Source organism: Sciurus vulgaris (genome assembly GCF_902686455.1).
Source record: "Sciurus vulgaris genome assembly, chromosome: 12".
NCBI classification, from domain to species: Eukaryota; Metazoa; Chordata; class Mammalia; order Rodentia; family Sciuridae; genus Sciurus; species Sciurus vulgaris.
In genome coordinates, this window is record NC_136473.1 from 85,014,052 (window position 1) to 86,014,365 (window position 1,000,314).

Below are 1,000,314 nucleotides of genomic sequence, written 5' to 3' on the forward strand. Positions count from 1 at the left end.
TAGATTTATAATTGTATATACACACACATATTACACAAATTTAAATTCTGTTTTAAGCAACCTTATTAAAACAAGTAATAGTACTGCCAGTCTCCTACCTCTGATCCCTCTAATGGAACAGTACTCCCTGAATAATTTGTAACTAATACTTAAACATCTATCATACAGTGTGCAAAAAAAAAAAAAAAACACTAGTTCACACTAGGTAAACAAAGTATCTGTTTCCTCATCAAACTAGACAACCTGCTGCTTTCTGAGGTTGTTTCTCCTGGGTGATACTACCCAGTTGGCATGACTGTGGTCTCCTTTTGTAAGAATACAAGCAAAACATACCCATGAATTAATTTGTACTTCAGTATGTGTTGCTTGCAGGTATACTCTGTCCTCAGTACCATGCTTTCATTAGTATGAGAAAAATTTCAGAATATTTTAATGTTCATATCAGTTTAGGCATAATTAAGAAAAATAAAAAGCACGTGTGAAAAACAAAACAAAACTCTCTGAGCTATTTTCCTGCTATATCTCTAGTGTCAAACCTATTCTCACAGCTCAACAGACCATAGAAGCACTATGAAAAGCAATAAATAATAACAAAAATTGTTTCCAGAGACATAGAACCTGAGTGAAGGGCAAGATGAATGTTTTCAAAAAAAGAAAACAAAAATCAGCCACGATGTTAAGGTCTGGAGGAAATCCTTATCAGTACAGCAAGAGAAAATCATATCTGCTAGCAAAACAAGATTAGTGTTAGTAAGATGAATTAGCTGTAATCTTACCACATTTAATGCACAGGCAGACATAATTAGGATAGATAAAAATAAAACAATTTATTTGGAAATCCCTTGTAAATTTATTTTCAAGTTAGTTTAAATCCACAATGGGAAACAATTCAATATAACAGATGAAATCTTTAGGCTTAACAAGTCTTTTTCAGTTTCACACTTCTTTCTATTATCTTCAGATAAACTTGATTTGTGATTCCTGTTTCAGACACTAACATCTTCACTGGCATATTAAAACTTTCAATTTAGTCCATTTGAACATGTGTATGTTTATATTTTTATCATGCTAAGACTACTTATTAAGGGCCTATTAAATGCCAAACATTTTACTAGGCACTGGGTACTCACACAATACTGACATGGTCTCTATCCTCACTTGCAATCTAGTTAGAAAGACTGACTAGATGGTTAATGACAATATGATATTTTACAAATGAAAAATGTGAGGTACTAAGGGAATATATAACAAAGTTGGGAGAATGGAAGTTTACCAAGAAACTCTGCCTATAAGGAAGTGACTTTTACCTGATGCCTGAAGGATAAATAGTTCAGATGGTAAGGGAATAAGAGAAGGCGGGGAATGGGACACAGTTTCCTAGGGAGCACTGCCTATAGATGAGGGTTACTATCTATTCCTCATACTCATCATAGACAAAGGTTATATTTCATGGATTGTCAGAGGTGGTAGGCAACGTTCAAGATGTCAAAACAAGGTACTTCATAAACTGCTAATGTTTTTACATTAGAACACTAATAAGCGAGATTCTTTTCTATAATTCAGAACTACATGTCACAGGCCTACCAAGAAGATCTACTGAGACATGTTTAGACTGGAGAAAATTCACTTGTTCCTTCCTAGAGAAATATAAAATGAAAAACATCTTATGTACTTTTATAAATTCGGACCATATACAAAAGGAGAAATTATCAATAACACTTGTTTAAAATACAAATATCTGCCAAAAAATTTGCTTTGTAATGAATGAACATAATTCCTATTTATGAAAGAGCAAAGTTCAGCACAGAATCACCAAACAAAATGTTTCTCTCCTGAGAAAAGAAAAAACACAGAACGTTGACAGTAACTATTAAGCAAAAGAAGTGTCTCAGCTAAGAAATATGGATATCTATAGGAATGCATCTGATTTCTGTATTAACATGTGCATAGGTATTTTAGAAACAATAGTGAGGACATTGTTTTTAACATTAATTTTACTAGTACCTTTCAAGAAGTGTCTCCACACAGGACTTTCTCAGCATCATCAGTAAGGTTCTATTTTGATGAAGAACATTTTATGATTTCATTGGTGGAGGTAAGGATAATCTTGCTGTTGCCATGATTGATGTGTTGGGTGCATGTGTGTTTTAATGTTGGTAAACTGCTTTAAACACAACCCAAACTTCATTTACAAATTCTTTAACCACTAGTCACAAATCCCCTTGATTTTTGAATGATTTGCCTAAGCAAAACATGAAGCGCAGTTATTTGTAATGCATTTACCATTTGTGAAAACTAACCAGTAAGTAAAGTCAAAGTCTTGCATACTGCTTAGGTAAGTATATTACAAAAAAATTATGAATATTAAGGAGCAGTAATATTAATACCTTCTTAAAACTCTAATAAATACCAGATTAAACTATAAAATCATCCAGTTCCTTCAGATAAACACATGATTTGTCCAAAGAAGTCTAGGATAGGCTCCTACACTCCTGGATTTCCACTTGGACATTCTTTAGGATAAAATGGAATAAAGAAAAAAAGTTGTGGACACCTTTTTCACATGGTTTTGGAACTACTTTTAAGAGTTCTGAACTATGTTAGACCATTAAAAATGCCTCCTGGAGTCACATACTATGTTTGTGTTGTTACCACTGTGTTCTCGAAACTCAGAACACCATAGACACATGGTAGAAACTCAAATATTTGTTGAACAAAAGAAAAAAATAAAGTTACCTAATCCTGCTTTGTCTCAGTGAACCTAAGAAACACTGGTAAAGGCTGTCTCTGAACACTGATTTAGAGTCCAAAAAAGCAGCAAAATTGGAACCTTTATTGTATCAGCAGATTACCACATGTTCGGGACCTCATAACTATAAATGTTTATTTACTATAACTCAGAAGTGTTTATAATGATCAGAAGATTACCATACATAATACTCAATTCACTGCAACTGAATTAATTATCCTATAATTCCTCTTTCTTTTGTTTAAATATTTCTCATGGTTGTCCATAATCTTTAAATTCCAAGTTCCTTAGCCTGGAATGACAGGCCCCTATTTATGCAACAGAAATTTACTAAACTCCGTCTTCGAACCAGGTGAGTACTACAGATAAAGACAACAAACAACAAACAGATCCTTCTATTAGAGAGCTCATAACCTAGGGAAGAAGTATTCAGAAACATCTGTCAGAGACAGAGCCAAGGGAAAATCACAGTCTCAACTTTCAGACTACCCAGTGCAAACTCTGAAGAACGGTTCCCAGACAGGAGTAACGGGATTGGTTTTTCATTTTACAAATACCACCACTTTGGCAGTTATAAAGAGAATGAATCAGAGCCTCATGCCCCACTATTGCTGCCAAACTGGCCCATTTCAGTACTTCAGAAATCTCAATATCACCTACCACAATGGCTTCCCCTCAAAGCTAAGCACAAATCCATATGCTTCCATGAGGCTTCCATGGAAGTCATTCAAACAACAGACCTCTCCTTCCTTTGATATCCTCATAGTATGGTACATGCTTGTGACATTAAGGACCTTTCTTACACTGTTAATAATGCCATCAATATCAATTAAAAGTTCTCACCAACAAAGTCCATCATATATTCCTGACATCCCCTTTATGTCTAGTATAGTTCTTTTTTCACAGTAAGCTGTCTCAGGATATAATGACTAGTAATTATCAATTGGATTTTTTTAATTAACATTCAAGTTTGTGAAAATTACAAGTAGATTGTTATTAGTATAGAACAAAGAGTTAAAAAGTAACAGTTTCAAATATCTGGAAAACAGAAGGAATGGTTTCAAAAAATAAGCCTGAAATTCCTCCAGTGCTTTTTTCCCAGATTACTTAATTGTAATGTATACAGAATTCAAAGTCCCCAGGCCTGGAAGAAAGAATATGAACTAGAAAACCAACCTCAAGTCTTGATTCATGGTCACAATCTTGACTTGAAAGTAGGTATACACAAACTAATCAAACTCCATCCTCCTACCTACTTCCCCGCCCCCACACACTTATTTACTTCATTCTGTCTCTCCAGTTCAAAGACTAAGACATAAAATAGCCAGTTAGACATTTCAACAAAAAAATATACCTACTCATTATTTAATATAGGATTGAAATAAAAGCATAACCCAGAATGGTGGTAAAGACTTTTTTAATGTATTCCTAAGAACACCTTCCTAACTGAAAGCTGACCATCATACAGACATAACTCATTTCTCTGAGATTTACTGTATTGCAGTCAAAAACATTCGCGGTTAACTCTTTAGAAGATGATTACTCTGGTACCCCATCACTGACTTTTCTCTACTGTGTATCTTTTTATTATTTCATTCTTCCATGAAAAGAAGTGAACCTAAGGAACACCTACCTATATTTTGTATAACATGTTAAATACATAAAGTTATTTTTAAATTGCACATTTTATCACTTTTTAAAATTAAAACAGGTAACTTCACATCCTAAAAAAATAATTTTATTAACTGATAAAGTTTAATGAGGTTTCTATTTCAATTACTTACCCTTTCACATGTCATTTTTAAAGAACTACTTTGCTTTATCTTGTTGAATATTAACAAAATATGTTTAAATTTGGATTGTGTATTAGTCCAACAACAGTATGAAAGTTTTCGAATAAGCATTTTTTTGTATAATGGCACTGAATGAAATCTAAGAGTCCTACAACACAGTTTCAAACTACGGATTTTGTTATTGTTTCTACAGTATTTTAGTTAGCTATCTTAATGGTATTAAAAAGATTCACAAATGTAAATTGCATGGGGGAAGCATTTGGAATATGATACAGAAAATTCAAGTCTTATCCTGGTTTTACCAAGAACTTTTTTCTGAAATGTTGGCTAATGTCTCTAAGACTTAGTTATGTCAAATATCTACTCAAAGTATTGGATTACATGATCTCCAAAGTCCCTTCCAGTCTCAAAAATCCACTCAATTCTAATTTTTTCATAAATAAACAAGTCATGGTATGTAAATTCAGAGTTTATTGACATTTTGACTCAAGTGGAGCAACTCTAAAAAAAGTCTTCGGGGTGCTATGGATTAGATGTGATCTTAGAACAGTCACTAGGAATGTATGATTAATTCCAAAGACATTCCTCACTAAAAATCTTCATGGAAGAGAGCACTACTGAAGAATAATTATTGATCAGTTAATTTGAAATGTAAAATATCAAAGATTTTATTTGCATAGAGCAACACATCAAATATGTGGTTGCTTCAACATAAAATCTAAATTAATGCTTAATTTTGTTAGGTTTGTTATTTTTTTTCCTGAACAACTTAAAGATGATACAACGCTCTAAGAGTCCAATTTATAATTAGTTATGAAAGTAGCATGGGAAATATTGTATGTATGAAGTTAATGAGAAAACTATATAAAATAGGTGACCTTAGTTCTATAACTTGTCCCCTTTTAACCTTTCCCATATAGATATTTCTCCTACATTAAAAAAGTCAATCATTATGAATATATATTTAGGGCAGCATTTCATAAAGTATTTTACAGACAACTTTTATAAGTCAACATTGAAAATGTGTGAGCTTTAAGCCTATTACTTATTCACACTTTTATTTTTAGAAAATGATTATATGAATATTATTTATTTAATAAGACCATGAATTTGTTTTCTCTAAGTAAAAAATAATGTCCTCTTATGGAAAATACTCCATGTGTGTTCTCATTTTGATTCTTCAATAAGCAAAAGCAACACATCATTTGACTACCTTTCTAAAAGATGATGATAATTATCAAAAAATATTACAAGGTCATAATTATCAGCAAGAAAATGCTATACCCAAAGGGAAAAACAATGTGTTAAGAAAAAACAAAAATTATGAATTCTAACTCTGACTCTATCATCACCAAGCAAACACAAGCTGAGGAAATCCATGTGCCTTCCTCATCCTTCTTATGCCATCTGTCAAGTGAGGAAATGACTGTCTACTTCAAGCAAACTGCTACAAAGGAAAGAACTCTCATCCAATCCTCTCTCATATTTTCATCTACCTGCATAGTTGAAACAATAGGTATCACCATTTAGAATAACAAATGTTACCACAGTTTCTGATTTATGACAATTGCATTATTAACTTTCTCTGCAATGCAAACGTTTTAAGTATCAGTTCAAACTGAATGCTTATTTTTTAACTGAAAATCTACAACTTGGTGACTTTTAAGATTCCATATTGTTTTTATGTATTCCTCCAGCAAAATGAGCATCAATACACTTTACTGACATCTCACACTTATTGTTTTGTACTTTTTAAAATGTTTACACATGATCTTCTCAAAACACAGTAAAGCAAATAATTTCCAGATTACAGACAAGAAACTTAGAAGTTATATTAATAATCCAGTATTACCAAGAGAAATAACAGAAGCACATTTCCTGATTCCTGTAAATCAGTATTTCATTCATTTTTTTGTGTGTGTTTACACACACACACACACACACACCAAGACCCATGCAACTTGCAGCTTCTTCCTGGCAACAGACTGCAGAATTCTGCACATGAACAAAATTTTCAGAAACTCTGTAATGCCACAGTTCAAGGCTACAGCTTTATGGACTCACTATAAAGCCAGTTCTCAAGACCACCAAAAAGCTGTTTTTAGTTCAAAACCCAACCACATCCTGGAGATGCTGAGCCAGCCACAGGTCCCAAAATCCTTTAATTTTTCTGTATGAGCACTTCTCTTCCACTGAAGTCTTCTTCATGTATCTTGCTTTACAAGAATAACAATTCCTTTTCTAAACAGTATTTATATACGCCTCGCTGTTCAAGAATCTTTGGGTTACCTGTCACTTAAGTATTCAACCAAATTTAAATTCTTCATAAGAATTCATGGTCTGCTGAATGAATAATAAACCAAACAAAGGTTCATCCTGAAGAGCATCCATTTCAATTCTGGGAAATCATGTATGTTCTACATTTTGAAGAGAAAATGTTTTGTTCTTTTTATTCTAAAATCCTTTTTAATCCAAAAATTACACAAGGGTATGTTTACAAATAATGCTTTCACTTGACAAATAGCTACATTACAGTCTAAAAATACAAGGTATTTTATTTATGGGTGGCAGAAAATGTAAAAATTAACCTCTCACTCTCAAAGCTTAAAATATAGCAGTTAAGAAAAATACAAACATATGGAATTACAATATTATGTTCCTGACCAAATTCTATGTCAAACGATATTCCCAATTTTCTAAAAGGCTTTTCTTAAATAAAAGGGGAGGTATCAAACGTTTTTTTCTACTCTACTAAGTTTATCATACAAGTCTTCTACTAAACCAAACAAAACAATGAATCACCAAATTAAATATTTTCTACTAAACCATATTTATAGGTTCAAATAAACATTTCTTGATCCTGATGATTTTTAGATTGTATGTTTTTTCTATAAATATTGGCCTACGTTTTTACCCTTTCTAGATTAATTTGTTCCAAGGATATCTTTTGAAAGTAGCATACTGTTCAAGATTATTCTTTAATCTGAATCTTTTAAAAGAATTTCAATAGATCATATGTAAATTGTTTTCATACTGTGTTTTATACTTTTTTTGTTTCCTTGCTGTTTTTGTTTTGTTGTTGTTGTTGTTGTTTTGTTTGTTTTTTCCATCTTTTGCCACAGGGTCTGGGTGTGCTTGCTTTGATCCTGTTCAGTCACTTAGAAACCAAATATATATCTTCTCCTATTTTAATTTCCATTAATGATGAGTCCAAGTTGTTGTAATTCCTCCTTTAACTAAATTTTGCTCATTACCAAAGCTGAACTGAAATCCATTTTCTGTCACCCAACCCCAGCTTGGGTAAGAAAGTGATCATGCCAGCACCCTGCCTCTCCCCTAATATGCCAATCTTATTTATCAGATTATAGGCTTTATAATCATAACGTAAGTTATTTGTGGCACTGTACCATTCTAATCCTGCATAACATCTGTTTAATCTTGCTCCCACCTTTATTTCACGCTCATTCCCACTGGTTTTATACAACAATGTCCCTTTCCCAAATTCTTCATCTTCACTTCTCCAACAGTCTATCTTTTAAAAGAGCTCATACCCAATATATTTTTCTCTAATCCTTGAAAATCTAAAAACCATTCTCTTCTCATATGAATAATTCTATTATCATCATGAACAGTATTTATGACACTTTAGCCACAACCCTTTGTTTTGTTCTCTTCAAGCCTCTGAAGTAACTGTTCCGTTATTTCTTTAGTATTTTGAAATACTAAAGAAAGCACTTTGAACCTTCCCAATTTCTTGGATGAAGATCCTAGTTTCATTAACTTAGTTTCATCAATAATTGGTTTAGAGTTGCATGTGTATTTACTACTGCTAAATCTGCTGTACTTATTTGAAATAAATCAAGTTAGCAAGGTGAACCACTATTATAAAAACCACAACAAGGAAATAATTGAATCTACTTTATCTTTTCTACACAAAATGCATCTTTTGCTCTGTGATCCATCAATCAAGCCTGTTCATTCTCTTATTCAGGTTTCTTTAATTGGTAAGTACTTTGATTATTTAAATCAATAACTGTGAATTTTCAGTTGGCACATAACCTGCCTCTTACACACTGGCTTATAAACCTGATCACCAGAATTTCATTTCTAACTCTACTGAATCTAATATCCCAAACCAAAGATGTCTAAAATTCTGAACACTCTAAACCCATTCTATTCTATATTCCTTTTTCTTCATATTTTTAATGAATGGCATTGCCACCTAGTCATCCTATATAATCCCTTGGTCATACTAGACCTTTTTACTACCTTATCTCCACATAAGTCTTCAACTCTTATTAATTCTACCTCCAAAACATCTCTCTGCTTATTCCAGACCCTCATAATCCTTGCTACTAGTAAAACCTGCTCAGTGCTCTTCCTGGCTTTAGTAATATGACTACCACTCTATACACTTGTTATCTACACAGAATGTATGTAGCGATATATCTAAAATTAAAATCTAACTACATCATACTGGTTATAGTCATTTAACGAATGAAATATTCTTTAGCTTCCATCTTAACTTACCAGCATTTTCTCCCAAATAAACACCATACTCTGGCCTTAATGAATCATTTACATAGCCTCCAAATACTAGGCTTTGCATCCCTATGCAACTGACACAGGATGTACCATCTCAGTGAAATAGCTTTCCCAGCTAGTCCTCCTGGCCAACCTTGCTTTTCACTCAGGTAGCCCTTGATAAACTACTTTTAAGTATCTGCCTCAGTATATTTTAATAATTCAGTTTTACGTCCTCTGAGCTCCTCCTCATGAATTAAACCCTTATATCAACAACTAAGGGCTGAATCGGTATATTCTTTATTTTTATACCTCCAGTACACCTTAAGGTCCAATAAATATTTGAATAACCAAACAAATTTAGTGGAGAAAACAAAACAATTATAAGGTCTAACAGAAAACTTAGTTCAAATTCACGTGAGCACAGATGCATCTGTCCTGTCTCTCAGTTCTCTCCCTTTAAAGGAAAATTCGTAGTGGTTGTATAGATGTGATGACAGCAATATCTCAAACCTTTAGAAGCAGCAACATACTTGATATGTTAAAAGCTGGGAAAATAAAATATTAATGCTTCTCCAAAGTGTTATGTGATATAAGAATATAAGACTGTATTATTTCTTGTGCTGACCTATACAGAAGCATTTCCTATGGGAATGTGAAAAACAAGCAATCCCTATTTAGCCCTTTTAAAGAAGTTTGTCAAAGCTTTTGACAGACTCTGTATTGGTTTAGGTGAATTGTGGGCATAGGATACTGTTACAAATTCCCCCATGTATCTGTTATAACATTCAGTTATTCACACAGCAAAAAAAAAAAAAAAAAGCCTGGCAAAAGCACATGCTCACCAAACTGATCATTCAGTCGTAATGTAATACTAACAACAGAGTTTACAATCATGGCTACCAAACACAAATAACTTAAGAGTTAACATAAGTAGCTTAGACCCATCTTCCAAACTTGAGTATGAAAACATTCTACTGAATGTTTTCTGCACTGTACTGAATAATTCATAGTAGTGAGTTCTATCATAACAAAGTTGATAAGGCCCTGTGGCATGCAGACTAATACTTGGAAATACTTCTGTCAGTATGAATTATTTACTGTGGGGTCATTTGTTTTAACCTAAGTCTTTAGTCTGTAACAAGAATCCACTACCAGAAAAATCATTTTAAGAAAACAAACACTTAAAGAGAATAAAAGGGAAATTTAGCAGACTTTTCTGAACAAATATTTTTATATTTTATTCTTATAGACTTTGTTCATATTTATTCATTTGGCATTTTTGCACACATACTCCATTACAGTCACTGTTCTCTGCATTGATTATTCTGAACTTCCAAAATTCTCTTTCCTTTACGTACTACAATTTACAATAAACCATAAAGTAGTTGCAAAATCTTTCCTATCAATTTCTATGATGTTCCTAAAAAACTAAACAAGGAAATCGAGGCCTGGAGCTAAGCATAAAGTGAGGACTCTGGCTCAGATCTGGTGTCCTTCCTCTCCAGTGAATATTTTCAATAATCCCCACCCAGGCCCTGACCGCATTCTCAAGGCCCTAGTTAGTCAGCAGAGCCTATTTAATGAATAATTAGGTTAGTAGGACATAATCAACGTTTAACAAATCTACTTTGTTCCTTCCTCCAAACCTCATACCACCTTGCCAAGACCTCCCTCTCCAGATACATTTAAAAAAAAAATAAAGAGAAATAATTATACTGTGTTTGTTTGTTCTATTTTTACCAACTATGGACTTCCAAGGCACATTAAAATGAAAATGAAAAAGAAAATTAGAAATAAAAGAAAAAAGTATATAAAAGTCACTGACTCATAGTTTTATAAGCTACCCTCCTCGCTCTTGGTAGCAAGCTTTTTGACATACTTGAAGGAAGATTATGGTCATGCTTTATATTTTAAAATTTACTTTCTGAAAAATTAAATTCAATTGCTTATATTCTTTTTCATAACTTCAGAACTGAACTCTTCTTTGAATGGGTTATGCAAAGTTAACCTGGGAAGCTGCTAAGCAAACTTACTCAAACTCTGCCAAATTATTTTAATCCTGACCTGCACCATCTTGCAATCTCTCTTCCTCTTTTAAGCACACACTAGCAAATTATGCCAAACTGTATATTACTTTTAACATACACAAATATATACTCAAAACAAATGTACGTTCTCTGGTATACTTATCCTCTGCAACACTGATTTTATAGATTTATTACCCAAAGAAGAAGGATTACTCTTTTAAATTAATAATGAACAATGGTATGTTGATGAAGCTATCTAAGATGTTAGAGACCTTTAACAGAAATGTCAAAAACTTTGAAGACATTCAAAATGGAATTATATGATCAATATTGTTACATTGTTTGTAGAAATCTGAAACTGTGAAAATCCACTATTGTAACTACAGAGTAATAAAATATTACAAGGATGTACTAAGAGGCTGTGAAAACAGAATTATTAAGGATGAAATAACAATATTTGGGAGTTTACAGGAAAAATGCCTTACATAATATGCTTAAGTAACAAGTTAACTTTTCATTTTCCCAATATTCCTGGAGTATTTACTTAGTTTTCAATAAAGCTGTCTTTTTAAGTAAGCGTGAACGAACTAGACCCCCAGTGTGCCTCCCCTAAACTGATTCACTGCCAGATGTAATCTAACACCACTCTCCACCACTACACCAAGCTCTACTCGACACCACATCTGTTAAGCTCAAAATACATATAGCCAACTGCCCATTAGGTATTCTCACCTGAATATCCCACATGCATCCCAACCTCAACCATAAGAGATGCAACCTTCTTCCCTCACACGAAGAAATTATTTATTCTTAAAGAGTATATTTAATCAAAATTGAGAGAATTACTCTATTCTCTCTGGTAAACAACACTCTAAATTCTAAGATTATCTGGTTAAAACTTCTTTGTTCTTCAGCAATAAGCACTTCAGCAACTTGATCTATAAATAATATGAAACCTGCATTTTCTTGTATCTTAATATTTAAATTCTCATTTTTCCCACAAGAAGAAATTTATACAACTTAAATATTCATTTGATTTGTGGAAACTATATGGAAGGACCTATATGACTATCTAAGCAACAAGATGAAATATAAAGGCCAGCTTCAAGTATATCCTGTATAAAGATTTAAGATCTAACCCATATTCTAACTCTCATGATCATACAGCTTATGAAAGACTAGAGCCAAAAGTGCAAACAAATGAGAAAATATTCCAATAGACACATTATATCTCTTTATTCCTGGTAAAACATACATCCCTGCCTTCAATCAGGCAGTAAACACCATGGCATAAATAAAATGTCCTTAGAAACGGAAAGTTAAAGCTCTTGTTTATTTCATCCCATTTCAATAAGTAGCTACAACTACTCAAAGATGGCGAGAAGGGGAAGAAGGAAAGGGCAAAGAGTGCTACAACTAAAGATGAATAGTACTGCCTACTCAAACCACTGCCACCCCCAAGCCAAAACACCACAGGTTATCCTACACTATCTCTTACTTTCTCCAACTCACTCATTAAGTCACTCTTTCAGTACAATTAATAGATATGTCCACCACAGAGCTGCTGAAAATACAGAAAGAACTAAGTCAAATTTTGATTCCTCAAAGTTACTCACGGGGGACACACATAGATTAACAATATCAGAATAGGACAGGCACCATCACAGGATACTGTGACTACAAGAGTTCACAGGAAGACATCAGGGTCCAAGTAGGCTATTAGGGTCAGGCACAGCCTTGTTGAGAGGATATCCCATTTCAGTCCTCAAGAAAGAAGAACAACATTCCAGACTAAAGCATGGAACAACTAGGGGACAAGTAGTGCCATAAGACAAGAGCATGGGGTGACACCACGGTAAGAGCAAAGACTCAAAGCATAAAAAGTAGTTTTAAGAGACTGAGGAATCTGAAATTATTCTAAGACAATAATTAAAAGGCTTTAGGCGAGGACAAAAAGTAGCTAGAAGCAGATAGAAGGTATTGAGGTGTTTCTAAAAGGAAAAAAAAGCATGAATAAATTCACTCAATTCTAAATTTAAGGAAAAAATACACTAAAGAAAACTACTTACTTAAAAAGTAATTAATAACTGCTTTGCTTGGTACTTTTGACTTATAGTATAGCTTGAATTTTCAAGCCTGAACCTAATTCCTTTATAAATTGTATAACCAAACATATCTTACCACATCTTTTTAATTAACTCCTCTTTTGAGGTTCCCTTTACAATTATGTTGATTCTATTTTGATGCTAGTTCCTGATCTGCCATTAATGAAGAATCAAATTAAAGAGAAACAAAGCATTACAGTTTTTATTACTTTTACAATCGAAATTTGAAAACAAAGACACAAACCACTTCATAATCACATCACAGGAGAAGAGGTTCAATTTTCTTATCACAGTATTCAATGACTTTCTTAAGACAATCTCTGGAGACCTCTCCAGGATAATTTCCTATGCACTTCCTCATTAATTCAGGAATGAGCATTGTATCTTTGGTCCATTGGTACAGACCCCTTTTAAGTACTCTTAAGTGTTTTTTAAAGTAATTTTTAACATGGTAATTATTCTTTTCTAGCAATGACGACTATGAAAAGAAACTTTTACAAATGCATCTATTTTGAAGTAGAACAATCTTTCACTATGTCAACATTTGATCTCCATAAACCAAATAAAAGCCTTATCATTTGCAATTAGTAATTATTCTTAAGAAAGGAATAATTTCAAGTACCAGCCTAATTATTATCTTCTTTAACTCAGTACATTTCCTTTATGAAGGGATTTTCTTCATAAGAGGATTAATTGTTAAAACATCAAAATGGAATTAATCTGACAAATACTGGATAATCTGGGGCAAAAAGGTTCCTAGACCTTCACAGAAAACCACACCATTTAACCTGGACTGGAATGAGCTGGCCTCCAAGAAAAGGAAATACAAGAATTCCTAATGAACACTTTGGTAAATCAGCGTTAAGTCAATTTAACTGGACTTCTGGTCCTATTTTAACTTCATGTCTAAATCCCAGAAACTCATCTCTCAATTTATTCCTTGTTGCTCAGGTCCCTTAAATTATATCTATACCCTCTCCCCACTCACAGCAAATCCATGTCTAACACACCCATGTTTTTCCTAGATCTAGTTCCCATCTCACCACACAGAGGTCTTCACAACTTAGAATTCAGAATTCAGTCTCTCCGACTAGATTCCTGAAGGTCTTGACAGTGACCACTCAGAGATCTATTTCTTCTACCTCTTTAGGCCTTTTGTGTTTTTGTCATCACAGTAAATGTACTTGTCTTAACATCCTTCCTGGAATATAAGCTTCTGGAAGGTGTGAATCACGTCCTGTACATGTTTGTGTTTCCTATAGGTCCTTGGACCTATTTCACACTGCCCGACCTCCTTCATACCATATTCTATGGACCTTGCAGGGACATGTGCCTGGCATTCATCCTAGACTTGCCTGAAACCAATTGCCCAATCCTTCTGGACATCCTCTCGCTGCTAGGACCTGCCCAGACCTTCTGTTTCATAGTCTCTGGGAAGCAGGTTTCTACCCTTCTGAATGGCCAGTTCTGACAAGAATGATCCAAGGCCCTATAGGAAACACAAACATGCACACGACATGATTCACACCTTCCAGAAGCTTATATTCCAGGGAGAATGTTAGGAAATAGGAAAACATTTACAATGAGAGACAAAAAGTACTAGAACTAAAGAGGAAGAAGAAAGAGGTTTCTTTGTATATTTTGTATGAAATTTGCACAGGGCCTTAAAGTATAAAGATGATTTTAATAAAAAAGAATAGTTGAAGTGTGGAGAAGAGGCATTAAAAGCCGTAAGAAAAGCATAAATATAGAACAGATCAGCCCAAAAAGGTGTAAAATTTATTCAGAAAGAATGGTAAGTTGTCAAATGTGACTAAAATGTGGGGTAATATAGAAATGAATCAGGATCAGGTTGAAAGCAAAGGCCCCAATATGTAACAGTTAAAGACAGATGAGCCGAGCAATATGATACAATATTAGGTCACTCCTTACTCTCAAATCCTATAATTAATAAAACTGAATTACTTTAAAAAGCATAAAACTAGATACTTATTTTGATATGGAATATAGTACTTCAAACTAAAAAAAAAACTTAAACATCTCATAATGGTGATTCAAAGTGATTTCTAATTGTGAAAAGTTGGCAACTTGACAACCTCATGGGATGACTGAAATCCACCTTCCTTCTATGGTCAACCAAAAGATGAGGGGCTTACTAAGTAGCAGTTATATCCAGGGTTAATTAAGAACCAAATACTAGTAAATGTTAATTTTTGAAAAACTGATTTATGTTCCACCTTAATTACTAACTATAAGAAAACTAATCAACTACAGCACAACCTATACACCTACAGTCAATGTGTACTACAAACTGCAGAATAATTTCTTGTAATGAATAAACAGTATAGAAAGTCACTTGCCCATCTTCCTTTCTTATGTGTACTACGTGCTCCTTTTTATTTTTAAAGGTTCGTTTTCTTTCTCACACTTCATCCTATTTCATTTCTCTATTTATTCCATCTAAAAATGCCACAATTGCCTGAGTTTTCTTCTCACTTTTCCTAGGGTCCTTCCTTAATTATACTAATTACCACTCACTTTCAGCTACCGACCAACAACCTCCAATCTCTTGGTCCTAGAATGGTGGGACCATGTAGAAAAATAGGTAGAAACTTAAGAGAAAGGGATAGAGAAGGATCATAAGTGAATGTAGTAACAGAATCATTCATCCTACAGCTGCTGAAGAGCTACAAAAACCACACGGTCTGTCCTCTGTTTTCAGGCAAATATGACTCCTAAGTTCAGAAAAAGTCACCTTAATTTGAAAATTTAGGAGCAAATGCCATGTACTCAATAGGATCATCTTTTGAACATTGTCAAAATGCAAATACAAATGCCCTATAATGTTCACGATTTAGAAAATGAAGAAATACTGACATCATGAGCATGATAACTCCCCACACGAACAAAAATGACTTAAGAATGGTCCACTTGTCAAGGACCACATTCTAGATACAAAAGTTCCAAATTTCCTAATGGATACTAGTGCATCATTACAAGCCCAGGTTCCTTTGTATTAAACCATTACTGTCAGTGTTCTCCCTCTGGCCAGACACTCAACTCTTGAGTTTCATGGCTACTGAATTAGCTCATAATAAGTGTCAGATTGTGTGGCATTTAAAAGACAAACAAAAATGAACCCGAACTTAATTCAGAATTTCAAAACCCATGTCATACTGCCTCTTCTTATATAAGGGAAAGAAGAATGTGGGGAAATGAACAAAGTACCTATACTGATTATAAACTCTAAATATAAAAATATATAATATATACAAAGCAATTTTAAAATTACCAAATAGGCTTTCTTCAGTAGAGTATTTTTTGTATACAAAGGCCCATCTCTACTGACGAGGAGGGAAGTTATTACCAGTCACTTGTTATCAAAGTACCAAATGGAAATAAGACAGTCATGGAAAAAGGAACAGGTTACTCATCGTGATGTTCTTGAACACTTTCCAGCATGGCCAGATATTCAAGACAGAAAAGCTTGGTGTAACCAAGCTGTGGAACAAGATAGAAAACTACAGGTAAGTCTCAGACATTCATAACTACAGGCAAAAAAACTCAATGTAACAAGATAAAGGGCTTCTCCCCTTCTGCAAAAGCACACCTCAGGAACAAGGGAAGTGGTAAGCTTTCATACCAAGCTGAGAGAAATATTATAAAAATGCCAAAAACGGGGCTGGGTTGTGGCTCAGCGGTAGAGTGCTCGCTTAGCATGCGGGAGGCCCTGGGTTCAATCCTCAGCATCACATAAGTATAAAGTGAAGGTATTGTGTCCACCTACAACCATAAAAGAAGTTTAAAAAAAAAAAAAAAAAAACAAAGCCAAAAACGGTGAGAACAGCATAACTGATTGTGACTAAAATTAATAGACTATTTTCTTTCACCCGGTTGGAAGTGGAATTTTTCTCTCCTGCCATTACTCAATTGTTATTTGTATTATACTTGCTTATTTACTAATTATAGCTGATTTATAACCAATTTCATAATACCTATTGATGTTTTGAGCTGAGATCTTGTTTACATATGCTGAAAAAGTTTGATCCTATGTGTGAGCTACTTCAAAGGCTTGCACACCCATGCTAGAAATTATGTGGGCAGTAGGAAAGAACTATTATTATAAAAACAAAGCAAAACACAAGTGATTTTGAACTATCATGTGTTTCTTGGTGTGGCCGAGGAACACCTGCATTGAGATCACTTGAACTGCTTATTTACGCTGTAAGTATCTATCACAGAGCAATCTTTCCAATTCTGCATATGAAAATCATCTGGGTACTTGTTTTAAAATGCTAATGCTTGTGATTATCAAATCAGAATCTCTGATGCAGGCACTGAGAGGACCATAGTTTGAGAACATACTTGAACAGTTACCCAAATTTTGTCAGAACTATTTTCAATATACGAATGGATATAACTATGAAATAAATCCCCTAAAAATGATTCAATTAATTTGATTATATTTTACCAGGGAAAACTCACTGAAGCAGGGAACACATAAAATAAACCAGAACCAACTTCTAAGAGAGAAGCATGGATACAGAGATAAAGAAAACTGAAGTACCCATGCTCTCTAAATCACAGCAAGAGGAGAAGAAATTAAAGAAAATAAAAAGTGGGTTCAGCGAAATTTCAAGCATAGAAGAAGCAATGTGAGCATAAGTTACTGTCAGTATACTAGAATCAATAGCAGCAACAATGCCTGACTTTTCAATCAAGGTATCAGATATAATGAAATGTGTGTTGATGAAATACTGATCAGACAATACTATTATCACTCATGAGCTTTCCAACCTCAACTATACTATTTCTGGCCTCTAAGTAAGGGCTTCTTGGAGTAGGCTCCATATTGGTAACTACTACTTTGTTGATCCTATTTCAAAGTAAAGATAACAAGCCCTAATGTTCCGCAACTTTGAGATGACAGAAATATTTTACAAGCACATAATTAGTCACTCAAATATTTGCTGACTTAAGGTGTTCAAGGCCCTCACATGGGAAAAGGTACAATGCCACAAGCTATCAGCAAATCTTTACTGAGCACATACCATGAACAAAAACAAGATTCTGCTAATTCAAGTGAAGTGAAAAACATACCATGCTACTGTCAAAACATTACTAAACTAACACAAGGGCATTATTACTGTTACAAAACAAAGAACAAATAAGAACATTAAACTGAAACTTGGAAACACAGCATTTAGTAGTGGGACATGGTTTAGCAAGACTACATTCTCACATTAAATGAAAAGACCAGTCTGGACAATTTATAAACTCCCTTCCAGTTCTAAAAATTATTTAATTTATGGAATTATATACTTACATTCTAAGGAAGATGAGATTTAGTGGTAAATGTAAGCCTTGGTTTTGTAACATATACTTTGTGGCAGCAATAGACTACTAACTGCATACTATAAATGTAAAAGAAAACTTGGATGCCTTAGATACAATCCCTGCCCAAGCTTAAAATGCTCTTTAAGACCAAACAGATCAGAAACTTTAAAAAAATCTTAATTTTATCAATTAAGTGTAAAAATAGAGGCTGAGATGCAGTCCTTAGGATGTCCTTATAAGAAAAGGCACACACAGGAAGAATGCCAGGTGACAGGCACAGACTGAAGTGATATGTCTATAAGCTAAAACAAGGACTGCTACCAAGACCAGAAGGTAAAAGAAGTGGGTATTTTCTCTAACCTTCAGAAGGAACACAGATGGCACTGCTGACACCTTTATTTCTGATTTCTGGCTTTCAGAACTGAAAGCATAAATTTGTTGTTTTAAGCCACTCAGTATGTAGCAATGTTACAGCAACCCTAGGAAAAAAAGATAGGTGTTAAGACCCAGTGTCCAGAGCACCTAGTACGTCTGGATCTGGAATGTCCCTCAAAGGCTCTTGTGTTGAAGGACTGGTCTCCAATGCAGCAATGTTCAGAGGTGGAGCTTTTGAGAAGCCATTGGATCATGATGGTTCTGATCTCATCAATGGATTAACCCTTGAGGAATTCATACTTTGAATGGACTACTGGGAAGGGGTAGAACTACAGGAGGTAGAATAGAGTTGAAGGGACTGGGCCCATGGGGGCATACCCTAGGGGACTGTATCTCCTTCCCAGTTCCTTTTACTTTTTGCTTATCAGCTGCCATGAGGAAGGCAACTTTCCTTCCTTCTGCCATGTTTTTGTCCCACTACGGGGTTAGAAGAAATGGAGATAGCAGACCATGGACTGCAACCACTGAAGCATGTGAAAGCCCAAACAGATTTTTCCTTCTCTGAGTTGATTTCCTTGTGTATTTTGTTGCAGCAGTGAAATGATTAACACAGTATCCTGTTCCTGGACAGTAACTGTCCAGCATAGTTCTGGGGCCCCCATAATAATAGCTTCTTCCTTATGAAAACTGTACTTTAATTCAGGCAGTGGTTGTGTGGTTCTAGACTGTCAGCTTTCTGGTCATAGAAGCAGAAGCAACTTGCTTTGTGGCCTAGTATTAGAACAGTACTCTTAAGTCTGAACTCCCTCACAGTCATCAAATTCTATTTAATACTATAAAAAATTCCTTGCTATTTAAAAAAATACATAGAGGAGTAAATGGGAGAAATATATAATCAAGGGCAATCTTTAAGTGAAATTTAATATTCCATTCAATTAAAATATTTAACGAATATAAAAATCTTATTAAAAATTTTAAATGTATTTTGAAAACAGAAATGCCATTTTCAACTGAATAGTATACTTGTCATTATACTATTCTAAACATATTCAAATACCAAAGACCTTGGCGAAAACCAAGGATATAACATTGTAGGCTGACATAAGAAATGTGTATAAATTTCTATATAAGTAATTAAAAAACATTCTCCTTGCATAATATTTTTCAATTTACATGTATCTGTTGGCTAACAAACCAGATCCCAGAAATAAACTGTTTGAAATAAGGACATGCTACTTACCTAAAAATAAATTATCCATTGTCCAGTTCTGAACTTTTTAAAGATAGTATGGAAACACATTGTGTTATTTTACTGTAAGATTCCAACAACTAGATATAAAGGTAATGGAAGATTTGAGAGCATAACAATTTCTCATAAACCTACCTACTCAGTATTTCCAGGCATAATAAAACTGAAGATATGTGATTTATTATGGTTACAATCACAATAAAATTATAGTAAATTTAAGGATCTGTAGAAAATATTTCAACAAAAAGTAAATCAGAATTATAACTACACTAGGAAAAAAACATTTTTAATTTTGTCATTTTTTTAAATCAGAATTTAAAGATCTTTTTGCAACTACCTTTTTTTTTTTTTTAAGTCCAGAATATGACCTCTTGTGGTTTATATCTACTGGAGGAACAGGATTGCTGCTTCTCCTTCACCCTCCCCCCCCCCAAAAAAAATAATAATAATCACAAAAACACTAACTCAAATGTGGGAACCAATAAATTGTGAACACAGACATCACAGGGAAAAGGGAAAGGAATCCAAGCAAAGTAGCAATGGTAGAAGAACTAGGAGGCACCCTAGTCAGACAAGGCTGGGCAAAAGCAGAGTAGGTGACAGGACCTGTCAGCAGAAGAAACTGATAACAGAAGTGTTTCCCACCCCCAACAGTCCTAAGAATATAGAAATAAGTGAAATGAAACTATACCTATTTGGTCCAAAATCCATTCATTAACAAAGATGTTATCATTTACATTTCAAAGCAAATTATGAGCTGAGAAAACCATAGTCTGATATTTTGAAGAAACTTAATCAAGGTTATGAAGTAGGAACAAAACTAGGGCATAGGGCCTTGCTGTTTTCATATCATGGTAAACACAGAAGATGGTAATGTATGTGTCATGAGGGTCAGAAAGAAAGATGCTGCTGCTTATAACCAAAGACAAGTAACTATCCAGGAAACTGAAATGTCCCAGGTTCCACTTGGCCTCCCTGAAGGCTAAGGGATCAAAATTCCCACACAACCAGAACTCACTCCTTTCGAGAACTGAGAAATTCTGTGTAATTCTGAAGGCATTTCGTTTTCCATTCCATTCCACTTCTCTGTAGCTGCACCCAGGTCAGTCTACCACTAAACTCTTTGAGGAAAGGGAGTGAAGTACCTACAACTCCCGCAAGATCACACACACCTTGACAGCAGGCCCTCCTCTAAAGCGCAGGCCTTTTCCGATGTTTTTTTTTTTTAATTGGAGGAAAAAAATTTTTTTTCAACTGGGAAAAACTAAGTCCATTTTTCTTGCAAAGAAAAAATTTGGCCTACACTGTTGTTCATGCCAAGAAATTCCCTCTAAAGGTGACAAAGACATCATACCAGTCAGCTTAAAATGAAAACGGCTAATTAAAGAAACATAACAAAATGTATTGAGTGTTATTAGTCAATCAAATAAAGATAAATGACCAGTATCAGATTCTACCTTGGTTTGGTAAGAGGGAAGGTGGAGACAGGCACACATACAGTAAGTATTACAGGATCCCACAGGGGCAAAGAATGTTGGAGAACCTGAAAAGGTATAAACCTAAGAGGTCATATGTTTATGAACTATCTAAAATGAAACAGAAAGTCTGGGAATGCACAGTTGAATATTATTCTAAGGGAATTGAGGAAGACAGACAAACTGTCACAAGTGACTAGGGACAAAAAATAAGTTATAAAATACTGTTCTAGGAAAGCTTATATCAACCCAAACATCAGTGGCCTCAAATCACATTTAGGCCTTTGGCATTATCTTCTAGAATAGAAATGGGCCAACAGCCAATTGGTATAAATAAAGTTTTACTGGAACACAACTACAATCATTTGTGTAGATAGTCTATAGTTACAAAGGCAGCAGCTGCAACAGAGACTACACCACCCACAAAGCCAAAATCATTCACTATTCGGTCCCTTGGAGAAAAAGTTTGTGAATCCCCTGTTCTATACAAAAGCAGCCTGAAATGAGAGTTGTCCTCAACTACTATAAACAGAAGACCAGCAGCAATTTGCAAAAAGGCAAATTGTTTTGTTCCATTAAGTAACGAAACATGAATTTCTAAATTTTTGAAACCACTTAAATGAACTTTGTTCATTTTTACACTGTTATGCATAACAGTTTGGATAGCTATTACTACAAAACAGCTCCTTGTATAAGCTCATTACATAAACAGTATGAAAGAGCTGTTATTTTGGTGAAGGTTAAAATAAGTTATCCTGCTTAAGAAAATTAGAGGATTGTCTCATGACCATCTGTCCTCATTCCCACTGCTCACTAAAAATCATAAGATATAGTCTGTTTTCTTTATAATTAAAAAAGTACTTTGTAAAATACATACACAGGAACAATCAAAGTATTAATTACCAAAAGCAAGTGAAAGCAGTTTAGAAGTTTAACAACTCCTAGACTGGCATAAGTTTAAAAGTTCTGAACTGCCATTACATTCTACAAAGGCAAAAATTTGATTACAATTATGTAACCAAATATTATTTATCCACTTTTCCCATGGATGAATAAAATTAGAGTAGGAAGAATTAGAACATTTTGCTATTCATTTATAGAAATGCAGATAAAGTAATTGCTGATAAAGCAATTCAGAGTAAACAATCACCACACATGCCATTTCTAAGACATGGAGTTTTCTGAAGCAAAACCCCAGTTACACAAGCTATATATACTTTGCTAATCAGTTTCTTATCTACTACCTTAAGTTTGCTGCCATGTTTTATAGATGATATACTGAAATACCTGTTTACCTAACTCTCAAACATCTGAAGTGATGAATATGTAAATCTGGATGAAACTGAGAATGGAAAGCAGTACTTTGTGCAGCTGCAGCTATGCTGTACATTTTTTAAATGCCAAAATGTGTTTAAAGCAAAATCAAAGGAACGAACTTGAAAGGAATTTTAGAATTTATTTTATAATTAAGTAACTTCTTTTCCAAAACTGCATTAAATAATCACCACTCTTTCCTTTCCGAATGTCCTGACTGGTAGCTTCATTATTAATAATATAGAGATGGTTCTTAAAATATCAGACTATTTCGAGAAAAACACTGTTTCTGGAAAGAGTGTAAAAGTTTCTGATGTCTCAGACTACATACTTAACTCAGAAGAATACACATTTCAGTAAATGCACCATAACTGAGAAGTATGTTTTAAGGGTTTGTAATAAACCTGCACACAAAACTGTCAATTCGGAGAAGACCCAAGGATAGGGGAGTTATGAGGTTAAATACTTATTCATACAAACTGCTTTGCACCTCTGGTCATTTAAAACCGCAAAGCTGCTTTTTAGTTTATTAATCAGGCATATTAATGATACCAACTTCAAATCCCCCCTCCTCCACTAGCACGTTGCCATCATACCAGACGTGCTTTCCTCATTCTTGGAGGAAGTGCTGTTTCACTGAGCTGGAAACAAATCCTTGTAAATGTCCAGCCAGGGTTAAAGGAACGGAGAGTTCAACAAATATTTTCTAGATAAATAAACCTAAACAATAGTTTATATTACAAAATTGGTCTGCATGTCTGGAATTAAAGTACAGTCTACTTTTTAAATTCCTAAGACTTTTTTCTTTTTTTTTTTTTTTAACTCTGGTAAGATTCCCACGTGGCTGTGAAAACGTCTAACGATTTATCTTATGTCATTTCTTGGTGATCATTTTCAGATAATTTCAAAATAAAGCCCTAGTCATTACTGAGCAGTTTCGGTTTTTATCTACTAAAAAGTTTCAGTCGAAGTGGTGAGTGCAGCTAAATGGTGAAAGGAAATGCACAGGAGGGCTTAGAGGAAAATGGAGCCCTTCTCCCCCTTGATTTTTACATATTGATTTCACAAGACCGTGCCCCAGGCTGGTGTCCCTCCTCCCGCCGACATCCTTGGAGGAGGAACTTGCCACTGCGACTGGAGTCCCAGGCCGGGTAGGAAGTGCCCGCCCTCAGGATCGGGAGCCACGGTGTCCTCGCTGCTTATTGGTTGCGAAGGCCGTCAATGCTACGCAGCCGGGTCTCCTGCTGGAGAGTGGAATCTCCACTTGGCACCTCCAGGAGGGCGCTCTGGGGTCCCCCGCCCACCTGAGAAAGCAACCAGCCTCCTCCAAGGATTCCTTCCCCTTTTTATTTCACTGGCCCTCCTCTTAAACGTTTTCCACCCCTTTGATTCCTCGAAGAGGCAAAGTTTGCCAAAGCTCAAACATCTCTCACCCCAGCAAGTTCCCAGTCCAGGACCAAATACAGGATGCTTTTTAGTGGTGAAGCTAACTATGGAATAGATCTCCCAAAGGATAGCAGAGGATTCCTTCCTCTGAAAATGGTATCACTGCTTAAGTCATGTTAACCAATTAAAGCACACTGGCCTTTTTGGAGTGTTAAAGCCAAGAAAATTCAGCATCCATTCAGCAAGAAATGCCACAAAGCATCGCGGGGTTAACCGGATGTCTTGTTCTACTGTTCCTCTTGTTCAGGGTTTGTCCAATTGTCTCAAACACCTCATAAACTTTTAAAATCCAATACTATGCCATTTTTTGACCACACTAGCAGTAGCTCATTGCCCTCAACAGAACAGACTGATAACATACATATTGTGAACTTTATTCTGTAGTGTTATCTGACAAGACACATGTTGTAGTAGGGAGTATGCATACACCTTGAAACGTGGAGAAGGAATTAGAAATAGTGGTTCTAATTATGACAGGTACATATGCTCTACAAACCATGGGCAAGTTTGTTTTGTGTTTTATTTCCAATTGTACCCTAAAAATCAGGAAAAAAGTCAGTTCATTTCTGTAATACATTTCCAATTTTCCAGTTGTCACCAGAATTACTAAAGGACAGAAGTGTGTATCTTACTACAAAATAAGTATATTCTTGGCATCTGTCTCTAGCAAGAAATACAGCTATTTGAGTGCATGATTAATCTTTTGATACATCGTCTCCCAAGGCCCATAATACAAAGGAAAAAAGCAACAAGAATTTAGATCTCGGGCAGCATCCTCTAGGTTGAGTTCACTTCCTGACACTATTCTAGGGCCATGAGGTCTTCTCACTTTTTCCCTTTTGGCTCCCCTTTGTCTTAACTTTGCGCTCAGTTTTCGATTTCTCTTTTCCGTTGCCATCACCACCACCACCAATGCTCTCTGTCGCCTCACACACTCTCAGACATTTTCCATACCGGGTCTCTCTGAAATGTATCCTCCAACAGGTCTCTCACCTCCCGCCACCCCTGTACTTCTGGAGCCACTTCAGATTCTCCCACCGCCCAATCTCTCCCACCGAACTTCACTTTTCTTAACTGGGCTGCTGCCAAATTCTGACAGATGGACCTAACCAATCCGCCCGGGATAAATAACTGACGCTACCAATGAGCTTCCACTGGGAGGCGGGTCTTCGCTTAAGTTCCTTGGGTCCTGAAACCAAGGACCTGTTGCCGCCGCCGTGGCCGCGGAGTTTCCTAGTTACCGCAGAGCCTGCGGCGGCCTGGGGCCCAGGGAGCCCCTGGCCGGCTTGTGGTTGCCGCCGCCCGCTCCCCCGAAAGGACCAGAGCCCCATCCCGCCCGAGCGCCGCACGCCCCGCCCCGTCTCCCCGGGCGGGGGATCCAGAGGTCGCCCGCGCGGTCCAGACCTCCTTCTCTCCGCGACTCCGCGGGCAGCCCCACCCGCCGGGGCCTCCAGGCTCCCGCCTCCGAACCCCAGAAAGCGACTCACCAGGAAGTTGGGAGTCCGTTCTCCCGCCCTCGAGGGACCTGCAGCGAGCGGGCGGCTCTGCCGCGCACCGCCGCAGAGAGGCCCGCTGGGCCGGGGGCTGAGGCTGCAAGGCCCGGAGCCGATCGGCCACCTCCCGCCGCGCCGCCCCCGCGGACGCTGCAGGCGCGGGCACCCACCCTGCACACGGCGAGGCGCGTCCCGAGTGCGAGCCTAGCGGCGGCCCATCCTCCGACAACTCCCGCTCCTCCTCCCGCGGAGGCCGCTGTCAGGAGTGTAAACATCCCGACATCCCCGAGGAGAGGGGCGGGGCGGGCGCTGGCCCCTCCCCGCGCTCCGGCGGCGCCCGGGCCACTGCCGGGCCCAGCTCTGCACCGCTCGCCTGCACGCCCGCAAGCCCGGGAGCCCGGCAGCGTCCCTGGTCGGCGCTCCGGTGGAGCCCTTGCGACACTTCGCTTTAAGTCGTCAGGCCCACCGAGGTGTGGCACTCTTCCTTCTGCTCCGTTACTCCTCTTGTGTTGTGGCCAACTTTCCACCCAGGGAAGGGTTGGCTGCTTTTTAAGAAGTTGGATTTTCACAATTTAAATGTGAAAACTTGGAAGTGGTGAATCGACTTGGTGACGACCCTCTTCTGCTGGATCACAGCAGTTTGATCCCATCTTCTTTTACCCAGTGATTTCAGCTACCTCTGCGCTTCATGTTAGCGCCGCGTGGAAATGAGGAAAAGGGACGTTCTGAATATGACTGAGTAAACCTTGTGTCTGTGTCCCAGCCTGGAGGACAATGACTTTTAGGACTTTTGGGAAAGTTTAACCACCTAGTGTAGTACCAAGGACTTTTAAAAATGCATATGTATTTATATAAGTTCATATGTATGTAAAAATTTTATGCCATATATTTATAATATCATATGTAAATAGCCCCCTGAACCCTAATTACATGGAACTGCAGAAACAATGCTTTGAATACATCAGCTTCACTACTTCAATGAACTACTTGAGGAGACAGCTAGGAGGCAGTATAGAGTCAACCATATCTGGATTCAAATCTCATTCAATACAGTGTTGATTTTGTAACCTGGTGAGAAGTTATTTAACCCCATCCAAGTTCTCAGCATCTTTGTGAAAGAATAGTCACTCTTCTTATCTATAGGATCACAGGTAGAATTACATGAAATAAAGCGCTTCAGCACAGAGACTGGCATATAAGAAACTTATTTAAGCCATTAAGTTCCAAGTTTTTAATTATACCAATTTTCCAACCAAATTTACACATCAGCATTAAAATAGGTTGGAAACCATAAGCTTATATATCCTTTATTATATACATACATATATATGAAAATGTGTTTTTCACTCGAATCATTCATGTATTTATTTCCTCAAAAGAAGTGACTTTTAAAAACTTCCTAATCATATGAAAATTATCATAAGTAGCATATTTGTTGCTCAACATAATTTTTATATGTGTTCCACATCTGGGAAGATGAGACAAAATGGGGTTAACAGTAGTTGCTGTTATTCTAGTCTTTCACTGTTTTTACTTCCCTGCTAAAAGGGATTAGAGCCAAGGAGGAGTAGATTATAGGTCAAAACATTTAAAGTGTTAAAGCTATGGAATCAAGGTTTGGAAAGTTTAATTTTAGAAACTCATGAACTCAAAGGAGACATTGATTCAAGTGACTTAAGTACTTATAAATGTGCTGGACAGTGTTCTAAGAAATAAGGTTACAACAATGTACCAAGATACAAAGTCCTGCTCTCATAGAGCTTACATTGTAGTGGGAAAGGGAAAAAAATACCTACTATGTCAGATGGTGAGTCATAGAAAAATAAAGTTGGGTAAGGGACATGGGAAGTGAAAGTGTTATTTTAAATATGTTTATATAAATACATATGCATTTTTAACATATTTAAAATAACAGAGGGAAAGCCTCTCTGGCATTTGAGCAGAGATCTGAAAAAGTGAGAAAATGAGCCTTGTGGCTATACAGGGGTAGAGCATTTTACACAGAAGAGCAGATGCCAAGATCCTGAGTGGAAGTGGGTCTGTAGGGCTAGAATCCAGTAAGGGAAAAGTAGCTGGTTAAATCAAAGAGGGGATTGGTTTAGAATCTTCTAACCTTCAGAACTTATTTTGAATGAAATTGAGAACCATTGGAATAGTGACCAAATTGGACTTGGGTTGGCAGAGAATAACAACACTGTGAAGAATAGTCTGCAGGGTGGAAGGAACTAGAAGATAGGAGACTGTAATAATGATCCAGATAAAATACACTCATGACCTAGATCAGAGTGCTGACAGTGGAGATGGTAAGAACGGTCAGATACTAGATACATTTCTAAGATACAACTAACAAGATTTGCTGATATATTAAACATGGATAAGATAGGAAGTAAGAAAGAAGTCAGTGAAGTTAACCATTTGAGCCAGATCATTTTGTCAGCTCACGCCAAATCCAATGGCAGTCAATCAAATAGAAACAATGTCACTTAAGTCATACACAGGCACACCTTGTAGGGAAAATAACTATGCTCAGGGTGAAGACACTTCAACCCGAGACCAGTGGCATGGGTAAGGTTTATTTCTTACTAGCTTTTGCATTTAAAGATTTTAGGACATATAGGTTGATAGGTAATTAGTAAGATATTCTGATTTAAATAAATTACAATTCCATTATCAGAACAGAAATTCCATTTGGTGTAAGTATATGTTACTTTATGAACACTGACTGATAGATCAAAAATGAGTTCATTAAGCATTAGCGGCTGCAAAAACTTTAAGAAATATTCTATCAGTCACTAAACAATGTGCAAAATATCAAAATAATATCATATCCTCTTTCTTCACTTTAAAGGACTACAGAGCTTTAGCTAAATAGTAATTTAGTGTTTCAAAGGTTGGGAAGACTGTCAAAACTGAATTCACTGCACTTTCTCTTTGTAATTTGATCACTTTTGTTGTGGACAGGGAAAGTTCCCAGCACAGGCTCCTGGCAGAGAGCAGATACTAATAGAAAAGCAAAGAAACCTACCCAAAGAGTCTCCTCCGTTCCAGGGATCATTAGAGCACAAGCCAGCTTTCTCTATGTTTCTATTCATCTCCACAAGCTTCCTCCAAAAATGTTGGTTTGGCTCTGTGATACAAATTACAGTTTTTTTATATGAACTATTTAGTATTTATACCTAATTACCATGCAATATATACCATTAACTTTTAACTTTACTGTAAATGGTATTTGTAAATGGTATTACACTTAAAACCTCTCAGTCTATACCAGGTCTTCATGTTTTGTTGTTCATATAGCTTTGCTGACCCCACACAAGCAAAAATTAGAGGTAGTATTGATTACTGTAGACTAACCCAGAACAAATGTTACATACCAGATTCAGCATTAATGCAATTTCTCTGAAAGCAGAGAAACTTGCCTAAAAAAAAAAAAAAAAAAAAAAAAAAAAAAAAAAAAAAAAAAAAAGTTTTTACTAAAGAATAATGACAACATAATATTCAAAATAATTCTCCCTTACGAGAGATCCTAGCCCCTGGGGTAAACCAGAAAGGTCTAACCTTCTTGACTCAAACATAGTGCTGGCAACAGGTGTATTTAAAATGCTACTAGTGATCTTGGCAGCCACTAGACTTGGCAGCTAAATGGTGATGAGGCTTAGTCAAGCTGTTGAAATGTCTGGACTAAAATGAGCCAAGAGGAGGAAGTCAAAGTGCAGACTGCAGAAAACTCAAGGGAGATCACTTTTCTGTGGCCCTGGCTATAGTCACTGTACAGTGTCAGAAAGCCTTTATCTTGCTTTGACAACACCCCTGAAAAATGTTATGAAGTTACTTTTTCACCTTAAATAGCCCTTCTTATATTACTGGATCATACAGATATATTTCCCATTAAAAAAGAGTAAAATGAGCCTTAATTTCATCCTCACAAATCCCTAGAATACAGAATCGCAGAGACAATTTTACTATGTCCATTCCAATTATCTAGTTATAATATTTTTAGAATACAATTCATGATTACAAATAGTGGCGTACCAACAATGACTTTTTCCCAGCTATTTTTGTAGTAGTTATGAAACAGGAAACATTGCAATATACCATACATATATTTAATGTAGGAAAATGTAATATATTGTTTGCCAAGTAGGAAAGAAACAGTACAATTAGCATTTTATATTGTGATTCCTTTAGTCAACAGGATTCAACTAAATTTTTGTTTCCTGTCTCTTACTAGAGAAGAGAAAGGGTCAATATATTGTAGGCAATAAATCACAGCAATGAAGGAAGTAGATTCAGAAATTATTTTCCTTTTTACTCTTGCATACCCTATCATTGATGTGAAACCAAACTGTGAAGCCATTTCACAGGACAATTTTCTCAGCAGTGGGGGTGTTCTCAATCACCCTCAGTGTTTGCAAGCACCTCTCAATTAGCTATGCTGAGAGCTGTGGTAATACAATAATCAAATCCTGAAGATATTTTTTTTAATCAGAGGTTTCTTTGAACTACTTTGTGTTATATGTGTATGTGTCTACATGGAGCATAAGGATGCTCTAAATATCCTGTGATATTTGCTCAGTGGAAAGATCTCAAAGCTGTGCTGTATGTTCCCTATCCAGTCCTCATCTACAGCTTCTGACACAGTCTTGTCTATACACCTCACTCCACCTTGGCATGGACAGATTCACTGAGGTCTGAGAATTAGATGTAATAGTCTATTTTGTCATAGGAAAGAAAGCGGAAGATAATAAACATTTCTATTTCCTTTTAGTATTTACTAGTGCAAAAGAGAGGCTACTCTTAGTAGGTTACATATCCAAAAGTATGTTCCTAAAACCTCAAAACACCACAAGGAGTGAAAAATTACATTCAGTAAGGTTTTATCTTTCTAGCCTTCTATGCTCATACTTAAACCTTAATTGTTTACTATATACATTACTCCAATATTTTTCTTCAGCTGTTCTTAATGGCAGAAGTGCACTTTAAAATACCTCAGTAGTTAATTTCTTTTACAGTTCAACTGCAGTTTTAATGTTAAGTCTGTTTGGAAATATAGATTTAGAATTGTCTCACATCAAATCCATAGGTATGCTGAAAAGAGGTGCTATTCTCTTTGTAAGGAGAAGCCTACTAGATTATAAATAGCCTCAATAGCCTCTATAACTCTGTCATTCAAATGGAGATGTTTTTATTTCTTTAGTTACTGTTACATCAGCTTTTCCATGCAGATGTTAGAATTATATAGAGTAAGGAACACAGGTAACAAAACTTATAAAATTTTAGTCCAGAATCTCATCCCTTGGAAAAGGCAAACAATACTAATTGGACAGTATTGTTACAATTTTCCATCAGTGATCTTTATCATTATGTAACTAATAGGCTCATTTCCAAAGCATGAGAATTTGGAAAGTCAGATGTATTCTCAAACTCCATGAAATGCTAGTCTTCTGAAAAGGTGAAGGCAAAAACCTTTAAATTCATAAGCCATTCAAGTACTGATGAAGATAAGCCAATATTTATCTATAAGCTTATGGGATAATCTGTTCTTTGACAGGGTACAAGAAGATAAACAGTAGAATCTCATCCCTTGGAAACAGCAAACAATACTAATTGGACAGTATTGTTACAATTTCCCATCAGTGATCTTTATCATTATGTAACTAATAGGCTTATTTAATCTGTTGAATGTTCAAATTGTTTTAAATTATTGTATGTTTTTAAATAAAGAAATAGAATATGCATATTTGCTCAATCAAAATATGTGCCTGAAGTGTTTTATTTGTCTTTCACTTGCTTGAATTGAAAAAAATTATTTTTTTCTCAAGATATAAATAACTAAAATATTACTACATGATCTAGGTTAAATGAAATTAGTATTTTATCAGTCTGTATCATTTGACTCCTATTTAAGTGATCAGGTATGTTTTACTATTTACAATAGGAACTTTGTGGAAATAGAGATGATGTGGGAAAAAGTATGAATCATTTATTGTCAGTGGTAAGTTTTAATTTTCTGTATAAATTTTTAAAATAGATTTCTAAAGTTACTAAACATTAATAACTGGTTAGTAAGGTTATTATATTGCCTTCAAATCTAAATATATAGAGTGATCACATTAAGTCAGAAAGTCTCATGAACTGAGTTTTACCTACTGATTCTTTACCCTTGAAGGCTAGAATCTACTTCCATCACTTTTGAAATTTAACATTTAATTTCTTTTCTGGATATTGATGTATTTCCTTATGATACTTTAAAATGATATTTTTACTAACTATACACAAGGAAGTTCCAGTAATCCCATCTGTTTCTTAACATGTACTGGAACAAAATTATATTAGATTTTCATACACATGGTAAGCAGCAACTCATGAACCAGTTGTAGGGGTAGTGCAGCTTTGGAAGGAATTTTAGCAGTTTTTTGCCTCTGGGGTTCTACATAGCATGATAATCTGTGAACTGATGCAAAAGAATAATAATGGTGGGGCTGAGGTGGGCAATGGAGGCACCCTGAAGGTTTTCCAGTTATCAGATCCTACTGTAGCAAAAGGAGAATAAGCTTGTGTACTCAAGATTCACTGTTCCCCTTCACTGGTAATGACAGAGTAATAAAATGTCTTCAAGTGAAACATGCAACATTTACAAAAGATACAGTCTTCAATTCAATTTAAGAAAGAATTCCTCAGTTGCAGGGTAGGCTCTCAAATATCCTTCTCCAGCGAAACATTAAAAAAGAATACAACTCACCTTTCTGGCCTGATTTCTTATCTACAGACAAGGAAATGAGCTAGAACCACATAAGCTTAAATATTACCTATTTGCAGTGCAGCCCCAGGCAAACATGGAAGTACATCAAGTTTACTGTTGCTTCACTCCTGTTGCCCTGGGTAAGGAGTTTTGTCCTCATGTATGAACTCTAGATTTCTAGTTTCCTAGTTTTAAAGTTAGCAACTGTTTGGGTAGGTGTTTATTTTTCCAAACTGAAACATGTCATTAGGCTTTCATTTCTCTGATTCTTGAATGCTTTTTGATCTTTAATAACTGTCAACGTAATATATGCTTTTGGAAATGACTTACACACCAAGCCTGCCTAATGAGCACCCTGTGGGGATGAGCAGACACTCTAAAGAGAACCAAGGATAAGCTGCTCTAGGAACAGGGGGCCTACTTTAGCTCAGGCAGTCCAGGAAACTTTCTATGAGGAAGTGTAACTTAAAGTGAGCTCTGAAGGTTAGGAAGCAAATGGGACCTGCACTATCGTCCAAAGGCAGCTACATCTGTTTTCCTTCCTTCCACCTGGAAGAAAAGAATACAAAGGTGTCAACTAAATGCTGTCACTTTTGTTAACATGGAAGCAGCCGATTGCTATTGACCTAATAAATTTTCCATGTGAATGTGAGTCGATTTTTCATCATGGTAGTGGTAAATACCTGAGCTAAATAAACTTAAAGAAGAAACATTTATTTTGGCTCAAGGTTCTAGAGATTTCAGTCCATGACCAATGGACTCTGGTGCTTAAGGCCTATGATGGAACAGTGCATCAGGGCAGGAGCATGTGGCGAAAGAGGCCTGGTTGCCTCATGCCTGGGCACAAAAGAGAAGCAGCAGAAGGGCTGGAGTCCCACCATCCCTTTTAAGAGCACAACCTTGGTGACCCAAAGGCCTTCCACTGGGTAAAGACTTTCCACTAGGCCCCACCTTTTAAAGGTTCCACTGCCTCCCAAAAGCTCCAGGCTGGGAACTAAGACCAACACATGGGTCTTTGGGAGATATTTAAGCTCCAAATTATAATAATCTGTGAAAAGGAAAGTTGGAATCAAGAAAGCTTCAGAATTATGTCTGTGCTTTGGGACAGCTATGTAATTATTCCTTTGTATCTTCTTTGTTTTTCCTTCTCCCTTCTTTACTCTCTTCCTCTAGAATCTCCTTCCCTCCTTCCCCCTTTTCCCTCCTTTCTTTCCCAGACGCATTACTCCCATGTGTCAAGACTATTGGGTTCTGCAAGTAAAACATCCACCTGTGTTCTAGGACTTTTAAAAAATTTTCGACATCTGTGAGAATGCATCTCATCGTCAAGAGTGTGTTAAAAATCCATGAACTATGATACAATGATACGTAACACATCTCTGCTTTAAGAGAAATAGAATAATTAAAATCTAAGTGAAAAACAAGTAAGTTTTCTATAAGGATTAGGGAGAAAGACACTGAATTGAATCTGTTATTTCTGTGAAAGCTGTTCTATCTAGAATTATATGCTTTCCAACTTGCTGCTTGCTTTATTTCATTGTCCAATAAAATAAATTGACATTGGAATAAATTATTAATGGAAAAATATTTTAGACTAGACCTCAAAAAGCACATCTGGTCACCTAACCATTGTGAATGAAGCACTTATCACAGCCAATTTGCTTAGTCACTTAATTGCTAGAAAGAGTACAAAGACTTAAAAAGTAAAATAAGTTACCAAGATGACTTCCAGGTGATAGTAATTAGGGGGCAGAAGGAAAGATTATAACCTGAACATTTCCAATAGAAGAAACGAGACTGAATAGTAAATACCCAGCATAGATCAGAGTCACAAATTGTTGTGATATGAGCTGGCTCAATGAATGTGAACCCCCAGGTCTTTTGCTGGAACCACTCATACTCTAAAATATTTAGTAACACAAGTAAATGTGTTGGTTTTCAATTTTAGTTTGCCAATTTAAAGAAGGTTTATTTCTCTGCAATCTGACCAACATTATGCCACATGGCACAGCCATCCAGGGAAGACTGGAATCTGTTTCATGAGGATTTTCCTTCCTTGGATGAGGAGGGAGGTACGAGAATGATGAGAGGTGGTGCAACATGCCATTTGTTCCTTCAGTGTGCTTGGCATCTTCTGTAAGCCTTTGTGCTCACAAAACACCCAACACTCGGGTACAAATTTGAACAGGCTGAGTCAGAAGAAATAGAATGGTTGTTCCTTCTGTAGAAGGACCTCACCAATCTTGTATAATTGGAATTAGCTCCAAGACTCCAGCATTTGGTAATGTGACCCGGGGTGGCCAAAATCATGGGTTTACAAGCACTACTTCTATCCAAAAGTCATGGAGAAACCTATAGCCCTCCAGCAATATTTCACACCTAGTCTGGGCAGCCAACCCAAACAAAAAGACATCCTGGGTTTTTTAAAGTCAGTCTCAATACTTCACTCAGGATTACATGTACTGCCTGTCTCTGATTTAAATAGCATGATCCCTGAATCACGGGTTGCCTCTCTCACTCCTTATCAATTCATGGCCACCTGGAACATTCTACAAGTCCTGATCTCCTTATTTGTGGGATAGGTTTAAGGATATTTAGCACAAATAGTTGCTATGAGTATTAAGTAAAAGTGCCTAATCAATATTGCTGTTGTAATTTAAAAAAATAGATATGACAGAATTCTCCAATTTTAAAATCATAGAGATTATTCCTTTAACTTTAAAAAACAGTTCAGACCTGATTCATGCAGTATTTTTTAAGAATACCATACTGAAGCATCATTTCGTAAAGATTACAAAACAGATATTAATTGTACACACTGATGAAATTTCTGACAAATATATATACCTGTGAACCGAAATATTCCTGTTCACTAGCCCAGAACATGCTCCTTTCCAGTGAGGCCCCTCCCCCTCAGGTGATTTCTATCACCATAGATTATTAGTGCTCTGTGTTCTAAACTTTCTCATTAAAAGGAATCATACAGTATGTATATTTGGGTGATCCCACCATCAATGTATAAGAGTCCCAGTTGCCCCACAGCCAAACCAACAGTTGCTATTTTCAGTCTATTTTCACTCATGCTACTAGTGGGTGTGCCCAATACAAATGAAAGCAATAATAATGATTCAAGCTAGCACAGTAAATGCCAGTTATTTGCACAGGATATTTCATTGTGTTCTTAATTTAGCATTTCTTTTAATTTCTCAAGTCATCACAGTATCATTGGTAAACTCATCCTTTTCAATTATTGTATCAAATTATTGAAACAGTGAATTCTAGTTCTATTTTTTGTCTTGTTTTAGATTGTAAAATCAAAGATAAACACTAAAGAAAGAAATTGAAGAAGACCTTAAAAGACGGAAAGATATTCCACGTTGTTGGAAATGCAGAATTAATATTTGTCAAAATGGCCTTACTACCAAAAGCACTATGCAGATTTAATGTAATTCCTATTCAGTTTCCAATGACATTCTTCATAGAAATAGAAAAAACAGTCATAAAATTCATTTGGAAAAATAAGAGGCCCAAGCAATCCTCAACAAGAAAAGTGAAACACATGGCATCACAATACCAAACTTTACATTGTACTACAGAACTATAACAACAAAAATAGCATGGTATTGGCACCAAGACAGACATGAAGACCAATGGAACAGAATGCACATGGACAAACCCACACAAATACCTTTGTCATACTAGAGAGAGGTACCATAAACATATTGGAGGAAAGATAGCCTCTTCAACAAATGGTGCCGAGAGAACTGGAAATCCATTCGTAACAAAATGAAATTAGACTCCTACCTCCTACCCTGTACAAAATTCAACTCAAAGTGGATCAAGGACCTAGGAATTAGAACAAAAACCCTGCACCTACTAGAAGAAAAAGTCAGCCCAAATCTCCATCATATCAGTTTAGGAACCAAATTCCTCTACAAGACTACTCAAGAGCAAGAAGTAAAATCTAGACTCAATAAATGGGATAGTATCAAACTAAAAGCTTCTTCACAGCAAAGAAAACAATGAAGAATGTAAACAGAGAACCTAGAGAATAGGAGAAAATCTTTGCCACCTACACCTCAGATACAGCATTAATCTCCAGGATGCATAAAGAATTAAAAAAACTTAATACTAAAGAAAAAGAAAAACAAATAACACAATCAATAAATAGGCAAAGGAACTGAACAGGCACTTCACAGAAGAAACATGCATGGTCAACAAATATATAAAAAAATTGTTCAACATCACTAGTAATAGGAGAAATGCAAATTAAAACTACACTGAGATTTCATCTCCAGTCAAAACAGCACTCATCAAGAATGTAAACAATAATAAATGTTGGCAAGGATGTGGGGAAAAAGGTCCACTCGTACATTGCTGGTGGAACTGCAAATTGGTGCAACCACTCTGGAAAGCAGTATGGAGATTCCTCAGAAAACTTGGAATGGAACCACCATTTGAGCCAATTATCCCACTCCTTGCATAAACCCAAAGGACTTAAACTCAGCATACTATAGTGATGCAGTCACATCACTGTTCACAGCAGCTCAATTCACAATAGCTAAGCTATGGAATCAACGTAGATGACCTTCAATAGAATGGATTGAGAAAATGTGGTATATATATACACAATGGAATATTACTCAGCCATAAAGAATAAAATTAAGCATTTGCCAGTGAATGGATGGAACTTGAGGCTATCATGCTAAGTGAAATAAGCCAATCCCCCAAAAATAAAGACCAAATGTTCTAATATATGGATGATGTGGCAGGCAGGTCAGGGATGGAGGTTCAACAGATTGGGACAGAGGTGAATGGAGGGAAGGGAGAGGACATGAGAATGGGAAAGACAGTAGAATGAATCAGACATAACTTTCTTATGTTCATATATGAATACATGACCAGTGCCTCCACATCATGTACAACCACAAGAATGTGAAGTTATATTCCATGTATGCATGATAAGTCTAAATACATTGTCATGTATAACTAAAAATAACAAAAAAAAAATTTTTAAAGATAAATGTGTCATTTTAAACAATATATACATTTCAGGAAAAATCCTTTAAATATTGTAAATCAGGTTGATTTCTGGATCAAAATTTTTACTTTAAACAAGAGAGATAATTAGCATCCAAAAATAGGAAGGAAGTATGGATTTATATATTCTGTCATTGTATATCTTGGAAAAGATCCCCACACAAACACATATATGCTTATGTGCACATACACACCTTGTAAGCCAAATCAGATTTGAAATGCATACAAGGCTCAGGGAGAGTATATTGCCTAACCCTGCTTGTACCAGGCCCCACCCACAGATAGTCTGACTCCACTGGTTTGGGAAAGATACATGACACTCTAGGTTAATATTCAGCCTAGGTTAAGAACCACAAGTAATTGATATTTCTGAGTTCCTACTATAGCTAAAGCTCCATAATAAGTACTCTGGAAGATGTAAAGGGTTGAGGGATATAAAATTCTTTGGAGATATAAATAATAATAAGATATAAATATGATTTTGAACCACTGTAAGTTCCACCACTATCATGTGAATCACTTGCACAACTGATATTGAATATGATCATCTCTAAATATTTAAAGAATGCATGTGAACCTTCTGTATGCATAGTACACATGCAGAAACAGCACATTAACGAGAGACATACAAAGGATAAAAACTTATTTTTTGTTTCCTTATGCCAAACAAGTAATACCCTCTATCAAGTTTTCTTACAAAAATCACCTAGATTAAAATCACCTGAGCTGTTTTTAAACTATTATTGCCTTACCCCAGGATATAGAATTTCAAACAGGGGACCTAGAGGTTCAACGAATCTGCATTTTTTATTTATTTTTTAATTATTAGTAGATATGAAAGTTCAATACCACTGTCTAGACCATTTTTTCCTTCTATGAATAGTGTCCACCTGGGTCATATATCCAGCTATTGAAATGTACACATGCATAGATTTTGCATGTAATTAGAAGTCGTATCACTAGTACTTTTGATAATTATGACAAGATATCAGTAATAGTCCCTGTCAGTTTCAGTTACATCTCATTCCCACATCATGCTGGTGTGTATCAGCAGTAGAGCACTTGCCTCATGCATGAGGCTCTGGTTCAATCCCCATCACAAGCAAGGAAAAAGAGGTAAGATAATAACAATTCCCTTTCTTTCAACTCCAATAAGCATATCAGAAAGTCCTTGAATTATAGTATTTTAAAAAATAACAACATATGCTATCATTTTTAAGAAAATGTTTCCTTCAGTATTTTAACTATTATAATATCATTGGCTCAAACGGTATAGGTAGTCACCAAAGTGACCTGATACAGGAATAGTTGGAAATATTTTAAATATTCAAAGAAATAGTCATTGGTCAGAAACCTTATGAAAATACCATGAGGTAGTTCACAGTTGGAACATTAGACCGTTACCTTCTCTTTTGTTATCATGTATTTGGAAAACGGAGTTTTGGGGAATTCTTCTAAGAAAGTATCATGAAAAAAAATCCAGGGCTGGGGAGATAGCTCAGTCGGTAGAGTACTTGCCTTGCAAGCACAAGGCCCTGGGTTCGATCCCCAGCACCACCAAAAAAAAAAAAAAAAATCCATGTAGAACCAGAAATGAAATGGGTGGGTGTGTCCAATATGATCCTAAGGTGTGAAGTTGCATAGCACCCAACAGACATGCATATCTTGTTGTCGGGGTTATTTAAATAAAGAAAAAAAATTGTTCTTTCATATTATATGTACCTTTTCAAATGGTTACTGAGTTATTAGGACATAAATACTAAGTTATTTAACCCACAGGTACCTAATAAAAAAAAAACCTCGCTATTACACCGGTAAAATGCAAATTAAAACATAATGAAATATTGCCCTACATTAGAATAACTATTACTTTAAAGATCTAAAAAGTTTAGTGAATGTGGGTGAGAATATAAAGAGTAGGGAATTGTATACCATTGGTGGGACTATAAATTAGTACAATCATAAATTAATACAAACACTATGAAATTTCTTCAAAATATTAAAAATATAACTACCATGTGACCCAGCAATCCCACTCCTGGATGTATATCCAACATTAATGAATTCAGTATGTGAAGAGATGTCTGCATCATTCCCATATTCAATGTGCAGAAGCAGCTTAAGTCATATCCAAATGACCAATGGATTTTAAAAATGTGATGAACACACACACAATGGGATATTATTCAGTCTTTAAACTGAAGGAAATTTTTTCATTTGTAACATGGATGAACCTGGAGGACATTAAATGAAATGAGCCAGAAACAGAAATACCAATACTTCACAACCTCTTTTGTGTAATCTGAAAAAGTTAAGTTCATACAAAGTACAATGGTGGTTATCAAAGACCCAGGGGTAAATGGAGAAGGAAGGGAAGATGCTGGTTAAAAGTTTGTTAAACATGAGGAGTAAATTCCAGTCATCTATTGCACAGTATGGTGATCACAGTTATTATGTTGTATATTTCAAAATTGCTAAAAGAGCAAGTTTTAAATGCTCACACATCAAAGACACTCTAAGTAGAAGTGATGGATATGTTAGTTAGCCCAACTCGAACAACCCACAATGTACACAAGTATGGAAATAGCACATTTACCCCATTATATATACAATTGCTAACTTGCTTAGGCTTAATTACTTGGTGAATGAAACTGTTAGGTGGGGTTTCTGTTTGTTTTTTATTGTTGGTGGCCAAGGAGCCCTGTTACAATATTACTAAGATCCTAAGTGTACCATGACCTGAGAAAGTCTGAAAATTTCTGATGGCAACATACCAGTGAATTGGATCTGAGTAGAAAATTGCTATTCTTAATCCAGATTTTAAAATACATCGATTTGCTTTGCCTTCATTTAAATTCACTTACTTATTCACATACTTACTGAACACTACTATAAATGGCAAAGTACCCGGGTGCTTACACTGATGAATGCTACAAGACTTCCCTTCTAAGTATCCTCTGTAGCTCCCTACACACACATACTCTTTACAAAATGGACTATTTAGTTATGAGATCTTCCTTCTCGGCAACACATGTAAAAATTCCCTATACCTGAAGAAAGAATTAGAACCACTATTAATTCTACTGAGTTAACATTTTCTACTTCCCCGTATCATGCAGATTTATCAATAATTCAAGAAAACTTCCTGTGCAATGCATTTGACAACTTGAAGCTGTCAGAGCAATGGCTTTAGACAGAGTAGCAAGATGACATTAGTGTCAATGGAACTAGAAGGCAAACTCAGCATTCTCTCACATGATCATTTTCCTTCAAGGGCAAAAGAGTAGTCAGTTCACCTCTAAGAGAGTCCCCTGGATATACTGGGAAAGGACAAAGAATTTTAGCTTCAGAAACCATCTTAAGCCACAGGATAAATATTCTTGGGTAAGTTCTAATTATTTTTTTCTTTTTACCTGAATACTACTTTATTTTTGGTACTTGGAATTGAACCCAGGAGTTCTTTATCACTGAGCCATATCCCCTGTTCTTTATAATTTTGAGACGCTGCTTCCCTGGGCTGCTTAAGTAAGGCCTTTCTTAGATTACCCAGGATGTCCTCTAACTTGCCATCCTCCTGCCTCATGCCCAGCGACCGAATAATACTTTTAATATCTTTAAAAGGGAGGCTCAAAATACCCCAGTAAACTAGTCAAAATTTAGTACAAGAAATTTTTAAAGCGTTTATTGAAAAAAATTAACATTTTACCCCATGCCAGAAATAATTTACCAGTATCCACACATGCACAATTGAGATTCTCACCTATTTCAAAGCTTTGTCACAGGTTCTATACCATTCTTGAATTTATTGTGATTTCTTTCATTGAAACTTTTGGACTTAAAGAAAAATATTGAAAAAAAGGCATGGTTTATAAAACATTCTCTCCTACTCTTTTCCACTACTCTCTCACTAGACTTTGAATTATTGAGTTATTAAGAAAATGTCAAAAGGCGGGACAGGGAGAGAAAAAGCAGCAGTAGAGGAAGAAGAAGAAAAGGAGGTGGGGAAAACAACACATCTAACTACAAGAAAAGTGGAATAAAGAAAATTTACCACTATGAGTCACCTTGAAAATCAAACCTGGTGTTAAATTGTTCTAATATCAACTTAGAGTTGCAAAACATGTTTCCCAAGAAAGTGAAATGCTTAGAACAAGAAGCATTTTATCTATGAAGTCATTGTATCATCTCAATAAAAATAGTTTTAATAGCAAAGCTTGTTTTTAGCTGACGAAAATATAAAGGAAATGAAGTCCTATAAACAGCTTATTATCAGGTTAGCATAATTATTAAGCATTAAGGGCTCCACCAGAAAAAAAATTGTTTTCTCCTTTCTCCCAATTTTTGGTCCTTAGTATAATTTCATTAAAATCTGAATTCAAATAGTACAATTTGTGAGGGTTTTGTTAAAGTTTTCTCCTGCTGAGAGTTTATAAGAGAGTCTACGTGACCACTGTGCTTAGTAACAATTTCTGTTTATGTAAATTCTGTGTCTGGCAGTTCCAAACCTGGATTCTCTCTGAAGACACATTCATTAGGAAAGACAGTAAGCAAGCAGAAAGAGTTAAGTTGTGAAGGTGGTTCTCTTAATATTTTTCTAGGATGACAGTCAAAAGAGTTAAGGAAGTTTTTTTCTTAAAAAACTGATTAAAATCAGCTATGGAAGGAAAAAATAACATAATGAATCAAAAACTATTACCCTATGTAAATATATGATTACACAAATGGTATGCCTCTACTTCAAGTTCAGAGAAACAAGATGTACCCCATTTGTGTACAATAAAAATAAATTTAAAAATAAAATAAAATCAGCTATGCTCTTCTTTTTTAACTAAACTAGGATTCTTTTCCCTCCAAATCTCTCATCTATTCATCATCATGACAGCATCAGCAGGGATAGGAGAACTGATCACACATGCTCCTGGGACAGGTGGTAATACAGCATGTTTGGTGAACAGGCCAGATTCAAGTGACATGGCTTTCATGTTCCTTCAGGCAGTCTGCTGATACTCATTATCTTCACTAAGTGGTAAATGATAACCAGGTAGGAGATTTTTTTTTTTTTTAAAGTCATTAGAGAACAATGTGAAGCAGTATGGAGGAATGGGAATCGCATTATTTTACCACAATAGGATTCTACATCACAGATTACAGATGAGGTCACTAGAAACAACAGGAACTCAACACAACAACACACAGATGGTACAGTCATAAATTGAGTTACACATAAGAGAACATAACAGACATCTTCCTAGCTGAGTGTTCAGATCTTATAATCCCAGCAGCCCAGGAGGTTGAGAGAGGAGGATTCCCAAGCTCCAGGCCAGGTTAAGCAGAGTAGTGAGACCCTGTCTCAAAAATAAACAAAAAGGGTTGGGGATGTGGCTCAGTGGTTAAGTGCTCCTGGGTTTAGTTCCCAGTACTGAAAAAGAAAAAAAGAAAAAGAAATCACTGCCTTTCTGAGACAAAAAAAAAAAAAAAAAATATCACAAGTTCATTATCTATTATAGGTTTAGAAGGTGTTGGAACTATGGAAAAGAGAAAGCAGAACAGGTGAGCAGGGGTCCCAGCGCTCATGTCAGAATGAGCAGTCTTAAAAGGCGGGGGTCCTGTAAGTATGGGACGGTGTATATGCACATACCGGAGGGAAGGGCGCTGTTCCCCAGGGGAAAACATCATTGCTAAGGGACAAAGGCAAGAGTTTTGGAGTTTGACACTCAGCTTCAAACAACAAAAAGAGGCCACAGGAGCCACAATGAGATGAAGAGGGAGGGAGGGAAGGAGAGAGGGAGGAGGTGAGGTCACGGTGAGGAGAGGGAAAATAGCAGATCATGAAGGACCCGAAGGCTCTTAGCAGGCCTTAGGCTTTTACCCTGAGTCATCTGTGTAGTCTTTGCATAGTTTTGAGCAGAGACATGACAGGATCTTTCTTACATCTTACATCTTACATCTGTCTGGCTGCTGGGATTGACTAGTCTATACTAGTCATGAAGCAGGGAAATCACCCAAGAAGCTATTGCCCTAAATTAGGGCAGAGACTGCAGCAGTTGAAAGGACAGAGCAGTAGGCAGTGAGAAGAGACCATTTTCTGTACTTTTTAATAGAAATTTTGAAAGTAGAGTCAACAAAGTTTTCTGATGAGTTGGATTCAAGTTTTACGAAAAAGTAATGTAAATGATAATACAATGATTTCCATCTCTTTTTAAATTACTCTTGCATAATGTATTGTATTTACACACTTTTGTATTATTCCATCAATGTAACAGGTGTCTCTTATTGCCCTAGTCACATTTGAGTATCATATTTTGGGAAAAACCCATGTTGTGACTCTTCTCCAACCTGAGAGTTCAACTCCACGTCCCACTTCCCTCGAAACTACAACAGAAGTATGTGACCTTGCTTATTGCAATTGGATGCACCTACTCAGAGTCTCACTGGTACATGATAATATGGGAGAAGAAACAGGCTCCCCTGGAATTTCCATCAATGCAGCTGTGTAAATGGCAGTGGGTGTGAGGCTTTGGGTGGTGGCAACAATTGTGCTAGTAGTTTCCCAGTGTTGCCCGATCACCTTTCTGGCACAAGGATGTAAATGATTGAGCAGCAGAGGCTATTTTTTCTAGTGTTCATTGAACAGCACTAACAGCTTTATCAAAACTGCTCTGCAATATGCTTTTACCACTACTCTTAGAAACAGGCTTAGCCTGTTCACTTGCTTCTTTGTTTTCTCAGCTCTCCCAAAATTAAACTCCTATTGTTCGCTTTCCTGTAGAATTTTAATAATATATTTTCTGTACATGAAAGTCAATTTCACCTTCCATTGCTCACATCTGACACCCTTGATGAATGCTAACACCTGGAGGCAATATCTCTCGGTCCATTTTGGGCTGCTGTAACAAAATACCACAGACTGGTGATTTACAAAAAAAAAAAAAAAAAATCAGACATTTCTCACAGTTCTAGAGGCTGCAAAGTTCAAGATCAACGCACTGGTGGATTGGTTGCTTGTTCAAAGATGGCACCTGGTGGCTACATTCTCCAGAGAGGAGGAACCTTATGTCCTCACCTGGCACCAGAGCAGAAGAGAGTGAACCCACTCCCACAGAGCCCTTTCTATAGTGGCATTAATCCATTCATGAAGGCAGAGCCCTTCGTAATCTAAACACCTCCAGAAAGTCTCTAACTCCCAACACTTTTGCACTGGAGACTAAGTTTCCAACATAAGAACTTGGGGGAACACATTCAGGCATGTTTTCATCCCCATTTTGTAAGATTCCCCTATCTTTGCCATCAGTTTTACTCCCCACTTTCTACCTTCCAACTTCAGCAATTTGAAATTGAACTTCGGAGAATGAAGGTTGGTTTCTGTCTTACTCAGCTTAGGCTGCTCTAACAGAATGCCATGAGCTGACTAGCTTACGAACAAGAGGAAGTTATCTACCATGTTTCTAAAGGTTGGAAGATTGGAGAACAGGGTACCAGCATGGACTGTTTCCGGTAAGGGCATTTTTTCCAAGTTGCAGACTACAGACTTGTCCTTGAGTCCTCTAATGACAGCACAGAGTTCTCCAGGGTCTCTTTATAAGAGCACTAATTCCATTCATGAAGGCTCCATCCTCATGACCTAATTAACTTCTCAAAGGCCCCACCTCCTAACAACATTACATCAGGGGTTAGGATTTCAGCATATGAATTTTCTGGGAATACACTTCATTAAAAAAGTCTATATTTGGTTGTATAACCATAAATAAATCTTGTTTTTTTCTACAAATTCCAGAAGTTTTTAAAAAATTAGTGATATACTACTTTAGTCATATGAGTATTATTTATGAAGCAAGATGTGCAACAAAGCTATCCTGTCTTTTTATATATCCAGGTTTCTCCAAAAGCCTTTCCTTGCTTTTTGTACTGTCAACATTTATTTCATCCTTAAAATCACCTAACACCTTAAATCTAGGAGTATAAACAAACCTCTGAATTCTTTTTCCTTAGGAACTTAAAGTTCTCCATTCTTTGATTCCAATCAGGACTAATCATGGATTAAGCCTGCTCTACAGTTGGTTTTTGAACTTTCCTATGTTATGCCACTAATTTTTGCATTGTATCCTCCCCTCCCCCAACATTTTTTGTTCAATTACCCTATTTTTAAGGGTATATGCTCAAAAAATTTCCTAAGAAAGGTAATTTGGAAAGTTATTTTCTGAATGCTCACATGTCTGAAAGGACATTTTAATTTTGCCCTCGTGATTGGTTGATTTTTGTTCTGGGTACAGAAATTCGGATTATAAATAATTTCCCTTTAAGATTTTGAAGGCATTCTTCAGGTATCTTTCAGCATCTGTTGCCTGATACCTTCTAATTCTCATGAATATGACTTTTCCCCCCTCTAACAAGATTCTATAAAGTAGGTGCAGTTATTGTCCCCTTTTCTCAAGTGAGGAAAGTAAAGCAGAGTAAAGGACTTGCCTGAAAGTCACACAAATAGAAAAGCAAGAAGTAGAATTCAAACCTGCACAGTCAAGTTTTAGAGACTGTTAGGTAACCACTGTGTTATGCTGATTCCCATATACATACTTTCTAGAAATTGATATTGGTTCAAATTTGTGGGGAGAGCCTTCAGAGAGAGCATAGAAGGTTTGCAGAGCTCCAATTAGAGGAATGCCAGTGTGTCTCCAGAAATAGCTGTCAGGAGAGAAGGGACTGGCCAGGAAACAGGCCTTTAAAAGGCATAGGGGAGTGAGATGAGCCAAATTATATTGTTATACTGTGTGCATGCATGAATATGTAACAAATCCCATTTTTACCTACAACTGTAATGCACCAATAAAAACAGGTGGAAAGAAAACAAAAGGTCAAGTATTTTGAAATACATCATAAGGTCAAAGCCACTGAAAGGTTTAAGCAGGAGTCTCATGGCATGATAAATAATAGTATCACTATAATCAACTTATTTTGACCTCTGGGTTCCCACAACCAGTAGATACTTTTCTATTCTCAGTTTACCCAACCTGTTAGCAGCATTTCCTCCTAAAATCACTGTCATTTCTGGGCTTCCACAAGACCTCTCTCTCCTGGTTTTTCTTCTGATGGTTCCTTCTTGGTCAATTTGGGGGCTTCTCCTGTATTATACTCACTTCTGTATCCATTTTGCTAGTTTTATTTTCTCTCTTCAATTTTGATGACTAAAACTATCATTTTATGCTAATTGATCCCAAATTTATTTCATTAACCCATATTCTTCCCCTGAGTTCTGGATTTATTTACAAAGTGCCCGCTTGAATTTCCACTTGCACATACTGAGTGTATCTCAAAATTAACATACCCAAAATGAGAGTTTGGATTCTTCCTTACACTGATTCCCTGCCCTGTCTTCCCTGCTTCTCCATTATTCTCTTTCCCTCAATTCCCACATAGAACCCATCAGCAAGTCCTGTTAGTTTAACCTATAAGGCATTTCCTGAATTCCTCCTCCCTTCATCACTGCTATCACCACCTAAACCCCTCTCACCTCTCGTCTGCACCACCATTAAAACCTCCTCATTAGCCTGATGCCACCGATATTTCTCAGACATCCATTTTCCACAAAGCAGTCAGGAAAACCTTGAAAGTGTAAGTTTCTGAATGTGGTTTCCCACCCTCAAAACCTTCAAGCAGCTTTCTTTTCATCTGGATAAAATTCAAACTTCTTTTCATGAACTACCAGATCCTCCAGGTCACACAGCTAACACTGGAACAGCTAAATATAGCATTTTAAAAAGATGTCTTTGGCTAATTAGGGGAAAACCAATGAAAAGTGGCCAAGAGTGGATACAGTGAAGATTGGGCATTCCCAGGCTACATGTGATGTCCTGAACTAGATAGAAAATAGATGAACATATTTTTAAATGTTGTAAATATATACCACTATGAAAAAAATTGAAGAAAATCATAGAACAATATCTGTATTCTGGTATCACTGTCATTCTGCATCTGAGGTACCTGTGAGCTCTCCAAGTGGACATCAAGAAACCAATACAGATCTGAAAATTGTCAAAGTACAAAATTACAATAAATGCCCTGGAAAGAACTAATTGACTTTTATTTGTGATTCTAGAATTGGGCATTGCCTCACTCTATGAAATAGAACCAGTATTACAATAAGCTGAACAGAGGAGTTTGATGTTATAGACAGGAAATGGCTAAAGAAAACCCAAGTCAGGGCCAGGGTTGTGGCTCAGTGGTAGAGCACTTGCTTAGCATGTGTGAGGCACTGAGTTCAATTCTCAGCATTGCATATAATTATATAAATAATTAAATAAATAAATATCCAGTGACAACTAAAGCATATTAGAAAAAAAAAAAAAAGAAAGAAAGAAAAGAAGTCGGGAAAAAAAGCAGATTGGTCATTTCAAAGTTATTGTCCCTGTAAAGCTTAAATCAGAGGGGACTTCCCTATCATGTCAACTAAAACTGGCCTGTTTGTGAATTTGGCTCCCTCTCTTTCCATTTCTTGGAGGGTCAGGTAAACAACTCAGTTTCAGCTTGGTGACTTGGAACTTCAGAATAAATAACTCCATTCTGTTTGGTTGGTTGGGCCTAGTGCAAAAGTCCCCTTCAAACCAATGGTCTCTTAGACATTTAATAATATATTTAAAACTAGTTTTTGAAACATACCTCTAAAGATGGTACATGGAACCAGGAAAGTGAATAACATTGCAAAGGTTAATAGAAACTGGATTAGGCCAGCAACATTGAAGAATGCCAACATTTTAGATCAAGGTTTGCTTATCTGATTCCCTTTGATATTTCTTCACCTACACTGAATACCCAAATTGTTATAATCTTTGCCAGTTTGAAAGGAAAAACTTAAAATGTCATCTCATTGCTTTAATTCATAATTCTTCAATTACTTATAAACCTGCATACAATTTATCAATAATAGATGTACATTTGCCCCATAGACTAAGCAACTTCTATCCTAATTTTTTAAAATTGTTCTACAGGATTCTAATAAGCTAAGAGAAATACACATCAGTGTGAGTACCCTGGTAAAGACACATTTGACCTCAGATAAATTAATCTTTTATTTAGATTTACCCATCTAAAAGGTAGCACCTTGTGCTGACAAGAAACACGAACTGTGTGTGGTAGGGGTGAAGTATAAAATTACACATTTGTAAAGGACAGGAGAACTGTCTGAAACTCCACAATACCATTAACTGAAAATATGGCTGTCCTTTTAAGAAATAAAGAAATTTGACTAAGTAGACAATCTAAGAATCCTTGTAACTTCCATATACCATGATCCATTCACAACCTATGTGATCACAACACCACACAGAATCATACATTTTAAGAATGGACCTTGGAAATATTGTATTCACTCATTATGTTTCAAATATACATCTTGCTCTTTGTAGGTTAGAAATCATTGTATTTGATAATGTATATAATCAAGTATTTCATATTGCCTAACACATAATAATCACTCAATAAAATACTAAAATTTCTCCTTTAATAGATTTCATTTTATAAAATCACACAAATAAGTTGATAAATATGACAACTATTTTTCAATCTAAAAATACAGGAGTAGTTTTGAGCAAAATATTTAGCCAAAGTGACATTCTAAAAGTAGCTATGCAATACTGTGAAAGAGTACAAGAACAATTTTTTTTTCTTCTTTTGTCTCCTTTGTTATAGTCACTTTCTCCCTATTCATCTACAGGTCACCTTTGCCTCATGGTAAATTAAAAAAGTGAAAACAGACAAGCAAAACTCCCCTCCATATACAGCTTTCAGTTCCAAAAATAGGACCCTGACGTATGGATCAGAAAAAAACAGATAGTGAATTCAGATTTTCCAACTAAAGAACAAGGTGATGCAAGTTGCACAGCAAATCAAATCTTGATGAAAGGATGATGTGTTGCCTCACAAAAATGGGGAAATGCCCCTCCTGAGTTAGTCATGGGGGTCTGGAAATAAGGGGAGAAGAGGAAGGATGGTCACAGGTAGGGTGTTCCTGGGGTTGGAGGTTCTTAACTGTCTTCCGTTCTGTGGTTGCAAACGCTGGAAGCGGGTGCCATTTGAACACCAGATGGATTTCGTGTCCTAGAGCTCAGGGGCTGGCTTCTACTTCCTGCCCGGAGGTCTAGGGAGCAACCTCAAAGTTAATTGTGATAGCATGGGAAAGGCCCAGTGATGTATGAACAGTGGTATGGTGGGCCCAAGAAAAGAGGTGTTGAGATTACCATATGAGCAACACCTCACATCTGCCCCATGCCTCTCCACCCTAACCCCAATTCTTGGAAACTGGAAAAGGCTAAGAGGGTCAGCTGGGGAAGAGGCCTAGTGTCTGGTTGAGTGGGTAGGTTGTCATGTGAAATACAGAAGGTCAAGTTACATGTGGATTTCAGAGGAACCACTTACTTTAAAGTGTAAGTACTGCATAAGATACACTAAAAATATTATTTGTTTATCTAAAATTCAGATTTCACTAAGCCTCCAGACTTTTGTGAAATTTGACAAATGTCATTTAAAAAAAAAAAATTGCCAGGCTGATATATTCTATTTAAAGCTGGTAGAGACCTAGAAATTGATGGCTGGAAAAATTACTATGTCTACACTAGTTGGGCAACAGATCGTGTTTCAAATTAAAATTCCTGCTCACCAGTATATTTATTATTTGTTTTCAAAATTTTCATTTGTCTAATTGTTTCCATATTTAATGGCATTAAGAAACTATGTTTTTAAAAAATGACATGAGTGATATTAAGTGACATTTAAGTTCATATTTACCATTAGGAAAAAACAAAAACAGAACTACCTAACTTCACTGATTAACCTTTCTAAATTATAAAAACGTAAGATCATCTTAACAATGTTTTATGAGGTTTGGACTCCCAACCCAGGTAGTTACTAATTACCAGAAAATATATGACCTAGGGGTCACTATTATTATTGAAAGCAGCTTAAAATTCATAACAAAAATATTACATAATCAATGTTTTATATGTTGAAATGTGAGATACTAAATGGTCACTTGCCAATGGATTCTGTGCTGCTTGTAGCTCTCATCATTTTTTTTCAAAAGTAGTTTAAAGAGTCAATGATTAGAAAACTTACTAGAATAACCAACTGGAAAGCCAACTTTAATTCTCAACATTCCATTAGGTTTATAATATACAATAAACCTTGGGGCTACCACTTTTCACTAGCCCTGCAAATTAGCTTGTCTACATCCAGGCTGGAAACCAAGCCAAGAAGTGAGTGTTAAAAGAAGTTAAAATGGTCTCTAAGCCATAATTTCTGCAGACCAGACCACACCACCCTTAGGAGTGAAGTGGAAGATAGTTTGCACCCAACCAGCTCCATGTTTTTCGCTGAGCAATCTGACAGTGACAAGTGAGCTCTGATACCTCTGTGGGCCGATGGGCCAAGAACCAGCATCCAACCTCACTGGTATTTAAAATGTCACCCTCCTTGAGCCTTCCATATTTTTTTATTTTCAGATTTGTGAATTTTTTATTTTACTCACAACTGCTTAGATAACAGAGCATAATTTGTTTTTTGGAGAGTTTGGTTTATTCTCAAAAGAATATTTATTTGATGGAAACATTACATTCTACATTTTCTCAAGTCTATGAGCCATTGTAAGACATTAGGGATTTTAAGACAGTATTTATGGACAGAACAACAAAGCATTATTAATTATATATGAAAATAAATGTATGTGTTATTTAATTAATAAACAATATTAATTGCACATAATTATAAATGAGGCATTTTTTAAATCCCCATTTTACCAAATATTATTTCAAGCACTGTTTTTAAAAGATAGGTAAGGAGCTTCATTCTAGCAAATGAATGTATCTTGGATGCATCTTAGAATTGAAGAAATAAATAACTTGGGTAACTTGGTCACATAATTAGTGGCCTTAATTAGGTCTTAGTGGAAACCACAAAACTTAGGAAAATATTGATGGCATTTTGACCCTCATTTGTAAATAGACTCTTGATATCTACAGGTGAAACACCTATCACTGACATTGAATTTGAGTATTATCTGTGCTTTCTGCTGGTTAATACATGTGGCTACCTATATGCCACCATCATTTTGAAAATTTTAGTGAAAATTTTAATGTATGGGTTTTGTTTGCTGCCCACTCTCCTGTTTTAGGAAGTCCAGATTGAGCTATCCAAATATAGTTTGCAGAGAAAATAAAGGAGAAACACAAGTCCCTATTCAAAATTACTAAATTGCTTCTCTTGAAATTATTTCAGGTACCTACATGAATAGTTTGTGCTTTTTAATTCATTCTTTTAAATGTTATTTCCACCTCTTCTATTAACTTCTGTTTATTTGTGGGTTTCCTCATTGGAAAGAGTTTTCAAGTTAAGTGATTTTTGTAAGAAAGAAAGAATAGTCATTTCGAGTACCATCCTTTTTTCTACAATTAGTATTTCTAATCACATTAGACATGTTTTCAGTATCTAGAGAGGATGCCTACTCCCTACAGCTATCATGAACCATTAACTTTAATTAAAATTTACAAGTCTAATGTTGTTACATCTGCTAAAAGCTTTAACTTCCATGTTAATTACCAAAATGTTAATGTTGCATTAAAATAATGTTCCCTTTTGACAGTTCATCTATAGTTTAATTATTTATTTTGTTGGGGAATATGTTCTAAAAATTGAAAAGAGAGGAGACTATGAAGTCGAATTAGAAAAATGAGAGTAGCAAAACTTCTAAAGAGTAAACATTGTTCAGATAAAAAAGACTGATATTCTTTATTCTGCACTTAAAAGAAGTATGTCTTTTGTCTTACATCTGAAATATTTTTTAGAATATTACTTCCTTCTTTTTTGTAGCTAGTTTATAGTGATAGCACTAATATTCATGCCTTATCACTACATTCCCAAGTGTTTACAAGGTTACACAATCCTTTATCCATATAAATCTTTTAAAAAGAAAACTCCAGTTTCAAATAAAACAGCCTCTGCACTTCCTATTTAAATATTTATTCTTTAAAACATATTTACTTCAAGGAGTTATCCAGTACACCTTTAAGCAAATAAAAATAATCAATAAGAAATTCTCAATGGCCTACATGGAAGCAGTGAGCTAGCCAGTATAGACATTACTAGCAAATCGCATACTTCACGTAGGGAATTATATATTATTTAATGATATTGCTAGTGTTTTCTGGTCATGAGTATATTCTGTAAATATGTAAGTTTATGGACATAAGTTAATTTCCAAATCAGAGGCACCCTTATAATACATGAACATATTTGGAATTGAGAAAAAATGATAATCCCATTTATAAGTAACAAACATCTCTTTCATGTTTTTTTATCAGTGTCCTGGGTGCTTAGAACTCTGCTTAGTGTAGTCCATAAATATTTGATGACTGAATGCCACTTGTAAGGTTTTTTTTTTTTTCCATTTTATAAAATATTATTGTATACTTTTTAAGCTCTTTTTCTGAGATTGTATATTCATTGAAATAGACATGTAACTGCTCTGGGTCCTTTCAAAATTATAAGCAGCCAATTGTACACAGGCACATTATTCCTAAATGCTTCCTATATACACATCATATGAAACTCATTATATGCAGACAAATGCACAGACTAAAATTTTACTAAAATTTTTCTCTATATGAATAGTGAATTTCTTAAATAGCAAGCACTCTAAATAACTTCAGGCATGAGGAATCCTGATTTTTTCTTGAATTGCTCAGCAATGACACAGTTTGTGTAGGTCTTCTCTTCCTTTGAATGTTACAGCTTGTCAAGAATGGGACATAGCTCCCCTAACCCTTATTGCAGAGTATCTTGAGAGACACATAACTGGGTTGTAAGGTAGTTGTTGAAAAGACTACAACTCTTGCATTTAATCTCCTCATGTTGGTACATTTATAGTTATCATTTACAAATGTTTCCTATACATTATCTCTGATGGTGTTAAATCTTGTTCCAAAAAGGATCTGAGGTGACTTACTGAAAACATATGCAAAAATTTAAAGCATCTGGATCAATATAGGAAAAAATGGAATGGACAGTTAAACCCAAAGATAAAGGAAAACAGATAAGCTACAAGTTTCTTACTCAGCTGGAATTTTTTGGTCTTAAGCTTCCAGAATGAAAAACCAAAGAGTTACTGTGATCAATTATGAAGTTCCTAATGACAAGCGGGGAAAGCAAATAAATTCCCCAGAATCAACAAGGTCTTCTAGCTTTTCAAAATCAATACCAGACTATCAACAAAGTTGTTCCCATCTCCATCTCCAGCTTCAAAAGAAATAGATTATGTGTAGTTTTTTACAAAGGGACCTGGAGACATAAAGTGTAATGATTTCTCAAACTTAGGAAAATGAAGAAATTTTATTTTGGTATTATTAGAATGAGATCTTACGACACAATCCAACAGATAAATCAGGTAAGAGTGAAATGGCTCCTAAAGAACCAGATCCTTGAGCAGAGTTCTACCTCAACATTTTCCCATCCCTTGACTGAGGTTCTTGGAGCTCCATGCCAAAGCAGTACCATCTGCTACTTAGGACTTCAGACTCCCAGGCTGGCTCTCTTCCACCACTGACCAGGCCTACAATCAGGAGCTTCTGAACTTCTCTGAGCACCAGCTTCACACTGTAAACTAGAAATGCATTCGACCTATATCCTCAAGTAATCATGAGTATTAAAAATATAAAGTATGTAAAACCATTTAGCATAATGATAACACTAACAAAACATTGTTTTGTTATTATTATTATTATTATAGAAAGAAGGAAAGGCATAAAATTCGGAGTGATACAGATCTCAGTTTCAATCTTTGTTCTGCCACCATTGGGCTGTGCGACTTTGAGAAAATTTCCTTAACTCTGAGCCTCAGTTTCCTGTTAACCAGGGTAATGATAACTGGTTAACTGTTAATCAAGGGTGATGATATCTACTTTATGGAACAATTGTAAAATTAAGAAATATTATACATAGCAAATACTTCACATAATTTTAAAAAATAAAACAAAATAATCTCTTAATATGTGTTACGGCGATCCAAGATGTCGGACTAGAGGGTGACTGCATCTCCAGTCACTCCAGAACCCAGGATTCAAGAAGGGGAGGCATTGAGAGACTCGGACTAAAATAGAGCCTTGGGGTGAATCTCCCCCACTCGGTGAAGCGGTGAAGCGCTGCCCGGGCGGCAGGCCGGGATTCGGGTGGCTTATTAGAGTAAGGCAGAGCAGCTACAGTCCCCCCCAGGCGGCCCTGCGCACTCCGGCGGTGGGCTCCTCCCACAGGGCCAGATTCTCCAGCATTTCGGAGCAGGCCCCCAGTGAGAACCTTTCTGCACAGAACCAAGCTTCAGTTCCCTGAACCAGGGCAGCGAGTTCCTGCCCACAGGTTGCTTCAGGGACCAGGACAGGGCAGCCAGGGACTTCCCCAAGCAGCTCGCAGCCCGGCCCCCTCCGGCAGGAAGCACCTATCCAGGCTAGCTTCTCGGAGCACACCGCCCAGTGAGAGCCTTTCCACACAGAGCCAGCCACAAGTCCCCAAGCCTGCGGTGACCTCCTGCCGGCAAGCAGTCTCTGGGACCAGGGCAAGGCAGCCAGAGACCTCTCCTGGTGGACCTGCCCCGCAGACCCCTGGCCGCAGGCTTTTTCCACAGGGCGATCCAAAATGGCGGACTAGAGGGTGACTGCATCTCCAGTCACTCCAGAACCCAGGATTCAAGAAGGGGAGGCATTGAGAGACTCGGACTAAAATAGAGCCTTGGGGTGAGTCTCCCCAACAGGTGAAGCGGTGAAGCGCTGCCCAGGTGGCAGGCCCGGATTCAGGTGGCTTATTAGAGTAAGGCAGAGCAGCAAGAGTCCTCCCCAGGCGGCCCTGCCCACGCCGGTGGTGGGATCCTCCCACAGGGCCAGATTCTCCAGCATCTCAGAGCAGGCCCCCCAGTGAGAGCCTTTCTGCACAGAACCAAGCTTCAGTTCCCTGAACCAGGGTGGTGAGTTCCTGCCCACAGGTTGCTTCAGGGACCAGGACAGGGCAGCAAGGGACTTCCCCAAGCAGCCCACAGCCCGGCCCCCTCCGGCGGGAAGCGCCTTCCCACACAGAGTCAGCTCCAAGTCCTGGAACCAGTAGAGGACTAGGGGCAGCTTTCCTTGGAAGCACTGCATTATCAAGTTACTCCAAGATTTCAGGCTACTGAAGGCAGGAAGGTGATACACTGGAAATCTACAGGGACAATATAAGCCAATAGAAGAATTCTGAAATATCACAAAGCCCCACTGACATCTGACCAATATGAGAAAACAAGGGAAGAAAATGTCCCAAACAAACCTAGATATTATATCAATAAAACCCAATGACAGCACAGCAGAAGAAATGTCAGAAAGGGAGTTCAGAATGTACATAATTAAAACAATCAGGGAAGCAAACAAGGAGATGAAAGAGCAAATGCAGGCATTAAATGATCGCACCAATAAACAGTTAAAGGAACAAATATGGGAAGCAAGAGATCATTTCAATAAAGAGTTAGATATACTGAAAAAAAAAACCAAACACAAATCCTTGAAATGAAGGAAACAATAAACCAAGTTAAAAACGCCACAGAAAGCATAACCAATAGGATAGAACATCTGGAAGACAGAACCTCAGATATTGAAGACAAAATATTTAATCTTGAAAACAAAGTTGAACAAACAGAAAAGATGGTAAGAAATCATGAACAGAATCTACAAGAATTATAGGATATCATGAAAAGGCCAAATTTAAGAATTATTGGGATTGAGGAAGGCTTAGAGAAACAAACCAAAGGAATGAACAATCTGTTCAATGAAATAATATCAGAAAATTTCCCAAATCTGAAGAATGAAATGGAAAACCAAGTACAAGAGGCTTATAGGACTCCAAATATACAAAATTACAACAGACCCACACCAAGGCACATTATAATGAAAATACCAAACATACAAAATAAAGACAGAATTTTAAAGTCTGCGAGAGAAAAGAACCAAATTACATTCAGGGGGAAACCAATAAGAATATCAGCAGATTTTTCAATCCAGACCCTAAAAGCTAGAAGGGCCTGGAACAACATTTACCAAGCCCTGAAAGAAAAAGGATGCCAACCAAGAATCATATACCCAGCAAAACTTACTTTCAGATTTGACGATGAAATAAGATCCTTCCATGAAAAACAAAAGCTAAAGGAATTTACAAAAAGAGCCGGCATTATAGAACATTCTCAGCAAAATATTCCATGAGGAAGAGATGAAAAACAATGATGCAAATCAGCAACGGGAGGAACTAGCCTAAAGGAATAGCCAAATAAAGGGGAAACCAAATCATGTCAAAAAAAAAAAAAAAAAATGAGTCAAATGACTGGGAATACAAATCATATCACAATAATAACTCTGAATGTTAATGGCCTGAACTCATCAATCAAAAGACATAGACTGGCAAAATGGATTAAAAAGAAAAATCCAACAATTTGCTGCCTGCAAGAGACTCATCTCATAGAAAGAGATACCCATAGACTAAAGGTGAAAGGATGGGAAAAAACATACCATTTACACGGACACAGCAAAAAAGCTGGAGTATCCATGGTCATTTCAGATAAGGTGGACTTCAAGCCAAAACTAGTCAGAAGGGATAAAGAAGGTCATTTCATACTGCTTAAGGGAAGCATAAATCAGCAAGATATAACAATCATAAACATCTATGCCCCAAACAGTGGCTCATCCATGTATGTCAAACAAATCCTTGTCAATTCCAGAAATCAAATAGACCACAACACAATAATACTAGGTGATTTTAACACACCTCTCTCACCGCTGGATAGATCGTCCAAACAAAAATTGAATAAAGAAACCATAGATCTCAATAATACAATCAACAATTTAGACTTAACCGACTTATATAGAATATACCATCCAACAAAGAACAAATACACCTTCTTCTCAGCAGCACATGGATCTTCTCTAAAATAGACCATGTCTTATGCCACAAAGCTACTGTTAGCAAATACAAGAAGATAGAGATACTACCTTGTACTCTATCAGATCATAATGGATTGAAACTAGAAATAAATGACAGAATAAAAAACAGAAACTTCTCCAATACCTGGAGATTAAATAATACACTACTATATGATGAATGGATAACAGAAGACATCATAAGGGAAATAAAAAAATTCGTAGAAGTAAACGAGAACAAAGACACGTCATATCAAAATCTCTGGGACACTATGAAAGCAGTACTTAGAGGAAGATTTATTTCATGGGGTGCATTCAACAAAAGAAGTAGAAATCAACAAATAAACGACTTAACATTACAGCTCAAAGCCCTAGAAAAAGAAGAGCAGACCAACACCAAAAGTAGTAGAAGACAGGAAATAGTTAAAATCAGAGCCGAAATCAACGAAATTGAAACAAAAGAAACAATCGGAAAAATTAACAAAATAAATAGTTGGTTCTTTGAAAAAATAAGCAAAATTGATAAACCCTTAGCCACGCTAACAAAGGGAAAGAGGGAGAAAACTCAAATTACTAAAATTCGGAATGAACAAGGAAATATCACAACAAGACACGAGTGAAATACAAAACATAATTAGAAGCTATTTTGAAAATCTATACTCCAACAAAACAGAAAACCTCAAAGACATCAACAAGTTCCTAGAGACATATAAATTACCTAAACTGAACGAGGAGGACATACACAACTTAAATAAATCAATTTCAAGCAATGAAATAGAAGAAGTCATCAAAAGCCTACCAACAAAGAAAAGTCCGGGACCAGATGGGTTCTCAGTCGAGTTCTACAAAACTTTTAAATAACAGCTCATTCCAATATTTCTCAAAGTATTCCATAAAATAGAAGAGGAGGGAACCCTCCCAAACTCATTCTATGAAGCCAATATCACCCTGATACCTAAACCAGACAGAGACACATCAAGGAAAGAAAATTTCAGACCAATATCCTTAATGAACATGGATGCAAAAATTCTCAACAAAATTTTAGCAAATCGCATACAAAAATATATTAAAAAGATAGTGCACCACGATCAAGTGGGTTTTATGCCAGGGATGCAAGGTTGGTTCAGCATCCGGAAATCAATAAATGTCATTCACCATATCAACAGACTAAAAGTTAAGAATCACATGATTATTTCAATAGATGCAGAAAAAGCATTCGATAAAATACAGCATCCCATCATGCTCAAAACACTAGAGAAAATTGGGGTAGTGGGAACATTCCTTAACATTGTAAAGGCCATCTATGCTCAGCCCATGGCCAATATCATTCTAAATGGTGAAAAACTGAAAGCATTCCCCCTAAAAACTGGAACAAGACAGGGATGCCCTCTTTCACCACTTCTATTCAATATCATTCTTGAGACTCTAGCCAGAGCAATTAGACAAACCAAAGAAATTAAAGGGATATGAATTGGAAAAGAGGAACTCAAACTATCCCTGTTCGCTGATGACATGATTATATATTTAGAGGAACCTTTAAATTCCACCAGAAAACTCTTAGAACTCATAAGTGAATTCAGTAAAGTAGCAGGTTACAAGATCAACGCTCATAAATCCAATGCATTTTTATACATAAGTGATGAATCTTCAGAAAGAGAAATTAGGAAAACTACCCCATTCACAATAGCATCAAATAAAATAAAATACTTGGGAATCAATCTCACAAAAGAGGTGAAAGACCTCTACAATGAGAACTACAGAACACTAAAGAAAGAAATTAAAGAAAACCTTAGAAGATGGAAAGATCTCCCATGTTCATGAATAGGAAGAATTAATATTGTCAAAATGGCCATACTACCAAAAGTACTATATAGATTCAATGCAATTCCAATTAAAATCCCAATGGTGTACCTTACAGAAATAGAGCAAGCAATTATGAAATTCATCTGGAAGAATAAGAAACCCAGAATAGCTAAAGCAATCCTCAGTAGAAAGAGCGAAGCAGGGGGTATCGCAATACCAGATCTTCAACTCTATTACAAACCAATAGTAACAAAAACGGCATGGTATTGCTACCAAAATAGACAGGTAGATCAATGGTACAGAATAGAAGACATGGACACAAACCCAAATAAATACAATTTTCTCATACTAGACAAAGGGGCCAAAAATATGCAATGGAGAAAAGATAGCCTCTTCAACAAATGGTGCTGGGAAAACTGGAAAACCATATGCAACAGAATGAAATTAAACCCCTATCTCTCACCCTGCACAAAACTCAACTCACAATGGATCAAGGAACTCGGAATCAGACCAGAGACCCTGCATCTTATAGAAGAAAAAGTAGGTCCAAACCTTCAACTTGTTGGCTTAGGAGCAGACTTCCTTAACAGGACTCCCATAGCACAAGAAATAAAAGCTAGAATCAACCACTGGGATAGATTCAAACTAAAAAGCTTTCTCTCAGCAAAGGAAACTATCAGTAATGTGAAGAGAGATCCCACAGAGTGGGAGAATATCTTTGCCACTCATACTTCAGATAGAGTGCTAATTTCCAGAATTTATAAAGAACTCAAAAAACTCTACACCAAGAATACAAATAATCCAATCAACAAATGGGCTAAGGAAATGAACAGACACTTCACAGAAGAAGACGTACAAGAAATCAACAGATATATGAAAAAATGTTCAACATCTCTAGTAATAAGAGAAATGCAAATCAAAACTACCCTAAGATTTCATCTTACCCCAATCAGAATGGCAATTATCAAGAACACAAGCAACAATATGTGTTGGCAAGGATGTGGGGAAAAAGGTACAACTCATACATTGCTGGTGGGGTTGCAAATTAGTGCAGCCACTCTGGAAAGCAGTATGGAGATTCCTCAGAAAGCTTGGAATGGAACCACCATTTGACCCAGCTATCCCACTCCTTGGCCTATACCCAAAGGACTTAAAATCAGCACACTTCAGAGATACAGCCACATCGAATTCACTATAGCCAGATTGTGGAACCAACCCAGATGCCCTTCAGTTGATGAATGGATAAAGAAACTGTGGCATATATATACAATGGAATATTACTCCGCCATGAGGAATGACAAAATTATGGCATTCGCAGGCAAATGGATGAAACTGGAGAATATCATGCTAAGTGAGATAAGCCAATCTCAAAAAACTAAAGGACGAATGATCTCGCTGATAAGCGGATGAGGACATATGGGGGGGGGTAGGAGGGGTTAGTGTTAGGGTTAGGGTTAGGTTCAGGGTTAGGGATAAGGAGGGTGGTAAGAATGGAGGAAGGAAGGACTGTATAGAGGGAAAAGAGGGGTGGGAGGGGTGGGGGGGAAAGGGGAAAAATAACAGAATGAATCAAACAACATTGCCCTATGTAAATTTGATTTTGAATTAAAATAAATAAATTTAAAAAAAAACTGAAGGAAGGACAAAGGAAAAAAAAAATGTGCTACATGTTAACTCCTTATATAACTGACGTTAAACTTATAGTAACTTCTTCCTGTTATCCAAAGGAGGAAAAAGACTCAGAAAAGTGAGACTGCCATCTTCCTGAGTGCAAGAAGTGTCCCTTGGTTAGTGCAATTGGGCCTGCTAAAAGTAGACATTTGGTAGACTATTAATTATTCAGATTGGGCAACGTGCTTAAAAGACTGTCCTAGTATGTGGTTTAGAATCAAGGCTTGTGCAAAGAGATGACATCACTTAAGAACAGGATGTAGAACACACGTGTGGGACAGAGACCTGAGACACATCAACACTTGAAGTTTAGGTAGAGGAGGTGGTTCCAGGAAGTGAGTGTGAGGAATACCGCCAGGTAAAGAGCAAAGCCTGGGAAGGGTTCAGGTTGTGTAAGCCAAGAGGAGAGAGACATCAGCAGGGATTTACTGTGAATGCCTCAGGGAGATCAAATATAATGGAAGCTGAAAGCATCCATGGATCTAGTCACAGGAGATGATTGGTGACTGGAACACAAGCCATGCCTGAGGAGTGGCTAAGACAGAGCAAGAACACATGAATAGAGGAGAAAGAGGAAGCAAGAAAAGAAGGCTGGGCCATTTATTTCCCAAGAAATTCGGCTCTGGAGACAGAGTAATGGAGTGATTTTTTTCTCAGTTTTGCTTTGTAATGATTTGAGAGCAGACTGAATGATATTGGTAAAGGGAATTTTTAGTAAGGAGAAGCTGAAACTGTGAAAGGGCAGATCCTCCATGGGGCCTGGTTATGAAAAGGCCAGAGGGCCAGAGACCCAGGGTACAGTCATCAAGAATAGCCCCAAGTGGAAGATCTGTCACATAGAAATTGCTTGATAAATATGTGTTAAATATGTGAATAAAACAAAAGATGTTAAAGGGCTAATGCAGAGCCTTTTGCAGATTTGACAGCAAGCAGTTTAGATCTTTTTTGTTTGAGAGTTTCTATTTTCGAAGAAGTAAAAGTCTAATTCTTTGCTGAAAGAAGGCAGAGGGTGGGGTGGGAGGTATGAAACAGCCCTTTCGAAACTAGAACATGTGAACTCTGGCCAATGTTCAGGTGGCCAAGAACTTGTCCTGTGCCAGTCCCTCCTGTGCTGAGAGGCCAGGAAGGGCCTCTGTAGGATGGGTCCCAGATATGGCATGGTCAGATCGCAGCAAAGCAAGCACAAAGCGACAAGGGAATTGAACATTTTGGCAAGAAAAAAAATGAAGACTAAAATGAATATTTGTATCATTAAATTGTGATGATTATATGTGTTAATAAAACACTTTAAACAGTATCTATCATAGAAAATGCTCAAAAAATTCATTGTTATTAATGATACATGTAAGTGAGCTAAAGAGACAAAAGTAAAATCAGGAGCAAATACATGAAGAGAAAGAAGGCCAAGGGAGAGGTCTCATTGTAACAAGAATGGCTACGGTGGGAATAACTAAGAATATAATTCAGAAAGACAAGTGATTCTGGTTAGATGCTGTAACTTCTACCTTATTAAATTAAAATGAGAAGTAGTTTTTCATGAGAACTAAATTTTGCACAGAAGATCTCAAAATTTACTTTGCCTAAAAAAAATTTAAAAATCACCAGAGAGGAATCTTAAAATGCACATTCCCAGACTCTTTTCTCGAAAAATGTGAACATTTTTTTCACACTTAGTTCTGGAATTAGTATTTCTTCTCAAGTCTCCTAGACAATCCTGATGCAGCCAGTCCCTAGACCACTCTTGGGGAACCCTGGGCTAGGCTGTGACTTCTGGCCCCCTGCTGTGGAGTGGAAGAGCTGGTAATTGGAGATGAGGAGACCAAGGCATCAAGAGGCCTGGATGTGGGGTGACTCATTAAAATTGTTGCTGAGGTCACTCAGGATGGAGACCAGACAGGGTGGAGAAAGGGACCATGAGCCAGAGGGCAAAGTCACTGATGTATGAGGGAAGGAGTGGTGAGGGACGAGGAATGAAAGACTCTTCATGATAGAAAAACTAGGGAGAGGGTGGGAAGTGTGCCCATACTATGGTATTGACCTTGAAAAGCAAGTTAGCCACTTCTAATTAAGTGGCTAACTTAAATAAAGGAAAATAATAATAATAATAATAATAATAATAATAATAAGATAAGATGAGATAATAAGAAACTTCCATGTAGGAAGGCTGCAGAAAAATCATGTACTCAGGGGAGAGATGTTGCTTTGGTTAAAATATATAATAGGCAGAGTGAAGAAATTCAAATTATGGGAAAGTTATTTGATCATGGAAGAAGTTCCAGAGGGTACAATGAAAGTGAGGAGTAGGAATCCAGATCAGGGAAATGAAACACAAATCATTATAGGATTGAGAATATTAGAGAATAAAGCTAGCTAGTAAGGTTGAAGTGGAGAAAGTCAAAGTGGAGATTGTAGGATGCGGGGCCACAGAATAAATACTGAAAAAAACAAACATCTTCCCTCCTCACTGGGTATCTTGATGGCTGAGAAGTTCTAAAAAGGAAAGATGGCCAGTAGTTGTTTAAATGTTATCTGAAACATCCGTTCATACACTATAAACAAGTTTTCTAAACTTTCCCAGTTCACGTTGTTCCTAGTGACTCAGTAATTTTTTCATGGCAATCCTAAGATTAAAGGAAGATTTCAGTTCTATTTATTGAGTGCATAAATCCAAACAAGTTACTATGTATTTGTGCCCTAACAATCTACTAACATTTTGAAAAGTGTGTAAATTGGAAAATATTTTGCTATTCTTATTATTTCCTGGTTGCTAATGGATGCACATATCTATTGGGTACTGAGTAACTTCTGAAACCTTGAAATTAATTGGCTACCACCCCACCATTTCTTTTCCATATTGATTTTCACATGCTATTGATTTTTATTATCACAGAAATCACTCAAAATCAAGTGTTGCAAAAGTCTAACATCAAAAGAAATTTATTTCTGGATTTATTGTTGAAACGTTGAGTAACAGAGCCTGTAAGAGAACTCTCAGTCCTGGTAAATGTCTCTGTCTTGAAATTATTAAATATTACAATCTACTACTCTGCGTTTAATTCAGCGTTCTCGAGTATACGTTTGGAACTGTAGGTAATGCTAAAGGATTTTGATGCTATTCATATTATGGCAAGTTATTCATATTATAGCATCTTAGTATATGTTGGGCACTGTAGGTAATGCTAAAGGATTTTTGATGCTATTCATATTATGACAAGATAGTAAAGTAAAAATAGCTTAATTTTAGAATTACCAGCATGGGAAATATATTGGAGGAAAGTAAGGACAGTCAAGGAGACCCATTTATAGGTTGTGACAACAGTTTGGAAAATGTTCTAAAAACTAAAAGCAAATGCTGGCAGTCTATGGAGAGAAGAAAGGAGGTAAAATGGAGGGAAAATTTACAAATTGGCCCTATTATTTGACAGTCTGCCTCTATTGAGCATTAGGTACCCTCTCCTTGGACCTGGCTTGGTGACTATTGCATAATAAGGGTAGAAACCTTATTGGTGTGTCAACCTTTTCTGGTTGAGGGAAACTGACAGCTTCCACTCCCTGATCCACAGGAACTTGTTCCTGAAACCTGTCTCATGAGTGCTCATTCCTTAGGCTATGAGGAGATCTAATGTGCAGAGAAACCCACCAACAGGAGAACATAAGTCTTGGGGCCACAGCTTAGTTTAGCTCAGTTTCAGCCCACACTGACTTATCAACTATCTGAATGAGACATCTTGAAAGTGGACTCTTCAGCCCCAATCCACAGGGCAGAGATAAGTTGTCCCCTCCAGACCCTACTCAACTTACAGATGCATGAGCAAAAATAGAAGATTGTTGTTTCGAGTCATTATGTTACAGAATGACTTGTTAAATATACATCAGTGACACAAAAGCTAACTTTATATAAGGTACATGTCAAACACTGACAACAGTTCTTTATGTGAATTCTTTTAATCTTGTCAACAAATTACTACTATCTCTGCTTTTGTTATAAGAAAACTAAAAAGTTTCCCCAAAACTTACCCCAAGGTTTTATTCACCAATAAATCAGTCAATTAGATATAGGGAAGAAGGGAAGGTGAGAAGGTCATTGATGGAGACTAACTTGTAAGTTTGCAGGGTTAAAAGTGTTATTGCCTGATGTAAGAAATATAATAAAAGATAGGAAATAAAAGTATAAATCAGCTTTTGGTACTTGTTGCTTTAGACTTTAAGGTAAGGGTACCTATTAGCATTTGGCTCTAGAAGTCTACAGTGCAAAGGAGACTTCGAGCTAGATATAAATGTGGGAACTAAAAATATAAATCACACTAGAAAAGAATGTTCATTTGGAAAACAAGAGGATGAAACTCAGATTAGGATAATAGTTAAGATTTGACAAGAAATGGCAGAAAAGGAAGAAAATCAATGAAGAATAAAATGAAATTCAAGGGATAAAGTGATGTCAAGAGGTGAGATGGACTGACATTTTCAAATTTCAAAGAAAAGACAAGTGAAATAAAGTCTGGCAAACAGAAGGTGAACTTGGCGACAGAACTTTTAGTGGTGCACTGAGCCTGGAAGACACTTTACAGTGGATTGAGAAATGAATGAGCAGGGAGAAACTGGAATATCACATGAGACATTTTTTTTCTTTGAAAATGACAGGAAAAGTAATATAACAAACATTATTTATTAAAAAAAAAAAAAAAAAGCTATTTCCTCATGCAACTAAAATATCCAAGAGTACTTCTGGCTTTAGTCACAGTGGAATTGAGCAGCACAGTGATGTCACTAAGATCCAGTTTCTGTTTCTCTGCTGGTCCTCCTCATTTTCTTCTCAGCTGAGCTCTCCCCTTGTGTTGGCAGACAGCCTGCTGCAGCTCTGAGGCTCTGTATTTTCAGGCTCCACATCTTGGAAAAGAAAATCTACTTTCTCAATTACTGGAAAGAAATTATTAACAAGGAATGAGTGTGATTGGCTCTATTTGATCTGATTTGGTCACATTGTGCTTCTCTGAATCCACCAATATTTCCTGGGCAAGTAAGTGGATGGATGGTGGCATAGAGTTGACACTACCAGGAAGCGGGAAGGAATGGTAAGGAGCAGAACAAGGAAGGAGAGAGGCCAGCAGCCAATAGACAGACTGTCATTAAGGTGATTATGAATGGCCACCTCAGGAAGCTTGAGTGCAGAGGAGACAGAAGAGAGAACTATAGCTATCTTGTACTTGACAGTGTTTTATGAAAAAGAGGCAGCCCAAACAGGGAGGCTAAAGAAGGAATGGATAAAACCAACTACTAAGGGAGGAAGGAGTTGTGTAGATCAGAAAAACTGACAGAATTAGCTTTGAGCTGGAGGAGAAAAAACTGAGATCAGACAGGAGAGGTAAGCACGGGTAGTCATGAGGGACTTTTTTGATAGAAGAGCAGGAAGTTCAGGAACATACACCTCATGCCCTTTGTTTTATCTGTGGTTTAAGAAAAAAAGGTCAGATGCAGAGGTTGAGGAAGAGGAGCTAGCTGGAGGAGTAGAGTGGTTTCTGTGGTAGAATGAGTAAGTTTAGCTATTGGGACAAATTTCTGGTGATAATGTGAAGTTTTAGAGGGGTGTTAATCCTAATTTAATTCTCTTGGTATTAATACTATAAGGAATCTCAATGAATAAAATACAATATGGACATCAATTTATACAGTAGAAATTAGAAATAAAATTGTGTTGAACTATGAAAATACTTTTATTCTGTTATTGACTAGCATAGGATTATTTCAGTGAGAAAACTTTGTTGGAGCAACTGATTAAGAAATTTGCTTGGGGTCCTGAGACCCCTAGTGTCCTCTACGTGAGTGGAACTAATAGCTGAAGACCATGAGAGTAGTATTGAGAAAATGAGAGATAGGCCAAACATTCAATAAACTAAGACAAGACTGTTTTGTAAAATATGATGTTTAAAACTCCAGCAACATTTATAAACTTTTGAAACAACTGATGCTCCAGTTTGGATCTTGAGGGTCCCCCAAAGGCCAATGTGTCAACGCCTTGGTCTCCAGGTTTTGTGACACTGTTGGGAGGTGGTGAAACCTTTAGCAGGTGTGTCCTTGTAGAGTTCCTTAGGCCACTGGGGACGTGCCCTCTGAAGAGAATTCAGAGACCCTAGACCTTTCTTTTCTTTCCCTTCTGTTTCCTGACCATGAAGAAAGCAGTTTTCTATGTCAGGTGTTCCCTGCCATTGCCATACCATCACCCACTGATGGCCTAAAAGCAATGGGTCCATCCAATCTTATATTGGAACCTCCAAAACTGTTAGCAAAAACAAACAAACCCTTTTCTTTGCATAAGCCAATTATGGATGCATTTCATTATAGTAATGGAAAGGTGACCAAGAAAATTGGTTAAAGTAATTTTTGTTTCAATATATACCTTCATCTTCCCCCCCCCCTTTTTTTTTTTAAGCAAAGAACTATTTCCAACTTAGGTTGATGCAAACAGAATCAAAGCAGTGCTGTCAAGGAGGGATAACACATGGACCTGGATATCTGGGGACTATGTCCCTAGAATGATAGGACAGGTTTAGGAACTGTACTTTGAACTAAATTTTTCTTGGAGGACATACACACCAATGGAAATATGTCATTTTTATGTTCAGACTTTTACATTTAAAAATAATATTAGGGGGAAAAGTCACATGTGTAAAATACAATAAAATGTAAAACAGACTTTATTATTTGCCATGCTATATAACCATTTAGCTCAAAGAAGTTATTGTTTGGGACTCTACTACATTGGCAAAATGTCTTCAAAACCTTCATCTTAAAGAAAATGTGGCATATACACACAATAGAATATTATTCATCTTTAAAAAAGAATGAAATTATAGCATTTGCTGGTAAATGGATGAATTTGGAGAATATCATGCTAAGCAAAATAAGTCAATCCCAAAAAACCAAAGTCTGAATGTTTTCTCCGATGTGTTTCCCAGTCCATATGCACCGGTCCAGTGTACTTTAAAAAAAAAAATCCCTTCTTCATCCTTGACCTGAGCACCAAATCTTGCAAATTACTCATGGTAGGTGGTTCAATGGCTGCCCAACCCAATACAATTGCCCAACCCAGTGCGCATGCCCCTTTGCCACTTCTCCTATGCACCCCTTTAAATCTGGGCTGTCCTTATGACTTGCTGTAACTAACAGAATGTGACAGAAGTGACATTGCTGAATTCCAGTGCCTAAACCCTGCAGTTTGCACCTTGAGCCTTGGCCCTGTAGATGACAGTAGCACAGAGAATTTCAGGAAAGGGACTAGAAGGGAAAAGAAGCTCCCCACCCTGAGCCCAGGGAATGGATGGAGTAAAACCAATGTTCCCTGAGGAAGAAAATGAAGGAAATGCCTAGCTAACCCACAGACTAGTGGGAAATAATTGTTACTGTTCAAAGTCATATTTGGGAGTGCTTGTTATGTAGCAATAACTAACAAAGAACTGGGAGGAAAACTCTCCAGATATTTCTGGAGCGGCCAATTGTTGCTGAGTCTGACAGAATCTTCCCAGGGCTTGGAGGTACATAAATAAAATGCCATTTTTAGATTCTTTTCACATATCATTCTAATACTTAGATTTATTGGCCGTTTTTGAAAGCCACTCTTGAAAATGCAAATATTTTGCTTTTGGAAACATTTCAATTATGCACCATTTTTTCCAAATGGGAAAAATATGTATGACTTAAGAGTGTGCTTTTTGGCAATGAAAAGACTACTGGGAAAATGCACATAATTTCTGAAGGGCCAAGTATGAATTCAGCCAATCAATGCCCCCCCCCTTCTTTTGGAGGTGTTAGATTCAAGTTACCTTTTCCCTCCTTAGAATTTCAATCTCGGGGAGAAAGGGTGCAGATGATGGTGAGTTCATTTCCTCTTACATAAATTTGTGTTCACTTAAGCATCATTTTACTTCATATCTCTTTAATGCAGAAGAATGTTTTTAAAAATAATTTTTAAGGAATAGGATAAGAAAAAGCAAGATTTTAGGCAAATCATTTTTATAAAACATAGCCAAAGACAACCTTGCTCCTGGGCTTTGTTAAGTTACATAGGTGTAATTGCCTGAAGCAGGTCTTCTAAAGTCAAGTTTACTAAAATGTGGACCTTTGGGAACCTGTATTCTAGAAAGAAATGCCTTCCAAACATCTCATTTTATAATTTAGTTGTATCCGGACTCTGCAGTATATGGATATTTTAAGAAATAAACTATTGATCTAAAAAGAAGTTGATATCAAATATCCAATTCCTGAAAGTCACCCAAATTAAGGTAATTTTTTGCACATTTAAATGTTACTACCATTCCTAACTCATTCCACCCCCATGCTTTGAGCCTTTTAGCTCTTAAAACTGTCTGGAAACCAAACCATACTTTAAAAATGATTTTTATGGGGGAAAAATGAAAACACATTTCACATTTCTTTATGGGAGATGGTGCACCTTCCCATGACTCCTGGAGTTTGTGGAAACTGGGAGTGGACTATGCAATTTTGCCTGGTCTCTTACCTCCAGGAAGAGATAACAGTCAGAAAAACCCTCATTTCCTAACCTTATAATTCCCCTTCAATGTTATCAAGACACTGAACCAAGGGAAAATTCAACTTTGCTTCAGTTAATGGTCTGTACAGCTCCTTTTAAAAAAGAAAAAAAAAAATCAGCGTTTGTATCTTAAGTTTAACTCTTTTCAGAGCATTCCTCTCCGTTTCTCTCATCAAGCTATGGTGTGGGAGTAGAGGTGGCGGGTACTTGTCAGAATAAATTACAATTTTTGGCAAGCAGCTGTGTCTCTTACCCACTCAGGAACTAGAATATTGCCTTGTAAAACAGTGCAGCCCTTCTATTAATACTTAATTATAAGGCCAAAATAAGGACACCATTTTATAGGCTCTTTTAAGGTACATAGGATTTTCATCTTGGAAAATATCAAAAGCAATTACATTTTTTCCTAGCCACCAATAGACTAGATCTGATGATACCAGCTCAGCAGGACTGCATTTGGTTGGGAACTTAGATCTTGAAGTCCTAGGGTAAGTTAAGCTGCACATTTTCTTTGTCTCCTTTCTCTTCCCTATAAATGAAAGGTTAATACACCTCAAACCTGAGCCAGGAAATCACAGTTCCCATTCTTACCACACAACCCCATCTGGGTCCCAAGAGAGGGGTTCCGAATGATTAATCCCTGATGCTGGCTCCCCAGCTCTGTAAGGCACTTCACGTAGAAAGCAAAGTCCTCACATCCCTTCCCGCCCCACATAATACAAACAAGTTCAACCCCTGACTTCCACCCGAGCCTCTTAACCAAGTTAGGCTGTGACAGGGAAAAGGATAAAGTCATACAATTATGAAGAAATGATTGACATTGGGAAAAGTATTTGGAGTGATTGATACATTTCTGTAGGTCGAGATTTGATCTGTTTTAAATTTTTGTACTGTTTTTCAGTATCAATCAGCCTAAGAGAATTGGCTTATTGCAACAAAACTTAGGTGTGATGGACATGAACCAGAAACTGCTTTTGATGAAGTTATGTTTGATATTTTACAGTGATTAAGTCTTGGTTGGCATTCCAGTTGGTGTTCAGTACATTATCGTTCCAATTTGGTATATTTATTGAGACACAACCTCTAAGGACTTGGTGTGAACTTAGGGCTCTTAGACTAAGTTTGTACTCATCCTATAGGCAACCTATTTATTGCTGAGGAAGACGAAACCCTGGACCTTGGCACCATCTCTCCTAGTCAGCCTGGCAAGTTGCTGACCAGGTTACCAGATTTTTATATAAGCTGATTTACCAGTTTAGGATCACATTACAAACCACTATATTTCAAAAGACAGTGTCCAAGAGGGTGTAAAATCATCTATTACTATGTCAACTACTACTACTACTACTACTACTACTATTACTACTACTACTACTACTACTACTGGTGGCAATAAAAATTTTTCTTCCCTTCTGTATGCACTGGATCTCAAGAAATATGAATTTTGGTGGGCAGTGTGAATTTGAAACAATCTAGACCTCAGGTGAGAATTGCTTGTTTAATTTTGTAATTAATCAAAATTCTTTTATCAAGGTGTTGGGAAATCTGTTAGTAATGTAGCAAAATATATATTAGATATACCTATCACTTATTACATGCTATGTTGCAAATACATTTTAAACAGTTTGTTTATATATATTGTTTTATTTAATCTTTGACAATCTGCTGTAAATTTCATTAGGCACATTTTTCAGCTAAGTAAATGGGTTCTCAGTGACCTGAATGACTTGTCCAGTGCTCAAAGTTATTATGTGGTAGAATCAGAATGAGTCTATATCTCCCACCAAACACTTTTAAGTTTATATGTTGAAAATGACCTCATTATTATTATTTTGTCTCTCTGGGTCAAAGGCATGGTGTTTTACCTTGATAATCCATATTTTGCACACTGAAGTAATAGAGTGCATTGTACCAGTTGTGATATATAAACCAGATGTTGAAGATAATATTTATGGAAAGGTAGCTTTGTGCCAGGTACAAGGTTCAACAGATTTCTAGTATTATATTCTTTAATCCTCATAAGATTTCAACACAATGAGACTATCAGTTTTAAGATGAAAAAATTGGGGGTCAGAGAGCCACAGTCATTTGCCCAGGTTTACGGAAAGGGGGACCTTGTGTTCAATGTATTGGTAACTACAGATAAAATTTGCCTAAGAGCCTTACGGTTCCTGAATTGGGGGGTTCCATTTGAATTTCTGAGTGTCAACTTTCAACCAAAACATGAAAAGTTCAAATTTAACGGGATACAAAAGACTTACGTTCAACAGTCAGTCAAATCAATAATGGTAGCAAAAAATAAAAAACGAATGACCTGGCCATGTAGTTGGGTCACTGGGAGTCAAACACAAATAAAATACTGAGGAGGATATGGAGGATACATGATTTCTCTACTGCTGTTGTAATAAATTACCATGAATTTATTGGTTTAAAGCAATACAACAGTCCCCACTTCTCCTGTTGGGGATAATTCTAAGACATTCCATGGATGCCTGAAAATTTAGATAGTACTGAACCCTAGATACACTATGTTTATTTCCATACATACCCATTCAAGTTTAGTTTATAAATTAGGCACAATAAAAGACTAGTAATAAATTAGAACAATTATAATAACATACTACTATGAAAGTTATGAATTGTATTTTTATGGCATTTCCTACTTAATATTTTCAGATCACAGTTGACCATGAGTAGCTGAAACCATGGAAAACCAAAACTACTTACAAATAAGGAGGAAACTACTAAGTAAATGTATTATCTTAGAGTTTTGGAGGTCAAAAGTCAGAAATAGTTTTCCCCGAACTAAAACAAGATGTATGTGCTTCTCATAGAGAATTCTGATATCAATCTACTCCCTGGCCTTCTCCAACTTCTATGTGGCCATTGGCATTCCTCAGCTCACAGCTCTTTTCCTCCAACTTCAAGGCCAGCAGTGGCCAGTCAAGTTTTCCTTACTCTACATTTCTGTCACTAACTCTTTTGTTCCCTTCTTCTAGGTTTGAGGATCTTTGAGATTCCACTGGGTTTATTGGATAATGATGTATTTTCCCTATGTTAAGGTCTGATTAGTAACTTTAATCCCGTCTGCAAGCTTAATTCTCCATTCTCACATAACCCATATTCACAGATTCCAGGGATTAGAACATGGACATCTTGGAGTGGAGAAGTGGTAATCTGCCTGCCACACAGGTATGCCATAGCAATAAGCGGTCTGATGGTGGGAGACAGGGAGGTATTTCATATCAGGGAACTTTGTTAAGACACAATGGGGACTCAGATCATTCCCTACTGGAATGCATCTGGCAGAGAGTTAAAACTGAGAAACTCTAAAGCAGGGCTTCATGGGTAGCGGACCAATGGGGAAAGGGATTCAGGTTCCAAGTGGTCCCAGAATTAGAACCACACCAAGAGTAAGACTGATACTTCTGCAACACCTAAGGGTTTGCTATGGTTGGAATGTCCAATCTAACAGTCATGTTGAAAGTTAGTTGCCATTGTGATATTAAGAGGTGAGACCTTTAAGAGCTCGCAAGGAGGTCATGAGGACTCTGCCCTCATGAATAGGTTAACCTTGTTATGGCAGGAATGGGTTCATTATCACAAGAATGGGTCAGTTATCCTCAGAGTGGGCTTGTTGAGTTTGGCCTCCTCAGTCCCTCTCATATGTTCATTTGCCTTTTACCATGTTGTGATCCAATACAGAGATTCTTACCAAATACCAGTGCTATGTTTTTAGACATACCCATCTCTGAAATTGTGAAACGAGTAACTTCAGTGGTTTATAATTTTCCCAGTCTGTAGTATTTGTTATAGCAACAGAAAACGGACCAAGAACAGGTTCAAAAGGAAGGATGCAAGTGTCTTCTAAGGATATCCAGGGTTTGAAGTAAACTGAACTCACAAACTCAGGTCAAAAATTAAACCTTTTATTTACTCATGTTTGGGTCAAGAACTGTGTGGCAGAATCACAACGATGCATTGTATAAGGTTTCACAAATGCATAAGAGTATGGGAAGATAGGTCAGATTCTAAATATACGTACCTCTCCTTGGTCTCTTCCTCCTTAATTTCCCCATCTGCCATTCAAATTGGACCTTGTGTTTTTTTTGCATTTGTTGTAGAATTGTAGAGAGTCCCAGAGATTAAAATGGAAGTGTAGCATATTGAAACAGGAAAAAAAAAAAAAAGAGGTGCTTGCTAAACAGAAGAAATTAAGGCCAAAGCCTACTTGGAATAACTGAATACCCCAGACTCCTGGTGAGCAGATTGCTGCTGGGGTCCTTTGTGCTGTGTACATCACATTCTGGGACTCCAAATTCTAAGCCAATAGGGTGACTGATCAAAAGACAACTTATAGAAGCCTCCACCAAACTATAGCCAGCGATGATAATGGCCCCAGAATACCCAAATAGAGACAAAGGCAAAGAGCTACAACTTAATAATTTCACTACATTCCCATCTCTAATATCATCTGTCTTTAAAAACCCAAGTCAAGGAAAGAAGGAAAATGGAGACAAGAGGTTGGTAGAAAGGCTAAAAAGAATATGCTGTAAGAAATTCCCGTTTGACTTTTTTTTTTTTTTTAACTCCTTCTGAAATTTATTTTTACTCCTTTTGAAATTTTATAAAGGGGAAAAAGCATAAACATTGTCCATTTATGTAACATAACTGCTGCATTATTATGTAGACCAGTTGGGGACCTTCCTACTCATTAAGTGGGCCAGCTGGTTATAATCCACACCCCCATCCTCATCTGAAGATAAACACTCCTGTAGTGCCGCAGAGTTTACAGAGCTCTGTGCCCTGAGCTCTCTTCTCAAACATCTGCCTACAAACTAAAAACCATTTGATAGTTTAGTTTCTTAACTATTATTCTCATAGTAGTCTTTTTCTCATATTTCCTCACCCTAAAATGGGAAGAACTTTAACACTAATGTATTTGAGAACTATCATAAAAATGTTAGTGTGTTCTATATGAAATTACAAAGAATTTAAAATATTACCTTGAACCTTCAAGATTTTTTGTCTTTAGTAACTGCAGAAATTTAATTTTTTCTTTTCATTATGCAAATTGAAAATTATTTCCTTACCCTAATAATTTCTGAAGATTCTAACTAAAAAAAGAAAAATCATTGCTATTTTCTTTATTGATTCCATGTGATTCTCTACATCAGAATTGTGAAATTTGATCTATTTAAAATAAGAATATGATATTTCTTACAGTAATTTTCAATTAACGTGCTCAGTATGCTACACAACACAGTATAAGAAAGAAGTCAATATTGTGAAAAGGGATATTTTGGAAATTAAACAAATGGTTTGAATTTCGCTTTTAGTTTTTATTAGCAAGTTGTTTTTGCCTCTGCAATTTAATTTCTGCATTAGTACAATATAAGAAAATTAACTCCAAAAATTTTTGTGAAGCCTAAATAATGTATTTTTAATGTGTAGGAAATTGGTAATTTTATGAATGTTAGATCTCTTCTTTATGTGGGATTGTCACCTGGAGCAATGTTTTCATAAGAAACTTACAGAAGGATAAACTAAAGCATGGTAGAGAATGTCTCTTGGAAACAAATGGTCAGAAAACAACTTGTTTTAAGGAAATTTGCCTATTCCTGATTTGAAAACCATCAAGAATGCTTGAGATGACTTGCTTTCTAAAGTAATTTACCAAGAACAAATATGGATCTCCTTTGGAGCTGTGTTTTAATCTTTACATTATATAGGTTATCATCTGAAAGATGCAATTCACAGCTCATTCACCAAGGCCACACACTTTTGTTCACTACATGGCGTTGAATCAAAGCACTTGAAGCAAAAACTCTAGATGAGAAATAGTTTTAATTGAAAAAGTGAACCTAATTAAATGGGAGACATTCAAGTGAGGGGTTGGCTTAGACGATCACTAGGGAGCTGCCATTATTGTTGTGGGGTCAATGCTGACGTAACCATCTTACTGAGTCTTCACAAAGCAATCTCAACTGAATTCTGCGTGTAGACTGTAAAACTTCCAGATCGTTTGATCCAATCTACTTGCTGGCAAAACAGTCCAGTCCTTCACAGCAGAATTTGAAACTAAAGACTGTCTTGTGGATTTGATCACTCATGGGTAGAACCCATGAGTTTGAAGTACAGAACATGTTTTTATCTTTCTAGCGGAAATGTGTGCATGCTTGACTTAGCCAAAATGCATCAGAGGCGTTTTCTTTGTGTTTTTGCTTTAACATCTCTTTCCTTGCCACATTGAGTGTTTTAAACTGTCCTACTTCTTGGCATTACTGAGGTGTAAGAGTAGATTGAAAGTCGTAGCAAAAGTTAACAGTTTGGAAATGAGGTTAACAGTGTGGTGGGACTGCTCTCAGCTAACGTGTTAAAATTGCCAGTAAATCAGAAAAAAGAGAGAGAGAGAGAGAGAGAGAGAGAGAGAGAGAGAGAGAGAGAGAGAGAGAGAGAGAGAGAGAGAAAGAGAGAGCACAAGCATTTGCCCAAAACCCAAAGCAGAGTTTTACCAACATGAAATAATTTTCAGGACTTAGGAGGCTGTTAAACCTTTTCTTAACAAGTATTTTTAAGCTCCTTTGAGGTTGTTCGCCGAATTCACAGATGTTCATAATGTCTTGATGAGTCAAGTAATGTTCAATCTCAGAATCTTTCAGCTCAAAAAAATTTTAATTTTATTATCTTCACTAACAGGTCTGGCAAGCAACTTTAAGACCATAATGTGAAACTGGGTCAGATGGATGATTGAATAAGAGGCTTATGACCTAAGTCTCAAAAATTCAGAAATGTGCTAAATCAAGTTATCCAAATAACGCATTAACAAATTTTTCTTTAAACTTTTATTTAAATAAACACTTGTTCAGTCACCACTCTATGCCAGTGCTTAAGCTGGAAGACTGTAAATATGTGGTCTCTGTACTCAATTGCTCATAGCAAAATGCTTAAGTATTGAATAGTGTTCACATAAACAGTTCACTCAACATTTTCATGAGATAAAAATTCTTATGTCATCATTCATGGGATAATCTCACTGTTTTCAAACTCTAAAATCCTAGGTATTGCAGCACATGATGCATTTAAAATTATTTCAGTGAAGTGAGTAAGGAAACCCTAGACTTTTCTGTGGTTCTCTGGCCACTTCCTCTTCTGAAGAAGAATCAGTACCATCCCCCCATACACCACCCAAGAGGATGAAGAGAACCTTAGCTGTCTTAGTAATACAGGGGCCCATGTCACTTGCCCTTTGTAGTCCAGAGACACCTAGATAACTATCTCTTTGTTTGTAAATTATTTACTCTGTTGAAAAAGCCCTTTGTAGAGCATCAATGATTGAAAGAGTAAGTTTAATTAACCTATCTCCAGATCTCAATCTATGGACTTCCCCATGGTGTCCAATCTGTTGCCACTTAAACCCTGTCTTCTCCTGGCTTCCTTGATGCACAATTCCTTTGGCTTACCCATAAATTCTCCAAATACTTCTTGAGTCTCTTTCTGAAGTCTCCTTTTCTCATTCATACCTTAAGTGTAGGTTTTCAATTAATTTATGTTAATTTATATTAATCCCAGCAGCTCAGGAGGTTGAGGCAGGAGGATCATGAGTTCAAAGCCAGCCTCAGCAACTGGGGTCCTAAGCAACTCAGACCCTGTCTCTAAGTAAAATATAAACAAAGGGTTGTGACTCAGAGGTTAAGTGCCCCTTGGTTCAATTCCCAGTACCCCCCAAATTTTATATACATATATATGTGAGTGTATATATATTTACATATATGATTATATATATATAGCTTGATGTAAACAACCCATTTATTCACTACTCTCAGAAAACACTTGGGTGATCTTTCCATTTTGCTACCATGTATGTTCTATCTTCCTCTAACATAACAATCTTTCTTTTAATTTTTATTATTGCACATGCTTAAATTAAGTAGCATAAAAAGTTGAAAAAAAGAAAAGTCATGTTTATCTTCTATTCAGTCACTACTTCACATAATTCTACCTTCCAGGAAACTTTCAATTATTTCTGTTTTAAGTGTTGCATGTTTACCTGTATGTCTCTATAATCACCTGTAGGAGCAGGATACAAGTCAGGCTGTTCTAACACCAAACTGTAAAAATCTAGTAATATGAGCACAATAGAAGTTTTTTTTTTTTTTTTTTTTTGAAAAGATTGGAACCCAGGTTCCTTCCATCTGGCCTCCCTAGGATGTGGTCCATTTTTGACATGCTTAACAGATTCCCCTCCTAAGCTTTATTCCACCATTGGAAGGTAGAGAACGAGGAGAGGAGGCCATGCTGCTTTTGAAGATCTGACCTAATGTAGAGTACTTTGCTTCAGCTCACATCCCTGTTGGTCATACTTAACCACAAGGAAAAGCGTTTAGCTGGGTGGCCACGTATCCCTATTCATTTTCGTTTGTAATGAAGAAAGAATGAACGTTAACTGGAATACTCCGCCACATTTATAGTCCTAAAGAATCAGATACGGGTATTTTCTGTTGACTTCTGCAATGCTTGATAAAGATCTAGCTCATCTATTACCTCTTATCTTCTTCCCTCCCTTCTCAATAGAATCATGTCACACTGACCCCCACTATTTCTTTTTAGTTTCCCTTGGCAAAAAGACCATGTTCTTACCTGTGTACCTCCCATAATTTTCGTCCTCATGTCTTCTTCTCAATGTTGCAGGTGAATACTTATTTTTATATTGTCAAGATTAATACTTCGGTTATTTATACATCAAACCAAGTCTTCAGTGTTTGCTTATAGGTTGATTCCATAAAGTTGTAAAAACTATTAATACTTACATCACTTGATAGTGCAAATTTTGATCACTATTATGCCCAATAGTATGCTTAACTTCATGTTCTTTAAGACATTAAATTCATCAACATCCTTAAAAAAGGATCTTCCTAGAGACAAATTCAAAGTGTTTCTCCTTTCATGTAATTCACCATTTTTTTTCAAAATCCTGTTGTATTTATTTGCTATACTTTCGAACCATGAGTCCATTATATAAATATTTTATGTTTCTATTTATGAATTTTTTTTTCTTGATCTTCCAGCTTCCTGCTGTTCTGTCATTTGGTTGGAACCCATTGCCTGCATCTTCATGAAGCACCCTAGTTCATATGCTGTGTGCTCAGGTTATGGTTTTCTGGAATCGTTTTTCACTTTGACCTGGAATTCTTAATCACTCTTGGCATCCTTTGCATGCTCTGCCCTTTTCTTATCCTTCAGTTCTTCTGGCACTCAGTCCTACCACCAGTCCTTCTCCAGTCCAGCCTGGCTCCTCTGGTCCTACTACACTTTGATCTTGGAGCTTCCTTCCACTGTTCCTTGGGTTTGGCTACTTGGTTTTATGAATCCCCTATGTTACTCTATTATGGCTTATGCCTTTGCTTTCCTAGGCTGCCTCTGCATATTTCCTTAGAAAACATATGTGAGAGAAAAAAAATTTTTTTCGATACCAGGCATTGAACTTGGAGGCATTTAAATACCCAGCCACATCCCCAGCCCTATTTTATATTTTATTTAGAGGCAGGGTCTCACTGAGTTGATTAGCACTTAAGTTGCTGAGGCTGGCTTTGAACTCCTGATCCTCCTGCCTCAGCCTTCTGAGTCGCTGTAATGATTGTCATTTGCCACCGCAAGAGGTAAACTTTTTAAACTGTGTCCATGTTTACAAAATGCCTTTATTCAACTCCAGAGATACTAATAATTTAAGCACATAATTCTGGATTAATGGCATTTTCCCTCAATTTTATTCATTAATTTTTTATGGTTTTAGTCATATATGACCATGTATTTTGACATATTACACATACATGAAGTATAACTTCCCATTCTTGTGGTTGCACATGATGTGGAATTATACTGTTGTGTATTCCTGTAGGAACATAGAAAAGTTGTCTGATTCATTCTACTGTCTTTCCTATTGCCTTCATTCCCCTTTGTCAAAGCCAAAGTACTTTCATTGTTCTCTACCCAACACTCCTGATTGTGTGTTGGCATCTGCATATCAGACAATATTCGACCTTGGGCTTTTCTGGTGTTGGCTTATTTCATTTAGTATCATAGTATCCAGTTCCATTTACTGACAAATACCATAATTTCATTCTTCTTTAAGGCTCAGTAATGTTCCATCATGTATATATACCACATTTTCTTTATCTGTTCATCTGTTGAAGGGCACCTAGATTGGTTCCATAGCTTAGCTATTATGAATTGAGCTGCTATGAACATTGATGTAACTGCATCACTATAGTATACTGATTTTAAGTCCTTTGGGTATGACAAAGAGTGGGATAACTGGGTCAATTGGTGGTTCTATTCCAAGTTTTCTGAGTAATCTCCATACTGCTTTCCAGAGTGGTTGAACCATTTTGCAATTCCAACAGCAATGCACAAGTTTACCTTTTTCCCCACATCCTCACCAACATTTATTTGTACTTGTATTCTTGATAAATTGCCATTCTGACTAGAGTGATATGAGGTCTGTGTAGTTTTAATTTGCATTTCTAATTGCTAGAGATGTTGAATATTTTTTCATGTATTTGTTGACTGGTCATGTTTCTTCTTCTGTGAAGTGTCTGTTCAGTTCCCTTGCCCATTTATTAATTGGGTTTTTTTTTTAAGTGTTAATTTTTTGAGTTCTTTGTACATCCTGGAGATTAATGCTCTATCTGAGGTGCAGGTGACAAAGATTTTCTCCTGTTCTGTTTACATTCTCATTTCCTTTGCTGTGAAGGAGCTTTTTAGTTGGATACCACCCCATTTATTGAGTCTAGGTTTTAGTTCTTGCACTTTAGGAGTCCTGACGAATTTGTGACAGACATTTGGGCTGAGCTTTTCTTCTAGTAGGTGCAGGGTCTCTGGTCTAATTCCTGGGTCCTTGATCCACTTTGAGGTTTTTTTTGTGCAAGGTAGGAGATTGGGGTCTATTTTCATTTTGGTACATATGGATTTCCAGTTCTCCCAGCACCATTTATTGAATATGCTATCTTTTCTCCAATGTATTTATGGTGCCTTTGTCTACTATGATATAACTATGTGGACTTGTCTTTAGCTCTTCTATTCTGTACCATTGATCTTCATATCTGTTTTGGTGCCAATGTTACCATAGCTCTGCAGCATAATTTAAGACCTAGTATTGTGATGCTTCCTGCTTTACTTTTCTCACTGAGGTTTGCTTTGGCTATTCTGGGCCTTTTTTCCAAAAAAAATATTTCCTGACTGTTTTTTCTATTTCTATAAAGAACATCTTTGGAATTTTAATAGGAATAGCATTAAATTTGTATAGTACATTTGATAATATTGGTATGTTGACAATATTAATTCTGCCTACCCAAGAACATGAAACATCTTTCCATTTTCTAAGGTCTTCAATTTCTTTTAGTGTTCTATAGTTTTCATGGTAGAGGTCTTTCACCACTTTTCACCACTTTTATTAGATTGTATTCCAAGTTTTTTTTTTTTTTGAGGCTATTATAATGGGATAGTTTTCCTAATTTCTCTTTCAGTTGATTCATCACTGATGTATAGGAATGCGACTGATCTATGGATGTTAATTTTATATTCTGCTACTTTGCTGAATTCATTTATGAGTTCCAGAAGTTTTCTGATGGAGTTTCTTGGGTCTTCTAAATATAGAATCATGTCATCCTCAAATAGGGACAGTTCAAGTTCTTTTCCTATTCTTATCCCTATAATTTCTTTCTTCTAATTGCTCTGGCTAGAGTTTCAAGAATTATGTTGAATAGAAGTGGTGAAAGAGGACATCTTTGTCTTGTTCCATTTTTTGAGGGAATGTTTTCAATTTTTCTCCATTTAGAATGTTGGTGGCCTTGGGTTTAACCTTTATAACTTTTACAATGTTGAAATATGTTCCTACTAACCCTAGTTTTCTAGCGTTTTGAACATGAAATGGTTGCTGTATTTTGTCAAATGCTTTTTCTGCTTCTATTGAGATAATCATGTGATGATTGTCTTTAAGTCAACTGATGTGATGAATTACATTTATTGATTTCCCATATGTTGAACCAACCTTATGTCCCTGGGATGAACCCCACTTGATCATGGTGCACTATCTTTTTCATATGTTTTCCTATATGTTTTGCCAGTTTTTTGTTAAGAATTTTTGTAGCTATGTTAATGAGAGTTATTGGTGTAAGATTTTCTTTCCTTGATGGCTCTTTGCTTTTCTTATCAGGGTGATATTAGCTTCACAATGAGTGTGATAAGTTTCTCTCCTTTTCTACTTCATCATTTCCCCTCAAATTTGAAGGAATTGCTTCAACCGTTTTCTAGGATCCCTTGTAAAAAGTTTCATATGAAAACTTGTAGTTTATCACTAATTGCAACCCTACTTCCCCAGCCTATCCTCTGACCAATTTGGTCTGATGGTCACAAATCCACCAATTCTTCAGGATTCTCTCCACTGCAGTCTCTAGTGATTTTAAGATCAGCACTTGTGAATACATTTTCAGTGTTTGACTTTTTCCACACCTGGTATCCACCATGCTTTCTTTCTGTTATTGTTATGTATACATTTTCCCCAGTAATTTTAATGAGCTTTCTTAAATCAAGTGTGCTCAGTGTGACATCTTATATTAGAATATTTAATTTTTTTTTAACAACTGGGCATTATTTAAGAGAGACCACCCCCCCAACCTCTTCTTCTACCTGCTTATCCTTCCCCTTCACTATCACTGTTGAAATTTAATTTTTTTCATAATAATTATTCCTAAATTTTTATATGTAGCCCTGATCTCATTATCTCATAATCTCTTATCCTCAGACCTGTATTTAAATTTCCTTCTATATTACCAATGAGCTCTTCTATCTCAGTGCACTCCCATATCAGGTTCTTATGAGAGTATAAATTGGAGAACTCATCTCAAACCCTAACCCAACTCTAATGTCTGGCCAGAAAGATTGCTTCTGGAGAGTACAGATGTCTAATTGGAATTTTAGAGGTTTCTCCTTCTATGGTATGTAATGAAAATCATTTCCTCTGACATCCTATGAAAAACAGCTTTGTTTGTCAGTTTTTCATCACTCTGGCCACAATAACCTGACAAGAACAACTTAGAAGAGGGAAATTTTAATTTGACTCATGGTTTCAGAGGTTCAGCCCCTGATGGGTCAACTTCATTGTTTTGAGCCTGAGACGAGGTGAAATAACTTGACAGAACAACATGGTGAAGAGCATGGTGGGGAAGAGCTGCTCTGGTGGCAGCCAGGAAGCAGAGAAAATGAGGAACCAGGGACAAAATATAAGTCCCAAGAGCATGCCCCCAATGACCTACTTCCTCCAGTCATGCCCCACCTGCCCATAGTTATCACTCAGTAATTCACTGAATTAATCTGTCAAATGGATCAATCCACTAGGTTACAGCTCTCATCATCTAAAAATTTCACCTCTAACATTCCTACATTGCCTATACATGAGCTTTTTTGGGAACAGTAAAGATCCAAATCATAAAAATAGCTAATATTCCTTTCTATGGTGGTCTCTTACTGATGGTGTTCTTATGAGCATTAACTTATTAAATCCTCACCACACCCTTGTAAATACTATTATTATTTCTACTTTATACATGGAGCTGCTAAAACACAAAAATTCCAAGAGTTAAATTGTTATTAACACAAGAGTTAATCACTCAAAGCAAGGAAGCCAGATTGGTATTTAAAACATGTTCTCCCATTACTTTAATTTGCCTTCTAGAAGCATTAGCAAAATTCCTATTTTTCACAGTAGTTTTGTCAAAATTGCTTTTGTGTAAATAATATGAAAAGATACTGAGCTCTGTATCCAGATAGTAAGGGGGGGGGGTAGATTAATTTTAGGGATGCAGAGCAAAATGAGGTAAAAGTTAACCCTGAGGTCACTGTCTTTCTCATACTTTAACATCAAAGACTATATCTTCTTCATTCCACATCCTCTTTGATATTTAGTCCAGTGTCTAAGGGCTCATAAATACTTATTGAATTAAATAATACAGTAAATTTAAATGCCATATCAACCTATATGTGTCTACCAAAAAAAGTAGTAGTCTAAAAATGAGAAGGAAAGTCATTAACAACTGCTATATAATGAATAACAACAGTGGATATAATTTTCTTTTTCCTAAGGAAATTCTCATTCTCACATGATTTTATTCAAAATAAGAGATAAGCAGTTTTATGACATGCTCCTCCATAACTAACCATTAACTGCCAAATTATCGAAATGCAAATTAGACCTGTGAAGAACCCTGAAGCCTTGACCTTTCAACTCAAATGACGTAATTTCTATGGTCAGTAAAGATTAATAATTCATCTTAAATTTGAGAACTTTGTGAACATTATGTCATCAACTCTTCTGATTTTGTATTCTTCTAGGACTACCAGTGATTTTGATTTACTGGCAGAGAGCATATGTTTTGTTTTCATGACATTTAGCAGGAATATGTCATTAATCAGCCTTTTGTTTTCCTTAAATCTGAAAACCCATTCCAAAAGAGTTTCATAGAAACTCTTAATTACTGAAAGTCACGATTATGCTACTACACAATGTTCTGAATAATAAATACTATACTTATGGGGATTAATTATTAAATCCATCTAGAATTCATAGCCTTCTTAAGGCAAATAATAATAATTGAACATAATAGTGTTTTAAGATCTAGGAGGGGTATTTAGAGTGCATTAATGCATGTATAACTAAGCAAATATTACTGGTTATATACATAATAGTAAAATAATTCTGTGAATTTATAGAACTAACTATTGGTCAAACTGATAAATGTGGAATATCTATCACTATAAATCTATATACCCTTCCTGATCTCTTTTAGCCTAAGCAGAAATAGCTTCCAAACCTAAAATTTGTGTTTCTATTCATCTGAAATTACAAGACTAGAATGGGCAGGATAACACTGCAGTATTAGCTCTGTAGCCAAACTGTGTTAAGTTTATGTTCTGACTTCCAAGCTGTGTGACCTTGAACCAGTTATTTATCCTCTCTGAACTTTTAGTTTCCTTATGTGTATAATGAAGGCAATACTATTTGTTTCAGGAGATTAGGAAAAGGTTCATAGAAGGTCATTATTTTTTAAGGATCTGGAGTGATAGAGAGTGCTGATATTTCTAAAACGTATACACATCAAACTCAAAGGGAAAAGATTATACTCTTTAAATCTGTACTGGGAAAATATAACCTAGTTGGCAAGGGAAACAAGAGATCCAGAGAAGTTTCTGTAGCTAATAAAGAGCTCACATAAACCAATCAGAAACTGAAGAACAATTATACAAATGAAATTATGTACAAGGAGCTTAGAGAAAAAAATGTTTGCATTCATACCATGGTCTGAATGTTTGCATCCCCCAACTTCTTATGTTGGGAGGTGAATAGCTCATAAAGGTTCCAGATTAGTACCCCTGTTGAATACCCCAAGAGAGCTAGTTTACCTCTCCTATACAAGGACAGGCAAGAAGGCCCATCTTTGAACCAGGAGGAGTACCTATTCAGATGGAACACCAAATCTGCTGGCATTTTGATGGTGGATTCCAATCTCTAGAACTGTGAACAATAAATGTCTGTTGTTAATAAGCTATTTAACCTATGGCATTTTGTTATGGCAGCTGAATTGACCAAAATAGTCAAAGAGCATAAGACAAATGTCCAACCTCATGATGTCAAATATTATCAGTTAAAAACCTGTGAGATGAATCAAACAACATTACCCTATGTAAATTTATGATTACACAAACGGTACACCTTTACGCCATGCACAGAGAAATAACATGTATCCCATTTGTTTACAATAAAAAAAAACAATTAAAAAAAAACCTGTGAGATACAATTTTTTTACCTATCAAATATGAAACCAAAAAATGGATGCCATTTAGTTCTAGAAATAATGTGGCGTACAGAACACTTCTAGGCAGCCTGTTACAACCTCATGAACTTGAAAAATGATATTGTTTGATCCAGTAATCCCACTTCTGGCAATTTAGTTTATGGGTTGACTTTTATATTTTTTCCAACATGTACAAGCATTTATTACAGAAATTATTAGTAATAGCAAAAAAAAAAAAGTAACAAGTAGTGCTTTTATCAACAGGAGCTTGATTAAAGTATAGTATATGCATCTGATATAATAACCTAGAGGAATTAGAAGAACTAAACTATTTTAAAAATCATGTAAATGTTTAAATGGAGTCCCTTCTTCACTGTATAATTAATCAAGGGAAATATGGCATAGCTCCTAATCAAAACAAGATTTTATTCTCTACTCTTTGAAATGCCTCTTTTCATAAATTTCTTCTCTACATTCTGAATGTTATTTTTAAATCAAGTTTACAATGTTTTTATCATTTTGCTTCTGATATGAATTTTTCTTTTTTCATTATAATTTCTCAATGACTTTTACAATTATAGAAGGGGTCAACAAACTACAAACATAGGTCAAATCTGATGTGCTGTTTCGAAAATAGTCTTACTGGAACACAGCTGTGTCCATTTGTTTATACATTGTCTATGGCTATTTTTGTGCTACAATAGCAGTTGAATAGTTGCAATAGAGACTGTATAACCACAACTTAAATATTTACTATCTGGTCCTTTACAGTAAAAGTTTAGCAACCCATGCTATGTAGGCTTAAAAGCTATTGAACTTTCTGTATTAAATACAAGCAACTTTCCTATTGATTTTTTTTTTGTATTTTTTAATCATTTTTAGTTTTCTTGTATACATGTAAAATTATCATGTTCAAGTAGTGGTAATATTTTCTCTTGCTTACTTTAAAATTTTTATTCTTTCTCTGTTCTGATCAAATTGGATAGAGTTTCCAAGGAATTATCAAGTATTCTGGTGGTAATAAGCAATTAATGTGATTGCTTCTATGAATTATGATCCTGAATTTTAGTTTGAAATATATTTTTTTAATCAAGTTGAAGGAAAATATCCCTTCTTTTTGCTAGGGTTTTGTGTTAGTCAAGAATGACCACTGGCATGTATTAAACTTTCAATGATTATGATCTTACTTTTAAAATTCTAAACTTCTCCTGTAGCACATTAATGAATTTTTCTAATGTAGTCCATCCAGACATGCAGTGATGCAGGACTTGCTGCTCAGTTGTAGGGAGTTCAGTCACAACCCAGCCTCCGGGTTCCAGTTCCCTCAGTTGAGCAGAGTTGCCCCTAACATGGAGGGGAGCCCCATGGAGCTTGTGCATGCGAAGAACAGGATATAAACTTATTGCTAGCTGACTAAAATTTAGTAGATCCCACTTTGGGTTTCCCCTTTTGCCCAATTCCACTTCCTCCTCCTTCTATTCATAGACATTGATCCCTAATAAAATGTTTCACACCCCCCAAACTAGATTTTCAGCATATGCTGCCAAAGAACCCAACCTGCTACCGTTAGGGCACTGCTGAAGGACAGGATCTGGAGTCCTCATCATGGCCACTTCCTCTCAGAAATACCTCTTGATCTCGTCCCTACTGTTCACTCAACTCCATGCCTGATGGCTTTCTTGCCAGTCTACAAAGCTGTTCCTGGCCTTAGGACCACTGCACTCACCACTCCCTTTGTCTGGAGCTAAGGTGTTCCAAGGACTCATTTCCTCACTTCATCCAGGCCACTGCTTCAATGTCTCAGCAGCAGAGTCTTCCTAACCACTAGATTGCAAATGGCACACGCTCGTATCTGCACCAGATCTCTGCTCACTGTTCTCAGTCCTTTCTTCTTTCCTTTCTTCATGGCTCATGTCAACCTGACAAATGTATGTCTGTTTATTCATTTATTGTGTCTCTCCCTGCTTGAATGAAAACCAAGTTATATCCACTTTATTCACCAGTACACACTCTGAAAGAGTGCCTAATATGTTTGATGAAAATAAACACAATTACCTAAAAATAAAAACAACTTAACCTATAGGCGCCACAAAATCTTACAGATTTCTATACAAATGGCAAATAAAATTAGGGTTATAAGGAATCCCATTTTTACCTTGACTATAGCATTCATTTTTATTTTCTTTTTATTTCTCACTGATTTCAATTTTCAGGGGTTCCTAAAATTTTGGTTTCAACTGTTTCCAACTACCATGATGGTTTTTTCGGTCAAGTTGCTAATGTACTCCAAATCATAAAAATATGATCAATAAATTTCAGTCATTAAAACCTTTCTCCTGTAATAATTATAGCTTAAACTAATTTTAAACAGGTATATATGATCACATTCATATATATAATATATATATCATATTATATAATTATATTATATTATATATTTATATTATCAATTAATTAATATATAAATATAATTAATTAATATAATCATATTATATGTTATATTATATATTATTAATATATATTATATATATATATATAAAATCAGGGGTGTGCAACCACTGAGCCACATCCCTAGCCCCCCCTTTTTTTAAATGTATCTTATTTAGAAACAGGTTCTAAATTGCTTATGGCCTCACTAAGTTGCTGAGGCTGGCTTTGAATTCACAATCCTCCTGTCTCAGCCTCCTGAGCTGCTGTGATTTTAGCTGTGTGCCACCACACCCAGCTATGATTACATTTCAAAAAATTCAATATTAATGATTAAGCTAAAGTCTACCTTGACTTTCACCACCAACCCTAGTCCCCCCCCCCTTTCTCCTACTTTGCCTCTCACCCCAGAAATAATAGCTATTAGCAATTTGGTACAGATCCATCTGGCCCTTTTTAATGTTTTACTGGGGCATTATAATTGTACATAATAGTGGGATTTGTTTTGATATATTTGTACATGCATGTTACATAGTTTGGCCAATTTCATTCCCCAATACCACCTCTTTCTCTTTCCTCCTTTATCCCCCTGGTTACCTTTTACATCCAGACCTTTCTCTATATACTATATATAGTATATTCCAGTGGCTCGAGAATATTTAACCACAGTTCACATTTTAAGTTGAGGTAACAGATGAATTTTAGAAATCTGCACATTTCATTTACCTGGACATACTATTGGCTATTCAGTTCAAAGATATATAGGTATGTGTATCAATTCATTTCTTAAGAATATGAACTCAAAAATCCTGGTAATAACCACATGTAGTGGGTATTATTTATTGATAAAATATTGCATATCTTGTATAATTTTTCCCTAGAGAATTGTCAGATATGTGCTCATTTAAGAAGCCAAGAATTTCAAGAATTCAATTACAATAAGAAAAATTAAACATGTCCTATATGTATTAAAAAAAAGAAAAGTTGTATAGCCTATGAAATAAATTAAAAATGACAAAACTTGAGATAAATACAAAGATTCAAGTCAAATGGACCTCACCAGATCCATAGACATTGACAGCATATGCTCAAAGTGTGGTTTCATTTTCCCAAACTATGTAAAGAAAATTAAAATATTGTATCCTTCAATGTTAATATCTCTGCTATAACTAGAACATACTCCAAAACATTTCCAGTGGCTCGAGAATGTTTAACTACAGTTCACATTTTAAGTTGAGGTAACAGATGAATTTTAGAAATCTGCACATTTCATTTACCTGGACATTTTTTAAATTCAGTTTTCATTTATATACATCCAGTGGAAATTTCACATCTTTTATAGTACAGGAGAAACTCAATAATACATCTCACATAGGGTTATTTAGATGACTGAAAGAGCTTAAGTCAATGAGAACACTTAGTGTGCTTGGCGAAATTTATGTACTTTCTAAGAAGCAGCAATAATTAGTCCATACATATTAGATATTCTTAAATATGGAGACTCTCAATCACTGAAGTGCTAGGATTTATTGGGGGGGGCATCTAAAATCTACACTGAATTTTGAAAATGAAAAGACATTTTAATATTCAAAAGGATTATTGTACATCATAGTAATTCTTATACTTTAAATAATTCTGTTACAGGTTTATGGCTTTTATTGAAAAATACAGTAACCTGCTCTTGCTATGGTTAAACAGTTCTTTGATTTCAATGTAAAAAACCCTTATTAAATCGAGTAAAATGTGGTTAAAATGTTCTGAACAGAAATATTCATTACAGTTTTTTTATTGGAAACAAATCACTAACTATAAGAAATCTGTAAAACAAATTGTGATCATCTGTGATAAAAAATCTTGTAACCATCAAAATGATATTCATAATAGCCATTAGTGGCCATGAGAAAGATTGAAAAATGCACAGCTTATCAATATATAGTGCTTTGTGCTTAAAAAGAGCACTTCATTTGTAGAAGGGAAGTGATGAGACATTGTTATCTGGGAAAAAAAATTATTCAGAACATGGAGTTGTAAATACAACATGATTTCAATGTAAAAGATTTCATAATAAGAAGGTTAGAAGAAAATTACCTAACATCTCCATAGGGATTATCACTGAGCAAAGAAATTACAGATGATTTTAAAGTTCTCTGCCATGTATTCAAATTTATAGTCAAAAACTGTTTTAAATTACTTAGGTTAGTTTTCTAGAGACACCTAATTTAACAAACAAAATATTGAGTTTTCTAAACCTATGTTACAGTACTCACATGAACTTAAAAAGGGATGCTTACTAAGGCAATTGTGCAATTGTTCAATGTTACTTGGGAAAAAGTTTAACATCTGATCTTTAAAAATTGTATCCTTAAAAGCAATTAATCCCCACTATGTGGTAAATTATTAAAACAGCTTCTTGATCAATTAAATGTCACACATATTTTCTTAATGTTCTTGAAAGTTTACTGTTCCAATCCTCTATAAAATAAACTTTATGCACTGATAGATTATAGATAAATAGGTTCTCCATTACCAAGTCCTACACCTGGTTCTATTTTCATTACAGAAATTTAACTAACTGAATTCTAACATATGTCCGTGCACCCTCCCATGAATTAGTTCTGTAGGCAGTTTATGGGACATGTCCTTTGAGAGACATTTCCCTTCCTTGCACTCCTTGACTTTTTTCTTCTACAGGACAGTCAGGATGAACCCCCAACCCCACCTCCACACCACACACACACACTCCCTCGGAAGTTCTTATGATTCAAGCTTACAGAGAAATAGATTTCACAGAAAAATATACAATAGGAAAAAAAATATACACATGCACACTATCAAGAGTCACTGAAAATTCCAGTAAGAAAATTTTATGTTTATCAAACATACTCTTTCAAATGGCTGCCATGAGAAGACAACCAATTCCCCTTGGCCTGGTCCCTGATGTCTTCATCCTACAGATCAGTTCCCAGCCTGGAACTGCAGTGCCAGCAACTCACCAAGGGAACAAGTTCAAACCCTGTGGTCCATTATCCCAATGGCCTCAGTGCTTCTGTATTCTGTTGATCCTAGTACTCAAAATTTATTCTCCACCACATAGAACACATAGAACACCATCAGGAGTCACTAAAAAGGAAAAACAAACAAACAAAAAACCTCTACACTCCTCCAGTGGAAACTAAGTTTTCTCAAATGCTTTTCATCACTTGTCTTCTGAGATCACCAAGGAAAGAAGACATTCTTTCCAGGGTGCAAGTTGGGGCAAGTTTCAAAATCTGGCTAGGTCTCCCCCTAGTGACAAAGTTAATTCATTTGCTCTGGGATACATTACTTTTATTTTCAGATTTATTCCATAAAATGCAAGAGATAAATATTTTCCATATTTTCTATGAAACCTAGACAAATTCTATATCCAAAATGTTCTGGAATTCATACGAACATGTTAGTGAGATTTCTGATTACCTAGCAAAATAATATCACAATGTCACCACTAGGGCATAAGTCATAATAAACTCCTAAAATATGGTCCAACCAAAGGAGTTCCATATTTTTTTTTTTTTTTTTTTTGCGGTGCTGGGGATTGAACCCGGGGCCTTATGCTTGCAAGGCAAGCATTCTACCAACTGAGCTATATCCCCAGCCCCCATATTTTTGGCAACCCATTATGTGAACCAAGACATAAATTTCATAATCACAAAATTCTGCAATTCATTCTTGTAACACCATTGCTAGATAGATATCATTTCTGATGTATTATCTGTTTATGGAAGAGAAACAGATGCTCAGAAAAGTTGATGTGTTGAACTTAACCAGTAAAAGGTAAACCAAGAATTTGAATTTTTTTCGTCTGATTTCCAAAACTATAAGCTCTGCACTGCAATGTTCACCTAACATTCTATGTCTTCCTACTCTGGTCTTTCATTATACCTGCACCAATTTCAAATGGGACCTTTGACCCAGACCTCATGCTTTTGTTCTACTAATTCCTATTTATCCTTAAGCTCATCTGAGTCTTTTCTTTGGCATGGTAGTCTTCTCTCAGTCCCTAGATTTCCACTTTATGCACCAAATTCTCTCCTATCACAATTCTCAGATATAAAAGTATATTATTGGATGCTGTCTATCTCTACTACCACTGCCCACTCCCCCAATTTAAGTTCCATAAAATATATCAAGCACAGAGTAGGTAATCCCTAGATAGGTACTGAATGAATGAGTGCATGAATGCATGATCAGCAAACCTTATCCATGCAAACTGTGCTTCTAACATCAGTTTTTCTGTCACCTCTGCTTGGTCAAAAATTCTGAGGCCCACGTTTCTGATCCTCATCTGTAACTTTACTCTCATCCTGATTTTTTACTTCATCCTTGCTCTAGTGTTGGTATTCTGGGACCTGGGTTGTATCTTGAGTGTCATTCAATAGCTCTTTCATATTAACTAGAAAAAAAATAATCTCCCATCACCATGGTAGATTCCACTAAATCAGGGTCAATAAAACAGGGTCAGAGGGTCCCCATCTCTAGGGTTACTCCCTAGATAAATGTCTCTCTGAAGAGAATATAAAAAGATAATTCACTTTATAACCCAACATCTTTTGAGAAATCAATCTGCTTTACAAACAATTAGATATACAGTTGAAGAGAAAATACCTCACATCAAATCTTTAACTGTGGTTCTTTATTAATACCTGGTCTGTTATTTGACCTCGGTGAAAGACACAGGCCAGATAATATTTTCTCTTTAGAGGCAATATGCTAGCTACTTCCTTACGTGGAAAAAAATATAAGTGCCATCTTTTCTCCTTTTAAATTTTATAAATATTTAATGGTGCTGAAAATACTACTACTTATTAAACATGCTACATGGTGTTTACCTTTGCTCTTGTTAGCACAAGTATTATTTGCAAAAGAAAGATTTTCAACCTTTTCACCTGTCTGAAAACACCTTGCAAGGCCATGCTTACCACAAGCATTTTAGTAACTATCTTGTAGCTATAGGCTGTAATTTGCAACAATGCTTAGAACAAGCTGTTTTATTAGTTCAGTGACCCAGAAGGAGTATATAGATATAAAGCATATACATGAGAATATTTATGATGGTGATTAATTACAGAGAACGGCATCTTAGAAGCATGTAAATGAAAGAACGAATAACATATTCCACTGTTAACGTTCCTCTGTGAAGTGGGAGGTAGGGAGGGAGAGAGCAGAACAATGGAGTGCAGCGAAGGTGGGTCAGACAAGTGATAAATCAGCTGTGGAAAAACGAGGGAATTATCCTAGGCATTGAGCTACCATTCTAACGTGATGAATGCAGAATAACAACACCATATTTGTAATTATAATGATGTCCTTATAAATTATAGATCAATTCAGAAAGCAGCACTTTTATATTTTAAATAAACGTAGACAATATATCCACAATAGAAACCAAAAGGGTGCATGCAGAGCCTCCATGGAATCTTAAATCCTAAAATACAACTCTCTATATTTATACACGGCAGGAAGTCTTCCTACCTTTTCCTTAAGACAAGGAATCATTGTGTTCCATTTCCTTAACTAGCATATAATAATTCACTTGCTCCCTTATCTCTGAGTATCTACTAGGCAGCCCTGACAAGGACACTATACACCAAGAAGAACCAAGAGCTGAAGAAACACTTGAGGTTTCCTGTGAATGGAATAGAGAGTGTGATAACTTTGCCCGTAGCCCTACCTTTTTTAAGTTCTCTTTTATTTCCCCTGTTAGATTTGAAGCTCCTTATAAAGTGCTTGTTTTGCCCTGCCTGCAATGCTCCTGACAATGTTATGGGCACAATAGGCATCTGGAAACTTTTTAAAAAGACTCCTTTAGAGGTAAGCTTTTTCTGTGCTTTATAACAAAGGAGAATTGGAAGATTCCTACTGGAAAAAGGAAAGGAAAATCTAGAAGCCTGGATGTGTTTCAGTATCACCCTGTAGTTTTAAAAATATACAGATTCCTTGGCAGAGCATCAGACTTATGACTCATCACCTCTGGAGTGAGGCCTAGGAATCTCTACCTTTAATGTGTATCCCAGGTGATTTTAATATGCAGCTGGGAATGGGAGCTATTGGTCTGATACCTGGTCTTTTTATTTTTTTCCTAGACTGGTATGCCAAAAAATTAGTGCAATAAATAGCACCTTCTTTGCTTTATATTTCTCAAAGTGTATATATATTTTACACACATATATAAAACATATTTCATTTGAGCAATATATTCAACAAATTGTATTCATCAAATATGTGTTCAACACATTGTTACATTGTTAGAAAATTGACATGGCCAACTTGCTTCGAAGTCAATTCTTTTCCTAAGCAGGGTCTCACCCAGCTCTAATCCTCTTGCATATCATTCTGTCAGTTCATGCCCTTGACCTCTAATGAAGAGATGTCCATCCAAAAATCATGTACAGAAAGGCCAGCATTTGAACCTTGGTCTCCATGGCATAGTCAGCAGAGCAAACTTTGCTTTGGTCCCAATCTCCTCTAGTTAGTATGGTGGCGGAGGGGAGGAAATTTCCAAAAGGACAAAATTCTTTTAACCTTTCAGACTAAAATGACCAAAATAAAACTTGCCAGGCTATGCATATTGTGTTCCCAAAGTAGCACTGCATAAACACAGCTGCCACTGCATAATAGTGGATAGAATTGCATCTTTTTCAGTCATATAATTTCATGCCAGAATGAAGGGACTTGACGAAGAGGTCAAATTTAGCTCACCTGTCAATACATCCTGGAAAAGCCTGGGCACTGACCAATTTCCCCATGGGGTTGTGACAAGGTTGCCATGTATGGTTGTTCAGGTTTGTACTATACAAGTACCCAACATCTAAGGGGATATTGGTTGTATCATAGACTATTTCTACAATTAAAGTTTTTTTTTTTTTTTTTTTACTCCAATGGAGAAATATTATAGAAAAAAATATTTAGATACTGCATGCGGGTGCGCAAGCACACACACACACACACACACATACACACCCCTTCAAAATAGTTATCAGTCTACAATAGAAGGGAAAATCAATATAATGATTTGGGGCAAAATGTAGTATAGACACTTGATACATATAAAAACAGGGTGAATTTCACTTTCACATGTCAACCAAAAATATGGTTTAAAGAAAATTTAAGACTAAAGAATTCATTAAACTAAATGTATTTTAGTTTGCAAGCATATAGAACCATGAAATTTATTATACAATATTAATTATTTATTGGTAATTATCTGTCCCAAATGAGATATTTATACCATAAAATGACAGTAATTACTAGTAGGATGTTTTGGGAAATTTATCAAACACAAAAACTATCTGACTCATTATAAATATTCCCATGTCCTAGTTACTTTGTTCTGCCTTTCATCTGTATTAAAATACTACTTTAGATTCAAAACCTAAGAGTTTGAAGAATGAGAACAGGTGTATGGTAAGCAGCGTTTGTGACAGATTCCAACATGCCAATACCAGAAGTATATATCATTAAAAAATGAAATCTGATTTGAAATATATTTACTTACCAATGAATACAAAAGAGTCAATGTAAAAACAAGGGAAAACATTTGCAAATGGTTGAACTCATGATAAACATGATTCTATTTTTGGCAAGACATTCCAGGGTGTTCAGAGAACCATCCAAGATATATTTGAGCCTAATATGGAAATTTTCTTCATTTGTGAAAAACCACAGCAATATCTAATGATACAGCAAAATATTTGGATATGATATAAATATTAATAAGCAATGATACTCTAACCTTTAGAGATGAAATAAAAATCAAATGATTGAAATTACAACAGATGAAGTTATTTTGGGTGACACAAAGCAGTGTTAAATATCTCTTGATTACGGTAGATCCAATCTTCATATAACCTTTGTGTTTTTTTAAAAAAAATTTCCAACCATTAAAAAATGAAATCCTATCATTTGCAACAATGTAAATAGAACAGGAAAACATTACATTAAGTCAAATAAGTCAGGCATGGAAACATGAATACTGCACATTTTCACTTATGTGTGTAGGCTAAAAGAGATGATCCCATAGAAGTAGCGAGAATAACAATGATCAACAGACTGGAAAGGGTAGGTGGGAGGATGGAGAAGGGATTAATAGAAATACAAGTGCACTTGGATATGAGGAATAGCTTCTAATATTCTTGAGCACAGTAGTATAAATGTGGTTGACCACAATTAATTGTATATTTCCCAATAGTAAGCAGAGAGGATTTTGCAAGTTCCCAGCACAAAGAAATGATAAACTTTTATGGTGCTATAACAATTACCCTGATATGATCATTATACATGTATTGAAATACTACACTGTAGCACATAACAATGCATAATTAGTATGTTAGTTTAAAATTTTTTAAATAAACATTTGTTAGATTTGCAGTTTTCTAAAATGCAAACTTTTTGTTCAGTAGAACACTTGTCTCTCAAAGAATCATACGTAATTTTTAATCTTTTTAAAAAATAGATAAAAGTAATTTGAGAAGTATAAAATATTGCCACGGACATGTGTAGAACATGATAGATTACAAAAGATCTTTTAAAAAAAGAGGAATTGGGCATTCTCTTTCTTACAGTGTTCATGTTAAAAATTTAATCATGAAAAATTCAGGTAAGTTCTTTTTTTTTGATACATTGTGTCATGCAAGATCCATATAACTGCTTTTCAGCTTCAAAGAAAACACATTGCAAACACATCATGGAATCTCTTTTGAAATTTGCTATGAACTAGTCAAGCTGATGCTAGCATGCCACCAAAACTCAGAGGGAGTGTTCTTTACTCTTAGGAACTATTGAGGATAGCAATCATCATGCCTATTATAGTTTGAAAATTATTTGTTCAGGATTAATTTGTCAAAACTGAAGTAAAACTAATGTGAGAAAAATTATACAAATACCAATTTCACATATAATTATCCTGAATGTATCAATTGTACTCAAATTTAAGAAAAAGGAAGCCATAATGCTTATTTAAAACAATTACTGTTGGTAAGTAAATTGCAACCACTTAAAATTTATGCCAACTTATTTAACATGATACTAGTGAAAAGTGAAAAGGTTGTGTTTAACTACAAGTCTCCTGATCATTAAGTCTGCATTTCAAAGTTAAATTTCAAAATTTTAAACCAATTTATTCTATGTTAGATATAAGAATATCACCATTGAAGGAAAGGTTTTTAATAGAAAATCATGGCTTCGAATAGTATAACCATTTTAAAATTCATTTGAAAACCATTAGGCACACCCTACAGCCGATGACATTGAGAGAACCTTAAACCGTTTTCTTGTATCAGATACCAGAAGAGAATGTAGTTTTCTCTAAAGTTAAAATACATTAAAAATTACTCAATGTCTACAATATTGCAAGAAAATCAAAGAGTTGAAGAAAACAAACAACAGAATTTTATATCCAAATGACTAAAATGCATAACTTTTTAATTTGCTATATCTTAGCATGGTAACCAAGTTCTTATTTTATTGTAATTAAATATTCTAATTTTTCTCATATATTCAATAACTTGATTTAATTCATTTGAACAAAGTGACATTAAATTTTGTAATTTCTATTATTGGAAAAATCAATAAGAAAGTTTTTCTACAATTAGGGCTGAAAATGGGGATCAGTGGTAGAGTTTTTACCCAGGAAACATGAGGCCCTGGGTTTACCCTCAGGACTGGAAAACAAAAACAAAAACAAAAAAAGAAAAGTATTCTTTTTTTCTAAGAAAAAAGAAAAGTATTCTTTTTTTCTAAGAGAAAATGCACTTTATTCAATTCTATGTAACAGTGCCTTCAAGGGCAGCTCTGCAGTTGAGAGAATAACTATAAGCAAGTCAAGTTCACAATTTTCTTGGTAAATAACACCAAAGTTTTTGAGGGTATTCTACCTAAAATCCTAGGAAGAGCACTTGCTCCAGCCTGGCTCATGTGTCATCTGTGAACCATTGGCCACTGGGATGAGATATTTTCTTGCCCAGGTCTAACTCAGCTGTCCAGTCTGTGAACAGGATTGAGGTGGCAGTGGTCAAGGCAAGATGGCAACAACCCTAGTATAGCTACACAGAGTTGTAAGAAGAGCAGAATTTCCTACAAGAAAGATTTCAGGGTACTGATATGATAATGAAAAACAACATTTAACAGACTAACCTACAACCACTATCATCAGCTGCAATTACTATACATTTTTTATTGAAATTATGGACTTTGAAAAATTGCCTACAGAGTCTGAGAAAGTCAACAATTAAAGAGTTTTTCCATCCTGAGGGAGAGAGGCAAGATGGCAGACTAGAGGGTCCCCTTGTGCAATTCTTAGTGAGAAACAGAGTGAACAAGAACGCCAAGAATGGGGAAAATTTTAAGGGCCAAGAACCCACAGAGAAGTGATGAGAAATCTAAGCAGCACTCAGAATCAGAAAGGCAGTACAGAGAAAAATACAAAGTCACAATAGCTCAGTTCCCAGGTAATGATTGGGGAATCAGACACTGCAAGCATTAAACAGACTGAAGAGATAGCTGGGTTTTCTATCCTAGGATAGCTGCAGAGCAGCAGTCCTAATGGCAGGAGAAAAACATGGTTCATGCAAACATTAAACCCTGTTCAGAGACTTGGTTTGCAAGTCTCCTCCTTACACAAAAAATTAGCTTTAGAAAACAAAGTCAATATATCACTAAACAAACTCAGTGTTAAAAATAGAAGCCATATGGAGAGGGCTTACTGTTGGAAATCAGACTGACCTGGGTAGCAGAAAATTTGAAGCACTCACAATTCAAGGTCACTGTGAAGACTTCTTGTATTGATTGTGTAGGAAATGGCCATACAAGATGGTCTTGGGTATGAGGAGAGATGGACATGAGCCTGCCTAGCATTGGAGAAGCATGAATCCATAAGGAGAAACAAGATATGCATGTTGCAAGACTGGGAAAGAGGATGGCAAAACACTTGCTGGCCATGCCTTCCCCTCCAACACAGAATCCACTAGTTCAACTGCTCCCCCTCACACTCTGAGGCATCATGGATGGACATCATGTTTTAGGCATTTGTCATGCCCCCAAATGCACAGACTGAAACCCATAGGGCTGAATCTACAACTACCTAGCACAGCCAAGGTTAAAAGCAAACTTATACACCACTGGTGGGAATGTCAAGTAGTACAGTCACTATGGAAAATGTCATGGATTTCCTCAAATACTGAATACAGAACTACAATAAGATCCAGTTATACCACTCCTGGGTATAGATCCGAAGGAAATGAAATCAGCATACAAAATAGGTATCTGCAGACCTATATTTATAGCTCTGTTCACAATAGCCAACTTATCAGCCTAAATTGCCTGTCAGCAGATGAATGGTGGGAAAATGTGGTACATATACACACAATTAAATACTATTCAGTCATAAGGAAGAATGAAATCATGTCATTTGTAGGAAAATGGATAGAATTAGGGATTATCACATTTAAGCAAAATAAACCAGATACAGAAAGATAGGTACCATATGTTGGGGGAGGGAAAATGACCTGCAAATAGAAGAGGAACTCCTAGGGGAAGGAAAGGAGACCAAGGGAGTGGAGAAAGATGGTAAAGAAAGAAAGGTAGTAGGGTGGGTGGATTCAATTAAAATACAGCATAGGTATGTATAGATGTGTAATAGTGAAACCCTTGACTTGTACAATTAATATGGACTTTTATGATTTTTAAAAGACTATCACCCCTTATACCAGGAAATGACCAATGAATTGCAGATTGACACAAGCCAACAATCAGTGAAGAATGAAGAACACAATTATAATAGAAAAGTTTACAAAATAAACTTGATGTACTTTAATGTATCGGTCTAAATGTATGGAAGTGAAAAAAGACTGAACACTTACCCTAAAATCTGTCTTCATTTCTGTATGTCATCCGAAATTTGTAGAATATTTAATCTCATTGTTATGATAAAATGTTGACCTAACATCTGTTTTTAAACACTTCTTCGCCATAATGATCAAGTATGGAGAACCATTTTACTTTTCAAGGAGATTCACCTGAATTCAGTAGATTCCACCACAGTGAGGTCTGATACCTGGACCAGGTGGTTAGTGCTCTTACAGAGTGGTTCCTAAATAATGTCTACTCTTGTCTAGGGATACCATATTACTTAGTGAAAACTGATTTTCAATATTCTGTTGGTGCTTGATCTCTATCTCCTTGTTTTAAAGGTTTAATAACTCTTTAGAAATCCCAGCCTTGAAAACAGTCTGTGGATTCTAGTTTTCAATTCTATGACAGATCCAGAAACACAGTAGGTAAAGAAAATCCACCATGATTCCAAGTTCAACTCCATTTTTACTGCTGACATATGAAACCTCACTTATGTTCCCTTCTACCAGTCTCTGGGTTTGGACCACATTTACCAGAGAATAATATGACTTAGCAAACATTTACTATATGCCTTTTATGGAGCCAGTATTAAGTATGCAGCATTAAAATGTGCTTTCTAACATAAAAATGTGGTGTTCTAACTTTGAGCAAATCGTTTTCCTTGTGTCTTAGTACACCATAAAATAAATATTTTAGGTAGACATTCCCAAGGACTTTCTGATCCTACCAGAGCATGTCATTGTAGGGTTTAAAATAAAAAGGTGATGGATATGAAAATTCTTTGAAAACCACACAATCTTTCATAGCTTCAGTAATGATGTTAAATGACTGGGGAAACTTGTGAGTCATGATTTTGAGCTGTCAGATTCATTTAAAAAAAGCATATCTTTTCTCAAAACCCACTGATAAATATTCTTAAGTAGAGTCTCTTTCACTAGAAAGAAGGTGAAAACTGGATCACTTTTATTGGTCAGTCTAAAACTGACCAATAAACTTTATCAAATCAAGAACTGTCCCTCCCCTTTACCTTTCCAACTAGCTAGTTAACGTTATTAGAATTTAGTTGCCCCAGAGTGAGTCTTTCATTATTTCACTCTCTTTCTCGTGAATTAATTTGAAGTACTTCAAGCTACTGGTGTGTACCCAGGCCAATTTTCTTGTTTCAAGTTTAGAGATTGGTTCGAAAACACTTTGAAAGAAAAAAGGTTACTGGCACTGAAAATAAGATGAATGTGAGAAACAATTTTTACATTTGTATGCATCCAAAGAAATAGGAGGGGAAATAATTATTCATTGAATGCTGTTCCTTCCTGACAGGTAATAATGATGGCTAATGAGACTGACATTTACACTGTTCAACAAAAAAGTGTTTTTCTAAACATGATGTGTAATTAACACAACTTACACACAAATCATACATGCAAAAAGCATCAAATTATCAAGACTATGGATGAATAATGTCCTCCAAAGGACTCCCCTCAACACTTTTTCTGTCTTATGAGTAATTTTAAGGCTCTTGTAGGGTTTCTTCTTCGTTCTTCAGAAGGAAGAGAATCAATGTGAGCCAGTTTAATTCTTTTCAACTTGGAAGGGAGAAGGGGAGAAAAAGGGAAACAATAGATTTTTGAACAAAAGTACTTTAAAAATATTACACTTCATAGTGTATGCCTTATTTACTTTTGAGTCCTTTTTTCCTTCATAAGTTGAATTTTGTCATTACATAGTATTCTCTATTGACAATTTTGTGAGTGTACATACATATATACATTTGGGTCCCTTTATCCCATCAGCAGAAAAAAATAAGGCAAGATCAACAATTGTTCTTCTACATAATAAAAGGTAAGAGTTCACTAACCATTGTGGAATTATAAACCCCAGTGTGATAGTACAGGTAAATACAATTGGGGTTTTTGTTTGTTTTGATGATATTTAACTTTAAAACAATCACTGATGCAGAACAAAATGCCCAGAAAATCAACAGGCATCACAGTTTACAGTGTTGAACACAGTTAGAAGGTTCTAGTCCAAACAGTGATTGGGTTCTGTACACTATTATCCACACCTTAATTCCCAGTGGCCTCCACTGCTCAGGACTCACCATAACAGGATCCAGTTTGCCCATTAACACTGCCTTCCCTGCAGGCAATCAGCTCTAAGCTCACCTACATCCTCTTGCCTTCTCCTCACCTCAGAATCCCCAATTCTGATAAAGCCAACATTTCAGCCTTGCATACATTTGTTGGAATATAGCCTGTGAAGAGGAGCTAAATCTTTTCTCCAAGATTTCTCCTTTTGCCTTTCTTGAACCTTGCCAGATATTAAAGTAAAAATACATTCTAAAAATGTTCCTTAAATATCATTTATATCCAAGACCCGTACTTGTTCACATCAAGCACTTCAATAGATCCTCTCCTTTCTGAGTCAGTCTATCTCCAGATTTTGATCTGTTCAATTCTATCTAGTCAGGGCAGTCTTTAATGAGTTCCTTTCCAAGTGATACTCATGCCTACTCTTTTTGTGGAATTCTCCTCCCTTGAAATATTTCCCTGTTCAGTACCATCAATCTTTATTCAGCATATAATTAGCTGGACTCATAAATATATACACAAACATTTGCTGAAATATAACTTTTAATTTCCATCTCCTTTGTAAAGCCTCATTGCCATTATAAAATAATGTTATTTAATCCACATCAGTTATTCGTAATGACATGTTCATTTAATTTTTCATTCAGATTTTTAGTATGATTAAAAGATCTTAGTAAAAATCCCAGGGCTGGGGAGATAGCTCAGTTGGTAAAGTGCTTGCCTTGCAAGCACAGGGCCCTGGGTTCGATCCCCAGCACAGAAAAAAAAAAAAAAAAGTTCAGCTATTGGTACCCTTATTGACCTGCTTATCTGAAGACAATCTAATGTAGATTCAGAACACCAAGGGCAAGTATTTAAAGTCCTTGGACTACAGGCTATCAAAAAAAATAGTAACTTTAGAGAACTCTAGCTTCTCTATATAGGATGGATAAGAATTGGAATACCTTGCCTTGCCCTTGCTTAACATCCTTCTGTAATGTTCTGTAGATCTGTTAAATGACAGTCTGGAATACCCACCTTCACGCTGTAGAAAATCCCTGCTGCCCCTTCCCTTGGCATCTGCTCTGTGGAATTCATTCTGGACCCATGAACTCTTCGTGCCTCCAGGATAAAGACAGATGAGCAACAGGGGAGGACGAAACCCTTTGAGCAGGCAATTACTGCAGAATTAAGTGAAACACTCAGCCAATATATATGAGCCATGTGCCTTAAAAGTTGAGAATTAATCTAAATGAACTTGATTGATAAGTCGCTGAAATAGTAAGCAAAAAAAGGGGGTTTCTCTGAAGCAGCTTTTTAGTTTGATACCATCCCTTCTTGATTTTTCATTTTACTTCTTATATTTTAGGAGTCTCATTAAGGAAGTCTGTTCTTAAGCCAACATGTTTCAGTGTTGGCCCCGCATTTTCTTCTAGCAGGTGCAAAAATGGGAGAAAGTCTTTGCCACCCACACCTTAGATGAGGTGTTAATTTCCAGAATATAAGAAACAAAATGCCTAACACCAGGAAAACAAATAGATCAGTAAATGGGCAAAGAAACTCAACAGACACTTCTCAAAAGAAGAAATATGAGTGGTCAACAAATACATTTAAACAAACGTTCAACATCTCTAGCAATTAGAGAAATGCAAATTTAAACTACACTGAGATTTCACCTCACTCCAGTCACAATGACCAAGATATTCATTATCAAGAATATAAGTAAAAATAAATGTTGGCGAGGATGTGGGGGAAAAGCCTACATTCATACATTGCAAATTGGTGCAATCACTCTGGAAAGCATATAAAGATTCCTCAAAAAACTAAGAGTGAAACCACCATTTGACCAAGTTATCCCACTCATAAGTATGTATCCAAAGGTATTTAAGATGAGAATATTACAGTACTGCAGCCAAATCAGTGTTTACAGCAGTTCAATTCACAATAGAAAAGCTCCAGAGCCAACCTAGGTACCTATCAACAGAAAATGGGTAAAGAAAATGTGGTTTATAAACAATGGAATATTACTCATCCATGAGGAATGACTACAACATCTCAAAAACCAAAGGTTGAATGTTCTCTGATATGTGGATGCTAATGCACAATAAGAGGCAGGAGGGGAAGAACTGAATTTCAGTGGATTAGAAAAAGGGGAATAAAGGGAAAGGATGGGGGATAGGAATAGGAAGGACAGTGGAATCAATCCAACATAACTTTCCTATGTACACATATGAAACCACAGTGAATCTCAACATCATATATCCCACAAGACTGGGATCCTAATTAGAACAAGGTACACTCCATATTTGTATAATTATGATGATGACAAAATAAACTGCCATGTATAACTAAACAAAAAATTTAAATGGGTTTTTATATATGCATCTAATAATATACTAAAATGGACAGTTACATAGGAAAAGTCTGAAGAAATCTCTAGTTCACAGGATCAACTGAACTCTAGGTAAAATTTCACTTTATTACTGCTTATCATATTTCTTTATATAAAGCCCTGGTACAAGTCTAAATATATCAATATTCTGTTCTAGAAAGATGAAACTACTGTACCTTCTGAATTTCCAGAAAAATACATTTAGGCTCATTCTGGTGGCAGAGACCAGAGTAAAGACAATATAACACAAGGAACAAAAGTCTGCTTAGGAAATAATTGAAAATCTCTCATGCAAGCATGATTTGGTGTTAAAGGGATGAAACAGTCTGTGACAACACCCAATTCTAGTCTTCAACAGATATAGAAAATTGAGGATGAACAACCAAAATATTCTACTTGCCAAAAAAGAACCCAAAAATGGCGGAGATGACAGAGAGGACCTCACCCACTTACAGTCAGTCTGAGTTTTTTTGTTTGTTTGTTTTTAAAACCACAAATCTTTTTCTCCTGCCAAAAATGGGATCTATCTTGGTAGTATTTTGTTTCTTCATGTAGTCACATGGGTATATTTTCTTCATAAAAATTTAATGAACTGTATATTTATATTTGTATGCATTCATATCTCTATTCCCTACTTAAATTATTATTAAAACTGAAAAATACGTTTGCTCCTTTATTTTATTTAATGATTGGCTTCTAAGATACCAGTGAGGGCTTCTGGTTTAGTACCTGCAGCAACCTCCCCTCACCAAGGAGTTGCCACTAAAAACCATAGTTTTTAAAGGAATGAAACAATGAGAAGACTGGGAAACTAGGAGGAGGTCCAGAAAATTCCAAGTCGATGGAGAATACAAGTCACGAAAAGTTATATCCTCAAATTCCAGAAAAAAGAAAGAATGGCTTTTTCCAACAGGGTCCTGGCAAGCTGCTCTCTCCTCAAGAAGGAATGGCTGTGGTGACAACTGATTTTGTAATTGCTCTTGACATGACTGAAACACTTAGGCAGCCTCCCTCCCGCCCAGCCTCTCCATATATGAAGTGTATGATGCAGAGTTTCTAGCCCTCAAGGATAAACACGAACTTGCCTTTCCACCTGGGGAAGCCTTTGCTATATTGTTGGAGCCTAAGAGAGGAGCAAACAAGAGCCAGAGGTAACGATGAACCATCACGTCAGTCACTGAGGAAATTAAAAGGGAAGCCAGCTCCATCCAGTGGCAAAACACCCCAAAGTCTTCCACTACCAAGTAAACTCTTCCTATTTTCAAAATGATGAAGGTTCCAGTGTACTTGGAAAACTGGTATAGGATCTAAATCTCTGCCTCCCATTAAAGAAGTGGCATAGAACAATACAACTTCTAAAGAAATCCAAGCCAAATGCATACAACATACAACCCATTCTTTTTTAAAATATATGAATACAAAGTAAGGATTTCAGTCAATTAAGGAAATTTGATAGTGCAGAAAGGAAATGTCTGCGCACAAAACAACTCAAGGATTAAAAGAAAGGAACTTGAAAATGTCTAAATAACTAAAAATTTTGTGAGGCAAACTGGTAAGTAGTGCTTTAAGGAGCTAAAATAAATGACAAGGATACATTAAGTTAAAAAAAAATCGTAATAGAATTTTGAACTTGGAAGAAAAGAAATCGAAATCCCCAAATGACAGAAGCAAAAGAGAACTGAAAAACCAGGAAATAAACAAAGAGCTATGGAGATGGGGAGATGTCACCTTAAAAAATAAAAATCAAACTTGTCAATGAAGGCACTCTGGTCTGACATGCAGTGAGATGTTTGGTGCACAAGTATGTGTAGGTGTGAACCAGATACCTATGCAAATTTTCTCATTACTGTGCAATCGTCCACCCATATAGCATGCAAGTTTATCTTTGCTCAGAGTCAGTATTAGGAGGAAAATATGTTAGAACCATACGGAATTTGAAATCAGAACTTCATCTAGTTGGTAAGAGACTCTTAATGCCAAAACTGTACGGTAACAATTGTCCCCAGTCTGGCTACACCACATCTGGGTACCCAGAGGAAGGAAACCTAGAACTTTTTTTTCCAGGTTCTTTACATATGTTGTTTCTTTTTCTGACTGCCCTTTTTTAAATCATTTTTTAAAAATTTTTTTTACAGACTGCATTTTGATTCATTGTACACAAACAGGGTATATCTTTTCATTTCTAAGGTTGTGTGTGATGTAGATTCTTACCATTTGTGTAATCAAACATGTACATAGGGTAATGATGTCTGTCTCATTCCACCATTTTTCATACCTCCCTCTCATTTCCCTCTACATAATCTAAAGTTCCTCTATTCTTCTCTCACCCTCACCCCCATCATATATCTTATTCACTTATCAGGGAAAACATTCTTCTGCCTTTGGTTTTTTGGGATTGGCTTATTTCAATTAGTATGATATTCTCCTGTATCAATCCTCCCACAAACAATCTGATAACTGACACGGGAAAACCAAAATCCACTAAAAATTCATTTATGATGAAGAATTACACAGGGGAAATATTTGAGCATAAGGGGGAAAAAAACAAGGATTAGCATCTCAACAACCTAAGATAACAGATAATACAATTTTATTTAAAGAATTTAAATAGCAAAGAAGGTGGAAACTACAAAGACACATGATTATTTAAAAAAAAAAAAGACTTGAAAATAAATCACATGGAACATCTAAGAATGAAAGTATGTTGAGAAGTTAAAAAATAAAGTGATCTAAAAGTGATCTAAACCTAAAACCAAACAGATGGGCTAAACAACCGACTAGACATAGTTAAAGAGATAATTAGAAAACTCATAGACAGACCTGAGGAAAACATCCAAATGTAGCACAAAGATATTGAGGGATAGAGAATAATAAAGACAGGTTATAAGGCATGGAGGTAAAAATGCCAAGATCTAACATGTTTAAAAGGAGTTTCAGAAATAGAATACAAAGAAAAAGAAGAGAGTCAATATTCAGATTGAGGCTGAACATGTTTTATAACTGAAGATCTAAACCCTAAAATCAGAGCAAGACTGAAGAAAAAAATTTTTAAAAGGAAATTCACATCTCAATTAATTCATTCTTTCTCTCAATCCTGAATGTATTCATTTGACAATGCCAGGCAACACTATAGAGTTCTGAAATATAGTGATAAAAAGAGAAGCGTCTGACTTCTGGGAGCCAACATGTACACTGGGGAGACTGGCAATAAATAATTCAATAATAAATAATCTCAAGTTGAAAGTGAGAAGCACTTGTTGCTGAACATGAACAGACACCTCTTGTTTAGAATGGCAGCAGATGTTGCTTCTTAGGACAAGAAATAAAGATCGTTCATGTTTCCTTTATTATCTCTAATTGTAACTCGGATAAAGTTATAAAAAGCTTTCATATACTAAAATACCCTGTTTACAGAGAATTTGTTTTACCAGGGATACTCACACACGTGCATGTGTATGTCTGTTTTACAAGAAGAAATAAGTTTGGAAATAAATTACAGAATGAAACAAACTGCATTTTTAAGTGTTCTATGTTGTGTTTAAAACAAATTATGAACTCCCGGTTATAGTTGGAATTGAGTTCTATTCCCAGTCCTGAAAAATTCCTGAGTACTTTTAAAATACAGGGAGAAATATTCCTTAAGCTTTCAAAGGTGTCACTAAGGCTAATGTGACATGAGTCTGTGCTCTCAAAGGATTCACTCTGAGTAACACTACATGAGCCAATTAAGCACCTGGCAGAACAGGCACGGAGGGCACCAGGGTCCTAGGGAGCCACCTCCCATGCCACTCTCAGTTCTGCATGCTGGGGACTGGAGCAAAGAAGATGCACGGTGATTAAGAGACAAAAGAAGTAGGTGTAACAAGCAGGGAAAGAGCCTCAACTGAAGTGTTAAAAATAAAGCTTTCAATACTTACTTTACTTTTATTTTCAAAATTATCCTTAAAACTGTAAATTATATTCCTTTATTTTTGGTACGAAAAATTTTTAGAAACTCTTTGTGGTGCAATTAGGTTAATGAATCTCATCTTACCTTTTAATCTCTTACATATTAAGAAAATGTCAGATATCTCTTTAAGGCATATTAATTATTAATTCTAGAGGAAAATTGTAATGGCTAGTTTCTGAAGTAAAATCAGATATTGCATTTTAAGTTGATTTCCACAAACAGCTTAAAATTCAAAAACAAAACTGTAGTAGGTTATACCTTTCAGTAAAAATCAGATGGTTTTTTATTATGAAACAAACTAAATTTTAAATGATCCAAATACTCAAAATCACCCTTGGTTCTTTTTTAAAATAATTTTTAACATTTATTATTTTCAAATAACCTTGAATTTGTCCCTCTCTCTGGAAGCCTATACCAATCCAAGAAAATTCTGAAGGGCTGGACAGAAAGAATCCTTTCCTGCAAAAATCTTCAGGGAAGGAACAGTGGGTCCATTAAAAGTGCTATTTTCTAGACAAAGGTTATTGGTTTCAATATTGTAGTTCTTTTGTGTGAACTTTTTAATTAGCTGCTTAAAACACAATACTAATGACAGTGAAGTCATAGTTTGTGCACATATTGAGCAAGACAGAGGTGTAAAGAGGAAAAAAATCCAGGACACAGAGTGCATCCAAGTGCTATTCTTAGGTCTTATAAACCCATATTGCTGGTTTAAAAGTGAATCAGATAAGGGGAGAGAAATGGCTCAGGGCAAAACATGATGATCAGGAAAACAACTCTGAGTACCAATCCTTCTGAGTTTGCTGCATTGCTACATTAGAAAGAATAGGCACTTGATTACAATTAGCAGTGTTTCCCCAAAAGCTTGTAGCATCACTTTGCATATTTTCTCCTTATGTTTAAATGGCTTTGTGTCGCCATAATGATTATTTTTACTTTAAAATTTTAAGCACATCTATCTGTATCCTATGCTCCTTGGTCTCTGGACATCAAAAATATGTATCTAAAATATTCATTGGCTTTGCTAATTTGGAGGGCCTTCAAATTTTTAATTCCCTCTGCTGATTATGAATTCAGCATGTACTTCTAATCAGACATCTAATTGGTAGATACTGTTTGATGAATGTTTCTGTCATACTGAGACCACAGATAAGTCTTAGGATTATGTAATATATGTTTAATATAGATTTGACACTGCCTACCATTTTTAACCAACAATTATGGTTATGATTTTATTGACAAAATTTGTAGATATTTGTGAAGTATAAAGTGATATTTTAACACATACATACGTTGTATAATGCTCTGTATTAATGTGTTAGTCTGGGTCCTCTAACAAGCAGAAATTAAGGAGACTAACAACAAAAGAATCTCATTAAGGATGCTCCTATGAGAGAAAATGGGAGGAGCTAAAAGAGCTGTGAGACTGAAATTCAAGTCTGATTCCAGCTGACATTGCAGAGGAAGGCAGCACCCTGGATGTCCATGTAATCTCCTGATGGATCTGCAAGAATACTAGGTATTCTGCCAGGCACAGTGGCTCATATCTGTAATCCCATCCACTCTGGAGGTTGAGACAGGAGGATCACAAGTTCAAGGTCAGTCTCTGCCAATTCTAGGCCCTAAACAACCTAGTGAGATCTCCTCTGAAAATTTTAAAAGGGCTGGGATGCAGCTCAATAGTAAAGCACCCCTGGGTTGAATTCCCCAAAAGGAAGAAAAAAAAAAAAAAAAAAAAAAAAACAGAAAAAAGATTGCTAGGTATTCCAAGTTTAGGCCTTCAGAAAAGCCCAGTGTCTTTCAGTAGCAAGCCTGCCTCAATACCTCTGTCAAGCTTAGCCATTGCCCAGAGCAGCCTCAGCACCAACATGATAATGAATTCCAGAGGGCAGCAAATGGGGTTCATGGTCAATTATCCTTGTAGTTAGAGATCAACAAGGTATATTTTTATGACTGCCCCAAGTGCCTACCAAACTGCTTACTGTCATGTCTTTGGAAAACTGTTTACAACATTCTGATCCAATTATTGCAACAGCCTTTCAAAGTGATTTTTCTTTTTTATTCATTTTTTCATTAGGGAAAAATGTATAGTGCCAGATTTTGTTAAAACTCAAAAATTTTAATGGCAGCCCCTGTTAATTTAGTAGTATTATTACAGTATTAAATGACTTGGTATCAAAACCTGATATTTTTTACTTTATATTTTAATGCTGACTTTAAAGAAAACAGGTCTTGATTTAAAACAAAATGGTACAGGTATATAAATGTAAAACATTAGGTATTGCAGACGGTTTTGTAAAAACAGAATAAACATTTACCAACATGGTTATTCTACACTACCCTACTTCTGACCAAGCAACTCACTTCACAGTCAAAGAAATGAAGCCCTAGGGTTAGGAACACTGAATTCACCAGACTTAAGTTCCCCATCATCCTGAAGCAACTGATGTGACAAAACGGTACAATGGATTTTGGAAGATACATTCATAGTGCTAGCTAGATAATACTTTGCAGGACTGACACAAAATTCTTCAGAAGGCAGTGTATACTCTGAATCAGTGTCCAGTATATGATCTTGTTTCTCCCACAGCCAGAATCCACCAGCGCAGGCATTGAAGGGTTGAAATGGAAGGGCCTCACTCACCATTACCCATACAGACCCACCAGCACAAATATTTGCTTTTTCATCTCATGGCTTTATGCTCCACTGGTCCAGGGGTAGTATTTCCAGAGAGAGGAGGGCTGCCACCAGGAGACTCAACAACAATGCCATTGAACTATAAGTTAAAACTGCCACCTGGCTATTTTAGAATTCTCATGTCACTGGGTCAACAGGCTAAGAAGAGTATTGGTTGGTGTGATTGAGCTGGACTACCAAGGAAAAATTAGACTTCCGCTCCAAAACTGGGGTAAGGAATAGTATTGTGAAATACAAGAATCCCTGTGGGCATCTCTGTGTTGATTACCATGCCCTGTGATTAAGGTCAATGGAAAATTATAACAACCCAATTCAAGCAGGACTATGAATAGCCCACAAATCTTTATAAGTCTTTCTTTCTATCATTGGAGTTTTCTATCACTCCTATTGGAGTGGTTTTATCACTCTAGAGACACCAATACAAGGTCAAAATCATACATTCTTTTCCTTTAAAATCTATTATTTTAACCAGTTACCTTATTCCCATTTGCTTTTCAGAAATCAAACAAAAAAATTGTGATTTGTGAAAGAAAGATAAACTTCTCTAAATGCTGAATTTTATAAAATCCCTGGAGAATATTTTTTGGAAGAAAGAAGTGACAGTGTTACAACATCTTATACAATCCTTTAATAATGACTGATCTATTTTTAGTTTCATTTTTAAAGAATCTGGAGAATAAAGACTTTTCAGCAAGTCCTCCATGTGTGACAAAAGTTTGCCATATTTTCCCCATAAATAATGCACACCTATACATTCATGGTGATCAATTTTTTGATCATTATTATATCGCATATTTTGCCTTCAAAAAAGGTCTCGAGATTTCCAAAATCAAATATTATGTGATCTATCTTTTGAAAATATATTGACATTATTTGAGGACGGCATCTTAGAAACCTGTTTCAATCTGTAGGACAAATTTTGATGAACTCGCTGAACATCCTTTCCCAACTCAAGACAAACTGTTGACTGATTCAACAAATTTTGGATTCTGCCACATCAACTCTTAACTGGATTTCCTCAATTCCCATCCTATGGGCCAGCCCTATGAAAACTTCAAGTCCACCAGCCCCCACTATTTGTGTGAAACAATTCTTTAAATATTTACTTTGAAATTTATACTACCACTTATTTGTGGGTAAAAGTAAAGAAAGAAGAAGTGGACAGGATCCTGGGTATCAAAAGCAAGTCCTAGCTGCCAACACCTATGTAAATGAATAGGAAATGCTTCCCAGGATGAAAGGAGAATCTGTTTTCCTTAAAGGAGAATTATACTGAGACCCTACTCCTAAACTGGTTGACTAACATCTATATTCAGCTGATTGGGTCTGGGCAACAGTATGGCTTAGAGTCTCCGTACCCTGCCATATTCTCAATTTACTCTTAAACCCAGTATTTTAAATATGATTTTTTTCATGTGCTGCTATGGTATTTAGTCCTTTCCCCCTATTTTGGTAATTAATATTCCACTTTGGAGAATTACTACCAAGCCTAGCCCCAAAGCTACAAAAGGAGTTCCAGGTCTCTGCCATGTTTTAGCTATTCCTATTCATGTTCCAATGAATATTCCAATGGTTAGTTACCACAGGACTACCAAAGAGGATGAAAATGTGTTCAGACTGGCAAGTGGCTTAGCTTTGAAAAGATTTCCATTTGAAAAGAGCTCAGATTCTGAAAGGAAGGAGGAGTCTCTTATTGTCAACAGAGAGAATCCACACTGCTCTTTCATTCATTGGGTGCTATAGGCTAAACTAAGAAATAGAATTTGTGGTCTGCCAGTTGGTGAAATCTTAAGCTAAGGGTAAATATGTAAAAGTCAATTATTCAGAAAAAAAAAAAAAACACTCTTGTGTTCCAGAAACAATGCCTTCCCTAAAGTTCATGCCAATTACATGCTCACTAGTATTTTATGGTGACCTTTTCCCCACTCTACTCCTGTTAACTGTATCATTTTTTAAAAATATTATCCCCTATAATAAATTCATTACACACACACACATACACACACACACACACACACACACACACACACAGAGCCAAGGTTGTTGTTTAGTAACTATACACAGGCTATTCTATGAATTTGTTCACATTTGCTCAACTGGCTATTGAAGACCTTTTAATGATACCATTTGTCCTACATATTTCAGGGCATTTTCCCCAGGTTTAAAAACTCAAGGACTGTGGCACATTATTTGTTTTAAAATATCCAATATTTAGTGGTCATATAATTATTCACAAATTTCGTGCAGTCATTCTACTTCTAGGCAATTACTCTAAGAAAAAATTCAATATGGAGGATTATATCCTCCAAATATTCTTCCAACATTAGAAAAAAGCGTAGAATTATAATCTCTTGATAACATGTAAAAAAGACACTTGTTTTAAAACTATAAGGAAATGTGGACAAGGATTATGATATTCTAAAGAAACCTAAGTAGATGTTGTATTTTTTAAAATTAAAAATTCTGTCAGAAAAAAATATTTTATTGTTATGTATTTGTTTCCTGTATATCTAACAGTCCCAAATTAACTCTATATTTACATTTTTTCATATTGGAGAAATTCTCAATCATTGTTCTTTCATTTTCTGGAAGATAAAGATTTCTAATTTATTCCACTCAGGTTGGTATAGCCCTGTTACCAATACCTGACAAAGATGTTTCCACAGGAAAATATCCTTCCTGAAAATAAATGTAAAATGTTGTACCAAAATTTTACAAGTCAAAATCAACAATTTAAGGACCCCTAAAGTTCTGGAAATAATGCCAACAGTTAATAAATAGGATGACATTGATACTGATCCTGATTTCCAAGACTAATTCCTCAGTTCCCTAGTGTTGAAGATTAAACACCCAAGAAACCCCAAGGCAAGCATAGAAAGCTAGTTTAAGAAAGACACAGAGGAGCTGGGGTTGTAGCTCAGTGATAGAGTGCTTGCCTAGCACATGTGAGGCACTGGGTTCGATTTTCAGCACCACATATAAATAAAGGTCCACAATGACCAGGAAAAAAAAAGAAAGAAAGAAAGAACAGAGGCTTCTCCAGAGAGAAGATGGGGCCCAGCACAGAGTGTCACAGGAGTGGGTGTGTCTTGTTTTTACAGCTCTCAGATTTCCTTTCCCTCTCCCCACCACCTCTTGTGTACCTGCCCAAGGGCAGGAAAAGAGCAGCCAGGGGATAATCTGTAGCAACTACTTGTGCTGGGAAGATTACCCAGAGGTGTTAGCCACCTGGTGGGTGGGGAAAGTGCTCTGGAGGTATTAGCAACCCAGTTCCTTTCCTTTGATAATCAGTCGTCATCTTTCTAATCCTATCATTTATTATCTACTACACTGATTACCTGTCCTTTGCCCCTGTCTCAGCATCAAACTCAAAAGCTCCTGCATAGCAAAAGAAATAATTAGGATGTGACGAGAGAACATACAGAATGAGAAAAAAATCTTTGCTAGCTGTTCTTTGGACAGAGGAGTAGTATTAGCATTTCTAAAGAATTCAAAAAACTTTACGCCCCCCCCCAAAAAAATCACATAACTCAAATAATAAATGGGCAAATGAATTAAGGAGACACTTCTCAAATGAAGAAATACAAATGGCCAACAAATATATGAAAAAATGTTCAACATCATTAGCCACTAGAGAAATGCAAATCGAAATAGAGATTTCTTCTCACACCAGTCAGAATGGCAGTCATTGAAATACAAATAAATGCTGGAGAGGATATGGAGAAAAGGAACACTTTTACACTGTTGGTGGCACTGTAAATTAGTACAGGCACTACAGAAATCAGTATAGAGGTTCCTCAAAAGACTAGGCATGGAACTATCATATGACCCAGCTATACCAGTCCTTGGTATTTATCCTAAAGAATTAAAGCCATCATATTACAGTGATACATGCATTCCCATGTTTATAGCATCACAGTTCACAGTAGCCAAACTATGGAACAAGCCTAGGTGTCCATCAACAGATGAATGGATAAAGTAAATGAGGTACATACACACAATGGAGTTTTATTCAACCATAAAGAAAAATAAAATTATGATATTTGCAGGAAAATGGATGGAGTTGGAGACTATTATATTAAGTAAAATAAAACTCAGAAAGTTCAGGGACATCTGTTTTCTCTCATAGGCAGAAGCTAGAGAGAAAAAAGAGAGGTGGGGGCAAATCTCATAAAAATCAAAGAGAGATCCTTAGAAGAAAGGGGGTAAGGGGTAGAAGGCAGGAGAGAGAGGGGAAGTGCTGGGGAGTGTACTGACCAAATTATATTGGTATATTGTGTGCATGTACAAATACATAACACAAATATCATAATTATGTACAACTATAATAAACTGATGGACAAAAATGTGAGGGAAAAAATCCATTCATAAAATCAATACTATATCATAGTACAGTATGATTTATGCCAGGAATGCAAGGGTGGTTTAATGTTCAAATATAAACCAACGTAATTTGCCATAACGAAATTTTTTAGATGTAGTATGATTATCTCAAACAAGATGCACACAAGGAAGGTCAAAATTTATTTTTTATAAAAGCTCTTGCTAAAGTAGAAATAGAACAAAATCCCTTAATCTGCTACTAGGTATTTACAAAACACCTACAGTTAAAATCATATTTAATGGTGCAAGGGTCAATGCTTTTCCCCTACAATGAGGTGGGGGCAGGGAATTTCTACTCTCTATACTTCAAACACCAAAAATCCTAGCCAGTGGAACATAGCAAAATTGCATAAGGTAAAACTGTTCCAAGGAAAGAAAAAAAATGTAAAATAAAACTGTCTTTATTCATAGACAACATATTTATTTAGAAAGGCTTGTGAATTCAGCCCAAAAAAAGAATAATGAATTTAGCTTTATTTTTTATATAAGTGCAACATAAAAAAATAAATTATACATCTGTCTACCAGCAGCATACTATCAAATTAAAGTTTAAAAATACTGCTTATAATAACTTATAATAAAGACAAATTAGTATAATTTCAAGGAAGACCAAAATAAATAAACCCTTTATTCATGGATCAGACGAATTGATATCGTTAACATGTCAACTTTTCCCAAGTTGACATATACATTTGACACAATCCCTATCAAAATCCCAATGAGCTTTTTTTTTTTTTTTTTTTTTTTTTTTTAAACAAGTTAGCAAGCTGACCATAAAATACATGTGTAAGTAAAGTATGTAGAAGAGCCAAAATAATTCAGGAAAGAAAAACAAATTTGAAGACTAACACTACCTGATCCAAATTTTTCCTACAAAGCTAAAGTAATCAAGACAGTGTGCTATTAGTGTTAAGGTAAATAAATAATGGAACAGAACTGGGAATTGAAAAATAGATCCACACATACATGGACAACTGGTTTGCAACAAAGGTACAAAAGGCAGGGCAGTAGACAAGAATGGTCTTTTCAATAAACAGTACTGAAATAATTGTATACACATGTTCAAGAAAATAAAATTCAACCTGAATGCTATGGTTTAGATCTATAGTATTCCTCCAAAGGCTTGGTCACCCACCTTAAAGTGCTCCTGGGAAATGGGGGAACATTAGGGAGGTGGAGCCTAGCTAAAGAAAGTTAGGTCACTGGGGCATGCCCTTGAGAAGGATATTGGGAATGCATTCTCTTTTTCTTCCCAGCCACCATGAAGTCAGCAGCTTTGTTTCACCACACCATCTATATCTGATATTCTGCCTCACCCAAAAGCAACAGAGTCAACAACAAACCATGCAGTAAAACTTCTGAAACCATGAACCAATATAAACTGTTCCTCTTTTAAGGTGATTCTTTCAGGTATTTTGTTACAGCTATGGAAAGCTGACTCATATGCCACATTCAACACATGAAAAAAATAAATCACTGAAAATGAATTATGTGCCTCAATGAAAATCCTAAAGCTGTAAAAATTAAAGATGATGATGTAAGCAAAAATATTTATGGCCTGTGATTGGACAAATATTTCTTAACTATGATACAAGAAATGAAAGAAAAATTATAAATTATATATTATATCAAAATTGGAACCTCTGGTATTTTAAAGATGCTAGTCAGAATGAAAAAGAAACCATGCCATGAATAAAATTCTCAAAATATGTGTATATCTGATAAAGGATTTATACTCAATATGTAAAGAATTCTCAAAATTTAATAAGAAAACATCCCAATTAAAAAACAAGCAAAAGATTTGAAGTTCAAAGAAATGCACATGACAAGTACATGCAAAGTTGGTCAGTATCATTAGTCATTAAGGGTATTCAAATTAAAACCATAAGGAGACAATTACACACTGAATTAGAACAGCACAGTTATAAAGGCTGTGTCACATGCTGTTGAGGATATAGAAGAACTAGAAATCCTGTCAAGTCCACTTAAACCAATGGATTATGTGATCCAACCACTCTACTTCTAGGCATCTACTCTAAAATATAAAAGCATATGTTCCTACAAAAACCTATTCATAAATGCTCATAGCTATTTGCAATAACCTGAAAGTAGAAACAACCTTGTGTCAATGGAAAATGTATACAAACTGTTGTGCATCCATGTATATTCCATACAATTCAAATAATAGAATGAACTATGGTTGTACACAATACCACAAAGGAAACTCAAAATAATTGTGCTGAGAAAAGAATTTCTCACATAGCCAAAGAAATGTTGAGCAAAAATAACAAAACTGACCACATCACACCTGATTTCCAGAGGCACCAGAGGGCCATAGGAACCAAATGGCATGATACTGGCACCAACACAGAGACCAATGGGACAGAGGAGAGATACCAGAAATAAATCCACACATCTAAAGCCACTGGCTATTGACAAAGGTACCCAACATACACTGGAGAAAAGATGACTTTGATAAACAGTGCTGTGTGAACAGGATATCCACACATGGAGAACCAAAATTGGACTATATTTAACCCTGTAAAAAAATCAACTCAAAATGGATACAATTCAATGTAAGACCTGAAACTGGGGAAACAACTCACAACATTTGTACAGCGACTGATTTCTGGATAGGAGGACCACAAAATCACAACAAGCCAAGGCAAAAATTGACAAATTGACATCCAACTAAAAACTTCTACCCAGCAAAGGAAACTACCAACAGAGTTGAGACAACCTGTAGAATCAAAGTGTACATCAAAGATTCATCCAAAAGAGGGTTACTATCCAGAATAAAGAATTTTTTACAATATAGCAACAGACACAAGAAATCCTGAAAAAATAAGCAAATGATCTGAATTGACACTTCTCAAAAGAAATACAAATGGCCATCAAATATGACAAGATGTTCAATGTGATTGGTCATCAAGGAAATGCAAATCAAAATGAGGAGATCATCTCACCCCATGTAAAATAGCTATGATAAATAACAGCAGGTGAGGATGTGGAGAAAATGAACTTATACACTGTTGGTGGGAGTGGAAATTAATAGAGCCATGATGAAGAATAGCATGGAAGTTTCTCAAAAGCCTAAAAATAGATCTACCATATGTGCCAGCTATCCTGCTTCTGGGTATCTATGGAAAGGAAACAACATCAGCATACTAAAGACATACCTGCACACCTATATACATTGGAGCTATGTTCACAATAGCCAAGATGTGACTCAGCCTTGGTGCCCATCAACATATGAAGAAAATGTGGTATATACACACAGTGTTTATTCAACCATGAAGAATGAAATTCTGTCATTTGCAGCAAAATGGATGGAACTGGAGAACATCGTGTTAAATGAAATAAGCCAGGCACAGAAAGACAAGTACAGCACGTTCTCTTTCATATGCAGACATCCACACACACACACAAATCTGCTGAAAATAGGGAAGGGAGTTGGGAAGGGTGGAAAAGGGTGACTGGATTTGGTGCACACCATATGCATGTATGGAAATGTCATGCTGAACCACATTGGTACATGTTAAAAACAAGGATGAGGTGGCAGGAGGGAGGGGTTGGTGAGGGGCATAAGGAACCCTTTGGGAATAATGAATGTGTTTATTATGTTTATTATGGTGATGCTTTCACATATGTGTACCTAGGTCAAAATTGAAACTAAATTTAAACTGTTAAATATGAACAGTTCAGTATGTGTCAGTTAAATCTCAAGAAAAACAAACCTTGATGGATGGGTTTAATAGCAGTTTGGATACAGTTGAAAAGATAAATAAACTTATCACAAAAAATTAAGTTTTTCATTTTTACTGTATTGTGTATTCCCCCACTACATTTAAAATATTCATTACCTTGCAACAAACTGCCAACCCAACCTTTTTCCTCAGAAAAGGGTGTATCTTACACTGATGGCATTTTTTGCTGTCCTTCAACTAACACTCCATTGGTGAAGGAATGTCATAAGGTCAGTCCCGTTCACCTCTTGACGGGAGGAGAGGCATAGACCCAAGGAGAAATTAAAAATTCAGCACTTGTATTGTTATAAATCTATCACATCCATCTTCAATCCTGGCATCCTTCCATAGCTTCAGACCTATAATCTATCAATCCCATCTTCCATTCAATCCTGCTCTCAAGTCCTCACTTCCCCTTATTAACATGAAATCCAATGGTCCATCATGATTTATTTACACTTGCTCTCAATGCCAAGCCCGTTCTCTCAAGTTAGATAACTGAATTATAAATTACAGCTCTGGTGGACTCCATGCCTGTGCTCCTAAGACTGGAGGTGGCTGGAGAACAACTACACTGACTTGCCTGACTTCAAATTCAAGAAGATGCATCTCATCATGTAGGGCTATGTTGCTGCTAGCATTCACTAACTACTTTTATCCTCCCATCTCCCAGATAATGATTTCATGCTTTCTCCTCAAAACGCCAACTCTGCTCTCCTATGTTCACTCTCAGCTGGCAACCTATTTCCTATCTCAAACAGACAATGTAAGCATTGAGAAGAAAACTAACACAGTCCCACACTTCAGTGACATCTATGTCCATCTCTGTTTCCTTGTATTGCTAGAGATCCTCAACTTTCTGGGGATATCAAACCTACCCGCTTCTGCCCTAGGTTCTATTCTTTCTTTTTTCCTTTCCTGTATCAACCATTTCCTCTGCTACACTAGATCATTTATTTCCATAATTAATGCTCTTTAAAAGACTTCGGAAAATCCCACTTTCCAATCATCTGGTTCATCTGTCCTCTTTATAGCATTCCCCAAAGTCCTGTCTGCTCTTTCCATCTCTCCAGTTCCCGTCTCTCCCTTCTCATACAGTCACCAGTCTGCGCTCACCCTGCTTCAGTCATAAGGAGGACAGCACATTATCACTCCCTTACTTAACGCCTTTTTTTATATCTCTCCTGAAGACAACTCCATTCCTTTTCTTCCTATCACATCAATGGCTCCTTCACTAGTCTTAATTGCTAGTTCCTCCCCTATGCAAATTCAACCATGGACTGCCCTGGGGCTTAGTTTCTGCTTTTCTTAGTCTCACTTTTTCTTAATATCTACACCATCTACACTGGCCAGCCTGGAATAGGCAGTAGTCTGCTGGTCTTTTTGTTGTTGTTGTTCTTTAACACCATAGACACAATGATGACTCCCACATTATATCTTTAGCCTGTTTTACTCCATAAAATTTCTAGTTAGAAAAAAAGAAATTAATGAACTTCTCAAATTTAACATGGAAAAGTACTGGCTTCTGATCTCCCCTAAACCAGCGTTCCCATGGCCTTTCTCATCTCAATAAATGAAAATTCCATTGTTAAAATTCCTCAGACCAAAGTCTTTGAGTCATCTTTTCTGTTCTCAAAATAATTTTTGAATTCTACATATTTATGTGATGGTGTGACATTTTATGTATATAATAATCATGTATATAATAATCAAATTAGCACCTTCATCTCCTTAAATGTTTATCATTTCTTTGTACGGATAATCATTGAACTCCTCTCTTCAAGTTCTTTTAAAAAAATACTTAATTTTCACAAACTATAGTCACCCTACCATGCTGCAGAACACTAGAACTTATTCCTTCTATTCAACTAGTTTGGTTCCTGTTATCCAACCTCCCAAATGACTCCTACTTTGTTCTCTACTTCTATGAAATCAACATTTTTTTTTTAAGTTTCCACAGGTTAATAGGATTGTGGTGCTCGTCTTTCTATGCCTTTCTTATTTCAATAAACATAATGTCATTCAGTTCCACCTACATTGTCACAAATGACAGGATTTCATTATTTTTTACAGTTGAATGATATTTCAATGTATGTGTGCACAATATTTTCATTATCCATTCATCCATTGAGGGACATTTTTCACTCATACCCCATGTATAATTCATGGGCAAATCCTGATGGTCCTACTTTCAAAATATATCTAGAATCTAATTCTTTCTCACCAACCTTATCCAAGCTGCTATCATTTTGGTTGAAACATAAATCACATTTCATGTAACTTCTCTGCTCAAACCATCTCATTTGAAGAAAGAGGCCAAGTTCAAATTGTCCACGTGACTTGAACCCTTTCCCCACTGGCTCTCAATCTCATCACATGCTCTGCATCATGCTTACTCAACTGTCCATATTGACCCTCTTGCTACTCTGCAAATGTCAACATGTCCTCACTGTGGCCTACTGCAAAATTGCCCACAAACAATAGCCATGTTCTAATTTCTAGACATCATCATAATGACAAAGTCATTGTAGGTGTGATTAAATTAACAATCTCAAAATAGAGAGATTATACAGGATTATCTGGATAGACCCTAAGTCAGTACATATATCCTTGTGAAAGGGAAATAGTTGAAGATTTGACACAAACAGGGGAGAAGATGTTAGGAACAAGGAACAGAGAGATTTGAAAATGCTACACTTTGAAGATTGGGGTGAGGTGGCCATAAGCCAATCAAGGCCAGTAGCCATCAGGAGCTGAAGAGGCAAGGCATAGTCTCCCGTGATCACTCTAGAGGGAACAGAGTACTGCTAACATCTTTATTTCAGTCCAGTGATACTGATTTTTTAAATCAAACTCAGAACATGCTAGGCAAACACTATCATGGAGCTATACCCCCATCCTAAATTTCTGTTGCTTTAAGTTACCACATTTATTGTTTACAGAAGCCACAGAAAGTTAATACTTATCTCTTTTTGTTTCCTCTGCTTAGAGTTCTAGTTTCTTCCCACCAGATAGAAGTATTGGGTCTTACTAGCTCCCCAGTACATTTTTTTGGGGGGAGAGGGGATGGTATTGAGGAATGAACCCAGGTACACTCTACCACCAAGTTATATTCCCAGCTCTTTATTTATTTATTTATTTATTTAATTTATTTATTATATTTTTGAGATAGGGTCTCACTAAATTGCACAGGCTGGCCCTGAACTTGGGATCCTCCTGTCTCAGTCTCCTAGTCACTGGGATTACTGGCATGCACCACCAGGCCCATAACCCCTTCTCTTTCAAGTCTTTGACCAAATATAATTTGAGAGGCATTCTGTCAATGATTTTAAATCTATATTGTACACTTATACTTGCCCCTACATTCTGCATTCATCATCTCCATTAACTTTTTTATATCTTCATTTCCTTACATTCTATGTATTTTATTTTCAGTCTATTAAAATGTCAACTCTATGAGAACAGGTATTTCCTCTTGTATTCATTATGTAACACTACTGCATAGAACAGTGCCTGACATAGCGTAAGTGCTTATAACTATTTATTGAGTGAACTGGACACTATTTCATACCAGCTGAAGTACAAGTGTCCTATGGTGGTAATAATCACATTACAACCTTGAAACCTCATTTATCTCCCATTCTGACAATACACATACATCTTAACTCACAAATATCCAGGTTTAAGATATTGTAAAGAAGGATAGATGAGACAAAAGATCTCTAAGTAGATGGCACAGTACAGACCAGGGAATGGCCCCCAAACCATGTGATTATCACTTTCCCAGAGGAGTTTTACAAAAACTATCTTGAGCTTCTCTGCAGAGCATGGAATCACAACCTACAGAGACAGTGCCCAGGAGTAAGCATTAAAAAAAAAAAAAAAAGAACTAGGAATACTGATGATCAGTTGGATTTCAATTTTTTTCTTTGCCCCTACATTTTAAAACTTAGGAAGAAATGTGGCTTATCAGATACAAATGTTTTTCAGCATTGTGCATCATACATTAATGATTTTCCATTACCTAAAACAATCACAGCTGTTGTTTTGCAACACATGTCACTGGATAAGATCATTTTGGGGGCTGACAGACCTTATGCTATCCATCAAAATGTGTTGACATTTAACATCACCAAAGAGTATGATTCTATTTTACTGCACAGAAGACATCCCAAGTTTCCTCTAAATCACATTGCCACATTACAGTTAGGGTGAGATCCATTTTCTTTGAGGAGGAAGAGATTTGCTCTAAGTAGTAGTTATGTTTTGTGATTTTTTAAAGTGAAAACACGATGGAAATTGTGACTCATTTTACATAAATTAGTCCTGACCCATGCTTCTCAGCAAACACTGTCTTAACTTTCTCTTGATGGAAGATGGATGGAGCTTATCCTGGGTCCACTGGATGACACTGACTTCTAACATGGGATTGTGTTTTCATCTTGCTGCGTGACACTGATGAATTCTCAGATACCCAATTATACTACTAAGACACAGGCATGCACATACCTGTTCTTTAGATCTCAAAAGTTGCATCCTTTATGGATGTTAATATTTTAAAATGGCAGAGTCACCAATAACTCATGACAGATGGATTCTGTATTTATCATCTCTTTCAGAAGCTTATGTCTATAGTATTCATCAGAAGGAATGGTATCAGGAGTGAACTATATTTTTAAATATAGTAAAACAAAACAAACTGAAGATGATTTGGGAGCTTACTATGCACCAAGAACTATGACAAATGTTTGAAATGCATGATTTAATATAATTCTATGAAGTAGGTATTATTAATATTATCTGCATTTTGCTTTGGAAGAGACAGAGGCATAGATCAATTAAACCACTGCCTGGTTTAAACAACCCATAAGATTTTGATCCAAGATTCCACACTAGTCCTGTTCAATTCCAAGTTTATTAACTTAGTCCACTGCTTGGCTCAATATCCTTGCAGTGATATAAATTTAATCAAAGAATTTGCAGTCTCAAATTATTTCTCCTAAAGAGATAAATTGTCCTGAAAATTGAAAAGAAGACTAATTCTTCTTTATTCAACTGAAGTTCCACTTCAAGAGAAATGCCAAGGGTCTGGGAACTCAGAGGAGGAAAGGGGGCTTTAAAGAAAAAACAGACCACAGCTATAAAGAGTCAGATGGCCAACATCTGGATAACTTGTGGTTGAACTGAACATGCTGCTGTGTGAATTACAAAGGTATGACAAATTTTTTACTCTGTTCTAATTTGGCTCAGCCTGCTTGCCTTCAGCTCTTTTGGCTCAGCTTCCCCCATTTGAGCTAAAATGCCTTTTCATGAAGTAGTGTATTGCTGAGGATTATCAGGCAGACTTTCTGTTTTGTTTTCCACCTCACTTTGTTTATGTGCTGCAGGGGAGGGATCTCATAATGTTTGATGGCTCTTTACATCATATTCTCTACCCTGTGCATGGAATGCCCCTTTGTATAAACCTTTGCAGTTACACAGGGATTTGTTATTTGAGAGTCTGGTTTTGCAGGACACCTACAGGAGTCCTCTCTCAAGCCAAACTCTTTGGATATGTCACAGGCTGAGGGGCTCTTCATGAGATCTTTGACCCCTGTTGCCTCTTCACTAGAAGCTTCTCTTACACTTAATTGCATCATGATGATTTCCATTCACAATTTAGGGTTATCAAAATCTTTAAATCTTGATTGAACTTTCTGAAAAATGATTCTTGCTTTTAATTCCTAGTTAGAAGTTAACATGGTGAAGTGTGTAATGAAGCATTAACAATGATACCAAGTGGCACCCAGGAGCCAGAAAATGCCTTGAGCCCTTTATATACATCGTAACATGCACTTTGTGCAGCTGCAAGACAACCCTACAAAGAATGTGACTCTCAAAGTGCCGTTTGCAGATGTAGAAATGAAGTGTAGAGAGGTAAATTAACTCACTCAGGGTCACATGGCCAAGTAGTAAAGACAAATGAGACTCAGGCCTTATTTGAAGGTCATCATTTTTAGCTGCCACATCTAGATAATCAAAGATCAATCTGGACTATGCTATGTTAGAAATGGGTTAATCCTTTGTGAATTGGATAAATATTGTATGAAGATATAGAATGAAAACATAAACACTATTTCCTATAAGTATGAAAAATAATTTGGGGGAAAGTAACATGCTAAGAGGCGGGAGACACAGGTTCTAACTTAACACAGTAACTTTCATGAATTGGGGAAATTTCTCCAGTTCTCACAGACCTAGGATGCCTCATTAAATGAGCTTCAATTCTCCTCTAAACTTAAAAAGTATGGCTAACCACAAAACAACTGATAGGGTTCTGTAAACAAAGGAGATGTGACCTAAAATTCACTATGTGAACATTACTTTTCTCAGACATCCTCTTAGATTCCCCACTTCCTCAATTTATTTATAACATCCTTTCCAAGTTTGTACTTCAAACTCTATTCTGAACAGCATGTTCTGAGTCACCATCTCTGCTCTGTATTATGCTGGAAATTTTGTCTCATGTGCACTTGGCTTTCAGAGATAGTTTGCAACTTCCTTCCAGAAAGACCCAACTTTTTCTCTCAAGCGAAGAAACTATAGAATAAGAATTTACAAACAGTTTCATCATCTCCCAGTATCCCCAGCAATCCAGTGCAGCCATTCACCAATCACCAGCCCTGAGTGAACTCACAACTGGGTGAGTGGGTGGGTGTTGGTGGGGGGGTACCAGGGATTGAACTCAGGGGCACTCAGCCACTGAGCCACATCTGCAGCCCTATTTTGTATTTTATTTAGAGATAGGGTCTCACCAAATTGCTTAGCACACTGTTTTTGCTGAAACTGACTTTGAACTCGAGATACTCCTGCCTCAGCCAAACCACTGGGATTACAGGCATGTACCACCATGTCCAGCTACAACTGGGTATTTAATGAGCTCTTGGGGCTGGAGAGGAGGCCATGTGAGGGTGTCACAGAAGTTTCTTCTCAGTCTAACCTTGCCTTGGCCACCTACATGTCTCTTCTGAGACCTCCAAAATCAACCTATTTCTAAATTACCTTTTAGCTAAGAAGAAAGCTGAGAAACAGCAAGGGGAAGAGGATGAAATGGGGGTCTGGAGACTGATCAGGAAACCATCAGAAAGGATGACTGAGGAGGGAAAGGATGAGCTGGGAGAGAAGTCTGACTGACTTAGGGTTAGGGTTATCAACCAATGAGACCCATCCCTAAAGAGGATACAAAATCATAAAGATATGGATTCAAGGGAGGAAAAAAGGACTCACCTCCAAAGCTTTCCTAATACCTTAGTACAGAAATGAATATGCATTATCCAAGAAATGTAGGGAGAAAGGTTATTTCAAACATTTCAGGAGACATTTTTAAGGTTAATGTGAAAGAAATTGCAATGAGAAAAATAATCCAGTCAAATCAACTTTCATGAGGATTTTCATTAAACAAATCAAGGGCTGGAGATGTCAGAAGTGGAACTCAGGATTAGCATGCCCTGGGTTCAATCCCCAGCACCACAAACTAAAAACAAAATAAACTCTAAGTCGCCTATGTCCACTAAATCTTTCCAAATCTACTAAATGAATACTTTCCAAGCTTTCTAAAAACTCCTTCCTGAATGCTGTATTCCTAATGGAAGAGTTCATTCATTTCACCTGCTCATTTGGGGCTGTGCAGGTTGTGTACCATGCTTTTGTGATTGTGTCAGAGTGTATCCTGGTGTTGTACATAAATGAAAAGAATTTTTAAGAAGGAAATTACGTAAGTGGCCAGGCATTGTGGTACATGCCTTTAATCCCAGTTACTCAGGAAACAGGCAGAAGGGTCCCAAGTTTAAGTCAGCCTGGGTGACTTAGTGAGATAATTCTCACTGAAATAAAATTTTTAAAGAAATGGGGGTATAGTTCAATAGTAGAGGTACCTGTTTCAATTCCAGTAACACAAAAAATACACAAGAACTTCACATAGCTGACAATAATGTGTTATTAAACAAAATCAATTACACCATCACCTTACATTGAACATAGATGTACAACATTTTATAACATGTGAATGCATTTTTTTCTAGTTTGTTTTAATATAATTGTAATTATTTCTATAATCAAGTAGACATCTGTCCTTTCATAAAAAAATTAATTTGGTTTTACAATGTAGCTCAGTGGTAGAACACTGACCTAGCATGTAAAAGGCACTGGGTTTGATGCCCAGTACTGAAAAAAAAAAAATGATTTCAATTTATTATGATGAGATCTGACCTCCAGCCTTTAGATGCCAGTATCTAAAAACTGTAGTCTATAGTAACCCCCCAAAAAGTTTATCAAGAGTTGAAGATACCCATGTATTAACTTTTAAAGGTGAAAGTATTTTTAATGTATATATAAGTATACCAAAAAATTGAACATATACCTCTATAAATCTCAATGTATCTACTTTCATATATATCAAGCTATTAAAGGTGTGGTTTAAGATAGTTAAATGTTTGGGAAATTTTTCTTCTCTTTGCTTTTATGTATATTAATTTTCTAAAATGAATATTACTTTTATAATCATAATGAGACATTATAAAACATTTTTTATTTGTCATCTCTAAGCTATGTCAACTCTTTTTCAAGCAATGTTTTACTTAAATTACTATGTAAATACAAGTGAAGGTAAATGACATCTGCTGTCAGAATATCTAAATATCAGACACAGTTACTAAACAGATAAAATCTATTTCTGAGTATTAACAGTATGAAACAAAAAGAAAGAAGTGACAATTTAGGTCATCCAAAAGCTGTCATAGCCATCTTGGTGGGACTTACCATTAATAGTGAGATTGGCCAACTTAACCATAAACAATGAGACTTAAAGAGTAAATGGAAAAAAATCACAAACTAAATTTTAAAAATTATTTTTCTCATAAACAGGGGGTTCAGATGACCTTTCAGACTATTTCAACCCTAATATTGTGAATCTATGAATTGACATTCACTTATACTTTTATCTTGCAGGTGAGACATTCTTACAATTAAGCAAGTTCTGAAAATATCCAACAGAATTCCATTATTCCCATTTGCTATTTACATTTATCCTATAAGTTAATTGGTTTTTTAAATATTTAAAGAACAATTTGTCAGGTAAAGAGTTTTTCAAGATGCATTGAAAAGTAAAATGAAGGCAACATTCTCTTTTCCTTCATTTTAAAAATATCATTATGGACATAGTCTGGAATAGTAACTAAAATGACTCAAGGAATTCAGTGGCTTCTTATAAAAAGGAATTTTTTAAAAATATGCTTTTTCAACTTGAATTATTAAAGCTGAATCCAAAGACTGAATAAGATAAACAAAAAATAGCAAATATTTGAAACATGAAGAATATAGCAAGAGACATAAAAGAAAATGCCACTTTACCTGGCACAGAGTAAAAATGCAGTTTGTGATTCAAAGGACTATGTGTGTTAAGAATTTAAACACAGTTAAGCCATGCTTTATAAAGGCAACATGCCTGAAAATTTTTATCAAAACTTGGGAAAATGTTGCCGTAGTAAATGTTCTAGAAGAAATTGGCTATTTGAAGTTAAACTCATCTTATTTTTCCCCAAGAATTTCAATCCTTTTCAAAATTTCAGTCTTTTCACTTTTCCAGGTTCTGAGGTTTTAGGTATTAGTGTCTCAGTGAGAAATTATTATAAGTTTAAGAGCTTATATAAAGTCATGTAATAGTATGCTCCTAATAGGTTATGAAGAATAGTTGGTTTGAATTTTTTTTTTAACTTTTGGATTTGGCTTTCTTAGGAGACTATTATATTCTCAGAATATCTCTGGTTCTACATTATTAAAGAAACCATTCTCCTGAACCAGCACTGTGTTTTAAAATTTTATTGTCTAGTTTTGAAGCTAATTCTCAGCTCTATTATTTCCAGTAAAAGAAGAAAACAGAAGACAGAGATAGTTACAATAAGCAGATTATCTTCTCCCCTGTTAATTTTGTAACCCAGGATACTTTTGCATCACCACAAACAGAAATGAAAGAACAGACATTTTAACCTTTTACTCTACACACAGGTCCATGTCAAAGAGATTCTGACAATTCAAATAACTTCAAATGCAGGATTATTTCAGATAGATACAGCCATTACCTTTTATAAAATGTCAAAACTGTAAATATTTCCAAATCTATCCTGTGCCAGGCATCATACAGGTTTTATTGCTTTAAACTTCCCAACAGCCCCATGAGATAAGTTGATATGACTTCCCTTTGACAGAAAACTGGAGGCATAGAGTGATTAAGACCATGCTGCTAGAAGGTAATTAAACTGGATTTTTATGTCTCAAAAGGCATGCTAATTTCTTAAAATGTAGTCCTCAGACCTTCTGGATAAGAGCTTCCTAATTTTTCTTAAAAGTTAAGAATACAGATTCCTGTTCCCCTTCTACTCCATAACACAAAGATTCTGGTATAGGAGATCTAGGTTGACGTTCAGGAATCTTTTTTTTCCCCTCAGTTTCATAAATGATTCTTCTGTACCCAAATTCACAGTTACAGCTTTTGCATCAGACTTTCTTCTTTGATCTCTTAGCTTGATGAACAAATGCACCGTGGCTTCCTCCTCTCTCTGCACCCTGTGCCCACCCCATTCCTACTGGCTTGCATAAGTATATCCTCCCCTTTGCCAAAGGGGTGACAAATGTGGGAGCATTTCACTTTTGAGAGGATACAAACATTGCTCTGGAAAGGGAAAATAACGAAAACTATGACAGTTCTTTGTCCTCATCCGATGTTACCCTAAAATAGGTGGCATTGATCTGGCACTAAAATCTCAATTACAAATTTAAAAAAAAGGAAAAAAATTGAATCAAGCCTCCTTAAGAATATGTAGAAGAAATCGCTTCTAAATCTTTTCATTCTCTTCTGCTTCAAAGCTTCCCTGCAGTTGCCAGATTGCAGGGAGCATGACACACACAAAGGTGAGAATCTCTTCAGCTGCTCTATTGATCTCAGTGATGAGACTGATTTTTCTTGCTTTTGTTTTCACCTTCTGGTTCTTGGTGAACTTAAAAGGAATTCATATTGCAAGAAAAAGATTTTTAGACATTAAGTATATGGTATCACAATACAAACTAAAATTTTACTGGTGGAGGGGACACAAAGTAAGTAGAAGTAACAGCAGCAACAAAATGTGAGCTAATTATGTGATAAATCAGAACCATGGTGCTTTGAGCAACAGAAAGTAAGGAAAAATCTTGGAGGAGGGGAGAAAGTCTCAGATTGGTAAAAATACATGGGCCTCTACTGATGGAAAGAAAATGCTGTCTCAGCATGGAAAAAAGAAACAGCATAAGCAATGCCATGGAGTCAAAGTGATGTATATAGTATTCAGGATGGTACAAGTATGGAATTGGCTGTAAAATAGTAACAGCTGAGGTCAGAAGAAACAGCAGGATCACAGAAGCATTCATTTAGATACAAGATCCATGACACCTTTGTGGTCAAGTTACTTGTCAAATTCTTTCACACCTGTGTTCATAGTGGGAATCTATAAATAAGGTACTTCAAGAACATGAGTGGAAAATGGTACTGTTCCAGATTGGTTCTCCTTTGTCATCATTTCTGATAAATCACAGCAACAGAAACATGGAGACAAGGATCCAATTTTTTTTTTTTAAAGGTGTCACAGCTAACCTTAGATCATCATTTACCAATTGATGACCACTCACTAAATACTCACTCCTGAACAATGTTGCACAGTATATTCTGTTCTAAATCTGAATGATTTTTCTAGCCTATTGGTTTCTGGTACTATTAAAATTTCTAATGGAAGTTCTGTAGTCAACTTTTTCCACAGATGCATAATAAAATATTAAAAGGTCTTCTCTACAGTATAATCCATATGATGCTTTATCTTAAGGATATCTAGATTGCTTTCTATTTTCAAAGGCATTACCACTAACAGAGAATTTGGCCTCTAACTGCAATAAAATGAAACACATTTAGCTTTTTAAAGCCTACTTCCAGTCGTTAAGAAAAAAAAAAATTTCATTGAGCTGTTAACATATTATGCTTTCAACAGAAATCCAATCTCATTACTAGTCAATGGGAGGCTATATTGCTCAGCTGAATGTGACCTGCTGTGAAGCTTTTACTATCAGATTCATCCAGAATCCATTTAATTCAAAACTGTATAACATGCCCCAAAACCAGTCAATATCCCTTTTAGAGTTGATGAATTCTCACCTCCCCATTGTCAGAAGATTTAAATCAGCACCACACTTATTACTTATAGTATAATTTAGATACTTTTTGCTCAGGTCAGACTTGTTAGTCTTTCAAATAATTTAGTATACAAATCTGAAAGTAATGCATTTGCTGAATGATAGTGGAAGTGCCTATGGACAACATGGAAGCCATGGCATAGGCTCTTTGAAGGGACTTGGAAGTGATGAGAGGTTGGGAATTGGGTCACATGACCATTATGGAATACATCAAAACAAGAGTGAACAAACTTTCAAACAAATATTGCTTATGCAAGTCAGTTCTGTTGGTTTTTTATAAGATGGTAGTGATGGACAGTTAGAGTAAGGGTAGTAGATAACCATTTTTGAGGGACCGAAATGCTGGACAATTCTTCATGGTTTTCTCACATTTCCAAATGATTTTTCAAGCAGAGCCACTGAATGCCTTTGTTTCAGATTATCATTTCAAGGATGTTTGATATCAACCATATTTAGAAGGTAGAGATAATGCTTCTCTCCATAGCAAAAGGCAGGCACACTTAACTGTCAAACATAAAATATTTAGGTTCTATACACTAGGGTTCTTCCTCCAACCTAGTCAATCTGTGTATTTGGCACCTGGCCCACTTCACATCACCAGGTGAGAAATGGGAATCTGGGAACTAGAGAGAAAAACAATGAAGGGCTGGGGATATAGCTCAGTTGGTAGAGTGCTTGCCTTGCAAGCACACAAGGCCCTGGGTTCAATCCCCAGTACTGCAAAAAAACAAAACAAAAAACGATACTCTGGTTTTTACTATTGCCATGAAAAGTTAAGTCTTTGTTTCTGACCCAGAATCTTGTGTCTTCTACAGGCCTCCACATAAGACATACCGTCTTATGCACTTGTGAGTAGTGTAAAAATATCAGCCTCTTTCACTTCTTGACAGAGTAGTCCTTTAATGCTCATGAGCAGGAGAAGCTCTTTGATGTAGTCATTCTTCCATTTGAAAGATAGGAGATGTTTTGACAGTTCTTTTTACTTGCAAAAGACATCTGAGGCTTTTCTGCTATGCTCTGTGAGGTTTATGCTTTGATTGGAAACCCAAAACCTCACATGACACACATATACTGCAAATGAGTTTTATTTGTTATGTTTGTTAATGAAAGCTAAGGAAAAACCAATGAAATGCAAATAAGTCAGCTAAGTCAATAGATTGATAAATTTAACTGCCACTAAAATACCCCACATAATGGATATTTTTGGTACAGAAAGAATTGGAAAAAGATACGTGAAAAAGCATACCTAGAAAAGGACCTGCAGATATTTCCATTTATTAAGAGTTCTAAGGAAAGAGGAAAAAAGAGCAAAAGGAGAAAAATAGCAAATTTCAGAAGTTTTAATGAGCAAAACCTTTACACGTCAACTTCAGTGGATCACATGATGCCCAGGTATCTATTTAAACATTATTCTGGTACATTTCTGTGGATGTTTCTCAGAGTTTTGCAATTTAACTGATCAAGTAAAGCAGATAAAGATGACCCTCTGCAATGTGGGTGGCACCATCCATACAATCCATTGAGCACCCAAGAGAACAAAAAAGCAAAGGAAGGTTGAATTTGCTCCCTCTGCTTGACTGTTGAAGTAGGACACTAATATTCTCCTCCTGGTTCTCAGGACTTCATATTGGAATGGAATCAATACCACCAGTCTTCTGACTCATAGGCCTTCAAACCATAGCTCCGGGCTTCCTAGTTCTCCAGTTTGCAGACATGGAATTCCAGAAATGGTCATAGACCGTCTCAGCCTCCATAATCATGTGAACCAATACCTTACAACAAATCTTTTCGAGATTTTTTTTTATATATACATATGTAATGTATATATACATATATAATGTATATATGCATATTATACATAGCAGTATATACAGAAAGATACTCTATCTTTCTTATACACACACACACGGTGCTGTTTATCTAAAGAACCCAAATATATAACAACATCCTATTTTTCTATGGTTCTTGATATACACACTATGTAATTTGCTCCTTAAGACATATTTTAGAAATAATAAGGACATTATTTTTTCCACTTTCAAATGAGATAAATGAACATTCTTCCTTAAATCCTTTTGTGACACTAGACATGATTTAAATAATAAATCTTATTCTACTTTTCCCATCCTACTTTGCTTCGCAGATAGCACTTGCTTGCTAAATATTTGCATATCTTAAATTTACAGCACTCACTGAGATAATTTTGAAGGCAGAAAATAATGATCATGTTCAAACACTAGCCAACATAAAATACTCTGGCAAGCTTTTGCCCATAGACAGGCAAAGAATTGCATGGTTTGTTTATATTGAATGCTTAGTCAACTTGACAAATGATGGTACACTTTCTTGGTGCTTAGTAACCCTTATACTTTATGGGAAGAGGTCAAAGAAAGAAAGAGGAGTTCAAAACATTATTCTTTAAATCTAACATAGTACCAGGAGCACCAGCAAGCCTGATATTATTTCGCTGACAATAAATTTAAGTGATAGATCATTTCACATGAAATGAGCAATTAGGAGGATGTTCTCCATTTTAAATCATCTATTTATGATGACTTTTTTCTTTACTGTTACAGGTATTAATTATAAAAGTAAACATTAGATAAAACAACTAAATCATCCTTCACCATTTTTCTTAGTCAAACTTTCAATTCTGACAAGCAAACTTTTATAAAACCATATTGTTTTAACATGTCTGCTAAATTAGTTTGTTGCTGTGTATTAACTTAAAATATTACTTTAACTGTTATACCAACATTCAAAAACAGATGGGATTGCTGCAAGATTGTGCAGAGAGAAGCTCTTGGGACATAAACTGATTTTGTTGTCTTAATGAGATCTATTTGGGAATAATTCTTTCTTCAAGTCCTTGCCACAAAGGAGAATAATTTTTCTGTTTACAGAAAATGTGAAAATTCTCAAACCAAAACAGTATTCTCCAGTTGTTAGGTGTTATACAAATCTAAAAAAAATTTAAACCAAAACAATATTCTCTAGTTGTGAAGTTGTTAGGTGTTATACAAACCTAAAAGAATAATTATTCCAAGTATATGTTATTATTCAAGGTATGTTTATATTGCCCCAAACCTTTATAGATTCTGAGAGGTAAATTACTCTTCTGAAATAATTCTTTTGCACCTCCTGTAAAAAGGAACATCTTTTTCACATAATACCTTGTAGAAAAAATTTAAGTGGAAAAGATTAAATACTGGAAAGGACAGAATATAAAGTAACAAGTTTCCTCCCAATGCTTAGTTATTGTGGTCTCCTATCTTCATTCTTTCTCCTCAGTAACTGGTATCAAAGCTAAGTAGACTTTGGAAGGAAGACCTTGATGCCACTATTTATTCATGCACTGAATCTTTACTTAGCACTGACTTTGTACCAGTTGCTATAGTAGTTACCAGGTATAATATGGTGAGAAAAAATGAGCCCTGACCCTATTCTCCTTTAGTTTACAGTCAAGAAACAACTTTATTATAAACCTGAAATGGCATGGGCCTACTGTGGATGCTTTGTTATAAAATTCTGTCAAATTTGGGGCAGGAGGGGTTTGTTTGGGCTCCAGTGAAATATAACTTCTACCATGTATAATGTTTTTACAGATGACTATGCATTTTGTTTTCCTCATTGCCTTTTGTTTCAGATATTTTTACCCAAAATCAACACTTATAAATACGTTTCCAGTATTCGTCTCCTCAGAATGTTCATTTTCTAACTAAGCATCATTCTGAGAGAGTTATTCCTTACTTCATCTTCTAGCCAACAGATCTTGAATAAAGACCATACCCAAGTAAAGCTACTAAAACATCAAGAAATATTTCAACTTGGGATCCCATGCCTTCTAGTCTTACAACTTTATCCTGCCCTTCATTTTATTTTAAGTGTTTGAGAATGAAAGACTAGCTATGGGTACCATCTGCTTAAATCCCTCTACCTTGTCCAGATCATTAAAGACCAAAAAGAAAAAGTTCTCATGAGAAAATAAGTCATTAAGAGGTAATCATAATACTACTACAGACTAACATGTCTACTTCCTAGAGCAAAGCATTTTAGATGTAGTAAGTATTGTATTTTCATTTCAAACTAGATATTTCTTGTGTAACACACATAAAGTTACTCTGCTGTGGTGCATAATGAATTTTTCTCCTTAAGTATGATAGCTTTCAGTGTGGAAGATACGTTTCAAATTGAAAAATGGAAGTCGATGTATGCATGGAGACACAGTTTTATATATTTATGTGGTACTTCATTATGTCATCTGCTGAGTGCTTGGTATAGAGAGAGGATAAGTTACTAGGATTACTAAAGTTCATGGTAAGCCAGTCACATAAGGCTTACTTATGGCATATGACTGTGAAATACTAAATTCCATTTTTTTTTTGGATGACTTTACATGGATCTTCAGTAATTTTGTTAAAACTAAGTATTTGAAGTTAGACATCATGTAACATTTTCTACATGTTGTTCAAGCTTGGTCTTTATTGAATGGCAATTCATCTCATAACTCATTCAAAGGTACATTAGAGGTAAGGAGAAGGTAGAAGACAGACATTATAGATTAGGGGGAAAAATTCAATTATTAAAGGGTTACTTTGGTGTTGATAGGGAACATTAATTGCAGTAAGATAGTACAAGCCCTGGGTATTTTTTCAATTGTAACAGCTAAAGGTGCTTAGCAAGTCCCTGAACTCTAACACATTCCACATAAAACTAGCATTTCTGTTCACTTGCTAACCAAATGAGAGATGACAATCCGAAGCCTAACTAGCACTTCACACAAAACTGATGTTTTGTTAATGGGGGAGCTAATTACTATTCCACTTTCTTGGCTTAAGTGTCTTGAATTCTTCTACATGCTTATGCCTGGGGCACAAAGAATAACAAAACCAAACACGCAGTTTTCTATGAGTTACATTAATGAAATAACCCAGCCATGTTTTAGTGGAATTTGTTTGTCATCAAATATACATGAAGGACCTGGTGCCCTACCTGACTAGACATGACAATTTAACTTGGTGTTTTCCATTGTGGCAACATGATCATAAACATATTAACAAGTCCCATAGTGTGATCAACAACAGATGTAGAATTAAAAGTGTTGACAAGTTTCATCAGGTATTTGGGCCTTATGTATTTTCCACCACATCTAAATCCCATTGCTCCAAAAAACTGCCTAAGCAACTGTTCTCTGAAAAGCTGTTTTCCATGAAAACATTCACTTTTGTTTCATGCTTCGACTGGATAAGCAGACATAGATTCCCTTGAATTGGCTTTGGGGAAAAGTCTGCTTTACAGTGCCAACTACTCATCACTGAATAGATCCTGAACAATTCTACAAATTTTTAGACAAATTTTGAGTAAAAAAAAAAAAAAAAAAAAAATCACAATACATTTTCACTGAAAGTAACTTTTAAAAAAAATAAGTTTATTGGCATTATACAATGTAGACATGCATCAAAAATATCAAATGGAGCACTCAAAAACATGTTTTGATAAAACTGATTAGTTGAATATCTATTAAAACAAGAATAAGTTTTTTTAAAATTTAAGGGGTAGATTTTGGTAAGTATATGATGTTCTGTTTTCCAGCATCTTTCTCTTTGGGTAATTTCCCACTAGCCACTAGTGGGGCTATAAGTCCTCTGGTCCCAGGACCCTCAATGCAGGGTGAGCACTTCACTCAGCCTGTATCATCAGAATTCTTCACTCCTTAAGAACAGTTATTTATCCATCAATGAGTCATAGATCCAAAGCAGAGTCATCAGAATTTTCCTCTGGGCTTTAGTTAAAGCTCTTGGGAAATACATGCTTTCTGGGTTCACTAGCTGTAAGAATAATACAAGCCCAGAACTGTTGGTGGTACATTTGCTACCACCTGGTAACAGGATGCCTGATAACAAAGCTAACAGCAAAAAAGCAGAGCTGAGTAATGGCAAGAGAGGAGGAGAGTGCAAAAGGTAAGGAATAGGAGGGAGGGGAAGAAAAATCTTGTTGACCACAAGTGAGGATCCTAGTTCTAGACAACCCTAATATGTACCCTGAATTTTTCAGTTATGTTAGCCATCAGTTCTTCCCTCACCCTTTTTTATTAAGTTGACATAGATGGTTGGAGTTAAATTTTTCTTGTATAAAAGTCCAGCTGGTAAATATGCTTTACTTTGTCTTTACGTGCCCTACAGTCTCCATTGCAACTACTCAATTCTGTGGAGATGTGAAAGCAGCCACAGGCAATGTATTAACAAATAAGTGTAATCATATTCCAATAAAACTTTCATTATGCATGCAAAAATTTGAATTTGACATAATTTTTGTGTGTTTCAAAGCATTGCTTTTCTTTATTTTTTTCCCCATCATTTAAAGCCACAAAAACTATCCTGCATTACAGGGCTGTACAATGCTGATGGGCAGGATTTGGCTTACAGGCTGTATTTTGCCCCACTCTGGTGTGCTATTTTACCTTTGATGTCCACACACACACACACACACACACACACACACACACACACACACACAACCTTTTCCTTAGGGCTCCCTTCTCACATTCTCTACTGTTCGGTTTGGGTAGGACTGTTTCTACCCTGAAGTGGGCTCCATCAGTTCAAAGACAATAAGAGAACTTCATCTTGCTGACCAAAGGATTGATTCAGGAATTGATCCAGGACTGAATTCAATCCAACAAGATTTGAGGAATATTGGCTAGGGCTCCTGAAAAAAGAAGCTTCCTCTCTTTTCTATCCCTTGTACACCTCAAGCCACCTGAGGAGAGAACATCTACTTCAACAACATAAAGAACAAAGGTGGAGACTCAGAATTGCTACTGTCATAAAAATAAAGATGCCAGCTTCCAGGAGTCACCTTTTAAAGCCTGGGCAAGTGGCCAATGCAATGACCTAATTCATTGAGTTAGAGCATCTCATTAATGGTTGTCCATAATCTGCTACATTATATGAGTCAACAAGTTTTTCTTTGCTTAGCTTATTCAAGATGCCTTTTTCTAATAGGTTTCTATGTATTGCAATAAAAAGAATGCTGACAAATTTGAAGAAAAATCAGTGAGGACAACTAGCAGGCTGCTTCGGAAAGGTCACAGATGAGCAGCATCACTGCCAGTTTGGAATCAAGTTTAGGGTCATGTCCTCATCTCCTCACATCTGTTTATTGCCAGTGCTCTGGACTCTAGAAGTAATTCACACCAACTCACAAAAGACAAAATGCTTACTTAAAACCCAAATTTCCTGCCCATTGGACCCTTAGGGAAACACCAAACTCCTTACCACCTTTACAGGACCCTTCATTGTCTTCCCTGTCTAGCCAGGATGGCATCCTTGTTCTTCTTCAAACATGACAAGTGAGAAGAATTTTACAATTCCTTTTCCCTTCATCTAAAATATTCTTCAATCTGATCTTAATGCAACTTTTAAAAAAAAAATTCTCTAGTGGAATATTACTCCCAAAGAAACCTTCCCCAACTCTCCCATCTAAAATATCAATGCCTCCTCCCTCTCTCTATGTATAGCTCCATCCACTCTATCCCATAGTTGTTCTTGGGTTCATTCATAAAAATTTCATCAGGCTGAAATTACATTGTCATTGCTTTTAAGTCATCTGTTTCCCCAGTAGAATTAAAGTTTTATGAGAACAGGAACCTTGTCACCTTCTTTAGTAATATATTCCTGGGAAAAGCCTAGGTCTGATATTCAATAAACAGGTGCCAACAAAATATGAAAGGGAGGAAGAACAGAGGGCAAGAGGGAGAAAAGCAAAGGGGAAGGAAGGAAGAAAGGAAACTAGTCCACACAGCTTTATCCCTATAAGGAAATCTACAGAACAAAACCATTGATTTTTAGAAAATATCTGGAAATTAAGTCATAACTTAATTTTTTCACTCTAAACCCATGGACAGATAATTTAAAAACAGACCATTGTCATAATATAGTGTAAACCATCTAGAGTGCCTTACATGGCCAAATAACAAAATTTAACTGATTTACATGCATATAAGAATTCATAGCTTACAAAACACTTGGCGCCTAGTTTCTCATTTAACTCTTACAAGAACTTCTTTAAGGAGATGTTATTCCTCATGAATTGAGATGAAATCCAAGCTCAAATTTTAAGTAAGGAATAGTTCAAGGTTACTAGTTGACAAATGGCAAAAATAGAACTTGAACTCAGAAGCCTGATTTTGTTCCACTCCATCTATCATGCTGTCACCTTCTAACAAGGACAGACACCACCTAAAATGTATTGATTTACCTGCTTCAGTTTCCCAGGAGGACCTGAGCTTGCCTTCATTTCCTGGGACTTTCCACAGAGAAACTCTAACACAGCATATCTCAGGAGGGCCTGAGTGTCTATATAAGGTTCCTTAGCTCTGCTTGAGATCTGCTGGAATGTGATGCTTCTAAGACTTGAATATGCATATGACTCACCCTGGGAATCCTGTTAAGAAGGTGATTATGACTCAGTAGTTCTTGGGGTTGGGCCAATGTTGCTGAATTTCTAACAGGCTTTTGGATGATGCTTGTCCACTAGGCTACACTTTGAGTAGCAAATCTAGAGAATGCAGATATGAACTTGAATGCAATGTACTGCAATCAAGATCAAAGTTTTACTTTTAACATAATTGATGTTTGTCATACCCCAACGACTACCAGCATCTTAGATATCTTGGTGTCCTTTGGTCCTGCCCTCCTTCAGCAAGGGTACCTGAAAGACTCACACTGATCATTTTCATTTTAGCTCCACCATTCTTCCTCTCCCTGAGAACCACTTGCTTTAACCACATAGGAAAACTACCTCTTTCTGTAGAATGTTGACTCCCAAATCAGCAACAAATCTTGTTGGTAAGACAGAACTGGGTCTATTGCCAGCTTTTGCAAGAGAAAGCACATCAACAGAGCTTTGGTAGAGTTTCAAACAGGGAAGAGTGAGGTCATATTTTATGGAGAATTTGAAGTCTAGTTAAGGTAGGTCTTTCTATATGGATAGGTTTTTAAGATTAAGACTGATGCAAGAATTTAGAATTCATGGTAGAATTGGAGTATATAAGCAAGACAAGGATTCTGAATAAGATCAAAGTCTTGGGGCACAAACTATTCTTAGTTGATGATTTCTGTTGAACTGATGGTTCTTGAAGGAACTTCCTATACTGAACAATAAAGTTATTTCCACCTTTTATCTTTCTGCCCAAGATTTTCATAAGATAGTAAATTTAAGCTAATGTAAAGTAACATTAATATAGGCAGTAAGCCATATAGATATAGGAGGTTCTAATTATAGAACCCCAGAATCTTTAGTCTGAGCTGAAGGATAGGCCATTAATACTTCAGTGTTTCATCAATACAAGACTTTTCTGCTATTAGAAGTGTTTGCAATCACTTATCACATTTCTCATTGTATTAATTAGCCAGGGCTATGTAACAAAGTACCACAAACTGAGTAATTTAAACAACAAAAACATCTTAAAGTCCTGGAGGCTAAAATCCAAGGTACCGGTAGGACTGATTTCCAGCTGAAGGCTGTGAGGAAGAATCTGCTCCATGCCTCTCCCTAGTTTCTGGGTTTTCTGTCAATTTTTAGCATTCCTTGACCTGTAGATGTCTCACTACAGTCTCTGCCTTCATCACCTGGAATTCTCCCTGTGTGCATGTTTATCTTGGTGTCTGCATTTTCCCTTTTATGGGGACATGAGTCATATTTAATTTGGGACCACCTTAGTAAGCTCATTTTAATTTGATTACTTCCATAAACACCCTATCTTCAGATAAGATCTCATTCTGAGGTACTTGGAGTTAGAACTACATCTTTCTTGCAGTGACAACTCAACATTTCAGCCTACATCAATGACCAGTTTTCCAGTACTTTTTTCTAAATGATCATTCGTTGGATCACTTTCTGAGACAAACCACACAGCACCTTTCAGGACTCTGGAAAATACAAATTAATTGCCACAACATGGACAATAAGAGAAAGACTATAACCAGAACTTGTAGTCCACTCCTTTGCTAGGAGATAGGAGTTTTCAGGCTAATCTAAGACAAAAAGAGCTCATTTCCAATCTGAAGAGCCCACAGAACCAAATTACCTAATTTTATGATTTCTTTGTTGTTTACCAGCTCTTTTTAGTAATATTTATCTACAAGAATATAACCTTGTTCTTCTCTTAAAATAGCATTCATGCTCCCAATGGAAAAGTTATTATTATATTTGACATGGCTCTATTTTGGACTACTACCTGCTAATTGCATGAACCCCACTGAAGAAGCCCTTCCTTAACTTGTCCATTATTTTCCTAAGCATAACAAACAGAACTCTTTTCCACTTCCTGGGCCTTCTATGGAGCATGAAGTGGAGGGGCTAAGGAGACAAAACTACTTGGAATTTCCCTTAAGAGGTTATGCTTTTGGTTCTTAAATTAATGTCTAGTTTTTTTTCCTTAAATCACATTTTTTCTAATGATCTATTCTTCTTGAAGGAAAAAATGTACAAGCCAAGGCAGATGCTGGGTGATGTCAGGAACTATATTGAAAAGAGGCATCGTTTACCAATATAACATGTTCCTATCCAGTTATAGATAGTAGCTAGCAAGCTGTTGTACTACAAATCCAAAACCAGTTGTTAAAACCACTTGACTCATTTGTGGCCAAAATAACCCCTATGGGATTTTCAAATCATGTTGTAAGATTTTAACAAAACTTACGAAGGATAGCTTGGCACCAGACAATGAAATTTATACTGTGGAGATCATTAGGTAGTTCAAAAGCAAAGATCTTACTTGTAAGATCTGTGAAAATGAGACATCCCCCAAATATACACCATCTGTTCTCTAGCACTCTTTCAAGTTCTATTTCTGTGAAGGTCTAGTTACAAAAGCTAGCTCCTGCAAAAGGTCACCAAACATTTTTTAGGAAGATAGGGACCTCCTTTTATGGGTGTGACATAATAGGGAGTTTGGGGTTTCTGGTTACCTGACCTCTTTGGTGTTTTCAATCTCAGAAGTCATTTAGAATGTCCAAGCATGTATCCATCAAAAACAAACTTTTGAAAAAGCTTCAAGATTTTGGAAAAGCTTTAGAATTTTTTAATAATCATTTAGTGCCTGAATTTTTCTCCATGAAGCTAACCAATGACTACAAAGAACTTGAACTTAAGGAATCTAGATGGGTCCATGTTCTCAGCCAAAGAGTGTTATCCCCTCCAAATTCATGAACACCTGGAACCTACAAATGTGAACTTACTTGATAAGATACTCTTTGAAGATGTTATCAAGTTAAGATGAAGTTACACTGGAGTAGGGTGATTTCTAATCCAATGACAAATGTCTTTAAAGGACAGTGAGATTTGAACAGACACAGGAAAATATCATGCAACATCAGAGGAATGCAACGGCCAATCAGGGAAGGCCGAGGACTGCCAGTAACTACAGGAAGCTAGAAGAGAGAACAGAGTCCCCTTACAATCTCCAGCGGATCTAACCTTGCCAGCACCTTCAGTTCAGACTTCTTGCCTCCAGAACTATGAGAGAATAAATTTCTGCAATTTTAAACCAACCTAGTTTGTGTTAATGTTATGGCAGCCCTAGAAATGAACATTCCCAATTGAAAATGCATGAAAACTCAACAGTTTGGCTAAATGTTTATTTAGTTTGCCAGTAAGTTGTTGTGAGCTTATATTAAGGGGTAGTTAAGGATGCAAGAAATAATATCAATATTAGTGGTTTTAGGGCCGGAGTTGTAGCTCAGTGGTAGAGTGCTTGCCTAGCATGCGTGAGGCACCAGGTTCAATTCTTAGCACCATATATAAATAAATAAATAAAGGTCCATCAACAACTAAAAAAATACTTAAAAGATTCATGGTTTTATTACTAGCATAGAAAAAAGTATCTAAACTACCAAAAAATAAAGGGGGAGAGGGAAGTATTTGGTTTCCCCTTAGTTCCATTAATATTTCTGCCAGTACCCATCTTCTATCAAGAGTCAGCTATAGGCATTTTATAATAGCGTTATGAGACTCTGAAGATTCAGTTAGAATTTCAGTGAGTGCTGCCTGCCTGCCATAGTGATCAGCCACAGCATTCCGTATATTTTTTGTCTGTATGCTAGCTCTTTTTTGTATAAGCATCCACCCTTAATAGCCGTCTCTTCAAGAAGCAGTATAAGACTCTAAATGTATTTGATTTGCTGAACATTCTTAATTGGGGTTCCTAATAAGATGATGCTTTTTTAATTTCCAAAGCATTCCAAAATTATGTTCTTTCCCCAAAAGATGTCTATTATCTATATATTTATTAACATTTTAATCTCTAGCTAATGACGAATTCTGCTATACAGAACAAATTCTGCCATCTGGGCAGATTTTGCCACTTGGCAAGATGTATTCCAGGAGTGAAGTAAGATCTGTCACAGCATTCTGCCTGATATTTCCCTGTTTCTGTCCTAAAATATGACACAAAGATGTAAATTAAGTTTGGATTTTCTAAAGTCATTTCTAATCTATTTTGAGCAAAAATAGTTCATAATCAGAAGTTAGATGGCCATGAATCTCCCCTTTTTCAGGATATGGAAGAACAATGAGAATTTGAAGTTTCATAGGATAAATAGAAATACATAAGCAAAATTATATGTGTATATATATGTGTGTGTGTATATATATTATATATATGATTTCATATGAGGTAAGCCTACTTACTAAGAAATAATGTGTACTAACAATGAGCAACAAGCCTGCACATCATGAAGAACCATGAAATTCAAGTCAGGTAGAAGCCTCCACTGATTGACCCATTCCCAGTGTTGCATTGAGACAAGGTAAGGATGCTTTATGCCACTTGGCCCAAAGAGCATTGATCTCTGATAATTGCCATGAAACTGAAACAGAAGTTGAAAGTAATTAACTGTATTTTTCATATACAAATAGAAAATCTTCCGATAATTAGGTAAAGCCCACAGGAAGTGACAGAATAGGAAGAGAGTTAATTTTAAATCACAGAGGTCTCATATTTATGTTTAGGTTCCAAGTGAAGATGTTCCATCTACAAGGACTTAAGTAAGTCATATAGTAGGGTGCAGGGAATTCAGAAAAGTTATCATACCCTTATCTGGAGTAGTCAATGAGGCCCAGAAATTCACTTTCTGGGTCTTGTAGTTTCTGGCCTAAGAAAGTTTTGAACCAACTATAGTCCCTCAGAAGCAAGGAATTTATCTCCTTGGGGAAAATCTTGTCCTAGACAGTGACCATTACTTTGAAAAAAAAATTTTAAGTTCTTTTTGGAAACATCACATCCTTTCTGAACTAAAGCATTGAAAAACTCAATGGAATCAGTCTTGTTGTTTCCCTCATCTTTAAAAACCTATTGGGGTTTTCAAGATGGCGGCCTAGAGGGTGGCTGCATTTCATGTTGCTCCAGGACTCAGGATTCAAAAGAGGAGATATTGAGACACTTGGGACCAACTCAAAGCAGCCGGGTGACTCTCACCTGTTGGGAAGGCATCCCGGATGGGACAGTGGTCCCGGAACGCAGGAAACTTTGTGAAGTAGAGCTGCCGGCGAGACGCCCCTCCCCCCACTGGAGCAGTGAACTCGGACAACTGGGAGCATCGGAGAGGAGGCTGCTCAGCACAGCACTGGGACTCGGAGCCACCACTGGGGCTCTGGCGGCTGCCCAGGGGAGGAGCGGCGAGGAGAGCTGTGTGGACTCAGGACACCAGGGCCTGCCCTGAGGAGGAGGAGGAGGAGCGTGGCCGCTTGGATTTGGAGTGACAGCACCAGAGCTACAGGCGGTTGCCAGAGGAGAAGCTGCGCAGCGAGCTGTTTGGACTCAGAACAACGCTTCTGAACACCGGGGCCTGCCCTGAGGACGAGGACGAGGAGGAGCGGGGCCGTTTGGATTCGGAGTGACTACACCAGAGCTACAGGCAGTTGCCAGAGGAGAAGCCGCGCGGCGAGCTGTTTGGACTCAGACCACTTCTGAACCCCGGGGCCTGCCCGGAGGAGTAGGAGGAGGAGGAGGAGGAGAGTGGTGGGTCGTTTGGACTTGCAGTGACTGCATTAGCACTCCAGGCGGCTGCTCAGAGGAGAAGGTGAGTGGTGAGTTGTTTGGACTTAAAGTGACAGCGCCTGAACACAGGGGGGCTGCCTGGAGGAGAAGCGTGGTGGGTCGCTTGGTCTTGAGTGGCCGCACCAGAGCTCCGGGCGGTTGCCCAGAGGACCCGTGCAGCGGGTCACGTGGATTCAGAGCCACTCAGAGCAACCGCTCCTGAACACCCGGGGGGTTATCTGGAGAAGGAGGAGGAACGGGGAGGGTCACTTCGACTCGGAGTGATTGATTGCCCAGGACTACGGGTGGTTGGTGGGAGGTGGAGGCAAGCAGTGAGTTTCTTGGACTCCTAGTGACCGCACCAGAATACTGGGCAGCTGTCTGGAGGAAGAGGCATGTGGCAGGTCTCTGGGTCTCAGAGCGATTGTATGGGACCCCAGGTAGCTGCTCAGAGGAGGGGCCGCATAGCCAGGCGATTAGGTGCAGAGCAGGGTCCCAGGATCTAGGAGGCTTCTGGGTGGAAGAGCCGCACAGAGACAGGCTTAGGGCGGAGCGAAGGTTCCAGGCCTGCGGGCAGATTCTCTGAGGAGGGGCAGCCTAAGGAGATTCATCTGCGAAGGGTGAGGCTCCCAGGCCCAGGAGGTAGGGCCGGGCCCCTGGGAACTTTGCAGAGGAAGGCAGCCCAGCCCACGCAGTAGCTGTAAATTGAGGGGAACCTCTAGGAGGGAACTGACCAGCGAGACCTCCCCACCGGGTGAGTCTTCCCTGCCGGGTGAGGTTTCCCCACAAGGACGGTAAAACTAGAGACTCAGGCCCAAACAGGCCTTGCCTCAGCCCACAGCCTAGGTCCCCTTTGGATGACCTTTGGTCAACAAGTGGAGGCACCTCTGCCCACTAGCAGGGAATATACCCCACCTGAAGGCCACCACTCCTAGAGAGGCAGCTTCCTTGTGGAGCACCGCATTATCAACTTCCTCCAAGACTTCAGGCTACTGAAGGCTAAGGGGGGATATATATAGAAATCTTCAGGGACATTGTAAGTCAATAGAGGAAATCTGCAATATCTCAGCGGTCCACTGATACCTGAACAGTATGAGAAAACAAGGAAAGAAAATGCTGCAAACAAATCTAGATGTTACATCAATAAAACCCAATGACAGCATGGCAGAAGAAATGACAGAAAAGGAGTTCAGAATGTACATAATTAAAATGATCAGAGAAGCAAACGATGAGATGAAAGAGCAAATGCAAGCATTGAATGATCGTACCAATCGACAGTTAAAAGAGCAAATACAGGAAGCAAAAGATCATTTCAATAAAGAGTTAGAGATATTGAAAAAAAACCAAACAGAAATCCTTGACATGAAGGAAATAATAAACCAAATTAAGAACTCCATAGAAAGCATATCCAATAGGATAGAACACCTGGAAGACAGAACCTCAGACATTGAAGACAAAATATTTAACCTTGAAAACAAAGTTGAACAAACAGAGAAGATAGTAAGAAATCATGAACAGAATCTACAAGAACTATGGGATATCATGAAAAGGCCAAATTTAAGAATTATTGGGATTGAGGAAGGTCTAGAGAAACAAGCCAAAGGAATGAACAATTTATTCAATGACATAATATCAGAAAATTTCCCAAATCTGAAGAATGAAATGGAAAATCAAGTTCAAGAGGCTTATAGGACTCCAAATATACAAAATTGCAACAGACCCACACCAAGGCACATTACAATGAAAATACCTAACATACAAAATAAAGACAGAATTTTAAAGGCTGTGAGAGAAAAGAACCAAATTACATTCAGGGGGAAACCAATACGCATATCAGCAGACTTTTCAATCCAGACCCTAAAAGCTAGAAGGGCCTGGAACAACATTTTTCAAGCCCTGAAAGAAAATGGATGCCAACCAAGAATCTTATACCCAGCAAAACTTACCTTCATATTTGACGATGAAATAAAATCCTTCCATGATAAACAAAAGCTAAAAGAATTTACAAAAAGAAAGCCAGCATTACAGAACATTCTCAGCAAAATATTCCATGAGGAAGAGATGAAAAACAAAGAAGCAAATCAGCAAAGGGAGGAATTATCCTAAAGGAATTGTCAAATAAAGGAGGAAACAAGTTGTGTCAAACAAATAAATAAATAAAATTTAAAAAATGAACCAAATGACCGGGAAACCAAATCATATCTCTATAATAACCCTGAATGTTAATGGCCTGAATTCATCAATCAAAAGACATAGACTGGCAGATTGGATTAAAAAGAAAGATCCAACAATATGTTGCCTGCAAGAAACTCACCTCAGAAAAAGATACCCATAGACTAAAGGTGAAAGGATGGGGAAAAACATACCATGCACATGGACTCAGCAAAAAAGCTGGAGTATCCATCCTCATTTCCAATAATGTGGACTTCAAGCCAAAGTTAGTCAGAAGGGATAAAGAAGGTCATTTCATACTGCTTAAGGGAAGCATAAATCAGCAAGATATAACAATCATAAACATCTATGCCCCAAACAGTGGCTCATCCATGTATGTCAAACAAATCCTTCTCAATTTCAGAAACCAAATAGACCACAACACAATAATACTAGGTGATTTTAACACGCCGCTCTCACCACTGGACAGATCTTCCAGACAAAAATTGAACAAAGAAACCATAGATCTCAATAACACAATCAATAATTTAGACTTAACGGACATTTATAGAATATACCATCCAACCAAGTGTGAATACACTTTCTTCTCAGCAGCACATGGATCCTTCTCTAAAATAGACCATATATTATGCCACAAAGCTAATGTTAGCAAATACAAGAAGATAGAGACACTAGCATGTATTCTATCAGATCATAATGGATTGAAGTTAGAAATAAATGAAAGAGTAAAACACAGAAACTATTCCAACATCTGGAGATTAAACAATATGCTATTATATGATGAATGGATAACAGAAGATATTAGGAAGGAAATTTAAAAATTCTTAGAGGTAAATGAGAACAAAGAAACATCATATCAAAATCTCTGGGACACTATGAAAGCAGTACTTAGAGGGAAATTTATTTCATGGAGCGCATTTAATAAAAGAAGTAAAACTCAACAAATAAACGACCTAACACTACAGCTCAAAGCCCTAGAAAAAGAAGAACAGACCAGCACCAAAAGTAGTAGAAGACAGGAAATAGTTAAACTCAGAGCTGAAATCAATGAAATTGAAACAAAAGAAACAATACAAAAAATTGACAAAATAAATAGCTGGTTCTTCGAAAAAATAAACAAAATCGATAAACCTTTAGCCACACTAACAAAGAGAAGACGAGAGAAAACCCAAATCACTAAAATTCGGAATGAACAAGGAAATATCACAACAGACAGGATTGAAATACAAAACATAATTAGAAGCTATTTTGAAAATCTATACTCCAACAAAATAGAAAATTTCGAAGACATCAACAGGTTTCTAGAGACATATGAATTGCCTAAACTGAACGAGGAGGACATAAACAATTTAAATAGACCAATTTCAAGTACTGAAATAGAAGAAGTCATCAAAAGCCTACCAACAAAGAAAAGTCCGGGACCAGATGGGTTCTCAGCCGAGTTCTACAAAACCTTTAAAGAAGAGCTCATTCCAATATTTCTCAAAGTATTCCATAAAATAGAAGAGGAGGGAACCCTCCCAAACTCATTCTATGAAGCCAATATCACACTGATACCTAAACCAGACAGAGACTCATCAAGGAAAGAAAATTTCAGACCAATAGCCTTAATGAACATCGACGCAAAAATTCTCAACAAAATTTTAGCAAATCGCATACAAAAACATATTAAAAAGATAGTGCACCATGATCAAGTGGGCTTCATCCCAGGTATGCAAGGTTGGTTCAACATCAGGAAATCAATAAACGTAATTCACCATATTAATAGACTTAAAGTCAAGAATCACATGATTATTTCAATAGATGCAGAAAAAGCATTTGATAAAATACAGCACCCTTCATGCTCAAAACACTAGAAAAAATAGGGATAGTGGGAACATTCCTTAACATTGTAAAGGCCATTTATGCTAAGCCCATGGCTAATATCATTCTAAACGGTGAAAAACTGAAAGCATTCCCCCTAAAAACTGGAACAAGGCAGGGATGCCCTCTTTCACCACTTCTATTCAACATCGTTCTTGAGACTCTGGCCAGAGCAATTAGACAAACCAAAGAAATTAAAGGGATACGAATTGGAAAAGAAGAACTCAAACTATCCCTGTTCGCTGATGACATGATTATATATTTAGAGGAACCTGGAAATTCCACCAGAAAACTCTTAGAACTCATAAGTGAATTCAGTAAAGTAGCAGGTTACAAGATCAATGCTCATAAATCCAACTCATTTTTATACATAAGTGATGAATCTTCAGAAAGAGAAATTAGGAAAACTACCCCATTCACAATAGCCTCGAAAAAAATAAAATACTTGGGAATCAATCTCACAAAAGAGGTGAAAGACCTCTACAATGAGAACTATACAACACTAAAGAAAGAAATGAAAGAACACCTTAGAAGATGGAAAGATCTTCCATGTTCTTGGATAGGCAGAATTAATATTGTCAAAATGGCCATACTACCTAAAGTGCTATACAAATTCAATGCAATTCCAATTAAAATCCCAATGACGTACCTTACAGAAATAGAGCAAGCAATTATGAAATTCATCTGGAAGAATAAGAAACCCAGAATAGCTAAAGCAATCCTTAGCAGGAAGAGTGAAACAGGGGGTATTGCAATACCAGATCTTCAACTCTACTACAAAGCAATAGTAACAAAAACGGCATGGTATTGGTACCAAAATAGAAAGGTAGATCAATGGTACAGAATAGAGGACATGGACACAAACCCAAATAAATACAATTTTCTCATACTAGACAAAGGTGCTCAAAATATGCAATGGAGAAAAGATAGCCTCTTCAACAAATGGTGCTGGGAGAATTGGAAATCCATATGCAACAGAATGAAACTAAACCCATATCTCTCACCATGCACGAAACTAAACACAAAATGGATTAAGGACCTCGGAATCAGACCAGAGACCCTACATCTTATAGAAGAAAAAGTAGGTCCAAATCTTCACCTTATTGGTCTAGGATCAGACTTCCTTAACAGGACTCCCATAGCACAAGAAATAAAAGCTAGAATCAACCACTGGGATAGATTCAAACTAAAAAGCTTTCTCTCAGCAAAGGAAACTATCAGCAATGCAAAGAAAGAGCCTACAGAGTGGGAGAATATCTTTGCCAATCATACTTCAGATAGAGCGCTAATCTCCAGAATCTATAAAGAACTCAAAAAACTCTACACGAAGAATACAAATAACCCAATCAACAAATGGGCTAAGGAAATGAATAGACACTTCACAGAAGAAGATCTACAGGCAATCAACAAACATATGGAAAAATGTTCAACATCTCTAGTAATAAGAGAAATGCAAATCAAAACTACCCTAAGATTCCATCTCACCCCAATTAGAATGGCAATTATCAAGAATACAAGCAACAACAGGTGTTGGCGAGGATGTGGGGAGAAAGGTACACTCTTACATTGCTGGTGGGGCTGTAAATTAGTGCAGCCACTCTGGAAAGCAGTGTGGAGATTCCTTAGAAAACTCGGAATGGACCCTCCATTTGACCCAGCTATCCCACTCCTTGGCCTATACCCAAAGGACTTAAAATCAGCATACTACAGAGATACAGCCACATCAATGTTCATAGCTGTTCAATTCACAATAGCTAGACTGTGGAACCAACCTAGATGCCCTTCAATTGATGAGTGGATAAAGAAACTGTGGTATATATATACAATGGAATATTACTCAGCCATAAAGAATGATAAAATTATGGCATTTGCAGGCAAATGGATGAAACTGGAGAATATCATGCTAAGTGAGATAAGCCAATCTCAAAAAGCCAAAGGACGAATGATAAAGTGGGGGGGAGGGAAGGGTTAGTGTTAGGGTTAGAGTTAGGGTTAGGGAGGGGGGCAAGTATGGAGGAAGGAAGCACTGTATAGAGGGTAAAGAGGGGTGGGAGTGGTGGGGGGAAGGGAAAAAATAACAGAATGAATCAAACAACATTACTCTATGTAAATTTATGATTACACAAATGGTATGCCTTTGTGCCATGTACAAACAGAGAAACAACATGTATCCCATTTGTTTACAATTAAAAAAAAAAAACCTATTGAAAGGCATTCACATATTGGATGAGATTATAATTTGGGGGGAATTGAATGCCTATGAGGCCCTGCTTGATAGAGTGTGAAAAACAGCATGGTGCCCAGCAAATCCTTGGGGCAGCACAGTCTAGGAAGCTTGTTGATATTCCCAGGAGATTGACTGTTTGGGTTTAAACTGTAGATTGTAAAGGAACACCAAAGACATCTTCTTAGAACACAAATATACAGTTGTGAAATATGCTACCTCAAGCAGAACCAGAAAAGAAATAGTATTTGGATTTAGCGTTACAGAGAAGTGGGGAATGATTATCCTATTCATGGTCTGACATCAACAAAAGCCTATACAATGTCCACCCACTGTTATCCATTTTTTGTTTTGTTTCAATGCTTGTTTTGCTGAGAAAATAGATGTGCTGAATAAGGCATGATTTGTCATTTACTTATTAAGCTTCAATTATTAGTGTTCAACTATTGATTATTTATCTTTCTTTAGTCTTATGTAAGTTGAGGGAAAGATTCACTCAATCTGAGCCTTAATAAGCTCCAAGCCAATAATCCTGCCTATGTCCATAAAGTTTTTTGTCCTCCAAAAGTCTGTACCACCTTAAGATCTTTAATTTGTACTTGATTTATAAACAACTGCTGGTGATCAATTTTCTCCATTAGCTATGATCTCACTATGAATGGGGGTCTTCAGGACTGCAAGAAAGAAACAACTGAGTGTTGAAATCTAGCAATTCCACATGCACAATAAATCCCTCCCTTTCAAGTTTATGTATTGCATCCCAGAACAGGAAAGACTAGTCCTTAAAAAAGGGTTCCAGGGTGACAGTTAAGGGTTGGGACATGGAAAATGCCTGAGAGCTCTTAGAGATATCTGTCACTTGAGTAGTTAACTTCTAGGCTGAGACAGTACCATAGTGCTAGGGTTTAAGATGGATACGTCTACTGTAAAATATAACAAACTTCCAAGTTTGTCTTTTCACATTTTGATAAATTTCTCCTTATGAATTCAAGGGCAAAATGGGAAACTGGGTGCTTGAATGGCTTCAAGATACCTTCATTGATGATTTGCTTCACTATTTAGTTTAGTTGCTAATTCAGGGTGATTCTTTTTCACAGATCCTATCTGTTCACAGTATCTAAAAAGTATTTTCCTCAAGAGACTTTCCCCCTCGTAATTTGGTAATTATAGTGGGAACATTACAGATGTTTGATGTGTTTTATGTGTCAACTTCACTGGTAGACTTGGGAGTGCCTAGATTAAATACCAGTCCTGGTTCTGAGAGAATGTTTCCAATACTAAATTCTTAGTATTTGAATCCACAGGTAAAGTAGATTGCCCTCCACAACTCACCTGGGCTCACAAGGGCCTGAATAGGATAAAAAGTAGTGGGTAGAGGAAGAATTCATTCCTTTCTGCTTCCCACCTGTCTGCTTGAGCTGAAACATCTAGTCTCATCTTCTCCAGTCAACATGCAATTACACCACCAGCTTTCCCAAGGTTCTATCTTGCAGGTGACAAGTCCTAGAACTTCTTAGTCTGTGTATTCAAATGAGCCAATTCCTCATAATAAATATAGATACTAGTTCATTTCTCTGAAGAACCCAAATGCAATGTGCAAATTCAGTTTATTCTGAATTCTGAGCCTCTTTCAAAATGCTCAGTGAGGTGTTGGAGTTCTCACAATGAGCTACTTCCTATAATAGTATGATTACTATTCCATCTTGTATTTTGGGTTTAATGTCCAAAGAAGAGAGCTAAGAGACCAGAAGTGACTTTTTCTTTGCAATATATTCCTAAATGCTATCTAGATATATTGAAGAGGCTGACAATGAAGACTTCCGTAGACTCCTTTCTTCACTTGCCGATATTGGATTAGAGTCTAATCTATGCACATAGAACAGACTTTGAGGATAGGTTCTAAAAGACTTTGGCCAACTTCTAGTTCTTCTAAGCCTTACCAGTTTTCTTAGCAGTTCAGGATCTTTTAAGTCATTCTTGATGTTTCCCATTCTGCCTTTTCATATAATTTTTTTTTTTTAATCTGAGGTTCCTAGAAACATGAACTAATTGGCAAAGCTCTGGGAATCTTGGCTGTAAGTTTCCTCAAACTAGTCTCTATTACCCTAAAAATTTCTCTGTATTTTGTCTGGACCTTGGAAAGTCTTTCACAGTGGTGCACATCTCTGAGCAATGCCAAGACTTAATATCAACTGTAAGGGATTTTCTCTGTTCTGAAGGACATTTAACTTTAAGAGAAAATTGAGTGTTGGGATTTGGGATGGTTGAGGTGGGATAGGGAACTGGGCACAGAAAAAGATCAAGACAGAGGAAAGCAGGAGTACAGGATAGAGGAAGAGGAATAACACAATAATTGTGTGACAAAGGCTATTAGGTCTGAGTTGTGATGCAAGGTGATCTAAAAAAGGGATCTCTTTAAGGGTTTTTGCATTTTTATTTCAGTCAAGGAACATCCAAAGGCCGTAAGTTTTAAATCTGAATTTCTTTTGGACACATTTTCATACCAATGAAAAAACTGAAGACCACTCAACATTTGAAATTGTATTCCCTTTTCTTCTTATGCACTGTTCAAAATAACTTTAATCATATCAAAAGTCCTGAATAGATCCTTATTCAATTCTAAACAATCCTTAGGGAAAGTAAACCATTTAGAAAGAAAAGGATAAAAAATTTAGTTAAACAGGTTTAAGTACAAGACATTGGCATAGAGGGGGAGTGGACTTCAGTTCAGATGGAGACAAACCTATAGGAGAATGGGAAAAGTTGGTCCAAAATGTTGCAGATGTTCCCATCTCAGAATCCCCCACAAAAGTACAAAGGTCTGAAGAGGAAATCTCTCCCCAAAATAGGCTCATGAACTAAACAAGGCATGATAGAGGAAAATTCAAATACAAGTTGAGGAGTGACCAGGATAAAATTTGTCCAAAAATGTGTCTGAGAAGAAACCTGTGAACACATCAGTTCCAGCAGTCGCTTGGAACATGGGCTCATGTGAGGGCCTGTTACACTTAACCTTCCCCACTTGAACTTTCCTCTGTAGACAACAAAAAAATGAAGAGAGGCAGAGATAAATAGTTGTGTTATTAAGGACAAGTCAGATCTCCAAAGATAAGTATTCTTTCAAATATAACCAGACAACCAAAGGATTCCTAGAAAATGCTCCTTACTAGCAGAAGGAAAAATAAATTTGGCATATAGTAAAAGGAAGCGACCAGAGTTCAACTCACGAAAGGCCTAATTACCCTCTCCCGTCCTCCTCTTCCCTTCCCATATAGGTCAGTGTGTTGTTAAGGTGTCTCAGAACAATGTGCTATTTCTCACTGAGCATCTTTGTCTACAAACATCAATCTCAATCGGATCCCAGCGTCTGAAAAATGCCAAGTGTCCAAATATTCTCAATCTTCTCACCCTCGGCATCACTGCATGCCCATCCCCTTTAAAAACTGCCTCATTCCTTCGGGATTTTGCTCAATTATGAAACTAATTTCACACAAATATTAATTAGTTGCTTTTTCACATAGAATCATACCAGTATTTTAAGGCATTAGACAAAAAATAACAATTCGATCTTGAAGGGAGGCCAGAATTTGAGTGCTCTGTCAACCACTTTCCAATTGAGTGACCTTTAATGAGTAAGCATTTCGTGTGTCTCATTTTTTTTCCCTCATTTGTGAAATGAAAATAATGCATAAGGTAATTGCAGAACAGGGAAGACTACATTTGCACTACGTAAATTTGTTAAATATAAAATACAAAGCAATGCAAATAAGAACTGCTGGACAATGAAGAAGTTGATGATTGAACTTTAGGTTTTCTAAAAGTGTAACGAGTGCATATTTCACTGCATCATCATAGATTTTATGTCAAATTTGTTGTGATATGTGAAACTTTTTTTTAAAAATGTGCTGATATTACTTAAAAATCATATAGTAAACCTTCTTTGGTACAAGAATAGGATACACTGAATACTTGTGAACATACATTAATGAAGTGGCAACAATTACACTGTAAATACATCAGAGACACTGCCTTGAAGCCACCTTCTAGGAGGTCACAATCTATTTTTCCTCTGGTCAATCTTCAAGGTACTTTTGTGCTTCCCCCAGTGCCCCACCTCCAGCCCTGGTACTGGGGGTTGAACACAAGGGTACTCTGTCACTGAGCAAGATCCCTTTCTGTCAGTCTAAATGTTTATTTTTGAGAGAGGATAGATGTTGCCTGTGCTCACCTTCAAGCTGTGACCCTTCTGCCCAACATCCCAAGTCACTGCGGTTACATGTGTGCAACCCCAAGTGACCTGTTCTTGCTCATCACTGCTGGGGTTTCCTCTCACCATGGCTATGCACTTGGAGCATTCAAGAGCCTTCTAGCAAGTACCCTCACTTCTACTCTTACCACGTAACAGTCCTTTCCCACAATATAGCTAGAATGATCTTTTTAAAAACAAATCACACCATGTCCCTCCATTGCTTAGAGCCAAACCAAACTCCTTTTCCACCATTACAAATTTGGCAGCGATAAGGATGCTGCCTCCATTCTCACCACCATCCCCTCTTCACTCTGCTCCTCCACACCATCCTTCTTGCTGACCTAGACAAACAAGCTTGAGCAAATCTGTGCTTCACATTTACTTGCCACTTTCCTGAAATGTTCCCAGCCACCTGAATCTTTATCAGAACTCAAATCTCTGATTAAATGTCATCTCTGTAGAGGAGACTGACCACCTGTGAAGGTGGGTTACTCCACTCCCCCTTCCACTTGAACCATATCACACTACCCTATTTTTCTGTTTTCTTAATATTGCACTATAGATTTCTTATTCATGTGCTTACTATTTTCTAATACCAGAGTGTCAGTCTGCTTGTCCAATTCCTTGTATCCTGAGCACTTAGAACAGTGCCTGGCACAGAGTAAGTGCTTCATAAATGTTAAAGAATATAAATTTGACTCATATCCATAAAACTCTTAAATACTCCTAAGAGTCACAAATGCAAACTCGAATGTCTACATTCGAGACATTATGGGTAATTTTATGTGTCAACTTGACTGGGCCATAAGGTGCCCAGATACTCAATTTAACATCATTTCTGGGTGTGTCTCTGTGGACATTTCTGAAGAGCTTAGTGTATGAGTTACAGATAAGTAAAGCAAATGACCCTCCCCAGGGTGTGAGGCACCTTCCAGTCCATTGAGGATCTGATTAGAACAAAAGACAGGAGAAGACTGGGCTGACTCATTGAGATGGAACATTAATCTTCTCCTGCCCTGGGCTCTCCTGAGTCTCAAGCCTCCAGATGGGATTGGAATCTACCCATGGGCCTTCCAAGGTCTCCAATTTGACACAGCAGGTAGTGGGACTTCTCACCCAAAATCATGTGTAAAAATACTTTATTGTGTGCTTGTGTGTGTGTGCATGTGTGTGTGTGTGTGTGTGTGTGTGTGTGTGAGAGAGAGAGAGAGAGAGAGAGAGAGAGACAGAGACAGAGAGAGAGACAGGGGGATTGTTTAAGAGTACCTTGTCTAATTCATAGACATGTTAACTGAGTACAAGGCCAGTTACAGAGATGTATACTCCAATTTAGCTATTAAATGAACTCAGTTGCAGTGTCAATTTCAACTAATAAAATAATTCTAAATTTCATTTGAAAAAAAAAAAAAAAACAATGTCTGAGAAAAAATAACTTACCAAATAGTCTAACCATTTTTGCAAGGAAAATAAATAAAAAGTAGGCAGAAGGGAGCCTAACCTATCAAATATCTGTTTAAATAACTAGGGACAGAAGAAAAATCACTGGAAGAGATTAGAAATTACAGACAAAAGATTGAGTATATAAATGAAACTGCTGACTCTACCAGGTTGAAAAATATTTTTGGTAAAATTTCATTCATAAAGAATATTTTCTATATAATCACAAAAATATGAAGTAGGACAACATTTATAAAATGTATTAAAGAATTCCTTGTATTAATTTTTTTTCAAATTAACAATAAGCATCTAGAAGAAAACAAGTTTAAATATACAACATAGCAATGTGCTGTAGAAAAAAATATGCTCAAAAAAGCAATACAAAAATTCTCTAGCAATTCAATACACAGTGAAATAAGAACACATTGTTTTAGTTTTCAGATTGACACATATTAAAAGTCATACTACCCAGAGTTGGTCAGCATGTAGGGAAAGAGGATCCTTTATGTACAAAAACATCTAGAAGAATATTTGGTAGTAATTAGTCAGAAAGATAACCTGTAAGCAACCAGGAAAATGGTCTCAGAGTAAAGGAAGGTGAGAATGGGAAAATCAAGCTTATGACCCCAGCTATTCCAGCCAGAAGGATAGTTCCTTAACACCCTTAAATAAAACCAACCCCAAAAGGTACTTCCTCTTGTACCAACAGACTCTAAACCCCACTCTGTGTTAAGGCTTAGAAATCAGTTTTCTCCAGATTTGCTGAATGCAAAATAGAGTTGACTGTCCCCCTTCCTAAAGCCTGTATCCCACCCATCATCCGTGCAGACAGATCAAGCACATAGAAACCCCTAGACAACATATACCCATTACATCCCTCTCTTGAGACCCCTCCTCTTTGGGAGCTCTGCTTTCTTTTTATTACACTAATAAACCCTGTTACTTTCTCTTACCCTGTGTCTGTGAATTTCATTCTTTGAATCTGCAAGACAAAGAACTCACCCATCCATGCTTCATGTTACACCAACTCATGGAATCTAGTTCTCCATTGTGATTAAAAACCTTAGACACTGCCAACTTTTGGCAATTCCCCTTTTGGTAATTTAATCACAAAAAAATTAACTACAGAAGTCATATGTAAGCATGCTTTTTACATAGGTATTTACAATATCAAAAAAATTATAGCATAAATGTACAATCATATCTATGAGTGGAATATTACAGTTACAAAGAATGGTTGTAGTAGCATACTAATTAACATACAAAAATATTCCTAATATACTGAGTGAAAAAAGCACGTTAATGGCAGTTTGTAGAATTTGAGTTTTGAGTATAAAAATGAGATGTATATTCTATTCTACTACATTATTAGGAAAAAGATTAACTACTTAAAACATTATTTCTAGTGATTTTATTCTTTGTTCTTATCTATATTTGTAACTGTACTGTAACGGCTATTTGTTGCATGTTTTAAGAGAGTTTGTTAATTTTGTGGGTAGGAGAGTTAATTACTGATCTCTGCTGCAGATCATTTTTTAAAGCCTATTTTTATGACCAAAATCTAGATTAAAAATATCTTGAGTTAAAAAAACTATGTACTATTCCCCACACATAAAGTACCCACAGAAATCAACATTACAATGATAGCAGCAAAGCAGCCCTTTCGGTTTTCTGTTACTACCAATGGAGCCAAGACAGTCTTTGCAAAGCAAAAATTAAGCAATAAGGTATGACAGATAATGTGGTGATTGTATGGTAATGAACTCCAGAGGCATCAAAAGTTTGATATATTGCTGAGTACGACTATTTCCCTTGAGTGTAATTAAAATCTGAAAAGCTTGCCCCAGAGTCACCGATATAAATAGTCCTCCTTGTGGATAAATATGTTCCCAACTGTTGCGTGGGTGCTTTAGTTGTGTTCAATTATACAGCACTATAAAAACATAACTAAAACCGATTCTGAATTAAGGTTTGGGAACAATCAGAGCAACCGAAAATATTAATCCTAATTCTAGTACCATAACCTACCAAATTAATGAAAATAACTACAGCAACTGCTAATACAATTATAAACATCATAGCAATACCAATGAAGGACTCCTAAACACCTGTCAGACCAGATTATCTTTTTTGTTTTATAGGCCCAGAGGATAAACTCAATATTTAACATTTAACTATTTAAAGTAGACTGGATTAAACAAGTAGAAATTAAACCTGAAAATACAACCCTTTTAAATCTCATCTGGATCTAAATTTGAAAATTCTATGAGAGAGAGAGACAGACAGACAGAGACACACACAGAGAGACAGACAGAAGGAGAGAGAGAAAAAAAAAAAAAAAAAACACATACCATGACATTTTCAGGGAAAATTAAAAACCAAAGCCCAAATGTTTTCTCTGATATGCAGATGCTAATTCACAATAAGGGGAGGGGTTGCTAGGGAAGAATAGTTACTTTAGATTAAGTAGAGAGGAATGAGAGAGGGGAAGGGGTGTGGGGATAGGAAGGATAATAGAGTGAAATACAGATTATTACCTCATGAACATACATGAGTCCATGACCAATGTGATCCTACAATATGTACAATCAGGAAAATGAGAAATTATACTCTATTTATGTATAACTTATCAAAATGCATAAATGCACTCTACTGTCATGTATAACTAATCACAAAAAAATAAACTGGATATTAACAAATTTTTATTAGTTTTATTGGTATTGTGGTTATACTGTTTTAAAGAGTACTTTTTATGAGATCCATATGCAATGCTTGATTTTAAAAAGATACATCTGGGCAGGGGTTGTAGTTCAGCAGTAGGGTTGTAGCATGTGTGAGACACTGGATTCGATTCTCAGTACCATATACAAAATAATAAAGGTCCATTGACAACTAAAAATTATATATATATGTTTTAAAATGACACATATGGAGTTTGCCTCAAGATAGTCCAGTGTGAGTGCTAGGGGTGTAGCTCAGTAGGAGAGTGCAGTGCCTAGTATGTGCAAGACCCTGGGTTCCATCCCCAGCACCACAAATCATCATCATCATCATCATCATCATTATCCCAGGAGGCAGGCTGCAGATTAATGACTACAGGCTACTGTCGAAGCAAGCAAGCACATTTGGGTTCATGATAATATTCTCTTCATTTTTATGAATGTTTGAAGATTTCAACAACAAGGTTTTAAAAACTATTTGCTTCAACTGGGTGTGGTGCTGCATGCATGCATGTATACCAGCAGCTCAGGAGACTAAGGCAGGAAGAGCCCAAGTTCAAAGCCAGCCTCCACAACTTAGTAAGGCCCTAAGCAACTTAGTGAGACCTGGTTTCTAAATAGAATATAAAATGGGCTGGGGAGGTAGGTCAGTGGTTAAATGTCCTTGGGTTCAAGTCCCAGTACCAAAGAAAAATGTATTTGCTTCAGAAATAGTTCATGCACACTGATCCCAGTTTGGTAAAAAAGTTCATTATGAGGTAAAATTTTAAAAACATACTTAGCATATTTGGTAATGGAGGAAATGTCATTTCTAAATTGAATAGTGATTACCAGCACCTGAGAAGGGTAAAGAGGAGAGGGATGGAGAGAAGGTGGTTAGAGGGCACAGGGGTGCAGCTGGATAGGAGGAAGAATTGTCATGTCCTGTAGCACAGTGGGATGACTGTGGTTGACAAGAACTATTGCAATAGTTCAAAATAGCTAGCAGAGAGCACTTTGAATGTCTCCAACACAAAGAAATGATTTATGTCTGAGGTGGGGGATCTGCCAATTACTCTGATCATTACACATTGCATACACATACTGAAATACCACAATGTGCCCTATAATGTGCAATTACTATTTGTCAATTTAAATTTTTTTAAATCTCCTTTCTTTCATAGAGTTTCATGTAATTGAAATAACAATAAGCAAAAACATAAAATTTAAATAGTATAGACCACTGAGGTGAAATCAAGTTACAGTAGAGAATAATGAAGGCAAGTCACATTTAAGTATTACTGTGTTGAAATCTTCACCAAAATAGGGGCATCCTATTGGAAATGAGATAATTGCTGAAGCAATTTGTATAAATCCAATTCCTTCCTCTTATTAAACAAGAGGAGTCCCAGCCATTAGTTATCAATGAAGTATAAGGAATTCTATTAACAATATGAAATTAAAGGGCAAGATGGAGAGGTTAGCAAACAATTTGGTTTCAGAGATACTTCAACAGATTGTACACCACCACACTTTCCTTCCTTAAATGGTTAATCACATTTCACTTCTATTTTCTATTTCATCTGTCTCTTTAAGACCAACTGAGTTCTAACAAAATCAGTTTGGGAGATTGCCTATAGTAGTTCTAGGCATAGGAAAGGCCACATGGGGCATTATCTGGAGACTGCTGGACTCCAGATGCATCATTCCTTCATATAATCATTACTGCCTTTATTCACTCACATAATATTTATTGGTGCTTCTCTGTGGGTCTGACATGATACAAGACCCTGGGTCTATTTAAGTGAACAAAATACTAATGTGTGAAAAATTAAAATTGCAAGTCTTAGGATTTAGGTAAAGTCACCAAAAAGCTGATTGACTGAACTATTCATACATGATCTATGTTCTGCATCTGAAAATTCTCTAATTCACTACATTTTTGAAATATTGTAAAAATTCACAGAAACCCTTATCAAGTGGATTTGCAGAGCCTAAGAAAAGATGGGTCTCTAGAGACTTCAAACTCTCCTTCTTGCCCTAACCTGCTCTTTTCTCTACCCCTTCTTTACTGCCCATTCTCTTCTGTGACCATCACCTCCCCTTTTCTACAAACTTCTGCCCTTCTCAGACACTATATTTCCCTGACTCTGGCCCTCAGTCTTCCTCATCCTCCAGGGCAAGCATCTCAGACTATACTCTCACCCCCAGCACAAAGTCCCCACTCTGCCACTACCTCCAGATGCAGCAGCAGGAAGCTGAGCCAATATGAATATTTAAATGCTTATCTACTAGAACATTAAGTGCTCAAAACTAGGAGGCATTTCATCCACTGTCACTGACTATAAAGTTTATAATTACTCACAAGAACCAAGTGTTTAGAAATATAAATGATCCAAAATATGTGAAAAAATGTTCAGCATCTCTAGCAATTAGAGAAATGCAAATTAAAACCACACTGAGATGTCATCTCATTCTAGTCAGAATGAAAATTATCAAGAGCACAAGTAACAATAAATGTGGGCAAGGCTGTGGGGGGGACGTTTCAATCATACATTGCTGGTGTGACTGCAAATTGGTGCAATTACTCTGGAAAGCAGTATGGAGATTCCTTAGAAAACTTGGAATGGAACCACCATTTGACCCAATTATCCCACTCCTCGGTTTATATCCAAAGTATGTAAAATCAGCGTACTACAGTGACACAGTCAAATCAAAGTTTATAGCATCTCAGTTCACAATTTCCAAGCTATGGAACCAACTTAGGTGCCCTTCAACAGATGAATGGATAAAGGAAATATATATACACACAATGGAATAGTACTCAGCTATAAAGAATGAAATTAAGGCATTTGCCAGTAAATGGATGAAACTGGAGACTGTCATGCTAAGTGAAATGATCCAGTCCCAAAAAACCAAAGGTTGAATGTTCTGAGATGTGGATGCTAACCCATAATAAGGGAAGATAGGGAGGGAAGTGTAGAAGTTCATTTGATTAGACAAAAAGGGGAATGAAGGGAAAGAAGAAGGGATGGGCCTAGGAATCAGACAAAACTTTTCTATGAATACATGACCAATGTAAGTCCACATCACATTTAACCACCAGATTAGGATCAAAATTGAAATGGGTTGCCCCCCATGTATGTATGATATATCAAAACACACCCTGTCATGTATATCTAAAAACAACAAATTTTTAAAATTGGTAAATGTGGAAGACTGGTTCGTGGGTGCATTGATTCTTTCATGAATTGCCTTTTGCCAGTTTGGCTTTTGTTGACACGTCTAGGCAAAGGATGCTGCTTCCAAGTTTGGAGACACTCAGGAGAGTTGTACAGGGTACACAAAATATGTCTCCAGAACTACAATCACTTCCCTCTCCTGGTGGTCTTAAGGGCACCTCAGGCTCTAGGAAAAAGTGGGGAAAATGAGGAACTGTCCAATCAGAGCTAAGCCAACTTGGAAAACCTGTGTTTGCCAGGTTCTCACATTGCATTTTCCTTTAAATTTTGTTTTCAATTGATGCAACAATTCTATATTTATGGGGTATAGGCGAGGCTTCAATACAGGGTACACTAAATAATAATCAAGTGAGGGTATTCAGCATATCCGCCATCTGCATTTATCATTTCTTTTTTTTATTTTTATTTTTTTTTATTGTAAACAAATGGGATACATGTTGTTTCTCTGTTTGTACATGGCGTAAAGGCATACCATTTGTGTAACCATAAATTTACATAGAGTAATGTTGTTTGATTCATTCTGTTATTTTTTCCTTTCCCCCCACCCCTCCCACCCCTCTTTACCCTCTATACAGTACTTCCTTCCTCCATACTTGCCCCCCTCCCTAACCCTAACTGTAACCCTAACACTAACCCTTCCTCCCCTGCATTTATCATTTCTTTGTGCTAAAAACATTGCAAATTCTCTTCTGTGTTTAAATATTCAATACAAGAATTTTCTCATACTAAAAGCAAGAGTCTGGAGATAAAAGCTTTAATCAAGAAATATAGGGCAATATTTCTCAAAGCATGTTATGTTCAATATTGTCTCCCTTACATGTCCTGCTAAAAATCCATTTTAATCACAAATAAAAGTGGGAAATGGGACACACAGTCTCCCTTCCCCCTTGATGATTCATTATACATTAAATTATATTAAATTCCTGCCATGAACTGAGAAAAACAAGTCTCTACCTAAAGCCTTCATGACGTTTTGTTGTTGTCACTTTGTTCCTCTGGTTTACTTAAATCACTCTGTTACTATTTTGAGGTCATGTACAACCTGTCCCACCATTGTGACACTTCAGGGGGTTGATTTCATACTTTTTGTTCTTCTCAACTTTCCTCAGAAAGCACCTTCATGCAGCAAGGCAGGAGAAGGACGGGTGGAGGGAGCTCCCCGGGTAGCACTGTGGTAAATGGGACATCATCAAAACAATCAGAGCTGTCCCAGAAACATGTAAGTGAAATATCATGAGTGATCAAAAATTCTGAAATTGCCAGGTAATTACAGCTGTAATCTCAGCAGCTCGGGACACTGAGGCAGGAGGATTATGAGTTCAAAGCCAGCCTCAGCAAAAACGAGGTACTAAGCAACTCAGTGAGACCCTGTCTGTAAATAAAATACAAAATGGGGCTGGGGATGTGGCTCAGCGTTTTAGTACCCCCCAAGTTCAATTCCCAGTACCCACCCACTCCCCCCAAAAAATTCTTAAATTAACAAATTGTCATTGATGCAGTGATAACTGTAGGCAGCTCTGGGGAAACCACGGGCATAAAAAGGTGCTAATCCTATATAAGGCCTGAAAACCACAATATCGAGACTTACATTGAATAAGTTAAGCAGAATTAAGGCCCAAAAGTCACAATAAAAAAATAATGTAAGTGAGATTGTCACTTTCTCCAAGGGCTGATGAAGACCCAGCATAAAAATAAGTTAGGTTTGATCTTGCCCTGCTGTTTATCCAACTCAACCCAGACAGAAATCTTGCTGACAGATTCAGGGCACACCTTCTGCCAATGTAAGTGGCAACTGCTCCACTACGCATTGTTCCCCATTTCATTCCAAACACTTATGACTCCCATGACCTCGCTCTGTCTGCACCTTCCCAAAGAATTCCAGGACACCAAAACAAAAAGGCAGTCCCAATAAAAGTCATTACTTCCCACTGCCTCCTGTATCTAATAATAAGTATTCTAGACTTTCACCAAGTTTCCTTTGTTTTTTCTACCTCTAGCTTGGGAAAGAAAAGGGCTATTCTAAATTTTAATTTCTGTATTATATCCATCTTTATATTACTCAAGTTGATGAATAAATATATAGATACACATAAATAATCAGTATCCTACTTTCTGCAACTCGGTGTTTAATCCCTGGTACTCCTACTGACTTTAAGTTTGTCACTTTTGATTTAATATTTCCAAATTCTCAAATCCCTGGTTTGTTCATTTTTTAAAACCATAAAACCTTCAATGAGAAAATTAAAAAGAAGCAAATGGCTTGCTCTCCCAACATTGCCCCAAGCCCTTTCTTTAATTTGGTCTCAAACCATATCAATATAGAGCATATTTGAGATCTGTGTCCTTTTATTTCCACATTCCTGATATTTTGGAGGTTTCTAATTACCCCACCTAATACATAATCACCTTATTGTTTTGCTACATGGAAATGTTTTTTTATTGGCCTGAAATCCTCTTATTTATGCACCCCAAAAGGCAGGGGGTGGGGCCCTGTAGATGTTCAATCCTAGGAGATGGAAGTCAGAGTATGCTGAAATACCTAAATAAATCTGTAAGTGGCTCATAAATAATTGAGTAGACCAACAACCTAGCTCAATTATACCAGAAAATGATTGCTCAGTACCCCATATTATATCATTTGTGGTAAAAAAACATTTGAAGTTAAATATAAATTTAACCTCCCTTCCCACTGCTTATGGTTTCCAAAAAGGCCTGTCTGGTAAGGTGAAATTTTCCATGCTTGGTTTCAGCCCAGAGGGGAACATTGATGGAGAGTTGGAGAAATGCTCAACAAAGACTAATGATTTATGAAGGGTGAAAAGTGTTTTTAATTTTATCATAAAGAAATTATTTTGAAAAAATAGTCCCTGTTTAAAAAATGTTTATGTTAAAAATCTGATATTTTTTTACTGAGAAAACATCAAATAATTTGGGGATATTTATTTTCATTCTAAGATAAAAATCCATATTGCTGCATTCAGAACAATGATGTCAACTACATTTAGACTCAAATTCTGAAAATTCTGTAGACACACAAATAGAAAATTGTACCTTGGCCTTGCCTAAATTGACCTTATTTTACTCATCTGCCTCTACCTTAAGAAAGCCAATTGCTTTGTGATTCTCAACATCTTATTTCTGATCCAGAGTTTATTGTGGCCTCATTGTTTTCCAAATCCTGAGCATCTCACCTTTGTGAAATCTTTCCTGATGAACTTTGTCTAAGATCTCATAGGAAATTCATCCATAAGTTCTCTTTCATGAGATAGCCCTTAGTGGCAAGTACAGGAATTGGATCTATTACTAGTTTTGTTTCTTCCCAAACTCAGTCAAGGGAAGTGGCCTTGATAGATATTTACTGTGTATACATACTCCATCCTGTCCCTTGAATTTAGGGGGGGAAAATAGAAAACCTCATGTCTTACTGTCTAGCAATTTTATAGCTGAACTAGAAAGATGGAAAAGAAAACAAGATTCAGTGCTTCTATTTAGATTGTCACAATAAGTATCTTCCAACATATGAAAGTCTATTTACAAGAGGCTTCAAACTCACATACAGTACTCTGTATAAAGAGAAGGAAAAAAAAGATGTATTTTTTCACTTTAAAGAATTTAGGAATGGCTTGAAAGTCAAGGAAAATGGAGCGAATTTCATTAGGAGATAGTGAATTCCCTCGACTCTGGAAGACTTCAAAGAGAAGTTGGATTACCAACTGGGATAACAGAGGAGAAACTCAAGACTTGAACTGGACCATATCATCTCCGAGGCGCCTTCACACCCTGAGGTTCTTATTTGGCAGACTCACTGTCTGATTTTCTAGAAGATCTTTGCTAGTTTATTCTAGGCCTTGATGCAGGCAATTGCTAACACCTAAAATTCTTCTTCAAAGTTTAAATCCTCAACAGAGCCTTTCTTATCTCTCCTTTCAAATGCCGTTTTAAAACATGTTTAAAAACCTTCATCAGAATTAGCCACCGAAGAGCTTTTGGCAAAGAGCTTTTAAACTGGGAAGATAAGTAGTCAGGAGATAATTGCACCAGGAAACCGGAATTTTTTTTTCAGTAAGGTATCATTTTTCAAAAATCAATCTAGCATGGCCAATTAATGTGTTGGAGAATAGTATGCCTTCAGAGAGATAAATACCGGAGCTTTCTTTTCTTTGAAATAAATGACATCCTAATGCTCACTGAAGGTTCTCGGGAAATTTTTCTCTGACACTGAAATAAATACATGTGATTCATCATCAGAGAATTAGGAACCAGGGCTCAACTACTTGGTTTATTTCCACTGCAATGTTCAGCCTTGATTTTGGTACAACGAGCAAGATTCTGGAAATGTGAAGACTGTTCTAACCCACAACCAGCCCTGCATCTACTTGTTTGGAAGATGGCATATTTCCCTCTGGTTTCAGACCCACCATCCTTTTTTCTCATCTCCACTTCTTTGGTTTTCCCAGTCTCAAAAATTTTTTTGTCTGAAACAACTAGGAGAAAGTGATGGTTTAAAATGGATATTTAGAAGGTAAATACCACTTTAACAAACCATCCAGACTCTAGATCACTCCTGCAGTCTGGGAGTCTTTAGTGCAGGGATGCAACCTGAGTTTAGATCATGGTTAATAGTTTTTCTGTGGAAAATTTCCCCTTGATAAAGGTCAGTTAATCGCCAAGCTGCTGGCACTCTTTTTCATACCTTTTCCTATTTCTCCTCAGTGCATTCATATAATCTCATAAGTATTCCATTTATCTATGCCAGATGTGGCAACACAGTTGCAGGCCATATCTGCCAAATCTGATGTCGGTTTATAGTCAGCATTTTATTATTTTAATGTCTTCAGTGCAGCCACCTATACCACTAGTCCCAGATGTCTTAAGAGACTAGCATTCACACCTTTTAATACCTGGCTGGCCCCAGTAGACATTTGAATTTGCATCCTTGAATTTTATGCAAAAATACTTTCACACTAACCCTTAAGATTGTGTATCTATCTACTGTAAATGGAGAGTAGGATATGTCTTTCTAACATCCAAAACAGTGCCGGGCATTGAACATTCCAAGGCTTTGACAAACACTTTATAGTTGAAGGAAAAAACAATGATCAGAAAAAGGGGTCTGTGCTGCTTAGAGTTTCCAATGCATGTGTGCAGGGTAGAGTAAAAATATAACTTCATTCTGCCTGCATACTAAATAAAACTCCTGTTCCTTATTATGGCCTAATAGGTGGAAACATTTTTCTTTTATAAACAGGTTTAAAATTTTTATTTTATTTTTTACAGAGGGCAAGGATTGGTGGGAGAAAGAATATGACTTTGTTAAGGCAAAAAAAAAAAGAAAGAAAGAAAAAAAAAGCCCCCTCCCCCTTTTTTTTTCATCTAACTGAGTCCTGGGCTTGATTATAAACTCCCTGGAGGACAACGTAGTGGCCATTTGACATTCTCAGCACACACAGGAAGAGATTTTAATGAGGAGACCTGCTTGGACTTCCCCCTCCCCACTGTCCAGAGAAGTATCGTGGAAATAGTGTCTATTTAAATAAATGTGATTTCAAATCAGTTATATGAATTTGGATGTGTTTCTCCCTGACAAAGATCTACCTTGAGGTGAACAATCTAAAGTAAAATTTTGATGAGAGTCTGAAGGTTTTCAATGAACCAAATGGTCAAGAATAGGGATAATATATAAGCACAAAAAGATGGCTCAAGACATGAGAATAGTGCTCACTTCAGCAGCACATATACTAAAATTGGAACGATACAGAGAAGATTAGCATGGCCCCTGCGCAAGGATGACACGCAAATTTGTGAAGCGTTCCATATTTTTCGATAAAATTATGGCATTTGCAGGCAAATGGATGAAACTGGAGACCATCATGCTAAGTGAGATAAGCCAATCTCAAAAAACTAAAGGACGAATGATCTCGTTGGTAAGTGGATGATGACACATAAGGGGGAGGGTGGGAGGAGTTAGTGTTAGGGTTAGGGTTAGGGTTAGGGTTAGGGAGGGGGGCAAGAATGGAGGAAGAAAGGACTGTTTAGAGGGAAAAGAAGGGTGGGAGAGGTGGGGGGGAAGGAAAAAATAATAGAATGAATCAAACAACATTACCATATGTAAATTTATGATTATACAAATGGTATGCCTTTAACCCATGTACAAACAGACAAACAACATGTATCCCATTTGTTTACAATAAAAAAAAAGACATGAGAATATAATAAGAATGGATTTCAAACACACTGAAATTTGAAATTGGGGATTCTGCACCACCACCACCCCAGTACGACTAGGTATTTTGGGAACATTTCTCCAAGACCCTTCTTCCTCCTCTTCAGCCTTCTACTCTCCATGTCTTTCCTATAAGTTCTTTCCCACATCCTATTGTTTCTCTGGCTAACTGGATGCATAATTTTTCTTAAATGACTCACGTTCATGTCACTGTTCACACACTACTGCCCCACTGTCGTGAATGGTGCCACTGAACATGCATATATCAGAAACCAGTCTACAAAAGCTCTTTCAGGTACAGTATTTGGCCATTGCATTTAAAACAGAAATAAGCACATACTTGGGAAATTTTATTGAATGGTAAAATATTTGTGCAGCAACTTCCCATAGAAATGAGTGGCTTGTGGAAGGCCATTTCTTCTCTCACAGAACCTCAGATGTTCTTAATTCTTTTCCTCTCAGCACATTGGATTGCATACCTCTTTCATTTATATACTCAACTCCCAGCAAGAGGCTAAATCAGACTCTGTGCAAGGCCGTCTCTGGACTTGCTTTTCTTCTTTAGTCTTATCCTCCATTGGCACATAGATTCCACCACCACCACTCCTGACTATTTCCTGCAACAGTGTTTTTATTTAGTTGCAATGTATTCTGTAAGGTTACACACCATTCCTCTTGATAAACTCCTGCAGTTTTCACTGTTATGACTTAGCATCTTACAGCTGATGGCTAATGTTTTAGAGAAACTTATAGCCCATCTGTCATCACACAAAAGCAGACTTGACCACATCTCCTCTGAGAGGTTTCCAACAGCTCCCAGCACAAGTTTGTGACCCTTTCTCTGCTTGATTGAATTCTATCAATAGCCTTTCCTGGAGCCAAGGAATGATATGGAAACTAATGAGAAACTACAAAAATAGTGTGTTTAACAATTCTTAAAACACTCCCAAAAGAAAAGCATTATTCAATCCATCTTGCAGATAGCTGAAGACACAAAGAATCTAGTCACTCAAATGACTGTCTTTCTTGACTTATAGTTTTCTACCATCTCATCAGTCAAATGTTCGAAGGGAGTAGATTTAATATTTTTAAATGGTACAAAATACCAAAATGATCATTTGTCAAAGAATTGTCCCTTCATTTAGGCACACCATGAGTTTTTCATGAAGGGTTCTCTTGTTACCACAGGACAGCACTCCTTTCCAAACCACTATTCAGGAAAAGATTATTCATGAGAAACTTCTAATACTTTATATTCTGTAAGTTTGCTTAGGATTAGGAATAACTAAGTCAAGGATTTTATAAAAGAACACATTCCCAGATAATTCTAATTAACGTGGAAGAAACTATTTAAATGTTTCTTATTCTTTTCCATTTTGGTATGATGCAATTTGATGGCAAGTGTATGGGCTACAGGAGTCAATTCTGAGTTCAAACTCCAGGTGCAGTTATCCACTACATGGTCTGGAATAAGTTATATAACTACTAGAGCCTTAGTTTCTTCATCTGTAATGGGGTAATAAAATTGACCATGTAAATTTGCTAAGATTACACGGGGTAGTAAAGGCAAAGCAGCTATCATAGTGCCTGAATATAGCATGCCTTAATGTTGTAGATTTAAATCAAAACATAGCATAATCGTAATTGAGGTTAACCTTTCAAAATTGTCAAGGATAGCTAGACAAGAACAATCTTATGGAACTCTGATTAAATCTGCATGAATTTCTTTGCACTACCATTATAACAACTATTAAAATTACATAAAATAAAAACCAAAGTACTCATACATAAACTTTAAAATCAAAACGTTTGGCATTGGAAAGGATCACTTGGAGAGAAATACTTTGTTACCCAAGTAATTCTTATCTTAGGAGGGTGCCATAGAAGCAGAACCTGCCCTACAATGAAAAGGCATGTCCAAGGGAATTATTAAGTGCTTCCAGGAAATACCAGTAAGAGTTGCAGATCAGATAGAGAGGGCAAAGGGTCCCTTCAGGCCAAGCCATGCCTGTCCCTGCAGGGAGCTCTGGAATACAAATTGTGGAGTAGGTTTATCCTTGCTCAAGGCAAGGGAACCAGGTTTGGTGCCCTTTAGTCTTTGGCAGTGAACTACAGAATGGAGGGTAGGAGAAGAGGGGAATGTAAACTCCAGGCATTTAAGGCTGTGTCATATGGATGAAGCAGCTCTGTTACTCCAAAAGGCACTCCTCTAGAGGGAGTAGAAGGTGGTCTGCTCAGAGAAGCACACAGATGGGGGTGGTTGGAGATGAGGGCTCAGCCACAATAAAAGGCATAAAGGATTTAAGGACATCTGAGTGGAGCCCTGACAGCGTCCTTCACAGTCACACATCATACATTCTACCAAAAAGCTCAGCCTCCTAGATGAAACTATTTGCAACTAAATGTTTAACAACCAAGTAAATCAACTAGCATATTTTTTTCTGTCTGCCTGCCTTTCAGTCATCCAAGAATATCATTTAAAAGACTGAAGCATTTTATTTAATCCCTTTGTCTACATTTTGCTTTTGTTGCCTGTGTACTTAGGATCAGATTCAGAAACTCATTGTTCAGACCAGTGTCGTAGAGCTCTCCCCCCATATTTTCTTCTAGTAGCTTTACATTTTCTGGTCTTACATTGAAGTCTTCATTTACCAACATTGAGTTGATTTTTATATATGGTATGAGGTATGGGACCAATGTCAGCTATTCTACAAGTGGATATTTAGTTTTCCCAACACCATTCATTAAAGACACAAAGACAAGCCAATCCATGAGGGAAAACATTTTCAAACTATACACCTGATAAAGTAATCTATCCAATATATATGGAACTTAATAGCAAAAAAACAAATAACCTATTAAAAATGAGCAAAAAAGCTGAAAAAACATTTGTAAAAGGAAGACATACAAATGGCAAGTATATAAAAAAATGTTCAACATCACTAATCAGTGGCAAAATGCAAATAACAACCATTCACTCATGCCTATTAGAATTCCTAGTCTCAAAAAAATAAGATAAGTACAAGGGCACATGTTTGTAATCCAAGCCACTCAGGAGACTGAGGTAGGAGGATGCAAAGTTTGAGGACAGCCTGGGCAACTTAGTGAGACCCTGTCTCAAAAAGGATTGGGAAGGTAGCTCAGTGGCAAAGCACCCCTAGGTTCAATCCCCAGCACCAAAAAATAATAAAAAATAAAAATGGAGATAGGCAACAAGTCTGGCGAGAATGTAGAAAGAAAAAAACCTACTGTTGGTGGGAACATAAATTGTTAAAAACGTTATGGAAAAGTATGGAAGTTCCTCGAAAGATTAAAAACAGAATTTGCACATGATCTAGCAATGCAACTACTGGGTGTATATCAAAAGGAAATAAAAACAGAATGCCAAAGAAGATACTTGCATACTTCTGTTCATTACAACATGATTCCTGGTAACCCCAATATGGAATCAACTTAAGTGTTCACAAATGGATTCCTGGATAAAGAAAATATGGTACATATACACTATGGAACACTTTTCAGCCTTTATAAAGAAGGAAAACCTGTCATTTGTGACAGCATGGATTAGCCTGGAGGACATTACGCTAAGTGAAATTAGCTAGATACAGAAAAACAAATACTACATGGTCTCGTTTATAGGAGGAATCCCAAAACAACCTCAGAATTTCATAGAATTGCAGCATAGAAATATTGGTTTCCAGAGGTTGGAGGCTGAGAGAATGGAGAGATGTTGATCAAAGGGCAGTTTCAGTTAGGATGAGTGAGTTTTTGATATCTATTGCATAACATGGTGAGTATAGCTAATAATGATGTGATCTATATTTCAAAATTGCAAAGAGCACATTTTAAATATTACAAATGTTATGTTAATTAGATTTAACCATTCCATAACATATGCATAGATCAGACCATATTGTACCTCATAATTACAGTACATACGATTGTCAATTGACAAGAAAGAAAAAATATTGAATATAATCAAGACCCTGTACTCACTCCAATTACTGAATTCTGTTTCTATTCCAGTTTAAGAATATAGACCAAAAAAAAAAAAAAATATATATATATATATATAGACCAAGGTATATTTTAAAACTCTGATGGTGCCAAGAATAAGAACTCACTCTCATTTCTAATGTACACTCAAGTTCACAAGTTATGATAAACTATGTTATCTGTCAGCAACTCCATGAAATACGAATAAGCATTAAATACCACTCCATTCTATAGATGAAAAACTGAAGCTCAGAAGCGAAGTGGCATACCCAAGTTCATACAGCAACTTGAGGAACTGGAACTCAACCCCAGGTTTGATAATGCCAATGCTCCAATACATCAGCTGTCAGAACCAACAGCCTCCACATAGCTGCTATGGCAGAGAGCCCGTGTTGGCCACCTACCTCTGGACTGCACACAGGATCCCAGGACAGTCCTACCAGCTTAACATTCTCAGCTGAGTTCACATGGAGGTGAGAATTTCTCAGGTACTCTTCTGTTTCAGGCTCTTCTCCGATGATTCTTGGTCCTCCCTCTGCTCTTTTAAAGGCAGATTTTCTGTCTTTATGCATCCTCAGTTCTTTATACCTTGAGGTTGTTTTATCTACTCTCACCCTTTCACTTCTTAACTCTGGTCATATTTTGATGTTCCATAAATCCCCATCTCTTTAGATCAAGCTCCTCCTAGTCCTGAAGACATGTATTCAACTCCCTAGTACCTGACCTAAAATTTTTGTTAAATACTATTGACTTAAGCCTGTTTTTATTCTGTATTCCAATTATCACTGAAAGGCACTCTGACTCTCACTGACCTACAAGACAGAGAGGCATTCAACCCCTCATCCCTGAGAGCAGGTCTGTTGCTAAGTTCTCTGGACTCCACACCATCAGTAACTCTTACTGATTCCCTTCTTCCCATCTTGCAGTGATATTTGCCAGAGCAGAAAAATCCTGATTCTGTTTCTACACTTAAACTATTAGAACGTCAATTGCCTCCACCATCTACTGTCTACACACAGAAAGTCCATGATGGCCCTCCATGGTTGCACTTATCTACGCTTCCATCTTCAATTACTCTTGGTCCCTCTGATCCATTCTCCCTCTGGAGAGTACCATACACAGTCCCCAAATATTCCTCTTCTCAGAATCTCCTTCAGATAATGTGTTCCCTGTCATTTACATGATTTTGTGATTTCCTATTATGTAATGCCCAATGTGTATTTCATAATAGAATAGCACGTTTTCACTTTATTCATATTCAGGTCTCCTCTTTCCCCTCATCCCACCAGTCTGTAATTTCCTTCAAGGAGAGGAATTAGTCTTTCTATTTTTTTCCATTCCAAGTGTCTAGAAGTGTTGACACTTCACAGGTGCTCAATAAATTTATTTTGAATAAATGAATTCAAAACAACTTAGCCAGCTAAAATTGTTACAAAAAAAAATCTGATTGATATGTGACAGATGTTGAAACCACAGTATTCTCACTCACTGCATTCTATTCACTTAGTTTAAAAATACCACTGTCCCCAAGGGGCCACATCCATACAAAAAACAGTGCTAAAAATTTTAGACACACTGGTCTTCCATTTCCCAGTAAACAAGATTCTTTCTTGAAGAAGTTACTCTTGGTTTTCAGTGGAACTTCCTGGTCAGCAAGATGGCAGAATTTTGGTAAACATTTCTCTAGAGTGGTGTAAACCTCTACCTAGCTCCAAACCACATTTTCATCTCAGCAGTAAACAAAGGCCAGTACCTATTGATTTCCAAGCAATGCCATGATTCCATGTGCTTTTTCTTGCTATGGGAAGTACTGGTGTTCTCAGTCTTCAGATGCCAAATATTGATTATTATAAGCTGTATGAAAGAGATTCAAAAAACATTCAGACAAGTTGGGACAACTAGGAAAGCATTAACATGTGTTTAAATGGATCTTGGGGCAACTTGTCCTTCTAAGTCTCACTGGAGAGTCTGGCTCCCAGGTGGCTGTGCCATCTGTGTGTCTCCTTGTTGCCTAGCACAAGGCACAGTCCACAGTGCTCACAGACTAAGTGAGCAAATTCACAAATCAATCCCCGAGAGCCATAACAAAGTCAAAAAGTACCAGTTACAACGTTTTTTTTTTCAACCACCTGCCTTCATTCAATAGATTAAAACAACTGGGCATGGTGGTGCACACCTGTAATCCCAGCAGCTCCAGAGGCCGAGGCAGGAGGATAGTTGGTTCAAAGCTAGCCTCAGCAAAAAGCTAGGTGCTAAGCAACTCAGTGAGACCCTGTCTCTAAATGAAATACAAAATAGGGCTGGGGATGTGGCTCAATGTTCAAGCACCCGAGTTCAATCCCTGGTACCCATCCTCACCCAAAAAATGGATTATAACATAGTATCTTCATAATTTTTAGTTAAGTGTTCCCAATTTTTGCTGAACATTAATTTCTTATAATGCTTATAGAGGACAAAACTAATAATAAGGTGGGGTGCAAGACGGAAAGGGTAACTCTTCTTCACACTATGATCCAGTCTGGCTTACTGATTAACATGCTTCTTTGTTGAAAAAAAAATTGCTTTAATCAAGATCTCTTTAGACTTAAATTCTTTTCACTTCTCCCATGTTTTAATTTTTTTAAAAAAAAATTTTTAAGTGTTGAAATAGGCTAATGAACATTCAGATACCCTTAACCTAGGTTCACTCATTTTTGACATTTTGGTATTCCTGCTTCATCTCTCTCAAATTGTGTGAATTTTATTCTCATTCATTGGAATATAAATTGTAAATATAATTCACACTAAATTTCTCAGCATGTTTCTTCTAAGAGCAAGGAATTCTCCTTTACAACCACAACATGATCATTACATTCAATCAATTTAGTATTTCACAAAAAAATATTCTCTAACAAACTGATATTGAACTTCCCAAAGTGTTATCAAAATGTTCCTTATATCTGTCAGGGGAAGGGGTATAAGTATGTTTGGTATCCAGAATCCAAAAGGACATGACTTTTGAAGTCATGCCTCTTTATTCTTTAACCTAGGCTAGCTCCATCTTTTCTTTCTCATGAGTAATATTTTTCAAGAATCCATCCAGTTGTCTGGTAGATGTAGAACACTTTGTGTTTGGGGATTTTCCAACTTTTTAGCTCATGATCATATTCTGAGTAAGCATTCTTTGAAAGAGGATTACAGAGTGGTGGTATGAACTTTCCATTGCATCTCATCAGGGGATGCATACTGTGACCCTCATTTGTGACCGTAAGTTTGGTCTTATCATTAACATGATATCTGCCAGAGTTATATGTTGTAAAGGAAAATTTTCCCTCCTTGTAGTTAATCCATATTCTTTGATACACTGAGACTACAAACATCATGTTCCTCTATAAAATTACGTGGGCTTAATAGCTATTGATAACCCTTGCCTGAATCAATTATGTTGTAATGTCAGATTTTTTAAATTATCTCTTACATTTATAAATTGCCGTTCTTTTGTACAGAAGAGCTCTTCTCATTCTCTCCTTTTAAAAATATCCCTACGTACTTAAATCCTTTTTTGTTCATAGTTATACTCTATTTCCTCTGTCTCTTTAAATGCTTATATTGCCGTTTAGTTTACTGGATCCCCTTTAAGGCAGTTCCTCTGTCATTTCAACATATACGCCATCATTTCCATCGCTCTTTGTGTACCTTTTGCCTTCTAATACATCAAAATGCCCAGATTTACCTTCTACTTTTCCCTGCCCCAGACATTCAAGTAGATGCTTTCAATGGATTCCTGATTCCTTTAAGAGAGCAAAGGAATTTGGAAACCAAAATCTTTTGATGTGCTTACTGCCACAGCCTAAACTTGTAGAAAACAAAGAATATCTTTCCTCCACAGAGTCTCTGGTTTTGCCCAGTCTGGTATAACCAGTGCCCAAGCACATAATTTCACAGTGTAAGTGCTCAATAAATACATTTTAGATGTTGACATTCTAAGAAAAATATACACTTACAGAAATCATGATGTGCGTTAACAGTTTCAACTTTGGAATATCTTTCGTCCACAGGGTCTCTGATCACACTTTACAATGTGACCCTGGCGATCATATACTTGAACTTAGAACAAAATCTAGAATGAACTTACCCTTCCCCTTTGTTAACACTGATCTGACCCTAAGCATGCTCTTATATTTAGAGATCTTTCTTTGATGACAACATATGAAAAAATCTATACAAAGGACAGATACATTAGCAGTACAAATCTCATAAGAAATTTGGGCTGGGCATGCTGGTGCACACCTGTAATCCCAGCAGCTCAGGAGGCTGAGGCAGGATTCCACGTTCAAAGCCAGCCTCAGCAACTTAGCAAGGCCCTAACCTGAACTCAGTGAGACCCTGTCTCTAAATGAAATACAAAGTAAGGCTGGGGATGAGGCTCAGTGGTCGAGCCCCCAAGGTTCAATTCCCAGTACCAAAAAAAAAAAAAAAATGGAATTTGTTAAATATTTTTCCCCAAAAGTTTACAAACTATCACTTTGGAGACACCCATTCTTTGCCCATGTGCTGGCTTTCAATGTATCTAGATACAAGTGGAAGAATGGCGTCTATATTTCTTCACTTTAACAGGAAATGGGCTCTTAAAAATTATTCTACTCGAACTACTACTCTGAGTGTTGGGACAGCAGACGATTTCTACAAAACGCTAAAAGAGTTTTAAAATAGGAATTAGGATTTTTTTGCTCACCATACACTTATTTTTTCTCAATATACATCCAGTTCCAAGGGGGTGAATTAAATGGCTTACTAGCTTTTTTCTTCTTTCAAAAAGCTACAATTTTCCGAAATGGCAGACTGCCATTTAAAGCAGAGTTGTTAGGCTTCTCTCTTGTGGGTTTAAACTGTGGCTGCTGGCTAAAAGCTGAAAGGGCCATTTTTCAAGCAGCACTTAGGTTTAGGAGCCAAGAGGGTCCTAAAATCTAAAGTGTCTCTACTTTTACTAGGGCAGAAAAAAGTTAAAAATTTTTTTAACCTAGAAAGGGTAGATGTTTTCACTAGTTTTTCTCTTTCACAGTAATCATCATTAAGAAAACCATTCATCAAAGAGTTCTGACTAGCATATGCTGGTATAGCAATATATTTTCCTGAAAATGTCAGTTTATAAGGCACCTTTCATTGTTCCCATCTTGAACCTGTATAGAGATATCTCTTAGGATTTTAATTATGAAATCAACATTTTGCATAAATCTTTGATAAACAAATGCAATGCATTTAAATTAAATGCTTGCAAAAGCCTTTACAAGTCAACAAAATGTACATTAGTGAGGTTATAAAAAGCATTTTGTTTACATAAGGAAAGGTATACCACATTATATTAAAACAATGAGTTTTAAGTAATGTTTTTGCTGTAAATTATCACCTGTAACACTGAAGAGGTCAACAAAGGAGCAAAGGAACCTCGACTTTCTCTAAAGAAAACATAGATAATGATGAGGACTCTGGGTCAAATTCCCAGATGTAATACTACATTGATGGGATGATTTGAAGAAGTCATTGCACAAGTATGTGAATTAAAGATAATGAACTGCAGTAAGACCTCCTTGACAACCTAACTATTGCTGGTGGGGGCTTCCAGGCATTGGCCGTGCTTAGAAAGCCCTCATTTACACTGCCCAGTACCTTCTTTCTGGGTTCAGGTTTCTCTCATAGGAAACAGTCCCTTCTAAGAGCATTTGTCTTGGACTATTTTTTATTACCCCGCTTGTCTAAGTTTTAAAATATTCTCAGCAGTAAGAATTTATTGGTTGCTGTTGGGCTCAGCATCGTACCAGGCTGCCCCTGTTACTCCGATGCTCCTCTTCTCACTGTCGACAATGCGACTGGCCTCTGTCTCTGCTTCAGCCGCCTGCACTTTACAAAGGCAGAGGGTCAAACGCCTCTCTCATCTAAGGAGATCTTAGTTTGAGCCTTAATCATAATCCCTGGCAGCATTGACTAAAGACTGAAATCATTCATCATGATTTGTTGAAAATAGGACAATGTGCATTAATTATACTTAGTCAATTTAGACCTCTAAATATCCATCTAACCCATGATATGTTTTGATATCAAACCAACCACAATTTTCATTAAATAATTTTATCTTCTGGGAAGAATGCAAATTCTAAGAAACAAATATTCCAGGAATTTAAGAAACTTAATAATTACACCAACTGAAATGCTGTTTTAATGCCTAAAGATATTTGATCAATTATTCATTAGACATTCTAATAAAAAGGTATAATTGTTAATAACCAAAAGGCTTATCCATTGGAGGATATTGATAACTATTAATCGTTGGTCTAATTAACTTACCATGCACTTATTTAAAAATAACTCTGTATAAACTAACTTGTTCTAGTGAAATATTTAATTTACTGAATAGTGTCATATGATCACTCATGAATAATGTTCAATTATAATGCATATCTTAAATCTAAAATAAAATCGCAATAAGTACATATAGGTACACAAAGACAACACATACTTTCCATACATACACATTAAGTATATATTATATTAAAGAAATAAGATTTTTTTAAATGAAGAGGATTCATGGTAAAATACTGACATGTATCAATTGAAATAAGTTAAAAAGCATCATGTATGAATTACAGTGTCATAAAAAGTGTGGTGTATGTGGAGCCAAGTACACCTATGTAGTTGCATAACAAAAAACTGAGTTGCCAAAATGTAGACAGTATCTGCTTGTAAGATAGGTTATGACTGATTTTTCTTGTTATTTTTTTCATTATTTTTTTATTTTTCAAAGAATCTACAATAACAATTATTTTATCAGAAAATTAACACCTTTTAAAGGAAAAAAAAATCTATGCATGGGGAATTTGTTGCAGCACTGTTTGCAGCGACCAAAATGTAGAAAGATGCACATCAGATTGTAAATGTTACATGGGGTGTGGGGTGGGGGCAGTAGGAATGAAGTAGAGGAGATAGAGGCCATATGTACTGTTATCTATATGCGGGTACTATGTACAAACTACAGGTGCACACACACAATTCAGCAGACAGCTAAGACCAGTATGTTTAACTCTTATCACCCTACACACCTAACTTGCCCCCTCCCTAATCTCAGAGGTGGGGCTGGATAAGGTAAGCTGGCTCAGTCTGATTCTGGACCACTAATCTGACCTTGTTCATGGTGTTGACTTTTCCAGGAAGCATTCCCCAATACCTGTCCTGTCCCACCTCCCAATGTGGGTGCCCCCATAACATCACTGCGCTGGGAAGATTGCATCTTAAAAGTACCAGCTTTTATGTGCTCCTTTCCCAATAGGTTGTAGTATCTTATTCACCTCTATATACCCACCACCTACACAGTACAGGTAACAACAGGTACTCATTGAAGATAGGTGTCAACTAACTGGTTGAATGTATGGATTCATGGAGTAGCCGGAAACAAAAGTTAGAAAATGTCTTGGGGTTGCTGTGTAGCAAATTCAAAAGCCAAATTCAATCCCTAAAGTTATTCTATAATCTGATCTCTCTAAGTCATGAAACAAAAATCATACTACAGGAACTGAAATACTCTATAGTGTACAATCTCAACTAACTGGGGATATAAAATCCCAAGGAATTAAAATCTGATTTTAGGGGGGGAAGACATCAGAAAAATCTAGATATTGTAGTGTTTTTCAGTTCTACAAAACTTAAACCTACCAGGCAAAAACTCATAGTAGTTAAGACTTCTCATTAGGGGAAATTAATTTATGTTTAAATTATTTTAATTAAATTTAATTAAGAACCACTGATCTAAAATCAGCTGTACTCTGCCTGGATAAGGACCAAAATTTATCTCCATGGTAAGAGAAAAAATATGTCCATGGTTAAGAGATTAAAAAAAAAAAAAAACCTAATTAATCAACTACCATGTAGCTTATTTTAATTAGAAGAAACTCAAGATACAGATCTGGATACACAAAATGCTCCTGTACTTCTTGATTTTTCCACTGTCACCCCTGTCCAGCAAGATGAAGACACTGACTTGGAACAGATAGAAGGCATGATGCTATAGAAGATCATCATCAGGATCAGTCCATGAGACAAGGAACAGGGAGGGGAGAAGGCAGGTAGAGCAGTGTTTTCCCAATGAGACATACATGAGCTAATGAAGTAACAGGAGCCCAGGGGTCATCTGAGCCAACCCCAAACATTGTCTTGATCATGCTCCAAAATATAACATTAGAATCATGCCATTGTTACCTTTGTGACTTCAGGTATCAATTCTGCCAGACAGTTGTTTCTATACTTCTCCCTCCAGACCAGACCAAAATGAACACAAGTGCTATTTTGGACCAAGACTCTTGATGGTTGAAACACATTCATTCCTAACTATACCTGCTATCTGTCCTAGTCATCTCCCGTGGTACTGATTCCTCCTGGGGCAGGCTTCATCTCTACATCTACTTGCCAGATGAGCTCCTAGTAGTCCAAGTCTTGGGGCCAAGGGTCCTTTCAATTATGAGATGTTTATTTTGTGATACATTCCTTATTTTATATACCAGAACCTGCCCTCTTATCTCCTCTTACCTGTTCCACATGTGTTTTAAATAAACAAGAGCTTATACTAGTCTCTAAGTCACCATTTCCCAAGTTCTGGTCTAATAACTTGAGAAAAAAATTCTCCTAGTCATTTCCATCCAGCAGTCCAAAGGCACTCAAGTAATATCCAAGGTAAGAGTGTTTATCTTTCAGATTAAAAAACTTTTTCCAAAAGCCAATTCCCAAAAAGGTGTCATAAATTCCACTAAACATCAGATCAGGGAATCTAATTTTTTGGCTTACAAAAAATACAATTTTTATAAAAAATGCAATGCCAATACAATTTTCCAGTAAATGGATGAACTGGAGACTATCATGCTAAGTGATATAAGTCAATCCCAAAAAACCAATGGCTGACATACAATAAGGGGGGCGGGGCAGGGAGAATAGAAGTTCATTGGATTATACAAAGGGGAATGAAGAGAAGGGAAGTGGGAGCGGAGTAGGAAAGACAGTAGAATGAATCATACATAACTTTCCTATGTTCATATATGAATACTTAACCAGTGTAACTCCACATCATGTACAACAAGAATGGGATCCTAATTAGAATAAGTTATATTTCATGTATGTACAATATGTCAAAATATATTCTACTGTCATGTATATCTAAAAAGAGAAAATTTTTAAAAATTAAAAGCAAAAAAGACTGATGCAAAAGGAAAATACAGATTCCTTGTTCAAGAGTTAAGGATTTCAGGGTTGGGGTACAGCAGGTAGAGCAACTGCCCATCATGCATGAGTTCCTGGGTTAGAGGCCCAGCACCACCAAAAAAAAAAAAAAAATTCAAAAAAGAAAACAGTAACAGTAGAGTATTAAATCAATAGCAAAGCCCCTCTCGAATGTGAGGTACCATCATGTAGCTGTACAGAATAAATTCCCATGTTATCTACCCTGCTACTCGTAGCTGGAAGAAAAGCTGAAAGCCACAATAGCAACTGGGAAACTGGTAAGTGAGAAAATAATGAAGGAACCATTATGAAGAAATTGGAGAGTCCTCTGTGTTAGAATGGTTTCCTTTTAAATGCCTCCTTTGGACGGCAAGGGAGGCAAATGATTGAGGACATCATGTCCAGGAGAAGAGAGAATTTTGATTATACCATTGAATTCAGGATCCCAGACACTCTGCTTATCCAAAGTACCTCAAGAAGGATGAATGACTCCCATTGCTGACTACTTTACCAGAAAGACTAGTTAGGATCAAAATGAAGGGGGGGAACTGATTTGGGATTCAGAAAGGAATATGTATAGGAGCAACAGTACTATTGAGTGAGATCATTTATTTTTCATAGTTGAGAACTTTTAAATATAAAGAGAAATGTTATTTTTAACAAACACTAATTGGAAGGCATAGGCTAAAGCATGGAGGTACAGTATTATTTCTAAGTAATTCCAAATAATTGTTTTCACTCATTCTAAAATGACAATATTTTAGAAATGATGTTCTAGAACGGAGTTCCACTTCCAGTAGGACAATTTGAAGACCCTGCAAATTCACTCCCCAAAACTGGTGAACATTACCAAAAAATTAAAGTCTCTGAAAATACAGTTCCAAGAACATCCAGCAAATGAAAAACATTTAAGAAATTCCATGAAAATTCAGAAATAGTCAGTGGTATGTGAACCAAGATCTGTTCAGCCTTTCCTCCCTCCAACTCAGTGACACAAAACACTTCAGATGATAGAGTGGAGACCAGAGCTCATTACCCCCCCCCACCCCCAGGCAAAGTGCCATCTCTTGAGGAGGACAGCATGTCAGCATGCCACATTCTGCCCCTAGCCATCAGTTGCTGTGTACAAGTTCCAAGCAAATGCAGCCAAAAGGTAGGAGATCCTTTCTACTGCCCATCGCCCACTTAATTTTGGCCACAGCACTGCAAAGAATCATGGGGCATAGATTGTTCTTGCCCCAGTTCACAAGATGGAGGCTCCCGCCAAGAGTGGCAAGCAAAAAAAAAAAAAAAAAAAAAATACAAGGAAAGGGGAAATACTGGGGACTGAAATGCAGAAAATTGTTTTCAATGCATTTGTGAATGTCAAAAATGAACCCCACTATTACATTACCTATAACACACTAAAATTAATTTTTAAATATGAAGCTATTGCTCTCCCCTTGACCACTTGTTGAGAACAAGGTGACATCTGTGCAGCCATGTTGTAAGAACAAGCCATTTCGGGAACTGGCCCGTAAAACCTCCCCCCAGGAAAGGGTGCACAGGTGCTACCCTCAAGAGCCAATACAGGACAAACACGACGTACTGGACCCCCAGGGTTTATCAAGGCTGTTAAGGGATATCTGAGAAATGGGCAGCTGCCCAGAAACCTTATCTATCAAGGACAGGGGAGAGGGCCTAGCCCTGACTCATCTCCTGCATAGTTCACCCCCTCCCTCCTCCCTTCTTCCTCCAGGACTGTTCAGTTTTGGCGGGACCCAATGAGATTCAAATAAATTGGCAGGACCCAACCAAAAGAGAACAAATGTTTAGCTGTTCCAATGTTAACCAATAATGTACAGGTCTTTGTATGTGAATGATTGGAAATTTCTTGAAGTACAGTGCTTTCTCATCCCTCGGGGCCGCTTCCCACTCAGCCATGGTAGTGGTCTGAGAGGCTGGTTGTGGTCCAGGCTCAAGCCTGCAATAAACCTCGTTGTGTGATTTGCATTGCCGTGTGTGCACTTTGACTTTCTGGAGATCGGTCGATATTGAACCCCAATACACTCAGCTCCTAAAGTTGGAATGTAACCAAGGGAAAAACACGCCATTGAGAAGTACCAAAGTAAGAACACACAGTCATGCCCCACCCTCAGCTTCCTTATACCTGGAGGGGAAAGCAAGTCAAGAGAGTTCCAAATCCCTTTGTGGGAAAGAACCAGGGAATAAGACCGAATATGAAGTCCTAATGTCAGGAGAATTTTCCAAGCCTGATACCAGGAACTATCCTTTCAAAGGAGCCTAAATTTGACTGAATGCCCCAGAGCATTGTTGCATACAATGGAGGAGTAGCCAGCAATTAGTGAGGCTTAACAGCTGAGCAAGGTCAGAGAAAGTATGCAAAACTGTCATCCCAGGGCAACTGTGGACATTCCCAAGGCTACATCCTGTGAAGAAACATCAGAAACATCGCACTATGGGTATAAATACTTAAATAAGGGACTTTGATCTAGAATATAAAATGATTCCAGGTCAAAGCTAAAAAAGACAAACCAAATTAAAAATGGGCAAAAATTTTTTCCAAAGAAGATTCACAGATGACCAATAAGCACATGAAACAATGATTGTCGTTAGTAATCAGGAAAACGTAAATCAAAAGCTCATGATACCCCTTGATACCCAATAAAATGGTTATAACAAAAAAAAAATCAGACAATAAATAAGTGCAGGTGAGGATGGGAGAAATTCAAATGCTCATAAAACCATTGATGGGAATATAAAATAGTGTGACTCTTTTAGGAAATTTTCTATTTCCTCAAATAGTTAAATGAAGATATGATCCAGAAATTCCACTACTAGGTTTATACCCAAGAGAAATGAAAGCATATTTTCATGCAGAAATCTGTACACAAATGTTCTAGAAGCATTATTTATATTAGGAAAAAGTGGAAGCAACCCAAATGTCCATTAATCAATGAATGGGGGATAAACAAAATGTGGTATAGTCATAAAATGCAATATTATTCATTCATAAAAAAGTACTTATACATGCTACAACAAATCAATCTTGCAAATATGTTAAGTGAAAGACATCAGTCACAAAATATCACATATGTATGATACAGTTTATGTGAAATATTTGGAATATACAAATCTGTACAGACAAAGTAGACTGGTGTTTAGTTTTGAAAGGAGGACCCAAGGGAGTAAAGCACTAATAGTTAAGATACAGACTTTCTCTTGGAGGGAATCAAAATGTTCTAAAATTTAAGGTGATAGTTATACATACCTGTGAATATACTAAAAGCTGTTAGGTTGTATCCTACAAGTGAATACTACAAGTGGATAAATTATATGGTGTGTTAATTATAGTTCAATACAACTATATTCAAAAATGGTCTAAGACCTCAGCTTTTTTGTCTCAGAACCTTGAGGACTGTCATTCCAGGAATGTAAGAGATATCACTGAGCCTTCTATGTCCCATAGTCCAGAACAAGAAAAGTTTGGCTACTAACCCTGACCCCTACCCACATGAAAATACACCATGAAGCTAATAATGTGCCCTGTATTTGGGCGTGGCAGACTATGCTCCCTGAACTCCTGGAGAAGGGAGAAGAGGGTGACTTAATTGCCTTCCCCTTGTTTGCCTCTGATCTTGCTCTCATGGCATACTTGAGCAGACTCCAGGACAAGCTGGAAGCTTCTACTCTAGTTTCCTTCCATTCGTGGAAAATATGGAATGATCCTAAACCATATCATCCATAGTGTTTTCCATTCTAGAACACTGCGGCTGCAATAACTTGACAGCACTGTGACATGCTGTCACTAAGGCATCTTACTCACTAAATGCTGCCTGTTCGACTCCTGAATCATTATACTCTTACAAATTTGAAAAAAAAAAAAAATAGAACAGTTCAAAAATCAAAGGAACTAAAGGAAATGCCTTTTTCTCATTGCCACAATTATTCTGTCTCTAAAGTCCACTTTTTATTTTATGTCAATTCTGGTTTGAGGAACCAGGATTTTTCTAGTGACTATGTGAATAGTAGATGACTGAAGACAAATTCTTACATAAGGTTGAAAAGAATACCCTCTATGCAAGAAAACAAGTAGTCAAAAGAAGAACTAAGCCATTGCAAAGGAGCTGACAGGCTATTAGAGATGCCAATTGTGTAACCTAAAGAACACAGGCAGGGTGGGGTGGTGGGGATGGAAGGGATGGTAGGAGACATTATTACCCTATGTACATGTATGATGACACTATTGGTGTGACTCAGCACCATGTACAGCCAGAGGAATGAGAAGTTATGCTATTTGTGTACAGTGTGTCAAAATGCATTCTACTATCATGTATAATCAATTAGAATTTAAAAATTAATAAAAAAAGAAAGTTAAGGACTAGGGTTGAGAATGTTCAGTGGTAGAGTGTTTGCCTAGCTTGATATGTAAGCCCCACCGTACACACACACAAAAACAAACAAACAAACAACAAGCAAGCAATAAAAAAGAGAGAGCACTGGTTTCCAGTTCAAGGTACCTGATATAACTTTATTCCAACTTCCTCATTCTCATAATGTATATATGCTTTATTGACAGTAGGGACCTTGTGTGTCTTTTTCACCACTGTACTTCCAGTGTCTTGAACCAGCACTCATACAAAATTGGCACTCAGTCAACACTAGAGTAAATGAACAAAGTTAAAGATACCCTAAGAAACCCTCTTCAGAGGGGTGATTATAGGGGTGATTATGAGAGTTAAATAAAATGGGAGTGGAGAATTTTTACTTGTGACTTTGTATATTTCAATAATACTAAAATCTTGCATAGTGAACATGTATTGCTTTTACAAGTAAAATAATTGAATGAAAAAAAAAAAAAAAAAAAAAAAAACAGAACGCAGGAGGGACTTGGTGCTTCTATAAGTAGACCATGAGTGTTTACTGCAGTATTCTTCAAGATCACAAGCAGATCAGAGAAACCCAAGGTTCATCAACTCTAATCCCTACTTTTATTTCACCTAAATTAAAAAGCTGTTGTGGGTTAAATGTGCATGGCACATGATAGATATTAATAAGTCTAATTGAAGTATCAAATTGTAGAAGTATTTTGATTAAAATATGTCAGAAAAAAATAAGACCATATAAACCAAAACTCACATATGCAACTTAATTTTCAAAACATACTTGAAAGTGAACACTACTACATCAAAAAGCAAACCACAGAAAAACCATTACCAAGAAGTATCTCACCTTGGATTTTCATTACTGGTTAGGAGAAAAAAAAACCCACCCACCCACCCACACACACACACACACAATTTATTCTATTGCCAACTAGGCAACCCCAAGGTCATCCTTGGTTCTGTGACTCTATCAGTCACCATCTCCTCTGGATTCTAATTTAGCTGTCTTCATTTCCTTTACTGTTTTTCTAGACTAGACGCTCTCCCTTTATGCTTTTATTATTGTAAATCCACTCTTCTAAATCAGTCTTTCCTCCCCTTGAACTCCCATTTCCACATATCTCAGCTAATTGCAGGACTACAATGCTTAAAAACCTCCAAGGCTGTCCCTTGCCCTTAACATCCAAACCGCACGCTCTTCAAAATCCAGTGCCTGTCTGCCTTTCTAGTCTTATTTCTGGGCACTCAACAGCTCCTTTTCCTGCTTTCTCTATCTACATGCTTGGCCTTCTATAACAAGCCCTGTTTGTAATTTTTTTTTTTTTTTTGCACCTCCAGGTCTCTTGCCACTGGGAATACATTTCTCCTCGTCAGAGCCTCCCCATCCCGAGTGCCCCTTCCACTTAAGGGCTCACCTCACTCTCCCCTCATTCCTACTGCAGTGCCCTCTCATCCCCTCCCTCAGGCAGAATTCATTTGCTCCTCCTCTGTATTCTCATGGCACCAGATACTCCTTACCTATCACTTTGGATTATGGTTATGTCACTTAAAGATCTATAGAAATATTTTTTAGAAAATGACTCATTTGTTATTGTAGCCTGGCACCAAGCTGGCATAGAGTAAACATGATTTGTTGAGTGAAATTTCTATGTAAAGACATTCAGGGCAATAATATCTTTGGACTTGGAAATACAAAGTTTCTGTTAAAAGGCAGTACAGCTTAATAGGTAAGACATGAAACCTGGTCAAATAGCATAGCTGTATTCATGACTTATTCCACTGTATGGAGTTAAATTATCTGTTATTTAATCACAAGTATACATTATTGATAATTGTACCATCAACTCCAAGAATTGACCTTAGGAGCAAACAAAATCATGCCTATCAAGGGTAGTCAAGAATATCTGATACATATTAAAGGCTAAATGTTAGGCACAGAATTTCTATCACAATGATATGAGGACTGCATTCCATATCTTTCATTGCAAAATATAAGATTTCTCCTATAATCGAGATGTAAGGGGAAAGAGTTCTTGCAAAATATTTAACATTAAAATAATGAAAAGTGGGAAGAACACACACTAGAAGGCACAAGCTTTGAGTCAGACAATCGTTTTGAATCCCAACTCAGTCACTACCTGAATGACCAAAGGCAAGTTATTTAATCTCCGAGTCTTTCTTTTTCCACTTTTTTAAAACAGTTACTAACTGTAAACACTGAAAGATAGGAAGAGTTTGGTAGCATATTGAAGACTACAATCCCCCAAAAACCCACTAGTTATTATGAGGTCAGTCATCCTTGAGAGAAGCCCACCTTGAAATATGGTCTAAAAGCATGTGATTGAGAGACATTTAGAACTCCCAAGTCCAATATTTGTGAGCACTTAGCCACAGAAAAATACGATCGACTATAAAAGACATCCATGGCGAACAGAAAAGCCACAGGCTGCATGGAACATAGAATGCTTGGAAATAAAATTTGAGCTTTGACAGTGCTTATACAACTCTGAATCAGAAAAAGGGAACCAGATTCTAGAAGACCAGTCAGTCACAGAAAAAGTACAACCAATTGAGAAGCCAGCAAAACTCACCAAGGTTTACGGTGATGTCAGTAAAATAAACTAATCCAGCACCTTCACTGTGATTCCAGAATCACCAACCAAAATCCTACTCATACAAATGTCCTTCCTGGTCACTGTGCCCAAGAAACTGGAAACTGGAATCTTCCCTGCATGGCAAAAATAAATATCTGGATCTTGAAAGAACAGTCTCTGGAAAATAAATTGTGTCTTTTTAAATAAAATCAGATGTTTGTCATTATTGTGAATTCATTAATATGAGCCAGACTCCAAAGAGCCTCCTAAGGTCAGGAAGACATGGCAAAAAAAAAAAAAAAAACTCAATGTTTTACTTTCAAACCAGAGGAACAGGTCCCAGGATTTATCCAACTATTGCTTCCCTACGAAAAACTTATCTTTCTGGCCAACCTACCTGGTCTACCCTGGTTGGTTGGTGTGTTTAGCACCAACAAAAACAGTACAGTGACTCAGTTTGTCAATTTTCTTCCCAGAAAAGATCAATCATTAGATGTCATTCTCTTTCTCAGGCATACAATGAAAACCACCTCAATATATTAGGTATCTTGTCAAAATCCATACATCAAGATGTTAACAGAACAGGAATGAAAAACCTATATCACTTTAGAGTCTGACGTGTCAAATCTACTTTCAGATGTAGTCATGTTCCTGATTATCCACTATCGTTATGAATCATTAGCAGGAAGGAATATATTAATAAGCCTACGTAGATAGGTCTACATGCTTCATGAAGCCCAGTTAATAAAGTAAAGGGCCACCTCCTAATGGGAGGAGGGCCTTTCTACTCTGGTCCTCACTGAGATGCTGTTGACAACTAACCACAAGAGCTGTTTTAAAGTTATGCAAATGAAAATACAACTTAGCATTTTATTTTTAAAATACAGTCACATTAACACCAGCAAAAACAAACCAAATGCCTTCCAAGTGTTTTAAACCAAAGAACTGCAGAGAATTTCACAGTTTACTTCTTGGTTGAGGATGGGATCTCTAAATATGGGCTAGTTTTGAAAAGCTTCCTGGCAAGATAAATATACGAGCCAAGAGGCATGTGAAACGTGAAAAAGTGAGCCCTAAATTTTCTTTCCAAAATCTACCAAATGAAAACAGATATTCTATTATGCAGGAGACATTCTCCTCCCCTCCTCACTCTCAAAAAGGAGGATGTGTGAAGCGCTGCAGCCTCCAGAGAGCAATATTTGACTCACAGCAGCCAAAGTGGTTTCACACATTTGTTACCGTTCTAGTCCAAATAGATGCAGAAATAGTCACTTGTTCAGCAAGGCATTTAAGTTGCTTATGAAATTCAGAATTCTTCCCTAAAATACAAAGTGGCTTTTAGTTTATTGTATTCCCATCAAACGTGTGTTACTAAGTGGGCCTATGGTCACATTTATTGACAATCTTTCTTGCTGCAATTTCCTCAAATATTTAAAAATGTAATCAATTACATAACAGATTTACTAAATTAGTATTCATATATTCAAAGGTAAAAGAAAAATGAACTCTACCTTAATATCATCTGTAATTTCAATTCAGTGCACCAAAGAGAGAGTCAGAAGGCAACTGGACCCTTGTTTATTGCAGTGAGTTCTATGCATTCACACCAGGTCACCTAAAGAGCTTTACAATATGGCAGAATATTGGCAAGAAAAGTCAGACTGAATTAGCAATTATGATTTTTTCACAGTTTGAGGGGTGGGGGGAAGGGGCGGTGGCTGAACCACTATGTAAACTCTACAACTGCCAAAGACCTGTTTAAATCAACCCAGTGATATAAAGTCTTCTATTATCTGTCATTGCTGGGGTTTTACACCATGCAGCCCACAGTCTTCTCAGAGAACTTCTGTTGTCCATCCACCCACAGTGGACAGCCATCCAGTTTGTACCATAGGAGCCTGCCTGACTGGTATGGCCTTGACCACAATGAGATCCACCAGAATTTCTCTCCCAGGAGTTTGGAATTGGAAAGCCAGTCAGCCACTCTGTCCATGTGCTCTCAAGGGTTGTGGTGTAAACATCACAGCAAAAACCCAAGCGCTAAGCTGTGGAGAGGGAGAGCAGACAGACCGGGGGAGTGAGAGGGAAGAGAGTAATGGAGGCAAAAGCCCTGGGGGCTGGGGAAGGGAGAAAGGGGGAGATAGTACCTGGTTCCAACAGCATCCTGGCTCCTATTTCTAGTCCCTCAGTTCCATTTCCCCTTCAGTTACTCGAGTGAGTTCTACAGCTTAGTCCACTATAGCTCTTCTTGCCTTTGTTTCCTACCTTCTTCCCTCCACCTTGAAAAGCACATTTCTTCTGACTGCATCCTTCGCACTGTTTCCAGTTAGAATTCCTTGACAGTGTTTCTGTAGGCATGTACTGCTGCAGTAAATGAGGCAAGTTTGAAACAATCTTTGTTCTCCTTCTCTTGAATGTTGGACTTTTAGGCTTCTTTATTAAAGGTGCTTCCTTTTAAAATCTACTTCCCTTTAATCAGAACCAGAAGAGTACAATCAACAGTTTGCAACAACAAAATCAGCAACAACCACTTGCCATTGTTCTCCCCTCCACTTTCATTTCTAGCTCGGAAGTCTGGTGTGCAACTTGTTTGCAGCCTTTAAAAAATAAAAAGACTTTCTATCTGACTTTCCATATTTTTTTAATGATTTAGCACATTGACCTGCCAAAAAGCCCAAGGCTCAAAAACCCTAATAAGGCCTTATAATAATAGAGTTTCTCCTCAGAACAAACTTCCCTTCAAGAGCACCTGAGTCAGCTGGTTCACTGTGTAACAAGTCTCCTAATAAGCTCTCCTACTCCAAATCTGCAAAACCAGAGGAGAAATGTGTTTCCAAACAGGCAAACCAAGTATTCAAGTACATTTCAAGTCAATGCAAACTAGTAATAGGAAACGGTTTCAACTTTAGATAGAATATGAATTTTTAAAAATATACTGATACTACAATTTTGAAAATTTGAATCATAACTCTTCCCCCACCCCTCCAGATGTGAGGCTCACAATTTTTTTCCTGAGACTTCAGGCTATTGTTGTAAATGAACATGGAAATCATGAAAGATTGTTGTTTGGAGTATGCAGGGTAAGACATTTCCACCCCAGTGTACTGCTTGAATTTTCTGTCCCTTACCAGCAGAGGTTTTGTTTTACCTTTCTGCCAGGTGAAAACCTCCTGTCAGGTGACACTTTGTATACCACAAGCCATACCTGAAAATTGCCTCTTGGAATTTAAGGACTCTTCAACAAGTAATAGCAACCCGCTCTTTTCTTTCTCTTCCCCCAGAAAGTGTTTTGCAGAATCTATACCGTGATAGAATCATGGAGCAAATGGCCAACTCACCTTGGTGGTGACATTCTGTTCTCTAGGGTATTGAGAGTTGGTGGTAGCCTGGGAGGTAATCTGGACTAGGACCCCTTGAAGTTGCTTCCAGGCATGTAGTTTTGTTATTAATTAACTCCTAGGAATACATTAGCATTTTTATTAGCCTAACTCTTTGTGGAAATAGTAACAAACAGAAGGTGTAGCTATGGGGGCACTTTTATACTCTATTTAAAGCTCAGATTAATTAATAGATTTGGTGTGTTAGTCAAAGACCTTAGCCAAAGGCCTTTCAGTAAAATGGAGCCCAGGATTCAGGACACGCTCTCTCTGGCCTCCACCTCCTCCCCCGCCAGCTCACTTCCTCTGGTACCATGATTCCAACAATCCTTTGCTGGCCCAGGGAACTCCAATCTGTTGATCCTGCCACCTCTTCCAGGTCCCCGAGCCCTGTCTTGTCATCGCCTTTCTCATGCAACAGCTCAGCTTTCGTGGTCCATCATGATAATTGCTCCCGCGGTCAGACCCTTCACTCCCTGGACCCTCTCTCACTTTGTCTTCCTTGCTTGGCAACACTCCAGCTCCCTGCCGAAGCCAGGCTGCACCTGCTCAGTTGATTGTGACTGGAGACAGGCTGGGCTCTGTTTAAGTTTGCAACCATAACCTGGAAGGGGGCTCCCATGGCTGCCAGGCAATTCTGCCATCATTTCCAAGTTCACGCACTCTTGCTGACCTGGACCACTGCTTCCCATCTTCTTTTTCACCAAATCGCCAATACTACTAGTCCTCTTTTCTCTCTTGGCTTTCATCCCGCTTCTCTTTACACTGAGAAAACTGAAGTCATCACCAGAGAATTTCCACCAGCCTCCACCATCACAGTCACCCACCCCTGCACCTGGGCTACAAACTCTGCCTCTGTCCCTGTTATTGTGACTAAATTGCCTGCATTCCTCAGGGGCACTAGACTCCATCCCTTCTCACCTACTTAAGAACACATCCCAGCAAACACCCACCGCTATCAACTTTCCCACCTCTGCCATAATCTTACCTACCAGCAAACCAGCACAGCTTCCTAACTGCTTGCTCAACACCTCTGCTCAAATGTCTAATATGTGTTTTGAAGTTCCTTTAGCTAAAACCAACATCTTGGTGTCCCATCCCCAAACCCCAGGCAGCTCCCACCACATCCCACCTCAGCTGGTACCATTCTCCATCCTTTAGTTACTGAGATTAAATTTGTTTCAGGAATTATTTCATTCCTGTTCCATAGCTAATCCGTCAACAGATATCTTTAATTTTACTTTCAAAATACATCCCAATAGTGGATTACCTGCTGCCACCACCAATGCTCTCCCCTGGTCAAATGCGCCATCATTTCTCACCTGGATCTTCGCCATCGTCTCCTAAACAGGCCTTTTATCTCCTTCAGGCCCTGCTCAATGCAACAGCACAGGCGATCATATTAACACATGAGGGCTGGGGGCGTGTCTTAGTGGGGAGGGCTCCCTTAGCAGGCAGGAGGCCCTGGGATTGATTCCCAGAACAGGAAAACACAAACGCATGAGATCTCTCAGGCCGCATCTCTGCTGCAAACCCAATGACTTCCCATCTCCCGCGGAGTTAAAAGGGAACTCAGTGAACACCCTACGAAACTGCACAGTCAACTTTCCTACACCTGTTAATGCTCTGAGTTCATTTCCTCGGGCTCTCGCCTTCCTACCATCCTGGCTTCCTTTCTCTTCTTTTCTGTTCCTTCTGTGCACTCAATCTCAGGCTAAGAACCCTCTTTCCACAGAAAGCCACAGGGTTCACTCCACTGCTATCTCACGAGGCCCTCAGTGAACTCTTCGTTGAAATTCTGACGCCTCCCAGCTGTGCCCTGTTCTCCTGCGCCCATGCCCCACATTCTTCCCCAGCTCTCCACTGCCATGCAACACTGCCTCTACGTTGTTCTTGTGCCGGTGTGTATGCTTTCTTTGACAATAGTGAAGGATAAACTAGAACACACGTTTCATGAAGGCAGGATGTTGTCTGTCTACTGCTCTACACCAAGCACCTGGAACAGCAGCAAAAGGAAGGACAGCCTCAAAAATGTTTGTGGAATAAATTAAGAATTGTGTGAGTGACACCTACTGGGCCACTTACTACCCCAATTTGCAGGGCATTCTTAGATAGTACCTCTTGTTGCCTTTAAAGCCAACAGGCAAGTGTGACTCGCTGTAGCTCATCTTGCGGTTGGTAGAACTGCTTATTGATAGAAATTAGGACCAAAGGGAAGAAAGCTGTTACAGATCACATGTGTTCTGTATCAGCCTACTCAGCTACCATAAGAAAATACTAGACAAGATGGCTTGAACAACAAAAGTGTATTTTCTCATAGTTTGCAGGCTAGAAGTCAGGGTTCAGGGTTCCAGCCAATTCAGTTTCAGATGAGCACTTTTTTTCCTACAGACAGCCACCTTCTCTCTTGTCCTCATTAGACCTTTCTCAGTGTGTGCTCAGAGTAAGAGAACTAGATCTCTGGTGTGCCTCATAAAGACACTGCTGTGTCTTTACTGGATACAGTTTGTATGTTTCCCAAGGCTCTGTGTGTTGAAATTTAATCTACATCGTGAGGTATTAAAAGGTGAAAACTAGCTGAGTATAACAATCTCAGCTATATGATATTTAGAGGTGGAGTCTTCAAGAGGTGATTAGGATTAGATAAAGTCATTGTGGTAGAGACCCCATGATTGAATCCAGAGGATGTAAGAAGACCAAAAGAAGCCAACATTCATACTCACACACCCTGTCTTTCACCCAGAGATGCCCTGTGCCACCTCAGGACTCTGCCAGAAAGAAGTCCATCACTAGATGTCCCTCTTTGTTCATCTCATACTACCCTGAGAATTCAACCCCTCAACCTCCAAATTTCCTAAATTATCTTTATAATCATTTTAGTCTGAAATAATCTTTCTTTTCCATAAATATCAATAGAAATTATTGGCCATAAAATTGATGCAGGAATCAATTATATGCATTAAGGATAGATAAGATCGTGTCATGTCTTTTCTGTTTCTGCCTCCCACAATTTTTAAATACTGGGGGTTTTTTAACTCAAATTTCTCTTATCTATTTGCACCTAGAACAAAATTGCAAATTTCTTGATGATCATAACCACATTGCAATTGTTTATTTAATTCTCTAAAGCAATGGTTCTCAAATTGTGATTTCTGGTTTAGAAACAGCAGCATTACCTTGGAACTTGTTAGACATGTAAATTCTTATGTGACACCTAAGACCTACTGAATCAGAAATCGTGGGGTTGAGGTCCAGCAAGCTGTGCTTTAATAAGCCTTCAGGTGATTTAGATGCTAAAGATTGAGAACCAATGCCCTAGACCATCTGAAACAGTCCCCTGAATATTTATTCAATCCACATTCATTCAATAAATATTTATAGAGTACCTACTATCTGCCTGGCATTAAGTTAGGATACATGGCAAAAGCAGAAATGATCCCTACCCCCCTGAGTTTGTAGGCTAGTGAGGAAAGAGATATTATTAAGTAATCTCATGAATAAATATAAAATGGCAGCTGTCATAGTTGTATAAAGAAAAGGCACATGAAACCTTATAAGGCTGTGAAACCTTATAACACAGAATTGATCTTGTCTGAGGTGATCTTCTGAGAAAGTGTCCTTGAGCAGGAAATGAAGGAAGAGTGTGGGTTTAACAGGTGGAGTGGGATAAAAGCACCTTCTAGGCTGAGGGAACTTCACGTGCAAAGGACTGTGTGGAGGGAGTAACTGGCCAGCATGGTGGGAGGTCAGGAAGTCAGGCGAGGCATAAAGATAGACTTTCCATCCCAAGTTGAAAAATATGGGCTTTCCAACATGATGGAGAGCAGTTTAAGAAATGTTTAAAGCGAGGAGGACTGGGGTGGGCTTGGGTGGTGAGTGGTTATAATTATGCTCTGAATAGATCACAATGTCAAAAAGGATTTGAAGGGACCCAGAGGTTGTGGCAGAATAAGTTAAAAACTCCTGCTGTCATCCAAGAAGGAGAACTGCAATCCAAGACCCCAGAAGTGGGAAAGTGGCAGGTGGATTTGAGAAACAGGAGGTAAAACTTAACAGAACATGATGATGGATTGAATATTAAAGATAAAGAGAACTTAGGGTCAAGGGTGACTTCAGAGTTTCTGACTGGAGTAATGGATAAATGATGATGTCGTTTCCTTAAATAACAAACACCAGATAGGAAGTGGGCTTGGGGACAGTCAGTAGACCAACTGACATCAAAATAAAAGGTGTTGTGTAAGGCGCCTGAAAACAGGAGAGAACATGCGTCCACAGGTGGAAGCCTTTTTAAAAAAGAAGAGGTAGACCCTCTTCATGTGTCATGAGGAATGTGACTCTAAGTCTTGATGTGGCTGGGGTGCAACTTTTAATGGAAAGTTGGTATATTTCCCATCTAATGGATTCTATTTCCTGGGAAATAAACCCAGAGGTCTGCTAAAGAAGAGTGGGATGTAGGGTTAGGTGGTATCCCAGGAGGTGTGTGAATAGTGGAGAAGATCTGAAGTGTCATGGCAGAGGACAGGAGATCAATTTCATTGGAGAAATAGGATTGCCTGGAAATGTTAAGGTGAGTATATGAGTTTTCCACAGTACCCATCTGACAGGGTGCAAACTTCTCCAGTTAGGTCTCAGGGCGTCACTGCGGTCAGGAAGAAGTGCATTCTTAAGCTCAGCCATGTTTGAATTTGTGTCATTCAGATATGACAAAAAGATGGAGCAAGAGGACTTGGAATATAACAAAGATATACAGAGGAGTAAATGAATGAAAAAAATGAGTGACAAGTGATGAAAGAATTCTATATGTATTTGACTTAGTTCTTTAAAATTTCGTGTAGGAAAATAATCATAGCTAGCCTGTTTTACGTATGATCGTGTATCATCATCATAGTAACCTTTCACTACTAACCTTGCTTCAAGGCAGCCCTCATGTAACTAGTCCAGCATTTGCTTAATATTTTGGCTGTCACCACTTTTTTTCATGTGTTCCATCTGATGAGCCCAAATTGCAGTGAGCCTGACTGAAACATTAGGGGCTAACCCTAGGGAAAGGTTCCAGGATCTCATTACTGGTGACCTGATTGGGAATGAAAGGGCCTGCATTACGCCCGTGGCATTGATAAAAGCCACTGTGTCCCTTCTAATGCTGCATGCCATCTAGCAAGGGTCAAAGCCAGCCTCTGTCTGCCTCACCTAGACAATGCTCCTCTCCCCTGAGTCAGACAGAAACAGATAGGGATCGGGCCCTGGAAGAGTTCACACTCCAGATATTTCTAAAGGACCAAAAACATCTTTGTTTTTCAGGTTATTCATAACCAATCCTTATTGTGTTAGACATTAAAAGTGATTCTCAGATCCGGTTCTGCTTCCAATCTGTTATCTTGGTTAAGATGTGAGAAAATTTGGCCTCATAGGGATGCACATTTGGAAAAAAGAGGAGCACTTCAGTAGACTTTGAGGTAATTGTGAATAGTCTTGCTTGGCACTTCACCAAAACTTGACAATGGAAATTTCTTAGAAGATAGTTGCAGTATGGAATCTGGAAATGTAGAGGGACAATTCTCATACACTTATGCACTATGTACACTCATAAGAAAATAAAAATGAAAATGGCTGATAACATCTTAGTATTATGATACAAGTAACATTGACCTTGTGGGGGCCCTGAAAGTATAATGGGAACCCTCAGCAGTCCCTGGACTGTTGCTTTAGCCATCTCCTCAAGGAGTTTGCATGACATGGAATGGGTAGATTCAATTTGAAGACAGTGTGCCAGGTATTATCATCTCCCTGTCTCTAAAAAGTGTGTTTTCCACTGACTTGAAACTGTAATAGTGAAACATCAAAGTTGAGAGGAACATTGAGATGATTCATCTAAATAACTTGTGTTTCAGAAGAGGAAACTCAGTACTAAAGAAGGTCAGAGCTGAGCCATAAAACTGAAGCCTCACACTGATTTGGGAAAGTCAGACACAATTCACAGGTTGTGTAAAGCATACTGGGAACCTTAAATGTATGGAATATTTATATTGCCTCAGTTATTCTTCTTATCACAAAGACCAAGGAGAAAACACACACCCTGGTCATGCTAGATTTCTTTAAATCCTAGAAGAACTGTTTCTTTTTGTAATTCATATCATCTCCCAGCCAAACCTATTAACATATGTCTGATCCTAAAAGAAGACATCTTAGAGATACAATGGCAGGCAATCTAAAGGGAAAAGTGAGAAAAAATTAAGAGGAAATGCTTTTTATAGTCATTATAGTCCCTGCAAGTAATGCTCTTGGACTTGTGCAGTGCACAGCCTGTGAAGCCATATGCAGTCTTCCTGGCCAATCTTCTGACAGTATGAGAATGTTTACATAAATGATGGTATATCTGCACTATGTCACAGGGTCAAGCCCTTTGTATCTTAATTATCTAATTATGATATAATAACTAAATGTGAAAGAAAAAATAAGGTGCAACTCATAACTTCTAGATGATCATGAGGTCATGAGAACCTAATGTCCCTGCATGGTTTGTCATGCAGAAATACATCCTCCAGTCTTACTCTTCTGTGTCTACTAATTCAATCTAAAAATAAAAATCACTGTTTGGGGGAATGACCATGTCACACCATGGATTCACATTGGGTCTGCCTGGAACTAAAATGGACTGCATTTTTTCACGTATCTCTCTGTCGTCCATGTTCTGTGCTCCCTTTTTTCTCCCCATGCATTCTCATGCCACCACCTCAGAGCCCAAGAGTTTTCACGCTATTTTGCACAGAACCTCCTCAGGAGCTATGCAGAGGGGTAAGGAGTGGCAGGGAAGGGGTCATCAGTGCCTCCACCCCTGCTTCATCTAGAACTGATTTTTCTTATATAGGAGAATTCTGGTATGATTTCATTTGAGGAAAGTGTTCTATGGGGGGGGGGGGGAATCCTAAATATCACTGCCATAGCTCACATCCATCTAGGACTTAGGTAGGATGAAGCTTTACATTTTCTTCCAGCTACATGTTTTCTCCTCAGTTAAGATCAGCATTCCAATCTTAGTGTCCTTTCAATTCTGATTTTGCCATCCACTCTATTTTCTGTCCCTCCCAGCTTTGTGCCATCTGCAAGTGTCATTAGCTTGACAGCTCTGTCCTCAAACTAATTCTGTAATAAAAATGTTGAAAAGAATAAAGCCCTTGAACAAGCCCCTAGACACTGCCCACTGGGTATATTAATTCATTAATTGATGCTCTCTGGGACTGATTTTTCAAATCAGTTATCAATCTATATAACTATATATAGTGGCTCTCTCACCTTGAGCCCAAATTAAGATTCAAATATTTCTAGCAGAATGGACAAGCCTGAGAAGAGCAGATTTGTAAGAAATAGGGGAACTTGAGTAGGAGACTAAAGGAGGAGGATTGTACACAGATGCCTGGGGTTGAAGAGGTCGATGTCATAAGGGTGTCTTTCCCCAACACTATCCTGAGGGCTGGGATCAAGGTCTAGGGATAGGAGAGGTCACAGGAAGGCCTCTGAAGCAGTGGGTTCCCACAGGGCTGCTCAGGTCCCCGGGGACCTGAAAAGTTCATTAGTCAGTCTGGGAGGAGGCCTTTCATTTTCTGAGCTCGCTTAGGGACTAGCACACTGGGGACAAGCTCTGCATTCTGGTGGTGGGCACCCTTATACAGTTTACAAGCAGGTGACATCCAGGGGAAATCAGAGCAAAAGGAACATGGTCTTATGTACCTGGAAGACTGATACAAGAGCCTATCTGAACCAGCACCTGGGGACTTGCAGACCAGACAGGGGGGCTGTAAGGGAAAAGTGGAAGTCCCTCAGGGAGCACAAAACAGGCAATCTGTCAAGATGAATGTTTAAAGTGGTGTGATCCTGTATGATCCCAGATGGATGAGGCCTGGAGAGACACAGAGCCACATGGGTTGTTCAGAACACATGTCACCCTATTGTGAAACACTCTAGCCTGCTGAACTCCAAAGAACCTTCAAACGTAAACCCTAATTTCTGCTCCTTTCTAGAAGATTCCTGACAGCTGTTTGGGTTGGTTCTCTGGGAGCAACACACCTTACCCTAACTGCAGTCCTCCATCTCCTGTAAACCCAAGTTTAAATTCTCACTTTTCAGAGCTGCTCTACCCTCCCCAATCTGAAGAAAACATTCCTGCCCCGGAAGTTAGGGAGGAAGTGGAGAAATGGGAATCATAAAAAGGTTAATGCAGAAAGTGAGGCATATCTCAGCCTGTGTGGTCCCCAGCTTGCCTGATGACCTGGGACATAACTGCATAAAGCAAATCTCAGGCCCTTACTTGGAGGAGCAGTGGAACCAGGACCCTTCCTCTAGCAAGTCTTCCATATCACTCTGCAGGTCTAGAAAGTTTGGAAACACTGATTTAGGACAGCCTCTTATTTTATAGATAAGGAAACCAAGACCAGCATAGTTCAAGTGATTCATTCAAGATTATGGCTTTACTTTCTCATGTTTACATTTCCAACATCAAGCTGGCTGCCAAGAGTATCTCTTTGTTCCCTCTATACTTTTAGCAGAATATTTAACAGAACCTCAGATCCAAAATTATGGTTTCCTAAGTATGCACCTAGAAGCTGCAGACACCATGGAGGGATTCAGGGGCAACTGTGTGCAAACGGGTTGGAGACATAATGGTGGAACTGCAGTTTTCTTCTCTCTATGCCCTCCTCTCTCCACAAGAGTAGCCTTATTCTTATCTGCTTTATATGTTCAGTTCTATGAAAAAGTTCAGTATGCAAGGTTTGTTGCTTAAAAAATGAATTTGAGATCAACTCATCTAAAATTGTCTCATCTGCAAAACTGGCCTTTTTTAAAAGTTCACCTGTCTTTAAAAAAAAAATCTTTGGAGCCTCTTATTTTAAAGTTCATTCAATTTTCATTAACTCTCACTGCTCTTAACATCCACATAAATTTATCTAAAGGTCATATTTATTTTTTTAATGTAAAGATGACCAATAATTTGTTACCTCATATCTCAAAGAGGTCACACTAAATAAGGACTATTATCATCGATTTGGTGGAAGAAATGGATGAAGATTTTCTAGTATGAAGAATGCAGAATCAACACCCATCCTTAGAAAACAGTAAGGCATCTAACCAGTGGGCTGCAGCGTGGAGAGAACACAGCAAGAACCTTCTCTAACATGATTCTCAGCCAGGACAAGGAGCCCATGAGGCACTGTAAACACTTCATAGCTACACTGTGAAAATCTCCTAAGTTTGATGCCAAATATGATTAATATGTAAAGTTTATCTTTGTTCTGAGTATACGTACTGATAAGATAATGCTGTTGGTTTGAGGTAGTGTGGAGCCAGATACACTTGTAGCCTGTGGGAGGAGAATATGTAGCTTAAGAGTAACTTAGCACCCCAAAAACATTTATTTTTACTGAAATGTGAAAATTTTGCCTTACATATATTTAAGAAATTCTGTTCAAGAGAGAACACAGTTTAATGCAAAGATGCAGAACTGAAGGCTAGAGAAGTGAAGAGGCAGCTACTAAGTGCCTTTGTCAGGAGAGGAAGAAGTGAGAATTCAGTAGTAGTGATTGTCATTGTTGGTGAGTTACCTAATGTTCCTTGAAGTCTTTAATTTCTTTTTAGTTTACCTCCAATAATTCTATAGAGGTAAATGCTCTTTGAAATTAAAAAAGAAAAAAACTACTACAGTAATAGAACCCAAAGAGTTAAGCCACAAAGATCCTGCCCTTCCTATCAAGGTACCAGGACTGGTCACTAGAATGAATGCTCTCCAGATCAGAAGTTCATAACAATAATGCATAACTTTAGCTACAAAGTAGAATAAATATGGTGAGCACTTTTACTCCTATTCTGGGTGGGTTTGCCCTATGAAAAAGTTATTGGTTTCAGAGAAGGAAGGTAAGACTTGAAGTGTCCTGCTGGGTTCATATCAGTAGCCCTTACCCTGTCCTACATCATGAGGAAGGACTGGTACCAAGAGGGAATGGGCATGATGAAAGTGTCTTCCCCAGAATTCTGATCAGAATGTCTTCTTCAGCCTGCCCTATCTACTGTGAAAGAGTTACTGCTTCACAACTCCATTCTTTTAAATGCTTACTGAACAATTTACTGTTATCCTCGTACCATTAAAAAGACAATGGACATTGTAAATTTATGATTACACAAATGGTATGCCTTTACTCCATGTACAGAGAAACAACATGTATCCCATTTGTTTACAATTTAAAAAAAGAATTTAAAAAAAAAAGACAATGGACATATAAGACATCCCCCCTTCTCTCAAGAAAAGTATAATACTGGGAAATATATAACAAGTCATTAGACTTATGTAAATAAGACAGACCTAATATTATTCATGTCAAGGCTATGGGACACATAATAAGAGTTATAGGTAGTCAAGAAGGAAGGTATCAATTTAAAAAAGTGTTAATGGAGACAATTTTCATGGAAATACAATTAGAATAATGTAAATGATGGAATAGTTTTGAAGTTCCAAGCCAATTTCCATTTTTTGAATGCATATCATGTCCCAGATACCAAACCACATGCTTTCACAAAATCATTATAATTTTACCAAAAAAAAAAAAAAAAACTTTGAAAAATGTATGCAGATGATGCATGATGGTCTGAGGATTGTGGGAGATTTTCTTATAATTTTTTTTCTTTATTAATATTATGTATGCAGTAAATAAGAAAGAAAAGAATTTGTAAGGTTTAAGCAGATAGGTTATGCAGCGTTTTATAATTAGAGAAAATGTTATATATATAAAAAATGACAGTGGGAATTAATATCTGTTCTGTGGACAGTGAGGAGTTAGTACTAGGAAGAAATGAAAAATAAACTAGAAAAGGGGGAAAATTATCTTATAAAGAGCATTGAGTGTCTCAGAGAAAAGTTAATATTTGATCATATCTACAAGGGAAAATCATTAAGATTCCTAAGAAATAAAGTGTAGTAGAAAGACAGCATTGCTCTTGTTGCAGTATACAGGAAGGAGCTGAGCAAAAGGGGGTGCACAGACATGTGATTATAGTATGAGTGATTTGCTTGCAATAGAACCTCAGCAGAAAACACAGGATCTGAAACACATGTCTGTCTGTCTCTCCAAAGCCCGTGATTCTTCTGCTTCTTCACACAACCTGTAACAAGTGCTTGGAACCAGAAGTAACTTTGAATTCTACTCCACTGCTTCTCAAACTTCTCCAGGAAAGTGTACCTAAGAACTGAGGGCACAATTCCAGGAGGTCCATCTGCAAATTCAAACTCTGAGTGAGGTAGCAGATCTTTATCTCAACAAGTCAAACAACACCTTTATTTTCTTATATTACAGAGTCCTATTTGTTGCAATATGAAATTAACATTTAGAATTTCATCAAGTAAAATTAATAAGTATATTCTATTCAAACTATACATGGACTAAGAAAGCTCTTTGCTCTTCCAAATAAGTGACAGCCATCCTCCTTCTAAATCCCCACAGAGAATGTCCACAATCTTCTAGATTTGTATGATTCTATGTTACTAAGAAAGTTATTCCATATCATTTAGATATCATCCTTTAAAAAATTCCAAATTCTGATTGAATTCTTAAGGGGAAGCAGAGAGTAGGTATAAGGAAAGCACTAATATCTGAAATGACCCATGTAGCTTCCTACTGAGAATATCTTCCCCCAAGTTAAGAAAGCTTAGTTCTAGGGAGAAGGTAGCATAGGAATGGGGAAAAAAAAAAAAAGAGGTAGATCAAATAGTAACACCAAAGACACAGAATAAAGTATTTGGTAAGAAGATAATCTAATAAGAAAGAGGAGAAGGTAAAATTCACCAAAGCGTGCTATATGCATGTACAAATGTATCATAATGAATCCCATGATTATATGTAATTATAATGCACCAATAAAAAATGTTAAAGAAAGAGAAGGAGATGGTGATGGAGCAATCCATGACTCCTGGTTTGGATGATTGGGAGAAATTTCACTAATGTCATTAACAGAAATAAAAAAGTTCAGATGTTTGCTGAAAAGAAAAAGTTGAGTTCAATTTCGCTTATACTGCACTTCAAGCAGTAACAGTCAGATGGAAATGTCCCAAGAAATATATTTGGAATCATCAGTGAAAAGTTGGACCTTTAAAAAAGAATGTCGTTTCCAGGGAAGCAAGAGAGTATGAGTAGAGAGGAACTCGTGGTGTGCTGGCTCTAAGTCAGTGGAGCCACAGGGAGAAGCAGCAGGTGTGTGGCCTGCAGGGAAATAGTTTTCAAGAGAAGCAAGTCACAAGGGGTGTAAAATTTGGCACAAAAAACAAAGGGAGTAGAGGCAGGGAAAACGCCATGATTTGAAAAAGGAAAATATCTTTGCTAACTCTAAGGATGGTGGTTTTAATAGTGTAGCAGGAATATAAAAGTAAGATGAAATAATTTAGGAAAAATGATGGTGAGCAATTGATGTACTGATAGAAATTATGAGCATTTGGAGAAAATTCTATGAAGCAATAACCATCTGTGTTGTGTAATAATTGTCATCTTTTTAAATGCAATGCAATTTGCAACAATAATTCAGAAGCAATAAAGAAAAGGTATTAGTAGTGGCCATATTGCTGCAATGACATTATTTCAGCAGTGAAAAAAAAAAATAGTACATCAGTAAAGACTAAACAGATTCTGTGGACATCCATAGTTTTCTGAGGAAGGTCCACAATTGCCTCTGAACTAAAAACAATGCACATCCTATCTTAGTGCTGTTTCAACTGAAAAAGAAAATGGAAATTTGAATCAGACAACATAGTATGGCTCTTTCCTGCACAAAGAATGATTCTGAGTTTATCTGTATGAGTCAAAACACACACACACACACACTAGCAAAGAGCATGGTAAGAATTTTTATTGGTGATGCATTCTAATAAAAGAACTCTAGGAAAATAGCAAACATCAGTATTAATATCAAATGCTTCATAATGCAGCATGTGTTTGTTTTTCAGACTATTGAGGTTGTATATGTGTTTTTTGGTAAACCTCAGAATCTAGTGCTATCTTTTATACAGTGTGCCATAATGGACACTTGTGTGTACATATACATGAACAGGCCAATTTATCTTTCATATTTACTAATGAATTTGTTGAGGTCCAATCACTATTATTAGTGTATTATTAATACACTAATAATATTCAATTTAAATTAAAATAATATCTTGGAATTGTGAAAGAACATTTCATCTCTACTGTGCCTCTTTCTTCTTTTCAGTACTGGGGATTGAACCCAAGGCCTCATAAATGCTAAACAGGCACTCCACCACTAAGCTACATCACCAGGCCTTTTTATTTCATTGAGAAAGAATCTTGCTAAGTTGCCCAGGTTGGCCTTGAACTTTCAATCTTCTTGCCTGATCATCTTGAGTAGCTGGGATTATAGGCATGCTCTACCACACCTGGCTTTCTACTGTGCCTCTTTTAATAGATAAAGTAAATTAAATGGTTCATCCCAACCAAAAAAAAAAAATGCCTTTTTTGTTGTCAGTTTATGTTGAAATATAAGCATTAGTCAAACTTGTTTGAACAGAAAAGTTCAAAACAGCAACATAATTCCAGTAAAAAGAAAAGTTATGGCCAAGCTCAAAAAAGTCAGTAATCTGCACAGAACCTGGAAGGATTACCATTGCATTAGCAGAGAAACTTTTGGGAGCATAGCTTCTTATTAGGCTAATGAAAGGTGGACCCACTGCAATATCTTAACTGATGAAAAATTGCTGTCATTTTGCCTTTTTCTTTTGCTTTAATCACACACTGGATCTAAAAAATATTTCTTCTTTTATAAAAGTATGTATCTTCTCATGGGTGTTAGGAAGAGAATATACAACACACATAGGCGCATGTACACAGGCTTGTGATGCTGAATTAAACAAGAAAACTAAATAGAGAGCTAAATCAGAACCCTTGGAAATATAAAAATCTCCTCATCATTAAAATATTCAGGAAGAGAGCTTAATCTGCACCAAAATAATAAAGTAACTATGCAATTGTATTTATAAAAATAAGCTGTCTCAGTTTATGTTATTGAAAAATACCATCCATTAATTATTGACCTTGGATCATTTGGGGGTTTTCATAGCTCTTTTAAAATTCCCATGCAGCAACTAGGTCAATCAGGTAAAATGCATCCAATATTATATGTAAAATAATTTTGCACCACATATTTCTTCTGAAAAACGATTCCTATTTGTTTGCAGAATTCAAACAACTTTAGCTGCTTGAAATCCTGAAACATTTTTGTGCTTTTCAAAATTCACATTTCATAAAGGGCATCTATTCTATAAAGTTTACTGAATAATAAATACAACTTTAAGTGATGCAAACTGTCAAAATTCTTGAATGTCAGAGTTAAAGCTGATAGCTCTTCATGATATTCATGATATGTATTTTTTTCTGCTTTGGAAAAGGTAAAAAACAGAATAAGAATGATTTAAGTAAAGGCAATCTCACATTTGAATTTCTTCATCTTTGTATATTTGTCATAAATAACAATTTAAATATCCTCTGAGGTTAATATTTTCTGGTTCAATGTGAAAGTGTAGAAAAAGTTAATATATTCATGCATTATATGAGGCAACAGAGACCAAAGCATCTTATTTGTAGCAAATTTTATTTTCAAATAACCATAAAAGGTATCCAGTTACTCTTCAGATTAATTTATAAGATCATGCAAGATGTAAACAGAAAGTTCCAAAGGAAAGAAACATTCCTGACAATTCTAATATGAGAGGGAAAAGGACACAGAATTGCACACCAGGAACTTTCTACATATGGCTAATACCTGGATTCTTATGCTTGCCTCATTTTTTTTCATCTCATCACAATATAATATGTAATGCGAAGAGGCAAAAATTAATAAGCCAAGAAAAGAGAAACTTGACAATGTGATACATGATAGGGAGGATTAACTATATTAATATTCACAGAGAAATGTTGCAAGAGAAAATATCTATTTGCAACAGTTAAAAACAAAAACAAGTTGTGGCAAGAATATTGCTACTTACGTCATATTCGGAGACTTTTCCTTGAGTATCATGCACAGTTCTGAACTTTAAAAAATATTTTTTTTACTGTGGAACCAGGTAAAATGAAATGGACATCTTCCCAGCAACTATTCAAAATAACATATTAGCTTCAACTTTTACTTTATTTTGAAAATAAGGAAAATCATAATACTATTCTGGAAAAAATGCCATCAGGACAGAGTAGGTATGCTTTTTAAAATGTTTCAGATCAATAGCAAACCATAAAGAAAGTAACTTTCTATTTTGACACTGTCTTTAAGCAAAGTATTGTGCATCAGAGGGGCTTCCTTTAATTACAATATTCAGAATTGATTCCACATTACTAAAAATAGAAAATTGATCCACAAGGTCAACTCAGAGTTTATCTACATGCTCAGTGCATATGCTTTATCTGTTTACAGTGTATTTCTTCAATTTGGGCTGAGATCTAGTATCCTTATTTTCCCCTGATGTCTAAAGACCATAAGATGTAACAGGTATTGAATCGCCTCAAGAGTACACAATCTTTCTATCAGTAAAGCTAACTTTGTTTATTACAGAGTTAAAAATTAAACAGCAAAACTCCATGCAAAATGAGGTGTTCATATTTATCTTTCATAACAACAGTATTATCCCCAATATTCTCTTTAAGAGCCTAGAATGTCATGACTCCAAATTTCCATTTCAGAACTTCTCATTTCTTACACACAATGCCTTTTGCAGGCACTCAGCAATAGAAAATGAGATGATATGTTAATGTGTCTAATAAAAAAAAAAAACCTTGACTCTAAAGAATATACAGTGGATTTCACTGGGATTTTGTTCGATAAAGCTATTTAGATATTAGGTAATGAAAAGTCACCAAAAGTTTAAGAGTATTTGCTTTGGTTTCTTTATTATGAAGTTTTATCCTTACTGGAGGTATCAAAAACCTACATACTTTTAAAGTCAGCATTAAAGTGACTGTTCAACCAAAGGTCACAGCTGAATAAAGCTTTTTGTGCCCAAGATCATTTTGCCAGAAGTTAGACTAACCCAAGAATTGGGGAGGTAGAAGCCATAAAAACTTGGTGCCCTATGCCCATCAAAGAAGCCCACATTCTCCCATTCCATGCCAATTAGTTGGCATTTGCAAGTGCCCAGCCCCAAAGATTGCTGAGCATCATGCAAAAGCGTGATACAACCTCCAATTCTGCATAACATGCTCTTTTCTTTTCCCACTCACATAATTAGTGCTCTTTTCCTTTCCTTTTAAAAAATGTGCCTGTTTCAAATTTGTATTATTTTTTTCAGATGTCTAATTTCAGTTATGTTCTTTTCCTCTTTGGTCTCTTCCCGAATTTCACATTCCAGACAAATATTTAAAGGTCTGTAAAACCAGGCAAGTTTCCAAAATATTTCTAAATGAAACTGCTATAGGTGACAGAGCAGGGAAAGAGCCGCCAAGCTTATAGGACAAAGATTTGCATAAATGAGCTGAAAATGTGTTGGGAAATCTATCTGGGTTGCTAGAACCATGAGTGAGATTTCAATGAGGCATAAACATTCAAGTTGCTGACAAAACCAACATGTTTCATGATCACTCAAAATAGTCTACTTGTCATGGTGCATTGCTTTTTTTTTCTTATTATTATTACTATTAGTAAGTCACTGTCTCTCTTAAATTATTTTCTTTTTTAGTATTCAGAAAGTGAAAACATTTAGGAAAACATTCAAAATTCTAAGAATATATGTAAGTGAAATATTTAATGTCTGTCATTCATAAAAGTTACATCATTTACATAGGGTTCATTTGTATATAATAAAAATTTCATCATAGTGAAAATTTTTCTGGAAAGTATTTTATATGTTAATTTGTTTAACATATGCTTTGGATATACAACTAAATAGGAATAGTTTAAAAAAATTCTTTCTTCAAATATTCCCTTTAACAATTAAAAAAACCTCATTTCTAAATATTTGTTTTTCTTCCCACTTGCTCCTTTGTTTGTAGTATCATAAGTAACTTGAACTATTCAAAGATGGGATCTTTTCATAGTTCAGAATATATTTGTATACTTCAATAAATATGCTCATTGCATAGCAAACACGTAAACTTATAGAGGATCTATAAATTTTACCCTAAAAAAGTTGAAATTTTACACAATAATTTATACTGAGGTTTATTTTTGTTGTAACTTGGGTTTACTTTTTATTTTTAATACATGTGTCATTTGAATACAACAAATGAAAATAAGTCATGAAAAATATAAAAAAAACAACTAAGTAATTTTACCCTAGACTACCAGAATTGAACCTCATTAAATTGTATGGATTTTTTTTTCCTAAATATTACAAGTTGTAAATGTACTACTGTGCTGCCTCCTTAAGACAGTGTTTAAAATTAATTTCAACAGTGTGTGTTTAACATAAAGTTAACTATGTTTGCATCAAATAAAATGTTTATTAATGAAAGCTATTTATCATACAAGAAACAGCAAAGATAAGTCATCATTACAGAGATGTACACTAGAGGTGACAGATGTAAAAGTGCATGCAGAGACTTCTGTTTAAAAAAAGAAGTAATAAACAATAATACTAAAATTACTGGGTTTTGATCCCTATTCTCTTAAATGAGTGATAGCTTTTCTTTGAATTTACAATTGGAAAATGCCATTAACAGATAGACTAATACACATTAGCAAGCAGGCGAAATGAATGTTTTGGACTTTATTTTACAGCTATTGTGCTTGACAAATGTGTGGGATTTTTTTCAATAATAATTTTCTTCAAATATGGGGTGGGCATATTACTGCCAGGTTGCTCTGATTTATACAGGTTTTTCTAGTGTTTTTAAACCACATAATTTTAAGCCTTCATTTGTGTTAGACATCATAAAGAACAGAAGTTTTGTTAACATTCAATAAGTGACATTTATGTCTCACTCTCTCTCTCCCTCTTTTTTTTTTTTTTTTTTTGGCTCAATAAGTTTTTAAATGTATGATTATCATAACCTAATAGTGTCTTTGTCTTCACTGCAGTGGATTTCCGATCAAACTTTTCCCCTTCTTTTAATACTTTAGGGAATTTTCAAACGTCGGGATGTTTGGCTGTAATGCCCCAAGATTTGTTCTCCCTGAAAAAAATCATAGTGACAATTTATTAACTACAGAGCAACTTGGCTTTTAGGGGTCTGCAATTTCTATTTAGATTTACAAATATCCATTTGTGCTCAATAGACCTAACATTAAATCTTAATCATATTTAAGGTTTATTTTCATGCAATTACTTTATCTGCTAATTTTTTTATTCTAAAAATTGGACTGAGTTAAATCAGTGGGGCATTACTTGTATTATAAGCACATATATTTAAAGGTACTTCAAGATTGATTGACATTGCATATGCAATGGTGTGTGCATTTAATATGAATCAGAAGTTTGGAAATTTAAAAACTGTTTGTATGTTTGAATATTTAAAAATTCTTCCACTACCAGTTTAATATCTTTTACATTAAAGATATTGAAAACACACTAGTACAGGTAAACTTAAATAAAATTGATGGGAAATAAAACTCCTTAGATTCAAAATGGTTTATTCACACAAATTTAATAGGATATATCACAATTGTTTGGTCCATAAATATTTAGGGGAAATAGTTTCTATACAATGCATTTATCAATAAACAAAGAAACATGGACAATTTTGCTAGACCACTTACTGTACTATAAACACGAAGCTCAATATATAAGATTATTGAATTTATCAACTATATTTGAAAGAGTGCACAACTGCTTTCTATGACATGTTTGTCCCCTCTAACAGGATACACCATAAAAAGAGTTTCAGAAATAAGAGGTAAAACAGTACAAAACTAGTGAGGTGTCAAAAGGGCTTAAAACAGTTAATTTAACAAACAACACATATAATCCTGATTTTTCACAAACTTACTTCCAAGTTATATCATAAGGCACATAGGAGAACTGAGTTATAATTAGTCTACTTAATAAAGTAGATCTATAGTACCATATATTGTTCTGTCAAAGAACAAAATTTATAAGTATCAATATTTTACCTGTAAAAGTGTATTAATAAGATCTCAGCCTTACCAAGGTTGTTTGGTCTGGTTAGTGGTAAATGCCCAAAATGTAATAGAAATATGAAAAGTCAAGATTTAAGCTCCATATAAGATGATAACCACACTTGCTAAATATATAATGGCAATCACACCTTTCTTCTGTTACAGTGTTAACTTATCTTCCATCATCTTTTTTTAAAAAATAAGCTACTTTCTGTGCTAATTTTCTAAAGACCCTGAGCAAAAGTTACAATAATGCACTTTAATGTGGGCAGTGAACTGTCAATATGTAACCACACATTTATACAGCCAGAAGGACACCTTTAAAATCTATTAAACAGCCACTCAGACCACCAAAGGAGATTTAAGGGGTCCAAAAAAGTGGAAAATATGTGCAAAGTTATTCTTAACAATCCACTAAAGCAAGACATATATCTTGACTTCTTTTTTATTTTTTTTAGGAAATCCACAATCTAATTGGTATTTAACTACAACAGAAGCATATAGATGAACATTCACCACTGCCCAGACCATTAAGATTTTACCTTAAATTAAAAGAAAAAAAAATGCTACTGTAAACTAGGAAATAGATTCAGATCAGCATCCACAAGGCTTCTGAGTTTATCTACTTTAAGACTAATAACTGCAAATCTCTAATGCCAGAAAAGTTTCTTTGTGTGATACATTAATCAACTTATGCCAAAATAAAATAAAGCAAAACAAAAACCAAAGAATTTTCTTTGTTGGTATTAGTTTACTGAATTTTTTTAAAAGCATTTTTCAAAAAGAATGCCAGATACAATATCATGGTACAACTGAAGCCAATTAATAGAGATATTAATTAAATTATACCAACTTTTTGACTTCTTAAAGAATTATATTTTGCTTATTTCCATTTTCCCTAGGAAAAAAGGTAAGGTGGAAAGAATGATTTCAGAGTTTTATCTGCTGTTGTTGTTGGTTAGTTGTTTTTTTTTTTTTTTTTTCTTTTTAGCTTCTGAAAGTCAAAAGTATAGAATTTCAAATTCTATGTGGAATTTTCATAGGAGTTTCACAGAAAGTTTAAGTATTTTTAAATGTTGAAGAAACAAAGAACTAAGTAAGAAGGTTTTTAGGTTGTACATCCCTATGAGAAGGAAAAGTCACATTTGTAGAGTAACTTCCCACCTAACTAATCATTGCTATTTAAAATTGCTCTTATTAATGCTTTTGCTTAATCATATTCCTATTTGAATCAAGAGTTCAGGTAAGAAATAGCAATACTCAATACATTCTTTCAGTTATAAAATTTTAAAAATGTGAAGTTTTCAAAATCCCTTAATCACACATACATGTGCAAGATTTAAAAAATAGCTAATTAATTACCTGGTTCATTATCAACCTAATCACTTAAGCAGGAATATGATTATTTACCCACATAACAACACTCTTACTTTTTTCTTTGAGAGTCTGGAAATAAGTAACATACAATTTTAAGAGGCACTTATTAGACTGATTCAAAAGCTCCCCTTACCAACTGAAAGACCTAATTGGTTAAAGAAGAAAAAAAAAAAAATCCAAATACACTTTTTGTAGACAAAATATGGTCACTTAAAGGAGACAATACTGTAAACTCATTTGCCAAGTGGCTGCAGATGCTACACACCAAGCTGTTGTTTTTATTCCCCAAATATTTTGTGGGTTAGAAGGAAGGGAAAAAAAAAAAAAGTCTTGTAAATAATAAAATAATAATAATTAGAAGAAGAAGAAGAAGAATTTAAAAAGAAGAAGAAGAAGAAAAAAAAAAAACCAATGTTAGAAAAGGTTCGTTAAGGTAGTTTGTGAGGGGCTTCCGGATTCGTGGCTGTCCATGTTAGAGGTCACGGATGTCACTACAGTGATAGTGGGATTGGTCAGGTCTGTTAAAGTGGTCGCAGTGCCGGGTGGAGTGAGAGCGCCGCTGTCTGCTGAGGGCGGGGCCGGAAGCGACGTGCCATCAGCTTTATCAACACCCCCATTCTCCTGCCGCAAAAGGTTCCTTCTGAATTTGGCTCGTGCGTTTTGGAACCAAACCTGCAAACCAATCCCAATTGATTTCTTTACCGATGTTTATTTTTATATATATATTTCTCTCTCTCTCTTCCTTTCTCTCCTTTTTTAAAAAAAAAAAAAAAAAACTTTGAACTTTTATCTCTTTTTTTCCTACTTCTTTTAAATAGAATTATTTGTTTTTCTTGGGAAGGTAGGGGCGCTTTCTTTTTTTCCTCATTCTTTTAAAACAGAGTAACTCGAATAATACTATAGATGCATTCTCTCTCCTGCACGTGTCCCCTCCCAGCATTAACCGGTGCCACTTGGGACAACTGATGCTCACATGGAGATACCATGAAATGAAGACACAGAGATAAGTCAGGGAAGATAGACCCTCATTCCTCCTCGACTGTTGTCTTATGAAAATGAGGAGAAGCAGGTCCACTAAAACTACTGCAAAGAACTGCTCATGTGACGTCAACGTCATTGAAACAGAATTTAAGCTATCCCTGAGTCTGACACCCACTATTTTGCACGTAGGAAAAACTCTTCCAGGGCCACAGACCCCAAACAGCCAGAGACTATGTACCAGAATTCAGACTGTCTGCTATTCGTCACTGAGAAGTGAGAGAAGATCAGAGGTGACTCACAGCAACCCATTATAATTTCATAATCTTATATTCTTACCATGATGAATTTGAAGAAGCAATTGGACAGCACAACTCATTCCCACTTTTTAAAAATGGTTTGTTAAAGTGAAAAATATATATTTGCTCCAATTGGTTGCTGAGATACTAGTCATAGCTTTAGGCTTTGGGGAGTTGCGGGGGAAAGACTACCTGAATTTGGAAGGTCATAATATGAGAGAGGTTGCCAAGAAATCTCAGGAGTAGAACCGTGCTAGCAGATCCCTCACAAATCAGTGCGCTGAGCCTAACATGAATGGAAATCTCCAGAGCCATGCCTTGTGCAAATGACAAAACTTTCATTTGCACAGCGGTGAGACAAGCTGAGCTGATTTTGGAAACTCATCTCCCTATCTGTAGGGAGAATGTGGCTGCATCCTGTAAGACCCTTGATCTCTCTTTGAGGACCCTCCAGGAAGCCCCTGCAAATCTCAGTTTACCCTCTAGGGAAATAACTAAGATAAACTAAGAAGAAGCAGAATAGGAAATAGCCACATCAAGCCAAGCGGGGAAGAGAACTATTTACTGGCAAGGGGATGGGAGATGTATGCACAGCCAGTGATGGAGTTATCTTACCTGCAAAACTCTTTTGGTCAGGCCTGTTTTCTGAGCAAGTTGCTTGAGGTCCTTGGCATCCGGATTGTGATTGATGGCAAAGTAGGATTTCATGGTCCGAAGCTGGTGGTGCTTGAAGGAGGTTCTCATGCGCTTGGTCTTCTGCGAGGGTGGATAAGGCTGCTGGTCCCGGTCCAAGTGGTCTGCCTCATTCTCATTACAACCTGTCACAATAACAGTGAAAAACAACTACTCAGTGGAAACTCCTGCATTAACTGAAATGATGGTAGGCTAATGACACTTATGATAATAAAGTGACAGAGAAAAATGCTGTCAACCCAATTATGAACAGTATCTAAACAAAAAGAAAGAAGTTAATTGCCAACATCAGCCAAACTGTTAATGTGGACAAAATTGAAATTTACCTAATAGAAAAGTATTAGATAAACCCTCTCTTTTGCTTGACTTTTGGTAGAAACCTTTGGGAAAATGAATAATCCCTAAGTAGGGCACAGGAGTGAGAAACACCTTCAAGAGCAAAAGGAAGAAACCTTTTACGACATATTTACATATACCAGTACCCCACTGCCCACATCTACATCTTTGAGACTGTACAATTTGAGACTCTACATTTTTCTTTATGTTTCTGCAATGACATGTGACTATCAGAAGGCACAGATTTTTATCATAAAAGACAAGGGGGGTGGGAGGGGTTAGTGTTAGGGGTAGAGTTAGGGTTAGGGCAGGGGCAAGAATGGAGGAAGGAAGGATGTATAGAGGGAAAAGAGGGGTGGGAGGGGTGGGGGGAAGGGAAAAAATAACAATGAATCAAACAACATTACCCTATGTAAATTTATGATTACACAAATGGTATGCCTTTACTCCATGTACAGAGAAACAACATGCATCCCATTTGTTTACAATAAAAATAAATAAATAAATAAAAGAATATTTGGAGTTCAAAAAAAAAAGACAAGGCAAAAAAGTATTTCACTCCTCAAGTTTGAAGTTTTCTGAAAACTTACCACCTAAGGAAGAATCTAAGTCACTTCCAATTTTTAGCATTTTTTCATATTCCTAGAGCTTTCTAAATGAAGAAAAGGAAAGTAGCTAAAGATGGGGTGATTTTAGAAAATAAATATTTGCAAACTTCTTAAGTAATACTAAGAATATTATGTTTGAGGGATTTCACCTATAACTGATTAGCATGAGGCTCTGCCGGGAAGAAAATACTTTTCCCTTGGAGTTATTCTAATAAATATTTCTGAAAGAGAATGAGCCCAGCCTTCTCCTCACTCAGTTTATGCCTAAAGCATGCCCCACAGCTCACAGCTGAGAGTCACTGATGGTGTGTATTTCCAATCTCCCGTCTTGGCTCCTTTTGCTCTGGATGTGTGTGAGTGGGATGTGAGGCGCACCACTGGCTGGGCTGGCAGAGAGAGGGTGGCATCTTCTCTTCGCTTGCAAAGCTCTTCTTGGCACCAAGGGCAAAACAAATCAACCTTTGAAACCAGCTAAAAAGTCATCATTCCCAGGATGTAAAGCTGCACATTTAAAAGGTCATTCCAAAAACCTGCTGACTCTGTATAGGAAATACAACTAAAGAATGAAAACATTTTGCTAAATATTTGCAGATTCAGTCAAATTTGCAAATTCAAGGGCATGGTAATTTTTTCCTTAAGCCCTATTTCATGTATTTAACTGATACATATTCAAATATCATCATGCTGCATTTTAATGCATTATTTAAAAATCAACCTTATCATGTCACTCAGAAGAGAAGAAAATTTGAATCTTGAGGGGAAAGAAAGTGCCAGCATCCTTCCAAGAATCTCCAGTACCCCCCAAAAAAAGAAAAAAAAAAGTGAGGCATCTCTAAATATTAGTTTTTTCCTACTGCTGAACAAAATGTTATGTGCCTACTATACTCTGGTTAGAATTACTTTTTAAAAATATGTACAGTACATTTGAAAATATGAACTTGAACAGTCATCAACAGAGACCATTTGCATACAAATCACATAACAAGAAATTATCCCTAATATAATAAGACTAAGCATGAACTAATGTCTCCTAGGCTTGTATTTCCATAAGACATATACATGAGAAGACAAACTGTAAAGCCCAGGTGAGTTCTTTGAGGGAAAATACTGTATTACATTCACTTCTGAGTCACACAGTGGGTCAAAAATTCAACAAGGCATTCAATCAAGATTTAAAATGCTCTGTTCATCAATAAAATTACAAGCAAATGCAAAATCAAAATCAACTGGAAGGAATCCGGTTCAGATACATACATTCAAACATAGATCATAAACTTCTTAAGCCTGCCAGAAATGGTAAGATATACCTAGAGATAACAGAGAAAAAATACTTTACATTTTACCCTATTTCAGCCCAATGGGGATATGTCAGGTTCAAATGGTCTATGGAATTGCACCTTCATATCCTCAAATGGATGAAACAGCAACTCATGACCTACTATAAAACCATACTTATCTCCAGTAAACTGAGCCATATTTCACAACCAGATTATAAATGTACCCACAACATAAAGGACAAAGAGGGACACAGTATCATCAGTGTCTTCTTCAAATAAGATTTCATTCCTATCATATGTGAGTAACTTTTCCTGAATGACACATCAAATTGAATATTACACTTGGGACAGAAACCTTAACTTGGTGTTTAAATAATGTCCTTAACCATTCCCCCTCCCCCATGGTAACGTTTCTTAGAAATGAATATGATTCCCAATTTAGCTATATAATCACTAGTCTTAAAAATGATTTCTATGAAAAATAATGGCAGTAAGATTTGATGAAATTGCTTTCCTGAATATGTACTCTGTGTCCATTATTGCTGATTTAAAACTCAGCAGAGTATTTTGGTGCATTAAATATAATTATAGGGCTTGTTTCCACATGAAATACATAATTTGGTAAGAAGGTAGGTTGTCAGGTCTTTCTTAAACAGATATTACTAATTACAATTTTCACATAGCTATGTTATCACTTATGTTATGCAACAATAGAGAAATCTATTTCTTCTACGGAGTAATTCAGTTCATTATCATAAATTATTTGCGTTTAACTACAAATGCATTATGTAAACTTGCAAATAATTGTGTTTCCCCCACAGTCTATTTCTAAAGCTTGTGAGTATTTCCTCTCTGGATTATGAGATCAAATAACTCTTAAAACTATCTCAAACTTCCACCTGTAAATACACATCTAGAATTACTAGCGTTAACAAGAAGATCTAAATATTTTCTTTTCAGTCACTTTTGAGATGGTCACTTACATCAAGTAAGTTTATGTTCTTTGCAGGTTTGTAACCTTCTGAGAATTAACTGATTCCTGAGAGACCACTAGGGGTCAGTGCCAGGCTAATTTAACCACAACAGGGAACTTCATAAGTTTGGATAGAAAGAACCTAAGGAAAAGAGATTCTGATGAGTGGCCAAAAAATGAGTCTCTTAATTAATGCTAACTTACCCAAATAGGAGCTGTCTATCCTAAACTAAATCTTCTCACCCCTGGAGGGCTTTATTTCAATTCCGTTTTCCAGATAAATGTTCCATGTCTCCTTCGAAAATATCTGCCCAATTAATTTGCACAAAGCAGTGTAAACCAAATTAGGAACAGTTTCACTAAAAGGCATTTTCCTTATGTCAAGAACTAACTGACCTCTGTAAGTTTCAGATCTTCTTTAAGAGTCTCTGAATCATAAATATGTTTTGCGAAAACATATCTCTGAATTATATTTTGTTTCATATCAAGGTTGCTCTGAATTAGACTTGTTTATAATTAAGCAGAAATGGTGTTATAAAATCCAAAGAAGGATAAAACAGTGAGTTAAAACAGTGGGCCTATTTTATTTCCTACATTTTCACATATTTTTAACTTACTAAGGGGTTTTCTTTCCCTAGTTTTGTAACAAACTGGCATCAAATACTTTTTTTTTTTTTAATGATAGGGATGATAATTTCTGGTCAGGCATCTTAAAGCCAATTCCTCTAGATTATTTCCACCTAATTTTAAGGAATATGTACTATTTACTCATATCTCTGGGGAAAAGTCCAGAAAGGATGGAGTGGATGTAGTTGAGTGAGTGATGCACAAACTCTTCAGGTTAGTGGATCTGAGCAACTTTTCTCTTTCACGAGTAAGATATCAACTTTCTCAACAACTAAACATCTAAGTAGCTCAGGAGGAGATTTTATTTCTTCTTAAGAAATGCATATGTATTCTAATTCTCTTCAGAGAAATAAGAGAAGTTAAATTCTACTGTTCTTAAAGCTCCTCGGATCTTTCTAACATAAAGTAAGATCCAAGGCAAAATCAAATCTAGCTAATTGGATTAAATAAGCTAGAGAAAAGCCAGGCTTGCTCCACCTTTCTGGATGGACTTTTAATCAGGCTGAGAGATTCCCTCTGTCCAAGGGACTAGCTAGTCATGTATGAGTTATTTCTCTCTCTCTCTCTCTCTCTCTCTCTCTCTCTCTCTCTCTCTCTCTCTCTCTCTCTCTCTCTCTCTCTCTCTCTCTCTCTCTCTCTCTCCCTCTCTCTCTCTCTAATTAGGGCATTAAGGCCCTGGTGAGTGGCTTGAGATTCCAATGTCATCTTCTATTAATAAAGAACAATTAGTGCCCTGCCTGTCCTGCTCCAGGGACCACGCATCAAAGGAGATGAAGCGCGTGCGCCCGGCAAAGTGGCCCCTAATAAAAACCGCTGCCCAGCACAACAGAGGCCAGGGCAAGGGCGCGGTGCGCTGCGTCTGCGGAAGATTGCCCTGCCCGAGCCCGGGACTGTGGCCACAGCCCTCACGCAAAACGGCCCTGGTGGAAGGAGTCCCAGGAGGCTGTCGGCCCTTTTCCCTTGGTCCACAGACCACTGTCCCGATAAGGACAAAAGTAGCTTGGATGGGCTTTGCGTTCCCATTCTCCCTGAGTTGCCACCCACTGCTCCTGCCCCAAACCATTTCCTCTCTGCAGTTAGGAGGAGAACTACAAGAAAGAAACTAGCAGAGGGTTGGGGAAGTGCCTGCTTCCCCTGAAAACTCTCCTAGTTCCCATGTTCACATTGGCTGTGTGACTTTAAACAAACCACTTAACTGGGTGGACATCATTCCTTTATCATTAAGCAACAACATCAAGCACAGTACCAGATAACAAGGACTGGAGGAGAAAAACAGGTGTGATATTTGCTCCAGGGTACCCACGTTTTGCCATGATGTCTGGGGTAGTCATGGTTGTGCAGTTGCCACAATAAGGTGGTTCCCAAGGTTCCTCCCAGGAGAATGGTTTCCCCTGGTCTGAGACTCCTGCTTGCCAAAATTCCCAGACAGGTCTGGGCCTGGGCCAGGGCCAGGGCCAGGACAAGGCAAAGCCAAGTCTGAGAGTCAAGGTCTTTAGACTCCCCCAAACTGAGCCAGGGCTTTCTGGAGTTCCTTTTCACAGCTTCTGGGACTCACCAGAAGAGCTTCTGTGATACTCAGTGTAAGATAATGGTCTGCCAGGCCTGTCAACAGAGTCACCTGGGGGATGGTGGGTGGGGACAGGCTACCAACAATGTGAAATTGATGCATGTGTGTGAGACAGACTGATAAATGATGGGCATGTCCCCAAAGCAAGGAGGAAAGTGTGCTCTCAGCCTGTTGCCTGTACTTTGTTTTTAATTAAGAGGGGCTGGTGGAGAACAAAAGAGCAGCCTGAGACACCACTAAGCCTCCCCAGTGGGCCTGACCTGGAGCTTCTTTCATTTGGCCCGGGCCTGGGGTCTGGATATCTGGCTGGTCTATCACACTGGGAATGAGTAGGCTGGATGAATACCCTGACCTACCAAAGGCACAGGCCAGCTCAGCTGTGGAGAGTGCTTCCCACCCCTACAGCTGCTTTTTGCCAAGTTCAGGGATTCAGTTTTTCAACACTTGCCAACTGTGTTGCTGATTAAGTTTGGGCTAGTGACCACAGCCTCTGCCCCCTCTAGACAGTCTGGGGTTGGGCTCTGCAGTTTGGGGTCCCCCCCTCCACCCGCTTCAGTATTAAAAAAAAAAAAAAAGAAAAAAAAGAAAAAACAACCTCCTCCAGGATCTATAATTTGGCTTCCACAAAGGAATTGCCCTGGGGCTGTTTTACTCCAACTGGGAGCCAGAAACTAATGGGCTCATTAACTAATGGGCAACAAGGATTTGGCTCTGCCTGTTTGGGGGAAATCACTATAGCCCCTTGCTTATAAATGTGTTTTTTGCTGCAGCCTTAATGAAGTGTTGTCTGTCCTCTCCCTCTCCTTTTGTCTTCCTTCCTTCTTCCTCTCTCCCTTTCTCTTTCTTCAGATTGAGAGGAAGTTGTACTGAGAGCAGGGGCATTCTGGACAAAGTTCCCTCTTTGCAGCCAGATCTTGAACAGGGAAGGGGCCCTATTGAATCCTCCTCAGACAAGGGTGACTGGAGCTTCTCTGTGTGAGTAAGAGTGCCGGCCCACCTGAATTGTAATTGACGATGTCTACTCCCAGCGCAGGGCTCTTCCTCTTCCGGGGCCGCCCCTTCTGCACTGTGCCGGTGCCATTGAAGTAAGGCAAGGCCAAGCCGCCACTCTTGGCCGCCAGCTCCGTGTAGCTCAGCTGTGGAGGATACTCCCCTTGCAAGAGGGTCTCGAAGTGGGCGCGGCAGTACACCAGGCTGTCCTTCATGCCAAAATGGTCGCCTGTGGTCAGGGTCTTGTTGCAGGTAGAGCAGGTGAAGCAGCTCAAGTGGTAGACAGAGTCTCGGGCACGCATGACCATCTCAGAGGCAGAAATGCCAAGGTGGCAGCGGGCACATCTCTGCACAGAGAACCTTCTGGAAGGAAACAGAAGAGTGAGGTACTAGTTGATACAAGGACAGGCCATTCCCATATGCAGTACCTGGGGTGGGCTGCAGTGGCCACAGACTGAGACTTAGAAGGGCTCCACTAGGACAAGCCACTTGGCCCACTTCCGACATCCAATTATTTGCTCATTGACCTGTTCTGGTTCTAGTGAACCAGGACAAAGATCCTTGTATTAAAATCAGAAATATCGGGTACTAAGCTTCAGTTTCTTTCTCTGCAAAGTGAAGATTTAAAAGAGAGAGAGAGCAAACAAAAACCCGCAGTAGCTAATTCACAGTGGTATTGAAAGAAAATTAAATTGCAAAGCCAAAGTGAACAGCTTCATTGACTACAAAATTGCCCATGAATGAAGGTATTATTATTATTATTATTATTATTATTATTCCCGCACGTTTGAGCATGCCTGGAAACATACAGACTCGGGAAGCGACAATTTTATAGAGAAAGGTTATTCTTCTTTAACCATCTCCGTCTGCTAAGAGCTGAGCTAGGTTACCTGTACCTCTGTCTTTTCCAATCCAGAAACTAGGAAGAATCAATAAACATGTCTGCTGCTGAGTTTTCTCTCTAGTCTAGTGCTAACTAGCTGTAAAGGGAACTCGGGAACTGAGTGATTTGGGTTGTGGCAGTGTGGTTTATTCCTTTTCATAGTCATTTACAAGGTCATCTGTCACCCATCCAGTTGCTGCTTCCCAGGCCACCAGTTCAGTTCCAAGGCACCAAGTTACTCAGTTCGTAGTAAGCGGAAAAAAATCAAAAACAACAACAAAAATCCAACAAAACCACTCAAGTCTCAGTTAACTGAGACCAGTCCATTTACTCTACCCCAGATTTCTCTCTGCTCTGTCAACAGATCTGGGAAGAGATGGGAGTGCATGGTATTCACTGATAACTGCTGTAGACCTTAGGTGTCCGCTGTCATCCATCCTCACCAGACATCCAGGGGATTGCAGCTTAAAGGCATATGCTGTGAATTCCCCCAGGTCTGGAGAATGATAACTGTACCCTGAAGGGGCAAAAGGTGGAGGACAAAGAGGGGGACTCCAGAATCGGGCAGGTGGCCCCACCAGCTGTACTGGGTGCGAGGAATGTGTACACAGGAGGTTGGGGGGGAGTACCTGTAGTAATCCTCCTTGCAGTAAATGCTACCGTCCTTGGCGAAGCACGTGAGCTCAGATTCCAGAGCTAGCTTACATTCACAGCACTTCAGGCACCTTAGGTGCCACTGTTTGTCCACCGCCAGTAGGTAGTACCTGTCCGAGATCTTGCCCCCGCAGCCAGCGCACAGAGCCGGCTTCTCCGGGCTAAGCGGGGGCATGCCCTGCAAAGCAAGCACACATAATGCTGAGGAGAAAGCCTGGCGTTGCCGCACCACGCGGGATTCCCCTCTAAGCTACCGGAATCCAGGGCGCAAGGGGAGTGCGGCAGAGCGGCTGGGGTCAGGGGCCACAGAGCAAAGGCAAACGTGGGGGAAAACATTTGCAATTTCTGCCTTTGCAGCTCCTTCCCTTCCAGGTCGGCGGGAACAGGCATCGGCGTCCTCCTAGTATTACAAACCTGAAGACATACCAGCTATCCCAAGTTTAGCTTAAAAAGAACGGGAGCCTATTTACTGCAGTTTGGTGAGTGTTCCCAAATTAGAGATAATTACAAACTTATATTGTAGTTTTCGAAAATATTTTTTAAAAATCAAATGGAACTTGTTATTAGGAAGTGAAAAGGAAGTTAAAACTAGCACAGATTGTGTTTGCACAAAACAATAATATTACGATTCTGTTTCTCTAAATTTGTATAGGCAGCATTGAAATCAAAAGCAAGGGAGAGATTATTATATCCGTGCTGTTAAATTGGTCGGGACCTTTTTGATTGGGATATATTTAGCAGATCCTTCTATTCCCCGATTTTTCAGGATGTTTGGTCCTGTTCTTGCTAAAAGTGTAAAGTGACTGTTCCTAAGGAATGATAAATGTCCAGTTTCCTATGCACAGTCCCTTTCCCTGGCATCAGCATAAACCCAAGAGAACTTTGTCCTGAAAATCTGGTGCCCAAATTAAGCTTCCCACCTGGATCCCAACTGACACAACCAAGATGTTAAGCTCACCTTGAGAAGCCCAGCCCCGGGTTTGGTTGCTGCTCTTTAGTTTTAAATAGGATAACCACAAAAGGAAAAAAAAGAAGTTAATCGCTGCATCTTTTCCTCAAGACTAGAAGAAATGGATTGGACTTCCCCACGAAATTTTGGCGAACATGGAAAAGTAAAGTTTCACCCTTTTCTCCAATTAGGGACCGCGCTGAATTCATGTTGCAAATGTATACAAATGCACCCAACTCGGCTTTAGGTGCGATCCAAAACACCATTGGCCGGGCTTAAGTAGTCTCCCGGGTTAATTTTAGATACAATTGCCGGTGTGTGATACAAGAGGGTCTACACAGCACAGTTTGGAATCATTTCCGGAGACTTCCGAAAGTTTTCTCCCTCTGGTTTAAAAATGGGAAAGGGAAACAGATTACAGATCGTTTAAAGAGAACATGACTTTTATTATTATCAATAGTAGTAATAGTGGTAGTTGATTACTTCGTTTAAGGGTTAGAAAGCTCTTACTTTTGGACTGCGTGCCTCGCTCCTCCGCATTTTTTTATTGCCTCGTACACACGACACCAACCCAGCCCAGCAACCAAACGCAGGTCTGCATGAATAGAGGAACTGAGCCGGGATGCCGAAGATAGAATCTCTGGGTTTGGGGGTGCTGAACCCTGAGCTTACTGAGAATTGGAAATGGACCAGTCGCGTATGAATCTACTCATACTCAGGGTCGGGTCTTCTGGTCCAGAAACTAAAACCACCCGAGCTCCAGCTTGGCCAGGACGCCTGGGCGGCAAGCGGTCTCACTATTGCTATTGCCTGAGCCGTTTGCCCTCGGGGCTGCGGGATCCTCCCGGGGAAGGCGACCGGGAGTCCGGAGAGACTAGAGATAGGAGTTTGTAGTTTGCACAAGAGGACGCCCCACTCCTCCCACTCCTGATCGCCCTGCTTGCTCGGGAACAGCTGCGACAAAGGGAAATGAGCTTAGGGTTTTAGTAGTGCAGGCATTTCAAGTCAGAATGGGAGCCTTTCCTATTCCGGCGGAGCTAGGTGGACCCGAGAAAATCCGGAGATCTTCAGCAAGATGTCCCTAGGACGCACCATTCCCAATCTCGGCGGGCCAGGGACTGGAAGTTCGTTTTAACCGAGCGCGCAGGGGCGCTCAGCTACCGCCGTGGAGGGGCAGTTTCTTACCGCGTCGCGGCCGTTGAGCTGAGTGCCTTTAGCCAGACGGGCCTCGGTCTTGGATCTGCGCTCCATCTCCTCCATGATGCCTTGGATGTGGCCTCCGGAGATCCCGTGGAAGAGCATGGCTGGGGGGCGGAAAGGACACGAGTTGTCTTCTGCTCGGCACCCCACTATTTCCATAAACACACTCCGGGGTTCTCAGCTCATCCGAGTGAAGGGGCAAAAGGGACCGCAGAGGGCTATGCGGTGGAGGAACGCAGAGGCGCACGGGGACAGAGGGCAAGAGGCAGAAAGCGAAGAAGAAAGAGGCAGACAGAGTGAAAATAGGCCTACTTGCAAGGGGAAAAAGGCAAAAAAATAAGGGGAGGGGAGCTCCGGCGTCTCCCTGAAGGAGATGTGCAGAAAACAAACAAACACGGGCGGAGGGAAAGGAGGAAGGCGAATCTTACTGCTCTGAGAGATCGAGTTACTAATGGGAAACAACTGCAGCGGGGGGAGGAAAACAAAAATCTGGTGAAGAAAGAAAATAGTTTTGAACACAAAGAAAGAAGACCAAGTGCTATTTTCAGCGGTCCCTGACTGCTTGCAAGTTCCCAGTGCCTGTAGGTTGGGTTGGGGACTGCTCCTGCCGGAGCTGTGTCCAATTTGTTAAGAGACTAAAGCCAGCCCATTTTTGATAATTTAGTAGGAGGAGTTCTCTCCCTGGAGCTGCCACGGATTTTTATTCAGACAACAAAGACCTGTCATACTCCTCTCAACCCCCTGGTGATGGGCAAGCAGGGACAAACATTACAAAGGGGTGGGGGGATGGGGGCAGTAGGAGGGGGGCATTTACCTCCCCACAACACTCGCGTGCGCGCGCGAACACACACACACACACACACACACACACACACACACAACACCACATATCGTTCCAAGAGTTCTCAGCAGTCATGTTTTAAAGGGGAAAGGAGTCCTTGTTTTAAAAGGGGGAAAAAGCTCTTATTGTCCCCGCCCTGACGCAGGAGGCAGAGAGCCGGCCTATTTGATCTCAGTTCAAGATCGTACCCCAGCTCAGAGGACACAGAAAATTAGCTCCAAACTTTGGGTTTCCTCCTTGTGGACTTTCATCCCCAGTCTACAAGACTGTCAGTACATAAAGATTGGGCAGGAATTCAAGCACCTCACTGGAGTGGAGAATTTAATGCATGTTCCTTTCCTTCCCATCCCCTCTTTCTCATCTCAGTTTTAAAAAGCAGTTGTCTGATAGTTCATCTTTTTGCCTCACCTTGCTGGGAGACCCGACACTACCAGGCACTGGAGCGTCCTCCAAAGTGAAAAGGCGCTTAGAGAATCTTTCTGGAGTTTACTTTTGGCAAAAATATTTTCTTTTAAAAATTAAAGTGCATGGGACCGGGCATGGACTTGGACACTCGGGTATACAGGGTGATTTACTCTATTCGAGTCTGAAGGAAAACTGCTGAGATTCTAAGGTCCCATTTGAATCTTGTCAACGTGGGTAGGACTCCGGCGAGCTTGGCGCCTGCTCCTGTAGAGCTACGCCCCAGCCCCTTTGCGTGCTGTTCCCATTACCCTCGTAGGACAGGAGACTTGTAAAACTGGGCGCACCGCACACTTAGGAGGGTGTGAAAGGGACTTCTTGCTGTGGAGGAGGGGAAGGTGAGAACTGACAAGCAGAATGGCAGACCTGCTCCTCACAAGAGGTGGGATTGTTCTGTCGCTCTCTGTTCCTGTTAGCGGCGGCCCCTCCCCGGCCCCATTAAAAAGTGTCCACAATACTCAGATATTGTCGATTCATTCAAACGGTTAGAAGCTCCTCGGGGGCCCGAAGCGGGGCGCGGGGACAGGAACCAACCCAGTCTTAGCCAGAGAAGGAAGCCCGGTCACTCTTTGCTCCTTTCGTCCCTGTCGCTAGCCTCGGTTTCCCACCACTCCCGGCCAACTTGCCCAGGAACATCGGAGCTTACGTCTTGACACATCTTGGAGATTTAAAAGGAGCCAATCTCTTCCATCCCTTCTATGCCGGGGAAGCCCGACATAGAACTGTGGCCAAATCAAGAAAGATTAAGGGAGAGAAGCAGAAAGGGAAAGGAGGGAAAAGAAAAGAAAGAAAGAAAAAAGCAAGCATGAGACCGAGAGGGAGAGGAAGGGAAGGAGTGAGGCAAGGGGGAAAGAAGGAAAGAAGGGATGGAGGAAGGAACTGAAAGAAAGGAAGGCAGGAATGGAGGGAAGGAGGAAAACACCCTGGTGTGGCAGCCTGACTTCCTGTCCCAAAATATCTCCATCCAAGACTGCTGAAGTTACCTCTTCCATGAAATCCACGACTCTACTGTTTCCCTTCGATTTTTTTTTCTCATGGTCCAAAATAATGTTATTTGCAGATTGGACACTTTTAAGGTCCTCTGGGTGCCAGAATACAGCTCATAAAACACAATTTCACACAAAAATGAAGCCAATCAAGTGAACTAAGCTGGAGACACCCCCTTACTTTGGCAGCCCTACCTGACAGCAGGGCGGCTATTTACTGTAAGTAATGTAATTAGCCCCTTTGGATGGAAATCAATGAGCTTTTCAAACCCACGTGCACACAGGAAGGGCCCCCAAGGAGGGGCTGGGAGATGGGGCCCTTTCAGAGACAGCAGGTCCTCTCACAAAGGGGCAGATTGCCTTCACAAAAGTCAGCAGATAAACTGACTGAGAACTTGAGAAGGAGGAGAAAGAGGAGGTGTCTGTCAGAAGAACATCATTCAATTAACCCATGGAATCTCCAAACAAAGTAAATGCAGAACCTCAACCCACTCTGTCTAGCTTGTGCACTAAACCCTTCCTCATTCTCAAATAAGATTATTTGGAAACATTTGGTTATTGTTGGATTTTGGTCCTGCTCAGCAAGAACGGTAAAAGAGAAACACCAAGGCACTCTTGTAAGAGACAAACTTTGAAGACTTCATGAGGGAAAAGCTTAACAACTCCTGGAAAGAAGGCAGAACTTTGTGAAGTTTCCAGGGAAGCCAAACATAGAAGTCCTGTAAATCCTCCAATCATCCACTCATTCATCTATTCCACACATGTATTTTAAACATGTATCAGTTAAAGGTAGGGCAGAGCACTTCCTGTAAGTAGCTTCCCAGTTGAATCCCAGCTCTGACTGCTCTTTCTTGTAAAACTCAGGTTGTATGTTCCTGTGCCCAATGGGATTTGCTACTTCCCATAAAGAAGGGAACTGTCAGGATTCTTCCTGCTCAGTGAACGCAGGAAGTCTGTGGAAAGCTGGGGTGGGTCAGGGGTCTGCAGGAGTTTGGGAGGTCCTTGTTAGTTCTGCATAAATAGCTCCCCAACAGTGGAGGCCAGCCTCCTGTCTTAGTTGCTCCAGAAGAAGCCCATGGGGGTTTGGGGTTGGCCTACTCATTGAACTAGGTGTGTCACCTGGAGTATCATAACCTTTTTGTCTAGGAGCCCTGAGAGATTTCTTGAGAGCCCCTACCTATCCTTCTCCCTCTCCACTCTCAAAGGACACTAAGCGCTTAAATAAAGACAGCATCTTTGTAACTTTGCATCTTTTCACCTCTCCAGCCTAAAAGCTGAGACCGGCAGCTGTTGGATAGGAAGCGAACCCCTTCTCGAAGCTCAGGAGCTCAATGGCCTGCAAGTGTTCTATAAAGTTAGAGTGCTAGCTTTTATCAGTTCCTGGGGCTAAGATCCCACTTCCGTCAATGAGACAGGTGCACCCGGGTTCTCTCTTACCTGAATCCCCAAAAGGAGTCTCCTCTCTGAGTTCAAAGCACTGTTACAAGGAATAGGGGAGATCTCTAGCCTGGCGCTGTCCTCTGACAATTGGGCACACGGCAATCCACTAGGTTCTTTTTCCTTTCTGCTCCCATCTGACTAATATTACCGCATTCGGGAAAGTGAGAGGCTGGACTCAAGTGAAGCTGCAGATTTTGGATTAAGAGTTCTAGATTCTAGAATGTTGATAAAGGTCAACAAGACCAGGGCACACTTGTCCCGGGCCCTGGCAGTCCCACCTGGGAAAAGAGCCCTGGTACAGTCCAACTCCCCAGAGGGGAGAAGAAGGGAAGTAAAAAAGATGTCTGGCTTTGCCCAGGGAGAAGATAAGGCTTTAGGGTTGAGAAAGGAAAATAAGTCAGCAAATGTGCATCTCCTGAGAGCATAGTTGATTCGGGGCTCTTTAGACCTAAATTTGGAGACAATGATTCTGTGTTCCTGAGTTTGAACAAAAAAAGGAAGTGCCACTTTCCCCCCAGAATCTATTAAGAGACCTTTTACTCTGAAAGGTGAAGCTCCTGAAATCCTGTCCAGCTTTTAGCATTGTCGGCAGTACCTCAAGAGCCGCGAGGAGTCTGCGTCTTCTTGTGGGTACAAACCCTGCGCTGAGCGCAGTGCCACCGGGCCTCGGAAGTCTCGACTGCTCTGTGCTGGAGGTGAGCAGATGGCTGGGTCTGGGTGGTGCCCGGGCCTTTCTCCGCACAGTGGAGACGGAGATTCTCTACGTACAAACCTTCTTCAAACCGAGGTTGGCAGGTCCCAACTGGTGCTGCCTCCCAGGTGCCCCTCTGATTCAGTCCTACTAGAGTAGCTTTGGTCGAGAGAAATGGGAACGAATCAAGCAGAGCTGGGACTGGAAGAGTTGACTACCTAGAGAGCGGAGCCCGTGGTCGCAGCCCAGCTGCGCACCTTTGCGTGCTGCTAGCTCGGCTGGACTCCTGGGTCAGGACCCTCCAGTGTACACGCTCTGTGCCCATTCACATCCTTCACGTCCTCAAAGCCACCCACCAGCTGCTTGCTCCCTTCAAATCTATGTCCTCCTTGGCCCCTGGGGCCTTATCCAGCAGGGCTGTTGCTGCAACGCTAAAATATTGCGCTTCTAGAATTGGAAGCCCTTTTACCTGAGATTTGCTGCGCCACCAGCTCTCACCCCTACCCCGCCCCCCGGAAATAAAGGGGTAAATCATACACTGCCTCAGCTTGAGATGACGGGTAGAAACCGCTGCGCTGGAATAGGATAGAACAACAACAAAAAAAGGTGGGTGAAATCAGCCTTCCACCCTACAAGAGTGGGAAAGGGGGTCTTTCCAGCCCGCCTCCCATCAGTTTCATCAAGCTCAGTGGAGTGTCGAGAGCGGTTCCCTCACATCAGTGACTAATAGAGACTCAATGGCAACGTGACCTCTGCCCGGCGCCCAGGACACCGAATCCTGAGGAAAATCACAGACATTCAAGAGAAAAGCAAAAGGAAGAAAACGCCGTTTCAGGATCCTGTCCTATCAGGACACTGAACAAGGGTGTGTGTTTTCGAGCCTCCAAAACCCAGTTTAATTTTTTAAACAAGCACACATTTTTCTTCGTTCCATTCAACAAGGCATGCTCACACGCGTGCACACAAACGTACACACGATATACATGCCAACCCAAGAAAAGGGCAAGGAAAATGAGAAGGAACCTGGCATATTTAAAACTCACCTGCCTCTAGAGTAGTGCCGTTCAGCATTCTTAGAGCAAAAGGAGTTGATCACGCAGTTAAATGGTGGTTGCACTGGCAGGGAAAAAAAAAAAAAAAAAAAAAAAAAGCTGCGCGTCAGCCCGGCAGTACCGACTGGGTTCCCCAAGCACCTCCTCCCATCTGGTGGGCGCATCGCAACCACTGGTCCCGCAGAGACCTCAAGTACTCCACGACTTTGAGCAAAGCCGGACTTTTCTGGGGTAGGCTCCTGAGACCACCCTGGAGCTACCGGCAGTGCCAGCGTACTCAAAGGACAGAAAACTGCTCCGCCCAGGCAACCCCCATCCGGATCTTACCTTAATATCCAGATGTCAGATATTCCCGCCAAGAATTCGGATGCAGCCAGGGAGTGCGGGAGGTGGCGGACAGAGGTTCGGCCAGTCTCCACGTCTCGCCGAGGGTCCCTCTGCTAATTCAAATGAATAAATCAACTGTTGGATGAAAATTAATCTCTCTCTCTCTCTCTCTCTCTCTCTCTCTCTCTCTCTCTCTCTCTCTCTCTCTCTCTGACCCCAATCCCTCACCTCTGACCCTCAGCTCCTTCCACCTGCCTTTTATTTTCTGTTTATGCTTTCAAATGGGAAAGGGGAGGAGGAAGGAATAAGCAGAGGGCACAGACAGAGGCGGGCCAGCGCCGGGACATACGCTCCGAGGCTAAGTTCCGCCCTTCCAGCCTCTCAATAATCAGAGGAGGTGTTAATGGAGGACTCGGCGGTAACTGAACCTCATAAAGCCGAGAGCATCTTGAGACTTGGGCGCAGCCGGGGCTGGAGTGAGAGGCTGGAGTACCGCAGCGGGCCCTGGACTTCCGGCCCTCCAGCCAGCCTTTGCTTTCTTGGAGCGGGTACCCAAAAGATGCTGCCGCCAGCTGGTGCCTGCATAGACGGTGAATGGGCGGTAACTCCTGCGGGAAACAGGGCTAAACCATTGATCGCTCACCCACTGCATCCCCACTTTCCCCTCCCGATCTTTCCTTTACTCTCCACGCTCCTAAGCAGGACATCGTTAACCGAGCACGTTAGAGAGTATTTTGAGCTCGAAGGCGGTGTTAGTGGGGCCCCCGGGCATCTCTCCTGCTCAAGCCCCTACTAGGGGGCGGGGTGGCGATTAATCTTCCGGGGGGGAGAAACTGGCACTTAAACCCTGGCAGACGAGTATTCGTGGGGATGCAGCCAGACACCGGACGGGGCGGGGGCCATGTTACCTGGTCTCAGGTTCCCGAGGGGCTGCGTCGCCCCGGGCGCAGTCAGGCCGCTGGTAAGTGGAGGGAGAATCACGAAGTCAGGCCTCTGGTCAATTATTTACCCACTCCCCCATCAGGTGCGCCCCTCACAGCCGGAGATGGGGAGGCGGGGGATTATTACTAGGCTCCAGCGCTAGTGGGGAAGGGGGTGTGAGCAGTGAGATTGGCAGCTCCAGGATGCCGGTCGGGATGACGGTGCCGCCCTTCCTACCCGCCTTCCCTACCCGCCTTCCCCCCTCCCCGGGTGCCATCACAGCTCTTTGACTGTGCATGGGCCACGGGCGCGATGGGCCGGGGCAGCGGATGGGCCGGGGGAGCGGTTGTGCCTCCCAGAAACCAGCGAAAACTGCTTGGGATTGGGGGCGACACGTGGGGCGGTGTAGGAATGAAAGCCAGCCAGCCCCGCAAGCTTTGCCAGTGTAGACGCGGTAAGGGACAGATCAAGAAAGGCGAATCCGAGCCCGCTGGTTTTCCCTTTCCATTCTAAATCCCGAAATGTCTTGCTCAGAGCACCGGGGGCAGAGTCACTTTTGCTACCTGAACACTTGTCTTCACTAACTAATCTCGCCAGCCAATCAGTCCCACCGGTTTACCTTTTAAGCTTCCCCGCCTTCCCCTCCCCGACGTTTTTCTTCCATCCTCTGCTCCTCGACTCTTTCTTTCAGGCTCCCCTTATCTTAGAGGGAGCCAGGAGCAGACAAGACTCCAGGTTTCAGCTTCTAAGCTAGTCGCCGAGGTCATGGAATGGATGGATGGCTACACCGGAAAACGAAAACGCTGTGATTCTCTCAATGAGAAATGTCTGTCAAAAGCAGTGTTTTTTTAACCTCTTTTGGGTCAGGAACTGGTTTTAGGTACTTTACAATTGTATGGATTACACGCGCAGTGCACACGCACACACACACTGGCACATGCACACTGGGGCACACACACTGAAGTGCACACCAAGGCTCACGCTTTAGAATACAAATGGAATGGCAGGATGTGGAGTTACAGATCTCCAAATCCCCCTAGAAACCATAATTCCCGACTTAACATTCTCTTTTACAATGATAATTCCAAGGAGAGTCCCTAAGACTATCCCATGTCATCAGCCCAACCTCAGAACTGTTTGTGGAAGAAGGGTCAAAGCAGCACCCATAGGGGCACACACATCGAGGTATTCAGAGGTTCAGGGTGGACTGGACATCGTAAGGCCAACCCAGTCTCTGGCTGAAGATAGCTGTAGGTTCTTCCACAACCTTTTTTTGAAATCAGGTTCTCCAGAGGTGATCAGAAAGGTCACTACCACCTCCCAACACACACATATGCACACTTAAGAATCTGCTTATCCGCCCCCTGCCCCACCCCTGAAGGGAGAGAATAGTTTTGGCATCCAGGAGTACTTTTTGATTCTTGCAAAGTAGTGAAAAACATAGCACCAAGTTTTAAATTCTCCACCATGACAGATGTCAGTCTGCAAACTCAAGCCCTTGCTGGAATATAGAGAAGATGAAGTAGTAGGTACAGACAAGAGAGGAGACAGAGGTTCCTTACCGGCCAGCCACCAACTGTGTGATCTCAAAGTGCTCACATGAAGGCAATATACCAATAGTCATTCATCTGGTAGCTAGTGAGCTTCCTTCTCTAGTCTCATCTGGAGACTCAAATCTAAGCCCCACTTAGTTTCTGATAGTGGAACAGATTGAGAAATTCTTTGGAGAAGCAGCATTTCGCTGACACAAGGATCCGCACTTGGCCCAGGGAGCACATTGGGGTTTCAGGGCCTGCTCTGTTCCAACACACCCTGAATTTTATTAGAAATAATTAAAGCCCTTCTCTTCTTTCCTCTGAATGATCCTTGGGGACAATGCAGCTTTGGAAGACAGGAGTGCACATCACCATTCACCTGCCAGGACTGCTGCAGGACAGGGCCCTTTTCCAGCTAAGGGAAGAACTGCAGCATCAGAAATCTGTCCCCACCCCTACTTTGGTAACCCCTGCTTCTCCACTCTTTGGTGTTAGAAACAATGCAGAAATCAATCTCCCTTGATTTATTATGCCCTGGGGGGGAAGAAGTCTCCAGAAACCTTGAAAGTCGAGTAGCACGAGTAGATTAAATGGGGAAGTCTCTATTTCTTGGCATTCACATGTGTTTGTATATACACACCTAATAAGAAACCTGAATTTTTACTTTACAATGTGTGAATACAATATAGCTTACAGCTCTTGCAGTGAGGCCTATTTATGTGGCCATATTGTGTTTAATGTGGGGGCACCCGCCCTGCTACCACCCCTGATGTGCGGTTCACATGCATCTCTCCAGACACTGCAAATTTCAGACCCTTGCTCCTTAGTCCAGATGCAGGAAAGAGTAAGAGTATCCCTTCCTGACCCCACTCCCTAACCCAGCAGCAACTTTGCTGTCTTGCCAGCAAGTTTGAAGTTCTGCCAGGAAGAATTGCCAAGGTCCCACATAAGGGTCCTTGGTGATTTCTGATTTTCTTCTTGGGATACTTCCCTTTTGCAAGGAGTGCTCTGGGAGAAAGAAAGAGCTGTTTGTGGGGAGAGGGCATCCTAGGAGTTATTTCCACCTACCAAAAGGCTTTCTCAAAACACTGCCCTATAGTTTCTCTAGAAAGATGGCCTTTTTAAACTGTTTTCTTCTCCCTCTTGGAGCTACTAAAGAAAGCACCATACATCCTCCACCCAGAAAAAAGCCTTGTTAATTCTCCAAATCTAGCAGAAAACGGGGAAATATCTGGTTGTTTTCCAACCTAAGAATGGAAAGAAAATTGGCTTCCATGAATCCTTCTGCCTTTCTGTAAAGAACTACCTGCATAATCACAATGCTGATCACCTTCTACTCCCTTCCTCAATGTAATTTGAGAATAAGGACAATGCCAGGCCAAAATCACTGTCCTTTTGTATCCAAAGAAGTTACTGACCTCTCATAGGCCCATGAAAAGTGTTGTTTGGGACACCATGGTTAGGGCATCAGCAGAACGAGGGTATCAGAAATGCACAATATCTGGAGGCAATTTAATATTAGACATAAAAAAAAGAGTCATAATTAAGATAAACATTTAAATTATTAGGCTTCTTTTCACATATTGTGCAGTTAGGAAGGACTTTTATTTTGAATCGAGTACAGAAGGCATTAGGGCCCTCTCTTATTCAGATCTGAAAGCCCTTGGGTCACAGACTGGCCTGAAACAGACTCCTGAGGTGTTCAAGAACATTTCAGATTCCACCAGGGTAAGACTGAATGAAGGTCAGCTCTGAGCAAGCCAGCCTGCTTACTAGGCAGCAGTCTCATTTTACTGAATGATTTCCACCAGCAGAAAAGGGTCTCCTGGGGGCTGCTGTCCTCATAGAGAAGCAGAGAAGGTGTGAAAAGAACAGTCCCTGGGAAGCACCTACTCAACTTTGGAGGATGACACTTCACAGGGGATCACCACAGTGAGTAGAATGCGTGTAGCTAAAAAAAAAAAAAGCGTTGTAAGATAGATTTGCCTGAGATGTATCAAAAGAGATGGAGGAAGAAAGGATGGGGGAGGGAAGAAAGAATGGTCTAAGTGTGGCATCTTCTGCAGCCTGACCCCCAGGTCATGATGATTTAAAGTTTGCATTGAAGGAACAGATGGAAGATGAGAGCATTTCTTGACGCAGGATGGCACTTCTTGGGCACTCATATGCTGCACAACACAACATTATATCGATCTCCTTATAGCTCAAGATATAAATAAAATGAAGGATGTACTCTTCTATTTGCCAGCAACCCCCCTTGGATAGTAATACTGATGAGAAAACAGTGGGAGAACCAAGGCTAAGAAAAATCAAGAGCTACTCATGTGACCTGACTGCTACTTTTATTTAATAGAACAGTCATTATTTTCTTTCTTCAACATATGTGTCAGATAATGAAGCAAAAAGAAAGGAAAATAGCTATCAATGTGCCACTTCAGAAACACACAACATTTGTTAGCTTTTTCTTTTTATTGATGTTCTTTTAATATATGCATTTAAAGATTAAATTAGGGCTCAAATCCTTAAAAGCATAGAGCACAATCCCCGATAGAAGCTTCATTTTTTTAAAAAAAAACAAGTTTAATTAGACAATGGAGATGAAATTGTCATCAAACATAAAAATATGAATTGAACTTCTTCTTTTTAGATGGATCTTTAACATTGACTTGACCATAAGGACACTGCAGAAGAAATAAAACATAACATTATTGAATCATCTAATAATCATCTTGAAAAAATACACTTCTCATGGTGAAAATAAAAGACTGCTAATAACATTATATAGATCACTTGGTCTATCACACTTTGCAGACTAAAGAGGAGAATAATGGCAACCTCAGGCAAATGGTCCTAATTAGATCCAAGAACCATTTCCTAAATGCATCCTTCCAACCTTAAGCATTTTACTGTCAAAAACCCTGAAATCCTGAAGTCCTCAATTTACTCAAAGCTCTTATGCATTTGATTAGAAACAGCTAATGGCACAGGTAGGAACATACATGAAAGTGAAGGGTGAAATTTTCAATACTGGCTATGATTAATACCTGCATTTAATGTCTATAATTTTCAAGTAGGCTAGTTAAAGGAAATAACACCTTCTTGCAACAAAACAAAGTGTTCTGTTTACAGATGTTAAGTTTATAATCTTAACCCTATAACAATTTACCTTATTGCTGTGCCTTTTGACAGTTTTTTAAAAAATCCTATTTTTCTTTCACCAGAATAGGGACAGAGAAGTTAGTTCATCTTAATAAGTATACATAGAAATTTATCTATTGACATAAATATATTAGGAAATGTACAGCACTAAATTTAGGGTAATCTAGTTTCACAGACTATTTGAATCAAAATCTAGGGGAAAAACAAAGGCAAAAGGAAGTTAAAAGGGCAAAAGGGAGGGATGTAGGGAAGGAGAAGGGTGGGGAGGGAAAGGAAGGAGGAAAAAGAATGGGAGAGAAGGGAAAGAAAAAATGAAATCTTTACCATTTAAGTAAACCCACCTCTTAATGTTGGGTAAATTTCTATTTATTCATTGAATAATAAAGAAAAAGCTTTCTGGGATCCAGTTTGCAACATTCTTGATTTCTTTTCCTGTCTCTTTGTACCTGCCCAGTGAACATAACTTATTTGCAACCTCATGAAAAGTTTCCTTGTAATAAAGAGCGTCCATGAATTTCAAGTCACAGCATTTGAAGGAACTGATACTTGCAGTGAAGGGTTAGAAATTTCCATTAACTTTAAAGGTCCTATGTTGGTACTAAGGACTTCATTGTCCTTGGCTAAAGTAGCTTGTGAAAAGTGCACTCCAGGTCTATTTAGCTTTTTTATTTGACTTGTTGTTCAAATAATAGGTATTTACGAAGCACCAAAAACTGCTGTTGTAAGGCGAGAATTGTTACTCACGTGTCTACAGGCGGAGCCACAGCAGGAACCTCTCTGCAAGTGGGCCAGCCGTGTGAGCACCACATAGCCAGTAGCTGGGTCCACATAGTTAAGCTGGCCAGTCTGAAGAGTAATAAAATAAAGCAATTCATTAATCTCCATGTCCATCATATCTCAACATAATTTCTACTTCTAAAATACTGCAGAACATTTTAAAAATAATATTAAACTTCTTCCCAACAATTTTAGTGGTACTTGCAATTAGACTGAATGCTTTCTGACATTATATACAATCTAACTTTATGTGACTAAAGGAGAAAATATACAATTTGAGAATAATGAGAAGTTGATGGGAAAACAAGAACTCCTCTATACTCAATAACAATGGAGTCACTGCTCTGATATTTTTCATTCAGTTTCCAGGTAACATACTTAATAACAGGTGATTTAAATGATTTTAAGAGCTTAAGAGGCTGAAAATGAACTTTCACTCAGAAGTTGCAGTTGCAATTTCAGAACTTAAAATATGTGGATAATGATTTAAACTTACAGAAAAGGTGCTAATCAAAACCAGCATTCCTTATAGAAAAGTATTACCTTTGCTATTATTGAATGCTTTTCTTTACTTTCATGATATGTTACTCTAGTATACATTTTACACTATTTTTTTTCTGGAGTGTTATTCTATTTTTAAGTGAAAAATATTGTTTTAACATATTAACACTCACGTCTTTCATGTCTTTCACAAGTTTGATCAAAGGCAACTTTTAGTAAGACTATTTCACATGTCAAGGAAGTGTTCTCTACCTACATAAAAAATAAATAAAAGCATCCTGAGTACTTTGTGTGAAGGTAAAGGCAAATTACATTTTAGTGGATTTGGGTCATTTAGGTGACACTAGTTAGCTTTAAGATTTTGTAGGGGAACTTCCCTATGGGGCTTTTATATAACCCTTTTACCATTTAATAACTATTGAATCACTCCTGAATAGAAACTTTTCATTAAAATACACACAAAACCAGTATGTCTTTGGACATACATTTTTGTAGGAGTCACAAACAACTTCTTTAGTTGTCCACTATCTTATTTAGTGGCAGGATATTTTACTCTGGTTGAGGTTTTGAACAACTACATTTTGTGAATAGTGTAGCAAAAGGATAGGCTCATTCTAAGACATTCCAGTAAAACAGACCAGGGCCACAGAAATCTAGCAAGTCTTGAGGCTGGTTTCAGGGGCCTTTCAAATCCTGTGGGACCAGAAGCAGATTACATGAAGCCAGGAACACTAAACACAACTATTGAATGACCAATTGTCAGGATCTCACTTCCTTATTTACAAAGCCCTTGTTTGTAAACTTGAAAAAAAGAAAAACCCTGAGAACTTTATAGCTTCCGGGTGTCTTCTGAGGGCAATTATCTGACAACTTGAAAACCTAAAGGGTTGCTCTTGCGCATGCGCTGGCCCTCTTACTTTCCACATTTGATTAAGCACCTCTGAGCTCCTTAGCTGCCCATACACACGCAATTTGTCCTCAGTAAAAAAGGCTCACATAATGGTGGCAACAAAAATGCGGCAAGAGGGTTGACAGTCTGATTGGAGAGCAAGGTAATCGGTGATGCACGTCAGCACTGAGAGAAAGGTAAGAGAGCTATCTGCCTTGAGGCATAGAACCATTGTGAACTAGCTCTGATTCATTGAAAAAATTGTCACTGGTTTTACTAACGGGATTGTCATTTTACCTGATACTGACACTTATGAAACAAGTGTGGATTCCCTGAGTGAGAAAAAGCTCCTCTCCTTCCCCATGCTGACTGAACCTGTTTTTACATACTGCTGGTGTTTGTTCTAAAAAGATTGAAACTTTTAGCTTATATTACCGTATTTATATGTGAAGTGTGGGAACAAATTACAGGTTATTTTTAAGAGTATAAACAAGAGTAATCAAAAGCTGCCAGTCATTTCATGATGAATATTCAGTTTCAACACTTGAAAGGGTCAGTGGATTCTCAAGACCTACAAATAGTTATTAAAAAAAAATCAACTGTGGTCAAAATCCAAGGTTTTCTTCTTTACCCCTCTGACTCAAGCCACACCATATAACACTAGTCCTATCAAGTACTGTCGTGTATGCACACACACATGCACTTGCGGTTAATTTCATATCATTTTATATAATCTTTATAGAAATATTTCTTTTTTTTTATCTCATCCTTTCTTTTGTAAAAGTAATATAAAGATAAATGTGCTATCTTCTAACTTTTGCAGTCTGAAGAGTTAGAAAAGGAGAAGGGAAAGCTGCCGGTGTGCTCAGTGAAAGAGCGTTTGCCTAGCATGTGCAAGGCCCTGGCTGGGTTCCATCCCCAGCAAGGCTGGTAGTGGAGGACTTGAAGGGAGCCGATCGATTCAGATATTGGTGGTAACAAGCGATCGTCAAAACCACAAAATAGAAACATACGTAGCTCAAGAGTGTTTAGGAAGAATGTTGACACCTGATGAGAGGAAAAAGAACAGAGGGAGGTAGCAAATATTGAATTTGTCTTACTGTTTTCCATTGTTAAAATCACTGGAAACCGAAAACTGTTCAGGGATAATACAGCTACATCATATTTCTACAACACAGTAAATTTTCCCTATGATTTCAGTTCCTTCATCTTCATCAATCCCTTAACACACACACCCCTCCCCATCCCCAACGCACACGGGCGCGCGCGCACAGACACAAACACACGTGGTGCTGGGTCACACTCTGCGCCCCGAGTTTAGCTCGGACGTTGATCAGAAAACGAGTCACGCTCTCCCTCAAAATACTCGGTAAACGCTTTGTCTGGAACGCCGGGTTTCCAGCGAAATGGTGCGGATTTGAACCCGAGGGCCGAGATCGGCCGGCTGGCGCTCCCAGCCGCTCTCCAGGGTGGGGCGACAGCGGGGCTGGAGCGGCCGCGCGCGCAGGCGCACCGACAGGGCCCGGCCGGGCCGGGCGGGGTCTCACCGCGCAGGCGGCGGAGTGCAGCTCCGCGATCCGCAGCTCGGCCGCCGTTAACTCTTCGCTCGCCGGGAGCCTCGCTGCTCCCTCCGGCCCGCCTTGCGAGTCGGGCACGGAGCCGCCGTGGTCTCCCTCGGAATTCGAGCCCAGCGTGAGGCCCAGGCGCTGTCGGAGCCCTCTGCTGACCCAGAGAGGGACTGGCGGCCGGGCAGAGGGGGCTGGCCTGCCGACCGCGGCGCCCGCCCACGCCCCAATCCGCCTGGCCGCCATGGCCGCCTCCAGCCTTTGGGAGGCGGAGCGCCCCGCCCGCGATCGGCGGGGCGGCGAGCGTAGGCCTGGCGCGGTGCGCGGGCCGCGCGCGGCCACCCGGGGAAGAAGGATCGGGGCGCGGGCCTGCTGGCCCTGCCAGGCTCCCCCGCGGTAGCTAGGTGGACTCCGAAGGCTGCTGAGGAGACGCCGAAGAGATGCGGGGGTGGGGACTAGCGGTCCTACCTCTGCACCTACGTTAAAACTACGTTTCTTCTGAGAGACGGGTGGACAGTTTTCCCATGTCAGATTAGACCAGATTGGGCATAATCGCACAACTGTTAAAAATCCCAGAAAGTGAGGTTTGTTGCCACCTTTGGGCCTATCTACAAGAGGCTGTTTACTTGTACTAAGTGGTAGGAATAAAGCTGGAAGCAGAATCTTGGTTCTTTGGCCCACCCTACCATGAAAACTAAAAATCTGCATACTGAATGAGAAAAGGTGCTGTTTTGATGTTGCTAAGTATTTACAAAGTCCAAACTAAAATAACATTTCCTCTCTGAGCTGAAAGTTATTCTGATACTCCCCCAAAATTGATTTTGGAGAAAATAAGCACAAGCCCGGGAGGTAATTTCAGGTGTTAGAATTAAATTAACACCATCACACTCCCAACCCCCAACCTGGGTTTCAAGAGAAGGCCAGAGTGAATAGTAACAGTTTTCTATGCTCTTCAGTATGGAGAACTGACAGCCGGAATGAATCTTTGAGGACAAGAGTAGTCTTTAGTTGCCTACGAGATGGGTGACTTAGCCACCACAGACCATCACAAGCCCTTTTATGGTGTTAGTATTTGCAACCCTGTAATCACATTGTAGTTTTTTTTTAAGACCTAATTGAAACAACCCTGCAGGGACTTTATAAATCTCAGTGAATTAATATGTTGTAATTCTATTTTGCAAATATTTCCTTTGGTTGGAATGATAAATTAGAATCTGGAGAACATTTAGTATTCTGAGAAAAAGAGTTTAAAACCTGGAAGACTAAGGAGAGATTCTAGAGCAAGCTATGGAAGCATGGGGCAATATTCGAAATCACCAAAAACAAGTAATTATGATTAGAAAAGAATTCACCATAAGTCAGACTCCCTCCAACCACCACAATTTCAAAGGAAATAACTTTGAAGGTTCAGATTTATTGACGTGTTTTCAAAATTGAGCATCAGACCTCTGAATAGGCCATAACATCAAATTCAAAATGAGGACAGCATTTTACAGAAGTGAAATAGACAAGGCCAGATTTAAATAGAAAATGAACAGAGTCATCTAGAAAGAGTAGTTGTTACATGAAATTTGTTTTAGTAGAGATGGGAGTGTGGAAGTGACTGTAAAGGGGTTGAAGGAGGGAGATCCTTGGAGCAATGTAATAGTTCTGCATCTGGTCCATGATTGTTATGCAAATTTACGTGTGATGAGTCATAGAAGTATACACACATTGTTCCAATGTCAAATTCCTGGTTTTCATTTTGTAGAATATATTAGATGTAAACCTTGAGGGAAACTTAGTAAATGGTACATAGAACCTTTCTGTTTTTTATTTACAACATTTTATGAATCTGTACTTATTTTAAAATTAAAAACCAATAATTAAAACAGTTGTAAAAATGGTTTTCAGATTACTTGGTTAGGCAGATCAGTGAATCAGGCAGGACTTTTTTCCAGTCTCCTCCATTCCCAGGTTAAAAATCATCCTGCTTAGTCAAGGCCTCAGGACATTTAGGCTGAAAAAGCTATTCACGTGTTACCAGTGTGTTGATTCTTATAGATATATCTTTAAAATATGATCAGTATTGGAAATGTGTGTAATTAAAAAAAATGAGAAGTTATCTCAATACTAATAATCATTAAATAATTGATAATTTAATTAGAATAGCATTTAGATATTGAATACTTTATCCACCTCTTCAATTTTTATTTGATCTTTGTAGTTTCCTTGAATATCAAGTAACTTAGGTTATTCTGTGTGTTTGTTTCTTCTCCAGTTCTTTATACTAGAAAAAAACAAAGTGAAGGCACTAAATTGAGTTCTCATTTTATTTATGAAGCATTTACATCTAGATGTGCTTCTAGAAAGACTTGTTTTGCACTATCATCCTATATGGAACATGATATTGGATGTGTTTTATAACCCTTCCTATCATTTGGGATGTTTATGTTGATCCTGAACATGCTTGTTATGTTGGGGGCAGGTTTCAGGGAAACGTATTTCCCTATATTTCATTTATGTTAATTTTTAAAATAGATATGTTAGAGTTATAAGTTGTAATATATATATGTACATATATATGCATATACATATATATCTTGTACAACTCAAATCTGGTTATAATATAATATATATTTGCATATATAACTATGAGGCATAACTTGATTACAGGCTCCATGATATGACCAAGGCTTAGTTCTCTCCAGTTTTTGACTTTGCCTTCTCGGGGTTAATTCCTTTTCAAAGAGAGAGAGAACCTTGCTATGAAGCTCCAGGATAGGAGAAGCCTTGTATCCCTTCTAGTAGTCTTTACAGCCTACTTCATTATGGATTCAGTCCTGAACCAATCTTAGGCATACAGGTTACACTTGAGCTTATCAGTGCCTATCCTGGGTCTGCCTATTGGCAACCCCACACAAATCTGTGACTGAAAATGGTCTGTACTAATGCTGAGGGCACAATTTAACAAATAGAACCCTGATTTTTAAAACCTAAATAAATGCCATCAGCCCTTCCAATCCTTTTAGTATTTAAATATTTATAAGAACTTCCATTATTCCTGTTTTCCCTCCCTTCCTTTGATTTCTTACAAGTCTTTGTGCCATTTTAGCTTTTCAAATGTAGTAATTTGTTGGGCATTGTTTTCCCAAAATACCATAAACGGCAACATGGAGCAAGTCACTGTCATCTTTGTATCTTCACAGCCCATCATGTAGTTTGGCACATGGAATTAAGGTACATGTTGAGTAATGAATAATGAATTTTTGATTGGATAAATAAGTCCATGGTTCATTCCGAAATACATACTCCTAACTATTGGGCAAAACTGCCATACAAAATTCTAAATTAATTTTCTGTACATAATACTGCATATTTGAACATTCCCATTACATATTGTTACAAATAAATGTTTTTGAAAAAAAACTAAATGTAAAGAAATACTGAATCTGAAATCTTATTAGAAAACAATGAACTGTTTTGCTGACAAAATAGATACATTCATTATCAAATGATCTGATCTAAGCTCTTGAAATGCTGCCTCTAATTGACTTTAAGTGTTAGCTTTTAATGAATTATGAATCTATTGAGCTGTTCATGGACAAATTAGTGCTGGAGCCACAGAGCTACCAACAGCTTTCTTGTCCATATTTTGCCTGTTTTATTGAATTCCTTTTGGACACTGATTTATGTATTTGATGTTTTTCAAATACCCGAATGGTACGTTGTGACATGTCATGCTCCACGTAGAGTGCATTTTCACTATCAGTTCTTATGATTGAGAGCAAATGTTACATGCCCCTAAGGTTGCCTATAGGGAATCTTTTTTCCGTTTAATCGGATAGCCAATATCACACTTTGTTTCACAGAGCTGGTCTTAGAAAATTCTTTGGGGAATTATAACCATTTCTATGCAAGCCCAACAAACCTCTGTTGACTTCACAGCGAATGGCACTCCACCAATGTTCCATGCCTAGAACCCCGCTGCATTTGGCCCTTATCATTCCATTTTGTTTTGTTATCCTGGACACGTGTATGGGCTATGTAATATAAAGTAATGTAGTCTTTTCATTTCCTCATCCACTTTCTCAATCGTTCTTTAATGAATAGTAGTCTGGCTTCTATCCCTCTGCCAACTTTAATCATCAGGGTTGACTTGACTGCTAAATCCAGTACACTTATATACTACTTACCTGTCTAAAACTCCATGCTTCTTTTCAAGTGGTAGATCTTCTGTACCTCATAGCTATCCTCTTGACCTATTATACTATAAATTCTTCATATTTATGTTCTTATGATTTTTTCTGACTTCTTTAAAGGCTTTTCTCCTCTTCTTCCTTAAGTGTTTATTTTCCTGAGTTCTACAGCAATCCTCAGCCTACATACAGCTCCTCTCACTGTATAATACTTCAAGTGACTTTATCTGTGTTTCTGTTGTTAATCAGTTAACAAGTAATTATGCTAATGACTCCCAGATCTCTTAATCAGGGTCAAAGCTTGTGAGAGCCAACTCATATATATTCACCTGCCTGCTGGACATAAACATTTAAAAATACCCCCAAACTCCTTGTGCCCAAAATGTACTTAATCATCATTAAGTCTTTGAAATCTTCCTTCCCCTTTTTGTTTTCTGTTATAAAGGCACAGTTACCCAACCAGAGATCTTGGGGTGATCCTGAACCCTTCTTACATCTCCCCACCCAGACTATCACCAAGTTTTGCCAGCTTTGTAGGTAGTCTCTAATTGTCTCAAATGTATTTTTTAAAAAACTTCAAATTGATTCTTTCTTTTCTTCTATCATTGCTCTAGTTTAGTTCATTATCATTTCTTTCCCCCAACTACAACTAGAAATGAATAGTCCATTAACATAAATAATGACCTGATGAGGTGGTGCACCCCTGTAATCCTAGCTGCTTGGGAGGCTGAGGCAGGAGGATTGCAAACTCAAAGCCAGCCTCAGCAATTTAGTGAGGCTTTAAGCGACTTAGCAAGACCCTATCTCAAAATGGCTTATTATGTAGAAGTGCCCTCTGCAAAGTGCTGGAGATCTATTGTTCATACTTTGTGTATGTTGTTTATTCTGACAAGAAATGACCTACCCCTCATCTCCACCTCAATCTTCATGCCCTTTCCCTTGGATTAGTGAAGTTATGTTACCTGTCCTTAAGGCCTCAATCACCTCCCATATCAAGTCTTCCTGGACTACTCACTTTGTTCATTGCTTCCCCAGTCTCCTCTGTAGGATGCGCTGGAAACACCACCTCAAGACTCTTATGAAATCCAAAGCTTGACTCTTCATTTATGCTTTTCCTTTTGCAAAATTTAATGAGTTTTGCTTTCCTGCCAGACTGTGAGGTCTTAAGAACAAAGATTATATGACTTATCTGTATTTGCAGTAGCACAAGTACATAGGAAATGCTAAAAAATAGAAGAAAAAGAAAGCTTGTTTAATGAATGGATGAATGAATAATAGCAGCAAAAAAAGTACATGTGAGTTGAATAGTAAAGAAATTATACAAATGCACTTTCTCCTAGTCGTTTATGACTAAGAAATCGTGATTGAGAGTTATCAGCACATCAGTTGTTCTTAGGCTATTGTTCTGAGACCCAATATACTAAGATAACAAGGTAACTGTTATTTTCTTTGGCAATCTATTTTATAAGTTCCTCCCAGTCATTGAATTAATGGTAAATGCAGTGTATGGGCTGCATTTCAAATGAAGTAAGTATATGTTGACAGTGAAGTGCAGCCTTGTTAACCCTGAACAATCATTCCAATTATAAACTACATGCACACAATCACTGTCACATAAAATATCCAGACTAATTACTTCTAGCCCTTTTGTTATGCAAGTATTAGAAATGAAGCCTACTCTTAATGTCCATTCAGTATTAACAGTGGACTTTCCAGCTAGAATATTGCTAAAAAAATTACAAGAATTTTTACAGTAGTAAAACAAATACATTAAAAAAACAATACTGTGCTTTTAAAATTGTATAGATAGACATTGTTTTATAGGATTTCTCACATATCACATTTGTAACAGAGAGCTTGGTTAAGGCCATAAATACAACATATAAATCAGACTGTTGTTTGCAGCTCTTGTTGCTGCCTGAGGGAGAAAAGCATGTCTACTGTTCCATGACTGGAATGAAAGGCACACTGAGTTTTAGGTCAAATACCCATGACATTGACATGTATGACTAGTCTACTGAGTATGATCCATGTTAATATCTTCCCAGTGGTGGGTACAAGTGATATGCCTCAGTGATCTACACAGCATGCACAACCCCTTTAGGTTTTCTGCAGGTGTAAAGCTGATGAGTCTTTGAAATCCTGGGGAACATGATTCTTCTCATGCAGTTAAATTGTACCATTGCTGTGTGGGTTGTCATATTTGTATAATTCTGTAAGAAAGTCATCAATATCATTTGCTCTGTCTGATCATATTTCTTGATGGCACGTTTTGGATGGCATTGTTATGAACTAACCCTGCTTGCATTACATTACTGAGACCAATAATAACAGAAAAATCAAAGCTTCATGGTCATTTGAGCATTACGAAATATAAGTGCTATGCCTACATTGAAATTTCTGAAATAATCAGTGGTGTATTTGAAACCTAATTGTGTGATTCATCTATCAGTCTAAGTTTAATGATAGTATGAACATGTATATTTTGCCTACCATTTTATTTCATTTTTAGGAACAGTGACTAACCCATAATTCAATGAGTAAATAAATTCCTGCATGGTGACATAGCTTGTGGAAAGAGAATTGTCTTAACTGAATCTTAACCTATCCACTTTCTAGTTCTGTGACTTTGAGGTTATTTAAATTCTGTTAATGTAGGTTTCTTCCTCTGTGGAATGTGAATAATATCTCAGAGCCAAATTATTGTGACAGTTAAATAAGATATTGTACATAAAATATTTAGCAAGGTGCCTGGCACGTAGTAATGGCTCATAACATTTAGCTGTGATTATTGCTGAACTGAGAAACCACTTTTGTGCTTTTAGTCTTTAATATGTTAGTGTTCAGCTATTTAATTGCCTATTTTACAATCAATCCACAGTGGCATGCAGCTTAGCTTGATTGAATGATTACTAATTTTTATTGATAAATGATAAAACCTTGCTATTTGTATGCATAATTAAACAAATTTTCCATTAATTTAAATACAGGTTTTTTTATAGCGAACCAAAATTACAATTTAACATTCCAGAGACCATGTTTCCAAGGCATCTTGAATGTAAGGAATTAAATTTATGTATCCTTTGATTATCACTAAATAATTATATTTAGTGAGTAATGAAACTGTTTAGAATAAGAAGAGATTTTTGGTGAGGAAAAGTCTTACAACAAAAGTAGAATTTGAATTGAGTCTAAAGGATATAAAGAATATTATAAAGAATGTTTATAATTTTGATAGCTCTGTGAATGGAAACATTGTTTTAGACAAGGGGAAGATTTGAAGAGGGCTTTTGTGGATAGTGTTGGGATGCTTTTGGTTATCAGCAACAGCAAATGCCAATCCTGTTTGCTTAAGTAAGAACACTGATCATCTTGCAGAACAAGAAGTCCAGAGATAGGCATTGCAGTGTGGGTTGGTTCAGTGATTTTCTGACAGCAGCAAGGAACTAAGTTCTTTTCATCTTCAGCTCTGGTTTCCCTCAGTGAATCCATGTATAATTATTTACTGCCCACCTCAGAATGACAGCCCAGGTTGCCATAATTTTTAGGCATCATATCTGGGTATGGCAATGCCCAGAGAGAAAGGAAGGATGAGTGTCATTCCTTCTTAGATTTTATTGTACATATGCCAAACACAAACAAAAATATAAAGATGATGTAGCAATATCCATATTCCTACCTTCCAGTGTAAGAAACAAAAGATTAAAGAAACAGTTGTAAGTCTGTGCATACCACCTCAAGCATGTTTCTCTTGCTCCGAATTCCCACATTATATTATTCTAGATATTCTTGTGTTCCATGGTTTTGAATGTACATGTCTCTCCAAAATTCTTCCTTTAAAACCTAATCAACGAAGTGGTAGTATTAGAGGTAAGGCTTCTGGGAGGTGCTTAGGTCATGAGGGTTCTACCCTCAAGAGTGGGATTAATGCCATTGTGAAAGAATTGGAGGGAACTACCCTTGCCCTTTTTCCCTTCCAGCTTCTCTGCCATGTGAAGACAGTGTTTGTTCCTTTTGCCCCCTTCCACTATGTAGGGATGCAGCAACAATGCACCATCCTGGAAGCAGAAAACAGCCATCACCAGACACTGAAGGTGCTGATGCTTTGATCTTGGACTTCTCTGCCTCTAGAACTGTGTTCTTTATAAATTACCTAGTCTCAAATATTTTATTAGGGCCACAGAAACAGACTAAGATACGATGCACACCTTTATATTTTCACTATATGCATATAGTAAAAATAGTGTGGGTATTTTTTGTGTTGTTAAACTTTGTATAAATGGTTTCATACTATTTAACAATATGGGTATTGCTTTTGTGGTGGAACTTTTTACATAAGTAGATTCATATGAAATGTAATCTTATACAACTTGATTTTTTAATTAAATGTTAATTAATTTAACTCTAGCACTTTCATTTTCAACTGCTTTATAAATAAACCTAAAAATGCTCAAAATCATTAAGCATCAGGAAAACATAAGTCAAAACTGCAATGAAATATCACATTACACCTGTGAAGATGGCTATTGTTTTTAAAAAAGGTAAGTATTGGCAAGGATGAGAAAAGAGAATTGTTAAGGTACACTGTTGGTGGGACTATAAATTGGTGTAGACAGTATGGAAGAAAATTAATCATAGAATGATAATATGATCCAGCAATCCCACTTCTGGGTATTTATCCAAAGAAATTAAAAACTGTGTCTCCATGTGTGAGGTTTTTTTTTTGTTTGTTTGTTTTTTTTTTTTTTTTTTTGTTTTTTTTTTTTTTGCATTGTTTTGGTATTGGGAACCAAACCCAGGGCAAGTGAACAACACCAGCTCTAAAATCAGTATATTAAAAATTTCTGCTCTCCCATATTTGCAACATTATTAAAATGGTCAAAACATGGAAGCAAACAAAATGTTCATAGACATGAATGGATAAAGAAAATGTGATACATAAAATATTATTCAGCCATAAAAGAAGGAAATCCTGCAATATGCAACAATATGGAAGAATCTGGAGGATATTATGCTAAGTGAATAGGCCAGCCACAGAAGCAAAAACACAATATGTTGCCACCTATATGAAGAATCTAAAATAATCAAGTCAGGTACAATGGTGTGTGCCTGTAGTTCCAGTTACTCAGGAGGCTGAGGCAGGAGGACACTTAAGCGCAGAAGGGTCAGACCAACCTGAGAAACATAGTGAGACCCCATCTCAAAACAATTAGATATATAACAACAACAAAAATCACCAAAGTAGAATAGTGGCTTCTAAGGACTTGGGAGAGGGGGAAACATTAGTCAAAGGACTCAAAATTTCAGTAATGCAAGGTGACTAAGTCCTAGACATATATTATACAACAGAGTGCATGTAGTTAATAAAAATATTTTGTATTCTTGGAAATCATTAAGAGAGTAGACTTTAAATGTTCTTACTATAAATATGTGTGCCAAGTGATTGATTTATTAATTAGCTTGTTTTAAATGATTAACTCAAGCTTTTCATAAACATATAGAGAAACATCACATTGTACACCATAAATATATGCAATTTTTATCAATTTCTTCTTAGTAAAACTTGGGGGGGAGGATGTTATTATTATTATTATTATTTACTTATGCAAAACCCATTGTTGATGTTCCTGCTCATCAGCTCTGTTGGTCAGCTTTCCTTTAAGTAGAATTTCAGGCCCTTTTCATATTTTGGTGTAACTATTTTTAGCATGAAACCCATAGGTTTGCTGAAGGATGCTCTCTCAGCCTGGAAGTGACTCCACTCACCTGTCATATTCCGTCATCTAGATAAAAGGGATCTGGGAAACATATCTAACTCAGCGCTTCCAACCCTGACCTACTTCATCACCCTTTGCTCTTCATATCTTTCTTAAGACATGATAAATTAAAAGTGCCCTTCCAACAACAACTTCCAGCACAGAGCTATGACAGCCTTAGGGAACACAGCCATTTCTATTAGCTTTTGTTATGATGCCCAAACTAAATCCTGGCATATGATAGAGATGCTCAAATAAACTTAACCTAGTTTTGTATAATTTTTAATTACACTCAAACTATTTTACTTAATTGTTATAGCATTTTAATACAGGTAGTAAATATATAATCATCTCCATTTTATAAACTAGGAAAATGAACATAAAGATGCTAAATGATTTGCCCAAGGTTGGTTACTGCCTAGGAAATGGGAGATTTGGAACTGGAACCTTATAATCTGTCTCTAAATTCCCTGGTCGTTAGTGCCCTATCAAATATATATAAGTGCACAAAATCCTCATGTTTTAAAAAATAATTTATTCTGAATTCAATTTAATCACCAAATTTCATTTATTGTTTTCATAATGTGTCTCTTTACCTTTGAATGCCTATTGCAATCCAATATGGCTCAAAGTATTATTTTTTCATCCCTAAATTTCTACAGAAGCTTCCTAAATTATAATTACTACCTCTAGTCTCTTCCTCATCTAATTCATTCTTAACACTGTTGTCAAAATAACAGTACTCACACATTTTTATTGTCTTTTAGTGGTTCAAAAATCCTCAATGTCACAACTTTATGTGTAGGATAAAATATGAACTCATTAACTAGGCATTCAGGGTACTCCCACACTTTGACCCCTGGAAAACCTCTCCAATCTTATGTCCTATTACTCTCTAGGTCAAGCACTATGTTCTAATCAGACTAATCCAGCCAATATCCCCTAAGTTATCCATGTTGCAGACATGCTATTTCATCTCTCCAACAGCTATTCCCTCCCTATTCCCCAGTTTTGTTTCATGGTCCTTCCCTTCTCCTATGTGTCCCTAAAGTAAATCCTGCCAAGTCTTTCCAATTTTGGAAACTCCATTTTCCTTGCATTGATGGATTTATGCAAGCATGTGACCAGTGACGCATGAGAGGGAAATTCTACAGGGATCCTGCTGGGAAAGGTATTCTTTCTCTTATAATGAGACTATGGGAACTTCTGTTTCCAAGAATATAGCATAATAGATATGATTACAAACAACCCGTTACAAAATATCTAAATGTAAAAATAACACTGCATTTTTTAGATGCAAAGCTGAGCTGGCAAAAAGTAGGGAAAGTTTAGGTACCCAAAACTGAAAACTAAACTAAACATCAGGGTGGTAATTTGTCTCTGGCACTTTGCTTGCCCTTGAGAAATCTGTCAGTCTTCATATCCACAATGCTTGAGTTTTAGTAGCTGAATGGAGCCAGGAGAAAGAGCCTTAGCCTGTGCCAGATGAGTAGTTTCAGCCAAGGTCTATTTAAAAGTTGAGAAACTTAAAAAACTATACCCTTAGTGAGGGCTGGGATTCCATTCAAGTGAGTAAGGCACTTACCTTACCTTAATCACAGCTCTGCCCTTAGTAAATGGTAAGTTTATGAAATAAATCTACTTGTCAGTAACACTAGAAGGCAGGATACTTGTCTGTCTCTACTTAATCTGATCTGCACATTTATAAAGAAGACAATGCTTACAGATGAGCTTTGGGTTAAAAATCATATATGTCAGGTCAGGATAATAAGAACTTGTCCTAGATAGGTAGAATCCCTTCCTGATTGCCTGAAAGAAGGTAAAATAAAGAAATAAATTATTTCTAGAGAATGTAAAAATAAACTTCAATCCTATTCCTATTGAAAAAGCTTTACCTAATGTGATCCCATAGCCCCCAAAATATGATGCATCAGCAACAGTAAATACAAACAGGAACAGAAAACTTAAGTTTCCAATAACAGATTTATTTAATAGGGATATAAATAATGCTTTAAAATGTTAAAGATGTAAAAGTTAAAACATGAACTAATAAGATAAAACATGAAGCTGGATGGATTTAAATAAAAACTAAATGGAAACTCACAAATGAAAAACAGAAAAGCTAACATTTTAAAATAGTAAATGAGTTAAAGAGAAGATTAAGCACAACTGAAGTAAAAATTAATTAAAATTAGAATTAATAGAGATTTGAAAATATAGGCACATATAAAAAATTAGAGTTAAACAAAAAGAACAAAAAGATTTTGGAGATTTGAAATAGGGGTAAAGGGACATGGAAGATAGAATTATATCTCTCATGGTCTAATTGGAATTCCCCAAGGAAACAACAGAGATGATGGAAAGAGCAATAGAAAATATTTTCTAAAACTGATCAAACACACAAATTCTCAGATTCAGAAAGCACAATGAATCCCAAACAGAATAAACTAGAAGAAATGAACATAATGAACACAATGATGAATGTGCAGAGAATCAAAACAAAAAGAAGAGATGGTCATGTAGCTCTGTGGCAGAGCACTTGCCTAGTATGAGGAAGGCCCTGGGTTCCCAGCACTTTGAAACAAAAAAATGTTAGGCAGCTTTGCATGCTGCGACTTAAATACCTGACAAGAACCACTTAGAGGAGAAAAAGTTAATTTGGGGTTCATGGTTTCAGAGGTTTCAGTCCATGTTTGGCTGTTTCTGATGCTTTGAGAAACAGAGATAAAGGCAGAACTTCATGAAAGAAGTGGACAATGGTGGAAGTTTCTCAGCTCATGGCAGCCAGGAGGCAGAGAGAAAGAGACTAAAGCCAGAGGCAGGTACACAAGCCCCAAGGACATGTCCCCAGTGATCTAATTCTTCCAGCCATGTCCTGCCTGCCTACAGTGACCACTCAGTAATTGTTGTGACCAAAATACCCAACAAGAACAACTTAGAAGAAGAAAAAAGCTTATTCTGGGCTCATGGTTTCAGAGATTTCAATCCATGGTCAGTCATCTCAGTAGAACCTCTGTGACCCCCTAAACTCCAGCATCTTGCATTCCTGTAGAACCACCATGTGAATGATTCCAGGGTCTGATGCCAGTTTGAACAGTAGCCAGGCCCCTTTGAATCATGGCTAAAGCAACCTCTAAGTGCCTGAATATTCACAACACAGTGAAATGAATCCCCAGTAAACAGCTTTCTAGGTATTCCTTTGTGATCAGAGCATCCTCAAGGTCTTCTAAATGAGTTTTCACTTTTACACCCTCGAGTCTGCCTCTTGGAAGTGGTCTTGCTGATTCCTAAGACACCCTCAAGGCATCTTTCCTATTGTCTTTGTGCAAAGTACTAACTTTGGGGTGGTAATCTCTCTCAACAACCACAACTCTCTCGGCCCCAATTTCACATGTGCTTCAAAGTAGGCCAAACTGTAAGTTTTCCAAGTTTTTCTTTTCTTCAGTTTGCTCCCAATTCTTGTAGTAATCCTGATTAAAAACTGTCAGAATATCCATGTAACCATCTGAATGCTGTACTGCCTTGAAATTTCCTCTGCCAGATTGATTGATTGCCTTTAAATTCGGCCTCACACAAAGTCTCAGGACATGGGCATATGTGCTGACCAAATCTTCAGCTACAAGGAGCAAAACTGACTGATGGGCCCAGTTGCTGCCTCTCTTGATCCATATGGAAACCAAGACTCTCCCAGATGACTGCGTACCCCTGGGGCACTAAAGGAAGCCCATTTTGGTAAGATGCAGAACTCCTTTAAAGGCCTGGTTGAACTTTTCTTAGAATTGCATTGCAGTCTGACAATCTTTCTACCCAATCTTTTCCTGTCTCCTTCTGTAGGTATCAGATTTGCATATGGTCTTAAAGCTCTCCCTGTCTTCTCCAAAAAATACCTTGCATGTCTGCTTCTGGCATATCCAACCCAAGTGATACTGAGAAAACAGGAAGTCAGATTGGGATTATGATTGGCCCAATCACTACCAAGGAGCATAGAGGATGTCATCCCATTTGGTAAACAGGTAGGATGTAGATAGTGCTTGGCAGAAGGTGGTGGCCCCAGTGCTAAAAGATCTAGGAAAACATCTCAGTGGAGAGGAGTACCCTTCAGGTGTGAGGATTCAGTAATTTGAGATTGGAGGCAGGCAGTGGTGGGATGATAGGTGGATGCTTATAAACAGTAGAATTGGTTAACCTACTGAATTGATTTCCTACTGAAGGAAAATGAGATATTAAGGGCAATTATTGATCAGTTAAAGAGTAGATGTGAGAACCAGAAGGATGCTGGGGTAGCTTACAAAGTGCTTTTTTTCTTGTACAGTGAAAGAGCAGACACAATTGAGCAACAGACTGTAGGTCTGACAGAATGTGTTTGAATGCTCAGCCTAGGCAGATCTGGTATCCTAAAGTCAGTACTCAGATTGGGGAAACCTTGAACCATGGGATTGAGAAATGCAGATGTATGCCCATGATCCCCTAGGGACAAAGCATCTTGAAACTTGAGAGCTTGAAAAGGCGACCCAGCCTTCTCTAATCTGAGGTAGCAGATTTTGTGCTGGGAGATACCTTGGAGATACCTAGCATCCCTTCCATAAGACAACAGGCACCTCCTTTCCCAGCAGGTTAAATTCCAGCCAAAACCAGTCCAGGAAAGCTTGTTTTGACAGGAAAGAGACTGTACAGGTGCAGGACTTGTTAACATTCAGAGAAGTGCCCTATGATTGGATTTTCAGGGGCAGAAAGTAAAACTGGAATCATTCTTTGACTTGGAGAATCTTTCTTATGACTGAGTGCCCTGTCAAAGACCACAGCTTACGCTGAATTCATTGTTTGGATAGCTTTTAGAAGCCTGAAACAGGTGAAGGACACTAAGTGAAGTGGAAATGCCGAAGATGACCTGGGAGAAGGTAGAAGAAGGAATAAGGATCCTGAGGGAAGTGGATATGATGGGAGATGTTAGTTTTTGTGAAGTTCAGTATTCATTAAGAGGAACACGTTCTATGGGTTGACATAGAAGGACATATAAAAGACCATTAGATTGCACTAATTACTGAGAGAGATGGTCACAGAACTGGGCTCACTAAAATCCATGGGGATGATGAGCTTCCCTGTAATAGAAGCCAACTGGTGATGTGTAAGCAACAGGAGTCAAAAGACCAAAATTACCATATTGTCTGAATAGGTTGGGGTGCAAGAGAGCAACCACAAAGGTTTGCAGGAAGTTGTAGAGATTATTAACAGAGCACAGCAGTTCTAGGGACAAAATAGGTAGAAAACAAAACTCAAACAACAGAAGTAGAAAGAGTGGTCACCAGTAAAATGTCATATCTCTTGCTCAGTTCCTGGACTTGAGCCAATCCTCATATCCAGACTCTCTTATTATAGGGTGCCAAGTTCCTAGGAAGAAGGTCCATGTAAAACCATGCCAGGTCCTACTGTAATAATTCCCTCAGTCTATCCCAAAAGGAACCATTTCCTTGAATGAGTATGTATTGGGTAGAAGTGAATCCCTAGAAAATTTGAGGTCTGTTGAATGTAGGGTCTGAGCTGAATTTGATACCTAGAGATTGGAAGCATCATGGGAGCAGCATCAGAAAGCATCTCTCAGGTCACAGCCTGATATCCCCAGTTACTATGCTCTATAATCCATCGCCACATTCATGCTGAGACTATGTTTTGGCCTTCCCCTCCTCTCCTGATCGTGACTGAGCATGACAAGGACACTAAGGCAGCCCTTGAGAGGTTTAGGACTATTCTGACCAGCAATTTTGGGCTTAAGGACCTCCACCAGATGGCCTTGCTGAACTTTACTTATGTCTGCAATGCTAAGACATTTCCACACTGCAACATTTCCAGAACTGCACTGTGGTCTGATGGTTCTCTCAACGTCTCCAGGATCCCTCACCCTGAATGATTTTCCTGAATGTTTGCCTGCATCTTGGTTTATGCTTCTTGGAGAACTTGCACCAACACAATCATCTTGATCCTTTTTAGAGTAAAGAATTATAGAAACTAGGTAATGAAGGACATCCTGGCTAAGTCTGACTAGAGTTGGTCTGACCCACTGTGGACCTCATGTGCTGGTATTTCCCCAGACCCTGAAAATGCATCGGTAGTTGTGTACTGGGTGACCCAACAGTGGGTCTCTCATCCATGGTAGAAGAGCTATTATAGTGGTAAAGATCAACGAAAGGTAGTGTAGCTATCCCGCCCTGCCCCCACTAAGCCCAAACCATTACTCCTTCCCAGGGTTCATGAAAGAGATAAGTGTCAGTATTAAAAATGAAAGGATGTACATAGGGTAATAATGTCTGTCTCATTCCATCATCTATGGTATGAATCTACATCGTGCACAACCATAGAAATGAAAATTGTACCCCATTTGTGTATAATGAATAAAAAATAAAAATAATAATAATAATAATAAAAATGAAAGGATGCAGTAGTCACTTTCCCTATTATCATATTACAAACTGGCCCCTGTAGAATCTAGAGAAGGACTATAGATTGCTGTAGGCTGTGCTTCATTGAGTTGCTGTGCCAGGTATGGTACCAAGGTTAGAATAGATCAATAAAGTCTTAACTATGTGAATGAGAAATTTAAGTGTCTGGTTAGAAAAGAGCAGGGATCAAAAACCCATTTAGCCTGTTTGCCAAATCCAGCCTGTTTTTTTTTTTTTTTTTTTTTTTAAAGTGTTTCTGGAACATGGCCATGATGGTTTGTTTTCTATTGTCTGTCTGCTTTCACATTGTAACTGCAGAATCGAATCGCTGCAACAGAGACTGTATGTAAAACCTAAAACACTTACTGTCTGGCCTGTTACAAACACTTGCTGATTTTTTCAAAGAAGGAGCTGAACAATTTGAGTTTACAAGAGATGGATAACTGTATTCACTCACAGTTTTGGGTCAGGCCTGTTAACTATTCTACCCTGTGTCATAATATAGTCCAAAGAAATCTGGGTTGGTTAAACATTCCACAGACAGTCACTCTGATCCATTACATTGATTATATCATGGCTAGTACACTGGAGGGTTTGGTAAGGCACGTGCATTCCAGAGGGTAGACTATAAATCTTATGAAGATTAAAGGACCTGCCACTTTGATGAAGTTTTTAGGAGTCTGTGGTTAGGAAAGTTCTGTCATATCCTTCAGAATTAAAATACAAATGATGAAATCTTGCATTCTCTACCACAAAGAAGGAAATAACAACAGCTGATAGGCTTCTTTAGGTCCTGAAGGGAACATTCTTGATATCTACAAATTCCTGTCCAGAGATATGTTGAGTGCTATTGAGGACTTCTAGTTTGTTTGCAGCCCAGAATATGAAAACGTTCTTTAGGAAGTCTAAGTTACAATGCAAGTATCCCTACCACTTGAGCCAGCCAATGCAGTAAACCCTACGGTACTGGAAGCATCAGAGTGAGAAGTAATATGACATGGTGCTAATGGCAAGCCCTGGGTGAAGAATATAACAGAGGCTACTGGAATTCTGGAACAGATTGAATCTGCAACAGAGTATAATATACTTTTTGGAAAACAGCTCCTGGCATGTCACTGGCCTGTTAGAGAAAGAATATTTGATCATTGGGCACCGAGTTACCTTGTGTCTGAAATAGCCTGTTATGATCTGAGTCAGACCCACACAAGTATAGTGTCAGATGGACCCAGCAACATTCCATCATAATATGGAAATGGCACATGTGAGATTGAGAATGGGCAAGACCAAAGGATGTGAGTAATCTGCAAGAGCAGTGTTAGGTGCTGACTCTTTGTGTCCCCCTGAATTTATAAGTGGAAAACCTAATCCTCAGTGTGATGGCATTAGGAGGCGTGGCTTAGGAATGCAATCAGGTTACAAAGGTGGTGCCTTCATGAATACCATTAGTGTTCTTGGAAGAAGAGACAGGAGACATTCATTCTATTCTCTGCCACATGAAGATACAAACTGATATTCGAACTGAGGGGTGGGCCCTCAGCAGACACCAGATTTGCTGACACCTTGATCTTGGGCTTCTCGACCTTCAGAACTGTGAAAAGTAAATATTTGTCACTTAAATCACTGAAGCTATGGTGTGTTTGTTACAGTCCCCTGACTCAAGACAACTATGTGGTCTCCATGTTACCCACATGTTGTGTCAGTGACCTTTCCACAGTTGGCTGCTATGGCTATATGGCGCATTTCATATAACCAGCTGGAGGAGGAGGTAAAGGCCCGAGCCTGGTTTAAAGATGGGCAAGTTTATTATAAGGGTATAATAAGAGTGGTGGCACATACTTGTAATCCCAGCAACTCAGAAGGCTGAGGCAGGAGGACCACAAGTTTAAGGTTAACTAGATCCATTTAGGAAGACCTTTCTCAAATAAAAAAGTAAAAAGGGCCAGGAATGTAGCTCAGTGGTAGCGCGCATGAGCCCCTGGGTACTGAACACATTACGTGCCGACTCCCAGATTAAAGACTAGAACATTACCTTCACCTCTTATATCCCTTTCCAACTGCTGTCTATCCACTTTCAATAGCAATAGATTATTAATGCTTATATATTTTTTCTACTCGTACTGGCATTTCGTTTTTAATTTGGTCTAGTATTAGAGGGGCTGCTATGGAAATTCTTGTTCATGCCTTTTAGTGAATACATTTCTGTTAAGTAAAAACTGTACACTGTTAAGTAAAGACTGCTCATTTGATCTACAGGTAAATTTATTAAGAATTCATGAAATAAATAGATATATGAATGGTTATATAATATCTGTGGTGTAGTAGTTCAAAAGTTAAAAATGTGTATATTATTTTCATTAAAACAAATCTATATTTTTAAAAAAATCCACCTATTTAACTTAAATTTAGAAAACTGAATATTTGTTAAAAAAAAAAAAAAAACCTCCAAAATGATAGTATCTGGTGGAATCATCAATATATTCAATTAATATTCAAGTTAAAAGAAAACCAAATACAGAAATATTCAGATAGACTTATCAATTATTTTAAGAGTTTACTGGTTTAAAAATATAAAATCAATTTATAAGATATATGTTTTTTAAAATTTCAAATTAGAAATGGAATAAACCAAATAATCCATAATCACCTAATGCACTTATTTTTTGGTGCTGGGGATCAAATCATTGGTAGAGCTTGTGCTCTACCAATGAGCTTTACCACTAGCCCTTACTTCTTTACTACTTCTTTTCAGTGCATAGGACAGGCGTTTACTGTTTGGTTCTGAATTATTTCAATGCAAGAGAGGAATGCACGGCTTGACTAGTATCCTGAATTTAAAGAAGCAATGATGAATACACTGAGAAAGAAGCAGAGAGAAAACACAAAGTAGTCAGAAGTAAAGCTCCACTATATGACTTAACAAAATTAAAAAGCTATGATGCTAATTCGACCTGGATTTCAAGAGAATGCTAATTTTAATTCCCTTTTTTGAAACTGTAAAAGTTAAAGAAATAAATAGTTCAATGACCCAAGAAATTACAAATGGGATTTTATTTTATTTATTTTTTTTACTCAATATAATCCTTTATTATTTAAATTTTACTAAATATAATCCTTTATTATTTATAGACCATTTATGTGTATGGTCTGGATAAGTGCCTCCAAAGGTCCATGTGCTGAAGGCTTTGTCCCTAGTCCATGGTCACTATTGAGAGGTGTGGAATCTTGAGGAGCTAGAGTCTTGTGGGAGTTATTCAGGACATTGGCAGTGTTCTCTGGAAGGAGATTGTGGGATCCCACTCTCTTTCATTATCCTGGCCATGAGGTGAGTGGTTTAGCTCTTTTATGTGCTCCTGCCAGGATGTGCTACCTTACCAAAGGCTCCAAAGCAATGGGGTCACTCAATCATGAAATGAAGCCTCCAAATTTGTGAGCCAAATAGACTTTTTTTCTTCATAAGTTGATTATCTCATGTATTTGTTATAGTGACAGAAAGCTAACCAAAACAGCATATATACATGAAATAAAATTACATGCTTAGGAATCATCAAATATAATCATAGACCAAGAAATATAGAAGATTAGTGTCTTGGCAAAATAAAAATACCTAGGACGAACTCCAAAACAAATAATACTACTAACAACAATTTTTTGAGAAATGCATATTAGATTCTTCTAGGCTTAAAAATGCACCTGTAGTATTTCCTATTATTGTCCTTTATCAACTGATGCTGTCAGTCCTATGCTCTGAATTCACCACTGTGACTGCACAAGGCTACACCTCCCAGGAACAACTCCCAGCCAGTGATTCAGTGAAGCCATAATATTGAAGGGGACCCATTTCTATGGAATGTGACATCAAGCTAGGTAAGCTTGAGGTCTGATATAAATCTTGTAGAGATGTTCAAGAACTGAATTAATACTCAGGCTGAGTCAGAAGCTCGAACTCAGTAAATATCTTGCACTACCTACCATGAAAATCTGCACATTAGGTAATATGGCATTATTTTTAGCACGGATTATATGCCTCCCAGAAAAGTAAGTCTTTCCTGTGACTCTGTGCCCCACTATCACCCCTGTAATGACTTGTGTACATAACACCACTTAGCCTTCCAGCCCTGAGTGAAGATGCCTGGAACCTCCAGAGACCAGCACAGATAATTCTCCTTTCATTCTTTCATTTATTCATTCAATCAAAATTTAACAAGTACCTTCTCTATGGAAATTACTATCCTAGGTCCAATATCAGGAAATTGTGCAGTGGGGAGATGTTATAATTTGGATCTTGAATGTCCCCCAAAAGCTCGTGGGTTGCAATCTTGGTCTCCAATGCAGCAATTTTCAGAGGTGGAGATTTTGGGAAGTGACAAATGCATATGAGGGCTCTGATCTAATTAATGGATTAATCCATTCATGGGTTCATATTTGAATGAATTATTGGGAGGTGATGGAAGATGTAGGAGGTGGGGTCTAGTTGGAGGAAGTGCATCACTGGGGACATACCCAGCCTCTTCCTTTCTCTCTCTCTTTCTCTCTTTCCTTCTCCCTCCCTATCTCCTTCCTGCCCATCACAAGGCGAGCAGCTCTGCTCCATCATACTCTCTCTTGACTTGATGCTGTGCTTTCACCAGCCCCAAAGGAGTCAGCTGACTTTGTACTGAAACTTCTGAAACCATGAGCCCAAATAAACCTTTCCTCTTTAATAAGTTGATTTTCTCAGGTATTATGTTATAGTGATGAAAAGATGATTGACATAGGAGACACATGCTCCTCGGGCTCCTCGGAGCCCTTCAAAACCCACATATGGCACATCCCAAGAGAGCTAGCATTTGGGCACTAAAAGGTCAGAAGACACCAACAGACAGTATTGGTTCCTCAAGAAGAGCAAACATCCAAGAGAGGGCTGTTGAATTGGCTAAGAGGACTTTTTCCTTCTCTCCCCTTCCTCTCTAATAATTGAAGTCCTAGAGCACTAGAGCCTAGAAAAGGCAGGAGGAAAGATGTACCCAAACGATGGTCTCCAGAAAGCAGCAGCATCACCTGGGAATTTGCTAGAAACACATGTTCTGTTTTGTTTTTTTTTTCTTTTTATTTATTTATTTTTTAATTTTTCACATATGGGAGAAAACATGTAACCCTTGTCTGTGTCTGACTGATTTCACTTCATGTGATATCTTCTAGTTCCATCCACATTTTCTAAAAATTACAGGATTTCATTTTTCTTTGTGGCTTAATTATACCCAATTGTGAATGTGTATATGCAATATTATCCTTACTCATCTCTTTTTATGCACCTAGTTTGATTTCATGTCTTAATTGTTTGTGTACAGTGCCTCAACAAACATGGGTATGAGGATATCTTTTTGTATTCTGACTTCATTTCCTTTGGATTTATACTCCAGAGTATAAATAGCTGGATCATATGGTAGTTCTCTTTAATTGCTCGAGAAAACTCTATACTGTACTCCACAATGGCTGCACTAATTTATATTCCTGTCATTAGTGTGTCAGGGTTCCTTGTTCTCCATATCCTGGCTAGCATTTTTTAAAATAGTCGCTCTAACTAAAGTGAGACGGTTATCTCATTGTAGTTTTGATTTTCATTTCCTTCAAGGCTAATGATATTGGACATTTTTGTGTATGTATTGGCCAACAAATAGAAATTATAATAGATCATGTGTATTATTATTTATTATAGCAATAACAGGCATATGGAGAAAGAAAGAAGAGAGAGGAGACCTTATGTTAGTATATTCTTGCTGACCCTTTGACTGACATACCAAATGTTCATCCTGGGCATATTTTACTTCCACTTCACCATCTGATTTTGTTTTTATTTGAATTTGGACAGTGGGAAGAAATCCATTCTCTTGTGATAAATGTAGAATTTGGGGTTGTTTAATTTTTTATTATACCTTCCATTACTTTCAACAGTTCCTGTGAACTGGAACATTAGTAAGCTTGTCTCCTGCTAGTGTCATGCTCTCATTTGTCACTATACTCCTAAAGGGCTTAATCCCTAGGTATTTGAGGTATTCTTTGGGAGTCTTTGTAGGAGCACACATTTCACTGATGGATTTGACTGAGACTTTGAAGATATAATGACATATTAATCTTTCCCATTAATGTTTTATGTCTTAAATGCTGAGAACTTTGTCACTTCTCCTGAAAAGTTCAGTCCTATTTCTATAAAGACTCAAAGTTGACTTGACTTGGGATCTCCACTAAGTAAGTGACAGATACGATCCTTTACCTTTTCTCGCTCTTGCCATTGGGTGGAATCTATGAACTGATTTATCTTAGGCTCCCAGTAAACACACTTTGGTTTCTAGAACTAAATATTAGTACTGAACCTCATGTCTATTTCCACATGTATATATATTTTTTAGTATTTTCTTGGAAATAAGAAGACAGAAACAAGAGTGACAAAACATATCTACAGAAAGAAGTGTTCAGCTTTGTGTAAAAAGAGTTGGTATTCACAGTTTTATAAGCCTGCCTCTGGGAGGCAGTAGGGTGTAGAAGTTGAGTCTGGCTTCCCACTGACTTTAAATCCACTACAACCACTCACCAGCTGTGTGTTCTGTACCTTGGTTTATTCTGTGAAATAGGTATAATAGTAAATCCTCCCCTATGGGGTTTTTGTAAGGATTAAATGAGATACTTCCTGCCAGGCACTTACAATTGTGTCTGGTATGGAATAAATGTTCAATACAAGTTAGCTTTATTATTATGGAATAGGCTGTCTGCTTTTGTAGGTTCTCCATCATTAGAAAAATTTAAGCAGAGGTGGGAGAATAAATTGGTAGGGATTTTATAGATAAGATTTATGCATTGAAAAGCTCCTTCAACCCTTGAGATTTGTGTTTCTATTATTTTCTTTCCAGCAAATACCAAGGTATCTTTCATATATGACAATGGCGGCACTGGCCTGTATTACTTGCTTTTTTCCTGATGGTACAATTCCAGTGATATAATCTCCTATACACGATCTGGGACTTCAGAGTAAGGCAAAGAAAACCACTGATTAAGCCAGTCCACATGCTGACCTCATAGAGCAAACAGGTTATAGATGCCAGCGACCTAAACACAAACCGTGAATTCAGATTTGGGGAAAACACTGAAGAAGAGTTCTTGTGGTAATTTAAAACCTTTCCAATATAAAAGACAAAATTAAAAGGGTCAAAATATTCATTGCTTGTAAGACATTAGCAGGAAAATGAATACTGTAATATATTGTTAGTGGGAGTAAAAATTGTGAACATTTTGGAAAAAATCTGGCAACAAATGTCTATTATAATTTAAAATATATATTCTCTTTGACCTATCAACTCCACTTGAAACAGCTTTCCTGTAGAAATATATGCATCATTATCATTATTGAGGGCCACATTTAGTTATCTTTATTGAGGCATTGATTGCGATAGTAAAAAAAAAAATGGATACAATTCCATGGTCAATCAGTGGGGTAATAGTTAAATCAAGTGCACTTTATAGCTGTTTAACATTAGAAGGTCAATCAGGTCCCTATTACCCTTTTTATAGTATGAACTCAAATTCCTCTAATTTTTAACACTGAAATTAGGTGATCCTCCAGGGTTCTCTGTGACTTCAAGCTATGTAACTTCATATTCCATTGTCTCTAGAAATCTTTTTGTTCTTATTTTATTTTATTTTATTTTATTTTATTTTTTTGCAGTGCTGGAGATTAAATTCAGGTCCACACACATGCTAGGCCAAGTGCTCTACCACTGTGCAACACCCCCAACCTGCCCTTTTCCTCTTACTAATTAAGATCAATCATACAAACCAATAATAAAGCCAGGTTTTTGTCCATCTGCTTAAAAGCATGAAGGTATCTAAGTGTTAGTCCTGACTTCCAATTTAGTAATACCATTTCTGTGTACCTAGAGAAAGGATTCCTTCCTTAAGTAACGAAGTTTCCAAAAGATCAGAGCTCAGATTAACAATAATAAGATGTATATGTCACCTACCAACTTCTAATCCATAGAATGGAGGCTCCATCTAGGTTTTCAGTTTTGGTCATTAACCTCAGAATCTTGGATAAGGCCCAGAGAAGCTCTGAGTAGGAAAGTGATGAAAGAAAGAAAAGGAGAGAAGAGAAGAGAGAAGAGAAGAGAAGAAAAGAGAAGAGAAGAGAAGAGAAGAGAAGAGAAGAGAAGAGAAGAGAAGAGAAGAGAAGAGAAGAGAAGAGGAGAGGAGAGAAGAGAAGAGAAGGCAGGTGTACATCCTTGTTCAAGGCTTTCTCTTCCTCTTGGCAAAGCAAACAGGATAAACCATTAGAAGATTTTGCCATCCCACTTTCTCCACCATGTTTTTTAAAGGGTCAACCTTGAGTGGTGCTACAGACTCAGTTGTGGCCATCTGATGCCTTCAATAATATTAAGAAACTCTCCAAGAGACATAAATAGAGATCGAAAGAGGAGTGGCAGAGCAAAAGGCATAGTCAACGAAATCACAGGGAATGAAAGTCACTTGCTAATGCAACTTTCAGAGTCTGCTTTATCTGGACCCCTATATTTTAGTTTCACTTGAATAATAGAAAGCCATCAGCTATAACCAATGCTATGTCCAGGATGTCAGACAATGACTTTTGTGATAACAATTGTGTCCTGTGCCACTTACCATTCTCAGATCAAACTTTTATTCTCTACCAAAGACAGATCAAATCAAGAGTTATTTCCCAAAAGAGGATTGTAACTGCTAAAATATGTGGATTTGCTCTAAGACCTTGGGAGTCAACACTAGAATTTTTCCATCACGTTTACCAAAAGCGTCACCACCAGACATAGACAAATTGTTTCTTCACTGTAATTGCACTGCAGTTTTGACTTGATTTGACACCTGCTAAGACAGTCCTTTGGTAAATCTGATAAATAGATGAGGAGAGTATGCTTCAATGTGGTATATATTGCTTCCAAAATTCAATGAAGTTTACCAAACAGTGTGTTTCTTTCCTTATGGTAGGCAGTGGAAATCTGTGAGAATTTCTCCTCTTTGGAGCAGGTACATAGACAGGCATGAGCTCACTGGATCCCCAGGAATTTTACTGAAGTAGCAGATTCATGCATTTTTGTGAAATTAATATCCTTCTCTTGGAACACTAATATTTTATCAAGACATTCTACATAGCCGCCACTTCATTGACATCAATGTAGGGGACCATCATGAGCTTCTGTGGGATGATGACATGATAAATGTCTCTGTGGACTCCACAGTGGCATAGAACTGTTCCCTGAAGAGAGTCAAGTCCAAGTCTTGAGCAAGACATACAGAAGCAGCCAGAGCATGAAAGTATGCTCCAAAAAGCAGAGCAGATGAGCTCTGTCTGTCTTTGTCCACCAGAAACCCCAGGGACTTTTATCTGCCTTAGGTGGGGGTTTTCCAGAGGGTTAACACTTGCCCTCGCTCCACTTCCCTTGATTCTGTTGGTACCCAGAGCAGGAGTTCCCATAGCAACATGGATGGTCCTATGGTGGGCAGATAATTCTCATAGCCACGTGGGTAATACAAGCAGGTACTTTGTCCTGTGATGTGGCTGATATCTTGGCATATTCCACCATCTTGTCATCCCTATCCTCCTGCCTCAGAACTGGTGAGCTATCACCTCTCTGGAACAAGAAGACAATAGCAATGTCCTGTTGTCCTTCCAGGAGAAAGTCTACTTCTGTGGTCTCTGATTGTGAGGAGCATGGAGTAAAAGTTTTACCACCTCAATAGTTGTACATCATCTGCCACTGGTGTAACTTTACCCTAGGAAAAACACACATTTGCCACAGCTTCTCCAATTGGGACCACAGATAAATGAAAACAATGATTTATGTATTATATAAAATATTTAAATTTGATAATATTTTCAGACAATCGAAAGGGTTTTTACTTTTTGATATTTTTTCTGATTCATGTACTTGATTTGAAAATTTGGGGAGTAAGTTACATTTGATATTAAATCAATATTTTCCATATTAAAATAGAGATGATAAATATACTCTAGAACATTTTTCTGTCATCTGGTTCATATTCCTGTGTTACTCTGGAAACCTACTATGAATGGTTGCTTTTACATATCTATTTTGAAGTGAGAACTAAATGTGTGTTAAAAAAGTCTCATATTAAAAAATAATCTTTCATTTTCCCATGTGACCATATCCCTTTTTCTCAATTATAACTACTGGTCATAAAAGTGCAAATTTAATATGTAAATTATGTTCACTTAAAACATATTTACAGAAGCTTTAGGTAAAAACTGCTTTCAGTTAAATATAAATCATGACACCTGGTGAAATGAGCACACATACTTGTTTTTTAGAAAAAGCATGTATGAATGAAAATAATAACTGATATAACTTGAAAATGTGACACTTAAGAACAAAAAGGGCATGAGGTGAGAATTTAGATGAATCAAACAACATGTGGGAATTCACGGCTTCAGTGAATCTTTAGACAGACGCAATATTGAACAGTTGCAAGGATGTAAGCAATGGCAAAAGAAGCACACAATACCTAGAAAATAAAACTTCTATAAAATGCTAGTTGTATAGGCTCTGAAGGTGCTGACAGTAATACCAAGTCATAGCTATACTAACTTAACACATTTATTATACTAATTTAATATATTTATTGAACACCTACTAGATGCTGAACTTGCATTAAATGCTGGGGATTCAAGGATGAAAATTAGGACTTTGTGACTCGAAGGCAGGGTCTGCTGAGGCCTGAAGAACAAGGCAGATGCACTTGGACCAGGGCTGGGAGTTTTTAACCAAAAAATTTCATCAGCTGCATCCTGTTGTTAGATGACAGAAATTCCTTCAACATTCCATACTCTGCTTCATATATGGCAAATTTCTGCTGCTTTGCCCCAGGAGTACCTGTAAAGAACAAGCTCAAGACTGACAAGACTGAAAGAGCTTTTAGATGGATTATTTCCACATGTGGTGTTTTTTTCTACAAACTCTGTGCTTCAACTGCCATTTCTAAGTGATCTGAAGTCATTCATTTGAGTCTTGGGTCATTAAACCCCAAATGCTTAATTCTCAGAAGTGCTTGAGTCAGTCAGAATTAGATGATCCAAGTTACCACCAAGAAATTACTGTCCCCAGCTACAAGCTTCAGCACCAATCAGCAAAGTGAATAAAAGTACTGTGCTTCTTCCAATTTTCACTCCACTTGGGGAAGAAAGCATATCACCACGTCAAATATTAAGACTGACCTAGATGTCAAGCCTGGTGAATATGATATCAAGAATCTCCTGACAGAGTTAGCTATTTAAGCTGTAAAGAAAATTGAAGTTGTAAAAGCTGAGCCCTTGGAGGAGATATGCTCCAGATTTCTCAGAAGGGTGAAGATCTTCAATTTGACCAGTTGATAAGCTCTATGAGCTCAGTCACAGAGCATGGTCTCTCTTCCTTGCTTGGCACTTTAGTTTGAATGGTACAGATGTCAAAAGGAAAGTGAAGATGAATTTTATGAGTATGCACCTCAGTCTAGCACAAAGTCTAAGGGGGATGAACAACACCATGAAGAAGTTCCACCTTCTAGAAAGATGGAACTTGGCAGTAGATTTAATTCATTTTTTATTTAGTTTTAGTTTCAATTCTAAAGAAGATTATTATTCATCCTGTACCTGATCCCTTGGTTAATAAAGTTCTGAACTTAGCTTAAAAAGCATTAGTACAAGGAAGGATATTCAGGGTGCAGGGAATGTGCATTTCTTTGCAGATTAATATGCAGATATGATACGGGTCCTTGTTCAATCAAAGTTTCAGAAGGCAAGAAAGAAGTCCACAACAGAATTTAAAGAAATGTAACAGAGAAACAAAACCCATATGTGGTAGAAAGCAGCATCAGCTTAATAATTGAAATGAATTTTTAAAATGTATCCAGTAGAAGATTTGGAAGCATCATTTTAGTTTATGCAGGAATGCAGTCAGTGTTTCTCAATAGTAAAAGACAAACATAGAAAATATAAACTGGCTGGTTTATTGTTGGAAATTCTTATCCGTGTAAGTGTTGCTATTAAGGATGAAGCAAATGTCCCTGTCTGAAAAATGTTGTGGGGATATTTATCAGACTACTTTTGAACTGAGCTCCAGGAAGAAACATTCATTACTATTGAGAAATATTTCAAACCTTTACATGTTTAATTGGGAGTTTTAGAAATTGATTTATGAATTTGGTGGAGATTTCAGAGAACTGTAAAATCTGAATTTGTAAAATACCTGAAGTGTAATAAAAAAAACAAATTTTACCTATCTAGTTTATCTGCTGAACTTTATAAAAAATTTTGTTTTTAATTTTATCTTATCTGCATCTGAAGTTATTCAGACTTTCTTCTAGGTATTTATATGTATCAACAGGTCTTTTAAGTTTTGTTTTATAATATGAAAAAAATGGAATGTAGTCTTATGTTAAACCATTAATTCCTTTATTTTGCATTATACATAAAAATTATATTCCAAAGTGTTAGATTTTTTAGGAACATTCTCTGATTAATTATATTTCTTCTATTCAGAGATGGAAGGTATTTTTTTCCCACTTAATCATCCTCTTCATATTACTTTTCTGTAGGTTGGAAAACATTTAGAGAATGGGCAAATATTTGACTATGTAAACTAGAGACAGTAATAGCAACAATAACAACTATAATAAATATTGATTATGCCAGGAATTGAGCTAAAAAATAAAAGATGAAAACATCATAAACTCTCTTCTTGAAAAGCTTACTTATCTACTTAGAGAAGCGTGTAACAAATATTTGATATTCTTTGTGCAGTATCAGATGTAGTGGCATGTTCATGGCCACTAGAGGAAAGATTGACAGGTTTCCATGAAGTTAATAAGAACTCCATAAAGGATGCAAATTTTGAACAGTGATGAACATAAAATCTGATAAACATTCTGTATGTTGGTATTCAGAATATTGTTTATGTAATGTATTAAAGGTTTAACATGATTAAGTGTATTCATTGCTCTGTAACAGATCATGTAAAGTAAATGCTTAACAAAAATCATTTATTACTACATGTAATGCAGCCATAAAAGCTGTTTGAACTGCCACACAAAGTTAATTTTTCTATTCCTATGTTACAGCCTTATACTGCAATTAGCTAGTTTTTGTCTGGACAAGGATTCAGCAAACTGTGGTCCCCAGGACAACCAGGTTTGCTATCTGTTTTTGTAAATAAATTTTTATTGGAATATAGTCATGCTCATTTGTTTTGTCTATGCTAGCTTATAAGCTACAACTGTGGAGTTGAGTAGTTGAGAAAAATCCCAGATGATGTGCAAAACTGAAAAGCATAACTATTCCCCACTCTAGACCAGTGGTTTTCTGTAGAACTTCCAATGATGATGTTAATGTGGCTATAGAGCACTTGAAATGTGGTTACTCTAACTTGGAAACTGAATTTTAAATAGTATTTAAGTTCAATATATTTAAATTTAAATAGTGACATGTGGTAATTGGCTCCATATTCAATAACCTGCTTCTGGACACTAAGTTCCTAGATGCTAGTCATCGAGTTTTGTTTATCATTTTTACCCAATTATATCCTATCATGCTCAGTATTCTGCTTCACACTTTGCCAACTCAATAATGATCTTACAAGTATTTATTGAATTAAATTTCTCATGGTTGTTTTATTTTAGTCAAACTTAATGAAAGACTTAAAGCTAATGTATTTTTTTTTTCAGAATTAGTGTTTGGTTCAGATCAAATGTCCAATGGTTTCTTGAAAATGTCTCCAAATGTTCTAACCTACACAAATTTTCCTCTCAAGGGAGCAGCCATCTTGGATGATATAGTCCACAGAATGGAGAATCCAACTAAGCATTCAGATTTGCCCACTGTCTCCAATGCTGGGGCAAGGCTTTGCCCCTCCAGAGCAACCCAGGAAGGGAAAGTGGTTCCTCAGGGAAAGAAAAGCTTACTGGGGATCACAATGCCTGGGCTATTAGTGACTCACTTGGAGCTTCTACCTAGAAGTCACTGCCCCAGTACTGCAGTCAGACTCAGGAGGTCTACAGCAACAAGCCGAGAACTTCAAATTCTCAAAGCCTCAGTGCTGCAGCTGCTCATCAGGCTATTTCTTTATTACCTCCAGTAACAGTATTACTACTTGGTCTTGGAAGCCATCTGTTTTGTACCACAGATCTTGCAGACGGAATCCCAGAGAGTGGATGTCAGGGGACAGGTTATTCCTTCTTGAATGTGCCTAATGCAAATTAGTTCTTTAAATACCAAAGGGAGGTGCAGGTTTGTCAAGTCAAATAAAAGGTGCTGTTATACTTTCCCCAAGGCTACATTTGCATAACTCAATGATACCACTGAAAAACCGCAGAAGGGAGAAGTCAGCTCCAAGGCAAATTTTTTGTTTGTTTTGTTTGTACTGCAGATGTTTTAAGGAATGAACAAAACTTAGCTGTTGCCACTCAAGAAAAGCAAAAAACTGGTAGATGTGAGGAAATAAGAAGGGAAGGAAAAGAAGAAAAGAAAGAAGAAAGAAAGAGAAGGATATATACATTTTTTCCACTTTGTGTATTGCTGCATATCCTGCATGGGCAAGGGATAGGGTTCCTGTAGGAGGGATGGGCTGGCTGCAAAATAAAAGGCTATGAAAATTATTTATCAGGAATAATGACAGAAAACAGAATTATCTTTGAAGCAGGGGCATGACTGATTGAGCTGTCCAGAAGGGTCTGGCTCTAACAAACAAAGGAGCGCCCCACTCCCCAGGAGCCTCCCCCCACCCCCCAACTTGGTTTATTCATAGCCATACGGATCAAAAGGAACCATCAACAGGAACCAGTAGGAGCTTCTTCTGTGAAAAATAGGATAGGGGGTGGAGTTGAGCAAGCCATTTGGCTCTAGTGGGTCACTCCCACATCTAGGGCCTGCATTTGAATTTCCAGGTTGAACTAACACAGGATAATCATGAGCTGAGAGTTCCTAAGACCAGATTTTCCTGGTTAATGGTCTGGCTATGCTTGATTCCCATACAGGCCATGGGTGGCTTCCCAAATTTGTGTATGTACCCAATTTATTTACTCAATCATTTATTGACAACCCTTTATCTTTCCCCCCACATTTATTACCATAAATAAATACCAGACTACTCATGGCTTTGTGTACTTGATAGGGTATTTTTTGTGTGATACATTGAGTATGCACATTTATAATTTCATAGGTGTCCAGATTGCTTCCAAAAATATTTGTCACCTAAACATTTGTATTGCTGTTTTCTTTTGGAAAACTGAATGTTTGACCATATTGAGTCTACATTCCTACCAGGTAGCAAAGAGTTGTGGGCTTCATTCTGGGTCTCTGTAGTCCAGTTCACTAATCCCCCACATCTCCACTGCCTGCTTCTTTAATTTGAGACAACTACTTAGGCTTCTTGAGCCTCTGAGTTTGTAACTTCTGCCTCAGCACATAGATTGGAAGCAGTGAGTTCACAGAAGTGGTTATTTTTGGAATAACCAGAAAAAATGAAATGAATTCTCTTTTCCTCCCTTCATTGTAGTTTTAAAAGTGATAGAGGATTTTAAAAATAAAAACTTGATTTTGATCTCCAGACTACTGAGCAGTAGTCGTATAGGACATGGGAACTATGACTCAGGGAGGATGAGATAATTTACCCTCATATTAATGCTGAAGTGACAACTTTTATTTTCTGATCCAAAGAAATGGTGAAAGCAGAGTAGGACTGGCTCATTTGTGTAAGAAGTAAACCACTGTAGGTAACAAAGTCAGAAACCCTTTTTCGAAAATAGAAAATTAATTCAATTTATTAAAACACATCAAGTTATTTTGATGATGATGCATATAGACATATGTCAAAACAGAGATCTGTGGTAATATAGGAAGTACTTCTTCTCCCTAACTTGCAAGTGGGCTGGGTATAAAATTGTGGCTTGTATTGGATACTTACCTAAAGAGTAATGCCATATGACCTGGAAAATGCATTTTTAACTCATAAGTAGTTGATCATAATACTAGTTCTAATTCCTAGAGACTGAGTGGCTTTAATTCTTCTCAACATATATTTGAATAAGAGAAAATGAGGGTGGGAGAAGTTTGGAGAGTCTGGTACTGGGGTCTTTGTAGTAGACAGGTCTGATGACACTTTTGCAGAGGACTCAGAGAATACCTGGGCAGGTCTTGAAAGGGGATTCAGGGCAGAAAGAAGAGTAGAATCAAGCCTCCAAACTGTGGATGGAGAGCTGTAAGGTTTTCTGTGTAACAGCCTCATAATGCTTAGATCTGGCTTCAAGAAAAAAAGCAATTCTGCTGAAAGGAATGCAACTAGAGATCAGTCTCCAGTTGCATTGTCTTCAGAATGTTCCCTCAGCTCTTGGACTGAGGCTACACTCTTTATCAGTCAGCCTACAGCCAGTAATTGACCACTTAGAGGCTACTAACAGACAATATTTTCCCCAAGCTCTACCTTGGATTGGATGAGAATTTGCCAGATCTCCTCCTAATGTGAGGTTTTCCCTGCAAAATTCTGTTTGCTTTCCCCTTTCCATTTTATAGGTGTCAGATCAGTATCATGTCCTTAAGACTCTCCCTGCCCCATTCACCAACCTTATCTTTTGATTTTTCCTGGGTACTATTCTCCAATAAGCTATTGACTCTCCTTACTCCATATTAGCATCTGCTTCTTGAAGGACCCAACAGTTCTTAGTAAAATCAGTGTTGCTAAGAAGCCTCACAAAGAAATGTATTCACCAGGTAAATCTGATGTAAACATTGAAGTGTATGAGATTAACTTAATTGTACACAAATGGTGTGAGAACTTTTTCCAGAATCAACCATACAATTTTAATTCTGCTTAACATTGCTAATTTCTTTTAGCGGAAGAAAGAAAATAAGCTTATATACTTTCATTTTTTATTGCATAATATTTTATCATATTCCTTTCTCAAGTAAAATAGAGTTGATATGTTAAAAGCCTAATGTCTTAAATTCACAGGAGATTTGCCTGCATCTATTTTACCTGCAATTGAAGAATTTACTAAAGAGTGCTGTGTAGATTTTGGATTTATATTCCTCTATCCTTTAGAATTCATGAATCCAGCATCTCTGTAATCATAATTGGGTTCCAATCTCTAAGACACTTATTTAAATTTCTTTCCCTCTTGTTATTATGAGTTTTCTATTTCCTCATTGAAAATCTTTAGTGTATTCTATCACTGGTTTGCTCATAGGGAAGTAAGACTTTATTCAAAGCAAAATAATGCAAATATAAAATCAAGACTAAAAGCAAACCTCAAGTATATAATTTTTAGGCTTGTAAAATTTATGTTGTCCCTATATATATTCACTGCAAGTACCCATCTACATCTTTCAGTGATGTTTATAAATAAATTATTTATATTTATTTTTATATTTATATTTTATTTATATTTAAAGCATCCTTGGATATAGCTTAGGTGCAGTGAGTCTGGAAAACAAAGCATGGATCTAATCTGAATGATACCCCTTAAAGATACTCTTTAAGTCCAAAGCTTTCTTTCACTGTTTATTATTATGTTTTCAATGATTATTTTTTAAACTAATAGTGTTTTAACCTGTTTTAAAAGGCATCTTCAAATAATTGCATATTTTCTGTGAGTAGGTGTTTTGATCACAGATCATAATGTGATTTCACTCTTCTTATCAGGATAATGTTTTACTTATTAGATTAGTGGTACCTATGTTGTACATTTAATATTAAGTAGCATTTAATGCCAAATAATACTTTCTGTCATTTCTTTGGTCTTCAATTTCTTTTTCTTTTTTCTTTTTTTTTTTTTTTTTTTAGTTGTAGATGGACACAATACCTTTATTTTATTTACTTTTATGTATTTTATTTATTTTTATGTATTGAGGATCAAACCCAGTGCTTCACATGTGCTAGGCAAGTGCCCCAACCCTTCAAGTACAATTTCCATGTGTGTTTTAAACACTTTTGACACACTTCAAATAAGAACAATCCAAAAAAAAAAGTGTTCTCAGCACAGAAATGTGCTATTAAATCATTGGTCATTTATTCACAGTGGTCATTGAATTAACCCATATGTGTATATAAATTTATCAGGGTTGCTCTAACAAAGTACCACAAACTGGTTAGCTTAACACAATCAAAATGTCTTCTGTCACAGTTCTGAAATTTGGCAGTCTCAAATCCAGGCACCAACAGGATTAATTCTGGCTAAGATTCTGAGAGAGAATTGTGCTCTGTACTTCTCTCTCAGCTTGTGGTGGCTTCCCCTAGTCCTTGGCTTGACATAATCACTCCTATTTTTGCCTGGTTCTTTATCTGGTATTTCCTCTACTGTCTATCTCCATGCCTCTTATCTTATAAGAACTTAAGTTTTAGTGGATTTGAGTTCATCCAAATTCAGTATGTCCTCATCTTAAGGTCAATCTGTCTGATACTCCGTATTAGCCTGTTTTTTATTGCTATAACAAAATGCCTGAAACTCTGTAACATTTGGAGAAAAGAGGTTTATTAACTCACAGTTTGGAAGCTGAAAGTCCAAGACTGAGCATCCCCATTGGTGTAGTCTCTGGTGAGAGTTTAATGGTGGATGGCATTATGGCAGGAATATGTGCAAGAGGCAGATATTAGTTGGTCAGATAGGAAGCCAAAGAGAGATTTATGTGTCGTGCTCAACTTTTATAACAACTCACTTCAGGAGACAGTATTCCTTACTGAGGGCAGGGCCATAAATGATCTAAGGACTGCTTACTAATCTCCACCTCTTAAAGTTTCTATCAGTTTCCACGTTGCCACACTGGGGCACGCACTTAAATGAAATTCAAACCACAGCAGACCTATTTCTACATAAGATTGCATTCAGAGGTTCTGAGGCTTAGGAGTTTAATATATCATTTTGGAAAACACAATTAAGCCCATAAAGATATGTGAAAATTTTGTCACAACTTGTAAATATATAGATGACTTTAACATATTTTCTCATTTGATTTCAAATGTCACCTCTTATGTAATACATCTTTCTCACAATGACTTGAATGGAATTATGACTCATGACCTTTTCATATTTAATCCTGGAACAATTTTTATTGTCAGTGTCTGAGATACAACTTCTTAACTAATAGAGGCCAATACAACATCAAACAGTTCAAATATTCTGAATATACACTTGAAAGTATCAGTCATCTGATACCCCAAATCCAACTTATTCAAATCTCTTTCATTCTTTGATCTGAATCTCTCAATATATAATCTGGACAATTAAGTCTCATCATTTTTAATCCCTTTTTTTTTTTTTGAAACATCCTAAAGTTACTTGAGTTCATTAAACATCATGACCTTTCATGAATATGGCTTTCTTACTAACATAGGAGCTTGGTATGTACTCACAAATGTACAGAAGACAGGGTGAGTAGTGGAAAGAATACAGGCTTAGGACTGAACCTGAACTCAAATCCTTGATTCATTTTTTCATCTTAAGCAAGTTATTTATTTTTTCTGTAAAATGGCACCAGTCTTTTGGAGTATTAAATGACATGGTTATGAAGTTTTCATCATATATTCTTAATGCTTTACATCTATAAACTTAAGTAATTATTATATAACATACCTATGAGGTAAGTACTATTATCTCCATATTGAAGAATCTCAGATACAAGAGGATAGAGCTGCTCTCTACAATTAATATATAAGATACAGTTAGAATTCGAACCCAAATGCTCCGGCTATGAAGTTCACACTCTGAATAACTCCTCCATATTGTCTCTGCAGTAAGTCATTTATCACAGAGCCTAATTCAGTAGTCAGTATATCTTCTCTCTGTTCATGCACAGATCATTCAGGTACCTCCAGACATCTGTGGATTAATGGAAATTTTTCTGTTTATACTGAAAAAAAAAAAAAAGAGAGATTTAAACTTGGCACCTAAGATTACAAGTTCTGAAAAAAGTTTTACATTAAAAAAGTCAAATATTATATTTCCAAAAGATGTGAAAATTGTTCTCTGCCCTTGGTTCGTATTGTTTTCTTTTTATAGTTAATTTAATTTTAAAGAAGCCTGACTTCTGCTTTGTTAGTGGTCACCAAGGGGAGTATCTTGTAGTTTAAAAACTTTTGTAGTTTTTAATTTGCACTGATGAATGTGAGCTTGTGTGTTACATGAGGACTTTCACTCTGAAGGGTTTGAAACCTTTCTGCCACATTTAAGTGGCCTGATAACACTTAGAGTAACATACATAGGTGTTAAATTTCTGTTCTCATTGCTAGATGGCTGGATAGACCTAGAAATATGTGACTGATAGAAAATCTCTGATCATGGAGCATGTGACCATTCCAAATACCCAAATTCATTGAACACTGCAGGAAACACAAGAGAACATGAAAATGCCCTCTTCATATATTTGACAACAAGGCCTGTTGTACTCAAGGGGCCACCATCTTCCATGCACAGACCTTGTAACTTTGATGTTTGCCAGGGAGCAAAGTGTTCTCAAAGAAAGGGAGAGTTATGATGAGAGTGGCCGTCAAATTCCTTGGTGTGTGGCGAGGACTGAGGCTTTTTTGTTTCAGTGGATGTGAAGGGTTAATGTCTGGCTCATGGCACTAGATAGTGATGGTCCACTATCTGAGGAGGGGCTGAGAGAATCTGGTAGGAGGGTAAATCAAGTGTCTGGCATGTTTGAGGAGCAGGCTGTGGGAAGACCAGAGTCACTGCTGATAACATATCTGTCTCCCGACAGTGAGGCTGGATCATGGTATCTAAAATATAGTCAGAGTATATTTTATGTGTGTGGCACTCTGAATGTGTTTATAAAAATTTAAATTATGTAATATTTCAAACTCACCAACATATAGAAAATAAATGACACAGAGTTACATATAATAGATGTTCCACTTCCTAGGTTTAATCCATATTTACATTGCTCCGGTTTGTTTCCCTTTTGTCCCCCTTCTTCCTTCTTCTCTTTATTTTTTTTAAAGTCCTATTTATATAAAATTTCAAACATAAAAGAAGAAGCAACAAATCGTTTCAACCATTCTCCTACCCACTTCCCCACCCCACTAGATTATCTGGAAGCAAGTTCTAGACATCATATCACTTCACCTATACATTTTTAGCATTAATCTCTAAAAGGCAAGGATTCTTTAGAAAATATATATACAATATCATATGTCCCCTAACAGTTAATAATTTCTTAATATCATTTAGTACCGACTCAGTATTCAAATTTTCTTGTATTTTATCAGAATTTGTCTGTCTGAATCAGAACTAATGTCTATAATTGCAACATGTTAGAAGTCTCAACGCTCTGTAAATTTGTTGTCCTTTTCTCTGTTTTTCTTCCTTGCCATTTATTTGTTAAAGAAACCCACGTTTCAGATTTCAATAATTGCATCCCAATAGCTCTATTTAACATTTTTTTTTTTGTTTGTTTTCTGTTTTTCAAGTTGGGAGTTGGATCTAGACATTTAAGTGGATATAAATTCTATTTTACTGTAAGAATATTTCATAGATATTTTGTGTACTTCTGTCAGATAAACATAATGTTGATTTGCCTCTGTTCTAACTACTGCTCAAATCATCTGAGCATTTTCTCTCTTGTCACATCTTCTTTAAATAACTAAAATATTATTTGATACAAAGCCCTACTCCTCCATCTTCCCCTCCCTAGAGTTAAATACTGTCCTGGACTTGTGTGTTTCATGTTTATACATGTTTTTAGATTTTAACTATAAGCACATATTTCTATACTCTAGATTTTAAGTGTTTTAATGTTTAAAATGTTTACATCACTGTTATCACACTGCATGAATATATTTGTAACTTTTTTTTGAGATTGATACATCTTAATACAGGATAACCTAATTCATTTTTTAAAACAATAGTTTAATATTACACAATGTAAATTAATCATACTTTGTCAATTATATAATTTTCAGTTTCTCCTGTTACAAACAACACTGCAATGAATATTCTTCCACCTGAGTCCTTGTGTATCTGTCCTCAAGTTACATCAGGGTAGGTCCCTAAAAGGTGAAGTTCTGGGTTGCAGTAGTGTGCTAGAGTTAGCTCACGCCAGTTCTTGAGAGTCTATTGTTAAATTTTCAAAACTTCAGTTAGCTCATTATTAAACATGAAATCTATAAAAATTAAATTATGTGAACTTATAATTAAGTAAATTATATTAAATATAAAAGTAATAAATACTTAAAACTCAACACTCACTAGGTATTTTAATATAATTTAGTATACTATCATTGAACACACTAGACTTACCTATGCGGGAGGTCATATATAGATATTGTGTCTATATGGAAGAGGTATTATATAAGTGTACTACTGTGCATATTTTTCCAACTCTGCTGTGAGTGGTATCACATTGGTAGCTTGCAATCAGCTATGGTAGGAATATTTATGCTATAAAAAATGGACACTATTACAAGTTAGGACTTAATTTATTGTCTTATTGATAATCTAGACTTAAGAAAGTAAGGGAAGAATAATCATGCCAATTAATCAAAAAAGTGTATTGTTTCTGTATTTCTTTTGGTGTTGTAGATAGCACAAAAATTGAGGACATATTCTTCCAGGATTCAAAACTTTTATCCAATAAAGCATCCAGTGTCATATTAGACGGTCACATTAAAATTATTTGAGAAGTGATCGTCTATTTAATGGATGATAGAATAATTTAGAAGCCTAGGTCAAGAAAATCACACCCAGGAATAAAATAAACACAGGTAAAGTTTTTTTGTTTTGTTTTGTTTTGTGAGAGTATCTCTGTGGGCAGCAAGGAGGCCCCACCCCAATCCATTTTCAAGAAAGGTCTCGTAGGTCAGCTGCCAGGAGTGTGGTAGCTGTCAGTGCTACACTATTAGATTTTCTGGATCCACCTCCACTTTTAGTTTAATTTCATACTGTTCCTGGGAGGCTGCCAACCACTGATTGAGCACAGTGGAAACCAATGTTCCAGGCACTTCCACCCGACATGAGATTCTTTGGATAGACAGCCTTTGCTCTGCCTTTGCTCTGGAACCCTGTTGACTGGAGAGACTTTGCCAAACCTGTATTCTGCTCCAGCAGCCCCAAATCCAGTCCTGCTTTCTCATTCTTTCTTTCCTGGATGTTATACCTCAATAATACCTGACTTCATCCAGGGTCTGCTCCTGGGAACTGTACCTGTCACAATCTTTATGCCTGTAAGTTAGGAAGGAATTTCTACTTTACTATTTAAGAAATTCTGGAGCTGAGGTTGTGGCTCAGTGGTAGAGCACTCACCTAGCACGCGTGAAGCCCTGGATTTAATCATCAGCACCACATAAAAAGAAAATAAAGATATTGTGTCCACCTACAATTTAAATAAAATAAAGTAAAAAAATAAATATTCTATAATGAGAATCCATTGGATTTTTGTTGAAATTACTTATTAAATTATGGTATGGCTAGTATACTATTCCAATGAGTTTGGAATTCTGAACACTGAATTCAGATTCAAGAGTGGTCGTCTTTGGTTGATGAAATTGTGGCTTAATTTCTTCAGTTTGCTACAAAGTGTATTTCTTTACACTGGGGTTGTACTCATAGCTGGGAGCTTGAATATTAATTCTACTCAGTATAGCAAACATTTCTTCAGGACACACAAGTTGTCAGGCATTGTTCTAAAACAGCAGGAGACAGATTGTCCTTACTCTCAAGGATCTTACAAACTAGGATCAAGGCAGGCGTCACTTTGTAGAAGTGTTTTGGCCAATGGATTATATTCTGTCTTAATTTGGTTTGGTCAGATCGGTTTTGCTGAGAAATTACATATGCTTCAGTTTCAGTTTCAGGTAATAGATCCATTACATCTAAAAATTACCATCTAGATTTACTTAAGGTAAGAAATTGTTCTTTCTGGTGACACACATGGTCTTGCTCACATTGCTTCATAATGGCACTAAGATGTTATTGCTCTGTGGGTGGGGAAATTTCTCCCAGTGCTTGACTGTTTAGCTGACCCCCTCCAGTATACATCAGCCATGATGCAGTTAGGTGGGGCAACACATACGTGTTTGCAGCTGTAAGTAGGAAATCTGTGCAAATATGCATGAGTGCTCTTCTCTTCTTACCACACGGTTCCTACACTGAGATCCCTTTCTTGATCTCTGATGAGTCCTTTCCTCCTTATAGTGACAAGAAGATGAGTGCCATATGTTTACAAAGAGGAGTAGGAATGAACGCTGCAGCATTTCTTGGCCATAAAATAAGGCACAATTTTTAAAACTCTATATTAATATTGAATGAAGAATGTGTAGGAATGAAAAGGAAACAGTTGTGTTCTAAGTCTTTGAAATAAGCTAGCTCCAAATCCCTTATGACAGAGAGAAATATGTGTCTGATGAGGCCCGTGGCACTAGACTAAACTCAGTGATAGTGATGATTTAGAATCTGGTGTCTCAAAGTTTTCAGTTCTGTGTGTAAATTTTAACACCCCCACATCCACTGGATCTGGATGAGAAAAGTTACTTTAACTCATCCCAGTCAACCTTCAAAGGAAAGCTAATCAGAAGAGGGGCTGGAGGAGAGGAGAGAGGACTAGTTTTATGTCTAACCTGTCAGGGCAGTAGTCTCTGAATTTAGTCTTTCCAAACAGAAAAGATGGCTTATTGTTTTCCTTGTAGACCTATCACACATCTGGCAATATTCCAAGAACTCAATTTATTCTCTAGGGTCTTAGAACCAGAAAAAAGAGAAAGGAAGGCCTTTATTCATGGTCACTTAGAGGAAATGGGATGAAAATCTTACACAGCTGTGGTTAAAAAAGAAGAACCTAGAAAGCTAAGAAACCCTCTATGCAATGTCTGTGTTTTGAATTTAAAGTGGAAATGCCTGAGAAAAGGCTGTAATAAGAATATTTCATAGACAATTTAGTTGTGTTTAGTTGAAACTCTATGACCAGCTACTGGGGAAGAAGGAGGAAACTATGCAAAGGCATGAGTTCCCTGTCTCTTTCTACCTTGCTTTCAGAAATAAAAATAATGTACTGTCTCACACCCAGGCTTGAAATCTACGAATTCATTCTTGAAGCCCTGACACACCCAGAGGCTGAGCTTTGCACCTCTCTTCACACTGTGTCACGGCTCAAACCACAGAACCTCTGGGGAAGAGTAGCTCTTCAGTGATGCTTCACTCAGCAAAATCAAGAATCTTGTTTATCTTAAGACATTTCCCCACATCTTTATTTACCTGACAATGGAGCATATCTGTTCTTGATGGCCCACCATTATTTAGTTGGCAGTGTTTCTTTCTTTCTTGATCAGGAAAAAATAAGGGTTCATTTAATAATAAATTAAGTAAAATACTATCATAATAATGATATTACTATCAATTACATTTTTGAGGATTTTCTTTGTACTAGTCACGGTGTTAAGTGTTTTAGTGACTTATCTGAAGGAATCCTTATATGTGAGAATTGGCCTCCTTTTATGGAAAACAGACTGGGCTGGTCACAGTGGCCTATGCCTGTAATCCCAGCTACTTGGGAGACTGAGGCAGAAAGATCACAAGTTCAAGCCAGCCTGAGCAATTTAGTGAGATCCTGTCCTAAGATAAAATTTTATTCATTTATTTTTATTAAGTATTTTGTTGTATGTTGCTGCCAGTGTTTATAAAATAATTACCCTTGTGAAATAGAAATTCATGAAAATTCAAAGATGTTAAGGACTGACAAAAGTAGATTATATAGGGAAGCTTTTTGTACAGGCTTCAAATTTAGCTCTCTTGAATATTCACTGGTTCTTGACCAGTGGTTTGGGAAACCTCAGTAAGATTCATTTGACTACAAAAAGGAACAGATTTTCTGGGGTCTGAAAGGATTTGTACTTGAAGATACTCCAGTCAGCAGGGGATCATGTTGGGCATTCTGCAGACAGAATTGTTTCAAGTCTGCAGCCTGGGAAACCTTCACTTGCTTGAGCCTGGCCTCCAGCTGGAGTTGCTGAACCATCTTCTTCATAGCAGTGATGCTGGAAGAGCCAGACAGGGAGAATTCCAGGGCTGGGCCAACTCCTCGATCAGAAAGTCTGCAGGTTGCTGATCAGCTGGGTCAGATGACTGGGCAGCCAGCAGTGGGCAAGATAAAATTTCAAAAAGAGCTGGGAATATAGCTTCATGGCAGAGAACTTGCTTAGCATCCACAAGGTTGTGGTGCAATCTTCCATAGGGAAGGAAGGAAGGAAGGAAGGAAGGAAGGAAGGAAGGAAGGAAGGAAGGAAGGAAGGAAGGAAGGAAGGAAGGAAGGAAGGAAGGAAGGAAGGAGGGAGGGAGGGAGGGAGGGAGGGAGGGAGGGAGGGAGGGAGGGAGGGAGGGAGAGAAGGAAGAAAACTGAAACCAGAAGACTTTAATTTATAAGGAATAAGGCTTTCCATAACTTCAGTCTATCTGAATTTTTCTATCCTCTTTATTTTAGATTGCTTCTTAAGGTAACAATAGTTGCTCTTTTTACCCAGTTCTAGTAATAACAACAGCATAACAGTAATAGCAGCAAACATTTATGTGCCAAATACTATGAGTGAGCATGTGTGTGCATGTGTTTGTGTGTGTGCTTGTATGTAAAAACTCTTTTAATACAACATATCTAGAGGGTGGGAACCATTATTTATCCATATTTCACAGAAGAGGAAATTGAAGCCCAGAGACACTGCCTATTTTAGTTAGCACTTTTGTTGCCATGACCAAAACACCCAGCAAGAAGAAATTAGAGGAGGAAAGTTTATTTGGGGCTCACAGTTCAGAGGTCTCAGTCCATGGACTAGCTGACTCCTTTGCTCTGGGCCCAAGATGAGGCAGCATATCATGCGCAAAGGGCCCAGTGGAGGAAAGCTGTTCAACTAATGGCAGAGTCAGGAAGGAAGCAGAGAGGGTAAGGGGCTGCAGGGAAGACGCCTCTTTGGAGAACTCCCCCACTAACCCACCTATTTCAACACCCTACCTGCCTACAGTTACTACTCAGTCAGTTTATTCAAACTAGGATGGACTGATTAGATTAGGTCACTGTGATAATCCAATGATTTCACCTCCCAACCTGCTGAATTAATGCAGAAGCTTTGGGGGGACACCTTATATCCAAACCATAACACTGCCCAAGGGCACACAACTAGTCAGTGGCAGAGCCAGTGTTGAACTAGGTAGGTAGTTTGGCTCCAGAGTCTTGACTAACCAATGCTAGGATTAGCAACGAGCCCCATGAGCCTCTCTTTATGATAAGAGCTCCTAGCCCAGTGTCCAGAGGCTTTGATCACAACTCATTCATCTCTTTTCAGAAAACAGATCAATTTGTATTCCAGTTTATTGTTTGTTATCTTCAGGTCCTTTAGGACTCAATATAGAACCGGCATTTTGTAAGTTGCAAAGGAAATGTATATCATATTTCTTCTTCAGGGGTTTTTTATTGATATATCAGGACTCAACCACACAAAATAACTAAAGCAAATTATAATGTAAAAAAATGCATGGATCTAACATTTTAGCATTTAATATGAGCTCAGCATGTTGCTTATATTACACATATAATCCTCATCACAATTTTATAGTTTTTATTCTATAGATTTAGATGCTACAACTATAATGCACCAATAAAAACGTAGAGTAAAATAGATATTTAAAGCAGATTTTAAAATCAAAGTAAGACAAATTTTATACATTTTTAATGCATACACCTATGTAAGATATATATATATATTATATCTGACTTTCATGACTGTACATAATATAACATGTATGTATGTAGACATACATACATGCTATATTACATGCAAATATGACTGTTGAAGGGGAAAGGAATAATAAAACAATAAAAAGGAAAGAAAAGGATGCTGAGTGAAGGTGAGAGATATAAAATAATGTGGAAAATGTGACATGGATGGCAGGACAGGCATGCCCACCAAGGTGTGTCTGGTACCCAAGCTGATACACAAGAATTGTCCAAAATGTTCTTGGCCAATTTAGGAAAGAATAGAAAGAGAAATCGGAGTTGGAATCGTTGGATCTTGAGGATGGAGAGGGCGTGCTGGGAAGCCATAGAAACTAATCAGAAAAGCAGGAAAGCAAAAGTTACATGCCATGTTGAGGAGAGCAGCAACCCTGAAAGGAGTGAAGGCTTTTACAGGACTGGTAAGTCGGCTGGGCTTCCAGGTCACTTCAGAATGCTGGGAGTTGAAAACACACATGAAGAGTTTGAACCTGATTAGGAGCCATTGTGAGGCATTATAAGTCCCCAGGGAGAGTTTGAAGGACACTTATAATTAGTGAAATGAAATGATTATTTAGTGAACATGAGAGAGCACAACCATTAAACTACTACTGAGATGAACGGAAATTCTAGAGTTAAAACTCAGCATTTGGCAAATAAAGCAGAAAATGTTGCCAAACTTTTGCCCCAAATCTGTTGCTTTTAAAAAATTAGTCAAAGATCTTGAAAATAATGCCCAGGCAATTGAAAAAGCCAGCATGTGATTTACAATATGCCACTGGATTTGAAGAGCTTTGGAAGGAGGTTTACTTAAACCTCATGAAGACAATGATTTAAAACATGGAATGGAGCCACCAGTGTGGGCAGAAGCGAGAAAGGTTATTGCAAAAACAGCCTGTCTTCTCTTGCATGGAAAAGAAACAGAAGCAGGGAGGATCTGTAGTCAATCACCGTGTCTAAATGACTAGATCACCCTAAAAAATGCAGGTCAGTACTGGGCTTTTCAAAGTTAAGATGAATTTCTCCTCCATCCTCCCCCCTTTCTTCCCCCTCAAGACCCTACACCATCATCCTCTGCAATCACTGCAGGATAGAATCAGCAATGAGCTGGAACTGAGATTTGGAACAGAGCACTGTGAAATCAATACACCAGCTGGAGCAGAAAGTCCAAGAAACATAAATTTCTTGGAAAATGACCCTGTATTTTGGCAATTATTACTGTGAATGAAAATTCCTCAGAATCTTAACTCAGGACATTGTAGTATGTTTCTCCCCCAAACTCTGCTACAGTATGTTTTACTTTTGTATTTATCCCTGCAAGAAATTTTAATAATGTTTATTCCCGAATGACTTCAAAGGATTTTATATTATAAAATAATATCAGATTTTATTATGTATTATCTATTGGAACTTTAAACATTTTTTTGCTCACTGTGAAGCATTTTCAAGAAAGAATGTTGTAAATGAATTTCTGTGGAATACTTTAAAATTCAAAGCATAATAAATCTAGAATCTACTAAAGTGTACAGTTTAACCATTTTCATTATCAAGCATAAAATCAGTATAGCAAGTCAGACTAACCTAGATTCCCCTGAGATTAGTACTCCACACCAGAAAAGAGAAAAATGATGAGAGAAATACTTTAGGAATTTTGTAACAAATTCCTTTGGGTGGTATATAGTAGGAACCCTGACTTATTCTACCTTATTCTATAGTAAATAGACTGTGCAGGTCCAATGGTATTTCTCTGTAGAGATTAGGTACTTATACATAATACGATTATGATCTGGAGTATGAATGATCAAACAGAATAGAAACACCCACTTCACTTTTTTAAACGCAGGGACTGCATTTTTTCTTTTTCTTTTTGCCTCCATGTCCTTTCTTGTATCCTGTCAATTGATCTTCCTAAATTAAGAAGTGACTTTTTAAGTGCAAGTTTATTATATTTTACTTAACTTTCTCTTGAAGGCCTGAGTTAGAGTCACAGATATGCTGTGACTAATATAACAGTACGGTCTTAGATAACCTTAACCTCTCAGCCTCAGTTTTTTGTTTGTTTGTTTGTTTGTTTTTGTCAACTCATTTGTCCAAGTAATATTTACTGTGTGTCTATGTGCCCATCCCTACGCTAGACACCAGGGTTCTAAAACTGAATGTGTTACACAGACACCCTTCCCTTTTGAAGCTTATAGTCTATGGAGGGAAATAGGCACTAAACAAATAATTGCATTAATAATTTGTTGATTATACTTTTAAGGAGTGCCAAGAAGAAATAGCACTGTATAAATCAACACCTCCTAACAGAGGTTCCTAGACTTTCTTGTGTGAATGACAAAATGTGCCTGGGAATGTTGACTCAATAAACAGTATATGAATATGAAAATGTGCTCTTTGGATGATAGAGAAACTGGCAAAACAGAAGGAGGAGGAGGAGGACGAGGAGAAACAAAGAGAAAGGGAAAAAAGAAAAGAAAAAGAACCCACCAGGATCAAATTTCCTTGATTTTTATTTCAATCCACCTACCTATCCGAAAACCAATAGCAATCTTCAGGAAATTCAAGATGGTGGACTAGAGGAAGGCTGCATTCCTGTTGGCTGTGGTTTGAGATTCAAGCAGCAGGAGTACTGCTTCTCTGCAAGTGGGTGAAAGAGAGATTTTACTATAACTCAGAGTATTTTAAGAGATTCAGAATTTTGGGTACATTAAACAAAGAGGAAAAACTGGAGCCTTTGGTTGTGGCAGCGGCGGAAGCAGTAGTAGCTGCATTGATTCAACATCAAGAAAGGGGAAACACAGAGAGAAACTCAACAGACAGATTTAGTATGGAAAAACTGAGAGCAGAAAAGCAGCCTGCTCTTAGCTGATTCAGAGTCTGTACTGTGCACCAGTGCTTGAAAAGTGCCCCATGTTTCCCAACAGACTATGGAGAGCTGAGGTGGGATCCATCTTGAGGCAGTCATGCTGGCAGAGCCAGGAGGTGACGCAAACTCTGGTACACTGTCCCAGCAAGCACCTACTCTGTGGTCTAGGGTGTACCTAATAGAACAGAAGTGAAACAGGCACAGAGAATATTTTACCCAGGGAGATTGAAGTCAGTAAAGCTAAGGGGAGCCCAACTCTCTTCCCACTTTGAGTCTGGTGGCTCACATGACCAGATGAAGCCGGTGGGAGAACCAAACAGGCAGTTGTGAATATACTCAAGGACTAAGTCTGGGAAGCCAGGGAAGGCTGTGTTCATGGGCAGCAGAGTGGGTGAAGGATTGTTTCCCATGCCTCATGAGTAGAATCCTTGGGAGGCTCCTGAGATCCAGACTTCCAGTGGAGATCAGCAAATGCCCTACGGGTATGTTGATCTAATCTCCTCCCCAGAACAGACACCACCCAACAAAACCCCTGAGGCCTGATTAGACCTAATCCCTACCTGCCAGAACTCCACTCACAGATCTCTGCAGTGACCCACCCCCAGGAGTTCATTGATCTGGTCTGTGCAAACAAAACTAACTGATGGTACTTCCCACCCCATCCTACTAATACTGGGGAGAAAAGAAACTGAGAATTATTTGAACTAGCTTCACTCTTAGGCCACTCCAACTGGCAGCTCAGAGAGCAACAGGAAAAGAGAAAAGCCCTTGTCCTTGCTCTCCGTACATAGCTCAAGAAGAAATGGAGAGATAGTCAGGCATAGACAGGAGCCATCTGTTCTTGACTATTTTGACCACTGCGGTGGAAATGATTTCTTCATTTTTCATTAAGAATCTTTGTTTGTTTGTGCTGATCGTTCATGGACATATATGCATATACATATTTGTTTCTTTTTTCTCACTTTTAGCATTTTTAAAATGCAGTTATTTTTCCTTGCCTTTTCTCTTGAGGTTAGGATTTTTGACTAGTGTATTTTGGGCTTGTTTTGTATTGTTTTCATTTGTCTGTTTCTCTCGTTTCTCTTTCTCTCTTTTCTTTTCCTGTTAATGCTACTGTTCACTTTTTCACTCTTCCTTTGTTACTTCTATTTTTCTCCTCCTTCCTTATAACTATTACATGCTGCATCTCTCCTGCATTCTCTCTGTTCACTTTTTGAAATCATGAACTCTTTTCTACCTTCCTATCACATTTTCTTCTCTATTTATCAAATGTATTTTTACCATCTTTTAGCATTAATTGGTTTATGTGACTCCTGCCTCCACTATTAATACTGTTGCAATTATTACTGCTGCGGATGACATAGTTGGCACCTGTTACTTGCTTTAGTACCAGATGTGGTACATGGTTACTTATAGTTTTTGCTATTGGCAATCGCTGACCCTACCATTGCTGATGTTTTTTTTTTTTTTTTTTTTTTTTTGGTGTGGCAATTAACATCTATAGACTATTTTATCCAACAACAGCTGAACATACTTTCTTCTCAGTGACTCATGGAATCTTCTCCAAAACAGACAATATTTTAGGCCACAAAGCAACACTTAGCACTTACATAAAAAAGTCAATATAATTCTTTGCATGTTATTGATATGGCTCCCTAGCTACCAAACCATGGAGCCAGCCCACTGCTCCCTGCCCAGAAGTGGACAGGAAGCAGGGAAGCTGTAGAGCAGACATCTAGGTGGACTAAAGCACGGGGTTCCCGTGCATAACCTATCATGCTGGTGTAGGCCTAGGCATGGCCAGCCTGAGGCAACACAGGCCAGCAAAAAGGTGAGCCAGGGCAAGTAGACCTGGTACCCAATGGCAGACTGGCCTGCACATGGAGCAGATGCCTGCTGCAGAAACCCTCTCCACACTGCATCTCCATACCCACCCACCCCCTCACCCAACATGCACAGTTTACTGACATCAACCTCTAGGTTCCTGAGAAGCAGGGAGAAAATGGAAGAAAGGCAAGCCTGAATGGGATTCAGGGCCAACCGTTAGTATTAGTGCTTTTCCAAACCCTAATTAGCATATTTTGGACCAATAGCCTTGGTATTTTTTTCTAACCTTAATTAGCATAGGTTTGGACTACTAGTATTGAGCCAAGTGCTCTATAACCTCCTAAACTGTTATACTCAGACTGGGGTCTGATGCAACCCCTGATGGGTCCCCTCGTAGCCTGCAGGAGTTCCATTTCTTTTCTTGAATAAATCCTACTCTTGACTCATCCTAGTCTCTTGATTTCATTCTTTGAATTCATGAGACAAGACACCAGAAAGAAGTTGGTGGTGAGTTGCTGGGATCTGCTGGGAGTGCATAGCCCACCACTAAAAGCTGCAATATGTTTCTTGGCTACAGATACCTGCAACTTAGGCAGACCTCATTTGCTGACAGAAGCAGAGAATGGAGTTTCTTCTCAATACATCAGTATCATCTGTTGATGCCCAACGTGGGGCTCTTCAGAAGGGTGAGTGAAATGGACCAACAGAACTAATTCTTTTCTGGAGTTCTATACTCCTTTTAGAAAAATCTCTATCAAAAATATCAGGCCCATTTCAGCCAGTTAGAAGCAGTTAACATGGCCATTGGTCTACAGGCAAGAAAACAGGCTTACTTGCCCAATCCCCTTCATCTCTGATGGAGGACAGTTGGTCAAGTTCTGCTTCAGCTTATCTCCAAGAACAGAAACCAGGTTGCCATATTGGTGTAAGTGTCTGCTTCTTTCTTTTGTTTACGGGAGGGCACCTGTTTTAGTCAGCTTTTTTTTATTGCTGTGGCTAGGACCTGAAAACAATAATTAAAGGAGAAAAAGTTTATTTGGGGGCTTGTGGTTTCAGAGGTCTCACTCCATAGATGGCCATCTCCAATCCTTGGGGCTTGAGGTGTGGCTAAACATCATGACAGAAGAGTGTGGTGAAGGAAAGTGGCTAAAAATATCACACTAGGAAGGAGAGAGAGAGAGAGAGAGAAACACTCTCCTTACCAGGACAAAATATAAACCCAAAGGTATGCCCTCAGGGATCCACCTTCTCTAGCCATACCCTACCTGCCTACAATTAACCCAAGATAATCCCTATCCAGGGGATTAGTGCACTCTAATAACCCAATCATTTCATCTTTAAGCTTTCTTGCTTTATCTCACACATGAGCTTTTGGGAGACACCTAATATCGAAACCGCAATAGCACCATCACCCAATATGTCTTAGGTTCTGAGAAAAAGTCTTAGTCTGATCCAAGGTCTTTGGGAAAGAGGTGATCCACTAATCCGCAGAGCATGAGCCAGGGAGTCTCTTTCTCTTTACTTTCTTTCATGTGCACCACAAAAACCATATGCACCCAGGTTTCTTATGCTCCTCTGAACCCTAATTGTTCTACAAGCACCCATAGTTAAGGTTATTGAGAATTCTCACATCCTTGAGAATTTTTTAGGATCCAAATCCTATCCTTATACCTGGTGCACTCCCACTCACAAGGAGAGTCCCATTGCCTGGATTCCAACTTTGCCAGTTTTCCTTTGGATGATTTCAAGCTCATTAAAGAGAAAACATACAAAACAAACACTCAAGTGACTTAAGGTCAAGTATATACAGTAAATAGAACAAGATTTTAATGGCCCTAAGTATGAGTATTATGACAAATACAGACATCAGGAAAAGTTAAAAATGGAATGAGTATTTCTCTCTCTTGGTGCAATAACTGAGCCCCTCTGAGATGTGCAACCCCGTCTATAGTGCCTCCAAACTGGGGGTAAACACATTACAGAAAAATCAGAGTTTTTCCTTTTAAGAAATGACACAAAGAAAAGGAATTTGGGGTCATGAGTTGGTAAGGGCAACTAATCTAACCAGCCCGAATCCTAGTCAGGCCTCAATATGTGGTCTTACACATTTTGAGGATCATAGGAGATAAAGGAAACTTTGAGTACTTTGCATTGGTAAGAGTTACTAATCCAACCAGCAGACCTCAAGGGGTAGCAGCCAAATGGCTTTGAGGTCCTGAGGGGATTGAGGGATGCCTAGATTTAATTCAGACAATGGAGGGATGCCAAGGGATACTTTCCTCTTGTCTTTCAGATGGGTAATAAATACTCCATCTGGCACAAGCTCTCATACACTGATTCCTTTGACCCTCAAACCCTGGGAAGAAATGCCAAATATTTTTCTGTACTTATCTGACCCAAATACAGTTGGAAGATGGGGAGAGATGGCCCCTGAGGGAAACATGAACCGTAGCACCATTTTACTTGCATGAACCAGTGCTCAAATTGGTTCAAGATCAAAGAGAAAGGTGTCACTTTTAAATCTGAACAGCTATAGAATCTTCCTGTACTCTGAGATTCTGCTAAGTTTCTGCCTAAATCTACAGAAAGGAAAAGACTAAGGGAAAAGAGCTGACTCCTATCCAAAAGTGCACTCTGGTTTGATAAAGATGTTCCATATGCTCCTTTAGTACAGTAATTATGTCCATTTCATTTTTGGGGAAAACTCTCCGTCTTTTTTTATTTTTATATTTAGCTCAGTTTTTCTGGTGACTTCACCTTTGGTCCTGTGCAACTAAAATATTATTTTTTTTTTTATCAGTCTTATTTTGTCTAAAGGGAGGAGGTTATTTAATAGCAGTGATAATGGAAGTGAATCTGATTGCCATTGAGGACAAGTGGCCACCTAGACCTTTGATTTCAATGTCCACCATGGTTGACAGACTACTTTTAATATCCCCAGTTGCACAGGTGCTCCCTATTTTTAAATCAGGTGACAGGCTTTGTTTTATTTTCTAAAGGGTTAAATGTGATAGACACCCTGTATTTTTTTTTTTTTTTTTTTTTTTTTTTGTCTCCTACCTGTGGAGATCCAATACCTGGTAAAAAGCAACTAAACATTTGTTTCCTGTTTTATGCACATTTCTGCATATCTATGTGTTGTATATTGTGTTTGCATACATTCTTGTATCCATATGTCATTTATATGACATATGGCTTATAGAACCAAACTGGCTTATAGATAAATGAGTCCTCATAAATTAAAAAAAAAAAAAAATGGATCCAAATATCCTACAGTTCATGTGACCTAAATAAAATGTAAGCAAAAAGGTCAATTTAAATTGATAAAAGCAAAGGTGTCTTTGAAATTGCTAATGCACACTTTTCTAGGTGATTAGTCATTTGAGAAAACGATAATTTCTTTAAATGTTTAATGTGCAATGTCCATTGCTTTAAAGGATTTTTCTTTGACAAGAATAACTAGGTTTAAAGTGTTAGCTAGTCTAGTCAGATATCTTGGTCTTCGTGGGTAACATAAACATCTTAACTAAACATTTCTTTGCGAATGTTTGTTAAAAGAGACATCCAATGCTTATCTATCAAGGTAATCTCTTCTGTCTGTTAGGTTTTATTAAGAAAACCCTAAGTTTAAAGAATTAAAGCTTATACCTGTTTTAAGGTCTTTTAAACAATCATTCCATAACTGGTTAAATAAGTAACTATTTAGGTTATTACAATGTTGACATCCATGCTTGCTGCCTGTGCTTCAGCCCACCAACGCTGCCACCTGCCACTTCACTGCTCCCCTGCTGCTTCTCAGCAGGGACCAGTGGGCTAACTTTCAAGTTTGGTGGCTGGGGAGGCATGTCACTAACGAACCTTTCCAAGGGAACCCTAAATGTCATAGCTAAAGAAGATTCCTCTACCAAACAGGTAACACTAACAAAAACAATATTTTTTACAAAAATCAGATGGCATTAGATATCTTACCTGTAGCTCAGGAGGATATCTAAAATATTATGAAGTACAAATGTTATATATGTTTTTAACAACTCTGCTCATGTTTCCAAAGTCTTAAATGGCCTCCACTCACATATCAGTGACATTTTAGACCCCATCTTAAACTTTAATAAGTTACCCAGTTTTCAGGGACTGGCTAATAATGATTACATGTGTGCTACTTGTTTACTTATTTATTGTTGTCTTAGCATGATCTCTGCTCTATGTATGACTAGTCCTATCTTCTACCAACTACTACCAAGGACCTCTGGACTGCCCAGGTTACAAGTGGCCTTACAAATGAAATCCAAATCCAAGCTCCCCTTCTACTGGGGGCCCTTAGATAGGACTCTTAAGGAAGGCCCTGACTGCAATAACTGTCAATATCCCTTTTCAGCCTGAAGTAGCCAGAGAAGTTATTGCTCTTTCCCCCAGTGGCAATTAGGGGTGCTTCTTCAGTGGGGGGAATGATGTGGCACCCCATTTGCCAAGACATGCCACCAGCCCACAGGTACTTGCCGAGAAACAGCGGGGGACCAGTGAAGCAGTAGAGCAGTGGCCACGGTAGGCTGAAGCATAGGAAGCAAGCATGGGGTGCTGTGCATCACCTACCATACTGGCACAGGCCTGAGGCACAGTGGACCTAATGCTCTAGGGGCTGTTACCAAGATGAGCCAGGGTGAACAGACAAGTTACCCCAAGGCAGACTGGCCTGCACACTGTGCCAACACCCCCTGCAGAAGCCCACTGCACACAGACCCTGCAGCTACAGTCCCCCTGTCCCCCAGCATCAACCCTGTGGAATTTAGTAACCAAAACTTCCAACTTTCTGAGAAGCAGAGATACGATGGAAGCAAGGCAAACCTGAATAAGATTCAGGGCTAACCAATAGTATTAGTACTTTTCCAAACCCTAATTAGCATAATTTTGGACCATTAGCCTTGGTACTTTTTTCAAACCCTGATTAACATAAGTTTGGACTAATAGCATTGACTCAAGTGCTATATAAACCCCGAGACTAGCACACTCAAACAGCAACACTGTTGGGTCCCCTCTAACTCTGCAGGAGTTCTGTTTCTTTTCTTGAATAAATCATACTCTTATCCATCCTAGTCTCTGGATTTCATTCTTTGAATTTGTGAAACAAGAACCCAGAAGGAAGAAATTGATGATGAGTTACTGGGGTCTTCTGCAACCCTGGAGGGTATAGCCCACCTCTAAGATCTTCAACACATTTACTTGCAGCTTGGGCCGACCTCACCTGCCAGCCGAAGCAGAGAATCAAGTTTCTTCTCAAAACTCTGATTTCATCTTCAGATCATAATGGAATGAAATTACAAATCAACACTACAAAACCCCACAGTAACTATATAAACACATGGAAATTAAATAATATTATTTTGAATGATAAGTGGGGGATAGATGAAATCAGAGGAAAAATTACAAACTTCTTAGACTCAAATGAGAACAGTGATAAAATGTACCAGTACATCTGGAACACTGTGAAAGCAGTCCTAAGAAGAAAATTCATAGCTATGAGTGTTTACGTAAAAAAAATCAGATAGATTTCAAATAAACAACCTAATGATGCTTCTCAAGGCCCTTGAAAAAGAAGAAAACACCAATTCCAAAACCAGTAAAAGAAAGGAAATAATTAAGATCAGAGCCAAAAAGGATCTATGAAACACAATTTCTTTGAAAAGATAAATAAGATTGATAAGCCTTTAGTCAAACTAATAAAAAAAAGATAAAAACAAAATTAACAAAATTAGAGATGAAAAAGGTAAAGTCACCATAGATGTCTCAGAAATCCAGCAGATAATTAGTGACTTTTTTGAAAATTTATACTCCAATAAATTGGAAAATCTAGAAGAAATGGATGCATTTCTAGGAAAAATATGCTCTGCCAAAACTGAATCAAGAGGACACAGAAAACAAACCAATAACTGGTAATGAGATATAAGCAGTAATAAAAAGCCTTCCACAAAGAAAAGTCCAAGACCAGATGGATTCTCAGCTAAATTCTAACAAACCTTTAAAGAAGAACTAATGCCAATATTCCTCAAATTATTCCATGAAATTGAAAGGGATGGAACACTTCCAAATTTATTTTATGAAGCCAGTATCACACTCATACCAAAGCCAGATAAGGATACCTGAAGGGAAGAAAACTACAGACCAATATCCCTGATGATCTTAGATGCAAAAATACTTAAGAAAATATTAGCAAATCATGTTCAACAACATATTAAGAAGATTGTACACCATGACCAAATTAGTTTCAATCCAGAGAGACATGGATAGTTTAATATACACAAATCAGTAAATATACTTCAACACATAAACAGAAAGACAAACTCACTTATTTATCTCAATTGATGCAGAGAAGGCCTTCAACAAAATTCAGCACTCATGATAAAAGTCCTGAATAAACTAGGGATAGAAGGAACCCACCCCCCACATCATAAAGGCTACATATGAAAAACTCCAAACCAACCTCACAGTAAATGGAGAAAAACTGAAAGCATTTCCTTTAAAATTTGGTATAAGACAAGGATATACACTCTTACCACTCCTATTTAATATAGTACCAGAAATTCTAGACAGGGCAATTAAGCAATAGAGGGGGAGAAAGCAATAAAAATAGGAAAGGAAGAAGTCAAATTGTCACTGTTTGCAGATGATATGATCCAAAAAACTCCACTGACAGACTGCTAGAACTAATAAGTAAATTCCACAAAGTAGCAGGTTACAAAATCAACATACCAAAATCAATAGCTTTCCCACATACCACCAACAAATTTGCTGAGAAACAAATCAGGTAAACAATTCAATTCCCAATAACCTAAAAAAAAAATTCTAGGAATAACTCTAACCGAGGAGGTGAAAGACCTCTTCAATGAAAACTATAGAATATTGAAGAAAGAAATTGAAGAAGACATCAGAAGGTGGAAAGACCTCCCATATTTATGGATAGGAAGAATTAATATTGTTAAAATGGCCAAATACCAAAAGCAATATACAGATTCAGTGTGATCACCATTAAAATACCAATGACATTTTTCACATAACTAGAAAGTACAGTTTTAAAATTAATTTGGAATAATAAAAGACGCAGACTAGCCAAAACAATTTTCAGCCAGAAAGCAATATTGGAGACATCATGATATCTAACTTCAAATTATATTACCGAGCTACAGTAACAAAAACTGCATGGTACTGGCATAAAAACAGACTCACAGAACAATGGTATAGAATAGAAGACACAGAGACAAACCCACACATCTACAGTCATCTGACTGATACTTGACAAAGGAGCTAAAAACATACATTGAAGAAAAGATAGCCTTTTTAATGAATGGTGCTAGGAGAACTGGTTATCCTCATGTAGAAGGATGAAACTGGACCTTTTCTCTCACCCTGTACAAAAATCAATTCAAAATGGATCAAAGTTCTTGAAATGGACCAGAAAATATGCCACTCCTAGATGTAAACATAGGGTCAACACTTCAGCTTTTAAGCATAAGCAATAACTTTCTCAATGGGACACCTAAAGTACAAGAAATAATGCCAAGAGTTAATAAATAGGATGGCATCAAGTTAAAAAGCTTCTGCAGAACAAAGGAAATAATTAGGAATGTGAAGAGAGAACCTACAGAATGGGAGAAAAATCTGTGCTAGCTACTCTTCTGACAGAGGATTAATATCTAGAATATATAAAGAGCTCAAAAACTTTACACCAAAAAAAACCCAAATAATCCAGTTAATAAATGGGCATATGAATTAAACAGATACTTCTCAAAAAAAAAAAAAAAAAAAGAAATACAAATGGTGAACAAACACATGAAAAAATGTTCAATATTATTAGTAATTAGGGAAATGCTACTCAATACTACACTGAGAGTTCATCTCACAACAGTCAGAATGGCAGTTATCAAGAATGCAAATAATGCTGGAGAGGATGTGGAAAAGAAGGAACACTTATGTACTGTTGGTGGGCCTGTAAATTAGTAGAACCACCATGGAAATCAGTACGTAGGTTCTTCAAATGACTAGGCATGGAACCACCATATGACAGCTCTTTATCCTGAAAAATTAGTCATCTTACTACAGTGATACATGCATACCCATGCTGATAGCAGCACAAATCACAAAAGCCTAACTCTGGAACCAGTCTGGATATTCATCAATGGATGAATGGATCAAGAAAATGTGGCATATATACACTAGAATTTTATTCAATCATAAAGAAATGTGAAATTATGGCATTTGCAGGAAAATAGATGGATCTAGAAACCTTCATGTTAAGTGAAATAAGTCAAACTCAGAAGGTTAAGGGTCATATATTTTCTCTCATATGCGGCAGATAGAGAGGAAAGAGGAAAACAAAGGTGGGGGTGGATCTCATGAGAGTCAAAGGGAATCAGTAGAAGAAAGGGATCAAGGGATGGAAGGTGGAGAGAAAGGGGAACTTGCTGGGGAGTGATTTTATATTGTTATATTGTTGATTTTACAAATACGTAACAACAAATTGCATCAATATGTACAATTATAATGTATATTAAAAATAAGAAAATAAAAACTAATAACAGTCTTTTAACCAATGTCCTGACACACCTGAGAGCAGTGAAGAATTCATGCAGCATATGCTTAGCCTTGAGGAAAGGGAAAAAAAAAATATTTCAAGGACTGAAATTTAATATGTCTCTTGGTATGCCCAAACCTTTAAGAATTATGTAGCTGGTGGCATGCATCTACAGACCCAGTTATTGGAGAGGCTGAGACTGAATGATTGTTTGAGCCCAGGAGGTCAAGACCAGCCTGGACAACATGGACCTTGACTATGAGAGAGATCCTGTCTCTCTAAAACAGTTAAAATAAAAATTATATAGGTGGTTTTCTTTTTTATTCACATTACTTTGCTGTCTTACTCAAAACTTAAATTTGACAGATATTTAATATCATCGTTGTTATTATTATTATAATAGAAAGAGGCTTAGAACGTGAAGCAATGATTCAAGTGCCACAGGCAAGGGATTTAAAGTAAATGAACTTAGTTCAATTTTGTGCAATTCATCACATTTTTATGTGATTAAAAATAGAAGGAATCTGGTCTGATAAGTGAATGGAGACTATTCATTCTATTCATGAAATAATACTTTGGCTTTTACTTCAAGCCAAAGTAAAAAGGGAATTCTGTAGACCTCGGAGGCAGCCAGGAAGCTGCATGCTGGCTCATCTGATGAATTCTAAGTCTATGCTTTTGTTGGTGTAATACCTCTGTTCTTCATCTCATTGTTTGAGATATCAAGGACATCTTGTGTTATTGTGGCATCTTTAAGATCAAGAAAGCAAAATAAAATAAAGGAGGAACTTCTTCAAGGAGATGTTGTTAGTAAGAAATAAAACTGGAAATAGATTTGTCTGACTCATAAGATTTGACTTCAGGGGACAGTGGTATGATGAGGAAAAAATGGCTACATGAAAAGAGTGGGGTGGAAAAAAGAAACCCATTTAGAAAGAGATGGGGAAAAGAAGTTGAAGGAGAAGAATTTAAATAGGAATATTTCTTCCATGCTGATTTAAGAGTGATTGAGAATACTTTTATAGAAAAGTCAATGAAAGCACAATCTTTGGTAAAGTTTTTCTTGATTATTTCTTTGTTTTAAAATGAAAACCCCCAAATACTGATAAATTGAAAGTTTAGAAGATCAATATCTGGTAGAGATAACATACTAAGATAAAATAAAAGAATTAAGACTTGAAAATTTTTGCAGATTGGAAAATTGAGTCAAAACAAATAATGTAAAATATACATTTTACATAGAGAAGCAAAGGACCAATTTGAAGATTCTCATCCATTGACTTTGTAAGGTAGATAAGGGGCCATGAACCAAGGAATGAGGTGCCTTCTAGGAGCAGAAAAAGGGAAAGGATCTCCCCATAAAAGTCATCAAGTGTCAGGTACAATGTGCTTATAGTCCTAGCTGCTTGGGAGGCTGAGTTAGGAGGATCATTGAGTCTAGGTGCTCCAGACCAGACTATGAAACATAGTAAGATCCTTCCCCCCAACCCCCCCAAAGTCCTGTAGCCTCACTTTGAAAGGTTGTATGTATGACTCAGTGATGAGCCCTGGGTTTGATCTCTAGCAACACAACATTTTTTTTTAACAAGTCAACAAGGGAATGGATTCTCCCCTAGAGCACCCAGAAAGAACACAACCTTGCTAACCATGATTTTGGCTCCATAAGACCCATTTTAGGTTTCTGAACTCCATGACTATAGAACAGTAAATTTGCATAGTTTTGAGCCATTCAATTTGTGGTAATTTGTTATAGCAGCCATAAGAAACCAATACAAGATCAAATGTGATTCTATAAAATTCAGGTCTTTTAAGCTGTACATAACAATTATTTCTTTAAAAATATTCCTATTTACCTTTGATGAATGGTTTTATTTTAACACTAAAGATGACTCATCTTTTGTACATTAACTTTTGTTGTATAATAATTAATAAACATAGATTGAGTTCAGCTAAGTCAACTATGTACTTCCGCAAGCTACTGCGTTAGTCCACTTTTTGTCCCTGGGACCAAAATATTTGACAGAACAACTTAAAGGAGGAAAGTTTATTTTGGGGTCATAGTTTCAGAAGTCTCAGTCCCTGGTTGGCTGACTACATTGTTCTGAGTATGAGAGGAGGTAGAATATCATAGCCAAAGGTATGAAAAGGTAGAGAAAAGCTGCTCAACTCATGGCAGCCAGGAAGGGGCGGGGCGGGGGTGGGGGGGAGAGAGAGAGAGAGAGAGAGAATGGAGACAGAGAGAAAGGGACCAGAGACACAATATAATCCCCAAGGGCATGATCCCACTCGCCTACAGTTACCACCAAGTATAATATATTCAAATTACTAATCCATCCAATGGATGAATCCATCGATGGGATACTGCTCTCATCATTTCCTGAAAACCCCACCTATAAAATTTGCTGCATTGGGGATCATAATACAAACCAGCTACTTTCTAAATATCACATTTACTTTAAGGATAACATTTATTTTTTAACTTTCATCTCTTCCACAGCTTTTTTTCTCACATGTTCTTTATTTGGTTTTGATACCTGTCATTTTTTTTTTAACTCTCCATAGTGCAGTTTGTTTTCAGAGACCACACTTTTTTTTCTTGAGAGTAGTTAAATCTTGTCACTCTCAACAAAAATTATAGAATAGTGACTTTTTGTGCTAAAATTCAGGAAACCAGTAATTCTTGAACCTTTTTTTTTTTTTTTTTTTTTTACTTATAGTTCTAAAATCTGGTCTAACAAACAAGTTAGTGGACATAGAACAAATAGAAAATTTTATATTATAAAAGTTACTATTTCATTAACCTCCTGATTTCTATTTTAATTATCCTTGTTCTTCTTTAAATCTAAACTTGGACAAGATTCACTTGATCCGCTACATAAATAGAGAAAAAGTACAAGAATAGAGTTGGGGCTGTGACTCAGTGGTAGAGCACTCTCCCCTCCCTTGTGAGGCACTGGGTTCAAACTCAGCACCACATAATCATAAAATAAAGTATTGTGTCAATCTACAACTAAAACATATTTAAAAAGAATGAATAAACATAGAACCTAAGAATGCTCTTTGGACTCACCCTTTGCCTGATCTCCATTCATATTTTCACCCATGTAATCACCTTTCCTTTTCACTAAAATATAGACCTTCTTTAACTCAGCAAAGAAACAGTGAACACAAGGGTTAGGACTAGAAATAAAGAGAATTAACTGAAAGTCCAGGGAATTTGGGATTGCCAACATGAATTTCCCTAAATTGGAATATAGCCACAGCCTCCAGGGCTAAATCTCAAACCCCAGAGCAGCAGTCTGGTAGCATCTGGGTGGGGATTATCTGATTCCAGGGTTTTGTGTTGAAATCAATCTCAGGGAAATAAGAGCCTCTTCAGGGACTCTGAGGCAATGCATCAGTAGTACAAGGACAACTAACAAGATTTTTTAAAATTATAAACATTGTATTCTTCTTGAGCAAATTAGACATTCTGTCTTAAAGTAGTAAGTACTAATACTCCAGTCATTACAGTATTGGAAGTTTTAGATATAATGTGTTAGTTGTGCAGATGGGTAATAATATTGGAAACACTATACAAAAGTGAAAAATTGGGAAGTGATACATAGATTTATAAATATTTACATATACACACCCACAGTCACTCCCCAATTTATCTCTTTTGTATAGTATTTCCAATATTACTACTCATCTTTACAACAAATACATTATATATATACACACATATATAATATACACATTAGTATATGCTTTTTATAAATTAGTATACATTAGTATATGTACATTAGTATACTTTAGTACACACACACATACATATACATACACACATATACACAAACACACACATACACACATATACCCTGTTTTACAAGGGAACTCAGAGTAAGTAAGTGATACATTCAAACTCTGATTCCTACAAAACTGTAGAATAATGTATTAAAATATATTTTTATATGTCTACTCCCAGGTTTGTGGTATGGCCTTGTCCCTCATTATGGGATGATCAGAAGTGAACTCTGCATTTCAGTGTTGTACACTAGCCCAGAGCTCCTAGCACTGACTTAGACTACTGCAGACACTCTTTTTTGAATTAGTAGTCTTGGTCAAAAGAAGTAACAGTAGAGGACAGTGTGTCGGATTAATTACCTGAAAGAAAACGGGTGAATTAAGGAGAATATAAATAGGTTACCAAGAGAAACAGACAAAATCAGGAGAAGAAACTCTAGAGTGTTTACTTTCTTTGAACCACAGGAATAAGGTCAGAAAAGTATCCCAGTAGGCTAAGGATTCAGTGAATTCTGATTTAAATGTACTGCATGCTTAGTTGCCTTTGTAGGAGCCCCTTTCCCATATTAATGACATTAAAATGAAAAATGATAAATGCAAATTAAGTAACTAGTAATTGTAACCAGAGCAATGCTGGTCTAATCAGCTTACCTTGGGAAAAAGCCTTGGGTGGGGGAGTTAGTCTGAGAGATGTTGGTGCCTCAGACAAATGATTAAATCATGAAGGAAAGCATTCAAATTATAGATACAAAGGTACCATGAAGTCGGCAACCCCAAGTGTCTATGGGGTATTGGAGACTTGGGTTCTGTGTTGACAATCTTATGGTTGATTATGAATATATCTTACCTGGTACAGTCATCCATATTGCTACTTGGAAGTAACCTTGGCCTGGTAAGTTGTAGAAAGTCTATTGGAAATCTGTGCTTGGAATATATCTGGATAATCACAGAAATAATATCAGCCTATTGCCTCAATTGTTCTATCTGCTTCAATGATCACTCCAAGAATTGTTCCATACCAGCACAATTAAAAGTTTTTCAATACTGTCCAGTATTCACTGGCCTCTCTCCTACAAGCTGGGGTGAGCCTAATCCTTTGAGTGACTGATCCCAAAACAAACTACTCTTTGAACTCTAATTGACTACTCTGATAATTTCCCTCATCTTTTCCCAACCTCATCCTTTTATGAATTAAGCCTAAACCTCAGAATGTAAAATATATTATGTTTCTACTATGGATCCAGTACTAATTTATGTATTATTGTACTTTCATAATAAACCTAGGCTTTTTACATCTTGAAGAGACTGAGTTTTTAAAAACACATAAGCCACTATAAACTGTGCTCTTCTGTCATCTTAAACATGGATTTCTGTATGATAATTTGAAAATGTGAAAAATGTTAACTTTGCAACATTTAAGAAACAGGGAAAAAAGTACTTAAACTAGATAATCTTGTTTTTAACCTTTTGACAGAGGTTTTACCTATTGTAAAGAACATGGATATTAAGAGAACAGCTCCATAGATTTTTTTTCCATTGGCATAGCCCACGTAACCACCATTTAGACCTAGACTAGAACCTTTCCAGTACTCCAGAAATTTCCTATAGTTCCCCTCTTGGTCGTTACTTCCTCCACAGACAATCTCTACTATGACTTCAGTCAATACAGATCAGATTTCCCTATTCTTCAGCTTCCATGAATGGAATAAAATGGAATGTATTCTGTACTTGACAGTCTGTCTACAAGATTCACTCATGTCACATATAGCAGTGGTTTATGTTTATATTGATGAATAGTATTTCACTACATGAACATACTAAAATTGATTTATATAGATTCCTAATGATGGACTTTGGAATTGTATTCAGGTTTTGACTCTTTTTTAAAAAAATTGGTTTCATTTTTTTTAGTACTGGGGATTAAACAAAGAGTACTTAGCTATTGACCTATATCCTCAGATCTTTCTTAAAAATTTTATTTTGAGACAGGGTCTTGCTAAGTTGTTCAGGTTTGCCTCAAACTTGATATCCTCCTGCCTCAGTCTCCCAAGCAGCTGGGAATACATGGTAGGTATATTGTGAATTACTTTGGTTTTTAATTTGAACTTCTCTGATTACTAATAAAATTCAACATTTTTTCATGTGCTTATTATTGATTTGCACATCTTTCTTATGAAGTGTCTGTTGAAGTCTTTTGTCCATTTTATTGGACTTTTATTCTTTTATTGATTAGTTGGAGATTTTTAAACTCTTAGATTTGAGTCACTTGTCAGATATAGATATATGTATGTCAAATATGGATGTATGGATGTCAGATAGAGATGTATACATTTGTGAATAAATATGTTACCTGAATATATTATGTATATCAGATACAGCTATGTCAGATATCTATTTGCCAGTAAGTGTGTAAATGTATAAATGATATGTTCTTCCCCAGCTTGTACCTTGTTTTCTAATTCTCTTAATTATATCTTTTAATGGTAATAAATTTTTTATCTCAATGAAGCCCAAGTTGTCATTTTTCTTTTGTAATAGCACCCTTTTCTGTTCTTTAAGAAACCATTATATGTACCAAATCAATAAAGATATTCTAAGTAAAAATATCTAAAGATGTTTTCTACTAGAAGCTTTATTGCTCTACCTTCCAGATTTAAGGCTATCACAACCTCAATCTATTTTCATGTATGAATGAGGTGGGAGTGAAGTTCATTCTCTTCCATGTGGATTTCCAATAATTCAAGCACCATTTATTGAGAAAATTTCTTAATTTTTTCCTCAATGAATTGCTGTGGCATCTTTTTCATATATAGGTGTCATATGCATATAAGCTTGAATCTGGGTTCTTTATACCACAATGTATTAGTAACTTTAACTTTTTAGTAAATATTGAAATATGGGACTATAAATCCACTAGATTTACAGTATTATTTTGACTGTTACTATTCTAGGTCCTTTGTATTTCCAGTACTTTTATATTCAACTTGTTAATTTTCATGAAATGTAATCTTTCCTAGAATTTCACTGGGGTTGCCTTGGATCTATGTATCCACTAAAACACAATTGATAGCTTAACAATATTGCATCTCTTAGTTAATGAACATGATACATTTCTCAATTTATTTAGGTCTTTTAAAGTTTATTTCCATGATTTTTTTTGTGGTCCATGGTATTTTATATTTTTCAGTGTAAAGTTTTTAGATATCTTGTGTTAGATTCATTCTTAGGTATTGATATTTTGTTGCTATCAAAAGTGATATTTTAAAAAATTTCATTCAACCTTTGAGTCTAATATTCAGGAAGATTTTTGATATTTGTATTTTAATTTTATGTCTAACAATGTTACTTATTAATTTTCATAGTTGTTTTGTAGACTCTTTTCAATTTTTAAAGTTCTTAATCATTCTCTGTGAGTAGGGACAGTTTTACTCTTTCTTTACAATTGCTAAACCTTTTATTTCTTTTTTATTTTATTTTTTGTATCATTGCATTGGTTAGGACTCCAGATAGAGTGTTGAGTAGAAGTGGTGAGCTCATAATCATCTTTAAAAGTTTTCCTTATTTCTAAATGTAATCCAAGAGTTATCATTTTTGTTACTTTACTATTTGGGGGTAAAATAAGTTTGTTTTACAGTTTCTCCTTGATGGCTTTCTCTTTCATTCCCTTATTCCCACTACACTTGGCTTTACTGGTCATGTTGGCTTGGAATTCAGGAATTAAAGTCTTCCTAATTGGAATGTTGCCACATTGGTCAGGTCCTACTTCATGGGGATTCAAGATAGCAGAGAGTGAGAAACATCTCCCTTCCCTTAGGACTGTATTCCTCACTTGTCTCAAAATCACCACCACATGAAGTTGTATGTACTAGGACAATGTTTGTCAATTACTTCTGCTTTCTTACCTTACAGGAAATTTCAAAAAAGCACCAAAAATTTTTCATCATAAATTGAAACATTTATAATAGATGCAATGTGTCATATTGTAACTGATGACATTTTAAAATGAAACTTATTTACCTCGCTCTAAAAAATATTAACTGGAATATAAACATATGACAACCTAATCCCTAACTTTATCTAATAAATATATGAACAAGCTTTTCCTAAATTTAACTTCTTTCCTTTTTCTCCTTAATTGCATATTTATAATTTTATTATAGTTCAAGTATTTTATGCTTTAAATTTTGTTTTGTTTTGTTTTGTTTTTCTGTGGTGTGATTGAACCCAGGACCTTGTGCATGTAAGGCAAGCACTCTACCAACCGAGCTATATCCCTAGCCCCTTAAAGTTTTTTTAATTGAACATACATTTATGCTTCGCAACCTCAAAAATGCATGTAAATTGATATTTTGATAGCAAATTTTATTTGACATTGAAATTGTATTTTAAATTCAGTATATATTAGATATAAGGTTGAATATTTTTCTGAACTGAATTATAATCAGTATACAATTATTAAAAGAGTATATTATGAATGATGATCTTTAAAATGGCAACATGAAATTATTATTAAGTATAAGGAGTGAATTTTTCTTCTTTTTTTTTTTTTTTGTGGTGCTGGGGATTGAACCCAGGGCCTTGTGCATGTGAAGCAAGCACTCTGAGCTATATCCCCAGCCCAAGGAGTGAATTCTTAATGGAAATGCAACCATAGTAAGATCAATAGAACCTTAAAAACAGCATATGTCTGTGGATGAATGTGACTTTTTGCTAGAATGAAACAGAATTTAACCTGGTCTTGTCATAGTTTAGGCCTGAAGAGTTTTCATAGGTGGAAGTGCTGAAATAGTCATCACCAGTGTAAATAAGATGGGAAAGTAAGATTTTTACAGCAGTGTCAGTCAATTCTTGACCACTATCCAAATTATACACCAGAAATAAAAAATCTTATCTATCATTTAAATTATTTTTAAAATTATTTTTGTAAATGTATATTTGAAAGTTACTAAGAGAATAGATTTTTAAGTATTCTAAACACAAAAACTAAGTATTTTATGTAATGCATATTTCAATTAGCTTGATTTACCCATTCTATAATATGTACTTATTTCAAAACATCACATGCATACTATCAATATATATAATTTTTGTCAAGTAAAAAATAAAACTATTTTAATAATGTCTCAGCTAACAATTGGTCTCCCTTCACCCAGTTTTGCTAAATGCAAAGAATTAGAAAACACCTGATGTGCAAGATGATTTGTTATCAGTTATTAGTCACTTCTTCATTTGAGGAGCATATCAAAAAGGTCTTAACAAAACCTAAATGCCTGTTAATTGTCCTAGTTATACTTTCTCTAAATGGCACATTGTTTACTCTTACAAGGAAAGGTTAGGAATACAGAAATATGCTTAATTTCATTACACTTATGCCAATTTTTAAACAGAAAATATTTGTGTTTTATTACATATTTTTGTCAAAATGTTGTCAGTTACATATTTAGTTCATTCGGTTTATAAAAATACTTCTCATATAATCTAGTTGACAAATCCAGATCTTATTGTCAAATATGTAAAAAAAAATCTAACTTTATTTTTCAGATAAACGTGTATCATGGATTTGATACACTTCATAAAAAACACTCAAGAATAAGTTTTGTGCTTTATCTATTTTACTTTTGCTAAAGTCTCACATTTTGAGTACATAGTGACTACACATCAAACATGTTTATTTTAATAACAAAGAAATCAAAATATGGGTAAACTGGTTTAAAGGAATGTAAGATAGAGGATATAGAGTCAGTGAAAGAAAAAATGCAAAAGAAAGAATTCAAAATTCAGTGCACAATGGTTAAATGATCTGTGAGCAATACAACCATAATTTTGGAGGTTACCTTTTGCCTGGAATAACTTATTTTCATCTCTATTCAGTGAAAGGTATGTGATACTTATTTAAGGTCTATAAGTCAATATCTAAATGTATAGAATCTGAGCAACAAATAACAGTAAGCTGGGAATCAGAGGTATATTCCTTTAGGTTGTCCTGTAAGACAGATGCTCCAGAATGATTTGGAAGGGTACACAACATCATTTTGCCTTATATCCACAATGTGGATACATTTTCTTAACACAGAAAACATTTTTTACTCTATTCAAAAGAAGCGACTTCACTGAACTATTCTGGTTTTCCAACTTTTCAAATGTAAATTTCTAACTAATGGCATATTCTATGAGAACAGTCAAAAAGAATTGCTTTCCTTTTAAAAACAAGAAAAGGAAAAACTATAAAACAAACTGCCACCACTGCCACCACCCATTCTCTCATGTATTTTTATCCCAACATAGTCCACAATGCTGTTTCTAGCTTCATGTTAACAGAAATAAAAGTAAAAACAGAGAGCCAGTGTTTCATTGGGATTGATCATTAAGGAATGATCTCATTTACCAGGTGCCCCAGAGGTTTTTATATCCTAGTAAAAGATGCTTTATTAAGATTTTTGATAGGTGAAGGGTTGGGCATGATGGCGCACAACTGTAATCCCGGTGACTCAGGGAGGCTGAGGCAGGAGGATTGCCAAGTTCAAGTCCAGCCTCAGCATCATGTGAGATTCTGTCACATGATTAAAATTAGAAAGAACTCAGGGTATGGCTCAGTGGTTAAACGCCACTGGATTCAATCTCCAGGACCAAAAAAAAAAAAAAAGATGTTTGATAGAGGAGAGGTAGTCATCTCCTTTGCAAAGTGAGAGGCTCGTGTTTAAGCAGAACATTTTAGAAATGGGTACATATGGAAGATGAAACCTGCAAACTAATTCTCTTACAAACATCCCTGCCTGTATAGTCCTTGAAAAGCATTCATATATGGGGGACACACACCCCAGATAGACACAGTCTGTGTTAAGACATGCTCACAATGGGAACCACTTAATAATTTCAGTAGGTCATCAGAATTTTGGATGGTGATAGGGCGTGCTGGATATCTTCCATTCGCCCCTTCCTACTGCTTGTTCACCCTGCTTCTTGAACACTGGGAGATTGAACTTAAATGGATTTATTCACAAACACCTCTGCTCTCTGGCCTCCAGTAGGTTTGGTCCTTGAGAATCCCTGACAGGAGAATTTGGACGGAGTTATTGATAACCCTCTTTCCCTGTGAAATCACCTTCAGTTTTTTGTTTTCCTCTTCTGAAGGTCACCGCTCTCCCCATTCTAAATAATTTTCTCTCCTGGGTTTTGATAATCTTTCTCTACCTTCCTTCTTTTGGCGTTAGAGGACAGGTAGTTCTGCAGATCCTTGCATTATTCTTTGTGGCTTCCCAACCCCGTTACACCTTTGCAGTCAGCGCCTTTGAAAATTAGCCTTCCGTGAATTTGAGCATACCATCTGCTTCCTGTTGAGGCCCTAACAGACACTTTAGAGATTACTATTCCCAAGTTCCCTCAGGAAAATAGTTCCAAACATGTTTTGGAACCAAGGAGCTTAAAATGGATATGGATGGGATATTTTGAGGGCTGAGTTGCAGAGACACAGAGCCACTCTGATGGCTTCCTATCACATTGTCCCCTGCTACACCAGAATGAACAAGCATAAAAACTATCTAACCCTGGAAGTCTTTAGGATATTTTGAAAGTCTTGCTGGATGGATGAGTTCTGGTGTATCCCTGACGATTATCTCAGGCTTTGTAATGATGCTAGAGACCACACCTAATCTGGGAACAGCTTTATAACAATAGGATAGACAAGCTGAACTTCAGTGAAGGTTATTTAAAAATATTCCTTAGATATAAACTTTTTTTTCCCCATGTTCAAGTGACCCGAAGGTTTAAGCATTTCTCATGTCAAAGTTGATCTGTTTATCTCTATCTAGAGTCACCTTGAGGATGCTCTCAGTTTCTAACTTGTGTTTTAAGACTGCATTCCCCACCACAGGGATTATTTCTTTTAAATTCTGCGTAAAATTCCACCTACTTTTTCAGAATTGCTAACCTCATACCTACCAGAGTTTATTACACAGACTCCTTTGTCTTATCCTTAGTATTCTTAAACTTGGGTGTTCCGTTTTAAAATGACTTCCAGGGTAAACTTTGGCCCTTCAAATTCCACCAAAAAGCCAGAGTGGAGAAAATTTGAAATATTGTCCTCTCAGCACCAATAGCGTGGATCTGAGTGCAGTGCCAATCAAAGGGAGATCACAGAATCAAGGCAATATTAGCTCTGACAAGGTGGCCTCCTAACCCTAAAGAGAGTTACTTTCTTAACTGCCTCTTCCTTTCAAAACTATCTACCCCTGTCTTTCATGGGATTAGTCTTTCACATTATTATGCAAAATATTTAAATTACTCTGTTCAATGAAGTTAGTCTTTCTCATTATTATGCAGAATGACTTAAATTACTCATTTTCCTCCTTTCGCACACTCACCCCATCCCTTTCCATCCTGTGATCTCTTGTCCTAACAGCATTAAGGACCTTGATCATTATAGTGATATACATTTTAATGGTTACTTCCTTAGCTACACTTAAAATTAAAATCCAGTCAAAGCTTTAATTTTAAAGACCTATAGTACTTCTCGTCTTACAATGAAAAACAGCAGTACCTGTCCCGTTCCTTATCATTTTTTATTTCCGTTTCATGAAGTGTCTCGTTTTTTAAAGCCGTTTTATCACGTATATTTCCCTAATACTAAGAAATCATGCTTAGTCTGAAATCTATGGATTTTGTGTGTTTTTATATATTACTGATGGTGGGTGCTGTGGGGAACTGCACTTCGAGGAATGAAGGACTCATTCCATTAACCGCTATGAGTGCTGCTGTGAGATAATCTTCAATTGCCAGATGTCCTCAGGAACTACGTCTGCTGAAGAGAATTGCCTCGGCGCAGGGAGGCCTACACTCAATAAATTATTTATTGAGGCCTACACTCAATAAATTATATATACAGGAGTATATATAAATGACCACTGTCCTTGTCCCAACTTGTGACAAACAACTTTGAAGAACTATAGTGTCAGAGCACTTTATAGGGTTGGCTGAGGTCTTCTGTCTTAATATTTCGCGGACTTCTATAACAAAATGCCTAAGACTGGGTACTTTGTAAGGAAAAATAAGTGTTTTGGGGAGGACACAGGGTCTGAAAAAATTCAAGTTCACATAACTATCTCTGGTGAGGGCCCCCTGGGAATGTGGTGGATGGCATCACATAGTGGAACACATGAGATGGGGGCAAGGGGCGAGCAGAATGGGCAGAAGAGACTAGAAATGTGGGGCGGCCTCACCTTATAACAGGCATTTGGGGTAACTAAACCAGTCCCTGAATACCTAACCCACTCTTGTGAGATAGGAATTAATCTCTTTCAAGGACAGGACCCCATGATTTAATTACCTCCCGGAAGGTGCCACCCCTTAACATTCCACCATCTCTCAATATTGTTCATTGAAGCCTAGTCTTCCAGCCATGAACTCCTGAGGTCCAACTGTATTCAAACCTTAGCACCTTCTCTGAGCAGTCCAAATTCTCCTTCTGCTTAATCCTGCTTCCTTTCCTTTCTTTGCAAAGAGAATTCCCTGGTAGACTTCCAGCATGCTGACCTCCTTCAGCTGGCATCTGGGGAAATCAATCTGGGGCTTTACCCACTGAATTCCTGCCATTGTGAATCAGATTTTTTCTCTTGTACAGCATTCCTCCATTCTTTGTCCCTATCACAACTCACTCCCCTCATTTCACCTTCCTTAAACAGTGATAATACCATTTTTAGATGAATCAACATGCAATAAGATAATAACCATTATTCACAGCTGAGTCACATAGTTTAAGATGACTACTTTTCCTGTACTTCTCCTTTTTACTGATATAATAGCTGCCTCATATTTTCATTTCTTGGTGCATGTACCAACTATCTCTTCATTCTAACCTTGACACTAATTTGTCTCTGAATATCGTTGCAAATATTATTCTTCCATCAGTTGTATGTTATTCTTAGAGCCATTGTTCTCAGAAGTCTCTGTCCTGCTCTAATCTAATTGTTTGCAGTGTCTGCTGATGGCTAAGGTCTTGGTATTCCTGTTCTCCATCATTCTGAATACTTGTTGCTTTTCCTTCATATTGTACCCTGGGTTTCCTGGATCCCATATCTTCTTTTCTGGTTTCATTGGGCACATTTTCTAGTAGTTTTCTGAAAAAGGAAGCATGGGAGGTAAACTTTTAAGACCTTGCATTTCTGAAAATTTCTTTCTTTTATCCTGATACTTGGCTGTTAGCTTGGTTGAGTATAGAATTTTAAAGAAAAAAATAATCACTTCCTCAGAATTCTGAATGCATCTTTCTGTTTGCTTTCAGTTTCCAGGGAAGACACTAGGAAGATTTTTGTCCCTTTTATGTGGCATTGTTTGTTTGTTTTAATCCTTTTAAGCTTTAACTTTATAGTATCTTCACATTACCCTTGGTGTTTATTGTTTTGTTTTGTTTTTTGACAACGTGACGGGCCTCTATTCATTGATATGGTCATGGGCCTTTTCAGTCTGGAACCTCATGCCCGTTCATTCTAGGAAACTTTCTGGCTATTACTGTGATGATCTCTTTCCTCCATATTTTCATTTTCTCTTTCAGATGTTGCACTTCTGACTCGATAGTCTTGTTTTCTTGTCTACTCTCTTTCTGTGTTTTGACTGTTTATGCCAATTAGGGATATTTTTCTCATATCTTTTTTTCTTTCAATCTTTATGCTGATTACTTTTGCTTTTTTTTCATTTTTTGTGTGTTTGTGATATAAATTTTTATTTATTTATTTATTTTGATTCATTGTACACAAATGGGGTACAACTGTTGTTTCTCTGGTTGTACATGAAGTAGAGTCACACCATTTGCGTAATCATATATGTACATAGGTAATGATGTTTGTCTCAATCTGTTATTTTTCTCTTCCCCCCATCCCTCCCACCCCTCTTTTCTCTATACAATCCATCCTTCCTCCTTTCTTGCCTCCCTCCCATCCCCCATTATGTATCATCATCCACTTATCAGAGAGATCATTCAGCCTTTGGTTTTATGGGATTGGCTTATCTCACTTAGCATGATATTCTCCAGCTACATGCATTTATCTGCAAATGTCATAATTTTATTCTTCTTTATGACTGAGTAATATACCTTTGCTTATATATACCACTATTTCTTTTTTTTATTTTGATTTTTTAATTGTAAACAAATGGGATACATGTTGTTTCTCTGTTTGTACATGGAGTAAAGGCATACCATTTGTGTAATCACAAATTTACATAGGGTAATGTTGTTTGATTCATTGTTATTTTTTCCCTTCCCCCCCACCTCTCCCACCCCTCTTTTCCCTCTATACAGTCCTTCCTTCCTCCATTCTTGCCCCCCGCCCTAACCCTAACCCTAACCCTAATCCTAACCCCTCCCACCCCCCATTATGTGTCATCATCCACTTACCAGTGAGATCATTCATCCTTTGGTTTTTTGAGATTGGCTTATCTCACTCAGCATGATATTCTCCAGTTTCATCCATTTGCCTGCAAATGCCATAATTTTATCATTCTTTATGGCTGAGTAATATTCCATTGTATATATATATATACCACATTTTCTTTATCCATTCATCAATTGAAGGGCATCTAGGTTGGTTCCACAATCTGGCTATTGTGAATTGAGGAGCTATGAACATTGATGTGGCTGTATCTCTGTAGTATGCTGATTTTAAGTCCTTTGGGTATAGGCCAAGGAGTGGGATAGCTGGGTCAAATGGTGGTTCCATTCCAAGCTTTCTGAGGAATCTCCACACTGCTTTCCAGAGTGGATGCTCTAATTTGCAACCCCACCAGCAATGTATGAGTGTACCTTTTTCCCCACATCCTCGCCAACACCTATTGTTGCTTATGTTCTTGATAATCACCATTCTAATTGGGGTGAGATGGAATCTTAGGGTAGTTTTGATTTGCATTTCTCTTATTACTAGAGATGTTGAACATTTTTTCATATATCTGTTGATTGCTTGTAGATCTTCCTCTGTGAAGTGTCTGTTCATATCCTTAGACCATTTATTGGGTTATTTGTATTCTTGGTGTAAAGATTTTTGAGTACTTTATAAATTCTGGAGATTAGTCCTCTATTTGAAGTGTGTGTGGCAAAGATTTTCTCCCACTTTGTAGGCTCTCTCTTCACATTGTTGATTGTTTCCTATGTTGAGAATTTTTTTTTAGTTTGAATCCATCTTATTTTTTTCTATTATTTGTTTCCAAGAGCTCTTTCTTATTTTCTGAATTTTTAAAATTATCCATTTGTTTTTTATTTCAGAAATTGAATAACTTGATTATATGCCATAAGTAATTGGAGATTTTTTTCCCCTTGTTTTCTTATTTCTTCTTTTCCTTTGTTTTTTTGGCTTCTGTTTTTTATGTTAGAGAATTTTGCAAATATTTGGGTGTTCCTTTGCTATCCAAGTGTTGTTATTGTTGTTGTTGTTGTCAAGAGTGAGTTTGTCCACCTGCAGACTTTATCATCAGGCCATTCGGAGGAACTCATAAGAGTAGGTGTTTGTAGTTTTTTTTCTTGAGCTTGCCATGTTTCCTGGAGAAAAATGTGTTTGTTTGTTTTTTTTCTGCTTGCAGGTTAGATGCCCTGACTGCTAGTGCTTTGGGGAAAGGGATCTGGAGATTGCAGCATTCGATATGTCAGCTTTTATTCTCCTTTTAACCATGGGGTGTCTCTCCTCGCCCCTGAACTTTCCTCCCTTCCATGTCAGTTATGTCTGATGTATCTGAGCCCCCATGGTTTGACTGCTCCAGAAAGTCAATTTATCTTCAGCTAAGATGTCCTGATGGTCTTGTTTCATGGAGTGGAGAAGATAAGGGTTAAAGTTTCAATTACTTTAAAAGATTTTCCTTTTTTTTTAGTCTCACCTACAAACTTTTCAGAAATATTCACTGCCTCTAATTCTTCACTATTTCCACAAATCAGTGGTGGAAATTGGTTTGCATTTTGGAGACATAAATGCCTAGAGTCCGTCTTTCTTTGAATTGCTCAGTCATTTCCTTTTTCTATTTCCAAGATGTCTTCTTTTGGATGCTGGCATGTATTTTCCGAGTTCTGCTGCATATTCATTTTTCCTCTTTGCAGTCCTTGTAGTGGGGCTTGGAGAAGGAGTGGAGATATGTTCTTTTTAGAAGTATTTAAATGACAGTCTTCATTTCTTCCACTGTAAATGACAGTTTGAAGAAAGATATGAGTTGGAATCTCATTCTTTCAACTACATGCAACAAGGAATTCATAGAGACTACATTTCAATTTAAAAATTACTAGCACTGAGAGTTAGTGACCAACCTGGTGATGTAGTAAGTTTCTGTTCTAGAAAATTGTTACCCAACAAGGCCCAGAGGTGAGGAAATATAGGACAGATTGGAGGAGTGTATAATACTTGACATTCTTTGAGTGATTCAATTAAGTAAATGGGGCATAAAGATACAGAAATAAGAAGGGCAAGTCTTGGACATCACCTGGTCTAAGGGCATGAAGAAACAGGATATGGATAAACATAGCAAACAGAAGACTTTCTTCCTTTTAATTGCTTTTCTTCAAAGCCTACCTTCATGCGGGTTAAAAAAGAGAATGAAGTTAAATAAGCAAATGTCATCTTGCTTCTGTTTTTTAGTACACTGTAGTTTTAAAATTATGATTTATAACTTGCTTACTTCAAACAACATGAGGCAGTTAGATATATTAAATTTTACTAAATGGACAATGGGCTGAATATCTTCCTCTCAACCCTACAGATCACTTCTCCGCCCTGCTTCACTCTGCTCTCTGGAATCTGACCTGGGCAGGCTCTTGTGCCATCTGTTTCTGTTTTGCAGGATCTAGCCCAAGGACAGCTGCCACAGCAGGTCTGAGGAAAGGGAATAAATGCAGGGTTTTTCTTCCCTTGTTTCCCTCCTTGCATTTCTCTTCCAGCTTCCTCCTTGTTCACTGGCTCCCTCCTGCCTACTCCCTTCATCCCTTCTGATCATGCTACTGGGATCCACTCTTGCTCTGTAATTTTGGGGAGAAGAGTAGCCATGAACAAGCAGGCACATTGAAACTCTGAAGAGTCTGTAAACAGCCTGAGCTGTGTGCCTTTGATGTGCTACAAGGTGGCGAGGGGACGGACTGGTTTCGTTTCCTTAAGCTTTCTGTTGCCTCTGGGCACCTGAGGGATCCAAGTTGATTTTAATGAGTATGTTTTAATAATTCTTCTTTCACACATCGTATCTAACAATTTAACTAAATAGATATGCTTCTAATTTGCTGGCTTTGGCTAAGTACTAATTGTTTTGCATTGTCGTATATCAATTGATGTGACAATATTCAAAGGGGAAAGAGAAAACTCTTCTTGAGGATGTGTAGGATTACCATGAAGAAATTCTCCTAATTATTTCTATATACACCACCTTTTAGGGCTCAGAAGAGAAACCAAATCCTCATTGGTTCATATAAATTACATTGTGTAGCATGAGACTCTAACATCATGATAATGAGATAAATATATCTGTGAATTAGTCTCTAGGCAAAGGGTTGGTAGAGATGTAAGACTATAACACGGATTAACAGAATGCTAACGCCCAAGTCAGCTTAAGTGAAATCAATGATTCAGTGGATCAAATGGCTCAAGTTTTATGAATTCACAAATTACTTAAATTCATTTCCAAATTTAGCCTGGACCTGTACAATAATTTCGTATTTCTTTTTTAAATTATTCAATATCATATCTATACTTCACAGGTATTAAATTGACAAAAAACTTCTGTGAAATTTTGGTTCACAGAATTACAATGTTTGGTTATTATTAAACTCTAATAATAAATCATTTAGGAGAAAAAGTTAGCATTAAAATTGCTGATTTTTCAATCTGGAAATGGTGAGTTTTGACACGGACAGAAATTGTTATTTATAGGTGGTATTTTAAAGAAACACTGCTAGGAATATACCAGGTGTCTCATATACTTTTTTTTTTGCACAGTTAGCTTTCATGCTGATGGAATAGGAGATGGTCTTCATGCTGTCAATTTGTGGATACGAAACTCCATGGGCTAGTTAAATAGAGGCTGTTCGGTAGAATAATACATCCAGTAAGGGTTTCAAGTGTAGATATCAAGTACTGTAGGTAACAGGTGTACTTGAAATGTGTGAATTGATGGACCTGCTAGTGCAAATGCATGTTGAGAGATCGTGATTACTGGGCCCTTCATGTTGTACTGCAGGGGGAATATAGGCTTAAATGCAACTGCAACAGGAAGGAAAGATCCAGCATGATAAAATATGGCAGAAAAAGTAAGTAGGAGATACATTAGTAAGAGAAAGGTAGGCTTTTTTTTGCCTAAGGAACAAAGCACGAATTATGTCAAGACAAAAACCAATTGCTGCTGGTCATGTTTGTCAAAGTTTTGTGGAGGAATGTGTCTGTTCACTAAAATCTTAAACATCAGAGCTTAGCTGGTCTATCCATAAACTTACGATCATGCGTGAGAACCATGAGGGAGTCGATGCTGTGAAGTTCAGAAGACCATGTGACAGGAGACTCAATTTCATTAACAACACCCTGAGAGGAGCTAGTCAGCCAAGGGGAACAGCAGGGGGAATCCCCACCACTTAACACAGAAAATGCTCAGAACAGCTCCACCTCTGCTTTTGCCACATCTGCTGCAAAATAATTCATCAGGATGAAAACCGTAGGTGTGACTGAGGGGTGGCACCAAGGTGATGTACAATCGTGAGAGGCGTACAACTCATAGCTGTACAGAAATATAGAAAACCTATTTCCAAACTAAATCAGCCAATAACACACCTGTGCAATTCAGTCAGCATGGTCCTTAAATACTTAGAAACTAGGAAAAGAAAGATTCAAAAATATTTGTTGAGTAAACAAATGAATGAAATCATAAATAAGTTTGGTAAGATTTTCGTAAGAAGAGTCTTGAAGGTACAGATTCTTCTAGATATGTTTGGTTAATCTGATGTATTTCAGAGAAAATCTCTACACTTTATTGATTAGTTCATATTATTTATTGAGAGAAGCTATTTTCCCCTTTTAAATAGTTAATATATATTTAACACTCAAATTCTAAGCCATTTTGATTTTATGGATTTTAATTTTTTACAGAAAAATTCTTATCAGTTATTATTATGTTAATTATATTTTTATTTAATCTGTTTTTCCATTCTTTCAAGCATAGCTTATGTATTGAGTTGTATGCCTTTTCAAAGTCTTATATTAATTAAGTTGTACAGATCAACCCATCCTGAAACTAGTAAAATCCAGAGTCTTAAGATTTGCAGACTAGCAATAATAGTTTATCTTTTTTCTTTGCCTGGTGGCCATCACATTACTATATTAATCAACCAGTATATACTGAAGGCCAAATGGCCCTCAATTTACATGGTGTATTACAGAAAGCACACACACATAGTAGAAATCATAGTTCTTGCCCTTAAAGTATTTATACTTGGAAGTACTTATATTATCATATGTTTAAAAATAAAGCAAAGAACCAAAATACCAGCCAGAAATTGACTAAAAAATCAGGGGAACACAAAGGAGAGAGAGATTACTGTGGACCAAAGCCAGTTGCCAGGAGTTTTTGTACAGGCAGCAGAGCCTGGTTGGAACTTGAAAGACACATAGGAGGAAGAAGACAAACCATCCAAATGGGGAGGATCAGCAGGAACACAAGCATGGAAACTGGAAGAAAAATGATGCTGACACTTAACATCCAGTTTAGAAGCCAAAGTAAGGTGACTTGTCACAGCAACTAACAGACTGTAAGTACCAGTTATTATTACCCGAGCAGAAAGTCTGCCTTGGGACCATGGACAGGTGGCATTATTGTTTGGGGATTAATCTGAGTCTTGGTGGTTTATGCCTGCAACAGGTGTGCTGAAGATACTTTAATTGAGTGATTAAATAAACTGATGGAGAATAACTGAGCTGCTGATACTCTGTTTAGAAAATGCTAAGAAATGTTGAATGCTGATTAGGTTTTAGAAGATTTAGGATTTTTTCCTTTTTATTTACCTTTTTAATTTTTGCTACAATTTAACTTGCATATTTAGTTCATGCTACTCCTAGTAAAATAATGTGCTTTAATGGCTTAGGATTCAGAAAAATTTGGGTTTGCTGCCCATTTGTGTAACTTGGGAAAATCATCGAGGTCCAATCTGTAAGAAGGAAAGGAAAGCATGCCTCCTTCAATGATTGTGAGAATGAAATGAAGGTATTTTATTTATTTATATTTATTTATTTACTTTTGCTGTGCTGGGGATTGCAAAAAAGGGCCTTATGCATGCTAGACAAGCACTCTACCACTGAGCTACATCCCTAGTCCATGAAATGAAAACAGTCAGGACATCAATCAAATTTCTTGGCACATGGCTGTCTTAAATACTTGTCCTCCTTCCTGCTTTCCCTGTCTCTAAGTAATGGACAATGATATCCCAAAAGACTCCATGTTATTATTCTAACTTGTAACACTCTTTGGAGTAAAAGGGACTAATACTAAAAATTACACTGGGGCACAAAAAGTAAATTGAGACTGATCCTTAATGTTTCTTATGAAAAGAGGGGAAAAAAACCAGAAAGAAAAAAGATTTTTGAAAACTATAAATCACTGAATAAAAGCTTGCCATCACAAGAGGTATTCTGTGAATTTCTTCACATGTATTTTAAAGTAAAAAATCTCATTGCAACATCACGTATCACTATTACTTAAAATTGCAATGAATACAATATTAAAGCAAACTGCCACTCCTATACTCTCATGACACACGTCTTTCTCCATAAGCTTCTTTCACTTTTCCTCCTTTTAAAATATTGACAACAATTGTATATATTTAGGATGTGCAATGTGATATATAGACATACATTATGAAATGATTACCACAATCAAGCTAAAAAACATCTAGCACCTCATATACAGATACCTTTTGTGATTTGTGTATATGTATGTAGTGAGAACATTTAAGATCTCTAGCCAAGTTTCAAGTGTACAATACAGTTTTATTAACTTTAGTCATTGTGCTGTACATCGGATCTTAAGATATTGTTCATCCTACATGACTGAAATTTCATACCTTTTGACCAACATGACCTCGTTCTCCTCACCCTACAGTGCCTGACAACCATTTAGTCTCTGCTTCCACAAATGCATGAAATCTTTCTGTGCCTGACTTCTTTCACTTAGCATAATGTCCTAAAATTTTGTCCCAAATGGCAAGATTTCCTTCTTTTTATGGCTGAATAATTTCTACCCCCTCCTCTCATATTTTCTGTATCATTATTCATTCATTCATAGGCACTTCATGATTCATTCTTGTTATGGGTGGTCCTTTGAAATTCTGTGATGTCACTTGTAATGTTTCTTCTTTCATTTACATATCTTTTCTATCTTTTTAAAGTTAGTCTGGGTAAGGGTTCTTAATTTTGTTTATCTTTCAGAAAACTGACTCTCAATTCATTGATGCTTTCTGTTCTCTATTTTATTTCTTTATGCTCTGGTTTTTATTATTTCCTTCTATCGGCTAACTTGGGCTTAGTTTGTTCTTTTTCTTCTTCCCCGAGGTATGATGTTAGGTTGTTTATTTGAGATCTTTCTTTTATCATAATGTAGGCCCTTATAACTATAAATTTTCCTTAAATGATTGCTTTTGCTGCATTTCTTAAGTTCATTATATATTCTTCTATTTTTTATTGCAAGATACTTCTGAAAGTTCTTTTTGATTCTTGAAGTTTCAGGAGTGTGTTGTTTAACTTTTATACATTTGTAAATTTTCCAATTTTCCTTTGGTTAGTGATTTCTAATTTTATACCATTGTGATTGGAAAAGGTACTTGATATGATTTTAATCAAATCTCAAATTTGCAAAGAATTAATTTGTAACCTAACATATGATCTATCCTAGAGAATATTATATGTGTGGAAGAATATCTTCTGCTGCTGTTGGAGACAATGTCCTGTATTTGTCTGGTAGGTCCACTTAGTCTATGGTGTTTTTCAAGCCTGCTGAATTTCTGTCTGGATGATCTGTTTCTGAAGGTGGGACTTTGAAGTCCCCTAGTACTATTGAATTATACTATTTCTTTCTTCAGTTATGTAAATGTTTACTTTGTATACTTAGGTGCTTCGAAGTTAGGTGCATGTTGGGGGTTTCCATGTCCCTTGTGGATGAGGGGAAGAGTTTCTGTTGGAGGACGACAGTGCCAACAATAAGCCAATTAATTACTAATAAACTTACCTAATCAATAAACACACAAGAGTCAATACTCTTTTCAAGTGGAAGGGCAGGTGGCAGATCGGGCCATACCACATCTGACCTCCAACAACAAGATGAAGAACCCCACCCTTTACCTTTATTTCTAGTTACACAGGTAAAGGGACCCAGACCAGGAACAGGATGGGGTGGAGTTAGGAAAGTCATTTGCTTGGGGAATTAGCATATCCTCAAATGGTGAGCCATTCCTTATGGGGCTACCTACTCCCTACAGTCTGGAACAGTCCCTCATGACTTCCAGTTCCTGGGAGTCAGACCTCTGTATCCCATGGCTCAGCCAAGTCTGATTCTGCAAGACATGGATGGCTCTCCACAGGTGCATATGTATTTATAATTATTCTACTTTCTTGATGAGTTAACCCCTTTATCATTATATAATAATATAATAATCTTCTTTTCACCATTATAGTTTTATTTGCTTGAAATCAATATTATTTGATATTAATATAGTCACTGTTGTACTCTTTTGATTGCCATTATTATGGAATATCTTTTTCAATCCCATCACTTTCAGTCTATGTATCCTTGAAGCTAATGTAAGTCTTCTGTAGGTAGCACAGGTTAGATCTAGTTCTTTTTTATTCATTCAGTCATTCTATGTCTTTTGATTGGAGAATTCATAATTAAAGTAAATATTTTGGGCTGCTCATTGTTTCTTGCTTCCTTTTGCTGTTTCCCATTGTGATTTGATGTTTTTCTGAGTGGTATACTTTTCTTTTTCTCTTTTGCATATAAATTGAAGGGTTTTTCTTTGTGGTTACCATGAAGCTTACATATAAATTCTTATAGTCATGAAAATATATTAGAAGTTGATAATAATAGCTTCTATTGCACACAAAAACCACACTTTTAAAAATAGACAATAAATACATGAAAAAGGACTCAACATTAGCAATCACTATGGAAATAAAAATTAAACCACAATGGGACATCACCTCACAACTGTTAGCATGGCTGTTTATCAAAAAGACAAAAGACAAGAGTTGGCAAGGACATAGAGAAAAGGGAATCCTCCCACGCTCTTGATAGGAATTTAAAGTGGCACAAGCATTTTGGAAAACAGTAGGAAATTCCTCAAAAAAATAAAGCTCATATCATCCAACAATTCAACCACATGGTATATCAAAAGGAAATGAAATCAGTATTTTGAAGAGATATCTGTATTCCTATGTTCAGGGCAGCATTATTAACAATAGCTAAGATATGGAATCAATCCAAGTGTCACAAAGAAGATATTTAATACAATGGAATATCAATTAACTTTTAAAAAGAAAGAAATCCTGTCACTTTCAACAACATGAATGAAACTGGAGGACATTATGCTGAAGAAGTAAGCTAGGCACAGAACAACAAATATTACATGAGCTCACATATATGGGGAACTCAAAATACAACTTCATAGAAACAGAGTAAAAAAGTAGTTCCCAGAACTTCAGGGGTAGGAAAAATGGGGAGATTTTGGTTTAAGAATGTGAACTTTTAATTATTGGATGAATCATTTCTGATAACTTAATGTGCAGCATGGTGACTATAGTTAATAATTCGTAGTTGCAATTTGCTAAGATAATGGATCTTTAATGTGTATACCTCAAGAAAAAGCAACCCTTGGAAATGATGGATATGGTGATTATTGTGATAGTGGTAATCATTGCACAATGTATATTATATCAAAACCATGCCCTCTACCTTCAAATTTGCTCAGCTTTGATGACATGATCCTATATCTACAAGACCAAATGATTCCACCAGAGGACTTTCTAGGTCTGGTAAATGAATTCAGCAAAGTAGTGGGGTGCAATATAAACACTCTAGCTGTGATTCTACTAAGAAACTAGGAAAACTATCCTATTCATACATAATAACCTAAAAACAAACAAACAAAACAAAAACAAAAATTTGATAATTAATCTAACCAAAGAGGTGGTCAAAGATCTCTAAAATGAAAATTCTAAAACACTGAAGAAAGAAATTGAAGATCATAATAGACGGAAAGACTACCCATGTATTTGGATAGGCAAAATTAACATTGTCAAAATGGTCATACTACCAAAAGCAATATACAAATTCAATACAGTCCTCATAAAAATACCAATGACATCCTTCATAAAACTCAAAAAATCAATCCTAAAATTCATTTTGAAGAATCAGAGACCCAGAATAGCCAAAGCAGTCCTGAGCAAGAAGAGGCAATGTGGGACACATCGTTTTACCTGATCTCAGATTGTATTACAGAGCTATAGTAACAAAAATAGCATGGTATTGGTATCAAAATAGACAAGAAGATCAATGGAATAGAATATAAGACACAGAGACATGTCTACATACTTGACAAAGGTGCCAAAAATATATGTTAGAGAAAAGATCATTTCTTTAATGAATGATTCTGGGAAAACTGGATATTCATATGTAGAAGAATGAAACTAGATACCTCTCTCTCACCCCGCACAAAAGTAAAATCAAAATGGATCAAACAATCAGGAATTAGGCCAGAAACTTTGCAACTGCTAGAAGAAAACATAGGGTCAACACTCCATCATATAGGTGTTGACTTCTTCAACAAGACTCTTAAAGCTCAAGAAATAAAACCAAGAATCCATAAGTTGTATGTCATAAAATTAAAAAGCTTCTGTATAGCAAAGGATAATTAATAATGTGAATAAGGAGCCTACAGAAAGAGAAATTCTTTACTAGCTGCTTCTCTGTCAGGGGATTAATGTCCAGAATATATAATGAACTCAAAAAACTTACCACCACAAAAATAAATAACCCAATTAAATAAGCAAAAGAACTCAACAGATATTTTTTAAAAGATGAAACACAAATGGTCAACAGATACCTGAAAAAATGTTCAACATTTCTAGCAGTCTGTTCTGGGATCAGCCTGATGCTGGGGCAGGCATGGTACATGAGTCTGTGGGGACTGGAATAGTCGCAGCCCTGGTCTGAAGTCTGGGGCCATGGGAACCAACCCAGCACCAAGCGGGTCTGAAGCCTGTGTTTGTGGTTGTTGGCCTGACACTTGAGGCCAGTGGTGCTAACCTGGCATTAGAGTGGAACTGAGACTCAGGTTTATATGGACTGTGCTGGCTCTGGGCTGGTCTGAAACTGGTGCAGATCTGGGGCTTGTATCCACATAGGCTGGATAGAGGATAGGGATGGTACAGAGTCTACTGCATTGGGAGCTGTCCGGATGGAGATTCAGTCTTGGCACAGGTGTTAGCCTGGAGCTTGAAGCTTAGGGCAGTGGGGGTTGGCCTGTTTCTGTGGTTATCCTGAAACCTAGGACAGTAGGGGCTTGCTTAGTGTTGAGGTGGGTGTGGAGCCTGGTTTCACAGGTACCAGACTGGTGGCTGGGTCCTTAGTTCTGATCTGGTGCCAGGTTCACTGGGATGGTCCTGGTCCTGGAGTGTGCAGAAAAGTTGGTGCTCAGTTCACTCTCCTTCCCCCCAACAAAAGGTATTTTTCTCCACACTGTTTTCTGCAGATTTAGGGCAGGAGGTAACATGGGTACTGTTGAAACTGTCCTTCCTTCCCTCTTGAATAGGTCTTTTCTTATTTCCATGCTCCACCCAGGTGCCATAGTCTCCCACTTTAGTCCTTGTGAATGGTGTGTGGGTGTGTGTGTGTGTGTATGTGTGTGTGTGTGTGTGTGCATGCCCTTGCACATGCACTCATGGATTGTTGTTCAAGTTGATATTACTCTGAAGGGATGAGCCATGGAAAGTCCTATTCTGCCATTTTGCTGACATTGTGCTATTATGTTCTTCACAAACTTTCTGATTGATGCAATCCAGCGGCTGTGGGAGCTTTAGAGAGACCAGTAATTGGGACCAAGTTTCTTTATACAGATGGTCCCTGACTTATGATTGTTTAACTTATGATATTTTTTGACTTTATAATGGTGTGAAAACAATACACCTTGAGTAGAAACTGCCAGATTTTTAATTTCAGTATTTTTCTGGGTCAGCCATATGTGATTCTCTCCCAGTGCCGGGCAGTGGTTGTGAGTCACAGCTCCCATTCAACCACAGGGTCACCAGGCTAAGCAATGACTATTCTACAGTGTATGGTTTTGCTAAGCTAGGATGTTCACTAAGTAAGATATATTAAATGCGTTTCCAATTTTACTATTTTCTATTTACAATGAGTTTATCAGAATGTAACTCTATTGTAAATCAAGAAGCGTCTGTATTTAGATTCCAAAGTGATTAAGTCTGAGGGATATAACTGAAGTAAACTCATGAGGAGCCTTTGCTGAGAGGTGTTTCACGGGACGTTCTAGCATAGTGAGGTGTGGTAATGGCTGGGAAGAGTTTAACTTGTCATCAGAGATGTTTTGACATATTATCAGTACTTATATTTTTATGCTTTGAGTTTCTTCACTAAAAGGAAGAAACAGAGATACAGTGAAGCTGCCATTCAAATATTGCCCTCGTTCATGACTTGAGTTTCATCTATGTGTGCTTTAGGATTTGATAGCATGAAGGTTATGTTTATAAACTTAATAACTTGAATCTGATTTTATAATTGTCAAACAAACTGAATAGAAGCTCTCAGCTCAAGATGCTTCTGTCCAACTGTATTAATTAGCACACTCCTGAGTCTGACTGAACAGCCGAGGGCAGTGAGTTGACAAAGGCTGTGCTCTAAATTTTTCTGGGCATTTTTTTTTCCCCTCCGCTGGTACTAAGGACTGAACCCAGGGGTGTCTACATTCCCAGTCATTTTTATTCTTTGTTTTGAGACAGGGTCTCACTAAGTTGCTGAGTCTGGCCCTAACCTTCTGAGTTACTGGGATTACAGGCCTCTGCCACTAGGCATCTGTTTCTAGTCTCCATTATGAGTAATATAGACCTTGACTGTAGAGGCAGCTTATTTTCATTGGCCTTCACCACACCCTCAAGTTCCACTCTCCATAAGCAAAGAAAGCCCCCTAATGTGTATGTAATGTTAGTGTGCTAAAAACTATACGTTGAATGGTCTTGTACTGCAAATATATAAAAAAAGAATATAAAATAACAACAAATCATAAGGTTTATTTTCAGTTTTTATGAATGTTCATAGAGAATTATACCTTCGTTTTGCCTTTCCATCTTTGAGAACCAGTAAATCCAGTTTGTAGACAACACTTTTCCCTAAAAGGCAGTTTTTCTATTGACTAATTAGATTAAGAAAGTTTCCTTCAGCTTTAGATTTCATTATCTGTAATATAATGGAGTAATAACAAGTACTAGCAAACTGATATTTCTTTTGGTTTCTTGTGTAAGAGCTTGTTTTATCCTTCAATTGGCAAAGAACACTTAAAAGAAGTATGACTACACAAGTGTCTGGTGCTGCTTGTTACCTGTACTTACAGATATCAGTGAGAAAGATGTCATATGATAATAAGTGCTTCTGATTTGGAATATACTCATTTGAGCTTTGCTTATTTTTGTTTTGAAAGAAAGAGTGAGAGACAGAGAGAAGGCATATACACATGTGCTTTATAAGGAAAAAGACTTTTTAAAAATGGCTCAGTAGTATTATGTGGGCTGACTTCTATTTCCTGGTGCCTCTGGCAAACATGGGAAAGTACGTTCTTCCATTCAGGCATTCTTGGAAATAAAATGTCCCTGGAGCGTGAGCTTCCTGCTTCATCATTCATAGTACTTGTTTTACCTACTAATCTACCTCACAGGACTATTGAGAGACCCAGCTAATAAAAAATGATCATAAAGCACTTGGCAAAATCACAACAACTATAAAAAAGGATAAATGCAAATGTGGTAAGGCTTGTCTTTCTGGTATGTACATAAAGCCTTGGTGTATGAAATGATACAGTGAATAAATGTTAAGGAAAAAAATTCTTTTTTTGCTTTCACACACTGGGAGTAGTTTTACCAGCTGGTTTGCTAGACTGAGTCGTTTCTAACTCAGTAGTAGGGCACTAGATTTAAAACCTTCCTTCTAATTCTGGTATTAGGCCTCTCTTCATAAATTCACACATGCATTGCTTAAGAATTCATACCTGCTTATTTAAAGAAGAAGTGCAACATATTTGTATTAAAAATCATAGGAGTAAGTAAATAGGTCATGTAGCAATCAAGGGCTTTACATCACAGAATAGGAATTCACAGCACCTATTTGGTAGTTTTCCTGAGTTGCCACAGTGAGAACATAGTTGAATCACTGGGCACAGTGTACATATTATGTTGTATGTTCCTGATCTACAACTCCATCCAAGAGGAAGGGGAAGGGGAGACATGGGATGCAGCAGTATAGGAGGCAGAAAAGGCAGTCGGCCCACATCCATGCAGGAATTCCGCTTAGTCACATGCAGACTGCTGGGTGGAATCATGGGTCTAAAAGCCTCCTTTCCATTCCAGCCAAGCCCAGCTGCCCTGGTTGATGTCTCAAGATGACAAGATACTGCTGGAATTGTGCACAGAGAATGAAGAAAGATGGGTAAGAAAGTCTTCCCCACAGTGGAAGCAAGGTGTTCCCACCAAACCAAGAAGTTTCTTCTTCCTTCCCAGAGAAGATGACAGTAGAAATTGTCTGAGCAGATACTTGCCTATGTCTTGGATTTATAACATCAGCAGAGAGATAAGGTGATGTTCACACTTGTGAAACCCAGGAGTACTATGTATGTATGTATGTGTGTGTGTGTGTGTGTGTGTGTTTTATTTCAATCTTGTCTTATTTGTAGTAAATGGGGAGGTGCTACCCAATGTTTTGGAGTTGTATCTTTATTATTCAAAGGACCTTCTGCTGTGGAATTATACCTTTGCTCTGGCATTTTATTATGTTCTATATTTGCTGGCTTGTTACATTCCTCCACCACAGAATTAATTACATTTAAGCATACCTAATGTTTTCCTAATATGTTAGAAAAGTAGTGGTTGGAACAAAGCAATTTGTTTTGATTATGTCTCTATTCACATAGGGTTTAGGGTTGCTTATAGGGGCTGCTGATTTTGTTGGACTATATCACATTAGATGCTCTTTATGTTTCCTCCCAGTAAATTCTAATGACACTGCTCTTTGGATGTGATTACTCATTCTCTTGAGAGTATTAAAAGGGTGTGAGCAGAGCTGTCATACAATGATATTTTTATTTATGTGGAGTATCTAGTGGGTGGGGTTAGGAGACTCCTATGCAGTAACACCGGGTCACACAAACACTAATACTGTTTCTTGAAACCCAAGGAAGACTTCTTGGAGTACCTGAAGAAAATTTGACTCCTCTTATTAAAATCTATTGGTCATACTCTGCTTCAAATATTCTTTGCTATTAACTCCAAGGACTTCTAAGTTTTCCAATGTCTGGCAGACTAAGGAAAGAAGATAAGGGTGAACTAGCAGAAGCTGGTCAGAGGTAGGAGAATTTATTCTACAACTTTGGGCAAATTATCTGATAAAGGGGGAAGAGGAATATGTTTTGCTATATTATTTTTGAGAATTTTACTATCTTTTCCACTGAAAGTTTAATAGCAAAATAAATATATATTGTAATTTTAAAATTATTTGGGTATATTCAGATTTGGTAATAAATATATCAAAATTTATCTAAGACCTTTAGCTCTAAAATGTAATACATTTTTAATGAAGTTGACTTTTACATCAACATAGGATGCTAACTTTATAAGCTGTGAGGTGTGAAAGCGAGTCAGAAAGGCATACTTTCAGACCTTCCTAAATTCTCTCCTCTACCTTCTCATATATGTGTTGCTGAAGGAGATTTTAACTTCAGATTACAATTCATAGTATTGCGTCTAAGTGTAAAAGAAAATAGAAGAATGTTTTCCTTAACAACATTGTCTCAGTTGATATTAAAATCAGGTCTTGATAAAATGTTTTTAAGATAATTTTATTTAAGAAATTTGACTTGTTAAATACCTTATTATGAAGATATTTTTCTTTCATAATGAATGAAGATGGTGATAGTATTAATAAGTTTAACCAAAGAACAATAATAGAAAGGTGTGCAGAATTAGATTCTACAGAGTGCCTGACTCAGATACATACTGATCTCAGTTAATGAGAAGGATCTACCTAAAAGCTTATTTCTAAGTTAATTTTTGAAACTCTAAACTTTGATATAAACTGGTGAGGTTCACTGCCCACTTGAGTCTGGTTAAGTTATATTAAATTTAAAGCATTATTAATGAAATTATTTAAAAAATACCATTCTAGAGTTTATATTGGGGTTTTCTTTTCGTACTTCAAGAGGAAATGAGCTGTCTTCCCCTGGTACTTCTGGGTATCAGTAACTCATCATTTCTATTTAAGGCACATTTGTATATGGATAAGTATCAGATGGTTGGGGTGCCAGGGTTTATCCATGTGGTTATCACAGCACAATAGGGAACAGGGCAGTTGACTCTGAAGTCCCTGAAAAGGATTTTTTCCACACCAATAATATATAAGGATATATAAGTCAGGGACTATTTGGGCATGGCTTGAGGAAGGTGGGCATTATTAGGTCAATAAAAAGTTGGTATTAATTCATTTTATATGACACGATAGTCAAAACTATGCAATCACAATAATTTAGTCAAAACTTCCATCAAAATCAGCTACAAATCCAGAATATAATTAAAAAGACAAAAGAATTACTTAAAAGGTTTTTTGTTTGTTTGTTTGTTTTGGTGCTAGGGATTGAATACATGTTAAGCACATGCTTTACCAGTGAGCTACACCACTAGCCCTAAAAAATATTTCAGATGTATTCAAGAGCAGGAAATCAGGTAAAGAGTTGAGGTGGGGGAGTGAAAATTAGAGCTATATGAATCTGAGCATCTGTTATCATGACTGCATGAGGCTTGAGGCTCTTCCTAATATGGGAATTCCAGTAGGATACTCCTCATAAAGCAGACACCCCAAAGGGATTTAAGGAAAATCGATTATTTCAAACACCAAAACAGAGTTAAGGAGAAAAAAACCTTCCAGGAGGATTCATAGCTATAAGCCAGATCTCATATGGGTGGTCTAAAAAATTTTCAAGCTGAGAACTTAGTATGAAATGGTCCTGAACTGCTAGTGCCTCCAGGCATCTATCAGCAATTCTCTCCACAGAACTTATCATTTCAAAACTCACTCAATTTCCATACGTAAAGCTCTAAGGATCAGATGACAGAAAAAAATCACCACTTATATAAGAAAATAAGGGACCATAGAACCAGCATGAACAAATATCAGAAGAATCAGACCCATAATGCTTCAGATATTAGAGTTTTCAGAAACAGAATTTAAAGTATGTATGTTAAATACATTTTAAGAAATTCAGGAGAGGCTTTCAGGTATGAGTTCAGAGACAGAAAATTTAAAAAATAACCAAACATAAGTTTAGAAATAAAAGTAATATACATTAAAAACTAAAAAGATGATGTTAGCAGAAGATGAGACAAAACTGAAGAATCAAGGAACAGGAGACATTTGTGAAATTATCCAGAATGCAGCCCAGAGAGTTAAAAGATACTATGAAAGAGATGTTGAGAGACATGGAGTATAGAATGGGAATACATGTGCTATCAATATCCTAGAAAGAAAGGGCAGGAAGAGTGGGGTTCAGAGTGTTTGAGAACTGATGAAATAACCATTCTAGAGTCAAAAAATCCAAAGATAGCAAGAAAGATGGATTTTTAAGAAATCTATACCTAGATTTCTTATTGAGTAAAGCTATAGAAAACTAAAGACAGAGAAAATTTCAAATGCAGCTAGAGAGAAAAGATAGATTACATTTCAAGATTATTTTCAAAATTCAAATTGTAACTAGGGAAGCTAGAAGATAGTGTAATGATATAAAAAATATGGAGAAGGAAGAGATTGTAAGCATGGTATGTATCAATGAAAAATATGTATATTTAAAGAATAAGAATGAAATACATTCCCAAACAAAAAGTAAGGGGATACACCAGCACTTACATCATGTAGTTTAGGTAGATGTAAAGTGATCCTAGATGGGAGATCTAAAGGAAAAATAGGAAAGAAGAGCAAATGAGTGGTAAAGTTCTGGGTTAATCTAAGCAAACAGTGACTGTATAAAACAACATTCACTGGGCACACATCTGTGATCCCAGTTACTCAGGAGGCTGAGGCAGTAGGATTGCAAGTTCAAGGCCGAGTCTTAAAATAATATGGTCTAAATAATTCATTATATACTGTAGTTTTGAATGGGCTTTTAAAGGTTCTTGTGTTGTTTGAGAGAAGGTGGGTCTATCACTGAATTCTGAGTTTAATCAGTTAGAATCTGCATGCTAGATTTTCTAGACTATCTACTAAATGCATGGAAAATTCAAAGCTTTCAAACTAGAAGTTTGGTGTGTGAGTATTGAAAGAAAAATCATAAAATACATATACAAATCAATCTAAAGAAGATGAAGGAGGGGAAAATTCAGGAGACACTAATGGGAAGCACAACATTAAAAGAAGAAATAAACTCATATTTATCAGGAAATATAACAGATGCCAATGATTTAAAAGCTTGATATAATGAGACTGGGTTAAAAATTAAAATTAAAGTTTATTAGGGAAATTCAAAACAGTGATTTAAAAAGTTCAAATGTAAAAGAATGAAAAGAGATACACTAATACCGGACAAATACTATTCAGAAGAAAACTGCTTAGCATCTATGGCAAAAGTAATTCACCACATAATGATGAAAGGTTCCACTTACCTGGTAGATATAATAACTATAAACTGGCATGTATAACTGCAAACTATATGAAACAAACAAACAAAAAAGGTGGGACTATCAGGTGAAATAGATGAATTCACCAATGTATTAGGGTATCTTAACTCACCTCTCCCATTAATTGAACTGTGTCAAGTACATGGAAATTCAGTAATAGAAAATTGTCAAAATACACTCACTATCCATGATACATATTGTTAGAATACTGTACCCAAGGACTGAAGAATATATATTCTTTTTATTTTTTATTTTTTTTGAGGGACCAAGAATGGAACTTAGGGCCTTTCATGTGCTAGGCAAGCACTCTACCACTGAGCTATAATTCTAGCCCCATGATATACTTTATAAACCTACCAAAACATTTAAAATAACTCTGAAAACATTTAAAACCAAAATAGCATGCAGACCACAGTCTTTGAAAATGTTAATATCAAATGTCAATAAGGAAATATTGCTGAAATATGATTTTTGGAAGATCTAATACCAATTTGAAAGTTTGCCCTTTGTACACTTCTCTATTAGTCATACGGTAAGTTTTATATGAAGTGTCACTAAAATTATACCACTGGTTTCAATAAACATATTACCAAGGTAAGTGAGTAGTAAATTCTTTTCCAGTAGTTTTTTTTACTAAATTATGTATGTAAATCATGTCCATCTGTTTCTCTCTTACCTCAGTAATCTCAGATATACCTCTTCATTATAGGCACCTAAAAGGTGGTATAAAAACATTTGCTTTACAGTGTGTATGAGTGTTATTTTTTTCCACACATATAAGATAAATAGAATAAACAACAACTGAATATTGTGCAGGGGTATGACTGTCACTTAAAATACCAAAAACGGATGGAGAAAACAATTGTATTACTATTTTCTCATCCCAACTTAAAAACTCATGATGTAGGCACTCCAGGTAGGATTTTTTTCCTTTGGAGAAGAATTAATTATAATGAAAGGAGAACTTCAAAAAATTCGTAACCCTTGGAGCAGAAGTGGTTTTTAGTTTACAGAATTTATTTCAAGTCTTTGGAGTATGCGAACATCTTAGGTAGGAAAAAACTTCATTTGGAAAAAACAAATTATGTAGTGTGGTTGGCCTAATTATGAAACTGAAATTCACAGAATAATTTTTTAAAAAATCACATGAATTTATAGAACTTTAAAACTTTAACATTACACTTCATGTGATATCACAACAATTCCCATTTTATAAATTTAGGAACTGAGAAACTGAAGTTAAATGTCTCACCTCAAGTCAAGTTATGAGAACACATTGTACCAAAATGAAACTTGAAAAAATTTTCAGTTATGTCCTATGTTCGTTTTTGACTAAGTGGCCATGGCTGCATAATGTCCTGTTTTGTTGACCAAGTAACACCACCTTTGGCAAGAAAGTTTAAGATCTTTCTAATTAACTTCAGCTTCTTTGGTTCTAAGTTCTCTAATTTCCAGGTCTTTGTCTGACTTTTATCTCATGACACACTATATTCATACCACATTGGCTTAACTTCTGCATGAAAACAGACTGAAATAGCACACATTTGGATGAAAATCAGTGTAGCCATGTGTCATGTGTTGGCTGGGAGGCTTCCCCCAGAAGATGTGGTACAGTCCACTCCTGGACAATTTTGAAAGCCCATCCATCGTAAAACTTTATACCTCTTCTTGGTAGATCCCCAATATGAGGCAACAGAGCAGAGGAAGATGTATTAAGAAGTGAAAGTAAATAATCAGCATCAGATAGCCCTGGTCTGAATTCCAGTTTTGCCATTACCTACTGATTGTGCTAGCGCCAGTATCTTCATGGATGAAATGCTGATGAATTTACCTGTCAGAGCTATGGCAAATACTGAGACAATGTTTACAACCTGCTTACCTAGTGCTTTGGTGCCCTGTAAATTAGACCCTCCCATCCTCAAACTTAAGTGGCTCCTCCTCAGAGCTCCCCCACACTCCTAGTCTTTGAGGCCTGCCACTACACGAATGTGTACTAAAGTTAGTCCGTGGTTGTGCTGCAGTCCGTGGCCATAGGAATGTCTGTTTCCCATATGTGCAGACAAGTGGAGCACTATCGTTTTGCCAGTTGACAGGGCTATTTAGCAGGTGCACATGTCTGAACATTCCTGAATCAGGAGGGGGCAGCTCTGGATTTCAGAGAGCATTAACCAGGCCACAGCTGGAGGGAGGCAAAAGCCAGGAGCATCAACTTGAGCTCTGAATTTGCAGTCTGAAACGAAGGGAGCCCACTTCCTTGTGCACACGATGTTGTAAATACTACAAGTCGAGGTACCTTTTCAGGTACTTACTGTTTGGGAGGCTGTAACCCGGACACCTTGGAGCCTGGACACAGAAAGGAAGCTGGTTGGTCCAGGGCTGAGGACACAGGGGGCACCTTGCATTCTGGCTCGGTTGCAAAACGGTACGTGAGCAGGCGCCCGCACACCCCCTCGCCCCACTGGCTGCCTAGGGCGCCGGGATCCAGGCTCCCCTGTCCTCTGCAGGCTTGGGCCCTGGGGCGGCGCGGCCCAGGTGAAGCCGCCGGGCGCGTCCCCGCGCGCCCCTTCCCCCTCCCGGCGACTTCCTGGTTTGTAGAAGGTGCAGGAGTCGCTGTGGGCGGCCCGGTCGCAGGAACTAAGAGGCCCCAGCTTTGGTGGCGGCGGGGGCGGCGGCCGGCGGAGACGGGGGCGGCGGCCACGCCGCTCTGCTGTCACAGAAAGGCTCTAGGGGTGGGGTGGGAGGCGGGGTAGCTCCGGGGGCGCCGCGACATGGGCCCGCCGCCACCGCCGCTGTGAGTAGCCTCCTTGGCGGTGGGGCGGCCGGCGGGGACGGGGGCTACGCGACCCTCGAGCGGAGGGCAGCTGGCTTCCAGGCCGGACGCGGGAGCGGGGCGGACAGCCCCGCAGCGACATGTAACCATGGACTGCAGGACCAAGTGAGTGGGGACCCGGGGCGCGCGGGGTGGGCGTCCCGCGGCCGCCCCTCCCGGCCCGAGTGCTGGCCGCGCGCCGCCCCCAGCCCGGCCCGGCCGGCTCACCCGGTGGCCCAGCGGGCGGCGCGGGCGGGGACGCGGGCGGGCCCGGAGACCCCGCCGCGGGCGGGACGGCGCTAGGCCGCAAAGCCTGCCGGCCCCGCGTCGCGCCGGGCGGGGTCCGCGGCTGCCCCCGGCCTCCCCGGCCGCGCGGACGCCCGCACCCCCGGGTGGCCCGACAGCCGGGCCGCGCCGACACCCCCCGCCGTGGGCTTCTCCTCCTCCCGCGGGTGTCAGACTCGACTCGCCGGGTGGTGCGAGGTGGCCGGGAGGGAGGCAGCCTTGAGGTTAAGCGGTTATTATTTAAAGTGCTCTCCTAGCATTAAGATAACCGTTTCTTGAAGCTGTTTTTCAGTTCTGACTTTGATGTTTTCTTCTGCTGTTTCTTCTTAGAAAATTAAATGGGGCTCTGATGCTCGTTTATTCCGGCATTGTGTATATGTGTGGTGCTGGCAAATGGTATTTCTGTGCCAAAGTATTCATCAATGGCTGTTTTACTTCTGCAGATTTAGTAAAAAGCCATTTGAATAACGGTGGTGGCTTTTTCTTCTGGGTATCTTGGAGGCATGAGTTCTTTATTTTTCTCCTGAAACTTACTTTGGAAAGAATTCCTTCTTTCACTTCCCTCCCTTCAATCTCTCCCCTCAAATGAAAATAATAAATATCATATATATTTGTATTGTTGTAGAAAGCCTTTTTGATGTCACAGAAGTGTAACCGAATCAATATTTAACTTTTACACCTAAGGGATTATAAATAATACTAGAAAAATAGAGAAACTATGTAATTTAGAATTATTATCTTCAATGTTTGACACCATGGTGGGCAGGGTGAGTAAAAGAAGGACACTTTTTGACATATTGTGTTACAAGGAAGGTAATTACCTGAGTGTGCCTTATTTTCATTAAACCAAGTTAATAGTGGGAGGGCTAAGAAAATGTATATTTGCAAATTAATTTATAGAACTTTTCACTTCCTGTGATTCTAGATACATGTAAAGATTTTTAAAATTAATGTTTATTTAGAAGTGAGAGCTGGCATTAATTTCTTGAGGGAAATACATATTAAAATTGCCAATGTACAAAGACACTAAAGTCTTGGCAGGAGTACCTGAAATATGTATATTGGCACTTCGGCATTGTGGTGTCACACTTTGCTGCTGATGGGAAGAGAAATTAAAACCAATGTTTTGAAAAAAAAAAGTGGCTGAATAGATTTCAGTTCACTTTTTTGAAATTTAACCAATGGTTAAATGTGTGAGAAGTTAGTTAAAATGTCAATAAATTTTGAATGAAGAATTTACTGTTCCTGGTGGGAAGCTAATGTGGAGGTAGATATTCATTTTCCCCAAAGATAATACATATAAAGTGGATCTTTTTGTTAGCTTTGGAGAGTATGAATAGTTTGCTACCATAAATATGTTTATAAGTACAGCTCAAGAAGAGCATATGCAAAGTGCCACGTTTATAGAGCATTATAAATATTACATGGCAATAGCAAGTGGAACCAGGTATTCATAGCAAGTCCTTTGAAAACAGGCCTGAGAACCTATGTTAAGGTGTAGCAGGGTTTAAAGAGGATTAGGGATGCAGTAGCTTTCAAATTTTGATTCAGTAGGATCAAGAGCAATGCTTTGCATTTATACAGCACTTAATACTTTGTAAAGTGCTTGCACGTATTTTATCTGATATATAATCTTCACAATTATTCTGTGATGTGAACAAGGCCCTTTGTAGGTAAGAAAACGGCCTTAGAGGTTAAACTCTGCCTCAAGTCTCTCTTAAGTTAGTAAACTGATAAAAGACTTTCAGTGTTATTTCTGTTGTTCTGCAGTCATACAGTTACAGGAAGTATATTGAGACAAACAAGATTAGTTTTAGAACTAACTAGTTCTAAAACTAGTTAAACTAGAACTAACTAGTTCTAGTTAGTTTTAAAACTAACTAGAACTAAGAAAATATAGACACTGGAGGTATAGCTCAGTGGTAGAGTGCTTGCATAACAAGGCCCTGGATTTGATCCATAGCACTGTATCCCTGGCCCCTAAAAAGATAAAAAGCAACACATAAACACACAAGCACACAAAAGCTTTTATACTGATGTTTATTTGTTATGGGAAGTAAATATTAAAAAGTTCTTTTTCTTTTAGGGAAAATCCAGAAAGAACCTTTGACTTGGTATTGAAGGTGAAATGCCACACCTCAGAAAATGAAGGTATGTGTGTTTTTCTAATTCTTAAAATACTTGATTGCATTTGTCAAAACAAGTGTTAATATCATGGACTGCTGGAGCCGCCTGGTAGTATCAGGGTAGTAAATAATACTATATGTGTATTCTGCATCAAGTGTCTCAAGTTCCTAGTAATAAAATAGATGCTAGCTCTTTGCACTGGAGTTGGAGAAATCAGGAGTGTTATCTGTGCAGCTTGAATTTCAAGCATGTGTTAAGCCTGTATAATTTTCAATGCATTTTTAGCCTTTGTTGATAAAATCATCTTTAGTAATGGTGAAAGAGCATGTCTTTTCCTTTTCTTTCATTTGTTTGACAATTTAACTCCATTTTTAAAATGTGAGCACTAATGGGACCTTTACCAGTTTCCTGGTAATGTTTCTAGAATGTGAAAACAGACTGAGTAGCCCCTATTGATTTACTCCAGTAACATGGCATTTTCAGACGGAGGTGACGACAGTGTGACATTATTTGGAAGGGTTTCAGCTATCAGTCTGTACAATTTCCTGAAAAGACGAGGATATTTTAGTACTTTGACTTTTGTCAGTTTGTCCACCCCTTTTGTTATAGTATAAGTATGTTTGTGGGGGGAAGAGGGGCAGAAAAGGACAAGAAATATCTCTTTGCACTTAATTCTTTTTAGTGTGTCCATACGTGGCACATCTTCATGGATATATCCAGTGTATGACTTTTATTTTCTGTGCTCATAGACCCAGATAGCATGGGGTTTTTGGAGACTAGTTGGCCATCTAAAGCCTTGGAGTAAAGTCTGCTGACATTCTTAGTTTTAAAGACTAGCCAGCAATTACATACATAATGTGGACCTGCACACCTTAAAATAGAGGAGCCCAACCCAATTGTGGTGAAATGGGCATGGCTAATTTTAGGTAGGAAGTCACACACATTCCTGACTCTACCAGCTCTGCCTGCTGTTCTTCTGACCTGTTTGAATTACAGCTGTGATCAGGTGTGTCTACTGGCAAGTAGTGATGCTAAGGTTGCAAGAAGCCTTTTTTGATTAAAAAGGTTATCTTTTTTTTGTACTATATATAATAGTTTGCATTCTTTCCAGGCCTGACCAAATCCTCTTTACAGAATAGACATATTATATGGAGTAGATACTCTACATTATGTGGAATAAATTGTTTTTTTCAGCTCTGATTTAAACTTATGCTATATTTATGGTAGGAGTTAATGTTGCAAATACCAGATATCATTACCTGAGGTGTATGAAAGTAATACTTACCTGAAGTGTTTGTAAAATAACCTAAATTCATTTATGTTTATGGAATCTCTATGATTTTGAATGCATGATTTTAAAATTGTAAAGTGGTCTTGATGAAAGGATGAATCTGCCTTATATAACAACTGATGTATGCATGTGTCACAGAGATTGTGACCTGCTATACTTTGCCCTTTGCCCTTTGTCACTTATCATGAGCTAATTATTCCAATATATATCTTGTACTTACAACTTTTTAATTGCCTTCTTGTGTTTTTTTTTTGCTATTATTGTCTAAGTTACTACTTTGTAGAAATGTATTTATTTGTATTTTAATAGTCTACCCCACGTGGTGAAATTGGAATATCATAATGGATAAAGTAAACAATTATTGCTTTTTCTGTAAGTTGCAGTTAATCCATTATATGTGATTGATTAGCACAACAAATTCTGAAGATTTTTTTAAAAAAGCTAAACAATGTAAAAAGCATTAGTCTTTCTTTTTTTTGATTTGGATAAAAAAAATGAATATTTTAGGATCTAAAAAGTTGTAATTTTCGTGCCCTAAAAAGTAATGCCATCTAAAATTGAGAGCTCTAAAAGTTAAATTTTATGTCAAATTGAAAGTTTGATGTTCTATAATATTTTATCAATTTTTTCCTTTATTACTAAATAAAAAGGGAAAATGTATTGAAATTATTTTAAAAATTATTGGACTATTCCTGTTTAACTGTCAATAACCTGTTTTTAATATTCCTCTGAAATGTATACTAACTTATTTGAAATGGGGTAATTTTTTTGCTAACATGTAAATGAGCATGGATGAAATTTTTACATGTTAGTAGAAGTGGAAAACAAAATTCGTAAATTTAGATGCTTTGGGTACCAACATAAAACTGGTTTGAATACTAAAGAAACTTAAGAGTTCATATAAGAGGAAACCCAGAGATAGGTCATCAGTGATCCAGGTTCTTTCTGCATCCCAACTCTTCCACCCACAGAAATTGTGTCATTAGAAGGCTTAGATTCTTGTGACTATAAGATGGCCATGAGTAGATGTTGGAAGTTACCTTTGGTGTTCATGGCTGTAGAGGTGACAGACACTGGTTTTTTTATGGCTCTTTAGTTAGAGCCAAAAAGTTTCTTTCCTAAAATACTGCAGAAAACCTCTTGTTAGTTCTCAGTGGCCTGAGTTATCTTGGGCATGACCGTTCCTCATGTGCCATTGGCAGAGTAGGGAAGGGCTGTGGCAAGACTACATGATTGGTTTACTGAATAGTTGGCAAGGAGATGTTTGGAAGCCAATTAAAATGTTCTTGGTAAGAGATTTGTCAGAACATTGCTTTTTTTCTGATGACTACTTGATCAAATAGAAAATAAGTTCAGGGTAGACTTGATTTATCCTAGGATTGAAACTCTCTTCACTTTTTGTGTATTTGGTATGCTTCTCTTCTTCATTATTTAAATAGAGAAGTTTTAATTTTTCTCATATATCCTGAATAACTTAGGTCATAAGTATCTTTAGAGATAAGTTATTACTAAGTTTCAGTTGGTAGTTTGAAATGGTATGAGTTGTTCAAATATAACTTGATATAGTCAGTTGTGGTAAAATAGTGATCTTGACCTGGTCTGTTGCCATTTGGACTTGCTTCAAAAGCATTACATTGATTGTTCTGAGCCCAGCACATTTTAAAAATTAATTAGCACCGGGGATGGAACCTGGGGTGCTTTACTACTGAGTCACATCCCCAGCCCTTTTTATTTTTTACCTTTGCTACAAGTTCTCTATAAATTGCTTAGGGTCTCACTAAGTTGCTGAGGTTGTGTTTGAACTTGTGATCCTCCTGCCTCAGCCTCCCAAGTCCTTGGAATTACAGGTGTGCACCACCGTGCCCAGCCGCAACACATTTTAGAATACTGAAAAGTAGCAGCTTTATAGGGAGTGCCTCACAAATTTAAAAAATCGTCACGAAAGGGGTTGCTAGTGTTTCCTATCGTGTTTCCTGTGTGTTAGGAGAATTGGTTTTGGTGGTGTTGGCGGACTGCTTGTGGCATCTTTTAATGGTGGTTTCCCTGGCAAGATAACCTTAAGTAACTTGTATTTTAACTCACCAGAGTGAAGTGCCAGAATGTGGATCTTAACAGTCTTCCTGGTATATCTCCAAGCTAGTTGCCCTCCTCCCTCTTCTCTTTGTTTTTCTCTATTTCCCAGCAGGCAGAGAAGTACAGCCAGAAGTGATAGCCTCTCCTCAGTTCTAATAACAGAACTTATTGTTACTATGCTGCCTCCATTTTTTCCCAACATGACAAGATTTAAGGGAAATTAAAAGTAACCCTTCCTCAGTAGAGCTAGGAGATGCCTCCTCTAAAGGTTTCTCTTTTAGGCAGTGACTTTGAGACTGTAGCTTTATCTTTTTTATTCCGTTGATAGTTTGCTGCAAGCAACAGAAGCAGCAAACAGTGGAGCAGCCCTTGCTGGATTTCTTACTCTGATGGCACAATCTGTTTTATTTTTATTTTTATTTTTATATGGTCTGTTTAAGCATCACAAGTCATAGGATGCCAGAAATATTTATTTCTGTTTCACACACAAAGAAACTGAAGCACAAAGAAATTAAGAAACTTGTCCAAATTACTAGTTTCAGAGTCTGTACTTTAATCACTGCTCTATTGCATAATGACCTCACATAATAAGCTCAGTGTGGGCTGTTTTGTCATTGGAGGAAATATCAGAGTATATGCTATATGTGATGCAGGTAAGTGTTTTAAAGCATTAACATAGTGTTCTAAAATTATATTGAACCAGTACAATTCTACCTAAAACAACTACCAAGTTTTTTTTCCTTGTGGTTGTAGAACCTAACTCAGCAGAACAACCTCCTACTCCTTTTTTTAAAAAGAATTTTTCTATCTATATTTAATGAATCTTTGATCCAGTACTTCAATTTATTAGTAATCTTAAGCACATATATAGCAAATCTTTTTTTTTTCTTTATTCTTTTTTCTTACGTAGAATAATTTCCCTTAGGAATAAATCTTTTTTAAACAGACTTTCCACTTTGATCAGCTTATCCAATCTGTTGTCAAATTATCCATCTTTCTTTAAAATCTCTGGTTCATGTTAGCAGTTTAATGACCTTTTAGTCTTCTTAAAATCAGACTGTTAAGTCAAAGAATCCTAACTTAGTATCTCCTGTGCCCTGTACAGAAGGGCATTTCTTTTTTTTATATTTTAATTAAAAAATGTTTTCCATACATATATATAGGATAATAATTTCTGTCTTAGTCTACTCTCCTTCCTATCCCCACCTTCCCCTCACTCCCCTCTGTACAATACAAAGTTCCTTCATTCTTCCTTACCCTGCCCCCCTTGCTGCCTATGGCTCTGCGTCCGATTATGAGAAAAAACATTTGACTTTAGGTTATTTGGGATTAGCTTATTTTACTTAGCATGATCTTCTCCAATTCCATCCATTTACTTGAAAATGCCATAATTTCATTCCAGAAAGGCATTTTAAGCCCACTTTTGCATTTAACAGTTTTTTTCTCTCTAGTGATAGTATTCGTCCTAGAATTCAGAGAATTTTGATTCTGCATATATTTTAACACTGTTCTTATAGAAGTGTCTATTATAGGTACATTTAGTCATATAGATAATATGATAATATGATAATATAGATAATATGACTAAATGTCTGTTTACCTGCTGAAATAAGCTCTTCGTGGATCATGTTAATTTGTATCCTTAAGAAAAAAATCACAGTTTCTGACCTGTTTAATGAATATGTACACAATTCTAGCCATTGAATTATTGAAATGCTGATTGAATTAATTAAATTAGTTCATGGAGAGCTGTTTGTAGAAGTGATCTTAGAGGCATGCTGGCATGACAGTATCAGGGACATTCACACATACCAAGGTCCAACAACCCTGGCGTTTAGAAAGTAGAACCTTGGTGAAATGATTTAGGAGATGTTATGTTATTTTCCAACTTGGAAAATATCTGTGAGTAAAATGTGGTTACCATGATCATTATTTTTGCTCTAGCTTTGTGTTCATTAAGGTACTCTTTCTGTGTTGTTCTCAATCTAGATGTACTAAGATAAATTAGAGTAATCCACACTGAAAGTACAACTTTATATCCTCATTTGTTGAAGAAAATGAAATTGTTTTATTTTCTCATACTCACCCAGCAGAAAGTGAATTAATGCAAATTAATGTGATTCTTTTAGAAGCATATCATTGGAATTTGCTGTTATTATTGCATGCAGAAAATGTTTAAGCTTGTCTGTATTTTTATAGCTGCCTTCAAATGTAAAAAAGCAAGTCAGATTTCACTTTTCAGTGTTTGTTCATTACTTTTTAGGCATGTCACTAAGTTTTTATTTTGGTAATTGATTATAACTTGTCTCATCAGGCACTTTTGTGATTCACATGTTCTTTACTTTTGCTGCTTTAATCCAGAGTGACTTCTTGGCTTTGGATGTGGGTGATTCCTTCTGTCACATGTGAAAGGCTGCAGACCTCTGCTGCAGTGTTCTTCAGTGGTGTGCTAGCCCACTGCTGCTGGCCACTGCTGTGTTGCCATGGTACAACAAGTTTGTTCACATTTTTTCTTGAAATTTCCCTTTCTTGACTTTCAGGATAATGTGTTCCTGACATACTTTTGATACAATATTCTCTCATTGGGAGATTTTTCTTATGTTCAAATAATAGTCCTTCTTTTTTTTTTTCCTTTCATGTATTTACTTTTGACTTGCAAGTGGCAGGATAGTAATTTACCATTTACAATATACATTTTAGGGCATATATATATATATGCACGTGTATATAAATATATATCTATTTATGTATGTATATATGTACATAAATGTGTGTGTATATATGAAGTAGGCATTTTTGGGGTACTTTGAGCAGATGTTCAGGTTGTTTTAGATAACAATGAGAATATCACACTTAATTCCTTTTATTTTCAGTCAGTTCCAAAAGAATACTTCTTGTGGGTGCAAACCATTACAATTTGGATCCCATTCTTGTGTTTGGACATGATGTGGAGTTTCACTAGTCATGTATTCATATATAAGCATAGAAAAGTTTTGTCAGATTCATTCTACCATCTCTCCTATACCCATCTCTCCTCCCTTTCCTTCATTCCCCTTTGTCCAGTGAACTTCTATATTTTCTCTCCCCACCCTCCCTTGTTATGGGTTAGCGTACACATATCAGAGAGAACATTTAACTTTCGGTTTTTTTGGAACCGGCTTATTCCACCTAGCATGGTATTTTCTAGTTCCATCCATTTATCAGCAAATGCCATAATTTCATTCTTCTTTATAGCTGAATAATATTCCATAATTTCATTCTTCTTTATAGCTGAATAATATTCCATTGTGTGTGTGTATATATATATATATAAACACACTACATTTCTTCTTTATAGCTGAATAATATTCCATTGTGTGTGTGAATATATATATATATGTATGTGTGTATATATATGTATGTGTATATATATATATATATATATATATATATATATATACACACACTACATTTTGTTTATCCATTTGTCTATTGAAGGACACCTAGATTGATTCCATAGCTTGATAAATTGTGAATTGAGCTGCTATAAACTGATGTGCATGCATCACTGTAGTGTGGTGTTTTTAAGTCCTTTGGGTATAGGCCAAGGAGTGGGATAACTGGGTCAAATTGTGGTTCCATTCCAAGTTTTCTAAGGAATCTATATACTGCTTTCCAGAGTGGTTGCAAAAGTTTGCAGTCCCACCAGTAATGTATGAGCGAACCTTTTTCCCCATATCCTCGCCAACATTTATTGTTTCTTGTATTCTTGACAATTGCCATTCTGACTATAGTGAGATGGAATCTCAATGTATTTTTAATTTGTATTAATCTAATTGCTAGAGATGTCAAACACTTTTTCATATTTTTTTGAACATTTGTGTTTCTTTTTTTGTGAGGTGCCTGTTCAGTTCATTTACCCGTTTATTGATTGGGTTATTTGTCTTTTTGGTGTTAAGTTTTTTGACTTCTTTATATATCCTGGAGATTAATTATGAATCTGGGGTGTAGGTGGTAAAGATTTTCTCCCATTTTGTAGGTGCTCTCTTCACATTCTTGATTGTTTCCTTTGCTGTGAAGAAACTTTTTAGTTTCATACCATCCTGTTGATTCTTGATTTTACTTCTTGTGCTTTAGGGGTCTTACTGAGGAAGACTCAATAAGACTCAATATGATGGAGTGTTGGGCCCACTTTTTCTTCTAGAATGTGGAGGATCTCTGGTCTAAATGCCAAGTATCTTGATCCACTTTAAGTTGAGTTTTGTGCAGGGTGAGATATTGGGGTTCAATTTCAATCTAGTACCTATAGATTTCAGTTTTCCCAGCACCATTTGTTGAAGAAGCTATCTTTTCTCCAATGTATGTTTATGGCACCTTTGTCTAGTATGAAATAACTGTATTTATGTGGGTATGTCTCTGTGTCTTCTGTTTCAATTCTGTTTTTATGTCAATACCATGCTGTTTTTGTTACTGTGACTCTGTAGTATAATTTAAGGTCTGGTTTTGTGATGTCTCCTGTATTACTTTTCTTGCTTAGGATTGTTTTGGCTATTCTGGGCCTCTTATTTTTCCAAATGAATTTCATGGCTGTTTTTTCTATGAAGAGCACCACTGGAATTTTAATGAGAATTGCATTAAATCTGTATAGCGCTTTTGGTAGTATGGCCATTTTGACAATATTAATTCTGCCCACCCAAGATCATGGGAGGTCTAAGGAAATGATTTTTAATATTTAACATTCAAAAATGATTCCCACTTTCCACTCTTAGGTTTATGATACAGGGACATTATCTGAAGCTTAGGAGAGTTTTTGTTTGTTTGAATATTTGTTTGTTTTGAATGTTTCAAACAAATAAAAAAGGGTTATTAAAGATACTTTTGAAAAACTTCTGAGATCCAGGTATTTCTATATTGTTAGGTTGAATGATTTCCCTATTGTTATTCATTTTGGGTTAAGTTAGATTCTTAGTTTATATACGGGGTAAGTTGATTTACTTCAGATGCTAATTTAATTTTATCTATAGAAAGTGATGGTTCACATTCATGTGTTAGGTTATTTATTGGCCTGTGGGATACTTACTAAGGGTGTTCCTAAATTGACTTTTAGAGGTACATGTGTAGGGGGTTGTGGCAGTAACACTTAGGACATTCCATAAAAGAAAGTAGAATAATAGGTCTCGGAGTTCCCTTAGAACTTGAAGCACCTACTGCAACCCTTAGAGGGAAGTTGCTTCCATGCATTTTGCAGCTCCTGCAGCCCCTCTCAGCCTTTAGGTCCTGTTGTCATCTGCTGCCCTGTGGCTGCATGAAGGCCTGCTTGCCCCCAAGCACACTTAAAAAGATGACCTCTCTTCTCAGCTCCTCAAATAGCAATTTCTTTAAGTGGGTGGGTGTTAGTTAGTATTTATCTGATTAAAGTAATTCACAATGAGGTGGGACAACTGATAGAAAGCTCTCAAGGGAACATTTTAATTTTAAAAAAAGCCTTGTAAACTCAAACTAATTTAAAAAGTGCAGTTTGCCCTTATGAAAAGATCTCTAAATTAAGGATTAAATGTACCTTTAACTGTAAAAATCCTAGTTAGATTTTACCTTCTTTCTTTTCTCTATGTTGATATTCTGTAATTTTTGACTCAGGCTTTAATAAGTATGTAAGCATACTTACGTGAATTTCTCTTTTTTTTGTTTAAAATTCTTAGTTAAGGAAATAAAGCTGGAACATCATGGTTATAGAGCTTTATCAGTTTATTTCCTCTTATTAGGCTTCTAGTTAGGTGTTTTACAGAAATAGTAGTAAAACTATTTATTTGGTATTAATGTCAGGAAATATGCCAAGAGCCTGCATATCCTATTTATCTTTACTGCAGTCATAAGAGGTAGAGACTGCTATCCTTTCACAAAGATAAGAAATTGGAGGCTAAGAAAGGTTAACTAGTTTGCCTAAGTTCCACAGTTTTAGAAGGTAGGGCTGGAATTTCAGACAGTTTCTATGACACTAGAGCCTGAGCTTTTAGCCATTGTGCCGTACCTCATTTCAAACAGTGACATTTTTCTAATTGTAATGACATCTTTGGCAGCAATTTTTGAAAGCCACGCATTTTAGAAAATCCCTGATAAATTTCAGGCTTGGCTAGAGTTGTTATGATATTTTATCAATTCTTAGCAGATATCCAAAGATCATGGGAAGAGGCCTAAACTCCACAGGAAACATTGGGCCCTTCCCATCATTCAGTGAATGTGTGTGAGCCAGTGCCAGTCTAGTCAGGTAACTCAGGAAGGTGGCATACATACTTGAAGGGGGTGGTGGATGATTGTAATAGTGCCCAAAGGCTATTCTATGGCACTGAAGGAGGCACCTACCTGGGCTGTGAGTGTGGCCTGTGGACAGTAGAGAAGTGGGGAGGCTCAGGAGTAGCTGTCAGGTGATGGATGGAGAGATGGGATGTCTTGGGTGTTAGGTGCTTTCTTTCTCTAAGTTATTTGGAGTGTTACTTTATATTCAGTGTGAATAACTAAGAGTGAAGAATATATTGCTTTTGCTGTAAATATTTACATCTAAAGGAGATCAGGAATTATTCTTGCTGATACAGTGGAACCTGACTTGGCAGGGTGTTGGGGTTAGTTTTATTTACTCAGCACGTTAAACAGTGTCTGACTCATAGTGTGTGCTTGAATATTTATTGAAGAACTGATGAAGATGCTGGCTTTTAAATGAAAGGGAATTGTCTGTTTCCTCAATTGGTATTGAGGTTTTGACAATTACCATTAATTTCATCTTTAAGATTATGATAACATTATTAAGCAGGTGAAATTTGTGAAAGTGAAGCTACAGAAATAAAAGATACAAAAAGAAGTTGCTGAGTAATAAAACCTTTTGGTACTTGTGGCAGTTTTATTCTGTTGTGAACTAGGTTTTTTCATTTCCTGAAATATGCTGTCACTTGGATTTTAGGCTTGCAAGACTGAACTTTTTGCAGATTTTGGGAAGGTGTTTTGTATATGGATGGTGTTCAGTGATTACTTGCTAAATTATATTCTGGTATTAAAACAATTAGGAAAAGATAGTCCTGTATTACCAATATCTGTTGAAGATCTCTTAAATCTTTTAATTTATGTGGAGGACTTTTGAAAGATCAGTTTTTTAATCATCACAAGCAACGGGTGCTTTATTTGAAAGAACATTTTTAAAATAGAACTGTTGATAAACCACAAACTGTAACTTAGTAGGCAGAACTGGTGAAGATCAGCTAGAGCCTTTTCCTCTTTCAGTTCCTTCTTATTTATCACTTGAATCTGAAAAAAAAAAAAAAAAAAGCCTACAGCTATCAGTTTAGTACATCTGATGGTCTTCTGTAGATGTATATGCTTCTAGAAATTAGTCATTTCAAAAATAATTTTGGCTTGGTTTGGTAGCAGAAATTCACTAGCATAAGGGTGTGTTTAGTATTCAAATTTACATTAATACTAAGCTGTCTTAAAACTTTGTTACCCGAGTAGTTGTAAAATTTAGATGACTTTATTATGTTGATAAGATACTTAAAATTAACTTGTGAATTTATATAGAAAACTTTTGTTGAAATGAAACCCAAATGAGTTCAGATGTGTTTTAATACAGTGAAACACATTTCCTTGAACTGTGCTGTTCTCTGTAGATTTTAGGTTTTTCAGGATGTATGCATTAAAAGTATTGTTGCTCTTAAAGAAATGGACATAGAAGCAGTTTAGAATGGAGTTTTAAATAGTGTGTTATTAAAAAAATTTAAAAGCTTAAGATTCCAATGTATCTGGGGTGATGTTTGGAAGAAGAAATTGGATCATTTTGGGAGGAAATTTTTTCAAAATCTTGGTCATTTTTACCCTTTAAATAAATTAAAATAGTATTTTCTGTTTAGTATTTTACAGATAGGTAGTATGGCTAATTAATTTGGGTTTTAGAAAATGTGTGTTATCTTATAAAAGTTGTTTATTACTGCAGGACTTGAGAAGTGTGTTTTAAAAATTAGTGCATTATAGTTATACATAATAGTGGGGTTCATTTTGATATTTTCATAATTTGCTCCATTTCAATCCCCATTACTACCCTTTTCCTATCCTCCTTCCTTCCCCAGTTCCCTTCCTTTACTCTATTGACCTTCCTTCTATTAATCTATTTTTTAATTCTTACACGATAGTCATACATACACCAAAGTGGAATTCATTGCAATATATTCATACATGCCTATAGAATACTTTGGTGAGAATTAAGTTTTGAAGTCTTTGTTTTATGATGAAATGTGTAATTTTGGTGATGAATATCTGCAGAGGAATCATTGGCAATAAGGGGTAGCACAGTTTCGTGAAGATTATGTATTGGTTGTATTAACTGTGCACAAGTTTAGACATGTTAAAGAAGAAATTATAAGCTGAGTTTTGTAATATACAAATATTCTAGTTGCCACCTTTTTATTAGTTACAATAGTGTTGTTAGTAACATTGAATGTTTACTCTAAAAAGTGGAAATATTAAAATTGAGTTGGAAGACAAAATTTGAATTTTTACATATTAAAAATATTTAGCTGAAGAGTTAAAGACATATTGTGATGCACATACACAGTGTGATGCTTAACATGTATCATTTTTTTCTAAATTTGGCCTTTGAGGCAGAAATAGATATCCAAAATCCCTTATAAAGCCATTGTTAACCCCATTTATTTACAGTTTATTCCATTTAGGAGATTGACAATGACCATTTTGTTTGTACGTGGACTTGGAAATAAGAAAGGATATAGCCTTAATGTTAAATTTTCTAACCTTAATCCTTGAATCATTTACTACTGCTTTTTTATTTATAATTTATTCAAAATAGTGGTTTAAGTGTTAAAAACATTTGAAGTCACTGAATGCTACCAAATCTCCTTCCCAGTCATCAAAGTGATATTAAAATACATTGAGGATATCTTGCAGTTTATGTTTTTAAGGTATATTAATTCTTAAAAAATGTATTACTGTATTTAACACATATGATAAATAACAAATTTACCTTAAAAACATTTTAAATATGATTAGAATTGATATTTTTTAGATATTAAATCTAGTTTGGTCAAAATACAAAACTTATTTTTGTATTTCTGTTAAGGGGCATGTCAAAACTTAGATTCTGAGTTGAATCTAAAAGCTAGGTTTGGGGAAGAGTAGATAATGGGTGCTTTGCCTGGTTTAGGAGTTTGAGAGGTTAAAGGCAAGGGCAGTCCTCTCTGAGAGGTGTTTTCCTCCCACACAGCTGTTTTTAACCTAGAGTTCTAGTCGGGAGTGTTGAGTCTTCTCCAGAGGTCTTGTTTTCTACTTTTGGAATCTCTGACCAGCATGGCCCAAAGGAGGCCTGCTAGTTGCATCATCTTGAGCCACCTACAGGAAGGTGGTGCATATACCATCATTTTGTGATTTGTGATTTTTACCTTTTGACGTATTCAGTATTTATTCTTTCATTCATTAGACAGTTTATATTTTACGTTACTTTGAAATGTTTTAGCTTCTTTCATTCTTTCATTTAATACTTTGCTTCTTTTTTATTATGTTATATTAACTTATTTTTGTTTTTTAAAAATTTTTATTCTTTTTAAAAATTTATTTAATGAAAAAATTATTCAATGAAATATTCTTTCTTGTTTGGAAAATGTTTTGCTCTTTCATAATCTGATATAATTAGCATACCCTTTGAGGTTTTTTTTTTTTTTTAAGAAAAATAACTTTTTTCCAATGAAAAGACAAGGACAGTTAGTAGAGGAGAAAGACTAATGTAAAACAGAAACACACTCTAAATTTATACTTATCCTTTGATTAAATATGAATAGATAATTCATTCTCTGTTTTAAGGGGAATACAAACAAATGGGTTAGGTGCCATGATTTTCCTTTACCTTTACTTCATTTTTTTGTGGTGCTGAGAATTGAACCCAGTGCCTCACATGTGCCAGGCAAGTGCTCTACCACTGAGCCACCATCTCAGCCCCCGTGATTTTCTTAAAACATAAAATCTGAAATCTTCTTATGGATAAAATAGAATCTTTCCTGAGAGACATCATGGTGGAGTGGAAAGATACTAGACTAAGAATTGGAACACAGGTTTTGGTCCTGATTTCACCACTTATTAAATGTTTGACTTTCAAGTCCTTTAACTTTTCACATTTATAAAATCTTTGCACAGCATATCTGAAGATTTTTAAGAGTTAAGTACATATAATGGCATGAAAGTATTTTGTAAATTGCACTGTTAAATACTATCAGTACATAAACTTTAATTTTTACACTGCATTGTGCTTGGCTGTGTGAAAAAAAAAAAAGCATTATCACGTCAGCAGAAAGGAAATATCAGTTGACAAACTCTCCTGTTTTGATATGTGTGATCAGTCTGTAGGAAAGGAATGCTTAAAGGAAGATCGCATGGTTACTTCTAAGTCCCCTATTTAATATCACAGCAGTGTGAGGAACAAGGTGGATGGAAGACATTAACATATTTGAGGCTAATGAGTCAGTTTCACTTTGAAAAGAATATTTGGCAGAGAATGAGTTTGTAGCACAAGAAATTGACTTGTGTTTCATGTATACCTGAAGGTAATTTTATATTATATAAGTATGTATTAGCTTAATCTTTTACAATATTTTTGGCACATCTGCATTTTGACTGTGATTGTCAAATGAAGTCAAGTATAGAATTTTTCCACTTGTGACTGATAGCATACACTTCAAGACTTTCTAGCTTCTAGAGGAATCAAGCAAGATTTAGACAGTATTTACTTCCTTCCTCCCCACTTCCCCTTCTCTGCCCACCATTTTTTCCTTGAATTGAATCCAAGTTGTTGGGCATGCTGGGCAAGCCCTGTCATCACTGAGCTGCATCCCCAGCTGTATGTCTTGTCTTTGGCACTTCTTTCTTCTGAGCTTTTCACATACACAAAGTTGAACAGCAAAATGGGAGTTCCACAGATATGTAAGTTCCACAAGCTTTTAAGAGTTAATATTAACAAGCTAGAAGATTATTAGAATGGGAATAGTATTAAGGGTTCATGACTCTGAAGGAGTAAAGATGAGAAGAGATTAAGGATGGCATTACACAAGCGTAGGGGTTCTCAAAGGACATATGAGTTGAGAGACTTGGTGCTGTTGGCTGTGGGAGCTGAGTAAGCAGATAATGAGAACAAGTTTAGTCCTCTTAAACGCTTGGTATCAGGTGTGTTTGCCTTTGGGATTTCCTTTCAGATTTTGGAATGTTTGTATATACATAATGATATGTGGGGAATTGGACCCAAGTCTAAATACAATATTCATTTGTGTCTCATATATACCCGAAGGTAATTATATTATATATATCATGTTATATATAATATATAAATATTTTAAAAAATTGTTTTATATATAATAAAAAATACCTTTAAGATTATATTATATATATAAAATAAATAAATACATTTACGCTTATGTACTCTTCTACAATATTTTTGACACAGCTGCATTTTTGACTCAGTTATTTTCCATTTGTGACATTATGTTGGCACCCAAAAAGTTTCAGATTTTGGATTTTTGGATTAGAGATGTTCATCCTGTATTACAATTTGTGGATGAAAAAAATTACAGAAGATACAAGGCTATTCAAGTAATGACATTATTCTTATTTATTTGAATTCCTCTATAGTTTTCTTGAAAGAGTATGACATTTAATTTGGATTTAGAAATTATACTTGAAGCAAGATTCCTGTTAAGCAAGGCTCTGTCTCTTTTTATAGGTGATTTAATAAAGTTTATGAAATTTATATTTTGTCTAACTAATTTATTTGACTGTTCTTTAATTCCTTAGTTCTCAGTAATAGTGTTTTTTAACTTAATGTTATGACATGTAGAAAATGACAATAAGTATATGATGCTTTTGAGCAAATAGACTTCATGCAGTGGTGTAGGGTACCTGGCCTGGGGGCTCCTAGGATTAAAGGGATCATTATTTTCTTTTTCTTACCCATTAGAATGACCCAGACTAGAATGTTTTCTTTATGGTGTTCTTGGTGAGAACCTGCTTTTTATTCACTATTATATATCCTAGAATAGGGCTGCAGAGCTCTAGAGTTAGGCTAGAGTTAGAGTTAGGATAGTTTGGTTGTGGTTCTGACTTAAGCTTTCTGAACGTCAGTTTTGTCTTTAAAATGAAAATACTTATAATCTCTTCTCTTTCAACCATAAAGCTATGATGACCAATTAAGATAGTAAAGTACATGAATATGCTTTTGAATATATGATTATTTTAATTATGATTTAAATTTAATATTTTAATAATTTAAATATTTTAATGATAATTTAAGAAAATGGCAAGTACATGTTTTTCATAACTTTGTAGTGTATACATGTATGTATGCGTAAGTAAAAATGTGTCTGTATATTTAATATATAATGGAATAGTGTCATGGTACACCATGATGACTTTAGGAGGGAAAATTGCAAGACTTAACAATGACAATAAAAAGTAAATATTATGAGGGATGTGTTAAATTTATTACCGTATTTCTTTATGTTGCAGGCTAAGTCCTTTTAGTAATAGTTAACTTTAATTATGGGTTCTGGTAGTTATTACAGGTAATAATTTCATGGTCATCTATATTCACGCATTTTTAAAATAAAAAAGATAATACCAATAACAGTGACCCATTCTTACTGAAAGTCTGGATATTCATACCATTTTTTTTTCTATAAGAAATAAAGCTACCTATCTGAAAGGATCTTATTCTAATTGTTGGAAAACATCTAAGAGTAAATAATAGCCTTTGGCCTTGCACACTAAAATCTACAGAGCACCAGGGGAAAATATTACTTCTATCAATCACAGGATTCAGTTCCTCAAATATGTAGACTCTTGTGTTTAGGATAATTCCTAGCACTTTTTTTGAGGAATCAGTATTTTTCTATTGGTGAAAATGAGATTTTTGGTTTTGCTCTGTATCTGTGATGTTCCTGTGAAATCTAACAGAACCTCATACTCTCACCATAGTGGGGCTCTCCATTCTGATTATGTAGACCCATGAGTGTGGCAGTCTTGTCCTGCCAAGAAGCTTTTGATCTCCACTGCTAACTAAAGATTTTCTCAAACTGGGGCCTGCAAATTTTTGTGTTTAAAAGAGAGCCTGATCTCCAGAATGTATCCACATTTAATTTTTTTTTCTTTTTTTTTGGTACCAGGGATTGGACGGAGATTGCTCAATTTGCTTTCAGTCTCTCCTTGTTTGCTTTGTTTTCCTCCATTAGCTCCACTTTTTTTCTCCAACTTTCCAGCTGGCCTTTGCATCATCTCAGTCCCATTTTCTTCTGCCCATTTGCAAGGAGCTGATATTGTAGTCATCACCTCTTCTGTCTCCCTTCCAGTTGTCCCCATGTTCCCTGTCAACTTCTGCCATTCCTGGATCCTGTCTTTAATAAGCAGTTAGTTTCTCAAATATTCAGTGCATTATTAAACTTCATGGCACACAGTCTTGTTTGTTCCATTGCTTGTTTGTCCATCCATCTAGCTATCCTCCTGAATGTTTAAAAAGCCACTTGATGTTAAAAGGAATGCAGGGATGATCCTGGGCCCTAGTCGAATACAGAAATTTACAATCTAGTGAAATAGAAGTATAGTTAGGGGTTACTGGAGTAATTGTTAGAATTTAGATTTTTTCCAAGCCCCATCTGTAACTGCTACTCTCTTTGAAAGATTGAATGCTTGAGAACCCAGTAATTATAACCAGATGAAATAGTTTTCATTCTGTTTTTAATTTATTGAAGTACCTCAGTTATTAATATCCTCTCTGAATGTAACCACTTCTAATTTGAAGATTCATTTATTAGTAAGGAGGTGACAGGGAAGAGCTATTCTGAACCAGTCATTAAAGAATACTGGATCACAACTGGTCTTTGGTGTTCAGTTTTACTAAGGTTTTTCTGACAGTTTCTGGGAAACTCTCCAGGTTAAAAAAATCATCCCTTTGGTTCTTTTTTTTTTTTTTTTGATTAACTAACAACTGAGTGAACTTAGCATTGAGGTGATAAAGACAGGTATTATTTCCTGATGGCTGATGGCTTATTTTTCCTGTCAGTCTTGGCAACATTTGCAATAAAAATCCAACATTGACTAGGTGGTATACTCAGTGACTAATTATTTAATGTTTGATATATTAATGCTAGCAAAGTAACATTTAGTAACTAATTCCAGCTCCCAGGTCCAGTTGTGACTAGGGTAGGGGTACTGGACCAGCTACATCTCCGTGGTCTGTGTTTCTGCATCAAGCTTCTTTTGCTACTGATAAATCTCAGATATAGGTGTGAAGACTGAGCATCTCTCTTATTCCTGGCTTCTTTCTTTTCCACTACCCTTTCCCATGTGTGTTCCTTCTCTTATAATTGGGTTTATGTTTGTGTTGGTACTCTAGTTTATCCTTCAAATAAATTATTAAAATTTCTAAAGCAAGAAATGCTACGTGTATCACCTATATCTTTGAATTCTGTTCCCTAATATAGTACTCTGTGTTTGGAAGGCATTTAAATGAAGTATGCTAATGAATGATGATAATGCTTACCTATTCCTAATTTTCTTTTCATTTTAAAAGTCTACTTTTTTTAGAAAAATTATTTTCCTTGTCGTTGCATCCTGTATCATGTTTTTTCCATTTTGCAATGTATTGCTTATACATTACTAATATTTTAGAAGGTATTTTCAGAAAGTATTTTTCACTTGAGTTACTTACTTGATTTTCATATCAATAGTCAGATGTATATTAATATATCTGTTTATATTTGAGGAAACTGAAGAACAGAGTGAAGTGACAGGCTCACACAGATACCTGGCAGACTTAAACCAAGATTTTAACTCTAAAACCTACTTTTATTCCAGTACACCTTGATTTTATTTTAGATAAGTGTGGTAAATTATGAGAACTATTCCAAATTACACAATCACATAAATTTTTTAATTTTTTTAGGTAGAATGAACTTTTTTCTTGTTGGGATAAATTAGAAGTTTAAATAGGAAGAGCCAAATACTACCTATGTTTATGTGTGAGTGGGAATGCCTTTATGATTTATGAAAAAAGATCCAAGCCCATTGTAAAAAATTCAAACAAAAGAAAAAAAACGTGTGGAGACCAAAATTCATCCTAAATTCCATTCCCATAGAATATCATGGTTAATATTTTGTTGAATAATCTTCCATGCATCTCTATATGAATATGTGTACATTGACAGTACACACTTTTTCATAAACTGGCTCATCTGTCCATGGCATCCTGTAATTTGACCTTTACCAATTGACAATTTATCATGAACATCTTTTTGTGTCTGAAATGGAGATCTGCTCAGAGTTGATAGCTCTATGAGTTCCATTGTTTGGGTCTTCTGTACTATATCTCATTGCACTTGTATTATCACCTACTTTGAACAATTTCTTAATAATGTCATTGTGTCTTCACCAAACAATTGTGTATACTTTTTGATAGTTTGAGAGCATCTGTGTACCACTCTTCTCAACAATACTGTTAACCCTGTTTTAAAATATTAACATTATATATTAATTCAGCATATCAAAACACTTTCAATATGAAGTTAATATTAAAACATTACAAAACCAATTCATACTATTTTTCCTAGTCTTTGAAGTCCTGTATTTAAAAAAATAGATATTAAGTTTTAGAGCCATTTTAGTTTCCTAGCAAAACTGTATATAAAGTACGGAATTCCCATATACCCACTTCTCCCACACATGAGACTTCACTCACTGTCAAGACATCCTTCACGAGAATGGTACATTTGTGATAAGCATTGAAGTGGCATTGTAAAATCAGTATCACTCATGATGGTTTAGGGTTCACTCTTGGTGGCACAGATTCTCTGGGTTCTGACAGATATTTAAAGGTGTATATCCACCTTTGTAGTATCATGTAGTTAGTTCACTGCCCTAAACATTTTCTGAATTCCACTTATTCATCCTTCCCTCCCTCAACCTTCGATCTTTTTGCTATTTTCACACTTTTGCCTTTTCTAAAAATATTTCTCCTCTTTTAAAATTTTGATAACATTTTCCCCTATTGTGCTGTACTTTTTATTTGACTAATAGAAAAGTTGACCATTATTTAGTGTCGACATTATTTTCTTCTGGTTTTGTCTTGTGCACATTAGATAGCTCTAGATTAATGGATTTTTCTTTTTAGTATTTTATGTTTTTCCTCTTTTGTTGACTTTGTTTTTAGAAACTCAAAGAATAACTTTATACACATTAATGCTCCTATCTACCATGAATTAAATACCATGAATTAAATACTCATACCAGTGCTAATACAAGAACTTTTCAACAGTAAACAATATTTATTCCTTTCCTTCCTTTCGGATTTTGCTGTCATACATTTTTCTTCTACATGGTTTATAATTACCCTCAATAAATCCTTAATTTTCTATAAAAGTGAGTTACTTTTTAAAGAAGTTTGGATATGAAAAAAATAGTCTTATATTTACCTACACATTTACCATCTTTGGCAGTCTCCTTTATGTAGATTCACAATTCAGTCTATTCTTACTCTCTTTTACCCTGAAAACTTTAAAAGAATATTAATTGTAGATGAAGTCTGCTGGTGACAAATCCCCTCAGACTTTCTATATCTGAAAATGTCCTTATTATACTTTAATTTTTGAATAATAATTTATTTGGAGGTGGATTCCTAGTTTGAGAGCTTTCCCTTTCAACATGTTAACATTGCTCTTCCATTGTCTTTTAGCTTGCATAGTTTTTGCATAATACCTCAGCAGATATCTTTGCTCATTAATCCTCTGTATGGCAATGTGTCTCTACCCTACCCCAGCTACTTTTAAGATTTTCTCTTTCATTATGATTTTAAGAAATTTGATTATCATGTATCTAGGTTTAGTCATGTTTGTATTTTATACTGCCTAGGCCTTTTTGAACTCTTGAATCTGTAGATTTAATTTTATCTATGTTGAAAATTAAATAAGTTTAATTTTATACATGTAACTAATAAAAGTGTTGATCATTGTTTCTTTCAAACTGTTTTTCTCTTTACCCTCCTCTTTACTCGTTTTCCCTTAGGACTACAGTTTATGTGTGTTAGACTGATATTCCTTTACAGAGGCTCTACTTTTTCTCAGTATTTTTTCACTCTGTTCCTTCATTTTGTATAGTTTCATTTATCCTGTATTCAGATTTTTTAAGCATTTAGTCTCTATTCTCTTGTCTGCAATAAGCCCATAAGGTGACTTTTGTGTGTTTGTTTTGAATAACATGTCTTTCAGTTCTAGATTTTCCATTTGGTCCTGTTCATTGGTTTCTGCTTTTCTACTGAGTCTTTATCTGTTCATTCATTTTTTTCTGTCACTTCCTGTAAGTTCTTAGAGATATTTGAAATAACTTCTATTAGTTTCTTTTTGTTTCTGTGACAAGCTATCATAAAAAAATGTCCTGACTTAAAACAGTACACGTTTATTATGTTAAAGTTCTGGAGCTCAGAAGTCTGTAGTGGATTTCACTGAGCTAAAATCAAGGCATCAGCAGGGCTGTGTTTCTTTCTGGAACTTCTAGGAGATCATCTGCTTTCTCACCTTTTTAAAATTTCTTGAGGTTCCCTGCAGTCCTTGGATCATGGCCCCTTTCATCTTCCTAGCCTGCAATGGCCGATGAATCCTCCTTATATCTCATCACTGACACTTCTGCTTCTCTCTTCATCATGAGAGGATCCTTGCAGTTATATTGTGACCACTTGGATAATACAGGATATATTGCCTATTTTAAAAAAGTCAACAAATTAGCAATCTTAATCCTCTCTGAAATTTTAACTTCTCTTTTGCCATTTTAGCTAATATATTCACAGGTTCTAGGGTTTAGTACATAGACATCTTTTACAGGTCATTCTTCTGTTCCCACATAATTTAAAATTCTTGCCTATCAATTCTGTTCTGTCTCCCATGTATTTTAAAATTCTTGCCTACCTCTTCTAATATCTGTTTCATCTTGAAACTTGTTTCTATTCACTATTCATTTCTCCTGTCTTCCAGTCTGGTTATGAGTTGTAATTTAGTGCTTATTTGCACATCCAGTGACTTTTTTTGTTATGTGCTGAATATTGTGGATATATTATTGACAGCTTAAAACTTATCTTCTCTTAGTAGGTTTTGATTTTGTTTCGATGGGCAATTTTGTGATGGATCAGTTTGATCCTTTCAAGATTGGCTTTTAATCTTTGAGTGAATCTAGAATATTTTACCTCTAAAGCTAGAGCAGCTGACTCCTTAGGTTCTCATACTCTTTAGGTTTGTATCAAGAACTGTACAGGGTCTAAGCTTTTACTCTATTTAAGTGCCAGTTAGCCTGTTACAAGTTTCTTGGAGGCTGTCAGAAGATATGAGTTTGCAAAGTTAGAGATAGAGGACTTTATGACATGGTGCAGCAAGTGGCATGAGCGTCAGCATATTTGCATCAGTATTCCTTGCCCCTAGATATCACAGAAGTATAGTGTGAATGGGACCAGATGGATGCCTTCAAATTTAATTGGTTGCATTACCAGAGAAGAACCTTGAGCTTAGGGAACCCAAATAACATGTAATGTGCAATAAGCATGCCCACCCTTCGCTGCTGGAGGAAGATCACGTTTCTGTCTTCTAAGGATATAAGCTGATTTGCCCTTTGCTCTGGATGGAGACAGATTGACTTTTCCCAGGTTGTTTGCTTTAATCATGTTATCTATTATGTAGTAGTTCAAAAGCCGTCTTCAAAAAAGACTGTGACAGTAAAGAAGACAGCAGCAAAAAGTCAGTCTTCCACCTCCACTACTGCTACCAAGGAAAAGGTTGCACCAACAGGAACCAAAAAGGATCCAGACTTGAATTCTGATATTTCTCAAAAGCCTGATGCTGCCAAAACCAAGAATCGACGCAAAAGGAAGCCATCCACTTCTGATGATTCTGACTCTAATTTTGAGAAAGTCATTTCTAAAACAGCCACAAGCAAGAAACCCCAGGGGGGGGAGGGTGGGGAAGAGCGATGACTTTCATCTGGACTTGGACTCAGCTGTGGTTCCTCAGGCAAAATCTGGACAGGCAAAGAAACCTATAAAGTACCTGGAAAAGTTGGATGAAGATGATCTGTTTTAAAACATGAGGTGATTATTTTAAGGAATGGTCTTACTGAGCCCAAAACTGCTTTTAAAGTTACCTAAAATTCTTAGATTTCCTTTCCTCTGAATTATTTTTTAGGAAGGTATTTTAATATACAACTATCAGAGCAAAGTGAATAGTGACCTTTCCTTTACTGGACATTGTTGTCTTCTGTACTTTTTCTGTGTTTTACATCTGTTTTCTTTGGTCTTTAAAATCTGATTTTAAATTCTTCTGGACTCTGGAGATAGTTATGTGGTCACTTCAGGAAATTGTTGACCATTCATTAAGCTAAAACTAAGCAATTTAATTTAAAAGTATCAGTCTGCCTTCTTTCCTATTTTCACCAAATATGAAATAGAGCATGATAAATTCTACGTTTTCTTAGTTCATAGATAATTTCCATCAGATAGAATTTGATAATTCTAGTACAGGACTCTGTTCAGCCTTTTGTGTACTGAATTTTTGTTCAAAAAATGGGAAATTGCTTATATCCTCCTGAATATCATCAGAGGCTGAAGAAAACCACCGTGACTTATCTGCATGATCTCAACATAGTCAATAGACTAAGGAAATTAGGCCAGTTATAGGACTTTCTCAACTCTTGACTTATCCCCTCTGCTACCTCTGAACCAGAATCTCCCAAAGGATAACTATGTAGGGAACACTCACTGTATTGCAGAGTGCGGGATATCTATCATTTGCTCAGAGATCTTTCATATTACATTAACACCATCCTCAGCAGTGAACCATTAGATCCCTTTTGTGAAATCTCCATAATTTCAACTTGTAAACCTTTTAAGACCTTTCTCTACATTGTTATGTGTATTGTCACTTGAGTGATGTTATCAATGTTTTTGTAAATATTTACCATGTTTTTCTATTTAGCTTAATTCCAACAATTTTGTACTTCAGTAAAATGTTCTAAACATCAAAAAAATGACTTTAATGATCACTTGCCCTATAAAAGCATCCTGGAAGAGATAGTCTGGAATAAAACCCAGTTTGTGCCTGTCCTCTCAAAGAGTAAAGAAACACGAGAGACTCCTGGGAGTCTCTCCCAACAGTATGACATTTCTGGGGTAGTCTTAGTTGAATTCCCGTTTGTTCATGGTTTTATATGCATGCCACTCAGCTATTCACCACCAGGCTTTGTAGAATGTCATTCTGCTCATGTGCAACCTAGTAATTTGACTTATTACGACCTTTATGCAAATTTCTAGAGCTCCTAGTATTTGATATCCTTTTCCCACTATTTTGCTGCCTTCTCCAACTTGATTCTTTCCCTGCTCAGGAAGGCTGCTGTTCTTTGCTTGTGTGCTGTAGTTCTGAAATGCCTCGAGGCAGAAAGCCAGGGAGATAATAGTGTTCATTTCATGTAATTTCTTTCTCTCAAGGACTAAAATTTCGCTTTGCTTATATCCTAATATTTGTTTCAAATATTTTGTACAGTTTTATTTCATTTTACATTGTTTGTGGTCAGCTAGCTACTTTTTCATTTTACATTGTTTATGGTCAGCTAGCTACTTCGTGCTTACTATCTCATGGCCAAGAGTAAAATGTTTTAACACTTTATATGATTTATGAGTATACAGTGTCATGCCATCTAGACTGCAAGATTAATAACTTAGCAGTGTTTTCTGCACTTATAAAAGTTCTTTAGAGTATTATATAAGTAGATATTCAATAAAATGTGACATGTTCCGAAAATCACAGTAGACATCTGAGAAAGAAGTATAAAAGTTGTACTAAAGTATGGCTTTTGATATTGCTGTCATGATAACAAAAAGAATAAGGATACTTTATGACAGATTGATTTATAATTATTTACTTCTATCAAAACATATGCCTGTAGTTGATAACATTCTTTTTCTTTTCTTTTTCTTTTTTCTTTTTTTTTTTTTGATGTTGGGGTTTGAACCCAGGGCCTTGTACAAACTGCACTCTTCTATGACTATACTACAATGCCAGCCCCAGATAACGTAAACATTTTTATGAACCATTACTGTTTTGAAAGAAAACAACAACTGGAGAAATTTGTAAAGGCTGCCATATTTGGTGGTATTTACTGACTTGAAATAGTGTTGTATTATATTTATTATTTCCTTGTATAATTTAAATCTGTATAACTTGTAGACCCAAGGGATTTTGTACACTTGTCTTAAGCTTATTTTGTATTTCTCAACAACTCTATATTAGCTTCAGCAGCTATCCCCATTCCACTGATGAGAAAATTAGATCTCAGTAAAGTTTTTTCATACCTAAGTTTCTAAATCCATGAAGTATTGTTAGTGAGCTTTGCATCACTCTGACAAAGTATCTGAGAAAAACCAGTTAGAGTGACTCATGGTTTCAGAGGTTTTAGTCCATAGTTGCTTGGCCCCATTGCTGCGGGTTTGTGGTGAGGCAGAACATCATGGCAGGGAAGGTGTGGTGGAGCAAAGCAGCTCATCTCATGGAGGCCAAAAAATACAGAGAAAGAAAGAGCAGAGCAAGCCAGGGAGAAGAAATGGTCTCCAAGGGCATATCGAGAAGCCACTCCCTTTAAATAGGCCCTGCCTCCTGTAGTTTTTCCCACCTCCCAATAGTCCTTTCACCTGTGAATTCATCTGTGGGTTAATCCGCTGTTAAGGTTAAACCCCTAAAAGCCCCACTTCTCAATAGTCCTGCATTGGGAACCAAACCTTCAACACATGAGTATTTGGGGGATATGACAGATCCAAATCATAACAGAAGTGGAAGAGCTAAGGCTGAAAATTAAGACTTTAAATAAAGTGTACTGCTCTTTCTGCATACCACTCTCGTGGGTTGCCACATTTATTTTATATGACTGTATATAGTTTATGCCCATTTCATTTACTTTGTTTTTATTGTTTGACCCTGGAGCTAAAAATTTAAATTATAATAGGATGAGATCTTATATAGATATAAATGTTTTAAGCTTCATGATCTTTTACTTTAAAACTGCTTTAAAATTTTTTAAAATAATAAATCCTTAGTGAAGGTGTAAAAAGTATGTTTTTATGTTACTTTGTTTAATAATTATATAAATTTTTGTCAGTCAAATAATTAGGTTCAATCTATTGTGTAAAAACTTGATGATTGTGTATTGACAGAATCATTGTGATACACTCTCACATTGCAATTGTATTGATATTAATATTGTAACAATTTAATTTAAATCATGTTAATAGTTTAATACTGCTTAAAGATGGTACCATTGTAATCACCTTACATGCTTATTTGTATAACGTATCTTGGTTGAGTTGGAAGTGTTAAGCATTTGGAGTATTTGCTCGAATTATATTGTCTACATAATCTATATGATTTGGGGGTATGTCAAAAGTACTACTTCAGGGAGAGAACTTGTCGGTAGAAGATGCTAATTTTTTTTTTTTTTTTTAACCAGTTAGTGGTTTTGATTTTGATTTGGAAAAACCTAGCTCCGTCAACACATAGAATAATGATTTACTTCCTATCTCCTTTTTCTTTGTATCCTCAAGAAGTCCCAGAAAGTACGGTCTTTTTTGTTAGGGAGAAAATATAGTCTGTATATGAAAACCTTGGAATGGTTTTCTTATCAAAATACAGAAAACTGTCTTTCCATCCACTTGTTAACATAGATACAGCTTTGCTTTTCACTCCTTCCCTCAGTCATAAAAGTAAGTGAATGTAATAAAACCTTATTTTGAACCAATTTTGCAAAAATGCTTTATAAATTTAATATTTTCTCCATCTTGTTCATAATACCATTACCATACTAGACTTCAGGTGTACGAGAACTTGTTTCTAGTTCTACCCTAATAATTACTAGTTACATGACCTTTCCTGGCTCAAGTTCCTAAGGTTGAACGAAAACTATAGACTAATTTAAAACTAATGGTTTCAATGTTCTATTTTGAGTATATTGTTGTTTTAGTTCAACAAATTGTCAAGGAGTTCATCTTACATAGTTCTCAAAATATATTGCATAGCATGTTGGATATAATAATAGCTGTTTGTTTACCACATCAGTTCTCAAACCTCAGCTTTCCAAGTCAGTCTTCCCTTTACAGGTATATTCTGCTCATAGTTTCCTTTTTTTCATTCTTCTGCCTTTGTAAATCATGCAAATAAAATCCAAGGACCTTCCAGGGACTGGCATGGCACTATATAATATGACTATAATCCCTTCTTTCCACATTTCTAACATTGTTCTATGCAACTCTTGCCCCTAGCTTTGTCAACTACAGCCACATTGGCCCTCTTGCCATCCCTTCCCTGAAGCACATTAAACATTCTCCTTCAAACATGTGCACTTTGTGTTTGTTCTGTCTCTAATATTCTGTGCCCCACAGTGTATTTGCCTCACTGATTCTTTTGCCTTCTTCATGTGTGTTTGCTCATTCTCAGTGAGAGCCACTTTGACTGTCTTAATAAAATTAAAACTGCACGCTCCTTTCTCTGTCACTTGAGTAGATTATATGCCCTTTCCCAAATCAAGCACAAAATCATGACTATATTGATTGCCTTTGCTGATGTAAAATTCCATCTGATAGCGCACAATTTGCCTAGGATGACTGAATGGAGCTATTGACAAAGTCTTAGAACATTGGCATATTCTAATTTAGAAGTAAAATCTGGTTTCTTAGAAATTGGTGGAAACATTTCACAACTCAGTTATGTTCTATTAGAATAAATGCATGTGCTTATTTTCCATGGGTATATCTTATTTGTTGAAACTCTTTTAGGTATTTTACTTGTATTTTCTTTACTGTGTTGTTTCCTTCCTTCCTCCCTCCCTCCCTCCCTCCCTCTCTCCCTCTCTCCCTCCTTCCTTCCTTCCTTCCTTCCTTCCTTCCTTCCTTTCTCTCTCTCTCTCCCTCCCTCCCTCCCTCCCATGGCCTCGTGCATGTGAGGCAAGCATTCTACCACCTAAAATATATCCCTACCCCTACTGTGTTGTTTTCTTATTACTGAGTTTTGAAAAATTTTTTATATTTCCAGCATACAGTAACTTTATTTCTTTATTTTCCCCCAGTTTGTCCTTTTATTCTCTTAATGGTCTCACAAAGTGAAGTCTTTTATTTTCATTTTTATTTAGTTCAAAATATTTTTGGTTTTTCTTTTGATTTCTTCTTTAACTTATTTAGAAGTGTGTTATGTAGATTCTAAATACTTGGGAATTTTCTAATGATTTTTCTGTTGTAATTCCAGAAATAATGGTTGCATGATTTGGATTCTCTGTTGGAACTTGCTTTTTGGTCCCAAATGTGGTCTTTCCTAAATGTCCTCTGAGCACTTATATTTTTAATTTTTTTGGTATACCATTGATTTGTTTGCAAACAGTGTGAACAATGAAGGCTTGCTTTTTTAGCTTAGAGTTGCCTTTAGCTAGTGCTCATTTGACTCCAGGGCTGAGGGTAGTACCCTCTGAGTACTGTATTCTGTAGCCTGCTCATTAGGTGCTTTTTTCCACCCTGGGTGGTGTGGATATCAACTCTTCCTGGTCCTGGGACCTCTCCCTGTTTCCTTTGTGTGTTCCTGTCCTCAGCTTTGGGTACTTTCTTCATATACACACACTGACCAGCACTCCACTGAAAGCTTGGGTCAAGTAGGGTGGTGTGGGTGTAGTCAACCCTCTGCAGATCTCCAGAGCTCTGTTCCTTTTGCCTAGTACTCTTTTCTGTGGACTCTAGCAACCTTGGCCCCCAACCAAATTTTGTCTCCTCATTTCAGGAAGATGCCTGGGTTTTTTTTTTTTTTTTTTGGTTTGGCCACACCATGGAAACCCTGGCTGGTATATTGGGGCAATTTCCTTTCTTGTGCACTAAAGAATATCTGAAAATTAGTTCAAATGATATTTTTTAAAAATTTCAGTTGTTAAAATTGGAGGGCAAATCCAGTCTGTTACTTTTAGTTTGTTGTTTTGTGTCTTTGAGATGGCATCTTGCTGTGTTGCCAGACTGGTCTTGAATTCCTGGGCACAAGGAACCATCCTGCCTCAACATCCCAAGAAGCTGGGACTACAAGTATGTGCCACCATGCCTGGCCATTTCGTTACTTTTTTTGTTCCTTACTGGAAGTAGAAATCCATTTTATAGATTGTTAAAGAGATCTTTACAATTCTATATCTATAGGAGCTCTTTACAATTCTATATCTATAGGTAAAGACAAGGTAACTATATACGGGGTAAATAATTTTGGGAATATAATTATAATTATTATGGTAGTTCTGAGAAACTGCTGTCATCTTCCTACCAAAAGAGCGATTCAGCATCAGCATTTCCCTATTTCGTGTGTTTTGTAGTTCATAGTTCAAAGCTTCTGTATGAGAGGAACTGTCCCAGGTTAGGTCAGGTTTTGGGCTCATTCAGTGCCTTGGGTTAGATTCACCAAATGTGGGTAAAGCTACTAGAAACCCACCGTGGGTAAAGACTCCAGCTTCCAGGAGAGGGCGTTGTTGTGACCTGGGCTCTTGTTCCAATTCTGTGTTTAAAATTGATATTTTTAGTTTTAAAAGGAGAAGACTTAATACATTCAAATGAAAAGGAGCACCTTAAGCTCAAAATTCAGCATTGTTTCAAAATAACTTGTCCTGAAATCTTTTTCTTCAATTGTAATTATATTAAATACTCCTGTTGGCCCTGATGCACCTCAATAGGTACTCATGCAAACTAATTCATAAAAGATCAGCAACAGGAAATGAAATAAACAAGTATTGGAAAAATTCTTATAAAAGCAGTTGAAAGGGAATGTAAATAGAGAAAAAAGATTGTAGGCAAGTATAAGGTAATCATATGTTGGAAGAGAATGAACTGGATTATCTACTTCCAGGTAGATACTTACATCACCCTTTCCTTTCTAATATAATTTTAGTATAATACTGGGAATTTGACCTTTAAAAATAAATATTGATTCATTAAAAAAAAAAAAAAAAAAAAAAACCTAGATGACCAAAAGCCAGTTCTACCTAGATTAGTAGGAGATGTGTAGCTGAACCAAGGCAGGAAGCCATAATTTTTTTCTTTTTTTTCTTTTTTTTTCTTTTTTTATTTTATTGTAAACAAATGGGATACATGTTGCCTCTCTGTTTGTACATGGCGCAAAGGCATACCATTTGTGTAATCATAAATCCACATACAGTAATGTTGTTTGATTCATTCTGTTATTTTTTCCCCTTCCCCCCACCCCTCCCACCCCTCTTTACCCTCTATACAGTACTTTCTTCCTCCATACTTGCCCCCTTCCCTAACCCTAACTCTAACCCTAACACTAACCCTTCCCTCCCCCCCATTATGTGTCATCCTCCACTTATTAGCGATATCATTCGTCCCTTGTCTTTTTGAGATTGGCTTATCTCACTTAGCATGATATTCTCCAATTTCATCCATTTGCCTGCAAATGCCATAATTTTGTCATTCTTTATGGCTGAGTAATATTCCATTGTGTATATATACCACAGTTTCTTTATCCACTCGTCAATTGAAGGGCATCTAGGTTGGTTCCATAGTCTGGCTATTGTGAATTGAGCAGCTATGAACATTGATGTGGCTGTATCTCTGTAGTATGCTGATTTTAGATCCTTTGGGTATAGGCCAAGGAGTGGGATAGCTGGGTCAAATGGCGGGTCCATTCCAAGTTTTCTAAGGAATCTCCACACTGCTTTCCAGAGTGGCCGCACTAATTTGCAGCCCCACCAGCAATGTATGAGTGTACCTTTCTCCCCACATCCTCGCCAACACCTGTTGCTTGTATTTTTGATAATCGCCATTCTAATTGGGGTGAGATGGAATCTTAGGGTGGTTTTGATTTGCATGGTTTGGGCTGGGAGAAATTGCATCTTTGGCTATTCTAAATTTTTTTCTTTTGAAGTAGATTTTTAAATACTTATTTTTAAATTTACTATTTTTTCATAATTAGAATTTTGAGGTCTCTTAACCACTAGTAAATTACATTATTATTGTCACTGTGACTGTATTTTTTGTACAGCTAACAAAAGGCCTGAAAACCAATAAGGATTATAGTTTCTTCTCATAGTGATTAAGTAGAACCTCCTATAATACTTAGTAGATATAGTCAAGCAAGTCTAGAAGAAAATACAAAATCTCCTTGTTTTGAGGTACTTCTAGGGTTTTGTTGTGTCCCTCATGTGGAATGTTGCTACATGAATGTCCGTATTTTTTTTTCTTGGTAAGGATGTCTTTATTAGGTAGAGAGACCATTTTTTTGTTCAAAGAACTACCTCCTTAGTATCTTTTTTGTATTTTAATTTTTTTTATTCATTGTACACAAATGGGGTACATCTTTTCATTTCTCTAGTTGTACATGATGTAGAGTCACACCATTTGTGTAATCATACATGTACATAGGGTAATGATATTTGTCTCAGTACATTATCTTTCCTTTCTCCTACTCCCTCCCCACCCCTTTTTTCCCTCTACACGATCCAGTGTTCCTCCATTCTTCCCTTACCACCATTATGTATCAGCATCTACTTATCAGAGAAAACATTAGGCCTTTGTTTTGGGGGATTGGCTTATTTCACTTAGCATGATATTCTCCAGTTCTACCCATTTATCTGCAAATGCCATAATATTATTATTCTTTATGACTAATATTCCATTGTGTACATGTGCCACACTTTCTTTATCCATTCATCTATTGAAGGGCATTTCAGTTGGTTCCACAATCCAGCTACTGTTAATTGAGCTGCTATAAACATTGATGTGGCTTTCTCACTGTAGTATGCTAATTTTAAATCCTTTGGGTATAGTCCAAGGAGCTGGATAGCTGTGTCAAATGGTAGTTCAATTACAAGATTTCTGAGGAATCTCCATACTGCTTTCCAGAGTGGCTGTACCAATTTTCAATCCTACCAGCAATATACGAGTGTGCCTTTTCCCCCACATCTACGCCAACACTTAATATTGCTTGGGTTCTTGATAATAACCTTTCTAATTGGGGCAAGATGAAATTTTAGGGTGGTTTTGATTTGCATTACTCTTATTACTAGAGATGTTGAACATTTTTTCATATTTCTGTTGATCATTTGTATGTCTTCTATGAAGTATCTGCTTAGTTTCTTAGCCCATTTATTGATGGGTTATTTGCATTTTTGGGGTAAAGTGTTTTTTGAGTTCTTTATAAATTCTGGAGATTAGTGCTCTATCTGAAGTGCATGTGGTAAAGATTTTCTCCCACTCTGTATGCTCTTTCTTCACACTGTTGATTGTTTCCTTTGCTGAGAAAAAGCTTTTTAGTTTGAATCCATCTCATTTATTGATTCCTGATTTTATTTCTTATGTTTTGGGAGTCTTGTTAAAGAAGTCTGATCCTAAGCCAGCGTGATGGAGATTTGGACCTACTTTTTCTTCTGTTTGGTGAAGGGTCTCTGGTCTAATTCCTATGTCCTTGATCCATTTTGAGTTGAGTTTTGTGCAGGGTGAGAGATAGAGGTTTAATTTCATTTTACTGCATATGGGTTTCCCAGTTTTGCCAGCACCATTTGTTGAAGAGGCTATCTTTTCTCCATTGTAAGTTTTTGGCACCTTTGTCTAGCATGAGATAACTGTACTTATGTGGGTATGTCTCCATGTCTTCTATCCTGTAACATTGGTATACCTATTTTGGTGCCAATACTATGACATTTTTGTTACTATTGCTCTATAGTAGAGTTTAAAGTCTGGTATTGTGATACTTCCTTCTTCACTCTTCCTGCTAAGGATTACTTTGGTTATTCTGGGTCTCTTATTCTTCCAAATGAATTTCATGATTGCTTTCTCTATTTCTATGAGGTATGTCATTGGAATTTTAATTGGAATTGCATTGAATCTGTATAGCGCTTTTGGTAGTATGGCCATTTTGACAATATTAATTCTGCCTATCCAAGTACATGGGAGATCTTTCCATCTTCTTAGGTTTTCTTTAATTTCTTTCTTTAGTGTTCTGTAGTTTTCTTTGTAGAGGTCTTTCACCTCTTTTGTGAGATTGATTCCCAAGTATTTTATCTTTTTTTTGAGGTTATTGTGAATGTGGTAGTTTTCCTAATTTCTCTTTCAGAGGATTCATCACTTATGAATAGAAATGCATGAGATTTATGGACTGTTGATTTTATATCCTGCTACTTTGCTGAATTTGTTTATTAGTTCTAGAAGTTTTTTGGTGAAATTTTTTGGCTCCTCTAAATATAGAATCATGTCATCAGAGTAGAGTTTGAGTTCTTCTTTTCCTATTCATGTTCCTTTACTTTTTTTGGTCTGTGTAATTGTTCTGGCTAGACTTTCAAGGATGATGTTGAATAGAAGTGGTGAAAGAGGATTCATTGCCTTGTTCCAGTTTTTAGAGGAATGCTTTCAGTTTTTCTCCTTTTAGAATGATGTTGGTCGTGGGCTTAGCATAAATAGCCTTTACAATGTACGTTCCTACTATCCCTATTTTTTCTAGTGTTTTGAGCTTGAAGGGGTGCTGTATTTTATCAAATGCTTTTTCTACATCTATTCAATCTTATGATTCTTAACTTTAAATTTGCTGATGTGGTTAATTACATTTATTGATTTCTGGATGTTGAACCAACCTTGCATCCCTGGGATGAAACCCACTTGATCATGGTGCACTATCTTTTTCATGTGTTTTTGTATGCAATTTGCCATTATATTACTGAGAATTTTTGCATCAATGCTCATCAGGGGCATTGGCTTGCAGTTTTCATTCCTTAAGGTATCTTTGTCTGGTTTTGGAATCAGGTTGATACTAGCTTCATAGAATGAATTTGGATGGGTTCCCTCCTTTTTTATCTCATGGAATACTTTGAGGAGTATTGGAATTAGTTCTTCTCTGAATGTCTTGTAGAACTCAGCTGAGAATCTGTGTGGTCCCAGGCTTTTCTTGGTTCGTAGGCTTTTGATAGCTTCTTCTATTTCATTCCTTGAAATTGCTCTGTTTAAATTGTGCATGTCCTCCTGATTCAGTTTGGGTGGATTATCTGTATCTAGAAATCTGTTGATGTCTTCAAGATTTTCTATTTTGTTGGAGTATAAGAGTTTCAAAATAGATTATAATTATGTTTTGTATTTTAGTAGTGTCTGTTATGATATTTTCTTTTTCATCACCAATTCTAGTAATTTGAGTTTTTTTTTCTCCTCTTTGTTAGTGTGGCTAATGGCTTATCAATTTTGTTTGTTTTTTCAAAGAACTAACTTTTTGTTTTGTCAATTTTTGAATTGTTTCTTTTGTTTCAATTTTATTGATTTCAGCTCCGATTTTAATTATTTTCTGTCTTCTTCTAATTTTGGTATTGATATGTTCTTCTTTTTCTAGGGCTTTGAGATGTAATGTTAGGTCATTTAGTTGTTGACTTTTTATTTTTTTCTTGAATGCACTCCATGCAATGAATTTTCCTCTTAGTACTGCTCTTATAGTATCCTTGAGATTTTGTTGTATCATTGTTCTCATTTACCTCTAAGAATTTTTTTTTTTATCTCCTTCCTGATGTCTTCTGCTATCAATGCATCATTCAGTAGCATATTATTTAGTCTTCAGGTGTTGGGGTATTTTCTGTTATTTTATCATTGATTTCTAATTTCATTCCATTATGGTCTGATAGAATACATGGTAGTATCTCTATTTTTTTGTATTTCCTAAGAGTTGCTTTGTGGCGTAACATATGGTCTGTTTTAGAAAAGGATTCCTGTGCTGCTGAGAAGAAAGTGTATTTGCTCATTGATGGATGGAATATTTTATGTATGTCTGTTAAGTCTAAATTATTGAATGTGTTATTTAGTTCTGTTGTTCCTTTGTTCAGTTTTGTTTGGAAGATCTACCCAGTGGTGTGAGGGGTATGTTTAAGTCACCCAGTATTGTATTGTGGTCTATTTGATTCCTGAAATTGAGAAGAATTTGTTTGACATACATAGATACTCCATTGTTTGGGGCATAAATATTTATGATTGTTGATTTGTTGTATAAAATGTCCTTCCTTATCCCTTCTGACTAATTTTGGCTTGAAGTCCACTTTATCTGATTGAAATCCCTGCTTTTTTACTGAGTTCGTATGCATAGTATGTTTTTTCCCATTCTTTCACCTTCAGTCTGTAGATGTCTTTTCTTATGAGTCTTTAGAAGGCAGCATATTGTTGGATCTCTTTTTAATCCAGTCTGCCAGTCTATGTCTTTTGATTAATAAGCTTAGGTCATTAACATTCAGGGTTATTATTGAGGTATGATTTTTATTCCTGGTCATTTTGACTTATTTTTGGTTTTTAACTTGACTTGGTTTCTCCGTGGTTGGGCTTTTCCTTTAGTGTAGTTCCTCCCTTTCCTGACTTTCATTGTTGTTTTTTATTTCCTCCTCAAGGAATATTTTGCTGAGAATATTCTCTAGTGCCGGCTTTCTATTTGTAAATTCTTTTAACTTTTGTTTATCATAGAGGGTTTTATTTTGTCATCAAATCTGAAGGTTGGTTTTGCTATGTATAAAATTCTTGGTTGGCATCCATGTTCTTTCTGAGCTTGAAATATGTTGTTTCAGGCCCTCCTAGTTTTTAGGGTCTGGGCTGAGAAATGTGCTGATATCTGCATTGGTTTCCCCTTATATGTAATCTAGTACTTTTCTTTCACAGCCTTTAAGACTCTATCTTTACTTTGTATGTTGGGCATTTTCATTATGATGTGCCTTGGTGTGGCTCTGTTGTGATTTTGTGCATTTGGTGTCCTGTTAAGCCCCTTGTATTTGATTTTCCATTTCATTCTTCAGGTTTGGAAAATTTTCTGATATTATTTCATTGAACAGGTTGTTCATTCCTTTGGTTTGTATCTCTGTGCCTTCCTCAATCCCAGTAATTCTTAAATTTGGTCTTTTGTGTTATTACATAATTCCTGGAAGTTCTATTCATGATTTCTTACCATCTTCTCTGTTTGGTCAACTTTATTTTCAAGATTAAATATTTTGTCTTTATTGTCTGATGTTCTGTCTTCCAAGTGATCTGGTCTGTTGGTGATGCTTTCTATTAATTTGGTTTACTGTTTTCTTCAATTCAAGGATTTCCAGTTTTTTGTTTTGTTATTATTATTATTTTTTTTCAGAACTCTCTTTATTGAAATGATCTTTTGCTTCCTGCAATTGTTTTGGAGTGATCATTCATTGCCTGCATTTGCTCTCTTATCTCATCCTTTGCTTTATGGATCATTTCAATTATGTACATTCTGAACTCCTTTGATGACATTTCTTCTACCATGCTGTTATTGGATACTATTAATATAGCATCTTGGTTTGTTTGGGACACTTTCTTCCCTTGTTTTTTTCATATTGTTCTTGTATCTTCTCCTCTAATAGTGCAGATCTGAGGTATTACAGTTTCCCCCGGTAGGTTTATAGTGTCCCTGCAGGTTTCCAATACCTTACCTTTAAATGGGAGATCAACATTAGCAGCACACAACAAAAACCAAATATCCCCTATTAAGATGTTAACAGTATTGTCGTAATAAACAGAGAATGATGAGTTTGATTATTATCATCAGCATAAACAATAGGTTTTCAATAAGGTATATAATTTCTAATGGTGGGCAAAGAGGATGGGGAGGGGTGTAGGATGTAATGTTATGAAGTGAGTATATAGAGGTACTAGATCATATGAAGAGTGAAAGTGGAATCAAAATAAGTTGGTTGTTAGCATGAGAAAAGGGAGAAAGAAATTCCAAGGAAACAGATAGATAAGAGGAAAATAGAGTGAGAAAAATTATAAAAAAATAAAAAAATAGGAATAATAATGATAAAAAAATCTATAACAAAACTGTACTATACTATTCAAACCTCTCAGTCTTCAGTACCTATGATAATGTAGTGTTCCAGGATGGGAGCTGCCCCAACTAAAGATGGTGGCATCTGGGTTGGGGATAATCTATGATGGTGGGCAGAGGCGTCTCCATGTGTTAGTAGGGCAGGTGGGCTGGGCCTGGGCCTGGGCGACCTGCTGCTGTAGTTCCATGTGGGCAGGTTATGTCTCCTATAATACTTTGTAGATATAGTCAAGCAAGTCTAGAAAAGAATACAAATATCTCCTTGTTTTGAAGTACTTCTAGATTTTTGTCATGACCCTCAGGTGGAATGTTGCTACAGGAATGTCCACATTTTTAAAAAAGATCTGCAATTCAGTATTTATCAGAATGTATTTTAGTTGATTCATTGATTAATTAGGAAATTTTGTTCTGGGACATACTTTAGATTGTTCTTAGGAGAGAGGTGGGAATATAATCTGCATTTTAAAAAGTTTCCAAAAATTGTTATGTATCTGAAAATTCAGTCATTGACTAGAGGATTTGGGCCATTTGTGGTGCATATTGCTTCTTGGATATGGGACAGATGACTCTGCCACTAGATGTTGCAGATATATTGATATGATGCCTTTTAAATGAATTCATGAAAAGAGCATTATCTTTAATAAGCCTGTATGTTTACTTGTAATAGCTAGAGCAAGATTTGGATAGGAAAGGGCTGATAGTGGTTAATGGAATCAGATGACAAAAAAAGATAAAAGACAGTTTTGAACTACGAATAGACCTATATGCATGCAATTAGGCAGTCTTGGATAATTTTCAAGATAGTTGATGTTTTAGTCAGCTTTTTGTTGCTGTGACCAGAGAAGAACAACTAAGATGAAGAAAAGTTTATTTGGGGATCACAGTTTCAGAGGTCTCAGTCAGATGGCTTATTCCATTGCTTTGGGCCCAAGGTGAGGCAGCATATCATGGCAGAAGGGTATGGCAGAAGAAAGGTTCACTCCTCATGGTGGGGTCAGGAAGCAGGGGGTGCAGAGGTACCATAGCGAAGATGCACCCTTCCAGGATACACCCCCAATGAATTACCTCCTTCAACCATGCTCCACCAGCCTGGAGTTACCACTCATTCATTTCAACTAGGACAGACTGACTAGGTTACAGCTTTCACAATCTAATCATTTTACCTCTGAATATTCATGTATTAACAAAAGCTTTTGATGGATACCTCATATCCATAAGAGGTAGCCACAGATTATTGATGTAGTGCATGGATGCTAGTATAATCAGCCTCTCAAAACTGTGAGTTCTTCAACTAATTGTGAACTGAAATGTTTATATAATGCGTATATATAAAATGTGTCTGTACTGAACATGTATAGCCTTTACTCTTGTCATTATTCATTAACTGATAGTTACAAAATAGCATTTGCATTAGCTATTATAAATAATCTAAGACAACTTAAAGTGTATGAGAGGACTTGTGTAGGCTCCATGCTAATATTATGCCCTTTTACATAAAGGACTTGAGTATTTGAGGATTTGGGTATCCTTGGGACATCCTGGATCCCATAAATAATCTCCCATAAATAATGAGGGTTGACTATATTGAGAAATTTCATTTATGAAATAGTCTCAAGGATATACTGGAGAAATGGAGACTTGGCTATCTACTCAGCATTCATAAAAATGAGGAAGCTATTTTCAGAATGAATGATACAGCACAATATGGATATTAGTTAAAAGAGGAAAGGATATGAGATCAGTACAGCCTTGGTGCTAATTAATAGCCATTCCAGTACAACAGTAATGCAGTATGGGCCTTTAAAGAGAGAGACCATAGTAATAAATTTAACAGTAATCACTTAAAATTATTTCTATGGTATGTAGAATTTATAATTTCAATTTAAAATGTAAGAATTGGTCAAACCATTTAAGGTCTTTGAGTCTCAAAAGAGGTAGCTTTGATTAGATGTTTTAGGCTCCTTTAGCTAAAAAATTTGTTATTAACATTCAGTAAAATATTTAATCTGTAGGTTATGAACTCTAGAGAGAAGATTGTTTGATAGATATTCCAAACTGTATTTTCTAATAATAGTTTTTACTAATAAAAATCTAAATATCCATGGTAAAGTGTATGTCATATAGCTCTCACTGAAGTAAGCATAAACTGTTAAGCAGGTCTTCAGATCACTGCTTCTGAGAAAGAAAATATTCCCCAGAGCCCATGAAAAGTGGCCTCAGATTATTGATTTTTTTTTTATATTAAGTGTGATGGGGAAGACTCTGAGGTAATGCTCAGCTTGTGCTTCTAAATTTTATTTTTTCAATATTCCTGCCAAAAGCCAGAGTATCTTATAAAACTCTTTCTATGGAGCCGAGCAGCATACTCAGGCAATAAAAAAAAAATTGAAGTAGATATATTTTGCAGAACTTATAGTAGAATAGAATCATTCTGCTTCTAATATTTGGATTGTTATACTTAGTATTACAGTCAGAGACATGTAGAAATAATTAAAGATTCTGCACCTGAAATTCTGAACTTTGAGCAAGTACTGAAAGAAATCAGAATTTTCCTTATCTAATATGTTGGTTTTGATATGAAAAAGTGATTTGTCCATTTTGAATGAATGTGGATTTTTGTGCTATTCAACAAAGAACCATTTGCATCCATCTTGTGAATTTTCTCTCCTGTGTTCCTTTTCTGATTAAGGCCAGTCCATCCATCTATCCATTCATTCATTCATCAAACATTAATTGGCAACATACTTTGTTCTAAATATAGTACTAGGTGCTGGAGGTGGGAGTTTTTGAATCACAGTTATGCTAGTTTCCAGATTAAGCTTTGCATGTCTTATTTTTTTCTGGTCCTTTTTTTTTTTTTTTTTTTCTTATGTGTTCTGGGATAATCCCTAAAGCTGGTTTTCTAAATTGGTTATTCCTCTTTCAAAATTTCCATTCAGTTATTTAGTGCTGTGTTCTAAAGAATAAAGGCCAATCTGCTGGGGGTGGAAACCTTCCAAATACAGAGGCTTAGATACCATGGAAGTTTGAAAGCAGATGGTCTGACTGGAGGGCACTGATCTGTGAAGTTATTCAGGAATCCATGTTTCTTACCTCTTGTTGTTCTGCTGTTCTCTGGACTGTAATTCTTATCTGCAGAGTCAAAGCAAGGTCACTAACTGTGGCCAAGTTCAAGCCACATGACAGGCAAAAGAAATGCTTCAGGCAAGAAGTTTCTTCTAAGACAAGGCAGTGAAAAACTGATATATTGCTTTCCTTACTAAGAACTAGTTACATGGTAATTCTTAGCTATAAGTGAGGTTGGAAAATGTAGTCCTTAGCTCATTGACCAAGGGCTCAGGAAGAAGCGGGGAAAGGATTTAAGGAGGTCAGCAAGCAGGTGGCTATCATGCCTATACTATTGAATGGGTCCTTTTTTATGAGTTCAAGAGCTCACTCTGGTCCAAGGAACTTGACCTCTTCACATACAAACAGGCAGTTTGGCTCCAACTGGCTTTCTCTTTCTCTGTTCTTTCTTTTGTTTTCCATCCTTCATCTCCAATTCCAGTCTTTCCTATTCTAATTTCTAAATATAAACTGGTTTATATATCAGCAGATTAAAAAAAATCAGGGTAAGAGTAATGGGAATGGAGTTACTCTTTATACTAGTTACATGGATTCTAGATCAGTTGGCCAAAAATTTCTAGTTACACTTGTAACAGAAAAAACAGTGAACAAGTTTTATAAAAGTACCATACATTAGCTGCAATGTATATTTTAATTATTGTAATAAAAACTTTGGTCACTATCATACTATTATATTCTTTTTTGTATAATTCCTTTATCTTTCTCCCATATTTGCTTTTCCTTCATTAACTCTTTATTCTTCATTCTTCCCAAGAATGATTTGTTTCTAACAGTAAAATTTCTTTAATTTTTAATATCTGAAATACTAATGCATGCATACAATATACACTGATCAAATTAGGCTAATTATTATTATATCTATCTATTATTACTTTGTGTGTGGAGCCTTCAAGCTTCTTTTTTTCTAGTTATTAAAAATATATAATATGTTGTTGTGAACTATAGTTACCTTGCTGTAATATAAAATACTAAAACTTATTAATTCTATGTAACTATGTTTTGGTACCTGTCATCCACCTTCCCTGTATGCCACCTCACCCTTTCCCTTCTATGTCAGTTCAGCTTTTCAATCACTGTGATTAAAATACCTCATAGAACAACTTAGAGAAAGTTAATTTTGGACTCATGTCTTCATAGGCTCAGTCTGTGGTTGGCTGACTCCATTGCTCTTAGCCTGAGATGAGGCAGAACATCAAAGTGGAAGGGCATGATAGAAGAAAGATGTTCAGCTCATGACCATCAGAAGCAGAAAGAGAGAAAGAGAGCACAAGCAAGGAGCCAAGGACAAGATAAAATCCCTAAGGTTTCGCCCCTACTGACCTACTTCTAGCCGTATTCCAACTGTGTAAAATTCCCACCCATTCATCCATTCATTATTAATCCTTTGATTTAGTTAGTTTTTTTAGTCACTGGGATCAAAACACCGGACAATAGAACTTAGAAGAGGAAAAGTTTATTTGTGGGGTCACAGTTTTAGAAGTCTCAGTCCACAGACAGCTAACTCTATTGCTCTGGGCCCAGGGTGAGTTAAGATATGTCTGAAGGGTATGTCAAATGGAAGTTCCCCTCATGGTAAAGTGAGGAAGTAGAGGGGTGGGGGAAGGGACCCTAGGGAAGATGCAACCTTCCAAGGGCATATCCCCAGTGACCCAATCCTCCAGTCACACCCCACCTACCTACAGTTACCTCCCAATCATTCAAATTAAAATGAATTGAATAAGTTACAACTCTCATAATTCAATCATTCACATTCCTGCATTAATACAGGAGCATTTGTGGGATACCTCATATCCAGACTATAACATCCATCAAATAGATTAATCCACCAGTGAGGTTACAGCTCTCATAATCTAATCGTTACTTAAAGGCTCTACATTTGAACTTTGCTGAACTGGGGAGATGTTTTCAAAACAGGATCTTTTCAGGAATATTAAAGATCATAACATTCCCACCCCTGATTCCTAAAAGCTCATGCCCATTTCACAGTGAAAAATGCATGTAGTCGATTTCCAATATAGAATATAGGTTCCCATATTCTTAACTGTTTCAACAATGCTCAAACATCAAATTTTCATCCAAGACTCAAGGAAAATTCTTGACTGTGAGAACCAGTAAAGATCAAAAACAAGTTAAATACATCCAATATACAATACCACAGAGTAAACATATCATTCCAAAAGGGAGGAATTAGGGGTATAGAAAGAAGGAATTGAACCAAAACAAGACAAAAACTCAGCTGAGTAAACAAGTCCTTTAGCTCCACATCCAGGTTACATGGTTGTGAGATGTTATCTTGAAAGGGTTTAAGTTACCCTGCCCTATGGCCTTGCTGATTGCAGGCCACATGGCCTCTCTCTTGGCTTGGCTCTGCTTACTTGCTGCAGCTTTCCTTGGCAAACATTCCACATTCTTGGCATCTCTTAATTTTTGAGTCACCTTTGCAGCTTTGACTTTTCTCTCATGTCTTCACACATCATCCTCTCAGGGACTGCCTGGACTGAATTTGTAGACCTTCCTCTGAAATCTAGGTGGAAGCTACCATGGTTTCCTAACTCTAGCATCCTGCAATCCTGTAGGATGAACCAGCACCACATAGATGATGCTAAGCTCTGCTGCCAGCTCAAAGCACTAGCCAGGCCCCTTTGGACCATGGCTGCAGCAGCCTCAGAGTGCTTGGATAGTTAAGCACAGTGAAATGAATTCTGGGGAAACAGCTTTCTAGGAGGCCAGCATGCTCTATTCTCAAAGCAATATCATTCAAACAAGTTTTTACTTTTACACCCTTAAGCCTGCCATGGGGTCTTACCTATTCCTGAGATGCCCTCAAAGCATCTTTCATATTATCTCTGTGCAAAGTACTTAACTTCTTTTTAGTGGTAGTAATCTCTTCAGCAACTACACCTTTCTTGGCCTCAGTTATACCAATGCTTTCATGGCCAAACTGCAAGTTAATAAAGTCTGTCTTTGCTTTCTCCTTCTGATTCTTCCAGTAGACCTGGTTAAAAGCCACCAGCAATACTCATTCCACTGCCTGAATGCTGTGCTGCCTTGAAATTTCCTCTATCAGGTTAATTAGTTCATCACCTTTAAATTCAACCTCTCAGAGTTTCAGGATACAGTCAAAATGTGGACATTTGCCAGAATGTAACATGAATGATCTCTAATCTACTTCCCAGCAGAATTCTCGGTACCATCTGAAACCTCATGAGCATAGTCTTTACTGTCCACATTCCTACATAAAAGATCCAAACCAGAATACCTTCCCACCCTCCTGTAATTACTATTCTATCTTAAGATTGACTTTTTAAAGTACCACGGATAACAGAGAACATGCTGTATTTGTGTCTGATCTATTTCACTTAACATAATGTCATCCATTTTTATCAGTTTTCCTGAAAATGATAGAATATCATTCATTTTTATGGTTGAAAACATTCCATTGTATATATGTTCTGTGTTTTCATTATCCATTTATCCATTAATGGGCATATAAGTTGATTTATATTTTAACTATTGTGAATACTGCAGCGATAAACATGGGAGTACAGATTTTTTTTTTTTTTTTTATTTACCAATACCATTTCCTTTGGATATACACCCAGAAGTGGGAGAGCTGGATCCTATGATAGATTGATTTTTAGTTTTTTTGATGCCCTTCATGCTCTTCTCTCTAGTGGCTGTACTAATTTGCATTTCTACTAGCAGTATACAAGAATTACTTCTCAGTATCCTCATCAGCATTGCATCTTTAATGTAATTGTGATGTTGTTTATTATTTTTTTTTAAGAGATGGTGTCTTACTTTGTTTCTCAGGATAACCCTGAATTCCTGGCTTAAGTGATCCTCCTATCTAAGCCTGTAGAGTAGCTGGGTACAGGTGTGGGGCACCATGCCTGATGTGATATTGATTTTTAACAGTCATGTTTAAATTGGTTGTCCTTTTTTCAATCATTTTACTTATGGGATAATTCATGGAGAGAAAAGATATTTAATATTAGGTATGATAGACCCATTCAATATATTTTATCATTCTGTTTACTTTTATATTATTCATATATGAAAGATTTCACTAAAATTTATTTTTATAACTACATTTTTGTTCTATCAGTTTTCTTTTAAATTTTGTTAATTTTTAATGTGTTTTTTCAATAGAATTAGAAATTTAACATTTCCCGCCAATCATTGCTTGTGTACATGTTTCCACATACTTCAAATTATGTGTTTTATTTATTTACTTTTAGCCAGGTTTAAATTTTCACATGATTCTAAGAGTAAAATCATTCTCTTCCAAGTCAGACAGACATCTACTATCTATAAGCATTGATTTTGTTCCCTCCTAAGCATAAATTTATTTCTTTTGTCATGTTTGTTCATCATCACCTCTTGAAGTTGTAAGGCTAATCTTCACCAGGTTTAAAAAAAAGCATCTTTACATTTCTTCAAAGTTTGGGGAATCAGTTTATATTACTGTATGGAGTATGTAGTAAATGAGTTTTAATTTAGTTTTCAGTTATTTAATTTTGAATTCTATATGTAGTGGTTGTACCCATATCTTTCATTAATAATTATCTATATGCATACATTTGAATTCTGATTATTCTTCAGTTTCTTTTATTTTTAAAATTATCAGCATATGTGTTATGGGAAATCTTAAAAAAAGGAAGAAAATAATTTTGTTACATAGAAACATCTATTTTTGTGCATACCCTTTTAAAGTTCAATATGAGCTTATTTACTGTGTTTGCAATCATATGATACAGTTTTCAGTTAATAACTTTAAATATCGATTGTTGTCATGAATGTGAATTGTAAGATTATATTTGAAAAACTGCAGTCCTTTCCCACATCATTGTAAATATTCATGAACTCACCCATAACTTAACATACTTGAGATGATTCTTCTTTTATTGCTATCTTATAACTAAATTTGTCTGTTTAACATTTTATAGGTTAAAATATCTTACAAATAGTTTTTATAAGTATGACTTGATTTGTATACTATTTTTATTTTCATTTCTAAATTTTAATCAAATGTCATGTTTGGTTTACTATTTCTCCTTCGTTCAACATTAAAAACTTGTAAAAAAATAAATACTAAGGAATATGGAAGATGGGACACTTTTCTTTTGACCTGCATTTTGACCAGTCTCTTCAATGATAAAAACAAAAGTAAAATTTCTAATGAGAAATATTTAATGTAAAAACTGCAAAATACTTTTATAATTTTTTTTAGAAGTATACTTTGATTAGGTAGATTTTTAAATGCAAGCGATTGGAATGTCATAAATAAGCCTGTATTATTTTAAGAGAGCATATAGAGGAAGGGATTCTATGTAAGTAAAATACATTTACTGACCCATGTTCAAATTGGTGACCAAGATTGTTAGAGCTTTGAGTTCTAAAAGTTTTTCTCTTATCTTTTTGTTAAACAATGGAAAGTTTTACCGTATGGTCAAATAACATCTTCATCAGGTTCTCAACAGGATACCTTAGTTAATTTTCAGCTGAGTGCTTGACAGGATTTTCTCTTTGGCTAGCTGGTTGGATGAGAGTCTAGACACTGAGAGGCCAGGCTTTCGTGGGGCCTCACAATATCATTATTGTGAATGTTGAGTAGGAGCAGCTTCCTCTGATGTAGGGGCTCCATGCCCAAACAGCAAAGACAAAGACATAGCTTTTGTTCTCGAAGAGAGGAGCTAATCCGACTGCTGCACACTGTGAAAAACCTATTATGAGAGAGGAAAAAAAAACTTTCCTGGAAGGTGAAGGGTTAGCAGTTTAACCTCTGACCATAAAATAAGCCAGTAAGGAGGAAAAAGTGTTGGGTAAGGCAGAAGAATAAGAAGAGAAACCTTTATCAAGTTCTGTATGCTGTGTTTGTAAAAGCAGGTCAAGCAGAGATGACTGTCAGAGATGGATACTTGAGTTCTAATAATACATGTAATTTTGCGAATGTGTCTTTCGCTTTAATATTCTTCAACATAAGGGTTTACCTTCTTAATTTGAAGATCATAGATGGCAGATAATACCATAAATGCCAGAAACAATAGAAGACTAACATTTTTCTTTTATTCTTTCTCCTAAATTAAAAAGCCCCACTATAAATTTGTCAAGTTGTGAATATTTATTTTCCTGTTATATGAGAATAAAAACTGGTTGATTCATTTTCTTTGTTGTTTTTTAAATCACTTTCCATATGTAATATAATCAGGTATCTTTAAAGAAATAGAGAAATAGGATAGTTCACATATATAGTCATTGAAAGTCTCTTCCATTTGGTCTGTGGCATTTTGCTACCTGTTCTATGAATACATAGGTCTTCAGGTAGCCAGTATAATTATACAACTACATGGAGGAGCTAGCTGGAATTTAGCATCAAAAGAATCTGGAGTCTTCTATCTGATCTTGTATTGGTATTACCAATAGAGTATTTAGTTATAATTTAATTGTTGATTTCTGTGTCACTTGCCTCCTTGTATTTACCAGTCTGAATTAGTTGCTTCCCCTTTCCTGTCATTGAGTCCTCCTCAGATTTAGTCTTGGAAAGTAATTGAGGTTTTATGCATTTGGATGGCTTGCTTAGCTGTACTAATGTATGTTAACTTATTCCTGAGAATAACCAAGTGTAAATATGGGTAAGCAGTTTCACTTTCCTCTTTTCAGAAAATAAGAAAAAGAGATAACATGAGAGAAAGGAGGAGAGAGATTATGCTGAGTACTTAATAACAATGAGATAAGGGAGAAGAGATAAGGATAGAAAGTAGAAGTTGAGCCTGGCATGGTGGCACATGCCTGTAATCCCAGAGGTTTGGGAGGCTGACACAGGAGGATGGTGAGTTCAAAGCCAGCCTCAGAAGTTTAGCAAGGCCCTAAGCAGCTTAGTGAGACCCTGTTGGCATGTGGCTCAGTGTTTAAGTGCCCCTGTGTTCAATCCCTGGCACCAAAAAGAAAAAAAGAAATAAAAGAAGTTGAGAGTGAGCTGAGGAAAAAAAGAAAGGAGGTGAAATAAAATGGCTGATTAGGTAGAAATGGGAAGGGAACTATAGTACAGTGCTCTGAACTTTGAACCAATAAATAGTTGAGACCATAAACAAGATTTGATAAGGAATTACCCTTTAAGACAGAAATATAAAAATATAGTGTTATGTAAAGCAAGTGACTAAACTTGGAAAGATCACAAGTGGGATGAAGTAGATTTATGTAAAGAGAAAGAAATAGTAATAACCTGTCATTTTGGCTAATGCATTATCTCCATTTACCATGGTCAAATTGTGCATGTACATCTTACCGCTTTTTCTCTTGTCCTACAATATGAATACTAATGATGGCTAATACTATTATAAGCCTTCCTAGGAGTTACTGTTCTAAGCAATGTATGTATGTATATAATCTTCACTTATCCAACAACATTGTTGGAAGTAGGTACTATTACTCACTGTTTTCAAGGAGAAAGCTGAATCACAGAGTGTTAAGTATGTGAGAAAGGTCACTTGCAACTATGAGTGGCAGCACATGGTTTGTCTACATGGAGACATCCCATCCTTTTAACTATTATGCTGTGAATTCTTTTAGAATTCACTGAAGGTGTAATCATATACTGACTTAAGTTTTAAGCTTTAACTCCTCTTTTATTATTTCACTTCTTGTAGATGGACTAAGTGAAAATATACACTCACTTTCATAGACAATAGATTGGTGCTAGAATATACAACTGCAAATAAGGATATTTTTGTCTGTATCTCATGATTTCAAATATTCTTTTTTTTCTTATTTTCCCAATGTAGTTTTCAGTTAATAATTATTTTTCCAAATGTATGATTCTCTTTGTTATTCCAAATGACATAATTTCTTTGCTTTGTTACTCCTTTACTAATCTGTTTTAATCTTTTTGAATGTCTGATTTTGTCATTATTCTTTTCAAGTTGTGATATGAGTGTTCTCAAGAAGTTATCAGAAGAAAGTGTTTGCTATTCCTCAAAACTCCCTAGTGGCTAGTATCCTTTGAGATTTAAATTATTCTTTATGTTGCGTTCTGGAGTTGTCATGTGGTAATATCAACATTTATGGGCTCCAATAAACTCTTTTTTTAGAGTATTAAACTCTACCCCTTTTCATAATGTGTCTATAAAATTCAGACATCTCAAAATTTTAAATTTCTATTATGTATGTACCAATTATGATTGAATAACTTGTATCTGACTTGTTCTTTTAAAAGTGTGGTTCTTAAGTTTGTGGAACCAGTTTGTTAATAACATCTCTGCTCATTTAAAGTGTAGTTAGAAGCAGCAAAATTAGGAGGGATTGTCTTGCATTTATAGTGGAATATTTAAATGGACTTAGGCAACAAAAAGCATCTCCTATGTACAAGTCACAAAATAAAAAAATTCAAGTATGGAGTCAGTTACTTTTTGATTAACCTTTCATAATTCTCCTTTTCTAATTTAAGTCCCTATGCCATAACATACAGGTTAAAAGTTAGGGGTCACCTGACATACCTTATTTGGCTATAGTATTTATTAAAAGTTCACTTATTTTTCCCAGTTTTAAAATTGGGTGATTGGTTTTCATAAAACTTTTGGTTTCTCTTGAAAAATCAAAGGTATGTGTCCACACTGGGCCCACATTCCATATGTATGGAAATGAAAAATGGCTGCCTTCTTAAGATAGGGCCTAGGATCTCTTATCACATGGTTTTCCATTTTCTGTTATTTCCGGGAGGCTCACTCCACTCATTTATATTATACATGTAACGTATGTAACATGGGTATGGGTTTGTAAGTGCATAAATATATATACTACATATTTAACCTTAAAATCTCCCACTTCCCTTTTCTACCTATGAAATGAAGGAATATATTTATATAATAATTATACCTTGAGTTTTCCCCAGGTTTTAAAGAAAATCTTATTTTTTTAGCTTTATACTATACTTAAACATTTTTCCACTCTATTTTCTAAATTCTATGTGCTGTACCTGTGGTTCTCAAAGTATAGTCTGGGGCTAAGAGGATCCCCTAGAGTTTTTGAGGGATTCTGTGAGGTCAAGACTGTTTTCTTAATAATGGTGAAATATTTTAGCTTTTTCACTTCCATTTTCCACAAGTATGTGATAGACTTCTATAAGGCTTCAAATGATGAAGTTAATTACTCTGATGACTAATGAAAAGTATAGTTGCAGATTTTGTCTAATTTCTGACTATAAGTTTTAATTTGCTCTAACGCATATAAAAAATTATTTGATGACCTTAATACCACTTACGATACCAAAATCAATTCTGAGACCTACTGTACTCTGCATGGGGAGGCTAACTGAAATGTGGCAAATGTCCCAGGAAAATTTCCAGAAAATTGCTGTTTGTTTGCCCATTTCTTTCTTGAAGCATGGTTCTTTCTTAATTTGTAATGGCTTTACCCTACTGAAACACTTGGCTATCTTTTCTTTTTTTGGGTACTGGGGATTGAACCCAGGGGAACTCAGGCTCTGAGCCAAATCCCCAACCCTATTTTTATTTTATGTAGAGACAGGGTCTCACTGAGTTGCTTAGTGCTGCATTTTTGCTGAGACTGACTTTGAACTTGCAATCCTCCTGCCTCAGCCTCCCGAGCCTCTGGGATTACAGGTGTGTGCTACTGTGCCTGGTCTCTGATATAGTTGTTATCTTTAGTGAAAATATGTAGTGAAAACATAAGAGCAGAACACTCAACTCTTTTTGATATGCAGAAATACTTAATTTCATTATATTTGTTAGAATTGATCAGGCTTGGGCTGGGGTGTGGCTCAGTGGTAGAATGCTTGCCTAGCACACATGAGGCACTGGGTTCATCACTCTAGGGGATCCTCTTAGCCCCAGACTATACTCTGAGAACCACAGGTACAGCATCACAGAAAGATAAATAAAGGCGTTGTGTCCATCTACAACTAAAAAAAATTTATAAAAAGAATTGATCAGGCTTATGTTAAATTATGATAGGTACTTCTCAAAAATAAGCAAGTTAAAATAAATTAATGAAATTTACTGTGAAGAAATTAATATGGTAGTAAAGAATTACATATGCATTGTGTATGTTCATTGAATAGAGAATGAAAAATAATTCAATGAAACAACTAGATAGGCCACTTTCATATAAAGTATACATCAAGAATATAAAACAATTTATGGCTTCAGGAGCTTTATTTAAATGAGACAAATAAAATATTTAAGTAGAAGTATAAATCAGTATTGCATGTTTCAAAGCATCTGGAGCAGTCAGTATGTATTGCCTGGAAATGGGACAGGTTTTGTGACTTTAGTGCTTTGGAAAAGCCTCCTAGCTTATGTCCAGAGCAATGCATAGAATTTGGAGAGATGGAGAAAAGAGAATATAGAATTTCATGAAAGGAGTAAAGCATATGTTGGAGTATGAGTAAAGCCTTAGAACTGGAAATAAATGCTATATGAAAGGTAAGATACCTGGATTGGGTAAACATTTAGGTATTGGAATGTGGTGTGTAATATGTTTTGATAGGTAGAGTGAAATCAGGAAGTGCAGAATTTTTCTGTACTAATTGGATGAAGTTATTTATTGCATTAAACTGGCATATTTTATTGAGACATTAAGTGGTTATGTAGTTTAAGGAATTGGGTTTTGATAATGTAAGCAGTAGGGAGGCAGTGAACATTTTTCTTTGAAGGAAGGCATAATAAAAAACACTTTTTAAAGAAGATTAATTTCCTGGCAATGGATTGAGCAGAGGTGTGACAGGAAAATTACTTAGGCAATAAGGATTTAGAGTTGGATGAAAATAGAAGAGGAGGACTGGATCCAGGCTACATTTCAGAGGAACTAACATGATTAGATAACTGATTGGATATGAGGATGAAGAAGGCATGATAGGACTGATTCTGGGATTTTAATTTTGGTGTCTGGTGCTTCCTTTAATGGAGTGAGATGGCTAGGATTCAGTTTTAGACCCTAGTTAAGGGGATAGTGTAATGAAGTCAGGAACGATTGGGCTAGGGAATACAGAATTCAGCTTTATGAAAAAACACTTGTGTTTTGCACATGACAGTATTAGCTGAGTATCATTTATCTGAAATGCTTGGTACTAGAAGTGTTTCAGATTTTGGAATATTTTCATAGACTCTAACTATGGAACATCCCTAATTCAAAAATTCAAAATCTAAAGTCTGAAAATTTTTATTTTATAGTACTGGGGGTTGAACCCAGGGCTTCATGCAAGTGATCTACCATTGAGTTACATCCCCAGCTCATTTGTTTTATTTTTATTTTATTTTTTTGAGACACAGTCTTACTAAGATGTTGAGTCTTTCCTTGAATTTGCAGTCCTCTTGCCTCAGCCTCCTGAGTAACTCAAAATCTGAACCATATTGAGTGCTATATCCTTACTGTAATACATCATATTTTAGTTCTGAGTACAGCTTGAAGCAGTGTTTGAAACTTGAAAAAAGACTAAGTCTTTAAAAGGTTTGAGGAAAATTTATCTTTACATAAAAATGGAGACAGTGATTAGCTCAGGCTACATGTTCAAATCACCTTCAGAGTTCTTTTAAAAAGTTCAGGTGTCTGGTTTGGTATGAAGTTGGGCCAAGGAGGCACTTTTTTTTTTTTTTTTTTTTTTTAACATGATATTCTTTAAGTAATCCTAATGAGCAGAAAGGGTTGAGAATCATTATACTTATACACAGGAAATACTTGCAAGGAATGGGAAATAGAGTTTCAGTAACAGTGTTTTGAAGTTTTAAAAATTTCTTGTGTGATTATCTATTTTCCTTTCACCTTTTCAACTAGAAAGAAAGAAGAGTTACAATCTCTTCTAAGAGATTTAGTTGAGCATTGTGAAGAATATTCAACCATTAGGTTTATTAGACACTTTAGCAGGGAAACTGGGGGACTTGGAACAGTTCCTGTGTTATGTGCATGTGCACTCGTTTCAGTGGAATATGAAGAAGGCTGACTTGCAGGGATAAAGTCTCTTTTGACCCCTATTGCCTATGATCTACAATATATGATTATTTTACTCTCTTAATCTCACAGATTAAATTATCTGTGTTTCACTTGCATTCTCCTTAGAAGTAGAATTCATTCCATTTTGTCCCCAAACCAGATCATTGTTTTCTATTTGAAACACGCAGACAGCCAAGTCTTTTTAAATATAATCTCCAATAACTTGATAATTATATGCTCTAAGAAAAGTAAGTGAAAATTATTCTAGGACTTAATTATTGGTAAGCATGTTCAGACTAATAGTTTTCTGCCCCTTCATGGAAGTGATTTCTTGTTGCCAATATCAGTGGTATATTTACCAATCATAATGTTGACCTCAGAGGTTAATGATATATACCCATTTTTAGTTCAAGGACATTCTGGATATCATCAGAGAAAATTTTAGAAACAGAACAGCATTTAATTGCAAATAGGATGAACTATCTATTTACATCTCTATTTCTTTCATAGTATTTCAAAAGAAAATACTGAAACTGAAATTCAATGTCTAGGTTATACTCATTTTGTTTGTTATTTTACTTTTTCCTTAACAAGTTTCTTAATTTTTATTGTGGACATTTTAAAGGTGTTACCTAGAAGTCCTCAGACCTCTCTAATTCAGGGTATAGACGACATCATGCTGCTATTTAAACTTGATTGTTTGCTTGATCACTTCTATCAGGGTACCTTTTGGATCTTAGTCCAGGAGGACCTAGAGGTATTCATTTTCTTTTCATATTTTTGAGGTGTTTGTTTTCTTTTCATATTTCTGTAGTCTCTGTGGGGTATCTCAAAGTTGCTCAGAAGCTGCTCATCTCCCTTAACTGCTATACTAATTTATACCTTCCCCCTTGAGTCTTCCTTGCAGTGATTTCCACTGATACAGTTCTTTCTCTAGACTGTTTTAGTGTTCTTTGTAGGGGAATGCTTTGAGACATGGATTGAGGCTGATAGTGACATGTAACCTTACCTCAGACAGCTGTTTGAAATGTATCCTATTTTTCTGTTGCTTGGCTCCTGGACTATCATTCATGAATGACATTACCAGTTATGGCTCTTTATACATTCAGTGTCACTTCATCTTTCATGGTCTGGTTACTGTTCTGAAAAGTGGGCAAAGAGGTAGCTCTTTATCATCTGTATTAATGAAGTTCTGCTAAAGTAGAACTCTTTTAGTTTTACAGAACAGTCCTTTCCTTCCAAGATTATCCATATGCCACCAAGATCCTTGGGTCAGGTCATGTTCATAAAGCAAACAACCACTGTAATCTGCAGGGAGAGTTTCCTTTTGACCCTTAGGTCTTATTGTATCTTGGGATGAATTCTGTCTCAGAAGATTGCATTATCTGCTTCCTTGCCTGCTATTTCCCCATGAATTGTCCACATATGTCTGAATTCTAATGCTAATAATATATGATCCAAGGTCTTATCCCAGGAAATTCATTTTAACATTATATGAATTATTATAGTAACCTAATAATTGAGTTACTTATTTTCTTGTCATTCAGTTTATATTCAACTCAGAGGCCAGGGTAATCCTGTTAAACTATTTCAGATGATGTCACCACTCTACTCCAACTGTCTGTGGCTTCCTTCCCTAGAGTGTGAGCCAAGTTCTATTTTATGACTCTTAAGGTCTTTTGGGTTCTTTTTTTCTCCCTTATCTCTCTGACTTCATCTTGTCTACCTTATTTAATACTATGTCTTTAGAGATTTCTTTATTTGAAAAAGTAAAATTTTTAAAAAACTGTAGCATTTTCTAGACTGTAGTATTTCATAGGATAATAGTTTGTATAACCATTTTTATATTGACATGCACATACATTATTTCCAGTACATTGTTAATTGTAAATGGTGGTTCAGTAAACACTGTTATGCATGTATGTCTGCACATAGGAAATACATAATTTTATGCATTTTACAATGTCCTTTTGGATAATTACCTGTTTTTCCTGATGCTACGGTCTTTAGCCACTCCTTTACTCCTTGGTAAATCTTTCAGCTTTATTTTCCTGAAAATGCTTTTATTTTAACTACATTGTTGTCCACAGTTTTTGAATGACAAACATATATTCTTAAAGGTTCTGATTTCATTATTCCACTGTCTTCTGGCTTTCATTGCCGCAATTGAGAAGTCTGCTGTCAGTATAATAACATATATTTTCTGGTTGTCTTTTTTCCTGTCTAGGATGTTTTTAAAGATAAACACATCTTTTTGTATTTGCAATTTCATTATGATACATCTAGTCTTCTCTTTTTGCTTGGACTTGCCATGATTTGTAAATCTTAATACTTATGTATTTCCCCAGTTTGGAAAAATAAGTCTTTAGTTCTTCTAATATTATTTTCATCCCTTTTCCATTATATACATTCCAGTCTTTTTGGTCTGCTATTATAGAACTCTGAGGAGATGTATGTTACCATTCTGATCTTTTTTTTCTTCGTAGCCTTTTTATGTGTCTCTCATCTCTCTGTGCCTTATTCTTTTTAATATTTTTTATGCTTTTGTGTCTGATTCAGTTCATTATTTTTTCTTTAGTTGTATATTGTCTGTTGCTTATTCTATCCATTGTTTTTAATTTCATAGATTATACTTTTATGTTTTGTAGAGTTCTAGTTTTCTGAATTTGCCTTTTAAAAAGTAATTTCATTTCTTGCTCATGTTTTTAATCCTCATTTTATTCTTTAAACATTTTAAATGTTTTTATCATATTTTTTTTTAGATAATTTTAGTATCAGAAGGCTTTGTTTGAGAGGATCATTGTTAATTCTGTTGTTTGTTTTTATGGGTTTTGATCACAGGTATTTAGATTTTGTAGTATCATGTTTGGCAAGATCTGAGTTGAGTGTTTCTCCTTTCAAAGAGCACTTGTACTTTCCTGTGCAACATGCCTGAAATTCTGACTCTCAGGGTTCACAGGATCCAGCCATAGGCTTTGTATATGTAAAGATAAATAAGATAAAATAATTATTGCACTTATAGTAACTTCCTTAGTGAATTTATTTTATTTATTAATTTTATTTTACATTTTGTTTGATTCTAACTTGAAGGTATTCTTGGAGAAATGTGATGCATGGGTGAATTTGGTTTTTTAATATTTTGATTTATAGTTGAATTTTTATTTGAAAAATAATTTTAAATGTTTTTAGTAATTATTCTTCATATAGCTTTAACATATTTTTATTTTGGTAAACTTCAAGTCATTTTATAGTTAGTATGGTCCAAATGACTTCAACTGTTTGTGCTGCATCTAAGAGTGCTAAGAGTCTATGGTCATTCAGACTCTTTGTGTATTAAGCCAAAAAGGCTTTGGCCAAGTTTGTACTTTTAGTCACTTGTTTTTGCTGTAACATTAAAATTATCTTAAATGTTGGGAATGTATTAAGTGTTATAAATAAAATGAAACTGCCTTAGGAGAGGTTCCATGAATTTTATATTTCTGAAATTTCATGTTAAGGCCGTAGTTCTGGTAAATATTTTAATTCAAAGAGTTAAATATAATGAATTTTGAGAAGTATATCTCTTCTTTTTATTTGATCATTTACTTAGAAAAAGGAAATAGAAAAATGACTGTGTAATGCTAAAGCCTGGCTTCTTGCCTTCTATCTTTAAGGGAATCATGAAAAAGCTAATGTTCAAGGGTATGTTGAACATATCAGCTGACTAAAAGGGTATATCAGATTTTATATGACAGATCATCTTTCTACAAGCAACCTATTAACTTTTTCCCCCCTGTGTTCTTACAAAAACTTTTGTGTTGACTTTTAATGATTGGTATCTGAAAAATGTCAAAACATTGATTCGCAGTTGTAAGTTCCTTGTCTTAGATTAATCAAGATTGAACATCTGTGGTACAGCATTTCTTTCCCTCTTTTGTTGTTGGTATTTTTTTTTTTTATGTCTCATGAAGGGCCCTTGGGACAGATGGCCCCTCACTGTTGATGGTTCGATTACCATGATCACCCACAGCTTCAGAGGAGTGCGAAGAAAAGAAATTGCTTTCTTTGTCAAGGTGTTTTCAATTCAATTCTCACCCATTAGCCCTGTTTGGTTAAGTTTGGAATTACTCTATCAGGTGATTGATGAGGGTTTTCATTTTATTATAATAGGTCTTTTTAAAAAAGAAATAGAAGAAACAGAATATGTCTAACATGCTACAAATTGGATTATATTTTCTTAAGGTTCTTTAAAGTTCTATTTTAATTGCCTTCATTAGAATTTTCTAGTATATGAGCAAGAAGTGCTTCCTCATTTTGAGTTGTAACACTAATTACGTATCATTCTGGGAAAAAAATATTTAGAAAGTCTAGAATTACCCATTAAATTAGTTGTATGGTTTCAGTTTCAAAAGCACCAAAATTATTCTATAGTAGGATTAGTTTGATTATCCTACTATAACAGGATAATCAAACTTGTGTCTCTTTCAATGAGGGTAATTGCAATGAGATCCTAACAGTAGATTTAATTTGTATCACCACTTATGTACATTTTTAGAAGCATGAAAAAATGACCAAATTTTAAAAATTGCTTGCTTTTAATTTTAAACATATATATTATGTAAAGCACAGAAGTGTGATCTTTTTGCAATTATGTAAAACATTGTGAAATAATGTTTTCATTTTCTTAATTTTTTTAATATGTAAGTCAAACTTACATGATTAGGAATTGTGTTAATTCCAGCTTGAGATGGTATTGATTTAAGTGCTATTCATGATTAATATCATTTTCTAGGTTTCTTCACATCATTTTTTCAAATTTTGTTTAGGAGAGATCTATAGGGTTTACGTTATTGTTTTAAAAAGTCTTGAAATATATGGTTTGCTGAAAGTATTCTGTGGATAATTAAGAAATTTTCTAGACTTTTGCATGTTCTTGAAACTACTACCCATTGAATGAAGGAATATCGACAAAGTAGAGCAAACTTTTTTCTAAATGAGTGTGTTTCATGCACAGCAAAGCAGCATAGTTAGGAAGGATGTTCCACTGGAAACACAGACCCTGAATTCTAATCTTGTCTTCAATAGTTCCTAGTTCAAGACACAGGATCCAGGGTAACATTTTAAAGTCTGGATTATCAAAATAATCTTTAAGAACCCTTTCTCATTCAGAAAAATTCCAAGATTCTATCCATAGTAATGAGACTTTTTAAAAATGCTACACATAAATAAATATATGTGCATTTACAGATAATCTTTCTGTGCATTTAATCTTTCATTGTTCAGTTTGAAAGTAACTTAAATTCTATAAAGGAAAGCTGCCTAAGAATACACAGCAAAAATATTATCTCACATATCTGAGATGGTAAGGTACAAAAAATTCTGAAATATTGGGCTATGAATGTATATGTATCAATCCTGCAGAGGTAGAGAGAATGCTAGCATGTATTTATGAACATATAATTAGAGTCTCCATAATTTTTCCTGAAATACTATAATTCTAATGTCATAAAATATTACATTTTGAAATAAAAATTCTTTTCATTGGGATATGGAAATCGAATTATAGTATTACTAATATTTATTAGTACAGAAAAGGTTTTAAAGATATTTTGGCAGCGTTTTTCTTACTAAAATTACTTCCTGCTATAATTGCCATGGTTCATGGTTTCTCCTACCTTCGGAAAGATATCTCTCGTCAAATAAAATATATGTGTACTAAAAAGAATTCTCAATTACTGCCATATTTTAAATAATATTTATAATCAATAAATATTAAATCTCTTAACATATGATACATAATACTGATCATTGTGAAAGATAACATGGTATGTGCCATTAGTTCTCAAAGTGTGGTCCTCATAGAACCAGTAGCATCAGTATCACCTGGGAGCTTTTTAGAATTGCAGTTTCTCAGACCCACATAAGGCCTACAGAATGAAAATGTCTTGGAGTGGGACCCAGTGATTTGTGCTTTAACAGTCTCCCTTGACATTTCTGTTGCATGCTGAAGTTTGAGAACTATTGACCTTGGACATTAAGAAGATACTAAAGTTCTATATTATCATGCATATATATTTTTAAAATTTAATTAACATAGGAATTCTGCACATTTATGGGGCAAAGTGTGATATTTCTTTGCATGTAAACTGTATTGCTCATCTTAGGTAATTGGCATATCTGTTGTGTGTCATCTATATGTTAGCCTTCATTTATACAATATCTGATTACTTGTATTTTATTAAGAATGGATGAGTTTGAGGCCAGCCTCAGCAACTTAGTAATGCCCTGTCTCAAAGTTTTAAAAAATGAAGAAGGGCAGGAGATGTAGCTCAATGGTAAAAGCACCCCTGGTTTAAATCCTCACAGTACTGGAAAAACAAAAGAATGAAACAAAACATAAAGAATGTAGTTTGAATTTATTATTGATTTTATTTTTGCTACTCCTTACATTTTTAAAGTTCCTAATGCACTTCATTATATTGGTTATTTTTTGGTGGGGTATGAATCAGTAGAGCTTTTTATTACTCCTTTATCACAGTGACTGATATCTTTCCACCAGTGCTTTAAATTTGTGTTTTGCTGGAGCGCATGCCAAGGAATAATGTCAAGGTATTGGTTTTCTGGATCTCTAACTTCAACAAGATCCAAAATAATTGAGTGAGATGCTTTCTTAAAATCTTTTATGCAGTCAGGCTTGATATGAAAATGCAATAATTACTGGGTTTGAAATCCAGTATGTGGTAGAGTTAAAAATTATAATTTTAACTGTAATTACCTAATTACATACTTTTTAATCTTTTCATATAATAGTACATGTAGAAAAATGATATTTATATGGTGTACTTGGAAGAAAAGATGAGATTCTGTTCTTTCATGTGAACCTAGAGAGAGAAAAAAGGGAGAAAGACATAGAATTGCTGTTTTTTAGAATCTGTCTCTAGTCATAGAAAGTATTGTATATTAATGGTAGGCCATCAGCTGCTTCATTTGATAATTTTACAAATACTTCCATTTTATTTATCTTATTTCTCAATCCTACAGTTTTTTGATATATGTAATATATCTTCAAATAAAAAATTTTTTTAAAAGTGCTTTGTATAACACTTGTATGGCTTTGTATAACATACAATATTATTGGATTTTATAGAAAAAAATCCACCTTCTCTTTGTTAGCTTTAGGTAAGTCATTTATGTCTGTAAGTGCTCTTATGTGCAAGTTCTCTTTTTATCACACGCCCAAAGAAACTGACCCTGACTGAATCCACCAATTTTATCTTACATCTGGGTTGCTGGATCATGATGGAGAAATCCCACTTTGTAACCATTCAGTGCCAGGATGGCCACTTTCATAAACTGAGTACTAATTATTGACTGAACTGTTAGTTACCTTCTCCTTGAACCTCCAACAATCCCTTTTCTAAGCAGAGAACTTTGCTTCAGGGAGCTTTTCACCAGAGGGAAAAATGCCAGTTTTTACATATGTTTCATCTTTGCACCACACATCCTGCAAACTTGTCTTCTGTCCCTTTTTCCGTGTCACAGTGGAAGGTTTGCTCTAGCTTCTGTTCGTGGCTCATCTCACTGTCTTGGTTAAGATTCCTCCCTTCCTGGCTTCTTAGGGATCTTATTTTCCCTTTTTGGGGGGCTTCTACTTGCTTATTAGTTTCTATCAGCATGTTCTAATCTGTCCTGTCAAAGAAAAAAAATCTATTAACTTCATCTTTCCATTTACCTTTACTTTCTTCATCCTATGTAGCCTTCCTTAAATAAATTGCCTCCATACACACTGCCTCTTTTCTCATACTTATTCCAAAATCTTCTTAAATCTGCCTCCTAACCAACATGCTAGCTGAATTCTTCCTACTTTTCTGGTTGTTCTTTCTCCTTTGGCTGCTGCAGTGGCTTTTCTTGCCAACCCAGCTTCATCTCTTGATATTTCTTTCCCTTCCATTTCATATTCTAGACATAAGATTTTTTTCTTGTTTTTAAAATGCATTCTGCTTTCTTTTAACCCCCCAAATTTCATGCATATTCTTTCTCTAGAATGTTTTCTGTTATCCACTTTATAGTCAAATTAACCTTTGTCTAATATAAGTGTCAATTTAGAGGTCCTTTCCTTTAGTGGCTGTCTAAAGTAGGTTAGATTTCCTTATGACGTCCTTTTGTCATTGTAACCCACATTAAGTTGTTTGTCATATTTAAATGTTTTCCTTTTCTATAAATTGACCATTATATCACCACAGTTAAAAGAATAAAAATCACACATTTTTAAAACACATTTTATTAATTATTTTTGCTCATTTTTGTTCAAAATCCATCATCATTCCTTCATCTGCCACATTTCTTGAAATTATTAAGCTGATGAATTTTTAAGTTGAATTAAAGTATTCCTGCAGTATACATTGTTTAGAACAATACCTTGCACAAAAGCTGGATAGCCTTTGATATTTCTGTCCATTGACACTGTGAGGTACTAGAGGGCAGGGGCTTTGTTTATTTAGCACTCTATAGATTTTTGAACTAAATAAACAAATGGACCACAAAATGTATTAATTATTGGAAATTTTAAAAAAATGGGTGCTTCCTGTATTTTAAGAATGCTATAGTCTCTGACATTAGATAGCTATATGATTAAGAAAACTTATTATTTTGACTTCAGTTTCTTCATATGTAAACTTCTGATTCTGTACTGTAAATAAGTCAAACAAAAAAGGTCTAAACAAAATACTACTATTTTACATTCTACTTTTTCAACAATATGCCCTCTCTGAACTGTGATTTTATCTGTTAAATGCATACTTTAACAGATAGTGCATACTTAATTCATTTTTGAATTCTATGAATTAAGTTAGTTTTATTCACTTATGCAATTCAGAAGTTTTTCATGCACAGTTTTTGGGGTTCAGTAGAATCACACTAGTATTCCAAATTATTTTAATTTTCTTTTCCACTATGGATCAGAAAGTGTGAAATATCTGATTAAGAAAGAAAATATCACCAAATTTATTTTACTTTCCATTTTCGAAGAGGTTTTCTCATGAATTAGAAATCTTTGTGATAGTAGTACACACATAATAATTTAAACATTTCCTTCAAAATTTACTGATTTGAGAAAAATTTGTATATTTTCTTATTATGCTGTAATTGTTCTCATTAAAATAAAATTAATTACATTTATGTCAAAATTAAGATATACTCTTCCTGTAATATTTATTTGGTTTCTAGATTGTTGGCAGCAAACTGTTTTTAAAATAAAGATATAGAGCCTCCTTTACATTACTAGGAGACTCTGGAAAGAAGAAACAGTGTATTATCAGTCATCACTGGCACTGATGCTTCTTCCTGCCAGCAGTTCCCATCCTTTCACCCATAAAATCAGCATAAAATTGGCCTAACATTGCCAGATCAGATTGATTATCTAGAAAGTAATCCTCAGGGAACAGAAAATTCAGTCTTTGTGCAAAGTTGTAGAATTGGATTATTTATTTTTAGTCCCTTTTGTTTCTTCCTTTGCAGTACTTATGAAAAGTTGCCACAAAGATGTGTCAGATGGGGTCTAATATAACCACATAGCAGTAACTAAGTTAATCCTTTTAAAAATATGAATGCACATGATTCTAAAAAATTTTTAAGTACTGAAAAGTAAAATTTATTTAATGACAACAGTAGGATATTTTCCGCTAGATAATTAAACCAGTAGATGCTGTTTCTATGTACTCATTCTTTCTCTGTAAAAAATAGAATACAGGGGAAAAAAAGGACTGAGTAAGGGATGAGTGCAAAGTGAGGCACAAATCATATTAACTAAATGCTGCTGTTCACATTTTGGGCAGATTATGAGAAATACACAAGTTAAATGTCCTCATTTGAAGACAGGTGGATTTTTTCTTTTTTGCACCTAGTTATTAACCCAAAAGTCCTTAACCACTGAATCACATTCTTAGCCTCCACCCCCCCACCCCCGCCTTTTTTTGTAATTTTGAGAGAGGGTCTTACTAGGTTGCTTACAGCCTTCTTAAATTGCTGAGGATGGCTTGGAGCTTGTTATCCTCCTGCTTCAGCCTTCTGCAGTGGGTGGGATTACAGACGTGAGCCACCACACCCAGCTTAAAGACATAGGTGTAAGATACTTGCACAGACATTTTCTCAAATGTCTCTCAAAAGTTGTTTAAAAGGGATTTTAAGCATTCACATTGAAATCCCTTAATTATTTATGAGAAAGAACTAGGTTGTATTTTGTGTGATGATTTGTTTATGTGGCCATCGGTTTTTGTGTTAATTTATCAGCAGTAATAATATTTGTTTAATATTTCATGAAGATTCTATCACTTTTGTTTTATGAGATTTAAATCTGAACAGCTATCATTTTATGCTACTTACTTAACACATCATTTTGCCTGCCACTGAAACATAAATGTGTGTGAATGTGTATTCCAATTGGTAATATAGTTATCCATAGGACATTAATGCCTGAGGATTTTTAAGTGAGCTATATATAATGCATTTAACTTTTATGTCAGATATGTGTACATTGTTTTACATGAGGACATAATCATTTGTTGTTACCTTCATATATTTGTAATGTATATACGTTTTTAAATAATTTACCTATGCTAATTTATGTGGAAACTTTTTATTCCTTAATAAGTAATAAGTTTAGTTGTAGAAAGCTTGCTGCCTTTGCTTTTTAAGTTAAAATATTTGAAAAAAAATTCTGTTGAACTTACAAGCAATATTTTAGCAATTCACTGTTTTATTTACATGTCTTAGATGTTAAGATTCTGAATATTTTTAATTGTCTACCAGTTGAAAATACAAGAGGAGCCTGCTCATGCTAAAAATACTGCTAGCCATTCATTGAGTTTTGGAATTAGCACTTAGGAAATTATGCCCCCCTGAATTGTATTTTTAAAAAGCACGATGGAATAGTGGAAATAGTGGATTAGAGCTATAGTTTTCCTCTGACTTGATACATAAAGTGATATCTTTGACTTACCAAATCCTTTCACATAGGGTGGCATTCAAGCACTGTCAAATTGGCAAAAGTTTTATTGTGGGCTTTCAAAAGTTTCTTTTTTTTCAAGAAATAATATTAACTCATTTTACCTTTTAAAACATTTAAAATATTCATAAGTTTATTTTTGACAGTTAAAAAATAAGTGTGTGACCAAAATATTTACTAGTGGTAAATAAAATTATGAATTTTATTTTATTATACTACGTAAAAGAGAAATAGCATGTGGAACAATGGAAATGTAAAACTGGTGTGAATATATATAAAAGAATGTTAATATATATATAAATTTCTAGATAAATTTTCAGAAATATCCTACAAATATTAATTTTATGTTAAAAAAGCTGTCTTCTACTTACCTGCTAAATTATCTATTATTTTAAAAGTGATATATAGAGTTTACTTTAATTTAGTCTCTGAGGGCTGTACTGATTACATATTTACCACATTTATGTTTTAATTTCATATTAAAACTAATAGTTTTGCAAGTATAGTTAACATTGAAAATACTCAAAATCTTAAAATCTAAGATAAATAAATAAAAAAGTGAATTGCTAAAAAATGATTTTTTTATAAACTTGCCAAGTTATTAATTTCATTTAACCTTATTTCAAAAGTCATTAAAACCCTTAAAAGATTAAAATGTTTAATTTGATAAAGGGCAAATAATGAACCTGACCGACTATAAGTATTTGAAGAAAAATTTGCAAATTATAATTATAGTCTTGACTGTTGCTTTAAATGTTTTCCTTTGGCTCTTTTTAATGATATGTGTCAATTATTTGCAGATCCTGTGATATTGTGGAAATTCCCAGAGGACTTTGGAGATCAGGTTGGGACAATAATTTATAAATGATTAAAAATGTAATATTGTGATTATGATTACTATTGCTGCTGTTACACATAAATTGCCATAATTATTTTTCTTGATCAACCTGAGGGAAGAAGGAGCATGTATGAACAATATGTAGAAGAATTGTTTTTGGAGTTAGAGTAGATTAGCAAAGAAACTCTTATATTGAAAATAATAGGGCTTAGATATTTACAGTTTCAACATATTTTCATACTCATACTTAATTCTGCATAGACATTATTTCTGTCTGTGTAGAATTAAGTATAACTGCTATAAATAGGTGATTAGTTCTTTCCTTATCACAGTAATATCCCAATTATTTACATTTAGAGGTTGAATTATCAATATTTTCTTATAGACAATTTTTATCTATAGCTTGATTTTCTTAAACAGGGCAGGGTGAATTTATTCCATTCATGTTTTATAAATTATAGTCTTCTATAGTTCCTTAAGTATTTAGTATTACCAATATGATGAAATATTTTTACATACTATATGTAAATAGAAAAATATTAAAAATTTATATTACAATTTATCATTTTGAAGCTGAACTATATATAATATACGGTTAACAGTACAAATTTAAGTTTTTATAGAAATAAGTACCTTTTGCTGGATACCTAATGAGTAGGTTCCTTTTGTTTTAAAAGAAATGGGAGAAAATAGATCTTATCACTATTAAAATCAGAATACTATAAATTTATATAATCAATTCAATGATACAGTTCTGACAAATTACAAAACTTAAATCTGATAAAAGTATACATTTAAAGTAATTCATTTGGAAATAAATATACAGATGCATGATTTTTTGAATGTATGTGGAAGTATGGTGTTTTAGATGAAAGAAATCCAAAAAAAAAAAAAAAAAAAAGTCACTTAAATGAGCATGTTAAGCATTAGTTAGATCTAGTGCAGACCTTGACAGTGGTTTCAAATAAAAAGTCGTTTGGTACTTTTAATTTGGTTTTAGTCCTTTGGAGAAAGGATAGATTTGTAAATACCTTAACTATATAAAAGAAGTCCCTGTGGTGAAAACATGATTTGGAAATAAGAAGCTTAATTGGATATGTTCCCAAGTAGTATATAAAGAATAGAGTCTTGCTGACTCATTTTACCATTCTGAAATGTCCTTTTCCTGGTCTTCTCAGTTCTTTCTTGCCTACTGACCCAGGAACAAACCCCCTTTTCAGGTCATTTTGTTATTTTTATTTTTACCTCTTAAACTGCCCCTGAGAATTTTTAGGTGATCTGGAGAGTTTTAACAGGACTCATATATGAGTGATAATGTACTTGTTGGGTCCAGTGGTAGAAGAAAAATCAGTGAGATCAGTTGTGGTTATTCTTTATAACTGGTAAAGTGATGCTTGGAATTTTTCAATTGAAACTGAATTGTTGTTTTGTTTCTAAAATTTGTGAGGTCAACAGAACATCAATAAGTCCTCATATACTTAGTGAAATACAAAAATAAATAACGATGTAATGGTGATGAACATCCATAACCCCAGTGATTTCAGTTCACAACAATTCTCAGCCTTTTTGAGAGTTAGGGCTGAAAGGCGCCTTAGTTACCATTTTGTCTACCTACCTCACTTTACATATTGAAGAAGCCATGCTTCATAAGGTTAGGGCCTAGCACAGTTGTGCTGTGTGCTTTTTGGTGAATGTACTTAATACTACAGAAGATGTAAGCGATGTGTATGTTACTCACCCTTATGATCTTCTTTTTTCTGCTTGCTATCCACTTTTGTTGAAGAAGACATACTACAAAATGTAATTTTACTATAGAAATAAATTGTATTAGAGTAATGGCTGGGTTTAGTTGGCTAGAAATGTACATTTCATGTGCTTTAAGTGTTAGTTTATGTTGTTCAGTAATTTGATACATTTGGAAAAAACAAACTAAGTAGAATAAAATGTGTGCTTGTGCTATACATAACATTTGCTAAATCAGAGGATTATAGCTATTTTCATTAAGCCAAAATTATAAATCTTAACAAGTTTCCTAAAGATTTGTCTTAATAAAGTGAATTTTAAGAAGAATTTATCTATCTATCTGTATATTTATTTATTATTTTGCAGTATTAGGGATTGAACACAGGGCTTTTCTCATGAGGGACAGTGCTCTACCACTGAACTACATCCCATCCTTTTAAAATTTTTATTTTGAGACAGGGTCTTGCTAAGTTTCCCAGCCTGGCCTTGAAGTTGAGATCTTCCTTTCTCAGCCTACAGAGTAGCTGGAATTATAGATGTGTGCCTTTGTGCCTGAATAATAACTACTTTAAAATTCTAGCTCATTTAAGATATTAGAAGTTCAGTTTTCCCTAATTTTGTAAAACCTTTAGAAATATTCAGTTTATGTACATTTTTCTTTGTAAGCCCGTAAGAACAGTGCTTCTTCAATTTATGAGACTTTATAATAGAAAAGACCTTTCACACTAACACAAGAACAAAAGCCTTTCTGAATTACTGACATGTACTATACTATCACAGACATAAAATTTTTGGCGATAATTTTAGTTATTGTTTATAGTGAACAGACAATATAGTGTTGAAAAATAGATTTATAAAAGTAATGTGATAGTTTTCAAGGCCTTTTTAATGATATTTTTGATTATTACTCATATCAGAGATGAAATTTTTTGCCAAATACTGAACAAATCTGAACTTCGGCAGTTATCATGTAGCTTTATCTGCCTTAAAAACTTAAAATTATTCTTTGATACTTTTTTTTTTTTTTTTTCCAAAGTGCTGATGGTTGTAAAGAAGGTAGCATGTGGTTCTTGCCTTCTAGGAGTCTGTTAGGGAAAGGAAGATTTGGGGGAAAGGAAGATTTGGGGGACAGGAAGATTTGGGCTAGGCATAAGAAGTGAACCATTTGGGGCTTTGGTTTTACCATGAATGCATTGTTGAGATGCTGATGGTGAGGAAGAAAGCATGGGAGGTTATTTGTAAGCCTTATTTGACCACTGAGTTTTTTCCCATAAGTTGTTCCTCTTCAGATAAGAGTGATGAAGGAGGACATCACCATGCATAATTACATAAACAAATGTCATACCTATTGTATTGGAAAGACAGAATGATAGAACTATTTCATTATTCAAAGCTGAGGTAGAATGATAGAGATATTAGAATGCTATTCCTTGTATTTAGTTGAAGCCTTATGTTATTTTTTTCAGTAATATAGGTTTGAATTTGAGTTCTAAACTAGTCAGTTATATTCTTTTTGCTGTTAGGAAAGTATACCCTGCTATGAGTGACATAACACTTACTTCATGGCATTCACAGTAGGAATTAAGGTCTGTAAGAAACAGTGGAGTAGGCCTGGCTAAATTTCCTTCACATCCTGTGTTCCTGACTTTTTTTTTTTTTTTTTTGTGGTATTTTTATTTTTACTTCCCTTTTCCATTCTGATCCTTCTTTTGTTTGGTTCAAAAATTCAGTTTGAAAAATAATTCTTTGAAAACTTACATGACCACACCCACTAGTCTATTCTTCCATAACTTCTTTTATATTCCTCTATATTCTATAGTTTTATTTTTATTCCTTTATACCTTCCTCCTCCTCCTTTTCCTCCTCCTCCTCCTTCTTCTTCCTTTTTTTTTTTTTTTAGATGTCTCTATCTTCCTTGGGTTGAAAGTATGTTTCTTGAAAGAAAGGGGGAGAATCTTTTCATTATCAGTTTCCACACATAGCAGAATAGATGGCACATGGTAAGATGTGAATAAATGTTCTTTGAGTGTCTCCTTGAGTGAGTAACGGGTCAAAGGAAGTTGAATAAATTCAGGATAGCTTATCTTAATCATCCTAGAAAAATGGGAGGCAGGTAACCTACTGAAAGGGATGTGAGAGTAGTGTGTAAACTTAAATTTAGAAAAATTTTAAAAGAGTGTTATGAAAAATATAATAGGGTTTCATTAAAATTTGAATGAAAAGATGTGATGTGGCATAAGGGTTAGGCAGTTGGAAATTTTGTGGGTCCATTGATGACTGCTCGTGATGGGTACTTGATCTGTGTGCTCCTCCTCCCTCCTCTCATCCCTATGGAAGGCTTAAAAACAATTTAAATTTTAATATGTATTGACAACCTGGTGAATGCTCCCATGATAGGTGATCAAAGTTCATTTACAAATATTTGTAGAAAAATGCATATTATGATTATTTTAATAATAATATTAATAATTCCATTCATTAAGCAACTTTTGGCAGAAATGATCTGGAAACAGTTTGTATTATAATTATAAGTGAATGGGAGTAAAAAGCTACCTATTGTACAATAGTAGCAGAGCATTTTAAAATTTAACCTTCAGCTATATCTTTATAGTTAGTTTTATCTGTAGGCAGATAAAAATGAATATATTCTACATTGTACACAATTTTCTTTTTATGTGCCACAGTGTCTAATGAGTACAAAGTTTTGATTTTTAAAAAATTCACAAGTGTTGAAATATTTATTTTGAGATTAGGATTTAATAGATTGTTTCTGAATATGACCTACTTCATGATTGATATAAGAAACAAACTTATAAAATTCCCAGGTATCAATGTGCCTCAAAAGACAAAAGATAATTTAATTATCTTCTATGTCAGCTATTGTTTTTGAGTAGAAAAAATGAAATGGGTTAAAATAGTTTTTAATGTGAGAGAATACATTTTTATTTCCTTTCTTAGTAAATATATATACATATTATATGTGAATGCACTTCTGAGACAAATGATTTCTTAATTTTAACAAAATAAAATTTCATAAAGAGATAATGGGTAATTGTAAGGAAATTATATTGTAACTGGTTGCTTTGATTCATATTACAAAAATTTTATCAGTGATCTGTTTTATTCACCTTAAAATACCAATTATTTCTCATCAGTTTACTTTGTAGTAGATACACACAGTATATTTTTGGTATATTGCTATGTCTAAAAAAAGAATCATAAAGAAATGTTATAAGGTAGCAAGTCTGAAAATAACATAAAAATAAATCTAAGATCAGATCAGTTGTAATTATATTTTTCTATTTAACCAAGCTTTATATAGACCAGTTTTGTTTCTTTTGCAGGTGCAGTGTTGGGAAGCTCAAGGCAAAACATGATCACTTCTTATTTTATATAAATGCTCATTTTATATTTTGTGCTGATAAAATAGAAAATTTTATTGAAAACAAGAAAACTAATTTGGAAAAAAATGGTGATATTTTAGAAATTTGTTTTATAAATGACCTGGGTATTTTCTGGAAAACAAAACTATATGATTTAGCAAATTCTTATTGAAAAAAAAAGTTTGAATACATTTTAGATTAAATTTTATTTGAAAACCCCTGTAACAGTAATCTTAGTTTTCTGCTGAAGGATGAAATGTCTTATTTTAATGAGCTCTTAGAGGTAGGGTTTTTTATGTCTATTTTATGACAGTAAAAATATTATATTTTAACTAGAAGGCCCCTATTTCTTCAGCAACCTATACAAATTAAATAATATATGATATAGATTAAAATAAATAAATGTGATTTTACAGAAACTTACTTAAGCATATGACAAAAGTAAAGTTAGAATTTAGTTCTATTAAAGGATTCTGAGTTTTTGAGAGTGGAATAGAGAAATGATTTTTCCAAGGTAACTAAGATAGCATAAGCTGATGAATCAGAATCAATTCTTCCAAAGTCAAATGAAAACAAATTGAACATAATATTATGGGAACATGAAAGTCTCTCTTCTAGTTCAAAATTTTATATTTATTTAAATTTTTCTTTTAGTTTGAAAAGAAACTTAGTTATGAAACAAAAGGATGGAAACAAGAGTAACATGTTCAGATGTTACTTGATGGAAATGAGGTCTCTTGAAACTCACATAAAGTTACTGTTAATTCACTATATTACTTTGAAATAATTTTATTTTAATTATACTGCTTTAAAAATGACTTTTAGGGAAATTTTTAAGAATAGGTTTAAGTTGAATGGGATTTCAGAGGTATGATAGTAATTATCCATAAATTGCTATCTTACTTTCATATTTAGTGATTTCTATCTTTCCTTCCCCTTTTCAATACATTATTAATATATAAGCTTTTTAAAGGAAGTATTGCCAGATTGCTCATCAATGTTTAAAATTTAGGCCTTAAATACAACTTGGAAAACAAGTAATCATGAAAACACTCAACTATTAAAAATTTTAAGTTTAAAAATATTCTGTTAGCTGAAAGTACTGAACTTGATCAACATATGGTACCAGGGAGCCTCATCCCCGCCCGTTCTTTTGTTATCTCGTTATTGTTATAAGGCTTAATAACAGTTGTAAGCCATAGTTCTGGGTGTGGGGGTTAGTCCACCCTGGGGAGAAGAGGAGGAAACTGCAGTGTGGATTATGGAAATATGGATTGATCTAAAAAGAGACCTCTGGTAAAAGAATGGGGCTCAAAGGAAAGCTAGGAGAAACTAATGAAAAGATGATGGAATATGATGTGAAAATGATCATTTGAATCTTTTCTTTCATTCCCAGCTGCTGTGTTTTAGAGAAGAGGAATGCATTTGTGTATTAAGGGAAAGCTAAAAGAGTGCAGATGAATAGTTTTATTTATTAGATATATTTTCATTTTGATTCAGATAAAGTATGTGCATTTTAATAGACTTTGCATATGTTGACATTTTAAATATTAAAAATGTAATGTTAGATATATTTCATAGAAATGTTTTAAGTAGTGCATACTCGGCCTTCTTTAAATAGACCTAAGTTTAAAAATTGACTTCATGTTGTTATAATATTATTTTTATTAATTGTGACTGTTTTATTTAAAATATTATTACTTTTTAACTTAATTTTTCAAATGGGCAGCTAAATGTTTATGAATATGCATTTTTTAGATAAGTGATAATATTGCAGTTTAGCTTGATTTGTACTGAGTGATACTATCCAGCTCTCTATTCTTAGCGTGTTTGCCCAGATGTAACAGTGCAATCTAATGGTCATTTTTGCAAAATACAGACGCAAGGTACATGTGGCTTGAACTCATTTCTGGCGTGCTCATATATAAAGGTTGTTCCCTGGTTCTAAAGTTTGGGAAAAGTTAGACTAGGGGAAATTTAGGATGAGAGTATAAAAGTAAAGTTTTTGGGAAGAGGGTCTTATTTTGAAGGAGGATGGTGTTTTCAATTTTGCATATGTCAGGTATTACAGAAGAATATTTTCTAAGTTGTAGGAAACCTCTGACTGGAGTTAAGGAGAGAATTATTACATAGATTTTACTTGTGTAAATGAACTTTAAAAAGGTAAGTTTTGGGAAGATGTAAGAATATCAGAAAACATCTGCTTCTGTTCACCTCACCTCATGATAAACCTGTAATGAGAAATTTAGTTTGATAAACATATTTTACATAAATATTTTGTTTTGAAAGAGGTGGAGAGTATATCTGACTTGCTCTTTCAGATCTTGATAGACTCAAGCTGGCCACTTAGGATCATTTAATATGTTTTGCATTGCAAGTTGCAGTGGTTCAAAACTTTTTTATTATCCATGGAGTTAAATCAACAAAAAAATGTGACTTGATTACTTATAGGATATGGAATATGAAGGAGGGAGAATAATATTAAATAATTCCAAGTTTGGAATCTTGGGTCATAGAAGGAACAGCACATGAAATTAAACACAAGAACTTGTTAAAATAGGCACTAATTTGCCTATTTGTGTGACTGGAATGAATGGGGCTTGAGGTTGAGGCTATTAAGGTTTTGTGGGCCAGATTAAGAGCTTTGGTTTATGTTCTTTGGTGGTTGTCTATAGGAACTAAGTGATAACCATGAAGGGTATGTAGATAAGCAGATTTCCAAATATTCTATTTGTATTTTTGGTTAAGTGCTTGGATAGGAGAACAGGAGTTTGTTTGAGATATGGAGACTAATTAGAAGGCCATTGCAGAGGTTGAAAAGAACTGTTGAGAACTGGAACTAAGGAAAGGTCAAAGAGAAAGTGTAAAAGGGAATGAATTTGAGGTTCTTTCTTTTTTTTTTTTTTAATTTAGAGAAATAGATATACAAGATCTACCCTCTTAATAAAGTGTCCCCTCTTCCCTTCCCTTGGCAACTACCATTCTACTTTCTGCTTCTGTGAGTTTGACTATTTTATATACTTCACATAAGTAGAATCTAACAAATATTTATTTACTTAGCAAGATATCCTCAAGGTTCATCCACCTTTTTTGCTTATGGCAGGATTTCCTCCTCCTCCTTTCTTTTTTTCTTTTTTTCCTTTCTTTTAATTTTTTTTCTTTCTTTTTTTTTTCTTTCTTTTTTTTTTTTTTTTTTTTTTTTTTTTTGCTATGCTGGAGATTGAACCCAGAGTCTTACACATGCTAGGTATGTACTCTATCAATGAGCTACACCTGCAGCTGGATTGCCTTCTTTTTGAGACTGAATAGTATTTCACTGTATGTATATGTCACATATCCTTTATCTATTCATCTATCAGTGGAGATACATTATTTCCATTTCTCTATTGTGAAAAATGCTGCAAAGAACATAGGAGGGCAAATATCCCTTTGAAATCCCTATATTGCTTATTTTGATAAATACTAATAAGTGGAATTGCTGCATTATATGGTAGTTGCATAAAGAACTTTTTCCATGCCTACTGTCCTACTTTTTATGCTTATCAACAGTGTGTAAGGGTTCCAAATCCTGTATATTCTTTCCAACACTTCTCTTTTGGTTCTTTTTGTTTTGTTTTTTGATAATGAGTAACCTAATAGTTTCAATTTGTATTTTCCTCACAATTAGTGATGTTGAGCATCTTTTTCATGTACATGGTAGATATTTGAGTTTCTTATTTGAAGAAATGTCTGCACAAGTTCTTTGCCCAGTTTTTAATCAGGTTATTATCATCATCGTCTTGCTCTTAGGTTGTAGGAGACCCTTATACAATTTGTATACTAACTCCTTAACCTATATATGGTTTATGAATATTTCCTCCCATTCTGTATGATTGTCTTTTCACTGTTATCATTTTCTTTGCTATTTAGAAACTTTGGAATTTGATGTAGTCCCATCTTTCCGTGTTTGCCTTTGTAGCCTCTGCATATATCCATGCATGCCTATATGTAAAGATGGGTGGTACATTCAGGAGATCCTTGCCAAGCCTCCATCTATGTGAACTTTCCCCTGTGTTTTCTAGGAGTTTTACACTTCCAGTCCTTTTAAGTCTTCAATTCATTTTGAGTCTATGTTTGTTTATTCTCTGACGTGAAAATACCATTTTCCAAACACCGTTTGTTAAAGGGACTTGTGTTTTCTACATTAGGTATTTTTGAAAACTGTTGAAGATCATATGACCATACATACGTGGGATTATTTCTGGGCTTTATTCTGTTCCATTCCTCCAGGTGTTTATGTCAGTATCATACTATATATTTTTTGAAATCATGATGGGTGATGCCTCCAGCTTTATTCTTTCTCAAGATTTGTTTGCATATTTGAGTCCTTTTAGTTCCACCTCAATTATAGGATCATGGTTTTTTTTCTTTAGTTCTATAAAGACTGTCACTGAAATGTTAGGGATTTCATTGTAGATCACTTTATATAGTATGGAAATATAAACAATGTTAAGTCTTCCAGTCCATAAACTCAAGATGTCCTTCAATCTGTTTTAAAATTTCTTTCATCCATCTTTTTTATATTTTAGGGTATAAGCCTTTCACTTCCTAAATGGGATTATTTTCTTAATATCCATTTCAGATAGTTTGTGTATAGAAACAACTAATTTTAATCTGTTGATTTTTGTATCCAGTAACTTTGGCTAAATTTGTTTATTGTGTTAGTTTTTTGATGGAATCTTTTGGGCTTCTTATGTATGAGGTATGTCATCTGTGAACAGAAATAAATTTCTTTTCAATTTGAATGCCTTTTATTTATTTATTTTTTTCTTGACTAGTTGTTCTGACTGGGACTTTTACCATTATTTTGAATGGCAGTGGCAAAAGTGAGCATCATTGTTTTCTTTCTGATCCCAGAGGAAAAGCTTTTAGTTTTTCACCTGTGAGTATGATGCTAGCTGTGAACTTCACATATATGGCCTTCATTATTTTGAGGTAATTTTCCTTCTCTTCCTAGTTTCTTGAGATTTTTAAAAATCTTAAAACATATTGAATTTTGTCAAATGCTTTTCTGCATCTTTTGGAAGTTCTCTAAGAAAGTGGGTAAAAGAGGGCTGAAGTTTCTATATTAGAAAATTAAATGGTGATGCTATTAAAGACAAAAAGTTTTGAAGAGGATAATTAGCTGAATCTTTGAAACAATGTGCTTCACTTCTTCAAATATTCTTAAAATATTAATAGTTGCAAATGTAAAAAACAAAAAAAGTGCAGCCTTGGGAAGACATAGGACATTGCTAATACTAAGAAAAACCTTACCTTGTACTTTCCCAAGCACTTTACTTTTGTTAATTCATATAATTTTCACTGTAAGTCTATAAAATAGATACTAGTTATCATCTCACTTTATAAATAAGGAAACTGAAGCACACAGAGGTCAATTACTTGCTCAAGGCCCCACAGTTAATTAAGTTGCAGAACACTGATTTGAACCAAGGCAATCTGGACTCAGTGTTTATACACTTAACTGCTATACTGTTCTGCCTCTGAATAATAAAGGCACCTATTCCTGGGCATGCTTAAGCATTGTGTTGAAACGTTTCTTTACTATATGAATTAACTTGTCTAAGCCTCAGCATGCCTGTTATTTCATAGATAAGGAAAAGCTATGTGTGTGATTTTATATAGCTGTGAAGTAGCTACACTGGATTCAAAACCGAGCATTCAGACCAGCAACCCAAGTTTTTATCTGTTGTATATGATGCTGAGAGTAGATTTCCCACTGAGAGGGAAGGGCTGAAGATGGACCTGGGAAAACACCAATAGAGAAGGCTTATGGAGAAGGAGTTGTGTAGTAGTCTGAAAAGAAGTGACCAAGATGGGAAGAGAGCTAGAAAAAGAGAACATGGACCTCTAGGGAAGCTACTTGTGAGCTGGATGAGATTAGTCAGAAGCATTGGTTTCCTCAGGGTGGAATGCTTTCATCTGTGAATCCCAAACGCTTCTTATGTAGTAGACACTGAATAAATGGATGCTCAGTTAACGAGTGAAGTGCCACACATTACAAAATTCAGATGTGATAGGGGATGGAGAAAAGACTATTTGTGTGTTATGCACAATTACTGGCAGCGGTAGCGTGAGAAGACTCAAAAACAAAAGGTGATAGAAACGTGAGTGTAGATCATACTTTCAGGATGTTTACTGTGTAACGAGCTATTTTACTTTGTAGATGATGAAAGGTCAAATCAAACTTTACATAATTTGCCTTAATCTGCTTTTATAAGTGAGGTGGTCTTATTTTTATATTATTCCTTATTTTCCCTACATCCCAATAAAATAATATTTTGTAAAGAATAGAAGGTTTGAGATAATTTCTTCAAGAGAATTATTAATTAACTTAATTTAACTGAGAAAGCATATCAGGTAAAATGTTTTAGGACTTCTCATATGTTGAGTAAAATCCTTTAAAAGAGACTCAGGAAACTGCTTTCTCCTTAAGGTCCCTTGTGCCAGAGTGGCCTAGATTAGGGCTGAGCAAAGCTTCTTGCTGTTTGGTAAGGACTGTTTGATGGCTTTTTGTATGTAAAAAGACCAGTGTTCGTTTTTCAGTTTCTTATAGAAAGTGTTCTCCATTATAAAAACGAAGGACAAAATTGGCACCTTCACTTAGAGTCTCAGCAAGAGGCCAAAGATTACATCAGCAGGGAGTGTGAACTAAATTTTTATTTCAAGAGGTGGGTGTTCTATAATAGGGGCTGAATAAGTTTGCAACATGATAGCTCATCGTATTTCTGTTTAGAAATACTTAAACTACTTATAACTTCAAATTAAAAATTATGGGCATGTGCATTTTTTTATAAAAGAAAAATCTTGCATAATTTAAGGTCACCTAAAAATATAGAAGGGAAATTGGAGCTCCTAGATTATTTTTTTTTCTTCAGCTTGCTGCTAAATAAAACCTGAATAAGTCTTTATTTTAATTATTAAGTACTTACTTAGTTCCTGCTTTAAATTGAAGGGCTTAAAAAAGTCTAATAAAATTTGTTGAATAAAGTTGCTAAAAGTATAATAACTGACCCCAGTATGTTTGCCATCTGAGCTAAAGTTTTCTATTTGGCCATCAGATGCAGATAGCTTTGATCCATCTACAGATTCTCACTGAACCTAAGCTAATGAAATACTTTTTCAATTCTTTGTCCATTTTTATGAATCTCATCCTGCCTGTTTTCTGTTTAACTTCATCCTGCCTGTGTTACTCTAGTGTTTTTTACTTGATCTGATATAACCTTTTTCTAAATGCAGCATGTGATCTTTTTTTTAGATTTTAAATACTTCAAATCGATTTTGCTCAACTGAGAATCAATTTAGGTTCTCATTTAAAAGTCTCTTGAAATAAATTGTATGTTTGTGTTATAAATTTAATATCCTCAGTAGTAGCAAACAAGCATAAATGCAAGCAGTAATATATATATAATATATATATATATATATATACACACACACACACACACACACACACACATATTTTTTTTTTTTTTTTGCTCCAGGGCTTAATTTTAAGGGAGGAGAACAATCTAGGGCAAGTAAGAGTCATATTTGTGATTACATATTGTCTCACCTCTCCTCCTACTATTTGTCAATACTCTGCCACTTTATTTTCCATAAATATAACTGGTTGAACTTTGATTCTGAAGTATTGGTTGAATAATCTTAACTTTTCATGTATTTGAATAATACCCATCGTACAGAGACAAAGTAGGCCTCAGATATAGGAAATTGCTAATTATAGATTACAACCTGGGAGAAAAAAAAGAGCAAAGCAAAGCACATAGGGTAGGGCATAATGCCTTTAAGCTTCAGGTTGTGGGTCTACCATATTTTAATACATAATTATTGCAGATTTTATGCCAAGTACTTTTACAAAAAATTGGGGTGCAGCCATTATGGAAGTTTTTAAAAAATTTTGTGCTGATATTATATAAAATCATTATTACTAAACTGTCTTTGATGCAAGATTGGGATGCATGGAATCATTGTTAATATACCATGGTGATGATTATGCAGTGAAATATGGAAATACTGACTTTACCATTTGCTAACTGTGTGACTTTTCACAAGTTTTGACCTCTGTGTTCCTTAATTTTAAATGTATTTCACATTTAAAAGAGAATGAAACGGAGTGTTGTAAGGATTAAACTAGATAATCTGTGTAAAGTTCTTAGGTCAGAATTTGGCACAGAGTGCCAAATAATTTGGCAATTATTTTATTGTATTTTATCTAATAAGAGGCTGGAAAAGAAAGCTTGTAGACTGCTTTAAATTGCATTTCTCTGAAATGTCTGTCAGGGGAAATTGATTCTGATGGTACTAAACAGTGTCTTTTCATGTGCTCAGTTTTATTTTTTTCTCAGTGTGAGTGGTGTGTCAGCATTGGTCAGGCCTTAAGGAAACTCCAAGTTGAACAAGTACTTGAAGATTACGGAGATACATTTGTTCTAATTGATCATGCCAGTTATAATAACTAGAACTTTCTGACTAAGTACTAATTTCTTCCATCTGGCTATTGCTACTCAATCACATATTGTGACTGCAATAACAGAAGTGGAGGAAACTCCCAACCTGTGTCTCGGTAGTGCCCTTCTGCCTCCCTTCCCTCTGGCTGCACTTCTGCCAACTTTCACTCTTTATTTCTTTTCTCACATGTGATGTCTTCCCTTGGGACTTCTGACTATACTTCACCAGGAACGGCCCTCCCAAATTTGGTTTGTATAACTGTCTTCTGAACTCCCTGGTGTTTTTCTCATTTCTCCCCATTGCTCTTATTACTCTGTATGTTGCTGAGCTATGATTGCTATTCACACATTGTATATTTATAAAATCAACATAAAACATTACTCATGTAAATAAGTTCACCCTGAGTTTGTGAGTGTATGAGTTAGTACTGATTAGATTTTATACTTAAATAGTCTTCATAGAACAGTTGACTTTTTGTGATTTTGTAATTTATTTACTCTAGACAGGCCTCCAAATAATTGATGGACAATCAATTATGTTTTCCAAACACTCAAAATATATAATAATACTAATTTCTGTGGGTGATTTTCCAGACTCCTGAGCCCATTAGGGCTCAGAGATATAATAAATGTGTCATTGCTTCTAGAATGTGAGCCATTTATTTTTTCACACCTTGATGCATAGACACCCTGATTTAATCTCAAAAACTAAAGGTCCTGTTATTTCTTAAAATACCTCAGACAAACCACAAGATTCCTGCATGGTTTATCATAGGAGTCACTATTGAAGCAGTTTAGGGATGGTTCTCCATAAGGTTCCAGGCAGGACCTGAACAAAAATAGGGAGGAATAATTGTAAATTACTGTTCTGAAATATGTATCTCTGTGCCATCTGTTGCACAAAAATCAATTTTCTAATATAAGTGTAGGGAAATGAAGGGAGAATATTTGCATGGATATGAAGAAGGAAAGAATATGAAGGGTCCAAATATGAAAAGTAGAGAAATAAAATGATCATTAAGACTGAGGAAAAATTAAAAATATGTTAATGAAGAACAAAGAGAAGTTACAATTCAAGAAAATATAAAACATGATTTTGGAGTAGAGTGCAGTGGTAGAAAGAGGATGTTTTCAAAGGGTACCTTTGGAACATCTTTTGCCAAGACAGTTGAGGTAAAGGGATAATTTGAGATTATAGATGAGTGAGAAATACTTCCATTCCTTAAGTTGGCCAGTGCTTTACATAAGTTGGTATTTGATTTTTGTTAAGTGAATAAGTACATGAATGAAAAAGGAATTTTATTGACCTTCCCTTAAATGAAAAATGTCTGCTGACATGACTCTTTGAAGAAATGTTTAATTCAAAGGAAACAGTCAATATGTTAGCCCAAAGCTTCCTGAACATATTGAAATAATCAGATATGCACATTGTATGACAGTGTTTACTTCTATTTTGTTGGTTAAAAAAAGTAGTTGGCTATTTTCAAGTATATATCTATACATTGATCTATGTCTACATCCATAGCTATATAAAATGTATGAAAAATCTTCAAGGGAGGTAGATAAGTTATTCAATAAACACTTTATCATTTTATAATCTCAGTGTTAAAATTTTGACATCAGGATACAGGACCTTTAATGTTATAGTAAACTCAGTAAATATTCGTTTAATAAATAAATATCTTCTTCATTTGATTTAGTAACATGAGATGTTAAAACAAGTAGCTAATGAAGCTAACAATTGTTAGTATTTTATTTATTTTGGTTCATCATAGTTATCACTACTTAGGATTTATTTTGATATAATTTTAAATGCACGGAGTATAGTTTCCTCTAATTAAGTTCCCAGTACTCCCTTACTTTCTCCTGCTCCTTATTCCTTTTCCTGTACTCTACTGATCTATTTATGTACACTTCTTAAAAAAATTATTGCCTTGTGGATATACATAATAGTAAGGTTTATGTAGTATATTCATATATTCATATAGTAGTATATTCATGTATTCACTGGAAAGTTAGGTCAGATTCATCCCATTGTTTTCCCCTTACCCTGTCCATCCTACCTCCCCTTCAATCCCCTTCTCCTACTCACCGATCTTTCTTTTGTATTGATAGAATCTTCCCCCTTCCGGATTTCTTTTCTCTCTCTTTCTTCTACCCTAATTTTAGGTTAACTTCTGCATATCAGAGAAATCATTTGACCCTTGACTTACTAAGTCTGACTTATTTCATCACTTAGCATTATAGTCTCCAGTTCCATCCATTTACCACCAAATGATATCATTTCATTCTTTTTCTATGGTTGAGTAATATTTCATTGTATATATGCATATATCAAATTTTCTTTATCCTTTCATGTATTGAAGACACTTAGATTGACATTTGGCAAAGTACAGCACCCTTTTATGTTTAAAACACTAGAGAAACAAGGCATAGAAGGAACTTACTCAGCATTGTAAAATCTATAGATTACAAATCCAAGGCCAATATCAGACTGAAAAGAAAAAAACAAAGTATTTTCTCTAAAAACAGGAATAAGACAGGGATGCCCACTTCCACCATTCCTATTCAACATAGTTCTTGAAACTCTAGCCAGAGCAATTCAGGCAAGAGAAGGAAATTAAAAGAATACAAATAGGAAAAGAAGAGGTCAGATTAACTACTTGCTGATGACATGATCCTATATTTAGAAGACCCAAAAATTTGTACCAGAAGACTTCTAGAGCTGATAAACAAATTTAGTCAAGTAGCAGGATACAAACTCAATATACATAAATCATTTGCTTTTCTATACTCCAGGACTGAATCTGCTGAAAAAGAAATTATGAAAATTATCCCATTAACAATAACCTAAAAAAAAAAAAGCCTTGGAATTAATTTAATGAAGGATAAGAAGGACCTCTACAATGGAAATTATAGAACACTAACAAAGAAATTGAAAAAATCCTTAGAAGATGGAAAGAACTTCCATGTTCTTGGATAGGCAGAATTAATATTATCAAATTGGTTAGGTGCATTTTATATGCCTGGCATTGTCCTAATCATTTTATGTGGATTTACTTGAACCTCACATAACTCCTTAAATCAGTCCTTATATAATCCTACAAGATAGGTACTGATTTTTGCCCATTTCTTAAATAAGGTAACTGAAGTACCTAGCCAGTGGATTGCAGAGCCAGCATTTAGATGGTAGCTAAATGTCCACTGAATCACTCTATAAGTCACCTTGGGTACGTGGCAGTGTGCATGCCTGTCTTCTCTTATCATCTAATCTTTTGAGTTTCCCCACTTGTGAAAATCAGTGATCATATTTTCTTTACCCTCCATAGCATTTAATTGTGGGTGGATGTCCTGGTAGCTGATAAATTGACTGATATAAAACTTGTTTCTTTGAAAACCTGAAGCGTTTTTCAACTTATGTTAATTCAACGTATCTTGATTTAAATAATTGGTTGATACTCATTTTTTTTTTTTTTTTTTTTTTTTCTCGGAAGGATACCAGGGATTGAACTCAGGGCACTCAACCACTGAGCCACACCCCCAGCCCTATTTTGTATTTTATTTACAGACAGCCTTACTGTGTTGCTTAGCACCTTGCAGTTGTCAAGGCTAGCTTTGAACTCTCCATCCTCCTGCCTCAGCTTCTGGAGCCGCTGGGATTACAGGTGTGTGCCATGGCACCCAGCTTATTTTTAAATACCCTAGTATGTAGGAATGGATTTAAATATCATGGGCAATATCTGGTGTTTTTAAACCTATTTCATTCAGTCTATAAAATGTTACCAGTTATAATAGGAATGAATGAAGTGAAGAGTAGTTACATTAGTCTGAGGGGGTGTGAAGTTCCATGGTCAAAAAGAAAGGAAGCCTTTCAAAATGTCTTTTTCATGGAGTTGGGTAACTGCTGTTCAAATCCTTTCTTAAAAGTGAGGGATAAAAATTTAACTCATTAAGTCTCAAGTTTTTCAGTTCTATATAAGAAAAATGGTTTGAAATGGGTTAAAGGCAGTTTGTAGTGGAATTTTTGACAAAACTCTGAAACCCTTTTGTTTTACATATCCTTTCATGCATTTAAAATGTTTCTCTTTTTATTAAATTAGCATTTTATATATAAAGTACAACACATCTCATTTAGTGAGTGAGTGTGTGTGTGTGAGTGTGTGTGTGTGAGTGTGTGTGTGTAGGTAGGTATATTTTGTATTGTTACTCTGTACTGCCTTTTGCTGGTGGGGTACTGGGGATAGAACCAAGGGGTGCTTTACTTCTGAATTGCATCTCCAGGCCTTTTTATATTTTATTTTGAGACATGGTCTCTCTAAGTTACTGAGGGTCTTGCTAAATTCCTGAGGCTGGCCTCAAACTTGTGATGCTCCTGTCTCATCCTCCTTAGTCACTGGAATTACAGGTGTGTGCCACCACACCCTGTCTCCTGAATCTGGGCTATTTTATTAGCATTAGATCAAACTGAAGTGACAGGAGAGTGAGTAGGTCTTATTACCTAAGACTGATACATATAGAATTAAAATCTTTAAAATTTGTATTTCCTAGCAGTTTTTAAAAATAACTGAATGTATTTGCCTCATGGCAGTTATTTTAATTTGTTAATAATAAAATTCATCAAAACGTCTTGATACATGCATTCTGACTTAATCATTAACCCTGTTAGGATGCTGAGAGTGTATGTAGCTCAGTGGTAGAGCACTTGTTCAGCAGATATAAAGTCCTGGGTTTAATCCCCAGCACTGCAAAGAAAATGAAAAAAAAATTATTTTTTTATTATAACTTTTATTTTTTATTTTTATTATTTTTTAATTATTTTTTTATTATAACCTTTTATTATAACTGTGTTTCCCTTGAAAATTTAAAATATCGTTCCTGATAGTTTGCTAAGATGCTCTGGAACATTTCAGTGCACAATTTGGGAATTTCAGTTCTGCATTCTGCAACCTGCACATGGTTGTGTAGCTCAGTGCATGTTTACTTTTAGGAAAAAAAGTTTATTATTCCCTCATATAAAACACAAATACATTGAAGGAATACATGGTGTTAATTCTCATTTACTTGGGAAAATAGTATTTTAAATTAAACAACCATCCTTTTAGAAATCCATGGCCTCTGTGAAAAATGTGATTAAATTGACAAGTAGACCTTTTGTTTTTACAAAATTATTCTGAAAGTGTTATTCATGCAAATAAAATTATGGATATTTGAAAACTATTCTTATATAACACTGTGATATATTTTTCTTGAGAACTATAGTGCAAATTTCATTATTTGATTAATTTTATTGTGAGGATTCTTAAGGGAAAAAATGTTGCTTCACTCAAACTTCTTTGTAATTTCATGTGTCATGATTATTAGAACATGAGTGGGTCCGAATTCTAACTTTTTCTCTAACTAGTTGAAGGCTAAACAGCATAGGTAGCTATTGCCCTTGTCAGTGATTAGTTTAGCGTGACTGGTAACCGTGTGGCTAATTAGATACAATGGGAAAGTCAGTGGTGGGGAAAGGCTTCCTTATTGATAGAAACACAGCACACTGCTGTATCGCTGCTGTATCTTCCTGTGATATTCTGAACTCTGGCAGCTTGTTCAGTGACCATGAGTAGAGGTTGCTGAGGACAAAGCCAAGAGACTCAGCACAATATAGCAGAAGGAGTCTCTGAGGAGGATGTTGAAGTAAACAGTCCCTGAACAAGTCTACCTTGTCACTCTGCTTGTATATGTTAAATACCCTTAACTGATAGAGTTAGTTCTGTTCCTTAACTGTAGGTGCTAATCAAACTGAAGCCAAAAACTCAGGACCCTTGGGAGACTGCAGTATCAGTAATCAAATGTGTTTTGCAAAACAGGTGATTCTTATACCTTCTCATCTTCCTTCTAACCCTTTCCCTCCTATTGAGAACTTTTGGAGTAAGTTATGAAACAATTAAAGGACTTGGTGAATGATTGCTTATAAAGAGAGGTTAGGGAAAAAAGAGGTGTCTAGATGACTGCCATGTTTTTGGCTTATGCAACTGTGTGGGTGGTGCTGCCATTCTAGATGATAAAGACTATATAACTCAAAGAACACTTGTTTTGTACATTCTGAATCTGAGGTGTCTAGGACCACCCAGAAAGTGATGCCAGAACATAGGTAGACATACAGTCCTGCACTTTAAAGAAATGTTCACAGTATAAGAAGAGCAGTTGTAATTGAAATCCTAGGTGTAGATAAGGTGCAGATACTCCTTACTGAGTTGGGAAGAGAAAATATGGAACTTCTGAGAACACCAGTATTTTAATATAGAGTGCGAGAGGAAATGGTTGAGAAGGAGGAAAAAATGATAACTGATATCAATAATGACAAATTTCATTTCATGTTTTTTTTTTCAGAGAAATTCTAATACCTTTGTAGTTATGGAACTTTGATCAGGATATAAATATACATTGTACTGTTTTTTAAAGCAAATTCTTTCTGAAATGCTTGTTTCACCTGATCAATTTATAATGCTAAATGGTAACCTCATAGAATAAAAAGTAAGCACTATCAGTTAATTCTCTTCTGTCTTACAAGATTGATATTGGACCAAAAAATGTATAAATTTTCATCAGTCCTTGTCTCCAGTCATTAATATGATAATAGATGTCTCATTTTAAAGGCTTAAACAGACACTTGTTATTGTCCCTTTGCAAAGTATTTTACTTTGCATAGTTTTGTATTCTAGTTCATTCTTTTGTTATTTCTGTTTTTGTCATTTGATACATGTTAGCCGATGTGCTCTTTTTATATAAGAATAATATATTTTGGAGAGTTAGAAGGATTCTGGAACTCATTTTTTCTGTGCTAAGGAAATTATTTTTTTAAAAAAAGCCTGTAGATACAGAAAACTGATAACTTCTTGTATTTTGTGAATGCAAATCCAGAATTGTGTGTATGTGCATATATGTCATATCAAAAACAGTGTGGTGGAAATACTAGCCTTTATGAACGTTATTTTCCCCAATAAATGTAGAAGTAAAATTTTCAATTAGTGCTATTGCTTAAAACATTAAAAAACTGTTTGAATACATTTTTTTCCTCCCTCCAACTCTCTTTCTTTTCTTTTATAACTTCAGTTTGAATAGCACCTGTAATTAAGGAAGAAAACCGAGCCCTGGGAACTAGGTAGGACTTCAGCTATTGATCTGTGTAAACCCTGCTTATACTGTCAGGGGAGAAACAGTCAACTGCTGAGCTGCTTTGTCACTGACATAAGCTGAGAGAGGATTTTTTTGTCTATACTGTTTATACACTAGTCTATAGACCTGCTGGCTGGTTGAATTTTAAAGAGTGCGGAGGTTTAAAGACTTGTCCCCCGAGGGATGCTTCTGCCAGTTGGGAAGCGAGCTGAGGCTGTTTTGCAGGAGTGTGTGCATGTGTGTTGCTTTTGGAAAAAAGGAGGGGGAGGGTGTGAAAGGCTGAGCAACTAACTGAGAAGCTTCCTTCTTAATTTGGGTCTTTACATTGATGTGACGTATATGACTAATTTGGATATATTTATAGGTAGACATTGGATTTTGATTATTATAGTGAGTACATGGGCAGTTTTGTAGGGGGAAATTTGAATAATGTTCATATGTGTACTAAATATGGTGAATGACTTCACTTGATGCAGCACAAATTAAAGATTAAGCAACAGTCAAATGGAAGGAAACCATTCTTATTTGGGATGAATTGCTTTTTAGTAATTTATTTCCCATTTGGTGACTCCTGTAATTACATTTAACAATATATTATCAGCAGTAAAATAGCTTCCCAAGACATGGGGCCTGTGCTCTTGCTTTTAAAGGTCCATGCTCATAAGGAAGCCTGGATACAACGCCTTAAGGGTAGAAGTGTGCTGTTTTTACACCATGCTTTTCCTTTCTGCTTCTGTGAATTAGGACTCTTGAAGCTTTCTTAGCTGTTGATATAGGAATTCTACAGTGTTTTTTTTTTTTTTTATTGTTATTCTATTGTAGTGTACACTATAAAAGAATTTGAGACATTCTACTTTAAAACACTCAGTACTATATTTATATGTAGGTTTTAAAAATTTGATATTGGTGATTTCATTGGATATTAGTTATATTGCTAAAGAGGTAGTTGTTAAAGTATTTTTATTAGGGGGATGATTAAGATATTTGTTTTTCTTTTTTTCTTTTTAGTAGGAAATAGCCTCATACATCTCTGCTTTGTTTTGTAAGATCACTCTGACTTTGAACTTGTATGATATTTTCTTCAATTCTGAAGTTTAGCTTTTGCATCAGAGTAAATTTTAAGTAATTTTTCAGATGTAACGAGATCTTTTCCTATTTTTTCCCTAAGGTTGAACAATTATTTGCATTTGCATTCTGTTGATAATTGTTTAAAATATATGATTGCTAAAATTTAAAAAAGTTATTGAGTATAAAATCATTGAAGGTTTTAATATCAGATTATTTTCCATGTTACATAAACACTGATTTTAATGTGAAGCAGTTTTTAAATGAAAGTGCACAAAATAAAAACTACAGTTTAATTTAAAGCTTTGTTTTTGTAGGTATACATTTATTATTTAAGATAAAATTTAGTTCCAAGTGTTGAAACGTATAAATATGTGATTTTTTTGCTGTAGAAAGTTTTTTTGTTGTTAAGAAAACCATTTGAGTATCGGACATGTAGAGTTGTTACACCTCTCAGTGATTCATTCAGCTGCCAACTTCATTCCCTTTTCTCTGCCTGCATTTTAATTGAAACAACATTTATATTTTTGAGCCAGGAACTGTCAGAAGTCCCTATGGCTAGTCTGTGGTACAAGTAGCAGCAGACGTAGCTTACCCATATGGTGTGGTGCTTCCTGTAAAATCCATATGGCCTTGTTGAAGGGAATCCCAGCGGGATGTGAAGGGTGTTAATACCCTTCAGGCCAGGCCTTTCCCTCCTGGGGCTTCCATGGCATTGTCAGTGCAATCTGCCAAAGCACAAACTTAATTCCTTTTTAATAATCAATTATTTTAGTCTAGGAACCTGTGCTATTTTTCCTAAGGGGGAAAAAAAACAGCAAACTTTTTTCCCCCTTGAAAATGTCTCAACATTTTAACTGCATCTTTAGAAAACATTCTAAAGCTTCTTGTTTCTTCTTTAATTTGTATTTGTAGGAAGTACTACAGAGCGTGCCAAAGTTCTGTTTCCCCTTTGACGTTGAAAGGTACAGTATAAGCCACCATTAAAAAAATTTTTAGCTCATCTTAGTGCACACTTTAAAATGATTTCATATGTTTTTTTATAAAGTGAAATATATTTTCATTGTTTCTAGAGAAACAGTGAAGACTAGAAATTCAAGATTAAATAATATTGGAATGAAGAAGCTTGATTAATATATTTTTAACTTTCTCCATTGTGGTGAGTTTGGAGAAATCTTAAAACAGTATTGCCAATAGGTTGCATTTCTTCCCTTTATTCTTCAGGTACACATTGTAGTAAGCACTAGCAGGAAAAAAAAAAAAAAATTGTCCTTGATCAGAGCCTTGAATTTTGTCTTTTCAAATTAGGTGTATATATCCTGGTTTCTGTCTCACTCATCCTAATTGAAAAGACCATTTGTGTGATGTTGTAATACTCATGGCTAGTTGTCTCCCAAGTTGTAGCTTCATAGAAATAGTGCAATGTTAAGGAAGGCTACAAAAACTTTCCTAGCAGTTTTCAAAACCTTTTGTTTGTATTTTACAGCACAAATATTGAATGAACTACTTGTATGTAGTTGGAATTTAATATAATATATATCCCTTTGAGCATGATTAAAGATCATTTATTGTTTTTCAGGTGACTTTCACACCCTATTATCAGTTTTCTTAGGAGTGTGTGGTATAAAAAGCTTTTAAAAGAAAAATTTATTTACAGAAAATATTTTGCTAAGGATCAGTGAGACTGGAATCTTACTATATATAAGATAAAGCTCATCTGATGTTGCGTTAATTGACAATAATAAGTATTAACTGATGAATGCTACTGCTTGTTTCACCTCGTGCCTGGGGACTTAGTTGTCCTCCCTCACTTCCCAAAGTTACAATTTTCAAATAAATAGGAAGAATGAAAAAAGGAAGAAAAGTTGTGAAAGACTATCATAAAATTTGAGCAGTAAAGGACACATTAGTGGAGGTTTTATTTGAAGAAAATAAGTTTAAAAAAACTGCCCACTTTAATGTACATTTCTTAAATATCAGCACTTGAAATTCAGTATTTTCTGACAAAATGATTTGTAGTATTGATACATTGGTAATAATTTATTTCCTTTTCCACAATCACTATGGCTATTTTAAAACCACAGTTAAGGAATAATGAATTTTTATATTTTGGGACAAAGAATCAAAAGTTCACTGAAGTCATGTAATGACTTAGGTTATATCCAGTATCTGAAAATATATGCATATATTTTATAGTAAGGATTTTATCTAATAGTTTATATTGTTACTTATGCCCCAGTGTAACACATATTATGATGTTGTAATACTTAGTTCATAATTAGGTAAAACTATTTACAGCTTAGCAGTATGTTCTTTTGGAGATGTCATATTCTTATTTTGTACTTGAATATTTATTTCTTAGTACACTGATACCTCTAAAAGAGAATACTAAGGAAAAATAACAACACTATTTGATACAGGGTGAGAATGTCAACAAAAGAAGCAATTAAAGAGTGGGCGGTGGCTACCCTTAGATCTTGGAGCAATGTGATTTTCTATCAAAGAATTAATAGTTGTATAAAGCAGACTGATTAGGAAAAGAGAATAGAGTTAAGCACCATAACTCAGTCATCATGTGTAGCTTCTTCTACCGTTTCAGCAGTGGTTATTTCATAACTCACAAACATTTTCTGAGGACTTCTAGTCTTATGACAACTTACAGCAAATTGTCTTATGATTTTCTGGTAAGGGATTAGCATATGCTCATTTGTTCAGTCTACAAAGTATAACAATTTATTTTGATGTTTGACTTATGACTGAGTTTACACATTTCATATTCATTCTAGTTTTAGAAGATAGTTCTAGCTTCAAGAACCAACTGATGGGAAAGGTGAAACCAATGCCACATATAAATATATTCTTGCTTTTGTCTTTCTTTTGGAAAATCATAACACTGGGCTTAATGTTTCATACTTTTACTATATTTTAGGGTGTCACAAAATCAAGTTGGACAGCACTTTACCTTTGTACTGACAGACATTGAAAGTAAACAGAGATTTGGGTTCTGCAGACTCACATCAGGAGGCAAAATTTGTTTATGCATCCTTAGGTGAGTAATTGTAGTAAAAAATTGGTTGCAGAATAGATAAACTGTATCATTCTTTCTTCAGTACTTTGTTATGCCAAAGCAAAATAGTAAACCTTTTATAATTTCTTGTTTTTCTTAACTCATTTTGTCTAAATCTGAATAAGTGGAACAGTGATTTTTCTTTTATGTACAGAATCAGTAACGTAAAGATTTATCAGTAACATAGTACAATTTTTCTTCCAAGAACTTGACTTTTTAAATTAAATATTAAGATATGTGTTCAAGTAATATGTGAGTTTCACATATTAAAGAGGATACAAAAAATTCAACTAAACTAATGTGTGTCCTTTTCTGTCACTAAACCACAACTTCGGTTTTTGAGGTGAATTACTGTTTTAAGTCAAAGGTTGCAAAATGGTGATGGGGCAGTTAGAGGTTTTTGTTTGGCCACTGGGTGTTTTAAAAATTTTAAAAGATGTTGTTAACCTTATAAATTTTAGGAAGCTTTGTATAAACTTTATATTTCTAATTCCTTTTGAGAAATGGGAATATCTCCTAATTATGGTCCTGCCCTCCCCAATAGCAGCAATAAGCTGAAACTACATGTCAGGTTTTTAGTTATGTAACAATCTTGCTAGTTTCCATAGTTTTCACCTGTCCTGTTTTAATCACTTTCCTTATGGGCCTAGACTCAGTAGGTAGTATAGAATGTGTCTCTGGCTTGTGGACCTCAGATCTGGGTTGCTGGCTGTTGAGGAGGAGGGGTTTTAAAGGTAAGCATTCCTGCAGTGTGTCCTCATGAATTAGAAATAAATTTGCATGTAGTATTTAAATTTAACAAAGCCATCATTACTTCAGAATATTTACTTAAAGTAAGAACTATGACTATTGGTTAAATGACTGTAGAGTGAGTATAGACTCCATATCTGCAGTCCAATTTTCATTCATTTGTGGGAAACAGATTCTAAAACACAGAGATCATGTCACTTTTTCTTTGTGGTTCTCAAACTTGTTTATGCAAAGAACATCTGAATGTTGAAGTATTCTTTGAATTAGGAGAAATTTTACCTGCAAAAGTATGTTTCTATAAATACAATAAAATATCAAAAGTAAAATTGTATGTGTCAATGAATAAGCATTATCCATTCATTATTTCATTATTTCATCATTATTAAAATTATTCCTTTTATATTTGATCTCTTTGGTCATTTGACAGTGCATTTTGGTAGATAAGAAATATATGTAAAAGCTCTATGAAAATAATCACAGAGAAAAATTTTAAATTGAGAAAATGCTATCCTCCACTTTATATTTTCTTTGTAAATTAGAAAAGTATTGCCTGTTTGACATTTTAATGGCATATCTTAGTCTGTCCTGAAAGTGTGCCTAGTGTGTCCTTTGAGAACAGCGGTTTAGAGAATAGTCAGTAAATTAGATAATTTAGTTTTAACAGTAAACAGGGAATTCAACTATAGTAGAATTAAGCAAATTATTCAGAAAGTTGTTATGGATAGGTTAAATCTACCTGTGAGTAGTCAGCATTATTTCTTGGAAAATAATTTTGGCAAGTCTTTGTAAGTGCTATATAGCTTGAGGACTAATGGTGTTCTTGGTCCTGGTTTGTCTGGGTGGTCCTCTACCACTTAAAGGTTAACTTCATCATTGTTGAAAGGAATGATGAAACTCTAAATATACTAGAAAATTACTGCTGACTTTTAAAAACATTACTGTGATGGTGAGAGAGCCTTTATGTACCTAAAATGTATTTCTGAAAGATTGGTACAGTTGCCCACATGATGTTGATGAATACTTTTGTTTGGTGAGAAATATAATAAAGAAAACTTAAAACACAAGTAATAAACTGGTAGAAATAAATTTATAACCTTTATAATGGGTTTAATAGTGGTAATATATAGTAAATACTTACAAATTATTAAGAAAAAGAACCCAGTAGAGAAGTAAGTATTTGAATAACTTACAGAGGAAATGTGCTTAGAACACTTACAAATGATGGTTAGCTGTACTGAAAGTAAAAAAAGAGCATATTTAGATCAACAGAATTGAAAAAAAATATTTTTAACGAACTTGAGTCAACATACATCTCATGTGCTAATTCATTGGATACAATTATTCCACAATGCGTGTATACTTCAAAACATGATATTTATGTGATTAACATATCATTTATATAAAATTTAAATAATAATAAAAATAAATTAAAAATTTGATGACCATATTGATTCCTCAGTAGAACTTAAGTACTTTATGGTACATTTCCCCACTCCCATTCTGTGCCAGAACAACAACTGCCCTCAACAGAATGCTACCTCCAAAAGCACAGGGAGTTTCGATATACCCCCAGTGTCTGCAGCAGTGCCTGGCACATAAGGAACACTTAGAAGATTTAATAGATACTTGTGGAACAAATGAATAATACAAGGAATGTTATTTAACTGTTAGGCAAAATTAAGCCCAAATATACATCCTGAGTTGGAGAAATGTTTATGAACATTTCTTGGAGAGAGATTGTAAAATGATGAAAATTTTCAGAGTGATATTTATGTGACTGTTCTGCTTTTGTAAAGAACAAGTCATATGTGTATATTTGTGTATTTTAAGAAGTAGCTAATCTATAACAAATTATATTAGTCTATGAGTGATAGTCTTATCAAAAACACTAAAGGATATCTCCCTCCTTTTTTTAAAGTTACTTTAAACACTTTATCTACTTTTTGCAATATGAAAAAAATCATTTCAGTTTTTTCCTGATCTAAAATTTTGAACTGCTAACATTATACAGATAATAAAATATAAATATGGAACTACAGATACCATATTAAAAAATTATCTTTAAAAATCATCTTTTCCCAGATAAAATAACTATCTTACTAGTGCATTTCAGCGTAGGTACTCCAGAGGCAGTTAGTTGATAATGGCACTGTAGCAGAATTAAAATGGAAAGGGGAATATTTTTTTCTATACTCTTGAAATGTAGGATCACAGTGTGAAAGAATGACCTTGGAAACAAAAAAATATTGCTGGGGCTGTGACTAAAACAGTCTTAGAGCCAGATATTAGTACTTTTCTGTAATTTCAATGTAAAACTTACACTACGTTTTATGACATGATTACATGAATGTTAATATGAAATGCTAAATTTTATTTCCTATTTTTCCCCTTTTAACAATGCTCATTTGACAGTGTACTAAAGATGTAGTGTAAGAGTTGTGTTTTACACACATATATACACACACACACACATACGCACATACAGAAGATTTATCAAACCAAGACAGAATAAATAGTAAATTTCTAGAAGGAGTTGGGGGAAGAAGGGCAATAATATCTTATAAGCTTCTTATATAATTGTTTGGGGAAATTAGGCCTCCTAATTTACAGGCCAATTTTTATAACAGTCTGTGTTGCTTCCAGTGGTATATGAAAGAAGATCAACTGTGTTGCTCTTTTGAGAATTTACTAGTGGCTAGTCAAAACCTCAGAGTAATGTTTGCAGTCAGTTTCGTAGAACTGTCTTGAACTTAGAATTCAAGTAGTTAAAATTTATTGAAGATTTTGACAAAATACTTAGAAAAGGAAGTCACATAAATATTTTTAACCAGGTTTTCTGAAAACAAAAGTGTTAATGTTTTATCAAAAAAACTTAGACGATTCAGAGAAGGTTAAAAAAGAAAATAGGTCACATTTGTGCCACATAATCAATGCTTCTATATTGGTATTTAGTTCTGGTCCTATATCCATCAGACTTGTTAATGTACATTTACAGATTTTTCTATAGGAAATCAAACTAAATTGATTGTAGTCTTTATTCATAAGTTTTAAAATACATGAATATATTTAATCCATAAATCCAGAAAATCCCAGTGACTCTCATAATATCATCCATAAGTGCAGACAATTTTTCACACATACTTAATCTGACATTTGGTTATTTTTTTTGTTGTTGTTTCCTTATAGGGAGAGATTTCACACAAATATTTTTTCCTTCTGATTACAGGTTATGTTTAATCAGTACTTACATTTTACTTGAAATATGACTTTTGAATATTCACATTTAATACCTTGTCCTTGAAGCTATCATTTGTACAATATTAATTTATTTATGTTGAAGCATACTACATCTTTAAGTATTCTATTGTGAGAGACATTGATTTGGTTATTTAGTGTTCATACTCAGTCGCAAATGAATTAAAATTCTTGGGTAGAATTAATTGATTTTTTTTGTTTCTAAAATATCATAAACTCTAAATTTTTCTATCGTTATCAAATATATCGCCCCCATGTTCTCATTTCCAAAGTTACCCCATAATGTGTATGTTTATGTTTCAGTGATCTAAAAAATTTAAAAGAAAAATATTTATAAATGACTTTTGAGATTTTGTTGATATTGAACAGTTTGAAATATTTTAGGTCCTTTAAAATAGTAGTTCTAAAAATGGTACATATATCTATCTATATACATAAGGAATTTGAAGTTATTTTACTACAAAGTAAAATAAATCACTGCAGAATGATAGAAAATTTTCCTTAGAGCAAGCAAAAAACAACTTTCTTTGTTGACTTTTTGAAATGATGACAGTAAATTAGCAGTAGTAGTGTTTGGTATAGCCAAATTCTCTGCTGAGTGACTAATATGCATTATTTAAAATACTATTCCTTGGAGTTCTAAGTTAGAAATTTATATATAATACACTAAAGCCACTTTTCTCCTGGATCATGCCATTATGAGATTTAAAATAATTTAGATTTATGTTCAAGTTCTTAGTAAGATAATTTGGACAGTGCTATAAAAACCATGTGCTCTTTTTCTCCTAGAAGTACACTATTTCAAAACTTAGAAGTTAGTATTTTTTTAAATTGTTCTCATTTTTTTCACATTTTAGAAGATGACAAATAAGAATTTAGGCCTGTGTAATACAAAAGTTGATATTTAATTTTGAGCCACTATAATAATGCTTTAGTTTTTTCTCTGACAAGGGTCTATCCTAGTTAACAAGATTTCAAAAATATTCGGAAATATTACAAAATATATTTAAATTTAAATATAATTTAAATCTTACCATTGTTTTTATTTAGAATGGTTTTATATGCAAGCAAAAATTCAAGAAATAACTTTTGTCTTAATTTGATTAACATAATTTTATGGCTATAAAATTGTCGCCAAGGGTTCAAAATGAAATACTCTAATAAGGAAGACAGATTTATGTTTAGGGCCTTTGTAGTTCCTCTTGCCCCCTTTAACTCATACCAAACTTCAAGCTTTCACACTCTTCCTTTGGGCAAATCCCTTAGAAACAGAATGTTTCAATTTTACACATTTTGTGTCAATTTTCCAGACAGAAAAACAGCCTCTAGACATTAGACGTTTTTCTACGGAAAGGCAGTTTCCTTAGTTTTATTTGATTACTATAAGTTAAGTTCCTGCTGATCACTCAGACTGTTAGTGGTTACCTGACTATTTGACAAAAAACATTTCCTTTCCTTTATTTAACCTTTGACTTTGGAATGTAAAAGTTTTATCAGCTCTATGGTAGAAGTACTAGTGTGGGGGAGTCCTCCTATGCCACAAAATGGGCTCTTACACGCACACAAAATCTTATCTGACTTTTGTCTTAAGTCTTTAAAGAAAATTAAGAAAGTAATCTTACAATTAAACTTTAATCTCCTGTCTTTTGTTTTAAAATAATTGGTTTTAATGTATTTGTTTTTCATTTGTGTATATTTGTAATACTATTGAAAGTCACATTGATTGTTAAATAAATTACGTGTTCGGTTTTTAAATTTACTTTTTACAATATGTTGAGTAATTTTTTAGCTTTCTAGAACTTTTGTGGTCAGTTGTGAAAAAGAGATTTATCTTTGTATAAGGTTTAATGAAAAATATTAATGATAATCAGTTTAAGAGCTTATAGATTAATTAAAATTATTTGCTTTGAACATATGACATTTGAGAATTTCCTCAGAAACCCCAAAAATAAAGACATGGGAATAACATTTCTTATTCTAGCAATGTAAGCTTATAAAATTTACAGTTCATTTTTTGTATATGTGTGTGCTATATTCAGATCAAAAGTTTTGAGCATAGTTTTCTTTTTAAAAAGGGATGTTATTTTTTCTCCACATATTTTTATTTAAAGTGTGAAATGGAATCTACTTAAAATATTGGAGTTCTTATACTACTCTATGTACCCTGGACTATTTTCTTGTCAGTGAGGAAATTGAACAGTAGGATTTCTTGTTGAGCTGTTACTTCATATCAGGCGTTGTCAATTCAGTTACTTGCAAGGACTAGGTAGGTGACTCAAATGAGAAAAGTAGGTTAGTTCCCAAATATGGGAAGTAAGTTTGGTGATCTGAATAGCATACAATGTACATGGAGACAGAAGTCAGTGTTAGGCATTTGTCTTTAGGCATTTGCCACACAGAGGAAAATGAGTGACTAGTATTGTCAGTTTTTGATTTTTTATAGGAACAAGAAATTGAGATTTTTGAAGTGAATTTTCTGAAATTTAGAAATTGACAACTTACTCAATTAAATAGCAGCCACTACTCCAGGACTCTGCTGACCACATAGAATATGGCCATGGGCTAGCTGGCTGCAGCCTACAGATAGCCAGTTTACAGCCTGTGTTCTAGATGCTTGCATATTTGCAATGGAAAATGTCCTTGCTTTCTTGATGCTTCTAGGAGACTGTGGCTGGGGTTTCAGATTAATTCCACTTTAATGTGTTATGCTTTTGTTAAAAACCACAAATGATATATACTCTTTAGAAGGAAATAGTATCGAGAACCAGTATATATTCGCAAAGAGCATGTTGTGTGTGACTATGCTCTATTCTTTATGGTGATACTGTGTACTAGCATATCAGGACATGCTATAACATAAGTTTGAGTCTATCTCACTCTTTCACAAACAAATTTTGTGTAGAGAAAAATGCTGGCTAGCTAATGCAGTTATGAGTCTTGTGATGAGGTCTAAGCATTAAACTTAGAGTGTTAGATTTAAGTTATTTTGGGAGGCATCTTCTACCTTGTTTTAGGCTTTTCAAAATCTTTTCAAAATTTTTAGCCAGAACAGTGAACCCAAAAGCAGTTTCAAAACTGAAAACTGGTTTAGTTATTACCAAAATGTTAGAAGAAAGAATCAAATCATTAATACAGATACACAAATTTAGAAACCTATAATTTGCTTTAGTGAATAGAAATTTTAAGTAAGCTGATTTAAGATTATACCAGAATGAATCCAGTTTATTTAACCATATAAGAAAATCCAGTCATTGGACATATTTATTCAAGGGCTGGATATTTATTTTAAAAATAGTTGTCTACATTGGATGATTAGTTGGATGTATGTTGAATAGAAGTCTATCCCAAGATTGCTATTTGATAGCCTTATAATTGTGGATAAGTTGCTTTATCTTATTTTAGTCAAATAGATATCAAAGTAGTGGTGTAAGAATTAAATGAGATAACACATAAAAATATACTGTATACTATCTTCAGTGTTTAAGAAGTTTTATTCCCTTCCAACTATGTGGATACATAAATTCTGTGATTCTTAGCTTCTACCTTCTATACCTTAGATGAACGTATAACTGACTAGTCAGTATACTCCCCAAGTAGAAATAATAAAGCATATTAGGGCCTTAGGGAGATGTTTGTGAAAAATATCCCATAAAGGAAAAGCTGGTTTTTATTTAAAAAAAATTTTTTTTTAATTTATTTAATTAAAAACCATAAATTTACATAGGGCAATGTTGTTTGATTCATTCTGTTATTTTTTCCCCTTCCCCCCACCCCTCCCACCCCTTTTTCCCCTCTATACAGTCCTTCCTTCCTCCATTTTTACCACCCTCCTTATCCCTAACCCTAAACCTAACCCTAACCCTAACGCTAACCCCTCCTACACCCCCTTATATGTCCTCATCCGCTTATCAGCGAGATCATTCGTCCTTTAGTTTTTTGAGATTGGCTTATCTCACTTAGCATGATATCCTCCAATTTCATCCATTTGCCTGCAAATGCCATAATTTTATCATTCTTCATGGCGGAGTAATATTCCATTGTATATATATGCCATGGTTTCTTTATCCATTCATCAACTGAAGGGCATCTAGGTTGGTTCCACAATCTGGCTATAGTGAATTGAGCAGCTATGAACATTGATGTGGCTGTATCTCTGTAGTAGGCTGATTTTAAGTTCTTTGGGTATAGGCCAAGGAGTGGGATAGTTGGGTCAAATGGTGGTTCCATTCCAAGAAAAGCTGGTTTTTAAGTAGTCTAATTTATAGATGGAGTCATGGTGTAATATCAGGATGAAATCCAGTAAAAGTATTCTTGGACATTTATGAGACAATAATAATTATATAGATATAAAATGCCTAGCGATAGTGAGAATTTAAAAATGATTAAAAGTAACCTATGGGGCTAGGGTTGTGGCTCAGTGGTAGAATGCTCACCAAGCATGTGTGAGGCGCTGGGTTTGATGCTGAGCACCACATATAAATATGTTAATTAATTAAATAAAGGTCCATCAACTAAAAAAATTTTATAAAAAGCAAACTAAATATGGATATTTTAAACATTTTTATTAGCTTTTGTCACTTTTGAAAACAATTAAATAAATAATCCTACACATAAATTATATTTATCTGTATAAATTAGCTGCTCAGTGAAAACCTGAGTTCTAATTAAGCTTCATATATTGAAAGGATATTATAACCAATGAAAAATAAGTACATAGATGAGAAAACTAGAACATTTAAAAGAGTGGTAAGGTATTTGGTCTAGATATAAAGATTATCTTATTTTGTAATTGCATATATGAAATCTATATTATATTTTTCAAATTTATAGTGGGCCAAGAAAGAAGAATAAGGCTAAATAAGTTTTTACGTTATTTAAATATGATGAAAAATGACAACATAAGATATGTAACTGCCTAAAATCAATAAATTTTGCTTTTTCTAAAACTCCTTTAGAACAGGATAGGTACAAACTGATTCTTGAGTATATTAGAACTTGTTTTATTTAAATGTATAGGTATAAACTACATGACATTGAAATTTTCTTGAACCATCTCATTTTCTTCAGGCCAATAAAATTTGAAATGTGAATATGCAATGAATTTGAATGAAAGAATTACATTCTTACCCTTTAGTATGTCTTCACAGGATAGCTCCATGAAAATTATTTCTTTCAGTTGTAATGAATACAGAAACTATGATGTATTAACTTGCATTATATTGAGTTGATAACTTAAGAACAGTACTAGTAATAATCAAGGTTTTTTTTAATAAATGAAAGATATGGTAGACTATGACTTAAAGAGTTGAATAATTTAAATATGAAAATCGCAGTTGCCAGTACTAATTTCTGATTTTCAGATTCCCCAAAAGCTTTCACACATTTGTCACAACCCTTTCTAAATTTTTCAGATTCTCTTGCAAAGCAGTCAGCATGCTTGTTGCAAACACCTATTCCAACATTTTTTATGAAACTTTTATTTCTATTTCAGTCTGGAGTGGTTGCTTTCTAGGCCATTGCACAATTCTTATGGACTTCACTTTTCTCCTGTGGTCTTAGATTTCTTATTGTTTACATCCCTGCATTATTCCTTCTTAATAGCCCTCATTTTGTTGAGGATGACTTAGGAAGGGAATTTTTGAGTCCTCACACAATTGAGAATGGTTTTATTCTATCCTCATACTTTGCAGATAATTTCTCTGAACATAGAATTCTTGGGCAGAGAGAATTGAACTTCTGTATTTTGAAAGCATTTGTCTTCTAACTTCTTCCTGCAGTTCTTTTTATTTAAATCTAGTTTTGTTTAATAGCATCTTGTTCTTTATTCAGCTTCTAAAAATATTAAGGAAAGTTTAGAAGTTCTCTTTTGCTGTTTGCCGAGTCCATATATACTTGGAGTTCCTTTTATGTTTTTATGTTCAGTACAAAAATGCATTTGTGTCTGTATTTTTTCAAGTATTGGGTGGTTGGGCTGTTCATTTACATTCAATAAGATGGTACTAAAGTGAATTGGAAACATCATATGTTTAGTGGTTTATCATCTACTGTGTTGCTGGTTTTTCAGTTTCTCTTGTGCATATAAATTTATACCCTTTTTATGTATTTATTTCCATTTTAGTGGTGTTTCCAGATAGCACAGAGATAAATACACACTTTTAGTTGTTAGCTTTAACCAGTTGTGTAAATATATTTAAACATTATTGGCATTTTCTATGTTATTAGTTGGTATTTGTAATTAAAGAATTCTATATTATTCTGCTGAGTAAAAGTATTATAGTTTGCCTAACTATTCCTCTTTTGTTATGATTTTAGGTTATTCATGGTTAAAAAGCATCATTCATCATCACTAGTAAAGCAGACCTTGTATGAGAAAATCCTAATAGAATACTGTTTGTCTAAGCTCAGTTCATTATTTTGTCTTTAATATACTTCATGCATGTACTCTCATGTGTGACCCTTTATGTAGAAGTATTACAATGTTTTCTCTTAAAAAGTATCTTACTGTACTAATGCTTTGAAGAACAAAAATGGGTGTCTGTTAACTGATAACACGGTTGTATTTGTGATTTACTTTTTTTCTATGTGGAAAATGTACATGTTAATAAATATTAAATTAAAAACTTTGGACAGATTTAAAATATATTAGTATTTTTATTTGTTAATTAAAATATAGATTTTTTACATACATATGATTTTTGGATTTAGTATTTAACTTTCATAAAAATAATTACACTTTGATCTAGTAAAATGAATTAAAATGACAGTCATTTTTTATTTTGGTATCTAAAATCTATTACAGTTTTATAATTTTTAAATTAGTCTTTCTGATATTTGTATTGATGTTTATTTTGAAATTTATCATCCTACTTAAACATAATTTCTGAAGAACTGATTAAACACACAATTCTGTTATTTTCTCTTTGTAGTAATATTTTAAAAGAGATACAATTCTGTCCTGCATATTGATGTGAAGGTCAATGGCAGACCACCCGTACAATAGTGATCCCATAAGATTGTGACAATAGTGACATTGAAGCCATCTTGCTTGTATGAGGACAAGCAAGTATAAGTACATTCTGTGGTGCTCACATAAGGAAATTGCCTAAGGACACATTTCTCAGAATGTATTTCTAAATTAAATGACACATGACTGTAATTTATGTTATTTTAAAAGCTCTTTGAAATTGGTTTTTATATAATATTGTCTTACACTGGTTAATTTTTATCCTGTGTTTTTAGTGATTACTATGAAATAGGATTAATTTTAGATGCTGATGATAAAAAGTGTGTAATGGACAATTTTTATAATGTATCTTTGAATTGTGATTTATTCTGTGAGAACAAATAGTGGATAATATGTAAAATTTTCCTGAAGAAGTAAAGAGAATTTGGGTATAGTTCTTTATAATTATTTATAACAATATAAATTTAATTATTAGTCTGCTTTTTTCTTTATTATAAATTTCAAATATTTATGTGCATGTATATATACAAACATATACCTTTAAAATAATTTGTGTTTTTATAGTTACTTGCCATGGTTTGAAGTATATTACAAGCTTCTAAATACTCTGGCAGATTACTTGGCTAAGGAACTGGTAAGCTATATTTTAATCTTATTTCTATTGTGTTAAAATATATGTAACATAAAATTTTATCATTTTAACCATTGTAAGTTTTGTGGCATTAAATATATCCACATTATTTGACAACCATCAGTTCTAGACATCTCTAGAACTTTTCATTTGGACAGTCTGAAACTCAGTACTCATTAAACTTGACCTACCCATTTCCTCCTCTCTTCTTTCCCAGAAACCACCATTGTACTGTATCTGCCACTATGATTCAAAGAAGTGGAATCACGCAGTATTTGCCCTTATGTTGTCTGGTTTATCTCACCTCACATAATGTCTTCAAAGTACCCATGTTGTAGCATATGTCAGAATTTCCTTTCTTAAAGGCTGAAGGCAGTTTTCGATTATATCTGTGTATGCTGCAGTCCATTATTTTATTCAACTGTTGATGGCCACAGGTTGCATCCACCTTTGACTTTGCTTCTCCGAAGATGGTTGTACAAATACATCTTTCATTCTTAGGCTGAGTTTTTCTTGGTGTATACCTAGAGACATTAATGCTGGATAATATAGTAATTCTGTATTTCAGTTTTTGAGAAACCAACCTGCCATTTTCCACAGTGGCTACATCATTTAACATTCCCACTAGTAATGTACTAAGGTAATTTTTGTTGTATTTACTTGCTGTGTTACATTTATTAAGTGATTTTTTTTTTCTGTTTTAGGAAAAGGATTTGAATGAAACACTCAAATCCCTCTATAACCACCCAGTACCAAAGGCAAACACTCCTGTCACTTTGAGTGTGGTAAGTAATCCCTAATTATTTTAAGGAATCTTAACAGTTTCTTATTTAAGAACAAATGCACTTTTTAAAAATTGTTTGCCAAGTCACCTATGCTTCTGCTTCTTAGAGAAGCTTCAGTGTGGGCCTAACATTAGTAGGTGATAATTTTGAGATTTTTGTCATGCTGTATGATAACTTGATATATTTGAGTTGTGTATTTTAGTAATTGTTAAATTGAAGCACTAAAGAATTATTTTGAGCTGAAAATAACTGTGAGGATACTATGGTTGTGGGGATCATTGATTTTTCAGGTGAAACCTATGCATAATAAAGGAATACACATACATTGTGTGTGTGTATGTGTGTGTGTATATATATTATATATATAATATATATATATGTAAATAAAATCACTGGTCCTCCTAAAATGAAAACAGTACGTACTTAAGAATAGAAGATGAAGATGACATTGCTGCAAGTGACATGCTGGATAAAAATACTGAATGAAGAGTTGTTCCTTGTTCTTTCCCTAGTCTTATATATATATTCTGGTGTAATCACTAGATAATGAAAATGTCATTAGAGTTTGTCAAAATAGCAAGCCTTTGATGAGATAGATTATTTACCATTGAAACTTTTTAATGAACTGTGCCATCTATATCTAAAAATACACTAAAAACAAGTCCATGGTAGTAAAATGTGGATATTTTAATTAATATTCTTCATTACTTTGGCATATGAAACTTAAGATTGAATTTTATTTGTATTGATTTGTTTCTTTCACAATAATAGTAAACTTCCACACTAACAAAGAAAAAAACCCTAAACATTCAAGAAAAATTGCCAGAAAAAAATAACTTGAAATATAGTAATAGGTATTTACATTTTTGGAAGATAAGGAAATCATTATTATTATTCTTTCTTTGGTAATAACTTTATTCTTGCCTACATTCCCTCCTGTAGTTATATTTAATAATGGTTTTTGCTTCCTTAATTCCATTCTGTACATTTTCACTGTCAGCACCCTCATTCAGGTGCTTCACACTTCAGATTGTTCTTAGTCTAAAATCTTTCCTGCCAGTTCTTCTTTCAAAAGACTGAGATTAAACTACCTTAAACCTTGTAAAGTCCACTACTGAAAAACAGCTCCCCATTTTATACAGATTTTTTTTGATCTTGTAGTTGGTTTTTCAGGACCATTCAATTCCTAGTTCTCCAACTTTTCATTTTCTGTATAATAAATTTTCTCACATGGATTCCTTGCTGTGATCACATTGTTTAATCCAGTTTCTTGAATGAGCATCTTGCTTCTCATTTGCACTAAATCTTATTTTTAGACTTGTCTTTAGAACTATCTCAGTTCCCACCTTTGTGAAGCTCTTGCCATACACCTCAATTTGTTCTTTCTTTCCTGTGATCTCTGCTGCCTTGTGTCTGCATGATCTTTTGTTGGATACTACCAAAGTGGAAATGTTTAGTATTCCTTTGGAGATTGGGGATGGAAAGCCAATGAGAACTTGGATTTTTTTAACCCAAATTTGGGAATCATCAGCAGACATAGTTGTAGCATCTTGAAGAATACACTGTAGAGATCATGGAGAAGAGGCTAAGGTCTAATTACCCAAATAGGCTATGCATACAAAGAAAAGAAATCTAGTGAAAAAATGAGAGGAGAAACTCAGACTCATAAGTAATTAATGCCAAAAGAATACAATGTGTATGGTGAGAGGCAATGCAGCAGGCAGTGCAAGCAGAACAAAGAAAATCCCTGGTTTTCCAAAAATAATTCCTCTTTCTTGGAAAGTATTTTTATAGTGATTCTAATACTTTTGAGTTATGAAAATATAGGTGCAAAGATAATGGAGGCAGCTATTATACAGTGTTAAAAAGAAATAAGCATATATTTTTTTCTTCAAATTTATTTTTCTTTAATTGGCATATAATAATTTTATGGGATGCAGTGTTGTATATGTGTACATTGTATGATGATCAAATCATTATACTTGATATCTCTGCTTCTATGACAAATTTTTAGATTTCACATGTGAGTTAAGTCACTCGTATGTCCTTCTGTTGTCTGGTTTATTTCATCTAAGACAATATGCTCTATTTTCATCCATGTTGCCACAAACGATGTAATTTCATTTCTTGTTGCTATTTTATTATATATATAACATTATATATATGTATATAAAGTTTTAAAAGCGCCTATGCATTTGTTGCTCGATGGGTAGGTTGATGCCATATCTTGGCTGTTATGAACAATGCTGCATTGAACATGGGAATGCAGACATTCTGGTTTCCCTTCTTGTGGCCAGGCACCTAGTGGTGGGAATGCTGAATCATGGAATTTCTATTTTTAATTTTTTGAGGAACTTCCATACTGTTTTCCATAATAGTTGTGCTAATTTACATTTCCACTAGTGAGGTATAAAAGTTCCCCTTTATACCCTCCACAACATTTATTATTTTTTGTCTTTTGGATAAAAGCATTTTAACTGGGGTGAGATGATAACACATTTTCATTTTATTTGCATTTTCTTGATGATTGTTTCTGTTGAGAATTTTTCCATATACCTTTTGGGCAGTTAGGCTTTTGAATAGTCTATGATATTTTTCAAATTTTCTACACCTAATCTCAAGCAAAGTATTTGGTAAAATTAGCTTGTTACCTGTGTTTAAATTTCATTAATAATTTCATTTGCTCTCAATAACAGATTACTAATGTACTTGGTGTTACACACTGCTAATGAGGGACAATTTTGGGATTAGAACACTAGTCTTCAACTATTAGTAGATATTTTAGTTTTATGTTGCCAGATTAAAAATTTATGATCATGGAAGTTTTTCTTGAAAGTGGATAGTGGTCACTAGAATATCAGATTTTATAAAATGTTAAATATATACAAAATTGAGTTTTTGAAACTGTATTTCAAAATCATTAAATAGCCATAGGTTCCCTACTGTCTCAATATAAAAATACCTTCTTTGGGATTTTTCTAGCATAGAATTATCAAATCAGCATCTAAAGTAACACAATTAATGTTATTCAGGTATTGCCAGTGGATAGTGTAGCTTCATGAGTTTCTCTCAAGAACAATTTTATACAAAACAACCCCCTTGAAAGTAAAATATTTATTTTTTTCTCATGTGTTATAAGAATCAAGAGATATTTATTGCCAGTGAGCAAGTTTTGAAAGATCAGCTCTCACTAATACCGGTGAGTTGAAAGAACATTGGCTTCTAAATATCATTATCATTATGAAATTGGGGAAAAAAATCACTTCTTTCTCTCTACCTTTAAGATTCACCTCAGTCCTATGGGAAGTGGTAGACTGATTCTTTAAAAAATAATCATTTTGAATATGTTTTCTGTTTATACTATCTTTTAAAGCATGTTTTTATCAAATATTTATTTGAAAACCCATCCAAATAAAGGTAATAGAAAACAAATCTATACATATTCTCCATTTTCAATAATAGCAGTTTTAAACCACATTTACAACATGAAATTTTTGTCACAAGATTATCTTGTGGTTTATATCAGATTGCTTTTCCACTGTGGAAAATGATACATTATGACTGTGTTAACCAGCCTTGTTCTGACTAGTTCAGTTATGCTCAAATACTGTCTAGAAAAGTTTCTTTCCCAGTCTTTAATTATAAAGACGGTACTAAATTAAGATATTAAAATAATTTGGAGATTAATATGAACAGAAAATAAAACGGTTTTTGATGATTAAGACACTTTGATTCTGGGGGGTAAATTTTGTAAGTATTGTGGGAACCCTGATGGTATATCCACTATCTTTTGTATGTAAATATTTCAGTGAGCTGTTGTACTGCTTGGTACATTGTGGCATTTAATCCTTGTTCACCTGAGTATGGAGGTCATACTTTGTGATGAGCAACTACATTTTTAAGATTTAAGCATTTAATAACTATATTTTATTGTTGCTCTCTAAATAATATACTTGCTGATGTTTACAAAAGAGATTTATTGTGATTTAGCATAGAAATGCAAGAATTTTAATATATTTTGATGTATTTCTCCAGTCTACCTAAACTAAATGTGTTTTAAGAATATATACTCATAATTTTTTGTTTTCTACTTTTGTTACTTATATTATGAATTAATTTATTTTGGTTTCACTGCATGTGGATTCCTGCAAAGAGGAATAGGATACATTATAAGTATCTACATTTGTGAGAAATTATGAAGAAATAAGGAATAATGATGTTATATCCTTTTTTCTTTATTATCTGCTCTGTTATACATTTCTTAATATGTTTTTGATAAAGAAAATTATGGAAAACGATATAGGAGAAAGTATTTCTGTCATTTAGAAAACTTAGGTAGGGTCTAACGCATTCAATTAGGTCCTGAGCTTCTCTGAATCAAGTTGAAAAGTGTGTGTATGTGTGTGTGTGTGTGTGTGTGTGTGTGTGTGTGTGTGTAAAATCTTTGGTAGTATACTGTTTCTGGCCTTAACTCCTTGTATACAAAAGTTATTTTTAAATTTTATAAACCTGCTATCTCATTTAAGAATCTCAAATTCAACAAATCTTGAGTGTCAGTCCATAACATTTATTAAGAAAATTTTCTTATTTTTAACCCCAATTTTATGTAATAACAAAGTTTAATTCTCCTTTTCTTACATGATTTATTTTTAATTATTAGCATTCCTACTTCATTGCCCCTGATGTAACTGGACTCCCAACAATACCTGAGAGTGTAAGTTTTCTGGTTTTTACTTTTACTACTTGTATTATAAGTTTTACTTATTTTGGTCTCATTGTTTATGGATTCCTGTAAAGAGAAATAAAATACATTGTAACTGACTGTTTATGAGAAATAATGAAGAGATAAACAATAAGGGTGTCCTATCCTTTTCTTCTTTATGTATCTGTCCTGTTATATCTTTCTTAATATATTGTTGATAAAGAAAATTGGGGAAAATGGTCTGAGGAATAGTTAGGTAGGGTCATACATGTTCTGATAGGTTCCACTTCCCTGTATAAAGCCGAGGAGGTATCTCAGGAGATGGTTTCTACTGGGGGAAAAGCAATACTAGCCATGGGAAGTGCCTTCACAAAAATGATTACTTTAATGAACTGACCATTGCGTTTTAGATTTCTTGTCTATGACTGTTCAAATCTAAGTGTCCTATACTTGATTTAATGGCTTAACTTCAAGTAATATATATTTCATGAAGCTTGAAGAGTATTATAAAAAATTATAAAAATTAATTTTACATTATACTTAGAGTTCCAGTTATAGCCATAGTAGAAATATTCTCAGTGTTTTAATAGTTGTCACAAATGAATATTTTATGGAAAAATTTACATGGGTAAATGAAAGTAACAAATATTTTATGTTTTTTTAATAACTGAAAATAAAGTATTCCCTTACATAGTTTTTCTTCAGTTTCTCTTGAAAAGTTGAAGGAAATCTAAATAATTCAGTTAAAAGTCAAGGGAAAATCAATAGGAAAAAAATATTTCCAGATACCCTTATTATTTACCTCAGAATTCTGTTTTCTCAAATGTTTTCAAACCTACTGAATGTAAACCAAGAAGACAAGTGTAAGTATTCTAATATTCAAATCAAAATATCCAACCAAAACTTTTTTTAGTATAGGTGAATGCCGGGATACCCTATTTAAAAGAATTTGTCAGACAGGCTCTATCAAAAGACTTAGCATTAAGTTGCTCTTATTGCGGGTCTGAGATAGACTCTCAAGGCCAGTCACAGACAGTGGGGTCTTGACTGCTACACATTGTAGGCAGGACACCCTCTGATGTTTTCCTCATGAAAAACTGACCATACCTTTGGCTTATATGATTGAGGCCCCTTCACAACATGGTTTCTAATACCAAGTTAAAGTAACTCCCCCTTCTACCTTCTATCCTCTTTACCTTTCTCTTACATTTACCAACAACTAAGAGCTTCAGTTAACAAATGTCATGGACTTTTAAAGACAATTACTTTGAAAGTTTTAGAGAAATAAATATTCTAATGAAAAACTGCCACCAAGAATAAAAGTTTTAAAAATGTCCACTAAGATACTTTATTTTGCAAAATGTCTTGTTTAGGGGGTAAAAAAAAGCAAGGACAGAAATATCAAGCAGCATTCTTTGCTGAGAAATAATTCCCTATCTAAATATGATCTATCTTTAAAATCATGGGAAAATATTAATACTTAATGTTGTAAAAGTAATTTTGCATATCTAGTAGTTGAAGTGGAAGGTGAAGTGGGCCTTAATTAGAAAAAACAGAAAATGAAGCTGTCCCCATCAATTCAGCTTCACCCACTCACCGATAGTTATAGACTCTACTGATATGTTCTGCTCTGATTACTAGTTTGTCCTGATAAAGTTACTGTCTTTTCAAAATTGAAAAAAAAAAAACAAACCAGGATTTCTTATCATTTTACCCAACTAAGTTTTATTCTTCCAGGTCATAGTTCACCTGGTACTACAGTTTCAGTTTATTATCATATCTTACTCAGTTTCTTCAATACTTTATTGCTTTTGGATATGCTTAAATTTGATTATAGAAAGCTAAAAATTAGTAACTTAATGGAGGGGATCTGAAAATCAATGTAATTCATCCAAATTTTGTTCTTATGTAGGAGACATCTTACCAAGAGTGTTAAATCAAGGAATTGATTTAGAATATCACCAAATTACATTTGGTTATAGTGGTATAAAGCAAGCCTGACATGTGGTATAAACAAAGGATTTTCTTTAATAAAGAACCAAAGGACTTTTTATAAATCCACCTTATCCTCTGGGTGTCTTGTGTATAGCACATAGTATCAGACAATGATTTTTGCCTGCAGAGTCAATGACAAACATGAAAAGACTCAGAATTCTGGAATAGTGGTTTCTCAAACATCAGTGTATGTGAAAATCACCAGAAGTATATGTTTGAAAAGCAGTTTCTTGGGACCATACTCTGAAGATAATGCAGTAGTCTAGGTGGGGGCCAAGGAAATCAGCTTCTTTTCAAATAGTTGGTATGTGGGGAGGGAGGCTGGGAAATATGCGACCCTCTGATCACCCTCTGAGAAACACTTTTGTGGAGAGGGTTATGCTTCCAATAATAATGGAATATTGCATGCTTCATGTGGCAGCAGAATAGTATTAAATTTAATTATTTTAATGAATGCCACTTTTAATAACAGCATCCTTTGAACTTTAAGACTTTTTGGTAAATGTATAAAATGTTTTTCTTCATGTTCACCATAAGCTATAACTTGAGAATTATTTTTCACTTGTACAGAGAAATCTTACAGAATATTTTGTTGCCGTGGATGTGAACAATATGCTGCAACTGTATGCCAGTATGCTGCACGAAAGGCGCATCATTATTACCTCTAGCAAATTAAGCACTGTAAGTACTTCACACTTTCCTTTTAAGTACCATGTATTGAGTGTTTCACAAAAAGACCTAAAAACCTCTGCAGATTTAGAAATGTGTTATGTGTACTTATAAGACAATATCTACATACTTTTTTATATATGGTTTTAATCTGGCTCTTGAAGTACAAAAGTCTGATTTATAGAAGGCCTTCTCAGATGCATTAAATCAGGTTAATTATTTTTTCTTATCAGGAGATGAGAGTTTTTTCCCCCTTTTTAACTCTCCACAGTTCATTTTAGTGCCTTCTACCACATAAAGAATTCTTAAGAGCTATTATGAGATCTTTATTATTCACTTATGGCTTTTTCCATTGGAGCTACTTGAAAGAAATCAAGGGGCCATGATAATAGCTGCTACCCTAACCTGGTAATAGGTAGATTCATCTTTGTTGCCAAGTAGTGGTTTGGGAGTAGATTCTATAATAGTTCAGGTTTGGAGGAGCTCTTCAGACTGATAATAACTTAAAAGTCAAAGTAGCATTTTTTTTTTTATAAATCACGGGTTTTATGACACTCACTAAAATGTTCTTTTGGAAGGTCTTCATTACTGTGGTAAAGGCTGTGAGAATACAAGGATTTTTCTTGGGTCATAGAAAAAAATTTCAAATGTATTTTACTAAATTTCATAATTTATTCTCCATTAAGCATAAAAATGTTACTTTCAACTTTTTAGTTTTTAACACAAACTCAGTTTTGAGTAATCTATGAGACATTCAAACTGCATGAGTTTGCTTTTCCACATATTTATTTACTTGATAAAAAATAAAACCATAGTTTTAATATTTTATTTTCCTAGAGTAGAAATAAAAACTTTATAATGTGTTAGCACTTTAAAGTAGAATAAAGGTTAGGATTTCTTTATTTCTTTAGGATGTCTGTTTAATAGTGAGCAAGGTATTCAGAGAAGTTAAATGGTCATCCTAAGGCCAAGCAACTAATTAGAGATAAGTAATGTGAAACTGGGTCTCCTAATTCTGTCTTGGCTTATTTCCATTACCTTGCAATTGAAAAAGTAAAATTTTGAGAATTTAAATATTTAACATTGATGAACTCACTTCCCCCCAAATTGAAAATACATTGTACATATTGAAAAATAGAAGCATTTAAAGGAGCAAATGTGAAAAAGTGATGAGGTAGTATCAGAGAGTATTAGTAACATAAGTCATATTTTTCTTACATATCTTTAAGACATTATGAGATGTTCAGTCTGAATCACTTGGTACTTTTATGTATTAATCAGCTTTTTGTTGCTATGATCCAAAGACCCAAAAAGAACAACTATGAGGAAGAAAAGTTTATTTTGGCTCACAGTTTCAGAGGTTCAGTCCTGGTTGTCTGATTCCATAGTGCTGGGCCTGAGGTAAGGCAGAACATCATGGCAGAAGGGCATGGCAGAGGAAAAATGGTCAATTCATGAAGCCAGGAGGGAGAAGGAGAAGGGAAAGGAGATGGAGAGAGAGAGAGAGAGAGAGAGTACACACACGCTAACTTGGGAACAAGAAATCAGGGATAATATCATTCCCAAGAGCGTACTTGCAGTGACCGACTTCCTCCACCCATGCCCCCCCCCACAGTTACCACCCACGCGTCCATTCAAATTGTTAACCCATCAAATGGATTGATCCACTGATTAAGTTACAGCTCTCATAATCTAATCTTTTAATTTCAGAATATTCCTTTGTAGGTTCACACTTGAGCATTCAGGGGTTACCTCTATCCAAACTATAACATTTTCATATATTTGCTTTTCTACTGTTTTTAACTTATGATTAAAACAAAACCATTGTTTCTCTGTTCAGATCTTCCTCCTTAATTTTTAAAAATAATATTTTTAATATTATAAAGGATATTTTTATATTTTTTAAAGATTAAAAGAATTGTATAAATTGTTGTATAGGCCTACTTTTATAGGAACTAATTAGAATTAATTCATGCAACAAAATTTATTAGGCACATAGTATGCATCAGGCATTTTCCTACATACTAAGAATTCAACAGAAAACAAAACAAGTTCAAGCAATCTTGGTGCTTATATCCAACTGTCATGAAACAGATAAACAAATAAACAAATAAATAGCTATCATGTCATACAATACTGAGTACCAAGGGTTAAATGATAAAGTGAGTGCATATATAGGGAGAAGGCAAGGGCCAGGTTTCAGTTTTACATAAAGTAGTTGTGGAAGGGAAGGCCTCTCTAGCGATTTACAATTCAGGTAGAAATCTGAGGAAAATGAGGGAGTGAGCTATGTGAATGGAGCGTAAGCTGCTCTTTTAGAACATAGTAGGAATAAATCTGAATATGTGTTTTTGAAAAATGTTTATATTTTAATTTTTATCCCTCTCTTTAGAGGATGGGTAACCTTTCTGACTTGGTTTCTTCAAGAATAATTGCAATCTTAATCTCATAGGGTTGCTATAAGGATCAGTGGACACATACACATATTTGAAGTGCTTAGAATTGTGTCTGTGTAGGATAAATGTTCAATGATTATTAACTGTAGTTTTATAATAGTCTAGATCTGTAGGTTTAGAGCAAAAATTAACATGCCTGTCCTTTAATTTAATATTTTCCTAAAAACATTATTTTAAAGGTTAGTATTACATAGGGAGTTGTTTCCTATGTTCAAGGTCAACTTAATATCAGCAGTTTATGACAGTTCTTGAAAACTTTTCGGTGATGTCGCCTGTAAGTTACCAGCTCTGTTTTAGATCACTCTGTGGGGCAGTTGAGCTGATAAAATAAACATAATTCAAATTCCCTTTTATGATCTTCTTACCCTTGTAATGTGGGGGAAGCTGCTTTACCTAAATCAATCTTGACCAATTCTCTGATATACATAGTATTTATAAATATATGTGCTATAAATTCCATGCATAGTAAAATTCAAGATCAAGGACTAATATCATAATGTAAATTAGTGATAAAGTAGTTTTTAAAAAGAATTTAATTAAATCTCTGGAACATCCAAAGAATTATCACTAAAGAATTGATTTGATTTTAAGATTTTTGCTTTCTTATATTTTTATATACCATAGAGACTATAACCTACTTAATATTAGTACAAAAATTGTTTCACCCCTTGATCATCTTTTAAATATATATAGCCAAAATCTTACTTACTATAAGAACACATATAAGTTAAAGTGTCTTAACTTTCACAGTTCTATTGTTTTATCTATTTTAGTTTGTCTTGGTTATTTATTCTTGAGAATCATAACTTTTTTCTGGTTGTGATACAGTGATGTTTGTCAAACTTATGTCTTGCTGTAATTTTTTCATGGCAATAAAGTGATAGGGAATCAACTTACTTTAAGGGGCCTTTTCTTCAGGTGCTATTTGCAGTTAAGTATGATTATTTACAACTTTTATAAAGATAAAATTTAAAATAAAAATATTTAGAGACATATATGCAAAAATATCATGACTATTATTATGTCTTAAAAATTTTTACAGGTTTTCCTCTCATTTATTCAAGTGTGTATGGTGTTAGGATTCATTATTATATTTTTACATGTTGAAGTTTAATAAACAGGGGCATAATCAATTTTGTTTTTATTCTTTCATTTATACATTAACAAGTACACTTGGAATGTTTCTCAGTAATCCTGAACAAGAACATTGATTTTATGCATGCTGTAGGCAGGCCTTAGATGTTTAAGCCCCAAGTGAATCTTGGTAAACTAGCAGAACATTGTATCAGAGTCTCATGTATTCAAAGCAAAGGAATAAATCATGGTATTACAAGGTTGTATCAGTTGACTTATTGCTGTTTTGTGACCATAGGTAGGGAGGACTGCTGTTTAAAGTCATGTCATCCGTTCTCAAATCAGTCAGGCATGAAGCCTTGTCATATGCCTCTATAATTGTACCTCACCAGACTTTCTCTAACTAGTCAGCTGGGGCTGTGCATTTTGTCTCAAACACCCGGCTGGCCAGCATCTGACAGGAGTTTTCTCATCATCCTGTCAGTAATATGTTAACTAGAGTGTATCTTTGTGGCCTGTTAAAGCAGGTGGAAGGGATGCTTCTCTTTAAAGCAGATGTCTAAGTGTTAGCTACTATTTTGACCAATATTTAGTTGGTAAATATTGCCATCTTAAAGTCTGTAATCATGTTAGTTACAGAGATTTGATTGTGCAGTGCATTTTATTTCTAGAGTATTTAGAGCAAGCAATATGCTGTGAGTGTTGGAATTGCATTAATAAACTGTAATTTCTTCCTTTGTTATAGTTGCCCCCAGGCATTTAAGCATATGCTTTTCTCTCCATTTCTCATTAATTCCATCAAGGGCATACACAAAAGGAAATCTTGTGATCTCCAGAAAATCAGCTCTTAAAATGTATATTTTATATGTTTAGTTTGACTAAAGGGGAGTCCAGATGATTTTGACCTCTTCATCTGGATTATGCATATTCTCGATTTGTCTATTAATGGTACCACCTGTATCAGTATTTAATCTGAAACCTGAAACACAGAGATTCTTCCTGGAGATTAAGAATTGAACAGTTGGTAAAAGAACAAAGAGTATGCAGGCCTACTTCCCCCTTAAGGTTATTGAAGAATGCGTTTGACTTTGTGTTCTTGAGGCTTTAAGAAGTGGTGCAGTTAAAAATTATCATCAGGATCTTTCAGGGAAAGATATTCTAGGAACAAGTTTTAGATCGTTAATTCTATCCAGAGTCCATAGCAACCAGTTATATCAGTTGAAACTCTAGGTAATGATTCTGCTTATTATTTTATTGTCTGATATGTACACTGCTGTTGTGAACATTGTTTTAGGGCTGACTGAAGTGTGGAAATGGATATGTTGAGGTCATCATGAAATGCCTTGTAGGAAGGGATGTGTGGAAGTTAGTTGGTGGGGGTCTCTAAGGAAGACTAGTGTTTCTAACTTGCAGTTCTCTTGGAGCTAAAAGCTCTGTTTTTCATGGAAATATGTTTCTGGCTTGGAGTTTTAGTCCTTTTGTCTTCTAAAAGTGAACAACTGACTTCTACATCACAAAGCAGAATTTTTAGTAAAACAATTATGGAATTGTCTCAGAGGTATTAAATTGTTGCTCCTCTAGGTTCTGTAAGTTTTGTTCCCATAACTCTAATCACCAGAGTGATCTTGGACAATTTCAGCTGACTGAAGAATTTTCTATAAAGAACAATGACTTAATTTTGTGTTGTTAATGATTATCAACATTAACTAAGAGAAAAATTATATGTATTGTTTTGTTTCTTTGATAAAAATGTTGAAGACAGGATAGTTCTTTTAAAAGGTATCTTCTATGTTTATATATTCTTACATACCATAGATACTTTTCATTTTGCAGTTCTGCAAGTTTTTTTGTCTTCTGATGAGCAATCTTAGGTTTTGAGCTACAATATAACCCATCATGGATATTTCAGTCAACATTGCCAAATGCAGCTCACTATTTTTTCCCTTCATCTCTTTCTCTTACTATACAGTGATAATTTTGGGACCTTTTCCTCTCTTCTGTCTTCCTCACCTAAGTCCTATAGATTATACTTTTAAAATTTTCTTCTCTGATTCCTATTCTCCATTACAGCTCTCTATTATCTTAGTTCAGGCAACTATCACTTTCCATAAATATCTTTTTAGATCATATATACTGGATGCTAACATTACCTCAGTTTGACAATGATGATAGGCATAATTATGGTCTATATGTGACACTGCTTACTATCAGCTAGTTACCCTTATGAGAATTTCTTTTAACCAACATAATTATCACTAACTGTCTAATAAGTACTGTTGTTATCCACAGTAGACAGGCAAGGATGAGGATTTTGAAATTTATAGAGTAAGCTATCCAAGCTCTGAACGTGGCTAAGTCAGTTCTGACTGTAAAATATATATTTTCAACCTTTATGTAATTTTGCCTTTTTCAGTGACTGTCTAATAAAACCAAATGCATATTTACCTTTACCCCTATGTTGCATCCCTCTCCGTAACAAGCTTCAATTTGTCTTTGCCAGTTTAGTTAACTATCCCTCAATATCTCACATTGCTACCTTTCTCCCATTTTTAATACTGCTTTTTTAGTACTAGCACTTACCTTCCATTTGTATCTCCCATTTTATCACCTTTTAGATTAATTCTATTTATAGTTACTTAATGTTTCAGAATAAAAACACTCCTATTTATTTAAAACTCCTTAATCTGGCATTAAAAACTGTTATCTGACCCTGGACTTTTCTCCTAAATTCTTTCACTATTTGCTTATAATCTACTACAATCTCAAGATAATAAACACTGCAGTGCAGATTTCTTATCGGATTCAGTCACTGCAGTATATCAAGTTCTTAGGACAGTGAAGACACATAACTGACTTTTAACAAAAATTTTTTTTGGGTGAATGAATAAAATCGCAGTTTTTGCTTTTTCTCAAGTGTATTTCAAATGCTCCATGCTTTTGAATTTTTTTCAAAATCCTATTTGCTTTATAGAAGCCTAGCACTTCTGAGTAACTCCTATAACACCTTTTATCCATGAGTTCATAGCTTTCTCAAATTAAAATCATTAGTGAATTTGTTGATCTCTTTTATTAGACCTTAATCTTTTCAAAAGTTATAAACAATGGTTTTTAGGTTGGAGACTAATTTTCATGAAGGTTTGGACTTTTGTTTTTATAGAACAGATTTACATTTATCTTTTTTACTGAGAATTTTCAATTTTAAAGATTTGTGTTTATCTGTTTTCTGTAGGGAATTTCAATTTAAGGTCTATGCTAAAATCAGAATGCCTCAGGGAAAGAAGTTATCAGTGCATGTTGCACTTTTTTTCAGTTCCATGAGTTTCTATGGCAATACTGATACAGAACTTGTTTTGACATTTTTTTGGTCTTCTTATAATACGAAGCATACAATTTACTGCTCTTTCCCTATGGAAAGTTCATTTATTTATTCATTGAATCTTCCTAGTTATGGATCACTGAACTCATGCCAGGTAGCACTCTGCAAGTAAGATGCTGAAGTATCAGCCTGTGCATCATTCTGGGTTTAATCAGGAGACAGAGACTACACAGTAATTTGAACATAGAAAGTTTAGTATAAAGAATTAAAAACTGTTATAATGTGGGATTTAGTGATGAGGGATGTGCTGGTAAGAAATGAAGATAACTATAAATGAATATAGGAATAACAGATCTAAAGCAGTTTCTTGCTTTAAGACTGAGAAATAGCACCCAAGAAATAGCACCTGAGATCCAGAGGCCCTGATGGAGCGTGCTTAGCCATGCCTCATTAGATAGTAGATAGTTTCTGTGGTGACCTACTGGCAGAATTTACAAAAAACCTGTCCTTTGGGGTGCCAAGGAGACCCGTCCACAGAGAGATGCCATGTTTTGAAACTTTACTGGAACGTCACATGAGGGATGCTGGAGAAGCTGTTCATAGATCTAAGTGAAAACTGTTCACAGTATATGTCTCACCTCCCTAACAAAGCAACCAAGGAAAGCTGCTGTCATTCAGGAAAGGGAAAAGTGTAGAATGCCATGCAGAGGGCTATTCTTTACCAAATATTTAGTATCTGCTTTATAAGGAGACAGGCTTACTATCATTTGCTACCTGTAAAACTTAGACTTTGCGTGTGCACTATACACACACAGCTCCATATATGTATTTATAGGTAAATGTATATACTTGCATATATATGATATACATGTTAAATGTACACATATGTACATCAAACATATGTAAGGGAATTTTATAACAACATTTTAATGTTAATATATGTAATTATATAATTATTCATTCTTAAATGTGATTTATAAATTATTAGATTTATTAACTCCATTTATAAAGATTTGGAAGTTCCTTTGGAATTATTTGCCTTTGTGATTATTTTCTTTTCAGTTCCTTGTGGCTTCCAGTCAGTTTTGTTTTGTTTCTGGCAAGAGATATTTTAAATTGTGGTTTTGGGATATGTATAATGGTTAAAAAGTAGCTTCAGACAGTTGTATTTTATTTATTGGTTATTTGAAATGTTCACAAATGTGATAGTAATATGATTATATTAATATTACCTTCTAAAATCAGAGATTTTTGTTTCGATTCTGAATGCTCAGTCAACATGCCAGGTGACTTCATGTAAGCCATTTAATTTCTTATACTGCAACCTTTCTTATCTAAAGCATGAAGAAATTGAATAAGTATATAGTCTAGGTAATTGAGAGGAGAGAAGATGGTGGATTTGAGGAATGTTGTAGTGTTAGACTTATTAATTTTGGTGAAAAAGTAGATGGGCCTCCTGTAGGAGAAACAAAACAAAAACAAAACAAAAATCAGTTCTATTGAAGTGATTATAAATAGGAGTTTTAAATAACTTATTTAGGTATAAAGAAAAGTCATACAGGAGAGGGAATGTGATGGCATTGGCATTTATGTGTATTGTGAGAGCTACAGAAATACAATGAGATGAATTGCAGGTAACAGTAATGGCTATAGAAAGGTTTGTTTGTTTTGTTCATTACCCTGTCTCCAGCACCAGTAATATTTGGTGCCTCACTTACTAAATGTGTGATAGTTAGCAATTGGTACAGCCTTGCCTCAATTTCTCTATTTCTAAAATTAATGAAATAATGAATATGTGAAGGAAGAAAGCAAACAAGAAAAACTTCAAATCGTTTGGCTAGAATAAACCAGTGATTATTAGAACTTTCCAAAGGATTTGTGTATAATGGAAAGAGGTTAAAATGAATTTTAAGGAATGAAGTATCAGAGTTGACCATCTACTATGTTCTGAATATCCCACCCCTACAATTCTTATGTTGAAATGTAGTTGCCAGTATGATAGTGTTAAGAGATGGGACTGTTGAAAATGATTGAGGGCAGAGCCTTCATGAATGGGACTTAGTGACCTTATAAAAGTGGTACAAGAAGGCTCTTTGGCTCTTCCTACTATGTGAGGATGCAGCAACAAAATGTTATTAATGGAGCAGAAAAGGAGTCCTCACTGGACAGTGAATCTGCCAGCACCTTGATCTTGGACTTCCCAGCCTCTAGAACTAAGATAAATAAAACTTCTATTATATAAATTACCTAGTTTCAGGTATATTGTGAAAGCAGACTAAATGGAGTAAAGTACCATCTAATAGAATAAAGAAAAATAATGAAATATAAAATAACTGTTTTGTTTAAAAAGGTACTTAAAATTTTTTAAATTTTGTAAAAAATCACCATACTGTCTTCCAAAGTGGCTGTGCTATTTTGCATTCCCACCAGAAACGAATGAGAGTTACTGTTGGTCCATGTTCTCACCAGCATTTGGTGTTGTCAGTGTTTGGGGTTTGGGCCATTCTAATGGTGTATAGTGGCATCTCATTGATTTACTTTGTATTTCCCTGATTACATATGACCTGTGGTAACTTTTCATATCATTGTTTGTCATCTGTATGTCTTATTTGATGAGATGTGTCTTAAGGTCTTCAGCCTATTTTTTAATTTGGTGGTTTTCTTACTGCTGAATTTTAAGGGTACTTTGTATACTTAGGATAATATCCTTTATTAGATATATCTTTTGCAAGTGTTTTCTCTGAGTCTGTGCCTTCTTATTTTGTTACATTGATCGTGTCTTTCACTGAAATTTCATTTAATGAAATATAGCTTATCTATTCTTTTTTTTTTGGAGCATGCCTTTGTCATCACATAACTAAAAGGTCAAGCCCTAGGTCATATCGACTTTTCTTAAATGTGCTGGATTTTTAAAAGATTTTTTTATTGGTGTATTATAATTATGCATAATAATGGCATTCATTGTGATACATTATGCCTGTATGTTACCTTCTTGCAGTTTATAGTTTTGCATTTTACATCTGTGATCCATTTTGAATTATATTTTTGTGAAGGATATAAGGTGTATAAATTCTTTTTTTGTTGTGTGTGAATATCTAGTTTTTCTTGTCAACACCATTTGTTGACAAGACTGTCTTTTCTCTATTGTCTTTGCTTCTTTGATTTTATCTACATGGGTGTATTTCTGAGCTCTCTGTTCTGTTTCATTGGTCTACTTATTTGTCCTTTTTTTCCCCAAACACAACACTGTCTTAATTGCTGTAGTTTTATAGTAAGTTTTGAAGTCAGATAGTTGTCTGTCCTCCAACTCTGTTCTTCAGAATTGTTTTGGCTATCCTGGGTTCTTTGCCTTTCCATATAAACTCTAGAATCAGCTTGTATGTATCCACAGAATTACTTTCTGGAATTTTGATTTGTATTACATTGAGTTTATAGATGAATTTGGGAAGAAGTGACATCTGAAATATTGAGTCTTCCTATCCATGAACATTTACTCTCTCTTCTTTGACTTGGTTCTTTTTTTTTTTTTTTAATAAGAGTTTTACAGTTTTTCTTGCATAGTTCTTGTACCTATTTTGTTATCTTTATACGCAAAAGAGTTCACACAGGATTTAATGATAGTACCATGGTAGATGCATGTCATTATAAATTTGTCCATACCCATAGACAGAAATTTAATTACTTAATAACTACATGTAAACAGATTAAATTGTATAAGAGAGAATTCAAATGTAAACTATGGACTTGCTATTAATGATGTGTCACTATAGCAGTGTGCCATCTGGTGAGGAGTATTGATAAAGGGAAAGATATGCATGAATGAGAGTAGGGGAGTATATGGTCAATCTCTGTACATTTTGCTCAGTTTTTCTGTGAACCTGAAACAGTTCTAAAAATTAAGTTCACCACCAAATACTGACTTTTTCACTGTTAAAATTGCTCTTTCTATAAATATTTCTTTATAACTATCACTTAATTTGGATATTAAAATTTTGCTTAAGTGAAAATACTTTATAATTATAGGGATAACATTGTAGTTTTCAAATATCCAACTGACAGGTTTTTTGGCCTAATCTTTAAAATGTGAATATAAATTAAATGTGTTTAAACAGATGCCTTCTTTATGGCTTCCACTATTTTTTTCTTTACATTCCATGGGGAATTTATCCATTCCATAGGAATTTATTACTATGTCCAGCAGTTTCTGGATACTTGTAGCTATTTAAAGTTATGATTGAAGTATTGCTTCAGTAAAGTCTGATTACTTCTTTAATATATGTATTTTTTCTTTTTTGTGTAAATACATTCTTGGTTAATATAAATCTGCCTCTCAGTAACTCACATAGAATTCTGGTTGAAATGAGTAGGATCTCTACATAAGAATAAGGAACAGGGCTGGGGTTGTGGGTCAGTGGTAGAGCACTCGCCTAGCATGTACGAGGCACTGGGTTCGATTCTCAGCACCACTTAAAAAAATAAAGATATTGTGTCCAACTACAGCTAAAAAAATATTAAAAAAAGAGAATAAGGTACAATCTGACTAGATGATACAGAGACTAGAATAATGGGACTAGCAATGTGTCAGTATGAAATCTTTCCCTCTGAGGTGTTGCCAATTAGGAATTTTTGTGTTTTCCATTGTGGTCATTATATTAGATGAATCAATTTTTCTGCTGTCTCCCTGGGAATCTGATAAATGTGTTTTTTGCTTCCATAAAGTACATGCCTACTTAATGTTTAAAACACTGCTTTGTTTTAAATTATTAGACTAATGGTCTCTAATACATATAGTTTAACTCAAGAAAAAGGAACAGATCACCTAAGCATATTACAAAATAGAAGAACTTGGGTTTCAAACTTAATTGTACTTGCAGATAGAGGTTGAGAAGTAATGTGTACAATTTTTTTTTATTAAATATCTTTTCCTAAATTTAACTTTTTCTGAGTTTATTCTGTCGTTTCCCTGTTGAAGTTGTAGACTTAGATGACTGGGGAAAGTTTTGTAAATTGAATCTCTATCAGAGATCCCTAAACTTTTTATACAAAGGTCAACTGTGCTTGTTTATTTGATTGTTCAGTCCAAGTGTGCATACTCTTATATAATTAGTATAAAATATTTTCAGATGCTATGAAAATCCTCATAATCATGAGAATTTTAAACTCTTTGTATATCAAAAGGCAGGTTAAAATGATGGTTACTATTGTATTTTGGATCCAGCCTGTCCTACTGTTTATACTGGATTTACTGCTTAAAAGGTATATGATCTCAGGCAGGTGGTTTAACTTTGCTTCAGTGTCCTGATCTGTAAAATGGTAGTAATGAAAATAGGACCTATTTCATTAGACTTTGGTGAGGATTAGATCTGAGTACTTCAAATAGACAAAACATGGTCTGGCACATGGTAAGCAATATACAAATATTTGATATTATTATTAATATCTTCAATTATTATGAATAGCAGTATGCTACTAAACCGGGTGGCCTAGGATTGAAAGTTCTAAGTGCATTTATTCTGTAACTAAGTTCACTTTTGCTGACCTTAGTTGTTAAGTTTCTTCATCTGATGATTTTATAGGCCCCAGTTTTTGAATCTTTTTTTTCATTGATTCTTTTCAGTTGTACATGGCAGTAGAATCCACTTTGACATAATTATAAAAGCATGGAATTAGTCTTGGTCTCACATGGTTCTCATATATACTTATTTTATAATTGAGTCTGTAGGAAATATAGATCATCAATGTTTTCATTTTTCATTAATCAGTCCTTTGGGACTACATCAGTTCAATATTTTGAGTATGTTTTATGAAAGTGAAAGTGAATGTGTTTTAAATATTCATGTGCTACTTCAAGATAAAATTTTTTACTAAACCTTTGTTTGGGGAGCTTATATTTCTCTGAAGATTGTAACAATATATTATTCCTTCTGTTTTAAGGGTATAATGCCAGAGATTATTTTAGTTGAAACTCAAAAATTCTTTCTCTCATATTTTCTTTCACTTTTATGAAGAACAGCTGTGGTATTAAAGAAGCAACTGAATATTTAAAAAGTTACATGGAGTCCTAGCTCTGTCATTAACCAGTTGGATAATCTTGGGTAATTCTAGGTTACAGAAAGACTATATGGTATGTTATTTCCCTTTAAAGATTCACTATATCATAAATAACCTTTAAATACTAAAAATTATTTATTACATGAGTTATTAAATTTATCTTATTTCTTTGTAGTACTTTACATCAAAACCAAAACTTCTAAGATAAAGTTTTGTTTTCCCTTCATTTGCATAGTTCACAAAATGTTTCAGATAAATAATTAGTTGTGATAGTTCCCTCTTCAGAGGCATGGAAAAATCTCATCCAGAATAAAATATAGTATCTTTGCCATGTCCTAGAAAGCTCTCCAGTATTGACCCAACTTCTCTGTGTGAGCTCATTTCCTATCATTCTTCCACTTCCAATTTAATCTTACCAGCCTCCCCATTGCTCTGTGAAAATGCCAAGCATGTTTCCACCTCAGGATTTTTGAATGCCTGTTTCATTTGTCTGGAATGGCACTTCTCCTCAAATTAACAATGACCTGCTCTCAAAGCTGGAACTTAGTAGAGGACACCAGATCAGAGTTCTTCCATAATGTTATAATCTATGATAACTTCTTCATAACTCTGCTTTGCATTACTCATCGACTTTATCTCTGACAGAGAATTGAGATCCCTTTTCTGAAAATTTTGGAACCAGAAGTGTTTTTGGACTTTGGATTTCTTTGAATTTTGAACTCTTTGCATATTCATAATTAAACATCTTACAAGTCTGAATACAAAATTCATTCATGTTTCAAATATTTCCTTTACCCATGGCCTGAAGGTTGTTTTATACAATATTTTAGTGCATCTGTATTGATTGCAGTCCATCACATGAGCTCAGGTATGGGATTTTCCATTCATAGTGTCATGTTAACATTCAAAAAATTTGGATTTGAGGGAATTACAGATTTTGGATTTTTGGATTAGATGTGCCTGACCTGCAATGTATGTTTTGTTTGTTTATTGTTTGCCTTCTTCATAACACATACCCTCCCTGTAAATAGGGACTGTTTTGTTCAATATCATGTCCCTTTTGCCTAGTAAGGATTTACAAAAGCAGGAAGCAGGCCCTCAAAATTCGTATTGAATTAAACAAATGAATTATAATATTTCCGATTGCACAGTTAGCTAATGTTCTTTAAAGCATTGAGAAGTAATCTTTAGATGTATTTTGAAGGTAAATCTGAATTACAGTTAGTTAAAATATGCTGTTAACCACTTAGATGGGAAAATATTTTATTAAATATATAAAAATTAAAAATTGATCTGATCTAAGATAAAGAATGTTTAACTTATGAAAGACAATGCTTACATATCATCTAGCATAAATTCTTATTTTAAAGATTAGGAAATTGGGACTTCATTGTGTTAGGTGTGCAGGGACCACATAGCTTATTAATGTCAGAACCCTACTCTTTCTCTACATATCCTATTTATTTATTTATTTATTGGTACCAGGGATTGAACCCATTGGGCACTTAACCACTGAGCAACATCCCAACCCTTTTTTATATTTTATTTAGAGACAGGGTCTTGTTGAGTTGCTTAGACCCTCACTAAGTTGCTAAGGCTGACTTTGAACTCGAGAGCCTCCTGTCTCAGCCTCCTAGGCTGCTGAGATTACAGGCATGTATCACCAAGCCTGGCTCATATACTTGATTATAATTTTATATAATATATATGTGTGTTTGATTTCCTAGTAAATTTATTTTTCCTTACTTGTAATTTACTTGCAACTTTCTTATGTTTTCTACAAAGTGTATGTTATATAGTTTTTTCTCAGTTGTTATGATGATGTAGTTCTTTGATATGCTTCTACTTTGTAAATATCCACTTGGCTGTCTCATGGTCAACAGAATCTGTATTTGTAAAAGCAAGTTCTTTATGGTTCTTCCTACATCTGACATTTTTGCTCTATTACTCTTATTAATTCATTCTGATTGCTTAGGCTAGACACTTGGACTGGGGAGAGGTTTTTGTATATACCTTCCTCTCCCTGTTACCTGTTTCCCATATTCAAAAAGTTGCCAGGTCCTATGAAGCTTCATTCTCTCCTGGTAGATCTTGATTATCAGGGATGACCCCCTGCCAGATACTGGACATGGCAGAAATTTTTTGACTTTGCTTGTGATCACAGAAACCATCCTCTAAAAATTCCAGTCAGATTCATCAGATACTTATTGTACCTTGTTAGTGCGTAATGAATAACTTCATTTAAGTATGACCATTCAAGGATATGGGAAGTATTCCGTGTAGCATTTAGCAGGGTGTTTTGAACTTTGGGTGTGGCCAATGAAATAAATCACCCTCATTATAGTTCATTTTGAGAATGCATTTTTCCTCTTGCTTCATTGTTATTATTTTCCTAAAATAAAAGGAATACTTCCCTTTTTTTAAGATTTAAAACATGCCGTTTTGAAAGTCATCTTTCAAATGTGCATATGGAGAAATTAAGTAATTAGCTACCTTTCAAAGCTGCCTAAGCTTTCCTAGCCCATCAGGTTATGCCGAAGGGATGGAGAGAGTTAGTACAGCTTTAAAGATGCCTAATTTACAACCAGGGAGAACCTGAAAGCTCTAGGAGAATTTGACACAATGAGTTAGAGCCAACCCCATTTTCATTTTCCTCTAGTTCAATTTTGTAACATAAATAAATCCATGATCTGTAATTGTTAAATAGAAGTATTTGAATGCCTCCTAGTGGCATCTGATACGTTTTAATTAAGAAATTTTGAAAATAATATCTATTGAAAGAATACTCTGATAAACTAGTAAAGCTAGTAAATTCAAGGTACTGAAACCCTTTAATGAAAGTATCATGTGGAATCAGATACATCATTTGTTGTACAAAATTGACCGACCAAAAATCTGACAGGAAAAATATCATACAAATGACAAAGATAAGTACATTTCAATGAAATTTTTTAATGTTTTTGGTTTGAATGACATAATTAATACGGTTTTTCATTTAAAGTTGGACAGATTTGCTTCCAATGTGATTGGGATTGCTTTGGTTGCATTTATTCTTTTAAGTTAATTGTGATTCTCATGTGTATGTTTTAATTTCTTTGTATTACAATGAAATAGAGAACATTGTTTATAGAAAGTCTATGGTCCATTTTAAGATAGTTTTTTGAAAATTCTGATTTTCAATTTCAATAAAATTATTTTCTTAGTAACCTTGAACTGTAGGCTACAGCAAAACTTTAAAATGACAAAGAATGCTGGTTTAATTACTACTTTAAACACTAAAAATCTGCTTTACTTCTATAGAAACGTAACTAAAATGGAAAGAAAGTCACATGGAAAGAATTCTGATAAGGGTCAGTAAAAGGGAGAAAAAAAAATGCTATCCCTTTGTTAAGCATTAAAAATGTTTAATTAACTGCTTGCCAAAACAAAACAATTAAAATGGCAATTACCTTTAAAATAGCAACAACATAATTGCAGCTGCTGTGATATAAAGCTAGAAACAAAATGTTAATCTGGAATGAACAGTTTAAATATGAAATTATGATATACTTGGCTTCCTGTAGTACAGCTGTCAAGCTTGGGCAGTTTGCTGGTCAATAGTGACATTCTATGTGTCAGTGAACAGAGTCTCTTGATACCATAACCCACAGTTCACACATTACTGAAGCTCCAACTGTCGAATGTTCAAGTCCCCTGGTATTATTGCAGCTTCCAGACTCTCCTGACTGGCTCATGTTTCATTCTTTGGCAATTTGCCCTAATGATATCCCTCAGGAGCTTTCAGCCTCTCTTCCTTTCCATATTTAATCGTGCTGTATTAATCTGAGTGATGCACAAACTGTGCTGCACAAATCGTAATTTCCTACAATATATTCTAAGATGCTTACCTGATTTTTCAGTTTTACCTTTATTTATGTTCTACATTTCAACCCCAAAGTATATTTTTAGGTGGTTATAACTATCTACATATGATTCCCATGAAGCTACTTTTGCTTTTTATATATTTTTCACAGGAGCCCCTGAGACATAAGACTTTACTTATTGAACTGGGAAAGGCAATGTGAGTTATGTCATTGTGTAAATTGTTCTGATTATCAGTCATCTTTGATACCTTGGACATGGCTTTTTGTTTGGAGGGTCAGCGGCTACTTATTATTGTTGTCCTTTTGCAAATTTTAGTTAACTGCCTGTCTCCATGGATCGGCTGCTCTGCTCTACCCAATGTACTGGCAGCACATATACATCCCAGTGCTTCCTCCACACCTGCTGGACTACTGCTGGTAAGCTGGCTTTTGCCAGACTGCTTTAAATCCAGGTTTCATGACTAGAAAACAGATCTGCTTATTTGTAGATTAGGTAAACCTCATGGATGTGTGAAAAAAATCACAGGAAACTTACTTTTGGGTTAGTAGTACATATTAAAGAGTACTTTTATGGAGTTCAGAGTAGTTCCTTCGAAAGAAAAATTTGCACTTGGAAAACAAAGTTCTTTAAATTTTGTGAATTTTTTCTGCAGTCATTTAGATAATTGAATGCATAAATAGGAACAAAATATTTGTTTGTGGCTGGAAAAGTTGGACAGAAGTATGGTATCAATTAGAAAACCCAGTGTTCCAGGTGTCAGAACTTGTCTGGAAAGTCTGCTAGTTACCACATTGTCTCCGTCAGGGCACACTTTTGTTTCCTTTAACTCAGGATACACTTTCTTTTACCTCTCTTTTCCCCAATAGCACATTGAATATCTTGTACTGACAAAGGGGTTGCTTTTAATATAAGAATTATTGAGTTTCTAGTTTAAGCCAGAGTCTCAGCCAAAAGCTACTATGAAAAGAAAAAAAAAAAAAAGCCATAGTGTTGGGAGTAATAATGAAGAGTTTGCTTGCCTTACAAACAACTCCCAGTGATTTCACCAATCTGAATTAATTCAGGCCTCTAGAAATTATGAGAACAATGGCCAATGACCCCCTTGTTCTCTTCAGAACAGTCTACATACTTGAAGTGAGGACAGATAGGGAGCAGACTCCTAAAAAGCAGCTTTGGGACCTTTTTTAGAACTGGGAGTATATTATCTTCACTGCATAATGATTTTCTGCAGGCATAGCCTAATTCGTAAGAAGTTTGATGGGATTTTTCTCCCTTTAAGCTATATATATATGTGCACAGGAGAAAATCATTTTAAGCTTTAATGTGTTTGTTTATATCATTACTAATATTAGTAAAAAATAGTTCCTTTAAAAAATAACATTTGTTTAGCTCTTTTATTTCATGAAAGACAAATTACTTAAGGATTAAAATTATTTAAGTTCATACAGTAGAGGTTTTAAATTAAGTTTTTATGACTAATCCTGTTCAGAATAAGTGATTATAATGGCAGCATATGTACTCGGACACATATTGATTATACTGCTCTATTGTGTGTTTCCACAGCTTGATAATAGTATTGATAATGCTGTGAAGTAGGTGCCCAGTGATCTACCACTGCTGTTCTGCTCTTGGAGAAATGTTTGGCAGATTATAGAAATGCAAACTAATTGTATTATGAATTTCCCACTCACAAGTTTAAGTGTAAATCTAAATCTATAGTCTTTTATGTCATGACTTTTAGAATTTTCTTTTGACCAACACACCTACAATATCTTATCATCCTTGAAGGTGGAGATTGCAGTTCATTCATGTCAGCATATGCAATGGATCTTTGCACACAGGATTCAGTAATTAAAATTTACTGTACTGAAGTACAATTTTAAAAAAATATGGCAAGTGAGTGTTTCAAGAACTAACACTTCTAATTATGAAGTTTAGAATTATATTTTATCAGGTTATAATGGTCAAATCATCTTAATTTTTCTATTAAAATAATCTGACCTCTTAAGAGTAACAAACCTCTAAGCTCAGTTTTCTATAATCAGTTACACATTTAAGACTTTCTAAAATGTTATTTAGAAACTATTCAATGACTCAGGCCATTTTTTACTATTTCTTTCCAGAGCTGCCTTTCTGATAATTTCTATCCCTGCCATCAAATCCTTTTTCTGTTTCTTCCATTATAATGAAAGAAACTTGTTCGATATTTCAACCTAGAGGTATTCTTTCTAGTGTCTGAAGTAGCTGTTAGGACAAGTTCTAACAGCTTTCATAACAGAGCAGTGATATCCAAGCAAAGAGTTATCTGAGACTTTCTGAACCTTAAGGACACAGTGATAAGCTTAACTTCTATTGTAGAAACTGAAAACTATAATTTTTTTTTTTTGAGAAATAGCCATTTGCGAGTCTGGCTCTCTTCCATTATTAGAAAATTTGATGAACTAAGCCATTTTCTAAGAAAAATGGTTTTCTTCCCTCTGTATCCTTGAAGTTGAAATGATACTAATCTATATGCAAAAGGGAAAAAATATGACATATTATTCCTTCAATCTCATAGTCTTTGAATAAATGATTTTTATAATCCAGTTCAAAATAATACCATGGAGGTTTGATAGGAGTAGATGCTTATTGTTAACTCTTTGGAGTGATAGAGGCTTTCCAAATCCTGAAGTAATTCTAGCTCCTCAAAGTATTTCTATTTTTGCACCTGATAGCTCTGGTATGGAGTAGACTGTGGAGAGCCGTAATGCCATCTTGTGACCATGGATGAATATCGCATCTTGGTCCACTGATAAAGCCTTACTACTCTGTTGGTCTGTTCATCCATCCATTCATCCATATCAGTTTTTTCATCAGACATTTAGTGAACAACTATTTGCCAACATGTATATGTACTGTGATGAATAAGCCTTAGTTTTTGCCCTTGGGAGATTCACAGATAGGAAGAAATACACACATACAGACATATGCTTGTATGTATACACACAAACACACAGAGTCCAGAGTAATACTAAAATATTTTAAGTCTTATTCTGGAGACATACAAAAGAACCATGCATGGGAATGTATAGGAAGAATCATCCCTGGCAGGTTAGGGATGATTCCTAGGAGAAAGTGACACCATCTGCATTTTTCCCTTAATCAACCAAAATAAGAGTACTTTAATGTGGCAAGTTTATGATGTTGCCAGACACTGATAAGCTATCTGAGTTCATAAATACTTAAGAGGTGTTATGACTCTAGGAGTAGTAAAAGTAAATTGTTGTTTGTTCAGGGTATGGTTAAATCAATCTTTTCATTTAGCTCATCTGTCTGACTCTTCTATGAAATGATTGGATTTAACTTCTAAGGGATCAGGATCAGTTTTTTAAAAATGGAAGATTACAATCTTCATACTACCCCAATAGATTGTTATTGTAGTTATAGGTAGTCTCTTTGTTAAGAAAATGTAAAACAAAAGAAAGGATATATTTTGAGTGAAGATTAGTTTCTTCCAAAAAGAAACAGCATTCATAATAGAGCCTTCTGTATCCTGTCTTTTCAAAATAACTTCACTGATGGAAAGAACTGGGACAGTGTTGCACATGGATGTTAACATCTGTGTTGCCAAGGATCTCTTCCTGACTTGTTAACACCCTAATTTAATTAGGAAATTTCAGCTAGGATTGCAAAATTTCTTTCTGTGAGATTTGGCTTATTTTGTATTAGGATGTACACAATCTGCTGTGAAAAGGTGGGAAAGAAACACCTATTCAAATAATGCTGTATTTTGAAAAACATCATAATTATTTTGGAAAATTTATGTCATAGATTAATGATGTTTATGCCTCAAACATCTGTATTTTTGAGTTTTATTTAAAATTAGAAAAAAAAATGGAGATATCTACCTAGTGATCCCATAAGTAAGTTTTTAATTACTATATTATTATTATAAAAAGTGTTGAGTTACTTTATTATTAGCTCCTCTACATAGGAGCTTTTCACTGAATTTTTAATTCTATCTTTACAGTTTATGTGCTTGTTATTTGTATCTCAAAAGATAAATAGCCTTCATAAACTTTAAAAAGTGTCTTTCTAGGTGTATTTCTTAGAATTTTCATAGATTACTTAGCAGCTTGGGCTTTCATTTTATAAAACTGTGGTCCATCCAATGAACACTGTTCTATTAAAATGTGTTTTGGAACTTAACATACCATGGACTTTCTGTATTATACATCTTGTGGGTGGGATATCCTAACCTGGGGTGAATTGGAAGCTTTCTTGGTAACGCTAATAATTTTATACTATTTTGGATGTTTGGAGGGCTTAACATAAAAAGATCTTGTGTTTTACCCACCTTATTTAGTGACAGAAGCCCAAACTTGGTTGTGGGGTCCCAGTACAGTGATGTACTTTTTTTTTTTTTTGGTTATCTGTGGAGTTCCAGGGATGAAAACTTGAACTAGGAAGCAACTGACCCTCCCTTATTTAAGTAAAAGTAGAACAGTTCACTTTTGTTCCTCCTATTTCCTTTTGACAGAAGAAAATCTGTTAGGTCTTAAGGATATCGAGACCTATAAATAGTTCTCAACTTTCAGTTAAATGAAGTATCCAGAATATCAGATCAATTCCAGATGGTCTGTTGCATAAAAATTAAAAAGAATAGAAAGGAACAAAGCTACAAAAGGCAAAGACAACTGGGAATTAGAATGTAGTACAATAATAAGTAATGAACTAGAATGTACAGGCTATTGAGAAACAAAGAACTTCAACAATTTTGTTTTTGGGAATTCTGGAAGTACATGTTAGTGTTTAGCCATCCTTAAATAAACTTAGAACTCTCTGAGATTACTTTGAAATCTCTGATTCTGTCAAAGTGCCTGTTTGTTTTATCTATTACTGTTTCTCAGTAGAAAAGTGAACACACAGGAGTTTGGACAGCTCTTTTAATAATGGCAGTGATGTTTAGGAAATTATGCAAATCCTTTGAGAAAGAGGATTATCTGTTTGTCTTAATAGAAAAGGTTTGCATTTATAAAATAGAAAGTTGTCCATAAAAGAATTGCCAAAATGTTTTATTTTTAAATAGATATTTGTTCACCCATCTTCTGTCACTTTTGTAGACATCTATACATTCTTATGTTTTCCTGTTAGATAATAATTTAGTTTGAAATGTCAATTTGAATAATTTCCTTCTTGTATTTCCTGAAAAATTACTAGTAACATAGATTTTATATATTAGAAGTTATTTAATGTTTGCATTTCTGCTAAGGTATAAGATTCATAAGGAAACACATTCCAGCCATATTGTTTATTCCCAAGCCCCAGGCCCAGGGCCTGGTACCTCCAAATATCAGGTGTTGAATTAATTAGTACAAAATCCTTGTTGTATTTGAGTATTTTTAATTTACTAAAATTTTTATATTCATTACACCAAAAGTGGAATAAATCTGAATTTATAAACTTAAATTAAAGGTGATATACATGAGGGAAGAGAGAACATTAGGGGAGGAACTTGTTTAGTTTTTGCACCTCTACTCCCAGAACACTGCCTGGCACACATTAAGTCTCAATAAATATTTGACGACTATGTGACTGACTGACTGAATAAATATTTGGAGACATAATATGTATGAAATAATAAAGACATTAAGAAAATCACAGAAACAAGTATCTAATTGAGAAAATATGTGCAAAATGTAATAAATTTGATGATTATTTAGGATATATTTGCTATGAGGTATATGGAAAAGATTCAACTCAGACTATGGCCTAGGCCCTGATATTCTTCATACTAAAAAATGCTTTTTAGGCATTATAACTCTTAATTATAAATGATTTTGTGACTTTTATATAAACCAACCTTAATTTAAATATTAATGACCTGTAGGATTAAATTTGAGTTTTATATATTGAATAATTTTGAATTTAGAATGTGCTATGCTGGAACTGAGCATTTAGTAAATTTAATTTTTTAAGCATTTGAATTACTTATATTGTTGTTTCAGTTTTAACAAACTATATGAATCTATACATATATATATTTTTAATTTAGTGCCCCAATGCCATACCTGATTGGAATACACTCCAGCCTCATAGAGGTGAGTATCTTTCAGAAATGAGATAGTGATAAAATTAACTCATTAAAAATAATAGTTAAAATAGTTTTGTTTGAAAGATTATCAAATGAATAATACCAAGCAGTGACTAGGTTCATATTTAGGTTATACTTAAATGATCATTTTAAAAAGGTAGCATTGAAATAATTTCATTTAAATTCATATACTAAATTAACATTTTTAGTGGCATGAAACCCATGAAAGTAGGTTATATTTGGTAGAAGTTATATGGTAAGTTTTAAATACTAAACACTTTAATCCTTGATGAATCACTTTTCTTTATGGCAACTTGATATCTTTTGTATCTCTTGGAACTATATTTTGAAGACTAAAATTTACATATTTGTGGCTCATAAAATGAAATGTTCTTATTTTTAAAACTTCATTTTTAGTTTATCACTATGCTTTTTCAAAACGTGATTTTGACACACTAGTAACAAACTTTTAAATTAGAACATAGCTCCTATTTATATTTTGATTTTCAGTCCTGTTAGGGGATGAAAATTTAGGATTTTTTTTAGCTGTCACCATATCATTCCAAAATGATTTCTGTGATTTAAATTATCCTTATAGTGAAACTACTTAAACGTCAAAGTCCTTGAACCTGAATCGGTGATTCCAGAGCAGACTTTTTAGAAGATTAGCATCTAAAAGCATAAACAAAACCATTATGAAAGTGGAAAATTTGAGTCAGTTGAATGGTATCATTATGCTGGATGATTTCAGTTTTATTCGAATAATTTTCTCTTTTGGCTGATTGTACAGATCCACAATTTAATCTTATTTCTAATTAAACTAATGAGTTAGGTGTGGTTTTCTTAGTTGCTGTTAATATATATACCATCAGACCTTTGATCAAAGAAGATTCTATTGATATATTTTAAAATTCTCAAGGAACACATGAGAGAGTAATGTCCCTGCAGAAGGCCTGGGTTATAGAATTACACCTGAGCTCTATTTTGGGGGCATTTATTTTCTTTTTGCAAAATGCTAGGCAGTATTTTTCATTTACTTCATCATTAATAGAAAGTACATTTTAGTGAATTTTTACTAGGTTTGATTTTTTTTTTTATATTGAAGTTTGGGTTGGATAACTATGATTTCTTATATTTTATTCATTTTTATGAAACTTTATTCTTATAAGCTAAGGTATTTTCAGTGGAAAAAAACAAAGTATGTGGAATAGATGAATATAGGTATTCAGTCTGGTATTAGATCATGGAATATATCACTAGCATTTTATCAGTTTTTTTTGTTTGTTCGTTTTTGTTTTTGAAGTGCTAGGGATTGAACCCAGGGCTTTGCATATGATAAGCAAGTTCTCTACCACTGAGCTATATCTCCAGCCCTGACCGGTAGCTTGACTTGATACAAATCTAATCATGGTTAGATTTTTGTTTTTCTTAGAGAAATAATCAAATTTGATTTTTCATATAGTGTGCATTTTCATATTAGTATCTTCTTGTATTTAATGAATGTAATATACTTAATTTTTCTATTTATTTATACAGACACCAAATACTTAAAGTTGTTGACTGTACCTATTGATATTTTGTTGTTTTTTACATAATATTCTATATCAGTTTTCAAAACAACTTGGCTTTCCTAAACTAATATAGAAAGGGTACATGTTTTAAGTGTTCAATCACATCATGTATTTATTGGTCATGTATAAAGAAAGTTAGCACTTTTTTAAAGAGAAAATTTAAGAATTATTTGCTTTTTTGAAATATCTTCAAAAAATAGTGCATTCTAACTTTAAATAGGTTTCTATTATTAAACGAGAATATTTAGAGCCACGATTGGTTGGTTGAAATTGTAGTTTTTATTCACCAGGTTTATTCAAGTGCCTTAATAGTCAGCTATATTTGGTATATCTGGTTTAATAGTAATTGAGAATATATACTTGAAACTTCAGGAATCCTTTTAAACCACTTGGGTATCATTTAGTAACTTTTTCTTGATGTATTACACAATGATATTATATGTTGCAATTCTGTTCTTACTATGTCATTATTGGACTTTTCAACTAAAATTTCTATCTTTTGTGCTTATTTTATAATAAATAATTTATAATTAAAATATGAATATAACTACTTACATAGTTAATACGTTAGACTGAAATGAGTACGTTTTTGCATTTTATTTAGTAGTTACAGTTAATTTTTTCAAGGAAGAATCAAAGTAACCTTTTTCCTTTCTTGTTTAAGACAATTTCTACACATTACCAGTCTTATAAAAACTTCCAAATATAGTTATTCCGAAACATGATATTAATGCTATTTGAAATCTTTTCAGTTATTTTTATGTAACCATGAGTAAAGGATGGCAGAAAGTCTCTTCTTGAAATATAAAATGCTTTCATTATAAAGGAAAAAGATATTTTGTTCTTCCTGAAAACTAAACTTCAGGGATGATCTCAAAGCAGACTAAGACATGTAAAAGTGATTAAGGATAAAACTACAAATATGAGGGTTGTCTTAACTTGTTTCATTTTACAAAGTACTATAAATGACATGTTGTTCCAGTTTCATAAGGTCATATGTTTGCTGCCATGATATAATTTCTTTGCATTAATGTGTATAGTGTACATTTGTAGCCACATGTGCAGAAGGGTTAAATAGAGGGCATGAAAAAGACTTAACTTACTTTAACACCTTACTGTTTTCTTAATAAACCTTTCAGTCTCTGTCCAGTATTATTTTCTTATTTTTGAAGAAAAAGAAATTCTTTTCTCACCTTTAATTTTATATATCATAACTTTATAAGATATAAAAATATGAGGCAGATAAAGAGGTAACATTTGATGTTTACATTCCCATTTAGAAAAAAATTGCTTGAGTTTGGAGACAAAAAATAGTTAACATACTGATAATATTCCAGATTTTCTTTTAAAAATACTAATTTTCTTCCTTCCTTCCAAATTATTCCAATATTAGGGGCTTTCAGTTTCTTAATTATAAATGAATACAGTTTTCCATTCTTTTTAAATTTTTTAAATTTTCTCTTTGAGATAGTCTTTCTCAGACCCTGTTGCCCAGGCTAGCCTGGAACTCATGATCCTCCTGCCTCATCCTCACGAGTAGCCTGCATCATGGGTTTTTTTTTTTTTTTTTTCATTGATTAGTTCCTTGAAAAAAATTCAGTAGGCATCTATTATCTGACTTCATAAAACTAAACGCAATTTTGATAAAAGTATGTATTTCATATTAATGCCAGTTTACTTAGATTTTAGTATGTTATTACAAAACATTTTGGTGCACGTTGCCACTATCCTGTGCTATTTTAAAAAACTAATTTTATCCCTCAAAATATATATCAGGCCTTCCAGATTATTTATATAGTCTGGTATAAAATAAACTTAAAAATGAAGACATATATTATAGTTATAACACACTTTATCCAAATACCATTACTATAAATACATCAATATAATATGTATTTACTTACAAAAGTTTATTATATTTATACTATAGTTAATTTATGAGTAAACACATATTTCTGTATTTAAACCTCTTGTAGTATATGTAGAAAGAAAAGGAAATGAGTGTATTTATAAATTTTTTTTGAAGTAATATCAATAGTATAATCAGAAACAGTTCCCTGTATCTTAGAAGTGGCCATCTTTTAAGTCTTACTTCATAGCACAATGTCTTTTACAAGATAGATGTTTAGAATAGTGTATCTCCCAAGAATCCATACCTTACATAGACATTATACCTCTCTTAAATCATGAATTCCCTACCTGAGGCTGTTAGTTTCCCTAGCAGATTTAACATTCTACCAAATATGCAGAGATTTGAAATTCTTTAATAGATCAGAGAAATTTAAGTCATAACCAATTTAAAACAAAATAATTGATTGAGCCAATTTAAAATGTAAGATATTTAAATAATAATTTTCCAAAATTATTCTTACTCTACAATGAAACTTTAAAAATACTACACAGAATTTTTTTATTGATTTGTTATTAGTTGACCTATAAAATTATGGAATTCTAAATTTGTGGATTTATTTCCTTAATGAGCACATTACTTATCTTTGAGGAATAATACTATTTGCTATAATTTAAATCAGACAAATAGAAATCAGTGTTTTTTAAAGTTATTTGTTGATTTAAATAGGACAAGTGAACCATAAATATTTCCTTTAAGATTAAAAAGTTTGATAAAAGTGTAATTTACTGTAATTTGTGAACATATTGAGATATGTTGACTATTTTGACTAAAACTTTTAAATAATTAAGACAAATAAAATAGTCAATCTGATAGGCTATTAAATTTCATTCTTTACATTCATGTGAGGAATATTGCTAGCAATAAGTTCCAATTTACTCTCCTCTATTATTTTCTCTTAAGCCACTTTCAGTCCTCATCATCAAAATATATCTACTGGTATGGAAATGTAAAGAAAATGTTTATTAATTTAAAATGCAGATCAATACTGTAGTCATAGTTATTCATTTATGTTGTCACTACAGTATGATTTATGCTGAACATAGGTATGGAGCTGGGTACAATTTACTGTATCATGGGATTGATATTCAATTGATGAATCTTAAATATTAAAGGTTTTTATGATATAAGTGTGCCAATTTTATAATAGGATTTTGTTGCAATATCTTTGGTAATTAAATTAATTCAATATTAGATGAGCAAATACTGTATTTTAAGCATTTCAACAAAATATTTTGAATTGATAGCTGTCAAACTTCCTTTCTCAGAAGACAAAGTTGTTTATATTCTTTTGTGATGTAGGATTTAAAAAAAAAAAATTCCAAGCCTATTGCATTAAGATAATATTTTGGTATTTCCACAAAACACCAAAAATATATAGTTTTGTATGGAAAATATATTGTCTTTTTCATATGTGTTTTTTAAACAGAGAGTGAAAACCAAATCATTGGAAGATGTGGTTATGTTAAATGTTGACACAAATACCTTAGAATCACCATTTAATGACTTGAGCAACCTGCCAAGCGATGTGGTAAGTCTGAAGGATATTTTGTGGGGAATATATGTGTTTTCTCCTGGACCCTTGAGTTAAGAGTTATTTTCTCACTTTTTATCTTAAATAAAAGGGTTGGGTGTGTGCAGGTGGTGTGAGAGGAATCAATGTAGTTCTATTTTTAGCATTTTTACCTTTTGGCAGTTGAGGAGATGTTGAATGGGACATCATATTCCTTATTGTAAAAGTACGATCATAATTAAAAAGCTAGATGCATTCATTAGGCAGAGTTTCTTTAAACGTAAGTCTCTTCATCTCATCTTAATCATTATATTACAAAGTAGGCATTTCTGTCTGCCTAGTGGCATGTCTTGCAAAAGAATGAGAGAGTTTTTGAAGGCAAGAAGAAGAAGGGGGCCAATTATCGGCTTTTGCTTCCCTGCCACCTGCCAGCGCTTTTCCTTTTAATTAATGATCTGATGGCACTGGTCAATATAATAAGAAATGCTTGTACAGTTGGGGTCAGAAAATTCTGGCTTTGATCTCCCTCAACTTTCTGAAACATTTATTTGTTTTCTCTAAATTATTTCAGTTTTATTTTAATCTTTTCTATCCTGCTGAGGGCCGCAAGAATGAAAACCTACACTGTTTGTCATTTGCTTTGGCAGAGCAAAGACTGCTTACTTAGAATTCTATTTGTAAATTAAACTGCAAACGCAGTTTGTCATAAAAGACATCTGATCCTTTTGAAATGACGAAAACTGTCTTTTGTCTGTAAAGGCTGATAAATTAAGTGCCAGTTCTCTTTTGGTCTTTGATCTTGCAGAGGGTTTGTGTGCATGTGCATTTGTGTCTGCAGCTTATAATGGGACATATTCTGTATTTCATGTTAAATAGTCTCCAAAAGTACATTTTTTGGCCTTTGTATTCCTTAGTGTAGGGCAAAAATGCAAATGAGTACTATTTCTGTATATATTTTATTTAATGGGCTACTTAAAAACATCCTTATGTTTTAGTTCTAAGTTAAAATAACTCCCCTTTTTAAAAAACACAAAGCATTTTCAAGGATATTAAAATTTGGGAATTAAAAACCCTTCATAATATATTTTTCTGTAAATCATAAGTGCTTTGAAATCCATTATTAAGGATTTAAAAATTCCAAATTCCAAATATATAGCCATACTAGCCTTGATTGTTCTTCTGGTTAGTGATAGGAAAAATATTATTTCAAAGTCCAAGTAAGATTATTTATGACCATAAATAAACTAAAATGCTTGCTGACCTTGAGGCGCATTACTCTGAACTATTTTATTTTAACTCTAGTGAAAATTCATGCTGTTTGAACACATCCACACCCAGGCCAATGAACAATTATCTTTTCAGCTCATTATAACTAGATGGTCTCATTATAAAATTTTTCAGAAACTGCTAGAAATGATTAGTTATTCATTTAGAATCCCATCAAAGTATTCTTCAATGAATGGAGAAATAATTATAAAAAATAGAATCCAAACTTTTAAGAATTGTTTTCCTGTGTGTACGTATCTCCTACTATTAATGCTCTATGGAGAAAGGATTGTTTATAAAAGAGAAAAAGGAAAGAGAAAGAAATTCAGCTTTTTTTATATACGATATTAAAAATTTTATAGTCAGCTTCAGTGAGATGATTCTTTGAGAAGAACCCTGCTTTTTTAAAATTGAGAAGTACAAAATTGGTTTGATAATTAAGACATTTATTTAAATAGATGAGGATGATAAATAGTATTCATGAAAGTACAAACGTGTCTTAAACATAAAAATATAAAAGATGATAGATCATTGTGTAGTCTACTCATAAACAACATAACTAAACAAAATGTAGTATTTAAAATAGGTCAAAAGGAACACTGCATGGTGTGGTAGATTGATTATAAAAATGCTTGAAACCGAAGGCCACAGACTTACAGACAATTTGCAGGTTGGATAAATGATAATTATTCTGCAACAGAGCCAGGATCATATGTTGAAAGTATAAAAAATTTTAAAGTTAGAGTAATTTTCTAAAAATATTTAAGGTGATTGTTTAACCTCTCTCTCATAGCTCCATAGGAAATATAATGAAGTATCACAGCATAGTTTTAAAATGGCAAATGTTTTTAATGAGTTGTGTTAAAATCACAAATGATTTTACTGAATTTTTATGTGTAATTTGAATTAATAGTATGTATTTGAAGCCTGAAAAATATTAGTATTGGTATTGTTTGATTGTTTAATAAGTTGACTGAGATTTAAATGGAGGGCCTTTTAAAATCATCCACCAAAGCATTTAAATTATACTTACAGGCTAGATGACTTTCTATGCATGTGCACTCTATTATTGTGTCAGATTGACCAGTGGTCTTGGCTGTTCAAAGGTCAGTGGTCACAGTTGTCCTGAATTACTAGTTCTTTTTTCCTGTGGACCCTCTGCTGTGTTGCATGCTGTAATCTTCTTAATGGCTTCATTCCAATATTCACACATAATATTTTAGATTTATTGACTGTTAGAAATACTACCATGCCAGTAGCAGTTCCGCTACTCTTAAGGTATTTAAAATTGGAAAAATAAATCAGGGCAAAGCTTTCAGGAATCCTTTGTTTTCCTTGAGGGAGGGGAAAAAAACCTCTCTTCCTGTCTTCTGACAAGAACACTTGTTTTTTTATTTCATCATTTCACTATAGATTTGTATCATTAACACATACACATACAAATATTTTTATACAGTGATTTTAGTGATATTGATTATTACATGGAATAACTTTTAAAGGCATTAGCTATATTAAAGTATGTTTTTATACATTTTTTGTCTATGAACATATTATGACTCACTTTTTGGTGGTGATATGTAGACATCTTTGAACATATATAATCTGAATGTTTTGAAATAGAAATGTAAAATTTAGGGCTAAGCTACTATCAATCATAGTTAGGGTTATTGTATGTTTTTAAAAGTGGGAAAAGGAGCTAGTTGAATTAAATATAACATTTGAAATCTCAAATAAGTTCATTTTAATTTAAGAAAATGGATTATTGAAACCTTCCATTTCAAATACACATACAAATTTCATTTCAATTACATAACAATTTAAAATGGTATATTTCCAAGGTATTTCTGTTCATTTTAATTTTTATCATCAACATTTTAAAAAGTATTTTGGAGATTGGGGCTATTTCAGAAATACTAACTTGTGTAACCCACTTATTAGAAAATTAAGCTAATGATTAGAATTACAATAAGATTCAGGAAATCTGTACTCAAAACAATTAAGGTAAACAATTGTAAATTAACTCCCAAAGACAGAAGTAGATTAGAATTGATATCTGAAAAAGTTTTATGTATTAGGCTATTCATTACAACAGGCAAATTAATTTACTTATATTTCTTAATTGTCTTTAAATTATTTTATCTCATTAGGTTTTAAAAAGTAATGTACTATGTTGTTGATCAAAATGCTTATCTTTATTTTAGACAAGAAAATGAAGGCACACAAAGTATACACTTAATGGTGCATCTGATTTAATGTATATAGGTTGATCATCAGTCACATGCTCCAAATACTTGACTATGTCCCTTTCAGATAAATGTGATATACAGTATAATAAATGGTCATTTGAAATTTAATATCAAAGCTTATTTACCATTGTTATATTGTTAAAGAAATATCAATATGATCTATTTGGTTTAAGGTTTTCAGATTGTTCTAAAAATTTTATTCTCATCTTATATATTATACTATTGGAAAAATTATTTTCTATTTTCTATCATGAGAGTATATTGAAAATATAGTGCATTTAGGAGTTCTATACGATTCACTGTATACCCCAGTGATAGAATAACTATGTTTGGTAAAAAGAATTTTTGATAACTAAAATATTAGAAAGACCTAATTATATAAAATGGTCTTATCTTAAATGCCATACATGTAATAGTGAAGCCTTTAAGTATTATCTGAAAAAATATGTTAATGGTTTAACATAACCATGTGATAGCAAAAGGAAAGACATAACTTACTCCAGATCACCCCAAATCACTAAAAACCTAAAGAACTAGAGAAAACAACTAAAACTTTCATTTTAAATAACATTTTTGGATCTCTACACTTATTTGGGAATAAGTTTGAAAAACAATTGATTATTTCAGAGAAATTTTAAATCACCTTTTCCAAAACCATTGAAGTATATACTGACCTCTTATGACCATGCAAGTTGTCAATAGATATGTTTAATTCATTGAATATTTCCTCTAATTTAACATGAAGGTTTAACATGTTAAATGTCATAATATACATTATAAAGAAAAAAAAGGCCCCAGAGAGTATTATATTAGTTCCAGGTTTGCCTCAGCTCTGCTATAATCCTTATCATGCTTAATGGTAAGTGAAGTCCCTAACAGATTTCTGGGGTGGCCATGTTAGAAAGAATAATTTTATTCAACTTATAGCAGAGTTTGGAAAACATTTTATTTGGTTTACAGAGAAGACTTCAGGAGAAAATACTGCTTTCAGTTTTCCTCTGAAGTGTGTTCATGCACACGCTCTGAGCCCCTAGCTTCAGAATCCAGGCATCTGGTTATGCCTTGCCCCCGCCACACAGCCTTGATGCAGTACTCTGTAAATAGTAGGCATTCATTAAATGATTGTTGAAGGGAAACATAATTGCCCTTATTAAAAGTTTGCTTGTAAAGTCCCTGTTTACAGTCATCTCCTAGAATATTTTATAAGGATATTTTCATTTGACTTTCATAATAAATAAAAGAAGAAACCTGGAAGCATATTTGAAATATACTTTTTTGTTTATGAGTACAACATTTTATTTCCTGCCTTTGGAAAAGGAGACTGTCTTGTGAGGGTATGATTGTACTTCTGTACACTAATTGTCTGTGGAAAGATACCATACTTGTATAAATGGTTATTTTCAGAGATGTGATATTTAAAAATAGGCTTTTTGTCTGCATGTTTGTAGGTAAAATATTATATATTTGACTATTTTCCTACTGTTCTTTTGGTGTATATTTTAAGAATATAAGCCTTAAGTGTAAAAACAAAAATAAAAAACCTCTGACGCCTTAAATGTGCTTTCAAACATTTCAAAGATCTTTGTTATTTTCTCTCAAGTGAATGAGGCAAGCTGTTCCTCCCACCAGGCTTTAGTAATTCCCCCTTTCATGTCTCTGTACTTTTGCCATTTCTAAAGTTGATTTATTGTTTGCTACTTTTAGTGATTTTAAATGCTCATGAAGTCTTTGGCATCCTCATGACTTTTCATTTCAAATTAATTATCCAGCCTTCTTCTATTGCCCACAGCCCATCCCTCCCATATTACCTTAATAGCATGCTTCTCTCTGTTCTTAGAGCTAATATTTTTTAAAAAGGTAAACTTTGACTTTTGACTTTTAAAATTATTCCAAGATATTTCCAAGATAAGACTTATTGTAGTCCTTTAAATTGTTTACTTTTCCATATTCAAGAAACTCTTTTGGTGTGATAGTCAGAGCATTGTCACAGTAGTTGTTCCCCAATTTTGCTTATATCATGACTTGGTAAACTTTTAAATGAATTGTGTTCTTGGTGCCCATCATAGATATTCTGCTCAAGTAAACAAGAGTAATAAATGTAAAGGTATGCCTTCAACGGATTGTTTGTTTCACCACTCCTTCATTCATTCATTGAACAAGTATTTGTCAAGCACCTGCTATCTGCCCATATTTCGCTAAGAGCTGGGAATAAAGTGGTGAAAAAGAAAATATGTACTCAATTTTATGCTGTTTACATTGTGTTAACAAACACTCATCTAGTATTACAAGTTGGGACAAATGTTGTAAAGGAAAGGAACAAGGGAAAGTAGAGGAGAAAAACAAGGAGATATCCTAATTTAGATTAAGGGTAAGATGGGTAGATTGGACCTACTCTAGGCTCACTGATAGAGAGGAAACAGTTTGCATTCATTGTGTAGCAAGTTATTGTCTTATGTGGTAATGCAAGGCTCTTGAGAGCTCAGATGTTCTATTTGTATATCATAGGACTGTAAGCCTGAAGTTTGTTTTTTTCTTTAGGCAAGACAGCAATCTGATGCTGTGCGGGTTGCATTGAGGGTGGGATTTCAGGAGCACCTGTTTGAGAAACTATGTAAGAAGTCACAGGCTTGGTCTATATTCTTATTTCATCTATCACATATCCTTTTGTACTGTTTGTTTCTCCTTTAGGTGACATATTTATTAGGGTAGACTAAGCCGCTGTAATGGAGACCTAAGCACCCATTCCTAGATAAAAATAGAAATTTATTTCTCTGTTGTATAATAATTAACAAAGAAAGTTGTTCAGAGCTGTGGGGTGTCTACCGTCATCGACACATGTTATCCATCTCCAGGATTAAGGTAGCTGTTTGCCCTCAAAAGAGAAGGGAAAATCCAGGGAAGGGTACTCACATCCCTTTTAGGGCATAGCCTGAAAAGTGTCACATTCCTCAGGTCACATTTCTTTTGTCAGAACCCAGCCATATGGCCACACCAAGTCACAAGGGATGTTGAGAAATAACTGGGTTAACTATGCACCAGTTAAAACTTAGGATTTTAGTTACCAAAGAAATGGGGAGTAAATGTTTGTGAACTGTCAGCCCTGTCTCTGTTCCCACCAAACTAAAGTGAAAATAATTTAGCAAAGCTGATACATCATTCTTAATAGTAAAACTAAGCTTAGTGTGGCAGGAATATCTTTCTGTAGAAGTGACCTGAATGGTGGATATGAGTCAGCCAAGCAATGGAGGAAGAGGAAAAGCATTTACCAAAGATTTGCTATGAGGAAGAGGTGGACAGAATCATGAAATGGAAAGAAAGCCTCTAGGTTGTGTGACAAATAGAAGAGTTATGCAAAATGAGGTGGTAGAGATAGGCAGGGGTGATCAGAAAAGACTGTGTTTCTTTAAAAGACCTTTGGATTTTATTGAAAATTCAGTGACAGTTTTTAACAGAGGAATAGTGTCATCTATTTGAAGTTAAAAAAATATCATTTGGGGTTCTGGGTCTGGAAGGTCACTGAGTTTAAGAAATGAAACAGGAAGATCTGTGAAGTAACCATTTGCAGTGGTCAAAGTGAAAGATGATAATAGTTATTTGAACCTGGTAATGGCAAGGATTTAGAGAAAAGTGGACGGATTTGAAAAGTGTATCAGAGGTGGAATTGACAAGCATTGGTGGTGTATTGCATATGGCGGATGAAAAAGGGTAAAATACTCAGTAGGACCTATAAACTTCCTTTGAGAATAACAGAATGAATGAAAGTGATGCTGGCATGACCTTGAGTTTGATATGGAGTATTAGTCAGCTCTCCCTCATTGTAATAAAAACCTGAGATAAACAACTTATAAGGAGAAAGTGTTTATTTTAGTTCATGGTTTCAGAAGTTTCAGTCCATGGTCCATGATAAGAGCATGTGGCAAAGGAAACTGCTTGCAGTGGCAGTGGCATGACAGAGTTAGGAAAGGGCCAGGGTCTGAGTATCTCTTTCCAGGGCATGCCCCAAGTGACTTAACTTCTTTCAGTTAGGTTCTACCTCTTAAAGATTCTATCACCCGAGTAGCACTGTGGAATGGGGACTGAACTTCTAACACAGAGACCTTTGAGGAACATTTCATATCCAAACTATCCAAATTATAGCAGGTAGGGATAAGAGCAATTTGGGTTGTCTTAAGATGTTGCTGAAAGGAAAATAGTTGTAGATAATTCATGCTAGTTAGGGTTTGATGGGTAATTTAAGCATACCACTACAAGGTTATTCTTTGTAGATGACTATATCATATGCTTTTCAATAAATGTTAAGAGTTTTAATTGTTTTAATCTTCAAATAGAAGCTTGTTAGAAAATTAGTGTTCTGATACTAACTGTTAAATTGATTTCTTAAAAAACTGAACATAAGAAAGGTTAAAGAGCTATAGGAGGCTGGGGAGATAGCTCAGTCCATAGAGTGCTTGCCTTGCAAGCACAAGGCCCTGGGTTTGATCCCCAGCACCTCAAAAAAAAAAAAAAAAAAAAAAAAAAAAAAAAAAAAAAAAAAGAGCTATAGGGATGTCATGTCTATGTCTAATTCATATGATAGGCATATGTTTCATGAAAAGTTTTAATTTTATACCTTTGTTCTAAAGTAAGTGATCATTTGGAACTCTTGAGTTTTCTAAATGTATACAGTTTCTAAAGTAGGGTTTATTTACACAAAAGGGAAATATTTAAAACTATTATAGGGTTATTTTAGGTTGTGTAGGTTATCTAAATATTATTTCTGAATACGTATTTTTTATCTTTTTTATAATATTTTTCTTTGCAATTCTAAAAAAAATTTCTAGGTCTAGCAGTTATTCATTTTTACTAGAAAGATTCACCTAAAAGTCAAGTAGGAAAGCAATCAGTTGCTGCTCTAAAAGTCCCTTTATATGTCCTCTTTTCGTGACTTACCCTGGTTGGTGTCATTACTTAATCAGACTCTGTGCACATAGCTTGCACTCTTTTAATTTATACCTGTTTGCTTCGTTTACTCATGTAATTCCCTCCTATTATTCATAGTCACTTAAGTGCTAAGAGGGTAAAAAGTGGAGAATTGGTGGTAATATTATTCACACAGCAGTGAACTCCCACTGTGCTAAAATCCAGCTTATAATTCTTTCTGTGGATGATTGCATAGCAGCCCAAATTCTCACTATAGGAAGGGAATCTAAACATTTGATAAGAGCAATGAACTGGTGTTTATTTCTGAAACTTCTTTTCACTGTTTAATATTTTTTTTGACCTGGTATGATATCTAGATAGACTGGAAACAATTATTTACAGACTAAAAACAATAAAATGTCAGTTCACAGTAATATTTTACCATGGGAGGTTGAGGCTTGCTAACTTTTTAAAAAATAAAAAAGAAGACAATTAATGCTTTTTCAGTATTGATAGGAATGTGTGATAATAGCCACATGACTAGGGTCCCAAATGTTTTTCTAAATTCTGAGTTATAGTCAAGTATAAGCTTTGTAATTCATGGGAATATATACATTTATTTCCCAACTAAATGTACAAGTTTGGAAATTAAGGCAGAACATGTTATCTCTCAGATCACATATTGAAAAGTACAGAAGAAACACCATCATTTTATAGATAAAAACTGCTAAAAGCTAATTAGCACTGCAAAGGGCAATGGTAACGGGTGATAATTTACTCCAGTGACCGAAAGGAAAAGAAAACAGCACAGTTGACATAATCATTTTATATGAGATTAATATCCTTATATCTAAAACTGATTTTTAAAAACAATTTCAGTTTTACAGACTATTTTTGAGAGTTCATTTTCTCATATTAAAACAGTTAATTCAGCTGCTTTTCTGGTCTCTGAAAAACAGGAACAACTCCAGATCTGCAGGTATTAACAGTTGAAACCTACTACAATCTCAGCTCTACAGGTACTGACAGTTGAAACCTAGTATAGGTCAAGGAAACACTATTTTGATGGTTTGTAAAAGTTGAAATAATGTAGATATAGCGCAGGAAAAAAAGAAACCATATTTCTTGCTATTTTAAATCCCACATATTTGTATGAAATTAGATGGTATGCTCATGAAGAATAAGCACTGTCCAACAGAAATCCAATAAAAATATGTGAGCCACACATGTAATTTGAAGTTTTTCAATTTCATTAAAAAGTCCACAGAATTCAATGAAATTAATTTAATGATATATTTTATTTATCCCACACTTATAGTACTGTTTCAAAATATGTTCAATAAAAAAAAAATATGTTCAATATAAAAATTATTCATGAAATAGTTTCTAGTTTCTATTTTACACTTAGAGCAAATCTGAATTTTGGTGAGTCACATTTCATTTGAACCGTGCAGTTCTAGAACAAATATTTTCTTATTTCTCATTTTCTACAAATCCCTATGAAGCTCTGGAACTATAACTGGGTGACTGGAAGTGAAGGCTGCATGTTTATGATTTGGTCAGAAAGGGGTTGTGTGATTGATACTCCTGGATAAGCTCAAGCAATGGTCATGCAGTCAAGGGCATAATGGAATAAAGGCTAAGGAGCGGGTGGAGTTGATTCCATTGCCTGTGAGCCAAAGTATTATGCTTGTCCTAAGAATAATGTGTTTTGATTTATAGAGAACTAAATTGTCAATTTCCTATTTTATTAAAAAGTACATTTTTGAAGAATTTTCTTTTGCACAGATTTAAGTTATGTCTTAAATTATTTGTTTTTCATTTTCAAAAGCAAAAATTTAAAATCCCCTAACCATTTAGTTTTAATAATATTTTTTAAAACTTAGAACATTTTCCTTCTATCGTAATATATTTTGGGGGTGGGACAGTAATTAAATACATGTACTGATATTCATTCCTGTTGTTTTTTTATTTTAAAACTTTAAAACCATTTGAAACTTAGAAAAAATAATATTATTTAAAACCAGAATAATGGACATTAAGACAGAAGATTTATTTTTGTATCCTTCAACTGTATTATTGTTTGGATATGTGAGTTACCTAAAAATGTGCATTTATTGAGGTTAGATTTTAATATTAAAAATTCCCTCTTAAATGACTCCTGGTATATGCACTTTGTGGGCTAAATGAATTAGGCTCTAAACTTTTATCTGAATCTGTGGAGCTTGGATATAAATTGAAAAGATCACAGCTATGGGGAGAAGACCTATACTGCAAAGGCCTTTCTGCATAGATTATGAACATCATAACTCAATAATTTTTTCAAAACTATGGTTATAATTGGACCCAATGGGGGTCTGTTTCTTTGATCAGATCACAGCAACTGTGACTTCACACTGGAAAATGTCACCACTGTGCAGGTTTATCACCTGTAGAGCTGCTCTTTCCTCTGATGCTGTGCTCATTTCTCATTAGCATTATTCAAAGTTTAGTTGTTAATTAGGTTGACACTTCAATTACAATCATCATCTACAAGACTAGTCAGGACTACTTACATAAGGAAATAAAAATATTCCTTTTGCATATATGTGTAAAGGATAAATGACATTATTTTATTATCCAGTAGTTTCATACAGTTAAGAACATGCTCTGTTAAGGGAGTAATCCAATTAGAATTTGTCTCATTAGTTTTTCTTTCTTAAGAAAACAGAATTATTACATAGCCTAACATGTTTCTATTTTAAGCATTGATGATGGATGTATATGAGAATATTTTTAAGTGTACAGACTATAGTTTTATATTGTGTGAAAGAAATTGGTGAAGTGAATTTGATTCATAGGAGCATGTTACATATCTCTTCCCAAAAAGTAAGTTTATATCAGGAGTAGAATCTCACTTAAATAATCTAATAATATCGTTCTCTTAAGTACATAGTACTTGAAATTAAAGGATGTAATATGTGTGAAAAATGATAGCACCTTTTCTAGTTTTTTTAATTTAAAGACATTAGTATTTTATTTGATTATTGGTTTATGATATAGTGACATTGAACTCAAGGCCAGCATGTGGTAGTATAAAAGCTAGACAGACTAAATTTTTATCGTAGATTTTCCTCTTATTAGCTACGTAGTGAGGACCGGCTAATTCATGGCTTTGTGCCCCTTACCTCTTCATTCATAAATGGGAATACGAATTCTTTTCTTAGAAGACTATTGTGAAGATTAAATGAGACATTGTATAACATTTGCAGAACATAATTCTCCACTTATGCTATGTTCTCAATAACTTTCTCTCTTCTTCCCTCTTTTCTTTTTTTCTAATAATGACAAAATATGTCAACAAATGACTGGAAAATTACATATGCAAATAAAGCTTCCGAAAGAAAAATAAAATTGTAAGTGATACTGTAGGACCCACAACAAATAACCTTACATAGCAGAAATGAGCGATATTCAAGGAGCTTCACCTCAAAACAAGTAGACACATGTTGTAATTGCTAAAAATCTGCAGAAAAGTGGCTCACAAGCAGTTTACTGTAAAATAATTAAAGCTTATTTGTGTCAAGAGGCCTTGGGAAAAAAAAGAGAGCATAAACCAATTTGCATTAGCACGTTACTATTCGCTCCCGCTTTGGTTTCAATTAACAGACCAGCAGGTGCTCGCTGCAGTTAAAAAGATAAGCTATCAGAGAGAAGGATGAATTTTTGGCTGACCTGCAGACACTGTGGTTTGCCTGCTGATTGGGTTCGTACCTCGCTGTACCAATTTCTGAGGTGTTAATTTAACTGTTCTTCTCTGTCATGCAGGTCTCGGCCTTGAAAAATAAACTGAAGAAGCAGTCTACAGCTACGGGTGATGGACTAGCTAGGGCCTTTCTTAGGGCACAGGCTGCTTTGTTTGGATCCTACAGAGATGCACTGAGATACAAACCTGTAAGCATTTTATTTCATGACTATTTTAACTTGTTTCTTTATAGTTCTTGAAATGAGGCAGAAAAAAGAAACATAACTTTCATATCACACCTTAAAAAGTATCTTGACTGTCTTATAAAATACAACATAATGTGCTTTAAAACACACATTCCATCTCCAGTTCCTTGTTCTTTTCTGTTTAGTTTTTTGGTAACCTTTAGTTAATACTTCTCACATTCTTTTGTATATCACCTTATTCAAGTTCTAAAAATGGAACACCTACCTCTTAACTAATTAATTGTGTTAGAACATAAAGCACTTACCTGATCTTGTTAAAAGTATTAAGAAATTTGTCAATCAAATTTATTTAATTAATGAGTTTAAATATGACAAGTACAAAGTGAAAGTTTAAAAAATTAGAACAAAATTTTTGCAATATTTGGAAATTTAATTGTTTAATGTGTAACACTTTTCTATAGTGGGCTTATCTATTTAGCATATTTTGGCTCATTTTTCTGTTAATTTCATATTATAAAATGATAATTATGTAGACTTATAGCCAAGTTTTTAGATGGTCCAATCTGTATTTTTGATTAAGGAATGTTAGTTTGATTTTATAAAAATGATTGCACTACTGTTCCATGACCAGATGAATATGTTTTAAAAGATAAAAACATATAATTAGTAAAAGTAATCTAAAGACCTGCTATTTATTAGGAAGTTTGCTAAATTGTATAACCCTTAGTCTCTAGACTTTTATCTTCTTATTTGTAGAATGAGAATTATTATAACTTCCCTATCTTTCAGTGTTGGTTTATAAATCCTGTAGTAAAGTAGGAAGTACTAAACAAATGTAATATGTTATACCTTTCTCAACTGGCTTCTGAGTTAGTGGTTTTTATGAAGGGGGTTATTGAGTTATTGGAAGGAATCTTAAATGCATGAGCATATCAGGTGTTGCCTCTAGATAAATATGTATGTCTTCTTTACATACGTAGTTTTCTGTTAACCTGTAACAAAATACTCTTATAACTTATAAAGGGGAAAGCTTTATTTTAAACTCACAGTTTTGGAGGTATAAGTCCATGGTCCATTGGCCCCATTGTTTTTGAGCTGTGGGAAGGCAGCACGCCATGGCAGGGAGCACATGCAGGAGCAAAACTCCTTATCCTTCCTTCATGACCAGGACACAAAAATTAAGGAGAAATGGTCCAGGGTCTCAGTATCCCCTTCAGGGGCACAAATGGAAGCCCTCCCTAGACTCTGTCTTAAAAGACCAAGCCTTTAACATGTGGGACTTTGGGGGACACTTATCTAAACCATCGAACATACTAATGCTTTAAATATATGTATCATAGAACTCAAAGTACCATACATAATATGGAAGAATCTTAAATATTGTTGTTAGTTAGGATCTCACTCTTTGCAAGACTAGAAAACAGTCCTGCATACTATAGTAGGGTATATACATATTCAATTTATTCATCCTTAATTAAAACAGAACAATTATTTTGGGAAAGACAAAATTAATGGTTTAGTTTGATTATAGGATCTTTTGTAATAGGGATTGATTTTGAGTTTATAGTACAGGAAGGAAGGTTAAAAATATAACTTTGCTTTAATTTTACCACACTTAAATACTTATTCATCTTTATAAACTAAATTTTTCTTTTTGTTTTCCTTCTAAAATTTGTGAAAATTTTAGGACTGGAGTAAACAGAAGTGAAGAGAAAATTTTCTTAATAGATTTAAATTGTCAGTGTGTTGGGTGCAGGGTGAAATGATTAAAATAGTCCATCTTTGACATTTGAATTTCAGTGAGCAGACAGGAGTATATGATTTCCATGATTTTCAATTTTTAAAAGATAGTCTTGAAAGTCATATTTTTCATACCTGTTAGAAATATATAATTTCATCACAGAATATCTTTGTGTTATTTATCACATCTTATTACAAATTTGTTAATTTTTCTAATTTTTTCCTTTTATTTTTGATATTTTCTTTTTATTGCTAGTTCTTCTGGGGAGCTGGGGGATAGTATTTTCATTTTGTATGCCTTTTGTTCTTTTTGATTGATTTTTAAAACTTACTTTTTGAAGTTACTGAATACATTTTGATTTTTAAAAATCTTTTTCAAAAGAAATAGGATTTGAGGGAAACTATTAATATCTTTATGATGTTTAAAATATATTTTAAGTCATTTTCTTTACAAATTAATTGTGTCAATTTATTAAAATGATTGCTTTTTATTCTAGAATATTTTTGTAACAGGCATATATACTTTGTATATTTTATACATTTATTACTTTATATATTTTATATAAAAATATATTTTGATAGATATAAGCAAAGAAGGACCAAGTGTTGAAGTTATAATTATACATGGTTCTGTCTGTTCATAATGTATTTCAGTAGTGTCTTCTATTAGAATATAACTGGAAAGGAAAAACCTACTAAATACCTTTAATTTGAGGTGGATATGAATTCTTTCATTAGGCATTACTTTTTAAAGTTTTATGATTGTTCATTTATATAAAATGAATCATTATTTTCCTTACGGACGAAGCTTAAAATGTATTTAGACCCAGATTAACCAGGCTTTCAGGCCATCTCTTCACCTGATGCTAAATAAGTAATCTGTCTTCCTTTACTTTGACCTCAGTTCACATAATTCTGCCTGAGGCGCCAAAAGTCTCAAACTTCTCAGGCTCCCAAACCTTTATAATGTTCTTTCTTTCTGGCAACCCTTTTATCTTCCTTGATTTTAACATTCACAGTTAATTCCTGATTCTTGACTCAATAGTTCATGTTGATCCTTTCTTTCTATGAATTAATATATTTATTTTCTTTCATATACTACTTCTCTTTTATTCACTTATTTCTTGTATTACTTGTAATTTTTTATTGCTATTAAAGCAGTAACTGACCACCGAGCACCCATTAGATGCCAGACATTGATAGGCCCTGGTAATAAACACTTTCATTTAATTTTTATAAGAGTTCAAAACATTACCTTTTTATTTTAAAGGTAAGGACAATGATAGTCATAGAGTTGGAAAAAACCTCACTGAATTTCCTTAGCTAGTGAACAGTAGGACCTGGATTAGGTTCTGTTCTTTCCACAGTCCCTCTCTTACTCCAGTGTGCCATGATCCTCTTCAGTCTTGCCTGTTATCATAAACTCCAGAAGGTACATTTCCTAGGGGTACGTACCTTCTAAACGAAGATATTGGGGCTCATAAAATGATACCTCTAGCTGTGCTTTGACATGCTGAGCCAGAGGAAGTCTCAGAACCAAGGTCTCTTTGACCTTCTTGCCTCCTCTTCTCCACACCCACTGTGTCCCTCAATGTCTTTGGTCCTTTCTCCCCAGAAGCACAGGGAAGCTTTCTCTGAGATTGCCTTCTCAGAAGGAAGGCAGTTGTTATGAAATCTTAACAAATAACCAGAAAGATTAACTGCAAGAGAAGAGACAAAATCATCACCATGCCCAACAGTTTGTTTCTTTTGTTTTTTAAAACACATAACGTGTACATATTCATATGGTAAAGTATAGTAAGTTTGCATATATGCACAGTGTATAATGATGAAAATCAGAGTAGTTAGCATTTCCACCTTCTCAAACATTTATCATTCTGATTTTTTGAGAAACTTCAAACTTTTCTAGTTGTTTTAAAGTATATCATAGATTGTTTTATACTTCTAGGCTATAGAACACCAGATATAATTCCTCTTAAATATGTTTTGGTGCCCATTATTAAACCCAGGACTTTATTTCTTCTTCAGTTTTGAAGAATAGCTTTTCTGGATATGTTATGCATGATAGGCAGTTTTTTTTTTTTCTTTCTTTCAGGACTTTGAATATATCATCCCACTGTCTTCTAACCTATAAGGTTTCTGATGAGAAATCTGATGTTAGTCTAATGAGGTTCCTTTGGTTGTGACTTGTCACTTTCCTCTTGTTGTTTTTAGAATTTTATCTTTATCTTTGATTTTTTTACTTTGACTGTTATATGCCCTGGAGGTCTTTTTTGATTGAGTCTACTTAGGATCATTTGAACTTCCTGAATCTGGCTATCCATATCTCTTTCAGAACTGGAGAAGTTTTTGACTATTATATTAAATTGGATTTTAATGTTTTTTCCTTTCTTGTCCCCTCATAAGATGAATATTTATTTGTTCAGCAATGTTCCATATGCTTTTAAGACTTTCTTCATTCTTTTTATTTATTTTTTTCTTTTTGTCTGAATGGGTTATTTCAAAATACCTGTCCTCAAATTCATAATTCTTTGTTCTGCTTGGTCTACTTTTGTTGTTGAAGTTCCCAATTATATTCATTTCATTGAAGTTTTGGCTACAAAATTATTGTTTGCCTCCTTTTTATTATTTCTCTTGGTGAAATTTCTCATTTACATCATTAATTATTTTCTTAACTTCATTGAATTGTCTATCCATATTCTCTTGCATCTCTCTGAGTTGTTACTTAGAATTGTTCTTTTGAATTCTTTCCCAGGTATTTCATAGATGTCTCTAATGGATATCTGTTCACGGAGAATTAGAGTGTTGCTTTGGTGGGTCATTCTTTCTCACTTTTTGTGTTCCTACTTACATGTCTGCATATCCAGTGTAATCAGCATCTTTTCAAATTGTATATAGGAAAGGAAATTTTGTTTAGGTTTGTAGTGTGGGATGTTGGGTAGGTAGGCGTTTTAGCTTTGGTTCCAAGTGAGCACAGAAGTATAGCCTTCGTGTGATTTCTTTAACTGTAATTAATGTTAGCCATGTCTACATGTGCCTCAGTAGTCTAGACAGCAGCATTTTGTTGGGGGTGTGTGTATGCGTTTGTGTGTATGTAAAGGCAGGTAGAGGTACAGTTTTGCAGTGGATGAAGTGTTATCTCTATGTGATTTCTTCATCTGTAATCAATGTTACCCATGTCTGCAAGTACCCAGTAGTCTACCCTGTAACTGTTTTTGTAGGGAGTGGTACAATGTTTCAATGAATGTGGGTTACCAAATATGTATGTCCTTGGGCCCTGCAGAGTTAGCGTTGACAGTGGTGAAGCTTGCAGCAGCTACATCCACACTCTTAGAGCCATGGGATGCAGAGGGACCTCTTTATAGGTCCTAGGAGTCAAATGCAAAGTGATCCTGTGGCTTGTGGTGACAGTAGCAACAAGCAGCCCCAGAGTTGCAGAACACAGACAGGATTATCTCTAGGCCTTACTAGGTGAGCATGGGTGATAGTGGAGTTTGTCACATTAACCATCTAGTCCCAGTCCCAGAGTGTTGGGATGCAGAGGGGCCTACCTTTTGCCCTGTGAGGTATGTGTTGACTCTGAGGACTTTAGGTAGTATTATCCAATACATTGGGATGCTCATGGACCCTTAAGGCAGAATAGAGACTAGCAGTGGTTCTAGTCTGAAGATGGTGCTGTGCTGCAGTGGCTTGATTTCTGGAGTTGAAGAATAAATTGGGAGTTGGGAGGGGTTCACTGTGTATCCAAGAGGTTGCATGGGTCCTAGGCAGCTCCTTCAACTGGATTTAAGCCTGTGAGGACTGCTGCTGGTCTGCTGTGATGATGGTGGTCACTTTGCCCTGTACCTTTTTCTGACAATGTGAAGTTCCTTCTGACTGAGGACAAGGGTCACAATTACAGTATGTTTTGTTCCTCTCTCTGTGCTGCCATTCTGTGTCTCCATACTGTTGAGGGTTCCTTTCACTCCTGTGCTGAGTTTCAGAGTTCTGCCTCAGTCACACTCCTCGTGATGTTTTCTTTCTCTGTTGTCCTGGTTTATCCCTGTGGCGGAGGTGAATGAAAGACCATTTATTTGACTATCTTAAAGACTTCTCCAGAGAGTTTTTACCTATTCTTAGGAATGCTCTGAGGGGTTACCTGGGAAACTTTATCTGTATAGTAAGACAACCCGCAAACGCTCACAGTGAAGTTCAATCCCTCACCTTCCCCAGAGTAAAAAAAAAAATTGGCTCAGACTATTTCCTGTTTTCTAGGCTTATTCATTTATTCTAAAAATCATTTATTATTCCTTCTAAAATGGCTCACAAATCCCCTTCATTTCCTTCTCCCCATGATACAGGGTATTTAAGCTTCAACCATCTGACAAACACCCCACCTGCCTTTTTATCCCACTGAACTGCACTCCCAGCCCTTTGGGTTTTTTTTTTTTTGGGGGGGGGTGTTGTTCATTTGTTTTTGTTTTTTGGAGACAGGGTCTCCCTAAGTTGCTTAGGGCCTCACTAAGTTGCTGAGACTAGCTTTGAACTCATGATCCTCTTGCCTCAGCCTCCAGAATCCCTAGGATTACAGGCATGTGCCACCAGGCTCAGCGACTGTCTGACCCTTTGAGTTTCAGAATTTGTATAGGTCCCCTGCATATATGTGCATTTAATAACTTTGCATGCCTTTTCTTCCTTAAATCTGTCTATTGTCATTTAATTTCAGCCAACTTTCAAAGTGTCTAGGGAAAATTAACTTCACAAAGATGTATAATGTATACTTACAGAGAGGTTAAATTGAATATATAATCTTAGAATTTTTCAAAGGAACCAGGTTGTGTAGTTATCTCATTGTGTATTAATTGGGGAAGTGATTTGATATCCATGCTATGTTTTCTAAACTATAGTTGTTTTTGTTTTTTTAATCTTGGGTAATTGCCACTGCTGAAATAGCTTCATCCTCTCCAGTCTTTTAATTCTTCTTTGTTTTAGTACTTCTAAAAGTAGGACTAAGTATATTGTACTGAAGGGAAATTTTGATTTTTCTATTTTTTTTTCCTTTCAATAGGAAATCATCCAAAGTAGAAGGCAATGGTGAAACACATCACTGTATAAGAATATACTTCTTGTTCTGTTTATTAAGCTGTATTATGAATACAGTTTATACATTTAACAAATGTATATTGAACATTGCTATAATGTCAGTTTATGAGGCTTCTGGATAGAAATATAATATTAAGCCTATGCCCTCTGGGAGCCAATAGTGATGGAGTCTGGTGTAGTCATTTCTTCCCTAGTAATATAAAGAAAATTATAAAAGAGAATTATAAAAATGAATCTATAGGAAACAGAAGAAACATAGGAGATACTTATTGAATATATGCATTTTCCTTGGTAAAATAATAGCTTTCACTATTATTTTATAGTGATTATTTTATACTATTCTCAAACAAACAAACAAACAAAAAAAAAAAAAACAAAAAAACCTAACAGGTTAAGATTTACTCATATAGAATTGGCAAAACCAGTCATAAATGACTTTTCTGTATCAACCTGGAGAGTTTTACCTTTATTATGAAGTTAACATACAGTGTTAAAGTATTTTTTTTTAATCATGGGAGTGAAGTGGTCAGCATTGTGTATTAGAAAGATAGTTTTTATGGTGGTGTTCATGTTAGATCAGAGTGAACAAGACCAGAGGCAGGTGTGACTATTTCTTCTTAATAGAGAAGAAAGGACTCAGTGAGGAGCATCAAGCCTGGCCAGGAGGCCCAGATCTGAATGACTTGGGGAAGAAGGCAGTAGTAATAAAGAACTGGTCAGATGTGAACTGGGAAGGAAAGCCCTGATTTGTGTATTCCTAAGCAATTACGCTAACATACTGTATGAATTAGGCACTTGGCAGAGCAAACCAGCTTCAATCATGAGCCAGGAAGTGAAAGTGGGGCACAGGAAGGGACCAGGGTCCCACAGTCCCCTTTGAAGGCATGCTTCCAATGATCTAATGATCCCCCACAAGAACTGAGCTCCTACAGGCTGCACCACAACCCTGGGGAGCAAGATTTTAACATATGAACCTTTGAGAGACACTTAAGATCCAAATGATAGCAATTAGCTATTATTAAAAATGAAAATTTAAAAGTAGTATATGATAAAAATTCCTTTAATCAAGTAAAAGTGCCTCCCCAATCTCCAAGAAGAAAACATTGTCATAAACATGACAGTATTTCTAGTTGCTATATTAGATAACAATAAAAGGTCTTTAGTTGTATCTTTGTTTGTCACTTGTGTCACAGGCTGTTAAAGATAAAAGTCAAAATTTTAACTCAAAACTAATGCTGAAGAAATGTTTTCTTAGTATATTAAAGGGCAAATACCTGATTATTCTAAGAGCATTGAAAGAACACTCCAGTTTATTCCTTTGAATACATAGGGTACTATCATTTGTTTAAGTCACTCAAGCTTTTCTGGGTTGCCTTAAGCATTGCTAATGTATCAAAAGTAAATTACTTTTAAAATAAAGTTTGGTTAATAGTCTAGGCCTCAGCTTGATTAACTGAAAGACTTGCCATTAAAATATTTTTGGATTGTAGTCCTTTAAAATATTATTACTCAATAAAGTTGTTGAATTTAGTGATGAAGAACAAGCCATTTAAACACAGGACTGGCATCCATAATGTAAGATGCTACTCATTAAATCTTTGCTTTAAGATTTCCACTTATGAAATTTGTAATTGAGAACTTCTGGCTTTTAAAATCCTGGTGAAAAAGTACCATTTACTCATCCCTCACAGTTTTGCAGTCCCTAAAATATGTTAGGTGTCCATTCATCTCATTAACCATGTTTGAGTGTTGATGGACCTTTTGACTTTAGAGGTGGTTTCTGCAAAAGGAATGTTTTGTTTGTATCTGATACTTTATGCTCTCTTTTAATAAACATGGAGGAAATTTCTATTAATTGCTTCATCAAAAATGTAAAAATATTCACAACTACTATGGGACAGGTAAGTCTAGGGTTTTCATAGTAAAGTTTCTGTTTTTATATTACTGGTAAGATATCAAGTTTCTGTTTTTATATTACTGGTAAGATATTTCATAAAAATGGTGATTATCTTGTTATTTTCTTAAATTGTGGGAAAGAAAATTTTATTTTTGCAGTATATAGAAAATTAATGTATAATCTATTAATATTATATCTGATTTTTCAAATTTAATAAAATGCTATATCTAATTTAGAAAATCAGTGTCTATTTCCATCTTAAGTTGCTAAACCATAGCCAAATGGAATATTGGTAGGTAGGTGTATTTTTTCAAGACACATTTTGTCAGTGACCTTGTTTTAAACTGGTATAATATGTACAAAGGGAAGATTTTGCTACTAATGATTAAAAAGCTATGGTTTGAATATAAGGCTTCTTTTTTCATTGATTTTTGTGCTGATACATCAGCACTGGGAGAAAGTTATTTTTTCATGGTTAATAAATTCTGAAAGTAAACTTGCTGTTCCTCACATAAAAATAACATTAGGATTCTTGAAAGAAAAATTCTTATCATCTGAAAAAAATAATTTATTATTATTTCCTCTGAGAACCTGCACATATTTGAATATTCCCAAGAGAGACATGACAGAGTCTTTCAGAGATTATAAAATTTAAATAAGCTATCAGTATGCAGACATTTTTGCTTAGTTTGTTTATTCTCCTTATATAATGGTGACGTTACATATTAGGTCCCAGTGCATTAAGGAATTTCAAACATCATGAGTAAAATATTGATGTTTTAGATTACATCTCACATTTTTGTCCAGTATAATTTTTTCATGATACCTTCACTACAAACTTTTTCTTTCTTTCTTTCTTTCTCTTTCTTTCTTTCTTTCTTTCTTTCTTTCTTTCTTTCTTTCTTTCTTTCTTTCTTTCTTTCTTTCTTTCTTTCTTTCTTTCTCTCTCTCTCTCTCTCTCTCTCTCTCTCTCTCTCTCTCTCTCTCTCTCTCTCTCTCTCTCTCTTTCTTTCTTTTTCTTTTTGAGGGGTGGGTACTGGGGATTGAAATCAGAGGCACTCAACCACTGAGCCACATCCCTAGCCCTGTTTTGTATTTTACTTAGAGACAGAGTCTCACTGAGTTGCTTAGTGCCTCGTTTTTGCTAAGGCTGGTTTTGAATTTGCCATCCTCCTGCCTCAGCCTCCCAAGCTGCTGAGATTACAGGTGTGTGCCACTGAGAAAGCTCTGCCACCTCTAAGTCATGCACATCCTTATGGCACAAGATCTAATCTTTCTGTGAAGCTTTCTCCTCCAGTTTCATTCCAGAGTTTAGTTTCAGATTTCCAGTTTATAGATAAAACTTTTAAAGATAACTTTTAATACAAAACAGAAAAGAAGCACCAAAGAGATACTGCTCTAAGGCTGTGATTATTCAGAAGAAGAAAAATTACTTCTTCCTGTTGAGGAAAATTCAACAGTTAGGTAGAGAATGTGTCCCATAAGGAGCAGGTTTATGCCTCCAGGGGGCAGTTTAAGTAATTATTCTGCAACAAGCAGTTGATGCATAAGGATCAGGTAAGAAGGATATGTACTTCATAGCACATGACTTTAATGATACCTTTCTTCTTCCCATTCATTAGTCTCTGTGCAAGTGACTCAGTCACATTATACTTCATAATCTTGAGTCTGCTCTGATTGATGTTTTAAAAAGTGAATCAAGTATGAACATTGATATTTTTACTATATTAATAACAAACTACCTAGCAAACTTCTTAGTATAGTACCTAATAGGTTGTTGATTCTTCTTTAAATATAATGGCAAGTAATGTTGGTACTCCCTTTCTAGAAAGTCGATTCTCTCTGTAATATGAATTTTATTCCTATTCTAGTCCATTGTTATATTTTCCTGATATCTGTTTATGCTCATTTGTTTGACATTTCCATCAAAATGATTCTGATTTTGGTTGCTTTCTATTGTCTCATCAATGTCCTGAGAAGCAATATTCAGTTTTTTTTATTACATTTAAATTGTCACATGAACAGTTTTCCTTTTATATTTCTACTTCATTATTCTTTGTTGTCACAGAATCATATGCTTATTTACTAACCTTTTCTATGAATGAACAATATAGCATTAAACAACATATTAGATTATAGGCAAATATTTCTTAATTGCATTAACCCTTTTCTATAGGTGGGGTGATAAGCCTAACTTTAATAATCAACTCCACACAGAAAATTCTTAAGTATGTATCAAATAAGCACTTTGCCTTCACCATGCCATAGTAGATACTGTTGATACACTACCTATATCCCCTGTACTGGCTGGTGACCTTTCAGTGAAAAATTGCCCTTGGCTAAATGGGAGGTACCTTTCCAGGAAGAGAAGCTGCTTCTCTGCTCTACCAGGGAAGACCATGCCAATGATATATGCAGTATAAGAAGTTGGGATCAGCTCTGTAGTATTAGTGCTTTCCTGTGTGGTTAGGTGGAAGCTGATCTACTAATAGCATCACATTCTTGCTTGACTTTTTTTCTGCTCTCCTTGTTTCCTCTAATATCTTTTTCCTCAGAATAATCCACTAATAAGTCATTTGAACAAGAATCCCTCTCTGGGTCTCAGCTGAGAGTACAGTTTAAGACACACATCCAAATTGATTTCATCAAGTTCTCCTTAAATACATTTTCTTTCTGTATTTGCAGTGTCTGATAAATGATACCATCTTATGACCCTCAGTTAGAAATCTAGAAGTCATCTTGGGCCCCCACATATTCCTGTATATTGTTGTTTCCCAGTATTTTGTAGCTGAACATCTTTACACTTTTTCAAGTTATTAAGGACACCAAATATCTTTGTGTATGCAGAGTTAATCTGTCAACATTTATCATATTAAAAATTTACATATTATTTTAAAACAACAATATATACTTACTATAGATTAACTTAAACATTGCTATGAAAAATAATTTTCTAGATTAAAAATTTACTCAAAACAATGGCATTATTCTACATTTAAAAAAATCTCTTTTTAATACCTGTCTTATCAAAATGGACTGAATTCTGATCCATATAATTTGATGCATTAGTCTCTTGAAATATTGCAAATTATGTCAATTCTGGTCAACTCCACTGGGCCTTATAAGAAAATGATAGTGGAAAGAGAAAATATCTTCCATTATTATGAAAATAATTTTCATGCAATAGACCATGTGAAAAAGTCTCAGTCCCTGGATTACACTTTGAAAAACATTGCTATGTGTCACATGATAAACAATTCCTGTTGGTTTTGCTATGAAATGGTTGGCAATGTAGATAACCACAGAAATTTTTAACTCTCACAACCTGGGTTAAGGTCCTAGTCAGAATTCTTTTTCTTGTGCCATTCAATTCAACTTTGATTTAAAAGAACTCATATGGGGTTGTTTATAATCTATTTCATGCCCAAGGACGACAACACTGAGGTTTCATGTATTAATATCTAAGCCATTAGAACTTCGTTTATGTAGATCTATTTTTCTTTTCCCTAAAGGGAAATTCTGTGTCAGGGCTTTGTCTTCTTTATCATTGGAGATTCTTAGTAGACAAATAGTATTCATCACTTTAAAGTTTAATTCTAAGTTTTACCACAGTTTGTGTTGTCACAGATGGATAGAAAGCCAATCGGAGCTTCTGCTTCTGATGATAGCTGAATTACAAAGATTGTTAATTACAGAATTTTACATCTAGATAACTATAATCAATGTACTGAGTCTGCCTTAAAATTAAAGGATAACTAATATTTTTAAAGTTTCTTTGGAAGGTGACCATGTTTGCTTTTTCCTTTTACTACATCAAAAGAATTACTAAACGATTTCTTCTCTTGAAAGATTGAAAGTAATTCCTCAAAGAGTATTGAGGACAGTATTATTCCAGATTAATTCATATTAGCTAACAACTACATTATATAGATAAGTAGACTTTAGCCTTTTCCATTTTTCCTTGGCTTGATATTTTTTATCACTTTACCATCTACTCCCTCCCATTGAAAGAAGTATTCATAACACAGGGAGTCTAAAGTTTTCAGTTGGAGAGACTGTTTTATGTATGAATTGAAGTTTTCTACATTTTTTAAAAATTTTTCTGTGTTAATCACAATTTTTAGAGCATTGATGGCAATGTAATACGTCCTTACATGTCTAAGGGAAAAATCTATCAAATACCAACGGATCACTTTGTAATAGCAGAACTGCCATTAGAAGCAATTATTTTTATTTATTTTTAAAATTTATTTATTTTTGAAAAGATAATATGTCATATTTAACAAGGTTTAGCTCAATTGCTATTTATTTATTCATTCATTAAATCATTATTGGGTTCCCAGTATAACAAGGGTATGATGCTAATAATAGGTATGTAAAAATGATAGGCCTTTATCTATAATAGGCTTGCCTATTTGTTTTAATTTCTTCCCCCTCTGATGGATTATAAGATCTATTATAAGATCTATAATAGTAGCATATACAGAACATTTTGATCATCCAAAATATCTGTATATGAATTAATCTGATTTTTAAAATAGGTAATTAGAAAAACATTCTGTAACTCTTAACAGTGGCAACAATAAGTACAAAAATGTATAATGACAATTTTATTATGGATTGTTGACTGGTGAATGGTGATGGGTGACAGCACTAAGTGATTGGAGTGTCTGTTTACGTATTGTTTGAATTTGGTTTTCTCATTTGGAACATTGCTATCCAAGAAGACTTTTGGTACTGAGGGGAATGTTCTATATCTGTTGTGTCCAATATACTAGCCACTAGCACTGTGTGACTATTGAGCACCATATGTGACTAGCATGGATGAATTCGTAGTATTTAATCTCAATAAATTTGCACTTAAATAGCTATATGTGACTAGTGGCTACTTTATTTGATGGTGCAGTTCTAGCACATTATTAACTTCCATCAGAAAGTGGTAATAGCTGAATTACAAAGATTGTTAATTACAGAATTTTACATCTAGATAACTATAATCAATGTACTGAGTCTGCCTTAAAATTAAAGGATAACTAATATTTTTAAAGTTTCTTTGGAAGGTGACCATGTTTGCTTTTTCCTTTTACTACAACAAAAGAATTACTAAACGATTCATTATAACAATTGAGTCCTTGTCCTCATTCCCTGTTTTCGTTTTGATCGAAGTTCAATATATTTATTGGTGTTGAGTGGGCAAGGGAGCCATTTAGGTTGATGAGGGTAATAGCGGGTGGCAGGGTTCAGCCACTGAATGATGATAGATATTCTGCAATCAAATAAGAAATAAGTGGAACAAGTGGAATCTATAAGCCTTGAAATTTAAGTCTTTGTTCATTTGGAAAGGGAGCATCTGGTAGAACTATGATTACTTAGCACATAGGATAAGTAAAATTAGATGCCAAGTGGAATTTATCCTAGAATGTTTCCAGTCAGAATTCTGTTTGCAGTCATGAAGATGATTGTAAGCATTTCATTAATTTCAAAGCATTAACTTTATAAGAACTAATATAAACAGTAAAAATCATGTAATAGTTATATAATTATATATTATTAAATATTTTTAAGATGTTTTCTAATAAGGATGAAATATAATTGTTGGACATTTTCAAATACACATGCTATCTACATACTCATAATTCAATCTAACAATGTTAAATCTTAATTTTTAGGGAATAGCAAGGTATTTTAGAGAATTTTCAATACCAGAACATTTCTGCTAGCCTGAAATCTAGCTATTATGAAAAGAATATGTTTGTTGATTCTGTATCATATACTCCATGATTCTCCAAGTACCTGCTAAAAGAGACTGGTCTCTGACTGACTTTATATTAATGCCCTAAAAATCTTTCTCTCTAGGGTGAGCCTGTCACTTTCTGTGAGGAAAGTTTTGTAAAGCATCGCTCAAGTGTGATGAAGCAATTCTTGGAAACTGCTGTTAATCTTCAACTTTTTAAGCAGGTAAGAGTGGACCTATATGTTTTTAGACTGTAACAGAACATTGTCATTGTTACACATTTTTATCATCCTGAAACTATATCCAAACCCTGAGTAAAATCTTTTTTAGTATTTCATGAATTTATTCTTTTTTAACTCTATAGGTAGCTATGACTTAGCAGCCCAGAAATATTGTACAATAACTTTGCTAAAAGTGACTCGTGAAAAATTGTTAAGCTCAAGGTTTCATTAAGGAAGGGTATACATCCACAGAAGAAAGCACAGCATGACTAGTTTAAGCAGGGCCTGTGAGGAGGAGTTATTTTGGAATGGTAGATTGGTATGGTAAATAAACTAGGATAGTCCCAGTTTTATCTAGTTTATAAAATAATGTAAAAAATGAATATTAAACTAACCTTTTAAGCTTTGTAAATACTTTTCATAATTATGAATTTAAAATTTAGAAAAAATCATAATTATATTACATGTCCTGATTTTCAGTTCAGAAAATATAATTGCCATTTCAAGACAGTTATATCTTGACATGGAAATTCAGAAATTTTAGGTATACTAGTTCTTTCATTTCATTGTGCAATCATAGAAAATCTCTTAAGTTGTGTGGTCTAGTTTTGGTTTACATAATTTAAGTTCTTAAAATTTGCTTTTCTTATTTCACATGACAATTTTAAGTGTAAAGTTGACTTTGTGAATTCAGTGTTGATGAAGACCTACAGTATGTCATATAGTGTTCAAGGACAGGATACAAATATGTAATGCCTTGGAAAAGCTGACAATCTAATAGACATTTATTTGGACTCTTGAGGGAAATACCATATAGATTAAAGTATTCTTCAAAATAAATCAGTAAAGAAATAAGCATGGCAACAAATTAATGTATTATCTATATTCTGAGGAAATTTTAAACAACAATCTGAGATTAGAAAATATTTGGCAGTAATGTAACTGTCTTTTAATGTGTAAAGTTCCACCAGGAGAAAGGCTTAGAGTTTCGTATCTATATATATATAAACTTTCAGGAGCATGCATTTCAGGATCAGAGATGTCTTGTTATTTTCTAAAGATGTAGTTGTGTACTTTGGAGCTCCCTATACTTAGACATATCCAAGCATATACCGAATTACTTCCCAGGGTTGTAAGGAGTATCAAATGATAGTGCTTTATAAGTGCTAAAGTATATAGTACAGTACTTTCCCCAGTTAGTCATCCAGTGTGTGCTTGTTGAATTAAACACTAGTGCCCATTTTGAATCTTTTATCTATAGAAGAGATATGACCTGCTATTATGAAAAATGAGTAATGAAGCCTGGTGCAGTGGTGCACACCTGTAATCTAAGAAGTTCAGGAGGCTGACACAGGAGGTGGAGAGTTCAAAGCCGGCCTCAGCAAAAGCGAGGTGCTAAGCAACTCAGTGAGACCCTGTCTCTACATAAGAAATACAAAAATAGGGCTGGAGAAGTGGCTCAGTGGTTGAGTGCCTCTGAATTCAATCCCTCACATCCCCCTCCAAAATAAATGAGTTGTGAAGATCAGATTGTTTATGGGTCAAGGATTGAATGGGTGGGTAGAATATCTAACTTGCTACTTTTGAGTAGAGATTCTGTAACTGGATTATTACCACCTAATGAAGTTAATAAAGCATAATAAATTTTATTGCATTTTTAAAAAGCATTTTTATGAATCATGTAGAGTTGGGTTAAATCTTTTTCACTTAATAGCTACTTGTGCATAAATGCATGTTTATTTTTCTTTAAAATATAAATATTGCCACCTACCTACAGGGTTGTAATCACATTTATGGGAGCTAATATATACACTCAGTGTAGTAGATGACACCATGAGGATGCTCAGTAAGATTTAATGCCCTCATTTTTAAAGAAATTACTATAACAAAATCCACATCTGTGTGGGTTTTTTTTTTTAATGTGTAAGTTATTTTTTTTAAAAAAAGCCTAAAGTTGTAAAATGAAAATGGCCAATGAAAGCAAAACCCATTTTGTGGGCAACATGAGTAGTTTTGTGTGGACAAATGCTCCATCTTCTAGAAATTGATATCATTTTTTGGCTCTTGAGAAAGTGATTCTTGAAGATAGCCCTGAAAGTATTTAAAAGATTTTTGTTGACCAAGTTTTACAAACTTCTGAAAGAAAAGTCAGCTGGTGAAAATGTATCAACACAAATGAATCCTCAAAGATACTACTGATACAATAAGGTTGAAAGAATATAAAAAATATTTGTTATGTACAAATGATTACTATCTGTAACAATGATTTCATGATCCTTGGTGGTTCTAGAATCACTCAGTGTTTCTTTTAGCATGTTTATACCTCCAGATTGATAGAACTCGAACCCAGGAGAACAGCATACAGTTTTAAAGAAAGAATTAGAGTGAATTTTTATTTCAGAGTAAATTTGGGAAATAACCTACTTACCAAAGCAATTTAAAATGCAGGAGTTGAAAAATTTGATAACGAAGCACAGGAGACAAAACTCCTGGCTCACTTTCCCTAGGTAAGAAGTATGATAGAAGAACTTACTTCCAAAAATCTGGGAAGATTTAGTGTAAAAGTGAACAGAAACTAAAGGTACTTTTTCCCTTCACTCGTTTCCTAGGTATCTGTAAGGAGACTAAAATTCCAAAAGAATTTTACTATTAAAAAACATTTAGCATACAGGGAATCAAAACATGAATATATTAAAAACAGAAACTGACTCACAGACTTCAAATATGAGAATTATCAGAAATAGAATATTACATACATAGCCATGTTTAATATGTTGGGAGTAAAAAACCAAGCTTTAATAATGTTCACACACAACTTTAAATTGCAAAACTAATTCTAAGAATTTAGCAAATAAACTTCTGTTAAGGAAGCATATAGTAATTGAAATTAAAGGAAATTGTTCTACTAAGTAGAGATTTAAGGGGTTGAAGATACATCTGAAATAGAAATTATCCAGAATATGGTACCAAGAGACAAAGAGATAGAAAATATAGTAAGGTAATAGACATGGAGAGTCTAGACTAATATCCCAAATTCATATAATCAGTTCTAATGGGTAAGGACTTAAAACAGAAGGGAGAGAATAACTGAAATGACTTTGCTGGAACCAGTGAAATACTCCATTTTATGAATTTAAAAAGTCCAACATAGCCACAGCAAGCAAAGAAAAAGACATTTATACCCACACATAATATATAGTTATAAAATATTAAAAATGGACATTTTTAAAAATTATAAGAGAAAAAAAGATTACCTTCAAAGGAGCAATGTACTGACTAAACTGACTTCATATCAACAACAATAAATATAGATGATCCTGGCCTGATATCTACAGTGTATTCAGAAAAAGAATGCTCTACCAGCTTAAACACCTTTTAATTACACAGTGGACATGAAGACACTTCCCAACAAAGCCTGGTTTACCCCTTATGTTGGTTTTATTGATATGTCTACATGGGTTGGCCGCTGTCCCCACATTACTCATACACTAACTTAGGTTTTGCTATGAAGGAGTATTATAGCTATAATTAAAGCCCCTAATCATTTGATTGTAAATAACAAAGATTATTGTTGATAACCTGATTGGTGGGTCAGTCTGAATCACTAGGAAGTCCTTAAAAAGAGGACTAAGGAATTCATGGGAAAAGAGAAAGCTATTTCCTAAGAATGACCTCATGTATTTGGAAGAGATATATATCCTAAAAGATGTATAAATATCAATAAGAAATAAAAGAAACATGAAAAAACAAGGCAACGTGACTCCTTCAAAAGTTCACAACTCACTGATACCTTATTTCAAAGCAGGATGAAATTCCAGACAAAGAATTCAAATAATGATGCTAAAAATGATCAACAAATTCAAAGAATAAAGAGCTGGATGGTTTAAGGAAAACAATACAAGATAGGAAAGAGCAGTTTAGTAAAGGACAGAGCTTTTAAAAAGAACCAAGAAGAAATTTTGTGGATGAAGAACTCAATAAATCAAATGAAAAACCTCACCAAGAGTAGCTCAAAAAGAAGAAAGAAATCAGGCCTTGAAGACATGGGTGATGAGTTATTGCATTTAGACAGTAAAAAAGAAAAAAGTAAGAATGAGAAAAACCTACAAGACCTATGTCTGATTAAAATCCAGGTGTGAAATCATGGGTATAGAAGGAGCAAAAGTACAGCCTTGATGTTTAGTGAAATAATAGCAGAAAATTTATCTAATCTTGGGAAAGACAAGATCATCCAAGTGTAAGAGTTATTTAGAACTCTAAATACACATGACTAGCATAGAACCTGTCCGCATCATATTAAACTTCCAAAAGTATAGAACAAGGAAAGACTATTGAAAGCTGCAAAAGAGAAATACTTACAAAGGCAAATCCGTCAGAATGACAGCAGATTTCTCTAAAGAAACTCTAAAGGTCAGGAGGCCATGGAAAGAGAGATATCAAGCCCTGAAAGAAATAACTGCAATCCTAGATTACTATATCCAGTAATGGTTATTCTTCACAAGAAGAAATAAAGTCTTTTCAAAGATTAGCATAAACTAAATGAATTCATGACTACCAAACCAAAATATTCAGAAAATGCTTTAAGGAATCCCACACTCAGAAGAGGAAGGAAGATAAACACAATCATGAGTGCATGAGAAGGAGTATATCTCCTTAGAAGAGTAGAAAAACTAATAAGATAGGAAAGAATAAAATATTATTACTTCCGTACACCATCAAACCTCTATGATGAATAAAGGAAATTGTTCCAAAGAACCAGAAGAAAAGAAACAAATGACAGGAATTTGTCCATACCTTTCAATAATTATCCTGAATACAAAAGGTCTTAATTCTTCAATTAAAAGAGGCAGACTGCCTGATTGAATTAAAAAAAACAAGACCCAACAATCTGCTGGATGCAAGAAACTCACCTTGTTGGCAGACATACAGATACTGGAAGTGAAGTGATAGAAAGTAAAGTTTCAAATAAATGGAAATAAAGCAAGCAGGAGTAGTTATATTTGATAAAACAGACTTCAAGTCAAAATATGAAGAGACAAAGAAAGTCACTCCATATTGACAAAACATTCTGTCCATCAAGAAGATATAATGTTGTAAAGATAGATGCACTAAATACTAGAACACCTAGTTTTATAAAACACACACACACTGAACATAGGGAGAAACAGGCCCCAATACAATAATAGTGGGCAACTTTAATACCCCAATCTCACCAATAGATCATCCAGGCAAAAAATCAACAGAGAAATATCAGAGTTAAATTACATATAGATCAGATGGACTTAGCAGACATCTATAGAATATTCTGTCTAATATTTGCAGAATATATGTTCTTTTCATCATCTCATGGAACTTTTTCCAATATAGACCATTTTTTAAGCCATAAAGTATAAGCAAATAAAAAGGAAATAATTTATTGCATCTTATCAGATCATAATGGAATGAAACTAAAAATCAACAGCAAGAGGAACTACAGGAACTATATTAACATATGGAACACAAACACTGTTAAACATTGAAAAAATTCCAGGGGAGGATTAAAATTTTTATATAATCAAATGAAAATGGAAACACAACATACCAGAATATGTGTGATACAGCAAAAGAAGTTCTAAGAGGGAATTTTATAGCTATGAGTGCCTACATTAAAAAAAAATAATAGATCTGTAATAAATAATTTGATGATACATCTCAGGGTCCTGAAAAACAAGAATAGAGCAAACCCAAAAAGGAAAGAAATAATAAATATCAGAGTTGAGCTAAATAATATAGAGACTAAAAGAACAATGCAAAGGATCTGTGAAACAGAATTAGTTCTTTGAAAAGATAAACAAGTTTGACAGACCCTTAGCCAAACTAATCTAGAGAGAGAGAGAGAGAGAGAGAGAGAGAGAGAGACCCATGTAAGTACAAATAGAGCTGAAAAGGGGGATAGTATAACAGATACTACTGAACTATACATAATCATTAGAGACTGTTTTGAAAATTTATATTCCAATAAAATTGAAAATCTAAAGGAAATGGATAAATATCTAGACATATATGGCCTACAAAAATTGAACCAAGAGGATATCAAAACCTAAATAGATCATTAATAAACGAGATTAAAGTCTCCTAACAAAGAAAAGCCCAGAACCAGACAGATGCACTGCCAAAGTTTACCAGACATTTAAAGAAGAACTAATGCCAGTGTTTCTCAAATTATTCCATAATGTAGAAAGAGAAGGAACCCTTTCAAACACATTCTACAAAATCAGTATTTCGCTGCTGTCAAAACCTGACAGATACAACAAAGAAAATTATTGACCAGTATATTTGATGAAAATAGATGCACAACTTCTCAATAAAATACTTGCAAATCAAATTTGACCACATTAAAAAGATCGTATACCATGATCAGGTTGGTTTCATACCACAGATGCAGGAGATGGTTCAAAATATGCAAATCGATAAATGTAATATAGCACATAAAAAGAATAAAAAACAAATTACATGATCATCTCAGTAGATACATGAAAAGCCTTTGATTAAAATTCAGCATCCTTTATGATAAAAATATGAAGAAACTAGGTATAGAAGGATCATACCTGCACATTATAAAGTCTCTATATAACATGCCTATGGCCAGCATCATATTGAATGGGGAAAAACTGAAAGCATTTCCTCTAAATTCATGAATGAGACAGGTGTTCATTCTCATCCCTCCTATTCAATGCAGTTTTAGTTAGCCATAGCTATCAGGCAAGAGAAGGAAAGAAATGGAATACAAACCAGAAAAAAAGAAGTCACATTATCCGTGTTTGCAAATGATATGGTTGTATACTTTGAAGACCCTAGAAACTCCACCAAAAGACCAGTAAACAAATTCAGCAAAGGAGCAGCATATGCCACATGCAAAAATTAATGGATTATTAAAATACACCAGTAAATTCACTGAAAATGAAATCAGGAAAACATTCCCATTCACAAATACCTTATAAAAAGTCTACAAATAACCAAGAACGTAAAGATGTCTATAATGAAGATTATAAAATACTGAAGAAAGAAAAAGAAAATTCTAGAAGATGGAAAGACCTCCCATGTTTGTGGATTGGGATAACTAACATTGTTAAAATGGCCATACTGCTAAATGTAACCTACAGAATCAAGGAAATCCCCTCAAAATGCCAGTGTCATTTTTCACAGAACTAGAAAAAATCTTAAAATTTATTTTGAACCACAAATGACCATGAATAGTTAAAACAATCCTGAGCAAAAGGAGAATGCTAGAGGCATCATAGTACCTAATTTCAAAATATACTGCAGAGATATAATAATAAACACAGCATGGTATTAGCATAAAAATTGACATGTAGACTAGTGGAATAGAATAGAGGACCCAGAAATAAACCCACACCTGTACAATCATCTGATTTGTTTATTGAAATTAATTCTCATTAAGTATGCCCCAAATAAAGATAGCCTCTTCAACACATGGTGCTGGGAAAACTGGCTATCTACCAGAAGACAAGTGAAACTTGATCTCTTTCATCCTGTATAAAAGTCAACTCAAAGTAGATCAAAGGCCTTAACTAAGCTTGAAACTTTTAAACCATTAGCAGAGCAAAGAGACAACTGAACAAAATGGGACTAGCTATTCACCTGACAGAAGATTAGTACCCAGAATGTGTAAGAAATTCAGCATCAAAGAACAAATGATCCAATGAAAAATGGACAACTGAACTGAACAGATACTTCTCAGAACTACAAATGGCCAATAAATATATAAAAAAAAGGTTCAGGGGCTGGGGAGATAGCTCAGTTGATACTGTGCTTGCCTTGCAAGCACAAGGCCCTGGGTTTGATTCCCCAGCACCCAAAAAAAAAAAAAAAAAAAAAAGGTTCAACATCTTTAGCCATCTGGAAAATGCAAATCAAAGGTACCTTGAAATTTCACCTCAACCCAGTTAGAATGGCTATTATCAAGAGAAAAAAAGAACATAAAAAGTAAGAAATGCTGGCAAGATGTGGAGGAAAAGGAACCCTTACTAATATACTGTTATTGGGAATGTAGACTAGTATAGTCACTATGTAAAACACTATAGAGGCTTCTCAGAAAACTAAAAAGAGAAATACTATATGATCCATCCATACATCCCTGAATGCACATCTGAAATAAATGAATACAACATATGAAGGAGACACCTGCATACCTATCTTAATTGTGAAACTATTCACAAAAATCAAGTTATGGATTCTGTTTAGGTGCCTGTCAGCAGATGAATGGAATTTAAAAATATGTGTACACATACATTATATATATATATTCATATACATACATGCATACACACTATACACACATACATATTGGAGTATTATTTAGCCATGAAGAGAATTGAATCATGTCATTTGCAGGAAAATGAAACTGGAGGTTAACATGTTAATCAAAATAAACCAGATACAGAAAGACTAGTGTTGTATTTTTTCATATATGAAAACAGACAAAGAAAAGACCTATAAGTAGAAGAGGAACTATTAGGGAAGAGGAAGTGGGGAGTCCAAGGGAAGGTGGGAAGAAAGGAGGGTAAGAAATGGTCATAGGGATGGTAGATGCAGTTAAGATAGGATGTGTTCATGTATGGAACTATCACAGTGAAACCCACCAATTTGCATAGTTAATATGAATTAATTTTTATAACAAAGTTTATTTTCAACTCATTCTAGTGATTCCTTAAATGGATACTATTCCATGGCTAAATTGCATCTGTCCCAGAAATTAAATGACAAATGCACATAAATTTACAAATTACATGAATCTAATTTGCTATGTTAACTGATTATAGGAGAAAAATCATTATTTTATCTCAAAAGATGCCAAAAATTTTTATAGATTTTAATAGCTATTTATGATAAAATATAGAAAGGAGGCATGATTAAAGATATTTTTCAACAAATGTCATTGAAAAGTTTGAAACGTATCTAATAGTGTACTTTTGGGAAAGATGCCAGCGTATTTCTCTTAAACTTCTTGTATATACAAATTAGCCCCACGGAAAGGTAAAAAGATTTAGAGAGGAAGATACTAAACGGACATTCTTATTGCTTTGAAGGAGGAGACATGCTTCTTAAGGCTTAATACTTTGAATTTATTGGAATTCAAAACCTTGGTCATCATATATATTTGTAATAGATAAAAAACACCCAATCATTTAGAACCTTTACACTATAAAAGCAAACTTCCTCATGACACTATAAAAATATATGATTCAATATAATTGTGTAAAAGAAAAAAAAAACCTACAATAAAAAATATAAAGGGCTCATTGTTTGAGGGCTGGGGTTGTGACTCAGTGGTAGAGTGCTTGCCTAGCATGCATGAGGTTCTGGGTTCGATCCCCAGCAGCTCATTTAAAAAAAAAAAAAAAACTAAAATAATTGTGTAAAAGATTTTAATAGACATATATAGGTGAAGAAACCTAAATGACTAATTCTGACCTATAAGATATTCAACCTTAATTTCTATCAGAGAATATCAAATAAAAAGCACAGTAAAATACCACCTCTCACTCACCAAACTGGCCAAATTTTAAAAACCTGAATATCCCAAATTTAAGTAAGGGTATGGAGCAAGAAACTAAATTTTAATTATTTAAGTATAAATTTATACAAGTTATTAAGAAACACTCTGACTACCATTTTAAGACAAACATGCAAATTTCCTATGACCCAACAACGGCACTCTAATACACATCGAATATTATTTACCAAAATTGCTCAGAATAGCAAAATATGTAAGTAATTTTAGCATGAAGAATCTGTTATATTCATACAATAAAAAATTTTAGCAGGGAAATGAATGAACTATAATGAAAGTGAAGATGGAGTGAAAGAAGTGTCACAGAGAATATACATGATGCACTCTTTTGAAACAATGTTCAAATGCAATAAAAGCTAAATAATACATTATTTAAGTAAACTTAATTAAGTGATCAAAACCGTAAAGACAGAAAGCATAAGCTGGAGGCTTTTCTATAGGGAGGGAGCGGCACACAGAGATGCCCTACGAAGGAAGGGCAGTGTTCTCCCAGCTTATTATCATCTTAATCCTTAAGTCATATAATTTTTAAATTTTATTTTTAAAAATTTAATTGACAAATAATACTTACCTATGTTTGTGGGATACAATGTGAGTGATATACAAACACAAGTATAAACATGTACACATAGGTACACACACATCATGGAATGATTATATCAAGATAATTAACATCAGTCATCTAATGTTAATTTTTTTTTTAGTGAGAACATGCAAAATTTTCCTCTTTCAGCAATTTTGAAAAAATAGGACTTTATTATCAACCCTGGGACTACACTGCAATGGATCTTCTGCTGGCTCAGTGAAACTTTGCGTTATTTGTTCCTCATCTCCTCATCCCCAGGCTACAGCTCAGCATTTTCTGTGACAAAGCATCAGTCACCAACTGCCTTTACTTCATTATGATTAAGCTATAACTATTTAAATAATTAGTATTTAAATTAAGTAATGTATGAAAACATACATCTTTCTAATGTTTCTAGGTTACGCATTAACAAACTGTGTTTTCATTGATAGTTGACTTCTTAACCTCTTTGAGCTTCAACTTCTGCATCTCCAACAGGAGTAACACTAAAGATCACTAAATTTGAGATACCTTTTGGCTCTAACATTCCATGATAATATGAAATAAACATATAGCTTAGACAGATGATAGTAGGTTCCATTTGGATGAATTGCTCTTTAGATAATGGATTTGGAAGGAATTCCAGAAATAGTTCCTTAAATCCACAATTCTGACATCACAGTATTTCTTTAGCAGTTTTATAGATTTAAGCCACTATTTTTAGGTCTCTTACCTTCATTTCATAGTACACTAACACAATAAAGGAAATAATTTTCTTGTGTTTATTGTTGTTTATTAAAGTTACTAGAAGAAAGGTTTCCTCTACTCATTTTACTATGCACTTTCCATGGCTAAGAACTGTGTCTAAATTTAGTATGTCAATCCAAGAGCTTGACTTGAACTATAAATTTAAGGGATATACATGAATATAGACCCTCTTAATTGGAAAATTAGATTACTCTTAAGAAATTTGTATAATAGTGAAGGAGTTCAAATGTATTCATATAAATATTCCCCCTGCCCCTGCCAAGATAAAAAATTTTGCTTGTCCAAATTTTAACTCAATTGTGGAAGAAAATGACAGGGAAGATTCAAATTGGAAAAATCTCTTTTAGTGTTTCTCCAAAATCTTTACTACCTTTCATAAGATAATATAAACATTTTTCTCACCAAAAATTTTCCGTACAACAAAGTGCTCCTTGTGACAGAAGAAAGGCACATTTTTGTTTATCTGTTTAAGATGCCAGGGATCAAACTTCAGGCCTTGAGCATGCTAGACAAGTGTTGTACCACTGAGCCACATCTTCAACTGAGAACATGTGTGTTTTAAAAGTATTGGGAGGTGGATGTAGGCCTGCTGAGAAGCATATTTTAGGAAGTCTCCTCCTGCATTTTTCCAAAATGTCTCTATACATCCTGCATTCTATACCTCAATATAACGCTGTTAATCTTCAAGTGAGAGTATTTCACATAATTTACTGATAAAATTACTGTTCTTCCACCTTTGGTTTCAAGGAAAATTAGCAGTTCAGTCAAATACACCATATTCATCCTTTGGCTTTCATCTGGTCATACTGCTGTGTGTTATTAGTGGCATGCATATTGCACCATTTAGAATAATTAACCCAGAATGCAACAGACCTGGTTTTGGATCCTGCTTTTGCCACCAGAGTATTACACTATGTGAGGTGATTGGTCTATTTCTGGGCTTCAAATCCTTGCTCAGTGTTCTATACTAATGCAATATCCAATCACATTGAATATTCCTTCAAACATATCTTTCACAATATAAGACTTGGCATGTGCTGTTAGTACCATACCACCAATGTTGACTTTCTGCCATTCTTCAGTATCCTGTTCAAATGTTAACTCTTTTGCCATTCGTTCTGTTCTTTGTTTCCTTTGAGCTTTGTTCATGCCTGAGTTATTGTGTATATTCCATATTGTCGTAATTTGTCTCATTTCATACTTATATTCATCTCACTAAAATCTTCACTGTCACTTACTACATCTGTGCTCCTTTCTCTGTGCCTGTGTTCACCCACTATAACAATAGTGTATTGATTGTTTTGTGGCAAGCACCGTCACTCCAAGCACTTTAGATTCAGAGCTGTGTAACTCTGTAACCTTGACAGTTCTAATGAAGGGAATGAACTGACAAACAATAAATAAGAAAAGTATCAGTAAGTGAAAAATTTGGAGAACTTGACTGGTTGACTAATTTAGACTGAGTGATAACAAAAGGCCTTATATTTAAGTTCAGTCTAAAGAAGGAATGAGTTCTGAGATTTTTTTTTTTTTTTTTTTAGAAGGAGAACATCATTTCAGGTCCAAGAAATTTCTGTTGAAAAGATCCTAGGGATGAAAAGAGATCAGCATTTCCTGGGAATGTAATTAAATCACCTGTGGGCAAAGGGGAGAGCTGGACTACATGAAGTTGGAAGGGAACAGATCCAACAAGGCTTTAAAGGCATATGAAGTTTACATTTTATTCTGGATATAACAGTATTCCAGGAGGAAGTATTAGCTGGGACACAACTGGATCTGATTTTTATTTTTAAAAGATTACCCTTTTTTAATTGGGTTGCTATTGAGATATTATGGATATCGCCCCTTAGCAGATGTATACTTTGTACATATTTTCTCCCATTCTGTAGGTTGTCTTTATTTATTATTTCCTTTGCTGTGCATAAAATTTTTAGTTCAATGTAATTGTTTTAGTTTTTGTCGCCTTACTTTGGGGGTCATATTTGGAAAATCATTGCTCAGAACAATGTCAAGAGAAATTTTCCGGTTTTTTTTTTTTTTTTTTTTTTTGAGTAGTTTTACAGTTTCAGGTCTTACATTTAAACCTTTAACCTATTTTGAGTTGATTTTTGTAAATGGTTTGAGATAACGTTCCAATTTCCTTTTTCTACATGTAGATATCCAGTTCTCATCATTTATTATAGAAATTTCTTTTCCCCATTAAGTATTTTTGACACCTATGTCAAAGATCCATTGATGATAAATGTGTGGATTTAATTCTGTACTTTCCATTCTGTTTCATTTGTTTATATGTATCTTCTTTGTTTTTTGTGATGGTGGTAGTAGTAGTTATTGTCAGTACCTTGTAGTTTTACCTAGTGTTGAGATCAGATAGTGTGATACCTTCAGTTCTGTTGTTCATGCTCAAGACTGCCTTAGCTTTTGGGGGTCTTTTGTGAATCTATGTGAATTATGAAATTGTTTTACTGTATCTGTGAAAAATATCATTGTAATTTTCATAGGAATTACATTGATCAGTAGAATGGGCGGTGTGGATATTAATTTTTCTGATCCTTGAACATACTTTTATCTTTTCAGTTTTTTCTCAGTGTTTTATGTAGTTTTAGTGTACAAAGATCTTTTACCACTAGTTAAACTTATTGATGAGTATTTTATTCCATTTTAATGCTATTATAAATGGGATTGTTTTCTTGGTTCTTTTTTTAGGTATTCTGTTACTAGTGTATAGAAATGCTCCTGGTTTTTATAGGTTAATTTTGCACCCTTTTTACTAAATTTATGAGTTGGAACGAATTTTTGATTGAGTCCTTAGGGTCTTTAATCATTAAATAATGTCATCGGCAAACAGAGACAAGTTTACTTCTTCCTTTTTCCTATTTGGTGCCTTTATTTCTTTTTCTGTCTAGGACTTTCAGTTCTAGGTTGACTAGAAGTAGTGGAAGGAAGAATCCTTGTCTTAGAGAAAAAGCTTTCAACTATTCGCCATTGAGTAGGACTTTAGCTGTGAAATTGTCATACATAGCCTTTCTTAAAATGAGGTACATTACTTCTATTCCTAATTTTTCAAGAATTTTTTTAATCATTAAAGGGTATTGAATTTAGTCAAATGCTTTTTCTGCATCTGGTGATATGATCATATGATTTTTGTCCTTCATTCTGTTAGTGTAGTATATCACATTTATTGATATGTGTATGTTGAACTATCTTTGCTTCCCAGAGATAAGTCTCACTTGATCTTAGTAAATGAGTCTTTTAGTATGCTATTGAATTTGGTTTGTTAGTATTAAAGAGGCTTTTGTATTCTATGTTTATCCAGATTATTGGCTATAATTTTCTCTTTTTATGTTTTTATTAGTATATTATAGTTAAACATAATAGCAGGGTTCATTTTGACATACTCATATATGTATGGAATATAATTTGCTTCATTTCTTTCCCCAGTGCTTCCTCTTTTCCTACTCTTCTCCCTTCCCCACAAACAGTAAAGAAATTATGGCATTTTGCTGATAAATGGATGAAACTAGAGAACATCATGCTAAGTGAAATAAACCAGACTCAAAGTTAAGGGTCAAATGTTTTCTCTCATATGTGTAAGGTAGAGCAAAATAAAAGGGGGACCCCATGAAAATAGAAGGGAGATCAGTGGAGTAGAAGTGGATTGAGGGGGAGGACAGAGGGACAAGAAAAGGGAGGAACAGTGGAATAAAATCAACCAAATTATGCTGTATATATATGTGACCATACCACACCCTTGTATACCTATAAAGCACCAGTTAAAAAGCAATTATAATTTTCTTGTGGTCTAGTCTGGCTTTGGTGTCAGGGTAATGCTGCAGCCTCATAAAATGAGTTTGAAGTATTCCCTTCTCTTCAGTTTTTTGAAAAAGTTTGAGAGGAACTGATGGGAGATTTTTGGTTACTGACTCAATCTCTTATTCATTATCGGCTTGATCAGATTTAATATTCATCTTTGGTCATTATTGTCAGTACTCTGTAGTTTTACCAAGGAATTTGCTTCTTCTGGGTTATTTAATTTGTTGGTGCATACTTGTTCATATAGTCTTTTATGAGCCTTTGTATTTCTGTGGTGTCAGTTATAATCTCTCATCTTTCATTCTATTTTTATTTGAATCTTTAATTTTTAATTTTTATTTAATTTTTTTAGTTAGCCCAACTAAAAGTTTGTAAATTTATAATATTTTTTTCACAAAACCATTCTTAGCCTTGTTGTTCTTTTTGTTGTTTTTCTAGTGTGTATTTTATTTCTACTTTGATCTTTATACTGTTCTTTTTCTAACTTTGGTTGTTTTTCTCTTCTGGTTTCATTTAGGTGGTTTATTGAGATATCTATTCTCTTTTATCATAAGTGCTTATTACTAGAACTAATTTCATAGAACTGCTTTTGTCACATTCCATAAGTTTGGTGTATTGTGTTTTCAATTTTGTCTCAAGATACTTTTTGATTCCTTCTTTTATCCATTGATTATTCAAGAATGTGTTATTTAATTCATAGGTATTTGAATTTTCCAGTATTTTTCTGTTACTGATTCTAGCTTTATACTTTTATGTTCAGAAAGATTACTTGATTTCAGTCTTCCTGATTTTGTTAAGATTTCTTTGATGGCCTAACTTATGATCTATCATAGAGAATGTTCTCTGTGCTTGAGAAGAATGTAGATTCTCCTGCTTCTGGATGGAATGTTCTGTATATATTTGTTAGCTTCACTTGGTTTAAAGTATAGTTTGTAAGTATAGTTCAAGTCCAATGTTTTAAGTACCCATTTTGGCACTCGAAATTCTTGATCTTCTTACCTGCATCTCTCTCATACTTCTGCAAATACCTTGCTCCCGCCATTCTGAACTTTTTGGTATTAGTTCTCTGAAACTTTTTTTTTAGATATTTATGCTTCTAGAACTGTGCTGTAATAGAGGCTTTAAAATAATAAATGAGTGACAGTAAATTATGAATAAATAAAAATAGCATACTAAATGCTGACTCTGCTGGGTATTGTTTAAGTGATTTATATAATCATGTTTAATCTTCAAAATAACCATGTGATTACATACTTTATTACTGCCACTTTGCAGGTTATAAACCCAAATTGCAGAGAGGCTAAATAACTTGCTGAAAGTTAACACAGCAGCCAGTATACAGTAGAGTCAGGAATTGGCTCTAGGAAGCCATTAAGATTTACTCTCCCTCTAGGAATAAATTAATGAAAAACTATACTCATGCCTATTCTTGTTTCCTTTGCTTTGCATATCCTTTCCTTAGTTCACATTGCCCAACTCAGTCTTTTTCAAGACTCAGTTTGTGCATCCCTTTTTCCTGCTCTTCACCACCCACACTTTTATAAATTCTCCTTCTTTTAGCATTTTGGATTTGTACCATTAATATTTGTTTGTTTAGATTTTTGATTTATGGACACTGTAATGTGGGTCATATTTTATGTATTTTAAAATCCTAATATTCAATATATAATAGGCTTTTTATATTGGAAAATAAAGAAATAAAAGCTGTGGTATGCCTCCCTATTATAAAGAATAGGCATGAAAATATTTTGACAATTTTAGTAGATGAAGAATTTATGAATTGAATGTAATGGAACTCATTTAAGGGTAATGACAAAAATTATAGGTACTGTGTTTTAAAATGAGTGATGATTGCAGTTTTAAACTTAGAGTCACATAATGCTGTAATGCATAGAAATGGAAATTCTCTGAGCTCACTCTAAATTTTGTGCCATGACCCACTTTCCCTGATTTAATAAAAGAATGAATAAAATGAGTAGGTCAAAAGCAAATATTTCCCTTTTATGTTAACTAGAGATTTTGAAAGATTTTTAAAAGCTTTTAACATAAATAATAAATTGCTATAAATTTCTGCATTTTTATATTAATCTTTTTCATGATAGTCATTCATTGCATGTGATCTGTAGCTAAGATCAGCTCATGCATTACTAGCACTGAAGGCTCAAAAGCTTTGGAGTATTAGGGAATGTTTGCATATGAATGGATGGGAGCTGGCAATTGCATCAAGCACATATTTCACAATGGAAAAAAGTAAAAATAAACTGTGACATAGGAAAGATATGGAGATTTAATGTCATATAGAAGAAATGTATGAGGAAATCTAATTTATCAGGACAAAGGATACATTTTTAAGCCTTCTTTGTTAATTAATTCAAGTACTACCTTAAACACTGTTTCTCACAGTGTGTTCTCAGATACCCTGTGTCAGAGTTTCTGGAGAGAACATTCTTGAGTCATACCTTCAAAATCCTGATTCAGAACTACGTTGTTAATAAAATACTAATGATAATTAGCACACTAAAATTTTAGAGGCAGTTATCAAAGTTTTTTGTTCATTTCTTCACTCACAGTATAATTTGAGTATCTACTATATCCTTGGCAGTGTTCTGAAAGGAACATGTAAGAGAACAAAGCAGAAAAGAACCTCTGATTTTGTGATACTTTTATTTCTCAAGGGACAAAGACAGGAAATAAATTTAATAAATTATGTAGATGTTTAAAGGTAACCAGGTACAGTGGCACATACTTGATTCGACAAATGTATGAAAAGGGCAAAAGAGAAAATCAGACTTGAGATGGAAGTTTGGGAATCATCAGCAGATAGATTGTGTGAAGCCCTTATATGAGACCTGGTGAGATCACCAAACGAGTGAATGTAAATAGAAATGGCAGTGGTCCAGGGACTGGAAGTAGCAAAGGAGGTCAAGAAAGAATGAACTACCAGTGAGAGAGGACAGAAATCAGGAGACCACTTTATTTTAGCAGCCAAGTGAAGAAAGAATACCAAAGAGGAAGGGATAAGCTGTGCTTTTGACAGGTAAATTAAAATAAACACTTGGAATTAATTACTGGATTTTTAGTCATGTGGAAATGAGATTACCTCAACAAGAGCAATTTTGCTGAAGTAATGAAGTAGAAATTGTGATTAAAGTCTAGGTGGAGAGGACATGGAGACAAATGTATTGACGGCTCTTTTTAATTTTACTGTAAACAGGAACAGAAATGAATATAGTAAATGGGGTCAAGAGATAAAGTATTTGTAGGCTGTTGAGAATATCTAGTAGAAAAAGAAAACTATTTTCAGAAGAGAAGAATTGTAGAGAAGTCAGTCTTTGTGAGAGCACAGCAACTCCTAGCATGCACATGGGTAAGTGGGTAGGTAAAGGTGGTAATAAAAGCTTGCAGAATTTCTCTTTAAATTGCTTTACTTTTTTGTTTTGTCAATGAAATTAGGAAACAAGATCAATAACTGAGAGAGAATTGGGAGGTGTTTAGACATTTCATGATATAAAATCGTAAAATAGATTGAAAAAGTGAATGGATTAGAGAAAAATTAGAACTGGGAGGCGTTTTTCAATCCTGTTTGAGGTTAGTCATTATGAATTTAGAGTGAGAATGGCTGTTATGGTTGGTTGGATATTCTCCAGATACCTGGCACCTTGAATAGGCCTCGTGAGTACATGCTTGTTCCCGCTTCTCTAGTTATTAACTCTGGCTGTTCCCTCTGCCTGGAGTCCTCTTCCATTAAATTTCCTCACTGCTGGCAAGTCTTGGCTCAAATATTATCTTCATAAGACCTATCTTGATCACACTGCTTGAAAATAAAAAAGTTTCTGAGCCCATGCTCCCCAACCTACGCAAGTCTATTTTATTCTCTTAACACCCATCACCTTCTATTATTCTACATAATTTATTATGTTTCTTATGCCATGCTCTCCCCCACCACCTAGATGTTTTAGCATAATAAGATTTTGATTTTTGCCTGTTTTATTTGTTGCTCTGCCAGGCATCTAAAAAATGTACTACAGTAAACATTTCGTTGAATATTTATTAAATGATTGAATTAATTGATTGTTGTGTCTGATGATCAGACTGAATTCTGGAGAAAAGTCTTATTATCTGTCAGGTGACCCTCTTTGAAGATAGTATTGGTGTCCTATAAGTGCTATTTAAAGTTATTAGTTCTAATAATAAATTGTACTGAATGGATTCTCTAGTTCTTCAAGGTGTTTTCCTGTTCATTAAGCATGGTAATCTAATTTACTATATTGGATTCTTACAATTATCTGGTTATTTAAATTTTGAAATGACATAAAAATAAGTTATTTCTATTTATTGATGTACTTAATTTTCTTGGTTTGAGCTCTAAACTGGCCTACCCATGTACTATAACAGTCTGTACTTATATATAGCTACTAACTGAATGCTTTGCCTTTAGCAGATGTCTATAAATATGTGCTGATTTAATTTATTGTGACACTAAAGTATAGTTTTTAACTAATCTGTCAGTGTTTACTGAACATTTATAAAAATAAACTTAAATAAGACTACTTATTAAACTTGTGGACTGAATTAATAGAAAAGAAAATTTTAAAGATTCACAAGAAATTATTGTATTTTAAAAACAATTTTACTATATTTAAATTTGGTTCATTTAAAACATATTTTTCTCCAGTTTTCAGATCTTAATTTTATAAGATTTGTTATCTTGATACTCAAGAAGAGTTTCTAACATGAAGTAAATTTTTAGATATGGTAATAATTTTCAGACTACAGAAGGAATTTGGGTCTGTCAATTTGTTGTTTATGGTGTTGCATCCATGTCTCTGATTTGCTTAAATAACAGGACTACCATGTGAGCACAAAAGAACAGCACTTCATCTTGCCTCTTCCTAGCTTGGTAGAGAAACACTGCCGGCCCCATATCTTCAGCCCCCTTCAAAATCAAATATTTAAAAAAATCAGAATCCTAAAATTTAATTATTGACATCTTCAGATCTTTTATGGTGTGATTATAATTAAATATTTATATAGTATGTGTAGCTCACTAAGGTCACTAAAATGTTGATAATAGCAAAACTTGAAATTTTTAGATTACATGCTAGAAATGCACTGACTGATAAATAATTAAAGGAAAGCATACAATTTACCCCTTAGAGTGAAACACATTCCTAACAGGATACTGGTCAATATATTTAACTTTAATCCATGACTCTGATTAGCATGTTGTTTCTATAATTTGGAAAAGGAAACTTGCAATCAAGTCTATTCTCTATATTTTCTTACATTTTTTTCAATAACAATTTTATATTTAATTGCCTTTTAAAAATTTATTTATATGATGAGTTTTCACTTTCATGAACCTGGTATGCTTACTGAAGTGCATTTGAAGCAACAAACAATTTCTTTAAATGAATTTCCTATAAAGATAGGTATTTGAAGATAAAAATACTTTAAGAAACCTTATTGAAATCAATGTTAAGAATATCAGGAAGCAACTTTGCTGTTTGAGATACTTACCTTGCAAACTCTTATACTACTTAGTGATTGTGTCATGAGTTAACAAAATCTAGTTTTTTTGCAGTTGGTGGTTTAGAGGGAAAAATGAATTGATATTGAGAATTATATATATTCCTATATATTGAGGATTGTGAATATATTATTTACATTAATTTTATCTATTTATAATTTATAATAAAATCATAGAATCTATACTATGAAATTAATGAATCTTTCTAAGATTTCTGATTTTGTTTTGGTGTATTTATGTAGCATTCTAAGTTCTAGGTTTTAAATTTACTTTTGAAATAAAAGTAAAACCGTACAGTTTATATAAAAACCATCATTTAAAAGAAAGTTCTTAGATTCCCTTAAAAATCTACTTACTACATAGTTTTATATCTGTATTACTCTTTTTGTTATTAACAGTATTACATGTCATTACTTGAAATAACCAGTTCTTCCAAAATTATACCTCCTAATAACCTAAAGATGCATGTTTACTCAATATAGGTAACTATTTTTTAAGCAATGTTATAGCACATTATATAGTCATAGCTTTTCAACAGAAATATTTTTGTAGTTCAGAATGATTCCTATGCTGCAGTAACTTAAAATATTTTTGTCTTTTTTACATGTTATAAAATGCTCCACAGTTAGTGGTATGGCCATAAACCAATTTCATTTGTGGAAAAGTAATTTTAAAACAGAAATAGAAACAGAAGTTTGAGAAACTATTATATTTAGCACTCTTCATTAATACTCCTTTTCCATTTATTCCCGGTGTCTGTATTGTGTGTGTGTGTGTGTGTGTGTGTGTGTGTGTGTATGGACACGTCCTTTATTTTAAGAACAAACAGTTTCATCATGTGTACACTCACATGTGTCTGATTGTCATTGGCAGGGTTGTTTGCACAGTTAGTGATAACAACATGGCATTTACAAGTGATTAATTTCTGTTGGCTCAAATTAGTAGTTTAGTAACACAAAGTAGTTACTCTTGCTCAGAAATGCATAATCAGTAAATAGTTTGGGGATTTATCTCCTTTTTGACTCAGACTATTCCACTCATTTAATAAAATGGATGGATTATTTCCAGTAAACACAAAAATGAAAACCTTTTAAAAAGTCTTGTAGTCCTAATCTTCTAGAGCAAATTAAGTCCTGTAAAAGAGTGCCTTCTTGCCAGTAATATATTACTTTAAATTTATCATATTGCTCTCACTTTAAAAACATGATACTTAGTCCATCAAATTAGATCACTTTAAATTTGATTTATACTGCTATGTTGAAAACATGGGCAAATAAAAGCCTAATATGTTTTAAACTGCCTTATTTTCAAACTAACCAGTTGTCATACATAGCAACCAACATTTTAAGTTATTAACTTTGACTTCAATATAGAATAAAATGAATCGATTCTATACATTTTTCTTGTTTAGCTTTAAAACCAGGAAAACGTGTCCAACCTTTAGTATTGTTTCAGTATACTTAAGACTTTCAGCAACATTTATTCAGTTCAAACTGTATGTTGTGGGGGCAAACAGCTGTGTGGTAGAGTGTGAGATCAGAGATATGATCCCCCAAATCAAAATCAAAAGCAAAAACAAAAACAAAACAAACAATGACAATAATAAAAAAAAAAAAAACTGGTCAGGCATTTTTGTCAGGTATGAAAGATGCACACATGAGAAAGACATGATTTCTTCCTCAGGAAGCTCACAAACTGAGAGAGATGGAAAAGGTGATGATAATGGGGAAAAGAGACTTTCTGATTTGGCCTTTATTCTGTGTCTATGGTGTATAGTCTCTTCTTACTATTTTAATAAGTTCTCACAAACACCGTAAGGTGTTTATTATCATTCCTATTTTATACAAGGGAAGCAGAATCTCACAGATGAGTCATTGACCAACATCATAAAATCAGTGAGGTTGTGATGAGATCTTTCACACTCCAGACCCCTTGTACATTTACACACCAGGAGACCTTTGCATGCCGAGCATCCATAGGTTTTAAAAATAGGTCATCTGTGGTCCCTATGCTCAAAGAGTTCTAGATTTTGTGAAAGCAAAGCAAACTCTCAAAAAGCCAAGACTTTTATCATTTTAGGCTGTTTATTTAAACCAATCTTACCCACAATTTTAGGTAAAAGCATTCTACAGTAACTAAAAGATAGTCAAATCACATTTTGAACAGGAGTCTGCTGTTTCATTGACCATTATTTCTTAATTCTGATCTGTAAGATTTTTTTTTCTGAAAGTCTTATAACTGGTATAACTTACTGCTGTCAATTGTCCTAAATTGCCACATGAAGAATACTGTATTGCTCTATGTATCACCTCTCAATTAGTTTTGTTATTTACAAAAGTAGTGTAAAGTGTAACATTTTTTTAAATCAGGGTATTTTGTCTTAACTTAATTAAAATTTGTATTTCTAGGATAAAAATTATAGTGAGAATTAATTTTAGAATGCATATGAGCATATTTTGTTAATCCTCAAATATTAGAGTCAGCCTTGCAGAAATCATCTAAGTTTTTCCTATGTTGTCCTCTGGTTTTTAGGCAAGAAAATCTTCACCTTCATTATCAACACATATAATTCTAGATGTCACAGATCAGCAAAATTAAAAGTACCCAAGTGACACTAAAACATATATATTTAAAATATATTACAGATTTTCTCCTGGTGTTGGTCATATAAAAATACCTGGAGGGTTTATTTTTATTTCAAATTCAATAGCAAAACCACAAGGTTTTATTGCTGTATGTGTTGGGACAGGTAGGGATAGGGCAGAGCAGATGGGAGGTGCTCTTCAAGGTAACTGCACTTTTAACTTAACTTCTGCTTTTCACTCCAATCTCTTCTTTAACAATACTGAAAACTATTTTAAAAGAAACTTACAGTCAGAGCAATATGTGTTTATCTCAAACTATGTTTAAATTAATAATTTTAACTTTGATCATTCAGTGAACAAATAAGCCAGAAATTATGAAAGTCATATTTATTTTATTATTAAATGATTAGAATTACCTGATATCCTATTATCCTATAGAACATACTTAGACAAGGAAAGTTTTATTTCACTGGAGTTAATATTAATCTCAAGAATAGTAATGTCTAACATTTCTTGGGTACTTACTGTGTCAGAGGCTGTGTTAAGAACACTAAGTTATCATAATTTCATGTTTGCAGCAACACCAAGAGATGGGTATTGGGACAACAGGCCTGGTGAGGGAAGATATAACCTTATGAATAAATGGCTTTTGGCAATGCAGCAGTGTTTTTGTGTGAACCTTTCTGCAGAGATTGTGCACTGTTACTTATCCAGGGCCTATAACCTTTACTGCTACAATTTGCCATTTCTTATTTTTAAGAAAACTACAGTCTGTGCTGGACATTTGTGGTTTAACTAAGTAACTGCTGTTTACTGAGCACTTGCTCTTTGCATTGTTTTGAGAATTTCTTATGTGTATGCATATAAATTTTATGAGGGAAAATCTGTTAATACTTTTGATATAAGTAAAAATTTAATATTATGAAATAAATGAAAAATTAACATATTTGATACTTTTCAGTTTATAGATGGCCGACTGGCAAAACTAAATGCAGGAAGGGGTTTCTCTGATGTATTCGAAGAAGAAATCAGTTCAGGTGGCTTTTGTGGAGGTAAAACCTATTTATAATATCATTATCCATTTTTAAAATAACAATTATCTTGATTTTTGCACTTGGATTGATATATTGTTTTATAAACAACTATTTTCTTCTACATATATAATGTCTTAAGTATATATTTCATCCAATAATATCAAGTAATTTTGCCTGATATCTGTTATTCAAGGCATTAAGGTAGTCTTAATGAATTGGTAATTGTTGGCTTGGATAGTCTCTTAGTATTACTGGAAATGAATAATAGAAGTTCAATAAATTTAAATCCTTTTGCCTTTCCTCCTGAATAGTTGTCTTACCAGAAAATAATTGTGGTGGCAACTTATGAGTATGAATTTAAAAAAGATTAGGATTGAAATAGTACATGTAATATAATCTAAAGGGAAATGTTTGAACACCATAACTTGTTCTGCATTTTTATATAAATGTATTATTTTATGGAAGTCTTTTCCTATTTTACTTTGCAGACCACTTCAGCATTAGGAAAAGTTTATGAGTACATAAATATAACTAATCCTACAGCCCTCCGGTGTAGTATATTTATGGTGTCACACAAGATTCCCATAAATATAATTCTTCAAATGTAATTATAATATAATTATAATTAACATTATAATTATATGGGCAACTAATGATTTACTAATCAACTAATGATTGATGTTTTGTGCACAGTTGTTCTAGTACATTCTGTGTAGTCACAACGTACACAGAATTTTGGTTGAGTCCTTGAAATGTCCCATTTATTCATCCATTCAACCAGTATTGCTGAGTCCTTTCTATGTACTGTTCTAGATACCAGGCAAACAAAATAAAGATTTCTGCCCTCTATATCTCGGTGTTTGTTTTTAACCTAGTATAATAGCTTTTTTCTACCTCTTTGTAGGTATATTTGGAGAAAAATGTTTTTAGGCTGTATGAATAATAGTTGCTAAAATTGGGAAAACATGAAAAGACAAAAGTCACAAGCACTCATCTATAAATTGCACAAATTTTAATTTCATTCTTAAATAAGATTTATTTCCACACCTTAAAATATAGAAATCAATATATAATTTGTTCATTAAAAGAAGCACAAATGAATTTTACAATTGTAGACCTTTATTTAAGGTACAATATTTCATTGATAGCATTTAGCTTGGGGGAAAAAGTTAGATCTATTTGACTTTGTAAGTAAACTGAATATGGAATCATTCAGCTCCTTGCTTTCCTCAGCTCTTGGGTAAAAATTTAGCTTCAATGGAATTTTTGTGTTGAAATAATGCTGTTTTACTTTTCAACTCAGAGAAGCAAAATATTGTCAGCTTATGGACAAATTGCTTGAGGCATCATTCAGTATTTACATAACTGCTGTCTCATTATCTTTATGACCTGTGGGGCTAGTAGCTTTTATAGAATTGAAGTTGACATCTTGTGACAGTAATGGGGTAGAACTATGATCCTTTTATACAGTTAAATTCTGTAGTCTTACCTATTGGTCTAGGTACCTCTGTAATAAAGTAGAAGTAGGTGGCTTTTCTGTTGGAAGAGGATAACTAAGATTTTTTATTATTATTATTAAAGATCTTATTGCTTAGGAAAGAATAGGGAAATATCACTGGTTATCATCTGATTTAGAGATTGCTGCATTTTTAGTTCAACTTAATGCCAGCTGCTTTGTTATTCTTTGATATAACGAAAATGTTTTTGAGCTTTTATTCTAATTTGAGGGAGCAAATACTTATCCCAGTGGAAGATCTAGTTCAGTAACTATTCATTTCAGTAAATAAAGAAGTACCTTGAAATGATCCCTGTCAAATGTTATGTTATTTTTAGTTGTATTTCAGATTATTTTAGAGATGCATGGAGATTATCCTTAGAAAATAAAGCATAATTCACTAGGATTTGAAATAAGAAAGGAGATATTTATGTGTCTAGGATATGTGTTTGTGTATGTGTGTTTATTTCCTAGAGATCTAGGAAGAGTGTATCTGCCATGACATTCACCTGTAATAAGTAAACAGTTGGAACTGCCATTTCTCTCACAGTAACTGTAGTAATTGTAATTGTAATTGTTCATATTTATTTAGTACTAATATGTGACAGAAATTCTCACTTTTTCACACCGTAAGAGGCACTTTGACTAGCCCATTTATATGAGGGCACTCAATTCAGTAATTTACTCAAAGTCACACGGGAAGTATAGACCAGAGTCAGAACTCATCACTACCCGGCGTCAAAGCTCATGCTTTAATAACTATAACATATTGATGTTTTATACTAGGAGATCTTAATAAGGGAAGTTTGTAGCAAAATTAGCACTCAAACCTTACCTACTCTGAATAAAAGCAAAAGTTCTATCTTTCTGACCATATCTTGAGGACTTGTTTTTAATACATCAAGCACAGGAAAGATCACTATATGAGAAATCATCATTAACTAAAACTGAAGAACAAGTTATGTTTCTTTAAGCAAAAATAATTAGGAATATTTGGGGAAGCAACTATTTTATCTTTTCTACATCATGGCAGTAGCAATTTGTATGCTATTTTTGTTACTAGTGTTCATGTTATGATAAACTGAATGAGAATATGGTATACTTACGACTAATTAAAAATATACAAGACAGTATGATCAGATATAGAACATCTGGATTCACATTTGAATCTAGAAATATGATTAAAGAACCTGTGAATTCTTGGAGATTTTTTAAAACCTTTTTCTGTCCCATGAGTTTTCATAATCAGGACTATTATACCTGATTCCTTTCATCACTCTTGCAGAATGTTCAATCTTAATTCATAAGGATAATCACACAGATATCAGGAAATTATAAAGGGAAATTTATCCATGGGGGTTGACACGTAATAAAAGAGGACTTGAATATAACAAAGGACTCAATTAGGTAAACACAGATCATCTCAGAAACAGGGAAGTTATTCATAATAACAACTAGCACTCGTGGTGTTTCTGCAGTGTGTTAGGTTCCTGCTAAACATCATGTAATCATTATCTTTCATCCTCACATTAATCCTAAAAGGCAGTGACTGTTAAGATGAATGAAGAGGCTGAGGCTCTACCAGATTAAGGACCTTGTTCCTCAAGTCTGTGAAAAAGCCACTCAAGAAATTTGAGTAGTAGGAATGTGATTTTGTAAATACATTTTCAGTTAAAATAAAACTAGTTCTTAAATCCTCAACAAGTTGTCTAAACTTTAGAAAGGAGAAATATTTTCACATTGATTTTATATAGTAGTATGTTGGGTACTCTCCATTAGTAGCACATATTTCCTCATTAGCTTCCTGATAAAATCTGGTCAGATTTTTATTTGTTTATTTCTTTTTACCAATTAAGGTACTCAAGAATTTGATGAGGTGGTAGGTATTTATCAGTTTTAGTGGCATTTTTTTCTGGTCACATTAGCAATTTAGGCCAATTTACATATTTTGTTAATCACACATTACTGGAATTTAAACAAGTACTTTTGAAGAAACAGTCTGCACAAGTGAAAGCTGAAGATATTTTGTCCTTGAGTATGTCAAAATCATTGCTTAATAAGAATAATGTTAAAATATTCTAAATAAGGCCTGTTAATTGCACAAAACAGTTGACTTAAAAGAAACAGAGGAATTATTTTTTGCATTCAGATTAATTTTTAAGAAGAAAAGCAGCCTTATTTTTTTTAACATTACCAAAGGATTATGTGCTTGTCTCATAAATTTTGTGGAAATAGAAACCTTGCATCATAAAACAATAAAATTTAGGGATACAGTTCTTAATTTTTTTTTTTTTTTCTTTTTTTTTTGTGGTGCTGGGGATCGAACCCAGGGCCTTGTGCTTGCAAGGTCTTAAATTTTTTGAAACAGGAATCTACCTAAATTGTTCCACATTTTGCTGTTATCTTAAGCAGTTTATTTACTCCCAGGGAATTACTGTTTGCCCTCATATGTCATAATTCTAGATTATTCTAGATTTTAAATTTCCTTTTCAAAGTTCTAGCTTTGAGCAGCCCCATTCTCTTTCTAATGTAATTATTTTGCAGGTAATGCAGAGAAACCTCTGTATAACTTAAATGTTTTGATATTTTATTAAGTAGTCTTAGAGATAGTATTTCAGAGTTGAAAGAATAATGAACCAGGAATTAAAATGCCTAGATTATTCTTTCTTGGTTGTTAGCCTTCCAAATTTGGACAAAGAATGTATCATCTCAGAACCACAGCTTCCTTATTTGGCAAGTTATTAATAATAATAACTAACATTTGTGGTGTTTCTGTGATGTGCTAGGTACCCTACGAAATATCACATAATCATCATCTCTCATTCTTACATACATTAATCCTAAAAGGCAATGGCTATTAGGCTGATTTGATGAATGAAGAGGATAAGGCTCCCCTATTGAGGACCTGGTTCCACATCACATGGTTTTCAGGGTGGGCCTGAACTCCAGAGGTCTGTCGCACACCACAGGCTGCTTCCTTCCCATTCAGCTATGTTGCTGTGTCATCGCCTGCTTTGCCTCTTTTACAGTAGAAAAATTCAGGTCGAATAACATAATGTAGGTAAAAACATTCTGTGACCTGTAAAGAGCTCAGTAGGAACTTTTTTAAAACCTTATAATCCTAAATAAGATACCAACCTTTCTATAACTGATCCAAAGTCGTATCTTAGCTATTTTCTTTGTGTTTGAGTATTAAAATTTTTTTTTCTGGGTTAACAAGTATCCCAAAATGCTGAAGTATTATATCGGCATTTCTCTTTCTGATTTCTTAAATTCATTTTGGGAAAATAATTAAATACTTCCCAGAATAAATAACATCCAAATCCTAAATTCGTGCTTTTCACTCAGTGGTTTTAATAATAAAGAAGTAAAAAATACATGAACTGATGTAGACTTTTAATGATGATTGAATAATCTGGATGAATGGAGATACACTTAATTTTGTCATTAATAAAATCTCCTTGGGACATAAAGTGATAGAATAACTTGGAATTTGTTACCATTTTACAAGGGGAAAGTACCTGTTTAAAAATTTGGACAAGCCAAGACCTCCTGAAACTCATGCCTTTTAAACTTATTTTACATGAGTTATTTTAGGTAGACCAATTTTTGTGTAGTTATTTCATAAGATAAAAATGTAGTATTTCTCTCTAGATTATTTTCTCCAAAAAAGGCATAATGAAGTGCTGAGTGGTAAGAGATATTTATCAGAATAAAAGTTATTTCTTTTAAATTAGGAGAAGATTTTAAGTCTAAGAGTGAATCCAGATCGGGACACTTTGTCTGATATTGATTAGGGATACAAGATAACAGCTGGAAAGAAATTCTTGGGTTGGGATTATGCTTCTGTTTTCTAACAGCAAAGTGGTACTTTCTCCCCTGCAACCCCCAGCCACACCACAAACAAAAGAACACTATTTTTAGTAGTTATTTGTACTACTACAAATAGTGACTGAGTAGCCATTGACACTTTGATTTTGGGATGGGGGAATTACCAGAAATTGAACACAAGAGCAAGCTACCCCTAAGCTGTATCCCCAGTCCTTTCTACTTTTTATTTGTTATAGGGTCTTGCTAAATAAATTACCCAGGTTGGCTTAGAATTTGTGATCCTCCTTCCTCAACCTCCTGAGTCTGAAATTGCAGGAGTGTGCTACTGCTGGTGTCATGGCACCCAGTGACACCTTGATTTTTATTGTGACATTTCACCTTTCTTGTTTAGAGAGTATTTAAACATTTATACCAGCAAGGAAGTATTGAAATCTAATTGAAATCAGTTGATATGAAAGATTAGGCTAGTAATGTGGATTACTTTTTTGCCTTTGAATCTCATTTTATTGACCAAATTATTTACCATATTTCAAAGTAAGTTGAATCCAAGTTTGTATTAGAACCAGTTTTGTCAGCATCTGAGCTTTCCGATAATAATAACTATGGTACATTGTAGCTTGAAAGCTACATTCACATATCCTTGCATAATACCTTTCAAACTTATAGATTTGTAACCAGAAAATATATTCAGAACTTTTAATTACATTAAAATAAAATTAGTTAGAATATTAATATAATTAGCAGTCACAGAATAAATTTTTTGTACCTCAAGTTCAAAAGCTCCAAATTTCCTTAAAGTATTCTTATAGTGCCATTTCTTCTTTTACAACATTGTAAATAAAATTTGCCCACTAAAATGCTAGAAATTCTAGTTCTTGATGAATTTTGATTCATATATTTATTTTTGATTCCTAATATCTGATTTTTTATGTTTCAGGGAACCCAAGGTCATATCAACAGTGGGTACATACAGTTAAGGTAATAATAAGCCTTCAAAGTTTCTTCTTTCACCGTGATATGGAGAAATCTGTGAAAGTATGCTATTTATACTTTACTGCTTATTTGTAATATTTGAAATGTGTATAAATGTTCTCAAACCATACATATTTTAGGCTTTATTATAGTTTGTCCATATTCATAAATATAATTTTAAATTGGAAAGTTTTTGTCTGGAGATAAATGACTTATTTTGTAAAGCAAGATTTTCCTGTCACTTTATCCTGTATTCCAGATAAGGTATTAGATCGAATAACAGGATTTCATGGAAATTTTAAAACTTCTGATAACATGGTTTTGTTAATATGGCTTTTATAAAAATTCTCTTCCTTAGATTAAACTTTACTGCCCAACATTAAAACAGTTCACAGACATTTTATTCCCTTTTATTAAGTTTTAAATATGTAAGTATTACTATTCATGTTACTTGTCTGCAGCTTCAAAGATGAAATGGCTTTTAAATGATGTAATATACCATCTAAAAGAACAGAGTCAAATGTTTATAGTTTGTTATTGCAGTATATAAAAATTTAAAAACATTTAGCCAAAATAATTTTAAAGGTATTTAACTTGAGTAAAATTATTTTTGTATACTTCTAATAATATTTTGTTTTCAGGACATTTTATTCAAAAGATTTTGGAAACATTTCTGTCTCTCTTTTACAGAAAGGAGGTGCACTGTTCAACACAGCAATGACCAAAGCAACGCCTGCAGTACGGACAGCTTATAAATTTGTACGTATTTTTATGGTATTTAAAAATTTTATTGACAAATTTAGAAGATACACATATAAATGCAAAATATTTTTAAACAAACTTTTAAAAAGTTTAGAATTAATATTGACCAAAACAAATTCAGTTAAAAAAATTCTATTATTATATCGAAAGGGCATTTCCTTTATATAATCTAAAAATGGTTCTTCATTTTGTTTCAAAGATACCAACACAATTATGCAGCACATTAAAACAATCCATGAGGAGGTATCATTTTGTAAATTTGATTCTTTCATAGTTTAAATTCTTATTGTGCATCTGAGGCTGAAGTAGAAATATATGGCAGTATATGTTCTCTCAAAGATTCATTGACTCTCCAAAATTAAAATTCTTCAGTGATTCTCCATAGTATGTGGTAAATTACAATTACCATAGCAACAATAAACAAATAGATTTAAAATCTGTCTTAAAAATGACAAGACCTTTCAAGACCTGTCCCTTTCTGTGTTGCATTCCATTTTCCCCAATTCTTCTGAAGCTTACATGTCTGAAGATATTTAGCAACTCCTTATTTTTCGAATGCAAGATATTTTTTTCTTCTGCCCTTCTGTTTTTGTTCAAGTTGTTCATACTACTTAGAACATCCATTTCTTGGTCTTTATCCATCCAGTAAATACTGGTTCAGCTATTAATTTCCCCTGGAAAAAAGTTTCCCAATACCACATCAACAAAACAAACCGAAACAAAACACAGCTAAGTTTATAGAGCTATTTCTGTGTTCCCATAAGAACTGTATATAGGAACTTGCTTCAGAAGCACTTGCTCTGTCTGAATATATGTTTATCTCTATACTGGATGGGTAGCTTCTTGAGGGAAAATCTAGTGGTAGTGAAGTTTTATTTTTGTTTTTTTGTTTATTTTTCTAATATGTATTCTCTATTTCTAAAAATATTCAGGGCAGTAATTGTGATTTTATAAAAATTTATCTTCAAATGCTTTTTCAATAAATGACTTGATAGGATAGAAATAATAAAATAATACATTGTAATATGTAGAATTTATGTTATTTCCCTATATATAATTGCAATGGAAATGTAATACCCTTTCTGTTGAAAAAACTGTTTCAAAGATTACATTTTAATAGTATGGAAGCTAATCTACAGAGTTGATTAAAAATAGAATTCCAACATTCTGAACTACTTGAAGCCTTTTCATAAAGGGTAAGTCAGAAGAAGTCATCAATTTGCCTTAGAAACTTCATCTTTTGCCTTTCGTTGGGTTTTCCCATGACTTAGATCACTGTCTCTAGTGGATTGGTTTAAGTTGCTTTCGAAGGAATGTTTTTCACAATAAAATAGCACACAGCTCCCAAGTGAAAAACCAAACTTACATCTAGCCTTGTTTCTCACACACAAAAAATTCAAGATGTTCAGAATGGTTTTGCAGTTAGTAGGTCCTCATTTTATTGCTGGAGCAAACCCTGGAAGAATTTCTTTAGGCTTAGAGAGGTTGTGCTTAATTTCACTTGTATCTTTCATAAAAGTACAATAATAAAACAAACATGTTCAAACCTCATTCATTATTTAAAATTTGATCCTTCTAGTCATTAGAAAGTTTTATTTTGAACCCTTCTCTGCAAGGCAGTGAAATCTTTCCAGATTTAAATTCTGCTCTTTGGAGAATTACTCCTAAGTCAATTTCAGACAAATTTTTGTCTTTAGAATATACTTAATAACTGTAATCATTTTATATTGTAATCATATTAGACATGAATCAAGAGATTTGAAGCAGGTAAATCAGTTATTTTGTGACCTTCATAGTTTTATCTAAAACATTTTGAAATCTGTGCTAAAATTCCTTCTTTGACTGCAAATTGCTATAATACAGCTTCCAGTTTCTATTGTGTGGGTATAACATAATTTGTTTTCTATAAGTGACAGATTTTTCAAAATCAGGGGCCATGCTTTTGCCTCTGTTTCATTCACTAACCACATTATTGGAATGATTGTCATGAACTGGGCCTCATTCTCATCACAGAGTTAGAGTTCAGAGCACAAAAGTACTGTGAGTAATAGAGATGCAGTCCCTAATTTTATATTGATATTGGTATCATTTCACCCTATGTTTTGAACATACTACAGAAGTAATGGATGTGTATTTGTTGAAGTAAATGATGATTTTGTGTTGTACTTATAATATTTTTTCTATACTTATTTCTATGCCAGAAAGGTTTTTCTATGCTCTCTGTACTTTTTCATACTTCAAGGGACCATAAAGAAAATCAGAGGTGGCACACACATTCTCATAATTCTAAAAATTATAGCAAAGTGAACTATATATTTGATTTGGCTTAAAGATTTTCTAATTCATCTTTTTGTTAGGTTCTTGCATTAGTCAAAGCCATTTCTTTGGTGCATTTCTGTAGCAAATACTTGCTGTACATTTTTTAAAATTTATTTTTATTGTAAACAAATGGGATACATCTTGTTTCTCTGTACATGAAGTAGAGGCATACCATTTGTGTAATCATACATTTACATAGGGTAATAGTTTTTGATTCATTCTGTTACTTTTTCCTTCCCCCCACCTCTCCCACCCCTCTTTTCCCTCTATACAGTCCCTCCTTCCACCACTCTTGCCCCCCTCCCACCCCCCATTATGTGTAATGATCCACTTATCAGCGAGATCATTTGTCCTTTGGTTTTTTGAGATTGGCTTATCTCCCTTAGCGTGACATTCTCCAGTTTCATCCATTTGCCTGCAAATGCCATAATTTTATTATTCATTATGGCTGAGTAATATTCCATATTTCTTTATCCATTCATCAATTGAAGGGCATCTAGGTTGGTTCCACAATCTGGCTATTGTGAATTGAGCAGCTATGAACATTGATGTGGCTGAATCTCTGTAGTAAGGTGATTTTAAGTCCTTTGGGTATAGGCCCAGGAGTGGGATAGCTGAGTCTGCTGTACATTTTTTGAGTTTCAGCTTGGTTGAAATGAAAAGGATAGAAAGAACCTGTACTCCACCTCCAAGTAACATGAAAGAGACCCAAAGAGGAGGCTGGGTAGTAGACTTTTGAATTAATCAGTGCATGAATTGCAGAACCATAGAAGAGATTAATACTAGCTTCATCTTGACACAGGAGAATCCAGAAAGATTAGTGTGATCAGATGGATTAGAGGATGTCTGAATAAATGAGGATATAGTCCAAATGTGAGAAAAACAAAATGGGTACAAAGTCTAAGAGATGGGAACAAAAGCATTTTTCCTTGATAATTACGTATTTTTACCAATGAAATATAGAAATTAATATAGGACCTTTTAAATGTATTAGGTAACTTAATGAATGAAGAATGTGAAAGTGCTATTTATAAAGTCTAAAGAAGCATTGGATATAATTTAGAGTTATTGGTTTTTTGGTTATATTTTACTGCATGTAGTATGTTTCAGTTTGCTTCATTTACAATAAAGAATTGATTATTTTATTCAGTTCAAGATATCCCTTATAAAATGCCAAATACTCTACTAGTTACTACAGATATTAATAAGAAAGAAAGATCCTTCCCTGCAAGGAAATGGGGAAAGTCATGTATTTACTTTTTCTAGAAGCAATTGGAGAGAGCAGGATGGGTTAGGAGGAGGAACATGACCTTTGGAGTTGGAGTTTCAAGCTTGTGTACCCTCAGTCTCTGTCTATATAGAATGAGGCTCATAATGCCTTCTTTGTGGTGAGACCTAAATTCAGTAATTGTATTTTTAAAACTTGACTTCCTCCTCCTTTGAGAAATTGAACTCTATAATTTTAATATAGATTAAAACAATGGAAATTGGATTTTATAATTAAACAGAGTCAGATTTAAATCTATGCTATGTGGACTTATTTTTCCTGAGTTGCTTTTGTTATTTGTAAAATATGATAACAATCATGCTGAATGATTAAATAAAATAATGCATACTAAGCACCCAGCACATAATCATGTGTTTAGGAAACAGAAAATAAATGTAAATTCCTTTCCTCTCCTTTTTCACTCTGGCCACTGTGAATGGAAATTTCCAGTGGATCAAAGGCGAAGGCTTTTGTGAAGCTCCTGGTTGTCTTAAGTTACACTCCACAGGCTTCATAGCGGGACCTGGGACACTCAGATGCTGGAGCCAGATTTCAGTGAAAAATTGATAGCCTTCAAAATGTTAAATGACTTTTAATTTTTGTCAGAAAAATCTATATATGAAATAGACATACCATTAAGAGGACTTCACTCATAAAAATCTGTGACTGCACATTAATAAAGCTTTGTAAAGTTGCCTGAGTTTCTTGAAGTTTAAACATTTGCACCAATAATTTGCCAGTATGATAAGCTTCCTCTTTGCCCCTAGCTTGCTAAAAATTAAGGTTGTGCTTTAGAAATCTGGTTTGTTTTTTATAGTTTAGCAGACAAAATAGACTAAATGTTAGCCTTTGTATGATTTGTGGAAATACCAAATGGAGACTAATCGTGATTTAATTTAGGTATAATAAAACAATGAATGATGGTGTCCCTGATAATAGTTTTAGATTATAACCTGCTCCTTTTCTAAATAATGCAAATAGTAATTTTCTTTCAGTGTGATCATGTGTACTTATTTTGGAAATGTTAATATAACCATGCTAAACCAGATACATTCATTATCATTTTCTAGGCAAAAAACCATGCAAAGCTGGGATTGAAGGAAGTGAAGAGTAAACTGAAGCACAAGGTGCGGCGTGTTGCTTTCCTTCTGCTCTGACTGTCTTCATCTGAAGCTTATACGTTTACAAATCACACAAGACTTATGTTTTTAATGACTTTTGAAATATGCTTATCCCTTTGTTCAAAAATGTATTTTTCATAACAAGCCCGCTGGCAACTCTCTGCCATTCTATATGCATACACTGAACAATCTCTTTATTGTTTGCATATTTTATCACAGAACTGTGGAGATCTTCAAAGGCACTTTAACAGGATGTATGTTTTCATAAAGTTGATTGCCTTGATATTACAATTGAAGTTCTTGCTTCATGCTGAGAATTTTTTTAAAAAAGATACCTTTGATATAGAATTAATCCAGAAATGCCATTGTTTGGCTTTATAGGCTCTTTCCAAAGGACAGTTACTTTAAATTGAAGAATGTTCTTAATTTTGTATATGAGGTTTATATTTAAATCTATGAATATTTCAGGTATTTGAATAATTATGTCTGTGTATGTGTGTTTTGATTACACATTGTATGACAGATTTTATTAATTGTTACATTTTTTACTTTTACCCTTGTAGAAAGCATACTACTTGAAATTTTCAGAGTAGTTCAAATTATTTAAGAGTTTATTTTGAAAATCATTAATTCAAATTTAAAAGTATGTACTTTGTTCCTAAATAGATTCTTTAAACTTATAGTTGAAGTGTTATATTGTTATATGCATATGTATCAGATATTATTTATCAAATAACTTTGGTAGGAGAAGAAATATGCTAAATTAATTCCTTGTCCATTTGTTTCATGTGTAGGAAAATGAGGAAGACTACGGGACTTGTTCTGGTTCAGTACAATATACACCAGTTTACACTTTACACAGTGAAAAGAGAGGAAATGTAGAAAAGCGTAAGCTCGCCCAGGTAAGGTAGTTTACCCTGTTGGCTCCATGTTCTAAAATTACATAATTTTAGTTAATTCTTTAGGAACAGTTTTGGACCCATTATTTTTTTTTTTCTCATGATAAGAAAACCTGCAGTATTGTCAAGGGGAAATGTCAGTAGAATCTGGCCAGGAGATTGAGAACCAGATGTCCCAGCTGTCAGTCTCTACATACAGGTTGAGCATTCCTAATCTGAAAATCCACAATCAAAATCAAAATTGAGCACTCAAAACACAGGCACACTATAATATTTATAAAAACATGGAATAAAATTATCTTCAGGCTATATAAAGTATATATGAAACACAAATGCATTTTGTCTTTAGACTTGGGCCCCATTCCCAAAATCTCATGTAGATGCAAATATTCTAAAATCCCCAAATCCCAAGTCTAAAACATTTCTGGTCCTGAGCATTCCAGATAAGGGATGCTCAGCCCGTACTTTATTATGTCCTCACAGAGTTCATAATCCAGTGGGGTGAGACAAGCAAATATTTGACTACCATAGAGTGTGAACACCTTGATGATGAACAAGAAACTATAGATTTCCTTTACTACAAAATCAAAGGAAACTCATACATGGACATTTATTCATTAAAATAGTCTGTGGAAACCTCTATAGATGCTGCTCAACTTACAATGGGGTTACTCCTGAGGATGCTGTGGAGTTGTGGGCTCACTGCCACGTGTAGAGCTGAGAGAGGATGTAATATCATGTATCACTTGCCTGGGAAAAATTCAAGCTTGAAGTATAGTTTCTGCTAGAAACCTATTACTTTTTCTTATCATCATAAACTCAAAAAATTGTTAAGTTGAACCATCACAAATTGGGGGCTATCTATATATCTATCATTTTTTTTCTGCTAGGAATATTTAAATTTTGCCTCTATGCTGTTGCTCCTTAAAATACAGTCCCAAATGGCAAAGCGTTCTGAATCATAGCATTGTGTGCCTCTCATTTAATATCAAAAGTATGTTTCTATAGGTTTTTAACCAAGGAAAATCTGTATCCATCAAATCCTATTTTAAATAGTCTTACCAAACCATCTTTAAAACAGAATTCTTGAATGGATATATAAATTACAAAAATAAAGAACTAGAGTGACTACAAAGCTTTATTACAGCCATCAGAGTTTATAGACAAGAGTTGATGACTAGAATAATCCCATCACAAGGCAATTTCTCTTAAGTCTCACAACTGGTCAGTGGCAGAGGGGGACTGAAATTTATTTCTAATGCTTAGTTAACTTTCTGGGATAGCTGGATACTGAAGATGGCCATAAAATGCACGTGTCTTTGTGTACATCTATTTTGTGCTGCTATAGCAGAATACCTGAGAATGGATAATTTGTAAAGAACAGAGCTTTATTTCTTATCTTTCTGAAGGCTGAGCAGTCCATGGCAAAGGCCTGAGCATCTGGAAAAACATTCATGCAGTGTCATCACATGGCAGAAAGTAGAAGGCAAAAGAGAGCAAGAGGACCAGACTGATCCTTTTATAAGGCACCAGTATGACCTCTAAGGATGAGGCCCTCATGATCTAATCAATTCCTAAATGTTCCATTGTTACCCTATAATTAAGTTTAATATGAGTTTCACCTTGGGCAAACACTCAAACTATAGCAGTCTTTAAGAATGGGAAAGGGCCAGTGAAGCTGTCCTAAGACCCTAGGCATTTGTAAAGAAAAGCCATTCATTTGATAGTTCAACACCTACTCTGTGCCAGGCACTTTGATAGGTACAAAGTGTGTATACAGAAGGAAAAACTTAAAGTTCTCTGTTTTCACTATTTTTCTCTTCTTTTTCCACTTATTAAAATGATATCTTCATGTGTTAGAACTGCTTAATTGCAGCATATTGTTAGTGCTTGTGAGCTAAATGAACCCTTCAATAAAGCAATTATTCTACATGTATAGAAGTTTTTCTGGGCACTGTTAACTGAAGAACATTAACTTGTAAGCTAATGATGGGTTTGCTATTGATTTTTCTGGTTCTTCTCTCATCACAAGTAATTCAATTCTTGTCTTAATATTTAAAAAAAAAATTGTAGAACAATTTGCTGGCTTAATGGAGCATTTAGATCCTAGTTACCATGGTGAAAAGACTTTGATATGAAAAAAAATGAGATCTTTTTTACCTATAGGATGCTTGAAGATGAAAACAAAACATTAAAATTGAAGAAACTCCTAAATGTCAGTTTAACTATTGTCAGTTCTTCATATTTTACAATATTCCTTTCCTTTAACATGGCATAACATTTCTAATATAATTTAGTTATAAAATCAATTTTTTAATTTCTGGTTTTGTTTTTGGAAATTCCTAGAGACATATTTTTCTCTTTAATTGTATGCACTTAAGGTTTACAATGTGATGTTTTCATATACATGAATAAAATGTTTACTCAAGACAATTAACATATCTATCACCCACCCAGTTACCTTTGAGTGTAGTGAGAGCATCTAAAAGCTACTCTCTTAGCAGATTTTCAATATACAATACAATATTAACAATTCTGGTCTACACATAGTACATTCTGTTCAAAACAGTTATATTAAGTCATAGAAAACCCTACATGATAACAGGTCCCATTCATTATACACTTGTACTGAATCTTCAGGCTGTCATTTGTTGTCATATCCCTGAGTTACCTGCATTTTGTTACTTAGCATTATATGGGTTCTCAAGAAGACATGACAGAAGTGATGGCTGTAAGAAGAATTAAGAGTAATAGGGCTTCTGCTTTTACTAATTCTATTGTTATATCATGTGCATGTATGACTTTAATAACAAATCCCACCATCACGTACAACTAAAATTCATCAATAAAAATACGTAAACGAACAAAAAGCCAAATCATAAACCATGAAACAATGTCATTCACCATCCTCAAAAAGGAATTCTACTTAGTATATAGGAATTTCTTTAACATATTTAGAATTATAAAGCAGAAATTAATAGTGTCTAGAAAATCTTTACATTTTAAGTGATAAATACCTGAGTTTCAGGAAGACTGTATACCCAGTATATTTTCCATATATCAATGCGTCCATATATCCCTGTGTATATATTTTAACAGCCAAATATATTGAGTTCATATATCCAAACATTTGTGCCCTAACATTTATTATAATTTAATGTTTTTCTTACATTTTTTTCTATAATTGAAGTTTGATTGTTTAATTTTAGATTCATGTATATAAGTATCAAAGACCTAAATTTGTGACCAGAGAAGGAGAAGATAGTACCATGTTATCAGGGACACTGGGAGGTAGTAAGAGTGAGTAGGGGGATCAGGGAAAGCAATCTCAGAGAAGGGATTTTAAGTACTGTGACAGTATCTCACAAGAAGTCTACCATTTATAATTAGTTTATAAAGCTATTTGCCAAAAAGTCATCTTGAAGTAATTCTTTCATTGTTACTTTCCATCATTAATTTTCCCCCGAAAGTCTCTCAGAATTCATGCTTTCTAACAGTGCTAATTTTACTTCTTTGAGTTGACTTATATTGCTCTGAAATGATAGCCCATCTGTGGCTATCATTTTTTCTAAATGATAGCTTTTTTCTAAAAACAGAATATAGTATATTCAAATTGAAATTGTCCTAATCCTTTATTTGAATTATTATTATTATTTTTTTTTTAGTGTTTAGCAAATTTGTGCAAATGACATAAGGCAGTATCAGGACACTTATGATCCAAGGATATGGGTATTCCTTCAATATCCAAGTTAAAGAATATATGTAGGCCTTTGATAGAATTGGAAATAGGAAATGTAAAGAGCAGTCAAGGAAGAATGTCAGCTCCCCATGCCGTGCCCCCAACTGCAGCGCACCTGGCCTGTTCTTTCTGTTCATTGTGCATTCTGTGTACTGGCTTCTTTGCTTCTCTGTGCCCTGGCATAAATCATGCAGGTCCTCAGCTACTACTCAGAATGGAAAGGAATTCCAGAATCCAATTCCTTGTGGAAGGATATAATCAACTCACTTGGATCTGGCATTAATCCTTGGTTTAGTAAACTTCAGCCAGAGAAGCAGGGAAAAGTACCATGTTATCAGGAACAGTGGGAGGTAGTAGGAGTGAATAGGGTGATAAGGGAAAGCAATTCTCAGGAATTTTAAGGACTGTGGCAGTATCCTATAAAATATCTATCATTTATAGTTGCTTTATAAAGCTATTTGCCAAAAAGTCTTCTTGGGTCAAACAAAAAAATAAATAAATAAATCTATGTTGTTAAGTTCCTGGATCTTTGGACCATAAATCTGAAGATAAGTTTGATGTCAGCCTACTCTAATGTTGCTGTTGCCTTAGTTCTTACATTACAATTGAGCCATAAACAGAAAAGGTTGCAAGCAGAAATAAATTTAGAATACACTATTTACAATTTGGGCAAAGAAATAGCAAGGGGACAGCCATTGTTCACTGCTTTTCCTTGTCATCTGATACTGCAGAAGCTTCCTTGGAACTTCCATCTTTTGGAGATGACACAATCCTACTGATTTAATAAAAACATGATCCAATATGTTATGGACGAGACAGAAAGCTACTGCTACAGCCATGAGCATATTCTTTGAGGCTGATTTCCAAATTATTGAATTTTCTTACCCCTAATTCCTCATGTATAATAATAGGAGCATATTAAAATTTTTAACTAAGTATGTAAATATTTCTAGGAAATGTTAAATGTGGTTAAAAGTAGAATCTAGATATCAGTATGTACTTCAGTGACACTAATTCTTATTTATTCATTTATATTTTACCTATTTCCAAAAATACAATTTAATATCTTACACTTAATCCTAAAAGATTAAAACTTAAATAAATTTATATGTTAGAGTAGATTAAAGGCAGACAGAAAGTAAGTGTAGTAAGAAGTTGTGAAAGCACTTTTCCTTCCTCTGAAGCCAAAATGAAGAGACACGCACAGCTACTCGAATCATAATGTACAGGGTTTTCAGTTGTTCACAAACAAATTTCAAATCATCCTAGGAGACAGGGAAGATACTGTGGATCCACAGATTAGTATCCCAGGAGCTCATATTTTGGTGAAGTTACCTAAGAGAGACAAGGATCTCTGTTTTAAGAGACAGAAATTTGTTTTTCTTTATTTGGTCTCTTCTGTACAGTTTTTATTATATGAATTGTCCAGATTCATTAATATCCTTCTCAAAGGTTCTCAAAGGCAGTTACGAATCACTAAAAAAAAATAAAAACTACAGTTAGGAATAAACTTAAATATACTTTTTTTCTTCCTTCTATAAGGTTCTGTAGTGGAATAGCATCACTTTCTTGTGTTAGAACTGGCCTGTCAGTTACATAGCAAGAGGAGGCATGCTCTGGGTCCCATCTTATATTTATTCGTCAAATAACCAAGTTATCTTAAAAAGATATGTCATGTGCTGAATTTAATGACCTGAAAGCAAGATTCTGCAGGGACTTTCAAGATTTGATGATTTGGATAATATTCATATTCTTACTTCTTTTTCTATTCCTCAGTTTTTATGGAGTTAAAATCATAAAAGAGAGCAGCCTTGGAAAACATGGGGAAAGATGGACAGCTTCTTGAAACAGTGAGGCTGTCTGTGTCTCTGCATTACATAATTCATTTAAAACTCCCAACAATCTAATTGGAGGGGAAACTCGTATCTCCTCCACATTTTTCAGATTTATAAACAGGAAAACATGCACCCAGAGTTCTTCAGGTTATAAATGACAGAGTAGGAATTCAAAAGCAGAAAATTTTGTTTTAGAGCTTAAATGCCTAACCACTACCATGGCACCTTTCGGTTGGGTGGAGTACTTGAGGGGGAGGGACAGTTGAAGACAAGGGCATGGAGCATAGTGCCACAAGGGGACCTGACTGAAAAAGATAGTAGCATTGATTGAGCCCTCAGTCAAAAAGAATATCTCTTAGCAATAAACGTCATTTTCTTGGGATACTATGGACATGTAATGCATATAAAATACCTGCCACATAAAAGGTACTCAGTCGTACTCAGTGGTAGGTGTTCATTTATACCCATACATATATCTTGATTGCCAGGTCTTTTATAGCAGTGCCACCATTGGACTTTCTTCTCTTTTGGTAGTTACTGCCCAGAGTCATTAACAGTCCTCTAGACACTAAAATAGCAAAAATTCCTGAAATTTACCTCCTTCATTCTAAGTAGGAATAACTTGAAATCTTAGTATATGGTTTTGAAAGCAATATATACTGTATTGTACTGGCAAATCCCCTTTTTGTAAGTATGTAAGACCCTGTGTATGTTGTTTTATTGTCAGTAAAATTACCTCAGCAATGAATGTGGATTCCTAGTCCATTTGATTATCTATTTCAGAAGTAGATCTCAGCTGTAACAATTACATTTCCAGTTTCCAATGAGACTTGCCAGTGAAAGACTTTATTTGCATCTGTTTTCCAAATGATGAAAATGGAATGATGAAAATTTGAATTCCAAGAATGTATTTTAGAGTTAAAAAATAAAGTTTGTAATCTGGGTGCTACAGAAAAGAACAAAGATTGAAATATGTCTTGTTTTAAGCCTGTTTTCCATTACTTAGCTTATATTTGGTATAGATTGTGAATCTATAGTCCACCCCCAAAAGCAGTAATTTGTGTGCTGGCCTGCTAATTAGGATGGTTATTTTCTGTTTTGTTGATGAGGCTTAAATAAATGTCGAGGGTACAGCCATGAAGATCTCCCAATTAGGCTTCACATTTGTAAAACCCAACCCTTTTCCCTTTTGTGTGAAGATGACAGTTCTAACAGCAGCCCCAGCCTAACAGGACTCCAGGGAAAGGATCCTCCTCTGGTTTTATTGAAAACAGGGCCAGTTGGGTCCAGTGAGAATACTGCCACTGGTCATGGTGCAGAGCAGTTTTAATCCTGACAATGTACTTACCTTCTTTCATCAATTTTATTTTAGAACAGAATGCTAAATGCTGAGTGAACAATATTTAGACTATTAAGTCTGTCATCTGAAGTTAATGTTTAAAAATGTACTAAAATTCTCTAAGAATGAAAAATTATTTTAAATAATACATAAAATTTATATAAATTTAAGATACTGCTCCATTTTAATAATATTAGCCATTCTTGGCTTAGTCTGTCAATTATAGAATTATAGTGTGCATTTGTCTATGTGTTTGTATGATACACACATGTGCACATGCACACACACATACACACAATTACACTAGTGAACAAGCATGTGAGCTGAGCTGTATTACAAGTCAAAATTAACAGATGGATGGCCTTAAGCAAGGCAAAAATCACTACAACAAAATCTAGTGAAAGTGGAGGAGTGAAGCTTTTTGTTGTTAGCCTTATTAAAATCCTGGCACACGTATCACTTTTAACTATTTCATGTCTGGGACAAATAACAATCTACTTAGGTCTTTTACCTGTTCAATTAAGTATGTAAAAGCTGTACAAAAAAATATGAATGGAAGACAATTTTTCATTTGTAGTGTGATATAATGCAGTTTGCCTGTTGATAAGTACTCACATTTGGAATGTAGTCAAGACTTTAACCTAAACACAGTGTTTACAAATAGAAATATGCGTAATAGTCATAATTGCTACTAATAAGAGCAAGTACACTGGTAGACATATTTTTAATACAGTCACCTATGGACTAATAGTTTGAGATATGACCAGTTATCTTTTGAATGCACAAGGAGTGTTTTCACCATAACATATGATCTATGAACTTTTCCATTTATACCTACTATACCAGGTGCCAAGCCCAATTAATGAATGAAACTTTGCTGTCTTGTTAAGTCTTTGTGTATTAAATGTTTTGTAAATCATTTTGATGAATTTGTGGAATATAGGACAATAGCCATGAGCTCATTTTGTAATTGATGAAGTATACTTCATCTGTAAAAATTATGCTCTGAAGATAATGTACTTTTTTGGTTTGCATAGATTTGTAAGTAAGAAATTTGAAAGCTTTATTTTCATTGAACTTAAAAAGAAATCCCAACATGCTAGCATCTTTATAAAATATAAGAAGTTATTTGTCTTCTAAATGATATCATATTTTAAAATGCTGAAAATTAACTTGCTTCTGTGAAGCTTATAGGAGCAAATGAAAATTAGGTTTTCTTGAATTACTTAGTCCTAAAGATAGTACAAGATGAGGTATTCACACCTAGTAGCATGTGGTTCATATTAATGTATTTATGACAAACTTTCTTTCATAGGAATTCAGTGGATTCTGGGAATAAAAGGAATGTAATTAAAGATAGTTTCTTGCTCAGGTGACATACAGATTTCAGAAAGTGGTTTACTTGTTGAGATCTTTGGAAAAATAGAGTCCATTGAATAGCTTTTCTGTACTGGACTGAAGAGACCTATCATGATTTACAGAGGGAAGTAACCACTTGCTTCTGACTAAAGAAGAAAAGTGATTGCAAATCACAAGGTGAAAAAGATAATTGTGCTGGAGCAGGTGACAGATGGATAATTGAAAGTAATAATTTTGTAAAATAATTTTCTTTTAATTTTACAAAATATTACAAATAAGTTTAACCAAATCATGATTAGCAAAAAAAAAAAAAAAAAATTGATTTTGTATTTTTAGCCCTTCATTTACTTTGGCTCATTCTTGAGAATATTTTAAGCTAAAATGCTAGATTAAAGTAATTAAGGAAATGTTAGAAGGCTTCAAATGATGAACTTTTCTGAAATAAGTTAAATGTACATGCATCTATTAACAAATGCCCATTAGAAAGTACTGCTACAGTGAAAGCACATTGTAGCAGTCTCCATCCCAAGGTTGCTCTTTCACATAGGATATGTTTAGTCTAATTTATGCTAATGTCAGAGATATTTGCAATTGATCTTTTGAATCCACTTTGAAAACTCTGAATACCATATTGTTAATTAGAAAGTTATTTTCTCTGTTGTTTTTCTGTTGAAATAATATTAATTTCCAACCTGTCAAGTTTGATTTTAGTTAAGCCTGTTTAAAAAAATAAATAAATAAATTCATTATGGATTACAAGGGTGCCCTCTACTGGAAATCATGTAGTATTTTTATTAAAAGAAGAGCGTTAAAATTTATGGCACCTTTCAGAATAGTCTCTTAGAAACACAATAGGACACACATTGAGATATTTATATTGTCATAAAATTGTTCAAGAACATTCAATCAAAGAAATAATTCAAGACCAAGTTCTCCTTCCAGTAATTGAGACTTCATCTTTTTGTATGTTTAGCTCTGCCAAATAATTTGTGACATTTTAAAAAGAAATAATGAAAGATAATTTTAATTATGTAAGAATATTCCATATACATTTTGAAATATTTTGAGGTTGATATATATCTTTCTAATTTTATAATTTTACCCTTCAAATTTATTGCCACAAATGACTCTATTATTTATTACAAAATCTTCAAACAAAACATAGGTACTCACTTTTTCCATTTAGTAAGTTTAATGAATATTACCCCTCTATACTTCATGTGTAATCATACAACTAATATTTCTCCTTCCTGTTTTCCATCCTGATTAATTTTTGAAGGTTGTTTTTAACTATTACCTCTTTAATTTGTAAGGATTCTGATTAAATTAACAATGGTCTCTATTCCAAAAGAACCTAAATTTTGCAGACAAATTCTTATTTTTTTGCAGGCATCTTAGAATAAAGAAATGGCGATTTTCCTCTGGTTTTGTGTAGAGAATAGCTTTTAAAGTTTGTCAGAGATCAATGTTAATGTTGATGAAAGGAAAAACCAGTCATTTCCTTTGTAGGGGTTACTCCTGCTGCCTTTTAGTGTCCCCTGAGAGTGAAATTGCCAGAAATGTCAATAGATATATAACTGTAGGGGCATAATAGAATCTTATTATAATTTGAGCCTGATTTGTATCTACTACACATTGTTATATTTTCTAATATATAATATAAAACACTAGAATAATACATAACCATCTTAAGTTAGCCTGTGCCCCTACGCCAATTACAAAATAGAGCTGCTATGTTTGCAGCCTTCTCTGAAAGTTCTTTATGGTTTTTCTAATACTGGAATATAATACTGGTCATTTCACAGAAATCTGTTTCCTTTGTGACTTTATCAGTATCTTTGACATTGTAATAAATGCTTTAAAAACTGGTATTATTTGATTCTAAGACCAAAATATAATTGCGTTTTCTGTTGAAATTTTGACTACATTCAACATGCACACACACAAAAATACCATTTTAAATCTCTGCTTACCTATATGTGTGATACCACACATACATACACATTTATACTTAATATATATAGATGTGATAAATTTGATAAATAAAATGCACCTACAATTATTTTCCTAATCAGATATTTGAATCCTTTTAGAAAGCATAATTTATTAAAGTGGTTGGAAATAATATGGTCCTGTTGATTAATGTTTATCCCAGCTAGAAAGTCATTTTCAAATGAATTAATGAAGGAAACCGAGTTCTGTGTTTTGTTGAAAATACAGTGGACTTGAACCCTTTTTTAAATGTTGAAATATTGAAACTGTCAACAGAAGTGAAATATATTGCCATTTATCAAAGGTTTACTGATGTGTTTATTTATTTTGCTTTGAGAATGCTATTAAAATTGTGTTTATACTGACCAATAATAATCTCCTGGCCCTGAAAGGTTACTGCAAGATCATTGGTAATATTTACATTTTCAAATATGAAAAATCAAAAAAAAAATGGAACAAAGTATTTCAAATATTTATTGTTAATATAATCACTTGTTATATAATAGCCTTTAAAAGTTGGCTTAAAAATATTGTTTGTAACCATTTGCATGTACCCACTCAGGTGAGTAATGAGACCTCCTGTGAGTAATGACTTTCTTTCCACCTATTAACACACTTCAGTGAGGGTCCATCTTAGGGTACCCAGCAGTGTTGCCATAGGATGGATTTTTATATAGGCTCTGGTCAACACTGGAGAAATGAAACTGAAGTACTTCATTTACAGGATGGTTTTAAACCTCCTAATCTCTGCTCATTAAAAGGTCTCTGCAAAATGGGGTCAGTTCTGATTTCTAGCATTCTGTCTCTAAAATCTAATAAGGGTATTTCTTTAGTCAAATACTAGAACGACTTAATATAAATAAAATAAGATTCCATTAATGTAATTAGCGTAATGTGGACAGAATAGACACAGCATCCTGGAGTCTAATTCAGTTCAACTATATGAATATATAGTGGGTGCTGGTTGACAGCTTTTAAGGTCCTGAGTCCCCTCTGAACCTCTGCCGTGTGGTGGACTTGCTGATTTACAATTTTCAAGATCAGTTACCTCTTGGCTTCCGAGAACCTTCATTTACAAATTCAGGCAGCCTTTCCTCCCTTGACCTTTGTAGTCATTCTCCCTTTTACTTTTTAACCATCTTCCTCATCTGGGAGTATAGAGATTCCAAGGTTTGTGGGAAGGATCTGGCCCAGAACACCAGCTCTGCCTCTTGGGTGATTTGTGAACTTGAGCAACTTTCTCAGCTCCCCAAGCAACTTAGCCTTCAGGTCTATGACATGGTGATAATTATGTCCGCTTCCATAGAATTATTGTGGATGTAGTATACTGACACAATTTGTTCTTCCAACACTCACTAGAAATTTTATAAATATTAGTTAATATTATTTCTATTCTATCAACTACCACAACACCCAACACAAAAAAATAAAAAAGGAATAATGAATGCCTATTGTATTTTAGAAGCAGAATGAATTAGACTGGTTGGTAGTGTCCCTCAGCTCTTGGGTGCCCTGTTCTATATTTTGCTGATAGTTTTTGCTTCATTTTTCTTGCTTTCTTTAATCTTCGTGTTTCAGTTTGAATAATTCGTAATGACCTGTTTTGAAAATCACTGATTCTTTCTTCAAACTGCTGATGAGCTGCTTGAAACTATTCAGTTCTCACATCCTGTTGTTTCTTTTTTCCTAACATTTTCACTTTTTAAAAATAGATTCCATCTTTCTGCTGTCAGCCAATCTATTCATGTATGTTGTGTATCTTCTTTCTTTCTTTTTTTTCTTTCTTTCTTTTTTTCTCTTTCTTTCTTTCTTTCTCTTTTCTTCCTTCCTTCCTTCCCTCCCTCCCTCCCTCCCTCCTTTCTTTCTTTCTTTCTTTCTCTTTCTTTCTTTCTTTCTTTCTTTCTTTCTTTCTTTCTTTCTTTCTTTCTTTCGTCTCATAATTCTTAACAATACTGAACCCAGTGTGTGGAAAAAAATTAGTGTTTACATCCAGAAATGGGCAAGATTCTTCTGTAATGCTGTTAGTATAAGAGGTTGAGTCTACCAGAAGTTGCACTAAATTTGGATTTTGTTGTTGATGTCATTTCCTGCCATGGTTTGCTATTTTCTTGTCCTTAGGATGGAGCCCTGCCAGTGCAGGTACTGGGTTTTCTCAATGTTCCTGCTGTTTTATGGCAATTCTCTCTTTCCTTGTGTTTTGCAAAGGGTGAAACTGGTCCTATCTCTCATCAATCCTTGGAAGAGATGAAATTTATGAAATATATGAAATTCAGTGTATTTGGTTATCTAGCAGCTCAAGTCCCTGAGAGGCTCAAGAACAATTACAATTTATTTTTTAGATTATCCAGCCCCTTCTTATTGTCAGAATGGAAGTGACATTATCTTTCAGCTTTCTGTATTACAAATGAGAGTGGAATTAGAAGCAAAAGAAATTAAAAGATAAGATTCTTGGTCTCAAGGGCTTAGTAAGATAAGAATGAACTGAAAATGAAATAAACTGCTTTTACGAGAAAGTGTATTTCAGGAGACATTTGAGTGGTAGAAATAAACTGAATAAAGCTGATAAAGAATAAGAAATCACTGTGATCTGGGAGAATTGGGAAAGGGTCCTCAACATGTCAGGACTACTTCAGAATCTTCCTACTTGATCTCGCCTCATCTGGCATTCAGCATTTATTCTCATACTGCTTCATGCAGGTATTATTGTCCTAGGCCAAAAAATGCATAAGTCCAGGGGTTTGTTGCAGACTTAGGGGTGAGCAAAGTAATACTTTTGGACAACTATTTGCCTCAACTCCAAATTAGGGGCAGTAGCAAAGATTATATCTACCTTCAAAAATGCATGTATTAAGAGAATCTTAATTTTATGAAGTCTAAAAAATTCAATTTTCTTCATTTTCTTGTTCATCTGCCTGTATTCCTTATCTCCCCTATTCAGCCCCCCCCACCAAGAATTTAAATTTACCTTGCATTTTGCCTTATTAATATTTGTCTGCCATCTAGTGATCGAAATGGTAACTGCAAGATCACCTGGCTCCTTGGAGCTTCTTGGAAGACTTTCACCCTTCCACAGTCTGATACACTTTTTGGAAACCATCCTAGTGAAAAGAAAGAAAATATTTAGCTTTATTAATGGGCTAAATAAGACTTACTTTTTGAGGTTTCGTTGGACATTGAGTTGTATGGTTTTGTGACTTAGTCCTACCCCTGAGGTTTTCTGTGTTTTCTTACTGTTTTTCTTTCAGATAAAATAGTTTTCCTTCTTGTCTTCACCAGTCAACTTTATTTCATTCAATGTTTGGCTCTAAGTTTAACTTCTCTAGCATGATCTTCTCTAATAGTTTTCATCCCATACTGATAGCCTTTCCTTTTCAATACATTTTCTCAAGTATTGACTTCATGAATTTTCACATATTCTAGATGTATATTTTACATTTTACAGTTTCACGGAGGCAAAATTTTATTTTACAATTATGTGGGTTCAGAACCTAGTTTTGACTGAGGATGTATTACATCTTGTTCCCTGTCTCATTTTAATCTCTTGTATCAAAGTGATATACAAATGTTTATTTCATTTTTGAGTGTTTTTGCATCCCCCAAATTTGCCTTTATTTTTTATAGTACTGGTTTCTAAGACAGTGGCTAATGACAGAGCTTCTATGTAACCTGTATTAGTATTACACAGTGTTAGTATAGTCAGAAACTTCCTATTGTGTCAACTTCAGTATACAAGCAGCCGAAGCGAACACTCCTCAGATTTTATACCTCATCACTTGATCCCAGACTTTACTAGTACTTGTAGTTTGTAGCTGCAGTTCTATATTGTTAACATTACTAGTCTGCAGAATGGATGTATCTTTTCATTTTTGGAAATGTTTCTGTTTGACATTATGACTAGCATTACATAATTACTTGAAATAAAGTACAATCAGAAATTTACATAAGTTTTCATCTGTGTTGTTAAAAATCTGAATTGAATTATATTCATACAATGAGAAGAATCAGTTTTTAAATCTTTATTCTATTATATTCAGGATTTTAGCATTTTCACCTTGTATTTTTTAATGTCTTCTGAAGAAGAAATATCTTTTTAATTTCTTTTATATGCTTCATAACATAGAAGAAAGCTTGCATACAGTACATGCTTAGTGAATGTTTATGAAGGAAGAGATACTAAGAATGGAAAGAAAACTGAGTTGTGGCTATTACCTTGCTTTCAGTAGGTTCACAATTGAGATTTGATTAAGTAGCTTAAGGTCATTCTTCATTTTCTGACCTACAAGTCTTGGATCTCTTCCTTGCCTATCTCCCTCCTACCAAGTTCTCACTTGCTTGCTAGATCTCCAACCCCCTCCACCTTCATATAACCACCATGCATTTAAATTTATCCAGCCTTTTGCCTTTTTAGGGTGTGTCTGCCATCTAGTGATCAAAAAAGTAACTGCTAAATGTAATGGGTGCCTTGAAGAGTCCTGTGTCCCAACAGGTTAATTCACAACAACCCGATAGTTGTCATTCATTCCCTACACTTCCCCTGATTGCCCCACAACAGGAACGTTGTGCGTATTGTTAATTGTTATTATCATCTACTTAAAACCTGCTGTTTAGAGCCTAACTAAAAAAATTTTCAGGTAAAGACTTCCCTTGATCTCTTAGGCTAGGTCAAATTCCTGTTAAGTGCTTTAATTGCAATCATAGCTTAGTAAAAGTTAATTTCAGTCATAATTTTTATGTTTACTTGTATGATTATTTAATTTAATTCATGTCTTATTTATTAGAATGTAACATCCATGAGGGCAGGGAGCCTTCTTGGTTATCATCGTATGTCTAGCATTAGCCCAATGCCTGCCACATGGAATCTTTGTTGAAGGAATTAATATAACACTCATCTGCACCCTGTGGACCCTGAAAAATGCTTACGTCAGTCAGTCAGGAGAGTATATTTTCTTTCTAGTTGTTTAACTCATGGAATAAATATTCAACAGAAACTACCTACTTTGTATGAAGATAGTCATATATTCAGAAATCATTAACTGCCTATAACAAAGGATAACTTCATATCAAAGAGAAAAATTATGACTCATTTTATTTAGCTAATTAGTGAGGAAATCAGTGAGATGGTAAAAAGGACAGTCCATAGGTTGTCAGGAGTATCAAAATGCTACCAGATACAAAACTCACTAGTTCTACTAGACAAAGGTTAACAGTCACATACAGGAAAATTATTAACATATTAGTTATTTTTCTTTCTAACTGTAATTCTGTTGTGAAAATTCATCACCATTTCCTTATAGAAGTGATGAATCCTGGTTTAGGTAGGAAATATGAAACCCAAATTCACACGTGCCTGTGAAACCCGTGTTATGACTTAGGTACTATAGATTTTGGGGAAAAAACACAAAACAGTAGCTTCATTAAAAAAAGTTGAAATTGAAACAAAATCAAGAGCTATGATATATGCAGGCAGCTGTAGGCTATAAAGGTAACTGTTATGTAAGAAAATGAACTAAGAACTTGGAACACAATGGATTCTGTTTTCCAGTTCCTATTTTTGGCTGTGTGTGACTTTGGGCAGATTACAAAGCCTATATGGGTTCTTCCAGATTTGTTACAGGTTCCATTAGAGCCTGAGTGAGTGGCTTCATGAAAACATTTAATTAATTCAACTCTCTATTCCCAGGACCTAACCATGTGTGTATGTAAGAGTGCTTTGTAAAATACTTCATAAATATATTTATTGCCTGATCGTCTTGTATTTATTCTTAACAAATAGCAATATAAAATCCCAGATCCTTATAGTTTTTTTAGTTCTTTTAAATTTTGATTTCTTTCATCAAAAGTTAAATGCAAGACCAACTCTCTGGCATAATGCTAACCATATACAGGGTAAAACGCAATAATAATGTCTTGTCTTTAGAAAGAAAGAATTGTATATTTTGTGAGTTGCGGGAAAGGGTGAAATATATTTTCCCCACAGAAATAAGGTTGTGAGTGGTCATTCTGCAAATTTTCACTTAACTCATGAACCTCCAACTCATAGTAGTAAGACAATAAAGTGATAATATGGTTTTAGGTCCCCTTTTCTGTCTTTTTTTTTTGCAGTGGTACAGATTGAACTCAGGGCTTGGTGTGGGCTAGGCAAGTGCTTTACCACTGAGCTATATGTCCCCTGTTGCCTCCCCAAATACATTTCTAATAACCAACCTTATGGGGAACAAAGAGGAGTAGAGAAGGAGGGATCAGGGCTGTAGGTTTCAGAAACTTGCTTGTTATTTTGGGGTGTAATAAATGAAGGCAGTTATCTGGGTTGGAAAATAAAAATAAGAAGACAGAAAGTTGTTCCCCTGTGGTTTCTTAGCGGAAGTGTCCACATTCAAGTTCACTGGTGTCTATCTAGAACCATTGCATGCATTCTAAAGCCCTGTTACATCCAGATTCTAGCCTTAAAGGCATTTCCCATTTGGAGAAACCAGGATTCTTTTCTGAGGTCATGTCAAAGAACACAGGAATCAACTTGAAAGAGCTACCATTGATAGAAGATGGGATAATTTTTTAAAGTTTTATTTTGAAATATTTCAAACATGTAGTAGTAAAGACACACTTCTTAAAAATTCCCAGGTTTCTTTCATGTAGCTTCAGTAATGATCAGCTGTTGCATGCTCCTTCTTCCACCACTATATTATTTTGAAGTAGAAAATCAACAGCATATAATTTAATCTGTGAATATTTCAGCAATATCTCTAAAACAAGACTATTTTTAAATCAAAATCATGGTATAAATGGCAATTATCAAGAATACAAGCAACAGTAGGTGTTGGAGAGGATGTGGGGAAAAAGGCACACTCATACATTGTTGGTGGGACTGCAAATTAGTGCAGCCACTCTGGAAAGCAGTGTGGAGATTCCTTAGAAAACTTGGAATGGACCTACCATTTGACCCAGCTATCCCACTCCTCGGCCTATACCCAAAAGGACTTAAAATCAGCATACTACAGAGATACAGCCACATCAATGTTCATAGCTGCTCATTTCACAATAGCCAGACTATGGAACCAACCTAGATGCCCTTCAGTTATTGAATGGATAAAGAAACTGTGGTATATATGTACAATGGAATAATACTCAGCTATAAAGAATAATAAAATTATGGCATTTGCAGGCAAATGGATGAAATTGGAGAATATCATGCAAAGTGAGATAAGCCAATCTCAAAAATCCAAAAGACGAATGATCTCGCTGATAAGTGGATGATCACACGTAATGGAGGGTGGGAGGGGGGCAAGAATGGAGGAAGGAGGGACTGTATAGAGGGAAAAGAGAGGTGGGAGGGGTGGGGGGGAAGGAAAAAAATAACGGAATGAGTCAAACATCATTACTCTATGTAAATATATGAATATGCAAATGGTATGCTGTTACTCCATGTACAAAAAGAAACAAAATGTATCACATTTGTTTACAATAAAAATAAATTTAAAAAAAAAATCGTGGTATAGCCATGTGTGATGGCACATTCCTGTAATCCCAGTGGCTGGAAAACTGAGGCAGGAGGTCACAAGTTCAAAACCAGCTTCTGCAAGTTAGTGTGGCTCTGAGAAACTTAGCAAGACCTTGTCTCAAAATTTAAAAAATGAAAAAAGGGCTGGGGATGTAACTCAGTTGCTAAGCACCCCTGTGTTCACAAACACACAAACACACACACACACACACACACACACACACACACACACATATCATGGTATAAATAAAAAATGGGGCAGTTTGAACAACAAGAATAATAATAACCTTGGTATATTGAATCATATTAAGTATATGTGACTCCTATAAAATGCTCTTATGGCTCAACTTTTAGAAATTGTTAGGGGAATAACTCATTACTCTGAAAATTTTAAATAACAGTTGGCGATCTTTTTTTTTTTTTTTTTTTCCTGTTCACATTGCACTTCGGTGTAGCTAAAGAAAGTTGTTCTTTAGAGAATTCCAGCAAATAAATATAGAAGGAATGCTCTAGAAAGCATGATTCTTCAGCTCTTCATGAAATGATGGACTTAGCCAGTGGTCATTGTAAGTCACTATAATTATCAAGAGCCCCAGAACCTCTGTAGAACCAGAACCTACATTTATCTTTTTATAAATCACTAAGAGATTTATATACACACTAGGGATTGAGAAGCACTGCTCTAAAATACTTGGGATTGGTAGGAGTGGGGAATAAAAGAAATAAGTTAGGCAAATATTGATGATTGTTAATATTGTATTTTAGGTGCATGATGGGAGTACAATTGATATTAAGTCAAATATGCTTAAATCAAGGTCTTTGCAACTGTGTGCATGCATGTGCATGTGTGTGTGTGTTTGTGTGTCAGTCCAGTGACTTATTTTTAGTTATTAGTTTGCAGAGCTGTGAAGTGTTGAGATGAATATTGCCTGATTTCTTTCATTTTTCTTTCCCAATTGCCAAATTACTGGGTAACATTCAAGAAATTTGAATGCATATTTTTAAAAAGTGTTCCTGATAAAATCATGTTGTTCCTTTAAAATTGTCTGAAGATATTTATTTTAAACTATGTTCAATTTCTCTCTAGGCACACTTAAAAAGGCCTCTTAAGAGCCTCGATGGTGTTCTGTATGACGACGATGACAACGACATTGAAAGAGCAAGCAAGTAAGTGGTGGAGTGTGGTGTTCTCGAGGGCATGGCTTGCTGGCAGAGCCTTAGGTCACAAAGGCTGTCTCAGAGACTGTGCACTGCTGGAGCTCAGTCCCTTGCAGTGTCCTTCCCCAAAAGTAAACCGTGCTCTTGGGAACTTTGTGGAGAATGTCTTGGGACAGGAAAGAAAGATAGGCCTGAAATGCCTTGTTCTTGGAAAGCAGCAATGTCTAGAGACTTTACTGTCTGGGATGGTGATAAAGAAGACATATAGATAAAGGTAAAAAAATAAGAAGACTCCTAAATTAGGCTCTTACCCTCATGCTGAAAGGGGCAAGTTAAATATGAGGAATCAATTTGAAGCAAATTGAATTGAGGGAGACACTTCAGTATAGGATAATATCAGAAGAGGAAAATTTAGTACAAATGTTAAAATTATGATAGTATACATTTAACTTTTTAACAATTTTAAGATATGGAATGACAAAATAGGCAGTCTTTCTCTACATTAAATAAATGTGTTATCTAAAGAAATATACATTCCTCTATAAAATAAGGTGAGTAAAGAGAAGGAAAACTATATAAAAATAGTGAAAGTGAATTTGGGCCATTACAAACTTTCTAAGTGTTCAGGCTAATAGTTCTAAAGTAAAGGGTCCAATCCCACAGGATTAAACTGTATGAAAAGCCCTGCTGCTTCTTCTAGATGGCTAAGGTACGGGAAACTGTTGGTACTTAATGCAGGTACTTAAATTTCCAGTACTTGAATTGGTACATAAAAAACAATGAAGAATTAGGCCATGATCCAGTTACTGCTTTTGTGTTATTCCACTGGAATGCCACTGTGGATTTAAAACCATCTCATTGATTGAATGCAGTCAGTGAGCTGACACACAGCATCTCAGGGTGTCCACCTACTACTGCATGTTTTATTTTCTTCAGGTTATCTTCTGAAGATGGTGAGGAAGCTTCTGCTTATTTTTATGAAAGTGATGACTCCGTTGAAACAAAAGCAATGATTCCTTATTCAGGTGAAATGGACTTGTTAGGAGAGATCCTCGACACACTGAGCACACACAGCTCGGATCAAGGAAAGCTGGCAGCTGCAAAGAGCTTGGATTTCTTTCGATCAATGGATGATATTGATTACAAACCTACGGTTAGTTGACCATTCAGCTTACAAAAGTGAATGAAAACATCCTTACCCTTGCTGTGATTGCCTGATCTTATAATCTTAGTTGGTAAAAGCATTTAACCTCTAAATAGGTGTACAAGCCTCAAAACTGATAAAATTTAATCACTGAGAATGATTTCTAATAATAAATTTCTATATTTTCCCTTTCACTTACCCAATTCTGGTGATTGTTGGTATTTATTGAAATTATTTTGTCTGGCAGTAATATTTTTTACAATTTAATTTTATAGTTGTCTTCTTTGGGGGAATTTTTAAAATGTTAAATGTTACTATCTTTTTCTTTTGTTTCCTGGGTTTTCAGAAGAATATAATAAATGGGTTTGTTCAAGTCATTTTCCATCATCTTGTTTCCAAAATGAACAGTGTTTTAAATAAAATCAAACTAAAGCCAGGTATAATATTGCACACTTGTAATCCCAGCAGCTCAGGAGGCTGAGGCAGGAATATCTCAAGTTCAAGGCCATCCTTAGCAACTTAAGGAGGCCCAAAGCAACTCTAATATTAAAAAGGGGCGGGGAATGTTGGGGATGTGTCTCAGTTTTTAAACAACCCTGAGTTCAATTCCTGGTATAAATTTTTTTTTTTTTAAATAAAACAAATTGAACTAAATGCTTTAAATACATGAGGGATAACAGTATGAGCAATGGCAACCCTGTTCTGATTGTGAGAGACTCCAGAACTTGGCATGAACTATATGCTGTAGTTTGAATTTGACAGGTGACAATTACAAGGATATGGAGACCAAAGTCCGTCCCATTTCATTCCTGTTCAAAGAACCATTTTGGAAGTGTCAGAATAACTGTCAGTAATATAGTCCCTCTGGGAAGAACTTCAAGTTGCCAGTCGTAAAAGATAAGAACATTGATTTCAAAATGGAAAAAATGTTGCTAAAGTTATGTTATGATCTCATTAAAAGTGTTCTGAATTTGTTATTCTTTCAGAATAAATCCAATGCTCCTAGTGAGAACAACCTGGCCCTCCTTTGTGGTGGTTCTGGTGATCAAACAGAGTGGAATCTTGGGCAGGATGATAGTGCTCTCCATGGCAAACACCTCCCTCCATCTCCCAGGAAGAGGGTTTCCTCTAGTGGCTTCACAGATTCTCTTTTCATCCTGAAAGAGGAAAACAGTGAAAAACACCTCAGTGCTGACAACATGAGTAGCTCTACTCTGGTGGAAAAACCAGCAATTACTGCAGGATTGAGTTTTCCATTAACTGCCACTGAAATGCCCCAGACTGATAAAGGAAGAAAAGAAAAGAAGGAAACACTAAGCCAGATTTCAGATGATCTGCTTGCACCCAGCCTTGGGCGACGTCCATCTACTTTCGTTCCTTGGGAGAAAGAAGGGAAAGTCAAAGAGACTTCAGAAGATATTGGACTGCTCCATGAAGTAGTGTCATTATGTCACATGTCATCTAACTTCCAAGGAAGCTTAACCATTTCAGAGGAAAATACAAGGGGAAACCAAGCTTAAGTCATCAATTAAGGGTCAGTCACTTGCATCTAAGCTTCTATGGAGACATTTTGGGATTGCCTGAAATTTATGTAGTAAAATCATTTGTAGGAATGATAACTCTTACTACTATTTAATTTTTTTTTATTTGGAACAAACATTTCCCCCACTTATTCATCTTGTGGATGTATATGTTTTCCGATTTTAAATTGTAAAGTGAATTCTTCTACTGTGCTATTAAATCAGGTACTAGTTTGTATGTTCGTTGAAAGTGAGTATTGAACATATGATTTCCCAGTATTTGGTGCTTAATGCCATTCATTTATTTAAACTAAGTATGCATATATAATCCTTGCACATAACCAGTAGCTGTTGTACTAACTTGGTTGAGCATGAACCTGATCAGGATGTCAAAACTAGCCTGAAACTGATGAAATTGTTAACCCACTAATTGCCTTAATCTTAAAACTATATTAAGCATACTTTACTAATGTATGAAATTATGTGTAAACTTTGAGAGCTAAGTTATTTTGTTCTTCAGAGCAATAATGCCTTTTTCTACTCATCAATTTAAGATCAAAATTCATTTTTTCAATGTTTAAAAGCTCTCTTGTGGAAATATTTAATTTGCTTTTATAAGGACACTGCAGCCATGTTTTCCAAAAGGTATAAAGCTATAAATTAACCTTTCACTCAGTGAAATATATAAAGTGCTGAATTGCAATGTGAAGTTAATGACTTCTGTTTACAAATGAGACACTTACAACATTTTCACTGTCTCTCTCTATGCCTTTGCTAGCTAGGGGTTCACTGCAAGAAGGCCAAATGCAATGTAAACGTGTCTGGATAAAAATTTTTCATGTCTTTTTTCTTAGCTAATCATTTCCAATCAAAATGCTTCATATCATTATCTCGGATTTATTTTTTTAAATAACTGATTTTGTATGTAGAAGTTTTAGATTTATAGAAAAATTGCAAGGACAGTTCAGAGAGTTCCCACATATCCCTGTACTTAGTTTCCTTATATTATTAGCATCTCACATTAGTGGGATATATTTGCCACAATTATGAACCAGTATTAATAGTCCATACTTTATTCAGATTTCTACAGTTTTTCCCTAATGTATGTTTTCTGTTCCAGGATCCCATCCAGGACACCATGTTACATTTAATTGCTATGTTTCCACAGGCTCTTCTTGGCTATGGCAGTTTGCTTGTTTTTGATGACCTTGACAGTTTTGAGAAGTATTGGTCAGATATATTTCAGAGTACCCCTCTCTTGGAATTTGTCTGATTTTTTTCCTTCTAATCACAGTAGAATGATGGGTTTGGGGGAAAAATATCACAGAAGTAAAATGTCACTTTCATCACATTGTATCATGTTTTGTGAATGTTTATGTTCCCTTTAACACCCTGGAATTTGTCAGGCTTCTCCACGATTAATTTACTTTCTATCACCCTTTCTATGCGGTGGACTTTGGAAGGAAGTCAGTATGAGACTTCCACTCTTCAGGAGTTAGGCTTCATCTCCTTTAGGCAGAGGAATATCTGAATAAATCATTTGGAATTCTTCATGGGAATGCGTCTCCCTCAAATTTACTATTAGGCTTTGTAATTCATCTAAATTACTTGATTACTTCATGGTAGGCTAGACTGCCAGGTATAATCAGAAAAGAGCCCTAGTGATATTATGGCTAATTTGTTATATCTATACTCTGTATACCTATTCTCCGTAGCCCCAGTCATGATTATATTTTTTTTTAAATGCCTTTCTTTAAAAAAAAAAAAAAAAAGTATGAGAAACCATTCAAGAACTCCAATAAGACTATATTTCAAATATCTATTGAAGGAGTGTAATTTCAGTTAAAATTCTTAAAGTAGGTTTGTTTAAAACATTGCTTAGAATTATTTATTCGGGTTACTTTTAAAGAAAATGATCAATATTTTTAAAAACTGCTTTTCAAAATTAAATGAATATATTATAATTGGGATGACCATTCATAATTGTAAAAGAAGATGAAGCTTGTTTTCCCTATAAAAATGGGTTCTGTTACTAAGGAAAAAGTGTTTAATCCTTATGCTTTTATAGATTCAGTGTTCTTGTCAATGTTTGCCTTTATATGTTCATTACAAACTCTAATTTCCTTTATTGAAATATGCAGTAAAAGAAGTCCATATATCAGAAGAGCTGTTTTAATTGAGAAAGAAAAAAGGCTACTCTGAGGTTTACTCTGCTTGGCAAATGCTCCATCATTTGTGAAAGAATACAAAGCCACCTTGCAATACAAATTTTGAAAAGAGGTGTTTTTTTTCCCCTCTCTTCAGAACGAGATGATGATGAGTGTAACAGACCAGATTGGGGTTTCAGTCCACTTCTTAATAAAAAAAAAATCTACATTCTTTTCCTGACTTTCAGTCACCTCACAAGAAGTTTGGCTGTAATACTATGTTGTTTTGAGGATACTTAGCCACTCACAAATAACTTAATTGTCTTAAGGAATTTTAAAGTGATTTGTGCCTTATTTTTGCATTCTAAATTAGCTGTTTTACTCTGCTAAAGACAAAAGCAAAAATAAAATTCTCCCTCTTATTCCTAAAAAAAAAAAAAAAAAAAAAATCCAGAAGACTAATAGCAAATATTGACTTCTCAAAATATTTAAGTTCTGAGTACTCAGTCTGCTTGTAAACTACCTTCCCAGTATTAAGATAGATACACTGTGAATGAAGAGAAATTAGGGTAAATCTGAAATAAAGAGTTTTATTTTCTACTGTGCCCATATTTTCTGTTGTAACTAAACCAGATACAAAGTTTCCCTCACTGTTTGAAATTGTTTTTCAAAAAAGCAGTACTTCCTCTACAACAAAATTGTATAAATTTAGTGACTTTTGACTATGTAATATAATCTTTCATATGGCCTCTAAACTGAGTCATGATTCTTCCTGAATCCTGCTCTAGCTTTTATTGTTTTGCCCTTAGATTTCATCCATGGTCTTTCAGGAGACTAGAGAAATAGTTTATAAATTTAGGGGCTGTTGATTGTTAAGTGAAAATTTACGCTAAGTGGCGTATCTTTATGATTACCTAATTTAGCAAATCTTAGGCAACCAAAATACAGCATGATTATTTTTCCAACTCAAAACTAATAATTCCTTCATTTTCAAAATATTTATGGACTCTTTTACCAGTCATGTGCAAGGTACGATAACTGAGGGTTGTAGGGGAAATAAAATAATTAACACAGTTCGTGCTCTGAAAAGAATCAATTATAAAGGAAAAGGAATTGCAAGTGTATTGAAATAATTAATAATAATAATAATAATATAATGTGCTTTGCTTAGAAGGTACCAGGCCAAGATTCTAACACCAAGAAAGATGTTCTTATAAAATGAACTTAATCTAAGCATGTTCTAAGTACAGAACTAAAGTACCATATCTGATTTCGTTAACTTTCCTAATCATGATGCTAATTACAATAATGCTGCTAAGATACCGTTCAGAGACTGTGTGTCCTTGTGTACCTGATTTTCTTTCAGATAAGCAGGTGGCACAGGGTCCTCTGTGGGGAATGATGCTCCTTTCATGCCTAGGGCCACTTTATTCAGTTTAGTAAGAACTGAAGGTGTGATAAGAATTCGATCACGTTAATAAGAATCCAGTTTTTACTTTTTTCTCTTTTCTTTATAAGAGGCTTCTCTTATAAAGAAACAGTCCCTTCCATTTAAATTAAAACTGTAAGTGACAATGCTGTTATTAGGATTCTATGATAATATTCTAATACCAGGATCTAGGAAAGCTAAGGAATCATTTGTTAAATAAAATGGAGAAGAAGAGGAGAAAAATGAATATTGTTATAGTCAGTAGATCTTCATTCTTTATCTGGATTTTCAGGAGATTGATTCCTTTCATGAATAAATTTTCTAATGACAACTCCATTTTGTTTGGCATCAAAGAATCTGAATCTAAGAAGAGATTTGTAAATGAGAGTATAAATTCAGGAATGTAAAATGAATCTCCAAGTTTAATTCCCCCAAAGCAATTTTAATGTAGGAAAGTTTTTAAAAACCCTGTCAGTACTGACATTTTTTCTATGTGGAGCCCAATAATAGGGTTAGTGCATGTTTCTTAATGCTTCTTTAAGAGGCAGAGTTGTTTGGAGCAAAGCAGTTAAAATTATGGTCTGGTTAAGGAATAGGGAATTATGTACATTTAGGCTGAGATGTATTTTATTTTACAAAATAATAGGATTTTGTGCAATATATTTTTCTTTCATAATTTAGTTCATATAAATATGCACATCTGCTTTTCTAGCAGATGCCTTAAGATCATGTCTTTCAGTATTTGTGTAAAATTGTATGTAGCAGTGTTCTGTGTGATTTTAGGAAAAAATATTCTTTATATCGTTGGCAAGAAAAATGTTTTGTTTATTTAAAATAATTATGGATATTGCATTATTGTATCATAACTAACTGCCTCAGCATCAATAAATATGCAATAAGAAAATCCTGTACCTTAGATTACCATTGACAATACTGTTACTTTAAAAGAAATGTCTATGGTACAAAGTGCTGATTCTACATGAGTACATTTAACACATAAGTCTGTTCTGCACCACATAAATCTAAATGGCATTTGTATGGTGATGACCACATATATAGATTGTAACATCGTTTGTGATGAATCTTTGCTAAGATTTGTAAAGGGCATTGCCAATACTTTTTAACTGTCTGTAAATTAAGTTAAATTTTTGTATAATGTACAGTTTGTTTAACCTTAGAGCTTCTATAGATTTCTACTTTTATTATACTTGAAAGAGGCAGAAAGCACTGTGGAAAATTTGTAGCCCTGGATGTGATATGCAAATATACCAAAAAAAATAAAACAAGGTACTCAACAGCAATGTTAACAGGATGCTTTATATCCAGAAGGCTATGTTTTTTCAAGCCACATTTTAGTTAAATGAAGTAATTGAAGATATACAATCTTTTATCTTAGAAGGTTGTAAAGTTGCAAATGATTACCTCTTTGATATGACAAACATGTAAGTCTCTTCATCTCTGCTATTTCAGTTCTCAGATGAGAGCCTTGTTGAGATCCATTAATGAATCCACCTTCTGGTTGATGATATGATGTTTAGAACAGAGTGGATTTAGAACACTGTGCATGTTAAATGCACTGCATGTGTCAAGGCGCCAACCTTTAGATATAGTTTTCATAGGTTATTTTGAGAAATAATCATATACCAAAAATTAGACCTTAAAAATGTTATGATTTAGCCATGCCTAAAACAGCAAAAAATAGCAAATGCATGAATTCTACAACTTAAAACACATAAAGATTTTTTTACAAAAGGTGACATGAGGGGTTCAAAATTGAACTTTTCCAAAGCTTATTTCTTTTGCTTTAGATGAAGAGTTATTTCAAAGGACTGAAGATCTTGAGCTTTATGCTCCACATGGTTACAGGTATCTGTTAAAAACTTAGCAGGCATTGAGATTTGCTTCATTGTTCTTGCATCTTTGAGGCTACAGTATAAATCATCTCCAAAGTTGACTACTATTGGGAAGACGTTGTGTATAAAAGTATTGCTTTGAGACTTTTTTAAATATGCAAAAATAAATATTGGATGAACTCTACATTACCATAAAGTACACAAGAATGCAGATATAAAATAAAATTGGTCACAATCAAACTTCATGGGTGGAGACTCTTCTTTTATAGTTGACCAGTTATCCTCCTCAGAATTCTAGGTGAAGGACTGGAACGACCCTGCTACCCTCATCGCTCAGCTTTGTAACTGCTGTGGAATCTTTCTGATAGGGCTGCACAGGGCTGTACGAGAGGTACCCACTCTGTTATGTATACTAAACTTATTTGATTAGGTTCTAAAAATCATAGGCAAATAGTTAAGTAATTAAAGTGTCACTAATTATATCAGAGCAAGACTATCCAAGTCAGCCAACTTTGTTTATTGACCCAAATTTAAAGTTCTAGGACAGAAATAAAGTATAGTCAGGTGCTCCAGGGACTGACAGAATGAACTTCTCATTCAAGACCTACAGCCCTACTGGATTGTCCTTCTTAAGTTTAAATGAAAAAGTGTATGAAAATATTATGTCATGACTATGATAGTATCTTGCCCAGAAGTAACAGAGTGAATTACAGGACATAAAAAGTTGTACACACATGGAAAATACAGCACTGATAGCTAAAATAGAAGACACTGTATCATGTAAGGTTCTAGGATAATAAAAACCTTCCCCAGGTTCTGCCACTGATTATGGTCTATTAACTTCCCCAAAGTTTTATTTCTCTTCATTTTTAACAAAAGTGTCTGTTCTTAGAATTATTTAATATTTATTGAGAAACTTCTATACACATAGCATCTGCCATGTAATTTGAGTGATAGAAAATATTTGGAAGTATAAATTTCAGTTTGAGTTTATGGTGGTTTGGAGTATGCAAGTATAAAATACAACTATAAAACCTTAGGTTTTATCTAATGCAGGGGCTTCTGAACTTAGTTTTTCATTAGAATCACCTGGAGAGCTTTAAAAAAAAAAAGAATAACCAGATGCTTGGACCATGCTCCTATGAATTCTGCAGTATCTACTGTAGTTAATTTTTTGTAGACATGATGAAACGAAGTTCAAGAAATATTATCAGTGATATCCTCAAAGTTCCATAGCACCAAATGGCCAAGCTGGGCATCAAAACACAAGGTGTTATACAGAAATGTGGAATAGGACTTACCTGGCATGCCCAGTATGTTTTCCCCTTTAGATATTAGACAACTTACAAAACTTTACACCAAAAATACAAAGAACTCAATCAATAAATGGGCCAAGGAACTGGACAGACACCGTACAGAAGAAGATACACAGGTGATTAACAAATATATGAAAAAGTATTCAACATCTCTAGTAATTAGAGAAATGCAAATTAAAACTACTCTTAAGATTTCATCTTACTCCAATTAGAATGGCTATTATCAAGAACACAAGAAATAATAGGTGTTGGTGTGGATGTGGGGAAAAAGGTAGACTTGTACAGTGCTGGTGGAGTTGCAAATTGGTGCAGCCACTCCGGAAAGCAGTATGGCAAGTCCTCAGAAAACTTGGAATGGACCCACTGTTTGACCCAGTTATCCCATTCCTCGGTTTATATCCAAGGGACTTAAAAGCATAGTACAGTAACACAGCCACGTCAATGTTTATAGCAGCTCAATTCACAATAGCTAAATTTGGAACCAACCTAGATGCCCTTCTACAGATGAATGGATAAAGAAACTGTAATATATACTCAGTGGAATATTATTTAGCCATAAAGAAAAATAAAATTATGGCATTTGCAGGTAAATGAATGGAATTGGAGAGCATCATGCTAAGTGAAGTAAGTCAATCCCAAAAAAACCAAAGGCCGAATGTTTTCCCTGATAAGTGGATGATGATAGATAGATAATGGGAGCGGGGGGTGGGGATAAAAGAACAGAGGAACTTTAGATTACATAGAGGGAAATGAGAGGGGTGGTGGCAGAGCTATGAAAAGTGGTGGAATGAGACAGACATCATTACTCTACATGTATGATACATGAATGGTATGAATCTACATCGTGCACAACCATAGAAAAGAAAAGATGTACCCCATTTGTGTACAATGAATCAAAATGCAGTCTGTAAAAATAAAAATATTAATCTTTTTTCTCTTTCAAAAATTTTTAAATTTTATCTTGAACTGAAATTTCTGGTATCTATTTTTTATTAAAAATCATAAATTTACATAGGGCAATGTTGCTTGATTCATTCTGTTGTTTTTTCCCTTCCCCCCATTCCTTCCACCCCTTTTCCCTCTATACAGTCCTTCCTTCCTCCATTCTTACCACCCTCCTTGTCCCTAACCCTAAACCTAACCCTAACCCTAATGCTAACCCCTCCTACCCCCCCCCATATGTCCTCATCCGCTTATCAGCGAGATCATTCGTCCTTTAGTTTTTTGAGATTGGCTTAACTCACTTAGCATGATATTCTCCAATTTCATCCATTTGCCTGCAAATGCCATAATTTTATCATTCTTCGTGGTGGAGTAATATTCCATTGTATATATATGCCACAGTTTCTTTATCCATTCATCAACTGAAGGGCATCTAGGTTGGTTCCACAATCTGGCTATAGTGAATTGAGCAGCTATGAACATTGATGGGGCTGTATCTCTGTAGTATGCTGATTTTAAGTCCTTTGGGTATAGGCCAAGGAGTGGGATAGCTGGGTCAAATGGTGGTTCCATTCCAAGCTTTCTGAGGAATCTCCATACTGCTTTCCAGAGTGGCTGCACTAATTTGCAACCCCGCCAGGAATGTATGAGTGTACCTTTTTCCCCACATCCTCGCCAACACCTGTTGTTGCTTGTGTTCTTGATAATCGCCATTCTAATTGGGGTGAGATGGAATCTTAGGGTGGTTTTGATTTGCATTTCTCTTATTACTAGAGATGTTGAACATTTTTTCATATATCTGTTGATTGCTTGTACATCTTCTGTGAAGTGTCTGTTCATTTCCTTAGCCCATTTGTTGATTGGATTATTTGTATTCTTGGTGTAGAGTTTTTTGAGTTCTTTATAGATTCTGGAAATTAGCGCTCTATCTGAAATATGAGTGGCAAAGATATTCTCCCACTCTGTAGGCTCTCTCTTCACATTACTGATAGTTTCCTTTGCTGAGAGAAAGCTTTTTAGTTTGAATCTATCCCAGTGGTTGATTCTAGCTTTTATTTCTTGTGCTATGGGAGTCCTGTTAAGGAAGTCTGATCCTAAGCCAACAAGTTGAAGGTTTGTACCTACTTTTTCTTCTATAAGATGCAGGGTCTCTGGTCTAATTCCGAAGTCCTTGATCCATTTTGAGTTGAGTTTTGTGCAGGGTGAGAGATAGGGATTTAGTTTCATTCTGTTGCATATGGATTTCCAGTTTTCCCAGCACCATTTGTTGAAGAGGCTATCTTTTCTCCATTGCATATTTTTGGCCCCTTTGTCTAGTATGAGAAAATTGTATTTATTTGGGTTTGTGTCCATGTCCTCTATTCTGTACCATTGATCTACCTGTCTATTTTGGTACCAATACCATGCCGTTTTTGTTACTATTGCTTTGTAATAGAGTTGAAGATCTGGTATTGCGATACCCCCATTTGTGTACAATGAATCAAAATGCAGTCTGTAAAAATAAAAATATAAATCTTTTTTTCTCTTTTAAAAATTTTTAAATTTTATCTTGAACTGAAATTTCTGGTATCTTTTTGAAGAGATTTATTAATGCTTGGTTTTCTCCTTTTCATTTTCCTCCTCTATTTTTCATGTTCCCCAGCTCAGTCTTCAGTTCCATCTCAAATCGTCTTTTTAGTGTGTATGCATGTTCCTTCTGGCATCTCTCCTTTCTTCCCTGTCTACCTTATTTGATTTGCATCTGCTGGGGAGACCCACTAAGGTCTCACGTTGATGACATAGTCTACTTTGGAAAAGGCAAAGGTATAACTTGCAAGTTTTTAAAAATAAGTGTTTTAGAGTAACACCATCATAATTTACAAATTACTTTTGTTAACTCCAGTTTCCAAGTTAGGAAATTCTTTCTATGTTTCCAAGCTCTTTCTATGACATTAAAATACATTAATAGTATTAATTTCATATTTCATTGTTTCCTCAAAAATCAAATGCTTAAAATATATTTTAAAGTAAGAGCTAAGCTTTCTGAGATTTGAAAAATGTCCAAATTGGACACAGTCCATCGGGCAAAATTCCCAACTTACAAACAGATGTTCGAAAGAAATATTCTGCTTTATCTTACAGGCTTTCTGTATAAGAGACATACTTATTGATAAACTTAGAAAATCATGTGCATTTCTTAAGCAAATCACGGTCAATAGAGACAAAATAAGTTTTTATTTTAAATAAAATAAAATTTAGCATTATCATCAAAGAATAATTGCAGTTAAGACTGTTGATCATACACATATTACAAAGGATCATTCTGTACAAAAATAGGAAATACTATTCTTTGGAATTATTGGTGGATATCAAAATTGATTTTTAATACACAATTATAAGGGGAACCCAAAGTGTCTGGGTGTTTTACAAGATATTCAAGTTTTTTTGCCAACACCCACTACTAATTTGGTTTTTGTTTGTTTGTTTGTTTGTTTGTTTTCATTTTTTTTGTGAAGAGTCTTTTCCCTTCAAGGTGCATTTTTTTCACATTTTTTTCAAATGAACTTTTTCAAAGTATGATTTATTTTTATAAAAATTTACATATTTAGAAAGTATAGCTCAGTGATTTTCAGCAAATATATAGTCATCTAATCGCTCCCAAATCAAGATTTAGAAAAGTTCCATCACCCCACAAAGTGGCTTTGTGCGCTTGTGACTGTCCACTCTTGACTCTGGCTACAGGTTAAAGCTGATCTGCTTTTACTATGGTTTCATCTTTTAAGAATTTCCCATTAAGGGGTCCTTTCGGGTTCTTTCACTTAGTGTAGTGTTTTTTGTTGGTCATTGTAGGTAGGTAGGGGGATATCATTTTGGTTTTAATTGGTATTTGTCTTATGACTGAATATTTTGAAAATATTATGTGCTTATTGGTGATTCATTTCTCTCCTTTGGATGAAAGTATACTCCAATTTTTCTAAAACACAAATTGAGCTGATCTTTCCTCTTGTGAGTGACTTGTAAGAATTCATATTCTTAAAGATATTTTGGAAAATGTCCCTTAACATATGTTTTACAAATTTTTCTTTCTTTCTGTGACTTGACTTTTGACTTTCCCAGTAATGTGTTTATAAAAAAGAAGTTTTTAATTTTGAAGAAGTAAATTATCGATCTTTTTCTATCATGATCTACACCTTTCAGTCCTAGGAAACCGTTGTCTAATCAGAATGTCACAATGTCTTCTAGAAGTTTAATAGTTATTACATGCATTTAAATCTACGATTCATATTGAGTTCATTTTTCAATGCTGTGTTGAGGATCAGTTTTTTCCCATTTTTCTCAGCACCACTTGTTGAATAGACTATTCTTCCCTCATCTGAGCATTACATATTTTATATCAATTGAACACATTATGAGTGCCTATGTATGGACTCTATTCTTTTCCATTGACCTATATATATATTCCTACAGCATCTTTGCACTCTCTTGATGACTCTATAATCTTTGGAATTGAATAGATAGTCCTTCAACTTTATTATTCTTCGATATTCGAGGTCTTTGCCTTTCTGTATAAACTTTATATTTTCCATATTAAAAATAACTTGCTTGGGGCTAAGGTTGTGGCTCAGTGGTAGAGTGCTTGCCTAGCATGTGTGAGGCACAGGGTTTGATCCTCAACACCACACATGAATAAATGAATAAAATAAAGATCTATCAACATCTAAATTTTTTTTTAAAAAATAACTTGCTTGAATTTTAATTGGGATTGTGTTCATTCTATAAATTAAGTTGGAAAGAATTCATATTTTTAACATTATTGACTCATCCAGTTAATGAACATGGTAGAACTCTTCAGTTATATAGGTCATCTTTATCTTAACACATTTTATAATGCTCAGTATAGAGTATTACATATTACTCAAATTTATCTCTAATCATTTCATATTTTCATGCTATTATGTTTCCTTTGTAAAATTTTTATTTTCAGCTGTTCATTTTATGTATATATATATTCATTTTATATATATAGCTGTTCATCACATATATATATATATATATATATATATATATATATTTACAATTTGTTCTGCTAAAAGATGGAGTTTTAATTCTTTAGTTCCAATCTGGCCTTTTTACAATGGCAAGGATCTGCAGTGTATTTTTTAATAGAAGTTGTGAGAGTGGAGATCTTAAGTTGTTACAGACCTTAGGAACAAGCATATACAGTCTTGTCTTTTATATAATGATAACTGTAGGTTTTTGTATATGTCCCTGGTTGAGTTAAGCAATTTCTCTTCTCTTCCTAGTTTACTGAGAGTTCCATTTCCCCGAATCAATGCATGATAACTATTGTCAGATGTGTTTTCCATACCAATTGAAACCATTTTATCTTTCCTTTTTATTCTATTAACATAATTAATTATATTACTTGAGTTTTTGATGTTAATATAACATTGTATTCCTAGGATCAACAGGACTTAGCCATAGTGTATTATTTTAAAAATGCATTGGTGAATTTTTATAGAATTTTGGTAACTTCATGAGAAATATTGATATTTCATTTTCTACGGTGATTTTATTGTTTTAGTATAAGGGCTAAAATAGATATAAAAATTCCTTTGTAGTTTCTGAAGTATTTTGGATACAATTATTATTATTTCTCCCTTAAAAGTTTGGTGTGTCTTAGGAGCAAAGTCATCAGGGTGTGGAGTTTTTTTTAAGGAATGTTTAAAACTATGAATTCACCTTCTTTAGTAGATAAAGGGCCTTTCAGGACATCTATTCATTTGGGGGTGAGTTTTGATCACTTGTGTTTATGAAGAAATGAGTCTAGGTAGGCATAGTGGTGCTTGCCTACCATCCCAGCTACTCAGGAGATAGAGGCAGGAGGATGGTAAATTTGAGGCCAGTCAAGGGAACTTAATGAAACCCTGTCTCACGGGGTTAAAAAGGCTGAGGATGTAGCTCAGAGGTAGAATGTTCCTGGGTTCATTCCCCAGTAATACCTGAAAACAAACAAAAGAAAAAATATGTCTATTTTAAAGTTTTTGAATTGATTTATATCAAATTATTCAAATTGTGCCCTCAATATCCTTTTCACATCTGTAGGATCTGTGATGATATTCTCTTTTGTTCTTGATATTGGTGATTTGAGTCTTTTCTGTTTTTACTAGTCAATCTAACTAGAGGTTTTTCAAAGATTTTTTAAAAATCTTTTTAAACAATTAGCCTTGGGTTTCATCAGTTTCCTCAATATTTAAATCTGTTTCATTTATTTTGTTTAATTGAGGGACAATTCACATAACATATACTAACCATTTTAAATGTACAACTCAGTGGCATACATACATTTACAAACTGTTCAACCAATAGGTCTACGTAGTTCCAAATATTTTCATCACCCCAGTAGGAAAACTTGTGCTCATTGGATAGTCATTCTTATCCCCCTTGCTCTGGAGTCACCTATTATGTTGATTTCCTTCCTTTTTCTTATTTTATTTTTAATGTTTTCTTTTTCCTTAAGGTAGAATTGGATTGTTTACATTTGCTATTTTCCTGTTTTCATTAGTTCAAAATATGCTCACTTTTATTTTTTTCCTAGATATCTTATTTTCCTACTAGTGGGGGATTAGGGGATTATTTCAAATGCCTTTTTGTAACTGATTTCTCATTTAATTACATCATATTAGAGAACATGCACTGCCTAGTTTAAATGATTTTAAATGTATTAAAACTTTATGTAGAGTGTTTTGTGTGCACTTGACAAATGATCTGTGTTCTGTGTTCTGTAAATACTATGAAATCCATTTGGGTTGATAGTGATGTTTCATTTTTTTAAATTTCATATCTATATGTTCTATCAGATATTGAAGAGTGTTGAAATTTCCAAGTAAAAATTGTGGATTTTTCTATTACTTCTTTGAGTTAAATCAATTTTTGCTTCATCACCAAGAATCTCAAAGATTTATTATTAAGTCCATTTACATTAGGGTTTCACATCATCTTGGTCAATTCCCCTCTTTTTTATACTTGAAATTTTTCTCTTTCTCTTTTATCTTTTAATTGTATCCAAGACCCACCCTTATTTTGATTAATGCTTGGATGAGGTATCATTTACTGCCCTTTTGCATGCAAACTGTTTGTGTCTCCTATTGAAAGAGAGTTTTTTGTATATAGAATTTCACCATGTTTTTCTTTTTTGGTCTAATCTGGTAGGCTCTTTGTCTTTCAAGTGTTGTGTTTAGATTAAAAATATTTTTTCATGAAGAAAAATTCATTAAGTCTAACTTAATAATCTTAACTAAAGACTAAAAATCAGTTTTTTTTGGTTGGGTTTGCAAGACTGTTCAGTTTCATAGGTCAATAATATGGACATCCCCACATGAACCCAGGCTCAATTTTATCAAAAGTATCTGTGATTTTTCTAATGCATTGTATTTACTTCTCTGATAGAAGGAAGGGAAGCCAGAGACCCCCTCGACCAGTTATGTGAATAGTACATAGATTTTAATTCGATATCTCTCCAACTGCCAAATACTAATTTAATTCAATTGAATCTGTAGTAACAGAGTTTAAGTGGCTCAAATTGAAGAGATGAAAGAATAATCAATTTAATAATTATAGACTGCCCATCTGAAGCACCTAATGGCCATAGGAGAGGAGATAGCTTAGTTAACCTTAATATTGTATTGGTAGAAGGAGAGGCCTTGTCATAAGGGGAAAAAAAGATTAAGAAAACACCATTCAAAATTAGAAAGTCAATCATGATATTATCATCTGAATTGAAAGAGGCTGCTAGCTTCTTTTAATCTTTTGAAACTAAATACAAATTAATTCTACCACTTCTCTCTTGCAGAAACTGGTCAAGCACACCCATGTGATAAAAATCACATTTACTAGATTTACTGTGGTTCCAGTGGTTTACAGGAATAGGAATATTTTTTTTTTACTCTTCTGAATGTATTAGTAGATTTAACATCTACCCTCAAGTTATTAGGCTAGAAATAGTCTTTTACACAAATATTTGGTTCATAAAATATATTGCTCCCATGCTTAGTTAACCTTAAAATCTCTTTAATAAATATTATTAATTATTTTATTTTTGGGGGGGTATGGGGATTAAACTCAGGGGAACTGAACCACTGAGCCACATCCCCAATGCTATTTTGTATTTTATTTAGAGACAGGGTCTTACTGAGTTGCTTAGTGTCTTGTTTTTGCTGAGGCTGGTTTTGAACTCACAATCCTCCTGCCTCAACCTCCTGAGCCACTGGGATTACAGGCATGTGCCACTATGCCCAACTTGTCAGTTTATTTTAACAGGATTGGGTCTTTTTGAATGGGACATTTTTTTTTTTTTTTTTTTTTTTTTTGGTGGTGGTGCTGGGGATTGAACCCAGGGCCCACTCTACCAACTGAGCTATATCCCCAGCCCTGAATGGGACATTTATTTCTATGTTCTTTAATCAAAAAAATGAAAGCTAGAAATGGTAAAGCTAGGTGAAAAATATTTCAAGATGACAGATCAGTGCATGATTCAGAGCTCAAGGTGGATCCTAACACTGTTAAGGAACAAATTTGGTCAAAATCAATTCCCTTCCATGAACATCTGCTGATAAGAGACTAAACAAACAGAGTTCACATTATTTAATCAATTATACAAAGTAAAAACAGATCTGGGGGATGCTATGGGATTTTTTTGTCACTATTAGAAGTAAAAAGCTCAGTTTTTGCTACGGTTTGGATGTGGCTTAATATCTCTAAGGATCCATCATGGTTGAAGCTTTGGTCTGCACAAAGGCACCACTGAGAGGTAGAGGATCCCTTGGGAGGTGTGGCCAGGTGGGAAATCCTTGGGTCACTGGGGTCAGGCCCTAAAAAGGGATTGTTAGGCCCGAACCCTTAGTTCCTCTTTGGTAATGAAAGGTCTTCTACACACATATGCTCCCAATATGATGTGCTGCCATTTACCACCCTCAATGGTGGCCAAACCAATGGTGCTACCTGCTCTTTGGTTTTGAATCTCAAAACTGTAAACTAAATAAAAGTGTTTATATTTATAAAGTTAGCTTCCCCTGGTATTTTATTGTTCTAATGCATAGTTAACCCATATAGAGTTCTTTAAGTCAGTTATGTTATATGTCAGTATGTCTCCTTGAGAATCTCTGCTGTCATTTAATGCCAGTCAGGTTGTACAGAGAAATGCTGCTCCATCCATGGAAGGGAGGAAGCAGAGAGCAAGAAAAGGGGGAAAGGGCCACAGGAGAGCTGAACTCTTCTAGTACATGTCCCCAGTGACCCACCTCCTCCAGCCACCCCTCACATGCCTACAGTTACGACCCAGTGAGTTCATTATAAGTATGATGGACTGATTAGATTGTAGCCCTCATAATTAATCATTTCACATTTGAATATTCCTACATTCACATAAGAACTTTGGGGGGACACATCATATCCAAGCCATAACAGGGAGGAATTGAGGAGTGAAACTGATCATTATGTTATATACATGTATCAATATTCCATAATGAAACCCACAATTTTGTATAATTAATATGGACCAATAAAAACAAATTACCACATTAATTCTGAGCTGCAGAATTATTCATGTTAGTCATGTACACACATCTGAAAGACATCTAATGAAAGAATCACAAAATGTCTTGTATTTGGTGCCAAGTACAATACAATAAATTGAAATCAAATGCATCACCTGAAATCTTACCTGAGAGGAGAAATGGTGATGGTAGAAAAGATTGCACTAAACACAGAATACCAAAGTTTCTGAAAAAAGTTAATTATCCTGAAAGTTTGTTTTGTTTTGTTACTGTTAAAGACAAAGGAAATACTCTTGTGTTGAGGTACACAGTAATGGATTAAAAAGGAAGGAAAGGGAGAAGCCAATTATATAAATACTGGTCTGTTGACATTTAAAATGTGACAAGATGAGAAAGGTTAAAAAAATTTTTTTGCCCTGCAAACAAACAGATCCAAGACAAATCACAAAATAAGATGCAACTAATTAGGTTGGAATTTCACCAACACTGACTATATCATTCAAATATCCCCCATATCAAGATATCATGACCTGCTTTACAATGGGCCTCCAGTCAGATTTGGGGAGAATTCTATCAAAAAATTTAAACATAAATAAGTTTTGAATGATTTCTAAATTCTTGCTGTGTTAACATTTTCAAAATCTCTAAATAAATGTGTGGGGAAATTGCTGGAACAAACTAAATGTCACTTGCTTATGTAGATTATTCCATTTAAAATTTATTGTTAACACTACTTCATTAATTTTGTAAAGAAAGATTATGTTTGGGTAAAAAGTTTCACATTCAAGTTACTATTTTAATAAATTGCAGGTCTAGCTTCTTGAACTATCTTATCTAAGTAATAATTATTTTCTACAACATTTAAATATGTCTATATTTTAATAGTCAATCTCCATTTCTTTTATTTTTTCTACTTAAGGAGCAAAATTTCTTCATATGGTTTTATTTTTCTGAATCACCTTCACTGGGCGTCGTTTTCTGTGATGATTCCATGTGTTCTGAATTTTAAGATGCATCTATAGAATGACTTTGCTTTATTTCTGTAAGAGTCTCAGGGTTGTCACTTATTGTGGACCATGTTTTATGATAATACATACTGTGTTTTCATCAGTATGGAAAAACCTCCTAACCTGGGGGCAATGGGAAGAGTTCTAAAGTACTGACTCAGCAAAAGGCACATACTAGGTCTATAATGAAGACTACTCTGGACCCATAATAGTACAGCTAAAAGCAAACTTTTAAAGGCATAAATGATTTTCAAGGAACTTAACTGCAACCCAGAATAAAAATCCAAGATTAACACATTGCAATGAATCCTAGCATTCAAGAATATTGGTATATAATTTAAAAAAAAAAAAAAAAAAAAAGCATACTAAAAAGCGGAAAAAAACCATGCCCTAAATGCTGATAAAAAGGTCAAAAGAAACATGTCCTGAGACAACAAGAGATGATACAGTTTGCAGTCAAAACAACCATAAAATGGCTGCTACTAATCTTTAAATATGACATAATGAAAAAAGTAAAGTCATAAAAATATATCTGGATTCAACTTCTGGAAAATAGTGTAATATCACAAACTAAAAATACAATGAATATGATTAATCCATGATCATGAGAAAGTCATAAAAGCAGCAATGATAAATAACACTATCTAAATTAAACCTACTCTTCATAGTTGGTGCTTAGTTGTTACATTTTCGAAAAATCAAACATCCCCCAATCATTCAAATGTAGAACAATTTCTTTTTAAAGCAGGTGTTGGAAAATGGAACTGACCTTGCAAAATAAATTTTCTGAATATCTCTGTTATGGAAAAGCTAATGTAGAGGTTATCTTGTGGATCACCTGACTCCAATAATAAAAGACTTAGCAGTTTTATGAAGGTGGATGTTAAGCATGGAGCTGAATGAATTGACCCATGTTGTATCCAAATCTATGACATGAAGGGCTGAGTTGAAACAGAGTTCTGGAACACTTACACTTCTCAGACTTTTAATAACACATATGTTTGTTTCCATTCAGTATTTGCCTTATTTTAGTCATGGATGAGCTTCAGATTTGAGCCAGGAGCCTCAAGCTGCAAACCCTGAATTCTTCCAAGACATGCCCCCTTTAGTGTTGGAAGATGTGGGTTTTATCAGTTTTCAAAGGAAGTTATTTGCCCAACATATTAGAAGACCCTTCAACTGGTTCTTAAAACAGCTATCCTCAGGCAGGCACTGCCAAATATATCTGATGGATGTTGTTCCCAGGTTTCTGGAACCACATAAAACAAAGTCTGAATACTAAATCACAGAAGAATGGGTTTAAATTGGAAACATGATTTTTTTTTTTTTTTTGGTCATCACTATGCAATGCAATGCAAAGCAGTAAAAATTTCACTTTTACTGGAAGCAGGTTGAAATTTGAAAAGTCATATTCACTGTAGAATTAAGGAAAATTTTATGGTTTGAATCATACTCTTGCAGGGCATAAAGCTAGGTGAAATTTGCCTAGCTAATCATCATCAGAAGCATACTTTAAACCAAGCTATCTGGGCCAGTCTTTCTTGTGGATGGAGATAGCAGATGATCTTGATTCCTTCACAAAAGGGATTTAAGAAGTAATTCTTAAAAGTAGACGATGATGATGAAGAAAATGAAGATAATCGTGAGGTCATCCCTATAAAGCAAAACTTTAAAAATAAATCTCTATTATCAGTCTGGGGAGTCTGATAGACCTGAAGCCTTTTGATTTATTTTCTGGCAATTTTATTGAGAAGATAGATGTGATACTTACAGTTTATTTCAGTCTTGCAGATGAACTAATTTCTTTAGCTAATGGAACTGCCATCATGGGACCATTTTAGAGGTATGAGAATAACATGAAAAAATACCTTTGTGTGAAACCAGCTTATACTGCAGGCATGTCATGAGATAAATAAGACAAAAGATAGGAATGGAGCAGTTACACACTTGGTTTGTTTGATAGATAGAGATAGGAGAGTGGAAATAATCAAAATGTTACCCTCTGTCACTTGTCCTACTGACCTTTCGTCTTCTCTGGATAATAATAGTAGATGCACTTACTTGCAATTAAGCATTCTACACCAACAATTATCATAATATTCCTTATGAGATAGATGTGGCTCATTTTTCAGATTAACTCAGATCATTTAGCTGGGGCAGAAAGGAATTAAAACCTGTATTTTGTGTTTGGTTTTGTCTCCAAAATGTAGACAAAAGATACAAGTTTCTCTTTCAAAGGGCTGCTGCAGGTGTAAATGAGTCATAATGTATATGGTGTGGCGAATTTGTTAATGTAGTCCTAGTAGCACAGCTAGGTGCTCAGTGAAGGATGCCTCCCAATCATCATCCTCATTGTTACTATGCTCTCCCTCTACCCATGATGACTGCTGCTTCTCAACTAGTACCACTAACATTAATTGGCAAAAATAATAATTATTGCTCCAGGGGCCAGATTACGGGACCATCTTTATGTCCAATTCATAAGGACCCATTGAGCAGTCGTTTAAGGAGGAGGAAAACAGGCAGGTTTGACACTCTCTGTGACTGAGACGCCACATGAGAGGTCACTTAAAGGAGCCTTCCTGTCACTCCTTATAAACACACACCATATGTGCCTTTCACAGTGGCTGCCCTGAGCCAGGGTTCACCAGGGGCAGGAAGTAGACCGGCTGTGTCCACTTTACACCCCAGTCCCAAAGCCTGCAAACAGCTGCCAGAGCACTGTGACCCTCAGTGCCTGTGTTTGGATTTAATGGATCCTCATTCTTGTTTGCCACTCAGAAAGAAATTAGGCATATATTCATGATATTTTTTTAATAATATACTAGTTATTGTTACTAGGTAATTGAATACTTCATATTCCAAAAAAATTAGAATCAGAGAAGTACCTCTTGTTGCCTTAGGTTGCCTCATTGACGTGAATGGTTACATCTCATTTGCCTATTACCATAAAACAAACCACCCTAAACCTCACTGGCTTAGTACAGTGCTTTGTTATTTCTCATAAGTCTGCATGTTGGTTGGGCTCTTCCTCTGCTGGTCTTATGGGGGTCATACTATGTGACTGCATTCAACAGGCAAGGTGGAATTAGCAGGCACAGTTGGCACCACTGGACCTCTCTCTCCTCACGGTATTTTCATTTCAGGCTTTTTTGCAGAATAGCACTTTCAGGACCACCTTCCAAGAGAGGGAAAACAAGTCACAAGCCTCTAGTGCCTGATCTGCAACTGGCACGATATCATTTCCATGGTGTTCCCTTGGCTGAATGAATTATAAGACCAACCCTGATTCCTGAGGAAGGCAGACAGAATCCACCTCTCAGTGGGAGGGGTGGTAACATTACTTTGCAAACAAGGATGAAAGAAACAATTGTAGCATCTTTGAAACCAATCCGGAGATGAATTGCGAAATGTACCCCATAGGACAGTTGCACCATTTGTGATGCAGATCCTAGACTTTTCTATGGAAAGTGAGATTTACTTTTCAAAGATGTTCAGTGCAAATACTCCATAGAGCTAATTTTGAAACATTTCTTTCATACAAGTGTTGACTGTTTTGCTTGTTAAAGGATACAGAGATTTGTAAAGAAACCACCTTATGTGGACACACTTTGAGGGTCCGCATGGAATCATTCATTTATTCATACCTGATTGCATTCATTCATGCACAGGTATGTATATATATATATTCTTCATGAAGCTGTAAAGTAGAAGTCACGGACTAATTAGTTAATTAAATTATGACATTACTATTGGAGTTATCTCTTTCTTCCTTGTTAGTATCAATAAGGACAAATTACATTCTGTAATATTTTAGTTTGCATTTTTTAAGCTCAATTATTTATTTTTTTTCCTTCAAGCAAGAGCTCTTTTTGTTCTTCCCATATAAACCTCTATTAAGAGGTTGTAACTTTAATGGGATGCAAAGATAAATATGTCAAGGCATACTCCATATGTAGACATCTAGAGACATCTGTCTTCTTGAACTTACACTTAAAGCAACGTTAGATATTGAGGGTACGTTGGAGATTAAGACATTAAGTAGGCTACAGAGCCGTGATAGTTTAGGAGCCAGATCATCCAATGACAGAACACACTCATCTTGAGTAGACTGGGATTTTATTGTTGGCAGGTACAAATGCAAACAGCATTCACTCATTATTTGTTCGTTTTGCCATAAAATATTTATTATGTTTTCGCTAGGGTCTGTGGTAAGTGAAGGGTTTTACAGTGAAAACAAAGCAAAGTTCTTCTCCTCATATAACTTAAATTCCAATCAGGGAAAACAGCAAAAAAAAAAAAAAAAAAAAAAAAATGTGGTCTCTCACGTAGTAATAAACATTTTGGAAAACATAAAGCAGAGTTTAGAGAGACAAGGAGAAACCAGCAAAAGAAACTGAGAAGGGATGAATGGTGAGGTAAGAGGAAGTTAGATAGAAGAGTGTACCGTTGTGTGGAAAACATGTCAGCAGGAATGACAACTGTTTCATATTCTTCTGAAAGGTCAGGGGAATGGAGGACCGAGGACTGGCCATTGTAGCTGGGAATGTGAAAGTCTTTGGTGGACAGAAAGGGCAAATTAGTTGGAATTCAAGGGAAAATGGGAACAGAGAAAGAGGAGAAGTACAGATAGGAAACTCTTACAGATACTTGACTGAAAAGGGTATTTGGAGGAAGATGTTGGTCATAGGAGAGAATTCTATGTGATAGGAAATAGAACTGCGTGTTTGGTGCTTAAGGGAATGGTCCAGTAAAGTGGGAAAGCTGATGACATGAAGAGAAGAGAGGAATTTTCTGGAATGATGTCCTTGAGTAATTGAGATTATTTTAGGTCAAATTTAGAAATTCACATCATTAACATGTTAGAGCATACACCCCAAATATATAGGCATATATTTCAGCGTTTTATTTGTATTTTATTTAGTAGCATGTTACATGTGTTCCAAAACATGTGTAAAAATATAACAAATACTGTGTAGATAAATATATAAATAGAAGGCCCAGGATTTCCTCTTTATACCACATAGAAGATGTATACACATAATCCTTAATATGCACTTACCTCTCTTGGGGTTTTTTTTTTTATCTTGGAATGTCACTGTTGGTGACCTATCAAAAATAGGTCTTTTGAATTGAGAATTTGAGTTTTGTCACTGTCTTAATTTCTGTCTAGAAAGTATTTTGACCTTAAACTAAGAATAAGGACTCTAGCTGGGCACAGTGGCACATGCCTGTAATCCCAGTATCACAAAAAAATAAAATAGAATAAGGACTCTTAAGTGTAACCAATATGAGATGATTTAGTTAAAAGATTCATAAACATGTTCTTCAAATGCTTCTTCAGGTTGCTTTTGTCACATATAATGTCACAAAATGCAAAAAATCCTCAGAAGTACAACCACTTTTCAATTGTTATTTTTTTTAATGTTGGGTCACTTTTTTTTTTTTTTTCCTGTTAGTTTTTTGTTGAGTCACTTTTTGACCATGGCTTTCTCTGCGTCCTTGACTGAAGGATGAGACTATACATCTCATCACAGGCATATAATTAAGCCTTTCACCACATGATAGTAGGAGTGAGAAATGTATTCTATTGTTTTGTTGTTGTTACTGTGGCTTCTGAATAAAAAATGATAGTAATCTGCTAAAGGGTACACTAAAACGTTGTTCCCAGGTTGCAGAGTAAAGACTTTAAACAATAGCCACTGGAGCTTTGTGCAAAAGATATTGTACTCTGGAAGATGTTTTTGCTAGTTTTGAGGCTGAAATTAATGGTACAGACATAGTTTAATGATTGGTTAATATAAAAAACAATGGTGTCAAGTCAAACCACTATGAAAATCTTTAAGGAGATCAAAGTAACCCTTCTCACAGTTCCAGGGCAATTCCAGTTGAATTAGTGTCTCCAGTTATGTCCCAAACTCACTCAAGTCCAGTCATCAGTCCACCATGAGCCCTTTCACAAAGGAGCACCGTGCTTCTAAATCAGCCTCTCCAACGTGGGAGGCTGCCTCATGCTCCACATTTCCACTCGAGAGCCTTCCTTTTCTTGACGACAGGGGCTGTAGGTTCCCTGAGTTGCCCTTTTTTTGGAGGCAATAATAGAAGCAGCAACAGCCAGCAAGAGGATGAATAACAGGGCTAAGGTCACTGAGCCAATGGCAGTGAAAATATCCGAGATCAAGTCATCTGCCAACTGAAGGGATTGAAATAGTTTAGACGTGAATTCAAGAGCAAAGGTAAACTGAGAACAATGGAACTCCCCTGGAGTGAAGAACAACAAGATCAAGTTGGTACCACTCAGTATCATAAAAAGACCAAGGTGTTAAAAGAAAGCCAGATTTTCTTATTTCTAGATTTTGTGAAGATGATCATTTGTCTGGGATCTGAGCCCTATAGGCAGAGAGTGTGGTGTGAACTGTCTACTGTAGTTACTCAGTGTCTTAATCTTAGTGACTAAGGTCATTCATGTGACATCAAGGTCAAGAAATGAACCCATATATACATACATATATGTACAATAATTTCTAAATTCACAGGATTGCATTATTTATGGTTTCTTCCCTTCCTTGCCCAAAGTTTGATTTTGGACTTAAAAAAAATATATTGTTTTCCAGTCTTTCTTGGGAAAGGAAGCAAATTAAATTAGTTGGGCCTGTGGGAAAGATCCCTAGAGAGGAGGGACTGAAACACTCATCTCACAGGCAATTTGGATTTGAAGTGACAATTGAATGCTTGTAAAAGCACATGAATTCAATGCTGAACCCAAACATCTAGCAACGGAAAGCTGCAGGTAGAACCTGGCAGGAAGAGCCGAATCTTGTGCTCTCTGGGATTTGCCAGTGCACAATGGTTTGCTCAGCGTTGGTGTGGTGTGATTGCAAATCTCTCTTAGAAAACCTGAACTCCATCCGTTTGGCAATAAGTACACGAAACTGGGATTGAGTTGCATAGAAATAATAAAGGCAGGAAGCAGTCAGTCACTATCTGAATTTCTTAAGTGATTTTTTTTTTTAAAGAAATATTTCTAGCAGAGCAAAAATAGGAGTAAATTCCCTTACCTCCCACTTAGCTTTCTCTATGATCCCTGCCCCATTGCCAAACCAATCTATATACTCACAAAGAGAAACTCTGTTTTAACATTCTGGGCAGTTTAAATATCTTTGCTATCCTTAGTTTTTGTTGTTGTTGTTTATTTGCTCCTGTATTTTGGTATACATCATTACATAATTAATATAATATAGTAATGTCTTCAGAATGTTATTTTGGGTCCAATCACTGAATCTTGCTTATATATTATTTATTAGTTTTTCATTCATTTCAACAGTACTTATTATTTACTACAGATATTAACTAGTAAATAAAAATACAAAGATAAAGTTTGAAACTTGGGACTCAGATTCTGAGGATAGAAGAAAAGGGGGAGGCATGCACACACATATACACAAATAACCATAATGCACTGTAAATTTGAGTTTTGATAGTGCACTAAGTGGCACTGGAGTGCAGGTGGAGAAAGAGTGGAATAAAGCATGTGATTGTTCTTTGAAGTATGAGTGAAAGTTCAAGCATCATAAGCAGGAAATGCCATTCGGATGAAACCATTTGAATTTTTAAAAAGCAAGGAGATAAGTCCCGAAAATTTGTAAAACAGTAAGAAGCACAATGTGACCAAAGAAAGGTATTGCCTATCAATCTCCATGTGTGAATTGGGAAAGGTCATAAATCATTGATAAAAGATAAAACTACAAAGGAGATAAATTTTGTCAAGAAATTTGATTTGAAACTACCTTAAAATTCAGTCTTTGATAGTCATTTTGGGGCTGTTGAAGATGTTCAGGAAAGGACAGGACATAATCACATCTGCGTTTTATTAATTTGTCTCTGGTATTAGGGTGGAGGATTAGAGAAAAGTGAAGGTAGGTAAGAAACTAGAGGTAGAAAAATTAGTTCATTTATTGGTCATGATAAAGATAGACCTAGGTCTAAATTTAGCAAAGAAGTGAGGACTGAAGGGCAAGAGTGGGTGAGGGAGATTTTGGAGGTAAATTTGGCATCACTCCATGTCAGATTGTGCAGAGCTGAGGACAAGAAAAAGAAAGATTAAGATGGCTGGGAATTCCATGTTAGGTGAGCATGTGGATGGGATGTTATTAGTTGGAAATAGTAGAAAGAGAAACAGGCTTGTGCAGGAAGACTATGAATTCATTTTAGGAAAAGCTAGTTTTAAGCACCTAGAAAACATTCAGGGATATGGTGATTTTGGATAATTAGAAATACTACAACCTCTCCCTCCTCTTTCACATTACTGTGAAAAATCCTGAGTCGGAACAACTTTTCATCTCATAATTATTGGAACTTCAGGAGTAAAAGTATGTAGAGTTTCACAGAGTCCAGTCATTTTTTGATAAAACAATTTTAGAGGGCAAATTCCCCACCTGTACTGCGTGGTCATGATTTTGTGAGTAATTACATGTTTTATAGATTAAGATAACTCTGGTCTGGGAAAAGTGAACAGAGCCATAGAGGTGGCCTTGAAAGGCCAAAAGTCAGGGACACAGAAGGGCAGATGGAACCCGAACAGCAAAACACTTGGTATTATTTCTAGACCTTTAGATAATGCATATGTAAGTTCCTGGTTGTTGATTTAATCTTAGTGTATCCAGTAAATGGAGTCATTTTAGGGAGTAATGACTGTTTTGGATGAGTGAGTTGGGTGTGTCTATGCACAGGCATGCAGGAGAAAAATCATTTGGCTTGCCTCTGTTTTCTAACCCTTTCTAGTCTCTTGTCTCATTGGGATAGAGACTGGTTACACTGGGGAAATGAAGGCCAACTACAACCTGTCATATATCACATTGCACCTGGGGAGAGAGAGGGGCTTCTGGGCATAGGTACAGAGTCCTTGTGAATGCCACAGTTCTGGCAGCACCAGAGAGCTGACCTGCTTCACTTGTGGACTTGTTGGGAACAAAGAGCCTTGCCTATAGTGGCTTCACTGTCCTCAGACCTGGTAAGGACAAAAGCAAATTCAAGGGCTGGAATCTAGATCCATCACTGCCACTCGTGACTGCCCCTTAATGAAGTGGTTAGAAGTTCAGCCTATAGAGGGAGAGACCTGGGTTCCACTCAGAACCCTGCCACTTCCTTGTGTGAACACCAGCAACTCATTTCACCTCTCAGAGACTTGTTTTCATCATCTATAAAATTGGATATTAATATCTACTTCAAGGGATGGGATTAAATGAAATGCAGCGATGTGAAATATACAAAGCAAGATTTTAAAGTACGTTCTCAATACATGAAAATATTAGTAGCTATTAACACACCATTGACCACTCTCCCTTATTCTGTTTATTTATAAAAGATAAACTAGAACTCTGTTAGAGCTTTGCAGTATGTTCCAGTGAACCAATCTACAAAACTAAAAATTGCAAGTTTAGGCCTCATATTGTTTTTGATGAGAGAGTTCCCTTAGCTGTATGTAATGACATGTAAGACATGTCATTAAGCTCTGGAGTCAAGCTGAATGAGTAGGATTTTGAAATCACCTCTTGAAGATCCTTTACCTTTGAAGTCCCATGGTTGAAAGGCTCCTTTTGGTCTGCTCTTCTTCAACCATGCTTAAAATATACAGCACCAGAGTGGATCTTTTGATAATTGAAACTGCTGTGACACATGAACTGATGATGGGGACCTCCAAGGGTGGGACAAGACCTGTTTGGGCGGATTATACTTCTAACACTGTTTTTGAATAACGTTTTCTGAAAAGATACATCCCATATTAGCAACAACTATAATGTAATTATTTTTATAAAGGATGACATGCTTCAAACTGTGTTGAATTATTATGTTAATATATATATTTTTAAAATATATAACTCTCTAGCTAAACTCACTTTGTTTTCCCCCAAAGCAGGTTCACTGAAACCTTGACTGGTTTATGGCCTATCTACAACCCAAAGCCAGATTATGTTATGCCACTCTGAGGTGAAACTGTCCGCACTTATTTTTAACCTTCTTACTTGACTGCTGTATACTGAACCATTCACCAGTGCATCCTGTAATCCCATAAAAGGTTTCTATACTGTTTCTGCTGAAGGGAGAGTGGAGACAGCACTTGATAATCAGACAGTATTTGATAACCAGACAGAAATGGGTTTGTATCCAGTTTTGCCAATTTTTAGTACATTTGGCCTACGTATGTTCTTTTTCTGTGTCTTAGAATTGCTCCAAGAATGGTAACATTCAGCTATGCAGAAATGAGAACTTGGTCTGTGTTGTTGCTCTTCTCTATTATTCTTTGGAGTGAACTTTCCCACTGGTTGCCCTTGCCCCGTGTGGATTTCAGAGCTCCACACCCACACCCCACACAATGATGAACAGTTCATCTAATTTTGAAACTGCAAAATGAGCTGACCTCTCTGGAAAGAAAAAAATATGGGCCAATGTCTATATCTTCAGCATCAGAAACTGCCTTTCATATTATTTAGGGCTGATGACAACATTCAGAAGAATGTTAAAAAAATAAACAAACACTTTGAAAGGAGACCCCCAAATATGAAGCATTACAAGACTGCTTAAGAAAATTAGCCTCACATTTCCAAGTGCATGGAAGTGAAGATGTTAAAGCTTTGACTTAAAGTGAGATTCAATTCAAGATTTGATGCCGCTACCATTGAGGTCATTCTCTCATATCTGGGTTTTATAAAATCAGGAGAAATGAGTTTGTGGTTAAAATAATGGCAGTATTCGAGGCTGAAATTGGCTCCCAGAAAATACTGCAGTGGAATGATTTTCTTCATGTCCTTCACAGAATTTAGCTGTATGTTCGTTACAGAGGAATATGTGGAGACAGTTTAAGGTTACAAGTTGCATTTCAGTTTCTCTATGTGAGCTTCTAAAACTAGTTTGTGCATGTGATATATGTGTGTGTGCCATTGTGTAGGTAATACATTGTGTGCTATTATAAGAATTAGTATTAATGGGAAAATTAAACATGTTTTTTAAAACACCACTTAGAATATTCATCTTGCATCTGCATATTTAAAATAGAATAAAGATTACTTTAACTCTCATCTCCCAAATTAAAAAAAAAAAAAAGGAAAGGAATAAATATTCCGTATTTATCTTTGGAGAGCAGTTCTTGGGAATCACTATTGTAACAAGTACAGCTTCAATTTTGTGGATGGTGAAAACCTCCCACGCAGACCTGAGTCCTTGAACTGTATCTTATCAGTGAATTGCTAGAAACAGCAGTTTCCATAGTAATATTGAATATATGCCAGAAGTCTGTTTTTTAAAATTAATATTGCTATGACAGCTAATTTTTAACCATAAATACACTGTCCACTTTACAGTTATAAAGGGTGCAAATAAAGTACTAAAAAGCCAAGGAGAGGACTGGAGAAGGGTCCTGGCACAAAGAGGGGGCAATTCAGCCTGATGCTCTGTTTACAGACTGGAAGGTACAGACAGAAGACTGTGGCAGAGCTACCTGCCTCTCCTTGGGACCTCAGCCCAGCTAGAGCACAGATTAGGAAGGGGACCTGACTGCAGCATCATTTTCTCCTGGACACTTCCCATCTCTTCATTTCACCACCCTGCTTCTCCCAGGAAACTTGCAAGCTCTCTCTGGGATTGCTGAGAGCAATACAGTGGCAAGCCCCCGCCCCTCTAAGGCTGTGTACAACTGCAGTTGGCAACATTTAAAATCCCTTGCTGGAAAAAAAGGAATCTGACATATAGTCTTTCTCATTAATTCTCACCACGTAGTTATAATTCCTTAAAATCTTCTGATTGGGCGTTTTCGGAATAGCTGGGGAGGAAAAACCAGGACAATTCAGGGAACCACAACCTGGAAGGTATCATCCTGGGAACCTTCCCATATGATCTGCGTACAAGGCCCTGCTCAAGAGGCCAGGATAGCAACTGTGCAAATTTCCTGTCAAAATGCTGGAGATAAATGAGAAAAAGGAACTGCTCTAGCATAGAGAGATACATTTGGAATTCTAGCTGCAATTAAACATTCGGAATTCTAGCTGCAATCAAACCATTAGCCTCTTTTGTACATTAACCCAAGCATGGCACGTTTCCTCTTCTGTCCTTTAGGAAACAGTTGAATTATATTGCCACTTGAGATGTGCTGTGATATTGGGCATCAAGGGACACATTTATTCTTGCATTCAACAAATAATGATTGGATGTGTGCTCTGGGTAGAGCTGAGTGAGATCCAGTGCGAGCCAGGTGGTTCCTGCCCTGCCAGCTCAGGCACTGGGTCTGAGTTCTTGCCTGATGCTTCACAGCCTCCTGCTGCTTCAGAACCCAGTTTGCAGGCAGAAGCATGAGAGCAGCTAGAAGCGTGGAGACGCTGTCTTCATGTTTTTCTCTGGGAGCAGGTGGTGTAAGCGATATTATTGTTTTCCTTGGAACGCAAGAACTCGAGAATAAAAATTATCTTTCTTTCATACAAGAACCAAGTCCCAGCAGTCCAAACTCAGATTTCATTATGTTTTGTAAATTTATTTTTTAAAGATAACAGCTAACCATTTCTTCTGACCTTTTCGTCAGGGTTTTGCCAGATGTTTTACACGCAGAGACCACTTTGTTTCTCCTACTAACCCAACGAGGTAAGTGTTTCTATGTTGTGTCACCTTCTCGGGGAGGCCTGTCCTGACCACCCTGTTTAACAGCAAGCAGTCAGCTTTCTCTTAGACACTCTGACATATGCCTAGTTTATGTGTCTCCCCGTTGTAATGGAAGCTCCATGAAATGGGAGATATTTGTCTTCCCTGGTCCCACCTATCGCCCCAGTACCTGGAACAGTATCTGTCCCAGAGAGATACTGTGATTGACAACAGAGAGCTAAAAGCTTAAGAACTTTTCCAGCAGCACACAGCCACTGTGGACTTTATCCACTCATAATTTCCTTCTCTTGGAATTTTTACCTGATAAAAACCCCAGCATGTGTCTGACAGAGGAACAGAAGCCTTTGCTCTCTGGCTCCCCTATAAGGGAGGTGCCATCTTTGAGGTACTGCTGACAAACTCTGGTGTGATAGATAAGATAGGAGACACCCAGAGAACACGAAGATGGTTGGGCATTTTCCATTTTGTGAAATTAGACATAATCTGTTTATGTTTACCTTTTTCCTGCCCCTCCTATCCTGGGCAGGTGCATCACCAGGTGACCCAAGCAGGAGCTGCTAGTGAAGCTTAAACAATAAAGTAGCAGCAGCCAGCTGTGATCTTCTACCTGCAAATTATTCTTTTCATCAGTTAGATGAAACTAATGGACATTATCTTGGCCCATCTTGGTTTCAGAAAATCTTTGTGGATGCTCTTGCTTTCTTCCCCTTCCTCTTCTTTTTCTGTTTTACTTTGGAAAACAGGGGTTGCTAAAGTGGGTAAATCGTACAGCACTGTGAGCTGCTGACGCCTGGGGTTTTCAATCCTGACCTCTTCCCACCTTCACTGCTCTCTGCCCAGACCCTTTCCCAGTTTGGTCCTCCGCTTACATTTCACATTTCTGCATCCCCATGGTCATTGTCCTGGTCTAAGCCATTACTGTCTTTTGCCTGAGTGATTGAATAGTCCTCCAGCTACTTCCTCTTCCCCTAGAATCTGCACCCTCCAACTAGCTCAACAAGAACAAATGGAGAGGAGGAAAAGTTTATTTGAGGGTTCATGGTTTCAGAGGTCTCAGTCCATAGAAGGCTGGCTCCATTCCTCAGGGCTCAAGGTGAGGCAGAACACCATGGCAGAAGAGTGTGGTGGAGGGAAGCAGCTTACATGAAGATGGGGAAGCACAGAGAGAGAGAGAGAGAGAGAGAGAGAGAGAGAGAGAGAGAGAGAGAGGAGAGAAAGAGAGAGACGCTCGCCAGATACAAAATATATACCTCAAAGTCATGCCCTCAGGAACCCACCTCCTCCAGCCAGACCCTACCTACCTACAGCTACCACCCAGATAATCCCCATCAGGGGATTAATTCACTGATCGGGTTATGGCTCTCAGAACCCAATCACTTCACCTTTAAACCTTATTGCATGTCTCATACATGAGCTTTTTGGGGACACCTCATATCTAAACCATAACAGAAAGGAAAACAATACGCAACTTTACTTACCAGACTTAGAAGTCCATGGAAACTAACCCAAACATATCAAACCAAAATTGCTCATCTTTAAGCTGATACTCCTTAGTATTGAACTTCCACCTGGTTATTATCTGTCACAATCCATCTACCTCTATTCCAGCAATGCAACTCTTTCTACTTCTCAAGCAGGAATCACCTGCCAATGCCACTTCTCCATCATGAAACATGCCATTAATTCAACCATACCTCTTCTCCTCTTTACAGAGCACTACTCAAACTTTCCTTGCTCTTTGCAAAACATCCCCAAGAAAGTCTATGTGACTCTACTCTCCCTGGGTCCTTGATACAGCAATACCCAGGGTCAGCAGGTAATTGGGAAGACCAATAGCCAGGCTGTATGGCATGGAGTATGCACTTGAATTTGTTGCTATTGCTTTTTGTGAGTTAAGCCAAATTCTGCCCCTTCCCTTTAGAACTGTAAGGAAAGAATATCTGTTTATCTGTTTACTCTGGAACTTTCCAATAATACAAAATGCAGAGCTTTGCACAAAGTGGCTGATCAATTGTTATTGACTCACACACTTGTAATTCTCATTGCTCAATTACATGCATTATTAAATTCTTTGCAATCATAAGATGAGTTCTGGATAGCCCGGAAAATTTATTGGTGGTGAATTAATTCTTTCACTTATTCATGCATTCATTCATTCAATAAATTTTTACTAAATGCCTTCGAAGTTTCAGACATTGAAGGTACTGAAGGTATGGAACTAAAAGGCATGGTCATGGTCTTAAAAAAAAACTTCCTATTTCATGGTAGTGAGTAAGGGTGGGGGCAGCTACAAACAACCATTGTCATGTGGACTGCCTTAGGTTGGAGGTGAGTATAAAGGGAGGCAAGGGGAAGGACGGTGAACCTCATGGTGAACCTTGAGTTTCTCAGAGGGAGTTAGCTGCTGGGAGAATGAGGTAAAGAAGGGAAGGGTGTCCAGGCACAGGGGCACACTCCTGTAAACCTAGGGACTCCAGAAGCTAAGGTGGGAGGATTGCAAGTTTCAGGCCAGCCTGGACAACCTAGGGAGACCCTGTCTCTAAATAAATAAATAGGGCTGGGGATGTAGTGCCTTCTGGATCGAGAGGGAAGGGGTATTAGGCAGATGATAACATCATGGTCCCATTGTGTTACGGGAACAAGAAGTATGACAGGGTGGTGGGACTTCTTGTCTGCAAAGGGTGAGCATTTATGTAGAACCACAAATGGAGAAGTGGAAAGGGGAGTAGCAGCTCAACCAGGAAGGTGTTTACCAACCTGGGCAGGTAGCCCATGGAGATACTATCTCAGGAGGATTTGTTTCCTCTCCTTCAGTGAAGTGGAAGTCCATTTCAAGTACATTCTCTGCTGGTTCTTCCCTATTCCATATGACTTGGACCAGTTACTGGAAATATATCAACTTTATTATTTTAGTTCTTTTTCTGTGCACATGCCAAAAGTCCTCTACTAATCTGCATTTTATAGCACAGGAAAGATTTGAGTTTCTTATACCCCATCTCTTCCACAGAACATAGATTTTTAGGGGGTGATTGAAAAATATGCCAATTTATTTTATACATGATTTTAAAAGGAAGAGCATATTTAGTGGCAAATGAATTAAGAAGGCAGAGGGAATGTTTGAGGTTAAAAGACACTAAAAAACATAACAACTGTGATGAAAAAGAAAAGGAATCAAAAAGAACATCTTTGGAACTGTTGGAGAAATCTGAATATGGATAGTATGTGAAATGTTAAGTTTCTTGAATGTGATACTAACATTGTAACTCTAGAAAGAAGTCCTCTTTCTTAGGAAATGCTTGCCAAAATATTATATAGAAAAATGTTATAATGTCTGCAACCTTCTTTGTAATGATTCAGCAACAAATATATGTAACTAACAATAAAGCAAAGGTAGCAAATTATTTTAAAGTTGGTCAATCTGGGTGATGGGCCAACCTTTCTTCTTGTCTCTCTTTAGATTTGAGCTTTCATTCCAAAAATATTTGGAAAGAGGTATTTTAAAAAATGATTGTTATAATGAAAAGCTTCTCTAGCTTCCAAAATGTGCAGTTCTTGTTTCTCCCACTCTCCCTTCCTTGGCTATTCCAGCCCTTGCTGATTTCTCTTTCCTCTATACTTTTATCACACAATAAATTCTATTCCCCTTTATGGCCAAACCTCTCCTTCCAGATACTAAGGTATGGGTCACATCAGATGATAGTTTCCTCACCTATTTGCCCTGAACCTTGCCTACCAGTGCCAAGCAGTGTCGGGCACGCACTGGGTGTTCATGATCTACTGGTATCACCATTCTTAACCAAAAACCCACACCATGGCACTTTTCTCATTCTGATTTCTTTCTTCTTTCCAACTTTCTTCAGTGGGTTGAAAGCTGTTATTCATTCATTCCCACATTACACAGGAAAAAGAATGCCAAATCCCTGACATCCTTGTGGCTTATCGAATATTCCTTCAGCAAAGGTAATCTAGTCTGTGTCATCGTATTTATTGCCCCCAAATCAAAACCAGTTGCCAAAGTAATGAAGGTCTATTGGTTTGTGTTGACTTAATCCATGTCAGAGGAGCTTTAAGAGCATATAAGGATAATTTGACCAGTAAAAGGAAAGTCATAAAAATGATCAAAAAGCCAATAGATATGCTGAGAACACCAAGCTTATTTTACTGAGGATTTATGGTTAACTTATCAGAAAATTATTTGGTCCAAGTCTACATTCAAGTATGTCCCTCAGTAATTCAACAAAGATTCCAACCTCTGAAAAAACCAGCCTCCTATAATGAGATACCCTAGTAACCCCTAACTTGCAGCACATGTAGTTTAATTTTCAACAGTTGTGAGACTGCAGTAAATTCAGCTTTTGAATCACTAGTCCCATTTATACCTCGGCCCTGCATTAAATTACTGGAGCATAAACGGCACTGGAGCAAAGCCAACTGTGTCGTCCCTTCTGACATACCTGCCCAAGTGTTTATTTATCAAATCGAGCTGAAATACCAAACGAACCCCAGCTGGTAGCAGTGCCAACTCCCACTGTGTCCCATTCAACAGAAGACGATGCCAGATCGCCATGCCCTGCCATGCCACGTTAGCTTTGCCCCAAGCCCAACTCTGGAGGTTGTATTTTATCGACCAGACTCAAATTGGCTTCCCCTAGTGTAGGTGATAAAGTGTGGCGTCAGGTCACCCATGTAAAATATATTACTTTAACTTTGACAGCTTGTCATTGAAGTCCTTGTTTATATAATCTATTGTGCCATTTACTCCATTCTTATTTTAAAAAGCAAACATAGAAATAAAAACCCTCTCTTCTGCTGTTTTGTTGATGAATGTCTATACCCTGCTCCTTCCCTTAAATAATCTCAGAAGTAGCCATTTCTATTGTCACTGTCAGTTTACATCAAATTATCAGGATTCCAGTTTTAAACTCTGCCTCGTGGAAGATGAAGGACACACACCGCGCTTTAGTGGAAAGCCTTTCACCGCATAGCCTTCTCTTTTCCAAAGAGTTTTAGACTCAGCATGTCTAAACAGGGAAGGATCTTGTGGAGCTATGACTGGGCAGATCTGAAGTGACCATTACCAGAATCTATGAGTGAGTAGCAACTAAAATCACCAAGGTGCCTGACACCTAGCAAAACCAAAACCTTCACGTTGTTAAGATTTGTTGAAATAATATTTACTTTTAGATCTAAAAGAGTCTTTCAGAAGTTGGGCTTTCAAATTCCAAATAAGCCATTTGGGAAAAGTCTGTGAGTTTTAAAGTTAGCAGGAATGGAAAAAACAAACAAACAAACAAAACTCTTATGTTTCACTTTACTAACAGTGTACTAAATGCCCAAACACACAACAGGGGAAAAAGATATGTTTATATTAGCACTAAGCCTTCCTTCTTGGAGGAGACCAAAATAAAGTCTAACAGCATTTTCCTACTAGCTTAAAAATACTGCCAAACTAAAACTGCTCTTTCTCTACATATAAATTTAGCACAGAATTTAAAAGCCATTATAAAATTAGATCAGACAATATAGCCAAAATGGTTACTTTATATTTGAGGATCTCTAATTTTATATGAAATGTGTAGAGTAAATATGATATTCATAATGTCTCCACTTTCTTTAAAAAGAGGTCCTTGCCCAAGAAAGGATGGGAGATAGAGGCACCAAGAAGTTTGATACTCTCCTAAGAAAGACTCACAGAGCAAATTACATAAAAACTCCTCTTTGCCACTGATTTTTAGTGACTGTTTTAATCAAATGAAAATCAAATTCCCTGCTTCCTACCCATTTCAGATACTTATTTAAGAGGAAATAAGATGACCCAGCTAAAGTGCTTTATTGTATTTTGGTTCTGTAGTTTACTATTAGTATTCTCAGAATATAAGGTTCTTTTTCCATAATCTTATCAATTATGGCAATTTCTCATCTTCTATTTCCATTCTTTTGCTGGATTTTAAAGTAATTACTAAGATATTCCTCTTCCTAACTTTAATAATCTGAAACCTAGGGAAATTTTGTTTTCTTGACTCCCAAAGGGACTCAGGATTGAGAATTCAAATGATAAACTCAGCCTCTTCAATTTTGTGGTTCATCACAATTCCCTCTTCTTTTTTCCCACACCCCAGAATAACACTCCCTTCTCTGCCCCTTTAAAAAAATATTTCCCTTGGGTCTATAACTTTTCTATTCAATCACCATCTAGATTACTTGTCCTCAGGGATATGGCTGTGTTAGGAGCCCCAGGAAGAAAACTGTGATTAGTCACTGGGCTCAAAAAATCCTCCCCGATCCTGTTTACAAGGATAGATGCCAATTTTCGAAACATGCTCCCTGCTCATGTTCTTTTCAGGGTCATTCTGCTAGCACAGCACAGATTAAATACGCAGCCTCAGTATTTTCAGTGTTGTGAGGAGACACATTTACATTCCACGGACGGAGCTGGGTGTAAAAGGAAGCCATCTGCTGTGATTCAACATCGCGAGGAGTAGCTATAACTTCGTTGAGAGAAAAGCAGCCACAACATGGCTCGACTCAGTCCCAGTACTCCTCTTTGTGCAGTGGGGACCCAAGCAGAAATCACCGCAGTGCTAAAAAACATTTTTATTCTTAGTGGTTCTTAGAAGCTGGTCTTGTGTCACATGGTTTCATTGTTCTCTTTTCTTAAAAGCCGTTTGCTGATATTTTTTAAGGCTCTTTTCCTAGTTTTAGGAACCCACAATAAATATATTATTTTTTGCTACAAAGATGACAACTAGGTCTTTGCTTATTTGTGCATTCTATCCAGGCAATTAATCTTTCCAACATCTAGTTCATTTTCTACAATGGAATTACCTGTAAAATACTTTTTTTTTTTTTTAAACTAAAAGGTGGTATATATAGAAAAGAGAAAAGTCATTACAAACTGAAGATTTCATAAATTCCCAGCATTTTACACACCCCGTTTTAATTTTCACATCAAATTAGTGATTATCTAAAAGAGGATTTAAGCAATTTATCCGAAGTCATACAGCTAGGAAGCCACAGATCTGACATCCAAGTTGTTAGATCTTGGTTGGTTTTGCCCAATGGCATGCTAGGTGGAGCACGGTATAGCTGTAACCCCAAATCTGCTCTGTCATTTCAATTGTCACTCTAGGTTGGCGTATTTATTCACTGGAAGAAGAGTATCACTGGTTATTTTCTATTTCAGGTCCCTTACTGTGTACAGTGCTTTTATAGCCAGTCACATTTCCCTGCTTGTAGAAGTTTGTTTAATTACTTTAAAGCTTCACGTGTGAGAATGAGCTTTGGTAAAGCATGCAGATGGGTTGGTGGGCTTCTTTGTTGAGTTCTAGGAAGGTGCCCAGCACACAGCGGGTGTCTGGGCTGTAAGCTGTCTCTACTGTGCCCGCCTGTGTAAATGCTGAAAAATTCAACGGGAGAACAAAGGAAAGGACCCATAATTCACAACTTTCAGTTCTGTGCTTTTAACACTCAGCATGTCTATCAAGAAATAAAACAACTAAACAATGTAGTCAATCTCCCGGGGTTGCTGCTTGTATAAAACAGTCGTGTGCTACGCCCGTTCCAATTTTAACACAACGTTATCAGGCGATGATTAAGAAGGTAGCTATTTCAGTGCTTCACAGTGTCAGAAAACAAGGTATCGAGCCATCAACTCCCATTTTAGGTGCAGCACTTAGATTGCAGCCATGTACTGCTTCCAACTGTAAATATTAACGGGAAGCAAAGAGAGAGCTCTTCATTGGCCACGGGCTGCCTGAGCTCAGCATATTACATGACACTTCGGCATTATTTGCTGAGATGTAGATAATTGTACTTCTTGTTAACAAGTTTCTGTGTATTTTTACTCCATCAGCAGGTTCTTGAATCAATGCCTACAGGAGATTTGACTAACATCAGCATAATTTGACTTTGATGGAAAGTTTGAAATTTATGCATAATTAAAAATTCCACATCCATTTCCTAATTTCCCAGTAATGGCAGCTAATTCTTTTGAATGTCATACTACTTACACCTGGTTCCCCAAAACACATTGGTTCCTTTTCTCTGACTCTAGGAGTTCATGTTTTCATAAGGATAAATAGGAATAGTTTGGGGGCAAACTAAAGAGGCCTTTCATATTTGACCCCTGGAGCCTGGGAGAACTGCAGAGTGGTTTTTACTCCTTTGGAGACACTGAGTTTCAAAATCTTTTCTTATAAATGTAATATTAAAAAGAGTCCTGAAAATTATTTATAGGAAAAAGTACACACATTTCACTACATAAAATATATTTAAGTATTATTTATCAAGTCTGTAAAGTACACATGGACGGTGTCTGAATTCAACAAATGCCTGTTGATAAGGATGGTGTAGATACACTTAAATTGTCTCACTGCAAGGGCACCTTACTGCATATAGAAAGTCAGATGTGCAAGTAGTCCCATAGTCTCACGTACAAAATCAAGGAAGGCAGAATTACACATGTGTAGTATATTGAAAATCTAACTACTTTTATTTATGAGAGTATACTTTTATGTAGCAAAATTCTAACTAGCACATTCTCTGCCATGAACTCCTACAATTCATAACATATCACTTTTTTTTTTTTTTACTGAGACCCACACTTTCTTATATCTGGTATATTCAGAAAGCTATAGTCAAACAACATACCATTTCTTTTTTCTCTTCATGTAGTCAGTTTCAAAGTTCATAAAGATCTGTAGATGCTCAAATTGTTTTAAACTGAACTGACAAATTAGATAGCATTGTAAAACAAATGCAGCACTTCTCAACATGAGTGATGATCAGTTCCTGCCATACCCAGGTGATACTTGAAATGTTTTTCAGGCAGAGGGGAAGTCTCTATAGATCTATGTATCAGGCCTAATCCAGCCCTCTCTGAACCAAGAGAACTCAGTCAGAGTTTGTGGTTATGATTGTAATCTGCAATTATTGGAATGATAAATTAGTGCATGAGTCTTTAAAAGGGAGTGGAATCAAGGATCGTATCCTTGTTATGCTCTTTTCTGCTAACAGTGCTTTGTGAGTTACACTCAGGATGCAACTTACTCTACCTCACAGAATATTTACTTCAAAGAGGTAGAGTTCACTGCTCAAATGCTTTGCCAGCATGTGCCTGGGCATCGCCTTTATGGCCCTCGTAACCTATCCCAGGTCCTTTACATCCCAGATTGTCTCTTTCTAAAGGTGCACATATTTTTTCCATTGGAGGAGGAGTGGCTTGTCCTTCCCAGTCATGCTGGAACCCTCTGAAAGATTCCACTTCTGTTTCAAGGCAGAAGACTAATAATATACAATTATATACAGCAGCCAGATCTCTTCACCTCACCTCACTAGGTGACTGTGAAGCTCAATGTCATTACTTAGGGTTCTGCCAATAAAATTTTAAATTGAGGTGCTTCTATTGGTTTCTATAATTTGAGAGCATTTATATTGGTAATTAAGTGGCAATGCTTAGTTAAAGCAGCTAAACAAACACAACCTTCAACCTCAAAAAGCTGCAAATTAGGATAATTTACATTCTGCCAGCTGTGATCAACTCTAGCATTCATAGGACTTAATAGTAAAAAAAAAAATAGATGCAGATCCCGCTAGGGCCATACAGCAAATTTTGCAATCTCCTTCCCATTTTTATTCCTCATTTGCTTCTGGAACTGTTCTTAAAAAAAAAACCAAAAAAAAAAAAACAAAAAAACCAGACTTTCGTGGGCATTGTTGGTCTCATGAAAACCTTGTGTTTTTGTGAACTATATGTAATTGTATCTATTTTTAAAAACTCATTTTACAATTAAGAAACCTTAACATTTCTATAATTCCCCAGTATTAAGATCTTTAAATCTTTTATTTTACAAATTAGAAACCAGAATTATATATTAGAGGGGAAAAATGAGGATTTGAGCTTGGAATAACTAAGTGACTTTGAACAAATCACTTAATTTCTTCAAACCTTAGTTTTTGCATCTGTAACATGGAAATAATAGAACTTCTGATGGTTAGGATTAAATGAGATACTGGATGGCGAATGCTTCCCATCATCACTACAGCCCCAAATCAGGGTACACAGCTCATGGAAGGAGAAAGCACCTTGGGAATCCTGCCCATCTGATTCTTGAGGCATGTCGGGGGGAGGGTGTTTCTGTGCAAATGGGCTAATGTCTTTTGGGCATTTAAGGTTCTGCTTTTATAATAACTGGCTTCCTTAGCTCTGAAAATAGATCCCACTAATCTTAAAACATGTTCAGACTACCCGTTATTCAAGTATAGGGCACATTTTTTATTGATCTACTCGAATGGGACATTTTCTAAAGTGAGTTCACATAGTTTTTCCATTTTATGTTCTTTAAGATCATGAAAAATAACATCAATCTATTTCCCCTGAGACTCTTCCAGTGGTGATGATCCAGGGAATTTGCTCGTTTTTTTTTTTTTTTTTTTTTTTTCCATGAGGGGAGATTTAAATTGATTATATTCAAACCTCCCCAGACGAAAGCATGTCTTTGGACCTTTGATAGAAAGAGAGTATGACAGGCCTGAAATGTTAATTAATGAAGAAAAACTTTAGAAAGGATTCAAATGAATTTTTTTAAAGGGGCTTAAAATAAGATTTAGGAACAAAACTATATGCAGAAAAAACTTTTAATTAGACAAAATCAAAGTCTGGGCTAAGTAGTATGCATATTTAATAGGCTAGTTAAAAGACCAAATTTCTCCAAGTGTTTGCTCAAAGAAAAACCTCCTGTCTGCATAGCATTATAAACACACACATACACACACACACTCACACAAAATCTCTGTAACAGTGAACCATCTTTATGATCTGAGTTCCAATGTGGAAGAATAAGTCTAAGAATATAATTTGGGATTCTTATTGAAAATAAAAACATCACTAAGGAAAGCTGCTACCATTTTGATATAAGGTCCTGCTATGGTGCGAACGTTTGTGTCTCCCTGAAATTCAAAATGATGGTATCACTAGATTAGGGCCTTTGAAAGGTGATCAGTTCATGAAGGTGAAGCTCTCATGAATGTCCCTTCCATCATGTAAGAAAGCAGAGAAAAGACACCGGCTACAAATAGGAAGCAGGTTCTCACTAGACACCACATCTGCCAACAGCTTGATCTTGGACTTCTCAGCTTCCGGATCTGTGAGATATAAATTTCTGCTCTTTATAAGCAACCCAATCAATGGAATAGTCTAAGACAGATCCCTTCCAGTCAGAAAGTGAGTGGGAGCCAGCAATAATCACAAGCTGTAGGAAATAGTTCTGAGGAAAATATAGCTCAGGCCTAAATCACAGAGTTCTGAAAGACTCATCCTTCTCTGGCTTAATTTTCATAGAAGCTTGAACAATTTAATCCATCCTCTAGCCCTACACTTAATTTACCCACTTTACATCCCATTACCCAGCATTCTTTGCCTGTTCCAGTCAGGCCTATCTAATCTCTGCTCTTTTCCCATATAAACTTTTTTTTTCCCACTATTACGTCTTTACTTAGGCCATTTTTTTTCTCTTTTGAATGCTCTCCCAATTTCTGTCCTATAAATAATCTTCCTCATATTTCATGGCCTCGTTTAATTCCCATATCCTCCACGAAAACTTCCCCTGTTGCAATAGCTCGTAGAGATCAGACTTCTGTGAATTTATATGTGCTTTTACTCAGTGACATAAATTAGGGGTTGATTGTTTCTGATATGTTTTGTAGTTTCTTTTTTTGTTCCCTACAATGAGATTACAGTTTCCTTGAGGTTATTATGGTAGGGATTATATATTGTGTTTCTGATTTTCTGCTCGCTTTCCTCCATCTCTCCCTGCATCCTACCCATGTCCAGAGTAGTGAAGAAACACACGTAGATGAAATGGTCACTTTGGGAAGATGCTGGCACTCTTTTGGTTGCAGGGGATATGCGGAAGGCACTGTCTCCTGCAGCTCTCTGCATTGTCATGGGACCTATGAAAGGACAGAACATTGGATTTCCTGCCTCGGAGCCCAGAATGTCAGCATGTCCCACAGGGAGCAGTTACTGTACAGGAAGGTGACTTAGAGGGAGGCTGAATTGGCAGTGAGGAGGTGGGAGTGCACAGTACAAACCCTTCTGCTGGACTGAATTTGGAAAGGGGAGAACTTTTGGAAAATGCTTTGTAAGGCTTATTTTCTAACAACTAGATTTGTGAGAAATGATCAACTTTGGTCTCTTTAATGGTACTTTGAGAGCAAATGCAGGACTCTCTATCCCCGTCCCAGAGCTATTGGGGCTGCACCAGGACTCTTTCTACTCAGGAACTCTTCCAGATCTTTCCTGGATCCTCCTTTTCTTCTGGCACCACCTGTTCTTCCTTGGCATCTTTTCCTCTCTCGTTGCTTGGGGCCTTTTCAGCAATCTGCCTTGATGTTGTTTATCTTTTTGGTCCTGTGCCTTAGATTCCCTTCCTTCACTCATATCTACAAGCCTTGTTCAGTGATCCCTAAGGAAGTCTATGGCTTTAATGAATGTTTCCCAGGTTTTTCTTCCTCTACCCTCACAAATGTAAAAATGCAGTTATAGAAAGAACTAGTGATCAATCAAGGCAAAGGATCATTATGATCACAATATGGCACTTTATATTGTTCCATAAATACATGGGCATTCTCAGCTCTCTGCATACAGGAGCACAATTTGTAAATTTCTCCATTGAAAACAACACTTCAATGACAAGCAAATAATCAAATAAAACTAAAAAGCTGGACAAGAGAAAAAAAAAATTTTTTTTTTTCTGTTTTCTGAACAAAATTCCTATTCATGCTGTAGGTCCTGGGCCAAATGTCCTCTGTGGGAAGATTTTTCTGTGCTCCTCACTCTTGGAAATATTGTACTTTTTCCTTCTATGCCTACTACATACCACTCATTCATCCATTTATTTATTCCTTCAGTAAATACTGAAACACTACTCTGCCATGCATGATTGCCCGGCACTGAATTTATGAAAGATAAAGACAACATTTTCTCCTGTCTCTCTGGTTTGTGTTCTCACCAGTAAAAGGGAAGGAGTCTTAAGACTTCTGTGAATAACAAATAAGATAATGTGCATGAGACCATAGAAAAATTTCTGGCTCAGAGTGAGCACTCAAAAAATATCAGCCTTAATTAATTAGTGTTATTATAAGATGTTGTGGCAGAGGTGTATTTAGTGTTCTGGAAACAAGACCCTCCAAATACTGATTGTGGTGGGGGAAGGCAGGAAGTCTTCATTGGAAAATTTTGAAAATGTATTTTTGACTAAGCAAAGAAGAATGAAATGAGGGTTTTAAAAAGAAACATGAGCAACATATCTTTTAAAATATCTTTTCAAAGTTGCAATAGTGGTCAGTTCTTACTAGTTTACGTTAGGTGAACTAAAAGGACATATATTTCTTTTAATGATTCAACCATACTTATCTAACTTTGAAGAGAAATTACACTTCTTCTAGATCACTAAGAGTTTGAGGATTCCTGCCCATTCTGATATCATATAATACTCTTCTGAAAGCAGATGAATGAATATCAGCTGGATGGCTGTTTTGACAGTGTCCTTCAAGTTACAGGTTGTATCTTCATGGATCTAAACTTCCTCTGGGACTGGTTCAGGTAAGAGCTAATTTATATCAAGTTTCAGTCCAACATGAATAAAAAGCTGTCTATGAATTTGGTTCTTGGATGGAAATGTTGGAAAGTGTGACTTACTTAACTCCAATACACTATCATCAACAAAGGGGTTACTAGTTACCAAATCTACTGTTAGGCAGCTTTTCATCCCTGTAACCAAAATATCTGACAGGAACAACTTAGACAAGGAAACGTTTATTGGGGACTCATGGTTTCAGAGAATTAGTCCTTGGTGGGCTGACTCCATTTTTCTGGGCCCAAGATAAGGCAGTGCCTCATGGTGGAAGGTCCTAGTGAAAGAAAACTCAGTTCAGCAAATAACAACTGGGAAGCAGAGAAAGAGCAAGTCATCAGGGACAAAATGTAAACCCTAAAGTCAGATCCCCAGTGATCTGTTTCCTCCAGCCATGCCCCTCCTGCCCACAGTTACCACCCAGTAAGACCACTTCAATTATTAGTTCATCAAATGGAATAATCCACTGGATACGGCTCTCATAATATGTTCCTTTCACCTCTGAACATTGTGCATCAATACAGGACATATTGGGGGACACCTTATGTACAAACCATAATACCTTGCTTTTCTGTTCTATGAATTTGTTAGGGAAAGTAGGTCCATTTTCTGTACTTAATATGTATCATCATTTTTCATCTTAATTTTAGTAACTGTGAAGAAGACTGAACATACACACAAGCACACAAACGCACACACGTGCACATACACCGATTCTAAAGTTAGAAACTGCTGTTTTGTACTTACTTCAAAATCACTTCTTTGATTATATCAGTTAATATTTATTATCTACTTTATAATCAACATGATGCTGGCTATTAAAAATTTCAAAGGAAGATATTGGTCTTAGAATGTAATTTTTTCCTAAGTTTTATGTATCAACCAGAGTGATCTTGGTCATTTATCAGATATTTATATATATTTTGCCACCTTTAATAACAAATATGGAAATATCTTTGTTTTCCTTTATAACAATATTTTGTTAGCATAGGATTATCAAGGGAATGTTAAGGGAGATAGATGGAAGAAACATGTATTCTCCTTAATGTTAAATAAAATATATATTTATTACATAACTAAATTAAACTAGACAATGGAGCAATCATGAATGTGCTTTCCAAGTGATCAGATACATTTCAATGCAAATATCCTATTTGATTTTGGATATCATATTTAATACATTGCTTCTTTTTTGTAGACAACAAATTTAAATAGATTTCAACAATTTACATGAAATGAATTTAGGTTTCAGAACTTGCATTGTGAAAAAAGATAACAGCAAGACTTTATAACTTTTTTTAAAAGAATACTTTTTAATTATAAAGGTCATCTATATGTGTAAAATCTGATATGTATATATATACATATATATACACATATATACATATACCATGAATAAATATTATGTCATGAAAGCTTTAAGTATAAATAATATTAAAACAATTACCAATTTCAAGTTACCTTGATATTTAAAATTGTTTTAATGTTAAATGTTGCTATGTATCTAGATTTCTATATGCCAATCATGTATTCTCACCAAAAGGATTCAGCAATGGATTTATTGAGATATATCCTCATTTCATAAAAGCAATGTAAGTTATTTAAAAGATTCATATTACATAAAAATTTATACACCCCTTTTTTGAAAATTAAAATTAAGAGAAACTGAATTCATATCATATTGTACTAGGCAACAGCATGGTATTCAGTTTTAAAACAATTTTTTTTTAGTTGTAGATGGACATAATACCTTTATTTTCTTTATTTCTTTTTATGTGGTGCTGAGGATCGAATCCAGTGCTTCCCACGTGCCAGGCAAGTGATCCACCACTGAGCCACAACCCCACCTGGTATTCAATTTTATACTAGCAGTTTCCAGTTTGGTTGATTACAACTGTATTTTTGATATATGGAGCCAAATGCCAAAAATTCTGCTCAAGTAAACAATAAGGGAAATAAAATGAAAACTAACAAGAGGTGATCAACTTTATGATCTGATTTGAATCACTTGACCAATTAATTAATTTGTAACATGTAGACTTGATTTCTGGAACTACCTACTATAGACTTCAATAGTGTTTTGAGGAGAACAGAAGTGTACCAAGTGAAACAATTAATTTTACAGGATGGATAATAGGATATGTCCCAGGTACCCCAGAACAATATAAGTTTAAGCTGTTTAAAACTAGTTCCCTTTCACTTTCAAAGTATCCCAGTCTGAACAACAAATGATAAATCATCCTTGACATAACCATCATTATAGGCACATTTCACATATCACCATGATTTACAAAAATTGAGAACTCTATGGTGGAGGTATGTGCCTGGTGCTCTTACCTAAGTTCTTTGAAAGCAGGAGCATCCTTTGTATTTTAATTGCTTACCTTGCCTGACTCAGAGCCTTGCCTATAGTAGGGCCTCAATAAACGGTGGAAGAATTAATAAATATACTATTTTAAGAACTGATTTCTGTAATTCCAGTATTGTAGCTAGACAATCATCACCTCAGGGAGATCTCAATAGAGGAATTGATTTGACAAGTGACAAAAATGCCATATGATATGGTTAGCTAATCATCACTGTGGCAAACGCCAACCTGGTATTTCACATACCTGTTTATAGATTAACAAAAAGAAATTCCATTTGTTACACTGACCATTCAGGGGCCCCACACTTTGTATTTTCTCTTTGTGTTCTATTTTAGACACATGAAGAAATGCCTCGTGAAGGTAAAAATCTATGTTACATGATTTCTGTGAAGCCTGCAGCAATGGCCTCACATTAAGAAATGAAGGACATTAATTATACTTGGTGAAGCAGAAATCATAATAATGTGTGAAAAGAGGAAAGGAAAACAGGTTAGTGAACTAAATCAGACCTGACTTCAGTGCCCGACAACACATCAAAATAATATTTAAGAACTCCTTTTATCTTATCTATTTTTCTCCATTTGAAATGTTTTTAATACTCTATTATGTAACTGTTTTGAAAAAACTGTGGTGACAACACTTGACAGGAAAGCTACCTTCCTAACAAATTTCCGAGTGCACTGTACAGTATTGTTAACTATGGGCACAGTGTGTGCTGCAGATCTCTACAACTTATTCATCTTGTATGACTAAAATTTTATACTCACTTAACAGCAACTCCCAATTTTTTCCTCTGTCCAGTCTCTGGCAAACACTATTCTACTCTCTGCTCCATAAATTTCACTATTTTAGACACCTCATGTAAGTAAAATCACACAATATTTGTCTTTCTGTGACTGGTGAATTTCTCTTAGTGTAATGTCCTGTAGTTTTAACTATGTTATAGAAAGTTTCCAAATTTCATTATTTTTATGGTTGAATAATATTCCATTGTATGTGTATACCATATTTTCTTTAGACACTCATCCTTTCAAGGACATTTAGGACATTTTAAAGACATTTGTTTCTTTATCTTGGGTTTGTATCAATAATGCTGTAATGAACATGGAAGTCTAGAAATGTCTTTGAATGCTGATTTCAATTCTTTTGGATATATACCCAGAAGCAGGATTAATGAATCCTACAATCATTCTGTTTTAAAATTTTGAGGAAGTTTCATTCTGTTTTCCATAATGGCTGCACCATTTTATACTCTGAACAGCAGTGCACAAGAGTTCCAACTTCTCTGCATTCTTACTGGCCCCTGTTATCTTGTTTTGTTGAGAATAGCCATATAAACATGTGTGAGGTGATAGCTCATTGTGGGTTTTGACTTGCATTTCCCTGATGATCAGTGATGTTGAGCATCTTTTCATATTTGTGTTGGCCATTTTTATGTCTTTGGAGAAATATCTAGTGCTATATTTACTCCCTTCTGCATGCTAATTAGTAGAAAGTCAGCATTAAGTGACAGTGCTTTTTTACATTATAATTCGAAGAGAATGTCATTCTGTGTGCCTCCTTCCTGCGGGCCAAATTTAGAGCACAAAGAAATTGCCATACAGAGTAAGACTGTCGTGCTATCGGCCAGTGCACGGTTCACAACAGAAGCCTGAGGATGTGGGCCAGTTGGTGCTGTCCTTGACATCAGCCTTTGTAATTAAGCATAACTCTAACCCTCTCAGAAACCATTTATGACTCTGTCATTCATAAATGACTCAAATCCTTGCTACATTTATTTTTATTTTCTGCTTCACTATCTTGGATTAATGAGTTCTATAAGGTTATTATTATTTTTTTACACTGTGAAGGAGATTTTCTTATTACTTAACTATACTTTGGTAGGTCTCAGTGAATGCCTGTATCCTGGAATTCTGGGGTTTACCAAATAGGTTCCCTCAATCATTCCATCCATTAATTTCCAAGTGTGCTTAGGCCCTTCATTGAGCCCAGGCAAAGAGGAACTTTGTCATTAGATGCATCAGCCCACTCCTCAAATCCCCTATGTTCTATTATTCTAGTTGCCCTCCTCTACATCATCTTTACTTATTATTTCATTCAAGAAATACAGCAACTATCCATATAGGACTAAAGATTTAGGGTTGAATGGAAAGGAACGAGTGAATCATCATCAAGCCATTTTTGGTGATAATTCACATTTTGGTGGCTATTTTGGACCACATGCTAATTACTCCATGATCCCTTTCCTGGGTCTCAACTGACAAATCTTGACCCTTTCTTTAGCATTACACTTGGAAATAGACAACTTGATTCAACCCCAGGTGTGTTGCTTCCTGGATGTTTGACCTTGACCAAATCAGGTAACCTGTTCAAGTTTCCATTTCCTCACTTTTAAAACACAGATAAAAATGCCCGTCAGAATTATTGTGAAAGGAAAAAAATCCTGAAGTTGTAAAATTGAGAGACTTTCTTAAACTGATAATAGTGCAGTGGAGGTGTGGCTTGCCTTTCCCAAATTTGATAGTATTATCTATTTCTTTTGTATCTTTTCATAATAATTATTTTAGTGATAGAAATAGAGGTAATTTTATAATTTTCTTTATATTCAAATTATTTTTGCCTTTCTGAATGCCAAATGAGAAAGTTCACAGCAAAGCATATCTTCTTTCATGTCTCTTTTATTAAAAATAAGTGAACAAACAAGTGGATAGGAATAATTTATTTGGAAATCAATCTATAGGACTTGTTACTAAAAATAGTGGTGCACACTGCAAAGACACATGGCTTGGAATCAAGCACTCCTGCATTCTAAACTGTACTTAGATTTAGATATCTACTTGCTGTATTAACCTTGGGCCAGGTACCTAACCCTTCTAAATCTCAATGCCTTCATCTGTCAAATATACATTGTGATATTTATCTCAGAGGGTGCTGTGAATATTAACATAATTGTTATAGAAGTTCCCTTCAGCTCATATATCTTTTCATTTTTCTATTACAAAATCAAGCCAGACTTAACTTTGCCTTCTACATCTCCTTAAGATTTTAGGACTAAATAATGACACGTTTGTCATGATAGCTGCCTTAAAGTACCTTTAATATCCTCAGAATAAGCCTACAGTTTTGACGAATGTAGGTCTGATGTTGATTCAGTTTTACATATTTTTATTCTTTAAAATATATGTAGAGAAAATACAGTACTCTAGGGTACTGTTATGGTTTGGATGTGCAGTGTCTCCCAAAAGCTCAGGTGCAAGACAAAGCAAGAAGGTTGGGTTTTGAGAGTCTTAACACAATCAGTAAATTAATCCCTTGATAGGAATTAACTGAGTGGTAACTGAAGTGGTAGGGTGTGGCTACAGGAAGTCAGAATTGGGGTGTGACTTTGGAATATATATTTGTATTTGGCAAGTGAAGACCCCTCTCTCTACTTCTTCATCACATGTGAGCTGATTCCCTCTGCCACACTTTTCTGCCATGATGTTTTGCCTCACCTAGAATCCCGAGGAATGGAGCCAGCCTTCTATGGACTAAGACCTCTAAAACTGTGAGCCCTCAAATAAATTTTTCCTCCTTTATAGTTGTTCTGGTCAGGTCTTTAAGTCACAGCAGCGAAAAAGCTGACTAAAACAGGTACTCTGAGAATCTCATTCACAATCTTCCTGGCAAGTGAGAAAGGAGTTTACTCTTTCAGCTTTGGACAGTGGAGATAATATTGAACTATGAATTGAGAGACCTGTATACTTTTATAGCTTAAGTAAAGCACTGCTTGTTCCACCTTACATTCTTCATCTTTTATAAATAGAAGTTGAATTGGATCATTCCTGAATCCTTTTAACTACTTAATTCACTGTTCTGCATTAATAATCCAAAATTTAGGAAGAGCAGCCTCCTGGCACATATAGGCACTTATTATGTAATAGGTTGTACCACATGAAATTGTCATTTTTATAGATCTTAAATGTCAAATACACACAACTTCATATAATTTTGTCTAATATTTCAGTACTGTGTCTTTCAGTGTAATGGTTGAAAGACTATTAGATTAATCTCCCAATGGGGATTATCCTATAATTTAAAATGGACTATGTTTCTAACATCATTTTAACATATGATTTTTAAAAAGAAACACCATTCAAATAAACTTTCCAGATTGCTTTTTTTTTTGGTTTTGTTTTTTTTGTTTTCTGTCTACATGCCTTGATTCTATTGCATAGCCTGTCTAAAAATGATTGATTATGGAGCAAAGCAGACCTCCAGGTTTGCTCAGAAAAGCTGTGTACCCATGTGAAACACATGACAAGACATCCAGGCCCAGCCTATCCTTGCTCTGAATGATAAAGTTACCTTTCAAATGGTAATTGGAACAGAGTTGATGGTGTTAGGTTTTCAATTTCCAAGAAACCAGAATAATAAATCAGTGCATCTAGAAATACAGTCTTAGGAAGAGTTCTCATTCTTTAACATTTCTTCACTATAACATGGTCCAATGTATTAACGATCTGAAAATCCCAGAAGTATTCTTTGCAGTCCTCCATTTTTCCAAAGTATTAGGTGATCTTGGTCAATTATTTAGCCCTCAATACTATACTTTCTTTAACTAAAAACCACAAATTTCATTTCTCAACCTAGCTCACAATTCTGTTGTCTTGAGTAAAATATACTACAATCTTAAGAAATTTCATATGTACAAAGTGCATTAGTTGTGCTTAATCAGTTGATCATAGATTTTTAAGACTTGTCAGGTTCATGCATCTTTTTCAATCACTATACAAGTATTCTCTATGCTATTTCTGAAATATTGTCCTTCATATTCTATTGGAAGGTTTCCAGGGAAAGGAGTTCACTTTGGTGCAAATCGATTCTTCACATTATTGAATAGTTCTAATGTTAGCTTGCTTTCCCTTAGGCTGACTTGAAATCTTCTTCCTAAAATTTCTCCCCTTTTGTCTTATTTATACTGTATGTGTTGCTATAAAACAAATCAACTTCTGCCTTGTCATGATAACCACCGAAATATGTGAAGGAAGTTTTATGTTTTCCTTGTCATCTCTTTCTAGAGAAAACATTCCTTTATCCTTACACTGTTTCTAAAATGCCTGCCTTTAGGCCCTGGCAACCATCCTCAAAGTCTTACTTTTAATATGAATTCAGAAGTCAAACCTTGTCTTCTGAAGTGACCTGGCCAGTGCAGAAGTCAGAAGGAAAATTGCATGCCTTGTTCTGGGACCAGATACCAATGTTCACATAGTCCAAAATGACCTATTTAAAATTACAGCTTCCATCTGATAACAAAGTTTTTCCTTTTAGACCAACCTCCTGCTAAATAAAAACTATAAAACTGGATTGAACAACAAAAGAGCAATCTAAAAGTGCTTGTAAATAACCAAAAGTATGCATTAAACGATGTGGAAATTGAACTTGGAAGTGAGGAGGACACTGGGTGATTTTCATATTTTCCCCAACTTGTTTTCTGAGTGCAGTCCTCAATCCACACCATGTTGATTAATTAAATCAAGGAGCGAACTTTGCAAATGGAAGCTTAAAGAACCAGAGAAAAGAGTTAGGTTTCACTACAGCATCTGAAAAAGAAGAGGAAAATTCTGGAAAGGAGAGTGCTACAGAGGTGGAGCCCCAAATTCTGAAATGACTTTTGTTCATATATGTGGCTATACCCTGAAAGGTGCACAGGTAGAGCAGATTCGAAGCAGTCTAGTTAAAGGTGGAAGAACTTTTAGGTGTGGCATACAACAGGCGGCACCACTATAAGAATGGGAGTTTCATTTAGCTAATTGATCACTTGCTAAAACAAAATGCTTTTTAAAGAACTATAAAAGAATTCATAGTCTCTATATAATCTATAATAACAATCTATAATGTTCAAGATACAATCTAAAATTACCAGAAAAAGAAACAGAAATATGAAATCCCTGATGCAAGTGGAAATTTGATCAATGGAAGCTAGTCTCATGATGACCCAGGTGTTGAAATGAGCAGATAAGATTTTAAAACAGCTTTAATAACTATGCTGATATAATGAAAGAAAAATAAAAATTCAGACTGACAAAATCACTACTCCTTTGACATTATTAGGCCACTAGGAATAAGTGCTAAATTATATTATCAAAGATAATACAACTTAGTTGTAAGTATATCATGATAACCTTCATCCTCGGTAAATTAAGTATTTACCCTTAATTTACCCTTAATTGCTAAAATCGATATACTGAGGTCAAAAACTAATATAATCACTTCTCGAGGTCCTTGTGGTTCTTTAAAGTGACAATTCTTTCACCAGCATTTATAGAGCCATGTCAGATGTGTTAGATGGTCCTTGCCCTTGAGAAGTGTATTACTGAGAAACGTCTTCTGTGTTTAGATGATTAGTGATCATAAGCACTAGAAGAAAAGTACAAAGTGACAAGAAAGAAACAGGAATAAAATAGGGAACAAATTCTGCGGAAGTCAGAGAGAAGGTCCTGGAGGAGTCATATTAGATCCAGAATTTCAGGAAGCAAAGGATGTTGCCAGGCAGAGAAGGAAATGGGAAGTGAGAAATATACTGGTGTGCAAAGGAAGAGCTGTGGAAAGCTTGAAGGGAGAGTGGAGTCATGAGAGAATGGATAAGAAATGAGGCTGGAGGGGCAATTAGGGTTATATTTATGAAGGGCTTACATCAAAATTGGATGTGGAACCCAAATTTGCAGTATCCAGATGTTGTGGGAATCTCCAAGCAGGCACTAGACTCATCAACCTCCTGGCTGCCCAGCAAAAGACCAAAGCTAAGACTACAGCCAGGAACATTTCTACAACTCAGCAACTACACGGACTCCCACAGAGGGAAAAAGATCCTCTTAAAGTTGTGTTCACCCATAAAAATTATAATCGACAGAGGAAAAACTCTGTTGTGAGTAAAATTCCACAGACACTAAAACAGGAGGATGAGCCTTCTGAGAGTCTGAAATATTAGAGCAGTCTGAAAGAGACTATTAAACACGTTCTGACGTATTTCAAAGACAAACAAAGAAGAGCAATCATGGTGAAATAAAATAGGGCGTGGATGAAAGAAAGATTTGTAAGATGATAAAGTATCTAGCAATTTAAAAGATAACTGAATTTAAAAACCTATCAATGGATAATACAGAGCAGAAAATAGATCTATGTCAGGAAAACATGGAGGAGAGAGCACAGAAAGTAAGGGAATACAGACTCTGAAGGTAGACCCCCATTGTCACCTTTTCTTCACCCATAGACAGACAGAATATAAAAGCGAATATATCTGTAACATGAAACTCAAATTTATATGCCCAGTCCAGATTTGTTTCTTGAACTACAGAATGGAATATCCATTATGATTGATTAATAAAGTAGATATCCCAGAAAACCTTACATTTTTTCATTTCTCAATAAATGAATATTTAAAAAATAATATACACCAAATGTAACTCTCCATCCCTTATCATCCTTACATCTTCTTTAAAACAATCATAAAGTCCTACTGCTTCAGACTTTGTTAATCTCTCCCTTTCTGTACATCACCTTCAACTACATAAAGTAGTGCAAAATCTCCTTTCATTTTGTCTGTATCCCATACAGCCTCTTAGCTATGCTTTTCTGGGTCTAGTCTTTCCTTTCTTTTTGATTAACCCTCCACACAGCAGCCCAGGGGATCTTTAAAAATGTTAGTGCGATTATGTCATTTTTTTCTGTTTGAAACCTTTGAAAGACTTCCCATTGTTCTTCAGATGAAGAGCCCAGGTCTCCACCATGGCTCCTAAGGACTCTCTTCTACTCAATTCTATGGCCTCAATCTTACCGTGCCCCCATCCCTTTGTGCTCCTGCCACACTTCCCTTTGTGCTCCCTGCCTGGAACATCTTGGCTGTTCCTTCTCTCCTTTCAGAACCTGGCTTCTGTTTACCTTAGAATCTCAGTTTGGGATTGGTGAAACATTCCTTTACCTTCCATATCCATCTTTAAAAGTAGGCAAAATGCTCCTCCTCTATATACTCTTCCAGCCGGGCCCAACTCCATCCCAGCACCGCCCTGGGAACTGCCCCTCTGTCTTCCTATGTTCTCTGCGACAGCTTCAACTTGTTTCGAGCAAGCTTGGAATCTGATTTATGGTTGTATTCCCAGTACCTAGAATTGGGCCCTGCACATAATAGGTAAACTCATTCAGCATGTGTTGAATAAACCAGAAAAGTAACTTAGAGGCATGCAATAATCCATAGCAGTAATACTATTAGCAGTGGAGAAACATTCCTCACTGCTTTCCTACTTAAATTACTACACTCAAGTTTTATATAGTACACTTCTAGAAAAAGCTGCAATTAAACTTTGGAAAATTACAGCTGAATAGCTTCTATCTAAAACCCACACATTGCAAAAGGGTCTTTGAACAAAACTTAGTGGAGAATTTGTAAGGTAAGAGATTTTGATTGACCTTGTGTGGAAAAAACACAATTTTATAAAACCATGTATTTAAAAATGACTTATCACAGTCTTGGGCACAGAATAAGTTCTGCAATAGTGTTAGTTAGATTTCATTGTCTCTCCTTGCTCCCAAAACAGCAATTTCTCCAAATTTGCCTGTTCCATCTACTTCTCTTTTATTCAAAATACAGGGTAACAAAAAAACACTCACTATGCACACACACACACAAAGGAGGCAGTGTGGCCCAAACCAGAATCATATTTTTATTTAGTTCAGATGCTAAATCTGAAAAATGAGGAAAATAAAATTAGTTTTTATGCAGATAAATGCAGGTTATGTTTCAAAAGCTTAGTGCAGAGTAGTGTGTGAGAACTTCTGTTACTTAGGTGAGATGTCTCCTCCTAAGAACTGGGTTGAACTAAGGTTAGGTTTGTTCAGGACAATGTAAACTAATAGCATGGTAAAGGTTGCAATCAGTAATAGATTGCCAACTATATGATTACTTGCCAGAGAGGGAAAGTACATGAATTTGACCTTGATGCCACAGTGTTTATTTGCAGTGACAGGTGGAGAAAGAGATCATGATCCAGGAGATCGGCACTTGCTTCTGTGTTCCTCACGTGGAGTGTGTGTGCGTGCGTGTGAGCCCACATCGGCCTGGGTTATCTTACTGTGCAAGGCACAGTTAAAGAAAACAAAGACAGTAGTATCATCAGAGGATGAGAAATAGAAGGTGTAGAAAAAAGGTTTTATTTTTTTATGCAAATGTGTAAAAGCCATAGTCATACACAACACAGTTGAAACTACAGAAGGGAAAAGAGAGTCTGTTTTTAAAGTCAGAGATCACATGACAAGACATTTGGAAAACAAAAAAGCAGTCGACAGTTACAGTGACAAATAGAGGCATCAGAATTGCACAGAGAAAGAGACCGTGAGTGAATATATCCTAGATACATTTGATAGGAAACAGATTACATTTGGAATGGCCTATGAGTTCATAATTACAACTACATCCAAAGGGAGTAAATGTGAAAACTACATGTATGATCTTTAGCCATGATTTATTTGATGCTTATTGCAAATACTCAGGAATGCAAATGTTGAGGGGAAAGCTTTTCCCATGTCTCTTGTCACAAAATCTGGGATATAGGGAAATGGATGTGTATAAAGAATAGATTTCAAAATTAGTTACTTTTGATTTGAAATGATTGCTGGTACTCCCAGAATTTTTGCTGGATAAATATTCAGTTACTATTGCAAAATAAAATGTAATGTGCTTTCTTTGCTTTATGATCACACTATTTTGTCCTCTTCTTTGTCTGAATGTATATTTAAGTTTACCTTGGTCATTTCCAGAGAAAAACAACTTTCTTAAAATAATTAGAAATAAATGAGTATCGGCTATTATCCAATGAATGAATTATGCTTACATATTCAAACCAGGGAAGCTCCTAAAGACATTGACACATTCACAAAATGACATCTAGTAGGTTATTGTTACTTTACTGATGTTCTGAATTAATTCATAAGATCTAGTATTTTTCCTTTCAATGAACACAAAGCCTCCTTTGGACAGATACATGTACACAAATATATTTAGCATAAATAATAAAACAACAGTGAAAATTTGATAGAAAAGTCAACTAACTCGTAAATTTATCAGCAATCAATTCTGTTTGCATGGATAAAAGGGAAAATATTGCAAAAAAGAAAGAAAGAAAGAAAGGGTTATTTGTTATTTTCTGGTAAAAGAGAAGGTCATATGAAATTGGAAATTACACTAGCAAAGTATGATTTGAGTATGGATACCAGATCATTTTCTTTCTATAATTTTAGGGATGGAATTCTCTACTTATTCTTTATACATTTATCACTTATCAGAGAACTGGCAACATTCATTTAAATGACTTTGAATAAAAACATACATGATATAAAGCAGTTTAGAGTAGTTTTCAAATTTTTATGTCATAGATAATAGATGAGAATAAAGAACATAAGTGAAAATAGAATTAAAGTGATTAGAGGGAACTTACAATAGGAAGGTATGTATGTTAAAAAATGGAGTGGGGAGAAAATGATTTCTTAAACCACTCATATGGAAGTATTAAGAATGATATTTGTACTAAATACACTCAATACTTCTGCTTATATTAAGAATTTTTTTTCATTTTAAAGCTAGAATAGGAAAATATTTTATACAGACACAAAGTACTTGTGGTATGCTTAGCATAGGCCTTGAATTGATTTCCATTTTCAAGATGGTTTTATTTTACTTTTTTATTTCATTTCATTTTATTTTATTTCTTTTTTAGAGGTCTAAAACCAGTCAAGGCATGTCCTGTCCTCAAACGCCAAGGATTTTATGCTCAGGAGTGTTCAAATGCAAGCTAATAATCTTCCTGTTCGCCCCACTCCACAACTGGCTCATCATTCATGCGCAGAATGAGGTAGGAAAGGAGCTGAAAGAGGTTCTGCCACAGTAAGAGGGAGACATAAAAGGACAGGCCGCTTACGTCCAGCTCACAGCGCTCCCCGGCGAAGGCCACGTCGCACAGGCACTGGAACTTGTCGAGTAAGTCCTGGCACAGGCCTCCATTGAAGCATGGATTGGAGGCACACTCATCAATGTCCTTTTCACACCTTGAAAATAAACAGAAACAGCAAAAACTCCTTTAATAAATGGACTGGGAAATGCGGTTGAAAGTTGGCCTCATCTACCTAGGACAGCACCGTCTCATCTACCAATCCCCATGCAACTTCTAATACATCGAATAGTATCGGAGATGTTCCTTAAAATTCCTTCAACGAATTGCAGTTTTAATAGAAATCATTTGTGCACACATGTGCAGGCACACACGCACACACTGAATTAATTAGAATGGGAAAACAGGTGCCACGATTTAGAAACCAAGGGAAAAACGGGCCGTGCATAGAATAGTTTCTCCCTTAAGAGCAGTAGTGGGTTTGCCACCTTATAAATGTTCAGTTTATTAGGTGCACATAGAAGTCATGAGGGTGAGTCTGCACTTTGCCAACCTAGAGTCTGCAAAGCAGACCTACATTTAAGCTGCCAGGATTCCAGTATATCAGCATCCTCAGGTGAGCAGCCCAACAGACACAAGATGGTTAATTCTGGGGGATTTTTAAATTACATTGAAATTCCATTTTTTAACTTGAGCAAAAGTGGGTAATTAGAAGATTTCACTTGCTAATAAATCTGTTTCAATAGCTAAGCATAATTTAAGAATGATCCAATAAAATGGCTTTCAAAGCCAAATTTTCAAAAGAAGCCACATCAATCCTAAGTTGAAATTTTCCTCTTCCCTGGACACTGTTCTTCTTCTTTTTTTTTTTTTTTGTTGACCTATTTCTCTACCAACATTTTTTTGTCCTTTAATTCTTTTAACTGATAATATAAAACCATAAAAATTGTGTGCATTCATGATATTTGATAAATGTGTACATTGTATAATGCTTAAGTTAGGTTAAACGTATCTTTCTCCTCCAACATGAATCATTTCTTTCTGATAAAAACTTTCAAACTCCTTTCTTCTAGGCTTTTGAAATACACAGTACCTACTATCACTACCTATGGTCAGCAACTTGTTCATCTGTATACTTATTGATTAATTCACCAATTACTCATTCAGTCATTTAGAAGATATTATTTATCATGTGCCAAACACTGCTAAGGCCTTGAAATAAAGCAATGACTAAAACATCTGTATTACTTTAGGAAAGTCATATAAAATCTTAATGTCAAGAATTACTGCAGAGCAGCTAATAATGTTGAAGTTCAATGTAAACAATTTTTAATGTCCTCTACCTTTCAAAACATAGGTCCATGTATAGGTCAGGAACTAATCACTAGGCGGATGAGGTAGTGGACAGCACAGACTCAAGGTATAGAAAAGTGAAGATTTCTTCCAAGAAAAACAGCTCCTTATCCCATTGAATACCAAGCATAGCTGAGACATTTTGTTTTCATATTTTGGCTTAAGCTGCTGGGCTGGAAGGAGTCTTCTCTGATTAGATCTGAGCAAAACTTGACAATTCACGGGAGCTTGCCAAGCACTCTCTGTTCTGGGTGGGCCGGCATGTTGACACCATCCATCATTCACAACCTGCCAGGATAACACTATAAAGTTGGAGGTTTCGCCAGGCAAGAGAGAAGTCAATGTTTTAGAGGGCAGCTTTTCATATCCTTGGATATCCCAAAAGTTTCATTTCCCTAGACCTTGGGAAATTGTTTTCTAATGTTCCTCTAGCTCCTTTTTCTTACTTATTTATATTTTGAACTAAATAGTGAATAACACATTCACATGTATTACGAGCAACATTGCAGGTTTCATTAGAAGAATTTGTAGATGGAAAGTCAGAATAAGTCCATTAGCATCCAAACAATTAACTAATGATGGTTCAGGACTTTGAAAGTACTGAATCTACCAAACAGAGTTTTGCTATTTTAGAAATCATGTTGTGCTAGAGAAGTTTATCCAGATGAAAAATTTATCCAGAGAGAAAGGAAAATTATGAGCTTTTTCATGTTTCAAATCAACAATTTGAATTTAAATACAAAATAATAATTAAAAAAATACATATGAGGCAATATTTATTGTATATAGGGGCAAAGTGTAACAGAAAAATAATCCAAGTCTTCAAATGAACTCTGTGCATTGTGGAATTAACAGAAGCTGTGATATTAAGCCAGGAAGCAATCAGCACTTAAAGAGAGTTTAGGATTTGTTCAAAATTTAGGACAAGGACATATTTGTGATATATTGAAGACATATGGAACTGGAAGTCAACTTGACCATTTCTGAGTTAATAATTGCATGACGTAGATTTGCGAATTAGAAAGTAGGACATGACTTCAGACTATCTCTTTCCACACTTACATACTTGGACTGCCTATGCCACCTAAAACATTAGAAGGGTAACATGAAGGTGTACCCCGGGGTCCCTGCTGTTTTGTAAAAATGACAGAAGAACTGTATCTATATGATGCCAAAAGAGTCAGCTGAGAAACAGAAAATTCAAATTAATCCAAAGTGTAATTGGAGCACAAATATCCCCATTGTTTTGCTAGCTGCTCTTAGGGGGAAAAAAATCAGTCATAGTCTCTTTGTCAGTTATGTTCAACTTTATTTAATTTGTTCAATGTAGAAAATTTGATCAGAGAGACCTTATCCTGACTGGAATATGAGATGGAGGAGCACTTTGTCCATTTTCTTTTAATTGTGGTGAGCAGTTTTATCATACAATTATGCCAGCATATCCACTAGATGAGCAGAGCCTTTGGAGGCAGCTCAACCATACTGCAGCATACATTTGGATTGACACCTGATCTGTCACTTAACCTCTCAGTCTTAGCTTACATATATGCAAAATATGAATAGTAAAACCTACCTTGGAGAGCTCTAAAAATGAGGGATGAAGGTGCATGGCTCAGTGCTAAACAAATAGTTGACTGTTATGTCTCTATAATTTCTATAACCTACAGAGCTCTGGTTTGCAATTGTTTGGGGGACACAGGCTCCTTTGGGAATCTGATGCAAGTTATGAAGAACTTGCTTTCTCCCTTGATCTCGCCCCCAGTCAATCACATCCATATGCAAATTTGCCTGCACTTTCAGCAGGTCACAGAATGTCTAAAGCCAGTGACCATTCCTGTAGAAAGTGAGGAAAAGCTGAAGTCTTGCTCTGGAAAAGGCAGAATCAGATAGTAAGGTGTACATACATTTTGGATTGTAGGTAATTCTAAGAGGCAATCTTTCAGGTGTATTTCATTTTACTTCGACAGCAACCATATTTGCATTGTGTATTAGTGTTGGTGGGAAAGATATGAATCCAGAAGTATTTATAAGAAAGAAAAATAGCACATTATACATTTTTAATAAAACATATTTCCCTATTTGAAGTCCTGGCTAATAAAATGTTCTCTACTTTGACCTATACTGTAAATTTACTTCTTTTTTATTGCTGAACTCTGCCCAGACCTATATTTCAGCACAGATTTTCCTATGGGAACTAAGATGAAAAATTAGAGGAGAAAATGAACTCCGAGTAATCCCATTGTTCTTTAGCCCAGAATTCTCTTCCAGAATGTTCTAACGTGACTCACCGTTCTCCAGTAAAACCTGGCCGGCACATACATTTTAATTCAGTCTGAAACTCTGTGCAGTTGCCTCCATTGTAGCAAGTGAGATTTGTCTGTTCATTCCCACAGACTGTTGAGGGTAATCTTCTGTATCTAGAAAGAGAAATGTAATAGCCACAGCTGTTCATCTTGATCATTTCATTCAAGAAAACTTTTTTGAAAAGTTCATGTATGTAGTCAGTGTCAAGCTAATTAGGTGCTCAGTCTGGAGGCTCTCTTAGTGCTGAATAGTGCTTCTGCATTATACCAGCACCACTTTCTTCAGCAAAAAGCTCCTGCTGGAGGGTACTGTAACAAGACTGGCTATCCATCTTCCATTTTACACAGTTTTCATTCGGGAGATAAGATCTATGCCATGAGGTGGCAATAAATTCAGGGCTGGAAAGGAACTTGCTACAGTTAGATTTGCTGCTGCTCTGCTAATAAATCAACAAAGGCCATAGGAAAATTGCATTTCTATAAAGGCCAGGAAAGCAAGGACAGAACTGTGGTACCCAAGCACTCATGCGATTTCTCTGTTGGCTTTCAGAGCTGAACTCCAGTTGCCCTGCCAAGACTTGCTGCTCCCTCTCTAATAATTCATAGCTTTGTAGAATGCAAGCCAAGTGCTGTCCAGGAGGTTTGTATATAGCACTCAACGGCAACTGCATGTGAATTCAGCCCATGACTCTCTTTTGCAGCTACAAAGCTGCACGTGTTAAAGAATCCTTATAAAAGGCAGAACAAATTGTTAAAGCTAAGCCGAACTTCATTGCTAGACAAAACCCTGGTTTCAAGGGACTGATGTTCAAAAGAGATTTTAAGAAGGTTGCTCAGGTCCTTTGACCCACTGTGTACGTGCATGGTATTGGATACAGAATAAATATTCAGGAACAGTAAAATGAATCCCTTTTTGTCCTGTCATGTTTGTTGCAGCTAATGTGGAGAAACTAGACGAGATGATGGTAAGATGTCTCTTATCACAAGTTAATCACTTCTACTTTTAAAAGAAGATACAAGGACATTTCAAAAGAGTCAAAGGTGTCAACCAGCTTTGAAGGAAGTCAATTAGCAATGCAAACATGAAGCTCTGTATACATCTTAGGTTTAATAAACACTTTCTGAATCTCATTAGAAGGTACTTTTGAGAAGTTTATACATTAAGAACTTGACTTTGATGAATAGGCACAAAAAAGTTCTGGAGAATAGTTACTTAGGTGAATAAATACTTTACTTAACCAAAGTCACTGTGGAATACTACTGATTTTGATCCTGAATTTCTCTTGCTTTTAACCAGGCAGGTTGCCTATTGGCAAATTAGTGGAGGAGCTCCTAGGAAGTAACATGTTACTGGCATATTAACACTTAGCACCAATCACTTTGCTATCATATACTCTGAACAACAATAAATAACATAATACATGCTATGAAGAGACATACAATTTTTATGGAGATGGATACATGTTATGTCTGCTAGAAGATGCATGTAATTAAGGTACCAGTGCTGAATTAGTGTAATGTCTACAATGTCTATGGCTGCCAACCCACTCCAGGTGTTTTTGCCAAAGTCCTGGAATGTATTACTTGTTAATAATAACCCTCTCACCTACCCATAATGACTCAATTATTTAGTAAATTTAAAGCAGTGTAAGTTGTAAAAGCCATAATGACTTCTACTTACATGGAAATATTGAAGCAATGTGACTTAACAGGAAAATATTCTTTCTTATCTTTGTTTATACAGCATAAAATAGAGGTGGCTGCTAGAACTAAAATACTGCTTTTGTAGTTTCAGAAAAAAATTTGAGAAATACTTTGAAATGGGCAAAAGAGATTAGTGGATTATCTTTTGGTGGAAAGCTGAATGTTATCTAAAGGACCCTCTACAAAAATCCGATTCTATAGGGGTAGATGTCTTAGATTTTCTTTACTAAGCAATATTACAGCTCTGTAAAGTGTAGAAAATTATATCGATACAAAAGAATCTTGCTATTCAAGTGAACGAATTTGTAGCAATACAATTGATTGTCATACTGTGGGAAAGAATATTTCAAATCTTAATTTTGTTCTCTATAAATAATAAACAGTTTTGCACTTATTAGTAGATCTACTTCATCATTTTTTGTTTTATGTATACATCTATATTCTGTTGATTGTCCTTTGAACTGCGTTTATATCTTACTAGTTTTCTCATTAATTAATAATTAATAAAATCCTCAAAACATGTTCATTTTATGTTTGAAAATCATGAATTTACCTTTTTGAAAATATTATGTAGCCTGTCCAGGATTTTATGAGATTTATCTGCCTGAAATAACCCAGGGCATTATTTTGTCAGAAGAAGTTCTGCCTTCCCTAACAACACTGAAATTCAGTTTTTTGTGTTTATTGTAACTATATTTGTTTCCTGTAACCTTAGGGCTGCCAGATCCTGGATTTATAGTTCATGAGACATATTCTAACAAAGGTGTCTAAGAAAACACTATGTGGCTGAAACACTACCCATTAATACTTGTAGATCATCCCTCAAGATAAATCCTATGTTTAGAAGATCAAATTGTGATGGAAGTAGCCAAAACATGTCCTGTTCAGCATAGTATATATACATAGACCTTAGGGGAGAGCTTTCTGACTTGTCAAAGACCAAGCTTCATGGATTTTATACTTACCTGCAAAATTTTCCGGTAAAATTTCCTAAACAAAGGCAAGAATAGCCATTAGTCTCACTAATGCAGGTGGCCCCATTTGCACATTGGTGATTCTGGCAATTGTCTATCTCCATTTCACAGTTCACACCGGTGTATCCAGGCTCACACCTGCAGTGGTAAGCTGCAACTCTGTCAGAGCAGTTGCCATGGATACAGGGGTCTGAAAAGCATTCATCAATGTTGAGTTCACAGTGTGTCCCTGACCATCCCAAGGGACAGGAACAGTGATACGAGCTATAGATGTCTTCACAATTTCCTCCATGCAAACAGGGGTTGGAATTGCAGGCATTTAATTGTAAACAGCCAGTAGCCACTGAATTTGTAGAGATTTTAAGAAACTGCTCTTCCTGAGGTTTATTAGTGAAACCAGGAGCATTTTCAAAGTAAGACAGATAAATGCCTCCGATTTCTATTGTACTTAGACACCCTTGCAGGCCCTTCATATTGTTAAGAGCTCCATCGCCCACATAAATGTCTGTATTGTCCTTCAAAAAGTTGAGGTTTCCAGTAGCAATTGCACTGGTCACAAAAGTTGTTTGATTGTCCACTTCCATTTGCCACCTGGAGGCCTGGGCCAGTGGGTCTCTCATGGAAAGAGTCACTTGGTGCCATGTGCCATCATTCACTGACTGCAAACTTGTCAGATGCAGCACATAAAAGCTGTTGCCACTTCTCAATTGAAAGACTAATCTGGAATCTTGAATGCTGATATTGAGAAACTCAGGCTCTTTTTCTGCATGCAATATTATCACATTTGCATCTTTTGTTCTGAATCCAAATGTGATATTGGTGAGTTCTCTGGTAATGTTCCCATTACTTCTGAACAATATTTTGCTGCTTTGCCCATTAAAAACAGCATTTGCAATACCTAAGGAGAGAAGACAACACTAATTAGCAACTTTATTAAGTCTATGATATTTTCTTAATCACCTGCATTAATAGTAGTGATCATGTTAATGATATCATGTATTGATTGTTTGACATGTGTTGATAAAAAAGCTAGTTGCTTTTTGATATTATTTCTCACACAAAACTCTTGATACAAGAGTGGTTATAATCTTCATTTTACAAAAGAAAAAATTGAGACTAACAGAAATTAAGGAATCTGCTTATGTTTATTAACTAATAAAGCCAGAACGTCAAACATGGATGATCTAATACCAAAACCCACACCACACTTTTCTTTTCCATTGATATCCTAATGCATGCCAATTTTTATTTTCCACTAGATCCCCCAAATAAGGCACTGATTATCCATTTCATGCATAAAGCAATTGAGCACAAAGAAATTACAAATATAGCTATAGCAACACAGAAGTTTAACAGTGTAGTCTGGCTTCTGATTAAGCAGATTAACAAGGAGTTAAAAGTAGTATTTCTGCTGGGTGCAAAGGCACATGCCTATAATCCTAGCTATTCAGGAGGTTGAGGCAGGAAGATCACAAATTCAAGGCCAGCCCAGGTAATTTTGTAAGACCGTGTCTCACAGGAAAAATTTTTAAACACCAGGAATGTGGCTTAGTGTTAGAGCATCCCTGGGTTAAATCTCCCAACCCCTTCCCCCACAGGCATTCCCAATGATTGCCTAAACTGGCAAAAATCCAGTTGTGTGCCAGGCTACCCACTCTCTACCTATGACCAAGTGATTTCATGTGATTTGGAAAAAATATACAGCCAAATCGACTGCCTTTACCTTATGTCCACGTCCTATCTGGGAGTACAGCACTTTTAGGTAAACAGTGCCTTTCTCTATTCAAAGATTATTAAATCACAATGGGTTCTCTCTCTTAAAATGTTTAACCTTATCTCAGTCTCCTGTTTACATTCTTGAGCACAGGAGAAAAACTGCCCAGCTTTCCACCAAACCTGAAACTTCACAGTACCTGGACCCTTGCTGCTTCTCATCCTGTTACAACGGATGCACCTTCCGTATGGCCACGCAAGGCCAACCTGGTCAGCACTGTGTGGGGTCCCGTTGATTTCCACCCTTGTTCAGGTACTATTCAGACACGCACCCGCTTTTCTACCCTCCCCATCATTTTCCTTCCCTTTTTGTTGTTTCCTGTCTGTACAAATATGCTGCAGTTGTTTTTCAATCTTAAAACATAGACACAGGCAGGAGACCTGGAAGCACTGTCCTGTCTCCCCACCCTGCTGCTTCCTTCTCGGCTCCCCTCCCCATCGATACATCTTCTAACAGTTTTCTCTTCTCGTTGTCTCCACTTTCTTATCTCCCATTTTCTCTTTGGTACATGTTACTCAGGTTCTGTTCCAATCACCTCACTAAAACCACTCTTGTCAAGGCCACAATGACCTCCACGTTATCCACTCCAGTAGTCAATTGACCATTCTCCTTTTTTTCCCCGATTTTCAGTAGCAATTGACCTTAAAACACTATCATTACCCAACGTGTGAGGCAATATACCCAACCACAGTCATCTTTTATGTAGACTAATTGCTTATTAGTGGCCCTCTGTCTGTGGTGCTGAGGGTGAATCTAGCCACCACTCCTTAGCCCAAGACCTCCATTGGTTGCCATCATATCTAGAAAGTTTTAAGTCCTAAACAGCACTCACAGAAGTCCATGTGATCTGACCCCTGATTAACTTTTTAGTTCCAATTCCTTTCACTTTCTTCCTCGTTCCCATATCACAGCCACATGTCCCACCACAAGCTTGTCCCTGACTCAGGTCTTTTATACTTGCTGTTACTTAAGCCTGGAACGTTCGCCTCTAGGCCTTCTTATACCTGGCTTCCCCTCAGCATTGATAGTTGCTCAAATGTCACCTCCTCTGAGGAGCCCTCACTGAGTATCCAATTAAAAACAACTTCCTCTCTGGGTCCACTCTCTGGGTTCACTCTGGGTTTTATTTTCTTCATGACTCCTGTCACCATTTGAAATTTAAATTTGTCCACTTGTTCCTTGATTGTCTTTCTGTCCTAGAGCATGGGCTTTATGAGATCAGAAATCTTCTCTGTCTAGGTTTTCACTAAAGTCTCTGCCTGGAACACTGCCTGACACATAGTAGGTGCTCAGGTGTTATGGTTTGGATGTGATATGTCCCCTAAAAGCTCAAGTAGTGAGGCAATGCAAGAAGGTTCAGAGGAGAAATGATTGGGTTGTGAGAGTCTTAACACAAACAGTGAATTAATCCCCTGATAGGCATTAACTGAGTGGTAACTGAAGGCAGGTAGGGTGTGGCTGGAGGAGGCGGGAACTGGGGCATGGTTTTGGGGTCTATATTTGCATCTGGCAGGTGGAGACCTCTCTCTGAGTTTCCTGATCATCATGTGAACTGTTTCCCTCTGCCACATTCTTCTGCTTCACCTCCAGCCCTGAGGAATAGAGCCAGCTGTCTATGGATTGAGACCTCTGAAACTGTGAGCCCTTAAATAAACTTCCTCTTCTAAAATTGTTCTGGTTATCACAGAAGTAATAAAGGCTGACTAAAACATTAGGAAACATTAGTAAATGAGTAATTGATGAAAACAACTTCTTCCTTTATTTTGGAAAGTGACATGATTAGAAACCAAAGCAAGAGAAAATTTAAGTATATCATTCAACTTGTATTATTTGACTGAATTAAAATCTCATTTGATTTCATTGTTTTTGATTCTCGAGTTTTTTTTTTTTTCTACCAGTTTTTGGGGTGAGGATTAAGGAGGAAAAGAGCAACAAGTGACTCATTATATATTTTAAAGTAAATGTTAAAATAACAAATCTCTGAAATCACTTCTTGAGATATAGGTAAAAAACCACAATGTACATAACATTTTTACTTTGCTTTTTCTTTGGGGTACTTTGCCATAATAAACACACCTGTATCTAAGGTGAGTTGTAAATTTTTAAATCTTGGTTTAAATCCTACTGGGACACAGAGATACAGATGATTAAAGATCTGAAGGCAAACTCAGTAATGTATGAGCTCTCAAGAGTATGTTGTTCTGTTAGACTTAATCTTCTCAATATTTTACTTGAAAAGAAAATACAATAGAGTCATAAGATCACACAAAATTAAAAGTATACAAAGAAACAAAAATGAATCCACGGTTCATACTTGTCAATTATGAAACTGATATACAATTCCTATTGTAAACCTTCTATTGATTTCCATTTCTCTCTGCACTCAGGTAAGTCATACTTCAAAAAGAATGCTGTTGGGATTTTAGGGGGATGTTGGAGTCAACCTCTTTTCTTTTTATAGCAGTAATGCTGTAACAGTGGAGAGTCACTTCACTTCTCTCTGATACGCATGTGTGCCAATCCTAAACTGCTTTAGGTGTACACTGTCCTTGGGCGGCCACTAATTTTTGAAATCTACTCTTTTATTTTCCCCTGTTGGAAATGTTCCAGATGATTTGAACCCTAACTAACAATTTTAATATTTCTATCAAAAGATTAACAATAAAATTAATAGTTCATTTTCACTTATCATCATTTCCAATCAGTATGTCAGAGGTAGAACAATGGAAAATGCTGCGTTTAAAATCTGTGCTGAGGTAGGGTGTAGCTCAGTGATATAGCACATGGCTAGTAGGCCCAAGGCCCTGCTGGGTCTGATTACCAGCTCTGCAATCAATCAATCCATAAAGTTCTGTGTTACATTAGAAACCAGTGTACTTTCTTTATATGAACTCATCATGATTCTACTTGTATGTAGTGTGTATTTCCTAAAAATGCATTATCAACTTATATATTCCTCCAGAAAACTTCCTCAAGTATATCTGCAGTGTACCATGTATCACATAGATCTTTTAAAATATAGAAACATAAAAGTAAGTATATTCTCTTGTCTTCAGTTACTTCAGGCACAGTCTAAATAGGATGTTGGAACTCACCTTTGGCCACTCTATCCTCTACTTCTATTCCATTATGTTAGTGCAATGTTTTTAAAGATATTTTATGTATATTTCTTATTTTAAGCAGATGATGTACTTAAATCTAGAGCAGTTAAGTGAAAGAATTGATTCAGAGAAAAATAAGTGAAGTTATTCATTTAACAAATATTTACTGACATCCTACTATAACGTTTGGCACTACTCCAAGGGTCAACAGTGCCTTAAGTAACCACATAGAAAAATTTCTTGCACTGTGAAACTTATAGTTTACTGAGGAAAGAGGTGATAAACAAACATATACATGTATGTCAAAACACCAAAGAATAGGCTAGGTGTGGTGATGCACATCTGTAATCCTAGTGTCTCTAGACGCTGAGGCAAGAGGATTGCAAGTTCAAGGCCAGCCTCAGCAACTTAGTGAGGTCTAAGCAACCTAGTGAGACCTTCTTTCAAAATAAAATATAAAAAGGACTGGGATGTTGCTCAGTCATTAAGTGCCCCTGGGTTCAATCCCCAGTAACTCCGCCCCCCCCCAAAATATCCAGGAATAGTAAGAGATATAAAGAAAAAACTGAGTTTAATGAAGTGGTAGAGGGAATCTGTGAAGCTCTGGGCTGAGACAGTGTAAGAGGTGATGGTTTATGGAGGCTAAATGATGATGTAAAATAATGGAGAGAGATAGCAGAAGCATCTGGAGCACAAATTGTTAGAGGGTTTTTTTTTTTTTTTTTTTTTTTTTTTTCTCACTAGAAAAGGAAGCAGAGAAATGGGAAGTTGCAGGTGGGAATCTGGGGGAGGGAGGTCAAGGGAAATATTTTGTAATGAGGACATTTGATGGTATGTTTATCTGCTAATAAAAGCACTGTTGATGTTGGAGTGTGAGAGAAAAATTCTAGAAGCAACATCTTTAGCAGCAGAATCTTTGAATAAGGGGAAGGGATTCAAATTCAATTTATACAGAGGGTTGGCTTTAACATTGGCTGTGTGTTATTTGAAGGAGGAGAGAAGACAGCACAGAAATGACAGTGTGCTTACTTTGTGAATACGTCAAAATCCAGTGTGGTGTTCAAATCGCTTACTTTTGAGAAATTGTGTTCTGTAGCACTGAAAGGGGCAGGGAAAGCTTTCACATAAAATATATAGCCCTGGCCAGCATCATTGGGTACCTAATGTATTTGATTGTATACATCAGGGTATGCAATCATCACAAAGAACCTATAGATTTTGGTATCCCTATTCAGGCAAGGAAGCTTTAGATCACGGAGATAACGTGAATTACCTGAAGTTCAAAGTTAAAAAAATGGCAGTGAGCAAACAGTAGCACATTTACTCTATATTTCTAGTAATGAGGAAAGACCGGTATCACCTGATTAGCTTTTCAGACATCAGGTTTAAGTGACCAAGGATCCAGGTTTGGTATTGCTACATTCTCCATTTCCCAAACCAGATGTGCAGGGTGGGATAAAGCAAGCACTAATTTGGATTTTTATACTACTCATATCAGGTTAATTATACTACCCACAGATGGGTAAACAACCATACACCTCTTTAATTAGTTGACCATGCCTGTGTTCTTTTTCTGTTTTCTATCAGAACAACTTAAACAAGCCAAATTAATTGCGTGGATAAGAGTTCTGAGCTCTACGTACATTCGAATCCTTTGGGCACCAACTGGCACTGGGCGCTGGGAGGACACGGGTTGAGTTCACACCACCGAACTTCTTCACAGGCTTTCCCAGCTGTATTTGCAGGGCAAGAGCAGGAGAAGTCATCCCACAGGGAATAGCAAATGCCTCCGTTGTGACAGGGATTGGTCTGAGCAGGGAAAAAAAAATCATAAAAAGCATTGTCAACTAGAAATGGAAATGTTAAAGGGTACAACGTATATCTGTTATTTTAAAATGCCAATTCCCCTACATCTTCAGATTTTAAGCTTTTAATATGCATTTTAAGTATATGGAATAAAACTGAATGTTAGCAATTCACTGCTTTCTAAAAGAGCAGCAGGGAAAGAGCAATAGAGAGAGGGAATGGGGACAGACAAAGGGGAAAAGAAGAAAGGGAGAGAAAAAGAAGAAATAGAAAATTATTCTCTAACACAAGGATGCTTTTTGAAATATAATGATGCTTTCTGTAATTCACAGATTACCAGGTACTTTCAGAGACAGTCACTATTTGAGATAAGGATTATTACTTCTATTTTTACAGATGAGGTCCTTTCAGTTGTGGAAGTGAAAGTGAAGCTTGGTGTCTAGATCCTCCGGGCCCCAGTTCAATGCCCTTCCTCCCCATTTGCTCTGCCTCTGAGTCAGAGACTCACTGTTCTTATTTCAGGTCTTCCAAGTTCACTTACAAAGTTTTCAAAATAAAAATATTTTAAAAGAAAAAAATATTAGAGCCTGACTGTATTTATCCCAGGTCAACCCTTAACAAATGATTCAGGATAGCCACATAACTTTTTGGGTTTTTCAGTGCTGAGGGTTGAACCCAGGGCCTCACCCATGCTAAGCTTGTGCCCTACCACTGAGCCACATCCCCAGTTCATTACATAAAGTTCAGTTTCTTTATAAATAGCATAGAAGGGGATAAGAATGTCTGTTTTATACAGTAGTACTTAAACAGAATTAATAGATTAATCTATGTTAAACAGTGCCTGATACATTAGAAGTGTTCCTATAATAAATTCATAATGATTCCTCTGTGTATATTTAGAACCAAGGCTGGTCTATGGCCATAGTTGCAGCTTAGTAAATGTGTCACACATATCAATGTGTTTCCTTCTTTTCCTTTGAAAGCTCGTGCAGAGTTGACAATTTCATCTATTTAATATAGTTCTTAGAAAAGCATAGAAAGTACATAATATAAAGCATGGGCTCTGAGAAATTATATTTCTGAGGATTTCAAATTAACTTACCTCTCAGATTCTTTTTTTTTTTTTTATGTTGTTGTTGTTGATGTAATAAAAGTTCAAAATAATAGCTTGGTATTTAAAATAAAGTTAATGGGGTCTTTCAAAAAGAGTTAGTTCAGTTAAACCCATGGAGCGCCATTAAGAGTTCAAGAATTAGAACACTAGTATTAAGAAATTTGATCAACGTAGGGTAGGAGAAGCATGTAACTGAAGCATGTAACTTAATTGTTAAATATACCATGATACCAGTAGGGCCATTAGGATTTATGGTTCAACATAAATTCCCCAGTCTGCTGGGAACACAGAGATTTAACTGGTCTATGGCTCATGGGCCAGTAATATTGTGTTCAGGTACAAAGGATTATTTTAATAAATTGTATATTAATAAAATAAAAATTTAGTATACAATATATGCACAGTTGGTATGAATAATCCTACCTTGCAGATGTTGTCTCCGAGACAACCTTGAGTTACATTGACAAGAATTGGACTATGGGATGCACTGTTTGTGGAATTTGGAAAGAATTCCAGATTTTGGTTATTTAATCTTACATCTTGGATACAACCTTTGAAGAAGCCACCATTAACTTCAGTCTCTTTCTTGTCAGGCAGGCCACCAATGTAGATGATATCTCCTTTCTGGATTTTCCATGTAGCAGCAGAAATAAATCCAAGGTTTTGTGAAGATTGATAAAGTTCAATTTTATTTGGCTTGATTTTCAAAGTTATTAAGTGAACATTTCCATCACTAAGAACAGATTTTACTGTGAATTTGGGAGAGCTTGGAGTCAGCAGTGCTAGTCTTCCATGCTCCAGCCAGACACGAATGTATTGATAAGTGCTATTTTTCAAAGCTAGGAGTAAGCCAGATGGTCGATTTGTTCGGACAAACATGGAGAGGCTGAAGCTCTGTCCATAACTCCCATCCAGATTAAAGACAGCATATCCAGTGGAGTCATCCTGGCCAAATCTGCCTGCCACATACTCTTTGATGTCAAAAAAGAAGAAGAGAAACAAAGAGGAAACATCTTGAGATTCAAAAGGAAGAAGAAACAAAAGATGAAAATTTTATACACGCGTACATATGCAAGAACACACACACACCTATACACATACACACATTTTCATGTTCAGGACTTACTCACTGAATAGACTGACAATTTGTCTTCATTTTCTGAGATTCTGAGTTTACTTTATCCTGAAAACAACTGCATTTTTGGGTTTGTAGTTCACAAATAAAGCCATCAGTCACAAAAGAGGAAATGAAGATGCCTGTACGGATAAAACTAAAGAGTCTCCCCTTCACTGCCCTAAAATGCTGGGACTTAATGGTGAAATACCAGATACTACATGTTATTCCAACTTGGAAGAAATTTTGAGGCAAGAGCACTTCATGCAATATCTGTAAGCATAGTGTTCAGGCAGGCTTCATCTTTGCTATTTGTAGGCCTGTTGGAGCCAACAGATCATTAAGCCTTCTGTCCTTTGTAAAGGATAAAAATCAAGAATTTGATTAGTAAATACTCTTTTGGGATGACACCCCACATAATGAGGCCAGACAGATGATAAAGGAAGAGGAGGACTCTTCCTTCTGTGGTCATGTTTGGGAGGAGAGGTCCAGAAGACAGAAAAGGGAGAAAAGTGGAATATTGACCCCTTCCAGCCTTTCCTATGGTTGGAGGAGTTAGAAAAGCACCAAAGAGGCAATATTAGTGATGTGTGTCACCTCAAGAAAACTCAAGATGTGTAAAAATGAAACATGACATTTAAAAACATTGGTGAGAGAGTAGAATCGAAAATTCCTATTCTTATCAAATTTATATATTGGTAGGGAAAAACATACCCAGCACAGCTAAGAAAGCAAACTGTGTAGTATGTCAGCATGTAAAAGATCATTTGGTGCAAACTAAGTCATAGAGAAAAAGAATAGGAAGTTTTGAGCAGAGGGATGGAATTTTAATTTTGAATTGAATAGCAGGAAAGAACTCTCTGAGAAAGTAACATTTGAGCAAAAACTCACAGAGAAGGACATTACTGCAGTAATCCAAGAGAAGAATGCAGTAATCCAAGACCTTTGATCAGGAGGTGGTGAGAAGTGGTAGAATATTTAAGATATTTTAGAAGTAAAACAAATAGAATTTTCTAAATCAAGTTCATCTTCAAAATTTTTGGACTAGGCAACTAGAAGCCTGAAGTTTCCATTTGCAATGATGGGAAAGAAAACTGGTGGAACTGATTTTGGGGGGAAATGAGAGCTCACATAAAATTAAAGGTGCCTTATTAGATATGCTCATGGACATGACCACTATGTAGTTGCCATAGTGGTTCAGGGGAGATGTTCTGGGATAACTATAATAATTTGGGTTTTTTAGTGTATATGACAGATTTAAAGACAAAAGACTGAATGGTACCGCCACAAAAGTGAAATATATAGAGAGAAAAAGAAGAGGTACAGGAACTGAGCTGTTAGGCTCCAGACATTTGGAGGCAAAGGAGATGACAGAAGAAGAACCAGTAAGATAAAAAATTCCAGATAGAGTGATACCCTGTAAGCCTACTAAGGAAAGAGTTTTCAGGAGGATGAGCTACTACTCTACTGTGTTTGCTGTTATTAAGAGGTCAAGTGAGAGGAGGACTAAGAAATGCCCATTACGTCTTGTGATATAGAAATCAATGCTGAACTTGACAAGAGCACTGTCTTAAAAATATTTCTGTCTTTGGGTTTTTGCATCCCTGTCCTAGAAGAAAAGCATATCTGAAGTGTCTAAATGTCATCATATGGTCCAACTGAAGTTTGGCCAAAGGTTAGATGTATTTTAGTGTAGCTGAGCTCCAGTGAAACTTGCTTAGGCAGCAGATCTCCTGCATAACAGGTTACATTTTCAGAACTCTGACTTGATGTCCTATGGAACATTGCAGTTTGAATCTGCATTTGGAGACTACATGCTCCAGGCAACTACTGATAGCTTTCAAAGTGTACTGTTAGATAAAATAACCTCTTTGAAGAGGTTAACATCTCTGAATACACTGCAGCACTTTCATATATGATAAAAATGCTTAATAAGAAGATTTGGCTCTTGAAGCTTGAGGTTTGAGGATATGCACAAAATCATTCAACCTCAGGGGGCAGGATCCCTGCAGCATCACTCTGTGGACCTCAATTAAAAGACTGAATACAGAGTTGTTTTCTCTCCTGCCACCCCTCTTGAGAAGCTTGACTCTTCAGTAATCCTATCCTTCAGAATCATAAACAGGTAGTCAGCATGTGTGATATGCTACAAGGTTTTAGAAATACCTGAAGCCACATCTGCTTTAGCTGAGGACATGGAAGGGATACTTCTCATACATGTTGGTGATAAATGTCCTAAGGATCAGTGGTAACATATGCCGATGAAAAACCAATTTTGACAATCTTTAATGATTGATGGAACACAAGATGAAATCTAACGAGAATAAATAAAAGATCAAAAAGTGTCTCATAGGTTTTCAGGTGAGAAATAGGACCCTATGACACTGCGAATGACAATGACTCCAAGTGAGGTACCCATGTGATGTAACTACCAGAAAACTGCCAGAGCATAAGCATAGTGTTAGGCTGCAACATTGAAGCATGTTATGCAGAACAGGGGAGGTTAGGGTCCTGGGTCACCTTGTGTCATCAAGTACATCTACCATATTTTAGAAAGAAGACAGACAAGCAGATTTACCACAAAGCAAGCAGGTGATGATGTGTCTGAAGACTATGCCAGATGGAAGCTTTAGGATGTGTAGCATGATGGAATTGAAAAGTTGGATAGTTCTAGATGCTCTTCTTCAAATATTTAAGCATCCTTAGGAAGAAGAGGTGTTAAGATTTATGTGAGCACATCTTCAGGAATTATAATGTAGTTAATGAATGAGCTTTGAGCAAAGCACATTTTATTTAAACACAAGGACAGAACTGTTCAGGGAAATTTTGGCAAGATGGAATGAGTGAGTTCCCCATTCCTGAAGGTATTTAATCAGAGTTTTGGGTCTCTACACTGGGCAAGCATCATAGTGTAAAAAAAAATCCAGCCATGGAATGAAACTTCTATAGATGTGAATTTATAATTCTATAAGGATAAAATTCTCAAAGTGTACATGTACAATTGAAGATGAAACACACATAAATTGCTTTTATAAATCAAATATTCTCCAGAAGGCAAGACATAGGTGGTGCATTTATTCTGAAGAATATCTTGGAAGCTTTACCAAGATAAGCTGGGATCACCTTACAGACAGTTTTGGGTCTAAGTTTAGGGAAACCATTCAAAGTTTAGGCAATTTTTAAAAAGATTTAACTTTAAGATCTTGCAAATTCCTATGCTTTTTGTGTTTAGTCAATGAAATCTTCTATCTGGTCTGCTTAATCCTTACAACTTGTATCAAGGTTGGAAAATGTTTTGCCAAAATCATGTTTTGGGTGAAGTTTGTGTCTTTCTGCTTGTTAGTACATATCCTCCCTCTTGAATACACACATATGATGACAAAAAGATGTGTATTTACTGCATTTAAGCATCTTTTGTAATAGAAATAGACTCTACACAAACATTTCTCATAGATAACAGCCAATACGGAATATTTTATGACCAGAGGTGATAAGAAAAATATGATTTTTCTTAAACTTATCCCAAGTATTCAAAAAGAAAAAGATTTTAAAGAACTCATTATAATCTCTTCAAGCCAAATATTCTCACGGGGATTAAATAGTTTTTAATAGTGTAAGGATATAAGGAAACAGGGGAAGTAGAGGGAGTGTAAGCAATTCGGGAACTTGGCTTTAAAAAGTTCATGATTTTCCAAGTCGGAAAAAAATAAAGAAAACCAGAGCCCACTGGATTGGCATCTCTTGAATCTATCTGCTAGGACAGTGAACATCGCAATGGTCAGCATTAACCTTGTGGGTCACTGCATCTGGAAGCCAGTCAAAGTGAGTCAGCATCTGTTTGTTATTTTGTATATGTACTGAAAATATTGCCTTGGGTCAATTAAACTTTTCTTCAAAAAGTGAACCATCGCCTCAGCATAATTTCCCTTTTCTCCTTTAAAAAAAAAAATCACGAAACAACTTGCCATTCTGTTTAAAATATTACATAGAGTGAGTAGATGCCATACCTCATTGTCAAACAGGTCCGTGATTTGTAATGAATATTGTGGGCAGGGGGAAACCCGTGAATAGTTTCTAATAATTCTTAGCCATTTGAACATGGAGTAGGGTATGGGCTAAGACTGGTTTTAATTTTATTTCATATAAAACAGAGAAGACTATTTACCAGATGTTGTCCTACTTGGAGTTACTCTAAAATCTTGGAGTAAATTACAGCTGAACTTCAAAGCAGTCTATTACAATTACCTCTCAGACTTTTTCAATGCATGATAATAATAATAAAAAGAAACAGGTATGTATTGATCACTATCAACAGCAATTTTTGACATGATGCTGGAAATAAAGGATTTTGAAATTTATTTCAGATCATGATTTGCTAGAAAAATTAGATCAACTCATTTATTTAATCTACCAAGTTTTATTATGGTTACTTTTCATATTTTTCCTCTTCTTCTTTTTTCTTTTTCTTTCTTCCTTTTTTTTTTCCTTTTTCTCCTGTAAGACCTCTATCTGTTTTATCCAATGCAATTCTGACAAAACTTATTTTTGTCACTTTGCATGAAATTATTGCTCTGTTAAAGTGCTAAACTTAAATATGGTTTTGGAGCAAGTATGAATTGCATAGAAAGGAGACTAAGGGAGTGAATATTTACTGGGAATCTATTAATCACAAGATATTGTGCTAATAGATGGTATTGACTAGTTTTGTAACTAAAAGTCCTTTTCCAAAGATTTTTTCTTTTACAAATGAGATTTACAGCAAATTTCTGATATGCAACAAATGGTAAAATTCTTTTTTTTGTTTTGGAGGCAGGGGTGCACTTGACCGGTTAGTCATATCTCCAGTTCTGTTTTGTATTTTATTTAGAGACAGGGTCTCACTGAGTTGCTTAGTGCCTCACCATTTCTGAGGCCACCTTTGAACTCTCTACCCTCCTGTCTCAGCCTCCCGAGCCGCTGGGATTACAGGCATGTGCCACTGTGCCTGGCTCAAATGATAAAATTCTAAGAGCATTTTACAAACAAGATGAAAACTGATTTGAATAGGAGCTATCTGCTCATTGTTTTACATTTCTGACTGAGTGAAACTCAGCTATCCTATGAATCCACTCAAAACGAATACACAGCCCCGTACTCTTCTTTTTTCTCATTAGTGGACAAACAACAGCCTAAGTCCCGAGGGTTGTTATGCTTCATCTCAGTAACAGCACAGCTGTTCTTGTGATTGCTCTTCTCTGAGGCACAGCACTCCTGGGCACCCAGCCCCTCTCACCTCTCAGACAGTTGGGACCTTTGTAGGGCCTGTAGCAGTCACACTGGTAACTGAGCCACAAGTTGATGCAGCGTCCTCTATTCTGACAAGGTTGACTCTCACACCAGTCCTTCCTCAGGCAGTTGGCCTTGATGTTTAATGACAAGCCCGATGAAATGTTCTCCCAGGTAATGGGATTCAAATCAAATTTAATGTCTTGGAGACAGCCTACAAACGAAGGCGTGGATGGGATATTATAGCTGTTAAGCAAAGTGACACCATTGCTGGCTGTTCCCACTGGTAAACCACCCAAAAAAGAGTTCTGAAAAGCACATATTGATTGATTCCTTTCAAATGGAGAAGGAGCTTTAGCGATGCATTTCTCTGTACAGGAGCTGCTGACTAAGGCAAGGGTCACAGCCTCTGCAAATATTACCTCCACTGAATGCCACTGTCCATCACTGGTGTTGTGAGAAATGTACAGAAGCACCTTTGACTGATTATGGACTTGAACTGACAAGTGAATGTAGCCACTTAGCAACTCCATCTTTACAAACATGTCCCTGTTCCCTCGGAAAAGAAGAAGTGCTGTTGGCTGAACAGTCTGAAAACTGAAGGCTATGTTACAAACTGAGTCCTTGGCTGTATGTGGGCCACTTGTGACCCATAGGAAGCCATTGCCCTCAAATGAAAGTGTGGTGACAGTTTCACAAAGTGACCCAGTATATCCAGGTGGACATAGGCAGCTGAATTCATGTTGGTCATTTTGGAAGTGAGGGACGCATAGTCCGTTATTTAGACATGGATGATGGGTGCAGCCCAGAAGAATGTCAGAACAGTTCTCTCCTCCATAAAATGTTCCAGAAAGGTTATCAAATGGGCAATGGCAAGTGTAATTCCCAGGCAAGTTCTCACAAGTACCACCATTTTGGCAAGGGTTTGATGAACATTCATTGATGTCTTCTTCACAGTGAATTCCTGTTAAATAATAAATAACAGGTTAAAAATAGATATATTCAGATTGGAAATAGAAATTTCACATAATTTTCATGTATAATCTCCCAGTTTAGAGTTAGCTCAAGTTTAAAACTATAAAGGAATAAAACATAGTTCTTGAGGAAAACTAATATCAATTTTACCATTCCACATACATTGTGAAGAGTAGAGCGTTCATGGTAGACTTTGAATTCTTTCTGTAGAAATAGATCATTTGTTGATTACAGTGATTGAGTCAAACTACCAATAATTTTTAATTAGGAGGAATATTGCACAATTAGTGAGGTATTACCAAATCAAAATACTATTGGTTTTCTCCCACTCCATTGTTAACGTATCTAATAGAGGGAAGGTGTGCCCTGCTTCTGGGTAATATCGCCAGGAGACTGAATTTTTATGTTCACCCTTGCATAAGAGTCATGATCATTTTTTTAAAAACACACAGCAATTAAAATAGCCAGTCACAAATAATGACCAAAAGTCTCAATGCAATGCACAATAACATAAATTTCTTTTTCTGACAGGTCGACCTCAGGCTGTCTTAAAGGAACACCTGGATACCTCTTCCCTCTGTTTCTGCTCCTCTATTGGCCCCATCTCTAAACTTCTAAGTGTTCTGGCCCCTAGCAGACTACAGTTTGTGGACAAAAGAAGGGGAAAGGAATCCAAGGGACTTTTCACCTGACAGGAGCTAATATAGTACGATCCATGTTCGCTGAGCCTGGAGCGTCCTTAAAGTTCATATTTGCTCTAGGGTTATTTCTGAGTTCCTTGGAGCCTCTTCTGCTCTGTTCCTGCAGGGGCCAGAAGGAAGGGAGGCCTGAGCTTTCCTGTGACTGGCTGTTCTTACAGTTCCCTTCTCTCTCCACCCCACAGCTATTGGTTTACAGGCATTTGACTCCTTCTTCACCAGCTCTCTCTGTTCATCCCGATTCCCTCACCTGAGGGAATGTTGGAAAGGTTCCCTTTTACATGGTTCATCCACTAATATTCCTACCTACCATGCATTCCCCACCTGAACCTCAGGATTCCTCTACCTTTGACCTGTAGTTTCGGGATGGGGGCACATTCAATTTCTAGCACAGCACAGCAGGAATTTGCTCACCATCTCTTTCCTGCTACCTCAGATTACCAGTCACACCCATTCATATTTAGATTCCTTAAGCAGGTGGAGAGATAAGTTTAAATTGATGATTTTTTTACCCACCCCATGTTTAAGGGACACTGAAATTGTTCTTGACACAGTCTTATTTTGCTTCTTTTGCTTGGGGTTAGAATGTAGCTTCTAATTCTAACTTTGAGGGGTGCTATACAATTCAAAACATGGTCTCTTCAAGGAAATCTCCCTATAGACCCACTGCTTCAAACTACCTCTCAAGAATCTTTACATGACCTTGAAATGAGTGTAAATAGTTCAAACTCCTGAAATCTATCACGTGTATTATTGTGACTATATTTTGATGTTTCTCATAACTCACTTTGGTACCCTTCGTTGACCCTTCAATTTATCATCTCTCAAATTTATAAAACACTTGATCCGTATCCTACTCACAGAGCATGTGGAAGATGCAAAATAGAAGATTATAGACCTAGCCTCAATATGCTGATGACATAATGGAATGACAAAATGCGTATTTATGAAAATACCTTGTAGGTAGTAGGCTCACAATTGGTGTAGATAATATGTGAAGATCAAACTCAGGCAACCTTAGAGAATATTTCACAAAGTTTCAAGTATGAGTCAGATTGAAAGGGTCATTATGTACAAAGAAGTGAATAAAAACACTCTTTGGTGGAAGAAAAGTTCTAGGCATTTTGAGGTGACAATGAGTTGGACAATTTGGTTGGCAAAGAGGATTTATGAAGGAAAATCAAGTTGGAAAGGTTCGATGTAGCTGGACTGGAAGTCTGGGAACTGACAAAGTTTTTATTGTTTTATTTTTATTTATTTACTCATTTATTTTTTTCTGACCATGGGAAACAATGGGGTATTTGTTGGATAGAAGACCAATGTGGTTTCTCATAAAGACCAGTCCCACAGGGATATGTAACAGAGTGAAGTGAAAAGAATCTAGAGACAGAAAGACGCTCTAGGCAGCGATTAAAATTGTCCACACAGAATTCTATTAGGGTCTGAAATAGGATGCTTATTGCTTATTTCTTCACAATTTATAGCTCCTTTTCATTTATATTTCACCAGCAAATAAGATGGTAGGGCTTTTTTTATTGTTTACTACTAGATTATTTTCCTGTAATTCTTACGCTTGATCTTCCACAAAACAACTACCAAATACACACACACACACACACACACACACACACACATCTATATCTATATATCTATATATACATATATATATATATATATATTATGAAAGCTAGTTTTAAATTCTGTCATCCTTAAAACAACAACAACAGAAAAGAAAGCCTGTATTAAGGTCAGATGTCTCAAGAACAATAAACAATTTGAAAAGTAAGATGATAATGGTGATTTATGTTCTTTCTTTATAAAAAAATCAATTCTATTGACATCTTTGAAGTAAAATAAAATCCAACATATTTATCTAAGGAACTCAGTAAAGTAAAAGTAGGAAAACAGATTGAAAATCCCTTCATTGGTTATTCGACTGTCTGGACAAAGAGAAGCTCTACTGTCAACAAAACAAAAGGATTAGGCAATATTTATGGGATTATAGGTGCCATTTGGTCATCTTAATTGGATATTTTAGTTGACTATCAATTTGTTGTTTATTTCCAAGTATTTATACTGAGAGACATGTTACTTGAAGCTTATTATTATTTTGTTTATATGGAATCAATTTAATTAACTAGAAACTGTCACTTTATTTTATTTTACTAAGATTCTTTTAGTTCTGATTCTATGATAACACTGTACTTAAAAAATAATGATAGGGAAAAATCCCTAATACCTGGTATATATCATACATTAATCAGAATAAATTGTATTAATGGATAAAACATAGACTTTATGTTTAATATAAACATCACTGGATAGGAAAATGACTTTTGAAATTATAATCAGTGTCATTTGATAGAATGTTATTTCTACAAGACATAAAAAAGCAAGTTTGTTCTTGATGTATTGTATTTGATCAAAGTATTTTCTTCATTTCAATAAATAAATTCAATATTAAATTAAATATAAAAACCAATGCATAGGTAATATCCACTTTCCCCTACTCAACTGTTCTACTTTTCACATGATAGTAATACCATTATAACATTAAACAATAGTTGCCAAATAAGAATCCTAAAACTGTAATGATGGCACTAATTATCTTATACATAAGTAATAAGAAAAGAACAGATTACCTATGAGCATCGCCATTAAAATACGAAAACCATGTGTCCTGGCTCCAAACATGTTCCTAAGAAGAGGAGGAAAACCCAACCTCACACCTACAAGGTTGATAGAGCAAATTTCTGGTGATTTTGTACCATTTGCAAAAGTCTGGGCTTGTTCTTCAATGACTCTTTCTTCCCCTCTGGTGGCAAGTGAGAGGACTCAGTTTTGACTCATCACTCCCAAGCAGGATCAGCCAGGCTTAGTCTAAGACTCATTTGTGCCACTAAGAATAACACTTGTTATTCTTAGATCCAATCTGTGCTTAATACATGGTACCTCCCCTTTACAAATCACACTAGTGAATGTTAATCTGATCACAACACTGAAGGAAACTATTATTATGAAAAAAAACTGAGTTCCGAGGAATCTAAACACAGGCTGCTATTTTGAGCAACTTCTATGATGGAAAATTAGGGCAAGATTTTACTTTTCTTCACAATAATGGAAATGCTGGTTTTTCACTTTTATTTTTTCTGTTTTGCTTTTGTTTAGTGGTTAAGAAATTCATGGTAACTTCAAAACTATTGATCTGCGCAGGAAATGGAGAGAAGAAAAATTATGGGAAAAAGAGTAGGGGCTTTCATCAACTCAGACTGTGGCAAGAGTTCTAGTTGGTCCTCTGCAAGTTTCACATCTGCATATTTAATCGAAAACATTTAACAAATTGTGCATGTACTTGACATGTACAGACTATTTTCTTGTCATTCCTTAGGCAATATGGTATAACCCCTATTTAAATAACATTTATGTTGTATTAGGTATTATAAGTAATCTAGAAATGACTTAAAGTGTGCAGGAGGATATATGTAGATTATATGCAAATACGACATCATTTTATGTGACCTGAGCATCTATGGAGGGTGGTATCCCCAGAAGTCCTGAAACTGAGCATAGATGTTGCTCACTTAAATTTCACCCTGTGTGAAAGAATAACTATACTCTTCTGAAATCAAGTGCCATTTCATTCTATAAAATGGAATAATTTGAATGTGTAACGTTTGAGAACCTCTTAGAGTAATTGGTGCCTGAATTTCTATTTGTTTCCTTATTTATCTACATTTTCTGAGAAGGGAGACCTGAAGACCTATGGTCAGTGCCAAGTGAGAAATTACATCCCAGAACTACCAGAGTGGCCTCAAATTCTTACCACGAAAACAATTGCTTTAGGTTGAGACTTTGTCTCTTGGAATCCTCAGAAAAGATAAACATGTAACCTGAGAGGGGTAATAATTTTACCCTGAGGTAGTCATTTATGTTATATTTCTACTGTAACATCTGTGGTAAAAGGTAACCCATTCTAAATTTATCCTGAGGTAGCATTTGAGTTTAAAAATTGTCCATGTAACTGAAGTCAGCTAAGTTGTGACGGAAACCAGGTGATAAGGCAGGAAAGCTGAACAGCATGGTGACAAATTGAAAAAGAAAGAAAATGAGAACTTTAGCACGTGTGCATATACCCAAACCTTAATAAACTACACGAACACATGTAATTTAGTCTATATATCTGATTACAATAATTTACAAAAGGAGAAGAGGAAAATGAACAGGAGATGGGAGCAAGAGAAGAGAATAGAATAAGAAAAACAGAATAGGATAGGCATTGTGCAGGCAAATCAAGGTTCTTGTGTTGGCTAATGGAGACAGTTTTCCATGGGTTGAGGAGAAAAATTGACTCTTCTTCTCCAACAGAGGTTTCACATATTTTTTTACTGAACCAACCATCCAGAGACAAAGAAAGAAATTATTTAGATAGTAGTGACCTTAATATAGCATAAAAATATAAGCCATATAGTATGCAATTCCTTATAGACCCGGCTTGGTTCTCCAACATCTCCTCTTGGATCTTGTTTTATTGTAACTCATTTTATCATGAGTTTTCATCTGAATCTTTTGGGGGAAGGGGTAATTTTACTTTTGTTTCTTAGAATGGAATTTCTTGATCCTGAAAGTCTTATGAGCGCACATGTAAAGGAATGGAATCAAGTGCACACACCATGTTGGTGAAGGGAAGAGAATAGTTACCACTTTCTACCTGAGATTAAGCAACCATGAGATGGGTGGAGGAGTCAGTTTATCAGGTGGAGACATGTGGATTTCAATTGACAATAAACATAACAACCATGGATAATAATTATTGACATTATACTGTAGTTTATGGTTTACTTATATTATCTTCTTTATTTTTGTTTTTCAGTACTGGGGCTTGAACCCAGAGGTGCTCTATCACTGAGGTTTATTCCCAACCCTTTTTAAAATTTTATATAGAGGTGGTCTCACCAGGCTTGTCTTCAACTTGTGAACCTACTTCTTTAGCCTCCTGAGTAGCTAGGCTTAGAGGCATGCACAGGGTACATGACTGGCTTACTTTTGTGTATATTATCTCAACCTATCATTGAACTATACAGCCATAGTAATTCATGTGACTTCCAAATCTTTTTTGCAGTAATGGGGCTGTCATGGAGAATGATAACATCTAGGGAAAAGGAAAGTGCAATCTCTAACTTTATATCTTACATGCAAATATTTTTATTTTAATAGGAAGAGATAAAAATACACACATGGTAAAAAAAATCTGAAAAAAAGTTTACTTGAAATCATGTGAAAGAGAAATTGAAGGAAATGGGATGTTTAACCTGAAGAAAAGAAAATACCACTGGTCATCAGACAGATCTTCATATGGCTGAATGTTCATCCCATCAAATTTTGTGGTTATTTTAGTCCCATCTGTGAAAACTGATACTAAAGGTAAGATGCCATAAGATGTCAAATATATCCATAAATACAGTAGGCTGACCAAGTATAGAATCAGATGTCTTGGGAAACAGTCTGTTTCCTGACATTGAAGATGTACAAATTCAGAAAGGATTACCTGTTAGCATGGATGTTGCAGTAGAAATTTAATAAAGGGTAAATTGTAGAATTCAATGATTTCTACTGATTTTTTCCAATCCTGAGATGCCATCATAATTTCTAAGTATTGTACATAAATGCATAATTTCTCAATAGATAATAACAGAAAATTTTTAAGTGGAGAATACTGACTATAAGAGCCTCCAACTCCATAATTGTATAGTAATTTTTTAAATTTATAAAGAATAATTTGCTTAGAAGCCTGTTATGAGGATTTAAATGAGGCAATTGCTCAAAGCCTGTGGTTCCAAATGCTTATAAATACTGCTTATCTTGCCATGATCCCCTCCCTCCATGAATAGAGCTAGGTTTCATGGTGCCCACAATGTACTCTGTGTTGATGATGGTCACATTTCACTTTTCCAGAGGTCATTCACCATAAGTGTCCCCACCTTTCTGCACATATTCAAGAACCAAGATATGTGCTAGGAAAAACAAAAACAAAAAAAAAAAAAACCTATGTTGACAAATAGGGATTGCAAAGTTGACTCTTGCCTCAGGTTCTTGTTTGTCACTTATTGTTATTCTAGACACAACTAAAATAAGCTTAATTATCAAATATCTCAACTTTCAGTGGCAAAGAGTCAGCTAAGGAAAAGGAGAAGGGACAACTTTTGTGTAATTTTTCAGCTACAAGAAATGACAGCTGAGAGCTAGACAGTGAACATGAGTGGAAGATGTTAGCACTTGGTGACTCCCAAATCTGATTCAGGCAGTGCAATAAGGGCTTTATGTATGTGACCACTGAAAATTTTCAAGAAATAACGAAGAGTGCATTGCTACCTTCATTTCACAGGTGATGAAACTGTGCAAGGTTGGTACCCAGACTGCCTGACTTGTGAGATGAGACTTTTTTCCTTTACATTGTAGTGCCTCCAAGGAAAATAATATGATGAGCTGGACTAAAATAATATACAACAGAGAGTCATTGCTGGGAGAAGTGGTGCTTGCCTATAATCTCAGCAATTTGGGAGGCTGAGGCAAGAGGATCACAAGTTGGGCTAGTGGGAGACCAATCCCAGCAACAGCCAGACCCTATCTCAATAAAAACTGAGAGAGCAAGAGAAAGACAGAGAGAGAGAGAGAGACAGAAACAGAGAGAGAGAGAGAGAGGGGACTAAGGATGTAGGTCAGTGGTAGAGGACCCCAGAGTTCAATCATCAATAAAGAAAAAAAAAAAAAAAAAAAAAAAAAAAAAAAAGTATAGTCATTTAGAGATATTAAAAAAAGAGCAAAATCAATATCCAGACATTATAGGATAATAATTGAAAGTATGACTCATCAATAATACACAAGATTGTTTATAACATTTCTAGCCTGAAATGTAAAAAAAAAAAGTAATATATTTTTGAAATAGTTTAATGTGAAGTATTTAAGGGAAAACAAATTTTTCATAAAATTATAAAAATGTGTTGTCAAATCTCTTTTATGAGCCACCCCCAAACTTAATGATACCAGAAAAATATGAAAACTGGTGATTTATTTTGTATAATAAGATTTTATTTTGTGTATAACATAAAGAATGGTTTGTTTCTTCAGTCCTCATTTTTTGCTCTACTTTATTATAATGCTATTTTTGAAAATATAGTAGAGACATATTCATGCACACTCTAGATCTGGTATTTGTTCATAAGCAAATTCTAGCTCAGATAAAATAAATACTGAAACTAGAGAAAAATTTCATCCAGTCTCCTATTGTGAAAGATATTCTGACATCCTCATATGAAAGACAAAATAGCAAAATGTTTTGCATTCAATTCTACATTTCCCTTGATTTTACACTTCAAAAGTCATCCTGAAGCTCAGTGGATATAGGTAAATGATTTTTAGTTATTTTATGGACTAACACGTAGGAAGCAAAGCATTGCACATGCTCACTCTTGTTGACGTTACTTTGAAAAGTAATTTCAGAGAAACTCAACTGAGTTCAACCAGAACCATCCTAATTGGCTTTGATCAGTAAATCATCAGAAACGGCTCTGCTCTTGCTTAGTCCTTTTTTCCTTCTTCTTGTCAAAAGTGAATGATTAAACACTCAAGTTATGGTGAATTACAAAAACCTGCTTTGTATTGGGTTGGATGTGTTGCTATTCCAAATAATGTTTGCTTTCTCTCTGCCATAGTAAGAATGGGCTTTACATTCTTTAGTGGTGCTGTTTGTCATTTCTCACAAATTTATTAATATTTTCGTCTGCACAGCTACAAAAATAATGTCAAAGGCCAAGTAAATTACTGGTCTGGTAAGGCCTGCCTGTCAGTCAAGGCCCTCCACAATCTGGCTTTTATTTATCCCTCAGTATTACTTTCCACTGCCCACTACATAAGTGGCCTCTATTAAAACATATTTTTACTAGAATAAAAATTAAAACACATTCAAAGCTTTCCCTCTCTCTTTTCTCTGGCTCTCCACTTATTGAAAATTCCAACTTTGTTCAGGGCTCAGCTAAGGTGGTACTTACCTCCACTAAAATGCCTCCCCTTGGTAACTAACTCTCACTCCTGTTTGTTCTGGACCGTCTGGGGCTCATCATGACCCTAGCAGAGATAACACTGTATTGCTGTTTATCATTTAATATTTGTGATTTGCTTTCCTTAACTGCTTGGTAAGAGTTTTAAGTGTGAATGCCTCTATCTTTACTTTCTGTATATGTATTACTAATGAATACTGTATATTAAATGGAATATTTTAGACTGTATACTATACTATAAAATAATACAGAATAACAAGTACATTTTGGAGTAAATATGTACAGTACTGTCATCAATTTCCAAAATTAAAATGAACATGCATTTGGTCTTTCCTCATGCATAAAAGAAGAGCCTAATGCACTGAAAGGCAACCTAGTCTTTATTTAACGCTAGAATTGTGAATCTGGCATTCACAGATGTCTAAAATCTCCATGATTGAATATTAAAGTTCTATATGTTACTTGAAAATATTAACAATATTTCATGATTGCAATTGCATTTTCCTAATTTATAACTTATATTAGTGACTCTTTAAAAATGTAAAATAATAAGAATTACTTAGTAGAGGTGTGTACTTGAAATGCAGATTCTTGAGACATCTCTAGAAATCTGGATTCTGTAAACATGGATTGGGCCCAGATTCCACATTTTTACAAGCATTCCAAGTAATTCTAACAGTTCTCAGGTGTAGTATAAAATTTCAGCAAATTTCCAAAGAGATACTTGATTGAAAAAGGTCCATGAAACTCTGATGGAAGGAAACTCAGAGTAAAGAATTCAACTACCCAGGTAAATGTGTCAATTCAGGAACCAGTCTTGGGTTGATATTTAAGCCCTCCTTAACCAGTGGCAGTGGTCTGCAGAACAAATTAGTTGATAGAGTTTTCTTGATTAAAAAAACAACAAACAGAAAACTAAAATGACTTCACCAAAATTCTTCCTTAAAAAAACTGTTTGACCAAAACCTCAAGATTCTAACTTATTGTGGGTCACACCATATGTTGTCTATTAACAGAGTAAATTTCATTATGTCCTTCATAAAATGAACAGAAACTATTAAAAATACAATAAAGAATATCCCTCTGAATTTTGTCTTCATTTTCCATTGCATCCTTAGTACATTTGAAAGATTAAAATTTTGGGCATATTATAACATAGATTGACATATTCTTCTTTAATGATTTTCCATATATTAATTGACAAACTTATTCAATAGATATGGAAGAGAGAGAAGGTTTTTCTAGGTCTAATGTTCCAGTAATGACTCCAGTTGAATGTGTAATCCTACAGTAGTCATTGAGTAGAGTGAGTACTTTGGTACTGTCCACCTGTAGGTGGTGTTGTGAGAATTGAATAAAGTAATTTGCAAATGTTTTGGAAATTAAAAGTTCTACAAAACTAGAGAGCAATGATAGTTCTCTTAATGTTTTGAATTTGACATTTGTTAAAAAAGTAAAAATCTTGCTAATTTTAAAATTTGGCGACTGAAAGAACCATTTGAAATGTGAATTTATGTTAAAATGTCTTTTATAAATATGAATTCTAAAAGCTATTTAATTAAAATATGCAGAATATTGAATGCATTATTAACGATAGCTATGGCTATAAGTAGGTACTGTGCGTAGGTCACTCTGCTAAGTATTTTATAGCATGATTTATTTCTCACAACCTCACAGTGAGATTGATATTAAGTTGAATAAATTAGATCTTATAGAGCTTATAAAACTCCAGAAAATTAGAAACTGCAGAGTCAGAATTTAAATTCGGATCTGGCAGTGTCCAAGGACCATTTTGTTACACTTATATCTGTCAGATATTTCCCTGCATGTCAAAAATGGCAGCTTGTAGGGAATAACAATGCAAAAGTAAAGACAGAGGACTTTGTATAATGCAACCCAGAAGAGCTATAGGAGATACACTCTAAAAGACAAAACCCCTGGCGGGAATCCAGGTTTGCCTGTGTTCCATTGTCTAAAGAATCCATGAAATAGGTGAGATCCCACTTCAGTTTATTACAAGTGATTACCAGCTACTAGGAACTGAACAGGAATTGTCTTCCAAATAGATCTGAGGCTAGGTTTTGACTATTCCCTAGCATAGTTAGTAAATATGGTTAGTGAATTTGAAGCTTTGTTTAAGTCATTTTGCAAAGATCATAAAATACGATAATTGTCCAGAGTTATTCTCCAAAATGAAAGTTCAAATTGTAAAAAAATAGTTGTATGACAATAATCTGTTCCCAGACTCATGAGTATGTTAACAAAGACCAAGCTAGAGTAGAAAGCCTGGAGATTTATAAAAACACGCTCAGTTCCTTGTCCTACAGATAGAGCAACCCAAAGCAATATGACTTCATTTTAACCTTGATAATTAGGGGAACACAGGTTAAAACATTTTTAAAACTAGTATTTGGAAATGATTTAATGAAAGCCAAACATGAAAAATTCCATGAAGACAGTGAAGATAAAAACCCACAAATGAATATACCAAATAAAAGCGACATACGGCAAAAAATAAAAATCAACAAAACAGAAAATGAAGACATAAGCCAGACAAAACAATCGTTATAAAAATAAATATAAGTGGTCAAAGTCACCAGTAGAAGGCAAAGATTCAAAAACTGCATTACAAACTAAAAGATTAAAATTATTATGAGGCAGCAATTTGTGAGGCAAAAACAAAAATTCAGGAAGGAAAATACTCCATGCAGACCAAGTAGAATATAAAGTAAAAGGTATGAAGCTGGAATAAGAAATATCTTATATTGATAAAATCCACAGACTCTACAGAATAAATATACAATTTTGCTTACTGACTGTTAGGTAGACTAAAACTTTAAGAAAAAGACCTAAAAATACCTTTCTAATATAGTACATCTAATATTAGATTAACATATAGCACACACTTTTCAGAGTGTAGTACAAACAAACTGTCATTACCTTTGAGTATCTATCTGCTGAGTCCTCATGGTGTAGACTAGAGTTTCATTTTATGGTTCTAAGTGAACCAGAGAAGATCAACTTTGCAGTGCAAATAAGACAAACAATCCATTCTAAGATTCCACCCTTATGTACAGTTGTGCTCTCTTTGTTTGCATGATAGATTTATATTACCCAAAGGCATGAAGTAGTGATAGGTATTCATTTTGGCTATGCCCAATTAAATCATAAATTTCCCTGAGGATTCCTATTTACTAATATGAATTTTCATATTGATCCTGAATTGAGGCTACTGTATAACAAGTCAAAAATTTAGAGTGGATCTCAGGCAACTGGCAAAGAAATGCAAACCTTCTCTGGAGGAAAATAATTTAACCCCAGCCATCAAATAATTCCCAAGACAAAATTCCAAGGAATATGAGATCATAATAAAAATTACCAAAAAATGAAGAAGCACAGAATTATGAATATATATCAGAAACAACACAGATTACATATAGCGGAATGTTCAAACATTATTTAAATAAAAACATGAAAATAAGAAGGCTCAAGCATTAAGGGAATGCAGTGTTTTAATTGTAACTCTGCCAATACTATATCTTGAGGAAATCTATTGTCATTTTTGTCTATTGTGAAATTTTTGTCCCCAGGAAAGGCAGGATGTATGGGAAAACATGATGTGCACCATATGATCTCAATCACACAGAATAGGATGTTTTGTATGTACACAATAAGTACACACAAGACCTAGAAGCACATGTCCAACAAGCTGGTGACTGTGGATGATTTTGTTCTTTGCTTTTTTATGTTTTTTTTCCTGCTTCCTCTAATGCACATATTAGCTTTTAAAAAATAAAAGTTTTTTTTAAAAAGGAAGAACTATAGGACAAAAAAGCAAAATATTTTAGAAAGGTTAAATACTAGGAACTTCTGGAAGTAAAAAAAATATAATTATTGGAATAAGAAATCCATTGTGAATTAAATAATGAATTAGACACAAACAACAAGGGAATTACTGAAAAAAGAAGATAGATCTGAAGGAATTTCCAGGATTTGCCTAAAAGAGACCAGGAAGTAAAGGGGATAAATGAAGAGTCATGGAAGATATAATAGTAAGAATCAACATCCATCTAATTGAAGTTGCAAGAGAAGATAAAGAAAATAAGGAAAAGGCAATGTTGGAAGATATAATGCCTGAGAATTCCCTCCAACTAATGAAAACAACAAGATTTAGATTTAGAAGACTCAACATATCCTAAAGTAGATGAAAGAACACAATGGACATGATCTTTCATAAGGCAAATTTAAACTTATTAAAATATATAAAGAGAAAATATAGAATTTTTCCTAGCTAGAAAAAAAAACTTTTAAATATACAATTAAGAAATGAACAGATCTATAACACTGGTATTTTGGCAGCTAGAAAAAATAAAAGAATTTGACCACATGTAGATTTAATTAACAAAAGGAATAAAACAGTATACATATATTGTTTATTAAATAGTAGCATATGTAACTTTAATATTAGCATGTGCAAATATAATTAGCATAATGAGAAAAACAATGCATATCCATATTGATTAATAAATACTAGAAATAAAAGGTAATCTTTATTTGATAGACATTTTGATAGCATGAGTATAAACCTGAATGCAAAGAAAATATACAGTTTTAAACCTTATAGATAGCTGTCTGACAAAAGTGAAAAGAATTATGTAAAATAATAATAAATCTTTAAACCAAAACTCAAAAATGCCTTCACTGGAAGATAAATAATAGTCTCTTACATATCTACTATCTCAATTTTTTTTTTATTTTTACAGACTGCATTTTGATTTATTATACACAAATGGGGTACACTTTTCATTTCTATGGTTGTGCACAGTGTAGATTCATACCATTTGTGTAATCATACACGTACACAGGGCAAAGACGTCCATCTCATTCTCAAAATTGAATAGCAAAAATAATGTATGAAAACGTTTAATATGACTAAAGCTGAATTTAAAAGCAAGTCATAAAATATAATGAATATAAATATCGTTCAAATTTTTAACTTTGTATCTGAAAAAAGAAAGGATTAGCAGAAATGTTAATGAAGATAAAACCAGAAATTAATAAATGATGAAACAAAATTGACAGTGGGATTGAAAGATTCAAGAACTATTAGAACTATTAGAGGAAAAAACATAAATAAATGGTTGAAAAACTTGCTCAGGAAACAAATTTTTAGATTAAGCACAAATTAAAAAAGACTATAAAAACAGATACAAAGAAAATTAAAATATGCCAAAATACTATTTGTAACTTATAGTAATATATTTGAAAATCAGAAAAAAATGTGTAATTTGAGGGGCAGGAAAAATTAAGCCACCAGTTTTGATCATTTTTATATAAAACATGTTCTATTTATAACAAATAGAACACATAAATATGACAGGTAGGAGAAATATTGCAAATGGTTTTTAACAAAAAAAGATCCAGGATTCTCATGCTAGAGTATGTCTTCCAGAAAAAGAAAATTGAATGCACTATCATAAAGGTAGTACAAATTCAGCATCTAAATTTAAGATTATCCAAAAGAGATGATTATATACTAACCTTATTATTTATATTGCAGCAATAGTACTAGTAAGCAATAGTACTAGTAAGCTAATACCAAATCAGATTTTAGGGGTTGAATTAAAAAGAAAAAAAAAAAAAACAACCTCACAAACACTACCTCTGAAACCTGTGCTCAAGGTTACATCAACATGGTAAGTCGCATTGATAGTTACGGTTTGGATGTAAGGTGTCCCCCAAAAGCTCACGTGTGAGATAAAGCAAGAAGGTTCAGAGGAGAAATGATTGGGTTGTAAGAGTATTAGCTCAATCAGTAATTTAATCCCCTGATCAGGATTGATTTACTGAGTGATAACTGAAGTGGTGGGGTGTGGCTGGAGGAGGTGGGAATTGGGGCGTGAATTTGGATATATATTTGTATCTGGCAAGTGGAGTCTCTCTCTGCTTCCTGATGATGCAAGCTGCTTCCCTCTGCCACACTCTCTCACCATGATGTTCTGCCTCACCTTGAGCCAGGAGGAATGGAGCCAGCCTTCTACGGTGTGGACTAAGACCACTAAAACTGTGAGCCCTCAAATAAACTTTTCTTCCTTTAAAATTGTTCTAGTCAGATCTTTTAGCCACAGCAGAGAGAAAAACTTACTGAACAGTCTACCACTTTGATATGATAAGAAAGGTACTTTGTGTTTTCCCTTCAAAAAAGCACATTTTCCAGTCTCATCATGAGAAAAATACCAGAAAAATCCCAGTTGAGGAACATTCTATGTATCTGACAAGTACTCCTCAAAACTGTCCAGGTCTTTGAAACAAGTAAAATCTGGGAAACTATTACAGCCTAGATGAGCCTAAGGAGATATGACTACATGTAATGGAATCCTGGAGAAGAAAAAGAAATTAGGAAGAAACTCAGAAACTTTAAATGAAGGTTGACTTTAGTTAGTAATGTATCAACACTGGTTTTTTAATTGGGAAAAATGTACTATACTAAATGTAAATGTCAGTAATAAAGGAAAATGGGTGAGGGCTGTAAGAGAATTCTCAGTATTATCTTTGCAATACTTCTGTAAATCGAACACTATTATAAATTTAAAAGTTTATAATTTATTAAAGGAAATACAAATCAAAATCATGATGAAATACCACTTTACATCCGTTAGGATGGCTACTATAAAAACACCAGAAAATAACAAGCATTGTCAAGGATAAAGAGAAATTGGAATTCTGGTTCACTGCTAATGGGCATATAAAATGGTACAACCACTATGGAATACATGTGATGGTTTCTCAAAAAATTAAAAATAGAATTATCTGAAGTTATATTGTGAATATATATTTGGACTTCTTCCCTGTTATCTGCACACAATTCCTAAAATCTTTGTGATCTCCAAAAGGATAGTGTCTTGTGTGCTACTGAGTTGTCTCATGGGGGGAGGAAGTGGAAATTGACCTTCAGTTAGGTTAAATTCACAGGTTTGGCAAATATCAGAGTTCTCATTTGAATCTCTGTTCACTGAATTCAGAAGGCCCTTTTCATTCATCAAATTGCTTCATTTAAATTTCATCTCTGATTTACAAAACTAGAGGTTTATCCTCAGAGTACACAGTCCACTATAATTATGTTTTTATAAAATGTTTTAGGGAGTGCAAAAATGGTCATGTGATGTTATGTGATAAAAGTAAGATACAAAGCTATATATAAACACAATTTTCACTTCAGTATGTGTGTTGTGGAAGGGAAAGAAAGGGAGATAGAAGGAAAAAAGAAAAAGAATTATGAAGAAACATACCAAACTATTCCTAAGTGTGGGATTAGGATTGCTTTTTAATTTTCTTTTCTTTTTTTGTATTTTCCAAATTTTCTACAATGAGTTTTATTTTGATTAGAAAATATGATAAGCATTATATTTAAAAATCAAAATACATAAGTTTCTAAATATCTAAGAGTTAATTTAAAAAAAAAAAAATCGCGTCTGGGTATCTGAAAAATCTGGTACATAAAAGCAAGGAGTGGGGGTTTTTTTGTTTGTTTGCATAGCTTATAGTTAATTCTAGAAAAATAACGTACAATAGATCATATAACTGCAATAGGGATTCAAAAGGTTTATTTGGATGCTTAATGTCTCTGCTTTTAAAAAGTATCTTTGTTTATCATTTTACAAAATGCTCTTTTTGCTTCCTGTGGCTCCTATATTCAAAATCTCTGTGCCCTCTTTAAAGCAAAATGCTACGAAGGACACACCACCATCTAGTGGCAACTCAGGTTAACTGCAGAACCCTTGACTAGTTCATGATTAGTTCATCATCCATTGGATGGATGGAAGGAGCTCTTTGAGTACTTGCTCTGTAGCGGGCCTTGCGCTAGCTTTGGGGTTTTATTGACTCCTCACATGTACTTGGCGGCTTCTCCTTGGCCCCCAAGATGCGCATCTCCCGACATTCACACCCTTGTGTGAGCCCTTCCCCTTGAGTCTGTGCGGAATTAGTAACTTGCTTCTAATCAATAGAATCTGGCCAAGTTTAGACGTATCACTTCTGTGTTCAATCACAGAGATCATGACTTCCCTCTTGTCAGGAGACTCTCTCTTGATGACTTCAATCAAATTTCCTTTATTAGAGAAGCCCCTGCCTTCAAGGAACTGACAGCCTCCATCCAACAACCCTCCAGGGTGAAAACCTGCAACACCTACAGGAAGGAGCCTCCAAGTGGAGCTGTCTCTGCAGGTCCACGAGGGGTACTCTGTTTTATAGAGACCTAAACTCAAAGAGATTAAATAAGTTAACCAAGAATACAGACTAGTAGATAGAAAAGTCAGAATTAAAACTCAGATCTATTTGATTACCTAAGCCATGGGTTTCACTGATTGGGTAAAACTGCCCTCCTCTTTGATCATTTCCTGTGGTCCAGGCAATGGGTTTGCAAAGATGAAAGATATTAAGAAACTCACAATATTTTGAACAAAAATGTAGTTAAACTGACCAACCATTGTATTCAAGTAGTCTAAGAGCTTCATCTGTTATGTTATGGTGCGATTGCAATAAATCCTCTAATTGATCTTAAAGCAGGAGACAGGGTCATCTTTACTGACCAGCTGGCTGGCCCCCAGCTGCTTGGACAAGGGCAGACTGCAAGCCTACACTGCTCAACTCCCTCCAAGGGCTAGAGCACACCTTTATAGTCCCAAACCACATTAATCATAAGTGGCCGTTGCTGTGATTCAAAACTGCAAACAAATATCACGAGGTCTAAAATCATAAGCAGAAGGGGAAGTGGGTCAAAACAACCCTAGTGAAGTATAAGTTAAAGAATGGTTACTAAGGTCTAGACAATCATTCTCTGACAGGGTACATTATCCAAGAAAAATGGGAACCCAAAAGAGAACAATTTTACATTGTATAAGAGGAACAGAAACATTTGTGTTTCTAAGCAAGGTGTGCTAAGCAGGATCAGGATGGCAGAGGGAGAGTTTCCTGATGGGAGAAGCACTTCTTATAAGACATAGAGTCTGTTTGGTAAAATGGAATCTGTTTGGTCATTGCCCATATAGCCTGGCACATAACAGCTAGAGCCATTTGAATGTGGCATTATAATGTGCAAAAGATACAAATCTAATTACATAGCAGGAGGGGTTGAGGGTGAATATGAGGTAAATCAAAGATTTCCTTGAGGAGATAACATCTGAATCATGACCTGGAAGATGAATTGAAAGCAGCAGAGGAAAGAGATTTCAAGGAGAGTAAACAACATGTAGAAATGCATGGATACTTGAATGTTTCCTGACTCCAGAAAAAGTAAATAGATATGTATCATATTCTCTCTCTCTCTCTCTCTCTCTCTCTCTCTCTCTCTCTCTCACACACACACACACACACACACACACATGCGCGCGCGCGCGCACACACACACACACACACACACACACACACAACCATCCTCTGCCCCCAATACTTGGCAAATGTCCATCTCTTTACTGTCTCTGAAATTTTGCCCTTTCCAGAATGTTCTTCAAATGGAATAATATATAAAATTCCTCAACTTCTTTCCTGGAATACAGAATAATTTTTTTAAAAAACTACTTTCTTGGTAAATTTATCAAGTTCAGTATGTTCCGGTCTGAAATTATCACTTTATCCCTAAAACCTGTTCTTTCACATTATTTGCTGACTTGCTGAATGACTCCACCATTATTCAAATTGCAGAAATTGACCATAATTTTTGTTATTCATATAAGAATTGCTTCTCTTTCTCTTGCTGTGTTGAAGACATCTCTAAGCTCTGTTGATGAGAACTCTAAATATCTCTTCCAAGTCCCACAGTCGGTGTCTAACTTGAATCTCCATCACTTCTGCATCTAATCTCCAAATCTAATCTGCCTTCCTTTTGTTTTGACTTTTTCAAATCTACCCTCCATTTGGTACCAAGTAAGTACCCTAAGTGCAGATGCAATCCCTTTGATTAAAATGCTCAACTTTGTCTTTGAAATGAAAGACACATAGATGAACAGCAAATGAGAAAGTAGGCTAAATGTGAAATTCTAAGATGTGTCAATATTTAACATGCAAGGAGCCTCTGCAACAAACTAAGAAAATGTGAATAGGAGAGATCAGTATTATGGAAGGCAAGGAGAAAGCATTGAAAGGAAGAAGTTATTGGTAGCAACAAATGCTGTGAGAATTCAAGCATAAGAACCAAAAGTGAATTCTGCAGTCAAAATGTTATTATTGACCTTGACAAAATTAGTTTTACTACAATGGTGGAGACAGAATCCAAATTATAACCAAGTAAAGAGTGAGACTGTGGGATTAGGATGAACATCTCTCAGACAGGAGAGGCACAGGTGCCTTCCACTTTTTAAAGTCAAGTTTACTGAGACATAGTTCACACATAGTTCATCTGTATTAAGTGTACAAATGTAAACACTACGCAGCTGCTACCACCACAATCAGAATATGAAACATTTCCTTCTTCCCAAAATGTGTTCTCATTCTCCCTGCTGTCAATGCCAGGGCCTAATTCCAGGTCTTGGCAACTTTTATCTCTTTTCTGTTTCTAGAATGTCAAAATTCATCTTTGTTGTTGCTTGTGTCAATAATTCAGATTTTTGTATTGCTGAATAGTATTCTATTTTAAGAACATTAGAAGTTTATCCACTACCAAATGATGGAAATTTGAGGTGTTAACAGGTTTTTAAAATTGTTATTGAAGAAGTGATAATAATACATATGCAGGTTTTGGGTAGATGTGTTTTTAGTTTTGGGGGGTAAATATCTAGGGATTAGGAGTGGTATTGCTGGGTCTGATAGGAAGGATATTTTTATTAAAAAACTGCCAAACTGTTTTCCATTTTACATCCCCAAAACCAAAGCATCAGAGTGTTCTACATCCCCACCAAGTGCTTGATGTCAGTTATTACATGAATATAGAGATAGGCAAAATTTTAATAGTTTGTAATGGAATCTCATTATTTTCATGATGTTGAGCATCTCTATGGACTGATGTGCCATCTTATTTGACTGATTGAGTCAAATCTTTTGTGTATTTTTAAACTAATTAGTTTACATGATTGAGTTGTGAGGGTTTAAATATTCTGGATTCCAGTATGTAAGAAAATATATGTTTTGTAATACTTTCAAAGTCTCTGGTTTGTTGTTTTATTTTCTTAACAGTGTCTTTCAAAGAACAGATTTTTTTTTATTTCCATGAAGTGCAATTTATCAAATTTTCTTTTATAGTTTGCACTTATTGTGTTCAACTTAGGAAATCTTTGCCAAGCCCAAAACCAAAGAGATTTTTCTGTTCACTTTGGGGAGTTTGATAGTCTTAAGTTTTACTTTAAATCTAAGAATTTAATACAGTTAGTTTTGCATATGATGTGAATTTGGGTTGCAGTCCATTTTAAATGCTTGTGTATGGTGTATGCAGTATTCTAGCTCTGTTCATTGAAAAGTCTATCTTTTCTTCACTAATTTACTTTATACCTTTTTAAAAACGAATGAAGCATGTATGCGTGAGCCTATTTCTGCATTTACTGTTGTTCCATTTGTCTTTATCTATCCTTTGCCAGTACTACAATATTTTGATGACCCTGCCTCAAGTGATATGAGTCCTTCAATTCTTTTCTTTTTTTTAATTTCCCAAATTGACTTTGAGTATTCAATTTCCCCTAGTTTTCTATATAAATTTCAAAATCAATTTGTCAAATTTCTACAAAATCACTCCTGGTATTTTTATGTGAATTACATTGAAGGCATAGATGGAATTTGTGAGAAGTGATATTTTTACAACACTGAATCTTTCCATTAATGAGCATGGCATATAATTCATTTATTTTGGCTTCTGTGATTTCTTTCTTCAGTATCTTGTAGTTTTAAGTATGTCGATGTTTTAACTATTCTATTAAATTAATACCTAATTATTTCAGGGTTTTGTGTGTGTGTGTGTGTGTGTGTGTGTGTGTGTGTTGACTATTTTAAATGATACTTTTAAAATGTTTTTGTTTTAAATTGGTCAATGCTAGTATGTAAAAACAATTAACTTTGTATATTTACTTTGTATCCTGTGACCACGTTTTAAACTCATTAGTTCTATTAAACAATCATACCACCTGTTAATAGATGGGTTTTAATTATTTTTTCCAATCTGTATGATTGTTATTCCTTTTTCTTACCATGTTTCACTGACTAGAAACACAATACAGTGTAGAATATAAGTACTGAGCATGGATATCTTTGTGTTATTCTTGATCTTAGGGGGAAAATACTTAAGTCACCATTATTATGTTAGCTCTAGGTTTTATATAGATGATCATTATCAGACTAAGGAAATTTCCTTGATTTCCTAGTTTGCTGAGAGTTTTTAATCATGCATGGATTTTGAATTTTGTTAAGTGTATTTTTCTGTAGCTATTGAAGTGATTACTTGAATTTTCTTCCTCATTCTATTACAGTGAATTGTGTTAATTGAATTTTTAGTGTTGATTGAACTAAATGAATGAACATTCCCAGATTAATTCCATTTGGTCTTAACGTATTATCCTTTTTATAGATTACTAGATTGATATTAATAATATTTTTGCAGGCTTTTTTTTTTTTTTTCAATGTTCAGGTAAGTCACTTAAGCCCCGAGATCCAAACTTCCTTCTCCCTATGAGGCTGGTAGTAATTAATAACCACATCCCAAGGCTGACATAAAAACTAAACGGTGTAAACATTCCTCGACTTTCTAGTGAGTCAGACTTATTTATTTCTCTAGTTGCCTTAGGAACTAACCCAGGCATCAAACACAGGGATAAGTCTTAGAGATACCAAATCTCATTTCAACCAAATATATTCACTCTTCTGGTGTAAAATAGGATTTCTGTGAATGGTTTAGATCCCCTGCTGAATAGAAATGTTGTCTCTACATCTGGAGAAATAGAGACTAACGGCTAATCATGTCATTGATCAGAAGTACAGTCCCTATGTTGAAAACGACTCTAATAAAACTGAAATGAGGAAAGATTCCTTGAAAGGGAATGGCATAAAAGCGATTTAAAGATTATTAGAATTTGTTAATGGAATTCACTTATAATTGTATAATTTGTTTATATTATCATCATATAAATCAATACATAATTATAATATTTTAATTAGTATAAAAATACTTTCATAATATGCATAGCATGTATACACACACACACACACACACACACACACACACACATACACACACACTCATGTATATAACCCTTACTCAAAACATTATAAATTTTGTGGGAATTTTAAGAAAGAATGTTTAAGTACTAGTTATATATAGTGAGATCTTAAAGTTGGTCTGGAGACTATTATTAAAAATTTTGAAAAAAAATTTAATAGCTGCAACTATATATTTACCTATTTTATTATTTTCTCAGTGCTTATTGAAACATTTTATAAAGTTGAGCAGTCTGGAAAAAATAAAGTAAAATACCAGATGAATGTGACTTAATCTTCATAAAAATTCTATTCTTGCTGATGGAAGTAGAGTTTATAATAAGCTTTGATTGGAAAAATATATCATAACACAAACATTTTAAATTACATTGGGTGAAACCTGATCTATCATATTAGCTTGAACTATTTGTTCAATACTTTTTATGTTAAGAGTTTGATCATTCAAGTCCTGTAAATCCTGTAAATCCCTAGATTCTTTCTGTTAAAATATTAGTGAATATTTTCCCCTTATAGGGTTCACCCCTTAAATAATGAATTTTTTATCCTTTGGAAAAATGCCCACTTTTCAAATGATCAGTGGTGCTGAGAGTAGCTGGAACGTTCATCTAAATTTGTGAAGTAAAACTGAAATCAGCTTAGCTATTTAACTACAAGTACTAGCTCCTGAGCAAAGTAGCCAGTCCTTCTCTGGCTATGGTGTTGCTGACTCCACTGATTTCTAATTGTGGATTTCCCACCTAGTGTATAGTAGAGGCTGGGATAGTGAAGTTGTTATTTACCAGCAGCAAATGTCTCTTTAAGAAAGCATAGAGTTTCTTCAATATGTATTTATAACAATATAAATATTAGTTTCCATGACTACTTCTAGAAGGTAAAATTAAATATTGAGAAAGCAATCCTATTTTTTGTCTTGTGTTCATGCCTGTGTCTCTTTTGCATGTGGGTTTACATTTTCATCAGTTTTTCCTGCCTGTGGCCTAACTATGTCTATATTGTAAAAGACATACTTGATCTGATTATCTAATATCCATTTGGTCACTACTATAGTATATGCATGTATACATGCATGTATTCCCCCCCCCCAAAAAAAACACTAAGTGCCCTTTCCTGGACATTAGTCCATCAGAGCCAAGTTTCCAAGGTACTGCACTTGTAACTTAACTCCCTGGGTAGCTACTTTTGTGACCGATCCAGAAAATGAAACAATCCAAATCTACGGTTGCACTTTCTCATTTCAAACAGAACTTAATTTCCTTGCCAGGACAGCATCCCTGTCCACTGAAGATATGTGGAAAGTTTATCCACACAACTGTATAACTTGTATTTGATCCAAGGCATTTTAAAAGTTATATTTTATTACAATTCTCTAGTTTTATTGATTCATTCAGGTGAGACTTCTGAGGTCTATAGTTTTATGTTCCACATTTTATAAAACAGTAGTTTCATTTTTTAAAAAAATTCTCATTTCTCTTTCCATTTTTAATGTGTTCAGTCCTTTCTTGGGCTACATTAATATTGCTAGCAGAGTTTAGAGAATGCTCAAGAATGGGAAGAAGGAAAATAATTACTATACCAGATTAAACAAAGTTATAATTCCAAGAATTAATGTAAAATGAATTTGTTTTTATTTGGACTCTTTCAAAAAAATTAAATATACCCTTTCTAATCTGGCCAGTTCCCAAGTTAGTACTAATTATTTTTATATTGTGCTTAAGCACATAATTGTTATTTTCTGTATAACCTATTTCTTTACTTTCAAGTAAAAAGTGTTGAAATGTGAAAACTGGAGGCAAATTATCTGAGTTATCTTTAAAGCATCAATTCCTATCCAACACTAGACTTATTCTGGAGATCTATAATTATGATCCTGTTTCCCTGCAGGTTTTCTTACCTAGTTATGTAACTTTTGATGTCTTAGACCAAGATATTTGGAGCACTTTTATCACTTGCAAATGGAAAATTATATATACATATATATGTGTGTGTGCATGTTACATGTGTACACAAAATATATATATTATATGTATATATAATTGATCCTTTGTATCTGTGAGTTCCACATTTAGGATTTGGCCATATTGAAACATTCAAGAAAAAATATTGAATCTGCACTGAATATGTTGAGACATTTAACCTTGTCATGATTCCCTAACAATGCAGCATAACCACTATTTCCATAGCATTTACTTTTTATTTGATATTATAAATAATCTAGAGATGATTTTAAGTATACAGGAGAATATGTGCAGGTTATATGCAAGTATGATGTCTTTTTACGTAAGGGACTTAAGCAACCAGGATTTGGATAGCTGTGAAGGTTCTGAAACCAATCCCCCACAGATACTGAGGGATGACTGTAAATGTATATATGTATACATATACAGAGAGAGATTCTGGTTTTTCTCTTTGTCATCAGAGTGAAAAATCAGCACCTTGGTTGTAGAGGAAGAGTGGAGGAAAAGCTGGAAGTTCCTCATATGCCAGCAGCACCACCCCGGTACCTCTGATTACATGTGATGAGAAGCCACCACGATTTGTGAGTGCCTTTGTGGCATTTGGGTAACATCAGATTCTGTGTTCTGCACCAGTCTTGTAAGTCCTAACTGGCCTCATCACTAGTTTCTCATAGCTTTTTAAGTACATTCCACAGAATGGAACATGTCTTTGCATTGGAATTCACAAGTTTCAGCTGCAAACTCTATAAGCAGATCCCTTATCACACTCAGACCTGGACCCTCTCAGATAGTGATTCTGTCCTAGACTTGAACTTGAACTGCTGCCCAGGATATATTACTGTGGAAGGGTCTATTGATTCCTGACATTCTTCTGAATTCTTGCGTGTTCTTCCCCTACTCTGACTCACTGACAGCTCTTAGAAATCCTTTTAGTTATGGCAGTACACTGCCGAAAACAGGTTAAGTTCAACTCCAAGAAAGAAGAAGATGGCCACTTAGATGTGCAAAACCCAAGAGTGGAATTTATTATAAAGTTTCAGGATGTAACTCTCAGAAGCAAGAATGTGGAGTTATATATGGCACTCACTTTGCTTGTTAACAAGAAACTACAAGGAAACTACAAACATTTTTTTTCCATTTGAACTTCTTCTGATGTAATCATCTTCCATTACAGTGACAACTTCACAGCAGAAACTTGGTTTGCTTTTTTATACTCTTCAAAATGATACCATTAAACAACTCTTCTGAAGGGATTGGATGAAACCACAAGAAATTTATGAGGCTCTGTCCAGCTATAGACCCTTTGCCTCTCTATCAAAGTTGGCTGAAATTAGCCCATGGGATCAATGGTTATTATAGAAGGTGGACAGGCCAACAAGGCAAATGATTTTATAAGGTCTCTTTCCTGAAGATACCACACTAAAAACAAATGTGTTTTCACTCCCGCATCCTCTTAAGGGGATTTCAGAATGTTAGCTGTTTGATGAATACCACTGTTGAGAAAGTTTGGGATGTTTCTAATATGCCATAAAAGGAATTGTGTTTCTGGTCTGTAGGTGAATTCTCTTGCTTGTTCTAATTGCAATTGGCATGTACTCCTTTGTGCTGTCTACTCTGAAACTATTTCTGCCACTAACTTTTGCCTGGGGAAATAGTTTCTTGGGAAAGTATTTCAACAATTTTTAGGATCTATTTTTTTTTACTCCCAAATATACGAATCTGCAATGAGTAAGTGATTATGTTTGCATAACCTTATCGGTGAGTCCTATTATAGCATATTCTTAAAGTCCTCAGGCTAGAAAATGATATTTTTAACGAGAACTGTCCCTTCCTAGAAAGAGATCAGATCACCATGAATTAAGCAGAGACTCTGTTGGAATGCTTTATTTTTATTTATTTTTTTCTCATTTGGGGAAAAGAGAGGATTTTAAATATTTTGATTTGCTGTTCTCTTGTCCACAATGGAAAAGATGAATATCCTTAATCTTTTTGAAAGTGTGAACATTTTTTGAGTACATGAAACAGGATGCCATACTGCACTCAGTGAAGGGAATCAAGGCAGTTCGCTTCACCTCCTACTCTATTTGCTGGATTAAATCTTGGGACCTTGGAAAAGCTGAACCTACACATGATATGAAAGACACCCCAACGTACCACTCTTCTCTCTGCTGCCCAGGAGAATCCCAGCAGCTGTGCTGTGCAGCTTCCTTTACTAGCTTAGCAAACACAAACAAACACAAGCACAGTGCTCACTGCTTGCACTAAGCAAGGGTATGTGGGTCTCATCTGCCATTTAGCAGAGTGTATCAATGATTGCTAAAACTACATTTGAATTTCTTTCTTTATTATCTGTTGTTTAAATTGCATTTTAATAAATGTGTTTATAATGGATAACTTAAAAAAAACAAAATTATTAACTGGACATTTTCCGCACCTTCTGTGAGCTCTTCTCCCCACCTCTCATTAAGGAAGCAAAAATTAGCACTATTCTTTTAAAAGATTTGACTTCCTTTCTAGAATGTTCTCTTTGTTTTCTCAGCCTCACCTGCCACTACTTCCCCATCTTTTAATACTTCCCATTATTAAAGGAATATCAGAGTCATTGTTATTCTGAATTGCAAGATATTTGTTGTAATAGAGATAAGGAAGTAGCAGACCTTACATACTTTCACACAGCGACCAAGGTGGCAGAATGTCCACTGAAGTGCTTGGAGATGCCACGGCACTGAACACTTAATTTTTAAGACTTGGGAACCAAATATCTCAGCACCTATATCTAATGTAAAAAGACCAAAGACCTCCACCTAGGCCTTCTATTAGACAATGTAAACAACCATGATAAACCAAAACCAAGATCCCTTCTAGTTTTTCATTACGGTAAGATACACATAACATAAAAATTGACCATTATAACCATTCAGTCTGGGACACTAACTGGCCACATTCACATTACAGTTATCACCAGTCATCTCCAGAAATATTGCATTTGTGCATTTTCCCTAAATGAATGTCTATAATACTTAAACACTAACTTCTGACCTCTTCTTCCCTCCTCTGTCCCTGGGATTCACCATTCTACTTTCTGATTCATGAAATTGACAACTCCAGGAACCTCACAGAAGTGGAATCAGGCATGTCTTTTTGTGACTGGATCACTTTATTTAACACCTATCTCCGAATTCCATCCATGTTGTACTTTATGTACCATACTTTATTTATTCAATCATCCACCACTAAACATGGGCTGTTTCTACCTTTGGCTATTGTGAATTATGCTGCTATAAACATATTTGAGACTCTTCTGTCACTTATTTTGGGTATGTACCCAGCAGTAAAATTATTGAATCATACGGCAAAACCATGTTTCAATGTTGAGGAGCAGCCATACTATTTTCTCTAGCATCTAAACCATTTTATTTTTCCATCAGCAATACACATGGGTTGCATTTCTCCACACCCTCATCAACACTTACATTTCCTGTTTTTGTATTTTTTCCAATAGCAGTCATTTTAACAAGTTTGAAGTGGTATCTCATCATGGTTTGGATTTATGTTTTCCTAAGAACTACTCATGTGGATTATTATTTCATGTGCTTATTGACCATTTGTATTTCTTTGGGGAAATGCCTATTCAAGTCCTTTGCCCACTTTTAGTTGATGTATTTGTTGTTGTTATTGTCTTCCTTAAATTTTAAGGACAGATGCAGTCCCTGGAACAGATAGAAAAGAAAATTTTAAAAGAATATAATAATCTATTTCTTAAAAGAAAAAAAAAGTAAGTAGTGGAAAAATTTGATTACCTCATGGGGACTGGGAAACAAAGAAAAATAAGGGGCTTGAGTCCCAATATCCCTTTAAAGGGTATAGCCCCAATGACCTAACTTCCTCCCATTTGGTCCTACCTCTTAAAGGTCCCACAACCATGAGCATGGGTCCAAACCTTTAACATATGGGTCTTTGGAGTCATTTCAGATCTAAACTATTTATTGCATGGTTATTTATAATAATAAACAATGGGTTTTATCTACATATTCAAAAATATGGGTATGTCATGGTAAGGTATATTCAACAAAATAGAATATTATGAAGACAGTAAATTATGTTTGTGAAATTTGTTCATATGTTAAATTCTAGATGTAATGGTTAATTTGAATTGTCAACTTGATTGGATTAAGAGATGCCTATGATTAAGAGGCTTTTGGGTGTGTCCATGAGGGCGTGTCTAGGAATGATTGGAATGTGGGATAGTGAACTGAAGTGGAGACCCTCCCTAAGTGTGGGCAGCACCGCCCAATAGGATGGAATAAAAGTTGGAAGAACAAGGAGGCAGATGCAGATGCAAGTTCAGCTCTTCTTGAACCAGTTCTTGATTGCTGCTTTGATCGTCTGAGTATATAGGACTCTTGCTTCTTCACTCTTCCAGAGTGAACTTGCCAATGATTCTCCATGTACTCTCCAGAAGCCTTGGTCTCAGACTAGGGTAGCTCTGTTTATCTCTCTTGTTCGGGGGCTTCTGCCTCTTGAACTGCACAACTGCTTTTTCTTCCAGTTCTCCAGTTGCAGACTGCCATTGAGGACTATCCAGCTTCTGTTCATGTAAGCCAATTGAATAAATTCCCTTTTTATAATGACACTTCCTGTTGATTATGTTCCTCTAGAGAACCCTGACTAATCCACTAGGTGTATGTGTGTGTGTGTATTGGGTTTACAAAACACTTTCGATTATATAAGTATATATGTACCGATACTCAGTTTTGTGGAAGGAGGGTAGGGAAAAAAGAAAGGAGATAAATATTGGAAGCAACTCTACTAACATATTAACAAATACTGTTTTTTTGTTTAATGGCATCCTTTCCTTTTTCTTTTTCTGTATTTTTCTAATTTTCCTCCAATGAACTTGTATTCTTTTATTGTAAAAAACTTAAGTAACTCTACAATTCTTGCATTTATACAAGCAAATTTTTAGAAAATTTTGTCATATCCAATAAAAATTATAGAATGAATGAATGAAATTAGACTGAAATTAAAACAATCATTTATTTTCTTTAATAGAGGCTTCCTAAAAACATTATTAAATCATCCATAATACATCTCAAGATAAGTTATCTACGCCAGATGCCAAAATCAAACAAGGCTCTAACAAAGATGTAGTGAGATTTAAGAATTTCATAGAGCTCAAGGGAAAGCTCTCTGTTAAGTTCAGACATAAAAAGATTCACAAAAAAATGTAGAGAGAAAGGATTGTCCACAAATACCAAAGAAAAGCATGACGTGGTGGAAAGAGTGTCCAAAACAATTGACATCATAATTGTACGTTTGCTTTAATTCCTTACACCTGTGTTTTTTAAAAATTATGTCGGGAACAAGAACATGGACACAATGGCTCTACTGCCAAGGACCAATGAAGTGACAGCAATGGGTAAAGAAATAAAAACTATTTCATCACCATCGTGATCTCAAATGTTTTGTCAGAGAAGAGTACTAACCTGGAGGAAGTAAACAAACATGGTTGACCTAGGTGACACTCATGGCTACATAAAGCTAGCAGATTATGACTATGAAATCACCTTCACAATATTATGAAATCACTGAAAAATGGGAGAACTAGACTCTTAAAGCAGGGAAAAAGATTTTTTATTCCCTATTATCTGAAAAGACCTTAATATCATAATCTCATGAAAGTATTTTAAATAGAGAATTCAATAACACTTAACATAAGAGAGACTGCTTGTTTCTCCCAAATTCATTCCCTTTTTCTTTCAATGTGAGATAAAGAAACACGTGATGGCCACATAAAAGGCAGTACATACCATTTTCCCTTGCAGAAGTTTTGACCTTGACTAAATTCTCAGAAATGGAACATGTGGAAAATCAATTCTGTAACTTCCAGATCATGTTTGCAATCAAACATCTACAAAAGATATGAATTCAGGAAAATGTTGTCTACTTTGCACACAGAGTTGCAGGAACTTTCAGTTCTGCTAAGGGAGAGTTTTTGTCTATGTTCTGCAATCTAAATTGACTGAGAACTTGGTAGTTGGGCCTCATAAGCTGGAAAAGAACAATAGCTTCTAAACCATCAAAAGCATGAGAGGGGATAAAAATATACTGAATAATAATAATAATAATAAACATTTAAAAAGCCCTTGCTAGGGGCAGAAATGTTCTTGGAGCTTGGCATTTATTGCATGATTTGACCCTTTGTTATTAAATCCACTGTTAGCATGGGGTGACTACTTAACCTGTTCTTGATTTGATGGCAAGAACCAACCCATGGCAGGGACTGATGTTTGAACCCAGGTGGTCACATTCCAGAGTTCATGATCTTGAAATGTTTTTTGACTCCTGGGGCTAAACAATATGAATGTTAGAATTCATTCATGTACAAATTACTTTAGAAGCACAAAGCTCAAGAATCTTGCTTGGAAATAGTTCCTATTAGAACAGTTTCAAGATAACAGAGTCTGACTCAATTACAATTTCAAATATGAGACTTTTATTTTTTCAACTATTTCTGATTTATTAATGTCTTTTTCTTAAAGCTCTGATACTTCTTTGGGTCATTAAAAAGAAAATCCTAACACATCTTTCATACCTGAAGTGATTATTATATCAGCTCAAAGGAGCTCTTGAGATATTCAGTGCATCTGCCACTGTCTTTAAGCAGTCCTTTAAAACTCTTGGCATTTTCTCTCTATCACATAGCAATCCTGGAGAATTAAAGGTTATTTAGTAATCCTAATATTAAAAGTAGTATATTTGTTAATAAATATGTTCTGAATTCTTCTTCTTATTGTTATTGTTATTATTATAATAAATAATCTACTGAACAAGTCACCCTAAAGAATCAGGATGGTAGAGGAGAAAATCCCTGGAAGAAGTGAAACCTAAAAATGTCCTTTCTATTCCACAGTCGTCCTACATTATACACATGGGCTTTCCTGGTAGAATATCAAAGACAAATCCAAAGACCATTTATAAATATTTACATTTAAAAATATTGTTTTGAGAAAAGAAATCCTCAACAACTTCTTTTTGATTATAAGTTGAGAATCACACAATTTTATCAAATGGTAATATACAGCTAATTCGACAAATTAGAAATAGCATATTAGTCTCAGCAGCTAGAAGTTGTGAAATCAGCGGCGGCGGGGGTGGGGGAGAGGAAAAGCAAGGTCTGCCATAGCAGCTTCTCAGAGAAAAATTTCCTTTTTAGAAACAAGTTACCTGAATTAATGAGCTTAGCTGACTAGCTGACTAAATCATATCCTTTCCTCCCTGGAAACTCCTCAGATAGAAAATCCTTCAAAGGTTTCTGCTTATTCTCTGAAGTGCAGAGCAAGTCCCATTTTATTAAAAGTCTCTCCACCTTTAATGAAGGAGATTAGTTTTACTTTTTTCTATCCCAGCATCTTTAACAGAGAAAAGATAACTGACGGAGAACAGGTGGTACACAAATCTTTCTCAAGCAATGACTACTGAACCCAGGGCAAATGAGCAATCTAAATATGCAAATGTGGTCATTCATGTTCTTATTACCTGAAAATGCTCAACAATTAAGTGTGAAATCCTTTGGGGAACAATTTAGGCAAAACTGCTTTTATGAGCTGCACAATAGTGAAATGTATTCCAGTTCTCATTGGCCCATTTTATTATCAGTGTTGAGAACTTCACAGGAAGCTATCAAGACCTGTGGGACTCATCAGTGTTAATTAACTTCAAGAAAAGACTAAACCTACAGAATGCATAAAACCATTTGAGATGCAGCTCCTATCTCAAGATAATATGCTCTAAACTTAGAATGAAGGCAAGGGTCATAAATTGAAATGCCTACCAACACCAGGCGTCTGTCTAAAGAGGTACCTGACTTTCAGTTTCGACTACCTATGGGAGGCTGGAGAGTGGGTCCACTGTGGTTGGTGGGAATGTGGGTCCAGGCCCTTGACTTGTTCTTTTCAGGTAATAGCATGGCCTGCGTGGGAATGTCTGGAACCTTGTGGGAGTTCAAGTCCCAGCTTTGCTATTTGCTAGCTGTGTGACCCTGGAATAAGTGACAGAACCTCTCTATGCCTTAGTTTCCTCATTTGTGAGGTTCAGATGATGAAGATGGGAGTCCTTTAGAGGAGTTTTTTTAGAAGATTAAATATTAGACCAGGGTCGGGCACAGAGAGCACTGGTTTGTATTTGAAATCTCTTTACTTTCAAATGTTGGTAACTAATATTTCTTTTAAAATTATTGGGTCAGCTAAATAAACCAATCCAAGCACAAGATCTGGTCCAAGGTCCTTGACTTGTGACATCTACATTAAGGTTATTTGGGACTCTTAAAAAGCTCTTGGCACTTTCCACTTTAAGGTCTGGTACCCATTACTACAAATCATTTATTTGCTTATACAGGTATACTCTCTCTTTGCAAAAAGAACTTTTGATACCTCATACTAAAAGAATAGATTTCATTAAACTGCTAGTCAGTAAAATAAAAAATTTAAAAGAATACAAGGACAATTTAATAGAGTGAATAAAACAGAAAGTAAATGTCCTAGAAAAGCAAAGCTCAGGAAACCTACAAATACTGAGAAGGAAAAAAAGTAAATGAGAAATTTTGTGAGTTTGTTCAGGTCACATTGTTAACTGAAGCAAGTAGCATATGATACGGTCAAAAAAAGATTTTTTTCAACATTGAAATTTCTAAAAAGAATCTTTGTATAATGGACATTTTGGACACAGTATATTAAGTAAGAGTTCTATTGAAAAAGTAAAGTCATTCTGTATAGAGCAGATCCTTACTTTGTCCTTCAGGAAGAGCTTCAAGCACACTTATTCATTCCCACATAAAGATATTGGCAAGAGGCAGAAGTTGCAGAAGAGAGTGGTTCCAGGCGCACCCTGATTAAGGTTATCTGATGATTCAGAGATGAAGTTGCAAAGCCTCGAGGAAAGAATCGTTTCTATGATCTGTATTTTAGCTTTCCCAAATATCACAATTTTAGTTTGCATTCATATGGAACCTCTATAGCTATTATTAACTAAAAGCCAGGGATGTGTGGGGGTTGAGGAAGGGAAAGATGAGCAGGTGAGAATGAGAGGAGAGAATGGGAAACCTGAGTGTAACTTTTGAGACCATTCGAGTTTTTGAGGGATTCTGGAACAAACATTCAAATTTACACCAAAAAGAGAGGACAAACATTTTTAGCCCAAAATATTTTTGAGAGCAGCCACCTATTTTGTACTTCTACTATAGAAACACCTTCCTCTAACTCTTATAGAACGATTGATTTGGAGCAGGTCTGCTTCCTGAGCAGTTGTGGGGTTCAAAAGAGCTGCAAAGCATACCCTGAAACTGAGTGCTTGTGTATGTGCCTTTCTTGTCTTTCACCCTCCCTAGAAAGCAAGATGCCAGGGGCCGTGGTTACTGTCTGTTTAATAGTTTCAGTGCATGCAGTAGTACCTGGTACAAAGTCTGCCCTTAATAAATATTTGTTGAGTGCATGAGCACAATTTTTTTATTATGCACCTAGATACACATATTGATCTAAATTTTTTGCAAAAACAATTTTGGTTTTGGCATATTTTCTACTTTACAGCTTCTGCTAGACATATTTGGTAAATAGGTTCATTTAACACTTAAAACAGGCTACTTTATCTTAGATGTTTCTTTGAAAAATGCTTACCATCTTTGAATGATCATGGTAGTGTGTTTTCTGAGATTCTTATTTGAATAAATATTTAAATCACTGGATAAATAAGCAAGTTAAAATGTCTATGTATTGTTGAAAGAAGCAAGATTTTTCTCAACACGTTAATTCATCCATTCATTCATCACTCATTTATCACATATTATTAAGAACTAAGTCTGCACAAGGCACAGTGTAGGTTATTGGAAACATAATCATGAGCCCACAGTGCCTGTCCTACAGAGGGATACATGAGGGCAAGTGACTGCATTGGGTTTCTCTGTATCAGGTGCTATTCTAGGTGTTTGGGATTTATTAACTCATTTGCTCCATTGACAACCACTCTGTATGTTAGGTTACTATTATGTCTGTATAGCTTTACTTCTCCTTGCTTAATAAAGGAGTGCCTAGCACAGTGCTAGGCACACTACATGTACTGAAAAGTACTTACTGAACCAAACCTCGTATGGCCTGAAGGAAAGAGGCCATTTGGGAAGCATAAAACACATCTGCAGGGAAAGTTTCCTCCCTAAAGTCCATAAATTATTTGGCTCCCTCCCATGAAGAGTACAGAACATTTTTAAGGAGTTCAGCTATCTCACTGGTTGGTATGTAGTTGATTTTGCCAGTGTATGAATTTCTAGAATTTTTCATGCTAGTTAAGTGACTGTGAAAAGTTTTCATATTAATTTGAGGCAGGAGCAATCCTCATCATAACTATTGCACTCGGTTGCTGTCATCTGACAAATGGAAGGCTTTATGTCCACTCTCTTGCGTCTCTAAATCATTTTCTATAGGTTCTTTATTTGACCAAATTAAATTGTACATTACAGCCACAAAACTTCTTATAAAAGAAAAAAAAAAAAAAAAAAAAAAAAAAAAAACATGCCTGAATTCTCCAGGGAAAAAACCTTTGAAAAGATATCACTGTAGCAACCTAAAGAAAATACTCTTTCTGTGTAACTCGAAGTAAGATGCTGTATTTTATTTTTGTATCAGCATGTTTAGTTTAATCTAAATTTCATATTCGTGAAATATGGAGTAAATGAGGACAATGGAGACAATGAGTGATTCAAGAATGTATACTCACAGATTGGACTCCTCTCTCCTCTTTTACCTGATTACATCTACTCCTTTAAATCACTGAAAATATTCTCTTATTTATCTTAATGCACAGTGCCCAGACAGGCTAAAATATTGAAAGAGGGAGAATGAGAGTAAACCAGAATGAGGGACCCATTTAATAGAAGTTGGCTGAAGGTCCTAGACAGGTATGGCTTAAATGAACAGTCACAAAGACCATATTAATTCATAATCACTCACGCTTTAAGAGTAATAATTCAAATTGCACGGGTCATCAGATGAGATATTGGGGTCCTGAAAGGAAACAGAAACAGGGAGGAACTGAGGAATCTCTTCCCCTTTCCTACTGTCTTTAGGAACATGCTTTGTGTGTTAAAAAATTCTCACCAACAAGGACAGTTCAACAAGGAGAGGAGAGATTGCCAGACTCACACTTGTGCTGGCTCCTGGGCCTTGTCAGTCCTGCTGGGCTGCTTTGTGTCGCTTGGCTGTGGTGATGTGCTCAGAAAGGATGGATCAAAGCACATGAGAGCCAACGGTGAGAATTCAAAGGCAAAAAGGCTTTAGATGATCTGGAGAGTATCTTGGTGTAAAGCTTCCTGGTGTTTTAATTTCTTGTAGCATTTTACCTTTTGTGGCTTTACAGAATTTACTATGGTCCAAGTTAAGTGCTCAGCTGGGTGCTTGCTTCTATCATTTTTCCTAATGAATCCACTATGAGAAATGCTTGAGAAATTGATTATCTTATTTGGATGTTCTTGCCTATTTGTGTAAGCTTTTCAAATCTTTTTGCTGGAACAAATGCACTGAGCTTCTTCCTGCTTCTGTGGGGGGAACAAGAGATATAGGGATGCCCTTAGTTGCTAGATAAATCTAGCTACTTCTTAAGTGAATGACCACAGCTGGATAGCTGCTCCAAGAAATATTGTGAAAGTGGGTTAAGATAAGTATAGGGCCTTATTAAAATTTCAAGGGCGATTGAGACAGGCAGGATATAACAAATGGTGTTGGAGCATAGCCAGGTCAATGTGTTAAAACTCACTCAAAGAAATAGATAAATTGGAGGTTCTGGCCTCTGTTCAAACTTGCACCCTAAAAAACAATTCTCTTTTCTAAAACTTTTGATGATATTCCAGCATATTTGTTTCGTAGGTGACTCAAAGTGAAAGTTGACCTCAATTTAATCACATTGGGCTCTGCAGAACTCAGTTGTTAAGTAGAAAATTGGACAATTTTATCTTTATTTACCTTTTTCTATTTATTAAATTATTGAAACAATTAAAATACAAATTATAAAATTAAATTATCATATATAGAAGAAAAAGAAGCAATGAAAAAGAACATAAAAATGAAATCAGTTCCGTTCTTGCATTTGAGATGCATAGTTATAAAAATTTCATACTGTTCTCATTTGGTCAATAACTTTGTGTTAAAAAATCATGTCAGTGCTAAAAAGAAGACATACAATAATTTCACTATTTGCCTTAGCTTGCTCAGGGTAAAAATAAACTTAAATATAAGACCTCTATCTCATGGAATTTATTCTAACTCTCTCCCCTAGATTTTGGTGGCGGAGTCTGTAACTTGTAATAAAATATTCTGTTAATATGAGAACCGACAAGCCCATTTTTCCATTTTAATGTACTTAACGGTATGGACTTAAAACATTCTCAAGGATCTTCTAAGTGTCATCTTCACTGATGATTAGAAAATAGAATTTCATCATGCACATTTACAAATTGCCTAGATACTATCACCAGGCATCTGTTAGTTTTCCATCACTATAACAAATTCCTCACATAATCAACTTAAATAGAAAAAGGATTTATTTTGACCTACAGTGATAGAGGTTTCAGTTCATCACTGGTTAGCCACATTGTTTTGGGCACATTATGGTACATCATGGTGGGAGCACTTGGTTGAGCAGACCTCTCACCTTATGGCTAGGAAGTGAAAAAAAAGAAAGAGAAAGAGACTGATGCTGTATGAGGGCACATCCCCAGTGATCAGAAGACCTGCCAGTACACCCAGTCTCTTAAGGATTCTACCACCTCCTTATAGCACCAGACTGGGGACCAAGCACCTAACAAGTGGTCCTTTGGGAGTTGTTTATGATTCACACTACAGTACTGATCTTCAGAGCTAGCTTTTACATGCATTCTTGGTTGGAAAGAACCAAAGAAGTCAGCTAATCCCACCAACCCCTCAGTGCAGGATCTCAAATTTCCTATTCACAGAATAGTTCTGATTACATAGAATTCTTCTTCAATCCAAGAGTGCTTTATCCTATTTGTGGATAGTTTTAATTCTTTAAAAATATTGCTCTACCAAACTCAATCTTGCCTTTATTACTACCTACAATAGTGCTAATTGCTACCTTCAAAGGAAAGTGTCATACATTTAATCAATGTTTTGATCTGAATAAGTATTTCCCTTTATAACAAATTTATTGAGCTACAAATGTATGTTATGCACAAATTTCTCTGTGTGTGAGATACTTTAATAAAAAATAAAAATAAATAAAAAGAAAGATAATATCTTACCATATCTGAATTATTGTGATTTTATTAGAATGTGCTCTGCCCTTTTGATAGGGGTAATTTTGAAGAAAACTTGACATCAAAAGTAAACCCTGTCCTTATATTTTCTGGAAAGGTTGATAGAGTTTTGGATCTGAGAATGCCTCATATGATAGATTTATCAAGAATCACTGTAATTGGGGAAAAAGCAAGCAAGAGTAAGTGAATTAGAGAAAACAGAAGTGGGGAATAGTAAATCAGGTCACTGTGTCTGCAAGACGGCACTAGAACTATCTGGAAAAAATTCAAGAATAAACATGTACTGATCTAAACCATGAACACAGAGTAAATAAAAATTAACTTTTTTGTGAGAAAAAGAAAAGTTTGCTTGATTCCATTTGAAAAAAATCTTCAACAGTTGGCTAGGATCTGCATCATTGTGCAATGCTTAGGAAGTATTGGTAGTTTTATATGTGCCAAGAAGGGCTTATCCCAGTCTCATCCTGGCCATTCCCCACTGTTCACACACAGTGATTCATCCCTGGGAGATGAACTGGGGAGTCAAAATGGACAAGGACCACCACCACATAACATCGTTATATGTCAACAAAACCTTGTGACTCTGCCTTAAGATCACTTAATTAGCAGGGCTCTACTGAAGAATCTAACTGGTAAAATTGCTTTTGTCACAAACCAATGAACTAAAAATACACACTTGAATCCAAGATAGTGCCAGAGGGTAACACTAGGCACAGAGCTGAGCCAACTTTGCCTTAAGCTATGATGTGTTTTACTACACAAATGATCCTAGTCCCATCTCCAATAATAATTTCTACAGTTTGGGTGTGCGCCATTTTAAAAAACGAAAATCATAAAATTATAAAAATTTTAAGGATTTCATTTTTAAACTGAAGCTATCTCACTAGAATAAAAGTTCTTATACTACATTTGATTTTTTCTTCATCAATCCTTAAATTCTTGACAGGAAAAAAGTGAACTGAGAAACTTAAAGATAAGGTGCCAGAACCTCCTGAAAATTGAAGGTCAGTCAGAAAAAAAGAGTCTATTTTTCAAATTATGATATGTCAACTGGCATGGAAAACTCAATTTATCAAAATTGGCATAGATTATAATTGAAACAAGAATTCTGAACTACAATGCCTTCCATCTGGCTCAGGAGAATCTTTCCTTACTGGTTTAGAAAAAATCTTCCTAAGGTTAATTAAAGTTTTTAGCTGGTAAAGGTGAAACTTCACCTGCCATTGTGGGTTTGATGATCAATATTTGCTACTGAGAGCCCTGAGATTTAACTGAAACTTCTATTGAGTGATTTTAATATTTTTATATTCAACAAGTGTTTCTTGGACTTCCCATTATGGGCTAGGCACTGTGCGAGGTCCTGAAGTTATATAGTCAATGAGATTTTCAAAGTCTCTTTCCTGGTGAACAATTCTAGTCAGGACTGAGAGATAGGAGCTGAAAAATAAACAGGAGTATGAGTGTGTGTGTGTGTGTGCGTGCGCGCGTGCATGATGTGCATGCTTGCTCACACATGTGCATGTGCATATAATCTGAGTAATTAATAATATGAATAAATTAATTATAGTAGAGGAGTAGAATATAAGCATGTATGTGTTGGGGTTCAGAGAGAGGTGGCATATTATTTAGAAAGATCTCTCTGGAAAAGCAGCATTTGAACAAAGATCTTAAAGAGGTAAAGGAATCACTCTGCAAAGATCCGTAGTCTTTCAGGCAAAGGGAAAAATAAATGCAAGCTTCCAACATAAGTGAGGTCGACCTAATAAGGTAATTTCAAGAATCCAGGCCAGATACAGTAAAGAGAGTGAAGAGTCAGGAAGTGAGTTTGGAGAGCAGGGCAGATCATAGAAGAGCTTCTAAGGCATGTTTTGGGCTATTGGTTCATTCCAAGTACGATGTGAACCATTCAACTGTTTAAATGGAAGACTCATGATCAGATGCACATTGAAGTTACTCTAATAGCTGTGTGGAGAATGGATTTAGGAAATAGAGAATGAAACACACCAAAAACTCAGGCTAATGCAGTAGCCAAGGTGAAATACAACAATGTCTTGTCCTAGAGTAGAATTGATGGAGGCAGGGAGGCACATCTATGCTTGAAATACATCTTGATGAAACATTTATAGATGAATAAAATTGGAATATTAAAGACAGCAATCCAATATGACTTAGACTTATGGCCTGACCAACTTGGTTAATACACTGTTACCATTTATTGATATAGGGAACAAAGTATTTTTATTACTATTGCAGTTTTGTGGGGCTTTCTGTGTGTGTGTGTTCTATTTTTGTCTTTCTTTGCTTTAGCCTGATTTCTTTGGTTTAGAATTCATGGAGGCAGAAAATAAAGAGTTTTTGGGGGGATATTTTATGCTTGAAAATCTTTTTAATTGTCTAAAGTGAAGACACATTCTGGAGATAAAAAGGTGGATGTAAACATCTATACTAAAAAAAAAATAATGTCAAGAGATTACATGAGAGTCCCTGGGGAGTGAGTATAGGTAGAAAAAAGATGTCCAAGAATGTAATCCTAGGGAACATCAGCACTTTGAAATTAGAAATTAAAGGATAAGAGAGCAATAGAGTAAGAGTAAGTGGGAAGAAAAGGAGACAGATATTAAGAAATTACCAAGATGTTGTATCCAGAATGTGGAAGAGAGTGACTATCAAATGATGCAGTGATGTCAAGTCAGATGGGGACCCAAAATCAAGAGTTGAATTGACAAGATGGAAATTCTTTACAAAGAAATTTTCCCTGACAAGTGGGAACAGTCAGGTTGGAAAGAGTTAGTGGGAAGTGAGAAAGTAGGAAGTATAGACCTGTCTTTGGAGGAGGCTGTCATGGAGAAGTGGGTAGAAGTGGGAGGCACGTGTGTATTTTAGGGAGTACTTTTTTATTTTTTTTAGGTGCAAAGTAGGCAAATTGATATGAATGATTCAAGATAGAGTGGCAAGTCAATGATGCAAGAATAATTGCTAAAAACAAGTTCCTGAGTCATTGAGAAGGATTAGGATCCAATAAGTAGAGGGTTCAAGGTGGGAATGTTTCAATGAGAAAGTAGGCCAAACACAGGCAGGAGTTGAAAGGTGGCAAATACCTGAGTAACAGGTAAATAAGTAGGTGTTCAAAGATCAGTCTAGTATGGAGCATTGTGTGTCACTGAAAATTTTTGTTGGGTATACTAAGAATGTAAGATCCTAATCACTTTTTACCTAGGCCATTTCTCATGATTGCCTCTGCAGCAAGGAACTTTGAAGGTACTTCTCCCTTGGGACAAAAAGCAGTTATCTTATTGCTTGCTATGGCAATAGCAGATTCCTCAAACTTTGGTTCTTCAGTTGTGATGCAAATCCTCTGCATTCACACTATCCATTTGAACCCATATCAAATTCCCCTGGATGGCTCTCTAGCAATGAGAATCTACAGAAGCATAATGTTCCCACCTGCTATGCTATGAGTAATAAACTGTTTTGTCTCAGATCAACATCCACGCAACAGTAACAGGTTAACTCATTAGTTTACAAGTAGGATAAAATTAAATCTCAGACCCAACAGTTATGGCAATAAAGATGAGATGCTGACAAGGCTTTCCAAAGAAAAACGTCAAAGGTACTTTAGAATGTTTTCAGGGATAAGACTCCCTGGACTCTTATGCAAGTGGTGGGTAAGAGCAAGTAGGCCCAGGGAATCCCATTGTTCTACCTGTCAATCAGATTGGGATTGAGAACAGGAGTTAGGATTGAAAGAAGCAGCTCAGAACAATATCTTGGTTGTTTCCGACTCAGCTCTCAGTGGGAGAAGGGATTTGTCTCTTAGATTCATCAGGGTAGACTGGCCAAAGAATCATATGGTCAGGGGACTCCACCAGCAGCCACAGCTGTCAATTTAAACGCACCACACCATCCCTGTCCACATGCTATAAGGACAGGTCAATGCCCATGGATTTGACTGATCCTCAACTACTCTGGCGGTCTGACACAATCAATAACATCTCTCAAACATGCCGTGTCTTCAATCTTGTGTGTACAGAGAGATCCCTACAAGTTTGTTTCAGTCTTAACAAAGTAAATTCACATGCCTCTCCTGATGCCCAGGCATCTTTGGGGGTTGCCATACATGGCAATTAAAGTTGTAACCACTCAGTGATACTGCTCCTTGTATTAAGTGAACCAAAAGTTGTAACCACTCAGTGATACTGCTCCTTGTATTAAGTGAACCAAACCAATGTACCAGTGTTCTAAATCAAATGTAACAGCAAATTCCAAACTCGAGTGTACTGTGCTCCTTTGTGCTACATTTTTGTAGGTGAAATAATGTTTTTACTTTAGCCTTATCTATCCCCCTTGTAATTATTGGAAATAACCTCAAAGATCAGTAGGTCAATCTAAACTCCCTTGCATATATCCAAATAGATAAGATCAGATTTTGAATGCATTCCAGCTTTATTTATTTTTTTTAGGGGGTGGGGGATACTAGGGATTGAACTCAGGGACACTTGGCCACAGAGCCACATCCCCAGACCTATTTTGTATTTTATTTAGAGACAGGGTCTCATTGAGTGGCTTAGCACCTTGCTTTTGCTGAGGCTGGCTTTGAACATGCTATCCTCCTGCCTCAGGCTCCCAAGCCACTGGGATTACAGGTGGGCCAACTTTATGAAATAAGACCTCCTGGTCTTGGGACTAGTCACAATTTTCTAAGTCCACAATCCTGCAGAATACATTTGAAGTCAATACAACAAGTTGACCTGATCCTGTTGCTTAGAGTTCTCATGATAATATCCTTAATTAAATATCGTGTGAGGCAAATTGAACAAAACTGACCCTCGACTTTGCCAGTCAGACTAAACAGGTAGTTAATGGAGTGTTGGATTCATAGGGAAATTCCAGTTCATCCAGGAACTTTGTAGGATCATGCAATGGATTGATGGAAGAATTCATCTGGGGCCTGTGCATCTCTGCATTTTCTGACTGAGAATGCCTTGACTGTTCTTTACCCTGACCTTTTCTTGAGGTTGGTTTTGTAGCAAGCAACTTAGAAGAATGAACTAATATCTCTCTCTGAGGCAAAGAGCAGCTTTCTTACTGCTTGCTCTAAGGTGCTTGCTCTAAGCAATGAATTCTCCACAAATCCACCTGTGCAGTACTTGTCTGGGTTCATGGAATGTCAATTCTATGGGAATTTAGTGCAAGAGTAATTGATGTAAACATGCCCATGCTGTTTGCTGTGCCTTCATTTCGGGCCCAAGTCTAATGTCTTCTGCCAACAGCCACAATGCAGGAACAGGTTATTTACAAGCTTATAAGGATAAAATCAAACATCAGTAGGTTTTGTGGAGGAAAGGTAAGGTAGTTATTTTCCTGTGTAAAATGAGAAACTTGATAATAAACTTAGGGTAATAAAGAGGGAGGAGGTGTTGGAAGCATGAAGGAAGAAAAAGAGAAAGATTTTATCTTAGGAAGTAGAACTCTGAAAGGATTGTGGTCTAGTGCCAATGGACTCCTTGAGATTTGGGCTAAAAAATTTGAGGTGACGTGAGTTCAGTTCATTGTGTATCTTGTGAGTTTTTCTCCACCCACATTCAAAGTGCTCATAGACATGAAGAAGTTGGAAGGTTACTTTTAACCATAATTGTACTTTTGCTGGTCAAATACAAGGAGAGACAGAATCAGGGAAGCTGGGGGTATATGCAAGGGAATAGTTATAGGACTGGACCATGGAATCATAACTGACACAAGAGGCAATGAGTAAAAAATAGACTAAGTACAAAGAAAATGAGTTTGGGAGTATAAGTGAATTGGAAAAATACAGTTTGAATTCAGAGAACAGAGTGATTGAAAGTGAGTTTTTCATGTCATGATGACAAGGTCTAGATTGTGACCCAAGATTGGGAAGGAGTGATGGAAAGGTCAAACAACAGGGAGATAATGTTTGCATGTATTATCTATATTAGTGTTGATATCCCAAGTATGCTGAGAAGCGTAAGATATTAAAATATCCAGTCACTGAGGGGAAGATACCAGGGGATACAAAGAATATCTTATGATAATGAGAAGGAGAGGTAATGGACAGCATCGCCCAATAATAATGTGCTTAAAAATGAGTTGGGTAGGTGGTGATTTTTTATGAAAATATATCAAGGTTAAAATTTATAAAGTTTTGTAGACTTTTAGAATTAAAGAGTAGAAAAGGTACATCTGCTAAAAAAATAAATAAATAAATAAGTAAATAAATAAAATTACCCACTTTAAAAAAAAATGAGTTGGGGTTTTTACTGAAGAGGGAGGAATAATTGTCTACATGCAGCAATAAAATGGGAAAGACACTTAGCTTACCTTTGGCACCAGTTGAACGTGGGATTTGGAGGAATAAAAGACAGCCACCCTTTGAGAGGGTTGCAAATCAGTGTCCTGGGAAAAAAACTAGGTTTTAATTTAAGGTGAAGAAATTGTTCAGAAAAGTAGAGGACTGTGGTTATTTGGTTTATAATAAACCTTGAGGGTTTCAGCATCTAGTGGGGAGTTCAGAAAGGGATGCAAAATTGCATGAAATTAGGGAATCTACAGAGCATTCTGGGTTTGAGAATAAGAGACCAGGGCTTGTTGGACAGTCAGAAGGGCTGGGACTTCTGAGGATGATTGAAGAAATCATGGTGAGATTGTTCCTGAAGGATGTTAGGGGAAGTCATAATTCTGATTATATTTTCTTAAAGAATTATTGATTAAGTAATCACTAGGGCGAGATGAGGAGAGTTACTACAGAAGGAGTAGGTTTTGGCCCAGAGTAGGTATACTTTGTAGTTTGAATGTTCCCTCAAAGGCCCTTTGTTAATAACTGGGTTCTATCTTGGTGCTGTTGGGAGGCGGTGAGAATATTAAGAGCAGGGGCCTGGTGGACGTCTTCTGGTCACTGGGGTGTGTCCTCAGAGAGGATTGTGGGACACCCAGGTCTTCCTCTTTTTTTTTCCATCTGACCATGAGGTGCCGGTTTTCACCATACACTGCTGCCATCATGTGTTGCTTCACAGCAATGGGGCCAACTGATCATGAACTGAAATTTCCAAAACTGTGAGCCAAATAAATCTTTGTTCTATATCAGTTCATTACCTCAGATATTTCATTACAGTAATAAGAAGCTGATTTAACACATGGTAAAACAAAAACCTCTTTTGGGAAAGAGATATCCAATTCTTCAGTAAAACGATTGGTTGGTCTAAGGTCTTGGATACTTTCTCTTGGACTGAGATCTGAGTTGCTCAGGGCTGAAGTAAAGTTCCAGATAAATATGTATTGTTGTGGTGGTTGGGGAAAAGACTCAGGTGACAGCAAGTGCTTCTGGGGTGTCTACTGTATAAATGTCAGAAGAAAGATTCAACAGACAATGACAGCAGTGGCCCTTGGTAAAAGGGCTATAATTGCAAGGTCAATGATACTGGTCTTCCAAATTATTAGCATACTTAAAGAAATCACCGGGGCATTCGGGCCAGTTAGAAGAGATATGGGGTGTCAAGATGGACATCCTCACAGGCAGCAAACACATAGCTGACCAAGTCCATGGAGGTCTGCAGTATGACTTCTGTAAGCATAATTCCCAAGATCCTCAATTTTTCTTTGAACATTTTCTTCAACTTCTTGCTCTAACAAATATCTAGCCATTCTCAGAAAAATATTACATTACTTGAAGCTTTTTATAATGGCGATGGCTCACATCTCACATTAAAATAGAATTCTGGTATGAAAATCAATCATTCAGGACTTCTTAATCTCCAGGATAGCACCCATGGTGTGATAATGGGGATTATTGATTATTTTCTTTGCCAGGAAATTTATAATTAAATTTATAATTAAATTTTCTGGCAGAGAATTTATAATACTTTAATTCTTTTGTTTTAGAAAACCTTTTTTTTTCTCCAAGATTTTTTGGCCCGTATACTTGAATTAGAGAGTTGGCATCTGTCTTCTGAATATTCACTCATGAGCTTTTGTGTGCATGTGTGTGACTTCAAGTCAACAAAAGAATGCTAACTCAATTAAGCGGTCAAAGCCCTTGATGCCATGTTTATCTATCTCGTTCACTAGGGTATCACAAACATATCCATCTCTGTTTTGTTTTGTATTTGGTCTTCCAAATCATAGTCATTAAATTTATTTTTTGACCATAGCATCTTTATAGATCATAGCACACTCAATAAATATAATTTTCAAAATTAACCTATATGGAAATGGTAGACCTGTCCTACTTACTATAGTACACATAGTAAGAAAAAAAATGATACAAGAGAAATGAGCTCATGTAAACTATGAAGAGTTTTGTTTATAGGAATTAATATACATAGTAAAGGCAAAAGCGAATGAGCTGAACCTATTGAAAATATTAATGAATACTTATTTATAAGTTAATAAGGATTGAATCAAAATTAGATCTTTTAAAATTACAGTTTTATATGCGTGTAAGATATCTGTTCAAGTTACTTAGAATCTACGTCCTCAAACTTAAAATGGTAAGGAAAAATAATCTATTTCTAAGAACAATGAGCCTAAAATGAAGTTGGCAAATGAACAAATTCTATTGAAAAATTCTCTTTAGGCAGAAGATACTGACTGTCCCATAAGTCTCATTGCGTCTTAGTACATGAAGTTTTGGATAATACATGTTTTGGATAATACATGGCTGAACGTGGCTATTTTAGCTGGATTTAGGTAAAATGAGAGGATTTTTAATTTTCAAGGAAACGGGAGCACTTCACTTTTAGCAACATTGCTCTTGAAGCGGATGAACCTGAGAACGGAGCTGTGTGTGCAGTCACTTTGCCAGGTGGTTCTCATCGGGTGTTCATTGTTAAGATCCCTGCTATTTCTGCCTGAGGTTTGAAGCCAGGACTTCACAGGATCCCCTGCTGCACTCCTCAGTTCTTTGCATGCAGAGAGCAGATGGGTGAAACAGAATAAAACCCCAGCGTCAGAGGCCCCAGCGTAGCCAGGCGCAGGTGACGGTGTTCCTCTTAGTTGGAGTAAATGCTAATTGGAGTTGCTTAGTGAAAGTTAGAATTGAAACTTGGACTTGGTTTACACAGCAGTTTGGAAACTTGTGAACGATATTATTATAACCACATTTTGATAAAAAAAAATGAAATGTTAACATTAAAAAAGCATAAATTGTTTCCAGTGTAGATGGGTTGGTTAGGTCAGGCTGGTTCAAGGACAAGCACTCAGGTCCTGAGATCTGTTTTTCTTTAATTTTCAGAGGTAACATATTCGATTGTATTTAAACATGCTAACTTATCAAGTTGTTTGCGTTCTTATAATTTCCACTAAATTCTTCTGGACACGATAGAATAAATAAGTCCTCTTTGCTGATTTGTGTGATTGTGCCTTTTTATAGCTCCACTATGCCAGTGATTATATTGGCATGTATTTCCCACATCCTTTGCCTCATGCTCTTTCAGTTTCTTGAAGAAGAGGACATATATTTTCATCATTATATTCCTAGAACTGAGTAAGCCCAGTGTCCTGGACTGGAAATCTAAAGCAAACAAGGAAGCAGCCAACATTCCATCTAGTAACGGTCAAGGGTGGTCATACAAAATAAAGATAATTTACGGATTTTGGAATGGACTGAACAGTTTTATTCAGCTATAAGCCTTCTCCAATTATAGATTTATTTAGCTTGTCTTTAGAATTGTGTGAATGTGGGAGTTTAAGTATATGCATAGACCTTTAAATCCAGTGTTTATGCTACATTCTCAATTTGATGTGTGCAGTTCTGAGCACAAATAGCTATGTCAAGCTGTAAGTGTATTTTGTAACAGTTATTTTTTAGTGATTTTTGAGGAATTAGAGAATAGCAACTTTTATTGCATCTAGAGTCATGATTCAACGCTAGTCATTAATATATGTAAATGGATCTAAATTTTCTCAATTATTCCATTGAATGAGGTGTTGAATTTCTTTGGGCCATAATATCTTGCTTTACTTGGTAGAAATCCCAGAAGAAAACTTGAATAAATACTGATCTCCTCCAGGGGCATCTGGTTCTTCTCACTAGAATTCCTGCCTCTTTGCACCCCTGTTTTTCTATGGCTCACTTTCCTTGGTCTAGAGCTCCCTCTATTTCTATCTTTCTGAGAGTTATCTTCCCAGACTCCCAGTTATTTTTCCTACTCCACTGCATATCAGTTTTGCATTAAAAGAAGTTAGAAAAATTATATCACCTATGCAAATTTTTAATAGGAAAGATAATTACCCTAGTATTGAGAAACAAGAAGCACATTCCTAATGATAATTTTAAAAAATATAGTTTGTTCCTATATTTAACAATTCTGATGAATTGTTAAATTAAATGAAGCTGTGTCATTAAATATAGGTTCCACAAACACATTTCTCATTACAATGGAAATGTGTAACAAAATGAGAGAACTGTGAATATATAGACCATGTAAAAAGTAAATGATGTCTTTTCTATCTGAAAAAGAAACAAAATGAATATTTAAAAATTAAAGATAAAATAGAGTTGAATGTCCAACTTTTCAGGGTGGAGGGTAGGAAAGAAAAGTAGTAGCTTCTTTATTATTAATAATGTATATTCATCTCATTAATATATTAAATGATATTTTCATCTTGCTAGTATAGGGGAAATGAAGAGAAAGTTAACATCTGCTTTTCTCTCTAAAGCCATTAAAGAAAATGACTCTTCTACATAATACTTGGGTATTTTAAAATGTAACAGGACTTCCTTATGGACAGGAGTGTAGGCTTGTCTCACCCTAAGCCTCCCAATTAGTCACAATACAAATAATATATAATAATAGAATAGACTCTGAAAATGGAAAAGAAGGTCAACTTGTAGGACTGGAAGAACAACTGAGCATCAGGGATTTTACCACCCCCAGCCCAATGCAAGAAAATGCCCTTGTCTTGGTGTTGCTGGACCCAGTCAGCAATGGAAGCAACAGAGGGCAGCCCAGATAGGCTCATTCCTCCTCTAGGTTGAAACAGGGTCTTGCCTACAATACAAAATGAGCTCAGAAGACCTGGCATGGGGAATTAAACAGAGCTCTGCTGATTAAATAAACAGATAAATAGATAAATAAAAGCAAGCAACAAGAGAAAGAGCTCACCTCCTCTGCAGTTGAGACTCCCCTTCCCTACCCAGACACCTGGCAAAGGGGATTGTGCCACAACAATTGCCAGGTATGTGATGTTGTGTTTTCCTTCCTTGGTAGGTTTCTGAAGCTTCCCACCTCCATCAAGGCCTGGGGGACCTCAGCTAAGGGGATTATGCCCCAGGAAGCACCCTCCTTGAAACATGCTTTCCATGCCACTGAGGCTGGGAGAAGCCCATCCCAAGCACATGCCAGCCAAGGAGCCCTCCTCATGCCCATGAATCTGAAAATCCCCTCTCTCACTGAGGGAACACCTTCTGATCACTCAGGGATCATCAGCAGAGACTAGTGGGAGCCCTGATGGAACAAGATACACTAAGAATATCAAATAACACTGCAAAGACTGATCAATTAATCACTTGACCCATAGTCCACACAAGTAGACCAGGACCTGTTTTCCAAACATTAAAAGGTGACTGCCTGCTAAATTCAAAAATTCAAGTAAGATTCTAAATTTCCTAACATAATATCTAAAATGTCTGGAATAGAACTAAACATAACCTATTATTGAAGGAATCAGGAAAACCACAACTTACAGGAAAAAAAGAAAATTAACTGATGCCAATGCTGAAATGATCCATTGTAGAATTACTGATAAGAATTTTATAGCAAGCATCATCAAAGTGACTCAATAAGGAATTAAAAATCTCTTGAGCACGAAGAAATACAGAAAATATCAGTGAAGAAATAGATAGTATTAAAAGAACAAAATGGAAAATATAAAATAAAAAAATAAAATAGAAAAAAAAAGCACAACTTCCTGGGTAGGTTAATAATAGGAGGCAATGAAAAAGGAAAGAATCAGTGAATTTGATGACCTAATCCAAACAACAGAGATAAAATATATGGGGGAAAAAATGAAAAGCCTCAGAAATCTATGGGAAAAAAGGCCTCCAAATTTGTATGAACAGATTCCTAAAAGTGAAATAAAAAGAGAATGGAGTGAATAGCAGTCAAAGGAAAGTTGGCTAAAAATTTCCCCAATTTGGCAAAAGACATAATTTCACAGAATTGAAAAGCTGAGTGCTATGGTTTGCATAAATGTCCCCCAAACACCTGTGTCACCAGCCTATGGTCCTATTTGGAGGATAGTGGAAACTTTACAGGACCAACTAGAAGATAAGCAATTGGGAGCACACCCTTGAAGCAGGCATTGGGACTTCAGTCTCTCCTCTTTGGTTCTTCGTTTGCTTCCCAGACACCATCGATGGGAAACCTCAGCCACACACTTCCTGCCATAATGGACTGCCTAATACCAGGTCCAAGGTAACAATGCCAAGTGATCATGGACCAAATCTCTAAAACATGAGCCAAAATAAACCTTTTCTTTCATTAAGTTCATTTTTTACTAACCCACTGAGTAAATCCCAAGTAGAATAAGCTCAAATAAATAAACATCAATGTACTTTAGAAGTAAATTTCTGAAAACTAAGAACAAAAGAGAAAAAAAATGTTAATGACAAAAGAAGTAGCCAGAAAGAAATGATGTATCATCTATAGGAAACACAAGTTCCAATGACAGAGGATTTCTCACCAGAAAAATTCTGGGGTGCAGAATGAAGTACTGTACATTTTTCAAATTCTAAAAGACAAGAAGAGTCAACAATGAATTTCATATTTAACTAAACTATCCTTCAAGAATGAATGGGCAGGCTGGGGTTGTGGCTCAGTGGTAGAGCGCCTGCCTAGCATGTGTGAGGTACTGGGTTCAATCCTCAGCACCACATATAAATAAATAAACAAAATAAAAGTTCATCCACAACTAAAACAAATTAAAAAGAAAAGAATGAATGGGCAATAAAAAATATCCTCAGACTCAGGAGAATTAAAAGAAATTATCACTAACACACCTACCATCAAAGATTGACTAACAGAATATTTTTAAACAAAAAGAAAATGAAAAAAGAAGAATCTTAATGGCATGAGAAGAAAGAAAAAACAATGGGGAGAAAAAAATAGAGGTAAAAATGTAAGTTTTCTAAACCATGGAATGATTAAAATAAAAATTATGATATTTTGGATAATACATGGGTCAAAGAAGAAGTCTCAAAGAAAATTTTAAAAGTACACAGAACCAAATTAAAGTGAAAGCGTGGCATGTGAAAATATGTGGGATGCTAAAGCAGTATTGAGTTAAATTTATACTGCTAAATGCTTATAATAAAAACTAAAAGCAAAATAAGCCTGAAGCAAACTGAAAGAAGGAAATAATAAGGAATAAAAGTCAATGAAATTGAAAATAGGATAACAGTAAAAAAAGAAGACAATGAAACAATAAGCCTTTAAAAATAAAAATCAATGAAATTAATTAGTCTATAAAAAAGATGGACAGAGAGAGAAAATATAGACCATCAAAATCAGGAATGAATTAAATCACTACAGATCCCACAGTTACTACAAGATGATAAGGCAACACTGTGAACCACATTATACCATCAATTTGACAAAAACCCAGCAATATAGAGAATCTGATTGACATGATCACCCAGCATGATCTAGTTGACAAATACAGAACACTCCACCCAACAATAGCAGAGCACCTGCTATGGGGATTCTTTATCTTCACCAGGAAGTATCTCAGGCTTAAGGCCCATTGTTACAAGCTAGATGGGAGTCAAAAAGATCAAAGACTACTATCTCTCCAACACTAACAAAGGAATATGTAGAAACTGAATTAAAAACACCACATTATTTGCAATTTCTCCAAAGAAAGTGAAGTACTTAGGTATAAACTTAACAAAAAATGCTTAGGGTCGATATGTGGAAAATTACTCAAGAGTAAAAAGAACAGTCCAGTTAGAAAATGGGCCAAAGACATTGAGAGACTTGTTGTTGCAAAAGGTAAACAGATGAAATAAGCACAGGAAAAGTTGTTCAACGTTACTCATTATTATAGAGGCACAAATTAAAATCACAATGACATATCACTACCTACCTGTTAGGATGGCTTAAACTTAAAAACAAAACAAAACAAAACAAAACAATAACCAAATGCTAGTGAGGATGTGAATAAATCGAATCACTCATACATTGATGATGGAAATGAAAAATGGGTCACTGGGAAAACTGGGTAAACTATACATGGGATACATGGAATTCCCTGTTCTATTTCTTATAACTTCATGTAACTCTACTGTTATCATTTAAAGGGTTTAATTTAAAAACCCATATTCAAACATATTTTTATATATATACACATATGCATATATTTACAGTTATATGTATATAGCATATATACATACTATATATATACACTATAGTTTTAACTATATATATAGTTATAAATATGGCAGTATATATATAGTTGGGTATGTGTGTATATATATAGTATATACATATATATTAAGTATACATATACTTAAGTATACTTAAGTATATTGTGTATATATTAAGTACACATATATTAAGTATACAAGTAAATTAAGTATATGTATACTTCATATATATATATACTTAGTGTATATATATATATATATATATATAAAATATATATTAAGTAGGAGAATACCCTTAAAGGATCCAGGTTTGTATCCCCAGTCTGCCAGTTTCAGCTATTATGTCAAATTGAAAGTCATGGAATGAAACATGAAATTCACATTCGTGAAAAAAAATTTGTTTTCTCCTTACTTTAGGTGACACTAGATTTTCCAGTCTTCACTGTGGTAAAATGTGGTTGTATGACTAAATATTGAGCAATGAAATGTGGGTAGAAGAGATACTCATTGCTTGTGGGACTCAGCTTGTAAAACCTCCAGGTTTCGTACTCTACTTCCATTCCTTCTCCTGCAATTTGCAGCAAAAGGGGATGAGAAATTCAGAAGTTGCATTTGAAGGCAGAGGGAAAAAAAGAGAGGAACCTATGACTCTGAATCACCATTGGAAGACAACTGATGGTAGGAAGCCATATTTTGAGTTCACATGAGTGAAAATAAACCATCTCACTAAGCCACAAAGATTGATGGTCATCAGAATCTCTTAATTCATGTAATCATTTTTGGCAGCCCTTCAGAAATCAAGTCCAACACACTTTTCTGGCTTATTCTACTGCCTGTCCTGTTTGGATCTGCAGACCCTTTCCCTTTTACCTTATCAGGTAATATTAACCATAGCCTCTGCTGTGGTAAAACCCCTCTCTATAATCCTAAACCTAATATTTAAGAAACTGTTTATAGTACCCCCTACCTTGTTCTAAAAAAGATTTAACTAACAATAAATGCATACACTATACCAAAATCAAATAACTTAGAAAGAAACAGGAAAAAAGGGAGACAACATTATGAAACAGAAATAGGAAATTGAGATATTCCCAGGGGTGAGATAAATATATAAATATATTCCAGAAAGACATATATGTCTCTACAGAGACATTTTTAGACATCTGGAAATGTCATCTTTATTTGTAGCAGCCTATCTGATTGGGAAATATTATGCATTGCAAGATTTATTTCATGTTTGTCATTTATCAAATTTTCTTTGCATGTCTTTAAAATTTAAGGTAAAAGGTACGCAAGCTTAAAGTTTTGCAAGGAAAATACCATTTATCCTGATATTGACACTAGAGTAGTTTTCTTCTACGTGTTCTCATAAAGAGGACCGTGAATAAGCAAATGAACATCTTCTACAGCAATCTTACACAAACACTACCACAATTCAAAGAAGATCATTAATCTTCAAAGCTGAAATATTAAAAGAAAATCTCAAGTGTGAATAGTCACCCATTTTCTCTTATCCCTTACTACTTTAAAAAAAAAAAAAAAATCCCCAATAAAAACTAAAATAGTTTCCTGAAGTGTCTCTCACTTAACCTATTGAGAAAAAATAAGGTACAAATCTAAATTTAACTTATCTTCTCACTGATATCTATGGAATCATGGGTAAATTGCTGCTCATTAGCAAGTTGGGGATTGTATCAAAAATTCTGAAAGTTTTCAGAACATGAAGCAGACCCAAACAAAATTGTTCATTAGAAACCTCTGGGTTTTAGAGTAAGAATAAAGAAAGATAGAGCAAAAATTTTAAATTGATGTATGAAATGACTTTAGCTATAGACTAGTTACTATTACTTAAAACTAGACAATTGATCTCAATATAAATATAAATAAGTACAATAACTTTGTTAGCAAATTTGAATAATACATAAAATTTAACATGAAAATTAATAACAAAATATACCAGTGCTTATGCTTTTCAAGATAATTTGTGATATACTGAAATTCCCAGTAAATGCATAAAAATAGTTACCCTTTTATACACCACTTCTGTCCCTATTAATATTTCCTTCTGCTTAGGGGAATGATGAGTTGTGAGCCAAGATTCTTTTCAAGCCCACAAGGGGGACCCTTTGTACCATGGCAACAGAGTTCACGTAGCATAGGTCTTACTGTCACTGCACCACTTGGTCAAATCCATAGTTTGCCATAAAGTGCAGAAAGTCATTTCCTGTCTCCTTGGCCTCACCTGTGAATCCAGGCTGACAGACACAAACATAGCCCGAGGCTTCAAGGTAGCTGAAGGAAGAAGGCAGCCCAGTAATATGACCATATTGCTTCTCTGAGGACAGCTCTACACATTCCCCATCAGACTGGCAGGGGTTACTATTGCATTCGTTGATGTCCGTCTCACACTGGGCACCTGTGTATCCTGCAGGATGAAAGTTCAGAGAAGCTGCTGAGTCAAAGCTCTTAAATCATAGAGCATATGCCTGAAAAGAGGCTGACCACTGTGCTGGCGCCAATTAGCAAGTTGCCAGTGCTCAAAGAGCTAGCCAGGGAATCTGGTAAGAGGAGATTTACATGGAAATAAAGATCAATAGCAATGAAATCACTTGCAAAATTTTGGCCAATATTTTTTTAAAAGATTTGATTAATAAAGCCTGAAATAAAATGGAACTTTAGGATAACCTTGATTTAACCTGAACATTAAACAAAATGAATAAAGTACCATTTACTTGAATTCAACATTCTAACTGATGTATTTTTATCAAGAAAAAATGAAAAATTTTTATAGAGAATAACTGCAAAATCAGAAGTATACACATAACCAAACCTAAATTATTCTTTTATAACTCAAAGTAAGGGTAAACAGTTATTTCCTAATATTCAGTGAGATAGAAAAGTAAATTACACACACACACACAATTTATATACATAGTTCTATTGTGTGGGTATGTATGTTTTAACATAACTCGAATTGTACTATATTCTGCAACTTGTTTTTTTCATTTGCTTGCACAAACTATGTTAGTAAGACAGATCAAACACATAGTTTTAAACTACTTTCAAGTATTCCAAAATGAGAATGTGCCATAATCATTCCTTTATTGTTTTTAATGCAATTTTTACTATTATAATTTTTTATGAATATCGTTGCATGTGACTGCTTGTGTAAGTAAAACCCTAAGGTTTAGGCCTAGAAGCAGAAATTCTAGGTCATAAGCTGTGTACAATTTGATTTAAGTAGAGATTGACAAATGCCTCTAGAGTAGTTGTACCATTCACCTGTTGCCAGCCAGCAAGTAGATGGATGCATATAGGGCTCCAAACCCTTGTAAACATTAGTTATCAACAAATAGAAAATTTTTCATCAGTAAGTTGGATAAAAAATAATATTTTACTTTAGTTTACATTATCCTCAGTTACTATTGAATTTATCATTTTTTGGTTCTTTATTGATTCAAATAACATTTTTTATCTTTTTCCCATTTTTTTAGCCTGGTTTTCCTACTTGTTTTGTTATGAAAATTTAATGGAATGCTAATATAATGCGGATGGATAATAAAATAACATCAGTTCTTTTGCAAGATGGCAAGCGGATGTATAAAGTTCTTAAAGGAGCATAATTAAGCCTACCACACAAGTGACTTCACAGTTACCTAAGAGCATCTACAATGGCACTTAAGTCTGCTGAGAAATATGATTTTAAAACAAAATTTGTAATTCAAAATTAGAAGATTTGTAAGTCATAGTATTTTATAACTTTAAAATCATATGTCTTCCCATTTCACATAAAATTCAAAATCCTTACTACAACCTAAGAATGCACCTATTACCTGATTCCCTTTCCATTTCAATATTCCTATCTCATCCCACTATTCCCCTTCCTCCCATAGAATGTCTTCCACCCTGTGACCTTCATAACCCTGTTCTCTCTAGAAAATTCTTTTCCAAGCCTTTGCTTGGCCAACTCATACCCAGCTTTCAGACCTTGTCTTGTATTACTTTCTCAAAATAACTTTCCCTCATGGACAAATCTAAATGAGTTCCTCTTGTTTTTTCTCATATCACCCATTCCTTTTCTTTTGTTGCTCCTTTAATAATCTTTAGTTACATATTCGTTTGTACGTATAGCTGCCTCCCTTGGCCAACTAAAAGCTCCACCAAAACAGGGACTGGGCTTATTTTATTTATTACTCCAGTACTGAGCAAGATGTAAACAGTAGATTTCAACCAATGCCTGAACAAGCATAAAACAGTACCAATTAGTGGCTGAAAATAACAATTTAGATTATTATAGTACATAAACCAGAGAAGGACTATTATTAAGCAAATAACGAGAAGATAATATGATTGTTCATTTTGTAACTTTAGTAAAAACCTGAATGGAGTCATACGTCAAATAATAACCACAACATAAATTCTATTGTTCAATGGTATAATGTATTTGTTACATGTGACATTGGGAGCCCTTCTCAACCATTTGAAGAAGAAAGAGAGTTGAAAAAAAGAAACTAAAAGAACCTGTGAGATCAAGATCTCACGCTCCCTTATGGTGATGCCCTGCTAAAGAGGCCTCAGAGTCCTTTAATATTGAATGTCTACGTTTGGAATAATTTTATTTCATACTGAAGGATATACAAATATTCAGTAAATGATAGTTTTCACAGCAAATTTTTATGAACTGTTACTTGTTGTACTGCAGTGTACTTACTTTGGACTATTTTTAATTTCCTTTTCTTTCTAAGACTCAAGACCCATACGTAGGCCAAGTTAGGAAGTAATTTAGAATCATCATAAATCCTTTTCTGCTTTTCTGGTTCATGCCTTATCTCATTCCCAACTTGAACATTCAGAATGTCCTGATTTATTGTTTTGCCATGCCTGTCCCCACCACCAAGGTCCTGAGGGGATTTTACCTGCTATTCTATTTAACCACAGATATAAATACACTCTTTCAGTCAAGACTACGTTCAATAGTTTAAACAAGTTTTTCTATAGAACTCTGCACAAAGAAACAATATGATACCAAATCAAGGCCCTAGGGTTCCTATATTAGGTTTGTTTGATTTTTTAACACATCCCATCATATCCGGGTATCAAGAAAACTTCTCAGGTTAGCGTTTAAGGCGACTGACACTTCTTATAATGAATTGCTTTTGAAATGAGGACTCTACACAATTATCATGGTGGATTCTTGCCATTGCAGTCTGTGGCAGTGGAATGATCTTCTGTTCTTTAGTTTGTGGTACTAAATCTTTTCTCTATACACAGTAGTGAGAAGAGGGTACAAAGATGTTCTGAATTTTCTATCTAGTCAAAACCACCATCCATGCAAGTGACCTAAGAGAAACTCTGAGGCCCATCTGTCCTAAATCTGTCCGTCATTTCGTCTCCTGCATGACTTCCTGACCACCCAGCCCCTCATCTTCACCTCACCGCTGCTCTCTGTTCTGGGAAACAGATTTACCTCTGTTGAAACTCCTGCACAGTCTGCTTACTAGATTTCCTGCCTGCAGTTTTATTTCCTTCGATCAACTTCACTAGGCTGCCAAAGGGCTCTTTTTAAATTACCAGGTCAGATTATGTAACTTCCCTGCCCCACAATTTGCAAGTGGCTTTGTCATCTGGCTACAACCCTGTTCCCAGCTGGCTCTCTACCGCCAGCCCTCCCTAATCCAGCATTTTTGAACTGTCACTCAAAGTTCCACAATTGGATATGTTCTTTCCTGTGTGTGCCTGACACTCTTTCATATTTCTTTCCTTCTTTCTTTTCTTTTATTTTTCCTTAAGTAAGTAATGGGCCTCTAGCTGCTAGCCATAGGACCTAGAACGTCAACCTAATTTTGTTATCTAGTTAACATTTATTGTGTGCTACTGTGGTACAGGCTCAGACAGGGGCTTTATATACATCACTGGATTTCTCTCCAAAACAACCCTATGAGATGAATATTATTATCAACACCTCTGTTTTTCTAAAATGAGGAAACTGAGGCTCAGATTAGTTAAGTAATTTGTCCAAAGTCACATGGTTATTGAATAAATTTCTGGCACATGTTCAGTCGTCTTTCAATTTTTCTGAAATGGTAACTTTTTGATCAATCCATCCCTGTACTTCCTCTCCTTTTATTACCTTTTACATAATTTACAATAGCTCCTTAATGTACCAAAAATTATACTACACACATTTTTGCACACAGTTTTGCCACTAGGATTAAACTTCCTGGAAGAAGAACTATTTCTTTTTGATTCCCAGATATTGATATACGTGTGCACGTGTGCACACACATGCATACTGGATTGTGTGTATGTATATATGTATACAAACATATGCTAGATTATGTGTGTGTGTGTGTGTGTGTGTGTGTGTGTGTGTGTGTGTGTAAATCCATGTGGCTTAAATGACTGAATCCATGAATGAATGGAATGTACACAGGTTGGGTTTTTCCCCCCAATCCTTTTTTATTTTCTCGAGACAGTCTGGCTAAGTTACTGAGACTGGCCTTGAACTTACGATCCTTCTGCCTCAGCCTTTCAAGTTGCTGGGAGAACAGGTATGTACCACCACACATGGCTTAGGTTGGCTTTTAAGGCAGATGTTCTACCTGCTGTGCTCTGTAGTAGAAAAGAAGACATCTCTCATATAGTTCCCATCTTGTGGTATAAATGTTGGCATATAGTCAGAGTGATCCTTTCTGAGTGGTTAATACATGCTAGGCTGTTTTTATGGTTTTACTCTTCAGAACAGTACTATAAGCGAAAGTATTCTCCCTCTCTTGCAGATGAGGAACTTGAGGATTAAGAGGCAGCTCATTTGGGTTTACTCAATTAATGGGAGACTTGTCCTATTCCCTTACTATCTACTTCACACTTTGCTTCTGGACAGATACTGTTCCTAAGTGTTGGTTGATGACAAGAATGTGGGACAACATACATTGAGAAGTCAAGTCGATGACTGAAGGAGAGCAAATATTCACTATTCATTATCTGGCAATGGGAAGACGTAATATACATAGATTCCCAAGCCACAGAAGATTTCCAAACTTATGCTTTCAGTTTATCTTTAACCTACAAAATATAGTTACCCAAAGATGTCAAATGCTCCTTAGACCTTGGGATAGCTTTCCACCAGAAGTTACTACTGATTGGGATTGACTTCAGTCTGTGTTTCCTTCCCAGCCACAGGGTTATCCTCTCTGTAGAGGATTGAATGGGGACAATAAATTGAACGGAGACAGGGAGATAGGTGATCAATAAGCTTATATAATTAGACCTTGAATAATTGTCCACTGATAATTCTCTTTCCCCTATGGATCAAGAAAGGAAAGGAGATGCCATAACTTTTATTTCTATCAATGAGATCCTAGTAACAATTACATGAAATACATAAAACAAGTTACTTGCCAAAATTAATATCAATATTTTAGGCAGTTGTGTAACTCAAATATTACATACTGTTTTCTACCCTTTACATGTAATCGTTAGTTACAGTTTTACCTATTTAACTTCCATTCTTGTTGCCTTTATAAATGCTAGGAGATTACTCATTTCTGGAAAATTCCTTCTACACCTATGGACACCATCATTATGACGTTGACAAACTCAATGCATTATACAACAAGCTTCTAGCGTTTTAACATTGTTTGACAGCTTCCTATATATTCCTGATGTCTAAAAGAACATCCTAAAGGAAAAGAAATCATCTTTTAGAGAAACTTTGTCCATGAAAACCATGCCGAATTTAATCTTTCCATTGATTTTTTCCCCTCTGCTTCTTCTAGTGGGTTCTAATCATTGGACAACCTGGTCACCTACTTTGGACAATGTGTAGTATAGCAGTTAAGTATGTATGAGCCACAGGGGATACAACTACAAGAAAAAATTCACTTATGACATTTAACAACAACAATTTTTAGTTTCATTTCATAATCATTTTTCCATGTTAAGAAAAAAAACAAACTGGCGGAAGGTATTTTGTCACTTACCAGGCCAGCAGTGACAAATGTAATTGTCAACACTGTCCTCACAGGTAGCATTATGGTGACAAGGTTTTGACCAACAAAGAGGCATCAAGGTCTCACAGTGTGTCCCTGTGAATCCACTACCTGTACAGTTGCAGCTATATCTGGAGAGTAAATGAAATTTTCATGTCATTTCTTAGTCATACTGAAATCAAATATCTTTATCCTGTCTTTTCATTTTTTTCATCAACCTGAGACCCATGACACAGTCTTAATACTTATCTCAAGGATAGCTATCAATTACAAAGCAGTTACAGTCCTGTTCAGGATGGCTATGAGAACACAAAGATGTTTTTAAAACCCTATTATTTTGGTGAATATATTTGAAACACCTCTGTCTTATTCTCCTTTTGAGTCTCATTTACTTTGAAATTAGATTTGGGATAACATGTCTTATTACTAGCTAAAGGAAAACTGAATTCTGTGTGAATCTTCTAACTTCCATGCCCTTTAGATTTCTTCATGTAACATGGGGACATAAGTGCTCATCTTACCTTCCACTGAGTTGTTGATAGATCAAACAAGATTATTTTAAGTGCAATGCTTTTAAAAATTGTTGTGTCGTATGCATACAATCTCACATTCACATTTTAAATAATTCCTAGCCTAGTTTTTACATCTTCCCTATTTATGACAGGTCTAATTCCAGGAACTGAAAAGTTGGTACTTTTCCTTAGCATAAGCAATTTCAAACTATAACAAGAGTGACTTGAAAGATCCTCCCTTGGGAACAAAACGAACTTCAATGAATGCATGTTTTAGTAAAATCTGAAAATACTACAAATTTTTAACATGTAAAGTATAACATAATCTGAAATCTTTAAGCTGAGGGTATAAGATCTTCAAATTGACCAGAGTGGTACAATGGTTCTTGGTTTCTCTAAGCCAATCACCCAGTTGTAGCAGCAGACATACCTGTTTTCTCCATCCACGCAAAGTCCTCCATGGAGACATGGCTGACTTGCACACTCATCAAAGTTGAGCTCACAGTGATCCCCTAGGAACCCAGGGGCACAGTCACAGTAATAAGCCCCCAACACATCCTGACAAGTTGCACCATTTAGACAGGGCTGGGACCAACATTCATCAATTTCCAATTCACAGTTCACACCTTTGAAAAAATGAGCACAGAAAAACAGAAAAGTTTTAGCAAAGTGAAAATATTTTAGTTCTCTGACAATGCTTTATTTACTAAAGCACTTGTCAAATGTTATGTTACCCAAAATAATTTTCTTCCTTAACCCTAACTGATATTAACTTTGGTGTGCTTGTGGGAAGTTGCACTCAGCAGAGCAGCTGTTACTTACAAATTATTGCATATAACAGCTTGTGGGATTTTAGTCTGTGGAAACAAGTCATTTTTAGAACAAAATTATTGTCAACTGCACTTTTGTGGGAAGCCTAAATTGGACTGGTCAATGTTTTTTCATTATTTTCAAAAAGTGTAGTTAGGCACTATCTAGAAGAGTGGATGAAAGCTGAGACTTCAAAATCAGGAAGCTTTGGTTGAAATCAGCACAGTCAATCATTAGCTGTAGGACATTGGGCAAGTTTCTAAGCCCATATTTCAGTTGCCTCATTTGAAAAATGGGAAAAATCTTTGTAATCACACCACAGGATTATTATTATAATTAGATATATTCTTAAGTGTTCATAACAATAACTGGCACATACTAAGTATTGGCTAGAGGGAAATAAAAACTTGTTCTGTCAACAAAAAAATCTATCCTACAAATATGTAATAATTTGCTTAAGTGTTCCTTTTTTATAGATATTTTAAAATTTTTCCTACTACTTTATTATTGTAGAATAAAACTTTTAAATGTAAAATCAGATGGTGACTACTCAATGTAATTAATAGTATCATGAGAACCTGTTCATTTCAAGGTAATGTTACAAGAAAATAAATCTGTATTTATCTCCTCTCCCAAATAGTAGGTGATTCCTTGCTAAACAGTAAGTTTAAAACAAAAGTAGAAGCCATACTGAGGTAAAAAACCTGTCTTACTAAATCTTTCAACTGGTATTTGATATATACAATAATCAAATTCACTCACAGGCTGTAAAAGACACAAAAGGAGGAATACTCACATTACTCATCTTTATTTCTATGCCTATAAACCAGGATAATAAATTTTGTATTGAAAGGTTATTGAGGGATTCTTAAATAGCTCAGAAGACATTAGTAGTTCAATTGGCTTTGCCCTTTTTCCTTAAAAGAAATTGCAGTAGGATGTTCTCTCACTATCTATCATTTACAGCTGTTACTAGATTCTACCACCAGCCAAGTTGAAGAGGACGCCCACATATTACATTTGATTGTTTGTTTTCAGAAGAAAGAGAGCTTAAAAATTAAATTTATTTCAGTAAAAATTGAAACTTGTGCCATAGCCTTTGGGGCCATTCTCATTTGCCGTGACCTTACTGACCCTCAGCATCTCTCACTGGTCTCGCTACTACTGCTTTCTCTCTTTGAAATCACTCTCTGTACTTCTGTAGAGTATAGTATACTTCTATAGAAAGTCAAAACTGAGGATCTCAATGTCTGCTTAAATTTTTTATATAGCTCCCCTCCCAGCATCTCCAGAATAAGGCACAATTGCCTTGTAATGTAGTAGAAACTTCTAAAAGAGGAGAACTAGCTGGTGTCACCCACTGCCTTGTGCTGGCAGCTCCCCTGTCTCTTATGGCTCTTGCTGATCACAGAGGCCCCCTGACTTGTGATGCCCAATTCCTGTTCCCTACTTCCCAAAACCAGCCCAATTAGTTTCCAAAGATCGAGTTTGAGTGTGACATGGTCTGGAAACTCTACTTAACTCCTTCTATCTGCCAATGATACCCCTCCACTATACTCTCAAAATTCTCTATGATATAAATGTTTATTCTCTATTGTACTACAATTGCTTATTTGTACATTTTGTCTACAAGTGTTAAGCACTTTGAAGTCAATCTTCATTCTTTAACACCAGTATCTGCAGCATTTATCACATATTCTTAAACATAGAAAATGCTCATTGAATTTTGAATGAAAAAATGAGTACCACAGCAAGGGAATAATGGTTCCAGGAAACCATTTCTCCTGGAAGACAAGCTGATATGCCAGGACAGAGCTTCTCAATGCCTCTGCAAACCTGGACCCACTCTAAATCAAAAAGCATGAGGTCAAATTTACAGCTTTGTCAAACATTGCTTCTGAACGATTGTGTCCTAAACGTCTGATAAGCATTTAGACATTTTTGTCCTTCACTATGTGTCTTTGGGCAATTAGAGATTGATGTTAACATTCTGTGCCACAAGCTAGTGCATGTTATACGCTATCAGTCTGGAGCAGGTCTTGTCCCTGATGCTGTCCTCATCACTCATGACAGTGGCAGAGTGTGTAGCACAGCAACATGGCATTGATAACCACTGTGCACCTTTCTCATTATCTGCAGAACCCACGCCTTGGGAATAATTGAACTCTGCCTTTGAGTTATCTTCCTAAATTTCAGATTCTAACCAATATATTTGCTAGTCCGAGAGGCCTCTATGCATATTATTTTTCTTTTGAATAAGAATTGTGCTTGGTGTTTCTGGGTTCTTTACATATATCAATTATATCAGTATTGGTACAAGTCTGTGACACAAATATTAGGGCAAAGAGGAAATGCAGCATTCAGTTTCCATTGCAGACATAGATAGGCAGTAAATTTCCTCCTATATAATATCGTAGAACACAAGAAAAGGCTGAATGACTTCATTCTCTGATTCATAAGGTTAAATAATCATAACAAATACCAAGATGTTATGGAAAATTAAGACAAGTTTTTCCTCTAATAACATCTTTGTGCTTTTAGCCAATAAGATGTCTGACTTGTGTCTTTTTAAACATCTTTCCTATTAATAACAAAAATAAACAAAATGCTTTCTTAAAAATCATTCATTTAAAGCTGACTTTGTAAGCTCAGAATTCTCTTGCTGTTGAATTTTGTCACTTCTAATATTTCTCATTTTTAACACCTCTAAAACTAGAATGGACTTTAGAGTCAACAGGGTCTTAATCGTATTATATGTTAGTTGTGTCATTTTTCTTTCTTAGTGATATATGAAACCTAGGTGACATCACTAATGTATCAAATCTGATGAAGTAAGAAAATTTATTTCCAATCAAAGTGAATCAAGGACCTAGGCATTAAACCACAGACCCTGCTTCTAGAAGAAGATGTAAGCCCAGTTTTCCATCATGTCAGTCTAGAAACCGATTTCCTCAATAAGACTCCTACAGCACAGGAAGTAAAATCAAGAATCAATAAATGGGGTGATATCAAACTCAAAAGCCTCTTCACAGCAAAGGAAACAATTAAGAACACAAAGAGAGAATCTACAGAATGGGAGAAAAATATCTGTCACCATAAAACCAAATAACCAGATCACTAAATGGGCAAAGGAACTGAATAGGCACTTGGCAAAAGAAGATATATGATTGGTCAACAAATAAATGAAAAAAACGTTCAACATCTCTAGCAATTGGAGAAATGCAAATTAAAACCACACTGAGATTTCATCTCACTCCAGTCAGAATGGCAATTATCAAGAATACCAGTAACAATAAATGTTGATGATGATCTGGGGGGAAAGGTACATTCATACATTGCTGGTGGGAATACAATTTGGTGCAACCACTATGGAAAGCAGTATGGAGATTCCTCAAGAAACTTGGAATGGAACCCCCATTTGATTCAGTTATCCCACTCCTCGATACATACCAAAGGAATTAAAAACAGCATATTATAGTGATGCAGCCACATCAATGTTTACAGTGGCTCAATTTATAATAGCTAAGCTGTGGAACCAACATAGACGTCCTTCAACAGATGAATGGATAAAGAAAATATGGTGTATATACACAGTAGAATATTATTCAGCCATAAAGAAGAATGAAATTATGGCATTTTCCAGCAAATGGATGGAACTGAACACTATCATGCTAAGTGAAATAAGCCAATCCCCAAAAAACAAAGGCCGAATATTCTTTCTGATATGTGGATGGGATGCAGACACATAGTAAGTGGGGAGAAGGAAGAATAGAAATTCTTTGGATTAGATAAAGGGGAATGAAGGGAAGACAGGGGGTATGGGAAAAGGAAAGACAGCTAGAATGAATCAGATTAACTTTCCTACGTTCACCTATGCATACGTGACCAAACTCCGCATCACAAACAATCACAAGAATGGGATCCTAATTAGAATAAGTTATACTCCGTGTATGTATAACATGTCAAAATACACTCTACTGTCACGTATGTCTAAAAAGAACAAGTAAAAAACAATAAAATAATAGAGGAGTTACTTTATACAATCAGTATCTACACAATCTGAATAAATGATAAAGTTCTATAATATAAAGAAGAAAATTGATTTATTGTCATACTTAAAAGTATTAATACTTTACCACTTCATCATTATTTTGCATATCTATTTTTATTGTATTGTTATTGCAACTAATGAGATCCTTTTTTTTTTTCTACAACTTTTGTTTTCACTGAGAGACAAAACTGGAACAACTTCTGGTTTCAATATTAAACATTCTTTGGTGGTTTTCCTAGTCTTGTCATGTCATGTCTTTTGGCATATTCCTTTTATCATCAAAAGTTGAGGGGTGTTCTTGACTTCTTCGACCCCATCTTTCCAAAATATCCATGGAGGCTGAAACTAGTTCTGGAAAGGAAAAGAATTAATGCCTCCCCTTCATCAACCCCGGGGCAGAGCATAGGGAGGGAATTCTCTGACCTCCTTCTATCTAATGGAACCTTCTGGACTATAGCTGTCTATTTGGAGAACTGTTTCTCCTGTCACCTGTGAATGCATTCTTTAGTCCTCCCCAACCATTTTTCTCTAAATTCATGTATATGCCATTCCTCCACTTTACTCCCATCACAAATGTCATATCATGTTGTGAGATGTCATTTGATTGAAATGATTGTTTTTCTAAGACAACGGGTATGACTTTCCCAATCTACTGACTATATTTTATATGTATGTGTGTATACATGTGTGTATACACATACATATGTGTATATACATGTGTATATATGTGTGTACACATGTGTGAATATATGTATGTGTGTTTTATGTGTGTGTAGACTTTTTATAATTTTAGGAAGATAACAAAATATATATATAAAGTACATGTCAAGTTTAAGAAGTCAAAGTATAATAAGTCAGAGTCTCTAAGATGCTGTTTGAAAAAAACACTATTTTTATGAATGATCTAAATCCTTTTTAATTTTCTAGGTTTCTTGAGAAGATTACAGGAAAATTACAATATTTTCATTTCATGTTGAGGATGCCAGTGTTCAATGCCTGTAATACTTGTCTTCTTCCAAACTCCTCCGTCTTTCCACTGCATCTATTCTTCATATCACTATATATTTCTCAGCCCTAATCACCTCCTTGCACCTTGCTCTGGTAGTTAGAATATCAACATTCAAATTTTGTGGGGATGCAAGCATTCAGACCATAGCGACCCTTTCCAAAACATTTCTGCAGTTCTTCTCCTCTAATAGTCAATATGTTATTTAAACAGTAATAATACCAACAATAATTAATGCAGCCACAGGATAAAAGTTTCACTTTTCTGTCCTGAAAAATGTGATTTTGTTCAACTCATAGGCCAGTTTTTCTATGAAGTATTTCCTGACTCCAAGCAACATTACTGCCTTTTTCTTTGTGCTTTCTCAGCACAGTTCTTAGGTAGACTGTAATTTTTGTTTACATGCCTGCTTCCTGAATAAACTGTGAACAGTGTGTCAAGATATGTTTCATCTTCGTCATCTTTATGTCTCCAGGGTCTGGAACAATGATCAGAGAATTGCAGGAATAAATATTTGCTGAGTAAACAACTTTGCTTATTTTGTGAATTCATTCCACAAACATTTTTTGAGAGCCCTGACTTCATTTCTTCATAAAAACTATTTCAAAAGGTTCTAGTTCTGAATATATATTTATTTTCTTTACATGGCACCTCAAAAATGATCAATTTCATAATTAAGATCATATACAAAAGCAAGCATTTTCCTTTGTAAAATAATGGTTTTTATCTTTCCCACATTATTTTTCATGACTGTTAAATTATCCAGATGATTTTCCATGGAAGCCTTCAAATGATTTAATTAATTAAAACATATTTAGAAAGGATGGAACTTCAAGCCCAGATTCAAATCTCAACATTGAATGGAATTCAAATTATGTTTCTAATAAGTGCAATTATAATGTCCGCATCAGTTAGCTACATTTTACCTTTTAGACTTATGTATCAGAATGGATGTGGACTTATTGGAGAAGGTTTAAGAAAAATGTGATATATTACTAAAAGAAAAAAAAAAGTCCTGATAAAAAATTTTAAATGAATAAGAATAAAATAACTTTGTTATTACTCGTAAGTTTCACTTGTGTGTATGAAAGACACTATATACTGATATGTTTGATATAAACTACTAAGAAAGACTGCATTCTTGCTATCAAAATTCTAAAGGTCATACCTGTTTTGAATAATCTATGCATGACCATCAGAGGGCAATAGAGAGCAGGCAGGGAAAGGCATGCTTTCATTTGGTTTACGTGATCCATGATCCTTCTGTGTTCATTTCCATCTCAAATCTTAAGGCTGGTATGATTATTAAAATGTGATATTTCTTTCCTTTTCTATCCCTCAAGGTAGTCCATTTGCTTGCAGTTCTCTCCATTGTACAGTGTAATTCTATCCTAACCACTCCTTTCTATCCTCAACATAACAAGCAGAATGATCTTGTTAAAATGTAAGGTAATTATTCCAGTCTCAAAACTCTCACCAAAATTCCTGTCCCACTATTTTCCCTTTTTTGTTTTGGTTTTCTCTACTGCAAGTTATCTTACTCAGCCTACTATATAGTTTATCAATTACTTTCATTTGATACCTATCTACCTCTTTTCTCTTGAATATAGGGAATTTTAAAATTTTTCATTATTCTTGTATTTTCAGAACAATAGAACATTGCCTGATCCACTGCAGGTACTTATTATATATGTATGTTGAAGAAGTTGAGGACTTAATCCAAAAATGCTTTTAAAATTCATGCTATGTGTCATAGTTCATCTTGTGCTAATATAATAAAATACCTGAGACTGGATAATTTATAAAGAATAGAAGTTTTATTTCTCATAGTTCTGGAGGCTGAGAAGTTCAAGATCTAGGCACCAGTAGGTCTGGTGTCTGGTCAGGGCCTTGTCTCTGGTTCCAAGATGGAGTCTTGAATGCTGCATCCTCCAGAAAGGAGAACTGTTCTTCTTAACATGGCAGAAGAGTGGAGGGTATGAACCCACTTCTCAAAGCCCTTTTGACTGTGGCACTCATCTGTTCATGATGGCTCTGTCTTTATGACCTCCCGCCCCACCACCATTATCCCAATACTGTGTCATTAGTGATTAAGTTTTCAACACATGAGCTTTGGAGGGAATATTCATTAACTTTTTCCTGTCTCAAGGATTTTGTGAAATAAAAGTTAAGGATATGACATGAAAATCCACATAATTGACTACATCAGTGATTTCTTAAAATGAAATTCCTGAACCAGCAACATCAGTATCACAGGGGAACTTTTAATGAAAGTACATTCATGGACCCCTATCTCAGATCAATTGAATCAAATATTGTATTTTAATAATAAGCTCACCAGGTAAGTTTCATGCAGTTAAAAATTGAGAGACATTAATCTACATTTTAATTAAATTAGAAATGGCAGTTTAACTTTTATTTCTTGCTTTCTTCCTTTCTTTCTTTTTGTATAAGAGATTGTTTTGGTCAGTTTTTTAATTACTATGACCAATAGATCTCACAAAAACAGTTTTAGAGGAGGAAAAGTTTATTTGGGGCTCACAGTTTCAGAGGTCTCAGTTCATAGATGGTCAACTCCATTGCTCTGGGCCTGAGATAAAGCAGAACATCAGGACAGGAAGAGTGTAGTGGAGGAAAATGGCCCGGGATGTGGCCACCGGGAAGCCGAGAAAGCTCTTGCTCACAGGGGCAAAACATTAATACCAAAGGCACATCACCAGTGATTCACCTCCTCTAGCCAGATACTACCTGCTTATAATTATCACCCAGTTAACCATTCAAGTGGATTAATGCACTGATTTGGTTAAGCTTCTCATAACCCAATCATTTTGTTTCTAAACTATCTTGCATTGTATCACCCATGAGTTTTGGGTGGACTTCTCATATTTAAACCAAAACAAAGACTTCAGTTTTTCCTAGCAAAAATGAGTCTGAAAATAGTCTTGCCTTGATAAATGTTAAGTGAGTCTCCTTCCCTTTGCCTTCATGTACATGGTCACTGTCCCAGGCCAGGTTCCAATACCTTACATCTGAATTGTTGTTATAACCTTCTAACTTGTCTCCATTTTTTTTTTTAAATTAAATTTGTTCTAATTGGTTGTACATGACAGTAGAATACATTTATACATTTTGATAGATCATACATAAATGGAGTACAATTTCTCATTTTTCTCATTTTTCTGATTATACATATTGTAGGATCATATAAGCCATGTAGTCATATATGTGCATGAGGTAATAATGTCTGTTTCACTCTGCTATCCTTCCTATCCCCATACCCCGTCCCCTCCCTTCACTCCTCTCTACCTAATACAAAGTTTTTTTTTTTTTAAATAAAATGAATGTTTTCATATATTTTTGTTTCTGAAATAAAGATGCATCTTTTACTCGAAAAGTCAATGTGGGTCTGTCTTATGCATGAAAAGTAAATGCAATGTGATATTTCTCTTATTTCCAAAAATATATTTTTATACCAAAGATGTATTTTATAATGGAGGAAAATTAGATTTTCCTACAGAGTTGCTTCATCATACAATCAATTGACCTTTTCTGTCCTCCACAATCCTTTTTTTCTTATATTGCAAAGCATCTAAATGGGGAAAAATACATGTTAATCAATCTGGTTAACTTTAAGGAAGACCTCAGTTACAGAATGATTCATTGCATAAACTTGAACTAAGAGCAGTCATGAGCTCAGAGCTAATGTTCTTTGCAGTAAAGAAAGTTTGCAGGTGCTTACTTTGAGCTCTGATTGGAGTTTTTGCTTATGCACAGCAGATTCTCAACAGCATCTTCAGTGGCTCTCTGTGAGCCCATTTCTGTAGTTCATGAATCACAGCTCACGAAGCACAATGGAGTGCAGAGAGGAGAATTCACACAGTGTGAACCCTCTCCATGTGCTACAGCTCTTTCCCCCCTCCTACCTTTCTGTCTTTTAAAATTTATTACCTTTTCTTGCTTTGCTGCTCAGAGGAACACAGGCTTTTTCCTGTAAGCCAAGTTCTTTATGATCACTCTAAATTTGGATGTAGCGCACAGCAGCTAGGTCATTGTAATACAGTTTCCAGGATTCATGGGGTGGTCTAGGTTGAGTCTGAGCACTCAAGTGCATCCATGCTGATTGCTTGTGCTCTTTTTCTTTCCTTCTGAACTTTGGCTTTCCCCTTGGTTCTATCGACCTTCTTTGTGATTCCAATTAATTGGCCTGCACTTGCCACAAATACAGGTAATCATGGGATGACAATGAAGTAAACAAACCTCCCTGTGTCCCTGATTGTGGAGTGCAAGAAAAGTTTCCAAATTAAGTTGGTGTGAACTTAATTTTTGTCTCCCAGCCCTAGCTGTACATGAGAATCATCAATTAAACTTAACCCTCCGGAGGTAGAGTCTGAACATCTCTGTTTCAGATCTCCCTGGGTAATTGCTAATGAGTGTTCAGGGCTGAGAGCCACTGATGAGCTACAGGAATGCAGGCTATTCTACTGTGTAGGGGATTGATGAGCAAGCCTACAATCACATTTTTGTACCTGAAAGACCTAACCAGATAAAAATAGACCTGATTCTTACTGCTTTATGAGTTTCTCATTTAAATTCTGTTTTGAAATCAAGTTTTATACATCTCACCTAAAAAAACTGAAATAACAAAATTTACTTGATTTCTTAGAAAGCAAGGGAAGAATATGGTCATATAGGAGAAAACATCATCATGTCAGTGTTTGGCAAGGAAACATCCTTATTGTGAACTTCAAGTGTTAAAGTGAGAAAAGAGCACAGACTGTTATCAGTCCCAGCAGGAAAATGATAAAACCCATAGCATAAATGCATTCACTGTAGGATGAAATGTCTTTTGATGGAATTTTACTGCATGTCACATTTGGAATACACCCTTGACATCCTTTATGCCTAAATCTAGACCATGGAAAGAATTCATTACAATCCAATTAAATTAGAATGCTAAAATTTATTTTAAAAATTTCAAGCTGTTTTTTGCAATTATAAGACTGCTTCAGAATACCTTAGGTAAATGACTAAAACATTAATTTGATCTCATATATTTTCCTTTTAATCACCATTCACAACATTGAAATAGCAGCAGGAAATAAAAGATGCTATCTTAATGAACTACAGTGATACATATATATATATATATTTTTTTTTAAGGGACAATAAGAAACAAAACAAATATCAAACCAGCCCCACAAAAAAACTTATTTCTCCATTTTGTCAAAAAATTTAAAATATTGAAAGTCAATTGCCAAAACTCTAATGAAAGAAAATGGACATGACAGCACATATAGAAACAAAGAGATTTTCATGTATGTTTTATAAACTGGCACACATGTATGAGACACTTATGAAACCAATTAATTAAGCAATAAATATATGACAGTACTTTTGTCCTCCAGGAACCAGCAGTTAAGTAGGAGGAGACAAAGGCATTTTAGATATCAATAAAACAGGATGGAATGGGGGAGATCTTTAATAGAGGTGCAGACTAGTATGGAAGTAATGACTACCACCACCAAAACAGTGTGAAAGCATTATTCCCCTGAAAGAAAATCCGGAAATGTTCCTCGAGTTGGGTAAGATTTGAACAAGGTTGAAAGTAGAGGAGAACATTAGAGTGACTTTGTGAAGTGGGAAAGGACTTTCCAGGGAGAAGGCAGCTTCTTGAATAAAAAATGAAGACAATCAATTTGAGAAAGTGGAATACTTTGGTGGAGTGGTGTGCGAAGATACACCTAATATCAGAGACAAAGTGTGGAAGGTTTTCAGTGAGAAGCTGAACCTATTCTCTATATTGTACAGAGCCTGCCTTCTCCTGGTTCTTCAGAAAGTATGGCTTAGATCCAATTTAGAAGGATTATTTCAAAGGATGTGTTCAAAACTAACTTGGAGAAGGTAAAGGCTAGATGTAGAGAATTCAGTAGGCTGTATAGCACTACTACACACAGAGAGGAAGAGGACCTGAGTCAAGGCACTGGGAACAGAATGGATGAAATCAATTTGGAAGACATCTTTGAGGTCAAAAGAGCAGATTTTGAAGAATGGCTACAGGTGAAGCTTGAGCAAATTTTATGGCAAAGAAACAACGGATATGTCCATTTTGCAAAAGAAATGTTTTCAGGATATGTAATATTAGCAAAATGATGTTGAGGAGGTGGCTCTGATGTAATTTTTTTAATTTCAATTTTTAAATTTTGATTCATAGTACACAAATGGGGCATAACTTTCATTTCTCTGGTTGTACGTGAAGTAGAGTCATGCCATTTGTTTAATCATACATGTACATAGGGTAATGATGTTTGTCTCATTCTATTATCTTTCCTTCTCCCCACCCCACCAATCATTTTCCTCTACACAATCCATCTTTCCTCCATTCTTGCCTCTCCCCGCATTATGTATCATCATCCACTTATCAGAGAAATCATTCAACATTTGGTTTTTGGGGATTGGCTTATTTCACAGAGCCTTGTATAGAGGGAAATGGGGAGTGGCAGGGGGAGGAAAGATAATAGAATGAGGTAAACATCATTACCCTATGTACGTGTATGATTACACAAATGGCATGACTCTACTTTGAACAACCAGAGAAACAAAAGTTGTACATCATTTGTGTACAATGAATCTAAATTTAAAAAATGGCTTATTTCACTTAGAAGCAGGAATCAATAAATGGGATAGATTCAAACTAAAAAGATTTTTCTCAGCAAAGGAAACAAACAATGTGAAGAGAAAGTCTATAGAGTGGGAGAAAATCTTTGCCACACACACCTCAGATAGAGCACTAATCTCCAGAATTTATAAAGAACTCAAAAACTGTACACCAAGTTTACAAATAACCCAGGCAATGAATGGACTAAGGAAAAGAGCAGAAAATTCACAAAAGAAGATCTGCAAGCAATTAACAGATATATGAAAAATTGTTCAACAACTCTAGTAATTAGAGAAATGCAAATCAAAACTACCCTAAGATTTCATCTCACTCCAATTAGAATGTCTATTATCAAGAATATAAGTAACAACAGGTGTTGGCAAGGATGTGGGGGAAAAGGTATGCTCATACATTGCTGGTGGAGTTGCAAATTGGTGCAGCCACTCTAGAAAGCAGTATGGAGATTACTAAGAAAACTTGGAATGCAACCACCATTTGACCAGCTATCCCACTCCTAGGCCTATAACCAAAGGACTTAAAAGCAGCATATTACAGTGACATAGCTACATCATTTCACAATAGCTTAATTGTGGAACCAATCTAGATGCCCTGCAACAGATGCATGGGTAAAGAAACTGTGGTTCATATACACAATGGAATATTATTCAGTCATAAAGAAGAATAAAATAATAGCATTTTCAGGTAAATGGATGGAGTTGGAGAATATCATGCTAAGTGAAATAAGCCAATCTGACACAAATTTTGAAGAATATTTTACAAATTATATCATATTGCTTAACATATAAAAAAATAGACAAAATAAAGAATAAGCATGAAAGTTGAGAGAAATCAGCAAGTTGAAAGTTTAATGTCACAGAGAGCTACAAGAGTGGCCAGAGTAAGGCAAAAGCAGCACTAAAGTGTGAGAGATGTCTCAGAAGTATGAGACAAGGAAGTACAGGAAATGGGTGAGCACAAGTTGGAACCAATGAATGTGGGAAGCATAGATGGGGTGAGCTACCCCTTTATAAGTAGATGGGAAATCCAAAGATACTGCAAGGCAAGAAACATGGTTATGGGAAGGAATTGGCACAGTAATAATTTTGTGTGATGCAGAAGGATAGAGAGGCTGAAGACTAAATGTGAAGACCATGAGCAGTATGAAATCTGGTAATGAATTGTTAACTTATTACTCTACTAATAAAATTACATCAACAGAAACTTTGTAAAGAAGAGATAAATATGAAGCATATTGTGTTCTCTTCCTGTGAGATGAAATAAGAGCTGATTGCTACTATGGATTTGTTAATCACACTTCAGCACTAGAAACCCACCAACTTGTAGCCTGATTTCCAAGCAGACTGCAAAGTCAGACTTTGGACCTTACAGGGCAGACTTGAACTGGGGTGAAAGACATATGCACTGATGGGGAAACCCAAACTGTCCTGACCTGAAAAGTTAGGCTCTGTGAAGTCCACTAATTTTAAACTGAATCCAGGTTGTTTTATATTCATTTAAAAATCAGTGCGGTGATTTGATATGTATATGCATTGTGGAATGATTAAATTATTCTAATAGCATATTAACTTAAATATTTATCATTTCTTTGTGGTGAGAATATTTAAAATCCTCTTGCACTTCTCTAAAAATATTCATTACTATTGACTATAGTCACTGTGCAACAGAAGAGCAGAATTTATTTCTCCTATGAGCTGTAACCTTATACCAATTGATCAATATTTCCCTTTTCCTGTTCATCTCCTGCCACAACTACCATCCTCTGGAAACCACTATTCTACTTTTTACATAAATGAGTTTGAAATTTTAGATTCTAGGTATTAGTGAAATTTTATATTTGCCTCTCTGTGTCTGGCCTATTTCATTTAACATAATGTTTCTAGGTTCACTCATGTTGTGAATCACAGAAAACAAGTGTCCAACATATGCATGATATTACTAACCATCATAGAAATACAAATTAAAGCGCCCCATGATATACCACCTTAGACTGTTATATTGGCTATTATAAAAACGTTGCAAGATGACAATTGTTGGGGAGGATGTGGACAAGAGGGAACCCAACATGCTGTTGGGTATTGTGATTACAACAATCATTTTGGGAAAGAGTATGGAGCTCTTCAAAAAATGAAAAATAGAATTATCATTTGATCTAGTGATCCCACTACTGAGTATATATCCAAAGGAAATAAAATCAGTATGTCAAAGAGACATTTTCATTCTGATATTCATTGCAATCGCCAAGATATAAAAAAACCACCTCAGTGCCCATCAATAAATGCATAGATCTTTTAAAATGTGGTATATATACAAAATGGAATATTACTTAAGTAATGTAACACTCCAGTGGAAACAGTAACAGTGACAATATACAAGAACTTGGTTTGACGGATTCAGTAGCATTTTAATGGTGTTGGAAGATTTCTGTCTAGTGACTAATGCCTGTCAAGAATTCAACCATTTTCATATACGATTGGATGTGACATAAAATGTCACCTTTGCTACTGCCATATTAAATAAAAAACTAATTACATCATGTGGGATGCAGATGTAATCACACTTACCAGAGTAATACTGGGGACAGATACAAGTGTATCTTCCTATCTCATTGAGACACGTAGCCCCATTCCTGCAGGGATCGGAAACACATTCGTCCACTTCCAAGTCACAGTGCCTGCCTTGATATCCTGGGACACAAAAGCAGGAATAGCCTTTGATGCCATCCTGGCACACAGCCCCGTTGTGGCAAGGGCTGGAAGCACAATCATTGTGATCTATTTCACAGAATCTTCCCGTGTATCCAGCAGGACAGATGCAGACAGGGTGGACATGGTCTTGATGGCAAATACCACCATGTTGGCAGGAGCTCATACCACAGGAACCAGTGGTAATTTCACAGGTGATCCCACTATACCCAGGAGGACATTGGCACTGAAAGCTCCTTTCTCCTGGGGTGTTCACGCAAGTGGCACTTCCTTGACAGGGACTGGAGAAACAAGGATCTCTCATGGCGTCACAGTCTTTGTCCAAATTATTGGCTATGTCTGAACAATGGCAGTTTCTGTCTTGTGAAAAACCTTTGCATGTAGAATTGTTTTGGCAAGAATTTGACAGGCACCTGTTGTTGCTTTTATTGCAAAAAGAATCTACAAGGAAACCAAAAATATTGAGATTAAGCTTATGAGAGTAAAATTAAAGAACATCTTTCTTTTTGAACTTTACATCACCTCAAATTCATTAATGAAATACATAGTTGGATGCATTCTAATGATGAGTTTTAAATCCTCCTTTGTCAAAACTTTTTATATAGTTGCTAATAAAAAAACAAAATATAGTAATTTGAGATTCTTTCTTCTCCTCCTTATTTCCTTTCTCAGGTATAAGAGAGGAAGAATTGAAGTAGCCATTAATGCTTCCTATATACTTAGAATTTTGAAATTCTCTCATTGGAGACTTTGGGAATACTGAGAAGTGAGTTACAAAATTCTCTCTGAATAAGATATAACTATTTTCTTTGGTTTATGAATGTTTTGTTACAATTACCAATTTATGCTCTAAAGAGAAATGCATAGAAAAATAAAAAAATTAAATCCTGGTTATCTACTGAAGTTGTTTTATGCACTAAATATGCCATAAATTTTATACATATTCTTTATTATCCTCACAGCAACACAAAATAATTATGAACACTTTACAGCTTAAGACAGATTAATTTCCATCACAAGGATATTGATGTAGTATAGTTTGTGCAAATTTTCATTTCCTAAATCATCTCCATTCTAGGAATGTGCTTTTGAAAATCTAATTGGAATAATAACCTGCAGGAAAGCAAAAATTCTTTGATTCTTTCCAAATTGATCAGATACTTACATGTATATAAGTTTTCCCTGAACATACACTCATTGTGACCACAACATTCTTTTTTCTTAATCTTATATATTGAAAAGTGCTATAATTTGACATCTCAGTTGTGTCAGTCAAGAAAATACAGTTTTTCATGTTGAATCATATAATACATTGTTCTTTTATTTCCTTTCTCACAATACTGCTCAAAAGCATAATAGTAGATAACAGTACAAGTTTGTAATAAAAAACAGAAAAAAATTCTCTTAAATCATAAGACAAAATAAGCCTTTATAAAACATGGACCATCTTCTTAGGAAAACACCCTTTCTCTCTCTCTCTTTTCTGTTGGTTCTGTTTCATGGAGAACTCAGACTAAAGAAGATTTTTCTACTAAAAATAGTTCTACAGGGACAGAATTTTATGCAAGAGTTTTCTGAATTGATTCTCTGAATGGACTAGGTTTAAAGATACTAATGACTCTATTGCCAATAATAAAGAAAGCAGTTATTGTCCGTGGTATGATCTGGAAATAGAGACAAGCAAAATTTTGATACTGGATACTTCTTTTAACCATTTGTAAGAAGCAAGCAGCTGAAGGACTGTGTACATAATACATTCAAGTATTTTTTGGAAACTGATAAATATAGCAAGGTTGGATGGTTTCTCCTAAGGCCATTGGGCAAAGTAGTGAAAGAAAATGATGATCTCAGGGATTTAATTCCCAAAGTAAGTATCAAATACATAACCTGAAAATTCCTATGTGTGTCCTGAAGGGCATCCTTATCTCTTATAACTGTAGGACGGAGATTGCTAAAAATCAAACTCAAAATTTCATCCCTTGATTGGAAGAATTACAAGGCAAATGAAAATGAAAATCCCAGGTTTTCTTAAAAAAATTATATAAAAAAAAAAAACTCCCAGTTTTTTCAGGAAGTTTACTGTTCATATGAGGAGGTTAATTCTGCATTGCCTGAGGAAATTAATGGCTTCCCTTAAAACCGTTGTAATGCAATACAATGCTGATTCTTTTCAGGACCCTCCTCCAACACCTCTCTTTGCTTCTGAGACCTATACTTACATTTCAGTCCCAGTGGGGGCAAAGTATGGTCCATGAGGAGCTACACGCTGCAAAACAAAAAAATAAAAACAAAAAGTATATCACACACATACACACACACACACACACACACACACACACACAAATATACTTGAATTGCTAATTTACACAGACAGAAATCCAAGAAATACATGTGGAAATGGATATTGAGGGGATGATGGAAGAACCATAAAGTTGGTTCTGGCTGAACTTATTGATAAAATCTCCCTAAACAAAGATCCTGCCTTTAATGTTAACAGCTCAGATAGTTAGAAAAGTTCACTGACCAAAATGAAAGGTTGTAAAAGAACTTAAAATGTTGGTCATACCTTGGTTAAATAAAGTAGAAAGCATCCAAAAGTTTAGGGAACTTGGAATGTTAGAATGGATATATCATTAAGACCTATTCACACACTGGGTAGGGTGGCACATGCCTGTCACCCCAGTGACTCAGGAGGCTGAGGCAGGAAGATCACAAGTTCAAAGCCAGTCTCAGCAACCTAGCAACACTCTGGCTCAAAATAAGGCAAAAAAGGACAGGAATGTGGTTCAGCGGTAAAATGACCCTGGGTTCAACCCTGGGTATGAAGAAAAAAAAAAAAAAAAAAAAAGAGAGAGAAAGAAAAAGAAAGAAAAAAGACCTATTCACCTACACCATAAGGGACCAGAAGAAATATCTTTCATCACTGCTATGAAAAATAAATTTGTGAGGAAAGGCTTATAACTTTAAAGAGCCCTGGGTTAACTTTCCTTGGTAGGTTAGACCTTGAGTGGAGTCTCTCATCATTGAGTTGGGAAACACAAATGCAATATGTAATTGGACTCCAGCATAGTAGGCACTAAACCATCAAAGGCTGGGTAGATTTGGTGACTCTAATAGACAGCAAAGTCAAAGCAATAAATCAGAATAACCTGACGTATGCAGACCCATGGCATTATTTAGTTGATTGCAGTGTTCTTAGAAGTGAAACACATAGAAAGCCTGCTAAGGTCTTATTTGATCCATAGAAGCAAAAAAGTTCTAGGGCAAATGGATGAAAGTCTAAACTGAATTTTAAAAATCAAGTCATATGCCCTCAACCTATTCCCCAACTTGAGCTGGTTTACAGACCCAGGACCTCCTGAATGGAGAGGCTGGGTTGTCATGGGGAAAGGATGCTGGCTTACTACCAAAAAATTATGCTGTTATTTTCTCTTGGTGTTCCCCAACGGGGAACTGTAAAACAGTTCAGGGCAACTGTGCATTGGGGAAAAGGAGTTACTGGACATTGGTTCTGAATTGACACTAATTCCAGGACACCCCAAACACCATTTTGTTCTACCAGTAAGCACAGGCTGCTAGAAGTCAAATAACAAAGTTTTAGGTTAGATCTATCTCTTGGTGAGCACTGTGAGTCCTTGAACATATCCTATGGTTATTTCTGCAGTTCTAGAATGCTTAATTGGAACAAAAACACTCAACGGCTGGAAGAATCACCAAACTGGTTCCCCGTCCTAAGGAGTAAAGACTAGTATTTGTAGTGGAAAAGACCAAGGAGAAGCCAATAGAAATGCCTCTACCTAGGAATATAGTTGACTAAGAGCACCACAGCATTACTACACATATTTCAATTAAAAGATGCAAAGATTAGTTATTTCCATCACATCACCTCTTAATGTGCCTATAGGGTCTATGCAAAAGATATATGTGTCTTGGAGAATGGAGACGGATCATTCTAAACTTAATTAGATGGTGACTCCAATTGCAGTTGTTATACCAGATGTGGTTTCATTGCTTGATCAATTAACACATTCTTTGCTACCTGATATGCAGCTATTGATCTAGCAAATGTTTATTTATTGATAACTGTGAGTAAAGACCACCAGAAGCACTTTGCTTTCAGCAGGTAAGGCGAGCAATACGTATGCTGTCCTGTATTAGGTATATATCAATTCTGCAACCTAGTGTCATAATTTACTTAGCAAACATCTTGGTTGTCTTTATCTCTTCCTCACTCTATCACACTGGCATATTATGTTGAGTAGAACTAGTTAGCAAGAACCAGCAACTACTCTACACTTTCGGGTGAGGCATTCATCTGACAAATGGTGTGAAATAAATATGCCAAAAATCTAGGGACCTTCCACAGAAGTGAATTTTGTAGGATTCCAGTGATATGGGACATGTTGAACTATTCCTTCTAAGGTTAAGGATAAATTGCCGGATCTGGACTCTCCTATGAGCTAAATAGGGTCTCTAGTGATCCTCTATTGATTTCGTAGGCAACATATCCCCCACTTGAGTGTGCTACTGTAGCCATTTATCAAGTGACCCAAAAAGCTGCTAATGTTGAGTGGCACCCCAAGCAAGAGAAAGCTCTGAAATAAGTATAGGCTGCTGTGCAAACCATTCTGCAGTCTGAGCCATGCGATCCAACAGGTCTAATGTGCTGAAGTGGCAGGCAGGGATGTTATCTGGAGCCTTTGTGTTCTATTAGGTCCCTCTTTGTAAATTATAGCATTAGCCTTAGGATTTTGGAGCAAAAATCTGCCATCCTCCTCAGATAACTACTCTTTTGAGAAATCACACTTGGTCTGCTATGAAGTCTTAATAGATAAGTACTTAACTATGAGCCATGAAGTTACCATATGATCTGCCTAAACTGTCCATCATGATCTAGAAGTTACTTGAGCAGAGAGGACTTAAAATTGTGAATACATAGAAGCACTCAGTAATCAAATAGAAATGATATAAGATCAACCTGGGACATGCTTTGAAAGCACAAGTAAGTTATATGAAGTGACCCAAATGCCTATTATCTGCTTTTGCTACAGTTCCTGCTCTCTCCCAGCCTATGCCTATGATCAAATAGGGAGTGCTCAACCATCAGTTGGTAGAGGAATAGAAAACAGTTTACAAACAATGCTGTACAAGACACACATACTATTTGAAAATCGACAACTAAAACACTTGAGACATTTTCTGTGTCATTCCTGAAGGCAATGGTAAAGGGGAATCCTTTAGGACAAAATTTTGAATAGCATCATTCACTTTGCTTTGAAGAAGAAACAACAAGATCCATGATTATATACCAAACATTGGCTGCAACCAGTGGTTTGAATGGATGTTTGAGGGAACTTGGATGGAATACAATTGAAAAGTTAATTACAAAAAAATTTGTGGGGAAATTATGTGGATAGATCTCTGAATGGGCAAAGGACATGAAGATATATGTGCCCTGGTGAATTCTCACTGAAGAGTGACCTCAGCTGAGGAAGACTTTAGTAATCAAATGGATAGGGTGCTATGGATAATAGCCTCTTTCCCTAGTTATCTTTGTCATTATTTGATAGGCTTGTAAAAAAGCTACCAAGGTAACAGTAATGGAGCTTATGCATTTTTCTGGCAATACGGACTTCCACCTAACACGGCTAGACTGGCTGCAGTTACTGATGATTTCCCAGTATGCCTTCAGCAGAAGCCAACACTGAGTCCCCAATATGTCACCATTCCTTGTGGTGATCAGCCAGCTGCCTCGTGACAGTTTAATTACTTTTCATGATTCATCATAGAAAAGGCAGTGTTTTGTTCTGACTGGAATAGACATGTCCTCTGGATATAAATTTGATCTTCTTACATGCAAAATTTCTGTAAAGACTATAACCTGTGGATTTATGCAAGGTTTTATCTACTGTTACAATATTAGACACAGCTTAACTTCTAATCAAGAAACCCACTTTACAGCAAGAGGTAGGACAATGAGACCATGTTCATGGAATTCCCTTATCTGACCATAGCTCTTACTATTCTAAAACAGCAGGTTTGATGGAACAGTGCAATGGTGTTTGAAGACTCAGTTTCATTGCTAGTTAGATGGCAATACTTGCAGGGATGGACAAGATTCTCTAGAACACTGTATATGCTCAGAACCAGCACCAAATACATGGTGCTATTTCTCCCACAGCCAAAATTCATGGGTCCAAGAATCAAGGTGTGCAAGCAGAGGTATCACCACTCAGTATTTCCCTTAGCAGCCTACTAGCAAAATTTTCCCTTCTGTTTCATGACCTTAGAAATTGCTGGTATAGAGCTCTTGGTTCCAAGGCAAGAAAGCTTCTACCAGCAAACACAACAATGATTTAATTGAAGTGAAAATTAAGACTTCTACCTGATTACTTGGACTTTGTGCCTTTGAATTAATAGGCAAAAATAATAGTTACTTTGTTACTAGGCTTACAGATCCTGATGATCAAGGGAAAATGTGGCCATTATTCCATAATGGAAATAAGGAATAATACAGAGTGGAAGTATGGAAGAATACAGAAGATCCATTAAGGTGTCTTTTATTATGCCCTGTGATTAAGACAAAGGAAAAAATATAAACAACCTAGCCAAAAAGAACTACTAACAGCCAAGACCCTTCAGGGATGAAGGCTTGGGTTACCTCACCAGGTGAGGAATTATGACCGACCTTGTTTGCTGAAAGCAAAAGGAAATATATAATGGATTGTGGAATAATGTAATTACAAATAACTGTGATCACTGAATACAGAGATGAAAATTATAGTTGTCATGAGTATTCTTTCTTATTTTGTCATGAATATGTTTATGTGAGTATGCATGTAAACTGTTTTCTTCCTTCTCTTATTCACTAATCATGTAATACGAGATAAAGTAACAATATCACAGTACTTAAGTAATGTTAATTTTACAATATATTATTTAAATTATGAGCATCGATTTAATGACACTCAAGGAATTTACCTCCTCTTCTGGGAAAGGGGTTAATGCATTTCTGGGTGTATGTAGTAAAGTTATATCAGGTTAGGCCCCATTTTGACTGTCTTATCATCTTTATTTGGAGATTGAGTATGGTTTAGTGAGACACATACAGGTACCAAGGGGTCAAAGAGTGTGCTTATATTGGCTAATTTTATGTGTGCCTGGATATTTGATTAAACACTATTTCTGGGTTTATCTGTAAAGGTGTTTCTAAATGGAATTAACATCTGAATCACTTGACTGAGTACAGCAGATTTCTCTCATCTAATATGTTGAAGGCCTGAAGACAATAAGAGGCTGAGAACAAAATAATTATTTCTCTATGTCCAAATGTCTTTGAGCTTAGGCATCAATCTTCTTCTGCCTTCAAACTCAGACTCAGATTGGAACTTACATAACAGGTCTCCTGCTTCTCAGGCCTGCAAACTTCAATTTCCAACTGAAACTATACCATTGGTTCTCCCAGATTTTTCAAGCTTGCCAAGTGCAGATCTTGAACTTCTCAGTCTCCATAGTCTTATGAGACCAATCACCACCTCTCTTTCTCTATCTATATTCATATCCATCTCTATGTATCCATATCTGTATCTGCCTACACACACACACACACACACACACACACACACACACACACACATGTATTTATTCCTCTGTTTCTCAGGAGAACCTAGACTAATATACCTTGTCCCCTGTATTTCCTGGGCCTATAATATTTACTGTCATATATATATACACACTTATAGGGAGAAAAGGGTAAAAATGTCATAATAGAAACATACAGGGCTGCTATTGGAAAAGTGAACCAGGGGAAATCTCATTAGAGAAAAGGTATTTGACAAGTCATTTTAAATGAATGCAGGTGAAGGAAGGTGATGATTCACAGAACAAAAGCTTGAGAAATATGAGCATTCTCAGTTAATTTTTGTGTGTAGTAAAGTTGGTAAGAGTTCAACATCGTTCATTTGCATGTGGGAATCTAGTTTTCCCAAAATCATTTGTTTAAAAGACCATCCTTTTTCTTTTTTAATATATTAACCATGTAAAACAGCAAAAAGTCTAATTATTAAGATAAAGGACATAATACAACCACCTATTTATAACCTATCTATTTTCTTTAATTTGACCTTTTTTATAATTAGTTCTTTTTAGTTATATATGACTGTAAAATCCATTTTTATATCATTATACATCACAGAATGTATCTTATTTTAATTAGGACTCCATTCTTCTGGATATACATGATGGTGGGATTCACTGTGGTATATTCATGTATGTACATAAGAAAATTATAAGACTATCCCTTTTCATTGCACAACATTTGTATTGCTCATTTGTTGAAGATCATTTGCTCACTAGCCTGAAGGTTTATCTCTGGGCACTCTATTTTGTTCCATTGACCTATATGGCTGTCTTAATGCCAATACCTTACTATTTAAAAAAAAATTATTCATTCTAATTAGTTATACATGACAGTATAATACATTTATGCATTCTGATAAATCATACATAAATGGAGTATAGTTTCTCATTTTTCTGATTGTACATATTGTAGAATCACATTGGTCATGTGGTCATATATGTACATGTAATAATGTCTGTTTCACTCTATTATCCTTCCTAATTTGATTAATGTAATATTTTGTGGATCTAGGCAGTCAGGTTCTTTGTCTCATGAATTTGAGAAATGAAATCCACAGACTCAAGTGTGAGAGCAAAGTAACAGGATTTATTAGAATAATAGAAAGAAATAAAGCAGAGCTCCTGAAGGGGAGGGGCCCCAAGAAAGGAATGCTGACAGGTGTCTGTTGTCTATGGGTTTTTTCTGTCCCTGGTCATCATGTGAAATTGTAAACTTTTTTGAAAACTTACTGTTTTTACTGTGGGCAATAACTGATCATATCATTTCTGATTATTGTGATAAATGACATAATATATTTCATTGCAAGAACTATTTGGTTTAATGCTGTATATTGTTTGCATAGATTGTTGTTATTATCTATCTCCCCCTAAACAGTAAGGTACTAGAAACCTTTAGGGACATTATAAATTCACAAGGTAGAAATTCTACTGCTTCGAAACCAACTGTTAGATGGGTAGACATACAAACAACATGAAAAAGCAAGGGAACAAATCACTTCAAACAAACCAAAATACATCAGAAATAAAATCCATCAACATGACAGTGGAAGAAATGTCAAAGAAGGATTTTAGAATACTCATAGTTAAATTGGTCTGCAAGGTAAAAGTTGATGTAAGGGAGAAAATACAGGAAGCAAAAGATCACTTCAATAAAAAGAAAGAGAGATTCTGAAAAAAAAAAAAAGAAAGCAGAAATCCTTGAAATGAGGGAATCAATAAACCAAATCAAAAATTCATTGGGAAGTATCACCAGAAGACTATACCACTTGGAAGACAGAGTCTTAGGCAATGAAAGTAAAATATGTAATCTTGAAAATAAAGTTGACTATGGATAAAAGATTTTGAGACCATGAACAGAAAGTCCAAGAAATATGGGATAATATGAAAAGATCAAACTTAAGATTTATCAGGATAAATGAAGGCTCAGAGATACAAACCAAAGGAATGCATAATCTTTTCAATGAAATATACCTGAAAATTTCCCAAACCTTAAGAATGAAATGGAAAATTAAACACAGGAAGCATACAGGACCCCAAATATACAAAATTACAACAGACCCACACCAAGCCACATTATGATGAAAATGCCTAACACACAGAATGAGGATAGAATTATAAAGACTGCCAGAGAAAAATGACAAGTCACATTTTAGAGGGAAACCAGTTTGGATCTCAGTTGATTTTTCAACCCAGACCCTTAAAGCCAGGAGATCTTGGAAAAATATATACCAAGCTCTGAAAGAAAATGGATGTCAAACAAGAATACTATACTATATAAGCAAAGGTAAGCTTCAGATTTCACAATGAAATAAAAACCTTCCATGAGGGGAATAGAAAGGACAGTAGAATTAATCATACATAACTTTCCAATTCTTGTATTTGAATACACAACTAGGGTAACTCCACATCATGTACAACCACAAGAATACAATCCTAATTAGTTTAAGGTATACTCCATGTATTCATATAATATGTCAAAATATACTCTACTGTCATGTATATCTAAAAAGAACATTTTTTTAAAAAAGAAAAGGTACATCTGATGTCTCAGCACAAATGATTTGTGGAGTGAGGGATGCCAGCATGGACCAATCAAGCTCTTCAAAATCTGAGCCTAATAGGCCAATCAGTAGTGGTTAATTTCAATCCCTTATTTACATAATTAAGAGGACAGGTCCAGTCTTGTGGTTTGACACATTTGTCGGGGAGAGGAAGCATTTCAGGTAGGGTTCTGCTTGTGGCCAGCTGTTGTTAGAGGTAAGAGCAAGGGTAACTAAGGAAGACTGTGTGCTTGAAGTGGTAAGAAATAGACACAGGTGTTCTAAGACAGAGTTGCTGTGGTTGAAGCTTTCAGGGGGTAGCCAGTCACAGAATGTTCTCTAGACTGGTGTCCTCTTTCAGGTTGACATGATGTCCCCCTCCCCTCCTGTCCTTCTCCAAGTACTTATCCTGGCTGCCTATGGAAGATCTATATTCTTGCCTCAATTTGATTTAAAATTATGAATTATGAAGTCTCCAGTTTTGTTTTTCTTCAAAATTGTTTTGACTACTTGGGGTCCTTGGAGAGCATACAAATTTTAAGATTTTTTTTTTCTCTTCTAAGTTTCTGTTGCAGAGTACACTTACAAAGCATCAGGAAATTACTGATTTATCAACAGAAGTATTGGAAGCTAGAAGATCTTTAGACTAATGTCTCAGAAATCCTGAGATAATGTCATTTCCAAATTTGAAGAGAAGAAAAACATTTTTTAACATTCACAGGTTCAAATATTTTTTAGCTGTCTTTTGTGCTCTGTTTTCAGGAAGTTCTGAGGGATATGCTCCATGAAAATAGCAGTGAAATCGAAAAAAGAGCATGCTGTGGAATCTAGGAGACTAGAAATCTAACACCCCCCCTCCAAAAAAAAGAAAGATATAACCGAGAACCCAGGATCCCAGATATGCTACTGGCATAGAAATTAACCAGCACTGAAAGCGAGAAGAGAAAGTGGAGCTCCAGAGATGTCTTCAGGAAAAGAAAAAAAAAAAAAGTATAGGGCACCATGTAGAGAGGAAATAGGAAACCAAAAAGACCAACTAAAAAAAGTAACTTTTATTGGAATTAATTCCAGGAAAACTGAAAGTTATAACAGAAAGTAAATGAAATCAGTATATGTAAGAAAAATCAATAGGTAAATTGAAAGGAATATGAAATTGATTTGTGCTGATGAGACTAATACTTTATGATAACAATAATAGTGACTGTATAACGATATAACGGATATTGGGAACAGTAGATTTGCATGTGTGGGTGCATGTGTGTGAGAACTGAAGGAGAGTTAAGTCTATTTTTGCCATAGTAGGATTCCAATAGATGATGCCATTATCTAAAACTGAAAACAAAGATTCATGCAGCCATTATTTGGAAATATAAATGAAAACCAGAAGAAATAACTAGAAGTGTTTTCAGTAGTTATTTCTGGGGGTGCACATCAAGAGTGAGAAGCAGGAGTACAAGAGCTCAGAGAAATGTGAGCTCGTAATATTGGAAACTTTAAAGTATTACTGAATAAATTTGATAAAAACATTTTTTTTAAGGCTGAGTAGGTAGATTTACAACCTGGTCACATGCCACACTCTCATTTTTTGTTTCTGTGGACACTTTGAGGTGTTTTCAGAATTGGTTTTGGATGAGATTACCTGTCAACCATGACCTCTTATTTTGTATCCTTGCTAAATACTTTTATGGCATGTCCATAGAGATGCTAACAGACCCTCTCAGGAATACAGTCCACCATGGGGGCAGTGTTAACTGATGTTTCAGCTGCCTGTACTAAACAACCAGATAATTTTCTGGTTTTTTAAAAAAAATATTTATATATATATATATATATATATATAAATCTTTAAAGTATATAAAGGAACTGCAATTGACTTCATTATTAAAACTAATTAAATTTAAATAATTAAATAACCAAATAAGGAAATAAAAGCAAACTGTGGTTAGAACAATGATGGGAATATCATAAGATAAGGATTATGAATATTCCAAATTTTTTCACAATGCTTGATAAAAATATGTCATATGTATCATATCTGGCAGATTGCATGTATTCTCAGTGAACAACAAAATTTAAAATTTTAGTAGTGGAAAACCTTTAGAACAAGACTTAAATGGACACATAAAATGTCTTATAATATTATTTGAAATTATAATTGGAATTTAGTTCCCAGGAAAATGGGCATAGATGATTTTATGTGCAGCGTTCATATGAGGAGAGAAGAAAATTTTACTGACTGTGAAATGTAATTGATATTTTCAGACCAATATATATGGACTGCAAAATTGTTTCCTTGCAGTAAAGTTTGCCATCTACTGGTTATTATAAGAAATTCTACTATAGTGAGTTGTAAACTTTTTGTTCATGTCTTTTCTTCCATTTTATTCCTTTTTCATTTTTCTTTAAGAGTGGCAGAATTCCTTAAAGGAAAATATCCTGAGTAATCCCATTGTATAAAAACAGAAGGCAGGTCTGCTCAGATTGAAGCCGGGAGGCGCACTTGCCACAGTCAGCCCCTCCGCCTACCTCCCCGGAGATGCCTCCAAGGAGCCCTGGGTTTTCAGAACAGAGATTTGAAAACCCCTGTTCAGAAGAAATTAAAAGATTTTAGGTATTTACTATGATTATTTCTGTTTTCCATTGGGCATTTCTAATGCCAAAATGAAACACTTTTTGTTTGCTGAGAAGTAAAAATTAATTGGAACAGTTTAAGGATGATTAAGACCCAAATAACATTAAATCTACTTCTTATTTGTATATATGTATTTAGCAATTAAGTTTACTTGTAAAACAGCCATATTGGTAATTTGCCTTAGTTATAAGGAAGAGTATATTTATTTAGAGCAATGAACACTTTAAGGAAGAATATTTAAATTCCTCAGAGATTACTATTAATAGTAAATAGTTCTTTCTCCTGTATTAGTGTACTTCTCTATAAAACAGGCAATTCTCTGATTTGAAATCATCAACATGAAAAATTTATCTAGTAGTTCTGATTATCAGCCTTTTTGTTGACTTTTCTATAAACAAATTCAGGCAGATTTTCCAGAAAAGATAATGCAGTGGAGAAGTGAGACAGACCTGTATGGAGCCTAGTTCTGCAGCTCAGAGCTTTAGTTTCCTCATCTAAGGAAGGAAAACAGTAGAACCTACTTCTTTTTATAAAGATTAAATAACTAGATGTAAATACTTGGCTGACATCTATGGTAAGTGCTCAGTAATGCTCTCTCTTAATGTTATGTAAGATGTTTAGAGAGAGTTTTGAGTTCCTAATAGAAAAATAACTAGATTAATACAAAAATAATAATAAAAAAATATACAATTCAATAATGATTTCCATTTAAAGAGTTTTATTTTAGGAAAAACAAATCCCACAAATCTAATAGAGCTTTACATAGAAAGTCTATCAATGGACAAATTCAATATGTAAAATACATACTTTCAATAGGTATCCGGGAGTAGTAAGGATCAAATAGAGTTAAGAGTAGAATAGTGTCAGAATCATCTGTTCTCCAGTTTGTGTTTTGCAAGAAAATCTTATCTAAATATAAATTTTGAGTGATGCTTAAAAGTTTGGCTCAGAAAAATTACTTGTAATGAAAGTTATGATAAGTCTAATTTTTCTGAGATTCTGTTTCTTCACATTATCCTCAGCATCTATTTATGCATAATAAATGTTCCATAATTATTTCTTGAGTATGAGTTATCATAGGCATGGGACATACTCTAATGAGTTTCCTTCATATGTAAACTATGCACATGTATATGTACATCCATGCATATGTGAATGTGTAATTATTAATATTTGATCATTTAAAATTTTTATTATTTAAATATCCTCTTGTCATCACTATGCAGTCTTTTCTCAGGATATGATAATCTGATTGCTGCCATATAATTCTAATTTATGTCTTTGGTCTCATCTTTATTGATAGTAACTTTAAGAATCAAGTTGATCCTCATAGGAAGTAGGGGTGGATGGAATTACTCTTATTGCTCATAGCTGGTTAGAATAAAAAATTTTAATGAGCCCCATATTTAGCTAGATTGAATATTCACCAATATACTTCCACTAGTACATACAGAATTATTTTAGTTCAGTTCAGTGCTCTGGGGCATGTATTTTCCTGTTTTGGTTTTGTTTTGTTTTATTCCTCAAACTATGGGAAGATGGGTAGGGACTTGGGGCACAATTCTTCCTATTTTCATTCTGTATTTAATATACATTTAACCTAATTTTATGTAAACAAAAATGGAAGAGCACTATATGACTTGTGGACACAAAATTTGATATTCCCAATGACATCCAATGAATACTTCATAGGGAAGATATAATAAATATTTGCTAATGATCCTGTTAGAATGAAATAGATGGTATAAACAATGTGACTGGAATTGAGTCAAAATGTCCAGGTCTAAAATTTTCAGTTTATGAAAATATAAAAAGTGGTTGGTTGAATTCTCAATTATGCTGGCTGTCTGCAGAAAATGAAATTCTATGAAGGGTTGGGATGGGGAGGGTGTTGTTCAGATGAGGCACATCTTTATTCAGGACATAGCCAAAATGGCTTGCCACGTGGTAAGTAGTCAATAGCAATTTGTTGAATAATGAATGATGAGCAAAAATACCTACATTCTTGTTTAAGCCTTGCTGTGAAATTCTTCCTTTGACCTCTTTTGATAAAATCAAGCAGAACAAATCATCAGTTAAAGCACTTACTTTGATGTGTAGTATGATAGAATCCACGTGGAATAGTTAAAAATAAGAAATAGTGGGCTCCTTCGGACTGTTCTTTTCCTTTGCATTCCTATTACATCTCAAAACTAGGTGTTAACTATCTTATATGTAGTTATTTATGTATATGTGGTCTTAAACTCTAAATCGGGGCCAATTTAATTTAATAGAGAGAGTGCGGTTTTATGATCAGACAGATTTGATTTTTAAATTTTGGTGACTTTAAGAAAATCATAATCACTGAGTCTCAGTTTCCTTATTTTTTAAAGATGATTGATAACCATGTACAGTTCTTAAGAGCTTGGGTTTTGGTTTCTGGGTTTTATATCCTGGTTCTGCCACTTGCTAGTTCTATGAGACTTATCAAAGTAAAACCTTTGTGCTTCAGTTTCCATTGTTATAAAATGGCATCTGTCCCATAGAGTTATTGTGAGGGTTAATTAATGTACATAAAAGTCTAACAGTGCTTAGCACAGAGTGGACATTATCAGTCATCATCACTTGTGTTGCTGTTATAATTAGGAGTAAAAAAGATAAGTTGTGTAAAGCTCCCTGTAAAATTCAGGCATGGAATCGTTTTTAATCAATATTATTACTTTCCTTCCCTGAGTCCAATGCACATATATCTTGTTAATCTTCTATTTACTTGCAAAGTACCATGTTCACAGTCAATGCCTTTCTTGTAAAAGCATAGTTAAATGACTAAATTCTAGGAAAATGAGACTCTGTGATGGAAAAAGATTTTGGGTTTTTGTAGTTCTAAGAAGTACAAGTTTATCAGCAGCAGTCAGTTTCTAAGAATCATACCTCATTACCCAGGTAGGTGTCAATACCTTCATTTTTACCACAATTAATTCACATGCAAACTCTTTGAAGCGACTTCCTTACTTCAGTTGGGAATTGAGATTATGGCCAAAGTTCATTAATGTCATCTGTACCTCACTATCTCTATTCTACTATTATCTCCTCTTTTGAGGGCAATGGCCTCATTGAGAAACTTTTCTAAGAACATAATTTAAATCACCTGCATATGATAAGCATTTTGCCAGGTACTTTTATATATTATTTCTAATCATCAACATCATCACAAATGAAATCAAGAGGTGACGGTTCCAAAGAGTTCTTTCTTTTGCAGAGCTTTCCCAGGAGAATAAAGCCTTTGGGTCTTCCTTTACCCATCCCAGACACCTAAGAACAGAGTCTGACTTGGCTAAAATCTTGGTCTTTAGGATAAGTGTGATGAATCAAGCGCTTCCTGCTTCTGACTGTAACCATACACTCTTACTTAGTAGAAGATGTCCAACCCTTCATCCTGCTTAGAATATGACTAAATGATACAAATTGTGAATGTCAATTTTTACTACATGTCAATCATTGAAACTTTTAATGGGATCTAATTTTGTTCCTTTGGCATTAAATTCATTTAAAGCTAATCAGAACTGGACTCTCTTACCTTATTATAATCCATGTATATTTTAATAATGATAGGCTTTTAAATAACCCTTTTAACTTTTGGACTAGGCTTACATTTTACAAGTTCTTTTGCCTCTACTAAGCCAAGATTGAAATTCTTGCAGTAAAGATAAAAATTTTCTAAACAGAAAAGATAAATTTTTCCCATTCATACAGCCATGTTTCCTAAATCCAATCAGCAATCCACAGCTAAAATTTCAACATCAATTATAAATCAATAGTACAGAAAAATTTAGCTATACAATACCTATGTTCTAAAAAGGGATTTGAAAGTTTTAATATTTTCCACTAGATTCTTATCAGTGTGCTAAGTAAACACACTATAGACAATAAGGCTAAAGAAAAAAAACAAAATTGGTAAAATACATGAGAACAGCCCAAATTGGAGCTCTGTGTTCCATTTAATTCCTATAGAAAAATTATAGAATGATATCCATTCTATAAATATGGGATAAGGTTTCAAAAATATCAAATCACTTCACCAAGTTTGTGCCTCTAACATGTAGTAGATTAGTGTGCTGAGAAGATTCAAAATGAGAAAAAAAAAAATGGAACCATAAAAAGAAACACCTAAAAGGTTATCTCCATCAGCACTTCCCAATCAGTAATGTTCACATGTACCACTGAGGGTCTTGTTAAAGTGCAGACTTAGCAGGTCTGAGATGAGTCCTGAGACCTGGCATTTCTAGTAACTTCCTGAGTGCTGCTGCTGCTCTTGGTCCACAGTCTACACTTAATTAGCAAGCATGTATACAGTGGTGTCTAATAGAAGTATAAAGTGAGTCACATTTTTAATGTTAAGTCCTCTGGTGACCATACCAAAAAGGAAAAACAAACAGGTAAAATTTATTTCACCATATTTAATTTAACCAAATATGTCTAAAATATTATCATTTCAATATACAATCAATGTAAATATTATTAATGAGATATTTACTTTTTAAAATTAAGTCTTTGAAATCCTGAGTATATTTTACACTTATAGCACACTCAGTTTTGGCTAGCCACATTTTAAGTTTTCCAAGCCAAATGTGACTAGCAGCTACGATATTGGACAATACAGCTTTGTCATATTTTTGTATAGGCATCTAAGACCTAGAAAAATAATGTGGTTATGAGTAAGATGCTAATTTTTTTAGAACTTAAATTATATTATTTATGACACTTTTATACTGGTAGCCATGAATAAATACATCTCAAATTACTTTCTGAAAGTTTAATTATGATGTGTCTTTAAATAGTACACATCCTTAGAGCCCAAGGAGAGGTGTACTTTTTTCCATATTTTTCATTTTTGTTGATCTTACAGCCTCAGCAGCCACAGAACTTAATGTTGTTAAGACACAATTTAACACTTATCCATGCATTTGCTTTACAATTAGTAAATTAACTCTGTAATTATTTAGGAACTGTACTAAGCTTCTTCACTGAACCTATACATATGACCTATGTATTTGATTTTGATCATACACTTTGAATACTACTGTATGCCCTGCATACTGCAGTAGATACATGCTGATTGTTTGCTTTGCTGATTAATTGGTTTTACCCCTGGAAGTTTGTTTTGCTCACTTTATGGCTCACTACACTTGAACAGAGAGAGAATGATGTGTTTCTGTCAGGTCACTCTAAACTGTGGACCAAATTTGGGGGAAACCCAGGTTACTGTGGTTACTGGCTAACTTGGAAACCACTGTGAATATGTTTCATTTTCTTTTGATTCAGCTAAAAGCCCCATGGCTCTGAGCATAACAACTGTGATGCCATTGTGCCTTTGGTCTGGATAAAATTTTGAAGAGTTTATGAATGGCTCCCTGCCCAGTGTGTTCTGGCACATGCTGCTCTGAGCAGGGCCTTAGTGCACACAGTCGTGCCTAGCTCATCTGCACAACCTCATAACACACATGGAGAACAGGTCTTGATCTCCCAGGGACCCATTTGGCAATCTCTACCCTAGAAGGCTATGGCAAGTGCATATGTAATGAATTCTGAGGCTTCATTGTTGAGCATGAAACACCAGGGAAATGAAAATACTGCAGCACTGTCTTAAAACTCAGAGGGAGATGCATGGCTGCAGACATCCTTCTGAGAGTTGAAAGAGAATATCTCATATTTGGAACTGGCAGTTTAACTGAATAGAAAAGCTTGGAATATAAGAATAGCTGTATTGTAAAAAGTGCATAAGACATCACACCTTAGATGAAATCATTCTTTTAAATACCTGGCTATGCCTTTGTACTTACAATTTATGGGGAAGTTGGTGGGTAAAGAATGATGAATTTGAACAAATAATTCATTAATTTCAAATCAATAAATTTAATACATTATTAATGTTTTGTTTAATAACAATGCTTTTTCTTGCTAATTTACTTTTAAAACAAGAACATGTATTATTCATCACTGTATATAATACCTCCAGTATCCAACCTAAGAGTTACTGATCAATAATTCATTATTGAATGGAATCAGACAAGCTCGATGCCCATTTCCCTAAATTTAACTGACTCTGTGACTGAACTTAAGCCCTTCCACCTTTCCTTCTCTTGAAAAATTATATTTTGCCTACTACAAATTGCTCTTGTATCATGTATGTATCCTATGTTCCCTTGCTCTTTCCCTTATAAGACTCTCAAATGATGCTTTTGAATCAAATGGGCACCTTTGTTTTCTTGGATGTTGTATTTTATTATACTAATACTTTCCTTCAGAAAATTTTTACTGAACTTCCTTTTGTAATACTCAAATAGGAAGAGACTATCCCTAACTTAGAGCACACTGAAGAGCATAACAAAGGATGAGTATTCAGGCCTCATTAACAGAAGCAGAAAGATCAACACCCACCAGGGAGCTCCACAGGTGTAGTCACAGTATGTATGATTTCACTAAAAAGAGCCTTGGTGATCTTTGGGAGAGTTTAATAAACTCTCTAATGAGGACAATTCACAGTTTCCCACATTTTTGATGAATTCTATGACTGATATGGGTTTGAGACTGTTTCAATTTCATTGCAGAAATAAATTAAGGATGCTATCAATTATTTCCAGAAATGAAGAAGCCTAAGATCCTAGCAGCTCAAGGCAGGGCTTTATAAAATAATTAACTGCTTAATCTTTACAAAGTAAAAGCACTATTTTAAAGGCTTCCATCAAATTAGCCAACTAATATTTATTCTCCCAAAGAATGCTAATCCTGTGGTATAAAAGGGTTAAGAGACCCATAAAGAATCTATTTACCTTGGGTCTATTTCTAACGCACTGTATCATGTTGTTATAGAAACCACTTGCGGCTAAAAATCTCCCATCATGATTATTGCTATAGTAACCACCACCAGACAAGAACCTAGGTTTTCACCCATTTGCCATCATCCCCCCTTCCCAAGATAATTTTGCTTCCGAATGCTCTTATGTTGCTGGAAACAGAGGGAAAAAAGAGTAAATAAATTACAGGAGAAGAAAATAAGAGAGAGAAAAATGAGAGCACAGATAAATAGATTCAAGGTATTTTGTCTCAACTTGTTAGAGGAAACAAATTGTAATTAGACAACCAAACCAGCTTTTAAATTTTCAACCAGATCTTCTTATGTCCATCTGTTCATAGTATTAAAAATTAGTTATGAAAATATTCTCATATTTTGAAGCCATCATTGGACATTTTGGAGAATTTCCCAACATATACCTTTGTATAATATTATTTCTCCCAGCTTAAGTCAAGTTAAATATGTAGGGTGATGTTCTTATAGTAGCTTACTATAAGATATTATTATTAAATCCTAATTTATCATCATGTAAAAGTCAACTTCTGATAACCAAAATTTAATTAGTATCTTTCCCACAAAACATACACAGTCTAAATTACAACACATTAAATTTTGGCACTCTTTTGTATAAAAAGGGCATATACAAATAAAATCTAACAGAATTATTTCTTTACTTTTCTGCCTTGGACTTCATCCATTTATATGATTTGCTTTGCATGTGAGAAACTAGCAAATTTACTAGTCATATTTTATGTTTTTTAGTTCTTGAATTGTAGTAGATGCATACGGAAATCTCACTTTGAAATAGTTTGAAATTAAAGTTTCATTTTTAAACAAAAGCTCATGTGATGAGATGACACAATGACAATCACAGCAATGATGTTTAAAACCCCTATTGGCCCAGCAAAAATCTCAGAAAGGGTTCCTTCTTGAGTTAAAACCTGGGCCCCTTGTGTACTGGGTAGGAAAGATTGCTGCAAATCAAAGGTGAATGTTCAAACACATGATATCAGAATAAGCACTATCTGCTGTTATTGACCTTAGTTCACTTCTTAGATTATCATTTTGGAATGTCTAGTATAAGGAAAAATTATTATTTTCTAAACATTGTATTTGCAAGGATTAATTTATATTTTTTAAAAAATTTAATTTATTTATATTGTTACAGACTGCATTTTGATTCATTGTACACAAATGGGTTACAACTTTTTGTTTATATGGTTGTATGTGATGTAGATTCATACCATTTGCATAATCATACATGTACATAGGGTAATGATATCTGTCTCATTCTACTATCTATCCTACCCCTGAGGATTAATTTATATTATTCAAGTATGTGTTGGTCATTTTCAGGATACCTAGAGTACTCTGAAAGCCAAAACAAAAGTGCACATTCAAAAAGAGCAAGGTACTTTGAGCAAACCCAACAACTCAACTAATTGCATTTGAAGATTATTTTTAATTAAACACTTTTTTTTATACAAATGTTTATTTGCTTCAATTGTTTGCCTCTGTTTGGGTGCTTATAATCATGAACTATCATTCCATAAGGAGAATCTATATGAATGGAAAAATTAATTAAATGTTGTTTCTGATACTTGTCTTCACTTGTGTGGGTTATTGTAACTCTCAGCATATTTTCCACCTGTTTGTTTTATGCAGGTATAACTTTGGAGGTGAGAGAAGGAAAATCTCTGAAATTGTCTTTGGCTGAACTTTTGACATTGTATTTATAGTCAATTCTAAGAATTTTCCAAAGTGGTTACAATAAAATAACCAACAATGCAACCAACATGTAAAACAATGATTAACAAAGATGCAAGACAATATTTAATATGTATTTATGTGTGCTCAAAGCTAGTTTGGCTATTTTGATTGAGTCACCTAGGTGCCAGATGTTTTTCTGTGATTTTTCAAACCAAATTAAATTATCATATTCATTGTGATCAGACATAATGCAAAGATCTGATCTAGTCTCAGATCACATTTTTCTTTACATAAAACACATTATTTAACCAATTTTTTGTTGTTGTTGTTGTTGTTGATTAAGCTCCTACTAAGCATGTACTAATTTCAAGACATAGCTGCCTTTCCCATTGTCCACTTCTGGCCAAGACAGCATAGCTGGTTCAGTATTTGTCCTTCTGATAATAAACAATTACAGAGGTGGGAAGGCACTAGGCAAGCATTTTCAGAATTGAGCACAGTTAGTGCAGGACTAGATTTTTGTAATGGAACATATGTGAATACATATGATCTCCTGGACTTTCTTCTCAGAGTGATTGTTATGCAGTGAGTAGAGAAAAGGTAAACAATCAGAGCAGCATCCTGATCTGAGGAGGATGAGATCAGAAACAACTAGTTTCCAGGTCAGAGCATCAAAGAAGAGAAAACAAATAAGGAACTCCAAAGCCCCAATATTCATCAAGGGTCTTCAAGGAGCTTAGCAGATATCATCTGCTGAGAAATTGACAGATGAACTAAAGCACACACACACACACACACACAAATTAGAGCACTGAAGTTCCGGCTCAAACAGAGAGATTTTCATTGAGTATCTCGAGCACTGAGAAACCAGAAAGCCCTTGTATTAACAGTACCATAGAGGAAAGAAGATGCCATAAGCTCAAAACCAAAACAGTTCCATCAAACAGATAATAAAACCAAAATTTACAGGAAAATAGAATTTTTAACATTGTACTAGAACATTCAAAAACTTTTAAAGAAAACTAACACAGCCCAAAATCCCCACAATTATCATCTGAATATCCAGTGTACAGTAAAAAATATTAGGCATGTGAAAAGCAGAAAAATGTGACCTATGTAGTCAATAGAAATAAATATTGAAATTTTCATTGGAGAAGTTCCTCAGAAAAATTGTCTGAGGAGTTTCCAGAGAGGAGGAGGAACTGGATTCAGAACCAATGGACCTCTTGGGATATGTGATGGAAAAGCATTTCAGCATGTGCCTCTCAGAAGCATAGACAGAGGTTTATTTAGGAAAGTAGATAAATAGTCAAGGGAGGATGGGGCAATCTCGAGAGACATGCCTTTTGGGATAAAACAAGGAATACACATTCAAAGGGAATGGGTCATCTAGAGAGTGAAAAATGTGGTTTTGGAGTTTCTGGTTCTTATTTTAATGGAAAGTTGGTGAGGGATGGGTATGGAAAGGAATATAGGAATGATATTGACATAGGACAGATGAGGCTAAACACCTGAGGAATTTTCAGGAAGCAGGTTTATTTAAAGCTATAGCAGTCCAGGGGGTTTACTGCCTAAAAGTCTCTGGACCCCAAGTCTGGAAATTCTTTAAACTTTACACTCAGAGGAGATTTACATAATGGGAATTTACATAGAAGTACTTTTTCTTCCATTTTCTTAGACTAGACAGAGGTTTCCACAAGTTTTTACCATGGAAAACAGAAATAAGGAATCTTTGCACATCAACAAGCTTGCTACCTTTTACAAGAAAGAGAAACCTGGCCCTTACAGGAAATAGGAAGCTTTAAACCACACTGTGCTCTCTGTAGAAATCTTGCTGACTTCCTGTTGATGTCCCTTGCAAAATCCTGTTGATATTATGGGGAGGGTCTTTGGAGAAACTTGATTATGATTCTTTGGTTGGGGTAGGAGGCTCCTACACTATCAGTCTGGTGATCTCAAGGCAATTTTCTGGTCTGATCAATTTCTGGGTCCTTAGGATGACATGGTCTTGATTATCTGATCAGTAGATGATGCTGGAAAGTCCCCTGAAGTATGGGTTTGGCAAAATATTGTATCTCTGTCTTTAGTCAATCAATTTCTTGGGGGAAGTTTAATTAACAATGCACAGGTAGATTTACATATTGATCAGGAATTTGGGAATAACTAGCTTGGAAAGACACTGGGTTAGGAAGTGACAGGCCTGGAAAAGTACGTAGAACTTCTGAATTAAAACCGTTGTTTCTTTTCATTCCTTTATGTCTCCTTTCTACTTATTTATTTTATTCTTTCTATCCTACCTCAAAATGCTCAAATATTTAAATAGCAGTCAGGAATTTAATATTTTCAAGAATCTTTAGAAAAGGATGAACATGAGCAAACCATGAAGAAATCTCTGCAGAGAAATGAAAACTGTAAGAAGGGTCCACTGGACATTCTAGAAATGAAAGGTCCAACATCTGAAGTGAAAAATAGTACATTGGAGCCAGATAAGGAAAAATTTGTGAATCTAAAGGCAGAAATTACACAATTTGAAGAATGGGGAGCCAAAACATTTAAAATGACAATGGCAGTTGCAGTGACCCAAGGGATAATTCCAAGCAGACTTCCTTATGGGTAATGGAGTCCCAGAGGAGAAGAGAAGCGGCACAGGGGAAAAAATGAATTAGGAATGGCCACATGTTTCCCAAATTTGGTTGAAAATTTCAACTTAATGGTTAAAGGTACAAAGAAAATCATACCTAGACACATTAAGAGAAAACTGCTTAGAAACAAATGTGAAGTGAAAACTCATAAACTGCTTAGGGATTCAGGGAAGAGAAGAACCATGTTACATACTGATGATTGACTTCTCATTAGAAAAATACAGAGTCAATGGGCAATGAAATGGAATCTCTGACATAAAACCCTTCAAGCTAGAGTTCCACATCAGGAAAAATACCTTCTAAAAATGACAGTGAAATGAAAACCTATTCAAATAACTGGAAACTGGAAAAGTTAGTTATTAGCCTATCCGGTTCTTCAAGTTGAAGGGAATCCACATCAGAAAAGAATTTGTATCTATACAAAGGCATGAAGAGCATTGTAATTAGTATGTATTTCGGTAAACACAAAAGGATTCGTATGCTTTTATTGGAATTTCTTTGATAGAAAATTTACTCTTTAAAACAAAATTATCACTGTTATTATTATTATTAATTATTTATCATAAGGTTTATTCATATGCAGATATAAAATATATGTCAAAAATAGTACACAGGACAAGAAATGTAAATAAAACTTTTCTATAGTAATGTTTCCATATTTTATGGGAAGTAGAACAATATTACTTCTAAGTTACCAGTGCTACATTAAGAAACTGCATTATTATCATCAGAGCAACAATTCTCCATATAGTACATAGATCCCTGAAATCTGGAGACTTTTTTAGGAAACTTGTGAGCTTAAAGCTATTTTCATAATCAAATTAAGACATTATTAAAGGAAGTTATGGAAGTAGATTAAGTTCTTATTCCTGGATTTTTGTGTACATACATAATTTTGTTACTATTTACTGTCTATTTTTATATGGGTTTTGATATATCTCTGTGTATAAAAATATATGCATGTGTGCTAACACGGATATATAACTGTAATTTCTCCAAGTGCCCTTTATTGAGGTAGCGGGTAAGTAACCCTTTACAAATCTTTTAAAGAGGAAGAGTTACTGAGTGTGGTAACTCAGTTACCTCATTATGGAGCAGAGCACTATTTTTTACCTTGGTTGCATCCAAAGTTCATCCTCTTCCTCAATATCACTCTTTCTATTACAAGGTATATAACTATGGACAAGTTAATTTTCTTCAGCCTAGTTTCCTCATACATCATAAGGATAGCAACTATCTAGGTGAGTTGGTCTCTGAATTAAATAAAAAGTTGGCAAAATGTTCCTGGCAAAGAACATGGCACTTCGTCCAAGTTTGAAGAGTAGGGTATGCTCTTCCACTCCCGTCCCCCTCACCTGACCTTTCCCACTGGACTATATGCCCCAATAGGTTAGAACAAGTGCCTTATTCCGCAGTTCCTCTGCCTGTCACAGAGCCGGGCATGTAAAGGAAGATGAGTCTATGCCTTCAATTGAACTTAAATAACATAATAAAAATGCATCATATTGCTTCTCCTACAGCCTTATAGCATTAACATTGTTTATTAGAGTATTCTGAAATTATAACTATTCCAAGGACTGATGTACTGACAAGCATGGTTTTTCCCTCAGGATAAGTCTCCACGACTTTACATATATGTGTATCAATAAACAATTTATTTGGGGTCATACTGATAGGGGATGGACAAATGTGAGTGGTGGGAACATGAGGTTAAGGAACTAATTCTGTAAACTAGGCCCCATTGCACTGATCCTCTCGTGCTGTCTCTTTTAAAAAGCATTTAACTTGCAGCCTTGCTGAACTGAGGTCAACAGGATGTTACATTTCTCAAGCAACTACCTGTTATCTGTGGTAGAAATGCAGAAATAATGTCAATTAGAAGAACACAGTTACCTTAGTGGCAGTGGGAGTGGGGATGGGGGTGCCTTTCATAAGCCTTACCAGAACCAGATCCAGAACTCAGGGAGATAAGGATAATTCCCCCAACCAAAAAATCTGTAAGAACAGGTTTCAATTAGAACCAGTTAGAATAGGCCCAAGTGACCTAGAGTGTTCATGGCAGTGGGAACCTGAAAGTCTGATGTCATCTTGATCTCAAAGATCAAGAGGTGGACCTGTGAAGGACTCTCTGGAAACTTTCCTGAGAATCTCCAATAAGACTGGAGGGCAGGAGAGGTACACCGTTCCTCTTGTCTCTGAGAGAACTCAGACTCTCCCTTCAGAGAGTCACCATTCTCCTTTCCTATCCCTTCTAATAAACCCGTGACTGTAATTCTGAGAGACTAGTCCGAAATCTTTCTGATTTGATTACAAGAATTGGGGTGCATGTGGGGGGGCTGCTTCATGCTGCTTCAGTGTCCAGGAAGGATCCAGCCCAATAATACTACTACAAAATAAAACCACCTAGAAGAATTATTCTTGTAGTTATAATTTATCTGCTTTAGAAATGGACTCTTTTCTGAGAAAGTTAACTAAGTCTCCAAATTCTGATCTGAAATTCATAAATGTGTGTGAGATCCTAATTTTACCTTGGTATACATATGTTTCTTTCTCTTATCATTACATTTTATTTTATTTCACTAATTTTTAAAATTTTTGCAGAGTTCTTTATTTTCTTCTCTCTTACTTGTCTCTCTCTTCCAGCAATTCCCTTACTTCCTTTTTGTTTTGGGTTTCTTTTTTTGTTATTGTTTTTGTTGTTGTTTATTAGAGCTTTATAGTTATATACAGTGGTTGGGTTCACCCCAACAAACTCATACATGCGTGGAAATTGATTTCAGTTCGTGATCCCCCTTTTCCTTCCTGTCCTCCTACCTCCCATTCTCCTTCCTCTACCCTAATAACTTCCTTTTGCTCATCTTTTAATGTGTATTTTATTGGTTCTTTATGTCTCCTAGTCTTCCCTCCTCCTTTCCTTTTTTGCTCTAGCTTCCACATAGGAGAGAAAATATTCAACCTTTGAGTTTCCCAGTTTACTTAATAGATCTGTACCTTCCTAGAATTTAACCAGACAAAACACTGTAGAAAGGGGTTCATGCCTGTGATATATTAAAGAGAATTAAAATACAAGAATAATATTAAATTTTGCTATAGATAAAGAAGCACAACATTAAACAGTGTCTTTTTTCTAATTTGAGTGAATGTGGTTGGTTCCCTGTTTCGTAAACATATTGTCTTTTCCTACCTAAGTCGTGTTCTATGAATGACACAGATTACATACATACTTGGTGTTTATGATTTGGGGTATGCTTTATTGAATATCAACTAAAAAAGTGTGACTATGTAGTTATCCTTCCATGCTAAGGTTTCTTTTTATATTTATTGTATTTTTTTCAAAGAAGTTTAAAATTCTTCCATCTTTTCATATATGAAGCAACAATGCCCAAGTTATGTTGTTTGTGTGAAATCTAGAGCATGATGTTTAGTTTCCACTTACAGAAATGAAAAGCAGAATATAGAAGAAACCACTCGGCTTTTACTTAGACTTGGCTGTATAAAATGTAAATGCTTCTGTATGAAAAAGAGACAGCATCCAAAAATTAAAAGACAAGAAAAAGAGTTCAGGATATTTCTCAGAAAATGAGCTCCTGCAAATCAATAAGAAACAAAGAACTGGTGTTTGGGAAATTTTTGATTAAAAGAAATAAACAAGAACGTGTTGATTTACCTTTGCAGGATACTGAGAAAACAGTTCATGTTGAATATTGGCAAATAAAGGAAAAACGGAGCACACATGTCCCCTTTCCTATGCGAACTATACTTAGGGATAACCAATAATAGGTACAGATGTATTACAGTTAATAGCTGAAAAGGAAATGATAGAATTAAGGTGTTAATATTTTGCAACTTCCAATGAATTAATGACTGCTGATAACACAAGAAAAGAGAACACCCAACACTCTCTCCTTCCTGATGAAGTACAAAACATGATCTGTGACATGGTCTTGCCAAAACAAACACACACATGCGCACATACACACACACACACACACACACACACACACACAATCAAACCTGTATCAATTGTATTTTATAACTCTTAACAATTTCAGAACTAAAAAGAACAAAGGAGGAACATATTAAATAAAATCACAGAAGCAATCAACAAAATTCAAGCAGTGAGATGCCCTCTGGCTTGGAGAATAATCAAATTTTTATGTTAGGTAGCCCTGGTTTTGTGTCCTAGCTTTGCCAATCATTAGCTTTAAGCTGGAGTTTTCACCTCTGCAAATTGAAAATAATTGTACCTATTTCAAGGGATTAGTGTAAGAATTGAGTTAGTTAACACACGGAAAGTCATTAGCCAAGTGCTTGTCAAACCATGAGTGTTCAATAAATGACAGGGATTCTTTCTTACTTATGGGTTGAATTATTTTGTTTGTAAGGGCTTCAATTTAAAAATGCTAAGGTTAGAGGGAAACACAATAGTACATGATATATTGAGTTCATGTTATGTACCTAGCACGATTTATGTACAATTTCCACAGGTTAGAAGCCTTGTTCCTTTCTCCTATAATATTATCTTTAATAAATGCTGGTCCTGGCCCCAGAAACAATTACATGAACACTGTTCAGCAAAGGACCACATGACCAGTTTTCGTAGAAGGGGATGCCCACCCCAGATAGGCCAATCAGAGATGTTTAAATAGAAATTTGTGTTTAAGCTTTTCTTCTAAAATTGAGAGTGATAAGGACTACAAGCATGGAAAAGCAAAGATCTCTCTCTGTTAACAAGTGGATAAATTTCCCAGAAAATGAACTAGTACAGACCTAAGGAGGGCTACGGACCCCAGAGACAAAAAAGAGAGATGTCAAGAAAAGCCAAACTGTTCAATGGAGAGAAACCGAAGCCCTATATAATAATTTTTGTTACACAAAAGCTATTTGTTCAGTTAACAGTTAACGTCCCTGTTAACTGAACAAATAAGACACCTTTCACCATTTCTTCCCAGTTAGCAACTCTCTGTGCCTAAAACTTAAAGGATATATACATCTCTCATTATAGCATTTGATATCCACATATACATATTTTTAATCCAACCATGTACACAAGTAGCTTCAAGTAAATTCCAAATATTACTGGTAGAAAGAATCACATATGGATGTTTTGAAAAGCTGACAGAGTGTCAAAAAAAAAGTATGTTCATCTTAAAGTCGTTGCACTAAAAAGGAACTCTTCATTAAGCATCACATTAAGTGGTGGATAAGAATGTTGTACATTCTATGCATAAGGTTTAACCTAGGTTTATTAAAACTGGAGGGGATGGTGGCTGATATAAAATACACTTTCTATTTGAATATTACACTGTAAACATTACTATACAGTAACATTTTCACATAAAATATTTGATTCTCAGTAATGAATTAATGACATTAAGCAGGCAATGTTTTTTCCTATATTTTGTCAAAGCAAATTTAAATTGCATTTTGGTAACTTGCAGGCAAAAGAATCCTGCCTATATTTTGAGAGCATTTTCCTTTAATGCAGAAAAGGTTTTGTCGTAAGAAAAATCTTTTTCTTTCCATAACTATACAAAATATTCTCTTACATTTTATTCAGAAAAGGTGTAATTTTTACTATTATTGCTACTACTTTCTTTTTCTCCAGATTTATCATGATTTATCCAGATTTATCAATGAGTTTGTACCTTCTTAAAATTTAACCAGATAAAATATTGGTGAAGAGGGTTCATGCATTTGATTTATCAAGGAGAATTAAAAATATAGGAATAGTATTAAATGTTGCTATGGATAAAGAAGCACAGCATAAAAACCCTCCAGTCTCTATCTGAGTGAATAATGGTCCCCCCTAATCTGTAGCCATATCGCATAAGCTATGTAAATTGTATACAAGTGCATGCTATGATATGTTGATATTTGTATTTTTTTTTAATTCTAAACAAATGGGATACATGTTGTTTCTCTATTTGTACATGGAGTCAAGGCATACCATTTGTGTAATCATAAATTTACATAGGGTAATGTTGTTTGATTCATTCTGTTATTTTTTCCCTTCCCCCCACCCCTCCTACCCCTCTTTTCCCTCTATACAGTCCTTCCTTCCTCCATCTTACCACCCTCCTTAACCCTAACCCTGAACCTAATCCTAACCCTAACGCTAACCCCTCCCCCCCATTATATGTCCTCATCCACTTATCAGCGAGATCATTTGTCCTTTAGTTTTTTGAGATTGGCTTATCTCACTTAGCATGATATTCTCCAATTTCATCCATTTGTCTGCAAATGCCATAATTTTATCATTCTTTATGGCAAAGTAATATTCCATTTTATATATATATAAATATATATATAAATATATATATATATAATATATATATTTATTTATATATATATATCACAGTTTCTTTATCCATTCATCAATTGAAGGACATCTAGGTTGGTTCCACAATCTGGCTATGGTGAATTGAGCAGCAATGAACATTGATGTGGCTATATCTCTGTATTATGCTGATTTTAAGTCCTTTGGGTATAGGCCGAGGAGTGGGATAGCTGGGTCAAATGGTGGTTCCAATCCAAGCTTTCTGAGGAATCTCCATACTGCTTTCCAGAGTGGCTGCACTAATTTCCAAATCCACCAGCAATGTATGAGTGTACCTTTTTCCCCACATCCTCGCCAACACCTATTGTTGCTTGTGTTCTTGATAATCGCCATTCTAATTGGGGTGAGAATCTTAGAGTAGTTTTGATTTGCATTTCTCTTATTACTAGAGATGTTGAACATTTTTCATATATCTGTTGATTGCTTGTACATCTTCTTCTATGAAGTGTCTGTTCATTTCCTTAGCCCATTTGTTGATTGGATTATTTGTATTCTTGGTGTAGAGTTTTTTGAGTTTTTGAGTTTTTTGAATCTTTATAGATTCTGGAAATTAGCGCTCTATCTGAAAGTATGAGTGGCAAAGATATTCTCCCACTCTGTAGGCTCTCTCTTCACATTACTGATAGTTTCCTTTGCTGAGAGAAAGCTTTTTAGATAGAATCTATCCCAATTGTTGGTTCTTGCTTTTATTTCTTGGGCTATGGGAGTCCTGTTAAGGAAGTCTGATCCTAAGCCAACAAGTTGAAGATTTGGACCTACTTTTTCTTCTATAAGATGCAGAGTCTCTGGTCTGATTCTGAGGTCTTTGATCCATTTTGAGTTGATTTTTGTGCAGGGTGAGAGATATGGGTTTAGTTTCATTCTGTTGCATATGGATTTCCAATTCTCCCAGCACCATTTGTTGAAGAGGCTATCTTTTCTCCATTGCATATTTTTGGCACCTTTGTCTAGTATGAGAAAATTGTATTTATTTGGGTTTGTGTCCGTGTCCTCTATTCTGTACCATTGATCTACCTGTCTATTTTGGTGCCAATACCATGCCGTTTTTGTTACTATTGCTTTGTAATAGAGCTGAAGATCTGGTATTGTGATACCCCCTGCTTCGCTCTTTCTACTGAGGATTGGTTTAGCTATTCTGGGATTTTTATTCTTCCAGATGAATTTCATAATTGCTTGCTCTATCTCTGTAAGGTCCATCATTGGGATTTTAATTGGAATTGCATTGAATCTGTATAGCACTTTTGGTAGTATGGCCATTTTGACAATATTAATTCTGCCTATCCAAGAACATGGGAGATCTTTCCATCTTCTAAGATTTTCTTTAATTTCTTTCTTCAGTGTTCTGTATTTATGGTGAAATGATTAGCACAACTAAGGCAGATGATAAGAATATTTAAGATCTACATTTTTTTTTTTTTTTTTTTACTTTTTAGTAGTGAGAATTGAAGTCAGGGGTACTGTACCACTGAACTACATCCCCAGACCTTTCTTATTTTATTTTGAGACAGGGTATCACTAAATTGCCCAGGCTGGACTTGAACTTTTGATCCTCCTACCTCAGCCTCCTGAGTAGCTGGGATTTCAGGTATGCATAACCCTGACTGGCTTAAAAACTACACTTTCTGCAAATTTCAAGTAAATACAATATTATTAATAATAGTCATCAAGCTGTGCATTAGATCCCCAGAAGTTATTCATCTCATAAATGAAAATTTGCGCCCTTTGATCAACATCTAACTTTCTACTCTGCAACTCCTAGAAACCCAATCTATTTCTGTTTCTATGAGCTTAGATTCTACATATGAGATATAGAGTAGTTGTATTTCTCTGTCCAGTCAATTTTACCTAGCGTAATACCCTGGAGGTTCATCTATGTTGTCACAAATCACAGTATTTTATTTCTATGCCTGAATAATATTCCACTGTAAATGTGTATCACATTTTCTTAATCTATCTATTGATGGGCTCCTAGGTTGTTTCCATGTCTTTACTATTGTGAATAATGCTGCATCTACTTTAAAAAGTCTCAAATTATGTCAAGATAAAAATTAAAAAATATTTTAGCTAGCATTTTAGGTTTATACATTTGATTCACTTGATAAATGAATAATTGTATAATGTAAACAGAAGCACATATATTTTCCAGTACCCTAGATTGCCCTATATAATAATTTTTGTTACACCAAAGCTATTTAAATAGTCTAGCTATGAAAATATTTTTCTCAACTGAATCACATAGAATACTAATATATCCATTAGTATATAACTTATTTTTCATCCATTGAAAATAAATATTTAGCACTAATTGATTGAACTAGAAGCTTTCCGATATTAACACCAAGTCCTTTCAAGTGGTAAAAACACATTTAAAAAATTTATAAATACATTTTCCTCTTGGACTCTTTGTTCAACAAACTAATTACATGGGTATTACAAGGGACTCCCCCTCACTGTTACCTTGGGGATACTTTTCCCTGTTGTCTGCTGCCTAGCAGCAAAAGCAGCAGTATGTGGATGAAGGGCTCCAACAACTTTCAGACAGGAGGTAACATTGTCCTCCAACCCGTGTAAGGGAACAATTGAGGCAGAGCAGTCTTTGACAGTAGGAAGATAATGTGTTTCTGGATCCTGGAGTTCTGTTTTCCCTTTGTATTTTTCTATTCTGAAAACTGCCAAATGAGTTAGACTTCACTGACTCCTTGAGAAGGAAAGGAGAGTCTCAAAAGCAGAAACTTCTTTGAAATTTTTCCTGGAAATTTTCATTATTTTGCTTTCAAAAATGTAGTGTCTTCTTCTAACCCTGCACTTTTGGGTAACCTCTGTGGATAGGTAAGTATAACAATGTAATGTATATAAATACCATGTATCATTGCATGTGCTTCTTAAATTAAAAATTTAAAAGGAAGCTATGCACTAAAATCACTAGTTTAAGATATTCTTATTTTTTTCAGTCAGTTTACAAACATGGGCTTTTTATCCATTGCCTTTTTAAAACATGTTAGCATAACAGCTGTTCAGTGCCAGAAGAGGGTTGCAAACTGCATTCAGGATCCTTCATTACCCAGAATAGCCAAAGCAATCCTGGGCAGGAAGAGTGATGCAGGAGGTATCACTATTACCAGACCTTAAACTCTGCTATAGAGCAATAGTAACAAAAATGGCATGGTATTGGCACCAAAATAGACAGGTAGACTAACAGTACAGGATAGAAGAAATGGAGACATACCCACATAAGTACAGTTATCTCATATAAGACAAAGGTGCCAAAAACTTACAATGGAGAAAAGATAGCCTCGTCAACAAATGGTGCTGTCAAAACTGGAAATCCATACGCACTAAAATGAAATTAATCCCCTATCTCTCACCTGCACAAAACTCAACTCAAAATGGATCAAGGATCTAGGAATTAGACCTGAGACACTTCACCAAATAGAAGAAAATGTAGGCCTATATCTCCATCTTGTTGGTGAAATGCCCAAGTCAACAAGTCCCCCACAGACCACCAGAGAGCCAGAGTCCTATGCAAGAGCAAAAGGACCAGATTATTCAAGCAGCTGCTGGGGCACCTGACACAGACCAGCTTAGCAGTCAATGCCGAGTACCCCAGCACAAATTTACGAGCTGTTTTATACACTTCAGACAAAGGGACTCAGTTTCTCTTTTACAATTGGAGGGTTTCTGTCCTTATTTGTATCTCAGGATACCTTTTGGCTGCCAAGTTTTAGACATCACTGGTCTATATGAGGTCAGCTTGACCGCAGTCGGGGGGATCCCCCATTATCCCTAGCAACAGCCTAAATTAGTTGCCAAGGTCATCCTGTTATCTAGCTAGGCTGACTTCAGCTCATCTGCAGCTTTTCATTTTTAACCACTTTTTAGCATCAGCAGCTCTGGCAACTTTTTAAGTTAACTCATTGGGGTCTAGGCTTAGTACCAGATTTCCTTAACAAGACCCCCAAGAAAGTGCAAGAAATAAAAGCAAGAATCAATAAATGAGATCGATTCAAACTAAAAAGCTTTTTATCAGCAAAGGAAACAATCAATAATATGAAAAGAGAGCCTACAGAGTAGGAGAAAATCTTTTCCACACACACTTCAGACAGAGCACTAATCTCCAAAGTTTATAAAGAACTTACAAAACTTTACACCAAAAATACAAAGAACCCATCAATAAATGGGCAAAGGAACTGGGCAGACACTTCACAGAAGAAGATATACAGGTGATCAACAAATATATGAAAAAGTGCTCATCATCCCTAGTAATTAGAGAAATGCAAATTAAAACCACCCTAAGACTTCATCTAACTCTAATTAGAATGGCTATTATCAAGATCACAAGCAATAATAAGTGTTGCCATGGATGTGGGGAAAAAGGCACACTCATACATTGCTAGTGGAGTTGCAAACTGGTGCAACCACTCTGAAAAGCAGTATGGAGATTCCTCAGAAAATTTGGAATGGACCCACCATTTGACCCAGCTATCCCATTCAGTTTATACCCAAAGGACTACAGTGATGCAGCCACATCAATGTTCATAGCAGCTCGATTCACAATATCTAGATTGTGGAACCAACCGAGATGCCCTTCAATTGATGAGTGGATAAAGAAACTGTGGTATATATACACAATGGAATATTAGTCATAAAGAAGAATACATTTATGGCATTTGCTGGTAAATGGATGAAGTTGGAAAATATCATGCTAAGTGAAATAGGCCAAGCCCAAAAAACCAAAGGCCCATGTTTTCTCTGATAAGTGAATGACAATATATAAAGAGGAGGGGTAGCGGGGGAGAAGAGAAGAATGAAGGAACTTTGGATGGTGTAGAGGGAAATGGGGTGGGAGGGGATGGGGGAGGAAAGATAGTAAAATGAAACAGACAGTATTACCCTATGTATATGTATGATTACATGAATGGTGTGAATCTACATTGTGTACAACCATAGAAATGAAAAGTTGTACCCCATTTGTGTACAATGAATCAAAATGCAGTCTGGTCAAAATTTTTTAAATTAATAAAAATAAGTAAATAAATAAATAAAATACTAAGGTATGAAGGCCACAGGGAAAAAGGGCTATTACTTCCAGTGTTTAATATATTAGGCCAAATACTATACATGTTTTGCTAATTAGTTTCAATAAACTTATGATAACCAGCTAAGAAAAAACTAGGCAATCATTTTTAGAGCTGGACTCTTAATCATTGTAGTACATATATGCTAAAGAGTGAACATGTAATGGGGATGAGGCATGGGGTCACGATAGAAGAGAGGTTCCAGTGCAGTTGTCCCAAACACCAGTTGAGGGCTTCTTTCGAGAGCAGGTGGGGTAATACAGTCAGACTGGCTTAAAAAAAAAAAAAAATCAGTAGGGTAGATACAGGTTTTTGTTTCATTACTGTCTTAGGTTTGGCATTGATCATTGAATCTTAATGTCAATTCCAAATCTTCTATATACTCTGTTCTTACAGAGTTCTGGGTTCTCATGAAAACAGAATTCCTAGATAATCTATTTTTTCCAAGTTCCCAAAGTAGGGCATGAAGATTGTTATGTCCTTCCTCATCAATATGGCACGCACACCCAAGCACATATGCAAACATGTACATGGGTGCTCAGGAACACGTGCATGTACACACACACGGAGAAGTACTTTCTGTATATGACAAATACTGGAATGGGCTCTTTAAAAAATTATCAGGGTGCAAACTCTCATTTTTGGTTCTTTCCCTCCCAGGTCTGTCTCCTCTCTGCTCACCTCTTCCAGTAATGCTAATGTTAACTGCTTTAGATCCTTCATTAATTCAAGTATGCTTATAAATATTGGACTCTGGGCTCAACATTCCCTGTAAACTTCTCTTTGAACCATCAGAATCAAGAACCAAATTTCTCTAAATATATGGAATCCAGTGTTATGAAGGTAGGGAAACAATAGAAATAGGAGAAAAGAATGAAGACTCCATTAAGCAGATCTTATGCTAGTCCATGTACCCAGGAGAAATTTTTGTGTGTTTGTATTAGCAAAGTCATACTAGGACATTCAAAGATCGTCCACACAAGTCCACAGTATTCCAATGATTCAACTAAGAAATGTACACAACATTGTGAGCAGAATAATCTGACCTATTTATTATCTCTGTGTTAATTTGGAGCCTTAGTGAGGATATATGCACACATATATGTACACAAATATTTGTTTGCATGCATACATATTTTTGGATTTATATAATGGTATTGTATTGTGAAATGCTAAATATATAGAGAATTACTGAATAACTATCATCATAATAGTTTGCATTTATTGAAGATCTATTATATTAAATTTTTAAAAATTAATCCTCACAGCACAATTAAGAGATAACTTTTATTTTTCTCCCTATTTTACAAAGAAATATACCAAAATGCCAGGTGAGGTAGTGCATGCCTGTAATCCCAGTAGCTCAGGAGGCTGAGGCAGGAGGATTTCTGAGTTCAAAACTAGCCTCAAGGAGGCCCTAAGCAACTCAGAGAGACCCTGTCTCCAAATAAAATACAAAATAGGGCCGGGGACGTGGTTCAGTGGTTGAGTGCCCCTGAGTTCAATTCCCAGTACCTGCCCCCCCCAAAAAAAGGAAATATACCAAAACATCACCACTATCTTCATACTAATAATGACATTTGCACTGATAGATGACTCCAGATTGTTTGAAAATGCTTTTCTAAAAACTTTGTATTTAACTTCTTAAAACTCACAATAACTGTATGATTTAGAAAGGGTTGTGATCTTGAGTAACTTGCTCAAGATCACAGAGCTGGTAAGTGGAAGGTTCAGGTAGATAGAGGATCTGGAAGGGTCCCAGGACCCGGTCAAATTAGGAGGAACCAGAACCTCACACAATCCTTGAGGCTCTTCACTGCCTCTAGTACCATTAGATTAATGAATAATCCACCAGTGTGTGTCACCTACCCATCAGTGACAGTTTATAGACAATTCTGGTCATTGTTTATACATGTAAAAATAATGAAAGGTAAAGGTTAATAATTAAACATTGACAGTAATTGAATATGTTTATTATTTTAGTCAACTTCATGCTGGGCTAATCACTGTTCTTTTAGTTCCTGCCATTTTAAACATATTTTATGTTTATTTCTCTCTCCCCTTTAGACTCAAGACCTCAAAGGCCAAATCCGTAGTTCATTGCCTTTGCCTCAACCCAGGACCTTGCATGCTGCTCAGCACACATTATTTTGTTAATACACATGCATTAAACTAACTGAATCGCACATATAAACCCATTTAACCCTGTACGAAAGGAAAAAAAAAGAGAGAGAAATCTGTAAAGCAGCTTTTTTTTAATCCTCATCCAACAGTTATGAAAACTGATGACCACAGAAGTAATTTGCTCAAGGTTTCAGCTACATAGAAACGGGTCTGAAACTTGAACCCTGAAGTCTTGAGTCTGAGCCTAAAACTTCACTACACAGCTCTGTGAACACTAACTAGGCTATGAAAACTTTTGCATGAAATATATGCAAGCCAGGCACAAGCCTGTCATCCCACCGGCTCAGGAGGCTGAGGTAGGAGGACCACAAGTTCAAAGTCAGCCTCAGAAACTTAGTGAGACCCTAAGCAACCTAGTAAGACCCTGACTCAAATTTTAACAAAAAAAAAAAAAAAAAAAAAAAAAAAAAAAAGAAATACCCCAGCTGGGGAAGCACCAGTGGTTAAGCACCTCTGAGTTTAATCCCTGGTACCAAAAATAAGTAAAATAAAATATTGTATGCAAAATACAAGGCAAACAAAAAGGTTTAATAATTTTAGCTGTTTTTGTGTTTATGTTTTGCCTCCAGTTACTACATTGGATTCAGAAGAAATTTGCAAGGGACAAATAAAAGCGAAAGGACTCAAATTTTCACAACTAATGTTCATTTTCACAGTAAGTGAGAAAAAATGGTCAGGCCACACACAAATCAAGTTTCTTTTTTCAGTGTGCTGCTAAGAAACACAACTGACAACACTATGTGACTAGAATACAGATGTTTCTGTTGGGATGTAATGACTAACGCCATTCACCCTGCTTTAGACCCAAGCACCTGTGAGCTTTTGTTCACAGCAAAAATGGCTAGATGCAAGAAAGCACAGAGACCCCCGTCTATTTGACTTCAAGTGTTTACATCATGCCTCTCTGTGAGATTTTCCTTTTGCTGCGAGTGAATTTTCAGCAAAAACCAATTTCTCTCTCTTTATTGATTCTTGTCCCTTTAGGTGTCTGTGCGCGATCTTGCTCTCAGCACAGCTCTCTTCCAAGAGTCCAACAGCACTACTAATGCCTCACCAGAAACCTAACTGGCCACTGACCGAATGTGCCAGGCTCTGCCTCTGAACATATATTTTGTCTCTCTGTACATGACAGTCAATTCCCTGGCTTCCTAGGGCTGTCCAATGTGGGATAAGTTCTTCCCTTCATGGTATAATAAAAAACCTAAAATCTGGGACAGGAAATCTGCCTCCATTATCAAGGTGATTCTTGCTCCTGATGTTTCAAATATGCTGTCTTTGTTTTCTCCAGGTTATTGGCTGGAATTTTTCTATGACTTCCATCCTTTGAACACATAATTTCCCACTGACCACCTGGAACCTACCCATTATCCTACAAACTGGAATTTACAGCTTGCTTCACACCAATTTGGATGTCCCTGTTTGGAATGTCCAGATGGTGCTGGCCAACTGCTTCCTTTGAGACATGTCTTTGCATGTGCTGCATCCAAGTTGCTTTCCTGTGTCTGATTCTTTGGCTCATATTCCCAGATGCTGTTCATTTTCAGACATTTTTCCTAATATTCAGGCTGGACACAGGACTTCCTTTTCATTTCCCACTATCCTTGGTTTTGCTTTCTATAATTTAGTAAAAAGATATTCCCAGTATTGAACCTGAAAATTGGAGAGCTTGCTCAGTTCTATTTTTTCACGTTTTGCTTTTCTAGACTCTAGAACCCAAATATCAGTTTCTAAAATGAATCAATTCATTACTTCATTACTTACATTCATGGACTGTTCTGTATCATATGCTTTAAAATATAACCTTATTATTTATGTGTATGTGTATGTTAATATATGTGTATATAGAATTTACAATTATATATATATGCATATATATGTAATTGTTATTATACTAACCAAAAAAATTCTCTTAGAAAGTAGTTCTTTGCATATTCCTAAAATTATGTCAGAACTTCTAATTCATCAGAATTACAACAAATAATCATTATACAAAATGTTTTTCAAATATGTATGCATATTCTTTATTTTTATTAATACCCAATAACTATACTCACTTCATAACTTATATCCTGTTTTGTCAATAACAAACATGCTTATACAGTTGACTACTATATACTCATGCTTATACAGTTGACTCCCATATACTCAAAACAAACAAGGGTAGTTGTTAGATAATATTAAGATTACATTGCAAATAGACTCCACATAGAAAGAAAATGAAATTTCTTAAAGAAATTACCATAAGTTAGAGACTATGGGTTAGAAACCACATAAGGACGGTCTCCTCATGATTTAAAGAACACTATTAACCGGGCACAGTGGCACGTGACTGCAATCCCAGATACAGCAAAGCTGAGGCAGGAAGACAGCAAGTTCAATGTCAGCCTAGGCAAGACATAGAGACTTCGTCTCCAACAAAACAAATCATTAGAGCACAAAGCAAACGTAGATATTGTATCAGGGTTCAGGATAAGACACAAAAATCCACTGTAAATATTTTGGATTTAATATGGAGAATTAAATGCAGAAATCATTGGAAGGGCTGGAAGAGTAGGCTCCAAAAGGATTTCCAGGAATGACAACACTACAGAACTAACTCTGAGGGTGCTTCTGAGTATTATAGAGTGCAAAACACAATGCCATGCTATGACCCAGGGATTAGTATTGCCAAATTGTCACTGTACGGAGGACATGGTCCCTGAGCCATCACAAAGCAGGTGGATGAGCACTGGAATGTGGAGGGTTACCACTGCTTTTGCAGGACTGCCTCCTGACACCCAGGTAGCTAGAGAGTGGACAATAGAACGCAGTTGCTGAAACCCTCCTATCTTCCTGATGGTGCAAACCTGTGGACACAGTCAAAATGAGGGAAATGGTCTGCTGCCTACCGAGTGATTATAACCGGTGGGAGCTAATTTATGAGTAAAACCCTACCTGTAACAAAACTAAGAAATGTGGATCTTAGCGTTCTAGATTCTGCAATTACAAAGAGGTGCATAGAAGGAGGATAGGATGAAGGCTAAGTCAAGTCCCTAGTATCACCACAGAGGCATCTAGATAAATTGATAGGTGATGAATGTGAAAGTCATACAGGTTAAGAGAGAATATGACAGAACTGGGGCATAAATTATCCTTCGTGGACTAAAACCTGTGTTCTTTTTACTATACTTCACTACCACTTACAGAACAGTCCCACTCAAATGTGGTAAATTTTTAATGTCATTCAAAATTAAAATGAATATATTCTAAAATGTGACCATTAGGCAAGCAAATATCAAATCGCACTTGACTTACATTTAAAAAATCAGACAATAATCATTAAAGGGTACATTATGTTCGGTTTTTGAGAGGGGTACTTTGAGGATTTTAAGGTCTGTTTCAGTTGGCATTCACATTGACTTGAATTACCTTACACTTTTTTCCACCAACAGAGCTATTGCATATCAATGCATAGTTTCTTATGTTTAGTAAATGCATGCTTAAGATTTGTCAGAAGATCTTTAGAGTACTGTCTTTCTATTTTTCCAAAATACAAGATCTAATTTTAAATATTGTGATTTGAACAGTGTTTTTTGTAAGTATGTAAGATTCTCTTTTGTTGTTACAATAAAAATAACTTTATCTATTAAGATAAAGGCAAAATAGATATGGGCAGTCTAAAGTGACTTATTTAGATATTATCCAAGCACAGCTGAATCAAAACACCTAAAGTTTAGTTCTGGCCCTATTGTGCTCCTAAGACAAGACACTTACTTTCTCAGAATTTGAATTTCATCATATTTAACCTCAGAATTGATAATACTACCCACTGGCCACTTAATAGAGGTTTTGGGGAGAATAAAGTTTGGTGACAAATAATTTTAAGCCATGTCAACAGCCATATATAGACAGAAGATGGCACCATTACAGTGCTCATTATTTTACATTCTACTGCTAGTAGTAATAACTCTTTTACTTCAAGGTAAAAAAAAAATGCACAAGGTCTTCTCTTCCTTAGGAATAATTGGCCTATTTATTTGGGTCTGGAGTTCATTTTAATAAATAACTGACAATAGAAGAGTAGAAAGTTGAAAACCAAGTTAATGACATACAAAATGCTTAATGCAGCTTCACAAAGGGTGAGAAATTTAGCTGGGTATGGTGGCACAAGACTGTAATCCCAGCAATTCAGAAGCCTAAGGCAGGAGGATCTTAAATTCAAGGCCAGCCTGGGTAACTTAGCAAAATTCCGTCTCAAAACAAAAAATAAAATTAAATTAAAAATAAATTAAAAAGGGCTGAGAATGTAGTTCAGTGGTAGAGTAACTCTGGGTTAAATCTCCAGTACCAGGGATAGTAAGCCAATAAGAAGTTGACATTCTTTCTTATTTTCCTTCTATTGCCTAAAGGGGTATTTAATTTCACTAACAGGTTCTGTTCTGATTTTAATTTGATGTGGACTCTAACACTAGCCAACTTTAGTGTCAGTTGATCTTAAGATACTCTCGTGCCCCAAGTTAATATTTTTCCACATTTCATCATGAAAATTCATCTTTTGTTTTTTCATCCTGACCTGGGACAGGACTCCACTTATATCACTGACCTCAACCTTGATTCTGAATTTTCTTCATCTCCTTCTGTTAATTAGCCATTCTAAGACAGACCAGCAGACTCAGACACTGCTGATATTTAACACATTGTAATCCTTGCCTTCCACCTTTGCCCTCATCTTGAATGTTTTGACCCTTTTGAGGCCTTTATGTTCCTGATTTGTTGCTTAATTTTGATATTTATAAATATATAATTACATAGTCTATGCAGTTCCACTCTTTTGAGACTCATGCATGTTAGGTACACATAACTATAGTCATTATTTTTAATATTCTCTAATACTCTGTTGCATAAATATATATGTTTATTCATTTTCTTTTCAATTCAAAAGTTTTTTTTTTTTTTTTTTTTATTTCTGGGGATGTTCACTTTTAGAAAAAATACCATATTGAACATTTTGGTAAACATTTCCTTCTGCACATACTTAGTAAAGATTTTTTCCTCTAGTGAGTATTCTTAGGAGTAGAATTACCAGGTTATAGAGTAAATTTATGGTCAAATTTATAAAATAAGATCAAACTGCTTACCAAACAGAACAAAAGAACAGAAGCAAAACATATAACCTTCCTTATCTATCCTTCATTTCCCCATAGCTGCAGGATCTGTCTTCCCCTCTTCACACACAGTCAGACCTAAAGAAAGTTGTCCACACTCACCATGTATTCTTAGTCAGTTTCTATGCAGTACCCAGCCAACTGCCATCTGACTTCCCCACCACTCCAGGAACCTACTAGAGAAGGTCACCAGTAATATACCTGGAGTCATTTCTTGAATCCTTGATGCTGAATTCTATTATCTATCATAACTCCACGCCTTTCTGACTTGTCTCTTTTCCCCTTTAAGCTCTGCAGTTTCCTTTGTGAATTTTGCTGACTCGATCTGTCACTTACAATGACTGCTCCTCAGGGAAGCAGACCTCAATCATCATATCTTCACTTGCCATGTGCAGGATGAAATCTACCAAATTTGATCTCCAGCACACCTTTCTTTGCTCAGCTCAAGACTTGTAAGTCCAACAAACTATCTGGCACCTCAATTGAACTCAATTTGCAAATGCGTGAACTCTACTGATCATCTTCCACCCCTGCACTCCCCACCGGACATTTCTCCTCCTGCCATATCCCATACCTCAGCTACAAAGTTGATGGAAGTGCTATCCACACAATTAAACCTGCCAGAATACTGGTGTCTTCCTTGACTCTTTCTCTTTTGCCCAACACATTCAATAAATCACCAGATCTTATAGACTAAACTCCTAAAGACTCATAGATCTGTATAATAGCACAATATGCATTTTTCAGTCTAGAAAGAGACAATTAGGATCAGATAATCAATTTAAGGAAATAATTTGAAAGGAATGGAGCACAGTCTGGATATCAGGAGTGTCAGACAAGGTGTAAACAGAAGACAAAATTGAGACCACAGCAAGCAAGTTTTAAATGGCCCAGGTGTTTCCAGTACAGAATCAGTACAGGATTCAGCAGCTTAGTCACAGTGAAACTAAAGTTCAGGATTAGAAAATCCAAACCCTGGGATGACCAAGTTAATAGAAACAAACTCACTTATTTGGAATGAAAAATAAAGAAGAAAAGTCAATTAAGCAGGAGGCAGCCATTGGAAGAAATCAGTTCCAGTCACATAAATGAGACTTGAATATTAAATCACTTCAATATTTTTTGAAGTCTATCACTCTATTCCCTGACGATACAAGTGATTTCAGAATCTTTAATGAGACAGTTTTGATAAAAGAAAACACAAAATTTAGTGTTTCAACTGGCTGATACAAAATTAAATTAGCAGTTTCTTATTAACTTAATTAGAAATTAAAATTAACCAATAAGTATGTGACAGGCACTATTTGGCATTATCCTAAGTCATTACCATTATGTCAATTGACCTTTATAAAAACAGGGTCGTGTCTGAGAAATGGAGGCTTGCAAAGGTAATTTTCTGAAGTCAAACATCTGGTAGGCAGAAGAGGCAGGATTCAACTCCAGCAGTTGGGTTCTTGAGCCCCAGTTCTTACCTGCTAGGAAAATGTCTGTCTTGTTCTACACCTAGTAACATTATCCCTCCATTTTCAGGTGAAAAAACAGTGCAGGAAAGATTAAGAAATTTGTGTCTTAGAGTTTAGGCAGTTTTATAACTCACGTTTTCTAGTCTGGTGCTCATATTTTTACAGCCCTCCTCTGTCCATAAGATATACTAATGAATTAATGTTTTATTTTGTCTGAGGAGAAAAACCAAAGCCTCAGTAGCACTTGAATGCCATCTTTCTGAGACTCAGCAGCAGAGGACAAAGTAGCTCCTCTCCAGTTACTTGTTTCCCTGAGTCACAGCATGCTTGGCCTTTGTCTTTATGAAGACATAGTACATCATTAGAATCATCTGAAGTATACCACGTCTTGGGCAGAAATAAGATTAGACCTTCAGCCATAAGTCACACTTGAAAGAAAATCTAATCACAATCTTGTATTGTCTGACAAATATCTCCATTAACAAATCTTAATCATGTGGGGGGAAGAAAGGAGGGTGACTGAAATAAAACTGCTCAGATATACAGCAGTTATTAAAGGTTTCGGTGCTACAGATATGAAGGCTTGGACTTGAGCCATTCTGTTACGGTAAAATACGAGCTAAATTTATCATGATGACCCATACAGCACAGCAATATTATAAAGTCCTTGAGTGTCTGGCTCCACATTTTAATCCAAAAATTCTGTATTGCCAGACATCTTTGTTCTGTTTTGAGGCACACCCCTCAGCCTCAAGAGGATTTTCCAGGTTCAATGTGCTGAATATCCCAAATGACTCTCTCCTGGTCATCCCTCCTCTTCATCTGACCTTTGCTCTTGCCTTCCTCTGGAAAATTAGTGCCTTGCTTTGATTTTTCAGTTTGGGTCATCTACAACTCAGATGTTCATTACCCTGATGATTCAACCCTGTGTCACCGCACTCAAGTCTTGGACTGACAGCAAACCAGAAGGCAAACATCAGGCAATTTTAAAAACCACCGAAAAAAGGATTCAGAATCCTGTAGCCTGGAAATTGCTTGGAAGATATCTGTGGTCTTGTAAGAATTCAGACTACATCACTCACACCATTTACAAAAAATGACTTCCCTCCCAAAGCCTCAAGTAAAACAACCTTAGCTCTTGACCTACTCACAGACCCTCTATAATAATGCTAGCAGGAAAGGGCAGTATTTAATGAAATGTGAAATATTATATATTGTTATATATTATTTATTATAATACATCTATGTGTAATATATATGTATATATAATGCCAATAAATAGATAGGTAATCTAAAATTTAAATGAGTAAATAAAGGCTATCTAGAAATGTGATCTATTTTGTACAGTACATGCATCTGGGAACCAAAAAAGACAAATATCTGAGGACTCTTGAAATCTATATATAAACTCTCTTGTTAATTCTGTTTTTACTATAAAAAGATAATATCATATCTAATATCCAATAATGTTATGAGGTTTCAATGATTTGATTAAGATAGAAACCAAGTGAATGAAATTTGAAAATTTATCATATAATTTGAAACTCTTTATTTTTGTCACAGGCACTCAACCATTGAGCTATAATCCCAGTCCTGTTCATTTTATTTTGAAACAGGGTCTCACTGCGTTACCCAGGCTGGGCCTCAAATTTGTGATCGTCTTGTCTCAGCCTCCCTAGTTGCTAAGATTATAGCAATGTGCCACTGTGCCCAATGTGAAGTTATTTTGAGTGAATTATGTGAGTTTTTGTCAATAATTGCAAACAGTAATTTAGAAAGCATAACCAAATAATGTTAGAAAGTTAAAAAAATGTGTAAACATTAAATTCTTCAATGCAATTAAAATTAGAATAAATTTGCAAAGTACCCTGTTTCTTATTCCACAGTAATGAGGAAAGTAAAATTCAATTCAATTCATTAGAATTCAAAAAAAAAGACACACATGTTCCCTCTCACACATTTCAATATTTTCATTATTATCTTCCTTATTCAAACTGTGTTTTAAAAGACCATATCATTCAAGAAATGCTATCTTGTGTGGATGTTTAAATATTACTAATTAAAGTTTGGGATGTTAAGTCATTCCAATTCTTATAATCATTACTTTTATTTATAACCTATTACATGCAAATTTACAGAAGCTGACAGTTTGGGATAGCCTGTGAGATTGCCATATATTTGGAAAATGGAGATGATTGATATCCACAGTATATTTTGGATTAATTTCTCATTTGAAAGGTATTTATTTTAAAGAAGGAATTTTTCTCAATTTGGGGTCCATCACAATTAAACATGCATTTGCATTTATTGCCAGAGAACCAGGAACAAGAAATATAATTTCCTATAATAGGATATCATTTTAATAAAGATATTTTTACTTTAATGAATGCATAATTAACTTGGTTTTAGTGAGAGAATAAACATGCATAAACTTAAATTCTCCCAATACAAACTCAGAAATATTCAATCAAATAAAGCAAAATTATTTAATTCTGTAACTGGAGGAAAGGTAGGTCACCAGGTAACACACCAGGAAGAAAGGGCTGAAACTCAGCATCCTATTCAGGTTCATCATCCATGCCTGTCTTGTGGGAAGGGGAAAAGAGGAAAATGGACCCCATACCTCAGGAGCATGGTTCATAATAACTATGGAAAGGAGCTGGGAGATTCTAAACCTAGGGTTCAGTGAAAACAGATTCTAACAAATAACCTTCTCACTGTCAGGGATGTGGAAGAGCAAGAAGGAAGGAAGGAAATGACTGCCTACCCTTTCACACGTGATCTACAGAAAGTCCAAACCCAGAGGTTGTAGCATGTGATCTGAGATCCTCCTCCCACTAACACACAGGAAGGGAACTCACATACTGGTTCAGAGCCAGTGGTGTTCTTGGGCACTCGCCAAAAGCACATGAAAAAAAAAATCTTTGTAGAGAAGCTCCTGTGACTTAGGTCACAAAATGTTCTCATAGAATAAATAAAATATAATAAAGATTTCTAAAATGCCTTTTGAAAAAGGCTCCCAGTACCCTATCACAAGAAAAAAAAAGTAATGAGATAATACATTGAGAAATATGACTTTCATATACCTGGAAAAATATGTACAATAAGTAAAAAAATACACATATAAATAGTTATAGATGTATAGCTATCTATATGATATAAAACTATATATAACTGTCATATAAAATAAATAACTATATAAGATATAGCTATCTATCTTGAAAGAAATTTAAATTGCAACACAAAATATGGCATATTATGTTAAAAGGCAAATAGACCTGTTGTAAAGAAAAATGTCACCACTGACATGTAAACTCAACCATTAAATTAAAGACCATAATAGACACAGCTGAAAAGAAAAAAATGTATTAGCAAGGTTAACAGTTATCAAGGATAGGAAAAAAAACTCCAAAATTCATCTAAAAATAATATCAAGAAATAGAACAAAGAGGGTGAAAATGAGAGAGTATTGAAAGTAATGTCCCAGGTTTTTCCCAAACTCATGAGATTTATGAAACTTTGGATTGGAGAAACTCAGAAAGTCTTACACATAATTAATAAAATTTAAAATAAAGACAATGAATCCCACTATTATGTATAATTACAATGCACTGATGAAAAAAGAAAAAGAAATAAATGAAGTAAAAATAAACCCACAACTGAGGCATAGCACAACATACTGAAGCTGAGGAGAATGTATTAAGAAACGAGAAAGGTTAAAAAAAAAAAAAAAAGACAAAGAAGAAGAAACGAAAAATGAAAAGAAACCAGAAAGGAAATAGAGAGTACCAAGAGAAGAACTAATTACAGTGAGGAGTATAATTCTCTGCACAAAAAAAAAAAAAAAAAAAAAAAAAAAAATTAGTGGCCTAATGAAAAAGACATGATACCTTCAAAATAAAATATCATTCAGAAACGAAAGAGAAGATTGTGATGTTTCAACTGAATTTCTCACTGATTGACATAACCACAGAAAAGTAAGAGAAATGTTGAAGGAAGAAAAGTAAAAATCAAGAAAGAGACCATGTGTTGAGGAGTTTTGGTAAGCAAACAAATTGTTACATAAACAAACACTAACTGGATGGAAATTATAATATCAATGAAATAATAAATTTATGGGTATATTGGGCTGGGGATATAGCTCAATTGGTAGAGTGCTTGCCTCTCATGCACAAGATCCTGGGTTCAATCCCCAGAACCACACACACACACACACACACACACACACACACACACAATTTATGGGTACAAAACAAGACACAGGAAGATACACACTTTTTATTATTCAACAGTGTGAGGGATGTTGATTTCTAAACAATATACTATTTCCCAATTAACACTTTTAATATAGGCTGTGTTCCACAAATTCAGTTTACTTGTCCTTTTCACCTGTTTTGTGACCTATGAATATATGATACAAATATTAATTTGGAATTTCACAAAAGCACAAAAATATTGTACACTAAATGTATCTATCAACCTAAGTTTACTTTGAGATTTTTCTGTTCTGTTATGAAGATTTTCTTTATAAATTTCTAAATTTCTATGAAGCAGAAAATTAATAGAATTCAAAACAGTTTTACCCTGGAACCAGAGACAAGATGACTCAAATAATCAAATTAAATATTCATTATTTCTGATGTCCATATGGCTTTGCATTAAATTACAGATACAAACAAAACTTTTATAAAATTATAATGCAAAAAAATAAGAACCAATGATTTCTTCATACAATCCCAGGGCTGGAGGGTGCATTTGGAGGTCACCCAAGGTACTCAGTGGTCTTCAGATACAAATAACCTTCAGTATTTCTAAAGACTAACTCCAAGAAAATGTTATTATATTCTGTACAAAGATGCTTGAAAATTTGTGTTTCATTACAGGTGTGTAGGTCCTTTAATAACTAGGATAATTTGGACAGAAAGTTGAACACTTGTTAAATTATCATTAGGGAGATAAATTTCAAATAATTAATTAGTAAATGTTTAGTTATCTAAGATAATTTGAGACCTGGAAGGTGGTTTAGAGAAAATAACAAGATGTTTTGGTTTAATTCTCCCTCTGTCACTTACTCCTAGGATTATAATTGTACAATTTTCAAATAGAGTTAAGAGGAACCATACAGAAGTATTGTAAGAATGAGAGATTGCAGATACACAGTTCCAAGTATTTGGTCCTCAATAAATGAAGATGTTGCTATGACTATTGGGGAAAGACTCTGTTCTTTAAGAGTGGTCTTCTTGGGCTGGGGGTATAGCTCAGTTGGTAGAGTGCTCCCTGGGTTCAATCCCCAGCACCAAAAAAAAAAAAAAAAAAAAAGAGTGGTCTTCTCCCTCCTGTGGTACATGCCACATGAAGAAAAGAAAAACAAATCTTTTAAGATTTTTATTTGCTTACTATTCTGAGCATTTTATAAGTAGAAAAAGATCTAACAGCTTTTTCTTTTTGTTCCTCCCTAGACTCAAGAATGACTGAAGATTTGATACTTAATTTTCAGCAATTATTTGAATAAAAAGAAATTTACCTATATCAATACAAGATAAATTAGAGTCCCATTTACCAGATTAAGCACTTGTAACTCATTGTCAAGGTTTTTTAATGAATAATTGGGAACTAGTGAAATGGAGCTGCCCTGGAGAGATGGAGCTAATCACGTAAGCCTGATTAGATGTGACTAATCAGTTACATACATATGGCTTGATATAAAAGCTGAAAGAACATCAAAGTGGATTCTTTCTCTGAGCTGAAGTATCCAGTCAATGTTGTTCCTTGTGTCTACACACATTCAGTGTGCAGAATACCTGGGACATACAAGGCTGGGCCTGGAAATCAGGAGATACCTGCTGGGTTGTTGCTATATATACACTGATGCTCATCCATAAATTTCTTTAAAGATAAGTATACTGGGTGCTTGATGCAGACTATTGTGAATTTTTTTTTCTATTTTGGTACTTGGGATTGAACCCAGGGGTGCTTAACTACCGAGCCACATCCCCAGCCCTTTTAAAATAATTTATTTAGAGACAGGGTCTCACTGATTTGCTTAGGCCCTCCCTAAATTACTGAGGCTGACTTTCAATTCTCAATCCTCCCACCTCAATGTCCAGAGTCACTGGGACTACAGGTGTGTGCCACCACACCTGGCCCCTATTGTGAATCTTCAATTTGATTATCAATCTAAAGTTAAGCCTTATAGATTGTTACATGTATATTATTTATTACAACACTACAATGCAGTTGAAAATGATCACCGTTTCCATTCTAGAGATGAGAAAACATCTCCAACATTTAAGTAAAATGGTTCAAAGCCACACAGCTTAAGATTGAAATAAACATTCTCATTTCTCACATATTTTTAAACTAATTCCTTTCTAATAAGTATATATTTCTAACATCTTAATGACAGCAAATATTTCCTTAATATTTTTGTTGATATAAATATGTATACATATGTGTATGCTTCTTTTATCAGAAGCTCTATGTTGCTAGAACATCTATTTTATAACAAATTTATTTCAATAGAAATATTTTAAGCTATGATTATTGAAGATATCTTGCCTACTTTTCAAAAATATAAAACCTATAGCAATATTTATAAAAACATTGTAATATCTTGTAATCTGATTCAACAACAATAATGACTAAATTTCTAGGATATTCTCTCCAGAATTTTTCTTTCATTGTCCATACATTTTTCTCTATACCACAAATTTCATAACAACATTCCAGTGTCATTTATTTCTGCACTTAGCTATTTGGGGGACACATGTTGATCTTATTTCCCCCTTCTTTGCCCACTACAGTACTTCTGATTTTGTTGGATCATCTTCCCTATTCCTCCTCTAACCTATATGAACAAATTTTTTTTGAAAGCTTTGTTCCTGGTCTGTTATTACACAGAATCAAGCTAATGGAAAGGAAAGAAAGAGAATTTGAGAATCTAGGACATGGGAGTTATATAAGAAAAAGTAGAAATTTATGTCTAAGATGGAGAAAAAGAAGAACTTATGAGGACTTCATGAGACAGTATCTGTAGAGAGACTGAGAGTCTGGACTTCAGAAAACAATGAAAGATACTGAGAAATAAAAATGAAGAAAGAGCGTTTTTAAACCTTTTTCACTGAATTACATTCTGGATTGTGTGTGTGTATGTCTTAAAAGACATAACGAAACATTTTAATTGCCTCAATTTGCTATTGATTACTGGAGCTGTTTATTTCTTTAAAAGCAACTTTGGGTGTTGAAACATAAAGGAATACAATTTGTTTCAGACATGTTTTCTTAATATAAACATGCTGTTTGTCAGTGTTCTGCTGCTATAACAAAAAATATCTGTAATAAATCAACTTGGTTTATTTTGGCTCATGGTTTCAGAGAATTCAATCCATAGTTGCTTTGCCCTGTTGCTTTGGGCCTGTGGCAGAACTGTACATCATGGCAGGAAGTGTGTGGTGGAAGAAGCTTATTCACCTCATGGAAGCCAAGAAGCAAACAGACAGGATCGCCTTCAAAGAAATGCCCCCAGTGACCTAAATTTCACCAATTTGTTTCCCTTTTAAAGTTTCCAACACTTACCAATAGCACCAAAGGCTGGAGAACAAGTCATTAACATATGGACCCTTGAAGGACACTTGTCCGAACTATACCATATGCAAATGTAATTGATATCATTAAGATTATTTCTATTTTTTCACTATTACACATAATGTTATAGCTGTCTTTGCTTGATAATCTTTGCACTCATTTTCATCTATTTGTCCTGGAGCTCAATGGGTATTAACATTCATATTTAAGCCTTTTGATCTATCTATTATTGTAAGATTATGTTATAACACTTCTCTAGATTTTTCATGTACCCTGTTCCAGTCCTAAAAATACTGCAAAGGATGGGCTCAGTGAAAGTTTCCATAAAAGTGAGGACTCAATTCTCTATCTCCTAATTGGGTTTCTTCTTTGAACTCTAGAGGGGTATCTCCAACTGTCTACTGGACATCTTTACCTGAATGTCCTACTGATATTTCAAAATACTCTGTTTCAATTTGTAAGGATTCATCCTACCTTTTTTGCATTGTTTTAAATAATGCCATACCATTATTTAAGATGCATAAACTAAAAACCTGAAAATTATCCTTCACTATATTCCCTTTTCTTTTCACTCATTTCTCCTCAAACATTAAGTTGATTTCCACTCATAGTTCACCCCTATGTCTTCCTCCTCACTGCGAATATGTTGTTTGAGGTTCCCATTATTTCATACTAGGTCTCTCTACCAACAATCTTGCCCCTCTTGAATCCATTGTCAGTGTGGCCAAGTCTGAGCATGTCAGTGTTCCTATTTAAAGGTCCATCTGCAGCTTTCCCTTATCTGTAGTGGCATTTCCCAATATACATACATACAGAGAGCAAATTAAAGCATGTCAGAGTCACCAAATGGTCACCTTTGGTTGTCAGTAGTACTGACTACATGAGCAAGTATGGTGTATATTTATTATCCTTTCATGGTCATGATATGAAAAGCTTTAAAGAAACTGACTAGAAGATTTCTATTAGATAACTCATTAGAGCATTTAAAGTCTTTCTTATATGAATGCTGCACTCCTCATCTCACATTAACTCCCTCAATTTCATTTTTCTATAAGTAGGTCCCAAATGCACTATACTCACCCCAGTTATTCCCCTCTGCTCCCCCTCTTCTTCCCTTCATTGCTATGCTTTGAGAATTGATACTCCTTCAACTCTTACGCTATGAATTAATATTGCTTAAGACCTGTTCTGTAGGGCTGGGGTTGCAGCTCAGTGGTAGAGCACTCACCTAGCATGCCTGAGGCCCTGGGTTCAATCCTCAGCACCACATAAAAAAATAAAATAAAGGTATTGTGTCCACCTACAACTAAAAAACACACACCAAAAAAATCTGTTCTGTAAATGATATTCATCAGAATCATGAGACTTTTTTTTTTTTTTTTTTTTTTTTTTACAAGTTACTTGCTCAGTTACTGAAGGTAGCAGATGAGCTGTTGGAACAGCATGAATTTCAGAATAGCCCTAGATCTAAGATCATGCTTGCATGAACTTGATTCCCAGGTCCCACCCAAGAGCAATTAAATGATAACCTGGAGTTGAAGCCTAGAAATCCGTCATTTAAATTACCTGCCATGTGTTTATGTTATATATCAAATTATGCAAATCATTGCTGTAGACACAATTTCACTGACTGATATACTTTATAAAATATTAGATATATAGATATAGATATAGATATGTCATAAACAGCAAAAACATATTAAAAATGAGACAAAGTTGTCTTTATAAATAAATACACCACTTTTGAACAATTAACCACGAAACATCTCCCACAGAAAGGCCATACTATAACCTTACATTTGGAAAGTAGATAAACCAATGGTAGGGACTGCAGCTGACTCAAAGAATTAATGAAACATGTTTTTTGTAACAATCTGTAACCAAAGCCATTTCAGTTTGAGTGATTATCTACTCGACTAAAAAGTGCCTCAGAGAAATGTGCTTGGGAGCATATATGTTTGTCATACTACCTGGATTTTGAAAAGCCAGTGTATCTCCAAAGTTTTTGGGTCTTTGAAAATTTCCTTTGAGGGTAAACAGAATGTTGATATTTGAAAGCACACTTGTAGCACATGCAGCTGGTGATGAAATACATGATAAAATCTTTAATACCTTTATTTCTCACTGATTAATAGACCATTATTTACAGGTGGAACTTATTTTCAAATTTGATTATCTTCCCATTGCACCTCTTTCTCATATGTTTTCTGACTTATTACTTTTAATTATAAACATAAGTGACAGTTGCAATTACATTAATGCTTCACTTTATAAAACAAAAATTTGGTATAGAGCTCTCATGCTGTATCTATTAAAAGGCTATTTAATTAAAAGAGACCAATGTTCTAAATCATCCAATTTACCAAGGTTTAGAAGGGTTTTATGAATACTGAAATTACTAATTCAAAATTCTGATCATGTAAAAATTACCCAGATTAAACAAAAAAAATGTAGTAGTCAACAATTTAATGGTTTGTTCTCTTGAAACCTTACATTCCTCTACAAAATGTAAAGAGTACTATTTTCACTATAAGCTTTGAATTTAATGAGATAAATTGTGTAAAACCACTCAGTGTAGTTCGACCCATAATGTTGCCCAAAGAGAAGATGGATAACAGCATCTCCCTGCCATTAGTTAAATCTCACAGCCAAGGGAAGCATAAAATCTTTAAAAATCAAGTTAATATATTATCTCCAAACATAAGGAACAAGAGAATAAAAGGGCATGTGGCAGTATTGTCATCAAGTCCCTCAGGATGAACACAAATTGTGTCTCCTCTTGATCTTCCAAGAGGATACATCAAGTTCATGCAAGCATGATCTTAGGTCTAGGGTTAGTCTGAAATTCAAGAAGTTCCAACAGCTTATCTGCTACCTTCAGTAATTAAGCAAAAAATTAACACATTCATTCCCTGTTTTCAGTGTTACATACAGGAGTTGTAAAAAGGAAGCCAGAAAATGGAAGAAACTGCATATAATGAAGTTAATGAAAAGAATAAAATTTCTCTTTATTTTTATAATTAATGGAGAACTTATAAATAATTTAATCCTTTAATTATTTTATAATTAGGAGAACATAGAGAAAAACAATCAGGACCATAATGAACAGGATAAAGAGGCTTCTCTTAAGACTCTTAGTCCATAAAATATTAAACAGCTTTTCAGGGTGTTTGATGACATTTCCAGGTACTAATATCTAAAATATAAAATTGCATTTTGTCTTCTGCTTCCTTATCCAGTATCTGGTAGAGGTGTAAATCATAAGTGAATTAGGTTGGAGAGAAATAGGAATTTCTAATCTACAAACTGTATTTGCTAATTCCCCAAATCTGAATTGGCCTTCACCTCAAAGAATAACTGATTGTATTAGGGCTAATCGTTTCAAAACACAGTTGATTATATTTCCTTTCAGAAAGTATTTCTTCCTGTCACGAGACTAGCTTTATATTTTGCAATAAGATAACAGATACCTCTATATCTGAAAAGAATAATCATCATTTGTCTCATAGATAACAATGTGTGAAGAGTTTCACACAGGTCCTCCCCACTAGAGTACATGCTTGGAGAACGTGGTCTTTAAATAGTAAGTACCTTGCTCATGCACATAACTACTTAATAAATAGTTGCTGAAATAAATCTTTATCAATGTCCTTTAAATTTCTAATGTGTATCTATTTATTTATTTGGTACTAGGAATTTATTTATCTATTTATTTGGTGCTAGGAATTAAACCTAAAGGTGCTTTACCACTGAGTTATTTGCCCAGCCTTACTCATTCATTCATTCATTCATTCATTCATTCAGTCACTCATTCATTCAATCATTTATAGACAGGTTCTTGCTAAATTGTAGAGGCTGACCTCAAACTTGTGATCCTCCTGCCTCAGTCTCCTGAGTCACTGGAATTACAGGCATGTGCCACTGCTCCCAGCTCTAATATACATCTTTAATGCTTATTTAAATGAACTTGTTTAGAAACTGACCCCTAAAAGTTGGAAATAAAAGGAAAGATGGAATAGACAGTATTATTTGTTCTGAATATTTCCTACCTTAGTTCATCCCTGGTCCAGTGACATCAGTCTTAACCACGTGACCTGTTTTGGTTAATGAAGTGTAAGACAAAGTGACACACACCACAGCTGAGCTAAAGACCTCAGGGCCATCGAATTGTTCTGTCATTACTCTTTCCTTCTGCCATGAAAACAGCGTTCTCCAACACGTGACTGCCCCTTCAGCTTCCGTCCCACAATGAATGTCTTTGTCTGTTCCAGCTGCCAAAGCAAACTACCACAGACTGAGAGGCTTTTAAAAAAGAGAAATTTCTTTCTCACAGTTTTGGAGGTTGGGAATTTCTAAATCAAAGTGGAGACAGAATTTGTATTTGGTGCCTGAAGAAGACCCACTTCCTGCCAGTGCTGTGTCCTCACATGGTGGAAAGGGCAAGGAATCTCTTGGAGGTCCCTTTTATAAGCCTATTAATCCCATTCACGAGGAATTTGCACTCAAGACCTAATCACCTACAAAGTTTCCACCTCATAATGCCATTATGCTGGGAATTAGGATCTCAACATATGAATTTGGGAGAGAAGGACACAGTCAATCTATAGAAATGACGATGACAAATGAGGTAGCATTGTAGCCAACCTGTACCCAGTATGTGATAGAAAGAAGACATAAATCTTGTTTTAACACAAAAAGTTGTATTTGCTTTTTGTACTGAAACTTAGTGAAAGCTGCTCATGCAGAGTGAGGTCACTAAAAAAAAAAAAAAAAAAAAAAAAAAAAAAAAAAAAAAAAAAAAACTCTTGTTCATCAGTGTCTATAATTCAACTGCTTAGAATAATCATGAAATCATAAAATGTAGTAAAATGTAGACCTTGAAAGAAACTTTGTAACTATATAATCTAACCTCTTCATTTTATGAGTGACCTAGAGACTTAGAGAATTAAAAAAGGATCCATTTATGGATGCTCAACTAACCAATGGTGGGCCAGAGTCAAAATCTGAATTTACTGATCCTCCTTATTCAAAAATTGACATTAAATATAAATATTTGTTCTTCAACTACATTAAAGGAATGGAAAACAGTAACTAAAATTATTTGAACATACATGAAATCATACTAATGCATCACTTGTATGAAAATGTTATTAGTACTAACTCAGTTCATTTTTGCAGTGGCGATACTTGATTTGCTAAGAGCTAATTTCATTTTCTGTCTTTGAAAGCTGCCAATATGAGACCATCTGACCAGACATGATTACTTGTATAGAGCTGGTCTCTGGGCAAAGCAAACTGCACTGTGCTGAGATTAAACTATAAACAGCCTCATTAGCCCCGTGTTCTCATTAATTTCCCTAAAGTATACTTATTTTAAAGTTTCAAAGAATTTTGGATTTAGAGAAAAGACTGACCCATCTGGGAATTATCAGGACAATAATGTGGAGAACCAAAAAGATTACACAACAAGGTTAATCCAGGTTACATATCAGCAATCCTTACCTCTGCAGACTTTAGTCGTAAGATGGGGATATCAGTTGCAATGGTCAACATTTTTAATTTGGAGAAGTACAAAGGTGGAATACTCAGTTGCCTAGGATTTCATTTTTTTTCTTCCTACAAAACTTTCTCAAAATCCTAATTTGTAGTGTTTGTAATCACTTCCACCATGGCTAATTTGAAACTGATAATGCTTCAATAATCAGTCTGCAAAATTTCCAAGTTTACCATTTGGCTTTTGAGAGCTGATGTGAGGCTTAGAACTTGACCAACCTATGTTTAAGTCTCAGTTACATCACTTTATAGCTAGGTTTTGAGTCTATCCCTTAAGCTGTCTATTGTCTCAGTGTCTTAATGGGCTTTATAGTAGCTACTGTGTAAGATTATATCAAGTATTATAGAAACTGATAGTAAAAACACTGACACCTCCATACTGGTTCTGTTTCTCTCAAAACATTGTAGTTTTGTTGGATACCTTGTGGTATTTCATACACTGTAGACACACTCCTGCCTTAGGACCTTTGCTCTTATTATAATAGCTGCCAAATATTATTCACTGAGCTATTCTAATGGCTTACAAGTTCTGTGTCTCATCTTTTGCTTTTCTCCATAACACGTATCACTGACTCATAATTACATATTTTACTTATTTACTTGGATACTGTCTAAACCCACTAAAATGTAAATTTCACTATATCAGAGATTGAGATATTTTGTTCAATACTTTTCAGAACCTTGGACAATGTCAGACATGTAAACTTAGAGCCCAATAAATACTTGCTGAATAAGTCAGTAGATGAAGAAATGATTGAATAGCATTAAGTTTTGATTAATTAATTATACTTCCTCAAGGCTAAAGACAATGAACCTGACCTCAGTTTGCCTCCAGAACCAATAAAATTTCTACTCCAGTCAAACCACTCAGCCCTAAACAGCCAAGCTCATTCCTACCTCTAGGTCTTTTCTCATGTTGCACCCCATACTTTTGTTAAATTAAGTACCTGCCTTGAGTTTTCTTTTAATGGAATTTTTCTGAGAACAGAAAGAAAACTAGGAAATACAAGACAATTTACTTAACACATTGCTGTGAAACTTTAGAGGAGTCACTACTTTTTATTAAAGAAGAAAGGAAACCTTAGACAATTGTAAAGGGCACTGGTAGTAGTAACATAGGATCTACTACTAAATGCCTGAGTACCACCTTCTTCACTGACACGGCAAAAATATAAAAGAAAAAAAGATGACATTATATTGATAAGCACAACACATAATATATGATTTATAGTCAATGTTTTGAATTGATAATGAGAGATATGATGATCTAGTTCCCCAAGTAATGATTTACAAATTGGGAGAAAAAGCATGCTAAAGTATTGAACACTTATTAAGGGAACTGAGTTAAACTGCTTGTCCCGTGAAAATACATTAATACACAATTCTAGTGACACTCTATATGAGTCAGACTCTAAATGAATTTCATAGGGCAAATTTGTGTAAAAAATATTTCTGAACAATTAATGAAAAGTAGAAAGTTAAACTTACACAAGGTTGGGACAGTATAAAGAAGGGGGTTACAGACCTGTGAATGTGATCTTATTTGTAAATAGGGTCTTTGTAAATACAAACAGGTTAGGATGAAATCATTAGAGTGGACCCTAATCTAACAGAATGGTCTCCTGATAAAAAGAAGGGAAGAGACAGACAGAGGGAGAACACCAAATAGCGACAGAGACAGAGACTGGTGCGATGAACTGCAAGCCACAGAGACCAAGGACTGAAGGTCACTGCCAGAGATTATAGGAGGCAAGTTAGGGTCCAACTAGAGACTTAGAGGGAACAAGGCCCTACTAGCACTATGATTTCAGACTTCCGGTCTGCAGAACTATGAGAGGAAAAATTTCAGTTGTTTTAGGTTACTCAGTTTGTGACATTTTGTTACATCAGCCTTTGGACTCTACCCCAAAACTGGAAGCAACTAAGATTCCAGTCAGTGAATGGATAAACAAAGTGTGATGCCTCTTCACAATGGAATGTTATTCAGTGGTTTAAAAAAATAAATGAGCTATCCAGTCAGAAACAGACGTGGAGGAAACTTCAATAAACAGTGCTATCTGAAAGAGGCTAGTCTAAAAAGGCTACATAGTGTATGATTCCAAAATGACATCTGTAAAAGAAAAGCTATCAAGACAATAGTGGCTGCCAATGGGTTTGGAACAGGGAAAGAGAGACAAGTAGATAAAACGCATAGTAAAAATTCTGTTACTTTTAGAGTAGTAAAATTATGCTTCATAATGTTATGACGGGTCATTTGTTAAGGTCTATAGAAACTTACAGCACAAAGAGTGAGCCTTATTTTATACAAATTCAGGAAATCATTTAGGAGGTCAAGGAATTTCCAGGAACATAGACTTTGACACAGTAGTCTAACTGTATTGCCAATGTATGAAAAAAATCACAGAAGGGGTTGATGAAAATGGTGTTGATCTAAGTAGGTTTGGAGTCTGTAAAACTAAAGACAAAGGAAATGGGCATAAGTGGTGTACACTAATTGAGCAGTAGTCTTGCAAAGGAGTATGGATTAAGGATTCGATATTGCTACATGTATATGCTGATTGCAAACAAGTAAAGGAATGCCAGGTTTCTCACAGCTTGCATGGGAATTTACAGATTAGCAAAGGGAGAAAGTACGATTGTCCCATATAGTAATGGAGTAGAAGTGTCAGTATGAACTTAGGTTTAGCTTAATACAGGTACAGATTTACATATAGACATATTTATATAAATGCACATAAACACAGGTTAGTATACACACATGTATTTCTATGCTTTGTCAGCTGACATGGACTAAAAATAAGTGATACCTGAGTAGCAACAAGCATACCTCACAGATCTTGCTTCCATTATCATTCTGCAATTATGGGAACCAAGGCTCCTTGTTTCAATGGTGGCTTATGCTAGGAATGATGCAAGAAGTATAAAAGATGATCCTGGAATGTCTCATAGAGCCAGTGCTAAATGCACCCCACACTGATGTCAGAAGAGAATAGTAACCAATGAAAAAGACAAAACTCCCAACAACAAAAGCTGGAACAATTTAAATAACAAAAATTAGTTAGCATTGGATTACAACCTAGAGTATAAAATAAATATCAATAAGCCTTGACTGATATAAATAAACCCTTGAATAAATTAATAAATGGGGAAGTGTTAAATCCTTCATGCAAAGAATTCCAAATAATTTAGGTAGGTACTCTGCCATCCATGAGGGGGAAGATAACTTCCCACTTTTTAGGTGTGAGTTACACAAAGTGACTTCCTTCCTAAGAGCATGGTATGGAAAGGGGAAAAAATAATTTTTTTTTTTTTTTTTTTTTTTTTTTGTACAGTAGAGAAACCTGACAAACACTACCCCCAAGGTGGTTAAGGTCACATGGGTAAGGAACATATCACATTGATTATATGCATCACTGATATGATATGATAACAATGACACTGTGATCCTTGTCCCAGTAGTCCATAACTTCATTCCCATGAAATAACATGACATTAACTTAAATAATGGGGGAAACTATAAAATACCTGACCAATACTCCTTAAAACTGCCAAATCATCAAAGTCAAAGAAAACCTGAGACACTGTCACAGTCAAGAGGAGCCTGTTACATATGACAACCAAGAGCAATGTGGCTTTTTTTTTTTCTTTTTTTTTAAATATTTTTTAGATGTCAATAGACCTTTATTTTATTAATTTATTTATATGTGGTGCTGAGACTCGAACCCAGTGCCTCACATATGCCAGGTGAGCGCTCTACCACTGAGCCACAACCCCAGCCCAGCAATGTGGCTTTCTTAATGGGGCAGGGAAATAGCATTTAACTGGATAAATAGCATTTATCTTAACTGGAGCAGGGAAATAGCATTCAGGAAGTATGAGCAAACTGTGAATCTTAGTTAATAATAGTGTTTAATATTGGTTGATTGCTTGTAACAAATCTACCATGCTAATGTAAGATGTCAATAGTAGGGGAGTATGGGATCCTCCCTACTATCCTCTTAACTTTTATGTAACTCTAGCATTATTCTAAAATAATCCAGGATACTGTAAAAAAGGTAAATGATATAAAAGTTAAAAAATAATTTAAAATGTAGCTAGGATGGAAGATTCTGATAACAAGTGCTATAAAAATTTCATCAATTGATTTATTAAATCACTATTCCTTGTGTCACTTGGTTTATATCCGTTAGCAAGACACTCAGGGTTCCTCCAGCCATGTCCTATGCTCTCATAGGTAAATATATATAAATTAATACAAAAACAATGTTTTTGAATTTTGATACATATCACAGAAGAAAACTTCAAAGTGCAATGTAAGTACAGACAGTGAATACTTGGTGTGGATAGAGAATGATGTAAAAGGGGAAAAGCAATCTTCTCATTTCATTTGTTGAAAGGATAAAAGTGGGTTTTCCAGGGCGTTCCTAACAAATGAGCAATGAAATTTAAAATAGAACTAGAAGCTCCAACTTCTCTTAAATTTCACAAATTGCTATAATATGACCATGAATTTATGGTAATTTTTGAAAATCACTAAAGATGAAAGAAGTATGCAAGTCTCCAGAAAAATCTGGTTTGCCTAAGATAAGTATATAAAAAGAGAAACTAAAATTAATTCCTGCTGTATGATGTAGGAAACATGAAGTAGAGACTATTACTGTAAGCTGATAATTATTTTTACTTATGAAGAAGCAAAGATACATTTTTCTAGCACTAATAATTATGTTAGGCACTTTATAACATGTCACAGTATGAATATTAACTTGCATAGTGAATATCAAAGTTTTAAATTTTCCTATTACTCTCTGATAAATAATATCTACCTTCTCTGAGCTATTGAGAAAATTCAATTATTTCTGGATAATAGCATTAAGATTGAATAAATCAGCCATAGTTTATCTTTAAAGATCCCGTTTGTTTTTTAGTTTTAGGTAGATAATAAAGGGGATTGTTATTTAAGATAACTCTATTCAAATTCAGTTACTTAGTAACTTCTGATGGGTTTTGATTATCCAAATTTTTTGAAGTTATTCAAGTAACTCTAGTAATAGTTTTGTCAAACATTTCATTTACCTTCCATGACAATGCTTTGAATATAAATAAAAATAATTACTTTTAAATTAGTCTAGATGTGGCAATTACATTGAAAACATTCAATTTATCCCCCAAGCTATAATAAACTAATGAAAGATAGATATAAATCGCTCTTCTAATTCATGGTTGCTTTAATATGGTAGTTTTTTTTAAAACCTGTCACAACAGATTCATATCAAGGTCCCAAACAGGGTTGATTATGAAGTGCTCTCATTGTTTAAAACAGTCACAAAGTAACGGGTGGGAGGAGAGGCTCACACTAATAAAAGCCTATCTTAACATATCAAAAGAAAAAATAATAGTTCCACTTTAATTATTAAAATTCAACTGATTCCAAGCATTAGAACCAATTTTGCAAAACTGTTCTACAGGCATTAAGAACAATCAGGAGGGTATGGGAGCAAATTCGTTACAACTCCAAGAAAGAGGAATGTCTGCCTGCTCAGGAACAGGAAGTGAATACCACTTTCTGAACTTCATTGTAATATTCCTTGAGTCACATGTTCTTAACTGGAAGGACGTTATATCTGTAGGGCACTGGACAAACCACATAAACACCATCCACCTGATAGAAGAACAAGGCACAACTTAAAAAAAAAAAATACTCTGAAGCTAGAGGTGACTTCCCTTAAATTTAAGGAAATATATATCTTTTTTCTTTTTTTGTTTTTGAGAATTTCAGATCTTGTATTTTCCTGTAGAGTTATAAAGTGAAAATATTTTTTTAATTTTTTTACTGAAAGGAAAGAAAGCTTAAATGTAATAAAATTGGGCTCTCTACTCAAGGTGCAAAAGGAAAAACTATTATTAATTTCAACTAATATGACATTAACTGAAATTTCCTGTGTGCTTATAATCTGACTGGAGTATTAAAGCCCTTATGTATTATCACTTCATGTAAGTCAGTGCATGTCAATTAAGAGCCCAGACTACAGAGCCAGGCCTCCAGGTTCAAATCCCAGATCCAACATTCATTTGTAGTATGGCCCTGGATCACTTAATAAACCTTCATGTGCCTCAGTTTCTTCAACCATAAAATGGAATTAATGATAAATTCTACGTGAGGTGGCAGTTAGATGTATAGATAGGAATAACACTCAGAAATTTCACATGGATTACATTTCTCTTAAATAATCTTTGTGAAGATGGGAATATGTTTAAGATGAATTCTTCTGATGATTCCTTGCATCTTAAGGTAGCGGGCTCTCAGTTTATTTACTTACATAATTTATTGTATTTTTTTATTCTATAATTCAGAGCTTCTGACCACTACATTTGAAATGGAGAGATTGTTAAAATTATAGACTCCTGGAATCCACTACAGACACACTAAATACCTGCGACTGGACTTGAAAGCCTGCATCTTAAACAAGCGTCCCAGCTCTCTGACAAGTGCCAAAGTTTGAGATAAACTGGTCTGGTGATTTGAGTCCTGGTTTTCAATTCAGTAAAATGCAGACGATTATAGTCACATTTATCCTATAGTATTGCTGTGATAAGTGAATGGAATATAGCAGACAGAAAATGTTTAATGCAATGTTAGCCATTTTTACAATTAGATGTTAATTCATTTACTTGTTTAGAACGTAGAATCTATGTTAAGAGTAGTACATTATAAGCATGAATAAGAAAACCGGAACTAGTTTGCTGAAAGTTTTAAAGTCAGATTTAAGAAAATAGCAGATGTATAAAAACCAAACCAAGTGTTCTGAGTAGAAAGGCAATATCAACATAACTTTCCAGAAAATAGATGAATACGGTAAAAATCTGACTATTTAAAAATTGAATAAAATGAAGCTTCAGATTAACTAATAGAATCAAACTAATAGAATGTTATGTTGGAAAATAAATCAAGGAATTATGAAGTATTTATTTTAGAATCTATCAGTATAATAACTACTACCCACTCAAAAAAAAAAAAAAAGAAAATGGAAATGATATGTATATAATTATCTGTTCTTAGTTATGATACCACCAAAAACTATTTAAGGTTTAGAGTTTACACATTCATCTCCCTCATAGCAAATTGCAGTAGAAATTTTAATATATATTGTTTTGAAATGACAATATTCTCTGCTAATCAAACGCCATAATATCACTTCATCTTTCATTTTATGTTTCTCTTTCTCTACCATTTCACTTCCCACCTGCACATCTCCACATAACCCATCTCTTCCCAACTTCCTACTGCCTAGAACACACTTCAAGTTTCAAGGAGGGTAACTGTTTAAATAACAACTTTAACAAACACATCTCTAAACAGCATTCCTGCATGTGTGTGTATGTCTGTGTTACAATTAGGTATTTTACTCTTCATGTTTTAAGTTTGACTTGGTTTTTCTGTACTTGTCTTCAGTTTCTTAGATATAGCATCTACTTCTGTCTTCACCCAGTCTCAGATATATGTTTAGCTGTTAACTGTACAAGTAACAACCTCATTGGTGCATCCACAGAAGGTGACCTAGATTACACAGTACTGTGCATTAATGCCAAGTCGTCTTGTTCAACGGCAGCTGCTCTATGCGTCTCCTTATTGATATTCAGATTCAACAGACACAAATCACACAGGCCCTTTGACAAGCACACACTCTCCCTGCCTTCATTTTAAACGTGTTTTAAAATAGATGAATAGCATCTCCCCTTCATAAGCACACAGCTGAGGCCATTTGGTCTCCTCTGATTTTCCATACTGTCATGCATCTGACGAGATTATCCCAGAAACATTACTCTTGTTTCTATTTGGTGAAGTTTTTGGAAAATAATATCTTCACTTATGAAACCGAAGCCCATAACAATAGATGCCCATTTCTCTGGCAAAGAGACATTTTGAATCATTATCCTCTGGGAAACACTGAAACCACCCCTTTGATTATGAGAGCAAATGTTGTAATACAGAGTTCTTTCAAAGTGAGATACACAGAATGTGGAAATAAAATGCAATATAACTTATGAATAACTTTTTTTAAAGGATATCAATTATAAACTACCAATCTATTTTGTAAACGTGTAAATACAATAAAATATCTTGTTTGCTGTGTGACCATTTAATTCTCCTGCTCATAGCTGAAAGGGTTAGAGAAAACATTTTCTGTACCTAAGTACTGAAAATCACAAAATTGTTCACATTGACTGATATCACTGATTTATTTAAAACAGGACACTTGCTGACACCAGTAAGAAATAAATACTTCTTTTTTGCATTGTATTTTGTAGGATAACACAACACTATGAACTATTTGCAAGAAAAATAATAAGCTAGAAAGAAGTCAGAAAAAGTGGAAAAAGTTCAACAAATGGGAATAGCTTACTCTTTATGTAGATGAACAGTAAGAAACTGAGGTAGAAGATGAGAAGGTAGGTAGCTTTCTTAAGCGCCATGGTCTTATTTAGAGAACATTCTCTGATGCCTTGCTGGTGTTCTGGTCCCAGTCCAGCTCCTGACCCTTGTCTGACTCAGAAAGGAGCAGGTGCCTCAGAGATCCTGGGTGCCATCTCCGTCCCACCCCTCTTACAGCTTCTTTGCAGACTTAGATTCAAAAAGCAGTTGTGCTTCTTAGCATCTCACTTACCCAGGAGGATGGGGTGATTTTTCAAACCTGGAGCAGAGTTTTTTTCAGGCTGGACTGGATTCATTCCTCGCTCAGGCCTTTTCTACCGGTTTTCTTCTGATAATGATGCCTTCTCAAAAGGGCCTTCCTTAAACAGTTAGTCTCTTCACTCACCCTTAATCGGGGAAATAATTTCTGATGACAGTTTTGACACATAATTATTATGATTTGGCAACTTTTAAAGCAACACTGTATTTCTATATATTTTTACATTCATCTTCAAAACACAATTAATTCATACACAAGTAAATTTTTCTGTTCTTAAACCCTTCTCTTAGAATTCAGTCATATTTCTGTTTTCGATAAGGTAGGCCAAGATAGAAGAAAAAATAAGTGGTCACATAAAAGGGACTGAGCTCTGAAGATTTAGGAATAGCTTTTCACCATAAACCCAGTGCCCATTTTATACCCTTCTTCATGAATTATATCTTCTGGGGTTTCGTGAACCTTTTTTTCCCCCTGTAAATCAGAGCAAATATTTGCTTATTTTAAATACCATACTATTTTCTTTTCTTCAGATTAAATTGTTCAAGTCCTCAAAATTGTGTTATTCTTGGACACTTCATGAAAATAACTGCTTGCAAGAATCAGAATGCCCTATTCTCTGATAGGGGTTAGTTCTAGCACATGGCATTTTCGTATTATTAAAACCAGCCAGGTGGCATTAAATGCAATTTATATGACTGATTTTGTGTAAATATCTATAGCTCTGCTGGGTATTTAATTATTTAACATTTATTTTGAAGTCTTTATATTTTTGGCCCATGTATCTAGGTGAAGCATAATATTTTAATAGTCAGCATAAGACTTTTCAGCAATCATATTCTCTGCACTACTACCTAAGGACTTTACTTTCTAAAGGAGGGTTTACCCTTTAAAATCATTCATGATAGCTCATTATGATGACATACACTTGTAGGCCACGGTGGGAGGATCACTTGAGCCCATGAGTTTGAGACCAGAGTGGGCAACATAATGAGACTCATCTATAAAACAAAACAAAATGAAGTATAAATAAGTAAGTGAAAGAATTTACATTTTACAGAATTCAGAACAAGTATTATTTTTTAAAGATTTTCCTCCTTATCATGCAAATAATTTAATTTGGTCAATTTGACTAAAAATGATTTCAGATTACAGAAATATTACTTTTGGGGGGGTGTATGTGTGTGTTTGTGTGTGTGTGAGAGAGAAAGAGAGAGAGAGAGAGAGGGAGAGAGATTTGGAGATAAGATCTCACTATATTGCCCAGGCTGGACTCGAACTCACAAACTCCCTATCCTCCCCTGTCAGGCTCCCAAGTACCTGGATTTATAAGCATGCACCACCATACCAGGCTTTACAAAGGTATTATTAATTCATTACTCTAATCTCTGTATTTTGCCAGCTAGAGAATTAAGATGCCGAGTAATTATTCCTTGTTCCCACAGTTATTTGCTGATGTGGTGGCAGTGTTAGTACAGAGTATTCTCATTGATTTCTAGAACATTCTTTCTTCAACAAGTCTAGTTATTCCCTTTTCATTTTTATATTTGTGTATTCCTTCATGCCTTCTGCGAGAATCTCATTCTGGGAAACTCACATACTGGACCAACTTGATCTTCTCTCTGTCTTAAAAAGACCTCCAACATGGACCTGAAGTCTAAGGAACTGGCAACATGTAAGGCCAATTGAATAGACTGGAGTGGAGATGAACAGTTCCAGGCATAGAAATATATGATTATAAAATAAGATGTCGGAAAAACATGCTATACAAAGAACCGTTGTAGGAATTGTACCTCTTGAGTGTGAATATAGAAGGTAAGGGGATCGAAGCTTTATTGAGGCCATAAATGAGTGAACAGCAACTAAGTGTCAGATTTGGAGCTGGTCAAAAAATCCTTTATAAAAGAAGTGACATTTAAGTTGAATTTTCTTGAATACAAACCTGCCATAATCTGGGTGTTTATGTTCCCCCCAAAGTCAAATGAGGAAACTGTGCTAGTATTAAGCCGTGAACTTTTTTGAAATTAAGTTATGAGGGCTCTATCCTCATGAATAAGATGAATGTCCTTATAAAAGACACCTAAAGGATCTTATGCGAGCTTCCCTCCTACTACATGAGGACACTTAAAAGGCACTGTCTCACTGGAACAAGTTCTGATCGGATCCTTCAATTTCTGGTGCCTTGACTTTGTACTTCCCAGTCTCCAGAACTGTAAAAAATAAAGTTCTGTTGTTTATAAATTATTTAATCTAAGGCATTTTGTTATAGGAGACTGGAATCAAACACAGTACAACAAATAAATGGGGTTGGGGTAGACTTGAAGGTATTGCAGAAAAGGGTAAAGCAGCTGAGATCAAGGAACTATGGATATTCTAATACTGTAGAATGTTCAGAAGAGATGTTCAAAGGTAAAACTCAGCAAGTCCACAAAATCACAGTAGTTTAACTTTCATCTCAAGGATAGAAAATAGTAAGTTTTAAGTACTAAATTCACATGATGGGTTTGTGTTTAGAAATATAACTCTAATAGTAATGTGGCAAAGGATGGAAGACCGTGGTTAGGAAGCACAGAAACCAGAAAAAATACATTACTTTTGTCTGCAAGAGAAATGATGGGAACTGATAGGAATAGAGACAGTGGGATGACCAAGAAAAAATGAGTGTAAAGTAGATAGACCTAAAGTACCTAGATTGAGAGTAAGGGACCAGTAAAGTCATAATTTTTGCCAGGTTCTGAGCTTTGGCATTTGGGCTAATAGTAATGCCACTCAAGAAATGAAGAATACAGACAAAGCCTCTGTTTCTGTGCAGGAGCCTGACTAAAACAGAATTAAATAGATCTTCTCTAACTCTTCCAAGACGTCTTCCAGGTCTTTTTAAACTCTGTTCTATTAGTTAGGAAGAAATACAATAGAGAAAGTAGAAAAACAATTTTCTCCTGTTCAAAGGAAAAAATATATATATTAAAAATTTCCGGGGCTGGGGAGATAGCTCAGTTGGTAGAGTGCTTGCCTTGCAAGCACAAAGCCCTGGATTCAATCCCTAGCATCACAAAAAAAAAAAAAAAAAAAAAAAAAAAAAAAAAATTTCCCCAAAAGGGTTGGAATTTCATACCATCTTGCTTCATTCTACTTGAAACCCTCTCCTCCCTAGGTATGGGAAAAAAAAAAAAAAAAAAAGGAAAATAGCAATACTGGTGCATGCCCATAATCCCCATAATCCCAAAGGCTCAGGAGGGTAAGTAGGAAAATTACAAGTTTGAGGCCCACCTGAGCAATTTAGGGAGGACTTCTGCAGCTTAACAAGACCCTGTCTCAAAATAAAAAAGGACTAGGGTTATAGTTCAGTGTTAAAGCATCTGATTTCAATCTCCAGTACTATTACTACTACTACTACTAATAATAATAAAGGAAAAAAATGTAGACATATTAAACTTTGAGAAATCTATAAACATATAGTAAATATGTCAATAGAGTAATCATATGTTATATATGAGTCTAGAACTCATAAGGGACCTCTGGGTTAGAAATACAAGTCTACATAATGATGGCATCTAAAGCTCTTTGGAGAGATGACAACACTTAGCCAGTAAGTGTGTATTATTTAAAAAAATTAAAAGGGCATTACAAGGACCAAACCCCATGAGTCATCTAGGTCTTGAGATTCAGAAGAACAAAGTTAAGAAGAGGACAGAAGAACAGAGAACAGAAGGGTAATCCAAGAACATGGGAGATCTTTCCATCTTCTAAGATCTTTTTGATTTCTTTCTTTAGAGTCCTATAATTTTCACTGTAGAGGTCTTTCACCGCTTTTGTTAGATTGATTCCTAGACATTTTTTTTCCTAAGACTATTGTGAATTGGATAGTTTTCTTGATTTCTCTTTCAGTGATTCATCACTGATGTATAGGAATGCAAGTGATTTATGGGTATTAATTTTATGTCCTGCTACTTTTCTGAACTCATTTATAAGTTCTAGAAGTTTTCTGTTGGAGTTTTTTGGGTCTTTTAAATGCAGATTCATGTAATCAGCAAATAGGGATAGTTTGAGTTCCTCTTTTCCTATTCGTATTCCTTTAATTTATTTCTTCAGGCTAGAATTCCCAAGGACTATGTTGAAAGGAAGTGGTGAAAGAGGGCATCCTTGTCTTGTTCCAGTTTTTAGAGGGAATGCTTTCAATTTTTCTTCATTTAGAATGATGTTGACCTTGGGTTTAACATACATAACTGCTATAATGTTGAAGAATGTTCCTACTATCCCCAGTTTTTCTAGTGTTTATGAATGGATGCTGTATTTTGTCAAATGCTTTTTCTGCCATCGATTGAGACCTTAGAAGATGTAAAGATCTCCCATGTTCTTGGACAGGCAGAATTAATATTGTCAAAGTGGTCATACTACCAAAAGTGCTATTCAGATTAAATGTAATTCCTACTAAAATTCCAAAGACATTCTCCATAGAAATAGAAAAAGCAGTCATGAAATTCATTTGGAAGAAAAAGCGGCTCAGAAAAGCCAAAGCAATTCTCAGTAAGAAAAGTGAATCAGGAGGCATCCCAATAACAGATCTTAAATTATACTACAGAGCTATAGTAACAAAAATGACAAGGTATTGGCACCAAAACAGACATAAAGAACAGTGGTACAGAATAGAAGACACAAAGACAACCCCACATAAAGACAGTTATCTCATACTAGACAAAGGTACCATAAGCATACATCGGAGAAAGAAGAATGATAACCTCTTCAACAAATGGTGCTGGGAAAACTGGAAATCCATATGTGGTAGAATGAAATTTACTTACTCTGTAAAATATTCAACTCCAAGTGGATCAAGGACCTAGGCATTAGACCAGAGACCCAACAAGACTCCTATAGTGCAAGAAGTTAAATCAAGAATAGGATGGTCTCAAACTAAATGCTTCTTCACAGCAAAGGAAACAATCAATAATGTGAATAGAGAACCTACAGAATGGGAGAAAATCTTTGCCATCTGGACCTCAGATAAAACATTAATTTCCAGGATATATAAAGAACTCATAAAATTTAACACCACAAAAATAACCTAACCAATAAATAGGCAAAAGAAATGAACAGACACTTCACCAAAGAAAAAATATCATTGGTCAACAAATATATGAAAAAAATGTTCAATCCTCTAGCAATTAGAGAAATATAAATTAAAACTACACTTATTCCATCTCACTCCAGTTAGAATGGCAATTATCAAGAATACAATGAATAATATATGTTGGTGAGAATGTGGGAAAAAAGGTTCACTCATACATTGCTAGTGGGACTGGTAAACCGGTATGACCATTATGGAAAGCAGTATGGAGATTCCTCAGGAAACTTGGAATGGAACCACCATTTGACACAGTTATCTTACTCCTTAGCATATACCCAAAGCACTTAAAATCAGCATATTACACTGACATGGCCACATCAATGTTTATAGCAACTTGCTTCACAATAGCTAAGCTATGGAACCAGCCTAGGTGTCCTTCAACAAATGAATGGAAAAAGAAATTGTGATATATAAATACAGTGGAATATTACTCAGCCATAAAAAAGAATGAAATTATGGCACTTTTCCTATAAATGGATGGAACTGGAGAATATCATGCTAAGTGAAATGAGTCAATTCCAAAAATGTTCTCTCTGATATGCTGATGCTAACACACAATGAAGGGCAGATGGGCGGGGAGGGAAAAGAAGAAAAAAAGTTCTTTGGATCAGACAAGGGGGAATGAAGGAAGAGAGGGAGAATGGGAATAGGAGAGAGTAGAATGAATGTCACATAAATATCCTATGTTCATATATGAATACATGACCAGTGTAACTCCACATCATGTACATCCACAGAATGGGAAGTTATACTTCATGTATGTATAATATGTCAAAATATATTCTACTGTCATTTATAAATAAGAATAACAAAGAAAAATTTTTAAAAAAGAAGGATAATCCAGAGAAGATAGCTTCCTAGAAAGCCAATCAAGTATTTCTTTAACACGGAATGCTTAACTGGTCATCTACAACTGAGAAATCAAATAAGATGAAAACAGAATTGGTTGCGAGTTTGGTGACATGGAGGTCATTGATGACATTGAGTAAAGAAATTTCAATGTGTTTAGAAGAAATATAAGGAGAAAACAGCTTGCAGAGAGAAAAATGCAAGGAATTTTGTCATAAGGAATGGCAAAATAATTGGGAGCATAGCCATAATGCAATAGGCAGATATATAAAGATAGATATAACACACACATATATCAGGGTTCATATATCTACATGTGATATAAATTATAACAGAACATTGAATATTTACAGAAATGACCTAGTAGACATGGGCAATTGCTGACACCTTTCTACTTTCCTTCTACTATTCCACAGCAAGTTAAGAAAAGGAATTTGTTTCATGATCTATGTTCATACAACTCAATCCAAATTAGTGCTAGTGGTATTAGAATAAATTATGCATGGAAATCTTTGTCACCTCCAGCTCCATGGTCTCAAGTGGTAGTTTCTTTGTTTTAAAAACAAGTATGTACTAAGAATAGGCCTTTCCATTTTCCTTGCAGATTTGGCAACTTGGGAGGTTCTGCCCTATGCTCAGAATCTCTCTCCACTTCCTCAATCTTTCAAACATCAATATTATAATAGTAAACATTCTATGCTAATAGGCTTGGCGACCTCTGGAGAGAAGGGTTTATTAAAAGCAAATACCAAAAATGTGGAAGCATAGAACTGTTTACTACCTTTTTATGGTGCTTTTGATATTTCTCAAAATTTTGGCTTTTCTATAAAATTTGATTTTAATATTCAATATTTAAAATTATTAAAATGTTAATTATAAAATATTAAAATTATAAAATATTTAAAACTGAACATTATATTGATGAACTAGAGAGAGGTTTGTTTTATGTGGCTAATGTGAGAATTTTATTTCTCACATATTGTTAGGTTCCTACTTAGTATACAGCAGGTTTTGTGCTATATTAGGGGGAGTTGGGGATGTTCTAGACAAAGAGAGCACAATAAGGAATGACATGGAGTCATGAAATGTTATCAATGCAGAAATCTGTAAATAGTTATCCTGAGGGTAGAATGAACAGTGAAGATTGATAGGAAATGAAATTGAGCAGGAATACAATGTTCAAGTCTTAGAAAGTCAAGTTAAGCAGTTGGCATACCACTGGTTGAGCAGTGGTCTCAAATTTGTCAATTTTGAATTGGATCTCTGTAATGTGGCCAGGAGTACATATTTTAAATGCTTCCCAGATGATTCTGATGCTTCATTCTACTTCACTGATTCCCAAGAGCACTAGACTTTTAAGCAGGGAATCAAACATGACATAGATTGATTACTGGTCTCTGTGGAGGACAGTTTTGACAGGAATACTTGAACAAACAGACAGTCAACCTAGGAGGCTAGTGCAGTTCTCATGTTAGAGATCCAAGGACTGAATGGGTACTAGAAATTTCTCCTTTCTGAGAAAGGAGGAATTAGCTTCTGAAATACTAATAGGACTTAGTTAATCATTGACAGGATGATTCCCAGGGTTCTGGCCTTGCAGACTAGCATGTTAAATGCAATCAGTGGAGTTAAAAAAATGTAGAATTATTTTGAATTTCAATGCTAGGCAGTGAAAAAATATTGAATAATAAAATTTTTTTGCTATAAACAGCACATGTACATTAAATGGACAGGATACAAATAAAATACACTGCCGAACATATGTTTCTGTGGACTTGCGTGGTAGAATGCATGCTGCAGCAGTGGTATAGAATCGTGTCTAGTCCAAGTTAATCCATTTAGAACAGAACCTCGGCCAGTGGTCATGCTACAAGGCATTGGAGCTAGATTACCATGGACAGAATACTGACATGATATACTCAGGGTATTCAAGAATCCACATCCATGGATTGTACTTAAAACAAGGACTTTGATGCAAAGAGGGGAAGAAACATCACCAAGCCCTGGCAAAAGCTCAAATGTGCTTTAAAAACATGTGAAAAATAATAAAGTGAAAAACAAGCTTGTCTGATAAGCCTGTGAGAGAAATTCCAGAGCAATATTTCCAATTCCTCACTTGTACTGCTTTGGTAAAAGCCACATCTATAGGACCGAGCCTGCAGTAAGAAGTTCCTTAGTGACTGTGGTTGAGCAAGACAGAACAAAGCAACTCATTGACAAGCAAAATTCCACGTTTCTCCAAAACTGGCATCATGTCCCAATAATCAAGCTCCAGTGAGCTGCAGGCTCCATCTTATATTTACAAATGCTGGTTTCCAACCAGGATGTGAGTAGTTAAAAGGTATTAACTCCTGCTAAATAGTTTCCTTAGCTAGATACAGATCTAAAAACGTTTAGTTCTTAGATTGTAAGTGTGATGGGTTGACATATTTGACTCCATGGAAATGTTATAGGCCAGGCTATATGGGCAATGACTAAACAGACTCCATTTTACCTTGAAATTCCATGTTATGTAGGAAATGCTTCTCCCATGGGAACACCCTGCCCCTGTACCCTTCAATAGTTTCTTGGCATGAGTTGTTTGGCAATACAAAATGACAAAATGGCAATTCTTATACAATGAAAAATTGTTCTCTTTTTGATTCCTAGTTTCCTAAACATGTTAATGGTGATGTCAACAGTGATTGTTCAGATGTTAGTAACCATCTTTAAATTGTACCTAAGTAAGGTCATTTTGGACCACTCCTCCCTTCTGGTAATAATTTGAGATCCCATGATGTTAGTCTGTAATTTTAAATTATAGCAACAGACACTTATGATTGATGTACTGATTTATAGTATAAAAACCCCTGCAACCCAATGGTGGGGGCGGTTGTCCCAATAGCCATTTTGGGGGCATTGTGTGAGACAGTCAGTCAGCCAGCTTAATAAAAGACTTAAATTTGGATTTCTCAGTGATGATTGGTCTGTTCTTAAGTTGCGCCCCATAACAGCATGAATAAAAAGAAAAAGAATCCATGACAGTCTTGAGTATCCTTATAGGCTTTTAAATAAAAAAAAAACGACAATGAAATCAATGATACAAGTCATTGTACCTTTCAACATGTGAAAAAGTCTCTGATGAATAAAAGGCCTACCATGAAATTATTGGACTATTAAAAATGAGCAAATCTATGTTAGTGAGTCTTGCACAGGTTTGAGAGATATTTTCTGGACTTGTAGGGAAACACAAATATTATAAATTATCCCCTAATAAGATAAAGCAATTATTTGATTTCTGTTTTGGCATAGATGGATTTTCTTCAAACTAAATGTCTTTTAAATAAAGACATTTTAAAAAATTGAGAGTTCTAGTAAGTTCTAACCCTGATCCTAGTTGTGTATGTCCCTATTCAGAAATTAAAACAGCTGAGACCTTTTTGCTCCCTCTTCTCATTCAATTATGAGTACCACAGAGAAACAGAAATAGCAACAGTGTCTGAGATTCAAGAGAGATCATAGGGGAAAAAAAAAATCTGTTTACGTCATAAATCATTGTGACACTACTAAGAAAAGAACACGACCATTTCTGAGTAGTTGTCATTTGTGATATCAATATTAATTTCTAAAAACCCTCTGTGGACTAAAACATTTAACTCCCTATAGGATTTTGTCTTATACCTTGCTATAAATAATGACTACATTGCATTTATCTGAGCATCACGCCTGAAAGGAGGACAAGAAAGTACAAAGGGATCCATGTGCTGACCCTGTTCAGAAAGCACGGCTTGCCTTCCCAGGTGAATAATCACAGGGCACGCAAGACCAGAATCTCCAGGAAGCTTTTTACCAAATACACGTGCTGTGGCTTTCTTCCCATGAACTACACTTATATCTATAAATAAATGTATCTATCCTTTTTGGACAAAAAGAGATGTATGAATTGGGAGACTGAAGAGAGTAGATGGAGGCTCAGAGCTTGGATCAATAGCTGCCTGAAGCACTTTCACCATTAGCATCCCTGGGACATTTGGAGGTCTGAGAGCATTTCTGTGCCTAAGTGGTTATTACTAGAAACTCAAAATCTCAGATCTAGGTTTTTAATCTTTCTGGGCTTACTTATAAGTGGTAATGGAAACTACCAGCACACACAGCTGTTTTTCTTAAAAAACCTTGATGCTTTTTGACAAATGAAATTATACCTTAAAAATTCAAACCCGCTCTGAAAAAAATTCAAAATGAACAGATTTTAGAGCAAATTTTAAATTATCGAATGATTCCTTGCTTTGCAAAAGGAGAAATTCATACATTATTTATTATCTAAAAAGGGTCTATGTATCTTTTTTCCTAAAAAATACTTTGCGTGTAAAGTATGGCCAGTGTGAGCATTCAATTATAATTCCTTTGTTGTAGCATTCAAAATCATTTAAGTCCCAAATATATACTAGATTTGGGGGAATATATGTAGATTACTCCAGTCTTTTACATCAAGAGCTCATATTAAGTTGGTGTAAACAACCATGAAGATAATGAATTAGGACCTGGCAATATAACTATTTTCAAATGTTCAAAATGGTATGAATGAGAAAATGATTAATTCTGCCTAAAAATTCAGAGACAAATCCACAGAATATTTCATTTTAAGGGAACTTTTTAATAAGCATAAGTAAAAGTATGCCAAGTAGCAAAGTGTGATAAAAGCATTCAAAGCCTGGGAGAGAGCAGACAATTGGGATGTATTTGTGGAATCAGCAGATAATTGGGATTGACTTCACCAAGCAATGCTGAAGGGTATTATTGAAACGCATGTCTAAAAAAAAGACCAAGCAGCATTTGTGACATGAAATCTCTTGCCAATGAGTTTGGAGAGTCAAGACAGCATCTTAAGGAGGGAAGTTTTGATGGAGAATTTTATGTGTCATCTTGACTGGGCTAAGGGATAACCAGAAAGCCAGTAAGAAGTATTTTTGTTCCTGCCTATAAGAACATTTCTGGGACAGATTAACATTTGAACTAGTAGACTACATAAAGATTCCCCTAACTAAAGTGGATGGACTTCCTTAAATCCATTGAGAACACCCCCCCCCAAAAAAAAAAACAAAAACAAAAAAAAAAAAAACACCTCAAACCAAAAGTCAGAATGGGTGAGTTTGCTGTTTGAGCTCTCTGGTACATCCATCCTTTCTTGCCCTGAGACATCAGAGCACTGTAGCTTGCAGAATGCAGATCCTGGGATTTCTCATTCTTCATAATCACAGGAACCAATTTCCATTTTACATGTGCACATGTTTACACACACACACAGAGTCTTCCATTGGTTCTTTTTCTCAGACCAATACAGGACTGATATAATCAGATTAGTGTTTACTTAAGAATGATCATTCCAGTTGTGGTACTAGAGATAAAATTGAATCACTAGAATAATAGGGAGCCCCAGGAATCTAGGGCATAGTAAAACATGGGGACTACAAACTGTGGTCCCCTGCTGTAAGGAGCCTCCTATTGGAAAACTAAGAATCGTTTTTTTAGTTTAATAGTTGAAAAATTTTAAGTAGAAAAATATCCCGTGACATTCAAATTTCAGAGCCATAAGGGAAGTTTTATTGGAGCACAATCGTGTTCATTCATTTACATGTTGTCTATGGCTGTACTCCCACGGCGACAGAGGTGATCCGAACAGAGACCACATGCCCACAAAGCCTGAGACGTTGATTACCTAACCCATCACAGAAGACACGAACAAACTGTGGATAGCTGGGTCCAGTACAAGTTATTTTCAGAAAAATTCTTCCAGTATGTCCTAAAATTAAACTGGCAATAAGTAAGTACTCTAATTCTTCTTCTACTTGACCTTGCAATTTCTTTTTTTTTTTTTTTTTTTTTCTTTTTAGTTATACATGACAGTAAAGTGTATTTTGACATATTATACATACATGGAGTATGACCCATTCCAACTAGGATCCTACTTTTGTGGTTGTACATAATGTGCAGTTACACTGGTCGTGTATTCATTTATGAGCAAAGGAAAGCTATGTCCTGTTCATTCTACTGTCTTTCCTATTCACATCCCCACTCTCTTTCCTTCATTCCCCTTTCTGTCTAATCCAATGAACTTCTATTCTTCCCCTCCTTACCTTCCCTCGTTGTGGGTTAGCATTCACATATCACAGAGAACATTTGGCCTTTCAATTTGGGGGATTGGCATATTTCACTTAGCATTATATTTCCCAGTGCCATCCATTTACAAGAAAAATGCCATAATTTCATTCTTCTTTAAAGGCTGATTAACATTCCACATTTTCTTATCCAGTCATCTGTTGAAGGGCACCTATGCTGGTTCCATAGCTTTGCTATTGTGAATTAAGCTGCTATAAGCATCCATGTGCCTGCATCACTGTACTGTGCTGATTTTAAGTCCTTTGGTTATATACCAAGGAGTGAGATAACTGGGTCAAATGGCGGTTTCATTCCAAGTTTTCTAAGGAATCTCCACACTGCTTGTCAGCATGGTTGCACCAATTTGAAGTCCCACTAGCAATGTATGAGTGAACCATTTCCCCCCACATTCTCACCAACAGTTATTGTTACTTGTATTCTTGATAATTGCCATTCTGACTGGAGTGAGATAGAATCTCAGTCTAGTGTTAATTTGTATTTCTCTAATTGCTAGAGATGTTGAACATTTTTCATATATTTGTTGGCCATTCATATTTCTTTTTCTGTAAAGCACCTGTTCAGTTTCTTTGCCCATTTATTGATTGGGTTATTTGTTTTTTTAGTGTTAACTTTTTTTAGTTTTTGTATATCCTGGAGACAAATGCCTTACCTGAGGTGCAGGTGGTAAAGATTTTCTCCCATTCTGTAGGCTCTCTCTTCACGTTCTTGTTACCTTTACTTTTTCCTTTACTTTTCTCTCTTCACGTTCTTGTTTCCTTTCCTTTACTTAGCTTTTAGTTTTACAAACTTTTTACAAAGCTTTTTAGTTTGATACCATCTCATGTATTGATTCTTGATTTTACTTCTTGGACTTCTGGAGTCTTGTTGAGGAGGTCACTTCCTGCTGACATGATGGTGAGTTGGGCCTACTTTTTCTTCTAGTAGGCACAGGGTTTCTGGTTTAAGGTCTAGGTCCTTGATTCACTTTGAATTGAGTTTTTTGCAAGGTGAGAGATAGGGGTTCAATTCAATCTACTACATATGGATTTCCAGTTTTCCAGCACCATTTATTGAAGATGCTATCATTTCTCCAATGTATATTTATGGTGCCTTTGTCCAGTATGAGATAACTGTCTTTATATAGGTTCATCTCTGTGTCTTCTGTTCTGTACCTTTGGTCTTTATGTCTGTTTTGGTGCCAATGCCATGTCATTTTTTTTTACTACAGCTCTGTAGTATAATTTAAGGTCTTCACTTTTCTCATTAAGAATTGCTTTGGCTCTTCTGAGTCTCTTATTTTTACAAATTAATTTCATGAATGCTTTTTCTATTTCTATAAAAAGTGTCATTGGAATTTTACTAGGAATTGCATTAAATTGGAATAGCACTTTTGGTAGTATGGCCATTTTGACAATATTAATCCTGCCTATCCAAGAACATGGGAGATCTTTCCATCTTCTGAGGTCTTCAATTTTTTTTTTTAGTGTTCTGTAGTTTTCATTGTAGAGGTCTTTCATCTCTTTTTTAGATTTATTTCCAAGTTTGTTTGTTTGGGTTTTCTTTAGGCTATTGTGAATGGGATGGTTTTCCTGATTTCTATTTCAGCTGATTCATCACCAATATATAGGAACACAACTGATTTATGGGTGCTAATTTTATATCCTGCTACTTTGCTGAATTCATTTATGAGTTCAAGAAACTTGACATTGCAATTTCAACTGAAATAATTTAAACATATATACATATGCATATACACACACACACAAATGCTTATTGGAAAATCCTCTGGAGCACCAGAAACTTGAGTACATGGAATATTCTTGCAACTCCAATTCTGGAGAAAGTGGTATCATTTTTCAGGACAAAAGTAAAAGAGATATTTTGAGGAACAGTGATTAACAACTTAAGCTTTGATGTCATTCAGTCCTGAACTATGACTATATCTATATAAATTCATTAATTAGCCGTGTACCTGGTGATTCTAGGCAGTCCCCAACTGCTGATAGTTTGAGTTATGCTTTTTCAACTTTACAATATGCATTAAGTAGAAGCCAAATTTTGAATTTTGAATTTTGAAATTTGATCTTTTCCTGGGTACTAACATTCAATACAATAATCTCATGATGCAGGGCAGTGGCAGCAAACCCTGCTTTCAGTCAGCCATGTCATCAGGAGGATAAGCAAGCAATACTTTACAGTGTGCTATGTTGCTAAGCTACAAAATTCTGTAAGTTGGGTGTATTAAGTGCATTGTTAACATGATATTTTCAACTTACTATGAATTTATCAGGATGTAAACCCATCATAAATCAAGTAGCATCTGCACATGACATTGTACAAGTTTAGCATCTCTAAACCTCCTTTTTTTTTTTTTTTAAATTGCTTTTAGGCCTGATGTGAAAATCAAATAACTACCATCACCACTATCATCGTTATAACAAAGACAATAACAAAAAGTGGTTCTATAATGTTTGTTATAAAATGTGTACAGCATTGCTGTAAGTACTTTATATATTAATTCATTTGAATTCTCTTACTATTTTACAGATGAGAAAACCAAAGTACAGAGAGGTTAATCCAAATTACATATACAAAATTCCACAATTTGTGAGTTCAGAGCCATCACTGAAAGTCAGTTTATATAGAGAGCTCAGGTCCTTAAGCACTGCACTTTATTTCCCCAAATAAAATAAAATTTGGAAAACAGAATTATGTTATGTTTTGATTATTTAATAAACAGTGTCGATAACAATATTTTAGAGAAATCATTTAAAACTTTGATATAGAGTCAAGTTTCCCTGAGTGAGCAGAATGGAGTCAAAGGAAATCACTTCACTTGAAAAGCTTTATGCAGATCAGTGACATCCAAAGGAGAGAAAACCACACCATACAACACACACACACACACACATACACACACAGACACAGACACAGACACGTGGCAACGAAGCTGAGACTTTTCTTTTGAAGTGCATCTCTTCCCTGATGTGATAACTGCTGTCCTAGGAAATGATGTCAGGGAGAGCTAAACATGTGTCCATGGTGGAGACTATGTATAAAAGTAAGTTAGACAGGAGAGCTGGGGTCCAGTGTTACAATATCCATAAAACAGTATTAAAAAGAAAAAATGTTCCTTTGCTGTAACTACAAAGCCTTCTCTCTAAGCCTCTAATGTGGTTGAATCATTGAACCCATGTAACATATCAACCAGCACTCCCTCATGAAACCTCAAGGGAGAATTAACAGAATGTAGGTGGAGAGTGAGGACGTCTCTACCAGTAGCTTTGGGGAACTACTACCCATCCATGTTCAAAATGAGTAAAGAGTGGGAAATGGGCCCTCCAGAAAGATTCTACTACCTAAAAGGAAATTTTCACTAGTTTTAAAATTAAAGAAAGAATATTTATTTTATTAAACAAGAGAAGAAAGCAATAAGCTGAGTTAATGGGAAAACATAAGAAAATAATGCCACAGAAGAATTGAAAATAGTTTTCAAGAGATTTTCCCCTGCCTTACATTATGTACCAAGATAAATTTCTGAGGGATGAATGATTTAAAGTTAATGAATGATGCAGCATAAACTATGGATCTGGCTACATGATTTGGGAGTAGAATAAATTTTACAGGTCTGCTAATTTTTATAAACTCTACAACTAATACCAAAACAAATACTAAAAACAAAAAAATAAGTGTATTTGATCTGATTGAAAAGTAAATGAAACATTGAGAAAAATAGTGATGCTATACATGGCAAATGAGGTGGATGTCTGCTTTTCTAGAGAGATAGGAGTGCAAAGTGCTCATAGACATTGATTACAACTTGCCGTGAACATTACTACTGAAACCCACCCAGAGTAGTGTATACATGAGAAAAGGTCACACAGCCTATTCCCAAAAATCGACATTGACCAAATACTTTTACTAATTCCACCCTGATGAACTTTGCCTGTTACCAGTGACTGAGAATTAGCCTGCTTCTCTCCTTTGTGTTAATCACCCAAAATTTAGGGCCTGATTTCCAGTCTATTATTACCAACAACTTTTGTCTTCTCTAACATAACCATTCTACCTGCCAAAATCTATCACACTGTTAGTTTTGTTCTAACTGGAAAATCCACAAAGCCTTTTTCAAAGTCCCCAACCACTCTGGGGTGCCAGGAGACAAGACTCATATTCAGAAACATCATCTATCTTAAACACTACTTTCACTACCTTTTATTACTTTCAATAGTTTGGTACTATTTTCTATCATATCATTAATTATCATTCCACAGCATTCTAGGAACCTTTTATATATATACCTCTCCTATCCATATTTAATGCTCTCCTTCACTCAGAAACGTTCAAGAGCTTATATGTACAACATTCACAAAATCAATAGGTTTGTATCAACCTTCCCTAATTTGAAAATTTCATATTCTTTGTGCAAGATTATGCAAGACATCATTGCAGTTACAAAACTTTAGGAATAAATTGTATGTGTTTAATAAGTGGACTGGTTGAAAAGTGTGATCTGAATTTTTTTTAGTAGAATATTAAGCAGATTTAAAAAAAATTTAAAAGTTCTTTATGAACTTCACCATAAAAATCTCTGTATTTGTCCCTTTCAATATATTACAAAATACCTGATGTAATCTTACTTTATAAAGCAAAAATGCTTATGTAGCTCATAGTTTGGAAGGCTGAAAGTCTGAAATCAGGCAGCATCATGGATGCAGCCTCTGCTAAGGGCCTATCTGAATCATAGCAGGAGCATGTGTGGAATCAAGATATTACACCCCAGAGAAGGGAGTCGGAAAGCCATTCAGAAGTTGGACTCTCTCTTCCAACAATTTACTCTCATGATAGCTTTCTTCAGACTAGCATTTCTTCCAAGGGCAGCACTCCCAGTAACCTCAGTACCTCCCACTCGTATCTACCTATTAAAAATTCCATTAATTCCTACATGGCCACGTTGGAGACCTAGCCTCCAGCACATGAATGGGTTGGGGAGACAAACTCAAACAATGTCCAAACTGGCAATCTTCAAAAGATATTTTTTAAATGTGAAAACTGGCATGTACAGTGTGTATATAACATTCGTGCTACAAGGGATTATAATTAAATGAAACCATTTATATATGCATAAAATACTATGAGGATTAAAAAGAAAAACTTGTGATTTTATTTCTCTGTACCAAGAATGGCTGGGTGGCTGGAATAAAGGGGTGAGTTGGAAATTTTTCATACTATGCTTTTTTTATCTTTTTAATTTTGAGTGTAACTAGTACTTAATTTAAAAATAAATTAAGAAAATGTTTCATGATCTGTTCTGAGAAATTTGTTTCTACCATGGCCTTTAATCACCTTTTGTTTAAAAATACTTTTGTTTCAATCCTATGTCAAAGCTTAATATTTTTGAAGGCATTTCAATCAATAATGAAGACCAAAATTAAAGTAAAATTCACTTACCTTTGGGGATCATGTAAGTTACAAGGTAAATAGGCAATTTTTTGTTTTGGTACTGGGAATTGAACCACATCCCCAGTCCTTTCTACATTTTATTTAGAGATAGGTAGGGTCTTGCAACATTGCTAGGAGCCTCGCTAAGCTGCTGAGGCTGATTTTGAACTCAAGATCCTCTTACCTCAGCCTCCCCAGTCACTGGGATTACAGGTGTGCACCACCTCGCCCAGCTAAATAGGCAATAGTAACTGTATCATAATTTGTTACATGATTTATTGCTCATTTATTCTAACATCAATTTCACAAACTGTAAAATGATATTTTTATTATAAAAATAGAGATATTTTAGTTCCCAGATCAAGTCTCAACTCTGTTAGGCCTTTACTTGTTTCTTTGATCTTCTCTTTTGGTGTTTTATTTGAAGTGTTTTATATACAGTTTTGAGTTTGATTATAATAATAGTCATTTACCTAATGCTTATCCCAACCCTGTGCATAAGTTAGTATTTTTCTCTTTTACAAGGAAATAAACTGAGACCCAATAACTGATGAAGCAATAAGGATTTGAAATCAGGTTTGTCTGACTCCAGAAACTGGGTGTTTCAGTCTGTTGTATATTGCTCTGTATAATCTCTAATTATTGCATTTAATTTGTTAATTTCATAACAAATTAGCAATATATCCTTTGCAGATGGATGGTTTTGTCCTTCACAGTATCAAGCACAACTCTGGCAATTCAATTATTCTTTATAAAATGCTTTTCGATAATGTGAGCACATTTTGTTAAAAATTAGGTCACTTTAGAAAAGGGTCACTAAATACACATTTGTAAATGAAATATGAAAATGGCCTTCCAAACTTAAAATATGAGATTTTGATAGATGTTAACATAGTTGTCATTTAGAAATAGAAATATTTACAGGAATTTATAACATTTGTAATTCCACAATAGTTACTATTAAGGTATATGCCTATGCTTATAGCGGTAATACCACACAAAACAACTACTCATGGTCAATTAAATCATTTGGGTATTCATGTGATGGTTGTTGTTGCAGGGTTCCAAAGTTTAAACTTTCTTTAACATGCAAAGTTCCCCTGAGCATTTTACATTTCACAGACCAAACAAACTGATTCAGATAAGATGCTAGATGCTCTCTGGGGAGCTCCCTAAAGCAGTCGTGTGTGATACAGCTCTGCTTCCTTCTGATGAATTCCTCCATGAAGAACGTGCTTTCTCTGCCTTGCCTGTGGTTGATACCACCAGGGAGCAATTCCACTGTCACTGATGAATGCCAGCTAGGTCAGACCTTGTCAGTGCAAATGAAAGTCTTGTGATTAGTATTCTGTACCTTCTTACTAATGAACCTTCTAATCATGAAATCTGTCTGTACTTATAATCTTCTTCTCTCTGTTAAGTGCCCTTGAAAGGTTAGATAAGCTGGAAACAGTAGCATTTTTTTTCCTTCACATCATCCTTTCAAATTTAGTTTTAGACTTTCTGTTTATAACTCTTAAAATTCGAATATCTTGACATTACAACTATGACAACCTTGGTTATACAATCCTAACATGCAAACAGAAGCTACAGACAAAAACATTTATAATCTAAGTACTTTTTTAAACATACGGACTTCTTGAGGAATATTTTAACAATAGAAAAACTATTTAAGTAATTGTAATAGATTTTACTAAAAAAAGTATTTTATTAGAAAAAAGCATAAGCAAAAAGTGGTTTGCATTAACCAAAAATTTTTAAAAAGGGACTTTGAAGTCAATGTTTAAGGAAAAGTTATTTGATGTAACTTGAGTAACTTTTGGCTTAATCTAAACATTGCATATATATTTTTACTACATTTGTCTAATATTGCTCCAGATCGATTATATATTTTGCTAAATCTAAAACATTATTAATAGCAAGGTACATTATTATTTTATAACTAAAAATTAAAGAACAAGGAATGCCAATTCAATTATGACAGGGTATCAATGGAGTCACACATGTTGCAATGTGAAAACTATGTATAAAACTTCCACTGGAAGTCACAGATTTTAAAATGTGAAAAAAAGTACTTCTTAGAGTTTATGAAATAAACTTGTAAAAATTATGGATATTATGTAGAAGGAGTACAGGAAGTCTTCTAAGGTAGTACCATTTTTCCTCACCAATAGTTCAACCAAATTTACATTCAGCAGGGCCTAAAACTGCAGTCTATCTGAATTTACACATCCATCTTTATTTTAGTATGTGCATGTGAATGTGTGTGTGGGATTACCTAGAGCAATCATGAAGAAAGGTTTCCATAGAGCTAAAAAATAAAATAAAATAAAGTCAAAATGATTTATAAATGCATAAAATTGGAATTACAAAAGTGTTTGAGCGACTAACAGAAATACAGTAAAATGAAAAGGGGGGAAACAGAGAAAGCAAATATAAAACTAAAAGTAAAATGGCATATGTAAGCTCCAGTATTCTAAGGATTAGATTAAAGGCAAATGGGCAAAATATACCAATGAAAAGACACAGATTTGCAAAGCAAATTTTAAAATGTGACCTAATTCTATGCTGTCTACAAATACTCATATGACCTTTAAAAATATAGGCAGATCAATTTAGGAAAAAGGTACAAATCATATATCATGCAGACATTAATTTTTAAAAAGCAAAAATAATCTTTTAAATGTTAGGTACCATTTAATTCACAGCAAAGAAAATGACCAAACATAAAGGAAAATTACACATAGCAAGAATGCATTCAATTCTGAAATCAGGACTGTAAAATATATAAGGCAAAATTGGTAGGACTTAAAAGACAAATGCAAGCCTATAATTATGATTGGGAATATCAACGCCCCATATCAAACTTGATAAGAAGTTAGAAAAACGAGGAAGACTGTAGATGAAACACAGTATGATGAGCCAATGTGATCTGAGCTCCCTAGAACACCCGCTCCCTAGAACACCAGCAGCCGAAGCACATTCTTCTCAAGCTCAGGTTCAACAGACACCAAGAAAGAACACAACCTGGATCATAAAAACAAACTCGGCAGAGTTAAAAGAATTAAAATCATACATAGTTTGTTCTCTGACAACAATGAAAGCAAACTGTAAATCAATGACAGAAACACAACAGGAAAATCTCCAAACACAGCTCACTGAAAAATATACTTCTAAATAATCCATGAATTGAAAAGGGAGTCTCAAAGAAAATTTAAAGAATACACTGAATGAATAAAAATAAAAACTGATCATTAAAATTCCTGGGACTGAGACAGAGGAAGGCCCTGTGCATTTCGGGCAGGCGCGCCAGGACCCGCTCCTGAGTACTTCCAGAGGCCCCTGGGGGGTCGCAGGTGAGCGCTGGCGTGTGCTGACGCCTAGGGCTCAGGGAGACGCCAAGGGAAAGTCACTGACAAGTAAGCCCACAAGGAGCTGTGAAGCGCCTCAGCCTAGAGAGTGGACCTTGGAACAGCTCACACGCCTCTACCACCGCCAGGAAGAGGAGACCCCAGAGCTGGAGATTGACATGGACCAGCTCCGGGACATGCAGGGCAATGATATCTGGGCTGCCAGAGCCAAGGAGCTGATGGTTGGCTGTTACAAACCCACTGAGACCTTCATCTCTGTCCTGCTGGACAAGATCCAGGGCTTGCAGAAGCCCAGCACACCCCAGCAGGAGTAAGGGTCCATGACACAGGTGAACCGGGATTCCCACAGGACAATCCCTGTCCCCGGACCTGGTAGCAACAGTGGTACCAAAGGAAGGCCTGCTGCCATGAGCAGGGCTCCCTCTGTCCCTGACTTAGAGGCCTCTTGCCTTTTCCCCTCAGTTTTCCACTTTGGGAGATTTTATTATTAAACCGATGGGACTTTTTTAAAAACCTTGGAATATAGCTAATGTGGTGCTAAGAGGAAAATTAATAGCGCTAAAATTGCATGCATTCAAAAGGAGAAAAGTCTCAAATCAATAAAAAGTTCTAGAACCTAAAAAACAAGCAGGGAAAATGGAAATAACAGAAATCAACGAAATTGGAAACAGAATAGGGAAACTCAGCAACAAAAGCTGATTCTTTGAAAATGATCTGTAAAATTGATAAAACTCTACCACAATGATTTGCAAAAACAGACTAAAATATTACTAGTATCATAAATGAAGGATGAGTTATCAAAACTGATCCCATTAACAATTAAAAGGAAATCTATTAGAAACTCTGCCTACAAATTTGATAACTTGGATGAAATGAACTATTCCTTTAGGGACACAAGTTACAAAATTCACACAAGAATTATAACTAATCAGAATAGGCCTTGCTGTGGTCCAAACGTTGTATTCCTCTCAAATTCAGATGTTGGGACTTAATACCTTATGGAATGGTGTTAAAAGATTGGACCTTTGGGGAAGTGATTAAGTCATGAGGGGTCTGCCCACATGAGAGGGGTTAGTGCCCTACACTTTCAGCAAAGTAGGGACATAGAAAGAGGGTGCCATCTGTGAGGAACAGGTTCTCACCAGACACCAGATCTGCTGGAACCTTGATCTTGGTTGTAATACATAAATCTCTGTTGTTTATAAATTGCTCAGTCTAATGTGTTTCGTTATGACAACCCAAACAAGTCAAAGAGGGCCTATATGTATTAAAGAAATTGAATCAAAAATTATCCTCCAAAAATAAAAGCACCATGCCTAGATGGTTTTACTGGTACTTTCCACCAAACATTTGAGGAAGAAGTGATACCAACTCTCTAATCCCTTGCCAGAAAACAAAAGCAGAGAGTACCTCCTAACTCATTCTCCGATGCAGGCATTGCCCTAATACCTAAAACAGATAAAGTTGCTATTTTTTTTTTAAAGGAAAAGTGTAGACCAATGCCTCTCATAAACATACTTATAAACAACCTGAATAAAAGACAAGGAAATTATATTCTTAAAAATATATAAAAGAGAATTATATATCACAACAAAATGGGACTTATTCCAGATAAACAAAACTGGTTCAACATTAGAAAGTCAACATAATTCACCACCTCAATGGCCTTATACAAGAAAAATCATATGTTTGATGCAGAAAAATTATCTAACAATTTAACTCCCATATATGATAGAAACGCTTAGAAAAAAGTGGGATGAAGAATGATGTGGTTTGAGTGCGTCCTTCAAAGTTTCCTGTGTTGAAATTTAATCTCCAATCTTAGGTATTAAGAAAGTGGAAACTTAAATCAATCTCTGTTGTTTAGAGGTGGCATCTTTGGGAGGTGATTGGAAATAGAAAAGGTCATCAGGGTGGGACCCCATGACTAAGTTACCAGTGGCTTTTATAGGAAAAGGGATACAGACCAGAAGATACACACACAAACACAAACACACTCTTAATGTCTCTTGCCACTTGCCACCCTACACTGTCTCAGCACTCTGTCAACAAGAAGTTCATCACCAGATGCAGTCCCTCAACCTTGCACTTCCAAAACAATGGACCAGAAAACCCTTGTATTTTCTTTTTCTTTTTTTGTTCTTTTTATATATACATGACAGTAGAGTGTATTTAACATATTATACATACAATAGAGTATAAATTCCCATTTTTGTGGTTGTACATGATGTGGAGTTACACTGGTCATGTATTCATAGTTATGTCCTATATATTCTACTGTCTTTCCTATTCCTATCCCCTTTCACTTCTTTTCATTCCCCTTTGTCTAATGCAATAAACTTCTATTCTCCACTGCCTGCCCCCTTTATTGTGTGTTAGCATGTACTTATCAGAGAGAACATTTGACCTTTGGTTTTGGTGGCGATTGACTTATTTCACTTAGCATGATAGTCTCCAGTTCCATTCATTTACTGGCAAATGCCATAATTTCATTCTTCTTTAAGGCTGAATAATATTCTATTGTGTATATATACCACATTGTCTTCATCTATTCATTTGTTGAAGGGCATCTAAGTTGGTTCCATAGCTTAGCTATTGTAAAGTGAGTTGCTGTAAACATTGATGTGACTTGTGTCACTATCATACACTGATTTTAAGTCCTTTGGGTACATACCAAGAAGTGGGATAACTGAGTCAAATGGTGGTTCCAACTGTTTTTGCTTTATAATGTGACTTGCCTCAGGTATTTCACTGTAGTAATGCAAAACAGACTAATAAAGGAAGAAACTTCTTCAACTTCATAAAATATGTTACATAAAATGAACGAAAATACTGAACACCCCCACAGCTAGCATTTTTCTTAATAGTGAAAGAAGGAATTTTTTATAAGATTGGGAACATGTAAGGAATGTCTACTCTCACTTCACTTAATTGACACAGTGCTAAAATTTCTGGGTAGTACAATAAGGCCATAAAAGGAAATAATAATCATATAGATTTTAAGTACAGGACTACTTCTCAAACTCATTCCATAATATGTACAGTTATGATAACACAAACTTATTTCTGTCTACAATGTTTTTTTTTTCCTGGAGTTCATAAAAATACAACCATGCAATAAGATTAAGAGCTTCAAGCTGGGCCAAAGCTAGAACCAGTGGAAAGATCACATGAAGTAGGCTAGTAGGGTTAGTTTAAGACTAATATAAAATAAGGGGATTCTAAAGATGCACCTGTGGGTTCAACCAAGTCATCAGCATGCTATTATCATAAATGATAAATGAATTGACTGACAAGCAATAATAATAAAGCATATTCATTAACTTTTAAATTTTTTCATATTTTATTTCAACTAATTTTATGAAAACATAAAGTAATTTTTAGTTTATTCTTTTCCCAAAATGTTCTGCTCCTCTTTTCATCCTGAAAATGATAGAGGAGAGAAACCCAAAGGATCCAAATTCAACAAAGGTACAGAAATTACTGGGAATGAAAAGGCTCATAGGCATGAGATGGAAGAGAATACCATAGTGGGTTTGTGTTTATCATATTTCTTCAGGACAAGAACAAACTCTCTCCCAAGAGTATCCCAGAATAAAATGAACCATTCTACATTGAACAGAGACTTGAAGAACAGCCAGCACATGAGTTTGGCTCAGCTGAAGTAAAAGAAATACACCTCTTCTTCTTGGGTCTCTCTGGGTCAGCTTAGATTCTGTGTCTATTCTGTGTCTCCAAAACACTATGCAGTATTTAATGTGACATCACTTTTGTGCATGTGTGTGTGTGCTGGGGATTGAACCCAGGGCCTTGTGCATGCAAAAGCACTCTACCAACTGAGCTACATCCCCAACCCTATATGTCACTTTTCCCAATTATAAATATCTCCTGACTTTCCTATCTTTCTATTTAGGATATAAGAGCTAACACTTTGAAAATGTGCTTGGCACATACACATCAGTTGAATTAAATACTTTGTTGTTTATTCTCAATGTCCAGCATGAATCTGTTGCAAAGAAGGTACACAATAAGTGTTTGCAGAAGGAGATACTGAGTCAATCAGAATGACACAGTTAAGAGAAAACAGTATCTAGAGGACGTCATTTAGGAAGAAATTGATAATGGGTAATGATAGAAGAAGCTATGGACTCAGTGGATAACTGAGGGAACATATAGACTATTGGGTTCTAACTGCATTCCACTCAGCTGCCCATGCATTTCCACTTTTTAAAAATTTCCACTTTTTAAAAATAATTCTTGGATTATATATATATATATACCTTGGATTATATATATATATATACCTTTTGAGAAAAAATGGTTACAGTACCCTAGTTTCTAAAACCCTTCTCTTTCCAGGTTATTTCATCTATCAGTTCACTCTTCTTCATAATAAGTCACTCCAAAACTTAGGTATCTAGGACAACACTTGTTTATTTAATTAATGTTTCAGTGGTCTAAACCCACTCAGGTGATCTCCACTGATTTGTTCATGCCTCCACAATATCGGTGTGTGTTTTGACTGGTCTCTGGGTAATCTAAGATAGCCTTGCTCATATGACTAATATTTGGCAGCCTATCCACATGCACAACTGGAACATGTGTCTGTCATCATCTATCAGGTTAATGCTGGCTTTGTCACAGGGTAATCGGAGGACTCCAAAAGCAGCAAGTATGCAGGCACTAGCATATTTTAAGCTTCTGTGGTCCTACCTTTGCTCGATGATCAAGTTCGAGCACTCCTTTCAGGAAGTTGACTTATTTTCCTGCCCGCTTGTCCCAAAGCACAGGCAACTCAAAGTGCCCAGGTGGTAACTATGGCTTAATTCATGAGACCCAAGTAGAAGCATTTCCTCTCTGAAACAAGGTCCTCAAATCATACCTGTATGCCTCAGAATTGCAGGAGCAGAAAACATAACTTTCATTCGGTCCCTGACAAAAGGGCAACTGGGTCACTCCTGCTTCCACCTCTGGGTTCTCGTGTATTTGCCTACTGGAGATATAGTGAGATGCATTTTTACTGATTTAGAATACACACAATAGGCGGAGCACAGTGGCACACACCTCCAATCCTAGCAACTCAGGAGGCTGAGGCAGGAGGATCACAAGTTCAAGGCCAGCCTCAGAAACAGTGAGACCTCTAGCAACTTAGAAGGACCCTGTCTCAAAAACAAAAAATAAACAAGACTGGGGATGTAGCTCAGTGGTAGAGTGCCACTGGGTTCAATCCCCAGTACCAAAAAATTTTTTTCCAGAATATGTAATATATTCTGGAAGATAAATCTCAAGTTTGTGTTAGCTGGTTTTTCAGTTGTATTTATAACAAACTCTTCCAACCTTCTGTCAGGTCAGCAGCTGCTCAGTGGTACAAGATAGGATATGACTGGATTTCTAGGACATGTACTCTTTTATGCAATGTAGAAGAAAGAGTCCAAGGTAGCTATCTGCCATTATTGGCCTGATGGTTTTTTCAAGGAATGTGTTAGTGTTGTTCTCTATTTTCATCAGGTTAGACTTCTGGGACCAGTAAATCACTAGATAAGCCTTGGTGAATAGTAGTCTATGCTGTTGGGACCAGGAGTAACTTCAATCCCTGCCCTCATGCCTTCTCCGTGCTTACAACTATTATGCTGTCCCTGGAGTAGCTGATAGCAAGGACGGACTGATGATCACTGAGCAGGTCAGTTTCTCTATCAGTTTAGTGCCTCTTTGACAGAGGATATTTTGGTGGTCATGCATTAGTTATCTATTGGTATATAGCAAACTCGTCTAATACTTTGCAGTTTAAAACAACAAACACATATTACCTTTCATTATCTTATCATCAGGAATTCAGAAATACCTGATTCTGGTACAAGTTGCCATCAATTTGCTGCCCAGTATGGGGCCTGAAGGGTTCATTTGCAAGTTCACTCAGATAGCTTTGGAGGAAGGCCTCTGTTCACCACCATGCGGGCTTCTCCAATGTTCCCTGAGTGTCCTCATAACATGACAGCTGGATTCTACCAGAGAAAGTGATCAAGAGAGATGAGACAGGAAGCTACAGTGCTTTTGTAAACTAATTTCCAAAATGACACGTCATTACTTTCCCTTTATTCTTTTCATTAGAAACAAGGTCTTAAGTTCAGTCCACACACAAAAGGACAGGAATTAATCTCCATTCCTTGAAGAGAGGCATCTCAAAGAATCTTCAGATGTTTAAAACCAATACAAGTGGTACAAACACCTTCATACTGTGTGTCCACTTCCATAGGTGGATTCATGTGCCTCTATCCTTCCCTTCCTCCTTAAGGTGGTCACTCAGGTTCTCTTTTGCAAGAGGAATACATTTGATTCCCACCTGGGTGGATCTTGATACATCCCTGACTGATCTTGATGCAAATGGGCAAGTGTAAAAGTTGAGCTCTAAGAAAGGCATGGTAAACCAGGGCTTAGACCCCTCCCCAATGAGTGTCAGATCATGCCATCAGTAAGCCCCCCAAAACAGCTGAAGCTGAGGTTATCTAGAGTTCATAATAGAGGAAGGAGATGAAGAGGGCAAGTTGTGTTCCTGGGTTTAATTGCTGAATGTAAGCTGCCACTTATACTTTTCTTGAAGGTTCTCCTGGAATTGACAGTATCTACTGTAATTCCTCAGGAGCTATCTCACATTTAAAGTGGCCAGATTGGGGAAATCAAATGAAAATGTACTGGGAACCACCACCCCTGCATCCCTTTAGGAGTGGCATTGATGTACACCATTCCTCTTGTCACAGAATATTGGTTTTGATTTACCAAGTTGGCCATGGGGGATGAAGTTAAAACATCTTCCATTTAAGTTTCCTCACTATGATATCTCTTTCCTCCACTCCTATACCTACAGGCAAAGTGGAGGTTGTGTCAACTCTTAAGTATGTTCATTTCAATTATACTTTTAATGACTGGGGGAATAAATACAGTTACCTCAAGTAAATAACCATAGAAAATTGTTACCATGTACACTTTCCAAGAGTACTTCTTGTTGGAGATATGGCCTCTTCCACTCTATGGATTTGGGTTTTGAAAACCCAAATCAGATACAAAAATTGGAAGTAAAAGTATGCCCTTTTTTTTTTTTTTTCTTTTTCTTAAAACAAACAGCTTCAGCTTTATGGCTATTTATTCTTGCTTTTTTTTTTTCATTATACAGACTGCATAGTATCCTCATCGACTACCTATATATTTGGCCCGAAATGACACATGTTCTAGTAGCCACCTCTCTAACTCTCTGAGGGGCAGGCCTTCCAACTCCCACTCAAACCTTGCTCTTAACATTCTACAAAGAACCCCAAGGATTCCTTATTATAAAAGAGTGGCCATTTCATCTCCATTGTTTTAGGGTGTCTTACCCAGCCATCATCGCAGTTCCTTGAATGGTTTTCTATGGCTATTATAACAAATTATTATAAATAGTGGTCTACAACAACACACATTATCTTCCTTGACATTGGCCCTCAAGGGCATTTACCCTAAATTTTAACTTATTCTATTTTATTTATTGGTGGTGCCAATAAATTGAGCCCAGAGTCTCACACATACTAAGCACATGTTCTACTACCACTAAGCTATACCTTCAACTCCCTAAACTTTATTTTTTATGGCTTCTGGGTCTTGTAAAGCCTACCCCTATGTGCTATAATCAGGAAAAACTGAAATTAAATGAAACAAACCTCACATTTTATGTAATACTTTGGATTACTCATTTATATTTTTACTAAAAATATTGCAAATGTTCTGAGGAATAAAGGAAAACCTCCTTTGAGGTGATGCCTGAGAATATTGTAGGTATCTTCAGCACAACTTCTTATAGGTACATAATATTCTGCTTTCTGTATGAAGTGCCCTGTTCACTCCCCTCCCAATTCTTATTTTTTAGTTTTTACCAAAAATTGTTCTTATCAAGTTAATCTAGTTCCAGATGTTATTGTGCTGGAACTAGTTTCTTATTGTTCTTCCTAATTTATAAGAGTCTTGTATTTTTGGTGCTATGGACTCAATGCATCATGAGATTCAAGTTACTGAGAAATATGACAAGGCCACAAGAGTTAAGTAAGAGGAAACTGGTCCTCCTGCCTTTATTTCATTATATTTTTCTAAACCATTTCTGGTATGTTTTCAGTTAGGTACTTTTTCTTTTGGGTACCAGGGATGGAACTCAGGGGCACTCAACCACTGAGCCACATCCCCAGCCCTATTTCATATTTTATTCAGAGACAGGGCCTTACTGAGTTGCTTAGCGCCTTGCCATTGCTGAGACTGGCTTTGAACTGGGTTCCTCCTGCCTCAGTCTCCTGAGCTGCTGGGATTACAGGCGTGAACCACCAGGCCCAGCTCAGCCAGGTATCCTTAATAGTTCATTGCTCTCTCAGCCTTCTGGGATCTAAAAATTCTCCTCACTGTTTCCTGACATTTTGAAGAGTGTCCTGAGGAGGTGGGAAAGAAGGACAGAAGAACTGACTGGAAGCTTTCTCTCCTCTTCAGAAGATCTCAGTGTGATGGACTCCCATGGTAAGAGGAGAAGTAAGGGAGGCTGTCAGAAAGGAAAGCAGAGACTCCAAACTCCTCTTCCCTTTGAAGGGAAACTGGATGCTGTCAGCATGTGATTTGATGGATACACTATCCAGAGCTCTTTGTCTTTGTTGCAAAGAAATTCCATTTCTCATAGGGTAAAGCTGTGTCTACTCCAGGCACAGAATATATATATATATATATATATAAGTAACATATACGACTAAGTGAATTTGCCTTAAGTCTGACAAATACTTGGATACTGTTCCACAGTTTTGCCTGGTGTTCTGTATCTCATATTTGTTTCATAGTTATCAGTTCACAAGACTTGTGAATATTTTTGTACCTAAAAAATATATTTTAGAGACTCATAAAAGCTCATAAAAGGTTGAAGTGCTTCTAAATGGATTTTCATCTGAGTTGCTCAACTGCTAACAAGAGAGTGCTATTACTTCCTTTCATCTCATGAAATCTATCAGAGTTCACATAATGAAATTGATTACTTACATATTTTGAACTAAAAACCCATAATTTTATTTAAAGTTATTTAGGGAGAATACTTACATAAAAATCTTTTTTTCACATTTTTGTAAAAAAGACTAAAACAACCCTCAAAATAGTTTTGAGAGATTAATATGATTTAAACATGAAGTACTAATTACAATCTAATTAAGTAAGTATTGAAGATAATGTCTGAATTGTCTTCCAAAAATTTTATGAAGAAACTGCAATATCTCCAGCACTTGTCTTGGTACAGGAAATAGCTGTAAGTGCTTGATGATTTATATATGTTTTGGAATTTCCTCTCAGAGCAAAAAACAACAATCCATTAATAACAGCTAATATTTACATAACTTTAATAATTTGCAAACATTGCCCCTACTATTTTATCATTTGATCCTCTTAACAATTTTACAGGAGATATTATCATTAATTTTACTAGTTAAAAACTTGATCTTTCAAAAGATTAATATGTCCATGTTTTCTTAATTAATACACTGCAGAGCCAAGATTGGACCTAGATCCCCTAACACTAGAGTGAATGTTCTATTTTACCTCTATCCTTTACTGATCAATTAGCTTGGTCAAGTTATTTGATCCAGACTTTGCAAACCAGAAAGAACACTTGACTGACTTTAAATGATCTTTCTAGCTCCCACATCATTTACTTTTGCACATGGAAAGTGAGTATTTTATTTACTTCAACTAGAAGCCACACCTTATCTGACTGAATTAATTTGCCACATGGTGATTCTTTCCCAAGACTCACTCTAGTTTAGTGTCTATCCTAATACCTATATATGGTAAAGTCATAGAAAATAGGGACAAAATGAATGCTTCCTTTGAAAACTGTTTGTTAAAAATAAAAACTTAAATTACTAATGCAATAATTATTTCAACAGTGATTTGAATAAATTTATATTTCAATCCCAGGAAAGAGGACTGAGAAGCAGAAATCAAGAAATATTAGTATAGTACAATTTTCTAGTTGTATTCTTCATTCAGCTAACTTAATATGACAAATCTAGCAGTAGTCTGAATGGATTAACATTTTATATTACTATTGCAAAGCTCAAAAGCATGAGTTCAAGTCCTGATATTTTCATCATAGTTAGTGACTTTAACGGAGGTTATTTAGAATTTCAGTGACTCAGTTCCCTCAGCTGTAAAGTATTACTGCTTCTCTTGTAGTGCCTGTGAGGATTAAGTGACTTAATACACATAATGAACTTAGTGTACATTAGCTGAACATATTAAAACTGCTATATAGTTGTAAGATAGTAATATTAATCACCATTTAATGTTGCTGCTGTTAATAAATATGGTAAAATATTTAAAACCCTGTGACTTTTATACCTCCCATAGACTTTTGGCCATATTCTAATCTAGAATGAAGCTTAATGTCTTTTTCTTTGTCAAACCTTGCTTAAGCCACCAGGAGAGGGCCTTAAAATAAACCTAGTTGTTGTTTCCCCTTAAAATGAAAGACTGGTAGCCAGTTTAAAAATAAATAAATAAATAAATAGGTTCACAGCATCTAGGCTTGTATCTGAACAAAGAGGAAATGCCAGGAAATGAGAGAAGAGATTTGTGAGTTCCTTTGTAGAAAATGGCTATGTCATACTTATTCCTTATTACCAGACTGTTACTATTCGCATAAAATACTTTGTAATGCGTCTGACCTCAAGAAGAGAACACCATTGTGCCTGTCTCAATCAGTTTGGACGACTATAACAGAGTCTCACAGATTGGATGGCTGACACAATACACATTTATTTCTCACAGTTCTGGAGGCTTGAAGTCCAAGATCAAGTTGCCAGCATTGTCAGGGACTTCTTCCTGGGTGTGACTTCACATAACCTCCCTTGGTGGAAGTATGCATAGAGAGGTGGAGCTCTAGAGTCGAGTCTTTCTCTTATAAGAACACTAAGGGCTTCTTGGAGGTTTCACCCTCATGACTTTATCTAAACTTAATTACCTCCCCTAAAGCCTCGCCTCGCCTCTGAAATCATTCTATTGGGGGATTAGGATTTCAACATATGGATCTGTGGATGGGGATTAGGCACAAACACTGTCCAAAACAGTACCTTTCTGATTACAAAAAGAGAGATTTAATCTGGAATGAATTAAAGTATTTTAATAATTGACAGCTTAAAAGTAGATAATAAATTATTACTACACAGATTACCAATACTTGTAGAAGGATTTTTACAATTCAGTTTGAACCATAGGTAGAAATGACCTTTAAAGAAATTATGGTGTAAACAATAAGCAAACGTGTATTAGTGGGTTTAAAAACATATTCAAAATTAGGTGGATGCTGTGGGACACACCAGTAATCCCAGTGACTCTGGAGGCTGAGGCAGGAGGATGACAAATTCAAAGCCAGCCTCAGCAGTTTAGTGAGGCCCTAAGCAACGTAGCAAGAACTTGTTATTATTGATTAAATAAATAATAAAAGGTGCTAGGTGTGTGACTGTGCATTAGCACCTGTGTGTTCAATTCCTGGTACCAAAAATGATAAAAGAACAAAATTATGCTCAGTATATAAATCACCTGATCCTAATTAAATCATGAGTATTTTGTGCAATACACAAATTCCTGTTTGTGAAATTTCATTTATTTAAAGCTTCATGAAATCTTTTCATAATTCTTTGTGCTTTGCAAGTAGTAAATTCTCCAACATTAATTCCAAAAGTGTACTCATTAAAGGAATTGTGAAAGCCTTGATATACTGACAAATTGCACCCTCCAGTGGAAAAAAAATGTTTATCCAGAAAAATGTAGTGTTTGCATATTGCAGCTTTGGTAGATTCAAATGTGCTTCTACCTAAATTTTTTAATGTAATTATCTTTTATGACTTGAATGAATGTATGTCTATCTCTATATTACATTATACTTTCTACATCCCTAGAAAATTGCTCTGAGTTTCAGATTCTATTATGTTAATAGGACATTAAATGTTGTAAAAGTAAAATAACTCTTAAAGAAATATTTAGGAAGAAAATAAAAGATAATATTGTACCCTATGCACATGCATATATTATTTTCTAAACAAATATCCTCAACTATGTATTAAATAAAAAAATTACTTTAGATATATCATACCTCTATATTGAAGATGCTGAGTTTCTATATTAACAACTTTAATTTATATAAGACTTTGGCTGGAAGGATCTTCATTTGGTCAATATTAGAAGAGGATTTTTTTAATTGGTTAAATAAAAAACGAACCCCACATGTATTCTTCTCATAAATGGAAAAGGGAGGGAATAAGCTAAGGAAAATAAATACTTTCCCCATGGAGAAGTGCTAAATGCTTAGGTACTGGTAATTATCATCCCCTCCCTGCTATAATTGTATGGTGATAAAAACAGGTTCATAAGACTTTTAATTTTTTTAAAAACTAGAGTCCTAATGACAATGCGAATTGAATATGGCCTGCAAGAAATATGAAACACAGCTCCTACAACTGCCTAGAACCAAGAAATGTCTTTATTTTAAAAAATCATCAGGTAACTTTCATCCTGCTTCAAAATACAATATATGCGATTCAGTAGAAACATAAAAATTAATGCTAAAATTATTGTTTTTCAAAAAGAGCTGAAATACTGGGCACATCTGTTTGTCACTCTAGTCTGAGATGTCTAAAAACTGATAGTAATATTAAGTGATGAAGGTAAATAGCCTGACTCTAAAACTGAATTCACTCCACGATTTTCTGTGCTAATTCCATAGCAATCAACCCCGCTCTCCATCTTCTGCTTCTGGTGACTCAGTTCCATGCTATCAGACTCAGACACAGATGGAAACTGAGGTCCTTTTCTTCACTGTCTTTTGGCCCAGAAATTTCTCCCCTTTTTGGCTTTTCTTTCTCTACTTCAACATGGCCTCTGAAATTCTCTTTTCTTTTCCTAAGCAGAACTCTACTGTAGCCTTCACTTTGCACTTCTTTGTACCAGCTATCTAGTTTCTATCCTTAATATCTCCTTAGAGGACTCCTAAGTCTCTTCTTCCTGGAGAATTGTGCTAAGAAATACATCCTTCTTCCCAAGTTACCTCTTTGCAAACATTTGCTGTCCTTGACAAATTGACCTAAATCTTCTTCTTAAAAGAGAGCAAACATAATATTTATCTTTGTTTCCTGAAGCTCTTAGAGCCAGGGCCTAATTCTGATCCTCTCTCTCCCTGTGGCCCTCTCTTGATCTTGTCTCTTCTGGAAAACTCTCTCTGGAACCAGCCCACTAGGCACTCAGCTGCACGGAGGGCTTGCTCTCCCTCTCATGCTCTGGAATGCCTTCTCCACCCTGACTCAAGGTTTTTATGCTGCTGGTCTTGTGCTGTATTTCATCTTCCTCCAAGTTCTCTGATTTACTTCACTTATTTACCATCTTTTTACTTTATTTTACTTATTTCTTTCTGTTTTTCTCTTTTAGAAATGTAAAATACTCCCACTTCCTAACATATTATCTTATTGGTTTGACTCTTTAACCTGTTAGCATGATTTATTCCTTTTATTTTTTCCTCTATCCATTTAGTTCATGATTTTTCTTTTTTTTTTTTTCCATCTCTCCATGCTAAATAGTAGGTTAAGCCCACAAAGAAAGAAAGAAGAACAAAGAACAAAGAGAGAACAGTATCTCATGTCTAGTAGAGGAAGCATATTAATTTAAAAGTACTTAAAATTCATGTCTTGTTAAGTACTGGAGCATATGAATGAATTACTATCCTAGTTAAACTAACTAAAAGCTTCCCTAAAGAAGAGATGAACAGAGGTCTTATAAAGAATGAAAATACACAGGAGGCTGAGTTCCACAGACAGATGAGAGACAGCAGGGCTAGCAAGCTGATCTGCAAGAAGTAAAGGCCATTGAAGCATAGAGTAAAGAACACATAGTATGACATTTAGAGCCAAGTGGGGCTTGGATCATGTAAGTTTTTTTAAGTATCTTAAAACCAAAAGGAAGTAATTCAAATATTTTGGCAGCAGTAGGAGAAGTGACATGAGATTAGCATTTGAAATCTTACTCCTCTAACAACTGGCTGTGTGACATGAACTTTGGGCAAGTTTATCGACCTCTCAGCCTTATCTGAAAGGCAATAATTATAGCCATTACATTAACAGTAGTAAAAAAAATTGTAATGATAATGATGGGTCAGCTTTATGAAACATTTACCTTGCCTAGGCTCTGTTTTTAGCATGTCATGCTTTTTCTCTTTTGATCCTCCATGAAGTGGTTACTATTACTATCACTCCTGTTTTTGAAATGAGAAATATGAGGTACAGAAATAAAGTGAAATGCATAGAACAACTATTTAATAGTAGATTCCCTACTTAAAATAACTTTGTAAAGATTACACAATTGACAAAATTAAAGTAGTTATAGACTCCAACACGTAGTAAGCATTTTACAAATGTTGTTCATGGTGTTAGAGGTTCCATAATTACTATTTATTGTACTGGAAGACCCTATCCAAAGTTGAATTCTGGTCAGATCAGTGTCATTTTCTTTTTGGCCAGTTTTGTCATGCAAACTGTTTATTACTTAATTTTAAACATGTTATCTTTTTCAGCAGCCATGGAAAATCCTCAGACACTTTCAGCTCCCTTGGGCTCCCACGGAACTTATTAACATTATTTCATCTCTATGTTCCAGCCACCCCATGATTGCCTCCAGAACAAGAACTTCCACCGGGCTTTCTGCTAATGTAAATATATTGTCTTAACTATCTTCTTCACCAAATACTCCAACTTCTTCCTGTTAAGCTGGCATTCCTTAGGGCATATTGCTCCACCTATAGTTGCTCTAATGGGTGTTTCCTACCACACTTTCCTCCCCTGTGTTTCCCAATATCAATTCCAATCCATCATTCCTTTAAATTAATGTAAAACAAATACTAGCTCCTTTCAGGTCCATGTGTCTGTCTGTACCACATCCTGCCCTATAGGCCCTGCCATTCCTAACGTTGCATGACCCATATCCAAGAGACCTCTCTATCCACATATTTGACCCACACCACATCCTTGTCTCTCGGGCAATGATTCCAGCTTCACTGACCTCCACATTCACTTCATTCCACTCAAACTGAGCCGTGGAGCAGAGGTTATCAAGTAGGGTATATGGCCTGAAATCCATGGTTTGATTCAGGAAATTTAAAAAATACAGTTGATCTGACAGGTCTTCAGTCACCACAAATCCAAACTTATATATGAGAATCTCTAAGAAGGCATTTTCTGCCTGAATCTAAATATGTGTTCCAGTAATCAGTTACTACCTGAGGGTATGTCCCCCTACACAAATTACTCTCTTGAGGATTCTACTGTGTAAGATAGGATCAGAAAACACTTTCTTACTAATCAGCAGAGTACTTCCAGGGACAGTCATTGTGTTTTCATAGCAAGATCTTATTGCTTACCTAGCATACATGACATGGTCTGACTTTGGAGACAAAGTCTAGAATAGCCTGCAATAACTGTGACATTATCTGACACCTTATCTTAATGGTACTTTTCAAAATTTTTGTTTTTTCCATTATTAAAATATGTGTTTATAATAGAAGAACAAAAGACATATACATCTTCAGTTTAGATAGATTGGTAGGTAGATAGAGATATATCTATGTAAAATTTTGGGAGGTATCGGGCATTGAATTCAGGGGCACTCAACCACTGAGTCACATCCCTAGCCCTTTTGTGTATTTTATTTAGAGAGGGTCTCATTGAGTTGATTAGCACCTTGCTGTTGCTGAGGCTGGCTCTGAACTCTCAATCCTCCTTCCTCAGTCTCTCAAGCCACTGGGATTACAGATGTGCCCCACCAGGCAGTGCTGTTTTTTGAAAATTGAAGAAAATAGAACTTTACATCTCCCCACTACCTAGAAACAAGCTATTACAATTTTTATGTAGTGTTTTTTAGTCTTTACTCAGTGCAATTCTTTTTTGCACATGTGACCAAACATATGAACAAAAACTATTCTTTTAGTCACATGAGGACTGGAGGTGTAGCTCAGTAGTTATGTGCTGCTTGCCTAGCTTGTACAGGGTCTTGGGTTTAATCCCCAGCACCGCAAATGAAGAAAAAGTCCTTTTCACATAAAAATTATTTCATAAGCATTTCCAATGTTATTGCAATCTCTTTGGACATATCTTTTTATTGAGATAAAATTCATAAATTCTGCATTTTAAATCATATAATTCAGTGAATTTCAGCATGCTTTCAATGTAAAATTAATGTGCATATTTTGCAAATTCCATATAAACAGACTCATACCATATGTAGTCATGTATGTCTTACTTCATTCAGTTAGAATAATGGTTAAGGTTTACCCATATTGTAGCATGTATCAATACTTTATTCCTTTTTATGGTGGAGCAATATTCAAGTGAATGGATATACCAAATTTTGCTTATCAATTCATCAGCAGTGAACATTTGTGTTGTTTCTACTTTTTGACTATTATGAATAATGCTGCTTCATGTGTGGACAAGTTTTTACGTGAACATGTGTTTTTAATCATATTGGTATATATGTTTTGTATATATGTACAAGTGGAATTGCTGGGTGTTATGGTAACTTATGTTTAACTTTTGAAGCTACTGACAAACTGTTTTACAAATGGCTATGCCATTTAACTTTCCCACCAGCAATGTATGAGAACTAAATTGAGGATAAAAGAGGAGCTCAATATCAGCAAGAAAACAGTACACTTTGGGTTTCTCAGTAATGTATATTTGACAGCTCCCAAAGAGTTTATCTATTTAGAAGTATTTATTTAGCACTAGAACCTGGCATTTTACTAGTTAAGAATACAGAAGTAAATGAGATCAATATAGCTTTTGTTCTCAAAGGTTTTTATCTTATACATGACCTTGACAAGCAATCATGCAATGTGGTAACTATAGTGTTCTCAGAGAAAATAAAGAAGAGCACTGGATATTAACCTGTATATGAGAGCACTCCAAAATTCTTTCAGGAAAAACAATGCCTAATCCAAAACTATTTAAATCATACATATTAATGGAACTACACTAAATTAAGAAGAGGCATATATTGGAGGAAGAGTATTCTAAGGAAAGGAAACTGTATATTCAGAAAGCCAGAGGAAAACTGAGAACATGCTGTTAACTCTAAAAAAGTTATAGATGCTCCAACTCTTGATGGATTGATTGATTTAATTATTGAAGAAATGCTACCAGAAAAATTTAGAAGCATATGGCTTTGAATTAAGAAGTTCTATTGTGCTATGATATAAAAAACAAAATACATGAATATATAAAGGTCATCATTTTCCATCAACTGAATAAACATTATAATTCCCCATCAGTTCCCCATCAGTCAAAACTTTTAGGTAATTTAAGGATGTTTTAATTTAAATAAATGTTCTCATTTAAAAAAGGAGATAAGTGTTCCAGGATTAAACTGAGACATAGTTACATTATTTATTGACATAGCTCTTAATATAAATGATGCATGACTGGATTAATGAGAAATGTTCCAAGATGCCATCAACTCAGCTTTTATACCTTAACAATCACTTGATTTCTTAGAGGATCACAAGTTTCTACTTTTCAGGGTAACTGCATATTTTTAATACCAATTATTTAGAAAAAGCAGTTTGCATACAACAATGTAACTTTGGTTAGATTTTCATTTATCTCTGTACTCCTAAATAAAAATTTGGTAGCATTGAAGAAGTTAGCCAAGGGTAAAATCTTAATGTACCATTACTCAAACTGAAACACCTCCATGCAATTTTCTTAAAGACTATATGATAGATTTAACATTCCCCCCTTGTTTGTGAATACTGAGTCATGGTTAAAGAGATCTTTCCTATTTTCTGCTATTTAAAGTTTGTGCCTTATTATAGTACTTTTATGTCTTCAATATGTACATGGACAACTTTGATTCATTTGGAATTTATCCTGCTCTATTGACAAATCTACATAGAACTTACTTTTATTTCTGATACCCACCATTCTCATATATTTGAAAGTTTATCTTTTGCCACAGACTTAAAATTTTGTTTCTAATGTAGTAAATTTGTCTGTGAATTTGGATTCATTTCTGTATTTTTCTATTTCTCTCTTCTGTTTCATTGTATGCCTCTGTTCTTGTGTCTGACACTTTTTTAAAAAAATGGCATTATTTAGGTTTCTCATACACTACTCCACATGCTATGTGGCTATCTTATTAAAGATAAGCACATAGCAGCACTTAAATGGCTATCTTATTTAAAGTATGTAATTTGATCAGTTATGAATGTATACCTTGGTAAAACCACCACACAATAAAAGTCATGAAAAAACATTTTCTTGTGCCCTTCTTTGTATCTGTCTCTTTTCCCTTCCCCCACCCTTCACCAAGCAACTGATATATTTTCTGTCATAACTTGGAGTTTCTAGAATTTGGATCATATGTAAATATACTTATTGTCTATTGTTCAGCCTAGTTATTTTGAGACATATTTGTTGCCTTTAATCACTAGTCTTTTTAATTGATGAGTATTTTATTATATGAATATTCAATTGACATCCATTGATCTGTCTTGGACATTTGAGTTGCTTCCAGTTTTTGGCTATTATAACTACGGTAAACTTTTATATATAAAGCTGTGTGTATATATGCTTTCACGTCCCATGGGTAAGATGGAATGGCTATCTTGTATAGTGTGTAAGCTTCATGTTTTTGGAAATTACTATTGCCCAAAGTGCTTGTACCGTTTTATATTTCCACAAGAAATGAGTTTTTTAGCTCATCTACATCCTCACTGACACTTGGTATTGTGGCTCTATTATTATAGGTATTATATATAAAAGAATATATATGTACATATGTAAATATATGAATGAAATGTCTAAATTTTGGTTGAACATTAGTCTAGAGGCACCTCTAAAGTAATGGTTTTCATGTAGTTAAAAGCAAATCAGACGAGTAGATTACCCTACAGGCAAGTGGTGAAACTCATTCTATCATTTGAAGGCCTCCAGAGCAAAATCTGAGGTTTACCAAAGAAGCATTTTTCCCCCTAAGATTTCTATTTAGAAACCCTGCCTGAGTTTTCAGCCCAGGAGAATTCAGACTCAAATTAGGAATCTCATTTCTTGCTGAATTTACAGACTGTGGAGCCTATCTTATGATTTTGAATTCATAATCCCCCACAATCATGTGTGTCTATTCCTTTGAATAAGTCGTCACATCTAGAGTATCTCTGTATCATATTGTGGTTAAATTACATCTCAATTAAGATGCAAATTAAAAATAAAAAAGATCTTTCCTTATGCTTTTCCTTTTCCATGAAATGTACGTACAAATATTTTGCCTAATGTGTGTGTATATATATATGACGTATACTCAAGTGTACATCTTAATAGTTTTTCTTTATTTGAATTCCTTTTATAATCTAGCTGTAAATTCTTTGCCAGATATATGTCAAATGTCTTCTCCCAATCTATGGATTTTCTTAGCTTTTGAAAAAATATTGAAGTCAAGCTTGTTTTTAAATGTATAATCTGGAGACAGCTTTACAGCAGTGATTTTTCCAATGTATGAGTATGGCATAGGTCTGAATGCCCTCCTACTCCCAATTCATGTGCTGAAATTTCATCCCCATTGTAGTGGTATTAAGATGGGGTCTGAAGCAAAGTAACTCAGGCCCATTTTTGTCCTTTTACTTGAGGACAGTGTTCACCCCTTCTGCCACGTGAGGACATGAGAAAAAACAGCCCTTACAAGATACTAAGTGCCAGTGCCATGATCTTGGATTTTTCAAACTTCAGAACTATGACAAATTCCTATTGTTTATAAATTACCCAGTCAGTATTTTATTACAGCAGCACAAGATACTAAGAATATTTCTTCAGTTATTTAGGTTATTTCTCTAAGGTGTGTTTCAGAGGAGTTGTTCAGAAATTTACTCTTAATGTGGTCAAATTTAGCCCATGGCTTGCTTTGTTATGGTTTTGAGATTTTTACGTTTTTAAAGGCTTGTGAAAATGCAGAAAAAAGTGAGAGAAAAGCTAAAATATTTCATATCTAATGCCAGACAGAAAATAGTTTGCCAGCTGTATTATAAAGAATTGTGTATACAGTGAATATAATTTGTTAAATTCATTCCCAGGTATTTTATATTTGTGATGCTATTGTAAAACATAAGTTTATTGAAAAATCACCTTCCTGGTACAAAGTAGTTGTTTTATGGATTTTCAATTGAATGAGTGAAGGAAAACATTTTCATCGTCAGAAATAAACTTATGAATCAGCTTGTTAAAGGATAAGACTATGACATATCAACAAAAGGAAGACACACAAAAAATTTTAGTACGTGAAGATTCCCTTTTTCTTGGTTTTCGGCCTCTGGTCTCTCTTTGTGAACCCTTCCCCAACTCTGACAAAAACTTCTGGCATCTGAAGGATGTGGATATCCTGATATTTTCATTTTTCTTTTATTCTTCATTGCTGAAGGGTTTTCCAGAAAAACAGAAGCAAAAGGATGGAGAGATACAATGACCTACTTGAAGGAAACGATTCACATGATTGTGGGAGATAACACGTTTGAAATCATAGGACAGGCCCCACAAGGCTGGAAATTCAACAAAAGATTTCAGTCTTGAGTTTGAATTCTCCTGGGCTGAAAACTCTGGTAAGGTTTCTAAGTTGAATTCTTAGGGAAAATTGCTTCTTTAGGATGAGGCTTACCACATTACTAGTCATCAACACAAGTGTACTGATTTGCTTGTTAACCATAGCTAAAAACTTTGGAACACCTAGACGGTGTTTGACCAAAGATTAGGCATTTCCTCACAATCTCTATGTAGGAGAATCCTCCATCTGTTCTTCCACGGAGAGGGTAGCCTTTTCAGTTCTATATGTGATGGGTAGATAGGGGCAAGAGGTGGGATCCCCATTTCATTTGGTCTTGGTCCTTTGCCTTGCCTTACGTCTGCACAGTCTCAAAATTTGAGACTACCCTATTTAAAAAAAAAAAAAAAAAAAAAAAAAAAGGACCCTCAGACCAGCAAGACCAGCTCACCTGGGATGCAGAAATCTCAGGTGGTATCTCAGAGCAAAGTTATCCTTTTGGATTTTCCCCTTTTGACTTCTTTTCCAAACAGTTGTACACTTATATGTCCCTTTTCTGTATACAGAAAAAAAAAAAAAAAAGGTTTTAAAAATCCTAATTCTCCTGTAATTCCAGCGGCTTGGAGGCTGAGGGAGGATCGTGAGTTCAAAGTCAGCCTCAGCAAGGGCGAGGTGCTAAGCAACTCACTGAGACCCGGTCTCTAAATTAGAACACAAAATAGGGCTGCGATGTGGCTTAGTAGTTGAGTGCCCCCGAGTTCAATCCCCGGGATCCCCGACCCCACCCCCAAAAAATAACCCGCAGTTTTAGGAGTAACTGCATTTAAATCTTGCCATTTTTAAATCAGAAAACCAAGCGACGTCAATCTCGGTGTGTAAGGCGTCTGCCAGCCTGTGTGCTGGGGCTGGTTTCCGGCGGCTGCTGTTCGGTTGGTTACAAACTATTAAATACGCCAGTGAGAATAAAATGCGCTGGTACTATTGCGCCTCTGCCAATTTCTTCGTAAGTCCCTATCAGACCTCCGGTTTTCTGTTCCCCGGCCGCAATAAAGCTTTGCTGGGTTCAATTACCGGAGGCCACCAAACCACCACGAAAACCCGGAGTAACGGATCCGGGGAGTGAATAGCCAGAGTTCCCAAAGGACCAGGGGAACCGGCAGAGCATGCGTAAGGAAGGCTGCGCGCGCATGCGCATTGGTTGGCGCAGGGGCGCGCGCCGCCGCTCTGGGCGGCTTGGAGGCTGCGCGCGCGGTTGACGTGTTCGGTGGTGCGGAGGCGGCCAGACTCCGGGAGGGGAAGGAGCGGCTGGGAGGAGGGTGAGGTGGGGGGCTGAACCCGGAAGTGGGTAGGCGCTGGAGCGAGCGCGCCCAGAGTGGAGTCAGCGGCTGGGAGCCAGCGGGGGAGCCCTGGGTTCCCGGTAATGGATCTGTGGGGCGTTTGCTCAGGGATACTGGGTGGGAAGGGTAACGGGTTTCTGGTAGGCGAGCGCATTCTCCGCCTGACCCGGGCCTGGAAAGGCTCTTTTGCTTCTTTTAGTCGTCCCTCTGTTTGACCCCACTTGTCTTGCTCTACGCCCTTTCTGGGGCCATCTCCTGCCGGGTGGTTTTGGGAGAGGGACACGTTCTGTCCCTGAATAGCTGTGCCTTCCCCCCCCCCCCCAATAGGAAAGCATGCTAATGGAAAGACTCGGATTTCGCGGCCGCGACGGCCTTATTGTCACTATTTCAGCGCCCCCAATACACGACTGCAGCCCCCCTCAAACTGCACCGTCAAGGATCTTGGAGAGAACCCTCCCGCTTCTGTCCAATTATTTCCACCCTGTTGGTGAATCAGGCCTGGAAGGTGTGCTCTGGCTTCCTTTAAAATTATTCTTTTGTTGGCTGTATTTTCTAACCTGGCCCTCCTTGTTCTCCGCCCTAAAATCTTACCCACGAATGAATGTGAACTGTGACTTTATCATAACTTAGTTATAATTTAGAAAGGATTAACTGACAAATGCCTGTGACTGATTTAAGGTTGCTTTGCCTGGAGTTATTTTACATTATTCTTACTTTTGCAGACCATGAAACCCTCGGGCACGCCTGTCCAGAAGCTGTTGTCCAAGACAATCTAGTTTTCCTTTATGAATCTCTTAAGACACTTATGAAGTTTCTTGTTCTGAAATTGCTGTACTGCAATGAAGAAAAGGAGAAAGGTTACTTCAAATCTTGATGAGAAGATCCATCTGGGCTATCATAAAGATTCTTCGGAAGGAAATGTTGCCGTGGAATGTGACCAAGTGACCTGTACTCATTCTACAGAAAGACAAACTCCTGAAGCTCTGCATTGCTATCAGGAACTTCCTCCCTCTCCAGATCAGAGAAAGCTTTTGAGTTCTTTGCAGTATAATAAGAATTTGCTAAAGTATTTAAATGATGATAGACAGAAACAACCATCTTTCTGTGATTTACTTATCATAGTAGAAGGAAAAGAGTTTAGTGCACATAAAGTAGTCGTTGCTGTTGGCAGTAGTTATTTTCATGCCTGTTTGAGCAAAAATCCAAGCACTGATGTTGTCACCCTGGATCACGTAACACATTCTGTTTTTCAGCATTTGCTTGAATTTCTTTACACATCAGAATTTTTTGTGTACAAATATGAAATACCTCTTGTTTTAGAGGCTGCAAAATTTTTGGACATTATAGATGCAGTAAAGCTGCTAAATAATGAAAATGTTGCTGCATTTCAATCAGAGTTAACTGAAAAGTCAACCCCGGAAGAAACACTAAATGAATTAACTGGAAGACTATCAAATAATCATCAGTGCAAATTCTGTAGTAGACATTTTTGTTATAAAAAGTCTTTAGAGAATCATCTGGCTAAAGCTCATCGGTCCCTTTTGTTAGGGAAAAAACATGGGTTAAAAATGCTGGAGAGAAGTTTTTCTGCAAGAAGATCAAAAAGGAATCGGAAGTGCCCTGTTAAGTTTGATGACACCAGTGATGATGAACAAGAAAGTGGTGATGGGTCAGACAATTTGAATCAAGAAAGTTTTGATAAGGAAAAGTCAGATAAAAATGATTCTGAGGATCCTGGAAGTGAATATAATGCTGAAGAAGATGAGCTAGAGGAGGAAATGTCAGATGAATACTCTGACATTGAAGAACAAAGTGAAAAAGATAATGATGCAGAAGAGGAACCTGAGGCTGGTGATTCTGTGGGAAGCATTCATGAGGGATTAACTCCAGTAGTCATTCAGAATAGTAACAAAAAAATATTGCAGTGTCCTAAATGTGATAAAACATTTGACCGAATAGGTAAGAAAACTTTTGTCTCTTTTCATTTACTTTATATGGATATTTAAGGGTAATAATTGAAAACTGAAGTTTGAAAATAATAAGAGTCTTTAAGTAGGGAGGATAATTTTCTTTTCACTGTGTAGTGTATCCTGTTATTTTAAATTTGCTGTGTTTCAGGAATTATGTGACGTATTTATATTATCCTTTATTTTTCATAATAGGTAATAGGTTATTAGTTCAAGTATTGGGTATGAAAGACACCAGAGAATCAATAATTACCATGAACAGCTTTTATTTATATCCCAGTTTTAGAGATGAGTGCTACTTTTGAGTCACTATAGAAAATTTAATTAGATTATATTTAGTAATTTGTGTACTGTTTTCCCTTTGTATATGATAATGAGTTATAAATATAGTCACTTTTCCAGTACTTTTTAGAATGAGAATGTTTTAAATTAGACTATAGTTAAGAATAAAATTATACCCAATATAATTTGATACTTTGGATAGACAATTTAGGAGGTAACCTAATTAGTAATAGTAATTATTATAATAATGACTAAATCAAAAAATTTTCCTTTTAGAAGAGTGTGTAGGAAATGTGCTCTATAACAAGTTTTATGTCTGTGCATATTTAATTTTGAGATGTCAGATATTTGCTAGTAAAGCAATTTTTGAAGTCTTATATGAACTATCTAATGCATACTCTTAATTGTAGTAGTTAAGCTATTTACATGTAAATTGAAGTTATGAAATTGTGAAATATATTCTACCACATATAATAATAAGAACATAATGAGTTTAATTTGACTTTGTTTAATATGTTCACATGTGTATTATACTTTTGAATTAATTTTTTTATTGGTATAGGTGGAAATTGGTTTTATAAAGTATTAATCATTTGCTATCAAAATATATCCACAGTATACACTAAGCATTAAAGCAGTAACTTTTTGCTTTTTATAATGCTTTTCAAATACGTTTTTCTGAATCAGAATACTTTTGATAATTGAATTTGGTATTTATTTATTAATATTTTTATTGTGAGGCTCTGTACCTCACAGAACATGTGAGATACAGAACATGAATAAGATAACTTTTTGAGTAACACAGTCAATTGAAAGAGCTAATTACAAAACCCTTGTTAAAGTCAGGCTAGGTAAATACTGTTGAGAACTAACAAAGACTAAGAGGGTATGTATTGAGGAGAGAACAACTTTTTTGGGTTTAGGTACCTGAGAACATTTCATCTTTCTAATGCATTCTGTATCTTTGACCTTGTACCCTTAGTACATGCTTCCTATATCTGCTTTGATTGACCTAATTTGACTTGGAGATGAGTGAGCAAGGGTCATTTAAAACATGCATTAGAGATCCAGCACATAGAACCCAAACTGGGCAATCAGAACACACTAGGCCTGTGAGATACTTTCTGAGCGAGGGATTCTGGATTATATTAAGACTGGGAAACTATATAATATATAATCTGCATTAATTCTGCCATATTCTCTAATTAGAAAAAAAAAAAAAACTATTGATTTTACTTAACCTAGTATTTCCTGAAATCCTTTTATCACAAGACACTTTGGGGATATTCCTTTTAATGTCTCAGGAAACTAGAGTTTTATGCACACAAATTGGGAAAGCACTGTTCAAGATTAAGGTGCAGATATACTAAGAGGAAGGCTGCAAAATGACATTTACCAAGTTCAGTTTAGGTAGTTATGGGAATCATTAGTCATACTGTAGGCTTATTTCTAGCTATCCTCTCAAAATGTATTTTATATTGCACTCTTTCCCTTATTTTGCTTACCTGCATTAGGGCTGCTTAATTTTCACTGGAACTTTCTCATCTCCATTATTTTATCTTGTCTCTCCTTGCAGCTATCTATTCTTATCTTCTATCTATGTATATCTTATGTGACTAAAAACTATAAGCTATGTTAATGTCTTAACTGCCCGGGTTTTTTGAATTCAGGTCTTGGGTGATTTACTTAACCTGTCTATGCTTTTGTATAGTCTCAAAGTGAGATAATGCTAATATCGTACTCATAGTGTCTTCTCATTGGGGGTTATGATAATGATAAAATGGAATAGCTCTAGGAAATTACTTAAACTCTTGCACAAAATTTATGTGTTCAAGGAATTCTAGCTCCTCTTTTTATTCATTAGTCAAGCATACTTATTGTGTCTCTAATCTACTAAACACAACTAAACTAATAGGAAATGATATAGTCCCTGTCCTAAAGAATCTTAGAACTTAATGAGTATGTGCAAAGAGACAAGCATATGACAATAATTATTAAAAGGTAATTTTATCAGGATAAATACAAAAGACTGAAGAAATCAGGAGAGATTTCCAAAAACAAATGATATTTGAGCTGAGACTTAAAGAAATAGGAGGAATTTTGAAGGCAGAAGGACCAGTGTGCAAAGGCATTAATGGATGTTGTGTTCTGGAAATTGCTAAGGTTTGAGTGGTTTCAAGATAGGCAAGGAGGCATAATAAAAATGATAGGAGATAAGAACTGGCAAGTAAGTGGAGATCAGATTTTGAATGACTTGTATTAATGCAGAAGAGTTTAGATTTTATCTGATAAAACTATTGGAAAGAAACTTGATGAAGAAAATGACAACCTTTAGTAGTTTTAGAAAGAGGCTGACTTCAGTTTGGAAAAAGAAATTAAAAAATGGGATGAGAAAGTTCAGGAGACAAGAAGGGGCATGTAGCAGAGGATGAGAAGCATAATGGTGCTTGGACTAGTTAGATGAGTGGCCTTGGGAATTAAAAGTGGGATGAGGGTAGAACAGTGTGTTTTCCTGAATGTAGACAAAGTAGATTGGTGATGGGTAGAATGAAAAGGATAGGTATAAGATGTATCCTAAGTGTGCTACCATAGCATCCCAAAAATAGTTCAAGGGCTTCCTTCCATTCATCCATCTCATATCACACTTATTCTTCTCATAGGATTTACAAATGTTGGTTGTTTTATGTGTTTCATTCAATTGTGAATCTGAAGCTTATGCATTTTTTTCTTGGCTAGTATCCTTTGTAGTATCCTGGGGCATTTTAAATTGTGAGTTTTCAGTAAGCACTTGCTTACTTGAACTAGGCTGAGAGGCTGGTGCCTGGCTTTACATTGAGCTTATATGAAGCCAATAAGAAGCCAGTTAAGCTTTCTTATCAGCTTCTAACTTGGCTGCCTTGGAGTGGGTTTATGAGAGATGAAAAGCTTTGAGACCTGCTGGAACATTAGCTCCACAGTATACAATCTAATAATTTGATTCCATTTCTTTGGATCTCTTAGCCTTTCTGATGTATTTAATAGTTGGTTGGAGTAAGACTCCTGATCCCATTATATCATTCCTTAGACTACCAGCTGTCCTTTTCTCAGGGGATTCTCATGCAAATAAGAGTCCTCTGACCTTTTTCCTTATACCAAAATCCTAGTGGGTAAAAAAGCAAAAATAGGGAGATGACATGGGGTACAAGAGAAAATTCGGATAATTTATCTTTTTTATCTCTCCTACAGAGAACTAAAATTTTTCCTTGGATTAAACTCACAATATCTTCTGGAATTTAAAAATAAATGTTTTGTGACCCGACCCCCCCCCCCCCACTTTTTTTCTTTTTATTATACATGACTTTGTTGTCCATCCTGAAAGATTACACTTTGTTCTTTGAGAAGAGTTGTAAAAATGGCATAATTTTCTAATGCCAAGTATTTTAGTTACATATTTTTTAGGATATGGTGTATGATTAGTCTCAAAGTACAATTTAAGATGATACATATACATATATATATGATATATATATATATAACATATATATGTATATATGTATGTATGTATCATCTTTACAAAAACTACATGCGGATTCTGGACACTGATAGTTTTGCATGACCCATGTAAGGGAATAAAGTCTGAAACACCAAGACAGGTTTGTTTCTTGAAGTGATACTATTTTTTAAATTGAAACTTCAATAAATTTGAAATGAACATTTAGATTTATGCATTATTATTGAATCCCACCCCCCACATACATACATTCCTACCATTTGCTTTAAACATGAGATTTATTTGGAGACTCAGCTTTTTCCCCCATTAGCCTCTGAAGACAAACCTAACACTTTTGAATCCAGCATTTCCTCAGGGTTTTCTCCCTTGTTCAGAAATTCAAATTCATTGAGCTATATAATAGGCACTGCAAGATTATGTGCAAAAAACTGAATAACAAGCATAGTTTTTGACTTTTGAGGTTTTTAATGTCAGTTATTTAAATTTCTGTATTTTCATTGGTCTCTTGTCTTTTCTGAATTTATTTAATATAGTTTTAAAATATCATTGGATTTGTCTAATTTTGGCAATTTCAGTTTACATTTCTATTTTCTTTCTGAAATCTTTAGTCTCCTGGTCTGTAGGAAAATGGAAGCTTTATAGTCAAAATAGTTTTTATTTTTAATTTGACTGCCATTCTGATAGTTTTAATATTTAGCTACATATAACCTAATTTTTTATTTGAAAACAAGAAAGAATTTCTTTAAATACAAGGAAAATGCTACTAATTACTAATATAGCATCTTTATAACACAGGTATTTTCATAGAAAATAAAGATTGGTGCAGTTTTTCTTATACTTTAAGATTTTTATGAAGTTACTGTTCCTGTTCACTTGGTAATAACAGATGAGATATAAACATTAGGAGGTTGAAAAATTATCTTTCTGTTTTAAGAATCTATGCTAAACTTGCATAATTAATCCCCAGTTAAAAAATGTTCCAACAAATACATCATTAGTCATTTAAATAGATTGTATATTCTTTATTTCTTTACATACTTTTCCATGAGTTTGTTTTATTTGCATAATCTAAAAAGTCAGATGGGAAGGATGGTAGAATGAGACAGACTTTCTTACCCTATATACATATATGATTACATTACTGTACCAAGGTACAGTACAAGTACCAAGTACAAGTACCAAGGTGTGACTGTACCAAGTACACCTGAGGAATGAGAAGTTGTACTCCATTTGTGTGCAATGTGTCAAAATGCATTCAACTGAGGTGTATAACTAATTAGAACATTAATTTTTTTAAAGTCAGTTTAAAAAAAATCAAATGTGAAAACTTTCATAATCAAATTAAACTTTTTAAAAATTCCATATAGTGACCCCTGTCCTCTTCCAGCATTAGATTTGATCTCTTAAATACGGTAGGGAAAGTAGTGAAGGTGGGGTATTTATATGCATGTGTAAATGGGAGGGTATGCCCTTCAAGTGGCAGAAAGGGAACTGAGATAATAGTGTTAGTAGTGGCAAGTGGAAAAAAGCAAAGTCCTTTCAGTGTTCTCAGCTGAAACCCTAGTTTAATCTGTTACAACACATACTCATTAATCTGTTATAAGAGATAATCATAATTACAGATTTATATTTGAGGTATACCTACTTGTCCATACTGTGACTTGCAATCCATATGAATCCATGTGATAATAATAGCAAGTAATTACTAGTGCTTACTTTGTACTAGAATGCTTTAAGTCTCACCTATATATTAATATTAATATATTAATTACTTCTCACAATCCCATGAAGTGTTATTAACTTGGATACAGAGGTTAAATTATTAGCTTAATTAAGATCACAGAGTTAACTTAGGAGGTACCCAAACACTGTTTTCTTCCTTCATGCATGTAAAATAATGCATAGACCATTACCTACATGGTCTCTTATCTAAAATACCTGATGATTCTTGTACTTTTGTTTTTCTTTGCCTTTGATTGAAATCCTTCTTCTTAGGGTAATATTTTGATTTCCTTTCTTTAGTTTATGCAATAAGCACAATGTTATTAGTTTTTAGATAATTAAGACTATTTCCTTATTAAATTCAGTCATATGTGAATATATCTAATACATTGGTGAATGTATTTGATTTATTAAGTAGACAAATAATTGTGATTATTGTTTATCCTCAGTGGACTTGAAATATTTTGTGTTTCCTAATTTTTATGATATTTAAGGGATTTATCCATTTTTAAACACATGACTGAAATGTTAAACTTTCACATTAGATTTAGCCTAAAAGAAAAAATTATTTATTTTGCATACCAAGGAAAAGCTTGTAATTGAACATTGCTCTTCATATTGGTATTATTTTTGCTTATTTGTATTGCCTTTTGCTTAAAAGTATTCTTCATTGAAATTTCTACTTTAAGCCGTTAGCTATGCGCATACACAATACATAGATTATAAACTAATAATAGACAACATTAATTGATTGCTTATAGTCTCTCAGATACTGTTTTAAGTGCTTTGTCTATGAATTTGTGTATTTCTACAACAGTCCTATAAAGTGAATATAATTATTATTCCCAGTTTTCCAGAAGATTTGAGCATTGAGAGGTTACTTGTTCAAAGTATGTAGCCTGCTATTTAAAGAGCCAGGATTCATACCCTGGTGCATGGTTCCAGAGTGTCTGTTTATCTGTGATGCTGTTCTGCCTCTGGAATGTAGAAATTTATATCCTAAATAGTGATGTTAAAGCATCTTATTCTAACATTGGCTTTAGCAGTATTAAACATGCAGTCAAATACAGGTTATTTCTTTGTTTCTTCATTTCTTATAGTTGGGGAGGTCTTACAGTGAAGCATAGGTTCTATTCAGTATTCTAGATTCATTGTACCCTTTTCAGATTACCTTCTTTGAAAAGATAAACGAAAAAAGCAAATGTTATAAAATTGTGTATTGTGAAAAAATTGTGAAAACATATTATTTCACTTTTTCATAATATTTCTAAAAGATCTCAATTCTATAAATTCAACTTATATAAAATAAAAGTAAACTATGCAAAAAAATGTTAAATGACCGATGGACGTTTGCTAAAGACTTCCTTTAAGTTTAAAAAATACATTTTAAAATTCTAAGTTCAGAGAATTTGCCAAACTATTATTTTTAAAATGTGACATGAATAATTTTTCTTAAACGACTAAAGTTTTTGAGGAAAAATATACTTTTAGCAATAGTCTCAGAGCATTTAAGTTTTGAGGTTTATCAGAGTTAGAAATTTAGGTAAATTTTTTCTGGCTTTCTTGAACATAGTAGGGCAAGTGGTGGACGTTGGTTATTAATATACATGTATAAATGGGAGGGTATGTCTTAGCAAAGTGGCAAAGAATTATTTAAATTTCAGAAATTATGGATTTGGGTATGTATTTAAGTTTGCTAAATCATGACATTTTATTCCACTGTCAGATTTTATTCACATTATAGCACATGTGCTCAATTTAATTTTAATTTCTCTCTTTTGGTAGGGAAATATGAAAGCCACACACGTGTACACACAGGTGAGAAGCCCTTTGAGTGTGATATTTGTCACCAGCGTTATTCGACAAAGTCTAACCTAACTGTTCACAGAAAGAAGCACAGTAATGAAACAGAATTTCATAAGAAGGAGCACAAGTGCCCTTATTGTAATAAACTTCATGCAAGCAAGAAGACTTTAGCCAAGCATGTTAAGAGGCAAGTATTATCTTGCTTCTATTATGTGTAATATTGTGCTTTCTAATGTAAGCATGTAGTAAACTAAAAATATCTATGAAAGTGCTTATCTCCAATTCTTTCATTGCTTAATATTTCATTGCTTAATACTACAGATTAAGAAGAGCAGCAAATGTTATTCATATTTTTTGTTTATGCTCTTGAGATAAGGTTTTTGATGTTGAAACAAGAATATAGTCTATAACAAATTTTAAGGTAGACCATTTTGATTGTTGTTTTCTGTTTTGGGTTGGATAAGAATGTCTTCAGAAATATGTGGTTGTAGAATTATAGGAATTTGTTTTATATAGTTAGTGTATGAAAGATTGTGAAAGAATATTTAATGTAGTATTGCATATTAACTTTAAAAAATCAAATCTGGGGTAAAAAAAATAACGAATTACTTTGCAGGTTATCTATAAGTGGCTACGTTCCTCAATGTATTCAAAATATGGTTAAAATTTTTATTTCTGCATAAACTGAAGTATAAATGTAAATTTATTAAAATGATGATGATAATCTATATTCTTACTAGAGGTGTCTGTCACTTTAAGAAAGAAATCAGTGCTTGATTATTGTAATTACTGTTAACATATTTATATGGACTGTTGACTTAACTAGTACAATCTTTTCCTAATAATTTTTATTTTTCTTTGGTAGATTTCATCCTGAAAATGCACAAGAATTTATTTCCATCAAGAAGACTAAGAGTGAAAGTTGGAAATGTGATGTAAGGGTTTTTAATTTGTATTAGAAATACAAAGTAAATATAATGTTGCCTTTTGGGAAAAAAGGTAATTAGGGTTTTTTGTTTGTTTGTTTGTTTTGTAATGCTGGGGATCAAACCCAGGCTCTGGGGTATAGGGGGTGGCTCATGCTAGGCTAGATTTTAAAGTAATATAACTGAACTTATCTCACTTCTAGGATCTTTCTTTTATGTAAAATTTGTCTAATGGTTTTTGTAAATTAATCCTGGCATAAGTTAGTTTTTGATGATAGATCTGAGTAGAATCCTGGTTTTCATTCATACCAAAATCACTATACCAGTTATTTACAGATGGGTATATCATCTATGACATTATTCTTACAGTTAAAATGTTAGAGTTGCTTCCCTCCATTTCTGGTATCTGTTGCTGCATAATAAACTACCTTAAAATTTAGTGTACTTAAAGCAACTATTTTGTTGTGTGTTACCTTTTTGGGGGGCAGGAATCCAAATTTGGGACAGAATTTTACTAGGTAACTCCTCTGTTTTACATGGTGTCATTTGGAGTCATTCAGTTATTTTTAGATAGTGGATGGACTGGTCTGGTTTGGGGCCATTTCCAAAATGACTCAATCACCTGGCGGGCAACTTGGTGTTTTCTGGCAACTAGGATTTCAGCAGGAATGCACCAATGACCTGGAGCCTCCATTCTTCTTTTCATGAGGCTACGTTAATTTTCTAGCATAGTAACTGGGTTCTAAGACTGACTATACTGTGAATTTCAAGAAACCTAGTAAGAACTGCTAAGCTATTTTGGCCTATTTTGAAGTCACATATCATCCCTTCCACCACAGAAAACAGCATAATCAAACAAGTCAGACAACCAGGGCACATTTAAGGGGAGGGGAATTAGACTTCATTTTTCATTGGGACAAGTAGCAAGGAATTTGTAGGTAAATTTATTCTGTTATACTCCTGAAATATTTTTTGAGTAAAATTTAGGTATGTTTAATATTTCGTATTATTTGTTTTTTTCCTCTTTACCACAAGGATTCATTTTATATACATAACAAAATTCTCAATATTCTCCCCATTTCTCTGATTTTAGTTTCTAGAAATTGAAGTTGTTTTTTGAATCTACATAAGATGTGGTTTCCCCTTACAAAGTTCATCATCCATAGTGATAAAATGATGATATTGATAATTATGTCTACGTCATAGGATTATTGTGAGAATTAAGTAAATTCTGTGAATTAGCCTTGTGTTTTATATGTTACATTGTTGTTGCAATAGCCTGTCACTCTATTTCTGATGTATGCTACATTTCTTTAAAGGTTGTGTTTTTTCTTTCTGACCACTTAAAGAGAAAAAATTTAAAATGATTTTTCTGTTGTTTCTTGTTTATTTTCCAAATCAAATATATGGCAACAGTGATAAAACCTTTTACTCCTGATGCATAAGTGGTTTAAAATATATATTGAAATTAAGAAATAAAATATACATTGAATTAAGAAATTACTACTTAGAATTAAGATAGTAAAGTTATTATATAGCTCTATTAGACATATAGGAGTTGAAACTCAGATAGTTTTATCTGATTTAAAATAATTCCTTAAGGTTTTTCCTTCACAGAATTTGATTGTACTTTTGGTAAGTTTTGTTTGCAGAAATTTCTCACTTCAATTTATGTTTTTTTTTTCTCATTATGACCTTGTATTTTAATTTTTAATTCAGGTTTTCTTGCATTTTATATACATTTATTTAGATTTGTAAGAAATCTTTTACTAGAAGGCCACATTTGGAGGAACATATGATTTTGCATTCTCAAGATAAGCCTTTTAAGTGTACCTATTGTGAAGAACATTTTAAATCACGATTTGCACGGTTGAAGCATCAGGAAAAGTTCCATCTGGGTAAGGAAATTAATTTTTCTTAAAGCACCCATGGCAGTTATTGATTATTACTCCATCATGCTGAAGGGGAACTATTGAAGTACTCTTTTTTTATTCTAAAAGTCCTTATCTTTTTAAAGTAATTATTTCCTGTTATACCTCCTGCCACCACATGTGCACAACATCCCTGTTATTATCATTCCCCACCAAAGTGGTACATTTGTACAGTTTATCCAAATTTTGATAATTACGAAGTTTCTATAAATATCTGTGTGCAAATTTTTGTGTGGACATAAGTTTTCACCTTCTTTGGTAAATTCCTAGCAGCATGAGGACTGTATTGGATGGTAAGATTATACTTAGTTTGTAAGGAACCACCATCTGTCTTCCCAAGTGGCTGTATCGTTTCCACCAGCCTTGAAAGAATTCCTTTTACTTCACATCCCTGTCATCTGTTAGTCAGCTTTTCATTGCTGTGACAAAACATCTGAGAAAAAAAAACCCAAAGAAGGAAAAGGTTATGTTGGCTCTTGGTTTTAGAAGTTTTAGCCCATTGTCCACTGGCTCCATTGCTTCAGTCCTGTGGTGAGGCAGTCCGTCATGGTAGAACAAAGTGGAACATAGTGAAACAAAGCTGCTTACCTCATAGCTGCTGGGAAGCAGAGAGAGAGAGGAAGGAGCCAAGGCATACCACCCAGTGACCTACTTCCCCCAGTGAGGCCCACCTATAATTTCCACCACGTTCCTCAAATGCCATCAAATTAGAAATCCTTCAGTGGCCTAATGCAGTGAATCATGATCCAGTCATATTCCAAAGCCCCACTTCTAAACACTGCTGTAGTAGGGACTAACCTTTCAACACTTGAATTTCTGGAGGACTTTCTAAATGCATATCATAACAACAGCTTTTAATATTGTTGGTGTTCTGAATTTTTCTCATTGTATCTCATTGTTTTAATGTATATATATATATTTTTTTATTGTAAACAAATGGGATACATGTTGTTTCTCTGTTTGTACATGGTGTAAAGGCATACCATTTGTGTAATCATAAATTTACATAGAGCAATGTTGTTTGATTCATTCTGTTATTTTTCCCCTTCCCCCCACCCCTCCCACCCCTCTTTACCCTCTATACAGTAGTTCCTTCCTCCATACTTGCCCCCCTCCCTAACCCTAACTCTAACCCTTCCCTCCCCCCCATTATGTGTCATCCTCCACTTATCAGCGATATCTTAATGTATATTCTTGATTATATATGATGTGGACCATCTTTTTATGTGTTTATTTGCTATTTGTGTACACATTTGGTGTGATGAATGTCTACTAAATCTTTGGCCCAATTTTTGATTGGGTCCTCTATTTATTGTTGAGTTTTTAAAGTTTTTTGTAAATTTTGGATAACAGTTCTTTATGAGATACTTCTTTTAAAATATTTCCTCCCAATCTGTGGCTTGTTTTTTCATTATCTTAACAGTATCTGTCATAGAAAGAATTTTTCATTTAATAAATCCAGCTGGGTTTACCTTTATCATGTCTAAAAGCCATTGTCAAACCCACAGTCATCTAGATTTTTGCCACTGTGTCTTAGGATTTTTATAGTTTTGCACTTTACATTTAGGTCTCTGATCCATCTTTAGTTCATATTTGCAAAGAGTATAAGGCCTATGTCTAGACTGATTTTTAAAAAATTTTTGCACATGGATGACCAGTCGTCCCAACACCTTTTATTGAAAATTTCAATTTCTCTCCATTGTGTAGCATTCATTTCTTTGTCATGTCCGTCAATCACATTTATGTGACTGTGGGGTCTTTATTCTGTTCTGTTGATGTAATTGTCTTTTCATCTGCCCATACCATATTCCCTTGACTTTATAGTTAAGGCTTGAAGGTCAGGTAGTGTCAGTTTTCTTCTTCAATGTTGTGTTGGCTATTCTGGAGATACGTATATACATACACATACATACATACATATATATACACGTACATACATACATATACATACATACATATATGTATGAAATATTATAAACATGAAATATATATGAAATATTATAAACATGAAAATTTGTTAATACCCAAAGAATAATTTTCTGGGTTTTGATTGGGATTGCTTTAAATCTTGGGTCAAATGATGAAGAACTGGCATCCTCACTATATCAAGTCTTCCTATTCCTGATTATGGACAATATCTCCATTTATTTAGTTGTTCTTTGATTTCTTTCATCAGAAATCATGTAGATATGTACACATTTTGTTAGATTTTTTTTTTTTTTAACCTGTTTCATGTAGGGGGACTGTTGAACCACTCTTAGTGAACTTTGGGTATTAAATTAGGGAAAGAAAATCATACAGATTTGGAGGAGTACTCTGTATGCTCCAGTTCCTGTATGTTAGTAAGTATGATGGTTTTTGTTTTGGTTTGGTTTTGGTAGCAAATGTGTTCAGGGTCATAAACAATTTTTCTTTTTTTTTTTTTGGTACTGGAGATTGCACCCAGGGATACTTAACAACTGAGCCACATCCCTAGCCCTTTTTATTTTTTATTTTGAGATAGGGTTTCACGAAGTTGCTTAGGGCCTCACCAAGTTGCTGAGGCTGTCTTTGATCCTCCAACCTCAGCCTCCCGAGCTGCTGGAATTTTTACAGGTGTGTGCCACTATGCCCAGCAATAATTCATTTTTTTTTTTTAAGAAAAAAGTACCAAAATGGATTTAATAATTCATGATTAGTTAACCATGCTATAACAGAAGAATCATCAAAGAATAATGTCAGAATGAGTCCATCAGAGTTCAGAGTCATTTGAAAAATATTTACAAAGTTCATATTTCATATCCTTATTTAAAGGATGGACTTATGTGCTACAATGAGCTGAAATGATTAGGCTCTGCTCTCTTGTGTTGCATACAGGTGACAGTCAGGAAGACAGTATATCTAATCTGGAGGCAAGGTCTAGAACTTCAAATACTGCTTGCTGATACTGTGCAAGGTCCAAGACAGGGCCCTTTTCTGCAAAATGCATATCTAACACAAACGTTAATTCTTGTATTTCTACAATATGCATCCTTCCAACCTCTGAACTTCTATATTTCATTTCTTTGCATAAATGTCTTGTACCAGTGGAGTTTTTATAACCACAGTATTCTTGGCTTGGTTTGGCTTGACTTAGTTTGGTTTAGTTTGGTTTGAGTGCCTGCTACTCCCTAACCCATTATTTTTTTTAATTCATTTTTATTGTAAACAAATGGGATACATCTTGTTTCTCTGTTTGTACATGAAGTAGAGGCATATCATTTGTGTAATCGTACATTTACCTAGGGTAATAGTTTTTGATTCATTCTATTTTTTTTTCTTTCCTCCTACCCCTTCCACCCCTCTTATCCCTCTATATAGTCCCTCCTTCCTCCATTCTTGCCCCCCTCCAATCCCCCTTTATGTGTCATCATCTGCTTATCAGCGAGATCATTCATCCTTTGGTTTTTTGAGATTGGTTTATCTCACTTAGCATGATATTCTCCAATTTCATCCATTTGCCTGCAAATGCCATAATTTTATTTTTTTATGGTTTAGTAATATTCCATTGTGTATATATATATATATATATATATATATATATATATATATATACATATCAGTTTCTTTATCCATTCATCAATTGAAAGGCATCTAGATTGGTTCCACAATCTAGCTATTGTGAATTGAGCAGCTATGAACATTGATGTGGCTGTATCTCTGTAGTATGCTGATTTTAAGTCCTTTGGGTATAGGCCGAGGAGTGGGATAGCTGGGTCAAATGGTGGTTCCATTCCAAGCTTTCTGAGGAATCTCCACACTGCTTTCCAGAGTGGCTGCACTAATTTGCAACCCCATCAGCAATGTATGAGTGTACCTTTTTCCCCACATCCTCGCCAACACCTATCGTTGCTAGTATTCTTGATAATTGCCATTCTAACTGGGGTGAGATGGAATCGTAGGGTAGTTTTGATTTGCATTTCTCTTATTAGTAAAGATGTTTAACATTTTTTCACATATCTGTTGATTGCTTGTAGATCTTCTTCTGTGAAGTGTCTGTTCATTTCCTTAGCACATTTGTTGATTGGGTTATTTGTATTCTTGGTGTAGAGTGTTTTTGAGTTCTTTATATATTCTGGAAATTAGTGCTCTATCCGAAGTATGAGTGGCAAAGATTTTCTCCCACTCTGTAGGTTCTCTTTTCGCATTGCCGATAGTTTCCTTTGCTGAGAGAAAGCTATTTAGTTTGAATCTATCCCAATTATTGATTCTTGCTTTTATTTCTTGTGCTATGGGAGTCCTGTTAAGGAAGTCTGATCCTAAGCCGACATGTTGAAGATTTGTACCTACTTTTTCTTCTATAATTTGCAGGGTCTCTGTCTGATTCCAAGGTCCTTGATCCATTTTGAGTTGAGTTTTGTGCAGGGTGAGAGATAGGGGTTTAGTTTCATTCTGTTGCATATGGATTTCTAGTTTTCCCAGCACCATTTGTTGAAGAGGCTATCTTTTCTCCATTGCATATTTTTGGCCCCTTTGTCTAATATGAGAAAATTGTATTTATTTGGGTTTGTGTCCATGTCCTCTATTCTGTACCATTGATCTACCTTTCTATTTTGGTGCCAATACCATGCTGGTTTTGTTACTATTGCTTTGTAGTATAGTTGAAGATCTGGTATTGCAATACCCCCTGCTCCACTCTTCCTGCTAAGGATTGCTTTAGCTATTCTGGGTTTCTTATTCTTCCAGATGAATTTCATGATTGCTTGCTCTATTTCTGTAAGGTACGTCATTGGGATTTTAATTGGAATTGCATTGAATCTGTATAGCACTTCTGGTAGTATGGCCATTTTGACAGTATTAGTTCTGCCTATCCAAGAACATGGGAGATCTCTCCATCTTCTAAGGTTTTCTTTAATTTCTTTCTTTAGTGTTCTGTAGTTCTCATTGTAGAGGTCTTTCACCTCTTTTGTGAGATTGATTCCAAGTATTTTATTTTTTTCGAAGCTATTGTGAATGGGGTAGTTTTCCTAACTTCTCTTTCTGAAGATTCATCACTTATGTATAAAAATGCATTGTATTTGTGAGCATTGATCTTATATCCTGCTACTTTACTGAATAATTCATTCTTGATTATTAAATATGTTCATGAGTGGTTGGGATGAAGCATTTTTGTTTCATTTAAAAAAAAAACTCATATGGTGTGTAAAGTTAGCATATGTGAAGTAAAATATTGTACTTGATGAATTTTTTGCTCTGTGCTATGGCTAAGATGGAGACCATGGTCTAGATGTGATATAGTTTGATAAATTTATGATAGTTAATCCCCAAAATGGATTATTGTCATCCCAGGTGAAAGCCTTTATCCTGTCCTATTCAATATTTTTACTAACAACTTGAGTAAGAGTTCCTTTACAGTAAATAAAACAACCTAGGTAAATAGTTTTACACATGGCATAAAGCTGGCAGGGTTACTGAATATACCTGAATGTAACAATATATTAAAAAAATGGCACATGCTTATAATCCCAGCTACTCAAGAGGATGAGTTAGGAGGATCATAAGTTCAGGGTCAGCTTAGGCAGTTTAATAAGATATCCTGTCTTTTGCAAAAGAAAAAATGTTTTAGAAAGGACTGGGGATGTAGTTCGGTGGTAGAGCAGTTGCCTACCATGCACAAAGCCCTGGGTTCTGTCCCTAGTACTGAAAAAAAAAAAATTCTGAATGTTATAGAATAGTTCAAAATAAATATGATTAAGAATAAATAGAATATTGTAGACTCATAGGAATGATTTGACTTATTGAGTCTTGAAAAACCATAGCATGGTACATGATCCAAATTCCTCATATTATAGATGGGCTTAATAGCAAAGGCTTTTCAGGCAGAGACACAGTGTGAACAAATAGACTTTCAAAAACCAATATAGTGTTAAACTATGTTAATAAATGTGTATTTTTTCAGAATTAGGGAAGTAATAGTCTAAATGGTTTTGAACTGAGCTGGAACATTGCACTCATTTTTGGGTACTGCATTTTAGATGGATATTGACAAATATATATTATAGAGGGGGATAATTATGGTGATATAGGATCTTAAAGTCATGTTATTAAAAAAATTGTCAAAGGACCTGAAATATTTTGTCTGGGAAAGAGAAGCTCACTTCAGATAATTTCAAGGGTCTGTCAAACAACAAGTCATACTTAATCTTTGTAGTTTTTGTACACAAGGCTGCTATATACAGTATTTTTTTTTCTATCTCTTTAACCCTCTCCCAGTTGCCTTTACTAAATTGTATTAATAGTATTTCACTTCAGCAATTCTAAGAAACTATCATATGGAAATAGTTTTTGTAGTTATTAAAAGTATAGTTGGAAACATGTTCATAATTGGAAGTTGCATTGAAAAACTCTTCTAAACTTTAGTTCCAGGAAAAATAGTTTTCTCTCGGCTTCCTTTCTTTTTGAAATGAAAACAATTTTTAATATTTTTAATAGAATAATCCTAGCAAAACTTAGTAAATTTATAACCAACATATTTGCTTCCACCTCTTTTTCTTGTTCCTGATTATTGCAATTTTTATTAAACAAGTAAATAAGTAAACATTCTCTGTACTTTGGGTGAAATTCTAAGATACAAGTTTAGTTTCACTACCATTTATTTTTTAAGTATTAGAACTTACAAATTAAAGTAATTGTTTTGTAATAATTACATTCCCAACAATGAAAGCTAAACTGGGCAGGTGTTAGTTAGCATTATTTACAGAAATACCTATAAATGAATTGAACTAGAAAAATTTATAAAACTTGTTGAAAGATTATTTTTCTGTCATGCTTCAGCATATATTTAGGAGAGGTATTCCATAAATACTACGAGGTAGTAAGGTTTAGCTAACCTGCTAACTAAAGTTCACTGAGAAAAGTATCCAAGGGAAGTACATTGAACAGTTAGGTAGTAAATTTTTATTGAATAATTCCTAAATATGTGATTAACTCTTGTTGTAACCTGGGTATGCTATTCCTTCCAAATTACATTACATTGCAATGGGTAGTCAAACAGTTAAATTAATTACTAAAATGCTATGCTCTAAAAATATTTTATATATAGTTAGTTCATATGATATTTAATGAGTTGACATTCACTAGGAGAAAAACTTTAACTCTTTTTTTCCCATGGTTTAAGTGTGGAACACCTATAAAAATTTAAACTTAGCAACAAATATATCACTTATGGTAACTTTGAAATAATATTTGAATATTATGTCCAAAGAATTGAAAACTTGGGACTTAATGAGTTAATAGGGATGGCATGATGTGGAAGTGAAATACAACATTTCAAAGCCAATATACAGCTCTCTTGAGCTGAACTTTTCACATTCTTTATCTTCCTTTGCGCTTGCCATTCATGGGAACTTATTCTCTCCATTTGTATATTTGATAAAATTATGGTGGAATTCAGATTCCAGCTAAGGTTAATATTTCTGTGGCAAGTTTTGGGTTTAATTTTATAGGACAAAATAGAAATGTACCACAGTATTTTCAGTCTACTCAGGATTACTAAAAACTTGTTATTAGGAACAGAAATATATTTCCAAATCATAAACTCTCCAAAAAAATTTTTTTTATCCTTCCAAAGTTTCTTATTACATCCTCTTCACAGAAATTTAGTGTTTAGCATGTTCTACTTTGGTTCAGCCTGATTTCAAATTAGGAATTTGGAATTGGCCGTTTTAATTTATTAACACATTAGTTCATTCAGCATTTTTTATGTCTGTTACTTAACAAACCCTCTACTTGGTTCTAGGACTGTGGAAATGATTGTTACTTGCCTTCCAGGAATAAACATTCTAGAAAAGAAGAAAAAGAAAAGTTATGAACCAATAAGTATAATATATTATGACATGTGCTCTGATAGTGGTAGGCATAAATTTATATCATACCTATTAAATTTAACTTAGTATCTATCTTTAAATGCATACTATTCTTTCTTTTTTTCTTTTAGGTCCTTTTCCATGTGATATATGTGGACGTCAGTTTAATGACACTGGAAATTTGAAACGCCACATAGAATGTACTCATGGTGGAAAAAGAAAATGGACTTGCTTTATTTGTGGAAAATCAGTACGAGAAAGGTGAAGATTTATCTGCATACATAAATTTTATCACTTTTATGTAAAAATGATTATGAATTTGGCTTACGAAGTGTAGAGTAACTCAACACAAAATACTTGAATTCTATTTTAGTTTAAAATATGAGGAAAAAAGAAATTATATGAAATATTGTAGCTAATGACATGGAGTCAGAATTTTCGGGTTTAGATAATTGATTTTACATAAGTTTCATTTTCTTTTTGAAATCTTACTAAAATACATTAAAGACTTTGTTTTTTAAAGACAGTAAGCTCCAAAGACAGGGAGAAGAGAAAGGTAACAAGGCAACACAGATTTAAAAGCCATATAGCAGGTAAATCACTGGTAACTGACTTAGATCTGAGAAAAGACAAATTCCAAAGTGCCATTGGAGAAATAGAAAAAAACCTAGTTTGTCACAGGGTCCACACAATGTATAGTAACTAGCAGTATTGAGTACCACTGGAACTCAGCTGAAGGAGAGACAGATCAAAAGCACTAAGTAAGTAAGTACTTTGAAAGTTTTAGAAGTTAGATGATTAGATTCCCTTCCACAGACCAAATGTGCCATATTGTTACTTGATTAAATGCATTCTGAATGCTGAAAGGAGTGAACCCTAGGGTTTCTCGTGCCAGTATCTTGTTCCTATCACTTAATTATGAGCAGATAGTCAAGTATTATAAGACAGAGGAAAACCTTTAACATGGACAATAGATTACAACACAAACGGGGTTTTAAAAAAGACTGTAAGGAAGTAGAAAGGAAGAAGAAAACTTTTTTTAAAGTAAACAATTACTTATTGTTTCCCCAGTTGAAGATATAGAATCCATTAAATAAGAGTAGAATGCTGTATGAAAGGATCACTGTAATAAATCAAAAATTCAAAATTCCTAAGAAATTCAAAAACAATGGCCAAAGTATAGATCTCAGAGGAAGAACAGAAAGATAAATAGTGGAGGAAAAGAAGGTACAGAAATATAAAAAATAAAGATTAGAACTTTAGAGGACCAAGCAAATCTAGCATCTGAATAGGAGTTCCAGAAAGAATAGAAAAACATGGAGGCTGGAAGTTTGTTTTTAATAATGCAAGATGATATCCTGAACTGAAGGATATGAATTGCCAGATAGAAATGACGTGGCAATTAGATGAAAATATACATCACTGATATTTCAGAGCACCAGGGACAAAGAGAAACTTTTAACAACCTTTTGGTGGAGAAGGGTCACATACATTGAATAGAATTACTTGGACTTTCCTCAGCAGCATCACTAGAAATAAGATGATGTAGCAGTACTTTGAAAATTCTGGAAAAAAAATAATCCCAACTTAAAATTCTTAAACATTTGTGTCTGAGAATAGAACTTGACACATTTTCATGGTGTCAGAAAATTAGCTTTTATTGTACTGTTTCTCATGAACTAATACAAGGGTATGTACTACCAAAATGCAAGAATAAACTCACAAAGGGAAAGATGGACTGCAGGAAAAGGGAGTTGTAACACAGGAAACAAGCAAAGGGCATTGACAGAAAGATGGTACATGAAGAGAGACCAAGATATCAGATGTGCGACCTATGTAATGGGTAGTCCATATGGGTATTTGTGTGGTCTAAGACTTGTTGAGGGTTGTCATTGCTTAAATTTCTTGCTAGCAAGTTTATCTTTTAACTAGGGAACAGAATGCTAGAGAACGGCTGACTTCTTGCCTGTATTGACTCTTTAGGACCTCTGCGTGCTAATATAATGTAAGGGCTAATTTTTATGCCCTTCTGCTTGATTTAATTGAGGATACTTAATACACTTCACAGAAATGTTATTTTTGGGCTATCCTCAGAATAAAACAACAACAAAAAGAGGGAATGGTTATTTCTGAGGAGGGAGGAGAAGGATGAGATTAAGAAGCATATGGAGGCATTTTAAGGTACAAGCAAGTAATGTTCTAATTCTTAACCTGAGCATGTACTTAATATTATTTTTAAACAGTACATACAAAGTTTTTACACTTCAGGATGTGAAAGTTTTATAGTCTAAAGTAATTAGAAATGTCATTGTCTTAAAATAACGGATATGATGGAGGAATAGGAAAATCAGTACATTATATAAAATCATATTTATACATTGAAAAAATATAGACTATTGTATGGACTATTAATTAATTTTTCAACTTACAGATCTTTCTGTAAAACAAAAAGGAAATAAACCAAAAGAAAAACAAGATAATTCTTCTATCTTCTTTAACTATGTAATAGGTAGAGGTCTGGTTATCTTTTGGCTGGTTATTTTCCACAGAGCCAGAACTGTCACTTGTCAAATGTTGGTGGTCCTTGTGAAGTGCACCATCTGCTGGTGGAGCTCTATCTTCATTTCATATTCAGCCTTTAAACTCACTTGATAAGGGGACTGAAATTAAAAAACAAAGTAGTGGTAACAGCCAGAAGCCTGCAAAGTTCAGTCTCATTTGCCTTTCATTTCCTTTCCCCTTATAAATAACATGTCCATCTTTACTTATTACTGTAGTGTATGGGCAAATTATGAATGTTAGAATTACAGGGACTACTGGTTTTGGTTTACTTAGAACTGTAATGGTTACACACTAGCATATCCAGTTTAGTGGTACTGGAAGACCTAGAATAGCAGAAATTATATCCTTTATATAGGTTCCTTTTATACATAAGCACCTGAAAATCAGAAACACCTGTAATGTTTTCTTTGCCTTTAAAACATTTTTTTAACAAGTAATGAGCACATATTTGGAAAGAATGATAAACTGAATTCCTTAAATATTTTCAAACCTTCTCCAAAATCCACAAAAGTTTTAATTCAGCAGTGACAATAGAGAATTTTTTACTTAAACCTCTTCAACATGTGCTTAAACTGTACAATTAAATATCTAAGCAAACTGATAACAACGCCATAGTTAATGTTTTCATTTTATTTTTTTAAGGAGAAAGACATAAACATATTTGTATATTGCTGAGAATAGTTCAGTAGAGAGCAAAAATACTGTAGGAAAAAGAATTGCTATAATATCTGTTAGCTTGAACACCATCTACTAATCTTTCTAGAAATCTATAGTATATACATGGGTATATAGTAAAACTTTAAAATGTATTTTTAACACAGAACTACTTTGAAAGAACATTTGAGAATCCATAGTGGAGAAAAGCCTCATCTTTGTAGTATTTGTGGACAAAGTTTTCGACATGGAAGCTCATATAGGTAAGTAAAGCCATTTTCTCCTGTGTGAGGTAAGATAAAAGTATGTCTCCATTTGAGTTCTGTTTTCTTCGGATTTCTTTGCTTGTTGAATATTTCTAAACATGATATGTAAAGTTGTGCAAAATACTGTACTGAATAGTTCTTTTCTCTACAATTTTTAATATTTATCTACATTCTTTCTATAATAATACTCTTTTTATAAAGAGTATTATTAAATGTTTCATCATTGCCAAATTTACTGAAGGTTTTACTAAGTTATCATTATTTAAATTTTATTTTCTTGAATGAAAATTCATTTGGAACTCTTTCAAACTTGGTGTTTTGTTTTGTTTTGTTTTGCGGTACTGAGGATCCAACCCAGGGTCTAATAAGCATTGTTAGACAAGTGCTCTACCACTGAGCTACATTCCCAGCCCTATTTCTTCATTTTCTTATTATAGAAAAATATCTTTAGTTTAAAAATATGGCAAATTTAAAAACTCTAGAATTCTCAATTTTAGAAAGTCTTTTGTGCATTCAGTGTTACTTCATTGTTTTTATGAATTTCTGACCTCATTTGAAGTTTATGAAAATATGTTTTCTACATATATAACTACATTTTGGAAATGCTTGTATAATTTTAACTTTAATTAATGCTTTCTAGAGTTTTAATCTTAAGGCTTTAGTGTTTACTCTTTCATTTATTATTCACCTCTTAAATTTAGACAGATTATTTTTCCTTTAGATGCAGTCCAGTTATATTACTGATTTTAGTTATGGTAGAATCAACATTGTTTTGGCAACTTGAACAGGAAAGCTGTTCATTTTACTAGGAGATATAGATAGATAGATAGATAGATAGATACACACACACACACACACATATATATAGACCCACATACATGCACACACACACACACATATATATATGTATATATATAGATATTAGATTGTAAGGATAAAAAGATTCAAGTTAAATGAATTTTAATAACCTCAACCTTTATAATCTGTCTGAATGACTATAAAAGGAGCCCCATTTTTTTCAACTTGTGTGAGGAATGGTAAAGTGTGATTTGCATAATGTTGAGTTCTTTTAAAATACAGTAAATTCTCAACTATCAACTTGTAAGTGATATCAATTGTCCAGAATAGTATTATTTGCTGTGTCATTTGTTATCATTATATGCTTAGTCACTTGTACAGTTACACCATTTGTCTGATTCTGTTTCCTGAAATATTTCTCCTTTTGATATTTCTAAGACTTGACCAGTCAGATAATAACCCCAGATGTTTGGTAAATTCACTGAAGTAGATTTAAGATCTAACAGGTTGGGAAGAAATATTATCCATAAGTGGTTTAAGCATGTGCAAATGCTTTAAGGTACAAGCAAGTGATGCTTTTTTGGAAGAGGTGAATAGAACCCTGGGGTCAATCAATAGAAGACTGAGAAAGGCTCTGAAAGTCACAGATAAACAGTAGATGGTGTTTGAGGGTGGTTGGGTAGACAACCCATTTTTCATTATTTATTCATCATTTATTCATTATCAAGTATTTGTCACCAGTTTCAGTAGTCTTCAATTTTTTTTTACAGGCTTCACTTACGAGTACATCATGATGACAAAAGATATGAGTGTGATGAATGTGGAAAAACATTTATTCGTCATGACCACCTTACAAAGCACAAAAAGATACATTCAGGTAGGCTATATTTTGTATTTCTATTTCTAGAATTTTTTAATACCTGAAAAGAACATCATAATACATCATGTGTACATTAACTGTAGTTTTAATAATTTGACATATTTTGATCACTTCTTTGTAATGCTGATCCTAAAAACCTTTCTGAAAGAAGCATCTGAAAGAGAAGTAATTTTATGACATTCACTGAAATTTTATGTTTTATAATTCTTATTTGTTCACCCTTTGTGACTACAAAGTATAGTTTAAAATTTAATTTTAAACAAATTCTCAAAATTGGCAATTTTCACATCATGTTGATATGTGGAATAATCGCTGTTGGCACTTCCCTAAAGGGCGAAACCATGATATGTCCTACTTTGTATTTGAGAACTAGCAAAATTTTGGGTTTTTAAGGAAAATTATTGTAATTATGTGGTAATGTTTTTGTTATAGTGAATTTTGAAAGTATTTTTGGAAAAGAGTACTTTAATAATCCTGAGCAATTTCAGATCTTTATAATTTTACATTCTGGGGATTTTTTTCATATATTCCTCTTAGATTGATATTCAGGAAGTGCTAAGAGAGTCAACTATATGAGCACAATAATGGGAAAGAGCCATCTCTATGAGCATAGTAGAACAGTAGAACATTATTATTACAAACATAATTTAAATATAAAATCTACAACAAATAATAGTTATTTTCTTTAATGATATCAGTGAGGCAAGTTGCAGTTATTTTCACTGTTTAAAAAATTTTTATCTTTTATTTTTTGATACTAGGGATTGAACCCAGGGGTGCTCAACCGCTGAACCACATCCCCAGCCCTAATTTGTATTTTATTTAGAGGCAGGGTCTTACTGAGTTGCTTAGCCCTTGCTTTTGCTGAGGCTGGCTTTGAACTCTCAGCCCTCCTGCCTCAGCCTCCTGAGCTGCGGGGATTACAGGCATGCACCACCATGCAGCAGTTATTTTCACTTTCAAGAAATATTAAAGTTCTAACAGGTTTTTCATTGGAATTATTCATTCTAGAGGTCACATGCATTAATTGCCTGCTGGTATTGAGACTGATTTTTAAAGACCAAGTATTTATAGGTAAATGTAAGAACAGGAAATCACCTAGGATTTTTCCATTACATTTCATTTTGGCTCATTGCAAAAGTAAGAAATCCCACAGATGAAAAAATCTTTTAAAAGCAAAGTACAAAGCTGAAAATGTTCAGGTTCTTTTTATAAACAGTAAAGCAATCTCATTTCAATGTACTGTATGTTCATTTGAGGTCAGACATATATGTTTATACATAAGTAACTAAAAAATAACCTGGATTTTAAAGTTATTTCATTTGTATTTCTCTTTTACATCGAAAGATAAGATTTGAAACCTGTAGCAGAAGAGTGTTCATTTCTTTTCCAAGCTGAAAAAAGATTCACATCCAGGAAATTAAATGCAGATTCCCTAAGGAAAGATGTTTAAGAAAAGAATATAAAGGAAATAGCCCAGAATAATAGTTGACTTTACTTTCTTGGTTTATTTTGTACTGTGCAATCTTATTGTTTGGTCATTTATTTATTGGGGAGGGAGAAGCAAACTGAAATGTGTATTATAATCAAAGTATTTGGAACTTTATTTTTAGGTGAAAAGGCTCATCAGTGTGAAGAATGTGGAAAATGTTTTGGTCGTAGGGATCATCTCACTGTTCATTACAAAAGTGTACACCTTGGGGAGAAGGTGTGGCAGAAGTAAGTGAAAAAGCAAATTGTCTCATAATTACTACATAGGCTAAGTCTTGGTTGAGGAAGAGTTAGAGCTTTTGTTTAATTGGAGATAGGTTAATCAGTTGTTTTTTTCTAGTTTACCATAGTTTCTTTATAGTTTTTAAAGAATTGAGCAAAGTATATTGTTTTCCTGCTCGTTTCACTGAATTAGAAGAGTACATTGGTAGACATTGACTTTCACTTAATGATACTCTTGCAAATATCTTAGTCCTCACAATTAAATTTTAAATTTGAGATTGCTTAACTCAAAAATACTTCTTAGACACTACAGTATATTGCTTATTAAGTTTACTTTTGGGCAATTTATAGCTTTGTGTCTATGATTAAAAACAAGGGGCAATATTTCATTCCTTGAAATTTATTTGATTCATAAGTTCAAATATTGAATATTTATTAAGAAGTGAAATGATGAGAGCAATGTCAACTTTTTGATGAATATAAATTTTGAGATTACTGCAGTTTCTAATCAGCCTCTGTATTTGTTTCTTTAATGTTTTAATTGACATAAAGTGAAATTTTCTCTTTTTAGAGAATAGTTTTGCAAATCATGTAATCACCACCATCAAGAATACAGAATAGTTCCATAACCACAGAGTTACTTTCATGTTCCTTTGTACTCATTCGTTCTCTCCTTTAGCCCCACCATTGGTCTGTTTTTGTCCTTGTTAATTTTTTTCTCTGTATGTGTAAATAGCTGATACTAAAAGGTGATAAATAGTTGAAAATCTGAAGACTTCTTTTTATGGATTGTCGAGTATAACTGGAGGAAGAACCAGAGACAAGCTCCATACTTAAAGTGTCCATGTTTCTTTAGAGTTCTATGCTTTATTAATATGATAATTATATGTATAGTTTCAAAGTTGGAATTTATTTTCATTGTTATTAAAAATTATGTGGAAAAAGCAAACATTTTTATTTTCATAGATATAAAGCCACCTTTCATCAATGTGATGTTTGTAAGAAAATTTTTAAAGGAAAATCAAGTCTGGAAATGCATTTTCGGACACATTCAGGTAAGACTTGATGGGGACTTTATATATACTTTGATGTAATTTTTCAGGAGTGAAATATGTCCATATTTGTTCTTGGTTAAATCATTTTCCTCATTAAGATTTCCACTCAGATTGGAGTTCATATGAATAAGCAATATTGTGGTCTTCTAATTCTGTATTCTAAAAGCTTCAGTACTTTTGAATATCATTATTTAGAATTCAGAAAATTTTTCTCCCATGTAGCTTATTCTCATCCATACTTGTTTTGCTTGTGTAATCCTCAGAGTAATGATTATATATATTCTTCAACAATTGTCTTGTTGAAACAGTGATACATTCATTAAAATTGGCATAAACTGATATAAATTTGGGACTACATTTTAGCCTTGGTTGATTTTTAAGTTCAAAGTAAATTGTATTGTAGTATAGCATATAAAGTGTACAAATCTTAGTGGACAGCTCAATGAGTTTTTGTAATGAACATGTCAATGTAGCCACCCCTCAGGTCAACCTGTTGAATACTGCCAGGACTCGAATCCTCCTCCTGGGCCCCTTCTTGCAGAGATAATGACTGTGTTGATTTATATCAACAAAAATTAGTTGTGTCTGTTTGAACCTCATATAAATGGAATTACATAGTATGTACATTTTTTTTCAAGGCCTGGCTTTCACTCAATAGTCTGTCTATGAGATACTTTGATGAGTAGTTTATTTTTATTATCATATGAATATACCATACTTTATTTTGTCCATTCTACTTCAAAGGAAGCTTGGTTTTGTATTTGCTTTAGTTATTTGAACAATCTTGTCCATGTTTTTCCATAAACATATGCATTTATTTCTCTGATGTTATACTCATCCTGGAATTCCTGGCATATAGGATAGACATTACTTAACAGGTTTTTAAGATAATTGTGTCAGTTTGTACTATCACCAGCAGTGTAAGAATTCTAGTTGCTCCACATTTTCACCAACATTTATATTTTTTGTGAGTTACCCTGATGGATATGTAGCACTATTTGAAAGTAGCTTTTATTTGTGTCTTTGTGGGGAGTAAACCTTCCCATATTTATATTCTTACTGGCCATTTGAACATCCATTTTTATAATTATTCTCACTTTCTTAAATCAGATTGTCTTGTTTAATTCTTTCATAGGAGTTCTTCCTATAGTCATTGTTTTAGTCTGTTGCTGGATATATATATATATATATATATACATATATATATTTTTTTTTTTTTTTAACCATCATATTTAAATTTATGAATCTTGAGTTTTTGTTGTTTGTTATTAGGGAGGGATGAATATTCTGGGTTTTTTTTAGCATATAGTTATCTAGATGTGCTACCACTGTTTACTGGAAAGACTGTTCTCACTGCATGTCATTGATGTATTTGTTTAAAATTAAATGATCAATTACATATGTGTGGTTTGTCAATTCTATTTTGTTCTATTGAACAATCTGTATAGCCTTTTAAAGTTTTATTAATGTGATGTTATGTTTAGTTTTGAATGTCAAATCTTACATTTTTGGAATAAACCCAGATTGATTTATGATGTATTAACCTGTTAATAATGTATTATCCTGTTTCTCTATCATGATGTATTCAAGATATGACATTCTGTTCCTGATGTATTACTACCCTGTGTAGCTGAATTCAGTTTGTTTACTTGTTCTTCTTTCTTTTTCTTTTCTTTCTCTCTTTCTCCTTTTCTCTCCATGTTCATGAGACGTACTACCTATATTTTTTTCCTTGTAAAGTCCCTGGTAGACTTTGTTATAATGACACTGGTCTCAAAAGAATGACTTGGAAAATAATACATCTTTTTGAAGCACCTACAGGATTTTATGTAAAATTGGCATCATACTGTCAGTGTTTGGAAGAATTCACTGGTAAATCCCTCAGAGTTATTTTCTTTAGAGAAAGATTTTAATTTTTTTGCAGTGTTGGGGATGAAACCCAGGGTCTTCTGCATGCTGGTCAGGTGCTCTACCACTGAGCTATGTCCCCAGCCTAATTAAAGATTCCTTAATAGTTATGGAGCTATCAGATACTCAGTTTCTTTTTTGACTTTAAGATATGCTGTGTGATCTAAAGGACCAAATCTATAGGGAGAATTCAGGGTATTTTAATTTACTTATCTCTTTGATGATTATAGGATCTTTGGTTATATTCTTTTTTCATTCCCATTATTGATAATGTGTCTTTTTTTTCTGGAGATATATTGATTTTACTAAACTTTTCCAAAAAACCACTAGGTTTAACTGATTTTTTTTCTTTGTTGATTTGTTGTATATTTCATTTCTGTTTTGTCTTTCATATTCCTTCTATTTGAGTTTAATTTGTCTTGTCTTAGCTTTTTTATGTGTATACCTAAGTTATTAAATTTTAACCTTTTTATTTTTTACTGTATATTTTAAAGCTCTACATAATGATTTGATTACATTGTATACCTCAAGTTTTGTATTTCATATTTTCACTATAATGCCATTAAAGCGATTTTTCTGACATTTATTCTGATTTTTTTATCTTGTTTTATCTAGAACTGCCTTATACAATTTCTAAATATTTGGGGAGTTTCTAAGCATCTTCATATTACAGATATCTAGCTTAATTTCACTCTTGTCTGAGAACTTGTTCAATTGTTCAAATATTCTACATTCTTATTTTTTCATTTTTTTATGTTACTGAGAGATCTATGATAAAATCTCTAATTCATTGTAAATTCTCTGCTTTGCCTTTTGATTTCTTCTCTTTTTCTTTGGCTTCATATATTTTGAGGTTAGGTTCTTGTTATATCTTTCTACTGAATGGTTCTTATTATTATAAAATATCTCTATAAGGATAAACCTTTCTATCCTGTTTCTCTGTATGCTTTTACCTGGATATTTTCTATTGATCTAGCTTTCATGTTACTAATCTTTTCTTCTGTAGCATCTTATTTGCTGTTAAATACATCTATTAAATGGTTATCTTTGTTTTATTTTTCTAGTTTTCTTTTCCACACATTCCAATTCCTTGGTGAACTTTTCTGTTATCTTCCTGAACATATTAACCATATTGATTTTAATGTTGTAGCCTTATAAATGTCTTTAATGTCTTAGCACTTTGTACCTTTGGGTATTCTGTTATTTTTTCCTGTCTTGTTATTTGATCACTTGTTCCTGTTTCTGGCATGCCTGGTAATTTTGTACTGGATTTTGGATTTTGTGAATTAAAAATTATAGAAGCTTTTGAAGGTGTTTTTTTTTTCACAGATTTAATATTCTTCTCACAAGCAGATTAAGTATGAGATGTCCTTGCTCTATTTCTTGTATATTTCTGGTCTTTCTTCTAGTTCACTATATTCTGAGTTCTTTACTGAATGAATACTATTTTTTATCATTCCTCACTATGAAGCGTCCTGAATTCTAATCTCTGTCCCCAGCACCCTTGGGGTTGCTGAAATAACTCAATCCTTTAACCTCTCAGCCCCTGGTTTCCAGCTGTTTAAGCCCGCAAATGTGCATCCTCAGAACTGGCAAGTATAGATATTTTGGTTCATTTTTCTGTCCCTTTTTTTTTTACACTTCTGCCCCTCAAGTCCTTGATAGTCCAAAGCCCCAACTTTTGTCTTCTTATTCCAGTGAGATTTCCTCAAGCCCTAAGCTGCAAATTGTCCTCATTTTCCCATAAACTAAATCTGAAAGTGCACTGAAGAGAGAAGAAAGCACCTCCATACTTCCTGTGTCTCCAGAACCTTGGTCCCATGGTTCTGGCTGACTTGGTTGTGCTTTAGTTCCTGTAAAGAGTAGGCTTTTTGTGTTGTGTTTTGATTTGTTTTGTTTGTCAATCTTTTATCTTCCCCTTACTCTAACAAGAAACATGGTAATGATATAAACTCTCAAATCTGAAATAAATGCCCCCATTACATTTTAAGTACTAAATTTTAATATCTAAAGATATTGGCTTTTTCTACTTGTGTATCTTTATGCATCCCAGACTTGTTTTATACATTTCATAATGTCAGCATTTCCTTTATGGAATTTTTTCTTTTTACATGCCCAAATTTATTTTTCTATTAAAAATGGCATTTGTTTAAAATAATAATAGAAACTTCTCATAGGAATATGCCTATGACGTATATATTTTCTAAAACTATTGTTGCACACTAAAACTAATTGACTCGTAAGTTAAAGAAAGAAAAGAAGGAAGAAAATCTTTGTATTTATAAAAGCATTTTCATGAAGACACTCATAGAAACCATTATAGCTGATATTATGCCAAAGTAAAACACTTAAAACTCACATTTTTATCTTTAAAAATTAAACCTGTACTTTTTGGTGGTGTTAGTTATGCTGTGGTAGTTTTTTTTTTTTTTTTCCAAGGACAAAAAGAATGCTCCTTGCATGGCAAATTTTGATGTCAGGGATTTATAGAGAGAACTTATAATTCTTACATTTTGATAGTATAAGCTTTTTTCTCTCAAAGCACTATGAAGTTTGTCTTATCTCTGATTCTAGGCTTTCAGCTGTAAAATCAAACATCAGAGACAGTGCATGGTTAAAAAGTACTTCCATTTCAGAAATGTTACTTCATGTCTCACTTTCATTCTAGTAACATCAGTAATTCTTTAGTCTAGAACCAAGTTGAAATCTAATGGTACCAGGTTCCCAGCATCCCCATCTATATTAATTTTATCAGTGGTTTTTCAAAGTTTCAAAGCTACAAAATATTAAACAATAATACTTAACAAATAATCATGTGAAGTTTATGTCTCGGTTCAAAGATAGTTATCTCTTTAATTTTCTAGAAGAATTGATTATGTTTTAAATGGAGAACTGAAGAAGATAAGGATAACAAACCTATATAACAGTAGATATGTAATCTCACTTGATTTTAAAATGTACCTTTGTTTGTATCTATTACAATATTAGCATACCTGGATTTATTAGTTTTCTGTTGCTCCAGTAACAAACACCACAAACTTAGCAGCTTAAACAGTGCATATCTGTGAATTTGTAGTTCATTGGGCTAAGATCTGGGTGTTGGTAGGATCATATTTTTTCTGGGGCCTCTTGGGAAGAATCTGTTTACCAAGTCCTGAGGTTACTGGCAGAATGGAATTTTTGGAGTTACACAACTAGGTCCAAAGTTCTAATTTTCTTGCTAGTGGCAAGCTAAGAGCCTTTTATAATTTTTAGTATCTACCATATTACCTGGGTCCTGGCTCCCTTCTTCCATTTTCAAAGCTAGCAATTTGGGGCTGAGTTCTCTTGTCACATGTTTTTCACACACTGTTTGCAGTTATCAGACACTACTTATGACTTTTTCAGTTATATTGGGCTCACCTCAATAATCCAATAAATCTTTCCATTTCAGATCTTAACCTTGATCATATCTGCAAAGTCTCTTTTACTGTGCAGGGTAATGTATTCACAGCTTCCATGGATTAGATTGAGGGGCCATTATTCTGCCTACCACATTGGCTAGGGTTTTTTTTTTAATGCTTTATATAAAAAAGCAAATTAAACTATAGCGTGAGAACCTGACTCAGGAATTGAAAACTGATCTAACCTTCTTATTCTTTTCTATTGGCTTTTCTTATTTTGACCTTGGGCTAGGGATGATTATTACTACTTCTCATTCTGATCCCAGATTGATCAGAGTTGCTGTTATGATGTTTATCTTCCTTGGATGAAAGAAAATCAAATGTTTTAGTTTAATGAAACTTTTAGAGGGTACAGTGGGAATAAAGTAAGCAACAATAATAATTCGCTGAGGTTTACGACATAATATGTGCCAGGTATAGTGCTGAGCAGTATTATTTCAGTTTCTCATTTTTTTCATGTTACAGGTGAGGAAACTAGACTTAGTGTAAGTTGTTTAGCTTGCTTAAGGTTTGGCTACTAAGTTGTGTAGCCAGAACTCAAGCCAGATCTTTCTGATGTTTAATTCTCTTCATTGCTTTACTTTACTGTCTCTCTTTTGTGATAGCATTTAATTTAATATTATTGTTGTTATTAAGGTCCTGCAGTATGCAGATGGAAACCTTGCTATTTAAATTATCATCTTATCAAGCGGGTCCATTGTACAATTAATTTTATTTTTGTTCATACAGGTGAAAAACCATACAAGTGTCAAATTTGCAATCAGTCTTTTAGAATTAAAAAAACCCTAACAAAACACCTGGTTATTCATTCTGATGCCCGGCCTTTCAACTGTCAGCATTGTAATGCAACATTTAAGCGGAAAGACAAGTTAAAATACCATATTGACCATGTTCATGGGATAAAGTCTCCTGATGATCCTCTCAGTACTTCTGAGGAAAAACTTGTGTCGTTGCCAGTAGAGTACTCATCTGATGATAAAATCTTTCAAACAGAAACAAAACAATATATGGACCAGCCCAAAGTTTATCAACCAGAGGCCAAGACTATGTTACAGAATGTATCTACTGAAGTATGTGTTCCAGTAACATTGGTTCCAGTTCAGATGCCTGACACTCCAAGTGACCTGGTGCATCATACTACCACACTTCCACCATCTTCTCATGAGATTCTGTCACCACAGCCACAGTCAACTGATTATCCACGAGCAGCTGATTTAGCTTTTCTGGAAAAATATACTCTTACTCCTCAACCTGCAAATATAGTTCATCCAGTCCGACCTGAACAAATGCTAGATCCTAGAGAACAGTCTTACCTTGGAACATTACTGGGCCTTGATAACACTACTGCTGTTCAGAACATTTCTACTAATGAGCATCATTCATGAGTAAACATTCCACAAACTTTTTGATGGTTATGTGCTAAATGGTAGCCAAAAGCTGATGGCTTTTAAACTAGTAGGGCTGCTAGTTTTTCATTTTCTCTAGTTTCTCAAGTCCTCAGAACAGTTTCAGATCAAGAAAACAGCGTGTCTCTGTTGACTGAATACATGAATATTTGGACACAATTTGGCATAATATTTAAAGTAAACATTTTTGTGATTTTTTAAATTATTAGTGCTAATTTTTAATAGGTTCTTGAACTTTTAAGAATTATTAGCTACTGACATGGGTTTTTTTTTTTTTTTTTTCTTTTTAAATCATCAGTGGAAATTTTTATTCTTTAGCCTTCTTTTTTTCCTTCCCCATTTTACAAACAAACTTAAGAACCATGTAGCCCTTAAAAAAGAATGTGGAAGTATACTGATAATTGCAATTCTTCCTCATCCTAATTTAAGATTATTATTTTATCCACATTTTTAATTGGAATTAAGAATTTGAATATATAAGAAAATCTTTTTGGGTTGTCTTGCCATCTCTTCATAACTTCAGGTTATAATCAGCCTTTTGACATACATATTAGCAGAAAGCTAATTTATGTAAGATTAGCATGTTAAAGGAAATGTAGGATTGAAGTGATAATCCAGATGTTCGGGTTTTGCCTACACTTGAGTTATTATGAATAATAAATGCGACCATTGATCTAGTCATTAAATTATACAAGTTTAAAACTTGTTAGATGAAAAATATGACAGCCTTACTAATCTTCAACATAAGTTAACCTTTTGAATTTTTGTCATTTATTTCAGAAATGTTAACAATATGTCATAGCATATATCTTCCTCTCATTAAGGAAGGAGCAGTTATGAATAATTAGTGACACAACTGAATGCACTACTTTGGGTTTCATTTACTTTGTCTGAAACTGGGGTACAAAACCTACTTACTTCATGTATAATCATTAGAAAGGTGCCAAATCAATTCTAAAATTTGCACCTACTTTAACTTAATTTAATTGAAAGGAGCTACTACTTGTTTACAGATTCACATACAATCCAAATCTTTATTTTTACTTTCATATAAGCCTAATGTTTATAATTATCCTTGATTCTTATTTTTGTATGAGACACAAATTGAGGACTTGGAGAAAAGAAATAGCAGTTAACAGCAAAACCTCACTGATTGAATTTAACTGAGGAAAAAGATCAAAATTATAGAATACCTTTAAAGATATGCACTTTCCATATTTTCAAGTCAATTTAAACTTACACTAGGATAATGTTTCCTAGTAGGATTGCTTGAGGATTAGACTAGGCAGGGTTGATTTATTATTGATTTGCCATTTGTATGTAAACTACTGGAAAATAGCAATTCTCAAAAGTTTTCCATTTTAGTTTTGTTTACACTCCCAATTGCTTTAAGCACTTTTTTGTGTGTAAACTGTAAAGTCTGGCCTGGCCCTTGTGAAAAAGAAAATCACAAATAAAATAATGAACTTTTTGTGAATAAAATTTAACCAATTTGTAATGGAGGAAACCTTTGAAGCACTTAAGAAATGAAGGTACTTTATAGGAAATTTTGCCATATTAGTGATAATTAAAACAAAAGAGAAAGTGTTGAGAATTGAAGCATTAACCAAAGTAGCTCATATAAATAATAAAACCAACCTGAGTTTTGCCTCATTTATCAAGGTTTGGTTATAATTATCTTAGGACCAGTAGACATAATTTCTATATTCTTTCTTTTTCTAAAGCATTCTCATTTACTTTATGTGGAAATGTTATACCTGAGGTACTTATATGATTGAGCTTGACTATAAGGTACTGTTAGTCTAGTCTTTCAGATTGACTGTTAAAAATACGTTTATGATTTTTATTATAAAGACAAGATTTTAACTAAAAATCTTAACTATAATAAAAACAAATCATACCTAAAAATATACTCTGCCATTAATATATAAGCTAATGTAGAAAAATTTGGACTCACAGAAAGGCAAATGGTTTATATATGTGTATGTATATGGTATATTGTATATTTGGTGGCAGAAAAAGAGGATATTGCATTTTCACATTGAAAAGAATACTTTGCTGTTTGAAGGTATTTAGGGTTCTTTTAATAACGTCCTAATGTTTTAAATATATGGAATAATTATAGGGATCAGTTTACATAGAACTTTTCTGAGATACATCTCTTATGTAAAGTGAAATACAATTGTATGACTGTATTTAGTTATTATTGAAGATAATTTAAACTTGAATAGTGGTTTACTGTTTTCTAAAAATGCTTTCACGTATTATCTCATTTGAACCTCATAACCAGCTCTGAAATAGAAAGGACATGATGTATTCCTATTTTGTAGAGAAAGAATCTGAGGTTAAGATGAAAGGACTCATATAAGTTCATGTGGTCAATAAGTGGCAGAGTTACCAATAGGGAAGAAGAAAGTGGCATTAATGGTGGTTTACTGTGTGCCAGGGTCTAAATTCCCTCCCTTAACCATAACCCTATCTGGGAGGGAAAGAGTTTAATTTTTATGAAGAAACAACAAAAAGAAAACTAATCTGCCTTGAATTTCCAGAAATATTTGAAATTTTGAAATTGGGAAAACCTCATGGATTTGGGCAAACCGAATGTATATAAGCTTTTGAACTGAGCACAAAAAGCATAAAACAAAGCCTACTCTTTCAGTTGACCTTTCTATAACCCTGTAATTCATTTATTTTATAACTATACTTAAAATTTTGAATCTTATGTCTAAGTTTAGCCTCATTGAGAATTGTTATTTTATAAGCATAATTTATTATTTTAAGTTAAGTTTTTAGCAGATAGCAGTTAGCACTTAATCTGTAAATTGAATAATTTATCAAGTGCAGAAATTTATTAACCTAATCGGTTTTGACTTAAATGCACCAAAGATTTTTAGTGGGTATTAGTCTTAAAATTTTTAAATTCTTTGTTGTTTGAATAAGTATTTGTCCAAAGAAGCACAGTTGAAGTCCTAGGATAATGGGTTTAAAGAAAAAAACAAAAAACAAAAAAAAATTAGTTTGAATACTGAAATTAAGTATTAAATGTTTGTATGTATAAAAATAAAAGCAGACAAAAATACTCTGGGAATAGTATACTGACAAACCAATTATAAGTGAGAATACTACTCAGTTTTCTTAAGTTTAATTGAATGTTGTTTTTAGTGAACACTATCAAATGCTAAATAATAAGCTTATTTTTTACACTACGTTATCAAATAATTTTTGCCTTAGAAATTTTTGGGGGGTTAAGTTGTTATTTTTATAAAAAATCCCCACCTATTTTTTGCAGCCTAAAATACCATTTGAGATTAGGATTTGTTCCTCATACCAGCAAGACATAACCAATAATTATAAAGGGTAGTAGTTTTTGCATACTTTTGAGTAATTTAGACATTCACTGCTGAGAAGAGAGAGGAGTAGCAAAAGTAGGGTTTTAAATTGGTGCTTTAGTGCGTGATTTTCTTCTAAGTCATGGTAGGTCATGAAATAAGTACAAATGTTCTGTGAAACTTAAGGTGTCAAACATGTTTGCAGAGTGACTATAAAATGTTAGTTAAGGGCTAATAAATAATTAAACATCTTTTGTTGCTTTTCACTCTATAATTGTTAACAAATTAAACATGATTGAACCGATAAGTTTGTAAGCCTGAGTTTTCTTCCTGTCATATCACTCTAATATTATTGATGAAAAGTCAGGTTTTAAGCATTTGACAGTTTCCTTCTATACCATCCTTTCTTGACTGTTTTGTGCCTTTTCAAAGTGTTATACTTGCCTAGTTGATTCTACTAGCTAGATTATACTGGTTAATAAATCATTTTTTTGTTTTGTTTTGATTTGAGTTTCTTGTTTGTTATGGGTCTTATGTTTGTGTTGCCTGCTGGTTAGGCAACAACTTGTTTAGGTTGTTTTATGTTTAAATAGAAAAATTGGCACTTAAGTACTAGTGTGAACATTTGTTTTTATGATTTATATGTCATTTTAAAAAATCTATTGTAGCCTACATAGTTAACTGTGAAGTCACTCCTGGGCCTGTCTTTAAATACTTATTAGAAGAATCTGACAAATAAAATGAATATTGTGTCTGCCCCTCACCTTTTTGAATAATCATAACTACGCAGTTACCATAACCACACTGTTTGCACTGAGTGACTTCTTATTTTAGTTTGCCTAAAACTGAACAAGAGGTGATGGTTTGAGATTAGATTCCCATTAGGAGCAGCAATATCCCAACCAATATATAACTTGAGTTGATGAACTCAGGAAAAATCAGGATTTTTAAAGTTATATTTGGATATTCTGAGATTCAGTGCCAAATTTTAAATGAATAAAGTGTATTCTTTTTAATAAGGAATGAGTAGCATTTCTAAAACTTTGAGTAGTATAATGATAAATATTACTTGCTTTTAGTGAATGATGGATAATGTGAGAATAATTTTCTAATCAATATCTAGGAACTAGACAATTTTATAGATCCTACCCTTTTGCACATTCCCCTTGCTATAATCCATAGTGTTTTAGGGTGATCCTTGTTTATTTCCTCTAAAGTTATTTTTACTTAAAATGCTTTTCCCCTATCATTAGCATGCTTTCTGCTCTTTCTCTTTGAAAGTAGCATTACTAAGGTAGAAGTATTAGGATTAGGTTGTGTGGAAGATGGGAGCAAGAAAGTTTTTGTAGAGAGAAAGTTCTTGGATTTTGCTTACTCTTCATGTTTCAACTTGCTGTGTATTGCTCTTAAGTCTATGACTTGAACAATCCCCAAATTACTAAAATTTGGTCTCTGCAGCCATTTACATAAAGAGAAATTAAGGATTATATTCAGAGCAGAGAGGTTATTCAAAGATGAACCTAACCTTTTTTTTTTTTTCAAATTAGGTAAAAAACACTTTCAGGATTTGCATTACTGTTGGGGTTCCTAAAATGTGCTTTGAATGAAGAGCATGTGCACATCTCATTTTTAAGCCTCTGCTTGCTTCCTGTGCTTGGATTAAAGTTGGACAGTGTACACTGTGCTATGGAGTAATTATAAAATTTTTATTCCTTTCAATAATCACTCTTATGATCCCTATAGATAAAACTAAGAACAGTTGATGAGTGTGACTTCCAAAATAGAGAAAAATTACAAATCTGGGTATTTAGCTGCTCCATGTTGTGTAATAAATTTCTAATTAAGGGGATTTATGATGTACATTAAAATAGAAATGCTTTTGAACTTGTTTTCAGTCTCAAATCATAATTTTTGTTTTTAATTAAGGATACTTTTGAGAAATTACAAAGAAAAATCTGAAATATCAAAATTCATGATTGTCAACTGTATAAAATGTGAGTTTAATAGATATTTTGTCTCATGTTTCTTAAGTATAAATGTCTTTATAGAAAAATTCAGTTCCCTGTGAAGAATAGGAAATGTCTTGTATATTGAATTAGTTCTTTGTGTTATTTTGATATTTAAAATAAACAAAGTTCTTTGGTCCTAATAAAGCATATCTAGGTTTTATTGAATTACATTTCCATGCATGGGAACTCAGTATTCTGCATGCCTCTGTAAAACTGAATGTGAAGGCCATGAGATATGGAAAACCAACGATCTTGGGGCACACTTGTACTTTTATTTCTTAAAAATTACATATCATTTTAAAAATTTTATATATTAAATGTGTAAGCCTTAAACAATCTGATGATTTATAAGTGTCTAAATTCAAATATTAACGATTACTGTTTTGCTTGAAGTAGTCACAGTGTGCTTTTTTTTGTTTTGTTTTTTGTTTTTGGGTGCTGGTCATTGAACCCAGTGGCACTGTACCACTGAGCCACATGCCTAGCCCTTTTTGGTTTTTATTTTGAAACATGGTCTTACTATGTTGCTGAGGCTGTCCTCAAAACTTGCAGTCTTATTTCAGGCTCTCACTGTGTTTGTCCTTATGACGTTTATTGGAGAAAAATCTATAAAGTGTAGCAAAATTCCATTAATTAAATCAGTCATTCTGTATAATAGTGACAGTGGACATTCTTACCTCTAAAACACCTCACAAACAGAACTCTACATTCTGGTCATGGGAGAAATGATTGCTGGTTTAAGGCATAAACTGTATGCTAGAGGACAGTAGTCCAATCTTACAGACTATTGACTCCATCTGGCTCCATAACAGCCTTTAATAGGCCATCAATTCTATCAAGGCAGCTGCTTCTGAGTGTTACAACACCAGTAAATTCCATTTCTGCAAAGTGAGTCTGCTAATCATAGGCAATATTATATGTGATACTTAGTTATCTATTGCTATCTAGCAAATGATACCAAACTTAGTGTCTTAAAACAGCAGACATTTATTGCCTTGCAGTCCTGAGAATCAAGAATCTAGTCATGGGTTAGCTGGGTGATTTTGGCTCAGGGTCTTTCATGAAGTTGAAGTCAAGCTTTTAATCAGGGTTACACTCTTGACAGGATAGCTGTACTTCCAAGCTCACTCATGTGGCCTTTAGCCTAAGTTCCTCACCATGTGACCTCTCCACAAGGCTGCTAATGAATGATACGGCAGCTGACTCAGACCCACCATCAGAAAGCAATCCAAAAGAGTGACAGTATACCTAGGGTTTAAGTTCAGTCTTTTTATAACCTCATCTTGGAAGTGATATTGCATCACTTCTACAATACATTGTGAGTTACTAGTTCCAGTCTACATGCATGGGGCACAAACTCCCTCTTGAAGTAAGGAGTAGAAAAGAATTTTTTTGAGATATTTTGAAAACCATCACAGATTCATTGGTTATAGATTAAACTCTATAAATCCTTGGATAATGGTGGTAAGTACCGCAATCTATATTCAGAAAATGTTTTTGTTCCAGAGAGACAAAATATTGCCCCTGCCATGAATAAGAAAGGTTTAGTGTAACAACATGCCATAGGTAGTTGCCTGATGCCACTGGAAAATGAAGTTATTTGGGGGAAGTGGGTATCTGTTAGCAGGTTGGGCCCTCAACAGTGGCCTGTCACATCAGCTTTGGTAAGGGCAGACCATCTTTGAAGATATTCGTAGCCTCTGCCCACGCTGCTATGGCCATCTGGTAAGTGGGTTCAAGGAACAAGCAAATGGATCCCTTACTTAGAAAAGATTCTGACGTCCACAGGGCAGGGTCGTTGTTTTCACCTGGTTCTTAATCTCCTTCCCTGCCATGGATGTTTTCTGATATGTATTTACATGCAACTTAATTTTAACATCCTGTACTTATTTTGACAGGCCTTTTTATACGCTTCTTAGACTGGCTTGGCACCAATTTTCCATATTGATTTTTCCAAAGCTTTGAGCAGCTAACCAACCCCTTAGCAGTTGTCTGTGAGTCATCACAGCACTTTGCCTTAGGCTGTCTTCTGTATAAAGTAAACTACTAAATGTACTATCCAAAATTCTCAAAGAGTATTTTCCATCCATCACTAAGGGAAAGCTTTAATACAGCTTTGTTCACATCTGATCAACCATAGAGATCTATCCATAAACTAAAGTTTTTAGTTTCTTTGTGAAATCTTCATGAAATCTCCAATTTTCCCTATGCATAGTTTGAGAGGCAGAGAAGAGGTAAGAGAGGACATATATTATTTAGTCACTTGTTTGTGTAGCTTGTATATTTGGGATCTACATAGATCTGGTCTGGTATGTGCCATTTTTGATTGATAATGGAAGGTTGTTTGTTAAATCTAATTTTAGGTCAACAAACTTCTTCGTAAAGGACAAGAGACTAAATATTTTCAGTTTATGCGGGCCATATGATTTCTGTTACAACTATTCTGCCAATGTAGTGTAGTAGCAGTCATAAACAGTATTGTAAATTAATTGTCATGATTGTGTTCCAATAAAACAATTTACAAAAGAACAGCCAATGGGCCTCAGTTAGCTGATCCTATGTTAGGTGATAGTTGGTAACAGGCAGTTTGGATCACACAGTCCCTTATTATCCTATGAGTACATATTCAGTCATCATAATCTAGTAGCTAAACTAAGATGTTTTTCAAATAGCAGATGGTTGTCTGCAGAGAAGGCATAGCCTTATTCACAAACCTAAATCTTTGTGTCACGATACTTCTATGGAAATTTCCCAGAGCTTCTATTCCATGTCCATGATTATCATGGACACCTGAGCCTTCTATACCACGTTTCACAGGTAGCAAGGGAGCACACACTGCAGTCTGGACCTGCTGCAGAGGCCTTACTTGCTCCAGGACCCAGTCAAAAAAAAAAGTTCACTGGCTAAATGGATTGGTGAGACGCCCTAATAATATATGCAGTGCCTCCAAAATCTAAAGAGGTCTTCCAAATGAAACAAATATACAGTAGCTGCCTCTTTCTTTAGAGGGGATATCCTGACACGTCCTAGACCACTGGATCTGTGGATACTTTATTGATGCAGTGGAACCCTGAGCTTTGTCAAATGTTTTTTTTTCTTATCATCTGGCTTATGTTTGTTTTATTATTGGCATTTAGAGTGCTTGCTACTTTTGGGAGATACAACTCACCATGGACTCACATTCTTGCTGATTTTGCCAAAACTTCAATAATCCTGACTAATTTTTACCCTGGTCATTTCTCGGGATTGTGTTTTCAGAGAGCAATTGTGAAAGATGATGTGCTGTTTCCCTGCCTGAGCTCAGTGCTATACAAACAGTCAAATCTTCAGCTAGGTGTTCCTGTTCTGTAATACAACCTACTATGTGTGCAGGCATACATCATGGGCCAATTGCATTGCTCCCATAAGACTTGAGGGATAGGGCAAATCAGTGTGAATGAACATGCTGGCTGTCTAGCTCATGATTTTCTGTAACTAAAAGTCATTTGTCTTTAATCTAGGCCTCTCATATCTCCTGGCATTTATGAGATTAGCTTAAAAGTGGAATAAAATATCAGAGTTCTTGACAGCTACACCTTTTTCACCAAGTTTAATTAGTAAATGCTATGAACATAATGGACTAGCATGACATTTAAGAACTATTAAGAAGGTACAGCTCTCTCTAGACAATATTATGATATAGGCAGGAGATTTGACTATCAGTGAGGTAAGATAGTATTATACAAACACTTAAATACAAACTGTTTCATTTTTTCTGTACCGAATAAATGGGGGGAAAAAAAGAAATATTTGCCTGGACAGTAGCTGCAAATCAGGTGGCAAAAGATTATTGATTGTGTATAAAGATAACCCATAGTTATTCTGCCTAACTACTATAATCTGTCATTCTCCAGGGCACATCTTGACTTTTTCACTAGCTAAATTAACAAGGTTATGTGGGTATGTGGATGTAATTACTAGTCCACCATCCCTCAAGTCTTGAGAATAATCTCTGGATTAGCAGGAGGGGAGAGGAGGCATGTTCAGAGGTTTCTACTTGATTCTATCATAATAGCCCTCACTTCTTGGATCTGAGACCCAGCATTAGGATGCTGTCAGTAAATATTCCCATTTTGTATTCTGGAGCTAGATGGATCCAATGGACACTGTGAAACAGACTCAGGCCTAGATGCTGTCTATCTCCTGATCTCTAGAAGCTCCCTCTATGAGCTCTGGTTCGTGGTAGCATTTAAGGTTTGTGAAGTATATCAGAAAGATAGAGCCTAATGACCTAATAACCACTGGACAGTCTGGTTATTCCTCTCTCCTCCATCCACAGTTACATTGATAAGTGGCTGGAGTTTCCTCTCAGGAAAGTTTAGATTATGATTTATGACATATACTTGTACTCATGTTGAACAGTCCTTTCTCATAAATGCAAAACCTTTCCTTAGTCAAGGAGTTTGTGTCTGAGCAAGAGTCTCTGAATCACCACAATACTGACTTCAGTTATGGTTTTCCTTCATAAATGTAGTAATTTACACACACACACACACACGTATATCTATTTCAAGTACCAGCATAGTCCACTGCTTATCTTATTGCTAGGGATCCTCGATCAATTAGCTACTGCCACAAATCCTTACCTCTACCATTCAGTCCTTGACATATCATGGTAAATTCTATCACACCTGGTCTGTTAAGTGCCAACAAGTCTTGGCCACTTGTGGGTCCTATCATTCACTTGAAGATCAGAGAGTCTATTTTCATTATAGCATCCTCTATCATTTCTGTCATATAGAGAACAGGATGCTATTCTTCATGTGTTTTCAAGAATGCTGGAGTCTTCCACAGCAATGGATTTCTTAATGTCTTAGTTGAAGGAAGGATTCTGAGTGGGTGGAATATGTATGTTTAGGGGTGGCTAAGTTACACATATAGATATTCTTTAACATTTCCATCTTCCCAAGCCTTTGGACTCTATTCTACAAAATGCCAGGTAACTCACTGTAAACCACTACTCAGTTCAACTTTCAATCAGTGAATCTAGTAGATGTTAAAGCCGACCCATTAAAACCATTGTCCAATACAATAAATAGCAAAGTGCACGCATGACAATTTGGTCTGCTTGTTTCTTAGGATTTGTTCCCTTGGTTTAATACCATTATAATCCACTTTAGACTATCAAATTTTTGTAACTCTTTAGGTGTACAGAATAAGTTATTTCCTCTCATAGTACTTATTATATTTACTTTTTCTGTGCAGGTTTTATTTTTTGCAGTCTGAGATAATAAGAGATCATCTGAAGGAGAGAGTGATGAGAATTGGCATTAACTTTGTGACCCAGGGTCAGTTCTTAGAAAATAAGGAAGCCTTGAATTGGCATAGCATGAAAGGAGCTGCCTGTGCTGGAAAGGGAGGTTTATGGAAATAAAGATTATAGTTCTTAGCCTTGTCAGTTCTTCAAATGTCACTATGTTAGTCAGTCTTCTGTCACCATAATATATTGTGAGATAATCAACTTAAGATTTATTTTGGTTCACAGTTTTAAAGTTTCCAGTCCTTGAACAGTTGGCCCTGTTGCTTTGAGCCTGTGACCACACATCACAGCAGGAATATGCAGTAGAGCAAAACGACTCACCTCATGATCAGTGAGCAATAGAGAGGAAGGGAGGGGTGAGGGTTCCATTATTCCTTTTAAGGGCATGCTCCCCAATGACCTGAAGACCTCCCACAAAACCCCAAATCTTACAGGTTTGACTTCCAATAGCTCCTCACTGGGGATTAAGTCTTTATCACAAGGACTGTTGGGGGACATTCCAGATTCAAAACATAACAGTCAACATACCTGTTCTCAGGAAGACCCTCCTCCATGAAAACTTTTACCTAGTCTAAAAGAACTAATGTATAGAGCATATAAATAGTGTTGTTACATTTGTTATTCAACCCTTGGACTTACTATTGGATATTTGTGTTTAATCCTTGATCATACCTTCCTTAAGACGACAGAAAGTGAGGGACGTTTTCAGAGTTTCATAGATGCCTCTTGTTTTCAGAAAATGTTCTTAGCTGTTTGCTTCATAGATTTTCATTTTCTTATTCCCTACGTATGCTCTCTAGGGTGGTCAGGCAACATTAAGCAACACTATAATCTTTATAATCATTTATAAATGTTGGCATAGCAACTAGATGCCACAGTCACTTGATATTTGAATGAATTGCTCTCCATATACACTATATTTCATGCTTCCATCAGCAATAATCTGAGAAATCACGATTCCATCATATACCTGGGACCATCATGATGTTTTCCCCTAGAAGAGGTTATGCCTGTGCTCTTCAAATATGATCAACTCAATTCTAGAATTCCCTAAGGCAACTATTGTATCAATCAGAGTCACAAAGTTAGCAGTTGTCTACTCCAATTTAGTATAATGAAAGGAAATTTTAATAAAGGGACTATTTGCAAAATGTGACCAGACATAAGGACATCACAAATCATAGTGCAATACTCTGGGACTAGTAACAAAATGGTATTCTGACCCTCAGGTCCATCTGGAGAGGGTACCTCTAAAGCTATGTGTGAGATGTAATGTTGAAGAGCAGTTAGGAGAGAGAAGTATTCTCATCTTCCTCTTCTAAGGCAAATGAGAAACCACAAAGTGAGAAAACCAATCGGTTTAGCCAATATGGATTAGCATTTGAAAGCAAAGTACAGAATGGAAAAGAAAAGAGGCAGGTAAAAAATATTCAGTACAGTTCATTCTGATTTTTTTAAAAAATATAAGCCAACGGTGTTGCTTTATGAAAAAACTATGAAGCATAAGAGTAAATATGAAAAATTGTACGATTAACACATTGAGTTGAAACCAATATTCGAGTGTCTTAACATAAAGAGGGTTTATTTGCAATACCAATTAATAAGTAATGCTAATTTGAAAAGTAGTATCCACAGTAAAAAGTAATATATAGATTAAATGCATTTGAAAATAATTGCAACTCATATCAGCATTTTTACTAATTGTGCATCAGTACAGAAGGGTTTTTCAAAATCCTCTGAACAATTTTGTTTAAATATTGTTAACTGTTCAAATTCAGGCCAAATGGGTGTCACTGAGTATAATTTCACACATCATCTTCCTCATTTTATTTTTCCTCTCAGACTTTTCTTTCTACAGATTTTGTGTAGCCATACATCTATACATTATTACTGTTTTTTAGGTTTCTGCTGCCTTCAGAGGCAGTATATTTTGGTGGTAAAAGCAAGACTGTAGCCAAACTGTGCGGGTCCATAGCCTGGTTTTGCTACTAATTAGCTGTATGCTCTATACTCCTCATCTGTAAAATGCAAATGATGATACTTATGTCCCACTAGATTTCTTGTAGGATCCAAGTTTGGGATAAATATGTAAAGGGCTTGAAACTGTTCCTGACATACAGTAATATGTAGGCTAAAATCATCATTACAAAAATATTTATATTATAAAAAGTAGACGTTTGTCAAGAGAATTGTCTATCAAAACCATCATTTATAGTTTATTGCTCCCAGTATCCGGAGGTAAAAAACATCGTGTACATGTAGTGAGCTCCTGCAATGACCAGTCATTAAAATAATCATGTTTACACAAACTGTCAATTTAATTGTTTTTCTATTCTTCCAATTCAGCCCAGAAAATCGCGAAAGTAAAGTTCAATATAATTCTGGGCGGGTTTTGCCCACTCAACGGTTTTACCTATGGCTGTACCAAGCAACCGCAATGATTCCTACATTTACTGTGGCAATGCTGTTCCTATCTTCCCTTTATCATAACCTGTTTACAAACGCTAAAGGCAATTTCAATCCTGAACCACAGCTTCGGAGTTCGCCAGGTTTCCGCTGCCATTTCATCTCCTCTGCAAAGAGCGACCGGCCGGCCGATGCAATCATTTAAACGAGGCGCTGCGGTTTCATTGGCCGGGAGCTGCTGCTCATTGATTGGCCCTCCGGTGCTGTGGGCGGAGCGCAGAGGTGCTCATTGGTGGAGGCGAAAAATTTAAACGGAGGCAAAAGGCAGAACTAGCTTTGCTTCTCAGCTTTGAGTTTGGGAGTTTGTGGGTGGGTATCCTTTACTCCTAGCGTGTCGGCTACTGGAAAAGAAAGCAGGGTAAATTCTCTCCTACCATCTCCACGGTCGCGCGGGTGAGGCGGTCAGCGTCGGTCGGGCGTACCTGCTCCGGAGCAGCCAGGAAGGAGCTGCGGAAGGCGGCCGGAGCGGGGTCTGGAGCTGCCATGGCGACCCGGCGAGTGGGGCGAACCTTCTGGGAGGTGAGCCCTACCGAACGCAGGCCGCCGGCAGGGCAGCGGGGCCCCGCGGCCGAGGAGGAGGCGGCTTCCCCGCCGGTGCTGTCCCTCAGCCACTTCTGCAGGTCGCCTTTCCTCTGCTTCGGGGATGTCCGCCTGGGGGCCTCGCGGACGCTGCCCCTGGTCCTGCACAACCCCAACGTGGAGGTGGCTGAGGTGGAGATTTCCCATTTCCCGGCCGCGGACCTGGGCTTCAGCGTGTCTCAGCGCTGCTTCGTGTTGCAGGTGAGTGGTGGGGAGGGGGTGTGTCTTGGGCCTGGCGCTCTGCTTCGCGGTCCTTCCTGCCACCTTCCTCTGGAGGTCTGAGGCATGGAAAAGAAACGACAAAATTACCCTTAGAGATAAAGGCAGAGCGTGGGTGGCCCTTGACACACACATAAAGCCCTAGGGCACTCAGTTACTAGGGCGGTGACAGCACCAAGGCGTGCCTACTTATCTTTTACAGCATTTTAAATAAATTTTATGTGAAAAATTCAGGCATTTAAACGTATACTCTAGGTATTGTGAAATACTTTTGGTGTTCTAAACTAATAGATGGCACTTTTGAACATCCTGTTTTTTAAGAGTATATTGGTTGAAGTTTTTAAAATTACTGCTTCCTGCCTATCATCTTCATATAATTTTAGTTTCCATATGTATCCTTAGAGTAACTACTTTTTCTGGTGAAATGGTGAATTTTGTTTTGGCTAAATGGTCCACCAAAGAGCCAAAAGTGAAGTTCCTTAGGGCAGTGCTTAATATGTATGTGTGGTGTATAGGTGCAGTTTTGAATTTTAATCTCTTGCTGTCAGTGTCGTTGTAAGAGTGCATTCAATTTAATTTTATGATCTTTGTTTCAAGAAAGTCTCTCATAATTTTTACAGCCTGCTTTGTTCAGAGTACGGGTCCCATTCCCATCACCACAAAACAGAAAATTTGTTCTTATTTTGCCTGCTGTGCCCTATTCATTGAGTAGGACCTTGGAAAGCATGAAGCCATTAGCTGAGGGGGTCTGAACTAGTTGGCTAATCATCACTTCATAAGGTTAGGAGTAGTAATTTTAATCTGAGTTCCATTGCCCTCTATGTCACTAGTGGCTCATCTGCACTTCAAAACCTGTCTGTTCTTGTTTATGAATGACTGCTTTTCTTGCTATGGAAAGATAGACTTCTGTATACATAATACTTTTACTTATTCTTTTTTGTTATAATGTACAAGTAAGGTTCTTGTTTTCAGAATAAATTGTTTTATAAAGATTCTCTATTTGTATTTTCTAAAACAAACTGTTTATGATATTATATAGATTCACTTTTCAAACAAAAACTTGTCTTTTTTCCTTTGACAAACAGCCAAGCTTTCGTTTGTTTGTTATTGTTTTGTCCTGTCAGGGTTTAGCAGATTCTACCTGCCAGGCTGTATGGTGTAAATGTTGAAGTCAAACTGTGGAGCCACACTGCCTGGGTTCTAATTATTAGCTGCATGACTTGGACAAAGTTTCTAGACATTGATCACTTCATATATAAAACGTACATAATAGTACCTGCTTCCTAGGAATGTGAATTGTTAACCAGTTATATGAGATACTTGCAATTGTGCCTGTAACATACAAATTGTTTAACAAAGATCAGCATTACGATGTGGACTATAAAGGAGTTTGTGGAAAGAGGGAATTTAGTTGATCATCTTTACATTTCTTTTTCCACAAAGTCTTTGTGATACAGTGCCATTATATTTGAACTAGAAGTACTAATAAAGGAGTAGACATTTCCATTTTTTAAAACCACTCAATTAAAATGATCTGAAGACTATTGCTTTCATATAGTTAGATTTTATTATAATTTTATGTCATTATGAACCCTGTTAGTGCTAGTGACTTTTTTCTTTATAATGAAATGCACAGTTCAGGTAGGAAAAATGTATTTCACTTACCATATGTTCTTAGGGTTTGGAGTGTTGGTGAATAACAATTATTAGTCCTCTACTGTATCCTAAGTTGCATGTTATGCTTTGATTATTTTAATTATATTGTTATAATCATTTAAAGTATATTCTTTGGATTGTAGCCTAAACAAAAAATGGTTATTTCTGTTAACTGGACGCCATTGAAAGAAGGCCGAGTAAGAGAAATTGTGACATTTCTTGTAAATGATGTTCTGAAACACCAAGCCATATTACTAGGAAATGCAGAAGAGCAGAAAAAGAAAAAGGTAAGTTTAATCATTCTGTATGTTACTCCAAGAAAATGTTTAGTAATACGTAAAAATTATTTTGATGACAGGCCTGAAGTAACATAAATTTCTTATTAACTAATATTCAGTGGTTTTCAGTTTCATCATTTTATTTTGCTTATTTTTACAGAGGAGTCTTTGGAATACCATTAATAAAAAGAAAAATTCAGCCTCTTCAAGTCATAACAAAAAAATTTCAAATGGTCAAAATGTTAACAAAACATTTTGTGTTTCTCAAAAAGTTGACAGAATTAGGAGCCCACTCCAGGCATGTGAAAATTTGGCTATGGAAGAAGGCTGTTCTCCAACAGAAAATAGTTCTTTAACGCTTGAAGAAAATAAAATACCTATATCACCTATTAGCCCTGCTTTCCAAGAATGTCATGGTGAAATTTGCTTGCCACTTTCTGTACGTAGGTCTACTACCTACTCTTCTCTTCTTGGATATGGAAATGAGGAACAGTTAAAAGTAGAAGGTGCCACCATTTCAAAAGATTTTAATTTTAATGAGGAAGTCATAACTGAAACTTCCTTTCAAAGTGAGGAGAATAGTAAACTTATTCTGACTCCAAACTGTTCTTCAACTTTGAACACTATACAAAGTCAGGGAAATTTTCTAAGTCCAGATTCTTTTGTAAATAACAGTCATGCAGCTAATAATGAAGTAGGGTTAGTGACATTTCTTTCATCAGATAGACTTACAAAAGATAATTCAGAGTCTGTGAATTTGGAATGCAAAACTGTACATGAAATTTACAGAACAATTTTAAGTCCAGATTCTTTCATACATGATAATTATGGAATAAATCAGAATCTAGAGTCAGACTCAGTTAATCCCATTTTATCCCCAAATCAGTTTGTAAAAGATAACATGGCACATATATGTACCTCTCAACAAACATGTGAAATATCATCATTACCAAACAAAAATTCTCAGAATGCCCAGTCTTCTCAACACTGGAGAAAAAATGAAGTTTTGCCATGTAGTCCTGAATGTCAGGGTTCAAAAACACCCAAACTTAATTTTGAAGAATTAAAACCTGTAGAAGTGAAGTCAAATTACTACAATTTTACAAAACAAATTCATCCTAAATTTTCTGCAGTTCAAGATGCGTCTAGTTATAACCATAATAAGCAACATAAGAAACGCCCCATACTTTCTACCACTGTTACTAAAAGGAAGCCCACCATTGCCAGAGAAAAGCAAACTGAAATTAATAAACCAAAAGCAAAAAGATCTCTCAACAGTACAGTAGGTGACTGTGAAAAAGTAATAGATCACCCAAAAGAAAAAGAAGCTTTACATTCTCATCTTCCAATTATCGATTCAGTATTAAGTAAACCTAAGTGTTATAAAAGTGAAATAACTACTTCAACGACAGCTTTAGTTGCCTGTAAAAGAAAAATTGATGAAAACATGGAAGATACAAATGTGAAGGTTGCTATTACAGAACATGTGGATGTACACAAAATCAAAAGAATCCACTTTTCTCCCTTGGAATCTAAAACATCAACTGTTAAAAAAATGAAAAAGATGACAACACCCATCTCAAAACATACTAGCAACAGGGAGAAATTAAGCCTTAAGAAGAAAACTGGTGAGTATTACTTATAAAATCTCTAGTGAAAGTATACCTATAAAGGATATATTTTCTGTTTTGGTTTAGTAAATCTGCTTTGATAAGCTTGTATTAACTTGTACTTTTCATGTGCCAAATTGCTTAGTAGAAGACAGAACAAACATAGTGTGGAACTAATTTCTGAAATAGTTGCAGTCTTGTCTGTTAAACTTTTGGTATTTTATCCGCGAATTTTCTGCAATAATTCTGCTTTTTTAAAAACTATTTTATCCAAATATTTATATCAATTTGATTTTTTTTTGGTACCTCCTTGAGTTTTATACCCAAAGAGAGTACTTGACTTGCTTCACCTTAGTGCATGCCCTAATTGGAAGTCCCAGTGAAGTTTCTGGCCTACACAGTACCATCTGAAGAATTGTAGGAAAGACCTTTTCATGTCCTGTGCTCCTAATGACCTTACTTTCTCTCAACCTCTGCCCAGCCACCAATTAGAAATGAAGATAAGTCCCTAGAGTTCTCCATACCTTAGGAAAGAACATTTTTCCTTTTCTATTATTCACACCTTTATCGCACTGCCTCAGAAGCGGACAGGATTAATCCCATCACACACTTTTAACTCAAATTATCTCTTCTGACAATCAAAGTCCACGCAGGAAAACAACCCACACTAGGTATTTTACCAGTTAATTTGAAAGAATTCTAGGACTCCTAAGAAATACACCACATATCTCATTTCTCTTTGAACATCCCCAATTTGAACCATTTCCTTTCTCTAGTTCTGCAAACCCTTCTGTACCCTTTGGACTCTCTGTTCCCTAGCACTTCTTTGCAGACATTCTCCTACCTTGTTACCCTGCTGAAGCCTGACCTTGTCCTGACAACAATGCTTTCATTACAACCCTCTCAAGTTGTGTCTGCATTCTCTCCTACTTTTATGACTTTGGACCTCCTGCGGAATCTTCTAATATCTACTTTTTATCTTTTATCTATTTCCAAACTAATATCCTTTCTCCCTTAAAAATAACAAAACAGCTTAAATCTCATTTTTCAGACTTTCCCACCTGTATCTTTCCTTTTTGCAGAGAATGATTTGCTCTCAAAATTTTGAATCTTCCTCATTATGTTTTTTCTAAAACAACTATTATTATGATTTCAAAATCCTTCCAAAAGATCCTTCTAATACTCTGGGAATTTATTCCAATCTCCTTAGGCCAGGATCTCCTAAAAGTATCTCAATTTCTAGTTACTATATCTACGAGTTCCACATTTTCTTTAGAACCCTACTTAACATATTTTAGACCCTTTGTACATCTACAGTTCTTTAACCACTGTTTCCGTGGCCCTCACCTCTAACATAGCTGTCTTTCCTTATTTAGATTGAATTCCACAGTTCATCCTAAATACTTCCTCAGCCTTCTTTCCCTTCATTGTCCTTGCCCAGCAAATTCCAACTCCAATCCAGTCTAACTTTGCCTACTCTGTGCCTGAACGTTGTGGGTTGTTCTTTATGACTGTGAACCCCAAATAAGCCCTGAAATCTTTTTATGGCTCTATTTTCCTGGCTTATTGACTTTGCCATAGGATATCTCAACCTCTTCTTCTGAAGCCTCTGTTTCCTCCTGTCTCACGACTGATAATAGTAGTTAACATTTACTGAATTCTTTTTCTGTCAGACCTTAGTTGTGAGTACTTTACTGTTACATCTTTGAATATTTACAACATTCATATGAAGTAAATGTTATTTTTACCTATAGTACAGTTTTACAAATGAGGAAATAGATGCATTGAGAATTGAGTAATTTGCCCAATTTTGTAGAGTCAGTAAGTGATAAAGCTGGGGTTCTACTCTAGGTAATAAGTCAGTATTCTGATCCTCATCCAAGCCAATTACCTGTTTCCTATTTCTTGAGGGACTAGAAATACAGATGCTTTTCTACTTACTAGGGGTTATATGCCAATAAACCCATTGTCATTGACCTTAACAAGAAAAATTTCAATAAAATAGCCAAAACTGATTGAAGTGCATTCAACAAATAGGAGATAGATTGGAACCAGCTAACAAAAGCTCCTTTCAAAATGATATTTTACTTCAGAAAATAACTTTTAATTCAGTATAACCTATATGCAAAAAATTATATTCATCAGTACATAAGTCAGTGAAAAGAGAATATTGACTCTATTAAGGAATTCTGCTTAAAAGAAAACAAGCAACATAAGCATGGAGCATAGGCTGAAGGGATAAATAGTCAGTGAGCTCCACATTGTAAATCCAGTGATTATTTCTCAATCTTTGTTTTGGTACCAGGAATTGAACCCAGGGATACTAAACCACTGAGCCACATCCCCAGCCCTTTTTTTAATTTTAGAGACAGGGTCTTCCCGAATTGCTTAGGGTCTCCCTTAGTTACTGAGGCTGGCTTTGAACTCTCAATTCTCCTGCCTTAGCCTCCCAAGTGGTTGGGATTACAGGTGTGCACCGTCACACCTGGCTATTTTCTCAATCTTCATCCTGAACTATTTGCAACAGTTTGGAGCTTTGAACCTCTACCTTCTTGGAACATTTTATCTTGCCATTCTCATTCTCTTGGTTTTCTTCCTTCTTCATTGACTGCTCCCTGTCAGTTTTCTTTGTGGAAAGTTTTTTATTTCCCCTACTCTTTGGATTATGAAGGGCTAGTCATTGAGCATTTTCATATTTTTGCTCATTCTCTTAATGATCTCATCCTATATCATAGCTTTCAATACTCTCTATAATGTAGACCCCCCACATATATTTCTTCAGGATGGACCTCTTATGTGTAGACTCATATATTCAATATATGATATTTCTACTTGGCTGTATAGTAATATTCATTATTTAATTCATGCAAAGCCAAATCCTTGCTGTCTCCATTCCCACAACAGATCCTCTTCTTTTTCATTTCCCATCTCTGTAAATGATATGTCTATATTTCTCAATATTGACAATTCCAAAGCCATGGAATTGTTTTTGTGTTTTTCTCTCATCCTTTCTCTATAAACTCAAATGCAGATCTGATTCTAAACTCAGTTTTCTCTTTCTTCTAAATAGATTTATAATCTGATCATTTCTCATTTACCACTTTGAATGACACTGTTTGGGCCAGTGTTTGTCATTGTAGGATGTGCAAACAGATCTCCTTGCTTTCACCTTTGACTTTTCCATAGTCTGTATATACCTACATAACTACTTTTTAAATATTAGAGCCTTGGTCTGTTCAGTTCCATACCATCTAATGACTTCTTGCAATGAAAGCCAAAATTCCTACAATGGTTTACAGGGCCTTATAAGATCTATATTATCACCTATTGACTTTCCAGCCTCTACTCTTACTTTTTTCTTTCCCCTTCTCACTCTGTTTTTTACCACTTTGGCTTACGTATAGTCCTTGAAACTTCAAATATGCTCGTCCTCAGGGTATTTTCAGTTGTTATTTTCTCTAACTAGAATGACCTTCTCCAACTCACTTATCAAGTTCATAACAGTAACTTGACCAAGGTTCTCAAGAACTACTGAATATTTAGAGTCACAGTTTAAACTCAGGTTTACCTAGCTACAATGTAAATGTTTTTTTCCACCATATCTTGCTAAACTATTGGGATTTAAATGAAAGAAAAACTAAATAAAAGTTTTTTTTATTTGGGGTAATGACTAAGGATTATAGTGATGGCACAATGGGATTCACCTCAAAGTTCTGCTGTGCCAATGTATATAGTTATTAAAATAACTCCTCTAATTTTCCAATATGCAGTGTTTTTCTCCCATGTTTCAGAAACTCCAGTGACTATATTGTTATTAGATGATTTACAAAATTATTACTCTGTAATTTAAGGTCATCAGTTATGTAATCTCTGTTTATCTAGATATCTTTTTATTTGACAACATGCTAGCCATGTGGTGTAGTCTTCTTGCCATTCTGTCTCTTACTAACATTCATGTTTTTCTTTCATTAATTCAATCCTATATTTCAAGTATCCTAACCAACTTTTGTTAATACTGTTCTCTAATGAATTTCCCTCTAGTTATAGTCCCTTACAAACTAAATACAGCTTATGTGACATTTTGTACCTACCTGTTAGTTCTAGTTCTTTGCTTTACTGTTTTGTGTAGATATGTTCTGATCAGATAACAAATTATAAGGAACATATCCATTTTGTTCTCCTGCAAGGTATACAATAAATGATGAACAGAATGAATTAGTAAATGAATGAATGACCAAAGGTCACTGAATTGTTTGACACTTAAACCTGTTTTTGAGGCAGCTACCTGGTTGAGCCTCTTTGCTAGATTTAGAGCACTTTAATTTATGACGCCATACGAGAGCCAGTAATTCACTAAGAACTGCTCTAACTTCCTTCTCTTCTGATAAACATAGAAAAACAGAGCAAGAAGGCAATTCTCCAGATACATTTATTCAACACTAATAAGGCACATATTAAGTGTTTATACATTGTTTAGACTTTGTTTTCCCAGGGGAAAAATATAATTTGTATCCTCAAGTTACTCTCAGTTTTAATGATTAAACTCTGCCCAGGGAATTATTGAAGTGCAGAAGCAAAGGTGTATGAATGGCCAAGAGTGAGAAGGTGCCAATGAAGGCTTCCTAATGAATAAAATGATTTCAAGACAGAGGGGCTTGTTCTAGGTTGCAGAATGAGTCTCCCTAGTATGTTTTAAATGTTCAAATAAAATGAAAGTGATAACTTTAATAGGTATAAATTTGAGATTCCTCTAAAACCAGAGAAGCAGCTTTTTTTTTTTTTTTTTTTTTTTTTAATTTAAGGGCTTTTTTGATACTTTAAAAAATAACTTTATTTATGTGGTGCTGAGGACAAACTCAGTGCCTCACACATGCTAGGCAGGTGCTCTACCAATGAGCTACAACCCCAGCCCCAGCCCTTTTTCTTTAATGGTTCAGGATAATAAATATTTTAGCCTTTGCAGGCCATATCTTTATCACAACTATTCAACTCTGCCATCAACAATGTGCAAATCAATGAGTGTTTATGTCCCAATAATTTGTTATTTATAGGTACTGAAATTTGAATTTCATGTAGTTTTTTTTTTTTTTTTTTTTTTTTTTTTTTGCGGTGCTGGGGATCGAACCCAGGACCTTGTGCTTGCAAGGCAAGCACTCTACCAACTGAGCTATCTCCCCAGCCCTCATGTAGTTTTTATGTCATCAAATATTATTCACTTCATTTTTTCCCCCCAGTCTTTGGCAAATATAAAAACTATGCTTATGGTTCATAAAAGCAGATTGTGCTGAATTTTACACATGGGCTATAGTTTGCTCTAATTAGGAAAGATGCTTACATTTAGTAGCAGAATATGCTGGAGTGACAACTGCTTTTAAGAGCGTGAACTGCTCCTTCCATAGGTATTTGCTACTATGAATTCTGTTGCCTTTTCCTTTGTGATCACTTGCCATTTGTTAATCATGTGAGCTATATACCTGGGAATCAGTCTGTTCTCATTCTTCATGACTTTCCTAGTGAGATGGTATTAAGACTTATTGTTTCCACTAATAAAACAACTCTTCTCTGTTTCCATTACCTTTGTTAAAAATTGTTTTATCATATCTAACTTGGGTAACAACTGCCTTATAATTTTCTGTCTTTAGTCATGACCTCATTCATTTTCTTGCTCATACTATTTTCTAAAATAAAGATAAAAGATAAAGGTGTTATTTCTTGAAAAAAATCTATTACTGGTATGGAGGGTGACTCAAACTTAATAATAGTGCAGGCTCTAGAACTTAACTATCTAGTTCAAATCCCTGATGCTTCCTCACTTGTGTGACTTTTCAGCCCCAGTATCCTAATTATGTAAATTTTGAATAATTATAGTACTCCTTTCATAGATTTATTGTGATAGTTGTGTGAAAGATTGATATTTGATAGTTCTTGGCATAATATTTTCAATTATTAGCTGCCACTGTTATTAATATTGTTGAACTCTTCCTCTTCCAACTTCTTTTATTTCATTTTTCATATATATTCTTTGTTTTAGCCTTCTTATAGTTTTTGTCAGCAGGCCATATTCCTTCTGCTTAATATTCATTTTATGAGTTAGCACATGTATATTTTCATCTAGAAGGTCTTTTATACCCCTTTTAAACTTCTTCCATACTAGACTTAACTGCCTATAGGCTGTGACAGTATCGTTCCATTCTGTGTTTTCCCTATACCTAGCACAGTCTGGAATATATGTACACAGTGAGTTGTGGTTGAATCTGGACTGTAAAGTCTATAGACAAAACTTAAATGTGGTTTTTGGTCTGTAAATTCCAGGTGTTGGTTTCATTGACCACTAAGTTCATAGCATTAGTATCTGGAGAATAGTAGTTATGAAGTATTTGCTAAATGAATGTGATTATGAAGAACTCATACTTTTAACTTTCAATGAACTACCAACTTTGGGAATTTTATTTTTTTAATGCTATTAATTTTGTTTCCTGATGTATTTTAGATTCACTGGCATTCAAAACTCCTTTTTCTAAAACAAACAAAAGGATAAAACCTATTGTTGCTGTGGCACAGTCTAATTTGACCTTCATAAAACCATTAAAAGCAGGTAAGTGCTATTATATTTAAACTATCTGAAAAAGTAACATGGGATGAAGCATTAATTTCATTTCAAATGGAAATGAGTTTATTTTTTTATTTGAATAAAAGTCTTGAAGAATTTTTAAAATGTGTATGCAAATTATAATTAAGATATTCTTTCAGACTTTACTGAAATTGCCTCGTGGTAGTTTAGAATTTATAAATAATCAGGGAATTTTGTTTTACTTCTTCCCATTTTGCTTGATCACATTTCATACCCAAAATGTTTTCAAATCTTTGCAGCAAGTAGTGAAAAACAAATAGATATTGTTCAGTGTTTTAACTATGGTTTTACTAGTAAAAAAAGAACTTTCTTTTTATTTTTACAGACTGCATTTTGATTCATTGTACACAAATGGGGTAAATCATTTTGTTTCTATGGTTGTACACAATGTAGATTCATACCATTTGTGTAATCATACATGTACATAGGGTAATGATGTCTGTCTCATTCCACCATCTTTCAAACCTGCACCCCTCCCCTCCTCTCTTCCCTCTACATAATCGTAATCCAAAATTCCTCCGTTCTTCTCTTACTCCTACCCCACCACTATCATATGTATCCATCATCCACTTATCAGAGAAAACATTTGGCCTTTGGTTTTTTGGAATTGGCTTATTTCACTTAGCATGATATTCTCCAACTCCATTCACCTGCAAATGCCATAATTTTATTCTTCTTTATGGCTGAAGAATATTCCATTGTGTATGTATACCATAGTTTCTTTATCCATTTATCTATTGAAGAGTATCTAGGTTGGTTCCACAATCTAGCTATTGTGAATTGAGCTGCTATAAACATTGATGTGATTGTGTTATTGTAGTATGCTGATTTTAAGTCCTTTGGGTATAAACCGAGGAGTGGGATAACTGGGTCAAATGGTGGGTCCATTCCAAGTTTTCTGAGGAATCATACTGCTTTACAGAGTGTCTGCACCAATTTGCAGTTCAAGCATCAATGTATGAATGTGCTTTTTCCCCCACATCCATGCCAACATCTATTATTGTTTGTGTTCTTGATATTAGCCATTCTAATTGGAGTAAGATGAAATCTCAGGGTGGTTTTAATTTGCATTTCTCTAATTACTAGAGGTGTTGAACACTTTCATACATTTGTTAATCACCTGTATATCTTCTGTAAAGTGTCTGCCCAGTTCCTTAGCCCATTTATTGATTTGGTTCTTTGTATTTTTGGTGTAAAGTTTTGTAAGTTTTTTTATAAATTTTGGTGATTAGTGCTTTGTCTGAAGTGTGCATGGAAAAGATTTTCTTCCACTCTGTAGGCTCTCTCTTTACATTACTGATTGTTTCCTTTGCTGAGAAAAAGTTAAAAAAGAATTTTGCTATATATTATATAGTAATTTACAAGAAATTTTCTTGTGTAATAATCTAATTGTATTCTTAGATATTCCTAGACACCCAATGCCATTTGCTGCAAAGAACATGTTTTATGATGAACGCTGGAAGGAAAAACAGGAACAGGGCTTCACTTGGTGGCTAAATTTTATATTAACTCCTGATGACTTCACTGTTAAGACAAGTATTTCTGAAGGTAAACATTAAATTAATGTTTTAAATTTAATAATACTCTTATTTCAGCAGACCAGAATGTTGACAGGATATGTCATTCTTTAATTATGTATGCTTCATTTATTATTTTATAATTTGCTAATTCATTGACCTATATTCTAAAGATTGTGTGGGTAATTTTTCTTATTTAGGTTGATATGTAACAGTACTGAAATTTGCTTTTTCTTTTTGCTTTCCATTATATCATTTTATCAGCTAATGAAAGCAGTCCTTTGTGGCCTGACCATTTTGAATGTATTGACTCAATTGTTAATACCTTAGTTTAAGGAGTATGTAGGAACACTGCATAGTACACTGTGGGAGATGATTCAGATGGAATTTTAAAATATTGCAGTGTTTATTCTGGAAGAGAAGACTTGGGTGTAGGATAAGGTAGAAACATGGTACTTTCAAACATTTGAAGAATTTTCTTCTGAAAGAGAAGGAAATCTAAATTTTGTGCGGTTCTTGCATAGAAATTCTAGGAATCCATTTTAGATAAGGAAAAAATCCTTATGAACATTTAAGTTGTCAAACCATTGTGTAGGATGTCTTACAAAATGGTGATTTCCCCATCATTACAATGTTCAAAAAGACCATGTTTCACATTTGTCATAGAATCATGTATAGGATTTCTGCATTAAGAGAGTCTGGATTAGATGATCTCTAAGTTCACTTTTCTTTTTCTTCCAAAAGGAAATAAAGCCTGATTTTAAGAGAAAGGGTTATATAAAAATTTAAATTATATTTCAAAATCGAATTAATTTTTTTTAAAAAATCACATTCTTTAGGAACTTAACTTTTTAAAATTAATTTATAAAGAGAATGGACAGGGCTGGGTTGTGGCTCAGTGGTAGAGTGCTTGCCTGGCACGTGTGAGGCACTGGGTTCAATCCTCAGCACTTCATAAATAAAGAGAATGGAAACAGAGAAGCCAGTTAGGAGGTCATTTAATGGTCTAGATTAGAGATGCTAATGTTTAAAATGTTGGTGGTAGAGCTGTGAGAAGTATGTAGATTTGGAATGCATTCTGCAGGTAGTGCTAACAGGTTGTGGAGATATATTGGCCAAAGGTACTTAGTAAATGATGACAACTGTATTTTAAGATTATGAGAAGAAAACTTGGAGGGAGTGGGAAATTCCATTTTTACCATCTTAAGTTGTATTTTATTGCTGAAGTTAAGAATGTATGATGTTTTTTAATTGGGAACATTCATTCTTCTGTTTTTCACCCAGTAAATGCTGCTACTCTTCTTTTGGGAGTGGAGAATCAACATAAAATAAGTGTTCCTAGAGCACCTACAAAAGATGAAATGTCTCTCAGAGCTTATACTGCACGGTGCAGGTTGAATAGATTACGTCGCACAGCATGCTCTTTATTTACTTCTGAAAAAATGGTTAAAGCTATTAAAAAGCTTGAAGTTGAAATTGAAGCTAGGCGATTAATTGTTCGAAAAGATAGACATCTCTGGAAAGATATTGGTAAGAAGGTTACTAATTCTTTAAAAACACTAGAGATTTTGCATTTCGTCCCTGCCCCCAGCTTTATTGAGGGAAGTATCATTGATAAATTAAAATTGTTTATATTTAAATTATACAGTGTGATGTTGATATAAATATATATATATATAAAGATGATAACTACAATATAGCTAATTAATATATGCAGCACCTCACATAGTTCCTTTGTGTAGGAGATGGATTGAGGACATTTAAAATGTATTCTTAGCAAATTTCAAATTTGTAATTCAGCATTGATAACTATAGTCGCCATACTACTATAGAGTAGATCTCCAGAACTTATTCATCTTGTGGAAATGAAACTTTGTATCCTTTTGATATGCATCTCCTCTGCTTCTGTGAATTTGATGTTTTTAGATTCCATGTACAAGTGAGATAATACAGTGATTGTTTTCCTTACTTGGCTTATTGCTCTTAACATAATGCCCTCCAGGTCTATCCTCACTGAAAAAAGACAGGATTTCCTTCATCTTAGAGACCGAATAGTATTTCTTTTTGTGGTGGACACTTAGATTGTTTCCACATCTTGGCTATAATGAGTAATGCTGCAACAAATATAAAAATAAAATTATCTCTTCCAGACACTGATTGCATTTCCTTTGTATATAGATGCCTGAGAGGTTTTATGTTTCAAAACTGAATATACTTGCTTTTCTGCCTGAAATTTCATATACATAAAGATAATCCTGTATATTTAAGAATAGAAGTATTTTTCATTTAAACTATTTAGTCCATATGAGTGATTATTCTTTTTTCCCACTGATATCTTTTCCATGGAATTTTATCATCTTTATTTAATTAGTGATCTGAATTTAATTTTCTTTTGATGTACATTTCAGGAGAACGTCAGAAAGTCCTGAATTGGCTATTGTCCTATAATCCTTTGTGGCTTCGAATTGGCTTAGAGGTAAGCATATGTTTTAGTTTTTTACAACAATTTACTTTTCAATTATATACTTAAAATATTCTTTATTAAAATATGGTTCAACTCAGAAGTTTCAAAGTCATGTGTTGAGTTCGATTCATCTTCAATGTAAAATATAAGGTCAACTAATAAATACTGATTAGATAAATAGACCATGCCATTATATATTATTGACATTGTTACAGAGTAATTGATTCTGTAGTTTTTTTCTTTTATTTCTTTTGGTACTGGGGATTGAACCCATGGGCACTTTACCACTGAGTCACACCCCTAGCCCTTTCTAATTTTTATTTTGAAACAAGGTTTTGCTAACTTGTTTAGGGCCTTGCTTAATTGCTAAGGCTGGCCTCAAACTTGTGATCCTCCTGCCTCAGCCTTCCAAGCCACTTGGAATTACAGTTGTGTACCACCATGCCCAGCTACTTCTATAGTCTTTTAAATATATATAATTTGGTGTTGGATATAATGACTCCTTATAGTAAGCTGATTTTTGAACACTTATAAATGAAAAGACTAGGCTGCTTAAAGTATATTTTCTTATCTAAATCTCTTTCAAACTCAATGAGATGTGTATTATTATTTTTACTTCTCTAACAAAGTGAAAACTAACATATTAGTTGACTTGCAAAATGCCAGTAATTGGTCAAGTATTGAGCCTCCAGCTGTCTAAGCCAAAGCCCAACTTTCTATTTTTTTTTTAATGTATTTTTATTGTAAACAAATGGGATACATGTTGTTTCTCTGTTTGTACATGGAGTAACAGCATACCATTTGCATAATCATACATTTACATAGGGTAATGATGTTTGATTCATTCCATTATTTTTTCATTCCCCCAACCCCTCCCACCTCTCTTTTTCCCTCTCTACAGTCCCTCCTTCCTCCATTCTTGCCCTCCCTCCCACCCCCCATTATGTGCCATCATCCACTTATCAGTGAGATCATTCGCCTTTTAGATTTTTGAGCTTGGTTTATCTCACTTAGCACGATATTCTCCAATTTAATCCATTTGCCTGCAAATGCCATAATTTTATTATTCTTTATAGCTGAGTAATATTCCATTGTGTGTGTGTGTGTGTATGTGTGTGTGTGTATATATATATATAACTATATATATAACCATAAATATATATATAATATATATAACCATATATAACATATGTATATATAACCATATCCATATATATATAACCATATATATATATAACCATATATACATATATATATATATCACAGTTTCTTTATTCATTCATCAATTGAAGGACATCTAGGTTGGTTCCATAGTCTGGCTATTGTGAATTGAGCAGTTATGAACATTGATGTGGCTGTATCTTTGTAGTATGCTGATTTTATTTATTTATTTATTTATTTTTTTATTGTAAACAAATGGGATACATGTTGTTTCTGATTGTACATGGAGTAACAGCATACCATTTGCGTAATCATACATTTTACATAGGGTAATGATGTTTGATTCATTCTGTTATTTTTTCCTCTCCCCACCCCTCCCACCCCTCTTTTCCCTCTCTACAGTCCCTCCTTCCTCCATTTTTGTCCCCCTCCCACCCCTCATTATGTGTCATCATCTGCTTATTCACCTTTTGGATTTTTGAGATTGCCTTATCTCACTTAGAATGATATTCTTCAATTTCATCCATTTGCCTGCAAATGCCATAATTTTATTATTCTTTATAGCTTAGTAATATTCCATTATATATCTATACCACAGTTTCTTTATCCATTCATCAATTGAAGGACATCTAGGTTGGTTCCACAGTCTGGCTATTGTGAATTGAGCAGCTATGAAAATTGATGTAGCTGTATCTCTGTAGTATGCTGATTTTAAGTCCTTTTGGTAGAGGCCAAGGAGTGGGATAGCTGGGTCAAATGGTGGGTCCATTCCAAGTTTTCTAAGGAATCTCCACACTGCTTTCCAGAGTGGCTGTACTAATTTGCAGCCCCACCAGCAATGTATGAGTGTACCTTTTTCCCCCACATCTTCTCCAACACCTATTGTTGCTTGTATTCTTGATAATCGCCATTCTAATTGGGGTGAGATGGAATCTTAGTGTAGTTTTGATTTGTATTTCTCTTATTACTAAAGATGGTGAACATTTTTTCATATGTTTGTTGATTGCTTGTAGATCTTCTTCTGTGAAGCGTGTGTTCATATCCTTAGCCCATTTGTTGATTTGGGTTATTTGTATTCTTGTTGTAGAGTTTTTTGAGTTCTTTATATATTCAGGAAATTAGTGCTCTATCTGAAGTATAAGTGGCAAAGATATTCTCCCACTCTGTAGGCTCTCTCTTCGCATTGCTGATAGTTTCTTTTGCTGAGAGAAAGCTATTTAGTTTGAATCTATCTGAGTTATTGATTCTTGCTTTTATTTCTTGTGCTATGGGAGTCCTGTTAAGGACGTCTGATCCTAAGCCAACAAGTTGAAGATTTGGACTTACTTTCTCTTCTATAAGATGCAGGGTCTCTGGTCTGATTTCTATTTTGATGGAGTCATCCTTAAAAAAATGTCATCCAGATTTGAGTTCTTTACATAATAGTACTTGGCTTAATAATATCTAGAATGTTAAAGCTAATAGAATTAAAAAGCAACTACTAGAAGTTGTCTGTTAAAATTATAATAAAGTGTTTTATAATACTTTATAATACTATAAAGGTTTTATAATAAAGTGTTTTCTGTGCTTTCTTTTAGTCTTTTAACAATACGTTTTTACGTTTTTTTCTAGATTTCTCACCTTCCTGATGTGAGATCTCTCATTATTATTTCAATTTATTCTAAGTTTTAGAAGGGTCTTTGGGCTGAAGGGAACTTTTGCAGTAATCTACATTTTATGTACCAGTAAATGGACATTCAGAAAGAACAAATAATAAGCTTACTATGATAGTGTAATTACTAAGATTTCTTCTTTCAGTACTGGTACCCTTTCTCTTTCATTATGCCGTAAATTACATGTCAACTTGCTCTGCTTCACATGTCAAATAATTCTGGAGTCTCAATTGAAGTAGATTTTGATTAGGAAAATCACTCTTTCCAATTTGGGAAATAGCTTTTGTGTGTGTATATGTGCAAAGGTAAAAAGGAATATTGTTAGGTAGATACTTGTAAAACATTTTTTTTAAATTTCCCTTTTATTTTTTTAATTTATCAGTTTATTTATTAAATTTATTTTTAACTGATACATAACAACATAAAAATAGTACATATTAAAGAAGTACCATGTTATGTTTTAATATATGTACATATTACATGTGTGAATCAGGTTAAATATATGTATCCTCAAACATTTTTTATTTCTTTATAATAAAATCTTTCAAAATGCTTCTAGCTTTTTGAAATGCACAGTATGTTATTGCTAACTACTGTTACCCTATCGTACAATAGCACAAGAATTTGCTCCTAGTTGTCGTTTAAAACTTCTGTTTAAATGTAGTTTGTGTCACTTCCACTAATATTCTATTGGCCAAAACACATTAAATAGCTAAGCACAATTAGGCAGGAAGTTAACCTCTCACAAGAGACAAAATAAGTCCATGGCAGATGGTAGGACTGTATAATTCTTTTACAGGGCGTGGAGGGGTAAGTAATTGTGAAATAAATAAAACATTCTACCCTACCACCACACCTTGGTATTCTGTAAAGGGGGATGACTTTTGTGGGTTTTTTTGGGGGGTGGGTGGGTGGCAGGTATCAGGGATTGAACTCAGGGGCACTCAACCACTGAGCCAAGTCCCCAGCCCTGTTTTGTATTTTATTTAGAGACAGGGTCACACTGAGTTGCTTAGTGCCTCCCCATTGCTGAGGCTGGCTTTGTACTCATAATCCTCCTGTCTCAGCCTCTCAAGCTGCTGGGATTACAGGCACACACTATGTTTGAAGATTTTAAGAAAGTTTCGAAGACAAAAAAAAAGTAAATGAGATGAATTTCCCTGTCTTGGAAATTATTTAATACTTTTCTACACTCATTTCTTTATTTTGTCAATGTTGGATTACAGCATATATTTGATATGTTTTTAGTTTTTTCTCATTTTTTTAGAATGAATAATAACTGTTGATGTTAAATTTCATATTTGTGATTGATTATAAACATGTCTGAGCTTCTCAAACTATTAGATCTTAGATGATTTGCAGATGGTTTTCTACATTTTAATTATTATAAAATTTTAAATAATTAGGTTTCTGTTGTACTTTCATTTAGACCATGTCTTGCTCAGTTGCTGAGGCTGGTCTGAAATTTGTGATCCTCCTGCCTCAGTCTCCAAGTAAATGATATTTCAGGTGTATACACTGCCCCCAGCTATAATTCTTTAACATAAAGGAAAAATTTTAAATGTAAATGTAAATACTGCTTTTCAGATAATTAAAAATTTATCTAAGTTCTAAGCTTTTTTTTTTTTTTTTGTGAAGTATACAGTAAACATTTAAAAAATGCCGGTACAGTTTAAAAAGGTTATTTACTGAATGACTGTGTCACTTCCTTACTATTTAGGATATTGACTATTACACTAGTTCCTTAGAAGATTATTGTCTACTTTTCTCCAATAGTGTTTCATTCATTTTTCGAGGTAGTATGGTTCTGACTTCAGTTTTCATTTTTTGTTTTTAGACAATTTATGGAGAACTCATATCTTTGGAAGACAATAGTGATGTCACAGGGTTGGCTATGTTTATTCTGAATCGCTTGCTTTGGAATCCTGATATAGCAGCTGAATATAGACACCCCACTGTTCCTCATCTATATAGAGATGGTAAACATTTCTGCCTCTGCATTTTCTCCACACTGTGCATAAATGGCTTCTTGTTATTTTTCCTGTTTTTATTTGCATTTTACTTTCTTAAAGAAAATAGTCTAAATAGGTCTGTTCCACTACCTTCCTTTCCCTTACTCCCATTATTCCCCTTCACTTCCTCCTTCACTGTGTATAATTATTATTACTATTTGTTGTTTCTCCCCACCTCCCCCACCATAGGTTTTAAATCCTATTCAGATTATATTCGCCATGCTTTGCTACTGTATGTGTAGCACCTAGGTTGAAGCTTGCAAATGTTGGTCGAATGAAACCAGCTAAATCTGATGTGCCTATCTTCCTTATCCATGAATTGAAAGTATTATGGTACCTCTTATGTAGAGTTGTTGTATAGGTTTATTGGATTTATATATGTAATACACAAAGAAAGGCACATAAGTGGTTTTTTTGTTTGTTTACTACCAGTTTTTTACTAGCATATTATTGTTTTCATGTTTTAGGTGAATCCTGTCTTTCGTAGATGAATTTATGTTTTTTCATGTGTTTTATCTAAGGTCATGAAGAAGCTTTGTCCAAGTTCACATTGAAAAAGTTATTGCTGTTGGTCTGTTTCCTTGATCACGCTAAAATTTCCAGACTTATTGATCATGATCCTTGTCTCTTCTGTAAAGACGCTGAATTCAAGGTATAGTTTTCATTTTATGTTATATATTTTATATTTCCCTTTTAAAACTTTTATTACTTTTATGGCATATTTTTATTTAGAAAGAACATTGATTTTCTAAAGAAGAATATTTTGGAATAAAATAGGAATGAATGTCTCTTCAGTGAATCCCATCAGTTATTCTGCCTTGCCCGATTTCTGTTGGTTGACCTCTCACTAGTATATCATTATTATTATTATTATTTTATTTTATTTTTTTCCCATGCTGGGGATTGAACCCAGGGAGGCAAGCACTCTACCAACTGAGCCATATCCCCAGCCCTCATTATTACTCTTAAATTTGAAAGTGAACTAAACTATGCTTTTGAGAAATTAATTTTGTTGGAAATTTTGTACCTAATTTTGCTATAGGGTTTTATCAAATTGATGCTAGTTTTTGTAATATATTATTATGAGCAATTTTTAAAGAGATCATAAATTGAAAATATATATTTGCATTATTACCATGTGATATGAAACTGACAAACTTTTTAAACTACTATTAATTTTATTTTATGTCTATATGTTTGAAATGACTCAAATGGTTTGCTTTTATTATGGAAAAAGTTGTAATATTGAAATATTATATCTGCAACCTGTTTCTTTATAGGCTAGTAAAGAAATCCTTCTGGCTTTTTCACGAGATTTCCTGAGTGGTGAAGGTGACCTTTCCCGTCACCTTGGCTTATTGGGATTACCTGTTAGCCACGTTCAGACACCATTTGATGAATTTGATTTTTCTGTTACAAATCTTGCTGTAGACTTGCAGTGTGGGGTTCGTCTTGTGTAAGTATAAGAAATAAAATCATTTTGCTTAATGGGATAGACTGGAATTTTTTGGAAAATCATATTCAGTACTTATAGTTTTTTTTTTTTTTTTTTGTTCTTTCTTATAATGGAATAAATTTAGGGTTGAAAAAATTGAGCATTCTCTTTCCAAATGGTATCACTTTTGTGCCCAGAAATTTGTCTCTATCACACTTTTTTTTCTCTTGGCATGTGACTAGAGTACATGCCCTAGAGTACATGGTTAGAAACTACTAATGTCTCAGAAAAGGAGTGGAAAAGAGCATGAAACCAATTAAAACCTGAAACACTTAAATACACTTTATATGAAGAATGGCTTCATGAGTTCCATTATCATTTGAGACTGTTTTTAGTAGCATTTGCTTTGTTTAGTTTGATTAAAATCAGATGAAGAGAGAGAATGACTTGCCCGTTTTATAGAGTAAAATAGGTAGTATAGATTCATGAATGAATAGTATAGATTCATGATGCCTGACTTTAAATTACAGAATATTTTCTCAATAATAAAATGGAATCCCTCAAAATTGGCTTTGGTTTTAGTAATGGATCTTATTTTAGTTTTGGAAGGCATGGCTTTTACCATGTACTTCAGTTGATCTCTTTAGAAAAATTTCTGGACTGGAGACATTTATTTATAAGGAACTCTCCTATTTACTTATCAAGGAAACACTTTGGGGTTAAAACAGTGAGATTTCTTAATAAAGCTTAGATATATTTTTTGTGTGTGTGTATTTAAATCTCGAACCAGTCAGTTAAAATTTAAAATATGGTTCAATCCCCAGTAGTGGGGAAAAAAAAAAATGGGAAGCTTAGAATTAATGACTTTCATAAAATATCTCTACTACAGTAAAGCTTCCTATCAAATTTTAAATTGCTATGGTGTAGCCAGAATTTTGAAGGCAGTCATCATGCTAAAATTCAAATTGGTTTAAAGTTTAACTGATCAGGAAAGAAGTTATTTGAATATACTTATTAACTTCTTGGTTTTGATCAGATACAAAGGTGTAAACAAAAATCCTTATATCCGTATCTCATGATGACCAGTCGAAGGGGCAACAAATATTTAACAAAATAGAAGAGAAAATTGTAAACATAAATGTCTTCAGGCATTTGAAGTGCTATCTTATGTTTAAAAGCAACAGCTATGCATGAGTAATGAAAGTTTCAGGAAGATGAGGGTGGTTTAGTATAAAAATTTGCCTCTATTAAGACTTGGTCTTAAGAAGAAACCAGTTCACAGTGTTGGACATTCAAATAGGTGTCAAAGGGCTACTTGACCAGAATAGAGGAATTCTTTGACACTTTTGGGACAAAGAACCTTAGATTTGGGTGAGTCTTCTCAAAAACAACATACATGTCCCTTTCATCCAAGTTAAAATTTCATGAACATTCTTTCCTTTCCTGATTAATATTCTCACAAGCTAGTAGTCTTTCTTTTGATTATTACTATAGCTTTTTCTCATTGAATGGTTTCCAATACAGACTAGATTATTCACTGAAAATATTTTATTATTTTTATAATTTGTTAATTTGTTTACTTCATAAATTCAAGCCACTACATCTGTTTCTTAGCAAGTAAGAATTCATGCTTTTCTATTTTTGTCACTTTCTAAAAAGAACAGGGATCAGATTAATGTTTAATGCTATTTTTCTACAAAGGACATATTTTATGGTTTTACAGAAGTTACTGAGGAATTAATAATGTTAAATATGGGTGATATGTGTTGGTTGGGAACTCCCAATAATGAGATTCATTTTGCATACCAAATTTCTATTTTGTTCAGTGTCAGCAAAATGACAGTTTCATAGATCCTTGAGGTCACTTTAGAATACCTGGAAATTATTACTCCACTAATGCCTCAGGTAATGGATTGGTCTATCTTTGCAAAAATGTCTCCTACATTGATTGGGTGGTTGGTTTAGAATGATCTTAAATCATTTTCTAACCTTTAGAAACTATGGTTCTATAAATAATTTTGCCAACTTTTAGTTATATACAATATTATTTGAGACTTGTTTTTTCTATGGAAATATTGACTATTATATAGTAGGTAAATAATTAGTAAACTAGATGATATTAGGAATTTGAATTAAAGCTCTGGAGTCCATGTCTTTTTTAGGTAGGCATTCAAATATGTTTGTAAAATATGTATATACACACACACACACACACACACATACAGAGAGAGAGAGAGAATGAGAATGACTAATTATGGAAACTGATGAAACTAGATTTTAGTTGCTTTCTTTATTTCTGTCATAGTAGTATATGATGATAAATTAGAGCTTAATTAACTTCCTCTGGGTCTTTGTTTCTTCATCTATTAAAAAAAAGGAAAAAAAAAAAAGAAAGGGTCACCAGTCCTTGACTGGGATTGACCATGATGACTAAAGTAAGAAAAAGCACTTGTAGATGTGTAGATTATAGCACACCTTAATACATATCCCCTTCTTACACTTCCTTTCCTTCCTTTCTTTTTTCTTTTTTCTTTCTCTGTAAAACTTTATGTGTATATTTGTGTGTGTGTGTGTGTTGCATTTTTCTTTCTTATCATTTTATTCATGGACTTAACTTCCAGATTTAAATATTAAAAATGAGAAATAACATCTTCTTAATTATGGAGCAATACAGTTTTGAGATAGTTATTTGGAATCATCTTGAACTTAATGCCTTTAAACTCTTGGGATTTCTGGGTAATAACTATTTTTAAATGAAGTGTTTTTTTTTTTTCATAGATATTATTATATAGCAAATTCATCTGAAAATTTCTTTCCTGCTAGGCGAACCATGGAACTTCTCACACAGAACTGGAATCTTTCAAAGAAACTCAGGATTCCTGCAATAAGTCGTCTTCAAAAGATGCACAATGTTGACATTGTTCTTGAAATTCTTAAATCACGAGGAATTCAATTAAGTGATGAACATGGTAAAAACTAAACAGAGACACTAATTCTCCTCATTGAATATTGACATATATACGTGTATCATGCTAATGGACTACCTTTTTATTGGCAGGAAATTCAATCCTATCTAAGGATATTGTGGATAGGCACAGAGAGAAGACTCTTGCATTGCTTTGGAAAATTGCATTTGCTTTTCAGGTATTATACGTTTGGCACATTTTGTACTTTTTCTTATCAATTTTGGATATTAGTTTATAAAAGGAATTTGAATAAAATAAAGAACAACAATAATAACTACCATTTACTAGAATTTATTCTGTCTCAGGCCTGGGATAATATTTTATGTATTCTATTTTAATCTTTCTCATACTTGTATTAGGTTGGTGTTAATTCTCCCTTGCATGTGAGGAAATTGAAGCTCAAGTTTATATCATTGATACATGAAACTAAGATGAGAACCCAAGTTTGTGTGGCCCCAAAATCTCATTTTCTTAACTACTAAATATTCTATCATTGTAGATTGTGGAGTGGGCATGTAGCTTCAGTAGGAGAGTGTTTGCCTTGCCTAGAATGTGTAAAGTTCTGGTTTTGATCCCCAACACCACACATGTACACAAAAGACAGAATTATTTGTCTAAAAGAAGGTGTAGACATTTCTGCACTCTGGGAACTTCAGTTTTAGATTTTTAAAAATTTCTGATTAGTTTTTTTTTTTTTAATCTTCTATAGTTGATCAAAATACAGAATAGATTAATTTCTGTAGGTTAAAAGTAACATATGATGTGGAACTAGAGAGAACAAAGGAAGAAAAGGGGGTGGGTGGGGTGGAGAAATCTCATGAAAATAGAAGACCAGTAGAGTAGAGGAAGGCGAGGGAGGAAAGGAAGAGGCAGGAGGGGAGGAAAATGGGAGAAGGGGGGTACTATGAAATGACATTGACTAAATTATGTGTATGTATGAATATAACAATGAATCCCACTATTATGTATAATCATAAATTACTAATAAAACATTAACAATAAAAAAATATGAAAAATTAGGGTATTTATTCTTTTTTATATGTTTCAGGTGGATATTTCCCTTAATTTAGAGCTATTAAAGGAAGAAATTCACTTTCTAAAATATTCACACGGTATAAAGAAATCAATGTCTACAGTGTTATGCCATTCTGATACTGTTAATAAGAAAAAAGACAAAAGGAATAGTGGTTTCTTTGAACAATATAGTGAAAATGTGAAGTTATTGATGGACTGGGTAAATGCAGTTTGTGCCTTCTATAATAAGAAGGTAAGTTTCTTTGTTTTTGTTTTAATTCAGTATCTTTAAATAAATTTTGGTTAATGTCAATTAAGCTTAATAATAAAATATTTTCTTACACTTCTTAAATAATATAGTTTTCAGATTTAAGCAAACTTTTTCTCAAATGAATGATTATATTGTTATATAATTTATGTATTTTAACTAATCTAAGATGTCACCAACTGGAAAATACATGATGGTTTTATATATCACTAAGGGAAAAAAATGTCCTAGATAAGTGTTCTAATGAAAGATGCTTACACAGAACTGGTATATGATGTTCACTGCAACAAGTGCAGCAGGTGAACAGCTGACAGATCCCAGGCCCTGAGCCACATTGAGAAAAATTAATTAGAAGTTATAGAAATAAGACAAAGACTCAGTTATAAGTGGAAGCCAGGGCAAACCAGGTCTGGTGGAGTCTGGCTTAACAAAGAACGAGAGACCACATTTTATTTTTATAGGTAGGAACACCAAAGGGTTTCAGTGTGAAAAACTTAATGAGGTAAACAGGATGAAGTGTGAGAAAAACAGTATGGTTGGGACTTAGCAGGTATGCCCATCTCTTCTGCCTTTGGGCATTTTAAATCAAGGCTTTTTGAACTAGTGAATTTCAGGACAAGCAGGAATCCTCCCAGTCAACAGGAGCCATCTTGCACATGGGCTTTCCCCTGGTACTTTGGCACCACAGAGTTCCCAGAAGCAGGTCTCACTGTCCGAGGTTTGCATAGTTCAAAGCTATGATTTATTAATTGCTCACAACAGTGTATGAAATAATCATTATTGTACTATAAAGGTAAATAAAAATAAACCCCCCATACAGAAAGTGACAACAGACAACCTTACCACTGGGTATTAAGAGGAAAAAAAAAATCTGAGTTTAGTCTTTCTATAATCATGTTAGCTTAATACTGTATTTCTGTACAAGATATATTTTTAGTGTAAGTACATGAAAAAAAGTTGCACACATAGATAAATTACTTAGTAAGGAGTATAAAGCTGGGACAATGGTATAAAATGTGTAACTAAACATGGTAAATTGTTCTACCTCAAAGAAGTGATTAGATAAAGTATATATGTATAATATTATACAAGGAAGATATAGTTGATCATCATTATTAATGAATTCTAAAACACACTAAAATTTATTTCTTATGCTAAAACTATACTGACAGTAATTTGTTCATTCACTTACATGTGCAAATGCTGAGGCATTCATTCCCAGCAGGAGTCAAACAAGACCACAGATTGCCTCCTTGTTTCAGCTCTTATTTTGTGAACAAATGTTCTTTTTTTTTTTTAATTAAAATCTTTTTTATTTTTACAGACTGCATTTTGGTCTATTGTATACAAATGGGGTACAACTTTTCATTTCTATGGTTGTACACAATGTAGATTCACACCATTCATGTAATCATACACATACATAGGGTATGTAAATTCACACCATTCATGTAATCATACTTATACATAGGGTAATACTTCTGTTTCATTCTACTTTCTGTCCCCCACCCCCTCCCACCCCTTTTTCCTCAACACCATCCAAAGTTCCTTCATTCTTTTCTTCCCCCTGCCATCCCCCTTCAATATATATTGTCATGCACTTATCAGAGAAAACATTCGGCCTTTGGTTTTATGGGTTTGACCTATTTCACTTAGCATGATATTTTCCAACTTCATCCATTTACCAGCAAATGCCATAAATGTATTCTTCTTTGACTGAGTAATATTTCATTGTGTATACATACCACAGTTTCATTATCCATTTGTCAGTTGAAGGGCATTTAGGTTGGTTCCATAATCTAGCTATTGTGAATTGAGCTGCTATGAATATTGATGTGGCTGCAACACTGTAGTATGCTGATTTGAAGTCCTTTGGGTATAAACCGAGGAGTGGGATAGCTGGGTCAAATGGTGGTTCCATTTCGAGTTTTCTGAGGAATCTCCATACTGCTTTACAGAGTGGCTGCACCAATTTGCAACTCTACCAGCAATGTATGAGTGTGCCTTTTTCCCCACATCATCAACACTTCTTATTGCTTGTGTTCTTGATAATAGCCATTCTAATTGGAGTTAGTTGAAATCTTAGGGTGGTTTTAATTTGCATTTCTCTAATTACTAGGGATGATGAGCACTTTTTCATATATTTGTTGATCACCTGTATATCTTCTTCTGTGAAGTGTCTGCCCAGTTCCTTAGCCCATTTATTGATTTGGTTCTTTGTATTTTTGGTGTAAAGTTTTGTAAGTTCTTCATAAACTTTGGAGATTAGTGCTCTGTCTGAAGTGTGCATGGAAAAGATTTTCTCCTACTCTGTAGGCTCTCTTTTCACATTATTGATTGTTTCCTGTGCTGAGAAAAAACTTTTTAGTTTGAATCCATCCCATTTATTGATTCTTGCTTTTATTTATTGCGCTATGGGGGTCTTGTTAAGGAAGTCTGGTCCTAAGCCAACGTGATGGAGATTTGGGCCTACATTTTCTTCTATTTGGTGAAGGGTCTCAGTTTTAATTCCTAGATCCTTGATCCATTTTGAGTTGAGTTTTGTACAGGGTGAGAGATAGGGGTTTAATTTCATTTTACTGCATATGGATTTTCAGTTTTGCCAGCACCATTTGTTGATGAGGCTATCTTTTCTCCATTGTAAGTTTTTGGCACCTTTGTCTTATATCAGATAACTGTACTTATGTGGGTGTGTCTCCATGTCTTCTATTCTGTACCATTGATCTACCTGTTTATTTTGGTGCCAATACCATGCCATTTTTGTTACTATTGCTCTATAGTAGAGTTTAAGATCTGGTATAGTGATACCTCCTGCATCACTCTTCCCGCCCAGGATAGCTTTGGCTATTCTGGGTCTTTTGTTCTTCCAGGTGTATTTCATGATTGCTTTTTCTATTTCTATGAGAAATGTCATAGGGATTTTAATTGGAATTGTGTTAAATCTGTATAGTGCCTTTGGAATTATGGTCATTTTGATAATATTAATTCTGCCTATCCAAGAACATGGGAGATCTTTCTGTCTTCTAAGGTCTTCTTCAATTTCTTTCTTTAATGTTCTGTAATTTTCATTGTAGAGATCTTTCATCTCTTTGGTTAGATTGATTCCTAAGTATTTTATTTTTTTGAGGCTATTGTGAATGGAGTTGTTTTCCTCATTTCCCTTTCAGATGTTTCATCATTTATGAATAAAAATGCTTTAGATTTATGTGTGTTGATTTTATAATCTGCTGTTTTGCTGAATTCATTTATGAGGTCTAGAAGTTTTCTGGTGGAGTTTTTTGGATCCTCTAAATAAAGAATTATGTCATCAGCAAATAGTGACAGCTTGAGTTCCTCTTTTCCTATTTGTATCCCTTTAATTTCTTTAGTCTTATTGCCCTGGCTAATATTTAAAGGACAATGTTGAATAGAAGTGGTAAAAGAGGGCATTTTGTCTTGTTCCGGTTTTTAAAGGGAGTGCTTTCATTTTTTCTCCATTAAAAATGATGTTGGCTTAAATAACCTTTAAAATGTTGAGGTACATTCCTACTGTCCCTATTTTTTCTAGTGTTTGAGCATGAAGGGGTGTTGTATTTTGTTGAATGCTTTTTCTGCATCAATTGAAATAACCATATGATTCTTAACCTTAAATCTATTGATGTGATATATTTTGTTGGAGTATAGATTTTCAAAGTAGCTTCTCATTATATTGTGCCTTTCAGTGGTGTCTGCCGTGATACTTCCTTTTCTATTACCAATTTTAGTAATTTGAGTTTTCTCTATCCTTCTCTTTTGTTAGAATAGCTAAGGGTTTGTCTACTTTGTTTACTTTTTCAAAGAACCAACTTTTTGTTTTGTCAATTTTCAAATTGTTTCTTTTGTTTCAATTTCATTGATTTCAGCTCCAATTTTAATTATTTTCTGTCTTCTACTAATTTTGGTATTGATCTGTTCTTCTTTTTCTAGGGCTTTAAGCTGTAATGTTAGGTCATTTAGTTGCTGACTTTTTATTCTTTTCTTGAATGTGCTCCATGCAATGAATTTTCCTCTTAGTACTGCTTTCATAGTGTACCAGAGATTTTAATATGTTGTATGGTCATTCTCATTTACCTCTAAGAATTTTTTTATCTCATCCCTGATGTTTTCAGTTCTCATGCTTCATTCAATAGCATATTATTTAGTCTCCAGTTGTTGGAGTAATTTCTGTTTTTTATTTTGTCATTGATTTCTAATTTCATTCCATTATGATCTGATAGAACACAAGGCAGTATCTCTATTGTTTTGCATTTCCTAAGGGTTGCTTTGTGGCATAACATATGGTCTGTTTTCAAGAAGGTTCCATGTGCTGCTGAGAAGAAAGTGAATTTGCTGGTTGATAGATGGAATATTCTGTATTTGTCTGTTAAGTCTAGGTTATTGATTGTGTTATTGAGTTCTATGTTTTCTTTGTTCAGTTTTTGTTTGGAAGATCTATCCAGTGGTGACAGCGGTGTGTTAAAGACAAAGAATTATTGTGTTGTGGTCTATTTGATTCCTGGAATTGAGAAGGATTTGTTTGATGTACATGGATGCACCATTATTTGGGGCATAAATATTTAGAATCGTTCTGTCTTCCTGGTTTATGGTTCCCTTAAGCAGTATGAAATATCCTTCTTTATCCCTTTTGACTAACTTTGGCATAAAGTCTACTTTATCTGAAATAAGGATGGAAACCACCACTATTTTACGGAGTCCATGTGCATGGTAGGTTTTCCCCATCCTTTCACCTCTAGTCTGTGGATGTCTTTTTCTATGAGATGAGTCTCTTGAAGGTAGCATATTATTGGGTCTTTCTTTTTAATCCATTCTGCCAGTCTATGTCTTTTGATTGATGAGTTTAGGCCATTAACGTTCAGGTTATTATTGAGATATGATTTGTATTCCCAGTCATTTGGGCTTATTTTTGGCTTTTAACTTGACCTGGTTTCTTTGAATGGTTTTTCCTTTAAGATAGTTCCTCCTTTTGCTGACCTCCATTGTTGTTTTTCATTTCCTCCTCACAGAATATTTTGTTGAGAATATTCTGTAGTGCAGGCTTTCTATTTGTAAATTCTTTTAACTTTTGTTTGTCATGGAAGGATTTTATTTCATCTTCAAATCTGAAGGTTAGTATTGCTGGGTATAGGATTCTTGGTTGGCAACCATGTTCTTTCGGGGCTTGAAATGTTGTTCCAGGCCCTTCTAGCTTTTAGAGTCTGGGTTGAGAAGTCGGCTGCTATTCATATTGGTCTCCCCCTATATGTAATCTGATGCTTTTCTCTCGCAGCCTTCAAAATCCTATCTTTATATTGTATGTTAGGCATTTTCATTATAATGTGCCTTGGTGTGGATCTGTTGCGATTCTGTGCATTTGGTGTTCTGTAAGCCTCTTGTATTTGATTTTCCATTTCATTCTTCAGGTTTGGGAAATTTTCTGCTATTATTTCATTGAATAGGTTGTTCATTCCTTTAGTTTGTATCTCTGTGCCTTCCTCAATCCCGATAATTCTTAAAGTTGGTCTTTTCATGATGTCCCATAGTTCTTGGAGATTCTGTTCATGAGTTCTTACCATCTTCTCTGTTTGGGCAACTTTATTTTCAAGATTAAATATTTTGTCTTCATTGTCTGAAGTTCTGTCTTCCAAGTGGTCTAATCTTTTGGTGATGCTTTCCATTGAGTTTTTTATTTGGTTTATTGTTTCCTTCATTTCAATGATTTCCATTTTTTTTGTTTGTTTGTTTTTATTTTTATTTTTTGAGACTCTCTTTTTGTTGAAATGGTCTTTTGCTTCCTGCAGTTGCTCTTTCAACTGCTTATTGGTGTGATCATTCATTGCCTGCATTTCCTCTCTTATCTCATCCTTTGCTTCACGAATCATTTTAATTATGTATATTCTGAATTCCTTTTCTGAGATTTCTTCTACCATGCTGTTACTGGATTCTATTAATATAGAACCTAGGTTTGTTTGGATCATTTTCTTCCCTTGTTTTTTCATGTTGTTCATGTATCTTCCCCCCATCAGTGCAGATCTGGGGTATTATAGTTTCCCCTGTGTAGGCTTATAGTGACCCTAGGTTTCCAAAACCTTTTTTTTAAGGGGGAATTCAATATTAGCCGTCCCCAGTACAGGCAATATGCAACCCTAAACCAAATAACCCCTGTGAATGTTAGCAATATTGTCATAGTAAATAGAATGAGTTCAATTAATATCTACAGTATAACAAATAGATTTGAAATAAGGTCTTGCAGTTTCTAATGGAGGACAAAGAGGATGGGCAAGGGTGTAGGATGTAGCTGTTAATGGGATAAGAAAAGAGTATACAGAAGTTCTAGATCATAGAAAGAGTGAAAGTGTAATCAAAAGAAGTCGGTTGTTAGCATGAGAAAAGGGAGAAAGAGACTCTGAGGAAATAGGTAAACAAAAGGAAAATAGAGCAAGAAAAATAAAGAAATAAAAACTTAAAAAATTTTCAAAAAGGAGGAAAGAAAAAAGAAAAAGAATCTACACTATAACAGTCATATACTATTCAAACCTCCCAGTCTTCAGTAGCCTGGTGCATGAGAGGTACCTGACAATGAGCTTCAGTCTCCAGCAGGTGTCACAGGATGACATTTGCCCCACCTAAGGATGGGAGTTACAGCTTCCAGGATAATCCAAGTTGGCCACTCTGGCTTCCAAATGTGTTGGCAAATGGGGAGCTGCAGGTCGGGTGTGAGCGTGGTCAGCTGGAGGTCCTGGAAGTGGGGTGTGGCCCATCTGGTTGTGGGATCTTGGAGGCAGGGCACAGTTAGTCGGTCTGGGGGCCCTGGAGGCAGGGAGTGGTTGGTCTGACTGAGGGATCCTGCAGACCGGGCCCAGTCAGTTCTGCCAGGAGTCCTACAGGTCCTGGCTGTTTTGTCTCAAAATGGCGACAGCCATGTGTAACCAAACCTGCGGGTACTGTGACAGTGGACTTCCAGGCAACAGCAGGCAGCTGGCGCTCCACTGGCGGTCTGAGGTCAGTCTGCTGCCTGCTGTCAGACGATCAGCAGGTGAACCTCAGGCAGTGGGTGCTGGGTAGGTGAAAGGCAAGCGATAGACAGGCAAGAGGCAGGCAAATGGCAGATGATAGGTGTCAGTTAGTGAGCAATCTGTACTCTAAAAGTAGTCAATATGCTGGCAGACTGCGGTGATCACAGTAGACAAATGGGGGTAAACAGCAGGGGATAGATAAACAGCAAAAACTGCCTAACTGAGAAACAGATATCCTCTGCTTAAAACCCTTGTTATGGAGCAACAAGGAACTCAGCCTCCCTCTAGTCGGCCATCTTGGATCTTTCCAAATGTTTTTTTAGTAGTTTATTGAGTGCAATTCTTTTCTTCATTTTTGTCCATTTTGTTTTTATATTCTTGTTTAAAAGGCCATCAAGTGTAGTACATGTGCAGTGTTCCTAAGAGAAAACTGTGATGTTCCAAACAAAATATGTACATTAAGTAAACTTTGTTCAGGCATTGAGTGTTCTGCTTTGGCCATGCTTTAATATTACTGAATCAGAAACATACATAGAACAATGCCATCTATGGATTGATGAAAATGTCACATGAATTTAACTCTGTTTTCCCTATGACAAATGGTCAATATTCCCTATTCAGTGTTTATGGATAATGATAATTGACTATAGTTATTATATTTTCCTAAGGCAGCTACAACCCATTACTACAAACTAGACCTTTATTTTATTCTCTGTTCTAGAGACTAGAAGTCTGAAACCATGGCTGAGAAGCTAACATGTTCTCACTAAAGGCTCTAGGGAAGACTGTGTCATGCTTTTAATTTCTGGTGGTTGCCAGCAGTCCTTGGTATTCCTTGACTCATAGATACATTATTTAAGTCTCTGCCTCTTCCCATCAAATGGTATTCTTGTGTTTCTGTCTATGTGTGTCTTTCTTCTTAAAAGGACACCAGTCATAATGGATTAAGAACCCACTCTACCTCTATGACCTCATGTCATTTAATTATATCTGTAATGACCTTGTTTCCAAACAATGTCACATTCTGAGGTTCTGGGAAGGAAATGAAGTTTCGATTGATACTATCTAATCCAAGACAGTAATAATATAATAAAATCATTCTTTTGAAATGGCTTGGATTTAATATTTGAGAATTTGGCTGTGAATATGGTATACTAGATACTGTTAGGAGTTAGTATGATATTCTTCAACTACTAAAAGGATATAATGGACTATAAAGATTTATATTAGCATTTAAAAACAAATAATTATTTTTCTGGTATTTCCAATCAGGTGGAGAATTTTACAGTATCTTTCTCAGATGGCCGTGTGCTATGTTACCTGATCCACCACTACCATCCTTGCTATGTGCCTTTTGGTGATATATGTCAGCGTACTACTCAAACTGTGGAATGCACACAAACTGGTTCAGTGGTATTAAATTCTTCATCTGAATCTGATGACAGTACTCTGGACATTTCTCTTAAATCCTTTGATCATGGTTAGTCCTTTTTTGTTGATCAACTTTTCTGGTTCTTTGCCATCTCTGATTTTTGCTAATTAGCATTCTAATTTCTTTCTTTCTTTTTCTCTCTCTCTTTTTTTTTTTTTTTAACTTGCATGATAGAAAATACATCAGAACTCCACAAAGAACTTCTAGAAAATGAAAAGAAAAATTTTCACTTGATCAGGTCTGCAGTTAGAGACCTTGGTGGAATACCTGCTATGATTCATCATTCAGATATGTCAAATACAATTCCAGACGAAAAGGTAAATTAGGGTTTCTTAAACTCTTAATTCTCAGAGTATGACAGTGAGTGTATATTCTCCATTGATCTATATTTATCTTTTGTGTTTTCTTAGGTGGTTATTACCTATTTGTCATTTCTTTGTGCAAGGCTTTTAGATCTTCGTAAAGAAATAAGAGCTGCTCGACTTATACAGACAACATGGAGAAAATATAAAATAAAAACAAAACTAAAGCTCCATCAGGTAATCCTAGAAAATGGAAACATAATATGAATTTTTTGATTTCTTTTTTTTTTTTTTTTAAATGGTGCTGGTGATCAAATCCCAGGGCATGCTTGGCTAGTGCTCTATCACTGAGCTATTTCCCAGCCTCCAGTTGATTGGTTCTTTTTTAAAAAATGTATTTTTTAGTTGTTGATGGACCTTTATTTTATTTATTTATTTATATGTGGTGCTAAGAATCGAACCCAGTGCCTTACACATTCTAGGCAAGTGCCCTACCATTGAGCTATAACTCCAGCCCCAGTTGATTGGTTCTTGATATGAATTTTAGATTTACTGATCCATAAAGTTATTAAAATAAATTTAATGATTACATGTATGTGTTTTGAGATGACAAGGTATGAATGTTTCTCCCTAATTGCTCCTATTTCCTTCATTTGATACCTTTCCACCTCTGTCCACCTTTTCACTTAGTCTGCCCTAGGGGATGAGGAGTAACATTGTCTGCTTTGTAAATTTGTGAAAAATAAGCTAAGCAAGTTTAACTCAACACTCTCAGCAGTTTTTTTTTTTTTTTTTTTTTTTTTTTTTTTGCAGTTTTCAGTACTTGGATCTGTGTAGGACCTGTAATAACAAATATTTAAATATCTATTTTTGGTGTCATTAAAAAGAATCATACTCTGGCCTTTCTCCTTTACCCAGATCTTTTTTTTTTTTTTTTTTTAATTCATATTTATTGTAAACAAATGGGATACATCTTGTTTCTCTGTACATGAAGTAGAGGCATACCGTTTGTGTAATCATACATTTACATAGGGTAATAGTTTTTGATTCATTCTGTTATGTATTGATTTTTAAATGACCCAGAATCATTTATTGAAAGGGCCATCTTTTCCCCAATTTCATTTTTGTCATAAACTCAAATTCTCTGTTTTCTTGGCTTATTTAGCCATGGAGTAATAATTACTATATCTTAAAAAGTGGTATAAGATTCTGAAAAGTGAATCCTCCAGCTGCATTCTTTTCTTGAAGATTTCCTTGGCGATTCTTCTTTTTTTTTTCTTCTGTTTCCATTTTATTTGATGCTTATAAATATGAAAAAGTCAAGATTTCCTTGGCTATTCTTTTTCTTTTCTTTTTTATTGTAAACAAATGTGATACATGTTGTTTCTCTGCTTGTACATGGAGTAAAGGCATACCATTTGTGTAATCATAAATTTACATAGGGTAATGTTGTTTGATTCATTCTGTTATTTTTTCCCTTCCCCCCACCCCTCCCACCCCTCTTTTCCCTCTATACAGTCCTTCCTTCCTCCATTCTTGCCCCCCTCCCTAACCTAACTCTAACCCTCACACTAACCCTTCCCTCCCCCCATTATGTGTCCTCATCCACTTATTAGCGATATCATTCGACCTTTGTTTTTTTGAGATTGGCTTATCTCACTTAGCATGATATTCTCCAGTTTCATCCATTTGTCTGCAAATGCCATAATTTTATCATTCTTTATGGCTGAGTAATATTCCATTGTATATATTACCACAGTTTCTTTATCCACTCATCAATTGAAGGACATCTAGGTTGGTTCCACAATCTGGCTATTGTGAATTGAGCAGCTATGAACATTGATGTGGCTGTATCCCTGTAGTATGCTGATTTTAAGTCCTTTGGGTATAGGCCAAGGAGTGGGATAGCTGGGTCAAATGGTGGTTCCATTCCAAGTTTTCTAAGGAATCTCCACACTGCTTTCCAGAGTGGCTGTACTAATTAGCAGCCCCACCAGCAATATATGAGTTTACCTTTTCCCCCACATCCTCTCCAACACCTGTTGTTGCTTGTATTCTTGATAATCGCCATTCTAATTGGGGTGAGATGGAATCTTAGGGTGGTTTTGATTTGCATTTCTCTTATTACTAGAGATGTTGAACATTTTTCCATATGTTTGTTGATTGCTTGTAGATCTTCTTCTGTGAAGTGTCTATTCATTTCCTTAGCCCATTTGTTGATTGGATTATTTGCATTCTTGGTGTAGAGTTTTTTGAGTTCTTTATAAATTCTGGAGATTAGGGCTCTATCTGAAGTATGATTGGCAAAGATTTTCTCCCACTCTGTAGGCTCTTTCTTCGCATTGCTGATAGTTTCCTTTGCTGAGAGAAAGCTTTTTAGTTTGAATCTATCCCAGTTATTGATTCTTGCTTTTATTTCTTGTGCTATGGGAGTCCTGTTGAGGAAGTCTGGTCCTAAGCCGACATGTTGAAGATCTGGACCTACTTTTTCTTCTATAATTTGCAGGGTCTCTGGTCTGATTCCGAGGTCCTTAATCCATTTTGAGTTTAGTTTCGTGCATGGTGAGAGATATGGGTTTAGTTTCATTCTGTTGCATATGGATTTCCAATTCTCCCAGCACCATTTGTTGAAGAGGCTATCTTTTCTCCATTGCATATTTTTGGCCCCTTTGTCTAGTATGAGAAAGTTGTATTTATTTGGGTTTGTGTCCGTGTCCTCTATTCTGTACCATTGATCTACCTTTCTATTTTGGTACCAATACCATGCCGTTTTTGTTCCTATTGCTTTGTAATAGAGCTGAAGATCTGGTATTGCGATACCCCCTGTTTCACTCCTCCTGCTAAGGATTGCTTTAGCTATTCTGGGTTTCTTATTCTTCCAGATGAATTTCATAATTGCTTGCTCTATTTCTGTAAGGCACGTCATTGAGATTTTAATTGGAATTGCATTGAATCTGTATAGCACTTTAGGGAGTAGGGCATTTTTGACAATATTAATTCTTCCTATCCAAGAACATGGGAGATCTTTCCATCTTCTAAGGTTTTCTTTAATTTCTTTCTTTAGTGTAGTGTAGTTCTCATTGTAGAGGTCTTTCACCTCTTTTGTGAGCTTGATTCCCAAGTATTTTATTTTTTTCGAGGCTATTGTGAATGGGGTAGTTTTCCTGATTATTCTTTCCAAAGATTCATCACTTATGTATAAAAATGCATTACATTTATGTGCATTGATCTTATATCCCACTACTTTACTGAATTCACTTATGAGTTCTAAAAGTTTTCTGGTGGAATTTCCTGGTTCCTCTAAGTATATAATCATATCATCAGCAAATAGGGATAGTTTGAGTTCTTCTTTTCCTATTCATATCCCTTTAATTTCTTTGGTCTGTCTAATTGCTCTGGCTAGAGTTTCAAGGACGATGTTGAATAGAAGTGGTGAACGAGGGCATCCCTGCCTTGTTCCAGTTTTTAGGGGGAATGCTTTCAGTTTTTCACCATTTAGAATGATATTAGCCATGGGCTTAGCATAGATGGCCTTTACAATGTTAAGGAATGATCCCACTATCCCTATTTTTTCTAGTGTTTTGAGCATGAAGGGATGCTGTATTTTATCAAATGCTTTTTCTGCATCTATTGAAATAATCATGTGATCCTTGACTTTAAGTCTATTGATATGGTGAATTACATTTATTGATTTCCTGATGTTGAACCAACCTTGCATCCCAGGGATGAAACCCACTTGATTATGGTGCACTATCTTTTTAATATGTTTTTGTATGCGATTTGCTAAAATTTTGTTGAGAATTTTTGCGTCGATGTTCATTAAGGATATTGGTCTGAAATTTTCTTTCCTCGATGTGTCTCTGTCTGGTTTAGGTATCAGTGTGATATTGGCTTCATAGAATGAGTTTGGGAGGGTTCCCTCCTCTTCTATTTTATGGAATACTTTGAGGAGTATTGGAATGAGCGCTTCTTTAAAGGTTTTGTAGAACTCGGCTGAGAACCCATCTGGTCCCGGACTTTTCTTTGTTGGTAGGCTTTTGATAACCTCTTCTATTTCAGTACTTGAAATTGGTCTATTTAAATTGTGTATGTCCTCCTCGTTCAGTTTAGGCAATTCATATGTCTCTAGGAACCTGTTGATGTCTTCGAAATTTTCTATTTTGTTGGAGTATAGATTTTCATAATAGCTTCTAATTATGTTTTGTATTTCAATCCTGTCTGTTGTGATATTTCCTTGTTCATTCTGAATTTTAGTGATTTGGGTTTTCTCTCGTCTTCTCTTTGTTAGTGTGGCTAAAGGTTTATCAATTTTGTTTATTTTTTCAAAGAACCAACTATTTATTTTGTCAATTTTTTGTATTGTTTCTTTTGTTTCAATTTCATTGATTTCAGCTCTGAATTTAACTATTTCCTGTCTTCTACTACTTTTGGTGCTGGTCTGTTCTTCTTTTTCTAGGGCTTTGAGCTGTAGTGTTAGGTTGTTTATTTGTTGAGTTTTACTTATTTTATTAAATGCCCTCTATGAAATAAATTTCCCTCTAAGTACTGCTTCCATAGTGTCCCAGAGATTTTGATATGATGTTTCTTTGTTCTCATTTACCTCTAAGAATTTTTAAATTTCCTTCCTAATATCTTCTGTTATCCATTCATCATATAATAGTATATTGTTTAATCTCCAGGTGTTGGAATAGTTTGTTTTTTACTCTTTCATTTATTTCTAACTTCAATCCATTATGATCTGATAGAATACAAGGTAGTGTCTCTGTCCTCTTGTATTTGCTAACATTAGCTTTGTGGCATAATATATGGTCTATTTTAGAGAAGGATCCATGTGCTACTGAGAAGAAAGTGTATTCGCTCTTGGTTGGATGGTATATTCTATAAATGTCCGTTAAGTCTAAATTATTGATTGTGTTATTGAGATCTATGGTTTCTTTGTTCAATTTTTGTTTGGAAAATATGTCCAGTGGTGAGAGAGGTGTGTTAAAATCACCTAGTATTATTGTGTTATGGTCTATTAGGTTTCTGAAATTGAGGAGGATTTGTTTGACATACATGGATGAGCCACTGTTTGGGCATAGATGTTTATGATTGTTATATCTTGCTGATTTATGCTTCCCTTAAGCAGTATGAAATGTCCTTCTTTATCCCTTCTGACTAACTTTGGCTTGAAGTCCACACTATCTGAAATGAGGATGGATACTCCAGCTTTTTTGCCGAGTCCATGTGCATGGTATGTTTTTCCCCATCCTTTCACCTTTAGTCTATGAGTATCTTTTTCTATGAGGTGAGTCTCTTGCAGGCAACATATTGTTGGATCTTTCTTTTTAATCCAATCTGCCAGCCTGTGTCTTTTGATTGATGAATTCAGGCCATTAACATTCAGGGTTATTATTGAGATATGATTTGGTTTCCCAGTTGTTTGGTTCATTTTTTAAATTTTATTTATTTATTTGACACGACTTGGTTCCTCCTTTATTTGACAATTCCTTTAGGATAATTCCTCCCTTTGCTGATTTGCTCTTTTGTTTTTCATCTCTTCCTCATGGAATATTTTGCTGAGAATATTCTGTAATGCTGGCTTTCTTTTTGTAAATTCTTTTAGCTTTTGTTTATCATGGAAGGATTTTATTTCATCGTCAAATTTGAAGGTAAGTTTTGCTGGGTATAAGATTCTTGGTTGGCATCCATTTTCTTTCAGAGCTTGATAAATGTTGTTCCAGGCCCTTCTAGCTTTTAGGGTCTGGATTGAAAAATCTGCTGATATCCGTATTGGTTTCCCCCTGAATGTAATTTGGTTCTTTTCTCTCACAGCCTTTGAAATTCTGTCTTTATTTTGTATGTTAGGTATTTTTATTATAATGTGCCTTGGTGTGGGTCTGTTTTAATTTTGTGTATTTGGAGTCCTATAAGCCTCTTGAACTTGATTTTCCATTTCATTCTTCAGATTTGGGAAATTTTCTGATATTATTTCATTGAATAGATTATTCATTCCTTTGGTTTGTTTCTCTAAGCCTTCCTCAATCCCAATAATTCTTAAATTTGGCCTTTTCATGATATCCCATAGTTCTTGTAGATTCTGTTCATGATTTCTTACCATCTTCTCTGTTTGTTCAACTTTGTTTTCAAGGTTAAACATTTTGTCTTCAATGTCTGAGGTTCTGTCTTCCAGGTGTTCTATCCTACTGGATATGCTTTCTATGGAGTTCTTAATTTGGTTTATTGTTTCCTTCATTTCAAGGATTTCTGTTTTTTTTTTTCAATATCTCTAACTCTTTATTGAAATGATCTTTTGCTTCCTGTATTTGCTCTTTTAACTGTCGATTGGTGCGATCATTCAATGCCTGCATTTGCTCTTTCACTGGTGCTCCACAAGGAAGCTGCCTCTCTAGGAGTGGTGGCCTTCACGTGGGGTATATTCCCTGCTAGTGGGCAGAGGTGCCTCCACTTGCTGACCAATGGTCATCCAAAGGGTAACTAGGCTGTGGGCTGAGGCAAGGCCTGTTTGGGCCTGTGTCTCTGGTTTTACCATCCTTGTGGGAGTACCTCACCTGGCAGGGAAGACTCACCTGGTGGGGAGGTCTCGCTGGTCGCTTCCCCTCCTAGAGGTTCCCCTCAATCTACAACTACTGCCTGGGCTGGGCTGCCTTCCTCTGCAACGTTCCCAGGGGCCCGACCCTACCTCCTGGGCCTGGGAGCCTCGCCCTTCGCAGATGAATCTCCTTAGGCTGCTCCTCCTCAGAGAATCTGCCCGCTGTCCTGGAACCTTCACTCCGCCGCCCCTAAGCGTGTCTCTGTGCTGCTCTTCCACCAAGAAGCCTCTTAGGTTCTGGGACCCTGCTGTGCACCTAATCGCCTGGCTATTTGGCCCCTCCTCTGAGCAGCCACCTGGGGCCCCGTACAATCGCTCCGAGTCCCAGAGACCCGCCACACGCCTCTTCCTCCAGACAGCCGCCCGGTGTTCCGGTGCGGTCACTAGGAGTCCAAGCAACTCACTGCGAGCCTCCTCCTCCCGCCAACCGCCCGTAGCCCTGGGCAGTCACTCCAAGTCCACGTGACCTGCCCCGTTCTTCCTCCTCCTCCAGGCAGCCGCCCGGAGCTCTGGTGCGGCCACTGGAGACCAAGCGACCCACCGCGCTCCTCCTCCAGGCAGCCCCCTGGTGTTCAGGAGCGGTCGCTTTAAATCCAAACAACTCACCACTTGCCTCCTCCTCTGAGCAGCCGCCTGGAGCTCCAACGCAGTCACTGCGAGTCCAAGCGACCCGCTGCGCTCCTCCTCCTCCACCTCCTCCTCCGGGCAGGCCCCGGGGTTCAGGAACGGTCGCTTTGAGTCCAAACAGCTCGCCATGCAGCTCCTCCTCCGGCAACCGCCCGTAGTTCTGGTATGGTCACTCCGAATCCAAGCAGCCACGCTTCTCCTCCTCCTCCTCAGGGCAGGCCCTGGTGTTCAGGAATGGTCGCTCCGAGTCCAAACAGCTCACGGAGCAGCTCCTCCTCTGGCAACCGCCTATAGCTCTGGCCAGTCGCTCCAAGTCCAAGCGCCTCGCTGCACTGCTTCTCCTCCTCCTCCTCCGCGCAGGCCCCGGCGTCAGGAGTGGTCGCTCTGAGTCCAAACAGCTCTCCTCGCAGCCCCTCCTCTGGGCCACCGCCCGGAGCCCCAGTGGTTGCTCTGAGTCCCAGCGCTGTGCTGAGCGGCCTCCTCTCCGATACTCCCAGTTGTCCAAGTTTACTGCTCCAGCGGGCGGAGGGGCATCTCGCAGGCAGCTCTACTTCACAAAGTTCCCTGCGTTCCGGGACTACCGTCCCATCCGGGACGCCTCCCCAAAGGGAGAGACTCGCCCGGCTGCTTTGAGTTGGTCCCAAGTTTCTCAATTTCTCCTCTTTTGAATCCTGAGTCCTGGAGCAACATGAAATGCGACCACCCTCTAGTCCGCCATATTGAAACTACCCAGATCTTTTAAAAATTCCCCCACATCCAAAAATTACTAATTATAAAGATTGCTGACCAAGCAGAGTTTTGCATCAAAATGTGACCTCATTACCTCATTGTTCTGACCAAAGACTGAGTGTTCTTGTTTTTCTGAAAGACCCAGTGCAGAGTGGCCTTTACTTTGTCTTTCCTATTGGTGAATAGACTACTTAGAAAAAAATGGGAGTTCAAATGTGAACAGAATAGATATGGATTGACAAGGGTTTGATGGACATTTTCAGTACTGTATTTAATTAAAAAAAAAAAAAGCACAGCTAGGAGCCTCTGACATTGTCTTCTGTTTTATGTGGTCTATTCATGAAGTTCCCTTTGTCAGTTTGTAATAATGTTCATCTAACCAGAAGAAAATACTGTAAATATTTGTAACTTTTTTTTTTTTTTTTTAACCAGACCAAAACAGAAAAAAAGGTTTTTGGGAACAAGTTAACATATAAAGTGGTTTTATATAAAAACATCAGTTGTCTCATATATTTTGATAAGCAGCAGTACCAGTTTTCATTTGTAATACAGTTTGTGGCATTGGAAGAAAAGGATTCTGTGATTATTGAAGTGAATTTTGTTACAAATGCAAAGAGAAGATAAAATATTAAAAACATATTTTCTAAAAAACAAAAAAATAAAATAAACTGGGGATGCTTGACTCAGTTCTTTCCTTCAGCAGGAATCTCCTTTTGATTTTCCATGTTGTGCTCTATGTGGCTTATCCTAGTGCTAATGCTGCTTGGGTTTGGGCATCAAGTGTCTGATTTTGCAGTAATTAGCAAACCCATTTTGTTTGTCCTGAGATCATCTTTCTGTTTATCCTTTATTAGTTTTAAAAGCAGTATTTTGGTTTCCATTATTTTATTTTTCAAAATGTTTAGGATCTGGACTCAGGGATAGAGATGTTATTTACTGCTTCCTTTTGTCATCCCAACAGTAAAAAAATTTTTCATTAATATACAATAGGTTCATTCTTAAGTTCTGAGAAAAATGCCATTTTTAATAATCTGAGAAATGATCTCTTGATCAGTTGAACAGATTATTTTAACTCTTTCATCTTCCTACCCCCTTTGCTTACCAATATTATACTTAATATTTGCAAAACCAAAGAAAAATAGAGCAAGTAGTCATTATCTAATAAAATTTATCATAGATATTTCAGAAATAGGTTACAACCATTATTGCTCCTCAATTTTTAATTACATTGTATTTGTATTTATGATCAAGTTTTCAGTAGCTATCTAAAATGGCTAACATTTTGGCAACTCTTGAACATAATCTGCTTTCCTATACGGTGTCTGACTTAAAAAGAATAATAATTGAAATAATTTGCTTTTGCCCCAAAGTCCTTGTAGTAATTTAATTAACTTAAAAATTAATTATCTTACAAAGAATAATTTAAGGTCTTAAATAATTATTTAATTCACATTTTCTGGTTTTTGTTTTGTTTATTAAGGAGAGAGACAAAGCTGCAAGAATTATCCAGTCAGCTGTAATAAATTTTCTAACCAAACAACGAGCGAAAAAAAAGATTAATGCAGCACTGATCATTCAGAAATATTGGAGAAGAATCTTAGCACAGAGAAAATTATTAATGTTAAAAAAGGAAAAACTGGAAAATATGCAAAGTAAATCAGCAACAGTCATTCAGGTATAGTATCCTGAACAAATTTTTTAACTTAAACATTTCTAATGACATTTTTTAAGGAAGAAGGAAAAATATGACAAAGTTTTCAATGATTATATATTAGAATTTGTTTTCTAAAGTTGTCCAGTATCCAAATTGGATTGAATCCAGGACCCCCTTCTAGATACCAACATCTGCAGTGTATAGTATTTACATGTACTCTGTGTACATCTTCCTGTATATTTCAAATTTTCTATATTAATTTATAATACATAACAGAAGTGTTGTGAATATGGTTGTTATGCTGTATTGTTGAGGGAATAATGATGAGGAAAAAAGTCTGTATATGTTCAGAACAGGTACTGTTTTTCTGGAATTTTTTCAATCTGCTATTGGTTGCATTTGATAATGCAGAATTCATGGATATAGAAGGCTATTTGATTTAAACAATATTTACCATCTCCTTACTACCTGTGAAACTTTTTGTTATATTCAGACTTAAACATTATTGAAATGCCTTTTTTGTTCTGAAGGAGACAGAATTCTAGTTCTATGCATCTTGTTGTCTTTGTTTTATCTGTAGTCTTCCCCTGCATGGGACATGGTGACATACAATATCATTCTACTTCGTGTATCCATATACCTTACCAAGTTCTCTTTATTTTTACGATTAATCCTAGTTCTTTTGGAACAAATACACACATTTTCCTTCCAAATCAATTTAGTTGGTATGTAATAGAAATAGTACTTGTAATTAGTCAATAGAATGTCTATGTTAGTTTACTTCTTAGCCAAAATATGTAATGTCTATTTGACATAATAGGTAATGTTCTTTGTGTTGACTATTCTGGGTCCTTTGCTTTTTTCATATAATATTAGAATCAATTTGCTGATATCCTAAGTATTTGATTGAGATTGGATTGAATCAAAAGAAAGAATTGACATCTTGATAATTTTGAGTCTTCCTATATATTACATGACCATGGTATATTTAGGTCTAAATTTCTGATTTTCATCAGCTTTGAATTCTTGCTCATATAGATTTTGTACATATTTTGTTAGATATGCACCTTAGTATTTCACTGTTTTGCTGTTAATGTAAGTAGTATTATAGCTTATACATTTACTATTTACTTATTATTCTGAGACTTTTTTCTCTATAAAGTCTTTGGTATTTTTTTAGATAGATAGCCATATTGTTTGTGAACAAAAACAGTTTTATTTCTTCCCTTATAATTTGTATTCTTTTAATTTTCTTTAATTTCATTAGCCAGGACTCTAATATGATATAGATTAAGGAGTGTTGAGATGTTACAACTGTGCTTTGTTTCAGATCATAGGAGGAAAAAAGTCTAGTTTCTCACCATTAAGTTTGATGTTAGCTCTAGGTTTACCTAAATGTTCTCTACCAAATTGAGGAAGTACCTCTCTGTTCTTTTTTGACGTGATTTTTCTCTTTCTTGTTTTGTGTGGATAGTTTGTATTGACTTCTGATCATCTTTGATCGTCCAGTTTATTGACTCATCAGTCATCTTCTTTATGTGATTTTGCCTTTCCAATATAATTCTTATTTTGGTTCTAATGTTTTTCAGTTCTGGTGCTCTCATTTTTGTTTTGTTTATATCTTTAATGTCTTTACTGAAATGTTCTGTCTTTCCATTAGTTTCAACATGTTGGAACATTTTTACTTTAGTTTCTTTAAAATCTATATCAGGCTGAGCACAGTGGTGCATGACTATAATCCCAGTGGCTTGGGAGGCTAAGGCAGGAGGATCACAAGTTCAAGCCAGCGTCAGCAACTTAGCGAGGCCCTAAGCAACTCAGCAAGGCCCTGTCTATAGATAAAATATAAAAAAGGGTTGGGGATGTGGCTCAGAGGTTAAGTGCCCCCTGGGTTAAATCCCTGGTACCAATAAAATAAAATCACAAAGGTATCAGGTAATTACAACATCTTTTTCATCTCATACTGACATCCTTTTTTCCTGTGCAAGTTGATATTTTCCTATTAAGTGGTATGCCAAGTAATTTTAAGTTACATTCTGAATATTTTACTTGTTATGTCGTAAGATCATTTTATTTGAACCCTATGAAGAATGTTGACACTTCAATTTTAGCAGGTAATCCATTGGCTGGCTTGGGCCACACAAATTCTCATCAGTCTTCCATGGTATCATTTCCATATGTATATCACCCAGTGGCCAGCATGTATTCTAGATTGTGGCTTCTTATTTCAATTCTATAAGTTTAAAGTCTGCTGTAATCTAGATTCTCTTGTATACATCTTGGTGGTAAATCTTGAAATTCATAAAGAACATTATCATGTTGCCTTTCTGAGCTCCCCTAGTTCTGTTGTCTCCCTTGTACTCTCCAGTACCTTAAGGTTGTCTTGTTTGATCCTCTGGCAAGAAAACTTAAATTTTACTAAGTGTTTTTCTGTGACTGCACATGCATGTTATAATTAGACATCTCTTCGTAGTAAGAAAAATAACGGTATGTACATCATTTCTTGTCAGGCTAAAGAGTAGGGACAAAACCTCATGTGATACTCAGTAGAGACAGAAGGCAATAAAATTTATAAGAAAAGTGTCAGCAGAATGCACTGTCCTAATCCTTGTATAGATATGCGTGGAATAAACATAGTTTCATGCACAGTGGATAGTGCTGTAGGAGAGTGAGGTACCCAATCTCTATACTGCCCTACTTATATGAAGGAAAAAATAAGATGTAGTAGGAAACAATACCCCTCTCTCCCAGTCTTAGGGTTTTGGATAAGGTTACTGTAAGAATTATCTAGAACTTACCAGTAGCCTAGGATCATGTAGATATCAGCAACTAGAATTGGCTTGAAAGTCTGCAGTCCTGTTTGTTGAGCCAGCATATTGTTTGGTTGCCTAAGAAGCTACATTATAACTGTGACTTTTCAAGAGACAAAAGTTTTATTACTTTTGAGTGTTTCCAGAAATCTACTTTTTGACACTATATCTATAATCCCCAAATTTGGTAAAAGGAAGTAATTTTATTTTTAATGACAATGATAACCCTGAAAGTGGTCTAACTCATTTATTTCTCAAACCTCTGTACCATTGTCCCTTCGTTCTAGGATCCAAGCAGATATCCAAATCTGCACATTCAATTTCCTTTTACAAAATGGCATAGTATTTGTGTATAACCTATATACATACACATTTTCCTGTATGCTTTAAATTTTCTTAGATTATTTCTAATACCCAATGCAATGTCAGTATTGTGTAAATAGTTTTAGATTTTATTGTATAATGGCAAAAAATAAAGTCTATGCATGTTCAACACAGTCAAATCATTTCTTTTTTCTTTTGAAACATTTTCCACCCTTACTTGTTTGAATTCGTGGATAGAAACCATGGAAACAGAGGGCCAACATATTCATATTATCAGTCCTATAATGTTATAGTATAGGATGCCTCATATAGAATTTCCAGTCATCATAAGATAGTTTAGCAACCATGAAATAAAGAAAATATTTAAGATCCAGAAATAAACTCTTAGGAAATTATATATAATCAATAGATACCAAAAATATTATAATAGTTTTCTTTTGATTCTTTTTCTTATAACAAATTTGCTTATAGTTCTTATGACTCTACAATACAAATTCAGTGTAAATATAATCAGAATTGAAATGGATTTATGAATTGGCCACAGCTGTATCAATGTAAAGATTAAACTATAAACAAGATGTTAGCAATGAAACATTGGTTTTCTAATGTGTTCATTTTTAAGCATGATGTTAGAAAAATTAGCATTTTCAAAAGTATTAAGAATAGAAAGCAACGTCTATTTTACTTTTTGTCCTTTATTACCTTTCTCAGGGGTATTGGAGAAGATATTCTACTAGAAAAAGATTTCTGAAATTGAAATATTATTCAATCATCCTGCAATCTAGAATAAGAATGATAATTGCTGTTACATCTTATAAACGATATCTTTGGGCCACGGTCACAATTCAAAAGCATTGGCGTGCTTGTTTAAGAAGAAAACAAGATCAAGAAAGATATAAAAGGTTAAAGTCGTCATCCCTTATAATCCAATCTGTGTTCAGAAGATGGAGGCAACGTAAAATGCAATTACAAATAAGAGCTGCAGTAATATTGCAAAGAGCTTTTAGAAAATGGCATTCCAGGAAAAAAACTAAAGAAAAGTCTGCTATTGTCATACAATCATGGTATAGAAGGCACAAGGAATTACGGAAATATCTTCACATTAGATCTTGTATTGTTATCATTCAGAGAAGATTTCGGTGCTTTCAAGCCCAAAAGTTATATAAAAGAAAGAAAGAGTCCATATTGACTATCCAGAAACACTACAAAGCATATCTGAAAGGAAAGACTGAGCGCACCAACTACTTACAGAAACGAGCTGCAGCCATTCAACTACAGGCAGCTTTCCGGAGAATGAAGGCTCGTAATTTATACAGACAAATGAAAGCTGTTTGTGTTTTGCAATCATATTGGAGAATGCGACAGGATAAATTTCGATTTTTAAACTTTAAGAAGATTGTTATCAAATTGCAGGCACACATAAGAAAATATCAACAGTTACAGAAATATAAGAGGATGAAGAAAGCAGCCATTATAATTCAGACTCATTTCCGAGCTTACGTTTCAGCCAGGAAAGTTCTAGCAACTTATCAGAGAACACGTTCTGCTGTCATTGTTCTACAGTCTGCATATAGAGGGATGCAAGCCAGGAAAATATTTGTTCGTATCTTCACATCTATTATAAAGATTCAATCATATTATCGTGCTTATATTTCCAGAAAGAAATTTGTGAGTCTAAAAAATACTACAATAAAGTTGCAGTCAGTTGTCAAGATGAAACAAGCACGGAAAAAATATTTACTTTTAAGAGAAGCTGCACTATTAATTCAACAGTGGTACCGTGCCCAAAAAATGGCTACACGAAAGAGAGAAGAATATGTGCAGATGCGTGAATCTTGTATCAAATTGCAAGCTTTTGTTAGAGGATACCTGGTCAGAAAGCAGATGAGATTGCGGAGAAAAGCTGCTGTTTCGCTGCAGTCTTATTTCAGAATGAGAAGGATGCGGCAGCACTACCTGCAAACTTATAAAGCAGTTGTTGTCATTCAGAATTTCTATCGTGCATACAAAGCACAAGTCAATCAGAGGAAGAACTTCTTGCAAGTCAAAAGAGCAGCTACTTGTTTGCAAGCAGTCTACAGAGGTTACAAAGTACGCCAACTACTGAAACAACAATCTTTAGCTGCTCTTAAAATTCAAACTGCTTTTAGAGGCTACAGTAAAAGAGTAAAATATCAATCTGTGCTTTGGTCTGTAATGAAAATTCAGAGATGGTACAGGGCGTACAAGTCTGTTTATAATATAAGAACACATTTTTTAAAGAAAAGGGCAGCTGTGATTTCTCTTCAATCTGCTTATCGTGGCTGGAAAGTCCGGCAGCAGATCAGAAGGGAGCGGCAAGCTGCAATCAAGATTCAGTCTACTTTTAGAATGAACAAGGCCCAGAAACAATTCAGATTGTTAAAATCAGCAGCATTAGTCATCCAGCAACGTCTAAGAGCATGGACAAGAGGAAAGAAACAACGTATGGAGTATGTTGAACTCCGACATGCCGTATTGGTGCTTCAGTCTGCATGGAAAGGAAGAACACTGAGAAGACAGATTCAAAGGAGGCACAAGTGTGCAGCCATCATACAGTCATACTATAGAATGCATGTGCAACAAAAGAGGTGGAGACTCATGAAAAAAGCTGCTCTTTTGATTCAAATGTATTATAGGGCGTACAGCATTGGAAGAGCACAGCATCATTTATATTTGAAAACAAAAATGGCTGTAGTAGTTTTACAGTCAGCTTACCGTGGTATGAAAGTGAGAAAAAGAATAAAGAAATGCAGCAAAGCAGCAGTCACTATACAATCTAAATATAGAGCTTACAGAGCCCAAAAGAAATATGCAATCTATAGAGCTTCAGCTATTATAATTCAGAGATGGTATCGAGATATCAAAATTACAAGCCATCAACAAAAGGAATATCTTAATTTAAAGAAGACAGCAATTAAAATCCAAGCTGTTTATAGAGGTATTAGAGTAAGAAGACATATTCAACACATGCACATGGCAGCCACTTTTATTAAAGCCATGTTTAAAATGTATCTGTTAAGAGTAAGATACCATGCAATGAGAAGAGCAGCTGTTGTAATTCAAATAAGATATAGAGCATATTGTCAAGGTAAAATTCAGCGTGAAAAGTACCTGACAATTTTGAAGGCTGTTAATATTCTTCAGGCAAGTTTTAGAGGAGCAAGAGTTAGACAAGCTCTAAGAAAGATGCAAGTTGCAGCAACACTTATTCAGTCATACTATAGAAGATACAGGGTGCAAATGTATTTTAATAAGTTAAAGAAGGCAACAAAAATAGTACAGCAAAGATACCGAGCAGTGAAGGCAAGAGACAAACAATTTCAGAGGTACAACAAATTGAGGCATTCTGCAATATGCCTTCAGGCCACTTTCAGGGGCATGAAAACTAGGAGACATTTAAAAGTTATGCATTTAGCTGCTGCACTTATTCAGAGGAGATTTAGAACTCTGATGATGAGAAGAAAATTCCTTTCTCTCAGGAAAACTATTATTTGGATTCAGAGAACATATCGTGCAAAACTTCATGCAAAGCATCACTTACAATTCCTTCAGTTACAAAAGGCAGTTATTAGGATCCAGTCATCATACAGAGGGTGGATGGTAAGGAAACAAATGCAAGAAATGCACAGGGCTGCAGTTCTCATTCAGGCTACTTTCAGAATGCACAGAACATTCATTTCATTTCAGACTAAGAAACGTGCCTCAATTATAATTCAGCATCATTATAGAACATACAGAGCTGCAAAATTGCAAAGAGAAAATTTTATCAAACAATGGGATTCTGCTGTGATCATTCAAGCTGCGTATAAAGGAATGAAAGCAAGACAGCTTTTAAGGGAGAAACACAGAGCTGCTATTAGAATACAAAGCACATATAAGATGTATAAGCAATATTATTTCTACCAAAAGCTTCAGTGGGCTACAAAAGTATTACAAGACAAATATAGAGCAAATAAAAAGAAACAGAAAGCTCTTCAATCCAATATGTGTAAGGAAGAAACAAATAGCATTCAAGCAAGTTTTCAGGACTTGAACATAAAGAAACAAATTCAGAAACAGCATGAGGCTGCCATTATTATTCAGAAGCATTTTAAAGCCTTTAAAACAAGGAGACATTATCTTCACTTTAGAGCAACAGTAATTTCTGTTCAAAGAAGATACAGAGCATTAGCTGCAACAGGAACCCAAGCAGGCAGTTGTATACAGTCTTCTTCCAGAGGCTTTAAGGTAAGAAGTAATATCCAATGTCTGTTCCTGGCTGCCACACTAATTCAGTCATTCTACCTAATGCACGGGGCCAAAGCTATTTATTGAGCAAATAAAACTGATTTTTGTTATACAAATTATTGTAGGTCATGTGTCAGAGTTCAAAAGGAAGGAAAAAGTGTTTTAGCAGTTCAGAAATCTGAACTATTCAAGTTGCCTTTAATAGCATGTCAGACAGAAATTTGAAAACCTACACGAGGAAAGGATGGCAGCCTTGTTAACCAATCTGTTCAACTCTTACAAAAGTAAAACTCAACATGAAGCTCTTCAAAGTGGGGATCTTAAAATTCAAAGGTGGTGTAACACTTCTCTGATTTTCCCAGGAAGGAGAGCATCATTCTCGAAGTGGGGCTACTGTAATGATTCAAAAAGGTCTTTGTGATAAAGTCACAAGAAAACTGGAAATGCAGAAATGTGCTGCCCTCCAAATCCAGTCCTTCCTTCAGATGGCGGTGTATCGAAGAAGATTTGTTCAGCAGAAAAGAGCTGCTATCACTTTACAGCGTTATTTCAGGACATGGCAAACCAGAAAGCAGTTTTTACTGTGTAGAAAAGCAGCGGTGGTTTTACAAAATCACTACAGAGCCCGTCTATCTGCACAACACCAAAAACAAGTCTATTTACAAATCAGGAAGAGTGTTGTTATTATTCAAGCTAGAATCAAAGGATTTATTCAAAAGCGGAAGTTTCATAAAATTAAAAGTAGCACCATAAAAATTCAGGTATTTATTTATTTTAAATATAAAACTTCAATATTTTGATCAGTATTTGTGGGAATTTATAAAATGAGTTTAAGCAGTCCATAAAGAATTATAGTACTTTAAGTGACCATTTTATTTTCCAAAGTAGAACATTTTTTTGAGAGTTAGGGAAGACACCAATGATAATTCAGCCATGACATCATAGAACTGGAATAGTTTGGACCATGATCACCCTGCACTTCATGCATTCATAGGTGTTAATTATAGCACTCCTGGAAGAATTTGGAAAAGATGGAATCTCTGTATTTGGCACTTTATAAGGGGAAATTTTAAACTAAGGTGAAGTGTTATTTGGTATAATTTAGGTGAAATAGGATAATTATATTCCTCTAATAATATGTTAGTCAGAGATGCTTCTTAGATAGATGTACTTTATTCAGTGTTCAGCACTTTTGGCTTCTAAAGCATTTTGTTATTTTGTTTAATGTATTCTCCAATATGTGAGGAACATAGAATATTATCCCTTAAAATACTAGAGAACTGAGAAAAATTAACAAAAAACTTTCACTGTCATACAGAAAGAGGGATCCAGGAATTGAAATTGAGTACTTCAACTATTTTTGTTCTACCTGCAATAAATTGGGCTTTGAACCTAGATGTGATATGTTGTTACCTTGCTAGTCGCTGTTAAGCTTAGAAATAATATTCTCTCTCATTCAAGAAGTGTCTAGTGCTGATAATGTGCCAATTATTGACTGGGTTTTAGGAATAGACAGTAATATACACTTAGTTACCCTCCTCAAAGAACTTAATTGAGCACAGGAAAGTAATTATAATATTAAATAAGAAGTATATGTTGCTGAGAACAGAAGGAAGCTCAGGTTATCTTTGTGGTCAGAGAAAGCTTTCTAGAGTGAGTGACATTTATGTTCAAATATTTGGCTGGAGGATGAATATTGAAATAGCCAGGTAAAATGTATGGAAGGAATATTTTAGCTGTAAGGGAACAAAATATTGAAAAACTGGAGAAAGGAGTACAAAGTGAATAGGACAAGGCTGGCCAGGGAGCAAAATTGTGGATACCTTTGTAAGATGCAAAAAAACTTTTGACTTTATCTTCCAGACTAAAAAAAGTTATAAAGGAATTTAAGCAGGAGAAGGCTAGAATCATTTTTATTTTTACAAAGTTATTCTGACAGGAACATGAAAGATGAACTGGAAAGGAAGCAAAACTAGAATAGGGAGACTAGTTAGACCATTGCTTAGGTGAAAGTCAGTGGTTCAGTATAGTTTAGTGAAAATGAGGTCTTGAAAATTAATTTGATTAGAAAGAGAATCGACATTGTGTTGAGCATAAACAAGGATCCAAGCCATGTTTATGGCTTAAGTAACTCAGCAGAAGGTACCATTCAGTTACATAGGGAACAAAGGTAAGAGCAGGGTTCCGCTATAATCTGCACACAAAAACCATTTATATGTGGAGTGCTAAGGATTCCTCTTTATTCCCAGGAAGTGGAGTAGGTCAGCATGTTCATTTCTTTCTGTTCTTCCAAATGGATTTATGCACATATATCTGGATTTCCACATGTTATGTACATCTTACAAATTAAAAAATTGGTTAGGATTATGTTAGGCTATTCTGGCAACCAGCAACAGGGTATGTGTGATGAAGCACATAGTAGGCATTCACTATAATAGGTACCACTGTCCTTAGGACTCACTGCATGTCAGCTTCTAATGAGAGTCAGTATTTTTACAATTGATTTTTGTCTATCTGCATTAACCTCAGATTAACTGTCTTTCATACTTATTCTTCCAATTTATAAAAAAAAAATATACAATGATTGCATATCTGTTGTATTTATGCATTTGATAGGCTATATGGAGAAGATATAAAGCTAAGAAATATTTAAATAAAGTGAGAGCTGCCTGCAAGATTCAAGCCTGGTATAGGTGTTGGAGAGCACGCAATGAATATTTAGCTGTATTAAAAGCTGTTGAAATTATTCAAGGTCGCTTCTATGCCAAACGGGAGAGAACACGGTAATATATTGTAGCCCTATGGAAAAGCATAAGAGTATGTGTATAGTAGCCAAGTCCTCATACAAAATAACACAATTTTAAGTATTTGCTATGCTCAATTTATATGGTTGGTTTTGTGGGTATTTTCTCCATTAATGAAAATATCTCTCTCGGGGTATCTTGCTTTTTTTAAGATAGAGCATAACCTTGATGATATAATTTAGTAAGTAATAGTTATATACATTTGATTAATATAAGTTCCTAGGAATGAAAGTAAGGGCAGAAGAATGGGAAGTGAATTTAAAAATCTAAGTCTTCATTTCCTTATTAAAGCATTTGTCCTTTTTGTTGTTTTTGATTTAGCTACTGACTAAATTTGTTTTCATACTCATTTTCCTTTTTTTTTTTTTACTTTGTATTACTCTTCATACTGTCTGTCCTTAATGATGAAGACCCTAATTATCAACTTTCTATGCAAATTCTATTTCCTTACTCCTGGGTCATTTAATGTATTTTTTTTTAATCAGATTCTTTTTTATTTTTAAGAGCAGATTCCTCTCATATTCATATGACTTTCCCTTTTCACAACGCCTGACAAAATTCTTACTTTTTTTTTTATTGTAAACAAATGGGATACATTTTGATTCTCTGTACATGGAGTAAAGGCATACCATTCATGTAATCATAAATTTACACAGGGCAATGTTGTTTGATTCATTCTGCCATTTTTCCCCCTTCCCCCCCACCCCACCCACCCCTCTTTTTCCTCTATACAGTCCTTCCTTCCTCCATTCTTGCCCCCCTCCCTAACCCTAACCCTAACCCCTCCCACCGCCCAATATATGTCATCATCTGCTTATCAGCAAGATCATTCGTCCTTTGGTTTTTTGAGATTGGCTTATCTCACTTAGCATGATATTCTCCAATTTCATCCATTTGCCTGCAAATGACATAATTTTATCATTCTTTACGGCCGAGTAATATTCCATTGTATATATATATGCCACAGTTTCTTTATCCATTCATCAATTGAAGGACATCTAATTAAACCCCTATCTCCCACCCTGCACAAAACTCAACTCAAAATGGATCAAGGACCTCGGAATCAGACCAGAGACCCTGCATCTTATAGAAGAAAAAGTAGGTCCAAATCTTCAACATGTCGGCTTAGGATCAGACTTCCTTAACTGGACTCCCATAGCACAAGAAATAAAAGGAAGAATCAACAATTGGGATAGATTCTATCTAAAAAGCTTTCTCTCAGCAAAGGAAACTATCAGTAATGTGAAGAGAGAGCCTACAGAGTGGGAGAAAATCTTTGCCACTCATATTACAGATAGAGCGCCAATTTCCAGAATATATAAAGAACTCAAAAATCTCTACACCAAGAATACAAATAATCCAATCAACAAATGTGCTAAGGAAATGAGCAGACACTTCACAGAAGAAAATGTATGTTTTACATACATTTTCAGAAGTTGTTACTGGATGTTCTTTTTTATTTATTTATTTATTTTTTAAATTTCATACTGTAAGAATTTTTCTTCACATCCCAGAATTTGTGATTGTGTGATCGTTGTCCAGTTTAGGAGAGCAGACCAGAGTTAGAGAAACTGCTAGATTAATTCCATGAATGGAAGCAGGGCTTAATGTATAGCCACAGTTGCTACTATCAGTATTAAGGCCTAGTATCTTATTTTCTTATACTAAAATGGTGAATTTTCTCAATAATATTCAGTCTTATTTTCTAAGAAATATAGCAATGAAATAAGCTCATCTTTTTACTTTTACTATAATACCAAGAAAAAATTAAAAAGCCCATCTTTCTCCTCAGATGAGTGTCATTCTCATTTGATGCTACCTGCGACCTCCCAACTTCTCTTTTTAACTACCTCCTGTCTGCTCAGAGACTCATTCAGACTTTATTCTTTACTGTTATTTCTGTTACCACTCACTTTATGGAGATTTGTGTCTGAATCCAAGTAGTCATGCTGTCTTTTGGTTTTGTTCAAAATTCTTTGTCATACCAGAATTACAGAACTTACTGTTTCTTACTCCATGGGATTTTACCAATTACAAAACTTCCTTTTTATTGTGTCTGAGTGTGTGTAAAATTGGGATCGCTAGAACTTAAGTATGAATTTCTACTTCTTTTTGTTGAATAGCTTACAGTAATTTAAGTAATTTGAAATTAATCTTCAATAATAACTGTTTTTTAGGTTTTTGAAGATGAGAGCATCAACAATTATCATTCAAAGAAAATGGAGAGCTACACTTTCTGTAAGAATGGCTCATGAGCACTTCTTAGTGGTAAAAGTAGGTGTAAATAAAAAAGTAACTCATTTATATTGATCCAAGAGAACAAGACAAAAAGAATGTTTTTAAGACATAATTATGCATTTATTTTATATCTATTTCAGTCAAGTAAAAATTATTTGTACTTGGAAAGACACTATTCATTAGTATTTTTGTGTATATATCAGTATGTATTTATAAAATATTTTCAAACTCAAGTTTGAAGCGATTTCAGCAAAAATAGAAAGCATATTTTTTCTAGTATAAGTCAAATACTTAATAACACGCTCTTTAAGCCACTATTGATTAGCTATTTAAACTATTTAACATCAATATTTTAAAATAGCTGTGGCCTTTAGTTAAATATCAAAATTAAAATTTGACTTAAATTTCAATGTTCATGTAATATTCACTATGGTTAGTTATATAACCATGATTTTTATTATTTTTACTACTCATACTTAAAGTATGCCAAACATTTGATAAGCTCTTGTGTATGTGCAAATTTGATCCTCAAACAACCTTATAAGATAGTTACTATTATCCTACTCATTTTAAAAGTGAGAAAAATGTTTAGAGAGGTAAATTTACTTGTCCAGATCGCTAGAGGTTTGTAAAACAAACCTAGCTTAAATGAATTAAAATAATTTAAATTCATATCCTTTGTGTTATGGAAATTAGATTGTCAGGATGTTATGTAATTGAGCAATCTAAAGTATGCTGGTGGCATGCTGTGTGGTTCTTGAAACTACAGAAGTTCCCTCATAGCTAGTTATGATGACCACTCTGCTCTTTATCTTGTAGCTAGCCCTTTTAGTAAATGTATTTGTCCTGTAATAATGTTAGTACTTTTCTTCTCAAAAGGAAAAGAATCAGGAGGTAAGGGTAAGAGGGAGAGAGCACCAAATATCTATTGACTTTGGCTTGTCCCTTCAGTTTCAGCTATAGATCTATATAGGTTGTATCACTTTTTCATATCTATGAAATATGACATTCTTAAACATTGAGAATTTAAGAACCTCTAGTAGGTTGAAAATTTTATTATTTCTATCTATTAATGTCACTTGTAAAATTTTCCTTATAGAAACATCATGCTGCTTGTCTGATCCAAGCACAGTTTAGAGGACATAAAGGAAGGCAGGTCTTTCTTCAGCAGAAATCTGCTGTTTTGATCATACAAAGACATATACGAGCCAGGGAGGCTGGAAAATGTGAAAGAATAAAATACCTTGAGTTTTAAAAGTCTACAGTTATTCTACAAGCATGGGTGTGTTAGTGAGGAATGTCTCAATCATGTGAAATGAAAGTATTTGATGTTAAGTGGTGTTAAGACCTTTTGGATTTGGAGAATATTTTCAGAGCTAATTATTAGCTTGAGTTCATTCAGCTGCTGCAGAGCTACATAGAAGGGCATCGGGTATTATAGATTTTTGTTCTATGATCCTGCTGCTTCCCACTGCCAAAGATGTAAAATAAAATTTATCTTGTGTAATGACTCAGTAGAAGAACTGAAATAAGTATGAGGGAAAGGTTACATAGGTTACAGATGTTAATTTTTACTCGGGTAGCCTTTTGCTGCCCTTAAGCAAAACTTAGAGGAATTGTAACTACCATTCCTGTGATGTCACCCACATCTTCAGCAAGAGAAAATTCTGTTAAGGGAGCTCATGACATTTGGGTTTCAATACGTAAAGTACTAGCGTAGAAAAACAACTCAATTTGAAGTTTAAATAGAGTGTTCTTTTGTATTTTGCTTATATAAATTGGAAGTCTAAAGTCCAAAGATCACTGTAGAAAACTTAATACTATAAGAGTCTTACACTGGACTTGTGCTACACTAATTCTGGAAAAATTAATTCATATAATTTTATCAGATTTAACATCAACATCTCTACAATTCTGCTTGGAATACTGTATCCTTTTTTGATTTTTAGTATTGATACCTTTCTCTCATTATTTGTACATTGAAAGTCTTAAATTGCTGTTGTTGGGTAGTTTGTTTAAATGCTCTAATTCTTTAATAAAGTACCCAAAATAAATTATTTGAAATATTGTATAATAAGGGATTATAATTGCTTTGGATTAAAATGGAAATAATTGTAATAATATTTATTTTTATAAGTTTATATAATTTGATATTGTGGTTATACAGAGAAAAAAACCCCAGTGATTGTTATCTTAAGAATCAGATACTTCAGTAGAGGGAAGGTATCAGGGAGAGAGAGCAGGAAAAGGAAAAGGACAGTATTGGGGTCTGAATTACAGAAAATTATATTCTATGTTTTTATAATTATGCAAAAGTGAATCCTAATGTCATGTATAACTACAAAGAACCAATAAAAATTATTAAAATATTTGACATAAAAAAGAACCAATAAAAAGAAAAGTGTGAAAAAATAAAAGTATTTTAATATTCTACACACTGTACAACTGAGCTATCAACTCATTTTGTTGTAGTACTTTGAAAAATTTAATTAACATATTGTTGTATCAAAAAAAAGGGGTCAGTTACTTGATTGTTAATATTTTTTTCTCCTTTAGATTTTAGAACAGAGAGCCAAAGCTCGGCTCCTTCACTTCACAGCAGCTGCATATTATCATCTATCTGCTCTTAGAATTCAAAGAGCATATAAACTTCACATGGCTAGGAAGAATGCTAACAAACAGGTTAATTCAGCCATTTGTATTCAGGTCAGTTTCGCTTCTGCAGAAAAACTGTAAGATGTAATTTTCGTCTTAGAAATTTTTGACATATAATGAACAATTCCCAGATTCTTTATGGCAAGATCATATACTATTTTTAGCATATAGCTATTAGGATGATTGGAAGGTTGGAAATCTTCTTTATGGAACAGCAATAAAACTGTGAGTTACTCTCGGATGTAATTATACTCATTTATACTCCCACTAGTAAAGTCAGAGGGTATCTGTTCCTCTAAATCCTTGACAACAATGCTTTCAGAAGACACCATGATTTTTGCCATTCTAGTGAATTGGAAATGGTATCTCATTTTTGTTTTGCATTTATTTGCTTGCCAGAAGTTCTGAATTTTTTACATTTGTTATTCAAGTCCTTATCTGTGTATTGTGTGCTCTTTCTAATATTTCCTTTTTTATCTATGTCTTTTTTTCTACTTGATATTCTTCTTTATTATGATTTATAGGAATTATACATTCTGGATAAAGGTCTTATTTGTGTACATTAACATGCATGTACCAATAAATTATTTAGTGAAAAATCGATTTTCAGAATAATGTATAGTTTGAAAGAATATATAAATTGTAAAATAAATGTATTACTCTGTAGAATTGCATTCATACCTACACATATACACACATATCCAGCATGGACTGGATGGGTTTGTACCAAGAAGAACAGGGAAATGATGCTGGAGGGTTGAAAGGCATTTTAATATTTTATTTCTTCTCTTTTGGAGTTTAGAATAGAGAGCCAATTTGGCTTCTTCACCTCATAGCAGCTTCCTATTATCACCTGTCTGCTTTTAGAATTCAAGGAGCATATAAATTTCACTTGCCTATGAAGAATGCTAACATATATAAAATCTGTATATAAATGTGTGTTTTTGTTTACTTTTCAAAAATTTGTATTTAAAGTGAAAAAAATCTTTACACTTTAAACAGAGATGGTTTCGAGCAAAATTACAACGAAAGAGATTTATTGAGAAATATTGTAGCATCATAAAAACTGAGCATGAAGTTCAAGAATACGTGAACCAGCGAAATAGGGCTGCATCAGTAATACAGAAAGCAGTACGCCACTTTCTCCTTCGCAAAAGACAGGAAAAATTCAATAGTAGAATCACTAAAATTCAGGTAAGTGAAAATTCTGTGCCTTTTAGTACAGGAATAAAACCTAAATTGAGGTTTTAGTTGAAATGTATCTGATCATCTCATATAAATTTTACTGAAAATGTTTATTTTGTAGAAATAGATATAGATATAAATTCAAACCATTACTAACTGTAATCTTAAAATTATTCTTTTATCTCTTTAAGGCATTATGGAGAGGCTACTCTTGGAGGAAGAAGCATGATTGCACAAAAATTAAAGCTATACGACTAAGTCTTCAAATTGTTAATAGGGAGATTCGAGAAGAAAATAAGCTCTACAAAAGAACCACACTTGCACTTCATTATCTTTTGACATATAAGCACCTTTCTGCCATTCTGGAGGCCCTTAAGCACCTCGGTTAGTTTGTTATAACAATATGTTATATAAAATTAGAAGTGTGGTGTGTTTTTCACTTTTGACTATTTAAAGAACATTGTAATTGTTCAGTATTAACTAAGACTTCATTTTTTTCTTAGAGCATTATAGTGGGGTTCATTTTGCTTTTTTTTTTTTTTTTTTTTTTTTTTTCAGCTGGGGGTGGTACCAGGAACTGAACCCAAGGGTGTTCAACCACCGAACCACCTCCCCAGCCTGTTTTTTATTCTTATTTTTTTGATTTAGAGACAGGGTCTTGCTAAGTTTCTTAGGGCTTGCCTCAGTTACTGAGGCTGGCTTTGAATTTGGGATCTTTCTGCTTTAAGCCTCTGAGATTATAGGCTCAGTCCCCAATACTTTTTCCTCCCCCACTCCTTTCCCTGTCCTCTGATTCTACTGGGTTAATCTTCCTTCTATTTATTTATATTTTTACTTAGTGCATTATAGTCATATATAAAATTAGAATGCATTATTATTGTTACTGTAAATTAACAATATGTGTCCTTTTCCCTTTCAGAGGTCGTTACCAGATTGTCTCCACGTTGTTGTGAGAACATGGCTGAGAGCGGAGCAATTTCTAAAATATTTGTTTTGATCCGAAGTTGTAATCGTAGTGTTCCTTGTATGGAGGTCATCAGATATGCTGTACAGGTCTTGCTTAATGTAGCTAAGGTGGTTTTCTATTTTAATAACGAAATATTCATTGGTCAAGAAATGTAACTGCAATTTAAATTTGTGCTTGCTCTAAATTAGAAATTATGCTGATCATGGTGGTGCATTACTGTAATCCTAGTAGCTCAGGAATCTGAAGCAGGAGGATAGTAGGTTCTTAGCCAGTGTCAACAACTTATACTATAATCAACCTAGTGAGACCCTGTCTCAAAATAAAAATTAAAAAAAAAAGGACTGGGAATTTGGCTCAGTGGTTAAGTACCATCCTTGGATTCAAACCACACACCCCCCCCCCAAAAAAAAAAAGTTAGAAATTTGGTCTCTAAATTAAAGTTCATGTATATGAAGAGTCTTGGTGGGGGAAAATATTTAATATTTATGTAATTATAGATATAAATGCTATTTTGTGGTATTTTATTTCTTTTGCTTTTATAACAGTGACTAATGTTTATTAAGTACTTGATACATGCCAGTATTTTTGTGCATTATTATTAAATAATTATAAATCCTGTAAAGTAACTTGCATAATTCCCATTTTATAGAAAAGTAATGAAAATGCTTGCAGAAGTTGCATACAATCAATGGTATTAGGATGAAACATTTACCTTTCCTGCCCACCCCCAACTACAACTTAGAGTACTGTACCTGATATATTAATAGTGGTTAGGTACATAGACTCTTATGCCAAACTACTAAATTTGAATCCCAGTTCTGCAGGCTGTTATAGGTTATTTAGCCTCTCTCTGCTTTACTTTCCTCAACAGTAAAATGGATATAGAGAAAGAGTACCCATCTCAAAATTTATGGTGAAGATTAAATGAGTTAATATACCTAAAGTTCTTGATACGTAAACATACCATGCAAGTAATGTTTTCTTATTTTTTTGTTAGAGTGATTATTGTTTGAAACCATGCAAATTTCAGTATGAATGTAATAATATCATTAAATAAATGAGGCATGAAAAATTATAGCCTAGATTTATTAGTATCAAATTTGTTTTATTTTAAAGAAAGTACATCTTCCTCTCAAGAAAGATGTAAAATTAGATCTTACCTTACTCATTATCTTACCCTATGATTACCTGTCACAGTTATTTTTCCTGAGAGATTCTTGCTAAAATGGTCTTCTCTTTAGAAGCTTGCTTGTATTTACTTCAAGATATTCTTTTTTAAAGATTTTAGTTTTAATTTGTTTTACATGAAAATTCAGAAGTGGGTAGGAAAGAAAAAGATTAAGATGTATCATATATGATTGAGAAATGATAGCAGTAACAAAAACTTGTCACATGAAGTCCTTTGTACCTGCTGCTGATGCTTCGAAAATTTGACTCTAAGCTGTCTTTATGGTTGGGCAGTTTTAAAGGTGTATGCTTATACAACTTTTAATTTCATTCTGTTCTCTTCAAGTATGAGAAAACTACTGCAGCAGTTTATGATGCAGAAAATTGTATAGACACACTGCTGGAGCTTTTGCAGATGTACCGAGAAAAACCCGGTGACAGAGTTGCAGACAAGGGTGGAAGCATTTTCACAAAAACCTGTTGTTTGTTGGCTGTTTTGTTGAAAACAACAAACAGAGCTTCTGTAAGTATTGGTCAGTTACTTTTCTTTGAGGTTTTTTAATATGTTCTTATGCTTATGGATTTTATTTTTCCTTTAGTAATCATTACACATTACACTAAAATAGGATTTTGCATGTGATCAAACCTGTTTTTTTTTGCCTGGTATGTGTGTGTGTGTGTGTGTGTGTGTGTGTGTGTGTTCAGGATAACAGGAGACACACACACACATATAGTGTATGTGTATGTATTATTTCTTTTTGATATCAAAGAAACTGAATTCCAAAAATATTTCAGTCATGTAAGTAAGCATTTCCTGTTTACTGAAGAATATAACAAATTACCCTAGCAAGGAAGGAAATTCAGATGCCTGTAATTCTCTATTCACCTGTCATAACCATAAATATGTCTCAAGTTTTTCTGTGACTAGACATCTGAGTTATTCTCTCTAGGTATCACAATCAACATAAGAGCAACCAGAGCCTGTGACAGGATTGAGGCCTTTTCCTGATAACCGTAGGAAACCACTGAAGAATTTTAAGCAAGAGAATGATACTTTCCTATTTAAGTTTTAGCATCACTCTGGTTACCGATTGAAGAATGAATTTGGGAGAGTATGTATGGATATAGGGAGACCATTAAAGAAGGAGGCAAGTGTAGATTTGTAGTGGCTAGATGAGAGACTGTGCTTCACCTAGGGTTGTGTCAACGATAGATAAGCAGATGATCTTGGAAACTTGGAAGAGGTAAAAGTCACATGACTTGGTAACTGGATAGGACAGGTTATATTGACTATATTTCCTTTTTGTATTTAGTATGGAATTAAATATACAACTTTTGAATATTTCTTCTCTTTATAATCGCCTTACATATTATTTCACAATTTAAATTAATTTGCCTGCTGCACTTAGAGAGCTTTGCTCATGTTAAAAGCTCGAAAACTTATGGCATAGTGTTCAAATGATTGATTTTGTTATTCTAGGAGAGACTGGATTCTTATTAGCTTTTAATAAATGTGCACTTTCTTTTTTAGGATGTACGAAGTAGATCCAAAGTTGTTGACCGTATTTACAGTCTATACAAACTTACAGCTCGTAAACATAAAATAAATGCTGAAAGAATACTTAATAATCAAAAGAAGAATTCTTCCATAGGCATTCCCTTTATTCCAGAAACACCTATAAGGACCAGAATAGTTTCAAGGTAAGCAGTTAATTACATTCTATAATTTCATGTCACCATCAATTCATTTAATAAAAATTAACAAGAAGCAAGATATTGTTCTTAACCATGAAGAAACAATATATGAATAAGAAAAGACTATTCACTAAATCTAAAGGAGGCAATTTCAGTAAATAATGAAGTAATAGTATTATAGCTTTGGATATTCAAATAGGTACTCAGCAAATTCCTTATATTAAATAGTTCAGAACTAATGCTAAGTATATGAAGTAATTTTCCATGTTAAGAACAAACTGCACTGTTTAGGAACTCTAAAATATCCCTGTTAGCCATAACCTCCAATGCTCCCGTAAAGATCTTGACTTTTGAAAGTTCTCCTTCCACAGAAATACTTTATGGAACTTTATATTAACTTTTGTGAGCTGTTGTAGCAAGTTACCTCAAACTTGGTGGCTTTAAACAACAGAAACTTATTCTCCCAAAATTTAAAATCAAGGTGTTGATTGGCAGAATCATACTCCTACTGGATGCTATGGGGTACAATCCTTCCATGGCTCCTTCAGGTTCTTTTTTCTTCAAGTGTTCCTTGCCTTATGGCTATATAACCAATCTCTGCCTCCAACTTATATGGACTTCTCCTTCTCCCTCCTCAGTGTCTCTTATAAGGACACATGTTATTAGATTTAGAGCAAGCAACAGAATTAATCCAGGATGATCTTATCTCAAGATCCTTTACTTATCTACAAAAAAATCTTTTTTTTTTTCCAAATAAGGTAACATCACAGGTTCTGTGATTAGACATAGATAATACATCTTTTGGGGTCACCATTTATCCTGCTCTAGATCTGTACAGATAACTGTGGTTTAGCTAGTTTATGTTACTTTGGAAGCATTTTTTTTAGTGGGAATTTGTTTGTGTGGATAGGCCCCTCTATCATCATTAGGGAGTAAAAATCATACAGCTGCATCTTGAACTATAAAGTACTTAAATTATGGTGGTTGTACAGCATAGCGCTATATGGTTCAGGAAGAATAACAATGGACAAGCAAGTTAGTAAGTAAAATAATAAAGATAGTGACAACTACTAAGATAAAGAGTAACTTAGAGTTCCTGCTGTAAGAGAATAGCTGAAAAATCATCTGTGGTTTGTGATATTTAAGCTGAGTCCTGGAGGATGAGTTGAGGAAAGGATAGCATAGAGTGGGCAGGAGTGTTGCATCATGGCATGGATTTTGTTTTGGATAAGCCTCAGAAACCTACAGCATAAATAAGAGGAAAATACAAATAAGCCATTGGAAAATCAGGTCTGTGGTTGAACAGAAGAACAAAGCTAAAGATAAAAATTGGAGTATTATTGGTTTCAGGATATAGATAGTACTTAAGGCCAGCAGATGAATGAATGTGATCATGGATTGAAATTTTATTCCTTTTTATCACTGCAGACTGTTCCATTGGTTATACCACCTTTTTACCACTCACCAATGGTGAGGTATTTGGATTTTTCAACAAGAAAGAATAAGGTGGAAGTATATATAGTAGTGATTTATGTGAGAATATACATGAACTCTCCTCTGACTGATACCATTTTCTCACTGTGGGTTGAGATTATATACTCAACAACTCAGAAGCAGCTTAGGGTGTGGAAGGGACATTTGAAAAGAAGAAAGAAAGAAAGAAAATAGTCATCTTGGAGAGCAAGGAAGCATACTAGGTGATTTCAAATGCCCACTTTAGGTCTGCAATTGACATAAAATAAAAATGTGTAATTTCTTTAGCAATATCTGTCTGTATAGGAATGGAGAAAGAAGATATTTCTATTCAATTTGGAATCCAAATAGAATTTTCCAGACAAGTTCAATGGGAGAGAGGAACAGAGTTAATAACATTTGCAAAGAGGATAATACTGAAATACCTCAACTAATTAGGGAGGAAAAGTGAGAACAGAATTCTGATGGACAATAGGTATGTGTTGAGGTCAAATGAACTAGAGAGCACATCAGGGTGGAGATAGCATGGATGAATTGGAAGTGATTGTTGTAGAATAGAAGTCTCAAATTGAGATTTCAATGGTGTGCACTTTCTGATAAAGTCTAGAATGTAATCATGTGAGAAAGGGTTAGTTGAGAAAGAATGGAAGGAAAGGGTTGGAAAAACGGACCATGCTGTTGACTTTTTAGCCATATGGATGTTGATATTAATGAGAATGGTAGCAGGAGTTGGGGGAAGACCAAGAAGCAGGTTTATAATTAGGAGATGGTCAATGAGCAAAAGGCAGTAGCAAAACTAAGTAGTATAAGCTTCAAAGAAGCCAGCATCATTTTTAAGGAAATAATTTAGAACTGATAATTGGCTATAGTATGAAGTTTTTCCACCTCTTTGAGAAGATTGTAAGGGCAGTGATGTGTTCATGAAGAGCCACATGTCAGTTAATACATAAAGGTAAAGGTTAACTCTCTTAAGAGATATACTGTTTTAATGTCGTATTTAATTTTTTTTTAAAACAGACTTAAACCGGATTGGGTTTTAAGAAGAGATAGTATAGAAGAAATCACCAATTCTCTGCAAGCTATTCAAATGGTGATGGATACACTTGGCATTCCTTATTAGTAAATATAAGCATTTTCATTGTGTACAGTATAAAGAAATATTAAAGCTAATCATGAATTTGTAAAGTGCTTTTTCTTTCTATGTACAACTTCTATCTGGCTTTGTATTAAAAATATATGTGTATTACAAATAACTGTTTATTAAATTCTTCATTGTTTTTTATTTAATATAGCTGTATGCATGTAACAAACAAATATGTCATAAGGTGATTATAGTACTGTTTTTTGTGTCTATTAAAGTGTTATATTAGTTTGAAAGAAGTCATATTCCTAAAGGGAAAGGGATCAACTTTTACCTGTTTTATTGATAACCTGAGGCATTTTACTAAAACAAATGTTGAAAATTGAAGTTTCTGTCTATTCACTTAGAAATAAGAAGAGTCTAAAATATTCCCACACTTTTATGTATAACATACTCCTTCACTGGCTAAAGCATCCAGAGAGGTAAGTGAGCTTCTCTAGGGAAAATATAAAAATATAACCTGCCATAGTATATACTAAAACCCCTTAACTTTGAACTGATTATAATATGGATTATAATTCGTAGCGGGAAGAGCATAGTATTGCTTTAAAAGAAATTTGTTGTCCATTTACATACCACAAACTTGAAAATGATTCTGTTTTGAAAATAACTTGTTTTGTAAAACTTTAGGTCATTGTCATCTGTATCTTTGTGGTTCCAAAGCCACAGAAATCCAATTTTGATGGCCATTTGAAATCTGATAGGATCCCAAAGTTTGTCCATGTATGGATACTATAAAAAATTTAGCTGTGTGAAATAGTAAGTAAATCCTAACTAGCTTAAAATTGTGTACTGATGTTATGGTTTAGATCCCAGGTGTCCCCCAAAAGCTCTTATGTTCATGCTGAAATGTTCAGAGGTGAGGCGATTAGATTGTGGGAGCTGTAACCTAATCAGTCTAACCCAGTTTGAATGGTAACTGTAGGCAGTTGAGGCAGGGCTGAAGGAAGTGGGTCACTGGGGTGTGCCCTGGAAGGGTTTATCTTCCCTGAAACCCCTTCCCTCTCTCTGCTTCCTGGATGTCATGAATGAAGCAGTGCTCCTCCACCGCACCCTCCTGCCATGGTGTTCTCCCTCACCTTGGGCCCAGAGCAATGGAATTGGATGTTTTTAGACTAAGACCTCTGAAAGCATGCGAGCTAAATAAACTTCCTCTTCTAAGTTGTTCTCGTTGGGTATTTTGGTCACAGTGGTCAAAGGCCAACACTACTTATAATTTGCTTAGGATAGATCTACACATATTGATGTGTTCAAGAGTATATTCAAATTTGCTGGAGATTTTTCTTTCGCACTCTTTCTTTTCCTCAATAAAGTGTTATTAGGAACTGTCAGTATTAAGTATTTTTTAAACATTGTGATTTTTGTTGACTCTCTTGTTTTGTTTTCCTTCATTCAACAGAGCCTTACTATAAATAATTTGTTTACTTTGGTAAATTATACATACTGCTAGGATTTAACTGGCCAGTATAAAAACATTAATGATGCTAAATTTCTTATCTAAGATGGATATAACCAACTAGTAGTTGTATAAGAAATATTACACATGCAAGAAAATGACTTTCAGATGTTTAAACAGATTTTATTTTTATTTTTTTTTGAATCTCAGACAAAAAACAAAAAAAAAACAACAAGAAAAACTTTTGCTGGGATTTTAACACATACCCTCCCTGGCTCAGTTGTACTAATTACCCAGTAACATCAGTCTTACCAGGGCTTCCCCTGGTCCATTCCCAGGGAGAGTTGTTAGATTTGACAAGTAAGAAATTATAGGGTGATTCCTGCTGCTTACAACAGAACTGTGTGAACAGCCCTGATTTACTACATGTGGTGAATTTGGGGTCCACTCTGAAAGTCCTTTATGGTTCATACACTGTCAAATTTAAATGATAAGGATATTGTGTCTTGTGCATTGATATCACACTCACTACTACACAGAAGTACAATTCCCATCTTAGGGTGAGATAGAAAAAAATTGTAAGGTAAAGAATATAAAGAACAGTGTAGTTGCATCCTTACCTTATAAGTGCATTGCATTCTTCTTTTTCACTTACCAGTTCTACTTGTCCTTCCAGCAGAGTCTCCTTATTCTGTCTCATACTCAAGTGTGAACACATTCATTTGATTAACCTGGCCAGCTTCTTGTTTTATCCAACTCTTTTACTTGTTCTTTTCAATTTTCAGTAAGACCACTGAAAGTAACGCAGTATGTCTACATATGTTTCTTTGCATATTTACATTTACAGCATCCTGAGGAGCATTTGCTTTGGTCACACAGTTTTAAACACTCTAATTGACTAGTGCTATATCATTGTGGTTTTAATTTGCATTTCTTTAATAATAATTATGTTGAGTATCTAGGTTTTCTTTATCATTTACATGTCTTTGGTGAAGGTGTCTAAGTCTTGCACATTTAAAAAATTGATTGCTCTAAGTTGTGAAATATTCTGAACACAAGTTCTTTATTAGATGTGAGATTTACAAGTATTGTAGTCTGTCACTTACCTTTTCATTCTCTTATTAGTGCCTTTTGAAGTACAGAAGTCCAATTTGTCTTTTTTTTTAACTTATTATGCTTTTGGCATATACAAAATCTCTGCTTAGCCCAAGAGCTTAAAGATTTTCATCTGTTTTTCTATAACATTTGTATTGTTTAGTTTTTTGATCCATTTCAAGTTAATTTTTTTTTTGATGTCACAAGGCATGGATCAAAGTTTATTTGCATATAGATGACTTTCCCTGCACAGTTCATTTAAAAAGACTATTCTTCATTGAAATACATTTATAAATTTGGAAAAATATCAATTGACCATATATATATATTATTTCCATATATATATATATATTTCCAGACTTTTTTCATTTTTCTTGATCTCATTTTTATGCCAATATCCTGTTATAGTTTAATGGAAGACTCAAAATCCCTTACTATAACTCATCCAACTTTGGTATTTTTCCTAAGTTGATATAACTAGATTCTTTGCATTTTCATATGAAATTATATGGGTCAGTTATTAATTCCTCTTTTCTGATTACTCAGAGTTTCATTTACTCTACTTTCTAGACTGTGAAGTAGAAACTGGTTTTATTGACTTGAGTACATTTTCTTCTTAAGTATGGGTAATTATTTCTATAGGTTTACCTGTATGTACAAATCTAGCTGCATCCCTTAAAGTTGGTAAGATTTTGTTGTGGAGCACAACTTAAGAACAGACCGATCACCACTGAGAAGTCCAAATATGAGAGTCTTTAATAGCCAGTGGGCTGTCTATTTCACACAATGCCCCAAAAATGGCTATTGGGAGAACAGCCCCAACCATAGATTTGTAGGGGTTTTTATACCGTAAGTCAGTACATCAATCATAAGTGTCCATTGCTATGATTTAAAATTACAAACTAACATCATGAGATCTAAAATCATTAGCAAAAGAGGGGAGTGGGCCAAAATGACCTTACTTAAGTACAATTTAAAGAATGGTTACTAACATCTAGACAATCACTGTTGACATGGTACATCGTTTAAGAAACCAGGAATCAAAAAGAGAACAATTTTTCGTTATACAAGAATTACCATTTTGTGTTTCCAAACATGTCTTGCTAAGCAATTGATGATAGGTACAGAGGCGGGTGTTCTCACAGGAGACGCTAAGCAACTATTGATGGGCACAGAGGCAGGGCGTTCCCATGGGTGAAGTATTTTCTACATAACATGGAGTCTCAAGGTAAAATGGAATCTGTTTAGTCATTACCCATGTAGCCTGGCCTATAACATTTCCATGGAGTCAAATATGTCAGCCCATCACAGATTTGTTTTTTATTTTCATTCAGTTCAAGGTAATTTTTATTTTGATCTCTTTTGACCCATGAATCATTTAGAAATGTGTTATTTACTTGAAAAATACTTGTATATTTTCCAATTACCATTATTATTGATGATTCTACTCTTTTTTTCTGGCTTCTTTGGTTTGCAAAATGTTTTGTGGACCACATGGACTGCTTTGGTAATTGTTCCACATACATATGAAAAATGTCCGCTGTATGTATAGTGATTAACAAATCCAGTGCAGTCAAATTAGGTGATTGTACTGTTCAGGACTTCTGTCTGCTTACTCCCTGTCTTCTTTTACTAGTTATTAAGAGAGTGCTGTTGTAATTACAGATTTGTCTTTGTCCCCTTGAATCAAAAACCAATGAATTGACTGGGCACAGTGGCTCACGCCTATAATCCCAGGGCTCAGGAGGCTGAGGCAGGAAGATGGTGAGTTCAAAGCCAGCTTCAGCAATGGCGAGACACTAGGCAATTGAGTGAGACCCTTGTCTTTAAATAAAACACTAAATAGAGCTGGCAATATGGCTCAGTGTTTGAGTGCCCCTAAGTTCCATCCTTGGTACCCGCCCCCCAAAAAAAACAATTAGCTGAATGTATTTTGGAGCTTTCTTATTAGTTCTATAATCTTCAAGGTTATTATGTTGTCAATACGTTTACTATGCTAATTTGGAATGACCTAGTTTCTTGGTAATATTTTAAAATTTTGCCTGATATTAATGTAGCAATTCCAGTTCCTCCTCCCTTTGTCTCTGTCCACCCCCCATTCCTATATTTAAAATGTTTTAATTGTGGTAAAACAAATGTAACATTTTAACCATTTTTAAGTGTGTTCAGTTTACTGTTGTAACATACATTTACATTTTGGGGTGTTCCAATTCTGATTTACATAAACAAGTGTATTAATTTCTGAGGGCTACTATTACAAATGATCACAAATTTATTGGCTTAATACGACAGAAACTTATTTTCAGTTTTGGAGATCACTGGTCTGAAGTGAAGATGTTGGCAGGGCTTGTACTCCTTATAAGGCTCTAGGGGCGTCTGTCTCTTGCCTCCTGCAACCTTCTGGTGACTCCAGGTATTCTTGGGCTTCTGGCTACATCACTCCAATTTCTGTCTTTACAGGCACATTGCCTCCTTTTCATTTCTGCATTTTTGAAACAATCCTTGAAGTGTGAAGACTAGACTCATTATATCCTATAGTGAGAGTAGTGAAAATATGATGCTAAAAATCCTAATCAAAATTACAAATGATGAAATTGTTAGAAAAATCTAAAAATAGACCTAGGATGAGTAGATGAATGTAGTTAGTAAATTACCATGATGGAAATTCAGAGAAGTTTAAAAATGATAAATTATTTGATAAGTTATGAGACAGGTGACAATTCTGAGGGGAAAAAGGTACTTCTCTGATAACTATCCACAAAAGTTTATGTTCATCACTTAAAAACAAAACAAAAAAACCCTAATATTTGAAACCATAATTTTTAAAAACTCAACATGTTAGTGATTCTAAGTATAACACAATCCCAAAAGTCTTGAAGAGATTAACTTGCAACGTGAAAAAATATGTATAAAAGATACATGTACCAGGAAAAGTACTATGTTAGTGAGTAAACCCGCACTGTGACCAAAATATCTGATAAGAACAATTTAGAGGAGGAAAAGTTTATTTTCATTCATGACTTCAGAGGTTTACTTAATGGTGGGCCAAGTCCATTACTCTGGGCCCAGAGTGAGACATAACTTCATAGTGAAAGAGTGTGATGGAGAAGTGCAGCTCTGTTCATAGTGGCCTGGAAGCAGAGCTAGAGAGGGGCCACAGGGAAGATGAACCCTTCAAGAACATAGCCCCAGTGATCCATCTCTTCCAGTCATGCCTCACCAGCCTACAGTTACCACCCAGTCAGTCTATTCAAACAAGGATGGACCAATCAGGTTATAGTTATCCTAACAATAATTATATCTGGATATTCCTGTATTAACACGGAAACTTTTGGGGTACCCATAACTAAACCATAACATTCCAACTTGTGCTTCCAAAAGCTCATGTACATGTTATGATGCAAAATGTCATAGTTCATTTTCAAGAGTCTCTACACTTTTAATAGTTCCAGTTTTGCTCAAAAGTCCAAGTCCAACATCCCCCCTGAGACTCAAGTCAATTCCTGGCTGTGAACCCCTGTAAAGATCAAAAGAAAGTTACATATATCTGATATACAAAGGCAAAGAATAAACATTTCCATTCCAAAAGGCAGAAACAGGCATAGAAAGCAGCAAGGAGACCAAAGGAAGACTGAAATCAACCTGGGTAAACAGGTGTCATAACTCTGCATGCAGCATTTCGTATACATGGTGGTGAGGTGTGCTCTCCAAAATGCGTGGGCAGTCTCACCAGTTTGGTGTTGTAGGTTGCGATCCACATGGCCTCTCAGCCTGACTCTCCACAATCAACAGCTTTTCTTGGCAGACAGTTCATATTTCTGGCATCTCTTAATTCCTGGAGTCTCCATTTCAGCTTTGACTTCACCTTCACAGCTTTATGCATCACCCTCTAAGGCAGCTGCAGGCATTCTGACCCTGCTACACTCTGCCTGGCCTCCCAGGCCTTCCTTGAAACATCAGTGGAAGCCTCCATGACTCATCAAATGCATCATTATGCATTCCTGCAGAACCAGCATCACTTGAATGCCATAGTGGCTGCCATCTTGACCAGTACCTGGGCCTCCTGGGACTACAGCTGCAGTAGCTCTGAGTGCCTGGGCAGCTGAGCACTAAAACAACTTCCTAGGTTCCCCTATGTGAGCAGGATGCCCCCAGGAACTCTTCTCAAAGGAATTGTTCCTTTTACACACTTGAGACTGATGTGTGTGGTCTTGTCAATTCCTGCCTTGCCCTCAAGGCACCATTCCTCAGGTCTTGTGCAAAGTACTTAGCATCTCTTTAGTGGCTATGATGTCTTACCGATCACAACTTTCTTTATTTAAAATATATATTTTTTAGTTGTTCATGGATACAATACCTTTATTTTATTTATTTTCATGTGGTGCTGAGGATCAAACCTAGTGCCTCACACATGCTAGGCAAATGCTATTCCACTGAACTACAACCCCAACCCACAACCACACCTTTCTGGGCCCCAATTTTGCAAGCACTTTTCTGGTCAAATTGTGAGTTTTTACAATCGTTTTACTCTGTTTTTTTTTTTTTTTTGTTCCTAATTCTTATAATAAAACTGGCTAAAACTGCCAACAATATCCATGCATTAACTGAATGATGTACTGCCTTGAGATTTCCTCCACCAGATTAATGGGCCCTATCGCTTTTAAATTCAGCCTCACACAAAGTCTCAGGACAAGGGTAAAATGTACCCAAATTCTTTACCAGAATATAACACAAACAAGCTCTCCTCTAATTTCCAATAAAGTCCCCATTCCCTTCTGAAATTTGGTGAGCACAGTCTTTAATGTCTATAGTTTCTCCAGCCTGCATCTCTAGACTTCTTCAAACCTTGCCCACAAATCATTTCCAAAGGCTTCCGAACCATGTGGTCAGGTTAGTCACAGCAATGACCACACATCTCAGTATCAATTTCTGTGTTAATCAGCTTTTAATCTCTGTGAACGAAACATCCAAGAACAACTTAGAAAAAAAATTAATTTGGGGCTCATGGTTTCAGAGGTCTCAGTTCATAGACAACCATCTCCATTGCTCTGTGCACAGATGAGGCAGAAGATCATGGCAAAAGGGCATGGTGAAGTTCTGCTTCATTCCTTGCAGCCAGGAGGCAGAGAGACAGGCTACAGGAAGACCCTTCCCTGGCACACCATCAGTGACGTGCATCTTCCAGCCCTATATCTGGCTACAATTACCACCCAGTCAGTCCATTCAAACCAGTATGGAACTGGTTATATTACAGCTTTCATGACCTAATCATTTCACTTCTTTACATTTCTGTATAAATAGGACACCTCTTTTCCAAACTATAACAAGAATATAAAATTCAAAATCACAAAGCAGTTCCATTTTCCATATTATGAGTTCATAAACATCTGTAAGAAAAAGACAAATAGCTCAATAGAAAAATATGCAAAGAAATACAAGCAATTCATAGTGAAATGAAAAATAGCTAATAGGCATGCTTTCATTATAAATAGCAATACTTATCTGTTTATAATTCACATTTCACCTCTGAGAATTTATTCATTTTTGTAAAATAATGATATTGGAATTATTAATAAGTACTACATGGAATCTACATATCATTTTGGGAAATGTGGACATTTTAACAATATGAATTGTTCCAATTCATAAAAATGATATCTTTATCTATTTGCTTCTTTTAAGTTTTCTTTTGTATGTGTTTCATAGTTTTCAGTATTATATCTTTCACTTCTTTGGATAATTTTATTACTAAGTATTTTATGCAATTTTAAATGGAATTGATTTCTTAATTTCCTTCTCTGGTCATTGTTAGAAGAACAATATTAACAATCCTAAAATTCATTTGAAACCATGAAAATTTTTGAGCAAAAAGAGTGTTTCAGTCAGCTTTTTCAGTGCTATGATTAAAAGACCCAACCATAACAACAGTAGAGGAGGAAAAGTTTATTTGGGGGCTCACAGTTTCTGAGGTCTCAGTCCATAGACAGCCCACTCCATTCCTCAGGGCTCGGGGTGAAGCAGGACACCATGGTGGAAGAGTGTGGTGGAGGGAAGTGGTTCACATGAAGATCAGAAAGCAGAGAGAGAGAGACTCACCAGATACAAAATAAAAACCCCAAAGGCACAGCCTCAGGGACCCATCTCCTCCAGTCACACCCTACCCACCTACAGTTATCACTCAGTTAATCCCATCAGGGGGGATTAACTCATCTATTGGGTTAAGACTCTCATAACTCAATCACTTCTCCTGTAAACCTTCTTGCATTGTCTTGCACATGAGATTTTGAGGGACACCTAGTATCTAAACCATAATAAAGAGCAAAGCTGTTGTATCACACTTACAAAGCTACAGAATTATGGCAGTATGGTTGTGTTGTAAAAACAGATGTACAGTTGCTTCAGCATCCTGGTGCTGCTACACCACAGATCCCCTGCAGTCGTCCTGCCAGGATGCTGGAGGAGACCCAGACCCAAGACCAGCCCAGGGAGAAGGAGGAGGTGGAGACCTTTGCCTTCCAGGCGGAGATTGCCCAGTTGATGTCATTGATCATCAACACTTCCTACTCGAACAAAGAGACTTTCCTGTGGGGAGCTGATTGCCAACTCATTGGGCCGCCCTGGACAAAAATCAGATAGGAAAGCTTGACGGATCCCAGTAAGCTAGACTCAGGGAAGGAGCTGCACATTAATCTGATTCCAAGCAAACAAGTCCGAACCCTCACCATCGTGGATACTGGAATCTGAACGACTAAAGCTGACTTGATCAATAACCTTGGTACTGTCCCCAAGTCTGAGACCAAAGCGTTCATGGAGGCTTTGCAGGCTGGCGCTGACATCTCCATGATTGGCCAGTTTGGTGTCAAGTTTTTGTTCTGCGTATTTGGTTGTAGAGAAAGTGATTGTGATCCCCAAACACAAGATGATGAGCAGTATGCCTGGGAGTCCTCCGCAGGGTGCTCCTTCACCATCAGGACTGACACAGGGGAACCAGTGGGTGGTGGGACAAAGGTTATCCTGCATCTGAAAGAAGACCAAACTGAGTACTTGGAGGAAAGAAGACTAAAGGAGATTGGGAAGAAACATGCCCAGTTTATTGGCTATCCCATTACTCTCTTTGTGGAGTCAGCGATAATGAGGCTGAAGAAAAAGAAGATAAAGAGGAAGAAAGGGAAAAAGAAGAAAAACAGCCTGATGACAAACCTGAAATTGAAGATGTTGGTTTTGATGAAGAAGAAGAAAAGAAGGATGGTGACAAGAAGAAAAAGAAGAAAATGAAGGAGAAGGACATCGATCATGAAGAGCTCAACAAAACAAAGCCCATTTGGACCAGAAATCCTGATGATATCCCTAATGAGGAGTATGAAGAGTTCTATAAGAGTTTGACCAACGATTGGGAAGATCACTTGGCAGTAAAACATTTTTCCGTTGAAGGACAGTGGAATTCAGAGCTCATCTTTTTGTCCCAAGATGCGCTCCTTTGGACCTCTTTGAAAACAGAAAGAAAAAGAACAACATTAAGCTGTATGTATGCAGAGTTTTCATCATGGATAACTGTGAGGAGCTAATCCCTGAATATCTGAACTTCATTAAAGGAGTGGTAGATTCCGAGGATCTTCCTCTAAACCTTTCCCGGGAAATGTTGCAACAGAGCAAAATTTTGAAAGTCATCAGAATTTGGTCAAAACATGCTTAGAACTGTTCACTGAACTGGCAGAAGATAAAAGAGAACTACAAAAAATTCTATGAGCAATTTTCTAAAAATATGAAACTTGAAATACATGAAGACTCTCAGAATTGAAAGAAGCTTTCAGAGCTGTTACGATACTACACGTCTGCTTCTGGGGTATGATGGTTTCTCTCAAGGATTATTGTACCAGAATGAAGGAAAATCAGAAACACATCTGCTATATCACAGGTGAGACCAAGGATCAGGTAGCTAACTCTGCCTTTGTGCAGCGTCTTCGGAAGCATGGTTTGGAAGTGATCTACATGATTGAGCCCATCGATGAGTACTGAGTCCAACAGCTGAAGGAATTTGAGGGGAAGACATTAGTGTCTATCACCAAAGAGGGCTTGGAGCTTCCAGAGGATGAAGAAGAAAAGAAGAAACAGGAAGAGAAAAAGACAAAGTTTGAAAACCTCTGCAAGATCATGAAGGACATCTTGGAGAAAAAGGTCGAAAAGGTGGTTGTGTCAAACCGATTGGTAACCTCCCCATGCTGTATTGTCACAAGCACATATGGCTGGAGAGCAAACATGGAAAGAATTATGAAAGCTCAGGTGCTGAGAGACAACTCAACAATGAGCTACATGGCAGCCAAGAAACACCTGGAGGTAAACCCTGACCACTCCATCATAGAGGCCTTGAGGCAAAAGGTGGAGGCTGACAAGAACGACGAGTCTGTGTAAGATCTGCTCACCCTGCTGTATGACTGCTTTTGTGTCTTCTGGCTTCGGTTTGGAAGATCCCCAGACCCATGCTAACAGGATCTACAGGGTGATCAAACTCGGGCTAGGTATCCATGAAGATGATCCCACCGCTGATGACGCCAATGCTGCTGTAACGGAAGAGATGCCGACGGGTCACGAATGGAAGTAGACGAGGCCTCTAGAGAGCCACCCAGGCGTGTTTCTGACTTCACCTTCATTCCTGATGTGTTTTCAAGAATTTTTTTTTTGGTTCATTTTTGTTAACATTTATTAAAGTCTATATGGCATGACAGTAACTACTTCAGGAGAGATAGGATTTCTTTGTACTTTTAAGTGATCCTGTGATACTTCAGGCACTAAAGCAGAGCTAGTAATGCTTTTTCTAGTTTCACATTAGCTATTTTAACAGGTTGAGATGTTTGTTCTAAGACATGTAACCTATCATTAACTCTGTCTGAAGTGTTCACTACCAAGTTGTATCCCTTAGTAGACCAGACCAAATCTTGTCCCTGAAGTGTTCCAAGATAGACCTTGATGTTTAAAAGAAAAATATTTGTTACAATGGCCTGAGTTTCATCTTGTTAGGATCTGCTTTTTAAACTCTCCATCCCTGTAGTTACCCACTGTGCATGTACTAGTCCTCTGGAACCAAGTGTGTTACACTGAAACAGCTTGCTGGGTGGGAGGAACTCTCCAGGGCTTGTTTTCCAAAGGAAAGTGTTTAGAGAACAAAACTTAAACCTCCCTATGTGTGTTATGAAGCTGTTCAAAAAGTAACTCAGTAAGGCTTGTGGATGGAAATACGTAGTACCCAAGTCAGCATTCTGCTTTAAAGAGTAATAAATGCAGATGAGTTAAAAAAAAAAAAGCAGACATACAGTCCAGTGGGACTAAACAGAGAACCCCCAGAAAAACTCACATAAATATAGTCAACAGATCTTCATCAAGGGTACCGAGAACGCATAGTGAGGAAATGATAATCTCCCACAGCAGGTCTTAGGGAAATTGGATATCCAGAGGCAGAAGAATGAAATTAGTCTCTTATTTTCGCATCATTTACTAAATTTGACTAAAGTGGATTAGAGAAATGTGAAATACAAAATGGAGAACAGGAAAAAAGTTTCTGAACTGTGACAGGTTGACATATTTGCCTCCATGGAAATGTTATGGGCCAGGCTATATGAGCAATGACTAAACAGACTCCATTTTACCTTGAGACTCCAGTTATGTAGGAAATACTTCTCCCAGGGGAACGCCCCACCTCTGTACCCATCAACAGTTGCTTAGCATGACTTGTTTGGCAATACGAAATGACAAAATGGCAAATCTTATATAATGAAAAATTGTTCTCTTTTTGATTCCTAGTTTCCTAAACAATGTACCATGTTAACCGTGATGTCAGCAGTGATTGTTCAGATGTTAGTAACCATTCTTTAAATTGTACGTAAATAAGGTCATTTTGAACTACTTCCCTTTCTGCTAATGATTTCAGATCCCCTGATGTTAGTTTGTAATTTCGAATCATAGCAACAGATTATGATTGATGGTATAAAAACCCCTGCAACCCTATAATCGGGGTTTTTCTCCCAATAGCCATTTTTGGGGCATTATGTGAGACAGTCAGCCGGCCAGCTTAATAAAGACTCTCAAATTTGGACTTCTCAGTGGTAATTGGTCAGTTCGTAAGTTGCGCCCCATAACATGAACATTGGTCTGAGGTATGATTTCCTGGAATTCACCCCAAATCTCAAGGAAAAAAAATAGACAAGTGGGAATACAACGAAGTAAGAAGCTTCGGCCCAGCAGTGGAAGCAATAGCACTAAGTGGTAACTTAGAGAGCGGAATAAGATATTTGCAGAGTATATGCTTGATAAGATGTTAATATCCGAAATATATAAGTAACTCCTACAATTCAATAATAAAAGAAATAACCTGATTTTTAAAAGGGCAAAATCCTTGAATAGACATTTCTTCAAGGAAGATCAACAAATGGCCAACAGATGTATGAAAAGGGGCTCAACATCACGAATCATTAGGAAAATGCAAGTTAAAAACACAATGAAATACCACCTCTTACTGTTAGGATGGCTACTATCAATAAAACAAAAACAGCAACTGTTGGCAAGGATTTGGAGAAAAGGAAAAACTTGTGCACTCTCAGTGGAAAAGTAAATTGGTATAGTCCTATGGGGGGGAAATATGGAGGTTCTAAAAACATCAAAAATTGAATTGCCAGGCTTGAGATGGAACTCAGGGATAGAGCACTTGCCTAGTCTTCAATCCTCAGCACTGCATAAAAGTAAATAAATAAAGTAAAGGTATTGTGTCCATCTACTACTAAAAATTAAAAAAAAAAAACTGAATTGCCATTTAACCCAGAAATCCTACTTCTGAATATATATCCAGAGGAATTGAAATGAGAATATCAGAGAGATATTTGCACAGTCAAGTTCACTGCAGCATTATCAGCGTTATTCACAATATCAGGATATGGAAATGACAAAAATGTTCATTGATGGATGAATGGATAAAGAAAACAGTATGTAAATGTCATGGCTTATTATATAGCCTTGAAGACAAATGATACTGCCATTTGCAATAACTCAGATGGACTGGGGTAACAATATGCTGAAATAGCCAAACAGAAAGACAAATACTCCAAAAAAAAAAAAAAAAAAAAAACCCAAAATAAAAATCAAACAAACAAATCTCTCTACAGGTAGAATCTAAAATAGTTAAACATAGTAGAGAGTAGAATGGTGACTGCCAGGAAATTGAGGGAGGGGGACATAGGTATTGGTCAGAGGATACAAAGTTTCAGTTATGCAAAATAAGTACATTCTGGAGATTGACTGTTTAAAGTTAAATTAATGGAAGCATGTAAGAATTCAAAAATATATAGTAAAATATTAATGGAAGAATTCAGGTAGGCATTGTTTGAAAGTTTTCAAATGAAAAAATATCCTTTTTTCAAAATATCTTTCTCAATATATCTTTGAGATATTGAGAAATCTTAGCATATGCCATATTAATTTTTCAAACTATATATCACCCAAATTTCAACAAACAGTAGAATGGATAGATAATTTGTGGCATATTCACAAAATAGAATATTCTATGAAAAAGGAACTATCTACTATACCCCAAAATATGGATGAACTTCATAAGCCACATATGAAGCAAAAGGAAACAAGTATAAAAGAATGTGTACTAAATGTTGTCATTCATGTACTATAAAACGTGGCAAAACTAATCTACACTGTCAGAAGTGAAGATAGCGTTTAACACTGGGGAGGGCAGGAGGGTGTAGATAGTGCCTTGGAAGGGTGCTTCTGGGAAGCAGATATTTTGTTTCTTGTTCTGGGTCCTGAATTTGTGATGTAAAAATTCATTGATATGTGCATTTCTCTATTAATGTTATATTTTAGTAAAATATTCTAAAATTGAAATATTAATGCCTCACACATTATTGTTCTTATTTGTATTACTTTTTACTTTAAATTAAAACTCATTAGAATGTAAACTTCACAGGAGTAATAATTTTAGTCTGCTTTTTCACTGCAATCTGTCTCAGGACTCACCATGGCCTTGTATATAGTGGACATTCAAAATCTTTTTCACAAATGAGTGATGATAAAACACAGTGTTTACTCGCCACTTGCCACAGAATTCAAACTCTCTAAATGTTAGACATTACTATTTTCAATAAACTTTTCTACCATTGAGACAACTAAGATCCTTGATGTCTTTAAGGAGTGCGATAAAGATAATGACCCATTTTAACTTTGAGCACCTATGATCTCATGTTCCTAGTTCATTGCTTCACTTGATCAATATTAGTAAACAACAATGGCTAGGTGACCTTTACTCTTGAACTTACAATTGGGAATCAAAGTTGAAAATTTACCCTGCTTTTTTTTTTCTTTCCTTTCCTTTCCTTTTTTTTTTTTTTCTTTTAAACAGTTTATGTTAATTATTTGTGCTGCTGCTATTGTTGCCCAATTGGTTAACATGTTCTTATTAGATTCTGGTAGGAAAAGTAATGTCAATTTATATAGTTGTGTTATTTTAACATTATTTGAAAACATTTTAGTTGAAATAAAAGGCTTGTTCCAATTGGACTTAGATGTAGTAAATTATTAACTTTTTCTTCAAGAGAAGCATTGTTTAGCTAATGATGAGTTCCCTAGTGCTTTAGAATTGTTAAAATCCTTATGAAGCATACCACTGAAGATGAAGTTCAAAGATTTGGCTTTTATTATTATATTAATGATTTTAGGAGAACTCTCTGCAGAAGGTAAAATTAATTCTTAATTTGCTAAAATTAAGTTATAAATGGAAAAGTTATAAATGGAAATTCTAACATTCATACAACTTGTTTTAGTATAATCTTTCATTTTGATGTATCAATTTTATAACACATACTTTATGTAAATGTGACTTGTTATAACATTTAGAAAGGCTTTTTTCCTTTGGGAAAAACTGGCAAACTATTCTTAAAGTAGCTTAATTTGGAAAAACAAAACAAAGACCCTTCAAATATATAGGTTTGGGGGGACAGGAGACCATGATCCAAATACTTTAAAGAATTTTCTGGCTAATAATATGGCAGTTTAGAAATCAGCTATTAATATTTTTAAAAAACTTTTTAATTTGTTCTAATTAGTTATGTATGACAGTAGAATGCATTTATGCATTTTGATAAATCATACATAAATGGAATATAATTTCTCATTTTTCTGATTTTCCATATTGTAGGATCACATCAGTCATGCAGTCATATATGTACATGAGGTAATGTCTGTAATTGTAATTTTATTCAAGAATCTGTTCTTAACATTGACACAACTGTCTATAAGGTGAGAGCTTACTGAGGGAAATTTAAAAAAGAAATAACCACAAATCATCAATAAGATTTCCTCCTCTTGCTACTTTGATTTTTATCCCTGTGATTTTTTCACTGCCTGGAGTTATTAAGTAGTGGTTAGTTTGAAAACCACACAGTAGAAACTTTTTTTTTTTTATATTCCACTTGGAGAGTGAGAAGGTTATATTAAGAATTATGTCTGAACAGCAGTGATAAACTAGACCAACCTAGTAACTATGGATTTCCTAACTGTTAGAAATACTAGTAACAGACTGCCTGGTGTGTAAGATTACTGTGAGTATAGTGTAACAGCGTGTTCTAAGGCACAGTTATCAGTGCTTTTCCACTGGAGGGTTAATTAAGGATCTAGGCAGGTCAGTTAGCAGTTAGCAAGAGTAAATGTGAAAAATAGGAAACCACAGCAACAAAACTTTTCTAAAGTAAACACCTTAGAGAAGTTGTTGAAATAAAATATCCTGTAAGTTATGAATGCCTCTTAATTGAATAGTTCACTACAAATTTTCTACCAGAAGTCTGCAATTAAAAGGAGGTGAAATAAATATAATTAATCTTATTTCATACTTTTATCTTTATAATAGGATAATTTTGCATGAAGCTGCCTTTGATTTTATTTTTTTTTCTGTCTAAATAAGAAAATGCAAGCAGATATTATTATCAATTAGCTATGTTGTAATGACTGTGTAAAATTCTTAGTTAATTTTCTATTATAAACTCATCTGACACAAAAAGTAAGCTGTGTGATCACGATTTCACACTTCCCCTACTGAGGACCTGAGGGCCAAGAGTTGAGTAATTGTCCTTCTCATTTCACGACATACAATCATTACTGACCTATGAAAGACCTCACTTTTGTTTTATTTATAGGGTTTTTTCTCCTTATCTCTGATCCTGAGTTCCATTCCATATGATATCCATAAGTTCTTAAATATGCAAATGCCTTTGTTAAATATGTCATGATTTGTGCATGTGTTTTACAGTCACATTAATGCAAGCTTGTTGTAGAGTTTATCTTCTTATTTTACTGGCTACTGTTCAAATATATTTCCACTTTGCAACCTATTTTGTGGCTTTTTTAACTACATAGTAGTTCATATATTTTATTTTGTTAGGGTCCCATTCCGACTAATCCCAGGAGAGTCAAAGTGAACACAGGGTAATGCAAATCACACAAGGAGGTTTTCTTAAAGCAAGCTGGAGCCTGGACCGCAATCAGCCCCTCAGACCCATACAATGGCTGGGGGGAGGGAGCGGCCCCGAGGGGCGAGAAAGTGCTCTATGTAAGAGCTTTTTCCAGCATTCATACAGAAGGATCTGTACATTATTGGTTAAAATTCACACAGCTAAATACTTGTCCTCTTTTGGTTTGGTCCCTCCACTTTATTTGAATCTTATTGGGTCCCGCCAAAACTGAACGGTCCTGGAGGGAGCAGGGAGGAGGGAAGGAGTGAATGATGAGGGAGAGGGGTCAGGGCTAGGTTCCCCTGTCCTTGATAGATGGGGTCTCCGGACAGCTGCACATTCCTCAGGTAGATATCTCTGCACAGCCTTGATAAGCCCGGGCCCAGCGCATCCCATTTGACCCTTTATTGGCCCTCAAAGGCCCGCTGTGGCTGCGGCATCCTCAGTGCTTCCACGCCCTTTTCCTGGGGGTCCGGTTCACAAAATGGCTTGTTTATACAAGAGGGCTGCATGGATGACACCCCGTTCTCAACAATTTATCTAGTCTTCAGATGATAGAGCTGCTTTCTTCCTAGACTCAAATAATTCTGACATTGATACTGTCATATAGTCATCTATTGATTTGTAAGGTTTCTTCAGCCTATATTCACTCATGGGTGGGATTATTAGGACATATTTCTGGGGGTACCTACTGATGAATTACTTTGTGGAATGGCTGTTTTAATGTACGCAATTTCCAAAGGGCGATGTGAGCTATAGCCTCCCATCACCTCGTCAGCACTTCCTGTTCTCCACTTAGGTACTATTTGTCATGCTGTTGTTCATAGTGTTATCTCTTTTTTTTTTTTTTTTTTTTTTTAACTCTCTGATTCTTGGTAAGTTTGTACATCTCTTCATATACTTTTTTAGATGTTCAGATTTCTGGGATTTCCCGAATTGTATCTGATTAGCATTTTCCTGCGCTTTATGCCTCCTTATAGCTGATTTGTGAGAAGTCTTTGTAAACTGTAAGTTGTAACTTCTTGTCAGTTTTAGACACTGCAAATTCCTTCTTCCAAAATGGTATGCGTGTGTTTTGTGGAGAGTGACTTTCAAAGAAATTCTCAATTTTTTTTTTATCATCAAACTCATTAAATTTTACCCTATAGTTTTCTGTGGTTTTTTCCTATACCTCTGAACCATACAGTGTGATTGGTAGCTCTTGAACTGTATGATATGATATGGGGCCTTGGTGTTGTGAGTTAGTGTCCCGTGCAGCGTGGTGCCTATAGCTCCAGTGGCTGCCGGAGGACGTGACTCACCAAAGGCTCTCAACACAGGAGAATTTTATTGATTGCAGGTCATACGTGCAGGTCCTGGTCGCGAGGCTGGGGAGAACACTAGCGTCAGGTGCTGTGTCCAAGGTGTCCAACGGGTCTCTAGCGTTCTGCGTTCTCTCTGAGTTCTCGCGACCCAGGCCTTTTATCCTATTACAAGTCGTGGCCTAATGCCTTAGTCACGTCAACAAGTGTCACAACATTTAAGTAAATATTTTTCTCATTTTTACATTAAGGTTCTATGGTTTTACTTCAAAACAAATTGCAAAAGAGGTCTGTAAACATTTTACTAATATCACACTAGTCACACTCTGACGTCATGGGTGTCTTATCACTGTGCGCCTTACATGTTTGGCTTTTACTGTTATTTACCTTTTTATATTCTACTTAGTCACTTCAAACATCATTTCACTTCAAAACATTAATTCAATATGGCTTCACTTATGTTCCATACAGTTAGAAATGATAGAATCTTATATTTAGTTGTACAAATTAATTCTTTGGCTAAAGCCATTCTGCTATTTTCCACGCTTACCAGGTTTTCATACTCAGTGTATCTCATTATTGCTTCTTTATAGTCCCTTACTTATAGTCTATAATACCAGTATCTCCCATTATCTATTTCAGGATATTCATGATGCAAATTTGAAATTCTCCACTTAACTGTTCAGTTTGCTTCATCTGATATTTATTATCCAGCTTGCTGACATTCTTTTAGTGGAGTTCCTCCTATTTCTTATTTCTTTCTTCTCATGAATTCACATTCTCCCAGGCATGTCATCTACCTTGAGCAGTAATGTGCCTCTCCTGATGATGGAGGCACATGCCCCAGGACAGTCTTTGAAGCCACACATTTGCTGTTCCTACTCCACTCTGTTCAGGAACAGTGGCCCTCAGGGAGCAACCTTGTGTATTCACTGCTATTTTTTAGAGTCTTTTCATTATAAATTCCTGGTGCTGGGATATGCAAAATGGTGGGAGAAATTCTTAGGGAGAGGAGACTAGTCTGCACATGTATTTATCTGCTGCTCGGCTCCCTTGATGTTGGCAATTTTATGTTACTCATCCTTTCATGCCCATTCCCCTCAGTCTTGGGCTGGCAATATCATTATTTTATGCCTAAGGGCAGTGTTAGGGTTGGCAGTAATCAAGACATTGAAACCAGAATAATCCCACCGGCTCCAGGCCTTCTTTGACCCATGACTATTGTTTCTTCCAGCACAACTCCTAGAAATTGCCCTAGGGTTTCTCTCTTTTAAGCATTTTTATTATTTTCAGATCCCCAACATAATGAGAGGTTTTTTGAAATAAAGATTTTATTTGTAATATAATAGATACAGAAAAAGGAAAATAGTATAGAGTTGGGTGAATTTGAGGCAATTTTACACCAAACAAATCAAGATAGAGAGTATCAATAACCCCTTAACACTTCCTACATGACCCCTCAAAGACATTAATCCCCAATGTTAATTTTTCTGACTTCCTTTACCAGGGATTTTTAGTTTGTCCTCTTTAAAAAAGTTATATAATGTATGTGACTGGCTTCTTTCATGTAGTATTATGTTTGTTAGATTCATCATTCATTTATTTGTGTTGCTGCACATACAATATTACAGGTATGCCTAATCTAAGACATGTTACCTTTTCTGCCATTAAAGTTCATTTAGTTGTTTCTGATTTGGAACCACATGAACAGTGCTGCTAAGAAATTCTTCAACATGTCCTTGTGTTCACAAATGTGTGCTCTTCTCTTGGGTAACATGATACATGCTCTGCTTCTATAAATATTACCAATATATTTTATGGCACCAATTTATACTCTCACTTGTATTATTATGAGAGGTACTGTTTCTCCATATGTTTAACAATCATTGAGATAATCTTTCTCATTTCAACAATTGTAGTAGATTTGCAGTATATCATGATGGTTTAAATTTGTATTTCCCTGATGATAAGACCAAATACTTGGCCTCTGACCATTTAAATAATCCCATTTGCTAAGTTCTTATTTGAGTCTTTATTTTAATTTGTCTTTGTCTTGAAAGAAGACCAAAAACCATTTATTTCACAGTTTGGAGAATCTGTCTATCTTAAGGAAAAGTTCGTCTGATTTAGAATGCTTTCCAATACAGAGGACACTAGCCACAAGCAGTCAGTCCTCTGTATGCTGGGGTTCCTCATCTGCAGATATAAGCAACTGAGGAAAGAAAATATGAGAAAAATATTCCAGAAAGTTCCAAAAAAGTGAAATGTGAATTGGCCACGTTGCCCAGTGCTCTACTGAATACATGCATTAGGCATTGCTTTAGATATTTCAAGTATCCAAAGATAGTATAAAGTATGCCATAGGAGGTCTGCAGGTTATATGCGAATACCACTCCGTTTTACATAAGGGTCCACAGCCCCACTGTACTAGGCAGTGGGACATGTTGCTGAAAGACCTGGAGACAGTGTGCAGGACATAAGGTTTACTGAAAACCGCTTATGTGGAAGGTCCACGGGTGAGGGCTGGAAGCATTGCTCTTCTGTCCCTCATGGTGCCTTGCCATAAATTCCACTGGCATTAAGATAGGCAAGTAGCACCTTCATCTCTCATGGTGTCTTGCCAGAAAGTAGTGCCTCTGTCCCTCACTGTGCTTTGTCCAGTGGCAGCTGGCTGGGTGAGCACTGATGCTCTCCACAGCACTCTGCTCTGTGATAGTTACTGCAGGGAGATGAGTATTAATGGGTTAGGCTACAGAAGCGGTAACATCATTAGCTTGCTTCCAGCATTATGTGACCACATTCCAAGGAACTTGGCATACATGCAAGAAAGCAGCTTTTTAAGATAACTTGTCCTAATTTCCAGCATGCCTGAAAGAAAGTCAGTGTCCTTTAAGATAACACTTATTTGGACAATCTGCTTGGGTCCACTCATCATTCCCTTGACTTGGTTAGATTTTTAGAAATGTAAAGGGGCATTTCAGAGACATCATGCTTTACTATTCTTTTCTCCAAGGCCAACACAAAGGGATTTGAGCATCCATGGGTTTGGATATTTCCTGGGAGGTCCTGGAACCAATCCCCAGTTACTATTGAGGGACAATCCTATGACTATTGAGTACTTGAAATGTGGTTAGTCCAAGTTGAGATGTACTGTCAATGTAAATACACACAGGATTTTAAAGGGTAAGAAGATTGCAACATATTTTTAAAGTAATGGGCCACATAAAACATATTATTACAATGAACTCCCATCATTCCTTTTTACTTTTATTAATGTGAGTAGTAGAAATTTTAATTATATGTGATTTGCATTATGCATCTATTAGAGTTGTGTAGAACTGATAGCATATTAATTATCATGGAAAAAGAAAATGAATGCTTGGATTGTCCCAAAAAAGTGCCTTAAAGTTTTAGGTAATAAAAATAAATGCCAGATTTAAAAATGTATTATTGCTTGATTGCAAATTCCATGGTCTCAGCTTGAGTTTTCCTCATTTCAGAGAAACATTGTGATTTTCCTACTGTGGAAAATGGAAGGCTTGCCCAATATTACTATACTTTTAAGAGTTTTTACTTCCCAATGAGCATAGACAAAAAATTGCCATTTTTCTGTATGGCTGGCTACACAACTGAAAGTGGGAAACAAGAAGAGCAAAGCAGATGTACAGCAGAAGGCTGGTCTCCAGAACCAAGGTGCTTCAGTAAGTCGGCACACTGTGTCAACACAGTAACAGAATGGCTACTGTGTTCCGATAAACCAGTTTATTTAAAAAGCTAATTCATTCCGGTTTAATATAGACATTGGTTAATCTTTTTGGTAGATAAAAACAAAATTACTAGCAAACTCTTTTTTTACAAAATGCTGTATCTGAAATCCCAACTTCGTGTTAAAAGATTATTTTCTTTATTTGTTTTTAATCATATCCTCTGAAGGGAACAAGGGTAATAACTGAAATTGTTATATGGATCATTTTGCAAAAGAGGTCAGAAAAAATGCTTAAGATCCTGACCTCAGCAAGGACAAGGTTGTTACTCTAGTGCTTCATCATTTGCAAACTCTTAATTCTTTGACTGCTAATTTCTAATATAGATTGAAAATTCTGAGTTCACATTTGTGAGAAAGTATTATGATGGGTTTATCTCATTATTTCATGTCATGTTATGCTAAAGTCAAACTATTGGTGAGCTTCCAGTGGTTCAGGTGAACTCTTCTAAGCTAAGAATTCTCTAAGCTCTGTTTTCCAGACTAAAAGGCTTTGGTTGAGTCAGTTTCATTTAGAAGAGGAGGTTAGGTATGGCAGTAACTCTGGTTTGATATACCTAGTAAACACGTCCATTTGAGATAATTACCCATTCTGTGACTTTAGGACTGCTCATAATTTAGTATTAACATAGAGCATAGATTAACTCTAGTAAATAAATCTTATTTATAATTAGAGCATAGAAATAAATTATATGCCCTAAATTTATTGACTCTTTTATCTTGGAAAATAAAATATTGAAATATGAGCCAGAAGAAATTAGCATGGTATTGGTTTAGATACAGTCTCTGCAGTCAAACTGACTGCATGTGAATTCAACTCTGGGATTGGGAAGTGATTTGAACATCCTGAACCTAAGTTTCTTATGTGTACAATGGAATTGGTATTGCTTCAACATGATAACATTTATACAATGTTGGACATACAGCAAGTACTAAAACTATTTAAACTAACATTAACCTCGGATAAATTTATCAACCCTTTTGAATTGGTTTGTTATGAAGGTCTAACAATGTGGCTTATAATGATAGACTTCCACAGAATGCTAAGGTAATTTATTATCTTATACATTCTTGTTGCAAATACTTAGTAAAAAATAACTTTGTTGCTTGATTTAGTGGCAGTTTAAATAGATTGACTACTGAATACTGTGCAGCTAGGTGATCCCAAAATATTGGTCAAAAGAATGAAAGAACAGTTTTCATATTAATTTAAGATGTTTCCAGAATTATTTAAGAATCCATTAAATAGGTACATGTTTTTGTAACATGTTAAAAACTTTCTACCTGGGATGTAGCTCAATGGTAGAATGCCTGCTGAGCATGTGTGAGTCTGTAATCTAAAGGTAGGTGTGGTAAGGTTAGGAATGAGTATAAGGACTAGATTTAGTAAATATAAAGAAAGTCAATGTCAAACTGAATCCATTTTCAAAAAAATTTTATGCCTGATCTGTAAGATATTTCCAAAATTAAATCAAGGAATTGTGGAGTGAAAATTATTTCTCTCTCTCCTTCAAATTCCAATTAAGAGTGAGATGAAATATTTGTCCTAATTTTACAACTTAGTAAAAGGCAAACTTAATCACTAAGTTAAACAGAGAAAATTTTTCCCCATAGGAAAATGCACTAAGCCTGACCTAACAAATGGTTATGTCTCTGATGTAAAATTCTTATATAAAATCAAAGAGAATATGCGTTATGGTTGTGCTTCTGGATACAAAACCACTGGCGGGAAGGATGAAGAAGTGATCCAGTGTCTTTCTGATGGATGGTCTTCTCAACCAACCTGTAGGAAGGAGCATGGTAAGTAAGAAATCTTATTTTAAAACAGGATAAGAGGTTGTGAGCCCAGTGCTTCCTTCTAGGATGGGCAGGCATCTTATATTGAATATAATTTTTACTGAATATAATTTTTCATCATGTCTGCAAACTTGAGATGTTTGATATTATATTCCTTTTCTCCAATGTTTAGTGCTTTCTTTCAACTCCTATAACACCTACTCCGGCAGTGCCTATTCTGGACTACTAAAAAGAATTGGAATGAAATAAAATGAAAAAAACTTTAATAAAATATTTTGATCAATTGTGAGCTACTATATGCTACTAGTTTATTTATTACAGAATAATTTTAGAACATACACATTGTATACTGTTAACCAATATCAGATATAATTAACATCATCAAATCATTTGAATGTAGATATTTTGTTAGTATGTTGTAAGTTATTTAAATTGTCCACCTCCTCTGGTAACATATGATTAAAATATTGTTATTTCATGAGATTTTATTTGAATTTTGGCCTTTGATCAAGTATAATGAACCAGGCTTTTGTGAGTTAGCTCACAGGGTGCATGAAAAAACAGAATACAGATGCAAAGGCAAACTTTATTTTGCAGTTTACCAAGGGTCAATTGTGCCCTGTATTCTTAGGATTTGTTGAAAATACCTTCTGAGATTTATTTGAATTCTTTTAAGTTATCGATGAAGTTTATAAAATAAATAACTTTAATTTTTCTAGAAACGTGTTCGGCCCCTGAATTACATAATGGAAATTATTCCACAACACAGAAAATATTCAAAGTGAAGGATAAAGTGCAATACGAATGTGCTGCTGGCTACTACACGGCCGGAGGCCAGCAGACCGAGGAGGCTCAATGCCACACGTATGGATGGTCTCTCACACCGAAGTGCACCAGTAGGTTCTCGAGTTCAGCAAAACTTACTTTCAATCTGAAAAATACCTCTCATCCTGAAGTATTTATAAGTTGTTATGATAATTATGATCCATTTGCATATGTTTTGTTTTTAGTGTAAATTATATTCATAAGTAGGATTTGATCATTTAAAGTTTTCAAATAGGAAAAATTCATTTTGGTTTACAGAATAAAATAAGCCTAATGATATGTTTTATATATATATATATACACTATACATATATATACTATACATATATACTATACATATATATATACTATACATATTTATGTATATGAAATAAATTCAAAAGCTCTTCCTAGTTAAAACAGCATAGAGCAAATTTATTCGTTTTTATTCCAGACATGGATTGTAAATAGTATATGAATTTTGTTCTGGTAGGAAAAATAAACACTTCTTTGTATTTTTATTCATTCTTTCACTTTTAGAATTAAAGTGCTCTTCTTTAAGATTAATAGAGAATGGCTATTTTCATCCTATAAAGCAGACCTATGAAGAAGGAGATGTAGTTCAGTTTTTCTGTAATGAAAATTATTATCTAAGTGGACCTGACTTAATTCAGTGCTATAACTTTGGTTGGTACCCAGAATCTCCTGTATGTGAAGGTAAATTTTTAAATTTTATACCTACGCAAGTAGCATATCTTAATCTCATATTTTAATCAGTTTTAATCTCTATGTGCTCTGAAAAAATATCTAATAGAATTAATGGTATCTAATTCTAGTCTCTAGTGCTCTTTTTAAAATAAATTGTCTTTTAAATCAATGCTCTTTTCAGAAATCTTTATTCCATTTGAAGAAACTTTAAGCCTTAAATTAGTTTGTATTAATGTGCATCTATTTTCTATTTAATATTCAAAAATCTCCATTATAAATGCTAAAAATCTTATAATTATTAATAACTTTAAAAAATTGGGAATTATTAATTGCCCCAAGCCATCATCTTTGTGAGGACATTTTTTTAATTGGTCACATAATTACTGATATGAAAATTCAATCTCCAAAGTAGTGAGGTAGGGAGCAGAAAAATTGGAAGACTATTAACTTGAAGTGAAAATGGAAGATGAGGTCATCTACTAAGAATGACTCCAAAAGCACGTCTAAAGTTACACTTCTATCACTGAGTATGTTCAGGCAGGAGGTATGTTTATCAGAAGACACCAACTTAATAATTACTAACCATAACTACAATGTGATATGAAGAAAGTCTCAGTCTGGCACAGGAAATATGAAAAAAAAAATGCTATGATGTTGCAAATGTTGTTATTAAATCAGGTACAAAGTGCAAAGTGCTTAAATAATCATTAGATTATTATTATTATTATTATTATTAGGTGGGAGATGGTATTCGTGGAAGTGATGGGTAAATGTCATAGAAGTGATGGATAATATTTGGATTGGGTCTTAAGAAATAAGTAAGAGCTTGAGGACTGGGAGGACAGGAGAGGCACAGGGTTTGGTAGTCACTGTTTTCCCTGTAGTATAGGAAATAATTCTTCATCGACAGGAAGGTGAAAAACGTGAAGCTAGAACTTGAAAGTGGTGAAGACTTGAAACAGCAGTAGGGGAATGAACGAGGTTTCTGGCCAGGGCTGTGCATGGGATTTCCTAGAACTATCAGAGTTTCCTGATTGCCCTCAGTGAAAACTTTGATGGTTTTGTGATTTGCCAGCTGAACACAATAATCTTGCCACAACAGTAGAGAGGAAAATTGTTAGCAAATTTTCTGCAGTACATTATTTCAAGTATAAGTGGCAGAAAAATTAAAAGTCTATTCCTTGTCCTTTCCCCCTCCAAATTCATAAGCCAACATGCCTGTTATTTGATAGTAAATACTCAAGAGAGGTAGTATAGTAAGCTGAAGAATATTTTCCCCACTCCCCCACAGATACCCACATCCTAATCCCCGAAACCAGCAATGTTACCTTATATGGCAAAAGGAATTTTGCAGATGTGATTAAGGATTTGAGGCTGTCTGGGGTGATTCATTTGGACCCTAGATGTGATCACAAGTGTCCTTTTAAAAAGAAACTAAAAGGAGATTTGACTACAGAAAAGGAAGTAGGAGATTGGAAATGGATAAGCAGGCTGAAGTGAAACAAGAAAGTAAATCTGAGCCAGAATACAGGCAGCCTCCAGAGGGCAGAAAAGCCAAAGTATTGGATTTGCCTTGAAAATCTAAAAAAGGCACACAGTACTCCTGAAACCTCAATTTTATCTAGTGGAACTGATTCTGGATTTTTGGCCTTCAGAAGTGTAAGAGAATAATTTCTGCTGTTTTAAACCACTAAAATGGCAGTTTGTTACAGTAGCGATAGAAAACCATTAATAAAGTATTTTATAGTTAAGAAAGTTAAGAACAGATTTTAATACAGGCAGACATAGACTTAACAAATCTGCCACCCACTTCATAAACTTTAGTGTCTTTATCTGTAATATGGAAGAAATAGTGGTTCCTACTTAAGAAAATTATTTAGGACCAAAGGAGATAATGAATTTAAAGTGCTTGTTGCTTTATTGCTTTATTGGTATATAAAATAAGAAGGTTGCCATGAATTCAGTAGCTTCAAATTGAATCAACTATTATACCCAGTTTCTGTAGTTCAGGAGTCTGGGTTTGGGTAAACTGACTTCTCTGTGTTGGTGTCTAACAGAGCTGCAGTGAAAGTGTCATCTGGTACTGGGGGCTCACCCAACGTTTGCCTAGGCAATAATCTTCTAAATTCATTGAGCATGTTGGAGGCATTCAGTGCTTTGCAGGCTGCCGAACTTGAGCGTCCCACTCTCTTGTTGACTGTAAGCTGGAGGCAGCCTTCTGCCCCTTGCCTTGTTGCTTTATCTGTTTGGAAGCTCACAACATGGCGTCTTGTGTCTTCAAAACCAGCAGGGTGAGGGACTCTTCCATGAAGAATGGTGTCATAAATTTATGTTGCATAATCATGTATACATAATCACATACTAATCCATCATCTTTGCTGTATTTGTCTAGAACCAAGTCATAGGTCTCATTTGTGGATAGGAATATTACATAAGGAAGTAAATTTCAAGAGGTGGGGGGTCACAGGGGTGCCCCTAGAACCTGTCTGCCATAGTTTCTATGGTGCTTGATACCATAAACATTCTTCTTGAATATTTATTGTTTTATTATATGACTAAATATGCTGATGTCTTTTCATAAGGAAGAAGAAATAGATGTCCTCCTCCGCCTCTGCCCCTAAACTCCAAAACTGGAAAGTATTCAACAACTTATCGTCATGGAGAAATAGTTCATATACAATGTGAACTTAATTTTCTGATTCAGGGGTCAGAAGAAATACGTTGTGAAAATGGAAAGTGGACAGAACCTCCAAAATGCATTGGTTGGTAACACCTTGAATAAATTTACCCTAAAATGAACTATGAATATGTAGCTAAATGGTTTCTTCTCTTTAAATTACTGCTTTTCAGAAGAAAAGGAGAAGATGGCCTGTGAGGACCCACCCTTTGTGGAGAATGGTGCAGCAAACCTACGCTCTGAGATTTATCACAGTGGGGATAAAGTGACCTACAGATGTGACAGAGGCTACCATATCCGTGGATCAAATGAGATAACTTGTAATCGTGGAAAATGGACAGTTCCCCCTGAGTGTGTTGGTATGTATGCCACATTTAACAATAGCTAAGATGATAGTGCAAAATGTTTCATTTTGTTTATTTATTCTATGTACTGGTAGCTCAAGACCACAGCTTACAAGGGTTAGAAACACATTGCTACCATACCCACTTTGGGCCTTTTTTATATATACATGGAACCATCTTTCGAATTCAAGCCAATGTAAATAATCCAGAAACTGACAAAAAAATGTTCCAAATACATTAGTGCTGGGCACTGTTAATCTGACTTCTGTGAACACCATGACCTATGAACTTTAAATGACTGTACACAAGTGAGGATTTGCTTCACTGGAGAAGTAAAGGCATGTTGAATTGAACCATGAGCATGATCTACTTCCTCTCCCCACATGTCTTGTGAAGTTGGGGTCAAGCATTCTGTTTCTGACTTTAGGTGTGTTCTGCTGACATTACTTTTGCATCTGGTCATTCTGAACCTCATACCTTTCTGAGACAGGTCAGTGATCTCTGGTGTTGCTGAAGAGTGCCCCCAGGCTATACAGTATCATTCCTGGTTGCTTCTTGTCATCCTTTGCATTTCTTGATCAGATATCGAAGAGAGCTCCAAATGTGTTTACCTACGATATTTATCACATAAGACAACAGCTATTAAGTATACTAAATAAATTAGCAGAGTCAGAGAAAGATTTTAAAGAGAAAAATGGATATTTCATCCATGGGTTAATGGAAAACTGAGAGGAACAGAAACAAGAAGCAAGAAAATAAAAGTGGATTGATGCCAAAGGAGGGTTTTAGAATTCACTATAATCTTTAGGTTGAAGAACATCATTTCCCTCTCTATACAGCTCAAGAATCTCTTAATCACAATTCCTTCACAGTTAAGAGAAAAGTATGCATACTTGTTCTTGGTGTTTATTTTTTCTTAGTAAATTTAAAAAATACTTGAGCTGAACATTTCTTTCATTTATGATGAATTTAGAAATCAATTGTGTGTGTACTCAGTACAAATATTGAGATACCATAGTTTGGGTAATAATATTATATTATCATATTGTTATGAGTTCAAATTAATTTAAAATAACATTTTCTCTTAGAAAATAATGAGAATTGTAGGCCTCCACCTAATGTAACAAACGGGGCTGTTGTTGGTGTGTTATTGCCAAGTTACACAACGGGATCCTCAGTGGAATACAGATGCAATGAATATTACTTATTGAGGGGATCAAAAATATCTCACTGTGAACAAGGAAGATGGTCATCTCCACCTATTTGCTTGGGTAAGAAAGAGAAAACACTGAATTTATTTTACTATTATGTTTGCTATTTTTATGTGATTTTATTTAAATATTGTATAGTATAGAAATGATTTTGCATAAATTCTTTTTTCCAAAACATTTCCCCTTCATTTTAGAAAATCTCTAAATAAGTAGAAAATTTCTAACACTGTAGTTGCATTAAACATACTACAATATCACTTTCTCAAATGTGCAATGCATGCTAAACTAAGTTAAAATATTCATTTAAATAAATATTAGAATTTTAAACTACAAAAGCAAACCATTGTTATTTACCAAAAATCAGTAAGCAAATTAAACTAAATAGAAGAAAACTGAAAATATTAGTAACTTTGCTTGAAACAACTGCTATTAGTGATTTAGATAATGAAAGTTCTACACACATCTAAATGCACATATAACAACATAAAAATGCTACCATATTATGTAGACATTAAATATATTTTTTTTCCACTTAAATATTTTGTAAACATGGTTAATCTTACTTCTACATATATATTTTAATGGCTAAATAGTATCCCACAGTCCAGGTACATAAAAATTAATTTAATTGATAACTTTATCCATGGATGTTTAGTATTCAACATACTTACATTCCAAACAGTACATTTTTAACATAATGTTTGTACATTTTTAAGATCTTTATTTTTCATTTAAAAGGTTAATTACATGTATTTTGCCCACGTTTTATTTTTTTCCCTTATTTTGCAGATTTTCTGAACTGGAATTTCTAGACAAAAAAGATCTGAAACTTTAATTTTTTCTTAATTGTAAACTGTCCTTCAGAAAGGTTATTCTTATTTATAACCCTGCCATTAGTGAATTAAAGTGGGAGGTTTTTTAATCTTTGTCAACTTTGAAAATTTTAATTTTCATATTTTATTTTTAATTAAATAAGCAAATTATTTTGATTTATATAAGTATTAGGCCTTTTTCAATTTTCTAGTGGCTACAGTGGTTTTTTTTTAATGAGTGAGTGGTCATAATGTGGCCATTTTTTCATACCTGTAAAAGTATATCTACATAAATTAAATTGTGTATTTGAGAATCATGTATACTGCAACCATTTTATTTTTATTTATAGTGTTTAAAAATATAGATGTTTAAGTCTTAAAGTCTTTTAGCTTTTTGTTCATAGTTCCTAGTTTTCAAGTAATTCTTAGGATGCTGTCCCATTCAAATTCAAGTATATCTTCACTTGTAATTTTTCTATTGCTCTCATTTCATACTGAGATATTGGATACTAAGTTTTTGATTATGTGATTGATATTGCATTGAACAGAAGTACAGTTATTTTTTATTTATTTTTTATTGTAAACAAATGGGGTACAACTTGTTTCTCTGGTTGTACATGAAGTAGAGGCATACCATTTGTGTAATCATACATTTACATAGTGTTTTATTAATGGTGTTTGATTCATTCGGTTATTTTTTCCTCACCCCCCACCCATCCCACCCCTCTTTTTTCCTCCATACAGTCCCTCCTTCCTCCATTCTTGCCTCCCCCCCCGCCATTATGTATCATCATCCACTTATCAGTGAGATCATTTGTCCTTTGGTTTTTTGAGATTGGCTTATCTCACTTAGCATGATATTCTACAATTTTATCCATTTGCCTGCAAATGCCATAATTTTATTATTTTTATGGCTGAGTAATATTCTGTTGTATATATATACACACCACAGTTTCTTTATCCATTCATCAATTGAAGGGCATCTAGGTTGGTTCCACAATCTGGTTATTGTGAATTGAGCAACTATGAACATTGATGTGGCTGCATCACTGTAGTATGCCGATTTTGTCCTTTGGGTATAGGCCAAGGAGTGGAATGGCTGGGTCAAATGGTGGGTCCATTCTAAGTTTTATAAGGAATCTCCACACTGCTTTCCAGAGTGACTGCACTAATTTGCAACCCCACCAGCAATGTATGAGTGAGAAGTACAGTTATTTTTGAGGACAGAGACTAGACTGAAATAGAAATGAAAAATAACGAAACAACCTCATAAGGAGTGACAAGGCTTAAAGAAATCTGTCATTCAGTATCTGGATCAATTGCCTCAAGACATTTAAATAGGCATGATGCTAATGAATTGAGGCAAAAAGTGAAGATCAATCATTATCACCAGGGCAAGACGAGAGAGCTTGCACATCTTGTTTATCCACTGGAATTGAGCATATTATCTACAAATTCCGGCAACAGTGTAAGGAGGAACAGATGGGAATCTCTATAACCTCTTCCTGCTTGTCTTCCTGCTCTTCCTCCACTCCAGCGATTCTGGACTCCTTCCTCTTCCTCAAGGCAGGCATGCTCTCACCTCAGGGCCTTTGTGTTGGTTATTTCTGTCAGGTGCTCTCTTTCATCAGAAAATGACACTCTTTAACCTTCTTTGAATGTTTGTGCAGACACTTACTTAGGCCTACCCAGCTGCCTGACTTGGAAGTGCAAACTCCCTCCCCCTGGTGCTTTTGTTAGCTCCTCCCCTCCACTCTTTTTCCACCTAATTTCATAGGCCATAGTTTAAAGATAGTCACAAATAATAAAATTTCTGTATTTACTATGTCTATTGTGGGGGTTTTGGTTAGAAGGTAAGCTCCAAGGGGTCAGGGTTCTTTGTCTTATTCACCGATACTTAAAGTATAAATATTTATACTTAAAGTACATTTTATAAAGTAAATATTTATACTTTAAGTACATTTTCTATTTTAAGGTTATTATTTTATAAAAAGGAAATAATGATTAACCTGTTTTATGGCCTTAAGCCATATTTTTAATGTTTCAAATTGAGTGTTTTTGGTTTATAGTATATAAATCTATAAATTCATTTGAATAAAAGTAATAAAAGTACATATTTTATTATCTATATATTTGAGGAGCTTTAATAATGATAAATATAAAATGTAAAGTATTTCTTTTGATGCCTGTCATAATTTTTATTTTAAAGATACATCACTTTCATGTTTGTTAGATGAATAAAGAACTTAAAAGAGCATTTTATTTTTCAGAACCATGCACTGTTAATATGGATTATATGAACAGAAATAACATAGAAATGAAGTGGGCCTATGAAGGAAAGGTCTTGCATGGAGATTTAATAGATTTTGTATGTAAACAAGGATATGAATTGCCTCCATCAACCCTGCTGTCTGGGTTGTCTGTGCAGTGCAGTCGGGGAGAAGTGAAATATCCTTTATGTGTCAGAAAAGGTAAAATAATAGTACTTTTAAACAGTTTCTTACCTAATTAATGAATATCAACCACCTTGATTGAAAGTTTAAACTTATAAGCCTAAGCAATTTGCCACTATCATCTTCTAATATCTAAGTTCAGAGTGTTCCAGCTTTTAGTTATTTAAAAAAGAAGACTATGCTAACATTTTAATTCCAATAGGATCTTTTTATGAAGGGTAAAAAAAAAATCAAAGATTTAAGAAACATCACCGTACTATCAGTGGATCTTTATGTTAACACTCAACAACACTAAAATATCTTTACTAAGGGTTTTGCTCAGAAAACTACTTGATGCAGAATGTGAGAGATTTTGTGTACTCCCTGTAATAGGGACAATTACTTTTAAAAACAAAAAAAGGGAAAATAAAACATATGGAAGTCAAGACTTTAAGAGAGACCTTGTAAACTTCCCCTTTCAGCTAGATTGAAAGGGAAAAATAAAATCATGATAATACTGTCATAGTTGTAAATATGTATTTAAAGTTTATAATATGAAATTCTAATTCTAATAGTCACTTTTAAAGTATGACAATGTTGCAAAATATCTTCAGTATTTAAAAAATATTTTGGAACTGCCTTAAAAATTCCTTTAAGGCAATAAAATATCTCATTTTCTTTGTAGCAATTATTAAAGTTCTGGATACCTATTATAGCAATTCATTGTATGTTTTTGTTTTTTTTTGCAGAATCTAAAGGGACGTGTACATCTCCTCCACTTATTAAAAATGGAGTCATTATTAGTTCAGCAGGAGGCATCTATGAGAATGGTTCCTCAGTAGAGTACAGATGTTTTGATCAACATTTCCTGCAAGGACCTAGGGAGGCCTATTGTGTAGAGGGAGTATGGACTACACCACCGTTGTGCTTAGGTATGTAGAACTACTTATGCCTCTAGCTAATAAAATAAAATTACACATATTTAACTTTCAGTCATTTTATGTTGAAATGACACTAATACTAAATTTGCTGCATTTGCTTTTTAAAAATTATTATTTAATCACTGGTTTCTATTCTTTCCTATAGATCTCAAATAACTGTAGTTCAGTTTGCTGTAATAAATTCTGAGTGCAAACCGTGCATCAGGTAGTAGTTTGGTATTAGGCCATAAATTGAATGAACCATTGTGATATGGGCAAACATGTTAGAAACCATGATGAAGTGTGACTGGCTCTATAAATAGAAAACACTAACAAGCACAGTAAGGGAACAGAGAAATGGCCATCTCTATATCCAAAGATGAAGCAAAGGAATTCTTAGCAAGGAATCCTAATAAAAAGTACTACATTTACCAAGAATCTCAGAAGGCATAAAATAGTTATGCTAAAGCAGGCACTCTACCACTAAGCTACACCTCCAGCCCTTTTTAAAAGAAAAAAAATTAAGACAGAGTCTCACTAAGTTGTCCAGCCTGGCCTAGAATTTGAGATCCTCCAGCCTCAGCCTCCCCAAAAGCTGGGATTACAGAGATGAACCACCGTGCCCAACCAATTCTGACATTTTTCTTATTTCACTGACTTGGACTTTAGTACAATGTTGAATGAAGCAGGTGATGGATAGCTTTGTTTTCCAGTCTCATAAGAAAACTTTTAATAATTCATCTTTAAATGGGGTATTATAATTTCAAATATTAGGTTAAATATATATATGTATTAAAGTAGAGGATATATATATATATATATATATCCTTTAATTTGCTAAGAGTATTTTTAATGATCTTCAATGGGTGTTCAATTTTAGCAGTAGCTGTTTAAAAAATCATAGGATTATTATTTTTTTATGTATATTTTGCGAATTATATTACTTCCTTTTGAATGCTAAAGCATGATTGTGTTCTTGTATGAAAACACAAATGGTTGTGATTAATTCTGCTTCTTAAAGGTTGTTAAATATTATTTGATAATATTTTGCTTAGGAATTTTTCATCTATTTTCAAGAGAGATTGATCTGTTATTTTCTTTTCAGATTTGGTATCAAGTGTCTGATGACTTCATACAATCAATTGGAAAGTTTTCTCTCACTTCAATTCTCTGATATTTCTTAATAATTGTAAGAATTTATCAGAGAAGCCTTCTAATTGTTGTTTTCTTTGTGGAAGGATTTTAATGATAACTTGAATTAGTTCAATAGATATTATAACTTTCATCCATTTTGGTAGGGAGTGGTTTCTTGGAATATGTTCATTACATCTAAATTGTCAAATTAGTTGACATAAAGTGACTTGTGACATCCTTTTATCCTCACTTTCATGTTTTTAGGATGTGTCTATTGTTATTGCTGCTATTAATATATATTTCTTGACATATCTGGCTATTAGTTTTATTAGTCTATAATCCATAAAATTAGTCTATAACTTTTATTAGTCTTTTTGAAGAACCAACATTTTCATTTGCTGGTCACTTTCTCAAATTCTGTTTGATATTTTACTAGATTTATGCTCTTATCCTCAATTATTTCCTCATTCTGGCTTATTTAGATGGATACCTTGATTACTGATATTGACTTTTATGTTCTTTTTCATATTTTAATTTAAGGATACAAATTTCACTCTGAGTACAACTTCATCTTATACAGTTTGATATTTTGTATTTTTGCTATATCTAGTTCAAACAATTTTATAATATCTATTTTGCTATCTTCTATGCACTTTAAATCATTGAGAAGTTTCTTTTATAAATTCTGAGTATTTGAGGGATTTTCTAGTTTTCTTTCAACTTTTGATTTCTAATTTAGTTCTACTGTGATAAGCTTTTAATTTTATCTGTCCTTTTAAATTCATTTATACTCGCTTTATAAGATACACACATTTGTTTTAGGTAAATGTTCCTTTGTCCCTAAAAAGATTAACATTTTCATTGTTAGGTTCATTGTTGTTAGATGTATGTCAATTGGATTGAATTTAATTTTTATTTTATTAAGTTCATCCATTTCTGTTTCATTGTCTTCTTATCAGTTACTGAGAGAAGCATGTTGAATCTCTCTGTGCACTTTAAAGCATTTCTTATTGCTATTCTGTCATTTTTGCTTTTCCATTTTACACTATTTTATTAGATGCACCCAATCTGCTTTAGACTCGTCTATTGAGCTCTCAATTTCAGTTATCATCTTCATTTCTAGAATGCCCACTAAAACACTTTCTTTTGGTAAATTCACCTTGTCTAATGAAGGATTCCATCTTGACATCATTTTTTTGACAATTATAATCACACTTATATTTAAGGCCCTGTCTGAAAATTCCAATATCTGAATCATCTTGTAGGTAAGTTTCTATTTTATAGATCAATTCCTTGCTATTTCTGTTAGTAGTTAATTGAAAATTGAATATTATGGAAAATTTTGGGAGCAGGAACTAGTTCAACCAACTCACAGAATTCTCATTCCATCCACTGGCAGTCTGTCTCAAGCCAACTGGAAATGGAGCTTTCAATGTTTGTTTTCTGATAATTATTTGCCCTTAATCACAATATGTAACCTTCCAAGGCATTTGAGGAGTATATCCCCCAATGATGATGTAACTGGGAGACTGTTGATTATCCCGTGTAGCTTTTTAGACAATTTTCTAAGCTCCTTAATTCCCTCTTTCTGTGCTATTCAAGAATCAGCAAATGCCTCAAGGGAAAAGCCAGTAGAGAGCACCAGGCTCATGTTTATACTCCTCCCCATTCCTCTCACTTCTTGGCTCCTTGAGTTCCTGTTGCCCTGGAAGATCCCAAACTCCAATTTTTCTATACTCAACCCTATGAGATTTCCAAAAGCTATACTTGTTCTATGCCTGTTAAGGTCCATTCTGTACTTGGGTCCATTCTGTACTTGTTCTATGCCTGTTAAGGTCCATTCTGTACTTGGGTCCATTCTGTACTTGGGTCCTTTAACAAACACCCCAAGAGGAAAATCACATATAGAATGCTGAACTCATCTAAATTAACTTTTCCAGAACCTCAGTTCATTGACTTCCTTGAAGGTTCTCTGCTGCCCTGAAATACTTGCTTTTTGCCTGTTTTCCAGATTTCCTAATCCTTGGTAGAAGTGCTGGTCTGATATTGGCTACCTGTCATAGCAGGAGGTCTATAAGTCAATTTTTAAATTTGTTTTAATTAAAATCTCATGTTTTTGTAAAACAATGATATCCTAAATTATATAGTTCCACTTGACCTCATTTTCAAAACTATTTTATAGTGACCTTAAAGATTCTAAAGTTCTTTTAAATAATTCTTACATTTTTATTATCTGTAGCACTCCTAGGCTAACATATAGGCATTCAACAAACACTTGAAAAATATCCAAATAAATATGTTTGTAATTTATTACAGGCATATTGATATGTGGTCTTGGCAACTCTCAATCTTTTTTTAACCTATCTTAGAAGTTATTCTTTAATGTCAAGTAATTCCACAGGCAAACAAGAACATAATGAACCCCATTTTCTGAAATATTTTATATTTGAAACTTTTAAAATGTCAAAATTTTTGTAATGAGAAAAATCAAATATTTTTGTTGGATAACCTAATGCTTTCAATTTTTTGTTGTTTTGCTTTAATACATATGAAAAAGAACATGGTAACAATTTTAATTTAAAACAATCAAATCTTCATATTCCTTAACTAGAAATTTAAGAGAGAAAACAGGTGCTTTGGATGGTATTGGGTCAAAAAGTTGTTTGGTCATTATTCAGAATCAAGCTCCTTTCTGCATTTTCAGAAAATATTATTCATTAATCAATGGTTTGTCTCACGAATATTTTATTTGAATTTTATGAAGAAGAAAAAGGAAAAAGCGTAATTTCAGTGAATATATTGTCCGTCCTTCTGAAAAAAAGCTCTGTTATTGCTATCTTTGAAAATCCTAATGGCATAAAACTAAGTCATTGACACTTTCTCTGAATGTAGGACCACAGAGGTAAATGGTGCAGTTTTCTGGGGGGTCTGAATGGATTCTCTCACTTGAATATTGATTCTAACTAATTTACTCGCCATTTTGTGCAATTGTAAGGTCATCATGAACAGGCAACATAATGATTTCTGGTAGTACCAAGATGAATCAAGATAGTTTTCTTCTTTTTCTCCCTCCAGAACCTTGCACATTATCTTTTGTTGAAATGGAAAGGAATAATTTACTCTTGAAGTGGAATTTTGATAATAGACCATACATTTTCCATGGCGAGTATATTGAGTTTCTTTGTGGGAGGGACACTTATGTAGCTGACTCATCATCCTTTATGGCCTCTGAACTTAGAGTGCAGTGTGACAGAGGGCAGCTGAAGTATCCAAGGTGTATTCCAAGAGACAGGTGAGAAGAGGCTTGTATCCACAGCTACTTGTTTCTTTCTATCAGATTGTTATTCCAGAGATTCATCATGTTATACATTTACTTTATGGCAGTTGGAAGGGAAACAGAATTGTATTTTCCTCATTTTTTAGAAAAATAAGAAAACTCCTCAAAGTATTCCTTTCAACTGAACTCACATTGCTAGCTATTTGTGGCACTCTGACAATTGGATAAGCAATCCAGTTTATATGTGCAATAAATATTCGAAAATTAACCTACATGTCCTGAAATAAGAAAAAAAAAATCATGTTTTCTTTTGCTTCTCAGTATAAATTCCAAATGTATGTGTAACAAATAAAGATTGGATAACACAGCTGTACAAACCTTTGTACTTGAGGAAATGGCATGTTTATAATTGTATGAAACCATTGTGTTTATTTTCAGGACCACATTTATGTTAAAGAAATAGAATCACTTACTTAAGTGTTTCCTTATTTGATATTAAAAAATATATTCCAGCACCTGATTAATGACAATGCTTTTTTCCTAGAAAAATATTGAGACTACAATAAAATGATGTAAATGTTTTAATAGGATCAGACTTTTGATCCTTTTGAAGATATAATAAAAATGGAAATTACATTTTGTATTCAACTAAGAATAAATATATTTTTAAGAAGTAATGGCAAAGTACATACAGAACCATTTTAGCAACTGTAAACAATGAACAATATTAACTACCTAAAAACAACATTTTAGATACTTTGAAAACTGAGAAAAACTTTCATAAGACACACATGTATAGAAAACATTTTTAATTTAATTTTTCATTATAAAATTGGGGTGGAAAAATTTTGTTATTTAAATGTTTGATATATCTTGGGTTTCTCATTTACAAGAGAAAATGAGTAAATAACTTTAAAAAGTTATAAATAAAAAATAGTGTTGGTGAAGTAAATGGCATGAGGTTCTTAAAAGGGAACTGGTGGTATTATTTACTAAGTATGTTTATTTTCTCTGGCTGGTACCTAATTAGAAAAATGATTCATTATATGAAATGTTGAATGGCAAAGATTATAATAAGTACTTGACTATATTAATGATTGTTTTATTAAAAAATTTCTTGTCTCTTTTTCTCTCTAATCAAGGATTCTATCTTATCAAGAACCCTTAAGGACATGAAAATGAATGGCAAAAGGAATAGTATTTCAACACATCATAAAATCTCTTTCAAAACAAGTTTTAGAAGGAATATATTGAATTAAAAAGTCTTAAATGTTGACTTGCTGGAAGACATGAATTTTACTTTTTTGTGCTGAACATTTTCTTTATTTGTAAATAAAAGTCAAAAATGTTTCATTTTACTTTGGATGATCTGACATGTAGCATATCATTTATTACATATCTTTAACCTGTTATAAACCATCTATACATCAAAATATTAGTTTCCTAATGCCCAAGGACTAGACTATATTATTGTCTTCCATATATGTGCAAAAATTTGCATTCACATTTGTCTTTATCCTCTTCATTAATATTAGGGCTTTCTGTTACTTTCAATGCAATATATTTGTAAGGGCAAAGAACCAAACACACTATGGAAGGAAAATATTTTACATGAGAAGATTTATTTTATTAAATGCAGAAGAGCCTGTCCCTCAGACTGTCAAATTATAAAAAAATTTAAAAATTAATTGTAACTCAAGTGGTTCGAAGACCTAGGAATTAGGCCATAAACTGCAACTGCTAGAAGAAAGAGGCTCAACACTCCAACATATTGGCACAGGCACTGACTTCCTTAACAAGACTCCTGAAGTACAAGAAAAAAAAAAAAAAAAACAGAGAATCAATAAGTGAGATAGCATCACATTAAAGAGCTTCTGCACAGTGAAGAAAGCAGTTCAAAGTGTAAGGAGAGAGCAAGCCTACAGAAAGGGAGACCGTCATTCTTCTGTTTGAAGTAACAGCTATACTTTAATCTTCTGATTTGTTTATTGTGAAGCGTACTGATTTTAATATTTCGGAAGGAGATAAAAATTTCCGTGGATGATATAGTTCAAAGCTGCCTGTTTGCAAATGTTTAATGCCAAAGAAATAGAAGTGTGAAAAGTACAACAGTGAAATCAAGTACAAGGTAAAAATGGTGGCATGTTCAAAGTTTGGCGATTGGGGATATGATAAGATACAACAAAGGAGACTCTAAAGGGATGGCTGGACTGGTTCAGCAAAAATCAGAAGAGATGAGACTAAAAATACTGTGTGGGTACCAGTGATTTATTGATTACCTCAGAAAGAACAAACAGCATCCGGTATGAAACTGAGAATGGAAGAAGTTGAGGAAGGAACGTAAGGTACAGAAAACAGAGACTTGAATGCGGTGGGCTCGTCCATAAGTGTGACTGTGAGTGCGGAGATACGGACAGAGGAGATCTTTTTGAATAACATGAGAGAAATCTGAGCATGTTCAAATTAAAGAGTCAGTAAAGAAGGACAGAGGGGAAATTCTGCATACCAGATTTCAGAGGATTCTTGAAAAATGAGGTTAGCTGAAGTCAAAGGCACAAGCAAGGGCCTTACCTTTGTTGGGAGGAGGGACTGGATTTGTGGCTAGAAAGAGGTCATTTATCAATTCTGCTTTTTCTGTGAAGGAGAGGAAGTCAGTGATTGAGAATGAGGAGGGGTAGGTGGATGGGGAGAGAAGCTGAAGGAAGAACAATCCAGCAAGGTGATTCGGCAAACTGTAATAGTTTCAGAGAATTATCACTTAATTAGATGTATGTGGTTTTGAGCATGATGTTACAATAATTATCATTTTGCTTTTTAAAGAACTTTATGTTGTAAGATAATTTTCATCATGATGAATATGAAAGCAAACTTTGCCCAGTTAATTTGCCATCATTGCTGTACAGGAATCACTAACCTGATGATCACCCTAGGGTACTCCAAAGCTTAGAAGGCTGCTGCCTGGTTCTGCAAAGAGGAACTTTAATTTTTCAGAGGGAAGTTAAGAATTCATACTTATCTGACTTTTTCTTCATAAAAAAAAAGATCAAAATGCTGGATAACATTATACATTAAAATTGAATTAGGGCAACCCAGCATGATTCCTTTGAGGAGAAAATGGGAACTCTAAAAGTCTAACCCAAAATGAGAAGTAGTTTGCCTAATATATTTTTTCTCAAGTGTAAATAGAAGACTAATTATTAGACAGTATGCAAGATTTCAATTTGACAGACATTTTAATTGTTTTCTATGTACTTTCAAAATATGAGAAAATAAAAATTCAGTTAATAAATTTACTTGGCATCAAATTTTTTTTCTATGATCAGATATTTTAAGAATTTCAATATTAACATATTTATTACTTTTCTCAAATATAGAAGCAACTCTTAAATTCTGTTAATCAGTTTAAATTATACAAATATAAATAAGATAAACAATGACCTTATCTTTATTCTCAATAACCTAGATTCATTTTTTCAGTCCAGAGGTTAGCACTGTAAATAATCTGCTCTGTGTCTTCTCAGATGTAAATATATATTCTCCAATACGCACTTATATACAAAAATAATGTATATTATATATTATGCTATATATGTTGTTCTAAGGCTTACATTTTCACCCATAATATGACAGACCTATCACCACATTGGTATGTGGATTGATTTCATTTTTTTATAACTACATAGCATTTCAGTAATCTGGAGGCAAAATAATTTAATTATTCTTTGATTGACATGCTTTTGAATTATCTTTCTTATTTTCTTCCTTCTTCATACCTCCCCTCATAGGTTATAGATGGATGTCAAATAAAAAAATTTAAAGCTACAATGACATAGTATTCTTAATATATTTCAATGAACAAATAAATGTCCAGAAAGATCTTAACATTAAATAAAAGTGGATGATGAAGACAGCAACGGAAGGAGAAGAAATGAAGGAATTGTAAACTAGTATTTTTTTCAGATAAGATCAAATAGATATTGCACAGAACATGAGGAGATGAGGTATTATTAAAATATTAGCATTAATGCAACTACCTGATTAATATATTCCTTTGAAAAAGTGCAACAACATAATGAACTAAGGGGAAAAAAAAACACTTAAAAAACTTTAAAAACTTGTATCACACTGTAGATATAACTAACACTAGAAGAACTCAACTCATGTATTACAAAAGAAAATAAGAAAACTTGAGGACATTTGGCTTAGTAAAATAAGTCAGGCACAATGACACTCTCAAGTTGTCAAATTTATAGGAACAGAAATCAAAATGGTGTTTGCCAGGGGTTGAAAGGAAAGGGGAATGGTGAGCTGTTGTTCAAAGGGTACAGTCAGTCTCTGAACACTGAGAGCCTGGAGATGGCTCTTGGTGAAGGTTGCACAACCGTGTGAAGAAAAAACAATATCAGATAAAAGTATAACCAATTCAAAAAGAAGGAGGAGGAGGAGGAAGAGGAGAGGAGGAGAAGAAGAAAAGTAATACAAGTATATCAGTATTGAGAAGGTGAAAAATCTTTTTTTTTTTTTTTTTTTTTTTTTTGGGAAGTCCAAATTTGAGTCTTTATTAGACTGGCCAGCTGATTGTCTCACCCAATGCCCCAAAAAATGGCTGTTGGGAGAACCGTCCTGACCACAGGGTTATAGGGGTTCTTATACCAAAAATTACATCAATCATAAGTGTCTATTGCTATGATTTGAAATTATACATTAACATCATGATTTGAAATTACACATTAACATCATGTCATCGATGAGGACAGAGGGGGAAGTGGGTCAAAATGACCCTTACCTAGGTACAAACTAAAGAATGGTTGCTAACATCCACACAATCACTCTTTACATGGTACATTGTTTAGGAGCAATCGGGATCAAAAGAGAGCAATTCTTTACTACATAGGAGTTAACATTGTATATTATTCAACATGTCACACCAAGTAACTGATGGTGGGCACAGAGGTGGGGTGTTTCCATGGGAGAAGCTAATTTCCTACATAATATGGAGTCTCAGAGCAAAATGGGGTCTGTTTAGTCATTTCCTTTACAGTCTGGCCTATAACATTCTCATAGAGTCAGATCTGTTAGCCCACCACAGTTACACTCACAGTATACCTAGTTTCATTATTTTCTTCTACCCTATCACATACTTGCATTTCTTGGTTTTTATTTTCTACTTCTAAGTACATGCATACAAATCCACTTATATTTTTAGGGTCCCTGAATTTATTTTCTAGTATCCATAGTGCTATTCTGTAGGAGATCATGTGACAACTTTGTTTTTTGTCATAAAATATGTTCATATATGCAAACTGAACATAAAAATAAGAATTTTCTTGTTTTCTTTGCCTGGTTTTCCAAGTTCAATTGTCACATAATTTAAAGTAAGCTAGTAAACAAGTTTTAAGAGATATGTCAAGAGATTATAAACATGCTCTGCCAGCATTTAGTTCGTAATATAAGCATCAGAAGATAAGGTAATGAGTTTTGAAGAGCCAGTAGTAAGAGTTTCCTTAAAAAAAAAAAAAAAAAAAAAAAAAGCTTGTCTGCATGCTATATCCACGATTGAGAGAATCATGGGAGACTCCCATTAACTCCCATTCAACTTTGAGTGAAAGTGGGATAGGAAGATTTTTGTTCATTTGTTTGTTTTGAGGTGCTGGGGATAGAACCCAGGGCCTCAAACAGGCTGTACAAGTGCTTCTTCACTGAGCTACATATCCAGCCCTGGAACCACTTTTCCCATAGTTTAAATGGTGCAGGGAATAGCCCATGTCTCATGGTTAGAATTTAAGATTAACTGAAGGCACATGTTTGGTAAAAATGTAAAGACATCGCTACATTGGCAACATCCTCCATTTCCAAATATCAGTGGCTAGAACTGTACCTGCTGAAAATGGCTTGTTGTGTTTTGTCTTCAAAAGGCTCTACTTATAAGGCCAACTTGGAGGAGTGGTGTAACTCCAACAGAGAAACAGACTCTAAAGTCAGGCCTGACATTTTTGTCCATGTAACTACCATACATCCTGGGTGATCTATATAATGAACTTCCTTCAGAATCAATAAATGCTCCATGATAGTTTTATTTATATGCTTCTCAGTTATTTAATAAAATCACACTTACATTATTTTTCCTATATTTTAGTTGAATCTATAATTGAATTATGCTTGACACTTTTAAGCAACGTCACAAAAATCATTCTCGATCTCACTGCATAAAATGAGCTACATTATTGAAGAAATGAAAAAAGAAAACTATATCTCATCTTTGACAGAAACATGTCAGAATGTTCTTTGGGAAGCAGAAATGCAAGATGGGTCCCCTGGTGCAGCAGTTTTGACTGGAGGAGGGTCCTTAGGAAACCGCAGTTAGTTAAAATTTAAAGACTTTGATCATGTACTTGTGTAAACTGAACTTTCTTAAATATATTCACAGCATTTAAATAATAAATATATGCAATGCATTAGAAAATCTGTGAGAAATAGAGTGGATCTGTTAGAGATAAATCTGATTATCTCTTGTAGATCAATTACTCCCACGCTTTGGAAGCTCAGCGAAAAATCTGGCTCGACACGTTCAAGTGCTCAAAGAACTCAGTGAATAGTAACACCACTGAGGTTCAGACACACATTGGTAATTGCTTCCTGTTTGTCTAGGTAATTTTCATTGTTACATTTTTCTCTTTTTTCCCCAGTACCGATTACTATTGAGACTTTTCCTACAAGTGAAAGGTCAGGATAATGAAACATGATGCTGTGCTTCCAAGTGTTTTTCTGCAACAGTTTCCATTTTAAAATTTACCCCATGTAATGCTGCAATTGAATATTTGTGTCCCCCTTGCATAAAACTTGGTGACCATGAAGATTTGTGGCCTATATTTTCTTATAAAAGAGTTTGAGTTCCTGGGAGTAAAAGGTATTCCCTAGTGTCAGTATCCTTTCCCAGAAGTAGATATTGCCACTTATAATCCAAAAGCCCAAGATGGGGAACAGGTGAGGTTCTGGACTGCCTACTTTGGGCTTTGCAGGAAAAAGAATAGCATCAGAGAATCTGGTTGTCTTTAAAGCCCAGAGTGGGAGACTTTAATACATTGGGCTTGTTAGGATAAAAGAGGTCAACATCTGAAGAGGCCAGGGGTGAAAAAACTTTGCAAACACTTAGTCATTATGGGTAGAAGTCCTGGTACAATTAAAGTGCAAAAACAAAGCAGACAGACAGATGGACTCCTAGAAAAACTGAAATGAATTTCACTACATTTGTGGAGGACAGAGACAAGCTAATCAGAAACTCTGGAATAGAATTAAGAGATTTATGGGGATAGGAAGGACAAGGATTAGACCTAGTTCTTGGTCCTGATCCCCCACTCTTCCCCTGGGAAACTTCGAACTCCCTAAGAATTTAGTAGAACTCAGACTACATAATTATTATTTGATTATTGTTTTCAGAAGATGCCAAGGTAAAAACTAAACAAAAGCAATGAAATAAAAGCAAATAAGAAATTCTAATTATTTATAGAAATATAAATTCAATATTAGAACTAATACAGGAATTCAGTAAGGTTGCTAGAAACAAAATCAATATGTAGAACCAAATTATATTATTATATATAAAAAGTATAACTATTCAATCATCAAATTAATAAGAAATCCCATTCATCATACCATTAAAAATACAAAGAAACATGAATAAACGAATTGATGTATTAAATTCATGGGAGAGTTAGTGTCAGTACAATTGTTATTCTAACCAGGTTTATAAATTATATACAATCCCAATAAAAATTTTTAAACAGTTAAATAGAGTGTTGAAAAATTTATTGTTACCAACACATTCCACTAATACAGATGCTGAGTTGCTTCAATCATTATGTAGGTATTCCTACCATTCAGCTTCACTAAAGCTCCATGTTCACAGGGAGGACTGAGAATTGGACACAGACATGCTTGAATTCAGGTAAATATTTACCGTTCTTGCTTGTTCTGGGAAAATGTAATAAACTACATACTTACCTTTAAAATATTTAAAATGTGTTTACATGTGTTTGTATGTGCAAAGTAAAATGAACTGTTCTGTTTAAACATGAACATTGATTACCAACACGAGTGAGCAAAACTTTCCATGCTTTATTCCTATGTTGTACTTCCTTAGGCCCCTTCATCAGAAAATCGGGATTGTAATCGTATCCTGTCACTTCCATGTCCTCTTCCCAAATCCCCTTACCTTTATCGTTGGGGAGACGAGGAGCTGTAAAACATGATTGTACTTGACCTATAATAAAAAATGTGAATCATAGTGCTATGATGGTAAATCTAACACAATGTGGAGTTTACTCTTTTGGTTGACTTAGAGCTTAATTACATTTTTGCTACGTTTTCATTTTTTTCAGTTCTGTTTTTGTGTTTTGACTGTATTCATTTCCTCGAATATTGTCGTTTATCTTATGAACACTTTTGAGCAAATGGTAAGAGAAAGATGCATAATGAACGCTGGCAATAATCACCTAGATATAAAAATGTTACACTTTGTCCTATTTGCTTGCCTTTTTTTTCATGAAGTGATTTAAATTGACAGTGAGATTTTATTCCTAAATTCTGCAGAATGCCTAACAAATGAAGACATTTCTTACATATATAAAACATCTCATTACATTTCACCAAATTCATACCAATCTTAGTGTAAGCTGATGTCCTCCCTATATGCAAATATTCTTGTTGCCTCCCTCTCCAGTATTTTATAGGATGTTTATTATAAGGAGGATATTAAGTTGTACACTTGAAGATTCATAACTAAATCGTCTGGATATTACACAAAAGTAAATAGTTATCAAATATGTGATATGACATGTATAAAAAATATAACTATAGTTTTTATCAAGTAATAATAATAAATACCTAAACAATTTGATCAAACATTTTTTGATTAAGTAGTATCATTGGAAGCAGATCATGAATCATCATTTCTTTCCATTGAATAATTCATATGTGATAATGACTATTGCCTTAATCACTCAATAAAATATGACAAGGCTGATGAAATATTTTTAAAAGTACACATTTTATTGAGATAAAGAGGAAAAACCCTAATTTTAAAATCAATCCCAGCTATTTTCTTTTCTTTTCTTTTCTTTCTTTTTGGCATCAGGGATTGAATCCAGGGGTGCTTAACCACTAAGCCATATCCCTAGACCATTTTATTTTTCACTTGGAGATAGGGTCTCCGTATGTTGCTCAGGACCTCACTAAGTTGCTGAGGCTGGCTTTGAACTTATGATTCTCCTGAACCACTGGGATTACAGGCATGGGGCACCATGTCCAGTCTAGCTACTGTATCTGGATTTAAAACTCCCATTACATATTTCAAAACATGGAGGAAGAGTTACTCCTTCATAAAGGGAATTTAAGTGATCTGTTATTCAATACTATGAAACAGCATCACTTCCCCCTAAATAAAATAATTTTACCATTTTTTTTCATTTTGTCAGATTATGGATGTAATATAAACTCCAGTAAATATATACATACAGATATAAAAATCTTATTACTTTTCATTACACTTCTAAAATAAATATTGACCTTTTCATGTTGGAAAATTAGGTGATCACCCAAATTGGGAGCACTGAACTGAATCTGGTCTAACATAAGTCTTTATCTGCAGAAAAATTTCAGCACATCTCCAATTTCATACTTTTCTCATTTTGGATGAGCATCTATATTTGCTTCTAAAATTGGAAGAGAACATTCTCTTTCTGAAAATAAAAGGAAATGAATATATGTGAAATTTGCAAAAATTTAAAACATGCTATATAAAAATAGATGCTCTGAAGAGTAAAACATATATTCTTGAAGTAATCATTTACGCTCAATAAATATGTCCAAAATTCTTTAGGCAAATTAGGAAATTGAGCAACAAAGAAATCTTTTGCATGAGAATATCTTCAAGATTATAATAAGAAAGTCCTGAAAGTTACTTACAACATAAATTAATAAGTTTATCTAACAATATAATTTCAATTTTACTGTTTGGCGAATAGAAGCTTAATCTCTTATTATTTGTGTTTAAAATAGAATATGAATAGCTTTCACACTGAAACAACAAGAAAAATTTCTTTGAAGTATAGAAATTAAAATGTGACATATTTAGTTATATTGTTTCAAAAAGTGATTATTGTGTTTAAAAAGTAGATATTTGGAAAAACCAACAATTTATCTAATACAGATTTAGTTGGAGAGAATATTAAAAAGTAAATAAATCCTAATTTTATAAAGAGGTAAATATCAATGACTCTATTTTTAACTTTTGATTAAAATTTATTAATTGCACATATTAATGTATTTCAGTGCAATATTTTAACACATTCATACAGCATGTGCTGATCAAATTCAGCCTCTCTATTCTTTCTCATTCTTTTCCCAACCTCTAGAAATCACCAGTCTACATTCAGGTGGACTTTTTCCCTTGTAACTTCCATTAAAGAAAAAGAACATGTAGTACTTGTCTTTCTGTGCCTGGCTTATTTCACTTAACATAAACCTCCAGTTCCATTCATTTTGCTACAAGTGATTTCATTCTTCTTTATGGCTGAATAATATTTCACTGTGCATGTGTATCACATTTTCTTGATCTGTTCATCTATTGAGAACCTGGGTTGATTCCATATCTTAACTATTGTGACTCATGTCACAATAAACATGAGTGTTCAGGTTTATCTTTGGTAAGCTGATTTATTTTCCTTTGGATATATACTCAAAGGTGAGATAGCAGGATCATATGGGAGATCTAGTTTTAGTTTTCTGAAGAACTTCTTCACAATGATAGGGTTAATTTAAATTTCCACTCACAGTGCATATAGTTCTTTTTTTCTGCATCCTCACCAGTTTGTATATATTGTGTTTTTGAGAGTAGCGATTCTAATGGAAATGAAGTGTTACCTCATTGTATTTTTGATATGCACTTCCCTGATGGCTAATGATAGAATTTTTTCATATATGTATTGACTGTATTTCTTCTTTTGAGAAGTAGCTTTTGAGATCATTGGACCATTTTTAACTGGGTTACTTGTTTTTGTCATTAAGTTTTAATTTTAGTTCCTTAGATATTCTGGATAATAATCCTGTGCTAGATAAAAAGTTGAAAAATATTTTCTCTCTTTCTGTAGGTAGTCCCTTTACTGATTATTTCCACTGCTTTGCACAAATTTCAATGTGATCAACTAATGGTTGCTTATAAAGCTGTCATCTTATATAACCACATGTGACTGCTGTTCTTTCCAACAAGAATATGATAGTGATGCTGAAGATCATTTTGATTCTTAAAGCTTCTAGGGACTTTTACTGAAATAGCAGAAACTGGAATTTTAGATTTTATTCAGTTTTGAATAAAAATTTAGGAAAGCTTCTTCCAAAATATATTTTATACTACATGTTCTTATATATCAAAAAAGAGATAAACCAGTAGCAGATAAAGCAGATACAGTTGTCAAAGAATATTTAAGAACTGAAGGGTCAAAGAATAATGTTTAATGCCGAGAGGACACTTTGCATCTCTCTCTCTCTATATATATTTTTTTTTCTTTTTTTTTTTTTTTTTTTTTTTTTTTAACAATTCCAAATGTTCTCCAAAAGCCCATGTGTTGAAGACTTTGTCCCCAATGCAGCAGTGCTCAGAGGTGGGACCATGGGCAGGGAAAAAATCATAAGGGCTCTGACCTTATAAATTGATTATGAGATTAATAAGGGGATTCATCACCCAGTGGGCTATTGGGAGGGGTAGAAACTTCAGAAGGAGGGATGTAGTTGAAGGATGTAGGTCACTGGGGGAATTCCCTTGAGGGTACATTTTGTCATTTTATCCCAGGCTCGCTTTCTCACTCCCTCCTAATATCTTCTTCCTGGTCACCGTGAGGTAAGCAGCAGTGCTCCACCATGAGCCACCTGCCATCATGCTCTACTTTGCCAGAACCACAAGCCAGTAGGGTTAAGCAACCATGGGTAGTAAACAGAAACCACACAAAGATACTGAGACCCAATGGAGTAACCAGAGACATTATCCAGATACCATGAGCAGGTACAGTGAACAGACAATAACTAGATACCATGAGCAATAAGCAAAGAAATGAGCAAGATATCACACCAGGTATGGTAACCAGACACATTAGCCAGAAATCATGATGAGAGACATTAACCAGACACCATGATCAGGAAGAGTAACCAGAGACAACAAATAGATACCAAGACCAGGAATAGTAACCTGAGAAAATAATCAGATACTAAGACCAGGTAATCAGAAATGAAACCCAGATTTTGTAACCATATACAGTAAGCAGAGACTTTATCCAGGTCCCATGACCTGATCCAGTAACTAGACATTACCCAGATATCATGACAAGGTAGAATATCCAGAGACATTAGTCAGATACTGTGTCCAGGTATAGTAACCAGAGATGACACCAGATACCATGACATGGTACAAGAACCAGAGACATAATCCAGATAACCTGAACAGGTACATTAAAGAGAGACAATATCCACAGACTGTCTCCAGGCACAGTAAACTGAAACATTAGCAAGATACCATGACCAGGGACAGTAATTAGAGACTTTACCTAGATACTTTTAGAGACATTAGCCAGATGACACTCATGGAACACTATACAGAGACAATAATCAAAAACATGACTAGGTAAAGTGAACAGACACCTTGACCAGATACACTAATCAAAGACAATGCCCAGGTACCATAGCCAGGAAGAGTACAGACAGGTAATATGTAGCTATTATGACCAGGTATACTAAACAGGCACATTAGGCAGATACTATGACCAGTTCAGATTCAGAGATGATACCCAAACATAGTGACATGGTACAACAACCAGAAACCATAGCAGGACATTAGATACAGTGACCAGGCAAAGTACACAGAGAAAACCAGTAGATAAATGAACCAGCACAGTTACCACTGACATTAGCCAGACACCATGACAATGTACACTAATCAGAGACATTATTCAGAAACTGTGACCAGGTACATTACTCAGAGACAATAATGATACTGTGACCAGGTGCAGAATTCAGAGACATTAGACACTGGAAGCAGATACATTAACCAGAGAAATTAATCAGATATTGTGATCAGGTACAGTTAACCAGAGACATTAGGAATATTCCATGACCTGGTACAGTACACAGAAACAATAATTAGATACCATGACCAGGTATAGTAACCAGAGAAATTATGACCAGATATTATGACCAGGTACAGTCACACAGACAGTAATCAGATAACAGGACTAGGTACATTAAGCAGAGTCAATAACCATATACCCTAACCAGACACTAGCAAGGATTCAGACAAAGGCTGAAAGTCTATGTTGTGCAAATACAGTGGGACCAGCACACATCCACACTGCTCTTGGATACATATTTATATATGGCACCACTACACTGGAGCATTATTTTCCAGTAGATAAGAAGAAACTATAAAATGTACATAGCATTTACCAAGTAATTATGCCCTGGCATATTATAAGGAAAATAACAAGAGATGCTAAAAGAGACATGTACACCAAGTATTCACCACAGCATTACTTATAAGAGTCCCCAAATGAAAGCAAATTAAACTCCCTTTCAATTGGAAAGAGTAAAGAAAACAGAGGTACTATACAAAATTCTCATATTATATAAAATATCACCTGCTAAAAGGAGTTTGGATGCCTGCAAAAGATGGATCTTTCTGCAGAGGCCTAGCAGGCTTCCCAGGTCCCAAGGGCTTTCCTGGTTTTCATCCTCACAGCTGCCTCTTTCCAGTCTCTCCTGCCCAGTGAACAGAAAGGCTGTCCTCCCAGTTCTCCAAGTCAAATATCCATAAAGGTTAGGAGTTCTCAATACTTTCCAAAATCTCTGCTAGGAAAGTCATCCCCTCTGCCAGTCCTGAAGGCACTGCCTTCCAGACACTGTCTCTGGGCCACCGCACTCTATTTGCTCTCTGTCCTCCAGTTCCCCTCCTGTATACATAAGCTGTCCCTTCTTGACAAGTACCCTCTCCCTCTCCCCCTACTTCCTTTCCCAACCTCCTCCTCCTCTAGCCTATCATCGCCCTCCTCTCCCTCCCAAGCCCGTTCTTCTCCTCCAGCCCTCTCTTTCCAGCTTCTTCTGCTCCGTGACAGCTCTCACTTTCCTTACCCCAGCTCTCTACTGCCTTCTCTCCCAATCATCTCCACTCTCCTTCCTTCTTTCCCTATTTCCCGATTCCTACCTATTATCTCCCCTCCTCAACTTCCCTCTCTAGAGTTTAGTCTGCAATAGGTCTCTTCTCTCAGGGATGACCCTGGGAAACCTCCTCCTGGGGTTGCTTGCGCTCTCCAAATCAGAGGCCATCATATAACTCTAGACATCCCAGAACTAAAGTTGATGCCCTTTTCCCTGCTGACTCTGATCCCTTAAATGCTTCCTGACTTCCTCAGCAGTTCCAGCTCTTGAGAAAACACCCATCACATCTTTCCTGAGCAACTGAGTGTACACTAATGAGGAATGAAGGAGGGAGTTGCTGTCAATGGAAAGTCACATCAACTCATAGGTACAAAAAAGATTGCATCTCCCCAATGATATGGCAAACGCGGTGAGACACATGGCCACTACCAAAGCAGACATTATCATATGACCTCCTATGCAAGTTTCACTTTCGGGAGTGGGAGAGAATGTACTTTTCAGCCCCGGACTTGTATTTCGAAGCACGATGATGTAAATTTTCTAAAGGAGCACAATGCCCTTTAACACAGAAAATCAAGTGTGACTAATTACATTGAAATCCACACCACCAGAATGTAGTACTGGGTTAAATAACTGTGTTAAAGAACACATATTGGAAAAAAACCACAGCACAGGGGCAGAAGCTCAGGCACCTGGTCACACATAGTTTAGCCCCGACTTTGGGCAGAGCTCTGGGTTGAACGAAAGAACATTGCATGGGAACCGGGAGCCCAACATGTGCCTCACAAGCGCAGGGCCCTGGACCCCATTCCCACAACCTAGGGTGTTCTCTGGAGACGGGCCCTCACTCTATACACACCCACATTGCTTCGCACTCGTGCTGCCAGGGCCTGCGTCTCAAGGACAGCTGGCATGACACTTGTCCCCCATCTTACCCGGGTTGATATATGAGCCAGAGTTTATGTGCGAAATGTCAGTTCGTGCGTGTGTGTGTGCGCCCATGCCTGAGAGAGAGAGAGAGAGAGAGAGGGAGAGAGGCAGAGTGTGTGTGTGTGTGTGTGTGTGTGATTCTGTGTGTGTGTGAATCTGTGTGTGAGAGAGTGTGGGTGAGTAACTCTGTGTGTGTGTGTGTGCATGAGAGCTGGGCAGTGTGTGTGTCTCTGTGAGAGGGGCAGATTATGTGTGTGTCAGAGTGACTGTGTGAGCGTGAGAGTGTGTGTGAGTGTGTGTTAATGTGTGTTAGTGACAATGTGTTATGAGTTGGCGTGTGTGGAACTGTGTGTGTGAGAATGAGTGGGTGTGTATGTGGGTGTGTGCATGTGTGTGTGTGCGTGTGTGTGTGTGTGTGTGTGCGTGTGTGTAGTGCTGGGGAGCTACCCAAGGCCCCGCATAGGCTAGACAAGTGCTCTTTGCTAAGGGCACTCTTCTGCCCATGAGCTCCTGGCATGGTCGCCTGACCGCTTCCACGAGGCTCCACCCCTCCAGACTGCTGCACTGGGGTTCAACTTTCATATGGAACTCGGGAGGAACACACACTGTGAAAGCACCACACCGGAGGGGCAGGAGCTCAGGCACCTGGTCACAGCTAGCGTTGCCCCGACTTCGGGCAGTGCTGTGGGGTGAAAGGAAGGACATCGCATGGGAATTCCCAGCTGCGTGGAGACAGAAGGAGCTCGGGCAAAGGCCACATCATCCGAAGTGTTCAAAGCAGCAGTCCTGTGTTCTGTGGGTCGTCATTGAGGAAACGAGCTTCGTAAGGGGCCCAAGCCTCCAGGAATCAGTCTAGGTGAGCTGACACACGTGTGTACACGAAAAACACGGTGACATCAGGTACCCCAGCGGCCTGCCTGGGGCTGCCTGGAGCAGAGCACAGAATGTGACTGAGATCCACATGAGAAAGGGACCCCTTCCGGATGTTGAAGGGTACCTATGGGGACCAGAGAGAAACGGCTGTAGGACGACGTAATGGAAAGAAGAGGGATGGCCACTGGAACGACTGCCTGCAGACCTCAGCCCAGCAGGGAAGAAGAGCAGCTTGCAGGGAGGGCCTGATGGCCAGAGGAGCTGGAGGAAGGCCACGGTGCCCTCACACGGGCCGTCCTCCCGTCTCGGGAGTCGCCCAGAGTGAAAACACAGGAAACGCTCCTGTCCAAAGGTGGGCCATGGCAGAGTGCAGAGAAACCGCCATTAGGTTTCCGGGCTACAGGACCGAGAGAGGAAGGGCATGTAGGCAGGGCAGAACACAAGTAGTGTGTTCCAGGCAGAGGGAAGAGCAAGGACAGGGGCCCTGGTTCCAAATGTGCTTAGAGAAAACAAGGGACAAGGGAGCCTTGGCAGGCCACCCCACTGAGGGGCCAGGATCCCATGCTAAGCCCGACGAGTGTCAGATCAAGATCGAACAGGGGCTTGGAGGTTCTTGTGTCCTTGCGGTCACTGGGAAAACTGAGGCCCTGGCAAGGGGAGCCTCCTAGCTCCGTCCCTTCCCTATCACCCTCAGGACACTCTCCTTATTCCCCACAATGCTGTATCTGGGTCGGAATCACACAAGCATGGTGCCACCCACCCTCGTGGTACCCACTTCACCTAGGGTGACACACACACACACACACAAACACACAGCTCTTCAGACAGGCTAGGAAGAATATCTAGAATTCCCGAGGGGTCCCCCAGTGAACTACATCAGCAGGCGCTCTGCACCACCCAGCAACTCTGGGCCACCTTCGGAACAGTCAAAAGATGGGATCTGGAAAGCACCCAGTCAGATGACTGTGCGGGTCACGTGAATCGCACCTGAGTCTGACTCTTACAAGATCCGTCGGCTCCGCGTGTCGGGAAAAGACCACGGTCCTGCACGATGGCACGCACGCCATCTGACTCAGAGCAGAGAGAAGCAGGCACACCGAGAGGGCCAGAAGGGAACTCCCTGGAAGCCACTATAATGATCAAGGTTCCCCGCTTGACCTCACACTCTCTCTCTCTCACCTGAGCCCAAGGCTGGGGGAAAGAATGGAGAGCACACGGAAACGGATGTGCACGGTGGTCCCTACACTGTGCCTCACTCTCTCCCAGATCCGCCTTATTGCCGAGGCCCGCTATACATGAGGCTAAAGTGTGGGTTCCGTTGTGTGACAGGTCACACATTCTCTCAAATGAGTTTGTGGGCCCCTGCGCCTAAGCACAATGACACGCGTGCGCGCGCTCAGGCACACACACACACACACACACACACACACTCACTCACTTTCGCACAGAGTATGGTCTCAGTAAGGCCTCTTGAATGAACGAGAACTCTGAGGCGTTCAGAGTTCGGTGACATGTCCACAGTAAATCAGAGGGTCACTGGAGGAGAACGGATCTGAAAGGAGCCACCCGACTCCAAAGGCTGCGCCCAATCCACCTTCTATGCAAAGCCTGCACTCCTCTTTTGCTCTGCGTCTTCAGAGTCCACCCACGCCTCATGACTTTGATTTGAAGGCTTGGTCCCCCCAGGGAACAGTGTTGAGAGGTGGGGTCCTTGCCTGGGTGCCTGGATGCCCGGGGCTGTGAGCTCCTGACGGGATGGAGCCTTCAGTGGATCTGTAACTAGCGGGCTCTGGGGAAGTGGCGGAGACCTTGGGAGGGGCGCCGAGTGGGAGGAAAGAGGTCAGCGGGGGCATGCTCTCTCAGGCCACGTCCTGCCCTTGGTCCTCTCCTCCTCCCGTCTCTTCACCAGGGACCAGCAGGGTGAGCACGAGCCCCACAGGCTGTGCATTTCTGGGCCCGAGGCAGCTCAGAGCCTCGCACCTCCCCAAGCACTTGGAATCCTGGGTTTCCCGAGACCACCTCCACAAGCCTCTGGACTCACTCTTCCCTTGCAACATTCCCAGGACCACGGGACCGCCCCCTGCACCAAGGAATAGGTGCCCAGGCCTGACTCTGAGAGCGGGACCCAAGCCCAAGCCGGTGAAGTCTCTGTGCTCCTCTTGGGAGCAGCCACGGGATGAGATCCAGGAGGAAGAGCAATTTATTCAGAAGCCGCCAGGGGGAGGCATCCCAGGGACAAGTCTCTGAGGTTCTCCTTGCAGCCCCGGGCCCGGCGAGCGGTCGCTCCACTGGTCTGCAAGTGTCCCAGGTGGGACGCCCTCCGGGCTGGAACCAAGGGCAGGGAGGCGCCTGCAGGTTGCACACCTCTGGGCACGCAGCCGCCGCCTCCAGCAATGAGATCCCGTGCCATCAGCCTGAGGGGAGAGTGGTGGGCTGGCGAGGGCACATCACCCCCGCCCCGTTGGACCGCGCGCACCTAGAGGGGCCCGGGCTTGGGGAAGGACATCAGGGAGGGCCCAGGGGCGGGATCAGGCTGCACAGACCCACCTGCTTGGCCGCGCCCACGCCTCAGCCGACCCCAGATTCCGGAGCCACTCTCTTTCCAGATCGTCCTCTGTGTGTGTGTGCCCGACGCCCTGTGCTGGTCGGAGCCACGCGGTTTTCCCGTGTGGACTCTGTCCTGGGGGCCTCCGGGCAGCAACAACAGCACACTCGTGCCAGGCAGGCGAGGATCCTCCTGGCCGCCCGCCTCCAGGTCTTGGTGCCTTGGCGGGAAGAGGCCCTGGTCCCGCCCTGGGCTTGCTCGGTGGGGAGGGCGGCACGCTTGCCTCTTGACACCCCCTGGGAGGCCCTACGGCCCTCTACCTGTGACCTGCGGCCTCCAGACCCAGGACCTGGTGGCACGGCGGGAAGGTCCTGCGGCGGGGCGAGGCCGGAGAGGATCCTCCTGGTGGCTGGCCTCCTGGTCTTGGTGCCTTCCGGGGAAGAAGGGGAAGAAGCCCTGGGCCCGCCCTGAGCTTGCCGGGTAAGGAGGGCGTCTCGCTTGCCTCTTGACAGCCCCTGGGGGACCCTGTGGCCCTCCGTCTTGGTGCATTCCCTGCAAGAGCACCCCGTCCGGGCGAGGGCTGGCTCGATGGTGGGGACGACGGCACGCTTGCCTCTTGACACTCCCTGGGGGGCCCTGTGGCCCTCCGTCTGGGTGCATTCCCCGCAGGAGCACCCCGTCCGACGGAGGGCTGGCTCGGTGGGGACTGCGGCGGGCTTGCCTCTTGACACCCCCCGGGGGGTCCTGTGGCCCTCCCTTTTGGTGACTTCCGGGGAAGAAGCCTTGGTCCCGCCCCGGGCTTGCTCGGAGGGGAGGCCGGCGGGCTTGCCTCTTGACACCCCCTGGGGGGCCCTCTGGGCCTCTTCCTGTGACCCGCCGCCTCCAGACACGGGGCTGGGCGGCAGGGCGGCAAGGTCCTGCGGCGGGGCTCCTCCTGGCGCCGGGCTGCGGGCCTGCAGGCTGCGCAGGGCCAGGGCAGGCAGACTGGCTCTCCTGCAGGCCCTCTGCTCCTCACGCCCCTGCTGCGCCTCGGTCACCACGCGCTGGGGGTAAAGGCTGGGCTCGCTGGCTCTCCTCTGGCGGGGCTCGGGGAGGCCGAGAGTGCCCGAGGACGGCCTTGGCCTCCTTGGGACCGCCAAGCCCGCCCCCTGGCTCTGCTGGTGCCTGAGCAGAAGGTAGGTAGCCATGGCTGCGTCGAACTTGCGGCCCATCAAGGACCTCCAGGTGTCCGCGAGCCCGTACCCCAGATCCAGCATGAGCGTCACCGTCAAGGGGTCTGGGTAGACCGGGGCGCACTCGCTGACACCGCTCGGGCGGGGCCGCCCGCCCGCGCTCAGCCACGGGTGCCGCAGGACTTCGCCCAGCGTGGGCCTCTCCGCGGCCTCCACCGTCAGCATTTGGGCCACCAGGCTCTGTGCGGCGGCGGACGCGCGGCCCGGAGAGTCGTAGGTGCCCTGCAGGACCTGCTCCATCAGCGCCCCGACCGTGGTCCCGTCGAATGGCAGGCGCCCCGTCAGCATGAAGTACAGGACGACGCCCAGGCTCCACACGTCCACCGCGGGGCCGTCGTACTCCTCCTGCAGGAACAGCTCCGGGGCCCAGTAGGCCGGCGTGCCGCACGTGGTGTCCAGCGTCTCTCCCGGCGTGAACAGGCGGCCCAGCCCAAAGTCGCACAGCTTCGCGTGGCCTCGGCCGTCCAGCAGGATGTTCTCGGCCTTCACGTCCCGGTGGGCGATGCCCTTCTCGTGGCAGTAGTGCAGGGCGCTGGCCACCTGCAGGAACAGTCCCCGCGCCTCCTCCTCCTGCAGGTCCCACCCCCTCCGGGACGTGCTGCTGCAGCTGGCCCCCGCCGGCGTACTCCATCACCATGTACACGTGGCCGCTCGTTTCCAGCACCTGGAACAGCTGCACCACGTTGGGGTGCTCCACGGCCTTCATGATCTCCACCTCGGTCGCCATGGAGGCCAGGCCCAGCTCGCCCTTGCCCTTGCCCAGCACTTTCACGGCCACCTCTGTCTCCGTCAGGATGTGGCGGGCCAGCCTGACGGTGCCAAAGCTGCCCTGCCCGATGTCCCCCAGGACCCGATACTGCCCCGCCAGGGCGTCCCCCGACCAGGAGCTGGACGAGAGGCCCCGCTGCAGGCTCACGCCCACACTACTCTCACTACCGCTACTCTCACTCAGCATCTCGGCGGCCAAGCCACCCGAGCAAGCTAGCTCAAAACAACACAAAAAACAAAACCAACAAACAAAGCAGAACTAAAACAACAAAGCAACACAACAACACCCACAAATCAAAGAGACAATCCGCACACCACAACCGCCAAACCACCAAACCACCAAACGCTCTAACTACCTGGGAGTCCGACAGGTCACCAAAACAGCTCCCTGCACAATGGACGCAGCCCCAGTGCCGCCGCGGCCTTAAATAGCCCGCCGCGGGACTCCCTCACAATGGCCCCTTGTGAGGTCACGGCAACCAAAGGCCCTGTGGCTGCCGGCCTGGGACCACACTGTTCCTCTCCCTGGGGGCTCCTGGCTCCAGCGGCTTCGCCTTGAACCTGGAGCCCAACATGTGCCTCACAAGCGCGAGGCCCTGGACCCCATCCCCACAACCTAGGGTGTTCTCTGGAGACGGGCCCTCACTCTATACACACCCACACTGCTTCGCACTCGTGCTGCCAGGGCCTGCGTCTCAAGCACAGCTGGCATGACACTTGTCCCCCATCTTACCCGGGTTGATATATGAGCCAGAGTTTATGTGCGAAATGTCAGTTCGTGCGTGTGTGTGTGCGCCCATGCCTGAGAGAGAGAGAGAGAGAGAGAGAGAGAGAGAGAGGGAGAGAGGCAGAGTGTGTGTGTATGAGTGTGTGTGTGTTTCTGTGTGTGTGTGAATCTGTGTGTGAGAGAGTGTGGGTGAGTCACTCTGTGTGTGTGTGTGTGTGTGTGTGTGTGCCTCTGTGAGAGGGGCAGATTATGTGTGTGTGTGTCAGAGTGACTGTGTTTGTGTGAGCGTGAGAGTGTGTGAGTGTGAGTGTGTGTTAATGGGTGTTAGTGACAATGTGTGTTATGAGTTGGCGTGTGTGGGACTGTGTGTATGAGAATGAGTGGGTGTGTATGTGGGCGTGAGTGTGTGTGTGTGTGTGTGTGTGTGTGTGTGTGTGTGTGTAGTGCTGGGGAGCTACCCAAGGCCCCGCATAGGCTAGACAAGTGCTCTTTGCTAAGGGCACTCTTCTGCCCATGAGCTCCTGGCCTGGTGGCCTGACCGCTTCCACGAGGCTCCACCCCTCCAGACTGTTGCACTGGGGTTCAACTTTCATCTGGACCCCTGGAGGAACACACTGTGTAAGCACCACAGCGGAGGGGCAGGAGCTCAGGCACCTGGTCACAGCTAGCGTTGCCCCGACTTCGGGCAGTGCTGTGGGGTGAGTGGACGGTCTTTGCATGGGAATTCCCAGCTGCGTGGAGACAGAGGGAGGTCGGGCAAAGGCCACATCATCCGAAGTGTTCAAAGCAGCAGCCCTGTGTTTTGTGGGTCGTCATTGAGGAAACGAGCTTCGTAAGGCCCAAGCCTCCCGGGATCAGTCTAGGTGAGCTGACACACGTGTGTACACGAAAAACACGGTGACATCAGGTACCCCAGCGGCCTGCCTGGGGCTGCCTGGAGCAGAGCACAGAATGTGACTGAGATCCACATGAGAAAGGGACCCCTTCCGGATGTTGAAGGGTACCTATGGGGACCAGAGAGAAACGGCTGTAGGACGACGTAATGGAAAGGAGAGGGATGGCCACTGGAACGACTGCCTGCAGACCTCAGCCCAGCAGGGAAGAAGAGCAGCTTGCAGGCAGGGCCTGATGGCCAGAGGAGCTGGAGGAAGGCCACGGTGCCCTGACACGGGCAGTCCTCCCGTCTCGGGAGTCGCCCAGAGTGAAAACACAGGAAACGCTCCTGTCCAAAGGTGGGCCGTGGCAGAGTGCAGAGAAACCGCCATCTGGTTTCCGGGCTACAGGACCGAGAGAGGAAGGGCATGTAGGCAGGGCAGAACACAAGTAGTGTGTTCCAGGCAGAGGGAAGAGCAAGGACAGGGGCCCTGGTTCCAAATGTGCTTAGAGAAAACAAGGGACAAGGGAGCCTTGGCAGGCCACCCCACTGAGGGGCCAGGATCCCATGCTAAGCCCGACGAGTGTCAGATCAAGATCGAACAGGGGCTTGGAGGTTCTTGTGTCCTTGCGGTCACTGGGAAAACTGAGGCCCTGGCAAGGGGAGCCTCCTAGCTCCGTCCCTTCCCTGTCACCCTCAGGACACTCTCCTTATTCCCCACAATGCTGTACCTGGGTCGGACTCAAACAAGCGTGGTGCCACCCACCCTCGTTGTACCCACTTCACCTAGGGTCACACAAACACACACACACACACACACACACACACACACACACAGCTCTTCAGACAGGCTAGGAAGAATATCTAGAATTCCCGAGGGGTCCCCCAGTGAACTACATCAGTAGGCGCTCTGCACCACCCAGCATCTCCGGGCCACCTTCGGAACAGTCACCAGATGGGATCTGGAAAGCACCCAGTCAGATGACTGTGCGGGTCACGTGAATCGCACCTGAGTCTGACTCTTACAAGATCCGTCGGCTCCGCGTGTCGGGAAAAGACCACGGTCCTGCACGATGGCACGCACGCCATCTGACTCAGAGCAGAGAGAAGCAGGCACACCGAGAGGGCCAGAAGGGAACTCCCTGGAAGCCACTATAATGATCAAGGTTCCCCGCTTGACCTCACACTCTCTCTCTCTCTCACCTGAGCCCAAGGCTGGGGGAAAGAATGGAGAGCACACGGAAACGGATGTGCACGGTGGTCCCTACACTGTGCCTCACTCTCTCCCAGATCCGCCTTATTGCCGAGGCCCGCTATACATGAGGCTAAAGTGTGGGTTCCGTTGTGTGACAGGTCACACATTCTCTCAAATGAGTTTGTGGGCCCCTGCGCCTAAGCACAATGACACGCGTGCGCGCGCTCAGGCGCACACACACACACACACACACACACACACACACACACTTTCGCACAGAGTATGGTCTCAGTAAGGCCTCTTGAATGAACGAGAACTCTGAGGCGTTCAGAGTTCGGTGACATGTCCACAGTAAATCAGAGGGTCACTGGAGGAGAACGGATCTGAAAGGAGCCTCCTGACTCCAAAGGCTGCGCCCAATCCACCTTCTATGCAAAGCCTGCACTCCTCTTTTGCTCTGCGTCTTCAGAGTCCACCCACGCCTCATGACTTTGATTTGAAGGCTTGGTCCCCCCAGGGAACAGTGTTGAGAGGTGGGGTCCTTGCCTGGGTGCCTGGATGCCCGGGGCTGTGAGCTCCTGACGGGATGGAGCCTTCAGTGGATCTGTAACTAGCGGGCTCTGGGGAAGTGGCGGAGACCTTGGGAGGGGCGCCGAGTGGGAGGAAAGAGGTCAGCGGGGGCATGCTCTCTCAGGCCACGTCCTGCCCTTGGTCCTCTCCTCCTCCCGTCTCTTCACCAGGGACCAGCAGGGTGAGCACGAGCCCCACAGGCTGTGCATTTCTGGGCCCGAGGCAGCTCAGAGCCTCGCACCTCCCCAAGCACTTGGAATCCTGGGTTTCCCGAGACCACCTCCACAAGCCTCTGGACTCACTCTTCCCTTGCAACATTCCCAGGACCACGGGACCGCCCCCTGCACCAAGGAATAGGTGCCCAGGCCTGACTCTGAGAGCGGGACCCAAGCCCAAGCCGGTGAAGTCTCTGTGCTCCTCTTGGGAGCAGCCACGGGATGAGATCCAGGAGGAAGAGCAATTTATTCAGAAGCCGCCAGGGGGAGGCATCCCAGGGACAAGTCTCTGAGGTTCTCCTTGCAGCCCCGGGCCCGGCGAGCGGTCGCTCCACTGGTCTGCAAGTGTCCCAGGTGGGACGCCCTCCGGGCTGGAACCAAGGGCAGGGAGGCGCCTGCAGGTTGCACACCTCTGGGCACGCAGCCGCCGCCTCCAGCAATGAGATCCCGTGCCATCAGCCTGAGGGGAGAGTGGTGGGCTGGCGAGGGCACATCACCCCCGCCCCGTTGGACCGCGCGCACCTAGAGGGGCCCGGGCTTGGGGAAGGACATCAGGGAGGGCCCAGGGGCGGGATCAGGCTGCACAGACCCACCTGCTTGGCCGCGCCCACGCCTCAGCCGACCCCAGATTCCGGAGCCACTCTCTTTCCAGATCGTCCTCTGTGTGTGTGTGCCCGACGCCCTGTGCTGGTCGGAGCCACGCGGTTTTCCCGTGTGGACTCTGTCCTGGGGGCCTCCGGGCAGCAACAACAGCACACTCGTGCCAGGCAGGCGAGGATCCTCCTGGCCGCCCGCCTCCAGGACTTGGTGCCTTGGCCTGAAGAGGCCCTGGTCCCGCCCTGGGCTTGCTCGGTGGGGAGGGCGGCACGCTTGCCTCTTGACACCCCCTGGGAGGCCCTACGGCCCTCTACCTGTGACCTGCGGCCTCCAGACCCAGGACCTGGTGGCACGGCGGGAAGGTCCTGCGGCGGGGCGAGGCCGGAGAGGATCCTCCTGGTGGCTGGCCTCCTGGTCTTGGTGCCTTCCGGGGAAGAAGGGGAAGAAGCCCTGGGCCCGCCCTGAGCTTGCCGGGTAAGGAGGGCGTCTCGCTTGCCTCTTGACAGCCCCTGGGGGACCCTGTGGCCCTCCGTCTTGGTGCATTCCCTGCAAGAGCACCCCGTCCGGGCGAGGGCTGGCTCGATGGTGGGGACGACGGCACGCTTGCCTCTTGACACTCCCTGGGGGGCCCTGTGGCCCTCCGTCTGGGTGCATTCCCCGCAGGAGCACCCTGACCGACGGAGGGCTGGCTCGGTGGGGACTGCGGCGCGCTTGCCTCTTGACACCCCCCGGGGGGTCCTGTGGCCCTCCCTTTTGGTGACTTCCGGGGAAGAAGCCTTGGTCCCGCCCCGGGCTTGCTCGGAGGGGAGGCCGGCGGGCTTGCCTCTTGACACCCCCTGGGGGGCCCTCTGGGCCTCTTCCTGTGACCCGCCGCCTCCAGACACGGGGCTGGGCGGCAGGGCGGCAAGGTCCTGCGGCGGGGCTCCTCCTGGCGCCGGGCTGTGGGTCTGCAGGCTGCGCAGGGCCAGGGCAGGCAGACTGGCTCTCCTGCAGGCCCTCTGCTCCTCACGCCCCTGCTGCGCCTCGGTCACCTCGCGCTGGGGGTAAAGGCTGGGCTCGCTGGCTCTCCTCTGGCGGGGCTCGGGGAGCCCGAGAGTGCCCGAGGACGGCCTTGGCCTCCTTGGGACCGCCAAGCCCGCCCCCTGGCTCTGCTGGTGCCTGAGCAGAAGGTAGGTAGCCATGGCTGCGTCGAACTTGCGGCCCATCAAGGACCTCCAGGTGTCCGCGAGCCCGTACCCCAGATCCAGCATGAGCGTCACCGTCAAGGGGTCTGGGTAGACCGGGGCGCACTCGCTGACACCGCTCGGGCAGGGCCGCCCGCCCGCGCTCAGCCACGGGTGCCGCAGGACTTCGCCCAGCGTGGGCCTCTCCGCGGCCTCCACCGTCAGCATTTGGGCCACCAGGCTCTGTGCGGCGGCGGACGCGCGGCCCGGAGAGTCGTAGGTGCCCTGCAGGACCTGCTCCATCAGCGCCCCGACCGTGGTCCCGTCGAATGGCAGGCGCCCCGTCAGCATGAAGTACAGGACGACGCCCAGGCTCCACACGTCCACCGCGGGGCCGTCGTACTCCTCCTGCAGGAACAGCTCCGGGGCCCAGTAGGCCGGCGTGCCGCACGTGGTGTCCAGCGTCTCTCCCGGCGTGAACAGGCGGCCCAGCCCAAAGTCGCACAGCTTCGCGTGGCCTCGGCCGTCCAGCAGGATGTTCTCGGCCTTCACGTCCCGGTGGGCGATGCCCTTCTCGTGGCAGTAGTGCAGGGCGCTGGCCACCTGCAGGAACAGTCCCCGCGCCTCCTCCTCCTGCAGGCCCACCCCCTCCGGGACGTGCTGCTGCAGCTGGCCCCCGCCGGCGTACTCCATCACCATGTACACGTGGCCGCTCGTTTCCAGCACCTGGAACAGCTGCACCACGTTGGGGTGCTCCACGGCCTTCATGATCTCCACCTCGGTCGCCATGGAGGCCAGGCCCAGCTCGCCCTTGCCCTTGCCCAGCACTTTCACGGCCACCTCTGTCTCCGTCAGGATGTGGCGGGCCAGCCTGACGGTGCCAAAGCTGCCCTGCCCGATGTCCCCCAGGACCCGATACTGCCCCGCCAGGGCGTCCCCCGACCAGGAGCTGGACGAGAGGCCCCGCTGCAGGCTCACGCCCACACTACTCTCACTACCGCTACTCTCACTCAGCATCTCGGCGGCCAAGCCACCCGAGCAAGCTAGCTCAAAATAACACAAAAAACAAAACCAACAAACAAAGCAGAACTAAAACAACAAAGCAACACAACAACACCCACAAATCAAAGAGACAATCCGCACACCACAACCGCCAAACCACCAAACCACCAAACGCTCTAACTACCTGGGAGTCCGACAGGTCACCAAAACAGCTCCCTGCACAATGGACGCAGCCCCAGTGCCGCCGCGGCCTTAAATAGCCCGCCGCGGGACTCCCTCACAATGGCCCCTTGTGAGGTCACGGCAACCAAAGGCCCTGTGGCTGCCGGCCTGGGACCACACTGTTCCTCTCCCTGGGGGCTCCTGGCTCCAGCGGCTTCGCCTTGAACCTGGAGCCCAACATGTGCCTCACAAGCGCGAGGCCCTGGACCCCATCCCCACAACCTAGGGTGTTCTCTGGAGACGGGCCCTCACTCTATACACACCCACACTGCTTCGCACTCGTGCTGCCAGGGCCTGCGTCTCAAGCACAGCTGGCATGACACTTGTCCCCCATCTTACCCGGGTTGATATATGAGCCAGAGTTTATGTGCGAAATGTCAGTTCGTGCGTGTGTGTGTGCGCCCATGCCTGAGAGAGAGAGAGAGAGAGAGAGAGAGAGAGAGGGAGAGAGGCAGAGTGTGTGTGTATGAGTGTGTGTGTGTTTCTGTGTGTGTGTGAATCTGTGTGTGAGAGAGTGTGGGTGAGTCACTCTGTGTGTGTGTGTG

At 35.7% G+C, this 1,000,314-nt stretch overlaps 9 protein-coding genes, 4 long non-coding RNA genes and 1 pseudogene across 30 annotated transcripts in view; 7 read left to right on the forward strand and 7 right to left on the reverse strand.

Moving 5' to 3' along the window:
* The window catches only part of NEK7 (NIMA related kinase 7), a 143,912-nt gene extending 117,718 nt beyond the window's left edge, over positions 1 to 26,194 (reverse strand). Inside the window, exon 1 of one of the 4 annotated variants that reach the window (XM_079107475.1) lies at positions 25,885 to 26,194. The gene's annotated coding sequence lies outside the window, so the exon portion shown is untranslated. Of the gene's footprint in view, positions 1 to 21,619; positions 21,639 to 25,884 lie in introns of those variants that run through there. The other 3 variants (XM_079107473.1, XM_079107472.1, XM_079107474.1) reach the window with 3 other exon arrangements.
* LOC306642174 lies at positions 7,891 to 14,954 on the forward strand. Its single transcript, XR_013758415.1, has 2 exons — positions 7,891 to 13,172; positions 13,232 to 14,954. It is a non-coding gene; the product is annotated as an uncharacterized lncRNA (long non-coding RNA).
* A 184,152-nt stretch (positions 26,195 to 210,346) lies between the features above and the next one.
* Positions 210,347 to 231,073, reverse strand: LHX9 (LIM homeobox 9). Of its 5 annotated transcripts, none has more exons than XM_079107471.1 (6): positions 230,999 to 231,073; positions 225,521 to 225,639; positions 223,362 to 223,564; positions 221,857 to 222,212; positions 215,394 to 215,596; positions 210,347 to 211,181 (listed from the first exon to the last, which is right to left on the reverse strand). In XM_079107471.1, the coding sequence occupies exons 1-6, from the start codon at positions 231,024 to 231,026 to the stop codon at positions 211,125 to 211,127; spliced, it is 966 nt and encodes a 321-aa protein (XP_078963597.1). In that variant the 5' UTR covers positions 231,027 to 231,073; the 3' UTR covers positions 210,347 to 211,124. The 5 variants fall into 5 exon arrangements, with proteins under 5 accessions (XP_078963597.1, XP_078963596.1, XP_078963595.1 ...); XM_079107469.1 differs by lacking the exon at positions 210,347 to 211,181 and adding an exon at positions 213,830 to 214,173; XM_079107470.1 differs by lacking the exon at positions 230,999 to 231,073 and having other exon boundaries at positions 225,521 to 225,952.
* A 5,037-nt stretch (positions 231,074 to 236,110) lies between these two features.
* LOC306642175 (uncharacterized protein C1orf53 homolog) lies at positions 236,111 to 241,404 on the reverse strand. 2 transcript variants are annotated; one of them, XM_079107730.1, is made up of 4 exons: positions 240,664 to 241,404; positions 237,694 to 237,795; positions 237,291 to 237,395; positions 236,111 to 236,471 (listed from the first exon to the last, which is right to left on the reverse strand). In XM_079107730.1, the coding sequence occupies exons 1-3, from the start codon at positions 241,387 to 241,389 to the stop codon at positions 237,312 to 237,314; spliced, it is 912 nt and encodes a 303-aa protein (XP_078963856.1). In that variant the 5' UTR covers positions 241,390 to 241,404; the 3' UTR covers positions 236,111 to 236,471; positions 237,291 to 237,311. The 2 variants fall into 2 exon arrangements, with proteins under 2 accessions (XP_078963856.1, XP_078963857.1); XM_079107731.1 differs by lacking the exon at positions 237,291 to 237,395.
* Positions 241,405 to 252,339: 10,935 nt separating this feature from the next.
* Positions 252,340 to 334,163, reverse strand: LOC306642335. Its single transcript, XR_013758487.1, has 3 exons — positions 334,052 to 334,163; positions 330,976 to 331,019; positions 252,340 to 252,424 (listed from the first exon to the last, which is right to left on the reverse strand). It is a non-coding gene; the product is annotated as an uncharacterized lncRNA (long non-coding RNA).
* LOC306641422 (guanine nucleotide-binding protein G(I)/G(S)/G(O) subunit gamma-5-like) lies at positions 282,777 to 293,317 on the reverse strand (the record flags this gene model as incomplete). The annotated part of the gene is made up of 2 exons (XM_079106485.1): positions 282,777 to 283,112; positions 293,187 to 293,317. The coding sequence occupies 2 exons, from the start codon at positions 293,315 to 293,317 to the stop codon at positions 282,869 to 282,871; spliced, it is 375 nt and encodes a 124-aa protein (XP_078962611.1). The 3' UTR covers positions 282,777 to 282,868.
* Positions 328,229 to 560,467, forward strand: DENND1B (DENN domain containing 1B). Of its 4 annotated transcripts, none has more exons than XM_079107996.1 (23): positions 328,229 to 328,426; positions 336,923 to 336,987; positions 400,081 to 400,124; positions 422,875 to 422,924; positions 424,889 to 425,008; positions 436,560 to 436,629; positions 437,331 to 437,411; positions 440,551 to 440,610; positions 442,072 to 442,125; positions 444,679 to 444,789; positions 461,854 to 461,954; positions 467,573 to 467,618; positions 472,521 to 472,622; positions 484,823 to 484,948; positions 499,521 to 499,622; positions 523,416 to 523,506; positions 529,752 to 529,792; positions 530,477 to 530,545; positions 535,205 to 535,261; positions 536,050 to 536,157; positions 555,001 to 555,080; positions 556,008 to 556,224; positions 557,202 to 560,467. In XM_079107996.1, exons 1-23 carry the CDS (start codon positions 328,371 to 328,373, stop codon positions 557,733 to 557,735), a joined length of 2,385 nt encoding a protein of 794 aa, XP_078964122.1. In that variant the 5' UTR covers positions 328,229 to 328,370; the 3' UTR covers positions 557,736 to 560,467. The 4 variants fall into 4 exon arrangements, with proteins under 4 accessions (XP_078964122.1, XP_078964124.1, XP_078964123.1 ...); XM_079107997.1 differs by lacking the exon at positions 328,229 to 328,426 and adding an exon at positions 334,486 to 334,677; XM_079107998.1 differs by lacking the exon at positions 440,551 to 440,610 and having other exon boundaries at positions 328,230 to 328,426.
* An 18,675-nt stretch (positions 560,468 to 579,142) lies between these two features.
* Positions 579,143 to 777,295, reverse strand: CRB1 (crumbs cell polarity complex component 1). 2 transcript variants are annotated; one of them, XM_079107982.1, is made up of 12 exons: positions 777,091 to 777,295; positions 711,211 to 711,792; positions 696,537 to 696,732; positions 695,586 to 695,725; positions 689,846 to 690,028; positions 635,046 to 636,002; positions 629,083 to 629,630; positions 627,383 to 627,548; positions 620,856 to 621,762; positions 618,172 to 618,300; positions 614,561 to 614,687; positions 579,143 to 581,156 (listed from the first exon to the last, which is right to left on the reverse strand). In XM_079107982.1, exons 1-12 carry the CDS (start codon positions 777,158 to 777,160, stop codon positions 580,941 to 580,943), a joined length of 4,221 nt encoding a protein of 1,406 aa, XP_078964108.1. In that variant the 5' UTR covers positions 777,161 to 777,295; the 3' UTR covers positions 579,143 to 580,940. The 2 variants fall into 2 exon arrangements, with proteins under 2 accessions (XP_078964108.1, XP_078964109.1); XM_079107983.1 differs by lacking the exon at positions 689,846 to 690,028.
* LOC306642333 lies at positions 587,241 to 590,111 on the forward strand. Its single transcript, XR_013758485.1, has 3 exons — positions 587,241 to 587,359; positions 587,532 to 587,590; positions 589,321 to 590,111. It is a non-coding gene; the product is annotated as an uncharacterized lncRNA (long non-coding RNA).
* On the forward strand, positions 603,547 to 974,023 carry F13B (coagulation factor XIII B chain). Of its 2 annotated transcripts, none has more exons than XM_079108002.1 (12): positions 603,547 to 603,558; positions 956,282 to 956,482; positions 958,159 to 958,344; positions 959,061 to 959,237; positions 959,686 to 959,862; positions 962,436 to 962,615; positions 962,704 to 962,889; positions 963,963 to 964,145; positions 967,168 to 967,368; positions 968,079 to 968,261; positions 972,459 to 972,675; positions 973,803 to 974,023. In XM_079108002.1, exons 2-12 carry the CDS (start codon positions 956,362 to 956,364, stop codon positions 973,834 to 973,836), a joined length of 1,845 nt encoding a protein of 614 aa, XP_078964128.1. In that variant the 5' UTR covers positions 603,547 to 603,558; positions 956,282 to 956,361; the 3' UTR covers positions 973,837 to 974,023. The 2 variants fall into 2 exon arrangements, with proteins under 2 accessions (XP_078964128.1, XP_078964127.1); XM_079108001.1 differs by lacking the exon at positions 603,547 to 603,558 and adding an exon at positions 949,565 to 949,710.
* ZBTB41 (zinc finger and BTB domain containing 41) lies at positions 820,193 to 858,707 on the forward strand. 2 transcript variants are annotated; one of them, XM_079107994.1, is made up of 11 exons: positions 820,193 to 820,321; positions 820,964 to 822,200; positions 829,488 to 829,695; positions 830,374 to 830,443; positions 832,185 to 832,332; positions 840,320 to 840,449; positions 843,572 to 843,667; positions 845,239 to 845,345; positions 846,962 to 847,067; positions 848,028 to 848,116; positions 854,197 to 858,707. In XM_079107994.1, exons 2-11 carry the CDS (start codon positions 821,081 to 821,083, stop codon positions 854,850 to 854,852), a joined length of 2,730 nt encoding a protein of 909 aa, XP_078964120.1. In that variant the 5' UTR covers positions 820,193 to 820,321; positions 820,964 to 821,080; the 3' UTR covers positions 854,853 to 858,707. The 2 variants fall into 2 exon arrangements, with proteins under 2 accessions (XP_078964120.1, XP_078964121.1); XM_079107995.1 differs by lacking the exon at positions 820,193 to 820,321 and adding an exon at positions 820,619 to 820,746.
* ASPM (assembly factor for spindle microtubules) lies at positions 868,247 to 934,582 on the forward strand. Of its 3 annotated transcripts, none has more exons than XM_079107979.1 (28): positions 868,248 to 868,756; positions 870,574 to 870,717; positions 870,869 to 872,336; positions 878,809 to 878,913; positions 880,351 to 880,497; positions 881,751 to 881,996; positions 882,875 to 882,942; positions 887,581 to 887,722; positions 888,277 to 888,407; positions 889,036 to 889,211; positions 892,014 to 892,159; positions 892,249 to 892,334; positions 893,205 to 893,423; positions 901,721 to 901,928; positions 902,055 to 902,197; positions 902,291 to 902,419; positions 911,611 to 911,805; positions 915,630 to 919,166; positions 919,529 to 919,927; positions 921,783 to 921,949; positions 924,148 to 924,244; positions 926,765 to 926,914; positions 927,866 to 928,057; positions 928,240 to 928,432; positions 928,968 to 929,122; positions 930,529 to 930,705; positions 931,714 to 931,883; positions 934,368 to 934,582. In XM_079107979.1, exons 1-28 carry the CDS (start codon positions 868,460 to 868,462, stop codon positions 934,468 to 934,470), a joined length of 9,390 nt encoding a protein of 3,129 aa, XP_078964105.1. In that variant the 5' UTR covers positions 868,248 to 868,459; the 3' UTR covers positions 934,471 to 934,582. The 3 variants fall into 3 exon arrangements, with proteins under 3 accessions (XP_078964107.1, XP_078964105.1, XP_078964106.1); XM_079107980.1 differs by having other exon boundaries at positions 924,148 to 924,208; XM_079107981.1 differs by lacking the exon at positions 926,765 to 926,914 and having other exon boundaries at positions 868,247 to 868,756; positions 924,148 to 924,208.
* Positions 943,394 to 945,581, forward strand: LOC306641981 (heat shock protein HSP 90-alpha-like; annotated as a pseudogene). The gene has a single exon. The product of its transcript is annotated as a heat shock protein HSP 90-alpha-like (transcript).
* LOC306642334 lies at positions 969,417 to 972,444 on the reverse strand. The gene is made up of 3 exons (XR_013758486.1): positions 971,249 to 972,444; positions 970,914 to 971,198; positions 969,417 to 969,792 (listed from the first exon to the last, which is right to left on the reverse strand). It is a non-coding gene; the product is annotated as an uncharacterized lncRNA (long non-coding RNA).
* Positions 974,024 to 1,000,314: the final 26,291 nt, after the last annotated feature.

Bases quoted from the DNA above. Each gene is read 5' to 3' on its own strand.
- LHX9 (XM_079107467.1), bottom strand. From the start codon at position 225,694: ATGGAAATAGTGGGGTGCCGAGCAGAAGACAACTCGTGTCCTTTCCGC. The intron at 223,565-225,520 runs GTAAGAAACTGC...CTTGCTTTGCAG, and splicing joins AGCTCAACGGCCGCGACGCG to GGCATGCCCCCGCTTAGCCC. The intron at 214,174-215,393 runs GTAAGATAACTC...ATTGGTTTGCAG, and splicing joins TGACCAAAAGAGTTTTGCAG to GTTTGGTTCCAAAACGCACG.
- LOC306642175 (XM_079107730.1), bottom strand. From the start codon at position 241,389: ATGCAGATTTTTAGTTTTCATGGTAGGGTGGGCCAAAGAACCAAGATT. The intron at 237,796-240,663 runs GTGAGACCCCGC...ATTACTCTTCAG, and splicing joins TGCACTCCGCCGCCTGCGCG to ACTGGCCAGCTTAACTATGT. The intron at 237,396-237,693 runs GTGAGTAACAAT...TTCACTGGGCAG, and splicing joins GTGGCTCCGCCTGTAGACAC to GTACAAAGAGACAGGAAAAG.
- DENND1B (XM_079107996.1), top strand. From the start codon at position 328,371: ATGTCTGGCAGACTAAGGAAAGAAGATAAGGGTGAACTAGCAGAAGCT. The intron at 336,988-400,080 runs GTATGTGTGTTT...AATTATTTGCAG, and splicing joins CCACACCTCAGAAAATGAAG to ATCCTGTGATATTGTGGAAA. The intron at 523,507-529,751 runs GTAAAACCTATT...TTTATGTTTCAG, and splicing joins TTCAGGTGGCTTTTGTGGAG to GGAACCCAAGGTCATATCAA.
- CRB1 (XM_079107982.1), bottom strand. From the start codon at position 777,160: ATGGCGCTTAAGAAAGCTACCTACCTTCTCATCTTCTACCTCAGTTTC. The intron at 711,793-777,090 runs GTAAGCTATTCC...GTTTCCTTGTAG, and splicing joins ACTGTTCATCTACATAAAGA to ATTCTTTTTGCAATAAAAGC. The intron at 636,003-689,845 runs GTGAGGCCAAGG...ATTATTTAACAG, and splicing joins CTGTCAGCCTGGATTCACAG to GAATTCACTGTGAAGAAGAC.
- ZBTB41 (XM_079107994.1), top strand. From the start codon at position 821,081: ATGAAGAAAAGGAGAAAGGTTACTTCAAATCTTGATGAGAAGATCCAT. The intron at 843,668-845,238 runs GTAAGTAAAGCC...TTTTTTTTACAG, and splicing joins CGACATGGAAGCTCATATAG to GCTTCACTTACGAGTACATC. The intron at 847,068-848,027 runs GTAAGTGAAAAA...TTATTTTCATAG, and splicing joins GGGGAGAAGGTGTGGCAGAA to ATATAAAGCCACCTTTCATC.
- ASPM (XM_079107979.1), top strand. From the start codon at position 868,460: ATGGCGACCCGGCGAGTGGGGCGAACCTTCTGGGAGGTGAGCCCTACC. The intron at 924,245-926,764 runs GTAGGTGTAAAT...TTTCTCCTTTAG, and splicing joins AGCACTTCTTAGTGGTAAAA to ATTTTAGAACAGAGAGCCAA. The intron at 928,433-928,967 runs GTTAGTTTGTTA...TTTCCCTTTCAG, and splicing joins GGAGGCCCTTAAGCACCTCG to AGGTCGTTACCAGATTGTCT.
- F13B (XM_079108001.1), top strand. From the start codon at position 949,647: ATGAAGTTCAAAGATTTGGCTTTTATTATTATATTAATGATTTTAGGA. The intron at 958,345-959,060 runs GTAAGTAAGAAA...TAATTTTTCTAG, and splicing joins AACCTGTAGGAAGGAGCATG to AAACGTGTTCGGCCCCTGAA. The intron at 962,616-962,703 runs GTTGGTAACACC...ACTGCTTTTCAG, and splicing joins AGAACCTCCAAAATGCATTG to AAGAAAAGGAGAAGATGGCC.